The following is a 1,009,222-nucleotide window of genomic DNA, read 5'->3' on the forward strand; positions in this document are numbered from 1 at the left end:
TCGAATCCAACCAATGACGGCGATGCTATACCGGATTACTATCGTCTACCGTGCGACATGTGGTTGACTCTTAGCAACGTTGGGACCAAACATTTTTTAAAAAAATGTCCTGTAAATCGATGGAAATCGAAAAAAATTTCGATTCCGACTCCATCGCATTATAGCGCCTTTAGTGGTGTTCTTTCGATCAAATTCAACTCCATCGGTATTGGCGAACTGAACGCTGTCAGACGCATGGCGGAGCTACTTGTCCAGCAAACACGGTGCGACGTCCAATTCATTTTTGAAAGCGGTCGCCGCATCGGCGGCCACGTTGCCATCCTATCGGAATCCAGTCCCGTATTCGAAGCCATGTTCACCAACGACATGGTGGAGGCTAAAACGGGCCAAGTCGTCATCGCCGACATCCACGCAGACACTTTTAAAGAGCTCCTGCATTACATTTATGCCGGCCATACTTGCACTCCGTTGACTGAACACACGGCCCAGTCATTGTACGTGGTGGCCGAGAAATACGACATTCAAGATCTACGAAAGGAGTGTTTAGAATTTCTACTGTCCCACATACAAATGAATAATGCCATCAACTTGATGATCTGGGCCGATGGCCATTCGATCGACGAAATTAAGCAGGCGGCTCTGAAATTTGTGGCTGAAAATTTCAGAACAATTTGTTCAACGACCGAGTGGGAGATCTTAGTGAAACATCATCCCGAGCTTTGTCTCCTCGCCACTCGAATGATGAAATAAACATCTCCCGATTGCGGTAATAGCCCCCCCCCCCATTTTTGTATACGACACAATTTTCTTTCCATTGGTTTTTTATGCAACCCACGTTGAATTTCATTTGCAAATGTCTGATGAAAATAAAGAGCCAAATTCATATTCAAAAGAACCCATTTTGCACACGTTGTTTTTAATTGAATGCAATTTTATCAAAAAAATATTTTTCACACCAAACTTTTCGAGTTAAAAGTGACCAGAAGCGCGATCTGTCGGTACACTGATATAAAAAAAAAGGACGTCACAAGCTACGCAATAATCGAAAAATAGTTGACGACGTTCAACGAAAACAAAGAATTTTTGATTCATGATTGATGTCCTCAAATTTAGGATCCCTTTGCGTCAGCCTTGCCTACCTAATTTTCCGTGCAACAAGACATGTTCTGTTATCGCTGATTGGGATTTCGGTTTTTAACAAACAAAAAACCACAACTCAACGCCAACTTAATCTTTCCATTATCGTGTTGAGCGCGATAAGCAAATTGAGCAACAACAACGTCCAGTATACTTCCATTGGCTGTTGAGTAAGAACGTGCGATAGACAAGAAGAAATTGATTTCCGCTTGCGATGCCGATCGAATTCGTTGATCGAAATAAAGGCAATTTACATTGTGCAAAGTGGCGAGTTGATTTCAATAGCGCAAACGGAGAAATTAGCGAACAATTCCAGCTGCCCGGCTGTAAATCCAACATCCACTTTGACGTGTCATGCACGTACAATAAAATTAACGATCCGACTAAAAATCGGATTCAACCCGCGTTCGTGTTCGGAAGTCAAACCGCTGTTCCCGAAGTTACCGGCAAATATGTTATCGAATTGTCTTTAAAGCAGTTAAATGTATCTCATGTTGCATCGCTTTCTAGCGCGAAAAGAGACTCTGTTTCAGATTATTATCTTCAACATTGCAACGTTTGGATTGTCACCAACGAAAACGCAAAAATCGCCTTGAAGAGATCGTTCGACACAAGTGATTGGCACGTCAAATCTGAAAAATTTCAAGTTAACATCCAGAATGCGCAAGCCGCACATTCGTCATTGACCTTCGAAATGTGGATCGAATCGAAGAGTTTCGGCCAAGGTGAGATAAAAGCACTGACGCACATGGCGGACTACTTGTTTGTCCGTCAAACGCATTGCGACGTCCACTTCACTTTCGAAGACGGCCAGCAAATCGGCGCCCACGTTCATATCTTATCGGCCAGGAGCGCCGTATTTGCCGCCATGTTCACTCACGATATGCAAGAGACAAAGACGGGCAAAGTCGTCGTCAAAGATATCAAATCAGACATTTTCAAAGAACTTCTACATTACATCTACATGGGCCGTACGAAGTCACCGCTGACGGACGACACTGCCCAGCAACTGTTCTTGGCCGCCGACAAGTACGACATTGCAGATTTAAGGAACGAGTGCGTTGATCATCTCATTTCTAGTATCAAATTGAAGAACGCCATAAACATTATGATCTGGGCTCATTTGCATGCACTGGACAACGTCAAAAAAGCCGCACTCGACATTGTAGTTCGTAACGCCAAAGAGATTTGCCTAACGGAAGAGTGGGAGCGGCTGGCAAACGACTATCCCGATCTTAATGTGTTGGCCACTCGTTGCATAATTAATTCAGCTCAATTCAATTTCGGCGATTTGACGAAAATTAACTAAACCGTATCAAATGTAATGGCCTAAGTCACACCACATCATCGCATACAGAAAATTATGAATTATTTTAAGGGGAAGAAAAAGAAAACTCTTTCCTAAACAAACGGATATAGGGCTTCGTGCATCCGCAGTCAATCTGTCCTATTTTGCTCAACGGTACGCCCCCCTATGAAAAGAATATGTGACGTAAAATAAAAGTCGTTAATCTAAAATTCATTTGATTTCCCCCGTCTTCACAAAAACGAACTGTTTTTTTTTTTTTTAGATGTTTTCGACACTTGGCAATAGAATAGCAATAGGTCCTCTGCTCTATTCCGGAATAGGCCGAAATAAAAATAATAAATAAACGGACTAAATAACCAAGAAATTCAATGCCTTTTTTTTTTTCTGTATGTGTGCCCAGTAAAATAAAAACAAAAGAAAAACCTAACGGTTTTCAAACTTGGTATATCCAATATCACTTCCAGTTCCGTTTCTTTTCCCCGGGTTGGAAGCGAAGGATTGGACAAGGAAACGCGTCTCGCGGAAACGGACGTGGCCAACTGACAACCAAACCACCCCCCAAAAAAAAACTCAATTTATCTTTAAAAAAAAATAAATCAACATATTGAAATCGGAATTAAAACGATCCGATTACATTTCCCGAATGCGGTTTTGCGTGACATCGAATCATCCGCAAAATAATCTAATTAGAAATATCCGAAGCAGCCATACATTTCCAGCTCAAGATTGAGCTAGTTCAATGTCGTTAACTTCTCCAGTAATTATTGATCCCAGTTTTCTTTTATACAAAAAAAAAGAGGGTACTATTATCGTGTATGACTAACTAGAAATCAATAACGTGTTACGTCATTTTACGTTTAAAAAAAAAAATGGAATTTCGCGACACGCATTTTCAAACAGGAATGAGAGCGAAAAATCGGATTTACTGCGAACTACAACACGCACAACGTCGTTGTAAGATTTCAGTTTTTTTTTATTTTTGCTATTTCCCGTCAACCGGAAAGGGAAAATTGCAAAAGGAATCGCTGATGTGGAAGTGTTTCTTTCTTCATTTTTCTTTTTTTAATTCACTCAAACGTTAGAGAGGACCTAATTTCATTAAAGTTGATACACACCAAGCTCACGGATGACGAACTTTTTTTTCTTACAAAAAACCGCAACCTGCTACTAGAAAAAAACAAAACAAAATCAAACTGCTATAGACTCCTGCTCTCGTTGTTTCTCTATAACCGACCCTCTCCATAGGACTCCGGTGTTCGTTGGTTTCGACCGAGTTTTGGAGTTGTCGAGTAATCGGAGACGACCCAGGTATTTTACGAGGGTAAAAACAAAACAAAAAAGTTGACCTCTAAGGTAAAATATCTTTTTCCCTATATTTCTTCCATCGACTATCGTCAGGAATGGGGGGGCGGATCTTTCCTTTTGCCTGGACAACAGCAATTTCTTTGAAAATCAAAATGATCGACATTTCCCCCCCCCCATTAATTCAAAAAAAAAAAACGGCTCTGCATACCTAACATTCAAAATTGAATAATCATTTCTGACCAGAAATGATCACAGCTGCATAATAATAATTTAAAAAAAACGACCTGCGCTCCATCTAACGGATGGCCATCTGTAAGCCCCGAATAACGAATTCGATCTACATAAGAAGACAACGGGATAAGTAAAACAGGCACGAGCTATACTCCTAGCTGGATGACACACACACACACACATGTTTATAACACGAAGGGGGGGATGGGGAGAGCTTTTCTCAATGTCTACAACTCATCGGTAAAATGACAAATCGTAAGGCTTCAACAGTGTGCACACGGTGAAACTGCGTCGGGTGCGCGTGCGCGTTTGCGACAATTTGTAAGAGGCTTGAGCCCACGACCGGCTGCACGTCAAGAGATGGAAAGCAAAAAAACAAAAGAAAAACGAAACAGTTGTAAGGCCTCTTTACAAGTCCTCTCTCCGCATCAAGAAAAAACACGGACTTTAATGTTGGGCAGCGTTAGGAATAATTCCCAAACATCATCGACCCGGTGGCGTATAATAGGCTCCGCAATGTTTGAAACGTTCCTGCGATGCACGAGCCACCATTCGACAGCCACGCCTTTTGAAAGAAGAAACAATTCTTTTATCCTAGAAAAAGATTAGTCCTTCAAAAATAAAAAAAGGGATATTGATTTTCAATTTGCGATTAAGGAACAATGTCTCGTCAAAGTCTTTGGGTATTTCAAAGCAAAAGAACTTTGAATGACGCGCGCTAAGCAAATAAAGTTAGGCGGCCATCACAAGTGTTAATGAACAAGACTCTTTGCTGGAACAACAGTTGCTGAAGTTGAGCTTCCCTTAAAAAAAAACAACAAAAAAACTCAGTTGAAATGTTGTTGTTTGTCGGTTTTTTTCGAGGCTGCGGCCTCTCTGTGTGTAATCCTAAACGGCCTCGTAGGCTTCCCAACTCATTTCGGTGAGACTAAAGTCGCACCCGGCCTTGTCCAAAGTGTCAACGTCACTCTTCATTTATGTCGACAAGCACGAGACAAGACTATTTCACAGACTGGAACACGACTCAAATACTTAAAAAAAAAAAAGGAGTAATTTTCAATATTTGTTTTGTTCCCCCCTTTAAAAAGAAGAAAATCAGGGCCGATCATTTGAATTTGAAAAAAAAACCCGCAAAGTTGACAAAAGGCACGCGCAAAATGTCTCACAGGATCGATCCCTACGAGAGTTTGATTCAAAGAGTAAGTAGCCGGCAAAATAAAGAAACACTCAATAAAATAAAAAAAAGAGGGAGAAAATCGGGCGAGGAGGATTGAAGATGACACGCGTCATCGATACAATTCAAGGCGGCAGGCACACGTGCATTGGGTCAATAACCACCGGCTGATTACCGCATTATTATCAACCAATCATCCGCAACTTTTGTGCTCGGCAAAGGGGGGGGAGATGAAAGATCGGTACGTACTGTATCAATAGCAACACACTTGCGGATTGATCTCCCCTACCCGCAAATGGATCAACGAGAGGGGAAACCCAAAACACCAGAGGAATATGGATAAAAAACATGGAGAAATCGAGTAATTTGATATCATCAAATGTTCTGTATGGATACACACACACATAAAAAAAAGAGAGGCCTACGACTAGACGTTGATGTAATCTAATCAATTTTTTGGGGGGAAGGAAACATCAAGATCCCCTCCCTTGTCTATCAAATATTTTCACTGACGAGACAATGACCGGATGAGGTTATTGAATTTTAATCCAATATTTTTAAAATTCATTTTTTTTTTTGTATAATGCTGGGTCCATCTATGTTTTTATTATTATTCCGTTAGACTAGTTATTTTGGGTTGGAAGACGGAAGGTGTCGTATTTCCAATATCCCGCAGGTGAGAATTTAATCCACTGCTTGTCTCTCTTACCACTCGGTCAGCAAATAATAAAAAATAAAATGGGGGAATCGAGGGGTTATGCATTGGCTTCTAAAATGTCCCGGAAGAAGCCTTAAAACACGGAAGCAGGAAGTTCAGAGTGAACCCCTTTTTTTTGTGTGTGTGTGTATTCGTTTTTACTTGGCCATCTATTAAAATGGCCACTCTACCTAACAATATGTATCACACATCTTTAGCTCGACTATAGCAACAGACACTGTCTACTCGGAGGATATCCGAAAAGAAAATGTCCATCCATTCATCCGGATTAGATTGAATTTCGCGCGCGCTTCCGAACATATCGGATCATCATTTCCCGTGTGACGAACGTGTAACCGCGTTTGTTTTTTGTCGGATGTGAAAAACAAATAAAACAAAAAAATAGTTCAATGGTAAACCTTACCTTTGGGCGGCGTCCTCCACCCTTTCTAGCTGGTTCGAGTCTGGTTGACGCGCACAGTCGCAGGTGTGCATGTGTGTCTATTTGCGCAAGAGATTTAGCGGAGCTTCCGATTCGAAATCGATCCTTATCTCATCAATTCCCAGGCAGTTTCGAGAGCTTCTCAAATAAACGATTCATTTTAAGTATTGTGTTTTTTGTTTAGAAATTTAAATTAAAAATTAAAGATATTACCTGGGGCGATCCAGCGGAAGTGGTGCGTATCTATTAAAATAATTTTTAAAAAAAGGAGAAGATGAAAAAAAAAAATAAAACAAAAATATTATAGTAAAAAAAAAGGGAGACTTAATTTTGAAGTAACCTGATCTTTTCTCGAGTCGGTGGGGGTTAGATAATTTTTTATTATTTTCCTTCGTCTTCCAGGTTTCGAGGTGGAAATGATATTGGGTCGTCTCTCTGTCTCATCTCTGGAGCCGCCAACAGTCCATCACCATCATCCCTTTTTTAAAGAAAAACAAAATGAATTTTGAAAAATGAAAGTAATAGACAATGAAAATAAAAAGGTAAGTTGATGATTAGACCAAACAACTTTGAGTTCGTCCAGATCATTCGATCACCTGGGCGACAACCCGATGGGTGTTGTTCCTCATTTGTTTTTTGTTTTTTTAACCCACCCTTTCCAACTATTTATTTATTTACTGTCTGCTCTTAAGTCGCCTTATAAAATGAAGAAGAAAAATGTGTTTTTCATTTTCGACAGACATAAGAAGTTTTTTTTTCTTCTTCTTCTTCTTTTTCCCTAAGAAGGTATGGAACACTTGAATTGACGCGCCATCTGGTCAACGCTAAAAGTTCACCCCCGAAACAAAATAAAAAGACGAGGGAGAAGAATGAAAATGAAACAACACACACACACACGGACTACAACAACACACACACACACACAAAAAAAGTGGTAAACCGATACGATGATCACCTTATATCCATCTACCCTTCCTCTCGCAATCTTCTTTCCACTCACTAAATTCAAAAAAATTTTATAATCACAAAAAATAAAAATAAATAAAATTATACTTTCACAGTCTACATTTTGTCCGTGCCCCATCGCACCGGACATCAACGGCATTTCTGGTTGCATCATGCGCAACATCTAACGGACCAACGACCTCCTGTGTAACATCCTGAAAGCGATCAACTGTATTGAATGATTGAAAACTACGACCCCACGTAGCCAATCATTCCGACACCTTTAATTAACCTTTTCCCATAAACATCGAATCACGTAAGCAACCCCCCCCCCCACCCCAAAAAAAATATAGCGCCAAATGACCTACTGGCGCGCCAGTTATTAATCAAACTAACGATATTACAAGATGATCAAACAACATGTAAAAGATACAAAGTGAAGTAAAATGAGCTCGACGAGGTTGTACCAAAAAAAATAATAGAGGAATAAATGAAGGAGGGTTGGTTTTTTTTTCTTTTCTCTCTACTGATGGTGGTGGGGGTACATTTTGGGTGAAGGGTGGGAAGGTGGTGTCCTGTGACATTAGCATGGAAGAGGAGCGGCTTAACTTGTTGGTGCCCTGATCCTGTTTGTCAGCTTATATGCAGTATTTTTTTTCTTTCTTTCTTCTTCTTCTTCTTTCGTATCTACGTGTGGCTCCTTCCTTATATTCCATGCGAGCTGAGAGATAGGGTAGGAGGACGAATGGCCGGCCTGCTGGATATACGTTGCCTGTATCTCTTTTTTTCTTTAGTTTTGTGCCGGCTGGACCGAGCACAGCACAGGACACATTCCCTTTCCCGTCTACGAAGCGACCGGACAGTTCAGCTCATCAGTCCAACTTAATCGCTCGACGTGGACAGTTGCGTTGGCGACTCGATTAAAAAAAAAAGAAAAAGAGAGATAGACTAGCTCTTCTTTGGCCATCAGTCCCCTATTCATTCAAATCGAGGAGCCGTTGCGAACACATAAAAAAAAAAAAACAAATTACGAATTTTGTTGATTCAGTTTCGGCCCGCTCCGTTTGTTTGGCTATTAACTACAAAATAAAATTTAAAAAAACAAACAAAAACAGAAGAGTGAATTAAAACTCTACGGTGGATATTTCGCATTGGGCATCGTGTACCGAACCTGAATTTCAAATGCCCCAGTGAAAACGTTGTGCGTCGCCGTTGCAGTCAAGGATTTCATTATTTTTTTTAAACATTCATTCTCTCCGGAACCGCATAATTACAGGTAAAAAAAAAATCGTTTTTATTATAATTTTTTTATGATGATGACTACGATCCGACCTTCCCCAAACGCTAAAAAGCCAACAATGGCTGTTAAGGAGGGCGGAGTTATAGGGGTGAAATAGCCCGGGTCGGAGCCAATCGCAATCGGTGGGGGCGCGCACGCGCGCTCCGACTTGCTTTCTTTTGATTTTTGTTCATTCCTTCCGCACTCTATGTTTTGCCAATCCAATTGCGTCAATCCCCTCTTTCGTTCGGCGGATAACAAATCAAATAAAGCGCGTTCCCGATGCCTCCGTCACGCTAAAAGGCAAAATCTTTCATCTGTTACATTCTTTGCTAAGAAAACGTAAAAGTGTTGGATATTAATCTATCGACAAGTAGAACGGACCAATTTCTTATTTAAAAAAAAAAAAAATTAATCGCTAAAAAAATCTGTTTTTTTTTCTTTTGCTACTGTCACCGAGTCCGTTCGGTGGCCAAACGAGAATCAATCACGAGACGCAGACTTTTGGGTTTCAGCAAAAATTAAAAAAAAAGAGAGAAAGCAAATCAAACAGAATGAAATAAGGAAACGGGATCACCAGGGCAACAGCATAATTGCTTTTCGAGTTTCACTGCTACGGTTTCTCGCCTGTCAAACTAAAAGCGGACGAAACGTACGCATTTTGTGCGTACAGCACTGCAAGGTCTTCCTTACTACTCTCAAAAGACTCCAACGCGCGCACAATAGGGGAAACCTACCAATTTTTTCCCCCCACTTTTGATTCCCTACTGCCGTCCTTCAAACTAAAGGGAAGCAATATTCGGATTGACTCCCGCAAAAATAGGCGCGTGACGTGAATGAAAGACGCGTCGCACGGTCGATGGAAAATTACAGACACACTTCAAACGTATCAATCAAAACTAAAGAAAAGGAAATAGAAAGAAGCCGGATGAATTTCGATCATACGTTGATCTTTGCAACCTTTTGTTGTCGGCTTTTCTAGACAGCATCCGAGGCAACGAGACTTTTCATCGCAACTACCACTCACGTCTGTCACACACTGCAGCCTCCTCGGCTTCAATATAAAAAGATGGAGAGCTGCTACGTACCAAACAATCCCAATTTCGCCTCGGTGGACCAGTGGACACCTCCCAGTCCAACTTCTCCGCCCGTCACTTCGTCGGCTGAAGTGAAACAGCATCATCACCAACAACAACAGCAGCAGCAGCAGCAGCAACAACAACAGCATTACGCTCATCATCACCACCATCATCATCACGATCCCGTGATTCAGCAATTGTGCGACTCTTCGGATTTGGTCCATTCCGCCAATGCAATTTCTTCATCGTCCGCCAATGATCCCTCTAGTCAATTGACTTCGCTTTCCGCTTTGCCACCTGTGCAGGTAAAAAAAATTAATCAAACAGTTTCAAAGAAAATTTCAATTTACTAAAACATTAAAAAAAATAATAATTTACCAGGAATTGTTGGGGCCTTGCCGAAGTCCAAACAGCGACGGGTCCGTCGGCAATAAAGATCGCGGCGGCGATCCATTTTCCGGATACTCTTTGACGGCATTGGATTTCGAGCCGTTGCCTGGATTCTTGACTCTCAGTTCGTGTGCATCTTACAAGTGAGTTTCTCTTTTAATCTTTGTGTTTCGCCTCTGCTCAGCGTTCGCTAACAAACACGTCCGTTCAACTCAGACAACATCAAGAAATGGCTGACTTGCCACCACTCGGTTTCAAATCTGGCCAATCGTCTCACTCAATTGGGAATTACGGCTCCTTGTATTCGAATCATCACTCGCCGCAACCGCATGCCCATCAACAGGGGCCCATGTCTCCATTCTCGGCTGCCGTTGCAGCTGCCACCCAACAGCAGCAATCGCAAAACTCCGTCATGAACGGAAACTCGGGCAGCGCTCAGTGCCAGTATTCGTTCCACGGCCCAACAACGACGACAAGCCAAACGGCCAAAATGCCCCATCATCACCATCCTCATCATCATCATCCGCACCATCAGCCAACGTCAGCCAGTTCGACACCCTCGTATCAGGAGAGTAATTACGGAGGAGCCGGATGCGGAAGCGCCGGAATCTTCCCGTCAATGAGTGTCAACGTGTCGATGAACATGACCATGGGCATGGGCATGAGTATGGGACCAACCATGAGTTATGGAATCGAAACTGGTGCGCCACTCCAATGCTGGAACACCCACAACGTCACGTCCGGCATTCACCACTTACCGGGAGTGGCGGCAGCGGCTGCGGCGGCAGCAACCGTCACAGTCAATCCAAACAACACGGGATATCCCATCGCCCCACCAGCTCAAGCTCTACTTAGCCCAATCCAGGTAGAATAAAAAGCAATTCCCCTATTTAAAAAACAAACAATAATTCGATTGATTAAATTGAAAAAATAGGTTTCGTACAATTCAAATATTTACCCGACATCTTTCACACCGTCTTCGGCATCCGGTTACTGCCTGCCAGGTGATTGGCGACCTGCTGTGGATCCTCCGGGTTTTTACGAACTGAAGGAACTCAAAGAATCGTCTCCCAGTCCATTCAGCAGCGGAGGAAGCAGCAAAAACTTCGCCAAGTCAAAATCTTCTCCCCCTGTTCATCAGCAAAGTAGCTACTCGACTTATCCTTCTGCGGAAGCTTATGCCATCCCAGCCGGAAGCACCAGCCCAGTGGCCGTCAAAAAACGTCCCGTCCAGGTGAGGCAACCCAGTGTTACGCCTTCGGTGCCCAGTTTAACACCGACGGTCGACTACGATGGAGAAATGGCGTCTTGCGGAAGCGGATTATCGAACAGCAGCAGCAGCGGAAGCAGCATCGGATTGGGAGGAGCTGGAGGACAGGGCAAAGCAAATTTGTGTCGAGTGTGCGGGAAAACATACGCAAGACCCAGCACGCTCAAAACTCATATGCGGACTCATTCCGGCGAAAGGCCGTACCGATGCGGTGATTGCCACAAATCGTTTAGTCAAGCGGCCAATTTGACAGCTCACGTACGAACCCATTCGGGAGAGAAACCGTTTCGCTGCCAAATTTGTGACCGTCGTTTCTCCCAGAGTTCGTCCGTCACGACTCACATGCGGACGCACTCCGGGGAGCGACCATACCGTTGCCGTATGTGTAAGAAGGCCTTTTCAGATTCTTCAACACTTACCAAGCACATGAGGATCCATTCGGGCGAGAAACCTTACCAATGCAAACTTTGCCTGCTACGTTTCTCACAGTCTGGTAACCTTAATCGGCACATGCGAGTCCATTCGGCCACGTCGTGATCTGTTTTGGAGTTTACGTCTCTCTTTAAGGGGAAAGAAAAGCAAATCTCATTATAAATAATAACAATAATAATAATAATAAACGATGTCCAAACGTACATCCTTGCAGGGAGGAGGGCTTGTACAGTGTCAATCAAATAACATGTAACTCCCAACGAGTTTCCCCTGAAACCAAAGTTTTGTCTGTTGCCAATACCATAACAGTGTTCCTTACAGTCAAATTCCACTTTCGCATGATGCGACCAAGGGAAATTTCTGCTCGGAAATCCATTTTAATATTACGACTGATCTCACATGACATGTAAAAATAATACGATATCGAATACACTTGAAGACTTTAGCTAGTTCTCCGATTTATACTCAAATCAGCTTCTTTGACTATTAAAAAGAGCTTTGTTTTATTTTTCTTGTGGATTCTCGGCAACATGCCGAATTAACTAAGCTATGAATAAGAGTGGTCAAATCACTGAGTCTATGCGAAACTTCTTGTGAGATCAACCCGAGTTCATGCCACAATATAATGGGAAATTTAGTTTGCATTCACCCGGAGAGGTCTCAGTGAAATCTGATTATGTTCGCACAGACTGAATGATTTGGGATTATCTGTCATCCAAGTACAAGTATTTATACAATGTCGTCGAGCATTTACTTGGCCACTCCCACCATCGCTGGTCGAACGATACGTTCGTGAAGTTTGTAGCCGATTTTGGTAACAGCAATCACCGTTCCTGGTTCTTTCCCCTCTACAGGCTTTATGAAATATGCAGATGAAACAAAAACTGTTGTGCCACAGACTTTTAAAGTAATACCTGCTCAAACAAAGCTTCGTGGTGATTTGGGTTAAATTTCTCCCCAAGTGGACTAACTGGAACTAAGCCATGGCGTTTGAATACCTGAGTTCCATACACAGAGATATTAGTTGTCTAAACACTGGTTCATTAGGAGTTGTTACCTTCTGGAGTTCTGCTTCCGTCATTGTGAGCCCCTCGTAAAGATTTTTTAATGGACTGTTGGTTTTAAGTTCTTCAGCTGGTACACATTCTGTGGCTTTCTGAAGAATGTCTGAAACCGTCAATAGATCTTTGCAAAAACCTTGAATTCCAAACAATTTCGCATCTTCAATCTGCTTGGTTAGACGTTTTCTCATGTTTTCCGTGTCAGCCAAAGAACGTTTGTACTTGTCCTGCATGTAAAATGGAACAAAATGTGCAAAACAGAAGACATCCTCCTCATACAAAAAACCAAACATACATCAAGATCACTAATTTTTTCTTTAAAGGTTTCCACATCTTTGCTGATACTTTCTATTTCAGATGATAATTTTCTTTCATTCTCTGATAGTTCAGCTGGTGGAGGTGCAGCTTTCTCGTCAGCCGAAGTAGACAAATTTCTAACAGCACCGACAGAATTGGCGCTCAAATACTTTCTCCTGCAAAAATAAACGTTGCACAATTTAAAAAAAAGGAACGTAATCAATTGGTACGTTTCATCATACGAGTGTGTAAGCACGAAACCAAAAATATGTGACTATTTAATCCATCAGCCAACTCATTATTAAACAACAAACATTCATGAAACTAAGTACTAAGCTTATTTACCTAACAATTCCACGAAAACTGGGAATTAAGCCCTGAGATACTCGCAAACACGTGGACGCCATTTTCACGATGGAAATTCACTTGGAAATTCCGTCTGCTGTAACGTTTGTCTTGCCATAGCCCACTGAATGTAATAGTTCAAGCCTGAAGTCTAGAACTGTAAAAGTGACTCACCCCTCCGGCGATGGGAGGAGCTTATTCTCGAATGGACACTAGCACCACCACCAAAGATTCTTGGAACTTCATTGAACAATCGTTAACAAAACAAAAAACAAACAAAACAGTTAGTTGTCGTTTTAGCGTTTTGATGTTAGAGTTCTTTTTACTTTTTGAAAGTGTTGAAATTGAAGACAAAAGTTACGGGTTTGGAATATTTTTCATTGCAAGTCTTCTCCTGTTTAATTGAATAACAAGGATGTAAGTAAACAAAAATTATTAAGCATCAATTTTATCTTGTGTTTATTATTGCTAAACGTCAAGTTACGAAAAGGCCCTGTATTATCAAGAATAAAAAATTTTCAATCCAAAAAGACTAATTATTATTCTTATTAGTAGTAGAGTTATCTTATTAGTTATATTATATATTTCAGGTATAGCATAGCTGAGTGGTTAACGCGTCTGACAAGTGCATTAAATGAGAATGGGTATTAGGTTCAGACCCTATCTGATTCTTGCCTTTTTTTTTCAGTGTTAGCACCATTTTATACAATATTTACATTAAATAAACGAAAATTTCAAAAAATAATTATATTGCATTTGTATTCATACAACAAAGAAAAAATTTGAAAATAAACGTAAAACACAATTGTTATATATATAGCGAAGTATTTGTAAAAACGGCATGTTTATATTTTGAAAAATGTTGTTCTACGACACCAGTAGAACGCGCTGAAGTCAATTCCAAGTTGGAAAAAAGGAGGTAGGGAGTGCGTCAAAACGATTGAACGGGCAAGATAGGGAAGCTCCAGGCTTTAGCTATTACATCCAGTGGGCTATGGTCTTGCACAAGAAAAGGCTTATGCAACCCCAATTCCGCAACCCACAACAAAATAGTGCCTGAATGCCAGCGCCACCGCCTTAGGGAACCAATGATGAACCCTCCTCCTCCTGAGAAGTTCCAAGAAATTGAAAGCCACCAGCTGTGCAGTGGAAGATACGTCTCCTATCCGCAAACACGATAATAAAATTGCATCGAGAAGAGTGACGTTCACATCACTTCTTTTGCAGGTAGAACTTATTTAAATTGGTGTGCACTTAAAATACATCTAACGAGTCTTCATACGGTTTCTTTTTTGATTAAAGGCAAGCATTTGACATTTTCCTGTGAAGCACCCTATATTGAGCACCACAATGTCGTTAAAGCAGAGCTTCCAATTGATCCGAAGTGTTAATTCGTTAGTGAGAAACCCTTTCCCTGTCGGTAGCTTCGTCAGGCCCAAGCATAGTTTCAGACTTATTGCAACACATGTACCCAAATGTTGTGTGATTAACAAAACAGAGACCCCTATTTCAGATCCTACGAAACAAGAACTTACAACTATCCCCGTTAAAATGCTATTGGCCTATACCTGTGAAGTATGTAGTACTAGAAACCAGAAAAATATTTCGAAGCAAGCCTACCAAACTGGGGTCGTAATTGTGAAGTGTGATGGCTGTGCAAATAACCACCTTATCGCTGATAACCTTGGTTGGTTTACAGATACTAAAAAACAATGGAATATTGAGAACATCATGGCATTAAAGGGAGAAAGTGTTAGAAAGACTTCAGATGAGGCCCATGTGTGGGAAGTTGTTGAGGACATAGTTACACAGATGAAAATTTCAGAAGAAAAATGAAACTGTACCTGTGACTCTTATTTTCATTATACCCATGTATGTCTGTAACAGTAACCTGATAGCCATTTTTCTTATCTGACAGTGATTGATGTGTATGAGAAAAACCTCTGTGACACCACTATATTGTATCAGCTGATGCTTTAGTAAAACCCTGAGTAATTCAGCAACTGTTGTAACTGCATCATCATCTGCTTTGTGGGTCAAGTAAATATGTAAATATTTCTTGACCTATTTATTTACCAAACTTCATTTACAGTGGCTTAAAATGGAGAACCTGTCCTACGACACGATTATTATCGGAGCTGGATTAGCCGGTATTTCTGCCGCCCGTACTCTTATACAAAATGGAGTGCAAGACGTTTTAGTCTTAGAAGGTAATGGGCACTTTCCATTGGAATCGAATCCTTGTGTATCGTCGGCTTTAAAAAAATTTATATTATTTAGCTCAAGAACAAGCTGGAGGTCGAGTCCGAACGGAATTTATACAGAATTTTCCTTTCGATTACGGTGCACAATTCATACACGGAGAGGTTGGTAACACACTGTACGATTATGCAGCTCGTAACGGATTGCTGTTGAATTTACCATCATTCGAGGGCGAAGGTAAAAAGAAAGAAAAAAGTGGCAAACTCTGTGAAAGTCGAACATATTTTATGCTTTGTTTCGTAGGGAATTTTTATACTCAGTGTGGTATTCGTGTCGATCCTGAGGCTGTGGAAGAAGTAGAGAAATTAGTGGAAACATCGTTACATAACCCGGACGCTATAGCAGCTGAGAACATTCAGGAAATCTTCGATTCGGTGAAGAAGGAAGTTCATCATGATATCAAGTTGGAAGGTTTGCTCGAGTGGCACAAGAATTATCAGCTAATTGACAATGCATGCCACCGACTGGATGAGCTATCAGTTGAAGCATGGAACCAATACCAAGAATGTCCGGGAAATTACTGTCAATTAGTGAAGGGTGGATTTATCGCAATCGTCAATCATCTTTTAAAAGGAATCCCCGATAATGCCGTTAAGTGCGCCCAACCTGTAGAGAAGATTACCTGGGAGGGTAATAACGCCGATGGGTCTGGTGTTGTCGTGAAGACTGTCCACGGAAAAGAGTATAAATGTAAACACGTCATCGTAACTTGTTCAATTGGTTTCCTGCGAGAACACTGGGAAGACTTTTTTCAGCCTCAACTACCCCCTGATTGGTTGGCCAGATTCAACTGCATTGGTTTTGGATCCATCACAAAAATTGCCATGATGTTTGATGAACCATTCTGGGAAGGGTAAGCACATTCACCAAATGATATGTCTTACTATTTCTTTATCGAAATTCTGATTTCATTATTTTTACACAGGCATTGCAAGGGATTTCAATTCGCTTGGACTGACACCCATTTGGGTCACAGTTTAGCTTACAAGGAGCCTTGGTATCATTACCTAACGGGCTTTGACGTCGTGCAAGCCTCCAATCCTGCAGTGTTGCTAGGCTGGGTTGGTAGTCGAGGTGCCCTTTACCTGGCCGAGCAAGACATAGGGGACGAGGAATTGGGAGAAGAATGTGTCAAAGTGTTGGAAGAATTCACGGGCCATCCTTCAATTCCAAGACCTTTTAAAACCATTCGGTAATTACAATCGTAAAATTATTTTGTTTCTTACCGGAAATAGCATCTGTTCTCTGTGTCGTTTTAATAGCACCCGTTGGCACAAGAATCCCTATGTTCGTGGAGCGTTCAGCTATCGAACTGGCGTTTTTGATCCAAAAATACTTGACCCATTGGGACCCGTAGTCGACGGGCAACAGGTACTAAATCGCTTTCTGTCAGCTACGTTTGATTTGTAACCGGCTAACCATTTTTCATCAAGGTTCCTTCGTTGATTTTCGCTGGAGAAGCCTTGGATGTTTCGCATCATTCGACAGCGCATGGAGCGTTTTCGTCAGGACGGGATCAGGCTATGAAAATCGTCGACTGGAAGAGGAATTTATCCAACAGTGCATCCAGCTAGATTTGCACCTTTCAAGAGCAGCACACAAACGATCAACATTGCCTTTTGTATTGAGAGCCAATATCGTATGCCATTTTCTAAATTGTTTAATCTAACGGGGTATAAGGAAGTTTACTATAAAATTCTATAAGAGTTTAAATTCAGTTTTCCAATGACCGCAGGACTTCAAAACCAAATGAAATGCGTCAAATTGCGGATGGAATTGTTTGTCTGTGGTAATAATAATTCATAATGAAAACTAAAATTTTATCTTACGTTTAGTCACTACATGTTTAAAAATTGGCACTCATTTTCTGAACTGTACTTTCGTGATTTCTGGGCGATCAACATCTGATTCCTGTTGAACGGATGAGTTAGGTAACGATTGCTGATACAGTGACGTTTAGCAGCGAGGTGTGATGAGTAAAGGCATTCCACCTTCTGGTTTCAGAATCATATTCAATGATTCTCGTATTGGGAGACGATCTGGATGTATGTCGAATCGGAACTGACGAAGTAGAGTTGTCACAATCACCTTGTCTTCGTAAAGAGCGAATTTTTGACCTAAAATAAAGCATTTGGTATGTGAGCTTGAAAGCCTAATGGAAAACTATTAAACAAAAACAAATACCGATGCAGTTTCTTGGACCAGCGCTGAACGGCACATAAGCGAATGGATTTCGACCAATCGTTTGGTCGGGTAGAAATCGTTCCGGCTTGAATGCTTCTGGATCTGGAAAGAATTCCTCGTTATGGTGTAAAGCGTAAATTTGAATTCCTAAGGAAGTTTTGGCTGGAATAGTGTGGCCACTTAAACGGACGTCCTGGTTGATCCCGCGCCTAATAAATGGAACTGGCGGATGAAGACGCAATGATTCTTTGATGCAACAGTCCAGATGTTTCAACTTTGATAGATCTTCTAGGGTGCAAGGCCGGTCCGAATCGCCGAAACAGTCCTGTAGCTCTTGGTAAACTCGATCCTTGTGCATGTAGTTGTGTGCATTAGATTAATTCCATTGAAATACTGTTAGCTTTTTCGTACCTGTTCATGTGGATGCGTTGCCATACAGTACAAGAACCATGTAACAGCAGCCGATGTGGTGTCGTGACCCTGGTTGGAAGATTTGATTGACATCATTTGGATTGTCATAAACACGGATTGTTCTCATGAATTTACCTCAAACATGAAAGTGTCGACTTGGCTAATTATGTCTGTCTCGCTCATGGCAGCCCCCTTTCGCGCAGCTTCCAACAGCAAATCTAGAAAAGCTCGTCTTTTTCCTAAATAGGGGACACTGAATAACTTCCCGACAATTTTAGTTCAAATTTAGGTACTTGATCCTGACTGCTGATTTTCCGTTGCAGCTTCGTCAGCATTTTGTTCATCCACTATGGCTTTCCTAGCCATCATAACCTGTTGTTTAGATCATATTATCATCAAAGGCAAACCCCACTATCAACTTTTCCGTGTGTCCACCTTTCGTGTGAAACCGTGAACAAGATCCAAGAACTTTTGAAGTTTTCGTCCATGGGGCGTGAATTGAAAGTAGAACCAATCTGGCAGTAGTCCAAGAAGAGAGTTGATTCTTCCTTGAATCATCGTTTCGATTCTTTCACCCAGAGAAAATATTCGGGCATCAATTCTATTTTTCAAATTGATTTTTCTCCTACCTGTCAATTGCTGTGATATATTCGGAATCGTAATTCAATTGGGCATCAATCTGGATTCCCATTGCAGCCTCTGGTTGCCATAAATGACGAGCGAGATATCTAATATAACATCCAGTTAAGCTATTCGTTCCAAACAATCATACCACATATGATGTCCAGCGTACATCGGGAAGTCATTGGATAAATATCAATCTCCTTTTCCACCAACAATCTTTTCTTGATTTGCTCGACAAAGATTTCGGAATTGCGATTAAAGACGTCAAAGAAGCCATCAAGAATTTGAAAGTGGAATGCCGGAGTCAGCAATTTTCGATCTTTCCTCCACTTATCGCCTGAAAAACAGAAAATCGTTGAACCATAAAAACGGATAGCCTTTTTTTATGCTATTGCCAACCTGCAGACAGTAAGAGTCCATCGCCAAGCCATGGTAACAGAAAAGCACCGGTGATGCTTTTATTGATGTGAACTTGGCTAGTCAAAATGACCTGGAAGAAAGAAAAATTTAGATTCTCGAGGAGAATCATAAAGAAAAGTGATTCTGTACCTCGACATCGGAAGGAGACGAAATGTTGACAATCGCGAACATACCTCGCCAAAATCGATAGATGTGGCCATAAGCCTTTGTCCATTTTACATTGAATATCTGTAACAGTCCTTACAGAATACAGACTAGTTATTTTTACCATTCTAATTATTATTCATAAGAACAATAAGATGAAGCTATACAGTGCTAAGATGGAAGATCGTGTTACAAATAACATGTGAGAAACTGAGAAAATGGAAAAGCTAAAATGTTAGCGAGATACGGGGTTCCAACTAGGATGATATTTGCAATCCATAGGAACACGGTTATCTTGTTGTTACTTTCCCTGATATTTTTCTAAGAATTACACAACGTATGCATGTAACCCTCAAATGTCTCCAGGTTGCTTCGATACGGTCACCCATCCGTACTGTGACTCGCACTCATGCTGTTTCACCGAAAGAGTAGCATTGCCAGACTTTCTGAATGTTCAACCACTTGTTGATATGTTCCCTACCACGAGGTGAGACTATATAGTTCTACTCGAAACGATAAATCTTTATTTTCCTTGAGGCCAACCGAGAATCATTTGTCTTTTGGTCTTTAAGTGATCTCTTCTCTTTAACTGGTTAATTTAAGGCAACCAATTTCTTATTAAAAATAAGATCTGCAGGTTTAGAAACTGAACATTTAGGAATGTGAAAGTTTACCATCCCTCAAGCACTGGATTCTCCCTCTCCCCCATTGCCCCTCTGGGCTTACTTAGAAAAACTAACCTGTTTAGCGCACGTTTGCAGGACCTTTACGATTCCCAAGCTTCCGTAAACTATTCGTGTTACACTTTTCGTGTATTACCTGGTCCATCTCGAGGGAGTGCAAAGATGTTTCCGAAAAGAAACACTCTGGGCGGTCCAGGGATGTCGTCCACTTGCCGAACAAAAATAGAGCGTTCCCACCTCCAGTACCAAGCGAGCGAAGCCACGATGAAAAACAAAACAACAGTCAGCACGTCCATTGTTAATTGGGGCAAAGCTATTGGCGCGAACTTGTGGTGACTGACGTCGACTCGACGTCCATTAACAAATAAAAATCAGCCAAAGAAACTGCTACCGATTTGGTAGAAAGATGCTTAAAAGGCAAGAGATGAATGCTGTCAGGTAGTATAACGTTGTAGTTGTATCTGGCTACCTTCAAAGAAGATTTCCTTTTCTACCTGAAATATCCAACAACCAAATTGGGAAAAAAGCTTTGCTGCCAATGTTTAATAATCAAGCCATCTATTGGGCGTAGAGAAAAAAAAACTAAAAATATTTCCAATTTTCAAAAGTAAAAATAAAGCTGAGAAACATTTCATTTCAAACATTGATACAATTTTATTGGAGAAAAATGCAAGAGCTGGCAACGTGTATCACGTTGAACGAAGAAGGCGATAGGGATTCACAGAAAACGTGACCACCAACACCAGACCAACACTAATTCAGCCTAACTAAAGCAGGAAGCTTTCAAAGATGGTTCAGATAACTCGCGCCAATCATGGACGCTAATTGGATCCCAACAGAGATTTCTATTTAACGGAGGAGCTAATTATAGACTTTCATTATTCAGACTGTGTGCTGACGTAGTGGAGCGTTGATTTTCCCGCGCATATTTTTCTGAAAGATCTATAGTATTTGACCACAACTACAAAGCTGCTCCTGCCTATTGTAAATACGTGTGACATTGACTGCAGTTGCCAAAACACCAAAATTCAGAACACTCAATTCAACGTGGAATCGAGAATCGACTTGCTTTTCATGGAACACTTCTGTTTGCCTTTCTAAAAGGTAACAAAGCAAAACATTTATTCTTAATATCATAATGTTGTTTTCCACTTGAACAGATTAACTGTTAAATATAGACTATATTTACCAGCAGACAGGAAAAACTATCGCGCGGGAAACAAATACCACCCGGAGTGTTTCACACGTCTTAACAGGTAGGCCATCGTATACGAATCCACAAAAAAAAAACGATATTCATTCAGTGGTTTTATATTACGAGTAAGTAACACTATTCGAAACTAAATCAAGGAGATAAAATTTTGACCATCAGCAACTCCCGTAGCTTCCTTATTATGGTTTGCCTTCATTCTTTTTCACCTGTGTGAGGCAGCCTAATGTCTCTATGCTCGATTTGAGCTGTTCAAACTCAACTAATAAGTAATAGCAGATTTGTTTGCGTGTGTGTGTGTCTCCCAGAAAATTCGCAGTAGGTTTTCGCGTTGAGAGCCACATTCCAAAACGTTATATAAGGAAACATGTTCACTTAGGGAAAAAAGAAATTAGTTAGACACGCAGGCTATTCCTAGACGATCTCACCATCTCCTGCTTTTATTATTTAAAACAATAAAATCATTTCTTTCCTTCTAAAAATTCAGAGGATATTCTAAAACTAGGCTAGGCATAGGCAACAAGTAGGCTATTGATTCACGCGGACACTCACGACAGAATGGTATAAAAAGAGGTTGGCTGACGAAAATAGCAACACAATATTTGAAACCACGGCAAAGGAAGGACTATGCTAATTCCCTTATTTTTCTACAGTTGCTTCGTCGCAGTCTTCTGCGTCGGAAGCGAACTCCATCGCCATTCAAATCATTTACATCCAGGTACACATCCTATTCAGCTCTACCTTTATTTGATTTTAATCTGCATTTGAGAGAAACGTAACAAACTTACGTTTCCATTTCATCGGCAGGCCCTTTGGATCCCTGGTCCGAAGAGAACTATGAAGCCCTGCGGGAAAAAAGAAGTACCGGAGATGAACCTACTGGTCCTCTAGTGCCTCCGTCATCCGAGGAACCCCATGGTACTATGATGAACTCTTGTGAGTTTAAATCCCAATCGTAAATCCTTCCATATTGAATCATCCTCTAGAACAAGGAGAACAGATGGACGCAGACGGGCCAGTTGGCCCACCGATGGATTCCTTATCTGGTGACGAATCTTACGGTACGTAATGGCAACTACGATTCCTGCAACTGTGTTAAAGACGAATTTCATCAATAGAGTCATATGGGCGGAAATTAGAAGATCCCGGAGCGTATTCTTGGTATAAAGCTGGAAGGTACATTGGTGAAAAAGTCAGATTTTATTCGCATTATATTCCTGTCTCTCCAGGACCAAAAGGTAAAATACCAATTAACTCGTTTAATTAAAAAAAAAATTGTAACAGAAAAAAATTCGTTTTCCTGTTTTTGTTATAGGCCCAACAGGCCCAACGGGACCTTCAGGGCCTACGGGACCCACGGGACCTGTTGGAGCAACAGGCCCAACTGGAACTACGGGTCCTACAGGACCTACAGGACCAACGGGACCTAGTGGAAATGACGGCATCCCTGGTTTACCGGGAACAGCCGGAGCAGCTGGAGCAGCTGGTCCCCCTGGTGGCAGCGGTTCATCGGGTGCTCCTGGAGCGCCAGGCGCTCCTGGAGCTGCTGGAGCATCCGGCGGTGGGGGAGGATCTTCTTCGTCTTCATCCGGTGGTGGTGGGGGTGGCGGCGGTGGTGGTCGTTCTTTGGATGTCGATCCTTTAACTGATGGCCCAGTAGGTCCACCGATGTATCCTTCTGAAGATGAAAGTCAACCACAAGGCACTGACTTAATTAATGGTAGGGTAACTGAAATTCAATACGCTTTAATTGTTTTTTGACGCATGCAAATACCTCTCGACAATCATTTAGATTCCGGAGATGAACAAGTAGAACAAGAACTAACGGAGACTCCACGCAAAACTTCTCGAATGGACCCATTTTATAAAGCGGGCAGATACATAGGAAAATTAGTCAGCGATAAAATGAGATTTTACGGGTCCCAAATCCCAATCTCAGCACCACCTGGTATGAATGTTAAATTATCAATTTAATCGTTACTGTTAAATTGATGAATTAATTGACATAATCCTATTTCATTAGGCCCAATCGGTGATATGGGACCAGCGGGTTCTACTGGACCTACGGGCCCTACCGGACCTACAGGCCCTACTGGACCTCCAGGCCCTAGTGGCCCTACTGGTCCTCCTGGCCCTGCGGGAAATGATGGAACTCCCGGCCTTCCAGGTACTCCAGGTACGTCTGGAGCGGCAGGTGCAGCAGGTACTCCCGGAGGAGACGGTACAGCTGGTGTTCCAGGTACTCCCGGTGCATCTGGAGCGGGTGGCGCTAGTGGCGGAGGCGGATCCTCTTCATCTTCCGGCGGCGGAGGCGCTGGTGGTGGTGGCGGTGGTTAAAAAACAAACAAACAAATATTTTGGCAAATGCCAAATTTATTTATACAAAACGAGAAAACTGTTTCGGTATTTTTTGAAAATTCATCCACTTTGGTCTGACGAATAAGTTTAACTGATTGGGTTATTTTATCTTATCCATTTTGATGCAAAACTATCTTCTATCTAATTACTGTAGTCGTTTTTCCTACTATTTAAGCTACCTCTCGCGTGAATGCATAATATTGAACAGCTATTATTCTAACACGCTTTAAATTTTTAAAGTTTGTTGGAGACTTGAATTTACTCAATACACTGCGTTCCTCAAAATACGTTATGCACAAAGTTTAAAAAATTCATATTTTCCCGGGAAACCTATCCTGCCCTACCCTCACTTTTTTTGCGACAATTTGGCACTGTCGAATTTGCAGAAGTACTTACCGAACAATCACAATCACAAGCGATTCTGAACCGTCATCATTCCTCAGTTTTATCAGAGCATTACTACCTGTTGCACGATAGCTGTTTTTATCTTGGTGTTCATCTTTAATTAACACAGCTAAAAAAGAAAGGTAAAACAACCACACTCCATTTTAACTGACCTATTCTTTCGTGCTTAATCCAATAGTTTTCCTTCTAAATTTCCATTTGTCATTTCTCTTTGCAATGATGTGGAAATTAAGATTTTATCTGAAATGGGGATGAGACACCTTACTGACACCCGGTTCAAATCCTGGAAAAAGCCAAGCCGTTCATGGCGTTTATATATAGATTGGCATCGTCATCCATCTTACAACGAATTGTTCGCCAAGTTACTATCGCGAGCTAGCGAGTCCAAAGAAGAAGATGACGATGTAGACTACGAAGAAATAGATGATGATGTTTTCGAGGACGAGAAAAGCTGCCAGAGCACGGCCGTTTGTCTAAAAAGGGATTCACTCGTGCTGTACAGACGACTGCTTAGCCTCATATCGTTAAGGAAAATCTGGGACTTCCTGGTGCAATACATCTGGACCTCCTACAGAAATCGAAGTGAAACAAAACCAACCACACCCACCAGGAAAGTGGTAGAGATTCAAGATGTTCCTCCACCTGAGAACGAGTGGAATATGCTGGACTCTGATTCAGAAAACGAAGATTTGTTCCAGGACTGCGAACAAGATGAATCAAATGACATCGAAAACGTCGATTTTTGTTTTTCGCCTCCAGCTCCTAGTTTTGTGGAGGCCCTGAATAGGCCGTTTTCTTCGCTGCTGTTACGACACGATGTCATTTTTACTCCGCAACCAGCAACGCCTCTAGTGTTCACGCCGGCAACGCTTCCGACTGGATCTTCCAATCAGTCGAACACGTCCAACCGATCACGACTAGCCGATTTGTGTTGGGATAATTACGAATTGACCAGCGTCCCTGCAGATGATGGAAATGTTATCGCTTGTGAAAGGTGGTCCGTCCTTCCCCGGAGTCAGCGGATGCCAACGGCATCTTGTCTGAAAATGCTCTGGAACTTGGATTCGCCTTCCTACGACCAGTTGGCCGGCTCATCCATCACTGAAGATGTTGAGGATGATGGTCATGGAACTGGGCATCAGTCCAGTGTTAATTCTCTCCGGGCTATTTCACGGAATCGTGTTCCAGGCAACGAGGAACTGCAGAATTGCCCAGAGGAAAACTTCTCTGAGGTAAACCATTTCTTTTTTTTTCTCAACTTAAATGAAATGATAATTCCGTTTTGTTGTAATAAACGTCAGGGGATTGAGCTGTTTGGAGGCAAGTCTGTTGGAACATCACAAATAAAGGACTGTAATGACAATGTGCTGAATTAAAAGCTCGTTAACTCGTTCCCAACCTCCTGCCCGTCAACAACCACCAAATATGTTCAGAAAACGAGAGATAACAATATTTTAATGCCCCCAAGTGAGTTTACTATTTTATGCTCATCGTGATAATGTTCTTTCTCCTAACTATCCAATCGGTACGTAATAAAAAAAGAATTATCTTTTCACTATTACTCTACTGCAAGGTGGGAAAGAATTCCCTTTAATTCCTGATTAAAGCCACGGCTTTTCTTTTGCATTGTTAGCGAAGAAACCCATTTTCACACTGCGTTCAAGTAACACGTTTTCAACTTGAACTTAAAATGTTTAAATTTTTAATGGTTTAAATTAACTCCACGTGACAACTCTACCGTTAGTAAAAAATCCAAGGCTCAACATTCCAGATAACATTTAGAAGCTGGAAGGTTGAAGAACAACTGTTTTCAACACTGAATTCCATGTTTTGAAACGGGGGAATAACTGCAGGTGAATAACGTGGACAATTCACATAAGTGTTGGCGATTTTGTTCCTACAAAATTTGCCAAACCGGCAGATTGAAAAGGGGTATTTAGAAACCAATATTTCAATTGAAGATTTAACATTTGATAAATTACGTTTCCGGATAACTGTTGACCAATGATACGGTGACGCTGTTGACGTAAAGTCTTTTGTTGCAGATCCCAAAAAAGCAACTGGGATCTAGCAAATCGAAATGGATGTATATCCATTGAAGAAAGACTTTTTTGATTGGGCCCAGGCTAGATGGGGAACTCACGAGAAACCGGTGATCTTTGCCGTGCTCCAAAACCGACTTCGGCCTAGTATGGAACAAAGGAGACATAGCTGATAAATGAGTAGGTTAACTTTTCAAACACAATTTTAATCTAATGTGTACAGCGAAAAATTAGGGATGAAGTCTGTTTCTCCCATTACAGACAATCGGAGTAAGCCGCTAACAGTGGGTTTGGCAACACGAGGGTTAGCCAATTTAACTGAAACGATATACTGGAATGCTGAAAAAAAAAATTATTTTTTTTTAGTTTTTCAAAGGGCAAAGATGACGATATTTACCGCAATATGGATCATCTTTGACAGTATTGAAGTAAAGTTTGACATTAACCCGGGCTCGGGATGGATATTTAATAGCATCCAATCCAAAAAGGGCACACTTGGTATTGTCCGATCCGCATGATGTGCACTTGCCCTTTTTTGCAATCAAAACTTTATACAATTGACTATTTCAACAATCATCAATGAGTTAAATAGCTGTCAATACGTTATTGAAGGAATCATAATCAGAGCATTCGTATCCAACAGTTTGGCAGATATCCTTTAGAGATGAGCTGTAGTAATGAATTGCTCGCATGTGATCACAACCAATAGTGTCTGTCAAAGCGGCAAAAGGATCACAAAAGTCCGACCACTCAGAAGTTTGACAACCGGGCTGGTTTCCACCGCCGTTTGGATAGAAATCTAAGTGACCCGCAGGTTCTTTAATACCTTATCGAGTTAAAAATAGAAGTACTTTTAAAACAATTTTAATAGGTATTTGACTCTAATTAAGCATTTCAAAAAATTACAAGTAAAGAATGGTAAATCACCTATGAAACCACCGTCAGTATGAACGCCGTCAACAAATTGAGCATCGGTGTAATCTAAACGAGCAAAGGAGGGCATTCTCCGGAAATATGGTCCGGCAGGATCCAGACCTATAGATGAATAATTATGAAAGGTTTCTTTAAAAATAATAATAATAATAATAATTTCTTATTATTTTTTGGGCAAAATAATCACCTGTAATTTGTCCCAGATTAGGAATCTGCTCTCCGGCGTAGCCTGCAGTGTGTGCACCGAGGCTGTGCCCAATCAAATGAACGTCGGCCGCCTTGACATCAAGTTTCTCCTTTTGGCATATCATTCGTAACGATGTGAAACATTTAAAAGTACATTACGGACAGAAATTAGCTGTTTGCTTATTACCACCATTGTGTTGACAAGTAGAGCAATTTCCAGACCAACTAGGCGAGTGTTGGCGTGCGCTTGGAAATAAATAGCAAACGAACCTCCACCCCAATGAACGCCAATCACATTGAAATCGCCCTTTTTCAATAGGTTTTGTAATAATTCCTTTAAAAAAAAGAGGGGGACTTTAAAGATGAAATCAATAACAATATGCCGATCGATTACTTCCATCATTTCAGGAACCTAAATGATGCGAATACAGCTTACTTGGAAGATCTCTTCATATCCATCGTTGTTCCAGCCATGGATAAAAAATTTTGTTTGGCGAGTCGCTTTAAATGTCGTTGCAGAAATCATATTTGGATCGTCAGCTGATATTCGAATTGGAGGCTAAATTAGGTATTATTTTAAAACAAAAATATGTAATACAGTATATTTTTATTGCAATTTAGGAGAGAGGTCCCTTTACCTGCGGATTAGGGTTTTCTCTTGTGTGGAGCGTGAAATGAGTATCGATCTTTTCTCTGTCCTCTGGCAATAAATTAATCGGCCATAGTAACGGGTCAGCAAACGAGAAACGAGTAATGCAACCCAGATCGTCATAGCAGACGGTGTTTTCTGGTTGCAAGGCAACTGTTACTGCCAGCGTTTGGTTAAGGTCGAGAACCTGTTCGTGGTCATCTACATCTTTCTCCCCATTACTTGAGGTTTGTACAACCTGTTCTCCTGTCCCAGCAACGAAGACGTTGCATTCAATTGGGAAGTTGTTTAATAAACTAGGAGGGACAGAAGAACGACGTGTGATTCTGTTTTGAAAAGTGGAACCTTGAGGTAAATCCAAACCCAATTTTTTGTTGTCATTTTGGTTAGAGTACTTTCACTTACTTCGAATCACGGAGGGTTTGTACACTGCAGATCTCTCGGGATAGTGTGACTAGTAGAAGATTTAGGAAGTAAAACCAGATTAAATAGTTGTACAGCATGGCTAAAACCCTTTTGACCTTGATAGAACAAACACCAATTCCAAACTTAACACTGCTTGAAAAGTTTTTACATCTAATACCTGGTGGCTACTATCCAACACTGAGTGAATTCAAGGACCTGCACGATATCCTGTTCCCTATTCTTGTACGTAGTATTCACGCCAAAAAACGAACTAACAGTGAAGATGCTTAATTCGCCCGAAAACAGGTTTTGTTCATGGACGAAGTTCATGTAATGTGGTAATATATACCAGTATATACCCTTTTTTCTCGGTGGTTATTTACGCTTTTGACTGGATCTTGCAACCAGTCTAGCACGCCCAACCGATCACGACTAGTCAATTTGTATCAGGATCATTAAAAGTTGTCTGATATGGCCCTGCAGATGATGAGAATGTTATCTTTTATGAAAAGTGGTCTGTTCTTTCTTGGAATCAGTGGGTGCGAAAATGCTATGGAACTTGGATTCACCATCTTACGACCAGTTGGTCGGCACACCCATGACTGTGGATGTGAGGATGATGGCCATGAAAGTGACATCAGTCCAGTGCCAATTCGCTTCCATTTTTCACGCAGAATCCTGTTTCAGCCAACGAGGGGCTGAAGCAGAGTCGGAAAGAAAATTTTCTGACGTGAGCTAATTTTTTTTTTCTCGCAAACTAAATAAAAAGATTATTCTGTTTTGTTGTAATAAAAAACATTCTATTATTTTCACACTGCGTTTCAGTAACGCCTTTTCAGCTTGAAGGTAATATGTTTAAATTTTTAATTATTTGTTTTAACTCGCCTGAAAATTCTAGCGTTAGGAAAAAATCCAAGGTTCAGCATTCCAGATAACGTTTAGAAGCTGAGAAGTTGAAGAGCAACTGTTTTCAGTACTAAATTCCATGCTTTGCAAAGTGGGGATGGCTGCAGGTGAATAACGTGGACAATTCACATAAGTGTTGGCGATTTTGTTCCTAAAAAATTTCCCAATCCGGCAGATCAAAAAGGAGTTTAGAAATCAATTTTTCAGTTGAAGATTTAAAATTTGATCAATTACGATTCCGGATAACTGTTGAGCAAGGATACGGTGACGCTTTTGACGTAAAGTCTTTTGTTGCAGATCCCAAAAAAGCAACTGGGATCTAGCAAATCGAAATGGATGTATATCCAGTGAAGAAATACTTTTTTGATTGGGCCCAGGCTAGATGGGGAACTCATCAGAATCCGGTGATCTTTGCCATGCTCCAAAACCGACATCGGCCTAGTATGGAACAAAAGAGACATAGCTGATAAATGAGTACCTTCAGTTTTCTAACATCATTTTAATCTAATGTTTACAACGAAAAATTTGGGATGTAGTCTGTTTCTCCGATTACAGACAATCGGAGTAAGCCTTTAACAGTGGGTTTGGCAACAAGAGGTTTAGCCAATTTAACAGAAACGATGTACTGGAATTCTAAAAAAAATTATTTTATATTTATAGAATTCAAACGTTGACGTAAAAAATTGTGGATCTTACTGCAATACGGCATAACTTGGCCAGTGTTAAAATAAAGTTTGACATTAACCCTGGCTCGCGATGGATACTTAATAGCATCCAGTCCAAATGGGGCACACCTGGTATTGTCTGATCCGCATGATGTACATTCGCCCTTTTTGCAATCATACCATTTACTACTTACAACAAGAATGAGTTAAATGGTTGTCATTACGTTATTGTAGGATTCATAATCAGAGCATTCGTATCCAACAGTTTGACAGGTGTCCTTCAATGATGAGCTGTAGTAATGAACTGCACGCAAGGGATCGCATGCAGTGATATCTGATAGAATTGAAAAAGGATGACAAAAATATGACCACTCGGAAGTTGGACATCCGGGCTGGTTTCTACCGCCGTTAGGATAGAAATCTAAGTGACCCACAGGTTCGTAAATACCTAATCGAGTTCAAAGACGAAAGAAGGGAGAAAGGTATGTTTAAAATTGATATTTGACCAAACGTAATTAATAAATAGTAAACCACCTATGAAACCACCGTCAGTGTGGACGCCATCAACAAATTGAGCATCGGTGTAATCTAAACGAGCAAACGAGGGCATTCTACGGAAATATGGTCCGGCAGGATCCAGACCTAGGTAAATAATTAACGTGGGGCTTCTTGAAAGAAAAAAAGAAATACTTATAATTTTTTACTCTTGTTTTGACAATATAATCACCTGTGATCTGCCCCAAATTAGGAATCTTTTCTCCGGCGTAGCCTGAAGTATGTGCACCTAGACTGTGGCCAATCAAATGAACGTCGGTGGCCTTGACTTTAAGTTTCTCCTTTTGGCATTTTATTCTAACGGTATGAAAAATTAAAAAATAAATTTCTTATCTTCAGAATTTAGCTGTTTGCTTATTACCACCATTGTGTTGACAAGTAGAGCAATTTCCAGACCGACTAGGCGAGTGTTGGCATGCGCTTGGAAATAAGAAGTAGACGAACCTCCACCCCAATGAATGCAAATCACATTGAAATCCCCCTTGTTCAACAGGCTTTGCAAAAATTCCTTTAGAAAAAAAAGATTGAATCAATGTGGATACAACAGTCAATTACTCCCATGAGTTCAGCAACCCATGTGTAATAAAGCTTACCTGAGTGATGTCGTCATAGCCAGTACTAAGCCAGCCATGGACGACGAATTTTGTGAGACGAGTCGCTTTGAAGGTCGTTGCAGAAATCGTATTTGGGTCATCAGCTGATATTCGAATTGGAGGCTAAATTATGGTATTTAAAAAAAAATCATATACTTTGATACCACGTTAAGGAAAGTTATTTTCCTTTACCTGTGGATTGGGGACTTCTCTTGTGTAGAGTGTGAAATGAGTATCGATCTTTTCTCTTGCCTCTGGCAATAAATTAATCGGCCATGGCAACGGGTCAGAAAAAGAGAAACGGGTGATGCAGCCCAGATCATCATAGCAGACGGTGTTTTCGGGTTGCAAGGCAAGGTTTGCCGTTAGCGTTTGGTTTAGGTCAAGCACCTGTTCTTGATCAACTACATCTTTCTCCCTCTGATAAGTGATTTGCTCAACCTGTTTTATCTTCCCCAGTAAGTAAAATATTGCAACTAATAAAGAAGTTGTTTACACCACCAGGAGGGAAAGAAGAACGTCGTAGGATTCTGTTTTGAAAAAGTTGAACCCTCGAGGTCAATCCAAATTCAGTTGTTTGCTGTCATTTCGATTAGCGCAATTTCAGTTACCTGGAATGTCGGAGGTGTTGTAAACTGTAGATCTCATTGGAAAGTGTTAAAAGTAAAAGGTTTTGGAAGTAAAACCGACTTAAAAACTTGCACATCATTACAAAACCGCTTTGACCTTTATGGAGCAAACGCGAATTCCAAACTTAACATTATTGCTCGGAACATTTTTACAGCTATTACCTGGTGGAGGGATGTCTACTGTCTAAAACTGAGGGTACCCAAAATCCTGTACGATATCGCAGTGTTTCTAATTTTTGTATGTCGTATTCACGCCGAAAAACGAACTGACAGTGTATTTATGCGTATTTTCCGCTTTCCGAAAACACCAACTACAGTTGCATCACGCCCTGCAAGAAGGTAAGGTAGAATAGACAAACCAGATGCAAAATCAAATTGCCGATTTTGTCGTTTTTATGGCTACATTCATTTAAATCTGTCTGTAGCACTTTTGGTCCTGTTAAACCGAGATCAGTATTTGTGCTTCAATCGTAAATGCATGCAAAATACAGTGCAGTTCGTATTATTATATTATAGTATATTTGATCACCGTTTTATTGTTTGGCATTTATTTGCAATGTTTCCATGTAGGCTATATAATTTTTCCAATTCTACTTTTTGTATACAATCCAAGGTCCCGGAATCAAGATTGAGACCAGCGATGGAAACGTTAACGAGCAGTTATTGCTAACGCTTAGCTCCGTGTTGAACAAAGGACCGATGGCGGCAGGTCCAAATACGGGACAATTTTCAAAAGTGTTGGCGATTTTGTTTCTAAATTTGCCAATGCGACAGAAAAAGAAGAAAAAAAAAAACATTTAAGAATCCATTGCAATTCGGATGACTTTTTTGCAATTACGCATCGGGGTAGCTGTTGAGCAATGATATGGTGACGCTTTTGACGTACATCCTTTGGTCGCAGAACCCCAGAAAACAAGTCGGATCGAACAGATTCGTCAACACAGGAAACCAACGGAGATTGACTGTGTTGACGGGACCCACGTTGGTTGGCTCAGCGGCAAGGAATCGGTAATCTTTCCCGTGCTCGTAATCGGATTTCGGCCTAAGTGAGATCAATTTTTTTTTAATATTAAATAATTTTCCACGAAGCTAGAACTAGGTGGTTACATTTGAATGTTTGGCAGGATGCCTGTGTGTCCATTAACAGACAATCGAAGTTCTCCGCTGATTGTCGGTTTCGCATTCCTGGTTTTCCCCAAGCTTAATTTGATAAGGTATTGATATCCTGTAAGTTCAAACCCAAAATTAAAATTAAATAAAAAATGAATACTAAATTCTTTGATCCTTTACTGCAATAAGGAAAATCGCCTCCAGTTTTGAAATAAATATTTACATTTTTCCTGCTACGAGTCGGGAAACTCGTCGCTTCCAAACCGAACGGAGCGCATTTGTTATTATCCAATCCGCATGACGTACAAAGACCCTGATTAAACGGAATTAAATGGTAATAAAAAAACTCACAAATTGACTTTCAGCGGTTGTTACGTTGTTGAAAGACTCATAATTCGAGCATTCGTATCCAACAGTCGAGCAGTCTGTCGGTATTAACGATTCACTGTAGAAACGGACAGACCTCATGTGATCGCAAGTGGAGGCATCTGACACGATGGCAGTGGGGTCGTTCCAAATGGCCTGCAAATCGGTAGGTTGACAGCCGGGTTGATGTTTGCCACCGTTGGGACGGAAATCCAAGTGACCCGAAGATTCTACAATCCCGAAACCTTATGAGTAATTTATTAAGTAAAAGCCTGACTGCATATGTGATTAACGAAGATCACCCAAAGATCCAGCGTTAGTATGGACGACATCAACAAAATTAGCGTCTGTGTGATCTAAACGAGCAAATGACGGCAGCCCGTGGAAGTACGGTCCGGCAGGATCCAAACCTATAAAGATCCAACAAACCCTTACACTAGGAGAGCTATAATCTTTGTAACAACAAAATCTTACCTGTAATTTGTCCGAGGTTACGAATGTTTTCCCCAGCGTAGCCTGCAGTATGGGCTCCGAGGCTATGTCCAATCAGATGAACATCCGTCGCCTGTACACCAAGTTTCTCCTTTTTTGCCATCAGACATGGAAATATGGAACATTAACAAAGTTTCTAGGCAGGGTTTTTATTCATCTGTGGCTCACCACCATCGTATTAACGAGGAGAGCAATTTCCAAACCAACAAGGCGAGTGTTGGCATGGGATTGGAAATAGATGGACCGCGACCCTCCACCCCAATGAGCCCTGATTATGTTGTAATCACCTTTAACCAGGAACCTTTGCACGAATATCTGACAAACGGTTTAGTAGTTCATAGAAATTATTATTTTTAAAATTTAAATCTTACAAAGAAGAGTTCTTCATAGCCAGTATTGCGCCAGCCGTGGATGAAGAATTTGGTGGGGCGGGTCGCTTTGAATGTCGTTGCAGCGATCCCGTTTGGGTCATCAGCAGATATGTGAACTAGAGGCTGTAATAAAAATAAATAGTAGACATTCCTCTGTCAAATCCAAAATAATTTTCACCTGCGGATTAGAATTTTCTCTCGTGTAGAGCGTGAAATGCGTGTTTATCTTTGTTCTCGACTCGGGCAACAAATTAATCGGCCATAACAACGGATCGGCAAACGAGAAGCGAGTGATACATCCAAGATCGGCATAGCATGCTTGGTTACTTTGATGGAATTCAACTATTGGTAAAAGTGTTACATTCAAATCAACGCCCGGACCGGGACCGAACATTTCCATCGCTTCCTCTCGCTGGTTGCTCAATCGCTGAACCTGTTTCTCAGCAGTAGGTAAAGAACTCCACCAATTAGAAACATTGTAACCTTTTTCGGAGATTGTCCTCTTGCAATAAACGCTGTTTAATAAAAACAAAACAAAACAAACAATGTAATTAATCAATGCTTTAAAATGATGGACACACTTTGACGAAAAATTTTAATTAAAAGCAAGTCGTTCACCTCGACCGATGGAAACTTAACACGTTAAAAATGTCAATGAATGATGAAACAAGTAAAATGCTTTGTAAGTAAAGCTGGCGTGACGACTTGGTCAGCATTGCTGTAAAGCTACAGCTACATTCACCGTGGGTAGCACAAGGAAAAGTAATGACAACTTCTGCTGGCTTTGAAACTTATACCAGGAGAAGATGTTATCGAGGGACTGATGCATCCAACAACCTTTTCGAATACCTGAAAGTCGTTGTTCTGTTCTGGAATCGGATTTGAAATAACCAAGACGCCCTGATGCGAAAATCATCCCTCTGGGCGTTCGTTCAGGTTTCAGTCGGGGTTTATTCAAGGATACCGTTGAAATCGGGTAAAAAATCAATTTATAGCAATCTTTGAATATTAATGCAAGCAGTAATAGTCTTAAAGTCAGAATTGTAAGGGTACCCGTAGAATCACGATTTTTTTGGTGGGCAGAAGTGTTATCAATTTTGGCTTGGTCCATACAAATAATAGCATTGGTGTATCGTTTCGTTTCAGAAAAGCAAATTAGAACGATAGTTTAAATGAAACCAAGGTGACTTCAAAGAAACAAGTTTTCTCCCCCTCCTTTTCAAAGTCAGTGTCAACTATAAAATTGGCTGTTATTTCTGTTGACATACCAAAATCAGTTTTTTTGCACTTTATTCCCAATGCTAATTCATGTTGAAATGGTGGCGTCTGCTTAACTTTACAAAGCTCTCCCACAACATCCTGGTTGTTCGAGTGCAAATCACTTTATTCCTTGCCAATTCCAAAAACCTCACAAAGTCCTAATTTGGTCAAACTCACCTATTTGCATGTTGTCCGCTCGTTTTGTCCATCGTGTCATGTAAAACTCTTGCAGTAGCACCTAAAGAAAAGCCACGAGGTGCAGCGAAGGTTGGGTTTGATAAATTTTTTCCGAGAGGGTGGGCACTGTTTTTTTCGATTTTCCGAGAAATGAAAGTATATGATTGGCCGAGATATAAGGTCAAATTTTTTTGTTATTTTATCTGATTCTTACCCGTCCCACCAAGAATAATTTTCGAACCCCTTCCCCAAAGTTGATTTCTGCTCCGAGAAATAGATGATGGAACATTCGGCTATTCAACCTCAGCGTCGTTGCACGTGTGCCAGCAGCTGGCAAATTTACTTTCGGTAAATGAAGCATCCTCAGTTTTCTTTTCACTGTAAGTTGTAGATATCAACCGTAACTGTAATTAAATTAGTGATTGGCTGTATGGCAGTGAAGCAGTACTTCTCACAAATACGAGCCTACTTCTCTACAATGGACGACATCGTGGTACTAAGCAACACACTGCAAAACAAGTTGCTCCAGTCGAATACCAGATGATTGGTACAGGTACTATATCGCTTTTTGATTTTGGTTTTGTTTAGTATTCCTTTAATAGTTAGTATTCTAGACTTGATAGTTTCTAGTGTTAGTGTTATGAGCATTTATTTTAGTATTTTCCCCCATTCTTATTTTTATCAACGTCAATAAGGACGATATGATGGGACAGGTACACGCGACAGCAGTGATTGTTAGTGTAGTAGTATCTTATCATTGCAATTAAACGAGCAACGTAGTTCCAAAACCGACGTATTTGTTATTTTAGTCACTTTGTCAGATTTAGTCTTTTTATCATTTACTATTTGTTGTTGAGCTTGTCAAACGCTATCATCTCCCAATGCTAATAAATCGTGGCTTTGAATATTTTCATTTACATTTAGGAGAGGATTCGAGTTCGTCATGTGGGAGGCCTTCTTTGCCGCCATTTTGCTAGTGCTAGGTTTACTAGCAATTCTATTCCTAGGACATCACAGGTGGGAAAACTCGTCGTACGTGAAAACTATTGATCGGATTCCAGGACCGAAAAAGAAGCCAATTTTTGGAAATGCCACAGCTCTACCTAAGGAGATAGACGGTAAAATTCTGTGCACTAGGCCTTATTTGAAATTCAATATCCTTTCGTAACGTTATAACAAAGTCTAAGCTCTGGCATAAATATTTCAGTCTAATTTTTGTTTTGTTTTTGCTGTTCGTGTAATACTGCGATGTTTTTAGAAATCATGCAAACAATTCAAGGCAAGTGGGTGCGACAGTTTGGCCGTATTTATCGCAACTGGCTTGGATTTCGACCTTTCGTACAGATATCATCGCCTATTTTCATGGAGGTAAATTATCATGATATTGGCTTATTGCAAGTTAATAAAATCATTTGTATGTATCTTGGTAGAAAATTTTGGCGAGTCAGACCTTCATCGAAAAAAGTACGTCTTACAACATTCTCAGACCGTGGCTCGGTGGAGGGCTCTTGCTGGCTTCCGGTATTATACGTTAATATTATTACACCTCAATAGAGAGTACCATGACATATTCTTAACCTTATCTCTTTAACATCAAATTTCACAGGGGACAGGTGGAGAAAGAACCGTCGGCTTTTGACACCGGCATTTCACTTTCAAATCCTCGACAACTTTTTTGATGTTTTCAACAAAAATGCCGACATTCTCTGCCAGCAATTAGCCAAGGCCTCTATCTCGAACAAAGGGCAGTTCACTGAAGAAATTGACGTTTTTCCTTTTTTGAAAAAATGTACACTCGACATAATCTGCGGTAATATTTTAAACCGGTAATTTCCAATGGGGGACCTGAGTAGCAACAAAAGAGCAAATCAAGTAAAGATAAATTTTTGGCACTGATAGAAGCTGCTATGGGCATTAAAATCAATGCACAATTGGAAGATACGCAATACATTCGAGACGTTCACAGGTGAGGTTTTCTTAATTGGACGCTGTGTTGTAGTATTCCCAGGTTCAATTTGCATTAATAGGATATCGGAGATTGTTGTCGAGAGGTTCTTCTCCTCGAGTAATTTTCTGCCCGACTGGCTGTATCATTGGACGCCACATGGAAGGGAACACACGAAAATATTGGAACGTTTACACGGTTTTACGTCTAAGGTATCAACAACACTGCTGCAGGTTAGAACTTTATGGTACTGTTAATTATGGTGGAATAGGTTATCCAAGAAAGAAAACAGGAAATTGCTCAAGGGCGACTGGAAGGGGACGTAAATGGCGAGGATTTAGGAGGACTTAGTAAGGGAAATTAAACTACAAATGTGCAGAAAAATCTATAAATTGGTCATTTCTTCTTTTCAGAGAAGAGAAGAGCTTTTCTGGATCTGATTCTTATGGCTGTTAAGGGTGGAGTGGAGCTTAGTGACGTCGACATCCGCAACGAAGTCGATACTTTCATGTTTGAGGTAGTATGGAATATACTATTCGTTACGGTTTAATATTGAATAAACTGCGGGGACAGTGACTTATCATAAAATTTTGCATAGGGTCACGATACTACTGCTGCTGCCCTCGTGTGGCTCCTTTATTGTATGGCTACGAATCCAGGGCATCAGGTAAAACGGTCAGTGAAGTATAAACTCAACTGTATTAACAGAATTGATTTAGGAGTTAGTACGGCAAGAATTAGATGAGGTATTTGGAGATTCAGATCGTTCTTGTACGATTGAAGATGCAAACAAGTTGAAGTACCTCGAATGCTGTATCAAAGAATCGCTTCGACTATATCCTGCCGTGCCGAACATAATTAGGTACGTCGTCGAGGATTTTGAGTTGGGGGGATACAAAATCCCTGCCGGGGCTTCCGTTTCCATGCAAATTTACGCACTGCACAGGAACGAAGATTATTTTAGTGATCCCCATTCTTTCAAACCGGAACGTTTCCAGGCGGATGAAAGTATTGGGAGACATTCGTATGCTTTCGTCCCGTTTAGCGCTGGACCCAGAAACTGCATAGGTATTTGACATAGTCAGCTGTATTTATTTACCCAAGATAATCTCGATTATCCATTTTGTTGATTGTTTATTGAATTTTTCATCATTAGGTCAGAGGTTTGCTATGTTTGAAGAGAAGGTTCTTGCTTCGTCTATGCTACGTCGTTTCCGGTTTTCCTACGATATGGCTAAACATGGATCACCCAGGGCAAACGCTGAGTTAGTATTGAGACCTAAGAAAGGCATGCAGCTGATGCTCGCTTGTTCACGATGAATTAAAAGTGTAATTGCTAGTTAAAGCTTGTTCCTTGATACTAGTCTTTGTTTCTGGGTAAAGAAGCATTTGTAATGTAGGGGTCAATTATAATCATAGGTTCTGTAATGGCGATTGGTTTTAAAATCATAGGAAAGAACACTTTGTTGTAATTGCATAGTTTTGATCTATAGCGTGCAAAATATAGCCAAGGGTGTCAACATCAATTAGGGATGTTTTCCTCCGTTTCGTGTCCGAAAAATGTGCACTGAAAGTGTTAATCGCTTGATGCCGACATAGCTATCAAGGTAATGCAATTTCATCACTTAAGAGCGTGCGGGTGTTTTTGGGTGTGGAAGATAAGAAAATTATTATCTAACGTTTATTTTATGTCACCTTATGTAGGTTTTTCTTGGAGTCACGGTCGACGTTGATTGTTGTTAAGCAGAATTTAAAGACCTGTTGTCATTTGAGTTGTGGCATGGGGCCGCACAAGGACAACGTCTAGTTTTTGTGTAGAAACTGTGTTAAACATTCTTGTTATAATGGGGATATGGAGATGTGTTATTTATATTCACCTGGATGGAATAGTAGAAGGTGTTCTACACAGATGGCAGCATTCTTTAAACAGTACCATATGTTTTTACATTCGTCTTTACCTGTTTTTGAGCAGTTCGTTCCACGATTAAACTTTCTTTTTTTTTTTTTCATAGGAAAGGTCCTTAGCTTTTCAACACCTGGCGAAAAAAACAATAGTTGGAAATGATAACAGCTCTGCTTGTTGCCATTTTGCTAGTGCTTCTTACAGTGTTATTCTTAGCTTACCGCAGGTGGGAATGTTCCTCGTTTGTGAAAACCATCGACCTGATTCCCGGTCCCAAGAAAAGGCCTATTGTGGGAAATGCCACGTCATTGCCAAGAGAAAGTGATGGTAGTTGAAATTCTTTCTATTATCGAACTTGCTATTTTTTTCTCTCTATTTTTATTGATAGTAGAAAATTAAAAAAGGAAATTTAAATTTGGAAACACAACATGTTGAGTATCGCAGCGCTCATATACTTCTCATTTTACATATACAAACTTTGCCTACATATTGCGTACCGGTACATAAATATCAATTTTGTTTTTCTCTCGCTATTAATATTTTCAGAAATTATGCAAACCATCCAAGGCAAGTGGATAAAGCAATTTGGCCGCATCTACCGAAGTTGGCTTGGATTCCGTACGTTTGTGCACATATCTACTCCACATTTCGTAGAGGTAGAAGAAAAAGAAGAGATTCTGTTGTAGCCTACGGCACTAACCTGATTTTTATATTGTTTTCCTAGAAAATTTTAACAAGCCAGACATTTATCGAAAAAGGTAAATCCTACAGTATCCTCACCCCGTGGCTTGGTGAAGGACTCTTGTTGGCAACAGGTAAAGTTCCCAGAGGACAGTGATTGTCTTATAATTGTTGGATTAAACATTAACTTTGATGTGATTCATACCATAGGGGCTAAGTGGAAAAAGAACCGTCGGCTTCTCACTCCGGCATTTCACTTCCAGATTCTTGACAACTTCTTTGATGTCTTCAACAAAAACGCCGATATTCTCTGTGATCAATTGGCCAAGGCTCAAAGTTCTGAGGGCGTCAAGGAGACGGATGTCTTTCCATTTTTGAAAAAATGCACTCTGGACATTATATGTGGTAAGTTAATCTACAAATGGCAATGTGTTACTATAAAAGAGGGAATTTCAACGTTTATTCAAATTTCATTCTGTTTTGACTTTTATTATAGAGGCTGCAATGGGTATTAAGATAAACGCACAGCTAGAAGATACGGAATATATTCGAAATGTTCACAGGTATAATATTAAAGCGTTGTAATTTCGAGGAATTGACATCACACTTATTTTGGTAGGATTTCGGAGATTGTTGTCGAGAGATTCTTTTCCTTCGGTCATTTTCTTCCGGATTGGGCATATCACTGTACATCAAAGGGGAGAGAACATTTCAAAATATTGAAACAAATTCACGGTTTTACTTCGAAGGTACTTTAAGGAAAGAAATTCTTTGAACTTGTTGTACAAATAAATTGAACCTATAGGTGATTCGGGAACGAAAGGAAGAGATTGCTCGTGAGGAAGTGCAAAATAATGACGCTGAAAATTCTGAAGAAATAAGTAATAAGTTGCCAACTCCTGGATTTAGTCAACTAATTAATTATTTTACTATTTAGAAAATCGAAGAGCTTTCTTGGACTTGATGTTGCTTGCTGTTAAGGACGGAGTTGAACTTAGTGAAGTGGAAATTCGTAACGAAGTTGACACATTCATGTTTGAGGTAGTTAACATGTATTCGTAGTTCAATTTGTAGCTGAATGTTTTAAATCCTGACTTCATTTTTGTTTAGGGTCATGATACGACTGCTTCCGCACTAGTTTGGTTTCTCTATTGCATGGGCACAAATCTAGAACACCAAGTAACATAAGATGAAAAAATTATATAATATAACACTTTGTTAAATTTAATTGACATAAGGAATTAGTTCGAGAGGAGTTAAACGATGTGTTTGGAAACTCTGATCGTTCATGTACGATTGAAGATGCTAACAAATTGAAATATCTTGAATGTTGTATCAAAGAATCACTTCGTCTATATCCGGCCGTGCCAAATATCACGAGATATATAAGTGAAGACTTTGAGTTGGGAGGATATAAAATTCCAACCGGTGCGTCTCTTTCAGTGCAAATCTACGCACTTCATAGAAATGAGGATTATTTTCCCGATCCTAACATTTACAAGCCGGAACGTTTCCAAATGGACGAAAGCATTGGTAGACATGCGTTCGCTTTCGTACCTTTCAGCGCCGGACCTAGAAATTGCATTGGTAAGTTACGTGTATAATGTTACATAAAATTAACTATATATTGGTATTCATTACTAGGTCAGAGATTTGCAATGTTTGAGGAGAAAGTTTTGGCGTCGGCTTTGCTACGTCGGTTCAAAATTTCTTACAACCTAGCTAAACATGGACCATCCAAAGCCAACGCAGAATTAGTGTTAAGACTTAAACATGGCATGCCACTTAATCTCGTGTCATTCTCATGATGTATTACTTGTACAATAATGAAGTTACTTGAAACTGAGTGGATTACAATTCGATTAGCAGTTTTTTTTAAATACATAAGTGTTGGTTGGAAGGAAATTTAAAAAAACAAACAACTGAAGTTTGTAAAATTAGCCTGAGTACAAAAAAATATCGCTAACGACGGAATTAAAGATAGATAAATTAAATACTTCGATTGAATAATAAATGAATAGCAAGTAAAGTAAAATCTTATTGCAACAAATTTTATACAAATTTTGTTGTGCATTATTATATGAACATATTGAAGTAATGTGAGACTTAAACTATGAAAGTGTTAACTGAAATTGCTAACTGTCCCTATTCATATTAATAACAATTAATCCTTAGTAGTCATATGTAACCTATTTTTGTGCATTTGATTGTTATTAAAAGTAAAAAAGTCTATTACTTCCCGAAATTCGCGAGTGTTACTAAAAACGACATCTATTATCAATTATTTCGTCCATTTTTAACCCGACAAAATAAGCCCTTTTGCCGATTTTGACAAAAATAAGAACGCATTTCCACTTTTCCATTTTTGACAAAATTCCAGGTTTGGCAAAAAACATGGCTTCGATGAAAAATCTTACGGGAATCATTAACATTGACTTTATTTTTATCTGTTTTCTTTTTTTTTTTTTTTTAAATAAGTGCAATTGAACAATGGAAGTCTAATTCTCCCTAATAAAATGCCTTAACCCCCCCCCCCTTTTTTTTCACGGGTATACAGGCATCAGAAAAAAGGGGAGGAAATAAAACATTTTATTAGGGACCATTAGGGCAGATCAAAAAATTTGAAATAATTCACATGAACTAGAAATAGGGCAAAAATAATGAAGATACATAAATATAGGTAGCACAATAAAAATTACACCTATAAAAGCCGGTGTGTGAATCAGTGGTTCAGTAAGGAAAACGGGAAAAACACCCGAAAAGTTCCCAAAACGTTCCGGGCGCCAACATCGGCAGAACCGAGCATGTCCACCGAGCCCAATATAGCGATCGTGGTCTTTTACTTCGTAGCCTGTGATTGTTATTCGAAATCATATACTTCCATGGAATCTCGCATGGAGTGGTATCGCAGTAGTGGATGCCAAAATTAGTTAGTGGATGCCAAAATTACAGGTAAATTCATCCACTAGATGTCCTGTAGACATCCTGCACTGTCATCTAGTGAATCTGAAAATCTAGTTCTTCAAGGCACAACCGAATTCAACAGGCCCTAATTGGAGAAAGACATCTGGTGGACAAATATTCTACTACTTAAATATTTGATCTATTGTTATCATATAACGTGTGATACAACTGATACATAGAAGTAATAAGTGATATCCAAGTTTGTGATCTCCCCTATTTTTTGTGTTTCCAAGGATAATCGATACAGAAATAATGGTAATTTATTTACAAATTTTGTAAAACCACTGGTATTTGTGTGGTGAAGGCAAAATATTTTAGATTGATTTTTTTTTTAATGTAACACCTGTTGTTTTAAACTAGGCAAGCTACTGAACCTTAAAACTGTGAGCAATCCACATCAATCTTTTCCACCATGCCATTGCTAACCAATGTTGTTTTTAAACTACTATCAAGCTTGTGAGACAAAAGCAAAAAAAGATAATGCTTGAGGTTGGTCAACAATAACAGAAATTTCTGCCAACTTGCCTACTGCTGATTCTAGTACTTCTTATTGGTTCATGGCCTCATGTTGTAGTTTAATGGTATACCTACACGACAAGTGCTGAATAGTTATTCCGTTTGTGGAGTACTGTCAAACATCACCATTTCTGAATCCTTCCCCTCATCTCTACTTAGCACAAGTATTTCCAGACTTCAACAACATAACCAAATTTTGGTACTTAAAGTTTTTTGTTGTCTAGTTTTGCCTTATACTACTTTAACTTTCTATGATAGGACTGCAAAATTTTATTATCTTTCTGCTGCTAAATTAACACCTAAACCTAACAAGTGCAGCACATTCATCTTAGCATGTCGAGAATCTACCGTAACCTTGCCAGAAGCTTTCTCCCCATCCCTACTTAGCCAGCTTGCAAGCATAGGGTTCAACACCATCATCCCATTTGGTATTTCAAGTTTCCATGTTGTATTGCTGTTCTATTGTGATGTAATTTCCCCGTGATAGGACTGCAGATCTTCCTTCTACGCAAAATCGCCGTCGGGACTATTTCTGCATTCATCTTCTCCAGTGGGCCACACATGTAAGTTAAATTGTCTTCTCTTTTATATTATATCAAAAAAATTCATTTCCTATCTAAAAATACTTCATTTTCGCGTAATTTCCCAGTTCAGAACTACTCTGTCTTCTTCGGCCTTCCCGTACAAAGTCAACCATTGGGATTCCGGCCTTGCTGTCTTCTTCCTTCGCCTTCTCTTCATCGCTCTTCGTCGACGCCTTCTCCTCATCGCTCTTCGTCGACGCCTTCTCCTCATCGCTCTTCGTCGACGCCTTCTCCTCATCGCTCTTCGTCGACGCCTTCTCCTCATCGCTCTTCGTCGACGCCTTCTCCTCATCGCTGTTTTCGTCTACGCCAATGCCTTTGCCGCATCGCCATCCTCTAGCCATCTATCCGTAAGACCAAATAGGGTGCAGCTCAGCAGAAAGCCCAAGGCGATGGAAGCAGTTCATCGTGGAACGTCGCCCTGGTATTGTTTTCTTTTGTATTGTATTGTATTGTATCGTATCATGTAAGTTAACCCGTTGGCTGCCACCCCGTTTGCGTCCCATTTTTTTTGTAGCTTTTAGGGACCGGGCGCTGTTCTGCCCCGTGGCCAGGGGGGGAACAGTCGCCGCGCCTTTAGGCGCCGTAGGCAATGCACCAGTAGGGACTCTCTTTGTCGGCGCGGTGATAGATTCCTGGGGTGTGCATTCCCGGAATGGTTTCTATCACCGTGTCAGCCCGGACTTGTCTTCGGACAAGTCCCACCTTGTTCGTGGATCCATCTGACGCGAAGCGTAGCAACTGTAGTAAAGCAACCTACGGGTTGCATGGCCTGGCAGCCAACGGGTTAACTAGTTAGTTGTATGTTGTATGTATTTATATATGTATTAATTTATGTTGTGTTATGTAAAAAAGTGGTGGAATTGATGGGTGGAGGTGGGACAATAAAAATAATTCCTGTTAATATTTCTCATTTGTATTTCATTTTATAATGATATCGTTTCTAAATAACACCGAAGATATTTATTAACTCATTCAACAAGCCTCTCAATTTATACCGTCCATAAAGTAAACTAATCACACCTGTTTACAATTCTACAGACAATAACTTATTGTCATGAAAAACTTTCAAAGAATCTTTACAACCTTAAAAAAGATTTTTTAATTCGATTTTTACAGTATTCTTCACCTGTGACAACCACAGTCTACAACGAACACAATGACAAGACCAAAATATCAACCTTCCCTTATCCTCTTATGTGTGAGCTTAATTCATCAACACAAGAATGATACTAAAGATCTTTTATTTGCACTGACAACAAAACATCTGTGGCATTGCATACTGTCACAGAAATTTCCTGTGGTCACCACAGCACATCAGGTAGAGTTCGAAGACCTAAAGGTACAGTTAATAAAGTAATACTGTTATTTGTAACATTATATGGTTATTTGTAACATTACCTTATGCTACCTGCAAGAAACTAGGAAATTTATGTTAGAAAAGAATGTAAAGAACTGTTTTTTATAGAGGGTCACTTGTATAAAAATGTTATGCACTTGACTGAACGAGATGAAAAACGTGCTGGCAAAGTCAAGCCATGCTTCTACTTTAAACCATTTTGAATACGTTTGGTACAATGTTTCTTTGAAACAAATATTGCCATAGCACCTTCAAATACTTAGTTGCTTTAAGGTGGACCTATTGTAAAGCGTAAAATAGAAAACCTACGCAAAATTCCAGGTAAAACCACGCAAAATCAGGAGTAGAAATTTAACAAGAGTTTAAAATAAGCAACCTTTCTCAGTAGACGCTGAACCCGAAATGAAACAGCTGACATTCCCATGAGAATTATTCTGAGTTGATTATTTCTCCCCTAGATGTCTTGAAAACATGCAGCAGTGGCACAACCTACTTTGAAGTAAGGTAAGTGAAGTATGCCCCGACTTTTTTTATGACCAGATGACCGACATGATTTGACCAGATTTTCTACTAGATGGCGATGCCGATACAACGAAGTCTCAAAATATATCTTATCCTTGTTTGTCAAACAGTTCGTCTGCTTTGGAAATAATTAATCTACTTTGGGAGTCGCGTTGACGTAAGCACGTAAGTGAGAATTCTTAAAAGGATATTGGTTTTTATAATTTAAAATGGCAATAAGGAAGCAGACCAAGTGTTTCTTCTACCGATTGTTTAAGTGCTTAACCATTCTGATCTTCTGATTCCTCAATCTACAGACCTTGCTTTTATCGTCTAATATTGAACAATGTTGGTAGTGAGGTTGTGGCATTATGAGAAACCATGATCCCTTTCGCAGAAGGAAAGAGACTATACTGGACAGAAGCATGTCTACTAAACACGTGAAGTTCCCATTCTTTTGATTATTTTTTATTTATTTTTTTTTATATAAATCTTACTACACATTTCTCAGATGTAGGTAGATAATTGTAGGAAATGAAAAGAGATTGTGTTCATAAATTGTTTTGAACCTTTTCCTTGACAAACTCTTCATCAGGCTCTCGTAGATATATCATAGTTATCTACCTTGTGGCAACCAATTGTGGCACTGCCATAGTTGATTGCAACTGGTTGTATTTGTAGTATGTAAAAAGAAGATCAATACAAGCATTATGAAAAAACAAATAGCAAACCTATGTGTCTTTGAATTTAAGTTTAGGCCTGATTCATTGAATATAGTTAGATTAGTAGTTGAGTCACAGTTGGTAAATTCGATTCCACTGTTTATTCTTGCTTTTGGTTGACATATACCATTCTCATGTGTAGTTTAGTTTAGTAAAATGACAGCTCTTCACATTCCACTCAAACAGTCTGAAAAGGGAACAATATGTCATCCGTTTACCTTGGAAATTTCCATTTAACAATATAATTCTAAGTGTATATAGCTTATGTATATTTACACCTAAATGTACACATACCTCAAATGACAAAGCGAAACAGTGAGCTCTGTAATGTGACTCATGGCTCAGTGGTTGAGCATCGGCGAGGTATGCTGTAATGTAAAGGTTCGATTCCTTACAGAGTCAAGTTGAAATAAATTCTGTATTCTAATGTCAATATTGCACTTTCAAACAGTGTATGCTTAAACGAATTAAATCCACGAACAGTGTATTATCTAGCATTCGATGCTTATAAAGTGGCAATTGAGCTATGATACGCTAATGAGACCTAGTTACCTCAATCTGTGAATAAAGAACTTCCATGTGGTTCAACGAAATGTCACTAAAACATGCAATACGTACAGATAAATCATGGGACGACAAGTGCATTGTACAAAATGAAAAACAAAATTATAAGAAAAAAAACTTTTTTGAAAAATTTGTTTAAGCATTTTGTATTGATATATAACCTTTAACATAAATCAAGGTAGGGGTAAACCCTACCTCAATTGAACTGAGCCCCCGGGGAGATTACCCGGGGAGTGGCTAAGAGAAGCCGGAAAAGGATGGAAGGTTTCGGACAAGTTTTTACGTGAGCGATTAACCGTTAATTCGGATTTGTGGGTAGCCTCTTCGCCCTCCAATGATATCTCAGAACTTGAGGACCCCCACGTCCCCTTTCCGGACAGCGCACTCACAACCTTTACTGCTGATCACAGTAGGGGCATGACCCCCTACGGGCTTATTACGAGTCAAGGGGAAACGGGGCCACAGAAAAGAAGGGAGCCCAGATATGCACTTTAATTTATTAAAATATAAATATTTTATGTTCGGGATGAATCAGCGACTAACGGTGTGCGGCATCTCTTTCAGTCTCCTATTTGTGACTCAGGCAAATATAGGTGCATGACATCTCTGATGATTAGTTGGCAAAACTTGACCACAAAAGTTGACCACAAAGTCTGCAATGAAAATGAAAACTTTGATCAAGATTCAATTGCATATATGCCTAGATGAGTTAAGAATACCATTACATTAAAGTATGAAAATGATTCATGGAGATTAGGCTAAAGTTGTACACAAACTCTGAATGAAAAAAAAAATTAATCAAATTAAGGGAAAATGGGGCCACAGAACAGAAGGGAGTGTAGATATGTGATTCATTATTCTAATAAAAACACTTTATTTTCAGGAGAGTATTGAAATCAAACCAAGTGTTATTGAAGACCACCAACACTGACAAACAGGAGGCTCAACTTAGTCGAGTGATTCCATGCTATATATGAAGCATGCTATATTTTCACTATAAAAAAAATTATGTTTATTGGTTTGCCACTGAAGAAAAATATGTTTAATTATATACCTCTCTTAGAGAATTTCAGGTAGCTTCTGTTCAAGCGTCAACACTATGATCAGTTAGAGCACAACAACTTGTTAGCTCTCACTTTCACGGAACACATGTGACTGAACAACAAGATGTGGTAAATGAAGGGTTCACCATGAATCCCGTTTCAAATCATGGTGCCTTTTTCTAAGGAAAAAGAAAGTTATTTCACAAAATTGCCACTCCATTAAGTAGTTTAAATTATTTACCTTCCTTTGCACAAAATCCTCGATTGCCTTGGTCTTTCCAAGTATCACGTTCACACAAACCATTTCCTTACTTCCCAATGTCATTGCTTTTCGAATTGAGCAGAAAAAACAAAGAAGTTTAACAAGCCTGTAAGCAAGCGCTCCGTGTCTGTCTGATGTCAGGTTACGAATAAACTGACGTCTTTCTTTACGAGAAAGCTCAGGGCCTACTGCTTACATTACAGGGTTTCTTGTAGAGAGCCATCTAGTTGCACTAAAAACATTCAACAAAATTGAAATCTGACTTTCATTGCTTCACAATCTCTGTGTCACTGAGGATTTTTAGAGAAATGTGACGTTGCCTTATGATATCTCAGCCACGCAAAATCATCAACTTTCAACAAAAAAAAGCAAAATGCATAACACATTAATGAAGCTAAAGAAATCCTGCACAGAGCGGGACCGTCACGAAGCTATTGTATTCGATACCTATGGCAGCCATGATAAGTCATCTAAACAAGAATTCCAGCAGGAAATGAAGATAATACATTTGTATAGAATCCCAGGAAACTGCGAGCGTTTATGCGAAATTTAACTTTATTAAAAAAGGGTATGTGAGAAAAACAAAACAAACAAAAAAAGTTTTTGTTTACACATCGGTTTTTTGCCAACATGACAGTATGGCACTCCGGGTAATGCGCGAAATGCGAATGGCAATATGAAATGGTAGAAGTTAAACGATTCACTCACTTTTAGATTTATATAAATGAGGATAAGATATGACCAACAATGTAATAAGGCAAGAGAAATGTGCCAACATCAGCATTCCTCCCAATGGACACAACGAAGTTACTCGGACCTTTTCGACGCGTCCAAAGATTCATGTGCAGCTTGAATTTAAAAAGAAAACGGAGATAACAAGAAAGCAAACATGGCCCAGCATAGCTTTACAGTTTGTTCTTCTTCCCTAGGATTTCCATTAATTCTTGGGACATGTAAAAAGGTTTCTCGGGGGATCCATCGTTAATTTCCGTGTCTTGAACTGTAAAACAAATTAATTAACAAACCATTGAAAATTATAAAAAAAAGAAAGAAAAGAAATGGTTGGATGGCTTACGGAAGCAGAGGAAGATGGTGTCAATGGCCATGGAATAGACGCTGAAAAATAGACCGGAAATGAAATAAGCCCCCAGTACGGTAGTGATAATTGGAACCATGTAGTAATTGGTTGGCGGTATGTATTCATTGATGTAATGAATCCGGTTTGTGAAGACGTAGAAGGACAGAATGCCCATCGCTGTGACGATAACCAATCGACCGAGAAAAAGGAGGAAATCCGTCACCTTGTCCAGCACGGCGACGCGCGCAACGTTACGCAAAAGAAGCGAAAACGCATCTGATGCGGATTGACAGAAACTCGTTCCGTTTACTGCACATAAGACGAAAGCGTTGCGATTAACGAATTTCATAAACGTTTCTAGCATCCTGGAATGATTTGTTTAGTCAAATTAAATTTAAAACATTCACAAATTATGAATTTTTTAAAATTTCAATACCAGAAACAGCATTTGCACAAGCACATCATGGATCGGCTGCAACAAGTGTCCGAATATTCGCGTACTTTCCTGTCCAGGTATTCCAGCAAGACGCGGATCGAACGGATAATGGCGATAATCAGAGAGCCAAAGGCGACAGTACCTAAATGGTAACTGTATAAGGCAAATGTTTTCAAGTTAGTTTAAGTGATTCAGAAATTTCGACTTGGGAAAAAGGTGATCTTACAAAATAGCCCTGAAGAGGCTGTTGGTCAACGGATAGGCTGGTACGTCACGAGGTTTGTTGAATGCCCAGTACCAAGAGGCAAAGGCACCGGCCAACACAATTTCGGCTAATGCGGAGACGAAAAACAATCCCCAAAATAGGCCAAATAGATTGTAGATTTGCAAGACGGTTACGTAGTAATTGCCACCCGTTTCGAAGAATCTACAGGTGGATCCAGGGCATTGACTGCCACATATTTGCTCGAATCCGAGCGGAATGCAAGTCCCTACTGAATCCTACGTAAAGAAACGCTCAAATCATTTCAGTGACTTCCAAAAATGACTTGATTAATGCTTACAATCACTGAAGTGCAACTGCAATCGATGTTCGTCATATTGTCGGGACCCACTACTTTGAAAGTGGATTTGCCTATGGAGGCTGCGTAAAGAGCCACAGCAGCAAAATAACCGATGACGAGGACCTGGAACACCCATGGAAATATAGGGAAGAGCAGAGTGCTCATAATACTACCAACAGCCCTTAAAAGCCATAAAAAATGGAAGAATTTAATCAACAGAAATAATTTAGATTCAATTCAACCGTACTTGCTGGCATGGCCGATGAGGGCGATAGCGATGCGGATACGATTACGTAAAAAGATGAGCATTAAGACGATCACTGCCATAGAAATGCCCAGAATAATAAGAAAGGCCAGCCAAGTTTCTCTCAATTCCAAATATGTTCCCAGATTGGTAGTGAATGCAATTTGTGCTAGAGTTTGATTATTGGCCCCAGGCAAATCTTTTAGCTCAGTGTAGCGCATAAAACAATACCAGAAACCTGTAAAATGTTATTTTGCATTGAACCTCAGATGAAAATTCAAAATCGTTTGATATGCAAAGAATTTACCGACTCCTTGCAGAGCTAAAATGCCGATAATTGACAGCCAAACCATCGGACCAGCAACGAATCTCATCAGGACAATCCAGAAAAGAGATATTAACATAGAAATGGCCAGTCCAATTAGTATAATCCACCAAGTCTCAGAGTAGTCTTGGAAAATGCGGTCAAACGTCTGCGTGAAAAAGAATAAAATTAAAGCGTACAGAAGAACAAGTTACTGATTCAAAAAAAGAAAACAGTGCCAGGACAAGAAGAACAGCACAGGACGTGAAACAAAAAGCGGTGCAAATTAAAAAAATAATATACATAATTAATAAGCCTGATAGCAGCGTCTTTACCTGTCCAGCATTCAAAAGCTGTGCTAAGCCTATGGTACCGTTGACTATTTCTTCGATTGGCACCTCGACTTGTCGGGTAATGGGATTTGAGAAGATTACAGAGTCTGACATGTTGATAAGTGAAGGAATACATCTGCTGGTTACTGTCAAAATGGAACGTAATGGTTAAAGGGGGAAAAAAAAGTCTAGGTTAGAAGAAAAGCCATGTCAAAAGCACAAACAAGTAATGTACGCTTAGGCGTTTGCTAGTTATAAATTGATCGGCAAGTCGGTCGTCGTAAAAAAAAAAAAAAATGATTTCATAGCTAATTTCAGGAAGCACTGACAAACTTCGAGAATAAAGGGTTCAGAAAATTGGGAATTAGTATAGTGAGTTAAAAGAGAGAGTGTAGGCCGCCAAAGCTATCCACGTATGGACGAATGAATCTACGGCAAACCTTTGTAACATCAAGAAGAGCCACAGCGCGCTCTACCATATCTTCCTGTTGTTTCGTGCCAAATGGCTTTTGAATTTTGGCATGGGCTGCTTTTAAACTGGCCGACAAGCTTGGCAAACAGTGCCCAGCAACTATTTTTACATAGGAGGTTTTTTAGGAGAAGGAGTTTCAATAACAAAAACAATCCGGTCGTTTGACTGCCTATTCAGAATAAAAGGAAGATGGTTATACTAGCGTGGGACTTACTCGGTTCACTCTGGAGATAGTAGCTGGCACAGTGTCCTTTATCTACGAGCTCTTTGACGCTCATTTGGCTAACTGTGACATTTTCTTTGCATATTAATTTGGTTTTGGTTAGGGCTTCTCCAATTTGGGCGGCTGCAGCTATAGCCAAAAAGTTTTCCGTGGGGCACTTCTTGACGCAAATCTGCACGATCGGAGAAAAATCAATAGTCATTAATGGGCAAGTAATTGTGACGAAAGTCACTTTTTTCAGACCTGCGGCGTGGAACATCCTTTAATTAAGACAGACGGATCGGCGCAGCGAGTCAGATCAAAATAGAACAAATACGGTTTATCCTTCAGTGTCTCGTCGACGCCACATATCCGTCCATTGCTATCCGTTGGATGGAGAAGCCGCTGCGGATCCCCCAGAGTGAATCCTAGCAACCAAAAAGAAAATATCGATCACGCCTCTATTTTTATGATAATCAGAAAAAAACAGCAACGAATAACAATTCAAAACCACGCGTCCCGTCCCCACAATGTGGGTGGATTACAGAGGGACCCGATAGGACTTTCTTTAGCGATTAGTTTAAAATTCATTTAAAGTCAATTCAACTCTTACCGTAGAAGCCAATGATGCCCCAACCAACGAGGAAAGCAATAAAGATGATGAGACAGAAAACGTCTGTACAGGATCGGTTTTTGACAGGTCCCCGATGAACCATCTCTGATCCGACATCTAGAACGAGATATTTAAAATTTCATATTAAAAAGTTCTTGGTAAAAAATGATAACAAGATATTGGCATCAGTTTCCAGATTATAACTCGCCAACAGGGAAGGATTAGACGATGCTGTTGGGATTGTATCGATCGGCTGTGTATATAAAAACTCCCCAAAACCCAAGGACCATGTAACTTGATGAAAGTCCCCACCCACTTTTCTTGCAAGAACAAGAAAATGCGGTTCCAATTAGTGCATCGCTGCTGGGAGCGATCTGGTGAAATCAGCACAAAAAAAAAACCCTAAAATGGTCTTTTGGAAATCGTTAAAAATAAATGGGAAGAACGGAATGTTTCCCACTGCTGGTGAAAGTATTCCAAAATCTAACGAATTCCGTCATTTCCGTTTCTCTTCCCTTTGGCTGTAAAAGGGAACGTTGCTCCTTTTCCTCAGAAAAAGGACAACCAATCTAAAATTTAAAACTAAAGGGAACGTCCATTTCCCTAAAGAAATCAGGATGCTCTTGTTGCGAGCCGTAAAACTGACAGCATTCCATTGAGTCGAAATAATGGCGACTTGCTTCATTCCCTTTTCTGGGGAATAACACAAAAGGAAACAGAGAAGTTTGTGTGTGAATAGCCCAAGGAGGAGTGGGAATACAAGTTGCAACTGGTATACTTTTTGTCATTCTGTCTTTTCATGACTCGTCTCGCGGGATCTTATTTAGAACGTTCGTACGTACCAACTTTAGACATAGCGGATGTAGTGGTGCACTTGTACTCGTGTGGAATCCCAAGTTGATCAACAACGATTACTCATCACTCAACAAGCGAGACCAGACTATGCACGGCAAGCAACAGCAGCAGAAGGGAATAATTAATTGAGCTGGAGATAGCCCAAAAGTCTGTAAAGTTGAGCCGGGCACGGACCGTTGGAAATGTCTAATTGAAAAAATTCACACAAACTTTATTTCAAATACCACTGTCAAGTTCAGATAAATAGAGAATTTTTCAACCTCGTTGTTTGTTGTCTGCACTTGAGTTTAATCCCAGTCCTTGTTTGGACTGTTTTGGCCAAAACGTTATCGGAAAACTGACACCAACAACTGCAGGTCCTACTCACTTGTATGTCAGAAAACAACTGACGTTAAAATATATGCCTGTAGGCCATGACCACTACGACGACTGCGACACTAGCGTCAAACATGCAAACTTTTTTTCCTTGAGGAGGGGGAAAAACAATTTCCTTTTCTTTTCTTTTTACAATCTTTTCTCAGGAAGGAAGTTGTGATTTGGAAACTTTAACAACCCCATTTTTCTCGCTCCAATAAGCAAGGCGTCGTTACAAATTTGAGTGCAAAAACTTGGCACATGGCCTTCACGAATCCAACGTTTCACGGTTTGCAATAATAAAAGAAAATTTATTTTCGTCGATGAAATTTACCACGGTATACTTTATAATTAATTTCAGCCTTTTTTTCTGATTATTCAGACATTTCGTTATGTGCTTTACTGGTAAACCCAAATAAAATCGTTCAACTAGGTCGGGAAAACCCTCGAATTTGCAATGTCGCTATCGACGTACTGGTCGCAGTGTTGTTGTGCAATGCTCGTTGCTCAAAATGAAACTTTTATTGTACTCAATAAATGGCGCCACTTTCTCGGCCGGTAATTTCTAGGTGACCCTTTCATAATTGTTTATTACCATCTACTTATCAAGCTCATAAAACGTACGGCCTTATCTTCGTTGCAAGTGGTGGGGATAGTTTGGGATAAAAATTATTAGACGAACGCCAGCATATTTGTAAAACTGCGTAGCAGGAAAACAAAAAGTTTATGACACTTGTGTACATAGGCTCAATAATAGTTTCCGTCAAGAGTTCCAGCATATACTGTACAAACTCATCGCCATGGTGATGCAGAAAGTCAACAAGACAACTCGTGACGACACGAAGTGTTTATGCACGAACCGTGAAAGAATAAGGCAACGCTCACGAAACTGAAATGTATTGGTAAATAGCAAAAGAGGGGAAAGTAAAAGGAGAAAGAACATTGCCAAACTATACAACGAAAAATAATAGACGACGACGGAGATGATTAATTAACTAAGCAATCATCAAATTACTATTAGAAAGGAACACACTGGGTTACTTTTAAACGTTAGTAATTATTTTGGTTGTCTCGTTTGTTTTGAATTTTAGGTTGGACGAAGGAAGACGATGAACATAACTGTGGTGCTTTTATTTAAAAAAACAAACATGTTGTGAAAACGATGTTACGACAGGAGCTGTAGGCGTCGTTTTTAGCTTGGAACGGATACAACAACACACTGTTCCAGTCAAACCCTGTATATACCATTCCATCAGGCGATTCAGCCCCAAATAAAAAAAAAAAGAAAATGATAAAACATTTAGCAAGGTAACAAACTGACGAACTGTCTCCTAGTTTTAACAATGTTTTCTTCTGCACGTCAATCAACGATTTACACAAGGGAAGATTGTAAGAATCAACTCATTATACAAGAATGGAAGGATCTGACTGGAATGTGCTTGCACATTTAGTATGGAACCTTGAACCGTATTAAAGAAACGCGTCAATTTTTATTTGGTCATACGTGGAAAACAAAAACGTAATTATCTTAAATTGATAATTAAATTTCTATTTTTTGTTTGGTTGTCGGTTAGTTTCTTTGACATCGATTTCAGGATTTACCCGATGGGACAAATGAAAAACAGCGATAAAAAAAAAGGGGGAACAATCATGAATGACTTGGAATTCATGTCGTTTTGTGCCTGTGCTTAATATTTTCTTATTCCCTCGTGTTCATTAGACAGTTATGTACTTGGTTTCTATACAGATTAGGGCACAAAGTGTTTGGTTTGCATAATTAGAGCTAAAGGGAGGGGTTTGTCCCGCTGAATGTTTCAAATAACAAAACTGAAGAAAAGCGGGCGAGACTAGTGATAGTAAGGTCGGCCGGGAACCTGAGGACGATCCTGTAGCCGCGGCGGAACGCTCGGCATGGGTCTCCTAAACGGAATCCAGGAAGAGTAAATAAACACAAAAACCAAAAATAAATAAAGAAACGAGTCAAACTAGAGAGAAATGAAAATAACCTATAAAATAATGTAAATAAGTAGCTTTAAAAATTACAATCTAAAAATCAACTACCAAGCAAAAACAAGCAAAAATAAATAAATAAAAAATACTGGTTAGTCAGAAAGAAAAAAAAGACGAATAAAATAAGAAAAATGTGAAGACCACCGTTATCAAGCAAACTCTGTATAAAGCGGTCGTAGTTTTTATTTCAGGTGAACTTTCAACAAATTGTATTCTGTAAATGGATTCAAGAGTTTAGCTCGGGGAGAGATTCAGGTTAAATGGAAACGATGATGGTAAATTGGGAGGAAAACACAATGTTTGTTCTTGTTTGTTTTTGTGGGTGGGCAAGCATCTCAAAAACACGCGCACACAACACTTACACAATCCCCCCCCCCCTCCTATAATATGTATAGAGAAAAAAAAAGAACAGAAAAAGAGATTCTGGAAACAAGGAAACCAAAGTCGGAATTGCTTTCAATTTTTCGTTTTCCTTCTGTAAAAATGAAGAGAATCAATTCATCCGATTTTAAAATAATAAAAATAATAAAAAGACTAACACTACTGTACAAAAGTTTTCGGGGGAACAGGAATGGGTGTAGTGGCGGTGATGATTGGGGTAGGCGTCGTAACTCTGTTCTATTAGCTAGCCCTTTTTGTTTTAAAACTTTCCAGTACTGAACATCAATCTGATACTGTAACACACACTTCCGTGTACTATTCAACTGGACTACGAACAGTTTTTAGTGTAGCGTGTCGGCACAAGGAAAAAAAAAAAAAACATTTCCAAAGACAAACATCAATGTGGATAAATGGACATAATTTTCTTGTATGTATATCATTAAGGAAAATGACGCAATAAACAAACTGGCAAGTGCTTTAAAAAGAAACCAAGAGCCAAGGAAAGAGGGAAAGATGATCTAAGTAACAAACAACTTTTTTCTTCTTCAACGGAATCGTATCCCAAGCAAAAACTAATCAATTTAGCTTAAACCACATCAAATTATTATTAGGGTTTTTTTTTTTTCGAAAGAAGGTAAAGGTTTTGTGTTTTTCTTCTTTAACAAGGAGGGATAAACATGGCCTGTAGCTAAAAAGATTCTCTTATTTTTTTAAGGGCTCGGGGTAAAAGTCCGCGTTTTGTCCCAATGATTTTCCTAACAGGCCACTGGATAGAAAGCGACGCGATTGGTGAACAACAATAACGACACAACGACGTAGTGCTATTCGACTACAGTTATGTGGTGAACATTTTCTTTTCTATAAAGACAGGTAGAAAACACAAGAGCAAACGTGTGTGGGGGAGGCAGCGATGAAACTGAAACATCTTTCTCCTTCATTTTTGTTTTCCGTTTCAAACCGGAATTTAGAATTGACACAACAAAATTCTCAGATTTCCGGAAGAAGAGATGAAATAATAACGGAATGTTTCAGTAGTTTGTGGTAGGTAGGGAGGTGAGGTAATAACAAGAAAGATTCGTTTTTGTGTGTGAAAGAGATTCTTTTTAAATTATTTAGTTAAATTTAAACTGCTTTCCAACGGCGCCGACCATTTCATTCACGGCGGCGTTGACTACGGCTTGCTGGACGCGCTGCGGTATGACGATGCCGGGCTGCTGGGATCCTCCTCCTACTCCTCGCCTGTTTTTTTTTATGGGTTGTTGGTTGTGTTTCAGGATTTTTTTTTTTTTTGTTTTGGTTTCACATTTTTTTTACACACACACAAACGCACAAGTATTGGATTCGTGGATAATAAATTTTTTTTTTATGAAACAAAAACAAACAAATTTCAAATGCTTCGACGAAAAGGGAAAACAAAACAGAGGACGTACATAGATCGAATGTATAAACATAAGTTTTTGTTTTGTTTTTTCTTGTTTAGTAGGGGAAGCTAAATCATCCGGCGGAATTCAACGAAACAAAAGAAAGAAAGAGGGACATGGCCAATAAATTTCAATTACAAGAGTTAAACCAAATTTTGATCTACGTTGTCCACTTTTCTCTTTCTTTCTTTCTGCTCTGGTTTCAGAGCGTGCACGCGCATGTGTGTGTGTGTGTGACTGGATGATGAAGAAGGATCTTTCTAGCGTGTGAGGGAGGAGATACATGAAATACGGGGGGAAGGGGAGAATCTTTTTTGTTCACTCTCGTTTCTTTTTTGTTCGCTTTCTACGTGCGCCGGCTGCAAATATCCATCCATAAAAAAACAGAGACAAAACAGAACAAAAACAAAAAAACCAACACGGATATTGGTGGCGCTCAATTTTGTTTTGCTAATCTTTTAGGGACAAGTTTCTTTTGTGGTTTACTTTAAAGACTAGAGACCCATTTAAAGAAAAAATTTCCCAGTTCGTGAATGCACACACACACACTTTGGCTTCATGGTTAGTCACAAATAAGCTTTTCTAATTTCCAAGCCAAGAGACGCAAATGAATTAATAATTCACGCTCAGTTAAAGCAGACACACAACTACACCAAACACCCTTTTCACCACTAAGGCGCACGTGTCCAATTACTTCTGAGCATTTCTCTTTTTGGCTTCTCTTTTTTTGTGAACCCAGAAACATTCAAAATGAATTATTCCGGATGAGTAAGAACGAGTTTGCAAAGAGAAACACTCGAATGACTTAAGTTACGGCTTAATAGTAGTACTACTTTGGCTTATATTCAATTATTCATAATTATTACGAGGAAAAACAAAAAAAAATTGGAAATGTGAGACTTACGTTGGCACTAGTGGCGGAGGGAGGCCAGTTCCTGCTCCGGGGCGTGAAGGTGGGGCCGGTGGGGCTCTGCCTGTCGCATCTCCTGGTCGATTGGGCACGGCCGGTGCAGGACGACCAGCTGCAGGAGGAGCTGGTGGAGCTCGGCTGACTGAAGAAGTCGGTCCAGGAGCAGGAGCCGAAGCAACACCGCTCATTGGGCGACGATTAGGACCGCCTGGAGACGGAGGCGATACTCGCTGGCCAATACTATAAATCAAAAATGGACTTTGAGTTGCAGTTTCGAAGATCAAAATCTGAATGAAAGATGTGGAAAATAAATAAGAAAGAAAAGGTCCGATTCGGCGTGAAATCTATCCAACCGGAAGGGTAAATCGACCCGAAATTGGATACGTTTCAAAAAAATAATTAAATGGGTGCGACATTGAACTCGAGCCAAAATTCGGCGCAAAGAGTGAAAGAGATGTAGAGAAAGAGTTTTTTTTTTTTAAGGCAGTTTGCTTTTTGTTGTTGTATAATGAACCTGGAATTATCAGGTCCAGACCTAAAGTAGTCGTCGTTGCCACCCCTCACGGGTGGTGGAACGGGCGTCGAAACGGTGGCCATCGACACGTCACCGATAATCTTCAGGGCCTCTTTACAGGCATGGTAAATTCGAAGCATCTCCTCCCGTTTAACGGCCTCTTCTGCGCTCTCTTCCATCATATTATTCTGCAACATCCAAAGATAATAAGAGAGAACTAAAGTCGACGACTAATTAAAAAGAATGTCATCAAAATTACCGTGTCACCCGTAGCGTAAAGGTTGGCCAGCAACTCAGTCATAATGAAATTCTTGGTGTGGTTGATCATCAAGTGCATGATCGTCTTAGGCACCAAATCTCTCGTCGTCTTGGTGGCGATTTTCATATACGAATCAACCAAATTGCGAATAGTTTCAACCTAACCCGCACACACACACAAAACAAAAGTAGATATAGAACATTCTATTAGATGTTGAACGCAAAATCTACCTGTCGCTCGAGTTGGGGGTCCATCGATACGGAATTCTCACGATCTCCAGTTTCTTCACCGTTGGTGGTATCAGATAGTTTTTCAGGGTAGACACCTGCACGCAAGAACGACGCCTTCCAGGTTTCGACATCGTCTTGGGTCTCGCAACTCACTTCTAGCTGTTTGTAATCCTGCGGAAACCAATGTATCCGAATTGAACACAAGAAAATCCAAAGAGCAGTCTGTTTAACGTTTCGTACCTTGTACACGTTACGACCGTCTTTATTGAACAGACCGATGGCATGACGACGAGACATGAATCCTTGCTCAATATCACGCAGCTTCAAACCATCCAAGTTCAGCATGTACTTTTTATCTTTTTCCTGTAACGATTAATCACACCGATAGCGTTCAACGTACTTAAACATTAACACAATGATAAATACCTCGTCGTCCTTGTACCACGACAGGGTCTCCGAGCTCAAAACGAACCAGTAATCCCGTGAGCCGCCTTTCATGATCCCCAAATTGGAGATGGACATGTAGCCTTTGCGGATGACTTGATTGCCCAGCTTTCGTCCGGTATTGCTGGCATTCTCAGAAGACTGCTGGGCGCTATTAGAAAAAAATCCAATACGTTCGTGACATAAAAAAAAAACAAAAAAACGATCGAGCCAATTCGTCTATCAAGGCTACAAGTAGCCAGAGAGGAGGGGAATTTAACAACCAGTTACGGAAAACATTTCTAATGTTAGTGAAAAAAAGAAAAAATCAAAAACTACTTAAAAAGAGAAAACAGACCGAATCATTGACAACACTAAAAACTTAACAAAAGGCGTTTTCCATTAGTACAAACGTCACTGTCTGCTAGGAAAACAACACAGCAATGACGCTAATTAAAGCGCGTTGGCTGTCGTTAGAAGATAAGCTTTAAATGGAAAAGAAAGAGGAATGCGAAGGCAGAGCAGCTAGGTGAATTGAAATGTCAGCAAAGAAAAACCAAAATGAAAAAGTAAAGAAAACAAAATTGAAAATAATTTTTTTTTAGAGCAGTCGTCAACTGGCATCACGTACCGTGTCATGGAGTTGTTCTCCGCTCTGCCAACGCATCAAAGCCAAAGTAAAAGTCGTCAGAACAATCACAAAACATTTATCGAGAGAAGAAAAAGAAATAATTGGAAGATGGTGAGAAGAACTTAAACAAATAAAAATAAATAAACAAAGTGAAAGGCACAAAAATAGAACTGGTAAACAAATTTCTGGTACACAGAAAGGAAATACAAGTGCAGTCTTCTAAAGCTGTTGTCGATTTTAATAGAAAGAAAGCAACAAAAAAAACAAAACAAAAAAAGAAGTTAACAAAAAATAAAAAATAAAAGACGCTTTTAAGAAAGACCTATAGGATTTTAATGCAAAGGAAGTACCAGCTGATCTATAGCTCATCAACTCACTATCAAATTTAATTAAAAATGAAAATCGAATTTTTATACTTGGCGAATCCAATAAAGTCCTCGTGGTTGGTGTTCATGTAGGCCAGCTCGCAATCGTTGAGGAAGCTGATCTGGTCCTTGCATCGTTGCTCGCATTCGCGAATTTGTGTGGTGATGATACGCTCGGCTTCCTCACGCAGTCGAGGATAACGGTTCATCTGTTTGTCCGGGATATAAAAGGTCGTTAATATCGAGGCATTGGCCGGCTTCCTAGGCCCTCAAAAAAACAAAACAACTGCGTTTCTCTAAGGAAAAAAAAAAAAAAAAATCTGAACGTTTATTCTAACCTCTGCGGTGCAGAAGCGGACGACGTTCGTCAGCTCGGTGACGACCAAATCGATACACTTGAGGGAAGGTTCTTTGAGTAGGGAAATCTGCTTCTTAACGATGGACTCAAAGGCGAGGTCGGGCGTGAAGAGGCCAACGCGAATACCGTGAATGTTGCGAATGGCCAACGCGATTTCACGACGCAATTTCTTCTCGTCATACTTCATCATGACAATTTCATAGGGGAAACGCTCGTGGAACAAGCGGCTGATCTTGGCACCACCAGATAATTCCTCCGTGTTAATGTTAGCCGTACCGGAACCTTCGATAGCTCGCTCGAAATCCGACTGTAGCCGCTGGATCATCCTGAAATGTTGCAACGTTCACGCTAACACCTTGGCAGAGTAAACACGTATTCATTGCGGGCTTACTGAAGCATAGCTTTGGTTTTGATGCTGGGATCATCTGGCCGAAAATTTTTGAACTGCTCCACTTCCTTCTCCATGCTCAGCAATTGTTTCTACATGGCCCAGTGTGAAAAGAGAACAGGAGAACGACGTTAGCAACGCGTCATTTCATTCATTAGCTGCTACAACAGTAGCCCATAATATAAAGACCTGGAGACGATCTCTTAATCCCGGCAAAGTTTCACGAATATGGTTGGTGAGTTGCTGATTGAGAACGCGTTGCAGGTAGGGGGTTCCCATTCTCTCGGCCATATGGCGATAAGATGGATGGCCAAGGAAGAATTTGCGTTCAGCCGCCACAGCCACTTTGATGTCTTTGCGTCCATCGATATCCTTTTGGCTGCGGTTGACTACACCGACATAACCGCGCCGTAAAGGCAGCAGCTTGTTCTCCAAGATGTCACGAGCATCCGTTCCTTCGTCCATCAAATCCAACTTGGTGATTACACCAATGGTTCGTAAACCTGTACGATAACGACGCTATTAGCAAACCCATTTTTTAACAAGCATTTTTTTTTTTTTTCAAAAGCAAAATAAGGAGGGACCTCCAGGGCAATCGATCGGTTCAAAGCGAATCCCTCTGGTGGAAACATTCACCGAGCCGATCGATAGTGCAATCCTTTACGGAAGTTGGCATGGAAGTAAGAGAAACCATCAAGAAAACGGTGCCATGGAAATTGGGTTGAAAGTTTGGAAAATAAAATAAAAAGCTTTCGGTAGAGATAGCTCCCAGGCACGATTTTCTTTCGGGATCGAAAAGTCAAAGGAAATACATAAAAAAAAAAAGTTGAGACGAGAAACACATGCAATATAACAACGAATCAGGAAGCGACTCACGTTCACAAGCTTAAAGTGCGAGAGGGTTGACATTTAAAAGAAGTGCAAAGAGCTGCGTTTTAAACCGTACCTGCAGGATCGACTTCCTTTGCCAATTTCAAAGCATCCGAATTGGCCAAATCAATGTTGGCAGGGGTAACGGCCAAAACGAGACAACTAGATTTACTGATAAAGGTCAGAATCATGCTACGGATCTGCATTTCAATATCAGGTGGTTGGTCACCGACAGCAATTTTCGTTAAGCCAGGCAAATCAATCAGGGTCAAATTAAGAACTAAACGAGATAAAAAAAAAAAAAAAATTGCGGGAAACAAAATAATAAATATTTACAACATGCGATGCGATAATCAGCCACTATCGTTACGTAAACACAACAGAATTAGCCTACAAAAGGAGCGGGATTTCAAAAAGCTGCCATGTTTCGTCGTGCAAACAATTTCGCAATTAAAATACCATCAGGATCCACTTCTTTGGCCAGTTTCAAAGCGTCCGAATTGGCCAAATCAATATTGGCAGGAGTGACAGCCAAGATGAGGCAAGTCTCCTTAGTGATGAATTGAAAAATCATATCGCGAATTTGGGCTTCGATGTCGAGCGGCTGATCGCCCACTGCGATCTTGGTAAGACCGGGCAAGTCGATCAGGGTGATGTTCAGCACTATACGCAACAGTCGTGAGTTGTTATTCGTTTCTTTACTGGACATTACATTATTTTAAAAACACTCGGGAAAAGATGCGGTCGGTAGAGCATCGCGGTCAATGGCATTCTTTTATTATTTTATTGAGCAAGGAGCGGCCTCAAACTGCGATGCCTCAAGAGGTTAGTTTACCAGATCAAATATTCGTTACACTAACCGGCCTAGATAAGACATGTTCGAGAGGGGGGAAAAAGTTTCTTTTTAGTCTTATCCTTCTAGTATTTTTCCTTCATCGTTAACGTTCTTTTCTTAGCCTCTAGAGTCTAGAGGTTAATAGCGACCAGAAGCCTCTATTGATTATCAATGGCGCTAAAAGAAGTAAAAGTTATGCGAATTTTAAAGGCTTTCTAGCTGTATACGAATACAATATGGCCACCAATCACATCGGAAGTGCAGTGTGATGAGCAAGTACAGAAACATCTAAAAAAAACAATACACACAAAAAGAAATATTTCCTTTCGGTATTGCGCAGAAAAGAAATACCAGCGCTATTTCTTTTTTCATTCTTTCTTTTGAGAGGCAAACAAGCGTATCGATCAGGCCAGCCTCGATCCTCCCGCAGCTGAGAGCTTCCTTCACGCACGACACATACAAAACCGCGTATGCCCTCGAGACGGGAAACACAGAGGATTCCATTTTTTTCCAGGAACGAAAATTTCACTGTATCAAATATTACTTTCTCGGTGGCTGTTTGAAATGCTAGTTGGGCTATCCATTCGTACATATGTCCAATCCATGGGAGGCTTCGGCCTAGGTGGTCCCCAATCTAATTACTCTTAACTATTTAGTCTGTCGATCAACTCGCAGTAGGGAGCTTTCCGGAAGGGGGTGATGAGGCGGGTCTTTGGCTACAAAAGTGAGAATGATCGACGATGTAAAAATCAGGGAAATGTGGTCGAGGAAAGATGGGTGAAAAAGAGGGGGTTCCTATTTTCTTTTTCTATGGTGCCAATCTCTGGCAGCGGGCAGGAGGTATTGATCCAAGCATCCCGAGCAAGGAACTGCATTCTTCTGTAAGGACGTACACTGCAAATATGCGTGGTGATGTGTCGGGACATTTAGTCAAAGGAAACAGCTTGGCGATAATTTTACCCCTCTACCCAAGTGACTTGAAATGGAAAAAAGTTAATTACTCCTTATCTAACGGTGACAGTCTGTGATACTTATGAAGTAAGTCTTAAATTTTAATTAGGAAACTATGATCAAATAGGAAGACTTTAGTAAATAAAATGGGTAAAAAATTACAGTTGTTTACCATGAGGTGAGTACACTCTCAAATTGATGGGCAAGTTGGAAATTCCTTTATTGGTACCAGTTAATCGGTCAGTGTCTGCTTCAATCTCTTTTCGAATTTCATCGAAATCAGAGAATATCCTCCCTTTGCAGTGCAGAAATTCTCCATACTCTGTTGTTGAAATATTCTGATGAACTTTCAGAAAGAATTTACTTTACCTATAAAATTACATACCTTGGGGAGAGTTGATCAGCTGCAAAATAAGGGGACGACGAGTGACTATGCCAGAACCTCGAGGTAAGAAATCTCTGCTCAGGAGGAAAACAATGAATAAATAGAAAACAAAGGGGTGTTTTTTTCTGTAATGGTCCCACCTGCCAACAAAATTCTCCAACACAGAGCTTTTTCCTGCACTTTGACCACCCACAACAGCAATTTGAGGTAAATCAAGGGACATCTGAACCCCCAATGATGTGAAGGCATCTTGCAGTTTATTCACGAGCGGAATAAGGGATTCCATTCCCTGATTGCCCGACATTTTCGATACTGTTTTCGACGGTCGAGCTTGAACGTACAAACGAACTCGGACCAGTCGTCAACTTCTCCCACTATGGCGGCCAACAGATAGGATTGCACAATGAGAACAAACTAATTCACAAGAAACACGAGAAGACTTTCAGGGAGTTCTTTAATCTTTTTCCAGCCACAGTGCTCTTTATGTGTATGTCAAACCTCCTTTGACGTTGGACGTAGAGTGACAGCGGTCGGAGAACACCAGCACGGTTTCAGTTCTCAGCCGAATATGGCCAACATGGCTGGCAGGTTTGATAGAAAAACGCCGCTCAGCGGCCGATTGCCCAACCCTATCCGCAAGTGTCCCAATATTGACTGGAGGAATATATTCTAACAAGGAAACCGTCAGCCACACACAGACATTCAAGTGTCTTCTCTCCGTCAATTGTTCAAATTTATAAGAGAATAAACAGAAAACATATGGATCACTCACATCGATAAACCCTGCAACAAATTTCTCCTCATATTTCATCAAAATTTTCTTTACAATCAAAGGGTCTCACATTTCGTAGCAAGGCTACGTCATGATCATTACAACATCCATTGTTTCCCTATTACTAGGGTTAAGTGTATTAAATATTTCATCACCATATACGCGTACAATTTTAAATTTAAATGTACCTAATCGTTTTGGATTTCACCCTTATTTAACGATTAATAAGCAGAAATTTAAAGGACGCATTTTAATATTTATTTTAATTTTCCCCAAACATCTGTCTGTTTAGTTTTCAGTTAAGAGACGTTCGGCAAACAACTGCGAGTTACATGATTTCTTGCCATGAAAAGGATTATCTGACGCATCGATCGAATGAAACAGATAAATCAATAAAGACATTAGCCACAACTCTGTTTCTCTTTGAAAATTACAACACTGTAAACAATAAATTGTGAAAATGAAAAATCTCTTGCTCACTTGAGTTAATAATGAAAATAGTTTATTTTTATGAAATTCTTTTTCGAACTTGCATATCCCTCTTACTGATTATACACTTTTGCGAGTGTTGCTTGTCACTTACAAATACCGCACATACCTTGTGGACCTTGTGGGTCCAATCCCTTTGTCAACAACTATTGATCTTGGAATGTCTGTCGGCGCATGGGCGTTGTATACATACAAGTATACAACGTGGTCATCTATTCTGCGAAACAGTTCGAACCCTTATGTCTTTGTAAATCAAGTCAACATTGTCAAACCTAAAATTCCTTTAGGAAAAACGAAAAAAATAGGGACGACCGGAGAGCAGGCAAACTGATTTTGATATATTAGAAATTCGCTTGTTCGGGTACATATGGATCGGGAATCCTTCTGAATACGGCGAGAAATTTGTCACCACTATTTCGCGTGACCTTTTTCCCTTCCTCCGTTGATTCGAACAATTTTGGTACCACAATATCTTGATCCTGTAACACATGAACGGATTGGATAAGAGTTGAAGACTGAAATGCACCTTCTAAATTAACAGAACTAACCAGCTCCTCCTGTGTCAGTCTCTTAAACAATGGATGTTGACCCAGATGCATTACCATCCATTCATGCAGATCTTTGACATCAGTAATTGTGTAAACCAACCCCTAGAATGAAACAAAATTTAAAATTTGTGACACATTAAAAGCATATATAGCCTTACTCCTTCAGCTAACACATAGGCATATTCAGCTAATAAAGTATCATTGATTATGCGCCACTTGTGCTTTGCCTTTTTGAAGTGTGGATCGGGGAAAAGGAAAAACATTTTTGTCAACTGTCCTTTGTTGAAAAAGCAGGGCAGATACCTATAAAGCATTAGAGCAACAAAATTAACTATGTTCTAGCTAACTTGGCCAAATCAAATACTTCATGGCATTGCTCCTTAAGCAGGCAACATTCCCATAATCACCAGGATGCATAATCCTTAATGCCTTAATACGATCCTGAACATACTCAGAAACTTTAAGGCGTATCTCCATTCCTAACATCAAGGTCTCTGGAAACATGGTGGATAATGAAACTGTAAAAATTGTAATATGATCATTAGTTTTTTTACGTTGACTCAAAACAAATTGGTCTACTTAATAAGCCGCCATAGCCGCAGCCGATGTCAGCAAACTGGACATTTTTTTTTATTCCATCGTCATTGGTAAATGTAGGGTACAGCTCTTCCCATTTCATCTCATTGGGCGAGACCGGGCTTCACATGACATTAATTATTTTTCAATAAGTCAAGATGATTTATCTTCAAGATACTCACTAATCAAAACAGTGATCAGCAATCGGATTACTGTGCGCTCTCTGTCGATAAAATTTTTTCTGTGGTAAGCTAGCCATTTTTTCTGTTGTCAGGTTCCACGTGTGATCTCATAAACGGCGGGATTGTATTCGAAGAAAAGCAGACGAAAACTGGGTCTGAGAAGAAACGAACCGAATTTGTAAACTTGGCAATGTTCAACACACGTTCTAATGGCTGCTTGCTGACACATTCGCCGTTAGGGAAATTAGTAGGGAAATTTTCGATTTTTTGATAATTTACCTGACTGTCATAAAACTTATCCGAGATGCCGGTTGCTGACAATGAGTAAGTAGGCTGGCTCATTTGTTTAGCCAAATAGAAGAAATTCATTTAAATCTCACCCCTTTTTCAGAGTGAAATCCAGCTGGGCTGATGATGTTGAGGATATCGATGGTTAGTTTCCACTTTACGGTATTTTAATAGGAATTTTTCTAACTTGATGGGGTTTTCTTAGGACTCGGTTTACCTCCAAACACGGAAGAATACAAAAATGGATTGAAAATTATCACAGAATATGGCCTTGATGATGATAATAGAAAGTTTAAAGTGGTTCGCACTTATAAAATAGAAAAGAGGTATGTGGCCAAAGCCATTGCGCAGCGAAAAAGTTGGCCAAAGTTTGGTCTTTCTAAAGAGGATAAGCCTGGTCCAAATCCTGCAACCACAATCGTGTCAGAAGATGTGTCAATGCAGGTATTACCTTATCAACAGCATTCCAAATGTTCATGTCAATGCATGGAAATAAACTCAGAACTTGATTTCCTCCACAGTTTATCACAAATAAAGAAGATCCTGATAATAAAGAAGATGATCCTCTTATGAAGCTGAAAAGCATGCAAAAAGGTGTTGTTAAGTGCCGTATTTGTAAAGAGGACCATTGGACAACACAGTGTCCTTACAAGGACACCCTTTTACCTGTCCAAGAAGCACTCAATAAGGTATAATAAAATAATTGTAAGTTTCTAATGGAATTTATTAGCAATTCATTTTTTAAACTATAGGCTGAAGAAAAGAAAGTTGGTCCTCCACCGGCTGCAGCTGCAGCGGGAGGTCCTCAAGCTAAAGGTGGTAAAGAAGGAAGCGCATATGTTGCGCCTGCTCTCCGTGATGGAGGCAACAGAAAGGGAGAAACCATGGCAATGGGACGACGAAGTAAGATCGATTTTATAAATTTAAGCGTATTCATTTCATTCTTTAAAGACTACCTAAAATATGTAAGAAAACACGTACGCGATAAAAAAAAATCTTTACAGAATTCTAATACCTCTTATCTTGCACAAAAATAGCTGACGAAGGCTGCACTGTTCGAGTAACCAATCTTTCCGAAAACGCACGTGATTCCGATCTTAATGATTTGTTCGGTAAGATTGGCGAAATCTCACGCATTTTCCTCTCGAAGGTCAGTCGATTTGGTTTTTCTAGCTAAAGCACACCTGCTACCATAAATAAAAAAATGAGAAAATCGTACTATGGATTTTTAGGACAAAAATACCGGGCAATCTAGAGGCTTCGCCTTCGTCAGTTACAAACGAAAAGAGGACGCCGAGCGAGCCATCAAGACCCTCAACGGTTTCGGTTACGATCATCTTATCCTGACTGTCGAATGGTCAAAGTAAGTTGCATGTTCAATACTCGTTTATGGTTTAAAAAGCCAAAAACGGTGTAACTGGGCTTTGAATTTATTTTCACCAATTTTTAGTTGAATTCAAGTTGAAGATTTATTGGAAAATCTTTTCTTTTTAGGCCATCAGGAACACAATGAAAAAAATTCTAGAATTCCTTTCCAAAAATTGGATATTTCAATCATTTAAAGGGTTAAAGAAAAATACACGCAAATGGATTCCGACCAAGCTCTTCATCATTTTCTATCACAGACATAAACCGAATCCCGCCTCTTTCACTCGTATTTGTAAGTTAAACATGAAGAAAAAACGTTTTCCTCTATCCAAACATTCAATGAAATCCTAGCAAATTAGTTTCGCAAAGATTCATCTTCGGCTTGACGGGCCAGGTGATAGCCCTTACTGCTATTGTGGAAGCATCTTCCTTTGCCTTTTGCCAAATGCCAAGCCCCAAAAAAGACTACCGACATTAAAAGGGTACATCCTAAAACTATGTACATCAGGGACATAGGTTTCGACTCGATAAAAGCACCAGTTACCTGCGAAATACGATGGAAAAAAAGAAAAAAGATACATTTAGTTAAGAACGTGAAACAATCTTTGGAATTTTCAATATTTACCGTTGGGAATATCATCTCTCCCATCGAGGATGCAACGGAAAATGCTGCTGAGATCCTGTTAGTAACAAGCAGGTGTGTTTCTGTCCACAAGAATCCCGTTGCAAACGTAGACGCCATTCCGACGCCTACCATAGCTGAACCGACGTACAGAATCGAGACGTCTGTTTGCCCAGCTATGCAGAGAGTCGTGGAGCCCATCGCAGTACAACATAAGTTGAAAATCAACATGATTGTGGGATTGGTAAAATGCGCAACGAATATTGCAACAAATCGGGCAGCGGCAAAAGATACCCAAAAGGTGGTGGTGATGTAATTGGCCGTTGAAGTTGCTAGTTTGAGTGGGCTTTCCAAGGCAAAGGTAGTAAGAAACTGAGCAAACACGACCTCTGAGCCAACGTACATCAGATAAAAAGAGAACATCAGAACCACGAAGGATCGCTTGGCATTCGGTCGGAAGGCCTTAATCTTCCGATCTGACGTTTGACGTTCAGCGGTAGAGCTGCGGGTGCCAGAGCACAAAAAGAAGAGGAAAAAAAAGGCTGTGTGCAACACTATGATTGCGATAACGGTATACAACATATGCATCCGCGTAACACCAAAACGCTCCAGATAATCAGCAACCTTTGTGGGTGCCCGATCAATAATAACGTCACTCTCGCTGACCGCTGGCGTGGTAGTGCTACTTGTTATGATGGTGTCAGACTCATTGGCTACGACTGGAGACGAAGGCACCGCTAAGCTGACTCCATCTTGTTGACCTCTGTACTTTCCACGACTCTTGACGATTGAAACTTCTGCCGGATCGACAGGCAATGTTGTGGCAACTGGAATGGGCAGTGTAACGTTTTCGATAGGTATAGATTGCACCACAGTAGGGAATGATGACGTTTTCTCAGTTGAACTTGTAAGAATAGCAGTGGGTAGAGGCGTGGACGATGTTGTTGAAATATGAGTAGTAGGTGATGTAATCGTTGTAGCAGGGAATGTTGTTTCATTAGCATCTACGCAAAAAATAACATTTATCAATTCACATTCACGTGGCTATTTTCTTATTTTCATTACCCATCGTTATATTGCCAAAGAGTAATTTGTCACTCTGGGATTCCCCGGCAGCATCCGACGTGGAAGCTAGTGTAACAGTTGTTACGGTAGACGCAGGAACGGCGGTCACAGTGGATGCTGCTGTGCTAGTATTTGGAATTGTCAATGAAAGGGTGGTAACATTTCCGGTGATTTCCGATTCACTCTCAAGCGAGCCAGTTGTAATATTACTCAAACTGCGATTGCCATTGAGTTCTTCCGTGTCTTTGGGTTGTTTGAGTATCATAGTCGGTATTTCGATCACACTTGAATTTTGAGCTATTGGTGTATCATTCGAAACGACTACAGCGTTCGAAGGTGTAGTAGTGATTGTAGTTTGGCTTTCATTCGATGCCGCAGTCGTAGTAGCCACTACGATTTCTTGGGGTGGAGGAGTTTCTATTTTTAGGGGGACGTTATCATATTGGCTAGAAGGGCCTAGAATTTGCCCATTAATGACAGCTGGTTTCGGTTTCTTTTTCTGCCTGTCTCCTGCCAGTGTAGTCTGATTCTGTGAAACGGTTTGATTAGATGACGCGGTGGCCGTATTTTCCGAAACTGGATTGTTCGTAAGATTATTTGGATTGAGCGCGGGAGTCGTTGAATTCGAAGAAATGCTTGTCTGTAAAACCGGAGGCTCGCTTATGGCTTTTATGATTGAAGCCATTGTCGTCATTTCATCTTCTAATTCACTCACGTTAAGTGGTTGGGTGGCAGACCGAACATGACGTGATGAGCTGGTATTGTTAAGGGCAGTATTTGAAGATTCAGCGATAAAAGCCTGCACGAGTAAAGGAGCGATCGATCCGCCCACGGCAAAGGAAAAATGTAAAGACTGCATGTAGGGCCCTGAGTCCTTTCCCCATAATTGAAGACAAAGAGTGCTAGCTCCTGTATCCAATAACCCATTGCCCATCCCAACAACAAATGAAGAAACCATCAGCATCCAGATATGTTTGCACCATGGCTACAAAAAAGAAAGACATGGTTAAAGTTTACCCCTTGATTGAAAAAAAATTAATTACCATAGATCCAACACTTATAGCCATCATTGCAATAACCACAAAAAATGCTGAATATGGATTACATCGGTCAAGCAAGACGCTACCTAAAATAAACAGCAGAAATTAATTTCCATGATTTTCCATTGGTTGATGGTTGAAATCTACCAAGGAAAGCACCCCCTAAAGTTCCAACAGACCGAACAGTAAAGATATAAGATATTTCTGAAATGGTAGATCCGACTTGATCTTTCAAGTACAAAAGTGTAGGTCCAGTAACAGACATACATAGTCCCTACATGAAATTTGAGAGCATTAAAATTGTGAATATTTCACTTTACAAAAAGTTTCTTTGCTTACAAGAGATATATAAGCCCCACATAGAGCTGCTGTTCTTGCCAATTTACCCCATTTGTTTATGGGTTTCTTGCTACGTAGGGTATCATTGAGAAGGGCAGGAGATACAGTGCTGTCATCAATTTGGCTGTTTAGAAGGCCAAACTGGGACTGATCATAGACGACCTATCGGAAGCAAAAAGAAAATCAATAGTAGTTGTACGTCACAGTCGTAACTGGAGGCTGGGTTTGATAAAAAGACTTTCTCTTGAAAAAAGAGGTGCAAAGGTCAAAGCGTATTACCTCTTCTTCGAGGACACAAACATCACGCATGTGACCTTCCATCGGACAGGCTCGTTACTATTTCCTGATCCTATTCACAGGTTTATCAGATCACTTTCTTTCTCGTTCGCCATGTATTATTTGTCCAACTTTCTAAGATAACATTGTCTTCTCAGCTAATGGAACTACTCGCTAGATGGTAGGTTGGAGTACATTTATTTTCCGCTAGATGGTAGTGAGACAAACGGCAACAACGAGAAACTCGTGAGCAGACATCATGAACAACCAAGTCGATTAGACTAGAGTACTTGTGCACTTATTCGGGAAACTTCTTCAATGAAATGGCTTGTTTGCTCAGTGAAGCAGAAATTTCCTGATCTGGCCTTTACCGTTAGTGACTAAATGTGCAAAGGTTCCACAAAAACTATTAGTTTTCGACTGCTATCTAGTTGGTAGTCGATTTTATATCAATGGAAGATTACAAATATTTATTCAAAGTTGTGAGTTTGGCTTTTGATTGTTTAATGTGAAAAGCTAGAATATGGAAACCCCTTAAGTGCATTGCAATACAACAGGGAAATCACCCAATCAAGATTTTAAATTTCTCTATTTGTTTTCAGGTTCTGATTGGAAATGCAGGAGTGGGGAAAACATGTTTGGTCCGGAGGTTTACTCAGGTAAGTTCCATTTAATTTGTGTGCTTCGGTTTCATGAACATATCTCTTTGAAAATTTTTACATGCATCTGTTCTGCACAAAAGGGTATATTCCCTCCTGGGCAAGGGGCCACAATTGGAGTTGATTTCATGATCAAAACAGTAGAAATTGATGGACTAAAGATCAAGGTAAATGCATACTGACCTATTGGTTGTGCAGGATGTTACTCTGAGTAAAATTCAGTCTAATCTTTTGCCATTCCAAATTCCTACCTCTGCTATTTAGTTTATCCACGGAAGACAATGTGACATTATTGCATTAAAAATAAATAGCCACATAAGACTTCACTTTTTCTTGTGAATTTGTGTAGAACAAGGTGTGAATGTTGCAAACCAAGTTAAAAGGTTTCTTACACAAAACAATAGTCATTAGAATTGTTAAGTGCCATAGGAAAAATTGGATGAAAGGGCTTCATACTAATAATTCATTAATTCATTAGCTCCAGATCTGGGATACGGCTGGACAAGAGCGATTTAGATCGATAACGCAGAGTTACTACAGATCGGCACATGCACTTATTTTGGTGTATGATGTAAGTGCCCAACCATCATTTGACTGTCTGCCAGTTTGGTTGAGAGAAGTCGAAGAATACGCGAGTCCTAAAGTACTTCGAGTTCTAGTTGGTAAGTAAAAATCAAAAAATCAAAAAAATAATAGCAATAAATAACTTGAGCGATTGAAATAAACCGATAAATTTCTTCTAGGCAATAAAGTTGATCGTGATGACCGGGAAATTCCACCTGCTGTTGGAGAAGGATTTTCAAGAATGAATAACATGTATTTCATTGAGACATCAGCAAAGGACTGCAGCAACGTGGATAAGCTTTTTCAAGAAATAGCCCGCGAGCTTATTCAGGTAAACCTTTTGCTTACCTTAAACTGTAAAAGAAAAGAATCTTAGTGTTGCTACCGTAAGTGTTTTTATTGGTTTGTGCTGCTCTCAAAAAGACAATGAGAAATCAACGCCAGGAAACTAGCCAGGCAAGACAACCGTGATCGGTTGTTGGTGTTTGTTTCTTTGCGAATCTGTTTAACAAACTTGTTTTATTTTGTGGTATTTTTTCAGGATGCGAATTCGAATGATGGGCCTATTGGTCAACAGGATACAACTCATCTTGACGGTGCTGCCGAAAAGTCTTGGTCAGAATCCAATTGCTGCAAGTCTTGATCTTCCAGTACAATGATCTCTGAATGGCTTTAATTTTGTGCAATGTTTGGTGATGACTCTATTCATATTTCATTATCTTTTTAACTGTGCGTTCTACATTCGACAGTCTCCGTCTATTGACACTGTTAGGCGTCCTTTTGTCTTTCAGTTAAAAAACTGAGCACTAAATTTTGATCGGAGGTACCCCAATCTCAATAATTCGTTTGTCCTCATTATTAAGTCCTAGTGATGCAAATGTGTAAATTCTAATCAATAAGATTTTCTTATTGCTATATGTTTTAACCAAATAATCGATATGATACCTGTCTGTCAGCTTCATCAGTGTGGAAGAAATATATGAATTCCTGGTGAAACAATAAACAAATACTTGAGAATGTTATCTCTGAAATGATGAAAAAAAAAATGAAAATTTAGTTGAATTTCTCCGATTTTAATTCCGCCAATGACAAACGAGTGTGAAACAAAATCAACGAGCTACTCGTCAAGACAATCGTCGATGATCCGACACATGTAATGATTTCGAAACCAAGCCGCCCGAACGCGCTACAATAATATTTCACACAAATACGGGATGGACTAGCATTTTGCCGTTACGAAAGAGTTATTACAGGAACGACACTCACCAGCAGAATAGCACTCGGTACATTTTTCATTAAACATAACGATTCATCACCAAAGTAAAAGGACTTTTCACTAAATGATGAAATAGTAAAGAATGAAATCCAATTACAAGAAAAGATGCCTCCCCCCTAAAGGATAATTATTTGAAACTAATAGACCGTACTTACTACACCGACGTACCACGTGTAAGAATATATATGCCGCGTATTTCAGAAATATTTGCAAAGTGAATAACGCAATGGAATGCCTTTTGTGTTTGCGCGCAATGCGCCAATTACAAGGCAGCCATGGATAAAGAAGAAGATGAAAAAAAAAAATTGAAGGACTTAAATCCCACATGAGTCTACTAACTTGCTCTAATGATACGAAACGTAAAGAAGGGAAAACTAAGCATTGCAACAATAACAAAAATGAGAACGAAACGAGCTTAGGCGCAAGAATGAAAATCGAGAGACTAGCGACGTGGAAAGAAAACAAAAGAAAAAAATGGCTAAGGAAACAAAACAAAAAACTAGCATTCGTGATACAATGTTTCTCCTACCGCAAATATAGAAAGAAGATTCTAAAGAGAAAAGTACAAAGTGGCTTTGTATATCAAATTCAGAGGTACGGACTCTAGGCGCGAAAAAGCACGGAAGAGTTTCCTGATCTTTCTGAACAACCGATTCATCGAAAAATTATCACACATGGCTCTCTTCTTAGATAGGGATAACTTAGTTCAATAGGACTCCTCCTCGACCGTCGCCTAATACTTTCGAAAAGGAACCAAAAGAAAGAATCAGTTATCACTCATTGCAATGACGCGTTACTCCGGTTTGTCGAATGCGAAGTTCCCAGCTCAGATTACAGCTCAATTTTAGAGAGCAAACTGATGAAGTGATGACGCCTTTTTTAACAATAAAATTAGTTGGCTTCGTAGGTCGAGAGTAGGGCCGACTCAACCGGTTCCATGCATGACGGGCAGGTAAAACTTCTCATTAGCCAATCATCGATACACTCGACGTGATACGTGTGCATGCATGGAAGGTATCGAACGGCATCACCTACCATGAACTCCACCATGCATATCACACACCTGAAGATCCAAATATAGATTAATACAGTTATTAACAAAATAACTATCGGTGCTAGAAAAAGGTAAGGGCAAATCGTACTCTCTGTTCTTTTTGCAACCGTCATAGGTTCCTGTGGGTAAGTGTTGGATTAACCCAATCCTTTTAGCTATCTTCACTTGCTCCTCTTCGGTTAGCTGGGAAGCTGGTCTCGACACATTGGGAGTTGGGTGATACATGGGCATAGATTCCTGCACAATGGGTTCTCTCAGTAGCGCACAAACAAAGTTTTAAAATGTTTACGCAAGCAAACCTCGTATGGAGGTGGTGGCCCAAAAGTTATTCCTGACGAAGATGATGCATGAAGCTGCAAATCTGATGACGACTGGGATTCCAGCAATGGTGGTGGTGTCTCACTTCCCCTAAGCAATGAGACCCCATCGTTGGACGAGGTCAGACCTTGAAAAAGAACAAAGGCATAGGTTACGAAACTTCCACACCACTGTGTAGTTAAAGATGGCTGCAGCTAAAAGAGAACTATTCACAAAGACACAGAAGTGAAAAATGAACATAAATGAATAAACTGAAAAATAATCTTTACTAGGGAAAAGACAACAACCGCAACCTTGAAGGCAATTGCCCATTCCTGACGATGGATGACGAAAGCAAAACACTCGACAACGAAAGTAACAACGCGAATCGGTGGTGCCCCAAAACTACATACACTCTATAGTTCTTCGACTTATCAATTCAACATATCAGAGGTTGGAAAACGTGTACACGATATTTGATAAGATTTCCTGAAGACAACTGGTCGCAAACAGACAAGGAAACGTTAAGTCAAACAACAACGCAGATCAGCGCATCGTGTGCTCTCCTGGACAGCTGATTTCTCTTTGTCACAAATTCGGGATAAAAACATCAAGGCTTTTCCGGGGGGAGTGGGTAACCTATTTGCATTCGTTCGTGAAAACACAACTGGACACTTTCAGAGGCCGAAAACCTGTTTTAAAATATCGCAGATTTTAATGAATTTGAAATAAAAGGTTCTATTCTCGACTATTTAACGAATATTTAATTGTTGAGTAGGGAAAAAATAGTTATCAAACTGACATTTCAGCGCTGTAGGGTAGATGGCGCCAAATTCGAATTTGTTTAGAATCGATACCTTATCCGTGGGTGGAATCTTTGGATATCATCCCCCTTTTAACTAAGAAAAACAACACTACCTGGGTGAATGACATTAGTAAACTACCTCGGCAATGAAAACCACCCACGATTTCCTAAAATTGTCTTTTCAAAGAAACCGGATTCATACATTACAACTTGAAAGCACAAAAGAAACTATTTAAGCAGACAGTTCTATTGACATTAATACATTAAATCGGATGAAACTGATGTTTTTCGTGTGTAGAACACAACAACTACATCCGTCAAAACGTAATGCTACTAAGTCAGATGTATTCAATTCATAATTCATAATCGAAAAAGGCCAACTGCGATTTACCAACTCGACAGGGGGCATAAGCCTACATACATTCGTAAGTCGTGATGACGTTCTGACGGCGTGTCTAATGCGTTCGGAAACAAATAATATCAAGAATATATGAAAAGAACAATTTGTTCGTGCCAATGCGACCGGCCAGCATTACTTGGCCATTGCTAAATATAAAAGACAGCAAAGAGACTTTCATGCACAGTTGGTTTTCGCAGTCACCCCACGTGAATAAATAACGAGCCACTTTCGTCCCAACTTGGATATCCGAGCTCGACATTACAAAGCGTTCTGGTCAAGAAATTCGTGTACGAAACAGAGCGACGCGAGTTCGGAGGCCGACTTTGCGTCGCTACGTTTAGAATCTCTTAGTCGCATGAATTCAGACGCCCAATTGCAGATGAAATCGATATTTATCTTGGCCCACGGCACGCAAGTTGCTCGTCTTTAAAAAGGCCCGTTTTCAGCCGCTCCGTCAGCAGTCATCCGGCAGGAACGGGAGGGAAGATAAAATCTTTGACGCACAGGTGACGATGAGCGTTTCCAGTCAAAGCGATCCTGTCCCTTCAGTTCATGTCCTCCACGAAGAATTGGAAAATTGCAAGAAAAACATGGACATCTTTTTTCTAATTGTCATGGGTAGCATCGTCTTCTGTGAGTTTTAAGTCGACCTTTATGCAAATATTATCGGCATTTTTTTTTCAAATCTGTACGCGTTTTTTTATTTTTTTAAATAAAGTTTTGCAGACGGGATTCGCGTTCTACGAGTCGGGATCGGTGAGGAGCAAGAACGTGACCAACGTTCTCTTTCTCAACTATGTGGACACGAGTTTGTAGAATTCCATCAATTACGAACCTCCTGAATTGCATTTAATTGATTATTATTATTATTACAAGTTAAATTCTAACGACTGCTGATGTCATTGATGGGCAGGTATCGGATCTTTATTTTACCTGTTGTGCGGCTACGCGCTGGCGTTCGGTGAAGGAAACGGCTTTTGCGGGACTCGATACTTCGCTTTGATGGACTTCCCAAACGACAAAATGGCCCACTGTTTTTTCCAGTACACTTTCTCTGCCACGGCCGTCGCGGTTGTTAAAAGCGCCCTGCACGAACGCTCTTCCATGACGGCTCACTTCACCTGCATCATCATGATTTCAGGTACCTGCGGAAAACAGCAAAAATGAATGAAATTACAATTCACACAAACATTTTCCTCAATTCGTGGGCGGTTGAATGTGAAAAGGCGTGACCTATCCAATCGTGAGTCACTGGGCCTGGAGTCCGTTCGGCTGGCTGTGTAACATGGGTTATCGGGATTTTGCGGGCAGCGGAGTCGTCCACGCCACAGGAGGATCGGCCGCATTAGCCGCCGCTTTAATGACCGGACCGAGAACAGGCCGTTTCGATACGAAAGGCCATTCAAATCACATCCAGCCGCATTCCATACCTGTAAATAAAATCATTCCCGCGTAAATAGTCGGCATTTTTATTCAATTATTTTTTAAAAACAGCAAGTGGCACTGGGCGCTTTCATTTTCCTATTTGGCGCTATCGCGTTCAATACCGGATCCAATTTGACTGTATCGAACGCCAAGGATGGCCGAGTCATTTCATTGGTTTGCCTCAATACGTTGATCTGCGTTGCCGCAGCAACGAGCGCATCGCTTTTATACCAGCGCTACTGTACCGCATCGGGCCGATCTCTTCGAAACTGGAACTTCATCAATATGTTGAACGGAAGTTTCACTGGAATGGCGAGTTTTCTGGCATTCCTTCACGCATATCTGGTTCCATGTTTAATTGAAAAAACAAAACAAAAAAAACTGAAACTCAAGGGCCATCAATTATTCTGAATGGACTAATTACATGCGTAGGTTGTTATCTGCGCCGGATGCGATCAATATCCACCTTGGGCCGCATTCGTCGTCGGTTGTCTTGGCTACTTTGCGTTTCTCCTAGTTCTAAAAGCGATGCATCGATTTCAAAGTGAGTTTTTTATACATTTGGGCGGGGGCTGCACAGCGTTTCAATATTAGTTCAATTTAACTTTGACACGTTTTTTTTTTTGTTGTATTTTATTTTATTTTTTTCCACAGTCGATGACGCGACCAACTGCGTACCTGTTCAGCTGGGCGGAGGCTATTTCGGCGTGATTGCGGCCTCTGTTTTCGGTCAAAATGGAATCATCCTGAATCCGTCAAAGTCCAGCGCTTACGTAAAACTACAACCAATTTTTAATAGAATTTGTGCATTCGCTTACGGAATCGATCAATAAGGGTTTATTGGTGAATACGTTTGGCGGGGCGATCATCATCATCTTTTCCTTCTCCTCCATCCTGCTGCTCTACGCCGTTCTGCGCTACTTTAATCTACACAGAGTGATAGGGCAAGAAGAGAAATTAGGTATACACATTTATTTATTTATTTTTTAAATGTAGGCGAGAATGAATGACCTGGATTTAAGAATCGAAATGATTGCCGTGCGATTAGGTTTGGATTTGGCCATCCATAACCAGGCCGCCTACCACACGGATGAGAACGAAATCAAGCGGATCGTTTCCATCGAACCTAAAAGTAAAACATTTACAGATTACACGTTGGCCAAATAATTTCAAGTTTTAAATCCCATTATGAAAAACTAAACTAATAAATTCATAAATAAAGGTCGCCGTAGTGCAGCCAAAGTTCTGCCGTCGGAAGGGGCCTGTTACAGACTCCGCAGGATGGCCTCCGAGCCTCAAATTCAGGTTTGGTAGACCGGAAGAGGCGATTTCAAAAACTGAAAGTAAAAAGGACCAACACATTTCTCACAATATAATCCATTACTTTCCGGGGGATTCACTGTTATAATATCAAATAAAATAGCTGTTTAGCTATTAATTAGTGATCAACTACAAGAACCGCAGTAGCATAACATTTGCATTGAAAAACAAACACATAATGTAAATAATAACGAAATTAGTGTGCGTTGATATAAACAACAAATCAGACGTGTCTTTTTGTATTTTTCTTTTTTCTTTTTTTACTTCAAATTGATCGAAATGATTATGGAAGAAAAAAAAGAGGACATCAAAGTGATTTCGTAACAAAGACTCTTGTGGTGATAACGCGATTCTCGTCGTAACCAAACGGCTGAGAAAAACACAAAAAAGCTCTCATACATAAACACCTTCTTATATATATATATATATATATAAATTCTTTTTAACAAAAGACCTGATGTAAGTTTCGATTCAAACATGTGATATCCATTATTTGTTGTCGGAAAAGAAAGTGACGTAAACGGTAGGAAGAAAACACACATAACTTTTTATGCATTGCGGTAGGACACACAAATTGTGTTTGCGTGGGAACGAAAAATGAAAAGAAAAAACTCTTCAAATCCTGCGGAAAGAAAAAAAATTGCGTGTTGGTCAAGTTTTAAACAAAAAATACGGAATTATGAAATGGATTGTGACTTTTTTGGGTTTTTTGTTTTAAAATAAACGAAAAATTCGTTTACGAGGACGAAGAATTTTGGTGTGACGGGAATGGCACAAAGAGCGTGTGAAAAATCAACCAAAAAGAGACAACAGTAACAAAAACAACGTCATGAATAGGGAATTCCCATTTTTAAAAAACAGACAACAAAAACAACACGAATATAATAAAAAAAGGTCAAACATTTTGGAGATTCTTCATATTCAAATGATTTAGTTCTTTGTTTTGACCCCCCCCCCAAAAAAAAAACGACTTCAAATGAATAACAAACGGTGCAGAAATTTAAAAAATTATGAGCCCTGAATTTTGGACCACGGTATGCAAATTTCAGGGCGACAACATCATCGTCACAACACGTCGATTGATTTTGTTGTTGTAGCTATACATGAATCGTGATTAAAAGAGGCAAACGTGATTCACAATTAAAATATATATATATATATATATATATATAGTTTACATTAAGATACGTACAATTGCCATGGAATAGTTCCATCCAACATTCAAAAATGTCTTATCAAAATGTTTCATTTGTTTTTAAATATGAATCAGTTCGAAATTTGTGCCCATTTGCATTGTCTCGTTTCACCCCCGATGCTGCAAAAAAACAAACAAAAAACACGAGGAATAAAACGTTCTTTTGTTTTGGCAATGTTTACACACAGAGGGTCCCTTGTTATGTATCTAATAAAACAACCATTTGCTGAGGTAATAATTACAAATTGCGTGCTAGCAGAGAGTCGACAGCCGTTCACGATCACGTCCTCACGCTGTGCCTCACATCGTCGCCCTCCATCGTTGGATGTTCGAAATTCGGATTGTCCGGCTTCCATAGGACAGCGTGCGGCCCGAATTTGTACACCAGGCGACGGCCCAGCACAGGCAGAAACACTTTACTCTTGTAATAGTACCTGTTGGATGTTGTTTTGTGTGTGAAGAGATTAAGAAATGAAGCCAATCAAATTGACGGATAAATTCAAAATTTACCTCATGGCCCTGCTGAGCTTTTCGTACGTCATTCGCGGGTTGTTTTTGATGGTGCCCCACAAATTGGCCAGCTTCTCGCTCTGGACGATGCGGAAGACTCCGTCGTTGACGTCCTCCCACCTGACCATGCTGGGACAGTATTTCGGATCGTGCAGCAAATCGCGGATGAATTCCCACAACTTGCCGTAGCCCCTGTCCTGTTTCCTGCGCCGGCTGCTGCTGCTGCTGCTGCTCGAACTCGAGCCGCTGCCGGCCTTGTTGGCCGACGTGCTCGGCCTGCCCACTCGCTTCAACAAGCCGGTCGTGTTGAGCGAACTGTTGGCCATCATTTGAGGTGAAATGCCGTCGCCGGCGGCCATCATCTCCTCCGGATCCGAGGACGGCGTACTGTTTGAATAATTCTCCGAGTAATGATCGGGCCCCATCATGTCCAGCGAGTAAGAATCGTAACTCTCGTGCTGCTGCTGGTGCTGCTGCTGGTGGTGATGGTGATGATGTTGCTGGAAATTCGTCAGCTGGATCGGATCGCTGCCGTAACCGCCAAGACTTTTACTGTTGGCAGAATGATGTTGATGTTGTTGTTGTTGTTGCTGATGATGGCTGTGATGGTGCAGATTGGCCGAAGCGTTCAGGTAAATATAAGACGACGATGAATCCATGGCGCTGTTGTTGTTGCTGTACTGGTGCTGGCCGCGCTCGTGCGCCGGCCCGCAATAACCGCCATTAGCCACCATCATTCTATTTTCCGGTGGCTGGCCGTTGGCGGCAGACGTGTAGTTATTCTGCTCCATCGACGGCGGAGGAGGCAACATCGACCAGCAATCGACATTGTTGGTTTGATGCACCTGATGGTGGTGATGCACCGCCGGCGTATCTAATCAAACGCACATTCATCATTCCACGAGTCGACCAATGATTAAATAGATGATGATTCAAGAAAGGATTAAATAAATGTAAATTCTAAATTTTTTTTTTTTCTTTTTTTTAAAACAGGAATCGTCAATGAGATGGACTTACTCTGTAGGCCCAAGAGATCAGTACTCGTATCAATGATGGCCGGGCTGTGCTGCTGCAGTTGAATTTGATGGACGAGCTGCCTAAAGGCCTCGTAAAATTTATGCCCGTGATTCGGATATTTCGATTGGAAATCGTCTTTGTTCATTTCCAGTAGATTGCTCCCTGAAATGGAAACACGCGTGTGAATAATCAATTCGAAATTGTAACAAATAAGCTTGAAAACAAATGAATAAAACTCACCTGTAAGGTGACCGAAACTGGCGAAATACTCGCACGGGATGCCCAGCTTATTGGCGACCGTAAAGAGCCAATCGATCGTGTCGCTCTCGTCCCAATCGGCTGGCAATTTCTTCTCCCAGGCTCCATTTGAAAAACTACTGGAAACTGTTTGATATTATTTTTAAAAAAACAAACAAAAAAAAACCCCAAAGATTCACCATCATTAGTCCCGCAATTAAAACGCACCACATTTCACGTAATGCTTTGTATAACGTTATCGCTCTTTACGTTTAAGAAATTCTTATATTAAAAAAAAGAGAGAAGCAAAGTCAATGAAGATGACCGTCTCGTGTATAATATTTTTTTTTTTGCGGCTCTCTTAATCGGAGATGGGAGGGAGAGCGGTTGTTCAGTGTGACCGTTCACGGTAGCAGTCTGCGGTCAATTACGATTATTATTACCCTACCCAAGATGGTGTATCACAATTTAATACTAGAACGAATTTTTTGTTGTTTTTTTTTTCTTTTTCTTTATACATTTTCTAGGAAAAAGAAAAAGAAAATGAAAAAAATTCTTGGGAGCTGCTAGTCGAACGAGGCCGGCAGATGGTGTCTGACGCAACAGCCCCACATATTAAGCCAGTCGCCACGCTGAGAATTCCCAATTATTACGTACTTATTACAGAACATGTTGTAAAATGCTATTATTTAAAAATAAATAAATGAAAAAATGAAAAAAAAAATGAAAAAAAAAAAATAAGATTGATTGATGTCGATCCGCCCTCAGCGGAAGTGTTGAGAAAAGAAAAATTTCAAACAGCAATGTCATCACTCATGAGTAGACCGAGTAATAATGATCAATTGGCTCAGAGCGCACCGGCACGAAAATAAATATTGAAATTTGACAACAATGTCGTCGTAAACATAAAAAAAAAAAAAAAAAAAAAAAGAATCGAAATGAAAAACAAAAAACTTACAGACTGGAATCGTCTTGTGGGAGGTGGTCGAATTATTATTCATGCTGTTGGTATTGTTGTTGTTGTTATTGTTGCTGGTCGGGTTAGTCTGGTCGCCAGCGCCACCTAGCGGCAACAAGTGAACCATAAAGTCGTTGGCTTGCTGCTGCTGCTGCTGTTGGACGTGGTGGGTGTGCAGGTGGTGGTGGTGCTGCTGCTGACCGACGACGGATGCATCCGGCGAGACATCCACCGCCAAATGATGTTGTTGTTGTTGTTGCGGCTGACCTTCGTGATGATTGCTGGCGCTATTGGCGAGCTGATGGCCGAGATGTGGTGCCATCGAATTGTTGTTGTTGTTACTGTTGTTGCTACTACTGTTGTTGTTGTGCACGACGCTCACCGTGTACGTGAACAGGTCATCGCACATGGGGAAATATTCGTCGCAATCCCAACCTGCTCCGGCGCCTCCGCCAATGACGACCGAAGACGAAGATTCCGTTGATTTGTTAATGCCGCAAATCAGTCCCCCCTTTTTGTTTATTTTAAATACATACAACAATTTTGATACATTTAATAAAATTGGAGTCGATGGCCACACCGTGTGCCATACGCAAAGAGAACGAGACGAAACCAAACATTTGTACAGGAAGACAATGGCCCAATTTCTCACGCGATATTTTGTTTTTAGACTAAAAAATGGGCGTTCATGTTAAGATTTTTTTTTTTAATTATTTTAAGAGAAAGCTCAGCCCTAGTTGCTCAATGCGGTTATATAAAAGCCGGTCTAATTATTGACGATACATTTTTGTTTTTGTTTTTTGTTTGATTGTTTGTAAAAAATTAAAAGTTAAAAACTGACCTCAAATGGACTGGCGGAAGGCATTTTGGTGGCCGGTAGAGACGCAACGTCGTTGGGGCCGATCCACCGGGCACGTCAAACTGTCGATTGTATAATAAAAAAGATGAAGATGAAACAAACAAATCTAAAGTGGGGCGGATATCACACGAAACCATTCACAACATTTAGACGTCAGAATATAATTGACGTCAAATGCAAATGACATTTTTGGAAGAAATAAAATGGAATTGCGCAATATGAGCATAATATTTACAGATTGTTTTGTTTTCCTCCTCTCTTTGCAATACAATCAATCTTTTCCCTACACCGGATAAACGATAAAAACAAGAAACCTTAAAAAAAAAAGAATTAAGGATAAGTTTGCCTTCCTTTAAACGCAATGCCGGATGACGAGTCCCGGGAGAAAAACCGTACACACACACACACACGGGCCGTTTATCGGCTGTATACAAAGCTCGTCTTATCTGGCACGCACTAACCCGCAATTCGAGACGTACGCATCTAAACAGGGACGACAACGACAGAACGATGGAACGGCAGCAAAGCCATAGGAACACAAGAGCGTGAAATTGTCGTGTCACGCGATCAATCCCTCGATTCAACAATTCAAATAACTCGCGTACAACTCACTTCGCGACGTCTAGAAAAAGAGCTCACCAAAAATCAGATGCCTTCAACAACAAAAAAACTAAAAATATATACAGGTCGTTTAGCGATGATAATAATAATCTCAAAATCTCAAAAATAAATTTTTATTTGATAGGACGGGAGGCTCTTCCAACAGACAATTGAGGTCGTATAAATTACATAACGTTGCCCTCCCCTCTGCATTTCGCTTTTCTTTTTTTAAATAAATAAATGCATCCAACGTCTATGGGAAGAAACGGGGAAAAAGCGCGGCACCGGAAGATCGAGTTTGATCTAGTTTTCACCTACCCTAAAAAATGGAGGGCCCCGAGATGCCAAAGAAAAGCCAAATGGCCACACAACTACGACGTTTGACTATTCGAAAATTGCACGTAATAACAATTTTTTTTTTTTTAAATTACATACAACATAATTGAAATGCTGGATTCGATTACCTTGTCAACGCCATGACGTCGACAACGCCCTTGCTTATCGGAAGTTATTCTCTTTGACGTTTGTCCGCACTTTTTGTTTTTGTTTTTTTTAAATCCGGTTTAGATTTCGTCGTCTATTTTCCCTTGACATCCGAATTTTTCTTTTTTTTTTAAATTGAAAAAAAAAAAGGGTTTCACTTCCGATTTCGTAGAGAATTCGCAGACACAACACTTTTCAGCGGCGTTGTCAGACGAGATCGAGATGCAGCAAATGTTTTCCAGATGAACAAGACAACCCAATCGGCAAATTTCTCCCCCCCCCCCTTTTCTTCAGAGTTTCTCGTTTTTTTTTTTTTTAATCAACTCATCAAAAAAATTTAAAAAAAAGACGAAACACTTTGACAAGTTCGTCTGCTTTTAACTGGCTCTCAAATGTTGCTCAAAAAGATAAATGCATTTGTTTCTCTTTTCTCTCTCCAAACGTTTCAACGTAGACGACACGCTGCGACCAAAGGGTCAAGTCAACTGACTTTTATTTGAATTCCCCTCCCCCTTTTTTTTCTTTTTTAATACAAAACACACACACACACACCAGACAGACAGACAGACGAAACAGGGAAATTGTTTTCAAACGAATAATTTCCCGCCACGCATTTTTTCTTTTTGTTGTTGTGTGTTTTGCTTTTGTTTTCACGCAGCGTATCAGACAGAGCGGCTGTTGGCAAGTGTGTGGCACAGCGGGGCAACAAGTGAATCGGAAGTAATACACGCATACACACAAGCAGACGTACGTACACACACACAAACACACGACAACCGCGTTCGGCAGCTGACCGAACCAAATCACTAATTCTCTCTGTTGCTATAATACAACAGCGCCCCACAACGGCCAAAGTTTGTAACCCGACACACGCTATGGCGTCCTTTTATTTCTCATACGGTGTGTGTGTGTGTGTGTGTGTGTGTGCGTATGAAAGATAGATGCTAGAGTTTATGTATACGCGCACACATAAGAATCCATATCTTCTTACATGTTTTTTTCATTTTACAATTCAGGATGTCTCATATCCCCTCATAAAAACAATGACGTCATTTCTCCCATAAATAATTGTGTTTAAAAATAAAAATAAAAAAAGAAAAGTCCCGCGTTGACGGCCTGGCAGGACACCTGCACAGTCAACAACAACAAAAAAAAACATATCCGGAGACGGGAAATTCCCGGTCTCCTTTTCCTTTTCCTACCCCCCCCCCCTTTTTTTCATCAATTTGATTATCAGTGAGCCACGTGCATTTAAAGACGTGGTGATGATATCAAAACGTTTTGGCACACACAAAAAATTGATGACTCTGACGGGATTCTTTTTTCTCATCACGATGGCAAACATCTCTGCGCTTCCATTATCCCGCCGACATGTAATCGAATTAATTCGATTAAAATGCAAATAGTCCCATAGGTGTCACTCGTTACCAAGCATTTGTAGGGGATCATTGACTGAGAGATGCTTCATTTGACTACGGCAGATCATCTTACGTAGCTCCCAACACACACACACACACACACGCACAGAGTTAGACCTTTGACACGCTTCCTATTGCAAGGATAACATCCCCTCCTTTTCACATAGATCGATACAGTAATTTCAAGTATTAAGCGTAAACACACATAGAAAAGTGAAGTTGACACATAAGCGCAAAGGTTTGCCGCTGAAGCGCCAGAATCGAAACAGAACATGCACGTGGCCGGATTTAGAGGTAAAACGGCTCCGTTCAATCCCGAATGGATGCTGTTGCGTGAAAAAAAGAAAAGATGCAAAGCCATCAAACCTCTTAATAATATGACCTCGGCCAGCCAAGCTATCGGCTTCGCATCCACAACACACAAAAAGAGAACGAAAATTTAATATCCCCAACGACTCTGGTTCACTTGCGCTCCTCAAAACAAAAACCCAAGGTCCCTGGCAAAGTATTCATCAAGTCAACGTCTAGGCCCTCACGCGGGATATATGAGCCTCCTTGTATATGCTTCGTTTTAACGCGTCAATCAACCACCACCCCCTTCCTCCTTGATCAGTTACATTTTTTCACAAAGTAAAAAGTAAATTGACGGCGATATTGATTGATGTAAGGCACTAACCAAAAAACAAAACAAAAAATAATTAAAGAGGGGGGCGTTTGGCGGTCGTGAAAATTGCCGATCAAGGTCGACAGGTTGATCCTCGCGGATGTTTAAAAAAACAAAACAAAACAACAACAAAATCTCGACGACAAAAACGAAACGATGGGGCAGCCGTTGGAAGTTAATACGAGGGGCGCGAGTATCCCACTATATTATTATAGCCTCTTAATCAACAGCGCGAGATGCGTCATTTTTCGATTTAACACGCGCGCAAAACACCCCCAACCACACACACGGCCCGTGTTTCAATCAATTTGTTTTCTCTCCCCCCCCCCATCTCTTAAAAATAAACGTAAAACCAAAAACAATTCAAAAGGCAAAGATTACGTTCGTCGGGGGTTCGTGTCAGTCTACAAATTCGACACGAAATTTCACGTCATTTCGTTGGTTTTCAAATTTGCAAGTGCAACAGATTGGCACGATGCGACGCCAACGGGCAAATCGAATCAGATCAAATCATTCATTGAAAATCCCATTTTAATTTGTTTGTTACATCAAATGAAACATTAAAACTGAGAATATTCAAATGCATGACTGTTGGGGGATGAAAACCTTCTTTTTGTTTGTCTGCAATCCCTCCGCCCCACCCGCCAATTGCCAATCACGAGAGTTGTCAACGTACAGAAAAAAGAAGAAACTCGTGGCGAATTCAGAATTTAAAAAAGGAAAAAAAGAAACGATGAGTACATCATTAGAAGCATCGCTCGGTTCTACAGATCTATATAAATAAACAAATTCGCGTTATGAAATAGAGCACACACACACAGAGAAACGAACGAACACTAACGGCACAACATGGGGGGGTGCATTTGTTGATCATCCAATCGGAATCCCATTGACGTTCAATCATGCAAATTGCCTTCCACTTGGCACACACACACACACACGCACACGCAAAGAGAAAAGGCTACAATTGTGTGCTTGGAGACATTTGGCAAACTAGGGACAAGCCTTTGCTAATCATTTGTTTGTAGTTTGGCTTTTGATTTTTCCCCGTTGGCTAACGAGAAAATGTCGCAGGGAGGAGACAGAAAATGCCGCCGTGTCACACACACACACACAAAAAACAAACACACACACACACACACACACACTCAACGTTCCTCTTTGTACACCACATTTTAACAAGCAAATCTTAAATGATGCAACTCGATTGCCCTCTTTTTTTCTTTCTCGAACCCAACTCGTAAAAAAACAAAAACAAAAAAATGCTCGGCGGGATTGTGGTGGGTCTCGAGGCAAAGGCTTCATTTGAATAATTGGCCCAGGTAGACACACACACGCATTCCTATCGCGTGTTTTAACAGTCCCATCGGCCATTACAGATTGCCAATCAGTGCAGACTCTCTTTTTCTTTTTCTTCTTCTTCTTCTTTAGAGTGGAGAGGGGGGGGGGATCAAGTTACAGAGAAACGACAAGGAGAACAATGTTGACGTCATCGATTCATAGATAGGCGTGTGTTTCGTTTAAATTGTTTCTCCGGCACCGAACAAAATAAGACGATAGGGATGACCCCAATTGGTGTGTGTGTGTGTGTGTGTGTGTGTGTGCGTTTCTGTTTTCGCATCGAGACCGAATCAACGGCCTAATTTCATTCCCATTTAATTAGGAATTATTTTGCTCGTGTTTGAAAAAAAAAGAAAAATGCGAATTTTCACGATTGAAAAAGAAAAAGAAAAACAAAAGAACAACGTGTTGCACGTCAGTCAGGTGACTGCGACATTGTTAAGCTCATAACGTTTCAATCAAACGCAGAATGTGAAGAGAAAAAATCCTTTTGAATGGCCGTGTTTTCGGGTGCGAAAAGAGCCTGACAACATCGGCCGAGATCCGTCGTTGCATCCACTAAAAAAATAGACACACACACACACAATTATAACACGCACACGCAGCGCCGTTGAAAAGCACGGCCACTTGCGAGAACGTTAACGTGCCGTCGAATTGCATCAGCTAGTTGAATATTGAAAAAAAATAAAAAAATCCAAAAATCATGTGATGAGACCGTGCAGTTTACCCATAGGCCCCGCAAAAGCTAATAATAACCTATACATAATTGTTTTTTAAACTCGTGTTACACACACCTGCGATTAAGTTTTTTTTTTTTTTTAACCCGTAACGTCAAAACAAGAGCCTAATTTTCGTCACGCGGGGATTTTTGTTTGTTTGCCCGGTCGGTTGCGGACGATACGTCAGTTCATCGAGTCATTTTCTCGCGCATTAATTCAATAATAATTTTGTTTGTTTTTTTTTTTGTTTTTTTGAATTAATTTTTTTTTTTTTTTATTAGGAGAGTCGAGCGGTCTGTTCCCAGCCGTATCAAACAATTATCCCGCAAAAATAGTTAACAGAGGTAACAAACTCTTTTTTTTTTTCTTTCTATTTCTTCTTTGCTAACATAACAAGTCCCCCCCCCCCAAATTTTTTTTTTTGGCTTTTACGACGATGATTACACACGCATGTATATAACACCGTGGGCGCTGGACCTCTGTCGGGCCAGCCATATGGTTCCGATACTCATTTCCCATAAAATTATTAATTTTTTTTTCTTTTCTTTTCTATTTCGCTTCTTTTAAAAATATGGAAGAAATTATTTTGTCTGGCCAACGAGAGAAACAAATACCTTCCCACCTCTTAATGGAAAAAAAAAAAGTGACGCTTAGGACATTCAACTTTTTAAATTGAACCTCGAAAAAATAAAAAACAAATAAATAATTCGAAAACTTACGCGTATCAAACGACGTGCTGTCTGACGAAAAATGGCTGGAACAAACAAACTGTCGGATCGTATTCACTCGCGTCTTGCTGTGTTTTCAAATGATTTCATCAATGTCGTTTTGTTTTTGTTTTGATTTCAAAAAATGTCGCACTGAATCGAAACTGATCTCGTTCCACCAACCACTTTGCGATAGATTTGCATAGGCCAAAAAAATGAGAAACAAAAACAAAAATAAAAACAGCGGCGCGGCAATTTCGAAACAAACTAAATGCAGCGAGTCTTTTGACGCAGGCAAATCAACGGACGAGGGTAGGGAAAAAATGAAAATCAAACTGAAATTGAAAAACCGAAAAAAAAGGAGAGAAGAGTCGAAAAATTTAAGAGACCAGTCGTCGTAGCAGTTCCAAAGTCGACTGTCTCCACCATGATCAAGGTGAAGAAACCTCATAGCCACCATAGTATATGCCCTCCCTCCCACCACTATCCCCCAAAAAAAAAAAAAAAAAAAAAATGAAACACTATAGAATAGAAGAAAAGCCCCCCCCCACTCCTCCCCTGGATCGGTTCTACCTGAGTTAGCACGACCGACACACCGGTCCCGATGGGAGGAGCTAAAACCTATATGGATATCTCACGTAACTCTCTCTCGGTCTGTATAGACATCGTTTGTCTGATAGAAACCAACCCCACCCCACCCCCTCCCGAATAAAACACAACAACAACAACAAAAAAGACAACGGTCGTGATACACATCAAGTCTTTAAAAAAAAGGAAAAAAAAAGAAGTGGGAGGCACAGTCCGTTTCATTGATGGGCTGCGTCCACCATACATTTTACGCGTATTTTAAAAGATCGCCATTGAAGTTCCCGAGTGTTGTTTTAATTGACGCGCATGGCGGAGAATGTAATCCTACTCTTCTTGTTGTCGAATGAAAAGAAAAACGGAATGAATGCCAGTTGCCACCCCCTTCCGGCTCATTAACCGAAAAAAACAAAAACAAACAATTTATTCGTTTGTTTATAGGCCATTCTTTAAGAGAAACGCATTGATTAGCAATCATCCCTTGATGCTACACATTTTTCAAAAATAAAAAAAAATAAAATAAAGAAATAGAACGACAACCAAATGCAATGCCTTTATCTGAAAATCGTTTTGATTTGAAAATATTCACAACGCGGATGTCCATTCGACGCTGACCAATCAAAATCGCTGCTCAACTTGTCTCAAAAAATATTCAAATTTGCTATCAAGCCAAATGACGGGACATCAGTTCAACCACAACAAAACAATTCGTCCTCAAACCCAAGTGAACGCCCATGTCTAACCCCCCCCCCCCTTCCCACTTGTTTCCTAACTCCTTTTTTTAGTGTCCGTTTCAAAAGGGGGTTGTTGTGTACGGAAGCGACACCAAAGGCCAAACGGGACCGGCTGCCGGTATCACCGGCCGACACATTGTGCGTCTTCGTGAAACATTCCTTTTTCTTAAGCGTGCACGCACGCACGCACGCACGCGCCCGTGATTTGTTATTGGATGCGTGCATCAAAAGCAAAGGGAAAAACAAAAACGGTTCGCCCATTGAACTTTGAAATTTTCAATTCAATTTTCTTGAGACAAAAATAATTTTTAAAACAAACCGATATTATGAATAATAATTAAAAATGAGACTAATAAGAATGAAAAAGTTGGTGGCGTTAACGAGCAGGCCACACGTGTTGGGTGTTGGACGCTGGCCAAAGAAGCAAATAATCGGCCGCAAGTGATTACACACGCACGGGGGGGGGGGCTTTATAAACACACAATGTGTGTGTGTGTGTGTGTGTGTGTGTGGAGACTAAAGACAAAGTCAGTTGGATATCAAAATCAATTTAAAAGAAAAAACAAAAAATCGTGGTATTATCAGAGCATCTTCATCAGACATTCTCTTCTGATCAGCGTGTCATTTGATTGATTGATTTAATTTAATTTTTGTTTTGTTTTAAAGAAAATAATAAAAAAAAGACGATGAGAAATCAAAGGATTAGTTGCTGGACCCTTTAAGACGGCGACGCTCCCATTGAACGAGACCGTTCGATTAAACACGTTTTTCCCGAATTCTAAAATTTAAATGTCCATTTTGACAACGTTTTCGTTAAAGGGGAGCACATTCTTCAGATTCGTGTTGGAAATGCCGATAGTTAAATCGATGACCGGCATTTGATTTTTCATTTTGTTGTTGTTGTTGAAAACGTGCGATCTTCAATATTTTGTCGTCGCCATAACAATAATTAATAAATCGTTACGATTCCGCTTTATTGGGGAAACGAAATCAGAAGAATTCATTAAAAAATAATAATTTCGCGGTAACCTGCACTATTTATCGCCTCCCCCCCTTTTTTTTTTTTATTTCAGTAGTTTGGTTTACACAGTTTTGGAAGCCGTTCGCCAACTGGTGCTGGGCATTTTAAGGCGCAAAGAAAAAAATTAATTTTTTTTTTTTTTTTAATATTACGACTAGAAAATTCCAATATCAAATACTAAAATAAAAGGGTCTAGAGATTATTATTGGCAGTTTTGTCGCATTCTAAAGGAGGAAAAAAAAATTAAAGCAAAGAGAGAAAAAAAAAAAATAGTGGACGAACTATATAGTAACAAAATAATACAACCGGTGCGGTCTCATTGCCGTCTGTCGTTCGGTTTGTTTTGGAAACCCCCCCATTTTTTTCGGCTGCAAAGCCACGCTGCGAAATTGGAATAAGTCGTTAAAACAAATCAGAAAAGCCACAAAATAATAACCGAAAAAGAAGAAGAAGAAGATGGTAAATAACGGCGGCTGTGAGAAATGTGCACGACATTTTCCAGGAATCGTAACGCGGGACTCTCTCGGGAATCTTCTCGCAAAGAAAAATAAAAATCTAAACTAGATCAATAACCATTTTTTTTTTTTTTTCGTTTTTTGTTTTTCTTTCTTCTTCGTCAATTAGAAACGACGACCAGGCACACACACGCGAAAAACGAGCACCTAAAAAAAGACCATTGAACGCCACACTTGTTCGACCACCAAGGCGACAAGAACAGCGTTTTTAATTGCTTTATCCTTAACAACGACACTGCAAAGTTGACCAGATATCCTTTCGAGTAAAGCACAGGAGCACCGGGACCCACCCACAAAGAATTTTCATTTTTTTTTTTTCAAACACGAAGGATCTTTTGCCATTCACATTTGAGCTTCGTCCTCTCTTCGTGAATGACGTTTCACGTTCGAATCACATCGGCCGCCCACATACTGGGATTCAAAATTTCCCGCCATTCAAAATCTTCAAACAAATCAAGGCGAATTCGATCGCAAAACACAACTCATTGATCTCCAGTTATAACTAAGCCATCGGGGAACACGTCGCAGGTCGTCGACATTTTATTTTAATTTTATTATTTTTTAAATTCACGCCCCCCCCCCATTTCAAAACATTTAAAATAAATTTCAACAAAATGTCGAAACGAACGCGGGGCACTTGGCTGGCAACGTGAAAGTGAAGCGTCGTCAACGGCGAGAAATTACGACGCCATGATTCAATTACTCACGGCCAGGTGAGCACTTGAACGTGGCGCGCTCGCTAATCAAAAGAGAGCGCACCACAACAGGCCGACCTTGTTCAAATTTCTTTCCCTTTTCTTGCCCATTTTTGGCCATTTGTTAAGATGCGTTCAACAACAACAACAACAAAAGACGGACGCATCTTCTTTTTCCGACCCCTTTGTAAATAGACGCACCATAAACTTCAACTTTTAAGACGCAATTCAATGGCGTACGAAAAGAAGAAGAAAAAAGTGGAAACACAAGTTTACGATCGTTTGAAAAAAAGAGAAAAATCTGCCGAGTACGAAAACCGTAGCAGCCGGAAATGTTAAGCGGCGGCCCATTCAACATAGAAAACATTAACCATTTAATTCAATTATTTTAATTTGAAGAAGAAAAAAATAAAGAGGACGTGATTTGAAAAAATAAAAAATCATCTGGAAAACAAGATTTTCTTTCTTTCACGGTTTGAAAGAAATAAATGAAGAAAAAAGAGAGAAGAGATTTCAACAAACTATAACGGATGACTGATCACTTCCGGATGCTGCGCGTTTCGCTCAGCCCTGCGCCTAACAAATCACACGAAAAGGTGGCCCTTTTATTTTTTTTACCTGTCCAGTTTGAAAACAAAAAGAGAAAAGATTTGTGTTTTTCTTTCTAAACTGCGTCGTATCATATCGAATCAATATGCCACACGACAGTCGGCCGTGTCTATTTTTCTTTCTTGTTTCGATTGAAATTTTCATTTCCCAAGAGAACTTCGACTCCGGCCAAAGGAAAGGAAAAATATTTAAAAATAAAAAGAGATAATGAGCTTCCGAGTCACCGGACCATTAACATGTATGCAAATTATACGAGTGGAAGAGAGAGAGAGAGAGGTCAACCAGCCCCAACCACACTACAAACCCCACGTTTTGATGCAAATCAAAATGCTCATTAGTTACGCTCTCTCCATCCATCCACCCTCCCCACCCCACCCCCTGCGACGTTGACATTTCTCAATTGAAAATCGGATCTCGGTGGAAACACGACGTGAATACAAAAAGAGAATAAGGTCACTCTAATAACCGTAACGTTTCCCCACTGCCTACCCGAATAAATAATGAAAACAAATAATAAAAAAAAAAGGGGAATAATAATTTGCCTAAATATTCATAACATTAAGGTAAGATTTCAAAAAAAAAAAAATTAATAATAAAATAATAATAACCAAAAAGACGGGGAATAATCAACGAATGATTGGTAGAAGCCGAAAAACAGCCTCTTTCGTCAGGTGTGTACAACAGTAGGGGGGGAGAGGTGGGGTGGGAAATCGAACCAGCCCCAAATATCGAAAAGGGATCCATCTTTTCGCGGCCGCAGCCGATGCTAATTGGAGTCCTCCTCCTCGATCCGATTGCGTGAAAAGAGTAGCTCTCTGCTCGGGGTCTTAACGTCCATCAAGACGAGACGATTTATAGATTACACACACACACACACACGTTGAGAGCTTGGGGTTTTTAGACAGAGGGGGGGGGGTTGGTGGCTGAGTTAAAGACGACCACCGACTTTAGTACGCACACAAGACAAGCACAAATGGTGGGATCCTGCAGAGAGGGATGCAAATGAGTCGTGCGTGCACGGTGGTGTGTGCGCGCCAGTCGACAAGTGTGGGAAAGTCACTACCTGTCCGGACATGTTTGCTGTGCTTTCGTTTTTCTTTTCATGTCTAGGGGCGCCTCTAGTTCTACGCATCTTTTCGCCTTTCTTTCTCTACATGATCTCAGCAGCTAGAAAGAAAACAAAACAAAAACAAAAGGGAATTGTGCGAGATGGGCGCCATGGAACGGGTCAGGTAGCGAACGAGGACTGAACACGCACACGCCAAAGCTTTTTTTCCTTTTTTGTTGTGGTGACGACGAGAAAGAGATTGGACCGGATGTTCGCTCCTCTCAATTCGTTGAGTGGATTGGCTCCACTTGATTGACGCAACACATCCACCCCCCCCCACCTATCCCACAACCAAAAAAGAAAATCTCAGTGTCTCTTAATAATTTAATCATTTTCAACAGCGATGCATTTTCGTCGGAATTTCCTCGTTTGAATTTAAAAACAAAAAGCGCGGGAATGTTTGAAAATTGATCTTTTCTTAAATTTTTCTTTTAAGGGGGGGGGCCTCTTTAGTTCGCGTGATGGTGTCAACATGACGATACGATACCCCCCCCCCCCTCCATCTTGCGTCCCAAAGTTGGGGGCTCTTTCAGGACGATGTCCTTCTGTGCACGCAGTGGGTGGGTTGTTGAGACGATGGGCTACCACCGATAAAAAGAGTCTCATTTTCAGAGAACATTTCATTTGAAAGCTTCAAAAAATAAACAAACGAAGAGCTTCTGTTTTGTTTTTCAAGTCTCCACTAATAATAAAAAGAGAAGTTGCCCAATCTTCCAACAACAATCGATAGGATAACAATCGCGAGAAGATGTTGACAGGTCTTCCATCCTTTTTTCTTTCTTCTTCTCCTTCCAAACCCCCCCGTCATCTTATTATTCAATATTTGTCTCTACTTCTTGTTCTTGTTGTTGCTGTCTGACCTCCTGGTCGATAATAACAACAAGAAGAGAAGAAAGAAAAATGAAAGGGATGACCCCAAGTCTAATGGACCATATATCTAGGCTTTTTAAGTTGTTTCTCTCCTCTCGGTGGGACGATGATGATGATGGGGGCCTCTCTTCCGCAACATGATAAGACATTACGCCTCAAGAACAACAGAAAGAGCTCCGAAAAGAGAAGAAGAAGAAGATCCGGGGCGCGAGGATTTCATTTTGGAAGATGCCGCTCATTAAAAAAAATAATAATAATATTCGTTCGGGAGAGGAGGGGGGGGGGGATATATATTTATATATGGGGAGAGTTGCATACTATTTTTCAACTCATTAAATTGTGTGTTGTCTGCTGCTGCTGCGTTTATTTCACTCTCTTTTCGTGTCGCCCTCGACAAAGATCGTCCAGAAAGAGAAAGAAAGATGGCTGCCGTGTTTGGATTATCGTGATGGGGAGCTTCGTTAATATGCTAACTATACGTTGTTGTTGTTGTGGAGGGGGGGATAGCGTCGGGTTTCGGCAACCGTAAATCACTAGCCTACCAAATGAGGCAAACAAAAAAGAAAAAGAAAAAAAGAATGTTTCAACTTTGTTTGCCGCCATATCTGGGGCTAGTAGTAAGCGACGTCATCATCATTTCGTGTTTGCCTTGCTGCTTTTTCCAAACCCCAAAACGTACGGTTACATCAAACAAGCAACTAAACCGCAACAACTATACGCAACAAGCCATTAAAACAGGAAACAAAACTCTTCAAAGCCTTTTTAAAAAAAAAATATTTTCTTTAATTTCCTGCGCTGCCTGTTTTTGTTTTAATATCATCAAGACACACACACACACACACACACACACACACAAAAAGGACGAGCTACTCAGTTTCCCCAGCAAAACTGCTTTGATTTACACACACCGTCATCAGATCATAAGCTGGCCCACCATTTTACGACTGCCATCCGCTATTTACAAGCACCACCGAAAAACACAAGTCCAAAAGGAATGTTGAAATAAATGGCAATTATTAATAATTTCTTGTTTGTTTTTTTTCAACTGGCGACAGAAGAGTGTGTGTTCACAACAGGGAAAGGAAACAATGAAGCGGATGAGTCGGCTCTGCTATTAAATACCGACATTATAATGTGGCGAAATTCCATCAGCGTGTGTACACACACACACACATAGAGAGAGAGAGATAATCAGGTGATGAATAAGATAAACACACAAGAAAAAAAAGGAGCACACAAGAGCCGAATGGTTTTCAACAAAAAAAGAAATCAACAGGTAGGTCAACTATGTGGCACTGGCCGACTCGGCGGGTAAGTTTGAACCGGTTGCGACCCGCCGTTAAACCGAGATTAAACGGGCCTACTAAACATCAGGTAAAATATCAGAACATTTTAACATCACGACGACAACAACAACGAAGGAGAGAGAGAGAGAGAGAATTCGTGTCGACATTCAACGGATGCAAAATATGTGGAAAAGAAAACATTCCGATCGCTACGTGTGTGTGGATATCCGGCGCGCGAGCCCCAACTACAAAAGGCATTTTCTTCGACATCATTTAAACTAATGAGACTCTCTCTCTCTCTCTCTACGTGTGTGTTTCTCCGAGATTTGAATAATAATGAGGCACAAGACAAAACACAAAACTTGCCTCTCAAAACCAATACATATTGAGAAAAAAAAAAAGAAAACAAAACAAAAATCAACCTGCCCAACTGGGATTTAGTAATCAGCAAAGGTTAAATGGCTAACGCGTGTGTCTTTTTACGTATCGATTACGGAATTCAGCTATTCATTTCCAACGGCCATCGGGGCGCTCACAGACGCAGGTTAATGAGTACGTGATCCGAGTTGACAATCGAAACCCTCCAAAAAAGAAATGATGGACACATCAAAAAGAAACCAACAACAACAAAATGATTGCATTCAAATTAAAGTTTTGTCCAGTCACAAAACAAAACAAAAAGCCGCAGACGTGAAAAGCAATAAAATTCCAAAGTTCAAGAACGAAGCGAAATAAAAACAAATGCAGGTAGTTGGCATGGATTGCGCATAGAGTTCATGGTTGACTCGTTGGCCTGATTGCCTTTATACTCTATTTTATTCTTTCGCGCACCTGGATCCCTTTTTATCGTTGCAGCTGATACAGGTGACACGAGTTCAACTATTTCATTTCATTCATTTTAAACAATTCATTGTACAGGCAACAGCGGAGGGGGGGAGAAACAACACATGACATACTGTGCGTCATGAATCAAAGAAACAACCCCCTTGAAAAGTGGATAACGTCGGGGGTACAACTGCATCAAATTGCCAAATCGATGAATGACAAAACGTCATTAACAGACGAAAAGAAAAAACGTCAACGACGTCGAACACACAAATCAAACAAAACTTTCTCGCTGCTTCGTTCAAATATGACGCCACAACGCAATCCATAATTAAAAAAGATTAAAAACATTTCGAAATCATTAACCCAGAAAAGAAAAGAAAAAAAAAGACTAATCTTTTTTTTTTTTTTCCTTTTTTAATTCAAAAACAAATAAAAGGTGATTAACCGTAGAGATTTCGTCAAGACTCGAAGCTCGTTAGTCAAATAGCCTTTGGTTAGAAAACAAAAAGATAACGACGCAGTTGAATGTGTTGCGCCATTTTTTTTGGAAACTACTACGGTAGAGCACACACACACACACACCTGACCCGTAGGTGCAAGTCCAAACCAACGGAGGTGGATGGACGCCAAAATTGGTGAAACAAATTAAGGAAAACAAAAGAAAAATAACGAATTTTCTGTTTTGATTATATTTCACGGCCTCATTTATTTTTTTAAGGATGTGGATGATCCGTCATCACCTTGGACGCTGATTGAAGAGAGACGACAAGAACGGAAGAGAAAAATTAGCATGTTCAGTCTGGCGATTCCGCGCATTTCAAAGACAACGACACGGGGAATTCGTCACCTGTTGTTTTATGGCGTTGGTTGTCACCTCGTGTCTTAATGTCGGTTGCACAACAACTCGACAGAACAAAAAAAAAGGTGTGCACATGTCTATTTTTTACTACACAGCCTATTGTGTGTAAACTCGTGTTACGATTATATAACGGGAAGCCCACAGGGAGGGTGTGTGTGTGTGTGTATGTAGAAGAAGGGCTCGGCAAAAAGGCAATGAGAGCCACAACGATTGCGGTCAACAAAACTGTCCAGCGTTCCTCTTTTTCAGGGGAGTTCCGTCACGCTCGACTTGCCTATCCCCGGTGTAGATTACAGAAGAAAGAAGTTCGGAAACCTCCTTTTACTCACTACCTTGTAGTCTAACACATAAACCAACCAGCTAGAAAGTTCGCTTTTTTCAGTGGACTTGTTATGACCATCCATTTGAATCGAAAAGAGGTTTGCGCGAGTCGCTAAAAGATAATCCACTGGCTATCATGGGCAGCGATCGGAATCACTTGTTTCATTAAGCGATGCTTGTCGTTTACTTCGGAAGAGGAAGCACGCAATTGCTGGACGCCATAGAGCGTCGCCACACGACCAACTCAACAACTCAATTATAACGACGATGAAAAACGTCAATTAAAGTTAGAAAAATTCTGATCTTTTGTTTAGCGGGAAACGATTTAAAACAAAATTGAAAATTAATTAAGACTTGAAAAGAGTTAAAGTAAAAAATAAATAAATAAATAAATATAGTCGGAAGAAAGCAAAAATAATTGTGTTTCAACATGCCTATTTTAAGCACAGGTGTATGGACGCGCTATTTGGACCCAGACGGAATGCGCGTACAGTTGGAATGAGACAATAAAAAAATAAAAAAGACGGTCCGCTTGCCGTACTGGGCAATAAAATGAAACCAGTGGGGATCTTAATGAACAGACGTGCCCGTTAAAAAATTAACAAAAAAAGAAAACCAACAAGTTAAAAAAAAAAAAACTACGAATTTCTTTGGCTGTTGAATTCAAAATTGGCAACAACAAAAACAAAAAAAAAAAACAGAAAAAAAAAGTGGCAATGACTTTTAAAACGATAAGAACGATCCCACTGAATTTAGAGAAAAAATTCTGAAATTCCTTGCGGAACGACAACAAAGAATTTAAAAAAAATTCGAATTAGTTTTTCTTTTAAAAAAATCGATTTTTATGACTTTGAGCCTCTTTTCTTTTTTCTGTCAGCGGATGGTTAGTAAAGTGGCGGTGTAGTTTTTGCTCCAGTGGTGGTGATGATGACTGCGGTAAACCCCTCATGCCCTCGCCACCCAAAACACAAAAAGAAAAGAAAACTGGAATACTTTAAAGGTATGCCATGACTGACCATCAAGTCCCCCCTACATCATCATAAAGAAGAAAAACAACCAGGCCCTTACACGTCAATAGCCTTCCCCCCCTTCAATGTTAGATTCGTCTCTCGAGGTCCTTTTTAGATTACGTTATCCATTAAGGGCTATAGGCGAACCGGAAGATATCTTTATACAACAACAACAACAACAACAACCTGGGAGCTAAAGTTGGAGATAGGCCTATTTTATCGTTACGCTCGTTTGGGTGTAAATGACGATGTGATCGAAGAATTCTCACGCCCTCCCCCCCACAAAAAAAATTGGAAAGAGCCGGAACACTAGGCCAGAAAGAGAGTTTTGGCTCTAGTGATGAAATCTGTACACAACAAGAAAATTTCAAGTTACACTTATCAAAACAAATGCCAACTCTAGAAAAAGAAAATTTATGTACGTAGACTTGCTCTACTGACTGAATTGAACTTGACTGAATAAAGAAGAGCTGGAAATCAAAATGAACCCCTACCATATCCGGCCTACATTTCCTAGTGGATTACGAAAGAGTTCGATGACGTTCACTTCATCGAGGACGAACTCAGCACACAAACACACAAAACAAACAGCTATTTGATTGGATTGGAGATAGTGATGGGTAATAATCAGTGCTTAGTTCAAGCATGCATGCCTTTTGCTAGGCTTGATAATGACTGTTTGGACTCTGCGTAAACAAGGAAAAAAGGAGGCAAGTTAGAATGGAATTTGGCACTTACTACTGGTTGCGGGGAAGTATGCAGTATCATTACTTGGTGGAAGGGCACGTCCACAACACGTGCCTTCGACATCCAGGAGCAGCCTACACATGTCGTCGATAATAATTAACGACCGTAATAGGTTGACATCGAGATGGTCAAACATTCTTTTTGAATTCTTCACCCATAAATGATTAAATCAAAACATTTTCGTAAAGAATCTCGATGTCTACTGATATAAATGGCTAAATTTTACCTGCGAAGAAATAATGGCGCCCGAGACTGAAAGTCAGGTCGTACAAGATCAGGCATTTCATCGTCTGCTAGAGTAGTTTTCTTTTGTTTTGTTTTTTTGTTTTTCGTAATAATTCATCATAAAAATAAAAAGGAATGATGTAAATCATCTTCACACCATAATTACTAGAATATAATATTTTCCCAACAAAAATTTAAGCATTCACAAACGTGCCGAAAAGAATTCCACACACACACAAAAAACATAACAGAAAAAAAAACGATCATTAAAACAAAAACACAACGACTGTTAAATGTTAATACTCTCATTTTCTATTGAGAATTTATCCATACATTTTTCTACTGATGAGAAAAAGGTTATTATCATTATTACTTTTAGTCTTAATAATACAAGGACCGGCAACATGGCAGAGATTATTCAGGGACAATGAACTTGCTACATGGCGTGTCCATAATGACTTGATTAGGTTTCGCATGGTTGTTGTTCTGTTGTCTACCACACACACAAATACGGCAACTCGCGTAACGATAGATAAAAGGAAATGCTGTGAACCGGTGACGACAACCTGATACGTACGCAGGCCCATTGCTGAATTTTTGCTGCACGCGGGAGTATCACTATTAGACCATCTGGTGTGTGATGATGTTTCTTTATTTCTCTCGTTCGTCCGGTTTGTTATATTGTTATTACGACGACGAACCATGGTGACCGTTCAGTTCAATTAAAACTCCATATACTTCTGTCTTGTTTGAGTGTCTGTGTGTGAGTGCAATAACGATCGAGTATCTACTGTTATGGTCTCTTGGTACGAAACCTTTTTGCCCGGACGTGTATATCAGGCCAGCTGTTGTTATGTATTTATGTCTTGCACCCAAACGAACGAATTCTCCCAAAAGTTTTGTTCACTTGGAACTATATATGAAAAACAATAAGAAAAAATACCAACAGCAAAAATGAAGAAACAAACAGGATCTAAAGCAGCAATTTACGTGGTGAAACAATTGTTCTATATATACACATAAAAAGCCATTTTGAATTTCTTTTCATTTGATTGCGCGGTCGACGATCTTTTCATTCTACCGTTTTTTTATTGCCATTATATGAGGCATCTTCGTTCTTGTTCCTATCCATGTACGGTACCACGGGTGTATAGTCGATCGGCTTTTTTAATTATCGACTCGCTCATTGTGTGTGTTGGGAAGAAGAGCAAACGCAAAGTTAAATGAACAACCAATCGCGTTATACCTGGACGGTTAGATATGTCACCTTGCCCTGACAACCACCACATTGCCAAGCGTATTAAAACGCCCTATCTGCGAGTGTATTCGTATATATACAGACTAATAACGATATCGGTACGGTAGAGCTATTATTAATTAACACTATCGTGTATTTTCCCATTTGTTTTGTGTGTGTGTTCCATTTGTTCTATAATAAACGCATCTCCTTTTTGGGGGGGTTTTCTTTAGTTAATTTACATTTTCGTACAAAGTGGGTGTGTGCGATGTGTGGCTCTTCCTCCTCCCACTTGTCACACACTGTGTAGTTGACTGTGTACAAAACTTTTTTTCACTAACCCCGCTGGGTATCGTTTGACACCTGTTACCAATAATAGGTAAATGTCGGTACCCATACGACGTAAAGTGCGTGAGAGCTTGGGTTTACTTTTTTTAATGACAAAGCGGAAAGTAATAACCTCTCGTTCTTGGGCTGAAAAACACACCGAACCGTTTGCTAACGCATTTCCAAAATCCATTATGTTTTTTTTGTTTTGTTTTTTTTTCGTTTCCTAAGGTAAACACCTGGGATGTTGTTCCCGAAATTTTGTTTTCTTCTTCTTCTTTTATTTTTATTCGATCGCTAGAGAAAGTTGGATTTTCGAATGGGAATGGATTATATCCAGGACTCCTCCTCCGATTCTCCATAAAAGCCTCTTGCATATCAAATAAAAACACCGCCCCTCGAAATGTATTCAATCCCGGTGAAGATGATCGTTGTTTTAAATGGCCCCAATCACCGGAAATAATTCTTTCTTGTTTTATCGACGTATATTCAAATAATAACCAGGGCTGGGTGGCGGCGGTGAAAGATGCCGAGGGCTAGCTTCTTCTTTATCTATTTTATTTTTTTATTTTTTTTTTAAAGGTCATAAAAAACTCCCAGCAACAGATACTGTCAGCGTTGACGTCAGATTCCACTTGTGCGTGTCGTTATTTGTGTGGTCTGAAAAGAAAGAACAAACGATAAGGGTCTCAAATGGGTCTACCTGTTTTGTTTTTTTTAGATATAACACCTGTTGGCTTTGGAAAACAACAAATGCCATCTGCCATAGGAAAACCAAACTTCATGTACAAAACTCGATTGAAACTGCAAAAGAAAAATATCGATATATTAAAATGCTTGTAACGAAACAAAATGTTCAATAATTACAGTATAAATAAGATGAGCTAGTCGCTACAAGTGTATTTGAACTTTCAATAGCTGAAGAAAATCGAAATTTCGATTTTCCAGTTTTACTACCACGGGACGATCCTGGTGCGGATTAGTTAAGGTTGTTGTGGCCCTACCTTTCAAGGAAAAAATTTAATCAAAATTAATAGTTATGATACCATTGTCCCCAGTGCGATGTAATTGTAGTTTGATGTATTGACGCTCTGGAAGAAAATACACGGATCTCTCATTTAGACAACTGTTTGTTAGTTAACATGGAATTTTGTGCAAAAGATGTTAACGACTGTAGCGATCAAATAATAAATTACGAAATCTTTAAATCACAAAGAATACTCAATAATGATGCTCGTTGTCTTGCTCAACCATGATGGCACAAACGACCTGAATATGTAAGAAACAATCTTTTTAGGTGTTAATTTCAAATTCCAATTTAAAGATTACGGTAAACCTTCTAGTGACGATCACCATTAGACGTAACAGTTGGTTCAACAGCAACTCCATCAGCGCCCATGTTATTGACAGTCTCACTATTCCTTCGTCGCAAGTAAAAGATGTTGAAGAGAAGGTAGAGGAATCCAGTGATGAAAGAGATGGCACCCAAAATGCGAAATGTCACTCGCAGCCCGTAGGCTCCGATGAGTAAACTTCCGCCAAAACTCCCAACTCCGAATCCTTTTTAAACCAAAAAATGTCAATTTCACTCTTTCATGCATTGTGTGATTGTGATTTACCTAAACCGAAGGTGATTCCGCCCAATAAGCCTTGAATAGAAGCCACAGTAGATGTTGTTCCTAGTTGGTTGGCATAGGCTACATGTGACGTTCGCGCAAAATTCCAAGAAATTGCATCCAACGATTCAAAAAAGAGGCATAATTGCGGATCGTGCAAATATGAATATCCTGTTCCAAGGTTTCAATTTCAAAATAGTTACTTTAGCCATTTTTTCATCATAAATTAAATACCGATTAAACGAATGACGTTCACTGCAAAGCAGAGGACTTGAACGTTGGGATGACTTAATTTGCGAAAAATGCGGTCAGAGAAGACGAGCAACGGAATTACGGAAAGACACTGGAACGTATTAGACAGCCCCATCAAAGAGCTGGTGCCCCCAATTTCTTCCAAGAATAAAAACAAGTAGTAAAATCCATAACCGTTACAGATTCCTAAAGTTTAAAAAATGATTAATTTTTTATGCCATTTAATTTAGATATTTTTGTGTTACCGGAGACAAAGGCGACCACAAGTAACATATCCAATTCAACGTTTTTGAGTAAAGATCCGACGTCTTTTAGTAGCCTTTTCGCTGGAAGTTTAAAATCCAAATGGACTGTTAACATCCCGATGGCTGCTACTCCAAAGAGGCCAGCAAAAAGATAAAAGGCAGGTCTGTAATGAAACGAGAAAAACAAATAAATGTAATCACACACCCAAATGATGTCCAAAAGATTACCTGGTATTTCCCAAGACATTTAAATCTGGACTAAACTCATCGATCAAACGTCCAGAAATCGGCGAAAAGATGGCTATGCCAATATAGCCAAACATCCTCTGGAAACCATAATCTCCACCCAATTCGCTGACTAGAGCCACGGAAGCTCCAACAAAAAGGTCCAGCCCTCCCAGCAACACGTCAAAGATAAAGCGAAACAACATGTACAGCCAGAAGGTCAGCTGAGGATTAAAAACCTCTTCTAAGGCCAAGTTAGAACAAAGCTCAGAGCGATGAATCCGCACTACACACTGAGGTCTGCAGAACTGATAGATGGCACGATCATTATCCGCTTGATTAGAGTCTTTGAAGTACACCGTTTGACGGAATTTCTGATCTTCACCATACGACCCGCACTCAAAATTGCTCAATTTCTGTCCGCTGTAAATTCCGTCTTCCATCGTCATCCATTTGACTGGGAACCGTCCGCTAGTGTTGACCGAGCTGCTGGTCAAATCCAATCCAAGCGTCGCGTTCACTTGAATTGGCTCGCTACCATTTTTACGATTTAACTCACAGATATGGTCGCCGTTACGAGTTGGAGAACAAGTCACATCTAGACTCCAATAATTCGGGAAAAAAACTGCATCACGAAACTCCATTTTGGGTAGGACAACTTTCTTGACCGCAACCTTCGGCAAAGAAGGGTCCGTTTCTGTGGTGGGCTCGTTCAGCTCCGCATTGCTCACGTCAGACGGGCGATTGTTGTCGTAGCATATATAGCCGCATTCTTCTAGTGCAACTGACATGTTGTTTAACTTTTCACGAATCATTTCTGAATGAACGTGGCAAGGATTCGAGTCGAGGTCGGCCAATGCAAGGGTAGCTGAATTCAAATGCAGTGGATTAGTGTCCGTGCAACCGAGTGCAAATGTTAAATTCTCCGGATAAGGATGCCACACTTTGCTTGGTGGCACAGTTAAAAAGAGTAGCCCCACGATGCCGAGAGAGGCATGTACAATGCTCATCATCACCTAAAGAAATAATTTAGGTCGATTGGATTTTAATTAAGGTAACCTTTCTAATGGAAATAACCTTGAAATTTCCGAGTTTGTCGGCGATTAATCCGAGGAGAAACGGCGATAGAATTGCAGCGACTGAAGAAACACCATAAATGGCACCCACTTCTTGAAAACTCATTCCCAATGACTTCATGTGAATAGTTGTAAATGGTAATAGCACTCCTACACCTATTGTTGAATAGTCAATACATAATTTGAATCAGATGAATTTTTAGGAAAGTTTTCAAACTGACGCCTACACCGGGTTTAAGAATATATAATAATTTTACTCGCCTGACAGGATGATAAAGGTCAACAATTTGATGGGGATAAGTTTTGGCTGTTTCAAATCGTAAATCAGCAATTCTAATCCTTTCCTCTTTTCCAAGCGTCTTGAAACTTTAGGTTGGTGCTCATTATTGTTTGCTTCGTCGCTCATTGTAGTTTAATTATCTGCAATTCTAACAAAAATCCAAAACAAGATTGGAGGAAAACATTAAAATGGTTTATGTTTTGTACTATAAACATGTTTCGTACCTTGTGAAATGTTGCTGCTGACTCGGAGCTCTTCAGCGTGGATGTTGCTACAGCTTCCACCAAAAATAAGATAAGCCTTATTCTCCAGACTAGTCTGTCCTACTCACGAGGTTACTATGACGCCAGTTAATTCACGTTTCCCGCATAGTTGTAGGCTAGTCATTTCGCTATTTTTGTTTTGGGAAATTGTTGATAATTTCCACTGGAAGGATGAAAGCTCAACGGGTTTTGTAAGTGGATCAAGGCCATAGATGTGGCTTAAACAAAAAAGGTGCTCGAGGCAAGTGGGAGTTAAATTGAGGTGAGAGGTGATATAAACAATGAAAGGGACATTTCGGTTGTTAAAACTGTGCCCAAATAGTTTGCCTTGTTCCACTGACACCTTCAGTGCGGTTTAAATGGTTTACCATATGTTAGAAAGTCCTTCTAATCAGCGTCGTGCAACTTGGCGAGATTCGTATGAACTTGAAAATTCTTCAACTTATGTTGTCTTCGGCAGACGGGCTATGTCGCACTCACTTAATCATTGAAGAACAAACCTGGAACAAAACCAACTATCGATATCTCTGTTAAGTGTCCCAAAATTGCAGATGTCGTAGAAACCAGTTTAACTTCGTGTTTGACCATTTCTTTTGCATTCGCCACATAAATTTACAAGACAAGAAATACCTTTTTCGTTAATTTTGTCGTCGAGAAAATGGATAGTTAACTGTAACGATAAGAATTTGTTTCCATTAAATCACCGATTTTGGTAATGAAGAATGAAGAACGTGCGTACCATAGAAGCTGCATTCCGCGAAAAGTGGCATTATTTTGTTCGTTCCTTGTTCTTGAAACGAACGAGTTGAACGAAACGAAAAAGTTGAAAACGAAATATAAAAATCCGGTGACAAGGGAAATGCTAGCCATAATACGGAAGGCTACTCGCTGACCGTAGACTCCAATAAGTAAACTTCCACCTACACTGCCGATTCCCTGGCCTGAATAGAGAAAAGAAGAAAAAATTGTTTGTAAGAACTATCTGTGATAAAAAGTTAACCATTTTCTGGACCTAGTCCAAAGGTTATTGCTCCCAGCAATCCTTTAATGGAAGCAACAGTAGTCAACGTCCCTATGGTTCGTTAGCATAAGCTATGTGAAGTCCGTGCAAAGTTGTGGCACAGCGCATCCAACGATTAAAACAAGATAATCCTGGATCTTTCAAATACGAATATCCTCTAAGGCGGCGAGACGAACAGAATTGAATCCTCAGTTTAAGCTTAGGGTAATGCAAAATTGAAAATAAAATGAAGTACCAAGTAATAGAATGAAATTAATGGAAAGTCTGAGGGTCTGCACATTTGGATGGCCCGGTTTACGTGAGATTAAGTCAGAAATGAGAAGCAATGGTATCACAGTCATAGACTGAAATGTGTTAGATAACCCCATATCAAGGCTCTTGTGCCTCCAACATTTTGCAAGAACAGAAACAAGTAGCTTGCACAGAAACTGTTTATGGTACCTAGTAGCAATAAAAAAGAAAAATTGTCATTTCTGTCAGTGTTCCAGCTCAAGTGTAAAATCATACCAAAAAGAAGGGAAACTATCAGTAAAGCGTCCAACTGAATATTTTTCAAAACTGATCCAAGATCTTTAAATTGATTTTCCGCTGGAGTTTTATAATTAAGATTTACCATCAACATTCCTAATGCTGCGATGAAGCATATGCCAGTAAAAAGGCAGAAAGCAGGTCTAATGAAGACAGGACAAAAAATTTTCATTATTTTCAATGCTTCAAAAATAATTTTGTTAGGTCCTTACGTCACATTGCCTTGTCAGTTATAGCTGTACTGTAAGTGCCAATTGAAGAGCTCCAGATATTGGCGAAAAAATGGCGATGCTGATGAATCCAAACATTCTTTGAAAACAGAAATCACCACCGACTTGGTTGACAACTGCCACTGCAGCTCCCACAAACAAGTAAAATTCACCTAGTGATAGTTCAAAGATGAATCAAAATAACATGTAAAACCCAAAAGGTCACCAAGGGATTTACGACATCTTCTTCAGCCATGTTGGAACAAAGCTCGGTGCGATTCACTTGAACAATACACTGGGGTCGGCATAAACTGTACGTGTACATGGTTTGATTGTTACTTGTCTGGTTCATGTCATAGACGCAAATCGTCTCATGCATTTTCTGTTCGTTACGATAAAACCTCCTATTTGGCACATAGAACCAATTCAAGAGTTGCATTATTCGTCATCAGTTGCCGATTGCCGTACTTAGTAATACAGACGTCCTCTCCATTAGACATTTGAGTGCAAAATGATTCTAAATTCCAGTCGTTTTAAAAGAAAATGGCGTCACGCCTTTTTTTTTTTGTTGGAGAAGGAACATCAGAGTTTACAAGATACGTTGAGTTTAAATGTCGGTCAACTTGTGTTGAAAAGATTCGAAAGATTTGTATTGAAGCGCGAGAGGTTCAAGAGTAAAATCCGAATTTGCAAATTGAAAGCGTCCTAAATATCATTGGCTATATTCATAACGCGGGAATGCCCCTGTTAAAACCACTTTCGTCACCTGTTCCTTGGGAGCTTTGGTTAGACTTCGCTCATAACGGTCACTTTCAAGAATGTTTAACTATTTTGTTATTATTTTTACTTCAGTATAGCCGTTTGTTTAATTGAACGTCTTATCTGGTTAGTGAGTAGTATGCTGCCGCGGAAGCAGTTGGTACGATCTGTTGATTGAGACCCGAATTCAAATTCGTGTCTTTGTAAAAAACGCGATATCAATTAACTGCAGCACTGTCATTTTTAATGCTGTTGGCATTCCTTCTGCGTGAGTATACAACGTTGAAGAGGAAGTAGAATAAACCAGTGATAAATGCAATGACACCAGTAATCCTTAAAGTTGTCCGTTGACCGTACGCTCCAATAAGTAGGCCACCAACAGAACTTCCTGTTCCAATGCCTAAATGGATGTAAAATTTCCGGTTGACTTTAAAGACGGATGAGATTGAATATTAACTAACCCAAGCCAAAATAGATTGCTGAAATCAGGCCTTGAATGGAAGCCATAGTAGATGTTGTGCCCAGTTTTGACACATAGATAACGAGTGTAGTCATGGCTAAAGGTCCAGTAATGGCTTCTAAAGATTCGTAGACAAGGCACAAGCTTGGCATGGAGATGTACGAATATCCTGTAGATTTAAATAATTAGATCCAGTTTATAAAGGTAATAAATACAGAAGATAAATTCATAAAAGTAAACCAGATATACCAATCAAACGGACAACGAAAATGGAAAGGCAAAAGACTATGACGTTGGGGTAGCTGAATTTCCGATAAATAAATTCGGAAAACAGAAGAAGTGGAATTGCTGCAAGACAAGAGATCATGATCGACAATCCCATTAATGACTTGTTAACTCCAACCTCTTCCAACAACAAAAACAAATAGCTTCCCGTGGAACCCACCAGCAGTCCTGTAAAACAATATTATCAAACTCAAATCAGTACCATTAATTAAACTTGTCCTTTCACCAAACGGTGTTACCCAATATAAGTGCAATGACTAGTAGAGCATCCAGCTCGATGTTTTTTAATAGAGATTTCACGTCTTTCACCACATTTTCGGCGGGAAGTTTGAACTTCAGGTCGATCGTCAACAACCCCAAGGCAGCCATTCCAAACAATGAACCGAAAAGGAAGTATGCTGGCCTAAGTTGACAAAATACAACATTTCTTCTTACAAATATATTAAAATCATTTGAATAAATCAGATTTTACCGGAAATTTTGGTTGTTTTCATCGATACTGGCACGGTCAATCAGAACTCCAGATATGGGCGAAAATATGGCTATTCCTATAAATCCAAACACTTTCTGGAAACCGTAATCACCACGGACTTCGTACACCAAGGCCAAAACAGCTCCTTCGAACAACGTGGCAGAACCACCAAGAAGAACCTCAAAGATGCAACGAAACAACATGTAAAGCCAAAAAGTCAGCAGAGGATTGAAGACTTCTTCTCGGGCCACGTTGGAACACAATTCCGAGCGAATGATGCGTACGATACACTGTGGCCGGCAGAACTGGAAGGAGTTCTTATCGCTGTCGTTAAAATGTTGGACGTAGGCTGTTCGGTTAAGTTTCTGCCCTTCGTCGTGTGAGTCGCATAATCGTATGCTGTTAAACATTCCCTTACTATTTATATAGCTATTGTCTCCCAGTGTAATCCATTTAACGGGAAACCTTCTGGATTTATTGCCAATGTTGCTGGACCAGTCTAATGCTAACGTTGCGTTCAGTGGTGTTCCAGATTCTAGATTTCTTTCACAAATAGCCTCTCCAGGGGCCTGTCGGGAACACCATCCATTTAAAATCCAATCGTCGGGGAAAAAAGTTACGTCACGAACGGCGTGTGTAAAATTGTTTAAGGATTGTACTTCGGCTACCACATCGGCTTCAGTGTAATCTTCATCGTAGAACTCGTTGCCATGGTAACACATGTAACCGCATTCGTTTAGAACTACCGAAATGTTAGCCTCATCATTTCCCAGGTCATTTCCTACTCTTAATTTACATTCGTTCAGGTCAAGGCTTGTAGAAACAAACATTTGTGAAGAATGATCCGTCAGGTTGGAAGCGTCGTAACATCCAACAACGAATGACGTATTAAGCGCATAATTAACAGATGTCCTTCCCACTGGAACGAGCAAGAAGAGAAGTGCACTGATGCTAGTTAATCCGAACGACAAGCTCAACAGGACCTAGCCGTGCAAATAATATTTTACTTTTCTTTTAACTAAAACCATTTGAAAAATGTACCTTGAAATTCCCTAATTTATCGGCAATCATACCCGTGCAGAGCGGAGTCAATACACCGATAACAGAAGACACTCCATAAATGGCACCCGTCTCTTCGACACTGATTCCTAGTGACTTCATATGAATAGCAAAAAACGGCAGTAGTACTCCATAACCTATTATGTTTCCAAAAGAGAACGGTTACTGGAGGTCATTCCACTGGTCAACTCTGAATCAAGCAAAAGTAAAACTGCTGATGCATCCAGTTAAGCAAAAGGCCCTTAAGTATTTCGACAGTCATTGATATTATAGATGTATTTCCTATTTTTTTTAGTTTTCTTTTTTACATACCGGAATAGATGATTAAGCTAAGGAATTTAATTGGAATTAATCTGCGTTGTTTGAAGTCGTGAATCAGTAATGCAAATCCTCTCTTCTTTTCCTCTTCCGGAACTACTGCCGTAACAAGCCCGTGGCCATTTTCTACTTCAGTCGTAGGCTTGGGAGGGTCTTCTTTCATGTCGTTTGGTAAACTAAAATTTCAAGGAGGGTAATAAAAGTAAATGACACAGAAATGCAAAATTTGTTACCTCATCACACGTTTCACTGCTGATCCGAGCTAGAACAAGGCGATAAAGTGACTACCTACTAGATGGTAACGTATGCACCACATCGGATCCTCACGGCATAACAGTTATGACATTTTCGCTCCCAGGCATAAAAAACACAGATTTTGCACTTGCATTTGTGAGGAAAATGCAAGTCATTTCACCGCCAAGAAATGCTTTATCACGGCCCGTTATAAATGTACTACGCCAGTCCTGGAAAACAAATTTGAGTGCCTGCAAAGTTGGAAAAACCCGAAAGTCAACATGCTAGAGGTATGGAAATAAACAGAAACTTACAATAGAATGGTTACATTTACGTATATAGAATAACTAACAACACTAAAAAAGTATTATTATCAGATAACTAAAACTGAACAATATAATTATTAGAACAAGTATATTTACCCAAAACTCAAGCTTGAGAGCTGCACTGAAAATACCACTGTAAAGAATAACTTGCAACAGAAGACTAAACAATTAGGCCGATGCCACGTGCCTACAACAAAGGGAATCGCAGAAGGGTAGAGGGAGGGTAAGCAAAATAGTGCTTGTGGTGGTTATGGAAATCACACAAGGACAAGAAATCTATAGGGAATGGTTTTCGAAATAGGGAAAAGCAGTGAACGAAACTGCTGGACTTATTTAGAAATTATGCAAATTCATCGAATCTGAAGCACGGGAGATACATACATAATTAATGATCTTTAATTTCTGCCTATCGATATATCGAACCAAAAGGAATATGAAGACAGTGATGGGTAATCATCCTAAAAGGACTTTAGGCTAACTGGTGATAATGATAGATTAAATTGCATTTCCACGTTGCCTCGATCGCCATGTATCACGGAGAAAGAAGAATAGGGGGGTAACAAAGATAAAAGGACAACAAATTAAGGACATTCTATTAGTTGGGTACTCAGAAAAGTCTTAGCCAGATGTTGTATCTGCGTCCGTGCAAAGTTCAGGCAATTCAGCAAAACAAATCCAAACTGGAACATGAAGGGGTCAAACTAAGACGTAACAGTTTCCACTGGAGTGTGGAACCTCTATCAAGATGGATGTGTTTCCTTGGAATCCCAATTCCGACTCCTAGGAAAATCTCAATCTGTAGATTTGCCACACTTCTCCATACCACCTTTTGTTTTCTGCTGGTGACGTCGAGTCATTTATACCTGGTAATCTACACAATCCACAACGCCAAATCCATCTCAGCTGCCTACCTACATGGAATCTCAACCTCGACATTGGCATGGAATTTCGTCATAGAAAATTTAACTTTGGCACTGTACACGATCGGCAGTAGCATTTCTTTTTTTATATGCATCCGATCTGGCGCGTGGTCAGACCTCGTCAACTTGTTGACATTGTTGGACCAAAATTTGGCAACTTCTGACATCTATCCCTCATCCAGACAATTTGCAATTAAAATTTTGATCTTCATCATCTCATCGGTTTCCATTGCTTTTCTTAAAATTTCAAACGTTTCTTCAATCTTTGACTAAACATACTAATAACCTTAACTCATTTTTTAATTACAATTGCAGATGCTTTGCGTAGAGACCCTGTTACTCCTCGATTCAATAACAAATGATAGTACCTTGACGCGAAAAATCCTAGAAGGATACTGCATTTTCACAAAGATCTATCCAGCCACACAGCTGGCGTTGTTTTGCGTCTTGACACGAACACTTTCGCTACAAACTGAAGCTATTCGGAAACATGTCGAAGAAATGTGTACGCAGTCCCTTCCGGCTAGTCTCACCATCACGGAGACAAGAAATTCTGAGTTAAGAATCCTCCGACGTCACCACCGTTTGGTCTGCAACTCGATTCACAAACTTAATTACTGTTTTGGTACTTTTTTGGCTCTTGAGGTCGTCCACGTTTTCATCATCTTTACCATCAGCTCACTGTATACCCTAATGGGTGCAATAAATGGCGATCTAGTTCTTGAAGTGCTGAATGTCATAGTTTGCTTGGACTGCATAATACATCTGTATCTTCCGACTTCTTATTCGGATGATATCGTCAGCCAGGTTTGAAAATGCCATCTTTTATGCATAAAACTAAGCTAAAACCTTTTGATTACTAACAAATAGATTGATAAGACTTATGACGCATTGGCTGATTTACTCTATCAGCAACCGTCACTACAAAACGAGGTGAAAGGGTCAATAATTCATTAACGAAACATTTTTAAACTTTAAAATTACATCTGCCATTGATTGTAGGTTACCTTGTTAACAGACCAGCTGTCACACCTGAAATTCGATATAAATGCAATGGGATTCTTCAGAGTGAGCAAATCTTTACTTCCCACGGTACGACTTCACCTTTTACGTAGTTTGAATTTTTTTTGCCTTAATGGGTTTACGATTTTTTTTCCACAGCTGATGGGAACGACGTTGACGTACTTCCTTATTTTTCTGCAGTTTCAGTCTGCTGAAAAAAAAGAAAGCTGATTTCATAATTGCCATCACTCACAATTCGTATTAATGTTCGATTATAATCAATGTAGTGCAATACAAAACAAAAAACCTGTCAATGAGTTGTGCAAATATAACTCCGTTGTTCTCTGTACGAGTTGATGGGTCTTCATCGACAAATGCGTAATGTCAAGGTGATCGGGTGGACTTAACGAATTTCCCACTACAATTATCAAAGTGCTCAGCTCTCACAGATACAATCATTATACCTTTAGCTAATATGATCCAAACGATCGATCCAGGTCCTATTGTACAAATAATATTAATGGTTCATGAAAGAAAGGAAAAATCTAAAGTAGGATGACATTTGGTTAGTTGGGAAGTCTCACCTGTTGTAAGGAGATGTCTCCGTCTGGTCCAGTCAGAATACAGCCAGTTCGAGGGAATCTATTCGAGCAAAATCTTGAAGACAATGTAGAACCCATCAAGGATCTCCATTGGAGTGTAGAACCTGTAATAAAATGGATGTGTTTTCTGGGAATTCCATCTCCATTTGATGTTTCTACCTGTCGATTCGCAAATAATTTCCATCACACCCTTTCTTTCGTGGTATTATTACTGATTCAGTCAAGCCTGCTAATCCACACTGTTTACAATGCAAAGACTGTGTCAGCATCTTACTTGAGCGGGATTTCAACGTTGACTTTGTCGTGGAATTTAATTTGTGAAAACGTGAATATTGCGGTGTACACGGTCGGTTGTCAAATTTCTTTCCTGGTATTCAGTCGGTCTGACGCTTGGACAGATCTCATCAGTTCTTTCAAACGGTTGGACGAAAATCTACCTTCTTCTGAAATTTACCCCACATGCAGGAGTCTTGCAATCAAAATTTTCTTCTACGTGTTTTTTTTGGTAATTTATTTGCATTTCCGAATTGATTTCGGCACATTTAATGAGCTGTTGGACGTTTAAAAGCAGATATTGTCCTTGGAAACCCTTTTACTACTTCTTGTAACCTCGAACGATATTACTTGGTTACGGAAAATCCTGGATGTATCTGGTCTTTTAACTAAGATCTACCCAGCTACTCAACTTGCCTTGTTTTGCATCCTAACCCAAATTATATCCCTCCAGCTTGGAGCTATCCGTAAGGGCATAGATGATCAGCTAAACCAGCTTAATGCTGCTAGTCCCGTGATAGTGGAAATACAATATCGTCAGTTAAACATTCTCAGACGCCACCACCGCTTGGTCTGCAATTCGGTCCGAAAAATTAATTGTTGCTTCGGAACCTTCCTGACATTTGAAATAATTTACATCTTCGTTTCTTTCATTAACTGTTCACTGTTCATTCTAATGAGTGGAATCAGTGATGATGTACCTCTGGGAGTGATGAATGCTATGGTATGCCTTGATTGTGTTGTTCATCTGTTTCTTCTTACTTCTTTTTCTGATGATATCACCAGCCAGGTAAAACTTTATATTCTGCTATTCAAGGATATAATCTTTATTCTGATTTACATCAATAGTCTGATAAGGTTTTTGAGGCTTTAGCAGAGATGCACCATCAGGAACCACCATTGCAATATGAAGTAAATGAGCAAGTGTTAAGGAAAATTTTAAATTTTTACAAAGCTAATCCTACTTTTAATAGGTGATGTTGTTTATAGAGCAGCTATCGCACATGAAATCAAATATCAATGCCATGGGATTCTTCGATGTGAAGAAACAATTATTTCCTTCTGTAAGGTTTAACATTACTTATATTTTGCTTTGCATGAGGTACAATAAAATATTGACTCTCTTTTTACTATAGCTAATAGGAACAACGTTGACTTACTTCCTCATCCTTCTGCAATTTCAATCGGCTGAGAAAACCGGAAACAAGTGAGACTTCTCATCCATAGGTTTAGATATGTGCTATTCTAGGTATTTTTGACTGTACGCTTTTCTTTCTCCTATCGCTGCGGCTTTCCAAAACGAAGAAATTAACAACTAATGGGTAAAAGAGAACAAGATTTAATAACCCAATGTATTGCTGAGGTGGAGAGTCAAAGAAGATGCTGGCTCTGAGAAAACGGGCTTACTTTGAATAGAAGCAGACGAAAATTTCTGTCCTCATTTGACAAAGGTCGAATTCAAGCAGTAAAGCTTCATGACGATGATGATGAAGAGTTGATGACAATGTTTCCAGTTCGACAAATCTTGGTAAATTAAGTTTAGGTTTTGAAAACACTGGAGGTGTATTGCGAAAAATGCTATTGTTTCTACAAAAATTTAAGAAAATTTATGTCGTCATCAGCTGATCAGGATTTCCTCAATTGAAAAGGGTTAATAAAAAGTATTTGTGATTAAATTTAAACAGTGCAAACAATAGAGTCTTCTGAGTTAGCGCGTACAAAAAAATACCAAATAAAAAAAGAGACGGTGAATATGTCAGAAAATACCCACTGACTCCTGTCGTGTCTGTACTGTACGTGCGATATGGTTGATTTGCATCACAGCGACTAGCTAGAATGTGTACGTCGAAGGTCGTACAAAACATCTTAGGTCTGAAAAAAGTCGATAATTTGTTTGCTAATTATTACAACCATTTAAAAAAATATGTTGAGTAACCTTATCTGCGAGGATTATTCAAAAGCCAGTTTGGCGGATTCTGTAGAGTAAAAATGTAAAAATTTTGTTACTTTTGGACTTGCAAAGCGCAAAATCCTTGAATAAATCACCACAGTTCGTATTTCGATAATTTCTGGATTATCTCCTCCAGTCAACGCGCAATTACTGGTTATTGCGGCAGCAGCAGCGACATTATTCAGAGCAAGATTGAGCGGTAACGTAGAAGATGGGCGACGCATTATACGTGCTTCTGGTGCCTTGCGTATTTGCATGCCTGTGCGAAATCCTTGTTGCAAAGGGCTTTCGGCTTTATTTGATCCATAAATTTGACTCCCACTTGACGTCCGGCTTTGGATGCTCTGGAATACCTCTTGTATCTCCATGTCTGCTTCATGCTGAATATCCTGCATTATGGCTGCTCCAGCTCTTGGAGATGGAAGAACCAAGCTCTCATGGACTAAATTATTGTACGTGCTCATAATTAGTGACGCTCATCCTGGCTCTTGCTGAGCGTCTATTCCACTGAGACAATGATATACATTACCATCCTGTTGGGTTGAATTATGCATGATCCAAGCATTTTCAGTTTTTTGTAAAACTGATCCCCGTTCTCTTTTACAAGCGTGGGCGCTGGATTCTGAATCGTCTTCAGCAAATCGTTTTGCAAGCCGGTGAGTACCAGAACAAGAAGCTACAAGTATAAAACAATAATTTAAAAAAGACTTAATTTTAAAATGCTGCAAATAATAATAACAGTAAAAAAAAAATAAATCATAAAAATAAACTATAAAAAATAAAACAGCGAGTACGAACGGCGTGGTTCACTGGTAATAGCCGCATGGTTATCTGTGGCGATGTTGTTTTTCGCATTTGCATCGACATCTTTACTGGTAGGGACACAGTTCAATGAAGAATCGTGTGCGGGAAGCTGTTCTCCGCTCAACAGCGAAATAAGGAACGCAAGGACGTTAACACAGCCTGCAAATGTTATGATTCACACGGTAACATTCCGGTTATTTCCTTCTATGGGAAACCTTTCAGATTTCTTACGCTTATTAGCTTGGCTAAAAGTGATCCCTTCATCAAAGGCATTCATCCGTTTTAACCAACTGACCAAAGCTGGAGGTGAACCATCTCTTAAGAACTGCTCAGGTTCGAAAAATTTTGCGGATTCCTGATGGGCGCTGCAGTAAGCTCGGAGAAAGTTGTGGGACTCTAATTCGGCTTTTTCGGCCATTTGGCATCGATCAGAGCATCTGAGAACAGACGTGCTTAACTCAGTATCAATGTAACAAAATTTATCATCATTTTTTTTTTACTTGGCTATAAGTTGGTTGATGTTATTAATTGTGGCATACATATTTGCTTCTTGAGGAATATGTGCCCAGGCTTCATCTATTATAAGAGATTCTAGCTGAGCAATAGTGGCAGTGTTTTTTGCAGCACTTTGAACGATTTCCAGCTGGAGCCATTTGATCCACGCAAGAATGACTTGGTGTGCTGACTCAATCTTGTGGCAATCTACTAATGCTTCATTACACAGATAGTTTGTCTTGTTGATAATAGATTTTAGCAGTAACATTCTTGCATTATAGAATTGCATGGAATCTTGAATTGGATGTTGGGTTTCGTGGCAACCCTCATATGCAGGAAAGGCACACACCGAACACCATTGCTGCTGCTGTTTCCTAAATATAAATAGTAGAAAACCTTGAATGAATACAAGTACAAATATTTTATGTACAAATAAATTATCGAAGGCATAGTTACGCTTCTTTCTCTGCCTTCTCATGAACTCCTTCCACCACTTTTGAAAGACGTAAGGCAAGGCGGTTAGTAAATAATTCCTCACATTTTTTGGGGCATAAAATTGACTGTGTTCTACATGTCGGGCAAGAAATCACATTCTCATTGAGACCAGTCAGACACTACCAAATAAAATTTACACAAAATTTACCACAAAAGTAATTACTAGGTTTATTATTATGAAATACTACCTTGATGCATGACAGACAAAAAAAGTGGTGACACTTTAAATACTTTGGCACATGTTCTTTCTCATCAAAGTTCAGGTAGCAAATTTGACATAAAACAAACTCTTCGTCTTCTTCTGCCAATTTATCGTTGTATTTTTCCATATTGTCCAACAAGATTACTACCTCGATTTTTTAAGCATCAGGTACTATCTTGATCGTTTCCGACTACCCATGAAACAAGAATTCATGAATCACGAATTCACGATCCCGGTCCAATTGATAAAAACCCACGAATCAGACTCAGATCAGACGTCAGACCAAGTGGGACGTGGCAACGTTGCTAGCTGACGAAATTGTTGACAAGAGATTAAAAGCCGCAAAAAAGGGAGTGACAGTAGGGTTACGAATAAAATATTGTCTTTCCAATATTCTACCATCTTAAGTTTACGTCATTACAAATGGCTAAAAATACTTCAAGTTCTGCCTTTCGTAAGATTGATGTTGACCAGTATAATGAAGATAACTACAAAGAGGATGATTGTGGTGAATCACAGTCACCTCCGGTCGGACCAGACGAGAAAGAAATTACCAACTTTATCAATCAATATCCTTTTAACAAAAATACTTTCAAAGTTTTTAGAAATTAAGATTTAAAATTCGTATATTCCTTAACCAATTTTTTTTTCACGGGGAAGAACATTGAAGCCCTGAAAACAGTGCTTAGGAATGCTCCCATCTCATCACGAAATCAAATGATCAAAGTAAGTGCAACATTATTAGAAAATTGTAGGTCTCTTTAACTCAGTTACCTCGTAATGCTATTCACGTAGGACACAGCCCTTAATGTAGTAATGCAAGTGCTGCTCTCTGTGAAATCTTCCCAGATAGAGGAGGCGGTTAATGCCCTTGATCGTGATCATCTTGATATCCTGATGAAGTATATTTACAGAGGCTTTGAAACTCCATCAGAAGGCTCTAGTGGCCAGTTGCTGGCATGGCATGAGAAAGTCCACGCTGTTGCCGGAGTTGGCTGCATTGTCAGAGTCCTAACCGACAAGAAACGAGTTTGAACAATCTATCCTTGTTGCTGTCTTTATATATAGAACATTTTAATACATGTCCATCTTCTTTAACTAAAATTCTTTCCTTTCAACATCATAAAAGAAAATACAGCAATTGGGATTTGTAATCGAAAAAGGTGTATTTGAAAAGCCTCACTAGAGAAGCCAGAGTATGCAACACATACAAAAAAATGAGTCGATGTATAAATATATTGGCATTTGGTTGGCCAAAAGAATGGGAAAGTGGAAAAGAAACGACCTCTCGACCCTGTTTTGGGTTTTGGTAGGAAAGGGTTGAAACAACAAGTTAAAGAGGAGAACCCACTTGGCAACACACTCTTGACAGCGAGTTCAACTGGGTAAAACAGAAATTGTACATTGATAGAATATCTAGAATAAATTAATGGCCAAAAGAGTGTTTGTCTTTGCAGCACAGCGCCCTTCAAGAGAAAAGGAGTCGCTCTCTTCCGCACTAAATGGGGATGGGGGCAGGAGGATTCCGGGAAAAAACAAAAAAACAAAACAAAAGCACACCAAGAACGTCCAGATTTATTCTCTATTTTGAGCGGCGTCCTTCTTGGGCTCTTCGGTCTTCTTGGGCTCCTCGACCTTCTTCTTCTCTTCCGTCTTCTTTTCGGTGGTCTTTTTCTCGTCAGCGACGGGTTTCTTTTCATCGGCGACGGGTTTCTTCTCATCGGCGACGGGTTTCTTCTCCTCTTCGGCGACGACCGGGGCGGCGGCGACCTTCTCAGCCTGACGTTTCTTGTACTCGTCGATGGTCTTTTGGGCGGCCTCACCGGTCTTTCTGAACCAAACTTCGTTGCGGCGGTTGAATATCCTCATGGGGGCGTCGTATCCGTTGCGGTAGTAGCTCTGGTAGTCGGCCTCGGGCACCTTCTCCTTGAGCACTTTTTTCAGGCTGATGGCCTCCTCCTCCCAGGCGGTGTCGGTGATGAAGTAGCCACTCACGCGTCTGGCGTCCACAAGCAGACACGAGAAGAAGGAAGAAAAGAAAGAAAAAAAAAAGGCAAATGATCAGAGATGCGGTTTGCTAAATTTAAAAAAAAATGCCGCTAGTTTTTTTTTTTGGTTGGTTGTATTTTACCTGGTGAGGACGACCATTTCGGGTTTATCGTCCAAGAAAACGGACGGGTTGTTGGGCTTGGGGGCATCGGCCTGGAGTTTGGCGGGCAAGACGAGGCAGGTCTCGTAGTAGGTGACATCGTTGTCGCGTTGCTGGACGAAGGTGTTGACGGGCACAGTCAAGTCAATCTCTTTCTCTGTTAACAAACAATGGATTCAAATGTAATCACGAAACATTTTTTTTTTGGTTCTTGTTTCAACTTGAAGAAAAAGAAAACAAAACAAATGAACGGAAATAAAATATCTTACTAGCAGAGTTATCTCCGGCAAAGTATCGGAAGAGGTCGACGAACATGCTGCGGGTGGGTGAGCTTTCGGTCTTGGGAACAGTGCGGGCAGTGCAGGCCCATTTGTTGGCCGGGTACAAACGTTCTTCGTAGTTCTGCGCAGTAGAAAAACAAAATATTTAAAAATGGAAATTCCCTCCCCAAATGAATGAATCAATCAATTAAATGAACTAGTTGCAATTACCTCTCCAGCATCGCGGTTAGAGATGTTGGCTACCAGTTCGTAATTGGCGGCTTCGAGGATGTCGGAGCGCACGAGCGAAAAGCTCTGGGAAACGTAACCCCACACCTGAGAGTGGACGGAGACGGCGCAAAGCGCAAGGACGAGGGCGATAGCACCCGATCGGACAGACATGTTGTTGTTTGTTGTTTGGGGGGTGTTGTGCGCTTACAAAATCAGCAAATAAAACTGCCTGGAAATAAAAGAAAACCAGAAATGTTTCAGTCACAGCTGTTGCGCAAGTCTTTCGATCCTACGATTCAAATAGGAAGTGAAACACACGCACGTTAGGAACAAGGCAGACAAATGAAAAGACGTCCGTAGTGGATGGATATCAAGCGCTGAGTGACTTGACCATCCGGATCGTGACTGGGTCGTTGGGTTAAAGTCAAGGAAGAGCGGGCGAAAACACAAAAAAAGAGGGAGGGTGTTTGGAGGTGAGTGCCGTGAAGATGAGGAGGAGGAACCGTTAGTTGGGTGGAAACCTGACCGTGACCTTGAACTCTTGTATGGCTACTTATGCGTAAACTACTACCTGTTCCTCATCATCATCCTCCTCCTCCGCCACCTACCCGGGCCTTTTCCATACATGGGCTATCCGAAGCGGATATGCCCGATGGCCCCATCGGGCGAATAGCAGCCATCACAATGCCTACACCCACCTGGCCCTTTTTATTATTTTTTTCTTTCTTTGAGCTCCTCTTCGGCTCCCTCCCCTTTGAACGATCATTATACACGTATAGAAAACCCAAAAGCCATTCTTGAAGAGCTCGAGTCATTTGCAATTCAGGTCAACAAGTCTAGTGGTTCTTTTGTTTCCCCTATTGCCTCCACTATCATCCAGACTTCAAGAAGAAAAGGTTAAATAGAGAGAGGGGGGTCCGATGGACGACTCCCTCCTGGGTTTGTTTAGGGGGCACGGTTTCGGGTTTCTATCAACACACACACACACACACAGACACAGACACACACGCACACGCACTAGACGTGGAAGATTTCCGCGTTCTCAAACAAGACTCTACTGTTCAATGGTTTTCTTTTAGAGGTCACGACATCAGAATTCCCCACTTCTCTACGACTACAAGATTTTGAAGATGAACAAGAGGTCGTTGAACTAACGCTACAGGGCCGTTTTAGACATGGATGGGTTTATTTTTCTTTACCTTTCCTGGTTTTTTAGGTATGACCCCCCCATCCATCTTAAGTCCCCCCTGCCTTTCCATCGTGTCCATTTAAAAGGCAATCGTATAAAAAGAACGTGTTTCCTTTTAGGCCTATTCAATTGTTTAAATCTTCAAACCTTTTAACTTTGGAGCTATTGGTTACATAAGAAGCAGCTGAGAAATACCGTTAGTTCCTTAATTGAGAAGGCCCTTAAAGAAACTTAACTTAAAAAAATTCTGAAAAAAAAAAGACGCGAAAAATTTGCCAAATCCAGAAACGCTACGTGTTTGATGATATGAATTAAAATTTTAAGTTAAAAGTGAAGAGATAAGAAAAAAAAAAAAAATGATAACAAAAACTCACAATGGAGACGCTGGAGTAGTTGATGCAAGTTGATTGCACGGATTGTCACGAGCTAATGTCCGGCGACCAAATGTGCACCGGCTCTTAAATAGCCCCGGACTTTGACTACACGGCAAACATTCGCCGGGGGGTTCTCTCTCTCTCTTTCTTTCTTCTTCGTCGGTTTACCTGCTCGCAGCTGCCCCCATCTGTCGTGACGTCGTCGTCGTTCGTCCGGGAGTCGGTGGGCGGTGCAAAATAGTGGGGTGGTAGAAACAAGCCGGAGAAGGTGGAGTCGTTCAATGCACACACACACACACACACAAAGAAACATTGAGAGTATTAAGTGTGTAGAAGGATGTAGACACACACGGCACGGAGTCCCGTCATTCGTGAATATATGGGATCAAAAGGGGCCAGGACGAGCCCGAAAACAAAACAACCGAAACGCTGGCGGTTTTTTCTGTTGCACAGCGTCGTTCGTGGCCGAGACACACTTCCACATTCCAGAACACGCAACATCTAAAAAGGCACCAAAGGTAATGTTGCTATTTAGCCTTTTGCTCATCATCATCATCATCATCATTTTCCCGTGTTATTCCTGAGGGCGGTTAGGATTCAAACAAGAGACCATAGTAACACATAACTGGATACATACTTCTATGTCTGTACATTTCAAGTCTATGCTCCTTTTTCTTGATTTTATGTTTATTTTTAAAAATAACATTTTTTTTCGATGGCCTCATTTCGTCTCATGCCGTACTCGATTGGCGTTCTCTTTCCACACAACGTTTCTGTGCGTGATGGTACACGTACAGAGGTTAGGTGTTTGAGCTGGTTGGTGACCTGCTATCCACCAAAATTTAGGAAGATTTTCTTTTTAATTCTTTAAAAAAAAAAAAGTCTTTTTCTTATCGTGTCTGGAGATAACCAACGGTACCTTTCGGTTTCCCCCCTCCCTTCTTGCTGGATGCTTCCCGGTTCTCCACCAGCGTATTCATAATCATATATTTATCGTTTCTCTTGTTCTTTTCTCAGACGCCATTGCCACACGTTTTTCTCAAGATCTTTTTCTTCTTTTTCGCTTTAGAAAAAGGTCGAATTCATTAAGGTTCATCGTCATTGTGTGCAACATTCACCTTTATACGAGCCAGATGATCACCACGCCGAAAATAGACATACTGTTCACGATCCTCGAGAACCTGAACAAACGTCTTCCGGGCGAATCCCTTTCTTGCAACAATGTCAAATGACTAGGCATTTAAAAAAAAAAACAAAAACAAAATTAGATAATAAAAAGGACGAGCACACACACAAAATAGAGTAGAATAGTAACCTACATGTTGTACGAGGGCATCCTAAATGTAGGAATTCCGGCTTTTGGTTCAAGGGCGGTTGGTCCATTTTGGAGCTGCGAGCAGACGAACGCACAAAAGGAATGACGGATTCTTTTCACGTGCTTGGACAGATGGGACCCATTCAAAGCCGAATAAACGGACAAGGAGACACTACCAACACCGACGGATGCGGAAAAGTCGGCAACGTTATGATCAATTGAATTGTAATAGTCAAACAAAACGGAATAAATTGATCGACATTATTCAAAGACCCGGTTCGTATCTTTGACTTTCATCGCAAATTGTTCGTCACGCACAATTCTTTTGCGTTGGCTACTGATATCACAAGTCCACAGTTTTCCATTCAAGGTGCAGCACATATGTCGACATCCATCACGTGGCAAAAAGGAATTTTCGCTGACCGGAATATTTTATTTTTGTTTTTAAAAGAAAATGGCCAAAGCAGATGGTAACGAGCCAATATGCCACGTCTTGGGTTTTTCTTCTTCTCTCAAATGGGACAACAATAAAAAATAATAATAATAAAAAAAAAGTCAATGTCGAAATGGCGGAAATAAATTAAACATTCTTTTGTTTTTTTTTTTTCTTCCGAGTCTTTTGGTTCGTTTCGAAACAGCAATGTGACCTTTCTCCCTTGGCCGGTGGATGGAGAGCCAACACACCGTTATTCCACATTCTGACTTCAACACACACACACGCTGGCCTTTTGTGTGTAAAAAGAACGAAGAAAACCTTAAACCATCTTTCAACTCCTCCTTCTCTCCTGCTTTTGCGCTTTTCTTCTCTCTCTCTTTCTCTCTCTGCCCACTTATCCTTACAAAGGCGCCCAATGGCCCCTACCTTACCTGGTCGAAAATGCGGCAAACAACAACCTAACAACCGACCAAATCATTTCGGTTGTTTTATCGCTTGCGGCCACATTTTTTAAACAAAATTTAAATGTTGAAGTATAGAAAAAAAAATAAAAATAAAGAAATAAGAAAATAAATAAAAGATAGACGTCGAACTCACGTGCCCTACTTTGAGGGCTCCGTCATTCCACCATCTTCGGCTTCTTCTACTTTCACGCCCTTTTTTTAAGGTTTTTTCCTTCCTATCTTCCCAAACGTGTCGGGACTACATAGACGGCCATGACCGCAGGTCGACGCGGAAACGGGGCCGAACTCATCTCTTTAAAAAAGAAAAAATTGTTAAAAATACGCGGGGGAGTTAAAAGCCAATACGAACCGAATAATAAAATAAAAAATACGGAACTTACGATGTGAAGACAACTATAATGATATTTTGTGTGTTATGCGTTCACGTTGGTACAACATGACCAAAAAAAAAAAAAAAAAATTGTTTTTTGTTTTTTGTTTTTTTTTCGAATTGGTTTCTTCTTCTGCTTGGTTTTAATAGTGATTATAGTAGAAATTTTAGGTAATAGTAATCTTAAGGGATAATTTGATGTACGGGACTGGCGCATTTGTTATTGGGACGTCGGTTTTCTGGCGTTGCGCTCAATATCGAGGCTGTGACGGCGATCGGCGTTGCTGCTGCTGCTGCCTTCGTGCGGCAAATCGGCCACCTCCGCCAGGGCGGATGTCTCTATCCCTTGCCAGTAGAATTCATTGAGCCCTTCGCTGGCTTCCACCGCTAACGACACAGACAGCTGTTCCGTACTGGCCCCTAATAGACAAGTGCGCAGAGACAGAAATGGTCAATCAACTAACGGCCCAGTTATAACGGAATACAGAGAAGAAGAAGAAGAAACACATGCGCAATTGCGGTGGACTTGGTGGCCACCCAGCCGGTAAAAAAAAAATAGAAAAATAAATGAAATAAATTCATTTTTGATTCACCTGAAATGGAAGAAAAGGATGGCGGACTGCTGGGTGATGTGCTGAATCCTGGAACAGAGGCTGGCATCATAGAGGAGGAAGATGCAGCGTTGAGGGCTGAGGTCGAAGTCAAGACACCCCCCGACCCATCTTCCCTCTGTTGGGTGATGAGCCGGCGGCGACTCTGACGTGAACGGCCAAGTTCGACCTGGTGGCGCAACTGCAAAATCGCATTCTCCAAGGCCACATTAATGCTTTTAATCGACTCGTATTTGTGCTCGGCCACCTGGAACAATAGCCAAAGAGCCAAAGAAGAAAGAAAAATAATTAACTGTACGTCTAGCAAAATATAATTTCCACTGGCAAGGGCGAAAACAGGGGGGTCCGGTCAAGGAAATCAAATCGACCCCCTGCAGGTTTTGCAATTTTTCTTCTTCTTCTTCTTCTTATTTTCTTTTCAAAATGTGATGCATACAAATAGTCCGCATACTCTCTAGTATTGTTTGGAACCGCCCTCGATTTCTCTCATTTCTTTCTCCGCCACAACACCACACATATAAGGAATAATCAGTTCATCGGTCGAAGTGGTAGAATGTCCGACCTCGATTCTTGCCATCCAACACACGCCGACAACACACACACACACACACACCCAATAAGAGAATGGAGAGTCCGCCTGTTTTGTTTTTTTGTTTCTTTCTCCGTGCCCGTTGCGCATTGTTATTACTACCACACTCATTTTTTTGTAACTGGGTACCTGCATGACTTGCTGGTGTTCTTCCTTGACCAGCTGCAGCAAACGCTTCAGCTCGGAAATGTCCGTCTCGCGACGAACAGCCGTTGCTTCCATGTCGGCCAACTTGGACGTTAGCGCCTCATTTTGCCGCCTCTCCCGTTCCAGTTTCTCCCAATGCGCTTTCAATTCCTCTGCGAGAAATAAAAAAGAAACCCCAAAAAATTAAATGTAAAACACGACATGAATTGGGAGTAACGGCAATCAAGACAGAAAAACCACGCGATACCGATACGCGCTGCCAATCGAAGCCGATCGACCAAACCCATCCTGCACTACCTATCCACCTACCTTCCATAAAGAGAAAGAAATAAAATAAAAGGAGGAGGAGGAGAAGAAGAAGGGCGCAACGACCTCGATTCCGGTATCAAAATGGCCAAACAACCACCCAACGAAACAAAGTTAACTTTGCGGTCAAGCCAATTTCCTATTTTTGTTTAGTGTTGACCGCACATCATTCTTTTAATTATACCATTATTATTTCCGTTTTCTTAGTTGGTTCGTAGAAACAAAAAAGGAAGCAAAAAAAAATAAAACCAGAACAGCTTCTCGTCACGTTCCAGACATTGACCTCTCTAGAAATAATGGACCCGGCCACACGTAACCCAAGCTCCATTTTTTAAGGAGCCCTTAAAACTAATAAGAATTCAGTGCAAAAAAAGAACAAAATAGAAAAACTGGAACGAAAAAAAAAAGAGTAAAAATAAAAAGCAGTTTGGAAACCTTTATAAGCGCGAGTCATCTCTTCCATTTCGTACTTCAAAAGGGCCCCCGACGGATTCATGAGCTGCTGCTGGAGCAAATTGGCCGTCTCGCGGGCGGCTATCAAATGGTATTGGGAATCTTTGAGATCCTGTTGGAAACGCCTGGACTCGTTGGCCTGCCGCCGCAGGTCGTTCATTTCGGCTTTGACGGCAAACGACTGGGCGTGAAGGCGATCGGCTTCGCGTCGCAGGGAACGGGCCTCCTCGCGAGCGGCGAACAATTCCTGCTCGCGCTGGCCTCTATCCGCAGACAAATCCTGCAGCTCTTGGAGCATCTTCTTGGTGCGCTCTTCGAACTGGAGAACGGCCTGCGCGCGCTCGGCTTCGGCTGCGTTGCGGAGACGGCGCATCGTGTCGGCATCTCGCCGGACGGCGGCCATTTCGTTCTGCGCCTGGACCAATTGCAATCGCATCGTGTGCAATTCTTCCTCAGCCAAACGGCCTTGTTTGGCTTTGGCCAGCAGACGGCGGTTGCGCTCGGCGTGGACTTCGCGGCGGTGGCGCTCGAATTGCAATTGACTTTGCAACATCAAAACTTGTCCTGAACGAAATAGAAAATCACGAGAAATGAAAAAAAAAAAAATAAATAAAAAATGACATGAATCATAAACGTGGGAGAAAGAGATACATCCGCCTTTCACCTTGTGCAAGGTGAAAGCTCTTTATTCATCGGAAAAGACCAGTTTTTGAATTAAATTTGATTTTTCTCTCTCTTTCGAACACGTTTTGACGCTTTGTCAATCGTTACGAAAAAAACCAGTTTCCGGCGAGAAAGAGAAAGCGAGGCACTCGTTTTGTTTGTTTACTCTGTTCTTTTCCCTTCACCCCATATCGGCTAAATAAGGTCACTGCGGAAGTGAACCAACCTTTGAGTAGAGAGACGTCTTCCGTAGCGTTCGGTTTGCCTAGTAGGGTAGTGCTGCGCTCGTGATTTCGGAAGGCAGCGTCGATGTAGCGGTCGAGCAGTTCGGATGGAGCCAATTGTCTTGGAGAAGCTTCCGCCGGGGCCGGCGGAGGTGGGAAGAGCAGCGATGGAGGCAAAACGCTGAAGAAGAGATGTTCGTACGGGGTAGGAGGCCAAAGATCCTGATCCGTTTGGGACGCCGTTGATTGTTGCTGAGCTGTTACGCCACTGGATGAAGTGGAGGGTTCCTCTTTGCCATCGCCCTCAGCTACGATGGCCACGCGTTGATCGCCATTAGAATCCAGCTGAAGCAAATTGGGGCACGAATGGCTGCGTTTGCGTAAGCGCAACGCCAACGTCGACGCAGTGGGGCCGAAGGAGCTGGTGCTCTCCACTACCGTGCCAATACTGCTCCCACTTACGGGACTCCCTTGGTTGGCACTGGCCACTGGAAGACATTGACTGAAATAGCGGAGTCGCTTCACACGTTGAACAAAGTCGGAGAAGCGCGTTTGGTCCGGCATGTGCAGGCCGCCAGACTGGCAAGAAGTATGGCTTACTACACCGCCACCTGCACCCAAATTTCCTCCCGTTCCTACACCATGACCTCCTGCATTCGGACGCGATTCAAGGACGTCATCTCCATAATTATAGTCTTCGTGACTAGCACGGTTGTATTCTTCTGGCTCACTGTCATCATGCCGGCCATCATCGATTTTATCCTGAAAATACGCATGTCTTCTGTATTAGAATAAAAGTAGGAAAATACGGGAAAACTACCTGGAGAAGGCTGTCGGGCCTACTAGGTGGCAGAGCGCATGGCGTTCCTTCACGTGACTGGATCCACGATTGCGAAAGGGCGTGAGTTTCCTTTTCAAAATAATCTTTAGACGCGGGCTTGGATGAAAATAGCCGACACACTTCGCGATCTTCGGCACTGATTTGATCCTATTCAAACGAAAACAGAGCTCACAGTTAGACATAATGTAAATACCAAAGAAAACGGGTGAACTATCATCACTTTGTCTGTGGATTTGGTGGCTGTCTGAGCGGGGCTTAGCTGTTCGGCTAAAGTAGAAGGGCTCATGAGGTTTTTGCGAGGATCGGCGCTGGGCGCTCCACTTGAATGCCGCGATCGCATTCCGGAGAGAACAGGTCCAAAATGAGCGAACGAATTGCTGGCCGGTTCTTGGCCGATCTTCTGCAATTTGACTCCGATGACCATGCCACGTCGGTCGTGATCACCAGTGCTAACACCAGCTACACCGCTAGCTCCTCCACTTGCTCCTACCCCGGGAAATTTAAAAGAGTGAAGGTCTTTCTTCATGGGTGATGTCGGTGGAAGGGGCAACGGTGACGCTGTGGGTGTCATGTTTAACGTCCGAGCAACGGACGAAGATGGTGGTATGGACGCCTGTTGTTGCTTGAGATAACTTTCTATAGGATCAGGTTTCGGCGTCACCCGGGCGCTCAGAGGAGCCTTCGTGGTTGAAGGCCCTGGAAGCACCCACTGAGCCGGCCAAGACCATTCTCCATTGACGTTCATGGCTTCATCAAGCCACGGTGCTGGCTGTGTGGCATTGGCAATCGAAGGCTCTACAGCACACTGCGGATGATATTCGATAAGTTAAGAAGAAAAAAAAAAGAATTCAAAAATAAATGCCAAAATACCGAAGAAGAATGAACTAGACTGGAACAAATCATATCTTCTCGGTTGCTCAAATCTTGGCACTCGAGCAAGGAATATTTGGCGCATTCGGTGACAATGTCGTGAACGCTCATCTGCTTCCACCTGCAGTAAGAAGTTTAATATATTTAGACGATCGCAAGACGTTCATGCTATCTGACTCTAAAATGGTGTACTAACCTGGCAGTTCCAATTTCAATGTCTTTGGATGCGGTGACTAAGAGAGGATGCATTCGAACTGTTTCCACCATGGGCTTGACAGTGTGGCTGAAAATGGGTAAATTATCACGTAGCGAATAATGTTGGCGCAGGTAGGAAAGGAAATTGCACGGATACATGCCGTACAAACGGTGGAACAAAGCATATAGCGCAATTTGGAGATGAAGGACGTAAACTTCAGGCTGTTTGGGTTGATTTGAGTAGTTCCAAGCGGCTAGCCTCGTGAAACTTTCAAAGATCTCGTTGAGTATGGAGCTCTCTAAATTCGGGATTATGGGTATGAGAGCCGTCAGGACAAGCAGGGCATTGACCAAGACTACTACACCACCATCAGTCTTCAAGACTTTGATTAGGTCCCTCATGACATAATGGGAACTTATTCTGTGAAGCCATTGGGGTTGTTTTCTGACCAGAAATCCCATAAAAATGAGTGACGAGAGCCTACTGTTGCTGGAACGAAGAGATTCTGATAATTTGTCAAGCAGGTGCTTAGAATGGGCTTCTCTGAGGCCAAGGAGGATCTCCATTGCTCTCAGAGAACCCTTTGACATGCTGTAATCGAAGAGGCCCTGCACAAGCCATGCTTCTTTTGTGGAGTTGAGGTGATCGTGAATAAGACTTTTAATATCTTCCACCACTGACAGTTGGTTACTTTCCAAGAGATTAAAGAAGTCAGCTGGATCCAAGTGCATGTATGGATCTTCCATTTCCCTAAACATGAGATACTATTCATCAAAAAGCACTTGTCAAACAAACATGAATGTGTTTTACATTGAATAAATTAAGATAAACTGATAAAAATTCACAAGAGGATAGACGAAATTGATGGCGGGTAATGAAAAAGAACATTATCCACGAGCGAACCCTTGCTTAAAAGTTGAATAAGCTCTCGCTTTACTTGGTCTCAATTTGAGTTGCCGCGATATTAAGATGTGCTAACTGATTGTGAGCTTTATGCAAATTGAATTGATTACCAAAGAATACGAATGTTTACCTCGTTTTATAGCGCTGAGGAAATGTACGTCTGCAACGATCAGAGCGCCATCTAATCGTACTGTTATTTACCACCATTTTTTACCGCGAATTTGGCAGCTACTTTGTTGAGTTGTTCGTCAGAAATATAATGAAAAGTCGAAAAATAACAAGAGTACGACAACGATGAATTATTCATTGAACTGACTGGTTGAATTATTCATTTTTAAACATTAGCCAATTGCTAAAGAGTTTAAAAGGAATATTAATAAAAATGACCAAAGCAGAAGAGACAGAATAAACTTTCCAACTGAATGTGAGGCTACAACAAAAAAACTTTGAACCAAAAGGTAACGTAAAATAAAACGTGACACATCACCATGACCAATGGTTTCTGAGATTATGTTAAGATTAGCTTTGACATTTCTGGCTTGCCATTGTTGTTCTGAATATTATCAAACTGAAATCCGACGTGATCGTCTAACATCTGATTGATCGACAACTTCTCGTCACATCCAAAAGCCTTCTGTCTCACGCTCTCATTCCACTTGACGTATAAAGTATTTGCAAGTTAGACGCCAAATCTTCTCTAATAAAGAAGCTCAACCATAAAAATATGAAAATGGACAGATGAAACAGGGAGAAACCTAAAAAATTTCCATGTAACCGACGACAATCGTCATCAGCGGTGCCAAACTCGAAAACTGTAAACTAGATGCAAATTTTAGAAGTGACATAAACATAACAAGAGCTGTTAGCTAATGTAGGAAAGATCAGTTGCAGATTTGATTAACTAAAAAATTCTTGGCATGTCTTTGGATCTGAAAAAAATATAAACATTCCAACAGGCGTGAAAGATATTATTTATATTCTCAAAAATTATGCTCTTTCTCGTTATTCCTAGAAATAACTGATACATACCTGTGCAGTTCAATTAGCTTTACGGGCATTCTATTTACACACGTTCGATTGTCACGGGGGGGAAAAATCTTGATTTCATCAAAATGCTAGGACTTTCACCTTCTGTTTTTCTGTAGACTTCTTTTTGGATTTCTTCCAGATTTTTTTCAACCAATGTTTGGTTTCCCTGGTGGTCTGTAGCTCCTGGGGAACGGCTTCGTCCTGAGGCACTTTGTTTTCCTTAAGTTCACCGTTGATATTTGACTTTGGGCAAATAGGGGGAACAAGTTTAGACGAGTATTTGCTTTTCTCAGAAATGTCTCCGTTAGGAGAGGATTGAGCCAAGTCTTTCTTTTCTGGGTTACTCTCAGTTGTGAGGGCATCAAGTTTACTCATTCGTCTAGTAGAAAAAGGGAAAACTGATGAACAGAAACAAAACAGATAAAAGTAAAAGCATTTAAGCGTCAGTAACGTACTCGCTTGGAGGCGCCGAAGGATCGGCAAGTGACTTTTTCATCTTATCCCAAAAATCCCAGTAGGGATTTTGGCGTGTAAAATCAAGACGAGTGTAATAACGGACAGATTTCGGCAAATCACATTGCTGGTAAAGACATGGAACGATTTTCCTACATCCTCTCTCTGCAAAACAAGAAATAGTATATAAATATTAAGAATTAAATTAATGGTAAAAACACGAAGCTACCTATTCCTAGTGCCTCAGAGAAATTAACGACAAATTTATTATCTTCAGAATTCAAAAAATTTGGCGAGAATATAGGCAAGACAAACCGGCAACGATTTGAAATCAACTCCGTCACAGCTTGATGTTCAAATGGTAATCCTGCTATAAAATCTCTTTCTTTAAGGCATAACTAAAAATGTAAAAAAAAACAAACAAACAAAACAAACTCAATACATCAAATACAGAAAATGTTTTATTAACTTAAGAATTGATTTTGTACCTTCATTCCATACTCCCCTTCCATTTTTTCAACCACCCTGTCAACAAACTCTTGATCTTCTCGTGCATACAAAACAAAGGCATCATATTGTACTAAATTTCCATTCTCACTGTAACATTCCTGATCACCTTTACAAGAGATCCAAATAATGAAATTACAACAAAAATTTCTGAATAAATATGTCAAATTTACCTATAGTAACTAGCTGTGGAAATTCTGCTTTTGTTCTATTTGAAATGTTTTGTCTGGAGGCTAGGTAAAGGTCATTTTCTAAACGAAAGAATCTTGCTGTTAAAATCACATAAAAACATTTAGAAAATCAGGTGATATTTTCATTTACCCATCACAGTTATCGTATCATCAATTACATCATATCGGTCCATTTTCTCAAGATACTCTATAAGTTTGTTAGCTGTAAGGTTTTTAGCTTGGCTAATCAAACTACCAAATGGATTGCTAGTTCTCTCTACATTTTGTATAATCAACATGTCTACTCCCATCAGTTCTGCTACTCCTCTCCAATCTCTGTGAAAGCGTTATCAGCCGTCATTACCTGTCGATGGCTATTGCATAGTGAAGAATGTTTACCTGAAATGACCATCATCGGAAAGTAGCACCTTGGTGGGATTTAACATGTTGGAAAGTGTGGCCAATGTTGGGGCTCTTAGAGAGGACAAGTATCCATCAAGATGCGCGGTATTGTCACAACTTGCCATAACTTAGGGAAACTTTTTGTCACAATATTTACAAATGTGCTGCTCATAGCAAAACGGGGAATTACCGAGAAACAGGGCTGCCAAATATAGAAACTCATCTTGCGTCCTCAGTCAGCTCACGTCTGTTCACGGTAGATGGTGTATTTTATCGAGCCAGAAAGCAAGATGGTGTCTCTACAAAATTTACTGTCTCTTGAAGAGAGACTTAGAGCTGAAAATACAGAAGCGGCTCGGTTGAATCAAGAAAGAATGTCGATCGACAACGAAGTTCCATTCGTCCGGCAAGGCTCCGGAAGAAGACCCGGTCCATGTAAGATAATACAGACTTATTTATTAACTATAGAATTTATCCACAGACGTCTATCTTTTGTATATAATCAAGTTTGACATTTCGAAAAAAAAAGACAGATCGACATATCAGTGTGTGTTTTGTGGTGTTGCGCATGCTCTCGGAGCTTTAGATGGAATTGGGGTTTTGCCCTCAATTAAGTTGCTCAGTTCTCTTGAGTTGAAGAATGTGGACTTTGGCTAAGGCTCAGGAATGTTTGCTTTGACACCAGTTCCTTTGTTTATCCTTCGTTATCAAGGACACCTACACATAGTTGAAAAATAACTAGCTTGGGATATTCCTAAAAATTATCATTTTTATCCCTCCAGTGCCCCTGCAGCCAAACGGAACACCTACTAGAGTGAGACACAACTTTGACCTTGCTGGGATCAACATCCCCAACTGCTCGACAAATTCAAAACAGGCAGAAATCGAAGCCAGGCTACAGGAGATAATTAAGCTCACTGGAATTATCACGGTTGATGGCAAACGATATTTCAGCAGCATACATGACCTGGAACATTTGGGAGAGCTAGGTTTTGGATCTTGTGGTCATGTCGTCAAAATGAGGCATCCACCCAGTAATGCCATAATAGCAGTTAAGGTACTATCAGTCAGATCCTATTTCTTCAAATCAAATGTTTCAGCTAATCTTACATATTGATGAAATACAGCAAATGAGACGGTCGGGTAATCGCGAAGAAAATAAAAGGATCACAATGGACTTGGAAGTCGTATTGAAATCGCACGACTGCCCCTACATCGTACAGTGCCTCGGCTGTTTCGTGACGGAATCCGACGTATGGATTTGCATGGAACTTATGGGCACGTGCTTTGATAAATTACTCAAACGACTCAGGAAGCCCATTAGCGAACCAATTATCGGAAAAATCGCGGTCGCCGTAAGCCAGTTTTTTTTTTCCATTGTGCAAAATTCTACTTCGATTTGGCTCCATTTAACATTATCTCTTTTTTTTTTTGTTCGTCCGAACTCTTTGAACAACAATGAATCAGACCGTCAAAGCCCTGCACTATCTCAAGGAGACTCATGGCGTTATCCATCGTGACGTGAAACCTTCCAATATCTTACTTGACGAGAGGGGAAATGTTAAGCTGTGCGATTTCGGCATTTCTGGTTGGTTGGAGGATTCGAAAGCAAAAACACGCAGTGCCGGATGCGCTGCCTATATGGCCGTACGTATTTATTATTAGGGTTTCCTTTAAAAGTACGTGAATTTTCAATTGCCACACTTATATTGCAGCCTGAACGAATTGAACCACCTGACCCATCCCATCCGGATTATGACATTCGAGCCGATGTATGGTCACTGGGCATCACTCTGGTAGAAATGGCAACGGGAAACTCACCCTACCGTGATTGCCAGACGGATTTTGAAGTGTTGGCCCGCGTTGTCCGTGACGACCCACCGCTCCTCTCTCAGTCGCAAGGATTTAGCCCCGAGCTGTGCTCTTTTGTTCGTGATTGGTAAGGGGAAAAAAAGAAAGCTTTGCTTCGCTAATTTACCAACCGGTCGATTAGAGGTAACACCATTCGTTGTTTTGTTTAGTTTGACAAAGAATTACAAGCACCGGCCAAAGTACAAGAAGCTGCTAGAACATCCCTTCATCAAGAAATACGACGCGTTGCCGATTGATGTGTCAGTGTGGTACCAAACGGCGATTCGTCAAATTGAGAGCAGCCAACTGGTTCGGCAATCACCGCAGCGTACTTCACAACGGATGTGCACCCCGCCATCGCCAAGTTTAAGAAGGGTTACTTCGGAACCGCCTCCAATTCCGCCGCGGACGCCAGAGAGCCAGAGAAAACCATTATTGGTACGGCTTGCATCCGAGCCAGTAGTTGATGGACTCGATTTCCAAACCGTCAACGGTCGAGTGACGGTGGTGGGCACCAAACAATCACAGCAACAGCAGCAACAACAACAGTTTCAGTTCGATCCTAAGCCACCGGCGGGCAAACCCAGTCCGCCTGTTTCAGGTCCGGTAGGACCAGGGGGCTTCCGTTTTAACCTACCTCTACGGCCACCAGCGCTTCCACCCCGACCTCCGCCGACGGGAGGAAACCCACAGCAGCAGAGCACTCAGCTTCAAACATCACCTTCTGAAGAGACGCAGCCATCACTAGGAATGAGAGGCTTTAACCCGTCGCGCGTGACCAATCCGCCAACTGATTTACCTGGTCTACCTCCTCGTCCACCACCTGCTGTTGCCGAATCGGCCGCCGATCGAAATAGTTCATCCGTCACACGATTGGCCCAGATGTTTGGCACTCAATTATCTCCTGCCAGGTATAACAAAAGAATTGAGTATGTTGATTGATTTATTTTTTGCAATCGATTGAAGCCAAAGAAATTCTATCACCAGATCGCCGACAACTACCGGTAGAGATCCCAACGAGATCTTCAATTTGCCATCCAACAGACGTCCAGCTGATTCCCCTCCGGTCATCCCTCCGCGCTTGTCGCCAGAGTCTGCCAACCCGCCTCCGCGTGCTTTCTTTTCCGAAGGACTATTGGCTAGGATCAGCCAAGATCCCTTATTTTCTCGCTTGTTGAAGCCCAGTTCCAGTTCCGACCAGTCTCACAACGGCGGACGAAACAACGGACATCACCAGTCCAGCTCCGATCAACGGTCAGCGCCTTCCTCCTCGTTATTTGGCCGTCGCATCTCTTCCGAAGGCTTATCACTCAGGAGGTATTCGGTGTTTATTAGTTTATTTTTATTTTTTATTTTGAGAAGTTTGATTTTAAAATTATTTTCTTCAAAACAAAAATAAAACAAAAATCAGCAGGTATTCACCTTCGCCTCCGCAACATCCTCCACCACAGCCACCCGCTCGCCGGTTGTCTCAATCATCCGGGAGCGGTGGAGGCAGTGGTTACGCAAGTGGCGGAGGGGCTGGCTCAGCCTCTGTCCCTGCTTCACCAGTCCTCCATCCAAGGCATATGGGTGAGAATGTAAATCCATTCTCTTCCGGCTACGTTCTGCCACGCCATTTAACGCCCGAGCCCCAGCGCCGCAGCTTTAGCCAGCGCTTCGAGCTCTAAGCAAACAATTAAAGAAAGATTCGTTCACTCCTCCCTTATCCCCCTCTTCCTTCAAATAAGTTTTTTTTTTTTTTTTTACCTAAAGCAACAAAAAAAAAAAAACAAAAAGAAATTCAGTTATTTTCTTTTTTAGGGTTTTTATTTGCATTAGCCTTGTAGGCCATATGACAGAAATGGATTTTTTGTTGTTCATTTTTTAGCAGATTAGCCTGTCTGCGTGAAACGTTGCCAAGAACGCTGTCGTTAGTGCGCGCCATGGTATTCATGTCTAGTGTTGTGAACAACGCGCAGCCCGTTTCTTTTTCATTTTTTTTTTATTCGAAAACCTAATAGTAATTAAGATATAAAGGAACAAAAAAAAAGAAAAAAAAATGGAAAATAATCGCCGGTTTTTTTTTTAACTTTGTTTTAGCTATCCTTATTTTCCATCAGTTATTTTAATAATAACAATTTCGAGATATATAATTAATTATTGTAGAGAATCAATAACAATAGCCTATTTAAAAACAAATTTGATTTGCGTCCTTACTGTCCCAATATGTTTTCTTCTTCTTTCATTACCAAAGTTTCCCCCCTTTTTTTTTTTGCGGCACTTTGTGACGTGCTTAATTATTAATAAGTTAGAAGAAGAAGAAAAAAAGACGACGATATATATTATTATTAGAACGGTTAACGATATAATTTCCCCCTCCATTTGCCCCAAGAAAACAAAAATTGTGAAAAAAAAAAGATAAATATCGACGTATTTTGTTTTGTACAAGTTTTTTCTAAGTTAAAACAAAAAGAAAAAGAGAGCGAGATAACGAACGAATGTTTTATTTTCTCACTTTTGATTTTCCAGCATAGGCAGCCATCCCCACCCATGCAAAACATAACACACAGCCCTTTTGGATTTTAAACTATTATTTAATAATTAGTGAGTGCCTGTTAAGAGCGATCCGCATATATTATTGTTCTATCACACACTTGTCGATTGAAATGTTCTCTTTCTCTCCCTCCCTCTTTTGTCATTTTTCAGTTAGCCAATTTCATCTCGTGTGTGTTTTGTTGTGTAACTCCAAAAAAAGTTTTATGTTTTACGATTCCTTGTCCTGTTCTATCAGATGCTGGGAGGGGATTATTCGCAATTTTCTTTGATTCTTCTCCCCACCGTAGAAAAGGAAAAAAACAAACAAACGTAGAAGAACTGCACGCGTTCAGTAGCAGCAGACTCGATTATCCACAGTTCGAGATGACATCCAAATGAAACATGCCATACAACAATAACAAAAAAAAAAAAAATTAAATAAAAAAAAAAAAAAAAGATAAATAAAAAAAAAAAAATAAATAAATAAAAGCGAACAAGAGAAATTTATTTTGTCTTATTATTCCTTTTCTGATATACGTTTATCATTCTTCACCTATCGTTTATAGCGAGTGGCGCTCTCGGGAAACGTACTATGCAAAGTAGTTGATGAAAGTTGAGATTTTACGGGAAGACTTTCACGTCCCAAACGTTAAGAAATGTTGTCTCTTGCACTCTCTAGCGGTAACTTGAAACCCTTGTTGACATATCAATATCTAGACTTTTCCACCGAGGACAAAATCAAGGCATTTTCTTTTTGTCCCCTCAGAAATAATTAGCAAAAAACATTTATGATGAATGTAGCATCCATTTTTTTGTTTGTTGGGATCGCTTTCCAGACGAGTTGCCAAAAAACACGTAAAGGTTTTTTAAAGAACGAAAATATTTCGTAAGATGTTCTTATCGACTCGAAAGAGAGAGAGAGAGACATTGAGCGATGAGCCACTAGGAAAAATGCCCAACAAACAACGGGATGCAGTAGCCAAAAAGATCCTAAAATACGGACTAGAGAACAGAAAATGATTTTGGACATTGGCCCATTGGTGAAAACAAAACGGGTCGCTTTCGATTACCAAAAAAAGGATGAATAAAAAAAAAGAAAATCTTTTTCATCCAGCGTCCATTGACACCAAAGTCGGACTTCTTTTACTGGTCAACACACCGACTGCATAGTTCATTGGAACATATACTTCTTGGCAAAGGGAAAAAAAGAAAGAGAGACGGAAAATGTCTAAAGAAATTCTTCGTAACTGAACCAGTGGACCCCCAAAAAGTTCCAAAAGTGAAAGCGTGTGGGTTCGACGCCATAACCCTTTTAAAGGATATTGTACTGCTTTGTGTGAGCGCCATATAACGAACAATAACTAGATCCTCTTGAGGGCACAAATAACTTGGTTAACAACGAGACACAAAATGGCACTATGGATATATAATAAGGACCGAAAAGAAAGTGAAAGTCAATACTTTTTTTTTTAACGAAATGGTCTACCTCTATGAAGTTCACCTTGGCTAACAAGGAATGCATCCCCTGGCGGAGAGTGATTTCAACATGACCCATGCAATAAGTAATTTCTAAACAAAAATGGCGTCATTGCCAGGCAAATTACAAAATCATGATTTTAGCAAGGATTTCGGTATGTACAAACATATCAATCAATCTCTTATCATCATTTGACTCAACACTATAATAATAACGACGTTTCATGATAGGTTTCCCCCTCCAAAACCTCAAAAAGAGAAATTGATCATGTTTCGCTTTGTTGAATGAGAAGACCCACGAGAGACTGTTTCTTCTTATCACGGCAATTTTTTTTTATTACTCATGCTATCCCCGAAATGTGTGCGTGAATAGAAAGAATGAAAAATATCCAAACGATAATGCTTCGTGAAACAATGGGAGGAAAGAAACGAAACAAAAGCTTGTGTCATGCTCACCTCGTCTTCTTTTCACGTTGTTACGAAGAGATAACACCATGACACTTTATCTGCTATAAACTTTACACACGAAACTGTGATGCAAAATGAAGCACACGAAACGTTTCACTGTAGCTACTCACGCCAAATGATGGGTCTATTCCCACGTGGTTTAACAGCAGACAGTTTTCACCTCGACTCTCCCCCCAACTCCAAAACACTTTGATTTACCTGTTTTTCATTTTCTTAGAAATAAAAAAAATATATATATGGAAAGAGCAGGGGAAATGGTTACCTTTTTTTTTCTTGTTGGTCCTTGACCGGAACACTGAAGACGAAACAACCGACAACAGCTGGAAAATCACCTTGAGAATAGTGAAATAAAATTACAGGGATAGTCGGTTATTTTCCGAAATTCTTTTCTAAAAGTTTGGCTCGAGGGTAAGGGACAAACCCACCATTTAGTAAAAGTTTCTCTTTTTGTTGGTCATTTTCTTTCTTTAACCATATTAACTTTGAGCTTTTACCTCTAGACCTCCATATAGCAACAGAATTTATGTTCCAGCACAAATTGTCGTTTATAATATGTTTGGAATAGGCAAGTTTTGTACCTGTGATTTTTTTTTTTTTTCGTCAAGGAGAAAGTGATGCATCTTTTTAAACTTTTCAGGTCTGTTTACCTGATGTCAGTGAGCACAAACACGTAAATCACGGAGACAAAGGAAATCGAAACGTCTGTGTTGACATGCAGCAACTGTCAAATGGGCAAAGCAAAATTGGCTCAATGGAGAAATCTCATTTTTCCTGAGAAATGTGGTTTTAGCTGTCAATAATGTAGGCAAGTATAGTTAAAGAAACCAAACAGACTTTTCCACTTTACGTCCATTGTTATTATTACCATTTTTCTGGCGCATGATTTCCTTCTGGCAATATGACTATACACGTCCCTTTTCTTTCTTTAACTTCCTTTTTTTTACCTTCTTCGCTGGAAAAAGACAGCAATCATATGGTAGGGATAGTAGTAGTCAAGTATGATAATACAGCCACTTTCACGTACCTCTCCCTCTCTCTAGAGAGCTCTCCTTCCCCCCGTCGTGAAACGATTTCCATTTCTGGTGAACGCAGGCATTTCATACGCTGTTCCAATCACGAAACCAAAAGAAAGAAAAAGAAGGAGAGAAAGAGACCGACGGGTCAAGCAAGTAAACTTGCCACACACAAGCACTGGTCAAGCTTTCTTTCGGTGATTTTCCAATCTATCCATCACATTATTATTAATTTGTATTCAAATTCTTTCTCTTTTTTTCTTCACGTCACGACCACATAGTTTGGGATATTGTTTCGATTTCCAAGCCACGATGATACTTAACTTGAAATGGCTAGTTTTTTGTTTTGTTTTCAAATCATGTCTGTGACAAGAGAAAAATCCAACTGACACAACAAATTGCCATTTCGTTACCTGATTGTTGGAGAGTTCGTCGAGCCCAGATCTGTACATTACGGCAATTTCATACGACACAATAACAATCAATGAACAATCGAATTGTACACACGTCGGGTTGAATGTTCTGCGGTTTCCGTCCTTTCACTTTTCTGGCCTTTACAAGGTTCCAGGTGCCAGCAAAGATATTGGAATGTATTGGGAAACCAAGTGTTACATTTCGTTTCACGCCATTTCTCTTTGCTTCGTTTGTACTTTTATTTTGTCGGGTGACGATTATCGCAGGCACGTGCAACATGCACCGATGAGCTTTCACTTGTACGGACCACGATGGCGTCTAGAACAGAAAAAATGGAAAAGAAATTTTGAGTTTTGTGATTGTGCTGTTTTTCGTTTCTGTCAAACAATCTGCAAATCTGAATGGAACAAGTTCGAGAACTCTTATTTCTTGCCTGGTCCACGCCATTTTGGTGAAATCGCTGTGACATTCATTGATCGTCCATCAACCAGTAAAAGAAGGCGTTTGCCTCGGTTTTGGCCAGAAATGCAGGGCTTATTATCGAATCAATATTCCGATATGCACACACCTTTCTTTTCTCTCTTTATGCATTTGCTTTCATCATCTTTCCTAGACACACGAATAAAGAAAAAAAAAAAGGGGGGAGAAAGAAGAAGGTGAAAGGAATGGCTCATCTGTAGCCAACCAGCTGTTTTTTTCCTTGAGCATTTTTTCGGACAGGTCCATCCGAGGGAGGTCAGTAGGTCAACACAGCAGCCGATGCTAACAGCTTATGAGGAGAAAGGCTTTTGAAAAAAACTAATAATACCTCTTCAATTTCTTTTTCCCCCCCTTGAGAACAGCACACAGAATTAGAGGGGATATTCAATCCTAGGTCGAATTCATATCATTGGAGGATTAATGACAAATACCTTTATGTTGCATCAACGGAGTGAAAAACCGAAATTGAATAGAATTTGAAATTTCACTTCGTATTTTGGATTTTCACAGAAGATTATGCCTAGCCCTGATGAAGAAAAACAGTTGATACAAGGCCATTAAATCCTTGCTGGTAGTTTTGACTTTGAAAAAGTTGTTTGGTTACCTTTCGCTTCTCTGATTATCTACTGTAGAAAATTGTTTCCGCCTGTCTCTTCTTCTACAAAACCAATTACTGGTACATCTTAAAAAAAATCTTTAACGTGATGAAAGGACGAAGATGCTTTATCAACAAGTCCATGGTCACGTAATCACATCAATTGACATTGATGAATAAAAAAAAAACAAGTTGAACAGGTCTAGCCATGAAAACTAGGCAGAATTCGAAACAACAACAAAGAGAAAAAAACGAAAATTTTGATCACGATTTACAAAAATCAAAATTTGTGTAGAAAAAGAAGTGATGGGATCCCGGGCCTTGAAGGGACCTCCTACTACCGTATCGTGTGCATGTGTTTTGTTTCTTTCTCCTACACCCTGCACGCGTCTTCCCAGTTCCCACCCACTTTCAACTTGCTGGGCTCTCTCTCTCTCTCTCGCCCCTATATAAAAGACGTCCAACTTCCCTTCATTGTACCAAACGACACTTTGCTAGTTTCGTGTCCAGAGCTCCTCATCGCCTTCCAACTCACTCTCTCTTTTCACCGTCCAGCAGCCGCAGCCCAGCACTTTTTTATCCTTCAACAATTCGGGTGGACTTGTCCGTCTTTAAAGTTTCAAAAATTCGTCTCGATCCTACCCAAAAGTTGTCTACGATGGCTCGCGCCCTCATCGTCGTGGCCATCATCATCGGAGCCGGTAATTTCTATTTGAATCAAATAATTCTTTTCGTTCATTTATTACCAAAATTTTTTGGTTTCCCTTCATTTTGATCTGCGCAAAAAAAAAGAAGGGATTGAATTTGTTTAACCTGAACGTAGACGTAATTTAACAGATTTCCTTCCAAAAGAACTTTCTGGGATTATCATAAAGAAAATACGCCAGAGGGTAGTAGAAAACTTTCTCCTCCCCCCCTTTTTTTTTTCTTTTTAGGAAATAAAAGGTAATAGGAGGGGCGGTGAAAAGAGAAATGACGGAGGATATTATATGAGGAGAAAGTGCTTTCTCTTCGACCAACCTACATTTTTCTTTAACCTATTAGTCACTGAAACAGATAGGGAGGCTAGAGGAAACCCTAACTCGACCCTCTTTTTCCTTGTCCAAAAAGCCCAATGTTTATCTACCTGTTGGTGCCATCGGGTCCAAATGGTTTACAAAAAAGAACGAACGTTTTAAGGCCTCAAGATTTTTTACACTTTCACCTGAGGCTCTAGCATTGGTCCACTAGTCTTTTTTTTTTTTTACCTGAGCTCGTGGATATCCTTCGATGAAGGGTAGAGGAACAAGTTTCTTCTTTCTTCTCGTGACTTGATTGAATTCGAGATAACAACTTTCTCCAGTCTCGCCAGCTTTCACCTTTTTCAGTCAAAATATTTACTAGAAATTCAAAATTCAAACCTGATTTTAATTCAAATGTTACCTGGACTTTCTTTCAATCACGACAGCTTCGGCCCAGAACATTCGCAGCGATGCGTTTGTTTGCCCGAAGGAAAACGGCTTCTTCGCTCACGACATTTCCTGCGACAAATACTGGAAATGCGTAGATGGAGTGGCTACGCTGGAAGTCTGCGGCAATGGCTTGGCTTTCGATGACACCGACCCCAAGAACAACCGTGAAAACTGCGATTACGTCTACAACATCGAATGCGGAGATCGTCTCGAACTTGGTAAGTGCCTGATTTCCAATACAAATTCAACAAATCTCCATAACAGATATTAATTAATCAAATTATTTCATCAACAGAACCACCAATCAGTACTCCTCACTGCCCTAGCTTGCACGGAGTCTTCCCCGACGAGACCAAATGCGATGTTTTCTGGAGCTGCTGGAACGGCGAAGCTAGCCGTTATCAATGCGCCCCCGGCTTGGCTTACAGCCGGGAAAGCCGCGTTTGTACCTGGGCCGATCAGGTTGCCAACTGTAAACAAGAAGGTCGGTAGATAATAAATTAATTTTTTAAACCTTTCATCTTCTCTGACACGAACATTTTGTTTTTGGTTACCATAGAAGTTGGAAATGGATTCATTTGTCCAGTCACTGGAGATGTCGCCACCGGTGCCTTCAGTCGCCACGCCCACCCAGAGGATTGCCGTCAGTACTACGTTTGCATGAACGGTAACGCCCGCGAATACGGTTGCCCGCTCGGCACGGTCTTCAAGATCGGACTCGATGACCAATCCGGTTTCTGCGCTGATCCCGAGGAAGTCGAAGGATGGTAAGTTTCTGTTGTTTTTTTGTTTTTAAGATCACCAATTATTTTTCTCCCATACAAGAATTTCGCGATGTCCTTCACAGTCCTTGACTTGATACAAATCAATGACGAGACATTCAAAATTCTAAAACTGCATGATTTTTAAATCTTCGGTTTTGCATGATTGGGTCACTCTTTCATTTTCTCTCACCTCACCTGAAAGTTAAATGAAACAATTAAAAAAAGAAGAACAATGCATGAACAGAAATAAATAACCTCGCTAATCCATTAAACCATTTGAAACCCTATAAACCCATCCCTCATCTACACATTTTAGTGCCGACTACTACGGGACGCTGGATCTGAATAGTCTGCGCAACACTGAAGTCCAGGCTGGTGTTGCCCCAGCACCTGAGGCTGCCCCTGTCAGGGTGGCAGCTGCTCCCAAGAAGCCCGTCACCAGCCGGCCATCTTTCCGTCCTCGTCCAGTCACCGAGGTTCTCGTGGTCGAAGAACCACTTGCTGATGAGGCCGTTGTTTAAATGGAAACAAATTATATCGACATCCACCAACACACTTTCCTTCTTTTGCGCACTTTTCAATCTCGTGCCAACCTTCTTTTCCCTGTATAATTCTGTTTCGAAACAGCAGCAACTAATGACGCATGCGTCAAATCAAAAAAGGAAACTAAAAGAATACGAGACGTAAAGCCAACTGAAAAACTGAACTGAAAAACAAAAAAAACTTCGTACTTTTTCGCATTTTCTTCCCAAGTGATGGTTTTTGATTACGGCATCTAACATGTTGATTGATCCTTTTTTTTCCTTTTTTTCCTTGTTTTCCTGTCCTTTTTTTATGTTTTCCCCGTCTCTTCTTTTCATAGCCAAGACTACTATGCGGATAGCGGCTTAGACATCAAGCAGCTCAGCAAATTGGGTTTTTAAAAGAACAAGCAGGCGCTCACACAGCGACGAGCAGCAAATTCTCCAGTGTTTGTGTTGGTGTTTCTCAGCTCAAAAACTTTTTTCTTCTCCAATTTTTCCCTCAAAAAATGAAGAACGGGCTTCTCACAGAAAAAAAAACCCACGACCCCTTTTCCTCCATCTTCTTTCCCCACTGATGATGGACATCTAAGGTCATCTTGTCCAGGATTCCCCCTCCTAAATTGAAAGAAACCAAACTGTACCCTTGTATACAGCCGCGTGTAAATACAAAAGACTGCCGTATACAAACAAACGAGTTACCTTCATTTATTCACAAATTCGAATCCCAGCATGGCAAACAAACTGTGAATCTATTGAGATGGTAAAACATCAATAATTAGAAAAATTTCAATCAAATCATATCTACGCTTTCACCTGAAATAACAGTAGGCAAGTGCATCAATATATTGAAGACCATTTTGACCTCATAATGCCGGCTACGAAGCAGTTCATCTCAATTACAAATTTCCTTAATACAATTTGCTTTTTAAACCATATAAACAAGCTTCTAGTCAAGTAACACTAGGCGGCCCCGACTTTAAAATCTTTTTTCTAGTTTAAATCGACAAAGAGTTATTGCTCAAATTGGCGGGCGAGACTCATTTACACTTCGTCAAAATTCGTTTTTAAGTTTTAATCAAGACACGAGCTTCGTTTACGTGTTTTAGTTTCCTAATCTAGGGCATACATACCAGAAAGTAAAGGATTATCGTGCTATTAGTAACGACTGCTGTGCAACACAGGGTCCACCCTAACATCCTCAGAATCATATGGTTTGACGTTGATTATTTTATTTTGTTTTACCATGCTAATTAGCAATAAATATGGAGAAGAAATTACTTCAACCTAAAACGGAACTTACCGGTGGTATACTAGGCAAATCCAGAAGTATTTGTTTTTCAACGAAACCCACAAGTCCACAACACATAATTAAATTTACACACAAGGGACTCTGATTTTGGCGCTAGCAGACTAATTTTCAGTCACGTGGTGTAAGTTTTCTCTTTTAGGAACAAAGTAAAATACAATATTATTTGTTATTATTAAATCCACCTAAAATTATTTTAATATTTAAAAAATAAAAATGAATAACAACCTTTCGTGACAATAGCGAAAAGGGTCATTCAGTCTTCACTTAGTGAAACTGGCAACTCGGAACTCTACAGTGAAAAATGAAAAATTCAGTAGTCAGCTGGTCGCTGGTCACTGCAACCAACGATAGATCTCGGTGCGTTCGGGTGCATTAAGGAAGATGGTGTTGGAAGTATTTGACGGCTTATTACATCTTAATGCCTTAAGCCGTCTACTAAATAATAAGCCGTCAAATTAAAACCAGAAGCCGTCTGCTCAGTAATACCAAAAGCCGTCTGCTCAATATAAATAATATTATATTAATACCAGAAGCAGATCGTAGTGGCTGTAGGCCACTGAGCAGACGTAGTCAGCACTATTGATCATCTTACCTCGCAGTAAACTCGTCCTTTTTCTAGATTGTGAACTTTATCCCACACATGATCTTGTTGGTGAAGATCATAAACCCGAAACGGGCGGTTCTCACCAGTAAAAAATTTAGGTTTTCGAGCTTGCACTATTATAACATCAAAAATATCTCGCCAATGCTCGCCGATAAGATATTGCATGCCTTTATTTCTGTTGGTTAGATCAAACGAAAAGTAAGTGGTCTTTTATAATAAAAGGACAAATATCTGAAAAACCATTTTAAGAACAAAAGTACTTACACAAAGTTGAATGGGCTGTTCGTAACAAGAAATAGCTTTTTCCCAGCATTAATTAGTCTATCAAAGAATAGCTCCAAAAGAGGATCTCTCTCTATTGGTGCTTAATGCAAACAAACTCAAAGCATGGTCCAATTTGCAAGGGTGTGCAAGTCATGAACCCATGGTCCAGAGTAGGCAGTGATGCATGTGCATTGTGCAATCAAGATTTTGTGGCAAATTATTTTGCCTTATGAAATTACGTTGCTGACAATTCTGTAATTTGTTATTCATTTCTTTAAAATTTTGTTACTTATTCTGATTCTTTTGATTGATAACTCGAACAATTGATATTTCAGGATAATGAAAGGCCATATGCTAATTCTCCAAAAATCTTGACGTGCTAAACAACAATGAACGGCAACTTGCCATGCAAAAGCAAACATTGCCTCCGTTGGCTTCTGCATTTAATGCCAATAGAATAATTAATGACTAGTGTTGCTGATATGGACCAGAAATCCAGAATTGAATTAATTGTTATGTGAAACAAAAACTTGTAGGAATTTTACGTTGAACACAATTTGGTATAAGTGCAAAATAATTTGTTCTACCCTCTTCTCTTTTAATGATAGATCATCAGTGATCTGCAAACCTTTTCATTGTGATTGCTAAAAATACGGTACGATGCCATCCAGATCTTTAAGTACTGTTAACAATTTATGGTAAGAGTTGCGAAGTAGTGGTTTCCGCAATAAACTCAACATGGTCATAATGTGTGGCTTCTTCTTTAAATGAATTACTAGTTTCTAACTTGTCTCGTAATCTTGAATGTATTCCAATTACATCAATTAAGTGTAAGGCATTTAAAATTCCAGTTGCCATACCCATAATGGTTCCTATTTTACTTGCCCCCTTGTAAACCACTGCCTTTTCTAATAAAATTTGCGTTTGTCTTATTTTTTTTTATTTGTTGAATTATTTTCTCATCTGTTGGTCTTATTTTTGTTGGTTCAAGTTTGTAGCAAACACTACAACAATTGTGTAATGCTGCGCTTGTAATCAAAATGTATCGCAATATATATGTGGACATCCGTACATATTTGTATATATGGACATCCATAGAATGTCCGTAAAACGTCTGACTTTATAAACGAGGTCTGTCCATTTTCCGGCAGTTCCGGACATCCTACGGACGGCAAATTTTGATCCATTTTACTGGGACACAAGTAAATCCAAGGCTTGACAGCCATTGGATGTATTTACTTTGACCTCCAATAAAATGGATCAAAATAGACGGTCAATGGGATGTCCGCAGCTGCCGGAAAATGGATGGACCTAGTTTGGACGGCCGGACGTTCTATGGACGTCCTATGGAAGACTTGTGCTAGTAGGGTACCGTACCGTCTTCGCCTGATAATTGTGGAGTTGCTTACTGAATAAGTGTAATAGTTTACAGGTTAGAGTTACTTTGAGAATAACTCTGAATAACGCACGGACAGGGTTGAAATCCGATTAGTAATAAAGAAAAAAAGGGTAATCAAAATGGTTTAAAATTTTGTTTGTAATAAACTGACAGAGCAGTAAATTAATTAAGACAAGCCGAACAAAAACAATAAAAAAAAATAATAAGAAAAGGGGAAAAAAAAGAGAAGAATACTTGCTTAGATGTCTCCACAGTAGCGCACTTCCAGAAATGGTTGGCTCATTTAAGGAAAAACTCCCCCCTAAAGGTAATTGCGCATTGTCGCAGAGGTGAGGACAACCTGTAAACTCTGCCATCACCACGAGACAATCAACTCTCGTGATGGTCTTCTTCCGGCGAGTGCGTGCTAGTGAGAGATGGCAATATTGCTCACCATCCCATCACTTGCAGCGCAAGCTTGTGCCGCGAAGAAAACAATTGAAACAGAAAGGAAACATGAGTTGGTTAGTCCCCACATACAACAACGAACAACTCCGTTTAAGGGTTCACCGCCCAGTTCGTTTGGTTTGCTATTGGGGAAGGACATCTTCGCAAGTTAAGAATTAGAGGAAAGCCGAAAGAAGGTTAAACGTAAGAATTTTGATACACACTGTGTTTAAAAAGGAAAATAAAGACACTAACGAACGTTAGCTGATTGATCCCCATAGCCTTGGGTATCGTATCGTGGCAAGGCTCCATCACCAACACGATGTTCAGGGAAATGTTGATAGAAACATTCTTGTGACATACGAACACAATGGTAGCTGGCCATGGATCTATCCCAAAAGTATGCGCCATTGGCATCGTAGAGATTGCCGTAATCAGGTGGGTTAGTGTAATGGCTCCATTGTTGAGGGACATAAGGTCTTATGCAATCCTTGATAAAAACCATTGGCAAAAATGGGGGAATGCCCGGCCCTTGCGGGTGATCAGGTAATAACGCACGAGCGCCTTCAGTCGCGCTGCTTGGCTCAGCCGGTTCATTCACCGATTCAATGGGACTACAAACGTCTTCGTTAGTGCCATTCGGTTCATTAACCTTCGGAGGTTCGCAGCTAGCAGCTTCATGGGTCGGCTCAGCAATTTCTCGGACACGAACGTTAGCTGATTGATCCCCATAGCCTTGGGTATCGTATCGTGGCAAGGCTCCATCACCAACACGATGTTCAGGGAAATGTTGATAGAAACATTCCTGTGACATACGAACACAATGGTAGCTGGCCATGGATCTATCCCAAAAGTATGCGCCATTGGCATCGTAGAGATTGCCGTAATCAGGTGGGTTAGTGTAATGGCTCCATTGTTGAGGGACATAAGGTCTTATGCATTCCTTGATAAAAACCATTGGCAAAAATGGGGGAATGCCCGGCCCTTGCGGGTGATCAGGTAATAACGCACGAGCGCCTTCAGTCGCGCTGCTTGGCTCAGCCGGTTCATTCACCGATTCAATGGGACTACAAACGTCTTCGTTAGTGCCGTTCGGTTCATTAACCTTCGGAGGTTCGCAGCTAGCAGCTTCATGGGTCGGCTCAGCAATTTCTACATCGATGGCGATTGTGGGCTCGTTCACGATTTCCACGGGGGCTTGCTCCTTTTCATTGGCGATTGTAGGTTCGTTTAAGATTGCCACGGGGGCTTGCTCCTTTTCATTGGCGATTGTGGGCTTGTTTACGATTTCCACGGGGGCTTGCTCCTTTTCGATAACGGCCTTGTTGATTTTGCGCACCGTAGGTTGGAAAGGTGGCTTGTATGTGCTAGCAGGAACAGGTCGAGCACGGAAAGGTACAGGTTTCGTCTTTTCTGGCTGCGGTGGTTTGGCCGCGTCTTTCTTGGCCGGTTGTTGAGGTTTTTGCTTATTTGTCGTGCGAACCGTGGCTCGCGCGTTGGCAGGTTTGGAACCATTGCTGGGTTTTTCAGGAGCACCAGAAACACTGAAGGCCGGTAATTTGGAAACAGCTTTGCGGTCACCGAAAGAATTGATCCGCGCTGATACACTTGGAAAATCTTTCTTCTTTCCTGGGAGAGGTTTCGGACTCGGAAATGAAATATTGATAGGCATTTTCGATAACTTGTTAGTCGCTGATGACGAACTTAAAAGTCAGGGAAATATCGATCAATTCAGATTAGCTATGCGGCTGCCTATATTCATCTATCGCAGACAATCTTTTTAGCATGTGTCATTCCAACTCGAAATTTTAATTTCCAAAATTCAATTTTAAAATTGTGGTATTATCTTTTATGTTTTCTCGCTCAGTATTTTTTTTTACATACAATTCAGGCACTAATTGTTTTTATATTGCGTGTAAAAGCAGAAAATATTATGGAAATGACCAACTCAAAGTCGGTTATCGAGACGCCAATGTTCCGGCCGGCCACTTGTTGATCATGCTGTTTGCTTGTAGTCAAGCTGAATTGCTGGCAAGCTGAAATTCAAATTAGTTGTCATCATGAAGCAAGCAGCAAGCAAGTTCAGTATAATAGAGATACGATTGCAAGGATTGTCGTGAGGATTTTTACATTAATAGCGAGATGCAAGCTCGTTTTTATGGTTTTCCCGCAAAAGCAAAATGAACAAATAGCGTACAGGTAGATTTTTTGGGAAATTATTAATCCAACGAAAAACACTCATAAAAGTCTTGATTGGGGTGATACAGAGTTTGTATTCTGATTGTAGGTGCTACATTAACCGCAGAATCAAGAATATAAAATCTTGTCAAAACCTGGCGGTTTTTTATGTAAAAATAAAATATACATGGCAGAAAACGGACAATTGCTTTCGTACTTAAAATATGACCACTAGATGGCGAAAACGCTTCAATTTCTTCGTATATTTTGCCGACTCCCCCTCCAAACCGTTGAGGCATAGACAACGAAGTGGAAGACCGCTAACGCCTATATCCCTCTGTAGCGATGCGCGTGAGATGCCGCATAGTGGCGCTGAGTCCGCTAAGATAATAATTTTGGGTTTCCCTACTGATCCAATGCTTCACACACCGTAATTTTTAATTAAATCATGCACGGTATCACTTTGGTATGCACATGTAAATTAAGCACAAAAATTCAGCATATCGTGTGAATTATTTCATATTTTTAGTGGTTGGGTAACCTACTTTCATAAAATGTTTTATTTTCCCCCATTTTCCCTATCTCGAAAATTCGAAAAAAAAAAATTTTGTCTCGGGGAAATGGGGAAAATAAAACATTTAAAAAACAAAAAAAAAATAATTCACACGAATGCTTGATAATGATTAATTAAATTGGACAGAGGGAAACAAAATATCTTACTCCCACCGTCCTTCAGCCTTGCCCCTTCGGGCCCACTCGTTGTCTATGGTTGAGGTATCAAAGCCTGGCGCCATTGACATGCGCTGATTCGCAGTCTGTTTGGTGCTGTTTGTCGTTTTGATAGCGACGAAGGCAAAGGTTCAAAAGTTCCTAGTCGAATTAGTCGGTTCGCCATCGTTAACGCCTCCCTGCCAACATCACCCAGTAACAACGTGATCTGTTCATCGGTTCGTTCAGCCTATCGTGCCAAGGGATTGCCCGACCGAGACGTGCCACAATCCCAACTACCCATTGCAGCAGGTAAAATAAAAAATCAATGTTCAATAGTTTTTTTAGCCAGTTTCATATCAGATATCATTTCATTCAGAGGTTCATTATTACAATGTTATGCTTTCATTTTAGAGAGAGCTGTAATTTTTAATATTCTACTTCTGGCGAGTTGGAGCGAGGTCCAGACATGCTAAAGACCGCATATCTGGTTGCAATACAAAGAGCTTGGAAATTGTGCAGGATAAAAACATTCTATTAACAAGGTGAACTGGTTTTTCTGTTTTCCAAAATTATGATAACATTGATTTCCTGCCATTGACTCCTTATTCAGTTAGAAATCTGTTCGGAAGCCTGGCTTAAGGTAGTGCTCCTTCTACCTGTGAAATTGATACCAGCTCCCATCAGCGATTTAAGTACTTATTGAGCGGAAATCGGTATAAGGCACATCCTTCTTAAGTTGCGTGAGTGAATGCCTTTCGACGTTGCCCCTCTTCTCGTCTTGCTATTCTTGGCCGTGCACGTCATCTCACTATTGGAAGTGTCCCCGATCTTGGCTGGCTATATTTTTTGAAGTGGAAATCTTTCATTATTTTCCTTCATCATACACACAAAGTAATGATTTCATTGACTTTCTGATGAAGTTGCAAAATTTTTGTTGAGATAACTAATTTCATTTCGTAAGTAACTTAGAAGTCAACTTAAGTGTGTGCGTGCCAATCGTCGGAAATTTACAGTTACTATTTCTGGTTTGTTTCTTCTTGATTAAATTTCAGTGATATCATCAAAACAACAACAAAAAAATTGCTGTAGAGTTTTTTGGTCTCGATTTCGCATCGTTCAAGTAAAACTTATTCTTCTGAAGTGCTTCTGCCATCATTTCGACTGTAACATCCATTAAACTGATATTTTGAATTTTGTCCAATATTTTACACAAACATGTGTCAATTTTGAAATTTATTATTGCTGTTCCGTACCGAACCGATTCCTTAATTTAAAAAGAAAATCCTATTTGCACAGTACTTACTTCCAAGTTTTACATTTATCGCTCTTCGATCTTATTGTCCAATGTGCTTGAGTGTCTGGTGTCTGGTCTCTGGTGGAACTGTGAGCACAAAAAGTTAAGTAAATCTTTTTTTTTTTTAATGTATGTTTTAACAGATTCCGCAAACCAGTTATCTTTGATATTGAGATTGGACATCGATCAAAGCAAGGAAAACCATGGAGTGGTAAAAATGTTAAATCAAGTATCTTTGACATTCTGGTTCTAATAGAATCTAACTTTCCCATTACAGGACACACATTTACCATTTTCACACTCTTTGGAATTAATGGGTATATAGTGTTTTCGCGGTAAGTTAATCATGCAGTCGACCATTTCCGCAGAACTTGTTTCCTCATTGCAAACATCGAGCTGGTAAGACCTTATCCGACATCGAAGTGGTTTTGAGTGGAGTATTTCTCAAAGCTCACATCAGCAAGAAATTTATATGCGGTGGGTATAAGATAATGCGAGTTTTCCTTCTTGATGTTTCGATTCTGCTTGGAGTACGTTCATAGTTGATTTTTATAGAACGCAAAAAATTAAAACTTTGCCCAAGAACATGTTATTTTATGTTTTTCAGCATTTAAAATTATATTTATTACTCCAGTAATTTTCATAGATTAAAATTGTTCCGTGTGTGAAGATGTTTCTCGTCGTAGAAACTGGCTGCTCTAGCACGCATTTATTCAGAAAATGGAATGAAGTGGTTTCTTTAGGAATTCCACTCCACTCGTACCATGTGAACGACAATTTTGCAAATTCTATTTAAGAACCGATGATCAACTAATAGTTTTGACTTAATTTGTATGTCTATACATATCTTGTCAGCAGCATCTGTCTTAACATGAAATAGCTTTTAATTTATGAAACCTATCGAAGCACCGGATATCTAAACGCATAGGTGCAGTATTTATCCGTGTATTGCTGTTGAAATTTTTTTTGTCTATGCTTCAGTCACTGGTGTAGAAGCATTGCTTGTATTTTTAATTATACAAAAATCAACGGAGAATTTTTTATAGTTATTTTGCTAACGTGGGTTAATGAAGTAATTTGTTAAAATTTAACCATCACTTCATTTCACTTTGTCCTTTTAGATATCTCTGTTATTGTCATAAGCATTTCCTTTAGGATCTGTAATTGTTTATTGCATTTTTGGTAAGCTTTATTTGAAACTAACTATGTTTTCTTTTTTTATTGTAGCCATGTTGAAGGTAGAATCGCCATGAAGAGGAATTACCTGGAGTTATGCATCCGAAATCGAACGGCGTCTGAGGTTGTAAACTGGAAAAGGTTATTCAACCAATATGTACCCGATAAAAAAAATGCAAGTAGAAAAATGTTCAATCTGGTTTTCATACCTGTTTCAGATATATATTTTTTTAACTACACATTTGCATTCTTCTTCTAGAGGTGTTAAATACAATTCGTGGCTATTCAACACTGCCGCACCCGCGTGATGCCTTCGTCCATAAACTATGCCACCGACCCCGCAACTGTATCACAACATCAACGGTAGGCATGAATTTCCTTGGATTCCAATTTCCATCGGTAATTCCAATTCAGATTCCAATTTGAGAATTATCGTATATTGAAAGCAATTGTCTTGAATGTGGATGACTTAGCACGATTCAGAATTGGGATCATCAGGCCGTCGGCTTCCATCCTGCAATCTGTCTAGTGGTGGGATGGGATTTTCATGACCATTTAGTGGATTCCATCGCATTCTGAATATTTAAATTCGAGTTTTTTCTTCTTGTAGAACAGTGTTGGTAAATGACTGAAATACCATCCTGATCTAGAATAGGGTAGAGTTCATACATTTGCTGAAACTTAAGATACGGTAAAAACGTCCTCTAATGGTCACACTTACACCTAGCAAAAAGGATTTATGATCATTTCATTAACTGTATGATGTATCTTTTTTTCTAAGCATTGTCTTTTTTTTTTTTTTAAGTGTGCATTTCAGCACAAGTTTTTAGTTACGCATGTTAAGTCCCATAAATGGGGTGTGGCTGTTTCCTACGAAATCGCCAGTATGATCCGGTATTTGACTTGTTCAGGATCGCCAAAAGTAAATAGTTTAATTTGTTTTAGATGTATTAACAAGATATCAATTCCTTTAATACTCTGGCGGATCAAAACGGTCAAATATCGGAACGTACTGATGAGTTCGTACGGAACAGGTACAACTCGAACTTAACATACGTACCGTAGACCTAGTGGTTTTACCGCTGTTACTACTGGTAAACTTCGTGATAAAGCTTTGTTACCGCCATTTAGTCGAGACACCTATGTTAAAAATTATCAACTATTATGTAATGCCATGGAAATAGCAGCTGTTTCATTTCGTCTGACGTCGACTGAGAATAGTAGCTAAAATGGAGGTTTCGCTCAGTGAAATTTCTTTGCTGATTTCGTGGTTTTTAGATAAATTTTTAACGTTAATTATCCTTTTTCGGCGTTATAATAGATTTGCACTGTGATGGTAACCTATACACAAGTCTTATGTGTGAAAGTTTTAAGTAGAGGCATCAAGCTACAGTTGGAAATTATCAGGAGAAGTATGGCTGATTGTTGTTTTGGTAACCAAATTTGAATTTTTAGTAATATGTATCAAGGCCTGCACTGTTTGCAGGCCTCTAAGATGTATGTAATAGGCTGTGCTGGGAACAGGACCATGCTGTGACAGAAAGGAATGTCACCAATTTCATTTTGTCAATCTATATAAAAATGAAAAAGTTCCCAGTGTCATTCATGTATTTGCTGTATTTCCTCCTTTGAAGAAAACAAAGTTAAAGCTTAAAGTGGTTGAATTCCTTCAAAATGTTACGAGAAAAGAAATTTTGTTATGGCGGTGACGAGAACAATTCTTTTCTTTCTGTTCTTGCCGAGTAATTGTGTTTGTCAGTCAAACGAAAAAGAGAATTAAGGGAAAATTCATTGAAAACAATGTTGTTAAGATCATTCAGTTCTTTTTTTTTTTTAAGTTAAAAATAAATAAATTTATTCCTCTATGGCTGGATGTTACGAGACACAGGTTGGTGGATTGAATAATTGTTATAAGTTATAAACTGTACAATAAATACAAAGAAGAAATATTAAAAGAAATAGTTTTTATTGTCCCACCTCCACCCATCAATTCCTCCACTATTTTACATAACATATCACATACAGAAATACATACATACAAATACATACAACTAACTAGTTAACCCGTTGGCTGCCAGGCCATACAACCCATAGGTTGCCTATCTACAGTTGCTACGCTTCGCGTCAGATGGATCCACGAACAAGGGGGGACTTGTCCGAAGACAAGTCCGGGCTGACACGGTAATAGATTCCATTCCGGGAATGCACACCCCAGGAATCTACCACCGCATCGACAAAGAGAAGTCCCTACTGGTGCATTGCCTACGGCGCCTAAAGGCGCGGCGACTGTTCCCCCCATGGCATAGGCCATGAGGTAGAACAGCGCCCGGTCCCTACAAGCTACAAAAAAAATGGGGCGCAAACGGGGTGGCAGCCAACGGGTTAACTAGTTCTATACACAAAACAAAACAATACCACAGCACGACGTTCCTCGGTGAACTCCTTCTCCATCGCCGCGGGATTTCTGCTTGGCTGCACCCCCTAAGGTAAATTCCTCCATGTTTCTCAGCTATGGCGCTACCTTAAAAATGGGGGGGAAAAAATATCAGAATTTTATACTTCAGGAAGCAAAAGTGAATGGAACTTACGCATGATGGCCCCGGGAGGAGAATGCAGCACGACTGTAATGATGATGATTGATTTTGCAAACGAGGGACAAAGAAGATAGAGTAGTTCTAAATGGATGAAAATGACACAAAATGGAAAAGCTATCAGATGGGAAGCAAAATGTTTTCCAATAAAACCATAACAGAGACAAAACAATCTAACTTACGCGTGCGGTCCATTGGGGGCGTCGAAGTTGTCGGGAAGGTAATTTTGCAGAGAAGGAAGATGAATAATTCAACACTATAACAGGATTTGACTTGAAAACAGAATAACACTCACCAACATAGAAACTTTAAATACCAAAATGTGGAGATGGTGTGAAAGCCTAGTCATGTTAGCTGGTTAAGTAGAGATGTGAAGATGGCTTCTGAAAACATGACAGTTTGGTGGATGTTTGACGGTTTGATGATGGAAAGGTGTATGTTTCCCAACATACATATGAATATGCTGCACACAACATATGGGAAACAAGAGTAAACTGTAATGTGAACCAAAAAATAATATAAGATTCAGGTGACTATGTTCTAGTCTATGAAGTGTTGCGTAATACCTACCCACAGTGTCAGCATCAATTGTTTTAGTTTCATGAACTTTGTAGCAATAAAAGTATCATGTCTAGTACAATGGTAGGCAGAAGGCGAAGTCTAAGAATGAGAAATAGGATGATGGTGAGTGGCAGACACAGGTAACCCACAATTATCTAGTTGGTAACTTGCTTAGCTGATGACAAGTGAAACCCTGTTACACACACACAAAAAAAAAAACAATGAATGTGCAATGTATTCCTTCCAAAATAGAAAAAGCAATTGATTTACCTAATTGTAAATGACAAACCGTAAGTTCTGAGTTGAATTATCCTGCGGAACACAAAAATTACGGGACGTAACTATCAAGGGTACCACTCGTTAGTCGCAATCTCACAGCAATTAATAATGAAGTTTCAAACAGTTGCAGATTCGTCCACCAGATGTCTTTACCCAACTAGAGCCTGTTTTGGCTTTTTAAAAATGGAGTACTGTAAATAGGGATCTGTGCAATATGTCCGCCAGATGTCTTACCCAATTAGAGCCCATTGGGTTTTTTAAATAGTTGATGAACTAGGGATTTGTGCAATATGTCGGCTCAAAAGTAGATAAGACTAGACTTAAAATCAAGAATGAATTTAATGATCGATGTTTAATTTCTTGAAATAGTATCATAGTCATCATAAATTGAAAGAGATATTGCCTGTAATTATGTTCTGAAACCGATTTTATTTAAAATCTCTTCTTCCAGCTTTCTTAGTCACAAGCCAAGTAATTTCCTTTGTGGCAGTTAATTGAAGCAATATCTTGATTGATTTCACATGGATGTAATAGTCTGTGAAGAAAGATCAATACAAGAATTATAAAACGATAAATTTACATAAATTCACGTGTTTAGTGAGGTTGATGCTTAGATTTTGTCACTCGTAGAGCAACAGATTGCACAACTCGGGGATTAGAGTTCAGTTCCCAGGTGAATGAAATTTGAGATGCATCTTAGTGTTGCTGGCATTTTGGATTGTGATCATACGTGATTAACTTTCGCAGGACTTTGGCACGCGAGCTATAGGTCTTGGGTTCGTTTCAATGCTAAGATTAAAATAAAACCACATTATTTAAAATTAAAAAAAGCTTAGATTTGTTGAGATTTTTCGCGACAAGAAATTTACAAATTGCAGTTTTCGAATTCACAATAAAAAGTGAAAGCTGGTAAGTGGAATGACAGTACCGGTAAAACGGAGATGTCAATTAAACTCGGCGAATCCAGGTAACCTGAAAGGGTTTGAAAGTCTAGACAGTAGGGCTCTGCTCTTTATCACTGCATCTAAACTGGTTTAGTCCTTGATGCGTGTTTCCGCCATTTCGCCTGCTGATGAAAAAAACACACGTTAATCCAGGGAAAAGAAAATGCCCACAAGTAACACAACAAAGCCTAGTAGCTAGAATTTTCTTATTTTGGCACTATGATTTTGCGAGAAAACGAGCCCTGGAGAAATGGTCCTCTAAAAAGAAAGGCTATCTCTTTTCAAACTGTGAAGGCTACATGTATCTCTTTCAATTAGGGTCGCCCCTTTTTCAATTCCAACCACCATTATTCAAGCAAAAATATAAACGTTAGTCTCTTGGCAGTTCCTCGTTTGGCTTTGTCGAAGCCAGATGTCTACACCACACGCTTTGTTTTCACAGGCAACAGGATGGTGACCATCAAACATTCAACGTGGATTTCCTTACAGAAAATAATTATTAGTTTATTATTCGTTCATGTCTTCTGTGTATCACCCCGTCCAACCTCAAGGTAAGAGCTTAAACTTAAACATTTAACTGATTTTGGAAACAATTACTCGTTTAACTTTTGACGAGCAGTAGAATTGCTGCGCTCGAGAGTGAAATTATAATAGATGAGAACACAGCGGCGCTAGTGAAAAATCTTAGAAATCTGGGAGCTGATCTAAAAATATCGGTCGATTCAAATAATCAAGATCTGACACAGAATCTTGTAAATGACATAAAAGGCGTATGGAAACGCATAATCGACAAAATGAAACCCGATTTGTACGAAGACCTTATGTTCTACACATCTAGACTACTTTTCCTGGCCAAGTACGTGTTATTTTTACTGCCACTGATTTCTTGTTTTTCTGCTCCATTTTGACCAAAGGCAAATCCATTTTGCATACGAGAAGGTGGCTCAAATTGAATAACGTAAATGTAACATATCTCTAAACTTTTGCATTTGAAGTGATCGGCACTGCGAGTCCCCCTACGAGACTTTCTTCAAACTTCAATGTTTGCCAATCGGCGAAAGTAAACATTGCCCACAAAATCAAACTCTTATCGATGGACCGGACAATAAAGGTTTTTGTGGTTTCAAAAATCGTTCAAAATTAAGAGGTTGATTCTTGTAACAATCCAGAGGTTTCCGGTGCTAAATACAAATTTTACAGTTGATTACTATTACGCGAGCATCTTACCTTTTTTTTTATAGAATTCTCGTTTATCTCGCAAGTAAATCTGAAGCTGAGCAGTTACATATTTGCCATACCGGAAATATATTGTGTTTTGTCACCGTTTAAATTGCTATCCTGTCCAAAAACCTGCTAACAAGAAATCCGTGGCAACAGCACAAAAAACGGCCTTGAAGTGCTACAAGGTAAGTTGATAAAAAACTGTGAACTGTGGGTGTGTCGTAGCTAGAGGCAGTTAAGTTTGAAAAGAATTTATCTTTTTTTTTTTTTTAAATCACCGTCACATCCAACATCGAAATCAAATCGGTTACTGCAAAAAGGTTGCAAGGGGTGCCACAATTTCACAAAGGAATATAAGGCATGCGGACATTGGACCCCCCAACAGTGGCCCCGGAGGGTACCCCGACACCAGTCTCCCCCCCCGACATTGGCCCCCACCGTTTTTGCAGGGGGGGCTACAGTCGGCGAAGAGGGCGACACCAGCCCCCCCTGGCAATAGAAGCGGGGGGGACCTTTGTCGTGTAGGCATACGACACCAGCCCCCCCCTCTTAAAATCATTGAAGAACGGGGGGGCCAGTGTCGTAGTATCATACGACACCGAAAAAATGATGTACGCAACGTGCCAAGTGAAATCGTCTTTCTAAACATTAATCGGAGACATTTTTCTTGGACTCTTCGTACTTAACATGATTGTCGTCTTAAGCCAAGCAACAAAATTCCCTTTTCAATTTTGGCGGATTACTAAGGTTGGTTCCAAAAGACATTTACGTTTTTGGTTTTCTTTGTTAAGTAAGAACTAAAGGCTTAAGAGCAAAACGGAAAACTTGGTGATTTAAAATTATTTTCTTCATTACAGTGCAACAACATTTGAGAAAAAGAAACGAAATACAAGTGGAGAAAACTGGAGACAATCGACTTCCCCGATAAAACCTAAATTTAAGAATCGAAAGAAACCATTAAAAATAATTGCCGAATGATATAGAACGGTTTGGAATCGTTTAATTAGAAAAATTAATACTTTTGCGGCATCTTGATGAGGAAGTAGGCTTAGGGTGATTTTGAAAGGCATCAACGGTACGTGCACCTGGTTGCTTCCAAACAGAGATCAGGAAACTGGAACATCATGTTTTCGTAGTCTTTAGATTGACAAACGGCTTGGAAATTTTTCTTTATGAATTTGAGTGCTGCTTCTTTAACTTTCTGTGCACGTTTCTCATTCGCCCAGATAATCAACGGAATGACATTCTCTATTTCAATGCGTGACATGAGAATTTGAATACACTCCTCCTTAAGCTCCTGGATGTGATATCGATCGGCTACCTCAAAGATTATCTGAGCTGTGGAATCCGTCACTCGTGCCAATAGGAAATCTGCACATTTATTTTTCAGATCAGGAATATTGTACTTTTCAGCTGCTGCTATCAATGATTGAGCAATGGCTTCAGTCATCGCCACGGATGTCCGACCCGAGTAAATGTAGTGAAGCAACTCATAGAAAATGTCTCTTTCGATGTCTTTGATGACGACTTCACCAGTCTTTGATTCTTTCATGTTATGCCTGAACATGGCCGCAAAAACAGGGCTAGTAGCTGCAATAATGGAAATGTGACCACCGATCTTCTTTCCCAACGGGAAACAAAAATGAACATCACAGTTTGTTTGTTGAAGAAAAAGGTAGTCTGTTAAAATATTGCCGGCTTTCACTTCACTAATGCCGAAATTATTAAAATGAAGAAAAAACTTGAATGAAAACTTTCTCGAAGCAGGTGTAAAGGATACTTTTATCGATTTCCAAATGGCTGCAACATGGTCGTCCAAATCGTTGCATTCTTTACTCAGGAAGACTTTCGAGGTTTCTTTGAAGTGACCTACGTCGACAGTGACCCAAACGGCGTGAGGTTGGCGGTAATAAAAGGGAATAGCATCTCTTTTTGGAACTTGTTTTAACGGAAGTTGACTACTTTTCATTTCCCCTTCATGAAGCTCCTTCAGACAAAATGAAATAGGATGTTCAGCAAGCGAAAGAGCACCCCATCGATATCCGTGATTAAACCAGAAGATTTCTAAGTAAGATGTGTGGCTTGGAATTCTATTCAACTTTAAGTTCACTTTTTCGAATAAACCAGTTTTGCAACTCATATCACATTTCCAAGTAACACATGTCACACCAAAACTTTGATCTTCAACTATAACGGACATGGTGTACAGACAACTAGGAGAACATTCACACGCACGTCCTTGCCAAAATGACCGTCACGTTTCATGTGGTTGTTGTCTATGGCGGTATGGCCTATAGGAATATATCAGCATAAGTCCTTTTTACGTCGATGCCAAATCATTCAATTTCAGCCCATCATATCACAAACGACTAGGGCTCGGTAGGGCTAGGCCCCGAGCCCAATGGGTGGGTCCAATGGGTCGTTCCTCGTTTGAAACGAGGAACGAGGCAGCAAAATCTCGAAAAAGCGGTGAGCACTGAGCAGTTCGCCAGTCCCAGTCCCGAAAGCATTATACACCATAATTATTAGAACTAAATTTATTTAAGTGTCGAACATAACAAAAAAAGCTTTATTTTATTTGTTGAAACAAGATGTACTGCAACGCTTTTTATTATCGCAAAGTTATTAAAAGGGGCATTCCGTTTGCTGGTTTCATTATGATACCGTGGGTCTCTTTTATTGGTCGATGACGGGCGTCAATAGTAAAATGGAATTTCCGTAAGAGAGCCACTAGAATGGCTTTCTCCTCGTACACAGCATATTTCTGTCCTGTTTTTGTTTAAAAAATTTTATATTATTATTATTATTGTTTCAACTATTATTACTATGATTTTTCCCATATTTTATGCTATAAAAAATATCAAAGTTATACGATGGCTAAAAATTCTTAATTAACAAAATAGCTATACCAATGCAGTTCCTCGGTCCGGCGCTGAAGGGTATGAAAGCAAAAGGATGGCGTCCGATGCTCTGCTCGACTTGAAACCGTTCCGGTTTGAAACTTAATGGATCAGCAAAAAGCTCCTCGTTGTGGTGGAGGGCATATATTTGGACGCTTATCGAAGCGCCAACGGGTATGGTATAATCGTCCAACTGGACTTGTTCGCTTATTTGTCGCCGAAAGTTAGCGACGCTTGGATGGAGTCGAATAGATTCTTTCATGCAACATTCAAGGTACTTTAGTTTGCGCAGATCTTCCAATGCACAGGACCGATCGGAATTTCCAAAACATTCCTGGATTTCTTCATAGACGCGTTCCTGGATTTCGACAAATAAATTGCAGAAGTCTTATTACCGTGTAAAAGACACGTACAAATTTGTGGACTAAATAGCACCTGCTCGTCCGGATGGGTAGCCATGCAATAAAGAAACCAAGTGATTGCAGTTGATGTGGTATCATGACCCTATCGGAAACAAACAAGTAAAATGTGAACGTTAAATGAAACCTTTTCTTTGCAAATTATGCAGATTACCGCAAACATAAAATTGTCAACTTGGCTGAGAATATCGGCTTCACTCAAATCAGCTCCTTCTCTTGCCGTTTCTAGCAACAAATCTAAAAACGGTCGTCTCTTCCCTTAAAACAACAAAGCGTTAGACTAACCCAGTTGTAATTATCGCCTTGAATGCGTACGAGCTTTAGTTGACGATGTGTCTTTGACGTCTACAACATCAATTGTTTTAGCAAATTCCAGCTGTGCTTTTCTTTCGCGCAACACCTGCATGAATGGAAACAAACGTCATTAAAAAGATAACTAATGGGATTCTGTCGAATTTACCTTCATTGAGAAGGCATGCAATGTTTGGATATATTTCCGATGTTTGCGTCCGTTCCGTGTCAGCAAGAAATAGATCCAATCTGGTAGCAAGCCCTCGGCGGAGTAAAATCTTGCTCTCGTCATTTCCTGTACCCTTATTAATTCATGACAATGTAATGAAAGCTATCTTTTGCAAGATGAATATTAGTTATCAAAAACTTACCGATCAACGGCTTTAATATACTCAGAGTCTGAATCAATCTGTGTGTTAATTTTAATGCCCATTGCAGCTTCTGTTTGCGTGTTGCAAGAGAATATACAAATTGAAAATTAGATCCATTAAAAGAATACAATTCAATTTCAGTCATTTTTTGTTTCTTAAATACTAGCGACTACCAATACTGGTCTTTTTACTTTGGTCTTTATCCTTGTCCCCCCACCTTAACTGTGGGGGGGCTTAAGTATAATTTGATATCACAGCAATGAGGGCTTTGCTTGTTACCACAATACCACTGGTACCAGACATCAGGATCGATACTACTTGACATCTGCCCCATAGTGTAATGGTTAGCACTCCAGACTCTGAATTCGGCAGTTTAAATCTAGGTGGGATCTCACGATAATACGAAAGAACTTAATTCTTTTTCAAATGCATTTACTAAAACAAAGCAGTGTTTGCGACTTCAATTTTACTACAAGCGCAAAATAATGCTTACTTTTTCCTCTGCTAAATTAGAGTCATTCTCTCTGGATTGACAAACGCTAACCGTAAGGAATGAGCGGAAACGTATTTTAACAGCCGTATCTGAAGACACTAATTCCAGCAAACACTTGATTTTATCTACATCAAGTTATTAGATAGTTACCTGAGATGATATCCAATGTGCAGCGTGAAATCAATGGGAAAATGTCCATTTCCTTGCTATCTACCAGCCGATTGACGATTTGATCGATTAAGATGACAGCGTTTCGATTAAAGACATCAAAGAAATCACCAAGGATCTGAAAGTGAAAGGCCGGCGTCACCAAACGCCTATCTTTTTTCCACTTTTCACCTTTAAAATAATTCCATGGTACTATTAATTGAAATTGGCTAACCAATAGAGGGAGTACATTACCTGATGACAATAGCAAGCCATTTTCCAGCCAAGGCTCAAGAAAAGCATAATAGCTGCTCTTGTCAATGTTTTTCTGGCTAGTGAGAAGGCGCTAAATTTGAAAATACAAAATGAAATGATCGTTAAAGTACAATTTAAGGACTGTGTTTTAAACCTCGACATGTTGTGGGGAAGAAATCGAAACAATAGCACTTGTTCCTTTCCACGTCCGGTAGATGCGGCCGTACTTCCTGACCCATTTTACATGCAAGGTATGAAGAAATTCTGAAGACAAAAGAAAGTACATGGATAAATTTAGAAAAGATTAGTTGTTTTGAAACGGAGGGTTCTGGTTTTTCTGTCTGGAAGAAAGCTGCCTGAAGTCCACCCTTAAGCATTCTCTGACAACAGTTTTTCTTTTCCTTCCTTCGACTATATTAAAGATCTTGTGTACCTGTTTATTCCGCCATGGCGTGCGAGAAAGACTTGACTGATTTAAAGGTATCGTAAACCAACTGGGGAACGTTATAGTGGGCTGTGCCTTTCCTTTAATCTGACTAGCCCTTAAAAGGTTCGATAAACATTTTATTTACCTGAGCCATCTCGGGGAATCGCAAACACGTTCCCGAAGAACGGAACTTTGGGCGGTCCAGGAATTCGGTCGATTTGTCTTACGAATGAAGAGCATTCCCACCGCCAAAGCCAAACGAGCAATCCAATAACGAAAATGGATAACACTAGCAGTAGGTATAGCATGTTGCCGCTGTTAGAATATGCGTATCAAAATGTAAACAATATAGGTGCAACCATGTGTACATGACAACTGAAAACAACTACCTACCTGACAGTCGCATACCTGCTTTAGCACTATGCAGAATGAAACGTTTTTCTTCTTTTTCATTTGAAAAGAAACATGTTCATACCATCTACCGGTAAGATTACAGGCTTGATGGCGAAAAGCTAACGCCAGAACTATTGCGGGATTCTTAATCCTTTTGAGTATTTGTGAGAGATTGAGACCAAGCCAGGCCAGTTGTTTCCTTCGCCATTTAATCGGCTCACTCTAAAAGTAAAAGTAAAATTAATTACATTGTTTGTTATTAGTAGTTGGATTGCTGACATCAGTTAAACTGGATAAAACAAAAGTGTGATTTGCGAGAGAGGTTTAATAGGATTACGGAGGAACAATGTGGACAGGATTAGGATTCCCAGATGCGACATTTTGGTATTTTGGAACTGGGTGCAAACTCCAATACAAGTGACTACATCCAATACATCCCTTCTTACATGAATTTTCTTACTAACCTGAATCAAGGAGATGAGACTGCAGTCTGCAGATCAAGCTTGCCATTGGTAGTACGGCACATTGAAGAAATTGTCGAAAGATAAATGGTTCCTGGAAAATGAAAACGAGATATACTGTATATAAGTACTCAATAAAACTTGTTGTCATTTTCAAAGAAAGCAACTCTTTCACATACTCAGGTTGAATCAAAGCCCAAACACCTGTATATAATACTAATAAAGGAAGTTAAAGGTTTAAAATAATAATGGCGGTCTTTCGGTTGTAGGATTACAGCAGAAAAAAGTGCAGCTGGAAAACGTGAAAGCTTGTTCGAAATTACCCTGCTATTCAGCACTGGCAAGGGTACAATGGCATGAGTATACTGGCTACAGTGTTTGTTTAGCTGTGGATCAGCTATGGCTTCTACACTTCCTGGTGGTGGTGAATTACAGGTCTGATGCTATAGAACAGATTCATTCTGATCAATATAAACAATAATTACCATTTTGCTGTGTGATTGGTCTATGCTGCTACAATATTCTCTAGTCTACTATATTTACTTACCCTAAAAAATTACGCATTTGGCTACGAACAGGGAAGAGAGGATACGGAATATGGTTGCGATACAGATGGCTTATTTGAAGGAGGAGTTTCGGAAATTGCATAAAGACTTTTGATTGAAATTAGGTGCCGCGTATAATCTTGTATGTCACCTCTGTGCTGCAAGAACTGAAGGCTGGAGTGTTTGTAAGGTAAGGTTTAATTGTACTTTTCTTCAGAATGTTATCTATGAACAAAAAATTATTACAGGAAACCTGAATAAATGAATATTTATATTTTTTATAAGTGGATTTATGAATGAATGAATTTTTATAGTGGATTTATGAACTATCTAACCTGTGTGCTGTTTGCTTCATTTCAGGGGGATGAGGGTGGTCCAATAATAAGCAACAACACTCAGATTGGAATCACTATCTTCCTTCTGAAAACCAGTGATGGAAAACTTCAGAGTGAGAAAGTGGCCATTTTCACTCGTTTAACCAATTATGTGGGAGGAATTCAAGACATCTTGAAAATGAAGGTTAATTGGTAAAATTCCCTGGCATTGATCTTCATTGTTGTGCAAAAACAAAAAGTTGTGAATGAAATAAACGATTATTGGCATATCACATTTTATTAAAATTACCGCTTTACCAAACCAATTGCCAAGATGGATGAGGAAGTAATGTCAATGGCCCTTCCAGTTTTGTGTAAAGTAACCAAGTCCCTATTCATGCTACATAGCATAATAACACATTTTTCTCATTGATAATCTCAAATCCATTTTTGTAAGACTGCCTTTCAGCCTCACACAATCTGGCATTTGATCATGCTTAACAAAGAAAAATATAGACAGAAGATCTTTCGAATCAATCCACCATGCAAAAAAAAAAAAAAAATATATAAATAAAAAATACGTACCATATTATTATATTATTCATATTTTTCCAACCTAAGTTTTATGAAAATAACACGAAAGTGAAGCCATGTGTCATCCCCACGACCCCACGATTCTTTTCTTGCGACCCCATTCGTCTGCAATCGACTAGGAATGAAACATTTTCAGCGATGAACAGGCACCCAGAAAAATAAAAACGGCAATAGAGTTGGCTAACGTCCGAAGTTGCCAGTTCGATTAATTGTGAAAAAAAAATTGGACACAAACTAGTAACAGTTTTTGCATGGCGGCTTACGGAGTTTCGCCCGTTGTAGTTTTAGTTTTAATTTTTTCCATTGAAATTATCTTTCTTTCCATTCATAATTGGATCACGAAATTCCTTCGTTATCAGGTAATCTTGTAATTTTTATTTGACCTCGATATAGACTGTACTTTATTTATTATTAATTTTTTTGTAGACGTGTTTACTTTCTGTAGCAGACAAAAACTGGCGGGCTCCCTTATCAGCCCGCCAGTTTCCTCTACAACATCCATTTTTGTCTGCTACAGAAAGTAAACACGTCTACAAAAAAATTAATAATAAATAAAGTACAGTCTATATCGAGGTCAAATAAAAATTACAAGATTACCTGATAACGAAGGAATTTCGTGATCCAATTATGAATGGAAAGAAAGATAATTTCAATGGAAAAATTATTAAAACTAAAACTCCGTAAGCCGCCATGCAAAAACTGTTACTAGTTTGTGTCCAATTTTTTTTTTCACAATTAATCGAACTGGCAACTTCGGACGTTAGCCAACTCTATTGAGGGTTCTCAAGTAAAATCAAATTATTCTTATTATTCGTACTGCGAAGGCTAAATCTAGAAATAAAATAGTTATTGTATTGTGATGTAAGTCGCGACAATGTTTGATCCTCCATTTCGTAGGGCAAAAAAAAAAAAAATAATAATAATACAAAAAAGGAAAAAAAAATTACTGTACAGATGGCAGTGAGCAAAGTGGGCTACAACATTCGGCCAAGTCCCAGCTACACACACAATAACCATTGTGTAAAATTGACGTGACGGCAAGTTAAATACGTTAACGACTCGGTATTGGTTGGGTTCAAAGAAGAAAATTTACGAGCCGATTACGAAGTAAGATCGAGTGAATTGTTAAGATACAATAATTATGTTTTTCATTCTTTCAAGTTTCCAGGAAAATGGCCTTGGCTTTACCGACAGAGTTTGCTTTCTTCCAATTTCTTTTCCCAGCTGATGACAGACGCAGTTCGCAGTTTGATCCACCGAAACCTGCCCGACAGAGACATATTCCCGGTCCAATGCATTTACCACCTCTTCGACATTTTGGTTTGCATATAGCTACATGAAATATTTTAAATTAAATCGGCGTTTCCTCCATAAAGCAAAGACTATAATCACCTTTTTGACATCTGGATCCATGATATTCATCTGGACATGTGCATTTGCCAGGAGCTGAGCAAACACCTCCATTCAAACAAGGCTGCCCACAAATCGCTTCAAGAAAGAATAATGCCATTAAAATGATAAAAAGTTAGACTTTTCCCAAGATATTGACATTACCAGTTTCACAACGAGAACCAGTCCAGCCTTTTTTGCATGCGCAAACTTTCCGGCGGCTGCAGTGTCCGCCATTAAGGCAGCTTGGATGACACGTTGGCGCAGTCCACTGGCATTGTCTACCTACAAAGCCTTCGGGACATTGGCAACGATTCCGCCTCATACAAGTCCCTCCATTTTGACAAGGAACCGTACAACCGTCTGAAAAAATGTCGCGAAAAGATAGTTTAACATTGAAATGCGGATTTTTCATAGAATTTAATTCACCTTGTTTGGAAAAAGTATCGTTGTGCTTAGTTATCATGATTGGAGAGAGAGCATTCTCGATTAAGGATTCATCCTTTTGATCGCAATGGATGCCTTTAAAGCCTAAGAAACAGTCGCAGACATAGCCATCGACTTCGTTCAAGCATAATCCATCACGGCAGGGGTTAGGGTCGCAGAAATCGATCCGAATGCCGCAATCTGGGCCTGTGAACCCCTCTCTGCAGTGGCAGCGGTAAGTCGGATCGATCTGATTGGACGTGATGAAATCGTCTGGCGGATTACGGCACGTACCTCCGTTTAGGCACGGACAGGGTAGTACATCGACGTGTAGATGGAAATGAACAGGATGATTACATTGGTCGGAAACGGTGAGTGCAAAATTCTCGTGATTGAATGGAGACAGCGCATTTGAGACGGCCTTCCAGCGGAAAATTCCTTCCGGCGTGACTTGGGCGTCGGAAAGCGGATCGACCAATCCAAAATGCAGCGGATCTTGATCTACAGCATGGATGAAGTACTCTAACACCTGGCCATCGTAGGCTGTCGTTTTCAGCCGATTAGAGACGACAGGGGGTAAGTTGTTGGGATTAAGGCTCCAGGATTGGGGATGATCCAAACTACAGCTCTGGCACGGATTATGCGGATTGACCTCCCCGTCTGGGTAGCAAGAGTTGTCCAGATAACATACGTCTTCCCGATCACCACATAATGGCCAGCTGTCTTTTTTGGCTGGGCACGATCGACATCCAGAGTGGTAGATGGTAAGTCGACTTGTTGGTACACTATAACGGATGCCGTCGTTGGTGACGCGGATTTCCAAGTGCAACTCTTCGCTGACATCGTCCAGCACGTGGCGACGATTTGAGCCCGTCACCAGCAAGTGGCAAATAATTCGTTCTTGATCAATAAACTGAGCCGATGACGGAATGCTGCGGTTGTTATAGCTGCCACGTTGCCAACTGGACCCGTCATAGCGGCCTGGATGTATCTGGCAATTCAAACGGGATGAATCAATGAATCCACTACCAACGATTTCGATTTTCCGGCAGTCGCTTGCGCGAAGATCACACAGTCCATCCCCATCGCCAACTTTCTCGATCCGTGGAGGAGTATCTATTTTAATGAAACAAAACAATTAGCAATTAGGAAAAAAAAAACTTGCAAGAAACGAAAAGTGGGAAGGTACCATCCATTAGACTGCAATCACTTCCGTAAAATCCAGGCTGACAAACGCATCCGTAAGGTAAACAGACGCCCTGGTGGGAACAGCGATTGGGGCAATTAAGAGCTTCGATTATGATTGGCGGAATAACAGGGCGCCCGAGAATATTTCGTGGCCAATCAGAAGCTCTTCGATATGTGGCTTCTACTTCACACTGATCTTCCAGGAGACCCAAGGACTCTTGAGCCCAGGCGGGGTCCTCATTGCGGCTGACATCTGTATATGAACGTAATCGGATTAACATCTATAAACGTAAGGTCTGGTTTAAATACCTTCAACGCAGATCTGGATAGCCTTCATAATGAAATTGCCGACTAGATATTGTCCACATTCGAGCGCCACGGTCGAATTGACCAGGAAATTGGAACAGTAGAGAGTGACCTCTTCTTCGTCATTCCAGGTTTGGTGGCTGCTGCCGCCTCCATCCATTTTTCCTGGAGTATCTCTGCGATTTCGGCTGTTAGCCACTGTCCAGTGAATGTCACGGCCAAGATTGGTGCCGCTACTGGAACTCTTGAAAGATGACCAGTTATGATCCACCGCAGGAGGATGTTGTTGAATTCTCGCATCGTTTTCCTCCACCGAGGCCGAATCTCTTTGTGGAGTGTCAATCAGATTGAAGCTGTTGATAATGTCGTCATCGATATCCATGCGGACTTGATCGCTAATGTCCAAATAATTGAAAAATGTTGTCCACTCGACGACTGACTGTGGCTGCTGACATACGGGTGGGCAGTCTTCCAGTGCAGGATCGCACCTAAGAATTAAAAGAATTTGATTGAAACGTCGCTCGGAAGATGATAAACTCAATCAGTTACTTGAGATGATTCGTTACAATGGCATTGGAAAGGTATGCGTCCTGGGAAGGTCTGCAAGCGCAAAATTCCTCCGAAAAAAGAACTTGAGATTGTTTCTGCTTTGTTTTCATCGAATCCGCCAATCGGATATTATTATCGGGATTGCACAGTCCACCAATCGTCTCGGTGAGCTCTTCCGGCTCTGGCCCAGCATCCACGACTGACACAGACATTCCCCATTCTTCTGTACGAATGCGGACTTTTCCTCCGTGTTCCAAAACCACCTAACATTCACAAAAGAAAAAGATTTAAACCAAAATTGAATGAATAAAAAAAATAATAAAAATAAAATTTTTTTTTAAAAGAAATATTACCGTGATGAGTTTGCCTTGCCGAGATTCAAGCACTTTAAATTGTTTCCGACCATTAGGAACCTTTCCAGTCAACGACATTTTTGGAAGAGGTCGCCTTCCACCGAGGATTTGATAAGGGCTATTAGTCGTTCGCCTTGAATGTAATGGCTGACAACGATCCATCAGGAAAGTTTCATCTCCTGATGAAGAACGAACTTCTGCTGAACAGATACACAAGGCATCCTTCCTGCCGGAATAGCAAGGCTGATATTCCGTCCAAACCTAAAAAGAAAAAGAGAAATTGCGATTAAACAAATGCGCGAAACCGTAACCCTTTGCCCGTTTTCCCTTTACTTCAAATGATTGTTGACGATTGCTGTAAAGTAAATGGCGTCCAGCTTGATCTACTTTATCCAGCGAGTCGGCCACGCTAATGACGTGTCCCTGCGTAAAAGCGTAACATTGAATGGGAGGGACATCCAAAACCTGAATAAGGAAAGAGAACAACAAGTCAAATTTTGACTGAAGTTGAGGAGAAATTCTTGTTTTGCTTTTTTTTTTTAACCTGGAAGGTGATGTTGGGTAATTGATACCCATGCCACCAGGCGTCACCGTAACTGCTCACAACCAGCTGGAGAACGACTGGGCGTTTACGCGAATTCGTTCGTACGAAATCGGTGACGGGGACAACGAGAAAATGTTGCTGGACAGGCGAGGATGTCGTTTCAGAATCGAGCGATAACTGGCACTGTGAAATGGCCAGAGGTTGCGAAAGGCCATCGTCCGGTTGAACGACTTGAACAGTCAAATGGCAGTCGTGTTGATTAATGTGGGCGGCGCAGGTGAAAGGCACAGTCGCTGTCAAGGTGACATTGACGAAGCTGCCGTTCTTGTACACTTTAGTGACATCATCCACGCCCGGGCTAATGACGATTCCGGCTGTGAAAACGGAGCTCGTAACAGACGGATTGCTCATCAACGTCATTGGACTATCCGGTTCATCATCGACGATAACCTCCACTTGGCACATCACCTAAACAAACCAGCAAAACCAATCCATTAAAGGGAAAGAACTCTACACAGAAACGCGCGCGCGCGCACACACACACACAAAGTGATACAAGGCACTTTGATTTCACGATGTAAAATGAGAATTTTTATGGCCATCAACTTGTAATAAATTCTATCCAAAATAGGATATAAAAATAAATAGATATAGATATACAGACAGACTAGGAAGTCATCAGCCATCTGCTGCAAAGACGAAAAAAAAAAAAAAATGAACAGAAAAAAAAGGAAAACGTAGGGACTGTGACTGAATAATGGATGGCGCAGGATACTGCCACTTACAATTTGTTAACTGTACGTATAGACGGAAGAAATCTGTCAAAAATAAAAGTTAAAGCCGTCTATAAATCTCAGCCCCTCCACCGTTCCTCCTACTCCTACTGCAAGAGGACGAAGCAGAAAGAAAGAAAGAAAAAAAAGGTTCCAGCTTCGCCGCAGGATAAAATCGAATCCATCATCGACTATACATAGATGTATAAGCTATAGACGTAACAGAGAATTGTGCTCCCAATATCAACACAACTGCCGGACAAAAGGCATGGCCCTGTGGGTGTCGCGTAAACAGGGCAGATGATGGATCGCTATATATTGGAAGAAGATGAAGATGAAAGAAAAAAAACTTTTGGTAGATGGTTAACTTATTTTCCTTCCCTTCCGCAGCAACAACAACAACAACACGAAAGTTGTTTTTTTTTTTTCTTTCTTTTTTGGGGAGGGTTATGCTTAGCATTTGATGACTCTGAAACATCCAACAAGAACTAAAGAAAGTTCTTTTCTCTCGTTCTAGTTGTTGTGGACCGACCGCTTATAATGGTTACGATCACTAATTTCTCACACGCATAGCTGCATCTTCTTTGAAGCCTACATGTATAGAAAATAACTGTTTGAATTTCAAATAAGGTGTGTGTGTGTGTGTGAGAGAGAGGGTTAGTCGTAGGCTCAATGGCTTTAGATAGTTAGATTATATTGCTCTGACCTTATTGCCAGCGGTGATTTTGTGGCGTGGTAGGAGGTCGTAATGTTCCGGTTTCTCGGCCGACGTCTGGGCGGTCGTCTGCTGGCCCGTGCCGGACAAAACGATCCAGTGGAAACTTCACACACATGACGTTTGTTTTATATCAGACCCAAAATCAAAAGGGGGAAAATAAATAAAAATATACATGAAAGGAGAAAATTCGAAAAAGAAAAATGGTCAGAATCTTTAAATAATATAAAGAAAAGTGAGTAGAGAAATGTACCGGAATTTCTTAACGCCGTGATGGGAGGAGTTGATGGCAATAGAGCAGTTGAGATAATCGGCATCGGCGTGAATTTCAGGCGGCCGGTCAAAGGTGAAAACATCATCTCCTTGAAAAACGAAACGGAATTAAGAAAAACAAAAGAACGACGGCTTTTTGTTATTAGATTTGTGGGTGTTTTAACGTCAAACAAAAAAACCCTTTCTTTGTCTCGAACGGGAATTAAAAAAGGGATGGCTTTTAAAGGCTGACTCCAATTTTGATCTAGTTCAATACGGCGAGATAAGGCATGATTTTGAATTCATTATATGGGGAATAACATTTCCTCTCTTGAATAAGGTAAAAAAAAGGAAAAAAAATGAAATAATAAATGCCTGACATACTCTTTTTGGCTCATCCATATTTCTTTTTAGTGCATAAAAAGCAAAATCAACTGACGGAACATAAGCGTTAAAAGGAAAAGAGAAGTTTTGCTTTAGTTGCAAGCAAAGAAGAAAGGCGACCGGTTATTCCTTTGCTTTTACAATTGATTGTAATTTTCGTTACCGCTCGTTGAAGGAAGCTGGGCGCAATAAGCCATATTACAGGCTTCAGTCGGCTGGAGTCGATAGACGAAATAGCTGGAACAATTGCGAACGGAAACGGGGTATTTCATGGCGCAGCAGTCGTCATATTCGGTCACGGGGACGCTGTCATCCTCATCGTCGTAATGATGACGACTCCAGGAAGAGCAGGCAGTCAGCTGGGTTTGCTGGAACGTATCGGGCAGGCGTTGGCCATCGTCCAGTCGTAACCAAAGGGGTGCCTGAGTTCCGCAGTAGTTGACCGAAGCGCAGCGGGTCGGCATCTCAGCCGACCTTAACATGCAAATGAATTGAGAGAAGAAGAAGAAGAAGAATAAGGAAAAAACAAAAAATGTCGGAACGTCAGTGAGTCGCAAAACATGGGCATGTTAAACGATTTCCCTTAGCACAAGAAAAGAAAAAAAAGAAAAACGAGTTTCAATCCTTATTTGACTTGGTCGACCTGATACAAATCTACAAGTTTCTCGACGTGATGACAGAATGGCCATGTTTTTTTTCTTTCTCCCTCTTTATTTCAAAGAGACCGGTGCAAATGGACTTCATTAACGTCCATCGCAGCGTTTCAAAAAGGGTGGGGTCGCCGCTCTCGTCCATGAGCAGACAATAACTTTGTTGTTTTTTTTCTCGTATGAGCAAACCCAAAAGGAGTTGCAATAACAACGCAGAGAGAAATAATAATAATCATTACCGGTTTTGTATGGTGAACCGGTACCACCCGACAGAGAGTTGTCGGTCACACAGGACATCGCGGGGCGTCTGCGGTTGGTACAGTGGACTGCGGCGGAAATCGTCCAGCACACGATGGTGATCGCACGGATCCAAATCTGATAGCAGAAAAAAGAAAATTATTCCATAGAATTTCATGAATTAAAATGAATATCGACTTGTACAAATTTTCTTATCTATGTTTTTCAATTTTGGTAAGTTGGTTAAAATAAAAAAATAAAATCAAAAAAACATTTTTTGGTCGAGTGGGAAATCTGAGAATTAGAATAATAGTCACCCGCCTCTATATGTCTTTATGCTCTTTTCTAGTCTATGGACACGTCCGATGACTCGGCAGCATGACACTGCACACATACAAGATAGACTAGCATTGACTACTCCAAAAGGGAGGGGGATGATACAAGTTAGAGAGAAAGCCATTATGTTGTAATGACCCCAACATGTGCTAGGAACAACTGGGGGCCTCTATGTTCGGGGTCACCATAGAAAAGAAGAACGTGGTCCTCTCTGTAGAGGGCTGGTTCTCATTTCCAATAGAAAAGGGAAAAAAAAAAAAAACAAGATTCGAAACATTTTCTTCAGAGAGAGAAAGAGAGACCTGAAAGAACGGGGATGATTTCTGTTGAGAGAGTGGCGGAAAAAGGAAGAAAAATAAAATGCATTCCAGCACCATTGGCGGCGTATTAGTGGTGCTGGGTCCCTTTATTTTCTTCTTCTTCCCCTGACCCATGGACCGCCCCTATTGTCGGTGAAAATGGAGAAGGCACGTGCACACTGTGTAAGAACAGCGGGAGACGACACATGCGAGGCTTAATGAAACGGCAGACGGCTAAATCATCTTGGAACAATTTGCTTCAAGCTCCATTTCTATGCATGGAACCGATTGTCGGTAATGAGACGTTTTCTTCTCTTTTAACATACACACGTCTTGCCTCCTTGTCACTGTAAGGAAAATATTTATTACATTATTTATGGACAGAAAAAATGTGCATACCACAACACCATACAGTGTCGATATCATTACTGGGTATGTTCTTGTGCAATCATGCTGCGAGGTTGGAATCAAGATTTCTCATATCAATGCACCAGCAGATGAATTGACTATCATGTTTTTCCTGCATTCCTGACCAACATTGAACCTTACTCTCTGTTAAATAGCTTCAAGTTACAAGGGCACAGAAAAAATGGGAGATAACTGCTGACGCCAAACCTATTTGTAAATAAATGTCAAGCGTTTTGGCACACACATGAGTTTTCAAACAGGAAGCATTCCTACAAACATATAAAGGATTTAAAAAAAAAAGTGTTTTGCTTACTATAATGTATCACTTACTTCTTCTGGTGTGATACTAATCGAATGGGACACATATGGAATATTACGAGGTCACACAAGTTTGCTGGGTACAGGACTGCCAATGCATTATTATCGATTTACAGTGGGAAAGGATTACAGTAAACTAAACTTGGTAGCAAAATAGACACAACAACTGTAAAAATCCATTAGACTTTCCTCTGTTTGCTTTTCGAAATATTGTTGCACGATGCGTCAAACATTCGCCATCACTGCTGGTCAATTTTCAATCAGCTAATCAATCATGCCCCCCCACACGCTGAATTGTATTTAACCATGATATTTTATCAAACTAAAAATTTATATATTAACTAGAGAATTCCCTTAATGATTATCTTTTGCGTCACAGCGTGAGCAGAGTAGAAACATTACTTCCTCATTTCCAATTTAGGAAAAGATGGACAACGCTGTAAAAGAAGAAAAAGGGGGCTCGTAGAGACACGAAAGAACCAGCACGCGCGGTTATATTCAATGACTTGACAAATTCATTCGTAACTGGCAAATGAAAATGTTGGAAAATGTTTCAATCTTAGAGCTCAACTATAGGCACCTGGATAGGAATCGAACATGTAGAGATGTCACGGAACGATGAGCTCAGCAATAAATAAATTCAGAAAAAAAAATGAAATCTCAGGCAAGTCGTTAATAATAAATAAATAAATAATAAAAAAAAAAAACCAGTTGTCCAACAACACGACAAAACGATAAGCAACCAAAATAAAAGAAATGAAGAGATTGTGAGGGGGAAAGTAGAATAACCAGGTCATGTGTCTGTTCCAGACTAGCAGCTTCAAATTGATTCCAACTGGCGATTACGGTCGATGGGTGTAACTATACAGACACTAATTGGACACCTGGTTCGTCCCTTTTCCCTTCTACTTCCTCATAACACAATCATTAAGATTGGAAAGAACGAGATTAGTTGCAGTTTGCAACGGCAAAAGTGTAGGGGCGGCTTTCTCTTGTCTTTCCTTAACGCTGACGGATAGGTGACGAAAGGTCTGGAACATGGGCCATTACTACAGCTTGTATTCCAAATAGCGTCAATTTTCCAAACGGAAACCATCTGAGTGATGGTTCTGTCATTCGTCTGAGTGACCAAACACATGAAAAATATGTTAATTTTGTAGGGTCCTATTGACGCAGAATGACAGGCCAACCGCTCCCCTCTTCTCCCTCCCCCCCGGTCGTCTGTTTTGAAACAGAAAATCTCCCTCTTTTTTTTTTATCTATACGAACAATCAGTTCACACTAAACCAAACTTCCCAATAGTCCAACGTAAATTACAACTCAACACATAACCCTTAAAAGGGACTTTTGTGTGTGTGTGTGTGTTGAAAATGCGAGAAGGCACACGCACAAAATTCCCAATAGGATATTGGCATTTTCAAGTCATCGATATTCTTTTAAAGATGGCGTGCATTGTAAACACGCAGACGATTTTGTAGCAGAAGAAACAATAAAGCCATTATTCAAACACACCCATTATGTAGCCAAAGGTGTGTGTGTGTGTGTTGATATTGAACGCAGTTTGAGCCATATAAAGTCACCTCCACACGAAACGTTTTCAAAATAAACGTGTTTTGTTCGTGTGTGTGTGTGGGGAAATCTTTTTTGACACCTGGTCGCGATAATTCACGTCGTATGCAAATCTATTTGGATGGGAATCTCTCACGTCGGATCTTTTCTTTTTTTTTCGGGGGCGAACTTTTCGCTCCGTGTGATGCGAAACTTTCGTGACTTGGCGCAGAACAATATTCTAATCAAACGTTGCCAATCTTTCCCGTATATCGCCCCTAACGTGTTTGTTTATTTTTCTATTTTTTTTTTTTTCATGAAAATGTTTTGTTCCAGTTTTCATTTTGTTCCAAATAATTCTTCCTGCCGTCCTTTTCGGATCAACCCCATCGATCAATTTGGACGTTTACGCCCTTGTTGAGACAAAATCTTGAAATTCAAGAAAGAAAAAAAAAAAAATATGAAGTTTTAACAAACAAATAAGGGATGAGGCACCTAAAATGGCGGGGTTTGACACGGGGCATGTCCTTTGATTGCTTTCTTTTTTCGTTCATCGATAGCGTCTCTTTTACATAGATTTTGTTGTTGTTGTTTGACAATACCCAATTTCTCAAAGTTTCTTTCTTGTTTTATTTGGTCTTTCTATTTGGGCGACGTGCACATCCACTATATAACAGTGCGTAGTACAAGGACACGAGCTTGTTGAGCGGAAATGATTGGCGACGCGATGGCTGTGCGGATCCGTTCTGCCCACAACGGGAAGAGAAAGGCAAAAAAAAAAAATAAAAAATGGCAAAACGCAATGGCCGAATATGGAACGACATGTAGGCGCGGCGACAACAACAAACGGCCCAGCATTTTCGCCCCTCGGGAACAACAATAACAAATGAATTGGCGTGGAAAACAAAACAAAAAACTGATTTACTGACTGACTGGACGTACCAATCGAACCGTAACTTAAAAAGGAGAAAAGTAACGCAATTTTTCTAATTGTTGAGGTCACTAAATAGATGACTCGTTTCATCGGGTCGGAGGAATTACGGCGCTGGAACAGAGCCAAGATGAAATCAAGAGGCAAATTCCTATTCGGACGCAATGAAGGGCAATGATTGTTACTGACGTTAGCAGAGGTCCTATTGACAAAACTCGAGAGGCTATTCCATCGGCACTATTTTCGGTGAAATGAGCTCGTTGAAACCTCAGAAGCTCTTTTCACAATACCGTGTCCTTTCTTTTCTTTTCAACCATCTTCCATCTATACGATTTCTTCTCCCGTTATCCAAACAGAAAGACGATACATCGAAACACAAACAGAGTTCTTCAGGTATATCAAAATGGATACACTCCCGCTGATCTGTTGTCACACACACACAAACGTATGGGATATAAGCCATTGAAAACTGAGGTTTTGTTAAGAGAAAAAAATAAAAATAAAAATAAAAGGAAAACGAAGAAAGATGAGAAGAACGGCGGGAGATGACGAGCATCGCAGATAATCATCTTTCTGTCTTTTGAAAACGAACCTATAGGTTTGCTGTGTGTGTGTGTATAATGTGTCCCCCTATACAAACCATGCCCTCGTCTCGTACCAAAAGGAAAAAGGACACCGCATTTCAGGGCTGTAGGCGACATTTCAATATCATCTTTTTTTTCTTCTTCTTCCTTTCAGACCAGTGAGCGTTGCAGCGCCCATTCCAGAAAAGAAAAGAAACAAAAATTATGGAAATTCATCATCATCCTAACTATACAGTAGGGGGAATATTATACACACATTTCATAAAAAGCGATAAAAAAAGAAAGAATGAACAACTCTCTCTTTGACCGCTTTAAAGAATGTAAGCAACAGTCAGCTTCCTTATTGGCTCTTATATAGCTCTCGGATAAGTGTCAAACAAAAGAATGCAGCACTTGCGCGTACCTTCAATTCGAAGGTGTACATCCACCAGACTTTCCAAGTAATTTCCTCCAACCAAAAGAGATTCGCTCTGCACTTGAAATGCAACAAGATGTTGGATACATTTCAAAACAGCTGTTCAATGCCAGCAGCGTGGCAAAGAGCCCCCGATTGATTGACAGGCTCTATACGGTGTTGTTGCAGCAAAACAACATGGTACGCAAACAGCGCACAAATGTGTACCCCCGATATCAGTGGAGAGAGAAACGCATTCGACTTTGGTAAGACGCTCAAGAAATTCGATATCTTTCCATTAGAACGGAGAGCGTGAAAGCAACACCCTCCGACATGCAGACGAACAAGGGAAGTTGTGATAATACAGAGGGCGGGTAGTACGACGACATGCCATCAGCCCCCCCCCCCCAAGAAAAAAAGCCAATTGACATTCCTTCCTTTTTTTTTTTGTAGATGGGGGGAAGAAATGAAAGACAATGTTGGATGTTGAAAAAAAATATCTCGCAACGTAAAACGGAAATAAATTTTGTTATCTAGTCGAGTAGAAGAAATTCAAGAGGGTGCCATACAGCTTTTTCGGAGATAATCAAACGACGATAATAAAAACAAACTGGTGATATATATATGGCAGATAACGCAATAATTAATTTCGTTTCTTTTCAATATCGACAGTCAATCGCAAACGGATAACAAATGGCTTGATTTGGAAATTTAATGGGATGTTGAAAACGTTCCATGATAACACGAAAGAAAAAAAAAATACCAAACCCCCGTTTTTAAATATACGACCTGTAGATGGAGAGGAGCTAGGGAGGGAGGGAGGTAGAATTTTATAATCAAAGAAGAGCACCTCTATCTCTATCGGAATACTAAAGTTTAATTATAGGGAAAAGAATTATAGCCACTCTTACCTTGACAGGAGACGACGACCAAAACCAAAATGGCCACCAACGACGCTGGAACTAAATGGCAGCTTGTCATCATTGATGTGGCTCTGTCGAGCACAGCCAGTAATCAAGTCCCTACATTAATAACAAGAAGAAGAAAAAAATAGCATCAAACACTTTATCGCCATCTCTAGATCTTGAAAAATATATATAAAATTAGCTATGCAAATGAGCAAAAAAATGCTTATTGAGAATGAAAAAAAAAAGACGACCTGTGGATTGAACCGACAAACTACGACATACAATGTGCCTACGCCTTAATGGGCATTCCACCCTTTAAACCGAGTCCCGCAAACAAACAAAAAAAAAAGGACTAATCATTCGTCTTTCTTTTTTTTTCTACCACCGAATATCTCTTTTTTCTTCCCTTTTCTAATACATTCCCCCCCCCCCCTTCTCTTGGCCAGTTTGTTGGATTGATGACGTCGTTAGATGAAACGACCCTCAGCTTCCCTCGCCACTGGCTGTCTTTGCTATCTGACTGCGCCCGCTCGTGTCTTTGTCGTTTGAAAATCTCACTCTAGCGGGCCCGTGTCAACCCAGCACTTCTTCCTTTTTTCTTTCTTTTGCCTTTCCTCCAGTTGAACCCTATTAAAAAGATTGGGATCTTTCCGCCTGGTGCGCGCGGCGTTGCATAACATTACACCAGTCACAAGAACTTCTTCTTTTTTTTTTCCTCTTTTCCTTCTTTCTTTCTTTCTTTCTTATTAGGCAAACAAAACAGACCGGAGCGGAACCAAACACGAAAGTGAGGGATACAAAAAAGAAAATGGACCAAGATAATAAATAAAGAGATTTTGGGTGGGGGGTGTTCATTACTTTCTCCCTCTGCCAATCGAGGAAGTCAACTGATATGGCTGTTTTGGCTCGTCTATAAGCCATCGGAGATATCGAATGAATAAGAAAGAAAAAAAACCATTTAAATTCCTCCATCATCATCAAACTCCTTATTTGGGCACGTTTCACATTCCAGGTGAATTTTTAGTTGGTCTTACGATTTATATGAAAATTATTCTAATGCCACGATACAAAAACGTACAAGGACCGGAAGAAAGGGCGTGACACGAGCAATTCTGAAGAGGATGAAAGCTTTCCGTCAAACTCGTTCAAAACTCAAAACGCGCGATAGAAACAGTGCACCATTGAAAACTAGTGGCGGATATGAGGTCGGGAAACGCATTAAGAATCGATTCACATTTCGAACAAGAAGAAGAAGAAAAAAATATGAAAACTTCCGCTGAAAAGGGAGACGGACAACAGGATGAACAGAATCAAGCCTGTATCTACCACATCTGTTAGACATCAGCACTTTGACGAAAGACATTCTTCTTTAGGAAACGTTCGAAAAAGGAAAAAAAAAAAAAAATGATTCTGAAGAAATGGGATTTCACTTTCCTCCCTCCTCCCACCACCCATCATTTTTCACTTCTCTCTTTTCGTCTGTCGATGATGATGATGAGCTATTGTGTGTCATGTTATGTATACATAGGAAACCGTCAGACAACATCATCACCCCCCAAAGAAGAAGAAATCAAACAGCTAACTCGAAGAAGGAGATTTCCCTGTGGCAGATTAAGAAGTTGCAGGGATGCACGTATTCAGGTTGACAGGCCATCGGCTTTACATTCATTTCTCTCTTTCTTTTTTCTTATTCTTCTTCCCCCTTCTTGTTTGGGCCAATGATGGATGGCAGGGGTAGCCCACGCCTTCATCATCATCGTCGTCGTTGGACGTCGACGTTTCCCTTTTTTTTTTTGATTCTACAAAGAAAAAGAAAAAACCCACCCTACACAAAGTTTTTGTTTAACCCTCCTCCTGCTCGTTAACAATGTTTTCGAGGTAAAATAACAAAAATTTCTACCTGTTGATTTGAACGAAAAAGATGAATTCGTTTTTCTATTATTCCCTACCCCCCCACCTCACTTTCAACAAAAACCATTTTAATACAGGCTGATGCTCTATACGATGTGTAATTTCCATTCGCCCTAGAGGATCGTCGAATAGTTAATAAACAAACAAAATCATCCCAACAAAACAAGCAACATAGGGAAGAAAAACTCAATCGATTAGATGTTGTGTTGTTTGACGATGATTTTGATTGCTTCGGATAAATAGGGGGTGTGCGCAAATACCTGAGCAATAACACACACACACACTACGGATTTGAATATAGGGAAGAGAGCCTACGCTTGCATGTAATGAAGTGCTAGCCATTGACTAAAATAGAAGGAAAAAGAATAAAAAAAAAAATTTACGACAGGAAGTTAAGGAAAAGAACAGTTTGAATTATTTAAAAAAAAAAAAACAATAGGGAAACTTTTTAGCTGTTATTTGTTTCTTCCGCAGTTTTGATGCCATTTTTTTGTTTTGTTTTGTTTTTATAGTTTACAGATGCCGCGTGTGGTAATTGACGACCGTCTATAACCACAGCGCGAACCGTCTGCGTTTTGTTTTCAAGTCGTAAAATGTTACAGATAAAAATAAAAAAACAAAGAAAAACTATCGTAGAGAAACGATTCGCCGAAAAAAATAAAGAAAAGAAAAGGCAATGAAAATATCAAGTCCCTTCCTATTCTTTTAGTACGGATAGTAGCTTATATGACGCATCCCACTAACAAACTCTTAAAAGACTACCTGCTGCTATAAGATATCAACCGCCATAAATAAAAATAAGAAAACATTTTCGACTCCATTTCTTCCGTTTTTTTTTCTTTTTCTTTCGCTCTTAAAAAAAGAAAAAATCGCGTCGATAACGAGCGACAGAAGTGATTGACTCGTTCTGATACGGCGCAAGCGTTTTTAGGCAATAGAACAATTAATTTGTTATAATTGAAACATCGCAAGTGGTTCACTCACCCGAATGTTGAATTCGTTTTTCCTGGAGACGCGCGCACGTCAACAATTTTTCTTTTTCTTTTTCTTTCCCGGCCGAGATAAACAAATTTTTAAAAATCCACGTGAAACAGTTAGGGTCACGATATCGACGATATTTCCACTAAAAATCGATGACGTCCGTACTTGGTGGGTGAGAGCCGACGACTGGGACCTTCTGCGCCGCCATCCGCCTATATCATCATAACACTGCGGGCAGGGCAAGGCAGGGCAGGAGCAGAAGGAGGAGGACGAGGAGGCGGCTTTTTCCGAGAGGGTGAGACCCTTTTTCAAAAGCTCCTATGGCTTACGTTATATAGGACAACATTGGCCCGGTGCTGATAGCGACCCACCGACCATTATTGCCATAAATAAAGTCTAGAAAAAAAGGAAAAAAAAAAAGGGAGAAAATGGATGAAATTCTTTGAAAATTGGTTAAAGTAAAAATGTAGAAATCACCGAGTAAAAGGAACGTTTCAAGCCTATCTGTTAAGCGCGTTGGAGCCATCAAGGTGGAATGAACACGGCCACAATTCAGTCGCCCATTTTCAATCCTGTTGGGGAAGGAGGGAAAAAACAAAACAAAACAAAAACAGATAATTATTTATTTTCAAATGTATGGATGCATTATTATAATTAGATAATTCCTACGGTCAAGTGATTGAAATTTAAATGAAACAATGTGTGAAAAGATAAGGGAGAAAGGGCCGGTTTTATTTACGACTTTGGGGTTCATCCCTATATTTGGCCCTCCCCACGTACTAACATACAAATAATAAACTAAACGTGAAGAAATTCTCCTCGTGAAAGAAATTGAAACAAAAAAAAAACGAATCACACCTTTCAGAGTAGAACGAGATTTGATGCAGTTCAGTAAAAACAAAAATTTAACAACAACCAAGGGGATTATCATCTAAATCGTTGCTCGTTGCCCCCTATATATGGTGGCAACCCCATACGTAATAAATAAATACAAAATGAAGAAGAAGAAGAAAAAAAAAATTGATAAGATTGCTCGTCCTGCCACTGATTCAAGTATGTTTACAACCATCAATAATTCATACCAACTTCCCATAAGAACCCTCCCAAACAACGTAGTGAGTCAACTATATTTTTTTTGTTATTCCTTTTGGTAAAAATTCCTTCACAATATAGTCCCCCACCCCCCTTCATCTGGACGTGCAATCAAAGGTGGAGGAAGGCTTAGCCGGAGCAATGGAAAAATATATCCACAGACCCGGCTAGTTATTATCTATAGAATTATCCGGCGCGCTTCCTTCATCCGGCCCATCATTTATATAGAGTTCCAGCTCTATTAGGGAAGGGAGGGTAGGAAAAATTTTTAGCTTATTATTCACGGTTAAAAAAAAAAAAAAAAAAACGGGAGGTTGTAAAAACTCGGAGTTAAACAACTGTCTCACGAAGCTCCACTGTCATTCCCATCACTCGTCGTCTCCGCCGGTGTAATAGACTTTTCCCCTTTTTCCAACCCCTTATATAGCACAGGAACTATTCCGTCTTTCTTTCTCTCTCTCTCTCTATGAGAATTGTCTTTTTTAAGACTGCCGTGAGCGAGCCCAAAGTTATCTTTGATGTGTGTACCTCGTCTTATTTACATTGGTTGGTGATTTACAACCGAGATCCGGAGCAACAGCATTACGGCAATCTTATTTACTTAGGGCAATGCGAGTCGACAATACAAAAAAACTAACACCGACGACCATCGAGTCGTAAACTTTTTTTTTTTTAGATATCAAAGTTGGTAATGTACTGGACTTTGTTAAACTCACAATCTCATATTTTTTGTTAAGCCGTGGTCAGTGACTTAAAAAAAAAAGGTTCAAACCAACGACAGGGAAATGTTGGATAGAACACGGTTTGCTTTTGTTGTACTACGTTCCGCACATGAAAAGAGGGAAATAGAGCAAAACCCAAGTAAATAGACCGGTTCTGCATATTCAACTGCGTAGTCGTTGCATATGGTTCAGTTATGGCCATTTTTTTGTTTCCCTTCTTAAAGCAACGAGGGTCACTTCCAAAAGCGGACACCCCGAAATAAAAGAGTAAACCTCCACGACAAGAAAATAATGTTGAGTTCTACAAAGAAAATGGAAGTTTCCGTTGTTTGCCAATGTAACGGAACGGACATGCGAGTGCACAAGAGAGTCCAAAAAGGTAGTGGTAAAGGGCGGTAATATTCAATCTATAAAGGACACACAATATCATTTATAGAGAGAAAGATGTACGGTATGCGATAACCCGCCCGTATAGAAGCTACAAATAGTTCGGGGGGAAAAGGAAATTCTTATTCTTGTAACAGGGTTTGGCTACCCTCAACACTATATTGTCTGTGCGTCGTGTGTCGAAAGGAGCAGAACGGCTCAACGGTATCGCAGCCCCCACTTTCTCCATTGTCAACAATAAAAGACGTATTGATAAATTTGAAAACCGTCAAATTTGTCGAAGAATATGTGAAGTTGAATGGAACATTTAAATACCATTTAACTTTCAAATTTAATTCTAATCCTGAACTGTGTGGAAACGATAGTTGTAATAATAATATTTACCTTTTACGTCGTTCACTTTTTCGCCATCGGGAAAGACGTACAGACTTTTTCGGAATGCACTTAAATTCGGAGAAGCAATCACGTCATCCTAAAACCAGATGAAAACTTACAACACTTGAACAAGTTGATGGGAAAAATACAAAAACAGTCGAACCACCTGAAATTGATCGTTGTCCATTCCAACCGCTAGATGGTAGCATGTTCCTGGCCAACAGAAAATAAAAATTATGCATTGTTATCGTTATTCAACAACTTGGTATAACTCAGGATTTAACTATGAAAAAACCAACAAGATTCTGTTTGGAACAATGTTCAAAATACAAGTTGCAAACCATTACATAAACAGGAATGAATTCTAAAGTTTATCTAAAATATTTTATTGCATGGAAGCCCATTGTGCAGGGTCCATTGTGTGACCCTCATGTCATCTGTTGGTTTTTCGACGTTAAATTCAATAACATTTCTATTGAACAAGTCTGGCTATACAAAAACATTTGCAGTTCTCTATAGAAGCGTATGAATAATAACAATAAAAGACACGAAAAATGGAAAACACATCGGGTTGTTGTATGGGAATTATATAGCGCCTTGCACACATATATACCTGATACTGATGGAGACGACGGGTGGTCACCGAACAAAAAGAAACCCAACACGCACTTATTGCTACAATCCAATCGTAAAATTTTCATTTTGAAACGAACTGCGTCAATTATTTTTTTCTTTCAAAATTTTCCTTTTTTTTTTTAATGGCTCCATTGATTATACCCACTGATTGGATAAACGTTATGTAAGTTCTTTAATAGGCGGCATCGCATAAAAATAAACTAACTTTGTATCTAGACCAGAACGCAACTGGCGTGCAAGACAATGCCATGTGAAGGACAGACGGTCAAAGAGGAACACGTGACCACACTTCAAAGGGAAATAACATCTCCTGGACCATTTTACTCCCCACATATGCACTGTGTTTCTGCTAACCAGTCAGCTGTAAACTAAACAATACGCAAGTGCTATTTTAAAAAGTGGCAATTGTACATTCTTGTAAAAAAAACATTTCATGTCACACCAATTCTCACACTTACCTGTTTTAGCCGTCCAGACAAAACAGGTGCTTTACATGTACTCAACACGAAGGAACGCTTGAAACTTTCAGTTTTATGACTAAAGAAAATGGGCCGTTGTATAATGGATGGATCGAATTATTCGCCGTCACCTTAGCTCATCAATAAAAAGATTCGCGAGATAAAAAGATTACAAGTTTTTTCAAAACCCGTTTAACAATGATTAACCATGCAAAACTTGTTTAAACAAACTGACCAGACTATTAATAAATCTTTTCTATACCATTCTTGACGAATTTACTTAAGTAGTAATCCCAATTACTAGTAGGAAAAAAAATAAACGAAGTAATTTAAATGATGACTTACATATTAGCATTATTCGTCCGATAGATTCCGCGTTTGCAGCCAGGAGCAGTGAAACACAAAAAGAATCCGGTGAGGATATGCAACAATGTTACCGATCTAAACGTCCTACTTCCTGGATGATAAAAGTCAAATTAGAGCAATGACTAGTGCAAGTTTCGTACTAACTGACCTCATCCAAGGCAAAATGAAGAAAAAAATACAACATACAAATCTAACAATTTCTAACCCTTAAAACTAAAAATTGCAATACCAGATTGAGCAAAATATTGAACACGCCACACAATATTACACTGGAAACTCTTGTAGCTATGTTTTATTAGATTGGGTAGGACTGGATTGGATTGACTTTAAATTTTGACTTCCTGTGATTGCAAACCAAACATTGGTTGAAGAAATGAAGTATAGTTCGCAAATTTTTCTTTACTACTCCATAGTTACAAATACATTTTTGAAGAATCAAGCACAAAATTATTTGGATAAAGCTTTACAAGATTTTCCTCTTCAACCAACCAATTAAAGCTGATTAATGGGGAATGATAGAATGTAACTTTATCTTTCAACAGGTACCTGATTTCTGTTACAACTTGAAGATATTGCAATTTTGCAAAGCCTTTTGTCTACAACATCTATACTTTTCCAGCAAAAAAAAACTATGTGGCACAACCACTGTCTACTCTAAAACTCCTAATCCCAAACATTCAAGAAAATAGGCGTTCTGTAAATAAAGACAACGTATAAAGATTACCAACTACCAGGAATGTCAATCCATCAAAAATCGCCATGAAAATTGATCGCTAATGGCGCTAATGGGATGGGACACGGCATAGAAACTGGCACAACCATAAAGACCAAATTTTGGACACTTGTGATTCCCATGCTGGTTTCCACACATGAAAGATAATTTGCACAACTTTAACATCAAACTTAATTTAAAGGAAAATAACAATTCATACCATAGTACATTCCATCTAATCTTTTGTGTTTGAGAATTTCCCCACTTCATTGACTCAGTATTATACCCGCCAAATTACTCTTCCAAACTGGACTATTAAATAGCTAATGGGTATAAAGAAAAGAACGTTTGCTCTTTGTTCACCCATCCTCCCTTTCTTCCTCGAATTTGATTGGTACGCGTTCAGTCAGCCATCATGTTTTCGAGAAACTGTTCTCAGAAAAAGGGTTTCAGCAACCTTCCCTTTTCATGACAACTAAATTTTACAAAGCGGCTATTACCACAAATTCAAACTCATGCAAATTTCAAACGCTAATTTAAGATAATTACAAGTATTTCGAGGCTTCTTGTACAAATTTAAGAGCATGTAGTAGAAATAGAATAATAAAAACTTTGACAGTTGTTTTAGGGACTTGACAACGTCGTCAGGCAGCTTAGTGAACTTGTTCTACAGGAAAATGGTCCGTGTGAATGTTTTTCGTTGATGTGTTTTATTATTAAACATGTTGCACTGTTTTTTATTTTGATTGCTATTTCAATAACAATTAATGGGAAATCTACTGTGGCAGAATCATATTTGTTTCATTCGTTTAAGGACTATTAAGTATGGGGGTCTTTTTTTGAAGTCCTGGGCAGTCTGAAAGTGGGGTGTGAGCTGCACTTTATCCTACCACCTTGTGGCTAATGCATCTGCTGTCCTTGTGTTCGCTTCCTATTGCTGGCAAAACATGATTCGTATGAGCAGATGCTAGCTCCCCAGACCAGAATTCTTGTGCCAGTTTAGCGATCCAGATATGAAATTTCATTTCCGCATTCGTTAGTCAAAGTCAACACCAAGGCACGTGCTAATGAAAGTTCTCTGATGAATCATCATTCAATATCCTGCATTTCCGTCTTGCTGACCAGGCTGTGTAAACGATGTGTTCACCTCCTTTTTTTAAAAAATATCACTAACCTGAACACGCACTAAATTTGGAAAAATATGGCCGTGGGTTCGTAGGTTTCGACCAAATCGTACACAACCAATAGTTTGTTCAAGTGCGTTCCTCCAACTAGCTGCCTGGTGATCGACCCACGCATTTTATTGAGTATATATATCAACCGTATCTTACTGGAAGTAGCAGTAGTTCGTGCGGCAGTTAATTCGACAACATGACTTCGAGCCATAGTCGGTTTCTTCTCCAGGTAAAACATTTCCTATGCAAGGGATGCGTTAAAGATGCCAATGTATATCGTGTCCGCTGATATAACATGTCACCTGATCTTCTCTTATGCCTAGGTTCTCTGTCTGGCGTTTGTTGTGACTGCCAGCCTTGCTAAGGCCATGGCAATCGACGAATCCCACTCAGGTACAAACACAATGCAACAACGTTAATCCAACAAATTAACGCCTTAATTTTGTCTGTTTTGGTATCGTCCTTCTTACTGAAAATTGAATTATTAATTAAATAATTTTTTGCAGACCCGACGCGCATTAGTGATAGAAATGACGAAGATGTCGATGAAATCATTGGTGGTTGGACTGTCGCAAGAGGCTCCCATTCGTACATGGTACGTATACAATGCATCATTAGCATCTCAATACCATTTAGGACCATTGTTACGTGTTCACTATATTCCCTCAGGTTCGACTACTTCCAATTGGCTGCGGAGGAACTGTAATCAGTGATCGTCACATTCTCACTGCAGCTCATTGCGTTGTTGGGTAAAAGATGAGAGGAATTTACGTTGTTTTCTCTAATTAAAGTCCTTTTGCGATAAACTTTTATAGCCAAGCCAAAATGGATGTCTATTTGGGCGTTTATACGGTATCGCCGATGGATAGCAATCACATCTATCGGAGCGTTGAAAGCAAAGACATTCGAATACACAGCGAATATTACGTAAAGAAGAACTGACACAAATGATTAAAAATAATTAATGATGTATTGTTTTGTTTCTTTTACAGGAACCAACACTTCAAAACGACATTGCCATTCTTCGGATTGACCCACCCCTTTGTCCGGTTAATGAGTTAAATCGCATTGCTATAGCGGCACTGCCTCCGCAAGGAAGTACGTCGACATACGAAAATCGGTGGGGACAAGCAGTCGGTTGGGGTTTTGTTTCCAATGGTAAGTTGTTCAATTTAAACAAAGCGTATATAATGCACCTTCTTATTCTAATCCACGAGATGATGCCACTTTTACACAGTTGGGCCCGGATCGCCTGACCTAAAAGCGACTCACTTATTGGTGCAGTACAAAGGAACATGCGAATCCAAATTCGGCTGGTACAATCATCAAAATCAACTGTGCACATTCCGCCAAGATCAAGGCGTTTGCAGGGTAAGTCAACCCCCTTCATTAATCAAAATGTCGGACACTTAATATCAGCTCTAGTAGCTTAGTTAGATAACCTGTAAATTTTTTTTTTATGAGACCTTTTTGATTGGCAAATTTTTACAGGGAGACAGTGGTGGCCCAATTTTAGTTAATGGCGTCCAAGTTGGAATTGTTAGTGGCGGTTCGACTATTGCAGGATGCACCTTCGGAGGCGTCTTTACTCGGGTATCTACCTATGTTAACAACGGATGGATTCAAGAAAATATGGTCTAACTTTGTATCTGACTTTCATACGAATAGCCCGAGACTTCAATCAATCATGGTTGCACGTCACAAAATATGCTTAGACTTGTACGTGATGGCACAATTATAATCAGCAGCAAACTAGATATGGTTTTATTGACTTTTTTTTTTTTTTAATTTGAACTACCCTTCGTTAAATTTATCTAAAAAATCTAACTGTCATTCACCGGGGTCTTGTGGTTCTCGGGGGGTTTTACAAGGAAAGTAAGCGCGTAATAACTTTCCAGAAAAGTTAGGCGGTTTTCGGTAAATCAGAAAACAATTTGTCAAAAACATAAATTAATTACGTCGTCGATCACACAAAGTTTCATTTTAAACCAATTGAAAAACACAGAGTCCGGCCGGCGTGTCGGCTTTCGTCGAACACTTGGTTAAAAAAAAAAATCCGTCTAGATAAATGGCTATAATTTGTAACACACTATTTGGTCAAAAATATTTGGCTCGCACGTGGAAGCCAACAGCTGTCTGGTGCTGCTGTTCTGTCTATTAATTGTCACTATCACTTGTACACCATGAGTAATTCTCATTTGCGTGTTAAGGAAACAAACGTACGAGGAAAAAATTGTATCTTATATCGGCAGCTGCTTAGTTCGTGCGATAAGTCGTAACATACACGCAGACGTCCCAAAAAATATGCGATGAAACTACGATGGGATATACTGGGCAAGTCTCTCAGTCTACGCAGTACAATTCGACCAGGTAGCAGCGCAAGCATTTTTGGGAAAAGTGAGAATGTCGGGAGAATATATTGTGAGTAATCTAAATTAATTTTTACTAATCAATTACCTTTTTTGGGTTCGATTCTGCTTGCATGCGTGAGCGGCTTGATGTGTATAGTTCAATTGCTCTCATTACTGCTTCCTTTTGAAATTTTATTAATAGCCTCGGAATCCGTTCAATCGTAAACAGCGAACGCAAATCAAGTGGTATGTCAAGGCATCCCTGGAACAATACTTTTGCCAGAAAAAAAGGCCGTCCGTCCAGGAGTTGTCCATCCTGGCTGGTTCGCTCCAGCTAGACAAGAAGGTGGTAACTGTTTGGTTTTACAATCGACGACAAAAAGAGAAACGTACGTCGCTGTTGATGCCTCGCTTAACTTATCAACCGGCAATCCAAACCAATGAAAGAATGGCCATCAATCAGCAAAGAATAATCAGCTATCAAGCAATGCGATTAGCCGATATGCTAAAGGCGAGATCCGAAATGATTGGTCAGCACAATGGGATAAACATGTACGCCTTCCCATTGAAGAGACGTTTAGCACAACATTCAACTGTTAAACGCTTTTCCTTTGGTCAACCTGACGAGAAAATAGAGAAAAAGACAATTTTTGTGTTAGGGACAAAATGTCCGTATCACAAGAAATTTATCAACAATATGATCAACCACGTTGTTGATGTTCAACCGGAAGATAAGTTTCGTTTTCAACTGGTCGAAGAAGGTGGGCTTAGCCAGACGATGAATTGCATCTCGGTCTACGATATCCATTACGCTCAAGGATTTCGGATTCCGTATTCACTGACAATTGTAGTTACCCCCTACTTGGCCGATTCGGAAGAGTCGGAATTTTTTAGGAACCAAACAATTGCAGAAATCTTACGTGGGTTCATTGCAGACAAGGAAGGAATCCAAGAACTGGATATAATTTGCAACGTTTACTTGATCACGAAGGCCGACACCAGTCGGTCGGTTTTATCTATCTTCGGAAAGGATGTCGAGGAGAACGTCAACAACTGGGAACTGACCGAAGATTTTCTGGGTGATTTGGTCTCCTGGCGAGAAATTATTCAACACTTTTTCTTTATGCTTGCTAGGATGAAGACAAAGTCTCTTTCGTTGACGAAAATGGTTTTGGACGAGAGAAGAAAAATGGAAATGGCGGTGGAGAAACTACAGTTCCTTGTCACTGTTGGATTGGCCAAAATGGAAGAGATGAGTGTTGCAAACCAGGCACTGATGTATCAAGCACAGATTGAAACGAAAATGAAACAAGTGAATTATTTGCAACAACGTCTTCCAGATTCAGCTGTCACGAGTCTCCAAAGTCCAGAGAATTGCATGCTAAATGTAATCCATGATCAGCTATCCAGATTGAGATTAGATGAAACTGATCATGATGTTTCAGTGACATGGCACTCCAAAGCCCTACAGAATGACTTGCTTCAGAATGGGGTATCCATGATGAAACACCTGCATTCCATTTGGCAATGCATCTTGCAGCTCAACATGATTACCCTGTACGGGAGTACATTTATGAGCCAAAAGATGTTCAACCTCATTTTTAAAGCTGAACAGCAGTTAACACATCTAGGAATTCAATAATGCAAAGTGTGAAATGTTTTCAAAGTCTTCTCTTACACTAGTCAAAATTTCTTTCGAAGATTATGTATACCGCTGTAGTTCATCCAATCTTAGTTGCTTTTGTATAACGCTCGTGGATTTTATATGGCGTTGATAGTCGTTTATTTTCTTAAGAATGCTATTATCCATGCATCGTTGTGAGCAACGAGTTTGTGGACAGTCTTGAATTTTTTCCATGATAAATTGTTGAGAACATAATGAATGATACGGAAATTTTCGGAAACAAACTAGCAAATCACGTTTTATATTCGTACTGTATGAGTGATGTGGTGGGAAAACGAGTTTGAGCGCACTTTTGGCGCGAAAATGGTTCGAATCCTCACCGCCAGATGCCAGTACACGAATCGAACCGCACATTTTTTCCCTCCATTTTTTTCCCCCCTTTATTATCGGCCTTCCAGTCCAAAACTGGCGACCTTGCGCAGTGAATCCCTCCCTCAGGGCATCAGCCCCCAAAAAGCCATTGGGGTAGAGAGAGAGAGCTAAAGTTTGATGTATACACACACACACACAGCTACTGCCTCCCCTCCCCCAAGTTCAGAGAGAACCTGCGACTATGGGTTGCCTTGCAGTTGAATGTTAGCCTTCAGTTGTAGAGTCGAGTGTCTCGTCGGTGGTTCGTTAGCGAAGCTTACGAAGCTTTTTTTTCGTAGCTGGCTGGCTGGCTGGGTCGCGTGCATTTTCTCCAATCTTTTTTTATTTTCCTCCCTCTTTTTCAACCCCATTTCCATCTTTCCCCCTAATTTTTTGTTGTTTCCAAAGTCCTTCATTTCAACATTGGGATCCTTAAAAAAGAAAACGAGTTGAACACGAAAAATTCAGAATCTTTAAAAAAAAAAAACCCACTTCACGTTTTATATTTTAAACTGCGTGTGTTGTTGTATTATCGATTCCCAGTCGAAAAAAGAAGTTTTCCTTCTCGTGTCTGTGTGTGTGTGTGCGAGAACAAACGCCATGGCGTCATCTGAGATCAGTAGCTGAAAAAAACACGAGTTTGCCCCTAAAAATCAAGAAAAACAGAATTTTCAGCCTCGCCACACGCACCAAATGGAATTGCAGTTTGCATTTTGATCGAAAACATCATTGGTGTGTGCGTTTTTGGCGCCCGAAATCGCGAAAACGAAGGGAACATTCGAAACAATTGAGAAGCAGAAGACACACGAGATCCAATGGCCGCCGCCAGAACGAGTCTGCACAGTTCAGTTGCAACTGGTCCCATGTTTGGATTAATTTTAATGATGGCGTGGTGGTCGACGTGTTGGGCGTCGTCGTGGCAAGAAAATGTCAGGCCCATCATGACCGTTTCTTACGGTAAGTTCTATTTATTTTTTCGCCGACATTCTATCCAAATTTCGTTGCATCAAAGTTGAAACAAATTATCCTTCGTTTGATTCACCCCACCATCACTCGACGTAAACAGGAAACGTTGAATTCGAAGAAGAACAGCTTGACTTTGTTCTTCTTCATTGCTTGTTCACCCTGCCTTCTAAATAAAAGGAAGAATAACACACACACCCGCCGAAGGTGATGTTGTGTGTGTGCCCTTCTTACCAGCTGCTGTCGCGTGCGGCCATGTTTGTTTCGGCTGGTCTGCCAGATGGTCACCTGATGTGGTTCCATTCGAAATGGACGAGCGGAAAGAAAGAGAAAAACATTCGAATCAAATCTCGAGAAAGTCTATTATTTAAAAGAGAAAATGTGCACTGACCGTACGATATATTTAGTGGATCAATTCCCTCATTAAGTAAAAATGGGGGGGCATTTTCTCTTTAAAAATCTACCGAAAATAGCAACAGTGGTTTAAATATTTTATCGTAGAACATATAAAAAAAAAAGGGTTTTTTTTTTTTATTCTTTTGTTGTTCCAGGATTTAAAAAGAAATAAGTTTTTAGTCCAGCGAATGAAATGGACATAGGGGTCCAGGTGGGACAATCTCCACCTTCTTTTTTTATTTTTATGATTGTTCGTTTTGGGTGCGTTCCACCATAAATCGTCTTTTGTGTGCGTGTGTGGTTGTTCCAGGTGATTTCAAAAGGTTCTCTGCATTTGAACCTGTCGTCTCTACCCGTTTTTATTTTCATATTTTTTGTTGTTTTTTTTTTTATTTTATTCGTTTTTCCCTTTTGGGGTTGGGTTGGCCGGAATCTACTCGTCGAAATCAAATGTTTTCTCCTTAAACAAAAACGAATAATTTAACGACATTTTTCACGGTCGAGCGACGAAGAGAAAATCAAAAGTTTTCACGAATCCTCTTGAATTGCCATCATTTCCCGTTATAAACTATTCAATCTCAACTTGTTTTTCTTTGCCTTAACGAGAAACCACTTCCGGCAGGATGTCTCTCTTGTCTCTCTTTCAAAAGAAGAAGAAGAAAAAAAAAAAAGGAGAGGCTCGTAACTGAAACAAATTCATTCAGTTTAACCTGTTGACCTGCGTGTCGTTTCTTGCCCTTCATTTCCATCACACAAACACACGCAGATCAAATGTGAATTTCACTTAAATAGGGGGGGATCGCCTTCGTCTATAACACGAACTTGCGAGCGTACCTGTTTTCTTTTTGCGGTTATTAGGACAACATCTAACATTACCACGTGAGAGGGTCATTTTTTCATTTGGTTTTATAGGACAAGTGAAGGGGCCACCTCTCACACGGTGTTGGTTTACTCTTTTTTTTCTTTCTTTTGAAATTATTATTCTCATCAGCTCCTTTACTTAAGTAGCTGAGCAACAGGGTCCCCCCCTTTCTGGAACACACATAAAGTTTCGTGTTTCTTAGCTCATCCGGAGGGAGAGCTTTTCTCTGACTCATCAGCTGGATTACATTTTTCTTGTTTTCCATGAACAAAAAATAAAAAAAATGGACAATTTCGGTTGACTTGTTTCATGAGCTATGAAGGAATTTGTTTAATGATTTGTTGCGCTATGAATCATCCGTTGAGAATCAGATTTTTTTTTTAAATTTCTTTTCCTTGTGCGGATTGGTGACGACGTCGGGTCCATCGACGCTAAAGGAATCACCTCTGGAACGAGGGTGTCGATTGAATGTCTTGTGGAAGAAGGGAAACATTGAAATCAAAAGAGGAGGAGCTTGGGAGGCATTCCGGAGCTGTTGGAGGAAGAAAAAAAAAGGGGGCCGGTAGCGCCTTCATCCAGCAGCCCGTTTCTTTTCTTTCCTCCTTGCATGGAAAGAAATGAAAATATATCCAGGGGCGCCCCTGGGTCGTTCCTCTTTTTTTTCTTTCCCTGGCAACTGGACAAACGGTCGTATCTCATCCATCATCCCTTTTCCTTCTTCGCATTCTCCTTCTATTTATCCTTGTTTTCTCTCTCTCTCTCTTTTCAAATGTTCCTTTACTCCGCGGGGAAATCATTTCGAAAGAACCTCAAAAGAAGAAGAAGAAGAAGAAAAACTGTGTTACTTTTCCTCTTTCCCATTTTTTCATCCGACCTCCTCCTCTTCCCGCTTCTGACTACGCCGATTCGCCTCGGTCCCATTTCTCTTTCAGCGCCTCCGTTCACCAATAAAAAATTTGATTTTATTTCAAAAATTAATGAGCGTCGAATTGCGCGCGAAATTTGAATAAAAATGGACTCTGCACTTGGCGAAACATACAATAAAAACGCATCGCCATTTGCCATGCGCAATTTTGTTTGTGTTCCAATTTTGCAACGGCCCAAAAGACAATGGCCCTTTGCTAATTCATTTTCACGGTCGGCATTTTTTAAAATACGTGCAGACGAAAATAAGGAAAGAACAACAACAAGATTCTCTTTGTTTCGTTTGGTCGTTTGACAGATTGAAATGATTTCTTGTGTGTTTGCGGTTAACTCGCGTCCGTCATCTCCATTGGCTTAACGACGTCTGCCGCGCAATGCCTTTCGTTTTCTCTCCATCTGAAAGATGACGCGTTGATTTGATTGACCTTTTGTTATCTCATTAGTGGCAGCCCTGATCGAGGAGGGGTGTGGTTTCCGCTACTTGTCTCCACCATCTTCGTTCGTTTAAAACGAGGCTATTTAAATCGAATTTTCTAAATTTTCATTGTTTTCTGAATTTCGTGAGTTTTCGGGTTGAAATCGTTTCAACGGTGGAGATGAGGGTGAACGACACCGTTGCCATTCATTTGTTGTCTCGCTTTGATGGACGACTACCTACTTTGTGTGAGTCATTCGCAGCGGGAAGAGGATGGAGGAAACATTTCTTCTTCTCAGACAGGTGAAAGACCCCCCTCTTTCACTCGCTATGGAATTCCAGGTGTCCTGGAGATCCTCTTCTCCTCCCCCCCGAAATTTTGAAATATTTCAAATGCCCTCCATCAAAAGCCATTCGTTTGCCGAGGTGTTTTTATTTATCGTCTTGCCACACTTTTGCCTTTGCGTTTACCTGCTGATTCAATTTTCGGGGTGATTGTAATCAGAATTTTTTTTTTTTTTTGAATCCAGCGTTGCCAAGTTGTTTTTTTTCCAGAAAAGACGTAAGAAAATTTCCTCTATTTTTTTCCCGGAGTGTGGGGGGGAGAGGCCAGCAGAGAGGGGAGGAGACGTGTTTATGAGGCAGGCCGTCTACTACTATCTATTGTGTTGTCTGTGTGTGTGTGTGTGTGGGTTTTGTCGACTGAAACGCACACACACACACAAAAACCTTTGACCACCGAAACCCTCGTTTCTTTTGTCTTTTAGTGAGGGGGGGTAACAAGACACACAAATTCTCTTCACAAAAAAACACAAGATTTATCGCACATTAGCCCGCCCACGGTGTCATTCCATTTGGGTGGGTTGCATTTTTTTTTTTTGCTGCTGGTGACTCTTGGCTTAACTTGAATACCCACCCCAATCGATATAATGTTAATAGACAGTACACACGGTCCCTTTAAAGTGGGGTCGTCCTTTTTTCTTGAAAGAGGTAGAGACGCGAACGGACAGAAACGTAATCAAATGATAGTGCTCGTCATTACGTATGCAACTATGGTTTCGTATCAACATCAAATAAAAGAACTTTCTCTCCACTATATTATGTAGGCCGAGTCTGTCTCTCTCTCCCCCCCCACTGCTGTTCCATTCCTTTTTTTTTTTCTCTTTCATTTGCTGGACCTTTTTTTTTATGTTGTTGTTGTTGTTGTTGTTATCCTGGACTTTTTAAAAGAATCCCCGAGGCAGAAATCAAGAGACTGAAACAATTTTTTTTTTGTTGTTTTCTTTTAGCTTTTCAAATGTGTATGGATGCGAGACGACAGCTTGTTATTATTGTTCGTGTCGTATTGTGAGTGTTGAATGCACCAGCCGGCGGGGGGATGTGTACAGGATGACAATCCCGAGCTGCAAAAAAAAAAAAATAAATAAATAAATAAAAATGGATGAAACACCAGACGCGTTGACATGACCATAAGCCTGGCCAAAATAAAAGATAATCATATAGATACACACACGCACACAAAGAGTCCATTGTACCAGGCGAGTGTGGCGTCATTCCGGAAGAAGAGGAGGGGGAGGGGCAAAGAGAAAAATCCGTTAGTCGTGATAGAAGCAGAAAGAAAGGAATGTTGTTGTTGTTGCTGTTGAGAGTGCAATGTGAAAAATGGCAACAATGGAGGATGATGGCGGCTCCCGCTATTGTGCGTGGCTAAATCGCGATGGTTGTCTCTCTTCTAGCGCTTCGGCATTGGCTCAATCGCTATGGAAAAAAAAAGGAAACATCGACAAAAGAGGCCAAAGTGCCAAGTATTTTTTTTTTAAATGGCAGTTGGACCGTGAATATAAAATTTTAAAATGTAGCGCGTCTCCTTTAAAAAAAAAAAAAGAAAAAAGGGGGTCGGTAGCGTCGAAATGTCGACTCGACACATTTTTGCTTGGCTGCCTTGATTTGGCTACTTCCTCATTCTATTTAAGTTTCCCTTCTGGAAAAAAGAAAAAAAAAGAAAAGAAAAAAATTATAAATTCGTTTGCGGCCATTCAACTTGATTAACTCGTTATCTGGCACAAAGTCGGCGTCGGTTGTGGCATTGAAGAATCTGATGAATCCGGTCACGCCGTTGCTTCAATTTTGCCGACAAAAACCACAACATTTTTTTTTATTTTTTAAAGGGGGAAATTGGTTAACGGAAGTTGTTACGCAACAACGGTCAGTAGGTAACAACAACAACAACAGACGGGAGCGATGAATGTTGAGCGAAACGTATCAGAAATGACGGTTTGTTTCCAACGCCATCTAGCGTCTTTTATATCGTTAGCCGACCCAAAACTAAACCAGAGGATAAACCACACACAATCTTTTGAAACAAGCCCTCCCCCCCCCCCCTTTTTTTTTGTGTTCTTGCTTTTGCCACGTCCATTATCAAAAGATACACACGAGGGGGTGAAAAGAAAGGAAACAGGTAGACAAGATAAGAGCAGTTCCCAACCAATAAAAGCATTTTTTGGTCCTTTCTTATTTTTATTTTATTTTTTAAGTTGTAGCCTCTTATTTTATTTGTATTTAAATTATTGATAGTGGCTCTATGTGTGTGTGTGTTTCTTCCCACGACCTTCTTAACGTGACCTCCACTTGTTGTGGGTTCTTTGAACGGGGGGGTTGGATGATGTCCTTCTAGCCAGAGGTTATCTACTTTCGGCTTATTGTTTTATTTTATTTTTATTGATGCATCTCATTATTTTGTGCATGACGTGTAATCAGCAAACGTCCGTGTGGCATTTTTAAACGTTTTTTTTAAATATTTATTTATAATAATGAATTCGAAATCAATATTTTGAAAACGGGGGGGGGGGATGACAGACACGTCACACGACTAAAGTGGAATTTGAGTAATTGGATTTCAAGTGGAGGGATAAGAATTTCTTTGTGACGTGGTGTGTGTCACGTCAGATGGAAATTCACACCCCCTCTGCACGGACGCCTATTTTCTATTCGAACATGGCGGCCTTACTTTCTCATTTGAATTTCGTAGTTTTAAGTTTGATACATCGATAGATTTCCCCCTCTAGTTTTTTTTTTCTTTTTTCAAACTAACCGACTGGAAGGGGAAAGAGAGACAAAAATGGGTGAATCAGCTATCTTGTCTGGTTGTTCCTCCTCCCCCCTCTCTCTGCACTCTTATTCCGGAAGGAAGCGCCCAGTCCCTTATATCCGGAATGGTTGAGGGGTTCTCCCCCCTCCTCGTCCCTACTTGAATCTCTTGCAATCATTCGACTAAAAAGAAGAAGAAGATGCGTCATGTATGCAGATTTTCAGAACAAAATGCGCGTTTCATCTCGCCTTTCAGCCCGTCCCTTTTCGACCCCTCCCTTATTTCTCTCTCTCTCTCTTCCAACAGATTTACCAGTTGGGCCATTAACGTACGCCAGCAGATGGTTTCGATATCCAATTAAAAACCGGATTGAAAAAAAAAAGGGGGGGACCATTTTCTTAAAAATATTCTCATATTTTTTTTTAAAGCCTTTCGATCAATTCGTCATCATCTTTTGAGTCCGTTTAAACAGTTTGTTTATGAACGAGGAGAAAATCAAATAAAGAGGGGGGGTCCGTATTTCGTTTCGACGACAGAGGCAACAACAACAACAAACTGCTTTAACCATCTGCTAAGTTTTGAAAAAAAGGTTCTCTCTTGCTCTGCCACGTCCATCATCTTCTTTTTTTTTAGCGAGGAGGGGGGAGGGGTGTCGTTGTTAACTCGAAATACACAAGCAATGATGGCTCTGCCGTAGAAATGTAGGCCAAACGAGTTTGAGGGGCCGAGTCAACAATGAGATTAGTCTAATCGAGTCTCAACGCCATCTCCATTGTAGATCTCTGTCCGTCTGCTTGCATTGTGCCGACACGCGTTCGCTCTACCAGCGTGACTAACGGCCGCTCGGGACGTGGGCGCAGTAGTTCGAGTGGGGGCAATCTATTTCACTGAAGGAAGAAAAGTCTTGTGTTTTATTTGATGCATTTAGGTTTATTGCCGAGCGAATGGCGCCCCTTTGTTTTGTTTTTGAAAACGTGTGCGCCCACATGGAAGAGCAATGGCCCATCGTCGATCATCCGTTTGATTTGCTGCTGGGTATTATTTTGGAAAAATACAATCGAGCCTGTCTCTCTCGTGTTGATGAGCCACTGCTGGCAGGCGTAATCAAAAATAGAACTACAAAGGAGTTTGAAATGTTCTCTTCTGTTTTGTTTTGTTTTTTGGGGGTTCGGGGGGGTGGGATATGATGGGGACAATGTAAACGCTCCCGGATGTTCACTTGAAGAACTTCCAAGTTTGTATGTGTGTGTGTGTGTGTGTGGGTAAAAAGAATAGGGATATTGCATCTGTGTGATGACGTCATGTTAATCGGTCAATGGCGTGTCTAGCAAAAGAGATTTCTAATCTTGTCTTGTAACATGGACACACGAAAGAGAATCAAGTGATGATTCACCATTCCTCCTCATCCGCCTTTCGTTTTGGACTTGGTCTTGCCACATTGTCGACAACGTTGCCGATTATTTCTCCATTCATTTTCGTGTCCACTTGACATCCCCCCCCCCCTCTTCTCTCAAAATGGTTATTCACATTTTTTTTTGTAATAAAAAAAATTGCGACGTTGCCAAGTTTTTGCTGTTTCACGTTCACGCGAGAGAAAAGAAAAAAAAAATGTTGAGCGTTTGCTTCTATCTCGTTTGGCTTTCCCCCTCCCCCACTCTCTTTATGTGCGTGTACGAACAAGTACGAAGAGGATGGCCCCACCCACCATCCGATCAATACTCTTTCCTCCTCTTCTCTCTCTCTCTGCGTCCGCCGTACATTTTTATTTTCTATCCCCCAATTTTCGGGAACGATGGCAAAAAAGTGGAGGGGGGGGGGGAGATCAATCAGATGGAGCATAAAAAAAAAAAAAAAGGTCTTTTGTTACATTGGATATGTCATTTTGTGTTGTTGCTTTGGATGTACGTACGTATGGAAGGAGTGGATGTTGAACATGACGTCGTACATCAATTCGATTTTTGTTGGTCCCTTTTCTATTTGATTTGATTTGATTTATTATTTTTTTTTTTATTGTTATTTGTGTTTTGATGTGATATTGGATTTGTTGATGATGGATCTATTTTTATGATGACGAAATACAGGAGCTGACGAAGCGGTCCGTTTCCAAGGCAACACGACCAGCAAAGATCACTTCCGGTTATTGCAGTCGGATGGAGAATTCGTCCTCGTCGGTGCCAGGTTAATAGACGATTTTCTTGAATTAATTGCATTTGATTTTTGGTTCTTGTTTGGCAATGTTGCGCAGTTGAGTTTTGCATTTTTTTTTAAAAAAGAAGAGATACTCCAAGTTTTAAATGGGAATGAGCAAAAGAAAAAGGGGGGAAGGGTTCACGATTGAATTGCGAATAAGTTATGATTCGTGTCTCTTTCGCTTCACTAGCAATCAAAAGGCATTTGTTTTTTTATAACATTTTTTCTTTTTATTTGGCGTTTGAGTTTGAGCTTGCCTCTTGGTAACACCAAACTTTCTTTCCCCCGGACTAAAAGGAGAGCCAATAGCAACCGTATCTCTTCCCTCTCCCCCCCCCCCCCCTCTAAAAAAACAAAAAACAAAAAACGATCGTGACAACCGGAGCGAGTCCCGGTTGCTTGGGTATCAATAAAAACATGCCACCCCTTCACCCAGTCACTTTTAGTTTTCAAATCTATTTTTTCTTTGGTCGTCACGTGACGTGCAGACGAGCGTATCGTTTTCGATCCAAAGAGAAAAAGAAAAAATGTATAAATCTGTATCACATCACACAGAAACGCAATCATCCTCACTTGTCCTACACGGATCCATCCTCACCCAACTCGCCCCCTCCCTTCCCTCCCTCCCCCCACCCAACAAAAAAAAAATATGGTATTTACAAGATTATAGACTACGTACAAAGTTTGAGAGGGGAGGTAAAAGGAGGAGGAGGGTAGGCTGTAAGAATCGATCGATATCTTCGTGTAAGTGCGTCTCTTTTTCACAGGGGATTCACGGGCGAGGGAGGATAGATCAGGAGGCGGTCGTGAACAGGATACCAAGGGGGGGGGGTTTCTTGAGAACTCTGTTGGCCCCACGCTCTCTCTCTCTCTCCATCGTGATGATGGATATCCTTCAGTTTCAACCTTTTCGATTTACGTCTCCGTTTTTTGTGTGTGTGTGTGTGCGACTCCCCCTTGGATTATGCAAATCGAACGGGTACGTTATTACAGAGAGGCAAGGGCTAGCATATCAATCAGCCCATATTTGAGAAAATATTATTTTTTTTTTCTTAAAAAGAAAAACTGGTTTTTTTTCATATTTTCTTAATATTGGGATTCTTTCAAGATTCTTTTGGGATTCTTTGAAAGAATCTTTACAATTTCTTTCGACTTTCATATTCCATCAACGTTTTATTCATTTTAATTTTTTAAAAGATTCTTTATGCAAATTTTTTCTTTTAAAATATAATATATATATATACATGCATCCTCCCACATGGTTTATTTCATGTTTCTCTCTCACTGGTCACTAAGCTCGTTAACTTGTCCCGCAACAACTTCTTGGCCTCGACGCTGAAAAGGTTGTTGCGTGAGTGCGTGTTTCGTTAAGCCCTCTAACGGCCGGCCGGATGCGACTTGATTTCCTCCTTTTGTTTTTTGTTTATTTTTTTTTTTTGTTTTGTTCCAACGTGAGCGCTCACGCAACGGCCGACTAGCCAAACGAATCGAATTTAAATGAAACTCCATTTTCAACGGCAACGTCATTTATCTGACCGAAACGCATAAACTGGTGACGTAACATTTCACAGTTGGTGATTTCTCTCCGACTTTTTGGCCAAACTAGCGTATCGATCCGTACGACATCGTTACACACGCACACACACACGCGCGCGTTTCTTGCTCATTAATAACTTGAAAAGAATCCCCAAAATGCGTGTCTTGTTTTGAGGCCGTGTCTGTGTGTGTGTGTGTGTGGTCCCGACAAAAAAACTTGCTGCGCTCTCCCTTTCTAAAATGCTCATTAACGCCGAAACATATGCAAACTTGAAACAACGACTAGACAAAGGGGGGAAGAGAAATCTCACTGGAACAATTTGTTTAGTTTTTTTTTTGTTTCTTTTTAAACATCAAGACACAAAGGGGGATGCTGCATGACATCGATTTCCTTTCTTTTTTCATTGTTCCTTATTTTGATATTTTTGGTCTTCCGGGCGGATCGGGGCATTGGGGAGGGTGTCGATACGACAGTCCACTTTGGTATCAAGGAATGTCTGTGTGCATGTCTGATGAGTTTCTTCTTTGGTGGATCACGTAGCAGCGTAAAGAGATCGATATCTCGGGCTGCTCTAAAAATAGAAATCCAGCCGATGCGATTCTCAAAAGATTTTTTCGCGTTGCATTTTTCCGCATCGCAGATTTTTTTTTTTTTTTTTCTGTAAAGAAATGAAAGATGGCGTCTATTTCGGACGTCGGAAGTCCGGGGAAGAAAAAAAAAGAAAGACGGAAGGAAATGGAGGAGGAGGAGGGGTATGCCACCACTACCGCAAATAGAGACTAATAGACACAGGGGGGGAGAGAAAGAAGGAGAGTGGGGCGTTGAAACATTGAAGGAGCCTCCCCCTCACCTAAAAAAATAAAATAAAAAGAATTTTTTATTTTTTTATGTAGTCGACTTTCTATGGGGCGGAGGGGGGGGGGATGTGGCGTGTGTGTTCCAGATTCTGTGCCCATGCGCCATCCTATCGATCCCTCTCGTTTTCTTATATAATTCCATGTACCAGTAGACAACAACGTTCGTGTTTTTCTTTTGTTTTTTTAAATGACACCCACGCTTTTATCTTGTTTTCAAAAAAATAATATGCTAATTATGAATGATTGGAATTGTTTTGTTATTTAATCATTTTTAATTTTTTTTTGAAACAATTAACAGGAACGCAGTCTACAATTTGAGCATGCCGACCATGGTGGAGAACAAGGTAAACATCTTCATTTCGATTGATTCGATCGAAACGATCTCTCTGAATCGATCGATACGTAGAAAGATCCTTTACATATCCCGATGTGGTTCCTTTTAATCGATATCATCCCCACTGATGCCGGGGAACGTCATTAAAAACAAGAATTCGTGTGAAACGTGTCGTGAATTGGTCAGCAGTTTGTGCGGGTTGGGTATTTTTAAAAAACAACAACAAAAACAAGGAGGATGCGAGAAGGCCAAGCTTTTCGGGGGTTGTGATCACAATGCAGTTGTTGTCCACGAGGGACTTGAAAGCTCAATTAAGATCCTGTCGACACCATACAGCCTCTCACACACACACGCAGAGAGAGAGACGCAGTTTTGGGTTGTGTAACAAAAGCTCGCCCCGTTGGCGACGGCCAAAGACTTAACGAGCTTTGCCCCCCTTTTCTTTTGTTTTTGTTTTGGTTAATGACATTCCGTGGGGTTATGGCTTCGCCGTGAGACTTCGGCCCAACGAAAACTCTAGTTTTTTTGTTTTTTTTAAATCTCGTGATTTTTATGAATATTTAATTATTTCCAAAATTTCGGTTATGACGATAGAATTCTTTAAAGTATAAAAACAGTGGAGGTCGGGCCATCTTTCCTTATTTGGCTACGGGATTTGTTTTGTTTTGTTTGCTGTGGCGCCCACTTTGGGATCAAACAGACGCTCTTTTTCCCCATCATAATTCCTCCCAAGGGCGAAAATATATCTCTCTTTTTAAAAAAATAAATATTTCAAAAGGAGACTCTTCTTCTTCTTCTTGTTGGGGGGGAGAGACGCGCACTTTCTGGAACGTGCTGTTACTCTCTTCAATGTCTGTTTTTCTTGTACGGAAAAAAGAAAGAAAAAGGACGCGCGTGTGAGAAATGCGTGTCTTTTCCGGTGTAATCCCTCGGGCTCCTCATTCCGGATATAGCAGCACAGCTTTTTGGAAAGACGGATGTTTATTTCATTTCATTTCATTTCATTTCATTTCATTTCAAAATCTATTTCACTGATATCAAACCTTTAAAAGTTGGTGTGGAATGGCCGATTTCAGGCAAACCCCTCCCTTTTAGTGTTTGTAAAGAATAAATACGATCTGGCAACGTGGAAAGAAAAAAGGAGGGAGAAATTTGAATTGAAGATTATCATTTGATGGCGTTCGTTTATTTGAAGCAGACGCGTGTCGCGATTCGATTGAAGGTCAGACGACACGCACGTCGATGCGCTCCTCATTCACAACATGTGACGGTTGTAGCGAGCGGCCGATTCAAAGTTGCCTACGTTCACGCCCTGTGTTTTATAAATAGACGATTGGATTGTCGATGGTCCACTTGTTTCGCCTTCGTTTCCGAATTCTGACAACGGACGAAAGGCGATGGGCCATCATCGATTGTCATCCATTTTGTGTTTTTTATGTTTGTGCCATTGACGTCATTGGTTTCCATCGTTCAATCAGAAAATTTCGTTTCGTTGTCACTTTGTTTTGCGCCTGGCGCCATCTCGCATTCGTCCTATTTCATTTGTTTCGTTTTTATTTATTTATTTTTTTAAATCCCGCCGCAGAAAGTGGAATGGTTCGCCCTGGAAGATCACGTCAAAATGTGTCAGCTGAAAGGTCGCAGTGAGGTACGTTTTCAATTGGTGAAACTCAAAGATAAATGACATTTTAAAAAAACAACAACAATAAAAACACAAACAGGAGGAATGCCAAAATTACATCCGAGTGCTGGCCATGAAGAGTCCCGGCCGTCTATTGCTGTGCGGCACTCACGCCTACAAGCCCATGTGCCGCGAATACGCCTACAAGGTAATTTCATCATGTTGCAAATTATTCAAATTTTATTATTTTTTTAAAAGTAAATATTTCCAAATAAGAAGAAGAACAACAACAACAAACAAATTGTTTTGTGTTGTGTTGTGAAAAACATTCAAATCCAATATTTGGTATCGAGATCGATCGATTGTTCGACGCCATTGACGTCACTGGTCTTTTAAGGCCCTCACTAGTCAACCATCTGATTTCTTATCCTTTTTTTTTTTTTTTATATGACTTGATGTGTGTGCGTGGAATCGTGACGCACACGCAGGAAGGTGAATACGTCCTGGAGAAGCAGGTCAACGGCCAGGGCGTCAGCCCTTACGATCCATCACATAACAGCACGGCCGTCCTTGTCGGTAAGTGCCGTAATGAATTTGCGGGGGGGAGGAAATCAAATCAAATCCAACTAGGAAATTGTTTCTTTCTTTAAAAAAAAAAAAAATTAAAGAAAATTGACTTTTCATTAAAGCGATACGACGTCGTATTAATAATTTTTTTTTTTAAATTGAATTAGATGGCGAATTGTTTGTGGGCACAGTGGCCGATTTCTCCGGCATGGATCCGCTCATTTACCGGGAACCGTTGCGCACCGAACAGTACGACGCCACCAATCTCAACGGTAAAAAATGGACATTTTCATTCACTTTGATTCGTGTCTCTCTGCCGACCGCATTCCGCCTGATTGATGTCATCACCTTGATGCGGGACGCTTGCTGGTCGGCAATGGCACAACGTGGCAAACATGCAATTCTGAATGGGGGTTTGGATGCCAGGCAAAAAAGCATCGCAATGTTTCGTCATCATAACCCAATCGTGGGGATTAAAGATTGAACGATAACTTTGTGTTGTTCCAGTCCGTACGATATGATGTGTTTCCCAACATAAGTTTTTGGGAGGGTTTTGTTTGAGGGCCATTTCCCACTGTAGGGGGGGGGATGCACTTTCAAGAGAAAGTCACGCGATGTGGACGCCTATTGTTTGATCGATAATTATTTTTTTGTTTGTTTAGCTAACGCCTACACGCACATCAAAGTTAATTCATTTTTATAAAAAAAATTTTAATTTTTTTTTTTTTTTTTTCTTGTCGGTTGGTTGGAATTTGAATGAATCGACCAGCTCCCAATTTCGTCAGCTCGTTCGCTCACGGCGATTACGTCTACTTCACGTTCAGGGAGACGGCCGTCGAATTCATGAACTGTGGCAAGGTCAGTTTTAGTGTCATGATGGTTACCAATTTTTTTTTTTTTTTGAATGAATGAATGCAATCTAAACGTCACATGATCAATTAGACGGTGTACTCGAGAATCGCGCGCGTATGCAAATCGGATCGTGGCGGGCCGCACAAGTTTCGCTACCGCTGGACGTCCTTTCTGAAATCGCGTCTCAACTGCTCCGTTTCGGGAGATTATCCGTTTTACTTTAACGAAATCCGTAAGTCTTTTTTTAAATATTATTCCTCCGCCAATGCAACAGATGGCGTTCTAATCGACTCTTGTTTTTCTTCAAAAAACTTTTCAGAATCGACTGCCGGCCCGTATGAAAGCCGCCACGAAGGCAAACGCGTCGACATCATTTACGCTACGTTTACGACGCCCTCTAACGCCCTGTCCGGCTCGGCCGTTTGCGCTTTCCGGCTGCACGACGTTGAGAAAGTCTTTGACGGCGCCTTCAAAGAGCAGGCCGCTCTCAATTACAACTGGCTGCCCGTTCCAGCTCACAAGGTATAGGCCCTCTGCTCTTTCTATTTCGAGCAAGGACAGAGGAAGGCCTTATGTCTATTCCTACACCTCCCCCCCGCCCCCCTCCAAGGTTTTCTTGTGGCTCTTGAAAGTTTTTGTAAATGAATTCAAAGTTATTAAAGGTGGGGGAGTGGGGGTTTCAATGAAATGGCAACGTCCAGTGATCAGTCAAGCGGGAAATCAATTGAAAACTTTCAAGTGCCGCGTGTGAAGCCACGGACAACCGCAGGCTCTGGTTTGGAAAACAACATTACCATATTACCATATTGAATAACAAATGAACATGAAAATGTTTAATTATTTATTTATTTATTTTGAAGGTACCCGAGCCGAGACCTGGCCAATGCGTCAACGACTCGCAGACGCTGCCCGACGTCACCCTCAATTTCATCAAGTCGCATTCGCTGATGGACGAGTCGGTCCCTTCCATGTTGAACGAGCCACTCATCATCCGCACTGGATTCCAGTAAGTTTTCACTTTCATCCTCTCGTCGGTTCGTATCGATTTATCGGCTTCGTTAAAACGATCCAATTGAGAGAACACACATAACACGCACAAGGTCCCTTTGGCCGTTAACGGCTCGCTGCTTGACGGCCATGGCCCACCCTCCCGCCCGCCATTGTGGCCGTTGATGATTGCGCCGTGCACATACTGGTGACCGACTCGCACAATCCGGATGCCGAGTCGATTTTTTTTGTGGCTGTTGTGCGGTTTCGCCCAGCATTTTAAGTGAGCACCGTCGGTGTAGGGCAATTGTGCACACGATTCAATTATTCTTGGATCCAATTATGAAAGATCTAGACGCTGGAGAAAATGACGGACTCCAACTCTGTGTGTGTGTGCGTGTGTCTATAGAGCTTCCATCGAATGTTCGATATATTACTCCCCCCCCTACCCCTCAGGGGGTTCCTGGGCAGCTCTTTATTGTGTGTACGAGTTCATTCGATCTTCGTCTAGCAACGATCGTTTTTTTTTTTTTCTTTCTTCAACGGGGGAAAAGGGAAAAGAACGTGAGGCTTTCAATGGGTTTGATGACCCCGGGACTCAAGTCTGTCGTAAAATCATTTGATTATTTCGAGGGTAGAGGGAAAAGATCTTTTGCTAATTTATTTTTTATTTTTTCAGCTGTAGATTTTAGGCCCTTCTTTTTATGACTTGATTTAAAAAAAATGGAATAAAATGGTGAATGGGGGAGGGACGGTTGTATTTCGTGACAGTGTCGATCTTTACCGAATTATACTTTCGAAAATGGCTGTCGCCAGAACGTACCGGTTGTTTTCTTTCAGCCGCTCTTAACCGGATAACTTGGTTATCTCAATAAACGACGTATGGGGCAGTGAATCGCTCACCGAAATTGAGGGGGTGGGGGGTTTGATGGTGCTCAATTGAAAAAATAAAATAAATAGTGGAGAGGGGGGCATGGAAGGGAAATAATCCTTTTGGCTTTTTGACTGGAATGTCGTTGGTTACGAAGCTCTAGCAGGTACGTTTTCTCTTCTTCTTCTTTTTTTCGAATAATAAATAAAAATGCAAAGACTGTAACGCTCTGTGCGTGTCTGTAACAATGGAAGAGGGGACAAGAGTACAAGAATGTAGCCTCCCCCCCTCCTGTCACGTGAACGAGGGTTTCAATCCCCCCCCTCATTCTCTCCGTTATTTAAAAAAAGAAAAATGTCTTTATGAAGAAGACAAATGAAATTTGTGAAATTCTCGGAATGTCCATTGTCGATTCTTGCCTTAACGTTTTCTTTTTGTTATTGACAGTCACCGGTTCACCAAGATCGAAGTGGATCCGCAAGTGAAGACGCCCGAAGGCAAATACTATGACGTTCTTTTTATTGGCACAGGTAAGCCAACGCAGCTGCCATTTTGATTTGATTTTTGATTCATATTTTCAAAATTGTTATTTCCCAAAAAAAATTCAAAAAATTCAAAAAAAAAGATAATGGCAAAGTGATCAAAGCCATCCGCACCGATTCGGGCCAGCAAGTGATTATCGAGGAGATGCAAGTGTTCCCCATTTCGGTGCCCGTCACCAACATGATGATCCATCGCGGCAAGATGGGCGGCATCGACGGAGCGTCTGAAGAGGCCCGGCTCGTCGTGTCCTCGCAGGGCGAAATCGCTTCGCTCAAACTGCAGCGTTGCTACAGCGACAAGGTGTCCACTTGCAGGTATGAAACGCACATCATCGTGTTCCAGGAATGATTTGATGATTTGAATCGATTGCCTTGATGCTCGTAGCGATTGCGTCAAACTACGTGACCCGTACTGCGCCTGGGACAAGCGCAGGCAAAAGTGCGTGGCCGTCGGGTCGTGGACGTTGGAAGCCAATCTGTTCCAGAATGTCAACACGGGATCGCACGAATCGTGTCCCGATTCGACGCACGGCAAATCGATGGTCAAGTCGCCGCCCAGTCGCGACAACAGCGCCGGATACGTGGCCTCTTCCTCGTCGGCTTCCGGCATGGCGGAAGCGTCGCTCTTCAACGCGGATTTTCCAGCCGCGCCTCCGTCGTCGTCGGGCCCTTCCAGGAGCGGCAAATCGTTCGCCACGCACAGCCACGTGGCCTCGGACGTGCCGGACGGCGACAAAGACGACGGAACCGGCGCTGCCGACATGGACGCCGGAATGGACGGCAGTTTGGACTTGGACGATGCGGACGACGATGTGAGTTCGGTCAGAGGCAACGATGGGCCCAGGATCTCGCCCGACGAGTCGCAACCCAAGTACACGGTCGAGACGCTGGCCATCGCCGTGGCGGCCGGATCGCTGGCCGCCCTCTTCCTCGGCTTCGTCCTCGGCTACTGTTGCGGCCGCAAGTGCCGCAAAAACGAAGAGGACAACATGCCCTATCCGGACACTGAGTACGAGTACTTTGAACAGCGTCAAAACTGCCACATGCGCAGGTGAACATTTCCATTTCATCGCCATCTGTTGGACGAGATTCAAATTTGGCGCTCATTTTTTTTTTTTCAGGTTGCAAGACGATCCGAAATTGCTGCCGCAGGAGGAGGCCACCTACGCCGAACCGATTCTGATGCCGACGGTGAACAAGACGATGACGCTGACGCCCAGCAACATCGTCCAGCACCAGCAGCAGCAGCAACAGCAGCAGACGAACGCCATGCATTGCGGTGGCGGAGGTTACAGCGCCACCTCGCCCAAGGCGACACTGCGCAAAGTGGTCAACAATCACAACTCCGCGCTGACGACGTCCAACAACGCGGCCAACAGCCAAGTAGGTGCCCTTTTCGAAACGTGCCCGTCTCCTTGCCCGTCCAGCGGACTCTACGCGCCGTACAGCGATCACGGAAACAATTACGCCACGGCCAACAACGCCACCCTGTCCAGCAATGCGGTCCGCGATCCTTACAGCAGCTTCCGCAGTCGAGACGCTTTCGGCGCCGGTTCCATCAGGAGCCAACACCAGGCCGCCTTCAACGGCCATCAGCAGCAACAGCTGCCGCCCATGGGCGGCCTCCAATCGTTGGGGCCGTTGGACGGCTCGACGGCCCTGTACGGGGGCACGCTACGGTCCAGCAACAAAGCGGCCAATTTGGCCGATAATTACGGAACGGCCCGCAGTGTCAAAAAGGTCTACCTCTAAATTTAAAAAAAACAAACAAATGAAATGAAATGAAATGGGCGATTACGTTATATTTAAAAAAAAGGGGAAAAAAATCCAATTTAATTATTTTAAACAATGAAATTTTTTATTATTGGATTTTTGATTTTTCTTTTCTTAAACGAATGACGAGGAGATTAATGGGCGTAGGCAATTCATTTTTTTTGTTGTGTGTGTGGAGCTTTTTTTTTTTTAGTTTTGTTGTCGAAATATTCGAGTTGCCTCCATTGGTCTTGATCGTTTTTTTTTTCTTATTAAAAAAAAAAAAACAAATCTCGTGTGACACGGAACAATTATTTGGTACGGGTTTCCATCGACGCTTGATTATTATTATACAAGACGCAAGTGTTTATTTGAAAAGAGAGATGAGATGAGCCAGCCAGCGAAATCAGTGCAATACTGATATGTCCAGCAAAAAAAAAACAAAACAATGTCCAGCTATTGCTTTTCGATATGTACTGTATACACTCTCAACGTTTATTCTTTGTCAAGGAAAACCAACAAACAACAGCAAAACAGAAAAAAACATAAAAACAAAATTCGTGCTTTGTAATTTTTCCCCTCCTCTCACTTTGATATCTCTCTCTCTCTGTATACATAATACCAAACCATAAAGAAAAATGGCCAATGTTTTTTCCCTTTTTTTTTTTTTTTTTTAATTGTTTCGCTAAATTTTTGTGTGTTTGTATCATTTAAAATCTTGACATCTCCACGTTTATTTGTTTCTATTCTTTTCATTTCCCTCCCCTTTTTTTTCCGTGTTTTGCGTGTCCCGAGGTGATGTGTACATAATTTTGTAAAATTGGTCACCCCACCCCTGCCCCCTTCGATATTTTATTTTTTATTTTTTTAAAGAAAGAAAGAAATGCAACGAGAGACACACACACACAGAGATTGAAACAAAAAATTGATAATTAATAAGATTGTTTTATAAATTTTTTTTTTTCTTTGGGACGTTATCGAAGCAGCTCGTAAACAAACAAAACAAAAAAAACTGTCTATAAATATATATTTTTCATTTGTTGCCGAACCCCCATTTTCGCCGCGAATGTCTTTCCATTTTAGTTGTAATTAATTCCTTCCTTGTCCTTCCTTTAATTATCTTTTGAAACAAATTTAAAAATTTTTTTTTTTACGTGTGTGTGTGTCTATCCTACCCAACAACAAAGATTGTTGTTTTTGATGTGTTTTTTTTTTTTAACATTCACCTACCCCCCCCTTTTTTTTAAATATAACAGACGTTAAAAAGAGAAAAAAAAAAGAAGATGAAATAAGCCAATGATGAAATCCTCCGTGTTATTTGGGGTGAGATAACAGTCCGATCCAAGTTGATTAATGAAGTTGAAATTATAAAAAAAAAAAAAAAAAATCAAATTATTTTGTCGTCTATATGCGTGTGTGTTGATTTTGAAAACAGAAAATCAGTCCACCTATCTCTAATGGCGTCACACAGAATTAAAAAAACAAACAGAAACTTGTGTATAGAAAACGTGCGTAAAGCCACGATCGAATGTGAATATTTTGAGAAATTAATTTTCGTATTTTGTTGGGGGGAGAGTTGGGGAGGGCGGTGCATATTTGTGTGCAGGGTGACGAAAATTCCAGCGCCCTCTTTCTTCGTGTGCCATTTGTTTGTTCGTCGTTTCGGTCCGCCAATCTGGAAATGATTTTCGTTTGATTATACACGAGTAAAAAAAAATGAAAAAAAAATTATAAGAATGAAGTAAACAGATATTGGGGTACAATCAACTATCTATTTATAAACGCATCTTGCCACACACGCTGCTGCCCGCCTAATATATAAATATATATTTGTTTCTCTCTTCTTTCCATCTTTTTTTTTTTTAATGTGGAACGGACCGAGAAAAACACACACACAAATGAAGAGAAAAGAAAAACTTTATGCGTCGCTTTGTATTTCGAATTTTGTCTGTGGTTGAACGGCAATATATAAATATATATACCATCCATAATGAATTTGACAAACTATGCATACATTTTCTTTAAAAATCATTTCCAAGTTCAAAAGGAAAATTCCTTTAAAAATCTTAAACGCCCATTTATTATTTTCCCAGGAAATCTGAAGGGCAATGTTCTCATGCCCAACAGGGAATCCCAATTCTATGGAAAACGATTTCAACACGATTGTGTGTGTGCATGCATTAAAGATGATGCAGAATTCCGCAAGGTTGCCAGTGCAAAATTGATTAGCCTACCAAGAACGCGATGGATTCACGTCCGTTTGGAAATGTTGAACATCACCTGGCGAGTAAATAAACAATTTTCATTTCTAATTAAATTAAAAATTAATTGGCAATTGTTTGTGTGTGTGTGTGTGTGTGTGTGAATGATTCAAAAGGGGATTTGAAGTCAGTCGGAAGCGGCTAAAACTGAGCAGACGATTGCACTTCACAACAGTCTTGGTCGTCACGCAGCGTCCGGCAACGTGAGAATCGTTGATCACCTGGCATTCAGCCAGAGGCTCATTTACATACCGGATTTGGTGAGCTTCTCAATTTATTCATCTCGTTTACTATTTAATGACGTTCCCAGGAAATCGAATCTAATGACTATCATTCCGTACAGGTATGGGATGATCGTTTAGCTAATGCCGCCCGGCAGTGCACCCAGAAATGCCAATTTCATCACGAACCTTGAAGATAAGAACTCATTAGCAACGCATTGATGAATGCCTTGAAAACTTTCTAATAATTAACATCATTTTGTTTTTTTCTAGTTTGACACAATTATTCATTTGCCAATCAATAGAACCTGTTCCATCGTAACGGTATAATTTGTAATCCTCCATAATCATTTATGCAAAACACAGATATGCAAATGCGACGGAATATCGCGATAAAGTTCAGCTCCGAGTCAACTGGGCTGACGCAGCTGTCTATCCTTGGTCAATTCGCTAGTGGATAACTGTCATCATCATGTCGTTAGCTGTACGCAAGTCCTAATTTGATTGTGATGTCATCATCGTTTATGTTGTTGACCTTTGGTTTTGTCGGCATGTCCTAAATCATCAAACGGAGCCTCCATCGGCCATTGTACTCAATTATTGTGGGTGAACTGAAACCACAGCTGTGGGTTGCACGGTGACACCGACCACGCCACACCCGTAACGCCGTTCGGAATTATTTACGTTTGCAATTACAGACCGCCGGGCAACATCGTTGGCCGGCCGATTTACAACATCGATTTGTCATCTGCTAACTGGCCTTTATTTCGTCACGTAAACAGCGTAATCAATCCGCTGGACGATTCTCTTTTTAGTACGAGCTCCCAATCTTCGTTCGATTTAAAGTTGATTTCATTCTTGGACGTGAATTTCAATCAAAATGGATGGAAATTGTGGTCTGGAATTGCGAAAATATGCAAATAAGAGAGCCGCATTCACGTTTAACACAAACTTTTGCCGTCACTAGCTCAAGTTGGTCATTTGAAGTTTTTAAGTTGACCTACCTCCCCCCTACCCTCTTTCTCTACCCTCTTAGTTGCTGGAAAGTGCAACGTTTTCGCAGGTCAACCGGGAATCAAAAGAATTCAGTGGAAAAGAAGAATAAAAGTCCTCAAACATTTCCTTTGAACTGGCAGTTGGCAATGGCAATCAGTGGTTACCTGACTTCCTTTACAAAAACAAGATGCATCGTTCCCTGTGTCAAACGTTTGTCATTTGGTTTTATTTGGCAAGTATCCGAATTTTCCCGATTGATCCTGACTTTGTTTCACGATTCATTCATTTGTTTCGCTGATTTGAAGGTGGCTCGTTGCCAGTTGGATGCCAATAGATGCGGAGAAGTGATTGAAATGGAAATGAGCGACGACGATATCGATACGATTGTCGGACTTCACAATGATCTACGTCGTAAAGTGGCTTCCGGCCAAGAGGATTTAGGATCACCTGGCCCACAGCCAACAGCCACTTTCATGCCCGACTTGGTATTTATGTGGCACATTTGATTTCAAGATGTAAGAGCTTAATTGCAACTGTCTCGTGCAGGTTTGGGATGACGAGTTGGCGGATGCCGCGTGGCAATGGGCACAGAATTGCGAATTTCAACACGATCCCAATCTTGACGGTATAGCTGAATTACAAATCGATATGCACTTTGATTTTGTAGGAAGAAGATCAGCCGTTTGATTTTTTTAAACAGATATGCAAATGGGCCAGAATATTGCAATCACGTTCAATTCGAGGCAGTTGGCCAAACCAAACTGGGCCGACTCTGCTATTTATCCTTGGTACTCGGAGGTCGAAAACGTGGACTGTCATAGCGTTTCCAGTTTCACGTAATTATACAGAAAAGGGATTAAACTTCTGAAATATCGAAATTAAACGTTTTCTTATCTGGCTGGATTGGGGGCATGAAGGAGTCTTCAGGCAAGAAATGGACAAAACATTGGCCATTACACTCAAATGATATGGGCTGGAACAACAGCTGTGGGATGTGCAGCCGTCGGTTACTCTGACGATTCCAACCCTGAAATGCCCTACAGAATTTTGTACGTCTGCAATTATAGTCCAGCTGGAAACTACATTGATCAGCCAGTTTACGACGTAGATTTCTCGTCTTCCCACTGCCCCGACTCTTAACATGTCGGGGTTGAGTTGAATTGAACAAATCAGCGTCTTTTTTGAAACTCTTCAAATGTTGGATATTATTTTTAGTTTACAGTTTTCCCGTTTTTCCTTCAGTTATTTTCTTTTTAAAATTTAATTCGGGTTGTCAAGTCATGTAAACATTGGCAACAGTCTTTAATTCGATGCATGAAAAAGAAATAAATGGTGATGGTTGAGAAAAGATTGTCATCGTCCGTTGCCATAGTAACGAGTTGGATCAGGAATGAGAGCCACCATTGAAAATAGCAGACTACACTAGGTTTCAAAAGACATTTCGTAATGAAGAAAAGTCCTAGTTCCCGATAACCTATGATATATTCTAAAAAATTTGCCAACGTTTTTGTTATTGTTATGCCGACGAAGAGTTTTCTGCTTTCTCGTGACAAGTGCATGAGATATGGTTCGTGAAAAGATTGACAAAACACGACGCACGCGATCAGTGAACACAAGAAATCCCCGCGCTCCATTCTCTCACGGCTCACCCCGTTCACGTCTATTTTGACACGAAAGCAGTTTCAAATCCTGAGTAAAAGCCCAGCTGTGCCAGCCTTGCAAAAGTTGGAGAAATACGATGAAACATGTTTGTACAGACACGCCATGTTGTCAACAAACCTAAAGCTGCAACCGAGACACTATATACGTTAGAAAATCAATCCCGGCTACGACTTGCGTGCGTTTCGCAAATCCTACTTGCAGTAAGTCATCATGTCAAACTATGTTTGCTCTAGTTCCTCGCACACGAACATCTATCTATGTATATTTATATGGATGTTTTCCGGTGAAAATTTTCTACGTGGTTTCAATTCTGTTGACAGTTCTTTCCATTTCCTGTTGACGATGCACCGGATGAAAGACCGGCCGTCAGAGGAAATCGATAGTTGTAATAGAAATTCGACAACATGGACGTTGCGCAAAAACCAGCCAGTGGAAATAACTTTCTCTATTGGGTAACTTTTGATTCCAATCACAGAACGGACGCAAGAAGATGATGCCATCCACAACGCCCCGCCCACGTCTTTTTAACGTATCTTGATTTTCTCTTTAACTATTTTATTGATCTAAATAAACGGAAAGAAAAGCTTCACAAATATCAACGGACTTACAGACGACGGGTAATTTCATTCCAACCATTCAATCAAAATAATTATTTTTAGTTTTTTTTTTTTCACAGATGGTACCTTCTTTTGCAAAATCAACGTTGATTGGAGACGTCCGGTAAAGAGACATGATGAGACGAGCTGCGATACAAAAGACCGTCCTCTTCTATATCTGGCAAGTAAAACAATCTACATGATTTAATAGAATCAGCGGATCAAAACAGTAATTGCTATTGATTTTTGGTAACGAATTAGATGCTTCTCTACCCGTCGAGAAGCCAAAACATTGAAGATACTATTCAAATGAAATTCACTCACACGAATATCGACACGATTGTCGGACTTAGCAATCGTTTTCGGCGTCATGTGGTGTCAGGAAAAGAGAGTCGAGGATCACCTGGGCCTCACTCAAAAGCTGCCAAACTTGGTAATCAACATCCAAATTACTTTATTGTGCTATCAATTGTTCAAAATTTCGTTGGTAACATTTGATTACAGGTGTGGGATGATGGCTTGGCCAACGCTGCATGGCAGTGGGTCCAACATTGTCAATTTTATCACGATTCAAGCCTTCACGGTATTATAATGTTCTTACTTTCATTGGTGTTTATCGCAACACACCAGAACATTGCAATCACGATGAGCTCGGAGCGGTCGACCACACCGAACTGGGCCGACGCAGCTATTCATCCGTGGTATGCAGAGGTTGAGCACATAGACTGTCGTCACGTGACCAGGTTCAGGTAATTGTATTTCCAGTTATTCTTTACAATAGTTTTCCTTATTATTATTTTATGTTCGTTCTTTGATGAAGGAGTTTCGAAGCTGCAAACAGACAGACAATTAGACACATCACGCAGTTGGTTTGAGCTAGAACGAAAGCTGTAGGATGTGCAGCCATCGGTTACACGAACGATGTGCCACATCCGAAACACGGTTTAGATTGATGTACGTCTGCAATTACAGCCCACCAGGAAACATCATTGGCCAACCAGTTTACGAAGTTGTTTCCACTAGTCCCAGAGTCTGTCGAGAAGAGTAGCAGAGGGACGGTACTGACAAAAATGTTTAAATCAGTTTCAAATTTAGCCCAAGGTTAATAACTAAACGTTGATTCCCTCACCCTCTGAAGGCTGTATAGGTCAGTAACTGCTTCGTTGGCATTTCACGAAAGGTTATTGACCCTGTGTAGGGCTAAAAGAAAAGGGAAACCGATGATGTTGGGTATCGTCTGTCTACCTGGAACTGCCTTCTTTTTTTTTCCAGTTGTCTCCATGTGAATCCAACTGTAAAACCTGTTGCTCAGGTTATCTTTGAATTTCAAATCAGCCGTACCACAATAGTGAGACGAGCTTTTTCCAGATAAGTAAGAGGCCCAAAAAGTTGAATCGACCCATTGAACCTTTGTCCCCCATTCCAGTCAGTAACGTCAGAATATTCCCCTAGTCCATGTTACAACTAGTTGAATCGTCATGAGGTCATCAAGTCTCATTGGAATAGTGCTAATAGCTGTTATGGTAAGAAAACTCGTCAACAAGTTTTTTGCTTTCATCGAACTTAATCCAATTTTTAATAACAAGGTTGCGCCACGGCTGAACGTGTTGCAAGCTGAAAAAACGCTTCATTTGAACAGAAAACAGGTTTTGCTTCCGTACTATTATCTCCGTTCTCATTGGCCGATAACATCCGGGATGGTCTTCCGCCAACAAAGCACATCCAGCCGATCAAATCCAGTTTTCTGCATTCCGGATAAGACGTTGGCTAAATATCCGGTCAAACGGCCGAAACTGGCTGATTTCTTAGATCTGAGAGTGACTGACGAAGAGAAGCATCTCATTTTGGAACTGCACAATCAACTCCGCCAGAGAGTTGCTTCCGGAAAAGAAAATCGAGGTTCTCCTGGACCCCAACCATCTGCCATTTCCATTCCCAATTTGGTAAATGTGACACTAGCCTTAAGAAAAATGCTCGCCTCCGAAATTCTAACTATTTCCATTTTCTTTTAAGTAGAAATGGTCCCAAGAATTAGCTGATGCCGCCTGGGAATGGGCAAAGCATCTCGCCCAGCATCACAAATTCGAACACGGTATATATGGCTTAGCTCCTGCATTCGTTTTCTTTTATAATATACTGTAAGTATTTTGAAACTTGATTGCGCAGGACCGGAAGGAACACCTTACGGACAAAATCTTGGCTTTTCCATCCTTTACGGAACGAGTAGCAGAACATGGGACTGGGTTATCAATTACGAATGGTCGTACGGAGTTAATCACATGAATTGCCGATGGGTCGAAGAGTTCAGGTATTTTTAATTATTAAACACTCACCTTTTTATTTGATTTCAATTTCTTATTTTGAATAAAGGGATTCATGGACACCGAATAATAAAGAGCTGATGGAACATTACAAAAACCACACGCAGTTCGCGAAACCGATCGGACGTTACACGCAAATGGTTTGGGCCGAGACCACCCACGTCGGTTGTGCAGCTATCGGATACTCATTCCATCCAGGACAGCCAGTGATCTGTTCGGAATTGTCGGGACTCGTCAGATTACTGTACGTCTGTAATTACAGTCCAAAAGGCAATATCGTTGGTCAGCCCGTCTACAAAGTGTCTTCTAATAATTGCACTTCTCGTCATCCATAGCGGTGGGTTATTTAACTCGCGTGAAATTTCAGTTTAAATACAATCGTTCTGTGTGAATCTTGAAAAGGATCCATTTATTTGGTTACCTTAATTCGCGATCCGGTTTCCCATTTTTTTAATTCATGAATTATGGCTGGTTGTGGGAGCAATGAGATCTCGACTGAGATTCGTACGTGATTATGAACACGTAGGCATGTGGCGATTTGTTTAAAAAATGTAAAGTTTCTCCAACCCAGTTGTCAAACGTGGTACAGTTTCCACTTTAAATCAGTTCCCCCAAAAGATTTGGTCACTAAGGAGATATGTGGGTCACAAGGGTTGGTTATTTTATTTCCGTATTGGGAACACTTAATGGCAAGCCCTCCAGCAATTAAAGGGTAGTCCGTCTCCATGCGGTTGGAATATAAAAAGGGAATCAAATCTCCAGTCACTGAATAGTCGGCAAAAGAGCACAACTACCATGGTCCAGAGGCTGTTTAAAACTCTGCTATTTTCCTTCCTGGTAAGTCGTCCAATTGCATGGAGAAAGAAATTCAGTCAGTAAAAAATCTCATTTTTGAAATTGAATTAAAAGGTGGTTCATCAGATGAAGTTGTCAAGTGCCCAGCCAATAAGTTCTTCCTCTGATTACCATGAACCTCAACCTACTTACAGTTCGAGACTCAGTAAGAGCAGTCAGGATGTCTTGATTAAAGATCCACCAGCTTATTGCAATCCGGAACCGCCTCGTCCAATACCTTCAAGTGATGCTATTGAGTCCGATGCTCGTTTTCAACAAGCCAATTGCGTAATTTTTTTCTAGGCTGTCAGTGCTATGCAAAGTTAATCAACTTTCTGTGCGTTATGTTAACAGCAGTTTCGGAATGGCGAAGAAGATGTCATTAAAGATCTAAGAGCCACTGAGGAAGACAAGAAACTCATTCTGGATCTTCACAATCATCTCAGACGCAAGGTGGCGTCGCATCGGGAGCAACGAGGCTCACCGGGACCCCAACCGCCTGCAATTTCCATGCCTAATTTGGTAACAAGAAAATTAAATTATTCCTGCATACCTTTTCTTGTTCTTTTGTATAATTTGGAGTTGCCTAATACGTTTCTTTGTGTGCAAAGAAATGGGACGATGCACTGGCTAATGCTGCCTGGGAATGGACACAGAACCTGAAATATAAACAAGGTATTGTAATCGTTTTAAATTCGTCAGCCATAAAACGAGTAAAAGTAATTTTTGTTGGATTACAGAGCCAGATCCAGTTAATTATGGACAAAATTTGCATATGAGTTTCAGTCGGCAACCCAGGAACACGACAGACTGGGCCAGTGTCATCAATGGCAAAGATGGCTGGTTCAACGAGGTCAACTACATGGATTGTGCTAGTGTCGTATCTTTCAAGTATTTAGCGACACCTCTTCATAGGGGCAATTTTTCTAATCAGATTACCTGAATTTATCTTTTTGCAGGAGTTGCCAAGCGATTAACGGCAAAGTAATTGGCCATTATACGCAATTAGTTTGGGCTGAAACTACTCACGTCGGTTGTGCAGCCATTGGATATTACGATGATTACAACGGCTATCCTTTCACGCCCGGACATCCTTACAAACAGTTCTATATCTGCAATTACAGTCCCCGCGGCAATGCTCCAAATAAACCCGTCTACAAAGTGGATACTTCTTCATCTTCTTCAAATTGCCCCAATCAACTAGAATAGATGTGAAATAAATTGTACATGAATTACAAAGATTATATAGAAATACAAATTCCTTCGTTGATGCGATTCGTATGGCTAATCAAGGCTTTCCTTTACTAAATTCTCTCGGTTGCTAACAAAATCCTATTGGAAGATTGTCAGAAAAAGTATAAAACGAAATGGGAATTCATTTACAGAACTGTGCGTAGCACAACCGATTAATGATCGGTTTCAGGCCGACAAAGACGTTGAAGAATCAGGCTGCCACTCTAGTGGCTTCCGTCAAAGTTTAAGGTTTTCTAGCTATTTCTTAGGATTTGTACATTTTCAAATTGAAGGTTCTTATTTTGCTTGCTAAATGATAAAGTTGTGTAGTTTCTAGGCGGTTTCGTGTTAAGGGAATATATTATGTTATGTTATGTTGTTTAGGGTACCTCCGGTGCAGGGTTACCCTGGCGGATACGGATTAAGGGAATATCTGCACAATAAAAAAGGCCATTAATTGCATGTCGTCTGCTAGTAGTGAATCATGGAGGGAGGTGGGGGGGGAGGCCTTTAAATCCCACCACTTCTAGAAGGGACAAGGCCATTCATGTGTTTTCATTTCATCATGCTCACTTTGAAATTGAAGTCTGAGAGACTGAGACTAACGTATCTCTGAGCAAACAACAGAAAATCGGAGCAAACTAAACAACATATTCCTCAGGATATTTTATTTTCCTTGCTCAAGATGAAGTACACTTCATGTCAAGACAATACTTGGAGCATTGCAAAATTCTACTTTTTACTCGTCTGAATACATATTTAATTTGGCTGTCGAAAATTCTTTTTGTCTTAGACAAAAATATAATAATAATAAGCGTGTTTTTCCATTACATCATTTTATTAGTCTGGGCTAACGGACCACTAGATGGCTCTAACAGCCCAGCTGTTTTTATTTGAAACGATCTTCTGCAGTTCTGTAGTTATTCTGTTCTCCTTGTTTTCTCCGTAATTAAAGATTTTCTAATTTATTCAATATGCTGAGCTTGAGATATCTCCAGAAATTTAAAACGATCAAGGTATTGGTCCCTAACTGAAAGCTGTGTAAATAAAATTGATTTTCTGTAAATACCCAGACAAGTGCACAACATTACGTAAGGCGATCTGCTTCAAGCTACAACAAAAGATCGACAGTTGATATTGGACTACATGGCTATTCCTTATTAGTAAGATCATCAGTCAAAATATGTTCTCTAGATTGGTTCTAAAGGGACAATTTCTATAATTTAGGCAATACCCGCTCTCACCTTTGGCCTGGGCACTTGGCAGATATACAGATGGCAATGGAAGCTTGGTGTTATAGAACACCTGTATAATAGAACATCTGCACCACCAATTCTGTTTCAGTCCACTGAGTAAGGTTCATTCCTGAATACGTCTACTCTATAGATTGAATATATTCCAAATTTTCTGCAGCATAGAAGGACTGTCAGACATGGAGTACCGAAAATTTGAACTTCATGGATCATTCGAACATGACAAGGAAATTTATATAGGACCTAGGTCATTGGTTGGAAATGAAAAGAATGAAACTGGTGGGATGCTTTCTTCAGGACAGAGTGGCTTCCAGGTCATTACTCCATTTAAGCTATCAGATTCCAAGTAATTTACTAATGAGTAATACCATTGATGTCCCTCCTAAAGCCACTTTTAGTCTTACAGTTCTTGTTAATCGCGGATGGGTCCCTCGTAAAAAGTTAAACCCGTTTACCAGACTAAACGGACAAACAGAAGGTGAAACAAAACTAATTGGAATTTATCGTTCGAACGAAACTCGCCCTCAGTTTGTGCCACAGAATAGGCCCAAAGATCGCATGTTTCATTTTAGGTAATCAAAACTCATATCTTCTTGGTTATAATAGGGTAATATTACCTTTATCACCTGTACAACAGAGACGTGGACGGGATGGCCCGATTTTTGGACACTGCTCCAATTTACTTTGATGCTGACGCCAACAGTAGTGTTCCTGATGGACCAGTTGGTGGTCAAACAGTTGTTACTGTTAGAAACGAACATGTTTCGTATATTTTAACATGGTATTTATTATCGGCAATCACAGCCTTTCTGTGGCACAGACGATTCATTAAAAAAATGCCTCTTATGTAACTATCACTGAATGAGTTAATTGCCCTATTTCAAGAGGTATGAGTAACATTAATAAATTTTATAATTGTCAAGTATGAAACTTTATTTTACTATTTATCACTGATAAATTATGAGTAACTCATTAAGTTTTTTACTACGTCAAAAAATAAAAGCGCCGCGCTACTTTTCACAATCGATTATTACTGTCAATTGAGGGACGATACTTAGCTGACGATTAATCGATTTTTACCTTTGTGTGTTCGCGTCTTTTTACTGTCTGAAAAACACTCTACATCCCAGGTAATTTTGCGGAAGAGACTTCCTGTAATTGACTCACTATCTTATATAAGGTATCGGTAGTATTACTGTGGTGTTGTGGCATTTAAAACATATGTGTAAAGAAAAAACTGTTTGTTTGAAACATACGAGGCTACGCAAGCAAGCTTCTTTATGGCGGACAGCTGTCGCCTTGGGCATTTTTTTGAAGACGTTGGCTTTGTACTTCGAAATTTACTTTTTTCACCGTCTGCAGTTCAATTTATATTAATAGACTTTTAGTTTTTTTTTTAGAATAACATTCTTGTGTGCTATCTATAATCACATGGCTTGCTTTTGGTAAACCAGAAATTGTTATTACAGTATCTTCATTGCCAGTTCCACTGCCTGAAGGCAAGACGGATTGTCAACTGAGATTGGAAGTCATCATTAGGTTTAATGGATGATCCAAACAGGCATATGCATCCTGTACCAGGGGGACAGGTAGGGCTGATGCATCAGCCCCCCTATGGGTTGCCTCCAGTTAATGTTGGAGTCAATGTAGGAGTTAACATGTCATCACTTGACGGAGGAAATCCTGATTCTGAAAATATGACTGGCCGGAAGCAGGTTTGTAGAATGTGTTTTAGTATACCTGTTCACATATGAATTGTATTTCTATTTTTAGGACATTGGGGAAATCTTACAACAGATTATGAACATCACTGACCAGAGTCTCGATGAAGCACAGGCTCGTAAACATACTCTTAATTGCCACCGTATGAAGCCTGCTTTGTTTTCAGTGCTGTGTGAAATCAAAGAAAAAACAGGTAAAAAAAAACTTGTGTTTGAATTTGAATATGAAATAGGTTTAAGAATTTCATGTTTGGTCTCTCCAGTTCTGTCACTCCGTAACACGCAGGAAGAGGAGCCGCCTGATCCGCAACTTATGCGCTTGGATAACATGCTGATTGCTGAAGGAGTGGCTGGTCCTGAGAAAGGCGGAGGAGCTGGTGCTGCGGCCAATGCTTCAGCTGCGGCTTCTCAAAGCGGATCAATGTCGGATTCGGCTATTGAGCACTCTGACTATAGAGCAAAGCTAGCACAAATTCGTCAGATTTATCACCAAGAGCTTGAGAAATATGAACAGGTATTGTTTTCTCACAGCATTTTTGAGTAATTTACGAACGTGGTTCCCGTCTTAGGCGTGCAGTGAATTTACGACTCATGTTATGAATTTGCTTCGAGAACAATCCCGCACTCGTCCGATCACTCCCAAGGAGATCGAACGAATGGTTCAGATCATTCATCGCAAATTTAGCTCAATCCAAATGCAGCTAAAACAAAGCACATGCGAAGCTGTAATGATCTTGCGATCCCGCTTTTTGGATGCCAGGTAAAGTATGCAGTGCGTTTGTATTTGAAATACCTTGTCACATGTATTTTTCCTTTCCGACTATGCAGGAGGAAGCGACGTAATTTTAGCAAACAAGCTTCTGAAATTTTAAATGAGTATTTTTACTCGCACCTAAGCAACCCCTACCCAAGTGAAGAAGCCAAAGAAGAGCTGGCTCGCAAATGTGGAATCACCGTTTCACAGGTTTGGTTTTGATCCCCTTGTCTTAAAGGTTTCTAAGATTAATCTATTCCTTATCCCCATATCCAGGTTTCTAATTGGTTTGGTAACAAACGAATTCGCTACAAGAAAAATATCGGCAAAGCCCAAGAGGAAGCCAACTTGTATGCTGCTAAGAAGGCCGCTGGTAGTTGTTTCCACTCTAAGGACTGGAAGTCCTTGTTAACATGAGACATTCTAATTCTCGCTTTATTTTTCTGTCTTTGTTTGTATAGGTTCCTCACCATATAGCATGGCTGGAACACCCGGACCGATGATGTCACCCCAACCTGGTGGTCCTGAACTAAGGGGTCCTCAGGATTCCTTGGGTCCTTATGGGGCTATGGGACTCAACGGTGGTGATTTTCCTTCCTCGATGGGCGGCCAGGTAAAATATCCGAAAATCAGATCTCAAATAAGTTAGCATTTATTTATCAATTTGCAAACAAACAAAAAATATTTCTAGGGCTATGGGGATTCATCGATGGGCTACGATCCAAGTATGCATCAAGTGAATTCACCCTGAAGGACGTCCTTTTTCTCGTAAACAATCATTTCTTAATTTACTAATTTCATCTGTTCTTGATCATACTGTGCGTTAAGCTATTTTCGGCTGTTCGATTAACTCGTTCTAACCCATCCCGTATCTTTCTATTGTCCACTTCCTCTCAGTGCAGCTTTGTTGTTTCGTCTTGATTGAAATGTCTGTGTATCACCCTGGATCGGTATTTGTTTTTCTCACTTGTTTCCGAAACCTGTAGTTTCAATCGCTTTCTGTCGTTGTAATCTCTATCGTTTGTTAAGCAACACCAAGAAGTTAACTGAACGCCCTTGATATATCATCAAACACGCTCTCCAGATACCCCCAAAAAACGGTCATCAGTATTCTCCAAAATCCACATCCCTGAACGACGTCTATGGCTTTTAAACATAAGAATTTCCGTATGAATTAGTATTTTTTTAAACTTTTCTTCCGATACGGTGGCGGAATCAAATGCAATCCTTGGTATTAAAATATTTTGCAGTTCTTCGTCTGTCCAACAAAAAACTGGCGCTTTGTAGCGAAAGCTCAAAATATTTCTTTTTCGTTGGCATAATTTTTAGACTATTTTCTACTAATCCGTGTCTCACTTTTAAAACACTATATTCATCTGTTCATCGCGCAAAACCTTGCCATGAAATTATGTACAACAATACATCCATTTCTAGGTGTCAACGACTTTGTCTTTTCTTTTTAAGATGAATGGTCTGAAAAAGATTTGTTTGCATTTTTGTTTCCTCCTAGCAGAAGACAATCCATGTGGTGGTAAACAAACAAATCTCCATCTGCGCAATTAACTTCATTTACGGAAGACCCGTATCCACCATTGCAATCCTGTACCAGAGGCACCCTAAACAACAAAACAAAACTTCAGTTATTTTCTACGGAACTGTGAGATTGCTTAATTATAAGAACTATTACGGATCAACTAGCAGCTTCCATAGATTTAAGTATTTTATCATAATGCATTCAGCAACACGTTTTTTTTCTCGTGCCCTGATTTCATTTTCATCGAATCAGTCAAAAAACATAAGACATTGTACTACAGCTATTGAACTTGGTGAGTTGTAATTGATTTGTATGAAACACTTGGTTCAGGATGGAATCAGAAATATTTGTTTTAACCCAGGTACTGTTGATTTTGAAGCTGTTAAAAATGGACTGGAGAAAAAGAGCTTGACATATATAGATGTTCGGAATAAGAGTGAATTACACAAAGAAGGCTCAATCACAGGAAGTGTCAACATTCCGTGTATGGAAAATATAATTAATTTAACATGAAATTTGATGTCATAAAATCCATGAAAATTTTCAGTGCCAGAAGTTGCAGATGCTTTTGCTTTGGACCCCCAAGACTTTCATAAGAAATATGGTGTTCCGATGCCTGGAAAAAATGCAGACAACATTGTTTTGGGATGTCTATTTGCAGTCAGATCAAACCAAGCTGGACAGTATCTCCAAAAAATTGGTTTTAATGCCATTCGGTAAAAAGCTGATCAATTTTTAGCTTATATTGAACAATGGCTTTGTTTTAACAACAATTTCAGGATTTACAGTGGAGGCTTTAATGAGTGGAAAGCTCAAGGTGGTCCCATAAGTAAAGCCTAAAATACATCTACTGGGATAAGATATTCTATCCTATGTGCCCCATGTGGTAATATAAGTTCTTATACCACGACGTAACAGGAAGTTGTTGTTCCCTGTTACATCGTGTCTCCTTATCTTGTTAGAACTCAAATATACAGTGGTATTCAAGAAAATATCGTTCCTGATTCTGATTCGATTCCAATTATTGCACCGCATGTAGAAATAGCATAAGATTACAATTTAATTTGCGGGGCTATCTTTGCATACCAAACGTTTATCCTATATGTATCCTAATTCTTTAAAAATTTTTCCATTATTCTATTTCTTTTCATCCGCATCCGCAAGGTTAAGTTGAATATTCTCGATTGGCACAACTTCCATTTCTCTCCGTAGGTGGCATTTATCAGTTCAGGTATCTCAAACTAATAAATAATGTTATCAGGTGTGGCCCATAAGCTTGTCATTTCACTGAACGCGTAGCTGAGGTCGCATGCATTTTGTAACAAGGATTACTAGACGCTTAGCTCAGTTTAATTCCAACTTTTCCTATTCTATCGCCATGGCTCAATCTACTGGTAATATTCGTTGATCTTTAAATATGTTACAAGAAAACAAAATACATGTTAGATTTCGTGTAAGGTACTCTCAATTTCGAAGAAGTTCGTGCTGGCTTAGAGAAGAAAAGTTTAATTTACATGGATGTCCGTAATCAAAGTGAACTTCAGAGTGATGGCAAGGCTGTTGGCAGTGTCAATCTACCATGTAATAATGTGAACAACTCAAAAACATATCAAATACTAAATTATCTAATCTTGTTTATTTCTAGTGCCTGAAATAATAGAAGCATTTGCATCAAGTGATGTTGACTTTAAAAACAAATATGGGTTTGATAAGCCTGACAAAAGTGCCCCATTGGTAGTTGGTTGTTTTGCAGGTAAAAGAGCTGCAGCTGCTGGAGAACAACTTATTTCACTTGGATTCAACAACATAAAGTACTTGATTATGAATTATATTTTTGAAATAAAGATTAACATTTGTTAATTATTTCAACATCAAGGGTGTACCCTGGAAGCTTTAGTGATTGGAAGTCTAACGGAGGTCCCATATCCAAAGAATAATTCTTTTGATTACATTGATTATGTATGACAGCCTTGTAATATGATGTCATCTGTAACACAATCAGTGCAAGGTGATGGTTTTATATGGCCTACTTATGAAATCTAGCAAGTAGGGCCATACTTAGATTATCTAATAAATATTATAAAATATTTGATTGAACTTCTATATGTTAAGCAACATATATTATTGGTGTTAATTATCAATACAAACCCAACCAAGGTAAGATCATCTGTTCTTCAAGGTATTGTTGCCTTTCGGTTGTTGGTTCTGGAACCAACTGGTAGTCATTGTATCTGTAAACTTGAACTCTTTAAGGGCTTCTGAAGAATTATTTGTAAATAGTTTGATGGGTTGAAATATTTTAAGTGCACCATATCTTTTAATTTTTCGTCTTACATTTGCTATCACTCATATTTGAAAAAAGTAATGCTTAAGATCACACGTCGTCGTTGTCACGTGATATTCACCAGGAAAATTGAATACTACAAAGGTGTACCTTTTTGATGCACTGACAAAAGAAAAAAAAAGAAAAACTCGCAAGTATAAAATGACGGGAGGTAGGTCTCCGAATTTGCGAGAATGCCGAAGTCTAATGATTATATCACTACACTAGTTTTTCTTCTTTTACGGATGAATCGATAAAATAAGTTTACAATCAAAACATAAGTTTAGAATCTTATCTAAAAACGATAAGAAACAGATCAGGGAAGAAAAGGGGCTTGAATAATTTCTTTAAACAGGGTCGGTGGAAGTAAAAACATGAAAACAACATTTGTTGAACTACTTCGTTGGTCTGCACAGCAATTTCATGGCGTTTTTTGTTTGCTTCAGCTCTGCGCTGTTCAATATCTACGAATCGATTAGAAATCATGATTTTACCACTTGTGATAAAGGTACGTTATTTTAAATTTATTACCTGTAATAATTCGGTTTAAAAGGACCTGTTTTGTTTAAGCCCATGTATTTGGCCTGTTCATCGGAAAGTTCAGTTAAATGCGCGTCGAAAGTGGGCAAATGAAGGCTAGCGACATACTCGTCTGAAATATTTAATTAGAAAGATAAATAATTCCACATGGTGAATTTAACATGAAGATAGATCATTTACCCATCTTCTTTGGTAGGAGGTAAACATCGGCTTTGTAGCGACCGGCTGGAGCGTTAAACAGCTCAATAAGTGCCAGGGCTTGAGTGGCGGCAGTGATGGAAACGACGAATGATGAAACGGAAGAACAACTGAGATTGACCAATCGTCCCTCCGCCAACAGAATGATCTTTTTGCCATCAGGCCAGATGACGTGATCTACTTGCGAGCGGACCTTTTCCCAAGTCAAGTCGGGTGTCCTGAGACTATTCTGTGGAAAATCAATAATCGTAATTATCTCATATTCTATCATAAGTGAAACAGTAATGAAACTCACGACGTCAATTTCAGTGTTAGAATGACCCATATTGCAGACGATGGCGCCAGACTTCATTTTGTCCATGTACTCACGTGTGAGGACGTTCTTGTTGCCCGTGGCCGTGATCAATAGATCCACATTGCGGATAACTTCACTCAGCTTAAGGACGCGAAAGCCATCCATGCTACACATATGTAAATAAATAACAGATAGAGTAATAATGAGGCATTACTTAAGCTACAAGCAATCAAGAAATGAATTATGAATGACGTTTTCTCTATTCAATTATGTACGTACCAGGCCTGCAGGGCGCAAATGGGATCGATTTCGGTGACGTAGACTACGGCGCCGAGCGCCTTCAGAGCCTGACTGCATCCTTTGCCCACTTCACCATAGCCACAGACGACCACTTGCTTACCACCAAACATCATATCGGTGGCTCGTTTCAAACTGTCGATAATGGACTCTTTGCACGAGTAGAGATTATCGAACTTGGTTTTAGTGACGGAATCATTGACGTTCATGGCCGGCACGGTTAACTTGTTCGTCTTGGATAACTGATAGAGACGATGGACTCCAGTCACGCTCTCCTCAACGATTCCTGTGCGTGAAGAAAAAAATTCCAAGTTCAGGTTAGCACGCATTTCTAGAAAATAAACAAAAACGGGTGGTAGATTTGTCTAACCTTTGATCATTTTAAACATGGCAGGATATTTCTTCAGAATGAGATGAGTGGCATCACCTCCATCGTCCAGAATCATGTTTGGTTGCCAGTTTTCAGCTGTGACGCATCGATCGATACACCACCAGAAATCTTCTTCTGATTCACCACGCCATGCGAAAATCGAGAAGCCTGCCAGATTTGCAACAAAAGGTAAGTCAACGCTACACTATCTTTTGGCACGTCGTAAAATGTCGATTGATATGGGGATCGAAAAAAATTAAAAACCAAATTGGTGTTTACCAGCTTCAGCCAATGCTGCAGCCACCTCGTTCTGTAGAGAGAAAAGAAAAATGGCAAAAAAAGGGGGGAAAGAGCCCGTAGAGTCAATTCATTTAGGGAGTCGTACCTTATTGCAATTTAAAAATAAAAATACCTGAGTAGAGTAAATGTTGCAAGCGGACCACCTCACCTGGGCGCCTAGTTCTGTTAATGTTTCAATAAGGACCTGTATTTTTTAAAAAATGCTTTTGTTAGTAGAAATAAAAAAAGTTTTTTGCAATCACAAAAACGTGATTCAATAAACTTACGGCCGTCTGGGCGTTGATGTGAGTACATCCGACAATCTTGGCTCCTTTCAGCGGCCTGTCTTCACTGGCCCGTCTCCTCAGTGCCATGATTCCGGGCATTTCTCGAATAGGAAATGAAAAATGTAGCATTTTTTTGTTGTGTTCGCCTCCGTCTTAGAATGAAGTCTATATTAAAATGGTCTATAAAGTTACCTTGTTCAGCGATATCGATTTCCTTCCGGCCGTAAGCCGCCTGATTGATATTCCTGACACAGAAATCCGCCATCCCCTTTGATGTTTGTTGTTGCTTTTCACGAGGCGAAATCTCCTCTTCATCCGACGAACTGCCCGTGTACGAAGCTATAAAAGAAAATGATTCAGAAATGATTTTAAACACTTGATTGAAAGCTTTTTTGAAAAAATCAAAAAAGATGAGACAGGGGAAGGAGGAGAAAAATGGGACGGAACATAATTAATTATTATTTTTTTTAAAGTCTCATGCGTGACTGAGCATGCGAATAGCCAGAAGATGCTAACAGCTACAAATTTTTGAATTAAAAATTGAAAATAAATCTTGGGCGCACCCGAAAGGGAACTGATCGAGGAACTGCGACTACGATCGACAGCCATTTTTCAAACGTTCAAAATTGACACTGACAACATGAGAAAGAGACACACTAAAAAAACAAATTAAAGACACACCCGTGTGTGTGCGTGTATATCAAAATCACGAGAAAAAAAAAAGGGGGAAAAAAAATGCAATCATTTCCGGCATGACACGCGCAATACACTTCCTTAAACTTTTGGGGTCAACTGAGTTTAAGAGAAAGCCAACTCTGTGCCTCCTGTCTACGAATGTCAAGATAATGGCAGTGTTCAGGCAATTTAACATGCATGTCATTAGAGGCAGCAGCCGGATAGGGCATATCCGGCTTCTCTCGAGCGGGGGATTTGAATTTGAAATGCGTCTTGTCTGGTGTTGAACAAATGTTACTTTATTTGGGCTTACACGAAGTTGAGCCGGCCGAAGCTGAAGACGAACGGCGCCGATTGCTAAATGACGAGACGGGCAGACTGGAACGTCTTTTGGATCGGTCCCGAAATCCCATAGCTGCCGCGCTATCCATCAACTTCTCCGACACCTTTTCATTTGAAATTTGTCGGAATGCAAACAATTTTTGATCCTCCCTTTTTTTTCTTTTATTTATTAATCCTTTTTTTTTTTTTTTTTGCAAAAATGAGTAAACAAAAAGTTCGTTGAAAGATTTCGCCCGATTCAAAATAGACTGGGAAAGGAAAACTCAACGATCTTAGAAAGCACACGAGTGCGAGACGGAATATTTTCTGCTAAAAGATTGGCTGTTAATTTCCGAGACACGTAATCACTGGCCTTGCAATAATAATCATTGACTAAAAAAAATTTTTTAGATTGAAACTGACTGAGAGCTGATCTGGAAAAATATGTAGGACACTTCATCATTTTTGCTCAAAGAAGTTTCTGTTCAACTTGTTTTTTTAAGGCGCTCAAAGAGAAAACGGGATGCTTTTTTCCAGGGCGGACGCTTGCAGCTTTAAATTCCGGTTTTCTTGTCACGAAAAACTAGCCGACAGAGGGCTTTCTTAACTTTGATCCATAATTACCATGTTCTAAATTTTTGTTTGTTTCCTAATTGAAAAATTTACCTTTGCGCATGATGTTTTGAAACATGAGTGATCGTCAAAAAAGGGCAGGTGAGATACGGAAACTTGTCTAGGGAGTTTCAAGAATCTTCGACCTAATGCACGTCAAGTTGTCTATCGACTAAATGTAGAGACAGACAGGCAACCTCTTTGAGAATTTTTGACGTTCCCTAGAAGAGACAACGCCCACAAAAGGGACATCCTAGAGACAAAGGAGAGCTTTAAATTATTTCCAGGAAAAAACGAAAAGTAATGGGCCGAATAACGTCCACTGAATAAGATGAGCATATCATGGAGATGGCTTTCACACCTTATTGAGCGTGGCGCATAATGTAGCGCAGTTCGGAATTATCCAGATGTGACAGCACATTAGTAAAACACCTTTTTTCAAAAAATTCCAACAGAAAACTGAATCAGAATCTGAAAACTTTGGATCGTAAGAAACAACTGAACCTAATACGTGTTTAAAATTTGAAAAACGAAATGCGAGTGTCGGCGTAACGAACAGCGAAACAAAAACCAAGTACGAAGCTCATTTTAGTGGTACAATCCAGTTTACTCTCTCCTTCGTTAACGAAACGCAATGTTTGTTAATGAGAGAAGGCACGGGCCGTTGTCACATTAAAAACGTTGGGGAGGGGAAAAAAAATCTAACCTTTGCATTGTGAGACGAGTAAGATGATGATTTGACATCGTCAAAACAGCGTCTCGACGACGATGGAGGGCCATCTTCATCGTTCATCTTATTGGTGTGTACACGACACTCGAGTTCACGCGTCAAACTTGAAAATACGCAATCCGATGGGATGAAAACGAAGAAGCCGGACCACTTTGTCCTTGTGCAACCGCTCCGCTGGATTGTGTTTGTACGACTGGCCTTTGGCTATAAATGGTTTCTTTTTATTTTTGCTGCGATTTTTTTTTAATATTCCCTCGCTGCGTTGCCAGGAGACTGCGCGGATCCGGCTGCGAAGGAACTGCTCCGCTCCCGAGCAACGAATATACTGGTCTACTGGCTGCCTTAACATCGGTGTTAAATCGATTTGTTTTTCCCTATAGCTCTATCCTTTAATACAAAAGTCAACCTTGCACCCTAACCGTTCCTCGTTGGAGAGATGAGCCGGGGAAAAAAACAAAAGTCGCAATGGCGCATCGGGGCCAACTTTAAGGGGGAAAAAAAAGGGGCGTTCACTCATTTTGTCTGTAGTTGGCTATATTGAGTGTTTTAGCGGGGGAAAAAAAAACGAGATACAGAGGGGTCAATCCGCTGACGTCATTCGGCGAGTCTTCCAGTCTATTTTGGACACGGGAAAAAGAAGGAAGAAGATGCTTCCTAATCGTACGGGCTGGATGTTTGACATCCCAAATAATGACAGATAGGTTTTTGTACCGTATACGAAATGGGGAATTGTATACATCTATACTCTATGTTTATAAAAAAAGAAAAAAAGAAAAAAAGAATTGGGTTGAAACTCAATAGTGACGGGAGGCTGTACCGGAGATGATTGCTTTTCTTTTCTTCTTCGAGAAAATAGAAAGAAAGAAAAAAGAACATCGAAGGCAGTAGGATCGATCCGCAAAACGATTTCCTGACAAAAGAATTGTTTTGTTTCTTATGGCCTTTTTCAAACTGAGGAGGTAAATTTAGGTCAAACTTAAAGGTCGAAATGGGACACATTCTTTTGCCGACAAACTAAGAAATCGGAATTCTTTGGTGGTTTAATACCCATCACGTGTACAAGGTAAAAATACCAGTTAGAAGCTATAGAATGGACATACCAAAAAAATGCGGCATTTTTTTTTGAAGGGGAAAGGGTCTTCAATGGAGAAGGGTGAGGGGTTTTTCAGGGGTGTCTAATGATTTTATAGACCACTTTTACCTGAACTGTAGCTGTCGGTAGACGATGCTGATAGCGAGCGGCTTCGATACCTACGGCTATTCTTCTTCCCCGCATTTTTCACATCCTTTATATACCAAAAAAGAAAGAGAAAAAAGGTTAAAAATTGAACATTAAAAAAAAAAAAAAGAAAAACGGAAATTGTGGGATGTAATTTCCTTGTCACAGTCGAATTTTTTTTTATCGATTTTCAACTCTCTGATTTGGGTTGTTATTATTTATCACGATGGGTAAGGATTAGCTACTGCACTTTCACGGCCACCTAGCGGTAAAAAGCCAAACACAAACAATCTGTCACGAGTGGGACTTCATGACTCGATCACGATCGTCTAACGTCACGCTGTCCGTTTTGTTGCAGGCAACACAGGGCCACGTCACGTCAAGAAGCAACGACCATGGCCCACATTGACAAAGCGAAAAGTAACAAGCACATTTTGAAAGTGGCGAAGAAGCAACAAAAACAAAGCCAGCAGCACACGAAGCCAGGTAGGTCAACACATTTTTAGTAAATTTAGTTTAAATCTATCACCGAAAGAACTTTGTCGGGCTCGTCGCTCAGTTTGAATGTCACGTTAGGCTTAGTGCCTCCACCAGCAATAACACCAACGTTATTGACTGGTCCTACCGATCCTTGTTGTCCAGCTGGAACGCTGTTCGACTGGGCAGCAGTCGCATTGTCCACATTCAAAACTGCAGTTGGTTGTCGCATGATGGAAGGATGTTTAATGGCAACCAGCGGACTGACTAAATGATGTTTGCCCAAACGATCCTTCTCCAGATGGTGGGATTTAGCGTCACTTTTATCACGGTCGTTGGCAAAAGTTTCGTCGGCCAGTAACGTGTCTCCAAGCGATTCATTCTGGGCAACCGGTGTGTAGTTGGCCATGATGATAAGGTTTCACTGCCTCTTTATTTTATTTTACTTGAATCACCACCAGCAACAACAACACACTGTGGAGCGAGTAGCCAGATGGACCGAACTCATCGACTGATTCCAAGCAACTGACTGAATGGGTCGTCAACCAGCTGTCTGACGAGTAACGAGCTTAGTCGGGAAAAAAAAAAAAAAAAAGGTTTGGTCATGCAGGATATACACGGGCTGTACATTGCACACTGTTGTGTACTAGTGCTGTGTGAGTGTGTATCAAAAAAGAGAAAGGGGAAGCCATGAGACACATAGTTTTTGGCCAGGGGAAACGAGAGTGGGGGGGATTGGCAATCTGAAGAGTTCTCCCTATGCAACCATCCCTGAGGGCCAGCAATGCATTTTTCTTTTTTCAAAGAATGATTATTGATCCATTGAACGTTACCCGACTCAAATGATTTAAAACTGTTTTGGAAAGCTATTCGAACCGTGAAACCGAATAAGCTTCCGGCCCAGGACGTTAAAATGAAAACCATGTTTACTAGTTTCTCGCCTTCTACAAGTCAAATGAATCGTCTATTACGAAGTATCTTTCCCTCGTAAACTGGGAGCAGTGCCCCAATCTCGTGGGTGTACCATTGACTTTTTTTTCGAGAAAAAAAAAATCACGATCGCTTCTCTTTACTATCGTTTTTGCTTCTTTTATCTACTGATGTGGTTTTACATATAATGGGATACATGCTGAGAAGGAAAAACATAAAGTTTTAGAGCAACAAACGCAAGTGTGGATAGGCCAAATATGTGGAGGTGAGAGGGAAAGGACTCGAGAGAAAACCGGCTCTCGTATGTGTTATGTTTCTCCTTTCCTTTTTGGTTTCGAATTCTCACGCTGAATTCTGTCTTGCTAACGCTGAGCATGCACATACATTAAGAACTTACTCTAGGACGGGCTCCTTTCTCGGCGTGACGGCTTTCGTGGAACCTTATACTTCGATTGCCGATAGCAATTTCAACATCGGCCATCTTGAGGCACGTAGTGAGTTTCTATGGTACACTGGAGAAGACACACCACTCGAAACAGACAAGCAAACAATGTGCGAGCATAGCTACTGTCCCTACAGTGCAAGGGCTGCCGCTAGGTGGCGAAAGCGTGAATGGGACGACAAATATTCGAATGTAAGAAAGAAAAGGAATAAAGAATAAACTCTAAAAAAAATGTATTTCAATGTGGTATACATCTTGATATACAATTTGACTATGTATTATGTTACTCGTAACCGTAATTGGTTCTTTCTTGATATGCACGAATCATATCTGCCGAGTTACGACGGACACGACGACCAATCGGTTCAAGATCATTGTAACATTTGAGGAAAACTTTATCGATTACGGCAAGGGCTTCTTCTTTAGTGACATCTGGTCGGACAGCCAAAACTGAACCCAAGGCTTTGTTCTTAACGCATTCCGCATGCTGCTTCTGGATTCGAAAAAAAGAAGCATCTCCCTGACGTAGTGTTAACAAGATGATGTAATATGAGGAATGATAAATCGATCAATTCTTTATAAACGTATTGTTTAAACTACCTGTGTCATAGCGGAAATGAAACTGCAGTGTGTAAGGTTAGCTGCTCTGATCTCCGTGCACGCCAAATGGTTTAGATCTTTAAAACTGAGCTCATGTCGACAGGCATCGAACATGTGAATCATTTCATGAGTCAAAATTCCTTGAACCATCCCCTTTGAACGAGCTACATTTTGGCAAATTACTATCTACACATTCCAAGTAAAAAATTTGTGATTGATTGCAATTAAGAGAAACACATAGACTTATCAGTACTTGATTAAGCCTTGGATCATAGCCACCAGAAACTTTGACATCACACACTTCACAAGCAATATGTCTCCTCAGGTCGATTTCACTGTTTGCAAATGAAAGTCTGATGTGTTGTAAAAATTTTTTAACTGTATAAGTAGTGTGTACCATCCTGATGCTTTTAATGCACTATACATAAGCTTCACAAGAGGACCTGCAACGAAAAATATGATTACGATACTTTCTTTAAATTTCATTGTTGTATTACTGTTTTGAAAGCAGTTATAGACATTCCTCTCACAGGAAATTTTTTCTGTTTTGACCTGTCCAGCTCCAAATAGCGCAACTTGCCACCATTTCGCTTGTGCAGCTTCACCTCTTCGTTCGGGATACAAATCATAACCCCAATTGTCTTCTTTGTCGACAGGAGTAGATCCCGATGACTGGTCCGCCATCCTAGTTTGAATTAAGAGCAAAAATATTAATACCAAATATATAAACTAAAATACAAATATGTATTTTTTCTTTAAGTTTTATTGAACACATTATTTTAATTACTTACTTTTACGGTTTGAAAAGATTTGTTTTCAAGGCGAAGCAGACGAAACGCCTGCCGGCTGGAACCGCCATGCTGATTGACAAATATACACAATATTTAGTTTTTATTTAAATTATCAATTTGAATATTTAAGAATAATTTAAAAAATTTATGCTGTAACTTAGAATGGTTTAACTACCTATGATTTTGAACAAATCTAATATGAGGCTATGTTGCCTTGAGAGAAAGCCACACCTCCAGAAGCTAAAATTGTCAAACTCTTTCCAGAAGAGGTCCGCCATTTTCTAGTTCTCGTTTGGACGCGTTCTTTTATAAATATCGGAATCGGTGAGAAAACTCGTTGTAATAACCGCACGCAAGAGTTACTTTATTGGTTAGTGTGTTTAGCTTGGCTCCATTTTCACTTATTGCCGTGATTGTGCAAATGTCGTTAGTGCTAATTCATCTTTGTTGCTAGGTTTACGTTTGTTAATACCGGACGGTTGGTTGTTTGTCAAGTCTGCAGCATGAAACGCGTTTCAGACCGTGATGCGTCGCCGTTCAGTAAACGTTCCCGTTCAAGTCTAGGACATTATGATGAAAGCTCTGAGGATGAAAGAGGTGGACCACCCCCTCCAAGACGTAGGCGATCACCTAGTCCAAGCCATCGTTCAAGATACCCTCTGCCTCCTGATCCACCAGTTCTGAGAGAACGAGATGACTACCCTCCTCCAAGGTCTCGTCCTCCACCTCCTTCTACTGGTTATAAAACTCTTTGTGTCAGCTCAATCCATCCTAAAGCTAGTGATGAAGTGGTTAAAGATTCCCTGTACAGAGAATTCAAAAAGTATGGTGAAGTTAGCATCAAATTGGTGCATGGCGCTGAGCCAGAAGATAGGTTAGCCTATGTTTCATTCAGAAACCCTGAAGATGCTCGAGAAGCCAGGCACAGCAAGCAGAGAATTATCTTGTATGATAAACCAGCTGTACTTGAGCCCGTCTATGAGACCTCTGCCGCACGGAGCACTAGAGCGCGTTCGAGAAGTTATTCTCCGTTACCATATCGTGGTGAAGAAGAGCGCTATATCCGGCCACGTTCCCCAGATGACCGACACCGAATGTACGACGATCGTTATGATTATTCTTTGCGTGGATATGGTCCTCCACCGCCAGCCGGCATGTACAGAGACTATCGCCCTCCGCCATACGATTATCCTCCACGCGGACCGTCGTCTTACCGTGGTCACTCTTACTATGGAGCCGGAGGACATCCACCTGTTCCGCATTATGAGAGAGGAAGTGAACGAGGTGGAGGTAGTCGAGGTGGCGGAGGAGGAGGTGCTGGAGGTGGTGGTGGTGGTGGTGGTGGTCGTAACGAAGAAGGAGGAAGAGGAGACCGAAATCATGATCGCTACGAGAACAAGAAAGATCGTTTCCCCAATTATTTGCATCACATCCCGCCTGAAGAGGATCCGCTGGCTACGCGAACTCTTTTTGCTGGCAATTTGGAGATCAACATAACTGAAGAAGAGCTGCGTCGCATTTTCGGCAATTACGGTATCGTTGAAGACGTTGACATCAAAAGGCCGCCTCCTGGCACTGGCAACGCTTATGCCTTTGTTCGTTTTGAAAATCTTGATCAGGCTAATAGATGTAAAGTTGAACTTTCGGGACAGTACATCGGCAAGTTTCAAGTTAAGATCGGCTATGGTAAAGCCACTCCTACCACACGCATCTGGGTTGGTGGATTAGGTTCGTGGACGTCTTTGGCTCAATTGGAGCGAGAGTTTGATCGGTTCGGCGCTATCAAGAAGATAGAGTACAACAAAGGGGACACGTCGGCTTACATTTTGTATGAGACAATCGAGGCAGCTCAAGCGGCCGTACAGGACATGCGTGGATTTTGCCTTGGCGGTCCGGATCGAAAACTCAAGACGGATTTTGTTGACACGAATCCTCCTACAGCTCATCCGCCCACAGCCAAGAGCAAAGGATCGTCTTCTTCCTATGATGCTGCCACCGCTAGAAGCGGAGCTGGCGAAGACTACGCCGGCGAAACCAATTGGAATAATGGAGATGATCCCAACTATCGAACAGGATCGAGCAGAACGGGTAGAGGCAATCGTAGTGGGTATGAGAAACGACCCAATGCGTACCGAGGATCAGGAGCCGAAGGAGATGACTGGCCTGCCAACAGCAGCCGACGGCCTCCGCCGGATGAGTTCGACTCTACCCGAGGAGGTTCCCGATCGCCATCGAACGAGAGGCGAACCGACGAAGGTGGGAGGTTCACTGGATACCGTACTCTGGCTGAAGTGGCCAGACGCTCTCCCAGCAACTGGACGGGCGCATTGGTACTCAAGAATTCCTTTTTCCCGACAAAACTACACGTAACATCCGGTGAAGCGTCGATTGCAGATCTTTTATTGCACGACGAAAAGAATCAGCCACATTTGCGTATCACTCAGCGATTGAGGCTCGATCCTCCAAAATTAGAAGACGTATCACGTCGGGTTTCGGCCTCTGCTTCACACGCTATCTTCCTTGGATTGCCCGGATCTACAGGAGGAGCTTCCAGTCCAACTTCTGACGAGGCTGCGGGTGTACAAAATCGCCCACTTCGCAATCTCGTCACCTATCTCAAGCAGAAAGAAGCTGCTGGTGTCATCTCGCTAGCAAATAAAAATGCTGACGTAACGGGCGTTCTTTATGCCTTCCCTCCTTGCCAATTTGCTGCTGACCTACTCCGACGAGCAGCCCCATCTTTGACTGACGAGGCGTTAAAGGATGATCATCTAGTTATTGTTGTGGTGAAAGGTAGTAAGTGTTGTATTTTCAAAATTCGAATATCAAAAATAACTTCTGTGTTTACTAGGAGGAACTGCTTGAAAGGACAACAAAACTTCGATTGACATCAATCTGATTTACTATTACCCCTTCAGATAAACCTGCGCACACCTTAAATTGTCCGCAACCCCCTTTAAGATTTTCACCAGCAAATGAAACGACATCTGGGTTTGGCCGTTTTTGAAAACTCCCTTAAAAACAAAATAAATTTACCATTTTTTTGACCATTATTAGATGAACTCTTGATCCTGACTTTTTTTTTTTTCATAATTTTTTTTCATAATTTTTTTTTTCTTCCTTGCTTTAACCTTATTTCTTTTCAGGTGTGTCCCGAACATCAGTAAAACAAAAAAAAAAAAAAATTAGACCAATGTTTGCATCGGTGATTGTGTGTGTGAATGTGTTGAGTGTGTCTGTGTCGTGCTTAGGTTTTTGCCTACTACCACTACTACTACTTCTAAACTAACCAGTTCTATTCAGTGAGACAAAAAAGGAAAGGGCAGGGGTTTTTGAGAATCATGGTGGAGTGAAAGAGGTGCGCGCGTGAGTGGCAAGTGGTCTCGCTCGGTGTTCCTTTTTACAACCCCCCATGTGTGTGTTGTGTTCCCCATGAAAATGATGGCAAGTCATCCTACATTTTTGTTGGAAGTTAAGAAAATTTACAGACGTAAGAAACCCCTTTTCTCTCTTTTTCTCTGCCGGATCTACGAGTAATTGTGGGAAAGGGTTTTTAGTGGGCCTTGCAGCTCTCGGTGTGTGTTGACAAAGTGAAGTGAAACGTGCGTGTTTCTCTCAGTGAAAAGAGTTTTTGATTAACTGTGAGGGGTGAATTAGTGGTTTATGTGCCGCAGATGTGTGATGTGTCTAGTTTAAGTTCTCTCATTCGTAAAACCATCACTTTTTTTTATTGTTTTAAAGTGGCATGCTTAAGGGAAACAAGTGTTGTGCTTGCGCGAGTTATAAGAGATTAGTGGTGTGTGTGATAGTGAGAAGTGAGGTTTTCCAGGTTTTCCCGTCGAGCCTCTCTCAACCGTGACAAGGCTGTGCTTTTTTTTCGTCTTCTCCCAGGATTAATTCCTAAAAATACGCAACTCTTTCAGATAATCGTTTCCATTTTTTCCCGTCAGTTCTCATTTATGTAACCATCTGATAAAAGGAAGAAATAAACAATAATAAATCGAATTGCGAGGTCTTTAGTTTCAGACATAACTTAAATCTATGAATTAGTGTTTTAACTAATACCTTAATGGGAAGTACTATACCCTGGGGCTGAATTTTCGTCTGCTGCGCGTTCTGTTTAGGAAACGTTTGTTCTTTCTTTCAGGCTGGAAAACAATGTCATCAAAAAGAAAATATCAAGCAAAAGAGGATTCTATTAATGAGCCTAAAGTTGTAGCTCTTGCAGGCCAGTCTTATTTATATGGACAGACTCCTGCTGCCCTTTGCAGGTACTTTGTCTTGGGGAAAGTATTCTGAATGTACTTGTAACCATTCGTTAACTTTTGTTGAATAATTCATGTTCAGGCAGCATTTTAAAGAAATTGCCGAACGTCTTAATATGACTGTGGAAGAGCTGGCGAGAGATGTTCTCAACAGATCGCTTGGGGACCAGTTGTGCATGCTACAAGATTTTTACAAGAACAAAAATCAAGAAACAGAGGCTGTTTATCAGCCTCTTCTTGGACTCTCCTCGGAAGAGTTGAGTAATTATACAACTCCAGACAAGTCCCTAAAGAAAAACAATAAAACTTATGAGGGAACTGGATCTTCTGTCCATACAAAAAAGAAGTCTGTTTTTCTGGTTTTATCAAGTGAAAGTGAATCTGAAGAGAAAATGAACTGTGTTGACCCTAAGCCACTAAACAAAGCTGTTCTAACGGGTAAACAGCCTCTATGTAAGCGAACCAAAGTTCAGAACATGAATTTGTCAAGGTAACAAGAAAAACCTAAACAGAATATGCTATGATTTTATAACCTCTTGTTTTGTTCAAGAATCGAAAGTTCCATTGAAGCTACAATAGCCTTTGAAAGCACATCGGACTCTGAGAAAGAGCAGACAGATAAAAATTTGTCTGTTCAAGAACCTGAAATTGTTGATCTTGAAATGAAGAGGACAGAAGCGATGCCATTGAATGATTCGCAGTCGAAAAAACTGGTTATCGAAGAAACGACCAAAGAACCTCTTGCTGTGAAAGAACGTATTAGAACACCAGTACTAGAGGAAGAATCGGAGGAAGATCTAGAAACTTTTCTTTATGGGGAAAGTCCAAGAAGATCAAAACCGCCACCCAGAAAAAAATGTCGACAACTGCCGTCCCAGCCAGCTAGTGAAACGACCACAGATATTTTTGATGCATTTGACAGCCCTTCTTCCCCGCGAGTTTGTACACCGGGACTGACTTTTGAACCCTCATATTGTAGCCCTTCGTCTCGCCAACGAGACCTTCTTTCAATTGCTCGGGACATCGCTGCTATCCAAAGAGTTGTGGCGTCGGGGAGGAAACTCGGTGATTCAGTTTCAGATACAATTAAATTTACAAATCAGACAGATTAATTTAGATGACCTTACTTAAAATTATTTGTAGCAAATTTTTTTATTTTTATTGTGACTATTTAATAACCATACAAATTCACATCATACTGTTTTTATTCCATTTTTATTTCTTTTCCAGTACTTACTGCTTCAGCTTGCGCGAGAGCTTTACTAGTAGCCTTTTCAACTCTGACTTTCTTTTTCATTTCTTTGCCAGCTTTCTTTGCCTCTTTTTCCTTTTGCTCCAACATCTCTTGGAATTTGGGGTCCTTCATGCTAACCACATACCCAAAGTGTTGTCGAACCTCTTCGATTAGGATGTCTTTCTTTTCCTGTGCAGCACGAACAACCGCTTCCTTCTTTTCTTGTCTATCCTTCAGTTCCTTCATCCACAAAGCAAGTTTTCCCATTTTTAATTCAATATCCTTTTGTCTGAGAAGTAAAAAATAATAATTAAAAGAAAAAATTCCCATCAAGATTTTTTGAAGTTGAATCTGTTACCTGGTCTCAATTTTCTTCATTTCTTCCTCCCTTAATTTTTTCTTCTGTTCTACTATTTGCTGTAATGTGAAGGGGTGAGCCACTTTTTCATACTCAGTTTTCTCCTGGAGCTCTTCCTTTGTTGACCAAGCAATTCCTAGGTTAATTCCAGTGGCTAGTCCATGCTGAGCAATCAACTTTCTTCTGAATTTAACTGTTTTCTCATAGGGGAATTCAGGATTCTGAGGATCAACTTGCATCTGTCCATGAAGTATCTTGTAATGACGAGGTTTTAATCTAGATTTGTTTCTTTTGGCTTCGAGGGCAGCTGCAGCCAATTGCTTTTCATTTAGCACCTCTTGTTCGGCTAATTCAGTAGTTGATGAGATGTCGGTCGAAGCAAACCTGTTGAATGGAATACTTAGAATTTTCGACGTTGTTTTACTATTTCCAATGGATTTCGTGAAAGACGTATGCAGAGCACGCGTAATATTAGCCATTTCTTTTACTTTATTTTGAACTGACTGTCGGATTTGGTTGGCAACGTAGATGTTACTAGCAGAAGAAAACGTGCGTTTGACGAATCGCTCACCAGGTGGTGTAAAATGCATTTACATAAATATTTTGAGTTCAAAACAATATAAGCTGAGAGCATGCGGTCTCACATTTTTTTTTATTGTGTAATTACAATTTCTGCTGTTTTCACATTTCATGTATAAGAATCGAATCATCGGTCACATACTCACATTTATCCGAGTGGAATTGGCAAACTGGCAACAGCACTCAATGTTGCTAAAAATAAGAAAAGCAAAAAAAAAAAAAAGGACTGTAGAGACAGCGTGATTGCTGCTCAAGAAACTAGTAAAATAAGGCAAACCTATAATAAAATTGTACATCCTTTCAAGAGGTAATGTTTATTTGTTGAAACTTCATTGGTGACCATTGAGGGTCGTAGTTCTAATCCATTTATTAACTGTAATACAATATTTTTTTAACCAACACGTGTTTACACCGTACCCACCCATCCCAGCGATGGAATGTCGTTCGTTTCTAATTCTTCAAAAAACTGTTTATAGAATAGAGATCCGTGTGAAATGAATATTTTGTTATTAAATTTTTCAGTAACTCAAATGAAATCGCCTTTTCATTTCAGTGTAAATTTTTCAAACAATTTTTTATTTTATTTGAACAATATAGTTGGTGGTGGTGATTTTATTTTTGGTGACACTTCGCCCTTGACGATCGTCGCAATAGCCTACTATTTCTGTGGTGCCTAGACCTGAGTACAAACGTCAAGAAACTTCTGGGTACGTATTTGGTAAAATATATCGTATCAAGTTAAAATACAAAAAGCTCGTAATGTCTGAATAATCCTCTAAACTTTTGTTTTCTTTATTACAGCCCTCACCATTTCCTAGCCAAAGAACAAAAACGAAGATGAGCACAAAATTCTACATTTATATCCTTTTAGTTCTAGGGTTGTTGGCCACTCACCCGTGTCCTGGAGACTGTGGCCCTATAGCTGGTGCAGCTTGTGTAAAATCGTGCTTCGAGGCAACTGCTCTAGGTTGTGGGTATGCCGTCGGTTTTGGGCCTGTCGGCTGGTTGGGATGTGCAGGAATAGCATCCTTTTGCGCGGCGGCTTGTGCTACTGCATTTGCGGCTCCGACTCCTTAATTTCTTGGTATGGAGAAGATTGCTATAAATGATTAAAATGACACCCCGTACCGTAGTTCATTTTATTTTGTGAACAGTTCCCGAGCTTTTCTTAGTTTACCAAATTTAAAATTTTGTTTGTTCACTTTGCATTCAGTATGTATTGATAGGCCATACAAAATACAAGAAAGGAAATTTTTTAAGTTTAAATTTAAAGTTAAAGTGAAGCTATATGCGGAATATGCGTCATTTCATCTTTTTTCTATTGCGTAATGCCACTTCGTCGAACTTGTGAATTGGCGAATGTACGGTAGATGGCGATAAAGTAGTTAATTTCTGGGGGGAAAAAGGGTTTTTTCACGTTATTTTTATGGTATGCTGACTACATACTTTTGGGAAACAACTAAAAACTTCACAAGATTGTTAGCTAAAGTTATCGAAGTGGAAAAGGTTGGTGTTTTGTTGCAAACTGGTAAACCGATGTCATTCCACTCATATTTTCTTTCATCCGACCCCAAGTTCATGGTTTCCCCCAGTTCCTAACCCGATTACAGCTCATTAGTTGGATACAGCAAACAAAGTTGAGCAACCTCGTGGATAAACATGCACTCTTACTTGAGTTGCCTCTATTCGACTTGCACAGCTTACCCACAACATGAACAGCAAACACAGAACTAGACCAAAAAAGTAAGAACTTCCCTGTGAATTTTGTTGTCTGTTTTAATGTTTAAAGTGTGTTCATGTCTAACTTTGACTGAAGATGCCCATGACAAGTAGAGAAACTGCTGGATTGGTAGAAGTTTGCCATCCAATGGGAATGGAAGGCCCACCCACCGGATACGGAAATGGACCGCCTATTTCCCATCGACGTTGTTTTTCCGGTGCAGGCAGAGAGAAATGTAAGGAAAATCAAACATCAGGCCAAGCTGATTAGATTTATAAAGCAACTAAAAGAGGCCTGGAAATAGTTTTGTTACAAGCTGGACAATTTCTTTTCTTACTGATCAATGGAAATTCCTGGTAATTTTACTTGTAGAAATAAAAGTCAATCAATGTGTGATATTGAAGCTTCCATTTTAGGCTTGTGAGGATGAAAGCCTTCAAACACAAATATTCTATCCAGTAGAGCAGAAGATTCTGTACTTCAGCTATCCGTCGGCATGTTATCCACCAAAACTTCAATTGTCGTATGCCCTGCGGTACGCCTAGCAGAAATCACAAATTTGTCAACAAAACTTGTTTCCCCTCTTCTTTTACAAGCTTAAAGTTTTTCCCTTCTTCTTTTGTGTAGGCCATGCCCATAATGAAACTTTGTGTTCCCACTTCAGTAAAGAAATCTGCACAGCCGTGTTGGAATACGACATTGCGCCGCATTTGTTGATCAACTCTAGCATATTTTTGCTTGATGAAAATGGCTATCAACAACGTCATCACTTGATCGGTGAGTTTCCATTTATGCTATTCAATTCTTATGTCACTCTCCAACGAGGTAATGGGCTAAAATGTATGAACAGCTCTGATGTCCTTTTCGAATTCAATATCTCAGCCTGGGAATTTCGTAGAGAGACTCAATCGAAACATGGCGGTGGGGGGAATGATCCAGTTAATCAAGTTATTATTGCCGCCATAGATTCTAGCTGTCAAATCCTTACAGTAAAGACACTTTATTCACTTATGCTAAAGATACGTTGAGCAAACGAGTATAAAACTGGCTATAGTGGGCGTGGACGACTGCCGCGAACCAGAAAATATCGAATGATATCCATAACCGAGTTGATTATTCCGCACTACTACGTACGTACTGCATGATCTGATCAGCACCGGTCACTTCTGTGTACGAGCCAAAGAACCACCCCTATTACATCGCTTCTTTCCCATAACCAATGTGATAATATAAATCATCGTATTTAGCGATTACATATTCATATTATTAGGTTCCGTCCCTGTTTGATCTATGGTCCTCTCCTTTTCGGAAGGGGAGGCGTAACCATCGATCTATTCAAGTGGGTAATGCCCTCGATTATTCCACTAGTGCACGTCTTACAGCCAGATCCTGACGACTCTATCCGTCATCCGCTAAACCTTGTTAATTCCGAGACGAATAAATCATCGTGCTAGTTGGCCGCGTTCAATATACGCACAACATGGCGAATGTTTACGAATACTCTTTGAAATATGTCCCAGCCTAAACTACTAAATAATCTATTAGATCAAATTTGAGCAAAGATGATCGATGGCAATAATCTCCATTTTACATTTGATTTATTGTCGTAACATCGGGATCGTTGTATCTATGTTGAATCGGCTTGGCGGACTGGTCACGTGACAGATGGGTTCTTGGGTAAATTCACCGTCATATGCGAACTGTGACATGTTGCTTAAGAAAACACACCTCGTTTTTTTGTGTGTGTGTTTTCATTCTTCGTCCGATGTTGATCCGGTTAAAAAAAAAAGGGAAAATAAAGCCTTTGATGTAATCCCCTGTTACATGCGTTGGCTTTACACTAACCAGATGCGAGGGTGTTCCAAGGGTGAAGGGTAACAGAACTAATCGCTAAAATCAACAAAGAAAAAAAAAAGGGGGGGACGAGTTTATTCATGTTACATGTACTGGTGTATAACGTTGATTTCTTTTATTGGTTTGAAATTCGCGACAGGTTTCGAGTTCAATTGCAAAAGAAACATGAAAGTGCACAGAGCAATTTCATTTTTATTTAAAGCACTCCATTCCAGCCATAAATTTCTGTAGAAATGTATAGAGACATTTGCAGAAGGTCCAGCTATAACAGAGAGTCTATATATTTCAATAGCATCACCAACAAATGAGAGGGGTCTCTCTGTGTGTTGTGTATGTGTTTTTAGTGTAGTAGTAGGACTACATAAGAGAGAACCGGTCCCTGCTCCCGTGACGCAGATGAAGATCAACGATCTGATGCTGCGCTGGCCGAGCCAGTTCCAGGCAAGGAGCACTCCATCTTTGGCCACTTTGGCTGATGAGATTGGGAGACGAGGAAGATACACACACACACACAGATGACCTGTCTCTGAGTGTCCCCTAGTTTCTCTTATACATGTACCAACTCCCACACCCAATAGAAAAGAACTCTATTCCCTATCCATAAAATGTGATGTTTTTACGATCCAGCAAATATCTTTGCTCTAGTTCTTGACCTCCTTCATCTCTCTCCCCTCACGCTTCGGACACTAGCTTATTTATACTTGAAATATCGACTGGCGTCATCCAAAGGGCTCCCGAAACTGGCGAGCTGGAACTCGTTCAAAACCCATCTTTTTATAAATAGCCTCCACACAAGTTCTAGCCAGCACCTTTTTTTTTTCTGTTTGTTTAGGGCTATTGCCTAATTGGAAATAGTTAAATGATTTTTTCTCAAGATGAATAATCTTTAATTGGGGGAGGGAAAAGTTATCTATAGCAGACAGACGACGAAAAGTCAGCTGTCAGAGTTTTTACATGAAGAAGCTGCAGACCTTTTGCTGCAGTGTAAACTCTGTGTGTATAGCAGGGTAAAGAGACGAAAGAGACTTTCAAGCGACATAATATTTGTCCGGCAGTCTACATCCCTTTCTCTCCTCTTTTTTTTTTTGCTGTCCAAGTAGCGGTTCGATACTAATTCGGTTAAGGCACCAGAGGGGGGAAAACCTTCCGGTCGATGATTGTGCGTGTTGGTAGTTTCTTGTTCACTGTCTGTTTTCTGGTACAGCTCTCGCTCCTGTGTCCATTTCTCTCTTTCATGGCCAGCATCCGTCCTGTTTTTGCTGCAAAGATGCAGTCTAGTTGTAGTATTTACAAAGCCAGCAGAAGCAAGATTGGATGTTGCAAAATTGATGACTTTCGATGCTAACGTTCTGTTCTTCCATGTCAAGCCTTTCTGTTATTTAAAAATTGTTTCCTTTTTCAATTGTGATCCTCGGAGTATTAAGGTCATGTTCAGTAACAAAAGTCCATCAAACTCAGATCGCAGCATTTAATCAGATGTCTTAACTTATTTTTGGCGAAAAACTGCGCTAAGTGCGCAACACTTCCTGTTGACTCCTCCAGAGTTCTTTAATTAAAAAGAGCGGCAATGTTGTCACGGAGTGCAGACGTAACATAACCATAATAGTAACCAGTATCGAGAAGAAAACCCCAACGTCTAAATGTACGTTTTAATTTGTCGTTTTATTTCATTTCTAATTGTCATACAAGTAGAATTTTGGAAACAGCCCTAGAACTAATTAAAGTTCAATTAAATTCGTTAAAACCACGAGGCAAAATGATTAATCTAGTTCCACGTTCACTACAGTGTTATGTAATCGGTTCGCTGCGGCCTTGAGTACAAGAATTTCACGTTTTCTTCTTCATTTATTTTATTAGAATGGCATCAGGGATCCGTCTTGCGTTTTCAGTCATTAGACCCGCCAATTTAGCATGTGTGAGATTTCAAAGCACTGCAGCTCAAACCAAAGCTACTGAAACCAAAGTCAAGCAACCAGAGAAAGGTACAAAAAATGTCCACATAGTAGTAAGTCTACCATCTGATTGATTTTGGCTGTTTTTTTTCCAGTAACATTTGACTGGCGTGATCCCCTTAACTTGGAATCCCAGCTAACAGAAGATGAGAGAATGATGCGTGACAGCTTCAGGACTTATTGCCAGGACAAACTGATGCCTCGCATCACCATGGCCAACAGACATGAAGGTAGCGTACATCCCATCAAGTTTATCATCCAACACTTTCTAATCACATGCTTTTTTAAGTTTTCCACCGTGAAATCATGCAAGAGATGGGAGACCTTGGTGTTCTAGGCCCAACAATTGAGGGCTATGGCTGTGCTGGGGCATCATCTGTAGCTTACGGCCTTCTTGCTAGAGAAGTGGAACGAGTGGACTCGAGTTACCGTTCCGCTTTCAGTGTCCAGTCTTCATTAGTCATGTACCCCATCGACGCCTTTGGAACTACAGAGCAGAAGGAGAAGTTTCTTCCCAAACTTGGTAAGAATGAATAATCATTGTCCTTGTTTCCTTGCTACACAATCATTGTCACGGAAGCCAAGGGCGAGATGGTGGGTTGCTTCGGTTTGACGGAACCGAATCACGGCAGTGATCCCGCCGGAATGGAAACAAAAGCCAAACATGACGCCAAAGCAGGCGTTTACATTTTGAACGGCAGCAAGACTTGGATCACCAACAGCCCTATCGCCGACGTAGCAGTTGTCTGGGCCAAATCGTTGGATGAAGGTAACAGGATCCGAGGCTTCTTGGTCGAACGAGGCACCAAAGGCTTCACTACACCCAAAATCGAAGGCAAATTCTCCCTCCGAGCCTCTACGACTGGCATGATCATGTTGGAGGATGTCGTCGTTCCTGAATCCAACATGCTACCTAAAGTACATGGCCTAAAAGGTCCGTTCAGTTGCCTAAACAGCGCACGTTACGGCATCGCGTGGGGCACGCTAGGCGCGGCCGAATTTTGTTTAGCCGCAGCCCGTGAGTACACTCTTCAACGTCAGCAATTCGGTCGACCCTTGGCCGCCAATCAACTTATTCAGAAGAAGATGGCCGATGCCCTAACTGAAATCGCCTTAGCTCTTCAAGGCTGCATTCAAGTTGGCCGTCTCAAGGATAACGGGCAGTAAGTTCCCCTTTTTGACAAGTTTCACTCACTGGTTTTGATTATTCATTTTGATTGAATCCAGAGCGACGCCTGATATGATTTCGCTATTGAAGCGAAATTCATGCGGCAAATCGCTGGATATTGCCCGCGCTTGCAGAGATATGCTGGGCGGCAATGGCATCTCGGATGAATACCACATCATCCGACACGTCATGAACTTGGAGGCTGTCAACACGTACGAGGGCACCCACGATATCCACGCCCTTATTCTAGGCCGTGCCATTACCGGTCTTCAAGCTTTTAGCGGTTCTGGTTGATGATATTATCATCGATAATCCCCACGCTTAAGAATCCCCTCGATTGTATAAAACGCTTTGGAACAATTATTACTCATAATCCGCACTTTTGGGCTTTTGTATAGAGTGTATTGGGTGCGCGCACATCGAGATCAGAGAAAGAGAGAAAATACAAAAAGAAGAGACAACGAACTTGAAAAATTTTGAAATGAAAAAAAATGGGTGCCGAAATTTGCATAGAGGAACCGAATTGTTAATCTTTCAAGACATTCTTTTTAAAATTTATTATTTTTTTTACGTTTATTTTTTAACTTCGAGTTTTTTATTTTTTACATTTTCTAAAATGGATTGACTGCCAGGTGAGTGAAGGAATTACCGAAAGCAGATAAATTGACGATAGCCTTATTGTTGTTGCCTCCAGCCACGGCGGCGGAGGAACGGGAGTTGGTGATTGGTGGTGCTTCGATAGGCGGCGATTCCGGCGGAGAATTCAATCCAGCGCTCCAGGTAGTATTGCTTTCCGTTCGGTCTCCTGTCACAATCAATATCACAGTCAATCTCATTTCCGCCGTATTTTTGTGTAGCGTAAAACAAAAAGACATAAAGGGCGGGCCTGTTTCTAGATCTAATTCGATTTCGGGTTGATTTGTGGCCACTAATTTGGGGCAGACTCGACAGATCTGAGCTTTAATTGCCCATTCCTTTAACATGTGATGGTGGTGTTGTCTACGGATTTTTTTTTTTTTCTGCTACTGGATAATTGTTGTTATTAACTTACCCATTTGGGGTTTGATGTCGAGATCACGGGGCGATTCGGCTGATGATCCGGCCGATGAAGATCCACGGCTTTCTTTGGCATCGCTAGGACTTTGATGATTTCCGTCTTTACCAACACTTCCTCCGTTATTATCTGATGACGATGATTTCTGTTGTGTTAGTCGCTCCTGTTTGCGGAATTTTGCTCGTCGATTTTGGAACCAAACCTGGAAAAATCGTCCCCCACAAAAGAAAAACAAAATGACGCTCCGATCCGTTTAGCAGCAAACAAAAAACAGTGTCAGATGTTCTTCTCAACGGAGCGTGATGGAAGCCTCGACCATTAGTTCCGCACTGCGACGGATATCACATGTGTGTCAACAAAACACACTACAACTACTTACGACTGGTACAGTATTAACTATTATAAAGTGCACAAGAGATCTGTGAGCGTCAAACGTAACACATTGCCTTTGGCTGCAACCAAGAGGGGGATGATGGCGCTATTATGAACTCTGCATCCACATGAATTGAGGAGACTGCATAGTCCTTTACGACCACATGGGGTTCACCCGCCCTTGTGTTGGATGTACACTATTTTCGTGCCATCTGTCGTGACACTGTACGCAGCATAAGAAACAACAGTATATCGTTTTCAATCCCTCGTGTTTTTTTTTTTTTCTAGCAAGTGAGGGGATTGTTGTGATGTTGTTGTCGTTGCTGTATCTCTTTCAATTTTACAAGATGTCTCTATTCACCATCCCCTCCTGCCTCCACTGTACATTAGAGGCGCTACATAATGGCTCATTTTTCGATCGAGTCGATCAATCAATCAGAGGTGACTATTGACTTTCTTTATTCTATTTTCTTTTGCGATGTGTCCTGTTTATTGTCCAGCCATATGCGCTGTTTTGTAAACGCTTTCCTAATCGGAGGATACTGATTGATTTAATCGACTCTTGTGTGTTATTCTATGCCGATTTGCAGGGTGAATTGAATCAACATTTACAGCAATTTACTCCCTAATTTAATATGAATGAAACTATGGTGTTGATTCCCAAGTTGGCGGGAGACATGGTCCACTTTCCAAAAAACTTCAAAGGCCAAGTGACACAAAGATTAAAGGGCTCGCTATTTCAATGTAGGGTTTCCTGGACACGCGACTCGTGCAATTCTCGTTTGCCGCTTCACTGGGTTTCGTGCTATAGTTCCTGCTCTATCGAAGAAGTGGGGAAAAAAAAAAGGGAAGCTGATGGACCATAAGGATGACCAATACAATGATCATCAGGAACAACAAAATCCTTTCGGGAATTGGTTCCAGTTTCGCGTCGTGGGAATACCCGGGTTTTGCGGTTTTCACGGCCCCTTTGACATTGCCGCTATTAGCTAATGGATCTAACGTAACTGGTTCTCTTTCTCCACTTGAAACATTCAGAAATCTCAAGTTTGATATTCAAAGTAAAAATATCAAATAGAGTGAAATTCAAATAATAATAAGATAATTTTTTTTTTCTCAGTGCTATGAGTGGCACGACGCCGTGGAACACACGCGACTGGAGAAGCACAACGTCACACACGATTGCAAGGGGGGAGTGCGTGTGGTGGTAAGTCTCAATGGGTTTAATGGCGCGTGCGGTGTGCGTCAAAAAAAGAACAAAAATGACAAAAAGGGGGAGAGATGTTGGAGCCTCAAAGAAGTAGCACTCGACAATAATGACCTTATTGACGCATCGAAAAAAATCACCATGTACTTGTTTTTTTACTAGGCCAAATGGTTTGCTCGATAATATAATTCACTTTGCTTATCGAATAGAAACTGACCTGGACTCTGGCTTCAGTGAGATCAATCCGAATGGCAATCTCTTCACGGGTGTAGATGTCGGGGTAGTGCGTCTCCTGAAATGCTCTTTCCAGTTCCTGAATGATTTAAAGTAATCAATTATCATGACGATTCGAACTTGATGGTAAGTTCGTTTTACCTTTAGTTGGGATGATGTAAAAGTCGTGCGAATGCGCCTTTGTTTCCGTTTTTCAGCTTGTTGTAACGATGAAACTGACAGCGAACCGACGTGATGGTGCGCTTGCTGGTGAAGACTCGGAAGACCGGATAGGCCAGCTATAGATGGATGGTGGTGATGGTGAGGTCCAGCTACTGCGTTAGAAATACCCGAATGATGATGATGATGATGTCCGATAGCTGAAGATGTTGGATAAGCTCCTAGGCTCATGGATGATGGAGAGACGAGTCCGTGATGATGATGATGATGCGATTGAAATCCGCCGGAATGGTGACCAAGTTGTTGTCCATGATGTTGTTGTTGGTTTTGACTTGACTGGTGGTGCGATTGGTGTTGCTGTTGCGACCCGTCAACCAAGAATCCAGTAGCTGACGAAGAAGATGCTGGAGACGGTGAAATAGTCAAATGTTGCTGTTGTTGATGGACTGGTGACGATGCCGTCGATGATGACGAGGTATTATGACCGATAGACATGACGTTAGCCAAGCCCATACTAGTTAAGAAAGATGAGGATGAATTGTCGCCAGGTGATGTCCCAGCAATTTGCGACGGATGCACTTGGTGATGCGAATTGTTACTTTGTTGCTGATGGCCGTGATTTTGGTTTTGCTGCGAAGGAGTTCCCAAATTCGTCGGATACATCCGATAACCGCCTATTCAGGTAAATGTGTCTCTGTTAAATTATTTTAAATCAAGCAAATCATTTTAATTCCTACCTTGAAAGTGGATGCCATTGGCAGGAGGAAAGAAGGAAGACCCTCCGCTGGAGTAATTTGAAGTCGTGGAGGACGATGTTCTCGACGTCGATGTCAAAGGTGAAGTTGGCGATAAAGACGTAAATCCGTTGCCGTGGAAACATCCTCCACTTCCGCCACCAAATAATGAAACTGCGGTCGTTAACGCGTTGCTATTGGATGATGTGGTCGACATGCCGGACGATGAGGAGGTTGCACCTCCGCCCAGGAGACTCAGTGAAGACGACGGGGTATTCGAATTGTATCGTTGATGATGCGATCCATAAAGATGTGACGAAAGAGATGAAGCCAATGAAGACGAAGGATGTAACAAAGTCGACGATGAGGATGACGAAGGAGACGGCGATGGAGGTGAGATCAAATCTTCCGGATAATTTGATTGGTGGTGGTGGTGGTGGATCAGCAAATGTGGATGATGGTGCGAATGGATTACCGGAAGAGTTGAAGTAGACTCCGTCGCTGATGCTATTTGCTGTTGTTCTTGTTGTTGTTGATCAGAAGGAGAGAAAGGACAAGTCGGTGAATTGTTGAAGTGCTGGGCGAGTCCAGCTGCCGCCGCTGCCGCGGCAGCGGCGGCCGAAGAAATGGCTGACACGTAAGATGACCCAGTAGCGTAATCCATTTTTAACCTTTTTATTTCTTTTGCAGTCGGGAGAAACGAGCGAGGAAAATTAAATTAACCCGAGATTGATTCACGAAACACAACGACGCACACGCAATCAAGTATTTTCGCCCTTTTTTATTTCCCCCGAACGAGTGCAGTCAAAACGAGGAAGAATGGAAGAAAGGTTGTACACAGCACACCCACTCGAGAGAAATGTTTGAATTTGATTAGCCAAAACTCGTTTAACGCTTCAAGGTGGCTGCTGCGAGCGGGAGTCTACTTTGAGCTAGTTGTATACTGTTCGAGCGCTGTCAAATTGGCACCATATTCAATTATAGCCGCAGCGGCCGCCGATGATACAGAAAAGCTAATGCAATAATGAAATCAAGTTAAGCAGCGCTGATCTGGTTGAGAGCGAAAGGGGGGCGAGACTGAAAAATACGTAGGTACCACACTGCTACAAGTAGTAGTACAGTGACAGTACTTGCTCCTTTTAAAGCTGTTGTTATACTCTTTTCTATATAGGACTGCCTGGCCGAAGCTAACTAGCTTCGAACTGTAGAGACGGACAAACGAGGGCGAACACACAAGCTGCTTCAACGGGTGGACAACAACAGCCGCTAAATTCCTCTTATCGGCCTTAATTCAATCAACTCCTTCCGTCCCTGCCGCACTATATCCTCACATGTATAGACACAAGACACCCTTCGGATCCGGAATCGAAACTCCGCCCCTTATTCCCTACTCCCTTCAGAGCAGAGCTCGAGACCTTCTTCTTTTGGAACAGTTAGCACCAATCGGGGGCTAGGGGGCGGTTTGGTTCGTCTGGATTGGACCAGCAGTGTTCACATGTCCGGATTTTCGGGGGGTTTGGAATCGGCGCAGATCCCGTCGTGCGTGAGAGAGCCTACTAACAAAGCTGAGGCTTAAACGATGGCCGGTCAGTGAACGCGTGCAAACGTCTCGCTAAACTGCTCAAGACTAGAATCATGTAGCTGATAATATGCAAGTAAGGCATCAAATAGCTCGAATCCAAACTTTCTCTTGCTAAAGGGGTGAAACAAGTTTATCGTTATAACCATTTCTCTTTACACTTTTTCTCAGGTGAATTTCGTAGAATTCTTTTGCAAGATTGTACTAGAGGAAAATTTGTTTTATTGAAAAGGCTAGAATTTGTTTGACATTTTTAATGTCAACAGCAAACGTCCCTTCGGTGTCTAGCCCATAATAGAGTGAAAAACTGATTCGGTTTCAACGCATTCTACATCTGCGGACCAACAGGAAGATGTTTTGTTAACAAATTATATCCTTTACTACCATTTATTGACCATTTCTACAATGTATCTGTTTTTGTTTCAGTGGTTCTTCCGGTTGTTGGAAATCAAAAAGTGTACTGTGCTGTAAGCCTGTAATCATATTGCAAATCATAGTCAAACATTTTTGGTACAATGTTTGAATAGAACATTCGTCGAAATTTGAAATTGAGTGAGCAGTCTAAAAAGCTGAGAATAATGAGGAAAATTGCATAATGTGCTATTTTACTATTTCTCATTCGTTTTCGTCTGCATAGACTTAAACGTATTACAATGATGTATTACGTACAATGTATTGTCAATTGTGTGGCGATTGACATTTCGTGTCATCAAGTTAAGTCATTGTAGTAGGTAGTTGGTAAAGAGCGAGAAAATGCTCTATGTGGTTTTTGTTATCAAGTAAATATGCTTTCAATCTGATAATGCATACTACAACCACGGTGATTTCATGGCACGACTTTCTTGCATCGGTAAATTCGAAATCAGTTGATTGGAAAATTAAGGTAAAAATGGAAACAACACCAGAGGAGAATGAAGGATGAATAGAACTTGTACAATAGTTTTACTTTTCAAAATTTGAATGAAAGTACGTGAAAAAAAGAAGAGAAATGAACATTTTTTTAATCTCCTGAGACGTGAAAACTACAAGAATAATTTATTTTGTGATCCCTGGGTAACAAGACAGCCAGAAATGACTTTTTTTGTCATTTCTTTAACCAGTAAATAATAATAAAAAGAAACAAAGCAGGTCTACCCTGGATTTCGTGTTCATTTGAAAAACAAATAATCTGTCGGATTGAACTTCTTGAAAATGACCCATAGATGGCTGAAAGTCTTTTGGATTCAGTCGGTAGAGGGATTAGCCGGCGGGAAAATTTGGGAGATTTTCTAAATTGCGGAATTTACCTGCGGGTCCCTGCTCTTTACCCATACTTCTACAGAACGCATACGCATCCCTTGTTGGGAATTTTAAACGAAGTCCTAAAGTATGTTAGAACCCCGTAATAAGGAGATATGATGGTGCGTCAACTGTTATCCAGTATCGACCGCGTTAAACATCGTAAAAAGCCTGAATTAATGGCATCCATTTTACTTTCCATTATACTTGGCACGTCATATAAAACCAATAAAACACATGTTTTGATTATTAAAGATGATCATGCCAACAGCCTCTCTTAGGTGTCAAGATAGCGGCTTGTTCGTGATGAATTCGTTTGAGTCATTGTCATTTTGCTTGTAAATAGTGAGAAAAGAAGAAATGTAGACTAACCCCACAGAGTCGTCCCTCGATTTCCCTCACCCATGTCAGGGCCCCAAACTCAATTTACACCTAAACTGCTATAATTTTACGCACCCCGAACCCCGCATTTTACACAATTTCTCAACAGAGGAGACTTCCCACAGAAATATTTCCTTTCTTTGTTATTGTACTCGCACAGACTAAGAGGTAAAGACTACGATCTGCTATAAACCCCTTGAAGACATGCACGTCCTATGCCGTATGGTGGCGCGTCGATCAGATGATCTGAAAAGAATTATTTTTCCTCGTCTCCCTGCCGACTTGAGTCTTCACACACCGTAAGTTTGTAATTAAACTACTTAACATTCCAACAATGTTTTTTTTTGTAAATAGAGCTTAGATATTCCCCATTTAGTATTAATTATTCCATATTTTTATGTGTTGTCTACACATGGTCCATAAAATACTTTATTACACCCCCTTTTTCCCATCTGAAAATGGGAAAAAGGGGGTAGGAAAAAGGGAAAAAGGGGGTGGGAAAAAGGGAAAAAGGGGGTGTAATAAAGTATTTTATGGACCATGTGTAGACAACACATAAAAATATGAAATAATTAATACTAAATGGGGAATATCTAAGCTCTATTTACAAAAAAAAACATTGTTGGAATGTTAAGTAGTTTAATTACAAACTTACGGTGTGTGAAGACTCAAGTCGGCAGGGAGACGAGGAAAAATAATTCTTTTCAGATCATCTGATCGACGCGCCACCATACGGCATAGGACGACCATGTCCTTGGCCATTCCTCTCAACCCTATCCCAGTTCGTAGTCTTTACCCTCTTAGTCTGTGGTACTCGTGATCTCTGATCTGAAAAAGCCGTGAAGTAAAATATTCATTCTTGTATGTGTTTGAATTGATTTGAAATATTCTCGTCCACGGATTTTCCTTCCCACGTAGTTTTTTCGTGTTTCAAAATTTCCAATAGAAGTTTAAATTCCTGTCACTCACAGAACGTTGTTCAGAATTCCAATCATATGTGGTTTGTTTACAATGGCAGCATGTATTTGGCTTAGCAAATAACTATGTCGTATAAGGAACTAGAAGTGGGATATCAAGGCTTAAAAGCTGCCTCGTTCTACATTGGTGACGAGTCGGAAGGAGTTGGCGTGGCGTTGGCAAACGACGGGCTTGGAGGGGACACATTGCCCACAACTTATGAATACGTCTATACATCAGCTAGCTCACCAACGAGAACTTTTCACCCAAACTGCCCCATCTGTCTACAGAAGGTTAGGAATCACAATATTGTATTTCTTTTTCCTTTTTTTTTGTTGGTTTGTTTGTCTATTTGGCTTGGAAAGATAATTTTGTGTTGCTGTAATCTTCTCTTTCTGTTGCTGGTTTTTATGTTTTTGGTGCTTCTTCCTCAGTCTTTCGTGTAAAGCTTGGGTTTTCTTTTGGACACAGCTCTAGTGGACCTTTCCAATCCTGACTGGTAACCAGATTTTGTTATTTTCCCTTCATTCTCTTTAGTTCACACAGGTTTTTAAAAATCATTATTCTCAATGCCATTATTCATTACACTTCATAATGGTACTTTTTGTGTGTTCTCCATCATTTTTACTGCACCTGTTTGCACCTGTTGCTTGTATGTCATGATTGATGTGGTTATTGTACAACTTGTATCATATTCCCCTGATGAACAGGGTGAAGATTGCCAAGAATGTCCTGACGGGTTATCCAACGATCTGGATCCTCTCTTGGGAAGAATGGAAAAGGAACATCTTGACACCGGTAAGCAGGTCGTGGCAGGCATCTGCGCTATGGCCAAAAAGTCCAATTCAAAACCGATGAGAGAAATTTTGGCGAGACTCGACGAGTTTGATTATATTAAAACCATTATTTTCCCTGAAGAAACTATCCTCAAGGTATGACTTTACGATGCCTTTTTTGGTATGCAAGAACTGATTGGATTTTCGAATGTTAAATTTTTACAGGAACCGGTTGACAAATGGCCGGTATGCGACTGTTTAATATCGTTTCATTCGAAAGGTTTTCCACTTGACAAAGCTGTGGCTTACGCTGAACTTGTCCGTCCCTTTACCGTCAACAATTTGCGAAAACAATTTGATTTGCAGGTAATAGACTACAGTAAGCAAGCGTGTAAAAAATGTGTGTTAAAAATTAGTAAATCTTTCAATAGGATCGTAGAAAAGTTTATGGAATCCTGCGACGGGCAGGAATCGCATTACCTCGTTTCGCTATTCTCGATCGAGACTCTCCTGATCCAAGTCGTACGTTATCTTTCATTATTTCTCTAACGTGATTTGAAGTTTTTTTATGTATTGACGTAGAACACTCACTGATCGAATCAGAGGATCATGTGGAAGTTAATGGTGTTGTCTTTAACAAACCCTTCGTTGAGAAACCTATCTCGGCTGAAGATCACAATATTTACATTTACTATCCGACTTCGGCTGGCGGTGGATCACAACGTTTATTCCGCAAAGTAAGAAAGGCGAAAAATTCAACTTTTTTTGGTTAACATTCAATGTTTACCGAATCAATTTTAGATTGGAAGTCGAAGCAGTGTCTACTCTCCCGAGTCCAAAGTACGCAAGACGGGATCTTATATCTACGAGGATTTCATACCGACTGATGGTGCTGATGTCAAGGTATTAAATACCGAAAGCTATCCAATATTTATGTTATAATATGGACAATTGTTTTTTGAAAGGTTTATACAGTGGGTCCAGATTATGCCCATGCTGAGGCACGGAAATCTCCCGCTCTGGACGGGAAGGTTGAACGTGATCACGAAGGCAAAGAAATTCGATATCCAGTTATTTTGTCTAATCATGAAAAACTAATCGCCCGCAAGGTGTGTCTAGCCTTTAATCAAACAGTTTGCGGCTTTGATCTCTTGAGGTAATTTCTTCTTTATGTACAACCTATAGTTTTCAATGTATATTGATTTTTCCCATTATTAGGGCTAATGGAAGGTCGTTCGTGTGCGACGTCAATGGCTTTAGCTTTGTCAAGAATTCGGCAAAGTATTATGATGATTGTGCTAGGATTATGGGCAATATGATTCTTCGTCGTTTGGCGCCCACCTTGCATATTCCATGGGCCCTTCCATTCCAACTGGACGACCCACCGATAGTGCCCACAACATTTGGAAAAATGTATAGAAATAATTCGATGCGCTCAATACTGTGTACTAAGATGCGAAACACAAATTTATTCTAGGATGGAATTGCGATGTGTGGTGGCTGTCATACGCCACGGAGATCGAACTCCAAAGCAAAAAATGAAAATGGAAGTCCGGCATCCTAGGTGACAATATAATTGTAGCTAAGTGAAATCAGTCTTGACTTCTTTGGTCTTTTTTCTCTAGGTTTTTCGCTCTATGGAAATCCTATGAATCAGAGGTCAATGGACGCCATTTGAAATTGAAAAAACCGGCACAACTGCAGGAGGTGCTGGATATAGCGCGCTTTCTGTTGTCAGAGGTAGAAGCTGGCTCAGCCGATCGAGAACTAGAGGAGAAGCGTGGAAAATTAGAGCAACTCAAAACTGTTCTTGAAATGTACGCATCAAAATTTTTTAAAAATAGCATAGATCTCCAATTTTGACATTGTCGTCCTTGTAAGGTATGGCCATTTCTCAGGAATCAATCGCAAAGTGCAACTTAAATATCAGCCACGAGGCAGACCTCCATCCGGCTGCAGCGAGGAAGGTATGACAGCTAAATGTACAAAATTAAACTCCGTACGCCTGTGTCAACGTGCGGTTTCTTATTTACAGACACGCACAATGAGCCTTCTTTGTTATTGATCCTGAAATGGGGCGGAGAACTTACACCAGCCGGAAGAGTGCAAGCGGAAGAGTTAGGACGCATCTTCCGCTGCATGTATCCAGGAGGTCAAGGTCGTTTTAAATTTTCCCAGTTCAAATTCAAAGCCCCCAGCATTAACTTTGGTTTAGTATCCTTAAAACGACTTTTTTTTTTTCGTTTTTTTGTTCTCTGTCCTCTTAGTTGTTTTGTGTGTGTTTTTTTCCTGTTGCTTCTGTTACGTCTTGATTCGCTGCCTACATTCTGAAACTATCTAATATTAGTTTCTTGTTTTTAAATCCAGGCAATCAAGGCTTGGGATTGCTTCGTCTACATTCAACATACCGTCATGATTTAAAAATCTATGCCTCTGATGAAGGCCGTGTGCAAATGACAGCAGCCGCTTTTGCAAAAGGCCTACTAGCACTCGAAGGAGAGCTAACTCCCATCTTGTTTCAAATGGTAAAATCCGCCAATACAAACGGATTACTCGACAACGATGGCGAAGCCTCTAGTCTCCAACACATGTAAGTTGTTCGCTTTTTATTCCTTTCATCCGGATCTGACTGGACGTATTCTTTTTAGGGTGAAGTCGCGTCTTCAAGAGTTACTGCAGATGGATCGTGAATTAAATGCGAACGAACATCGCGAGATTAACCCGTGTGGAGCACGATCAATCGAAGCTGCTCTTCACGTCATTGGAAATCCTGTTCAGTGTTGCGTTAAAGTTTATGAACTAGTCAGCAAGCTGGTCGAAATTGTTAGGGCTAAACGCGACGATCCGAAAACAAAAAGTATATTAGCAGTTGAAAATGTTTGAAATCTCTTTAATTCCAATCGTTCGATTTAGACGGGGTGTTGTATCATGGCGAAACGTGGGAATTGATGGCGCGGCGATGGGGTAAACTAGAAAAAGATTTCAAACTACGTGAAGATCGCCTCGAGTTTGATATTTCCAAAATTCCCGATATTTACGACTGTATTAAGTACGACATCCAGCACAACCAAGCAGCTCTTAAGTATTGCTTTCTTTTTTGTTTTGCTTAATGCTCAACTTAGTTGATTCATTAAAAATTGTATTGCTTTATTTAGGTTTAACCATGCCCAAGAACTGTATATGCTTGTTAAGGCCCTCGCTGATGTAGTAATACCTCAAGAATACGGCCTCTCAGATCAAGATAAATTGGCCATTGGACAAGGCATCTGCAATCCTTTAATGCGGAAAATTCGTGCAGATTTACAGCGGAACATTGAAGAAGATTTGCCGATGTCGGACGAATCTGTTAACCGCCTTGATCCGAGGTATACCGAAAACAGTGATCACTACTGGCTTTCGAATCGTTCTTATTAATGACCTGTTCATAAACCTTTCTTTATCTTAGGTATTCACACGGTGTTTCCAGCCCAGGTAGGCACGTCCGTACACGTTTGTATTTTACCAGCGAAAGCCATATTCATTCGCTATTGACCGTTCTACGTTTCGGAGGCTTAGTTGAGGTTTGAATTTCTAATAAGCCTGCAAAATCTTTTCGAATTTCTTAACACATCTTCCGGTGGATCTAGGGCGGGGAAGGAGCTGATGAACAATGGCGACGTGCTATGGAATACGTTAGTCAGATATCAGAACTCAACTACATGTCCCAAGTGGTTATCATGCTTTACGAGGACCAATCAAAAGATCCGACTTCAGAACAACGGTTATTAATGATACAACTTTCTTAATGGCCCTTAAAGTTCCGAATCAAACTGTCTGCATTACAGGTTTCACGTAGAATTACACTTTTCGCCCGGTGTTAATTGCTGTGTCCAAAAGAATTTGCCACCTGGACCGGGATTCCGGACCCACCATCGAAATGAAAGTGTTAGTAATCTATTTTGTCTTGCCCATTCTTTACTGGTTATACCAACCTTTCTGTTTATTATGCAGTCGACCGACATCTCCCCGAACAAGAGCGGTTCTACCACCCTTCCACCCGGAGCGTCTAACTCCGTGTGTTCGCCGAATTGCACTCGGATTGAAGAAGAAGATCTTGACATTGGGGATGTCGTTGACCATATGGAACAACCAAAAAACGCGTCTCCTAATTTGCACGTCCCAATGCGTACATCAAGAGCATCTCTTGGTTCTGACAGTCCGCCAGTCACTCCGCCTAATACTTTAAGAATCCCCGTTAAAACTTCTGAACCTATTCCAATAAGGTAACTTTCACTCTATTCTCCAAGAGGGTAGCGAGAATGATTTTTTTTTTTTTTTTTTTTGACAATTCCGTTCTTAGGAATTCTCCGTCAGGAAGGAATCCTCTAGAAAGTCCTAATTTGAGCTTTCCACCAGCTTCCAATTCATCTCCTTCGCTGATGGATGCACCCGGTTGCCTCATGATTACCAATAGCAGCAATAGTTGTGCAAGCCAGCATACTCCGCCACGCACCTACCGGGTCATGAAGTCACCCGATTTTGAACCGCAACAGGGTCCTCGGGCGAAAGGTGAGATTGGTTTCATTACTTAAAGCGCCGTCTCCTGCATTGATTGTTACTAACAAAAGCATACCACTAAAACTTAACACGTCATTTACGATCTTTACTTACTGGGGAATGCAGCCCATACCATCAGTGGGGTAGGCGTTACTGCCCCGACTAGGTGCCTAGATCTCGATGAAGGTATCGCAAGCTTAACTATTAGTATGTTTTGATTGATAGGATCCTGAAGCGCTAGGATCTTACACGTTTGTCGAACGTCATGCATGTCGCTTCTTTTGAATTACCCAAAGTTAAACTAATGATTTGAATCATCTTTAGATCAAGATTCGATGCGACGTCACCGTCATTCAATTCCCGGCCATCTCAATGTGTTGATGACTCAACGACAAACTGTGATCGGAAAACGGAAGCTCAGTCAACATCAACAGCATCAGCATCCGGCCTTGTTTAGCACAGCTGTTATCAGTGGAAGTTCTAGTGCTCCTGAATTGACGGCTATCATACCCTCAACAGGGGCGGCCATGGGTCTTGGCTTGGCCAGCTTGGCGGCCATAGATCCTTGCTCTTCAGTGGGCGTACCGGCCATACGTCCACTTGAGACACTTCACAATGGTTATTATTATTAGCAATTGCAGATTGTGTGTGTTTTTTTTAATTTGGTTTTTTATCGTTAAAGGCTTGTCTTTAAATCAACTGGATCAGTTCCTTGGACGGATGACTTTACAGCTTCCTCTCAATAGTCCATCACCTGGGGTGGTCACCAGTAATCCATTCAAAGATTTCTAGCTTTATATCAAGTTTTTGGCGGCAAGATAATGTAGGGAAGTTGGTGTTGTCTAATTGATTGATGCCTGATATTTTGATGTTTGATGGCTCTGTTGTTTTAAAAAACCAGTTCTGCCACGTAGTTCTAATGACGAAGGTGCATTTTGCCCCCGCTAGGCGCTATTTGCAAACATCACGTTCTTAAATCATTCAATTTACGCTGTCTGTTTTGTTCTTGTTTTAGATTTTTGTTTGGTATTTAACAGAGTAAAAAAATAAACCACCAGTCAAACCCATTATTAGGGCCCCAGAATAGACATGTTTGCATGAATCAAAGGCAAAACGAGGCTGCTATTTTGAACGTTTTCAGCCGTCATTTCTCCGATAGGGACTCCATGAAAAAAGATTAAGCCATAGAATGTAGCTTTTTATGATTCCCGTCTTCCACCGCAAGCAGTTTTTATTGAAATGGTTTCATGTAGGTATCGGAAAACCAAGAAGATTCTTAGAAATATTGCTTTCCACCAGGAGGCGCTAAAGGTGTGTGCACAAATTATTATTGGCGGGGTTGAGAGTTACTGCCAGTAGATGCCACGGCTGCAAGCATCTTCTATTGCTAGCTGTTAGTTGTTATGAGGAAAAGCGAAACAAGAAAAGGCCAAAAATCCTTTGATGTTGTCGTCTTAAGCTTTATGATTTAATTAATGAATTGCATATATCTTACGGTAATGAGTGCGTTGGTTTGCACCGACAGCTTTTAGACGAAACCTACCTGGGTGACGATGGATTTAAGAGCTGTACACAGGGATTTACCGGGTTGTCCCGTAGCCGCATCTTCAGATGATTTACTTCACAATAACAATTCAGATTCTGAATCAGGTATTTAATTGTGAAAATCCAGTTTCTTAAAGCCCACATCCTTTCTTGTATGTTATTGTGTAGACTCAGAGCTTGAAAGTGATGACCAGGATGAAGTGCAAAGCTCAGACTCGGATACCTCAACTGGTAACTGTGTCAGCTGCCCAATTTGCTTATTAAAATTCAAGGGTCAAGCCATAGGCTTCCCTGAAGTTTGTGGGCATCCATTCTGCCTTGATTGTATCCTCGAATGGTCAAAGGTAATATGCCACACAGAAACCATTCGTAGCAGATCATGAATAAAAGGAAGGTTCATATTTAAATTTTATTTAGACTGTCCAAACTTGCCCTAATGATCGACGTAAGTTTGACAACATTCTGGTGAGATTAGACTTGAATGGCGAAGTTGTAAGAAAAGTTCCTGTGAACAATAATCAAAGCAAAAATGAAGAGGAAGGGCCTTTCCTTGATATTACAGAGTGTCAAGTATTTATTTTTTTATTTTTTGGTTTGCATTGTAAACTTGGTAGTATAACCAGAATTTTTTGCCCATTTCAGGTTTGTAGGATTGGAAATCGAGAAGACATGATGCTACTCTGTGATAGATGTGATCAAGGTTATCATATGGATTGCCTCGTTCCACCATTAGAAGAAGTACCAATTGAAGATTGGTTCTGTCCACAGTGTGATGGCACCCGCACTGTTACAGGTGCAACACGGCAACGAGCTCCATTGACACTGCGCGTAAGGAGAACCGTGCAGCGCAACAGGCAGATTGCCCTACGTGACTCGTCAGTTGCAAGGAAGACTAAGAAAGGAAAGAAAAGAAAATCCACATATAGAAGAAAAACAAGAAAAGTTAAAGGAAAAGGAAAAGGCAAAGGCAAAGGCAAACGGAGGAAAAAAGCTGCCACTGTACCTTCACCGCGCAAAAGATTGGCAGATGCTTTGGGCTTGCATGATAGGGCCACTGTTCAAGTCGATCCGACATGCCAATTTTCTCTGTTTGGCAATCCAAACGCACTTGACGTTGCCGAGTAAGACTGGATCTACCAGTTTCTGATCCATAGATATGTTTGTTAATTTTTTCTTTTTCTTGCAGCGATGACGAGGATGAGAGTATCAGAAATCTCATTTCTCCAAGGAAGCGGCCGAAATCCTTGATTGCGCAGTTAGCTGAGGGCCGCAAGGCGCAGAAGTCAATCTACTCGTTTGGGCCTGCCGCTGCTATTAACGTTCCTGTGAAAGCTTCAGCCCCCAGCCTGGGCAGCCGCAGCTCTGAAAATCCAGATCTTTTGGGCAGCATTTTAGCCTCCCAGTCCCAGCTAACAACTTTTGGAAAAAGTGCCGAAGTGATTCGCCCGAAACCACGAAATACCAACTCAAATCGCGTGTTAGGGGCCATACTTGCCTCACAAGCTACTCTTAGTCGTTTGGACGAAACCATTAGATGTCAGGAGCAAAAAAACCAAACCGCTTGCCCGTCTGGGAATATTCTCAAACCCATTCTTGCGCAAAAACCCGCAAGAACCGGAAATGTTTCCCAGAACGATTCCACAGGTCAAGGCAGTAGTTCGTCGCCAAATCAGCAAACATCTAGCGGTGCTTCATCTAAAGGCGAATCTTCAAGTTCAACTAGTGGTAGTGATAGTATTGGTACACGAACCAATGGCCAGTCAAGTGGGGAGGCGACTGCAAATGGCAATGGGATATCTGGTGGGGATGATGGTAATGGTGAAGATCCAAATCAGGGTCGCAAAAAGAAATCCCAGCCTGAAGATAAAAAGGATGATGTTGACGAGGAAGATGTCGATCTGTACAGTGACATTGAATCTGTTGAAGATGAGAATGACCCTCCTGATGTCTTGCCCAAGATCGAGGTAAGTCTGTTGTTCTTGATGGTTGCATCTATGACATTATATAAGATACAATTACATAGGCTGAAGAAGATCGAATCGCTGAGGAGGAAGATGACGAGAAGGGATTAATTATTGATGATACAAACGCAGAAGATTCGGGTAGGCGATCTACTGAATCGAGTTGCGATCCAGCAGATGGTGACTCGATTAGCAAACACTCGGATGAAGACGAACAGATAGAACGGAAGGACAAAGAAGAGGTGTTAGAAGGAATTCCTTTGCCCCAATCCCTTCCGCCTGCACCGACTGTACATAAATTCCAACATGGAGGTCTACCGGCAGCAGCGGCTGCACTGACTTTTTGTCCGAAAGGAGGCCTGGTCTCCCGACCCCAACTTCGTCCGCGCACAAGTCAAATTGCTACGCCAATGATAAATGACTTAATGAAAGCCAACCTTGTTTCATCCATCACATCTGCATTAAAAGAATCGCTAACTTCTGCGCTGCTTGCACAGAGCCAACAAGAGTCTCTAGCTGGCCTAGATGACGATGAAGTTCTCCCGGCACCTACATATTCTGAAACCAAAGGTCCAGTTGAATCCGTTGAAATGATCGAAGAAACTGCGAAAACTTCTATAAACGTCCCTGTGATGACTGAGCTCACAGAACCGGTTGCCTCGATGGAGACTGGGATTAAAAATAGCGGGCGAAAACAAAAAATGGAAGAAATCTTTGGAAGTGATGACGAAGATCTGAATAAAGAGGTTAGCCATTTAGAACAAATTTCGGATTGCGAAGAAGGTGAATTGGATGAAAGCGAAGCTGACCAAGAAACTTCAGATCACGAACCGCCGCCATCTACAAACCGAATTGTACGGATGCTTACTCCACCACCTGTCCCACAGAAACGTTCAACGTCAACAAAGGATGCCATAGGTTGCGAAGAAGGCGAAATTGTTGACAAGAAATCAGCCAGCAAAAAGCGAGCAAATGGTAATAGTAAAAGGAAAAAATCCACTAGCGATGAAGTTGTGGTCAAAACCGAAGACTGCGAATTCCTTCGATCGGCGGGCATAGGAGGCGAGAGAAAAGTAGAATTATGCCTGGAAGACGAAGGAATTCCTTCCACGTTCAAAAAGCTGGACAGCGGTAAAACTCGACATTATCGCCATCAAGGCGACATCAAAGTTGTGGAAGGTCGAGCGGACGTCAAACCAAAAAAGGAAAATGACGATCTAGACGAACGGAATGATAAACGATCTAAACGTCAAGAGATTAAACATTATGATGTCAGACGCGTGGTGGAACAGAGGTCTCATGGCGATCGACACCACACGACCATCAAACCAGAGCGTCGTTCTCGTTCGGATTCTAAGAACAAATCTAAAAGCAGAGATCCTTTATCCAAGAAGAGTAGTAAATCTCGTCGGAAAAGAACCTCTTCCTCGTCATCCTCTAGTTCTTCTTCGTCTTCATCGTCTTCATCTTCTTTATCGTCCCTCTCTCCCGACCGCAGGAAAGGTAAAGAAAATCATCGTAAGAGGTCAAGGTCCTCGTCGTCGGATGGAGCCGGACGGAAGAAGCGAAAACCTAAGTCCTCTGCAAAGTCCAAGGAGAGAAGCGATGGAAAATCGTCTGCAAAAAATAAGAAAAAGAAAGTAAAAAAGAAGAAAAAAGTTAAAGATAAACACAAGGAAAAGAAAGCTCAAACAACGTCGGAAACGAAAAGTGGCAAAAATGACGAGTCGCTTGACGCTGACCCTAAAGCTCGCAATGACAATATTGAAATACCTAGTAAAGCCGTCTTCGCCTCAGGAGATAAAATTGTTGTCAGTCTCCATTTTGGTTCAAGTAGCTCGAGTAAACCACTAGTTAAAAAGAAGAAACGGAAAACAGAGAGCAAAGATTCTGTCGTTAGTAAGAAACCGAAAGAAGAAATTCGATCGTCCCCGGAAAGGTCAGAGCGATCCAAGAAGTCTCAACCACCTCCTGCTCCTTCTTCTGTGACAAAAACTGAGTCGGCTGACAAAGGGCACAAGAAATGCCAATCAATCAAAACAGAACAGCCACAACTGCCACCCACCAAACAAGAAGTTGTCAAGCAACAACTGGAATCTAAAGCTTTGGACAAATATTCTTCTGCATCAGACGGCCAGAAAACAGGGGGAAATTCTACAACTAAAGATCTTCCGTCAAAGCCGCTGATGAAGCAGCCCACTTCTAGCCGGCACAGAGAAGACATGAGAGATGTGACGCGTGGAAGAGGTCGAGGACGGGTGGCTGGAAGGCCTATTCGACACCATCGAAGTAAACCGGTACTGATAGATATTGAAACCAGTCGAGAAATTCCATTGGAAGAAAGTCGGCCTAGCGATGTTATTGTTTTGTCGGATTCGGTGGATTCTGACGAAGAATCCATTCTACCTCCGCTGCCACCTCTACCTCCGCCCCCATTGCAACCACAGCTGGCACAACCGCCACAACAGCATCCAACGCCTCCACCACTTCCACCTCTCCCTCCTCTTCCTCCGAGCAAAATTCCTTCAGTATTAACTTCTGTTAAACCAAAAGGCGGCGGCGGTGGGAAAAAGCCCTTGTTTTCAAAACAAGGAGCTGCGGGCGTCAAATTTTCTCTGGCCTCCAAGACAACTTCGGTCAAGAAGTTAAACAATCCGCTATTGTTAATGGGTGGCGCCGAAGAAGAGGAGGAAGAAGCAGAGGAGCAGCAGCCAGTAGTTACTCCAGTAGGAGAAACAAGTCCAAGCAAATTGCAGAACATCCAAGACGCGACTTTAGACGCATCAGGAAAATTGAAAGCTGATGACAAAAATTTGGTGAATCATCCGTTACCGGAAGGTCCCAGTCGAGGGGTGCAGTCTCCTGCCAAGACAGCGGGCAACCTTTCGCCGATCTTTCGACCGACTACACCACCGGGAAAAGCAATATATTCTTCACCACTGCCTACCTCTACCTATGATCCGTCTCAGCCAACTCACACCCCATCCAGTGGTAGTTCAACCCCGGTTCATTCGCCAAGTCCGGTGATGTCAGCATCTAAATTGCATCCATCATCAATGCCGCCCTTGCCACCGCCACCTACGCCACCCATGATGCCCTCCTTCCCTCTTCCTCATCCTGGCGCCGTGTTGATGCCTCCAATGACATCACTCCCTCCACCACCTCTTCCACCACCTCCTCTATTGACAAGTGCGCCTCACTCTTTTGCAGTGCATACTTCTAACTTGATTTCGGGCGTTTACAATACTTCATTCCCTCCACCTAACATCGCCGGACTGCTACCATTGCCGACCGCAGGAGCACCGCTGCTCAATCAGGTGATGAAGGTGACGTCAGCAGTGCCACCTCAGCAATCTACACCATCGGGTCAAATCCATGGAAAACATGGTAGACCTATGACTCCACCATCGCCGACACCCAGCGAGGGGAGTGACATCTTTGGTCCACCTTCGACGTCGCCGTCTTCACCCATGTCCAACCATGAAACCCATACTCATGTTACCCCCAGTAGCAAAGCGCGACCATCGGTTCCTCCGACAAAACCAACATCTTCGGCCAATGCATCCAGTAGCTCCAGTTTCGATTCCATTTTCCAGTCTGCCAGTCACCAGCATGTGCGTACCAGCAACCAGCGCCCAACGTCAAAACACACCTCAGCAGGTTCTCATTCGAGATCGGCAACAAAACCTACACCAATCAAAGGGGTTCCGTCCTCGGGAACCGATCCATCTTCATCCATTGCGACTACTTTAGGCCCCGACGGCAATGAAGAATGTCCGAGTTCGGCTGTGGAACTTCAAGTCAAGGAGAAGGTAGGTCCATGATAATTCGATTGTGCGAGATTTTTAATGATCTTTTTTAAAGTTTCTTAAGAAATTGAATCGTCAAGAAAGGGTGGTAGAAGAAGTTCGGCTGGCACTGAAACCGTACTACACCAGCAAACGTATCTCCAAGGGCGACTACAAGGAAATACTAAGGAAGTGTGTTCCTAAGGTAGCATTTTGCATGGTTCAATGGATATAGAGTCGTAAACTAACTTGGTATCGCTTTTTTCGTTTATAGATTTGCCACACCAAAAGTGGTGAAATAAATCCTATTAAAATCAAAGAAATGGTCAAGGGTTACGTCAAGAAGTTCCGTTATCAACACAAGAAGGAAGTCTGAAATCGGCGTAACAAACCAAATAAGAAACGGATTTGTTGTCAACCCAGGGTTGTCTTAACAGTTTACAGAGCGACAAATCCGTCTCGCCCTTTAATTATTTTTGCGAAATGGATGATGGTGGAATCACTTCTTGTTTTGTCTCGGCATGTAATTTTTTCTAGGATTGCAAGATATTACACATACGTTCACATTTTAAATTAAATGAGAAACAAACACATGTGTTGGAAGTCTATTTTATTTTGAGATTTTAAATCTAATTTGGAATCAATTTAGTTGGACCTATTGCGATTCATATTGATCAATTTTTCAGAAGAGCTCATTAGATTAAAAATAGATGGCCGATACAACTTAGTACTTGTCTTTGGGTAAATAGATATGATGATTATATTGCATACCATTTGAATTTGAAAATCGTTTCATGGTCGTCATTGACAACCCAATGACAGATGCTCTGAAAAAAATTCTAGTCTAACAAAATTAAGTTGAAAAATACTAGATTCGCCGACAAACAGAATGTTTTTATTACGTGTACATATTTTTTGAGTACAACACAATTTTTTTATAAATAATGAAATCTGAATCAGAAACTACGGCGTTGCGAAACTGCTGCTTCTAGAAGCATCCTGAAAACACGAGCGCAAACGTAGTTGCCGTCTGCTATACGAATTCTCGATTTCTCTGGGCGAATAGTCGTTCGTCGTTCCTTGTTCGAGCGCTTTCCTGTTCGGTGTCAGTTTGGTGTGTATAAGTGTGTGTAACGAGCTCCCAACGTTTGGACGTTCTGCTACTCAAGCCAAAGCTGCTGAAAACCCTCGTGCTTGTTACTTACTAGCTTGGGTGTTTTCATTCACGAAAAGTAATTTCTTTGCACTGCTAGATTGTCTTTAACATATTGACTATTGAAGTTGCAAATTTGAGTAAATATTTGGACGTTATTTCTGCACGTGGTTACTAAGCAACTCGCCGGTTTTGATTCCATAACGTCACTCGTTTGACCAATTTTGGCTATCGAAGGGGGGTATAGATGAAGATTGGCTGTCCACTCTTTATTGTTCTCCCTTTAATTCCAGTATTTGACATCATTTATTATGTTAAGAGTAACAGCAAATTCATGTAGAATTAGCTTTTTGTACTGAATTTTACTCTTTTGTAAATCAGGATACTAAAAGGTTGAAATGTGTTATTTTCAGAACGATGGCTACCACACCAGTAATTGGAATTGATTTTGGCAATGAATCTTGCTTCATTGGTGTTGCCAGAGCAGGAGGTATTGAAGTCATTATCAATGATTACAGCCAGCGTGATACACCGTAAGTTTGACAGTTTGATAAGTTCTATGCATATGGTGTTTTATTCCTGTTTTTTTCCTTTTGTGATCAGGAGCTTTGTAGCTTTGACGTCAAAGAATCGGATGATGGGAACATCTGCTAAAAATCAGATTATTACCAATATCAGCAATACAGTATTTGCTTTCAAGCGTTTGCTTGGTCTCCGATTTGATGATCCCTTGGTGGCAGAGGAACAGAAACATCTGCCCCAAACTTTGGTTGCCACACCAGAAGGTGAAGTGGGTTTCAGAGTGTGGTATTTGGGAGAGGAAGCTGTATTAGGTGTGCGGCAAATAGTTGCCATGCTCCTTACAAAAGTCAAGGATATTGCTGAAGCTGCATTGGAGTGTAAAGTATTTGAATGTGTCCTTGCGGTACCATATTTTTTCACGGATGCGCAACGAAGAGCCTTGTTAGACGCTGCTGCCATCGCTGATATTCAAGTAAAATACTTGTTCGAAAGTTTGACGATTGATTGAAAACTTTATGTTTATATTTAGGTTTTGCGTTTGTTGAATGAGCCCAGCGCTGCCGCTGTTGCTTATGGTCTTTATCGCACCTCTACCGATTTGCCAAACGCTGAGCAGCCACCCCGCCACGTCGCGTTTGTTGATTTTGGCTCTTCAGCACTGCAAGTCGCTATTTCAGCATTCCATAAAGGAAAAGTGAAGGTAGAAAATGTTCATAATTGTAAACAAGAGAAAAAAAACTTGCCTAACCAGTTTCTTACAAATTAGATGTTGGCCTGTACCTTCGATTCATCTTTAGGCGGTCGCTCATTTGACATTGCCATTGCGCACCAATTGGCGCAAGGCTTTAATAAGCCAGGAAGTGATGTGACAAAAAACAAGCGATCGTGGATTCGTCTTTTAGCCGAGGTATAAGGATAGAATATGCGATCGTGTTTATACTGTGTTCGTTTCGTTAATCAACGTTTATGTTAAGGTTGATAAATTAAAACGTCAGATGTCTGCCAATATTTCTGCTTTGCCGGTTAATGTTGAATGTTTGATCGATGAAAGAGATTTTGCGGCCAAGATGAAGAGGTAAAAGTTAAAAGGAAAAAAGTGCTCTAAAATCTTGTATTTAAAATTTTTTTTTTTTCCTCTTTCAGGTCAGAGATGGAAGAGCTTTGTGCTCCACTTCTTGAGAGAGTAGAGCGAACTTTGCGTCGCTGTCTTGCAGAATCCGGCTTAAAGCAGGAAGATATTTCCGAAATTGAGTTGATTGGCGGCTCCACTCGTATACCGGCCGTTAAGACGCTTATTGAGCAGGTTTTCGGCAAACCACCTTCGACGACCTTAAACCAGGACGAATGCGTAGCCCGTGGTGCTGCTATTATGGCCGCCATGCTATCCCCCAGCTTCAAAGTCCGTGAATTCTCATTAACTGATCTTCAACCTTATGCCATCAGTTTGAGCTGGGGAGGTGAAGATGTTGAACATGGGTAAGCCAATTTTTGTGTCTTTTTTACTGGTTAATTTATTTTCTGTTTTACATGTTCATTGCAGTGAAATGGAAGTGTTCCCGAAATTCCATAGCGTCCCTTTCTCCAAAATTTTGACATTTTTTCGAAAGGGTCCTTTTGTGTTGACCGCTCGTTATGCTGACCCTGATGTCGGTCAGATCCATAAATCTGATACTATCTCACAATTTCACATTCAAGGTGTGAAACCGGGCGCTCAGGGTGAAGCGCAAAAAGTTAAAGTCAAGGTTCGTTTGAACCTCCATGGAGTTTTCCAGGTGGTATCTGCAACTATGATGGAAAAACAGGTATGTTTATCAACAGTTTGGGTGATCATCTATGAAGTTGCATGAAAGTGGGTTCGATTTTTCTGCAGGGATCATCGCAGTCCACTAGCGAAGTTACATCAGAGACGGCCAATGCCGAAACCGAAAGTATGGAAACGGAAACTTCAACAGAAAACCAAGAATCATCGTCCGATACCACTAAAATGGACACTACCGAAGGAGAGTCACAAGAAGGAGATAAGACTGCTGCAGCCGCCACTCAATCTAACCATCCCAAACAAATTGTTAAAGCCGTAGATCTTCACGTTGATAGTAAAACCAGCAGCTTCACGCAACAACAGATTCAAGAATTGACCGAACGCGAGGTAAGTTCCGGAGCGATAAATCAAAAAACTAGCGGTGTTAAAGGCCAACATACTTTTTAGGCTGGTTTCCGTTCAGTCGACAACCAGGAGAGAGATCGCCTCGACTCAAAGAACGCTCTAGAAGAGTTCGTTTTGAACATCCGTGGTCGCGTCAACGACTCCGATGACTTAGAAGCCTACATTGAGCCTAATGTTCGAGATGAACTTGTGCAAATGGCGGACAGTACTGAGAATTGGCTTTATGACGAAGGAGAAGATTGCAAAAAGAACGAATACGTTGAAAAACTGCAACACCTTCAGGTTGTTTAAAAAAATGAAATTTGTTTTCCTCGAAATTTTTGTCAAAAATTAACTTGCTTTGCGTAGAATTTGGCGGCTCCAGCACAGCAGCGTAAACGTGACCACGAGAGCACTCCTCGCGCCGCTGAATCTTTTGCTGCATCTTTGAATCGCTTTAAGAAGGCGCACATGGCATATCATGCCGGTGATGCGGCTTACGACCATTGGACGCCTGAGGAAGCTAAGAAATTAGAAGTAGCTTTAGCCGAGAAGATGTCCTGGTTGGACGCCAATATGAGCCGTGTGCGTTCCACGCTTAAAACTAAGGATTTGCCCATTAAAGCCGCTGCCTTCCTCAGCGAGCAGCAGGTAACTTTTGCATCATATTTAAAACTGACTGTTTGTTTTTTGTAATGTAACGGTATGATACTTCCAATTTACACAGGCGTTTGAAAGCAGCATGAATCCAGTTTTGAACAAACCCAAACCCCAACCTCCTACTCCGCCGGCTGAAGCTGCACAGCCCGGCAAGCCAGAGGATGCTGCCAATGCCACTCCAGCTGCTGGTGAAAAGATGGATACGGAGTGAGTGTTGGTCTTCATTTAGCCGCAATTCAATCGAAAAATAAAAATAAAAAATAAAATAATAATAAAAAAAAAATACAGCTTCGGTCTATTAATATCAGGACTTCTTTCCCCGTCATGTTGAACTAAATCACCAATTTTGGTCTAGTGATTCTCGACCGAATTCGTTTCCTTTTTTTGTTAGATCGTTTCCCCAACCGTCTGTGGTGTAACGGATTTTTTTTTCTCTATTTTCATGTGCTTATTTCCTTTCAGCAAATATTTCTCGCGTTAATTTGTGAACGTCGAAGCTGAATTATCTTACCTAATCCCCTTTAAGAAAACAAATAAAACAGTTTCATTAGTTCATGTATTACGTTTTCCATGAACTTAGTCATTCACTCAGCACTGTGTAAAAAGAAGCAATAATTAATTCTCCAAGAACATTTAAATTTAACCGAGTTTTTTTTTACAAGCCCGAAAGTATTTTCTTGAACTAAAAGCACTTTTATCTTGTTTTATTTCGAAATCTGTTTGATTAAAAGGCAAACTAATAACTAATGTTAATAACTTATTTGAAATCAGGGAGATATTGGCTACTTCCGGTTACTTCCGAAAAATTTTCGTGACAATCAGCAATAAGTAATAAATGAGCTGTATTGTTCTAAAAATTTCAGATACTTTTCTCGTATGCGTCAGGGTGTGGTATCTATTATTCCGTGTTTTTCTTGTTTTCAACACTACAGGCTGATCCTACGAGCTACGACAGTTTTACCTACAAATGTTTGGCAAATAGCAGTTGATATTCTACGATGTTATGCCTAAAATTGGAATTCAGCTATCAGAGATTAGCAAAATTCAAGCACTTATTTCAACATTCAAAGTAAAATATAATTTTGGGTTCTAGACAGAAACTATAGATGGCGTTAATGTACATCTATGATGAAGATTACGAGTGACAAGTTAAATGGGTGTTTGTTACGTTTGTAACCTGTGTTTCAAAGGATTTTTCATCAAAAAATCAACGGGGTTATTATCTGCTCAGTATTTGGAGGAGGGGGCAGTATTTATGGGGTTGTCAATAGGAATGTGTATCACGTAACGTTCCGAGTCTACCATGAAATGGATAATGGAAAGATTTTTTGGTAAAACTGATATGGTAATAATATTTAATAAAGTGTTTTTAAAAATGAATTGAATAAAAATTTAATGTGTTTTACATAATGTTTAGTCAAAATGAATGTCAAAATTCATATGATCTGCTTGCAGGATGTAAACAGGACTGTCATCACATGTGAAACAACAAACAGAATACGATGAATACAATTTTTCCCCAGAATGAAGGTAAAGATAGTTGATAGCTACATCACTATTTTGGTTATAATAGTTTCCAGTAAATTTCTCTTTGATCAAAATTTCATTCCCTTTTCATTTTCAGTTTTGAGGAATGACAATCGTCTTGGGATATGGGCTTGTAAAAATGTCTCACTTTGATGAGTATGGGATCATCGAGCTAGAAGAAGAACTATAGTCTGGATGACACTTAACACATCAGCAACCACAAGTATGTAAATGGTTTTCTTTTGCAGTTTTTTCATTTTGTTATCATGTCTAGTAAACTACAATTATATTCATGGTGAGGTATCTTTGTATTTTAGGTCTAGTCTGAGATGATCCATACTTGATCCATAATTATTAAGTGACCTGCTTTCACTGCTTTATTTGTGTTTTTGTTTCCATTTTTCTGCCTTTTTACTATCTTGACAAGAACTCAGAAATCTTTTTTTTTTAGCTTTTATTGAATCTGTCAAAGGTCTTTATTCTGCATTCCCTATTACCCAAGCAGATTCAGACATTTTACATTTAGTAGCATCACAGGAATTGGGCAATTGAGGTCAGGTACAACAATTGTAGTGCCTCAGTTTTCTTCATTGACAGATTTTATCATGTATTCAGTGTTCAACATTAAACAATGGTCACTTTTTAAATTGGCATTCTATGTGGAAGGGTGATTATCGTTTTGTAGGCCCCGAAAATCTTCTAAACATTTCCAACTGCATTTCCGATCACCAAAGCAAATTCAGAAGTTTTTCCACATTGATGAGTACTAAAATCAAAAACTTGCGTTAAGATGGATATGACTTTTTATGTTAATTAGTCTTTTTTTCTTGATGTAGATGAATAATTATGGTGAATTGGGAGAGGTTTTTGGTTGAAGCAAGATACCAGAAAAAATCTTTAAAGGCTGCAAGTACACTAGAATATCCTCCACATTGATTTTCACGCTATTACATTATGGTACTCCTTATATGCATTAGTTCAAGTGCCCCTTGATTTAAATTTCCCTATTCATCCCAGATTTCGTGATACTTGACTTACCGCGGAAGATGTCATGTGACTATATTTGACCATGTCAGAAAATTTATGGTCCAATGTTTCACAATAACTAAGAAAGCAATATGGAAGCGTGAAATTAGTTACATGGATGGTCACCTTCACCGCTAGCCGCTGCTCCGTCCTGAAGATACAATATTAAAATTTTTATAAATTGAAGTGCATATCTGGGCTCCCTTCTTTTCTGTGGCCCCGTTTCCCCTTGACTCGTAATAAGCCCGTAGGGGGTCATGCCCCTACTGTGATCAGCAGTAAAGGTTGTGAGTGCGCTGTCCGGAAAGGGGACGTGGGGGTCCTCAAGTTCTGAGATATCATTGGAGGGCGAAGAGGCTACCCACAAATCCGAATAACGGTTAATCGCTCACGTAAAAACTTGTCCGAAACCTTCCATCCTTTTCCGGCTTCTCTTAGCCACTCCCCGGGTAATCTCCCCGGGGGTTCAGTTCAATTGAGGTAGGGGTTACCCCTACCTTGATTTACCTCAAAGGTTATATATCAATACAAAATGCTGAAAACAAATTTTTCAAAATGTTTTTCTTTTTTCTGATATTTTAATTAGTATTTCGTATTTTGGTTATTACTTTTAACTTTCTCAATGAACTTGTCTTGCTATGGTTTTTTCTGGACTATATTACTCGTTTTACTGAAATTTAGTAACGTAGTTTACAAGTTTACCATTCACAGACAAAGTCGATTGGGATTTAGTTTCATTTACATCTCAACATTATGTTGACTAGTTTTATTAATGTGTACACTGTTTGAAAGTGCCGTATTGACATTCGATTAACATATGAATAATTCATTGTTTGTTTCAACTAGACTCTGTAAGGAATCGAACCTTTGATTTACCGCATGCCTTGCCGATGCTCAACCACAGAGCCATGAGTCACATTACTGAGCTCACTGTTTCACTTTGTCATTTGAGGTATGTGTACATTTAGGTGTAAATATACATAAGCTATATACACCTAGAATTATATTGTTAAATGGAAATTTCCAAGGTAACCGGATGACATATTGTTCCCTTTGCAGACTGTTTGAGGGGCATGTGAAGAACTGCCATTTTACTAAACTAAACTACCCACGAGAATGGTATATATCAACTGAAAGCAAGAATAAACATTGGAATCAAATTTATCAGCTCTGTCTCAACTACTAATCTAACTATATTCAATTAATCACCCCTAAACTTAAATTCAAGGATACACAGGTTTGCAATTTGTTGTTTCATAATGCTTGTATTAATTTTCTTTTCACAGACTACAAATACAACTAGCTGCAGTCAAACATGGCAGTGCCGCAATTGGTTACCACAAGTTAGACAACTATGATATAACTACAAGAGCATAATAAAGAGTTTTTGTAAGGAAAAGGTTCAAAACAATTTATCAGTGCAATCTCTTTCAATTCCCTACAATTATCAATCTACATCTAGGAAACATGTAGTAAGATTTAAAAATAAACTATAATCAATTGCATGAGAACACAATGTGTTTAGTAGACATGTTTGTGTACATTAAAGTCTCTTTCCACTTGGGAAAGGGATCTTGGATTCTCATAAAGCCACAACAAAGTTTTGTTTCACTATCAACATTGTTAAACATTAGACAATAAAAGCAAACATTTGACTTGTCCTTTCTTCTTCTACCCAACTTCAAACATTTGTTTTTGCTTCTTTACAGCCATTTAAAATTATAAAAACCAATTTTCTTTTAAAAATAAAACACTTAAGCCTACGTGCTTACATCAAACCAACTCCTGAAGATGATTAACTATTTCCGAAGCAGACGAACTGTTTGACTAACTCATTTTGCCCATTGTTTACATGATTTACATTACAGTAGTTAAAGTTTTACAAAATTTACATGATTTTGATTCGAAATTCAAGGAAAATTACAAAAACAATACAATTTACAAAAAAGTCGGACTTACTTCTCTTATGGAGAGGTGGGATGGTTTCAACTTTCAAGTTAGGTTTTAAAGTAGGTTGCGCCACTGCTGCATATTTTCAAGACATCTAGGGGACAAATAACCAACTCAGAAACTTTTTCATGACAATATCAGCTGTTTCATTTCGGGTTTGACGTCTACTGAGAATGCCTGCGTCATTAAAGTCTTGCTAAAATTGCAATCTTGATGTCGTGTGGTTTTACCTGGAATTCAGCGTAGGTTTTCCATTTTATGCTTTACAATAGGTCCACTTTAAAGTAAACTCATACTTAGTTAAAAGTACTTTGGCACTAATTTGTTTTTAACACACATTGTACCATACTAATTCCAAATTTTTCGAAATAGAAGCGTGGCTGGACTTTGCCAGCACGTTTTTCATCTCGTTTAGTCAACTGCACCCAATTTTTTAAACAAAGGCACTTTTTAAAGAAAACAGCTCTTCATATTCTTTTCCAACATAAATTTCCTAGTTTCTTGCATGTATCATAAGATAATGTTATGATTGATCATTAACAGTATTACTATTTTAACTATACCTTTAGGTCTCAGAACTGTGCCCGATGAGCTGTGATGGCCACAGGACCTTTTTCTGACAGAATGCAATGCCACAGATGTTTTGTTACCACTGCAAATAAAAGATCTCTAGTGTCACTCTTGTCTTCATGAATTGCTAGCTCACACGTAAGAAGTAAAGGGAAATTCAAGATTTTGATCTTTTCATTGTGTTCATTGCTGATTAACTGTGTTTGTCAAATGGTGAAGGCTACTGTTAAAAATGAAAACAAAAAAAATCCCTTTAGTTACGAAGATTCTATTGGGTTTTCTTTCGACCATGAAGTTTTTCAGGTTTGTAAATAGGTGTTTAGTCACATACTCAATTGACAACGAGATTAAGGGAAAGATTTGCGAAATAAGTAATGTTTATGTTATTGTTATTTTTTGTCATATGATAAAATGAAATACAAAAAGTAAGTAATCTATATAAATAATTTTATTGACCCTCCTCCATCCCACAATTCCACCACTGTTTTATAAAACACAAAATACATAACACAAGTATAAAATACATATACATACATACATACAATACACACAATAAATACACACACAATTAACTAAGTTAACCCGTTGGCTGCCAGGCCATGCAACCCGTAGGTTGCTTCACTACAGTTGCTACGCTTCGCGTCAGATGGATCCACGAACAAAGGGGGACTTGTCCGAAGACAAGTCCGGGCTGACACGGTAATAGATTCCATTCCGGGAATGCACACCCCAGGAATCTATCACCGCACCGACAAAGAGAGTCCCTACTGGTGCATTGCCTACGGCGCCTAAAGGCACGAAGCCTTTAGGCGCGGCGACTGTTCCACCCATGGCCATGGGGCAGAACAGCGCCCGGTCCCTAAAAGCTAAAAAAAAAATGGGACGCAAACGGGGTGGCAGCCAACGGGTTAACTAGTTCTATACACAAAACAAAACAATACCACAGTACGACGTTCCTCGTTGAATCTCCTCCATCGCCTTGGTTTGCTGCTGAACTGCACCCGTTTTTTATTTAGGATAGATGGCCCGAGGATGGTGATGCCTCAAAGGCGTAGACGAAGACAGCGATGCGGTGAAGGCGAAGACGAAGACAGCGATGCGGTGAAGGGGAAGACGAAGACAGCGATGCGGTGAAGGCGAAGACGAAGACAGCGATGCGGTAAAGGCGAAGACGAAGACAGCGATGCGGTGAAGGCGAAGACGAAGACAGCGATGCGGCGAAGACACAGCGATGCGGCAAAGACACAGCGATGCGGCGAAGACACAGCGATGCGGCAAAGACACAGCGATGCGGCGAAGACACAGCGATGAGGCGAAGACGAAGGAAGAAGAGAGCAGGCCAGTGTCCAGATGGTTGATTATTACCAGAGTGAAGAAGAAGATAGGGTAGTTCTAAATGGATAAATTGAATAAAAAAACATGCCTTTTTAGATAAGGAATGACATGTTTCCGATATAACCATGGCGAAGGAGACAATTAAAACTTACGCTTGTGGTCAACTGAGGGCGAAATTGAAGCAATTGGTCGAGACGGCATATTTGAAGAGAAGGAATATGAAAACATCCAGTTCTATCACAAGAAATTACATCACAATAGAACAATACACAACAGAAAAACACAAAGTACCAAATGAGATGATGGTGTTTACGCCAATGCATGCTAGCTGGGTAATTGGCATGAGAAGAAAGCTACTGATAAGGTGATGATCAATTGTTGACACTAGAGATGAATATCCTGCACTTGTTGGATGAGACGGATCACCATACTGTAACACAAGACCATGAACCAATTAGCTGTGACACAATTAGGCAATGACAGTCTAGTCTACACAATTTGGGTTGTTGTTGGCTTACCTCTATTGTCAGCATCTCATGTGCTTTTATTTCCATGAACTGAATAATAAATAAGAATTGTGCTATTAGATCACTAGTAGCAGAATATGAATTCTCTCTCTGTGCATGATGGAAAGTTAAGTATGTGGGTTGCCCACATCTAATGGTTGGGTAGCTTAACAGTTAACAGGCTGGCTGTTTAAAAAAAAATTTTAAGTGCACCTTCCAACACACACATCACAATGGAATCCCTAAATGGTAAATAACCTACTGTAAAATTGGAGTTGAATTATCGTTCGAAACGCAAAATAGTATGGGAAACAAACATATATGGATATATGGATATCACTTGACACTTGTTATTCGGAATCATAAACTTCCATGCAATCCTACGGTATCGCAGTAATGGATAGCAAAAATTCAGGTAGTTACAAATTCTTCCACCAGAGGTCCTTACTCATTTTCAATTGAGATCCTGCACTGTCATCTAGTGACAATCTACCTGGTATAATCAAAATTGACCGCTGATTTCGATTAGGTCACAGACTACGAAGACTACTTCGTAGGTTCGTATATCTGGGATTAGGTTATTGGTTTTTTTGTTAAACGAGCAGTTTTTAAATAAAATAAAACAAAGTACTGTAAGCGCACCAACTTCATTTTGTTTTTTACGTTTGATACAAAAAACTTTAAGGCCAATGGGAAAATAAATATGATTTTCGTGATTTTCATTTAATTTTGAATCGAAATCATGTTTTTTAAGCAAAATTTAAAATTTGGCTAAAAATAAAAAAGTGGGAAGGGTATAGCCTTCCCAAATTTGTTAAAATCTGCAAAAAATGAAATCTCTTGGAATTCGACAAAAATCACACGGCACAATCAAAATTAAACTTTGATTTCAACAAAGTCATTGATTTTTTTGTTAAACTAGTCATTTTTTTAAATAAACGAAAACAAAGTTTGGTTAGCGCACCAACTTTCTTTTTTATGTTTAGTTCAAAAAGTATAAGACCAATAGAAAGATAAACTTGATTTCCGTGATTTTTTTTTTCAATTCGAAATTGAAATCATGCATTCCAAACTAACTCTAAAGTTTAGTCGAAAATAAAAAAATTTTAATTTAAAAATAAACGAGAAACGAACATAAAGCTTTTTTGACGTGGTGTCAAACTGTCAATGTCACGACCATAACGTAAAGTTTTTACCTTTTCACGCGTATGTTTGTTGCATCAGCGCAACTGTAAAGAGAATACAAAAAGAATTAAATAACAGACCTTAATTTTCGTTTCTGACAGTGTGATTGGTAACTGGCGAGAGATTTTTAACTTGTTTTCAAGATGTTTTTTCCGAGTAGCCATGATACCAGACGATATTTGTGGTAAATGATGATTTTTCTTTCAATTGATGTTTGGTCGTCTGCTTGTCTTGTTGGTATCATCTCCACATACATCTCCATCAGCGATCCAACATGTTTCTCTCACGTTTTATAAAATCGGTTTATCGTTTGCAACAGACAAGCCGTCAGGCTGTTCCGTTCACATTTAGGTTAGCTCTCCGGCAACCAGTTTTTTGTCATAAATACTGTTCTGAAGAAAAACTACCAAATACTGAATTGAAGTCTAATCATCATGTTGCATTGACAGAAGATGTTATAAAGACCTTAACTGGAGGGGATCCAGATTTAATAAAGCGATTGAAGCTTGCCGAGTTTGAATACGAAGTGTCGAAACAAGAAGGAGCAAGAACGCCGTCTGAATTAACTCTGCAACACTGGAAAGAGCTGCTGACGTTATCTTCAACAAGCAAACGAAAGAAGTATCTAGTATTTCTTTTCAAGATTGAAATGACAAAGTTAAACAGGAAAAATAAAAAGGATGAACAGAAAGTAAAACGAGAAGCAGAGAAAGAGGTAGAAAAATTAAAAGACAATAGTGGTGAACATATTGATTACGGACTAGGCAAAAACACAATCTGCCTGAAAATTTATGAATCCAAAGTGGATCACTTCCACAACACGAAAATGTTACGAGCCTCCATGTTTGATTTGCCTGTTGTATATGATCTTAGTTATGATCAGGATATGACTCCTCAAGAACAAAAGAATGCTGCAAAGCAATTGGTACTTTCTTTAGTGGCCAATAGGGAACATGATCATCCTTTTCCTTTGCAGTTTTGCAATGTCAACTTCAATGGACCAGTGATGAAACATCTTGTTAAACTTGTTCCAAGTCTTTACAACTCTGATTTCCCAATCAACATCAGCCCCAAAAGTTACCTTGACATTTTCCCACGAGATAAGCTCATTTATCTAACACCTCATTGTCAAAACGAAATGACTCATTTCGATCCCGACAGTGTTTATATTGTCGGATGTTTGGTGGACAAAGGCGAAAGTAAAGCCCATTCTTTAGCTAAAGCTAAACGAGAAAATATCCAAATGGCTAAATTACCTCTCGATCGGTATCTCAGCTTCGGTGGCGGCAGTGGAAAAAGTCTGACTTTAAACGCTATGATAAACATCCTTCTGGAACTTAAAACCCATGGAGACTGGACCAAAGCCCTTCAGTTTGTTCCAAGGCGAAAAATCCGGGAACTTCTACAACTAACGGAGGTGTCTAGAATGGTACTGTGTTGTCTAATAAGCTACCTCAAAAACAAAACAAAAAAGAGTTAAAACATTAAATAGTAAATTAAAATAAATATCATTTTTTTCCAGAAATATCCGAAGAAAAGCATGGAGTCGAGAAAACAAGTGATTGGAGATTTGGATGAGTTATTGTTTTCGGATGTTCCACGTAGAACGGATGTCCGCGGCTCCAAGTCTCACCTGTCCGACAGACGAAAAACATCGCTCTATGATGATTAGTCATGACTTACCTTAATAAACAGTTAATATTTTCTATGCTCCTGTTTTTTTTTCTTAAAACAGAAACAAAAATGAATAGGTTAGATCATGATAATTGTGTATATTTTTTCAACTCTCAAGAGTCGAGATATGGCTTTCCTCGGAGAAGGTAGTACTCGATGATAAGTCAACCACGACTTCAATTATCATCACTCATTTTTACAGAATCAATAGATAAGGAGATGAGGGCATTCAACATCAATAAATTAAATTGAAAATTAAGAAAATTCGCTAAATAAAAACACAAAAAAAGGTGGGTGGGTCGGGGGTGACATTGGATATTTCGGTCAACACCATCCACATACCAAAGGGACATACACAAACACGAGGCACAAAAAAAAGGAAAAACATAAATACTAAATGGTAAACTCACATCACAGCGGCAGCTTATTTTTCCGTTAAATTTTTTATGGACACAAAAAAAAGGAGAATAGTAATAATAAAAAAGTCGTGTTTTGATGTTTCCACTGTTTCTTTCAACAGCTTTCCCTTAAGCATGGAAAAGAGTATGCAGCCGTCCACAGTATTTTCAATTCGCAGTATCAAAAACACCAAAGGCACAAGACATGTCATTCCAGAAAGGGAGATGGATGAGGGGACATCAAGAGGAAGGACTTTCATCTTAAATTTTTATTGATTTTAATTTTTTTTTTAGTTCAAGAAAATTTGGTGACCCTGTATACAACATCAGTCTTTTTTCTCCTCTGCTCATGTACTGGAAGCCCCATGAAACAAACTTAATAATAGGGGATCTGAAAAATGTAGGGAGGGGGGGAGGATGATTGGCTTTTGCCTACACTTCCGTCAAAAAAGTGAATCGGAGAAGTTTTAGGAGAAAAGAGATCGCGCATTCTGAGCAATGGGGCCGCGGTACAGCAAGAGAACATGGGGGGAATGGGAGGATGTAGAAGTTGTTTTAATCACCGAAAAAGAGAAGAACACGAACACACAAACATTGTCGTAACCACTTGGTATTTGTAGGTTTTTCTTCTTTGGAGGAAGGGGGAAAAATGTCTTGAGCGCACCAACTGTCGATGGTTGTTTTTTTTGTCTTCGAAATTTTCAGCTCTTCTTCAGTATCTTCTACAGCTTAAACGCATGGAAATTTCGATTATTTTGTTAAATCAACAAATTTCAGGAAATAAATTTTTTTCTTCTTGAATAGTCGAAATCATGCACAGGGTTTCAAAGTGATAGAAAGGGGAGACAAAAAGAGGAGAAAAAGTAGCGCACCTAATCGAAAATGAACCTACCCAATGGATCAAATTTCAAAAACTAAGGTAGAAAATAAATCATTCCCAATTCCCCGTAGATACAAAATAACAATCCTATCTAAATTTTTACAATCCTTCTAGTTTACTAATCCACAATAAGTAGCCTATTGGAATCGTATAACATAGAAAGAACAATGAAAATAGTCGAATCAATGATAGACTGGGCCGAGTATTTGTTCCAACCAGAAATGGATGCGGCTATCTTAGTAGTTGTAGAGTAGAACAAAGAATAGCGGAAACTGCACCACGCTTAACAAAATTAGTGAACCACCCTGATGGGACAGTCAATGGATCAGGTGAGAATAAAGAGATGCAACGGGAGAGGTCATATGTGGAGGCGCCGCTTTCCGGTGTCACATTGGATCACCTGGATCGAGTTGAAGAATCATTGATGTAGAGGTTGAATGAAGTCGTGGGCCGGCGGAAACATTTCCTCCTCCAACCACCCCACCTCCACCGGCTTGATGATTTAACTCTGAAAAAGTGATATTACCAGCAGAAAGGTCGGCCATCAGGCTTAATGCAGCAGTTCCCTCGCTGCTTTGGTTCAGGAAGGTCAGAACACCATCTTCACCGACGAGACCGTCAAAACCCTCCATCAGATCATCAGCCTGTTCTTGCTCCGTTGGATGTCCTCCAGTCACACCGTTCAGAAAGCTCTTCTTTAAACGTGCGCGATGATGGTGGTGACTACATTTAACAATTAAGAATTAATTCGCCACGAAAAACATGAACATGACATATTATCAAAATAGACTTGGTGAAGTTCTGATCGACGAATGTTTCATGTTATTGCTTGTTCAGACAGCTGGATCCAATTGCCTGACTTCAAATGCTCAAATCACATTTCAATCATTTCAATTGATTACGTACTTGTGTCCTTCTGGTTGGACCCCGATGGATAGCTGCAACCCATTAGGGAGTTCAATGCTGCTTGACTCATGCGACATTAGATGGTGGCTACTAGACGGCTGGGTTATTGAAGGACGCAAAAGACTTTGAAGGCCAAGGGTGCCAGATGCTGAGGAAATGGAGCGTACCGCAGAACTGGTAGCTGATCGTTTAAGCGTAGTGCGCACTGTTGAACGCAGGAAATCCCATTTTCGATCGGGCGCAGCACCTGCCCGTGAAACCTGACGTCGCAATCCGAACGAACAGACGGCTAAGGGTTTGGGATGATGTGGAGTAAACGTCAAACTAACGGCCGGCATCACCGTAGAAGGAAAAACACGTGTAAGAAGTCCAGACGGTGGAAGGTGCTGAACGTTCTGCGATTCTGTTAGTGGAAGCACTTCTACTGATAGTTCGCTTCCAACCGCTGGTTGGGGTTGGGGCTGTGACTGGAGCAAAGATGTCAACAGTTTTTTTGCGGGGGGCGGACGCACAAGAGGTGGTCGTCCCAATTTGGGGACGGCAGAAGCTTGGCATGGGCCAACATTGGATAAAGTTGGTTTGGCAACTGGCTGATGGGCCGCTCCAGCAGGAAGACTCGCTCCGTCCTTCACCTGTTTTGTTACAGATTCTTTAACTGCTCGATGTTCGGCTAGCAAGTCATCAAAGGGACGACTGCGGCCCTGCACAGCTCGTCTAAGTGTTAAAGAATGAGCTTTACAGGTAAGAGAGCGAGTACAAGCCCTGTTCAAGTCGCTCATCCAAACTCCACAATGTTTCTCTAAGTCCAATTCACGTTCCTTGACAGGAAGCATCCGCCGTTCCGATTTTGATGTTTTGCGCTGTTTCTTGCCTGATCTGTTCTGCACGCCAGAGGAGCCACACACGTTGGAAACTGATGCACCCAGATCAGCTGGACTGTCGGCTAACATGACTCCGTTGCCAATTTCAGGCAAATGGATTTGCACCGTTTGATTGCCAGACGAATCAACCGCAACTGTCATTGTTATGGCTGGTGAAGGCGCCATAACGCCTGTGCCAGCCGGTCCACCCGCTGTAAGCGGCGAGACAGGAGAAGGTGCAGTCAGGGTGGGTTGCAAAGGAGAAAACTGGACGGGAGGTGGCTGCTGAGGCGACGGCACTTTATCATAGGACGTGCCCGTCAATACCGATACTATCGGGGTAGGTATCTTGTTGGCTTGCCCGTGAGAGACGCTGTTTGAGGCTGCAGATGATGCCGGTTTACTCCCACTCACTCGTTTACTACTTGTACCACCACCACCAACTCGTGGTTTAAGCGGAGCAGCTGGAGTGGCAAGTAGGTAGGCTAATGAATTAGGCATGGCTGGCTGTCCAGTAGCTGCCTTTTTGGCTGCCTTTGCTTTTGCTGAATTGCTGACTGGAGCTGCCGCTGAAGGGTGAACACAGTTGTCCATTGATTCTGGCAACTGACAGTTGGTCCATTCTTGAGCATGTTTCAACTCTGTCACTCCCAAGAAACTGACATTCAGAAATACTTCAGAATAAAGAAAAACCTTTTATCTTTACCTATATGATTTTTCAATCCCTGAGGTGTGCACACCCTTTGACAATAGTTACAGGTTACGAGGTAGAATTCATCTCTGACAGGACAAAGTCCAAAAAATAACATATCTGAAATAATGAAGCAGCAGGAGTGCAACACAGTGGGAATATTAGAGAGTGTCAAATACCAAGCTCATGAAATCAATCACCTTGCTTCGGTAATTTCATGGCATCTCCTTCCTTAGTCTGATTGACTTTGGATTGTTCATCTGTGTCACCTGCGTAATGATAAGGCGACAAAGATAATACCGGGAATGATATTTTTATTTTGACAATTTAAAAGTCATTCATCGTTGGGCCGAAGCCGTACCGATTCGGAAGCATCATGAAATTAATTTTCATAAGATAACTGTTTGGAATAGAGAAAATGCATTTTAAAAGACAATTTACTCACTTAATGGACTATCTCTGCCTAATCTATCAGCCCAAACAGACCAAGGTTGGCCATGAAGACTTGTTGGACTGTCATCTTTCGACGCCATCTTGTTCAAGCTTCTCGTTTTTTTCTTATTTTCTCCTGTCCCGTCTTCTCTCCTCTTACCTGCGACAGCGTTGCAACTATTGTGAAAGATGCTGAAAAGCCATCCCTAGATTCCTAGATTCCCTAGCCCTACCCCTTGATGCATATTCCTACAATCCTACTCGGCTATAACTTTTTAGCGTTTGACGGGTTTGAGCGATTTGAGAATTTAAGGATCGTCAACTAGCTCAATAATTGACGATTCTGAAATTTAAAAAAGTTTTTTGTGTTGAAATAATTTCCGAACTTCTACCGCTTACGTCATGAACTCAACCCAAAATTTCACAGGTTCAAACTAGCAACTACATTAGTTTAAATTTTTCTTTATTTTTTTACTTTTCAGATCATTTTCAAATGAGGGATCAGAATTAAATATGAAATAGATTTTTATTAGTATAATATTAGCGCATACCACGAAAGACCTACTCAATAGCTATTTTTTACCGACCGTGGTAACTTAGGATTTCTCACTAAATCACTGCAAATACTTTTTAGTTTTAAGAGCATGATATGAAATGGAGTGTAGTTAATTCTAAGAATTCTAAGACAGTTAATTGTAAAGATGAAATAAATTTTCATTAAAAAATAAAGTCATCTTCATTATTCACTCACCTTTTAAGTTTCGTCTGCTGAAAACAAGAAACAAAAGAATTACGATTCGCGTTCACGTTAGAAGAAAATGTTTTTTATTTTGGCAGTCAAACTCAAACGGCAGACCTAGTTTGATGCTGGGCGTACTTCTCATACAACTAAAACAGCACATGTTTACAAGTTATTTTCCTTCTAAACAAATTTTAGTCGTCTTTGAGTTTACAAAATGGGAGACGGTAATTTGTTTTATTCAGACATTAAGGCACTTAATTCATTAGCTTGTACTTCATTATACAGAAGAAATTATTCGGAGAAGACTGTTGTTCGATGGTGAAGGAACTGGTGATGAAAGGAGACTAAATGTCCTGCTAAAAGGTTTTTTGACTTGGTGCAATTCTGTCGATAGTGCAGAAGAAACGTAATGGATTTCACCCATTTGTTAACTTCAGAAAACATTAATTTATGCCAGAATTTTCTTACAGACAAACATCATATGCAAGAATGGTTGCCCAAATTGCTCAGTGTGAGTTTGCCGCCACAAAATCCTTACGTTGTTGTGAGATGAACACTGCAGAACAGCAACATTATGATGATCTCTACAACCAAATAGAATATGGCATTGTGTCGGCAAAAAAGGACATTGAGGCAACCAAGAAAGAGCTTCAAGAAGCCAGACAGATTCGTAGGAATAAGATGGAATATGATGCATTAGCAGCTATTATTCAAAACCAGCCGGATCGTAAAACTAATCAAAATAAACTTGCATTGCTGCGGCAAGAATTGGAAGCATCAGAATCTGAGTGTCAGAAATTAGAAATGAAATTAGAACAGCGACGCAAACAGTTTCACCTGCTAATTTCAACTATTCAGGGTTTACAGCAACTCCTTGTTGATGATGAAACAACCTAGAAATGTGTACAATTTTCAGACTTTATATTTGAATAAGGAATAAAAGGTTTTTTTTAACACCAAAACTCTGTATAAATCAATTAGCCAAAACAATACATATCTAAACTGGAATGTCATAGAAGAATGTTACAAACACTACCAGTTCTTCTAATTTATCCAATGTAGTCCTCTGGTAAGGAATGGGTAAAGGAATGCATGACTTAAAAACAGTTTACAAAGCTACAAGCTTCTTAGCGGCTTCGGCAATAGCCTTGGCGCCAATTCCAAAGTGTTCTAGGAGAACCTCTGGTGGACCGGAACGAGGAACTTCGCGAACGGCCAAAATTTTGACGATGACATTTCGTTGCTCGGCTAAAGTCGACGCTACTGCTTCACCCAAACCGCCTTCTGGGTAGTGGTCTTCTACAGTCAAAACGCGTCCGTGACAACGAGTAGCTTCCTTTACCAACAAATCGTGATCGATTGGTTTGATGGTGAAAGGGTCAATGACGGCAGCCTTGATGCCGGATTCCATCAACATATCGGATGCCTTCAGGGCTTCGTGAAGGGTAACGCCGGCTCCAACAATAACCAAATCATCTTCGTCATGATTACGTACAACGTGTCCCTTCCCAGCCGAAAAAGCTTGCTCGTTTTCATAGATCACAGCCGTGTTGGGTCGAGATGTACGAATAAAGCAAATGCCTTTGGTTTTTCCTGCAAGTTCAGCAGCTCTCTCGCAGCTGACAGCATCACTGGGATAGAACACAGTAGACCCTACACAAGAAAATATAAATAACAATGAAATAACATGAAGGTTCCTCAAATCAACTTGAGAAAAATCCTATTCATACCTGGAATGGCTCTGAACATAGCCAAATCCTCAAGGGCCATTTGTGATGGCCCATCTTCACCAATCGACACTCCAGCGTGCGATCCGACGCACGTAATGTTGGTCTGCGAGATGGCACCCATACGCAACTGGTCGAAAGCACGGGTAAAGAACGCAGCGAAGGTAGAGACGTACGGAATAGTACGGCCGCGACAACCAGCCCCGATGGCTACTCCCACCAAGTTTTGCTCCGCAATGAAACATTCGATGTAACGCTCAGCTGACACCTGAAAGAAAATTACCAGTCAAGCATTAAAGAACAATTCATCGACTTAATTCCATAAGCAAACTAAAAGACTTACTTTCTTAATTTTGTCAGAGTAGGTTGAGTTTTTGGTGTCTCCATCCAAAGCAATGACACGTGGATTATGTTCGGCCAATTTAGCCAATGCAGTACCGTAGGCAAGGCGAGTAGCAACCATTTCACCCATTTTGTAAGCAGGAGGCGCAGACAAGCGAACGTCATCAATATTGACCTCGGGAGCATCATCGACAGGTTCAGCAATGTGAGGTACCCCAGTTGAAGTTCCCGGCTGCATCTGTTGTTCAATAGCGTGGATGACTTCATCAGCCTTCGCACCCAGAGGTTTCCCATGCCAATCTAGCTCGTCGGATATAGTGGGGAACTTGTATCCCTTATAAGTTTTAGCCAATATGGCTGTGGGTTTGCCAAGGGTTGAAGATGCTTCATCGAAGGCCTTCAAAATATATTTAATTGATTTTCCTTCTTTAACCAGCAACTAGATAAACTGATACCTTGCAAAGCTCTTCTACATCATGGCCATCGACGACGATAGCATGGAATCCGAAAGCTTCCAATCTTTTACGATAGACTTCCATGTTATGCTGAAGAGAAGTAGGTTCGGATTGGCCCAAACGGTTGATGTCGAAAATGGCGCACAAGTTGTCCAGTCGGTAATGTCCGGCGAAATGCAAAGCTTCCCAAATGGATCCTTCAGCACTTTCACCATCACCAATTAAGCAGTATGTCCTGTCATGTAAAACAAAATAATAATAATACATTGCCACAGGATGCCAAGACAGTGAAAGGTTAGCTTATTTTACCTGTATGATGCTTTATCAAAATGTTTCCCTACATATGCCATTCCACAAGCAACACTCAAACCTTGACCAAGTGATCCAGTAGCCACATCAACAAAGTTTAAACGTGGAGTAGGATGACCTTCCAGATCACTATCCAATTTCCTCAAATTCATTAGATCTTCGACAGGGAACAAACCAGCTTCAGCCCAGGCAGAATAGAGAATGGGAGCAGCATGGCCCTTTGACAAAATAAAACGATCTGAAGACTTGTCTCTTGGCTCAGATAACTTGTACTTCATGACACGGAAGAAAAGGCAAGACATGATTTCTGCCATTGATGCACATGATGTGGGATGACTTTAAATAGAAAGATGAGAATGTTGAATTATTAATAACATGTGTTTCAAGATAAACTTTTGGAAAAATGTCATAGTGACAGTTGTCATTTCACTTACCCTGATTTGCTGGCGTTGGTAGCTCGGATAGAGTCGATACGAAGCCGGTCGGCCAAGTTGCGTAGCTCAGCAACGGTTTTATCGTCCACGGTAACAGCCATGTTGTTAGACTGAGATGTGGCGAAAGAAACGAAAAAATTCAACAGCGATCCGCACTTCATTCGTGTTAAAATTAAAGTGAGACCCCCTCTTGTCTTCTTTCTAAACTATATTGGTACATGGCCCATTTTGCTTGATCGATCATATGCTACATTTCGAAATTAAAAAGAAATACCGCGAGGAGCGAGCGGGATATAAAACGGCAAGTTACTTACCAGATCCTTCAGTAATATCGACTTTCACCAACGAAGGAGCAGCTTCGAATGCTTCGATCGAAGGACGAAAGCAGCTGAGGAAAACGTCGGGAGAAGGAGGGGACGTTGTCAGCCACAGGGCGAAACTAAAACCCCCCGATCGATAATGGCGGTCACGCAAAACCGGTTTAGAAATTCTCGAAAACCGCATTCAGCTTATAGAAAATACAGCGTTAATTAGATAACTTATCTAGTTAGTTCAAAGATAAACTAAGCAAGATACCTCATGGAATGCAAAACAACAAAGAACAGATGGGGATAAAGTAAATTTTAAACCATCAAGTGAACTTGGAGAATAGGTTCAAAAATTTAATTTGTTTTTGCCACCCTAATTTCGAATAATTCTAACCACCTCTGACTCACGTGGAGCCACACACTCCTTGAAGACATTAAGTAGTCCGTAACCACAGCATGAATACATGGGAGCATTAGCCTTTGTTATTGCTCTACTTTCACCATCATGAGATGGACGTTCTGTTTTTTTCTTTTCTTTTAAAACATGGTTTTCAACCGGGTTATAGTTGACTAAGTACGGCAATGTAACCGAATCGAGGGGAATTTTTGGACCGCAAAGTTTTATCATAGTTGGTTATTTTTCGTTTCGCTGTCGGTTTCCAGTTTTGGTTAACTCGTCCACAAAATTTCTTGATAAACAAGAAAACAACTGAACATGGCGAATGCAGAGGGAATGTTGCTATTGCGAAATGAAACAACATGGTGAAAGGGTGAAACAATGAAAATGGTAAAAATCATATTTTTTTAAATGGCAGTTTCTGTTTAGATTTTCTGGCAAAATGTCAATTCTCAATTGTCAAATTTGATTATTCGTTAAACCAAAATCAACTTTGGCATCGTTGAGCGTAAACGACTAAATGGTGGATCGTTAAGTTCGTCTGCCTGCATTGGCTAAGTTAAAACACTTCAATTATAAACAAACAATGTCGTAATTCTTGTAAGTTGCCCCTTTTTTTTTGGTTAATTCGATAAGTTAGTTTTCTTTTATTACTCCTTAAGATTTCCGAAAAAATATAAAGACGGAAATATTGTAATGAAATGGGGGTTTACGAAATACCTCTGGTATCTTCTAATCTTCGGCCACAAGAAATGATCACACAAATGGCCGATACTTTGGAATTCCTGGATCAAATTTCAAATGAAATCTTTGCCCGAGTGACATCTAGAATTCTGGAGAGCCGAACCAGAATCAACAATATTCACCAAAGAGTAGAGCTTGCACAGGCCAAAATTAATGGACTCAAGGGCAGCCGCAAGGCAACAAAAGTATTTTCAAGCTCCAGATTTCCAGGAAATTTTCACTCCAACAGCAAAAGCATTTTCAATAGAAGTAGTTTGAAGTTGAATAAAACTACAGTTGGCAACAATGATACAGAAATTATGGTTGATGGTGACATGGTATTTTATCCAGTACATCATCAGAATGGAACAAGACAACAAATATTAGCACCTCCTGGTTCTGCATCAGAGCTTTTGATTTTTAACACAGAAGATCTTGCCTTTCAAGGACAATCACTTTCTGATAAATGTTCCAAATCTACCTTGCGAAGGAAACATGACTCAGAAATGTCTACAGACACTTCACTAGGTGACGCCCCATGGTCCATCAGCCAGAGAGATCAGCTTGAACGGAGCAACCCTTTGAATTTTTCATACATACCAGGTTGATCTGAAATTTCTATATATTTGTTTTACGTTAGCGTTTACATAAGTGAAACTTTGCAGGACTCGGAGATGTTCCAGAGCTGGACCTTCCTTTGGCCCTTCCAGATTTACCCGGTGTTGCGGATGACCTTGCCTATAACGAAGATGTTGGTCCGGGTATCGCTCCCTCGCTGATAGCGGCCCTTCCCGACTTATCTCAGTTAACTGAAAACAGCAAAACAACAAACTATTCTCCTCTTCCTCCTCTTCCTCCTCCACCTCCACCTCCACCATTCATACCTGTTCCTGTTCCATCAACGAATTCTCCCGCTCCGGCAGCCATTACGTCTGCTCCACCTCCTCCGCCCCCTCCACCACCACCTCCCCCAAACCTTCCTTCGCTCCCACCGCTTCCGTCTCCTCCTGCCCCGTCGTTGCCATCAGTGACTGCATCTACTAGCGCTCCAACGACTAGTAAACCTTCTGTGCCATTGGGAGATCGCTCCAACCTGATGGCGGCGATTCGCGAAGCGGGGGGAGCGAGCAAGCTAAAATCATCTGCTCGTGTCAAGCATACTCAGGCTGTTAAAGAGCAACAGCAGCAGAACAGCAACAGTAAACCCTTAGCTGCAGCATCTCGTCAAGCTCCCACAGGAGATCTAATGGTAGATCTTTTTAACAAGCTTTCCATGCGGCGAAAGGTAATTTTTTTTTTCAAACATTAACAGTCGGTTGGTTTTTGGCGATAATTTAAACCACGCGTATTTCATAGGGCATTTCTGGTCAAAATCAAGAGGTAGCAGGGCCGATGGAACGAATCTCCGCCATGATTCCACCTCCGCCTCCTCCAGCAGCTGCGAACATCTCGAGCTCAGATGAAGTTGAAGATTGGAAATGATATATTTTTTGTTGTTGTTGTTTCGGTTGCAGTTACAAAGACATACAATTGCAAGCCATATTTCTCAAATTACACAAAAATGAATAAGTAAATATAGAAATCGTAAATTTCATACAAGCTTCTTTCCCCCGTTTTTTCCATTCTAAGATTGTGCTTCCGTCAATTGAATCGTTTCGAACGGACTACCCGATTCGCTCTGAAAATAAGAAGGAAAGATGGTTACTAGACAAATTTCTAAATCGCTCTGACATTAGGTTAAAAAAACAAAAACACGTACTTTGTAAGCTGTCATGGAACGTATTTTGTTGACTAGACCAAAGCTTTTCATTGGGACGGTAACCGAGACTTCGTCCTCTTCATCCTCATCGTCGTCCAAGGCGCAGCTCTCGGCAGCAACCAATTCCGTTTCACATTCGTTGCCATTGTCTTTGAGACTGGAAGTTGTTTCGTTGCCACTGGAGCTGCACGGCGTAGACGATCGTTGCCTAGCTAGACGGCTGTACTTGTATTCTAGTCGACGATTCCGTTTCCAGCAAATGAAAACAGTAAGACACAGAAGAATGGCAGTTCCAACGCATCCCATAATAATCAGCTGTTTCAGATGGCAGCAAATAAACAAAGCTATATATGTACACATTTTCTCTTACTAAACATTACGCAAACTTTTAAGTATTTACCTGCACCACAAAAGGGATTTCTGTGGAACAAGGTACTTTCTTGGTGACAGGCACGTCATCAGCCATAAGGCAATACTTGGGCGCCAGGTAATGAACGTTCTGCTCTCCCGCTATGCATTCACTCTTGACCACCCTGTAGAAGAGTAGGGGAAAAAAAGGGAGGCGTTACAAACACGACAATAAATCCATCTCGCAACATTAGACAAACTTGATATCCTGTGCGCCACAAATGGGACAAACAGTGCTGGATGACCAGAGGAAATGAAAGTGACATCCGTCGCAGGTACCATCCGGACAGCGCGATGGAAGAGTCACCTGGCCAGCTCCTGGTTGATCAGCGTCGCAACGTAAGGTGACCGTAGTTGTCCTTCCCTTCGGGCACGATTTGGTCGCCCTGCGTGTGCAACGAAATAAACATAAACAGAGGAAATTATATTTAACGAAAACGATCAACAGGTATTTTTACGTTGGAGTGCCGAAGAAGACGTGCAAGTCTTTTGAATTGTAGAACTCTTCAAGAACCCGCGTATCTCCAAATTGCGCTTGGTTTGTGATGCCAAGCAGGTGATCTCCTAGCGTCACTGATTGTGTCGACAGAGGACTGCTTCCGCCTGAAGCATCTAAACTCTGAGAAGGAATCAACGTTGTCCGGCAAACTAACGCTTTCACCTGGAAATTGATGAGAATTAATAAATTGTTTACAAGAAAAAATTCGGACAACGAAACCAACTGATTTAGGCTCGCCCTCAGACTGGAAAGTGATATTGTTGGCACAATTGACTGGCACCTTGCCACAAAGGCTGATATTAAACACGTGAAAGTACTGCATGCCGGAAGCGGTGAAAAGTAAGCTGCCTCGCACTTCGTGAAACGTGCTATCAAATAAACAACATGTTTAAAAAAAAAACCAAAAAACAAACATTGAATTTCATTGATGAAGAAGTACGTACCTCCCGATTTTACGGAGGTCGTAACGTGTACCGTTGACAGTTGGGGTACAATCAGTAGTACAAGTTTTGCCGTCGGCGCTAATAAGGCCAGTGCCGCAGTTGACACAGGCTAATCGACCGACCACTCCTGGATCCAGGACGACCGTGTTGGCAGGGCACGGCTGGCAACGAGTCGTCGACGCTTCAGTGTAATGGCCTGGTGGACAAGCTATACAACCGGACGCGTCAGCTCCCTGAGCACAAGGGAGGCAGACAGAAGCGCCTCCCTCCATTGTGTTGGTTACATTGATATTATCGATCCGGGCACTGTCCGTGTCAAACAGCCTTAATCGCTGGACACCAGTGGCGCTGTAAGGCAGGATTGCATCATCTGACCAGGCCTGTTTTTGGAATGCCCAGTTGAACGTATACGATCCATTTTGCGGTATCGAGTAACTAAAATGCTGCTTGGGTGCACGACCACTCCATGTCTGGATCACTGAAATCCCTTTGGCAGGAGAACTCTGTGCGTGTGGGTACGGCAAAAATACATTTCATCGGGATTTGCTAAAAGAATTGAGTTGGCTGTCGTTAAGTTAAGTTACCTGCATGAAGACAAATTGGCAATCTCCTTCACAGTCGAGTTGGAATGTAAATGAGACAGTGCCTCGACCAGCGCGGAATCCCTTGTCAATTTTCAGGGACAAGATGAGATACGAGTCGGGAGCGTGACCGTGCCCTGTTCTCAGGTGATCACCAGATGTCAACCAAGCAGCGGCTGTGGTGCAGCCCGTCCCGGTGTAGCCTGCAAGGCGTCGGAAGAGAAAGCAATAAAGACAAATCCTTGATATTTGGGGTTGTGAGTTCGAAAAAAGAAGTAACCTTCTAGACTCATGCAGCGTGAAGACATGACTCCCGGGAGAGCGCTCCACCAGATAAATTGGAATCCTGTATTTGGCGCTGTCGATGGTGGACATGATCGACAGGGTCGTATTCCGTCCGAAATGCTTCCAGATGGACAGAAACGACAGGTGCCAGTTGTATAATCCATCTGCATCCCTGGATTGCAAGGCGGGCATTTTCTGCGTTCAGCACCTGATGGCAACTTGGCAGACGACGGCAGATCATCGCGGCAAGTGCGTGGCTCCACCCATTGATACGTCACAAGCGTATTGTTTCTTTCATCACATGCTGAGTGAACCTGAAAAATTACAGAACCCCAAAAAGAAATCTTTATCGATTGTTTCATCTTTTTCAACAAGCGTCAAGTCTCTACTTCAAAATAGTCATTTTGGGTGCATGGGGGTCGTTTGTGACATCTTCCGCTGCCCGGCGAAGCGTATGAAGTCTTGACGTCACACCGAGTACACTGAGTGGCCCCTCTGCCTGAATAAGAGTCAGTTGGGCAATCTTGGCACTGACGAGAGCGTGGGCCCGGTGCGTGAGTTCCATTACGACAGGGAGTGCAACCCGTCGAAACGGCTGGATCAGCCACGCCGCTGACTTCGATCGATTTGATGAGTAGCGGTTTCGTCTGATGACGACCAGAAATACCCATCGCCTTCCATTGGAGTACGTTGAGTCCAGCCGGAAGCTGAATGGACTTGCTCGTCCGCCATTTGCCTTCTTCCGTGACCGTTGGCCAGCGGATTTCATCACCACCACTCGACACGCTTTGGCAAAGTTCATTCTGAGCCTGTCCACGTTGGAAGAAAAAAAAGAAACAAAAAGGTTGAAAATCTATGAAAAAAAAAAAAAAAAATCCACAATCAAAATCAAAAGATACCTGGAATTCAAAGATAGTGTCATCATCTGGGTATTGATACGTATAGCGCAACGCTCCTGCTTGGATGAGACGGACTGTATAGACGAGGGTAGCGACGCAAGAACCTCCAGGGAAAGCGATATAGTCCCCTCGAGTCTGCCATTCCGATTTGGAGCAGTTGGTGAAAGATCTCTCACGTTCCAGCATCGAGAAGGAGGAACGTGACGTGAGCGGTTCAACCAAAACGGAGAATCCGTCTGGAAGTTGGTCCCAAATTTCATGACGTACCATTCCGCCGAGAGAGTACGTTCCGGGCGGACAATCGTGACATTGAAGCAACTCCAGATCAAAGTACTCGCCCGATTTGCAAGTCAAGGCTGCCAACCCAAAATATGAAACAAAAGTGTTCTTAGTATTTTATGTAATACAAGGTTGCTATTTTATCGTATTCTTTTGTTTTACAGCAATCTTGAAGGCGAACGGGGGCATTGGGTGCTCCACCAGTGCAGACTCCAGCTGTAGGAACAGACACCCTCCAGCGACCTCCCGCCGCTGTCTGGTCGCATTCAGTCAACTCGTAATGGAAATCACGCTGATGGTGTGGTTAGTTATCAGGCAGGATGCAGATGGATAATAATGTCGAAACAAAAAGGAAAACAGGGGAAAAAAAATAAATCGATTAAATACATGAGGCAGAATAAAGGCCAAACACACAATGTAACGCTACCACGCAGTACATGTTCAAGTGCCGTGAATCGTTACGAGTCATTGCACAATAAGAACAATATGGAGAAAATTGGAACAACGGCCACGGTATAACTTACGGGTTGGCATGTAGGCAGGTTATCTGCAATTGTACGACTACTGATGCCAATACAAACGAGCAATAGCAGCGACGTTGAGTAGTAATAACCGGCCATGGCTGTTCTCTTTTTCGCGTGGCTGTTCGGGTCTTTATCAGGCGTGCTCCACTGTTAGGATGTGGTAAACTGATGGAACCACGATTGCGAAAACAAAACAACAAAAAAAACACGAGAACAATGGCTGGTTGGAAAACTGTAAATTGAATTCAAAACACCATTAGTTTCGACAGATCAGACTTCACTGAGAAAACGACGTGTGTCAAAAACAGGGTCAACAAGTTTGTGCGGTCTGCAAGCCCGAGACCTAGTAAGAGCAAATACTGGAGAAACGAGCAAAGGGAAACGGGCGGATCGTTCCCCAAAAACATTATCGATCAGCGACGCGCGCAACCACCATCATGGATTTTTTTTTTTTTTTTGCCTCCTTTCCTCCCGTTTTCGATCGCGATTACGTCACAGCGCCACTCTCCCTTTTTCCCCCGTAATTCTTTTACCCGCTACCATCCTCTTTTCATCCTCCGCAGGGATCTCATCTAACATTCACCACGCAAACACGGACAGAGCAGTACGCAACGCTGATTAAAAACCATTTACTTGACAGGCAACTCACGCCTCTTGATTTATTACTTAAATTGGTGGTAGACACAGGAAAAAGCTGGGTCGTGGATGTGATGCGTTTAAGCCAAAGAGTGTACGTCTTGCGTCACCATAAACCTAAAGGATTTCGAGACTAGCACGTACAACTCGATTATACGATTAGAAGGGCAGTACGTGTCACTATCAATCTTGTTTACGATGATTTTGTGAACAAGTATTGTTCATAAAGTAGCGAAGTTTCCCGTCTTGGACAGCTTTGAAAGTCTACTAGAGTTGGGGCAAGAAAAATGGTCTTGATGAAATTGTGTTGGGTGTTATAGTGTTAACGTCAAAAGGGCAAGCGATTGGTCTTGAGTCAAATGCATGAGGGCATCAGGTGGTTCAATAGACACTCATCTTGACTCGACTGTAGGGACTCTTTAATCGCTTATGCAAACCTTCAACGAAGAAAGGCACATAGAAGAATCCTTATAAATAATGGAAAGTGCATTTTTGATCATCCTCTAGCTCGAGTTGATGTCCTAAAAACTGACTGAGGAAAACTGTAAAGAATCCATTTAGGCAACCAATTTTATCGCATTTCACCGTTAATCTAAAGGGTAAAAGCATCTCGATCTCGATCCTCATTAATCGCAGCACAAAAGAGGCTTTTTGTTTTATTTTCTTATTTTGTTTGCCTACGTTCTTTTCAATCCGGATTACATTTAATCCGGAATCAAAAGGTACTAAGTCGTTTCGGCTTTAACTACATAAATCTCATTTCATCGGCTCTTCTCGTCTACCAGCTTAACCTTCTTGGAATCAGTATAGCTGTATTGATTAAATTCCATACTCACGATTCGTCTTGACGAGCTCCATTGCTGAAGGCTGTCGATGAGAGGATTTTGAATTCCTAGGTCGGCGACTGGACAAATACGCCGTCAGCATCACTGCAGTTCTGCATACAAGCAAATGAGATGAATGATTATCCAAGCCATACGATATATGACACATGTCAAGTAAACTTTGTGTTAGTTGCTATTTGCATTTCTCAATGGGAAAACAGCTAATTTTGGATCTCTTACAAAACTTGAAACATTTGGTATTTTCTGCACAGAAGTTAGAACAACTAAAGAGCCAGATTGCCTAAGATTTTAGAGAGTTAAACATCATATTTCATATTCCTCTAAATATATTACAGGAAATATAGTCAGGAAAATTTACCAACTAGCTACGTAGAATGTGTGACATCATTATTGCTGGGCAACAACAAGCAAGCAGTCAATGCTGGTTGTTACCCAGCAATAATGTTACTGCCTTTTCTTTTGAGTAGTTGAGATGATGTCATATTTCTGAAGAAGAATTTTCATTCTATTTTTAGATAGGTTTGCATCACTGAGAATTCATCCTGGATATCGAATTTTCTATGTTCGTTCTCTCGTTCTTCGTTTTACCATTATCCACGACATGTTCACACAGATCTGTGAAGAACCAATGATAAATATTAAATGATGATTTTCAGGAACATAAAAAAATTAAAACTATCAAATTATTGATCAAAAACAGACGTGTCAACGGCAAATCTCACCTTTTCCCGCCCCCAAACCAATCTCGTCACAGTGATTTTATAGACTGGTAGATGGCGTTATTTACTCTACCCAACAGGAAAACAAATGTAAACGAAAAAAAGAAATAAAATGTTTTATACGCAAAATAAAAAAAGGGTTTTCAATCACACTGATGAGACCACGTGAATTCTTGAAATTAAATTGGAAAAGAAGGGAAGAAAAAGAGGGAAAAAAGGAGATTTACTCACTAACCTCTGTGCAGTGAACAACGGAACGCATGTTGAAGCATTTCAATCCATTGCGAACGCTTTTTTTTATAGGTAAGACCTTTCCCACAAGAAATCATTTGCCAGTCTGCACTCTACTTTCTCACGCTCCATTGCCGTACCTGATGGCAACAAAGACACAAATAGAAACGAAAATGTCTAAACGCATGATTTGAAATTGAGCTTTAAGTTGCAGACCACTACAGAAAATGTTTGGTCGCCATGGGGCGTGTCGCAACGCCTCTCGGATCAAATTGTCTCTATCTTCTTTGACGATTCTAGGAACAAATCGCTAAAGAAAACACAGATGAATACGACCGTCGATCTGATGAACGTGTAGAGCAAAGGAGATGAATGCTAGCGAGACAACAGAGAATGTGAGAAGGGAATCAAACGGGGCAGAAGATCTTTTAATGCAATCAAACCGTCAAAAAGCAAAGAAAGACGAGACAGAGCGATGTGTGTATATCTGCGTTGTTTGCCTTGACGAGAGGTTTGTGTATGTCGTGCTGACGTTGAAGCTTTTCTACCAGAAACCATTGTAGAAAATGCCCGGATTTGAAATGAGAGGGGAACGATAAAATCAATCTAAAAAAAAAACGTCAACGAACACGTCCTAATAGAATCTTTGCAATTCATTTGATTCGTTCGACAGTCTGAATAAAAATTCTTTACATATTCTATTTTAAAGTTATAAGAAAATAAGTGTTTAATTTTTTTATGATTAGGAATTTCTGTTGTAAGACTTGAAAAATAAAAAGCCTCCAATTTAATTAAACAGCCATTGGCTTCCATTGTTTGCTTTGTTTTTCAGCTGAACAGATTTTGCCCATTGATCTAAAGTTTGATTTGTTAAAGTTTGATAGATACCACTGGCCAGTTGGATGTCCTTGTTAACAACTCTGATCATCTTGAGATTTCTCGTAGGTAAGGTTTTTGCGTTCACCAACTCAGAAAAATCCAGACCAGAAACAAAATGGAAGAATGCAGACGAATGGCTTGTTTTCTCTACTGCAAAACTAGGGGAGAAGAGCGCCATTTTGGCCTCCTAAACTGGGTCGAAGAAACCACAAGAAAACAAACTTAGTTTCCAAAGTTTTATTGAAACTTATCATCACATCGATGTAGGATATCGTACTATTTCCGAAAGGCATGTGACAATTAAGGTCGAGAACATTTTACTTGTTTAATCAAGTAACACGAATTGTTTTGTTTTTTAAGACAATGGATTCAAAACATTATGTTCCATAAGATCATGGGAAATAATCTTTGTTCCAAAAATGGTTATGTAATGCTCTGATTACTAGGTTTTGCTGTATAAGACAATTGATGTGAAGCTTCCACGCCGCTATAATAGGCTACTATCGAGTGGTCGGGTTTGTTCGTTTACAACCAAGATAATCATGACATTAACTCTTTGTTTTAGGAAATAGTTTGCACAAACCTTGCCGGCAAGAAAAGGCTTTTTTCGCAACCGTCGTCGAATGAATTGGAAAAAGCGTAGGGGCAGTCCATTCATTCTGCTCCCATTTTATCCCTTTGATTTATTCTACGACTACTTTGAAACGGAAAAAGTCCCTTTGGTTTGTAGTCAGTGGACGATGCTTATTATAAACTCACAGAACCGAGTCATAAGCAAAACTTTTGCTTAATCCGCCGGCATGTGTAAAGAATGGAAACGGCCGCTTTCTGGAACGGTGCAATCAGCTGATGCGTCATCTTTGATAGCCAACTTTGTCGCTTAAAGATTATCATCGCTAAGAAAGTAGGCAGAAATGCACAACATTTTCGATTATAGGTTGTCCGTTGTTCAAGTTTTCAAAGACAAATGTCGAGTTGCATCTGGTTATTCCTGGCCCAAAAGACGCCCTCGGCTGTGTCTCTTCATTTGACGTCACTCTAAATTGGAAACTTGGTCAACTGGACGATGCACGCCCTACAAAGGGTAGGGTTGTGCCCAGTTGACTCGATGATCGTATACCCCCCACAGGATTGGTACCGTAAGAAGACCTTAAAGCTAAACTTAAAGCATCCATTGCTTACGTGAAAAATGAAAAACTTTCTGGTTTTGATTAACAGGAAACGACAGCACGTTGTCCGATGTGCGTGGGACATGTTCCTTATGGATGAACTGCTCGTTAATGTTCACCGTAGAAGTCCATCTTCAGAATTTTCCATGTGACTTGTATGATCTGACAAACAAAATTTAATTAGAATCAAAGCATTATCGACGTGTTGAAAACGCCAGGGCCGTACTTAAGCAGGTATCACTTTATAGGAAAACTTACTAATAACATATAGCCTTCTTAGCTCAGTGGTAGAGCGCTGGTCTCGTATTACAATGTAAATTAACATAGTAAAAGACAACCAGAGGTCGAGAGTTCAACCCTCTCAGGAGGCATCTTTTAAATGTCATTAACGCTATTCATACAGAAGACAATTTATGAGACGTATTAGAGAAACACTTGTGGAGGCGGATAAAGATCCGCCAGTGAATACTCCAAATGGATGTGATTTATGGTAAAGAATATAGACATTAAATGCCAAAAAAGGCATTTAGGAGAAATCAAAATTAAACCAACAATCAATAGAAGAGGATCGAAACAATAACTATATACAGCTTAGAAATCCTTGAAATTTATTGATGCCTCAGTTATCAATCAGATTTGTTCCAGTTCACTTGGCCGTCATTTCTTGGCTTGCCCAGTTTGGCTAGGGTTCATCGAATTGGAAGTCATCCAACCTGTGCATGAAAACAAAACGGCCAGCACCGAACAACAATCATTTAAAAAGAACGAAATGACGGACATGTACAAATTTATCCTCCAATTTTTGTGTCGTCTGCTCTGGACAAACGACTACAGCCACAAAAAGGACAACCCCCCTGCAAAACTTTGAAATGTTAAATTTGCAAACATGGCCGTCTATTATTATTGTTACAGATGTACGATGATCAGTTCTTGATATGGAAATGCGACGAAGATTCTGGTTTAGTCTTTCGGCTGTAAAAGAAATCCTTTCGTTTTTACATCTGACAAAGGACTTGAATTCATACTGGACCATTTGGCAGAAGATCCGGACATTAGGATCCATTGAGAACCGATAATCGTAAAGACTACAAGTTTACTGTCCCGATAGCAGCGTTCCAAATGACCGCATTTAAATTTGTCCCTTTTTTTTTTTCCTCAGCTGAATTTGGTGGCCGATAATTCCGTTGTGAAAAACAAAAAAGGAAACACACACTGGAACGAGTAATTAGAAACATTACACAATAAGAACTAACTGACCATTGTAACGGATCAGCAAATAGAAAAGGTTTGGATGCTTCATTTGTTCTACGACATCTCTTTGTTTGGCGAATACCAACCATACCTCTTCTTTTCTTTCAGGTCGTGATGCCCGTCAGAAAACGATTGATTCTTTTAAATAAGATGTCTTTCTTTTTTTTGGACCCTACATCGCTAGGAGGAGTTGTGGGATATTGATCCTTTTGGCAAAATATCGTCCCAACACCGTTGTGGAATCAAGATCAATGTGTCGTTCAATTAAGTTGTCTGGACACCATCTTGGGATCGAATTAAAAAACACATATTGATATCCATATTTAGCCCATATGTCTTCGGGCACCGGAAGCACCGAGATGGAAAGGGCAAACAAGGTATACATTATATTTTTTGTGCTGTATTTACCTTTGTAAAATGATCTCCTTGTTACCGATAAGGTTAATTGCTCTGCTCGTATCTCGCAGGAGATCCCTAGACAGCATATATCCTTTGGCACGTGATATCGAAAGAATAAAGGATGAAAGCAAGTGACAATACAAATTTACACTGCTCTTCAAGAATCTTTTAAAAAAAATCTTATAAAGGAAAGGGTAACTAGAATTTTAAAGCTGCAAGAGAATCCAACATAACAAGCAGTAAAAAAAAAAGGGGGGGGAAAGCCTTTTAAATAAAAGTAGAAAGTAAGTCATTCGTGGCTAATGCCCGTTCGATGTACACGAGAGTAACGGGTCTTCTCTTCTATATAGTACATCCAATACACATAGCAGTTTTTTTTTTTTTTTCTTTTTTGTTACTTACTGCTCCTGATCGCTCCCCCTTTTTTTTTTTTTACCCCGTTCAGCATTTGACAGGCGACATCCTCGTCGTTTTCGGCCAAAAGCCTCTCTCCATAGATATCGTCCCTTCTTAGCTCTACATGTATACAGCGGCTATCATCCGCCGCCCACAGACATCATTGATCTCTTCCCGTCTTTTATACACATATACAAGTCTATATATCCTTTTTAGACTTTGTTTCGCTTTTTTTGCTTTTTCGTTCTGTGCTGGGATTTTGTGCGAAATTCTTTTGTTGCTTCTTCTGGCAAAGAATATCCGCCTTTTTCTTTTTTAAGATCTTCTAAAGTTTATGGATATATATATACTGTACGTACAACTTGAAGATGTTACACTACAAATCTCTATCCGGTTGCGTCAAATAGCCCTTCCGGCTGTATATATACATAGCCTACCTAGTGATGGAATATCAAAGAAATGGACTATAGTGGATGTCTGTGCTGGAACAATAAATATACTACACTTCAAACATTACTTTAGACTATACTACTATATTTTTATAAATACATAGTCAGCAAGAATGGTGGATTCGTCAGTAATATATGTGTAAAAGTTAACGTGAATTAACTAATAATAGTTTTGTATATTTTTATATAGACCTTTCTCGTTTTGTTCGTCTGACTTGTGCACCGTGCACGAAGCCTCTTTGTTACACAATTAAACGTGAAATTGATGGGATTTAGAAGCTCGATGCTCTCCTCTAAAAAAAGGCCGTGTCGTCAATTGAACAAAAGCTCTTGACAAAACGAAATAAAAAATTTTAAAAGATATAAAATAGAATTAAGGGAAATGGATGACATGATGTACCTGGTGACTTGCGAAGGCTGAGCAAAGGCCAATCGATTTGTTTTTTTTAAAGGAAGTAGTCTAACGAACTTTCTTGTTGTTAATCAGCAAATTATTCCTCTTTTCCGTTTTTTTAAACTATAAACGTATAGTTCACGTTGAATGTTTAAATGGAACGAGAAACACTAGAAACAGATTTCCGATCATTCGCAGATGTACGGGAAATAGACTAGAAATGATTCAAAGTGAAGAATTCATAAAAGATCTTCATCGCTTCTGTTTTGATTGAAATATAGCACCTGCTTCGTCTTAAATATCACAGATTATGTTGTTTTTTTTTTAAACAATAGACACAAATTTTAATATTTTTGAAACGATTCGTTTTATTCTTGGCTTCCTTCGTGGGGCCTCTGTTTTTGGGTGCGTGTCAACTACTCCCGTTTTCTTTTTGTTCTGAACGACATGTTTGATTAAAAAAGTGTCGAGAAGAAGATACAGAAAAAAAAAAAAGGTTTAGATATATTTTTTGTCTAGGGGAATAGACCTTTCGCGCCCACGTCGCATTGATGTCAAATCGGATCAATAGACGAACGAAAAAAAGAAGAAAAAAAAAGAGATGGATAGGATTGATATTGCGTGAAGCCCGTCTATATGGGAAATGATAAAGACGACGCTTTACTCTCATTTAAATGTACGTGTCTTTTAAATCGATCGAAATGACGAGATTGCATACACTATATATAGGTAACAAAAAAGAGACTTTAAGTGTAGTTATGTAGGGAACTCTGATTGCAGATACATCACGAATTTTTCTTTTAAGTGTTACTCAATCGCACTTTGCAAAGGGTTTTATCGATTCCGAAAAAAAGGACTTGGGCAGCGCTGTAACCATTTATAATACGTTCATTGCGAATGTTGTTCTATATACAGTTAAATTTGAGTGATGGTAGAATGTATTTCGCCAGTGATTTTTCTATATGTGTATTTCTATTTTCTACTCTCCAATTTTCACGAAATACTCTACGAGCGCACAATTTAGAAGCGGCGTCTTATAGCCGTGCCGAAAAGAAGGAATGCAAATTCAAAAACTTGGCTGCTCAGTTTATTTCAAAAGTTGCCATAGAAACGGCTCGAAATTTTGTGCAGTTGACTACACACTGATGCCTATTATCCGGCAAAATCGATTTTGCTACTAAAACGTCTCCCGTTTTCCATGTTTGTATCCAGTCCACACAATTTCTGATGGACGGAAGAAAAGCGGCTCATCAAAAATCTTTGTCGGTCTATTGAATTTTTTGCAATTGGAAATGTTTTGAACGAGAACGTGGACAGCACAGCACGTGATGATATAAAGCTCTATAGCCTATACCATTCTTACCTGTATATAGGAAAGGTATGTATATAGACCAGACTACACCTGATTTTAATTGCGTTGACCCCGGAAACGGTCATTCTCGCTTTATAGATTGCGGGCAGGTTTTGGAATGCTGCATCACAACAACTGGTTGAACTGACCGATTTGAGCAGTTTCCTTGCTCCCATTTTTTGTTTTTCATTTCTATGTATTAGCCTATATAGCATTGTCTTAATTTTCGCTTTTATTTTAAATGGTTGCCGTTCGTGATTGGTAATTGGATTTCGCGTTGATTATATATAGGTTTATACGGTATTAGATGTACAGTAGGACTACGTTCGATCTGAGATTTGTTGGTGCCGGCGGGATTTCGGATTAGCGGCCGACATGTTCTCACGGCATTAATGAGTACGTAGACTGAATTAAACTTGAAATGCATTTATATTTAAATCTTAACATTTCTATTAATTTCATCCAGTGCTATTGGATGATAAACAGGATGAGAATAACACTTTATTATTTTAAAAAATTTATATTGTAATTTAAACAGTGAACATTTTGGCACTAACCGAGTAATAGCAAACACAAAATTGTTTTGATAGATTTGGAACATGAAAACTTTTTCGTTGCTCTGAAATCTTGCCTATAAATCTTTTGCTACGTGTCTGTAACACAACGTGTGTATGTGTGGAGGGGGAAACCCGATGTCGAAGATCAGAGACCAAAGCCCAAAAAGAAACAAACACTCTCGGAGATAAGAGGATTTGTATACATAAAACTTGTTACCTTTACGTTATGCCATACCCATTACTTTTTAAACATTTCCACGTTTTATTGTTAAGAAAAAAAAACAAAAAACATTTGACTTTTTTGCTCGTGGGCGTCAAACAAAATCGTCGTCAAAGAGGAATTGATTGAAGAAAGACTCGCTGCGGCGTGTAGAAAATCAAACCCTATTTTATTACACGAATGGCTGATGAATCGACAAACATCCAACTTGTTCTTTTAGACGCTGAAAGAAAAAGATGTCGTAGCGATTAATTCTTTTTAGTTCTTGTATTAAGAGAAGGAGAAAATGTCCTGCTATAGGCCATCATCATCATTCCGGCAGAGTGATGCATCGCTCATCAGCACGAGACCGCCGCAATCAGCGGACGATTGACGTCTCTGTCGGCACGCCCTTTCTTTATATCAAACTCTGCCAGCAGAAAATGAAATGAACATCTCGATGGTCGTTTGATGTTGCAGCGCACTCGCACAAGATGTGCTGCACTCTCGGCCATTTCTTAATTCGGTTGATACTTATTTACATCTTTTTGTTTTCTAAGTCTGTAGACTATACTAATTGATAAAAAGTAACAAATTAAAATCCAGTGCACATATAGAATGTCATGGACGGTCTTACTCGTAACAAAGTCTAGATGGGTTAGTGATATAACAAAAGAATGGAAGTTATTACTATATCTTACACACATATATAAATAGCAGATCACTCTGCTGTATATATAAGGAATGATGTAAATACCAGATGCAATCCACATTTATACAGAGCTACTCTCTTTTGTTTGTTGTAAAAATATAATCCTTGATACTGACGTTCTTTACGATGCTTGTGTGTTACGTCTTTGCTATATGGGCGGGGAAATGTATACACCACGAGCGCATCAACTGCAGCTGTTGTCCGTTTTGTGTCATGTAACGGAACGAGTAAAAAACAAAAATAAAATAGAAAATCTCAATATATATATACAAAGGCTGCATATATTACCGCTAGTGGTTGGGTGAAGCAGCACAATGAGATAAACCTTGAAATTTTATTCAAACAATAAAAACGGAGACAGATTGTGTTTGCGTTATTATTTTCGTAGACAACCCAAAACACACGGCTTGGCACATTGTAACACGCTACCCAATTTTTAAGTGCAATCTTTTGGAAAATTGGCCAAATATGATGGCGGTGCTGTCTTATTTTCAATGTCTTTTCCCGACAATATCAGCAGCCCACGCGCGTTGAATTAAAAGGAAACCTTCATCACCCACTTCAAGTCTAATGGGTGAATGGCCGTGTGCGTGCTGTGTGTATAAAATATACAATAGCAGGAAGAAGACCATTGTATAACGCACTGTATAAGCAAGTGTCAAAACCATCTGATGTAGGCCTACATCTATCTAGTCGTTGTGATAATAGCAAACTAAAAACTAAGCTCTTCTTGTGTTTGTTAACGTGTCAACAACAGAAGCCCTTATGTAATAAGCGCTTTACGATAGGCTTGTGGTTATTGCATTCTATCTATAGTTGACCGTTATAAAAGAATGAAATGAATTTTTCAGTTCGATTTCAAAATTTGCATATTTTTGTCGCCATATTTAGGGAAACCACCTGGTGATGCGGGAGTCCAGCAATGGAAACAAAGACCGACCATTTACGTGACCCCGCAGTGCATGGCCCAGCAATAAATATAGACGCCTGAAGGCATACACATATATAAGATATATCGAACGACGCGCAGCATCGTGTTCAATTTTTTGATACGGTTCCCGGGGAGGAGTTTCCGTCCGCGCCTGTCCATTTCGGCGACTTGCTTTCCTCTATATTCCGCAGTGCTATTGCTCATCAGATTCCAGTTGCTCGGTGACGGCCACTTCTAAATGTCGTTTCATCCAAAGTGTGGCTCTCGTTGTTTTTACGGAACATTCAGCACTGGATAAATTGCGCTTTTTGATCGAATTCTGGTGTCCCAAGTGCTGTTGCCAAAAACGGAATTTTTTAAAACTATAGCGCGCTTGTTGCGATTTCATGGTTTCTATTCGGGGTGAGTGTATTTAAATGAGTTCCCGCAGTCTATAGCCTAACAATCAAAGAATAAGAACTTGTTTTGACACACGATTCCCTTAAATCGTCTGCTCTTTTTTATTTGCTTCGTTAGTTTCTCTCTCAAAGATCCGGGCTGGATGCACTCCAGTCAAAGTCGTAAATAGTATCAAATCGTGATGAGACAGGTATTACACAGACAGACGCACAGGAAATGATCAGCAAGGGAGTGGCTCATTTGGGCCAGGGGCTTACTTTAAGAAGCTTCGTAGATAGCCAAAAAAAAAGAAGAAAAGGAGAAGACGCTTCGCTCGCTTTTATTCTTGTTGTATATTATATTCCCAACCAATTTCCGTTTTCTCCTCTCTGCCAAGAAAAGAAAAAAAAGATAATGACAAGACCAACGGTTTCATTTACTTTTAGTAGAGTTAAAAAGAAGAGAAAAAGAGCCTTTTGGCTCCCTGGACTTGGCCGTTTAATGAACCGTGTATCAGCGCGTCCTTACAATAAAAGGAGCCTGCGATATTTCCATTGCAACTTTCTTTTCATTGAAGAAAAGAAAGAAAACTTTGGAAATGATTTTAAATTTGGCGCGCTGTGTTTGTTGTGGAATAAAGAAAAAGCAAACGATTGTAGAAAAAAAACGAACGAGAGTGGATAGCTCCAGACGTTGTGGATTGTGGTTTTTGCACAAACAAAAAGAAAAACAACGAAGCGAATAATCGCATCACTTTCATTTCCGACCTCCTCGTGCAGGGTGTTTAGCAATCGCATTATCCAGTCCATAGAAACTCCTAGTGAATTACCTGTTTGTAAATACAACTATAGAATTTGTGGAAGCACATTTAAGTAGATATGCATTTAGCAGTAAAATAGTTCATTCGATACCAACGAAATAAACAAGCTTTCAATTAAATAAAAATTCTTTTCGACAGCAATCAGCAAATTGCCGCCCAGGGATTGTGCGAATACGAAAACTGGCAACATCGCATTCAAATGTGTTTCATCGTCTTCCGACTACGAGACTGAAGATCATCAAAAGTGCGCGGGAACAACAGAAGAGTGCCATTTGTTTTTGACTGGCGCCTGTTTCGTCGATATGCGTACGTCGGAGATGATGGACGACTAGTGACGGGAAATGACTTAACGATGAAGGCAATCAATCACATGGGCACAAGTCGAATCGACTTCGATGCAGTTGCTATGGCTTGTGTCAAATTATTGCTACTCTTCATCATGGCATGGGTCACGCTCCAGTGCTGCCCAGGCGGGATCCGTAACTTGGCTAGCGCTGTTCCAATTGCGAATCCAGCACCGTCGACTTCTTCTGGATCGCCTAGCAGCCCAGGAGGTCGATTGGTCAGGACTAAATATGGAAGTCTACGCGGATTCACAATGCCAGGTAGCCCTGCTCAACCACAACCAACAACAACAACAACTTCTTCCCCAGCAGGTATATACAGTATGTGTTATGATTACTTGTTTCTCATTGGCATTTAGCAAGTCGAATAGCCCCAGCAATTAAGCTCATTCCCATGCCACAGGCTGTTTCAGCATGCATGATGAAATACGGCTGCCATGTTGCTCCCCCATTATCATAACATCTGTCTAATTCGTAAGCTGCATTAGCTGTCACCCAACACTGTGTTCCATTCTCTCGTGTTATGAAACGAACAGGGCTGATTTTGGTAAATGATGCAGGAAAACATGATGCAAGCAGTCTAATCAGTCTTGCATTATTAATTACAGGAGGAAATTATCGTAAATTCGCTGGCGTTAATACCCCTACTACGACGTCTGGAAGCAATACTAATCATAACGTGGAGGCGTTTTTGGGTATTCCTTATGCTGCAGCACCGGTTGGTTCGCTGCGTTATTTACCGCCAGCAAGTCCAGGTCCTTGGGGTCCGGCTGTTCGTCCGGCCCATTCCCTACCACCGGCTTGTCCTCAGCAAATGCCTCCTTTATCCAACAGGTGAAACGCATCTAACATTTAATTCTCTAATGATCATATTTTGTTTGCTGATCGCAACTGGATACGACAAGTTATTTAGATGAATGCGTCCATTAATGGATTTTGAAAAGGGATATCTAGTCCTATTCAAACGTCCATTTATCATCGAGAATTCCCGCCAGAGTAGGTGCGGTTACAGTGCCATAAATATAGGAGACATATCCCGCAATGGTTACATAAATCTGTCGCAGACATATTGCTCGGCCCCAGTAAATCGATTTCTTTTTTGTGTGCCTATTTTCGAGATCCTAGGCAGTGTAGTGTATCCGCAATTTTTTTTTTTTGTGGGTTGGCGCAAAATTGGTCCGTGGCCAGGATCGATGTCTTGTGACACACCAAAGGCGGAAAGAGAAAAGGGGTTTGACTTGATTCTTTTGCTTTTCGTGTCGTGCTATAACGGAAGGAAATGTCTCCTTATACAGTTTCCAAGGGTCTAAGCTTTTAGCAGATCACACGTGGATTAGGTTTTTTTTGTGTGTGTGTGTATCCATTTGCAGTTGAAATAACGTGAATGTTTGATGAATTTAGGACGGCCAGTTTAGAGACGATGCCTCGAGCTCGATACTACCAACTCAAGAGGATGCAGCTGATGTTGGCCAACCAGAGCGAAGACTGCCTTTTCCTCAACATATACGCACCTTCTGAAGGTGACTATAACCAGACATTTTTTACTTGATATTTGAAATCGCTGCCGAATTGTGTTTTACACGTTTGCGTGTAAGCGATCGATACGCAGATCTTCATTTCGAATGCTGGTACGCATACGCAATTATTTAGTTTTAGAGTTGAATGCAAATTGGATGCGTCATATTAATGATACGGCATCACGTGACGCACAGCTGCCAATTAGAACACGACGCCAGAGGCAATCTAATAAGAAACCCTCTCTGCAGGTCTCACCAGCTGCTCCCCGACGTATTCGGTTTCTTCTTTCTCGACTAAATTGCCATTTTGTTCTGTTTAATTCAAGTTCATTACCTCTCCACATTCGTTTGACCTTTTGTAAAAATGAAGCGACAAATCTTATTCTTTACAAGGTTAAACTATCGTTTTTCAGCGGTTTTTCTTTTGACGTCGACAGCAAGAAACAAAAGGCACGTGCCGTATCGATCCGTCCATTGTACTGATTCCAAAAAAAAAAAGTTCCAGGAAAAAGAAAAAAAACGCTTCTGGTATAGTTGTTCAACTTGGCCTATTCTATTCGCGATTAACAGATGAATGGCACTAGTTGTCGAGAGCAAAAGCAGACAATCCCCATTGTTGTGATTGTCCTGACCCTGCCATCAATTACTGCACGTCTATAGTGCAAAATAAAACGAAGGAAATCATTTTTCACTAGTAGAAATTCTTTTGTGATAGCCTTTTCTTATTTATGTCATTTATCTAATAATAATAATTTTTTAAAAAAATCTCTTTTGATATTGGATGTCCAGGATTTAGTGGATCGGCATCTCCGTTCACGTCATTGGCTGTCGTCGTGTTGATTCACGGCGAGTCCTACTCGTGGGGTGCCGGACATTTAATGGACGGCGGAATGTTGGCCGCTAAAAGTCGAATGGTCGTCGTCACGCTCAACTATCGTCTCGGCATTCTAGGTACATCCTTTAAATCTCTCAATTTCATTTAATTAAATCCTTTTTTATTTCATATTTCATTTGCACAGGATTCCTGCAGACGGCCGCTAGTCCGACACCTGGGCAAACACGCGGCAAAAGTAAACACGCGATTCCCACACAAGGCAATTACGGTTTATTGGATATCAGTAAGTTAACATCATTTTGTTCAAGAACAAAAAAATAAAAATAAAAGAGGAATGTAATGACATATTTTGAATTATGAATAGTGGCGGCGCTAGTGTGGCTGAAAGATAATATTGGCAGTTTCGGAGGTGATTCTAATCGAATTACTTTAAGCGGCCATGGAACTGGAGCTGCGTTAGTGAATCTTCTGATGATTTCGCCTTTAGCTGCCGGTAAGTAAATAAAATAAATTATTTGTTTTGTTTTGTTTTTCAACGGTGATGATCGTCTCATCCTTTTACTTCCCGTCTTGTATCAATGGCGCAAGAAAATGGCAAGCTCAGGCAAAAATAAAGAGCGGCTGCCTCTTTCGTGTACAACAATATCCCCCGTCGACTCAAGCGATCCCTCCAGGCTATTTTGTTCTTGCCTAATAGCGCCGTCTACATAATGGCCAATACGTTTTTGGCAGATGAGCCAGGCTTTGGGTCCGATTGAGAAAAGACGATGTAGCTTATTATTTCCACAGAGAATTATCTCGACATTATCTGTTGTGTCTACGTCTCCGATAATCAGAAGAAAGTTTCCAGTCGATCTGCTAGATGAAGAGTCCCTCGACGAGTAAAGGCGAACGCAGACTTTTTAGCAGTTGGACGGACGATATGTGTGTGTGTCATAGCTAATCCGACAGTCTATAAAACGCGACACACACAAAAAGGAAAGTTTTTTCTTTTTTGGAAAATAAAAAAAAGCAAAACTTTTTAAAAGAGTAAACATGATCCCAAACGAACTTTTTTCAGGGAAAATGGGATTTTGGGCTGCGAGGATTTATAAATTTTTTTCTTGTTTTCATGCTGTTAAAACATTTTCTCCTAGGACAACGTCCTGACTCGACCCACAATTTTGGATTTCAGCCGACGGTAGAGAAACGAAAGTGGACATGAAAAGGCTAGCAAAATAAATCAAATTTGTGATTCTCTTTTTCTACCCCGAATTAAAAAAATAAAAAATTAAATAAATCTAGGGTGCATCAGACGATGCGTACCCCTACACACTTAGATAATACATTGATGTGTAACGCGATAGTCGCGGGCTACACGAGGGAGCAAAAGATTGCTGTAACAAAAAAACCCGAGCTAAAAAGCTCCGCACGTGTACTAGAGAATTCACTTGATCCAAACCAACAGCTTTTGAAAGTTCTAGTCTGATTCTATTTTGGGAATTGAGTGCCATTAGAGCATCAACTGGAGGGGCAAGTTAAAGACTCTTTAATAATGTAACTGGGGATATTATAAAGAACGATGTTACATGTTTAAGAAAACACTAGAAATTGCGTAAAGCACGTTCTAAGTGACAACCTAACAAACTTTTGCAGCAGTCAGAGTTGCAATTAGGAGAACTTTCTCTATGAGAATGGAAATCAATCATTTACATTTCTTTAATGGCAGTCACGGTGATCACGACCCGTTCCCCAATGGGGACGAGATAAGAGTGCCCATCCTGGTTCAAAATGAAATAGATTTCCCTTTGATGGCAAGTTTTTTCTTTCTAAACAATCCGACAGTTGAACATCAGCTGTGTGACGTCATCCTTATAAACAGCACAGACTGCAGAGAGGACAATATTGTCTAACGATTAGATTTCTATACTGCGCATCTACTTGTTAATGTGAATAAAGTAAAAAATCAGGGTCGCAAAGAAGAAGGTTCCAATCTAATCACAAAAGGATTTCGTATGGAAGTTTGAACTTGGCGCTATGAGATGCATCCAATCCTCCCAGCTTGATATCCCTGCGTTGCTATGGAAACCACTGAAATAGATTGTGTCGTTAGATAAAGACTCTTTTTTATACACGAGTAGAAATTGGAAGTTGAAGGAAGGCAAACATTATACAAAAGGCAAAACACATATAATCATTTGAAGAGACGCTCATCCTTGACAATAAAAGGTCGAAAAAAGAGTACAATATAGTCTGCACGAGAGCAATCTTCAGTTGTTAAAAAGAAAAACAACGAAGAGCGTCACAGAGTTGTTTAGATTAAAAAGGTTAAAAGTCGGTTTAATGGAAGGTTCCTGATATAATAACAAGATTGTTGGAGCCAAAATAAGGTAGACTCTTAGCGGTAAATCTAATATATTATCCAAAAGGGGCAAAAATAAAAAAAAAAGGCTGTAGAAAGTGATGGACTTGAGAAGCCCTCATAAAAAGCCCTTAAACTATTCAAAGGGGAATAAAATGGTTTTAAAAAGGAGATGAAACTTTCGGCGTGATGACCTCAACGTTAAAGCTTGGGTGTTGACAGACATGTTAAACATTCAAGAAGAAGGCGTAGGTACGAAAAGTGTTGCAATAATAAGTTATCAACACAGAGATATGATATTTTCATACGCAAAGAATGTTATCCAAGTTGAACTGTCGAAAATGGGCTTGCCTTTCTTTTTCAAAAGTAAGTTTGCAAAGAATTCTGAAATTTGGCAACATTCGATTGTCATGCAAATTTATTTTTCATTTCAACTTGATAAGTTATGAGGTATCAGCCTAGTTCGTCTCAAGTATTCCTTGGTTCAAGAGAAATTCCCGCCTTTCCTTAGTTGGCCAATGTTTGGAGTCAAAGGCCACGTTTTGAATCCTACTCATAACCGGCTCAGTATGAAGGCGTTCCTTGAGAAAAGAAGACGATTTTACCAAAGGTAAACTTGCAAAACGTTTTTTAATTGATTAAATCAAGAGATTTATTGGAAAGGGTGTCTTTGCTGGTGATGGTTTTGCTCACCAAAGTTCTTTTTTTTCCAGAGCTATCTCAGTGAGGCCATGAAACTGAATTTAGTTAGCATTGGGACTCTATTGCTTAATTATTTTATTGTTCATCATCACTCTTTCACATCAACAAAGCCGTTGCCTGATGAGAAGACAAGAAACTAGTAAGAGTTGACAGATGATGTAAGTAAATTGAACTGCAAATCTAGCTATCTTTTAAAATTATGTTGGATTCATCAGCTTAGCTTGTCAATTTGAAGACTTGTGCAGCCTGTTAAGAGCCATGCTGATTTATCAGTAGCAGCATGTTACGTTCATTTGGCAATTGATGAGGATGTTCAGCTAAATCACATGTCTACTTAGTTGTTTAATGCTGCACGAGTAGCAAAAAAGAAATGTTGGCAGCAGCAATCTCTGATTTCCATCGTTCAGAATTTTGCAATTCAGAAAATTTGATCAAGGAGCAGGGACAAAAGTACCTGTTTTATCCTACGCATAATTGCCATGAAACATTTGTCAGTAACCATCACGACGTGATAACTGATGTGATAACTGGTGTGTCAAAGTTAATCACGGCATATGTCATAGTAGTTTTCCAGACAGTTTATTAAATTTTTACGTAAAGCATTAGTGTTGCATGAACAACTTGTTTATCCTCGCCTAATAGCTCTGAATGTCAAACTTGATCCATCCGTCTGTTACAGGAAAAAATCTAGAGAAAGTGGGTGAAATTTCCAGAAAATTTCCGACTTGTCTGTTTGTGTCCTGTCTCCTCTCAACTTGTCGACAGGAGATGGGGAAAAAAAAAGGTTAACGAGAACCTGTAACGTTTAGATGAAAAATTGATAGACTCTGTCGTTCGACGTTTACCGATCCTCTCGGGGGTGTGAGCTGCATATCTAAACGAAAGTTAAATAATCAAATATTTCATCTGCCATGCAAATTGAACTGTATTTCCCGGAAATATTGTCTATCCATCTTACTCTTTCTTTTAAGTTTACTACGTCTAAATGTATGGGGTGTCGTTGGTATGCAAAATCCTTTCTAGTTATGACAGGAGCATTGGCCAAACTTAATCGAAAAGTGCAGCAAAAATTCAATTGAACTCCCCAAATGCCAAATTATTTGAGATCAAATCGTTCAAAAACATTTCAATCCATAAAAGCTTGAAATATTTTTAATTGAACCCCTCTATACCGTTAACAAGCTATCCGCTTTCTACCAATGTCGATAATGAGCTTCTCCCTGGCCACTTAATTTGAAAAAAAAATTCGCGTAGAGAGAAGGGCAATTTTTGCGACTGCCTTCATTAAATGTGTAGACACAGAAGAAAATGTGAGAATTGCTGTGGCACGTACTCCCTCCGCGTTCGGCAGAAGAGCATTGCTGCCGGCCACACACACATTGGGTGAGCGTATAGATGTGTATATATATATACACCTTGGATCAATAATATCGTAGACTTTTTTTTTTGTTTTCGCCTAGGGAAAGTTTCCTGGAGGGCTGGCAAAGGTCAAATCCTCTGTTAAGATCCTGTTTATATTTAAGCTGAAATAATGATAATGATTTTCTATCGAGCTAAACACCCACACAAGGGGAAGAAAAAAGAGGAAAGAGCAATTTAATGTTTGTATAATTATATTCAGCGTGTCAGTCAGGGGCGTGTAGGAAGCGGATGCGACTGTCGAGACGGATGTTGCCGCCAACATCCATTACGGCACAGAGCTCGACAATAGATATACAGTTCAGCACAGCTGGTCCATCATTAATTCCGAATGGAAATCGACTTTCTTTTTAACTTTAATTATGCACGTTAAAGCTTTCGCTGCTACATCCCACTGGACCAGTTGATATTTAGTAGCAAGCGCCTCTACACATGGATCGTGCCTCTCTTTGGTTCGTAAAATTTATCTTTGATTAAACATCAAGGCCCAAATAATTCGGCGGCAAAAAGCAATGCTGCTGTTGAATTTCATGTCGTTTTCAATAGCCGAATTGTGTGTTGATTTAAGAAACGTTTCATTTCCTGAGAATTTCCCGAGGTTTTTATTTTCGTATCCGCGCACCTATTAGCTGATCAATGGTAAATGTTTTACTCCGCTTTGAGCCGGAATCATTCCCGTTATGATTCGTGCGGGGCTTTTGCTTTTAAATGAGCTAGCAAAGGCAATTTGGCAATTGATTTTTAAAAATTACGTTTTGAAACGGAGAAGAGAAATACTTAAACAAAACCAAATTTCTAAAAACAGGATTGTTTCATCGGGCCGTTTTGATGTCCGGCTCGGCGCTGAGTCCGTGGGCGTTGAATCATCAGGCCGGCTGGTTGAAAGCGGAGGTGGCTCGCCAGCTGAACTGCGGACCGGAGCAAAACACCAAGGAGACGAAAGAAATGAATTTGATGATGGCCGACATTGGCGATTGTCTGAGAAAACGTTCGCTGGATTCTCTACTCGGCGTCCGTCTGCCGCCAACTCCGCGCTTCTGTACGACGTTCGCACCTTTCGTCGACGGAGCCGGGATCGTCTCCGTCGATCCGCTTCACGCTATGCAATCATCCAGCCAAGACTTTGTCCGCATTCCGCTTGTTGCCGGAGTGACATCTATCGAAAGTTATCGTCACACTGGGTGAGTAAAAAAAAACTTCCTTCTCATCGTCATTCTTTCCATTTGAATCCCACGCGTAGATCGTCAGTTGTTTTTTTTTTCTCAAACAAGGCGCTTTATTTAAACTAACGAGCCAAAAACATACTACCGTCTCTCTAGACTCTTGTCTTTTTCAAAAGCATTTTGATAGCGAAAACACTCCGATTCTCAAAAACATAGGATGACTAATTAGCGTGATCACATCTCCTGAGCCAGTCTATACCTAATTTTATGCCCTCCCCCGTTTGATTCTTAAAAGAATAGCGATGGCAAACACTTACGGTCCGCTTTGCTTTGAAAATCTATAGATTACGAACATTTGACGTTTTACGTTTGTCCGCAAACTTCATTAGATGCTCTTACATTTGGATTAGCGCTCCTGGATGTTGTGCGTACGCAAAGTTTCGTATTCGCTAGAGAGCTGTTAGTATCTAGGAAAAGAAAAACGGGTTCAACTAAATATCGGAAGCTAACCCCCCCCTTGGCAAACGATGTCTCTCAAAACCGCACAAACCGCCGACTTTGTAGACGGAAAACACACACAGAGAAAAAAAATAAAATAAATAAACAGTGAATTGTGTCGTATGCAAATTTGCGAATGTCTGCGTGCAGCTTTGGCAAATGAAAAGGGATCGCTGCATGGATGGGATTCACGTCTGAATGCATAAAACAGTCATTTATTTCAGTCAGAATAAATGGGAGAGCCACTCGACATTTAGAGAAACGACTATATATTTTTCTCTCTCTCTCTCTCTCGTCTGAAAGCGTCGTTCTTTTGTTTCTTTCCGTCCCGTTATTCAAAAGAGGCGTTTTATCAACCTGCGATGTCCTGCCTCTGATGCAAAAAGAGAGGCAAGTGTATTGAGTTATTTAGGGTTTAGTAAATAACACACACGCGCGAAAGGTAATACGGAACTCTTGTGCAATCAACGGGCTATTCACGATCTTCCCGAATATTAATGAACGGAGACAAGTCTGTACAGGATGTGGTGAAGGAGGGGGAGACTGATCAAGTCACGTATTGACCAGCCCGACGCTGTGGCCAACGGCGACGGAGCAATGAACGGTTCATCAATACTAAAAAGCGGTAGAAAAGAAAATGGTTGCCGGGACGTTGTCCAAGAGGCGAAAAATAAAAGGCGGGGGGGAAATGGATCGAAATGGAGTGACGAGAAGCTTTTTTATTCATCTCCTTTTGTGCATGCACAGAACGTGGAATGCCTCTATTGGTATAGAGAAGCATCAAGGATGATGGGAGATGCTGAACAGCATCACACGGCGTGTGTTCTTTTTCCTTCTAGACGGACAGGAATGTCGACTGGCCAATGAAAAGGCCAGTGGCTGAATTTAGTTTTGCCATCATATCGAAACGGCAAATGCGTGTAAAAGCCTCGTTGAATAGCGGAACAGTGGAGGCGCAGTCCGGTAGGAATGCCAAAGCGAATAACTTTAAAAAGAGGGCGATGAAAAAGAAAATTCAATATTAATAAATAGCAGAAGCATCAAAACTTTTCTCTTCCTTCCCAACTTTCGTTGCTTGATGTTTGACTAATAAATAAAAGTAAGCAGGATAAAATATGAAAGAAAGAAATGTCCATAACACCAAGTATAGGAATGGCTCATCTTTCAGGCAAAAATGTCTTTTATATTTATGAACATTTTGCATCTACTTTTCTCGACAATTTGTTTAGTGATGTCTGCATTTAAAGATTCTTTGTTTTTGTTTTTGCCATCATCTAGGGACACGGATCTACGCGAGGGAATCAGCGAAGAACGTCGAGATCGGACACTGCGAACGTTAATCCGCAATTTTTATCAATATCATCTCAACGAAATCTATTACGTCTTGAGGTAATTGATGATAATGGATGGATGGATTTTTAGCCAAAATTAATTTGTTCTTTCCTTTTCGTGTTTTGTTTTTACTACTCATACGTAGGAACGAGTACACGGACTGGGATCGTCCGTCTGCGCTGGACGCGCTCTCGATGAGAGACAGCCTTTCATTGGCTCTTAGCGACGCTCTGGTGGTAGCGCCGCTGATGCACGTCGTCCATCTACACGCCCAAAGATCAGCCAATCCTTCTGGCACTTTTTTCTATCATTACCAAGGCCAGCAACAGCAAACTATCCTGTCCGTTCCGCAGTACGGCCAGCAGCTCAACGATGCCGATCTATCGGAGTATCACGTAAGATGGGCAACACATCATCTTTGGTCTTCTTCTTCTTCATTATTATTATTTTATTTTTGTGTGTGCGGAGGGTAAACTGAAAATGGCGTTAGAGTAGACATCGTCATCCATCATGTGGCCCGGATTAAGTTTGGAGAGGGAAATTCATTAATCGATGGATGCTTGGGCGTGTAATCAAGTTTTGCGGGAGAAAGGGCGTGTCATTAGAGATCCGTGCAGACAATAGCAATAACATGGCAATAGACAGGCGGCTAGAAAAAGAAAAGAACGAACAAAAATGATGAGAAGGAAGATGCGGATAACGATATTATGCCACCATTTTGGCAGATGTGTCACTGTTATTGATGACCCACTAAAGAAGTTTTTAATATCGCAGAAAGAACATCGAATGGCATTAAACAAGTGTTTGCCTTCGTGCTTTTGCACACAGCCACATCCGAATTTAGTGCAATTCATTTATGAATATTGAAATTGTACGTACGTAAATTGTCGAAACTCCTTGCGGTACCTCATCATTCTTTAAAAAAATGAAATTCCGCGCCTGTATATCCATCCAATGTTGTCAAGCCTTAATAATTAATCCCTTCCACTTGAAGAGTTTCTTCGAAGTCTCATCAACCTTTGTCTCCTTTGTTTGTTTGTTCAAAAAACAAAAATAAAACATCAACAGCGTCTAGGAAGTGTGACGGGGGATGAGCTGGAAGCTTTGGAACTGGATGCCACAGCAAATGGAGCTCCGCTGTATTGGTCAGATGACGTCCACGGCGAGACATACGTCAACAACACGGTTTATCACAACGATCCAGCCACCGCATCGCAGTTCCTTCCGTTCCTCACGGCATTCGCTAGTACTGGGTACGAGTTCCATTGAAAGACTTGCCTTATTTCAATATCTTTTAGTGACACATGTATTCGATAACCACGTCGGGATAACAAAAATAGGGATCCTAATTTGGAGATTGGCGGCAAAGGGGAGCTCATTCCAAGATCGAAATTGCGTTGGGAACCGTTCAACCTGCACTCGCAATACTACATGGTCTTTGGTGAGTACGTTCATTACGTCGTATTCAAAAAATCCTGGCGTATTTTCCCTTTCCCTTTTTTTTTTTTTTTTTTTTTTTTTAGATTTTTTGAATTGCCCAAATTGCAATTCTTTGGATATTGGAGGCTATCAAAGATGTTGTGTGGCTAAATCTTTAATGATGAAGATCGGGTCGCTGGGTATTTTTATTGTGCGTACGCACCGTAAGGATCCTTAACTCCTCCCCCTCTTGATTTCATTTTCCGATTCATTTCTTCATTTTTTTTTTATTAACGCTTTACAAAGTTGTTCCAAACAAAAGTCTCGACTTTAAATCTCTTCTTTTGCTGCCCGCAAAAAGACAAACTTTCTGCCTGTATAATTTTCCCTTTTGCTTCGAAACGAAGCATTGCCAAACTAGTTTTATTGTAATTTGATTGAACTCTTAAGGACTCGTGTTAAGCGATTTATTCGATTTGAAAATAATTGCAACGATATTTATCACAATCCCAGTCTTTTGTTTCCTTTGAAAATGTGTCATTTATTTATTTTTTTTTTTTTTTTTTTTTAATTAAAGGAGGACAACAACAACAACACGCTCATCTCAAGAGTCACTATCGAGGCCACCACATCGCCGTCTGGCTGCAACTCATCCCGCAATTGCACCAGCCCGGAGTCGAATCGGCTGCAAGCTACGCCGCATCGTCTAGTCATCACCTGTTCGATCAAAGGAACACTCCGATCGACCAATTCTACGAAGGTAACACACCCAGCTCACTACGTTCGTCATTGCAAAGTTTTCCTAAAGTTAACGAGCGTTTGCCGACAATTTTCGATAGTTTAATGTTGCCCGAAAATGAATGCCAGCCCCTAAGGTGAAAATGCATTTCACGTCCTGCCCGAAACCCTTCGTTTCGATCGATATCCATTTTCGTTGTGTGTGTGTGTGTGTGTGTGTGTGTGTCCCGTTTTACTAGCGGACGCACACGTTTTGCACGTGTTCTCTTTATTCTAATGGATTTACGCATCGGCGATCAGGAGTCGTCCGCCAGCAGCACTTACTCGTCGATGGAAATGTGACGACCGGCTGGCCGTCGCCGGGCAAAGCGCCAATGGCCATCGACAGGGCAATAGCCGCAGAGTGTAGCAGTTTGGGCAGCTTTCAACAATCCACTTCGAGTCAAGTGAATGGCAATCAAACGCAGAACATCACCAGTTCGTCAGGTATCTTTAGCCCCTGGGCATTTTTCTTTCTGCGGAACTGTTCGCATTTAAAAAACAAACAAACAAACAAAGAAAAAACGGGGTCTACAAATGATTTTGAAAGTTTTATCTTCAAATTTATTGTGTGTTGTCGGACAAAGTTTGGAACGAGGTCTGCGTCAGTTCCCACTGGATAATGAAGGCCTGTTCATAGTCGTCTAAAAAGCCCATCCCGTCGTTTGCGTCATTCACGCTGCACTAGAGCGGAGCTTGTTGTGGCCGCTATTGTATTACCAGGATAAAAACATTGGCGAAATCAATTACGTTTATCTTGGCATTTATTCCGCGACGATAATTATTAAGCCCTTGGAATATATTAGTTTTGGGGCTGTGGGGGTGGGGATTCAATCTACGTGCATCAATATCGATGTTGATTGCCATTTTCCTGGGGAACGCTGGATTTTCCCGATCGTTCAATTTCGTGAGATGGATAACAATCATTTCAAAATTCAATATCGGGCTTTTTACATTAGTTTATAAGATGAAACATTGTTATGCATTTTTTCTTTCTATTTTCAAACATGTCTCAGATGATGTGAATGGATCGATTTCTTCCATCATCAATCCGTAAAGGCCCTTATTTTGTTATGCACAATAAAAAAAGGGGGGGGGGCTGTGTGTGTGTGTTACAGACTGGAGGTTAGAATGTTGTGCATGCGTCTTGCATAATAACAGGCCGTTCTTAACAACAACAACAAAATCGAATAACATTTTCAAATCGCGCGCGGTGTCACATTTGATTTCTTTCTAGAATAGCGTATTCAAAGTAATGATAACCTGATGCGAAAAATTGAAGTAAGCAGGTCCATACCATAGGGCAAGTGTTTTGTACAAAGGAGAGAGAAAATTGATTATATGGTCATTTGATTATAGCCACGACAGAAGTAGTAACAGTAACATAATATAGAAGGGGAGTGAAAATGGGGCGGGTCTTCTCCCGTGGGTCGTCTATCACTTCCCTCCTGGACATGGGACGCTCCGTCGCTAAACTTATTGCGATCGCTCAGTTTTCACATCACTGAATGTCCAACATCGACGAAAACTGATGGAGCTAAAAGTTGATTTCATTTATCGCAAAATAGTAAATCAATAAATCAATAAATAGAAATAAAGGGTTAATTTAAAAGAATATTGTGATACACTATCTGTTGTAGTGGTAGTAATAGGGACGAAGAGAGTAAAGAAAAAATTGGTTAATAACGTCTGTACAAAAACCCTTGTAATAGGTATGGCGGGTGACTGGGCGTTGGTCAATCCCAACGTAATGGCTTCGGAGACGGGCAGCAATAACAACACTGGAGGTAGCCCGGCGGTGGGCGGAATCACGCTGGGCTTCTTGTGGACCAACGAAACAGCATTGTGCATCACCTTGGTGCTGGGCACATTTTTCCTGGCGGCCAATCTGATCCTGTTTGCAGCCATTTATCGACGTCGTGTGGCCTGCGGAAAACGGGACGGCCATCGCCAAGACGACAGTCCTAATCTCCAAGTAAATATAATTTGACATTTTTTTTTGTTTATTTAAATCCCTTTTAGTTTGAATGGAAATAGTTTTTTTGTGAGTGCGGTTAAATGGAACGTGAATATCGTCTCCGGAAATGAAATGGAAAGTGCCAAAGGCGGCACAATTGCGATGCACTCAGTTACAAACTTGAAATGATTCTTTTAACGATGCCATCCAATTGTTTTCATTTTTCGTTGCTTTATAGTTTTGTCGTAAACTTGTACGTTTCGTTTTTTAGGGACGTGGCTTAGTAAAGGGCAAACAAAAGAAAAGCGCCGTGACAGAGTTGTGAGGTTCGGGATAATAGCAAAGTGTTTGCCTTCATTGTCTCTGTGGGGGGGAAAGGAATGAAATTATTTTAATTCAAAAGTGAAAATAATTTAATTTTGAAAATAGCAGACGGCGTCAGACGTCAGTCGACTGGAGGACCGCGTAGCAACGGAATCGATTGAATCTATGACGGATTTGCGACAGCTGGTGAACAACAGTAGCCACTGTCTGCCGCACAACTCACGGAACAACCATCCAGACATAACTTCAGCCGTGATCCAGCACCCACCGCCACAACAATATGCGACAGCCAGCAAAATAAGATTTGATACGTCTTCACCGCCATACTTGCTCAAAGCTCCTCCCCCTCATCATCAGGTTTACTTTTTTTCTTTAAGTTAGTTGATATTATTCAAAGTAATCATTTCTCTTGTTATCAAAAGTTTTTGCTCGACGAGAGCAACAGAAGTGCCACCTTACCGGGAAACAGGAGATCAAATGGACAACAAACCTCTAAGAATTATCACCAGGCATCAACAAAGTCCGTTCGAGAAATCACCGTCTAATCGTTTTTAAATGTCGTGATATTGTCGGCTGTTTTCATAATAAAAACGTCTCACTTATCTTTAAATGTTTGAAATGACTGGATAACTTTCTACCTGGTGCCCCTGTCCTGCCAAAGAACCCCTCCCCCGAAAAACAAGAAAGACGTGTTATAAACAAATATTTTGCAAAAATACATACTAACTGAAAAGTCATGTTAACTGCCTTATACTTGCTTGTGAACGTCCATATACCAAAAATCTATCGGCTGCCAGCTCTGACTGTCAAACGAAAGTGCAAAAAGGCTGAACAAGTTAAAGCAAATGCAAACTAACGTCAATTTTCACTTTGAACGAGGCAACGTTTCCCCAAAGGACTCTGTAGAAAACAAGACAAGCTTCGACTAACCAAGTCCTGTCATTTTGAAGTTTAAAATGGTAACTCTTTCACAGTACTTGTTGGAAGCAGAAACGGGTTGACCGACCAGTAATTCCATCTAAGGTCAGACGCAAACTTTGACGCTTGTAAAATTATTAGTGAACATCAAATATAGAAATTGAAGTTGACCGAATGTATTCCGTCAGCTTGGCGAGGAGACAGCTCACATACACAACTTGAAAAAAGGTATTTTTTTTTCTTTAGGCCACAAGGGCAGAGGCGGTACCACTCTCGTACTTCCAGGTGGGTGGTAGGACGCGTTTTGTTTTGTAATAACGGGCCAGTCTGTGAATTCGCGACTCGACCAGAATGAGGCGGAACTTAGCATCACGATCCTTGCGATTGCGTTCCAAATGCTTGCGGATGGCAACGGCCTTCTTGATCAAAAAGTACAAATCCTCTGGAAGCTCTGGGGCGAGGCCTTTCTTCTTCAAGATTCGCAATACTTTATTGCCAGTCACAAATCTGACCTGAGCAACACCATGGGAGTCTCGGAGGATGACACCTGAAGAAAAAGAAAAAAAAATCATTAGATGGTAACTACTTCATCTATCACCAAAAGTACATTCAGGATAGGTAAACTTACCGATCTGTGATGGTGTAAGACCCTTCTTGGCCAATTTGAAGATTTGCTCTTGGACATCATCACCAGAGAGCTTCAGCCATGTTGGGACTGAGCGACGATAGGGGAGAGCACTTTGGGAGATACCCTTACTGCAATAAAAGGAAACAGCACATTAATGCATGACACAGTTCACTGCTTCCATAGAATCATGCTTTCAAGGTTCCTTTGATTGGCTTATGGAAAAGTAAAATGACAGACTGGCATCAAAAACGAATCGTATGTAAAAACCACGAGGGATGCACAACCGATACTCTACGAACTTATCAACACCTTGTTCCATTAAAAACGAAAAACGTGTGTAAAATCACAGAACTTTGGCAATAATACTAACTGAATATATTCTGACAAGAATTATTTTGATAGAATGTAAAACAAAAGTATAAATACGAGAAATAATTACCCAGGAGCGTGCATGCGACCCATGATGGCGGCGAAAGAAAAACTTCAGACACAAAATGGTCCGGTGAGGGATGTGACGTCAGGATAGGAAAACTAACTCACAGCTTGCGTTGCCACTTATCTTACAATTATTTTATGTAAATGATTTTTAAACTTAAATTCTGTTGTTTAAAGTTTAAAAATTTATTTAAAAATATTGAAAGGGTTTTGAACCTATTATTGTGTAAAAATTAATTAATATTTTTTCCCTGACAACGCTCCGGTGTTTACAATTTTCTCCCAGGAAAATACCTACGCCCAGGAAACGGGCTGTCACTGGTCATTGGTCACACAAAATACGGCACTTTGCTTAAATATATCGCCTCTGGAAATTAATCACGAAGCTTTCAAGGGGCTTTTGTCTCGTAAGTTATTTTTGAATCCAATTGTGCTAACTCACTGAATTAAAGATGGTAAATCCCAATACCAAAATGCTTGAAAGTAGGTTCCCAATTGGAACAGTATAACACTGTATAAAAGCTAAAAGGTATGACACAGGACTGAATAACCCAAGCTTCTGGTATCAGTCGTTAAAGGATAATTATCAATGGCCTAGTAACAAGACTGCCAATGCTGAAAAATTGCAATTACCTGCTTCTCCAATTAACCAAAAAAAGTGGTTTTTGGTTAATTGGTGATGCTGTCTTACAGTTTTGAAGTTTATTAATCACTGTTTTTCATGGTTCGTATAGGAAAACAAAAATGGATACAACGCTGCTGCGGTCAAAGGCACCGCCAACACCAAAAGACAACAGCCTTGTCAAAATTGCTGTTGAAATGGCAGGCAAACCACCTCAATTGATTGAATTCAATCAAAAACAACCTTTGGCTACAATCATTCAAGACCTCTGTAACTACTGGAATCTAACAGATGCAGATACATATGCATTACGCTTCAACACGGAAACTAGTCGAGCTTTTGTCAGCGAAAAGAATCGGTTGGAAGTAAAAAACGGTCACGTTTTGCAGTTGGGTTTCTCTTCTGGTAAAATCACACAGAGCATTCTAGATCAGCTTTCCCCACAGTCGTCTCATGAAGACAAAATGAAAGCTATCCAAGAGTTGGCTGGCTATGCCACAGATCCAACATTCACTGCCGAATTCACCGAGAAACTAGGCATGAAAACGCTTATTGGTTATGTTGAAAACATGGAGAGTGGCAAGTTATGCGACCAGATTACAGTTCACCTACTGCCGGCTTTTGTCGATCTGATGGATCACGGTCTGACGCAGTGGGATGTGCTGGAACCGACATTCATCAAGCGAATAGCTTCCTTCATCAACAATCAATCAAGCGCTCAGGATCCACGGACTTTACAGGCTGCACTCTCCATTCTGGAGAGTCTTGCGCAAAACTCAAGTACCAAGTACGGTATAGTCGAAAGAGAGCTGACGATTCCCAACTTAGCCATGCACTTGCAAAACACTTCACCGTCAATTCAACAAAACACATTGGCTTTAATCAACGCTCTTTTTCTGAAAGCCGATGACTCCAAACGTACTGCCATGAGCAAAACGCTCAATGCTCGCCAAATTCGTAACATTATTGTCATGAGCATTATTCAAGGTATTTCTCTTTTCACACCTATGAACACCCACGGTTTTTGTGGATTGTAATCGTTGTTCGTTCCCGTGCTACTAGTGCCTGGAGTGGCGAGTGGAAACGAGATAGCTCATCAGCTGCACGTGCTTCAAACGTTAATGCTAAACGTGCTAGAAGAGCCGATGAACCGCCCCATCGAATCGGGAGATGTGGAAGCTCAAGAGAAAATCAGAGAACTCCGTCGGATTGCCTTTGACAATGATGGTAGCGACTCGATCACCCCCCTCAAGGATGTAGCCACCCGCAAACAGATTATTCCGAGGGACTTTCGTAAATTGGGTTTCAAAAACGATGCAACACCCCTGAATGATTTTGGTACGGTTTTCTGGAAAAAGAACGAAAGACTTCATCAATTGTCTAACTTTTATAATATTTTTGTATTACAGCTCAGGTTCCACCAGGTGCATTGGCTCTTGATGCTATGCTCTATTTTGCCAGCTACCACCCAGAAAAATATTCCAGGGTTGTGCTCGAAAATTCGGGACGAGGAGACGAATACGATTGTCCATTCGCCCGAGCGGTCATTGAACTCACAAAGTTATTGTGCGAAATTCTCAAGGTATCAGTTGATAGTAAAACATTTGAATCATTATAAAAACTAGATTTTTTATTGGATTTTATTAGATTGGGGAACCCCCAACCGAACAAGGAACGTTATTTCACCCCATGTTCTTTAATCACGATCATCCGTTTGAGGAACTCTTTTGCATTTGCATTGTGGTAGTGAACAAGACGTGGAAAGAGATGCGGGCGACGGTGGAAGATTTCGCCAAAGTGTTTTCGGTCGTTCGCGAACAAATCACTCGTGTTTTGGCGGGTCGTCCCCTCACGCAGGAGATATTCAAGGAGAGAATTGCTGCGCTTACCTACGCCGAAATTACTGACCTCTGGCAACAGGAGCGTACAAGTCGCGAAAAGTGGGAGTCGAGATCGCGTCCCATCATGGAATTGCGGCAACAGATCGAACCCGAAATAATCGAACTCATTCAACAGCAGCGACTAGGATTCCTAACAGAGGGGACGCGTTTCAGCAAATATACCAACCGAGGGGTAATTCTACTTTAATGGTCCGTCAAAAGTTTAATACTATTCTTGTTTTTTTGTTTTTGTTTTTTGCATAAATCCTGCCAGAGAGTTAAAGACAAGTTTTGGTACGTTCGTTTGTCGCCTAATCACCGTGTCCTGCATTATGGTGATTGTGATGAAAAAAGTGTTCCAGCGCTAGATGAGCTGACGGACAAATTACCTATTGTCGACATCCGCACCCTTGTCACCGGCAAAGACTGCCCACACATGAAGGATCTAAAGTAAGTTTGCCCAGGCAAAAAACGTGACTTGAGATATGCATATCTATCCATTAACTTCTTTTAGGGGTAAGAAAACAACGTCGCAATACCCGTTTTCGTTGATGCTCGATTCGAATGACGTTGGATCGCTGGACTTTGTTGCACCTGATCAACAAACTTTCGACTACTGGGTAGACGGCATCAATGCACTGCTAGGTCTGTTTATATCAGTAAGAAACAGCGGAAAAGCAAATAAAACATACCCCCTTATCTCGACAGGCAATAAAATGACTAGCAAAGAGGCTATGGCAGATTTGGAGTTTCTACTTTCGATGAACACAAAACTCAGACTTCTCGATGTTGAAGGGCTAGACTTGCCCGAAGAGCCACCAGCGATACCCCGCGAACCAACCAATTACGATTTTGCCGTTGAAATTAAATAGAGCTTATATTTGCATGCCTTAGCTTATTCTGCGGGTAGATGAATTTGACAAACTGAAATACCTAGTCGTTCAACGAGGAAACAAAACAAAGCCCCTGTCTTCCCATTTCTAGTACCTTTCTCCTTTACAGATCGTGTTACTAAAGATCTCGATTGCTTTTAAAAATAACATCGTTTACCTCAGTGAAAAAGAAATATCAATTTTGAGGCAAGACAATTCCCAAACCGTCATAATATTGCAATTGGCGAATTAATTTTTTTATGGGATGATTAATACAATAGAATTTTTTTGTTTTTATTTTTACCATGAATACTGTTTGTTCTGATATTATTCTCTGCTTAGAGGCTACAGCTAGTATATCTAGACTTTTGAGAAAATGCAAAGCCATTGTGAAATTTCGTGTCGGGTTTTACATGAATCACCGGGATTGTTTATAGCTGCTCCAGCTACCCGATATATATTTAGTTTATGACTCTTGCTTTACCAGTTAAGATTCCAATATCACTCCGACCTCAGATTGATACTGGACGACGTCATCCCATTTTTCCATGTTTATTGAACATGGTGAATAATATAAATGGACTGCTAAATGCGCAGTCTGGTTTTTACAAAACTTCTTTATTACCTACTTGTTTATCTGTGTCCCTATCATTCCAGCAAGCCTTATCAATAAAAACCGATATCAGTACACGACAAATGTGTCCTAACAATGCACGATTCAGTACTGTTTCTGTCTAACCCTATGTAAATCTTTTCCCACATTGAAAACAAAAACATAATAATCTAAACGTGATCTGAGACGGCCGAACGGACTCAAATAATTTATAGCTGGAAATAATGGTTTGTAAGCCCCGCCTTGTGGCGTTATTCACCTCGGGTCTAAGCCGTTTACAGTGGGCTAACGTATTTAAAGGCCCTCTTAGACGCTTTTTGACCAAACAGAACAAAGGAACCAAGTGATCAAATCGCACTGCTAAATCAGACCTACCAAATACCGACTCCCATTTAGCGAATATCGGGCAAGATGATTGCGTTCGTCGACAATTGGCTTCAATTTCTCCATTCCATTTTTAAATGGTTTCTACAAATATATACACAAAAGAAAATTGAAAACAAATTGAAGGTTTCCAATTTATCGCCTAGACCGACCAGCGTCAATTACCACTTTACTCGCCAGTGCAACTACAGGTGCGGTTTTTGTTTTCACACGGCAAAATCCAGTTTTGTATTACCGCTAGAAGAGGCAATGCGAGGACTCCGACTGCTGCATGAAGCAGGTAACATCATAAATTAGGCTTCTCTTTTACTCTTTAAATTATGCTTACAACTTACGTTTGGCCAGGAATGGAAAAAATCAATTTCTCCGGTGGGGAGCCGTTCATTCATCAGAAAGGTCGCTATTTAGGCCACCTTGTTCGGTTTTGTAAGCGGGAGCTTGGCCTGGCTAGTGTTAGTATCGTCAGCAATGGTAGTCTCATCACCGAGGACTGGTTTATTCGATTTGGTGAGCATCTCGATATCTTGGCCATTTCATGCGACAGTTTCCAGCCAGAGACAAATAACCTCATAGGTCGCCATCGAAATAGCAATAAGAAAGAAGTTGCTACCTGCGAAGACGATGACCAGCACCTGGAGAGTTTGGAAAGGGTTAGAGGTTGGTGTCGTGACTACAGAGTGGCTTTCAAAATTAATTCGGTCATCAATACACATAACTTTGACGAAGATATGAACAGACAGATCCGGCAACTGAATCCTGTTCGCTGGAAGGTATAAATTTGAAAAAACAAAAAATATATAAATTGATGATTAAAAAACCATAATTAGTTTTATTAGGTGTTCCAGTGTTTACTAATTGGAGGAGAAAATCACGGTAAAGAAGCTTTAAGAAATGCGGAGAAATTTGTAGTCACCGATCAACAATTCGAGTCTTTCCTGCAACGCCATCGGGAAGTGGCCTGTTTGGTACCCGAATCCAACGTCAAGGTACGCAATTTATTAGTTTAATTTTAGTATAATTACGAACTTCGACGGGTTCTTTTTTTCTGAACTTGATACAGATGCGCAACTCTTACCTGATTTTGGACGAAAGGGTAATTAACAACACTTTTGACTTTTAAAAAGCATGTAAAACCACCGCGAACGGCGATCTCAATTTAAAACTGTCTGTTTTCAGATGCGATTTTTGGACTGTGTGGATGGAAGGAAGACACCTTCACCGTCGTTGTTGGATGTTGGCGTAGAAGCTGCCATCCAAGCGAGTGGTTTTGATGAAGCCATGTTTTTCCAACGAGGAGGCAAATATGTATGGAGCAAATCTGATATGTCTCCATCTCTATTGGAATGGTGATACCAGGCCTGAAACTGAACATACCTTTTACATGGCAGTTGTTCATTTTAGCCTTGTACATTAAACAAACATTAGTTTTTAGTTTTTACCTATTTAAGATGAAAGCTGCTATATTTTGTAATATCGCTGAGGATTCTAATAAAGGTATCTAGAACTAGATCCTCAGACTAGTAATGTTGAATACTGATTACCAATTTACCAGATTACGCCACACAAAAAAACAATTGAAACTCGAATTTCAACTAGTAAGTAGAATGTTCATGCATAGATGGCGGTAGAGACCGTAGTAAACACGTCAAAGAAACCTGAATTGTTTTGGCGGTTGGGTCGTGAATTTATAGACAGCAATTTAGTCTATAGATTAGTATAAAAATAAGTATACCGAAGAAATCAATTGTGAAGGAAATCAATTGTAAAGAAATCAATTGTATTATAACAGGCTTTCGTCTTGCTAAATACAATGTCTAAACGTAGTTCGAGACAAGGTTCCCCGCTTGAGGTACAGATATGCTTTGAGTATAGTTGCTTTTGCTCCATTTTGCAATCCATGATACTAATGTTTATTTGAAATAAAGCTTGACGCTGGAGGGTACGATTCCTCCTATGAAGGAGATGAAGAAGAAAACCAAAGGAAAAAGAGGAAGAAGGATTGGCTTGTGAAAGACAAGCCAAAAAGTGAAGGTATTATACTTAATACACTTCATTAGGCATCCCACTCACATGGCCAATTCAAGTTTATTTTTCTCCAATTATTTGTTTCAAAAAGATTTTGACATGTTTTTGATGGAAATAAATGTATTTCTTTACAGGCTTGGTACCGAAATCTGCCTTTACTGAGCAATATTCCCAAGAAGCAAGAAGAAGTATGCAGTCACAGCTGAGGGGATTAACAGCTTATGACCGTCACAAGCTTCTAATCAATCAATACTATCTCACCATACCAGGAGCAGTTGATATCCTGAAAAGAGATCAGTAACTCAAATATATTTGTTCTAAATTAGTGTATTTTACGTCATTACAGATATTGTTTGTTTCAGATCTAAGGATAAAAGAGATTTTGACATTATCAAAGATAATCATCAATTTCTTTGGGAGGAGGATGATGCAGTTGATACTTGGGGAAAACAGATAGCAAAGAAATACCATGATAAGCTGTTTAAAGAGTACTGTATTTGTGATCTTAGAAAATATAAGGAAAACAAGGTATTAAGAGAAAAAAAATAATTTATTACGAAAAGTAAAAATTTTTATTGCTATTTAGGTTGGCATTCGGTGGAGAATAGAAAAAGAAGTTGTAACAGGTAAAGGACAGTTCAGTTGCGGAGAACAAAATTGCACGGAAAAAGAAAATTTGAAAACCTGGGAGATTAACTTTGCTTATGTAGAGCATGAATTGAGAAAGAACTCCTTAGTCAAAATCCGTGAGTGTTGTTTCAAGTAGAGATCGGCCGCGATTACCTGAGACCCACCTTACTACCAGAAGGTAAAATGTGCTTTTTTCAGCTTAGCGCCAGTACCTTCCGGTAGTAAGCTTGTTCTCGGGTAATCAGGGCCGATCCCTAGTTTCAATTCATTCGAGAATCCTTCATTGATTAATCTGGTCGATCATTAAAGGTTTGTGCAGCGATTGTTCGCATAAACTTAACTTTCATCACAAAAGGAAAGAAGTGACGAAAAAGAAGAAGAGCAAGAAAGAAATGAAAAGCAAAATGTCACCAGGTGACCGGAGAAAGAGTGGCGGGGAACCAAGGTCTGAGAAGGTGACTCCAGAAACCAGTAGAAGTGACATGATTGACGGTGGAGAGACCTCCATTCCTTCCAGCAAAAATCAAGAACTCAGTGACAGCACAGATGTTTGGCGAGAGGGCCAACAGTCAACTGAGGAAAAATCCCGTGACGAAGAATTTGAAGAGTTTTTAGAAGACTTGTTTCTGTGAAACATACTATTCTTAAACAATGTGACTCCAACATTTCAATTTGCTTAAGATAATTTTACACGGTGGAACTAAGAGAAAACGTTGTGTGGAGAACACGTCGAATGTCGTGAGAATTTGATCACTGATGCCGGCCTGATAACCGTCCGGCACGAATGCCGGCCATCGTATGTTCGAAGTACGATGGTAGTCCGGTCACTTCATATGAACTATGTTCATAAAAAGAAACGTTTCGGCAGTATGAGTAAGTCATTAATTCGGTTACGCACAATACGTATGTATTCTTGCGAAACTGCATTGGAACCAGCTTGCATTTGGCATCTAAGATAGGACGTGTGCCCTGTATATAGGGATCATGTACAGACATGGCTTCGTATAAACAGCTTTCTCGCACATACTGAAGTTGTTTGTTTTCAAAGTATGGCCGACCTAGATGATTCTGCAAAACATGTGATGGAAGAATATGATGAAACAGTGACAGTAGAAGAGGAGACGGAAGAGGTTAATGACGAAGTAGATGATGATGAGTCTATCGGAAATGAGGAAGCTCACTGCAGCAAATATGGATGCCGATATTTTCTTCTAGCTGTGGCAATATTGTATCTGAGCATCATCTGCATGGCCTGCTATTTCATGTATCTTGGGAGGTTTTCTGTTTTGCGAGGATTCGGCCAAGTTAAAAAGACGTACAACTCATTTACGTTCTCAAATCTGAAACTTGTGGTTACAGGCCGTGATCCTATCTATATGGACGAGCAATAACTTCACATGATGAACAAGAAAGAATAAAAGCAAACGTTCCATCGCGCGTCGCTGCACAGTTTGGCGCTTTCTTCGGTCCTCAACTGATTATCATTTCAACGTCGCCCTACATGATGTGACAATGTAATACACTAAAATTGAAAAAAGAAAAATTTTGATCTTCTTTAAATGGACACATGCATACACGAGACCACCGTATTCGATGACCATAGCTAGATGGCCATGATACAATAACCAAGTAGTGAAAATGACTCGCCAAGAAGTGTTACCATCTTTTTTTTTTCGAAGACAATTCTTTATCGACCTTTTGTAAAAGGCTGTGAACTTGACCTTAAGCAACTAAACGTCAAAATAGTTTATCTTGTAGGTAATGCTTGTTGGTTAATAGCTGGTAAATGTAAATTTAATTTAGCTGGTTTAAATGTACATTGCTTTGTTTTAGGGTCACGGTTCACCACTGTACAGCTTATGAGGTCATGAACTGACAGCCATTACCTTTTCACAAATGGTGGGATAGCGATCAAACAACCAATGAGCGATGCCCTTGTTGAACAAGGCCGTTGTTGGCATTTGGCCCTAAATCGAATTTTACTGCTTCCCTTATGTTTTTTACTGCTCCCCTGATTGGTCAACACCAAGTGGCGACATTGGGGAAGGAAAGAAAGAAGTATCGACAGCTTCTCATTAGTATGCCGTGATTTCAGGGTTCAAGCCGACAGAAAGTGATTCCGTTAAATTGATAACATTAGCGACTGGTTCCTGTTACACGTGAGTTTAGTTTTAGTGTTTTAAACCATAGATCTGCTATCTAGCAAGCCCAATTTGTTTAAACATAATGCAATTACTAAAATCTGTCTTAATCTAATTCATAATAAGTTTGATGTGATTAGTATGCCATGCTTCTCCATCATTTGGATGACGTATTTGTTGTATTATAACGTTTAAATCGATTAGATTATTACGCGCAGTGATGAAATTGCTTATAATATCTCTGTATAGGGAAAGCATTCAAAAACACATTGTGAATAATTGTAATTTTCAAGTTGCAGTCTGCATTATGGGGCGAAGTGTGAATACTACTAAGGGCAAAAAGAAGGCAGTTCAGGATAAGCCTTCATCTCCAGAAAGTGATCATGCAGAGCCAGAATATGAAGTTGAGAAAGTTGTTGATCGGAGGTTGGTAGTGCATTTTCCATTTGGTAGATTTTCAAGAGGTCTAGGTTCTAATCTAGGGTGTTCCCTGTTAATTTTTTTAGAGAAGTAAATGGCAAGGTGGAGTATCTCCTAAAATGGATTGGCTATGGTGATGATGACAACACATGGGAACCAGTGGAAGCTCTAGAGTGTCATGAGCTTATTGAGGAATTTGAAAAGAAAAGAAAGGAAAATGAGCAAGAAAAAAAGAAATCATCTGAAAGTAAAACAAATAAATCAGATGAAATAAAAACAAAAAAGCAAGCTGAAACCAAAGAAAAGAAACGTCCTTCATCCAATAAAGATAGGGATAAACAACCAATGGAGAAGGCCCATGGAAGAAAAGAAGCTGAGGGTGTAAATCATGTAATTAGTTATTAAGTATTCTTTGTTGTCAGTTGCTTTCAGAATTGAAATTTTTTAGACTTCAAATCCAAGAGGAACTGAACTAGATCAGGAGCCAGAAGTAATTATAGGAGCCACCGATAACTTTCATAAGGGCGAGCTTGCGTTTCTCGTCAAGTGGTGAGTTTAACTTCTTCCATATCCATGTCTACTATTACTAATATCAAACAAAATGACATTGAGGCTCTTGGTTTAACTTCTACTTTCTAGTACACTGAAAAATTTTAATATAGTTTAGTATCCAACAAAAACTAGTTTTTGCCATAATGTTCGAAACATATATTTCTACTGGATTTGCACATTACTTCGTTGTCGTGAGGCACAAATTGTATTTTGAATTTTGCAAATTCTGTAGGAAATCTAGTGACACCCCCGAGTTTGTTCTCTCGTCTCGAGCCAACGTCATGTGGCCACAGATGGTAATTAAGTTCTACGAAAGCCGATTACAGTGGTCTTCAAATGCTATGGAAGGTGAAGAGATAGATACTTTGGAATAGGATTGTCACTTCAAGTTCCAAGTATCAAACGGAAAAGTAGCTCTCTGATCATAAAGTAATAGAGCTACAGATTTTTTTTTTTTTTAATATTCTTTCTCGTTTGATTTATCGGGGCACTTGTTCTTATTCTTCGTGCGCGTTTTTCTTAAACTAGAAAATGCTCTTACGTTATCCCTGCTTTGCCAGTTTTTGTTTTCAAGTATTCATTACCAAAACGTTCATTAAAAAAATCCAGAAATAAATACCGTGTTATCTTACGCTACCGATTTCCCTATCTTCTGTGCGAAAGAAATTTCGCCAATTGCAATGCTGGAGGAAAAAGTTGTTTGCCACACTAAGGAAAACCCAGAAAAATGTTGCTCGGCTTCATGCGCAAAATCCGTTCGAAAAACCATATCAAGAGGATTGTGTAGGACTAAATCTTTCACTTTTATTAGCATCACCAACAGTAAATTCTGTTTGAATTGGCGGCTGATATTGACACAGGTTTGCGAAGTGGACGGCTACTTTCAGTTTGTGGCGAAACTTGAAATTTATACATTTCTTCCTTGGTTACAACAGATTGCCGGCGCAGGAGGATACCTTGTCGTTGATGGGAGTAGAGAAACACGAATGAAGGAAAAGGTGTGCCGTAGTATCACTAGTAGTGGCACTGCCAAACACTCATCGGAATCCAGTCATTTCTGAATGACTCCATTTAGAATAATGATGAAGCATCAAATTTCGAGGACGAACATAAAGTCCTATAAGAAATATCTTTGCTGAATGGAAGCATTATCTTGCATCGATAGTCTTGGCTATGGCTTGGCTTCTTATCAAGAGAGCGTCCATTATGGCCACATTCAAGGTATGATTCGCTGAAATTCTTTATAAAATGTAAATTAAATGGTAAAAAAGATACATGCCTTATTAATTAATAAGTTTAAAGTAACCGAGTCTATTCGCTGGTTTACGGGATACTGTTGGGAACAGGCAATGGTAAGACGCATGTAAATTTTTTTAATCTAATTAAACGAAAATCGTTTGAAGACTTTCTAGGTTATAAACAGTCAAATCAGTGCTAATTTGAAAGTGACGAGAATTAACGTAGAGGTATTTTTTTTAACTTGGGGCGTCAATTTTCCCCCATGGATCTAATCAGAGATGCAAACCCGATTGAAACCAATGGATTAATGCAGAAACATAATCGTAATGGAAAATTCAAATATAATCGAAGCACTTGCCTGATTACTACCCCGATTAAGCCCCATTTTACCCCGATTCCTAACCTGAAACTTGGCGCCATGTTAAGGCCGTCATCTTTGAAGATGGCGTCTGGGCTTAGGGGGAACCTCTCCTTTTTTCCCTGTCCTGGTTGAAGAAGTAATCCTCGGATCGTTTCCCGATTACCTTCTAGGAGCGGGAAGAGGACCCCGATCACAACCAATCGGGGCCGATCTCTAATTACAGTTAGGGATCGGCTCCGGTGTAAATATATGTTGACCTTGATCAGCTTAATAAACGAAGGTACTAGCGCCCACACGTAAAATGTGTTTGTTTTTTCTGCTTTTTTCACCGTCGTACAAGTACCTTCCGTATTAAGTTGGTCAAAGTCAACCCATATTTGCACCGGGGCCAGAGTCATAGACCCCTTGTTCCTCCACTATGGCTATTTTCCCTCTCAGAAAAGGGGTATCCTCTTGCGGGGAATACTATTAAAAAAAACGAGGGTTTTAGGTCGGGGAGGTTGGGGCGTAAGAGTGATTTTCCACCCGTGAGAGCGCCTCTTGTGGGTATACTGCTATTACAGTTACAGTCGTGCATAGGGCTCGGCCCCGATCACATTCTAATCGGGGACACCGCTAAGCCTCCCTGATAAAAATGAATGGGGGAAGTTCGGTGCGGGGATTTCTTTTTTCGGTGCGGGGATTTCTTTTTTCGGTGCGGAACGGTGCTATAATCGGTGCTGCACCGATAGCACCGCTTCAGCCATAGGGGGTTAGTCTTACCAGTGACCTTGCGTTCTGATAGGCCAACGAGAAGCACGTGACTAGGGTCACACTTTGTTCTTGTTGGCCGCAGGCAACTGCCAATTTAGATCACTATTCATTGATAATCGGGGAAGGCACCGATCACCGATATCACCGCACCGAGCACCGAAATCACTTCCCCGATTAAGATTATCCCCGCACTGGATCGACTAAAAAGCTCCCCGATTGGCGCGGGGCCGAGCGCTAACTGCAATCTGCAAGCGCTCCAAAATTCAGATATAATTTTTGGTTTGGCAACCATGCAAATCTTCCATTTCCGTAACGCTACTTTTGGCGGGTGTCAGGCATTCTGATACCGAAACATTGTCACGTGACAAGCCAAAGTCCAATAACGGCGTCGGTTAACCCATCATATGGAACTCAAACCTAGCTCAGACTGGAATAAGTTAAACGTTTATAGTACGAAGTCCTTAGCGAACTTAACTTTTCTTGAGGTATTCAATCATTCTTTTCTCTCGAACTTAAACTTGCATTTGGATAAATGGTTCAAACATTAAGTGTTATTGTCTTATAGCTGGTTTCCGTGTAGCAGTTTGGTCTAGTAGCGGACGCGTACAGGAGAATAATTCGGTTCTCTTCACCCTCTTCACCATGAGTCGCTCCACCAGAAGCAAAGTAGAAAAACAAGACAAAAGTGAAACTAATGTTGACTTGGAGACTCAAAAGAATGTAGAAGAAAAGTATGTGGTAGAGAAAGTTGTCGATAAAAGGTTTGTACGATGTCTAATAACTTGATTTCTTTTTAACATTCAATTGAGCTTATTACAATATATTCAGAAAGAGAAAAGGTGCAGTGCAGTATCTTCTAAAATGGAAAGGTTATGACGAAAGTGAAAACACATGGGAGCAGGCAGAAAACATGGATTGCCCTGATTTAATTTCAGAATTTGAAAACCAGACAAAAAGAATGAAAAAAGAAGAAGAATACATAGTAGAAAAGATTATGGATAAGAGGTATGTTTGCAACTGTAAGAATTTTTAATGCCAGCCATGCTAAAGCTTAATTATATCAATTATTGTATGTTTTATGTAGAGTAAGGAAGGGGAAAGTTCAATATCTTTTGAAATGGAAAGGCTTTGACCATAGTACCAATACATGGGAAAATGAAGAAAACATGGATTGTCCTGGTTTAATTTCAGAGTTTGAAAATGAGAAAAAAAAAGCAGGAAAAAGCAAGGAAGAATTGTACACTGTTGAACAAATCATGGACAAAAGGCTAGTACATCATCAAGCAATACCAGCATTACATACTAAGCATTCAATTTCTTTAAATCTAGAATTGTGAAGGGAAAAGTGCAGTACCTCTTAAAATGGAAAGGATACGATCATAGCCAAAATACCTGGGAAAGCCATGAAAACATGGAGTGCCCTGATTTGATTGCAGCATTTGAAAAAATAGAGAAACAAAGGGAAAGCCATAATAAAAATAGGAAGTCGGCAAGAAACTCCTTATAAATGTGTGTACCCCTTTTGACACAAGAGAACGAAGAAGAAAGAAGATCGGAGTCCGAAGGTTGTAGCGAACGGGCCTTAGCTTTCATACTTGAATGTTAGATTTGTTACTGTTCCTTTATGCACAAATCGGTCTCAGAATTCTTGCCCATACCCTTCCTCTTTACGGTTTTTATCGACTGATTTTGTTTGATCCAAAACAGTTTTCATGTCATACGTTCCCTAGTTCAACAAGACTATTTCCTCGTCCCACCTTGTGAAATGTATTCGCAAGATACCCATTAATACATCATAATTTGCTGATAGTGATCCTACCTAGATTACTCGCATTTGGTACGATTCCCTGTCGTTTGTTTGTAATGAGATGGGATCACATTGTAGGCCATACAATTGTTTGTAATTGACGGGCCCATCAAGAAAAAAACCTGCTGAGGAACAGTTTCCCAATAGATATCTATCGTCGAGAAAGAATGAAGCCACCGGACATCGAAATGCTTTATGGAAATCTTTCTCTTTCCGCATTGGCGCAGGGCGTACGCAAGGCCTACTTAATGCTTAAGGCCTGTAAACTCAAATACCTCCTATGGCTGGTAGGCGTTCCCTAGTAAGAGCCAATCAGACAAAAAAACAAGGGTTACGACGACACCATCTGACTCCCATTGATAACATTACATAAAATCGACTTGAACCGACATACTCCTATCCAGAAATTTCTAGACGTAGTCCTTAACCACCATACCAATACCGATGCTAGTTTGATGGTAATGGTGAAATTATAAAAATATTACTTAGTGCACACAAATATTTTTCAAAGAGGTGATTTTTTACACTTACTGGAATTCTTTAACTAAAAGTTAAGGATTCTAAGATACTCTTAATTAAAAAATACAAGGAAACCCTGTTTTTGATTAATCTTGTATTTAGGTTTTCGAAGCAGTGGCAGTAGCGAGCGCCAGATGGTGTTGTCGTAACCCTTGTTTTTCCTCTGATTAGTTGTTACCAGGTAACGCGTCACAGTTTAAAGGCCTTAAGCATTAAGTAGGCCTTGCCTGCGCATGGCTTTGCCAGGCTTTTGGTATCAAGTCAATGTATGACTTTTTAAAATGTGGATTAAGTGTTGTGTTTTGTTTTGTAACAGCACAGACTACGAAGTAAAGACCGATATCCCCTATCTCATTGTGTAGGCGATGCTCGGTCTTAACCGCTAGGGGCATGGCGTAAGTATTGGACAAATTTTTCAGCTTTTTCACATTTTAGTACTGAATACGTGCTTCACACACACGTATTAGCGGGAATTGTAGTTAACTTTATTCCATCAATTGTACACCTTCATTTTCTAGATCCAATTCCGATATCCTGTGAATTATTTCAGAATTTAATTCAGATTTTCGGGTGCGTTTCTTAAAATTCTTATTTACCCCATCTTTTTCACCATCTTTTGGTAGTATACAGCTCATCATGAAACGCTGCATTTCAGACAGCATTTTTTTTTATCGCTCTTAAATGAGCGCGAAGTTCTGTTGTTACCGTTGCTACTCTGTTATCTTTATGTTGACATTTATCAAGATCAAATTCTTATTAAGTTAATAGTGTTTCGAAGCATTCAAATCTACTTAAATCCTAACGAATTACTAGCTTACATTTTGAAAAGAAATACGTAAATGAAAAAAATAAAAAACTTTTTCCAAACGCTGTTGCTACCATATTTGAAGTTGCTAAAAATGTAAGTATTTGTAATAAATAGTAATGTATAATGATATACTTCATTTACATCTTGTAATTGATCATTTTTTACTTCTTAGGCAACTGTGTTGTATAATCAGTCACACAACACATTGCTCTGTTATTTGAATGGACAATCAAGATCTCAACAACTAGAGCCTGTCAACTCTCATCATACTCATACTCCAACTACATCCACTGTAAGTGCAGTCTTTTTTATATGCAATGCTGTTTACTGATTCATCTTGTTTAGGCAAGAAACTTGAGTACACAGTCACCTAAATCACCGCCTGTCCCCATTTCTCATCTTACTGATTCGGATTTGGGGCAAGGATTGAGGATGAAGGGCATACATTTGTTTCCCGTTACTAGTTTTGTAAAACAAATGGTAAATTGTTTAAATGAAAAAACATGTGACCTATTGTTACTTTAAATAAATTGTTTTCAAAAGTGGGGATTGATTCCAAGTCTCCAGCTTCCCAGGTAGACACCCATCAACAAAGCCATGGGTGACAGATGATATTCACAGCGGGCATGACTGTGTTGTAAATTTATATCACTTTTACAAAGCCAATCAGGTATTACAAAAATGGCTTTTTTTAAATAGAATTATATTACTTCTTTGCTTCATTGGACAGCAGATTTAGATCACGTGTCTACTGTGAAAGAGATCGTGTGCCTAAAAAAATGGCTTTCTCCGTTTGCGACATCAGACTTCCCCAGTGTGTCAATCTGATGCAGAGCCCTTGAAATCAAGTTGAACGTTTTGAAACATCTCAGGTCAAAGCTGAAGTTCTAGGTCTGTCGGTTTTTTCTGCTTGTAAACCCGCGATTAAAACTAATTGAAGTGCAATTTGTTGTCTGGTTTGCAGATGTATTAGAAAAGTCATCGCTTTTTGGTTAGTATCTTCGCCACCCGGTGCATCAATTGGAATGAAGTTCACTTCCTCGACGTCATTGCTCACGTAATTTAATAACTTAGTGCTTCGAAAAAAGTTGTACTTATCTTCAATTTCTAAAAGAAAAATTTAATGCATTATTCTTATCTCGAGGTTATATCGATCCGCAAGGGTAAATCGAAAGAGGGTATTCTTTTCCTTGACATAAGAACGGAAATTTAAGCATTAGCAAGTCATCCGCATTCAAACAGATCAAATGCACGAGGTATTCCGCCTCGTCCGGCAACTTACCATCCAGCAACGCATCCATAAACAGAATGTATTAAAGAGGAAAGTAATTGACCAAATGTTGACTCAACGATTTCCATGCAAGATGAATGTTTATATATCCAAGGAGGTCTGGTGAGCAGGATGCAACGGACTATATCATGTCAAACTATTAGCTGAATACAAGGAATACCATCAGTTCCCCAGAACGAGAGGTAATACTATTGAATACAAATTGATAGAAAAACGTTTATGTATTGATCCATGTTTCGTTTCCTTTACATAGGATAATAATCATAAAGAGGCAACAAGTTAAACGAGATTTTAAAATGATAACAGTTGGAAGCGCATGTGGAAATTTCGAAGAACGCTACCTAAACGTTACCTTTAGTCGCTGATCCATCTCGAAGATAAAATAAGTTATTTTTATAAATTAAAGTGCATATCTGGGCTCCCTTCTTTTCTGTGGCCCCGTTTCCCCTTGACTTATGATAAGCCCGTAGGGGGTCATGCCCCTACTGTGATCAGCAGCAAAGGTTGTGAGTGCGCTGTCCGGAAAGGGGACGTGGGGGTCCTCAAGTTCTGAGATATCATTGGAGGGCGAAGAGGCTACCCACAAATCCGAATAACGGTTAATCGCTCACGTAAAAACTTGTCCGAAACCTTCCATCCTTTTCCGGCTTCTCTTAGCCACTCCCCGGGTAATCTCCCCGGGGGTTCAGTTCAATTGAGGTAGGGTTTACCCCTACCTTGATTTACTTTAAAGTTTATATATCAATACAAAATGCTGAAAAAAAAATTTTTCAAAAATGTTTTTATTTCTTCTGACACGTATACTCCTGGTTTTACTGAAATTTCGTTCAAGAGCGTAGTTTTACAAGTGTACCTTTCACGGACGAAGTCAATAGGGATTAAGTTTCATTTACATCTCAAATTTCTATTGACAAGTCTTATTCATGTGTACACTGTTTGAAAGTGCCGTATTGACGTTCGATTAATATCTGATTAATTCATAGTTCATTTCAACTAGACTCTGTAAGGAATCGAACCTTTAGTTTACAGCATGCCTTGCCGATGCTCAACCACAGAGCCATGAGTCACATTACTGAGCTCACTGTTTCACTTTGTCATTTGAGGTATGTGTACATTTAGGTGTAAATATACATAAGCTATATACACCTAAAATTATATTGTTAAATGGAAATTTCCAAGGTAAACGGATGACATATTGTTCCCTTTGCAGACTGTTTGAGTGGCATGTGAAGAGCTTCCATTTTACTAAACTTAACTACACATGAGAATGGTATATATCAACCAAAAGCAAGAATAAACAGTGAAATTGAATTTATCAGCTGCAACTCAACTACTAATCTAATTATGTTCAATAAATCACCCCCTAAACTTAAATTCAATGATACACAGGCTTGAAATTTATTGTTTCGTAATGCTTGTATTAATTTTTTTTTCACAGACTACAAATACAACTAGCTGCAGTCAAGCACAGAAGTGCCACAATCTGTTGCCGCAAGTAAGACAACTATGATATAACTACAAGAGCATAATGAAGAGTTTTAGCAAGGAAAAGGTTCAAAAAATTTTACGAGTGCAATCTCTTTCAATTTCCTACAATTATCAATCTACATCTAGGAAACATGTGGTAAAATTTAAAAATAAACTATAATCAATCGCATGAGAACACAATGTGTTTAATTGACATATTTGTGAACAATAAAGTCTTTTTCCATTTGGGAAAGGGATCGTGGATTCTCATAAAGCATCAACAAAGTTTCTCCACAGACTAGGAGTAGAACCACAGTCTACTCCCAGTCTGTGGTGGTTCACTACCAACACTGTTAAACATTAGACAATAAAACCAAGGCCTTTAGAATTATGAATCAGAAGATCAAAATGATTTGACTTGTCCGTTCTTCTTCTACCCGAATTGAAACATTTGTTTTTGCTTCTTTACAGCCATATTAAATTATAAAAACCAATTTTCTTTTAAAAATAAAACACTTACGTGCTTACATCAACCCCACTCCTGAAGGATATTAACCACTTTCGAAGCAGACGAACTGTTTGAATAACTCAAATTTGCCTAGTGTTTACATGATTTACATTACAGTAGTTAGAGTTTTACAAAATTTACATGATTTGGATTCGAAATTCAAGGACAATTACAAAAACAATACAAATTACAAAAAAGTCGGACTTGCTTCTCTTACGGAGAGGTGGGAGGGTTTTAAGTTAGGTTTCAAAGTAGGTTGTGCCACTGCTGCATTTTTTCAAGACATCTAGGGGAGAAATAACCAACTCAGAAACTTTTTCATGGCAATATCAGCTGTTTCATTTCGGGTTTGACGTCTACTGAGAATGCCTGCGTCATTAAAGTCTTGTTAAAATTGCAATCTTGATGTCGTGTGGTTTTACCTGGAATTTAGCGTAGGTTTTCCATTTTATGCTTTACAATAGGTCCACTTTAAAGTAAACTCATACTTAGTTAAAAGTACTATGGCACTTATTTGTTTTTGACACACATTGTACCATACTTATTCAAAATTTTTCGAAGTAGAAGCATGGGTTGACTTTGCCAGCACGTTTTAAATCTCATTCAGTCAAATGCATCCAATTTTTAAACCAATGGCACTCTTTAAAGAAAATAGCTCTTAATATTGTTTTCCAACATAAATTTCCTAGTTTTTTGCATGTATCATAAGATAGTGTTACAATTGATCATTAACATTATTACTATTTTAACTTTACTTTTAGGTCTCAGAACTGTGCCCGATGTGCTGTGATGGCCACAGGACCTTTTTCTGACAGAATGCAATGCAACAGATGTTTTGTTGCCACTGTAAATAAAAGATCTATAGTGTCACTCTTGTCTTCATGAATTGCTAGCTCACACGTAAGAAGAAAAAGGAAGTTAAAGTTTTTGGTTTTGTCATTGTGTTTATTGCAGACTTTGTTTGTCACATGGTGAAGGCTACTGTTAAAAATGAAAACCAAAAAAATTCTTTTATTTACGGTGATTCTTTTGGGTTTACTTTCGACGATAGTTCTTCAGATTTGTAAATTGGTGTGAATAGTCACTTACTCAATGGACGACGAGATTAAGTGAAAGGTTTGTGAAATCAGTTATGTAATGTTATGGTTAATTTTTGTCATATTATAAAATGAAATACAAAAAGTAAGTAATTTATATAAATAATTGTATTGACCCTCCTCCATCCCACAATTCCACCACTGTTTTATAAAACACAAAATACATAACACATAAGTATAAAATACATATACGTAAATACAATACATACATATATACACATTTAACTAAGTTAACCCGTTGGCTGCCAGGCCATGCAACCCGTAGATTGCTTCACTACATTTGCTACGCTTCGCGTCAGATGGATCCACGAACAAAGGGGGACTTGTCCGAAGACAAGTCCGGGCTGACACGGTAATAGATTCCATTCCGGGAATGCACACCCCAGGAATCTATCACCGCACCGACAAAGAGAGTCCCTACTGGTGCATTGCCTACGGCGCCTAAAGGCACAAAGCCTTTAGGCGCGGCGACTGTTCCCCCCATGGCCATGGGGCAGAACAGCGCCCGGTCCCTACAAGCTAAAAAAAAAATGGGACTCAAACGGGGTGGCAGCCAACGGGTTAACTAATTCTATACAAATGACTAGACAATACAAAACAAAACAAAGCAATACCACAGCACGACGTTCCTCGTTGAATTTCCTCCATCGCCTTGGGCTTGCTGCTGAGCTGCACCCGTTTTCCATTTAGGATAGATGGCTCGAGGATGGTGATAACTCAAAGGCGTAGACAAAGACAGTGATGCGGCGAAGACGAAGACAGCGATGCGGTGAAGACGTAGACGAAGACAGTGATACGGCGAAGACAGAGCGATGAGGCGAAGGCGAAGGAAGAAGACAGCAGGTCAGTGTCCAGATGGTTGATTATTACCGGAGTGAAGAGGAAGATAGGGTAGTTCTAAATGGATGAAATGAGTAAAAAACAGCCTTTTTAGATAAGGAATGACATGTTTCCGATATAACCATGCCGAAGGAAACAATTAAAACTTACGCTTGTGGTCAACTGAGGGCGAAATTGAAGCAATTGGTCGAGACGGCAATTTTGAAGAGAAGGAATATTAAAACTTCCAGTTCTATCACAAGAAATTACATCACAATAGAACAATACACAACAGAAAAACATAAGATACCAAATGAGATGATGGTGTTTACGCCAATGCATGTTAGCTGGATAATTGGCATGAGAAGAAAGCTACTGATAAGGTAATGGTCAATTGTTGACACTAGAGATGAATATCCTGCACTTGTCTGATGAGGTGCATCACCATATACTGTAACACAAGACCATGAGCCAATAAGCTGTGACACAATTAGGCGATGGCAGTCTAGTCTACACAATTTGAGTTGATGTTGGCTTACCTCTATTGTCAGCATCTCTTGTACTTTGATTTCCATGAACTGAATAATAAATAAGAATTACGGTATTAAGGATCACTAGTAGCAGAATATGTCCACTGAGGGCGAAACTACCGAAATTGTCGAAACGGCAGTGTTATACCGAAGGAAGATGAATATTTGCAGTCCTATCACAGAATTTAATGTTACAACACAACAATGCTCCATAATGTGGAAACTTAAAATACCAAAAAATGGAGATGGTGTTAAAGCCTATCCATGTTTGCTGGCCAAGTAACAGTGAGAAGAACGGGAGGATTAACAATGACAATTTTCCTTTTATACGACAAAGATTTATATGTAACATTGGAAAGATAATCCACAAAATAAAAATACCATGGTAAGGCAATGAAGATGAACCTTATTCTATGTTGGCATTTGGCAGACTAAGAAGAGAGGAAAATAGGCCTGTGTAGAGAAAATTGTTACAGATTTGTGTAGTGGAAGATAAGTAATGTTATGAAATACCCCACTGAATAGCTGAAGTGTATGGATGATGGTTGGCTAATCAAAGCTTGGAAATCATGATACCCGGGATGCTGAGGGCTTAAGCCTCGCATACACTAGAGGTTTTTCTTAAGCTTTTAGTTCCTTAATCTTTTAATAATATAATATACTTAAATAATATCTTATAATAAATAGCATTACATATATAATATCTTATAATAATACCTTAACTTCTTAAAATTAAAAGCTTAAAAGCTTAAAAAACCCTCTAGTGTAAGCGAGGCTTTATGGTTAGCAACACAAAGTAGATGAAGACTCTGTGGTTGAGTGACAAAAGAACACATCACTAAGCTTAAACAAAAGGCTTGAGGTCCATTAACAGTACTTGCAATGGATGGTGATCTTCCTGTAAGGAAGAGTAGCTTTCTTTAATTGTCAGGATCCCTTGTGATACATTGATAGCAGGAATGCAGGCTGCTGGTTCAGTAGCTGACATATCTGACAAGGCGAAACATCAACGCATACAAAAAGCAATCCATTTCAAGGGTTTCCTTTTCAATACATACCCAACGATAGCAATACTAAATAGATAACAACACACCTTAAATATTTTGACGAAAAATCCTTTGAAACACAAAACAGCGTAACGTAACCAACACCTATAACTTTTCACTCGTAATCTTCATCCCAGACGCACATGAACGCCATCTAGAGTTCCGGCCTAGAACAAAAAATTTTATTTTACTTTGAATGTTGAAATAAGTGCAATACTCGCTTTTAACAAGCAATCCACCACTCAAGCGCACCAAATTCATGGACCCCCCTTTTGTTCTAATTCCGCTATGGGATCTAAAATTCAAAAAAAAAAATACAGGCCTATCCAGTTTTTGACTCCGGATTTGCTTGTTTTTTCAGAGTTTTAATATTCTCTGCCGTTCGGGAGATGTTTTATGTTAAAGTTAGGGTTTTTTCAAATTTTTGAAATTTGGGGGGATCTTTGGTATCGCTTTTTGGGAAAAAGCGAACCCTTAGAAAAACTTATTCTCCCAAAAGTTTGCTTGGCCACCCCTCAATGCAAACCCGAAAGGAAATCTTTTTCCGGATTTGATTGGCCGAGTTATTCGCAATCTAGTAAAGGGCTCATTTGGCCAGTTTCCCACCCAGCCTAGCAGCCCTTTTTTTTCACCCCTCTTTCGCGCTCCTGTCTGTCGCAGTTATCGATTACTATCATATTTGAAGCCCGAGGTGCAGAGAAAGCGTAGCTTCGGCAGTCATCCGCCAGGAGCGCGAGGGAGGGGTGAAAAAAATGGCTCTGATCGGTGAATGTTGTCGTCGAGCTGCCTAACGACCACCAGAAAGATTACCTACGCGATGAATATTTACTATAAAAAAGACGTTGTTTTTAAGTTTGAACCAACCAATAACGTTAAATTATATGAACACTTTCGAGAAACCAATATTCTTCTTACCCGCACAACGCTCAAAGCAACAACTACTCTCCATTTATCAACGAATACAAACTTTTAAAACTCTCTGTGACCTCTGCCCAATTGTATTGAATGCGACACATCATTACAAAAACTAAAAAAGCGGGCTATTTCACAAGGTCAACCGATTCTGAGGAATTACCGAGGACAGGAATAGAATTCTTTAGGCAGCGTTCTTTTTCTTTTTAGATTTCTTGAGCGGTGAAGCTCCTTCATCTTGTTCCATTGCTGATTGATCCAATGTGCTCTCTGCATCTCTGTTCTTCTTCTTCTTCTTCTTACTTTCATTTACGCTGTTATCCAAACCGACGGATTCATCGAGTGTTATATTACCATTTCCGTTCTCATCCTGAGACTTTTTCTTCTTTTTCTCCTCTCCGTTCGCCGAAAGAGAGGTGTTCATTGATTCATCGCCGGCTGGAGTGATACTTTTCTTTTTCTTCTTCTTCTTGCCTTCGCCGTCACACGGAAGAGAAGTGTCAGCAATAACATCCATTGTACCATCAGCCGATGGTGTGATACTCTTCTTCTTTTTTTTCTTTTTCTTCAGGGATGCCTATACAGGAGTACGTTGCACAACGCATTGCATGTAAAATAAGGAAGGAAAATTTAAAACCTACCAATACAGTTTTGGCTTCAGCCAAGGCCTCTTGCATGACGTCCACATTTTTCCGTGGAATGTCTCCAGATTCGTAAAATTTCAGTCGGTCTTCTACTTGCTCGCGGAGCTTCAATCCAAATACATCACATGTTTCCTCTGTACATAAAAAAAAAAAAAAAGAATTTTGAAAATTTGCAATAAAAGGGAAACAAACAACGGATAGAGAGAATAGTACCAGAAAAACAATCAATTCTCGATGCAATAGAACATTTGTTGGCGAGGTAGCGGGAGATCCGTCCCTTATTCTTCAAACCCGCACGACCGATGAAGGTTGAATGATAAATCAATCCATATTTTGGTGTGTTGCCTTTGGTCTTCAATGCTCTGCATTGTTTATGTAGTTATGGTAAGGACATCGAAATCATAAAATTCTCAATTACCTGAACAAGGCTTTTTCAGCTCCAAGAATTTGGACAGTTGAAGCCGGATATTTTGCCAAACTTGTAAGGGAACCGGCGTGCGAAATCAAACGAGCACCAACTTGCTCACCAATAAGAGCTGACAAGTTGGGTGCAATGTTATGCATCTTTGATCTCAAGTACTCCTGCAGTTCTTTGCGGTATTCAGCTAACGCAACGACACGCTTAGCAAAACGTTCAATATTGATAAGGTCAACCGGAGATATATCCATTCCTAAAAATATTGAATTAAAAAAAATTCCATCTGGTGTACAAACCCTTATTCTTCATCTTACCCATTGAAGACCGCGAGGCATCCAACACTGATTGAGCAATGCCTGCATCATTGACAATTTCGGTCAGCTGAGGTAAAGATTCTTCTGACAGCTCCTTTCGATTTTTGATAAACTGAGCACACTTGGCAAACAAGTAATTGTCTGGAACAACCTTGATGAGTTCTGGGAAGTGATAGGAGTACCATTCCCTAATGGTTCTTCTGGTTAATATATGCATTCAGACTTATTAAAAATTCAATATACCTAATTCGCATTGAAAAAGTATTGATGTCTTTGTCAAGCTGATCCAACAATGCAATGCTTTGAATGATCATGTTGTCAACTCTGTGGACATTAAATTTAACTTTGGCCCTTGAATAGCTGTGCCCCAAACCAAGCTGAGCAACCCCACTAGTTTGGACAGTAAATCCTAATTTGAGGATAAAAATATTTACAATAGAAAGATTCATAACCACACAAATTTACAATATTACCTTTCACTAAGTGTGCAAAGTGCAACCTGATTCCACGGACAATTTCAGGAATAACACCTGCATGTTGGCATGGAATACCCAAAATTTCTGAAATTGATGCACCCAGCTTTGGTTCACTTACTCCCAGTACAAAGCTATCCTTCTTGCCCTTTTTCTCTGGCTTTGGTAAGTTGGTTTCAAGGAAGAGGTTGAGATCTTCAGATAGCACACCTAATAAGAAAAAATATAATATGATATTACAGCATCAGGGAGGTGTAGACATCGTTTCTACCTTCAGATATTGAATTAATATTGTCAAGAGCATGTGCAGCAGATTTGAAGGGTGCAAACGCCACCAATTTAACGACTCCATTGAAACGGCTTAGATCTGTAACAGACTGCTCAACTTGCGGCAAGAAAGAACCTACGTCCTCAAATTCTCTAACTCGGAATAAAGCGTAGCCAGCCGCATGCTCAAACAGCACGTACATTTGTGCCTAATAAATACAGGGAGCGAAATTATGGATGTGTACAATTAAATTTTAAATACGTCTAAGATACGAAAGTTAACCTACCATTTTCGAAAGATAAAACACGGATTAACAATTGTCAACTAAAAATTTCACGATTTCAATCATAAAACACGTGTGACCAGGGTAAGAGTTTCAGCCATGAGAAGCATGGGAGGCTAAAAGGAAATTGGGAGAACTATGAAACAAATGAAAAACGTCTTGCGAATACGATGTCCTATTTAACCACTCACCGCCTACCGGCCGCAAGCCGCAACCAGAGTCATAGAGGGGATGGTTCGTTCATTGGGTCAGTTTTGCCCATAAGGCTTGGTCGTCAAAATTCTCCTTAACGATGGTAATGGCACCTAGTGGATTTTAACAAAACTACATGTCAATCATAGGCTAGCTTGTACCAATATATTTAAAATGGAGTTTAAACTTAGGATATTCTTTAAATTTTGCAACGGTTTTGATTCATACATTTCCAATTCCAAGCTAATGTTACATTCATAAGCTAAATTCTAGCTACCCAAGCCTTTCTTTTAGCGTTTTTCCTTAACTACTATGCTGCCCTCTGTTGTATCAGTAAAAAAACTGAAAAAAAAATGCTTAAAAAACCCTCGAAAATTGACGACCAAGCCTTATGGCCAAAGTCGTCGCAATGAACGAACCATCCCTCTATGACTCTGCCGCAACGAACGAAATGACAGATTAAAATTGTTTTTTTTTTGGTAGGCTTTCATAGGAAGTTTAATTTTCTGTTATATTTATATTAAAAAAAAACAGTTATTATTATTTCATCAAAGACAATCATTGAAAGCTGGGTGTATGAAATGATGAATTTGATGATTATAATTATTGCTTTGGCGGATAAACCCGACTTGGCATCATGGCGTATTTTGGCCGACTTTTTAAAGACAAAGGTTCATTGTTCATACAAAGACAATTCTGTGTTTATGTATTTCCTAGTTAAATCGTTTTCAAAAAGTATGCACAAATGCGATGATGATAATTATGGTCAATTTACCAAAACATTGATTGAAAGAAAAAGTTATGGCTTGGGGAGTCATGCAACACGGAGCAGATTTTGAATTAAAATTCTGTTCGAGACTCACAAGGCAATTATGTATTCAGCATACTTGTTAGCAATAATCGATGAAAAAAGGGAAGATGACGAAACGAATATAAATGCATTATCTTTATATAAGGCTCAATCAACAGCTACTCGTTTCACTGAGCGATGTGGAAGGCTCAGGCGATGTCGCCACAGTTGCAGTATCTTCTTCTAGAAGACGCTTGACAAAAAAATTTGTTTCTTCTTGGGAATGCTCTTTACAGATTAAACCAAGCTGATCATGAGATTGCATATCCACTTCTATAGCGTGCGTAGAACAGAGGGAGTTTGGACACACGCTGCAAAACTGAGTGGACTTGCGGCCACACACATCACAATGGTGCCATGGGCATGTCCATTGGCCTAAAAATTGTTTTAAGAAATTACTTGAAATAAAAATTCGTAGGACTTTTGCGTTACCTTTCGGGGGAGCAGAAAGTTTAAGGCATTCGAGATGGTAAACTTTACTGCAATTCTTAAAATCACACACAACTAAGTGACCACCTTCCGTACAGCGGAAGCAAAAATCTTCAGCCACCTTTTCTTTCTCTAGCTTCCGTTGTTGCTTTTTCTTTTTGGCCTTTATTGATTTAATCTTTTCCACCTTAAATAAAAACATGTATCGAGTTTAAAATGCTAAAGCTTTCAATACAAAATTTTATAAAAATTACTTTTAACTGCTTGGGTTTGGCTCCAATGAAGCCAGCACAATTTGGAGCTCCACAATGGCAGGGTTGTTGTCTCTGATTGCTCTCATTGGCGACGTCTTGAGCGCATTCTAATTGGTAATTGAATGTTAGCTCTGCATGGGCAGGTATATCAACCATGGCGAAGAGTCCTATTCGGGTGTCCCCTAAGACGGTCCATTTCTGCGTTTCACAGTTGGGCTGACAAGAGTGATTCATAAAGCGAGCCAAGTTGCCACTAGGACCAGCGTCAATCATTCGATTGTTGTCTAACGTCAGGAAATAATAGGCCTCATCTTGAGCATCTTGCTTGGCTTTTAGACGACGCCGGAATTCGCTATTGTCGATTATCTCTCCTACGTATTCTATGACGAAATCGCCTTTCTTGATATCAGCTTGAGATTTAAGTCCCCAGCCTTTCCCTCCAGTATTAAACGAATAGAGTGGGGGAGAAAGGCGTTGTTGAAAACGCTGGTTCTGGCATAATTTGCCGCCAGCGCACACGTTTGGATCACATTCAAACAATAATATCCTAAAAATTGGTCAGAATAAGAAAATGTTATGCGGAAAATAAATAAATTATAATTAAAACCTGTTAAGACATTCTGTATCCGATCCGCAAGTCGGCTGGCCTTCCGACACCTCACAGTCACACAGAGAGGACGAATAGGGGCTAGAATCTTGCATACGAACTTTACCGACAGGTTTGTTACTGCGGATTTTATTGTAGTGTGGTGGTTTCTTAGAATTGGAAACAACAGTATTACAATGGGATTTCGTTCATGAAAGAAATATGGAATGAGACTTACAACGTTGATCTTCGCTTGTCGTTCGGCTTTTCGCTCGGCAAGTACTTGCTTACGCATCTGAAAGACAGGCGTTACATCTTCTAAGGCTTGCTTAAAATCATCTCCCAATTTATTTTTACTCTTCACTTTACATCCTTGGTCCTGTGAAAAGGTAATGTTACATTTTGTTTTACCATGAAAATTTAAGTAATTATGGAACTTACGCCGTCTTGATAGAGGAAGACTTGGCCACGGTAAACGAAAGCGCTGTTATTGCTACCATAAAAATAGACAAGGAATTCTCCGGTCTTGGGTTGGTATTTCTGATGCTTAGGCGGTATCTCGTCCAAAGGGTACACTCTACCAGGCCACCACCTAGTTATCAATCAGGCAGTCAGTAACACGTCCAAAAATTTTTGCATTAAAGAAGAATATGGGAAAGAGACTGGACCTGTATATGCTCATTTTCACCCATACTATGTCGCCATAAAGGATGGTCTTGCCAGACGTACATTCATAGCAAAGGAAAGATCCGTCCGGTTCCGTTTCCAAGCCTGCACAACGAGTATGAACCGACGAAGGACAGCGTTCACAGCATATTAGGCTGCCGCCTTCAGAACAAACAATACACCAATTCACATTATAGTGGATGGGTATAATCGTCTTTTTCTCCTTCTTGGGTTTTTTAGCTACTTCACGATTTTCCACGTGCTTAAAACACTTCATCTGCGTATTGGACAACTGGACAGAGCCTGCAGCGAGACATTTTTCACCTTCAAATATATAAAAGGTAAGTTATGTATAGCTCGAAAATAAAGCGATCATTGCGTTAAGAGTACTTTGATGATAGGCAGTTGGACAGTATATACAACGAACAAGTTTCTTCTCTGCTTGGTGCAATTCATTCAAGTCTGCGACGCAAGTATGGCAATAGTGCGCTGGGCATGTGAATTGGGAGGCTGTTTTTTCTTGCTTCACGCTAGGAGAATGGAACAATTTCAGACAATTACGATGATAGTATCTTCCACACAGCTTGAAATTGCAAGAAAGCATTGCGCCTTCCGATTGTTGGCAAAGACAGCACTTTGAGTTAGTCGAGGGATCGCAGTTAAGACATAAGAAAGTTTCGAATTTTGATAGTGCTCCCAAATCCTTTTTTGTACATTCGGGATGATAAACTAGGCGACACTTGCTGCATGACAACGTCTGGCCTTCTCGAGACCCACAACACTCGCAAACGTCAACGCGCATTTCCTTATCGCGTTTCTTTTGCACATCTTTATTGGCATCATTTGGTAGAACCACGTCTACGAGGTTATCATCTGGGCAGGCAATTTCTTCCAGTTTCTCGCTCACATCACTCAAGGTCTGAATGCGTTCAGCCAAAACTACTGATTGTTGTTCTTCTAGGGAAACATGGTCTTCCAAGCTTTCTTTACTCTGTCGCCGCCGCTTCGGTTTTCTGTCCACTGAGTCATCCATGGATTTCCTTTTTCTCTGAATGCGTTCTTCTTCTTTGGATTGGAGAAGTTTTCTAAACAGTACCAATCGTTGTTCCCTAAAGACGATATAAAATGACTGAAATTATGACCGGATTTTACTTGGATAGACACTACCTTGGTGAAGGCATGACCTGCTTTGCCTCGTCTAAAGCTAATTGCCAATTTTTTCTTCCACTTTTGATGGCTTGCTGAAGGGACTTGAAAATTTTGCTTTTGCTCAGAATCTGAAATCATTTGTAAGATCTTATAAAAACACAATGCAAATCCAAGGTTATTGTTTGAAAAATACATGTTTTAAAAAACCATTTTTATCCTTTAGTAGTTCTTCTACACCTCCATTGAAAGGAAACAAGACATTCGCAGACAGCCAGCTCCTAGACCCATTATCTCCAAAGAATTCAACATGGAATAGCCTGATTTCTGTCTTTCCTGTAACTAGAAACAAAATTGCCAGGAATAACATGTATATATACATCTTAATTTCAAATGAAATAATATTTTACTTCTAGTTTTTGTATAAAGAAATTCTATTGGATCCTGAGTAATAAGTGACGGCCAAAGAGGGTATCCAGAAATGTAGGCCCAGACTAAATCACCAATAACAAAAGGTAGGCTTAAATCTAGGGTTACATCTGCAGCCAAAACTTCCAGATGTGTTTTCCCCTCAATATCATCGTTGAGATTAGCAAATGTTTCAAAATGATTGATGGTTCTATCATCAATTACACTGTTGATGGTGGGGACTGTGTCAACTTTCAAGTTGTTTAATTGAAAATTGTCACTTGATAGGAGTTTGTTTTCTTTATCTTCACATACTCGGGCAAGACTTCTAGACAGTAATATAAGAAATCCCTGTATTTTTATTTTATTAATTGTGAGGAAACAATGTCTTACTTGGTATCAACCACTGTTAAAGGTTGTTTCCCACTAATACTTGTTGATTCATTTGCAATTGGAGTAAGGTACTCCCTTGTTTTGGAACTCCGTTTGACATTTTTGGTATGGGATTCAGGCTGCATCTCCGGTGTCAAAGACCTTTCACGTAATAGAGACTTTCGTGATAAACTTTTCCATTTGGATATCAACATCAGCCTCCTACTCTTTGCATTGTCATCATTCATGATTCAACTAATAATACGAAGGCTTGTTATTTTCCAATGTGTCAATAATGTTAAATATCAAAACATGTTAAACCCCAATTAACTACACTTTAAAGAATCACATTAAATTAACGAGAATCCTGGAATAAGGCGGACAGCTAAACACAATTTGATTTAATATCGGTATTGAGAGGAGGAAAAGGCGGGAAATGAAGGGCTAATACGGGACAGACGTCCAGAAGCCCTTTCTACTTCGTAAGCCATGAAATGCATAACCAAACCAGATAGGGCTCGGCCCCGATTACCTGAACCCCCAACAAATCGCAACAAACTTATCTAATGCTTTTTTGTGTCACAAATATAGATTTTAAAAATTTTAGAAGAAATTCTCGTCCCCCTAAATTTCTATTTTTAAGGAAGTTACACATGTTTTTACAATAGTAATACAAGCATATTGGGCTTGCCTTGTCTACACGACTTTTTATTACAATTCTTGTACACTGCCTTAATCATGCCAAGAAGAAGCATTAATGTCTCACGTAAGAATATAAACAGATCGGCCAATTTACAGTTTGAGATTGACTATCATGGACGACCATATTATTATACGATGATTTCCAAATGTCATTTGTAAAGTTATTGCCGAAAGACGAATCACGATTGGTACTCTTGCTTGATATACTTAGCTATGGTGTTTAACTGAATGTTACTCGTTCCCTCATAAATTGTACCAATTTTACAATCGCGGTAAAACTTTTCGACTGGGTAATCTTTGGTGAAGCCTACTCCTCCCATCCATTCGATACATTTCGAAGTAGTCAAAGCCGCCACTTCTGGAAACCAAATAAAAACAAGAGCATAAAGAATTTGAGGATTAGAGAAAGAAAATTGTAGCCTAACCAGATGCAAAGTATTTAGCCATGGCAGCTTGTTTAACAAATGGTAAACCGGCTTCCTTCAATCTGGCAGCATTATAGACGAGAAGACGGGCACATTCTATCTGGGTTGCAACCTGCGCGATCTGATGCTGCATGGCCTACATTTATCGAAACAAGGAATCTCATTGGAGGATTACTTGCCTGAGAACACCAGAAAATAGCATCGTGCCTGAAAGTCAAATATCCGTTTCCCAAATTGGGTCCTTTCGAGAGTGTACGGAACCGTGGCATCCAAGCAACCCTGAGCCAATCCAACCATTTGCGCGCCTATGCCAATGCGACCTTCGTTTAGCATGCCAATCGCATACTTATAGCCTTGGCCGAGTTCGCCCAGAATATTGCTTGCGGGAACTTGAACATTATCAAAATGGACGGCACACGTGCTCGAAGCCCGGATACCCAGCTTGTCCTCTTTCTTACCAACAGAGAGACCGGGTGTAATTTGATCTACAATAAAGCACGTGATGCCTTTATATCCCTAAAACTTCGGCGTTAGCGAACAATTCTTTTTAATCTTGATGTTGCAACAAAACTCACGGCTTTGGGGTCCACATTAGCCATTACTAAGTAGACTCCGGCTATTTCGGAACTAGAAATCCACATTTTGGTACCATTAATAATGTAATGGTCACCGGTTTTGATAGCCCGTGTCTTAAGCGAAAAAGCATCGGATCCTGACTCAGCCTCTATAAGACAAGAAAGGAAGGCAGGGCGGAAAATTTGTGTTAATCACAAAGCCGCTCACGACAAAAAGTTAGACATGTAAAGTCACCTGAAAGGCAGAAACTCCCAACCTGAAATTTGAACAAACAGTAAGGAGTAATCATAAATATTAATCTGGTATAACTGAAGTTATTACTGTGTCTTGAGCAAGTTTTGGCAGATACTTTTCTTTTTGTTCTTGAGTGCCCAATTTACACAACAATGTGTTTATTAATGTGTTCTGGATGTCACAAAAAACGCTAACTGAAGGATCTATTTTTGCCAACTCTTCAATTGTAATAATAGCTGACATGAAAGAGGCACCTGCACCTCCATACTCTGGATCAATCTCCAGCCCCATTAGCTATAAAATGAATCATGTAATGCAATCATCAGCCAAACTAAAGACTAATGAATATTTTACCCCATTAGAAAACAAAGCATTGACAACATCTGGCTCAAAACTTTGTTGAATATCCATTTTTTTAACAAATGGAGCAATGATTTGGCTGGCCAATTTGGCCACACTCTCTTTCATCATTAACTCATCATCATTTAATTGTGTCAAAGGCTGCACTTTGTAGGCAATCTGTCTTGATACAAACTGCCTTCCTGGAGAGCAAAGCCCTGTGGTATTCTTCGATATCGTCAATGCTAGCTTTATAAAGTAATACAGAAACATTACTATTGTTGAGTCTGATCATCCACATTTCATCTAACAAAACAATTTTTGGGTTTTAGTTTCACTCAAACGTGAACTAAGCTGTACCTTAACTAAAGACATGTTCCGAGAAGGCAAAAACATTTTCTTTTTCAATAATTACTTATACTTTAAGTCCAAATGAAAACGTTTTCGTACTAGCGCTTTTCGTTAAGAACGTTTTACCTATACGTAACTATTGTTGACATGCGACACTGCCATCTGTTAACAAAACCTTGATAGACAGAGACATCTATAACGAACGTATTTCTAACTTACAATAAGGCAAGGCAACGTTGTCAACGTTGCCTTTATTTGTGTTTCTTCTCGGCCATAGTTTTTCCTTCCTTCGAAGCCAAATTCAGGTTCGTTTTCCTCTTTGTCATCCTTTCGAATCCAAACCATCTTCGAGCTTGTCAAGAAAGTAACTGCAATAATAGACTTGCATTAGATAAACTAATTCCTATCCATGTTTTTCTGAAATTATTTTTACTGTGAATTCGAAATCTTCATTTCAGTATATCGTTGCCGACTTTTGGAACTCACATTGCTCACGTCCGTTTGTCCTACTCTTTTTAGGTTCACCGGACTTCGACCGACAAAGAATGAAGTTGAACACAAGAGTAACTTCTTCTCGCCGCAAGAATCGCAAGCGTCATTTTAGTGCACCTTCCCACATCCGCAGAAAGTTGATGACGGCTCCTCTCTCCAAAGAACTTAAGCAAAAGTACAACGTCCGAAACATCCCTATCCGCAAGGACGATGAAGTTCAGGTAGATTAAACGTTTAAGTATGTATGTTATTTCTTTATGTTCGTAACTGTTTTGTTTAGGTTGTACGTGGTCACTACAAAGGACAGCAAGTTGGCAAAGTCATTCAGTGCTACCGTAAGAAGTTTATGATCTACATTGAGAGGATCCAACGTGAGAAAGCTAATGGGGCCACAGTTCCAGTTGGTATCCATCCATCCAAAGTAAGTAACGTCATTAATAGAATCATATTAACTACTTACGCTAAGGCTTGATCTAGCTCCATGAAGCAAACAGCAATTGTAAAGGTTCATTTATCTAAATAACTTGTAATTAGGTTGTTATTGTGAAACTGAAGATGGATAAGGATCGCAAGAAGATTGTAGAGCGAAGGGCCAAGGGCCGCCTTGCTGCTTTGGGCAAAGACAAGGGAAAATACACAGAAGAGTCTGCAGCCTCCCCCGCCACCACGACGCCGATGGAAACAGCTTAAATTGTCGGTCGAAATACTTTGTACATTCGATTGAATACAGAGTATTTGTGCTGCAAAATTGGTTCTCTTCATTCAAATTGTAATTCTGTTGTGAATTATTCTGTCTCGGAAATTGTACGCCTTCGCCAAGGTAATGAAAGACTGGTGGATAGTGTCCGCTGATTAGTTTTACTAAACTGAAGTTCGACGGTAACAGGATGGTGTACACGTGAGCAAAGGAATTGTACACATCGCTATGGGATGAAGCACTGCCATCGATTCGATTGATCTTTTGTTTCGCGTTCATTTATCATTCAGGAGAATGCGTGTTCGACATGGTTCCAGACTGCGGTCGTCCGTTGTTGGGGGATTAAAACTTTCACGAGTTCTTGACTTGGTAGCAAGGTTTCAACAATATTAACACAGTACACGTAACCAGTAAGAGTCAGTTGCGCGATTAGCCTCATGTTAGAATAAAAAGGTTGTCTCTACGAAATTGTAGAACATGTCCCCTATACGTAAGTGGTGAATTGTTGGCTAATTTAACTAACTGTTAACGAGTCCATCTATTTGTCACTTGTCAGCTTCTGTTCACGTTGGGTGTGATGAAATGGATAAAGGCGCCATGTCAAACAATGTTGGCATTGGGGCAATGCTCCTGAGATGGAAATGTTCCGTTTACAAAGTCGTGTATCGAGAATTTCTAGTTTTCATCGTCCTGTTTGGAATCGTTAGTGTTGTATACCGCAACGGATTGGACGAGGATCAGAAAAGGTTAGAACAATGTAATTTTCGATCACAATACTCCATAACAAGACTATTTTTTGAAGAGCTTTTCACGAATCACAAACTTTCTTCGACAACTACACAAAGTTGATCTCACTACCTTTTCTGCTCGGTTTCTACGTTACCATTGTCGCCGGTCGATGGTGGCAACAGTAAGGAAAATGTCAAAGATTTCCCATGTCAGTTCTTATTGATCTTTTTTTTTTCTCTCCCCAGGTACATGACGATCCCTTGGCCGGACAAGTATTGCACGCACTAAGATAAATCGTAAAGAAACAATAGTTAGGTGCAATAAATTTGTTTTCCAGGTTGATGCTAACTCTTCAAATGTATGTGCCGGGTAAGGACGAAAGGTCTCGAATAATTCGGCGAGTGTTATTACGAAGAGCTTTATTGATGCTAACCCTCTTACTGCGCTCAATCTCACGTGCTGTCCGTCGACGTTTCCCAACGCTTCAGGATTTGGTGAAAAATGGTATGAAACAATCAGAATGTTTTATTCTATGGCAGCCACATTTAATTTCGTTGGCACGTAGGGATAATGACCCAAACAGAGAAGCAGTGTTACGAATCGATTTCTCCAGTAGTAAATCTGTTTTGGGTGCCCTCAACATGGTTTGCTTCAACTCTCAATGAAGCTGTTAGGGATGGTATTTTAGCCGACCCTGCAGGCAACAAACTCATTATGGAGGTAATACAAACGATAGAAATAACACGAAATCATCAATAACACACAATAATGAAACATGTACAACTATCGGGTGATACAAACGTGTCATGGTTTTAGGAATTTCTTGAGTTTCGCGCAAACTGCGGAGCCCTTTGGAGCTACAACTGGGTTTCCATTCCCATGGTTTATACCCAAGTCCGTTAACTTTACAGATATCATTTTTTTGAAAAACAATAATGTCGATATTGTTTAGGTCTGTACACTGGCAACTTATTCCTATTTCATCGCATGTCTTATGGCACGGCAGTATACCGGACCTAGTTCTGCAGTCGGAGCTATTGATATATATTTTCCTATCGGAACGGTCTTAGAACTCGTTTTCTACGTTGGACTCTTAAAGGTTTGTGAAGGACATAAAGGAAAAAAAAAGCTATTCTTATTTTCTCGACTAACTCTTTACCATAGGTGGCAGAGCAAATGAAAAACCCATTTGGGGATGACGACGAAGATTTTGATCTCAACTTTCTCCTCACTCGCCATTTGAAAGTACGTTTGCATTGATTTTTGTTCGTAGATTTCGTTTCATAAGTACAACCATTTTGTAGACCGTTCACCTTGGGTTAGACTACCTGAACGATTTGGTCCCACCATTGAAAGACGATCAACCTGCGAACAATAAGGACACCAGACAGCAGGTGAGAGTACCCAATACTCAAATTACCCATCCAACCCGATTCAAAACGGTTTCGTCAAAGATTTAGATGAAAAATGCAGACTGTTTTTACGTCAAAAATCCCGTATAGCTCGCAATAAAAAGTTATTTACACAAAATCTTAACTGTTTGTTGCATAATATGCCACAGCACGCACTACATATCTGATTCAAAACTGTCAGCGTTTCATAATCGTGTTACGTTGGCATTGACATGGCCCTGTTCTATCATTCTAAATACAATTTTAATGTTAACGCGTACAAAGGAGAAACGTTCTATAAGAACTCCAACATAGACTTTGACCTATTTCACGATCCGACAAAACATCGCCTGTACACTGCTGTGGCAACATAAATGCAATAATAATAGAACAACATTCGAAAAATTTATGCCAATTGAAAAACATTACTTTATGAATTACCGATAAATCAACTGTCATTAAGGAAAGGGAAAATTGAAAGTTAACGTGACTGGCCAACTTTTCGACCAACGAGAAACCGTATACGTGAAGGAGTACAAACTGTTTGCTGATCAAAATGATGGCGAATTCAATGTTCAATAAATTAATGGGACAGTTTACACCGATCAATCCTGCATTAGTTAACATAGGACGATTTGCGAGATCTTTAGTCAATGTGCTCTCTGCTATCACTATGGGAATGCCAGTAAGCGTAGCAGAAGATAAGAATGTCTTGCTTGGTCGTATGATCGGAGGTTTTATTAACGTGGTTATACTAATGGTAGGATTAGTGGCATGGATCACAGAAAATTGCCCAGCTCAACCTCTAATTCCTGTCTATCTGATGATGGTAGCCGCAGTGAACTTGTTTCTGAAACCTAACGCCATAAAACCCGAGTGGAACTTCTTTGAGGTACTAATGAAAGATGTCGTGACTTGCCTAGTGTCGTATGCCGGATATGTATGGATCAATAGGGTACCAATCGTGAATATCTACGATGCGGAAAATGATTACAACTACTGCCCTCGCTACGTGTTCTTTATTGCCTCATGGTTGAACAAGATTTCCCTAATTTTTTCTGTCTGGATCGTTGGATGCATCCTAATAGTTCTTTTCGCGATTTGCATTAATCTCTGATTTCTGGTCCCGAAAAAAAAACGATACCGCATTGTCTTCTACAATAAACTTATAAAAAAAAAAAAAAAAACGTTGACTCTATCACTCTTCGATAAATACAGCCACATTCAGAAACCAGTGTGTCACGACTTAATTACTTACAGGTAAATAAATATAGGAAAATGGGCCTACCTTCAACTCGGGTCAAACCATCGAGGACGGGATCGCCTTGGGTATTTGAAGGGTAGGCTCCAAGCAGGGAAGTTATAAGAACAGTTTGGTCGGTATTGGTTATCCATCAAAGGCAGTCTCGAAAACGATGCTGAATTTCCTGTCCGAAAGCCGTTTGTTGAAGAGCACTGGTGATTTCCGTGGAATGAAAACCACGAAGGCTTTACTTAGATTTTAGTTGTAACAATACAGCTTTTAGAAGATTAAATCGATGATGCCGTTTTCGAATTTCATTCACGTTAAGTCCAATTCAGCCGTATACTGGATCGCGAAAAGTAATTGGAACGTATAGAGTTTTCGAACCTAGTTGTCTAATCCGACTCGATAAAACTTTTCCCCAACTTCAAGCAGAACTTGGTTTTCTACGTTGCCTTGCATTAAACTTCTCTGGGAGGTAATCGAACTCTCCTGCAAAGGTTGGTGAAAAACTAGGGGCTGAAATGAATCCATTGTTCATGGCTGTCGATCGATCGACAACCAAACATGAAGGTCAAGATGTAATAGGAAGGAAGGCAAATATGGGAAGCAATACTTACAATAAAGATGCGGGTTTCTGCTAATGCGCTATTTTACTGTAATATACAATTTTCAGTCGCTCTCGCGACGAAATGTAATGGATGGTTTCGTATTCATCTATTGACACCTTCAAAGACCTCCTTACTATTAATATTACATTAGTGAAACTTTACTATAATCGAAAGCTTCAACGGTATAGATGGTCAGCTTGTAGGCTAGCTGCAATTTCAGCTTCCCATTTATCTCCATTATTCAGCAATTTCTCTTTGTTGTATAACAGTTCTTCGTGGGTTTCAGTGGAGAATTCAAAATTAGGACCCTCTACAATTGCATCAACTGGGCATGCTTCCTGTAGAGCATTACATCAGCATGACAACTAAATATTCTGATTCATTTATAGAAGGATCTTACCTGACAAAAACCACAATAAATACACTTTGTCATATCAATGTCATATCTGGTGGTTCGTCTGCTGCCATCTGCACGTGGCTCTGCCTCAATTGTGATTGCCTGTGCAGGGCATACAGCTTCGCAGAGTTTGCAAGCAATGCAACGCTCTTCTCCAGATGGGTACCGCCTAAGAGCATGTTCACCTCTGAATCTAGGACTAAGCGGTCCTTTTTCAAATGGATAATTTATGGTTGCAGGCTCTTTAAAGAAGTGTGCGAGAGTCACTCCGAAACCTACACAATTTTAAAAACTGTAAGTTAACTTGATAGCTGTAGATGACAAGTGCGCTAGCAAACTTACCTCGAACAATTTCTGTTAGTAGTATGTGATCTCCTGCTCGATCCAAGATTTCTTGGTTCGTCTTAGGATCCGACCCCAACTCATCTGTTACAATCTTGTAGGCAGTGCGAAACTGCATGTTGAGAGATGATCTCGGTAGCATACCTAAGGTGAATTTGGAATTTTCATTTTCAAATCTGCATAATTGTAGTTAATTTTTATTTGTTTACCATTTCGGGCGAGATGAAGAAGTCGCGATGAAGCCATTTTGCTAACAGCACTCTACACCATCTAGCGGAGAATTAACAAACTTTACATATACGAAAAACTTTTTCGAGTTGTGACGTAACGCCGGAAGTCATTGTTGAAGACGGCAATTTACAGACATAATTATTTTATCTAACTTTTTCGAGTTGTGACGTAACGCGGGAAGTCATTGTTGAAGACGCCAATTTACAAACATTTGGATTTTATCTAACAGCTAAACGTAACGTGTAAGAACATCTGTATAGGATGTCCCTCAAGCACTTGTACCACTCAATATTCCTTTTTCCAAAGTAAACAAACAAAGTTTTTTAAGACACATGTATATTTTTCTCATACCAAGAAGCTCTTAATTTCAGTAAATTTGATAAGTTGTAATTTCGCATTGAATATGGATATTTGGATAATCATGGAAATTTAGTGTTAAACGAACACATCGGTGAGCCTCCACTCTACAACTATGGATTCCTCTAATAGTAACGAACAGAAGCCGATAAGTTGGCAAGTGCATCACGCGATTCGCGATCCTCCAAATAAATATCCTTGTCAATCTTGACAAAGCGCAACAGCCTGAGATCCGCACACAGCTTATTCCATGGAGCTACGTTCTCCAACTTCAGTAGAGCGTCACAGATTGCATTCTTTTGTTCGGCTGCCATCGATGAGCGAACCATAATAGGATAGGGTGGAAGCGGGCCAATTGATGTAAATATATGAAGATCATGAGCAAGGGCAGGATTCTTTGTCATCGCGAATCCCAACACATTTGAATCTACGGATGCCACATCTGCTTTACGTGAGGCGACCATCTGAATGGAGTTCAAGTGCGACCCAGAGTCTGTGCAGGTTTGAAATAATGAGTACAATAAAGCATTTCAATAGAAGAAAAGTTGGTTTTTCAACTTACTAAGTACACTTCCAAAGAAGGATGGATTTTCCCCATATCCTTTAAGGGTTTTAAGCATAACAAAGTGACCACTTGTTGAGCAGGGGTTGTTGGTAGCCCAATTGGCCCCACGTAAATCCAGAAAATCCTTGATTCTTTCTCTGGTGAAAACCCAAAAGACAATGCAATTAATCATATTATTAAAAGCAAGGATATGAATACATTACTTCGAATTTTTGTGGATGATTATATCTGCATAGTATCCTGCAGATTCACCTTTGGTGAGATGGGGGTAAACTCCTCCAACTGATAGAAGCTCCCAATTTTTATTATCTTCTTTAAAAAGCTTTTGATACTCTGCTCCTGTAATAAATGCTGCAAACAGTCACAGACCACAAAATAATTAACATATATCTGTCAAAAAGCAATGTAGACTGAAAAGTATTACCTAAATCTGCAACATTAGTTTTAAATGGATCAATCCGGTCAGATTGTGGTCCATTGAATCTGGATTCATAAAAGAGCATTGTTTCTGTGCCTAAAGAGGCTTCCAGATATTGGGATATATTCTCAAAAAGTTCTACACTCAATCCAGGAACTAGGAAGGTGATGATTCGTAGAGGAAGTTTAAACTGTTCAGTCATGATGAACAATATGTGTGTGGGACCCTTTCAAGTAATTACTCCTACAATTCAGCAATACGCTTTAGTAAAAGATTCAGAAAACGCGGAGCAGTCGCTTCATACTGTCCACGAAAAACTAACGTTGAATATATTTACTTACTGGAGATTCTTCGTCTACTCGTCGAATGAGTCAACTGCTGCTGCGGTGAAGAATACTTCAAGGCTGACTCGAATTATCAAGGCGCCTAGAGACAACCTACATCTATGAATTACATTTTATATTATTATTAAGAACAAAAAAGAGAAATCGTCTGAAAATACACTGTTGTCTGGTGGGAATGAGAACTTAATTTAATATTTTTGGCTTTTAAATTTCTCGAAACAAAATCCATTACTGAACTTCTACGTGTATTCCTATATTTTAAAAAATTTTAAGTTAACGGTGGAAAAAGTCCGGAGGATGGAAAGATATGATCTCGCAATTAAGCTCAAAAACTGGCAAATGGCAATTTCGTATTTCGAAGTAGCAAAGTCAGACAAGCAGGGTCATCTCGGCAACAACCATTGGAGCAACTCGTAATGTATTCTATGCACGTCAAGAATTTGAATGGAAATAAAAGCCTTGGGAGTTCAAACTAATTATAACACACCTGTTGAAACAACCAATTGGAATAAAGGTATGCGAAAAGTGATGCGACAGCCTTGTAGCTAGCTAGTAAACAACTTACCGAAAGAAACAACAGCAGCAAGGTCACTTGTAACTGTCGGTGTGCATTTTGTTGTCTTCACTTCGCAACAGAAAAAAGTAAATGTACGAAGTAATAAAAGATGGGCATCGAGATTGTGAAATTTGCCCGTAGGTCGTGGGAAATGGCTCCAAAAAGAGAAGCATCTACGTCGGGGGCAGTTAAGAATTTCTCACGTATTCCACGTGGCAAGTTAAGTAAAAGCGGCTCGATTCTGTAACCTCACCTGGTGGACAGTTGGGCTGCTTTTACCTGTTATTGTTATTTTGGCGCTACACATCTATACTCTCTCTTCATAGACTCGGTCTTGTTGTTTGATGACTAGTCCATTTGACTCTGTGACACTGGAACGTACGAACGCTATCTTGGATTAGCTAACAAGCGGCAACATGGTAATAGCAAAAAAAAAAAAACTCTTCTGCGTATTATTCGATTGGTTTGATTTTATGTATTTTTTATATCTGCATTTTCCCATGCTCTACTCCTGATCGACGCGTAGACGACGTATACTGATAAAGGCCCTAAAGTAAGCTTCATTTCTCCTAGTGCCTCATTATTTTTAACTTATCGTTTTTGCGATTAGTTATTAATCATTGTGTTATCTGGTTATTAAAGCCCCCGGCAGGGAAATTTCTTCACTTCGACCATCTGACCTTCTGGGTTGGAAACGCCAAACAGGTGACTTGGAAACTATTTTAGCTAGTAGGGTAGTTGTTCTTTAAAATTACATGTTGCGTACCAGGCGGCCTCATATTACTGTACTCGTATGGGCTTCACCCCGGCTGGCTATCAAGGTCTCGAGACTGGCTCAAGGAAAGTGGCTGCCCACCTTGTTGCCCAAAACAAGGTGAAAAAAAATAAATGACATTTCCTTTCTGATTTCAATTAATCATTGTGAAAATGCCGTAATAGATTCGCTTCGTCTTCAAATCGGCGTACGAACCCAACGATGACTCTGAGATGGGGCCGCATTTGGTGCGCCATGGCGATGGTGTCAAAGACATCGCCTTCAGCGTCGAAGATTTGGATGCCATTGTTCAGGCAGCCAAGGACCGCGGTGCCAAAGTTGTACGCGACATTTGGCAGGAGGAAGACGAGTTTGGTGTCGTCCGTTTTGCAACCGTTCAAACAGTAATTTATCATTTAACATATTTCTAAAACTCAGATTTAAACTGAAGAGCCAAACTCAAACTGCCTGTGTTGCTAGTACGGAGATACTACGCATACCTTTGTTGAACGTGGCAATTACACTGGTTTCTTCTTGCCCGGCTACAACAAACTACCCATAGCTGAAGATCCTCTCTTGGCGTCATTGTAATAACTTGTTTATGTTTTCTATCCGAAATTTAAGGTTTAATCTAATTCTTTTTTTTTTTAAATAGACCAGCGATCAATTTGGATTTCATTGATCATGTTGTAGGAAACCAGCCCGACTTGGAAATGGAATCTGCAGCTGAATGGTATGGTGGTTTTTGTTTTTACCTCCCAGTGACGAAAGTTTGCTACTTAATTATGCAAGAAATGTCAAGTTAATCATTTTTTTCTGATAGGTATACTCAGAATTTGATGTTTCATCGATTCTGGTCTGTGGATGATACCCAAATTCATACACAATACTCTGCACTGCGTTCGATCGTCGTTACCAATTACGAAGAAACCATTAAGGTATTCAAGCATACAATATTACAAAGTAAACCATTTAAAATGGCTTTCAATTTGCACAAAATCTAGATGCCAATCAATGAACCGGCCAACGGCCTCAGGAAGAGCCAAATTCAAGAATATACCGATTATTACGGAGGAGCCGGAGTCCAGCATATTGCCCTCAACACATCCGATATCATATCGGCGGTACAGCTATTTTATGCACAAGCAAGCACATATGAACAATTAAAAGCTACCCTTTTTTAAATTTAGATTCGTAACTTGAGGAAACGTGGCACAGATTTCCTTTCCGTGCCCGCTGCCTACTACGATCAACTGCGCGTCAAATTGACTGAATCTCCGGTCAAAATCAAGGAAGATTTGAATGCCCTCCAGGTGAAATTCTTTCAAGCTAAAGTTGAAACCTTTGAATTAAATAAATTATCTAATGACAAAATTGCAGGAGCTTAACATTTTGGTGGATTACGATGACAATGGCTACCTGTTGCAGATTTTCACGAAACCGATGCAAGATCGACCCACTCTGTTCTTGGAGGTCATTCAGCGAAACAATCACCAGGTGAGATTTCTTGTGTTGTTCCTTAAAAAAAACAAAAAATAAATCATATCAAACCTGATTTGAATTTTCTTTAGGGATTCGGAGCTGGAAATTTCAAGGCTCTTTTCGAAGCCATCGAGTTGGGCCAAGACGCCCGTGGTAATCTGTGAAAATCGGAAATTGTTGCAGGTACGTGGTGAACAACAACAGCGCACCGGCCAACATGATGTAGTCTGGAGCATTCTGGCGGTAGTTTCTTTGATGATAGTTGTTTAAGTTGTCCAATCCTTTTATATCGTTGTTACTACTACTACTACTGCTACTATCTAATCGCCTGTCAATTACTCTGATTCGACAATATACTCACGAAGCATCGCAATTTCAATTGAATGAATCTCCAGCCCGAAGAAAAAAGATGATCCACGTTTTCCTCTCCATGTTAATGTAGAAAAATTACTTGTATTCGCGTAAGCCGATTTCTTTGCTGACGTATGGGACAGAGAGAGAGAGAGAGAAGAGGTAAAGAAAAGGGAATTGAGGACTTACTCAATAAAGAGCTGTTTTTTTTTTCTTTGTGTGGACAGGAGTATAAATCAATAATATTAGTGAATATTACAAATTCGATTTAATTTGAATAATAGCGCAACGTCCCCCCATGAGCCATTGGACAGCTTTTGGCCCTTCGGTCAGGCAACCGAAAAACAAAAAAAAAAACAATTCAAAAATGTGTATATGTGTATGGAGACGAGGACAACATTTGAGGGGGTAAGGTGAGAAACAGAGGTATGGTAGTAGTGTATGAATTGGGTAGGAGGAGAGAGACACACGAATCAACAGGATAAGTTTTTATTGAATTGTTTGTGTTTTGTTAAGTTGTTTTGTACAAATGCATATCAGATTAGAGTGTGGCCCATTTTTCCTCCCGATTTGTTACCATGAATGACCAAGTTTCGATTTGATACACCTCCACATCTAGAAGAGCGAGAAAAGAAATTGCCAACGGAAGGAAATAAAACAAGTAGAATAAATGGAGAGGAGCTGACCAAAAAAAAAAAAAAATTATAATAATAATACACGAGAATGATGACAGCTACTTGATCTCTTCCGTTCGAATTAAGAAAAAGTATACAATTATAAATCAATGAAAACCCCAACTTACTACACTTCTCCTTTTTACGGGACAAAAAAAAAGAAGAAAAAATGGGGGAGGGGGATGACAAATGATGAATAGAAGATGTTGTTTGAGTGTATACACTAGAGATGGAGAGTTAAGCAGGAGAAACAGGACAACAGAGTTCTGGGAAAGGAAAAAAAAAAGATAACTAATTCAAAAGAAAACGTTCCATTTTTTTCTTATGTACAGGGCGCGAACGAAGAACAGCACACAAGATGGTGTCTTCACAATAAATTGCTCTAAGTCAGGCAGGGCTGTGTTTCATCACTCATTAATATATCTAATATTATAAAGGATTTTTTTTTTCTCTTTAGGCCCTGGACAGACGCAAAAACAAAAATCAAAAAAAAAAAAAAAAACGCACAAATTTCTCCTATTCCATTATGCCCAATCGTTTCCCCCTCCACTTCCGAACTAAGTGATTAATTATCCGCAAACAAAACGGCCAATACTGCGCTCCTGTTTCGCTGGAAATATTTGAGATAGTAAAAGTAAAAATTAATAATAATAAGAGGAGGGAAAATGCATATAAATGAAATTCGTCCATCCAAAGAACCGAAATTACAAAAAAAGAAAAACAAAATCGCTGGATTACAAAATTACAAAAAAGTGTGGCCCATGTGAACGCTTTGGAAATTGAACTGTCCTGTACACAAACAACACCATCACAAAGCTGATTACATAATTAATATAGTTCCTCATCTTGTTTTTCTGAACTTGAAATACGCAGTACACATAAAAAAAAAGAAAAAAAAACTATGAAAGGAACAAAATTTAAATATATATATATACCCCGATGTTAATAAATCCATCGCATTGCTTTTTTTTCTTTTTTCGTCATTTCTTTTGTTTTGTTATTTGTTGGTATTTTTGTTTGTTTACTTTTTGCACTAGAAAAATCGTCAACGAACATGAGATGGGAACAAGAAAGACCCAACAATCGAACGAACCAACAAAATGTAATGTTATTATAGTATTCTTTGTTTTCATGTCATGATGGATGGTGAATGGTTTGTATGTGTGTGTGTGTGTGGCGAGATGAGGCGAGTTGGATATTGCGCAGTGCATCGTTCTAGCACAGGGCACATTTGTTTAAATAATAATATCGAAATCATTTCTTCTGTTTTTGTCAAGTAAAGAAATTCTGATCGCATTTCGCATCGTTTGCAACGAGAGAGAGAGGCTGAGGGGCGTTCTTGATTCAGACTAAAGCAGCCAACGCGTGGTAGAGCTGCACCAAGAGCTGGATGTGAATGGGGAGGCAAGAGCGGCGATCACGTGACTTGGGGTCGAGCGACAGCCACGAAAGGGCGTTGTAACCTTCCATGACATACCTTTTTGGTTTTAACCCGATCCCAAAACGAAAATTAGTCAATGCTCTGCCAATGTAAAGCGAAGATAATTCAATCGAATGGTTCCTACCTGAGCACATCCGTCGTGACTTGCGAATCCAGTGGATGCACCTTGGAGGAGTTGTTGACTTGCTGTTGCTGCTGCTGAAGAAGGAGGTCGTCGGAGCTTTGCTGCACCGCGTGGTTGTGTAAATGAAGGGCGCACTTGAGGAAAGCCGGACATGCCCGTGCCAAATGCGGGCAGGACGACCAAAACCATGACGGCATGTCTCCCGTGGGCGCGGTCGACACGTAGTAGCCGAGTGCCAGTGGCTGTTGGAGTAACGTGCCGACTTCTTCTTGTTCCGCTCGCGGACTCTGACGTCCCGAACCACCGGCGTGATGGCCGCCCATGCCCGATGGCGATTCGGGGTTCATGTTGGAACGCATACCACCACGGCCTGGAGAGCCTCCCCCCACACCACCATGGGAAGCTCCTGGTGATCGGGACGCTCCACACCCGCCCATGTTGTTCATTCCGCCACTGTTGCCGCCCGTGATGTCAGATGTCAAATCATCTGTGCCGTCATTCACTTGGTCCGTTTCGGGCCACGTCATGAAAATGTCGTCAAAGCCGCTCATCCCTTCGAAACCATCGCCCATGTCGTCATTCAAGGCCGAAAGAAGATCATCGTCACCCAAGTCGGGACCGTTGATATTCTCTTCATGGAACGTCGTTTGCGGAGACTAGCAAAGCGCAAAACAAACAATCAACTGGAAATCTAGCCATAAAGACGTCGGAGCACAAAGGACTTACTCGGGTGGTTGCCGATGTAGGGAAAACAAGGATATGAGTACAAGAAGCATCTTCGGGTGTGGACAAGTGACTGTTGGCCGACTGTTGACCAAAACGTTCGTCAGGTGTCACTTGATCCGGCATCATGCGGAAGTGAGAATCCGGCTCCAGAGAAACCAAACAAGCCGAAACCAACGTGGGCGCTTGCGACGGGAAGACGAGCGAGCATTGGCCACAAATATCCGCAAGATGTCGCGATGCCCTCAACAGATTCTTGCGACTCAGCAAAGCACTCCAACCTGAATTTCAGAAAAAAAGAGAAATGAATAAGACAATCCAGAACTGTTTACTAAATCTATTCAAAAGAAATCACTTTTCAATTCGCCGTGTCCCATGCGACCGACGCGGCCAATGACGAGCCTCCACGGATGGACTCCAGTCGAAATGACACCGAGAATGAAATCCATCAGCCTCTGAAGACCGAAGCGACGCACCGACACTCGTTTCCGCTTCGTTCTGTTCGGTACATCGATGCCGATGGTGCAGCTGTCGACCAGCTCGCCGCGCTCATCCGTACAGGCGGCAATCAGCCAGCGCTGATCTTCCGACAAGCAATAGCTGACGTAGAGGACGGAATACTTGTCGGGTCGGGCCAAAAAGGAAAGCGGCCCGCTTCCGGGTCCTCCGTTGGTCGACACGCCTGGGTCCAAATCGCAGACGGTCCTGTCTTTGGTAGGTGCCAAGACATAGGCGGGTATGTAGACCCGATAGGGAGCCCGATTCTTTTCGTCTTTGGCTTTGAGGAACGTGTCGGATGCGGCAGCCGGCCCGAAACCCGTCAGCGACTTGACATTCGACGGTTGGGAGATTAATTTCTTGCACTGAGAAAAGACGTTGAGGGCCAAAGATCGGAGCGAGTCGTAACGAGAGGCGCCGTTCAAATCCTTGCCGAGTTGTAGGATTGCATCGGCCGAGATTAATTGCAACGACACATTGAGCTGGATCGTCTCCGACAGCAGCGACAACATCTGGTGATAGCAGCGCAACAAACCCAAGGCCGTCAGGCGGCCGAGGTCCAGATTGTCCGAGCCGAAACTAAAGGGATCGACGATGTAAATGACCACTGAAGGCGGTTCCATGTCTTCGTCATCGACTGCGGCCGACGCATCGTTTGCACCAGAGGCGCCGTGACCCGACGTACCATCCGCCCCGTCTTCCGTTTTCGGAGACGTTGGTTTCCCGTCCACAGATGCCATTGCAGACGATGGCGCGGATGAGTGATGGACCCCAAAAGTGGACGAGGAACCCTGAAGGGAGTTCGACCCTCCGGAATTCGGCGGACCCATGCCGCTCTGATTGATCGAACCACTGTAATCCCCTGAATGAATGGGAGTCGTAGACGGTGGCGCCATGGGCGAAGGGACGGCTTGCATGGGTCGAGAAGACGTCGGCGGCGCTGGCGGGTCTAGGAGGGTTCGATCCATGGGCATATTGATGAGCGTTGGTGCTAGATGGTAGCGACAGACTTTGGCGTAGAGGCGGAGGAGAGAAGCGATGGGCGAGTCTCCGATGTTGCTGAACCACTCATCGACCGGATGGCCTTCGTTGGCTAGCTTGGCGGCGGCGCTCTTGCCCACGCGAAGGATACCGTCTCGAAGACCCTTGTAGGGCACGTGGCGGCCAAAGCGACACATTTCGTAAGTGGAAGAGAGCTCTTTGAAAAACGCCTTTGTCCTCGACAGAACGTAATCCACTTCCGGGGCGAGAACGATGTAGGCAACGTCCCTCTGACGACTGTAAGGTTCCAGCAAAAGTCTGTCCCAGTGTGGGATAGCCAGCGGGGCGATGGCGACCCAATCACGATCGAAGCCGGCCATGACCGACGGAATGGGCTGAGGTTCGCATCTGTCCTCCGTGCCCCGAACGGCCATCCTGTGGAATTGGCGCCAAGTTAATGGACCCTGAACGGCGAAGGGCGCCCTCCACAGTGTAGCTGCAGCCGCCCGTTTCTTTTGAATGCTGTCCTGTAAAAGCGGCTGCAACGTCCTCATGACGCGAATAACATCCTGACTGGAATTAGGTCCCTGGACGTGCAAAAACGGCCAATAATGAACAATAGGTCCATTGGTTCCGGCAGACGGCGATGAAGAATAAGGTGTCGAATGCGCCATTATGCCGTGGGATGGATGTGGCTGTCGTTGTTGCATGGCCATGCCGACTGGACTCGTCATGGGCAACGGCATGCCACCAACAACAGCAGAGGCCGGGGTAGACGGTCGACCTCGGACGGGCATCGTTGGACTGTGCAAAGACGGGCTCATCGGATGATGCATGTTTCCAGGACTGGGACCTTGGTATCCTGGTCCACCGGCACCAACAGGACCGCCAGCTTGAAATCCGCCCATCCCTTGATTGAACGGCATGCCGCCGTACGGATTGGGCGTTTGCGGTCCGTTATTCCAATGCTGTTGCTGTTGTTGCTGCTGCTGAGGCTGTTGATAGGGTGGAGGTGGAGCTTGTTGCTGATGTACAGGAGAAGCCATAGGCATCGGAGAATTGTTGTATAAGGCTAACGTCAAGGCATTGCGGGCCGTTTCGCATCCGTCAGAGTAATCGAGGGCGTGCAAAAGGGAGGCCTTCCTCGTGGCTGCTTGCAACTGTTCTGCTCGGTAGAGGGGGCTGCTCGAATGGTGGAGCAGCAAGCACTGTTCCCGCAGCAACTCCATCAAAGCCACGGGCAGCGTGTCGACCAACGGAGCCGAGGCTTCCATCACAACGGCAGCAATAGACTGGCTGATGATGTCGCCCTTGTCCACAGCTTCCTTTTCGCAACCTTTGCCACCCAGCGCTTTGCTGTTGTTGTCTGACCCGTAGAGGGAGACTCCGGGACCGCACTCCAGCATCCGAGATCGCGTCAACATCTGCTGCTCCTGTTTGTCCGTCGAATGGCAAACTGCGTACAGAGAGCCGCGTTTGAACTGGCCAGGATCCTGCGTCGCCTGGACGCCTACAATCTCCAGTTCGTCTTCATAAAAGAGGCCAGCTTGATGGGCAAGATGCCGGTTCACGATCGCGCTGAAACCGCAATTACATCGACAGCTTTCCTCCTCGTGATTGTTTGGTGGCGGAGGAGGTAGTCCCAGCGATGAGCCTGGACCACCACCGTGACCCATTCCCGGGTAGTGCGACGAGTTCGTAAGCGCCCTCGATGACGAACGCGGATTAGACGATTCTGGAAGGTAAAAAACGGCATCTTGGCCGCGGATGGTGCCGACCCAATTTTGGCCGTCGCTGCAGACGCACACCGTACAGCTGTCGAAGTTGTGATCGCGGAAGATGTTCAACATGGAATCGCCAAGGACAATGTTCACCATTAGGGAATGGCATTCCGGCAAGTTGGAGTGATTGTTGACGTTGTTGACCTGCTGCGGTTGATGCTGATGCTGCTGTTGCTGCTGCTGCTGAATTTGCAATTGGAGCTGCTGCTGTGGAGGGTGGTGGTGCGGGAATCCGGGCGGATGTTGAAGGAACCCAGGAGACTGAATTTGCCCTTGTTGGTGTTGCAACAGCTGCTTAAGTGTACCGTGCGGAGGGAAGCCGCCCATATTCATTGCTGGACGTTGAAGTGGTCCATGCCCGGACATACCACCGAAAGATGGCGGGATACCATCCAGTCCTCCGTAAGGAGACGGTGAGATGGGACTGAAGGGAGCAGGACCGCCACCTCGCGGGAAGTGTTGCTGCATTGGAGGAATCATCGGCGGAAGTCGCTGGAACGGTCGAATCGATGCGTGTTGATGCATCATGGGGCCTCGGGGCATGTCAACAATTCCCGACGAGTGATTCGCCGAGCTGTTGCTATTAACCGAAGGCCGGTAAGGCGCTGGTAGGAACAGAGGGCTCATTGTCTGGCTGGGCAACATCGGCAATGGCGCATACTTGGAGGAGTTGGCAACTTTCCAGACAGTTGGCGGTCGGTAAACATAAGACCAATCTTTGTTGACACTGTCTTCTTGTAGATATGTGGGGCTGCAACCATTAAGCGAATTACCGGAACCTGGCTCGCTCTTGATGCCATTGTGTCCGGAATTGTTCATGTCAATGTTCATCAGATCGACAGATCCTTCCATTTGGCCACACGGTGACTGCATGGGATGTTCGTGAGAAGGCGGCGTGGGGAACATGTTGGAGAATTCGGCCGAGGCCAAAATATTGACCCCGCCGGCTGTCAAATGGTGTCCGCCTAACATCGTCGTTCCCGGTGAGGGATGTGCTGCAGCGATGCCCCCACGCGGAGGTTTGTGATGGCCGTGTCCCATAAGCGCCGTATCTTCGGGGAGGCCGGCTGGTTTGTTCGATCCGGGTGGAGTAGGCACGGGGCACGTGTCGTTTGACTCGTCTGAATTGTCAAATATCTTGTCCAAGTCTTGATAGGAAGCCTGAAGCCCTTCGCTGGTGAACAGCGAGCTCGGATTCACTGGTTTTGCTGCTCCACCTGCTGCATTGGCCGAGTTCAGTGAATTGCTATCCTCATCCCTGCACGAGTCGGGTTCCTTCCTTTTACGAGATTGGCCGTTATGGCCTCCATCTTCGTCATAATCGGCTGAATCTCTGACTTCCATATCAAGCTGCATTTTCAAATTTGATTAGATTTTTTAAATTTAAATTACAACGATTGTGCGATTTAAAGAAATAAAGAGACAGTAATCGGCTCTCACCATTAAATTGCCGTTCATGTGCTTCCCACTAGAAGCTGATCCGTCAAAGGAATCCGCAGGGCGATCCCCATTCGGCGTCTGGGAGTTTTTGCCCAATTTCATTCGCTTCACTGGATGAAACAACCTGAACAAACAAATAAAATACACTATCAAGCGAGAAGCCAAACAACAAAGTAAAACAAGATTCTTCTTTACCAGGCCGTCATGCTACTATAATCGTAGAGCAAGCCGGGAGCAGTTTCTCCCTCTTTCAGTTCATCTTCGTAATCTTTTTGAGGAAGTACTATCTTTTTAATGCCAAAGAGATCGGCCGTGGAGCAAGTGCTGCCACCTCCGTTGGCTCCTCCGCCAACATTTGGCGTCGTTGGGGCCATCGACGTGGGAGGTCCACAGCTGGCAGGTTGCTGTCCGCCACTGCTGCGCGGCTGAGTGGCATGGCAAGAGCCGCCTCCTCCGCCGGCTGAATGCGGCCAGCCCGGCGTATCAACGCTCGGCAGGGCAACGTAAGGCGAATAGGCGGAAGAAGCTTGATTCGATTTCGGTCCACCCCCTGGGGTATGCGCTGCTCCGCCAGGAGTGGCTCGACTGCAATTCTGATCCTGGGACGTTGAATTGTGGTCGATGGCCGACGGCGTCGAAGGGATAAAGTTGGACGAAGGATCATTCGATGCTGGCGGATGAGGACTCGACAACGTAAGAGACGAATCTAAAACAACAAGGAAAATGTATAGTTTAAAAAAAAAGAAAGAAATTGTCAAACAATTTCTGTCAATTTACCCATGGGAGGGACGCTGGGCGGGGCGTGAGAGTGGGGCGTTGGTGGGGCAACCGAAGCCGGTGAGGCTAGCGTGAAAGGTCCAACGCTATTGTTGTTCCCACTAGAATTCATGCCATGATTGGAATGCTGCTGCTGCTGACTTTGTTGGCTCAATGGCCCACGTAGAGCTGCCTGACTCCTCTGGTATGTCGGTAGCGCTGGGGCTGGTGCCGGTGTGGTGGCGCCACTGGTACTCGTTGTGTTTGTCATTCCCGCTCTATAGATACATAAACACAGACATGCCCCCCAACAGAAAAAATTCAAAGCAAAAAAAGAGAAAAAAAAAGGAAAAAAAAAACAAATTAATTTCACATCCACTTTCAACGCGTTTGTTGTTTTTAGAAAACAGTTAGTCGTATATAAAAATAATAAAAAAAAAAACAGCAAGCATTGTCTTTTATAGCACCCAAGCCAAGATAGGTTTTTCTCAAGCTTGAATTCGTTATACAGGTGAACATTGCAACCCAATTGGATCATGTCAAAGTATCGCACTCGTATTCCTTTTTTTTTTTTTTTTTTTAAGGAGGGGTTTTTTTGGGTGATTCCAAAGAAGCCAACGTCTAAAGCGCAGTGGTAGTAGGAGGGATGAAATAACAGAAGGAGTGTGTATAAACAGCACTAGAAAAAAGAATTAAATAGTAGTTAGAGGCTGCATCAGTTTAGCATCCGGAGCAAAGAATTCCCGCGCAAAGAAGAAAACGGAAGATGAAGAACAAAAGACAAATGATGGGAGGAACCAAAAAGCAATGTGTTGCACAGAGCACCAATCACGTCACTGCGTTCGTCGAAATTTGCGAGGCTTTTGCATTAGCAGACAGAACAACGTTTCGTAAAGACGAGAAAAAAAAAAAGGAAAGACACGAATTGAAGTGAGGAAATTCAATGGTTCTCATACGAAAACGAAACACAAATAAAGGAGCCCGTGGAGAACCGGAGGCAAGAGCACAAGCTGTTATTTTGAGTTTGTTAGTAGTGAACAATATCATCCACAATCCATTTCAGGTTGCAGCTTGGATTCCGCGTTAAAAGAGAAAAAGCAAAAGACACGTTCATTTTGGTTTCGCTCAAGAGCAGTGGTATAAAGCCGGGATAGATTCTCTTTCAATTGACCGAATAAAAAGCCAAGTAGTAATAGTAGTGATGGTGGTATTGGTATTGGTAGTAGTAGTAGTAGTGTTTTGCTGTGCGTATGTTTTTTTCGTTTGTCGGTTGCGGCATGATAAAAACTGACCTGTTGACCCTATCTTGCACGCCATCAACCGACCCTAATCCGCCGGGCGTCAGAGCAGCAGTGGCGTTATTGTCCGGCAACAGCTTTTGCCCAACACCGGCGACCGCAGTGTGGGCCCGAGCTGGCGCTGGGCAGGACGGGCGGTGGTGAAATGGCACCCCGCCGCCTCTCTTGCCGGAAGAAGAAGAGGAGGAAGAAGAAGAGGACGGGACAGAAGAGGAGGAGGAGGAGGAAGAAGAAGATATCATTGTAGCAGTTGTAGCCATCTTGGCGTTGGAATTGGTGCTGACGCTGTTGCCCTGGCTGTTGCTTCCAGTTTTATTCCGTCTCGACCTAATGTTTATTTGTTTTTCAGGGCGGATCGTATGAATGGGTGGGAAGAGGCAAATAGTTGGCCAACAATGTTTTGACATTACAAATCTTTCCACTCTCGGCAATAACAAATTAAATTCATTTTTCTTTGACAAACGTCTACGTTTGTTCTTTCATTAGTTCGTTCAAACTGAAGAAGAGAAAACAATTGGAAGGAAAATAGAAAAAATCAACAAACTTACTTGACACAAATGCAGCTGTTCTTGATGGTAGGATCCAGGAAATCCCAAATGTTCGCCGTGGAATCTTTCTCATTCGTAGGTGTGGCTATCGTTGTCGCTGGTGAGGATGACAACACGACAGCGGTTGGATCGACCGACGTGGATTTCGGCTGTGGAAGCAGCCCTACAGGTGCGAGGAGTGTGTCTTGCCATGCTTGCTCAGCCAACCGTCTAGCTTCTTCAGGTCTCCAGGAATGAGCCGCTTGTGCAATCTTATTTAGTGCATCGGCTGTGCAACTGGGCACGGTGGAAATAAGTTGCTGCTGCGTCGAATGGTGAGCAGAAGCGTTCGACAATGTGCTAGACACTGCGGAGGAATGGCTAATACTGCGAGATATACTCGCCGGATTCGAAACCAGAGGCGGAGACGCTGGAGGTGTCATCAACATTCCTATTCAATTTTAATAGGCAAAAAATACGTAAGACTGGAGAAAACCGAAATTTTTTAGGCAGGAGAACGTACCTCCTTCGGAAGTTGCCAGCTGATTGAATGCAGCCGAATTGGCTGCGCTGTCCGCGTCACAGACCATAACGTAGCAAGTTGGATAGCGCATACGGACATTGCCGACGATGACTTCCACCATATCTTCGGTCTCCGAGGCCGATTCTAGACCTCCCTGACCACCGCCGGGACCAGGACCTCGCTGCTGCTGGCCTGCCCCTGCTCCGGTTGCTGTTGGGTTGTTATTGCTACCACATTCTACAGGATAATATTGGCGCCACTCTTCCATTAGCTTGCGGGTGGCGTGATCCGTTGATGACCGGTAGGAAACGCCAGTCAATACGCCTGCTAGGCCGTAAGGAGCCAACATAACTGTTCCAACGATGAAGATTGTTAAGTTAACAATTAGAATTCGAAGAGGAAGATTTTTATTAATTACTACCATGGACTCCACCGCTAGTGGCCTGTGCGGCGGCTAAATGCCTGTGGGTGATCTTGCGTACGACTGGATGTTGGCGAACATCAATGCTAGCGCAAACAGTAGATTCTCCATGAACGAAAAAAGAAAATGAAAACGACAAGTGACCGTTCCTGGCTGGAATGGTGGTAGAGGAGTTGGTGGAATCCTGTTGTTGGTGCTGCTGCTGCTGCTGTTGCATGCAGACAGGATCCAGTCCTTCTTGAGGCTGGACAAACCATTTGCCCAGGCGAACAAAATCTCTCGACAGCAAACACCTGGGTTTTCATAGGTAGCAACCAGTTAATACACCTGCAAGCAAAAAATAACAGGAGGAAACTGACCTTTCAATGAGATTGTGAAGAGCTTTGAAGAGCAATGATCTGCATTCATACGAGAGACCATTCTCCCAAGATCCATGTTCACCTTCCATATTAAGGATCTCTGGCACAACAAGGTTACTGAGGTCTGGAGATGTATCACCATACCAAAATATCCACAACTCTTTAGCCCCGCTCAGAGTGCTCAAGCCATTTGAACCCTGTTGTGTGGTGGGATTGGGAAAGCCACTGGGAAACGATGGTGGGAATGCAGATGAACCACCGGGGCTAGGTGCTGATGATGAAGAAGGAATCCTCCTCCAAACACAAAGGATGTCATTGGAAAGGCATCGCCAGTAAGACAACAGAACAGGATCGTTGAGGTAATCCCAAGGCTGCTGGGTTCCTCCAGCCATCCCACGCATTTGTTGGTGGAGGTTGCCCTGCTGCCCACCGTACACTCCCCCACCACCAGGTTGAGGGCTGTATCCTTCTGAAGTTAACTTCCGCCATCGGATGCCACACAGATCCGTCTAGAAGAAAAATAACAACAGTGAATATACTGACAGTAGCACCAGGGGGTCATTAACCTGTAGAGTTACATCATATGACTGTTTTCAATAAACCATTTTTTGATGACATTATCTGACAGAGACTACCATAATGTAAAAAATTCTCCATAATAGAATAAAAATGCATTTAATGTATCACTGACAGCCGATTTGCCCGCTAAAGAACAAGAAAGTAGGGCATTGCACTGTGTCAATGTCTCGAGACGACACCTATGAAGAAGGCCGAGAATGGCGCCGAACAAGTCCCTCCATCGCTTTCTTCCAACTGTTTTTTTTTTTTGTTTTCTCCCTTCCCCGGCGACCCAAATACTAATGAAACTCACAAACGTAAAATATGAATAGGCGAATCAAATATACCAGGGCAAAGAAGTTAGTGTGGCAATCTTCTAAGCTAGCTCCATTGGTTTGCAAATTTGGATGGGCCATTTGTGTGTATGGTGGGAAGAGTGGGAGGGAGGTTTACGCTCGCTCACACACGCACTGAACACACACATATACACACACAACGTCGTGTGTATGTGGCTGATGTTGAACTGTGCAATAATACACCTATTTCACTCAATCGAACGGATTGTTTTCCTCGTCGATGAGCATCATGGCTGTAACATTCGTTTTTTTCACAATTTGAAACGCATCACACATACACCAAGTTGTCGGGGCACACACAAACTTCTTCGAGGGCGCCTCTCTTCCTCTCTCTTACTCTTCTTTCTCGTTGTAATAAGACGAATCACTACTAAACAAATGATCCAACGAAGATTAGAAGAAAAGTTAAGATGAAAAATCCAGTTAATTTCACCAACAAGCCATGGTGTCTTGGATTTTTGGAGCGCCGCAGCACACGCAGAAGCACAGAGGGAACCGAGACTTCGCTCTCCTCGTACACCTTTGCTCAGTGTTAGCCTCAATGGCCGACTTCAACGAACATTGCCCGAGGTTGCCATTGCAGCGTCGGCCATTGTGGTCCTTCTTATTGGTGGATGGTAGGTCACGTGACTGGAAAATTTTTTCCTCTCAATCTTTCCCCCCATTTCCACATTTGACAGCAGTAAAAGAATTCAGCATTTTTCTCTATTTCACTGATATTTTTGTGAAGTTTCAATCATTTACAAAAATCTTTTTTAATGATCTATTGAATTTTAAACTCAAAATCATACTAATTCCCATCAAAGGCTAATAACTTAATGAGGACAGCACTTTCTTTTCCTGTTAAAAAATATTAAAAACAGAGCTTACAAAAAGCGGGAAAATATCATATCGTCATGAATTTCGGATATATTATTTGCATAGGAATGTTGAGGGAATGAACAATGGAAAGTTGTTGTTTGAAATATTTGAAACTTCATTTTTTCTTCGAGTGTGTGAATTGAATCGTGACAAAACGCCGGCTGAACGTGAAACCAGGTGTCTTATGTCATCGATAGATGGCTTTTGTTTTTCTTACAACAGCATGGCTTCTGGATTTTATCAAGTTTGTATTTTATAATTTAACATCTTTTTATTTGCTTTGCTCAAATTTATTCCCTTTTTTATAGGCAAAACGCTTTGCGTCAACCATTGAGTCCGTCGCAAAATCTTTAAGAGATAAAAGTTATCTTCGTCCGCACAAACCTTATACTCCTCCGGCTGATGTCGAGCAAAAGCTCAATAGCATTTTCGAAAGCCAATTGGGATCAAATTCAGCACAGATAAGTAATGGCCGCATTAAGTTTAAAGTGCTTAGTGCTTGCTTCAAGGAATTTAATCATGGAATCCCTAACTCCAGATTACATGAAATTACAACCACAGGTAATAGCAGTTATCCAATCAGCCTAATCGGTGCTCATTTATTCATCACACACCTTTTTTTTTCAGACGACATTAGAAGCTTCTATGTGCAAGAAATAGATGCAAGAGTTCCTCTAGAAAAATTCAAATCCATTGAACTCCCACCGAATGTCTCAATCCAGTATGAATACCATCGTTTTCATCCAGAAACAGACACCATGTTTGGTGGTGTCAGTGCTTTCCCAAGAAGGTCTACTGTAGTCACTGGATTGTCTTACAAGAAGAAATATGCAGGCTACACATCAAAACCCTTATGGCATTAAGTCATTATTTGTTTCTGTATCTAACATATTAATAGTCAAACAATAAATGAAAAAAACAAAACATGTATGCTTTATCTTGTTAACTTTTTAAATAAATAGTCCATCTTTTGGTTGTAAAGAACTTTCAAGTTTATTTGAAATTTTTCAAATGACATTGCATTCAGAATATAGGTCTTGGCAAAAATTTATAACATCTGAAAACGAAAATACGCTGGGAGAAGAGACTGATCAATCAGATGAAATAGGGAAGCGCTCCATTCCGTTCTATTGTCACATGATTCATGGACGTGCTAGTTGTCGAGTTAACCACCACATCATAAGCGGCTGCAACCCTCCCATGAAAAGCAAAAGATAGGTCCGGCGCTTGGAGCCCTCCCCGCTGAAACTAGCATTGTTCTCTCCATACGCGTCACGCGATGACTCTGGTAATATCTGAACTTTCAGCGAACGAATCTGCGAAATTAATTGATGTTTAATATAGTTTTTTTGTGTTTTTTTCTTAGATTTTTTGCTTCTATTTTACTTACTAAGAAGAACATGGTGGCTGCACTAACATATATGAGAGCTAAATGATATGCTGATGGCATAATGAAGCTAGCTATGACAGCAACAATCATTCTGAAACACGAAATAAAAAAAAAATAAAAAAAATAATCCTACACCTGTAAATAAAAATTGATTAATTGATACCCGACGTATTTGTAAGAGGAAAATGCCAGAATGTCAAACGATGTAAGTTTTGTTTGAATATTCATAAGATAAAGCGTCACCCAAATGACCAACACTTCAAGAAGCGCCCAGATTAACGCTGTGCTGGCCTGAATACCTAATCCTTCAGGACTGAAACGTTCTTGAATGCCGAGTGATACACCGCCGATGAGCAAATATGTGACAAATGCCATAGCAGGTATGTAGAGGTCAGGTGCATTCAGTTCATATCGAGGTTGGACTGGTTCGTCCGGATTGTACTTGACCGACCAGTCCTAAATATAAGGAGAAAATTAATTATATTATTAATGGCTAATTTACATACAGCAGTTTCACTATTTTAACGAAGCTTACCCTATGCGTGAAAGGGAATACAAGAAGAGCCAATTTTTTTGCAACGTAAGCTGTGTCGACTGAAAAGTAGTACTTTATCCGAGATGTCGAAACGTACTTATTTAATTCACGATCTAATGCCTCTTTGCCTTGGCCCATTAGACTGTGACCATACTGCATTGCCATATTGGCCATGACAGGGTTCTGTAAAAACTGAGTGGGCATGCTAAAGTTATTTTGCTCATTGCCACCACCAACTGGCATAAATGGCATTCCTTGCTGAGGGTAGTAATTTGGAGACAATGGAGCCTGAGCAGCTGGGTTGTATATGCCAGCTTGAGGTCCAGCCATATACATTGATGGGTCTGAATGTGTGTTAACATTTGGCTGTGGATAGCCGAATTGGGGATATGGCATAGGATTTCCTGGTTCCTGCTGCATCTCAGCTGTTCGTCTTGCTTTACGCATGATTGATTTGATGGTGATCTAGATCAATGACAAAATTAATAAGCCTTGATGTTTGAAAAACATAATGCATATGGATTAAGTTTTTTCCTTAACATCTAAAACTTTAAATTATTGGAAAACAACTAGACATACAATTAAAGTAATCAGCTTAAGATGTCAGCTTTAATTTGATTGTTTGCTTATTACGCAAATGTGAAGAATAACCTTAAAGTCTTACAAACCAAATTGTCAACGACAACCTGTGTTTTTAAATAAAATTTATATTTTTATATCCGTCAGGAACCGTGTGGATTTACAAGTCCTTTTGCTCTTGTTTCTATACGTTGGAAGAACGTGACCCGTGCAAAAAAGGGACCACAGATAATTATTTTCATATCATTTTGCGGAAGAGTTTAAAGATGTTATTCTAGCCTGGATTAAAATGAAAACGAGATTTTTCTGCTAATATTCTCACCCGAAGAGTGCCAACCGGTTCGCTTCCAAGTCACCAAAAAAACTCATCAACTCCTTTAAGCTATTGCTGGAAGTGTTGAGGATGCTCTAGCTCCATTCAATATACTAAAAACGGCCAGCGGCTGGCCCAGCGCACGTGGTCGTTGGCTGCTTCTGCTTGCATGTTTCCTGCTTGGCTCCGGAGTCCGGATGGCTCGTTGCGTCGTTCTTGTCGAAGTCGAACCTCGAAGCAGGTCATATGAATATGAACATGTCCTTTCGTCTTAGCTTTATAGACTTCCTAACACAGAATTATAAAATCTCTGGCAAAAACTAATTCAGCAACAAAATTTTATGCAAAATCGTCGAGAAGATTCGACTATGACAAGAGATGTCATAGACAGTTAGTCATAGAAGTCGATTCACCAAACGCAATTATATTACCTTGAATTACATAAAGATTAGAAGCCATTTAAAAGCTTTTGACATTTCAGTCAACAAAAAGCTTTATGGAACAACAAGAGGAATTTCTCCCTCATGACCCGGTGGGATACGATTCAAGCCGTTAAGTACCGCATTGTACCAAATGACGAGAAATAGAGCAGTTTAATACTAGATGGTGGGCTTTGCGTGTTGAAACGCGAAATCCACGCTAAATGGTAAAATCCAAAAAAGTGTTAATTTTTGATCAATTGCAACGTTAATTTGCATAATAAAATTGGATGTTCTATCAGACTATTGTATAGTGTCATGACATGGTAAAGGAACTTTATGAAAGTATTTCGTAATTCGTAATTCAATATTTGCCTTCTTATCCGTATTAGATCCGGCTGCTAGCCGTGCCAAACAGAACAACATTCCCTTCCATCTAGCGAGTACACGAAACACTGACATGCGTTTATGTTTGACAGTGACAGCTCTTCAATGGATTAGTCTGGCGTGCAGTGTGCATATTTTGTTTGCTCGTTGTATTATATGTGCGTGACTTGGTGATTCTTCCGCACGTTTGCAGTTTTTATGTTGCGTCGTAAAAATCAACGTCTGACCAGTTTTTGCTTTTAATCGTAAAACTTCTACTTACTCAACGGTGTGCTTCTATGTAATCCATTGTGTGACAGCGCAAACTGTGAAATTGCTAACCTACTGATGGATCTACACAATGGATATGTTTTAATTTCTATCAGATGATCACATTTTCTTGTCGTTTGTTAAAATGGCCAAAGCACTGTTCTGTTTACTTTGTTTGTGGTTCAGCGTGTGTTCTGCATCTCAAGTTGATGACGTATCAGTGGCCCATGTCTATGCTGATATTGGATCTAATGTGTCTTTGCCTTGCCTACCACAGTCTCTCAGATCTAACACACAGGATTACACTCCTGCTGTTAGTGAGAACACTCTTTTGCTTTGGATCAGAGAAGGAAAAACCCTTCAACACAGCAGGGTTGAAGAAAATGGAATTCTCGCACTGACCAAAATCACCAGAGCAGATTCTGGTATCTATACTTGCCAGGCAGAAGAGTCTTTTGGCTATTCTGAAAGCACATTCATCAGAAACATAGCCCAAGTGGAACTTCATGTTAAAAGTATGTTCAGCTTTCAACTCAAACCATACATAACCATAAGCTTGTCAATGTACCTTGTGAAATATTGTGTAATTTCAGCAACACCACCTGCTCCAGCATATTTGACGGTCTACCCATCATCAGTGTTGGCTCTAGTCACATGGAAGTTGAATAGCACAGGGGGTTACCCAATAAAATCAATCTCAGTGATCTATCAAGAAGTGACAGATGATTGGAATAATCCGGCTTGGCATCGGACGTATCCCGAAGAACTGAAGCCATCTATTGTAATATTCTTTAATTTTGATACTTCGTACATTCATTATTAATTGTGATCCCAATCCATTCATCATCCATTGTGATTGTCAGACACAAGTGGAGATCTACAAACTGCATCCAAACACGACATACAAATTTAGAGTATGGGCATCAAACAAACTAGGCCCAGGAGACTATGCAGAAGTTATGGCCACCACCAAAGATTCAATTGATGATCAAGGTACACATACATTTCGGTCACGTGCCAATCCAAGAAATACTGAAATATTTGTATTATTTCTTTCAAGTTCATGGAAGTCATCTGCTGACATCAAGCTATGAACGCTTTCAATCGAGTCCTTGGATCCTCACCCTAGCCGTGCTCATCGGTTCAGTAGGATTCACTGTTCTGGTGTTGGCTTTCTTTCTGCTCCAGAATCGAAGGATTTGTTCGAGGAGTAAGTCGTGCTACTGTAGATTACCCAAGCCACCCACATCATTTATCTCATATTTCTTCTGAAAAACAGGAAGGACATATGACTCATCAGACGATATGGAACTTGTGACAAACATTATTGTGAACCCCAACTATCAGGCGGAGAATGACCGCACCCTTTTGACCAACGAAGGCCACAACGACCGTCAAGCTCTTTTGACGTGTAACTTCATAGTCCCTCGTCGCCCAGCAGTTTGTTTGTGAAATCACTTCTATACATATTCAGCTTTCTCGTCTCCCGACAGCACCCTCAGATTTTTTAAAATAACAATAATTGCGCAATTTGCTGGCTACCCTACTGTTATCCACCTGATTGCCACATTGTCAGCCACGTAGAAATCGCCAATTCATTCGGCGTGTTGGTTAAGTTTTCTCATAACCAATTACTTACCTATTGTTTACATTTGTGTTCATAACACCATATGGATCTGTTTTCAATACTCCCAGCTAATTTTACTATCGATCCAAACGCCTTTTTTTTTTTTCTTTTTTGGTTTTCCTAGTGGGATAATTATCGTCCCCGCACTCGCTTGTTGCAATTGGAGGATTTTGCACTTCTAGTCGACACATTTCCCGTCTTGTCCTCTTTTCTCTTTCACTCACTATTCCTTATATAACGCAATTGTATTTGAAACAACGGCCTTTGATGTAAACCGTGCATCGTCCCGCGAAATAACTCAACGTGAACAGGAACAAATCGTTCGTCTTATTTAGCCATTTTAGATTGTTTGTTCATCCACCCACGCATTACGTATCCACACTAAATGCTGCACTTCGTTTTAACACACATCCATCTACGAGATCCTCATGCTCGGATAGCCCTGCCCCTGATAGCAGGTTTGAATTTTAAAAAAAAAGAATGAATAATAATCTGAATGAAGTGCAAATAAACGTAAAATATTGTCACCAAATGTGATCCCTTTAATGCACTAGGGTGTTGCGTGGACAGTGGAATTTAAACTATTTCAATAAATGGGGCGAGGCCGTCACGATCCCTTAATAGTAAAAAAAAAAAATAAGAACTAAACAATGGAAACTGTCGCTGTAAGTCTTATGCGATGAAGTCATCGCAAATTTTTGCCTGCGGCTCCAATGACGTCAGCTTCCTCGGTATCCCCCCCCCCACATCATTTTTAAATTAACGATTCTGACGAAATGTGATAAAAGAAAATAAATCTTAGCCGTTCTCCAACAGTTACGTATTCGCTTTAATTAAAATGGCAACGCCAAATGACGAGATCCTCAAGAATGAGATAAGGTTCCGCTAGATGGCTGTAATAAAAACCGACGTTCTCTTTTTCAGCCGAGTGAATTCAACATCCGCCTGTTATATTACTACACATACAATAATGCACTCCCTTTCCCCTTGGCTCTCTCTCTCCCTCTTACTCCAAACCATCTGTCCCTCTTTACATCCCTGGATCTATTCAGTATCGCTCAAGTGAGCACATAGTGAACGTCGGAATCGCGCCCACTGCATACGTTCTTTTCTGCCTCTCTATTTACCGACGTATGGTGGGTGACCGACGTTTGCATTCCCAACTCCCCATCCAGTTTTTCTTTTTAGTGTTTCTGTGTTTGCGTGCGAACAGCAATAAGGAAAAAGATAATATACCATTGGTGAAACGTGTCAAAAAGAACTGACGTCATTCCAGGATTCATCTTCCCATGTGAGATAAGGACCAACAAAAAAACAAAACAATTAGCGACCTAAGCTAATCTACAGACGACTGATTACACACATCTAAAGTGTGTGATAAGGATTGTACACGTCTTTCACCTTACTGTCGAGAAAGGTTTTCCATTTCCAGGACAGACAATGGCCGCCCAACAAGGATTGAGTCTCCTAAATTTGGAGAATAAAACAAGACAGGTAAATGGGTCAATTATTAGATCTTGGGACATTTTCGTCCAAAACTGATCAGTCATCGCCATTCTTTTGTGTTTTGGTTTTGTTAGCAACCAAAAATCGCTCACGAACAAGGCGCCGGATCGCAGTGCACGAAATGCGGGCCCAAATGTGCTGGATTCGATCTCCATTATTGGAGGTGATTAGAAAGTTATTTAGGCATCAAATATTTAAAAAAATAAGATAACATTTTTTAAAACAGAAAAATCTGTCGAAATTGTCGTTGTGGTAAGGAGAACCACTTGGTAACGGATGAAGATCAGTCCAGCCGATTAGTCCGTCTGTTGGACAGTCCTTTTTCATCGAAAACGGAACACGTTCCAATTAGTCTGAAAGGAAGTCCCACGGCGAGCAGACCTACAAAATTGACTTTCAGTACGCCAGCTGCGGTGACAATGGATGCGCCGTCTAGTCCGCTGGATTGGGTCCCCCCAACAGCTGACTCGCAATTAGCTGCTAAATACATCGAACAACTTCCAGTTGCAAAGCAACCCATTACGGGTAGCAAGGCGGCTGTTGACCGCAAAATAGCTCTCGACCGTCAGTTGCCATCGCACGACCTCGATCCAGACCAATGCCAATCCCTGTCTGCCGATGAGAAACGAAAGTAAAGACATTTCAATTTTTGTTTTCTAATTTCGAACGTCCAATGACCTTGTTTGGATTTTTCATATCTTCTTAATGTCCCCAAATCAATATAGGATGGAAGAGTATGTCAAGAACGTCAAACAATACGTAGTGGGTCAAGGACTGATTCAGGAGTGTCCACCGCGAATGGGGAAACTTCCACCTCCGCCACCACAACTGGGCCGGATTCTGGGCGAGAAAGTCAGCCAATTAACTTTGCAAGAATCTGCCGCTGCAAAACCTATTCAAAATAGACCTATCCCATCGTTCGTCACGGCTAAACCGTTCGTCAAAGCCGAAGGTTCATCGGCGGATCAAATTAGGCGGATGGCGGCTAAACCTCACGCCGGGATGGACACTGAACAGTTTCACGATTTACCTCCACCGCCGCCGGATATGCTGATGGAAAATCCACCGTCTCCAGCTCCTCCTCTGCCGCCAGCGCCACCACCACCTATTCCGCAATTGACGATGGATTCCGACAACCCAGCGGAACAAAAGAGAAACAGACGCCAGGATCCAGTGATGGATTTTTTGGATTTTTTGGATGAACAGGAAGGAAAAAAGTTGCCGGGCAAACTGAAATCGCCCTTTTTGCATCAGGCTGCTGCATCCGGCACTTTCAATGCCACAGCCAGGCCGTTCGGAGCATCACCTGGTACGTCGCCCAAGTTGAACCAACGCAATAAAGTTGGCGTTACATCGTCGGCTGGCGTAGCTGCGGTCGCTGGAGTCGGAACCGCAACCGGAAGTCGAGGTTCGTCTCCGAGATTAGGTGCACGTGACGGGATCCACATTCCACCGACTTCGGGATCCGGATCTTTACCAACCAACAGCAATCAAGCGCCGCGTCGATTACTAACGACCGATTTCGATTATTTTCCGGAAGAAGTGGCGACATCTAATGCCAACAACAATCAAGTGCCTATTATTCCAAATATCAACAACAACAACAATCAATCACCCTTGACGAATAGACGCCCATCTGGCCAAGTTGCGCATCCACTGTACGAACAGCAACATCCATCGTCTGTCCAGCATCAGAACCAACAGAGAGGCAATAGCGGGCAGGATAACAATAAACATGTGACAGCTCAAATACCTCCTCCAGTCCAGCGAACCAGCAACATCCAGCAAGAAGTGGTTTTCCAAGACACGGAGGCCCAGAATGCATGGTCGTGCCGGAAATGCAGTCAGCCCATTGAAGCCGGAACTGTGGCCATTTTCGCCGAAAGAGCCGGCAGCGATAAATGTTGGCATCCGCAGTGTTTCCAGTGTTCCATCTGCCACGTAAGTATCTTAGCGGTTTGTTGTTCGCTCCTTTCCCTTTGCCCCTAGATGGCTCTCTGATCGCCTTTTCCCCCCCTCATTTCTGTGACGCATAGGAAATGCTGGCGGATTTGATTTACTTTTTCGTCGATGACAACATGTTCTGCGGCCGTCACTACGCCGAGCAAATGAAAATTCCGCGATGCAAGGCCTGTGACGAGTTAATTTTTGCTCCGGAATATACGAGCGCCGAAGGAGCCAGTTGGCACATGGATCACTTTTGTTGTTGGCTTTGCGACACTCCATTAGCGGGACATCAGTACACGCCCATCGAAGGACAGCCGCATTGTCTCGACTGTTACCAAAAGAAATACGGAAAGGTTTGATCGCATAACATAACCAAAAGTATTTTCACAATTGTGTAACTCGTTACCGGATGTGTGTGTCTGCAGGATTGTTACGAGTGCAACAAGCCAATCCGAGCGGAAGAAACGCGAGTAAGTCACGGCGAGATGAACTGGCACAATACGGCCAGTTGTTTCAAATGTCGCCAGTGTCAAGTTTCCATGATGAATCGTCAGTTCGTGTTGAAAAACGGGCAAATCTACTGCTCGCGAGAGTGCATCGTTCAGCATTCTCAATGTCAGGCGCAGTCGGTCCTAGTCTGAAAACAAAAGAAAATTTAAAAGCGAAAACCAAGCAACGAAGGGGAAAATATGCGATATAAATCAACTATCTCCAACCTCTCTCTCTCTCTCTCTCTCTCTCTCTCTCTGTCTTTCGCTCACTGATGCCAATGGCATTACATTCTACCTTCTTTTGTTGCAACATCTTGTTTGTTCTTCCTGTTGGTTATCATCTCAGTTTTGTTTGTTGGGTCTCTTGTCGTTTCCATTCCAGTTCTACTATCATATCTTCCATTTACTATTCCGGCTTCATTGGAGATATTATCTACATTCAGAGAATCCATACAGGAAAATTAAAATAAATACATTGGAAAGCATAGATCCCCTTTTCTAACTTGCAACAATCAACTACCTAATTAACACGCACGCATCTAAAATCTAATGAGAACAAAAACTTGGGATATTATTTCTCTTACCCGGAATCGACACTGTGCTCGCCTGTCAGAGACGTCCAGCAGGTCCCTCATTCTCCGGTCAGCTGACACACCAGCCAATCAAGTTACGCGCCGTACCCTCCCTCGGCCCTCCAGTTACGGGCCCACAAAGTCAATTCGGACCATCACAAGGCGTATTGTTATTCCTGTCTTGTGATGGAAACAGACACCACCCAACTCCGCCCCTTTGGTCTCTTCCTTGGAGCATGTGTGTATCGCTGCAGCAACAATTCACGAAGAAAAAGAAAAAAATCATGTCAGCAGAAGCCAATCTTTTTCGTTCTCGTATTAGCAATTAAGATCACCAACGCCAAGAGCGATCCATCAGCTGCCCTAATAATGATCACTCCTGATGGAATCCCCAACCACCACAATCCTCTGGTCCATTTTCATCACTCTTAATCAGTGTCGCAGGCGAGCTCGTTGAACAATTCCTGGGCAACGTATTCTTCCATCGTCCTGGAAAAAAAAAAAAACTAGCAAAGGATGGGGTAGAGAAATGTCACAGTTGTACATACACAGTTTAGTGGAAAGAAAAGGAGGTTTCCTCTTTACACACATCAAACACAGCTGAGAGAGAGAGAGAGTGGGTTTCCATCGATCGATCAGTTGAATGAGTTGCCAGGGCAACGGATTATATTCCCACAGTCTGCGAATGCAGCTGGGTACACGAGAAATCTATCGCGAGGAATGCAACACTGATGTGCATATGCAGGGGCGGGAACGAACTTCAGGATGAGTAAGTTTACACAGACAACGACAAAGAATCTTGCTGATGTGCCTAAGTGGATAGAAAAGCGATGAATGCACATCTAGATCCTCCTTCTCCTTTTTTACCATTTACTCCTCCAATCACTTGCAGTTTTCTCACCCCTACTTCCTCAGACGGAGGAAATGGTAAACGGCCGTTGTTGGCAAAACTTTCGGCCCAAGTTGTCTGTAAAAGGAAATAATAAAAACTAAAAGGAAGATGGGAAAAAAAGGTAAGATTGATGATGTGCCAATACCGTGCTACGTTCAATCAAATGGAGAAGAAGATGTAATCCAAATATTTGCTGTACACAGTCCAGCAAAGAAGAATCTTTTCAATCACGGAACTCCTCGTCGTCTCATCATCTTCAGATCTCTCGCCGTACGGCAATCTAGATGGAAAGAATTTGGTAGGGTGTGAGTGACTTGCCAAACGGAAACGTAATCTTTTTTCCCAGTTCCGGAATATATATATATAAAAAAAAATAAGACCTTTTATACGACTTGTTTTTTTTTTTTTGGCTTCTTCTTCTTCCGTTCGGATGTTGTGCTGTGGTCTTTTGCGTCCGCGCGCTTGCGTGCATTTTATACCGAGCCCGTCAAATCCGATGTAGACCCCCCCCCCCTCTTTGCCCGTTTTCTCCCAGAACTCCACCCACACAAACTAACATGCACGCAAAACAGTATAAGTTCCTCCAACTCGTTAACGAACAACATTCCGGTTTAGTAGCCGGACAGTTCTGGATACAGCAGTTTAACGTGTGTGCGTGTGTCTCCTTTTGCCCGGAATGAAATGATAAAAGATTTAAATTTTTTTCCACGCCAGATGTGCCGCTAAAAAAAAAAAAAGAGGCAAAAATGAAAAAAGAATTCAAGAATTTTCTTTAACTTTATTTAAGAGGATAAATACCTTGTGTGAAAACCGATTTCGGTGTGTGTCAGGACAGCGGCGATAACAACGATAATCTCCTTTCTTTTTTTAAGTGTATAAGCGGCTTGGTGTTGCATACTAAGTGTCACAACCTCTTTTGGACACAATACGTTTTTCTTTCAATGGATTGCCGAGCCTTTCAATCGCCTTTTGTGCTCCCACTGTCGTCGGAGGAATCTTTTGCTATTCTCTGGATGTGAGCGGGGCAATCCGACGGAGGGAAACAGGAGCGGCAGACAAGAAAGACGTGACACAGTGCGAGAAATCATTCTTTCTTCTTCATCTGGTGTCTATGTTTTTCTTTTTTGTTGGGCCAATTCCTATATGTAGAGATAAAACGTGTATAGGGAGAGGCAGCGGCAGCAGTTGCGAGAGAAAAAAAATCAATACCTTTCTAGTGTTGCCATGTGCCCAGCTCTCTAGGCTTGAATATATAGAGGGAGAGCCGCAGTAGCTCCATAAACTTGACAATAGCGTTTTCTCCTTTCCAGCTCTTCCCCTCAAACGTTAAAAAAAAAAAAGAAACCACAACAAGGGCCACAGTGTCTCGTACCCAGAGAAATGGGGTGAAGGAACGTCAAGTCCTTTGCCAGACGCTATTTGAGGGGATGGATGAAGAGAGACGTGCGTAAAAGAGGCGGAGGTCAAGAGCATTCATCCATTAGGATCCATATTCAACCAAGTTTCCATAACCCTTCGGGATTTTTCTTTCTGACCGCAACTACCGAATTTCCCTCAAGGCGACTCTGGTCGTGATAACAAACCGCTACATCCTCAAGCAAATAAAAGAGGTTATCGAGTTTTTCCAGTCGTTATTCTTCCAGCCCACACAAGTCTATTCTTTTCCTACTCCTGAAAATAGAAGAGAAAATGTACGTTGTATCGATTAGAAATCCCATGCCAGAAAATAAGGAAACTATTAGTGGTATAGAGTACAAAGACAAAACATGATTTATAACAACAATAGTGAGAATTGAAAACCTTCTGAAAGCCAACCACCAGTACAACTATTCTCCCTGTGGCACACTTTTGATATTAGCTACTAATGAGACTATCAACGTACCGTACGCTATTATTATTATCTCCCCTTCTTTTTCGAACTTGCACACTCTCTCTCATTAACTAGTTGTCGCTTCCAGCATCCCATTTCTCTGCTCGACAAAGTTTCATCTTCATCAAAGCGTCAGCAATCATCTATTCAAAACAATTTGTTTTGTTCGTGTTATTTCTTTGTTAGCTGTGGAAGAGAGTCAGATAATTGGGTGTCTCTCTGCTCTTTTTCATGCAAACCATTTTAGAACTATGAAAAAAAAAGAACAAAAAAGATAATTGGATTGTCAGCTGCTTTTTTCCCTCCCCTCATTCAAACGCAAATTTTATGAAAACTGTCTTTTCTGTTTACCTCCTTTTGTGCGCATGTGTCGACTTAATTCTTTTCTTCATACCGACGTGTTATTTTCTTGTCATCCACTTATGTAAAGAAGAGATGAATAATGAATGGAATTATGCAGATCACGGCTTTGAAGGTGGCGTCATGGAAAACGGCAGCAGGGGCGATAGTATGAAAAGGCCATCGAAAAACACTCGACGGACGGGCACGGACTGCCGCAGTTCCTCGGCTAAAATCTCTTTGATGTTCTTCTTCTTGGCGTACGTCTCACTGGGCGCCTACGTCTTTATGTTGATAGAGGCTTCGTCTACCCAATTCCATCATCAACAAACGCCACCGACAGAAGAGATTAGGACAGCAATAGGAGGCACTTTGTTGACCACCACAGGACCTACAACAACAACAATTGATGGGATCTCAGATACCTCTAATGCTGCAGACGTGACCCAAATCAAGGACTTAATGACTCGCCAAGTGCTTGATAAATTGTGGGATATTACGGAAAATTTGAATATCTTGTACAAAGAAAATTGGACTCGGCTGGCTGCCGGCGAGATTTACCGTTTTCACGAAACGATGTATCTGTGGATGAAGAAGGATTGTAATAATCGGCGAAAATCTCAGGAAATGATGGTAGTTGGACATCAACTTACCACAGCATCTACTCCATCTGCCACTGCTGGCCATCGTCAGCACATTTCTAATGTCAAGTGGAATTATCCCACTGCATTTCTGTATGCTCTCTCTGTCATCACCACTCTGGGTAAGTGATGGAGTATTAAAGGATTATATTGCAATGTCCAACAACAACCTGCAACAAAACACAATAGTTCTGAGTCATCATAGTCTAGTAGCATTGGGCTTTAAACAAGAGGATGTTTTACTTACACAAAAGTCTGTGCAACCACACCAGCAATTGTTTTTCATTGAAATGCAAATATCATTTCATTGTGGGGGAAAGGCAAGCTTGCTCTAACTCTATCTAACATGAATCTCTCACAGATGGAATCATCACAGTTCAGGTCATTCACACAGGACACACACATTAATACATACTTATGTAGGGGGGGTAAACAACTTTAATGATTATATGCCATGCGATGCTTTCCGTGTCCGTGCTGTGTAAATAACTCTGTCGTCGTGTGCTGATGCATACAAAAACTACGACAAGGGGCTCTTTTCAAACAAGAAAACCATGTGATTCCTTTTGTTCGCCAGTTAGCGAGATGATACACAAGTCAAACGCTATTCAAACATCCAAAGAGGGAAAGCTACCAGGGAAAACCAACAAACAAAATCGATTTCCTTTTTAATGTCCTCATACAATAGATTGCTCACCCAACACAAACGACGACGACCACGAGAATGGCGCTTAATCTCGAAACACTAAAAACTCCTGTTTGAAATATGCAAATCAAAACAAGTTGCCAGATTGTTTGTTATTGAAATCCATACAAGCGAAACGATTGCAATTCATTGGAATTTTCATTTCTAAAATGTTTATTTATTATGTTTGATTTTTTTTTTTCGATCAGGTTCTTGTCCAGTGATTCCCGAATCAAACGAAGGCAAAATTTTGACCATTCTTTACGCTGCTTTCGGAATCCCTCTGCTTTTGTTCTACCTGACTGCTGTGGGTTCGACATTTTCCTCGTGTTTGATGCAATGCCCATTATTGGATTTTCGCTATCACTCATCTCCTTCAAGTCGACGGCGACGAGATCAGCTCTCATCAGCTGCTTCCGGCCATAACATGTCGGCAGTGCCAACATCAGTAATGACAACACGTCTAGACCCATCTCTGAGCCATCATCAGCAGACGAACGAATTGTTATTCCATCATCCGATGAAAACCGCCACGGCCGTCGTCAAAGATGACGAATCGATCGAGGCAACATCGTCGACATCTAGCAGTAACGACGCCAACAGGCGTGTGTTAAGGATCCACTCCTTTTGGCCACCACTTTTTTGCTTGATTCTGATTCTCATTTTCATCGCTTCCGGCACCTGCGTCTTTAGTTCGCTCATGTCCTTGTCTACGATGGATGCATTATTGCTCAGCTTTATGCTCTTGACGACAACAGGCATCCCAGACGCCCATTCAGTCGTCTGGACTGGACAATCGTCATGGCCTTTAATGGCAGTTTCAATTTACATTTTTCTCGCCCTGACGTTGTGCTCCATCTGTTTCAGTTTGATCTACGAGTGGCTCTTGTCTGAAGGGTCCTCAGTCGATTCCTGCGAAGCTTCAGTTGAAAGTGATGGAACTCGTCATCGAAGATCAAATAGCCTCCTCCGTTCCTGAAACTCCATTTTCTGAAATTGTTCATTTTATAAAAAAAAAAAAACTAAAAACAAATGAAAAAAAAACAAACAAAGAAAATGTTTTTCTTACATTCCTCGATCGTTTGTTGTTCTGCGTAAAAATTGATTTGTTTTTCTTGTTGTCCATGTCTCTTTATATTCCGTGTGTTAACAGTGTCCTTTGATATATTGCAACGTGGCACATATGGAAATTGTTATAAATACATTTTCAACAACAACAACAAAATATGATGAAAAAACCAAAAAGAGTAATATATGTATATAAAGATAACTTAAAAAAAAAAAAATGCAATAAATAGACGACATTGTTATTATTGTGTATCAGGATGCAACTCTGTCTCTGAGTAAGCCAAGCCGGCGTCCTAGTCGTTTGATTTTCATGAAAACAGACTCTTGCATCAGATTGAAACACATGGCCAGTAAAGCCATGCCCAGCAAAAGATAAACGGCGCAACTGGGAACGTCAAACGAACGATTTTTTTTTAAAACAATTTATCTTAAGAAAGAAATAAAGAAAAAACTTTAGTTATTTACATGATGAGTTTACTGTCGACGGCGTCCTGCGAATGGGCAATCGTCTGACCGGGAACGAAATCGCCGAAACCGATCGTTAGTAAACTAGTAAAACAGAAATAGGAGCCATCGACATAGCCCCAATCCTGAAGAAATGAAATGAAAAACGAAAATGAATTTAAAAAAAAAAGAAAGAAAAAGATTTCAAGTTCTTCAGTTACCTCCCAGATACTGAAGAGAATGGCGCCACCAATCACAAAAATGCTCATGACAACCAAACAACTGGTGACGGAAACCGTTTGAGGGTCGTAAACAATCGGACCTATTTCCGCTTCGTTCGTTTCCACCGGAATGACGGATACGGCTATCGCTGGCTCAATGACGCTATTGCCTTTCTGTTTCTTTCGCTTCTCTTTGGCCGGCTGTTGAATCGCAACCTCTAGTTCATTTGTCGACGCCAATTGACCCCTTCTCCGCCGTCTCGGGCACCTGGACAACAGAAATTCACAACCAAATTATCAAATCCCGTTGGATTGCTAACTTTAAAAAAAAATGATCAGTTAAATGTCATCTTTCTACGATGATGACATTCCACAAACATCTAATGAATTATGGTTACTGTTCAGTCAGTGTGCGTGCATAAACATTAAGCGAGCTGTCGCTAGGAGCTGAGCCGACGATTGTTAAACGTCGTAAATCACAAAGTTTAAAAGCGTAGCAGATGGCAGTCAAACTGATTTTTTTCTTTTTCTTTCTTTCTTTCCAGCTATCCAAACAAATATAGACGATGGCTAGAGTTGAAAAAGATGTACGTTAGTCACAAGTGATGTGCCAAACCCATTAGCTGCGTCCATGGCTACCGCTTTCGTGCAGACTTATTCTACTCGAATAAATCATCATCTGCCAATGACGCCCACTCACACACACAGATACAGAGAGATAGGCAGAAGAACGAAAAGAGGAGGCAACTTACTTGCACACTTTTTGGTAGGTGAATTTGAACGAAGTAGCCAGAATTTCGCCCACATTGGCCATGTAGAGCAACATGAGCGGAATGCCCACCATGGCGTAAAAGACAGTCTGTTTTTTGTTTTTGATGGCAGAATCATAAACAAGAAGACGAAATAACGTTAGAAAGACGGAAAGAATTTTGGTGAAACTTGATGTTTGTTTGCTTACGGCTAGTTTACCGCCAGCTGTTCTGGGTGTCAAATTACCGTAACCTGAAACAACAACAACAACATGTCTGTTAATAATGTCGCACTTATTAGTAGCATCCGTTGCTCTTTCCTACATCCATTGACTCTGCGCGCGTCTGCTAGCCGACAACATTGACGATAGGGCGTGCGCCAGGCCTTAAATAAACTTTCATCTGTACCCCTGCTATCCGTTCCTATCCGTTCTCTATAGATCCCGACTTTCTCATAGAAACCCAACAGACACGGCCCGACTGAAAATAGAATATATATCTAAATTCTCTTGGTAGAATACAGCGAAGCCAAGAGAGAAACTTGAAACAGAAAATAGTACGGCAGCCCCCCCCTCTCCGCACTGCACGTAATTCGATTGAAAGAAAAATCAATGGTTCTCTTTGACGTTGGATTACATCCCGGCAGGATGAATCGATTCTTGTTCTGCCTGGGCACAAGCAAAACAATTGGCTTTCTTAAAACATAGTTTAGAAGAGAAAAGGAGGAAAAAAAGAAAACACATTTAATATTCTCTGCTTGTTCTGGGAAGACACGAGTCCAAGCAAAATTCTACAGCATCGTCGACATTTAAAAGGATTGTTTTGTTCTCTCGCATTCTCTAGTCTGAACTTATTCACGAATTTCAGCGCAGGAATGAGACCTAAACAGACACTCCTTTAAACAAGAAAGGGGAAAGAAAAACAGGGAGTTGTACCAGCAGCAATTTTGACAGCATTCATCGCACCAAACATGAGATCCTGCGATAAACAATAACCTCCGGAACTTGTTTTCGCTATTTACTTAGCCCTTTTTTTTTCCTTTTTTTTTAACAAAGCAAAGAGACTTGCAAGTTTTAACTATTTTCATGCTGGATCAACGCCTGGAAAAAACGAAAGATTTTTTTTTATTTTTTACTACCGGACTGAGGCGTTTCTTAAACTTTTTGCATTGGATTTCAACGCTCTTTCGTTTGCCAGTAACGAGTGCGAAAAATCTTGAACGTCTCTGGACAGGATAGTGGCACAGAGTTTTATCTCTCACGTGACATTTATCCGGCCCGCAGTTGGCCACTAACGCGACTGGGCAGCGTGCCACACAAAGTTTTCTGCAACCCACTAGACCTTTTTTTTTTTTTCTTTTTCGCGACGCATGAAAATTTTGATTAACAATCACTTCCATTTTTATCGAAAATTGAATTAGTCTGTTTCGCTTGTTGCAAACGCCGCCAGTTGCTGACAACCGGCAGTAATTCACTGAGAAATACTATCGAAAAATCCTGCCACTAATGTGACGTGGTAAATTGTTGGCTTACCGATGGTCGTGTAAATGGTGATGCAATACATCAAGGCAGCCGGAATGGTCCAGCGCATCAATAAGGGATTTTCGTCTGTACCGTCGTAACCTCGCCGGATGTGACGCACCATGTGCGTTTGATACCTTTAAAAAAAAATCGATATTAAGCAGCTAATTAAAAAAACAAAAACAAAAAACGTTCTAATGAAAAAATGAAGTTCGTTCAGAGACGAAAATTACTCGAAAACGGTGCGATTGACGTCCTGGCGCCATTGGTCGTAATTCAGGACATTGAGGTGATGAGTAACTACGTTAAATCGATGCAACGAGAGAGAGAGAAAAGAAAAATTCATAAAGATGCAACGATAATGCATAATTTAAAAAAAAATCAAGTTACTGTTCCACAGGTAGTCGACGCAGGATCGGCGTCGAGTAATGACTTCCTGTGTCAACGGATGCCTGGCTTCCGCCTCCAAGGCGATAAACATGAAGGCGCCAACTATTGTATATCCGACAATAAGTCCACAAACTCCAATCTAATCATCTCCAACAAAATCATTTGATATGAAAACAAAAACAAAAACAAATTGTCCTCTTGGCAAGGAAACAAGAAATACACCAAGTCTCATTTGGATATACTTGCGTAAAGAAGAAGGCGGTGATCTTCCGGCAACAATCTTTCATTTTGTTCTGCAACGCCATGGCTGTTCGAAGCCGACGGTGTCTCCGGTTCCGGAGCTCGGCCCGTTGGCGATCCATGGCCATCTTGACGTACGTCGAATGCATGGCGATTGGTAATGCTGGAATCGGAGCTGAACATCAATATTCTTCCGTCTCTGCACAACACCACAAGATATGACGTACGTAAGTCAACGATCGGCACAAGTTCACTAATAATATCAAACGTAGAAAACGCACACACACAACGTTGTTCAATGGAACACACCGAATAATCACCGAGCCATTTGTTTTTCTCAAATGAACAAACAAAATCTGATGAGACCGAGCGATGGAGGTACTTGCTCTCACACCGCTCGATGTGAACTAACGGAGATACATATCATAGGGGGGGAAAATACCTCCTGACGTGTTCTCACAACTGAAAAAGAACTCATCGTGTGACGAGGCGGGATACGGTAGCTCTCCTGCCAGGGGTGGTGGAGAGGGAGTTTAATTTTACTTTCCGCGTTGCATCAAAGTATTTGGCAGCCGTTCACGCTGTCCAAAACGACGAAGCCTCTCTGATTGGCTACCTACACCCTACCTACTTCACCCGTCCTTTGATTGGTTGCCTCTAAGTTTTGATGATTTTATTAGTTACCAATTCTTTACCTTTTTTTTTTTTTTCTTTTCTTACTGTGTTTTCGTCCTATCGATGACGAAAGAAGACGCTGGAAAATTTTGCATCACTGCCCGAAAAGATGCCAACGACATGTCGCTTGGAGCACTCTATTGACGCATTTATCACACTTCATCAAGTTCATGTCTGCAATTTTGGACGCTCGTTCGACCGTGACTTTAAGACAAGACCTGTGGAATGAGAATAAAATCGTCAGACATTAAGGCGAGATCAGATTTTGCAATTTAGATCTGCGAACGAAATAACTTACGATAACACTAAGGTCACTGCTCACTATTGGGTATGTGCCCAGTTATCCAGAATTCCAGATCCCTTAGATAACACAAACTACATTGCTGTTGTCTAGATTTGTTTGACGGGGCGATGATACGACCTGCTCTTCAACAAAAAAACATGTATAAATAAATTAATAAAAACGTCGAAAACTTTATTTTACCTATCGAGAACGTTCTGATGATGCAAAAACGGCGATTATCCAAATGTGTTTACATGCACAATTTTGTTGTCAGGCAAGTTCAGGTGTATTTGTCCCAAGAAATGCCATGCTGACATAATAGCATCAGACAGTGTGAATACAAGTTGTTCATTAAAAGAAAAAAAAAAAATGTTTTTGTAAAAAAATGGTAAGAGGTTAAGAATGAGAATTATTGACGTTGGCTTGTATCTCGGGATCTGTAAGTAATGCCTCTAGACTTCAGTTCCCTAATGAAGGTCTCAGGTAGTCGTCCAGACACGGAAATTGCATAAACACCCTTAACCTTTCTGTCTGTAAAGTTTAAAGCAGCAGTTAACATTAGTTAAAGTGCAATGACTTTGTCCAACTCACTAATTCTTTGCCATTTGGCCACCCAACTATCTTCGGGGCTCATCAGAGCAACCATTCTGAGGAAAAGTAAAAAAAATGAACAGAAGTACTCAACACATTGAAATCATTCAACTTACCCATCAAAGTTGGTACTAGTACAATCATAGATGTTGTCCTTGTTATTCTTCATTCGAAGAAATTCATCGCAATTGTCACAGCCATCAAATTCGAATTGCTCGAACGTCTACGTTGCACAGATATGGTTTTACAATGTTGGTGGGATTTGAGATAGTAAAAGACATCACCTTTATCAACGAGCACACGAGGCAAGCTCTATTGTTGCGAAGATCTTTAGGAACAATGTCGACAGACATTTTTGCTTGTTAAAGGCGCCAAACTGAACGCTTTTTCTTTTTCAAAGCGTTTGGAGGAAACAACGTCTGCTATCGTTTCGTCCTAAAACTAGCCAGAAGGGGTGCTATGTTGCCATAACAACTTCGAAAAAAAACAAAACAAACATAAGCAAGTCAGCATTTTAAGGATTGTAATGGGTTTGACAAAAGTTATCGCAGCAACCAACAATATCTTCGTCGAAAATATCAAACCCGATTGTATACGCCACGTTATAAATGTGACCATAGATACCGCCAAGGAATTTCATGACTGCAGCCATGTGTACATCCGGTATCTGATCGATGCAACACCAGGTAATAATCGACTGCTTTTAAAATTCCGTTTAGTGCCTATGACGGCATACCTATCGATCTGCACAAGAAAAATGCTAAAACCGTACTATTTTCTATTATTAGATTGGGTATTAGCTGAACCTAAAAGCCTCCACGGTGTCACCCATCAATCTAAAGCTAGAAATGATTCTAGCAACCACTTTGGACACCGCTTCACGCTAGATGTGTCAAAATCTTGGCATCACTCGTCGTCGGAAACTGCTGAGCTCGTTCCAACTCCTTTACTGCTTCTCCTCTTGGAAGTTTACGATGTCAACATGTGGAATAGACAGAAATCCGTGGGCTACGGTTTCACACACATCCCGTTAACTCCAGGCTGCTACTCAATTGACGTGCCGACTTGGCGCCCTCACGTCACAGATACCAGCCTTCAACTTCACGACTTTTTTCTGGGCTTGGCTCCACAGATTGAAAACATCAAGTACGCCGGATTTCCTGATGATGTAAACAACTTTCTCTTTTAAAACACACTGTACGCATGCAATCTGTCTCACGATAATGATCATATCGTTAATTACACTTCATGACAGGGTAATAATGATACGACGGTTTTGGGTCGTTTTCCGTTCAGCACGGAGGCGTCGGGCTCCGTTAAAGTACGGTTTGATACCATGATCCAAAGGGGTCGGAATGTGCTGGAACAGGAGCAGATTCAGACATCCATCAACCTACACAGACCGTCGGCAACGAGCAACGCCGTGGAGGAAGTGATCCAAACTTACCACAGAGCCAAGCAGAGATTAAAAGCTGCCCACGACGCACTTTTGAGATAACACTTGAGATATTAGCATAGTATGAAGATATATCAGGATGGACACGAGCCAAGAAAAGATTTATTGTATCCCAAGATTCGCAAAAGCTGAAATTGTAGTTTTTAGATATACCTCTTCGCGCCGAGGAAAAATACACAGCTAAAGTATTGTGCTTTTGTTCAAACTCCCAAAGCGACTGTTAGGGAGTTAACGTCCCTGTTATTTGCATTGTTGCTGGTGGGCTTGCATGCGTGGCGAAGAGCCATCTCCCAACAGTTCAAAATTTGGCTGACTGTATAGCGATGAGGCATGTGACGCAACCGATCGCTCAAGCCTTGCAAGACGGCTCGGGTGAAGGAACTGACGTCTGAAAAGACGTAAAACAAAGGAATTTTTATCATGACGGCGTACTGCCACGTTTTTTTTTTTTGTGTTTTTTGTTTTCGTTCTTTACCATAGTCGGGCTGCTGGCTGTCACAAAACGGTGCCATTCGTGGGTAGTCACGTGGCACGACGATACGTAAAGCCGGCACTGAAGGCAAATATTTGTCATCAAGACGACAGATCAGGTGTAATTCCTGCGATCCCATCAGATGCATTTGGTCCATATCCACCTAAAGCCAAAAGCCCGTTATAGAAAGGCAACGTAGAAAGGAGGCAGAATTCGTGCAAACCTTAAAACGAGGGTACAAGTTGGCAACTTCTCTCTCGATGGTATCCATCAATTCATCAGCCCTGTCATCGTCGGCAGAGTCAAAGTGCCGTCTCTTGGGCGCTGGTGGAGCTGCAATGTCGCAACCAATTAGGGAATTGACAGCGGGCGCGAAAGTTCGCTGCAGAGTGTGATTGATGTAAGGAGATCGTGCCTATGGTAACAGAGATAATGTTAATTGAGCGTTCCCCAATCGCGAGGAAGTGTTAGCAAACACTTTAGGTACCTGGTTAGCTATCGTTTCCAATAGGGAGAGCAGTGGAGTGGCAGCTGGTGGGTTGTCTTTGGCGGTAGGAACAGCCACACCCAAACTTGGCACGGAAGCTACTGAAGGAGGGGCCACACTACCCGATTCACTCTAATATTAGGGCATTGAGTACAGACACATTTAGAAATATCAAAAGGGAAAAGAACTACTTACCCTTTTAAAATCCATTTTCTCCAGCACGGCTTCGCACTTGAGTAGAGTATCCATCGGCATCCGTTTGGACGGATTTGACAGGATATCCAACATGATTTTCATTTTGCTTAATTTCTCAGAGTCATCGTCACCAAAGCGACCGATAAGACGTGTCAATGGCTCGATGAAGCGGCTCAACTGTCTTACTTTCTCCAAATACATTTGTTCCTCGGTTCCAGCACCGGATGCGCCCATTCCGCCTCCCTGTCCAGTCATTGCCATTCCTCCCATTCCAGCGCCCTGCGGAGTATGCAACATCCCTCCCCCACCCGGTGTAGGGACGTTCATCATTGATGGCGACGGTGGAGGTAGCAGACTGCTCAAACTTCTTTGCTGTTGCTGTTGTTGTTGCGGACCTCCCATTCGTCCTGCAGCAGCGGGTGAAGAGACCAACTGAACATTACCAGGTGAATGGACATAGGCTGGCGACGGAGCGCTCATATGGCTCGTCATCCCCGACGACATGGGCTGCTGTTGCTGCATTGACTGCATAGGTTGTTGCTGTTGTTGAGCAGGAGAAGGCACTCCAGGACCGGCAAATTGTTGTGGTGTCGATGGATTCTGAATCATTTCAGCTTGTTGCTTGCGTTGTTGCATCAGCATCTGCTGGTTGAGCATTTGTTGCTGTTGCTGAGCCTGAGCTTGTTGTTGCTGTTGTTGTTGAGGGGTCATCTTGGCTGTAGCCGTGACACCTGGAGGACCAGCGAATCTTGGTCGTGGCATGCCGCCACCCATTGGTCCCATGTTTTGTTGTTGCTGATTTTGATTGAGTTGGCTGATAAGTGCCGAACTCGGGTTATTTACTGCAGTTCCCTGGGGTTGTTGTTGCTGCTGCTGTTGGTTTGGGGCGCCAAGTTGTTGCATCAATGGATTACCAATGTTCATATTGGGGTTGTTAGGATTAAACTGGTTCATTTGCTGTTGATTCTGCTGTTGCTGCTGATTCACACCCATTTGATTCATTTGCTGTTGGTTCATCTGTTGCTGTTGGTTCTGCTGTTGCTGATTCATCACCATCTGATTCATTTGTTGCTGATTCATCTGCTGGTGCTGCTGCTGATTTATTTGCTGTTGTTGATTGGGAGCCATCTGATTCATTTGCTGTTGTTGATTGGGAGCCATCTGATTCATTTGTTGTTGATTGGGGGCCATTTGATTCATTTGCTGCTGATCCATTCCCATGTTCTGCATCATTTGCGGCCTCACATTCATGTGGTTCATCATCTGAGGTTGAGAAATGTTACCCACTTTAAAGAAAAAAGAAATTTGAATTATTATTTTTACTTCATTAACATTTAGTTTTCAACATTCACATACCTTGTTGCTGTTGGTTGTTTGATTGAACATTGCCTTGAGGACCAGCAACTCCTACTCCCGTACCACCTTGGGCTCTTGCTTTGGCACCTTGAAAAAATTAAATTATAAATTTCAAATATGATTCAGTATATTCACCAAAGGTGTAATAGACTAAGTTAGCCTACATACTAAGCTCTTTTATGTGGATCAGCAAACGGGCAAGGTAGTTTAAATAATCTTCCTGTATGACAAAGTATTCATTAGTGTCATGTTTGTATATGACTCACAACCATCATAAACCACAGGAAAACCTCTGAATTAGTGTACTTTGTTATTGGCTCTCTGGAAGAAGTGAGTTTCCATTTCGCTAGCCGTTTTGGTCGTGGGATTCCCCGACTGTCGAATGGCTTCCTCGCTACAGGAATAAGAACAAAAAAATTACCAAATAATACACATATTTCCATACATCGTATGATAAAAATTATGCATACATTCTAGCGGCTACATTTTGGCGAAAGCCAGGGCTCTTCCAGTCATCTGTAGCCATTTCTTTTCGTTCGCCGTTGAAGTTGAAACACCTTGAGCAAACGCTGATAGTTTGCAGACTGAAAAACTTGTCAATCGCCCACCGAATTTGTTTTCTTGTTACCAGATGGCGTGAAATTGCAACGTGATACCAATAACCAAACAACGTTTACAGAATGTTCCTCAAAAATTTTGACTAATATACGAAGAATTTTCGTAATAAAAATCCTTCGACAGAACGAATGGTTCAATAACGAACCAATCAACCACCGTTAAATAGATTTTCCTGCGGGATGCCCACCTGAGTTCCCAATGAAATTGTGTCTATTCCTTTCTGGAAACGAATGTTGAAAACTAGCATAAACATTTCTAGTAACAGATTTCCCTGCAATGTTTTACCCGCAAAATAACATGTTCATACGCAGCATCCTTTTCTTGTCAATGAAGATGGAGAAAAAACTTCACTGTCATCGTGTCGCGCCAGATCAACTTTCCAGTCTCAAACGTCACGCCCATCCATACAACCTCAATGAATTCGTTCAGGTTTGCCGTCTAAGCCAAGTCACAAACGAGAAGGAAAAAAAAAAAAAGAAACGACGGGAGCGACTTAAGCCGGTTTTATTATTAGAATTTGCTTGTGTAGGAGGCGCATCCTGCAGGGAAAAGAGCTCTAAAAAATGTCTTAAATTAGTTGCCTTGCACCACAGGAGCGCGTCTTCTTGTCTAGTCTATGACGTTCCACCGTTCATCGACGCAATACAATTGCATTTGGATAAAGTGAGAGCATGCAAGTGCTCTGTGCTGACCATGGCGTATTCGAAACAATGTTTACTTTTCGTTTTAACGGTCTTTACATTTGCCACTAGAACGAGTTTTGCTCTGCCAGAGGTCATCCGGATTGGTGAGTTCACATTTGACACATTTCTTTCCAAACAATGAAATTCAAGTCGACATTTGATGGCCAAAAACGACAAACAGGAGGATTGTTTGATAGTTCAGATCCTATGCCCGAATCAGCTTTCAGACAAGCTCTGGATCGAATCAACGAAAATGGGAGATTTCTACCAAAGTCCAATTTGGTGTCGTTAAGCGAACGCTTACCACCCAGCGATTCACATTTTGCTTCAAGAAGAGGTCACTTCAAACGTTTTACGAATATTCATGTAACATGTTAATACTGCATTATCTATTTTGGCAATTGCAGTGTGTCAGATGTTGCGTAACGGATTGGCGGCTGTTCTGGGACCTTCATCTTCGTCGACATCTTCCCACGTCCAATCGATTTGCGACGCTCTTGAGATTCCGCACGTCAATACTGGCTGTCAATCACGTCTCCGTCGGACACAGTACGCAATCAACTTGCATCCGCATCCCACAGCTTTAGGACAGGCTTACGTGGATGTCATCCGCACCTGGGACTGGAAGACGTTTACCATCCTCTACGAGGAAGAAGAATCCATGGTGAGACTCCAGCTTCTTCTCAAAGTGTCCACTACGTCCGGCTTTAAAATCAACGTACGGAAAATGCCCGAAACCACCAATTTCAGGTTTTTTGTGCAGTCAATTCAAATTTAATTAGAATACGAATTTAACCTATAGTTGACTTGTTGGTGAATCAGGCCATTTTTGAAAGAAATTGATGCCAAAGGTGAACGCAATATCGTGCTGGACTGCTCGGCTGAAACGTTGGCGGTTGTTTTGAAACAGGCCCAACAAGTTGGATTGATCACATCTTCCTATTCGTTTTTCATTACCTCGCTGGTACGAAATAATCAATAACTTTTTACTTGATGTGTCAAGAGACTCATATTAATTGATTGAAATTCAGGATCTCCATACCCTCGATCTGGAAGATTACAAATACAGTGGTACTAACATTACCGGATTGAGATTGGTGGATCTCAACAAGATCAAAGCTGCCAATTTGACCAAGGCGTACAGCAGCACCAGTCGATATTATAATCCCACTCTGATGAATCCAAATGCAACCACGTTTACGGTGATTTAAACGAGTTTCACATTTCATTGAGAATCAACACTAAAATTTTGTTCGTAGACGGAAACGGCACTGACTTACGATGCTGTTCACATGATCGCCAAAGCCCTGCGTGAATTGGATCGCAGTCAAGACGTCCGAGTTAAATCTTTGAATTGCGATGGGGTTGATACGTGGATCCATGGCAACAGCCTCATCAATTACATGACACTGGTAAGTGCATTTTTCAAGATGAAAACGCATTTCTTTATGCCATGTACTATCGTACACCTAAATCAACAGGTGGAAATGGAAGGATTGACGGGATTCATCAAATTCGACACGCAAGGATACCGCACTTTCTTTTATCTCAGCATTTTGGAATTAACACCCGAAGGATTGACGGCTGTCAGTTCTTGGAATCCGATAGACGGAGCCAATGTGACCCGTCCGACTGTAACGGAGGCAACGACTCTTTTGGATGATAACCTGATCAATAAGACGTTAATTGTATCGTCGAAATTGGTGAGCTACTCCTCTTATTGAACGTGAGAAGTTACCTAACTGAATTGCATCTATTTTGCTGTCGTTATAGAGCGATCCTTATTTCATGTTGAAAGAATCTGCAGATATGCTCACGGGAAATGATAGATTCGAAGGATTCGTGGTAGACGTCATCGACGAAGTGTCGAAACTGTTGGGTTTCAAATATGTTTTAAGAATGGCGGCAGATTCAAATTACGGAACACTTGATCCAGTTACCGGCGAATGGAACGGAATCATCCTCGAGTTGCTCGAAGAGGTTAGTTTCTTCAGTCTGTCAGTCCTGTTTCAAACGAAATTGGCATCAGTAAACTGAATATCTAAAAACACTTATAGAAAGCTGATTTGGGTATCGCCGATTTGAGCATCACCTATGAACGGGAGCAGGCTGTAGACTTTTCGTTACCCTTCATGAATACAGGTTAATGTGAATACATTTTCCAAAGTGTCGACACAATCACCTTGGAATTTTGATTAGGTATCAGCATTCTGTACAAGAAACCCCAGAAACAACCTCCCAGCTTGTTTTCTTTCTTGTCACCATTGTCCGTCGAGGTCTGGATCTACATGTGTGCAGCTTACGTTGGAATTTCCTTGGCTCTCTTCATTCTCGCCAGGCAAAATAACAAATGTCACATTTTCCACTGTAATTTCATCCATAACAAAGAATTCATGAGCATATAGGTTGACACCACTCGAATGGGTCAATCCACATCCATGTGATCCGAATCCAAAGGAATACGAAAACCAGTTTAACTTCCTGAACAGTACCTGGTTTACGATCGGCTCTCTGATGCAACAGGGTTGTGATTTAGCCCCGAGGTGCGTCCAAATTTGACGTCGTAGTTAGGAATTGTCACTGTTGAACGTTCGTTTTTTTTTAAATGCAGGGCAACATCAACTCGTATGGTGGCTGGAATTTGGTGGTTTTTCACGATGATTATGATTTCTTCGTACACTGCCAATTTGGCTGCTTTCCTAACCATCGAACGAGTTGAATCTCCAATTTCTTCTGTAGACGATTTGGCCAAACAGACGAAAATCAAATACGGCATTGTCGGTTCGGGATCTACCTTGGCATTCTTCCGAGTCAGTCAACATTCGTTAATTTATTCACCTGGATTCCAGTAATTAATTAAAATATTAAACGGATATAGGATGCCAAAATAGCCACGTATCAGCGAATGTGGCAGTTTATGGAAGCGAATAATCGATCTTCGACGCCTCAAATGCCTGGCCCCTACGTCAAAAGTAACATGGAAGGTGTGAAACGTGTCCAAGACTCGAAAGGACTCTACGCCTTCTTGATGGAATCGTCCACTATCGAATTTTTCACAGAGAGAAAATGTGATTTAACACAAGTTGGTGGTATGATTGATTCGAAAGGTTATGGCATCGCCATGCGACCAGGTAACGTTACCTTTGTACCCCATTGTATGTCACCGAAAAAAAAAATGCCTTGATTCATGAATGGTACTTGATAGGATCACCGTACAGGGCAGCAATCAGCCAGGCCGTGCTCAAATTGCAGGAAACGAATCGACTGTTGATCCTGAAGAGCAGATGGTGGAAAGAGAAACGAGGTGGAGGGGCCTGCAAAGTAAAATCTTGTGATACAAAATTTGACGTCAATCAAAAACTGCACGAATACGTACTCATTACAGGACGAAGGTGGTGGTAGCTCAGCGGCTAGCGAACTTGGATTGGCTAACGTCGGTGGAGTTTTTGTCGTCCTGGTTTGCGGTCTCGGCATCGCCATTTTCATCAGTTTGTGCGAATTCTCCTGGGAGGCTCGCAAAATTGTTAATGAAGAAGGAGACAGTTTTTGGAAAGGAATGCTACGCGAATTTCGATCGGCTGTGCGAACGAGCGGAAACACTAAACCTGTCAAACGTCGATACGGTTCGTCAGTCGCTCGTAGCGAGTCGAAACTCTGAATGGAAATTTGTGTTTATGCTACACTAACTGTAATTTTTCAAATCAAACACATCAAGACTGACTACAGATTCATCGAAATTGCAGGCGTTTCTTCTATAGCAAAAAATTGAGTGTCACGATATCAATTGCAGTGGAATAATACAGTGTAATGCTAAGCGTCATTGATCGCGTTCTAAAACAAAGTAGTATTTCATCTCCTTTATTATCATTGAAGAAAATATCAACAAGAGTTGCGTTCGCTGACAAAACTGCTAATTAATATGCTCACAAAACAAATTCGTAAGAATGATTGGGTCACCTTCAGGCAACGCTTGGCTTTTATAATGAGATTTTCATTCAAAACATGACGGGTTATTTTTGGAGAACGTAGAAAAAAGAAGGATTCTCTGTTTTGCCGACGGCGTTGCAATTTTATCTGATTCTCTTGTATACTACCTACGTCCGATTCCATAATAGTAATGGTTGTTGTGTGATGCAATTTCAGATACGCTGTTTACCTCCGTATCCTACGGCGAGGGCAATCTCGCTGGTGGCCCAACTGTGGAACGAAAAAGAAAGGTGGGGCATTTCCTTAGGTTGCAAACCCTTTGCGCTGATTGTTCTAAGATTAGGAGAAACTCTTTGATTAGTTATACGTGCATGGATCGACATTGTCACGACCTGTTTCTAACGGTTGAACTTGAAAAGGTAAAGGGCATGCTGCATTACGGGGTAAGAATGCGTAAGGTACACTTAAGGTCGTTCAAACGATAAAGCAGTGCTTTTTTAGGCCACATATCAGCAGATACAGCATCAGTTCATTTACCAACTAAACAAGTGTTGCAGGTGGCGACCGGCAAATTGGATTGGTAGTCTTGTTACCTGCCCACCACTCAGCAATATCTGCATAACTCTTTTCTTTCGTTTTGGAATCACCAAGTAATTGACACAGTTGGCACATTGCGTCTTTCGCTCTTCTTTCGACTGCGTATTTAGACTTCCAGCGAAAGTACGTCAGGTACAGCTCGTCGTCTCCCATCAGTTTGTTCAAGTGATCGGCAAGGCGCTCAGGACTGCCGAAATCCATGGCGTTCACGTACGATCCAGCCGGAAGATACAAAGAATAGTCAGCACCTCCGTAAACGACTGGGACTGCATTGTGTTGCAAAGGTCGGTAGAGTTTCTCAGTGACGTAATCTAAACACAAAGAGTTCTCAAAACTGAGGTAGAAACGATAATGACGACTCAGTTTCTCGTCGCATGCAGCCCGATCGGAGCAGGTGATGTTGTTTGCGTTTGCACAATGGCCGAAAATATCGACTGGAATGAAGTGCGACAGGTTACGGGCCAGCAATTCACGCCGACTGTTTGTCTCGCAATTCGACACGAACCAGGCGACAGTCCAATTTTTCAATGTCAAGTCTATTTTGACGGGAACCGACGTGGAATCGTCGTTCTCTTGGACGATGTTTGGCTTCTTTGCATCAGCAGTTTGTGGCAATTTGGAACACGATGGTGAAGCAGCGTCGATGCACTGCATGTGGCCGTACGGATGCAAATCGACGACGTCCGAATCGCGACGATAAGTCATTGTTCTATTGAAATAATTGCGGAATAAAGGTTGTCGCAACATGTTTAGATTCGTGTTGACTGGCGACTCGTAAAGGAGAAAGACGTAATTTTGATGCGGTCGCCTCCATCCGGCCGGAGGCAAATCGTTGATGTTAATGTCACGTGCGTGAAAGAGGATGGCGTCGCTATCATTCACGAAACTTCGATCCGTTGTCGTTAAACATCCTCTTCTGTTACTGGTTTGATTCGTGTGACACTCGTGGAAGGGTGTCAGTCCCATGCCGAAGCCAAAATCCGTCGACCGAAAATATTTTGTCCAGTAGAGAATGATGATCTTACGATCAGTTTGACACGGACATGTTGTCACCGTGCCAGACACATCTGCTACCTACACAATAATAATGATTTCTCATTTACTAGTCATGGACATGGTTAAGAGAGATGCTGTAGAACTATAAGACAAGATTCTATGGATTTTAGGGGTCGTGAGTGTAGTAATACAATTGTACCTGTGAGAGATGAGAGGAAAACTGATGGTAGTCCCAATATGCAGGCAGTAGATAACAAAAGGCAAACGTTGCTCCAACAAAGCTACTGGCCAAACAAAGGAGTGCCCGCGACGAGCAGCATGTGTGGATTGAATGCAGAGCTTGGAGTGCCATTGAACGAAAACGATGCGCCATCATCAGCGGTTGTAGTGAAACTGACGAAATGAAAGTAAGCTAACAAAATTCGCTTGAAGCAGTTGTTTCAGTATCAATTCTTTGTTTGGTGTTCTATTTAATGCAGTAGATAGTGTGAGTGTGAGCTAAAGCCAGTTGGTTAGTTTCGTAGTCGTGACCGTGAAGAAAACACGTTTTTCGAGCTTGTTTTGGTCGAGATAGTCAAACATGGAAAACAGGTTTTCTTGAATGTCACCTTGTAGACGATAGCCCTTACGAAAAAAATAGCTAGTCGGCGGTGTCCGATAACTAGCGAATAGCGTTGAAACGTTTAGCACAAATCAAACTTGCTAACCCTACTGTTTGCAGAGGCCTCTTCTACTCTTATGCTTACTTTTCTAACAGTTTTGTTCCAAATTGCCCTTTTTAAATCCGTCATCGTTGATGGCTTCACAGCCTCTTCTATTTTGATTTTCATAATGACAAATCAGTCAAACATGGATACGTTTTTTGTTTGTATACAATAATGCTTACAAATTCCACATGTCGTAGTTTGATAGATATTTTCAAGGCCCACTGGGCTTCACTCATCCGCATCAAAGCATAACAAGATAGAAATGAAGACGTTAACATGTTTAGCAGTATTCCCAATCTTTGTGATCTGGCGGTCGACACGCTTCAGGACACTTTGCCGGATTCTTTTGCTGGCCGACACCTCCTACGAAATGTCCGTCTCGACGTTGCGTCGGAAACGGGTAGACTCTCATTGGCAAGGTTTTCGCCATGAAAACCGAATTCTGGCAGTGGTAACTGTCGTGAACCATCTGATGAAAAGCGACACAATGAAAAGCAATCGGCCTGAATGGGTATCAAAGATATACTGAGGGAATCGTACCGCGTCGTACTGGGCAGAAGGCCAGACAATGTTCCTCAACGTGACTTGATCAGTGATCTTGACTTGATCCTGACCGGCAGAGATGATGGCCCTCATCATTCCTACCATAAGATCCCTTCGCTGATACAGTTTTGCTCCCCACATCCCTGCAAAACGAAAATGCATATTTAATTATAGGTTTAGCGCATGATGTATAGACAAGAGGGTGAATTATCATCACCCGCCAACATGACAACGGAATGTTGATTGTGATCCCTCATCACGTGGAAGGTGTAGTTGGATTGAAGCCATTGCTCAACGGCGTCCACTTCCCTCTGCCAAATGATGCTGTCCACGTCGCGTGAAATGAAAATGTCGACATTCGGATCGAACGCCACCAGATAACGAAACATTCTGAGATTCAGCCGTTCAAGAAGGCCGGCCTCGATACGCTCCAGCTGATTGTTTTCGGTTGTGTTGCGAATGCGTTCGATTAACTGTGGAACGCTGCACAGGTCGACGTTGCGGAATTGGCAGTAAACGTTGCACAACTGTCGATGCGCCTCCACCGATTGATTGCGGAAATTGTGGTAGATGCGGACGATCCATCCTGGATAGAATTTCTGCGCCGTTGACGAGATGTTCGTTAGCAACGAATAGTAGAGCTCCGTCACGTTGCCGAAAATCGTGTAGGCGATGACATTTTGGTGCGTACCGCGTTGCGAAGATTGGGAACTGCACCACTGGAGCGTATTCGGATGAAGTGACTGCTGTTGCCTTGCCGAGACCGTTTCTCTGTCGTTGCAATTACAAGTTGGCGAAATCTGCCTCAATATTCGTTGGTCTTCCTTGTCGGTGATTTGAATCGAATTGTAATGAAAAAATGGGCTCTGCATATGCCAGACGGCCATGTACAATAGTGTGGTGATCGCAATGACCGTCATTAATCGCTGGCAAAGATTGGGATTATTGAAAATATTGCTATTCATCGCCTTGTTGATGCGATTTTATTGACGAATTCGATCGAATTTGATAGAACTTACTCGGTCCTGCCCAAGAATCGCCAACTAGGAAACCTGTTTCCAAAAGACACGAAGTTTGATAGAAGTGAATGACCCGTCCTTCTTTGTTTTGCAGGTATAAAAAGCAATGACAGGAGTTGAGGTTGACAACCGCTCACTTTATCTGAAAATTTTAAGAGCGATCAAATAACACAATTCGTGTACAATGCTGTCCGACAGGAATATGTGCGGTTGCATCGTATTAAAGTCTGTACCCCCGTAGCATCTTCATTATTTCGATGACTTGGATTCACTTTTGGCTATCACACGTCGATATTACAAGATGGTTATACAACATCCCTTTATACTTAGACTTTATGCACCAATAACATACTGTAAATACACTGTTCTGTTTCGTTTTTGTTTTGAATTTAGATATAGTTCCTACTGCCCCGTTCGCTATTCCCGAACATCAGTGATATAGAAGTCAAGTGTGTAATGTGACTTACCCTAAGAACTGTTTCCTATTTCCTTGTTGTGTCGAGGCGCTGGGTAGTCACACGAATGCTGGGCAAATGTTACAGACGCATTGGTCCGAAGTTGGACGACTCGACTGAAAATGTCACCGGTCGCCAAATTATGAACAGCAAAATACACCGGTTTTGATAGGGTGCGACGGAAAACAAGACCCGCGGCACACAGAATACGAAACTTGAAAATGTATAGTATGCTCTTGCCAAGAAATTTTACGGGAAAGGTAAAAGAAGATCTATAGCCCCGAGGATAGACAGAAACCAGTCCCGTATGCAAGTATACTATCAATTAATGATTTTTAAGCCGTTTCGTTTCACCGTGAACTTACCACACGACTTTTAAAGTGGCAGTCGCCATCTGTATGTCATCCTTTAAAGCGTAAATGAACGTAACGAATAGTCGGCGGTGCGAAGCTGAACCAATCTTTATGATCAAATGTCTATAACCAACATTGATCAGCAGAAATGTATGATATACACGCACGACATCGTGCTGGGCTGTAGGCCAGACGGTGGCGTTTTGTAAGACTTGATCGGTGTTCTTAATTTGATTGCAACCGGCACGGATTACGGCTCTAATCCGTCCTGCGATTATAGATCCCTCCGCTGATAAATGTTCGTCCCCTACATTCCTGCAAAACGAAAATACACATTTAAGAGATATGTAGCGCTTAGCTTATAAAGAGGGTGAATAATTAGCACCTGTCAACGGGGTTAACGATGTGCGACTCTTGTGATCCCTCATCAGGTGGAACGCGTAGTAGTTGGATTGAAGCCATTAGTTAACAGCGTCCACTTCCCTCTGCCAATTCATGCTGTCCGCGTCGCGTGAAATGAAAATGTCGACAACCAGATCGAACGTCGCTGAATAACCAAACATTCAGAGATCAAGTCCTTCAAGAAGGTCGGCCTCGATAGGCTCCATCTGGTTGGTTTTAGACGCGTCGCGAATACGCTGTATGAAGTCTGGAACGCTGCAAAAGTCAGCCTCTTGTTGTTCTGATGCAATAATAAACTGGCGAAATGTCCTTCAATATTCGCTGGTTTTCGGTCTCGTTGGCTTCGCTCGTTGGCTTGCGCAGCAGTCTCTGAACGTTTCGCTTTGTTGTGACCCATCTAAAAGAAATCTTACGGCGGTGCAAGACTCGCTGCAAGCGGGTTCAATGCGCATCGAGTATATGCGAATAGCATAAATGTTGAAAACATAATAATAAACAGAAATTGAGCCACAAATTTCAGGGCATTTATTCCAGTACACGCAATACATCCGCAGGTTTATGTAAATCGTACAGGTGAAGCGGAAGCAACGGCCATCCTTTCTTACTAAGGCTTGCTTGTACCCTTTCAATCGAAGACATGATTCTGGAATGCTCCATTAATCGTAGTGGAACCCTGTTTTTTTTTTTAAACAAACAAATTTCATTGATAGTCATGTGAATGCATGAGAATAACATCGTGATTTCGTATACTTGGGTTTGTTGGCACGTTTACGATCCAAACGGTTCTTGTGTTGCAGAGCGCAACGCATCCGCTCCGGATCGACAGGTGGATGGTTGGGATCGATGAAATGAATGGCTTTTAATAAATGTTTCAGTTCATTCTCAGTGTCTTGTAAAAGCCGTTCGTAGAAAATGACAGTTCCGTGTTGAATGTTTTCAATCCAGCGTTCTGCGTGATCAGCCCATTCGGATGCCACGTAGATGACGTACTCGTCCCAATCGGTACCGTTGAAAACATTGGGTGAGACCGTACCTCGTTGATCGTTGCCACTCCACAAGAAATGGCCGAATGTGAATAAAGCGTCGAACGGATTGCGAAGGAGGAGGATCCCTCTGTTCTCGTACGGTCCCCCGGTCCCGACAAAAGGCTGATGCGTCTCTGGGTATCCGTGATCTTTGATAAGAATCGTGCAGCCGCAATCGTGTTCAGCCTCGTTGCCGTGGTGATTTCCTTTTCGTTTTTAAGAACGTTCAACACGTTAGATGATGGACTCACGTGATTTGTGTTAGAATTTCAATGAAATACCATCGACGATTGGGGATTCGCTGCTTCCATGAGCTGTTCCAGTGTATATCCTGCAGTACACGGAATTTACTTCAAAAGGGTTATATAGACATAAAGATTTAGCATATTTTATGTAACTGACCCAGTTACGCCTTCGATCAACTGTCGCGTCCAAGTAACTCCACTTCCGGGGAAAGAAGTCAAAGCCCATTTAGGAAGAGATTTGTTCTTCGCAAACTGTTCCAGCCAAAAAAGTTTAAAAAATTGTCTCCATTTTTACGGCTAAAATTGTGCAAATAATACCTGGACGCTAAAATGGCGGCATGTGGGATCGTCCGTCCAAGGATAGTTCACTTTGCTATCGGATGATGATCGTTCGCTATGATTTCGTCTGACATTAGTGGCAATCAATAGATTCGGTACCCAATCGATTGGAATTGCAGGATCGGTATAGTACTGAAATGAAATTCCTGTCAGCAAACAAGCCAACATCATGATCGAAGCGTAATAAAAGTATTGAAATCGGAGCGTCATTGTGGACCCCAGCACAACCAACAATGAGAAACGATCCAAGTCAAACTATATACAAAATGTTTTTCTTTGGCTTTATGAGCAACGTTTTATTGCGTTGGCAACAGTCAAACAAACTAAAAATAGATTCACCTGGCCGGAAGGCCTTCGCGGCCAAATGTTAGCCAATGGGAGTGCAGCTCACGTTCAACACGCAAACTGTGGATAGCTACTTAAACGTAATTGCCTCGTAGTAATCTTCTTTTTAACGTAAGTAAATACTGTACCTATGAGGTAACACGAAAACCAGTCTGACTGGAGATCACAACTGAGAATGAAATAATAATTCCTGGGGCTATCGTTCGTACCTGATGTGCTGATACAAACATAAAATCCAAATTATTTTTCTTTTTTTTTCTTGGAATAAATGACAGGTGATGGGAAGGCATCAATCCAAGGTTCGTCTGTCGCCTATCACTACAACTAAATAGTTTTTTTCTTTTGCCCTTAAGGATGTACAATTCGTGTTGTCTAAATATACATCAGCGTATAGAAAAGGTTAAGGTTGATGATTAGGTGTATTACGTAAAGGTGTACTGACCATATATGCACAGTGAAGTTCTTCAAAATCATCTTGGTTTTGGTTTAATTTGCATAAACTTTTTCGATAGATTCACGCGGACATAATTCTGCACATCTCATTCAATCGATGTGAGGTCATCCAACGAGTTTTGTTGGTGGATGCTGACAAGTTTGATTCGTGCCGTTGACACCACCTGCCCACCACGCAGCAATATTTGCATAACTCTTGTCTTTATTCGTTTCGGGATGGCGAAGTAAACGACACAACTGACACATCCCATCTTTGGGCTTATTTTTGACGACGTATTTCGCCTTCCAGCGAAAGTACGTCAGGTACAGCTCGTCGTCTACCATCAGTTTGTTCAAGTGATCGGCAAGACGCTCAGGACTGTCGAAATCCATGGCGTTCACGTACGATCCAGCCGGAAGGTACAAAGAATAGTCAGCACCTCCGTAAACGACTGGAATCGCATCATGTTGCAGGGGTCAGTAGAGTTTCTCAGTGACGTAATCTAAGCACAAAGAATTTTCGAAGCTCAGGTAGAAACGATAATGACGACTGATGGCCAGGTTACAGGCCGTTTCGTTTGGACATTGATGCTTTCCGTGTCCGCAAGTGCCGTAAATATCCACCGGAATGAATTGCGATAGATTACGAGCCAACGATTCACGCCGACCGATTGTCCAGCAATGAGAAACTAACCAGGCGATGGTGCGGTTTTTCATGGACAAGTCCATTTCGACGGGGACGGACGTCGCATTGGGATGATCTCGAATGGTCTCGTCTTTTGTGTTCCGTGGCAATTCGGTGCAGGACGGTGAAGCAGCGTCGATGCACTGCATCCGTCCGTGCTGATGCAAATCAACAAAGTCCGAATCGCGGCGGTAAGTCATTGTTCGATTGAAATAATTGCGGAACAGAGGTTGGCGTAACATCTTCAGATCCGTGTGCACCGGCGACTCGTAAAGGAGAAAAACGTAATTTTGGTGAGGTCGCCTCCATTGGGGCGGTGGCAAATCATCGATATTCAAATTGCGAACGTGAAAAAGGATTGCGTGGCTATCGTTCAACAGCCTTCGATCGTTTGTCGTTATGCAATCGCCTCTGTCGCTGGTTTGATTGGTCGTATCGCATTGGAGGAACGGCGTCCGTCCGAAGCCGTAGTCGAAATCGCCCAGTCCGAAAAATGTGTTCCAGTAGAGAATGACGATGTTGCCATTGCCTGTGCGCGGAGTCACCGGCATGGCGCTCGTCATATACCCAACCTCGGCTCTGACTGTACTGTTCAAAACAACTTCACGCTCCGCACACCGGCCCCTCTTTAGAAAATTCTGTGATGAACAAATACTCAGAACAGGTATACAAACGGCAGCTTTAAAGATGATGCGATACCAGTTTTTGTATATTATTTATTAAGTATATTAGGCTACCTGATGTTGATGATGAGTTGATAACTGATGAACCGAATAGGATGCAGGTAACAAATAATAAACGGTGAGAACCGCTCCGATAAAGCTACTACTCAAACACAAGAACATTTTAGACCAGCAGGATTTCCCATTTATCGAAGAATTCAACGATTCGACGAGCGTCAAGCAAAGATGACGTTCCATCGTTGCCCGTTGAAGTGACACTGAACGAAAAAAGGTGTTCTTCCAGTATGCAGTTTGCTTTGTTTAATTTTTCAGGTGGGGATGGAGGGGACAGTGAACTGGGGTCATTGTTCAAAAAAGATTTGTTTGTTTTTTGGTTTCCTCTCATTTATTTTAATTTCTTTCTGTATGCTGCTCAAGCTGAACAAGAGGGGGCAGTTAACAGCCGGATGTTTTCATGCCATATGCCCGTCAACCATCCGACTTCCTAAAACGAATTGGTTTTCATTTTAGAACTGTACATGTACACAAAAATAGATGAGTGGGAATAGCTTTGTTTTCAACACCGTTACTTTAAAACAAAACAAAAAACTGGAACGAATTGTATCATCTCAGCACTGCATATCTGGACGTTTCAGTTGATTGCATGATGATATGTCAATACACCACGACGTCTGCACATCCGAATGGAGGCGAATCATTCATCGATCGTCAACCAGAAAGCTCTCGTCATCATTCCGTTTGGCCGGCATGGATATGTCGTCATCACCGTCCTTAACCGCTAAATAATTAAGTGGTTTCACTATATATACGTGTACGTACGAAAGATGAATAAAGTACATATCTTGTTTCGTTGAAGCTTTAAAGTTAGAGCAAAAGAAAAGGATGCAGTGGATGTACGACGGTGCTATTATAAAGCAGAAATCAAATTGATCGTGAAGCTATATCAACAGTTTATTGGCAATGCTCGTTGTGATAGATGACGTGCTCATTAAAAGATATTGGATGCGACATGGCTTCTATTTTTCCCGTACATCGTCGGCAACATTCAAATAAAAATGTTCGAAAACGCTTGAATGTATTCAGTGGCATAATTGAGTTCATTTTGCGAGCATCAAACGAGATTTGTTGGTGGAGGCTGACAAGTTTGATTCGCCCCGTTGACATCACCAGCCCACCAATCAGCAATATCTGCATAGCTCTTGTCTTTCGTTTCGGGGTCACTGATCAATCGACATAGTCGGCACATTGCGTCTTTCGCTCTCCTTTCGACGGCGTATTTCGCCTTCCAGCGAAAGTACGTCAGGTACAGCTCATCATCGACCATCAGTTTGTTCAAGTGATCGGCCAGACGTTCAGGACTGTCGAAATCCATGGCGTTCACGTACGATCCAGCCGGAAGGTAAAAAGAATAGTCAGCACCTCCGTAAACGACTGGGACTGCATTGTGTTGCAAAGGTCGGTAGAGTTTCTCAGTGACGTAATCTAAACACAAAGAGTTCTCAAAACTTAGGTAGAAACGATAATGACGACTCAGCTTCTCGTCGCATGCAGCCCGATCGGAGCAGGTGATGTTGTTTGCGTTTGCACAACGGCCGGAAATATCCACTGGAATGAAGTACGACAAGTTACGGGCCAGCAATTCACGCCGACTGTTTGTGTTGCAATTCGACACGAACCAGGCGACAGTCCGATTTTTCAATGTCAAGTCTATTTTGATGGGAACCGACGTGGAATCGTCATTCTCTTGGACGATGTTTGGCTTCTTTGCATCAGGAGTTCGTGGCAATTCGGAACACGATGGTGAAGCAGCGTCGATGCACTGCATGTGGCCGTACGGATGCAAATCGACGACGTCCGAATCGCGACGATAGGTCATTGTTCGATTGAAATAATTGCGGAATAAAGGTTGTCGCAACATGTTTAGATTCGTGTTGACTGGCGACTCGTAAAGGAGAAAAACGTAATTTTGATGCGGTCGCCTCCATCCGGCCGGAGGCAAATCGTTCGGGTTGATATCACGAGCGTGAAAAACGATGGCGTCGCTATCGTTCACGAAACTTCGATCTGCTGTCGTTAAACAACCCGTACCGTCACTTGTCTGATTCGTACGACACTCGAGAAACGGTGCCCGTCCCAAGCCGTAGCCAAAGTCCGTCATCCCGAAATATTTCGTCCAATAGAGAATGATGATCTTACGATCAGCTTGGCACGGATAGGCTGTCCGTTCGTCCACCACTGCAACCTGCATAGTCTATATAATGGATGACGCATAAGTTTACGCAATTCTCACGATTTAAAAAAACACGACACGATAAATGGATTGCACGTAATTCACCTGTTGATGATGAGGTAGCGACTGATGACTCCAATCGGCGGGTAGCAAATAATAAACGGCCAGAATCGCTCCGAAAAAGCTGCTACCCAACGATAAGAGCATTTTGGACGAGCAGGACGTTCGTTTCGTCCAAGAATTCAACATTTCGATTAGCGTCAAGTAAAGACGATGTTCCATCGTTGTCGGTTAAGCTGCTATTGAACATCTTTCGCGTTCGTGTATTCTTCACGTTTTTGTCTCCCCCCCCCCCTTTTTTTCTTTTAACTGCAGTGAACAGGTGGCCCAGTCCAAGAATGTTTTTCATTCTTGTTACTTCTACTTGGTTTCACTTTTGTTTTCCAAGTATATGAATAAGATGAGTATAGTCAGATGTAAATCAAATCCGAAATAGCTAACAGCTACATCGGAAACGTACAAGATTTTGGATAAGAATTGTTTTTAAAATTCGAGTAAATATATACTAGGAATGAAGGCGATGCACCCTCATCCGTTCAATGCGAAAGAACCACGAGCCCGTGAATGTGAAGTAACCGTCGGTAACCGTTGAAAGGTAACAAACAAAACACAGCACATATGCTGGTTTGTTTAAGTTGAGCAAATGTTGCAAAGCGATTCGTGTATAGTTTGTCGGGAAATGTTTCATCGTTAACCGATCTTACATCGTTCTTCATCGGCAGCTGGTAGACGTGGAGGCCATCGTTCCAAGGTTGCCGTTGCTTGCCATTTTTTGTTTTGATTAGATTGTATGTGGATGTCATACCGATAATTGATCGTTCACGTATGCTGGACACATTTTCATGATTAGACAGAGTATATGTACATACAGACGACAAGTAGACTAACAAGTTTACTGAACGTGAAGCTCTTCTTGTTTAGAAGGTAAACGATAGAAAACACAGTCTGATGCAAGAAATGACTTTTGTTGACTATTCTTTGAGAGAGAAAGAACAAGAGTGAAAGAGAAAGGTGAAGGTCGAAACTATCGGAAAAGACAGGGACCAAAAGGCAATATCAACGTTGAAATTCGAAAACGATGAACAGACGCACAGGATTAAACTATAAAAAACAGTGGCTCCGAGTTTACATAAAATCAATATTAATACCATCTGCTTGGTTTTAGATCGTTATGAGCTCATCCCTCGTATATCTACAGGCATCTAACAATATTTTCCGAACAGGTACATGATTTCGACGCAAAACGTATTCGTTTATTGCGCACCATCTAGCGTTAATTGGAAGAATCAACATCAGGCAATAGAACAGGAAGAGTTTTTTTGTTTTTTTTAATTCGTAGTTCGTCAGTATGTTTTATAAAAACAGAATGAAATGTTTAGCAGTATTCCCAATCTTTGTGATCTGGAGGTCGACAAGCTTCGGGACACTTTGCCGAAATCTTTTGCTGGCCGACCCCCCCTATGAAATATCCGTCTCGACGTTGCGTCGGAAACGGGTAGACTCTCATTGGCAAGGTTTTCGCCATGAAAACCGAATTCTGGCAGTGGTAACTGTCGTGAACCATCTGATGAAAAGCGACACAATGAAAAGCAATCGGCCTGAATGGGTGTCAAAGATATGCTGTGGCAATCGTACCGCGTCGTACTGGGCAGAAGGCCAGACAATGTTCCTCAACGTGACTTGATCAGGGTTCTTGACTTGATCCTGTCCCGCAGAGATGATGCTGTCCACGTCGCGTGAAATGAAAATGTCGACATTCGGATCGAACGCCACCAGATAACGAAACATTCTGAGATTCAGCCGTTCAAGAAGGCCGGCCTCGATAGGCTCCAGCTGATTGTTTTTGGTTGTGTTGCGGATGCGTTCGATTAACTGTGGAACGCTGCATAGGTCGACGTTGCGGAATTGGCAGTAAACGTTGCACAACTGTCGGTGCGCTTCCACCGATTGATTGCGGAAATTGTGGTAGATGCGGACGATCCATCCTGGATAGAATTTCTGCGCCGTTGACGAGATGTTCGGTTCGATTGAGATAAATGATGAACAAACACTCAATCAGCCTATCGACTCACGAAATGAACGCGTGTTCCGAGCACACGCATACCTTTTGTTGGCTTCTTCTGTGTTCGTGCTGAGGTATGGAGTGGGAGGAGCTTAGGTCTACACAGCACTAACCCAGCTGTTCCACGCTTTTCATCCAGCCACATCTGGTAGATGGACGAAAAGAGCTTATTCGTCTCTGTTGGCCGTAAAAGGAAAAGGAATTCCTTGGGGAAAATTGGAATTGCGTGAATAACCACAAATCGAATAACCAGAACCTTTTTGTTGTTTACTCGTCCATCACGCTCGTCCATCATGTGTAGGCCTACGCTATATGCTTCCTCCCACTGCTATTTATTACATTACATAATCAATTGACTAAAACGAAATATCACATTTAGCTACTGCTCTGTGTAATCGTACAAGTAAAACGACATGTATATTAAATAAATCAATCAAATTTAAAACGATTAATATTCAAGGTGGAATGTAAAATCTAAGTGGTGATGTTGTATGGCTGGATGTCGACAACAATGTGAGTATAAAGAGGTTTCAGTTTCAAATCGAGTCTCGTGTATCTCAAATCGACGAGCCCGTCCATTTTGAATTTGGTCCAGCCTTCGTTGATCAACGACATCCGATCCGGATTGGGCGTGGCTTTCGGATGGGACATTGTCTTGTAATGCACCACTTGTGACACGTTGCCGTCGAAAGCTCTGACCACCGTCAGATTTTGCGACCGCGTGCGTTGAAATAACTGATCGTCTTCACCACCCCAGCCCCAGAAAGCGTTCGAGTAGCCATTAATCAGCTGGAAATCATTGGCCGAAATTGCGCTCACGGCTCCAAAAAAGCTCCACGGTATCGAACTGTAATATATAACAAGAATGTGTTGGTTTTTAAATCGCAGTGAGTTTGATTCGAATGTTTGTTGTAGATACTCTACTTGTAATCGTTCCAGCGATCAATTGAAAAGGCCATCTGCCTGGGTTTCCCATTTGTCGGACAGGTGTATGGATTGCCGTCGTGTTCAGGTAGCATATCGACATCGTGCAAAATAACACATTGGTATTTTCCATGCAATAGTTGGGCTTCTCTGAAGCCGATATTCATCAACATGCCACGGTTGAAGGGCCAACGTTCTATACATCCATTGGCCCATCCCGTTTTCCAATTATACTACAATATAGGAATATTATACGTAGAATCAATGAAAATGAATACCTGATTGTTCAACGACGATGATGACGTAATTGAGCTGCTGTCGCTGCAAGAACGGATGCATGTAGCGCAAGAAAACAGTCAAATGTTCTGTTCGATTTCTTATGGGCACAATGATGGCCACTTGATGTCGGGATCGACATTCACTCGGCTCGTAACGACCGCCAGCTTTCACTCCAGCCTCTTTCATCCTGAACTCAACGATGTCTTCGTCTTCCTTCGACATGGCTGACATTGTTTCCAGAGAAAGGTTTGTCCAACCAACTGTCCCCGCCACCACATGCGATTTTTCAAGATAATTTTACGGTTTGAATAAAGATTACGACAATTGTAAATTCTTTACTTAATTTAGGTGAAATCAGAGGACACGGTTGAACTGATTGAGTAGCAGCCAACAGATTTCCATCGGCGCTGGTGTTTGAATGAATCCAAAGGACGCAGATGGATATGGCGATGAACGTGATCAACACGGGTCGAATAATGACACGCAGATGGGCGACATGGCTCCAGTACATGTCCGCTGGATCTTGTGGTGTTCGATGTACTGCTCGGCCTGTTCAAAACAGAAACACTGTACTAATAACTACTATGCATCCAATCAGCACGACTACCAGCCCCCAGCACAGTCCAAGAACGGGCTTTCGTGCAACGTCTTTCCCTTCGTGTCATTCGGAAAATTGTCATTAAAGTCCAGTTGGACCAGCCTGACTTTCAACAGGTGGTGCATGTAAGACGTCGTAATTTCTCGTGGCCAACAAACCCTCACGCATCACGCGTCTTATGGATATAAGGTTCAACGTGCAAGGCCACCTATGTGGCTCTTGATTTATGCAGCGTTTAGCGCATATAATTAGAATATGTTTATTACTTCCGTGATGGCTGTGTCGAATATAACCAAAGAAAACAGTCGCGTCGTTAACGTCGATATACCCAACGTCTTTGGAGTCGAAATGCACGCGGATTGTTGGAATGTTCGGGAAAGAATGTTTGTGTAGACCACACGCTCATGTCCCAAAAGGAAAGTAATTATAGACGAGAAGGCAATTGGTCAACGGCGGAACATTCGAGCCTTATAACAACATCTGTTTGGTGTGCAATTAGCATATAGCGTTTTTTCCCCCCCCCGCTTCTTTGCGTGCCGCTATAACTTTAGAAAAACGACTAGACTTTGCTCTCGTTCACATTGCAACACGAAACGAGCCTCGCTGAAACATAAAAATGCAGTGATAACGAGAGCTTTGTCAAAAGTCTTGAACGTAATACGCATTTAGTCCGTTTTATGTTTCCAGTAGGAATTGATTGACACTCCAGGCCGTTCGTTTCTGTGGGCAGTAAAAACCACGAACGAACGGTCGTGTCTATAGTTGATGGGTTTATTTGCTTTCTGCCTGTATCGCCTTTGTTATATATCCTTATCGTTGAGTGTGTTTTAGATAAGACAGGCCGTCTTTTCCTGGACTAAAATAACTGTTGAAATTGTTGGCGATTTAACGTTCGGCTGCCGGCCAAGGTTGTCGCAACAATGTTCAAGTCTGCAAGGTGTTTTAACTACAGAATTTTGCTGCCAGTGCTTTTGATTTTTGCTGTCGCGATTTTTGTTTGCATTCGATTCGCACGTCAGACTGATTCCACGCAAACCGGCAATTCAATTCACTCGCAAACTGCTGAGACTGTGACGAATCTAAAACAAATCAGCGTACAGTCTTCGTCGTGTAATAAAACGATCGGAGCGGAGAATGTGGCGACGTCGAACGACGCGTTCCAGTGGTGCAGTGCGGATTCATCCGCACGCGGAATGCACCAAAAGGTCATCACGTTCACCTTGTTCGGTGCAGCCAACATTTCCCTTTTCAGTCGTTACGATTCGCTGTTGAGAAACATTTCGACAACGTCAAGGCAAATGTATCCGGGCTGGATCGTGCGGATTTACCACAATTTCCACAATGAATCCGAAACGGAACGATCGATACTCAACCAGTTGTTCGATTTGAGTTGTCAGTTTGATCACGTTGATTTGTGCAGCATTGCGGAGTTGATTGCAAGAATTCCGGCACTGACGCCCATCGATCCAGCCCTTATTAAAGGCCTCAACCCGAGAATGTTGCGCTTTCTGGTTATGCTCGATCCGAATGTGGACATTTTCATTTCGCGAGACACCGACAGTGTCATTTGGCGGAGGGAAGTGGATGCGGTCAACGAATGGCTTCGTTCCAACTACACGTTCCATTTGATGAGGGATCATAAAAACCACACTGCAATCATCTTGGCCGGTAAATAATTTCCGTAAACACAGCAGCCAACTCATGCAACACAAACTTTGATTCTTAGGAATGTGGGGAGCTAAACTACATCAGCGAAGAGACCTAATCCAAGGTTTAACAAGAGCTTTAATCCTGTGTGGCCAGGATACGAATAAAAATACGGACCAGAACTTGCTAGAAAAAATTGTTTGGCCGACAGTCCAATACGATGTGGTGAGTTATGACGTGTCGAATTCATTCACCTTAAAAAATTCGATTGATTCGAATATTTTCGCCAGATGGCGCACGATAGCTATCATTGTGAATATAAAGGTCTACTCAACAAGTCACTGCTGAAGATGTACCCGTTCCCGACCGAGCGCAATGGCAGTTCCTTCGTTGGCGGTGTCGGACTGAAGCTCGAACCGTCCAAATGTCCAGAGGCATGTCGACCTCCTGATCACAAAGAGTGGCAATACTGTTAACCGTCAACCAATTTATTTTTATTTTCTTTTAAACAATTCATGTCATTGATGTGTTTCACTCTTTGTAATGTTGCAATGCGGCTGGTGTAACATCCGGTTTGCGGAGGTCGTAGAGATCGATGGGAAGTGGGGGCCAACCTTTTTTCAAAAGCATTCGTTGTACTTTGTCGATGGAAGACATCAATTTGGCGTAATGTTTCGATGAAAGTGGAACCCTGAAAGAGCCAAATTCAATATTTGATGAGACTTTTAATTTAAAAAAAAAAATCTGATTACAAGAATTCTTACGTGAGTTTTTTAGTGCGCTTGCGATCCGAACGATTCTTGTGTTGCAGAGTGCAACGCATCCGTTCCGGATCGACAGGTGGACGATTGGGATCGGTGAAATGAATGGCTTTTAATAAACGTCTCAGTTCATTCTCAGTGTCTTGTAAAAGCCGTTCGTAGAAAACGACCGTCCCTTCTTTGATGTTTTGAATCCAGCGTTCCGCGTGATCCGCCCAGGCGAATGCCACGTAATCAACGTGCTCATCCCAGTGAGGACCTGCGAAATCTTCAGGCCTTCCCGTCCCTTTCTGATCGTTTCCACTCAACAGGTAATGAGCGTAGGTAAACAGAGTGTCAATGGGATTCCGGATCAGAAGGATTCCACGATGTTGGTAATAATCCCTCCATGCTGGATTACTCTGAAATTCGCCGAAATATTTGATTCGATTCTATTCTATATTTTTTTGGGTAGGGTTCTCGTTTAATTGATTACGAAATAAAAATTTATCGTACGGTTAAGTTTGACGTTGTTTCCAAATAATCAAGGATATTATTCGCGCTCGTGCCATCGTGATCCTTGATGAGTATCGTGCAGTCGCAGTTCAAATCCGCCCAATTGCCGTAGTGCCCTTCGTCAACAATTCAATGTCAAACGCGCACTTGGCAAATTGAACAAGAAAAATAGAAAATACCACACCTGTTGATACGATGGGAGGTTCATTGGATCCGTGAGCAGTTCCTGTGTAGATTCTTTGTTTTTGTTTTTTTTATAAATTTATTTGCGTGTGTGTGTGTGTGTTTAAAACGCACGACATTCAATACTTGCACGCAATGTTGCGTAATGTAATTAGACTTGCTTGAAGGCAATTTTTTGTTTGAAATGTATTATAGAACAGACACTTACCCTGTTACACCTTCAATCAGCTGACGGGTCCACGTTACTCCGCTCCCAGGAAAAGATGTCAACGCCCATTTGGGGCGAGACTGGTTCTTTGCAAACTAATCGCAATCAAAAGAGACGAATGTTTCATGTTTCACTTAGACACACTCGCGCTTGTTTCACGTGGTATTTACCTGGACGGCATGGTGTTGGCAGGTAGGATCTCCTACCCATGGATAGCTGGTCGTTTCCACGTTGACCGGATGGGCTGGAAATGAAAATTGGTCTCGTCTCACGTCAGCGACGGCCTGTAATCTGGACATCCATCTGAGCTCCAAGACATGCAAAGAGTACAGAAAAGACGTGATGGCCATCAACAACAAGCCGACCATCGACGCGCAAACCAAGTTCAGAATTCGACGGACGTTCGTCATCACGTGTCTTGTGCCTCGGTGATTCCCTGGCAACTGCGAGATTTCAAAATTATGTCGATGTTAACGTGGATGGAACAATTGAATGTGTATTATGTACAGCACGGCTCGAAGCAATAACAAAAGCCTGGGGCTTCATAATCAAATAACAGTGAAAGAAGTCCTCCTTGTCTATATGATCTAGGAATCGTACTAGATCAATCAACTGCTAGGTGCGGAGAAACAATAGACAGCGTCAGCCTGAAGGTCAAACAATGTTCTGTTTTCACGCGTGTTGCAGCCGGTAGCCTAATGGACATTTAATGATTCAGTCTTCTATTTTACCTGCAAGAGGATTGCAAAAGTATTGTGTCAGAACGTGCCGCAGGATACCATAAGACTTCACTTCACATCATCCTGTAAGATGTCGTTGTTGGTCTGCCTGAATATAGTGCCAGAATGAACCTAAATTCATTCATTTAAACTATATGTTTCTGAGGCTGTTTCATACGATGAGGATAAGCATATCCTTATGACACAATCGCGTCCGTTTTACCTTATCAGTGTCACGATCCTTATCGCTACGTGATTTATAGATATCGCTATGACGCCCTTCTTTCGTTGCCCTGTTGCAGTGAAACAATTACCTGCCGGCTAAGGTTGTCGGAAATTATGTTTCAGTCTGTAAGGTGCAATTCGAGGAATTTGCTGTTGGGCTTTTTGGTTTTTGCAATCGCCTTCTTTGTTTGCTGGCAACTCGTTGGATTCTCCAATCCGAATAATTCAACTAAAACCGGCAATTTAATTCACTCGCAACCTGCTGAGATTGTGACGAATCTAAAACAAACCAGCGTACAGTCTTCATCGTGTAATAAAACGATCGGAGCGGAGAATGTGGCGACGTCGAACGACGCGTTCCAGTGGTGCAGTGCGGATTCATCCGCACGCGGAATGCACCAAAAGGTCATCACGTTCACCTTGTTCGGTGCAGCCAACATGTCCCTTTTCAGTCGTTACGATTCGCTGTTGAGAAACATTTCGACAACGTCAAGGCAAATGTATCCGGGCTGGATCGTGCGGATTTACCACAATTTCCACAATGAATCCGAAACGGAACGATCGATAGTCAACCAGTTGTTCGATTTGAGTTGTCAGTTTGATCACGTTGATTTGTGCAGCATTGCGGAGTTGATTGGAAGAATTCCGGCACTGACGCCCATCGATCCAGCCCTTATTAAAGGCCTCAACCCGAGAATGTTGCGCTTTCTGGTTATGCTCGATCCTAATGTGGACATTTTCATTTCGCGAGACACCGACAGTGTCATTTGGCGGAGGGAAGTGGATGCGGTCAACGAATGGCTTCGATCCAACTACACGTTCCATTTGATGAGGGATCACAGAAAGCACAATCATCTGATCCTGGGCGGTAAGATCCTCCTATTCCAACAAGGCAAAGATCCTATAAAACACGTGTTCCATTTCAATGGCAGGAATGTGGGGAGCCAAACTGTATCAGCGTCGAGATCTCATTGAAGGACTGACGAGGGCCTTAATAGTAGCTGGCCAGGGTGGTGACAAGAGTACAGATCAAAATTCGTTGAACAACATCCTTTGGCCAACTGCCCAGTTTGACGTGGTATATCCTATTCGTTATTCAATTTCTTTTTCAAACATTGCATCTTGTTTTATTCTAATCAGATGGCACACGACAGTTATCAATGCCAGAACAATCAGATGCTGAGCAAGTCTCCGCTCAAAGTCTATCCGTTCCCCACGATGCGCAATGGCAGCTGTTACGTCGGCGGGATCGGCCAGCAACTCACTGCAGACAAATGTCCAGTCGCTTGTCGGCCACCCAATCATAAAGACTGGGAATTCTGCTAATAGAGAAAATATAACTATTTAAATGTATAACATTAATCGCATGTGAGAGTCATCGTTTTATTTCTCGTGATGATGGCCAGCGTCGATGAATCCATTTGCAAATTGACGTCATTGGTTTCAGCTCGTTCACACTTCGAACTGGCATAATATGACCAAATATGTTATTGTAGTGCCAATCATCTGTAGAGAATATTTGATTCTATTGCGAAAAGTAATAGATGTGCTTTGTTTTGCAATAAATACCGTCGGAATGAGAGACAATTCCAAATCGCCGTATTCCATCGCCGTGATGCGAGGCAACGAAATCAGAACTTCCGTTGCCAACATGCCAACCTTTTCCCGACATAAATATCGGCGTTTTAGTTGTACAGAATTAACTCAGGCAGAGGACATATTCACCTGTTCTTGGAGATGATTGGGAAAATCGATTTGTTGCAGTTGCTTTCCGATTGCGATTGCCTTAGAAATGATGACAACGTTCCAATACTATGGCGGCCCATTTCAATACATTCGATTCGTGTAGTACCTGTTGTGTGATAGCATTCGGAATGCCGGTGATGATCAACACGTGAAAGGTGTGCTGGATCATCAGGTAGATACTGACGGGCAGCAAACTGCGACCGGCGCTTCCCGATCTGTAAAAACCATCGACGATGTAGTACGGAGTAGCGATGAAACCCACAAAGATGTGAATGATCCAGATCAGAAGGATCGGACCGAAACATTCGTTCATTCCGTCCACAACGTCAGATAATAAAACGTGAAGTCTTTTCCAATTGATCAGCGCCGTCAGGGATGTTGCATTGAGAGTCAGGGACGGGCATGTCCGGCTGCTGGACGCGGTCACTTGTTGTTGGAGGCAACGTAAACCCAGCAACGCCGTCCAGCCGACGAGGGCGAACAGAAGCAAACCACATCCAGCGTAAATATTAAAGACCATTGCGCACAGACGGAATACGGCCGGCAATAGGGCCGGTAAAAATCCTTGCGCCCCAGGCTTCATTTCGATGAAATCCCCGGCGAAACTGATCATTACAATACTTTCCTATGTATACAAACATCAAATGAAATATGAGCTCGTTTAATTCGATATGTTTTTGTGTTGTGTCTCTTACAAAGGAAACAACGGCAAGTCCAACGATTGTCAGATGGCCCATAGTTTTCCGGATGACTTTGAATTCGTGATGCATCCGCTGGATGTTGTTCCAGAGCGACTTCCATTTCGATTGCTGAGACAAAGACAACAGGGTGGCGTGCACAATCACAGCCAGTACTCCGAAATTGACGTAATCGATGATGATGTTCCAGGACAACACTGTCGATATCTTGACTGTCGAATCGGTTCCATCCGTTGTGGAATTCAACATCGTGTTGAAATCCTCGATGAACAGCGGGCTGTTCATCAGGGTCGTGTAAACGTTGCAAAATGCATTGAAGACGAGGAAAATCACGCCGAGCGTGAAGGTCTTGCAACGGTCAATTTTGCCGGGCGGTTCGGTTGTCGAAGACGGAACGAGTTCGATGCCTAAAATTCGTAAACAAACAAGTAAAGGTTGAAGGGGAATTGAATTCGTTTCGACTTGAACGTTTGTCTTGTATGCAACGTGTTTTGGAGGAGAGGATCCGTCCGTCCTAATCGACTCCATGGCTGTCGACTGTACCGCACGGACCTTCCATCCAACCGAACGTATTTCACTGAATTGTTCGAGGTGGAAGGCGGTAAACATAACTGGACATTTAAAAACAATAATGGAAGGTGTAGAACAAACTGTTTACACGAATGCGATCAATAAGGGTGTGCACTAAATGTTTGCATATCGTTAATGCATTGGATGCGCGTGTCTCTTCATCAGCTGATTAGTTTGCTGTTTCCATGGCAACATGTTTTTATTTTTTTGCGTTTTCAAGAGGTAATCCATTCTCACCTGCTACTGTGGCCGTTTCAATCAATCACGTTAATTTATTCGTTTTGACATGAAAGGTTAATTGTATTTTTTTCTTAAATTCAAATTCAATGGTGACCTTGAATTTGTTTTCTGGTGCGGGTATATACCAACCGCACGTGTGGGCCAAATCAGTGCAAAAGGAGAAAATTATGTAAATCATGGCTAGAAGGAAGGGGATGAAAAAGCGTGTCCCAAATAATTTCCTACCGTTCCCTTAGAAATTTATGCAAAATAATAACTAAAAAGAAAAATGTTTTTCTTTTTAGTTACCCATCCTCTGCAGATGACTTTTTGTTTTTTCTTTTGTTCGACTATAAAATGAGTCGTTCATTATTCATTTCAAATGTTTCTCAGCTTTAAGTAAACACGCACATTTCCAAATAATGTGTCGCCTATCTACACTTACGTATTTACATTTGAATTTAAGTTTATTTGCTAAATGAATAATGCAAGTCATGGCCTGCGGTACAAACGGCCCGTTGAATTCTGATGCATTTTTTATTTGATTGCAATGCCCTCGAATGATACAACGACGAACGTATAAAAACGTGTATTGCAATGTGCCCTCTATAGGTGTAAGTTTGGCATTACCTGTTGATATTATTATTATTACTTTTTTTAATTCGGCTCTAATATTTTTTATTGTTCAAAATTTTAATTGGATCTCTAGAAAGCTGAAGATGTTGGCTTTTACGACTTCAATTAGGACTGCAACTGCAATGGTTTGACGACATGCACGAGCTCCACCTCCACTGGATTTCCAGTTTAGAGAGATTCACGCTGCCTTCTTAAGGTGTTATGAACAGCTTTCAAAGGTATGTTGTTTAAAATTCTGTTGCGAAACTGCGGGGCATTTTTCTTTTTAGTGAATCCCGGTCGAGTTATCGTAGTTTCCTGTCGTTTGATTAAAAAAAGGAAAGCAATCGTAAATGGTTTAGTCACATTGCGCCATTAACGACACACGTCACTTTGACCGAAAAAAGAAAAACTTCAAAGGCCCGCAGGCAACACGATACCAAATTATGGAAATTTGTGCCTCAATGTTTTGTTCGAATAACCATTTTTAGCCCTCAGGTGGGGAAAAAAGGAACACTTGACGTTGCACAGTTCATTCGCAGTTCTTAGAGGGGCGTCATCGCATGGCTCTCTCGTCGCCGCTGATACTGGACAGATTCGAACGTGTTGAAACGTTGCAAACGTCGTGAATCACACGCGTCTCCTTAACACGTTGGTGTCGAAAAAAATTGCTTATCTCTCTTTCTTGATATGCCGAAAAATTTCCCTACGCCTCGGACTTGTTTAAGTAACGCGACGTTTTTACGTTCAGTATGTTTTCGAGATTTGATGCGTATTGAACTACGTTTTTCTGTTTACCATGTAAAGTCCACTAAAATCTATAGAATTGTGTGCGATAATAAATTGTTTTCACTTGTAGGTCACTCGTTGAATGTGTTAAACGTTGGCGATTGCAGCTGATTGTGATCCTTTTCATCATCTCTTCGACATGGTTTGTTTAATTATCGTATTTTAGTTTTACTGTTTTGAAATATGATTTCTTTGCAGTGCCGAAGAGTATCGAATCCTCACGACGTGGGACAACAGGACGATCGATCACCTGGATCGGCCCGTCGTCATCCGGCTGGAACGTCATGACGAGTCAGCCTTTAAAATTTCTGTCGACGCCCCGTTTTTCAACGATCCACCCAATCCTAATGGCACAGTAGGCGAGCCATTTTTCACACTGTGGGATTACGAAGGTATTCATTAGAACAATTAATTAAAAAGGTTTAATTGCTAATCATTTACCGTCATAGTGGTGGAGGTATTTTTCCTCAACGACAAGAATCAATACGTTGAAATCGAATTATGCCCGTAAGTTTTTAATTCAATTGTCCCTCAAACGTATCAATAACGTGTAAATTCAGGTGGGGACAGCACATCGTTTTGTTGTTGGACGGCCAGCGCAATACGATACGACATAGTTTATTCATCGAATTTACGGCCACTCGCAACAATACGCATTGGCAAGGTGTGGCGCTGATTCCCGTTCATTTCCTGCCACCGAACGTGGGTAAAATGAACGCTTATGCCATTCACGGCTCTGATCCAAAACGTGTTTACGAGTCGCTTTATCCAGTCGCGTTCAACTCGACCGCCGCAGCAGATTTGTGAGTATCGTTTATTATTAAATCGATTAACTAAATTATTTTGGTTTTTGTTTTTATACAGTCATAATCTTGCTGCATTCAAACCGTTTAACGCGAGCATTATCGTAGAGAATGCCATCGATGCATATTCTGAAGTTTGGGTCGATTCATTCACAGGGTAAAATTTTTGTTTAACATCAAAGTTATTTGAGTTCTGATAAATGTTAATTATCAAGGATCCGGAGGTTGGAAATCAAACACACCTGGAACGGTACGTTGCTCGATCCGCAAGACGCTGTTGAATTGCAACTTGAAACTAAATCTGGTTATGGGTTGTTCATCAAAATTAACGCACCTCGTTACGGCGATGCTCTGCCTCCAAGTCCTAGTGGATGGCCTTTTGATGGTCTTTCTTCTTACGAAGTTGTTCATCTCTTTTTGCTGGGCGAAAATGATACGAAGACGCTTGAACTTCAATTTGGGCCGATGGGCCACTACGCTGTCATCTTTTGGACGAACCGCACAAAGTTGGGTGATTTGCAGCGTGAGATAACGTACAAAACGAACGGTTTCAATTCCATGTTTTGGGAAGGTGAAGCTTTCATCCCTCTGGCTTATCTTCCTGCACGGGTAATTTTGCTGCACATTTGTTATCAGTTTAAATCAAGGGACATTTGTGGGTATATACATTTATTTTTTTGAAAGGTCTACAAATGCAACGCCCATTCTGCTCACGGGCCGCAAGGAAATCAACGTCAAATCAACAGTTTGTACCCGGCCAAATCGAATGAAGTTCGTCCAGACTTGTAAGTTTTCCTATTCGCATCATTTCTAAATGATTATTTTGCAAGTATTTTTTTTTTATTATTTGAAATTTAGTCAAAATTATGGTAATTATAAAGCCATTGACATGACGATGATTTACCCGGGCAACGACGACGTCACGTGCTCTGACGTCTGGGCAGACAACGTTGACTGCCGGCCAAAGCCGCCGCCCGCCTCCGCTGCTGGTCATGCACCCATTGGCCATTACGCACTTCTATTGCTTACAGCATTTATTTCAACTTTTATAATGGTCGCTTAAATGCTTCAAATTGGCAAAATTGTTTACGGTATATTTTAAACGATTTAAATGTAAGATTTAAAAAAAAAAAATCAAACAATGATTTTAGAAGAGCGTTGGTGACACTACACCAAGGCCGTTGGTTCAAATAAAATCGTGGCTTATCATTTTGAGATATGTTGGAAGGTTAGCGAGAATCGTCTCGCATTTCCTGTTTACCTAACCTCCGTCGGCAATGGAATCTTGGCGCCATTCTTCCGCTCCTCTTTTTCTTTTACTATATCGCGTCATTTAAATACGCAGTCGATGACCATGAAAATGCTAATCTAGAAACCAGTAGTCTTCTTTTAAGAAGCAATGCCCTCTTATCAATTTTTATAGTGAAGAAAATAGGAATGTTAGAAAACGTCATCCGATGGTGGGTGTGAGGAGGAGGAGGAGGCGATGCGGATGTAGTTGTAACAAAGTTTAAGTCATTAGCCAAACAGAACGGCAGTCAAGGTTGTTGTGCACGCATTTGCGTGTCATATAGAAGCTGCCAGTGCACTTGCACATCAGTCACATTCCTCACGAACTTTCGACCGGTTGTCGCCCCGTCCTCTTGCTGAACAACAATCAAAATGGTGCTGAATAACGCGGTGAGTTATTAATTTAAAAAAAATAATAATAATTAGTTTTTGAATTTGAACCGGGGTTGATCTTTTAAATCCTTGTCCGGAAGCGGTGGACATTGGCTTTGGTGCTTGTTACGATGGCGTCATGGCTGGTGATTGTGGTGGATGTCCAGCGCATCCAGGAAGATCCCGGTCGGTTGTTCTTGCAAGCCAGGCCTCCAACTATCGATCGCAGTCGTACGGGTCATCGTGGTCAACTCAACATCCCGCAATCGTTTGCTGGACTCAAAGTAGCCCCATCCATTTATCGATGGATGAACGGCCTTTACGGCGGACCAGGTTCATTTCATTTTACCCATCAATAATCTTTAGTTTCTTTTCTTTTTTTTTAATAACAAAAAAAAATTAATAGCTGTTACACGGATTGGGATAACGGTGGCCGAAAGCCCTGATCCTTCATTAGAACGACGAGTGCCGTGCTGTTCGGGCCACTTGACGGCTACGATGGATGCCCGCAACTGCACGAAAATGGGCGGAGAATGTTGTTCGCGAGAGTTCACCGATTATCCAGGCGCCGGTGGCATGGGTTTAAGTATGTAATTCTAAAGTTGATATCCGTTTGAATTAATTGTGAGAAATGTTTCAACTGATTGCGCAGTTAATCCGAGGAAATTGAAGAGATCGAGACAGGCGTACCAGGGCAACTGTTATCAATGTTACGAGTTCTTTACAGTGTGTCTCGTAGGCAATTGAACTTCTTCGCAAGTCGAGACGCTTTGACGTCTCTTTTTATGTTGGCGCGACAAAGGAAATGCATATCATCCCGAACTCAAATTATGCAATGAAATATATATATTAACTTTTGCTATGTTTTGTATACAGTATATAAATAATCAGCACACGGTCGGTTATAAAATAGTCCAACGGTGCACCTAAACTCTTTAAACAAGAATTGTGACGTGTAGTGAATCGTTTTATAAAATGTTCTTTCAAAACGCATTCGCCTTTTTTTGCGTGCACTACGAGAATTTGTTGCGATTTCAGTCGATAGATGTTCACTTTCAATCGGCGACATGTTAGCTTTTGAATTGTCACGTAGGCTTCAAAATCAGATCAAATATAGGAAAAGATGTGTCGAGATGAAACCCCCCACACGTGCGTCTATTGATGAAAAACAAGAGGCCCTAGAAAGACATCAAATATGCTTGCCTTCTTATGATTATTATCGTTTCACGCGAAAATACACAGTCTGCAACAACAATCGCTCGAGTCTGGCATTTCCTATGGGTTGGTTCATCAACTGACGCCTCTTGACCAAATTCGATTGCTGACCAAAAGAAATAGTAAAAGTACAAGGACACATTTCTGTCTCTGTCAGAGCGCGCGTGTCAATTGCAAACCAGGAGTTTTCTATTCTCCGGAAGCAGATTGGCCCGCCCTTATAAATAGAGGCGATGATGTGCCTGTCGTTCAACCTAACAAGGTGTTTGGTTCAACACCTCTTGGTGGCTATAAGTCTAAAAATCGTAAGCTAAAATGTTGAAAGTTGAGAAAAGTCTTTGGCCTCTGACTGTCTGGATGAGAATCTTTGGATTCCACATGGGTCCCAGAAAGAAACGGACAAATTCAAGTCGTTATTCAGGTGGTTTGTTGGCAGCTGGTTCTCTAATGGTCCTGTCAACGATCGGTCTTCATTTCACTTCGTTTGTTCTCGAAATCCTGAGATTGAGGGTCAATGGAATCGGACCGAACGGCACCAACGTGACCACTGCCAATCTTCTCAACACTGGGATCGAGCATTTAAACAACACCTGGCTGTTCATCGGAGTTCACGTCTCGTTCTTCTTCGTTTCGCTGACCACCAACTGGAAGACGTTGTGGAACTCTTTGCTGCTGATGGAAAAGAATCTCAAATTCAATTCAGACTTCCATCGCAAATGCAGAAAGAGCGTCTCCGTTGGATTCGCCCTTTTATTAATCGTAATCCTTGATCGTCTCTAATACGTTCGTGTTCATGTCGTAAAAAATGATTCAATTTGAAAGGATTGCGTCAGCCATTTACTGGTCTCCATCCGATCGTTTTACTGGGACATGGGCAAAATGAGACCATTGGCCATTATTTTGTCCAACATTTCCAGGATGACCATCGCGAGCGTGTTCTTGCTCTTCTGCGTCCTGGCCAGGGTCATCACGCTCGTCTTCCAGGGACTCAACGAGCAAATATCTCATTTAACTGAAGCCGAAAAATTGCTGCCCTTCTTTTTGTCTAGCAGAATTTTGAATGTTCGTTTAGAGAAATGGCGGAGGAATCACACGTTGGCATGCGAATTAGTCGACATGGTCAACAAGTGTTTCGGTCTGGTCATGCTCGTCACGATAGTCAACGTTTTCGTGAGTTTCGTGACCACTTCGTTCGAGATCGTCAGTTCGGTGGGCAATAACGAAACGTTGCCTTTTCTATTGATTTTCATTTTTATCAAGAAATCAATTCTGCTCGCCATTACCTTCCACGAATCGTTCCGTTTGCAATCAGAGGTAAAATGTTGTCTAACGATTGGTTGTTTGATATTTAAATGATGTGTTGATTGCACCATATACAGGCTGGCAGAACTGCTGCCTTCCTTCGGAAGCTCCATCCTTTTACAGCTGATCTTTTGACTCAAATCAAAGTATACAATTATTTTGCAAATAAACTGGTCAATTGCTCATTCAAAAGGCATTTGCATATCTATAGGTGAACACGGTGGTGATGGAAGTAACTCATGCCAGCCCTAAAATTACAGCCATGGAATTCTTCGACGTCAACATTAGACTTTTACCGACGGTAGCCCATCAATTATTATTTATTTTTTAATGTTATACGTTATTAAATGGATGAAACGTTTTAGTTGATTGGAAGCACATTGACGTACGTCGCCATTCTCCACCAAGTTGCAGCCCATTCAAAATAATTGCTTTCAAATTCTCAGTATATGCCATTATTTGCAGTGTTTTTTTTTGTTATAGGACGGTGGCTACTATAGTTAGTAGAGATAATGTCGTACAAAAGACAATTTTGTACGTCGGCTATCGGGAAACAAAAGTTTGGGTTCCGAAGACCCTTATTTCTGATGGTTTCGTCCCTTTCTATCCACACATGGAGGTGTATAGGCCACTAATAAAGGGACTTTGATTTTCCAAATTTTCTTCTAGTGAAAATGTCTTGAATTGGAGAAAAATTACTTTGATGCTGTACTTTTTTTATCGAGAAATTAGGTGCCAAATTTAATTGATCTCGTTACTCATTTTGTTGCACACAACTGCCAAGTGAAAAGGCCTTTTTTTTAACACTTAAATGTTAGTCGGTATAGGCTTCATTACAAACGGCTATTAAAATGTATTGTATAACGACACGACATCGTGCTATATTACACCATTGCCGGGAGCAACGGGACTGTCCTGTAAAAGAGTCTCATTTTTCCTCCATTCCCCCTCGGCCGTTTGCTTATAGTTGACACACGAGATCGATTTTCCATATATCGACTAGACATACACGACAGGCTCAACGTGGTTGCATGTTGTTGCCAAGGCGTCCAATAACTCGCGCAATCTTCACTTGTCTTTAGCGATACGTCACGACCAGACGACTCCATTTGTAAGAAGAAGAAAACAATTAAACGTTGTCAAATAAATATACGCGGCGCTTCATATAAAACGGGAGAACGGCCACGTTATTATGATGTGTGGTATACTAAATATAAATCGAAACGTTGACGATTGCCAAAAGAAAGATGCGCACTGGTTGGAACGGACATCGCCAGCAACAGCCTCGGATGCAGCCGGGATGTAACGGGAGCAAAATCTTTCGGTCATTCAGCTGCTGGGCTGTATACACGTGAAAAGCAGTAGTTCGTCAAAACGATTTGGGGACAACCATCAGCATGTTGGAAATTGAAAAGAATCTTTGGCCGTTGACACTTTGGTTGAATGTTTTTGGCTTCCACATGGGCCCGAGAAAAGCTGGAACCAATCGTTACTGCGTTTGGCTTTTGATAACCGGATCTTTGATGGTAATCTCAACAGTTGGTCTTCACTGCACATCGTTCGTTCGCAGCTTTTTGAGATTTAGAGCCAACGGGATCGTTCTGAACGGTACCAATTTAACGACGGCCAATAGGCTTAACGTCGGCATCGAACATCTCAATTACACCTGTGTCGTCGTCGGAGTTCACGTCACCTTCTTTTTCGTTTCGCTAACATCCAACTGGACGTCGTTATGGAACTCTTTGCTGGTCATTGAAGAAAACCTGAAATTCAATCCAATATTTTATCGCAAGTGCAAGAAGTGCGTCTTGATTGGATTCACCGTTCTCTTTGTCGTAAGATTAACAATCGATCATTGGCTGTCACCTGATTGTCTGATTGTCATTTTATGTAATAGGATTGCATCAGTCATTTATTCATTTCGGTTGGCTCGTTTTACTGGGACATGGGCTTCTTAAGCCCGTTGGCCATAATCCTGTCCAACGTTTCCAGGACGATCATCATCAGCGTTTTCCTGCTCTTCTCTGTCCTGGCCAGAGTAATCACTCTCGTGTTCCAGGATATCAACGAGCAGATCGCCCGTCTAGACGAAATTGAACAAGTCACGTCCGTTTGTTCGACCAGCAGGATCTTAAACGGCCGTTTAGAAACGTGGCGAAGAAATCACACTTTAGCCTGTGAACTGGTCGACATGGTCAACAAATGTTTCGGTCTGGTCATGCTAATCACGTTGGTCAATATTTTCGTGAGCTTCGTGACCACTTCGTTCGAGATCGTACGTTCCATGCAAGACGACGAAACGCTACCATCGCTACTCATCTTCATCTTTGTCAAGAAAACCATCTTATTGATTCTAATGTTCTACGAGCCCTACCGATTACAAGCCGAGGTATAATCTAACTGTCATTGATTTTTGAATTATTACATTCATTTGTTTAAGTGCTGGCAATAACGTAGACTGGCCGAACAGCATCAGCACTCCGGAAGCTCCATCCTTTTACTGCTGATCTCTTCACTCAAATTAAAGTATAGCATAATCGTTTGATTCACTATACATCATTGGATAATTGATTGCGTGGTCTATACAGGTAAATACGGTAGTGATGGAGGTGATTCACGCATGCCCTAGGATTACGGCCATCGAGTTTTTCGATGTCAACCTCAAACTTTTACCAACGGTATTATTTACCAGCCCCGTATTATGTAGGCTACTATTTAAGGTCAATTTAATGATTTGTTTTTCAATCAGCTGATTGGCAGCACGCTGACTTACGTGGCCATCCTCCATCAAGTTGCATCACATTCAAAATAAATGTTTTTCCTTTTTCCCTACTACTGTCATCAAATGAATCGATGTTGGATTCGTGTTACAACTTATATCAACCCTTCCGAAATAAATTGTCCATTTAAGCAAAGAGTATGTTATTCAGCTTTCAAACTTAGCCATCAACTGAGTTAAACGCTTCTTTCAATCGCGATCATTTGCTGTCCAGATGTTGCCGGGCATCGGTGTCCGTCTTCCCGAGTGGAAGAGGAAATGCGTCGGAGACTAATCCATTATTAAAGCTTATTTTAAAAATGAAAAAAAAAAAAATGGATGATTGAAAAGCCCTTTTGCGTCGTATATACGATTCGATGGTATAAGATGTAAGCCGGGCAATTTCAATTCAACAGATTCTTCTTTAGAAATTCCCCGCAAATGGATTCAAATAACTTGGGATGCCTTTCATGTGTCATCCGCTCTTCATAAAAATCATTTTGTACGAAAAATCTCCAATTCTTGTGTGAAGGATTTTCTCACGGGTAATTCCACCAAGGCCTCATATAAAAAAAAATAGGATGAGTTTCTATACAATCAATTTGAAACGTTGACATGAAGAAATCCTACCTCCTTTTCGTCGATAACAAGCACATAACGAGTATCCAAGCAACTCCTTGGTGATATACTGCAGGCTCCGGTTACCATCGTCAGTGTTGCCAAAGTAATACGTCCAGTGTTAATCGAAATCGGATCTACTGAAGGCTTTTAATTCTTTCCCGTTTAGCATTAAATGTGATGCGCAAGAGTCTTGGCGATTATTTGGCGCACATATCCGTTGTGTATAAAAAGAAGAACAGCAGGCAAAGTCGAAAGAAAGGCACTCGATTCGAGCAGCGATATGTTGAGCATTGAAGACAGTCTGTGGCCTTTGACGGCCGCATTGAAAATCTTGGGCTTCCACGTCGGTCCGAACAGGAAGTCCAGATCGAATCGTTATTCCATTTGCTTGTTATTGACAGGCTGCCTGATGGTGTTGTCGACTGTCGGACTTCACTGCACCTCGTTTATCGCAGGAGTACTGCGATTGAAAGCCAATGAAATCGGCCCCAACGGCACCATTTTGACTACCACAAAATTGCTGAACATCGGGATCGACCATCTCAATTACACCTGGGTCCTCATCGGAGTCCACGTCACGTTCTTCATTGTCAGTCTGACGGCCAACTGGACCCAATTGTGGGACACGTTGGTCTTGATCGAAGAGAGCCTTAATTTCAATTCCGATTTTTACATCAAGTGTAGGAGGAGCGTCGTATTTGGCTTTATTCTTTTATTCATCGTAAGCCGCTTATGTTTTTCATTTAGCCTACATTTAAAAAAAAACTAACTGTTTATGATTGGCAGGATTCCGTCAGCCAGTTCTTCATCTCGATCCAGTCCTTTTACTGGGACATGGGCGTCTTGAGACCGGCTGCCATCGTTTTGTCCAATCTATCCCGCACGACCATCATCAGCGTCTTCCTGCTCTTCTGCGTCCTGGCCAGAGTAATCACGCTCATCTTTCAAGGCCTTAACGAGCAGATTGACCACATGGACGAGCCCCAAAAGTTTTCGCCGTTGTACTCGGGCAGCAGAGTCTTAAATGTCCGTCTGGAAAAATGGCGAAGAAATCACACGTTGGCCTGCAAACTGGTTGACATGGTCAATCAATGTTTCGGGCTGGTCATGGTCATTACCGTCGTTAATGTTTTCGTGAGTTTCATCACGACAACGTTCGAAATCGTCAGCTCCATCCAAGAAGACGATACGATCCCGTTAGTTTTCGTCTCCATCTTTATTAAGAAATCGATCCTGCTGACCATCATCATTTACGAACCTTATTGTTTACAAGCGGAGGTATATAAACACTTGACACGTTAACGTTCAATTCGTTTAAATGTGTACCTGATTACAGGTGAGTCGGACTGCAGTTTCTCTCCGCAAGATCCACCCGTTGACTGCCGACCTCCTCACTCAAATTAAAGTATTTCCTTTGAATAAAAACAACTTGCAAAATGATATATTCAACATTTGATGTGTGATTTTTGCTTTAGTTAAATACCGTGGTAGTTGAAGTAACTCACGCCAGTCCAAAAATCACAGCCATGGAATTCTTTGATGTCAATCTCCGACTTTTACCGACGGTAACCTTCACAATCAAATTTTAAGGTGCTTTTTAATTGAATTTTGATGTATTCCAGCTGATTGGAAGCACCTTGACGTACGTGGCTATTCTTCATCAAGTGTCTTCACACTCGGATTGACCAAAAAATATTTAGATAATTTTTAACACGCACACATTTCAAAGAACGGCGTCGGTAATTTACCCACTGTCCTTTAACACTAGCCCTATTCTTAATTACCAATGGAAATTGTATTAGCATGTCAAACACCATTACATAATTACATTTAAGCTTATAACGCTCTGTACCACACGTTTTGAATTGTTTAGTACTGGCGTTTGCTATTTCGTATTTAAACCAGAACACCTTCCCTTGCGAATGAACTGTTGTACAATAAAACTATAAACCATCAAGTAAATCTTAAACTTACAAGTCAATAAGCGCAAGAATTTCAAACATTAAAATGGGCTTTCAATGTCGTTCATATATTTCCCTGGTCTATACGGAGACTGTCAATAAAAAGGAAAGGGCATTTTTTCCAAAGAATTTTCAATTGCCTACGACAAAATTGTCCAATAACTGGAACAGCAATCGCGATTCTCAGAAGCTGATGGACAAGCAAAAATTAATTGGCATTTTCTTATAATCAGATTCTGTTAGCGTTTAACTATCTGTTGTTGGGGTGTGTCAACAAAGATGCGCTACGTGCGATACGCCTCGAAACGGGTGCACTTTCCATAAGTTGTTTGAGACAAAGTAAACGGATTGACGAGAATGAGGAGATCAAAGGATAAAAAGAGCTTTTTCGACGAACATCTGGAACTTTGCGCTAGTGAATCCTTAAAGCTTATAGTTCAACTGTTTAACTGCGCAACGATGGCGTACGTCAGAATCGATGCGTCCGTCCGCTATAAAATTGAGCGATCACATGGACAGAGTGCATCATTTATCGACAGCTTTGTTGAGCGTATAGTGATCGAAAAATACTAACGAGAACGTTTTCAACGTCGTGGAGTTGTAGATGAGAAACGACGAACGGAAAGGGAAATGAAATTTCTCTCTTTTACCCTTTAGGCTAAATGGATTTGACAGCCATGGTAACGAGTATCGAAACAAATCTCTGGCCTTTACTCGTTGGCTTGAGAATCTTTGGCTTCCACATGGGGTCCAGCAAGAAACCGAGTGAAGGATCACGTTACTCCATTTGCCTGACAGTCGTCGGTTCCCTGATGGTTTTGTCGACTGTCGTGATTCACTGCACTTCGTTCGTTTGTGGCGTGATGAGATTGAAAGCCAATGGAATCGGTACCAACGGCACTAACTTGACGACGGCCAATCTTCTCAACATCGGGATCGAACATCTCAATTACACTTGGGTCCTCATCGGCGTTCACGTCACCTTCTTCTTCGTCTCACTCACGTCCAACTGGACAACGTTGTGGGATTCTCTGCTCTTGATAGAAAGGGACTTGAAATTGAACTCAACGTTTCACCGCAAGTGCAAGAAGAGCGTCAGCATTGGATTCTGTTTTCTACTGATCGTATATAATTAGCCTAAAGAAATGATTACACGAAAGCAAAATGTTAATGACCTTTCATTGCAGGATTGCGTCAGTCACTTGCTCATCTCGATCCGATCGTTTTACTGGGATATGGGCGTTCTCAGTCCGTTGGCCATTGTCCTGTCCAACGTTTCCAGGACGACTATCGTCAGCGTTTTCCTGCTTTTCTGCGTCCTCGTGCGAGTTATTATGCTCGTCTTTCAAACGCTGAACGACCAAATCGCCCATCTAGACGAAACGGACCAGTTTCCCTCGTTGTACTTGACCAGCAGGGTCTTGAATATCCGTCTAGAAAAATGGCGCAGAAATCACACTCTGGCCTGCGAATTGGTCGAGATGGTCAACCAATGTTTTGGCATCGTGATGCTCGTCACGGTTGTCAATGTTTTCATCAGTTTCATTACGACGACGTTTGAGATTGTGCGTTCCATGCAAGACGATGCGACGATACCTGTCCTTTTCACCGTCATCTTCATTAAAAAATCCATTTTGCTCTCCATCATTATTTATGAACCCTATCGTCTACAATCCGAGGTATACATTTCAAAGAATATACCTTATTTTTGGTCACGAATGATTTGTGGCTACACGCAGGCTGCTCGGACTGCAGTCTCTCTCCGCAAACTTCAACCTTCCACTGCTGACCTTTTGACCCAAATCAAAGTAAGTTTTTTGTTGTTGTAAATATTGCATTTTCTATAGCTAGAAAATGTGCTTTCGTGGTCCGCTTTAGCTGAATACTGTTGTAATCGAGGTAACTCACGCCGGCCCGAAAATCACGGCCATGGAATTCTTTGACGTTAATCGCAGACTTTTGCCAACCGTAAGTTTAACGTACTTTTCTTCGTCGTCCATTGCTAATCGCTTGATTTCCTCTGTTTCAGTTGATTGGCAGCACATTGACGTACGTGGCCATTCTCTGTCAAGCCTCGTCAAATACCCACCCATCGTTCAAGTAACAATAAAATTCGTTTAATTGCTCTACGATTAACAGACAGTTACATTTTGCCGTAAAGTGGAACACATCAGCTATAAGACTGCGCTCGTCATTCCAAACTGTCCATATCAGCACTTCCATCGTTGAGAACTTAGGCTGGTGGGCGGAACAAATCTCACGTTCGATGGACGACACTTTGCTCCGTTGATTTTGTTATTAGTATACTGTAAAGCCCTACTAAAATACTATAAACAAACGAGCTGAGCAACGCACAGTATATACATCTCGTCTAGGATTGAGAATCCATTTTCGCTGAGGTAACAAGAGAGCAGCAGGCTTTGGTTACTCACAAAGATAACATTTAGAGGGGTGATGTAAAGTTCTGTCTGTGTCAAGCTGATGGATCTGTAGGACTAAATTGCTCTATTATTGGATAGAATACAAGGGGACTAATCATCATCAAATCGTCATTTATTATAGTGCCTTTAATATTCTATAGCAACAGCCAAATTACGGGGCGGCACCTAATAAACGATATGAACGAATACAATCGAACTATACGTCAATTGTCCGCTCTAACGATAACATGCTCGTGACTGACGATCGGGAATGACACATTCCCATTTGGCGTCAGTTAGGAAAGGGCTGTGTGTAATTGCTTAATCCTTACATTAAAGCTTATTCCTTTACATAAAAGAAACTAACAAAAAATCCACTTTTAAAATGTTCAAAAGTCAAAATCAATTTTACTCGACCATTTTCAGGCCATTAGACGTTTGGATGCGTTTACTCGGCATCCAGTTAGATCCTTTTCCATCGGCTGCCCTGTCGAAACCCAGAGCCCTTTGTCTTTATTCGTTGAGTTTCCTGATGTTTTTCATCAACGCGTCAAGTAACTTGTACTTCACCGCAGTGTCGTTTACCTCTCCACTGACGCGCTTTGGTACAAGTGAAATTTGGAATAAAATTATTGATTTTGGTAGTTATAATTTGATGGCCATCGGGACCCACGCAGCTCTGTTGGCTATACAACGGAAACCAGAATGGGAATTGTTGTGGCACAACCTGAAACAGTTGGCAGTAGAAGAGGACCCACTTTTCTATACCAAATGTCGTCGAGCCATTACAATTGTCCTAGTGTGCCTAACAGCGGTAATTTAGCATAGGACAAATCATTTTATATTTAGCTCAATTTCTTTCGCATTTCATGTAAAAGGACATCTTTACTGTCGTAATAAGAGCAGTTAACTTAATTGTCAACACTGGAGGACGTCCTTTGATGTTATCACTGACAGACGTCATTTCCATCCTGACCGAAATTTACGCAATCAGCGGGCTGGCAGTGTTTGCAACTATTGGCTGGATAACTTACATCAAATTTTTGCAGTTTCATAATCAGTTAAACCCGACTCTTGATCTCAACAAACATCTAAATAATCCATCCAGTCAGACAAGAACGAGACGGACATCGAATGATTTAAGACGATGGAGACGCACCTACGTGACGCTCAACGAAACAGTATCGCATCTTGGAGAGTGTTTCGGTCCGTTCCTACTGATCTGGATTATTTACATCTTTATCAACTTCATTGCCGTTTCTTTTTACATCGTGAATGGCATCCGCAACGAACCCATTTGGGAAAAGGTCTTGAATTTGGTTTTCCTCCTAGTAAAGCATTTAGTCCATCTTCTTCTTTTGGCCAGCATCCCCGTTACACTCCAGCAAGAGGTATAATATTCGAGTAAAATATTGAACTAGTTGAAAGTAAACAAAGCAGTTAACCTTTTTGTCGCTTTAAAGTCGTTGAACATATCGAAACCGTTAAGGAAAATGAGATTTGATGAACCGTTACTTCAGCGTCAGGTGTTCTGATTCTCTATTCGGCAGTTCGCGTTTTTCAATAATAATATTTACTTTTATTGATAGGTGGATACGATGATTATGGAAGGGATTCAATCACCTACCACCATGACTGCCATGGACTTGTTTTCGGTTGATTTGACTCTTATCCCAACGGTTAGTAACTATTTATCGCTCAGTTTCAAACTGTTTGGAACGGCTGTTTCGTTTTTGTCACGAAAGTTGGTAGGAACTTCTTTGACCTATTTGATCATCCTTTGGCAATTTCAAACGGGAGAACGTCAAAACAAGCCCCAATGCGAGCCAATAAGTCAACCGACCGTGGGGCATCTTCAATGAAGTATACGAAAAATTTTATTGTTGGGATAACATTTTCGTCGTACCAACAAATATGCAGCTTTTAACAAGTGTTTTCCTGTTGAAAACTATATTCTATGTTACTTGTTTAAAAGCCAGTTCATCGTTAGGGTTATAAAATCGAGTAAAAGGTTTCAAGTTGAATTCGAGTTGTCTCCGCTAGATGGTGACGCTGTTCTCTTTTTTTGTTTTCTTCGAATCACAATAAACAATGTTGCGAATGCGAAGTAGAAGCAAAAGAAAATGGTCTTTGCCAGCCACTAAATAAGATTGTGTGGAATGTCAAATAGTTTAAAAGAAAAACTGAGTTATATCTTTCATCATTTCCTCAAGAAGTTTTTACTTGCAACTGCTTTTAAATCTGCCCATAATGAAAACAGCAAAACAGCCAACAGGTTTCACGTAGACCTAGAGACTAGAGAGGGTACCTGTTTTCAAGATACCTCTGGGCGTTGGTAAGCCGACAACGTGCTGCTGCGACAACGGGAAAGTGAAAGTTTCGAAGTCGGCCAGACGAAAACAGTAAAAACCATTTTGTTTGTTTCTTTTTTTTCTTTCTATTCTTTAATGGGCAGAGTGAGAGAGAATAATTAAAGTTCTAATCTTAAAAACTAGCTGGAAACGGCAATCACATTCAAATATTACAATCAATCATTGATGCCCTTGTTCTTTTAACTTTTACTATATATGTTGTTGGTATTCCTTGAAGGCACAGAGTAATAGCTTTTACATGATTATTTACCAAGAATTAATCAAGTGTGTTTAACATTCTCAAATCTCACAATTTTTAAATTAGAAAATTTCTTGTTAAAAGAGAAACTTGATTTTTGATTTCGGTTAAAACTTGATCTTCAATACCCCAAATCTAAGTTGTGAGTTTGCCAAGAACACATTCTTATGGTTAACTTTAGGGTGCATAGCTGCTAAATTTAATAATAAAAGAAAGCTGTCGATCCGGTTTGACGTCTCAGATTTCAGATATTCCATAATCGTTCAATCCGTGCACAATAAAAATGTTGCAGAGAAAACTGTGCAATTACGTGCAAAGAATGCCAAACAACTGATGTATTGCAATTGCAGGTAACGGATGTCTCTGGGAAATCTATGCTCTAATTATTATTTTTTTTTTCGTTTGCACTTACGGACAAGTTATTAAATAGTCCGTAAAATTGTGTCATCTTTCGTGTTACAATTTCATCTTGGATTAGTCACCCACCTGTGTAGTGGGTTAAAGTAAATTTGGTCCCATTTTTATTTTGCCATATGACGCAGTGTTACCTACATCATGCGTCTGTGTTGACCACAGCACCTTAAAGGAGAAAAAAAAAAAAACAGCCGGAGATCCGGAATCCTTCACCTCGTTCCGGGTGTTGTTTGACGTCACAACAAAAACGAAGAAAAAAAAAAATTAAAAATAAGCCAAAGGAATTCTTGTTCGACTACATGCGACACTAAGACTGGTGATATGTGCTGGTAAGAATATTTGTATTGCTTAATGGAAAAGATATAGCTATTAATTTTCAAGGTGAAGAACCATGTCCACATGGGATGTATTTTCTCCAATAATTCCAGGTAATCTTTTCGACCCTGAGAATGCCCCTTTGTTATAGTAAATGCAAGTTACTGTCAATACCTTTCCTATAAGTAGTTTGTCTTAACATTTCTGGCTGTAATTCTTTTAGGTTTGTTTTGTTTTTCACAGAAGGTTTACGTGCAAATACACCTGGGTATCGTCATATCCTTGAATGCACCGTCGGGCCGTCTTTATCCGTTTCATTGTCGAAGAAAATGGTTGCGTATCCCAAAAATGGGGACTGTTGATTGCAGTTGTATGAGTCAGGTCTAAAGGGGGTACATCCATATATACAGTTTTTTGTTTTACCTTTTGGTTCATTCATTCATATAGGGCATGGCGTGATGTAGAGAGAGAGCAGAAATAAAGAATCCGATTGGAAGAAAGAAAAAGAAGAACGCCAATAAGAAATTACTAGGCTAATGGTATTCAGCCACGGTCATGACCTGGTTTCTTCTCTGGGTCCGTCTCGAGTCGAGCCGTCGTCGTATTACCAAAAAAATTCCACGTCTGGGCTCTGGGGTTTCTGTAGTAAAACATAATGACGGCGCTTTGTCGATGATGCCCGCTAGAAACGTGTGTGTTTGCGGATGAAAGAAAGACTTTATCACAAAATTGCTAGAGTAATGTGATACAACGTATAAAACGTTGGCCGATTTCACTTGAGGAATTGAGGTTTTGCTAGGGAAAACAAGAAACAACACATTCGAGTTTTGCTTGGTTTCTACTACAACCACCAGGTTCGCTGTTATTTGGACTTTGAGTTACAGCCGCACGGGTCTAAGCTCGGCGAAACAGTGTAAACTCATCTTGTGTCAATCCACTCAACCTGTATGCCATGTTGAGTACCATTGGAAACGGACACTTCTCTTTTTTTCTCCTCTTGTAGAGTTTCCCGCTGTGAGTGGAGTTATTAAGTTTCATTTATTGCGATTGATTCTCGCGCAGTTTAACCCTAACCTACCGAGAAATGTCTACAGAAGATGCGTTTCGAGCTGCTGTCAACATCATTCGTAGCATGCCAAAAGATGGTAGGTTTATTGAATTCTGTTTGTGTTTGTTATTGAATGACTGACGGTGGTTTTCTACGGCGCTGACCACCGCAAATTCCGTCGGCATAAAAATGAGGTCAAAATTAGCCTCCAGGTAAGAACCACCAGATGCAAGCCTAATAGCTCCAATCTAAATAGTTTCTTCAAAGTTTATGACATTCAACTCATGCAGAGCCATTCCTTTGCTAGTAGTAATCAATATGTTGTTTCACTGATAAGATGTAATCTAAATATCCACAATCTGAGACTTGAAAGTAAACAGGACATTTATGTATGTTTTGCAGGGCCCTTTCAACCTTCGCCTGACTTGATGCTTCGCTTCTATGGATTATACAAACAAGCCACCGAAGGGAAAAACAACCAGCCAAAGCCATCCTTCTGGGCAGTAATAACGAAAGCTAAATGGGACGCTTGGAAATGCCTTGGAAATATGCCAAAGGAGGAAGCCATGAAAAAATATGTGGACGAGCTCAAACAGGTATTTTTGCATCATATAGCAAATTTCTTTATTGAGCTGGTAAAAAACATGTGCATTCTATTTTCTCTTTGGTAGATCATTGAAACCATGTCATACTCTGATAGTGTGGCTAATTTTATGCATGTTCTGGGCCCTTTCTACGAGGCAGTTTACGACGGACAAGAGCCCGAGAATCTGCGCCGAAACCCGTCTCCCCAGTTGTCGGAAGGGATGGACAAGGACCAACAAGAAGACGAAAGTGGCTACAGTAGTAGCATTAACGGTACCGGAGCGGAAGAAACAGGTAAAAAATCTATGTTACACTAATAGTTAACGTACACAAGGCAGAAAGGCCAGACGTCTAAAGAGGCACATTTTAAAAAGTAGGCGTAGCTTGAAAGGTAGGTTAAAGAAATAGATATGTTTAGAGAAGAAAAAAAATGCGTTGACCTTGAGTGAGCAGCAGGTAAGTCTTCGTCTTAACTGATGGGGTTGGTTCTCTTGATGTGTGGGAGGAGCTTATAGCCTGTACATAGAGTCGATCTGGAAGAGAGATCTGTTCAGTTGCTCACCGGACATAAGGTGGTCTTTGGATTCTAATTTTTTGTTGTTTCTCTTTTTATTTTCTGTGTGTGCGTGAACGTGGTATTGGATTGTGGCGATCGTGTTTGTCCACGTTTCACATCAAGTAGAAAGCGCTGATCTGGAAACCGAGAACAACAACAAACCGGTGGTCGTCGAAGAAGAAGACGAATCGGTAGAGGAGGAGGGAGAACCAGTTCTTGTTACCACCCTATCACCTGCCACAAGTTCGGCTTCGCTGTACGCCTCTGAAAAGTTTTATAGTGATGCCGAGAGTGACGACGAGTACAAGGATCCCCTGCCAGACTTCTATCCGCAATCCAAATCACTCCATTCGGTAAGTTTTACGCTCTGTGTTTGCCTAATTTTTTTGTGTTATTTTCTTCAGTTGGAATTACATTTTTTACTTCTTGTGACAGGCCATGAGTAAGTCATCCAGCGCTGATTCGGGTGAGCAGTTACACGTAACAATGGCTATTCAACGGCTTCAGGCCGATTTGCAGTCCATCAACAGCCGATTGGAGGCGTTGGAATTACACCGGAAGGAGGTGACATTGATGGACAATGGAAGACAAGCCACTACGAAACACAGCACGGTCGAACAGGTGGGCTCGTTCGCCGTCACCTACGGTTCCATTCCCTCGGTCAACCAGCTGTCTCTGCCTTCTTGGTTTCCGTTCAAAAACGTGAATGTGGCAACCATCGCCGTCATCCTTGGTTGGCCTCTACTCGCTCAATACCTCTTTGCCCGATTACATCATCGTCATTCGGCCGTTTAAAAACAACGGAATAGTAAAGGGAACGGCATCTGACACAAAAAAAAATCAACACCACGACGACAACTACATCTTATGCATTATTCTTAATACGTCTTCTAAGCCTTTTTTTTTTTACATTAAAAAACACGAAATCTTATTCCAGATTTTCGTCCGTTTTCCACAAAATGGTGCTTCAGTTTTAGTCGGGGAATTTTTTCATTTAAAAAGAAACGGAAAAAGAAAGAATTTATTGACATTTATATACATACATATTTGATATATTTTTTTCCATGACCTTTCTTGATTGCGGATATTAAATCCCCTCGTTCCCATTGGCATCAATGCCTCTTCTCCCATTTTCACAATTTTATTTCATCCGCAATACTCGTGAGCGCCTTATCGTTGATGGTCAATTACTGCTGGTTGTGTGTGTGTGTGTCTCGATTAACGTGATGTGTTTTTTTCCTCCATATTTTTAATTCTAAAAAGTACTGCACATTTGGAATTTGTGAGAAACAGCCTCATATGCTTCTTTGTCCACCTTTTTCTTCCTTATATTTCTTGGGGAGAACAAAACAAAGACTTTTCCAGTCTTTTCCGAGATATTTCTGTGCGGCAAGCGAAAAGATTTAGATTGATTGAAACTGTTTTCCACAAAACGAGGGGTGGGTTCTTTGAATTTTCTTTCTTCTATCAGGGAAAAAAAAAAGTTTCATTCTCTTTTTTTAAATAGAAGAAGAAACATACAGTTGTAAAGGAGTTGCAATTCAACTGGGTAACTATACATAAATACACGACAGTTGTTATTATTAAAATCGTTAGTTTCTCTGGTTCACTTCTCTTATTGTTTCTAAGGTATGCTGTTGTCCTCAAGCTATTTTAACATGAGTTCTATCGTTTATGGTACGATTTTTCCTCTGTGTGTGTGTGTGTGTTGTGTGAATGTCTTGTGTTAGTTCTGGTATCAGCGGGCAGATTGCGCTGCAGTGGCGGTAAAATATCTTGAAGTTTCCTAGCACGAGTAAAGTCAACGTAAACAAAATTGCTTCCTGTTGAGTATATTTAGTCGTTTGTATATAGTTCTAATCTCTTCTATGGAACGGCCTTTTTAGAAGTCTTATTGCTGCTCACACGTTACGGCGATGTGTTAACGACAGTAAAATTACAATGAAACAAAAAATTAACACGCCAACGACGGGCCGGATTGGCACAGAAAATACGTATTGGGTTGATGCTGGGGAATATATAATTGGGATTATATAGTAAAGTTCACGTATACAACGCAGAGTATATTATTACTAGCTAGCAAGATAAAAAAAAATAGACACAGAGAGACAGGACAAAACGTCAATGAAAACAGTAGAACAAACCACATATCTGGATGCTGATATGGGAGTGAAATATACTGCAGTTTTGGAAGACTTTGGTTTTGCTGTCCACGTGCTACGTAAGACGATCGACGCACGAGTCTCGTTGTCAACATTCCCGACGATACAATAAATCACACGGCAGGTAAAAGAAACACAAAAGAACGCAAAATACATGGCGAACACAGCTGAGCGAGAAAAACCGAGAACTTCAGACAATTCAACTAGTGCAATTGTTGTGTGATATGTTGTGCACTTTCTTGGTTATTATGATGTGTAATTTTTAACAAAACCTAACAGCCTATACGAGTAGATAACATCATAATGATTAATATAAAAACAAAATTAAATTAGGAATTGTACAACAAGTAGTTAGCGCCACTACTGGTATGCAATGGCAATAATCATCTTTGAATGAACTCTGAACGAAAACGTGGTTTTGCAACTGAAAACAAGTAAGTAACAAATAAAAATAGGAAATAATCGACCTCCGTATGTAGTAAGTTAAATTTTTGTTTTATGCATCGACTGTGCCTTAAATTTAACTGTGACCATGAAACGTGACGAGAACGAGGTCAAATCCACTTTCTCGAATGAAAGGGATCCCAGAGTACCAACGGAGAAGGAATTCTAGCAAGACACGCAACACATATATACATATAGATTATCCTATTATACGTGATGGCAAGGTCAGATGGAACGACTAGTTTCGGAACACCTTGACCTTTGCACGAGTGCTTGTGCTGGACAGTAACAAGGAGTGGAAATGGCAGAGAGATGAGATAATCTCTCACAGGAAATGTGCAGTGCAGGTGCAGAGTTGTGTGTGAGTGCTAAATTGTGAATTGGAGGTGCAGTGCAAGATTACTAAGAGATAATCAAATAGAGCAATGCCTGACAAGAAAAACAGCTGTGTTAACATAGACAGTAAGTAACGTGGAGAATGCATGCAAGTAGTGTGTGCAGTAATGACCACATCAAACATTTAAGACCGTGCAGCTACTTGTGGTAATGAAAAGATGTTGTTTTTTAAAGGTCATGACCCAGACGATCCATTTCGTCCACCAAGAAGTCCACATCCTCCTCAGTGACAGCTTGGTTTGATATGATGCATCTGAAGAAATTAGGCAGCTTGCCTTGTGGTTGGTATCCTACCATGAGAGTGCCTGTTGACATCATTCTTCCCTTGAGAATTGGTGTAATCTGTTTGTCAAGGTAAATACTTGGTTTATTAAATTCTCCGATTTAAAGTGTTGATATTTCATTTTTATACCTGTCCAAGGAGACGATCACGTTCTGGACCGGGAGCCATAGTGCGGAAGCGAGTCGGCACGTACCAGAAGCAAACGTTGGTGCATTCCGGCTCGGCAACAATCAACTGGAAGCGTTCGGGTCTCTTCAAAAGTCCTTCGACTAGATATTGAGTTAGCTGTACGAATCGTTCCATTTGCTTGGCAAATCCTTCCGTTCCCTGCCATGCCGGAATGAAACGAAAACAATGCCAAATGTTTAGTTTTGCGCGCCATTTGTCAGCGCCACTTATCGGCCAGGTATGTAAAACGAACCTTGGCTCTCCAGAGCAACCAGAATTTGAAAATATCATTATGACGGCCGCATTGAATAACTTTGTCACCAGTATCGTAGGTGACGTCGTAATGTTTGTCTTGCTGGAACAAGTAATCTGCACACATCCTGTTGCAGTGATACAATAAACTCTGCTAAACGAAAGAGTTATTTAATTAAAATAAATGAAATCTAGAAAAGGTAAGAATTGATTTTTACATTTTGTTTGAAATGAACTGTTGAGCATTGAAGTAAAACGTTCATCATCTTGTGCGGATTCCAGGTGACGGAATCGGCTCGTTGGATGCCTTCGAATTTGTAGCGGAATTTCTCAGACATGAGTAGACCCCCGCCCCAGGCAGCATCAATGTGCAACCAGAGGTGATGCTTGTCGCAAATGTCGGCAATAGGATTAATGGGATCGAACGCCCCGAACACGGTGGTACCGGCCGTGGCCGTCACCATGAACGGGATCTTACCATCGCTGATGCTCTTGAGGACTAGACGTTCCAGCTCAGCCGGAATCATTTGACCCTTTTCATTGCATGGGACGCTAATGCAATTATCTGTGCCCAGTCCGGAAGCAGCGGCCGCACTCATCATCGAAAAGTGGCTCTAATAATGTAATTCAAAATTTCTTTTGAAACTATTGGTTAGTAAAATGTTTCATTTGCTTTAACTGACGTGTTCAGAAGTGAACATGACGAGGGGACCGGGCAAGGATTGCAATCCTTCGCTTTTGACACGTGGATATTTACGGTAACGGGCAGCCAGGACGGCGTACAAGTTAGATACAGTTCCACCTGCGCGTTCAAATTCATTTCTTGAGATCGTTTCAGATAAGAATTTTTATGATTTGATTTATGAATTACCAGGGGCAAGGATGGAATCTCCTCCCTTGTAGCCAATAATTTCTCTCATCTTCTTGAGAGTCATGTGCTCCATGAGGATAAAAACGGGTGAAATCTCGTAGGTGAACATATTGGTGTTGGCTGTCGCAGTCAACCACTCGCCCGCCATTGAAATGACATCAACTCCATTGGACAGCTGGTTGAAGAAACGAGGATGACCTATTGGCATTTTGAAAAATCGCCCCCAAACAAAAAGGTGATGTCATCAAAGATGTTTTCTGGAAATTCTAACTTAAATTTTAAATGTATACATAAATCTAGGAGCTGTCGGATCACAATTCCCTTCTGGCGGAATGAAAAAAAAAAATCCCTTCCAAGAAAAGCAGATAACACGCCAATGTTTATAGATGCGGATGAGACCTGTCATCAACATGTTCCCAAGAGAATTCGCTACCACACCCTATTTACCATACCATTTGGGTGAGGCATTATTTTATTTCTTTTTTTCACTTTCTTCTTTATCTATTTTTTTTTCTGCCGAAGGGAAGGGGAAAGCTTTTTAGAGAGAGAGAGAAAAAAAAAGAAGTCGTGGTGGTAGATGTGTCGTCGTCAGACATTTTTTTTTAAGGGGGGTACTTGAAGGGCTTGGCAAACGCGGGAATAAGGCGGGAAAAGGTCCCTCATAAGATGTGGGGATAGGTCGAATGTCATCGGCACGCGCTCATCCACACCCTGGCCATATCATTGCACAAAAGAATATATATTTGAGAGAGGGCTGGCTCCTACCTCATAATTCATCGAGAAATGTGTCGGCCGCAGTATGCGTGTTTGGCCCAGCAAATATCTTTTAGAGGGTCTCTGCCCACGAGCCGTAGCATTTAACATTTTTATATTTCCGTCTTTGAGCCAGGAAAGAAACCGCAGACTCTCCCCCACTTCAACATCGAGCTGGCAGAGAGAAGTATCGTTCGGGAATAATGGACGAAATGAGCGCCCGCGTCATTTATCACGCACTAATAAAAGGAATGTGTCAACTCCAGAAAATTGAGATACTTTTACGTATCGGGTTTCGTTTGTAGGGGGAAGGTAATCGTTTGCGAAAATGAAAAGGTTAGGTTTTCGGGGTTTAGTCAAATAGAATTGATATCAAACGTATCTTTTGATGTTTTCTGTCCATCGTTTAATGGGAATCGAGCGGGCGAAGGAAATCTAATTTTATTTTGATGTGTAGGGCTCTGGCTTTCATCGTCTTCACAAAACACATTGATAGACGCTCAGCAGGACGAGTCGCAGCGATATTGGTTCTCTAAACTGGCGCAATTGGTCATCTCGCCGACCCGTTATGGCAATCTGTTACCCCTCCGCCTTCATCTCTCTGCGGATTGCTGGAGCGAAACGATCGACCCATTAACATCCTGCCAGACTCTTACGCAAAAGTAATAACAAACTACGTACAACAATAACGTAGGTCTCCTTCTTTCTGTAAAAGACCATTTTTTTTTCTCTAGATTTGATTTGTTGACCTCCAGTCGAAACTTTTGTCTAAAAGTCCTTGGACGGCACAGGGAAGAAAAGAAAGAAAACTTTTGGCTTAAATTTTTTTTTTTTCTTTTGGTGCTTTTGTTTGCGTGTTGTTTTGTGATGGGCTTTTGACATTCTGTCTCCCATTCTCCGTGTATTAATGATTTCTATATAGATAGGTACAAGGGGGTGGAGAGTGAGACTGCTGTATTGCCATTGTGTTGGCGCCTGCCCTCACCCCAAATCCGAGAGGGTGTGTGGGGAGATCAATCTCCCGATTTGTGATCCCCCTCTCTATACTCTCTCACTTTACTTGTAATAATAATAATACTCTCCTCTTTTTTTCTTTCTCTTTTTCATGTATGGTGAAGGAAATCCATTGGACTTGTTTTCTCTTTGATCGAAGGATCTTGTAGGAGGGAAAAAGAGAGGCTCAACCTACTGACATCTCCCTCTCCATTTTTTTTTTTTTAGTATAACTTTCAATAATGTGTCGAGCTGTCGCTCACGTTCTTTTTTTCTATTCAACACTTAAAAGAAAAAAAAAGGCACATAAGGCGTGAACAGTCTTTACTACTCCTACCCTCTTATTCCGGGAGCAATCCGCGTGAGACGGTACGCAGCTGTTGGTGCTGGAGGGGGTGACAGACGGACCCGCGATCCGTCTTGAAAAAACTACCACGTCAAGCGGAAGACAAAGGAAATGGATCAAATCGTTTTGACGCGCAAAGGATCGCGAGAAATCTATCAGTTGATTTTGTTCGTCGTGTAAGGCATCATAAGATTTTTGATCTCAATGTTTTCCCGTTTTAAATAGTTGCCCGCCTTTGAAAGGGAATCGATCCGCAAATGTTGGCGTGCGTTTCTTTTCCCCGTCAGAACTGCATCGAGTTGAGGAGATGAGAAAACAAGGAGCCAATCGAACGAATAACAGCTGCCTCCTACCCTGTTCGGCCCAGTAAAGGCGGAGTAGGAAGACGATGAGACCGCCGAACGCAACTTTTCCATCAAAAACGCGCACCCATCGAGGCTCGGAATATTATTCACACATATCAAAGTGGATGGGGGATAAAAAAAGAAAAAAAAGGAAAGTAAGAAAAATTGCATTGGAGTGTGCTGTAGGCGCTATATTAAAATGCTACCATATGGTGCCTTTCCCGAAGCGATCCTTCATTACTCGAAAATAATTTTAAAAACTGATTTTCCATACGATTTTCAGATTTGGGGAGTTGAACCATCTGTAAAATAGGGGGATCCATTGGCCATCAAGTCAAACATCCATTCACCCAAGTATTTATGGAGGATGACAGCGATAAGAAGGTGCAGGGGAATATCCTGAAACATCCACTTCATTTCCTCTCGGAGACTTGTTTGGTCCCCCCCTCCCTTTACCGACTGACACGCCATTTCCATCGACCCGAATGGAACAAGGAGAAATGTGTGGACTTCCGTTTGACATTTTGGGTTAAAACATCAACCACAAATCCACGTACGTTTGCTATCAATATTATTTCATCCGCCGCAGTGGCTCCACTTCTCATTGACGTCCTATCAGGGCAGTCCTCTGTTACCATTTGTTTTTCTTTTACATTAGGTTCGTCTTTCTCGCGTAGCCTCTCCCCAAAAACGAATCTCCTTTTATTTGGCTGTGTCTTAGCTTGTTTGAGTTGCGGCTAATTGGATGGGTATATCACTAGTTTTTGTCGTAATCTATAGCTATTCATTCATTTCAATCTTGTTTTTTAGCTCCTGGATTTAGTGAGACTGCAAAGAGAGGCTTTACTGCTGATGGACACTTCTAGACCCGTCGGGTGTCTAGAAGTAGGACAAATAACAATCTAGCGCGTAATGAGAGAAAAGAAAAGTAAACACCAGAAAGAGTAGGGGGGGGGGGGAGAAGGGTGTTAAGGAAAGGCTTATTTATAAAGAATGCCACCCCTTAGCCAAAGTAATAGTAGCCTTTCCCCCCATCCCTTCGTCTTCCATTTTTATTCCATTACGGATCGACATACTCGCAAAGGCATCCCTTGATCCAGATATAGTACAGCGTATTCCTTGTTTTCTCATCCAGCGGAATGAATAAGGCTCATTGATCTCGTCCAAAAGTCTCTCCTTTTCTTTATCCTATTCTGGGTGTCATTAACTATTCGTTGTGCCGTTCTTTCTACGAGGATCGATGGAATTCGTCGAGATTTAGCTGCCGTGATTTGCCTGATTCAAACAATAAGGTTGACGTCAAAATTTACTAGCTGGATCAAGTTGTGCTTGCACTACTCGCAAAATGGAGCAAAACAGAAGAGACGTTTTCATTTTCACCCATTGATGCGAAACATAAAGAAGACACATTGAAATCCTCCTGATCCCCGAACGCGTCCCTTCTCCTACTCCCGGAAGGCTTTCATTCCGGCCCTCCTCTGAAATGTCTTTTCTATTCAACCAATCCATGTGTTGTCTCTATACCGAGAGTCATTTCTATATATTTGAGGGAGCCATCATCATTTCTTGTTTAAAAAGGGCAAACGGCAGAGAAACAAAAGAATTTAGAACAGTCATGCGAGCAAAGAGGGATTGAAGACACAACGAATGGAAATATGTCTAACTTGACTTGTACGTTACTTGACGTTTTCTATGCCAAACTTTTCACTGAAAGGATCGGCGGTGGCCCGAGCGGAATTAATCCCTAAACGTATTATTTCAATGCAACTAAAAATCCGTACCATGTCGTTACATGCATTTGAATGAAATCGAATTTTCGTGCCGTTTAAATTGGTTTAAATGAAATTAGATTATTATTATTTTTTTTCAATCTGACCTGTTTTCACTTGGTAGGTGAGAGTGTCACGACAATCGGCCAGCAGCTGGTCGATGTTTTTCGGCTGATTGGGCAACGACAAGTCGATGATCTCCAACAGTTGCTCGGGATGGTGAAAATCGAGGATTTTGCTGGAACGATCGAACGTCTTGTGCAGGAAATCCATCAAGATCTCCGTCATCCGGTTGAGGAATTCCCTCGTCTCCGGTTCGCTATCCCCAGCCAAAGGTAGCAGATCTGCGTTGGAGGTAAATAGTGACTTCATTTTCAAACCTCTAAACAAGTTATCGTTTAAGCAAGTAGATGGCCGTGCCAGGAGAAAATGAAATTTCCTGTTTTTCTTACGTCAATCTATAAATATCCCCCTCCCCATTTATTTGGTATATATTTTTCTCTCTTTGCGGCTGGTGGTGTGATTTGAGATTGATTGAAATGATATCAAACACTATTAGTGCCCTTTCTTCCTCCCCTGTCGGGACTCTCTGCCCTGTTTCTTCATCGATAGAAGCAGCCCATTCAATTCGGATGTGTCGCCATTCTTTCTCGCTCTTCAGGTTTGTTATCGTTGGTGAGGGTAGTGATTTTAAACGTATAGCGCGCGCTCCAAATTCAGGCTCGTCCAATATGCGATTTTATTTTTTAAACGCATCCAATTTAATCCTCGCTGTCTTATTGATTCCGGACGGATGCCTACCATCAATCATTTAGAAAACAACGGGTGGCATCTTAGAAAATAGAAATCGCGGCTGTGGTGGTGGTGGTGGGGGGAGGAAAAGGCAAACAGAACAAGAGGCAATTTGAATAATAATTTGGGTCGAGTTGAACAGACAACACGGAATGGCAACGAATATTGTCGGCCATATGCTTATTTACCAGTGTAAAGAGAAAGCCCTTCTGGTTAGTGACGATACCGAAAGCTGTTGTTGTCAACACGCACAAAAACGAGGCGGGTTTTCGGCATACATTAAATGGGGGGAGGATGACAGACAGCCTGCGCCCGTGATTTATTTTAACATATCTACGTCATTTTTTCTAAAAGATCTGTTGTGTCTGCGATGAAATTCGATTTTTTCGACGAATATTTAGAAGAAGAAAAGAGCTAATCGATTGTTGCGAGATGTAACTATGCAATACCTACGGTCCCTTTTCCTCGGCGCCATTCCTCTTCCCGTTGACTCGTGGCCCAAATTGACTAAATAGATGTTCAACATCGAGGAAAGGAATGCCAATATATGTTGAGGGCCAAAACATTTCACAATGCAACTTACAAGAAAACATCTCCTCCACCCCCCCCCCCACCCCACTCCCATAAAGCGCTCCTTTCCAAATCGACATAACAATAGTAATACACGTATACTATATACGTCTGCCGGATGGATGGATGTGCACATCTATATCTGCTGGCTGTTATACTCGCGTTTGTGTAGTAGCAACCCCTGCTGCTGGATGCATTGTGTCAGTCATATCGCCCTCAAAACGAGAGGATACACGGGGGCAGGGAAATTGAGATCATGGGCGGAGGGGGGGGGGGGGTTGAAAGGCCGGCTTCGCATGCGAGCACCAGCTTGTGCATTCTTCACTTTAATTAAACGAAAACTACAAAGAGGCAAATAATCAATGGTTCGGCGTTTCGTTCTCTCTTTACTCCCCCCCTCATACCCTCGAATTTTTTTTATTTTTTTCATTTCGTTTTGTTATGGGGGGGGGGGCCGAAATTGTAATATGCGTCCAACAATTTTACAACAATAACAAAATGCAAAGATTTAGTATTACCCCTTTAGCTGGAATTATTGTAAACGAAAATGTTAGACCCCCATTGTTACGAAGCTCAAGCATAGAAACATATTGGGACCATTTGGAACGATTTAACAGAACATCATCTTCTACTGATGTAGTTTAAAATCAAAATTTTTGTTTCTTTTAAATAGAAAAATGAATAAAAAAAAACTCACCGGAATAGTAGAGAGAGCCAATGTCTTTGGCCAAACGATGCGAATTTCCCTGTTCATCCTGGACGGACATTTTGCAATTGAAATTCGCTGCTGGAAGGTGTTAAGTGTTTTCGTTATCAGTTTAGCCTTTAATAATAAAAACCAACTTCTATTGCAGTGATTTTTATATTTCGCTATGCGACGGAAGCTTTGGCCCGACCGATGGATCCGTAGCTTTTGCCTTTGCCCTTTTATACCCATTTACCCAGCCCCTTGGTTTCTTCCGTCCCGCTGGATGCTGTTGGATGCTGCTAGATGTGTTGGAGATTGCTGCGCATGTTGAACTTTTAAGAGGGTAGGAGGAGTTTCCGCTCGTCGTCTCCACCAGTCACGACGTTCACATCCAGCCGACATCCCCTCCTCCACCATCAAGAAAGGAGAAGAGATCACGGACGTGTAGAGGTACCCTTTCTTGGCACGGACCAATCCTTTTTTTTTTTTCTTTTTAAAGAGACACAAACAGTAAGATTTGTGTCTTGTTTTGTTTTTTTCTATTATTGGGAATTGTTTCTTTATTTGCCATACGGATATTAATGTTTTATGGCTTTGATGCAACCGATTCCACCTTGTCCGCGTGACCAATAGATAATAGTTTCTAGTCGTGTAAATAGTAGAAGCCTATAGGTGATTAAATGGTCGCCCATAAATCGCGGTATATTTTCATCTTGCTAAATCTCGTGTTGAGGAAACCTTCGTATCCATTGTGGGAGTTTATGGTGTATGGTGTTCGAATTCATGTGTTAGAGAAAGGGGGAGGGACTAGGGAATAGGAAAGAGGCGAAGCTAACATGCGTGAAACAGCTGGGCACCATCACAGGATCATCGCTCAGCCCGTTCTCCCACATCAAACGCATCGCAATATACTCTGTAAAGTCTTCTCGTAGTATTTGATAGATTTATAGAAAAACCATATTTCGAGGGGTGGGGGGTGTGGGATGGGATGTAGACATGCAAGCCATTGTCAGGGAAGAAGGGGGAGGACGATTGCAGCGCAGATTCCACACGATCTAATTAATTCTCTATCGTGCATATCCTGTAATTACTGCAGCAGCTACGATTCAAATTGAACCTGCAAAGTTTTCATTTGTCTGCAAACTAAAGCAGAAGACTCAATTTTTACCTTTCATTTGGTTCTTAAAATTAGTTTCCCCGTACAAAACTTTCGATTGCCTTCATCCAAAAATCTCTTTTAATTATTTGAATTATGAATGCTTGAATCGATGTATTGCTGCTAATATGTCTACATTTAAGGTCATTCGTCGACGTACAGAACCATCGTCCCATTTCTTCTCGTCGATAGCGAATCGATCACACTCTTGGAAGTTAACTGCAAACTAAGTTTCAACTGAAACGTCCATTTTATTCTTTCTTCTTTCTTTTTTTAATATGTAAAAATAATGGAGGCTGTTTCGTTGAAAATGTCACTGGTGTCGGATTGGAACTAACTCGCAATTGCATAAAACTCCACCGTCGCCCGTCTTGCAGAGATCGAGGCACACTTGGGCCCAGTCACGAGTCGTTGAAGTTGTAAAGTCAGCACGAGGTACTGGTCCATCTTGAATTCCATCCAATGAGAAGATCCAATAAGAATTTGATGACTTTACCGGTGAGTGAATGTTTTAAGTTATTTACCTAAAGAACGGGCGGCGATCGAATTAGCGTGCACGGACATCAATGTGATGACCATCAAAATGGCGACGATGCAATTCACGTTAATTTTCATTTTCACGAATTAATTTGCATGAATCAATTGAACGAATGAATCTTCCTGACTAGGATTTGATGACACTGCGTTTAAGGTCGAAATAATTAGCTATACAACACCCAGGGAAACTGTTATTGATTGCCATTAGAGGATGAACTTACCTAGTGTATTTAAGTGTTGGGTGGGACGGCTATTGCGTTCTGTTTGGAAGCGAATCAACAATTGAATTACAGTTGATCGAGAAAGTGCTCCTTTATGGGCCCAGCCGTGACTTGGGTCATAAAAAGCTAACCGATCACTTGAACCTTGTTTTCTTATCGAGTTCAGAAACATATGCGCGTCACACCGTTACAAAGCTTTTTCTAGTTTACCAGCGATTATGCGACGGTTTTATAGCGATAATCTCTTCTTCTGTAACCCTTGATAAGAGCTTCATTGTTTGTTCATTTCCGTTCTAGAGCCGAATTATTAACAAACAAAAATACTCTTATAGTGTGTGTTCACACGTGTGTTGCACTACGCATTCAAAACTCTGTTCAAATACGAGATACCCGTTCGTGAGCTACGCGTCGATGATCCTGCCAGATAGGCCTACACTCACTAAGTGTTTTGACTGTTAAGTAGATAAGTGAAGATGCCGCCGCGACGTCTGAGCCTTTGATCCGAAATAACGCATTTTCAATAGCAAAGTCTAACAGGAGAGTTTTTTCAAATAAGCATTTAAAAATATAGACATTCGCTCGAGAAGGACTTTGTTGTTGTCATCATAAAACGCTGATAAACATCGATCAATGATCGATCGCCAACTTTTAGTGCTCGTATGAAAATTTTTGTTTAAATGGGGGTGGATATTGATTGATTGTAGAGCACAAGTGAGCTGAATAAGCAGCTAATTGGATAACACTTGGCAGCTGTTCTACGCAGGCAAAATGTTTGGCTTGTCGATTACTATTGGCGACCTCGAATGTTTCAGCATTTTGTTTATTCGCCAAAAGTTGTTCAAAAACAGACTGGGATGACATTTATTCTACCCAGCATGTGCTGGCAATCCTCCTTTATTTATTTTATTTTATTTATTTTATTTTTTACTTTATTGTTTGTAAACGTATAGCGTCGCGTCGAGTCCATATCAGCATTGTTGATCCGGCCATCAATCGTTTATTTTGTTTTTCCAGTGTCGTAAAGAGGCAGCAGCAGACACAAAGTCGTTGTGTATGTGCGTACAAGTGCCAAAGCCAAAAAAACAAGTTGCGCTATTTCTGTTTTGCCACTCAGGTTTTTTTCTATATTCGACCCTCGAGTGTTTGAAATGTTCCATCATTCATTTTCTTTCCAGTCTGTTTTTGGAACTCTTCCACGGCGTAAGCTTCTAATTTTGACTTTGGCACACACGATGAAGCGTCTCTTCCTTCCTTCCGCTTCAGTTGCGTCATCAATGAAATTAATTGAAGAAGTAAATTCGTCATTGTTAAATGCCAACAATCGTTTCATATCGAAAACCGTTTCCCGTCCTTATAGTGCTGCCACCTTGTGGGTTATGTTACCAACTCGGAATGACAAAAAAAATAAAATTCAAAACTATGGGGCATCGTCTATCCTCAAAATGGAATGGCCGAAGTCTGAAGAGCGTCTTGTTACTGTTTGACAGGATGTGTGAGCGTTTTTCAATCAAAATGAAATAGATCAGGATAACTAGTTCAGGAAGCGCAAAGTGTATTGTGGAATGTGCGGTAATATTATGATGAAAAAGGCACTGCAATACACACCAGACAGACAAGGTCTAAAAACAGATGCGAAGAGGAAAGTAAGGATAATTAATGTTATTGTAACAGAACGTAAGTATACCAAAAGGAGAATGTTTTTGTTCGTTTTATATCTTTTGGATTTTTTATTTTACCAGAAATTGGGTGAATTTATTAAATTGAGGACTGGGGTAATATGAAAATATGAAATAAGTCGTATAATCTCCGATCTAACCGCTCATTACGGCACGAACGAACTCTTCGTAGTTGACGTTGCCTTGCGAATCTTCATGACCATTCAAAAGTTCCCCAACTTCATCATCAGCCAATTTCTCACCTACAAAATTAAACACATTATAATTTTCCCACACACATTCTAGTTACTAGAAGGACATACCCAATGTTGTAAGAAGATGCCTGAGTTCTGCAGATGAAATATAACCATTGCCATCCTTATCAAAATGCCTCAAGCCTTCAATAAAATCTTCTGCTGTATCTGCTGAACGATTTTTGGAGATGGCTTGAAGGATTGGCAAGAACACCTCAAAATTAACACGTGCCTCTAACAAGACACTTTCATTAGTTAACTAAGGATAAAAGTACATTACAATCAAATACCTGGACGGTGGTTGTGGGTCAATTTCTTTACATCTGACTCTGTTGGGTTTTGCCCCAAAGCACGTAAGATGTCACCAATTTGAGATACTTGGACACAACCATCCCCCTTTTGGTCAAAAAGTTGAAATGCTTCTTGAAAGTCTATGAATATAAAAATTGAAAAATTAGTATGCATGGTATTGGAACACTGAATGAAATCCAGGCCAGTCATGTCAAAGGTCTGCACCAACTTTCATTACCATATAAGGTAAGAAAATAGCCACTTTAAAAAGCATTCTTACCAGCAAGTTGATCTTCACTATATCCAGCCTTTGAAAAACAAGTAAATAGAGAAACGTTAGCTGATCCTTTTCGAAAAATAAATGACAGTTCCAACTGTGATTAGAAGAAAATTACCATATTTCGAAGTAAACTTGCACGGGACTTCTCTCAGACAGTTGCACACCCAAACCAACCAAACGAACGCACAAGCAAAGTGTGTTGAAATTTTGGTAAGTGACGTCAAAACTCCCGACGACCGCGCCATCTAAGAGTCGTTTATCATGTCGCTCACCGGATTTCAAATGTAAATTTGACGTCGAAGTATTAAACCAATGGCCGCTAGGGGCGCTGCAAGAATATTTTTAAAAATTCTAACTTGTCGGTCAGTAGTTAATTTTCTGTGTTATTGAACGTTTCGATATCATTGATTTTCTAATAATTCTACCAATAAAGTAAGAGAAGGAACGATGAATTGAAGGGCAAGTATCAATATGATGATGGTGTAATCCGATTTGCATGCCTAGGTCAGTAATTTATCCTTGGTGTTCCATACTATTTGGTTGAATGATCCCCCATTTTCTTCTCCTTTTATGAGTATTAATTAATGTTTTTTTTTTGTTCCATTTTCAAATGAGCAAATGTGGAACTGTTTCTTAAAAGGATTTGAAAAAGCCAACAAATATTTCAAATGTGAATCAACCAAATTATCCATTAACTATTGGTTTTTCATTAACTATTAGTTAACAGAGTAAATGTTATCGATCAATGTTTACAGAGCCAATGATGAGATTGGCCACAATACTAAAAAAGTTGGTAACATAAATTTCATGGATTTGATTACAATAGGAAAACTACTTCATTTTTTAAAATGTCATTCCCACAGTGTACTGTATTAAAGCCCTGGATGTGTTCCGATTCCTGTTGGTGTTAAGGCCCAAGTGCTCAGAAAGAGCGCAAATTGTGGTTCATCTTAAAAGAATTAAAGTGGCCAAGGGCCAAGCAAATCCACAAGGCAAAGATGTCAGACAATGTTTTCATATCTTTAAATGCAAGGATTTTAAAGTTCACTAGAGATAACCTACTTCTCAGACATGGTATCAACCTTCTCTTTTTTTTGCATGTATTCTATTTTCTAATATGTAATGTCATCATATATGAACATATTTCAGGTACTTTGATGCCGGATTTAATTGAGTCCGCGTCGCATATGGCTTATCCGCGCGCTGATGCCATAAAGCCACATCATAATGATTCCGAAATGGTTCGTCAGTTGCGCCTTCACGGTCGTGTAGTAGAACCTCTTAAAGGTATTTGCATTAACGTGTTTTCTTCGTTATGGTATTCCAGCAAGATCTTTACTCTTTTCGCAATGCTTCCCAACTGACTTCCATAAAGATGAAGTAAGAGCCTTAGGTCGAGAGCTAGGTCAGCTCGCAGAATTACTTTAACGTCATACGTTTCCTGGTCCCGGTTTGTCGATTCGAATCATTCGCGCCGAAGAACCGTTCATGAAAGCTGATTTCGGTGAGACGCAATTGCTAATTCGTTTGATGGTCGATTATGCCAACATAGCAACCAAGGAACATGCCTTGCTCATTCTGAAATCGCGACGTCGGAAGAAAGAGCGTCTTCTTCTGGAACAACTGTTCAGTCACAACCAGTATGTTTCTACGCTCCTACCTATTCGCACTGTCGGTGTTCAGGTAAAGAGCTTCGCAAGTTACCCGTTTTGTTGGCGGATTTATAAAGATTCCTTCAGATCTTCCTTGCTGGGAGGTTGCCGAACTTGTAGCTTTTGCGTAGCACTGAGCTCTGATTAGACACAACCAAACTGGAATGATTTAGCTACCTACGCCTGCTTAATATCGTGTGTGTGCCATCATTTCGACCGTGTTTGCTACATATTCGGAAAGGCTGTGTGTGAATCGGTGACAGACTTTACACCTACCTACTTAACGAGTAACATTTTGGCGACTTTAAGGGAAGCAAATTATTTGGCAAAAAAATATCACAGGATTCGGGTTGCTATAAGAAGCTAGCCCAGATGCCAATCGTCTTGATCCCTCTTCACTTTGATCGCGATTCGAGTTAACGCATTTCATCATACCAGCGATCGGTCGTTTTTCGGACATTCTTTTCACAGTATTTTATGACTGAACTTCCTGCAATTCCTGGTACCCATTAGCCCCAAGAGGTACGTAAAAAGTGGTACATTTATTTAACTGATGTTGCTGTAAACATGGATACCGCTTATCAGGTTGTAGACGAGATGGTTGAAGCCATCTTAACTGTTCCAGGAGTTTCCACGGTCTTGTATAACCTGACGGTGAAACCACCTGCGACAACCGAGTGGGAAGGATTTAATTTACGAACGTTGTTTAGGGAAATGATCTCCGCACTCTTTATAGGACACGGATGCAGAGTTGTATCATTGACCAGATTTAGATGGGAAATATTATGAACAGTGGATTCAGTATAGACTTTTGAAATTGAAAAATGAATCAGGCTTGTCGTTTCGTAAAATCTCTTAAACTGGCTTTTTAAGAGGAGTTCACGTGATGATTGTTGACTATTCCCTAAATATACATGCACACTTGTTGGAAATAATAGATGCATTTGTTTTTCGTTGAACTAGGTTGGGTTGTTGTTCCTCTCCCTTGTAAAACTACCCTTTTTCGCCCAATTGTTAATCGAAATGTTTTGGGAACGTTCGGATGTCGCCCAAAAGCAAGCGGAAGGCCTTTCGAGACGTTATACCATTTCCTAAAATTGAACATTCAGAAAATGTGGTATATATTCGCAAATTGTTAAGATATATTTAGAGTGGTACCATAAAGTATGACTGTAAGAAAGGGTACTTAGGCTTCTAAAAATGAAGAAAAGCTCTTGATGTCTTAAGTAATTGGAAAAGGTACTGCAAAGAGAAGCGTCACATGACGGTTATAAGGATGGACTTTCGTTGGCTTTGCCCAATGAATCTGTGCCTGGAACTGGCAATGGCGCCCAATCTTTATTCGTAAAACTCAAGAGGTGTTCTTCGCTTTTCAGGGGGATTGATTGATTGGTTAAAATATGGATACCAAGAATACCAAAAGATGGGTAAGTGGATGGTTATAAAAGTGGAAAACTGTAATTCCTCATGGTTCTGTCGTTCACGCATGCGCGCCAGTTCGTGAGCAGACGAACCATTGAAAGAGCATTACGCAGTCTAGCTGGATCCAGCCAGATACTAGTAGAACCCGAAACATTGTTTTGACAAGTACTGCCATATTTCGATTACAGGTTTTCACTAAATACCAAGTCAGTAAGAAATCGTGTTAAATGTGTGATTTTTCGATTTAAGTCTATTTAGGTGTCAGAACTGAAATTGCACTTTTATGACTTTTAAAACACCCCATAACTTTTATTTAAAATGATTTACGTTTACAACAATCAAAATCCTATTAACCATTTAAAGGAGAACAAAGCTCATTTTTTAGATTTCCAAAATTTCAATTTCCGGTTTTACTTCTGGTTTTTTAATGCCAAATAACTTCTTATTTGCTGGTCTGTCTGAAAAAAGATACACATTTTCGTGATTCTCGTCAAATTTGGGGTCGACTCCATGGGTCAGCTCAAAATACCCGAAAATCGCAAAAAATCGCAAATTTTCCTGAACTATTGAAAAATCGCAATTTTGGTCAAATCCGAATTTTAGCTAAAAACACGTCATTCCAACCCTAAATTTGATAAGGATCACGAAAATCTTACTCGTTTTATTATGGGATCACTATTTTTTGAAATATTGGCTACTTCCGGTTACTTCCGAAAATTTTTTGTGACAATCTATAAAAAGTAAAAAATTAGTTGTATTGTTCTAACAATTTCAAATACTTTTCTCGCATGCGTTAGGGTGTGGTAGCTATTATCCCATGTTTTACTACGACAGTTTTACCTAAAAATGTTTAGCTTTTCGAACTGCAAATAGCAGTTTATATTCTATGATGTTATGCCTGAAATTGGAATTCAACTGTCAGAGATTAACAAAATTTAAGCACTTAAAAGCAAGTATCATACTTATTTCAACATTCAAAGTAAAATATAATTTTTGGTTCTAGGCCCAAATTCTAGATGGCGATGATGTGCGTCTAAGATGAAGATTACGAGTGACAAGTTAAATAGGTGTTTGTTACGTTACCCTGTTTTGTGTTTTAAAGGATTTGTCGTCAACAAAATTACGGTATGTTGTTATCTATTCAGTATTGCTATCGTTGGGTATGTATTGAAAAGAAAACCCTTGAAATAGATTGCTTTTTGTGTGTGTTGGTGTTTCGCCTTGTCAGCTATGCCAGCTACTGAACCAGCAGCCTGCATTCCTGTTATCAATGTATCACAAGGGATCCTGACAATTTAAGAAAGCCACTATTCCTTACAGGAAGATCACCATTCAGTGCAAGTACTGTTAATGGACCTCAAGCCTTTTGCTTAAGCTTAGTGATGTGTTCTCTTGTCAGTCAACCACAGAGTCTTCATCTACTTTTTTTGCTAACCATCAGCCCTCAGCATCCCAGGTATCATGATTTCCAAGCTTCTCTGATTAGCTAACCATCATCCATACACTTCAGCTATTCAGTGGGGTATTTCATAACATTACTTTCTTCCACTACACACATCTGTAACAATTTTCTCTACACAGGCTTATTTTCCTCTTTTCTTAGTCTGCCGAATGCCAACATGGAATAAGGTTCATCTTCATTGCCTTACCATGGTATTTTTATTTTGTGGATTATCTTGATTTCTAATTTTTTCCATATAAATCTTTGTTGTATAAAAGGAAAATTGTCATTGTTAATCCTGCTGTTCTTCTCACTGTTACTTGGCCAGCAAACATGGATAGGCTTTAACGCCATCTCCATTTTTTGGTATTTTAAGTTTCCACATTATGTTGTGTTGTAACATAACATTCTGTTATAGGACTGCAAATCTTCATCTTCTTTCGGTACAACACTGCCGCTTCGACAATGTCGGTAGTTTCACCCCCAGTGGACCACATGCGTAAGTTAAGATGTCTTTTTCATCGTATTATCAGACAAATGCCATTTACCTCCCAAAATCGCTTACTTCTTTTTTTTTTTTTTTTTTGATTCCTTGATGTGTGTATTGGAAGGCGCACTTTTATTTTTTTTAAACAGCCAGCCTGTTAACTGTTAAGCAAGCTACCCAACCATATAGATGTGGGCAACCCACATGCTTCACTTTCCATCATGCACAGAGAGTGAATTCATATTCTGCTACTAGTGATCCTTAATAGCATGATTCTTATTTATTATTCAGTTCATGGAAATAAAAGCACAAGAGATGCTGACAGTAGAGGTAAGCCAACAACAACTCAAATTGTGTAGACTAGACTGCCATCGCCTAATTGTGTCACAGCTTATTGGCTCATGGTCTTGTGTTACAGTAGGGTGATGCACCTCATCCAACAAGTGCAGGATATTCATCTCTAGTGTCAACAATTGACCATCACCTTATCAGTAGCTTTCTTCTCATGCCAATTACCCAGCTAGCATGCATTGGCGTAAGCACCATCATCTCATTTGGTATTTTATGTTTTTCTGTTGTGTTTAATTCTATTGTGATGTAATTTGTGATAGAACTGGAAGTTTTAATATTTCTTCTCTTCAAAATTGCCGTCTCGACCAATTGCTTCAATTTCGCGCTCAGTTGACCACAAGCGTAAGTTTTAATTGGTTCCTTTGCATTGGTTATATCGGAAACATGTCATTCCTTATCTAAAAAGGCTATGTTTTTTACTCATTTCATCCATTTAGAACTACCCTATCTTCTTCTTCACTCCGGGAATAATGAACCATCTGGACAGTGGACTGCTGTCTTCTTCCTTCGCCTCATCGTCTTCGCCGCCTAGCTGTCTTCGTCTTCGCCGCCTCGCTGTCTTCGTCTTCGCCGCCTCGCTGTCTTCGTCTTCGCCACCTCGCTGTCTTCGTCTTCGCCGCCTCGCTGTCTTCGTCTTCGCCTTCACCTCATCGCTGTCTTCGTCTACGCCTTTGAGGCATCACCATCCTCGAGCCATCTATCCTAAATAAAAAACGGGTGCAGTTCAGCAGCAAGCCCAAGGCGATGGAGGAGATTCAACGAGGAACGTCGTGCTGTGGTATTGTTTTGTTTTGTTTTGTGTTGTCATGTGTATAGAACTAGTTAACCCGTTGGCTGCCACCCCGTTTGAGTCCCATTTTTTTTCTAGCTTGTAGGGACCGGGCGCTGTTCTGCCCCATGGCCGTGGGTGGAACAGTCGCCGCGCCTAAAGGCTTTGTGCCTTTAGGCGCCGTAGGCAATGCACCAGTAGGGACTCTCTTTGTCGGTGCGGTGATAGATTCCTGGGGTGTGCATTCCCGGAATGGAATCTATTACCGTGTCAGCCCGGACTTGTCTTCGGACAAGTCCCCCTTTGTTCGTGGATCCATCTGACGCGAAGCGTAGCAAATGTAGTGAAGCAATCTACGGGTTGCATGGCCTGGCAGCCAACGGGTTAACTTAGTTAAGTGTGTATGTATGTTTGTATGTATGTCAATGTATTTTATATTTATGTGATATGTGTTGTATAAAACAGTGGTGGAATTGTGGGATGGAGGAGGGTCAATACAATTATTTATATAGATTATTTACTTTCTGTATTTCATTTTATAACATGATAAAAATTAACCATAACATAACATAACTTATTTCACAAACCTTTCCCATGAATCTCGTCGTCAATTTAGTATGTGACTATTCACACCTGTTTACAAATCTGAAAGACTATCGTCGAAAGAAAAGCCAAAAGAGTCTTCGTAAATAATTGAATTTTGTTGTTTTCATTTTTAACAGTTGCCTTCACCATGTGACAAACACAGCCAGCAATGAACACAATGACAAGACCAACATCTCTTACGTTTGAGCTAGCAATTCATGAAGACAAGAGTGGCACTAGACATCTTTAATTTACAGTGGCAACAAAATATCTGTGGCATTGCATTTTGTCACAAAAAGGTCCTGTGGCCATCACAGCACATCGGGCACAGTTCTGAGACCTAAAGGTACAGTTAAAATTGTAATACTGTTAATGATCAATCGTAACATTTTCTTACGATACCTTCAAGAAACCAGGAAAAGAACATGAAGAGCTGTTTTCTTTAAAGAGTGCCATTGGTTTAAAAATTGGAGGCATAAGACTAAACAAGATGAAATACGTGCTGGCAAAGTCAATCCATGCTTCAACTTGGAAAATTTTTGAATAAGTATGGTACAATATTTGTTAGAAACAAATTAGTGCCATGGTACTTTTAACTAAGTATCAGTTTACTTTAAAGTGGACCTATTGGATAAAATGGAAAACCTACGCTAAATACCAGGTAAAACCACACGACATCGGGAGTGTAATTTTAACAAGACCTATCTCAGTAGACGCCAAACCTGAAATGAAGCAGCTGATATTACCATGAAAATGTTTCTGAGTTGGTTATTTCTCCACTAGATGTCTTGAAAATGTGCAGCAGTGGCACAACCTACTTTGAAACCTAACTTGAAACCCTCCCACCTCTCCATAAGAGAAGTAAGTCCTACTTTTTGTAAATTGTATTGTTTTTGTAATTATCCTTGAATTTCGAATCCAAGTCATGTAAATTTGGTAAAACTTTTACTTCTGTAATGTAAATCATGTAAACAATGTGCAAAATGAGTTAGTCAAACAGTTCGTCTGCTTCGGAAATTAATCTGCTTCAGGAGTTGGTTTGATGTAAGTACGTAAGTGTTTTATTTTTTAAAAGAAGATTGGTTTTTATTATTTAAATAGATGTAAAGAAGCAAAAACAAATGTTTCAATTCAGGTAGAAGAAGAAAGGACAAGTCCATTTTGATCTTTTTATTCATAACTCTAAAGGACTTGCTTTTATTTTCTAATGTTTAACAATGTTGGTAATGAGACTGCAGACTAGGACTACAATCTACTCCTAGTCTGTGGTGAAACAAAACTTTGTTGTTGCTTTTTGAGAATCAAAGATCCCCCAAATGGAAGGAGACTTTACTGTTACAAACACGTCTACTAAACATGTTGTGTTCTCATGCGATTGATTATAGTTAATTTTTAAATCTTACTACATGTTTCCCAGATGTAGATTGAAAATTGTAGGGAATTGAAAGAGATTGCACTCGTAATTTATGCTCTTGTAGTTATATCATAGTTGTCTAACTTGTGGCAACCAATTTTGGCACTGCTGTTTTTGACTGCAGCTAGTTGTATTTGTAGTCTGTGAAAAGAAAATTAATACAAGCATTACGAAAGAAACAATTGCAAACCTTTGTACCCTTGAATTTAAGTTTAGGGGGTGATTAATTGAATATAGTTAGATTAGTAGTTGAGATGCAGCTGATAAATTTGATTCCAATGTTTGTTCTTGCTTTTGGTTGACAGATACCATTCTCATGTGTAGTTTAGTTTAGTAAAATGGCAGCTCTTCACATGCCACTCAAACGGTCTGCAAAGGGAACAATATGTCATCCGGTTACATCGGAAATTTCCATTTAACAATATAATTCTAAGTGTATATAGCCTATGTATTTTTACACCTAAATGTACACATACCTCAAATGACGAAGTGAAACAGTGAGCTCAGTAATGTGACTCATGGCTCTGTGGTTGAGCATCGGCAAGGCATGCTGTGAAATAAAGGTTCGATTCCTTACAGAGTCTAGTTGAAATAAAATATGAATTATATAAATATTAATCGAACGTCAATACGGCACTTTCAAACAGTGTACACATGAATAAGACTAATCAACAGAAAGTTGAGATATAAATGAAACTAAGTCGCTGGTCCCAATTGACTCTGTCTATGAAAGGTCAACTTGTAAAACTACGCTCTGGAACGGAATTTCAGCAAAATGAGGAATATAGGCTAGAAAAACCACAGTAAGACAAATTCATTGAGAAAGGAAAACTACTAACCAAAATACGAAATTCTTATCAAAATACCAGAAAAAATAATAACATTTAGAAAAATTTGTTTTCAGCATTTTGTATTGATATATAACTTTTTAAGTAAATCAAGGTAGGGATAAACCCTACCTCAATTGATCTGAACCCCCGGGGAGATTACCCGGGGAGTGGCTAAGAGAAGCCGGAAAAGGATGGAAGGTTTCGGACAAGTTTTTACGTGAGCGATTAACCGTTATTCGGATTTGTGGGTAGCCTCTTCGCCCTCCAATGATATCTCAGAACTTGAGGACCCCCACGTCCCCTTTCCGGACAGCGCACTCACAACCTTTGCTGCTGATCACAGTAGGGGCATGACCCCCTGCGGGCTTATCATAAGTCAAGGGGAAACGGGGCCACAGAAAAGAAGGGAGCCCAGATATGCACTTAAATTTATAAAAATTTTTAATATTTTATCTTCGGGACGGAGCAGCAACTAGCGGTGAACGTGACCATCCATATAACTAATTTCACGCTTCCATATTGCTTTCTTAGTTATCGTGAAACATTGGACCATCAGCACGATTAGAACTATGCTCGATGTGCCAGGTCAAATCATGTTGACGTTCTTGCAAGCCGGACATCTTCCATTCATTGAAGCTGTAACGACAAAAAACTTAAAACTAAGCCAACACATCTTTTCATTTCATATACCTTGATTCAGGAAAGCTATGGTCAAAACAGAGGCATCCCCCATATGGAACCAAGAGTAATTTATGACGGCGATATTTTGATACGCAGTTATTTTTTCGAAATGGACCAGTTCAATGATGCGTGTCTAAACCTTCCGTTTTATCTAAGTAAACTATATTTTAGAAAAACGTATCAATTCGATTTAATCAGCTTCCCGATACATTACCCATCGTTTGTCGCAATGACAATGGAGCATTGACACATGTTTCGTGGATTTCGATGAGAAAAGCAAACCGTTCCGACAGACTCTTCTTTTCCATTTAACATGCTGACATTAAATTTCAACCATGAAAAAATACGTATCCTGGGGTGATCTCACGGGCTTGTAACTCCTATTACATTGTATGAAAAAAACAAAAAGAAATAACAAAAGAGATAATAATTGACGTGGTTTTTACTGCCCACCTAGGCGTAGAATATCCACAACTCTTCGAGGGCGATGGATGTTTACCAAAAGGAAACAATCGGAAGCCACCAATCAACATTGCAAATTATTGGTCAAAAATAATAGCCTGATTCTATTAACCTTCCCAACTTTCTTGAAGTTTTTTTTTGTTACCTTTTTCTTAATCTGTGAATTTTATAGAAAATTAGCCAATTTAAAGAAAATCAAGCAATAAAGTAATGATCTTGTTTTTTCTTCACCTTGCTATGTTAGAATGGCAGTTGTATGGAAACAAAAATTGCCACAATGGATAAGAGTAGTGCTGTACCCACTCATTGGATCTGAATATCACCAGAAAATAGTAATACTGGGTCTCTCCTCTGTGAATGTGAGACTTTTATCTGACCAATATTCTTCGACTGTAGAACAGTCAAAATTGCTTTATTACCTTAACAGAAAAAAGAAAACCAGCATATCATGAATTTAATAAAATAAAGATTCTTAATAGAAGAAACAGAAAAATAAATACTTAACAGTGAGTTTGTAGAGAAAAGATCGTATTCACTTATCAACAGCAGCTCCAGTGAAATGAATTGATTTCAAAATCGAAATTACGAACAAGCGATGAAAGTAGCCCAAGATTTCACATAAACTTTTGCATTATCAGGGAAGTCATCTGTGACCGACCGTATATGCTACCTTGTCACCCTTCATACCAAGGAATGGGAAAACTGTAAACTGTAGAACTACCCTAGTAGCCTTGAGTTACATTACAAATTAAAACAAAAAATGCTTACAGTACAAGCAAAACATCATACCTAGATGGTGTTTCTTTTGGCTTATTAAAATCATTTCCATTTGGAAATGCACCTGCAATTTTTCAAACAACGTGAATATAAATAAAGTATGAAAGTGAAATTAGCGTCATAAAGGCTAATCGATGGATGTTGCCAAATTGGCCATAATTTAAATAAAATGATAGGTATCTTCTGAGCTCTTACTGTTCATCATCCATCCGTTTGCAACTGAAACCTAATTTAAAGGAGAAAAAAAAATGGCAATCAATGAAATAGATAAAATGAAACAGAAAAACTATGTTTACCACTTTGGGAATACCTGATGTAAAGCTAAGTCATAGACTACATGGTCAAACTACTTTGGTCGCCCGGCGTCACTCTTCGCGAACCCAATTTTTTACAATGTGAGCATATTTTTTCCGGAGGCCTGATGCACTACAATGCAAAAGGGTATCCTTTCCTAGTCAAAATCCACTTGGTGCAGCAGTTTCGGAGGGAGCAAGGTTCGCAAAAAGTGACGTGGAGCGTGGCTTATTTACATGGTATTCTCGAATCATGTAATCTATGACTCTGGTGTAACCTTACGATGTCTTTGAGGTTGCTTGTCTCTGCTTTCTTGGACTTGGTTGCTTTATACAAGTACAGTTACCTAGAAAAAAAGATGACTGAAACCTGTAACACAAATGGATGGATTAGAGGATAGTTCAATATAGTTCATATCCACTAGTCCATCCATTCCCTATCCTACTCCATCTATTAAACATCCTCAAGTACAAGCTGATAGGTTTAAATACATTTTAATTGAGTAACTGAAAAAGAAATGTTACCAATGCCTAACTTTTGCGATTTTCATCGTCAACTGCTTTCCTCCTATACGACGACACAGAAAAATCCTCTGCAAACTGTAATCGCCCAGAAGACCTTATCGCATCACTTTTTCCTGCAAATTGATTAACAAAATGACTAATTTTTATTGTTTAAACCTTCTAATTCATACAGCGTCTCCGCTCTCCAGCATCAATGTGACGAAATCAACTTCAGCAGCTAGAACGTCGACTTCTTGTCCCAGAAATGAATCATCTTCTTCATCCACAGCTGAATAAAACGCAGCAGTTCCGCCAGGCACTAGAGGTTTCGAAAGGCACTAAAAAATAAATAAATAAAAAATAATAATAATAATTAAAAGAAATAAAATAATAATAATTAAATAAATCAAACTGGGAGAACCGATGCTCTATGACGTCAGGGTTACCCGATGCAGAACTATTACACGGACCAATGAAAATATCAAGGCAGCAATACCTGATTATGTTTGAACCTTTATCATTGAAATCCAAGTTAACAATGGCAAGCGTACCAATCCTCATAGCCGTCTACTAGTATAAGGATTTATTCTTCCTCAACGAAATTAAGTCCTCCGCTGAAAAAGGAAGCATCATGCATCTGCGACTCAATCTTCTTCCAATTCATAGGATTTCTCCTTGGGAGTCCTTTGCTCCATCACAGTACTAAAAGCAGAAAACTGTCCCGATTTCGCATCTATAAAGTAGTAAAAAAATAATTGGAAAACGAAACTTATTATCGTTTAAGAGGCAGCCTCTGTAAATTACAGGTTACGTAAATCTTGCATGTATTCACCTTAATTTCGAAGGAAAAAACTGACCTGTAACCCATCTTTGAGATTTCATAAATTCCTTTTAAGATTTACCGCAAGCTCAAATAAAAGCCGTGTTGTTTAGATCCTGCAAATACAAAGCGATATTCAATGAATGGATACAACAAAGATATGTTATTAGATACCAATTCAATGAGTGGAATCCCAGTAGCCTTCTTTTCTTCATGGCAAAACGGTCGTTTTCTGAAGTTCTGAACTCTTTGCAAAAGTACCATGTCGTAAAACAGCATTGAAACGATTTACTAGTGATTGCAGCCTCCATCGTGCCATTTTCAGAAAACGGGACCATCTACCATGAAAAAAAAAAAATTTTTTTTATAAACTTGTCAACAGGTTGCAGATAATTTTTTTAAGGGCTTGAAACTTAGTTTAATCAACAAAATTCAAAGTTTTTGTAGATCTTGTTCATCTTTGAATTGCTAGAATAATGTAGGCACTTGTTACAGTACATTTTTATGAAGCAATAAAACCATCATTGAATAAGCAATCTTGAGCAAATGAAAGGGATGTGGACACAGTTAGATTGTGGAGGGAAGTCTTTGATCTTTTTTTGGAACTCTATTAAACTATCAGTCATTTGACCAAGCTTCAAAAAGTTCAAAGATCTTGCTACATAGCTATAATTCTTGACTTATTTTGAACTATGTAATTTGAAAGAGTCCTTTCTGTCAATAAGTTATATCTTAAAAAAAATGTTGATAATTTACCTTTGGTACTCAAAATAAGGGCAAGGGTTTTTCTGGATCATGACTACAAATCCCAAACCTATGGCATGCCTATGGTATCCTGCCAAAGACAGATCCATCGTAAGAGGTAAAAAGAATGATAACAATTTACAGTGGGTGCACTTTTACACAACTAACAAATTGCAAATTCATGAAAATTTTACCAACCAACTATCAAGCTCTTCATTTGATTTCAGCGGAATAAAAATATCGCGATGCATCCGAAGCTACGTAGGGAGTGAAGAATACTGTCCCAAACCATGGCCCCATGTCCACCAAATTCAAGAGCAGCACTCAAAACATTATCTGAAAATTTTAAACGCTGTTGAATTAATTAATGCTTTTTGCCTAAAGTTTTCTAATTCACTGTATAAAAGAGATAAATGCTAAAAGCAACTACAGAGATTAACAGGTCAAATCATGGACACCATTTTCTGCTCGGACGAGGACACCATGCACCGTCCGCCATTTTGAAATGTGGTGGCGGTACAGTACAACACTTCGATCGGAACCACAAAAAAAGCAAAAGCAGTACAAAAACTGAACTAACAGCTTGGAAAGCTAATATACCTAATTGTATAGCTTGTCGCTTCAGGTGAAATCTTCTTTTTTATTTTATTTTTAAAACCCCTCCTTAAATTATCTCACCTGCTTCATTTTATCTAGCATAACCATGATGTTACAGAGAAATCTCAGGCCTTTGTAAATCAGTTGTCTAAGGTATCCTTTGGCTCAATATCCTCATTGACTGATAAAGTGTGGACAAATTGATTCCTGTAACAACAAAAGGAGATAAACATTTTTTAAAAATCACTTAATAATCACTTAATTCTCGACTGTATTGCTTTTCAACGCTGCTTAATTTGCAGATCGTAATGTGTCACAGGAGAAAATGTACTCTGCACCAAACGAAGCTAAAATAATCTCTGTCGAATTCGATTCGGCCACTGGAAAAGATTAAAGATTTGATTGAAACGAATTAAAAAAATTAATCATTTATGGTAAATAATTTTTTTTTTCTTCTTTCTCTGGCTGTGTCTGGCGAGTCGTTTAGCAAGCTAAGAGTACGACATTTTTGTTTCCAGATTGTTTCTTTCAAAATTCTTTCCGTTGGACATCCCGTATTTTCGACACGTCGGAATTTGAACAATGAAGCCAAAGCCTTCTTCGAAAAAGAACTCAGAGGAAACATAAACAAACGTCAGTTCGGGGCGTCATTATGGTCTATCGTTTATCTCATGAAACGAGTCACTCATTCCAAAACTCGTTTCCGTCCATCGATCTCCACGAGCTATTCGTAGATCGTAGCTTCTCGTCATTCCGTCTTGGCCAACCGCTCTGAACCAGTTATTTGTCGATAGCTAATCCAGCACCAAACATTGAGTATGCCTAGTGCAGTGTCCATGATGATATGCGCATATGCAATAACATGTCAAACCAGTTGGGTATATTGTCTCTTGATAGGGTTGCCCACTCATTGGTTATCAAGGGCGCGAAACACGTTACTTTGGCTGCGAAGCGTTGACGTGACACAAGCTAAACAACGTTCAGCGAGACTTTAACCCACAGGCTATTTGTATGTCCTTGAACAGATTTTATTTCTCGCATTACCCGACCAGACGAGACTCTAAATTCTGAAATTTACACCAACTGAAGGTTAGATTACGTAGACAGGGCTTTAACCGACTCGGGGAAGTCGGTAAATGTAATTTTGGAAGTCGAATGCAGTTACGTGATTAAGTCGCAAAAATATGCTCGAATATTTGTATCGTGATTTAATCTTGACGAAATATGGTTTAAGAACGGAGGAAGGGACAAGTATAACGTGATTGAAATACAAAAATGAAAAGAGTGAACAAAAAAAAAGAAGAGGGCGCGTGTGCTGCGGTGTTTGTTTTAGTTCGCTTTTATTCCGCTGCCACTGAGGGAGGGCAGCAGCTCTTTAGGATCTGATAAAACTTTTTCTCGATTGGGAGTTAAAATAAAAGGTCCTCTCTGCCTTGTCTGCTGATAATTGACTTCATCTGGTCGGTCGCTGCAGTTCGAGACAGTCACACATTCTCCTCCTCCTCCGTCGCCGTTAATCCTAAACTCCAGTCGTTTGCTAGTGCCCTTCTTCCCTTTTCACCTGTCATAGGATCGTTTCCACGTCTTCAAATTAAGCGAAAAACAAAAGGAATCTCTGCTGACCATACATAATGCAGCAACAACAGCAGAAGACGGCCGACGTGGTGATCGTCGGCGCCGGCATTGCCGGATTGACAGCGGCTGACCATCTCCGCCGCAACGGTGTCATGAACGTCGTTATTCTCGAAGCATCCAGCAGGTAGGCAAATGATTGATAAAATTTTTTTTCTTCTTTTCATATTAGATTTAAATGAAAGTCAAGTAGAGCTGTAGGGTATTAGCCTGCGGCAACTATTTTTGTTGCGTGCTCTCTCGCAGTCTGCAATCCCATTTCAATATCCGCCCTCTCAGATTTCATCTCTCGAGTCCAATAACCTCTCCAAGGGAACTAATAGTATCGATACTTGGAAAACGAAAAAGGAGAAAACAAATGCTGTCGATTCAAAAACGAAATAATAATTTCGTTTTTTCTCCCAATTTCACAATACCGCATGCTCTACTGTTTTCCCCATCTTTCCTACCGCTAAAGATTGAAGCATTCAGATTTTAATTTCCTAAATTACCTAGTGTCAATCTAGCAACAAAAGAGTGATAAGAGAAAAATCACGTAGTCCCTTTACTTTGATCGTATTCCAAACTCTCTTAATCGGTTGGGTAACTGATGACAACATTGTTTTTTCTAACTATCCGACCTTGATCAATGTTCAACTATGGAGCTACCATAGAGACGTGTTACGCTTCTAATCAGTGTTACTACACGTACTAAAACTTAACTCAATTATTTTTTTTTCCTGTATCGGTGAGTAAACAGATATGGAGGCCGTTTATTTACGGTGCCCCATGGCGATGCTTACCTGGAGTACGGGGCTAACTGGATTCACGGTGGGAGCGAGGAGAATGAACTGTTCAAGCTTGCCCGGCAACGCGCTCTCCTGAACGATACTTTGAACCTTGAAAACAGAACAAAGGGACTCTTCTACACTTCAGCTGGACAGACCATCGATGGTCAACTAGGTGAGAAATGTTACCAGCTGTTTTTCGACGCGGAAATGGAAGCCGGGCGGCTCTACCGCTCCGATAGTCGCATGAAGCAGCGACTAGCCAACAAATCATTGCTCCAGTATTTGGAAGAAGTTTGGCAACGATTGGCCGAAAAGGAATTTGGCGCTGATTTGAACGATCCCATTCGCCAGCAAGCAGAGTCCGTCTTCCGCTCCATGATCCTCTACTTCCGTGCCCACGTTGGCAATGATTTGGCCCTTGTACCAGCCATTCTGCACGGCACTTTTGAAAACGTTGCTGAAGAGGACGTCAAGATGCCAAACGGCATGCGTGCTCTGGTCGACGAATTCTACGTCAACCTTCCAAAAGGAACAATCGAATTCGATACGACCGTCACCGGAATCTTTTGGTCGTCTAACGAGTCAGGCAGTGGATCATCTTCAACTGAATGGCTGGATCACCCAGTCAAAATCACTACGAATCATGGCGTCAACTGGAGAGCCAAGCACGTTATTTGTACGCTGCCACTAGGTGTGCTCAAGAGATCACATGACAAAATTTTTCATCCTCCTCTTCCACCATTGAAAGTATGACCAAAGAATTATTATTCGCGCAACTCTGCTTGTCTGAGAGATGACTGTTTTCATTTGTCGCGTTTCAGGTCAAAGCCATCGAAACGATCGGATTCGGCAAGGTCGAGAAAGTCTTTGTCGAATTCGATCAGCCCTTTTGGGAGCCAGGTTTCGGTGGCGTAAAGTTGGCATGGACAGCTGAAGATTTGGCTGAGAAACTCTTGCCACGTGACTGGTACAAGGTCATCTGTAGCTTTGAGGAAGTTTATCGCCAGCCCAATGTTCTAGCTGCTTGGATTTCTGGCCGAGAAGCTGAAGCAATGCTTTCGTTGAGTGAGGAGGAAATATTGGAAACATGCACTCGTCTACTTCGTACCTTTACGGCCAATCCCGGAATGGTGGCCCCCGTCCGGATCATTAGATCCAACTGGCTCAATGATCCTTTCTTTTGTGGATCGTATTCCTATCCAACATTCCATTCTAGTCATAGGAGCTTCAGGTAAAATATCTTGTTGTCAAGCCGTGATCTTCTTCGTTGACTTCATTTTTCTTTTGATTTGATGTTCCAGCGATTTAGCCACTCCAATTCCCTGTGAGAAAAATCCCCATGTTTTATTCGCTGGTGAGGCCACTCACGATCATTACTACTCGACGCTCCACGCTGCCCACATTACGGGAAAGAGGGAGGCAGAACGCATTATCCCGTTCATCCTGCAGTCAAACAAGCATTTCTTAAAGCACAAACTTTGAATAGGGCGATGAAAAATGAAATCGTCCTAGATATACTCTATTGTAACTGATATAAAATTGTAGATGGGAAAGGGAATCAACCATACTAACCAATTACCCAAATTATCCTTGGCATAATTCTTACTGAACTGGGGGATTTGTACTTTTCTTTATTGGACAAGGTGGGGCGCAATTAGTAACCATCAGCTTATTTCACTTTCTATGCCATTCTTGCTCAACATGAATTGTGTATCATTTTTCTTATACCAATGGGGCAGTTTCTGATGTTTCCATGAAATGGCCATGATGTATTGAATTGAAAAAGAGATAATACATGCCAGATAGAATCTGAAATGATTTTTTACTCATGCTTTCATTGCAGCTTTGACTTGTGCTTGTTGAAGCTGCTGCTGAAGTTTTCCCAGTGCTTCTCTTTGAGTATCTTGCTTCTTGTCAAGGTCTTCAATAGTTTTTTCTAGCCTTTTCCTATATAAAATGGCTAATATCATTCTGTTTCGTGATAAGGTAAAGCAAAAGAAGGGTTTTTTTTTACGTTTCTGCTGTGATATAATCAATTCTTTTGTTAACATTCTGGCGGGCTTCCTCCAAATCTTGCTTTACCAACACAGGGCCAATGAGTTTGAACACATTAGCATCAGATTCTAACAAACTTAGTTCCTCTTTAACACCATTGTTTTCCGTCAATTGACTATCTAGCTGTTGCCGGGAGCTGATGACAGTTTGGTATTCTATAAATGGTAAATCAGTATCCATACTTTTGAAACTGTATTTAAACCATACCTTTCTGAATACCCTTGAATTTTTCAACTTCTTGCTGCATTTTCTTTTGGAGTGCCTCAGCCATTCTTTTTAAACGGTTAGCTCAGGAGAAGAAACTTGGGAACAACTACGAAAAAGAAGACAATTTCGATTCGATCATGAGACGGGACACAGAAGATTGCAGACGACACACGAACTGTTAGTTCGCCATCTACCATCTAATTATGGCAGCGAGAGTCATGACATCTGTCAATGAAAAATGAAAGCATTTAGGCAAATTATCCCTCTGTACACACACAAGTGAAAGTATATTCCGTGGTAGCACAGTCGTAAAGCACAACCTCCACAACAGAATTTGCAAAAAACAGCAACAAAAAAGAAAGAAAAACCAACGCGACCAGTCGATTTGCAGTGAGTTAATAAAGACGAAGCAGGAGCGTCGAAATAGAAATTCCCTTTTGTAAATGAAAACACTGGATTGAGAAAAGTACAAAATTTTCGTTTCCTAGATACATGGAAACGCGGAGAGAAGGCAGAATAATTTACAGAATTGAATTAACCTACTATTTAAATGTTTTTCGAATTACAAAACTTCACGTAGGAAATGGGTTCATCAATTGCAAATCTAGGCGGATTATGACGAACCAATCCTATCATGTCATGGTAACACCTAACGCCTGTCTACAGTGCTCGTAAACAACATAACTGATGCTAACTGCAGGGGCAACTTTTAGGAAATTCGGGGTAATGCCACGGTAGAGTCCGGCAGGGCCCTCAGTCGCCAAAATGGTTCGAAAGACTCCCGTCATTGTTAGCTGCGCCGTTGGCCCACCTCCCACTGTTTGAAGTGCCACTAGAAAATCATAAAATAAAGTAAGTTTACAATGCTTGCTGAAAGGTTTATGCATAAATTGAAGTTGTTTTTTTTTGCTTTGTTTTTTTTCAAAATCTTTACCAGCTGCCTGTAGTCGAGTCCTTACGAGTGCCATTGGATAGGAGGCGATCTGACCACAAGTAGATGAAATAGTTCCGCAACCCAATAGGATTAACACGCTTGGTTTTTCCGTGTCGGTATGATTTCGTAGCCAACGTTTTTTTAGCGTCTGAGGGGAAAAATCAACGTTCAATTGTCATTCAAAATTCAGAGAACAAAAAAAAAAAAAAAAAGGTCGAGTAAACGAATCTAACCTCATAGACAGCTAAGTCAATGCCAGCATATGGGATAATGCCTAATAAATTGGGTATGTATCCACGGAAAAAAACAGATGCTCCTTCTCGGCTGTAAATCTTTTTGGCAGCGTCCACTATGCCTCGATATTGTCCGGTTGTCCTCAACGACAACCTTGTTTTCAATACCTTTTCAAAAGATAAAGAAAGAAAACAAACACGACATGAAATGATTTGTTCGATAAGAGAAAAAGCGGAATGAACTGACCTCGAGAGGATAGATGGTGGTTTGAGAGATGCATCCAGCGATAGAGCCAGCGACGAAGCGTTCGTACATGCCTAAATCTCTCGTGGGCGACCCCGATTTGATATATTGCTTCAATTTTTCGTACGCCATGAATTTGATAGCTGACTCGGGTGCGATCTTCATGACGTTGATACCGTTGCCTCGCCACAAGCTCCTTACGCCTCCCTCGTGAAGCATGTGGCGCGCACAGGCCACTAAAGAGCCGAACTTGTTCAAACCATGAACCTTCAATTGGCAATTTGAATTTTATTGATTGATCGCCGATTCTGCGTCGATTTTTATTTATTTATAATTACCTGTAGAAAAACTTTAAGACGATCCAGAGGAGCGGTTGCTGTTCGAGAAACGGCTCCAGCCATTCCTCCAGCCATAAGATGTCTCCACCACATACCGGATAGCATTTCTTGTATGGTAAAATCATCTGGAACAGCCACGCATTCGCCAACATCCAAGTACTATTATGAAAAAGGCAACCGGAGGTAAAAGAAAAATACTTAATTATTTAATTAAGTATTTAGCAATTTAGTAATAGCAAATCCACGTTACGCCAAGAGGTATTGACAGAATGTCATAAAGTCATGCTGTTTCATAATGGTTACGTTGGACAAACGTTGATGAAATATATGCCCTTAAAACGATTAACAAGAAAACCAATTGAGTTCAGTGGGCCTTGGGTCTCTAGCGGCCGCCAAGGACTCTCAAAGGATCTTTTTTGAATCGACTGGTTCAAGTCATCAGATAGAGTATATAATTAGGTTTGAGGCCACGCATATCGGCCTCGACTAGTTTAGCCTTACCCATGCGCGCTTTTTCGTCAGACTTGACACGGCCTGACAACTATTATCCAGTTTTCCGTGTCGTACTGGATTGAACTAACGTACACAATGGACGGAAGATTAAAAAACGTCACTAATTATAGCTTACCATGTCAAGGTGTTCAAAGGCCTGCAAATAATGCTGGAATGTCGGATGTAAAAGACTAATGTAAGCCATGGTTGTGGGATGACAGAACAACAAATTTGGAGAAGCAAACACAAAACGAGATCAGGTCTGTCGACTACTATATCGTAAGTTCAAAGGCTGAGAGATCCAACTTCCATCCGTCGTTCGAAAGGGAAAACCCGCGACTGAGGAAAAAAGGGGAGGTGGCGATCTCTAAAGAGCAGGCAGAGCACGTGTGTCTAAGGGTGGTTCCCTACCACCTTCCAGAAAACCCATTACCCCACACATATATAACCATCCCGTCCGTTTGATTTCTCAATGGCTACCCCGGCATATGGCATTGCGCCCATATCTGAAAAAGGTTTTAACCAGTTAAACTTGCGATAAGATGGGCAGCTCCAGTGACGTCCTTTTTTTTTTTTTTTTTTATGGCCAGGCGCCAATTGTTCGTTTGTACTTTTGCTGGCCATTGAATGCATGTTGTCGAATATTTCAAATCTTGGGTAAAACAAATCTAATACTATGCTGTGTCGGAAATGCGTCTTAAAGTATCAGTTATCGATCGATTACCGTAGAATGTCGCCAGTAATTGATGATCTCACTCAGGTCGGCGGTTGGGTGGAAAAGCAGGAAGTCTCGCCATTCGTTGAAACCAATGTCTAGAGATCCATCTTTGTCTATCCTAAATGTTTAATGGAATTGAGGGGTGTATGCTGACAAAAAGGTCTTGAACTACAAGGTTTATTCTAGAGAAAACGGCTAATACGGACCTTTTTAGCAGCTGAGCAGCTTCTTGACGCGAAATCGCGACGCCCAGGTCCCTAAAGGCTGCAATAAGTTCATTGACTTTGATTCTGCCGTCCTTGTCTGTGTCCAGATTAGTGAAGAGCAATTGCAGTTTCTTCTCATGCTCTCTAACGTAGTAGATGAACTCTGCCAGGCTCACATCCCCGCTTTGGTTAAGGTCAGATTGTTGAATAAATTTCTACCGGGATAGAGACAGGGAATGCAGATTTTAATACAGGGGCGACTAGCATACAAAGGTAATTAGAACTCTACGCAAATCATGTGATCATACCGTTGCATAGCTCTCTTTCAAGTTGTCAGGCACCCCATGCTTGTGGAGAGATTGTGAAAGTTCAAGAATGTCGATCCTTCCATCACCATTAACATCGAGCTGGCGAAACAGTTTCTCAAATCTCTCTTCCTCTTCAATTGGCAGCTCGTATGAGTAATGTGGGACGACTTCACTGGCAGTATCAACACTATTGGCAGGACGCATTTCTGATTTGTATTCAATTAACAATTGACGTTCAACCAGAACCACCTTATGGATTTCACGAATAAATGCATTACAAGTAACTTTCCGTTTCGTGACCCCAAATTTTTGGTCCAAATGACGAAATCCCTATGTACGTCTGCTAATTTATCAAAGGTGGCATTCACTCCCGGAGGCGCTTCAGAGTCATCTAGCGGTAAATTCAGTAGCTCTTATTGAAAAAAGATGGCGCTGCCAAAACTTTTATTACTTAAAATGAAATGCAGAAGCTGATTTCACGCAGTTAAATTGGTCACATTTTTCTCGTAAAAAACATATTGCTTTGTGTTAAATATATCTCCACAATACCTTAAGCAATTTTAATTATAGATGTACATGACTTTTGAGTCAAAGATGATCGATTCTAATGCTGAAAAAAGCCTAGAAAGTGTTTGCAATATTAATTATTCTAGCATTTCTAAAAAACTGTATTGGCATTGGGTGATAAAAAGTCCAGGCGCATTGCCACGATGAAACTTTTTCGTCGTCAACACTCTTCAACTGAAAAGGTGTGCACGAATTCATAATGTGTCACTGAGAGACAGCACGATGACAAGTTCAGACCTACCTAACGGTCGTCTAGATACACGGTTCCAGCCCATCTTTGTTTGGATGAAACTTTTGGGTATTTCTCTGACGGAAAATCATCGTCAATTTTGCGGCATTTACGATGGTTTGATGTTCAGCTTAACCTTGGCCTCTAATATTGCCTCAATGACGCTGATGCTCTTTGAGTCAGAACGCCCGAAACAACAGGATCGTTCCATCACGTCCTATACCTTTGCCCAAATCCTCTACATCGAAAACCTGAATTTCATCATCCTGGTAATCGGAGTTCACTCGATGCTTTTGTGTCAAACTCGTCATCGCTGGAAGAAACTCTGGGCTACCCTACAAGACGTTGAAGTACAGCTCAACAGCAAAATTCTGAACAGATCCTTCCTGATCACCCTTCTTTTCATTCCAGTAAGTCGTGTGCAGTTACATTTAATGTCAATTGGTTAAAAAATTTATTTAATACTATTAATAAATTTTAATATTTATATTTAATAATAAAGGAAGTGATAATGATTGTACTTGTCGTGCCTCTCGACATCGTGGGGTTACCACAGTACCAACAATTTGTAGAATTTTTCTCGTGCGCCTCGAAAATTTACCCAGTCAGTGGAATGATCCTTTTCTGTTTGTGCGGGTGGATCGCTTCGGATTTGCTTCACCTGATTCTCGAAGAACTTGACGAAAAAAGAGAGCGTCCAGATTTGATATGTTTGAAAGCGTTGAAGAAGCGCTATCGTCAAATCTGCCAGCTGATTGATGACATTAATCAGTGTTTCGGTAGCGTCATCCTTATCTTGATTACCTACATGATGGCCAGCGTCGTTATGGTCTGTTTCGTGGCTGCCGTCGAGTTCCAGCACTACGACTGGGTTGCCGTGCCTTGGCTCTACATTCGCGACCTGGTTCTACTAATTCAACACATCATAAATCTTGGCGCCATCACCTACATCCCACATACCATTAAAATTCAGGTAATTTATGTTGGACACGTTGGATGTGGTGGGCCCTGTGCTACATTCATTCTGAATTAGCACGAAAAGATACAGCTCGCCCTTGGACGGATTGAAATCGCTGACCGGAACAGCTCTAGTCGCCAGGAAGAGGTCTGGATCGACTGCTTTTCTACGCAAATTCTGCTAAGTTCATTGTTTCCTTTGCAATTTCAGCTGGAATTTTTAAAATGGGATGTATCGCAATCCAATGTTGAGGTAACGGCTGCAGGATTATTTGATATCACTCCACGGTTATTTCCAAAGGTATCGTTTATAATGCATCTTTTTGTGAATTTTATTAAAATTGAATGCAAGCGTTTACATTTAGTTGATTGGCACCACGATGACGTACGTCATTATCCTCTGGCAGTTCCAGTCATCCGAGAAGCCGACGTGAATTTACACTAACCGTAAAAGAAAACTTGTTTTTAAGTAGTAGCTATAATTTAAGAGACATTGCACAAGAAACCGACCACGTCAAAGTTATGACGAAATTGTGAAGAGGATAAATGTCACAGAGAACGGAAGCCACACCCAACTTTATGATGACCTTTTCAATTACTCCAATGTTTTTTATGCTATCTGGAAAGAAACAAAACAAATGCATGAACGTAATATAAAGAACTTATTGAAATGAAAAGCTACAAGGTTTATTGATTTAATAGCCTAATGTAAGATGGATGGCTGTAGGCTATGCATAACTAAAAGGCCTTTCTCGTCCATTTCTTAATTGAGAAAGGATAACAAACCATTGATTATCAACCCTGCAAACAGTTTTGTCTGCTAAATTTGGAAAATCAGCGCATTTGACGAGTGACTTCTTAGGTCCAGTGTCTTCATCGGTGCGGGTAATGGATTGTGCGGAGATGTGATGCTTGTCTTCCCTCTGCCAGCAAACTATTCCCGGATGCCATCTATAAACGTGACAAATTAAATGTCGGAAACCTTGTCATTGACCAACTGTTTACTGATAACTGTTGTGGTCGGATTGTTTACTTCTTTCCGCTTTGTCAACTTGAAAACTTTTGGCTGGCCAACCGCCACGTAATCTTGCAGCTGGGCAACGTATCAATACTTTTTTTTTTGTTTTTCGTCTGCCACTTGTGGATTGAATCAAATTTTTGTTTTGGGGTTGATTTTAGTGATGGGTCGTGAAACAGCCGACTGTCTTGTACAGCATTGCAAATATAGACCTCATTCTTTGAAGTAATCTGGGTTCTCACTCCCTCCGTAGCCAGCCATTTTCACTCATAAATCAGATAAGATTAGCAAATAAATGTTACGTTGAATTGCAGTTAATCAGGGCAATTCTGACTTACCTACTTGTTCGTGTACTCCTGTTGGTAAAAGCCAGTTGCCGAGGCCAAGTAAACTATCGATTTGTTATTTCATTCCTGGCACGCGCCGTCCCGTATGCGTCACACTGCGTCACGAGAACCACGAGATCGAAGACGGAATGACATCAAGACGACACCGCAGCGAAACTAGAAGTAAAAGTCCTTCCTAAGACACACGAAAGACGCAGTAAGGAAATGCGTTCAAATCTAATTTGAAAAAAAATAAATAAATAAATGTGTCGAAAACGGGAAATTAACAAAGTATATTTGAAAATTCCCGCGCGTGATGTATTACGCAACGATTCAAGACTGTAAAGAACGTAGATCCAATTGCATACATTGCGAAAAATGTATGAAATTTGAAGTCACGTGAATTTTTTCTTTGTTTTACCGCCCATAAGAATGGATACTTAAAGTGTTAGACGGACATTGCGTCCGTTTGGCAATCTTGGAGTTCGAAAAGGACTGGAAATGCAGGGCGCTAGGCCAGCAAAAAGCAGTGAAATTCATATAAAACACGTTCTTACTGAACTAGTGTGGCTTAATTTGAATTTCCGATACATGAACTCTATTCCTTGAGCTATAAACTACTGGAACAAAAGATCAATTTTTAAGTTTTCAGCTTGTTTTAATTCACACGATGTAAACTGGCTTTGAAACTTCGCAAACGCTAAATTACCTTATTTTTAAATGGTATATAAAGCTTGACCTGCACACTAGTCTAATGCCTAGATGATCTTCGGTGGTCCGGGGTGCAGGCTTCAAATGAGATGGAAGTTACCTGTAGCTGACTAGCGTCAGAGTAGTTCGATTCTACCTTCTGGGCGATGCTACCTATTTTTAACCACTTGGTGGGTTACCTTGCAGCGTCTTGTTCGATAGCTGAAAACGCTTCTTAGCATTTGCATAGCTTAAACTACGAAAACCTAAATGTCTTGAATATACACTTAGTAAAGAGGAAGGTGAACCTGTATGTTTTTGCTTCCAAGATTGCATGTGTGAACATTCACAAATTGAAAAAAATAATTACACATTAGCCAATCGGAGTGCTCGAAATAGTTCTTCAAAAAAAGACAACCTTAGATGCAAACTTGCTATAAATAGCCAGCTTTAAACGCCAAAACAATTTCAGCGCACTGTCAACGTTATTTTCTCCCATCTTTGAAAAGTAAACCTTTCAAAATATATTCCAAAAATGCGTTGGGAAATCGTTTGTTTGGTGGCCATCGTTAACTCTGTTTATGCCACGTCAGCAGTTGACCTTAAAAACGAACCGATGCGATTCTTGTGGGTTGCAACTACTACGACGACTTCAACCATTTCGACTAGCACCACCTGTACCACCTCAACTGCGGCCCTAACTACCTGCACCATCGGCCGCCGTCGTCGTGGTCTTTTCTACGAAGAAGTCCAGTCAGTCCTGGGCCGTCAACGACGTGGGCTGTTTTACAACGACGAGGAAGTTGAGAACAAGGACAGCAGTGTCTTCCTTCCTTCCGAGAAAACGTAAGTAAAATGATTGCTCTTCATTTTTTTCTTTTTTAGATTGACCGTTATGTCCTGGCATTGTCTCTGAAGGTCTTCAACTGATCCAGTTGCGGAAGTTGTGGAGGTGCCGGCCGACAAATCGTCGGTGACAGTCCCTTTGGTGATCGAATCTGGTTTTGCGGCGCCAGACGGAGGTCCTGTCCGTTTCCTGTTGTCTTTTGCCCAGTCGACTGTCACGAGTTACACGACAACTACGACGACAACCAGCCTCACCGCCTTCTGTAGCAGCACAACCGGATGGCCACTTTGCGGGAATTTGGGGAAATAATCTCATTCTAAAGCGTCTTCCTCTTGCCTCGTTTGTCAAGTTTATTCAAATAGTATGACTAAATTTTTGGTTTTTTCTTTGAAAGAGCGAGGAGCTCCGATGTTTGTGTTACTGTTTTATTCGTGCGGGACTAAGGGACTTTCGTGATGAAATTGCCGCTAAAATGATCTGCAACCCTGAGGAGGGGGTGTGAAAAAATACACAAAAAAAAAGAACAAGAAAGAAATCTCTTCAGTTTACTTGGAAACTAGAAATAAAGTAATAATAATAATAACCTACCAAATAAAAGTAGTATAAACATTTTTGCTAAATGCAATTTCTTCTGCCAAAGGAATTTCGATATTCAATTTGTTGACTGGAACACAATTGTTGCCTGCATCCATTGGAACTTAGGAAAAGAGCAACTGCAGCTGCTCAGCCTATAAGAATTCCTTGGGGCTCTCTTCATGCACTCAACCAGGTGAAAATAAACAGCAAAATCCCAGGTAGATGGGCGGTACAACAGTCCGTCAACGTCATCCATCAACGTCCACGTCTGACTGTTCGTTAATGTGAACAGCCATTGGCATCTGACCTTGATGGAAGCCTTCTTGAACTTTGATGTGTTTCCTTGCAGGCAACCCAAAGAAATTCGATTTTGATTAGACATCGAATTAAATTGCTATTCTTTCTCTTTGAGTCGGGCAATGCCACGTAAGTCTTCAGTTTGCTGGAGTGTGCGTAGCTCGTCGGTATAGTTAGCGATGCTTCTGCCAAGCATCTAAATTTATTTAAAGGATCTTTTTTCGTTATTTTATGTCTCTATTCGAACCGCAATCAGCAAAATGAGCAAGACGAACAAAGGCCTTAAACGAGCATTCAACAATTGGACGGTAAGTAACGAATCTAAAGACTTTGAATTTCGAATGAACACGCATCAACAATTTAACTGTATAGGATGCCCAACTCGTGTTTGAAGACATTGCCAGACATTATGGAATTTGCAGCGACTGGAAGGTCAAGAACATCTTAATCGTCATCGTTTTAGTCTTGATCTTTTTCGTGTTGCTCTTCGGCAACAGCGGCCGTGACGAGCAGGCTTACGCGCGTGAGTTGGGACTAAAGATTCGCATCCATAAATGGATCCCCGGTGGCGAAACGGAGCGAGGCGATTCCAATCGCAGGATCTTTTTCCACGAGACAAGTGGACGAAGCGATTTGGGTTTGAGACAAACTTGCACGGTCGAATCGGCTGCTAGACACAATCCCGACCGGCCCATCCAAGTCTTCATGACGGCCGATCGACTCGATTATTCCAGCCCGTGGCTGGAAATTTTGCAAACCTATTCGAATGTGAACATCGTCTTGGTCGATCCGAAAGGATACTTTGCCAACACACCGCTGGAACATTGGTACAACGATGGCGAATGGAGGCAGAGCATCTACAACATCGTCCACCTGTCGGACTACATCCGCGTGCTGACTCTACTGAAAGGCGGTGGCATGTACATGGACCTGGATTTCGTCACCATCAAACCGCTGGACGACAAGCAATTGTGGAACTTTTTCCTGATCGAAACGGCCGAAATGAAGTTGCTCTCCAATTCGGTGCTGCATTTGGAACGCGGGCACCGACTCATCGACGAAATGATTCATCGTCTAGTCAAGTATTACGATGTGGACGATTACATGTGGCACGGCCCGTCGATGATCAGCAACATCATGAGCAAGAACTGCGGCGTTAAGCGCGGCCAGCCCGAATCGAACAATTGCACGGACGTCCGTCTCTTGCCGCACAACTACTTCGCCCCCATCTCAAACACGGAATGGGAATTCCTGTTTAGCGACGCCACGGAAGGGAACATGGCCGTCGTCAAGAACGGAAGTTACGGCGTTCATTGTTGGGGTGGCAAGTCGGTGAACCATCCACTCGACCTGCAATCCAATCAGATCTACGCCGTTCTGGCGCGTGAACACTGTCCCATCACGGTCGCTAGAGCTGCCCATTTCCCGGCATGACCTGCTGGAGCGAAAAACAATTGAATTTGTCTTTTATTGATTACAGTTGTAGCAATGATAATACACGCCCATACACGCAACAAGTTTTGACGAACAATTTTTAATGTTAAAATAGGCAATTGACCGAATCAAGTGCGTGAACGTGGCGTTATTGCGATAACAAGTTTGATCTTGACAAATGCTCTGATTGTCCGAATGGCGACGCATTACTAATAAATAAAAGATAAAGTTTTAGACGAACTTGCGCCAAAGTTCTCGTATTCATTACGTTAACAAGATAAAAGGAGTTTGCGTTCGTATTTAGCGCTGACGGGGCTAACTCGTACGCTTTCAAACATGCACGAGCTCAATCAATAGTTTTAATTAGATCAGAAGTTTCTTTTGGCTTACAGCTTTGATGGCATTACCATTAATGAAAAGAAACGTAGATTATTTTGAAAGAATTGATTGTTTCACGGTGACATGACCGAGTGGGATTGCGGTGAACGTTTCTCGCGTTAAAGAAAAGACAAAAAGAGAAATTTGAAGTCAAAGAAAATGCACCACAACATCCTCAACAATAGAATTATTAGGAAACCTTCGTAAAAATGAAAACTCTTCCAAATACTACAGAAGAGAACTCATAAAAAGGCACCAAAATGTTATCGTTTTCACACCGAGCAAAAATAAGGATCGCTGGAGTTGACATTGGACGATCGGCGCTTCACTAATTGGTCAATTTCCCTTGTCTCCCAACTCGTAAAAAGCTGTTTTTGACGCCATTAGGACGCTGCGTCCATTAGTGTGACTGACGCACCCACATTTCGTCCATTAACGCTTACGAGGGTGCGAATATTCACGTCACTTTTGTGGTCACACACATCGCCAACTTCAACGGATATGGCAGTCGACCGACAAACCGAAAATTGTCGTGAATTCATCGTTTTATCTTGTTGACACAGGCAAAAGGGGTAGTTAGATACATGCTATATCAACTCGGAAACGCTGCACGATAGCAACGAGAGCTAAAATTCGCAGTGGCGGGATTGAGCAAACGGAAACCGCAACAATCTAAACGAAGTTCCCAAAAGGCAACTTACTCCTTTGGAATGCGACCAGTCCGTCTTCCATTGAGCATCTTGGAACATATTGTCCCTTGTTCCAGAAGATCTTGCCGTTTTCTATTTTCTTCAACTGAATACTGGTGAGATTTTTAAGCCTGTGAAAAACTGTGTTAGTTAATTCAAGATCTTTGTAATTTGGAGACAGACATGAACACGAGTTGTCCTTTTTTGCTTTGTTCTGGCTGTCATCCTTGTGCTATATTTTCACTATTTTGCCATTAAAATTGACCTAATTGTAAGCTCCAAGCAGCAGGGGAAAAAACAGGGATTAACATTCAATTACTTTTTTTTTAAAGATGATTGTGGAGCTTCAGACTTGGTTCAAGTATAAAATCGCACCTATACGTAACTCAAAATGATGGAAAAAGAAATTGGGGAACTTAAGCTCTCGGAAAGCAACGAAAGCCATATTTTTAAAGCTATAAGCTTAAAAACGTCTACATCGAATGAAGAAGAAGTCACTATTGAATTTTCTCTCCTCAATAAAGACGTTAAAGAAGAAATACTGGAAAATATGATTCATGTTCACGAGCATTATTTTCAATGGAAATGTGTTAAAGGACAGAACGAAATTTTCGAAGAATTTTTCAAAAGAAATAAGTCTGTCACCTTCGTCCGTTCGCACAGTAAGAAGTCAAATTCTTTTAAATGGACAAACGAAACTCCTATCGATTTATCCAGACTGTTAAGTGTTCATCGCATTCTAGTGATTCGCGACATCACCCAACAACTTTTGGACGAGAAAAAAAAGAAAGCTAACAATATGCTAACTGTGAGCGGCAAGACGACAGTCAATTTCCAATTAGATGATATCACATTTTCACTGAAGTTGAATCCGTGGAAATGCCAGCCGGGGAATGCGCTTTTAAAAATGCAGGGGACTACGGGAACCGGAACATCTTACGCAGCAACGCACTTTAAAGTCGAAAACGATTTCGATTGTTTCAAGAACCTAGATCCGAAAGATATTGAATCGATTGTGAGAAATGCAAGAAAAACAGGAAAGAAAATCACAGACAGTGATATTAAAAACAGCAAACAAGACAAAGATAGAAAGAAAATGGCCGATGAAATGAATTTCTTCATGTTACTTTACGATTTCGAAGTGGCCCGTCGTTTGCAGAGACCTATTACTAAGGAGAGTCGCAATTTAGATTCCTTGCCTATCGGGATCGGGATTGCTATGATTCACCGCATCAACCGTAAAAGAGAAAATCAAACGTGGAAATTTTTTTCAAGTCTTTTTCAGGAAGATTGGCAATCAAGAAAACGTTGTTTACATAAAATTGTTGAAGAATTCGAAAAATGCAAGGAACCAAGTGAAGTCGGGACTGAAGCCAAACATATTAACGAAAGGCTCCTGTACGAGCAGTTTGGTTCACAAGAATGTTTGCTCTGACGGAGACACGACTGGCAATTTTTCCCAATGTTCCAGTCATCTTTTTTTCTTAAACAATTGATATACGAGACTAGCAACAAGTATGAAAACCGGATTCTTTTCATTGACTTATTTTTTCGAAAATTATGCTCTGAAAATTGATGATTAATCCAACTTTATGATAGAAAATGTTCGCCTGTAGGACGCAATCCATCTGCTTTTAGACATGACAAACTGATCATTATTTACCTTACTGCATTTGAATACACTATTACTCTATTAGTTTTCATTTTTGTAATGTGAGAGCAATAGGTAAAAACACCTTTTGCTTGTTATCGAGACGTAAAAGAAAAATGACTCAATGCGACTAGAGGTTTCAGTACTACGGAGATAAGATACATACGCGCAAACCAACAATTCGCACCGTGTGTTGATCAAACTAATCGGCCGGACGATGTTGTTTAAAAATGTTTCGGCACAATTATAGAAGCACCAACGACATGATTAACAGGAAGCAACAAAAAAAAAGGGCGAGACAGGTGTACACTCTTCCTGTATCCAGAAAAATCCTTCTTGTCCCTCGCCTCTTCCAAAAAGCTTTCGCGTCCATTCGTGAGCGACACACATTTTGTCCGTTCACGCCCGAGGGTACGAATATTCACGGCCATTTCTTGTCCAGACACGCTGCTAACTTCAGCAGACTTGGCAATGAGCCAAGCAAAGCAAAAATCGTCGTGAACTGGGCGTCTTATCATGTTTACACAGAAGAAAGGGATGATTATAGACACATTCTGTATCTACCCGGACACGCGATAACACGAGAGCAAGAATTGACAGTAGCGGGATTGAACAAACGCAAAGTGCGACAGTCTAAACCAAGTTCCCAACACGCGACTAATTGCGTTGGAATGCCATCGGCAAACGTCTTGTCCTTCGTCCATTGAACACCTTGGAACATCTTCGTTCTCCAGAACATATATTTTTTTCTTTCTATTGAAACAGGTAAGGTATTATTGGTAAGGCTGAATTATTGTGCTAAGAATTCAAGATGTCAGCAATTTGTTAGATGAAGATGAGTCATCCCCTTTTTTTTTTCAAATTTTCCAATAAAAAAGGACTAACACTCAGTTTAATTTTTGACGTCATTGTGGAGCTTCAGACTTGATTCAATCGCCTCTAGCACTAAATCAAAGCAATGGAAAACGAAGAACTGGACTACATGCTTATGGAAAGCCAAATAGATTTGAAAGGTGTCACGATTGACTTGTTTCCCCTCTATCAAGACGTTAATAACGAAGAAATCCCCGAAGATTCGGTTCACGAAATTTTCTTCCAGTGGGGAAGGGACGATGATGGACAATCGACATTTTCAAACGTTCTCAAGCAAAATACGTCTGTCACGTTCGTCAGTTCGTGCCACTACGACAGGATGTTTTACTATTTTAAATGGACCAACCCAATGCCTATCGATTTAAGCGGACTGCCAAGCGTCCATCGCATTCTAATGATTCGCGACATCACCCAACGACTTAGACTGCTGGACGAGCAAAATGATAAAGGTAACAAGATGCTAACTGGGATCGGCGAGACGACAATCAATTTCAAATTGGAAGATATCAAATTTTCGTTGCTGTTGAAGCCAACCAACAGCCAACCGGGTAATGCGCTTTTAACAATGCAGCGGACTGCGGGCGAACCTTATGAAGAACGGCACCAAAAGGTCGAAGAATTCGATTGTTTTGCTAAGCTGGACGCGAAGGAAATTGATTCGATTGTGAGCAGAGCTCGACGAACGGGAAAGTCAATCACGGACCGTGATATTAACAGCAGAGAAGAAGACAAAGTTCAAAAGAAAATGGCCGAAGAAATGAATTTCTTCATGTTACTTTACGATTTCGAAGTGGCCCGTCGTTTGCAGAGACCTTTTAGTAATGAAAGTCACGTCCTCGATTCGCTGCCTATCGCGATCGGCATTGCAATGATTCACCGCATCAACGGTACAAGAGAAAATCAAAGGTGGATGTTCTTTTCAGGTCTTTTCCAGGGAAAGTGTGAATCAAGAAAACTTGTTTTAGAAGACATTGTCGTCGCATTCAAAGAGTGCAACGAACCGAGAAGAAGCTGGACTGAAGGAGATTTGAATAACATACTGTGCGAGCAGTTTGGTTCACACAAATTGTTTCGCTGATCCCCACACGACTGGCAATTTTTGTTTCCCCCTCTATTCCAATCAACAATTGACGCGAGACTAAAGACAGATAATGACTAAGACACGTTGAACTCGGAGCTGGACCACATGTCCAAGGTACCAACTCTAAGGTTGGGAATGTTCACCTGCATGACGCAATTGCCCTGCTGACAGTATTTCTTGCTGCATTTGAATACACTGCTCTATTGGTCTTTGTTTTTGAACTGCGACGGCATTAGCTATTTTCTCGTTATCCAGAAGCGAAAGTGGAGTCCCGAGCCTATTTGCATATGCAAATACGCTTCCAGTATCAAATGCACACACAAAAAAAGAAATTCGAATGGGACACGCCTACGAGCCGTTGCGGAGTTGCATCCGTAATTGGCCGGAGGACGTTGTTTGGAAAAGCTTCGGCAAAATTAGAAGCGACAATAACAACAACGTGATTGACAGGAAGAAAACGATACTCTACTCGGACTGGTCATATTCAGTTGCGTCAACTCTTTTTACATTCAGAAAAATCTCGCCCCTCCCCACGTCCAAAAAGCTCTCCCCACCTTTGCATAGACTGACAGCCAAAATCGTACAGGCATACACTCGAATCTATACATAACAATGGAGATCTGTTTGTGTTTTTTTCTTTTAAAAGAGTCTTACCTTCGTTTAGGGACAGCATTTCAACTTGATGTACAATTTCTTCAGATTATACGAGTCAACAACCTACGGAAATGTTGTTTTTAAAAAAAAAAAGGAAACAACATTAGGATCCATCAACTTGTTAAGTTTGGACAGTATGGTAATTGAATACTGTTTACCTGTCGGCATTGCCCTTGGTGGTGGGATGCGAGGCTAACACAAAACTGGACTTAAAAACAAGTTAGAACTTTTGGGATTCATCACTAGTTCAAGTTGTTCGTCTGCAGACGTGACTTTGTAGTTGTAGATGTGCCACGTAAGTTTCAGTTCACGTGGTGGACGTCAGCTGTAACGATGTCCGGCCACTAACTGCAACCGAGCTGAGCTGGCAGATGAAGAAAGAAAAAATGGGACGTTGCGCAATTTACAATTTACCGGTAAGCAAAAAGACAATTGAATTGTGTTGACATTTGAAACAATTTCGGAAACGACCAGGTCGACCACGGGATTATTTGCTTTGTTAACAAGACTTTTTCTTTCTTTCTTTGTGTGTGTGTTACAATACCTGCAATTGTAGGATAACGGACACAGTGAAAACATGGGGGCAGCTAAAAATCAGTTAGATTCAAGTTGGCCCACAAATGTGTGGCTTTACTTGACGATTGTTAGCGTAACTTCCAAGCGGATAAAGCCCTAAAATCATAACTGAAATTCAAACTATCGTGACTTCCTTTCTTCCTAATGATATTTCAATGTGAAACTTCAATAGTTCCTGTATAGATTATAGACCTTGCCCTTTTCATTTGGTATTACACGTTTTCATGTTGACAAACAATTCATTAGTTTGGCTGGCAAGGATTCGCGTACGTTTCCTGCATTTGGCGACATCGGAACGTCAAGAAAGTCGTGACTGTTTTCACGCTCATGGCGTTCCTTTACGTGACGCTGTTGCTCATTCAAAACGGCTACGACGAACAGCTTCGCGCACGCAATCTCGGACTGAAGATCAACATCATCAAGTGGGTGGCCGCAGGCGATGCAGAAGGAAGCGATTCCGATCGCAGGATCTTCTTTCACGAGACCAGTGGGCGTGGCGATTTGAGTTTCAGGCAAACTTGCACGGTCGAATCGGCTGCTAGACACAATCCCGACCGGCCCATCCAAGTCTTCATGACGGCCGATCGACTGGACTATTCCAGTCCGTGGCTGGAAGTGCTGCAAAATTACGCCAACGTGTCCGTCGTCGTGACGGACCCGAAATCCTATTTCGCCAACACGCCGCTGGAGCGCTGGTACAACCAAGGCGAATGGCGCAACAGCCTGCACAAGACGGTTCACCTGTCGGACTACATGCGCGTGCTGACTCTGCTGAAAGGCGGTGGCATGTACATGGACCTGGATTACGTCACCATCAAACGGCTGGACGAGAAACAATTGTGGAATTTCATCTTATTCGAAACGGGCGACATGAAACTGCTCACCAATTCCGTTGTGCACCTGGAACGTGGGCACAGGCTCATCGATGAAATGATTCAAAGACTAGTCAAGTATTACGACCCCAACGAGTACATGTGGCACGGCCCGTCCATGATCAGCCACATCATGAGCCGCACTTGCGCCGTCAAACGCGGCCAGCCCGAGTCGAACAACTGCACGGACGTCCGTCTTTTGCCTCACAGCTACTTCGCCCCCGTCTCCAACACGGAATGGCAAGTGCTGTTTAGCAACGCGACGGACGAAACGCTTGCCCAGCTGAAGAACGCAAGTTACGGCGTCCATTGCTGGAGTGGCAAATCGAATGGTGAGCACCTCAAAGTCCATTCGAATCAACTGTACGCCGTTCTGGCACGTGAACATTGTCCCCATACTGTCGCCCTCGGTTCTGCCGATTACTTAGCATGAGCTCGTCTCTTTGCGGCCATTTTGAATGCCAATCGAACCGTTTAGACATTGTATCCGGCGCCATTTTTTTTTTGGGTAACAATAAAAGCAGTCAACCCCATCACGTATTTCTTTGGGTGCTGTTGCGTGGCAACCATTTTTAAACAAGTCCTGCAGCCTTCAAGTTCGGAGATTGGTGGACGTAGGTATAGGAAAAGCAGTGCACAACAGAAGAGAAATGGTTAAGTTTTATTGTTACAAGAACACGAATAATTGGCATATAAAATGATGAGAAGGAAAATGAGCATTTTGTTAAACCTTAAAAAAAAAAGAGAGATTCTGACGAGATATAAAAATCACTTGCTAAAGTATTTCATAATGAATCTTTTTTTTTAAAATTTGTTTGAAGGGAAACAACAAAAAATCACATTCAGAGTTCCTGTATAATTTATGTCCTGGGAATTTTGTTCTCTGACGTCGGAAAACGTTTTGGCACCGCTACCAATTCATTTTTTTTTTTTAAAAGTTTACGCGTAAGATGTTACGTAAACGATCGTAGGCTACGTTTTCATTATTAGCAACGGAGAATGAAAAACTATTTCAATGCAAAACACTCAATTCTACCACTGGTTAAATAACAAAGCCATTATCAGGACAATAAGCAGCTTACGTAAGTTGAGAAAGATCATTTGAATTGACGCAACTGGATGAATCATCTTTCTCATTTTCTTTTCTTTTTTTTTTTCCGGGGAAAATAAAAATTCCGCCCCACTTTGATGTCAAAATGCTGGAATTAAAATAATTACAGTAAAGCAAAATCCGAAAGAGTCCGAGAAAGAAAAAGAATGAACGATACACTTGGGACGAAGATGTGGCGCTCAATGACATCTGCCGAAATTGCATCATGATTGACGGTTTACACGTAATTTCATTTTCAAAAGGAAATCGGCAACATAAGAGAAGATTCGGGGTTCGCAACTCCAAAACAAGTTCGAGGTATAGAAAAACGTGTCATCCGAAGAACATGTGTAGGAAGGGCCCAGAGATTCAACACTTTGATGGATGGAAGAAGAATGCCTTGTTTTTTGTTTTTTCACGGAGTGGCGAACCCCCTTAAAGAATTGAAATCAAGTCACTTCATTTGTTGTGTTGGCGTCAATCGAAAAACGAGCTTTACCAATGGATGGTTTAATTTAAAAAAAAAAATGTTTAGAACCTTTGTTGAAGAAGAGCTATGGAATCGACGGGCGTGTCGCCATCGGCCTCTTCCAGTTGGCAGAAACTGTAGCCCGACTCGTCCCTCAGGATGCGCCTGGATTGCGTGCCGCATCTGCGGAAGTGGTAGCGCCGCAGGGCGCGGATGGCCAGCGACACGAAACCGACCGTGAAACAAACGGCGGCCGATCCGAGGAACAGATATTTCTTGGCCTCCGAGTCAGCGTTGGGTTTGAGCTGCACCAGGCCGACGATCATCAGCGTGATGGCCATGATCAGCGAGATGACGATGACGTGCAGCAACGGGAACTGCCACGGCTTGCCGTAGCAGCAGTAATCGGTGGCCATTTCTTCGGCCGTGAGTGGCTCACGCGCTTGACGGGGCGTCAACGTCGTGGCGTTTATCGGCGTCGCGCACGTCGACGACGTCGACAGCGGCACGGGGGACAAATAACTGGACGTCGCGATGCTCGAAACGGACGAAGACGAACTGCACATTCGCTGGCGTTTCTTTTTCCATGCAAATGTAAAAACAGTTTTGAATTTCAAGAAAAAGAGAGAGAGAAAGGGGGAAATCAATTCGATTTTAGTCATTTCGATTTACTCCGAGAGACAGATGATTAGGTCGAACAGGTCGAGATGAACGTCGAACGTGATGAGTAGAGACGCCGTTACTGAAGAGCGTGTCACGACTGGTCCCGAACGCGGCTCCTTGTTGGCGGCTCTGCTTCTATCGGTTGTGCCATGAGCACATTCATTCGAAAATCAATCAATAAATAGAAACATTGTCTCATTGTCATTATCGTTAGTGTGTGTTGCCGTAATGCAATTGAAATAACTGAATTGAAAATAGTACCTGTCGTTCGTGCCGAACGGCCACAGCCGGCATTGCTCCAATCATCTATTAATTTTTTTTTTTTTTTTTGGCAGAAACATCAATTCTCTTTACATCTCAGTTTTCCCTTTGTTTTGTTTTTTCTTTCTTTATAAGATCATTTCTTTCGTTAATAAACTTTATGTTTAGTTAATGTAAAAAACAAACACAAAAAGTTAGTAACTGTTTAATCGATATAAGGTGTAACGTGTGTAACCAGAATCAGGTGGTCAGTGGGATGAGTTTGAATTGTATTGAATGTTATACGAATCTAGATAGTCATCTACAGCATAGAAGAGGGGGAAGAATAGAAAAAATTTGCAATTCAAAAATGTTGGGGTTTTCTTTGTTTTTGTGTGTGTGTGTGTGAGTGCTCAAGTCCGGAGAAATTGAAATCAAGTTTTTGTTTTGTTTTTGAGCTCTGACGTTGAAAGAAAAAATGGCATTTTTAGAACAACAACAATTTGGAATTGTGGCCTGGTGAATGTGTCGGAAGGCGATGGGATTGCTCTGCGAAACTCAAACAGTTTGACCTGTCCGTTTTCTGATTCTGATGCAGCCATATTTAAAAAAACAAAAAACAAAACAGACTCAACTAAACCGCATTAACTAGACGTAAAATACAAAATGATTGGATGCGGGATTTGTTTCTAACGAACCAAACACTAACAAAATGAAACGCGCCTACACGAGCAACCCAAATCATTTGAAAAAGGCAAACAGGTAAGCAGAGAAATTCTTAAAAGAAAAAAAAAGAAAACACGTCAATGTCATCCGTTCAAATATTTAGATTGATTAGAATGTGCTGTTTTTATACGAAAAAAAATGGCGTGATTTCCCCATTTGTTTTTTTTTTTTTTGGTTTTTTTCCCCTTTTTCGAAATGGATAATTAAGCAGCAAGTAGACAGTTAGTCCGTTCCGGAATGATATAAGTTTTTTGAAGAAATAGTTTAGATTAGGTATTGAAAGAGTTTCGATTGAATCCGTCAACCGGTTGATGAACCGTGGTGATTGTCGTGCGCATGCGATTGCTGGTCGCATTTGTCTTGATGCACCGATCTCGTGTTATGATGGTGGTAGTGATGATGATGATGGTGAACAGGTGCCAAATCGCTGGTCCAAAACAGCTGATCTTTCGATGCCTTTTCCGATCCGATTTCAGCTTCTTCAGTTATGGATTCGAGCTGACCGGGTGATTGAAGGGCGTGATCCTCCTCGCTCAACACCCGATCCCGATCATCTTCAGCTCGTTCCTTTTTGCCGTTATGATTATTGTGTGGTTGTTGTTGTTGCTGTTGATTGGTCAGCGGTTGAAGGAGGGAGGACACGGGCTGATGAGTCATCCTGGCCGGTGCCAATTTGCGGCTGATGTAGCGCGAAAACAATTCGTCCTCCCTACGCGTGGCGATGCGATTAGCGATGACCAAAGCCACGCCTACCAAGATCAAGAAGGAGCCGGTGACCAAGAGCAAAGGCCCGTTACGATTGTTGGTTTGGCTGTTCCACACCGATGTGCCTCCCTCCTCCCAGTACTGATGTTGGCGGTTGGCGTAGCCTGGAACGAGGCCGCTAATGAGCAGCATCAGGCCCATGATAAAGAAAACGACCCCTACGTGAAAGGTGGTTATGCCGCCCATCATTTGGCGATGGCGGTGAGACGTCGAACGCTTGTGCGCACCGTCTAAGCTCATCAAACTGCCAGCGTCGCCGCTATCCGACAACATCAAATGGTCCGACTGGTGACTAGCGCGACGCGTCTTTGCCCTGAGCGCTTCGTCACGCCTTCGACGCTGGCGTCGAATCGCCATCGCTGATTGCACTGCCTTCATTTCTTTTGATTCTGATTTTCTTTTGTTTTCTTTAGATTTGGTGAAGTGTGTTCAAAAAATGAAACAAAAACAAAGATTTTGCCTTTCTTTTAGGCGACTAGTGCGATGCGGGGAAGGGACCCTGATTGGGGAGGGTGCGGTCTCACTTGAAGGGCATCACTTGTTACACAGAAGTCTTCCACTTTGTATTTCCTTATTTGATTTGGTATTTTTGTTTTTAAAAATAATCTGTGTACGCCTCGTTCTTGAAACGTGTGTTGTACTCGAGCACTTGTCCACGCCTGATGCCCTATATGCAACAACAACAACAACAACAGAAAGAAATAATATGACACGCCCCACCAATGGAAGTCGACACACTCCAGAGGGCAACCGTTGCGCGGATCGATAAGAGGGAACAGAAATGATTGGCCTTTTTCTTTTCTTTTCCTATTTTTTTTTTTTTGTCTTCTACAAGTTGCAAAACAAAGAAAAAAATGAAACTAGGATTTTTTTATGTCATCCATGTAAAAAAAAAATAATAATAATAATGAAAATGGTCGCTCTCTATTTGCCACCACCCGACTCGTCAATTACAGAGAGAGCAAAAAAAATAGTTTAGCTACATTCAATAACGTCCATCTACCTTGTTAATTTACTATATATCCACCGATGAGCTGCGCAATAATTGTTTCACCACCACCACCACCACCACGATCGCACACCGTCAATCCCTTTTTTTAATGAAATGTTCTTCAAAACTTTCAGTTCGGAGCAAAACAAAAGACATTGGAAAAATGTCCCCGATGTTATTCACCGGTGGCCTCTGTCGTACTGGCGATCCTCTCCTACTGTCTGACTGCAAGCGTTTGAGAGAGGCAAAATATAAAAATAAAACAAACAAGAAAGAGAAGAGAGTAGACGAGCCAAAGGCAAACGATACACTTGACGCGTTGCCTCTGATGCAAGGCAGGAGCCGCGGCCATGTTGGCCGGTTCTGCGCACAACTCCCTCAAGTTAATCGACTCGGCTGTGAGATGTAGTGTTTCTACGTAAATGGTGAGCACACAACGATGAACGCACTGTCAACTGATTGCGCAGTCAATATTGACAAGGACATTGGCTAGCTAAAAACTCTATTCAAAAGGGGAATTAAAACTTGTTGGCCGATAAAAAGAAATCCGTAGCGAAAATTGATGGACGCATTTTTTTGTTTTTTAAAAGGAGAGAATCATGTACCCTACCCCCCCACTCTGTTGGTGTAGTACAACTTTCCGCGCTTGGCTTGACACTGAATGTACTGAAAGTATCTAGTTTTAGGGGAGGGGGAAGTAGGAAAGGAGAATGGGAACTAGAGCATCATTTATTGATCCCCGGGACCCGGACAAGGACTGCAGGGTCTACATAATATACGCCATGTTTCCATGAGGGTTTCCTCTCTCTCTCTCTCTCTGTCTGTGTGTGTGTGTATTAGCCTCTGTTCCTATATACATCGTACATTAAAACACATGTATATTGGCCTGATTGAATTAAAACGCTCCATGAAAAATAATGTACGATGATAATTGAATAAACGCAACAACAAAAAATGGATGACGCAGATAACAAGTTTCGTCGTTGTATCCAATTCGAATTGGTTGCAGGTAAAAAAATAAATGCCTCACAATTTAGTATATGGAATCGGTCTTTGTTGTATGAAAAAGTATATAGCGTATCAGTCTGGAAAAGAAAAAAAAGGAAGAGGCGACCTATTTCTCATATTGATCTTTACATCAAATGAATGCACGATTCGCGTGCCAACTTAGAGATTAACCTAAAATACCTTACAACAACAAAAAATGTACCGACTTTCGGTGTTAGGAGGCATTATACGATCCACTGATTACGCATAGAAATGATCAACTTCGCGTTAGTTCGATAAAAGCCCCTTAATAATTGCCCTCGTCATTAGCGCCTTTTGAACGGACTACACTATCTTCCCTTTGAACAATTCTTTAGCTATTCGACTCCCGCTCGTACATATTGTAGGATAAGAAAGAACGTCTGGAACAAGTAAACAAACACTTAAAAATTGAAGTTACTTAAAAAGAAAATGAATAAGAAATGTAGTCGTGATCTGGTGCACGTGCACAGCTGGAAGCTTCCGTCCCATCAGCAGGGGCTCTGCGACTGCGATCCGCACTTGGCATGCCGATGCCAACAGTCGTCTTTGGCTACGCTACAAGCATATTTTATACACACGGCGTTAGACTGCTGCGGGATTAACGACGAGAAGGCAAGCGGCTATTTACGATACGGGATTTATGGCGAGCAGCTTCCATTCACCAAACAACTTTGACAGCTTTACTACGGCTGATATGGTAGATGGAGATGCATCTCCCTAGACATTCCTCCATTGCAATTCTAATAGTTCCTTAAATGCGTGTTTCAAAAGTGCTGCTTGGTGATCATCGAAATGATGTCATAACGGATAAATGAATTCCATTTCATTTGGTATTGGCTATAGTTGTAAAACGACATCTTCCCCCTGCTGATCCTGATCTATGCCATTAAAATGTAACGGCACAAAAAATAAAGGAATAAAGAGCGAATTCGAAGAAGGGAACATAAAATTCCATTTCAATGACGTTGTGACTGTATCGTTGATAACACAGCCACAACATCATCGATCTCGAAGGAAAAGCATTACCATTCATCCATTCCAAGAAATTGGTTCAGGGACGATATGATGACGATCAAAATGCCGAGTCCCCCCCCCCCTCCCCTTCAATACTATTGGACGGATCATGAAACGGAACTTTGGAACACATTAAAGGGCGAATTAGATTTTTCGCAGGTTTTTAAATGCCTAAGCTCATCGTCACCGCCTGAGATTGAGATCTTAGCGCAATACACCAACTAGACGTACGAGATGGAAAATGCCGAAATTATCTTAAGTAGTTAAATGATATGTGGCGCATTTGTTTTTGTGAAAAAAGAAATGCAATTGAAAACCACTTTACGAGGGGTCCTCTCAGAAAACGTTGAAGTACGATAATGAAATACTAGGAAAGTTTATCATAGTAAAATCAGGGCCAGCTGCCATAAGCCTACCCAGCCATCTGGAAGCCCCTTCAAGTCTGATGGTTGCAAACAAAGAACAAATAAAGAATTGATCAAGAAAAACCAGTTTACAGGTTGATGATGTGGGTACTGACAAGTTGTGGTAGTGAAGGTATTGTTATTGAACAGCCAAGTAAAAATCAAATTGCCTCACCGAAAAGATATTACTCTAGGAAGAACTACACTATAATTTGGGTATGCAAAATTCTGACTTTTACCTTTTAGCTGGGAATTTCAACAAGACTGTATGGTGAGGGCGAAGGAGTTCTACCGGTTGACTAGGATGCAAACTAATAAAATAAAAAATGGTTTATTTTATATTTTTTGCATCAACACAGGGATTTCAACATAAATTGTTTGATAAATTTCAAAACCCATATAAGGGATTTATATAAAACCCTTACTATGTTGTGAATTTTTAATGAGATTATAATCAGTCTTGAAGTCCTTGGAATTGCTCTCTGACGTTGGCAAATGCTTTGGAATTGTTCTCGATGGATTCTAGCTGATAGCCTAGATGCGTCACAAGGACTTGCATCTTCCTCAAACTCTGAATTGCATATTAAAATAGTTAATTTATCGTTTTTTACGATAATAAAGCTCATGAAGATCCATACCAGATCGGCTGACTCGAGGATGTGCTCCTGTTGGCTGCTGACTTTGGCAGCTTGCATCAAGGTTTCAGAAGATTTTGAACATCTGACGAGGTTTCTGGACAACGAACCAATCCCATCGACTGTGTATCTGACTCTTTGATTGATTCTGGCTTTCGAATCGCCATAGAGAAGTTTTGCACTAGAAGAAGACGCAGAAGCCATTACTCTCACAACAACAACGAACGCCGTGGTTTATCAACAATAGCAGACGACTTTAAGCATTTCTTTGAGAAAACGACGATGAAACGAAATGAATTGCAATAAGCGAAATGTAAGTTAGTTTTTGTGGTTTCTGATTCAGTTTAAACTAGTTGTGTTAATTCTGATGTTTTTGTATTTTAAGGTGTCATTTTTGGGAGCATTTATAGCCGGCGCGTCCTCAGGTGGTTGTTCCACGATCCTGTTTCAACCTTTTGACGTAGTCAAAACTCGATTGCAAGAAAATGCTACTGTCAGCACCGTGCACAGGTTTGATCTGCGAGGCATGCCTGTATTCGTCTTGATAAATAATGTGTTTGTTAAAGGAAGGGTATGTTGCAGATATTCAGTCACATTGTCCAGAAGGAAGGACCCAAAACGCTATGGTCTGGATTAGTCCCAGTACTGTCTTCTAAACACACACATTGCCTGCACTAAATTAAATAAATGTTTTTCTCTCACTGATCAGTCATTATGGAGATGTGTGCCTGGTGTGGCTTTATACTTTACCTCACTGGAAGTCATAAAAAGCATCATTTTGCCAAAAGCAAAAAATACCTTAGATCCCTTGCAAGCTTTGGCTGCAGGAGCTTCTGCTCGGTGCATTGCTGGAGTTGTGTTGATGCCCTTCACCGTGATCAAAACCCGGTTTGAGGTAGTTTTCATCATTCAACACATGCTGGCATGGATCTTACTTGGCTTTGTTTGCATAGAGTGGGCAATACAGGTACAGGACTGTAACGGAAGCGTTCTCTTCCATATATCGCCTGGAAGGTGGGCGAGGACTAATGACGGGCCTCGGAGCAACGTTGGCGAGGGATATTCCATTTTCGGCTGTATACTACGCAGTGTACACTCAGCTCAAGCAATACCATCCATCGGGAGTAAGCTAACCTTATCCATTGACCCGCTCTAATAGAAGGGGAATTATTGCGTTTAACAGTAATCGGCCTTTCCTGCGAAATTCCGGTTCAATAGCCGACCATGGGCAAGAGTTTCAGTTGTGGGCTTGCAGCAGGTATCATCGCCTCCGTGGTTACTCATCCAGCGGACGTCATCAAAACGTCCATGCAGCTTTTCCCGTCGCGCTATCAGCACCGCACGCGGGAAGCTATCCTTTCTATTTACCGCCGACTGGGAGTTCGAGGCTTCTTTTCCGGTCTGGTGCCTCGTCTAGTCCGCAGAACGCTCGTCTCTGCCTTATCGTGGACGGTCTACGACAGAGTACGTAAAAGAAACGCACTCGCAGTGCTTGCAGCGCTAGACCGTGGAAGATGACCAACCCTCTTGTTTTTATTTGTCGTTTGTTCCAGGTCATGCAATCGTTTCAGATGGCCTAGAAAGAAAGAAAATCCTTCCTTTCATTGTTTAGTCAGTTGGATAACCAACATTGCTTCACGACCAGAAAACGGGATTGTATAAAGAATATATTGAGATTCCCCCCGTGTTTATTTTTCCAAATAAACTCGACACCGTTTATGAAAATGGCGGTTTACACAGTATTCTTTTTTTTTTTTTTTAATTGGCGACTGGCCAGCCGTAACAGACTCCACGGACCATATTCAATCGATAAAAAGAAGGTGTCAGTGTAAAAATGGGGTTGTAAATACTGCGGGAACCCCGTCAGCAGAAACTGTGCTTGGCCACCATCGAGCGCATCGTTCGTACTTTATTTTTCATGGGATTTTGATTTTTACGAGCTGTTGGGATTAATGTTTGTTGCAGGGTAGGCGACCTGAAGACCATGTTGCCGTGTAAAACGGTGCGCACTTTGGGTTGGCTTCGAGCTGAGCTGCAGCTATATAAGTCGTGCCAGTAATGTCGACTGTTTTTGTTTCAGGTGCAGCCCCGTAGACAAAAGCATCACCATGAGATTGTTGACGTTGCTTGCATGCCTTATCGTCACGACCATCATGGCTGCTGCCAACGACGACAGCGACATCAGTATGGTGATGTTCACCAAATTCAAGGTAAGCTTCGATTTGTTTTAAAGCTCCAATGTGTGCGGTCAAACGACACGAAACAACTGACAACCGATTGAATGCTAGAAACGATACAGGAAAACTTACAGCAAAGGGACCCAGTGCTCGTACTTTAGGCGTTGGAAGAACAGGAAACGGATGGTTAATCGGCACAACCAGGCCACCGCACTCGGCCAGACTTCTTTCCGTTTGGTTGACAACCAATTCGCAGATGAAGTAAGTATATAGAGGCCCTTCTAAGTCATCGATGTCGTACTGTAGTGACATGATGCAGTAGCTTTTTACACAGTCTCTCTATATTTTGACGGGGATCCATTATTTTCAGAGTGACGACGAATGGAAATCGAAACTGTTGGGTCTTGCCATACCTGGTGAATTCAACGCCAAAAAATTGGGGATCAAAGAATTAACGTCGATCGACCCCGAAAAGGATGTCGGCGACCGACAGATCCTCTCATCCACCATAACCATTCCTTCTTCGGTAAGCTCAACATACGTAAGATGTCACTAAATAAACAAGGTCACATTTTCTTCTTCTTCTTCTTCTTTTGTAATTATCTTTTGCAATGTAAAGCTCGATTTGCGAAGACATCCGTGCATGCCGCCGATCAAGAGTCAATCTTCTTGCGGTGCATGTTGGGCTTTCATTGCCACTACGCCCGTCGAGTTTCAATCGTGTTTGAGGAACGGCAATCGGACTGTCATCCTGAGGTACGTACATATCACTTGCTAATCAATGTAGGCCAGTTGAGAGTCTCAACGAGCCAATAGGCCTATATTAACGACTGTATTTCGCTCTCTTCTTTTTCTGCGTGTCACCAAGTGAACAACAGCTGATTGATTGCAGCGGCCTGTACGGCAATTATGGCTGTCGTGGGGGCTTCTACACACTGGCTTGGGACTACCTCTTCGATATCGGTACTACATGCAATCTTCTATCTGTTAAATGTATCAATTTTTCTTCCGGCTTGTTGGCCATCGCCAATGGAATTGAATTGTTTTTGTTTTCTCTTTCTTTCTCGTTCCTTCTCGCCAGGTGGACAGACGACCAATTCCACTTATCCTTACAGAGCAGCGGTATACGATTACGATGTTGGCCTCAGCGTCGAGCCTTAAGAGAGTGAACTTGACATTTTTGCTTGACTGATTGTATAGGCTGGAAGTTGCCGGTTTCAACCAGGCGTTACTCGAGTGAGCGGCAGAGTGTCGAGATACTTTTACCTGGACAGTAACGAAAGGACTATTCTCTCTGCGCTGCTGCAGAGGGGTCCCATCGCCGTCTCCATTGTGGCCAATTCGAAATTCATCCTCTACAGGTTTGTTGTTGTTATTATTTTTTTGTGTCGATACGAGACGCATTTCAAATGTTCCTCTCCCCGATTTTCAGCTCCGGCATTTTTGACGACGAGACGTGCAAGGAGGGAACGGTTAATCATGGCCTCGTGCTGGTGGGTTACGGCACGGCCAACGGCACCAGCTATTGGATAGCGCGCAATTCGTGGGGTCCGAGATGGGGCCAGAACGGCTACATCCTCATGAAACGTAACGTCAACATGTGTCGCTTAGCCGACTACGCATTCCTCGCCCTGCCCTAAATTGTTGTTTCATAGCCGTTTCGATCGTTAACGTCTCTTCTCGGCACTCTGTAAAACGTAGACGTGCTGGAATCTTTTTGTCGAGTCACGCGTTCGAAACAGCTGTCGCCGTGCAAACGCCGCTCGTTCGAATCATTTATTGGTCTCGCTGGTCAAACTGATTTGGCTCTTTTTATCCATTGAAATACACGATTATTACGCCTTTATTGCATCAAAGAGAAAAAAAGGGCATCTCGGCGTGACATTCGCTTCTTTAGGAGCATTCACGACGGCGTAATAAATTACTGATTCCAAAGACGAACGGTCGTCTGGGGGCATACAAAGGCCAATAAATCTCTAGCCGCTGGAGATGACACGTCCGTTCCTTTCTTTTTCAAAATGATACGTCATCCTTTTTTATTGCAGGACTTGCTGCAGGTGACTACATCGAATGACGGTCATCCATTTCCAAGAAGTGTTTCTCGAATGCTGCAAAACTTGTCGGTTAGCGACCTGAGCAATCGTGAAAAGAGAAAAAAAAAAAACGCGTCTTCGTTTATTGCCGACGAGTTTTCTTGAAACTTTTGCAGCAAAGAGCGTCATTCGCTGTCCAGCTCTGCTGCAAGGTAGCATCAACAGCCGCCATGAAGTTGGTAACAGTTTATCTTCTATCGCTCTTCGCTTTCTTCGTTATCATCTCTGCATCTCCGGACGATACGGACGACGAAGAAATGGTCAGATTCAAAGAATTCAAGGTACGCAACACTGTCAACTTGTCGCACGTGAAAAAACAAAAGACTATCTGCTCGAAATGAAATTTGCTTCGCTGATTGCAGAGACGGAACAAGAAAAGGTACAACGGCCCGTTGGAGAGAGTCCATTTCAAACGCTGGAAGAAGAGGAGGGCTGCCATCCGGCGGCATAACAATGGCACCACATCCGGTCGGAGAAGCTCATTCCGTATGGCTGACAATCTATTCGCAGACCAAGTATGCAAATTTGAAGTTCTATGTTTTCATCAATCAAATTCATCGTTGGATCAAGGGTGAGGCAGTTAAGTTAAGGCGTTTTTCTATATTTAATAGAGCGAAGAGGAATGGGAGACGTACCTTTTAGGAGTCACCATACCGGAAGAATTCATCGCCAATCAAGAGGAAGTGAGTGAGCAAGTTGAAACGACGACCGTTGACACTGAGATCGGTGGCAATCTGGTGGCCGAGATAATCGAGGCGGACGACCGTCAAACTGCCCCTTCGGTTAGTTTTCGTTCTCCATTTGATTCGTTTCGCCATTTTATTTTTTTAAATCAAAGCGTTTGAATATTCGTTGATGGTGTCGTTTTGGAACGTACATTAGCTCGACTTGCGCAAAAATCCGTGCATGCCGCCCGTCAAATTCCAGTCTCCGTGCGGCGGATGTTGGGCTTTCATCGCCACTACGGCCGTCGAATATCAGACATGCACGAGCAGAACAAACAGAACTGCTTTAACACTGAGGTGGGAAGACATTTGCTTAAGAAGCGTCGCTATTATTTAATGATCGGTCATTCATTTGCGTGCTGCCAAAAAGTGAACAACAGCTGATCGACTGCAGCGGAAGCTACGGCACCAAAGGATGTAACGGTGGCTTTTACTCGCAGGTGAGTTGCTTCAAATAGCTTTAGAATTGCTCTCTGTTTAATTGTTAGCTTGTTGTTGTTGCAGGCGTGGGACTATATCATGGCCATAGGTATATTTCATTGACAAAGTTTTATATGTTCAAAGTTTCTGGTTTTATCTAAAGTGCAATAATGAAACAGGTGGACTTGCAACGAATGTCACTTATCCTTACAGAGCAGCGGTAGTGTATTTTAGCCGTCATGTGTCATTTGTTTTTTTAGCAATAGGATTTCAATTATGCAATGTTATTATAGGCTGGCACATGCCAGTTTACTAAAGGAATCACACCAACGGCAGGAAGGGTGTCCAGGTATGCGTACCTGGCCAAAAACGAAACGACCATATTGAATGCATTGCGAAGAGGTCCAGTCGCAGTGTCCATCGTAGCCAATACGAAATTCATCCTTAATAGGTCGATTCTTTCATTAACGTTCATCCGTCAGATTAAATGACTTCAAAATCAAATTGCAGTTCAGGAATTTTTGACGACGAGACGTGCAAGAGTGGAACACTCAATCATGGCGCCGTCCTAGTCGGTTACGGAAGAGCGAACGGAACAGATTACTGGATAGTCCGCAATTCGTGGGGAACATCTTGGGGTCAAAACGGCTACATATTCATGAAACGTAACGTCAATATGTGTCGATTAGCCGAATACGCTTTCCTTGCCACCGTCTAATTAACGCGCATCCCGCACCCGTTGATGCCATCGTGATGTGCCACTTTGTTTTCCCGGGGTTTCGCCCTTCTGCGATATATACCGAACTGCTTTTGTGGGGCTGGCCCAAGTGACTGTAGGTCGAATATTCAATTGTTCCACGACCGTGTTTCTGTTTTTCTAATTGTTGTTTCGATTGTCTTTTATTTGTGAACGAAACTGCCATTGTTCTTTTCTCACCTGATCGTAATGCAGCACAATAAGGCATAAACGTGACTTTCTAATGTTCCCTATAACCTGTCAGCCTTGGTGGTTACCGTTGGCTTTTGTAACGTGTAGTGGTTAGCAACAATTTTTCGAGGGGGTCAATAAACACACGACTTTGGTGTGCGACACGGTTCACTAAACGAGCTTCATGGCCGTGTTGTATGCAATAGTTATGGCACTTTCTTGGTTAGCGAAGAGCTTATCTTTTAAGAGTTTCCCAACCCATTGGATCTTTATTGCTAATAAACGAGTTATAACGTTGTCGTCGAAGCGAATCGAGTGTATTGTACCGTACGTGCGTGGGTTAGCGACCTGGTAGCATTGAAGAAGAGCTGTGGCTCGGATCGTCCTCTTGATGCGAGCATTCATTGTCCGACCGTACGACCAACGAACAACATCCACCATGAAGTTGGTGACGATTTGTCTCTTATGGCTCGCCATTCTTGTTGGCCACTCTGCAGCTCAAGAGGACACGGAAGACGAAATCATCAAGTTCAGGGACTTTAAGGTACAAATCGGTCCATTCTCATTGAAGTTCTTTGTTGTTTTTGAAATTGAATGTTGGTCGTCGTGAGCAACAGAGGAGACACAGGAAGACGTACAGCGGAGCATTGGAAAAGGTGCACTTTAGACGTTGGAAAAAGAGGAAGGCTATCATCGACCAACATAACCTCAACCAGCGAAATTCTTTCATTTTGGGGGACAACATGCACGCAGATCTCGTAAGCAAAATAGACACATTACGTTGAAGGTGTTAATCATTTCCTTTCGTGTGACATAGAGCGAAGAGGAATGGGATACGTACCTGTTGGGCCTTACCTTACCTAAAGGATTAATCAACAAGGAAGAAGTGGTCGATGTGTTGGCTGCAGGGAATGTCACCAACCGTCAAACCAGCGGTCTCTCGGTTAGTTCTACGTAAAATTCCAGTCAAATTTGAAAGATGTTTTGCTGATTCTATGCTGTTTTTGACACGTCAACGAATGCAAACAACACAAATAGCTCGATTTACGTAGCAATCCGTGCATGCCACCAGTCAAGATCCAGTCTCCTTGTGGTGGATGTTGGGCTTTCATTGCCACTACGGCCGTCGAATATCAGACGTGCGCCGCCAGTAACAGGACAAGGACCCCGCTGATATTGAGGTATATAACTAAAGCTGATACGGTTTGGATTGGCAGGCAGTGCGATGACTTTTTTCAAAACAGCGAACAGCAGCTGATTGATTGCAGTGCCAGTTACGGCACCAAAGGATGCAACGGTGGCTTCTACTCGCAAGCCTGGGACTACATCATGGCCATTGGTATTCATATTATTCCTATTTAAAGGCATTCTTTATTTCATGATTTTTACTATTGCAGGTGGACAGGCGAGCAATGCCTCTTATCCTTACAGAGCAGCGGTAAATAAACAATTGATTTCTGCTCAACATTTTTTTTTTTTCAAAGATGGGAAAATGAATTCGCAAACTAAACAGGTTGGTACGTGCAACTTTATTAAAGACGTCACGCCGGTGGCGGGAAAACTGTCACGATACTCTTCGTTGGCTAGAAACGAAACAGCTATACTATTAGCCATGCAAAGAGGACCGATTGCTGTTTCCATTGCGACCAATCCCAGATTCGTTCTGTACAGGTGAGTCGCCGCCATTCCCAGCCAAACGTTTTCGCTGTCCATCTGCAATGATTTGCTTTGTATTCAGATCGGGCATTTTCGACGATGACGCGTGCAAGAATGGAACAATCAACCACGGTGTCATGTTAGTCGGTTACGGCACGGCCAACGGCACCGATTATTGGATAGTGCGCAATTCGTGGGGGACTTCTTGGGGTATGGGTGGTTACATATTCATGAAGCGTAACGTCAACGCCTGTCGCTTAGCCGAATACGCCTTCCTTGCCACGGTCTAATTCGATCGCATCACATTTATGGAACTCAATTAACTATCGATTTTTATTTCCACAATCATACGCGTATACAGCTCACTGTTTGTTCTTCCAAATATAGCACTTGTCGGATCTTGCAAAGCAAGAGCATCTAATCAAATTCATATATGCATCGCAGCGTTTTCGAAAACTATGCAGAAACTATTAAACGTTATGCTTTAAGAATGTATCATATATTAGCACGATATTAGCAATACACTCAGTGTCAGTGAGTGAACACTATTTAAAAAAAAAAAAATGGAATAATGATGGATGTGTTTTTGACTGACGGTCTATTTCTTTCTGATATCCTAAATGATAATTAAAGATTTCAATCGTTGGAAAGAGCTAATGTTGGATCAATGACAATGTGAGTGTAGAGTCGTTTCATTTGCAAATCGACGAGACGATATCGGAGATTCGCAAGTCCATCCGATTCGAATCGAAGGTAACCCTCATCGAAAAGTGTCTGTCTCTGCGGATCGACATCCGCATCGGCATCGTGATAGAGCGTTCTGTATCGTAGATGATCCACTGGCGATTGCGGTCTAACGACAGTCATATTCAATCGCCTGATGCGACGATAGAAATCATCGTCTTCCAGTCCCGGACCCCAAAAGACATTCGAGTAGCCATTGGCACGGATGAAATCCAACTCCGATATGGCAATCACTCCTCCGCCGAAAAGGAACATCAACGACACCGGCCTGCATTGGGAAAATGATTCAATTGTCATGACTCCCAACTAAGTATATTTAAAAGTAATATTATGCTTTTTACTTGTAATCGTGAATGTCAATAACAAAGGACATGTGAAGTGGTCTGCCGGAATCCGGGCACGAGTAGAGATTCCTGTCGTCTTCCGGAAGGATATCGACATCGTGAAAAATGAAACATTGAAATTCTTCACGACGTTTGGCCTCCAAGAATCCGATATTTAGCAAGATGCCTCGATTAAAAGGTAAATCACCTGTGTAAGCATATTTGTTTTATTGTTTTTTTTTTTAAATCAACATTTCGTGATGTTTTTTTACTCGGATATATACGACGTCACAAGTCATTACCCAAACTAACCGGTCTGTTCGACAATGAAAATGGTGTAGTGTCGCTGTTGTCTCTGCAGGAACGGGTGCATGTAACGCAGGAAAACTGTCAACTGTTCCTCGCGATTTCGATAGGGCACAATCAACGCAATTTGACTTCGTGCCTGGCAATCCTTTGGTTGGTAACTGCCGCCTTCTTTCAATCCCGCGTTCGTCGTCGTGTCTCGCAAAGCAGCGGAGTCATCCAAAAGAGCCGGAATCTCAGCCGACAGATCCAGCCACCCAACTGGCGAGTGTGAAGGGTATAGTTACATAACATTGACGTTGTCTTTTTAATTGTTTAGGGTTACCTGAAAGGGGAGAAACGAGTGGGCAGAGTGGCAACGCACGACGACCATCACGTTTCCAGTGGTAACGTGATGGATTGCTGGATGACACTTTGCTGATCGGGAGATTGTGGATTAAAAGGATCAAAAATATGCTAAACAGGATAAACAGGATGACGAGAATGGCCGTTGTTTTTGAGACGGTAACTAGCCGATGGAAGAACACCAACCGGGGCCTCTTCCGTGTCATTTCATCCATAGACTCCGCCTGTCATACCCTAAAAATGAGTAAAGGGATTGTACCACCATAAAGCAAGGAACTTAAACACTTGTATTGACACGAAAATTGACGATAATGAGCGCAATTGAACAAACAAAATGTTGGTGTTATGAATTTGATGTTTTACAGTTGAGACTGGACCAATTTCTTGTTGAACCAAGCGATTTCGTAAGCGTAAGGTGCGTCACTGCCCAACAATCCAGCGGCTTTGCCCACTCCGACTGACCAAGGATTTCTTTTGGAATCGAAACGGACAAGTCCGTCATTCTCGAGCGATTGGAGGATCTTAGCCAATCTGCGGTACTCATCCAGCGAGAAGTAAGGCTCGTTGTCTTGCTCCTTGTTCGTATTTCCGTTGGGCAGGTGAACTTCCACGCTCAACTGTTTCACCTTGTCCATCATTCCGGAGCTAACCATTTGTGGTAAAACAGCCCATTCGGCCGTCTCGATATCCAGTTTCAAATAATCGATCATGTCCGAGCCGTGGACGGGTTTGAGCATTTGATGAATGGAGTCTAACGTCCGAGTTTTGACACCTGATTGGCCGTTCCAGGTGTCACCGTCTTTGCTACCTAGTCCTAATCGATAGAAATGAATCCATTCTGATCGATCGTGATCGGAAACATTCATGGAAGGATCGAAAGCAAACACGTTGCATCCATAGTGTTCCATGGCCTCGTCGAAACTCCATTCGTTGTTGATCCCGAACGAATAGACGATGCATTTATCCGGCGATGGAGCCAGATGCGGCCTGTCTAGACACACAGCTTTCTGTCCATCCACAGCTGGGATGTTGTCGACGGAGATCATGACTCCGCCGAAATCCTGAACTAAACGGCAAGCACCGGAATCGGACCAGGAAAAATAGTCGGTCAATTGATGGCCATTGAGCGTATCCATGTCGACGTGACGCCAATCGACGTTGATGACTTGACTGGCAAAATGATTGTCAGCCGGAAGAACTGCGTGAATGAGCACGTAGGCAAAAGGGATTCCAAAGATCGTCCACAACATCAGCGTCTTTGTTTTGCGACGTACGATAGCCATTTGCATTTAGCACAATTATCTCATGGACGAATAACAAAATTTTCAGACTATTGACATCGTTTCAACGCCCAATTCGATAGCAGGGATTCTTACCTGAACATTTTCCTTTTAGTTTAACGTCACAATAAATTGTATTGCCTTTTAGCCGTTAGAATGGCAGCTACAAATCACGATTGAATCACTCGGGGATTAGTAGAAACTTTGCTTCCGTGGCAAACTTCTTTCAGGCAACAACAAGTTCTTACTCGGAGAAGGGACGAGTTTAGATAATAATGGCCGCTTCAGGTTGAATCGTTGAACATCCAGCAGGTGTGCTGTTGGCGTGAATGACCCGACGTATTTTTAATGATGATCTCAATTTAATGGGTGCCATAAAGTATAAGAAAGACCGTGAAATTCCAAGGGTGTCTGATGCCCGAAAGAGTTTTACAGAATAATATTATGCAGCATCGAAGGTCATGGATGATTACTATGATTCAAATTATGGTGCAGTGTGCTCAGATATACGCATTAAAGAATTCGTATATCTTCATCTGTCATCGTTATTTATAGATTATCTTTTACGTATATGGCCCATTGGCGATTGAATAAATTTACGATTTTAATGGTATAATGAAGGAATCTGATATCGCTGTTCGTAATTACCTGGTGGTACTTCAATTTATTAACATACAAATAATAAATTCACCGAGTTGGAAGGCGCCATGTAAATCCGGAAACATAACTCGGCGTCATTTTTCAAAATGAAAAATTCAAACTTAATGATATCTTCACGAAAGAAAGAAATGATCAATAGCTTCGTTCTTGGCCACGAAAAGGACATTTAATAGGTACCCTTCTACTTTAAATCATTCGATGGACATTGTTTTGATATACCGAAGACTATAGTCAAACATTGACTTGTTTTAGCTTGAAGCAAAATGTAAACACGGAACGTGAATAATGCAAGTGTATTCCACTTGAGGCATGTCTATTACAATCGAAAGATATACCTGCCTTAAATATAGAAGACTAAAACAAAAATGAATCAACTTTCTATGGGTAGATGGGTGCTAAATAAGACGTGATGCATTTCAAATACCTCACGGAATTATTGAAGCCTTTATGTGTTAAACGCAGCAATGTTTCTTGGTACCTAAAAGGCTACGACAGCTTTTCAGGATGAGGTTTCTGGAACAGCCAGCGTTGGTCTTGCACGTTGCTGCAAATTCGTATCGAAAAATAAGAAACACTTTAGTTAAATACCACTAATAACGTTCACAGTAGCACTTTAATCAATTATCAATACTGCTTACATAGGGGATTGCAGAGGATTCGAAAGGTGGGCAAATCTTGATCAGTTGCGTTAGTGACTGGTGCTTCAGTTATTGGTACCAAGACGTAATAATGCGGAAGGTAATAAACGGGGCCATACTGAGGTGCACCATCGCAGTAGAGGATGGCCAGTACAGTTAAGATGTTGATTAACTCCTGCAAACATGTTCAAATAATTCAAAGATTGGAATTATGACTGGACTCTTTATTGTGATATACAAAGAAAAACAATGGAGACTTACGAAGGACTTTGGTGGAAACATGTTGGCTGCCGCTGCAAACGATGCTGACCGAATGGAGATGGAACAAGACTTTACGTGTCCTTCTATATTCCGATAAGAGTGCCTAAATATTCACATAGCTGAATAACGATGGCAGGAACGTTTCTAAAGGAGTTGCTTTATTTTTCACGGTTGTCACGCCATATGTCTTTCGACCCCAACATTCAATTCAAACATTCGGCAATTAACCTCTTAATGGCTTTTACGAACCAACAACGGACTGTGAGTCATAAACATCAAGACACCCCAAGCGTGAAGTAATTACCTTTGTGCATTGCATTGTTTGTTCCCTTCGGCTTGAGTATGTTATATTTACCTGTGCATTACTGGAGGCTATAGCCAGTCATTTTCCAAAGAGAAAAGTGAAAAAAAAAAAAAGGCGAACAGTCTCAAGTTCCCTAGTTCCCTAGTCAAGTTCACCTGAATTTCAGACTTGAAATCGAGCCCGATAGAAAAATGAGTTAACCAGTTGAACAACAACCGAAATGTTAATCGTGCAGTCGTGTATTTATAAGAATTGACCATGATGTCATCACGCCGACTGTTGTAATGCAAACAGGTAGAACATGAAAAGCTATTGTCGTTTCCGTTTCATCTGTCGAGTCATCACATTGTTGACCATAGCCATTTCGACTGCGGTAATGGCGATCGTGATAGCGACTCGATTGTCGCATCAAGGCCAGCAGAAATCGAAGTTCAGTGCAGTGCCAAGCCCAGCAACATCGCCCAGCAGCTCCAAGGTGAAAACCATTTTGTACTGGAACTCTTGGGATCCGACGATGGGAGACGAGCCGTTAATCAAAGCTCAATGTCCCGTGACCGCTTGTTTGTTCACTCCCGATTTGACGCTGTTCAATCAGAGTGACATCGTTCTCATCTCCATCGAAACGACTCCCGATTTCTTGGTGAATCGTCTGCCTCATCAGCGGTTCGTTTTCTTCGTCATGGAATCGCCCACCAACACTCTTCAGCTGCCTCTGCTTCAAAACAACCGGACGCGTTACAACTACTTCAACTGGACCATGAGCTACAGACGGGATTCTGATATCGTCCTACGTGATTTCCTGGGAGCTGTGGTGTCTAAAAAACATCGTGACCATCAGTACCCACCTAGAAATGAACGACAATCGAATACGACGATCAAACTCTCTTCTGTTAACACTTTGAAAAGGCTGGTCATGACCAGAGTAAACAGGACGAAGACAAACGAAACTGCTGGTCAAGTATCGATAATTAACCCCTGGGTACGAAAGAAATCGAAATTGGTGGCCTGGTTCGTGTCGCATTGCGACACTCCCATCCAACGAGAAGAGTATGCCCGTCAACTGGGCCAGCACGTCCCAGTCGACGTTTACGGCAGGTGTGGAACCAAGCAACAAGTGACTTCGATTTGCGATTCGGCGGAAGATCCTTACAATTGTGAAGAGAGCGAAACATTGCGAGCTCAATACAAGTTTTATTTGGCTTTCGAGAATTCGTGGTGTCCAGATTACGTCACCGAGAAATTCTATCGAACGTTGCAGTTTGACACGGTCCCCATCGTCCTCGGTGGCGCCGATTACCAGCGTTTCGCACCCCCACATTCCTACATCAACGCCCTGGACTTTTCAACACCCAAAGAGCTGGCCGATTATCTTTTGCTTTTAGACAATTCGCAAGAGCTCTACGCCCAGTATTTCCAGTGGAGAAACGATTACAACGTCTACGTACCTGCCTTGGACGGTTGGTGCGACTTGTGTCGAATGGCTCACGACGAAACTCTTCCGGCCAAAGTGTATCCAGACATTCAACAGTGGTGGATAGACAATGGCGAATGTGAAACTGACCGAACCAAATATTTCTAAATGATTCGTTTTTTTTAACTGTGTGTGTATTGTATACAAGATTTTTAGTCACGTGTAATTAAAACGTAAAATCATGTCGAAATAAATTCAGCCATTCTTTTAGCCGTGACTGGGCAGTTTTCCTGCGCCAAAATGGCGTACAATTGGCGTGTTCCCATTCGAACAGCTTCGTTGGACGAGAGAAAGTTCCACAAATGAACGCCGTAACTTGAATGAATCATCGCAAGCGACTGATCAGACGCATCCTCGAAATACAAATGCCAAAACGGTGGGCCGATGGGACAGAAATGTTTGTAAGACAAAAGACTGACATCCGGGCACTTCCCGATGCCGGTTCCATTATTACACAGTCGAACGTAGACATCCGTCAGCGCCGTAGGTCCGTGTAAATAATAATCTTCCGGGTCGTATTCTTTCGATAAATAATCAATGAGCTCTTTGACCAGTCTGTGTTTAGCTTCGAAATGCATAACGCCGTTGTTCAATTGTTGGCCGTCGATGCCTTCGACCAGCAAAACGTTGCGCAACAGCTTCTCGTCTAATGGTTTCAAAACGACATAGTCCAAGTCCATGTAAAGACCGCCATGTCTATACATGGAGACGAGCCGGATGTAGTCGGAGAGATGGGCCGTCCGGAATCGACTCTGTCGCCATTCGCCTTTCTCGTACCACGATTGCAAGGCGGAGCCTTTAAAATATTGATCGTTGTCGATCCGAATAACATCGACGTTGGAGTAGTGATCATTTAGGATGTCCATCCATGGGCCTTTGGTGCCTGAAACGTCCAGCGATTTGGCAGACATGAACAGCTGGACAGGTCTGGTCGGATTGTGTTTGGCTACCGATTCGATTGTGCAGCACTGTTTGAAATTGAGACTTCCTCGGCCGCTCGTTTCGTGAAAAAAGATGCGTCTGCTGTCCGTTTCGACATCTCCGTTTTGGTGACGAGGTGATGGAATAATGAAAGTTAACCAACACAATGCAACAAGTGCAATACAAAAAAAGGCGATTATCTTTGTGACATTTAAAATGTTGTATTTGAACCGAAATTTGACGGGAATGGTTGGCATGATGAATAACAATCGACTATTGGACAGAATACATGTGAGCAGTTGGACGAGGATTAGTTGCTATGAAACTGAAAGAGCCCCAAGCAAAGTCAGCTGTAAATGGAGCCCTCCTAGCGGATTGTTGCCTAGGCTTGGTCAAGAATTAATTTAGAAATTCTGAAGCCCTAGCCACAGACATTGGACAATGAATCTGAGCCAGGGAACCAAAAACGCTAGGATTATTGGCGAGGTCTCCAGGATCATTCCTCATGGTATTCCACGTATGAACGCCATAGCTCGTGTTCAATCGAGTTAAAACGCCCGGTCCCTTTAAAGACATGACCCTCGCTCTGTCCAACTTTTCAGAAGCTAACTGCTTTACGATAGGGAAGAAAAAACGTGATGGCAGGAGGTGAATGTCTTTGCAAGTGTTGGATTTAGGATCGCCTTGTTCTATTCCGCACGCGGAACTCATCAAAGCACTCACGGCTTGAGTTCCGTGGAACGCAAATTCAAACGGGTCGTATTCTTCAGCCAGATATCGCATCATTGCGGTAGCCAACCAATGACCCGCTTCCATGTGCATAACACCGCTACTGATGCCATCCATAGCAACATTGTCGTAAGACAGAAAATTACGAAATTTGTCACCTTGAAGAGGTCGTAGGGTTAACACGTCCGTGTCCAAATACAGGCCACCTCCTTTGTGAAGGGTAAGAAATCGAATGTAATCAGAGAAATGAACTGTTTCGTGCCGAGTTTTACGCCATTTCCCAGCATCGTACCAACTCTGCAACGGCGTTCCAGCGAAGTAGTGCTCTTCGTTGAGTAAAATCGCCTCGACGTTCGGGTAGTTGGAAAGAATATCTAACCACAGTGGTTTGTGGAACAGATCCGATGGATGATAAGACAAATGTTCATGACAAGGGATGAATAGCGGTCGGAGAAAGAGCTGGACAGGCCGTTCAGGGTTGTTTTTGGCAGCCGATTCGACAGCGCAACACTGGCGGAAGGTGAGTTCGTTGGTACCGCTCGTTTCGTGAAAGACTATGCGTCGATCCGTCAATCCTTTCTGCGATGTACTGTTGAAAGTTTTCCACTGGCTGGCACGTACATCCTTTTGCATAATTAGGCCGTCGGCTACTGGTGGATCAACGGCCAATTTGATGTTGACGCAAAGAACTTTACCTACACGAGGGATCTGCGTAATGGCATTTTGGTCCTTTGCGGTGGAGAGTAGTAAAATCAGGAGCGACATAGGAAGTAGACAGACGACCACCTTAGTTAATCTTCTGGAAGTCCCCATGCCAGTCGGTCTCTGTTGGTTTTCTGCTAGTGAATCGGATGAATCACCTCCATTACAAATTAAACGCTGATCTCCGATGTTACGCCTAACGAAACGCCAAAATGTAACTTTAAAGCTCATAATGCGACAGACCTACCAAGTGCGGAACGACCACCTCATACTATGAGGTCTGATAGAAAACACTGCTTTTCAAGGAAAAATAAATGGTAAGTAGAAATGTGAACATTAAGACGCAGAGCAGATAAAACACCGCAGGCGTGAAAATGATATCACGGGATTGGTCAGTCGATTTGGAAGCTGCTACAGGCCAAAATCGCAATGTAAAAATTGACAAAAATTGAAGAAAATCAACTAAACGATCACCAAGTTCAAAATGTAACACTACTCAATGAATTAAATAGAATATAGACTTAGTTAAAGGTTACAATTGTTAATAGGTATTCAGCTGACGATAGCTGACGAGATAATCGTATTCCAAAAGTTGTTCATCTTTAACCGGATGAAATGAAATCGTTTCATTCGAGCAACATTCTAATCCCTTAAAAATAAAACAAAATTATCTCTATGATTAACCTTTTGGAGAAAACAAAAATGTACTGGTTTTGATCGAAAAAAAGCTCGAAGTGTTGCTTGGTAATCCCAAGGTCGATACAGGTTATGAAGGCTTAATTGGAGGAATCTTTCGGAACCATTTGGATCGCGAGAATCACCAAAGAGAATGTCCAATATCTCTAAACACATGGCTAACGGATAAAAATTATGTGAATTTACAGCTGTTGCAATCGACTTCAATAATACTAAATGACCCTTTACCAAGGTAAGAATCTTCTTCGCCATTAGGGCCAAGAATGCAAATATCGAAATGTTTGTCGTAGACCCTCTCGATGAAAAGCCGTACCGTCTCCCTGGTCATTGCATAGCCTGTTATCAGATTAGTAAAGAACTTCTGAAGAAAAGCACGAAAAGACGAAGGATTACCTGCTCCACCACCAAAATAGCCTTTGAGGAGTCGATTGTGTGCAAATCGCGCACCAAGAAAATGAGGTAACGCAGCATCGTACGACGAAAGAAATTGTCTTAAATTGTCCACGACAACATATCTGGTGAACGAACAATGATCCTTCATAATTATGCGATTCGAACCTTACGTAGTACTCACGTATCGTCGTCAGCTTTGAAAAACCAGTCGGCATCGTCCAGATTGTGATCATAAATGTATTTTAAACCTTCATACGTCTTGCCCCACAAAGTGTTGTAGGAATCTTCTACTGGCAGGCCAATCGAAGGTATCGTAGGATCTGCAAGTTTTCACACAATATACAATTGTAACACATAAATCGGACAATCTGAATCTGAATCTAAATTGATTGGTGGTGAGCTACGTACCTGATTTAGAACTCATGAAAAGCAAAGCATCACATTGTTTGCCCCATGTCTTTTGAATCAGGTCAGCTCTGCTTTTGCTATTGGTCGATATGGGGACCCAGCACAGGATACGAACCGGCCAACTCGAACCAATTTCTACTCACAACATACACATAGGTAAAGCGTAGTGATACGATGCAAAGGTGTTTACATGTTGGGATGGAAAAATCAAGAGAAAAGAGTTGGGATCAATTCGTATAGTAATTTCAACTTACCTTCACTGTTGGAAGTATTCGAAGGATGAACAATAGAATGTGCTGTGGAGTCTGGCGTTTGAACGTGTCCCAGAAAAGAGTACCAGCCGAGAATCAAGGTCACTAGCCACCAATAACGAGAACGAAACAAATTCGATTCGCATAAAGATCGTAGCAGGTTCGTTCGACGCATTTTAGTCAGTTGAATTTCAATGAAATCATTTCCTAGACGGATTCATTGGAGGAAATAAAATTCAAGAGTCGTACAACTAGGATAAAACTATGCAAGTAAATCTACTCGGACAAAATTCACCTGATCTAGGTTAGGTATTGCCACCAGCAGTTAAACCTCCATCGGCTAGCAAAGTGAAATAATGCCTTTTCTCTGTAATCTAATTATACATCACAGGAGCGATGAAAAAGACGTGTCTAGTTGGAAAAGCTAAGGGCAAAGTAAGCTTACTTGCTGTTGGCAGGCAACAACTCTTCATACAAATATCCAAAGGGTGGGCAACAAAAAAAAAGGAGGGAAAGTGGAAATCGGTGGAGAAGGACGGGAACATATTTATCGTACCCTTCCTCTTTGTAACATTTAATACATAAAAGTAGGAAAGTTTGGGGTTACCAACCTTCAAACAAGATTTTGACATTGCATGTGTTTGAACAAGATTTTTTCGCCCGTCCCGTCTTGAAGCCATTGATCCCATCAGGTTCGTTGCTAATTTTATATCATAAAACATCGAAAAGGCCATCCATTGAATATTATTTTACCTCATTGTGAGTGGGGAAATCACCAATTTAAACTTGAAAAACAAAACAAAAAACAATTTTGCCACATTTCTATGCAAAACAGTTGAGGGTCGCGGTCAAGGACTTTATTGGTGAGAGTGCTGTCGCCAGTGTTGCCTGTATGCTGGGGGTTTGGGGAAAAGGTGGGAGACGGGGGAGAAGGATGGGGAGGATATTTGCATTTTTATCGTACCCTTCCTCCTTGCATGGGACACAAAAAGGTGGAAAATTGTTTGTTGCCTACGAATTAATTATGCAGTTCAGTCACTACTTTTATTTTGAAAACAAAAAAAAACTTTGTACGGATAGTCTCATTAGAATATGGTAATTATGCAGAAATGTATGGGTGGTGGATTCTGTCAAGCTGTTGCGATTTAGATTAGCCAAATTTCTGTGTATTTCAACTTCAATATTTTCCCAACACAAGAAAACTTTAACCTAACTAGGCTACAATGATTCAAGATTTGAATCTATCAGCTTCGTTTGACGAATACCAAGTCATAAAATCCTTGTCCGTCCTTTCATTAGTCCTTTATCGTCGTATCCACAGGCCATCATGCCATTGGCTACTTGACTCACCTGTGTTTGGTTTTGCGACGAAATCTTAACTGTAAACGTCTAGTGCAATACCGAAAAATGTAGACAAATGTAGACAAATAGAGATAAATAATTGAATAGAATTTTTTTTAAAGAAAGCAAACTTGTACTTATACTTGAAGTATATTTTTGTAAAAACATTCTGTGTGTCACGAACGAAAAACTGGGAAAAACAGCCAGAAGAAGTACAGTATTTGTATACATGCAGAGGAGAATGATGGCCTGTCGTTAAACGACCGATGGATAATACCTGGAGTTGTACCAAGCCAAATCCAGTGCGATAGGACCATGCTTGTACCGTGATACCTGCAAAGGGACGTCAAAAAACGGATTAGGCCGTGAACTGAATCGAACAAATCCTTCTCCTTCTAGATTCCTGAGAATTTGAACCCGGTGGCGTAAAACTTCCAAGGCATCGTCGGCTTCAAAATGGATCTCGGCGGCCAGCTGTTTGACTTTGTCGACAAGAAAACCGGAATGCAACATTTGCGGGATGGCATCCCATTCGGAATTTTCAATGTCGATTTTCAAGACGTCGATGAGTGCCCAGGCTCCGTGTCGACTTGCCAGCATTTCAAAGACGGACGAAACCGTTTTCATTTGCCATCCTTTCGTAGGATGCAGCCTATTTTCGCCATCCAGACCGAGATCGAAGAAATGGATGAACTTACTTCGATTGTGTTCCCTGACGTTCATCGATGGATCGAAAGAGTAAACTTGACAGCCGAACTTGGCCATGGCTTCGTCGAACGCCCACTCGTTGTTGATGCCGAAAGAATAGACCAAACAATCGTCTACAGCGGGCGAGATGTGCTTATCAAGGCAAACGGCTCTGTGGCCATCAATAGCGGTCACGCCGTTAAAATTCCCAACGTTGAATCCGAAATCGACAGCATTGTGGCAGGAAGTGCTGTTGGTCCAACGCAAATATCGATACATCTCTTCGACTGACATCGATTCGATCGCTTTCATGTTGTTGGTCCAATAAGCGTCGTGACCATCAATGCCGACGGTGGTTGATGATGACACATGATCCTTTCGCACCTCTTGATCAGTTGGATGGCGATTGAAAACAACCAACCACGTCACGATGATTGCAAAATTAACTGCCAAAAAAATTTGAGTGGCTTTTCGGTTTGCAATGATCAAGTTGAACATGCCAACCATTTCTTTCTTGAAATGAGCAACCAAAAAAAGCACTCGCTACAGTTCTCCGCCGTCTGTTTGAGAGAGGTTGCGTACAAGCTACCTTTAAAGAAATAAAATACAGACTTGACATGTCTTTTCCCCCTTCGTGGAAAAAATGGTGCCATGTAGCACCTCTTGTATAGTGACGTGTATAGCTACGTTCGTTATGTACTTCAGTCTGAAAGCTTGGCTCCGCCTGTCAGTTTTCGAAGCGTTTCAGGCTCCTTTCCTCATTGGAGAAATAATCGTTCGTCGAGGCCGGTTGGTCTCGATATATATATAATATACTGGCTAACTATATTCTTCATAAGCAACACGAAGAATTTCATATTATCTGTATATTTCAATGTGAGTCCAGACGATCTCAAGCTAGGTTAGCCGGTCGTTTGCATCTGCATCACAATTCCTGGTCGCCACGGAAAAAAGAGAGACGAAACAACACTGATAGATTTTGTTTGCGGTTTTTGTACGCATAAATGGTCTAAAAGCGGTGGACAAGGGACGTACGTTTTTTACCGACGAAAACCGGCTTTACATTTCAGCTTATGAAAATCGTTGGTTTTTTCCCCAGCGATTATCGTACATTTATTTAATTGAAACATCTTCGTTTACTATTACGAATAATTTTGTCTCTTACTCCCCCTTTTTGTGAAAAGTGGCTCACACTACATTGCGCTTGATGAATGTCGTCGGCCTTTGGTACATTTCTCAATAATGTATATTCTCGAATCACCTATGATTCTAGAATATCGTGCACTTTACCAAAGAGCTCTACACATCTCCAGATTTTCGTATAGAAACCGACGAATATCATTAAAGCCTATCACTGAATAAATTTCGCACATGGAAAACCAACGAAAATCATCAACCAAAATGTACCTTTGCGGAAATCGTATCCCTATTGTCAAGGATTTTCGTTGGTTTTCAATGAACGAAAATCGTTAGTGGCAAACGATCATACGGTTTTTTTTTTGGTTTTAACGAACGAAAGCCGTTATAGCAGACGAACATAATATGGTTTTCGTTGGTTTTAGCACAGACTAATGTCGATTTCGGATGGCTGCACTTTTCTGCACTGGTGCAATTGCCCCGAGAAAAAGTTGTTCGAGTGGTAATCTTAGTGCAATCCACTTTTTCGGTGCATCGAATTTGTACGTTCCAGTGGCACTCCGGCAACGCCCGAGGTCACTCGAAAACTGCACTTTCTTGCCCGACCTTTTTAGTCAGTGCAAGCGGTGCAGTGCAATTTCTAGCAGACGAATTTAGAGAGTGTGTTGTTTAGTGATAGGAGCCTTTTTTTCTTTCGTCTGCTACTTCCTCCAGCCGGCGTAAAAAGTGAAAAAAGTGTTCGAGTGCAACACAGTCTTCACCAGTGAACTGATACTGATCCGATTCCGTGTCGTTAAAAAACGGATTTTTTGAGGGCCGTAGAACGGATTGGTTTCCGTTCTCTAACGCTAGAGTCGCATGAAGGCAATAACGTTATGCCTACCCTCTAGCGCCTCTAGCTGATTCATAATCGGATTCGTTTCAGTTAACCGATTTTTGACAAAGCAGCGCGTTGTTCAAATCAGTGAGCGGACCCGTTTCCGTTCACAGATCCGTTTCAGTTTATTATCAACTTGTTTTTATAATAAGAAGCGCTAAATAATAAAAACGCTAAATAATTCCCGCCATCGTGCTCGACGGCGATTGGTTGATTAATTTTTACATATTCGGGAAACAAAACCTTATTTCTAACATTTCCGTGGGCATCAGCGTAATCTTTGTGATCTGAGAATCACGAAAATGGTATACTATTTAATTGATTTTATCAAAGATAAGTAATCGAACAGTTAGCTTAAAGTTTGGGTGTGTAAGCTCAGCCCCCCTCCTCTTTAAGTCTGAAAATGGAATAATAATAATCTGAAAAAGAATAAAGCGGTAGGCTGCATAGCATTAGGCCTGTGCGCGTGAAAAAGCGTTCGCGTGAAAAAGCGTTCGCGTGAAAAAGCGTTCGCGTGAATCATACGGGCATAGACAGAAAAGTGATTGTTTTTCAATTCATATTCGGATTCAGCGTACAAAGTTGAATACAGACTATAAATTTTAATATTATCGAAGGTAGTTTGTATAGTATAATATGCGTTTGCGTGATAAAGTGTTTGGCGTGAATTACACGTACATGCCTTTATAACGGATTGTTTTTTAATTCAGATATAAATTCAGCGTAAAAAGTTAAATAAATGCTATTAATTTTAATGTTATCGAAGGTAATTTGCATTGAGTAATATGCGCCAGCGTGAAAAAGCATTCGGCGTGAATTACACGGATATAGATAGAAAAGTGATTGTTTTTGAAATCATATTTGAATTCAGCGTAAAAAGTTGAATAAATGCTATTAATTTTATTGTTATCGAAGGTAGTTAGCATTGAGTAATATGCGCCAGCGTGAAAAAGCGTTCGGGCGTGAATTACACGGATATAGATAGAAAAGTGATTGTTTTTGAATTCAGATTCGGATTCAGTGTAAAAAATTGAGTACATCTAATGGTTTCATAAATTTGGCGGGAGTTTGCCGTTTGTGACGAAAAAAATCTCGAAAAAAGTCGCCTAGATAAGGAAAGAGAATTGGGTCGTTTGGTTTCTATGAAAAATTTTGTCAAAAACGAATAACTCCCCCCGCTAACACCAAAAACAATGAAATTAATGCTGAATATTCAACTTTTTACGCTGAATTCAAAAATGAATTCAAAAACAATCACTTTTCTATCTATATCCGTGTAATTCACGCCCGAACGCTTTTTCACGCTGGCGCATATTACTCAATGCTAACTACCTTCGATAACAATAAAATTAATAGCATTTATTCAACTTTTTACGCTGAATTCAAATATGATTTCAAAAACAATCACTTTTCTATCTATATCCGTGTAATTCACGCCGAACGCTTTTTCACGCTGGCGCATATTACTCAATGCAAATTACCTTCGATAACATTAAAATTAATAGCATTTATTTAACTTTTTACGCTGAATTTATATCTGAATTAAAAAACAATCCGTTATAAAGGCATGTACGTGTAATTCACGCCAAACACTTTATCACGCAAACGCATATTATACTATACAAACTACCTTCGATAATATTAAAATTTATAGTCTGTATTCAACTTTGTACGCTGAATCCGAATATGAATTGAAAAACAATCACTTTTCTGTCTATGCCCGTATGATTCACGCGAACGCTTTTTCACGCGAACGCTTTTTCACGCGAACGCTTTTTCACGCGCACAGGCCTAATGCTATGCAGCCTACCGCTTTATTCTTTTTCAGATTATTATTATTCCATTTTCAGACTTAAAGAGGAGGGGGGCTGAGCTTACACACCCAAACTTTAAGCTAACTGTTCGATTACTTATCTTTGATAAAATCAATTAAATAGTATACCATTTTCGTGATTCTCAGATCACAAAGATTACGCTGATGCCCACGGAAATGTTAGAAATAAGGTTTTGTTTCCCGAATATGTAAAAATTAATCAACCAATCGCCGTCGAGCACGATGGCGGGAATTATTTAGCGTTTTTATTATTTAGCGCTTCTTATTATAAAAACAAGTTGATAATAAACTGAAACGGATCTGTGAACGGAAACGGGTCCGCTCACTGATTTGAACAACGCGCTGCTTTGTCAAAAATCGGTTAACTGAAACGAATCCGATTATGAATCAGCTAGAGGCGCTAGAGGGTAGGCATAACGTTATTGCCTTCATGCGACTCTAGCGTTAGAGAACGGAAACCAATCCGTTCTACGGCCCTCAAAAAATCCGTTTTTTAACGACACGGAATCGGATCAGTATCAGTTCACTGGTGAAGACTGTGTTGTCGAGTGTAACGTTCATTTTCTGGCAACCCGGTGGAGTGCATGACGTCACATGACCCTTCTCGCTCCGAGCCAGTGTGCACTGGCTACTGCACCGAGTGCAGCCATCCGAAATCGACATAAGAGTAGAGGAGAGTGGGGGCAATTGAGACACAGGGCAATTGAAACAAAAATGGTTTCTCTCGCCGTATAAGAGGAATTTTCTTGAAAAAATTAGGGTTAATAGAATGAGGGGGTTTACAAGTTTAGAAAAATTTACGAGTTTTTGTATTCAAAACTTTTTAAGATATCTCGAAAAAACTGTTTTTTGTTCTCCGTCTGTTAAATACGTCAAAGCCACTGATGACGTTATCGTGAAACTAATCATCTTCACTTATTTATTCAACAAATAAGATTGGCTCGAGAAATTGACGACAAGTCGAGCCTTATCCTGAGGAAAGGGTTGGTATAGCCAGAGTCAAAGAACCCTGGTTGGTTCAGGCTGAGAGGAATCCCTATACCGCGTTTCGTTGGTCTGAATGTCTAAAATTTCGACAGTTTTGGGGCGGAGCAAAGTGGTGGAAACTAGAATCAGAGTCATCTATCGAGAGAAACTGAATTATTCAACGGCCATTTCAGTGTTTCTATTCGAGCTTCAATTTTTCTGGTATCGTCTGCTCTGTTCGTTTCCCTTATCACTGTTGTGATTGGCTGTTGAAGTTTTCAAACGTATTTCCTGATTGGTGCACTTATCACACACCCGCTGGAGGCTCTGACTGCTATTTCCGAAATAAGGCACAACGACAGACGATTCCCCCCATGTCGTGAACCAACCAGGGTTCTATGACTCTGGTATAGCGATTCATTTCTTTATTTCTTAGTTGGGTGCCTCCAAAGATCTCTTCCACATCCGGATCGTCCCTCTTCAACAATTAATCAGGTGAAATTAAAACCAATTTTTCATGATGAGATGTGAAATTAAGTAAGAATAAAAATTCACTACGTTCTTTGAAATTAAGTAAGAATAAAAATTCACTACGTTCTTTGAAATTAAGTAAGAATAAAAATTCACTACGTTCTTCCTTTCTTCGAAAGAAGGGCATTACGATAAGCTCGTCGTTATTGTAGTTGGAAGTTAAATAGGGGTTTATTGTGGCTGATGGCGGTGAATAATAAGATGCCAACCAAACCATTCCTTCGCCCGGATGCTGACGGAATTGCTGTTGGGTGACGGCCACAAGGGCTGATAACGAAATGAAGGTAAATTCCATCTAGATTTGATCGTACAACGAAGCATTATTTGATTTCAACTCCAGGGCCATTAGCTTAACTTAAAAACAATTCAATTTAAACATTATTCAGTATGCCTATACCTCACCGTATATGTAATTCGTTTCCTGCTTTCCTTTGCTGCGGAAGTCAATGGATCACACTACAGCCGGAATGAGCTGCGCGATGACTTATATACATCCTACCCGTCCGTGGCTTTTAACAGCTCTGCTCTTCAGTTATACTTTATTGTTATGCATACCGAGTTACCTTCGCTCTAATTGACGGGATATAGACGAGTAATTAACGTATTTCCCCTAACGTGTTAATCCTCACTTGTGAGTAATAATGCAAAAGCTACTCAAGACGCTATAACTGTCTAATATTTAACAATCCGATGACGACGTCATTCAAATTTTAATTCGTTCTTTGTGAAGTTCCCTAAAGGCCGATGAACTTTGGAGCAACGTTCATTCTACACGAACGTCTGCTGTCAATCCTTGTGCAGCTACTGTTGTTAGCTTAGTTTATGTGTCATTGACGTGGTGGTAAACGAGCATATTTTCGTGGGTGTTTTTAAGAAATTCCTTGCCATTTTTTATGAATTAGACGTGTTTTCCCCAGATCGAATGGCTAGAATTCAACAACAACTTATGAATGGTTCTTCCGTTCGCATTCATTGTTTTTCAACCATCCGCGGTTCACCTTAAATTCGACGTTTTTACCCTACACAATTGCAGCAGGTGTTTCCCCATTCTCACTGATTCGTTTGCAGTTTTGTAATGAATCGTTTCAGTATAATAAGAAGAAAGATAAAGGAACTAGTTGTTGTATTATTTTCTTAAATTGCATTTTGATGTTCCTTTTATCGGATTACATTAACCTAAATAATATGATGGCAAAGAATTCAAACCGAAGGATAAAGCTGCATGAAAATCAGATTCGACGACAACGTATGCGAGACAAACAACGATGAAAAACAGAACTTTAATGTCTTTCAAAATAATATAAAATAGAGGATAATATTATTTTGGAAACTGGTTGAGCTTAGCGTGGAAACAATGTGCCAAGATAAGCGCAGACGGTGTAACCCTGCGGAAGACAAACTAGCTGTCCTATCGGAGCATGCATTGGGCTCAACAAGTTAACTGTTTTCGTGACTGCTGTCGACAGGAACGTGTAGCTGGTGGCTGTCGTCGTCGTCACCAGATAGAAAAAGAATCTTTTGTCTCTTAAATAGCCCACCGGCTTTAGTGTAACAACGTTCGATAACTCATCCAGAGTGTCTTCGTCTTTCGAAGAAACAACGCCGTGATTCGTTGCCACATCGTTTGCCCACGATGTACCAGGAGTACATCGGTATGAGATGTAGGTCTACGTCTTCTTGCCGTCTTTAAATTCGTCTCATTGGCGTCGGATGAGACTCGCGATAACTATAGCGGAACTGAAGACGAAATGATCAAGAAATCTGTTGAGGCCCATGGTGCTGTTTTGGTGACGTGGGATTCAATGGGATACATGAAACGAAATCTACATGATTCGGTGTACTCGAGTCTGTTGGCGGGCCATTGCCCATTCACGTTGGCCGCATCCATCAACTTCCCCTGTTGAATTGTTAAAAATAAAAGAAACACGTTCGATCACACTTGTCTTCATAATGCATGCGCTGATTAAATTTTCAAAATGAAGGTTACTCCTTTTTGTATTCTGAAGCAATTTTGGAAATGATGTTTTCAAGGTCCATGGCCGGACTGTAGTGCTTTAGTTCCCGGGCATCATTAAAGCAGAGAGTTCAATGCAAAAGGCCAGCTGGATAGCCTTTTGCACGCGCAAGTTTCACGTTGCTTGTTACGTACGTCGTGACTTCGCGTCCAGTTTCACCATGAACGCAATACAATTCCATAATCACAGATGTATACTGTTCACACTCACACACTGTCGAAAAGTCGTGCTGCAAGACGTTGTCTGTCGTCGAGCCATTCAAGAACTGTGTCGCCACTTGTTTTTTAAGAAAATTAGGGGGCGTCGTCTTGTCATCTGTTTCGTACCTATCCCCATATTTATCGAGAATGTTGTCTCTGTTTGACGTCGCCACGTCGCGGACAAACTGCACTTGTAAGTTGTAACAACGATTCATTAGCAGCTAGGGCTCGGCCCCGATTACCCGAAAACCAGCTTACTACCGGAAGGTATTCGCGCTAAGCAACAAAAAAAACCTTAAAAAGCAAATATGTGTGACGCCCCTCAATCTCTCATGTAGCACATTTATTTATTGTGACGACATTATTCAAAAATAAACAATTAAGAAACGATTTTTTTTGTTTTAATCCCAATGTGTCAGATTGTCAAAAGATATAGTTATTTAAGTTTAAATTGGAAATTCCAATGAAAGACACTTGCCCCGGGCTTGATGATCCGTGACAATTATACATTCCAACCAAATGTGCAGAAAATGTGCCGAAATAGAAAATCCCTCTTGGAGGGCCACATTTTTTTTTTTAGTTCACATTCTTGTTCGTTCAGGCTATATACGTGATGTGCTAAAGGATAAACGGCACATGTGTTAAAAGAGATGGCTGTTGTACCAATTGATTTCATAAGCCAACGGGCCGCTGAAATTCAGGGCCGGGATTGTTCCCTGGAAGGACAGGTCAGCCTTTGAATTAAAGCGCACCATTCCATAGTTCTCAACAGCTCGTACAATATTGGCCAAACGCCTGAACTGGGACAAACTTTGGTCACGTTCAAAAAATGGTGCCCCGTACGGAAAATGGATTTCCACTGCCAGCTGGCGGACCTTATCCATCATGTCCGATTCAATGATCTGGGGTAGGATATGCCATTCGGCCCATTCAATGTCGAGTTTCAGGTAATTGATGATGGGCTCTTCGCCGTGCCATATAGACAGCTGCTCATAAATGTCGCCCAGCGTTTTGGTGGATATCTTCGTCTCGCCGGTCCAGTTATCCAAGGATTTGCTGCCCTATTTGAAGGGGAAGAAACGGATATTTCAGCCAACGATTGTGGTCGCCAACGTTGTGCGTTCTAGGATTGGAGGCAAAGACTTGGAAGCTGTAGGCTGCCATGGCCTTCTCGAAAGACCATTAATCCGCATTCATCGTTGACGTTGAACGCATACACAACGCATCCGTCCAGGGGAAGGCAACTTCCTTCGGATTGAAGCAAACGGACGTTCGTCCTTCCAGTCTGTTGTACCGGTACAATGTTCTGATGGATATTGTGCCCCCAAAGTCTCGTGCCAATAGACAGGATGAACTGTCTGACCATTGAAAGTAGTTGATGATCTTTTTGGTGGACACGTTTTTCTCAAACTGAAAATCTTTTGGAAAATCCCAGCGGTCAGATTTGAAATGGCCGTCCTTTTCGATGAATCCATAGTTTCAAGTGGGCTTCCAGCACCCGTTGGCGATCGTACTCGTTAGAAATGTCATCAGACATCTTACTGAAATGGCGAAGATAACAAAGAAAGGCACAATGCTCTTCACCGTTTTACTCTCGTGCAACCGGCACGTCATGAGCAGTGCACGTAACACGCGGAACATGATCAATCCGGTGTACGGGAATTCAGTAGACTATACGTCATCTTCGCACCTGTTTTCGTAGACTACCTATCCCTTTCTTTGTCGCTGTCTGAGGTTGCCACGTCTCGGATAAACTAACAATTTCGCGTGTAAGTCATCAACGAAAATCGTTTTCAACAGTTTATGCCAAAAAATCGTAAAGACTAACGTAACAAAAAAACATTTTCGCAATCGATCCTATATTTCATTGTATAGTTGTTTATAGAAAAAACAAGTTCACTTCAATGACAATGTAATGTTTCATAATATCAGTAAATATCTAAGTAAACCCAATAGGTTTGCAATGGGCCAAAGAGCATTTGTAAATTATCGCCAAAGGAATGCTATTACATAGAGAGATTAGAACAACTAATGCAATTCTTATACTGCTTCATGCTTCATATAGTTGATGGATGGTATACGTATCACTTGCAATATTCTGTGTCTTTCCATGAAGGATGTATAGATTGCTTGTTGTTCACCTTCCTTGCAACGGTCGTTTCGGAACTAGAAGCAAATCAAATTTTAAAAAGCTAGTGTATTCTGGACGACCGCCGCAGTTCTTTTCGTGCTGCACAAACAATTCTTTAGAAAATGGAAACTTCTGAATAGTGAAACGAGAGGCGTATGGGTGTACTTGTTTAGATTGTCTTGAAGCCTTTTGGTGAGGCTTCAGGGTATTATTAAAAACAACAACAACAACAACATCATCAACAACAACAACAACAAAATAAAAAATAAAAGGAAATTTGCCACCGGCAGGATCAAATAAAGGAATTTACATCTCGCCATCCATGAAGAGTTGAAGACCCATCAGACAACAATCAGAAAGACTGCGATGGTCAATTGATCGCCATAAGGAAGGGAGGTGTGGATTCTCTTAGGCGATGTTCGGCCCTGCCTCTCGGAACGGTTCGTTCTCATACTTTACAAGTCTTTCTGTTTAATTTTTGCATGTTACTGCGATTGATCCCTCTAGCGAAAATCATTCATCTATAGGACTCACTGTGTTGCAATCGCTTTACACTTTTACAGGTAAGTGACTGACACCCTTATCCTATATTACTCTCCAAAAGTTCACATTCAAACTAGACGTTGTGGAATGATGGTATATGCCTGCTACCACCAACACTACGTCGGTTCATAACGTGTACTATGTATGCAGATCATCGTGCATCCACTAGATATATAGAAATACATACGGACGGGACGTCGTGTATTCACGTGAATCTAACAAGAGGCGGCTAGGCCATCCAGCGCATAGTCCGCGATAGTGGTGTGCAAAATTGAGCATCTTTGCAACATAGGTTGGCAATTTAACGCTGAGAAGGTGAGTTTTAAAATTGTGGAATTTGCTTAGAAAAAAACAAACAAACAAAACAAACAATTGATGAAATAAAAAAAATAGTTAGTCGATGGCTCCGCCTCCTTTTCTCCCTCGAAGAAAACAACAGGCAGCGCCCGGAAGGGGTTCCTCTTCAGTACTCTGACTTACGGCTTTTTTTTTTTTTTTCAAGTATAGCCAAATCTAAAATACATTTTTAGATTTTGCTTCTGCATCCTGTATCGGACACACGCCTTTTTAACAGCAGTGGTGCCTGCTTTTCTTTTCCCACATCGAAACGGTGCTTGGCGTGTTCCAGTCATGATGGTCATTCAAATACGAAAAGCTCGTCTGATTTCTTTGGGGGTTAGTTTTGCGGTTATTGTGATGTGTCTAGTTGTTTTAAATCATCATTCAGCTTACGATGAGGGGAAAAATGATCACGTGTCATCACGACCCACAGTCTGCGTCGACGGTCACGACCATTGGACCAACAACATGAAACCAACCGCATCGATGTCGGCCGAAGAGATGTATCGATATTTGCACTGGACCAACAGCACTTCGTGCCAACTGGCTATCGATTTCGGACTACGGATCGTTAACGATATAAAACTGGGCGCATCCGACGGCCACAAAGCCGTATGCTTCGATAAGCACATCACACCCGATTTCGGCAATTGCGTGGTCTATTCTTTCGGCATCAACAACGAGTGGACGTTCGACGAAGCCATGGCCCAATTCGGCTGCCAAGTATACGCTTTCGATCCATCGATGAACGTCAGTGCTCACGATCGAAGTGAGCTCATCCATTTCTACGATATCGGTCTGGATGGCCAAGATAGATTGCATCCTACCAAAGGATGGAGAATGAAAACGGCTTCGTCCATCTACGAAATGCTGGCAAGTCGACACGGAGCCTCGACGCTCATCGACATCCTCAAAATGGATGTCGAATTCTCCGAATGGGACGCCATACCGGAAATGGTGCAATCCGGTTTTTTGGCAGACAAAGTCAAACAGCTGGCTGTCGAGATCCATTTCAAAGCTGACGATCCCTTGGACGTTTTCCGCCACCGGGTTCAAATTCTCAGGAATCTAGAAGCCACCAATCAAAATCAGGTTGGAGGAGGATTTGTTCGGTTCAGTTCGCGGCCTAATCCGTTTCTGCAGAGTCCTGTACAGGTATTAGGAAACAGGGAAGGCTCTATCGGACTGGAGTTGGCTTGGTACAACCCCAAATACTATTGATTCATCAATCGTTAACGTTATAATGAGAGAGTGTACTGTATTCCAATTGCTTTTGCTGTTGAAATTCAAGCAGCTTTTCGCTCAGTACATGATGTTGTTACAAAAATACATTAGGCCTACATGTAAAAGAACATTGGCTTTTTTAGGAAAGATAAGCAAAAAGCGAAATTGTTTTCCCTGGAAACTATAGTGTGGCAAAATGTATTTGACTTTGGCAAACATAGACGGTGTATATGATGTTAAAGACATGTCGTGACCTTGCTGTATATATATTCAGTGTTTCCACTTTGAGAAACGACGAAGCTTGCAGCGTTGTCTGATAAAGCTGGTTTTTTAGCTTTCCAGAAAATGAAAAGCTTACATTAAAACTTACATAATTTTCTTAAAATACTTGCAAAAAGCTTACAATAATTTTGAAAACTTGTAGAAAAACTTACGTTCATTGAGAAAACTTGTAAAAAAACTTACATTTTTTAAACTATTAAAAAACTTAAATTGTTTGTCTCAATTTTTGAGACTGACTGAACGTATATTTCTATGTTAACTGTTAGTTCGCTTAGTTGGATTTCACACAAACACACATATATGAAACGCATGACGGAAAGATCGCCATTCAATGAGAGAAGAGAAACAGAAAACTTGAACATGAAACAAAAACATTTAATCGATGTCAATTTGGTCGACAATTTGAACCGATATCGCCACAGTACGATTTACTGGTAAACTGGCTTCTTTTGATCCAATTACCGCATTGGCTTTAATTTTTAGAGCATGATTGATGAGATCTTCAGGAAAGATCACATCTGAAGCTGATTTTTTTTTGTTTTTTAAAAACCTTTTATGCGCATTAGACTAGAGACGGAGTCACCATGCAACCGAGTGCGACGATCCGTTTTTATAAGTTTTAATGTACTAAACAATCTCTCACATACAACGTTAGATGCTGGCAAACAGAACAGTAGGGCAACACAGTTTGAGAGGTTTGGGAACCTGCGACGGGGAGAATTCAAATTGGGGATCTCCAAATGCATTATAATTTGCCAATACTTTTCGACTGACAATTGACTTATTTCTTCAGCATCTTTGCAACCAAAGAGTTCGGGATTTAATTTGCTTTGACTTCTCCACTCTTCATCAGCCTTTACAGCGTCACAAGTTTTTCTCAGGGTTGGGAATCGAAGAAACAAATTAGCAAGGCTACTGGGTTTTTTTTTTCTAGCATTTGCGGGGACTAACATCTCCGTAAGTGTAAACACAGGATCATCGAATTTGAAACGCGACTGCATTTCCTGGATCGAAGTAATCCAGAAATTTCTAACATTTTCACGCACTGATGTGATGCGTCCGTCTAGCTCTTGTAGCTCAGTCTGTCTTCTCGCAGTCTGTGAGCATATGAAAGGTACTTCGGGAACAGAGACAGGCGTTGTAGCCATGGAAGTTGGGGCAGTATTAGGCCGAGTACAAGTTGTGGCAGCTGTAGGTCTCGCAGATGCAGCCCTAGCGACGCGAGTGGCAAAAGCAATACAACGTTCAACGTACGTAAGTACAACGTACAGTAGACAGTACTACAACGTCCACTGTACAGTACAACGAAAAGATTGCCAGATTGCCAGAAAAAATCAGCAACCTCCAGCCACAAAATGCATAATATTCATTTTGCTAAAAAAAACTTACACAATCTCATAAAAACTTACAAAAAGCTGAAGCTTACACAAAAACTTACAATGTTTGAAAAAGCTGAAAAATTTAGCAAAAGCTTACAAAGTGGAAACACTGTATATATTTCACCTCAAGTTTAGTAGGGGAGAGCGGGGTCATACTGGACAAAAACTTTGTTTTGTCTGTAATTCAGTGTGTAACAATGTTATGCTGAAATAAATTAGATTAGTGTAAAGAGCTTTGTTTATATTTCATTAGGGAATTTTTTCATTGTCATACGTTATATAGTTTACGATTTATTGAATTTCGAAAAATAGGGGTAGAATTTTTGTTGAGGAAAAATGTGGGGGTAAAACTGGGCAGATGGTGTCCCACACTGGACATGGTTAATTGCACTAAAAGTTTATAGTTATTAATGTTTAAAAATTTTTTCTTAAATACTTCATCAATAGAACATCTATTTTAGCGTATTTTAAATTTCAAAAAAAAATAAATTAACATGAAGAAAATTAACAAATGAAGTTGGGGGAGGGGGAGGGCTGGACAATTTCGATACCAGATGGAGAAGTGGGAAGGGCATCTTAGAAATTGCGTGATCGATTCTTGATCGATTGTTAGTGAAACAAATTTTTCGAAGCAGACAACACTATTGGACCATGACTGGACCAACTTAGGCTCTGCCCATAAAAAATCGATTTCGTCCGATTGTACCCCCAAAACTGTGTCCAGTATCACCCCCCCAGGAGGGTCTATTTTTAATTCATTAACAACTCTTAAAACGTAATCCGTAAAAAAAAATTTATACCGGCTTTGTATAAGTAAATGAATTAACTAGCTTCTTTAACTATTATATTAATTTTTGACGAGTCATAGCGTGGGCAATACCAAAAAAAGTGCTGTAAATAAAAATTAAAAGACAGCGCTCTTTTTTTGTTTCCTCTATAACTCGAGTATTTTTAAGAATTTCACGATGATTTTTTTGTCACGTATAGAAATTGACATTGACAACATCCCAGTATTTTTTTCCCCAGTTCATCATCACCAAGACCCGTAACTGCTACTGTCCTGTTTGGCACGTGTCCTGTATGACCCCGCTCTCCCCTACCGGTACCTTGTAAAATTACAGAATACCGTAGTGCACGATATAGAGTGATGTCTGTAACGTGTATGGAAAACGTAAGAGAGCATGACACAGAAATCACCTCATTACATCAGCGGTCATGAAAATAGGAATAAACAGAATACCATATAAGAAACAAAAGAATAACTTAAGCACTATCATAGGTTTATGCAGCCATTACTCTAGTTGCAAGAACCAAGAAGAGAGCATTACACCTAATGCCTTGACGTAAATATACTTGAAACGACCAATTGATGTATGAACAATGAAACACAATAAGTATTGTAAAAAAAAAAAAACAAAAAAACAACAAAAAAACATACAATATCAGCTGGTATCTGCTCAGAACTGTGGTGTGTTCATGTGTCCATCAACAGCTTGGGCAAGGAGTTCATTACTTTACCGCAATTGGATGTGTGTCCAGTTTTGATGAGACTGTCCTTCATATTGGCCAACAGCGTTTGCAAGTTATCGCTAAACGAATGCTAGACAATGGAATAACAAATAATACAACTCTTATGGCTCCATGGTTCAGTTGAGGGTGTATACGTATATCACGCACCTGTTTGATGGAAGTATAGATTGCCTTTAATGCGGGTAGTCGATCGTTAAGAAAAGCTTCTGTGTTTCCATGAAGGACATAAATTCCTTGTTGTTCAGCTTCCTTACAAAGGCTCGTTTTGGAACTAGAGGCAAATCAAATTTCATGTATAGCTATTAGACAAACCCTGCGGCTTCTGGCGCTTATGGCAAGCCAAATGTACCGACCGAATCGAATGAGGATCCGCGAGCGACTATAATGATAATTTTCGCCTTGATGATATAGTTTTGGACTTGATGATATCTCTGTCGCCTAAGGGGTGTCTGCAGCTCACAGATAGGAATCCTGCTAGTTCTACGCCAGAACACCGCCACTGGGCGTGGGAGACCTGCAACTCGTTGGGCATGGTTAGACTTAAATTTTCAAAAAATACTTGTTTGCCACAAAAAAAAAATGTTTAGAGTAAACGCTTATAATATAACCCATTGTGCTTACAGTAGATGCGAAGGCTACTCTGCGTGGGATAAGATATTTAAATATGTGTTAATTTTAGTATATTATTTTATCTTATTGTATCTGTAGAGGATACTGTGGGGTGGCCTTGGCGAATAACAGGGTTCGAACAAGGCAGAGGGTCAATACCCTCTGGTCTCAGGTGTCACGCCAGTACCTTCTGGTGTTTCAAACATGCTTTGGGTTTAATTTTAAATAATCGTATATATAGTTTTGAATTACATAAAACATTACTGGTATTACAGGGAATCTAAATGTTATAATTTAAACGGAAAAAAAAAATAAATAATGACCAAACGAAGGGCCCAAAGTTGTTGACTTTTCGCTGTTTCCCCTCCTCCCAATAATGAACAAAACTAAAACGATTGTTATTAAAAAAACTATAAGTCCAAAATCCACAAATTTAGTTGCAATGGATAGCCCTTGTTGTGGGCTAACCATTTCTGTAAAATTTGTGACGAAATCTTCAGAAACATAAAATTTTGAAAACAAGCGATATTTTTTTGTTTTACCAATAGGGTTGAGTACATATCCGGAGCGCAAAAACTCCGAAAAACTCTTTTTCTAAAATTTTTTTGTTTATGCGGATTACGTCACAAATTTTATAGAAATGGATAGTTCTCATCAAGGGCTATTCATTGCACCTAAATTTGTGAATGTTGGACTTATGTTTTATGTTATAATAATTATTTTAGTTTCAGACATGACTGTGACGATGGGAAATACACATGTATGAAGAACAAATACCGAAATACACTGGCAAAAAAAGGCAAAAAATATTCAAATGAAGACAAATGTTAATTAGACACATTAGGGGAGCGTGGGGGCAATTGATACACTTTTTGGTTTTTTGTATTTCTTGAGAAAAAAACAGAAAAATTTAATATAAAATTTATATAGAATTGTAGCCTATTATCTCAGCTACTAAACGATATTTTTTTTATGAGAAAAGATTAATTTTAATAGTAGTAAATTGTAAAAGACTGAGGTCGCTTCGAGTGTTTCAATTGCCATGGTAGCAGGGCAATTGAAACGGTGTGTCGACGCAATTGCAACGTGGGTTTTCCCATAAGGAAGCTTCTTTATACCCACATAAAATGAAAATCACGATTTCTCAGCAGCCACAACTGCTAGTGTGATCAAATTTAACCATTAGGTACAATGCGATTTACAGATTTTTAAAATATGCTTAAAGTAGATCGTTATTTAGTTTAAAATATTTAAATAATTAAATTTAAAAAAAACATTAAGCAATGTTCATGCTTTTTTAAATAAATCCTAAACAGAGAATACAAGTATTATAGTTGTGTTAACATGATGATTTACATTTGTTTAAATGAATTACGTCAAATACTTGCAAAAAAATGCAACCACTCGCAGACAGGGAATATAAACAAAGTGTTTCAATTGCCCTGCAATAGGGTCATCGTTACATTTAATTATTAAAATTATTTAAGAATGCAGGGAAAAATTAAATGACATTAAATTGTAGAAAAATGAATTGCAAATCATCTGAAATTAATTTTATTACTAAAGCGTAGCGTTTTAGGGGTTAAAACAAAAAATTGAAAACGCAAATTTAACAGACGGAGAACAAAAAACAGTTTTTTCGAGATATCTTAAAAAGTTTTGAATACAAAAACTCGTAAATTTTTCTAAACTTGTAAACCCCCTCATTCTATTAACCCTAATTTTTTCAAGAAAATTCCTCTTATTCGGCGAGAGAAACAATTTTTGTTTCAATTGCCCTGTGTCTCAATTTCCCCCACTCTCCTCTACTAATAAGTAAAATTTTTTGTGTGGCAAGCAAGTAGTTTTTGGAAATATAAATACGATAATACTCACAAGTTGCAGGTTTCCCCCGCCCAGCGGCGGTGTTCTGGCGTAGAGCTAGCAGGATTCCTATCTGTGAGCTGCAGACACCCCTTAGGCGACAAAGATATCATCAAGTCCAAAAGTATACCATCGATTCGAAAACTATCATTACGGTCGCGCGCGGATCATCATTCGATTTGGTCAGTACATTTGGCTTGCCATAGGCGCTAGCACCGAATTCACGTATGTGTATAGGCTAGTCTATATACCAATGATGTGCGAGGTAGTTGTAGTTGCAAGGATAGACGTAAAGCTTTTCAGGATGAAAATGGAAGAAGATATTAATGAGGTCTTGGTCACCCCACATTATTCTGTGTTTATACTGTTCAAATAGGCGAACGACATATTTTTCCCAACCGAAGTGTCGCATTTTGGTCAAATTCATCAACATCACTCCCGCATTCACGCCTAAAATCATCAAGATTGACAATCCATTCACAATTGTATTAGTAATAAACTCAATCTATATACCCTTAACCATATAGACTATACATTATACATAATATATCCTACCAAACTTCCCATGATAGGGGTGGTTTGCAGATGCGGGATACCATCCGTCTGCATAATCTTGTTCGTCAGGAGCGAGAGCAACCATTTGCGTTTCGCTCATTTTACCCAAGTGTTGCCAAACGTGCAATGGGGAACTGAGGAAAACCGTGTCGACATCCATGTACAACACTGAGTCCACTTCCTTTAGCAAACTCTTTCGAAGCACAAAATAGCCATTAGAAATGTGAAATAGCGCTATGGTGTTACTCGCTGGTCGAAATATTTCGTCCTGAACTTACCGGAAGAAAAAGCCTTTCAGCGGAGCAGAGTTTGAATAATGCCTTCCAATCGTCATGGCCGTCACCAGGGAAACTGATCGGACGCAGATCAAGCGACATGCGGTTCAAAATGTTGTCAGGCCAGAGTCGTATGGCCTCCGTCAAGAAAACGATCGATTTGTTGTCAGCAAGCACGATGAATCTGATGAAAGTGCTAGGTCTACTCATTATCAAAGCGGATTTCATCATAGCTAAACTTTCAGCAGTACGACCCCCACAGACAGTTGTCACTATGCGAATTTCTTGCGTCTGGTCAGTACGTGAATGCCACTCGGCGTTGCTGAAACGTTTTGTATTTTGAAGCACTAATGATGACGAGGAAGATGAAAAAGCCTCGAAAGAAACTTGCTGGCGTTGTTGTGGTCTGAAAACTGCAAATATATGCGACAGAACGCATAAGAATGAAGCCAAAGCTGCAGCTCGAATAACAAACCGAGTTTTACGCGCCATTCTCGAAGCCGTACTGTTCGCCCTTGTGTTTGAAAAAACACTGAGAAAATTGGAAATAGACGAGAACGACTCAGTTCAGTTTGAACTCGGTCGCCCCCTGGCCAAACGAAACGCGCACACTGTATACCAACCCACAGCCGACACGTCGTGTCAAAGTTGAACTATAGATTCAATTTTCAATTAGATTTCGATCCCCTATTTGAAGTCCAAAATATCCTGCGGTGGCCTAGGCCTAGGCTATAAGTTTTTGTTTGTTTATTTGTTTATTTGTTTTTTTTTTGTTTGTTTGTTTGTTTGTTTGTTTGTTTGTGTATGGCTGCGCAGACAGAGGCATCAATATAGGTACAGTATCCTGCACAAAAAGGTGAACAGCGATTTGTTTTGAAAAATCCATCTGTGGGTAGAAAATATTAATAGTTTACCTTATTAAGGAGAGGTAGGGCGGTTTTGGCGCAAAATCATTATAAGGGGGCTTGGGTAATGTCAGTCCAGACACTTTTTTTTGCCCTAGGTATTAAATGTCTGGAAAAAAGTGTAGACTGTATCATCGGTAGACTCCCCTACCCCCCGGCTAAGTAGAACTATTTTTGCAATACAAAATAGTCTTTCTATTACTCGTTATTGTCATTATCGGGTCGGGTAATCGGGTAGCGTATGGAAACACAAAATTATTTTTACCAGTATGCTACCTTTCTGATACTATATTGTGAGTGGCTTATTGGATACGTTTCCGTCGGCGACGCGGGAGTTCAGCGTTCAAAGCATGTTGGCGTTAATAATATTCAGAGCAAATCTAACTAATGAAAACAATCGAAAAAAATTTTGATGAGATATTTTATATTTAAAATTTTGAAAAAAGTATTTATACACGATTAATGATTATTTAATTCGTAAAAAATTACACTTTTTTCATGAACGCGATTATTTTGTAAACAGTTATCTCATCCAAGTCTAGAACGCGGATCTCCCGCGTCACCGACAGAAACGTATCCAACAAGCCACTAACAATTCGATAACTATTTTATCAGCTAGCATACTGATAAAATAATTTTGTGTTTCCATATGCTACCCGATTACCCGACCCGATAATGACAATAACGAGAAATGGAAAGACTCTATTTTGTATTGCAAAAATAGTTCTACTTAGCCGGGGGGTAGGGGAGTCTACCGATGATACAGTCTACACTTTTTTCCAGACATTTAATACATAGGGCAAAAAAAAAAAGTGTCTGGCCTGACATTACCCAACCCCCCTTATAATGATTTTGCGCCAAAACCGCCCTACCTCTCCTTAAAAAGGTAAACTATTAATATTTTCTACCCACAGATGGATTTTCAAAACAAATCGGTGTTCACCTTTTTTTGCAGGATACTGTACAGTAGGTAGAGGAGAGTGGGGGCAATTGAGACACAGGACAATTGAAACAAAAATTGTTTCTCTCGCCGTATAAGAGGAATTTTCTTGAAAAAAATTAGGGTTAATAGAATGAGGCGGTTTACAAGTTTAGAAAAATTTACGAGTTTTTGTATTCAAAACTTTTTAAGATATCTCGAAAAATTATATTTTTGTTCTCCGTCTGTTAAATTTGCGTTTTAAATTTTTTGTTTTAACCCCTAAAACGCTACGCTTTAGTAATAAAATTTGTTTCAGATGATTTGCAATTCATTTTTCTACAATTTAATGTCATTTACTTTTTCCCTGCATTCTTAAATAATTTTAAATAATTAAATGTAACGATGACCCCATTGCAGGGCAATTGAAACACTTTGTTTATATTCCCTGTCTGCGAGTGGTTGCATTTTTTTTGCAAGTATTTGAAGTAATTTATTTAAACAAATGTAAATCATCATGTTAAGACAACTAAAATACTTGTATTCGCTGTTTGGGATTTATTTAAAAAAGCATGTTGCTTAATGGTTTTTTTTAAATTTAATTATTTAAATATTTTAAACTAAATTACGATCTACTTTAAGCATATTTTAAAAATCTGTAAATCGCATTGTACCTAATGGTAAAATTTGATCACACTAGCAGTTGTGGCTGCTGAGATATCGTGATTTTCATTTTATGTGGGTATGAGGAAGCTTCTTTATGGGAAAACCCACGTTGCAATTGCGTCGACATACCGTGTCAATTGCCCTGCTACCATGGCAATTGAAACACTCGAAGCGACCTCAGTTTTTTACAATTTACTACTATTATAATTAATCTTTTCTCATTAAAAAAAAAATCATTTAGTAGCTGAGATAATAGGCTACAATTCTATATAATTTTCATATTAAATTTTTCAGTTTTTTTTTTCAAGAAATACAAAAAACCAAAAGTGTGTCAATAGAGGCAATTCACATCGCGGTTTCGCGTGTCAATTGTTTCGATGTCCGCCATTTTCTCTGGTTGTTTATGTCATGTGTTGCGTTGTCTGCATTGGCTTAAAGTGTTATTTTCCAATACAAAGTGGATTTTGTGATTCAGTGTTTAATTTTTTAAAATTTTTTTTTGTGTCAGTTAATTGCTACGTATCTTGGTTAGTATGGGTAGCAATTTCTGTTTCCAGATCACATTTCTTGTATTTTTAAAAAAATCTTTTCTGTAGAAGCTTAAAAGCTTTAAATTTGCATTCAGTGTGTTGGCTGCGTTTTCCATCCACGTTGGGAAGTATTCTTTTTTATTGAGAAGGTAATCTATTGTGGCATTGTAAAAAAATTAACACACTTATCAAACAGGTAACTTATTTCACAAAATTTTAATGTTATAGCCCTGACATCACTCTTTTATTTTCCCTTTTCCAGGTATCGGAATCCCACTAGGTTGACCAGCGCAACAACCAACAATTGAATAGTCAATTAAAAAGCAACCTTCTAAGCCTAGCATCAATAACTAAGAATAAACCATTAAAGCTAATTAGGTATTTTTCAATGTAAAAATGTAATTAAATAATGAAATAATCAAAACAATTTGTTCGTGTATTTGCTTTATTTTGTTTATGAATAAAACACTTGCTGCTTACTCTTTAAAACACATTGAGTTTTTATTTAAAATGTACTTGTGTTTACATACATTCTTGCTAATTTAAAACATTGGAATAATAATAATGAGAAGTTAGAATTCAAATTTGAATTACGCGCGTCATCAAAATGGCCGCCGCAATGGATGCCGGGAAGCGGCCAAGGGAAGTGCATTTTTTTCGAATTTGTGGTTCTTAAACTATAAAAATCGAAGTAAAATATCACATAAAAACATGCTAGAGATAATAAAGAATCTCAATAATATATTTTCTGTTTATTTTGGTGTATATTAGTAACCAAACAACGTACCCAAAAATGTCTGTTTTTGGCCCCCCCCTCCCCTAAAATGTCATAAAATAAAATAATTAATTACGTTCTAAGTTTTCAGCGAATTTTCGTAAGTTTTACGGTAATTGATAGGTATTTTAAAGCGCTATCTATTTGGTGAATTTCATCAAAAAATATTGAAAAGAAAAAAAATTCTATATGAAATAAATTTTTTTGCGTTTTGTCGCTTAGGTCCAATACTGCGCTTGATCGATTAAATGAAAAAATTTGATTCATTTAACACCGTTAGATAGCGCTTTTAGACCCGTAGCGCCATAAGAATGCACTAAAAAAACGGGGGTGTACCTAATCGTTTGGTGGGTACTGTAAATTACACAGCTCACTTTTACACATCAGGCTAAAATAGCCACGAGGAGGATACAGTAAGAGCAAAGTAACAATTGGTAAGAGAACAATGATTGCATTTCCCCGTGAAGTTCTCACATGCCACATCATTTTAAATTTCGTTTTCATTCCACTTTTTTTCTTTTTTTTGGGGGGATAGGGATTGTTCTTACGCGTTACACTAAAAACAAACTAAACTCGTAAAGCAGAGCCGTCTTCCTAATTTTCACCAGATACTCTTTATACAGCCAGCTGTAATGGAAAGCCAAGAACTTTTTCTTCTCTGTGCTTAATGTAAAGTCAGTATACCCTTAAGCGTTCAATGCTGTGATAATTCTGACGTAACTAGAGGCTATGTAACCAGAAATGGAGAGCAAACTATTTCTCGGCATCTACATTCAGACTTGATTGAAGCAACACAGATAATGTGATGTCAAACCAATTTCTGATGTGAACCTTTTTCTTTTTTTTTTATCGACAGGTCAACAATGGCAATTTTCAGAAGAGGAGCTTCAATCGCGAAAAGAAAAACGTTGTTGGCTATTTTTTTAATGACACTGTTTATGTTGATCTTGTACCTGAACGCAGGAGAACAACGAGAAAGTCTTCGCTTATGTTCGGAAGGCATCCTGGACGGAAGTCAATACACCAAGCAAACAAACGGACATTTCCTGAGTGTCAATCAACAAAGACCTTGTCAACTTCGTCAGTACACCACTGAAGATACCGTATCGTGTTTAGATCGGCTTTCAACCATTAAAAATAATCCATCAGCTGATGCAAAACCACGAAATAAATTCCACATTGCTTTTGCAGGTGACTCGAGAATCCGCATTCAATACCTCAGTTTCCTCAAGGTATGTAATCAACATTGACGTGAAACATCTATCGTTATAACGTCCATTGTTTTGTTAGTTAATTCCGGATTACGACCGAGACTCGAAAATGGACCCAACTGCCAAACATAAAGACGCAGATATGGTCAGTCCCATGTTTGGGGATTTGCTAATCAGTTTCCGTTGGCGTCCGCTAATCGCCGGTAAAGTGATCGATGATTTAATCCGATGGATCGATATTCTTGACAAAGGCATTAAGCAAAGAAAGAACAGCAGTGATTATCCTCCTGATGTTCTCATCATCGGCATGGCGTCGTGGGACATGTTGCAACAAGAAGGTGATGATCATCTTTGGTACCAAAACGGAGTGCAAGGATTGGTTCCATTGCTCCAGAAGCTCATGTTCCACAGCAAAGACGTCGTCACAGCCAAATCCAGTGATGTGCGTGATCGTAAAATCATTTGGTTAAACCAGTACACGACATTTGATTTCTTCGCTGACAACGGTGGAGCTAATCGCGTCATTTACAAAGAGAAGCTCCAACCTTACAATCAAATTGCTCGACAAATATTCAGGTAGGTAAATACTATTTAATTGCAAAGACGATTATGCTAAATTGGGATGGGTGAATAGGGGCAGTGGCATTACAGTGTGGGATTCCGATGACCCCATTGCAGGGCAATTGAAACACTTTGTTTATATTCCCTGTCTGCGAGTGGTTGCATTTTTTTTGCAAGTATTTGAAGTAATTTATTTAAACAAATGTAAATCATCATGTTAAGACAACTAAAATACTTGTATTCGCTGTTTGGGATTTATTAAAAAAAGCATGTTGCTTAATGGTTTTTTTTTTATTTAATTTTTTAAATATTTTAAACTAAATAACGATCTACTTTAAGCATATTTTAAAAATCTTTAAATCGCATTGTACCTAATGGTAAAATTTGATCACACTAGCAGTTGTGGCTGCTGAGATATTGTGATTTTCATTTTATGTGTGTATGAAGAAGCTTTCTTATGGGAAAACCCACGTTGCAATTGCGTCGACACACCGTTTCAATTGCCCTGCTACCATGGCAATTGAAACACTCGAAGCGACCTCAGTTTTTTACAATTTACTACTATTATAATTAATTTTTTCTAATAAAAAAAAATATCGTTCAGTAGCTGAGATAATAGGCTACAATTCTATATAATTTTTATATTAAATTTTTCAGTTTTTTTCCAAAAAATACAAAAAACCAAAAAGTGTATCAATTGCCCCCACTCTCCCCTACCTATACATCGTTTGCTGGTTTTATAGTCGGTTTTTAGCATAGGTGATTGAAGATCAACTGACTTCCCAAGGATACAGCCCCAAATCCTGGATGGATAAAATCATAACAATTGGAGTACATCTTCTGGTCCCTGCGCTGGAATGCAGTCAGCGCGCACGCCCGCACGTTTTCTTCGACAATGGCGCTGATGGAATCCCAGATGACCACTCCTGAACCGCTGCGCGTTCAATTCAAATAATATTTCGAATGAAAATCATTATACGAATCTGTGGATAGGAATTTTTCTATTTCTTCTTATTTACGTACTTGAAAACGCGGCGAATCTCGTTGTTGTATTTGTCAATCTGGTCGGGATAGATGTCGTAAGCATCGGGAGTCGTTTCTTCGACCGTTCGGCTTTGATACAACCACACCATTTTCTGTCGTCGATGATGAGCAGCCAGGCTTTTTTCGACTAGAGGTAGCAGTTTGTCTTCCAAAAGACTGACGTACATCTCTAAATTGTGGCTGACGTCGTTGGTGCCGACATGGTGAGCCGTTATTCCTGCGGTTCATATTATATACGCGAAAGCGCATATAGAATGGTTATTCTTAAATTCGTCGTCCATCATCTTTGTGGTTTGTGTAAAGCTAGACTGCTAAGACTGCTGGCCGTCAAAATGAACAGCGTTTGGTTGAACACACAGTTAAAAGTGGCTTGCCCACCTAAGCCTACTTATTAAGTGTACCCATTCATAGTGTAGGTTTGGTGGACATCGTCAACACTTTTTAAAAGTGTATAAGCCCACTTATAAACGATTTCCCGTGTACCCATCCACAAGTGTACAACACACTTGTAAAACCCTTTGTTTCTCCTCGCGCTCTTGCCTTCGAGCAATTTCTCTTCCATTTGAAATTTGGCAACATTTCAGTCTGTGAGTCTGTTGTTGACTTGTTGTGACGCTATCTATCCTCCAACAGGGAATGAATTTTTTCAAGTTTTTTTCTGTTAATACATTTTCTCTTTTTTAAATTTGTGGAATCAACTCGCCATTTACTGCTCTGGAATTGAATCCCCTATCAAGATTCCAACTAATATCCTTACTATATAGTGGATTCATCAAATCTGGTAAGAAAAGTTTTTGGGGAAAAGTATTTCACACATTTTTTTCCATGTTTTGATGTTATTTCATAGCTGTTATATTTATATGATTATTCTGACTGGCGTTTAAGTTTTAAAAATGCTACATCAAACCTTAATTTTTTTGAGCAATCTAAAATTGTTATGTTACTCTGTAAAGTTTTAAACTAGCTTGTTTGAGAAGTGAACCTTTATCGATAAGTCCTAACATCTCTTATTCATTTCATTACAGAATGCCAACTCCATTTAACTTCTTTAAAGCAACAAGTCATCATGCCGATATTGAAAATGTTTTCCATTTATAAGGTATAATAATAAATGTCTCATTATTCAATTTTGTTTTAAGTTAACTGACATTTGTTTTTTCTTATTATTAAATTGCCCCAACTGTGGCCCGTTTCTCATGTCTACATCACAGCTTCTTCAGCAATTAGTCTTCATGGTGACATAAAGAAATTTACCTACATCAGGTATAAGAAATGTCTATAATTTTTCAAGTATTTATAAGTTAACTGATGTTTTTTCTTCTTTTCATTTAGCTTCATCTGAAAATCAGCTTTAGTCCCCGCTCCTGATCTGTTTAGCACAGCTGTTCATCTCAGCCAAATCTGCACATCAACCGAGACATCAACTATACAGCCAACACTCATCTACACTGTCCTCAGTTATATTAACCATATTATATTGTATTGTATTATTGTTATATTATTGTCCCAGTTTGTTCGATTGAGACATGTTGTTTTTAAATACAGAATATAGCATGGTCAGACTTGACTGATGATGCTTTTTCCTACAAATTGAATATTTTTATTTAAAAAATTTTGTACACTTAAATTTAGCCAACTTATTATACACCTATTTGTACACCTATTGCTAGGAATAAGTATAGGATTTTAGGGTACACTTAAACACACTTAGTACCTAAGTGGGGGGATACACTTAATTTTAGGTGTATAATTAAGTGTATGCATACACCTAATAGTGGGCATCTACACTTATAAGTGGGTACTTCCATTTTCCCCACTTGCAAGTGGGGTTAAGTGTACATTTTACTTTTAACTGTGCAGAAACTGCTGCTTTACCTACAGTACCTAATAGGATGAAGTCGGGTGACGATGTAGAGTTGCCATCGTTGCTCGCCGATGTCCATCGTTCGAAATCGGCTAGCACCTCTTCTCTGATGAGATCGCGCCAATAAAAGGAGACTCTTAGGTTATTTAAAAGTGCGCTCGTCACGTTACGGTCCTCGTGAAAGTAGTATTCAGCGAACGCTGAAGAATTGCTCGCCGTTGTCTTTCGATCGTAGTCGGGGATCCACTGTCATTTTCATTTTCCAGTGCAACGGTCGAGAAGTGGGCACATTTTGGTCAATGGAAAACCAGAAAAATGAAACTAAATGAAAACCTATACAACTAAACGATAATTGAATAAATATACTTTGAGAAAGCTGACAAAATGTTGGCGAACGGTCGAATCTCCGACGAAAGCGAAATGCATGGGCCGGTGATTTCCGCTTTGGCGGGACGACGACAAAAAATCGAAACATTTGACCACATCTTCTTTGGTGTATTTCTTGACGGGCATTCGGCTTCGATGGAATAGGTCACTGTCAACGTGGCTGACTAGATAATTTCTCGTGTCAAAGTAACGGCGATCGAAGAAATCTACTGCTCTGCTACCGGCATCAGGATGCCGGTCATCAGCAAAACTGTTGCTTCCAACAAAACGAACGTTTAGCTTCATGGATATTGCAGAACGAAGAGACAGTGCCACGATGAAGGTGATAGCCAAGAGCACTATGAGGTTTATTAACGAATAATGAGCTACTGAAGTGGAGGGAAACATCACAGATGGACGACCGAACCCAAATCAGACGTGGCAGGGAGGATGCTGGTGGATGGTGGACCGGACGGTGGACGGACGGTAGAGGGGGCAGTCTCGAGGAGAGAGGGTGTGGCTATCCTTTGCTACTCATTTTCAAAGCCCTCCAATCATCAGTTGGATCATCAGATTCATTTTTTTTTCTGGAATCCATAGTCCAGTTTGTATCGCAAACGCGACATAGGTACGAACTAAGACAGATTCACAGCACACTTGCATCAAACAAAGAGGAATGATATATTTTCTTATTCACCGGTGGCCGACACAAACGATTCGATGTAAGAATGAAAACGAAGATGGGCTGTTTGCATTTCTTTTCTGTACGTAACAATAACATAATGTCATCCAAAACTAAATCGTTAAGTTAAATTATTGGACGACTGGTTCAGTGTGGTCGAATGATCTTCTTGTTCCATTCACCACGATACACTGGGTCTTATTTGTGTAGACATCCTCTGCCACCTGATGGGATGATTCCATCAATTCCCGTAGCTTGGTGACACCTGCATCATTCATACGCCAAGCAACCATGGCGTTCACGTCGCACACCGTGGGAGTATGGTGCACTGAGCGTCGGAAAGGCCTGTTGAATCGATTTTTTTTTATATTTTTTTTTATGTTATTTTTTTGTTTGTTTTTTGATCAGCAGCTCTCACAATATGTTTATACACTAATGTTTGGGGGTAGTAGCCTAGGAAAAGTAATAATTTAGCTTTGCAGATAACAGATATGAAAACAGGGAGAGACGAACGAAATATCGAGACGAATAATGTCATACCCAGTTCGATCTGATAAATGAAGGGTCTTGATGCCGGCTTTCTCCACGCACAGTCCGAAAAAGTAGACATCTTCAAATGGCAGCATGGGCGTCGTTTGACAGGCAGCTAATAACGGGAGGATTGAACTTCCTGATATTAACGAAATTGCCCCTAAAATGTAGGGAGGATACTCAATCCACGGCCATTCTGCGTACGAGATTTGCCATTTCCCTTCTGTTATGAAAGGCACAATAGTGTTCTGTATTAGTGTATATGTGTTTTATATGCTGTGCTATAGGCCTACGGCGTTACATACCTCGATAAGCGTGACCCTTAATTGGCGTACCGGAACCGAAGACCGACATGTTGGAATGACGATAGGAACGAACGAAATGGGCGAGATTACTCACATTGACGTAGACGTCGTCATCGACTTTAAGAAGAAAGTCAATTTCGCCAGCACAATGGCTGCGCAGCCAGTTGAGCAGGCCAGCTATTTTTAGCGGCAAGTTTCTGTAGAAATCCGACATCCCAATCTGGATAACGTCGCCGTATAACTGACTCTCTTCTTCAATTCGACGTTGCGTCCCGTCATCCTCCGAAAGCCCCAAAATAAAAGCGAAACCGGCTATTGCCAACGGACCGTTTCGATGCACGGCTTGAACGTGACTCTTCCACGTCCGTCGAATCGTCGTTCGCTGATGGAAATTCATCGTGGCCGATATGACGGCTATGAAGACAGTTGACTTGCCACTCAAAGCTGCTGATGGGCACGACGCAGCAACAGAGATGGGATATCGGAAAGAAAGAACATCGTTTATCACCGGTCCGAATTCAGGTAGAAGCGGTTCGACATTCGTCAATGGCGCAAGACCTAATCGAGCCACTGCGTAGCGGGTGTAATTCTCCACGCCAGCATAAGGAGAGTCCCGCAAACAATTTGATATGTAATCGAAAAAATCTCGATTAACTGTCACTTTTTTGATTTGAGAAAGATTGGTTTCGCCAACCAATGTTTCGCTCGATGCGATTGTACTCTGTTCCGCCTTGCGCCGTCTCTCTTGTTCGTACACTTTCAATTTGGCAAGTAATTTCAGGTTTTCTCGTCTCAGAAATTTGGCACTTTTCAAGAGGAAACTCTTCCTACCTTCATTTAGAAATTCATTGAGTTTTGATTGTAGTATTTCTTTTTCCAGAATTAGATTTCGGATTGCGTCTGATGCCATCGGCTGCAGCTGTTGCTCGCAACACGGACGTGCAGTTAGCATTTGCTGAGACGTTGGCGACATGAGGTTCGCCACGAGGCTACAACCAATGACAAATGTGGACACGACTAAGACTGGAAGAAGGACACGGGCGACTGTAGAAAAGCGAACCATCCGCGGGGAAAGCATTGCTTTACTTCACCTAGTAGACTGTAGTGTAGTTCGCGTATAGCTGCTGTTGATAAAAGCTATGCGTAGTTACGTATGGCCCAAAATGTGGGGTGCTTGTGTGCTGTTACCGAGTTGCCATGGCAACTCGGCCGGGCTTCGCGCGCGCCTTTAATTTACCCCCCCTTTTTTCATCTATTGTTTCTCTAATTCGCGCATCTTTATTCTTTTGTTTTGTCGTAAGTGATCGAATGACGTGTTTTAACGAGGCAGTCACGTTTTTGCAACTGTAGCGTCTGGTCGCCATTTTTTGTCCCCTCATTTTTTATCTTCGCCCGCGTCTTAAAGTTTAATACAAGGTTTTGCGCCCTGCCCGTTCGGTTTTTGATCGTTATTTCGCATCGCCTTTCGAACGATCGTTATCTTACGGTTAGTTTACAACATTTTTGGTGCCGAAACCCGGGAGATTCGACCCTGGTAACTTTAACGCAACATTCGTTTTTCGACATTCATTCTTCGTCATTCGTTCTCTTCATTGGGTTTTCGTCGTTCATTTTCTTCACTGGATATTTCTTTTATGCTTTTGTCTCTTTACATCCCAACGCTGAATCAACCGCCAGCCCAGGAGGGGTAACGGTCAGAGTTCCCGGATTTTGAGCAAAAGCTTTCTTTACGTGCCAGTATTTAAGTGGCTCTCCAAGCCTTTCTTTTATCATTCCGAGCATCGTGTCCACTCTCTTGAATTCATCATGGCTACTCAAGATGAGCTTCGTGATGCTGATTTGATCGTTGCCGCTCCTGATGCTGTTATTCGAGGCCTTTCGCCGACTCGTTCGTTCGCCTCGGATTCGACAAGTCGTCTCGATCCTGCAACCTTGATCAGCAAACGTTCCCATCATCGAAGAAATTTCACCCGCAACGTGAATAAAGTCAAGATGGTGATTCACGAGACAGGTCCTTCCATCTACTCAAACGATCTCATCACGAAGGCCAACGATCATTATGAGCAATGTATGTATTACCATCATCGTTATTGTGCAAAATTGGGTGTCACCGACGACACTTGGTTGGAGAATTTGCGTCATGATTATAATACGGCTCATGAAGAATTTGCCACAGCCCGTCGCCCCGGCCATGATACCGAACAACCAGCGCCTAGAGCAACGACCCGCACGAGAGCTCAAGTTCGCCCCGGTTCTGTCGAGTCAACCCGTCAACCCGAGTTCGCCCCGCTGGATGTGCCCGTCAGCACATCTCGCCCCGGTGTGGTTGAGTCGACCCGTCAACCCGAATCTGCCTCGCGGGGTGTGCCTACCAGTACATCCCACCATTCCCGTGAGGAAGATGTCTCTCGCACCGAAGTGGTTGTCGATCCCGTTAGTGACAGTCATCATCAGGCCGAGGGTAGCCGCCCGTCTTCTTTGGCCAGCTCCAGGTCTTCGGTTGCCGCCAGCATTTCGTCTTCTCATCGTTCGCGGAGCTCTACCCTTTCGGCTCTGACTAGAGAACGCCTTGCTGCCGAACTCGACCTTGAACTTGCACGCAAGCGGCGAGAAGAAGAAAAGAATGAAAATGACCTTCTGGACGAGCTAGCCCGTAAGTTACGTGAGGAGAAGATTCGTATCGGGGCCAAACGAAAGGAACGGAAAATCGAGGAAGAAATCGCACGTCTTCGTATGAACGAGAAGTTGTCAAAGAGGTCTGTTCGTTCGCCTTCGCCGACCTCCTTGAGTTCTTACAGTGAACCAGATGACGATATCCATATTCCGTTGCCGAAGAGTAAGCCTCGTGACAAAGTGCTGCTTCCCACCGGGCCATCCGACAAGAGCGCAGATAGCTGGATCGACGATCTGGAACAGAAACCGACGGCCTTACCCGCTGCAGCGCCCATGCCTTGGATGTTTGGAGGTTCGGCCCCGTTCACGTGTAGGACACCGTTTGATGGCGACCCTCGAGATTGGCTTCTCTTTGCCTCAAGATTTCGAGCCCTCGTCCACGACGTCATTCCGAACGATGCCCAGCGTTTGGCCATTCTTACCGAGTGGGTTGGCCCTAGCGTTTTTCGCCGCATCTCGCCATTGTTAAAGGCTCCTCGTGGGTACACTGCAGTTCTTGCCTATCTTAAGAAGCACTACGGTTCGAGCGAGCAGATCGCTCGCTGTCAAATACACGATCTTCTTAGTCTTCCCTTCGTCAAGCCGGGTGATCGCCAGGCGCTTGAAAGTTTTTCTGATCAGCTGCACGGAGCTGTTGTGGTGTTGGAACAAGGGGGATTGGAGCACGATCTTAAGAGTGCTGCTAATCTTGATCAAGCAGTACAGAAGCTGCCACCTGTCTTTCGCCATCGCTGGGCCCGTTACGCACGTAAGCGCTTACCGAAAGGTGTCGACCTTAGCGACTTAGACCGGTTCATGGAAGAGGAGCGGATGGCTCGTTCGGCATTCGAGTTGGCGCCTAAGGTTGATGTTCGTGAAAAGCGTGTTACGTTTCCCAAGCCAGCCGTTGAAAAGCACCCTTCAAGCAGACCTGCAATTCTGAAACCGCCACCCGTTCGGCCACCCCCTACCATCTTAGCCACCCAAGTAGCGAAAGACGTAGATGTCGAGTGTCCAGGCTGCGGCGGTGCTCATCGACTTGTTTCTTGCCCCGAATTACAGAGGAAGTCACCGAGTGAACGAGCGCTGGTGGCGAAGGAGAAAGGCGTATGTTTCAACTGTCTTGGAGGAAAGCACCGCAGTGCGGATTGTCGTTCAAAACCCGCTTGTGAATCCACCGGATGCCGTGCACGTCATCATTCGCTGTTGCATGGTGCGGAGAGAGTTTTTCCTGAGAAAAGCACACCTCGTCAGTTCCCGTCATCCGCCGGAGGCCAAGAATGTTTTCAAGGACCTCAAACACTCGCCATTGCTCCCCGCCTGACATCTGATGTTCTCTTGGCCGTGGTTCCCGTCCGACTTCGTGCGGGTTGCCGGACTCTTGACGTTTTCGCTCTGCTCGACACCGGGAGCCAAGCTACCCTTTTGCGTGAAGACGCGGCTAATGCGCTTGGTCTTACGGGCCGGCCACGCAAAATTCGTTTTGGAACCTTCCATGGAAACGATCCGGTCGTCGAGACTCGTCTTGTGGGCTTCTCCGTTTCGTCGCTAGAGGGAGACCAAAACTACAAGGTTTCCGACGCCTTTGTTGTGCCTCGTCTAAATGTTGGGCAACGCAAGATAAAAGATGTTCTCGCTTCGTTCGATTATCTTCGTGACCTCAACTTTCCTGCTCGAGACGCTGGTGAAGTCCAGATTTTGATCGGGATGGACGTTCAAGACGCCCATCTAAACATCGAGGTTCGTCGCCCTCCATCTGGAGTTCGGGGCCCTAATGCTGTGCTCACCCCATTTGGCTGGTGCGTTGTTGGGAGGACCTATCCATTACCGGCAGTGGAAGATCCAAGCATAAATTTCGTTAAGCTGGGAACGATCGAGCAGCTGGAAGAGTGCGTCGAAAGGTTTTGGAAAACCCAATCTCTCCCAGTTCGTGATGCCCCCAGTACATTTATGTCGTCGTCAGACCGTGCCGCAATGGACCAACTCGAGTCGACCATTCGGCACACTGGAACGCGTTACGAAGTAGGTTTGCCCGTTCGCCCGCATTGCCCGAAGTTGCCGGACAACAAAGAGTTTGCACGTCGCAAGTTCTTCGCACTGGAGAGGAGACTTCTTTTACACAACGACCTTCGCCAAGCAGTTACGGCGCAGATGAAGGAGGTGTTTTGCAGCGGCCACGCAGTGAAAGTCACTTCTACAGCTCCCGGTTCCAAGGTGTGGTTCCTACCTTATCATCCGGTTCGACATCCAACGAAGCCCAGCAAGATTCGTCTCGTTTACGACGCTGCTGCCCGGTTTAAAGGAACCGCGATCAACGACATCCTGCTGAAAGGTCCGGATCTCACCACGCAGTTATTGGCCGTGCTGCTTCGCTTCCGTGAAAGGAGAATTGGCGTTACTGCAGACATTGCGAAAATGTTTTATCAAGTGCTGGTTCGTGAGTCAGATTGCACAATGTTTCGTTTTTTGTGGCGCGAGCCTGGAACTGAAGACCCTATCCAGGAATTCCAGATGACGGTGCACATTTTCGGTGCTGTCTCATCGCCAACGGTTTGCAGCTTTGCCCTTCAGCGTCTCGAAAAGGATGCGCCCGAACACCTGAAGGAAGTCGCGAGGCGTATTCGTTCCAGCTTTTATGTGGACAACCTGTTGTCGTCGTTCGACGAAGTGGATGAAGGCGTTTCCATCAGTCAGAAGCTGGTTGAACTACTCAAGCTCGGTGGTTTCGACCTCGTCCAGTTTCTGAGCTCTTCGCGTTCGTTGTTGGACCAACTTCCGTCTTCCTCTCGTCTGGTTCCCGAGCTCGACCTAGATTTTGACGATTTGCCCACCGAGCGCACGTTGGGGTATCTGTGGAGTTGTGAGCGAGACGAGTTCGTTTTCCGTTTTAAGAAGACAGAAGAGGCCTTTTCAAAACGCTCGATTCTTTCGGCAATTTCGAGCATCTATGATCCTCTTGGTCTCCTAGCACCCGTCGTTTTGGTGGCGAAAATCATCCTTCAGGACATCTGGCGACTCAAAGGTGGCTGGGATGAGATTCTGCCCGCCGATATTCTGAATCGTTGGGGGCGCTTTGTGGAACATCTGCCGATGCTCGAACTGCTGAACATCCCGAGAAGTTTCTTGACTAGTCCCCAGTCGGCGTATCGTTCTTTTCAGTTGCACGCTTTTTCGGACGCATCGAAAGACGGTTTTGGTGTTGTAATTTATCTTCGAGCTGAAACCTCTGGCGAGGTCGAAGTCTCTTTCGTAATGGCAAAAGTAAGAGTTGCTCCCATCCATCAGCTTTCGATTCCGAAGATGGAGCTTCAAGGTGCTTTGCTAGCAGTCAGGTTAGCAAACTATCTGTTGAAGGAGCTGACTCTGCCCATATCGAATGTGTTTTTCTGGGTTGATGCGATGACTGTTGTTCGGTGGATCCACGCCAGCCATCGTCGTTACAACGTGTTTGTCGCAAACAGAATAGCTGAGATCCTGGATTCAACGACCCCTTCGCAATGGAGACATGTTCCTGGTGCACTTAACCCAGCAGACGAATGCAGTCGTGGTCTCTGTCCGTCCGAGCTCGATCCAAATCATCGCTGGTACCGTGGACCTGAGTTTCTAGTTTTGCCACCCGAGCAATGGCCGGCCCAGATTCCAGCTACTGAATTGATCGACCACGAAGACGAGTCCATTGGCTGTTTCCTAATCGCCAATCCTAGCGGGCCAGTAGATGACGTTGTGGCACGAGCCGATAATCTACATCGCCTAATTCGCATCGCCGCTTGGATTGAAAGATTCGTTCGCAACATCCAGATCCTCGTTCATCGGAGACGTGCCAGAGAAAGGTCTATTCTGGATGGCAATCATGAAGAAGCAGCGACCGGACAAAGTGAGCAGTTGAAAACGGGCCGGCAGCAGAGTGCGGACGAGCTGAAGTCAGCCCGTCGCCTTTTAATTCGTGTTTCGCAGCGCGACTCCTTCCCTGACGATTTAAGCAGTTTGCGGAAGGCGAAGTCCGTTCGCCCGGAGTCTCGGTTGCTGAAACTGTCCGTTTATCTAGATGACGCCGGAATCATTCGTGTTGGTGGCCGCCTTGAAAATGCCCCCATCAGCGCTGAAGCCCGTCATCCTGCCGTTCTGGAACCCAAGCATCCGCTTACCCGATTGTTCATACGCTGGGCGCATATTTCCGTGGCTCATGGACGAGCTGATCGCACTCTTGCTGAAGTTCGTGCTCGTTACTGGGTTTTGAAAGGACGCGAAGCGACAAAGTCGGTCATCACGACTTGCCTGTATTGTTCCCGCATGAGAGCCAAGCCGTTTCAGCCGATGATGGCCCCACTTCCAGCGGAGCGGGTCCAACCGTTCAGCCCTCCATTTACCCGTATTGGAGTGGACTACCTCGGTCCTTTCCCTATTTCAATTGGCCGGCGAACAGAAAATCGTTGGATCGCACTTTTTACCTGCCTCTCCACCCGTGCTATCCACCTCGAAATTACCCCGTCGATGGATGTGGATTCCTTTTTAATGGCTTTTACCCGTTTCGTCAGTCGTCGGGGTGCCCCGACCGATGTTTTTAGCGACAACGGTACCAATCTGACTGCAGGAGAACGTGAGCTGCGTGAGGCGGTTACCCGCCTTAACGACGTGAAAATTGCTGACCAACTTGCTCAGAAAGAAATTCGTTGGCACTTCTCCCCGCCTGCTGCCCCGCATTTCGGAGGTGTTTGGGAGCGTCTGGTTCGCTCGTGCAAGGAGGCCCTGCGCGCTATTCTCGGTCAGCAGACGGTGAAGGAGGAAACCTTTGCAACGGTCGTCATCGAAGTTGAGGGCCTACTCAACAATCGACCGTTGACGGATCTAGGTGCGGACCCGCAAGAATTCGAGCCGTTAACCCCGAATCATTTTTTGTTGGGGCGCCCCAATCCCCACTTGCCCGCTGACGTCATCGACCCGGAAATCAAATGTTTTCGCCGAAGATGGTTTCACGCACAGCAGATCGTGGATCAGGTGTGGAGCCGATGGTTACGGGAATACCTGCCGACCCTCACGACCCGCAACAAATGGACCCGATCGCAAAACAACTTGGAGGTGAACGACATGGTGCTTATGGTGGATCCAAAGTCGCCGCGCGGACACTGGCCAATTTGTCGTGTTGCCAGAGTTTTACCTGGTTCTGATGGTGTAGTACGCGCGGCCGAAATCATTACGAAGTCCGGCAAGACCTTCACCCGCCCGGTTGTGCGATTATGTCGCTTGGAAGCCTTGAGTGCTGCTTAATGTTTACCGCAGCAGGGCCGGCTGTGTTACCGAGTTGCCATGGCAACTCGGCCGGGCTTCGCGCGCGCCTTTAATTTACCCCCCCTTTTTCATCTATTGTTTCTCTAATTCGCGCATCTTTATTCTTTTGTTTTGTCGTAAGTGATCGAATGACGTGTTTTAACGAGGCAGTCACGTTTTTGCAACTGTAGCGTCTGGTCGCCATTTTTTGTCCCCTCATTTTTTATCTTCGCCCGCGTCTTAAAGTTTAATACAAGGTTTTGCGCCCTGCCCGTTCGGTTTTTGATCGTTATTTCGCATCGCCTTTCGAACGATCGTTATCTTACGGTTAGTTTACAACATGTGCCACTTGTTTTCGCAATCCAAAACAGGAGCACGGTTCGGCACAGCTTTTCAAAATCAGAATCAAGGACGAGTAGATTTGTTCAATCGAAAATGTTGTCTGGCCGGTGTAAATGTGGCCCCCTTGAAAATAGAATGATCGAATCGAAATCAGACGTAATAAAGTGAATCAAAATCGGAAAATGAAAAGCAGCAGCCGACTTGCTTTGTGACTTGTACAGTACCTTTCACCAGCATACAATAGAAGGACAAACGGTTGCCCATGAAACTTGGACGGGGCAGTCAGTTGGCGCGAGGAGGGAGTGGCTACTGGCTATCCTTTGCAACACATTCAAAGCCCTCCAATCAATCATCAGTTGCTTGGATTCATTTTTTCAGGAATCCACAGCTATTTTTTTAATGGGTACAGTACTTATTTATTTAATGTATAAAATAATCACTCTCTAAGAAATATGTCGGGAAAAAATTCCGAGATTACATTTCGGTACATTTTTACCGATATACTTGTCGGTTTTTCACTGATTTTACGCCAAAATCCCTACAATATGATTTTTTAAAGGCTAAGAAAAATCTCCGATAATCAATCACGGTATTCCGATTGAAGGACAAACATATTAGGGCGGGTTGGCGATCGTAACAAAGAAAAGTAAACAAAAGAATTGCCAGAGGCCTTGCCTAATTATCTAACTGATTTTTATTCTAGGTGTGGGGGACATTTTTGTTTGTATTGTTTATGTAAGAATGAAGGATTACAAAAAAAAAAATTGTTTTCCCTTAGGTTTGGCAAATTGGTTATCCTAACAAATAAGGATTTTTTAACGGGGAGGCACATTTTTTCCATTTTGGCCTCAAGATGAAGAGAATGAGTGCAGTTGTTAATTTGCAATTCTTTTTTCGACAATTCGACAATCGTAAAATCAATTTATATGGAACGTTAATGGCCAAAAGTCTAATTCATATTCATAACATATAAGATTTTCAATTCTATGAAAATTTTTCTATCACCCTACACATGTCTCACAATATAGTGCATTCTGTAATGCACATATAATAGTCAATGTGGCACAGTGGTAAAATATCATATTTATATGAAAAAGACGTATGGTGCTATGGTTCGAATCCCCCAATAACCACCAGCTCAGAGCTAAACGAATAGTAGTAGGTCGAAGAGAGGTAATAGTTTTAAAATATCGACAAAAAATTAAATAGTTGGCATTAAATAAAGTTATTAGAAATAAAAATTTTTAAGTTAATGTTATTCAATAACAATTAAAATAATGTCTTAACCGTTTATGATATTACAAAGTACTGCATGATGATGAAGGACGTCTGCACACATTTAGACAGACAGACCTTGAAAATACAAGAATACAGTAGGGGTAGAACCGTAGAAGGGGGAAACCAGACGTCTGGACCTTGAGAATGAAGGGGGTGGATACACCCCCCAAATTTTGGGAAAATAAAGGTAAATCGACAATAGTATTCGGATTACCACTGTTTTCCTGATTTAAATTGTCGGTAAAAAAATGCCGACAAAAAAGTCTGGACGTTGATTACCGAGTTATTTCTCGGTAAAAACCCCGAGATATTTCTTAGAGAGCACATACACAAAATCGGAACAGCGTGAAAGATTCAGTAATATAATTTGGTAGAATTCGTTTCGCATTCTCCTCCGTCCGACATCCACCATTGTTTAATGTCTCGGTAGGATTTGTTCGGCAAAGAGTCGTCGTGGGCCATTTGACACAGGTCGCACCAGCCGGACAAATCGAGAAGAGTGACGTCATAGTCTCTTTTCCAGTCAAAGTAACGTGCGTAAAGATCATCTGATTTGTCTAGCACCATCAAATAGTCAGCCAGTTCTTTAGCAGAACCAAAATCACGAACGTTGATGTAAGAATGCGGAGGTGCGAAACGGCCGTAATCAGCGCCGCCTAAGACGATCGGCACGGCGTCGTACGCCAGCGGCCGGATGAACTTCTCCGTCACGTAGTCTGGACACCACGAATTCTCCAAGGCCAGGTAGAATTTGTAATCGGAGCGCAACATGTCGTCGCAATTGGACGGGCATTCTTGGCTGCAACGGCCGAAGATGTCGACCGTCACGAACTGACTCAATTGGCGAACGTACTCTTCCCTGCGGATGGGCGTCGTACAATGAGCCACAAACCAAGCCACTAATTTCGTTTTGCTCCTGATTAGAGTGGCTTCGTTCTGTTTGATTATTCTTGTTGTGCTGTTGCTGATTTTCACTAGAGAGCCATAATAATCGCGAAGGATGACGTCAGAGTCTCTCCGGTACGTCATGGTCCAGTTGAAATAGTCGTACCGGAGACGAGGATCGCTGATGGTGTCCAGTTTGGTGTTGGCAGGCGATTCGAGCTGGGCGAAAACGAAACGCTGATGCGGTTGACGGTTCATCGGGACATCTGTCAGCGTGTCGATGTACAACACGACGACATCGCTTTGATGAATGAGCGACATGTCTGACGTGAAAAGACATGACGTGACTGGGCAACGGGCCTTGACCAGCGGTTCGTCGGCCATCGTTGACATCCACGTACTCCACATCAGAATGAGTTTGAATGAGCGAGACGTGCTGTTCTTATTGTCAGCCAATAGTTTCTTTGCTGCTTCACGTTGCTGAATGTCAGGTCGAACATCACCAGCTTTGTCTGCCTGATGAATTTGGTTTAAAACGAAATCAGACATACTCATTAGGCAAAGCAGTCGAGTATTTTCAATGAGACATCACGGCAAACCTTTTGCGTGTACGTCGATGCCGAGTGAGGGATATCGGAAGAGACGGGCGAATTCCAGCGATAGATGGCGACAATCTCTTTGTGGGAATGAATCGTTACCCAGGCCGTAAACAGAACTGCTATGCCAATCAAGTAACAGTAAATGAGCGTCCGTTTTGCCATATTGTTTTTCCGAAGCATAAGCAAGTAGAATGGCAAATTCTGTCAACAAAGTCTGTACGAAATATATACTTAAATTGAACAGTGACTTGTTCAGAGTTGAACGAACTCGAGGCAAACTTCTCTTTGGCCAAGGTGAACTACAACAATCTGTGTGGCTGCTACGTGTAACGCGGAAGGGGTCCAGTTTTCAGATACAACGCCATCGACATACTGAATTAGACGTTGTTTCCTGAGGCACGCAGTCGTTTCACGAAGATATCGTCTAATTACCTTTTCGTCTTCGTTCAGGGTCAGAGAATCTTGTTTCCCTCTTTTTCCTTGCAGCCTAACTCTCCACAATGATTATGCAGGATACTGTATAGATATACTTCAAGAACACCGATGGCGCGTGATTAAAACGCCATTAAGAGCAATCCGTTTCAATGTTAGGGGGAATATTATCTTTCGTTCGTATGTAAATCACGTTGTTACATGTTCAGTCAGTAGCTTTACAGACTTCAAAACAACCCTAATAACAGTGGGGAAGCTGTCCGGAGGCATTGAACGAATGCCAAGTGATCCCACTTGCGTTGCTTCAAACATGTATCTATGGAAAGAGGGGTTTATTTATTATGTAAGGCCCATACGCGTGCCAACGTACTGTAACATCTCTGTGTAATTGAAAAAAATCTATATGCGATGCATTTGTAAAAAGATTTCTACAGTTGCTGGACGGATTTCCCGTTGCCAAAATCTATAGAGCTTCTGATATAGTTAAGCAGAGTCAACGAACTTTCTGTGGCTGTACGACTGGATCCCGCACCTAAAAGCAAATAAAAACAACAAAAGAATGAATAATAAGGAATCCAACATCTAATAGTCAGTTCGTGACTGAACTCCAGGGCACCTCAACAGCATTTGCCCAGGTTCCCAAAGTGTTTTTTTTTCTCCATGCGTCTGAACAAAGAACGATTCGTCAAACTGACGGCCATTGGCCTTCTCAACACTCTAGCGATTATGCTCGTTAGTTACGGTGATTGGGACTACATCGAAAGTTATTACCATTCGTGGCAGCAGCTGCAACAACAGAACACTGATGGCAAACACAATTCAATTCAAATCAAAACGATCCTCTTCTGGAATGGGCCGAGACGATCTGAGATGACCATTTTCGGCACCGGACACGACGCTTTCGTTCAGCACGGCTGCCCAGTCAGCGACTGTGAAATCGTCAACAGTCCGTACCAATACCCAGACCGTCCACTCGACTCTTACGACGCCATCCTTTTCAATTTCAACGACGAATTTTGGTTATCGAAACGGCCGGAGTATCAGCGTCGACCTCACCAGCGATTTGTTTTCTTCACACAGGAGCCGCCACCGTCCATCGAGCCCATGAACATCGCTGGATATACCAATTACTTTAACTGGACGATGACGTATCGACGCGATTCGGACATTCTTTTGCTTTACGGAAGGATCCGGCCGAAACCGTCGGCCCCCACGACCAGCGAAGAAATTCAGGCGAGGATCAGAGAGACTCGCACAAAGTTCAACTGCGATCGAATCGAAGTAGACGATAATAAAACCACGGGGACGGCCAGTGCCATTTGTAACGAAAAAACGAAGAAAAAGAAAAGTCTGGTGGCTGCCATGATATCTCATTGCACGACAGACGGACGTCGAGAACATTACATCAAACGATTAAAGAAACACGTCAAGGTGGACGTGTACGGATTTTGCGACGAAGACGATCTCGGCTCCGGTCTGCGCTGCGAACCTCACGAACTGTTGACGTCGACGCCCGAATGTTACGACATGTTGGAATCCAACTACAAATTCTACCTGTCTTTCGAGAACGCCATCTGTAGTGATTACGTCACGGAGAAGTTTTTCAACATCATGAGCCTGCGCAATATCGTGCCCGTCGTTTACGGTGGCGCCGATTACGCCCAACTGGCGCCCGAACATTCTTACATCGACGCACTGGAATTCGAGCCGGATCAGTTGGCCGACTACCTGAAAATGCTCGACGCCAACGACACGCTGTACAACGAGTACCTGTGGTGGAAGGATGATTACGTCGTCGAGTCCGATCTGCAGGATATGGTCAATCACGGCTTCTGCGACCTCTGTCAGAAATTGCACGCCGACGAAGGCCGAATCAAGTATTATCCGAGTTTATTGCCCAAGTGGCATCCTGGACGATGTTTCCGGCCTCATTACAAATCCAACAGCAATAGCAGTAGGAGAAGGCTGGTTAAGAAATCGCCGCTTCGTGATCGATTAACTTGGACCATGGGACTGCCCACTTAATTTGTTCTTCTTCGTTTCAAGGCAGGCAGATTAGAAATTTAGAATTACTGGAAGATTGTCGAGAAAGCTAATTGATTTATTTGTTGATTTCTTTGCACTTGTTTGTTATTTGAACTATGAAATAAAGAGTAATGTATATTTGTTGGATTGCTTTGTTCATGGAATCTGTATACATATAAAGTTACATGTGCTCTTTATACAATTACACGCAAGATTTAAAAAAAAAAACCAATATTCACGCAGGTGTTACAGGACGCAATAGATTGCTATTGTACCACGCAATTTCGTAGCCTTGCGTATGTTTCCACAGCTGGAGTTGTACGAAATCACCAAGAAACCACGGATTGTACTCTGAATCGAAGCGAACCATCCCCATGTTCTCCATCGACCTAAGCAGTTTAGCCAACTCGCGATATTTGTCTAGAGGAGCATCAGTGACGAGATGGATTTCCATACCCAATTGGCGGATGTTGGACAACATGCCGGAACGAATGATCTCGGGCAGGACTGTCCATTCGGCAGCCTCGATATCCATTTTCAAATAGTCGATGATCTTACGGCCGTGGCCGACGGATAGTTCCTCGTAAATGGAGGAAAGCGACCTGATCTTCCAGTTGTAGTCAACGTCGTGCTTGTCTCGATCTCCTAGTCCCCAATCGTAAAAATGGACATTGCCAGGGCTGTGGTCGTGCGGATCCTTGCCCATGGACGGATCAAAAGCAAACACTTGACATCCGTAGTCTGACATTTGTTCGTCGAAAGACCATTCGTCGTTGATGCCGAAAGAGTAAACAAGACAATCGTCAGGTTTGGGGGCCACTTGAGGATCGATGCACACTGATTTCTGGCCGTCCATGCCTGACGGGTTTGCGTACATTGTGCCACCGAAATCGTGGACCAGTTGGCAGGATGGTCGGTTGCTCCACAAGAAGTATTCCATGACCTGGTTACCTGTTAACGTGTCCGAGTCCAGCAATGCGTCCCAGTAAGAAGGTGATGAATTAGCATCTGTTGCACTACGTAGGTCCCGTCTCAAGTTGCTAATGTAAGACGCGATGGCGAACCTTGAATCTACAGTAAATCGTACATACACTACACTGAATATTAGCAAGAAAGAAAGAGCCGCTAGGATGTTCCGTTTCTTCGTGTCACACATCCATCTGGGGATGAAACTTGCTAGACGTGTCATTGCTGTGGCTGTGCAATCTTGATCGTTCGTGAGTTTGGAAACTACAAAGCAACAGTCAAAACACGGGCCTTAGCATCGCAATGCAATGGAGGAGGAGCTTGGAGATCGGGAAGCAACGTGTACAATGCAGAATCGAGTACGAGACTCGGCCGACCGACTGCCACAGTCCGCCCTGTTCTCAAACGTAAGTTTCGTGTTTGAGAGTTCTATTGCTGTTGGATGTCTTCCTGTTGCATATTCAGTCTATAGAGTTTAGTATATAGACAGAAAATTTGAAACATTTCATTGTCTGATTTAGATTTATGCTGGTTGACGGTGGAGGATGAAATTCCATTTGAAGACTCTGATACCTGGCAAGTTACTTGTTTCTCTCATGATCATGGTGAGTATCTTTCTGCTCTTTTACACAAAAAAAAGAGAAGACAATCAAGCGGTGAATGCTCCACTGCTGCAGCATAGGAAATCAGCTTCTGCCGAGGATCGTTACTACAACTTGATGAACAACGGCGATGCATCGGAAATTGCGTTAACTGAAGATTACTGCAACGAAGGTTACACTGCGACCTGTGACAAATTTCATTTGAATTTTTACAATCTTGTACGCTGTAGAGCAGATTACGTGAATAGCCACCAACTACAGCAAGATCATCCTTGTGTGATTGACATTATTCGTCGCAAATACCTGCATTCTCCATCAGCAGTAAATGGTTCTGTCTTCGTCGAACGCACTGACGTCATTGATCCTTCGGCTGGACAATCTTCCATCGTTTTGCCGCATCTAAACAACAAAGTGTGTTTTATTTATTAATTTTTTAATTTAACAAATGGCCTGTTGTTCAAAAGCTATATACGATATAACGTATACAGACGGGAGGATTCTTCGTGGAATGTGGAGCTGGGGATGGCGAAACTCTATCCAACACTTACTACATGGAGAAGCAGTTGAAATGGCAGGGTGTCCTCATTGAAGCCGATCGAAAGTCCTTTAGTCGAATCCTGGCCAGTAAAAGACAATCTTACGCCTTACCTGTCTGTCTCAGTCTGAAGCCTTACCCAACTGAGGTAGCTACGTTACGTTATTATGTGCACAGCATATTTAAGTTGGATTGAATAATGGAACAATATCAGGTTTCCTTTTACGAGGATGGCATTGCCGGTGAAATTTATGGCGATAAAATTTCCAATTTGGAGGAAATAACAACGATTGAAAACATTGCGAATGTTCAATGCTTTCCGTTGTACTCGATCCTGTTGGCCGTCGGCCGAACGCAAGTGGATTATTTCAGCGTCGACGTGGAGGGCAGCGAATCTCAAATCCTAATGAGCGTCCCGTGGCACAAGGTCGACATCAAGACATTGACGGTGGAGGTGACGTCGAGGAGACAGGTGGACGTTGATTCTCTTACCAAATACATGGAAAAGCAGAACTATAAGAAAGTGGGCCTGATGGCTGGCTTGGGTTATTATGATTTGATTTTCGTTCAAAACAAAGAGGAACGTCATATCTCTTTTGATCGAACTTAATTACGGTAGTTCTCTTTTGATTCTGTTGATTGTACCTTGCTCGAGTTTTCCTTTCTTGTGATATTCAGTGTTTGAGAATACAACAGAGATTGACTTTTAGCTGCGTTGCTTTAGTTTTTGTTTGGCCTCTCCTTTTATGTTTGCTTCTGACTGTATACACAGACAACTTTCCTTTTTTCTACCTTGAAAACCTGATTGGAGGTACTGTCGGTTGCTCAAGTGATGGTCATCTCCTTCAAATCCAGTCTGTCTGTTCCTTTCGACATCCACCTTCATTGGCCAAGGCTTCATCTAAATTTCACTTGAAAAGTAATAGCAGACTCTTGTGGAAAAAATACTGCGAAAGATTCACAACATTGCACATTTTCTTTAATTGCAACTTGCTGTTCCAGTCAAAATGAGAAATTCCATCAGTAAAAATAGCCTAATTTCCATTTGCCCATCCCGCCGCCAGTTCTTCACTAGAATTCAATGGAAAATAGCCACATCGTTTTGCCTATTTGCATTCACCTTGATGTTGTCGTATTATTTCACTGTGATTCACGTTGTGAAAAGACCCACCCAGCAAATCAACGTTCAGCATTTTAATCAGCTTCCACTTGACGCGTCACGTAAACAATTCAAACGCATCTTATTCTGGACGAGTTACTTTGACTGGAAAGATTTCAATTTCGGAATGGGTCGAGAGCCTTTCGTCCGTGCAGGATGCCGCATCACCAATTGCGTCACAACTAACGATAGGAATCTATTAAACGAAAGTGATGCAATCATCTTCCACCCCATTAACTACGACCCAGTTAACGATGCACCACGACACAGAACGTCACACCAACGTTACGTCTTCTTGTTTTACGAAGCCGAGACATCCGGCAGGTTGTACCCGGTCTTTCAGCCTCCAACACCGAAAGGATTCTTCAACTGGACGATGACGTATCGCCGAGACTCTGACATCTACTCGCCTCAACCTTACGGTGTTTTAAGGCGAAAGAATTCGACAACGATCGATACTCTGCCAGTTCCTCTGTCTCCTGGATTGTTGCCACCCAATTCTGAAAGATTCCTGCAAACGATGTTGAATAGCACTACGCAAGATAACAACACGAGTAATAAAACGAAGCAAATCGTTTGGTTCGTCTCCAAATGCAAAACTGCCAGTCGTCGTGAAACGTTCTTTCGCCGGCTGTTTGATTTCTTTCCTTCCATCGACGTGTACGGTGAATGCGGAAGCAAAGGCCTCGATTGCGTACCCTGGAACAGCTTGGAATGCGACACTATCCTGGCCGACTACAAATTCTACATCGCAGCAGAAAACTCCCTCTGTCCCGATTACGTCACAGAAAAATTCTACCGGGCGCTTCAGGTGGGCGCTGTTCCCATCGTTTACGGTGGGGCGGATTATTCCGCCTACGCTCCGCCACATTCATTCATCCACGCCGCGGATTTCCAGTCACCGAAAGCTCTTGCAGACTATCTCGTTTTATTGGACGAAAATCCTTACCTCTACGCGCGGTATTTCGAATGGAGGAAAGATTGGACGGTGGTTCGACAGCCTTTTGATGGATGGTGCGCCCTTTGTGCAAAACTAAACGAGCCAATGGACAGCCAGTCTTTTAAAAGCTACGAGGATATTGGTAAATGGTGGTTCGATGACGTCCCTTGTGTTCCAGGATCCTCCCTCAAAAATCCTTTTCGCAATTGAAAATCAATGTCACATCAAAAGTCGTTCTAGTTTTCTATCAATAAAATACTTAATTCAACAAGAGACGTTAATTTTCAGCAGATTGATTATTGCACACGTCATTGTAGAGGAGTTGAGTCATTTGTTGCAATGCCACATAACCAGCGTGAATGTAATCTTTGCAATTGATGTAGGCCACGCTCATAAAGTCTTTGACGCGTTCGTAGCGGTGATGCAGTTTGCATGCACGAACGGCTTCTTCAGCAATGGCGTCACCGGAATCCCACACTGTAATGCCACTGCCCCTATTCACCCATCCCAATTTAGCATAATCGTCTTTGCAATTAAATAGTATTTACCTACCTGAATATTTGTCGAGCAATTTGATTGTAATGTTGGAGCTTCTCTTTGTAAATGACGCGATTAGCTCCACCGTTGTCAGCGAAGAAATCAAATGTAGTGTACTGGTTTAACCAAATGATTTTACGATCACGCACATCACTGGATTTGGCTGTGACGACGTCTTTGCTGTGGAACATGAGCTTCTGGAGCAATGGAACCAATCCTTGCACTCCGTTTTGGTACCAAAGATGATCATCACCTTCTTGTTGCAACATGTCCCACGACGCCATGCCGATGATGAGAACATCAGGAGGATAATCACTGCTGTTCTTTCTTTGCTTAATGCCTTTGTCAAGAATATCGATCCATCGGATTAAATCATCGATCACTTTACCGGCGATTAGCGGACGCCAACGGAAACTGATTAGCAAATCCCCAAACATGGGACTGACCATATCTGCGTCTTTATGTTTGGCAGTTGGGTCCATTTTCGAGTCTCGGTCGTAATCCGGAATTAACTAACAAAACAATGGACGTTATAACGATAGATGTTTCACGTCAATGTTGATTACATACCTTGAGGAAACTGAGGTATTGAATGCGGATTCTCGAGTCACCTGCAAAAGCAATGTGGAATTTATTTCGTGGTTTTGCATCAGCTGATGGATTATTTTTAATGGTTGAAAGCCGATCTAAACACGATACGGTATCTTCAGTGGTGTACTGACGAAGTTGACAAGGTCTTTGTTGATTGACACTCAGGAAATGTCCGTTTGTTTGCTTGGTGTATTGACTTCCGTCCAGGATGCCTTCCGAACATAAGCGAAGACTTTCTCGTTGTTCTCCTGCGTTCAGGTACAAGATCAACATAAACAGTGTCATTAAAAAAATAGCCAACAACGTTTTTCTTTTCGCGATTGAAGCTCCTCTTCTGAAAATTGCCATTGTTGACCTGTCGATAAAAAAAAAGAAAAAAGGTTCACATCAGAAATTGGTTTGACATCACATTATCTGTGTTGCTTCAATCAAGTCTGAATGTAGATGCCGAGAAATAGTTTGCTCTCCATTTCTGGTTACATAGCCTCTAGTTACGTCAGAATTATCACAGCATTGAACGCTTAAGGGTATACTGACTTTACATTAAGCACAGAGAAGAAAAAGTTCTTGGCTTTCCATTACAGCTGGCTGTATAAAGAGTATCTGGTGAAAATTAGGAAGACGGCTCTGCTTTACGAGTTTAGTTTGTTTTTAGTGTAACGCGTAAGAACAATCCCTATCCCCCCCCCAAAAAAAAAGAAAAAAAAGTGGAATGAAAACGAAATTTAAAATGATGTGGCATGTGAGAACTTCACGGGGAAATGCAATCATTGTTCTCTTACCAATTGTTACTTTGCTCTTACTGTATCCTCCTCGTGGCTATTTTAGCCTGATGTGTAAAAGTGAGCTGTGTAATTTACAGTACCCACCAAACGATTAGGTACACCCCCGTTTTTTTAGTGCATTCTTATGGCGCTACGGGTCTAAAAGCGCTATCTAACGGTGTTAAATGAATCAAATTTTTTTCATTTAATCGATCAAGCGCAGTATTGGACCTAAGCGACAAAACGCAAAAAAATTTATTTCATATAGAATTTTTTTTCTTTTCAATATTTTTTGATGAAATTCACCAAATAGATAGCGCTTTAAAATACCTATCAATTACCGTAAAACTTACGAAAATTCGCTGAAAACTTAGAACGTAATTAATTATTTTATTTTATGACATTTTAGGGGAGGGGGGGGCCAAAAACAGACATTTTTGGGTACGTTGTTTGGTTACTAATATACACCAAAATAAACAGAAAATATATTATTGAGATTCTTTATTATCTCTAGCATGTTTTTATGTGATATTTTACTTCGATTTTTATAGTTTAAGAACCACAAATTCGAAAAAAATGCACTTCCCTTGGCCGCTTCCCGGCATCCATTGCGGCGGCCATTTTGATGACGCGCGTAATTCAAATTTGAATTCTAACTTCTCATTATTATTATTCCAATGTTTTAAATTAGCAAGAATGTATGTAAACACAAGTACATTTTAAATAAAAACTCAATGTGTTTTAAAGAGTAAGCAGCAAGTGTTTTATTCATAAACAAAATAAAGCAAATACACGAACAAATTGTTTTGATTATTTCATTATTTAATTACATTTTTACATTGAAAAATACCTAATTAGCTTTAATGGTTTATTCTTAGTTATTGATGCTAGGCTTAGAAGGTTGCTTTTTAATTGACTATTCAATTGTTGGTTGTTGCGCTGGTCAACCTAGTGGGATTCCGATACCTGGAAAAGGGAAAATAAAAGAGTGATGTCAGGGCTATAACATTAAAATTTTGTGAAATAAGTTACCTGTTTGATAAGTGTGTTAATTTTTTTACAATGCCACAATAGATTACCTTCTCAATAAAAAAGTGTTTAAATTTTAAAAAAACCATTAAGCAACATGCTTTTTTAAATAAATCCCAAACAGCGAATACAAGTATTATAGTTGTGTTTACATGATGATTTACATTTGTTTAAATGAATTACGTCAAATACTTGCAAAAAAAAATGCAACCACTCGCAGACAGGGAATATAAACAAAGTTTTTCAATTGCCCTGCAATAGGGTCATCGTTACATTTAATTATTTAAAATTATTTAAGAATGCAGGGAAAAATTAAATGACATTAAATTGTAGAAAAATGAATTGCAAATCATCTGAAATTAATTTTATTACTAAAGCGTAGCATTTTAGGGGTTAAAACAAAAAAATTGAAAACGCAAATTTAAGTTTGACCAAAGTGGAATCATGCATTTCAAGTAACCAGTTTTCTGCCAGTTTTAATAGCGTCACTTGCCGTCGCAAGCGAGGCGTATGACAAGCCAAATGTACCGGCCGAATCGAATGATGATCCGCGCGCGCGTATAGTGATATCATTCGACTCGATGATATCTCCGTCGCAAACATCATGAATGCAATGCACAGATGGTAGCAGATGGGAATCTATTCTTCTAGTGTGGAACATTTGCACCCCAAGCGGCTGTTACATGCACTTCAAGGAAAGGTTGTTAATAAAGGTTATTGAACGTTGAACCCCTTCCTCGTTTAGAACTTGTTATCACTGAGGTCACCATCCGGTATTTCACCACCACCCCCACCCAAAAAATGTTTAGAGTAAACGCTTATAATATAACCCATTGCAATGACACTTTTTTTCTAACATTTTTTAAAATGCGAATTACGTCATAAATTTTATAGAATGGAATGGATAGCTCTCATCAAGAGCTATTCATTGAACCTACATTTGTGAATGTGGCACTTATGTTTTATGTTAAAATAATTATTTTAGTTAAACACGTGTTAATTAGTAAAATTACTAAAAACTAAAATTTTTTTGTGGCAACCAAGTGATTTTTGGAAATATAAGTACGATGATACCCACAAGTTGCAGGTTTCCCCCGCTCAGCGGTGGTGTTCTGGCGTAGAGCTAGCAGGATTCCTATCTGTGAGCTGCAGACACCCCTTAGGCGACAGACATATCATCAAGTCCAAAAGTATATCATCGAGTCGAAAGATATCACTATCAGCTGAAGATAATAATTTAGCTGAATGAAAAGTAAAAAAAAATTTCACGCCAAAATGAAAATTCAGTTGAAGTAAATTTACACCAAAACGGCTAAATAGGTAAATTTACTTCAGCCCAAAATTTTTTTGGATGAATTTTTTGGGCCAAAATGCGCCTTATATACGCGCGCGCGGATCATCATTCGGTTCGGCCGGTACATTTGGCTTGCCATAGGCCACAGCAGTTCTGAACCACACACACAATTCGATCCATTTTTTTTTTAAAGACAAAAACGTGATAACAACTCATTGTCTACTGGAACGTCAAACCAGGAAAATATAACGTTGGAAAACTGCCATTGGTGCAACGACCTTGCTTGCACCGTTGTTCCAAGCATTCATTGAATTTAGGGGGGTACGGCAAAGACATGTGGTCAAGATAGATCCGCGCGTAGGCCGGTTCTATATAACTCTATTTGAAGTCTGACTGAAATCTAAAGTCCAACCATCTGTCACCGAGAATTAAAACAAAACAAAACAAACAAAAAAACACTCAAATATTAGCCGTCTAAATGAATGACAATTCTATGCACATCAGGTTACGTGACGTCAGACACTTGATGTTCATTGCAAATGTCATTTAAAAGTAGCTGAGTGGCTTGTGATAGCGCCGAGTAGCCAGTGTGCACGAAATCCTTGCAGGAAACGTATATGTTGTTTGAAATGATGTACGACTTGATTGAGGTCGCGTTAAATTTCCCTTCACGTTGGAAGACGAAGCAGCTGCGAGAATACTCTACTGCCCACAGATTACTGGAATCATACATGCGTATGCTTGGATAATTCCTAATATCGAATATATTTATTTAAAAAAATCAATCAATCAATAGTTCCAGTGACAACGTTTTGGAACGGTAACCATTACCCAAGAATACGACGGGCTGCTATGTTGAAAAAGTGGATTTTTTCCGAAAAAACGGACGTGTTCGGATCAGTGATGTTACCATAGAAATCAACGGATGGATACTGATTCAGCCAAATGACTTGGGTAACATTTGCCAAGTGAGCCAGGACTGGTGCGAGTGCCACTAGCTCGTCTTCATACGCTAGAAAGTCATTGTCGTGTGGAAAGACAGCGTAGCGAAACATATGGTGCACTGACATACCTAATGCCAAGCGTGAAATGCACAAAGAAAAACAGGCCGGTTTTGTTGTTAATCAACTTTACTTAGGAAAATCAAATGAGGTCGTTCCGTCTCATTGATCGCCCACCGACGAATTGTTTCTATAAGGTCGTCATCTATAAGCGGCAGCCATTTGAATGATAGTCTCAATCCGAGAACCTGACTGGTGATTTCTATGTTTTCATGATAAGCGTTTGGGATGATGGTCGGTTGCGATATTTTGTCGAAATCTGGAATGAGCTTCAAAGATAACAAGGTAAACAGGTAAACACAGGTACGTATATAAAGCCAAGGTGAAATACACTTCATAAAGTTGTACAGCTCATTACCCTAACGATATTGAAATACTGTTGTCGAATTCTTGAATCTCCCATGAATAGGAAGTGCAACATTTGACCAGGTTGGCCTTCTTTCATTGCATCAAGACAGGCTGTAATGTGACTAGCCGTGTACTGCACAAGTTTGCAGGCACCGCCGTCGGACATCAGCCGGTTGCTTTTGTAAGACCCTTTTGTCTCTTTTGCGTAGTGGTATTCCCTTTCATCGATAAGATTTCCTATGCAAAGGGGCAATTCGTTTTCTGCAAACAAGTTCGCTCTTTAAAAAACAAAAACAACGCATTAATGAATTCACTACACTGTTAAAAAAGGTAACGATTTTCGATAGTAAATTACCGCCTAAAATCGTTAGCTGGTGCCATTAAGTGTGACGTGGTACTTTTCGTGAGATATAATCTCCAGTTTTAGGTAACACGTCACGGAAAATGTAGGTTTCAACATAGCTAACGATTTTCGGTATCCAGTTGTAACCGAAAATCGATAGTTTCCGGTATATCCTGCTCAATAACTATATTTTCTGGCTAGTGAGATTCGTCTCATCTTTCATAAGTGTTTAATGTTTTTTGGAAACGGTATCCATGTTATGTGACACTGACACTGATATGGCGTTTCAAATAATTAACGTTCAAAATGGTTTCGAATCGATCTCTCAACGTCTCAACTTCGATCTTTGAAAATTTTTTTTAATATTTTTATAGCGTTATGAAAAAGGAGATTTGGCAACTTGGAAATTTTTTTCAACAGTCAAAACTCTGCGCCATTTTATACAAACCGTTGACCCAAGAGGTGAAAGTTGAAAGGTAATAAAATTTTTACAATCCTTTCAAAAATGTCTACGTTAACGTTTTTAAATTTCCATGATAGCATGTCTGATTTTAAATCAGTTTTGGTACAAGTTGTGTATTTTGGCGATCGTACATGTGACTATGAGGTTACATTTCAGTCTTCTTCACGAGGGGAACCTGACCTTATGGTGTTAGAGCAAAAGTTGTGTTCTAAATCCAAGGAAATAAAAGATTTCGTTGGCAAAGGAGGAGCATGTGAATTTTTCAAAGAAAGTGAAATTTTCCCTGGTCGTTGGACCCAATTTGGTGATTACTCACCAGTGAAGCACAAAGTAACGATAAGGTGTAACCTGGGGAATAAAAGAAAACTAAGTTTTTCTGAGTTACCACAACAGCAAGAGAAATACCAAAGGAAATTAAGGGAATCTGAAATGCAACTGCAACAGAATGGTATTTTTGACTCTTGGCATCTTTGCAAATACTATCAACACTAACTAAGCTTCATTATTTTTTATTATTTTTTCCAAACGTAGGTTGTGAAATAAATATTTTCACTGATGTGGGAGAAAGAGTGAAGTTTTCTTCGAACTCATTAACCGAAAAACATTCAACACCTTGTAGTACTTCATCATTTTTCAACAATGAACAACACTCTGGTAAGATATAATTTACAACACCTTTCTTACTTTAACACTAATAACGTTTCCAAATTTGTTCTCTAGATGAAGGTTTTAGCCCTTTACTTACCAGTACAGCTATTGATACCAAAAAAAAAATTAACGTCTAAGTCCACGGATAGATTGAAACATTGTTTATCACCATCGATGTTTTCTGATAGCAGTACTGATGATGAAGCACTGTCTGGTAACTTGTCATTGATTATGTTAATACTTCTCCAAGCTATACTTTTACATAATGCATATGTAGTTGAAGCAATGACTTTTGGGTCTCAATACTGTAAAAAAATGAAGAAGGTGAAGACAAACCAGAATAGTAATCAACAACCATCAACTTCTTCTTTGGATTATAATACTGAACAATCTGGTAAGAACCCATTTCTGTTAAAAAGCCCGACATTGCAGCTGTTGCTGGCCATACAATATCTTTCTTGTGCAGAAGAATTGGATTACAAAAGCACCCTGAATAACGGGATAAGAAACAAGGTTCAGTCTGTCTCTAAAAGTAAACAGACTTCATCACTACATCTTCGGCCATTTGAGAGACTGGATTTCGGCAAATGGAAATTACCGAACAATTTCGGAGTCGTAGTTAACAAAATATTGCAGAAGAGAGGAAACCTGGGTGAGGCTAATTTGTCTCTTGTGTGCCGACGTGTTGTGGATTCCATCAAAAAAATTTCTTTATGTCCCTGCTGGAATTCATTAAGGCTGGTGGTACAGCAAATGTTCACTACCTAACCATCAACACTTATAAATCCGAAAGATCCAGTAGCATCTTCGGTAAAACAGCATATTACAATTGTATAAACCTTTAATACTTTACTTTTCACGTGTTTTGTAGCAAGCTATAGTAGGTAAACTACAGAGAATTCTATCTTGACGAAGGCAAGCTGCAGGCCAAACCCTTAGTACTAATGGAGGAAGACCTTTCCTGGAAAACAAGATTTCCTATTTGGATCCAGGTATACATTCTGAAAGTGCAGGCAATGCAGGTAAGGCAAAATTATAAATAATTTCGAAAGTTAAGTAATATCATGTTATCTGCATTATTATCTTTTTTAATAGATGACAACCTCGACATGGCATCTTACAAAATTAATTATGAAAAGTTGATTAAACTGTACAAAGACAGTGGAAGTACAGGGGCACTTAAGTTTGTAAGCTTACTTTCAAAAGTCGCCGTTATGAGATCACCAAAGGTTATATAACATCTCCAGAAGACATCTTAAAAACCAGGTGCCCGTTGTTGAACCAGCAACATTATGTAAGTTAATAGGCCTATAGATAGGTTGGATATAGTATTATGAAAGTGTAATGCAACATTTCATTGCAGCTTTACGCTGAACTTGACCTAATACTTGGATCCGGTACTTGCAAAAATTTCAAAAAAAAATGGGAAGACATTGTACCAGTAGTGATAGCAGTTGCCCGTAAATTTCACAAAAATACAGCGGTGAAAAAAATACTAAACCGTTACCAATTTTCAATAGAAAACAAATGTTTCGGCAAGTTGTTACCACCATCCTATGCTAACTCACTTGTTTACATTTGTATTACACTTACCTCCTTTTTTTTAGAAAGTGAAAGTTGTGCGGTACTTGAACTGCTACCGGTCATAATCTCTGCAAATAAACGAAGTTGCACAGCCGGAGACTATTTTTTTTATGTACACGAGGTATGTGAGTATACGTATAATTTGTTAGTTCTACATTATCCAAATGTATTCTTTGTTTATTCAGGACTCATCTAATATTGCTTCGGCCATTAAGAAGCACAAGAGAGAGACGCCCTTCATTTTGAAAATTGGGGATACTAGCTACACAGTTATTGTGGATTCCACCATCCCGTTCATCGAGTCTGCGTGTAGTACTGAAGCTCTCCTCCAATTGATATCAGTATATTATGTATTCGATATTCAGTGGTTTAAAAAAGTATTACCTACTTTAAGATTCATTAGAACCATTGTGATGCGACTTCAAGACGACGTTCCAACACAATGTGTTTCCCACGACTTTTTCATCGTTCAATTAAAAAAAATGTATGACTTAATGTATGCTGTGGATTCTGATGTTATAGATAGTGATGCTTAAAGTTATACTGTATAACATACATTTTAATAAACAATTGAACATTATTATTTATCTATTTTTCTATTTCAGTTAGAAAATGACACTAAATTTATTTCTATAAAAATAATATTTCTAATCGTTACCTTTTGAGGGTTATGTCGCACAATTTTCGATACCCGAATTGCGTCTCAATTTTCGAGGATTATATTTCATTCCCCTCGTTTCCCGATTTTCGAGGGTTACACGTCTCAAACAACGTGAGGTTTTTATAACAGTGTACCACAAACTAATGCTTTTTAAATGATAAACATCGCTACTCACGTCACATTGCTATTTGCTATTGGCGCTCGCCAAGTCATGCATATGTAGATTATTGACAACAGGAAACAAAATATGCGGCCGACAGCCAGCAACAGCCGAAAATGTTTGTTTGGCAACTCACGTTCCATGTCGTAGAAATCAAACGACACACGTACACCAACAGTTCAACACTTACGGACAGCTTTAAAAACCATAAGCAATGGCACTGCTTTTAACGACCAACTACGACGTGCAATTTGGCGAAATTTTTGGAAGTGAGTTTGATAGCACGAAATCTGACAACAGCCAACCACATAGTGAAGAGGAAACAACTAAAGCATATAGCCCTCTTTAATGCAATGCAACGGATTTGGAATAATAATAATACAAAAAAAAGTCTTGGAATTTTACTGCAGGCCGCGAATTAAAAACGCATATAAATCTCGGATTTGAATATCAGTAGGCTAATGATGATGGATCGCGCTGGCCTTCCCCCTTTCCCTTCGGTTATCAGCCTTGGTCAAAATCGTAAACAAAAAACCCGACCCTGCTCAGGTTGTTGGCATTAAACAAGAGAAAGCAATCAATAATAATAAAAAAAAAGCATAAACGTGAAGCATCGCATCTATCCTTGAATTCAATCTCATAACTGATTATGTTTAAATACTTTTTCATCGACTTTCTGCTCGTATCGTATCAAACTTTTCAGTTTGATATCCACTAGAATAGTCTGATAGTTAGCAGAACCTGTTTGTAGTCCTTTATTTTGATAAGGTTTCGATCTCTTGAACCCGTTCGATAGAAGACATGAGCTTCAAACGATGGCCAGCAGTAGGCTAATGGTATCCTGCCGCCAGCAATTCATACAAAAGGATGATCGATGAAACACTTTGTTTATATTCCCTGTCTGCGAGTGGTTGCATTTTTTTTGCAAGTATTTGACGTAATTCATTTAAACAAATGTAAATCATCATGTTAACGCAACTATAATACTTGTATTCGCTGTTTGGGATTTATTAAAAAAAGCATGTTGCTTAATGGTTTTTTTTTAAATTTAATTATTTAAACATTTTAAACTAAATTACGATCTACTTTAAGCATATTTTAAAAATCTGTAAATCGCATTGTACCTAATGGTAAAATTTGATCACACTAGCAGTTGTGGCTGCTGAGATATCGTGATTTTCATTTTATGTGGGTATGAAGAAGCTTCCTTATGGGAAAACCCACGTTGCAATTGCGTCGACACACCGTTTCAATTGCCCTGCTACCATGGCAATTGAAACACTCGAAGCGACCTCAGTTTTTTACAATTTACTACTATTATAATTAATCTTTACTCATTTAAAAAAATATCGTTTAGTAGCTGAGATAATAGGCTACAATTTTATATAATTTTTATATTAAATTTTTCAGTTTTTTTTTCAAGAAATACAAAAAACCAAAAAGTGTATCAATTGCTCCCACTCTCCCCTACACGTAAAACTCAAGACACTTTACTGGGCAACATTTGGGGGTCTTTGAATTTCAATATCTGTGTTGCACATTGTTCGTAAAAAATCGTTAAAAAAGAGGACCTCCATCTTTGCAAGTGGTAAATGTTTCTCCTTCCCAGCTCCACGTGTGCACTCTGTGTGTTCTTCCGGCTATGTCTTCCCTTGAGCTGTTTGCAACCACAAATCTCATTCGTCCATCAGCGACCATTGCGACCAATGAATTCACCTAACCTTCGAATAAGGGCAGATGGCGTAGTCTATTCGTACATGACCCTGTTCTGTCGGAGCCTTCGGCTTTGGTACTCTTAGTTAGCACCAAGAAAACGCAGCGCACACAAGGACCTGGGCCGAGAAGCATCGAGAATAAGGTAAGTTACAGGCAACATTGTGAGTAAAGTGCACAATAAAATATAAAACATGGCAAGACAAATTTTATTTTCAGGAGCCGCATTATTCACATTGAAGGCAGTCTATTTGATCCAAAAAAATCCAGTCGTGTTTGAATTAGACTTTGAAAGGGTGTGAGAAGGGCTCGTTTTGGTTGTCGACATTATACGCACTCCAAGGTCCATTTTGTCATCATCAACTCTAAGCTGAAGAGATAATGCCGCATCCTCGTACGTTTCGATTTTCTACACTCACTCACGGTGTACTTCCAGCCTTATTCGTGTTCATGTTCTTTACCGGCGTTACCCTCTTGGCGAGCTTGATGTCCACAATGTTTCAAGATATCCAAACGAGAAATGCGTGCGAGCAACAGCGTTCAGATGAATTTAAAAAACTCGTTCGAGAGAGAGAAATGTTACAGTCGAACCTGAATGGATGTCGAACCAGTAAGAAAAGCGCATCACTGCTGATGGAAACTGCGAAATACCTGCGAGAAGAAAACAAGAAATTACTGACCAAGGTGAAAAGGTGCGAATTGGACAGTGGACAGGACGCCAAACAAGGTGTCGCATCGCACACGACATCATTGGATGACCAGTCGAACCTTCATAACAACGAACGAAAAGTGATTGTAAACGAAGCTTTTTTCCAATACATGGCCACTTATTTGCAAGACACTCCTTACCCAGGAGTAGAGAACTACACCCAGTATGCGGTGGTTCGATTGAATCTGGCGCCATTGACTAATGTCGAGCCGCTCATACCCGAATTCGGTCCAGTGCTTAACGATGTTCTTTCTTTCCAATATACCACCTCTGTTCCATCGTGCCCAGCTGCAACGACTTCCGTTGGCAAGCCCACTGTCTTTATTGCTGTCATATCGGCCATCTTCAATTTTCACCGGCGAACGACAATTCGGCGGACGTGGAAGAGTCACGTTCAAGCCGTGCATCGAAACGGTCCGTTGGCAATAGCCGGTTTCGCTTTTATTTTGGGGCTTTCGGAGGATGACGGGACGCAACGTCAAATCGAAGAAGAGAGTAAGCTGTACGCGGATATCATCCAAATTAGGATGTCGGATTTTTACAGAAACTTGCCGCTAAAAATAGCTGGCCTGCTCAACTGGCTGCGCAGTTATTGTGCTGGCGAAATTACCTTTCTTCTTAAAGTCGACGACGACGTCTACGTCAATGTGCATAATCTCGTTCATTTCGTTCGTTCCTATCGTCATTCTTACATGACAGTTTTTGGTTCCGGTTCGCCAATCAAGGGTTACGCTCAGCGGGGTATATAACGCCCATATAAATACTGTAATGCATATAACGCATACTAAACAATAGGTTGTTTTTCATAACAGAAGACAAATGGCAAATCTCGTACGCAGAATGGCCGTGGAATGAGTATCCTCCCTACATTTTAGGAGCGATTTCGTTAACATCTGGAAGCTCAATCCATCCGCTATTGGCTGCCTGTCAAACGACGCCCATGCTGCCATTTGAAGATGTCTATTTTTTTGGACTGTGCGCGGAGAAAGCTGGCATCAAGACTCGTTACTCTATCTACCCAACTGGGTAGGCCTATGGCTTTTTTATTTTAATCACTTTGGTGTTTCTTGTTTAAAATGCCCGTTATCTCTAGAGCTAAATGATTAGTCTACGTTTGTATAGTATTCTAATTTTAGTATTTTTGTCGTACCTTTGAACCAAATAAAAACAGACCTCTCCGTCAAGACACAAATCAAATTCCGACGACGTGTGAGCTGAAAGCCATGATTGCTTGGCGTGTCCATAACGAAGATGGCACCAAATGGCGAAGCATGATGGAATCATCCCACCAGGCAGTCGATGATTTCTACACTAATACGACCCAGTGTGTTATGAACGGAACAAGAAAACCGGTTGATCACATTGAACCGGTGTATTTTACCTTTACGACTTAGAGCCGGAAAAACGAAAACAAAGAATAACCTTCATCAATTCCGGCTCCATAAACTGCGCAATACCCGATGCAGATTCACTTTAATATTATTGTGTTATGTAGATAGTGTTTTCCTGTCATTCTTGTCAACTCATTCGATTTAGACCGATGAAAAAGGCCACTTTACTGAACCAATCAGAATTTTCACATTTAGAATTACAATTAGGACTCAAGAGCACGTCTAAATTATTGATCTGACATACAGTAGTAGTATATAGGTGACGTATAAGAAACGGGCTATTGTCTTGAATTAATTTGTTATTCACATCCGTACAATACAAAACGATCGATACATTTTTTTTTGCCAGTTCAGTAGGGGAGGGTGGGGCTAGTTGGTACAATTTTTTTAATTTCTTCTCTGGTTTCTTTAATTTTTTATATTTTGACACCCAAAAAATTGTAAAAGAAAGCTCAGATAACCAGCTTTCTCGTGCTATTTTTTTATTTGATCTACGTCGAAGAATTCATATCGAAATCAACGTTCAAAAAGCAAAAAAAAATTTGCCTACATGCCCCACTAACGGGGTAAGTTGGCAGTGGTAGTGGGGTAAGTTGGCCCCATGTATTTCAAATACGGATTTCAGTGAAATGTTGATGTTGTAAACAAACTAGAATAACATTACAATAAACAAAAATCCTATAGTTATTTTAGAGTGGGAAACTCAGAAATAAGTTGTGATAACTTACATAAAGATTAATAGCCTTAAATGCAAAAAATAAAAAATAATATACATAATTCAGGCAAACATTTCACAGGTGAACATCTTATAAAGTGAAACACTTAAAATTTGCCAAATTTTGGCCTCTAATGCATACCACTGTTCACCATAAGTCATATCTAGCAAATATTCGACTTACAATTCCCTGACATTTTGACAAGCCATGTACCATACATATGCATGTATAATGCCTATGCCGACATGCCCCATGTTGCAATGTATCAACTTGCCCCAACCCGGGGTTTATTCAAATAACAATTTTTATTACTCCTTTATAATTGATTAAAACAAATCCATTGTTACAGTTCAATAGAGGACACAATTTTCTATAAAACTAATATTTTTTAAAAATTATATGCATACCAAGAAAAGATAAAATTGATGAATACCAAGCACGCAACTATTGTGGATTTGACGCAAAAAATTTCGTTATTTTATATTTCCTAAACTATTTGGGATAAATTGATAAAACTTTGCACAAATGTGCGCACGATAAACATCTTTAACCATGAATTATTTCAATAAATCCTCTTTCACACAATTCTTCTAAATTAGGAATTGCAAACTTGCCCTCCTGCCAACTAGCCCCACTCTCCCCTATGTCCGATTTATTGGTGCGATAATTTCTCTTGGAAATGATATCTCATTTTTAATTACAAGTATAGTTTGTCCGCGACGTGCCAACCTCAGAACAGACACACCATTCTAGATAAATGGGGATGATAGGTATGAAACAGGTGAGAATAGGACGCCCCTCTTATTTTACCAAATGTGTCTCCATACTAATCCTTTCAGGGTTCGAGTTTCTACAGGACACAAGTCTGCGTCCTTGCAGTACGTCATTTCGAAAGTGTGAGCAGCCGACATCTCTGAAATGTTGGAGTTTATTGCGTTCCATTGTGAAACTGGATGTGATTTTACGTCACCCATGGTGAACAGTGTGTGGAACAAACGCGTCAAAACAGGTGGAGAATGTGATGGTGGGATACGCCACGTCAGCAGAAGGCCAAAGGTAGGTGACCGAGACCAGATCTATGTTTGTTCTTTGACCGCCTTTAGCCCGGTTTGAAGGCCTTCATGCCTTCCACCAACAAGTTTGAATAGAAATCTAAAACTGGAAACGGAACAGGCGTAAAAGTCACGTACCCTTTCAATCATCTGCAAGGCTTCTTGGGTTCAACGATCCGGTTCACTTTGGGGCCGTTCACATATGACGTCACGGACTTTTTGACGATTTTACACCCCCCCTCCCCCCTTCGTCACAATTCGTCACAGCAGGTCTACCCCCCCTCTAATATGACGTCACAAAGTCAGATACCCCCCTCCCTTTTTAAAAATTGTTTAAGCCACTAAAAATTCTCTTGAATATCAGATTCTCTTGAATATCAGACAGCAACCCTTTCTTGTCCCGATCTTGTAGCATGCAAATGTCTGAATTTAAACAATCAATCTCTTTTTGCAGCTGTAGCTGAACATGAGGGACATATCTATTACACTTTAATTGAGCTGGTGAATCAATAGGCTTTACTGTGTTGATGCCTTCAGAAACAGTTTCAACATCGTGGTCGGGTTCATCAAATAGTGATGAATTGGGGGCGAATTCTAATGTTGGTGACGATGAATTTGTTTCTTTATCTGACTTTTTAGGAATTAATGCCTTAGCCCAAGTTTGCATCAGGCCACCTTCAGCTCTCATTGAAATTGCTCGATATTCTTTCAGCAAAATGGCAATTTTGCCGGGCAAAATTGGCCGGCCCCTGCATCGTTTTTGATTTCGTTCCATTTTTTAATGACGTCTTCTTGACAAGACTTTCTACTCTTAGTTCTCTCGAAAGCGCTAACATAGCCTTTAAAAAGAGACTGATATAGTTCGTTTTTGTTCATTATTTTCTTAATTGGTCAAGCAAACAAGGTGCTGACAATCACTTTGCTCTAACGATCCAGAAAAACTAAAAGAAATTTAGGAAGTTGCCAACATATCCCATTTGGTGGCGCTTGTGTAGTGCCTTGTGACGTCCCACTGTGAATACTCCCCCTACCCCCCCTCGTCACAATTCGTCATACAAGGTGCACCCCCTCCCCCCCCCTCGGCTCGTGACGTCATTTGTGAACGGCCCCTTTGTATGCCAATACAACAAAACAAAACAAAAAACCGTGCTCACGCGCCTCTTAATTTGGTCACTTATCGCATTGTACAAGAAAAATGTGTGGCGGGTCTCTCGCCCTTGCAAGCGAGCTAGACTTGCGCAGCTAAAGTCTAATGTAGAATATTTTTGTTGTTGTTTTGTTTTGTTTTTATTCTGCGTTATTGGGAATCAGCGACTAGCACCAAAACCAAGTAACAATAACTAGAAGAAGGTAGTGCTGGTGGTCTATACGATGAACTGCCATCACGCATAGCGATTCTGATGGCATTTTAATTCCAATGTCCATGGCAGATAACGTGGGGATCGACGCATAAAAAAAGTTGGAGCCCGTGATGGTGGGAAACGCCTCGTCAGAAGGCTAAAAGTAGTTCAACGAGCCCAGACTATACTTTTACTATCTCTTTTACTTGATGATGTCTTTTACCGTTTGCACAGTAGGCTACTTATTGCGTATATAGTATTCATAAAAGTGTTTATTTTAAGCCGTTGTGAAAATGTTGTGTTCTTTTACAGCTACGTACGTAGTCCGACGATTTCTTTACATCATCTTATATGCACGTTCACCTACGGTTTGTTTTCTGATGTGTGTGTGTGTACGTGCAGCCTACGTGCATGCGATAATATTGTAACGTGTGGGTGGCAACGTTACGTTTCCCAAACGTGACAATATGTAGATGGGATGGCGGTGCAATCTTGACATTTTCTTTTGTTTCTGGTTTGTTTGGAAAGAGAACGGTTGATCCCGTAGAAAAATAATCCCCGCAATTTCGAGATATTCAAACACCCAAAGAGTTTAAGTCTGGATTGCTTTTCATCTTCCTCGGTCAAAGCCTTTGGCCGAGTCCAATGCCTGGAGCTTTTTTGGATGCCTAGATTCCCCGCAGCGGCGTACGCTTTCCCCTTAATCTTTTTATAATCAACGTTTTTGATGCATCGAATTAGGTATCACGACGTTGTCATTTCATACGTCTACAATTCTTCCGGGTACTAGTGAATTATAGACTAGCTTTGTGCTACTCCGTTGCCTATCGGCTAATTTTTTTTGTAATTTTTGAGAGTTGTCTGGGATTCCCCGGTTGGCAAACACGCACCATTCAAATCGATTGAAAGATCGCTCTGCCCATTCCATGTGCGTGCATCGCCATCAATCATACCAAGATGATTGCTTTCTGATGGCGTTATAATCACACGAGCTTTATATATGCTCAAACCGTATAGTGTGTTTGCAGCCTCGCCATCCTGCCCATTTCCAGCCGAGGGTTTCTAGTGAATATTGATCGACTCGCCTAACTCTTGATTTGCTCTCCGTGTTTTTCCTTTGCCCTCCCAGCAGCCATTTGCGACCGGGTTCAACTAGCTCTTGTCGTGTGTCGTCCTTCAACCTCCCAACACCCATCCCGTCTCTTTGTTTTGTTCCATATAAATCATGATGTTTCGCTCTAGGAAGCGAACAGTGTAGAAAATCCCCGTCCACCGGATTGATCATGTTCCGAGTGTTACGTTCACTGCTCATGACGCGCCGGTTTGGCGAGAATATAACGATGAAGAGCACTGATGTGCCTTTCTTTGTTATCGTCGCCATTACAGTAATAGGCCTATGTCTGATGCCATTTCTAGCGAGTACGATCGCCAACGTGAGTTGGAAACTCAACTGGCATTTTGGACTCATCGAAAAGGACGGCCATTTCAAATTTCAGCGCTGGCATTTTCCTAAAGATTTTCAATTCGAGGCTGACGCGTCTATCGAAAAGATCATCAACTACTTCCAATGGTCGAACAGTTCATCCTGTGAATTGGCCCGAGACTTTGGTGGCACACTGTCCGTCAGAACACTGTACAACGAACTGGAAGGACGAACGTCCGTTTGCTTCAACCCAAAGGAAATCGCTCCTTCCTTGAGCGGATGCCTCGTCTATGCGTTCAACGTCAACGACGAATGGTCTTTCGAGAAGGCCATGGCGGCCTACGGTTGCCAAGTCTTTGTCTTCAATCCTAGAACGCATGATGACGTTAGCGACCGCAATCGTAGGCTGAATATCCGTTTCTTCCCCTTCAAATTGGGCAGCAAATCCTTTGATAGCTGGGCCGGTGAGACGCAGAGATCCACCAAAACGCTGGGCGACATTTATGAGAAGCTGTCGATATGGCACGGCGAAGAGTCCATCATCGATTACCTGAAACTCGACATCGAATGGGGCGAATGGCACATCCTACCCCAAATCATCGAGTCGGGCATGATGGACAAGGTGCGCCAGCTGGCCGTGGAAATCCATCTTCCGTACAGGGCGCCGTTTTTTGAACGTGGCCAAAGTTTAGCTCAGTTCAGGCGTTTGGCCAATATTGTTCGAGCTGTCGAGAATTGCGGAATGGTGCGCTTTAATTCAAAGGCTGACCTGTCCTTCCAGGGAACAATCCCGGCCCTGAATTTCAGCGGCCCGTTGGCTTATGAAATCACTTGGTACAACAGCCGTTTCCTTTAACTTGTGTATACCGGTTATCTTTTAACACATCTAACTTGACAAGCCCCGGAATGAAAACTATTTTTTTAAAATGTCACCCTCCAAGATTTTCTATGTAGTGGCCTACGCTAATTTTCTATACGTATACATTTGCCTTTAATGCAAAATTGTCACGAATCGTTAAACTCGGGCCGGGTGTCTTTCATAAAAATTTCCCAATACAAGTTAAACAGTTATATGTTTTGACGATCTGATTCGTTGAGATTTTTCAACATTTTTTGTTTTCCAAGTGTTTATTTCTTAAGTAATGTCGTCACTATAAATCAATGTGTTTAAGATTAGAGGCGCACCCTAACATGATTTACGAAAAGAAACGACGATTAAAGAACCAAACCTAAAGTCCTATGCGCGCTATCACGCTTCTCAATGCGGGCATTTATGATAATGAGCGCTAATGAGTTTCGTGGTCATGCAATTTCAAAAAGGAATTCGATTTGTTTGTTTTTTTTCTGTATAAGAACGAAATCTACGTAGATCAGCTTCGTGCTATAGTATAGAGCTATAGACCCGGGATTTAATCTATGGTGTAGAACCCTTTAATATCCCCGCCTAGCAACGAAACTCACTCACAACAACTAGAAGAAGGTAGTGCTAGTGGTCCACATGCCATGACTTTGCCATCACTCAGATCTCAATTCTGATGGCATTTGAATGACACGAGCCGCCCCACAAATCTGATATAGACTTGCGACCTCTTGCCCGTTTCCATCGGTGTATATCGTATACCTCGTGAATACGAACGGACTCGTTGAACTCACTTGGTACAACAGCCGTTTCCTTTGTACCGGTTATCGCCGTTCCTTTGTAACTTGTATACCGGTTATCGTTGAACATAGCTAACCTGACATAACTAGAATGTGATACCGTGACCACCCAAAATATAAACTATGCGATGCGATTGAGAAATTCTTTTTCATTTTCTTCTTCGAGTGTTTATTTTTTGAGGAATGCCGTCCTTTAAATCAATGTGTTGTACTGGGCTACTATAGCACCCTGTCGGTGCTAAAATTAAGATTTACGAAAAGAAACGACGAATAAAGAACAAAATGGACCAAAAATGATCCTCACGCCGTTTCTTTTTTACAGTCACGTCCTGATTGGCCGCTTTAATCGCCGCTTTATTCTCCTTTTCATTGAGAGTCTCCTCTTTTCCTGGAACAACATTCATCGCCAGTGGCTGCTCTTGTTTCGTCGTCTCCTCCGGAGTTTGATGCTCGTGATGCACTTGACTGGCCAACTGGAAGGTATCTTGCTCTTCAATTTGTGACTGATTTTTTAATTGATAATCTTCTTCGTTCTTGTTATGATCGACGTGAATGATCGGCTCCTCTTCGCTAATTGTGGAATTGGTCCGCAGTTGGTGATTCATCTTCCCATGGATGGCGTAAGCCTCCAGCATCGGATTGGATGGAAGCGGTTGAATAGAATCGGCTGGATAGGCTCGATTTTGCTCGTCATTGCAGTAGTATCCGCACGATTGGAATTCCGTCCCGTTGTCCGCGTTCGTGTAGTACATCATGTAAACGTTGCACATCTCATCGGACGACGACAGGCCTTTGTTGTCGAGCAAACAAATCTCTGATTTTGGATGATTGGAATGAATGATAGAAGAAATTCAGTGCACACCTGCGTACGTGAAGGTATTTTTGCCGAGTGAACTATAAGTGCATCTCATTAAAATCTCATCTCCTTTGGTCATGGCGAATTCGCGTGTCGTCGGATAAAACGCCTGTGGCCATTGCGGATTTCCTTTGACAATCAACTCTGTCGCTTGCGTCTACAATGAATGGGTCATTTGAACATGGCCGGAAGATGAATAAGAAAGGCCCAAAAATAATACCTTGGGATTGTACTTGTAGCTGGTGACGACCGTGCCCAGTCCGTGGGCGTGGACGCGGGCCGCAAAAATGTGAATAGGAACCGTCACGTCGATCGGGCAGCAAATGTCGGAATTGACAACTGAAAACAGACCCGCAAAATGTGTTCACCTACTGTACATAGCTGACGATTAAACTTTAATGTCGTACCAGCTTGATGAGGTGGGATCTCTGGCAATGCCAACATCAACAGGATGCCGGCAATGTATTTTTGCCTGATTGAATTAAGAAAAGCCGTCGTTATAATCCAATGAAAATTTAAATGTTTGTGTCAGGTGCTGCACGTACGGTTCGCTGGTTATCTCGAGATCCAGTCCGCTGTAATCCCGCACTCCTGGCGGCAGCTTATTGGCGTAATGCACCTGAATAATCAGGTACTTAACTCTCGATTTGCCAGTGCCGCCAATACGGAAGCCAACCGATGGAGGCAGACGAGTGCCATCCGCATTTTTCGCCCAGGCGTACAAGATTCTCGTCGGGCCCGAACAAGACACTTTTCCAGTTCCGTGAGAGCCACATTTCCTACGTGCATTTTTACCATATGAATAATTGAATGTATTGGTATTGTGAAAAACAAAAGGCAAATTTATACCAGGAAGGCGTGGATGAATCGGACATGTCGCCGGCGCATCCGCTGAGAATCATGTGATGAGCTCGTTCTGCTGTCCCCTCCACCCGGAATTGGGTAATGAACATTTCTTTCTCTGGGTCCAATTTGAATGCCGTGCAAATGTAATCGTCATCCTGTGCGAATCATTATCAATCACCTCATCGCTGAAATAGCCTTTATACTGCGAGTGCAGTGGCAAAAAGTCTTACCATTGTGGCGATGGCACCAGGCATCCGCAGCTGGTACGTATTGGTGCCGGCCAAAGGTTGCGGCATGTCAGCGAAGCCGTGCGAATGATTGACACCACCGCACACAACGGTAATTAAAAATAGCCAAAAAGACATAACGTCGGAGTTTTTTTGTTCCAGTTTCCACAGTGGAAATCAAGAGACACTGATCAAGGTGAAACGGGGAACGGTGACTGTTGTTTTGACTCTGCTAGAGTCGGGAGTCGGACGAGTGATTGCAAACTAAAAAAAGACGAGGTATTCAGTAATTATATATTTTTTTCAAAATTCAAACCAAAGTCATTGCGCTTTCAAGGTGAACCGGTGGAACGTGAGGCTAAAACGAGCTGGCCTTTTGCACTGAACCCTCTGCTTTAATGATGCCCTGGAACGAAAACCCATTGCCATGGACCTTGAAAACATCATTTCCTAAATTGCTTCAAATTACAAAAAGAGTAATCTTCATTTTGAAAATTTAATCAGCGCATGTATTATGAAGACAAGTGTGATCGAACGTGTTTCTTTTATTTTTAACAATTCAACAGGGGAAGTTAATGGATGCGGCCAACGTGAATGGACAATGGTTCGCCAACAGACTCGAGTACACCGAATCACGTAGATTTCGTTTCATGTATCCCATTGAATCCCACGTCACCAAAACAGCACCATGGGCCTCTACAGATTTCTTGATCATTTCATCTTCAGTTCCGCTAGTTATCGCGAGTCTCATCCGACGCCAATGAGACGAATTTAAAGACGGCAAGAAGACGTCTTCTTCGTCAATGAATCGGACATCTAGGCATCGATTTTCAAAATGTTCATCCGGCTCATTGACCCCGCAGATTCGACTCACGCTGGCCTCTATCGCCGCCCCAAACCGTCTGCCGTTCGGTGCTTCTTTCGAGTCCATATTGGCCATGTTCAGGATCACTTCGTCTATCAAATGATGACCGTGAATCAAATGCAACATCTTAGCAGTGACTCTACCGTCCAGGCTGTTTCTATCGCTGCGCTTAACGACGAAAAAATTGTTCCATTTCATCCAATTGAGAGGCTTGATGGTGACGACGCTATCCAAGTCGAGCAAGAGGCCGCCACCTCTGAAAAGCGAAACGGAACGGAAATAATCTGACAATTGGGTGCCATTTTGCTGCCATTTTGCTGACATGTACCAGCCAAAGAGGGCCGTGTTGTTGAAGTATTGCATTTCGTCTGACAGTTGGATGATTTCCACGTTATTGTAACTTCGCAATACGTTGAGCCAAGCGTCTGACCGAGATCCGCTGTCCTCAAATGGCTGTCGCATAAACAGTTGAACTGAACGGGTTGGATTGTTCTTAGCAGCTGATTCGATGGCGCAGCTTTGCCTGGCGTTCAAACAGCCGCGCCCACTCGTTTCGTGCATAACGATGCGTCGGTTATCGATGGCCTCGAGATAACCGTGTTGCCATTGGACAATTTTGACGGCATGTTCTGCCGAGTGGCCCTTTGATTGGTCCTGACTGATTGCCTTCGTCAACTCACCAGAGGGGAATGCAATCAGCCACAGGTGACAGGTGAGAATAATGGCGACTGCAGTAGCGATGATCGCCTGCGTCAACCTGTAGGATCGCTGCACCTTTTTAATATCATTTCATCAAAATTGATTAAGTTAAATAGTGATCAATGGTTATGAGTACAAATGGGATGTTAACTTGCCATAACAAAGTATTTTGTCTTCAAAATTTTCGACTGCTGGACGGTCTGGAGGAGAACCGAGGGAACTCTACAACTGGCCACAACAGTGTGAGCTCCGCCTTCTTTCAAAAACTTGGCTTTCCACTGTGGCGCACTGAGACTAGTCGTCTATATCGTCTACTTAATTTTAAAGCGTGCTCACTCCAAGTAACGAAGCGGATTTGGAATTGGATCGTGTCCAACAAACTGTAAGTTTCCTATATGAACAGACAATTGTCTCGACTGGTTTAAACTGAATCTTGTTGTCGTCTTGATGATTCGTTGTTCACAACAACAGATCCGTCAAGTTCACGTTGCAAACGATACGCGATGGAAAACGCCAAGAAACTGACGTTGCTGGCCCGTCGACGACTCCGCCTTAACTGCCCGAGGAAAACAATAGGCAACGCCCAACATTTCCTCCTCACTGCCTTGGCTTGTGCCGTTTTTCTGCTATTTTGTGTTGTCCTCTACACCAATGTTTCGGTATACTCAATTCAATTTTCACTTTTCTTTAATACCAGCCTGGCACTTTGTGTAAATGATTTGCCAAATTATTATGTAGGAAGAGGATGCGAGAATGAAAAGATCAATCATTTCAGTCAGTCGAGATGAGGAAAGGATCGAATCAAATGACGTAAAGACGTCCGAACGAGAGACTGATAGACGCAAAGTCAACAAACTGATTTTGTTCTGGACACAGTATTTCGGTACAAGAGGTTACGAATTCAAACTGGGACAAGAAGGCTTTGCTGAAGCAAGTTGTCCAATACGAAATTGCCTCTTGACGACCGACCGGACCCTGTTCAACGTCAGCGATGCAGTCATTTTTCACGTCAACGATTTCGATGAAAGAGATTTGCCAGACCCACGACATCGTCGACCGCACCAACGATTCATTTTTTACAATTACGAAACAATGGTCGAGTTTGAGGACTATCCCATGTTCACTCAAACTAAACATTTCTTTAATTGGACCATGACTTATCGACGAGATTCAGACATTTACGATGTCCGGCCGTACGGTTCGCTTAGACGGCGGACAGATGCTCATCTCTCACCGTCCAACATGCCCATCAGACTCACAACGGACACACTACCACCTGATCCAGCCTCGCTGATAACGACATTCTTCAACCGTTCAAGGAATCACCCAATTTTAGCCAAAAAGACGAAAATGGTCGCTTGGTTTGTGTCTCGCTGTCACTCCGATAGCCTCAGAGAAGAATATTTCGAACTGGTTGGTCAACATGTGCCCATTGACATTTACGGAGGATGTGGCCCGCTCAAATGTATGCCTTCCAGGAGCGAAAAGTGCGACAAGTTGCTGGACAGCTACAAGTTCTACGTGGCTGCTGAGAATGCCATTTGCGCCGATTACGTTTCAGAGAAATTCTACCGAGCCCTGGCGTCCGACATCGTCGCCATCGTCTACGGAGGAGCCGATTATTCCGCCTACGCTCCACCTACGTCTTACATCGATGTCGCAGATTTTGTTTCACCCAAGGCCTTGGCTGATTATTTGAAGCTTCTACATGAAAACGACGGCCTCTACTTGAAATACTTTGACTGGAAAAAGGATTACAAAGTGGTGAGTCGACCGGCTGACGGTTGGTGTGAACTTTGCGAGAAACTCAACGATCCCAATCAACTTCCCAAAGTTTACAAAGATCTAACCGACTGGTGGTTTCACAAAGACATACCCTGTCTCTCTGGGTATGATTTTCTTACAGCAGGAATACTACAGAATGATGAATAACCAATGAAAGAAAGAGATCCATATACTTTCCTATATGTCAGAATTACAAGCAGAGTAGTGTGAGGATGACGAATAAAAGGTTTCTAGATGTATTTCCAGAAATAAGTACAGTTTGCTGTTGAACCAGTTGAACCAGTTGAACGTGTATACAATAAGTGTTGACATTGTTTCTTATTGCGTCAGAACATCTACCACAGGTTGCATGGAGTCGTAAGTTGTAAATCAGGTACTTTAAGTTTGTAATCCTTAACATTCTTTGGTAACATTGGAATGATAGTTTTGGAATAACTACACAAGGTGAGTTTCACGTGTGCACGCTGGAAGAACAACCTTCTGTAGGTCTACTTATCATTTATCGCCTTCCTTCCAGCCATGTCTTCCCTTGAGCTGTTGGCAACCATGAATCTATATATAATTATTCCAAAACAGGCGTTGCCAACAATGAATAACTTTCGAATAACGATCTAAGTTCCTGACCAAGGTGAAAAGGTACGAATGGAACAATGGACAGGACGCCAAAGAAGGTGCCGCATCACACAAAATATCATCATTAGGCGACCAGCCGAACCTTCTCGACATCGAACGATAAATGACTGTAAACCAAGGTAGAAATGCATGATCTGATTTTGATCGCATGCTGGCATTCATTGATTGGTCGAAATCATTCACGTGTAAGCCGAATTCGCCCATGGCTTCGTCGAACGTCTACTCGTTGTTGATGTAGAAAGAAACAGGCCACCAACAGTTGTTTAGAGGGGACGGGCGGGGTTTTCAGTGAACCAACCAATGTTACTCCCGCTTTCTATGGACTACGTTAAATTTCTAACTTTCCATTGCAATAAAGCTCTTTTCTTGACACCCATAGCATTGTCTATGCGCCGGCCGGGCCCGGGACTGGTCTAAGAGAATACCCACCTACCTTTCTTTAAGCGATCGATTTACCTTCGCAGTCTTTCTGATTGTTGTCTGCGTTGTTGGATTGTCGAGTACGTGCTGCAAAGCCAAGCAGTAAGGTTTCAAGAATGGCTCGTCAAACTCGGCTTGTTCTTTGGACTGCAGCTTTGGGTATATTCTTATTTATTCTGTTACGTTTATTCGGACAACAACCCCATCAAGCTACTCTGTCCTCGTCGTTGGTCTTTCAAAATAAAGAAGATGTCAGTAGCACAGATGAAAAGACACAAGAAATTCACATAGCAGCAATTGTCTGCGGCAATCGTACTACTTTAGGTTTAACTATGATGAAATCTGCTTTGATTATGTGTAGTGATTTCATCAGATTCACGTTGTTTGTCGACAACGAAACAAGCGGTGTCTTGAATGAAACAATACAGCTCTGGCCCGACAACATTTTAAAACGCATGTCTCTCGACATGCGTCCTGTAAGTTACCCTGAAGACAACACTGACGAATGGAACACATTATTCAAACCATGTGCGTCCGTTAAGCTTTTTTTGCCAGTAAGCTCAGGAAGAGATATGTTGCTGGCTGATGCGTATAACGCATCGACACAGCTGTTTTACTTTTCTAATGATTATTTTGTGCTTCAAAAGAGTTTGCTAAAAGAAGTGGATTCAGTATTGTACGTGGATGTTGACACGGTTTTCCTCAGCCCTCCGTTGCATATTTGGCAACACCTGGGCAAAATGAATCATACGCAACTGGTTGCTCTCGGTCCTGAGATGCAGGATCATACAAAAGGATGGTACAACAAATACGCAAGTCATCCATACTACGGGAAATTCGGTACGATATAAATCACGGAATTTCTTTAGTCTATTATACTCGATTATTATACTAATTGATCATCGTCCAATTGACAACTTTATAGCCATAAATTCGGGAGTGATACTGATGAATTTGACGAAAATGCGAAAATTCGGTTGGGAAAAATATGTCGTTCGCGTAAATGAACAGTATAAAAACAGAATAGTGTGGCGTGACCAAGACATCATTAACATCATCTTCCATTTTCATCCCGAAAAACTTTACGTCTATCCTTGCAACTATAACTACATCCCAGTACACTGGTGACAGACTCTCCACGTGAATTCAGTGCTGCTACTACAGCACGAAGAACTGTGGTGTTTGTCTAGTATATAGCTTGATTTGTAATAAAATTTTATTTGTTTTTACAGTTCCATAACGAGCCTTTGTCAGGAAGCTGAACAACAAGGAATCTATATCCTTCATGGATACTATAACGCTTTTATTAACGACCACCTACCCGCGTTAAAGGCAATCTATACTTCCATGCAACAAGTGCGTATGTACCATCGGCTGAAACATGAAGCACAGTAAGAATTGTATATTATTCGTTATATTCTTCTATCTAGCATTCCTTTGGCGATAACTTACAAATGCTGTTCGTCAATATGAAAGAAAACCTTATGAAAACTCCAACTTCAAGTTGCAGAAAAGTGATGAGCTCCATTCTCAAGCTCTTGATGGTTACTTAAATACACGACATTCCTGAGTAAAATATGAATCTTGTTGAATGTACATGTGATGATGTGAAATATACCTACGTACTGTACCTATACGGGTAGCTTCATCATGGGAACGTACACTACCCACACAAAATTTGGAAACACGACGAGTGTTTCCGCGCTTTTAACACGGCGGCTTACGGGCCGAAGTGTCTGCCTTTTTTACGCGATAACTCACGTTTGAGTTATCGCAAAGCAAATCCAAAAAAATCCTCTTGTTGAGGAAAGAATTTCCTTTCACCATGAATTTTTTGAAATTTTTGTGAATAGAAGTTTAGCCCCAAAGTCATAGGTATAAAGTTTGGAAACATCGGCGCGCTCGCCATATGTTTCCATGCTAAAGTGTATGTTACTGAAAAAATTATTAAAAATTCCAATATATGAATTTTTACTTGAAACTTTTACAAACGGTAGACGACATAGTCGTCTACATTTTGACAAAGTTTCAATTTTTTTTTATGAAAGGCTAATTTTGCCGATTTTTTAAATAAACAATGCCGATCAATCTTTCGTGGCGAGGGGACGAAATCATAGCCCGGGGGAAGAATGGAAGGGAAAAGCAAAAGGGGAAGAAAGGGGGAACAGAAGTTCCGACGTACGTTTTTTTTTTAAATCGGCAAAAATCAGCCTTTCATAAAAAAAAATTGAAACTTTGTCAAAATGTAGACGACTATGTCGTCTACCGTTTGTAAAAGTTTCAAGTAAAAATTCATATATTGGAATTTTTAATAATTTTTTCAGTAACATACACTTTAGCATGGAAACATATGGCGAGCGCGCCGATGTTTCCAAACTTTATACCTATGACTTTGGGGCTAAACTTCTATTCACAAAAATTTCAAAAAATTCATGGTGAAAGAAAATTCTTTCCTCAACAAGAAGATTTTTTTGGATTTGCTTTGCGATAACTCAAACGTGAGTTATCGCGTAAAAAAGGCAGACACTTAGGCCCGTAAGCCGCCGTGTTAAAAGCGCGGAAAAACTCGTCGTGTTTCCAAACTTTGTGTGGGTAGTGTAGTACTTTAGGTGAAAATTTTAATAGCCAGTTGAATGTTTCCGATTTATTGGTATGGCAATGTCTCTTAAAAATGAGTCTCGTTTATTATTACAAGTATAGTTTGTCCGCGACGTGATGGCAACCTCAGACGGAGACAACATTCTCGAAAATGTAGGGATAGGTAAGCAACAGGTGAGAAGACAACGCCCCCCTAATTTTACCGAAAATGTGTCCAAACCTTTCCTCTAATTCATCAGCATCCGCAAGGTTCAGAAATCCATTACAGTTTTCGAGAATGAAATTCCCTGCAACGGCGCACCCTTCCTTCTTAATGCGTTTGTGATCTAAATGTTTGATGCTTTACAGTATGTCTCGTGATGTTTCAATTTTCAAACGCGTACGTTGTTTCTTCGGGATGTTGTTGAATTATACTAACGTTTTGCAACTTTCGCCTTCATCCTTCACCCTGTCACCAGCGATTGGCTTTTTGTGTGTTTCGTCACACTAAAAACGGTGTTTTGCTTTACATTAGGAGAAACAGTGCGTAGAATAACAGTTCAACTTTTCCCCGAAGTTGCAATAATTACCATTTAACAAGGCATACGGTTAAAACCCATTATTTTCCACTTTCGTTCTTTGACCGCCTTTAGCCCGGTTTGAAGGCCCATTGCCTTCCCCAAGTTTGAAAATATCGAAATATAAAACTGGAAATCGAACAACATGCGGAGAAAATTCACGTAGGTTAATTCGGTTACCTATCCAAATCTTTTTCAAATCTCCACAGTATGATAATGCGTAGTCTTGAACGGTTAGCACATTTCGCATGTTACTCTTCGCTTGTTCTCTTCGCTTCTCTGTGCGTATGGTTACTTTCTTAGAAGCCCCATAAGCTGAAGTTCGAATTAGATCTTTCTATGCTTTGTGCTTTCACCACATTGCCATAGATTGTTTGCCAGTTCACTGTATTCATATTATTGGTACGGCAATCTTTTTTGAAAATGAATTTCGTTTATATTACAAGTATAGTTGGTCCGCGACGTGGCAACGTCCTACAGGGACAACATTCCCGATAAATATGGGGATAGGTAAGCAACAGATGAGCAAACGACGCCCCCTAGTTTTCTTTAAAAACGTGACGTAACATGATTCAAAGACGTAGAAAAGGGGTTCGTCTTGCAGCACGAGTTTTCAATAGTGTAAACAGACATCATCTTTAATTCTTGTGTTCAATTGCGCTATTTGTGAACCTGGAAGTCAATTTACGGCGTACGTAAACAACGTGAAACCAACGAGCAAAATAGGCGAGGATATCGTGGGACAGAATAAAATCAGAAGGCGACAGATAAGTGACCGAGCCAATTGTTTCCCTGTCCCTGTTCTTTCCCTGCAATTTTAGTACCCTTCTGTCTAATGTCTCACTTGACATTCTTTTTTACCCTATAATTTACATTTGTCTTTATTACGTGTTTCAATTCTGACAATTATTTACCCTTGTTTACGTCGTTAATGATGTCATTTTCAATTTGATGTTCATCGTGTTTGTTAAGTGATTCACTCGTATGTTCCAAACTCTGCGAGAAACTTAACGATCCCAATCAACTTCTCAAAGTCTACAAAAATCTAACTGATTGGTGGTTTCACAAAGACATACGCTGTCTCTCTGCATGGGTATGGTTTTCTTTAAGGCTCATTAGAAATTGATGTAGACTATGCACCTGTGAAAGAAAGAGGTTCATATACTTTCCTATGTCAGAGTTACAAGCTGAGAAGTGTGAGTATGACAAAAGATTTTAGTTGTAGTTCCATGAATATGTACATTATGTTGCTGAACCAGTTGAACGTGTATGCAATAAGTGTTGAAATTGTTTCTTATTGCGTCAGAACATCTACTACAGGTTTGCATGGAGTCGTAACTTGTAAATCAGGTATTCGTATACTTTAAGTTGGTAATCCTTAACGTAGTGAAAAGCCACGGTATATCGTGAGCAGCATTTCATGTCCTGAATTTCATTTATTACCACCAATTTAACCATAGGAACTGTACTGTTCACGAAACAGTTAGTAATACTGACCTCTTTGAGTGGAAAATAGAAGGACCATTCACGAAGCATCCAGTAATCTTCAGGTTTGTATTTCAAATGGCCGCATATCATTTCTTCCAGACTGAATGGCAGAAAACGTTCCTCTTCGTTCTCATCACGAGAATCTTCAGCTGTCACGTTCAACTTTTCTAAACAGCTTCCTGCAGCAACGGTTTTGGTTAGTTACAATGCACGAATCATTGAATCCTGGATGATGTACCTAACTTGGCATCTTCAAGTCCTTCGTGACCAGGTGAGCAGGGACTAGTTTTTTTAGGGGAAGATGTCATCTGCACTTTGTTTGTGACATTGCCAATGCCCAGTTCGACGAAACGACGAATGGCTTCCTTTGTCAAAACGTAGCCTGATCCACCGGACATGAAATGCTTGCCATTATTAGGATTTTCGTACCTAAATCCTAAATGGATTGCTGTCGAAGCGTCGAAAGATGTCAGTAGGTGTCGCATGTTCTCCATCACAGCGTACCTATAATTCACCACAAGAAAATAACGAAATATTGCTACAACATTCAGCGAGAAAGTCTCTTTACGTGTCGTCGTCGGCCTTGTAGAACCATTCAGCTTCATTGAAATGGTGCGTGTAAATGTATTTGAGAGCCTCTTTGGTCTTGCCCCATAAATTGGCGTAGGTATCGTTCACAGGTAAAACGATGGCATCAGGTAACACCTCATCTTTTATGTTTGAAAAGTAAGAAAAAAGTTCCTAATAATTATTCCAATTTATAATTTTAGTTCAAGTTTTAATTTACCTTGAGCGGAACTCATGAACAGTAAGGTGTCGCAACGTTTTCCCCAAGTTTCTCTAATTAAACGAGCTCTGCTGTGAGTTTTGGGAGACGTGACGATCCAGCAGAGAATTCGGTCTCGTTTCTTCAGCGACATTCTGCTGGATGTGTCGCTCATTTGTGATGCTTCCTCTGCAATGAAACTTGTGTCCTCACTGGGGCCTTGCAAATGATCTCGGAAGACTTCCTGATTGTAGCAAGGTGAGTACTCTAAGAAATAAATGGCCACCAAAAGGCCAAGGATGAAACCAACTCCGATTCCAGCTGAGAATCCTCTACACGAAAGAAAAGTTCGCCCCACTATCACTTTGTAATTTCTGAGCATTTGAATTTTTAGTTTAAGTTGGTAGTTCAGAAGGCTCTGTTCATACTTGAGACGTGTCAAAAGCGACTACTTGTCTAACTTTTCTGTAGTACAATCAGCCGAGTGTTTGTTCCTGTGACTCGAAGGCAAATATAGAATGCCGTGGGGCAGTGCGACGCTACTGTAAAAAGGTTTTCCAATTCCTTTTCAAACTCCTGAGTTAATAAACATTAATGTTAGATAAAATAACCATATATTAATGTATATTTATTCGTTTTACATCAAAGGTATACGATACAACAAGAAATGGGCCGTCTACGATAGGAAATCTGAGGCTCTCGAAACAGTTAGCGGACAATGCTGTCGAGCGAGAATCGAGAAAATTTGATTCGAATCAATACGAACTAGTTCATGAACGTAAGCCAATGAATTCCATAAATGAAGACCGTAAGCCTTTCGTATTTTAATTAACGTTTTCACATCCGTCTTGTTTTCATTCTCGTTAAAGATGGCGTCGGAAAACGGGGCCTCGATCGGATAAAAAAATCGATCGGACAAAAGTTTGACGTCTTCGCATTGATTGGTTTTTGAATTGCCCGCCACTACACCGCACATCCTACCCATAACTTCACTCACAAGTGCCGGCCCGTGATAGGCATACGCTTCCGGATCGTATTCGGCGGCCAATAATCGGACGATTTCAGCAGACAGCCAGTGGCCGCGTTCCAGGTGCATCACCCCATTGCTAAACACTTCCAGTCTGCTGCTGCCGTACACCAAACAATTACGGAACACGTCACCTTGGTACGGTTTCAGAGTTAGAATGTCTGTGTCTAAATATAAACCACCACCTTTGTACAACGTCAGGATGCGGATGTAATCGGACAGGTGAGCGACTTCGTGCTGGCTCTCGAGCCATTGCCCGGCCCTGTACCAATCCTGTAACGGTGTGCCACTGAAATAATGATCTTCGTTGAGTAAGATGGCTGCCACGTTAGGGTAGTGTGAGAGTACATCTAACCACGGTGGATTGTGGAACAATGCCGATGGATGACTAGACGATTGTCGGCCGTCACCAAGGCAACCGTCTTTTAATGGCCGGATGAAGAGCTGGACAGGCCGATCGGGATTGTGTTTGGCTGCCGATTCCACAGCGCAACATTGTTGCAAACTGAGTTGATTGCGACCGCTCGTCTCGTGAAAGAAGATCCGTCGATTGATTGTTTCGTTACTAGAAGTGGCGTTGAATGATTTCCATTGATTGGGGCGAAGATTCGGTGTCATGATTAGGCCGTCTGCTGATGGCGGAGTGACTGCCGGAATATTCGTGTCGACGCATAGCAGTAGCTGACGTGAATCTTCAAAAGTATAACGAGAAATCTTTTGGATTGAAAAGATAATCACAATTAAGAAGAGAAACAAGAGGCTTTCTTTCTTGCAACGATTCGCACAATTTATGCACAACAATTTACACAGTTTACTTGGATTGGAACGACAAAACATGGCGACCGTTCATGACCGAACGAAATCTCGAAGCTCGTGAAGCTGCACGTATCAAACGCACACCGGTATGCAAGTCATGCTGTGGCATTGTGGCAAAGAACAAACGAAAGGAGGGAGCCAAAGGCTACATTCTTTTAAAACGAAGTAGGGATGTGAATCAAGAGTTAAGTTAAATTTCACTCGCAATCTACATGTTTTCCTTTTGATTTGTGATTGGAACCCCTCGAGTTACGTTCTAATTGATTAGTTTGAATTTCATATTCAATGCAATCAAAGTCTCGTCAACAACCACCGAACCCTTATGGCATTTTGTTTTTGATATTGAAATTTGAAGGTGTTTCTTACCTGGGGGATAATGACACATTAATGAGAGGCTTCTTGTATTTATAGACTGAGGAATCATGTTCCAGCATTCCAATCCCGACAAGACAATAATGACAGCCATTACTTCATCCTCCTTGAACAGGTACAGTGGCCTTGATAAAACAATATTCTTCATAAAGTAGTTGATACAATTTTGAATTCGTTTTCAGTAAAAACAAGTAAATAGTAGTTTATTATTTAAGTTATTTAGAAATAGGATTGAATATTATGATTTTTAGATCCATAGCGAAAAGGTGTAACTCTGGTCCGGCGCCGCTGCGCTGTCTCCACTTCCTGCTTGCTTTTCCACATATTAGTGCGTTGAACTCGTGCGACATGTAATGGCGACGTCAACCTATAATGTGGGTGTGGGTGTCTCTTTGAAAGAGTTTAGTTCTCTTCCTCGTGTACGCCCACTTTGATTCTCTTTCCGTAAGGTCACAGACTAAGAGGTAAAGACTACGATCTGCTATAAACCCCTTGAAGACATGCACGTCCTATGCCGTATGGTGGCGCGTCGATCAGATGATCTGAAAAGAATTATTTTTCCTCGTCTCCCTGCCGACTTGAGTCTTCACACACCGTAAGTTTGTAATTAAACTACTTAACATTCCAACAATGTTTTTTTTTGTAAATAGAGCTTAGATATTCCCCATTTAGTATTAATTATTCCATATTTTTATGTGTTGTCTACACATGGTCCATAAAATACTTTATTACACCCCCTTTTTCCCATCTGAAAATGGGAAAAAGGGGGTAGGAAAAAGGGAAAAAGGGGGTGGGAAAAAGGGAAAAAGGGGGTGTAATAAAGTATTTTATGGACCATGTGTAGACAACACATAAAAATATGAAATAATTAATACTAAATGGGGAATATCTAAGCTCTATTTACAAAAAAAAACATTGTTGGAATGTTAAGTAGTTTAATTACAAACTTACGGTGTGTGAAGACTCAAGTCGGCAGGGAGACGAGGGAAAATAATTCTTTTCAGATCATCTGATCGACGCGCCACCATACGGCATAGGACGACCATGTCCTTGACCATTCCTCTCAACCCTATCCCAGTTCGTAGTCTTTACCCTCTTAGTCTGTGGTAAGGTTTATATGTGATTTCTGTGTTATTTTCCAGCCTCGAAGTGAGGTTAGATTCTGCCTGTAATTTTAGCCTATTGTGTGCTTTTCACGTTAAGACCTCTGAGCGAGGTTTTCTTTCCCATTTATATCATTCCTCATGCTCTCGTAACTCACAGTTGGATTTCCCTAAGAGAGCTTGGGGCTGCTTACAAGTCATACATTTTGGGACATCAACTGGTTTCTTTCTTCCAAGCTATAGAACAAACTCTTCCTTAAAAGTAGATTGGAGATGTTGTATATTTATAATTGATTCACATTGAGACATTACAAATTTATTTTTTATTTAGGTGGAAACAGATGAATAGTTACTATTATACCATGCAATCTCGTATCCCAAAGATCCCGTCAACGGAAACTGGATGAAAGTACAGACGTACCATGGATTGTATTCGGAATCGAAGCGTACCATTCCCATTTTCTCCATCGATCTTAAAAGCTTGGCCCAGTCACGATGCTGTTCCAACGAAGCCTCAAAGTCCATGTGTACTTCCATGCTTAACTGACGCACTTTGGACAACATGCCGGACGCCATTATATCGGGTAAAGCAACCCATTCGTCGAATTCGATGTCAATTTTTAAATAGTCGATGACCTTACGACCGTGACGGGCAGATAGTTCCTCATAAATGGAGGAAAGCGACCGTATCTTCCAGTTGTAGTCAACGTCGTGCTTGTCTCGATCTCCTAGTCCCCAATTGTAAAAATGGACATTGCCAGGGGTGTGGTCGTGTTGATCCTTGCCCATGGACGGATCAAAAGCAAACACTTGACATCCATACTCTGACATTTGTTCGTCGAAAGACCATTCGTTCTTGATGCCGAAAGAGTAGACGATACATCCACCAGGTTGTGGTGCTAGTTTAGGATCGAGGCAAACCGATTTCTGTCCGTCCCACCCTGATGGATTCTTGTACAAAGTACCACCAAAGTCTTGTACTAATTGACAGGCATTTCGATTGTTCCACATGAAATACTGCATGATTTGACTACCTGTTGAGATGTCTGAGTTCAACAGAGTATCCCAATCGTTTGAAGAATTTGAAACTTCACATTGGCGTTTACCGTAAGACGTGGTGTCTTCTTCGATTGGCAACTGGAACATTTTTCTCGAGACAAGCATTAGCAAGTATAAAGCCAGATACGAAACTAATTAGAGACAATAAGACAAAAAGTCTTTTTGATTTGCTGTTCCTGCCTTGCCCACAATTAACGAATGCCATTTTGATATCGAATTATCGCTCTGTCCAAAAATTAGACTTGCATTCCGGAAGATTAAAGCAAGACGTCAAAAACAAAATCCAGTGGATGCAGTAATAAAAAAGCCAGCCATCTGCTGATGAAAATCCATGTCATCACCCTTTCGATTGTTATAAGACATCGCTGATGGATAGATTTTAGTAACCTTGATGCAAGGCTTATGTTTGCGCATGGGCAGCCACGGAGTCCAAAAGAGCTACAAGGGACAATTTGGATTGGACCAATTATGTTTTGAACAAGTTTCACATGCGTATAAAATAATTTTTCATCTTGCTCAAGGGCCATCTCAAGAATCGATTCCTGTAAACTTTGAACTTCCCAAAAATCAGATAAGAATTTATTGTTCATTTGCTTTTAACAATTTCTGATGTCCACAGGAAGATTCCACGAACACAACATTAAAACAACGGATGCAAAAGGTTACTATTATACCACGCAATCTCGTAACCCAACGGTGCTGACAATGGAAACTTGGTGAAATTTCCAACGTACCACGGATTGTATTCGGAATCGAAGCGGACCATTCCCATTTTCTCCAGCGATCTCAAAAGCTTGGCCCAGACGCGGTGCTCTTCTAGCGACGCGTCTTTGTCCAGGTGAACTTCTATGCCTAATTGACGGATTTTAGATAACATTCCGGAACTGATGATTTCAGGCAATGCTATCCACTCTGAATATTCAACATCAATTTTCAAGTAATCGATTGTTTTGTTGCCGTGACGCGGCGAAAGGATCTTGTAGATGGATGTCAATGAACGAATTGTCCAGTTGAAATGATGGTCATATTCATCGCGATCGCCCAATCCCCAGTCGTGAAAGTGGATGTTACCTGGGCTGTGGTCGTGTGACGTCATCCCTGTCGACGGATCGAATGCAAACACTTCACATCCATAACGAGCCATTGTCTCATCAAAGGACCAGTCATCCTGGATGCCAAAGGAGTAGACGAGACATTTGCCCGGCTTGGGAGCCACTCTCGGATCGATACAGACGGCCTTTTGTCCAGCCAATCCGGATGGATTGTCCATCATCACGCCACCAAAGTCGTGAGATAGCTGACACGAAGAATGGTTAGTCCACATGAGATATTTCACAAGTTGAGCACCAGTTAATGACTCATCGTCCAGTAGAGCATCCCAATCAGTAGATTGGGCATCGCAATCAACGACGTGCTTCTTGTTACTGCTGGACAACGTGTTGGCAATGATGGCTGCCGTCGCTGATTGAAACATTTCTTCCCATTTATACGAGATCTGTTGGCTGCTGAATGAGATGTTGGACGACCACGAAGGACGAAGGACGGTGACGAATATGAGTCCCGATGCCAAAATTGAGATTGCCACGACCAAACTTTTCCTTGTGGACGAGATAATGCGCTTAAAGAGAAGGTAAGGATTAAGTGACATGTCTGTAGTTGGGAGAACCACTGGAAACTAGTTGAGGTTAAATTAGGCGTTGAATTTAGGAAGAACAAGCGCACCTCCGAAACTATACTAGTTAGCCTTTGCCATTTTTGCTTCGTTTTCTTTACTCACGAAACTAAAGAGATGAAACGTGATTTACAATTTTGTGTACGTTAAATTGTTTTTGATTCAAGTTTTATTGAAAAGGTTGACACAGTACAAGATGGAACCAACTACACCGAGCAGTCAGCTGAGGACAACACACGCACATTACGCTGCGTGATCAGCACTGAACGAACTCACGCCGCCAGAGACCAGCACCAACGCAATCTCTCGAAATCATTTAAATTGCCGTCCCCTACTTGAGAAGCAAATGCTATGATTACGTGTGCTGGCTTTTGAATTCATCAAAGGTCGACGGTAGAAGGAAATACTAAAGTTATTTGCCGAAGAATGTAAGATCAGGAAACAGGACGCAATGTTTCAAGAAAATCATATCCGGAGAGACAGGGTATGTCTTTGTGAAACCACCAGTCGGTTAGGTCTTTGTAAACTTTGGGAAGTTGATTGGGATCATTGAGTTTCTCGCAAAGTTCACACCAACCGTCAGCCGGTCGACTCACCACTTTGTAATCCTTTTTCCAGTCAAAGTATTTCAAGTAGAGGCCGTCGTTTTCATGTAGAAGCTTTAAATAATCAGCCAAGGCTTTGGGTGAAACAAAATCTGCGACATCGATGTAAGACATGGGTGGAGCGTAGGCGGAATAATCGGCTCCTCCGTAGACGATGGGGACGATGTCGGACGCCAGGGCTCGGTAGAATTTCTCTGAAACGTAATCGGCGCAAATGGCATTCTCGGCAGCCACGTAGAACTTGTAGCTGTCCAGCAACTTGTCGCACTTTTCGCTCCTGGAAGGCATACATTTGAGCGGGCCACATCCACCGTAAATGTCAATGGGCACATGTTGACCAACCAGTTCGAAATATTCTTCTCTGAGGCTATCGGAGTGACAGCGAGACACAAACCAAGCGACCATTTTCGTCTTTTTGGCTAAAATTGGGTGATTCCTTGAACGGTTGAAGGATGTCGTTATCAGCGAGGCTGGATCAGGTGGTAGTGTTTCCGTTGTGAGTCTGATGGGCATGTTGGACGGTGGGAGACGAGCATCCGTCCGCCTTCTAAGCGAACCGTACGGCCGGACATCGTAAATGTCTGAATCTCGTCGATAAGTCATGGTCCAATTAAAGAAATGTTTAGTTTGACTGAAAACCGGCATGTCGCTAGCGGTGAGTACAGTCTCGTAGTTGTAAAAGATGAAACGTTGATTGGAGCGACGATATCTCGGGTCGGGCAAATCTCTTTCGTTGAAATCATTGGCGTGGAAGATGACTGCATCGCTGTCATTCAACAGAGTCCGGTCGGCCGTCAAGAAGCAATTTCTTACTCGACAACCGGCCTCAAGAAACGAATTTCGTCCAAGATTCAGCTCGTAGTCTTCTGTCCCGAAATACTTGTTCCAAAACAGGATCTTTTTCGTAGGTTGGCTTGTTTTGTAATTGCGTTGGTCCACTGATGAAATTGATTTATCCCCGTAATTAGGGACAGTAGAGTCAACGGAGCTGGCCAACTTTCCTGGTTCAAATTCTTCCATCTACGGAGTTAAATAACGTTTAATTTACCCTACCGTAATAAGGATTAATGGATCCTCAAAAGAATGAGTAATGATTCAACAGCAAATACCGTCAAAGTGCTGATAATGATGAAACAGAGCAAGGTGAACAAGATGACAAAGATGGAGAGAAGAATCCAATCGGCCATTATCGCTCTCTTCCGGCGGAAGGGGAGGAGGCATTGACAGCATTGCCTCAGCCTAAACATGATGTTTCATTTGTGCCACAAGATGTAGAGGCACCACGACTCAGACTACAAATTCTCATCACTTTTCCGGTAGCGGCTGAAGTCCGAAATCCACATCGCCTGTGACAAATAGCCCACAGAAATCTACTATCGCTCAAGGCTCCTAGACAAGACTTGCCAGCATCTCAGTGGCTTTCTCTTGTGTAATTAATGCAAATGACTTTCTTTCAAGGGCGAGCCCTGTGTTTGTCTCTAGGCATCAAATCGATAGACCATCACCGTGTTATTAAATATCGAATATGACAAGGAAAGTGCATACTTTCATCAATCAACATTGCACGGTGTTGGACGAGTGAATAACCATCATTAGTTCGTTCCTTTACGTCTTGGTTGGCATGGTGGTGGATTGTAAGTAACTAGTCTTTGCCTTGAGCTGATTTGTTTCACGGGGAATGTCGATCAACAAATTACACCTGCAGACATTTGAGGGCCCTGATCTTTCCAACCTTGATTTCCATTTCCTTTTATTTTTAAACCACTTCTCTTCCTATCGAGAAGCAAATAAAAACAAAGGCTTTTCTTTTATTGCTTTTAGCTGACCCTTGCTCGGATGGGTAAGAATCTAGAGAAACTGTTCACCGCATTGCTGACCCATGTTCTTATTCCGGCGTCCTCGTTTTCTCCTCTGGCTCTGCCTCAATGTCTTTTTCGTTGTTGATATTGTGCTAAACAGTGGCTGGATCACCAAGAAAAGTCATCAGCTGATTCCTGTCAGTGTCAATCTTGTTAATCCAACTTCATCCGCCGTCACTCAGTCACGGTATCATAATGCATTTCTGTTTTAAAGACATAATTACTTATTCAATTTGATCTTTCCAGTTTTCCATTAGAGACGGGAAATGAATCGGACGTTAAAATCCAATTGTTGTGTTGGGTTTCATCGACGTTCAGCTTATCCATCAGTCATGCAGAAAACGTAATCCGAGAGACGTGGGGCAAACGATGTGATAAACTGTTGTTTGTTTACACGAACGACACTAATAATGGAAAAGAAGAACGACTAAGTGAGACGGACAATGCTGGAATTATCCGGATTGTTGGAAGGACAACATCTGAGGTGTTACAGCATTTGTACGACCATCATCTCAATGACTCGCATTGGTTTCTCAAAGCTGACGAAAACACGTAAATATTCTTATGTTTTTCTCGAAATACTTAATTTCTCATTGCGCTGTTTCTTTAGTTACGTAGTGGTTGAACAACTGAAAACGATGCTGTCCGTCCAAGACACTGGAACACCTTTTTACCTGGCTGCCAACGACAAAGAACACCCATCGATCATTGGAGACGTGTATGTCTTTAACAGAGCAGCCATCCGCCGTTTAGTGCATCATTTCCGCCATCCTGACGTCCATCAATCTTCTGATGAAGCAGATTGTAAAAGGTGGGGCCATTTTCGGAATTCCGGCAAGAGTAGTGTCGTGTTACCAACGTCTTTCAATCGCGAGTGTCTGCATCGGTTGGGTATCGTCTCATACAACACAAGAGACGAAAGAGGTTGTGAACGGTTTCTATCCAACCGTCTTGCTACAGAATTAGCTAATCATGTTAATTTGGTACATTCTGGGGACCGGTGCATTTCGAGGACGGCCGTCATCTTCCGCGGAGTTCAATATAATCAGTTCCACGTTTACGAGCACATGCTCTATCGGCTTAAAATAATTCCTGACGTTTTAAGGCAGTGACTTTTGGTCACGTCTTAAGGTAGGTGTCGTTTGGATAAAAGTGAAATGTCAACCGAACCCAAATGGTCGTGTTTTAGGGATTAAAAGTACATCATCCTATATTGAGAGTGGGAATCAATTGTGTGGATAGAAAGAAAAAGGAAAAACAAATGTTGTGTTGTTGTGGGGATGTGTTCTTTAGTGACTGGTTGGCCAATGAAAGGCCCGCCTCTTGTTGAGAGGCAAATACGCGATGCCATTGAAAATGGACACTCGACTGCAAGCCATTCAAGGTATGAAGATCAATTTCTATTGTTCCTTTTTTTTATTTTTTGCCATAGTTCATCAGAGTTATCAGACGCTTATTGAATAAGATCAGCAGGTGAGGTGCGAGCTGGGCAACTTTTGTTATTTTCTCCGATATTGTCCTCCTAATGCGAAGAAGAAACGTGTACAGAGAGAAAAAAGTGGAAATGAGACTGGATTGAACTATCGATGGCATTGCTTGTTACATAAAAATCCCTAGCCCCTCACTTTTAATTCTTTTATTGTTTTAAACCTGCCCCTTAATTGCACCAGTTTTCAAGGGGGACTCGATTACAATGCGATTCTCTCGCGTTCTTATTCGCCATGGTCGATTATCTCGAACTGTTCTTCCTGCCTTGATTTTGTTCATCCTCTACATTCTGGCATTCTTAACGTCGGAATTGTTTGTTGCAATAATTCAACACATTGAAGCGCCAGCACATAAGGGCGAATCACTGGAGGTAATAAGTTTAATCATTTTCACAGAATTTCTAATTATTCCTATTGATTGGGTGATAATATTTGCAACAGCTTCTGCTTTCCGAATATTCTCATTCACAACGTCAGGAGCGATTTAATACTGAAGAACTTCCAATCAAGTACAACTTGATGGAGGAAAGTTTCGGCCGGAAATGGGCCAAGAGACCGGAAGAGGAATACATCTCCGCACGGGATTGCACCGTAGGTATAAAAATCAATCACAAACATTGATATTCTCTAGCCATCACCGTTCGTGCAGACCAAAAAAAAAAAAAATGAAAATTATTAATTGGATTTAAGAATACGCCAACAAGAATAAACTGCAACAAGATCATCCGTGCGTCATCCGCCTCATTCGGCGTGATTATCTTCGCAAACCATCACCACAACATGTTCCTTATCGGCTAGATGTGCCCGAATCGGCCGATCCATCTGACGGACAAGCTCAAGCAATCCTACGAATTTTGCAGAATAAAGTGAGCGTAGTTTTCGCTAGTTTTACTTGCATTGATTTAAACTGTACTTAAAACGACCAAATATTTGTTTGCAGACTAACGGTTTCTTCGTTGATTGTGGAGGATACGATGGAGAATTTCTTTCAAACAGTTTATACATGGAGAGGTCACTAAACTGGACGGGGTTGGTGATTGAAGCTGATAAATTGGCATTTAATCAGCTCATAAATCGTAATCGCAAAGCTTACACTTCACCCGTTTGCCTCAGCACCAAGCCTTACCCTATGGAAGTAAGTCGATCGCACGAGAATGATATTACGTCTATTACTAAACCGATATTTATGATTGGGATGAAATCAGGTTGTCTACAATGCTACCATAGGCACCATGAGCTTCATCTCAGAGGGAAAGAAGGACGTGCAGCATAAGAAGTCGGATCTAACGGATAACAGCGATGATATACCTAACAAAAAAGACACGACCGACGTTTACAAAATGCAATGTTTCCCGCTGTATTCCTTGCTGATCGCCGTCGGCAGAACTCGGGTGGATTATTTCAGTCTGGACGTCGAAGGTGCCGAATACAAAATACTAAAGACCATACCATGGGCAAAGGTTGATATCAAGGTAAGTTTGAAACACTTGAACGCCATCAATTCGAACCGTTTGATTAACTACAAATGCTAAAAGACATTGACAGTGGAATGGAATCATGTCCCTGAAGGTGAAGAAGGAATAACACGTCTAATGGAGAGCAATAAATTCATCAAGTTTGGTCTCTTTTCCATGCGGTTCTCTCGCGACGTAGTCTACGTCAAAGACTTCCTCGATGACTTCAGAGAATACGAGGACGAATGAAATTTCAATTACTTGTGTCAACGTTAATGTAGGGATAACGAGAAAAGTAAAATGGAATACAGACGAATCGTTACAGCGCTGAATCAAATTCAATCGACCTCACTCTGCCCTTGCCAACGAAGCACAAAGAGAAAATTACAGTTTGATTGCTGAACGCTTTTGGCAAGGTTATTTCATCTTTTGGGTTATTTGAGCTCCTTCTCCTCGATCAGTAGAATCCTGAGGCTAATTTACATACGCCATCAAATGCCAGTATTCTCGAGAACATCAGTGAGAGAGGTTGTCTCTTTTTAAAAAAGAAGATTGGTGATTTTTCCTGAGGCTCTTTACAGTTGTGATTATGGTTACAATCACGCATCGCAACAATCAGGGCACTTTTGAATACAGGAAAGCTGAGAGTGAAAAGAAGGTGCCTATACCATCAGTCGGTAATCAAAGTAACGTAAACTAGAGTTCATTTTTCGTTTAAAAACAAACAAACTCGCAAGCGTGTTCAACTTGTAGCCTTACCTCATCAAACGCAATGCGAATCCCTACTCGAGCTATTCGATTTTATCTGCTTCCTCGTCTCGTTTTCCCTGTTCTATTATTGTGCCTCCTCTACATCTTCAAGCTAGTGATGGTGGATTCGATCTATGGTGGATTCTTATCTAAATCAATCGCTGTGGGGCAACAACAGGTAAATGCAGGTAGTTGAATCGATTTTCGAATGTATTATTTATCTTTTAATTGAATTCTATCAGGTTTATCCTACGCTTCTGCCAGCCGAAGCTGCAACGGAAGAACTTTCGCACAAGTACAATTTAATGGAAGAAACGTATGGAAGAAAATGGGCCAAAACACCAGACAAAGATTTGTCTTCTATTGATTGCACAGTTGGTAAGGCATCCTTGTTTCGTTGTTAATGATACATACATTCATATTAAAATTTAGAGTACGCCAATCAAAATAAACTGCAGCAAGACCATCCGTGTGTCGTACAGTTGATTCAGAAGAATTACCTGGTCCGACCAGCGCTACGAAGTGTTCCGTATCAACTGGGAAATCCCTTATTACTCGATCCGTCTGACGGCCAAGCTAAGGGCATTCTAAGAATTCTTCGCAATCAAGTGAATATTTATTTTCATCAGCTTTAACGCACGTTCATTACTTTTCTCGTTGGCGTGAAAATTATGCAGACGAATGGATTCTTCATCGAATGCGGAGCTTACGACGGAGAAACGCTTTCCAACACTCTTATTACATGGAACGGTCACTTGCCTGGACTGGGCTGTTGATTGAAACCGATCAAGTATCTTTCAAAGCGCTCAAAGGACGTAACCGTAAAGCTTTTACGTCATCCGTCTGCCTCAGTACGAAACCTTACCCCATGGAGGTGAATTGTCCATCCAGATTCAAATGCAGATAAGACGTTACGCGATTCATGTAACATAGGTGGTCTTTAATGCAACAGTCGGGTCATTGGGTGCTATCTTGGAACGGTACGATGAACAGCCCATTCCGGTATCTACCTCAGAAAAACATCATCTAAGACAAGAAGAAGGGAGTAGCAAAAGCGACGTACCATACCTATACAAAGCTCAATGCTTTCCACTCTATTCTATGCTAATTGCTGTTGGTAGAACACAGGTGGACTATTTCAGTCTCGACATTGAGGGTTCTGAATTGCAAGTCTTAAAGACTATACCTTGGCACAAAGTCGATATCAAGGTAATCTTTTTCCACCGAGTGTGTCCATCTCATTGCGCTAATTTTCTCAGTTTGATTGTGTAAAGACGTTGACCGTGGAATGGAATCACGTGCTTGAAGGTGAAACCGAAATAACTCGGTTCATGGAGAGCAATAAATTCATCAGGTTTGGTCAGATTTCAATGGCCTTTTCCAAGGAAATTGTCTTCGTTAAAGATTTTTTGGCTGACTTGAGACAATTTGAAGACTACTAGCAAATCGACACGTTCCAGAATCAAATGCAAATCACGATCGCCATTCTATCGACGACGTATCACACAGTAATTAAAATTTTCAGTAAAATATCGAAATGGTATGTAAAACAATTCATCGCCGTTCCATCAACAAACGCAGCAACGCAAATAAAATGTGGAGTACAACACAAAAGCATAATATTTTAGTAATGTAGTAATAATGCAGCCATAATTTCCGTTAGGGTTGACGTGGCCTACTGTTCTGAAGATTCCAGTTATTGGCAAACTGAAATCGCTCAACAGGTCTTGATTTCTTTTCTTCTTCTTTGTAATTATCTTCTTCTTTGTAGATTGGTCGTGGTGGTACCACTGGCCGACGGTTAACTGGAATATCGTTGTATTGGGGAATGACGACAGGTTGACGACTATCTTCTTCTTCAAAGTCAATACCCAAATCGAAGTCTCTCCGTTGAAACACCCACGGTGTGCATCTAATACCATAGACAAGAAATGAGTTTCTTTATTCATTGCTTATACATTTAAGCTATTCGCAACCGACTTGCAAACGTCTTCGTTAAAATAGAATCCCGTCGAGCACTGGGAGTTGACTCCATTGTCACGGCATCTGCAAATGCAATTCCTTGAATCCCAATACCTGTTGGTGTTTACGCACAAAAAAGAGAGATGGTTAAGGTAAGACAGTTCAAACAATTATTGCTGGGATGTGTCTTAATACCTAGTTTGGTTATCTGATTCGCATTTACGACGGTCGTCGATATTGGAACACTCACAACGACAAGCTCCCGGCACGTATTCCTGATTAACCGTGCAGTGCTGTAACAGAACGAATTGCGGATAATTGAATTCATTATCTAGCAATATCTTTTAAGGCTTCATACCGATTCTTTGACTTTGCACTGACATTTGCAGGCCGTATGTTTCTCGACAGGCACGGATTCTTTTCCGGCAAACTTCATCCGACTGCCACCTGCATACTGAGTCTTGAGCACCTAATGCAAGCAAAGGAAAGATTGTTAAGCTGACAAATGTCAGTAATTTAAAGGTAAAAAGGATAGAATGGCACCTGGAAATGTACGATCTCAGTTTTGATGGGCTCGCAGACGAGAAGGTCTGAACTGCAACATCCGCCACATCGTTCGACTCGTGTGCACGTCGGATAGAAGAGAACCGAAGAATCCGAGTTGGGTAACAACGGTACGGTTTGCAACTCTATAGTTAAGCATAAACATTTAAAAGATGTTAAGGCTAACTTTGTTAAGACTTAACTGCCTACCTGGGATGCAGTGGGCTGCTTTTGCTGGAACACTAGCATCTGGTTTAACACGAAATCTATTAGTTAAGTGATTCTGCACACAGATATACCATACGTTTCTTCACAAAGGAAATTATTTTATACCGTACCTCTTTCTGCTCCATTTGGATCCTTTGTGCGCCCTGTTGTAGTTTGTAAATACTTTAGGTCTCTTCAAATTTTTGCAAATGATACAAGTCTAATAACTGAACTTACCGTCAACATCCCATCCGTAAACGTAAGGAGTGTCACCATCGCCTTCAATAACTGTTACGTTGTCGACGTATTTGAGGAATTCAGTCCAGTCTGTTGCTTCGTTCAACTGGTTCAACAAACTTAAGGGGATCTTTAAACGAAATTAATTTAAAACCTAAGTTAGAAAGGTGGCCATTTACGACGTAAAAATTTGTTCTGAATTTTTACCTCTTGATGCATCTTGTTAGCTGGAATTTCAGCACCTTGTCCATCTGCGAAAATATGTCAAATTTGAAACTGAGTAACACGGGCAACATGCGAGTCATTAAAGATTAAAGCTTTGAATAAATGTGTACCTTCTGGAAAGACGACCGCTGCCGGTTTTCTGGCTTCAGGAAACCTTTTGGTCTTGCTGCTGGTGATTGCTGTTGCTATTGGTCTTCTCGTTGTCGCAGCTGGTTTGAACCAGTTTTGCTGCCCCTCAACAATCTCGGAGTAGCACGTTAAAACAAAAACGATAGCAAAGAACGTAACCCAACGTCGCTGAAAGCACTGACTCATCACCATATCGTTTGTTTGCAATAGCTTCGTACAAATAACTTATGAATTGAGTGTTTCACAAAGAAATTCTGTAGCGTCAGCTTCGGGGTCTAGTTGTCGACTGGAATCAAATCGTTGGTAGCAGTTGGCTGTCATTCGTTTCCTCGGCGGTCTGATGGGTTTTTACGCGGTCATTTCCCGTTTACTAAGTCAAGCTATCTCGGATTTCAATCGTTCAGTAATTGACTCGATGACTGGGTGGAACTAGAAGGTTTGCTTGCTGCTGCGCACAAAGGCCACGACAAGGAGCGTGTCGTGATAGGCGGAACACCAAAATTCAAAATCACTTGGCCGAAGATAAATAAAAGAAACTGGTTACGTACGCACGTAGAAGATGAAAGAACGTTCGAGCTCCTCGCACAGCGTTAACTGGAAGATTAAAAGCTGACTGGACTCCTTGGGGCAGTGTGTGTTACAAAAATTGTATTCGGGTGAAAGTGTTCGACAGTAAAAATTTTTTTAAAGAGAAAGCGGTTAGCTAACATCCGTGCACTTTCCCTCCAATTATGACCATGACTGTGTCTTACTTTTGTTAAAGGATTTGTTAATACACTGCGGTAGCAAAAAAATTCAGACGGATATTTTACTTAAACGGATGCGATAATGACTAGCCTGTTATCTGCCTCGGCTGCTGAACGATTCTTCCGGTTGTGAAAATCCGCCTCGAATGATTCATTCTTCCTTATTAAAAACGACCGATTTTAATTCAACGTCTTTGTTTTGTCTTTTCACACATCCGTGTCAAGTAGTCACGTAGAAGGACTCGCAATGAATGACGAAATTCAGCTCAGACGGAAAAATAGCGCGAAGTTGGCACCAATGACAAGGACTTTTGCATGAAGCAAATCTTTTGAACTTTCATAAAGTATGCATTATGACTTTGTTTTAATGCCTATACAGCTCCTAAAGTTAATTAATAGTTTCATAAGAAAAACTTGTTTTAAAACGTCTTAAGACTGTTTGAAGAATTAAGAGACAGGTCCCCATCATTGGTGTAAACTAGGCTGAAGAGAGTAAAGAATCATAAATTCATACGTTCTATCATTTCCTAGAGAAAATTTCGTTTTTTATTGAACACAAAGCAAATAATATCGTAGCTAATTTGGCGTAGCACTTAGCACTTAGTATTTAGCAGTTAACATAAAATTCTGATAAAATATTTAAAAAATGATTACAATAGTAAGAAGAGGCTTCGTTATGTAAAGTACCCATATTCCATTTCTGTCCACAAAAAGTTTGACGGAAGAGACACCGCGACTCAGCATTAATTCATATTTTTCGTTTTTGGGTTCCCGGCTCCAAATTCTAAACAGTTAGAAAGTTAACCTCATAAAGCGATAAACCATGGTAAACACAAGTTTAAAAAGTTCTTTATAAAACTGTAATTTATTTGAATCCCTATCTTGGGAACGAGACCATCGTTGTGAAAGTTGTGACACTCATTCGTCAAGAATGTATTTTATTTTACGTATAAATTTAAATTATTGAAGTTAAGATATTACCTGAAATTTTAAATGTTTATTTTGTCTTTACTTCTGTGTTTATTGAGGTGTCATGAAAACTAATCTGCAAAATTGTTTTCTGCAACTAATATTGCTCTTAGATCCACCTTCTGATTATAGTCTTTCTTGTATTTTGCAGTTCCGTAATCAGTATGACAATGATGTTACAGTGTGGAGCCCACAAGGAAGAATCCATCAAGTTGAATATGCCATGGAGGCAGTGAAACAGGGATCAGCCACTATTGGTTTGAAAAGCAAGACACATGCTGCGATTGTGGCTTTGAAACGAGCAACATCTGAGTTGTCGGCATACCAAAAAAAGATTATTCCTATTGACACACACATGGGTATGACGATTGCTGGCTTGACAGCTGATGCCCGTTTCCTTAGTCGCTATATGCGAACCGAGTGCCTCAACCATCGCTATTCCCATGATGAGCCTCTCCCTGTTTCAAGACTGATTGGCAACTTGGGTAACAAGCTTCAAGTCTGCACCCAGCGTTATGATCGCCGCCCTTATGGAGTTGGCCTTCTCGTTGCCGGCTACGATGTTAATAAACATTTTACAAAGTAATTTCTTTTCCCCTTACAATACTAAATATTTTATCTATTTTGTCACAGGATAAAGGTCCCCATATCTACCAAACATGCCCCTCTGCTACCTATTTCGACTGCAAGGCCATGGCTATTGGTGCTCGGTCACAGTCAGCCCGCACTTACCTGGAGAAACATTTGAACGAATTTTTGGAATGTAGTGTTGAAGATTTAGTGCGTCACGGACTTCGAGCACTTCGCGATACCTTACCGAATGAAGTCGAGCTAACTTCCAAGGTAATTTACAATTTTTTGGTTCCATATACAATTTGATGTGCTAACACGTAATTCCTTTTTCAAATCACAGAACGTCTCGATCGGGGTTGTCGGCAAAGGAATGGATTTCACCATTTACGATGATGGTGGCGTCGAATCTTTTCTAGCTGGTCTGGATAAGGAGGATCGCCGTGGTGGAAGGCCACTACCTCCGGACGTCGAAGGAGACTTAAAAGTATAACGATATTGACTATTATGAGTATAGAAATCGTGTACGAACAAACTATGATTTAATAAGGAGGTTCCGGCTGGTGAATCTGCAGCAGCTCCCCAAGATCCAGTCATGTCAGTTGAAATGGACGTGGAACCGCACAGTGGTAAAGACTGATCTAAACATGAGACAAGGTGATTTTGAATGTCCATTTTCTGGTATTGCGCGCAATACATTATTAACTGGACAACGACATTTTTTACTCTTTCCGTGACCAAAAGTTCAATTAACATGGAATGGATTTTTGAATAATTTGGCCTCAGGTTTTCCCATTACCATGGTAACGCGTTGCTGTAAAAACAATAACACCAGCGAACTCTTATGTAAACGTTGTTTTGAACTGTGTTTATGTAGAGGTAGTGTAGAAACAGAGCGATACCTATTGGGATGGACCCCTTTTATACAGCAGTGAGTCTTTATCGAAAACGCAACTTAATTCAATGTGCACAAGTGTGCACAGATATTTTACAAGAAAATGGCCAGCACCAGGCGGCGTGGATTCTGAAAGTGCGAGCCTTGACTCAGCGAGTGGCATATGATGACACCGAGGTTTTGGAAAGTTTAGCCGAAGCCACTTCTGCCGAGAACCGATGGACAAAAACCGCACCAAATGGTACGTCTACGGTAACATCTGTCAAAACAGCTAAACGGGACAAGAGCACAACTTCTGACAACAGACCCCCAACCCAATCTCGACCTTTGAGTGGAGTGGTTCGTCTTAACCATGGTGGGTTAGGAGGGTCGCATGATATTAGTAATAGCCAAGGTACAGCAAAAAGTCGAGCTCAAACGAGTCGAATACTAAGTAGATTAGGAACAGCTTCGTTGTCAACCGAGACTGAATCATTCATCAACGTTGCGCGAATAAATCTAGCTCAATATGCGGCTTTATCTCAACTGGCTAAGCCTCTTTTCGAATATCTCTACTTCGTGCAAGGAGATGTCAAAAGCGTAAGTTTGTATATCTACGTAACTTTATTCTCGTTATTAAAAATATATTGATATCTTCTAGGCATTGGAACTGGCAAATCAAGCCCAGCAAAGCCTATCTATTCTTCAATCGTACAGCAAAGATGAGAAAAACCATTTCTGGAAATGTGCCATTGCTAGGTGTTTGGTATGAGTCAATTTTTTATGATTCGGCGAGTACAAAACTAAAACTAACCCATCTGTGTTAAAGGTACGATTAGGACTTGTTCGCCAAATTGTTCAGACGACCTCGGATTGGCATATCGAAATGAATAATACAGACGGTGTGCTGCTAATTGCAAAATCTTACCTGATCATTGATCAACCGATGGCAGCCCTCGAGATATATAAAAAGGGTTTGGAAAAATTTCCTAAAGACACTGTCATCCTATCGGGAATAGCTAGGTAAACTAAATTCTCCAATCAATTTTTCAAAAGTCAGATTGGGTAATGAGATGCATGAACAAGTTAGGATATACGAAGATCTTCAAAAATCGGAAGATTCCGTTTCGACTTACAAGGAGATCTTAAATTACGACTGTAGCAACACCGAGGCAGTGGCATGTATTGCAGCATACCTCTTCTATACTGGGCAGCCGGAATGGGCCCTTGTGCTTTACAGGTGGGTTTGTAACGTGTTAGAAAAATTTCAAAACGAGCGAATAAGCTAAAGTAGTGACTTTTCTTAAAGGCGACTTCTTCAAATGGGAATACATACTGCAGAAGTGTTCTGCAATATTGCCTTATGCTGTCTAAAAACACAACAGTTTGACATGGTAATTCCTTGCATTGAAAATGCCCTTAGTCTTGCAGTGAAAGATGACTTGCACTTGCTGGCAATGATATGGTACAACGCCGGCCACGTAGGTCTGGCGACGGGAGACTTGCAATTAGCAGAGCTTTGTTGGAAACTGACCCGACGAATTAACGCATATCATTGTGAAGCCTGTAATAATTTGGCTGTCTTGGCTTTACTTGATGGTCGGAAGCAAGAAGGAAAAGCACTGCTGCTTGTAAGTTAGTTTGAATAATTTAAGCTGTGTTTCTGAGCTTAGCTTAATTTTATGACTTTTCTAATATTACTTTTATACCTATTTTAAAATCTGAATTTCAGGCATCTTTGTCATTGTGTGATGATATAGCTGAAGCAAAATTTAATCTTGAGCAACTAACAAACCAGGATAATGAGCCAGTAGAATGCTTAATATAGAGCATTAAAAAAATTAGAGGTGAAATACCAAATTTATGAATGTTCTTTATTATACTGCATTTCTGAATGTTAAATTTCTAGCATTTGATTGTAGTTTCATCCCAATAAGAATTCCATTTCTTGTATCTGTATCTCTTTCTTGGGTCCTTGTGGCTCCACGATGGATTAATGTTTGACATCAGGCCAGCCTTCTGTGCCATGGTAACCATTGTTCCAATACGCTTCTGCTGCCTTTTGCATAAACCTGTTATTCTGCGAGGAAGCATACATCCATCTGTCCTCAGAAACTGACTAAGTATCAGGACATCCTGTGAACAAGAATTGTTTTACATTTTAGCTTGGAGATGGTGAAGTTTACATGTAAAACTGAATAGAAATGGGGGTTTCACCGTATGTTTGACATCAAGATTAAGTTTGCACATGTAACAAGCACTGCAAGGCCCCTCATGGTCTAGCTTGACTGTGACCAAATTACTCGCTCTGTCTGAAGGGACGTAAGTACCGGCTATCACTAATGTACCGTCTGCTGTTTCGCTCTGGGTAACTAGTGGTAAATGAATGGTTAGGATTATGGATTTAGAAAAATGAGTTTCAAATGAGAAAAAAAACTTACCTTGTTTCAGATTGCGAGTGTTGGTCGCGAAAACTGTTGTAATCTTTAAGAGATTCCATTCAGAAATTTTCCGGCCTATTGTAGTTAGGGTTCGCAAAGCCATGTTGTTACCTTTTTACCCTTGAGCTGTCACACCACCTGTCGGACCTTGGTGAAAACGCTTTCTCGTAGAGATTTCTCGGCACAGCTCAGCACTAAACGGATACGACACAGAGTGTTTATATTTTAGGATGACGATGGTTGCTTTTGGACGTATTTGGCGACGTTTGTTGGCTAATCGTGGCTTTTCTAACAAGGTAAAATATTTGTCTTAATTATTTTTCATAAACTTGTGTTGTGGGATATGCTCAGTTAAAAAATAGCGTTTTGGAAGGCATCGGAAATAGTGGCCGAAGTAACCGGTACATCTGATGTTTATGGACTTCCCGACCCAAAATCTAGCCTTCGCCTGATTACATTTTACATCCCTCCTGACGAGACGGCCTATGAAAAAGAATACAGACTTAAACGTGCTCTGGTGCAAGACTGGAATCACGTGTTTTGGACTGCCCATAATGTTCAGTTTAATCAGGTAATGATTGTAACTGTTCTTATTGCCAATGGCTTTTAACAATGTGTTCATCACCAGGCCAAAGAACAGTTTGTCATGTCAGTCATGAAAAGGAGGGGTAATGAAGCCAATGTAACAGGACAGCCTCTAACTGCTGATGATTTATCAGAGTTTTACAGAGCATTTTTGGATGAAAACAGGGAAAAACACTTGAGATATAACATTGAATGGCACAAGAAAAACATTAGTCTACTCTGGCCTGGAATTAAAGCTAATTTCAGTAGGCTTAAAAAACAGGTTTTTTTCATGTAAGTTTTTTAGACTCATCAGTTCAGCCTAACTGAATAAATATTATTTTGGTGATTTTGACAGATGATTCATTATACACACCGTACCATCCCTTTGTCACAACCAAAAATATCAGAAAAACAAATAGAAATGTGTAATTAACTGTATTTTTCTTTATTCACCAGTAAATTTAAGACTGAAGATAGCCCCTAAACAAAATGATGGTGGATTTAACTTTTTAATGGGTAAGTCATGATAAGAATAACTTACGGCAGCTTCATTCTCATAAAAATCCATGTGGTGAGGAATGAAATAATGATGCAAATGAATCCAAGAAAGATGAGTAGCAATCGGTTGAATTTTGGCATAGTAGTTGACTGAGTCTGGTCAAGTATTATATAGCCTAAACCACCGAGAGTGAACATAAAGCTGGAGGCTAGTCCTTCCAGAATGTACTGGCCATTAACTCTGTATGGCATGAATGCAACCTATGAGCAGAAATTGAAAGTTTAATTTATCTAAGGTATGTATAACTGTAAACTCACTGGGCGGGAATGTCCACGTTCATCAGTTGTTGAACCAATTGAGGGTGGCTCAACAATTACATCATAGATGATACCTATTTTGAAAAGTATAAACTTTAAATCTTTGTTTCGTGCTGTATACCAACAAGTAATAGTTTGGACACACCTCCCGTCACCATGAAGTACGACAACAGCACTATTGAGAACACAGTCATTGCTGAAGGCTGATGTAGCCATGATGGTTTTCTTATCTTCAAGTTAGGTACCTCTAAGACGGAAAAAGGAACGCTATATAGAATTTCCATAGTTTCCAGAATTATTTTGTCTACAGAAAAATGTGTCCAAAATAAACCGGCTACAGCGACAACAGAAACACGCCACGTAGCGACAACTGACAACTGACAGTAGCTACTACTGTCACACTGATGCAACTTTTTACAAAATTATAAATACAAAAGTAAAAAGCAATAATTTAGTATGATAATTAGGATTAAAGAATTTAATAATTTATAATCATAATTTTTAGTGAACTATTTATTTAAATTTGAAGGAAAATTTCTTAAATTGCATCCCGATTGTAATGTGAGATGTGACAACATGACGAACCACCGGCACAGGCCACCAGGGAAAGTTACCACTTACCAGGCGCGTGGTAATACAAGACATGGCGTTTTGGCTGTGTGGACATCATCTTACTTAAATAAATAATTCTGCACAATTTGCCTTACTGAAACAAATTAGTGTGATTTAACTAAATGAAAGAAAATTTTTCTTCATGAAAAGAACAGCGTTAAAAGCAATACGTAGTAATAGCAAAGCTATTGATGGACCTCTTTATTTATGAAGACAATCGCGACGTAAGTACCTCGCAATATAAATTTTCTACGAAAGCTAGCTCATTTGGTATGTTCTCACCTGATCAATAGTTGTCCATTTTAGGTTTAAGAATGTTTCAAACCTAAAGAACAATGTAGAAAACATGCCTGCATTAGCTGACGAGAAGCTGTGTGCAAAATCTGCCTTCAAGTATGTATGCTGCCAGAAGTCTGAAAATTGTGGTGTTACCCAGCCTTTGTTTATCTGAACTCTTTACTTCCAGCTGAAGAAGAAATGATTTATGCAGTAAGAGAATTAGCAATAACATTGGGCTTTGAGTGGCTTTATTTTCAGTTTTATTTTTCACTTTCTAATTCATTAAACACAATTTAGAGCTCAAACATTCTGTTCTGGTTATTAAATATGATCAAAAATTGTTCTTCTAGGATGGTTTCCTGCCAGCATCCAACCCATGAAAATTTTAGGTTTTAAGTGACTAAAACTGATTGCTGTTTGCTACTTCATTTGCTGATCGATTGTAGTGAGATTCAGTTACATTTCTGCTCTATAGAAACCAACTATGATGTTATCTTTTCATAATACTAGAGATATATCCCTGGACCCTAGATATCACCAGAGGAGTCCCAAATGGTAGTTTTTGACAAGCCAAGCATTTCTATCACATCATTCTTCAGGTAATGGAATAAGTGTCTTTTCAAGGATGTTGGTCTCAATAAATGACCTCACTCTATGGTTTTCTAGATGTACCATGTTGTTCTTGCTGATATAACAGCCGTGAAGATAAATGAATTCTAGACATCCTCTTAACGTCCGTTGCGAATTCGTCTGTCAAAACAAACGGCCGAATATTCTCTTGAAACGAGCCATTCATAGGAGCATGTAAATGAGCAGTGCAAATGGTTGTCGGTGGCTCGATGTCAGGTGAGCATCGGTAAAAATGCAATGCAATTAGTACAATTTATAACAGAAAAATTCTCAGAGTACCAATTAACAGTTCATCTTTTCATGTGCATGTAAAAATAAAAAAACTTCCAGTTTGCCAAAACAAGACAACAAAAACTGCGTTAACAGGCGTACAAATCTTTGTGCTGGCCTGGCATCAGTGGTGAATTCTTCTGATAAAGTTTCATTATTGATGATACCATGGTCCTTGATCTTATTTTTCTTCGTACTAAATTTCATTTCTAATTCATACAGTAACAATTCCTGGCAAAGCCTTGGTAGCCGCTGCTCAAGCCCATGTTCTCGAGACGAGGAGAAGTCACGAACAACTTGTGATATTCGCAGTTATGTCAGCTGTTTCATTTTGCCTAGCGTCGACTGAGGATGGCAGTCAAAATGGACGTTTCTAGCATTGAAATTTATCTGCAGACAACCGTCTGTCTTTAGGTATGTTTTTAACGTTCGTTTATCTGCAATAAATCCATACGAATTTTTCAAAGGTATATTGGCTAAGTTTTGTTTCAAAACAGTATTTTTACCAGACTTTAAAAAAAAATTAGAGAAAAAGCATGGTTTGGCTTTATTTGAAAATAATTAAAAGAAAAAGCATTATTAGGCTGTTGTTGAATTATCAGCATCTTTTTCTTTTAGTTAAAAACACCGAATGTGCCACCTAATGATTTCCTTAGAGATAGCAGCCATTCTTTTTGTTGTTGGTATTTATCATTAATAATGTTATGTTTGTAACTATTTCCAGGCCTCCAGATGTACCTGAAACTTGATACTGTGCTGTTTGTGAGATCATTCAAAGACAGAAAAGATTGCCATCAGTTTTATGTTGTCATTATAAATAAAGTTTATTGGCACAAGTCTTGCATTTAGAGAAACAATAGCTCGTAACACAAACAAAGGGAAGTCCAAGATGAAAATGGATAAATTCCTTCACCATGCTAGTACGTGAAGTAATTGTAGCTATGCTGAAAAAGAAAATGTTTGTTTCTCCATATATTGACTGAAATGTGTTTGTCAGATAGTAAAGGGGACCAAAGAAAATTTTTTTAGGTGTTTGCACAGTTAATCGCCATTGAAATTTTTCTCGTCGATAAAAATATGTCAGACTGAAACAAAAAAGTTTTAAATTTAATTTTTTGTTGATCGCCGGATTGTAAATGGCAGCAGGTTGATGGACGTTATCTAATGAGTAGTCTAAGTTCGTGTTGTGATTTTGAGTTTACTTAATATTAAAAAATGAAATACAAAAAAGAATAATTTCAAACCAATTAATTTATTGTCCCGCCACCACCCATCAATTCCACCACTATTTTACACAACACATACAAAATGACATACATAAATACATACATACACATAACTAGTTAACCCGTTGGCTGCCAGGCCATACAACCCATAGGTTGCTTTACTACAGTTGCTACGCATCACGTCAGAAGGATCGCGAACAAGGTGGGACTTGTCCGAAGACAAGTCCGGGCTGACACGGTAATAGATTCCATTCCGGGAATGCACACCCCAGGAATCTATCACCGCATCGACAAAGAGAAGTCCCTACTGGTGCATTGCCTACGGCGCCTAAAGGCGCGGCGACTGTTCTCCCCATGGCATAGACCATGAGGCAGAACAGCGCCCGGTCCCTACAAGCTACAAAAAAAATGGGACTCAAACGGGGTGGCAGCCAACGGGTTAACTATACAAAAACAGCAAAGCAAAACAAAACAATACCACAGAAAGACGTTCCAAGGTGAACCCCTTCTCCATCGCCGCGGGATATCGACTTGGCTGCTAGCCCTTATATCATTTGCTCCATGAAGCTCAGCCATGGCACTACCTTAAAAATGAACATAGATGTCAGAATTGTACTTTTCATCAAGCAAAAATGAATAAAACTTACGTGTAGATGACTCCAGCAGACAAAGACAGCATAACTGGAACGTCGATGGTAGATTTTGCAGTTGTGGGAACAGGAAGAAGGAGCAGTTCTAAATGAATGAAAATGACACGGAAAAGAAAGCGTTTTTAGATGGGAAATATAATGTTTAAGATGAAACCAAAATTGAAAAGACATACTAACTTACGCGTGCTGTCTGTGGGAAGGGGGCGAGAACTGCAGTAGTCGTCGGAAGGCAATAGTGCACAGAAGGAAAAATAATACTTGCAGTCCTATCATAGGATTTTACGTTACAATAGAATAATACATTACAACAAAGAAACTTAGAATACCAAAAAGTGGAGAAGATGTTAATGCCTATGCATATAAACTGGTTAAGTAGAGATGAGACGTAGACTTCTGAGAAGATGATGGTTAGATGGAGTGTAGATGACTCCAGCAGACAAAGACAGCATAACTGGAACGTCGATGGTAGATTTTGCAGCTGTGGGAACAGGAAGAAGGAGCAGTTCTAAATGAATGAAAATGACACGGAAAAGAAAGCGTTTTTAGATGGGAAATATAATGTTTAAGATGAAACCAAAATTGAAAAGACATACTAACTTACGCGTGCTGTCTGTGGGAAGGGGGCGAGAACTGCAGTAGTCGTCGGAAGGCAATAGTGCACAGAAGGAAAAATAATACTTGCAGTCCTATCATAGGATTTTACGTTACAATAGAATAATACATTACAACAAAGAAACTTAGAATACCAAAAAGTGGAGAAGATGTTAATGCCTATGCATATAAACTGGTTAAGTAGAGATGAGACGTAGACTTCTGAGAAGATGATGGTTAGGTGGATGATGACAATGTATGGTTATTGAATGTTTGACATTTTGATGATGGAAAGGTGGATATTTCGCAACATATAAATGAATATGCTGCTTCAACCAGATGGGAATTAACAGTAAACTGTAACACAAGCAATGAACAGTGTGAGTTTCAGGGGATTTTGTTCTGGTCTACTAAATTACGTTACAGTTGACCTACCTTTAGCACAGTCTTCACTTGTGTGTTTATTATAACTTCTACAGTAAGAAAAGTATGATGCCTAATATAGGAGAAGGCAGAATGTGAATCCTCTCACTGGGAAATAGCATGATGGCGAGTGGCAGACATAAGTTGGCTACAGCCCCACAGGTATGTGGTCAGTAACTTGCTTGGCTGATCACAACGGAAACTAATACATAGATAAAAAAGAGCAATTGTTTTGAAATGCTTACCTCCCAACACATTACACAACAATTGATTTACTCAATTGTACATAACATACCTTTAGTTTTTGGAAGAAATATCCTTAGAAATATCAAATGTTGGAAACGTAACACACATGTTGAGCACTCGCTATCACAAGATGTTAATTATCATAGATGACAAAAGTTTGAAGTAGTATAATATTCGACCACTAGATGACTTCATGCAATTCTGCCTACCGGGATCGAATGGTCATATTTATTTAAAAACCAGCTGGCTTGATGGGAAAACATATTTTTCCCCCTTTTAAAAAAATTTGAACATTGTACTCCATGACATCTCATCGTCTAGTCCCTGTCTCAAACGGTTTCAGGAAGGACCCATATCTTGAATGGCTTTTTAAATATTTTAATGTCTGCATCACATGTTGTCGTAAAAACATGGAAGTGTTGGTCAGTATGTGAATAGCTTGACCGAATTATTTTATTTCTACCGAAATTCCTGTAACTCGTAGAAGTTTACAACTAGTACTCGGTAAATTTATGAGACCAGCAAAATCATGTCCGTTAAAAAAGCCATTCGTACTGTTATACGTATCATTCAAAAAGGTGCAGATGGGTGACAGGTGGTAGCATGTAGCGTATCTCAAAAGGAAATACATCATCTACCCCAACTCCAAAGACTTGCCGTTGCCATCAACCGAAAAGTCTTAAAGCTGTTGACCTTTTTAGAGGTAGGTAGAAAAACGGAACAAACAATCAAAAGCTTTCGTTAAAAAATGCCCATTTATTTCATCAGACGGAATTCGTTGTGTTCAGTCCCAGAGCAGCAGTGACAGATGGCCACCCACATGCAAATAGACATGCACTAATTATACATTGAAGTGATTCCGCCATACTTGTCGGATCGTCGGATAGTCTTTTTACTCAACACGACTGTAACGGTACACAAGAGTGGGGGGGGGGGGACAACTTCCTAAAGGAAAAATGTAAATAGTACAAAACAGCGTGTGTTAGTAGCGTCAACGACAATCGATGTACTCGACCAGAAAAAAAGATTCTCGAATGCGAGAAAAATAATAGTGCAAAATCACTAAAATAATAATAGGTTACTAATAAATAAAAAAGATTACTAGGCAAAAATATAAAATAAAGATTATTAGTATACGAAAATCATGGTCATCCATTGGCGGTTTCAACGTTCAAGATTCAGTCCGTTATTGTTTTCAAAAAATCAAAAACGTATCGATAAAAAGCGACGACAAATTGGCAATTCAAACCGGCACGTATACTAATTGTTGACAGTTGAGTGTTACTCTGAATCGGCACATCTCTGTAATCGTCACCAAATTATCACTTGATGTTCGAACAACAATCCGCGGGACGAATGAACGCAACTAGTGCGTCAGTTGCATTTTCTTTTGATTCAAACTAGTTAAAAAGAATTGGTTAATTTCAATACAAACTCACACACCACTCGCACAAATTCATTCTCATTTGTAGTTTTCGCTAGTTGTGCATCACCGGTTCAATACTGTTGCTGACGTTGAGGCTGAATTGATAATTGGACATGCAGGTGACTTCCTCGGCCCACCACCGCTGGACGTCCGAATAGGCCTGCGACTCCATGGGTTTGTGGAGCATCTGGCACAAATTGCACCAGCCGTCTGTTGGAAACCTATCCACAATGTAGTCTTGATTCCAAGCAAAGTAGTTTTGGTACAGATGGTCGTTTTGATGGAGGAGCCATAGGTATTCAGCCAACTCCCGCGGTGAGCCGAAATCACGAGCATTGACGTACGAGTTGCTCGGCGCGTAGGCTCTGTAGTCTGCCTCGCCGTAGACGACGGGCACGACCCCATTCTCCAGCGCCGTGTACAGCTTGTCCGACACGTAATCGGTACACAGCGAATTCTCAAAGGCCAGCACGAACTTGTAGTCTTCGCGAAGCATTTTCATGCACTGCACCGTAAAAAAACAACAAGAATTGAGAATCAAATAAGGAATGATAAACAAGGTAGATAAAGAATAGCTATTTAATATATGCAGTTGCAATGGGGGAAAGAAAAAAGGGAGTTCGGCAGTGTTCTCACGAACGCGCACAACATACGGGACTGTTTTTATGCATCATCGTTCATGACACTGAAAAGCACCAAGAAAGGGATCCACATTTCTCTGCCGACCTTTACGAGGTTCCAGCGACGGAGCTTTTAAAAGCAACACATCCTAACAATGGGGAATAAACAAAATGAAAAAGGCTGGTAGTGTGAGGTACCGCCGAAAGCAAATACAATTCTTTCGTCCAAGTCGTGAAATTTGCACGCATAACGATAGTAAATGCCAAGAACTTTAATTACCTATCTGGAGGGTAGGAGGAGCAAGAAACTATATAATTTTTTATTATTTACGAACAGAGTTCATTTGGTCTAGACTAGTTGAAATGCGCAATCGCGGCATTTGACGATGTATAAACTCATAGGACGAAATCATCTAGAACAGCCATTGAAGAAAAGTTAGAAAAAAAGCATCAACGCACCTGTTCGTGGCTACCGCAATATTTATGACCGCACCCGCCATAAATGTCGACGGAGATGTGTTTGGCCAACTGGCGGACGTAGTTCTCTCTCCGCACCGACGTCGGGCAAGTCGACGTAATCCAGGCGACAAGCTTCTTCTTATGTGGAATGCGACGTTGGACGGAATTGGCCGTCGGACGTGTTTTGCCGTAACTTTTACGAATCGTCTTGCTGGCCACCAGAGCTCCGAATGGATAACGATGGATAATATCCGAGTCCCGACGATAGGTCATTGTCCAATTGAATTTATCCTTTTTTTTTTTTTTTTTTTTTGAAATAACAAATGTAATAATTAAACGAAAATCAGAGAATTAAATCATGATTACTTTTAAGAATTTAGGAATCGGCGCTAAATTGACGGGGGACGTAAACGAGTAGAAAATCCAACGCTGGTGATCGAAGCGCACGGGGGGCATGTCGGAGATGTTGAGATTTCCCGAATGGAAAATGACGGCATGCGATTCGTTGAGCAATAATCGGTCGGTGGTCGTTTTGCAGTTAGAGACTCGACAGCCGGCCGACTCAAACGGCCTCGAACCCAAACCAAAATCGAAACTTGCACTTCCGTGATACTTTGTCCAAAAAAGGATGATTTTTGTTTCGCCATCAGATGGATCCACAGCTCTCTTTAAAGAAGACAATTAAATTCAAATTACGAACAGTTAAGCCATGCGACTCGACACGAAACCAGAACACCAACAAGAGTGTTTTGTGTTATAATTGAAAGAATGGGATCGTTTCGTATTTGCATACTCACCCTTTCACGCGGCCGAATTTCCATAGGTTTCTGCAACAAAAAATATGGGAAAAACGTGAGTACGAAAGGGCCAGTACACATGCTACGACGAGGTCATCGAACGCGCTCAACAAATCTACATACCTTCGGTTCCCAACTGTGAAAACTATAATGAAGCTCAGAGTCGATTTCGTCGTGATCGTGAAATTCAGTGTTGGATCGCAGTCCGATAAGACACAGGCACATGAGCGAGGAGACGAGTGCGTAATATCCAGAATTGCGCGTGAGATTGAGCTGGACGCTGTTCCAATAGCGGTTGAGTCTCCGGTTGTTTTTGAAAGGCCGTTTCATTTTCTCCAGCATGGATTGCCGCACGTTGATTTGCGACTCCATGACCTCTCTATGCAAATTGGATGCAACACGTTGCACTAGAGAAATGCGCGTCGGTTGGCTCAAACTGCCCACCACGGCAACGTAAGATTTGTCGGCTGTGGACGGAATGCTGTTGCTGGACAGAGCCAGTTGTAGAGCGTTCAGAGATTCAACTGTGACTGAGACGAACCAGCGACTCGCCCGGTTTCTTTAAAGACGTTCAACTCTTCTCCCTACGGAGATGAACTTCTCTTGTCTCTCACTCTTTTGCTATATTTTTGACTTGCACACATATACAGCGGGTACTGCAACACATGGTCCGTCTGCTTTCCCGTTAGCGTTTAGGTAGATAAATTCAAGGACATTCGCCTTCTGGCGATCCGTCGTCATTCCCTTCTGTTGCTTTTTTCTTCTTCTTCTTTTCTTTCTAGTTACCTTGCCACTCCGGGTGCACCTTCTAATGGGAAAACAAAAATGATTAATGATGATGGCGATTTGATTCGCGTTGCGATTCGATCGCCTGAAAACCAAAGAAAGTCCAACTGCTAGAAAATGTTTTCTAATTTTTTTTTTAAGAAACACGTGAATGTTGAGATGTACAAAACAAGTGCCTTGGGGTCGCAGAGCACAAAACTCGACTGAACAACTACAAGGTGATGAAGCGAAATGATGAACGTACAAAAATAATAAAAGAATCAGTACTAATTTTTACCATTCGTCATGGCATAGTTACTGGAATAATGGACGGCACGCTGATCCGCGATGTTGGGCTCCAACAATGGAAACAAGTGTTTTCGTCTTCTATTCAGTCATTATGGCGCTGCTTGTTGTTTTTTTTTTCTTTCTGAAATGAAGAAGAAAAAATTACGTTTCATTTTCTATTGTGTTGTATTTGCATGCAGGGTTGGCACCTGAGGTTAACGTGGGGCGTATATTCACCTTTGTGATCGTCCCTCCCACTTTTTTTTTTATATTTAAAGATGGACAGGTACAATATTTCTTCTGGTGTCATCCTCAGAACTTTGTCCCGGGTCACTGCATCTTTAGAAGAAAACGCAGTAAAAGTAAAAGACATTTCAATGTAATTCAGAGTCGACGACCTTTTCAAAAGGCCTTTTCCTATAGGCGACACATTCAAGAAAGAAAAGAAAAAAATGGAGATAAGAACCGACATTTCCCAAGAGTGGAATGTCTAGCATTTTTTTCTGGTTTTCGTTCATCGCCAAAATTCTTTTCAATTAGCATTCCAAGAATTTATTTTCTCAAGTATCGCACAATTTAGCAAAAGAATTGTATGGGAGGCAAAGCGATTCAGTACAAATCACCAGGACCCCTCGTTAAACAGTCGATGCCCTTTACTCAAATTTATAAAAGACCGTGCAATAACCGAATGCACACAAATAGTTAAATGACATAACAACAAATCAAAAGAAAATGTTTCGAATAAAAAAAAAGAAAAAAGTTTAAAAATAACCCGCAATAGACGAAACGATAGTCCCGTTTGGACGTACTTTACGCACGACTCGGTAGTAAGATGCGAGAATTACGTCGAGAACAGACACAAAAGAATAAAAGAGGCTTGCCCGAGTAAAAAAAGAAAATGGTTTGAATGCGAGTTCAGACTAACCGGGTGGCCACGGAAATGCAAAACTACCAGTCGACAGATGGTCACATTACGAGAAAAAAAAAAAAACCCGTGCGCTCATCATCGCTGAACTTTTTTTGTTTCGACGAGTTCTCAGAATGGCCTAGATCGATATTTACTTTTTGGTTAGAAAAAGAAAAACGCGCGATGAATATAATGATGCGGTGTCTGGGTCGCAAAAAATAAGTGACCACTTAGAACTTGAAATATTTATCATGTCACGCGCCATTCATCTGCTACGTGGGAAAGCGCTGTAACTGAAAATCTTCCAAGATTTTACCCCCCCCCAAAAAACAAGGCAAATTCAACTAAAACTGCATCATTTTTGCAGTAAATTCAATGCGCAAATTGTAAAGACGATTGATGTGAAATAAACGTCGCGACTACATTTGACGAAAGGTAAAAAATAAAATAAAATAAAAGTTACGTAACTATTCAAGAGAAACAGCTGTTTGACGCAGAGGGCTGTCTGAAGAATTGTCTCCCTTTTTTTTTCCCCCTTCAAAGAAATACCTAAACGCTACCAGTATTCACGTTCTAACGAGGAAATGGAAACGAGAGACGAATTTTTACGACGTAGCGGGTCGCCAGCCAAACACAATTTAGCCGCCGACAAGTTTGCCCCAATGTTATAAAGAAAAAGTACCGCCTATATACGAGAAAAAAAAATGCTTACCTTGCTTGACGTGAAGCTGATTCAAAGATTTGCAATGATTTGTTTGCTCTGTTCGGGAGCTCTCCGCTTTTTTTATAATTCATTTGATTAAGGCGTCTTTATCAACCCGTGTCGGACATTTACTGCGTCTTAAAAAGGGACACGTGATGAAAAAAAAAGAGAGAAAATATTAGCAACAAAATGGGCCGAGCATTTTCGAGAAAAATGTCCAGCTGTCACCAAGACATTCCACTATTACCTGGTAGTAAAGGCTTTGTTTTTCTCGCATGTGCGCTTACTGGAAACATTGACGCAAACACATCCATCATCCTGCTACAACCTTGGAAATTAAAAATTGAAGATTAGATCCTTAGCCTAAAGGGGAAAACGATTCATAATTAAAAAACAAGAGATTTCTAGTAGATACAAGTTAACAGTTGCTTCTTTAAAGATAAAACAAAAAGAAAAAAGAAAACAAGGCGTCACCTGTTTCTTGGGTTACTCTTGTCTCGTATAATTTACGGTGTGCTTATTGTTTCGTGCTTTTTCTGTCTCACGCGCTAAATTTTTTTTGTTCTTCCCCTGTCGGCCGCGTTCCTATTTTTAAGGTCTTATTCAAGACATTAAAAAGACGAAAAAGAAACGGCCTGTGTTTATGTCTTGAATATTTTTCGCTCGTTAATCTTCTCGACTTGTTCGTTTCCTGCCGCTCTGTTTTGCTTTCGGAAAATGAAGAGGAACAAGTTGTAGAGCAGATTCATCCCCTGGAACGAGAACACAAGTGTCACCTATGTACTACACCAAGAACGTGTTGTTATTTTAGCCAGCCATGGTGAGACTCCATACGAAACTGTATAAGCGGACAAAGAAACATTAAAGTGTAGCAAACAAATAAAATCTTAACAGTTGAAAGAGATAACTCAACATTAGAAATATTTACTTGGTCGTTAAAAAAAAGGGGGGAAATCGTGTTTGCGGAAACGTACATGTTATTCTCGAACAGGAACAAACAATTCCAGGCCTGAAAACGGACATTATTCTTTAAACAAATGCAACGGCTTTGAAGAATCCATTATCGTTCTAACTCGTCACGTCGTTTTTTTAAATTTTCCTTCTCTAAATTGTAGACTCAAAATGTTCCTATATATGGGAGAAATTACACCCTGTCAAATGGCTATATCTACGTTACGTACTTGGCAGACGTCAGTGACCGCATTGACGTTCACAATTCACGTCCTTGGCGCTCCCATAGATTTTTCCTTCCTTTCTTTTTTCCATTACAGCAAAAGACTGGGAGGTTTTTCCCCTTTTCGTTCTGTTTTTCACGACCAGGCGCCAAAAAAAAAAAAAAAAGGAATTTTCTATTTGTTTGTCAAATCAAAGTCTCCACGGATGCTATTGCACGCCCACACGCCGCCCAATGACACGCACGTGGTAAAATCTGTTTGGAAAAGACATTTCTTTTTTAAAAAGGGGAAATTTTCAAAACAGAAAAAGAATCCGGAATTGTAAATTCGTGGCAACGCGATAACAATAGAAGATTCGCCAGCGGATTTGAATTAATACCTAGGAGGAAAAACAAAGAAAGGTTAAGGAATTTCTTTACCATACGGATGGGTTCATAAATAGTCCATCCGCACGTACGTACCTCCTTCCAGCTGCGCTACGGGGAGGGGCACTTAAGGACATTACTGGGGGGTGAGAGAAGGCAAACCAAGGGCGTTTCCCGGTCTTCCCATTTTTCTTCTTCGTGGGTGACCTCCCGCAGTTGCGGGATTCGTTCAAAACCGAATTCATTTGTTTAGGTTAGTTAAAAGCGATTTACTTTAAGGTGATGAAGACCACGTTGCTGGCACGGATCAGCAGAGTATCCTTAAAAACTGATTTACGGTTATCGGACGTTTTGTACGCCGTGGCAAAGTTATCGTGATTGCGTTGCTTCATGTTTTGGCACGCCAAATGCTATGCGTTCTTTACATTAATAATAAGCAAGGAGGCCCTAAAATCAAAATGTTTAGCAGAGTCATGTTAAAGGTTGGTCGTAAAAGATGAGACACAATATGGATTCCAAAATATTGTGTGTCCAACACTGCAACCGATTTGCATATAACGACCGAAGCATTTTCCCGTTCTACAAATGCCGAAAGAGAAACGCTGGAAACAGGAATGCACTATACGGATAATAAACAAGACTTAGATTGGAACTCGAGAATGTTATTACTTTGACTCCGTCAAGTGCATAATCGTGTACCTTTTGAATGTTAATGGATGACAACATCCACGTGGAAAAATGGCTCCATGGAGCACCCGAGCTTTCGCAGCGATTGCGTTTCCAATAGTTCTGTATGATTAATGAGAAAATCTAGTTCGAATTTGCTATGCATAATCACACAAGTTGAATTACCGTCGATTCGATAACCAAACCTTTTTCGTCATTGCGTGTGATGCAGTAGTCGTGTTTGGTTGCTGCAACGATTTCAACAAGAGAATTTTCATTTTTCATAAGAGAGAGAAAAAGGTGGCATCAAAAGGATGACCATCTTTGTAAACCTCAGCGCCTCAATTCCTTTCTTTCGGTTCCTTATCATACCTTGAAACAGACGAAAATGGTCTGATGATGCATTCAAACGAGGGGGGTGTGACCAAAATAGACAGAATCTCGGCAGCCATCCGGTCCAACGTCAGAGAAACATAATGAAAAAAAAAAAAAAAATTGTACATAATATACATATATATGAATTAAAACTAATGACAGGTAATCAGTTTGCACCATAGCAATGCAACTACTCTCAAATGACTGGGCGCAATGCATAACATGGCAAATAACACGCATCTCGCAGACATATATACAAGTTAAAATTTAAAGGACATGTAATAAAAGTGTAAGTATTATTTTACCATTGGTTTTCACGGCACACGGCTGCTGGCTCACCTGTTGTCCTAGATAGATAATTGTTGAAAACGTTAGATTTAATCGCCATACGGAATGGATTTTCTTTTTCTTTTACAGATGCTGCCTCATCTCCTTGGTCGCGTATTATAGCAGTGAAATTAGATGCGATTGTGTCCAACAAACAAACAATCATTTGCGGGCTGTTTAAATTTTTGTTGGTAAACCAACAAACAAGAAAATGATGATGAGCTTGCTGAAGTTTTAGTGGCATTCATTCCCTGGTGGTCAGTGACGTTGGCCTTTGTACGATACCTAAAAGATTCAAAGAATTTTTTGAAAATTGATTCCGACATGTGTGACCCCAACGTTTGCCAATCATGGTCGGCTTCTTCTTTTATGAATAGCAACAATCGCAAATCACCGTCAAGCCAAACATTGAAAGGGCCTTTTGTCCATTCATGACGAACAAAATAAATTCCTGTTGCCGCGTAAGACAATCTCTGCCTTCATTCAGCTCGAGGCAATTTGCAAAGCAAGAGGGCAACAATCAAGCCTTTCAAGACGATTCTCATCCTACTGAAAAACGTAAACTGATAAAGAAAATCAAGAATTTTATTGAACACGTGTAGATCAGGTACCTAAATGTCGTTGTGCATTTACGGAATCCCAGGGCACTACCACCGGGAGCAGTGAAAGATTATGGCCTTTCTTGGTGACATGGTTTGCCGATTTGTTTACACGTCAACGCTTTGGAGGCGAACGACTTGGAGATGCAAAGTAAACAACGAAACGAATTTAATTTTAAGCCAAAAAAAAACTTGTCGGATGGGTTTTACAGAATGACGATAAACTCTGGCATTAAAACGGACCTGTAAGCACAACAGTTATCAGTGTCTGAGGATAACATACCGAGAATTGTCGAAACATAATCCAAAACATTATCTGCTCCTTCTCCTTCATGTAATAGGTCGGGCGTAACAAGCGAACGTTAAACCAATTAGGTGCTAGACTGAACTGGCAATATAATTTTATAACTGATAAGAAACAAATAATAAAAAAAACGCGATGAAGCATACCGTCGTTTGTATTCGTACCGCTTGTTTATGCCGTTTGCGGATGGCGATATACTTGGAAATCCAGCTGCGTATTGTTGGGGGGGTTGCAGTGGCTTCGTTCGTTTGACGTTGAGATTGTCCTGAGGTGAAAAATCGAGGGCAGCTGATTGTCAAAGGGTTACGATGCGCCTTCGGTGTAGCGCGGAATGATCGATGAGACGGCCACCAAGCAATCATCAGTTCTCGATAATCTAGAATTTCAAAAACAATTAAAATAAGGACATATAATCACTTGGGCAATCGATTCAGACTAACCTCCAGCTTTTTGTTTCTGGTTTTTGTGGCTCCAGATCAAGTGGAACTTGTTCTGGAGTGAGAAATCTCAAAACTTTGACAAGGAACCTGGGCACGTCCATTGTTCAGCGTTCCCATCCTATTCCACATGCCAAGGTTACATTTTCTCCATCGTTGTCTGCGAATTTTGGCTTCCAACCACCACAAAGGTACGAATCTTTTTTCAAGTTTCAACTGCCACATGAGAAGTAAAACGCATTGCACAACAGGACACGTTTATAAGCCTTGGTGTCATTCTGCCACTAAGTTGGGGGTTAATATTCAATTACAAATTCACTTTTGGTGTGCTATACCTTTGAAAATATTAAATAAGAAGATGCCGACGCACACGATGTTGTAGTGTACAATTATACTTATCATGGTGGATTTTGTTTTGCCCCGTCATGGAATTCTGAAGAAGAATGAACATGACTGAAGTCGTAACAACTTTGAGTTTTCTATTTGTCCTTGGGATAACCGTGGAAAGGATGGTACAGTTGCCAATCCAATATCCTGCTTCTGCCTGTAACTTCAAACAAAATTAGCTGACGCATCAACAGTGAAAATGTTATACTCTTACGTAACTCACCACGTTTGCTTTCGTTCTTTAAGTTCACGAAACGGTTGTTGTTTAGTAAATTGCCACGTTTTCATTTGTGGCGATGAGTAAACCCAACTGTCTGGATAGTTCCTCTTTTCTCCCGGGGATTCAGAGTTCCGGGTTTCGCAGTTTCTCTGCATGCTGATGGCAAATTCGTGTAGCAAGTAGCTTCTTCACAGGCAGAGAGTGCACTGGAATCTACGCCGGAGGGTTCACAACCCTCTTTCCAGTACTGTCCAAGAGGTCCTACGGAATTCGTTTGATACACGCCAATCTTGCCGGAGTTGTTTGATAGCCTACTCTTGCGTCGCAATCTTGAGGTTTTAAGGAAATTTGTTCATCACTGTTGTCATATGGTAAACCATACCAAATTTTGTTCAAAACATTTGTCCAGATCCGGTTTGAATACAATTTTATTCGTTATGCAAAATTGTACGATTAGGTACTTAGCCATAACTTACTTTTGTAACTAATGATTAACAAGATTTCATACTTTTCTGAATCTGGAGACTTGCACAGTTCGTAAACGCTACAGAATTCTGCTGCTGAAGTGATCGGACGGACCCGGAGAGCAGTTCGTAACCCGGCCAAGATTCCGAACTCTTTCAGTAGCATTGCACATGTTCGACTTTGGTGGTTCCGATGCAATAACGATCGGATTAGGGCCTGTGATAGCTTCATTCAATAACACAAATGAAAAAAATAAATAAATAATAACTAAAAAACTATGTAAACGAAATAGCTTTCTAGGAGCGACTTACCATTATATCGATCTGCTTCCGACATAGCTAAACAATACAGGCAATCACCGCGGCGACAGTTTTTCAAATGGTGGATTATTATGCGTGACGACCGGCAATGAGGTACGCACGGTTTTACGCTTTCACATGTCCTCACGTGGTGCAAAACATCCTTCATAGCCTGGCAGTGTGGAATGGGGCACTGGTAACGCTATAACAAACACAACAGAAAAAAAGAAATTATACTTTAACTTCAATCAAAAAGTTAATAAAGCAGTACATATTTTACCTGGTTCCTCCCATATTGGCATTCGTGAGCATGGAGAATCAATATTATGTTTTCTCGGACTATATTTCGTTTTTCGGCATCGGTAAGAGTAGGACGGATTGTACCAGTTTTGGTAACACCAGTCGATCCTGCAACATATGGTGCCACGGGCGCAACAGGCGGAGCGGCTCCCCAACCAACGTCCATTACCACGTTTGGTGTCTCGGGCTTCTGCAGCTGATTCCAGTTTAAACTCTCTGTCGATGGCACCGCAATTAAAGCTGGATTTACGTTGTGCTGGATGAAAGGTGACATCGGCTGGGATGATGGCTCCTTATTGTGCTTTTCTCTTTCTGCTTTTTGAATTATCAGCAGCTTATTCTGAAAATTCTTGATCTTCTTCTTTGCGCTAGAGCAATGAGGCACGATGCAAATCGGATTGGTGCAGAGTTTTGCGTGGTAGATAATGAGAGCGACGAGCTCTGCGCAGGTTGGGCAGCTACTCCTTGAATCAAGGCTGATTTCCGTTATGGACTTGGCCGCTTTCAATTTACACGAAAGGTTGTGACTAATAATCAGCTTCATCGATTTACAATAAGGTTCACGGCAATTAGCAACACAGCACTGAAAAGAGTGAAGAAGCGAACTGATACGACGATCGATTTTTGATTTTCGAGCTTCTTTGATATCCCTACAACCTTCTGGTGGTTCCTGGATGTCTAGGTCGAATCCCAAGATCTCCATCTTATGATGATGTCTACCCTTTTGATAGCACGGGATGCACAAAATGAAATATTCACATTTGGCGCAGTGGAATCGCGTCTCCACCTTCGATTTGCAAATTGTGCAAACGTCATAGCGCAAGTCGGTTCCTTGGCAATGCAATTCTGTTAAGATGTATGACGCTATCGCGTTGAAATTCCACACTTGCAACTGCTTATTCTTCTGATGCGTTATTGCGTTTGGCACAACTTGTGACAGGACACCTTTTCGTGGTTCCGTCTGCGGTACAACTGTCGCCTGTTCCCAAATTTGCACGGCAGATTGCATTGGACTTCCTGCGAATCTACGTTGATCTCTTGATGGAGAGAGTAGACGATCTATTTTACGTGAGATATCCTCATTTTGATTGTATTGCTTAACTTGCTCATTTCTGGCAATAATCAAGTGCTGCTTTTCTTTATTGTCAGCCACGACAGGAACTGCAACAGATGTTACCTTCTCAGTGACCAGCTTTTCGAACTCGGCTTTAAGCCCGTCGAACTGGGTCTTATACTTGCGATATCGGTTTAGCTCCTCAGCATGGTTGGCAGCAGCTGCAATCATTTTTGACTGTAATTTTTGCGATTCCTTTCTTGCTTTGCGAACTTCTTCCTGCAGCTGAGCTTGAACCGACATCAAATCGGCGTTTGACTTCTGAACTTCAGTTAATTGTCTGGCCGAATTTCCAAACGCCTCCTTCATCTCTTCCACTTGCTTCTGAAGTTGATTGCATCGCTTTTCGGCCAAGCCTCCAACAACTTTAGGCTCTGCAATTTCTCCAGGTGTTGCTTGATTTGTTCGTTCATGCAAGATGATCGCTAGTTCAGACCGACTCGTTTCTAGTTGCTTACGGACAGCGCGCAGCTGCTCAACGTCCGTGGTGCTTAGAACCAACACCATGGCATACTTTTCTCGAGTTTCTTTTGTATGTTTAAATATAATCGGTGATTCTTTATGTGCTATTGTTTCAGAGTCCTCAGCCAATTCAACTTTTTCAACTGCGAGCATTAGATCGGTTTCGAATCGTACGATTCGATTTGTCGTCCCTTCTGACTGGCAAGCCTTTTCTTTGGTTAAGACCGCCACTTTTTCTTCCATGATCTAATGGAAATTTATTGCAATTTATAACAACTGAAAAGAAAGCAACAACACATGAATACCTTCAGCTTATTTTCTGCGCTTTGAAGCTTTGTACGTATGATTTGAAAAAACGTTTCATTAACTGAGGCCACTTGCAGATCCGTTTTTGCTTTAAGGGTAAGATTAACTGCGTTACTTTTACAAAAAAAATTTTGAGAAAGAATGCCATTGATAGAGCTACGTTAAGTAACGAATGTTTTTGAAAAATTATTAACCCGTCTGTGCCGTAGAAAATAAGGTCATCCCGATTATGTTTGTTGTCTACTCGGTCTGGACTCTGCAACCGAACCTTCTTGCTAAATGGTGTACTGGATCCTGGAGCCTCGTCCAACCGCCGTTTATTGGTCCGCTGAATATCTTGACAAGATGCTGTAGATTTGCCGCAGACAATTGGTTAGTTTATCATACTCAACACGTCATCAAGAATACTCACGACGTGCTGCACCTTTTCCACTTATTTTCTCAGATTCCCCCATAGAACTATTGTTTTTAGCCTGACTGCCTTGGTTTATCACAGCATCTTTATCGCTGCTACAGCTTAGCTCAGGAATACTTCCAGGAACTGCTTGTTCTCTATCTAACAACCGAATAAGGAACGAAAGGACGTCCATACAGGCTAGGAAAAAAAAACCACACAAAGAAGGAGTGTATGGTTAAACTGACAAATCTATAAGCCGATTATGGATCTTACGTTTATTACTGTTGCCCAGAGTGGTACTAAACCAGTTAACCGGATCAGATGGCGTTTCCGTAGAGCTTGAAAATTGCCCTGATACAGCAGTTTCCCATCGGACGTTTCTGTACGTCTGAAAGAAATTGTTGACCTTAACTTGAGTGGTTCTTGCCATTTGAAGTTTGTCTTGAAATCTGAAAAGAAATTGTTTCAAATATCATGTTGGACAAAGGAATGAACTATATAGCATACTCAGTTGTTAGCTGATATATTTGGTTGATTGTAGTGGACACATCTTTTTGGGGATGCATATGAAATCCCATTGTTGCTTTCAGAGATTCCAACTGAGCAATGGTTTCTGTGTTTGATGAATTCCATAGACTTATTTTCTGTTGGAGCCAGCTTATCCAAGCTAGAATGACTTCATGTGCAGATTTGATTTTATGACAGTCTCTTAAGGTATGCTCACAAGCATAGTTTGTTTCATCACTCAGAACTTTTATCCGTTGGGAACATAAAGTGTATAGGTCATTGGCATTTTGTATCACATGTTTGCCTTCACGGCAACCAATAGATGCAGTTATGTTACAATTCGAGCACCAATCTACATCACTCCAACTAGTAGTTTTACTGAAAGAAATATAACATTTTAATTTAAAAACTAATGGAAACATGTTAATTTCATTTTACTGTTTTTCCCTCTTCTTTTCCAAAAAGTTGCATCCAGAACAGTTTGTCAAAATTCTTGTGTCTGAGCAGGTTAGAGACTGCAATCAAGGATCAAATTTGAAGCTCATGCCATATACTAGGAGAACTGTAATACCTGGATACAAGGGGGACAAAAAAAATGGTGGCACCCTTTTTCGTGGTGTGGCTCTTGTTCTGTTTCATCTTTTTCAAAAAGTATTAGACAATTTTCACATGAAATGAATTCTTCATCCAAAAAACTTGATTGTTTTGGTAAGTTATTCTTGTTTGACATTTGAAATTTTAATCAACTTGTGGTTGCTATTATTAATGGCGTGCTAACCCTGATCGTGCCCTGATTGATGAATGATGATTGGTGATAATAATTTGAAGCCAAGGAATCACATTCATTCCCTCAGGAGTCTCTCATTTTCTAGCAGACTATATTTTTTGTGTGTACAGAAGATGCGAAACATAGTCTCCGTCTATGGCACGTCGCACGTGTTTGCAACTGAAATTATTCGATTTGCTGGGAAAATGTTTGAAAGGCTATGCTGAAATTTCTTTTTCAAAGCAATGATCTTGACAAGGTATACTGCTACAACTGAATTCCAATCTATTAGCTAATTGAGCAGAAGTGAAGGCATGTGGTTAAAACTTTTCAGTTTGTTCGAAATATCTACGAATTCCTCCATGTGCGTTGTCTTTCAAGTCTTCTGCATTTAAAGAAAGCTACTAAACCAGTAATACTCTTCCTAAAAAATCTGTCTAAAAATCAAGCTGTTATATTGAACTGAATTATAGGTGAATATAATGGTGACATCGTTTATGATACAATATACTTATGGAAGCTATGATACTTTGTGTTTGAAAAAAAAAAAAAACACGTGGGTATGCGTCATGGCTCGATTATCAGCTGCCTACCCCACCTTGTGAGGCGGAAGTGTAGTGAACGGTACAGATCGTTGTGTACTACAGATCGAGATGAAAGCGTCTGTAAGCATGTCGAGTTGCTGTGAAGGTGTCATACGTGTAGTCTTGTTTTTTGTAGTGGCTGCGCGTCATTTTTAGCTATTGCCTTTACTTAGAGGAGCATATTTGGAAGCATTGATGTTCGGTGTAGTTGTTGAGCGTTGAGTAGAGTTGGTGATAGATGTCCGTTGGGTTGTGGAGATATGTCCATAGCGGTGAAGATGAATCTGAGTCCGTTTTTAACTGGCATTATTTTTATTTATTATTTTTATTAAACCGCATTAACAACCGGGTTTTGATCTTGTTGTAGCGTTAGTGTTAAATCGCAATTTTTTTTTTTTTAAGTGCCCGACTATTTAAAAAAAATTACCAGAGATACTCAAATTTGCTACGGGAATAAAACCATCGCACTACTCAATCGTATTCGGCTTGTTTAGCAATACAAATTGGGTTCTACCACACACATAAATGTCATCAAAATTTCAACGTTATTAAAATTCAAGAGAATCACAGCCTTTACCAATAAAAGCCGAGTAAGTGTTGCTCACAGAGATAACAAACTGTGAGACGGACATTGGATTCATTTGCATCATGTCAATGACAAAAAATTGGACACTGTCAATAAATATTCTAAAAAATGGATACGTTGATGCCGACGTATTTATTGAAGGACCCTTCTATAGAAATACCACAAGAACATGTCATAACTTCGGCAGAGTCATAGAACCCTGGTTGGTTCACTATGGCATTCCCCCCTTGCAAAAAAGGGGATGCCTTGAGCAAGCCAAAGGTCGAAAAAATCTAGGTTTTGGGGGCGGAGCTTATTTTTTCCGCCAACGGTCGTAGCGCCGTCTGGGAGAATACTAAGAAACTTTCGGTAGTGAAGAGAACTGAGAGAACAAAGGGAAAAAATGGCGGCTAAGCGTCGGTGCGCTGTAGCTGGCTGTGAAGTGATGTATGGAAAAGAAAACTTTAAAGAAAACGGAGTAACTTTTTTCCAGATTCCACCATCCTCTTTCACTGATTGAAAGTCGTTGGTTTCTTCCAGTAATTGGACGTCTAATTCCCGTTTGTGTAGTCGTCATTTTGACGATGCCGACATTGTGAAGGGTAGGACAATTGGAGGAACTTTTTTTCGCATTTCAACGTTGGAACTTGAAAAGTGATGCAAAGCCCAAGCATTTACTGAACCTTGGTAAGGAAAACAAGTCACCCTTTTAACTTTTCTCTCTGATAATAATACTTTTTTATGTAGATCAACCAGTGCCAACCCGAGGACTGAAGAGTTTTAGACAGCCATTTCAAGAGAGGCCCAACGATAACCACAATGGTAGTTGATGTCACACTACAATTATTATTTTAACAGAGAAAATTGCATTTTGTATATTCATTACCATAATTTGAACCATCATTAGGGAAAACCCTGGTCCATCGGAACAATGTAAAACAGGGACTACAGACCAAGACCTTTTATCAATGTGGGCCTCGAGCACTAAAGAAAGAAGTTGGGCATGCTGGTGGCAGCAGTTGGTCTTGTCTATCGTTGCAAAGAAAAGATAAAGAAACGGTTTCATCAACGTCTTTTCTTGTTCCTCGCAAGATTCAAAATATTAATTTTTTTACAATAACTAACGGGTAATTTTTTTTTGTTTTAAGTGAAGAATAAAAAGGTCTCCAACCTGATATCCCATTCCGAAATTTTGCTAGTCGTAACGAAGGAAAATTCAAAAAAGAAAGAAGGAGACATAAGAAAACAGATGCTAATAAATAACACTGGACGTAGAGGTGCATATTGCATTGCATGCAACTGTCTCATTAAGAAACGAAAAAAAGATAAATAAATCTCGCCTGCGTGATCAGCCCGGTGGCATTTGACCAAATGTCGGTTAGAATTTTTCCGCATTTTTCGTTCAGGGTTCCTTGTTTGCTACAAGTTAAGTGACATAAGTCACTTTTCCATCAACTTTCTGTACCTGTTAAGTGTTTGTAATTCACAGATAAAGCTTTAAACTAATTTAAGCCTGTGCCGTATGCTCTTTTTACGAATGTATTTGAAAACAAAATTTAAAACACATTTGAACAATATCAATTTGTGATTTTTTGTCGTGTGTTTGGCGGTTTCACTTTAAAGACTTAGAAAATTCTCTGTGTTTATGTTAGAGACTCCTCCCAAACTTGATGGCTAAGTAAAATCCTTCGCAATTGGCCCAGTTGTTTTACAAAGGGATATTGTGATTGGCGAATGCCTAACAAGCCCGGTAGAGGCAGTGCAAGCGTCGGAGCAAAAACTGCCATATGGCTTGCACAAGGTATCCCCTTTTTTGCAAGGGGGGAATGCCATAGTGAACCAACCAGGGTTCTATGACTCTGACTTCGGTCGCAAATTTGGACGTTGGAAGAAAAAAATAAGCAGTGCGCAACGGAATGCCAGGCAACCCCGTATACTAAAGCAGACGCTTCAGTCACAAGTTAAATTCATACATACCAAATTATTTAACCAAAAAATACTGCAAATCTTATATAAAAATTCTGGATTAACGGAGAACAAACTTACTCAGATAACACCACAGTCAATTACGGTAGCCAATGTACTTTTGTTGGCCTTATGGATTTTGCTAATCCTTTCTAAAACGTTAAAGCCAACGACAACGTGACCAAACACTGTACTTGTCGTTTTCTTATCCCAGTTGGGCTCTCCTAGGAGTATTTGGAATTCGGGCGAAACAAGTGTTCCCCAATCGTTGTCCTCTTTGACGGTAAAAAAAACAGAGCCAAGTTTGGCCGGAAGCAACGATAGATCAGCGATGAACAGCAGGTTTTCATGATCAATAATTTGCCCTCCCCTCAAAGAAGTAATGCTTTTCGAAGCCGGCAATCCATTAAGGTCTACATGTTGCTGCAAATGAAAAAGAATTGATTTAATTGCTGTTCCAAAAGACCGGTCTGCTGATGCCTTACCGGAAATACTATTGACCCTAGGTATCCGGGAGGTATATTCCCAGTACAAAACTCCCGAAATTTTGAAGCCATAATGGGTGCTAGTTGATCGTCGAGTTTGAAAATTACGCGTTCGCTTGGCTGGTTATCTATCAGAAACTGAAAATAGCACATCGAACCGTTGCTAGACGGCTTTAGCCTGAAACGTGTCAAATATACCACTGTTTTACTCCCCGTCTTGCAACATAAAGTATTCGAAATGATTTGGATACCTTTTGCTGGTTTCGTGTGTTAGTTGTTTCTCCAAGACCTCATCGATTGTAGTAGGAGGTCCCCAACGACTTTTTTTTAAAGACGTGGTATCAGGGTCTTGATTGTTGGCTAATCGCTTGGAGCTTTGCTGCATCCCTGAACAAGAAGCTAAAGATGCACGATAATAATCTGAGGGAAACGTGTACATAAATAAAAGTGCAAAAAAAACAAAAACTAACGTACGGCGGGGCTCATCGTTTTTACAGTTTTTCTCGTCTGTTTTGCAGCCACCTCCATCCCTTTTCAGGCAATCGTCAATCTTCAGATCGTCGTCGACTTGCACGACCACGTTATCTTTACCACTGCCGCTGGAATTCGTTGCTGAATCGTTGCCTTGATGCAAAAATTCACCACTCAGCAGCGTAACTAAGAAGGCAAGGATTTTCACACATGCTGTAAAAAAGGAGGAAAAAAAAACATAATCCTACTAGATTATCTCGACACGCATAGAAATATTACTCTTTGTGCCTTGGCTTAAATTTGTTTCCAGCTTAAGGCAGTTTAGCCTTTTAAACCAGTTAACAAGATCAGGTGGAGATGTTTCACTAGAAAAATGAGCTATGTATTCAGAGTCTTGTTGGGCACTCCCATAAGTATTAAGGATGTCAAGAACATCTAACTCCAAAGCTTTGGTTTCTCTAGATTTTTCACTGATCCTGAAAGAAGACTGCTTCATAACTATATTTCTTCATAACTAAAAATTTAACTTTTTTTTACCTGCCTATGAGTTGATCAATGTGGTTAATTGTTTTTTGCATGTCCCCTTCCACAGAAACATCAAACACCTCAGTTGATTTAAGGCATTCTAACTGAGCAATTGTGGTGATAATGGATGCATCCCTGCGGGTTATTTCTAACTCAAGCCATCTAATCCAGGCAAGAACTACCTTATGGACAGATTGAATTGTGTGGCAGCCTTTGAGAGCCTGATCACATGATGAATTTATTTGGCTAATTTTAGATTCAAGATTCTGTGAACGATTATTGTAAACATCAAGATAGTTGCAAGTTTTATGTTTCTCGTGCAAGCAGACATCAAAAGCAGTAAAATTACAGTCTATGCACCAAAGCTGTTTTTTCCTAAAAGAAGGGCAGAAACATTGAAAATAAAAGAGAAAACATTTTATGCTGAATAATTTTCCAACACTTACTTGTTTTCAATAGCTCTTGCCTGAGAGGATTCAACTACTTTTAAAAGGCGTAAGGCAACATGGTTAGTGACTAATTGTTCACATTTCGTCCTTGAAAGGGTTGAAGTCAACCTACAGACAGGGCATGCTACTTTATTTCTGCCATTAGGCCCAGTTAAATCCTTAAAATCAATTGAAATGTAAATGTACAATTAAGCACTGTGAGTATTTGGAGGAATGTAGCACCTTGATGCAGGGAAGACAAAAGAAATGATAACACTTTTCCAAATACTTTGGAACCCGTTCCTTTTCATTAAAATTGATAAAACAGATTCGGCAAGAAACGAAGTCTTCATCATCATGTGTCAACGCTGAGTTAATGTTTTCCGATATTCCTGACATTTTCAAATTCAAATGCACCGCATCAGAAATCTCTACACCGCAAAATATGTGTAGAAGATGGTGGATGCCTGGATGGTGCAGACCGGTGCAGACGATTTGCCCATTAATAGTTCGCAGCAAAAATGAATTTTAAAAATTAGAAACGCAAAAAATCGTTTGAAGATTCTTAATAAAATAAAATAAACCATATAAAATCTTGAACATTTGCAAATGCAACGATAGACTCATTGATTACAATCTAATCTATGGCTCTGGCAACGTTCCCAACACGTGGTTCCTGGTTTCTGGGTTTCTGCGTCATTAATTATTAACACAGGTGACAATGTTGCTTTGATTCAAAGCAACATTTCGCTTCTTTGTGCTGGAGTGCAGGTCAGGCTGTTCTCTGTGTTAAGGAAATTAGTTATGTAGTGGATTATAGTTTACTCTCCACATCACAAAATAGTTTGTTGGTCACTGGAATTGGAATCTTATTTTATAAATAATTGTTTTTGTCAACATCACGTGGCAAGTAAATGCAACCGGTGTTCTTTTTGTTTTTCTTAATTCACGTTACGTTTTTCCCTCAGTCGAAAACGTTTAATTAATTCTGCCTGTCTAAATGTATGCTGTACTGGAACAAGGTTCTGGCTCCCAGTGAAAATTGAAGTTGTAACTAAGAAAATGCACCATTTCTGAGACATCATGTTAAAATTTATGAATTTCTGTGTATTTTGTTTGGTGTGGTGACTTATAGTTGCATACTGTGCTTAAAAATATTTATTCTTGTTGATTTTCACAGGAATTGCATAATCTTTTTGGTTTGGTTGTCATGAGTTCAGTCAGCATGGAATTGAGCGATGAAAATATGTCTGATTCTGATGATGACATGATCTCGTGCCATATTTGCCTATTAAAATTCAATACAGGCAGCAGGAAACCAAAATATCTGGACTGTATAAGAAATACAAGTCATAACTTCAAAAAAATTTTATAATTCTTATTTTACTTCACAGGCCACCATTACTTTTGCTTTACTTGCATACAAGTCCTTGTTTTTGAAAAAAAATTCTATCTAATACAGTGGTTAACATTTCTTTTTACAACCAACAAAAAAGGCTTTTTCCAAGAATGACTATATCTTGTCCAACTTGCCGCAATTTGACGAATATGACAGGGCGCCAGTTAGAAGGATTGGCAACTAACAACGTTGTTTTACATATGATGACCAAAGCAATGGCGCGAAGCCGTACATATGAGGAAGGGGAAAAGATGAATTTGGTAACCCAAAAGTATGTAGTTTTTAGGTTAAGTAAATATTGCAAGTATCTTAGGTTTATTGTTGTGTGACTGTTCCTTTTCTGTTTTAAAAGCAAAACAGCTATTACAGCTTTAAATTCCCTGACGCAGTGTAAAAAACTGTGGTGCACTCAGTGCGCTGTTCTAAGTACAGCCATCTGTCGAAAACAGCAACACGAGATGCGCGATTTGGCGAAAGTATTGAACGAGACTTCGGCGGTGGTTGAAAGCCAAATTAACGAGTGCTGGGTCATGTGGGATAAGGCTATCAAGGACCGTCAGCGAGTCCATCAGTACTACGATGATATCCTCAGTTCCTTGCAGCTCGTTCAGGTTATTTTCATGTGTATATAGTTTCTATTTCTTTCAAATTAATTCTGCGTGCTATTGTGGTCAATAGAGTGATATCATGAGTCGCATGGAAATCAACAATAGCAACGTTGCTTTAATGGAGAGCAGAAAGCAAGTTGTTGACGATCTGCGCTTCCCCAAACGTTTTGAAGACACGGAGAACGGCATCGCATTTACAATGGCAAAGGCCAAAAACATGAAATAACAGTAAAAGTTTTTATTAGATTTTAGCTCTATCTTGTGAATAACAGAATTTTTTCCATCAAGACTTGATGGTTGGCGCGAAGACGGTAATCACTGTCAGTTTGCCTCCCGCCAACTCTTAGATACCATAATGACAATGGAAAAAAATCTCTTTGACATTTCGTTTGTTAACGACAATCCAGACAAACGTACATTGCATTCGGTCGATTTGCTGAAGCAATTACAACATTCGTTCAACGGAGCTAGTCACCTCGAGCCTGTAGTAAAAGGTTGGCGATTTTAGTTTCTAGTTTCTGCATTGGTTTATCCCCATTTTTAATTTCTGTGCAGCGTGCGTTTCAGTTCTTTCATTGGTGATCTCAGAGGTTGCAGAAGATCAACCTAAACAAACAAACGGAATCAGAAGCCAAAAGCCTGCCGCACGTGAAGAAAATAAGATTACAAAGAAACTCGACGGTAAACTGAATTTTAGAAGTTTCGTTCATTCAGATTTTTTTAGATTTTCATTTGCGACAGGTGGCTCAATAAAACAACTCTCGGTCGAAATGGGTCATCAAACAAGTAATGGACGTGCTGCGAGAAGCCATAATAGTTCTGCGACCACCAAAGTACCTGCAAAGCACTCAACAGAAACGACCGCCATCCGTGATTCGCTTTTACGACTACCAATCGTCAGGACTACGTAATGCATAGTTTTATTCTTCAATTTATTCCCGTACTTTTGAGTCTTATTTGTTTACGAACAGGAATGAGTGGCAAACTGTAACCAAGTCGTCAGGGAAAGGAGATAACGTTAAAAATACTTTTTTCTTTCGAATGAGCATTAACGGAGTATCTACAGAACGGGTGGTTATACAGCTCGAGCGCAAAAGAGCTCCCATCATGTGTGGCAAGTTTGTCGATATATTCACCAAGGAAAACGGTTTTCGAAGGTTGCAAATCTTTAAGGTAATAATCAATAGCTGATGCGGAAAGACTTAAATGTCATCGTGATGAATAATATGCTTAGGTGGTGAAAGGTGAAGCGGTTTTTTGCGGCCAGAGATCGTTTCATTCTCACACATTTGAAGATAGATCTGATGTTTTTGTTGCTGACGAATCAGACCTGGCTGAACAACGGGGATCATTGCTCTTCCATATTAAGAAATATGAAAATGGAATCACCCGGGTATCCACCGAGTTCAACGTAGTTCTAAAAAACCGTCCACGTCATCACAGGTTAACTTCTGTATTTGCCCGGGTAAGAAACTTGTTAGAATAATAAGTACATTTAAAGTGGTAATTCGTTTTGTTCATGTAGATAATTGAAGGCATCAATGTATTGGATGAAATCAGTACAATGGATCCTAAAATGAATCATATTATATTCACCGACTGTGGAGTCTGTTGATAGCATTGCATGTTTTCATTTATTTGTCTTCGTTTTTAACATTTTTGTGCTGGACATTTTAATCCAGATTTAACCAAGTTAAGTTTTTTTTTTCTCTTTTAATTGGCTCCAAGGAATCCACAATACAGAGCTTCGTTTTAAAATATGGTTTGAGGTTGACACAAGTTTGAAGAAATTTATAATCTTTTATTCCTTTTAAACACAGGTGTAATGCCCATTTTCGTGGCCTTGAAATTAAAAGTTTCATCCATCTTCCAGCCATATTGCTAAATTAATTTTAGTAGACCTATCACAAAAAAAATACCTCACCTAGACTCATTTCTTCCAATCAGGATGAAAAAAGGCTCTTTAATAACCTGTTTAGCAGAACCTTCTTTCCGTGTCTGCATCGAAAATCACATCTTTCTCATTTTCGCCTTGTCAACTTGAAAGAACTGCCCATCGTCGTTTCGCCGTATTTGGCGATTGCTCCATGGTGAGTTGGAATAGACGCTTCTATCGATTTGGCTCGTTGATGAGAAATTCTAGAATTCCCTGCACTTGATTGGCTGTGCCTTCTACACTCATGCGCTGACGTGCCAACCGCTATCGCAAATGGAATTACCACTTCCTTTAGAGTTAACTACGGAAATTTCAGGAGGTATGTGTTTTGAAAATATTTCTCCATTACTAATTGGTGTTATTTACTTGTTTGCGGAGATCCCGAAAGGATCGTCTGTGTAAGATGAAAATGATGGCAGTTTTTGAAAGCTTAGTCATTACTTTCCTTTCTGCTATAAACTTTGTTCATTTTGTCGGTAATTGGCTTACAGTTCATGTTAAAAAAAATTATAATCGTGAATGTTTTTGTTTTTTCCCCCCGAAATCCAGATGGCCAAACCTGCGACAAGAAAAACCAATTCGGTATCTGTGCGAAATTGAGCTGTCCACCCGACCGAAATGGCGCAATTTGCGAAAAGAGACGCTGTGTGAATAACGATGAACGGGCTGCTCCTAATGTTGCTGTCATTAGTTCCGCAGTAGCTGGTGTCTTCGTATTATTGGTAATCCTACTCGTTGGAGCAGGATTGTGGATCCGTTCACGGAGGTTGGTAACGTCTCTTGTTTACTTCATGATTTCTATTCCCTTTTCAGACCACCCTCGTTTCTTTTTATTGTAAAATGCTCAATTTTAAGGCAAAGCAGAGGCGTTCCCGATCACAAGGTATCGGTACCACCTTTAGCGAATTCGTACCTTTTCCGCGCACCGTCAACAATGACAAGACTTGCCAATGTGGCATACAACCCACGTCCACCTCTTCTGCCGTTCAACGTCGAAGACGAAAATCCGTATGAATACGAAACGGTCGATTTTCCAGAACCCAATCCACAGCCACGGTTGACCAATACGACGTGAGTTTTATTAATATTTCAATTCTATCTGAATATGTATATTTATTGGTAACTTTCCGCCAGAAGCGAACAAGCGGAGAGCGATTATATGATTCCAAATCCTTTATCAAAACCAAAATTGCCTCCTCCCCAAGTTTTGGACACCTACTGAACGACAGCCTATAGTGGGATCGACCTCTTTGCTTTCAAGTGTTTAAATGATTTTTGGTCTTTGTTTACATTTTTTCTAGAATCCTGCCCTGAATCTATTCCGCCTAGAACTATTGGTTGTATTTTTTTTCGATTAGATTTTTTTTCCAGATGTACATTCGTCTGTGTCAATTTACTAATTATCGAATTGCCGCCGTTAGATTTATATCAACACAGGAAACCAATTTCCGTCGCTGCAAATACGAGAGAATGATAACCGCCAAGGAAAATAAACCGCCAAAGTGATATTTTTAAATATCTTTTCAGGGTTCCTTTTATTGTAGAACTAGTTGGATATTCGACGGAGAAGCCAACATGTCGTCGTTATCCAGAATGATTGTGACCACCTCGATTTACAGTAGTTTACTACTAGGATTCCTTCAAATCTACGGTAATAGTAAATTTTAATCTAAAATTAGTTTGCCTGTTCTATTTTTTAATTTCGTTATGAACGTCCAGGATGCGAGGCGATGAGATGTGGCGCTAAATTCGAAAATTCAAAATGTCCCACAAATATGTGCTGTTCAACTTCTGGATATTGTGGTGAAACGATAGAACATTGTCTTACAATGTGTGATCCAAAATACGGTCGCTGCGATCCTTTCAGAGGTACAATGGTTTACTGCAATGTTAACAATTTAATTAATTGTGTTTTTTTATTTGTGTGATTCCTAGTCAACGCATCGATTGGATTCGCCATTGTAGGTAAGTTCATCTTTTCGCGTTTAAAATGTCCTTGATATGATTCATTTACCAAACGTTTTATTCCCCTAGGAAACCAGTGTGGTTTGACAAATAGTTTTAGATATTGTGCCGGCAGCATGTGTTGTTCGGAATACGGATATTGCGATGTATCGGATCAGCATTGTGGTGATGGCTGTCAACCTTATTACGGACATTGCGAGGCAATTGCGAAATGCAATTTACCATCGTACAATGGTCACATTTTCCCAGAGATGCCAAGTCAACAACGTACGCCGACAAGTTTAAAGAAAAATTACTGGTACTTTCTCTGCGAACGGGACCATATTGTGAAAAATGTTACACGGCGGCTGCAACCGGCCACTTGCAATAAAATTGATGGAACTTGGCCAGCCGATTATTATCCGGAATGTGGTAAGTAAAATTTACTGAATGAAATTATTCTTGTTATTCTCCACGTTCCTTGACTAGTTGAAAACGCGGCTTTTAAAGCCTTTGGACACGATGTGATAACGGATGTGGCATTCGACGGGAATTTAATTACTTGCGACGAGAAACCTAGAAGATCTCAGGTGAAAATTCAGATTGATATTGCGCATTCTTTGATACAAGACGTTCGCATTACCGTACGAGAAAGTTAGTAGGATCACACTTGACAAAAACTAATCAAATACGTTACACAGTTTCATTTCTTTTTGTAGCCGGTAACTATAGATTCAGCGTGTCGATCGTGGACATTATCCGGCAGAATAACATGACTGTCCGCTATTCGAATCTGTATGACGGCATTATTAAGTACGGCCAAACTGTCGTTTTCTTCCCTAATTTGAAAACACCTTTGATGGACAAGGCGCGAAGATTCATCCATCTCACGCCTCATGTTGGAATGAGAATTTGCGAAATAGAAGTCCATTCCTACAATTCGGGTATGAGATCTGTTTTATACAAATTGGATTCTATAAACTTCAACGATGTGATGATGCAAAGCAGGAAAATGGAACGAAATAATGTTGATTGCAGTCGGCATGAGCTCAGTCATTTTTTTCCTTTTAGCAGCCCTGATAGTAACAGTCTTTTGTTTGCGAAATCAAAGGTTTTTTAAGAGTTTGAAGTTCTCAAATGGGTTCCCTATGATAACTTGTTGTTTTATTTAGAAGCACGTGCCCCATAACAACTGGCGTGAAAAATCAAAATCCAATAAGAAATAGATACTCGTCAAGAATTACTCATAGAGTTCCTCGTCCGCCAGGTCCGGATGTCGACTTCCGTGCCTCACATTCTTTATACTGTGACGAGAATCAGTACGAGTATGAAGAAATCGTCACCTACACGGATGTTTCGAAACCGCAAACTAATCAGATTCAGACGACAGAATCATTGTAAGCTTTTTGCTTCGTTCATCTCCTCGAATTGGTAAATATTTTCTTATTGGGGTTTTTATTTCATCAGATATCCCGAAAGCTCATATGATGAAGCAATAAATTTGGGCACGCACTTGGACAAACCGTATTTACCTCCTCCGACTGTTCCACGCTTCTCGACTGAATGACAGGCAGAGGAAATTAGTGGCAAAAATCAAATGATTCAAAAGTCCATTTCCTATGAACAGTTATTCGAAATTTGGACTCATTTAAGCTTCGAAATAAATATTCATATACTAATTATGGATATCCTTGTTTGATACGACCTTGCTGGTCTGTGTAGTTGTTCCTAGTGTTCCAACCGGATGTGGTTTTGGAAGCCATAAAATGGCGTAAATCGGCATTATCCGCGTCATATCCTATTTCTGTGTTTTGTTCTATTTCAGTGACTGACTTGGCCCCAAGAAATGCAGTTAACCGTTTCTTTAGTAATCTTCGTCGTCGCCGTGACCTGTACAATGATGCAGGAAACCAGTGATACACCTGAAGCGATGGTCCTTAAGGAGCAAATTGGATTACTCAAAGCAAAAGTTGTCCGCCTTCGTAACTTGGTGGGTCCAATCATAAGTTTGCTGTCTTACTTTGAATTTTAATTTAAATTGTTGTTTTCTAGAGGAACCTGTTGAAGAACAGCACATTGTATCGTAATTGGGAAGGTAAAATTTGTTGTCTTCATACTTATACCATGGGATATGTTGAACGTTAGATATTGATTTCTGACCAAGGCACTTGTCCGTCGGAGTTGGATGCCCAAGTGCGCTGTTTCAAAATTACTGGGGAAAAGGAAAACAATTGTCTTTGCTGGAGCACTGCAGAGGTTTGATTTTATGTTTATTCCCTTTTTTTTTTTTTTACCATTTTTCTGAATTAGTTGTTGCGACATCCCACAATTAGGTGAAAGTCAACTGGTTCACGGCCAACGCCTTTTGCGATTACCACGGTATGCATTTGATCTCCTTCCGATCGAATATTGTAGGCGACAAGCTTAACCTCGATACACGTCAGTATTAAACAGTTTACTATGTGTTCATAGACTTACCGTCGATCGAATATATGTTCCTTGTATAATTCACACCTTAGTTTGGAATTCCTATGGAAGAGTTGCAATATGGACTTCAGCGAGTGATGTGATTACTCGCCGTGCATGGGTCTTCCGCAATGGAGCTATTTTGAGCAAACAAGAAGCATATCAGAGCGAATCGATCGCCGGACTTGATGAATCGTTCCTGAAGAACTTGGAACCCATTCAAAACGGAAGTTATCCAAACCGTAACATACCCACCACCTGCATCAGTGCCAATATAACCGATTCGGGAACAAAACTAACATTTTATCCGGAATCCTGTTTGCAAGACAGGCCATTTGTTTGTGAGCAATTTGCCCTGTAATGATCTTTTTAAGGCAATATTGTTTAGCTTTAAATTGCGCAATATGCTGATGGGCCTGCTAATGAAGATTGTGGCTCTTTTACAAATTATCCGGCTTCTCTATTCAAAATACGAACTTCAATCGATGAATGCTCGTTTGTAAAATAAATGCCGCAGACATTTCAATTCAATTGCTTAACTCTTAATCTAGCGGGAACGTGACATTAAACCACCCGACAGTAGCCTGCGGGGCTGGTGTCGTATGCTTTCACGACACAGGCCCCCTCCCCCCGCCTCTATTGTCAGGGGGGTCTGGTGTCGCTTTCAAAACAGGGGGAAGGGGGGCTACTGTCTAATGTCCGCATGCCAGCAAAATTTTTTTTTTTTTTTATGTGCGATGCATTAATTTGTTGTCATTCTAGCTGTACATTGGCTAGCATTGGACAATGATTTCAGATGACAACAATTAGGTACATTTTCGGAACAAATTCCACGTTGCGGAACGCATCATAAATCACTCATCCATCTTGGCAGTGAATGGTAAAGTCAAGTGGTACTGGTCTCGAAAAATTGATCAGTTTAAGGGCAGGTTTAAGCATTATGTTTTATTTCTTGTAATATTCTTTTCTTATTTTCAGAGGAAGGTAAATGAAGAAGAGAAAATTTAAAATGTGGTTAACCCGAATCCTAATCGCGTAAATTGTGTTTTGCAACATCCGGATTGATAAGTAAAACGACTCTATTTCTTGATTTTCGTTCTTGTTGTCAATAGTTTATTTGGAAACGACTTCCCGTTGAGAAATGACGACTTCCATTCGCCAGCGTTTTTGCTACCCGAGTTTCGCAGTTTCGCAGGTTATTTTCTTGATGGTCTGCTGGGCAATGTTATCAACACTTGGTTCTACTTCCGAGCACCTGCTACAAGAAATGGAAACACTCGAAGAAGAGATTTTCGCACTTAGCGAACCGGTAAGCCACTTCCAACTCACTGAATGATTTGTGGTTGAAGAATTCACTCTTGTTTGATGCCTAGCTTTGAAGTGAACAAATAGTCTGATGCCTTAGTTTATAAGTAACGTTGGCCATAATCTCATTGTATATCTTTATCTGCAGGATCAACTTGGAAAAGTCATAGAAAGTTTCCTTATTAATAGTAAGAGCGTCGTGTTCTCCAAGAGGCTATTCACGTAGTAACATTTCTATTTTCCATTTCAATAAATAAGGGACGTGTCCCAAACATTTCTGGAAGGAAAACTTCCCGTGTTGGCAGATCAACGATAAATGTTACTGCGTCATCAAACAACTTGTATGTTCATTACATATTTCGTGGAGGTCACCAGTAGTAATTGCTTTGATTTTCGATCACTTTATGCAGAAAACGTGGGTGACTGCTCTCCATTTTTGCCGACAGTTTGGAATGGAATTGCTATCGCTCGAGACGGAGGAAGAGGAGAAAAATCTAGCCAATTTCTTAAAATCCCAAAAATTTCGTAAATCGTTTTATTTCCGTCACCAAATGAATGAAACAGTTATGACGCTTGATTGCCTTTAGATATCGATGGGGGCACTTCTTTTCATTGGGCGTTCTTTATGTCGGGCAATCGTCTTTACGGCAAGCGAACAACTTGGATGTGGGCTGGTCTGGGCACTCCCATGACTCGGAAGGTGGCGTGGAGTAAGGGTGAGCCGTCAAGAACATTGGGCAATTCACATCCAGTGCTACAAGAAGAATGTTTGGATTGGAGTTTTAGAAATCTTGCCCCAGTAACCGGCACCCCTACTTGGAATGACATGACCTGTGATCACAGTCTCCGAAATTTCATTTGTGAATTTCCAATAACTCCACCATCGCTCTGATGCATTAGTTGGTTACGCAGAACGGTATTTTTTTTTTTTCCAATCAAAAGATGGACATGGAAAAGCCTTTTACTTCTTTTCTTCTTTTTTGTTGTTTCTGTTTCGTGCCACTAGATATTAGAATGCTGTGAGTGACTGTTGACTTTTGTTTGCGTATTTTGTTTACTTTGATCTTGATTGGCTTCAATTAAAATCGCCTAAAATCCCAAAACTATTAATCTAAAATACAATTTCTCTCACAGCAAATGATAACTGTGTCTATGTAATGCAATTAGCAAACAACAAATTGTTTGTTTGTCAAAAAGAAAGCAGGCTGTATTAATTCAAATGGTAACACAGCTAAAAAAATGTCTAGCCTTTCCACTCGTCGTCCTTTTAGAAAATGGTCGTTTATCTTTCAAGCTTTCAAAATTCATTACGTACGATCTTTAGACTGGAAGTTTTGAGCCGTTAAGCAAATAATTCGAAAAGACAGGGCCTTTTGTATCGCTTTTCTGAAGTTTGCAACAGTTCTGTCCCATTTTGAGCTCATTCTCGCCTAATCCTACAGCGTTTATTGATCTCAGCAAGCGTGCAACACGTGCTTGTGAGCTTATATAAGCGTGACGACTGAGCATTCATGACGAACAGTAACAAATATCATCGGTTCAGGAATATTCATAATTGATTTTCTACCGTATTCCGCATTCATGCAATAGGGCTATATTCTACCTGCAATACGCCAACTTGCAAGGATGCCTTGTTCAGCCATCCTGCTTTGGAATGGCGCATGAGTACACTTTTTGTCCGATTTTCCCATTCGTTATTTTCGCCACATATTGCGGTAAAAAGATACCTGCTGAGATCCATAGTGAATAGATTCATTGTGTGCGATACTTTCTAGAGCAACTGGATAGACACTGTCTTGATAAGTTATCTGTTTTACACTTAGATCACGAAAAGAGTTGTGCAATTCTAAAGCTAAGAGTGGCTATCTACTATTTTAAATTAGTGTCCAGTTGTTTCAGACTGCAGCTTCGAAAGAAATAGAAGTAAAGCCAATGGTATAGATTGTAGATATTGCTCCGTTGGTGATTGTATATGCCTAAGAGTTTATTGTTGACCAGAGCGTGGAAAGTAGTGACTAGTGAACAACGTCCTTTGCAGTAGTCTCCTTGATCGGCTAACTTTTAAACAAAATTCACGTGTTATATCTGAAGAGATAGTAATTTTACTTGCCACGACTTTAAAAAAAAAAAAAACTTAAATTCCTGCCAATTACTTGAATTTTGCTTTAAAGCCCAACCAAGTTCATAGATGGCGTTGTTGTAAAATATTCAGTCATCTGGTGGCTATTTTCTACAACACAAGTTGTAAACGCCGTGCTTGTAGCGTTGTTGCACGAAACAGTCCAAAGTGTTGCGTTTGTTAGTATTCTCACGTTTTCACGGTGACTTTAATTGGATTCGTTATTCAATTGAGTGGGTCGGTGTTACGTACCTCTGCGAAGATTGTACCAACGATCATGTGTCTCCTTCAATAATTTAGTGGCTTGCCTGTAACCAAAATACTTGACGTGATTTAAGCTAGTAAATCACTCAGCTGAGTCAAATCTCGTGCGTACCAAAAACTTGAAAAATTTCTGCAAGAATCCAAAGAAAAAAAAATTTACTTTCCAGAAAATGGCCGATGACAAAATGAAAGGAGATCAGGATTTTAAAAACCACAGTAACAATTCGACTACGTCGCCACTTCAAGCAAAACCAGCATCTGGATTGGTGAGTTGCATTGTTTTTCCATAGTACTTTGGATTTAAAATTATCAATATAATTTAAAGTTGAGATATCGTTTAAATTTGGTTGATTTTATTGTGTTCAGAAGCCAAATTATGCTCTAAAGTTCACCCTAGCTGGGCACACAAAGGCTGTGTCAGCTGTGAAATTCAGTCCCAATGGAGAATGGCTTGCCAGCTCATGTAAATATACCTATCCATCTGTAAAGCTGATATTCAAAAATATGAGTATTTAATCGCTTTCAAATTCTTGCCAACCAACAGCTGCTGATAAACTTGTTAAGATTTGGGGCGCATATGATGGCAAATTTGAAAAGTCCATCACAGGTCACAAGCTCGGGATCTCAGATGTGGCCTGGTCTTCTGATAGCCGCCTACTTGTCTCTGCCAGTGACGACAAAACCCTTAAAATCTGGGAACTCAGTTCAGTAAGTTGTAAATAGTGAGTGAAAATCATATCTATTTTTCTAATTTATATGTCATTTTTTCTAAAGGGCAAATGTTTGAAAACTCTAAAAGGACACAGCAATTATGTTTTCTGTTGCAATTTCAACCCCCAGTCCAACTTAATTGTGTCAGGCTCAGTAAGCATTTTTGAATTAAAAGGTTAAAGAGCCCTCAATTGATTAACTGTTTCATTCCTACAGTTCGATGAGAGTGTCCGCATTTGGGACGTCAAGACGGGAAAATGTTTGAAAACCCTCCCTGCCCATTCTGATCCCGTGTCAGCAGTCCATTTTAACCGAGATGGATCTCTTATCGTTTCTTCGAGCTACGACGGCCTTTGGTATGACGAAGTTGTTTAATAGAATATGTTGACCTATTAATGATCGATATTGACTCGTGATGTTGTTCACCAACACTTGTTTACAGTCGCATCTGGGACACGGCTTCCGGTCAATGCCTAAAAACGCTGATTGACGATGACAATCCACCCGTCTCATTTGTCAAATTTTCACCCAATGGAAAATACATCCTGGCTGCCACTCTTGACAACACACTGAAATTATGGGATTATTCCAAGGTGTCGTCATTCAACCCACACTGTTTTAAATGAAGTTTAATGATCTCATTTTTGTAATGATATTTCCAGGGCAAATGCTTGAAAACCTATACTGGACATAAGAATGAAAAATATTGTATCTTTGCCAACTTCTCAGTTACTGGAGGAAAAGTACGGCATAGTTTAACAAGTTGACGATCACATTTTGGACCAAATTTGACCTTAATATATCACTCTTTCTATAGTGGATCGTGTCTGGTTCTGAAGACAACATGGTTTACATTTGGAACTTGCAAACGAAAGAAATTGTTCAAAAACTTCAAGGTCATACAGGTAAGGTTTTTTATTAGCCAATCGCCGCCATATTAGACATATATTATATTTTTTTATGGACCTTCATGGCACTCACGATTTGTTTTATGCTGCATTCCAGATGTCGTGTTGTGTACTGCATGTCATCCTACTGAAAATATCATCGCATCTGCTGCACTGGAAAACGATAAGACTATCAAGCTCTGGCGCTCGGACACGTAGAAGAACTTAGCTTTGTCGAAACAAACTAATAAAAAAAAATGGACGATGAAATGCGGTGTTGATGCGTGTACTTTATAGGAGAATTTTTGAGAAAAAGTGATGCAATGTCTTGGTAAAAAAAAACGTTTGCCAGGCATTCTTGACTTCTCGTGGCCACTCCTCGTCGACAATACATTGTTTTTTTTTTTTTGTTTTTTTTTCTCCTTCTTCCTGAACGCGAATACTTAATTGGGGTGGTAAAGGCGTTGTGAGATACGTTCCATGTTTACGGCGTGGACTGTATGCCAGGGTATGACGCTTTTCTTTACCTAATTTAATTATTAATAAACAGGTTAAAATAACGACAATAGTTTACTAAAACGAATACTAACTTGTAACGTCTGAAAAACATCTAGGACGGAAATGGGCTGAAGTGAGGTAACTTGTTCAGAGGTACACGCAAGGTAGAACGCCGAGTCTCGTTCGGCATTCTGAATTGTCTGGGGTATGGCAGGCACATGAGGTGGTTCAGCTAACTGGGAGATCTCAGTCCCATAACTAGAAAAAAGGTATCAAGTGAGGGATTAAAACAAATTCCTAACTCGTGAAAATGCCATAAGTTTTTACCTATTACTAGTACTATCATGGACGGACCATGAATTGTGAAGCCAAGGATTTAGCGTCGGCTGACCAATCGAGTATATCACTTTATTCTCTCGAATACGATATCCTTTTCGGTTAGTAACAATGGCAACAATCAGTTCTCGTAGGAACTGTTTGGTAGCTGCCAGGATCAGTTTAATGGCTTTATCCTCACACCCATGATCCAAACCGACATCCCAAGCCGCTACTAGCATTCGACCATGGACGAGACCAGCATCGGGTAGGGTGAGATCTTGGCTACAGTAACGCACTTGAGGTTTCTCGATTGAGCGAGCAATCGAAGGTGGTAATAGAGAAACTGGGTTTACTGGTTGAAATCGGTTCTGGTTATGAAAAGAAAAATTGTTAAGTAAACTTAGTCAACCAAAAGAAAATATTGTGGGAAATTACATCAAAGTTGACACTAAGGGGTTTGTTCTTTGGTTGAACTTGTCTTGTTACAGTGATTGGTTTGATTTCACAAGCATTAACTTTTCTTTGAGGTACTGCTGTTGGTCTTATTTTTTCAACTTCAGAAACAACAGTGGGTTTGTGTTTCACACCATGATAGACATACGTTGAAGGTTGGCATAAGCTTTGGCATTTTGTAACAATGGCCAGAAGAAAATCATTGTGTAGATGAACTTGGTCTGTTTTCAAGAACAACCTGGCCTGGCGGTCAAACTCTTCTTTCGTTGTCTTAGAAATAAAAGACTGTCATTATGGAGGACAGGATAACAAAACTGGAGATAGCTAACCTTCATGCAGAACCATGATTTGAGATGTGCAAAGTAGCTAAACAAGAATGTATGAGAAGAAATTTATATTCAGAACAGCTACAACATCTGATTAGCTTATTACCTCTTCGATGATTCCCCTAACACATCCATTAAATTTTTTCTAGCTAGATTTACATCAAGCACACTCATTGTTATTGCTTTTGAACGTTAAAGTCAGACTCAATATTTTGACCACATCCAGTTACGCGATTTGTCTTTTAGCTCCTCGAGAGGTTTTGCAATGACTGCTAGATGGCGTTAAACCCTAGATTCATTTCTCTTAATTTTTTTTTTTTTTTGTGTATAGGTATTTTAATCAAGAAATGTTTTGTAATTTCTCCTTGAATATAAATATTTATTTGGTTTGAATTAAAAGATCATGAAACTTTAATATTTTTTATTCAAATCAAAGAGTAGGTGGCGCTGAAAACCAGTTTAGGCCTAGGAAACGACGTCGTCGATGTGGACAGTTGCCGACTTCCAGCCTCTTATTTGTTATCGTGCCATTTACACAGGCGGCCTCAATTTTCACGTTCAAGATATAGTACAGTTACGTTACGCAAGTAACGTCGGTTTTTTGCCGTCCGTTGGATTCGTTTACAAAACACGAAATTTGTTTAATATACTAGATAGTGCTATCTCCATTTTGTAGGAAATAAGAAAATTGTTTGGCGAAAAAGACTTGAGGTCTTGTGTGACAAAAACAAATAAAAATGGCAAATGTTGAAGTCACCGTCAAAACTCTCGATTCCCGAAATCACAAATTCACTGTTTCAGAGCAAGTAAGTTGGTGTTTTACGATGCACGCTGTGTAGCAGGCAGTTGTATGTTCTTCTATGTGTATTGCAGTTAACAGTAAAAGAACTTAAAGAACACATTGCTGGAGAGGTTGCTACACCAACTGAGACCCAACGATTGATCTATTGCGGTAGAGTGCTTCAAGACGACAAAAAACTTAGTGAATATGGTAATTAAAAATGTGTTTTGCTGTGCCGTTGAATCAGCTTAATATCTTTGTCTTCTATCAGATCTGAATGGAAAAGTCATCCACTTGGTTCAAAGAGCACCCCCATCAGTTGGTAATCCACCTGCAGGTCCACCAAGAGCACAGGGATTGAGACCAGGAAATATTCACTATCACCTGGATAGAGGATTCCAAAATGGAGCAAGTCATATTATTGGTAATTTGCACTTGTAATAATTTTCAAACTACAGAATTTCTTTATAAAGCTTAAAAATTTTTTTTTGCAAAGGTCCAGTTCCTCCTCCAGCAGGAAGCAGTTCCTTGTTGCGCTTGAATACAGCTCGTCACATGCTAGAAGATGCTTCACAAAGTTTGGGTAGGATTAGTTCTGTACCTGGTGGCACCGGTCCCCTCTTTACCATGGATAACACTGTTGAGGGACCTTACTCATCACCAGCCATGCCATTTGCCCAGGCAGCCACTGCTGCTGCATTAGCCGCCGCATTTTCAACTGTTCAATCCATGGGGTAATTTAAAATAACAGATTAATCGTTAGCTCTTGAAAAAATTTCACGTCTTTGTTAGAGCAAACAATATAACTGTATTACAAGGACCCAACGGGACGCCAGCAGTTCAAGGATCGTTTGGTTTCCGGGTTCAAGGTCCTCAGCCGAACAATGCACCGGAAAGCAGTGGTGGAACAAGCGAAAACGGTGGTCCTACAATTCCTCCTGCAACAGCACCGCCTTCCTCTACAACATCCGGCACCACTCCATCAGCACCTTCATCAACAGCTCCGACAGTTGACCAACCACCTCAACAACAGCAGCAGCAACAACAACAACAGATTCGAAATCCTCGAGTGTCTGTATTCGCTGATGTCATTGAAGATATGGAAAGACTACAACAAGATCTTCGCCCTCATTTGACAGCCGTCCGTCAGCTCCTCAGAGATGATCCCGTACTGAATCCGTCGTCGGCGGAATACCGACAGGCACAGCATACCTACAACCAGGTGATAAATTTTCGCTCACATTTTTCCCCATTCGCGTTTTACAATTTTAGTCTTTTTATGCAATTTAAAGGTGGCTGAAGGATTGCATTATTTAGCCCACGCTTTTCACGCCATGAGTGATTTGATGGTTGATTTTGGAACTCCGCCCCCGCGCGAGGTCCGCGCAAGACCTTATGTTTACCAACAAGCTGTCTTGTCCTCCACTATACCCATTCACGCTTCAATTAGTGTAGAAACCACACATACTCACCGACATCCACAGACTAATCCCTCAGCTGGTAATCCAACAGCGGCGACGCCCCAGCCAAGCCAAGTTCCCCCACGACTGCCTACAACGATCCCTCGTGAGTTTATCCGTCACGTTTCACGCCCTGAAACTGTGGCCGGTACTGCGACCCCTTCGGCAGCTCCAACTGCCAGTCCGACCTTTCTCGGTTGGCGAGCATCGATTCCTGTCCCTGGCTCAACCCCTAACGCTCCCCCCGGCCAGCAGAACGTGGCACCACCGCGAGCGCCATTTCAGATGCTGCACCCGGAAATGTTGGCCAGAGGAGGCCCTCCGCATCCGTTTGGACGCTTGCCTTTAGCCATGGCGAGTCAAGGAGGCTGGACACCAGTGAATTTAGGCGGCCAAATGCATCCAATGGTCTACATGGAAGTGCGTTCTAACAACAACCAACAGGAGGATCAACCCTCTTCCCCTGGCCAGTCGCCGACAGCTTTGGGTGAATTTGACGACTTTTTGCCGTGCCATTCTCGTCATTTATCTCGTTCATCAACGAGAACCGACTCGGAACAAGCCAGGCCACGCCCAACGGTTGCCACCGGGCCGACACAAGCTTTTACGATGGCGACCGAAACAAATCAGGTCTGATGCTAAAATCAAAATTTGAAATAATGTTTTCCCTTTTTTGTTTTTATTAATGTAATGTAAACAACAACAACAAATATTTCTATTTGACTGTAGGTCCATCCAGCGCGCACCGGAACTCGAGCAACCGCCATTCCGGCTTCTGTCGACGAGTTCATGAACGAAATGTTTCGTCAGGTATTTTTTTTTTTTAAGGCATTGAAAAACTGTGTGAAAGTTTGGTTTTTACTACATTGTTTCGAAATGAAAATAGGTGACGGCCAGCAGCAGCGGTGGAGGAGGAGGAGATGGAAGAGTGGCTGGTGGAGTCATAATTGGCGGTGGGGATGGTTCCGACAACACGGCTAATCCAGTGTTGACCAATGCCATGTTTAGCAGTTTGCTGCAGGGAGTTATGCAAGAAGTAGCGGGTGTGGTGAGCGGACATCAATCGCCCAACACAGTGGCCCATTTCTTACGCAACATTCCCGATTTCACTTACACGGCCGGCGAGTCGTTCCTCTTTGACCTCTTTATGACTATGGTGGGAAAAGACCCTCGACTTCTTTTTTCTATTCACGTTTAAACACGTTACCCTATATTCGTTTTTTCTTCTCCATTTCAAAACAAAAGGCTGATCACATGACATTCCGTGATTTAATGGCTCTCTTTTACGGAATGCCAGAGGCATTGAATCAGATGAGAGACCATTTACGGAATTTCACGCGCCAACGAGTCCTACCGTCCGGTGGTGACTTTTCAGATCCTTCCGTGCGACAGGGTATCATGACACTGGTCAGTCAAGCCCTGCCCTTGCTTCAAAGCGCTGCTGTAAGCAAAGATGGAAAATTATTGGAGTTTTTACTGATAGACTCACTTTTCCCATTCCTCTGCTGAAATCGGATCTTAATATTGTCTTGTGAACTTAGGCGGAAGCAAGTATACGTCCCGATGTGGATTTCGTCGCCACAATGGCGCAGTTTATCCAGCAGCGTCTTCATGAAGTGGTCCAATTGATTGGAATGCCAGGTTTGAACCTTTTCCCTGGAATCGTTTAAATTTGAAGCTCGTTTAATTGTCTTATTTATTTTTTCCTTTAAGGAGAAAATCCGGATTTTGGCCGATTGATGATGGACAAGATCCGCCGGACATTGATAATGGCTGCTGCATTAGCTCTAAGTTGTTTCACTGATGGTTCCACTAGTCTCGAGCGAGTTTTCTTGTCACAACTGGTAAGACTTTCATTTATTAAATTCCATGTTGACGCATTATTTAGCAATTGTGTGAACGCAGCGCGGTGTGTCCGATGGAGTTCATCCAGCTGTGCAAGAGTGGACGACCAACTCATCCATCGAACGTCTGAGAACTCTGTTAGCGTCGGTCGATTTAGATCAGCTGACGCCCACCGTTGAACCCATGGTGATGAACGTGGAACGCGGCAGGACGTGGACGGCCCTTTTCAACGCCGAGGTGGAGGAAATGAACGATCGTGAGCCCTCTGCATCAGTCACTACTCCAGCTGCGCCGGAAACTTCTACCTTAAGCCCTCCAGCTGCCATGGGGTCGACTGCAACAGCGACCGAAGAAGAACCGATGGAGGTGGTAGTGGAGAAGAAAGACGAAGCATCGGCCATAGTTCACGGACAACCAAGGCAACGCAGTCGTTTGGAGAAACTTCGACAGGAAGTGGCGGAAGCCCGCCAAAAGGAAGCTAATCGCGTCAAAACACCAGAGCCCGTCATTGACGTCGTCGTGGGGTCCCAAACTTGGCACAATGAAGTCCCGAGGGTTAGATTGGTTTTCATTGTCTTTTTCGTCTGCTCAGTTTTTAATCGTGAAATGTTTTGATACTTTTTAAGGAATGGGTTCCAGTTATCGCGCGTGATATCCAACGCCAAAGTCGAGCACCGCCACCTGTGCCGCTAAGCGACGCCTACCTGGCAGGAATTCCCAACAAGCGGCGCAAGTTGGCCGAAGGCAATCGACCCAACACGAATCCTCAATTACTTCTCCGGGGTAAATCGATTTATGCTGTTTACATTGCGAAATGATGGCGCTTCAACATTGATTTATTTAGAAACCATCGAACGCGCTTTGCGCTCTGCCAATGTCTCGTCGGCTACCGTCAATGAAGTGACAAACGTGGCTACGGCCAACGTTGAAGTAGGCAGCGCCTTTTTACCCGAAGTCCGTCGGTTGGGCAATGCTAGACTGGATAGGGATACGGATTTCGATGCCGAACGTTTCCCTAATGCAGAACGTTTTTTTCATGGAGGCACTTGAGTAAATAATAACAACAGCATCCCCCCCACACTACCCTTTTACCCATTTATTAATGAATAAGTTTTTTTTTGTTTTTTACAACCTGTTTGAGTTGCGATGTTTTTTTGTTTTTTGCCATCAAGTCCAATAGATGGAGTAGGCGATTTCGATCTTCTTTGACATCGAACGTCATCATCTTTTTCTTTAATTTTGTTTTTGATTGATTTTTTTTTTCTCCCTGAACTAGACAGTTTGTTTTCTTCTTTGGTGATCCCGTTTATTCCCAAAAAGCTTTGTGCTCTTTTAAAAAAAAAAAGGCAAAACAAAAAGAAATTGAAGCGAGTGTCATATTTTCTTGCTTCCCCTAGAAGTTGCCTTTATGGCCATCAATAACTTTTTTTCTCGCTTGGCGATACAACCTAACATATAAGAATAATCTTTTTTTCTTTTTTTTTTAATTTGTTTTCATAACATGGCATTGACTGATGATTGTTTGAATACAACATTACTTTCTTGTTTAGTTTCTAGATTGTAGATGGCGTCTATGTCTTTTTCCAAAAGTTCGTGAAAAAAACAAAAAAACAATCTGATAAAAACAATTTTTTTTTTTTAAGTCTAGTTTCTTTTTCCAAACGTAAAAGTGAAGGAGGAATGGCTTTGATTATCATCAAACAGAAAGAGAGACCGGGACGGTTTGTTGACACACTTGACTCGATGAGAGAGGTCAAATCATGACGGAAGTGGGAAGACGGTCCGTTTTTTTAATTCCGTATCTTTCTACCGGTCATCAAAGGCTTCGATTCATGGCCGATTGATATCTTATTAATATTATTTGCTAGGTTTACATGAACGAAAAAGACCTTGGGTATCTTGATGACTACCGTATGTTATTCATTATTCATTATTGAATTTGCATGCTCCTTGTGCTTTTTTCCAGGGATCGATTTCTTCTCAAGTTAAGGACGTTTTTTTTCTTCTTTATCTGTTCATCATTTCCTCTTACCAAGGTTATTTTCTGTGCTGAATTCCTAGATATCCAAAGTGGCAATAGACTATTACCACCAACCATAGTAAAGAGAGTCTATAAAGCTGATGCAAGCAGCAAAGGACAGCGACCTCGACGGATTCCGGTAGGAATCCATTGCTGTAGAAAGTGTTTAGCCAACCTACACCAGCCCTGATACGTTCAACTAAACAAAACAAAAAAAACACAATAACAAATTCGTTAAAAGAAAAAGAAAACTTTCTATCCGCTTAACGCTTTCCACACGGTGGCAACTTCCACGGAATTTGAACACAATTGTGTACACGCCGGGATTGCACTGACACTCGAGGGGGCGAGAGAAATCTTCCGGGTTATAAGTACTATATTATTACGGAAAAGGGAAAGATTAATTATTTAAGACCTTGATTTACCTCGAAAAAAGAAAAATGGCGGATCACAATTGAAAAAATGCGATGAATATGTTTTGTTTGGCTTTTTCCCCAATATTGTCTTCTTTTTGTGGTTGTTTGTGTTGTGTCCAGTCCTTGAAAGTATTGGGTGTAAAAATTGGCCATTTTTCTTCTCTACTGGAATCATCTAGAAATGATGAAAAAGGTCGAAAGTGGAAAAACATAACAATAATTAAAATGGCGATGTGCTGAATCAAGGCCGGCTTCTTCCATGGCCACATCTGCATCGAATCACGAAGAAACAACCTACCAAACAAATGGTCGGAATAAAGGAAGAATCCACTTACTTAAATTCATCATTTCGACATTTACAACAAACCAGTATAAGTTCTATTTTTATGATGTCGTGGAGATGATGTGGAAATGAGTCGTCTTTTTTTGTAAAAATAAAACTGGTTTTCTGGATGCCGTGTGTCTAAATCAGATGTAGGGAGATAGGTGGGCAGAATGGGAGAAGTAGGTCGGACGACGTTCATGTTTGCTTGTAAAGAGAGAGAGAAAGAGAGAGAAAAAAAAAATGTTTGATTACCGCAAACGTCGAAACAAGTTCTGTTACATAGTGTGTGTGTAGAGAGAGAGAGAAGTCGTACACATATAAAGTAGTTACGTGTAGACTCTCAAGTGTGTGTACAGTTGGGTGGAAAGCCTTTGACAGCCCCCAACAGCTGAGAGAGTGCATTCACCTGCTGCCATTCCATGAGAATCCGGTTGCGTGAAAAAATAAAGGCTGTAGAGCGTGGGGTTCAGAGAGAAACCCGAATCTTCAAAGTCTGAAAAAAAAACAAAAAAACCGGCCAATGTTGGATGAATAAGCGTACCATTTGGAGCACCAAACTGGAAATGTCGATTTGGAATGGCGAACTTTGTTCCATTAACCTAGACGAACAAAGTTCATTAAAAGGATTTCACAGTCCATCGTCATTTATGGTGTTGTTGCAAACAAATGAAAAATAAAATCTGCACACACAAAAAAAAAGGGAAAACCTTTAAAAAAACTATTAGTGAACGAAATTAGAAATATCAACTGAGTGTAATAGCAATTTTTTTATCTTACGCAATTTGATTTGCAAACCAAGTGTCGAACCTCGTGGTCAAGAAAACTGACAATCACGTCCATTGTGTCCTAGAAAACGTAATATTTCTCTGAATTCTTATCTGTCGAGAAGGTCCCGTTGATGACCATAAAAATAAAGCAAAACGAAAGAAAACTGGACAAACCGGAATTATGGGATCGACACACACAAAAAAAAAAGGCAGCATACAAAATAAAAGCAATGGAGGTCGGCGGCCATGATTTTTTGGTTCGCTCGTTTTGATACACAATCAACTCTGCACCACACACACACATTCATCAAATACCTTCACCCGTTTTTCCTTTGAAGCTGTTTGTCTTTTTCACTCAAACATTTCGCCATTATTATTATAAAACAGATACACAGCGGGCAAAAAACAGCTGAGTGGATCCAACATGTCTGTGCACAAGAGGAGAAAGTGGGTTAGCAGGACGTTCAACCCTTTTGCCGTGCAGCTCTCGTCGTCGAGGATACTATACTACTACTATGCTGTATAGTCATGGCCGTGCGCCATTTTCAGTTTTTCGTTCCTTTTCTTTCTGTTCGTCTTTTCTCTTTTTTCTTCATTGCCGAATCGTGTGGCTCGAACGCATATATACAGCGAATGAATCACGCCTAAGAAAAACTTGGACCGATCACTAGACATCGTTGTCCTTTTTTGAGGTCGAGGATTTAATTTTTTTATTTGTTTTTTATTTTTATTTTTCAGGGTTTTTTTTCACCTGTCAATTCCGTGAATTTTTTTTTTATATTTCTGTATGGAAAGTCAGCCGCCGACGAAATGTCTCGGAGTTCTGGATCGATGCCGTGACGTCATTTGTAGACGTTGGGGTCGTCCACCTCTACGATAATTCCATTTGTTTTATCTTCTTCTTCTTGTTCCATTATGCACACACTTGCACTCATGTGTTCATACATGCATCAACTTTTTAAAAGTGCTCCCTAAAAGTGGGATTAAAAGTTTGTTTCAGCCTTAAATCGAAAAGTCGAAAAAAAAAAGATGGCCGGCATTGAAAAATCAATTTCAAAATCATTTTCAGAATAAATTTGGAAATTACACTGTTCCTTTTTATATTGATTATTTTCAAAACAAAAAACATTAACTGCATTTTTCAAAAGCGTATTGATTAAATTTTTTTTTTAAATGAATTTTTGAACTAGATAGGGAAATCTGACAATTTCTTTGTAGCCGCTAGGTGGTGTTGCGGTTTCTTTCCGGTTTGGAACCCGCGTGGTTTTCCTATTTTTCCTCTGCACAGTTTTCCCAAAGAGGAGGGAGGGAGGGAGGATAAGGCCAGATTGAGAGGGGAGGGTGGGCTTAGAGGGAGAGTAGAGCAAAGGCAAAAGGGAAACGAAAGGCACAGAACAAACCCGAACGAGAGGTCGTTGCACTCTGCTGTGCGTATCCTGCGTTCGTCTGTTTGGGCCGACCGGCCGGTTAAAACAACACAAATCACCAACATTCGAATTACAATTCGATTGCATTCGTCTTGCCCAGTTTCTGTATCATCATTCTCATCGATCAAAGTGAAATTTTGGCGCCCAAAAAAAGTGTGCAAAACTTCTCGTGGTGCCACTGAACCTCGTTGTTTCAAGTGTAATTTTTTTATTTTTTACGGGAGAGGGGAGGGCAGGCATGTCGCTAGGCAACCTGAACATTTTCGACACGTTTAATAGACTGTGTAATAGACGAGTGTTTTGCGACGATGAGTGAATTCTGTGAACGATATTTCAATCGAAAAGCTGCACACCCCATAAAGAACCGTTAGAGGACTGTGTGACGACACACAGACACACACACGAGAAAAAGAAAAAGGAAAGAAAAAAAAAAAAAACCAAGTCAAAAGAAACGAAAACAACCAAGGTCGTGATGATGAATCGAGTCTCGTTTGATCAGTGGGGCAGAGTCGTGCAGGCTCACGGTGCTTTGACCTTGACGCGATACTAGCGCCACCGCTAGCACTACCCTACCCGTTTCTTTTTCTCTCTCTCTCTCTCTCTCTCTCTCAATCCCGTTCTAAATTTGTCTCTTTTTTTCTTTTTTTCCCGAATTAAAAAAGAATATCTCACTGAGAATTACATAGAGAGGAGGAGGAGGAGGAGGAGGAGGAGTTGGGGAACTCTCTCTCCATTACGCACAGTCTCTCCATCAGCTGTTTCTAAGGGTGTGTGCTCCCAGTGTGTCTGTGCCAGTGCGTGTAAAGTTTTTTTCTTTTTTCTTTTTTCTTTCCCTCATTTTTGCTCGGTCGGAACACGTGAATAAAAAAGAAAAAAAAAAGGGAGAGAGAAGAGATTAGAGAGAACATATCGGCGCATGCGTTCCTTCACTCAGTCGTCCGTCGTCTGCCACACGGTCGTCGTGTGCACAGTTCAAGTTCTTCTTGATCCCACCCATCGTCTTGAGTTTCGTTTATTATTCAACTCTAAACTGGACGACATCTAGATATTCAGATTTTCTCGTGTTGTGTCTGCTGTGTCGGTCGCTGGATCGAGACGAAATTGCAGTGCAGTGTGAAAATTAACTGAATGAAAAACTGGCTAAACGGATCCACAAAAAAAAAAAAAAAACAAGCAAAAATTGGCAACCATTTTCGCCTGGCCGATTTGAAAACGATTCGACTTTGCGGGTCATGCTCGGTCGCCATTTACACGTAAGTCATTTTCGAATTCTTTTTTATTTTCGGGGTAGGAACATCGTTAAGCGTCGGAATGTTTCAGAGTTTTTTTGTTTTTTTTTTCTTTCTATGTTTTACATTTGATTTAAGAAGAGGGGAGAGAGAGAGAGAGAGAGAAAGATTGTTGTGTGTTTTTGTTAAAACATTCACGAATCAGTGCCATCTAGCGGCGACCCAATTGACGGTCGCTGACTTTTTAGCCTCCCGCACGCAACCCACTCGCCACCATTACCCCACCCTCTATCCTTACCCATGGACCTTTTTTTTTTTTTTTTTTTTTTTTTTTTTTCGTGACGGCCCTTTATATTTTTCGGGAAACCTGATTTTATTTTTCTCGCTGTCTCTCTCTGTGTTCTGCGCTGAACGTTTTTGAAAACATTTTTTGTTTTGGTTTCAATAATGAAATTCAAATTTATCCCGACTTTTTCTCAATCACGAACTATTTGTCTTGCCAATGCCTATTTTTCAATTTATTTATCATTTCTTTATTTTGTTTTATTTTTTATTTATTTTTTATTTTGGTCGGGTAGAGGGGGGTAGAGGGGGGTAGAGAGGGGAGGGTGTTATTCTCATTATGGAATCGACATTGAATGGGAATCGGTTGCGTGAATATCTCGTATATAGGTGGACGGGTGGTTTTGTTCTGCGTTCGGGGTGGCTAGTCGGGGAGGCTGGGGTGGGTGGGGCTTGGAGTGTCAGCGACCCCTGTTGGAGAAACGAGGCCAGTGGGGGGAATGGAGTAAGAACGGGGCTTTTGACCGCGGGACTCCCGATACAGACATACACACACTTTCTCTTTCGTTTTGATGCCGACGCGAGATGGCAGAGTTTCTATGCTATTACACACACACACACACACACACACACGCGCATACCATCGTAGTAACAGACTTACATACACGCGCATACCCTGAACTAACGGGACTAAATAACCGTTTTTTTTTTGTTTTGTTTCTCTTTGTGTGTTCACGGCTCCGGTTATGACGTCATTTCACATCATCGAAGCCCATGCTCGAACATTTAATTTCATCTTTTGTCTTAGCCTATTGTATTTTCATTGAGAGAAAAGAAAAAAAGGGAAAATTGAACGGCCTTCGCCATTGCACGAATCTCTAATCGTTTCTTCGGTTGGCTCCGAAAATTTGAACACTTTTTTTTCGAACAACTTTGAACAGAACAAATTTAAAGCGCCAATTTTGAAAAAGAAATAAAAACAAAAAGGAAAACAAAATTTAAGAAAGAAAAAAGGTCTTTGGGAATGTCAGAAATGCCTTCAAGTGTTGTGACTTGTTATAGGGGAACCTTGTGCTGATTATCGGCCAATAGCCTTCCCTCCCTCCCCTCCCCCCACCCCCCTTTTTTATTTTATTTTTTGCTTGTGTGTGTCACACGTCATCAGCCAAGAGAGCGGGAAAGACAAAAGTGAGAGAGAGAGAGAGAGAGAGAGCTTGCGATCCGCACTTGTACCACAAAACACGAAAAGTTGAAGGTAACAAACGAAGGAATAAAGACGAAAGAATATATGGTGGCCTCGGCCGTGATAAAGGTCAACCGTCCGACCGAGTCAACTAGAAAACGGTGGTTCAACCCGGTGTGTGTGTGTGTCTTGCCAATTGAGGTCGAGGTGGCAGCACCTTCACCTTGGTTCCTCCCACCCACCCACGGGAAAAAAACCAAACCAAACCAAACACACGTTTTCCACTGCGTCTAACCTACCACCCCCCACACCCGCCCGCCCCCCTTTTGCGCTGATTGGGAAGAAAGAAAAACAAAACAAAACAAAAAAAAAAAAAAAGGGGTGAATGTTCTTTGCCAATGTAACGTGCATTATAATAATGGAGCAGGCAGCCAGCAGCTGCTGCCGCAGACTTTCACCGACCTCAATTTTTCGATTTTGCTGGTTCGGGTTTTTTTTTTTTTTTTCGTTTCGTTCAACATTTTTTTTTTTTTCAAACCACACGGCCATGGACGGAGGGGGGGGGGCTGGGGTTTTCTTGGCCGAGGAGGACAAGACGCACGTGCCACACCGCCCGCAACTCTTTCGTCCATTTCATTTGATTTTTGTTTTTAAATATTTTTTTCGCGCCATCCAACGTTGCCAGTCCAGTCCAGTGAGGGAGGGAGAGAGAGAGAGAGATGACCGTGAGCGTGAGAGTGAGCGTTCGCCCTTCGGCAGTAGGACGCCGAGGCAATGAACGCTGTGAGGTGGGTGGGTGGGTGGGAAGGCCAATGACCGACCCTCCTCCTTTTTTGCTTCTCCTGTTCTCTATTGCAGAGGAGGAGGAGGGGGGGAAAAAGGAGGTCAGCGGGACACTTTCCATCGGCTCACGCAAAAATTAAAGAAATAAATATATTTTTAAAAGAAAAAACAAAAGGAAAAGAGAAACGGGAACAGAGTCGATGGTGCCGCCATTTTATTTTGTTTAAAGGTACTACCAGAAAAAGAAAAGAAAAAAGAAAAAAAGGTTTGAAACAAAAAAAGAAGAACATTTTTATTGATGAATGTGTCACCTGTTTTTATTAGGCAGCCAACAGGGTCACGCCCAAAGATTCGGTTTTGCCAAGGTTGTTGGTTGACCTTGTTTATGTCCCGTTTTTCTTTCGCTCTTTCTCTACCCTCAAAGGGTCAAACTTCGACCGACTGATGGCCAACAACAGTTTTTCGATTCGTTTTTCTCTTCTCTTCTTTTCTTTTTCTTTTTCTTTTTCTTTTTCTACCTGCCGCATGTCTTCTTTTAGAGTCCGAGGTCAAGGTACATGCAAAATACTCTCTTTTGGCATTTCTTTTCTGTTTTTGGTTTTTATTTTTATTTTTTCTCAGCCGAACATGAAGAAGAAGAAGAACAACTTGTACTACGTCGGCCTTGATGCCACCTGAATTTTGTTTTGATATTTTTGATCGTTTCTTTTGCCACTGCGAAGGTTTTTGTTTGGCGACTTGTGGCCCACTGTCAACGACCTCATCCCGATTTTTTTAATTTTTTTTCCCCCTCAAAACAAAAGATAAAAAACACAAAACCTCAAGTGAAAAGGAAAAAGAAAGTCTCATTGACCGCTTTCTCTCGCTTTATTTTGCTGCTTTTATTTTCGTTATTGACTTGTACTCATCCAAATGAAATGATGGAAATAGTAACAGAAAGAAAAAATTCGAGTTGGTGATCATTCCGTTGGCGAGCAATAACGACAACTTTCTTTTTTGCCGTACAAGACCGTGAAAGTTTTATTTTTTATTTATTTATTTACTTTTTTTTTTCCTGTTTCAGGGGCTGATGAGCAAGTCAATGATCTCCTGAAACATTTCTTTCTTTCTTTCTTTTTCTTTTTCCGCTATCACGAAACAAAAATTTCAATTGTCATTTTCTTTTTGTTTTTTTTTTGGTTTTCAATCGCAAAAAAAACCAAAAAAAATGAAACTGAACAGGAATGCGTAGCAGCTCTTGTTAAACGGGAGAAAATGAAACGAAAAAAAAAAAAATAAAATAAATGGGACTCGCTGACGTCCCTCACCCACTGAACCCTCCCCCCGTTAGCCCATAGCCCACAGCGTCACACGCACAGACACGGAGATAACGGCTCTTTTTTTTGTGTGTGTGTGTGTGTGTGTGTGTGTGTGTGTCTTTCTTTCTGTGTACCTGTAGAATCTCCCATCCTTCGAAACTCCCATAACGGGATCGTACGGTATGCGAGTGTGTATATACCCCTATAATATCTAGCTGTACATTTTTTGGAGGGGGAGGGGAAGGGTCTAGGGTGTGGAATAGATTTATTTTCTGTTTTGTTTAAAGGGAATGAGAAATATATAGAAATGGAAAAGATGTTGGTTTGTTTAGTTTTCCGCTTCACCTGTGCTTTTTCGGAGCATTCGATATTGGAATCGATTTGCTGATTGGGTTTTGTGGATTCAAATGAAGGGGGGGACAATGGAGCTTTTAATCGTTAGGAAAGATAAATGGCGTGCAAAACGATCAGCGGGCTGTTTTTGGTTTGAAATTGTTTGCGTTTTGATTGATGGATTTCGTGACGGAGACGTGTGGCCGTAGACCGACGTCTCTCGGTTGTTGGTGTGTGTCACGTGACCTACATTTTCACGGCAGAGTTCGTAGACCCCATAGATAGTCGGTGGGGGTTGGAAAGTGGCGCCGCTGGGCGGACGCTACACAACGACATTTTCCTTTTTTTTTTTCTTTTTTGTTTTTGTTTTTTGTTTTTTTCTATATCTCCCCCTCAATAAAGACCGGGGCGAAAAAAAAAAAAATTGGAAAATAAAAACCAAAAAAAAAAAAGAAAAATGGCGTTTGATGTAGACAAACCCTTGAAATCGTTCAATTTGTGCGCTTTTCGTTTGAAATATAGGAGAGAGGGGGGTGGTCTATAGTTTTTCGGTGGTTTTTGTTTTCAAAAGGTGTGCGATCTTGGAAAGAGCTCTCACCCACCTTCTCTCTCTCTCTCTCTTGCTAAAGGGAGAAAGAAAAAAGAAAAAAGAAGAAACAAAACTAAGAGGGGAGGTACGATGGCGGGACGGACGGGACGGACGGACGGGCGGGTTTTCTCTTCCATTTTCAAAGTCATTGATGGTCGAGACTGGCAGTCGACTCAGTCGTTGTCCTACATTCAAACTGTTCGGGTCAGGACGAAAAGAAAGACTTGATTTCTTCCATCAGTTCCATCAGTTCCATCCAGTAGTTGATTGGTTGTGTTTGTGTTTGTGTTTGTGATTGAATTGTGAACGGACGTTGCGTCCGCCGACCGGCCAATCGACGACACTTTTGTTTCTTTATTTCTTTCTTTTTGGTTGTCTTTCCTTTCTTTTTTTCTGGATCGGATTTCGTGTTGTTTGCTCAACGGATCGCCATGATCTATAGCCCCAAGTTTTAGCGCGTTAAACATTCTGATTCGGTGCAACATTCTGTCATTTCATGGAGATATGAACTGGATGCTAGTTGACAGGTAAACATTTAACACAATTCTTTTTTTTTTTTTGGGGGGGGGAAGGAATCAACTCAATTTTTTTTTTTTAGGCATAAGATTCTTTATCTTGTCCTAAAAAGAAGAAGAATAAATGAAAAGAAAAAGAAAGAAAGAAAAAAAGAGGTTGAATTGGGACGTTTCCGGGTCAAATTTGATAAAAAGAAAAGAAAAGAAAGAAAGAAAGAAAGAAAAAAAAAGAAAATGATGTCACGCGAACTTTGACCACATCCAACAGGTGCGATCGTTCCCATTGAAATCTCAATGAAAATAATATGGGTCCTCCCCGTCCAAATCTCTATACACGATAAAGAAGCGACTCACGTTTTGTTTTTAAATAGGTGATCATAAACACATAAATGTAGACTGCAGGGCGGGCACACGATCATCTTTTGGTTTCGAAATATTCCATCGACATTTATGATTCTCATTTCAGTTCAGATGCCTCTTTTGTAATGTGTGCCACTTCTGTCAGGGTCGGGGTGAAAGCCCTCGTTCGTGTTCGATTTCACCTGTGTGTGTGTGTGTCGTCTACACACTTTATACTATGTGTGGGTTTTTTTCTTTTTTTTCTTTTTTCTGAAGAGATACGCCGGGTAAATGACTTGTAGGATAGCGAAATATAAATATATATTAAAAAAAAAAAAAATAAGAATATTATGGATAAAGGGAGCGAGGGGAGGTGGGTGGCGTGAGGCAAGATTCTATGGCGAATGGTTGTGTGTACAGAGAGAGAGAGAGAGATCGGGAGAGAGAGAGAGAGAGAGCACAAATAGAATGGTGCTGATGATGCAATGACCGTTAAGTGTGTCAAACCTCGCCCACTCGAAAACCACCCAACCACCCGCAGGAGCGTTGCATGTCTGCGCCTTTGCGCAAAGAGTTTTGGGTTTTTTTTTTATATTTTATTATTTTTTTTTTTTTTTCCTATTTCTCTTGTCTATCTGTTGTTTTGTTGCACACGTTGAATGAGAGGGGGATTTGACCGAATTCTCCATTTTGGCTTCTTGTAAATTTGTTGTTTGATTTGTTTTGTTTTTCGAAAAAAAAAAAAAAAATTGCGTGTCGTGAATGATGATGGCCATCCATCAACTCGCTCCTGCTGCCAATCCGATTGAACACGCGCAATTCAGGACGAGACATTATGACGGTGACGGTGGTGCTATCTAGCGATCCTGGTGGAAAGATGAGCTTATTCCAGGACCTGAAGCTCAAACGGAGAAAAGTCGATTCGCGATGCAGTAGCGATGGTATTCTTCATTTTTAAAACACATTGAACCCTCTTCTCTCTTGTTTTTCCCTCTTTCAACCCTCCGTCTACCCTCCCGCCCAACAAAGTTCATTTAGCGAAGACAAGAAAGTGGCCGAATGACAGTCATTAAAAAAACACAAAAAAACAAATGTCATCTTATAAATTAGGTGAAAGCCTGATGGAGTCGAGCACCTCGGCCTCACCCGACTGCAGCGCTGCCACGCCGCCCAGGAGCGGTGGCGAGGACGGTTGCGACGGAAGTGCCAGCCACTCCGTCCGCCAGGAAGGTGGCGAAGAATGTGCCGCCGGCCATAGCAACCAAATCCTAGACCATCCACCTGGTGCTGGTGGTGGTGCGACGAGCATCACGGTCGTTTGCAATGGACGAATTATCAAACAAGAGGATGAAGAAGACGAAGAAGAAGATGACGGCGTAGAAGAGGACGGCGATGAAGACGAGACGCCAGAACGATCGTCTCACGTATCCGCATCGAGCGCCAGCGACGGAGGATTCGTCTCCTCACCTGGGTTATCCCGCGAAAGGTGAGATTCCCCCGCCATCTAGCAGTAGATTGCGCAATTTTTTTTAAATAAATAAACGCCATCTAGCGGTCGAATTTTAATCTCTGTCTAAAACTCCGCTTCCCTCAATCGATTAGTAGGGCGACGCCGGATTCTTTAGGCGCCGACGACCTCCAGCACCGGCTGTGCGATGATTCCGGAACGGGATCCGCTTTAATGATCGTCGTCAAACAGGAAGCGCTCGACGACGAGGAAGAGGCCGATGATCATCACGCAGAGGAGTCGGCAGTCACGGCTGCCGAGCGACAACAAGCTCAAAAGCGAGCACGGAATCGAGACGAGGCGGATGAGGCGGTGACGGTGAAATCAATCAAGACGAAAAGCTTGAGCTCACCATTCCAAGATGACGATCAGCTGCGGCCGCTTGTCAAAGAATTTGTAGCGGACGAGGGCGCCATTGCGTCGGCCGTCGGATCGAATCCGTCTGTGCATTCACCGCCGACGGCGGTGGTCAAAACGGAAAGCCGACACCACAGTCCGTCGTCAGCCACTTGCGTAAGCAGTTCCGATCACAGCGGCATCCGCTCGTGGCCCACCCGATCCTCACCCAACGGCCACACCAGCAATAGCAACAGCAATAACAACAACAACAACAACAACAGCAACAAATCGATCCGGCCGGAAATCATTTTTAGCCACCGGAGAGCGTCGTCGTCCACCGTCGTCGGATCTATTTCACTGGATTCATCCGCTAACGGTGGATCCAGGACGGCAGCTCCTCTTTCGACGCATCCGCCGGGCTGTGGCTCATCGCCCGATCGTCATCACCCTCCTCATCAGAACGGAAGCAATAAGCAACAGTTGAATTGTTCCTCTTCCGTCGCGGCTAATCCTCGAGTGCCGTCGGTCATCCTGGGCCAATCTGGCGGAGTCAAGACGATGGTGTGGACGGGCCATTGGGCGGATCAACAGCAGCAGCAGCAGCAGCAGCAGCAACAGCCGACACCGTCCCGGCCGCGCTCCGTGCCCAACGGCTTGGATGTCCAACAGAGTTCGCCATTGATGATGGCCGTCCATCACAACATCCGTCCAGGTGCTAAGCAGAACAACGGCAGGTTGGAGGGCAGCAACGTGCAAGATGCAGCCAGCATCCGCTTGTCGATTGACGGATTGCTTAGTCTGGCTCAGTCGTCATCGGAGCGTCGCCATGGCAACGTTTCTAGGTCATCTCCTCTGCAGGTATACGTCTGATTGACTATGATTATTATTTGGACTCAAACTAATGATTGCATTTGTTATTGTTATGAAATCGAATTGTGGCAATGAAATGATGGAACAGGCGAGTCCAAGTAGTAGCACAGTCAGTCCAACGGAAAGGCCTAGCGTGGTCAACATCCAGCGGCTGAGTCCCACATCGTCGTCGGCTTCTGTTTCCATGGCCGTCGGTTCGTCGACCCCGCCTCATTTCGCCTCTCCGCTGCGCGTCCAAACGCCCACCACTTCGACGTCGTGCTCGTCGTCGTCGTCGTCATCGTCGTCGTCGTCTTCTCCTTCTCAATTGTCTTCTTTGTCATCACGTCATCAGCAAGGATCCGGCTCTCCTCCGGCCGTGGGTCTCTTGACCGTAGCCAGAAGCCATCATCACCATCCGCCGGGCGGCTATCCATTTCCGGACACGCCTCCGTCCCTATCGCTGGATCGCGTCGGCCAACCCAATGGCCACTTGATGTCTTCGCCATCATCATCCACCCGGCTGATGGAGAACGGCCATCACCAAGGTCTTCCGCCTTCCATATCGCGTCCGCCGGCCCTCCATCTGTTGTCGCGATCCACCAATTTGTCTTCTTCTTCGTTGTCGTCGTCGTCATCGTCGTCTTCTTCCTCGTCCTCCTCTTCGTCGTCATCGTCATCTTCCTCGTCTTCATCACCTCCTATTTCAGGCGCTTCCGGCTCGAACGCCATGGCTCCGCCCCCTTCGTCCGGCACCAATGGCCAACAAACGCTGTCGATGGAGCGGCTGTGGGAAAACGCGGAGCGATCGGCCGCCGTCGTCAAACAGCAACAACATCAGCAACAACAGCAGCAACAACAGCAAAGGCCGGATTCGCAAGCGCTGGACTATTCCGTCTGTTCCGGCCGGTCGTCCATCATTGTCAGTTCCAATAACGTCATTAACCACCACCACCAGCAGCAGCAGCAGCAGCAGCAGCAGCAGCACCACCACCCTCACCCCCACCACCACAACCACCACAACCACAATAATCACCTTCACACTAACGGTCACCATGACAACGGTAGCAATCAGGCAGCGACCTCATCCATCCATCAGCTTCCATCGTCCATCGTGACGGCCATCAATGGCGGAGGAGGTGGCGGCGGAGGTGGTGGTCGGTCCGCCTCCGTCAACGGCACTCACGGAGCACCCGACGGCAACCGGATGGAAGAGGACGACGAAGACACGCCCATGATTTGCATGATCTGCGAGGATAAAGCCACTGGGCTGCACTACGGCATCATCACCTGTGAAGGGTAAAATATCATTTGTTTGTTGTTTTTGTTTGTTTTCAATTGCGGACTATTTCATTCATTCGTTCATTGTTTTTCCCCTTTCAACGAAAATGATCAGGTGCAAAGGTTTCTTTAAGCGGACGGTGCAAAACAAGCGCGTCTACACTTGCGTGGCCGAGGGCAATTGCGAAATCACCAAAGCGCAGCGCAATCGCTGCCAATATTGCCGCTTTCAGAAATGCCTGGCCCAGGGCATGGTGCTGGCTGCCGTCAGGGAGGATCGCATGCCCGGCGGAAGGAATTCCGGTGCTGTTTACAACCTGTACAAGGTCAAATACCGCAAGCACAAGAAGAACAATAATAAAAACACGTCGGTGACGAACGGCGTGACGGCCGCTCTGGCCGTCAAGGCTGTCATGGAAGCCAATGCGGCAGCTATGGTTAATGGCAAGATGCAGCAGCAACAACAGCAACAACAACAGCAACAGCAACAGCAGCAGCAGGTGATGAGCAGTAACGGCATTCACCGGAAATCACCTGCCAGTAGTATGGCCGTCATGGATCAACAGCAGCAGCAACAACAACAACAACAGCAGCAACACCAGCAGCCGCCGCAGCAGCATCAGCTTCAACATCAGCAGCACGGAATGATGGCCGGCTCGGGCCAGCACAACGGCCCACAACAGCAGCATCAGCAAGTGCCACGGATCGCCAACGGCAACATTCTCAAGACGGCGCTGACCAACCCGAGCGAGGTGCTCCATCTGAGGCGACGACTGGAGAGCGCCGTCACGTCCAGCCGGGACGCCATCACTTTGCCTTACGAGACGGCCATGCCCACCATTTGCACGCTCATTTATTGTGATGAGTTTGAAGACATTGCTACCTTAAAGGTATATCTTTATTTATTTATTTATTTATTTATTTTGTTTAATGTCAAATGTCTATAGTCAATCAGAAAACGTTTCATTTTCATTTATTTATTTAATTTTTTTTTTAAATTCATGTATTCTTTTCTTTTCTTTTTTCTTCAGTTGGATGAATTACTGGACACCAAAGCCGAATTGTCGGACAAACTCTGCCAAATAGGAGACTCTATAGTCTATAAGCTGGTACAGTGGACCAAACGTCTTCCCTTCTACTCGGAGCTGCCCGTCGAGGTACGTGTGTTACTAATAATTAACGCGTTTCAACAATGCGATCCATTGATTTGGATAAAAATTGATCTTTTATTTAAAAAAAAACAGGTGCATACGAGATTGTTGACGCACAAATGGCACGAACTGCTGGTGTTGACGACGTCCGCCTATCAGGCGATCCACGGGCCGCGCAAAACTTGGTCCGGTCCCGAACCCACCGAACACGATTTCGTCCAACAGGTGAATTTTTCACTAGCAACATTTTTAATTGGATTATTTTTTTTTAATAATAACAATCAAATCAAATCAAACAAATAACAAATGATTCGTTGGATTGTGTGCAGGTATCAGCCAACCTAGTCACCCTTCAAACATGTTTAGCCGCCATGATGGGTCGACCCTTGACCCTGGATCAGTTGAGACAGGATGTGGGCCTCATGGTGGAGCGCATCACCCACGTCACGATGATGCTGCAAAGGAGCCAGTTGCGGATGGAAGAGTATGTCTGTCTCAAAGTCATCGCCATGCTCAGCCAACGTGAGTTATTTTTCATTCATTTTTTCAATTTTACGTTGCCCATGAGACATTTGAATTCAATTCGTTTCTGTTTTTGATATTTGATTGTACAGCGAAAGGTAGCGGCAGCGTCGAACTGGAAGCCATCCAAGAACGGTACATGCAGTGCCTACAGAGCTATGTCGAACACAACTATCCACAATCGCCTGGGCGATTTTCTGATCTCCTATCACGTTTACCTGAGGTACGTTCAACTTCTTTTTCTCACTTCACTTCACTTCACTTCACTCAAACGACAACTCTCAACGCCCAACTTTTGGTGGGCCGTTCGTTTAGGTCCAATCGGCTGCTACCTTGCTGCTGGAAAGTAAAATGTTTTACGTTCCTTTCCTGCTGAACTCGGCCATTCACAGATAGCCACAGTTTGTGTGCGTGTGTCTGCGTGTTTTGTATTTCTCCGCTTCTATCATCGTCTTCGAAAGTTGATCATCGTCTTGTGCATCATCGTCGTCCTCGTCTCTTCCCTGCCCTCGTGTCGTCCTCTGACTTCTTCGGCATTGTTTCATTCAAGGCAGCAAAGTTGTGCTTAAAGACCAATGCATATCCAAATCTCTTTCTTTCTCTCTCACCTTCACTCCCCTTCACTCCCCTCTCACACACAACAGGGGCGCAGAAATCAGGAAAAGAAAGGTATTTCACTTGTTTTCTGGCCTTCTCGTGAGCAGATGTGTGTGTGCGTGTGTTTGTACGCGTGCGAACGAGCGTCAATTCTAATTCTAATCTCTCGATCCAGTTTCAAACGTCAACCATTTTTTGTACGACAAACAAAACAAAAAAACAAGACATTTTAGCCAAAACACGATAAGAAAAAAAGATGTATCCGAATTCTAAAATTCGCCTACTTCTTTATAATAAAACAAAAGCAGATTTCTCTGGTTTTACCACCAAACGGTATAAACAAAAACAAAAAAAAAAAGGAAAAAAAAAAAGAAAAAAAAAGAAAAAAGGATAACCGATAACAACAAAAAGATTTGTTAAAAAATTATAAGAAATAGCTTTTCAATTGTTTTGTTTTCTTTCCCCCCCTTTATCCCTCCGCCATGTCTCCCGTCTCACAATTTAAAAAAAAAAAAAGAAATTTAATAATTCGGGCTTATCAGAGTTTTTGTAATATTTTTTTTTTTTCATTTGTTGCTCTTCTTGATAACCCTGTAGGAGTCACGTGACCACACAGCTAAGATGAATCGAGTGAATGAGTTCAGTTTGTGTATTACGTGTTTGTGCCCTGCTTGAAAGTGTCCCCGCAAAGCTTTTTCGTTTCGAAATCACGCGAGGGGGTTTAATTATTTTTTTTCTTTTGTTTGTTTGAATGATTTGACGTTTGATATATACATACATATATTCTATACATAGGTAAAAGCATAAGGATAAGAAAAAGAAACACAAGTTTTCCTATTACATTTTGTGTGTCAGTCTGGGCCACCTCTCAAAGAGTTCAAATTCAATTTTGAAGAATGGCCTACTCTTGAAAAGAGTTAATTCTTTTTTATATGTATTATTATTATTGAATTTTTTATCGATTCATACTTTTGTTTATTTTGCAAGAAAAAGAATGGAATTTAAACAAATTTGTTGAACTTTTTATTTTATTTTTTTGACTTTTTTGAAATTTAATTTTCAAATTTCTTGTTTGGCCATACGAACTTTTGCGGTTGTCATTTGTTTTCCCTACAACTGTCATTATAGACGTTAAAAACAAGCGAGAAACGCGAGTCGCATGACTAACAGAAGAGAAATTGTTTGTCTGTTTGTGTGCGTGGCTTTTTATCGCTGCTGTGGTCGGTGGCTCGGTGCCCCCATGTGAGAGCAAAAAACAAAATTGGCAAGTTGTTTATGATTGAATTCTAAAATTCTGTGTCCGCCCTGTGTTTCACGAGAACGAATGCTGCCCTAGCCCAATCTCCCGCCGTCTTATTTCATTTCCATCCCACTGACTTTCATGTGTGATTCCCTGCCGTTTTTTCTTCTTCTTATTCTCTCCCATGATTTTCACTGTCTGTCTTCTCTTTCTCTCTTAGCCCACCCTTTCCGCAATTCTTTTACAGTAAACGAAAAAACAAACAAAATCTATCAAATAAAAAAAATAATAATAATAATGCATCCATTGTTGTAAGTGGGTGCGAGTGTTTGTTATGTGTGTGTACAGTGTTCAGCTGGACAAAAAAAAAAAAGCAACAAAAAACATGTCAAAATGAATCCTAAGTTCTTGGTCTCTGGCAAACCTATCTACACTCGTTGTTGTGTGGTTTCCTAGCCTTGTATTCGCGTCAAGAAAATAAATAACAAACCCATGTTTTTTTTGGTCTAAATGTGTTTTCAGCTCATTTTTACAAACAAGCATGTGTCATTCAGTGCAGTGTTTCCTATCTTTTTAAAAAGATAGATAAGATACCGATAAGATAAGATACTTTCGGTATTTTTTGTGTATCTGTATCTTCCCCAAAAAATTTCATGAAATATCTTATCTTATCGGTATCTTTGATAAATTTTGCTCAAAGATACCGATAAGATACAGATACTTGCATTTTATCTTATCTATTGAATTTATCAGATAAGATAAGATAAGTTACTAAACAAGTGCGGATTTTTGTTTTTTTTGGCGCCACTTGTGGCTCACAAAATATGTTGTTTAGCATAACCTCATTCACACTTTGTCACTTTCACAGCAGTCGAAAATTTACTCTTTTTTGTTCTTTTCAAAAGTCATAGTTTCACAATTCACACGTGTTTCGTGTTAAGTAAGTCGTGGTTAATCGTAGGTTACACACTCATTATTTTCAAAAGAATTTCACTGTGACTGACTATTACAAGTAAGACAGTATCATTATTTGATAAGCGATATTGTGTAATTTTATTAATTAGATGTTGTATGTATTATCTAGACAATGAAGTAGAGTGTTGGAGACCTGGAGTACACTTTTCATGGCTCCCCTTTTAAGATGCCTCATGCAAAGAAAAGTCAAGTCTCGAAGTCGAGGTCGGGGTTCTGTGTCAAACCCGAGAGGTAGATCTGCAGCTGGAGCTAGTGCACAAAATCAACTGGACAGAATCGTTAATGCCTTGCCCATTTCTCAACTACATCAAAATCAGCTCACTGAAGAAGAAGAAGAGAAGCAGAGAGAGATCAATCACAAGATGACAGTAATGCTGCCAATAATAACACAGATGAATCTATGATGGAACAGACCATCAGTTCTGATGTTCAGGAGGTAAGAATTCAATGCCGTTGTTTCATAATTTGTTGTTTTTAACTTTTGTGTACTGATCTTCTTATTTTGTTAATTTTAGGAACCACCAGGCCAGCCAATTTCATCTTTCGTGATATCAAACTGGGTTCCTGCGTGGAGACGCAAATTTTCTATGATTGGCGACAGGATTCGTCAACTGGCAAAATATATGCGAAATGCGAACTTTGCAAAAGCTGTCATACCAATCGCCACCTTACAGGAAATCTGTCTTCGTTTACCAACTTCACTAAACATCTAAAAGGTGTCCATTTAGAAGAATGGAAAGCTTACGAAGACCAGCAGTCGAAAAAGAAAGGCGACCTAGACAGCAATCCATCAAGGAGTATGGCACGGGTAAATCAATTCATAAGTCCAGGCAGCAGCAACTCGACATACAGTTAACGTATTCCATGGCCGAGGACAACATTCCCCTCAACATTCTGAAAAGACCTCGATTCAAGGAATGGATTCAGGTGTGTATTATTCCTTTTACTACAGTCAAGGCAATAACAACTTTTTTATTTTCTTATCTCTAGAACGGCATGGTAGGATACCAGCTTCCTTCTATGGAAAAGATGCGAAATTCTATGTTGCCTAAGATTGCTGCCGCTACTAAAGAAAAGGCCCTTCAGTTGCTGAAGACATGTACTTCATTCAATATTATTCTTGACATTTGGTCATCTAAACAAATGATGGGATACATCATAATAAACTTTTGTTAATTGGTTTATTATATTTTTGATGAAACATTTCATTTTCTCGTTTCGTTTCCATTTCATCAATATGCTCACCATGTAATGGAAAAATACAGAAATTTAGCAAACAACACTGACTAAATGATTTCTAAACTTTGCTACGCTTCTTTCATATTGTTTTTGAAACATGTATCTTTGAAAGTATCTTGTATCTTATCGGTATCTTATCTTTATCTTATCTTTCAACTCATTTTTCCCATTACCTTATCTTATCTTTTCAAAAATGGAGGTGAAGTAACTTATCTTATCTTTTGACTTAAAAAAAAGATAGGAAACACTGATTCAGTGAGACTTTTCTTTTATTGATTTGTAAAAAATGAACTCAACGCTAGAGATTTAAAAAAAAAAAAAAAAAAAGAAAGAAAAAGACAGATGATAAGAGACAGGACAAGGAGCAGTGGGCGGCCCGCAGAACGTAGCCGGATGCGATCGAGTCAGAGCGTGGATCAATTACGACATCAAAATCCCCTTTAAAAAAAAAAAAGTAATTTGGAAGAAAACAGGATTGGTGGTGGCGGAATAGGAGGGCACGTTGGTCTGTTCCACTCGTGACACAAAATAACGAGAGACCGAGCAGCAAGTAGATGATGAAGGAAGGAAAAAAAAACAAAAACAAATCCGAGAATGTGAGCACGTGAAAATAAGTTTCCATTTAAATTTGTTGTTGATAATTATTGGCTTTCCATTGTGGGAAGTGTAGGATCCGTTTCTGGTGCTTTTTCAGCTGTTTCCTGTGACTTGGTCACGGCGACTTGTTCTTCGTCAACGTGAATGTCGGGCTCGTTCTTCTGTTCCGGCAAGGGAGTTTCTTCTATCACCTTTATCGAAATAGAAATCATAACCTTTCACTTTGAATAAATGAAAAAATAATAATTATTATTGATTCACACCTTATCAGGACTGAAAATCCTCGGCTGTTTGGCGTCAGGACTGTGTTCACTGTCGTCATCTTCTTCCCCACCAACGGTTTTCTCCAGTGGCCGTTTTTTATCACTGACTGGCGTTTCCGTTGATTCACTAGGCGGTAATGAGTGTTTGACCTCTGCATCTGTCGTCAAACCACTCTCTTGAGGTTCTTGTAATGGTTCGACTGCTATTCTCTCGTCCTCTTCTTTTGTACCTGGTTCGACATTAGTAACTAGTTTCTCTTCTTCCATTTCTACTGGCTTCTCTTCTGAAGCCACACTCTCAACATCAATGCTCTTGGCACACTCCTCTTCAATGGACGATGCTAACACTTTCTCCACTTTGTCCGCTTCAATCGGTGCTGAAACTGCCACTATGACATCTTCAGACATCTGGATGGTGGGAGACTGCTCCCTTGTCATGGTAACGGTTGCAGCTAGTGATTCGGCAGGACCAGAAGACAACGTTTCTGTTTTCGACGACGGTTTGGTTTCTTCGCTATCATCTGCTGCACCAGTTGTAGTTTCTTTAGCTTCGCTCGGCTCTTGATGGTCAGCCTCAGGTACGTTGATCGAGGTTGATTGCTTGGCTGAAGGTTTGTCCTCGTCTTCTGTGTCTGAAATGCCAGAGTCGGCTGTTAAGATAGGGCCAGCAAAAGCAAAAAGTTAAAGATGCTTTAGTGATATCCAAATGAATGCGATCATAGAAATTAAATAGCGATTCTTACCGTCTGAAACTGATGTCGCGTCTAATGCAGCCGAAACCGGTCTTGAATCGTTCTTGGCACCGAAGGTGGCAAGTGGTCGACTGGAGCCGACGCTGATATCTACAACGCCATTAACTAACGTTTGAGAAGAAGATACGGATTCGGATCGTTTCCTAAACAGCGCACGTGGAAGAAATATAGTTGATCAATATTCTACAGATGATAATAATAAAATATATAATTTTCAATCACCTTTGCTCTGGGTCTACTGTGGTAACAACTAAAAGGTTCTTCTCTATGCCGCGCATGAACTTGTCTGTTCTCTTGTAGTGCTTTCGTGGGGCACACAAGAGTTCACATAATCGCTGTATTGTAAAGGGAGCACTGCAGAAAACAAAAACTTTGTTCTGGCAATGGTTTTTGAAAACATTGCAATTATGCAACTTACCAGGTGAAGCTGTCAAATTGTTGAAGAATTTTATCCCTCACTATCTCAAATTTAAAAGGTTCCACATTGGGGCATGGGGGCAAGTTTTCTGTTGGACACACTTCTTTAAAATTGGCAATGACTAACTCCAACTTATGTCGGAGAACACCTCTGATTTTGGGCCAGGGAAACAGTGTCTCACCAGTCTTTGCCAGATGATTGATGTACTCTTCTAAGGGTTTAGGGATTTCAGGAGTTTTTTGCTTGTCATAATCTGTGAAAGAATAAAAAAAAGAATGTGGGTTAGGCTGAGGAACTTTAACAGACCTTATTTCCTGGATATGTTCACAGAAATCAGGCTTGGCGACCATGAGAGCTCATCGAATGGACGTGACCGTGATGCATTCGCGTCATAGGTCCATGCAGGGTCTCGTGATAGCTTCGACCGTTCGAAAACGTTTTAATCTACAAAGAAATAATCGCAAAAGCAGATGCCAACTTACCGTTTAATGCATCTAGTATACTTTCAATGTTTTCCATGTTTCAATCAGCCCGGACAACCCTTTGTTTATCACCCCCGCACCAAACTGTCGACAAAAAGAGTGGCGAAAGAGGCCTCCACACACACAACTTGTTGTCTCACTAGTCAGCTAGATGTCTCTGTCAATTTCTTTTTTGAAAAGTGGGCGGAGAGCAACAGAAAAAAATATATAATGGGGTTGAGATGAAAAAATGCCCTTCTTCAACTTTGATGAAATCATATCGACACAGATAACCTTTACAGTCTTAAAGCGGTGAATCACACATATGACTGGTGGTAAACAGTGGATTCAAATTTGTCAAATTCCCTTATCACCAACCAGATCTGGTAATAATACTCGAGTATTGAAGTATTGATCAGATGATAGTTTGGCGCCTAGGAAACGAGACAGTAGAAATCACGATGAAATTAAACTAATCTAGCGTTTATACGTGAATAAAGAAAAGCTGTCAAGGTTTATTTAAATTTGTTTATAACTGCGGTTTTTTGTGGAAAATGAAGGTCATAACATACTTTCAAATCAATCGTTCATTCGTCTCACATACAAAGCCGCCACTGGAGGCGCTGCGATGTGTCTGCATATGTTAAGCAACGTTAAATAATTTTTTTTCAAGGGCTAGAACAGATCCGTATACACAGTTCTTCATACATTCATAGGAAAACAGATAGTAATTGTAATCAGCAGTCGTGACATGACGTTATATTGTTAATGCTTATTATTTTGTAAGGCATGAAGGACGACAGTTGACGGCAAGATTTCCGACTCCGCACTACCGTTATCTAGTTCGAGGGGGATGGAAAGGGGCGGAGCTTAAAACACGGTGTGGCCTTCGGCAAGCGGGTTGCATTGAAATGGTTTGGATTCGAGCAAGTTACTAGAGAGGGGGCGCTGGTCCGACGAACGACAGCCATCTTGGAAAAAGTGTATCTGGTGAAAGATCCCAAAATATTGAGTGGGACTCGGAGAATATCGTTAGGAATTTATCGGTTGTCATCTGTCGCCTCATCTCTGTTCCATCGTTAGTTTTTGTTGTACATCTTTATATTCCAATGGCCGAAACAGATAAACTCAACATTGACAGCATTATAGCCCGACTTTTGGAAGGTAAATAATTGTTACTATGGAGTCTCTCTCAAGTGTTCAACACTCATCTTTCGACCGTTGACAGTCAGTTTGTTTTTTTGTCTTAAATTGCTATTCGTGTATTTAAAAATCCTGTGTTTTTTACGTTTGTGAGGGGAGACAGTTGACTTGATTGTTTGATGACGAAAAGACTGACGTCAGTGGAAATTGATTTGCATCCATTACGTGTTACGACTACCATAGTCTTGTCAACATAACTCTAAAGACTTGCTCTTTGGTTTGGTTATTCAATTAGTTCGTGGCTCCAGACCTGGAAAAAATGTCCAGTTGACAGAGAATGAGATCAGAGGCTTATGCTTGAAGTCCAGGGAGATCTTTCTCTCGCAGCCCATCTTACTGGAACTGGAAGCACCACTCAAGATTTGTGGAGATATCCATGGTCAGTACTATGACTTGCTGCGTTTGTTTGAATATGGAGGCTTTCCACCAGAGTCAAACTACCTCTTCCTGGGTGATTACGTTGATCGAGGGAAGCAATCTCTTGAAACCATCTGTCTTTTGCTGGCTTACAAGATCAAATACCCAGAGAATTTTTTCCTGCTGAGAGGCAACCATGAGTGTGCCTCCATCAACCGTATCTACGGCTTTTATGACGAGTGCAAACGGCGCTACAATATCAAGCTATGGAAGACCTTCACAGATTGTTTCAACTGCCTACCCGTAGCGGCCATTGTTGACGAGAAAATCTTTTGCTGCCACGGTGGTCTCAGTCCTGATCTCCAAAGCATGGAACAAATTCGCCGAATCATGAGGCCCACAGATGTGCCTGATCAGGGTCTTCTTTGCGATCTTTTGTGGTCTGACCCCGACAAGGACACGATGGGTTGGGGCGAAAACGACCGAGGTGTAAGCTTTACTTTTGGTGCGGAAGTTGTTGCTAAATTCCTTCACAAACACGACATGGATTTAATCTGCAGAGCCCATCAGGTAATTATCGTTTTCATTTTCTTATTTTTATTCAAATTTTGCGAGCTTGTCATTGAGGTCAACGTCACTTCGTCTTCTCCCGCTTCCTATTACTGTGTGCGTTATTGATAGATTGCGTATCATGGAGCACGTGACAACTCATGCCAATTTCCCAATCTTGGAGGAAATAATAACCACGCATCTCAATTAACCATTGTGTTTAAATTTCCCCTATTCCCGCCAAGGTTGTTGAAGACGGATACGAATTTTTTGCGAAGCGTCAGCTCGTGACCCTCTTTTCTGCACCCAACTATTGTGGCGAGTTCGATAATGCTGGAGCTATGATGTCAGTCGATGAGACGCTCATGTGCTCTTTCCAGATTCTCAAGGTAAGCAAACAAACATTCATGCATGTGTACATAACCGTTCGACATGTTTGATGCTTATCATTCTTTTTACGTTTCATAGCCGGCAGACAAGAAAAAATTCCCATACGGAGGCTTGAACACCGGTCGACCTATGACGCCACCACGAGGTGGACCGCAGGCCAAACAAAATAAAGGAAAAAATAAATAATTCTCCTTCCCGCACCTTAATGTCCGTCGGGCGGGCAACTGTTTGACTAGCGTTTAGGAACAAAAAAAAGGTCGAGGTCTTGAGTTGGATGTTTCGCCGACTATTGTTATCATGAACCTCCAAATTACACACAAGAAAACAAAAAAAAAAGTTACACAAGTTATTTTAAGCGTTGCAATCGGATGGCTTCGTACGAATGCTGTTTCGGAATAAAAGGGGGTAGAAGAGGATCAAGGGATCGTCGGAGGCGAAGAGAATCGTATTGCTAAAAACAAAAAAAAAGATTGGTTCTACCAATTGTACCTTTGATTTCATTCTTTTTTTTCTCCCATCTTCTTTCATTCTTATCACAAGTGACGAACTGTAAAGCGACGACTATGTAGTTGAACTTCCCTCCTGATCCTGATATAGCCGAGTCCAGATTTTCTTTCTTCATACCCCCTCCCTCCAGCCCCCACCATTTGTCATGTGTCTGTTGTGTATTTAAGAAGAAAAAAGTACTGAAATATCTCCCGTCTTCTTTGTTTGTTTTTTTATCTTTTCTCTTTTCTGCGATTCTTCTACCATTTACTCTTCCGACGAGTTAGTACTCGGGCGATATACACACAAATATGTTCTCCGTATTGATTCTGTCCATCTTATTTTGATCCCATCATTACAATAAATGAACAGAAACTGTGCAAATCAGAATATTTATTTACTTCAATCTGGAGCTTAGCTAATTAAATAGCAATTTAATCAGTCTTTGCTGGCAAAGTGTTTTGGATAATTTCTATCAACTCTTCAGTTTGTTCTTCAGTTAATCTCTCCTGCTCTGCAGATTGGACAATCTAAAAATCAATACCATGTAACTAATGAAAGACACAAGTAATTTGTTTTTGCCATACCAGAGATATTTCAACTGCTGTTGTTGGCCTTAAATTTAACAACATCGTCTTTTCCTTTTTCGTCAGGCCAAACTTTTTCACTTCATTGAGAAATTTCTTTAAACATTTTTCAGATTGTGTTGCAGCAGGTGTCCCTTCTAGATACTTTATAGTCTAGGATTTGTAAAAGTATATTGTTAGGCTTGAAATGAATAAACCTGGTAATTATATGTAAGAACCCTGGCTGACTTCGTATGTTATGGTAGCCAATGACCCACTTTGGTTCCTGGGTTGGTCTCCTTTGCCTCGTAAACTGGACAATAATTCCAAAACCTTTACAAATTAGAAATTACATATAAATTACTTGTTTTCAGATAGGTTTGTGTGAACAAACTTGCGTACTTCAAAATTGCTGAGTACGGCCGTATTCGCATTGATTCTGTAAATAAAGATAATTGATTATTACCACGGATTAGTACAGAAAAAGGTTTTTTAATTATATTTACATGTCCATTTTACTTGAATCAAAAGCGTGGAATTATTTGAATGTCCTACAAGATCGATTGTTTTGAAAACCTGTTCCACGCTCCTCCATTTCACACATCAGAATCTGACAATGCCATTTCTTGATAGTCAAAAGAACTATTTTAATGTAAATTGATAATATTTTTTCTTTACATTTTTTAATAATTATTGATATAGATCTAACAAGTTTTTTGTTTTTAACTCGAATTTTTTTCCCCATGTTTTAAACATAAAGGAGCAATGCTGTAGCAGCCTGTTAATAGTGTTGGTAAACACGGTTTTTTGACGAGTGGTTCGGTGATTGACTGATTGCAATTTCGAATCATGTCGTCACCTCAAATTGCTAATGTTTGTCATTCACATGAGGAAATTTACCGCAATACTCAAGGTAAAGGAATTGTATTCGTTTGATGTATTTTTGAAGGCCCCCTTTGCTAACCAATCTACCTTTTGGGCTTTTTTTATTACGTAAGACTAGTTTACCCTGCTTATCTTATCAGATGAGAACAAACGCGCATTAAACCATAGCTGCGATCATAGGTGGGGCAGAAAGTCGTAAGATTTTGTTAGCAAACGTTGTTTTCATAACAAACATTTTTTGAATACAGGAGTAATGGAAAACCAATCCACCCTGGTTGAAGCAGATGCTGTCCATCACAGATTGTCTAATCAAGTCAATTCAGTTATACATCTGCCATACAGATGCTATGATTGCTCACAATCATTCTTTGGTTTGGAGCAACTGACTCAGCATTTCCTCGAAGAGCCTCTACACAGTAAAGAAATCTGTTTGAAGTGTGAAACTCCCATAATTGTTTTTTTTAAATCTATGCAGCCAGTCAGACTTCACTCTTGTATCAAATCTAGTATGTGTCACACTTTACCTGACCTTAATTTCCACAGTCAGTTTTTATTTTCTAAGCTACAGTCCTCCTGCGAAATTCCTGTGTGTACTGTCATTGGATGTGATATTCAAAGCTGTAAAGCAAGTTTTAACTTTTCTGTCAGTGGTATCTTTAAGTATTTGAAACATGCCAGCAAATATAGCCATACAACTGTACCCTGTTGCAAAAAATGTTTGTTACCAGAATTTCAAGTGACTGTTGGAGGAAAGAGAATTATTTCCCACTACTGCACCAAAACTGGAAAAATCATTTGTGTTGATAAAACTTGATTTTCACTTTCTAATCGTTTAAAACTACGAGTTAAAAAAGCTTATTTAACGCTTGTAACCACGAAATTTCTATTTCTACCCTATTTCTACCCCGTCCCCCAACATTTGTCACACTCAGCCCGTTTTATTGTAATGTTTGGCAACGACGTTCAGTTGTTAAGGAAATTATTGCTTGTTTATCAACACAACCGGGGTATACGGAAAGGAAAAATTAGATACAGACTATATTGACCTCTATTCATATATGGCGTGTTGAATAATACATGTGTACTGTTGACCTGTGGTTTGACTAAGCCCGGCTGTGTTCAGCTTTCTAAAATTTCTTCCAGTCGTCAACAGGACTCGGGAGGATACAGCATAGATGGACGATTATCCACGAGGAATTGAAGGTAAGAAAAAAAGTACAACATTAAAAAAACAAGCGACAGCTACTTGACTTTCAAACGTACTGCACAAACGTTTTCGGAACAGCTTTATCTAGTTTTTTTTTCCTGCACTTTAAAAATTTTCTAGCAGTCTTAATGTCCAATCATTACATAAGTGTTTTTTTGGCAAGCTAGAAACAAATGTAGCCCATCCTTATACCTATTCAATAACAAAATATTGCTTTTTTTATTATTTTTTAAAATCTAGAAACAGATGCAGTTCATCATCGTTTGGCTGGAGAATCACCAGCTGTGGAAAAAAATTTTCAATGCTATGATTGCAGCCAGTCATTTCATTCACTGGTAGATATTGGGAATCATTCCCACAGCTACCCTTGGCACAGTGTGGAGATTTGCCTCAAATGCTCTGATCCCATCACAGTGTTTATTCAAAAATTTCCCATAAAGGTCATACGCCTTCACACCTGCAAGAAATCACTTCTTCGCTACCAAAACTCAGATCTGCATCTTCTTTCTATTCAAATTTTCCAGATTCTTTGCTGGACTGATGCACCACAGCACCAGTCTGTGATTTTTTGTGATGTCTGTGATTTATTTTTTCCTCAAACATCATTTGGACTATTTGATTTTTTAAATCATTCTAACTTGACAACCCATAATTTTGTACCCTCTAGTAACTGTCAAAAGTGTGTGATGCCAGAAGTCAAATTGATGGGTAGCAACTTAGAATGTTGCATCATCCATTTTTGCACCAAAGATTGCAAGTCAGTTCTTAAAGAAGTAAAAAAAAATATTTAAATTGTTGGAAGAGCACAGCCGAATTAAGAGGTCTATTCCATATATTTTTATCATATTATGTTTGAATAATTTCTAATACACATACATTTAATTGTTCATAGAGATAACAAGAATGAATCATGAAAAATTTCCTTAGGACAGTGGGACATTTTTATAATAATCCAACGACTTACTAATCGCCTCCTCTGGACTGTAAATAGGTTTGTATCCGAGACGCAGAGTAGCCTTGAGTCGATTAAAACAGTAAAAACAGACAATGAAATATAGAGTCGACGGATGCGGAAAAGGGTTTTTTAGGTGCACTAGTGGGCGCAGCATGCGCGACACAAAATACAGAAAGAGAACGAAAATTACAGCAAGAGTAGCCGGATATACAAATGTTGATGCTTTCATAGATCGAGCTTTCAGAAAGGGATCTAGGAACTCAAAAGCATTTTGAATGACAGTGTCATCTGTGACAAATATTACTTCACCACCAACGATCGTTGGCTCTTTCATCAGCTGATCCTTGGCAAGGATATGAGCCCAAGCTGCATTTCCTGCATAATGGTATAGGTTTGTTTTGTTTGTTTTTTTCTTTCAAAGAATTCTGCCTTTTAATTAATGTTAAACGAACCAGCATACGTGACTTGAATTCTTTCACCACCCCATCCAATCCGGTACAAGCACCCGCCATGGTCTTTAGCAATCTTCAAGGCATGGGTGACATAATATGGGTCTAATTCCCCGTATAGCAGCGTAGGACGAAGGCAAAGCGTCGCAAGATTTCCCGAACCTACTTAAAAATTTTTTTCTTCCACAGTATTAGGTTTGTTATTTAAGAAATAAATTCACCGTCGGCTAAACGTTTTCCATTGGCGTCTCTGATTAGATTCTCTGCGTCGTGCTTAGTTCGACCATAGTGGCCGAAAAGGAAACCGTCTTTAGGGGGAGCCTTTGCCAAATGCTCAGTGGCCAGGAATAGCGGATCTTTCTTGGGTATCACCACATGAGTGGTACTTGTAAAGATTAAACAACCCACATTGGCTGTGATGCACTTATGTATTACATGACGAGTACCTGTTGATTGGCAAAAAAAGGGATCAACATAGTTAAAGTATTAGTAAACTTTTACTCCATTTACCATTAACGTTCACCTCTTCCATTATTTTAGCGGAAGGGAAATGGCTAAATCCCGTCTCTGCAGCGGTATGGATAACGCAATTTACACCATCGAAGATCTCATTTCCCATGGTTTCCGGTTTAGAAATATCAGCCACGAATGATTTTACGACCTTTTTCTCCTCGAAGCCTGCTCATGAAAAGATATAAAATTTGAAGTATTGAGGACACTTTTGGTTTTAGCTAGAGATTCCTATTATACCAATACGATTGGTAAACATCTTTTTGTCAATGACGCGGATCTCAGCTACTTTTGGGTCTTGCTGAAGCAAGCGAATGATGTGTTGTCCAAGGAACCCTTGGCCTCCTTGAAGAATGAAAAAAACAAAAACAAAAACATATTCAGTTAATAGCTGTGATAGACCCAGTTTTAGAAAATTATAAGTACTTAAAATTGCTTAAAACCATTTCACTGCCTAAACTGTTAAATGGTATGCTTAAAAAAAATAAGATTCTAATTTATTATTTGAATTCTTCCTTTGGATCATGCATCAATTCGGCATCAGTGATTTTGGAGCATATTACGTTATAAAACATCAGACCAGTCATGTTTAATTGGATCATCGGTTTTGTCATTGAAAACGAGCAAGAGAATAGAATCTTTGAGTGAAAGACTGATTTACGACCATGTCATACAAAAGGCAGAGAAAGATACAGATAAATTCTAGTGCTGCTGGCAGTCATCGTCACGTTTGGAACTTCGAGATCTGCTATTGGCTCTCCTACATCCTTTCAGCCAATTGAATTTACTGCCTTAAATCACATCACTTGCACGGCGTATTTTTTCCCCATCCAAAAATGGGATGAACACACTACTTCGTCTTATTTATTTAGTTTTTATTATCTGCATCGAACGTGCGATATTTTTTATTTGATTATGCGATAACTAGCGTAAACACAGGGGCTCTTTCAAACTTTGCCCTTTTCTACAGAGTAAAATGTGGAAATTTGACTGTACAGTCTCATAGGATTAAATGTAGATTGTTTTATTTAAAGTTAATAGTTACTCACCGGTAACGAGAACAACTTCAGAACCCATTGCATTGGTTTAGTGGTTTTTCTTGATTTTCCTTCCTTAGCGTTAGCGATGTATTTAAGTGAAATTACTAAAATATCGGCAACGTAGCTTCCCTAGCAGAAAGAAAATTTCCAGTGGAACCTAAGAAAACAGAAATGTGGACCACGTTATCGCTGTGTACATCATATTCGCCAAATGCGAAACATTTATACAAGTTCTTAATTCGCGAGTGTCGTAAATTGCCAAAAGACGCTCAACCGTATTACAAAAATTTTGTTCGACAGGTAATTTTAATATGCTATTGTAAAACCCAAATATTATTGCTTGAGTTTTAAATTGAATTTAGCGTATCTTAACTAAAATTAAATCTAGTTTATTCGTACCGAATTTCAGTAGACGCTGCGACTGCCAGCCTCCGTTAACTAGATACCAACTGTGAACATTTCCCCCTTCTTAGCTGTATTTTATCACTGATAGGATGAAACATAAATATGATCTTTGCCCTCTACTCAGCCATAATTGTTTATTTTTTTAAAAATAGGGATTTGGTCAACATGCTGATGAGGCTGATCCTGAAAGGGTTAAGCAAATAATGCAGCGTGCTGTTGAAGACTCAAAGTGGATTTTGAATAAGGTATGTTTCAATAGTTTGAAAATAAAATTCAATTTGCCTCATATCACTAATCTCTTGTTTAAATTGTTTGCTAGTATTGCACAAAAAAGTAGATGTAAAGCATTTTAAACACAAGATGGCTGAAACATTTTGGAATGCTCTAAAAGTGTGGAGCCAAAAGCCCCACGTAGTCAACAAACGCCTGACAGGTGTTGCATCTGTAGCCCAGTGGAAATGTACATCTAATTTTTCGTCGTGGGAAGAGATAGTTGAAAAACACTTAGAATTGATTGGTCTTAATGAGGTAGAAATAGAAAAGAGAATGAGCAGTCATCTGTGGTCAAAATCAGAACACTGGACCATTGAAAATCATGAAGAGAATACATGCTTTGCCTCGGTCAGAAGATGTTTGCCTAAGCAAACACGTCGCCATCAGACTGTTCTTGAGCTCGAAGTCATAGGTCTGCTTGTTCTCGTTGTTGTTAGTTTCTAATACATGTGATTATATTTTTCGGGGTTCATTTTTATAGATTTTAAACTTAAGTGCGCTGTTTATGTACCTTTAAATGAAGCTATCGAAGGAGAAATCGAAAACCTCATTCCTCCTTGCCCGTACGCTGCATGTTTGGTATCCTCGGACATTGAACTAAAAGTTTTTAAGTAAGTTCTTATAGTTAACTGTAATTTTAAAGAGTCCACTATAACTCAAATGTTTTCTTCGACAGAAGCGATACCAGAGGCGAGTGGCTTCTGCTTCACGTCTTGCCTAAGTTGAGAAAATGGTATGCTGAGATGGATAATCATTCTGGAGTGGACTCTGTTCATTTGGTATACTTACAGAAAATTTTCTCTTTTGTTTATTTAACGTAAGTTCTTTTTAAAATATAGGTGTCATTAGAGGCCTATAACAACCTCTACCAGGAATTGAAAAAAAAATATGTTCCTAACATTGCAAAGGTATTTCTGTTACAGGTCATCAGCTTGTTCAATAAGAAAGTTTTGTCATTTGTTTAGGTGTGGCCTGAATGTACAGACCCCCAAAAATTTATTCACGAGGATGTAGCTATTGCTTCATACCTCATCCTCTTATGGCGCCAAGAACGGGAACGTCTCCAGTTGGATTCCAATTACAGGCAGACGTTTATTGACATTGGTTGTGGCAATGGGCTTTTGGTTTACCTGTTAACATCAGAAGGATATCAAGGAAAAGGTATCGATATACGAGCTCGCAAAATTTGGTCTTTGTATCCGCCAGAAATTCAACTCGAGGTACTATCACATAGTGGATTTTTTTTCCCTGATCTAACACTTATTCCCTATGAAGATCTCGACTTTGGTACCGTCTGAAGAGACTTACTTTCTCGAGTTTGATTGGCTTTTGGGAAATCACTCAGATGAGCTGACTCCCTGGCTTCCCGTTATGGCATTACAGAGTTCGATCAAGAGGCATCCAGCCCACCTGCCCACACGGTACTGGGTCCTGCCTTGTTGTCCGTTTTCATTTTGGGGCAAATTTCAGCGCGAAAAATTCAATTCGGCAAACAGTTCCCGTTATTTCGAATATTTGCGCTTCGTTGCCGATATTGGACGCAATTGCGGGTATGATGTTGAAGAAGACAGACTGCGAATCCCTTCGACAAGGCGTACGTGTTTCGTTGGCACTATTCATAAAAAAAGTGACTCTGAATGGGCCGATTTGCTGAAGATCAAAACAAACATGATCGCGTTGAGCAAAGAAGGCGTTGAAGAAACCATGTTTCAGCCACGTTCTGCCGTAGAACTTATCCGCAACTGTACGAGAGTGGAACGAAGTATACAGGATGCGTTCGTTAATTTGACGGCCAAATATCTGCTCAAATGTGGATTCGAGAAACAGCCCGGGGAATGGAATCAAGGAGGTGAAATTAATTTAACTGACTTGGTAACGTTGGTAAGTGAAGAGTTTAAAGATTTAAGCCGGTTAAAAAATGAGTGTGGAGGAATCCAAACATTGCTGCGAAACCATTCCCATATCTTCGTTGTGCAAAACAAGTGTGTACGTTTTCGTTCTCCACATGAAATATCAGTTGAGGAATGGCGGAACCAACAGAAAAATCCAGAAGCAAAAAGGAAATTGCGGTTGGCTGCAAGTGCTTGCGCAATTACGAAAAAGAAAGCCTGTTGGTTTTTCGCGAATCATCCAGATGGATGTCCTTTGACACGAGACTCATGCCGATATGTTCATTAACGTCAATGCGGTCGACTTAAAGAAATACATGGTAAACTCAATCAACAAGTTTTTCTACTGTGTTAACTCGAACTTTAAAAGATAAATTTTTATATAGAAAATCTGTTTTGATGGTAAAGGACAACTTTGGTTACGCACTGCGTGAATGTTGCAACAACACGACTCTCTCAAACGCGTACTTATTACAGTGATTTTACTGTATTGGAAAGCAAACCCGGGTCTATTGCCTTACGCAATAGATAGGCAATTTGCCTATCAATCCAATGGTCTACCACTGAGCTATTGGGGGTTTTGTATCATGATCTATTGTTTCAACACCTTAACGTTGGCCACTATGCACGAGTGCACATTCAGAGATACAAGTTGATTATGATTCTTTTGATTCCCTTTAATTTATCAGCTGGTAGGCTTTGTGTTGCTTTTAGTGTCCTATACTAAAAATGGGCAATTTTAAATTTTATACTTTCGTTAGCACGGGCCAACGCTCTACCACATACAGGGGAGAAAGATACAAGAACGGTACGGCTGCCGCATCGCATATAGGAAATCTGTGGTTCAATTCCCTGCCAGGTTTCAAGGAGATGTTTCGTGAAGTCTACACTCAACGAGAAAATAAAAAATGAGCTGTATTATTCTAACAATTTCAAAATTTTTTTCTTGCCTGTATTAGGGTGTTGAAGCTTTTATTCTGTGTTTTTCTTGCTATCAACAGTACAGGCTGACCCTACGAGCAACGACAGTTTTAGCTACAAATGCTTAGCTTCTCGTCTTACAACTAGTAGTTGATATTCTAGGTTTTTATATTTAAAATTAGAATCAACTGTCTGTAGGTTAGTAAAGTTCAAGCACTTAAAAGCAAGAATTATACTGATTTAAAAGTAAAATCTATTTTCGTTGGGTTTCAGGAGGAAAAACTAGATGGCGTTGACGTGCACTTTGATAAAGATCACGAATGACAAGTAAAATGCGTGTTAGTATCATAATATAGTGGTATCGTAATGTATTTTTTTATTAATTTCACGGGACGCTGATGTGTGTGTGTGTTTGTGTTTAGGTAGTCAATCAATGCTGCCTGTTCTGCACTTGGGGAATATTGGTCAGTTGAATAAATTTTCTACATTTGCTGAGAAATCAAGTCTCACTTTTTCTTGATGCTATTCAGCATGGTATAATAGTTTAGTCTAGTAGTAAAGTTTAGTCTAAACTTTTATACCATGCTATTCAGGTTCATTGATTTGGTACAACACCACTCCAATCCATAGTGGCAATTTTTATTTCCGTGCAAGTGCCCTTCTAACTTTTGACATAGCAAGAGGTGAGGAGAAAACTGGGATGTGTGAGTTGTTTGCTGTTATCTATTTTCTTGATTTTCTTTAAATTCTTTAACCTTCTGCAAAAGGCATGGATTAATCCTTGGAAGAATTCCTTGTTGCAGTGAAGTTAACAAAAAAAAATCAGTGTACAATTGGCACTGATTTTTGTTATTTTATTTGTTTTAATTTTTTTTTCCGATTTTTCAACCTATCAAAAACTTCGCGAACACCGAGAGCTCTTGATTCCTCATTCGACCCAAGGAGGCCCCAATTGGATGAAGTCATCTAGTGGTCGAAAATTAGACTACTTGAAACTCTGGTCATCTTTAATTTCCCTGTGACAACGGATAACGAGTGGTTAACATGTTTGTTACGTTCCCCAAATCTTAAAACTCGAAGGATATTTCAACCAAAAACTAACGGCATGTTATTTACAATTGAGTAAATCCATTGCTCTGTTTGTGTTGGGAGACAAGCACTTCACACCATTTGCTCTTTTTTTTATATGAAACAGTTTCCCTTGTGATCAGCCAAGCAAGTTACTCATCAGATACCTGTGGACAACTTATATCTGCAACTCGCCATTATGATTTCCCAGTGAGAGGATTCACATTCTGCTTTCACCTGTAATAGGCATCATACTTTCATTACTATAGAAGTTATGAAACAAAACACACAAATGATGCTGACGCTGTAGGTTCGTCTATTGTAACACAATTTTGTAGACCAGAACAAAATCACCTGAATCTCACCCTGTTTATTGGCTTGTGTTACAGTTTACTGTTGTTTTCCATCTGGTTGGTGCAACATATTCATGTTTATGTGGTGAAATATCCACCGTTTCATCACCAAAACATCAAACATTCTACAACCATACATTGTCATCATCCACCTAACCATTATCTTCTCAGAAATCTTCGTCTCATTTCAACTTAACCAGCTAAGATTCAAAGGCTTTGACATCTTTGGTATTTTAAGTTTCCACTGTGTGAAGTGTCGTGCCATTGTAACGAAGAATCTAGTGATAGGATTGCAAGTATTCATCATCCTACTGTGCAAAAATTGTCTTCCTAATAACTTCTGTAGTTCTCGTCCCCAATTAACCGCACACGTAAGTTAAATTGTCGTATCTGTTATATTTTCATCGAAAACGTTCTATTTCCCATCTGAAAACGCTTTCTTTTCCGTGTCATTTTCATCCATTTAGAACTACTTTTTCTTCCTCTTCCCACGGATGCAAAATCAACCATCGACGTTCCAGTTATGCTGTCCTTGTCTACCGGAGTCATTTACGCGTAAATTTTATTCATTTTTGTCTGATGAAAAGTACAATTCTGATAACTTTGTTCATTTTTAAGGTAGCGCCATGGCTGAGCAACATGGAGCAAATGATATAAGGGCTAGCAGCGATATCCCGCGGCGATGGAGAAGGGGTTCACCGAGGAACGTCGTGCTGTGGTATTGTTTTGTTTTGCTTTGCTTTGTTTGTGTATAGTTAACCCGTTGGCTGCCACCCCGTTTGCGTCCCATTTTTTTTTTAGCTTGTAGGGACCGGGCGCTGTTCTACCTCATGGTCTATGCCATGGGGAGAACAGTCGCCGCGCCTTTAGGCGCCGTAGGCAATGCACCAGTAGGGACTTCTCTTTGTCGATGCGGTGGTAGATTCCTGGGGTGTGCATTCCCGGAATGGAATCTATTACCGTGTCAGCCCGGACTTGTCTTCGGACAAGTCCCACCTTGTTCGCGATCCTTCTGACGTGATGCGTAGCAACTGTAGTAAAGCAACCTATGGGTTGTATGGCCTGGCAGCCAACGGGTTAACTAGTTATGTGTATGTATGTATTTGTTTATGTATGTTATTATGTTCGTATTGTTATGTAAAACAGTGGTGGAATTGATGGGTGGAGGAGGGACAATAAAAATTAATTCGTTTTAATATTTCTTCTATGTATTTCATTCTATTATTTTATACTTACTCAATATTATAATGTGAACAACTTGGATTTCTCATTCCATACTATCTATCATCTCTTTAACTCTTACTCCAACGTTCCATGGGAAATTGAAGTTGACATGCCTTCTTCACAGTTTAACATACATAAGTTTTTTTTTTTTTTGAAGAAATATCTAATTCTTCGCAATAAAAATTTTCTTAGAATCTTTCGCCATTTGCCCTTGGATGAACATATTTTGGTCAACAAGGAAGAAAAAAAAAACATTGTTTTGTTTTTTTCCAGCACACAATTGCCTCAGGTACAAGTCTGGAGGAAGAATGTAACCAAATTCATCTTTAACTTCCCTTTGTTTTGTGCAAAGAAGTTAATCATTCACCAAATGCAAAACTTGTTGTGGATATATTTTATTTACACTACAATATAAAAATAGTTGTAGTCGTTTCTGGCACAGGGTGATCACATGGCCAACACAGTCAGGTACATCGGGGAGACCTAGAAATTTAGTTACAAACTACCACTATTATTAATAAATCACATCACTTTAGAACACATTGAAGTATCATAATAACTTGATTTTGAAAAAGAATTACTACTTTTTCTATAGAAAACATTTGGTGATAAATTAGCAAGTGTTTGCCTAGCAAAAATGAAAAACATGTTGATAATTCAACCAAAGCCAAGCCAAGCTTCTCCTTTAAAATTTTTGCAAGGTGTGGTAAAAATGCTTTTTTCAAATCAAATTCTAATCACAATACGTTTAAAACTTTGTTTGGATACACTTCACAGTGAAATACCTATCTTTATGTGTTTAACAGGAAATATAGGTTGAAAACATACCTCAAGACAAACAGAATCGGTAGATGATAAATTTCAATGAAGGCGACATCCATTTTGACAACCATCCTCAGTCAACGGCAGGCGACAGTGAATGACATGCCAATGCAACTTTTAAGGAGTTGGTGGCTTCTCCCCTAGATGTCACCGAATTTGGCGGCCAACAGGGCTTTCCCACGAAATTCTATCCTGTGAATTCAAAGTTACTAAGTGAGCATGAAAATAATAATAATAAATAGAACAAGGACCATACTGAGTACAAATGAACTGACTACATCACCAGTAGACGAATTCAAAGTCATACGAATGCTTTTTCGTTCACTGCAACGAATTTTGTGTTAAAAAAATCGTTGCAATTACGGAGGTAAACGTCAGCACAGAGAGTTATTACCTTTTCAAAAATTTAAATCATAATTATATTAGCGAATTCGTCGTAGGTCTCAGCGACAAACAAACAGAATTTAGCGCCTCTCTTTTCCCGTGGCCACTATTTTGACATAAAGAACTAAATCCCCTCTTTTTTTTTTGTTTTCGAGAAGCGACAAAACTTTTCATTGTTCCCCCTCGTTACTAAGATTACAATTTAATGCAAGCTTTACATGTACATAACGTTCCAGAGGGTTGTGACTTATGCAGCTAGTTACCACACCGCTCCCGCTGTACATTTCCTGCATAGATGCCATTATTGCACGTATTAACAACTGTGCATGTAACATGTATACAGGATACCAACTGACTAGTTATTGGAGACTTTTCACTTGAAAATGGGGGGAGCGATGATTAGCTCTTCTCGTAGAAATCGATTTCAAATGTAGCTCCCGATTGCCTGTTACGAGAAAATTCAAGTTCCGATTGCAGGCGAATATGCCAATCACCTACTCCCAATAGACAAAATTCAACTTCCCTTCTTCCGTTTTAGAGACACGAGGCAAATCTCCCCTTCTATTCAATTGCTTTTAGTTTTTTGTGTGTGCTCTAAAAGCGTTCATTCAGAGCCGCATCGTCACCTCAAAAATGTTCGCCATGACTTTATCGACGTTTGAAGTTTAAAAGCATTTTGGAACTATGTGGAGCAACAATAATTCTTCATCAAACAAATTCAATTGAATTGTGCTGGACATGGATGGTCGATGACAAAACTTTCCGCACTCAGCTAAGATATTAGCACGGATGGGTGAAAATCGATCAGTATGTAATCCATTTTCATCCATTCCATCAACAAAATGAAAATGTGAATCGAACTTGCACTAACTTGCTATCATGGTAGGCCTCCCCTATGCGTAATATCAACACAATCTAAAAGCAAACCCTAGCGACCTAACGCAAAACACGAAACTGTACCAAATGGTATCTGTACCGTCTAGGATCAACAAAAACCTGTCTAGATCGATTTTGATAGAAAAAGCTATTTTTTTTTTAAATGCAATAATAACAAGGACAAAGTGGCTAGATGGACATAATAGATCGGCCTGCAGCGGCGACGATTGCCAGACTCTTATTTGACAAAGAGGAAATCAAACCTCGTCACTCAACGGCGTTGACGGGAAACTGCCTGCAGGGTTCGTTCAGGCGACGTGATAGGACGATCATCACAGCCTGGGGCATACCTTTTGATTAGTCTCAATCGAATGCCAGCAACAACAATTCTCCACACGAGCCATTTTTTTTTTCCGCTGCCGGCTATGATATATTCAAGTGGAAACTGCGAGAAGAAAGCAAACGTTTTTTATGAGACGGAACAATTCAATCATCTTATGAACATAAAAAAAACGTCCCACAGGTTATCCACTTACTATTTTTATTCCGCTAGCCATAGAGCATTCTTCGACTGTGGCCTTCCGTTGCGTATTTTGTACGGCCGTTTAACTGATATCATCTAAATGCTCATCACAGTATCACTGCCACGGCCGCTCCTTTTTCGTTTTATTAGACAACCATAAACCTAAACAAGAAGAGGAAAGCCGTTAAAAGAGTGGCAAGCACAGCTCAACGATATGATAATAAAATATGAAAGCAGTAGACTGACAAACAGACTGGATGCACGATGGACACTAGATCGTGAAAAAATAAATCGTTAAATGACGGGCTACGGACTCCTTCAGTTTCCATAGTATGACAAAATGAATGCACCGAATAAAAAAAATATATAAAATCAACGCGCGACAAATCAAAGCAATTTGTAATTCCACTGAATTTTCTACATTTTCTTTCTTTTTCCAAAAAGATTCCCGATTGTTTCTAACGGGATTAACTTTGCCTTTTGTTGGCCATCGCAAAACTAAGGGAATAAAACTAGTCTTTTTTTGATCAGCTATTGTAGCACAAGTCATCAAAACTTGTTTTTGCCCTTTCAATAAGAAAATCGATAAAGTGAGCGACGAGCGGATCTCGATCGAATTTATTTGATCGGTTCAAAAAAAAAGGGGGGGAAGTAGTGGCAAATTGGGTCAAAAAGTTGTTTGAGAAATCCGCGTTCACGCAAAGAATTTCTGCTTCCACTTTGACGTCGGTGGTGGAACGTGAGGGTCAACGCGTCGGGAGCGAAAGAAAGTTGGCGTTAATAGAATTGATGGAAAGAAAAAGAAAGGCAAAAAATGGGCAGTTGATGAGGACCTATTCAGCGGAAGGAGAATGTCTACCTCTGAAAGAAAAGAAAAACCATCGTCATTTCAAGTTTTTAACTAGAATAAAACATTTCCTTTTGTTGCGAAAAAGAAAAGATTAAAAAGACGAAAATTGAGTCAACTTTCTTGGCTGGTAAACAAACAAAACAAACGCAGAGTTGAAAAAAACAAACAAGGGATTATAGTCTCTCATCAACCAAGATTTCGAGGATGTACGAGAACCTGATGATACGGCGGTAGGCTCGACGAAGAACGTCGTTCATTTCTGTGTACATTTAAAGAAAAATAAGAAAATGGGTGTTTACATAGAGCTGCATGCAATAGGCAAAAATGTCAAGTTTTCGATTGTTTGATATTGGGCTTTAAGATCTTCCCTGTGCCACCCTTCCTTTCCCTCAATTGTCTACATAATGGCTTATACATTCATCGTTTCTCGAGTCTAAGGACTCGATCGATTCCCGAATATCCCCGAGGTACACCTATTAGGTAACGTTGTAGTCCTATCGTCAAAGACAATGGCACTAGAAAGAATATGAAAAAGAACTTGTGGGCTGTGGAGATTTCATAAAAAACAAGTTGAGTCGTTTCTGATTAGGGAGCACAAGCTTTTTAAGGTGCGCGCGCATCGTTGAATCAAACTATTGCCTATCATCGTCCCCACGCGGGCCAATCCCTTCTTTTTCTCCTATGTGCTAACTCTAAAAGGATAGGGCCAAACATAAAATCGCCAAAGATTCAGAGAGCGATGGATGAGAAATAGGTAGACGGTTGCGAGAACATTTACAGTTGCCTTGGCAGCACCGACGCAAACGTTACAAATAGTGAAATTCGGCCGCAGGTGTAGAATGTCAACTGACTAAAGATGGACCTGGCCGTCATCATCTGTCCACTGGTGGCTTTCCTGCTCTACTACGACACGCTACAGGCCGGATTTGTATACGACGACAAGTACGTAAAATCGCTAATGTAACGACAGACATATCGCAAACTTACGCAACAGAAATGTTTTTTCCAAATTAAAAACAGACGAGCCATTTTAGAAAACGCGGATGTTACCGTTGCTTCCGAGTCGTCCACCATGAGCGCTCTGATGGTGCATGACTTTTGGGGCACTCCGCTCAACGCTTCCGAATCGCACGGATCGTACCGCCCTTTGGTAACGCTATCATTTCGCTGGACCGCACATCTGGTCGGAGTAAATCATGCCTATTGGTACCATTGGACAAACGTCCTGCTTCACTGTGTGATTACTGCTGCGGTGACCATGATAGCCGGAGGAGCATCAACATTATTCCTACAAGAAAACAAAAACAAAAATGAATTGCGACATGGCAACTACGTCACTGGTTTGTTGTTTGCAGCTCACCCGATCCATTGCGAAGCTGTGGCTGGATTGGTCGGACGGGCAGATTTGCTATGCACTTTCTTCGTCCTAGCCGGCCTTGTCAACTACGGTAGACGGGCTAGTTTAACGATGACGTTGGTTTTGACTTGTGCCGCTTTCTTCAGCAAAGAGTACGGCATCATGTTGACGCCCATCTGTCTCCTTTACGACGTCGTCCTCGTCATTCACGGCCATCCTCGACAATCTAAAAGAAACAATCGAATGTTGTTCAAACGGGCTATTCTTGTCCTGTGGTCTGTTGCCTTGGTCGCCTACCGCTTTTGGATATCCGGCTTCCAGAGACCGCAATTTGCTAAGGCGGACAATCCAACAGCTGCATCGTCGTCATGGACAACTCGTACCCTCACATTTCTCTATTTACCAGTAGCTACAAATAAAAACAATAAATAAATAAAAGTTTAAAGAATACTAATTGAAATCAATCTTGGTTTACATTTACCTTAGGTATTTCATTTTGGTCTGTTGCTGTATCCGCGATGGCTCAGTTTCGATTGGTCCATGGACGCCATCCAGCCCGTCACTTGCATTAATGACATCCGCAATATGGCTACGCTAATTTTCTACGCAATTCTCGTCACGGTCGTCCGTAAGACTGTCGAACAACAAAGCCAAAACAAAACACAGAAGATCTTAGTAGCGTTGGCAATCCTCATTACGACAATTCCATTCCTTCCGGCTACCAACGTATTTGCATACGTCGGATTTGTTGCGGCCGAACGGATTCTCTATTTACCTTCGGTCGGTTTCTGTCTCCTCGTCGGAATCGGGGTGCAAAAATTACTTGTCCAGCAGTCGAATCGAACAATCATCTGCTTTGCGTTGCTGATTGTTTTATTGGCTTCGGGACGGCGAACGATCCAAAGGAACAACGACTGGATCGACGAGGAACACCTGTACCGATCCGGCATAGAAATCAATCCGCCTAAAGGTCAGGCCAATTTAAATTGACTTAATTTTTCCCTCCTTAGAAATGCTTCACGTATTTTCACAAATAAATCGATAAAAAGGATAGCGACAAGAAAAACGCAAGTAACAATAATAATACCCGCCCTCTAGCGAATACGTGTCATTAAGACCGTGAAATTGGATGGGCAATTAGAGTGGGTGTCGCTCACAAAACAGCCCCCCCACCCCACAAACACACTAGATCCGACATAATCTCCTAGTCACAGACAATTCTCTCCGCTCCCAGCATTCATTACCGTAAAAGAATTAAAAGCTAAAAGGGAAGAGTGAGACGGCCACACACAGACACATCCACGAATGAATAGCTCCGCTTGATTTGAAACAGCGACATCTACTTAATATCAAACGCAATTAAGAAAAAATAAATAACATTGTAGTCGATTATGCTATTTCAAACTCGTCAATGACACGCCCTTTAAAGTGAAAAATTCTGATTCGACAATATTTTGTGCTAATCGACAGCGTATGGTAATTTGGGCGTCGTTTTACAAGAATCTGGTCGATTGACTGAAGCCGAATGGAATTTCAAAAAAGCTTTATCCTATCGGCCCAACATGGCAGACGTACACCACAATCTGTAAGACTGTTCAGATTCTGGAAAAGATTAATTTTTTAAACTATAAAAATAATGATTCTAATTTTTAGTGGGAATCTGTTCCAGCAACAAGGTAGGTACGAAGAATCTCTACAAGCGTATAATCTGGCCATTCTTCATCGACCGCAATTGGCTGGTGAGATTCAAAGAAAATGTGCGTCAAAATTCGTTTACAGTTGAACGCAAGTTTCACCTTTTCTATTAGCGGCTTATTCCCAAAAAGCCAAAGTGCTCTACAAGTTAAAACGCTGGGCAGAAGCGGAAAGGACTTTATTGGCCTGCACCCAATTAACTGGACATTTGCAAAAAGACCCTAACGCTCACCAATCAGCCAAAGTATCTGCCACCATTTTGATGGCAGATCTTTTATCGCAAAACGTAAGGCCGTCTGACTGTACTTCTATTCAACGAAACACAAATAAAATCCTCAACTGTGACCCAATAAAGGCATCTCGTGTAAACGAAGCAGAAGATTGGTTACTACGAGCACGCAAACTAGCGCCACGAAACCCACTCGTCTACTTTCAATTGGGTAATACCTGCACAATGAACGAAATTGATTGTAATTCAATTACTCACCGTCATGTAATTTGACAGGCGAATTCCTATCTGCCCGGAAGAGACACGACGAAGCCGCAGAGGTGTACATCCAGGTCGTTCGAATCGAACCTGACAGCATTGCGTGGACCGTGGCTGCCGCTCACGCTCTGCACGACGCCAGTCGGAATGTTGAAGCCGAGGTTTACTTCCGTAGAGCCGTCGCTCTCGTTCCCATGGTTAGCTGAGCGATAAAGCAAAGAAAAACTGCTGTGAATTGTCTTGAAATTAAAACGTGTGTCATTTTACAAAGGATATTTCTCACAGAATCAATTTAGGTGCTGTGCTGCACGTTCAAGGCAAATTCCATGAAGCTGAACAAGTTTACCTGAAGGCACTTCACCTGTCACCCAATCATCCATTGACCACGGCTAATTTGCGACGCCTGCGCAATTCATGGAACACATCACACCAAAGCCGTAGCAATAATCAAAGTTTCACTTAAAAACTGCACAGAGTGTTCAGTGTAAATTTTCAAACTAAAAACAAATAATGTTATAAACAAGATTATTGATCTGTTTTAAAGATGATGAACCTTATAATAACTAACAGGTAAAGATGATGTAGGATTTGTCAGAGTGCTATCTAGGATTACCTTATTTAGTTTTCAACCACAAAGTTGTCTTTTACACTCAGCAGGCTGATGTGAATGGAACAGGTTTGGATGAAAAATTGCAATGTACAGGGAACATTGCGGAACCTTGACTTCTCCACAGGGGAAAAGTCTGCGATTCACGGATGATCGACGAAACGTTAATTTCTTGTTCCCCACGCTAGGTCGGTAATCAACGTTCTGGTCAGATCTGGAGAACCCAGTTACTCTAAACAGGAAAGCAAAAAACGCAGGGGTTATTCACTAGCCGTTAAAAAAAAAGGCCTTGTACAAATTTCTAGAAATACTTCTTTTATCAGTTTTGGTCGGCTTGGCAAAACAAAACAAAAAACAAAAAAAAAACAAAACGAAAAACATACGTTTTTTTTAGATTGCTTTTTCCTTAGAAAAGTGGAGGAGAGATGTATATTAACAAGACAGTTGGCTAACATAAATTCACCAAGTTTTGGTACCTAAGGTTTCTTTAACCAAAATTCTATTTATTATACCTTTAAAATGAATGGGCCATCTGGGAATTCCAGTCCATTTTAATCTTAGGCTTTTTGAGGATGGACTGAGTCTGTTCTGCACAGCTGGTAACCAAATCACATTGTGCATGAAGTAAAGCCTGTTACATGGTTTCCAAGATGTTGGTAAAGTTTCATTATAAAGGAAAATGTAGGCAATTTTACCTAGTTTTTGATGCCCAACTTTAATTTCTTTATCTGCTCCAGCACAAATAACACTCTACTCCTCCATGTTCTTGTTATCACTGTTTTAATACCAGAATTTGAACAGCATGTGATGTTTTTCAAATTTCGTATCTATGGAAAATGAATCCAAGTATTTTGATGGTAGGCTTACTTCGTCTGTTTGAGTGTGTGACAAATATCACATTTCCCACGCTCCCAAAAACAATGAAAACATGAAGTAGATTATTAACAGGAACCTCTGCAGTATTGTACAGTCCTTACAGCTAAAATTTCTGCAGAAAACAAAGCATGTAATGTTGCTGAAAAATGAATAAACTTAAAAACTATGCATTGTCATACCCTTTTCTCAGCCATTTCTTTTCTTACATCTACTTCTTTAGCTGATCTACAGTTTAAACATTCTTTCGGATACGCCTCCCAAAAATGTCTTCCATTAAACTTGAGCTATCGAAACACTTTGGTACAGCAGTAGACACGTGTCTGAACCAGAATCTTTGCTTCAAATTTTATTCGTAAGCTTAATCACGATGTTGCCAACTGAGGTCGATTTTTAGTTTGGTTGAAGAAATGGTGCATATTAAATTCACGACTTGGGAAAAAAAATAGCCAAATAAAGCAGTTGGTTATCATTGAAAAACATTTTTTAAAAATGGAATTGTGATGGAACCACAAACCAGGATGGAACCACGATGTACCAGGAGAGGTGGGCAAACGCAGTAGGGCTTCCCCGCTTAAAACTGTGCCAACTTTCGGAAATTGTTCTCACTTCTGCCGCTAGGTTCTCTAGTGTTAGTGGCCCTCAGATTTGGCGCGAATTATCAAAAGTAAAGCGTCTGCCATCTTGTCGATAGTTGATTCCATTTCGTTGTTTCATTTGTTCAATTAGTTATTTAACTTGGCAGGGTAGTAATGTGTTTTTGATAAATTGTGTTGCGAGATGGTTAAATGCTTCGTGGTTGGATGTTCTACGGGATACAAATCAGCCAAAGAAAATGATGCTAAGGTATTTAAACCACCCAAAGAAGAAAGGCAATTCATTTTCTGGGGTAAAAAATTGGAAAGAAGTGACAGAAAATTTTCTAGAAGTGGAAAAAAAATGAGATGGATGTGGCCAAAAAGTCGAGTATGCGACACAAGCCAAGAAAACTGTCCAAATTGTGATCAAAATCGTAATTTTTATTGCATTTTTGTTGTTGTTACATTTCAAAAGTGATAAAAACAAACAAGAATTAATCTAAAAAAAATCAATAAATAAACTAGCATTGTGTTAATTTTATTGTTACTGAACTAAAACACCATTAAACAACGATGCTTTATCCACAATGGTTAAACTTGGCGCCAGATTTGAGGGCCACTAACACTAGAGAACCTAGCGGCAGAAGTGAGAATAAGAACTGAAACTTGGCACAGTTCTTTCCTCTCGCGTTTGCCCACCTCTCCTGGTACATCGTGATGGAACTGTAAAAGTATGAGGCACTTTTCAAGATGGCTGAAGAAGAAACAGAATAAATGAATTTTGTAAAACGAGTAGCTTTTTGTTATATCCCAACGAATAGGAAATATAACTTGAATACTTGTGTCGAGTTTCTAGTAATAAACCTTGAATTCGTAGGCCAACTCCTATCTTAATAAGTTTTTGAAAATAAAGAAAAATTCTCTGTTGCATGTCTTTTACATTTTACGTGTTTTCCCTAAGGTTAGTCACACATAATAATACCCGATGTCCAACAGTCATTTTGCGGGTAAATTCGTTAATAGAAGCGAAAGTTTCAAGAGTTCAAGATGACAGGCGTAAGTCTTAAATCATATGAGAACACCATCTCGTACATTACAGGGGGTTATTCGCAATTTTCTAGGACAAACGATAAAAGAAACTGACATTTTTACCTGTTTTCTTTATTTAGGAGCGAAACCGTAGATAAAAGAGAACAGAGACTTTGGAGAGTTGAAAGATAAACACACACGCATAGAACAATTCCTCAAAAAACGTGGCGGCACAGGTTATTGTCCTAATGGACTTGCATCGTTGCATGCAAACGTGGTGAAAAGAAATAAAAGATTCCGGGTATGGGCATTCCGGAATGAGATGTAAACTCTTTTCAGGCTCAAGGAAGAATCTATCTAAGAAAGGCTGTGATTTAGACACTCTTTGAAATATGCAGCCGAAACGATTGCGGTTGCGTTATTGTAGTCGTGCATAATAGCCAATAAACGACTAGACGACTGTTGTTGCAATTTTGATCCAAAAACTGCATCAGTACAAAATAAAATTTGATGCCGACTTTTTAAACAGTTTTTCCCTAAACAAAGATGTTTTAACCTTGCGACTAGATCATTAAAATTTTAAGAAAACGGTGTAAACAAGGACTACATCAATATGCAGACACAAAGCATAATTAGTAGCGACTGTTTATAATCTCCTGTATCATCTTGTGCAAACGATAGTTTCAACGGGAGCCGCTGCAAAAAGTACATTAGGAAACGGACAGTATATAAGAGCCAACACTTCGACCAAAGAAATACAGAACATTTCTATCCTGTTTAGCTTTCTGTCTAAGACGTTTCTGCAAAGATGTTGTCTTATTTGCTCTTGTCTTGTAGTTGGTGTTGTTTCTTTGCTTTCATCTCCGTCATTGGCAGAGGTGAAGCGCATCCCCATCAATTAGAATATGCAACGTACCAACCCCATTTGTTTACTTACCGTGAACTACCGTCTAGCAATCGGTATTCTCAGTTTCGCAATATCCCTTCGACGATCCGACAGCCGACCAGACATCGTCAAAGAGGTAATCATTTTTGCGCCTGTTAGAAATACAAAATGCTCAAGTTTCGTTTATTTTTAAATACCGAATTGGTTGCCATCGTAGTGTGGCCACTCTACGTCGTTGGTCCTGCTGTTGATTATCCAACCTATTATGCACTGCCACTATACGCTGATCAATTTCCTTATACCGAACTGCAGCCGATTGATGGGCAGCTACTTGGAGAAGAGCAGCAATCGGAAAACCCATTGGCAGTGAGGGATCAAGTCTACAACGAGCAGCCCATTTCCAAAGGTGGATTGCCGCTCGTGAGAGGACTCTTTGGTAATAATCAAGCATTTTCATCTGAATTTCTTAAACTAAAATTTAAACGTAACAGAAAGATTGCCTAGTCTTTAATTCGAAACAAAAATGTGATTACCGTTTACACGTACACTAGGGCCGTATGCGGATCAAGAAGAAGAATTCATCGAATCCCGGTTAAATCTCAGGAAAGATCCTCGATTCATTTTATCCAGTCTTTTCGGATTTAAGTGGGGTGTTTTGCAACAATTGCTGAGAGGGCCAACTGGTATGATTTAATTTTAAAAAAAATTACGCCTATCGTCTACGATGAAGTTGTTCAACCTAAAGATGTCCTCTTTGTCAACCTTTGTTTACAAAGAGGACATCATGTATTACCTACTACTACGTAGTAGTAGTAGTAGTAACGGCCTACGGCCGTAGGAATTCATTTAACGTAGGCCTTCGGCCGTAGGAATTCATGTCCGCTTTGTAAACTTGTTGACAAAGAGGACATTTTTCAAAAATATGTAGAATTTTTCATAAGGTACATGTTCACAGCACGATGTAAAGCACAAGATTTCCGAACGATTTTATAGGCCCAGCAGGACCGCAGGGTCCACCCGGTTCTCCTGGTGAACCTGGTGCTGCTGGTCCTCCCGGTGAACCTGGTGCTGCTGGAGCTGCTGGTGAACCTGGTGCCGCTGGTGAACCTGGTGCCGCTGGTGAACCTGGTGCCGCTGGTGAACCCGGTGAACCTGGTGAACCCGGTGCACCTGCTCCCTAAACGAATCGATATTTATCAGTGTATCTTTAAAAATTCACAACAAGTAAAAGCGGTTAAGGTGTGTATACTGGGTGTAGTTTTCATGCCAATCATAGGATATGGGACTATAAATACAAGAAAATGAAATTATATGTTTGAATTTTGTATAGACTAGTTACCAAAAACTGGTCTAGAACTGGGCAAAACTTGTGAAGTGTATAGATGTGTTTTCAACAACAGGTGGCTGCAACCTAGTCAATGACTGAAATTGGGAAATGAACGTTAACATTCCAGCAAACTCGGAGACACGTCAGAAAGACGGCTAACCAAGACAAGCCGGTATTAAGTTAAGTAAGGCGAAAACAAGTGTAACTGCACATCTCTATATGATGTCATTGATTACATGTAATCATTTATAGAGCTAATACTTTCCCAGCCGAAACGTTTCCACTGGTGCGTTCACCACAGCATAGATATGACGACATGCTTGGCAAAAAAAAAGGCGCGGCTGTCGGTGTAACCGCCGCTGCTGTTTTCCGTAGAAGAAAAAATGAAAATAATAATAAAAAATAAAACACCAGACCAACCGCAACAGTGTACATATTACCTCAACATATAGAGCTGCTCCGTAGCGCGTTACATTGTCAGTTTGGCTTGAAGCAGATGGTTGGTTAGCACAAGTTCATCGAGGACGGACGATGATTTGCTTTGTCTGCCGTTGCTCTGCTTAAATGACGACGGTCTTGCGCTAGCTCGTTAGACGCGCTATCTACCCACTTCGATATGGCCAGTGTCGAGTGAATTATGATAGCTTCGCTTGCGTTTCAAGCAAATTGCTCGCGATTGTAGTGGTGCTTTATCCCGTGATGATATTTTCTCACCCCGCTGTGGGAGATACACCCACTGCGGTCGCCGCAGAGTTGACCAAGTCCAAAAACATATTTCAGCAATTGCACTGCTATTATTACTATTATTATTAGTTTTAAACACTCCCGTTTTACTGAAGGTATGAGAATTTCCCATAACACCGATGCTAAAGTTAAAAAGAAAATCGTGATAAATGGGGACACAATCTTTCTCAAAACATAGGCCCGTTAGTTTTGTCAATCAGAGGTTTACAATTGAATCAATTCCAGAAATTAAATCAAAACGATTTCGATGAATATTGCAGTACAACAAACTTGGGATGAATGTCATCGTCGCTGTTAATTAGGTGGGTTTTTACATAGGCTTTAAAAAACCATTTAAAGAGTTTGCCATTAAAATGGTTCTTAAAACTAAAACAACATCAAATTCGAGACGGATCCTGAACTGCAGAGTCATCCACCAGTGAATGTAACAGGTGGGCTATATATGTTATCTGTTACAGTGAAACATATCTAGTAGTCTAGACTAATCAATAAGTCACCCGTCAGCGGAACACAGTTCGAATACCTGTGCGGGGAAAAGGCGGTCCTTTAGCGTCACAGCAGCATGACTTTTCCCCTGCACGTGATTCTCGTTCGAAATCTCCTATCAGAAAAGTGAGGCTCATGCCAATCGGCCACCCTGCACAGAAAACAGATTGACCAAGACGGCTATATATACAAGCAAGTCCACTGCAGTATTTAAAAGAATCCCATTTACAGCGTCGACTTGCGATTGAGCTAGTGAGGAATACACGCAACTACTATGTTGCTGTCTTTTCTCATTTATTGCAGTTGTTTTCTGGCTTTCTTGCCTATCATCGGCGAAGGCAGCAACAGCAATAATCAAGAAATACAAGATTCGTTTGATATACTGAAATCGCATTGTCCCCACTTGTTGTCGCACGTTGCTGAACTGTCCCATTCTAATTTGGACTCCCTTTTACGATACGTGTCTTCGGATGATGAGCCAACCACCAATCAGCCACGTAAGTTCACAATCAGTCTGCTTGCTTCCACCCACCTAACGTTTAAGTATAGAAATGAAAGTTGAAGAATCTAGTACATTGCGAGATTCCGAACGAATACGTAACGTTTGATTGTTCTACAGAACATCCTTCTGCTGTTGACAATGTTGTTGATTTCCCGATAAATGAGAAATCAGACACAACGACCTCACCGGCTGGTTCGTCTCGCCCCAAAAAATACATTGACGTACTGCAACAGTTGCTGAAGAAGAGGCCCCATGTAGAAGGTCGTCCGCCAATTAACGAAGCAAAAGATGGATCTCGGCATGTACGATCGCTACCGATAGGACCACCCGGTACGCTACCCAAAATCTCTCTCGATTAATTAGCATACGAGCAATGTCTAGACGTTGAAAGCATTTGCAATGTTCGTACGACGTAAGAAAATGTAACGAGTTTTCCTTTTTTTACTTTCATTTGAAAACGTAAACGACAACGTTTTCAGGCCCATTTGACGAAATGCTCCGAGACGAAGACAATGAAATCTCTCAATCGGAGCCAAAGATTTTCGGACTAAAATGGTATCTACTAGGGCTAAAACTCAACTTGTTATCTGCTCTTTGTAAATGTCCACCTGGTAATTTTTTATCTTACCTTCATTAGAGGCGTAGTACGCGATCATGATTCGTTGTAATAGGTCCTCCCGGAGAAACTGGTGCTACTGGAGCTACAGGACCAACTGGTCCCACTGGTGCAACTGGAGCAATTGGCCCTACTGGTGCAACTGGCCCTACAGGACCCACGGGAGACACAGGGGCAGTCGGTCCCAATGGCCCGCCAGGCCCAACAGGCGCTCCTGGCCCAACTGGTGACACAGGTGCTGTAGGACCACCTGGTCCCCCTGGCCCAACAGGCGCACCTGGACCCACTGGGGATCCAGGCCCTGAAGGTCCAAGAGGTCCTCCTGGTCCTCCTGGTAACAATGCTGGGGGAAATCTGTAGTAGATACACGAAAATGTTTAAGTTATTTAAAAGGTTAACTGAACACAGCATAGCTTGTGTCATTCTTTCATTTTCTCCCACCAGCTTTTGTGTTTGTGTGGGATTTTTATACTTGTTTGCTTTCCATTGTCTATTACTTGTTCGGATGGTAAATACAATTTCAGTTCAGTGTGTTACTTCCTTAGTCCCAGAAATGTCCTGTTTTTCCATGATTAATGCAACTTAAAAAAAGACATGCTTTTACTACTACAGATTATGTTTTCTTGGCTAGAAAATGATTCCTTATCAAACTTAAAAAAGGAATTTTTCAGCTTGGAAGTATGATTTTCTTTTGTAATAGAAAGCCAGTGGGGTTTCAGAATCATTGCTTGGAACAGTTACAGCGTGACAAATGAAGAATCAAAATGCACTTACCATGAAAATAGATTCATATTCCAAAATTCATCAACAACCCCATTACAGACTGTATCTATGAAAATTAACAGCCATAGATCAACTGCCTTCCCTTTAGAGTGACAGAGTTTGAACCTGTGTTAAGGGTCAAAAAAGGTTAAAGTGCATTTTCGATTATGATTGAATCCATTCACCTGAGCAACAGCGAGGTCCATTTGGATTTGCATATTTCATTCCACGATGCTTTAAAATAGGAAGAATGATGAGAGAGAAAAAAAAAAAAAAAAACTGGTGTGACGCCTTATATCGTTTTGACAGAAAAAGCGAGTAAAAACAAATGCCGGCGAAGTACATCCCTAGCGGCTGAGCCTTGAGATACTAATCGAATTCCATTCAACAAAAGAATATAATGGCTCCATTATTACTTCGTCCTGTAAACTGAAAATACGTTTTAGTGCATCATCCAAACAAGAGCTATTGCAAGTATGTGTTAGGATATCCTAAAATATGTTTTAAGGGATATACTGCAAATAGAATCGGTATTTGCTAGAAAGCTGTAATATTTCTGGTGCTACGTTAAGCATGTAGACTGTACTCAAAATACCACACGTACCATTCAGAATAGCCCCCCCCCCCCATTTTTGCTACCGTGAAGTACCCAAGTTCATTGAGTATAGTCTCATCGTCTATTATCGCTGTGTGGTGCAGTATGTACCATTACAGCAGCATGGCGTTTCCTGGGATTCTCCGTTATGCTTTTCTCGTCAAGCCTCCTATAAGAAAATAAACAGCCACGTTATTATGACAAGCCACATTGCAAAGAACTGTAGAAGTATAGCTACGCCTCTCTAGAAAACAGACTGCCGGAGACGAGCATATAAAAGGAGAAGTGGTGTTTTTGAGCTGGGCTTATTTTAGCAAACGAAAAGTAACAAATAACATTGTGTTGTTTGCCAATAAGCCTATAATAAGATTTGAAACTATGTTGTTTCTCGTACTCGGTTTATTTAGTTGTTTCATCGCTTTCTTATTGCCCGGCATCAGTAGCACAAGTGACACCGGAATCCGCGATCCAACTGATTCATTTACTTGGCATTGCCCCCATCTTTTATCCTACGCTGCTGAGCTATCGAACTTTCATTTGGATTTTCTACTACGCCATGCAGCTTCCAGTAATAAGCAAACCATCAGCCGAAAAGGTAAAACCTGCACACAGTGTTCACAAGCTTTTTCATTGTGTTTTTTGCAGTTGCTGTTTGCTGCTCATGTCCTACCTTTGTAAACGCGATTAGGAATTATAACGTTATACATAATCACGTCACATAAGCATGTGACACCATGAGTGACTCAAATATATCCTGATGAGTTACCTTGTTGAAACTTTGTATGCAATTTCACTGACATCTGAATTCATATTACAACGGTGATTATTTTTAAGAAGAATTTGTCACTGGCAGTTATTCAACTGACACGCCAACTGAATATCCGTGGCAATTCGCTACCGATTCATCTCAAACGACTCAATACGTCGAGCTGCTCCATCGGCTATTAGACAAAAAATACGACCATCAGAAGAAACAACAATTCAGAAAATCATTCCGCTCACGGCGATTGCGATCACTACCTAAAGGACCTCCAAGTAATTTATTTCTGACCACAATATTTCCTTTAGTATAACGTCTGTTTCTGTGAGGCAGAAGACATGCATTTGTAGCTCCTGTGTATCTCACTGTTAGTTTATTTTAAAGGCTCGTACTGAAAATATCTAAATGTATGCAACTAAGGTTGAGGATAGCAAAGGCTTGTTAGGGAATAGTATAATTTTGAATGATTAGAAAATCGCTTAAAACCATACCAAACATGTTTTATTCAGGTCCAAATGACCGAAAGTTTGAAGAAAAAGAAGAGGACAACGAAATTTCAGAATCAGACTCCAAGTTTCTGAAACTAAAATGGCATTTGCTTGGTCTGAAACTGAACCTTCTATCTCACCTTTGTAACTGTCCACCTGGTAACTTTGTTTTGCCTCTGCATTAACTTGAACGAAATATCGTGTTCGAAACGTTTGGTTTTCCTTGTTTGCCTTGCAAGGTCCTCCCGGCGAAACTGGTCCACCTGGTAGAGATGGTATAAACGGCAAAGATGGTGTAGATGGTGTAGACGGGGTCGACGGTGTCGACGGGCTCGATGGAGAAGATGGAGAAGATGGAATGGATGGTGAAGATGGCAAAGATGGTATAGACGGAATACCTGGAACGCCTGGAAAAGATGGTGATCCAGGCCCACAAGGTCCAAGAGGTCTGCCAGGTGCTGACGGGCAGGATGGTAGGCCCGGTCAACCCGGCCAGCCCGGTACGCCTGGTCAGCCTGGTCAACCTGGTTAACCGTGCAAACCTTGTTAAGAGACACCTTAGGTGCAACCTGACCACAAACATTCGCACGTGCTTTACAGTTATTTATTAACATCCTTCGCTTGCTGGAAGGCCATCCAATAATTCTCTCTAAAGGTGATGACGGTGTTTCAAATGTTATGCTCCAATTTATAGCCAATATCCAATGCAATTCCCCCTTCCCCCCTTATTCAGCATTTAATTTGAAATTTTACGTAAAAGGGTGACTGATTTGCAACGGATTTGCATTAGTTTACTACACACTTCTAATTATTGTGCTAGTTTATGCCTTTTGCCTCATATTTTGGTCTTTTTGCTGATTGCTCTCCCGAGATCGTGAATTGCCATCTGGTCCCTGCTGTTAGTCATCACCAAAACCACAAATACAGTTATTGAACTAGTTCCGACCCATATAATGGTCTTCGTTACTTAAATAGGTGTTGCCTAACTGGAAATGATTTTCTCTTTCCTACCGAAAAAAACCACAATCAACAGTCTAAATTTGGTTACCAGAAATTGATCACTGGATCCAAAACAGATCTGGAAAAAAGGTTGATTTTTGATCATTTATTTCTATAAGAAGGAGATTCAAACGTACACAAAGAGTATTAATGAAACCTGGAAAGACCCTATTGGTGTTTTGTTTTAAGTGATTGACAGAGTCGTTGAAAGAATGAGCCTCTGATGACTTTTCTATCTGTTTTTCTTCTGTGAATGCTTGGAGAAAAGTGTAACAATAAATAAATTAATATATCTGATGTAACATGAAAACATCGCTTGTTGTCTTTACCTGTTTCTTTTGAAGATAGGCATTCCTGTAGTATTGGCCAAACAGGAAGAGAAAAGAAGACATGTAGACCACTAGTGCATACTGCATCCAAAGGGGAAAGTCACAGCCATAGACCAAGGCTCTTAAACCAAGAACCAAAGCTGAGACAAACTGTGCCTATAAAGCGTAAAGAAATCTTGAAATTCTTTTGTTCAATGTTCAATAATAAAAAGTGGGTATGACAAACCATCTGAAGAATAGTGAGGTACTTTTTCCAACAGAGATACTTTTGGACTTTTGGACCGCAAGCAGCCAGAGCATAGTACAGGTACATGGCAACATGTATGAAGCTGTTGACCATTGCAGCAAAAAAAGCTGCAGTCATTTGGTTGCAATAAAAGGATAATATAACTTAGCAATCAAGTTGTGTATCTATAAGAAGCTAGTTATTACCTGAGCCACCGGGAACCCATTTCACTCCTATCCACCAGAGCATGAACATTGTCGAGTGATGATAAACGTGGAGAAAAGTCAATTGCTGCCATTTTTTGCGCATCACTAAAAAGATGGTGTCCATCATCTCAACCAAACGAGAAAAATAGTACCACCACAAGGCTGATGCGATCTATGCCGAGTAATTTGAACATTTTTAAAAACCAAATTAAAGATTGAAACATTGCTCGCATATTAATTCCATCGCCCAACATTTCGATTCAAAATTCAAAATATTTTATCAAATCATTTCGTCTGCTAGATTGATGTATGGGCTTCTAGCACTGCTGCTAGATGGCGATGCACAGTTGTCGTCTGCTTCGCAAAAGCTTCGAAGCTGTTAGCTGTTGGCTTTTTTTTCTTTTTCTTTTTCATAACAACTTAACTGAAATATCTTACCCGAATTTCGTCGGGATCGTCCGAGTAATTCACTGGCTGACACAACCAATTATATTGCTTCCTATGCTGCGTCGTGGCCAACTGTCATCAACCAAAATCATCTTACTGCATTGGTAGAAGATTGACATGATTGCAGCAGCTGTAACATACCTCAAGTCCAATGTAAAGATTGAGCAACGCCATGGCCAAATTGTATGGTATCAAAATACCCCTTATGGAAAAAGGTTTCCTTTTAGCCATAAATTTTCGGCCGTAATAAACGGACGTGAGGTAGGCCATGGCGATTAGTAGCGTTGGCACCGGTGACGCCATCAGCGGCCATTTGGCTACGCGTGGATCTGCCGGTTGAAAATAAAAATATCGAAAAGTTATTACAACACACCATACGTGACATTAAAAAAAAAAGAACACTAGAAATTCATCCAAATTAAACGTACCTGCTCGACTCATGCACCATCCATAAAATTGGACAAGTCGTTGATAAACACTGACAAAATGGAACGAAAATTCCGAATAGACTCGACTGATGGATGTCTCCATCTTCCTTCTTCTCTTTTCTTCTTGTGGTAAAAAAAAAACCCACCGCAGTCTCTTACGTAGTTCTCACGCTGAAACGTTATTATGCAATCCAAACGACGAAACAACCTGGAGTTATTCCGTCACCACGGAATAAGACGCGTGCCGGCCGCGAAAATGTCGGTTGCTCCTACACCAAACGGCGAGTTGGAGAGTTTATTTTGTCGATCAATAAAGAGACCAAAAGTGCTAGTAGGGGGGAGACCGTAGGTTCTGTAGGGGGAGGAAAAAGAGGGAGAGAGGACCCAACACGATGACGCAGTCGCAGTACTACAGAAACTATAGAAACGTGGAAGCGTTTTCTGATAATTCGAAAAATGTGTCTGGAAATTTCGGAATAATTATAACCAATCATCCTCTTTTGGTGTTTATTTATATCAACTGAAATGTAACACGGCCATTAAAAACAAACATTACAACATAAATAAAAACATTTTTTTCTTTGTCCAGAATTTAAATAATCATCTAATTTCATAGTATCCAATTAAATTTATTTCATTTTGGTAGCCTCTATACGTGTAATACCCATTGACTTTTCAATTCCTGTCGATGCAGTGCCCGATTTGTGAGTTGATACCCATATATGTTTGTAGGGTGCGGGGATGTTGTGCCTTTGGTGCAAATTAAAATTTTAAAAAAAGTTTAAATCAATTAGACGTAAGAATGAAAAACATCGATTAAAAAAGATGGCCACATTCAACATTAGAAAAGAGAACGTAAAATAGCGCACGGAAAAGTCAAATACATTCAATCGGAATTATGGGCTGCTTTTTGTTTTTCCGAGTGGATTTTGTTGTTTTTGGTGGAGGGGGGGAGGTTTAGTTTCAACGACGTGAAGAAGACAAAGAAGTGGGGAGGTCGACAAGCCTCATCATGCGGCGACGGGCAATAGGAGCACGAGCGGAACGACGAATGGTCGCGCCCGATCGACTGGCGGCCGATGGAAAGAAACTGCGACCGAAACGGATGAAATTGGATCTCAAACTGCGGGAAGGACGGGCAGGATGGGACAATTGCTCTTCTTCATCCTTGCCATCCGATTCGTTCAACCCCATCAATCTGTCGTGAGAAATAAAATATCGATAAACGTGTCCAACGTAGTAGGAAGTTATCTTTCGGGATTGACATCGAGTTACATAAGTTTCATCCTCCCACACACGCCATTATAGTTAATGACATAAATTTTTGTGTAAAAAAAAATTGCCGATACGTAGAGCAGTACAGAACTTGGAAACTAAGTTGAACCCTCTTTTTTTTTTAATTATTTTAATTGGTAACAAGTTTCTATCCCAAACTTGATAACTAAATGTGCTATACGGGGCAAGTCTGAAGAAAGGTTAGATATCTCATATCTATTCAATTATGAGAACATCCAAATAGTAAAAATGACTTCCTCTGCATGCGTGATGCGATGTAAAACTGGAAATTTCAGATAAAAGTGGTAGTAAAAAGTTTTGCTTTCAAGGGAATTCGAACTGTGAACGTCTTGGCAACCGGATTAAACGAGCCATCCTGTTCTCTTTCCCAGGATATCGAATACAATTATTATTACTTTTAAATGGATTGAAAAGTGCACAGCTGTGTTATCTTGGTCTTTTGGGTTCCGAATAAAGTTTACTGAAATATGTAAAATATTTTAAAAGGATAAAAATTTCCACGCCGAATAAGGGACTTGAACCCTTGACCTCAGGATTAAAAGTCCCGCGCTCTACCGACTGAGCTAACCCGGCCATACCGAAAAGTTTCAAATTGAACATAAGTACCTAATCGGAATTTTTTATAAGTGAATCGATCGAGCAACGCGTTAAGAATGGGTGGGAAATGAGGTTTTCACTTAATAAAGGACGAAAGGCGACGAAAAAAAAAAAGCGCAAAAAAAAAAACCGCGATATACCTGACGGGCGGCGTCGGCTGCACTTGACGGCTAGCAGTCTTCATCATTCCGCTGCGTCCGAACCGGATGAAATTCTTGTTTAGCGCACTTCGGCGATAAAGTGCGGCGATGGGAGTTGATGCGCTATTACGGCTGGCAACCAAAGGCTCTGCTTCTTGCCGCTTTCGCTGTTGATGAAGACCTTTCACGGCGTTTAAATAATATTCAATTCCCTTATTGTTATTATCATCTTCTTCGGAAGAGGACGAGGCACCGTTCAGCAACTCGTCGTCAATTTCTTCATCGGATATTTCGCCATCCGAACGAACCTGATGAACATTCACGATCATCATCAGGCCGAGAACGACGTAGAGGAAACGCACTCCGTTCATGTTTCTATTGTTTCGGGTCGTTCGTTGGTCTCGATCACCTTGCTGAAAATCCAAGAACATTAACAGTTTTATTAAAAGACGAAATCGTGAATAAGTGTTTTTGCATATAGATTACACAAGGGCAAAATACGAAAGAATATGCAAGTGTTAATTCTTGCATTTCCGGATGTCTGTTGCTACGACTGCTGCTAAACCTTATTTTTAATGACGATCCACCTGCGGGTAAATCTGTTGTATACAGTAACGAGATATCATATCATTGTGCACAATGACACATGCAACAAGAGAGGTAACATGGTAGTCAAGTGCATATGTCTTATCGCTGTGCATGTTACACCCACTACGAAAGGATTATTTGCACAAGTCAGTGGATGTGAAGTAAAGAAAGAAATATAAATATTTTATGTGTTAATGGCTACATGAAAATAGTTACCAATTTACACAGGGCTGTCTGTGACAAGGTGGATGATGAAAGGTGGGCGATGTTGTCGAATCAACGTGACACTCAGGTGTATCTCTGGCGGATAGATTTGACGGCGAGATGGCTGCACAACAGTGGTTCAAGTTGAAGGAATATTCAGACGCGCTTGGGACGAGTTGATGCGTTCGACTGACGGAGTCGGTGGCTGGCCCGACTACTTTTGACTGGTTCGCCTCCGTAAAGGAAACCCACTTCTGATACCCACTCACATTTGCCTCTTTTTCTTGATGTAAACACGCCCCCTATTTCCGTATGGATAACATTCGATTGTGCCTAGAACTTCGTTCAAATTCTATGCAGAGATGATGATGCGAATCACAGCATTAGTTAAAGATGAAAATCGGGTGCCTAAAAGAAAATTTTTATGTATTGCAATCTGCTTAAAGTAGACTACAGTAATACGTAATTTATGGTGTCCATGTCATCTGAAATGTCAGAATGCATCTCAGAGCAACGACAAGTGCAGCAAAATGTTTGATGTCTTTTTGCTTCTTCGAATTCGTTTCATGATTGGTGTTGGGTTGTATCCCATGCACAGGCCACTATTGCTTCACCTGATCTCTATTCAATAACACGGGTGACTCCACTTAAATATACCTGTTTTTGGAATCCTTATCAAATGTCAATTTAATACACATCGGCTGGCATGCGGGAAAACATTTTTTTTTATTTTCTAAATATTTCAACATTGTCCAAGTTGATGCCATCTTGCATTTGTGATGAATCTGGAAATCTGAAAAGAAGAAACAAATAACGTGGGCGATTACATTTGACATTGGCTGCCTTTTGCTGTGAATGTTTTATGACGTAATCGTTCTCTTACAACGATCTGTTCATAAAGTTTGATCTAGATTAATGTTACCATTATTAACACATGTTTTTGCGGATCAAGACTTTTGTGTGAATTGATTATGATTGCATGCGTTGATCCCCACAAGTTTCCCGATTCCATCCGATGCTGTTTTTTCTTAAAGACAAAAGTTGGTCGAACAACAAAATTCCACCTTAAAAATAATATTAAAATGTACAAAAGAAGTAAACTATTCACTTAACATTGCCTATAAATGCAACACACATCTGAGTATAGGGGACAACTGAGAGACGTGACATTTTCAGCAACACAATTTTGCGTCCCCATCGACCCGATCTTTTTGTCGTGTTCTTCTTCAATTGAATATCCTTAAAAAACTGCATCAAATGGACATTCCATGTCATGGCGATAGTCATTGGTTAATCGGTAGACATGGACCTAGCAGAATTGTATATAGGCAGTTCTTTAATCCGACTGGCACCATATTTTCTATAGAAATAATTCTACGTAGTGTATATAAGCTATTTCGTAAAGGTTAAACGGGTTCAGATCAGTGCATAAAATTCTATTCGTATACGCTTCAAATGTTTTTATGATTTTTTCTTTTTTCTTGGGTAAAATGTCGGCTGCTTACGCCACGACTATAGTGAGGTTTCCTTCTTCTTTTGTTCTCACGAAATTGAGTGTAACAATACAATAGCCCCATTTACTTTTGTCACGTTGAAGTGCTCTATCAAATACGACCTTTTCTGTTCAGTCCTTTTCTCCCTTTTAAGTGTATTACCATTTCTGTTTCTTGAATCATTTATATGATGGACTTTTTTCTTAATCAAATTGGCAGCACTGCTTTTAATAGTTTAGAAGGCGAAAAAAAAGGAATCTGCAGATCCCCACTGAGATCAATTAGTTGCTCTTTTTTTAGCACTCTTTGCAATCCTCGAACGTCTCTGCCCGCCGAACCATGCTTTCTTTTCAATCGTATAATCTAGTTTAAAAACTATTAGATCACATCGATGACTCGATAAATCAAAATCCTTTTACGTATCGCAAGGCGCTGTATATTGTGAGGAAAAAAGGGATAGTTCATCTCTTGAAAGTGTGTGCAAGATAAAGGTCTACATTTGAATGTGCCAGTCCATCATCCAGCCATTTCAATAAACAAAATACGTTTACACACACCCGTTGCGTTTCAACGTCACTTCAAGGTTGCATTTGATACTTGTGTGCAGGGTATAGGTTGCCCCGTGCTTGTACAGACTCGAGATAAATATTAACTATGCATCAATTGTCACGTTACACAAAAACGTCGTCTATGCTCCCAAAGTGTTGTAGTTGAGATGTTTTACTAATGCAAATCGAACGCTGAACTCAATTTACGTAAACGTGACTCGTCTATTCGTTATTCTCGTATTCCCTTCACAACACCCATGCTAACTTTAAACAACGTAAATGAGATGTTATGGCTGTGAACAACTAAATGCCAGTATAAAACCAATAGATAGGTAACTAAAATATTTCTTACCTTTTTCCCAACAAACCTCCACAGGAAAAGAAAAACACTTTAATTGCTAGCCAATTCTACTGTTTCCACGTGGCATTGCCATGGTGAACGGTTGTAATGGTGTTCCAACGACAAAAGAACAATTTTGGTGGCCGATCTTCGAATGCAAAGTATCGATAGAAACATCGACTTTTGCATAAAACATGCCAATAAAAAAATTAAAAAAAATGCTTCAAAGAATTGATTTTTCACCGAGAAATGTTATTATTATTATTGTTTGATGTTATTAGTTATATATGTATGTAGTAGTATGACGTATTATAGGAATTGTTAACGACGAATAAATACAGGACATACGCACATACATCAATAACCAAAAAGGACAGAAATTGAGAAACAAAAACAGTTAGTACTAATAAATTTGCAAATGATGGATTGATTAATAAGCCACAGATCAAAATGAAATCAACAGCAGACAACAAAAATATTATTTTTTTGTTTTCACATTTTTTTTTGTTACGTAAATACAGGTAATAATATTATTATTAATGAGTGGTAATAATAATAATACAATATTTATATATGTATGTATATATATATATATATACGTAGTATGTTATTGAAATGAATCACCTTCGTCAGCCAGGTCGAAGCATCACAACAAAAACAAATGATGGGAAAATCACCGTACAGCTCTCACAGACAAGTTCTTTTGCATAAACAAAACAAAAAAAGAGTTACCCTTTCAATGCCAAAAAGAAAATTTAGTTTTTTAACGAAATGAATCAGAGGGTGTAGTGAACACGGATGAGTTAATCCTTTTTCAAGATCATGAATAGCGCCAATGACTTATTATTACAGAACGTTGTCTCGACCACTGCCTTCTCCACACAAGAAAAAGGAAACGACAAGACAAGCGAAAAGTCATTTATATGGAGGAAAAGGCCTTTCAGCCATTGAATAAATACTTGAATAGTTGGAGCAAATCTTTGAAATTATCTCGCCATTAACCCAATGTAATAAATTAAGAGCCCTGAACCAAACGTCAAGCCAGCCATCGTCGACGAGAGAAGAGTGGGGATAGGAGAACGAGAACAACAAGAAAACGAAAAGAGAGAATTCCTGAAATTTCAAGTCGGCTAGACAGACACAAACACAAAGACCGACTAACATGAAGATATTGAAGATAGGTGGAATGAGATTTAGAGAAAAAAGACGACAGTTAACTACATCATTAAACACGAGATAGATAGATAGATGGAGATGGAGATGGAAATGGAGATAGAGAGAGAGAGAGAGAGAGAGACAAAAGGGTTCAAGTTGATGTTGGCAAACATTTTTTGGCTGCATAATTTTATTCTTCTTTAATTTTCCTCGTCCTTTCTGGAGTTACACCTCATTCAGCTGGATTTGGCCAGCGTTGGAGCATTGGTGACGGCTGTTGTCGCCACCATGGTCGCTGTCGATGACGTTGTGTAAATAACTCCAGTGACGACCGTCGAGATCGGAAATGATGTTGCACGTTTAGCCGATCTGACACACACGCACGTTTTCAGTGAGCAAACGAGACAAAAATCCCAATAACGTTAGTTATGGTGGTAAACATTCAACTTGTTAGGACAAAACTACAAACGAGCCTACGAAAAAATGCGTTTTCGACAAGACAAACGAACCGTTTCACTTTTGTTCTTCCACTTCTAACACGGCCTGTTTACAAAAACATTAACACATTTTGTTTTTTCGTTTCATGCTTCATATTTATTAGTATTTTAAAAAATCAGGCAAAATATAAAACTTAAATTTAGATATTCACCTTCGACGTAAAAGGGGGGCTCCGTGGCCGGGTAGAGACAGGCAACCTCTGGGTAGCAAGAGATAAGGATTGATCTGAGCTGGCCGGCATTGATGTAGAGCCAAATTTGACAAATGGCTGGCATAACCTGTTGATGAGACGAATAAGTATTCAACTTTCAGAGAATTGAAAAAAAAAAAAAAAATAAATAAATAAATAATAATAATGAAATAGATAAAATGACCTTCAATAAGAGACTGGGCTTGGCCCTGATGTTTCCGTGATACTTTTCCCACAATGTAAATGTTCTCCGGTTTGATACCGACGCTCGTATAGACGCTAATATCTTTGCTGGATCCATAGGCTGCCCTGATTTCCAATCCAACGTCATTGATCAACAACTTGAGGTAGTCGGCCTTGTGGCGCAGCGGATCGGTGCTCAAGCCATCGGCAAAGGACAACAGGCCGTGAGGGAAGTTGTGCTGCGCCAGCCAAGAGACCACTCGACGCTGCTGCATGTCCGGTCGCCCAGTCGTGTAAATGATCAGGTAGCCCAGCTCTTGCCAATGTCGCACAACGTCCACGGCACCAGCCCGCACCTTGGGATCGCGGCCAGTCACCGACACCGACGCCGTAAACGATCCGTCGATGCTGAAGACAACAGCCTGCGTCCGCGCAGGTAAAACGGCCACGTACAGATCGGCGTAGGTGTGGTCACCGCGGACAACCATTTTGATGGGATGCAGTCCAAGCGGCAGACTACGATCCGGCGGCAAAGTGCAGACCAATCGACCAGTCTTGTCCGTCACTTCCGTGGCGATGAGGTCCCATTCGCTATTATTTGCATCCCGCAAAAAGTGAATGTCCACTTTCTCGCCAGTCAACGCCACCATATCCAGCGGCCCGTACATAAACCTTAATTCCCACCCGCCCCCAAAGATTGAATTCAGTTTGCAGATAATTATCGTGAAATTTCATTAATGTACCTGGCTACAATAACCTGAGGCATCGTTTCGTTGACAATGATATCGTTTGCTCGATGATTGGCACCGATATTCTTAATTTTCACCGACGTTCGTTTGCGCATCCATTTCTCGCATGGGGTGGAAGGACTGAACGGCAACGATCCACCATTGGCGTCCCTTATGTCACTGTAATAATCGTCAGATCCAGCCGAACCTCCTCCCCCAACGCTTCCGTCCAGTCTCATCAATTGGCGAAGGATAAAAGCCGCTACATCGGCAGACTCCCAGAAGGAAGCGTGAAGTAAATGAGGCAGCGCGGAAGGCGGGAAAGAAGTCAAACCATCCGGGCAGTAGAAAACGTAGTCCAGTCGTTTACTACCCCACCAGCGCTGCGAAACTGCCAAATTTGGAATAAAAGTTAATTATTTTTAAAAATCGTGGAGGGATTTGAAAATAACAACAATAATAATAATAATAATATCTTACGTGATGACATTTGAGCTGCCAGAGAATCTGATCCGAGACTATTGTTACTTCCGTGGACAAAGGATCCATCCGATTGCCGTCGTTTGCTTAATCCGTTGTTATCGAGCATCTGGTGATGTTGGTGGTGGGGTGACGCAGTCGATTCTTGAAACAATTGAGGATTGTTTTGAAAAAAATCGATCAAATTGGCGGATTTGCCATCGCCTAGCGGATAGCGTTGATAACGGGGAACAGAGACGGGTCGAGTATTTGCAAAACGGGCCGATAGAAGCGGCTCCAGACGAGCCGAAAGAGGATCCATTGAATGGAATAAATTATAAATGCCGTGACAATGCGGACGGCGGGGCCAATGTTGGCCATGACTATGACTCCACCTAATTCATATTAAACAATTAATTACTATTTAAAAAAAAACCAAAAAAAAAAAAAAAAATATATATATACAAAAAAGAAAATCATGTTTACTTCCGGAAAGCCAAGACCAGTGCGAGAGGGCTGCCTAGTAGAAAACAGTCTCCAACTTCAAAATCTAGGTAATTTTTGCTAGTAGTTGAAATACAACGGCCTGGACCCTGTTCACCGGCAGAGGCGGACGACGCCCGGCGATTGCTTGGCGCTTGCAGATGATGAGTTCTCGTATTCTTAAAGGAGGCGGATATGCCAAGGGAGAAGTGGTCGGTTTTCTTATCCTCTTCGAAAACCACTCCTGGACTGTGTTGCAGTTGATCGGGTTCTTCCGCTATGCTGTTGTCGCTGCCACCGAAATGCGAGTGAATGTCGCCAACTCCGCCGTCGTGACAATCGGATGATGACGAAGATTTACAAAGGGCGTCATAAAGGAGGACGGATCCAGCCGCGTCAGCTACCACGGCTACTGAGCCGGAGAAGCCGCTACCTTCCGGCGATTTGAGGAACTCTGAATAGGCAAGATTGGCCGCCATAATCGTCCGGTTGACTGTGTCGGCATATTCCGGCGACGAGGCGGCGAACAGTGGCAAACACCCAAGGGGTGGCCAGCAGCTGGTGGCGGAAGCTGGAACACTACTAACTGGAACGGAAGGATCAGCTGCCGTCGAATCCGACGTGGCCATCATCGGATGAGAAGCGTCTGGCGGAGGTGGAACAGCTGACGATCCACCTTGTTCTAACATCGAGGAAGAAGAGCAAGACAAACTGTTGAGGACGGTGATTGCATCTGGGCACAATGTGGGGCACGAGACGAGACGGACGGCCAGACGACCCGAGCATAAACTGGGGAAATGTTGGCGGATGACGGCCTCTAAATTGCTGCGGAACGTGGCCAAATCGGCGGCTTTATTGGCCAGTTCGGATGAGACGTCCAGCACGGTGCCCCCATGAAACACTAAAATGAGAGCACTGGCAGGATGAGTTTGTTGTGACGACGTCCCCCCTGCGGTGCTACTAGGCGATTGAGAACGGCCACTTCCGCTGGCTCGTAAAAAATTGTTGACGAGTTTACGAGACGGACGGCGTTGATTGGCATGTCGTTGCAAGTAACCAGCAGAGAAGATACTGTCTCTTTCCTGAAACAACGAGCGAAACTGTTATGATGATGAACGAACGTCTCTTTCAAGTACTTATACCATCCTCACTTCGATTCGTTCGTCCTGGATTCTGTCGGCCGGATCCAGCAACTCGTCAGCATCTTCGCCTTGCGGAACCAATTCCATCGAGCTCCAACGAACCATGGTAGGCGACAGAGCTCCTCCTGCCTGACCGGAACGCCAGTCTTGGCAATCAAAGAACTCGTCGTCATCGCTGCTCGACTCGGAAATGCAAGACATGGGCCATGATGTGGTGGCAACAACTCCCTGTGGTACCGCTGCAACTACCGGCTGGCTGCCCTTGTCCACAGTTTCTTCCCCGCTGATGTTTGGGGATGCTGGCACCATACTTGATGGTATGACACTATTATTCTTTTGCTCCTCGTATTGCTGTTGTTCCAGTCCACCATCACTGGTCGTGGTCGTCGCTGACGCCATTTTCTTGGCCAACGCCTCCTGCGTTTGTCTTTCCAGTTCGCGGATGTCATCCATTGTTAGGTTGAACCATTCATCCTGCCAAGTCCACGCCTGTCTATGAGCTCGCACCATCGTTTTCCTTAGAGCAATGTCGTGGATGAACCGTTCGATCTTGGCCTGCATTCCCCAGTACTTGAATTCAACTCGGCATAGTTTGTAGGCGCACATGATTGCCTTGCCATTCGACAGAGGCAATTTTTGGCCCTGTAATTTGAAAATTGAAAAACTTATCCTTTAATAAAAATATGCGCAAGCTCGAAGATCTGATTAAGCGAACCTTGCATTCGCGCCAGTAGTCCTGAATCCAAGAATCACTTAAAGGCCCCCTGCCCGTTTTGCGGCTAACGTAGACGCAGGGATCTTCTTCTTTGATGTAATCGCTAGCTGTGGGCAGTTGATCTTTCACTACATCAATCAAATCTGTCTCCAATCCAAAAATATAAAGGTCCAGTCAAATAGACATTAAGGTCAGTTACGCTTCGCTAATTATGTATAGACATTACGCACCGACGGCTCGATCGTTCAGCTCCGATTTACTAAGTTTAAAGACGTTTTCAACGTCACCGCAATCCTCACGGTAGACAGTTTCAATGTCCAGACTAAACTTTTCAATAAAAGGACAGGTGTAGCGAGTTCTGGTGTAGGGATAGGCATTCCAGGCCTTCTCCTCCACGATGAAGGCAGATTTGGGCAACAGAGCCTTGAGCCAACCTAAATACATCATTGAGGAGGGGGGAAAAATCATTCAATTCAAAATCAATGAGGCAACATTCTTGAAACTGGTTTACCAGGCAGATGACTGCCAACATGGAAGATTTTGTGAGTATATTGTCCCGCCCCACCTGGGCCTTCAGCGTAGGGTTCATTGACTAAAATCTCAACCCCACTGCCTTCGCCACAGCTCTCTTCTCTGCTTTTCTTCTGCAACCGTCAATTGAAAGGAGTTTAATTGACACTATAACTGAATAGGAGAGAAGTATACTCACAGCTATCATGTAGAGTTGGGCAATCCTGTACTCTTCAACAGTAAGAGGCAAGGGTATTCTATATTCTTTAATCAACATGGTGAAAACGATAAATAGACCTGAATTCACCGACTCTTTGGCACATGAAACTTGGCTTCAGGTGTTGGACTGTACTGATCACATTGGGAAATTTCTATCCAAAAGAAGCCTTATTGAAGCCATAATTCTATTATGGTAACACTGACCGGCAACAGACACAGGAATGGAGCAGACATCCCATTAGGGTATCAGACGGAAAAGGAATTTCAACACTACTGGAGCCAGGGGGGGGGGAATGAATTTTGCAACAACAACAAGAAACAGTATAGAGAGCTGAGTTCTGGTAAATCTCTTTTCACAGTAGGGAGAGGTTGAGTAAGAGCTCTAGTGCTCTATCCCCTCCCTGACCCACACTAAAGTAAACAGTTTGGGAAAAGTGAGTCAACAAACAAATGAAGAGGCTGCAGGATGGGCGGAATTCCATTGTTTCATCTGAAAATCTCGCCGTTTGACGAATAGGCTGCCACTGATGTGACGCATTTTATTAAATGCTTGTGAAAAGAAAAAAACCAAGAGGGAAAACGGAAAGTGGAAAAAAAAAATGTTAGGACTGTCGACCAACCACGCAAACAAATGCCACACCGCCCGACTGGGCGACACACACGATACGCAAGTTAATTGGAACGAGGCCGGATGTTTAGCCAGATACAGCCTATTTACAGCTAATTGAATTGAGGTCTAATGACTAAGGGGAACGCGGGAGCAGCCAAGCCAAGCAACACAAAATCGCCATTCGATCTAGTCTTCTTCTTCCCTCTGACCTGCCACTTGGCATTTGACAACAAACTTGCGTACTAAAACGAGGAACGGGTCGATTGCGTGTTTCACCTACAGTTGAATTTCTACTTCACAGATGGCTCTGTTAAACAACAACATTTTTTCCTCCATTCTGACGTCACAGACGAACGGGTATTGAGTTCGCCTTATGATTAGTCCCCCTTTTCCAATGGGGAATTGGAAGCCATATCTAAATCCCTCTGCTAGAAGGCGATGTCTGCGTGTTTCCAGCGTCATTCAACTTGACGAATATAAGACTCCATCACTTGTCACGCAAAAACTGTCTAAAAGCTGGCAGCTCCACAGTTCTCAAAGAGGGCAAAGCACAAATATATTCCTTTACCAGCTTTATAACTAAGATCAAAGAAGACAATTGAATGTAATGAAATTCAGAGCATGCGTTTAACATAATACCCCTGTTAAAATTTTGCCAATCACCCAGAACGTTGAGTAATATTGCAATGTCATTGATACTTGTTATCTTACGACAAAAAGCGACGGTAGAAAAATAAAAAGGACCAAAAATTATCTTCTCGTTGTTTCTGTTGTCGAATGGCTTTCTCATTATCATCAGCAACCTGGCTGGATTTGCTGCTGCTTGTTGTTTCCTGGTCTACATTAACGACTTGGCGTTGATTGTCGACCTCCTGTGCTACTGCTGCTGCTACCGCTACTTGCTGTTGAAGAGTTTGACTTGAATGCTTCACACTATTCTAGTAGAACAAGCTTTTCTTTGTTTTTAGCAGTGAAATAATACCGGACTGAATGATTGATCCACGTTCGCCTTTTGTTCGGCTGCGTTTCCCTTCCGCTTTTGAGTAATGATTTCTGGATGATCCTGGACGTCGCTAGAATTCTTCCGCAATTGATGGTTCCTTTTGCCGTGAATGGCATAAGCTTCCAGGACAGGGTTGCGTGGGGGAGGTTCAATTGAGTCAGCCGGATAGGCTTTATTTTGTTCGGGGTTGCAAACGTAACCGCATGACTGGAATTCTGTTCCATTATCAGCGTCTGTGTAGTACATCATGTACACGTTACACATTTCGTCAGCTCCCGAACCACCTAATCGTATTTTTAAAATGTGAAATGGTTGTTATAAATCATTCAAGAAGGAGAAAGCTGTTTTCTAAATTTAGCACAAGTTTCTCGTGTACCTGAACGAGTGTATGTGTCCTTTCCAAGAGAACTGTAAGTGCACCTAATCAAAATTTCATCGCCTTTGGCCACAGAGAATTCTCGCGTTGTCGGATAAAAAGCTTGGGGCCATTGAGGGTTTCCTTTGATCATCAGTTCTGTTCCATGTGTCTAAAATCGAATTAAAATTTGCATAAATCTAATTTTCCCAAGACATCTAGTTCAATGTAGCCAATAGAAAATACAGGACAATGTGATTTGCTGACATTACCTTGGGGTCATATTTGTAGGCTGTGATGACTGTGCCCAATGCGTGAGCGTGGACTCGAGTAGCAAAAACGTTGATGGGCACGGTGGAGTCAAGCGGGCAACAAGAATCCGAATTGACGACTATTAACGCTCAAAATTGGTTCAAGAGAGAGCAGTTGAAAATATGTAAAACTCTGTTACCTGCTTGATGCGGTGGGATTTCGGGACTCGCAACCATTAACAAAATGCCGGCGATGTATTTTTGCCTGATTGATTTGGAAGGTGAATGAATGTAATAGCTATACAGGAATATGATTGAGTTACGGTTCAAAAGTGATTTCCAAATCCAATCCAGTGTAGTCACGTTCGCCTGGCGGCAATTTAGTGGCGTAATGCACTTGAACGACTAGATATTTCACTCGTGATTTGCCCGTGCCACCGATGCGGAAGCCAACCGATGGAGGTAAACGAGTGCCTGCTGCGTTTTTCGCCCAGGCGTACAAGATTCTCGTCGATCCAGTACACGTGGCGTGAGAGCCACAATTCCTATTATAAAATTACAGGTACTGTATATATAGTCGAATTCGCTTTAGGGTAATTGCCACGTAAGAACAATGTATAGCCTACCATGAAGGTGTGTCTGGTGAGCTGGTAAAAACACCAGCACAACCACTGAGAATCATGTGATGAGCTCGTTCTGCTGTGCCTTCCACCCGGAATTGAGTAATGTACATTTCTTTTTCTGGGTCCAATTTGAAGGCCGTGCAGATGTAATCATCATCCTACAAAATTCGATTGTATTAAACACTAAGTATAATAAATGGTGAAACTTAATTAGAAGGATTATTTTGCTTGGAATTTACCCTTTCAGGGACGACACCTGGCATCCGCAGCTGGTAGGTGTTGGTACCGGGCAAGGGTGGCGGCATTTGAAGATAGCCGTCACAAAAAGTGGCACAATAAAAGGCCACCAATGACACAAACCAAAGGGACATTTCAAAGTGGATAAAAATCGTTCTGTTTAGAGGAGAAAGAATTATAGACGACTAGCCACGAAGAGTGGCCGGTAGGTACAGCGTGAGGCCCAAGAACTTTGACGATGACGAAGCCACTGGGAGGTGAACGAAAGCTCAAGGTGAACCGCAGGCAGAGATCGCTGGCCTTTCAATGGATTTTTTTTCCACCTCGTGAACAAAAGCATGAAAATTTGTGGAGTGCCAGTACATCCCTAGCAGATGACTACTTGTTTTCTCTACTAGTGCTCCTATTGGTAGTATCTAAATAGAATGGCTGGGAGGCAGTAAATTTTTGTTTGTTGATTTAACCTTGTAGCAGCAGCTGTATGCGTGCATTCATCACTGACAAGATGACGCCACAGCATTGTAGAAAGATTGAGGATAGAATCAAACGTCTGGGTGGAGCACACGTTTACTGGAGGCTATCCATGGTGTAAACTAACATGGGCAATCCGACGACGCCCGCCACACATCATCATACTTTCAACGATGATATCGGCAAAAGGATGTCAAAAAAGAAAATAGAAGCTTGCTGTTGTGTACATCTTGCATGCGTGTACCGGTGTCCCTAGTTCCGTATGCCTACTGTCCGATGAGAACATAAACGTATAGCCCAAATTCAAAATGACAATAAAAGGAATAGGTCGTCCTAATGTACTGGAGTACAAAAATAGAATGTTGTAGTCTATAATCGCAAGCAGAGTGATCAGATTCGGATCGCAAGTACTGCCGTAAAAGACCTATGCACATTTCCATGGTTGCCGGTCCTAGTCTGCAATTTGTTTACATTATTTGCATTTTTTTAAAACACATTTTTGTAGTTTCACGAAAAAACAAATAATAAATGCCATAACGTAGACTGTTACAGCCAGAAAATACAAAACATATGCTTGAGTGATACGCGTAGTGATCCATAAAAGGTTAAAAGCTATACGGATTGTTTGTGGTGAAACATCACAATCACATTAGCGACCAAAATTAGACATAATCAACTCACTGAATTAACAGACGACAAACAGCTTTTTTTGCTGGATATTTGTGAGTTATTGATTGATTTGGGGGGAAAAGCCATCGACAACGAAGTAAATACAAAAAGCATGAATTATACCAATAAAAGAATATGGGAACATCAGGCTCCAGTTCCGGGAGGCTTCATCTCTTCTGAGTCAATATTTAATCATCTTACATCCTGTGTGTTAAATTACATCAGGAATTAAGGAGCAAGTATGCTTCAAGGAACTTTGCATTAGCAGTAGGCTTTCCACTCACAATAGCCGCAATTGCTAAAAATGAAAACAAGAGAACATTTTGGGGTATAATATTAGATTTGCTGCCATTTATTCCATACAGGTTTAGTTCGACAACTATGAAGTAGACGTGGCAAATCCGGATTTGATATGCATGAATATAACATAAACAATGAGTCAACTTAACTACGCCAAAGCCGTAATCCCATTATAGCGTTAGTATTGTTACATCTATTGCCCAAATAATGAAAAAATTGTTAAAAAGCTGACACCTAACACCTATACCAAGAAAGAAGGATGCTTGTTTTTGGTTACATATAGTTAAACATAAACGGTGCTGTTTGAATAAATTTTTATCCTGTTGGTCCGTCTGGCCCAACTGGCCCAACTGGCCCTGCTGGTCCGTCTGGCCCTACTGGTCCTGCAGGTCCGTCTGGCCCTACTGGTCCGTCTGGTCCTACTGGTCCGTCTGGACCTACTGGTCCGTCTGGACCTACTGGTCCTACTGGTCCGTCTGGCCCTACTGGCCCAACTAGTCCTGTCGGTCCCGTTGGTCCAGTAGGACCCGTTGGTCCTAAACATACAGTTATAAAATAAATTAAGAAAAAAAGGAAAAAAAAAAACACAAAACAAAAGGAGAAAACATTAAGTATTCTTTCTGAAACGACGTGAACATACTGTTAGACTCAATGCCATATTGTCTTACCGGGCGGTCCTTTGAGCAAGTTTTGTAGAAAATTCAATTTCCAACCGAAGATCTTTGGATCTTGTCCTTTGTTTCGCCGAAATTCAGGTGCTTCTTCATCTTCTTCATCAAATAGTCCTAGGATTAAAATGAATCGTAGCACAAAAACGTAAAATATGTTCATTGTCAAAAGTCGCTGTTCACGTAGGCTACAGCAATAGAAAATTAGTAGTAGGGAGCCTTTTTGTTCGCTCCAGGGTTATTGTGCAGGCTTAACCCGAAGCAAGTTCTTCCACACTCAATTTACCCTTATTCAAGCCAACAACCAAACTCCGGGTATCGATTCAAGAAATACAGCCGAATTAGCAATTTAGATTACCAGGAGGTCCTCTTATACGCGTTGATAGTCCCCCATTTTGAGCGAATCCACCTCTAAAGCGTCCATGAGCTTGCTGCTGGGCCTCTGTGTCAGACTCGGATGTTTGGAAATACGTAGGCTGTAGATGATATGAGCCATAATCAGCAGCTTCTGTTGGGTGGACTATATAATATAGAATTCAAAATGTCAGTAATTCAGTGACGATTAAGACACGGTTAAGACACATTAAAAAAATTAAACAAACATTTCCATATTCATTACCTGGAGGTCCGCTGAGTAAAACTAGTCCTTCGGCGACTTGTTCGTCGTACAACAATTGGTCCTTTAATTGCTGTTCTCTGTAGTATGTTTGGTCATACGGTTGCGATTGAATCGGTGGAAGCCAATTGGTAGGTCGGGGCGGATAATACATTGGGTAGTTGATCACGAGAGCTGCCGTATATGGCTTGACTAAAGTTCAAAATTAATTTGTGCCTAAACTATCTCTTAATGGCTAATTTAAATATTATTGTCAACTTTGAAGAGCAAATCCTAAATACGATAAAGTGTTTGCTATCTATCTCCACGTCGCATAGCCTACACGTAACACAAATAATCCAAGAAATACTACCGGTACCTTGTTTGTGATTCCTTGTCGACTGGAAATCACTCGAAAGATATCGCATCTGCGAATACCAGGGAGAATTAGGTACTTCCGGATGTAGGTATGCTAACGGATTGGGTTGGTAATATTTCGCACCGAATGCGATCGAATTGTCGCTTCTGCTCTTGCCGGACAAAAAGGCAAGAACAAGACAACTAGACAAAAAAAGCAAAGAAGGAAACATTTTCTAGATTCCTTGATGTTGTCTCAATGGTTAACAATCAAGTGTTCCATTTTGTAGGCAACTTTGCCTCTTTATATATACGACTTTGCCCTTTCCGAATGCGTTTGTTGTTCGGAGAGGCTTCCAGCTGTTCGATAATCTACCACCCGATACACCGAAATATATCTAAAATAATTAGTGGAAGCAATTAAAAACAGCAAATGCTTCGTGACAACTGTCTGATTTATAGATGTTAGCAATTGTTCAACCTTACCACCACTGCTGGGTATTTGTCCAAGAATCTCTTCCGTTTCTTCCAGTGTTTTTTTTTCTTTTCTACACGCCATTAGCCAGAAATCGATCGTTCGGAAACGCTTTCTCTTCCAAATGTTATACGCATTTTGCTAAATAAAAAAAATATATAGATAAATTGAAATGTCATTGATCGCTTTCCTTGTCGTTGTTAAGTTGTCATCCATGACTTTGTAGCGAAAATGTGCTGATAATAGCTCACCTGATAATCCGCCTAAGTCACAGAGTACGATGCAAAATTGAATTATTACAAATGTCAGCGATACGACTTGTTCCAATTAAGAGGAACAAAGGCTTGGAATCCTGCGTGAAAACCGCAAGGTGGACACGACTCCTTACTTCAACGTTTGGCCGGTAAAGAATGTGTCATGAACAGGAATAGCTCATCCGCGATGAAGGTTTGCAAGTAGAACTAGTGATGTTGAACACTTGCTGCGAGGAATAGACGCAGTTTATGGCTCTCACACTTCACTCAGACTAGGAGATAAGTATTGGAGGACATTTGCCAACTTCAAGGGTGTTTAAAGCCTCGCTTACACTAGAGGTTTTTTAAGCTTTTAAGCTTTTAATTTTAAGAAGTTAAGGTCTTAAGCTTTTAAGTTTCTGGCTTACACTAATAATTTTTGAAAGTTTAACAGCTTAATAACGTAAAAGCTTAATATCTTAAACATCAAACTGGTTTGATATTTGAGCTTTTAAGTTGTTAAACTTTTAGGAAAGTTTAAGCTCTAGCCAATAGGAATATTCGGCTAGTGCGTACTTCTTCGTAAATTTTTTTGCACTGGTGCCACCACGAAGGTTCTTATATTTGTAGTTTTATTTCGGATGTCTTTTACGAATAAGATATTTCTTTATAAGTAGAGTTACCGCAAATAAAAGAGCTGTGAATCCAACAACAATTTCGTTTCCACTGGTACACGTAAATATCGTAGTTATCCATTTTAATGACGCTTAACATCAACACAAAAATAGCACTTCGTCTGCTTATATTTATTTGCGTTTGCATGAAAACTAACTCCGCCTTCTTTTTTAAAAAAAGTCACTTGACAGTGTAAGTTGAAAAATTAAAAACTTAGCTTAACTTCTTAAGAACTTAAAAGATTAAAGAACTAAAAGCTTAAGAAGAACCTCTAGTGTAAGCGAGGCTTAACACACCGCACAATTCTTTAGTGGTAAACCAAGAGTTGGAATTATACAGAAATGCAATTTTGCTCGCTGCCTAAACTCCCTGCAGTTGACAAAGGAAGCAGACCACAATCACAGCCATTCATCTAACGGCCCTTGTTTCATCTACAATTGAAACACGTTTCATTATTTTGTTTGTTGCCTCTTTCTATTATGGTACAACTATAATCCTATTTCACTGGATTTGGTGACCTATACGCTACTACAAGTCCTTTGTCATCCGAGTAGATAGTCACTCTTCACCGATTTGTTTTCTAAGGAGCTCAGAATATGTAAACAAGATGCCACAGAGGGAAGGGAAGTTAAATATATGTACAAAAGTACCTGAAAAAAATGGGAGGGGGAGGGGGGTGAGCCAATGTCGAAATACGAAAATTGTTAATTTAAAAACTTCGGATCTCCACTAACTGTATTTCGTCCATCGTACTGCAATTATACAAAGAACCGCCGTTAACATCACCGAACAAAATAAAAAGCTCAACTCCGACAACACCGAGACGGGTAGTGGGAATGGGAGGTACAACAATTTCACTTTCTACACGATTTCGACAGGCTTTACCTATACAACTGGCGGGTTCAAAAGTGAATAACAATCAGCAATTGAAACCAGTTCACTCGTGTAAATCGAAGAGTTTGGCCGCTTCAGCGAGCTTGTCGGTCGTCAAGCCTTCCTTCAAAATCTATAAAAGCGTATTAAGAAGTTTAAGAGCATTAAAATGATGCAAATAACTTGAGGAAATCTACAGTAAGTCTTACCCTGCGAGCGACGGGAATCTTGTTGAATACGTTCCAGAGGACCATACCGACCACAACGTCATTCCTCGTGTAAAAGACGATTCCTTTGCCATAATGTTCACCCTGGACTGGTGCGTGAAGTTTGTTCGATTCTTTCATGGAAGATTGTTCTGTGGCAGCCTGCAAGCGACAAATAAAAATTATTACACAGTTAAGGTTTCATCAGATGAAATAGATGGTACATTTTCCGTTTCTGATCGAACACCCTCGCCAGTGGCTTCGACAACAGCTTTCGGGGTGTCAGCGGCGGTCGATTTGGCAAAAACAGCCATCGTTTCCAATGACGAGTCTACGATACCAATGGCTTCGTAGCCAACATGCGGTCCCAAGTCTGACCAAAACATGGACTGGTGCCAGTATGGTTTGCCAGCCCCGGTCATGTTCTCGCCCACTAGTCGACCAGACACGACAGCGTGATCATGATGTTCAACACGTCGACGGCCCAATTTAATATCGTAAAAGCAGGCAGCATCACCAGCCTAAAGTGAAAAAGATATTTCATTTACAGATTGTAAAACCAACTTTGAAGAAAAACTTTTTTTTCTCAATAACTTCATATACTATCTAGCAACAACATCACGGACATCAATGTTGAGGTTTGTTTAATCACAAGTTACAATAGAAGAGATACGTAAAGTAAGGTGCTCACCACCCAGACGTTAGACCGCGCTTCAAGCTCGGCGTTGACTCGGTAACCACCAAACGTGGGGTCGATTTCCAAACCTGAGGCGACAGCCAAATCCGTGTTTGCGTCCAGACCAACAGCAACCACAACATGATCGGTTTTAATCTAATGAAAATAATCGACAAAATGTTACATTACATTTAATGCAAGACTACTATGCAGCTGGTGATACCTTTTGCCCATCCTGCAAGGTCAAAACGACCTTATCATCGTCCATGGTTGCTCCCTCGACGTGCGTCCTGGGCAAAACCTGAACACCCTCACCCTTCACCTTCTCGGTCGTCCATTGGCTCAAGTATTTCGGGAGAACTTTGCCCATGTTACCATCTTCTGGAAAGACTTGAAGTACTTCCAGTCCACTAGTTTTGGCTAAACAAAAACAACTGGTTTCATTACATCATTCTGTAAAGTCCAACTGAAGAACGATAATGTTGGCTATTAATACTCTCAGATACTATCTAGCAGGAAAATAATCACAATTGTTCAACATTCCATAAGGTTGTAATCACAGAGATGTGTAATCTGATGTGAATCATTTTAATGAAGTCTTTACCTCTTCTTCCAAGAGCACATGCAAGTTCACTGCCGAGGAATCCACCACCGATGATCGTGATAGATTTGACTTGGCGAGATATAGACTCGAGTCGCCGGAAGTCATCAATGTTGCGGAATAGTGTCACGTGATCCTGGACATTTTCCGGAGCACTGCTCAGCGACGGCAATGATTTCGGTTTACCACCTAAGACGATGACAATAATTAATGTGGGTGATGTTTGAAAATTCGGATATTTGAAATGATAATTAAACTAGGGCTCTCAGATACTATCTAGCAGGAAGATGATCAAGGTTTTTCAACATTCCAAAAAGTTATAATCATTGAGCCTTTAATTGTTAGATGAACATGAGAGAAATTCACCTGTGGCAATAAGGCACTTATCGTAGGTGATGCTGCGACCGTCATCTAACTCAGCTTTACGACCGACAATGTCCAGTTTAACAACACGATGTCCTCGCACAACTGAAACGCCACCATTATCTTTGGCAACCAATTCAACAGGACTGCAGTAGAATTCATCCTGTTCGAAGAATAGACTAAATACAAGTACAAAATTTCGTTAAAATACTCCCAACATTACAACATGCGTAAGATAGTTACCTTCGTTCTTTACCGTTCCACTGCTTAAACTTAAGTTTGTTTGACACTTCAGGATCGTCACTGAACCACAGTTCTTTCGATAGTGGTGGCCTCATGTAAGGCAAGTGATTTTCTTCACCAATGACCAAGACCTAGAACGGATCGTACAAGTGAAATGAAGAGATATAACAAATTATTTTTATTACCTTCGCTTTAGGGTCACGGGATTTTATGGCACGAAAGGCGGCGAATGAAGAAGTCCCGGCTCCGATTAATAGATAAGGAATATGGACGGGTAGATCTCCGACGATTGCAACTACGGAAGGCGCTACTACATAAAACACAAAAAAAACAAACGTTATGAAAATTCAAAATTTTTTTTTTGTTACTTACACTACTTAAGGAATTTTTAGTCAAAATCAACACAACTTCCCTTGAAATTGTATTGCTTGTATAGTACAAATTACAATAGGTTTTTCAACAACCATTTGATAATTGCATCTAACAGGTTACTCACAACCTACAAATTTGATTAAAATTGGCCAGTATGGCATGTTACACACAGTAAACTCTGCAAGTTTACCAAACATTTAAAAGATACGGCACTGGGATTTGATTCGCAATTTTCCAAAACCAGACAATATTTTTGGATTCAAATCAACATGGCAGTTTTCTAAATTTCACCTATTCTGTCAAATAAACATTTGTCATATGCTAATACCTAAGATTTTGATCCCGCAACTAGATCTGACCCTTCAACTGCAACAATCTCTACAGGCAAGGCAACACTCACTGTAGCATCAGATTGAACTTCACCTTCTGACTGGTCAGAGGGTCCTGTTTGATCTCTGCTTGGTTCTGCAACAGCTTCAGCATCAGGTACGGCAACTGGAGTGACTTCCTCAACTACTGGTGGTGCAACCTCTTCAGCAGCTTCTGGAGATGCATCTTCGACTACAACAGCTTCTACTGGAGCAGTCTCCTCTACTCCAGCTGCCAACACTTCTGGATCAGACTCTTCAGCAACAACTGCTGAAGCAGCAGCGGCAGCCGCTCTCTCACGGACCTGCTCATGACTGAGCACACTTACCTTTGTATTTTTTACATCAGGTCCATAGTTCAGGTAGAATGAACCTGATTGATAGCCCTGGAAAACAATGTTTTAAAGTTAATACAGATAAAAAGGTAACAATGTAACACTACAACGAACCACAAAAAGTGTGAATGCAGTAAAGCCCAGTCCTGCAGCCAAGTGCATATTGTACTTGGACTGCTGACGGGAATGTTCTGTTGCCCACGAACCCTTGGGTGTGGGCATCTCATTCAACGTGGGCGGCTTGATTGCTGGAGTTTTGCTGTAGCCATGGTCGGAGCCAAACCTTTTAGTAGTACTTTCGCCTAATTAATACACATGGCATCAATTCCTAAATTTAAGCTACATAATATCTTAAGATAGGTAGTTAAATTAGGAAAAACGTAGAAAAAAAAGGGGATTGTAGCTCACCAGCATATCGTTGTCTGCCATGTCCAAGATTTGACTTGATGGTCGACGAACATTGAGAGACTACTTGCCGGCACCGGTACATCTTTTTCTCAGCAAGTTTTCGAGTCCCCCAAAAATGGCCGAGAGAGGAAGAAGAGAGATAGAACTACAGTCGAACACGTGACCAGTACATGTTGCCAAAATTGAAAAAACTAGAAATAAAATTTTCTTTTTAAAAACAATTAAACTGTTAATTAAAGTTTAAAATATATTTATAATTGTTTTTATTATTTAAATTTATTTCTTAAAGGATTTTTAAAACGTAATGAATTTAATTTAAAGCTCGATACAAGTGTCCTCTATGGCGATAAAACACACTTTAGCAATTTGTCTTCTCACCATTCAATTTTTGAAATGGTTATTTCCAAAAATCCATTCCAAGCTAAAATTCTGTTTATGAAATTCAGGAAAAACGTTTAATACTTGTATGGCTCGGGATCATCGGTATGGCCGTGTAGACAATCTTTGCAACGTTTTAGAAACACATGACATTTGGCGATTTGTGGAGAAAACAGGTATCATTTTTCCACGTTTCTTAGTAATTTTCATTAATTATTCGAGATGTCTGATAGATTGACGAAAAATTGAACTAGATAAAGCAAGGGTGTAAAACCATAAATCAGACTGCATTAGCTATACTCTTTGAGAGACCTGATGCGATTAGAGGAAAAGTCTTTGACATTACTCCAAAAGAGGAAATCTATCAGACAAACAATGTAGAATGCAACTACTCATTTGGAATTTAACTTATCTGGACCTTTCTTGTCCTGTAGATGAAAGATATCGACTGTCCACTCAAGGATGAAATATCAAAGAATTTCTTTAGCTGCTGATGTATTCATGTTGGACTATGGTTGAAAATGGATTATATCTTATTGCTCTACCTTTGCGTCAGGTTTAACTGTGTGCCAAAGAATTTAAGCGCCGTATTTCCTGTGACTAATCTTTCAGAAGACGAGGAAAACTTGCTTTGCTGAGGAAAGGCTGAGCTGATGGAACTAAGCCGACATTGGGTATGGCCTCGAAAAACTGAAATTTTTCAGCGTCTCGTTTTGTCTTGCGATTTGTTAAGCTCCACATTGGCGCTATGGAGTTTTTTTAACGGGCTATTCATTTTTTTTTCTTGTAGTTTCATATTTTAAAAATTGTAAAAATAGCAACACCTACTGTAGAAAAAATGCATGTAGGATATAGACACAGATAAATGGCCTTGTCAACCGTAAATTATTTTTCCCATTCGCTGACCGAATTTTTACTACAGTTCTCTCTTTAAAAAGGTTTTTGCTTTTCTTTTGAGTAGTCGTACCATACAGGTTCAAGAAGTTGAAAAATACTACATCTCCGGGATTTCTTTTACTGGTTATTTCCCTTTCATTCGGCATTTGTAAGGGGTATCCTCAACACGGCGAATGTAAGCTTTCGTCGCTTCTACCAATAAAAATTGAGACATAAGGAATATCGGGGTAACATTGATGCGCTAAGGTAAACCCAACGGCCCTATCCCAAGACGAAAAATGGTTAAATCAATAGAATGACGTCACCTTCAAAAGGTGAAAAAGAATATGCATCCTGTTGTTAATTAGAAATGTTATTTTCATACATCGCCTTCAAGATTTCTTGACATTAATCATCAACAATAAGAAGAAAAAGATCTTTTCGTGCTTTTCATTTCAGACAGATTCGTGTTTTTCCTTAAGGAGAAGCTTGAAGATGGTCTTTCCACCTGGTGAAACGGTGCCGCAATATCTATCTGTTCATCAAACGAATTTATCACTTTCGGAGGCGAGCGTGGATGTAGTAAATTTCACGACACGCGACGCAAGTGAACAGGACATGGGTGTATATAAAGGTAGCTACCTTCGTTCAGCAAGGCACCCACTGGAACATCAACCACGAGCAGACAAACAACCAAACATTCTCAAAGGTAAGAAGAAAAATATGCAACAGTCTTAAGATTTTAGTTCAAGTTTAGCATTTTGATTATTTCAGATGAAATTGGTATTGCTATTATCGGCTCTTGTGGTTATGTCCCACCAGCAATTTCAATACCGAACAAAGCCGAGGGGACTTTTTTGGTTGTCACCTTATTCGCCACAGCGAGTCATCAGCAATTATCAGCCAGCACAAATCTATAACGACTATTACCTCCAAAATGAAATCCCTTACCCGATCAACTCCAGGCCGTCTACGCGAATCGGTGAAATCGTCTCCTACTTCAAGGTAAAAATCCATCAGTTTTTCTAAATCTTTGATTATGTCAAGCTGGTACCGATTTTTCTTGCGCAACTAGAATGAAGAGTCGAATCCGGACGTCATCATTTCTAGCGCAGAAAGCCTAAATAACGATGATGAAGATATCGAATCCTGGGGTCCAACCCAGGCGAGGATCAAATTTTATCAACAGCAGCAGAATGGGGGGCGATTTTTCGGCAGTTCCACCATTAACAATCCTTTCGTAAAGACAGCTACGTTTACTATTTCGTCGACTGTAACAACAGTTGGATCCATCGTCACTTGCGTGCCAGCCAACAATTTGGCGGCTGTTCCTGCACCGACTTGCGCTGGACGCAAGAGACGTTCTGACGACGACGAAACCGAACAATTTCCAATAGTTCCGACAGAAACCCTCTCGTAATTGTCTACTTTCACACGTTTCTCTCCTAATTCACTTATAATCCTGTTGCTCACAGGTTGGTGCCAACGGCTGTCCCAGGAGAATCTCGTCAACTGCCCAACATCGATCACGAGGACACTCACACTGTCATCTCGTCTAAAGATGAATTTTTGCCAGCTGAATTGTCAGAGAATAATTCGAGAGAGAAACGATTTTTCGGAGGTGGCATAGCAGCAACGAAAACGGTGACATCTTACTCATTTGTGGGGGCAACCCTGACCAATACGGTCTTACTCGATCCAACAGGAATGATGGTTGCTGTTTGTTTACCAGCTGGCTATGTCGTCTGTGCTTAATTACGCCTGACACTTGCTAGACTTTATCTATCAGCTTTTCTGTCAAGTGGTTCTTGACGCATTTATTTTTACAGCTTTTTCACATTTCTGGCTTTTTAGTGTCATTAGCATTTTTTTAAACCGCATTATAATTTTATATATCTTGTGATACTGAAGGTTTTGGATGTGGGTCAAATAGACGATCTTAGAAGCACATCTTTTGCTATTATTTAACTGCTCTGTTATTTCAAACAGAGAAAAGAAGCTTGCCCTTGAATGTGTCTTTTGGCTGGTGTCAGTTACCAAGTCAACGTCAGCTGTTTAAACAGTCTCAAGGGTTTGAAGGTAGCAAAAAACTTTTAAAATGGAGTTTGTCTTAATTTTCACTTTTAAATCCCCCCAAAAGACTGCATTAAACATTAACATCTGCCTTTTCTCAAACACTAAGCATAATTTTTAAGTTCCCCATTTGTCTACGTGGAGATGAAATTAGTCAATTGGTAACTTGCCACTTTTCGTGAAAGCTTATTGTTAAATACCAGAAATTCAATTGAAACAAGTAAACTGGAATTCGTTTTGTCCATAGCCTATGGGTGTCTGAATTCAAAGATGAAATTTGCCATGCCATCCATCCAAGTGTGTGTATCGTTTATTTGACTATTCCCCGTTCTATTTAGGACTAGTTTGTATATACTACGTTAACGTGTCAAGCAGGCTTCCCTGCACTTAAATATTTACTGCATACGTTTCAATCGGGAACGTATTCGTCTTGCGTGTCATCACGTGATTCGCACGGTTTCACGTTGTTTCTCGTGTCTGGCAGTGGAAGGGGAAGCCCAGGAGATGCAAGTCCTTCCCAATTGCCTGGAAATCGTTCGCCACTCGATTGGTTGCATTGCATCGAAATGGGCGCCATCGAGTAATAATCACGAAGCGTTTCGGCTCTCAGTCGAGTCCACTCGATGGCGTGATAATTATCCGATACGCCATTAGATGGACTTGTTGGCTGCTTGTCCCATCTAAAAAATGCCAATGCAAATTTAAGTGTAGGTGATGTAAACTGGAAAAGAAAAACTGTGTCCTACTGGTTGACGAATTGAAAGTAGTTGCGCAAGGCTTGCCAGCTGACTGAACTTTTGCAGACTTCCAAATTGATGCGCGGAAAATAATGGACGTAATTGACGCACATTTCGTCCGAAATGGAGAAACCACCGAGTGAGACGTTCAGTTTGTCTGTCGTGTCGAACCAACACGTCGTTAATAGAGCATCTCCCTATTGTGGTTCATATTTTGTTCCAATGTTTAAGGACTAGTAATTTATAGAATTATTTATGCAGAAATAATACCGGAAAGACTTTGACGGGATTGGCTAACAAACGAATCTCTTGGTAATGAGTGCTGTAGTGATTGTCACGATCAAGTTCGGCCAATTCCATACCGTCCTCTGCCCGGAAATGCTGAGTCACGACTCGATAGCCCAGTAAATGAGTGTGAAGTTGTGAACCAAAGATGGTGATCCCAGTTTTTGGCAAACTCTAATTAGTTAGAAACGTGAAACATTTGCATAAATTAGCATTTTTTAAAAGGGGAAGTATAGTTTTGTGGACTTACGACGGCGGTGCATTGGGGTAGGCAGTATCCCGTCAGCGTGAACGATTCCTGTCCGGGAGGGATAGCCATTTTATCAGTGTACTCTAAACCGAGTTCCATAACACCGGCATCGTATTGACGTAAATGGTTCGTGTACCACAAACGTACTCCCGAAGAATCCACCCAATCTTACATTTTAACGGAATAAATCAGTAAATAAAACAAGACAACCCAGAAACTACTTGGTATACCTCCACGTATAGTTGGGTTGTTGTAATGGACTTCTAGCATAATGTAGAGATTGAATGCTGGCCCACCAATGGGCAATCCAGCTTCCTAATGTGAAGACAATCGATTATTTAAATGCCTCATTCGACGTTTAAAAAGTGCACTGATCTAACCGGAGGGTAACGAAATGGACCAGCACCATATGCCCAGGCGGCCAAAACTCGTTTGCAGACGCGAGTCGATTCAGGTCGATTGGGATCGGTGCACGGGCCTCGATATTCCGGAATCGTCTCGTCAGGTGGTGCCTCGCAATGGAACACTTCCATGTGATGGACGAGAGACTCCCGACCCTCTTGAATTGCCGCCTCAAACTTGCGCCAGAAGAGAACATTTTATTTAAAGGACCAATTAAGGAGATTTCAAAAAAAAAGCACCTGGACCACGTGGTGCTTCCGGATGAATTGTTGTGGTAGACGGACAACACGACAATAATACGTCGTTTCTTGAGCCGGAATATTTAACTGGACATTGGCAATCAGCAGAGCATGAAGTGGATCGTTGGTTTTCTGATGTTCCTGGCCAGTCGCAGGTTTGAGTAAACGAGTCCGCTGGAATCCCACGTCATCGTCCGAAGGCGAAACGCCATTGATCCTTTTTTTTTTGTTTGTTTTTCGAGACGAAAGCAAATGGGAATGTATTTTTTAAAGAGAAAAAATGATTAAAAAAGAAACTGACCTGTAAAGTGGTCCAGGGCCTGATGCGTAGACGACGTGCACAGTTCCATCTTCTATGAGATAATCTTTCTCCTCTTGAAGCCGATGGCAAGTATCAAAGGATCGGACAAATTCCAGCGAGGCAAGGCCGTCTTGACGGCGTGAGTAAGACGCCCTCCGGCAATCATTGTGATGCTCGTCGACGTGGATTATTCCTGAAACGTCAACGTGGGCGTCCTTTTGTCCACCCCGCAGGCCGCCATCATATTGGAATAACATCAACATGAATTAGGCAATCACAATAAACTTGGAGTGCCTTTCCTTCAAATGCCACAATTCGATGCGGATTTTGATTTAAATAATTTGAGCCTTTGGAGCGTACCTGAACGACGAGAGATCCTTTCCAGTCTTCCCATCCGATGCAAAGATCGGCTCCTGGCCAATCACCGCGATCGGAGAATCCTAACGCGAACCACGACTGCGGTGCAGAATGGCTAATGTCGACGTGAAATTTGACCTGTTGACGCTGAAAATCGGGAGTCCAGGACAGTTTGAATTTCGAATCGGGGTCCAGCGTCAGTGCATAAATGTGGCGCTCGTCATCGCTGAAATCATCGACCGATCGCTTGGCGTGGCCGTGTCGATGTAGACGATCGCCCTGGCCGTCTCGATGGCTGGCCGACCTGTTTCGCCAATCGAGTGGTTCATCTAAATAATCGGGCGATTGCTGGACAGAATCGTGGACGAATGCTGTCGTGAAAAATAGAATCATCACCAATAAGACGGACATGATCGTCCCGATTGTGTTCAACACTAACAAAGCGAACTGGAGGATGGCCAGTAAAGTCAAGTGCTTTTATACGGAGTGGGGCTGACAGGCGCGAAGCTGTTGACGGACGACGTCGGTGTACGCTGGCGCAAAGAATGTCACGTCGTCCGTTCGTGAAATTGGCTTATGAGAGAGACAGTTGGTCGAGTGGGGAATGCAGGGAGCAATCGACGTGCCATCGCAATTGTTGTTTTCAACGTGCATTATATTCCGCACACGCTGCGTCTGCCTATGTGGTACAATGCGAAGGCTGTACTATTGAATAGAATGTGGAATGTTGAATATGGAACTCGAATGCAGACGACTCTGAGTGTAATGAAGTGATGTGTGATGAAAGGGCATTAGGACTGAACGAGACATTTAACTTGAAATTCGTTTTGGGTTAAAATGCCAACACTGTCCATTGTTTTCTCTGTTGTAGACTAAAGAGCGACGGATTCAGTACGAAAAGACGACCTTCTTTTCGGTTGCAAACGGCAATCTCCATGTTGGTGGAGCCAAATTTCATTATGTTCTCTACAGTTGCCTTAATAAAAATAAAAAAAACAAAGAATAAAACACAAATCAACCGCAGAAAAAAAGAACATAAATAGAAATTGGGATTTCACGTTTTTTTTCTACTATTAGTAGCCAAAAGTAGTCAGTTTAGATTTGTCTCGTAGATTTCATTGCCTCGCTCGAAAAGGGTTTGAGAGCTCAGTGACCATGTCAGATTTGTAATATAAATGGCCAGGAATAGAGTGCACACCGCGTAGTATCTGCATCGTGCTGGAACGACAACAAGGAAGATTTACCAAAATCTAAAAGAAAAGGAGGAATTATGTAGTTTCTTATTTTTCCTCGACGCAGTCTAAATATAGAGAAATGGACGCTACAACATCTGTCGTTTGGGATGAGGCGCTGCGGTAATTGGGTTGTTCGCACCCATTCTCGAAACGTACATAGAAAACAGCTTGCATCCAATAATACTCGAATTTGTTTGTAAATTCAAAATATTATCAATGAATTATTGCAACTGGAGCCCAATTACCTTTTACGGACAGTCAACTGTGTCGGATGTTCAACAAACGCAATAGTTGCCACCAGTTGAGCGTCTTGGAGAAACGCCATGTCAATAGATTTGGAAAGCAGGACATTTGCGAGTCCAATTTCTCATCCTATGAAAGAGATAAAAAAACGAAACAAAAAATGCGTTTTGAAAGCATAGGCGTAGTTTCCACTTGTTGTTATCATTCCAGATTCATTGGCTGTATGCACGGATTAAAAAGGCTGTGACAAAGCGATCGCATGGAACGTCATAAAAAACCGTACAATAAACCCAGATCTAATTTTAAAATGAACCGCAATATATTCCCATTTGTTTATTCTTAAAAATAGTAAATAGTAAACCAAGACTACTCTATAGAATCCAGCCCTAAGAGCTACGCCCACCAAAAGAAGACAACAAAAAAAAAAACTCCATAAAAAGGCCGGGTAGTTTGTGAGTGCGAGGATCATTCGACGCTGGCCAAGATCTGCCGCAGCAGCACAACAACATGTTGTCGCCTTACCTGTTGCTCACCTGTTTCGTTGCATTTCTGTCCGTTGGAAGTGAAACGTACCGGCAACCGTTGCATCTCGCAGATGCAGGTATCTCTGACGCTTCAATTTCTTTTCATTGCAAATAATCAAAGTTCTAAAACGTTCACCTTGGACAGATGCGTTTGCCGAATATCACGCACAAGGAGAAGACGGTCCGACCGGTCCACCACCGGTCCATTCAACGCCCGAGGAAGCCCACGGTCAGTCTAAAGCGTCTAGTACAAAAATGCAAGCAATCAATACAGGTAACCTGTATTTGCATACGCAGAGTTGGCCGACGACGACGGACCCATTGGACCGCCGATTCATTCAGAAGCCGACGATCTAGTTGTTCCACCTCAAGGGCCAGCTCACCATCACGAAGCGTCTCGCAAACAATCTCGATTCAACAATCCTTGGTACAGGGCTGGCCGCTACATTGGCGAAAAGCTGAGATTCTTCCAATCCTATTTCCCACTGACCGGACCACCAGGTATTTTGTCCGAGGACGGCCCATCACCCCCCAGTACGATGATGTTTTTCCCTTTCATTTTTCGCGTGGCACAGGTCCAACTGGACCAACTGGCCCTGCCGGACCCACGGGACCCACAGGTCCTACTGGAGCAACAGGGCCAACAGGCGTGACAGGACCCACGGGTCCTACAGGTCCCACAGGCCCGTCAGGCAATGACGGCATCCCAGGTATCCCTGGATCTCCAGGCGCGGCCGGAGCAGCCGGTGCCGCCGGCGTGCCAGGATCCGACGGTACCCCCGGTGTTCCAGGTGTACCCGGCGCGGCTGGCGCTGCCGGTGCAGCCGGTGGATCTTCATCGTCCTCTGCTGGAGGTGGAGGAGGTGGCGGCGGTGGAGGTGCTAATGCCGCAGCCGACGCAGCAGCTTCGACATCTTCCGGCTCTTCAGCTTCGTCTTCCTCGTCTTCCTCCTCCTCTTCGTCGTCGTCGTCTGCTGCTGCCGCTGACGCTGCCGCCTCTGCCTCGGCCCAAGCCACCGCAACGGCTTTCGACATTGTCGAATTGGCCAGGACGATCGTCGACGAAGCGTCCGATGTGAACGCCGTTGCTTTGGCTACTCGCATCATCGACTTGGCTACGAGCATCATCGACGATCCGGAAGATTTGTCGGCCACGTCTGCCACGGCCACTCACATCATTCAGCTGGCGGGCACCATCGTTTCAGACTCGACCGATCCGATCGCCACGACCAATGCGGCCGACATCATCCAGCTGGCGGCCGACATCCATCTGGTCGTCAACGACGCCCTCGCTCTGATTGCCAAAGCCGAAGCCGAGGATAAAGATCCCAATCATTCGGAAGACAGCGACAAAGATTCTTCCGATTCCGGAGCCAAACCGGGAGCTGGGGGTAAGCCGGGAGCTGGGGGTAAACCGGGAGAAGGTGGACGACCAGGAGCGCCGGGTTTGCCAGGCTCATCCGCCGGCCCGTCGGCCCCGAGCTCTTCATCGGCGCCAGCAAAGAGACCAGCGGCTCCTGCGAAACGTCCGACGGCGTCAAAGAAACCGAGTTCGTTCAACAAGAGGCCGATCCCGGCGAAAAAACCGGCGCCATCTATTCGCCCAGCGCCTCTAAGTCATTCGGCTCCTCTAAGTCCACCTGCTCCTTTAGGTCGGCCCGGTCCGCCTGGTCCACCTCTCGTTAATTTCCTCTAACGTCTTTCTTTGTTTCGTTAAGTTTGGCACTCTGGAAATGAAACTAAAAACAGTGGCGTTAATTGTACCGAAAAATGCATAATTAATTATTGTAGCAAATGTGGATGTGTTGATTTCAAGGTATAAAAATATCTCATTGGCTCGTAAAGATTCATCTGCGAAATCAAAGTTCGATCGTTTCAATGCGGCAATTCTTCAATTCTCTATACGCATCGATGATGTTGGACATGCAGCACCGCAACGATTGCATTATATTATAATCTATACGCCCTGTTTTGTTACGTCTGGTGAACTAGTACATTTCGAAAAGGAAAAAGAAACGATTTGAAATTCTGCTTCGTTCCTCGCAAGTCGCAACGAATGAAACTTGGCTACGGGATCATTCTGTACAAATAGGCGGCGGTTAATTCCGTTCAATCGCCTACGCACTTGATCGTTAAACATTGCGGTACCCAACATCAATTGTTTTATTATTCGGAAGATTCAACTACACACGCGGAATCTATTTCGAGGCACCAATTCTCTCACATAAAAATTCAAACGGTAAGGAGTTGGAGTGCGATCGAGCGAGGCGATGGGAACCTGCGCGGGAAGTTATAAAGACAATGGCTTATTACAGGCATGTCGTCCCTTACAGGTGTAGAGGCGACCGTAATTCTATCCAATCACCTTACCTTCAAGGCAGATTAACATAGGCAACAGTGTGAAAGAGACGATGCCTTGTCCATCACGAAAGAGTTGGAATGGCATTAGCTGTTTCAGAGATAACTATGCCACCTCTATAACGACCGGTCGTTATAAACGGTTGCAAGTACCCACGTAGCTAGCCAAGCAGAACTGTACACAGCACGATGTTTTCTAGCGCGACCCAAGAAAAAAAAAAAACGCTTTGACAGCTCACGTGGTGTAAAGCCGAAAATAGCCGGATGCCGTTTCTGTAAGATGTTTGAGATTCAAGAAAAAAAAAAAATAAAATTTCGCAGCCTACAAGGCGATATCAAATAGATACCGTACAATAGTCGATAGGAATTCATTATGAAAATGAGAAAAAACTAAAAATAGAAATGATCGTTTCGAACGCAGTGGTCGTCGCACGACGGAAGATGCCGACGCTGAAAAGTAAATAAAAGGAGGTGCCCCACCGACGGGCGAAACACTTCCGACACCATCGTCTCGCAAAAATGTCGTCTCCCTTCTTGTTATTTGCTTGCGTGTGTTTCGTGGCTCTTTTCGCCGCACACGTACAGCCGTTTCATCATCAATTGAGGCATCTACACCCAGGTAATTAAACTTTCGTCTTCTTTATATCCGATTGAAATGGCCTATTGCGTTTGTCTGGGCATGGCGCACACGACACGAACAAATCAGTGCAACACGTACCTCCACAAATATCTACGTACCCCATTTGTTTTGCTTGAAAGTAGGATGGCATCCGTACGACGAACGCGATTCAATCGAAACAGAAACGACGTTCGACTGCGCTCCAACCGGACCACCAGTGCCCTACCCGACGCTAGACGATGAAGAAGTCGAGGAACCCTATGGTATACAACGTCAAAACGATCATTTTCAAAGAGCAATCGAATATCATTTAAAAAGCCAATACCTATGCGCAGGAACGTTCGACGTCAAAGCATTTCGCAAACATTCGCTCTACGATCCTTGGAGCAAAGCTTCCAGATTCGTGAACGAGAAACTGAGATTCGTGACGAAATACATTCCTCTTACACCGGGACCACCTGGTAACGCAAACTTCCACTACCTCGGCCTTTTAATTTCATTTCAAAACTTGTGCAAAGTCGGACGATGAAGTAAAACTGTAAGATTCTACGACATCGCATGTCCAGTTCCGCCTACACTTTTTCCAATTCATCTTTCAAAAACTCATTTGAAATGTCGGATTTGAAGGTCCCCCAGGACCTCCAGGGCCCACGGGGCCTATGGGGCCAACTGGACCGACTGGACCAGACGGACCCGCAGGTCCTCCGGGGTCAACAGGCACACCTGGTCTTCCTGGAGATGACGGTATGAACGGCATGAATGGTATGAACGGCATGCCTGGCGATAACGGCGTGCCCGGGACAGCTGGACCAGAAGGAATGGATGGCGTAACAGGTGCCCCTGGCGTGCCTGGACAAGATGTCACCGCCAGCCCCAATACAGCAATAACTGAAGGCGGTGATGGCGGTGATGGTGGTGAAGGCGGTGAAGATGGTGAAGGCGGTGAAGGCGGTGAAGGCGGTGATGGTGGTCGGTCTTTGAATTTGACGAGCGTCCCAATCGGTCCGCCAACCTCCAATGGTGTCGGTCACTCTGCTGGTAGGGATTAGTTTTGATGAATTCGCATTTACTTCTCTCATTGTGTCGCGGATGTTTGCATTTGAAGATGTCGGCTGCCGACGTCGTTCTGCACGCAAAGACGCATCACCTGCATTTGGCAAAACATCTCAGTTAGAGCCCTGGTATCAAGCGTCCCGATATGTCAGCGAAAAACTACGAATTTTCACTAAATACATCTCAATCACACCTGGCCCAACAGGTAATTGGTTTCTATCGATTTGCCTGTCCAATCCAAAGATGACTCAAAACACAAACTTGGATCAAAGTTGATACCTGACTTACGTGCCGTTGACAGGTCCCCCAGGCCCTCCGGGACCTACTGGGCCCACAGGTCCTACGGGTCCTACTGGACGCACAGGGCCAACTGGCGATGCTGGTGAACTAGGGGAACCAGGTGCAAAGGGGGCCGCTGGAGTTAACGGTACAATGGGGCAACATGGTGTAAATGGAACAGCGGGTGTCAACGGTGTTGTTGGTGCTCCTGGTTCTAACGGTACCAACGGGGCACCTGGTGCACCCGGTTCTAATGGAACACCGGGTGGAGGAGGTGGATCGTCCTCTTCATCTGCTGCCGGGGGTGGCGGTGGAGGCGGCGGAGGAGGTGGCCGTTCCTTTGCCGCCCACCCCTTCACATCGGATAGACCCGTTGGGCCGCCATCGTCCTACTCCAACGATCCTTACGGTATCATTTGGTCTCGCGATCATGCCCTTGATACGATGGACTTGAGCTTAACTTACTACCTACAGGTCCGATAGACAGACTGCTGGAACGCGGAGAGAGGGCCCTAGTTGACCTATTTCACGGGAATGCCGCGTGGCGGCCGTGGTACAAGGCCGGCAGATACGTCGTCAACAAGTTGAGGTTTTTCCAAACTTATTTCCCACTAACGGGACCTCCAGGTATCAAGTTGTTGTTGACGAATCCATTGGTTTAGTTGGTCCTTGATGAATTGTGGCTTCAGGTCCTCCGGGCCCGCCTGGCACTACAGGTCCAACAGGACCACCGGGATTAACGGGGCCTACAGGGACCCCAGGACCAAAGGGCGCTATGGGACGTGCGGGACCTCCTGGCCCACCCGGAAACGACGGTATACCTGGCGTTCCTGGCGTCAATGGCGCTGCAGGTACCCCAGGAGCTGCTGGGCCACCCGGAGCGGACGGCGTTCCTGGCGTACCAGGAGTGCCGGGCAAATCGGGCGTTCCTGGAGCAGGTGGAGGATCTTCGTCTTCATCGGCGGCAGGAGGAGGCGGAGGAGGCGGTGGTGGTGGCGGTCGATCAATTTATTTTCCCAATTGAAACAACAAAATTAAAATGGGACGTGTCGGTGTTCAATCAGTTGATGCGTTCGAACGAGCGCCTTCGCTTAACTCACGGAAGATTACGGTCTATTCAATAAAGCAGACGTTGAAACGCGGTTTACGCGAGTGGTCTTGTGAACAACAATAAACGTTGAGATGAAAAGAAACACCTGGTCGTCATGGGGGATTCTCTTTTTCCTTTTCTCTTGGCCAGATCTGTTGGCGAAAGTGAAGAGGATGAAACAAGGCCTGTAAAACACGTTTGTGATGGAACACTTTGTCCCTAAATAGAAAACAGTTTGTAGTCCAATTGTTTACCGTATTTATCGGTGGTCGTCTAAACGGCGATGGCTGCACAGAATCTTGTACCCACAGCCAAGATGAAACCCAACGAAGCAGCAAAAAGCCGAATTTTTTTAATCGTCTGTAGTCGCGACCAGAAAATTAGAAAAAATAAAATCTGATACCGTTTGCAAGATGTTTTAGATATAAAAATTATAATCAAAACTCGTAGCCTACCTAATAAGATGAACGGTATCAAATCGATACCGTAATAGAAAACAGCAATTAACGAAGCAAACAGTGGTCGTTGTTTGTTTAACAGTAAACATCGCGCGCAGAGATGCGGACACTGGAAAAGGCGATATAAGGGAGGCCTCTCGCACCAACGGCGGGAGCACAACGGACGAAATTGTCTTGCTAAAATGTTGCCTCCCTTATTCTTGTCTTCTTGTCTTTGTTCCATCGCCATTCTGTCTGCAAACACGCAGACGTTTCACAGCGCATCCAGGCATCGACATCCAGGTATGCTAATTCTCGGCTTCTCTTTTTTGCGGTGCTTATCTATGACGTGCGATGCTTCTCTTTGACGTGCGGTGCTTCCCTTTGACGGGTGGTGCTCGACGATAAAACTCGAAGCAGGGCAACGCACCTTAAAATGTGTTCCAATGCGACTGGTTGTTCTTTGTTTTGTTTCAACCCAGAACTAGGATGGGATCCGTACGATGAGAGCGATTCAATCGAAGGAGAAACGACGTTCAGTGGCGCTCCAACCGGCCCACCAGTGGCCTACCCGACACTAGACGATGAAGAAGTCGAGGAACCCTATGGTATACAACGTCAAAACGATCATTTTCAAAGCGCAATTGAATATCATTTAAAAAGCCAATACCTATGCGCAGGAACGTTCGACGTCAAAGCATTTCGCAAACATTCGCTCTACGATCCTTGGAGCAAGGCTTCCAGATACATGAACGAGAAACTGAGATTCATTACGAAATACATTCCTCTTACACCAGGGCCAACTGGTAACGCCATCTTCCACCGCATTCGTTCCCTAAAAGTTGACCAAGTGAGGATGAGTGTAACTTTAAATCGAATTTCGATTGTTAAGGTCCCCCTGGACCTCCAGGGCCTATGGGGCCTACAGGCGCAACCGGACCGACTGGACCAGACGGTCCAACAGGACCTACGGGACCGACAGGGCCTCCTGGCATGGCCGGAGAGGACGGTATGAATGGCGAAAACGGTGAAAACGGTGAACCTGGCGCTAACGGCATCCCTGGGGAAGCTGGACCAGACGGAAATCCTGGCACGGACGGTGACGATGGCACTCCAGGTGACCCTGGAGCAGACGGAACACCCTCTACCTCCACAGCAACAGCTGAAGGAGGAGGAGGCGGCGGAGGGGGTGGAGCTACGGATGAGACTGGTGGTGCCGGTGGCGCCGGTGGAGGTGGTGGTCGTTCTTTGCGTACATCAAACATCCCGGTCGGTCCACCGACATCCGATGGCGTCACTGATGGTAAGACAATCGCAATCGACCTGTTAGTTCTTTTACGTTAGATGTCGACATAACATTTTGTTTCCTACTTACATTTTGCCTTTGAAGATGTCGGCCGCCACCGTCGTTCTGCACGCCAAGACGCATCACCTTCATTTCGCAAAAAATCTCAGTTAGAGCCTTGGTATAAAGCATCCCGATACGTGAGCGAAAAACTACGAATTTTCACAAAGTACATTTCAATCACCCCTGGACCAACAGGTAATTTGCGGTTTTTAGCCATTCCTTGGTCCTCCTCAAAACAAAAATGCCATCAAAAACGTTTTTGCTCGTCATTCACAGGCCCACCAGGTCCTACGGGACCTACTGGACCCACAGGCCCTACGGGTCCTACTGGGCGGACAGGACCTACTGGCCTTGCTGGCGATCCAGGCCTAATTGGCCCGACGGGACCAAATGGAGCTAACGGTCAACCGGGGCAAAATGGTGTAAATGGAGCAGCCGGTGTTAACGGTGTCGTTGGCGCTCCCGGTTCCGACGGCGCCAACGGGGCACCTGGTGCTGATGGAGCCGATGGTGCAGCTGGTGGAGGTGGATCCTCCTCTTCGTCTGCTGCCGGAGGAGGTGGCGGAGGCGGTGGTGGAGGAGGTCGTCGTTCATTTGACGCCTATCACTTTGCATCGGATGGCCCCATTGGACCATCATCGCCCTATGATGACGATCCTTACGGTATCATTTGGTCTCGCGATCATCCCCTTGATACGATGGACTTGAGCTTAACTTACTACCTACAGGTCCGATTGACAGACTGCTGGAACGCGGGGAGAGGGCGCTAGTTGACCTATTTCGCAGGGATGCCGCGTGGCGGCCGTGGTACAAGGCCGGCAGATACGTCGTCAACAAGTTGAGATTTTTCCAAACTTATTTCCCACTAACGGGACCCACAGGTATAAATGACCGACTGATTTCATCTTTCTCGACTTATCCTTGATGAATTTTTCTTTCAAATTCAGGTCCGACGGGACCGCCAGGCTCACCAGGGCCAACAGGACCTCCCGGACCGACGGGGCCTGCAGGAGCCCCAGGACCGAATGGCCCTACTGGTCCAACGGGACCTCCAGGACCAGCAGGCAACGACGGCATACCCGGCGTACCTGGCGTCAATGGCGCTGCAGGTACTCCAGGAGCTGCTGGGCCACCCGGAGCGGACGGTGTTCCTGGCGTACCAGGAGTGCCGGGCACATCGGGCGCCCCTGGAGCAGGTGGAGGATCTTCGTCTTCATCGGCGGCAGGAGGAGGCGGAGGAGGCGGTGGTGGTGGCGGTCGAGCATTCGATGCCACCAATTCCCCTCAATCAAAATACAGTTGAAATAAAACAATCGTCCTAGGAAATTGTGCGCATCTTTCATCAAAAACGAATTATGCAAATCTTTGGGTTGCTCAGTACAGAAGAGGGTGGTGGATTGGAAATCTTCTGCATAATCGTCGTATAGCCGACAACATTGTATTTTTGACAAGTGCGAGTTTCTCTTGCAATGGCAAAATACACTTGTAGAATTGAATGGCATTTTTCTAGCCCAATCGAACCCCCAAAAAGACTATGCATATTTACAGATCCCACCCAAAAATTAAGCCTTCCAATTAGATTTCGCGAGCTGTGCGGGCCAGTTTGGAATTGTACCAGACAAGTTCGTAGGCGTCGTAGCCCCACCATTCGGCGTTGTCAATTATTTTCAAATCATTGGACCAAAGATTGAACTTGGAATCGAAACGGACGAGTCCGTAATCTTCCAGCGATTTGAGTATCTTGATGTTTTGTCGAATGCCGTCCAAGGTGTTGTTTCCAGTCGGCGACAGCAAATGTATTTCTACGCCCATTTGCCTCACGTGATCCATCATGCCCGAAGAGAGGATTTGCGGCAAGACGATCCACTCGTCTCGTTCAATGTCGATTTTCAGGTAATCAATGATTTTCCCTCCATGTCCAAGCAAATTGCGGTAGATGGAATCCAGCGATTTCATTGTCCAGTTCTTCTTGACATCTTTGTCGTCCAATCTCTGCTCGTCTCGATCGCTTAATCCCAGATCGTAGAAATGAATTTTTGAAGTGTGATCGTGTCTGGTCCGATTCATGGAAGGATCGAAGGCGTAAACGCGACATCCCAACGCTTCCATCGCTTCATCAAATGACCATTCGTTCTTGATGCCAAATGAATAGACTAGACATTCGTTGAATTTCTTCTTCGTCACCGGAGGCCAGGCTCCACTTGCTCTTTCCGGTCTGACGGCCGCATCTAAGCAAACGGCTTTTTGTCCATCCACACCGGCCGTGAAAATGACGTTGCCGCCGAAATCGTGCGACAGACGACAAGACGAGCTATTCGACCATTCCACGTAGGTGATGATTTGTTCCATAGTCAGTTCGTCTACGCGATGCAATGTCCAGTCGATGCCACCGCGACAGTTTCGACCGAACCAATTTTCCGATAAACTCGTCACCACTCGTTGGAAACAGTTTTTGGCGTTGAATTGTTCTTCGTCTTGCAACAACACAACCATCAGCCCTGTTACGAACACCACTGCTACGGCAAATGATTGAACTAGTAGCCACTTCTTCACATTAGGACCCATTTACGCTTCTATTACGGTATTGTTTAAGCAAAGTTCCGCTTTCTCGCAAGAGGCCGCAACCAGTTTAGAATTTGATGGTAAATGAACCGCTTCTTCACCCTCCCCAGTTACTATTATGCTTTCATTTTGTTTGGAAAATTACTTGATTCTGGTTGGCCGCACTCTTTGCGTTAGAGATTACGCCCATTCAAGTTCCCTTACGGCTAAAAAGGCGTTCAAGAAAAGTTGATTACCCTGTCATGTTTGATGGACGTCTGCAATGAGCTCCTCATTTCAGCTGCCACTCTCCAGATTCAAAATCACGAAAAACTAAATATGAAGAAAAAAAAAAGTTACCTAGATGGACAGGTAAATCCTAGAACATGGGATGTCAATATTCCATTTTATCAACCTCATCTAAACATACACAAACTAGTATGCAACATGATGCCAACATGTTGCAGGTGGCAATTTCCTCATTCCCTTATACTCGAATAGGCAAGTACCTGGTTCTCCACTTTTTACCACTCTACAATTAGTAACTATAAAATTCAAATTTACCTGAAATGCAATGCTGGCTTTTAATTGTTGATATTTCACTACCTAGGGTTTCACCTCAAAACACGACAATGTGACTGCGGTGGCCATTTTTTTCTCTGCCCAATCGACAGCTATTTTCTCAAAAATTTCAAACCTTTGAATAAATATTTTGCAGGTTAATTGGTGGAAATTACCAATTCAAGTAAAAATTTTCACCGATTTTTACATAATTTTTACCAAAAAAAGATTTAATAGATCTAACATTTAAAAAATTAGGATACCTGAAATAGTATCCTGATTAATTGTATCGGTTCTTCGAAAACGTGCAATAAACGGGCTGCAATCCCGCTCTTCTCACCACGTTCGTGTAAAAAATTCGTCTGCTTTGCTGTAAAGTGTGCAGCGCCACTGGCGAGAAAATGTTGGGCGCTTCCAAATATCATTTCACAGTTCAGCATGTTTATAATTTACTTTCAAATTTTGTATGAAGTTTTCGTAGTGTAACTAAATTATCAAACTTGATTTAAAAGTTTTGTATAGCCACAGAAAAATGACATAATTACGGACGTTTATCAATTTTAATCGCATTAACTATTGATCGAATGCCACTAACGATACGATTATTGAGGAGCTATGTCTTTTTTTTGCTTGACTTTTTTAGCTGTTGGTGATGAGAGAGAGAGTTCCAATGGTTGCTGCTGATTTTTTTGCCTAATCTGACCTCATTCATGGACCTCATACTCTGTTACAACCGTTGAATTTCATCTTATCTTTATGGTGGAAGAATCTTCACTTTCCGATTGAACTTGTTATTGACATTGAGTGACAAATTTTTTTGGACAAAAAAAAAAAAAAAGCCGAGTGCCTCAAATTTTCGACTTTCCAGTTAAAGTGAACCCTGTTTCAACTCCTTCTCTTCCCTACTATACAGGTGGGTAATCTTTTAGTCTCCCTGTAACAAAACTCTTTTTTATTTATTTGTTATTTTAATAGAAATTGAATGTCTTTTCATCTATCATTATACATTCATCTTTAACTCTATTTAAAGGAATTCTTAGGGAAATTTGATAGATCTTTCCAATTTTAAGAACCATCCAGCATGTTTTGCTTCTGGATATTTACGTCTACATAGTTATTCTGCTTTTTTTTTATTGTTACACATAGTCGAGCAATCCCCTGTGCCTGCTCATTTGTTTTATCATTAAACTGAACTTTTTCAATTGTTTTATTTTGGTAATGATGGAAACGTTAAGTCATATTTTATAATATATGCCTACATTCAACTTTATTAATTTCATCCATTAAACATTTACAGTGCCAAATAATTGGAAATGATTATTGAGAACCCTGAAGCTCTAAAGTCATGGCTCACTGCTGTACTGGCTCCCTTGTAAGTATAATGTTTAAAATTTTTGGCGTAAAACACACACGCTGATCACAGTCGCATAATTTTTCCAGGTGTGATGCAGATCCTGCAGCACTTGCCAAGTATGTGCTTGCCTTGGCAAAAAAGGAGAAACCCGAATCTGAGTTGCGTGGAGCCATGTGTGATCAGTTGGATGTATTCCTGCAGCAAGAAACCAAAGGGTTTGTCGACAAATTATTCGTCACTTTGGAGACCAAATCGTACCTGCAGTCAAATCCCGAACCCCCGTCGACACAACCAGAATCTGCCTCCTCCACCACCGAACAGGCCAATACAGGCGTTACTAACGGCCAAAATTTAGTCATTCCACCAGTCTCGGTCCCGGTAGTGCCACTTCCTGTTCCCGTCCTTTCGGCTACGTCAGCCGATTCGAGGACCAAAAAATCATCGTCAGATCGTACCAAGAGGAGATCCTGGAGTCCCAGGTCCCGGTCACGGTCCCGCAGTCGGGATCGTGATCGGGATCGGCCAGTGCGACGTTCTAGATCACGTGATCGATCAACTCGCGATCATAGAGGTGGTCGCAGTACGTGGGATGACCGTCGACCGAGCCGACGGAGTCCCGTCAACAGCAGGCGATCGGACCGGAGACGCTCTCGTTCTCCCTTGCCACCTCGGCGTTCGTCTCGTAGCCCACGCAGCTCACGTCGTCAACGTTCTCCGATTCCTCCACCCCCCATCGTTGCTGGATTGGAAAACGTGGCTGTTGCTCCCGTTCTCGTACCTACCGGAGTTGCTGGTACCGATCCAGCTATTGTGGTGGGATTGCCTGTTCCTCCTGCAGCCATTCAAAGCGTCGTGGTGGCCCCACCGGCGGCTGTTCCGCAGCAACAGCTCGAACGGGGGCCAAAGTTTCGATGCCGTGATTACGACGAGAAAGGTTACTGCATGCGTGGTGATCTCTGCCCATACGATCATGGCACCGATCCGGTCGTCCTGGAAGATGTCGAGCTGTCATCTGTCTTGAACTATAATCGACCTCCACCTCCAGTGGGGGCCACTGGAAGTAGCGGTGCTCCCCCTGGGCCACTACCCGTTGGTCCTCCACCTCATCTTCGCGGACCACCTCCTAGTCTGCCCCCGTCTGGTAGCAGTTAAATTTATCTTTTGGAAAAACAAAGGAGCATTTTTATTGATTTTTTTTTTAAATTTTAGGAGAACCATACAATCCTGATGCACCTGGCATCAGCTGGCCTCCGCCGCCCTTGGTTGGTCTGCGTCCGCTGGGTCCACCACCCCCGTTTGGCCACCCACCTTCGCATCGCCTCCCACCGCCACACATGAGAATCCGAGGGCCGTTGCCACCACGTGGTCCACCACCGATGGGCCTACTAGGTTCTGCCCCTCCTCCTAGAGAACTAATAAATGTGCCTACTGCCGAGGATGGAATCGATGCCGGTGTAAAGAGGACCGTTAGAGAAGCTGGACTTGATTCCGTAAACAGCAAACCTTATCTTATAAATCTTGATGAAGTAAAAGTAGTAACGAAATCCATATTATTCAGGATGGACATCTTGTCAAGAAGGGCCACTTTGATTACAACCGTTTGGGTAATCCGCCAGTTCAGCAGCAGCAGCAGCAGCAACAACAACAGACTGGACAGGCCAATCATGGACAGCCACCGCAGCAGCGTCGCTTCGATCCCACGAATTGCTGCCTGGAAGTGAAAAAGATTCCTCGCGGACTGAACAACATTTCAGTTCTCAACAATCATTTTAGCAAATTTGGCAAAATTATCAATTTGCAAGTGTCTTACAATGGAGATTCGGAAGGTGCCCTGGTGACGTTCTCTTCTCACGCCGAGGCTCAGGCAGCCTACCGGAGTACCGAGGCCGTCTTAAACAACCGCTTCATCAAAGTGTTTTGGCACAACAAAGAAATGAGTTCGCCCGAAATGAAGGGCAAGCAGGAGAACGTTCCCCCCACCTCTAAGGTTCCCATTAGGGAGCGGTTAGGAGGAGCACATCCTCAACGAGTGCTAGCCCAGTCGCAAACTTCAGCTGCGATCGTCGATGAAGTCGCCATCAAAGAAGCTTCTGAAGCCAAGGAAAAGGAAAGAGAGAAAGCTGTTGCGGCCATTAAGAGGAGTCAAGAGATCCTGGCCGCCAAAGAGGCGCTAAAAAAGAAGCAAGAAGAGCAAAAAAGGGTATGTCAATGTCTATGCGTACCATTTTATACCTAGTAGGCATAACGCGGTTTTCTTTGCAATTCTGCAGGAGGCTACTAAATTGCAGGTGGATCTGCAGCGGCGCAAGCAAGAGCTATTGGACAAGCAATTGCAGCAGCAGCGCGTGTTGATTGAACGACTGGAGAAGAACAAGAACACAATAAAGACGGATGAGCGAGCTGCCGTCATGCAGACGGTCCGAAATCTCCAGGAAACGATCGAGAAACTGAAAAAAGACCTTCAGACGACGAATCCGAGTCACGGCCATGCCGCCAACGCTCCTTCCGTTGGAGCCCCTGCTCACCTAGCCAAAACTCCCGAAGAAGCCAAAAAAGAAATACTGGATGTAGAGATTGAACTCTATCAGAAGCAGATGGAAGGAAGCGACACGACTGAATTACAGCGTCGAGTCCAGGAATTGAACTCGATCATCAGTCAGTCGCATAGGGGCCATCCGAGTAATAGACGAGGAGCTAGGATCAGCTCTAGAGGCACTCTTCGAGGCAGAGGTCGTGGATTGGCTGCAAGATTATCAGCTCGTGGAAGGTTAGTTTCAGCCGCTTATTATTTATGGCTCTTTTTAGCTAACGCAACTCAATTGCCTTGTTGTTCCAGGGGTCGAGGTGGTTACTATGTTGGCCCGCACGTGTCGGTGGATCGCAGACCTACCCAGCTCAAAGCCACTGGCTTCGAAATTCACCAGCAAGGAGACATACTTGCCCATTTTGCCGTAATTTTAATCGCCATTTTTGTATTATTATCTCGGATTAATTTAAAATTGTATTTTGTTTATTTGAACTCTAGAACTTTGGTGAAGTAGTGGACTACCACGTCGATGAAGATTATCCAGCGCTGACGATTCGATACAAGTCCCGGAAGGATGCCGAAATGGCTTTGGCCCAAGGGCGAAGTTTCACGGGCGCCAACCTGTCAGTTAGTTGGCACATGCCACCCGGTTCTGTCCCTAAAGTCAAGGATCATGTCGCTGCCGAAGAAGAAGATGAACACAGCGGCAATAGGATCGAGGGATCGGCTAGTGCCGAGGAAGACGATGAAGAAGAAAACGAGGTTCGTGATTGCTGACAAATTTCTACAGCAATTCATTCTTGCTGATTTGAGACTAATAATGGCTTTTTAATATCATAAACAGGGTCTAGATGATTTGTTGAATTATGAAGAGGATGACGAAGATGAAGAACGCTCCTGGAGGCGATAGAGTAATTTGAAAATCATTTTTGTTTTACACATGCTAAATGTACGAGTTGATGTTGAGTTACGGTACAAAAGAAAAGAAAAGAAAAAAAACTTGACCGCAAACTTAAAAGTTCAAACAATATTCACGAACCTTTTCAAGTCGTGAAATTGATAAAACTGAATAAAAATCTTATGGATTTTTCTCACCCTTATCTCTGTGGACTATTCAATTTTCTGTTTAGAAAATATTCCTTTTCTTTTATTGACTACCGAAGACATAACATTGCAGATAACATGGGCTCTTTCTCATCATTTTGCATCAAGTCACATTCTGAATTGAAGCTGAAATTTTGGATGCCTAGTACCCGAATCAAAATATCGGTATGGAAAAAAAAAGAACATACACATGAAATATTATTAAGTAGGAAAGAAATTTTACGGGTTTTACAATCGACATTAAGTAAAAAAAAGGAGGCACTGTCATTTGGAGCGGAAAGATCTATGGCACACGTTGACATTGATTAGCGTCAATCTAAAACTAAACAAGGGATAAGCACTGAAGGCAAAGCTCGATAGAGGACACAAAATGAATAATGGCAGTGGATCAAACCAGTGAAAATGCTGCTCTTAGTCACACAAATGAGGAATCTTATGATTGTTTTTAAAATTCGTCGTGTCGATTGAGCGCCTCGCCGAAATCAGTAGCCTGAGACCCGACAAATACATCGTATTTATTAATGATTTCTTCTTTGGTCAGTTGACCGTCAGCGTCCGCGTCCGATTCTTGAATTAGATGCTTCGCTTCGGCTTCAGAATGATCGAAATCGGGTGGGATAATCCACTGTTTAACCTGTTAAAATAACGAAAAACATTTAAACGCGGTTTAGGACTGATGGGTGCTTTCAAGTCAAGGAAATTTACCTCATCTGGGTCTAGGTGACCGTCTTTATTTTTGTCGCGGTAATTTTGAAATTGCTCTCGTTCGTTCCTAACCCAATCAGGCTCGTCTTCATGTTTGACCCCTCGATACATGTCACCAATGTACTCTTCTAATGAGATGAAGCCGTTCTTGTCCTTGTCAATATCCTCCATTGTTTCCACGACGACTATCTCCTTCATATGAGGAGCATCTTCAGGGTGTAAAAAGTTTGTGAATTCCTCCTGCGTAAATCCAAGTACCAAAATAGTCGTGTAACTTTTTTTATCCGCTTTCACGTAATGTACGCCATCGTACCTTATCAAGAGCGTGATCTCCATTAGTGTCGGCAATCCCCCATCGACGCTGGTCTCGTCGAATCATATCTTTGTAAGAGAAACCTTCTTCAGCATTGCTTTCAAGTTCTGAGGGTTCCATGTCATCCATGAAACCATAGACCATCTTCTTGTATTCTTCCCATGTAACAGAGTCTTTGTTATTAGGATTGTGGGCTTTCCACTGTCTGTCCACATCCTCCAATATGTATCGCCTTTGGGTGTATTGAATCCACGACTTCAGTTCTTCTTTAGTAATTTTGCCATCCAGATCACGGTCTATTTTTTCCACAATTTTCCTAATGAATTTATTTTTAAAAAGCTTTGTGAAAGAAGCCTAGTTGCAAGAAAAGACTATGAATGTATACCCCAAACGCTCTTTGCTCTCTTCAGGCGAAAGTTGATCAAAGGTTTTAGCCTCTTCTCCCAAGAAGGCTTCATGATCATAGTCTGGATTGTGTTCCTCATTTTCATAATGTTGATGGCTACTTAATGGCTGTTTAACAAATTCCTCAGTTAGTCCAATAATAGTTAGGAAGCAATAATTTCTTGATTTTTAAATACCTCATCTTTAACTCTTGAAGTCTTATTTGGTTTTGGAATAGCTGCCACAAGAGTAATCGTTAAGCACACGAGCAGTAAAGTCTGCCGCATTTTGAAGTTATTTTGTGTTGCCAAACAATGTCGTGTCTGGAACAATCCAGAAAAGACGGAATCTATCGCTGAACTAGCTCAACGGCGTTTGGAACAACTCCCAGCCTTCTTATATTACAGCGCTCAGCAGACGAGTCAATCCAACGTCAAATGTTAAACGTCACCAATAGGTTTCGGCAACCTAACGTTCGCGCCGACACATTGTTCCCTAGAGTCCTAGTTTCCTACGCTTAATCTGGCTTAATCGTGCTCACTGATAACACTGCTTACTGGTCACTGCTTTTTGCTTCCTCGATTCTGACATGATGGGCTGAAATTGAATATAAATAATTTGGCATTGATGCAAAAGCATGCAAAAGGGACTTCATACATTCCTATAGGCCATGCCACCAATCTGCCATAACCAACAACCACATGAAACGTGACGGTCATTTCGGCAAGGACGTGCATGTGATTTTTCTCCCAGCTGCCAGTATACCATGTCCGTTAAAGTTGAAGATCAGAATTTTGGTGTGACATGTGTTACTTGGAAATGTGAAATGAGTTACAAAACCTGTTCGTTCGAAAAAATGAACTTTAAGTTGAATAGAGTTACAATAAGCCACACATCTTAGTTTGAAATCTCCTGGGCTAGTCTCAATCACTACGCCTATAAGATGCTCATTCGCTTGCTGAACATCATAAGTCGTTAAATCTGAAGGAGCTCCATGAAAGGCTATTGAAAAGTAGTTTAGAGATACAACTTCACTTCGAAAGCACCTTGCATACGCCATTTTGCCAAAACGTGTTCCGGTGTTCGCCACAACGGCTTGTTTAGATGGCCGATCAAATTGAGAGAAGTTAGCAAACATAATTTATAAAATTTCAAATATTGTTTCCAAAATGAAAATCAATACGAATTTTTTATGTAGATTCCAATGGACTGAGCTTGGCTGTGGTCTAGTCTCTCTTCGGTTGCCGTCAGATCAGCCAGGTATGATCCTAAAGTCGTTAAGTAAAATCCCTCCAATAAAGGCCACAAGGCGTAGGTTTCGAAGGTATTGCGCACCTCGCTTAAGCTAAAAGCCTAAAATGGACTGCGCCAGTCACCATCAGTACACGGAATTGAAACTAAAGTGATCTAATCCACGTAGTTTTAATACAAGTGAAGAACTTGAAGCCGCAAATACTGCTTTGTTTGGGTATTCAACCTCAATTCATATTAACCGGTGACTATGCTGGAAAGAGTTTTTGTGACCATGACAAACGGCGTTTATTTTTGCTGAACTCCAAATTGATATAGGATCAAAGTTGAACGCAAAGTGCATGGAAATATGGGAAGGCACCATCCATGGAATGTAAACTACATAGAGAAACATTTAGCAGTACTGTAAAAGAAGATTCATCAATGAAGCATTTGAAAGTGATCAATGATTTCTTGGTGAAAGTGTTCAGCTTTTTGTAGCATGTCTGTTTCAACGCGAAGTTGCTCCAGCTTTAGGCGTCTCCGGTCAACCTCCACCTATTGTACGTGAATAGTATTTCAGGTAAAGCAACGCCTGACTGCAGCTTGTATGATTTGTAGGATTTTAAGACGTACCATTAGTTGACGCTGATCCTGTTCCTTTTTTTTCCGTAACGCATCGAGTAAGAGCCGGTAACCAATGGCTCGTTTCTTCTCGATCTCTACAGCTACCGCCGTCCTTCTGGCTTCTTTTTTGAAAGCATCAACCGTTTTCTCAAAATTTTTCGTTGCTATAAAGTAAAACGTTAGATTATCTTGTGCATGTTCTGAAATTAGAAATAAACGCAATAGTTAGTGTTTGAAAATTAAAATTTTTCGTACTTTGGAGAAAATGGTCGCACTCGCTCTTCAGTTTTTGCGTTTGATCGGCGACGGACGGATCGAGGATACGAAGCCTGTGAATGTCATCGATGAACAATCCTTGACGAGCTAGTTCGTCTTCCGCCGTAAAACCACTATTTACATCCATAACTGACGATATGTTGCACTGACAATGATTAAACCTTGTTTTTTTTTCAAACAAACAGTTGCTATGGCAACTGAATGTGGCATCACTTCAAGAAGTATTTTTAAAGACACATTATATAACTTACAACATCGTCTTCATCTCTATACGAAATATTGCTTGACTAAATAAAACTGATAATATTTTTCCATTTTTCATTACTGAATCGCATTTATGATTCTAAGTTAAAATAAAAATAACAGTAACTTGACAGCACCTAAATATAGAAAGCCTAACTACATATACATCACAAAACTAGCAACCAGGAATATGTGAACTGACTAGATTTCAAGTTTACAGTTTAATAATACAAAGGGGGCTCAGCTGAATGCATTAGCAGTCTATCGTGTTGGACCTGTCTCGCCATGTCTATTGTTGAAAGTGTTGGCAGGTTCATGGGTAAATCCAGCAGTTCACTTTCAAATTTGATAATATTTTCTGCTTCATCTGTAAATTTTAAAATGGTTTAATGCAACAGATACTGTGAACATAAGAATATTGCTTACGTTTAATTCTTAAAAGTTTGTTTCCATAAGCCATATCTACTTGATAACCAAAGATGAAAGTAAGAGGTAAAAGTGGTACAAGCACACCAGGTTTTCGAGTGTGACGGAAGCCTGTCAGCATGCCTACAGAAGCAACTGCATAAAATGTGCCAAACCAATTCAGCATTTCTCTGGCTCGAGCAATCTGTAAAGCCACCCTGCGTAATTCACCACAATTATTATGCAAAAAAAGGGCTGTTGCCAATGCTTATGCATCAACTTACATTCTTTCCCTCATTTGATTTTGCATCTGAATCTGTCTTTCAAGCTTGAAAAGGCAAAAATTTTATTTAACTTAATGTGTTTAATGTTACAGGAAAAAACAGCCATTTACAACGAAGAAAGCGAACTCAGCTTACCATTATACGGTTCATTTCTACCATGAACTCCTGATTATTTTTCATGTTTTCATTCACAGCTTTAGAAACGAAACCCCCCATCTCGTAAACTTTATTGAGTTAGTATTGAAACAAAGTCATAACACAGGCGACAAACCAGCACTGACGCAACTTGTTTACTTTTCAATATCACTGTTAAGCGAGTCTTTTGAATAAAGGCCGCGAAACTATCGGAAAGCTTTCAGACAGGTGGAGACCCCTAGTGCATTACGGCAAAATATCCATTGCCTGCTCCCTGGTGTTTCATTTGAACTCGTTCTTTTTGTTTACTGTAGGTTAATTAAATGTGATATTGCATTAAGTGATACTTTAAGCCGGTTAAATAACAATCTTAGAAGCTCCCAAACCCAACGTTCCTTGAAATCTTGAACTGAACAGCTGTTTACCCCTTTACCTGCTTTGTTTTTCCGGAAACCAAGTTGCAACAGTGCTCACCAATTATCGAAATTGCAAAACAAAAATCGATAAAAAAAGAAAAGTGGAAATCAAGGCATCAGTTAACAGTTATACTCCACCTTATGGGCAATTTCCCCAATCAACCTCCATCGCACCCAAATTCCCCATCATCGGGGTCGAGCTTATTTTCCTGTCCTTTTCGTTATTTTTTCAAAATTTTCCTATTTTAAAGGTAACAGCAATTTGCCAGAGGCAGTTCAAGGCTATTTGCCGAGCTTAACTATCCACGTGTACCTAGTAGCCTGGTGAGTGATGACAATCGTCTGCTCCAAAACGCAGTACAGTCTAAGATGTTCCGACCGTGTGATCATTCCTGTCCGTTATTCTTGGCAATTTACTTGAAAAGCTCCTGTGAAAGTGTGGCCATGGCAGCAAGTCTACAAAAAATATGGTAAATTCAGTTTGAATATTGTGCCAACCCCCAAGATTAATTTGTTTCCTTTAGAGAATCCCCAAAAGTGCACATGTATGTTTTTCGTTTTGCGTCCTTCATTGCATGTTTTTCTGATTTCTGTGCGCATAGAAAAACCCTAAAAGTGATGGAGGGACATGCCAGAATCAAATCAAGTATCCCATTTTTCATATCAGACAGAGCCTTACAGCCTGCCTGGGGGTTAAGCTCAAACCTTTTTCCCCCTTCACTTTCTAGTTCACTATTTGGGAAAAGTTACTGATTGGTTACGGACAATATGAAGTTTAAATCTTGTTATGAAGTTAACGGTTGTGCAATAAAAGATGGGTGGCCTTGAAGTCCTTCCCTTGATCGTCTAATATGACAGCCAAAAGTAAACTTTTAAGATGTTGTCTAGAATGTTCTATCATCCCACTGTTTATCTTCACAGTGAAACAAACACGAATTTTAACCTGTGGCCGACTTTCGATGGTTAAGATATAAGTGGATAAAATGTTTGTGTTTAGAGACGTCAAGGCACCTCCATCTTTTGCGTCGTCGTAAACCGAAGGCATTTCAGCGACCATGTCTGAAATGTTAGTTGGCCTAATTATGATAAAATCAAGTTCTTTTATTTGTAAAAACGATATATTTAAAAACGAGACACGATTTTAAATAACTTTAAAAATATTTGGTTGAATCAGATTCGCAATTTCCAGCATCCATCATCCACCACCGTTTGATGTCGTGATACACTTTTCGTGGCAGTGTGCTGTCGTGCGCCATCCGACACAATTCACACCAACCATAAAAGTCTGGAACAGAAACGTAATAATCTTTTTTCCAATCAAAGTATTTTGCATAAAGGCTGTCTGATTTATCCAATAGCATTAAATAATCAGCCAGTGCTTTGGGGGATTCAAAATCTCGAGCATTGATGTAAGAATGTGGCGGAGCAAAGTGACTGTAATCTGCACCGCCGAGGAAAATAGGAACTGCGTCGTAAACAAAAGGTCGAATGAACTTTTCCGTCACGTAGTCTGGACACCAGGAATTCTCGAATGCCAAATAGAATTTGTATTCGGCACGTAACATGTCGTCGCAGGGGTAAGGGCATTCTTTCGTGCAGTTGCCAAATATGTCGACGGCCACGTGCTGACTCAATTGGCGAACGTACTCTTCTCGTCGAATGGGCGTCGTACAATGGCCTACAAACCAAGTCACCATTTTGTTTTTTCCTCGAATCAGGGCAGCCAAATCCGACTGGCTTTTCACGAGTTCTGACCCTGGGATATTTTCGCTGACATCGACGTGGCCAGTGGTGGTGGTAAGGCTATTTGTTACATTTCTATAATTATATCGAGCTTGACGAGTGTTGTTTTTTGGGGAATTCTTGGCAATGAGAGACCCATAATAATCGCGAAGGAAGACGTCTGAATCTCGCCGGTAAGTCATTGTCCAATTGAAATAATTGTAACGAAAATACGGATCGTTCATCAAATCAGAGGCAGTGTTATCAGGTGACTCGAAATGATAAAAGACAAAACGCTGATGGGGTTGACGGTTCACTGGGTAATCTTCGAGGGTGTCGAAGTGGAGAACGATGACGTCACTGTCCTGGAGCAGAGACATGTCGGTTGTAAAAAGACACGATTGGACTGGACATTGTCCCTTGACTAACGGCTCGTCTGCCATATGTTTTGTCCACGCATTCCACATTAAAATGATTTTTAATGGCGGTTTCTCCTGGGTTGTGTTTAGTGTCGTTATTGAAACCGGACCAATCTCCCAGTTAATATCAGATTTTTCAAGTGTTGTCCTACTTGAATTACTTTCAGTGGAAGGTATATCCCGTTGTTGCTGCTGAAACGAAATCGCGATTAAAAGTACTTTCTGTCTGAGAGTCTACTTTATATTCTTGTCCTTTTGTGATCTAGGTAGCTGCTGGATGGGCTTGGCTACTTTGCGTTGTTATAGGAACGCTGAAACCACTTAAGAGTTCTACTACAGCTTGAACCAAATTTCTTATACCGAGATCACAAGACAACTAGAATACGACAGTTGGCTGCTGGTTAGCTAGTTGCTGACGAGACTGATGCTGTAACCACGTAAGCATTTTAAAATACAATCGACAGGTATGAAACGTATCTAAAGTGCTAATATAAAAACCTTTTGTGAGACATTTTTCCAGGTGCTGAAAAAGGACAAAGAAATTGGTGTGTGCGTGTTAGCTTCGTAGCCATTAATGCTGGAAGAATTTATCCACATAACAGAGAAAGCAAACAAACCAAAGGAGCACAGGTAAATTGTCGTTTTCTTTGTCATGGCCACACAAGTTTTTCCATTCACAGTTCAATCTGAATTGTCTTCACTAATCGAAAAGCTAACACGTATGCGTAGCTCTTAAACGGAAAGATTCTACTGGTCTTCCAGTACGGAACGGGGCAGGTTTCACTAGCCAATGGGTTAACAACTTGCATAATGAGAATGCCCAATGGTAGATGGAACGCCCTGTTAAATGTCTCCCAATCGCCCGCCGTTGCGGATGAGATTGAAAACGGTTGTAGTCGGTCTTTGTGTTTAGATGCAACTTGAAGCTGCCCGGCAAAAAGATTTGGCTCTTCAGCTAACAATATTCGTAGTGAGACTAAAGGTTTACATGGAATTCGTCTTGGATCGATGCTTAAATCAACGTGTCTTGTTTAAAAGACGAAGAAAACTTTTTCTGCTTTTCCAATTAGGTTTGACTCTATTTCTTTTCATGTATTTCAGCCAGCAACTGCCCCAACCCAATCCATTGCAGCAATACAAAGAAGAGCATCATAAAGTTCTGTGCATCAACAGCAATTTAGCTGTTGACTTACCGGAAACTGATGGCCTCATCATGGAACCCAATGTCCATCCAAGCCAATGGATGACGTATGATGGTGGACAAGAAAACGACACTGATGATCGCATCTTTTTCCATGAAACGAGCGGTCACAGCGACCTTAGTCTGAGACAATGCTGCGCAGTCGAATCGGCGGCCAGACATAATCCTGACCGGCCCATCCAGCTGTTCATGCGATCGCCTGCAACCTGCATTTCTGACAACAGCCCATCTTCTTTACACAGTCCGTCGTGGCTAAAAGTTCTGTCGCGATATTCGAACGTGGCAGCTGTCTTGCTCAACGAAGAGCGGTACTTTGCTGGAACACCGTTGGAGGACTGGTACTCGAAGGGAGTGTGGCGTACGAGTCGGTTCCAGATAGGACATTTGTCCGACTACATCCGCATCTTGTCGCTGTACAAAGGAGGTGGCCTGTATTTAGACATGGACATTCTGACCCTTAGAGCTTTTAAAGGTGCTATGTTTCGGAACTGTTTGGTCTACGAAAATGACGCCATGGACACGATAGGAAACAGCGTCCTGCACTTGGAACGCGGGCACAGGCTCACTAGCGAACTGATTCAATTGCTCTCAGAAGAATATGACCCAGAAGCTTATGTTTATCACGGGCCGGATGCCATTGCTGAAATTATGAATCGTATCTGCAAATTAGTGGCAGGAAATCCGAAATCCAACGAATGCGATAACGTCCGACTCTTGTCTCACCGCCATTTTCATCCCGTGCCGGCCATGTTTTCCCACATGCTGTTTCAGAGTAATGGCAACTTAAGTGACGTTGAAACGCTGTTTCATATTAAGGAGAGCTTTGGGCTTCACCTATGGAACTCGATATCTTTACGAGAACCAATGAACGTGGATAATCCGAACCAAATCGTGGCCATAATTGCCCGTCAACACTGTCCACTAACTGTTAGTAGGGCAGCCGATTTCAAATCTCTTTAAATTTACCTGATGTTTAATGTTGTTTATTATCAGTTGTTCATTATTGGATGCAATTACGAGTTTATTCAAATAATATGACTAAAATGTTGATATATTTTTACGGCTATGCGTAAGAAAATGCAATCGTTAGCCTTCGTTTCGTCCATAACCCTATAATAAATACACTTAAGTTTGGCCCAGCAGTGCTAGAGAAATGGGTGAGGTGGCACCTGACAGTTGTTTCTTAAATGAGATTTTTATAGTAAATGAATACTTCATTAGGCGTTTTGATAATTTGGATTGCACCATTTACTTACATATCCAATATTTAAATTTTATTTCATTTTTCATCTGGTGGTTTGGTCATGTCAGGATAACTAGCGATCCCGTAAACTGGAAAAAAAGAAAGAGCAGTAAAGCAATAGGCATTAGCTTATTTAATATTCAGTTTCAGACCACTTTAATCAAGTCATCAACCAACTGATATTAATGCTTTTAATCGCATTGAGTAGTTGATGCTAAGAAGATAAATTATTAACGTTGAAGCTTTTAGATGCTTTGAACAAGATAGTTGTAACAAGAGACTTCTTATTTAGAACCAAATAGCTAACGCCAAGCCAACAAGAACGACGTGTATCTCCAACTCTTATGATCTATAAGTTGATGGTTCTAAAAATAATGGGTTCAAAGCATGTATTCTATTTCAATTATGTAAGTAGAGTAGGTATTTTGGATTGAATTATTCAAATATTTGACACGCTCATACTCAGACTGCCCTAAAGGTAAAACCGTGGAATCTCCATCTAGACTGTAATGATACCGACACCGTAAAAAATGTTTGTCAAATGAATTTATGTATTAACTTAAATTAATCATTCGATCATACTTTAATTGTGTATAAAAATATATTTATAATTACGATTCGATAATTTTTTGCTGTCAGCATTCGAGACAAAATATTTCTATTCGTTAAAAGTGAAAGAATTGGCATTTTTCCAAAATTAGTTCAAAAAGCTGTCCCTTTATGCCCCTGGCTACTTGAGCAGAACCTTACATCACGTGGTTATCTCAGCTACCAACTCGTTTCATAAGTTAGGAGTTCGGCCATTTGCAAAGAGCCACATGTCCACTACCTATAGAATTTTTGCAATTTGCACAGCTTTGAAATGAATCGAATCTTAGAAATTTGTTAATCTATCAAGGAATATTTTCAAAGTGAAGAATAAGCGCATTTATGTTAAAAAAAGTCTCGACTTTAGAAATATGGGAGGGCAATGGACCTGAGCTAGTCTGGTGAAAACGGAATCGACTTTTTTGGTGTGGTTTAACTTATGTTAACTTTCACAAGTGTAAACATCAATGATACGATCATCATTAGGGTTTCTTCCGTTTTATTAGTCAATTTAAAAATGTGCAATTGCACATTTTCACGTCTTTTCATTGCAAATCCCTAAATTACCACCATGAATTTCCAGTCAATCGACCCTGAACGCATGAGATGTACGTTGACTCATCGACGTGGCAAGGATTTTAAGCAACTTCTTAAACACGGTAAGACCTTGACATTTTCTATTTCAGTTCTAGGAAATGTTTTGATGAAGAAGCTTTGTGACGTGTTGATTGAAAGGATCAAACGTTGTCTTGTTTCAGCAACGTTCATCAAAGTCACTGAAAAATGCACGTGAGTGCATCGAAGGCTTTTGGCACCTAACATCGAATGAAAGGCATGAAGATGACTCATTAAGTCCAGCAAAACATACACGCAAAGGATGGATGAAACTATGGCCCACGTTTATAGCCCGGATGGCAAATCTCCCGTTTCAGTCATATTTGGTTGAGTAAAATTTATTATTTTTCTTCTCTAAGTTATCAATCCACCCGTACAGAAAAAGGGTTTTGTCCGAAGGCAGAGGAGCAAAGAAAAGGCTTTTGTTGGACTGACGTTGGGTATGGTAAATAATCCTGGTCAACTATTTAGCCTTGATTGAAAATGTCTTTTTTCTTGGTTAATTTTTGAGGATTTTAAACTAATAAGCTCAAAGTTTATTTTATGTCGTCTTGTTGGTACAACAGGTTATTACAAATGTCGTTGTATAAAAGCTGCGTAGCACTAGAAAGAGCTGCGTAACCCGTATGCACAAAATCCAGGCAATTCACGTAGGGCTTGCAGTTGATGAATGGATTCTTGCCATTTTTGACGAAAAATGGATCGGGGTTTTCACGTTCGCGATTTATTAGACAGCCACGAACGTACTCCTCTGTCAAGGCATTGCTCGAATCCCATATTCGGATGTTTTTAAAATTCCTATTTCATCATACAGTTTATTCTTATCTAAGGACTTCCAGCATCCGGTTCATGCAGCAAAACTTACTTGAGTATACGACGCGTTACTTTGTTGTACTGATCAACCTTTTGCACGTGGATATCTGTATTTCTCGTACCTGTTTTTGCATAGAGCTCGACAACCGGATACTGATTCAGCCATATCACTTGACTGACACTGGCCAGCTTGTTGAGGATGGGTCCAAACTGGGCAAGCTTCTCTTGGTAAAGCTGATGGTCAGCCCCATATTCTTGCAACATGTGGTAAATCTCCATACCTTAACATTAACATTTTTTTAGATAACACGTTTCACTTGTAGCAGCAGCGTTGTACTTAATAAAATCCAATTGGGTCGTTCATTGTGATTGGCGATCGCCCAATGATGTATCATTTCAATCAGCGTATCGTTTATGATGGGTCGCCATTTAAATGAGATTCTTACTCCGAGGACTCTGCTGTCGACGTCAACATCTCCGTGGTGAAAAGGGACGACGTTCCGAGGAATTTCCAAAGGATTGGTTATTCTATCGTAATTCGGGATAAGCTAAAATAAATCAAACTCTGTCACACAAAAAAGAGGTATGCACGAATCAAAATAAAATCAGCTTGTTCTTATTGTTACCCTTAAAAAATAGAAGAATTGTTGTCGTATCCTCGAATCTCCGATGAAGACTAAATGGATCTTTGGAAATCTTTCAACGGTAGCATTTTCATCACGTCCGGCAGTGCCTTCAACCTGGATGTCGAAACACGTCACCGCCTGTTTGATCTTGTAAGACATTAATCGACAAGAATACTCATCTTTTGTTTTGGACAAGAGATGGTTACTGTTGCTCGATTTCCTTGCCCATGTGACGTAATGATAGTCACTTTGGTTCAGCAAATTATGGGCACAAATCGGTAAGTTTCTACTTAATTTCCTGCAATTAAGGAGTTAAAAAGTATTAACGAATCCATACAAATCGGCAAATGTAAAGAAAAAACAAAGGTTATCTTACGGGATCCTAACGTCAGCAACTGTTTCGCTTCCTAGACTGTACGAGAAAATCAACGGTGATAGCAAACCACGTAGGAAACCGTAAAAGAAAAAGGTGTACACCACTAAAAGCAACGAGCGACGACATGATTTTCGTAAGTAACATCTCATTTTGTCATACTGTCCAACAACTTCGATCTTTTTTCCCCCTTATGTGCCACACCTGCAATTAGTTACCTAAAAAATACGTAAATTTTTAGCGATACAACGTAAGATTAGCAAACGCTCACTATATTAGCTTGTTCACGTATTCACTACGGGAAACATTATGGTAATGCCTCCTTTCGCTTCAGCCCCAAATGCCCATCGTAACGTGAGTGTACCCTTTTAGCGGGAAGTCCTTCGAGGGAATTACAGCAAGTAGACTTTAACAGACTCTTAACAGAAAAGAACGGCTGCTAGATCGTAATCAACTGGAATTACAGTCACTATGCTCGTTGTGTATCAATAGGTGGCGCGAGAATATTAGTTTTAGTGTATTCTAGTAAGGATGACGTCACATGTAACCAACATGTGAGCCCACCAGGTGTTACTTTCAAAGCTGTTGAAGAACATGTTTCGTGTAGTCAACTACCGACGTTTTATCTTTGCCCTCGCATTTCTGACAACATGCGCTGTGATTTTGGTATTCCATTCGAAAGGTAATAGTTCAATTGTTTTGTTTTAAACATCTGAGCACAATCTCATTTTCATAAAATTTGTTTTTCGCAGGTAAAAAGAACCTGGCAGAATTACTGCTTACATCGGAGACGGTCGATCCGGGTGAACGGCCACCCAGCAAACGAAGAGAACCGATGGAGATTTTCTTTATCGAAAGCTCGGGCCATTCTTGCCTAACAGCTCGCCAAGCATGTGGAATCGAATCGGCTGCCAGAGCAAATCCACAAGCAAAAATCTCCGTGTACGTGCAAAACACTCCGGTAAATCCGAGCTGGCCAGAAACTTACCAAGATGGACAAGATTTATCCAATTGCCCCATCACTCGCGTTTTACTCCAGAAAATGGCCAACGTTCGTGTGGTGCAAGAAAATTTGCTACCCCATTTGCAAGACACACCGCTGTGGCAGCTGTACACGACTGGATCGTTCAATAAATCGACCTGGAGGCCGTTTCATCTGAGTGATGCAGTTCGAGTTGCATTGCTATGGAAAAAAGGTGGCCTCTATCTCGACTTGGATTGCATCGTTTTACGCTCACTGGACAGTTTAAACAACACTGTCGGTACGGTGGATTATTCGATACCCAACTGGGTCGAAAACGGTGTCATGGCTTTTCCATCCGGTCATCCTTTTCTTCATTTTCTAATGAAATATATGGTATTGGCCTTTGAACCGGACAGATACATGAGCCTCGGTCCTGAAACCCTCACGGAGGCTATTCGCTATTTTTGCGACCGTGATGACGATTTGTTAATCGACCAATGGATGTTCTGTTGGCATCGTTCTTCAATATTCATCCAACAGTCACGTTCTTTTTACGCCATCCCCGGTGCACGCCTGAACGCTTTTTATCAACCGGAATTTGATCCAGCTGATTGGGACATGTTACATCGGTATAGCTTCCTGTCACACATTTACGGATCTGGCCATGGCCAGCATGTTCCTCCCGGCTCATTGTATGCCCAGCTAGCTGTCAAATATTGTCCCACAAGCTTCAGATTGGCAACGGAAACTAGCAGTCAGTTTTGAGTGAAGATTTTTTGGGTTTTATGATTCTATCTAGAACAACGGGAAATGCTTTAAACAATCTAGTGTCCTTTACTGGTTGAAAAAGCATAACTTTGGCCGTCATGGCTTAGCTAACGGAATTTTGTTTCCATCATCATGATCACTTTTGAGTTTTAACTAAATTTTTTATTGAAATATGTACTAAGTAGTATATGTGAAAAATGTCCGAATTATTTTGCCTTTGAGCCGGGCTGATAGCTTAAAAACTAAATTAAATGTTTTGGTAAAATCTTCAATTTTAATTCGGTTGTATGCAGACGATCTTTGCCGTTAAGGTACGATGAAAAAAAAAAAAAAAAAAATCATTCAAACAAAAGGAAAAATTCTTGAGATAGACCGTTGACAACATTGGCTCAAAGTTTCTCTTTTTCCAGTTTCTCCCCTACAAACTACATCTCATTTTCAGCGTCCCTATACCTCCCTATCGCTTTAGGCTAATTTCAGAAAGAAAAACTGACAGATTCGTAATAACTTTCTTGATTGCATTTGGTGCGTTCGCGCCGGGAGTCCGCGGGCGAGCTGGACCAATGTAATGGGAATTTTTGACAACCTGTCACTCACTGCGTATGGACGTTTACCTACTCTCCACTGCTCAGCTTAGAAAATGGCGGAGATGTTATTCATTTAGTTTTACTCTGCATTTGTTGTCGCTGAGAAACACGTCAACCAAACGTTATGTGAATTGGTGACTGTGCATCGCATTCTGTAGGATCTGCCAAAAATTTTGATCTTCGCGGGGAGATCGCAGGTATGCCAAGAATATCTGCTTCATTTAGTTGTTATCCACCTTACGAACTCGAGTGTCCGACTAATTCGTCCTTTTTACGCAGGTTTTTGGATTAGTGGGACAACTGAAAACATTTCAGAGCGGCCGATCATTCGTCTTCTGCGGGAGACGTTATGTTGCCGATGCAGTTCTGCTTGAGAATTTTTAATCTATTTTACAAGAGAAGAACAATCAGTGGTCCATTGTTAATCGTCGTATTCTTGGCATTCGGCTGCTTCCTCTTTATTCATTTTCAGGTAACAATTGTTCAAGACGTTTAAATACATTTTCTTCTTTTAAATTTGAAATTGTTCAAACAACATGGCTGATCCACGGATTGTGAGAGAACAACACGTTTTTGTGCAACAGCTAATGTCTCATTTCTTTTACAAAACAGAAGCCGTTGGAAAAGACTTCGTCGGGAATCGACCGTGGATCAGCCATATCCAAAGTATCACCAACAACCCAACGGGGCATTAGCCAAAGATCCCTGAAGCGACGTGACATGAAGCGAATCTTATTCTGGAATCTCTATTTCGAATCGAGAAATTATGAAATCGGATTGGGACAAAAGTTTTTCATTGAGGCTGGATGTCGGTTCACCAACTGCTTGACGACGGACGATCGCAATTTCATGAACGCCAGCGATGCCATCCTGTTCCACGCCAACGATTTCGACGAAATCGATCTGCCCGACATCCGGCGACCGAATCAGCGATACATCTTCTACAATTACGAAACTTGTGTACAAGACAAAGACCTGCCCATTTTCATTTGGACGAAAAACTTTTTCAACTGGACCATGACGTATCGCCGTGACTCTGACATTTACGATGCCCATCCGTACGGAGCCATTAGAAGGCGAAGCGGTGCTCCTAGTCCACCGCTGGTCCTGCCCCCCTTGCATCCGGAGGCAGCCGATCTATTGCAGCACCCGTGGAACAAATCGTCTAGTAGGCCGTTACTGGACAAAAAGAAGAATATGGTTGCCTGGTTTGTTTCCAACTGCCAAACAGACGGCCTCAGAGAAGAATATTTTGCCCGTCTTGGCCAATACGTCAAGGTGGACGTATACGGCGGTTGTGGAACGCTCAGTTGCTTGCCATCGGGAAGTCCCAAATGCGATCAACTGCTGGACAGCTACAAGTTTTACGTGGCTGCTGAGAACGCAATTTGCACAGATTACGTCACTGAGAAATTCTACAGGGCCATGGCGTCCTACATAATACCCATCGTCTATGGAGGAGCTAATTATTCTCATTATGCACCACCTTTGTCATACATTGACGCGAGCGATTTCAAGTCACCCAAAGCGTTGGCTGATTATTTGAAGTTGCTGAACGAGAATGACGACCTCTACTTGAAATATTTTGACTGGAAAAAAGATTACGAGGTGGTGAGACAACCGACGAACGGCTGGTGCCAGCTTTGCGAGATGCTCAACGATCTTCATCAACAGCCAAACGTTTACATAGATGTGGCGGACTGGTGGTTCCAAAACAATACATCTTGTATTTCAGGACACGATTTCCTCAACAATTCACTTGGCGTTGAATTGCAAAAAGGAAAACTAACCAAAACATGAAATCAATAAGACAGTGTATTGTGAAAGCATCACGAATTGAGCAGAAATACACAGCCTTCAATCACTTTAATGTGCCATTCCCTCCCCATGTTGTTTACATACAGTATGTATACCGTTTAAATGTTTAATTTGTATGCAATTGAACATCCATTTCCATAGATTTAAGATGTATGTCTTGATGTTTCTACGGTATACGACAGAATTTTCCCCGAGCATATTTTTTTTTTTTAACTTCAGCGTTTTCCGCACGTCTTTTGAACCGTTTTTCTGGTGTCCCTATTTATCTTACACTTGGTATTTTCTATCGCTAGGTGACAGTAGCTGTGCAACTACAGGCGAATAAACAGAGACGCTGCGGCCTACACGAATAGTTACCATGCCTGCTGTCAGAAATCAGCTGATGTAAATACAGAGGCGTGAACTTAAAATTGAGTGGATTGGAATTGTTACCGTCAACGTTTAACGCCATGTTCAATATTCGTAATCTGGTCAGCCGTATATCCCAGGTATTTTCTTCAAGCAACAACTCTTTCTTTATTTTTCGAGTTTACGGCGCCTTTCTTTCTCTCCTCATTAGGCAAAAGATGGAGATAGCAGTGAAACGTCTTCAAATAAAAGCCGAACATTATCACAGGCAAGCGCTGTCTATTCTGATGACGGAGCTGTTCCTGTTGAAGCAGAGGGTTTTCTTTGCCCTACTTGTATGGCAGCCTTCCCGTCCCCAGACAATCTTCAGTCTCACTATGAAACAGAACATTTGGAACCAGGAGCAAATTACCTTTGTCCAGTCTGCAAAGCTAGACTAGACAATGCAACAGAATTAGAGCTTCATTATTCAGTTCATCATTCTGCCTCTTCTGTGAAAGCATCTGGAGATCAAGAAACTTTAATGCAAGAGATCAATACCCTTACTGCATCCCTAAATGAGGAAAGGTATTCCTGCTCAGTATTCGTGGTTTATATGTGGTTTTGAATGTATTCAAATTTTAGATGGAATGCTGAAGAATTGCATAAAGAAGTAACACAACTCAAAGCATTGATTAAAGCACAAGGATCAGGGGAAGAACACCAGATGTACCAGCAGCAGATTCAAGGCCTGTCAGAAACAAAATCACTTTGTAAATAAGACAAGCACAAAAAACTACTGCTAAATCTATCTTACTATTGATTATATTTTCCATAGTGACCTCAGAAGTGCTTCTTCTAAGAAAGCAGTTGGCTGAGGCATTAGAAACGACGGTAAATCTTAAACAAGGACGAGAAAAGTTAGAAGAAAAAACTGCACGAAATTCACAGACTGTGGCACAGTTGCAGGCGTCTTTGGATGAAAATGTGGGCCTTGTGGCCGCTTTAAGGGAAAATATTAAGGATCTCGAATCACAATTGGCGCACAAGTAAAAATGTGAAAACTATTTTTTTTTTTATCTCTTCACAACGTTTCTCGTTCACTTAGATCATGCTCAGATGATGCCGAAGTTCTGAAGAAGGAGCTCGCAACTGTCCAACGCCTAATGGACGACTTGACTACAGACAAAGAAAGAGAACTCGGAGATCTACAAAAAAAGCTTGACGACCTTCAGGCTGATCACGAAGCCCTAAAAAATCAGCACAATTCAAGCCAAAGGATAGAAGAAACTCGACCTTCGGTAGGAAATCAATAATCGTATTTCGTTGTTTCCTCGCTTGGCTATTAGTCCAACTTTTGGCACATTCAAGGTACCAGATGAAGATACGCTCGCACGCTTGCAGCAACTAGAGGCAGACAATCTTCGTTTAGAAAATGAATTAACACGTCAGAAGGAAGAAACTGACGAAGTTAGGCGGATCTTTTTGGAAAAAAGTGATCAAGTAAGTACTGCAGCCACACGCCCTCTGCTTTTATCATTTGTTATGAAATTTTCAGTCAATAATTGATTCGTCTGGAATCAATGTTTCAGTTGTTGTCAATGCAAAATATGAGGGAGGAAACGGACATTTGTGTTGGGCAGCTCCGACAAGAAGTGACGTTGCTCCAGGTATTTCTACTACATAAGTTAAAAATTTCTACCGAACAATTGGAATACAGTAAATTCCGCAATGTTTACTCGTATCCAGGAAATGTTAAACCAAACTCGTCACCAGGCTGAAGGACAAGTTTCGGAAAAAGAAGACGAATTATTGCGCTTCAAATTGGACTTGTCGAAACATCAACAACAAGTAAGACGTTGGATTGTTCATTATTGTATTTTGTTTTTCTTTCTAACATAACTTTGTTAACAGGTTGATCAGCTGGAAGCCAGATGCCGTAGCATGCAGCAATCCAATGAAGACCTTATCAACAGTCTCTCCCGGAAGGACCGCGAGGTAGAAGAACATAACAAGTCCCAGCAACAAATGTCTGTAGTTGTTTGTAGTTGTATGCTGGATTTTCCTATTAAATCTACTTTTACATCTTAGGGCTGGCAAAGCTGTTGTACTAGAGGAAAAACTTGCTCGCTTAGAGCAAGAAAGAGCGGAACTTCTGGTAAAAATTGAAGAGGGGGAGGGATTCGACGCAGCCATCCAACAGATCCAGCAAGACAACGTGAAATTAATTCTTTAAAACATAAATTCTCTTTTGTGCAACGTAATAAAAATTTCTTGTTGCTTTTTTTTTTCTTTTTTACAGGCACGATTGCAAGAGGAACTCGCAGCTACCAACAAAACTGTATCTGCCATGGAATGTCAGCAGAAAGCCAAAGCTGATGAATGGATCTTTGCAGAAAGTCAGCTAAAAGAAGAGAAGATTAAATTGCAAGACCAGTTGTCCAACTTATTAAATGAGCTCGAAGGAACTCGAGAGAAGCAAACGAATCTTCAGATATCGCTTGGAAAGGTGAATAAAGATGCCCAAGATTGGCAAGCTAAGTGCCATGAGCTCGAATCGCAAATACGTAAGATTAAAGAGCACAATCTTGTTGAAGTAAGCATTGCTAAGATACCATAAGTTTTTACAAGCTTTCAATCCGAATTTTTATGTTTACTTTCCTTGCTTAAAGGTAACCCAGTTAACTGAAAAAAATCGGATGTCGTTCGACAAAGCAAATGAGGAAACCCAGGAATGGCAAGCTAAATATCGTCAGCTAGAATCAAAGATACGAGAGCTTGAGGAGCATGACCTCCTACAAGTAAACATTGTTGAAACACTATTTATGTAACATGCTTTTAATATCTATGAAATAACTATTACGCTGAAGGTAAACCAACTGTCGGAGAAGAATGGTGAGCTAAAAAAATTGCATTGTGACCTAGAAGGTGCTAGACAAGAGATTTGCGTAAAAGATGGCCAGAACAATGAACTGTCAAGAAAGTTGGAGCAAGTTAAAGGCCATGCACAACAGTTGGAGGGTACTATTAGAGCTCTAGAAGCCGAAATTTGTCAAATGAAATCTACTCATCAAGAGAATGTGAAGCAATTGGATCAACTTCATTGCCAATTGGCTGATAAAACAAGTACCATTAGCAGATTGGAAGGTCGAGTGACCGAGCTGGAGCCGCTTGCCGAAGAAGTGGAGCAAGAAAAACTACGACGTATCAAAGTAATCTCACAAGGAAATTTTAGTTTTATCTTAAATTTATTTATTGAATGACTTACTATTTTAACAGGATAAGGCAGAATGGAATGAACACGAGCAACTCCTGCTAGGCGAGAAAGAATCATTTGCAACACTGAGTAAGCATCTCCAGCAGCAATTAGACGAGCAAAACACTGAGCATCGCATTCACCTTCAGCGGCTCAAAAATGAGTCAGAAGGTCTGCTGAAAGACAAAACCCAGCTTATCGAGCAATTGGTATAAAGAATGGATTTGTTCAAATGGCTCATGAAGTGATTGTTTGTCCACGTATCTTCTAACAGAATACAGCCAAAGATGGTCGAGCAAAGGAAATTAGCGCCTGGCAAGAAAAACGCGTGAAGCTCGAAGAAGAAATTAAGACCCTCACGGCCAATTTGAAAGCAGCGGAAGATTTATCGGCAACTCGCTATCAGCGCTGCGAAGAATTACAAGCTTCGGCAGAGAAGTACCATACGCTGAAGATAGGTACGCGTGTTGATATAGCAGGGTATATTATCAAATGTAATTTATTGCTCATGCAATTCCCAAATCAGAGCTTGAAACGCGGGTAGCTTTACTGGAGGAAGGAAATACGGAGCTACAGAACAACTGCAACCAATGGGAAAACGAAGTCGACAGACTGAAATTCAACGCAGCCGAACTGCGCCGCCGCCTAGAAGATTCACAGGCTGCCCTGCACGAACTCGGTCGTGAAAACCAAAGCCTTCAGGTCTGAACCCGATCTATAGTTAAAATAACATTCCCGTTAAATGTAAAGATTTTTTACATCTCGTCAGATGGAAAATGCCAAATTGCAGGGCCGTAAGTGGGCCAATGACTCCGAAGTGAATGAATGTCTAAGCTGCCATAAAGGCTTTAACCTTACTGGTAGTACTATCTGCAGTGTATACGATAAATATCTAATGATATTAATTTTTTATGTTCGAACCAGTTAGGAAACATCACTGTCGTAACTGCGGCCAAATTTTCTGCAACGAGTGCTCTAGTAAATCTACTGCCGTTGGCAACAGCCGGAAACTCGTCAGAGTTTGCGATTCCTGCTTCAAGGAGTTGACCATAAACTCCCCACGCTAATATTTGTCCCTATTCTATTCCCGTCTGCTTTTGTTTTAAAATGACAGTAATTATGGATGCTGTCATTCAATCGTAACGTTATCAATTGCTGCATTTGAAAAATTATTAAGAAGGCATGTTTGGTATCCTGATTTCAACATGAAAATAAATGTTTATTTGATTTAGTCTGTTTATCTGTTGTATGGATGCACTTGACTGGCGGCTTTGATAGTCGTCTTTATAGTGCTTGTTGTTTTCCCTGGAGCCGGACCAGCCTGCGCGCGTCCAGGACCTTTGCAAAAGATTTAGGCATTAAATAAAATAACAATTTAGATAAAGGGGGAGACAGAGATAAGGAGGAAGAAACTGTATATATTTTGTGAATGCATACCAGGCTGAGCTGGAGCAGCTATGGGAAGGGTTTTGAGGTTCTTTCCCAAACCCACTGCTGCAATTAGAGTGTGCGTATCAGCCGTTACACAGGTTTGAGCGGCCGCAGCTCTTACAGTAGCTTCGTTCTCCCAGTCCTCTCTGGAATGTGTGATTTGCTCCAGCACATGATTAACTACTTTGTTCAATGCATTGATTTGTTTCTGAGCTGTCTCTGGTGGAACCTTCAACATTACAAAATACTGATAAATTTGACTGATATCCCATCTGCAGGAACAGCATTTTACCTGTGAGGCTCGTTGCTCAAACTGATTTTGTCGCTGCTCCACATCCGGATCAGGTTTTGTTCTTAACATATCTGGTGTTATGTCATGTGAAAAAGCAACAACACGCCCTTCTGTTGCTTGCTTGAGTTCTGAAACAAAATTCTTTTATTAACCACCTCAACTATTATAAAAGGTAACTAGATTTCTACCTTCATCTGGATCAGGGCTCAAGACAAGAGGTAAAACAATCAGGTTCCTCAAAAGCGGGGTCTTATCATTTTTCATTACCTTCAGCAATGTATTCATCTGTTTTGATGAAACCATAAGTATGTGAATTAATTGATGCATTTTACTGGCGAAAAAAACCACCACATAGTTGTTTAAGTAAAGAAAATGACCTGGCCCGATATGACGGCGTAACTGTCCAAAAATGAAGGCCAACTAAGGGACGCATATTCGTTTTCTAATCTAAATAAAAGAGTTCGAATTGAAGTCTTCAAATCATTTATCCGTTGTAGAAGTGCTTCCAAGGCAGCGTCCAACTGTTTTTCTTCTCGCTGCATATTCTAGATTTTCCAACAACTTTTTTAGACGCCTAAAAACATATACTTGGAATCTTTATCTTATAGTCTTATACACCAAACAAAGCGTCTGCTCAAACAAAGCGTCTGCTCAAACAAAGCGTCTGCTCAACCAAAGCCACCTGGTGTAAAAGAATTAAAACAAGCTAGAAAAGTCTGCTAGTAGATTCCAGTTTTTACGTTCTTGTGCTGGTATTTAATTCCATTGTACAAGAGATTTTCACTGTAAAATGCCGTTTATGAAAGGTCCGGCCCCGATCCGGAGAACGATAGAATATTTAGACAGAAACAAACTAGTTTTGAAGGACAGAGTAAAGATTTTCTCAATTAACTACAATACAAAAGGTGAAAACCACGAAGGTGCACGGCAATTCGTTTTCTGGCACCTGCCACAGCTGCAGTTTAAAAATCCTAATATTCAGATAACAACATTCAAGAACTTGACACCAAGTCCCTTTATACAATGTTATTTAGGTAAAGTAAATGCATATAATTTTCCCATTTCTTAAGTTGATAAGGAACACAAAGCTTGTATTTTTTTAGAAAACGGGGAAGAGGTACTTATGGATGTTGACTTCAAGTCCAAGGATGAGATTTATGAAAGAGTGCGGAGGATAGTCTGTAAATCAGAGTATGTTTTGTGTTTCTCTAATTTTGTATGGTGACTAATGAGCCAATATTTAGGGAAACTTTGAAAGCAGAAGATAAGCTTGACAATCCAGCTAATTTTGGGTCAAAATGTCAGAAGCATTGCATCTGCGAAGTCCCTGGCCAGCTGCCTTGCCCATCTCTGGTTCCTTTGCCAAAGAGTTGGAGAGGAAAATACAAGTTTCAAAAGCCAGATGAATTATAATCAACATGTGTATCAAACACAAATTAGTCAATTAAAAAAACAATTTTCAGATTTTTGTTGGTTTCTTTTATTTGTTACTGTTTGACCACTTATATTGTTATTGAATTTGAGGGGCCATTAAGTCCATGCCGATGGCCTCGCGTGCTAACTTAACTCCCAAGGCGAATAGGGCCACGCTCTTCACCAACGACCTGGAATGAGTTATCAATTAGTTTCGGTTTCGTGTAATAATTGATTTGAAGCCTTACCATCTGAAGGGGTCGTTGTAAAAACTTTTAATGAACTGCATTTTTCCAGGTTTCTTATTTGACCTTTCCATATTGATAACTTTTGCTTAACTTCCTTAAACGACAGAGTGTGCAGACGATTTTTTTACGATCACATGAGACAAAGGAGGCGGAGCTAGAGCGGGCTAGGTTTGAGACGAGGAACTCCACAAATCAAAACTTTAAATACATATTTATTAACGCTGACTATAAGTGATCAAGGAATTTCGGAATTTTTTTGTTGACGTGCTGTTGGAAATAATGTCAAGTTGTGTAACAAATAATATAAACTACAGTAGTGAGCTGGTGACTGTGTACGGAAGACGGGGAGAGGACTTCCAAAAACATGTGAGGTTTCAGGTTTGTAATGCAAGGTAAAGAGATATCTTTATAAGATTAATCGCAAATTTCTAACATACGATAATAATAGCAACCAATTTCAGTCTAAGATATTTTCCAATGTTTAATAATTTATTTTAAAACATTGCTCAATCATCATGCGAGGGTCGCCCTTCTTTTGTTTTGCTAATGTTAGTATCAATTTGTGAATCGGAAGTGTAACAATTCATTCCCGCCGTTCCGCGTGTGAATTTAGACACAATTATCGCCAACATTCCATTTTTATTTGATTAAGTGCTCACATTTATTACTCACGTTATTTCTCGTTTTATTTCTTTTGTAATGGAAACGTTAGAAAATGCTGTGTTTCTGTCATTGAAACAAAAAGCTTTGACATTACAACTTTATAAAGATCTGAGATTTGGTAAGGTTACGTTTTTATCGAATAGCTTAGTAATAACTTTAAAAACGGCATTATTTAGTAAGGGGTTTTGATGATTTGAAGATTCATCAGGTTGATGAATTGAATTTAGTCTATCTGACGGGACATTTGCCAGAGAACAATGAACAAGAAGTCTTTTTTCCATTAGCTGCAGATGAAGCTATATCATTAAACAGAATTGCTGTCTTTCAAAATCATCTTTTACAACACCACAATTCAAAAAGGTAATCTTCTGCAGAGCTCCTTTGCGCATGCCCCATTCTTCCATTGTGGCTTGATTTTCGTTCATTCAATTAAAGGCTGACTTTGGCACTAATTGATGCTGATTCCACAACAGTTTACTTCTGCATCACTCCTGGCCTATTACCTCCATCAGAATTGGAATCAAAAAAATAAAAAAAACTTTTGCTATACAGTTTATTCAAGATCATGACTTTCCAAATTTGAATTTGCAAAATTTAATCAAACACTGCCCAGGTATCATCTACCTCCTTCCCAACTTTCTCATCAACCACCTGCTTAAGTTGTTCATCAGTTATGGAATGAGCCCAAACTGGAATAGCTGAATTGGGAAGTATTACTTTTGACATTATTGACTTTATAGTTTCAATTTGTGTAGTATCAAGTGGAATGCTAGGTTTTTCACTACAGCTAACAGCTGGAGTTGAAGTTTCTATTGTCACTAGGTTATGGTAATCATGGCTTGTTCTAATCTGGAATTCCTGACCATCATAAGTGCTGTATCCAAATTCCACATTGTCATCTTCATTGTCATCTTCATTGTCATCTTCATTGTCATCTTCATTTTCACAGTTTGAAGTTGGTAGAAGTTCATAACCATTTGGTCTGATTTCTTGTGGCTCTTCACTATCTTCTACTTCAGCCAGGTCTCTGAAAATGTAGACAGGAAAGATGTACTATTATGATAAAAAATCTAGTATAAATTCTGGAACGTAGAAAAAGACCTATCGGTTAAATCAGCGTTGAACTCGTCGTGGGCTGGGTTATTTTCGTCCCCATTCTCAGGCGCACGACCCAAATCTGGCTCCGGAGAATTTCCTGTCATTTTCTTACGATTTGTCCAACTACGAAAATCTCTGAAAGTGAGAAAAACACTCGAAAATTGACGTAACGCAGTAAACCGTGCACTTGGTAAAACGTGGACGCGGATTTATGTATTATTGAATTGCCTCCTCGCAAGGGGTGGAGCCAAGTGTATTCCCCCTAACATTGTGCTGTACTTCCTTCATTAATTACGTTAATTTAAACTTTTCTTTCGTAGGTCATATCTTAAACGTAGTTTTTTAAAAATTGTCTAGCAATAAATTTTAGTATTTTCTTCACTTTCTTTTTACATTTTGTAGCAATAACAAAGCTTAAAAAAATAAAGCCTGAGCAACATGAGTATATAGGATCTAGATAGATTAAAATTATATATATATTTTTTTCATATGAATGATGGAAAAACCTTTACTAAGAAATTTAAGCAATTTCTCTTTATACAGCTCAATATTCAAACTTATTCCGCTTATTCGTTGAAATACCGTATGTTTTATAAATTAGGCAATCGAATCTGAAGATGACATGGAATCATTGGTTCATTGGTAGTTTAGGCTTGAGGGCGGCGTTTGGCCTTAGCCCCTTAATGCCATTAAGTTAATGGAAGTGCACGAAAGACGGTAAGTCGTAAGTGTATGCAAAGCGTGTCCGACAGGCGACGTATCGATAGAATAATCGGCTTGCAATATCGCCGATACTAATCGCAGACGTGGGCAGACGAAGCAGTCTTGTTTCTTGTAGTCTATTGTAAATTCTGTTTTGATGTAGTGTAACCAGAACATCACTGAAGTTCCTCTTTGCATAGACGAGTATTCTAATTTTAAAAAAATTCCACGTTGCATAGATTGCTGTTTGAGACGTCTAGGAGTAGTGGTTATGACAATTATTGCCTTAGAAGTTTTATCAAGGCATCTGTCTAAACGTATTGTAAACTGTGGTCCCCATTTTAGAATGCATTCAATGGCATTTATTACAGCACCCGATGAAGAGGTGGCCAAGAATATTGCTCGGTTTGAGCTGTTAACTACTTTTTTTGCAAGTTAAAAACAACCTCAATATCTTTTTTTTTTTTTTTTTTTTTTGCAGTGGCCTTGTCTCAGCCAAACTGGCAGCATGTGTCAACATAATTCCTAAAATCACATCTGTGTAGGAATGAAATGTTATTGAAGTACTTCTAGCTTAAGTTGTTAACTTCTTTGTTCAAACCAGGTATAATTGGGATGGCAAAATCAATGAAGATTCTGAAGTTTTAATGGTAATACAAAATTCCAACTGTTTATCTTTAAAGGGTAAAAACCTTTTTATTATCATTTCTTCTATAGATGGTGAAAACAAGAACCTCAGTTTTACCTGTGCTCACTGAATATGTCAAGTAATATTTAACAAAAAATCTAGTACACAACTTGTTATTATGTTATAACATTCAAACATTTTAGGAAGCACCATCCATATAAAGTATGTGAAGTCATTTCTACTAAGGTAAAGGATTATACTAGTCATTTCTACCTTCAACCCATGCTTATCTTTTGTACATTCAGATCCTACAGGGGAATCAACCTTACTTAGACTGGATACTAGAGTCTGTACCTGAAAAAGTGGTTGATGAACTATAGTTTATCCACAATTGAAAACAAAGCTGGTGTTCAATGAAGAAAAAAAAATTATTTTCTTTTTTTTATCTTGCCTTTCCTGTAAAGTCTGGTAAGATTCCTGTGTGACTAGCTTTCAATTTCGCCGTTGTCCCACGCAAGAAGTCATGAGGTTTTATCCCCTGAATTTCATGAAATATCTGGGTGTGATGGATTTTGACATTTGTTTTGCATGATCAATGTTAGGAATGTTAGCAAGGTAGCTTTCCTTGTGCCGCACATCAGGTACACCCTCAAGCGTTTGCCTATACATTCCTTTCAAAGCGGTACATGCTTTAGTTAAGGAAACAATTTTTCCTTTTATTCCTTATATTTTAGAAGTTAGACTAGTAATTTGGAATTACATTATTAATTAGCCTCTTAAGCTGTTAAGCGGTTGCAATTTTTGGTGAAGACATCTGGTGGTCGAATTTCCAATTGTTAATCAGTAACCGAGTTCAACGAGTTAATTAGTGCGTCGATGTTGATCGAAGTTTCCACCATATTGTTAGTTTCAAAATTCTATTTACCAATCTGCCGAATCTTTGTGGTGTGCACTATTAAGTATGAATCTCTTCACGTCGTATTTACGAAAAAGAAATCTTGACATCTGAACTTGTATTAGCTTTCAGCTAAAATCTTAATTAGAACCACGTTTGCCTGGTATAATTTTTTCTTGATGAGATTCTAACATTTTGATAAACCTCTAGGTGATGATTTCTGATCCAAATTGAATTATTTTAACGTGCAGCGTTGTTTGCAGCTGTAAAGTAATCGATGCACGTGCCAAGCTTTAGTTACACTGTTAAACGTTACAGTTTACTTTTTTTTTTGTAAATTCTAAAAGAAAAAAGACGACTCATTATGATGGTGGAAGGTGTTTTACATTCAGAAGTAACTATTGGGTATGATTCTTTTGATTCTCCTCTATTTATCAGCTGACAGGCTTTGTGTTGCTTATAGTGTCCGATGCAAGACCTTCTTAGGCGGGCTATTCGTTAAAAAATTTCTACGATATTCTCGTAAGTACTGTAATGAGTTCAATGCAGTTTTTCGTGGAACTATTTGTTAATCAGACTGGTCTCTGCATCATAAACATGCATGTCTTTCTTAGTTCTGTGGTAGAAGTGGCTGACGCACGAAGAATCTGGCTAGGACTTGAACCCCGGCCGGGTATGTAGATTACCTATCCAATGCTCTTCTACTGAGCTATGGGTGATAGGACTATGAATTCTACGTCTTTGACACATTGTAGAAACTGAACATAAGTGTAGATAGTCCCTCAAATCTCACTGGGCAAGATACCAGGATGCTACGGCAATCGCTTCGCAATTCGAATACCTCTGGTTCGATTCACATCTAGGATACTGCATCTAGATTGCCAAGTCGCTTACGATGTCCATATTTTAAGATTGGTTGACATAAGATTATAAAAACTTTTAAGAAATTGTGACTAGTTTTCAATCAACACCCCTGTGAAGTTAACCTTATTCAAGTGACAATTTCGGGGTATTTGCAATATTCCATTAATGCCATTGCAATTACAGATTTTATTTTTACCATACCCATTATGGTATGGATCACATTTGTGTTTGCTTTATTATGTGTGGCTTAATGCAATTCAATCTCATTCCATGGAGATCATTAACTGATAGTGTGAAATCACTTATATATTTACAAGCTTCATGTATGTTAGTTAACTCTGTTGAGACTCAATCCTCTTTAGTCTTTATTTGTCCTTGTCACTTAAAGGCAATCTATTTACATAAGTAAAAATTATGTAATGTAGTCAAATGTAAATTAATATTTAAGTAAACAAGCTTCCCAGAATTAATACTATGTCAAAGAATTGATATAAATTATAGGTTACTGTCCAAAATAAATTCAATGATGTGAATCACAATTTGTACTACACTGTGTTTGTATGTTTACCCATTTTACAGTATTTTTTTTCTTGATTCTTCTTTTGATCTTTTGTCACAGATTTTGCTAAATCCAACTGCAATCAACCAAGCCGCTACCTCAAAGAGTTGCCCTAAAGGAGATTACTTGGGCTGTAACCATGAGAACATTTTTTTAAAGGAAAAGGTTCAGAACCCTTTTACGAGCAATACCTATTTCAATTCACAATGAGTACGATTCTATATCATGATAATAAAACTAAGATCATTTTTTAAAAAGTCTTGCTTGAATGAAATATACATAGAACAGTAATTCACACAATCTTTTGATGAGCATTTAGCTGAGGAGCATGTTGTTAGTTAGACATTGACAACAAACATTATTTAGAATTAGACACGAAACGCAGTATAAAAAATTATTTTCTTTTAATTTCTTTAACAGATCTCACTCACGTGACTAAAGCAGACTAACCATCTAATCCGCCATTTCAAGTTCAAGCCCTAATTGGATGAAGGCATCTAGTGGTAAAAAGATTGACTACTTGAAACTTATTGCTATGTAAAAACGGATAATGAGTGGTTTACATGTTTGTTACGTTCCCTACAATAAATTTTATATTTCGAAGATACTTCAACCAAAAATTAACGGTATGTAATTTTCCAATTGAGTAAATCCATTGCTGTGTATGTGTTGGGAGCAAGCATTTTGCACTGATTGCTTCTTTTATTTTATGTAACAGTTTCCCTTGTGATCAGCTAAGCAAGTTACTAACCATATAATTGTGGACAACCAAGTCTGCCACTCGCCATCACGCTATTTGCCAGTGAGAGGATTCATATTGTGCCTACACCCATACTAGGCATCATATGTTTATTACTATAGAGGAAATGAAACTGAACACACAAGTGAAGAAGGTAGGTCTGCTAGAACACGATCATCTGAATCTCACACTTTTTATTAGCTTATGCTACAGTTTACTGTGGTTTCCCATCTAGTGAGTGCAACATATTCATATACATGTTGTGACACACCCGTCTTTCCATCACCATACCTTCAAACATTCAATAAACCCAACATCCACCAAACCGTCACCTATTTTAAAAGCCTTCTTCTCATCTCTAATTAACCAGCTAACATGCATAGGCACCATCTCCACTCTTTGGTAATTTAAGTTTCTATGTTTTGGAGTGTTGTTCAATTATAATGTATAATCCTGTGATAGGACTGCCAGTATTCATCTTACTTCTTTGCAAAATTGCCTTTCTGACAACTTCTTTAGTTATCACCCTCAATTGGTTGCAAGCGTAGGTTAGATTGTTTGATCTGTCAAGGTTTCATCATTTTGAAAACGTTTTCTTTCCGTGTTATTTTCATTCATTTAGAAATACGTTATGTTCGTCCCCCCTCCTGTGCTAAATAAACCATCAACGTTCCAGTATGCTGTCTTTGCCTGCCGGAGACATATATGCGTAAGTTCCATTCAGTTTTACTTTATGAAATGTAAAAGTTTGATATATTTGTTCATTTGTAAGGTAATGCCATGGCTGACCAACGTGGAGAAAATGACCTAAGGGGGTGCAGCCAAGCAGAAATCCCGCGGCGATGGAGAAGCAGTTCACCGAGGAACATCATGCTGTGGTATTGTTTTGTTTTGTGTATAGAACTAGTTAACCCGTTGGCTGCCACCCCGTTTGCGTCCCATTTTTTTTGTAGCTTAAAATTTATTCATTTTTGTCTGATGAAAAGTACAATTCTGATAACTTTGTTCATTTTTAAGGTAGCGCCATGGCTGAGCAACATGGAGCAAATTATATAAGGGCTAGCAGCGATATCCTGCGGCGATGGAGAAGGGTTTCACCGAGGAACGTCGTGCTGTGGTATTGTTTTGTTTTGCTTTGCTTTGTTTGTGTATAGTTAACCCGTTGGCTGCCACCCCGTTTGCGTCCCATTTTTTTTTTAGCTTGTAGGGACCGGGCGCTGTTCTACCTCATGGTCTATGCCATGGGGAGAACAGTCGCCGCGCCTTTAGGCGCCGTAGGCAATGCACCAGTAGGGACTTCTCTTTGTCGATGCGGTGGTAGATTCCTGGGGTGTGCATTCCCGGAATGGAATCTATTACCGTGTCAGCCCGGACTTGTCTTCGGACAAGTCCCACCTTGTTCGCGATCCTTCTGACGTGATGCGTAGCAACTGTAGTAAAGCAACCTATGGGTTGTATGGCCTGGCAGCCAACGGGTTAACTAGTTATGTGTATGTATGTATGTATTTGTGTGTGTATATATGTATGTGATTATGAATGTATTGAAAGTTATGTAAAATAGCGGCGGAATTGTTGGGCGGAGGTGGGACAATAAAAATAATATCCTTGTAATAGTTTTTACTTGTATTTCTTTTTTAATTATCTAATTTATGCAAAATCAGAATTAAAACTTGGTAAATCGTTTACTCAACCTGTTTCACGTTTAATCCTACTTACCAGAGAATTTTCTTAACGTAAATTTTATCAAATTTTTTTCTTCGTTTCCTTTTACAGTCTGACTAACATGTTCTGGCAGTAAAGAAGAAGAAAAGCATTGAATCTTTTCATCAGCACACCATTACTTCCCATACTTGCATTGCAAAGGAATTTGAACCCTTTGAATCTTGGACTACCCTTTGTTTCAAAATAATGAAGTTATGATACACCAAATACAATAATGACACTAGAGATATTTTATTTAAAATTGACAACACAACGGTGGTGGCACTCCATGCTGTCACAGACCAATCTTGTTGCCATGCAGCATACCAGCATCACAGAATCCTAAAAGTAGAATAAAAACATTAAAAAACTAGTACTGTTAAAACACAAAGCTATATCACCTAATAAGACATGAAAACACTAACAACTAAAATGTGGAAAAAGTAAACAAGACCTTCAAATAGAACCTTTCGAGCAAAAATAGTAATTTTGACAAGGAGATACAAAACACATCCTGGTTATCAGACCAAAATCAAACGATGCTTATCAATTCGGAAATATGTTTTTGTGTTTCTTTCAATTCAAATTTTAGCTACTGTAAAGACTTTACTAATTTTATATGGATTTACTTTACCATGAAAAGCGAAAATTTACCATAACAACATACCTCATAAGATCAATTTCGCTGACTATGACGTTCATTCCTCAATCGACGCCAAGAGAAATGAACAACTGACATTTTGCCATAGAAGAATGAAGCAGTTGATGATTTCTCCACTAGAGGTCCCGGGAATATGGCGGCCACACTTTTCCCTAAGCAAGATCGCAAGTTATGCCGGAAGATTTCGTATTAGCAGTCAGACTGGTTGGATCTGGTTTGTTTGATAATTCAAGTGATTTGTCCAAGATGAAGTTATCACACTGATCCGAGTGCTAGCTGGGGTAGTTTCAAGTTCCGACGAATCCGATACTGCAGAATAATGACTACATTATGCGACTTTCTTTCACCAACGGTTAGTCGTTCAAAGTACTGGAGCCAGTCCTCCTCTGCAACTGTCACCGCGCAGCCAAATTAGAAGTTTGTTTGTTTTGATTTTCTGAATGAGGATTTTTAGGATGATAGGATCGCGATTTTTTCAATTTACTTTTTGCCTACTGCGGTCGATTTTTTAAATATTCGTTGCAGTTTTCAGAGGTCCTGGACGAGAATCTCCTTGGGTTGATTACGCTCAACAAGTTAATGCTGATTTCCGTGATTTCTTGCCCCCAGCAAAGCGTGGTCTGGCATCACAAGCATCAGTTGGAAAATGAGTGTAACCGCTATCCGATGAAAATGAGCTTCGGTGCAATCTAGACGGGAGCTCTTCATATTTGTGTGCACGGATGACAGGATTTCAGTAGGGCCTATTGCACTAGGCTTAGCCAAAATGATAACGGGAGTGTAAGTTATTTGCCCAGAAGATGTCACAGACGCCACAATCAAAGAAACCAGTTATGCCAGGATTCTATAGAGAAGAAAGTGAGGATGGTATTGTGGTGGGCCCATAGGTTTGCAAAGTCATCTGAAACCAATCAATTTTTATCTGAATTGCAATTGGCACCATTGTGTTCACCGTCATTTGGAGTATACTGGCTGTGCTACACCAATCGATCTGCACCTAAAACAACTATTTTTAGACTTTAGGTTTCCTCTCACACCAAGCTGACCGATTGGGCTGATCCATTTTCGGCATGCACCTTACTGGGAGTAAAATATGAATTCCTGCACACAAACAACAAAAAAATCGGCCAGTTAAAGTGGTTTTTTTGTAGTAATTCTTTGCACGAGAATCTTACCATTAGAGGCACTTGTAAAGCACGAGAAATTTTAATCAATGAATAAAATTCGGCACCTTCAAATTAAAAAAGAAAATGATGTATGACACACTTGGAAAATCCTTGTATTCCGTCCCATAACGGCAATGGGTAGAACTCGAAATGAGTGGAATCAGTAGGCATCAACGATTAGTTTTGGAAGTAATAATTAGAGGCCAATGTTGTGGGAACGACCCAATGGGTTGTGTATGGCACCGGCTAGAGGTTTCGTCACGCACCATTCATACCATACGTGGGTACGATTAACGCAGCGCCAAAAGTGAATCTCAAGATTGTCTCCCTATAGAATGGTTAAAATTGATGGATCACATAAGCAACAGTCAATGAACAATATAACTTGCCTTTTTCAAATTGATGGGGTTCTGAACAGGGAAAAGAACAGGGAACCAACTGAACATGCCAGGCGAATGCGTGGCAGGATTGATAGAAAGCATCACGTCCTTGTAGAGAATAGTCTCGAAATAACCTGCGAACCCATGTAGCACTGAATCACATTTGATGGGGAAATTGCGTACTTCATAACGCCTGTTGTCTATGGGCGTTTCTACACAAGTCATCAAAAGTTAATAAATGACGATTTTTGAACTTTAGAAAAGAATCGCTTGCCTCGGTTGGGATGCGTGAATGTAAATAAGGCTTGAGGTTCGGCAAGTTCTGTCCTGTTACGGAAGTGCACAACGTACGACATTTCAAAAGAAGTGTAATACGGTTTGTCTCGCTCACGACAGGATCGAACTTCGTTGTACAGTTTGGAAGACTGGATTGGTCCAAGAAAAGAAGTATAGCTGCTTGGAATGCTGATGCCATCATCTACAAACAATTTATTCTCAATCACCTTATTCGTGCCATTTTCGATTTGTTTTACCTTTTAAAAATTTTTGGGCGCCATCAAGACATTCAGGCGAAAGCTCATTATCACCAAACGAACCGAGCAGTTCTGAGACTAGGATGTCTGCCTTCTCAGGAGCATCCCAATCACGCATGTCGCAAGAAACGATGGTGACTTGGTCTCCCCATTCTTCTTCGGCTAGGCATTGAAGTCTGCGAGTAAAAAAAAATTTTATCCAACGGAAGGATTAATTAGGTGTTATAGCAGATAATATTACGTGACGATGGCATTGGGATTTTTCTCTACTGCGTACACACGAATTTTACGATCGGCTTTCTCTGCGGCAGCTAATGCAGCTCGAACCAACGGTCCCCGTCCAGCTCCAACAACCATCAACGTTCTGTGCACCACAATGAATTTAATAGAAAAATAAGTTGAGATAAATAGAAAGGAACCTTACATTATTTTCGAGTCTTTGTCCTCTAAGCTGACTTTATCGAGAATAGCCAGGTACATAGCTCTCTGGTATTCAGTATATTTTACTGGATCCTTTTCAAATACTTCGTAGGTCTGGGATTCGAGATTATCCATAAGAGGTTGGAGCGGGAACTGGAGAAAGTCTTCATACCCTTGTGCAAATTGCATAACTGGGTCTGCTTCATACCCAACCTAAGTCATCAAATTTAAAAAAATTGGTGGTAAAGGGAACAACCAATGTCCAGAGGATGACTAGCTCTTACTTGCCACAAATGCTCCATATACTGCTGATAATGCTTGTAATGTTGATGGCGCTGAGTTCCAGTGATGAGGATTTGAGTCTTTTGACGCAAAAACTGACGAATGGCCACTTGATGCGATTTGGGAAGAACGGGGAAACCTTTCTTGTTGGTCATAAATAGATGAGTCGGAACTACGAGACATTTAATGGGTTCACCCAGCCAGCGATCTATGTCAACACTATCTGGCAGATCAGCAGTTAGCTCTAAGGCTAATGAAAGTTTTTTCTCAAAATTAGCAGTGCTGCGAAAATTGTTCCACCAGTGCCATGTATCATCGGTGTCTTCCTCTTTCACTTCCCGCTCAAATTGACTAGACTCAGTTTTAGGGGAAATCATAGGGAGGTGAAGCCACACATGGTACCTAGCCTGGCCACCACAGAAACAGTTGGGTTTGAGCCAAAGAGAAAGGTAACAAAACTAATTACTTGATTGGAAGGAGACACCAACACTTTGTTGTGTAGCACTCTGGCAAAGTTTGTGTTATTCTTTCTCAACGGAGCAAGGACAGCAGGCAGACCCAAGTGGCCTGCAAACGACAATTCCTGCTCAAGCATGTTTTCAGATTCTTGGCGCAACAGCCTGTCCTCATGATCTAAATCAATGTGCGGTGAAATTTTTCCTACAATCAGAGTACTCCAGTCTTGAGAGCAACAAATACAAGTTAATTAATAATTTTGTCTCAAACTAGGTTTAAATTTTTCTTTTACTACCTGAGCTATTGAGTATCAAATCGGCTCGCGTGAACGCCGTGAGTCGCCTGGCTTGTGAATTTCCCGAGAAATCTCTTTTGTGCCTTGGATGGGCGATGGGCATTGCGGCGAAGTCATACCTGTTCAAACACGAGAATTTTGTAGCGAGCAACAAGTTGAATAATAATTGATTTTCATCTGGTTTCAGGCTTTATCTTTCAGCCAACGTAATTCCCTTTAATAAACAAAAATTACTTACTTGGCTTCTGTTGCGATTTGCAGAGCATTAGTAATATCAGAAGGTGAGACAAAATCCAGACCGCACGAAACACGTTTCCCACCTGCCGCCATTTTCACTACTAAAGCGCTCTGTTGTCAGTTTGCTCTGAATTTGCTTTTGCAACGTGATCGTCTTTCTATAATTCTTGCATATTCTTATTTACTAGTAAAAGTCGACAAATGTGTCAAGATGCTAATTTAAAATATTGTATTAACTGTTTCACTTGGCTGCCATCATTTGGGAGAAAAATCATCATAAAAATGGGTAAAAAAAATCGCACGGCGATGTGCTGAAACACGTTAAAGTATTCCACGATTATGAAGAAAAAAAAATTAATTTTTCAACATCAAATTTATCTGATTCGACTATAATTTGCGGTGCATAAAAAATTTCAAAAAAAAAGGAATAATAATTGAAAAAAAAAACATTGACAAAGGATAACAAAATAATTTGGCAACGCCGATCTCACCCGAATTTCAAAATTATCTTTCTCTCTGACAGGAACTTTCTAATGTTTAGAAACTGAAAATGAATACTACAAATTTGACTACCATCATCAACCAGTGCTCATAAGGTCGCAAGTTTGTGTGTGTGTGTTTCTTTGGAGAAAAACTGAAGGATACGGTGAATTTCTTCCTGACTCTTCCATTTTGTTAAGTATGATGTGACGATTGAACAAAAATTCTTCCCCCAAAAAGTTCTTCGACGTCAATCATTGGCCGAAAACGCGCGCTGCTTGTTGTTGTCCGCCACAAAAAAAGGGTAAAAACAAAACAAAAATGAAACGACGAGATCACGTACCAACAACAATTCGCGTCACACACAACAAAAATGACAAACATTCACTGAACGAAAAATTAAAAAACCATCGAAATTTGACAAAGACACAACAATTTTAGGTGTCCATTTGGTGTGTAGTAGTACAGTTGTTTTCCCATCCTTTAATTCAAAAGGTAGATCAAACAGTTGACACGGCTGGAAAGGGCTTCTTTTTTTTTTAATCATTTTTTGCCAGTCATTGTCAATGCAGTTTCATACTTGTGGTAAATTGGCCGTACGCGTGTGTGTTCTTCTTGTTTGTTATATGACTAGTGCGTATACAACTTGTCAAAAGTCTTTTTCTTTGTTGTTTCCTTTCATCCAAATTTTCAGGAAAAAAAAAAGGCACATGAAGGATGTCCAGCTGGACGTGTCACTAGCAACGCCACCTGTTGGCGTACAGTCAAAGATGGTGCATTGTGTTTGGGGAGGGAGGTATCAAAGAACACATTCGTATAAAATTATAATCATTTAAATTATAATTAATTATCTATATATATATATATACTATATGTATGTGGGGTGTGTGAGACTAGCTGATCACTACATCCATGTCGACGACATCAACATCGAAAACAAAAATCGTACTCGATTTAAAACAGAAACAGAAAAGAAACGCACATAGAAAATCGCGAAACAACGACATTTTGGCATCTGGCCCAGCTCACTTAGACCGGGCAAAACACAAAAACAATTCTTGTCAACAGTAATCTTATATAACGTTTTCTATCAACATAACAATTGAAAAAGGACAAAAACAAAAGAAACATTGAAACTAAACATTGAAATGTTGCAAAGACACACACACACACACACACACACACAAACGGAGGTTACACATGTAAAACGAATTACAATACATGTTTGCCTACGAGAGGACAAAGGGAAACGTGACAAGAAAAATAAAAGGAAGGGATTGACACACACACACACACACGTGAACGAAGGTAAACTTTAATTTTTTGTTTGGTGGTTGGTTGTGGTGTGGAGGTGCACACGGACACACGAACACAAGGAAACCTAGAAGAAGAAGAAGAAGAAAAAAAAAAATCAAATGAAAAATCAAACAACGAGACGATCACACTAATTCTATCCGAAAAAACATTCAATTGGCCACTGCCACAAATGACGATAAGAACGAAAAGCTACAAATACGTTTCCTGAGATAAAACCAAAGCCAATTTCTTTTTTTTTTATTACTTAAAAAACACCTTCACGGAAGATGTTTAGAATAATTTGAGCAGTGAAAAAAGTGAATCGAAATAGACATGAATTCTCGCTCTATTTTACGAAAGATGAACCAATCAAGTGATATGTATATATAGCCATTTGATAAATTTGACTAGGTACTTTTGTCGCGTATCTCAAATGCATTTTCAATCAAATAGAATTTAAAAAATAAAATAAAATTCCCAACTTACTACCAAAAAGAGAGGGGGGGGGAGGAGGGGGAGGGCAAGGCGTGTTTTTTGTTTGTTGTTGTTTGAAATCCAGTGACATTGTACGTTTTATTTTTGGATGGGGGGATGGATTTGTTGCGTTCATTGACGTCAAGGAAATTAGAAAAATAGTCCAATTCTTTTTTGTTTTTTCCCAGAAAATTTGTTTCGTTGGCCTCAAATGTTTTTCTAGTAAGGTTTAGAGGCGTCTTTGGAACGTTTCAGCTGGACTTTGAGCCGTTTCGTGCCAATCTGAAAGCCGTTCATGGCTTGAATGGCCGCCTGCGAGCTCATTGGATTATCGTACGACACGAAACCTGAAATCAGGAAAAACACAGAAAATCAGGATTTAAAAAGAAAAACAGGAAATGTCGGAAGGGAAATGATACCAAAACATTTGGACAAATTGGTCTGTTTGTCGATGAAAACTTTGGCCGACAAAATGTTGCCAAAGGGCGAAAAGGCTTGAAACAGGTCCGTATCGCCAAACTCCTGTGGCAAGTGGTAGATGAACAGGTTCGATCCTTCCGGTCCCTCCTGCTGGCGTAATCCGCTGCCCGTCACACTTCCACCACCACCACCACCTCCCAACGGGCTGACACTTCCTCCATTGGCGCCATTCATTCCCATTTGGCCGCCAGTGAAATTGGGAAAAGCTTTTTGAATGAAACGAAAATAATTATTTAGAAACATTGAAATCGAGCACTTGATCCGCCTGCCCATTCAAAGATGATTTGCATACGTGAAAAAGCACAAAGAGCACAGAAAAATGAGCAAATACGTGGAACAAATGTGTGTCCGATTGTTTTGGATTTCGTGTTTGTTCTTTAAATTTAATTAAATTTAATTTAATTAAAAAAACAAAAAAAACATTTAAAATGGGACTGTGATGGAGAAATGATCATCTGGTTCCACTGGAGGGGTTCAAGGGCAGCACCTGTAGTGAATTGCTGGATGCCAGCCGTGTAAGCGCTGGCCAGCGCTTCCAGACTTGCGGCAGCCGCAACGGCCGCGTTGGCCGCGTTGGCCGACGTGCCCAGTCCATTGATTCCAGTGGACGTTGATCCGCAACTTGCGCTACGATTGTTGATCAAATTCTGTTGTTGTTGTTGTTGCTGCTGCTGCTGTTGGCTATTGGAATGAGATGGAGCCGCTCCAGGTGCTGCAGCCGCCAGATGGCTCATCGAATTATTGGCTGATCCTCCTGTCAATTGTTCAGATGGGACAATTGTGTTCAGGTTGGCCACAATTCCAATAGACATTGGAAAATATCCATCCCCTACCCCCAACACAGAAAAAAAAACGAGCCATTCAAAAGGGAAACATGCGCCATTGTTTTTTTTTTGAAATTCCCTGTTTTTGTTTTGTTTTCTGGCTTTGATGAAGGACGACTGAGAAATTGGGCATTCAAAAACTGGCCAAAAGAAAGAAACGATACAACAACACGACATAAAAAAAACCCAAGATTGGGAGGGAAGGAGATGATCATTTCTCTCACGCGTGTCTTTTGTGTTTTGTGTGTTGCGGAAACGAACAAATCAACAACAGTGTCTATACAACAAACAACGGGACACATGCAAATCACCATGCAAACCAACTCTTCGTTTTTTCTTTTTTTTTTAGAAAATTGAATTGAAAGCCAATTTTTGTTGGAGTGGGGATGCAGCAAGCAAATTAGAAAAAACGAAACAAAAAGGAACTAGAGAAGCATCGAAACTTACCGACAATGGGACCCCAATGGCCCCCATGTGAAGCTGTCACAGGTACAATGACGTCTCCGTGCGTGAAAGCTGTTGCGTAACAACAACATCAACGTCATTGCCAGCAAAGGGTAGTAGCAAACGATAATTGGGGGGGCAAGTGTGAAGACGATTGAGAAATAATAAAAAAAAAATAAAAATATTGATTGGATACACCCCAAGGGCACAAATGGCAGGCACCACCACAGCATAGCACACCACACACCCAAAATCCAAATAGAGAGCCAATACGAGAGAAAGAATAAGTATCTTTTCACAAATGAATTCAATATCGTCGAATATAAAAAGAAATATTTCCAATCAAATGTGTCGTTCAACTTTCGTTTGAAATGATTTCTCTTTCATCTCTTTCACGACGGTCAATACTTTGATGTATAAATAGGAAAGGGACTATAAAAGACATGCACCAATGCAATCAAAGATTCCAAATCAATAGTTTTTACACACCCTTAGAAAATGGACGGAAGAAAGGAAACGGCCATGACATTCAATTCAATTCAGCTAATCGAATGACTGGCAAAATAAATTGAAAAAAAAAAAAAAAAACCCCACAAAAATCGAATGTGTTGTGCGATTGAAAACTCACCTGAACCGAGCGAAGGGATTCCACCGTTGCCGTTACTGGCGATCGCAGCCAAAGCGGCTAAATTCTGCATATTCATCGCGTTGATATCTGACACAATCGAATCGACAAAAATGAGTCCGTCAATTTTCCTGTTCGAGAAAGAGAAAAAACAAGGAAACAGAAATCACCTAGTGATCCGAAAATGTTTTGACTATTGAAATTGGCCAGGGCGGCCAGACTTGAATTGAGGTCGTTGACGCCAGAGCCCGGACTGCCATTTCCGCTCATTCCTAATCCGGCCTGATTTTGTAAGTTGGCTAGACTTTGTAAAGCGGCTGCCAAAAATAAAAAAAATAAAATAAAATAAAATAAAACATGCGTGTGGCTGTCGGGACACCAAAAATAATCCACGTCTCGCTCGTCGTTCATGTCAATAGAACAAAAGAGAGACGGAGTGGAAATGTATTTTTCACCTTGAGTGTTGGCCAGCGAATTCTGCGACGACGCTGCCAATAGTTGCTGGACACCCAAGGCATTGAGCCCGCTCAATTGCGACAAACTTCCGCCACCGTTCGAAGGCAGACCCTTCAATGTTTCCAGTCAATGGAAAATGAATGATGAACGAAATCATTTGAATTATGTAAGTCACCGTCAGATATTGTGGAGGTAAACTGTTGATGCCAATGCCGCCCCACAAATTGGGGCTACCACCAACATGATGCACCCGTTTCTGATCCTTTTCTTTTTGGGTGTCGGCGAATTTCACGACCATCGGTGACGAACATCCCTAAAACCGAAATGACGGTGACCAGTCGACGAGACAAACAAGATAAAAAAAAAGGGGGGAGAAAAAAAAATATTATCATCACAACACCATTTGCAAGGTAAACTAATAAAAAAAAAACAAAAACATGAATATTCAAAAAGGACATTTGGGGGTAGGGGGGTAGGTGTAGGTATTGGTTAGTGCGACTGGGTGGGGACTTACACACCTCCATCGTTTGTGAGTGATGCATGTTCTTGATGGCAGTGACGGCGGACTGACGCGACGTGAACGTCACAAAAGCACATCCTGAAACAAGACACCAATCACCGACCAAAAACAAAAAATTTCTTTTTTTGATTCAAAAATTCGGAAAAATAAACAAAAACAATAACAACAACAACAACAAAAAAAAAAATTCAATTCAATTACTGTGAGGGCGGGGTTTACGTGTTTGTCTGTGATTGTGTGATCGACAACAACACAAACAGCCAAAACAACAAATAATGGATGAAAAAATATAGGGAGCAAAACGACGGAATGTTTAGTTTTGTTAGTGAAGAAAGCGACCACTAGATGTCGTGAACGTCTTTTTTCTTTGGCAAGAAAATGAATTAAAACGTTGGCTAATACAAATGAAATATTATACAAATGAAAGGAGAAATGAAAAAAAAAAAAAAAACACAAAATATTGAGTATTCGAAGAAGGTGTGAAAATAAAAGAAAAACCTCGACTGATGTTGTTGTTGTCGCGGAGGACGGTGCACTCTTCGATGGATCCATAAGCGCTGAACATGATTCGTACGTCGTTCTCGGTGATTTTCTTCGACAGCATTCCCACAAAGAGTTTACGCTCTAACAAACAGACAACGTCGCACAAAACGCAAGCGTTGCATTAGATGATACGAGGCTGCACATGAAATAGTGTACTCACCATTGCGATTCTCGCTGTCTGCTGGTTTCATTTGGATCGGATGATGCATCTATTTAATCATTCCCCCCCCGCCCCAATAAAAAAATAAATTTTTTTTATTTCTCTCGCTTTTCATATAGAAAAAGGGCTTTACGTCGTACAAGCCATAAATCATGCTTATGTGTGCGTTAGTCTCCATCGTTGCTGCTAAAGCCACCCGCACAAGTACGGCAGCAAAATACATTTCATTTGATACAGAAAAATAAATCAATAACAAAAAATGATCTCCCCTTCCCCCACTTTTTTTTTTTTTTTATAGTGCCGTTCATAATATCGATTTAAAAAAAAACGACTCTCGTCTGATACGATCACATCGTCTTCGCTATGGCGGTATGGCGCATCGCTTCCAGCAAAGACGATTCGAATTTCATTGGTCCAAATGTATCAAATGGCCGACACCTGTGCGTCCCCGTGTCTCGGATTTGTCGTCGTATACGATCGAAATGAATTTTTCAACAACAGCAAAACAAAACAAAAAGAGATGCTTGTTTTTCCCAATTTTCTACGCGCTGGAATGGCGGATAGAGACGGAAAAGACGGAAAAGACGGAGCTAATTGAAACGTATTTTTTTGTTCTTGAAACTTGGCGTCTGTCCCGAAAAGTTGAGACAGACGGTCTAGTTGACGGCGACGTGGTTCATTAGGCAAATTGCGCTACTTCATTCCCAGTCTCTCTCTCTTTAAATTTCATTGAAAATAAAACAAAAAAACGTAATAAAAGAATTTCCAAAAAATCTCACCCCATTCAATGTTTTGATGTTGTGCATGTCGTTTTGCGCCTGCAGGGCATCTTTGCGCTTGTAGAACGTGACAAAACAGCAACCTACAATAACAGAAGAATAAAAATGATGTTGGCCAACAAAGAGAAAAGAATTAAAAGGCGCTTAATGCGCCTCGGGGGGAATTTGGAAAAAAAAAATAAAAACAAAAAACAAAACAACGACGTTCACAATTGGTGCACGTAGGTCGTTAACAAGCGAATCAAAATCTTGGGAGAGAGATTCGAGTCGCATCGATTGAGACGTAAAAAGAAGCTGCGGGCAGCTGTTGACGAGAAACAACTTTTGCCTCCGTCGATGATGGCCGATCGATAAGATCCGGCCCGTCTTTCCAAACATGAAAACAGGGCTAGGAACTTTGCGTTCGGGCTGCTGCTGCAATCCGCACGAGCGAGACGAATTGTGTCATCTCCGTCCACATGTGCGCGCACGGAAAAATCGATACAATCTCTCCCCCCTCCACTTGCGTTTTTGTGTATTAACAAGATGATCAGCGTCGATGGACGTTACCAAGGTGACACTTTTGTCGTTTTTTTTTTGGGGGGAGACGCTCCCAATGGCTGATCCAAGGAAGAAAGGGATATACATCACTATGACAACGAGCACGGAAGGAGGAAAAAGAAGAGCTAATCACGTCAAGTCTCTTCCGCTTTGGGACAATTGCCAACTCTCCTCGTTAAGATCCTCTTTCCCCAAACCCCTTCGTCTTTTTTTTTTCTATCGAAACAGGTGAAATGAGCTTGAAATGCATTAACTCATTCTTAAAATATACATCTGATGCAATAACGATGTGGTGAGAATAAATAAACCCCCGGCCCGAAAAAAAAAAAAAAGAAATGGGAAAAATGGTCACCAGGGGGAATCTCAGTCAAGTCGCATCACGTCCGTTCCTAACTGGTTAGTGGCACAGCCAATTTGATTCTCGTTCAGCTTTTTCTCTCCCTCTCTCTCTCTTTTTTAGAGAAGGAGGGGGGACGGAGGCAAGCCGCTTGGGAAATTACAACTTGACACGCGTGTGCGGCAAGATGGCGAATAAAACAAGATGAAACTCTTGCGATACGTAAACGAAATAAATTGGTTCTACCGAAATCAGTTTAAAGGCGAAATCGGCTGAACGAAATCCAGATTCCGATCAAGTGGGTGGGGCGGGGCGGTGCAATGCGGAAGTGAAATCGACTAGGGCAGTCGGGGAAGGAAACTATTTTGGCCGTGCTTTCATGTGTGTGTGTGTGTGAAAGAGTCTGAGACTATTAGTGGCAAGAGCCAACAAAAATCTTTTCCCTTCAACATTTTTTGAGGAGGTAAAGACGAGGGGGTAAGGGAGACGGAGAGTTGAAGAGTGCGCAGTGCACACCGCGCCCTAGCCACCCAATTGCCGAAAACTACCGAAATAGCAGCACGTACATAGAACGACGCTCTTTTGTTTTCTTGGCCCGTCGCCCATCCCTCCTCCACATTCTCTATTTTTTTTTTTTTTAACTTGTACCAAACTATTATTTATTTTTGGCATCCCAAACGCATTTCCCCCTTCGTCTTGCCTTTTTTCTTTTTCTTTTCTTCTAAATTTCAGATTAATAAAAAAAAAAAACTCATCTTTTCCGGGGTGGGGTCCAATCTCTGCCAAAGGGGACCAAGATTTACACATTCGAATCACGTCCGACACGCGTCAATCGAATTGGCTTCTTTCACGCATCGAGCACAGCACCAAACGATGATCGGCGTCACGCGGGACTTTTCACCATTCGTTCATCATTCGTCCATTATTGAGCCATTTATCTCGACTTGTTCTCCTCCTCTGTCTCGAGAGGTCGTAACAAAACGAAAGAAAAAAAGATGATTTACCTTTACTTTGTCCGGTGATTTTGTCGCGGAGGACGTTGACCTGATGCACTTGGCCGTAATCTTCAAACATTTTACGCAAATCGTTTTCGTCCATGGATCGCGGGATTTGACCGACAAACATTTTGATCGCGTCCGGATCCGGTTGATCGGCCACCACACGACCACCTCCGTTCATCCTGTTTGTTTTTTTGTTTTCAAAAATTTTTTTTTTTTAAATGAGAACAATTTAAGACTTAAACATCCGATAGAGGGAGAGAGCGGGAGAGGAACGGAACGAAAAAAAAAAAAAGAGAAAAAGGTGGAAGGGGTTCGGTTGTGTTTACAAGATATTTCCTAGAGCCGAGTATTAGGGCGAATGTTTAAACATCTTTTTTGTTTGTTGCTTCTTCTTTTGGGCTCTTCTTTTTTTGTTCTGCCCGCCGTCCGTTTGTTGATTCAAGGCACACCAATTTCCGTTGCTTTGCTCAACAAGTTCGCGTTCGTGTGTACATTCGTTTCTTTCTTTTTTAAACACTATTCTAGATGCAGAGTTTTTTTTGGTTTTTTTTTTTTCTAGAAATAAAAAGAGAAACAACGACGAAAAAGGAGAAGTAACAAGAAAAAAAAAAAACAAAAAAGATTTGTGTGGTGGTGTCATGCTATCTAGCATATCCGTCCTGGACATAGGATCCCTTTTCGAATCCAATTACACAACCATCATCGACGAATTAATTTTTTTTTTTTTTTCTTTCCAGCATTTCCCAAGAACAACGGAACTTGCATAAATTCAAAAATTGGACTCTAATTTTTTTACATTGGTCGTCTGCTACAGAGGAGAAGACCGTCCATTCATTTGCAAATGGGAGGGCGTGGGGTGGTGAAAAACACCATCTGTGTGCACAATCTAATCACACGTTGAGATAACAGCGACATCTGTGTTTGTTTCGTGATAAGAACAAAAGCGCTCACCTCTCGTCTTTGTTCATGATTGATAACGCACTTTTCGAAAAAGAAAAAGGACAAATCAAATTTACCTGGACGATGGCGAATGATCGGCTGAACTGGCCGACGTTGTAGACGAAGTGGTTGTCGTTTCTTCGTGATTTTGCGGTGAGATCTTGCCGGCTAAAATATTCAACGAATTGAGCATCTCCATTTTCTTTCGTGTCCAAAATACACAAACACACACACACACACACACACACACGCGAACCAATTCAAAAGACGCAAGTTGTGCTAGCACTTCAATAATCGGAGCACACGACCGAACGCCACAAACACCAAAGATGAAATGTTTCTCTCTTAACAAACAAGAAAAAATGTCGGACGGAACGAAATCTCTGCTGATATCAGCAGAACGGGGAGGGGTAGACAAGGAGGAGGCCGTTTGTCCAGATAACACGACGACCGTCCGACGATTTAAAAAGTTGATCACGTGACTCGATGAATTGTCGCCGCCATTGCAGTCACGGGGTGGAGGAAAAGAGAAAAAACAATACGGCAACACTTGCACTTTGAAACAACAACCACCAACGGGAAACGAAAAAGTCACGTTCGACTAACGTGAACGCATGGCAAATTGGGTTTTTTGTTTTGTTCTTCAAAAGAACATTCGTCTTTGCTGACGAGTCGACACTTTCAAACTATTTGAAAACGATACACTTTTTTGCTGCCGTTGTCTGTCGGGGAGTGGGAGGGGGCAGACAAATGAGCGCCAAATTTTCTTCGTAAAAATAACACGGCACCAACGAGAAAGAACGAGAAATAAGCGACGAGTCCACACGATTGGGCGAGAACAGACACGTCCGTTCTCAGCGGAGGCGGGTGGGCGACTGAAACGCTGACTCTACATACACACACACACACACACGCAGGCACTAGCAATACCCCCCCTTTATTTATTCCTGGGAGGGGGGCGGACCTATACCACCCGGAAAGAGGAGACAAAACTATGAGAAAGAAAAAAACAAAAAAAAAGAAAGATGGAGAGGAAGCTGTTTTTCAAAGCGGTGGCGCTAGTAGTCGAAGAGCGGCAAAATTCAAAAGTCTTTCACGGGGGGGACAACAAAAAAAAATGCAACGAAACCGAGAGATAAGAGACTCGGCTTTGGAAACAAGTGCACATCGAGTGGTGAGAGTTGGGTGGGTCATTTCATCTTTTGGCCACTTTCACGTGACTCTTCTTATTGACTTTTTGTGAGAGATTGTGAAAGATGGCAGCCAAAGGCGAAAGAGCGCAGCCCTCGACGGGGCCATTTTTTTTTGTTTGCGTCTGTTGTTTCTTTGCCTCCTCCTCCTCCTCCTGCGAGCAAAGGCAAATACAGGAAAAAGAATGGAGCAAAGAGATGTTATCGCGCTCTGCACACACACACACACACAGACACACACAAGTCGACCTAGCTCGTAACGTCCTACATATTAGGGCTAATACTGTGTTTGCTCCGCTATACAAGAAACGACGACGTGTACACTCTGTTGGATTATTGACTTTGAGCTTATCAATCGATCCACCATCCGCAGGACAACAACCTTTTTCCTGGACGCGCACTCGTTTCTTTCTTTCGTCTCGACACAGCAAAAATAAAAAGACGATTTGTTGTCAAATATTTGACAATTTCCCCCCCGCTGCACGTAGCGACATCTATTTTCGAATGTTGACTACATTTTCCTTTTTTTGTTTTGTTTTTATTCTTCTCTCTCCCTGTCGATGGAATGCCGGAGAGAAAATGTAGAAAAATAGAAATCAAATGCAGCGACACGTTCGTTCGAAATAACAGCAAAACAACAGGCGAAGTGAGGGGCACGAATAATAAACCGACACTTGGATGTCTGTTGTGTCAAAAGTTGAAACAACTAAGGGACGCATACACGTCTCTTTTTTTGTTTGGTTTTTTACACATAAAAGTCACGCGCTCCGGGGCCTCTTTGGACACTTCAAAAACACACACACACACACACAAAATACGAACGTATATAGAAAATTGAAAATTAATGCATCATCATATTTTTTTTCTTTTCTTTTTTTACGTCTTGACTTTTTTCGTCAAAACTTGAAAAAAAAAAAAAAAAATGGAGAGAGAAACGATGAAATTGAGTATTTTTCTACAACCGCAAACATCCGCTGGATGGTGTTGTTTTGTTTTGTTTAGTAGAGGTGGGTTTACGTCGAGTTCCAGGGTTGACGATTTCGGAGGAAACGGAAGAAACCCCTTCGACCACCCAAAAACTCTTATTTCAGAGATAAGAAGAAAAGAAAATTCAGGAAATTGACCATAGAGTTGAGTTGTTTAAGAAAAAGAAAAAGAAAAAAAAAAAATTGCAGACGCTTTCTGTCCGCCATTGAAATGATTGCATCATTGACTCGAAAACGACGAGACGCCATCAAACAGCAGGTGAACACATTTTTCTGTTTTGCCTTTTGTTGCAGCATTTGACGGTTATCTCTCTCCTCTTTTGTGTTCAATACGTGGGTTGGGCCCCTTTTTTTCTTTTATTATTTCGTCTCTCCCTCCCCACCCACCCCTACACCAGCAGCAGCCTCTTTTTAAGGGACAACGCCATCTCTCACCGGACGCTCGGCGTGTGTCAACATTTCATTTCTTTCTTTCCTTGTTCAGATATTCTTTATATCTTTGTAACGTGTCGATCACAACAATGGGCGGCAGAAAACCAAAAAAAATGTTTATGGAAAAATGAAATTTCAGTCCATTTGGTTACGGGGCGGATTTCGAGAAAGAAAAAGAAAATCACGCGGCTAATTTTCGGTGTCGTATTCAACCTGTTTTGTTCTTTTCTTTGCCCAGTGTGACACGAGATCCTGAGGAACGTCATCCATATCACGTCAAAATACCCACACACACACACACACACACAGAAACCATCGAGGCAAGTCTTTTTCTTTTTACCTATGTACACCGCCCCCCCCACCCCGCCTCCCTTAAATATTGAATTACACAACATCCACCCACAAACCTTTTTTTCTTTTTTCCTTTTTTAAGTTAAGGGGAGTGTGGGTAACTGGACGTCCGAACAAACAAAAAAAAAAGTCAAAAATAAAATTAGAAAGGTTTTTAGTTTCGTGATAAACAGGGGTGGGAATCATACCAAAAAAAAAAAAGAGGGATGAATGGGGGTTGTTTCATCATCCGGCGGAAGATGAGACTCGAATGAATCATCCCCATTTTAAATTATTCCCGTGGAAAAAAAAATAATAAATAAAAACGAAGGCAATCCAACAAGTTTTACCTTTGCTCAATTTGCTCAAACACGTGACGATGAAACAAAACAAAACAAAACAAAACAAAAAAGAGTTTGATCCGAACGCAAAAGCTGGACGGATAGAGTAACGTCAAGTTGTTGATCTTTCCAGCTCCATCTTCCCTGCCCCTCGTTCCTCTTCCCCCAAAAGAATCCCGCAAAAGAAGAGAAAAACATGGGCTGGTGGGGGGAGACGGGGTAAATGGATGGATGTATCGATTGTGGAGGAAGAAGAAGAAAAAAAAAAACGGTGGCTGGCTGGCTGGCTGAGCTGGAACAACAACAACAACAACATCCAATTTCACGCGTAGCCAATCTGACACACACGCGTCTGTGTAGCCCCATCACCATAGTAACACGGGCCCGTCTTTTTGCTATTCCTTTTCCTCTTGTCCAACGGGAATCATCGGGACCTCCTCACACGACGTGCAGGACAATTACAACACTTGACCTCAATCCCAACTCAATAATATCGAAATAAATATTAAATCTCGTTCGGCAGATGTTGGAAAAAATGAAGGGGGGGAGGTGGGTGAAATCACGATCGATCTTCCTTTCCCGACGTGCAACGCAGCATAGAGCGCCGTTGAAATGATCCAATCTTCACTCACACACACACACGTCTGCCTCTTGAAAGCGCATTCGTTTGCATAATGCGACGGCTCTCTTTGTTATGGAAAGAAAACTTTGGCGACGTGATTACATTCATAGCACTTGTTAGCCGTGTAGAAAAAAAGAAAGAAGAGGCCAGAAACATGTGGGCCAATCAATTGAATTTTTCTTTCTGTGCACAGAAATTGAATGAGAATTGCGTACGAGGCCTCGTCATTTAAAAAAGCCGCTCTTTTCCTGTTTCTCTTCTTAGTTGGACACGTTCCAAATCTGAAAACTTTTTTTTTTTTTTTTTAACGAGAGTCAAACTTAAATGACCAATTAAAAACGATCCACTACTCGAGAATCATCAAGTTCAACTCGAAGACATTTCCGAGATGTCTATCGATTATTCAACGAGTACGGGAAGGGGCGGGGGAAAAAAACGGACGGTGGATACTTTTCTCCTTCCGGATGAAAAATCTCCCCCCCCCCCCATTTCGAAAAGTACATGGCGCGCATGTGATGGGGGGAGTTGTACGAAAGAAAGAAAAAAATGGAGAAAAAGGAACTGACGAATGTGGGTGTGCATCCGCATTCAACTGGATAAAGTTTTTTTCTTTTTTCTACGATGGAAACGAGCGGATGGAAGAAAAAAGCTATTCCATAATAAAAAGCAGAGCGTGGTATAATATAGATAAGAAACCGGGGAAGGGTAGGAGGGATTTGGATCGATCCGGATCTTCTTTGCCATCTCTCCTTTTTCTCAGAGAAAGAAGCCCATCATCAGCTGACGTTGTTATTATCCAGTTGGGGTTTTTTGTTTTTTTTTTCGAAATCTAGAACAATGGCAATCTGGATTTTTCTGAACGGATTGCCATCGTCGTAAAATGCCACAAGAGAAACCCCGGCCGGGCCGGGAAAAACGCAACCTGATTGTCCCGACGACGATCATTAGACGCTCGCGCGCAAAATTGGCCAACTTGAAAACGTTTCAGCCAACAAGTTTGGAAGAAAAACAAGAGGATTGTTGACTTACCCCGACACGGTGTCGCACCTCTGTCTCTCGAGTGACGTGTACACAACTCGGTGAAACAGTTCAAAGGCCGGCGTCGCGTCCCAACAGCAGCTCTCCGACAACGCCGCCAGTTCAAATGAAAATGCCCGTGGGAAGAGCACTTGACAATTCCCCCTCACCACACACACACACACACCACAAGGTCCTCGTGTTTAACAAGAAAACGAAAATGGATGTCAAAGAAATGCGTTGTTCGAAACCGATAGCGTAAAACGACGACCAATCAACGACAGCCCAAACCAAACAACGTTGCAGCGTCGTCTGCTTGACCCCCCCCGGCCGCGATCACGAGACTCTGTCCGACCCGACACAAAGTTCACTCAGTCACGCGGATTTCTTTCGAAATAAATGAAACGACTTGGCGTGACACGAGACAAGCATCTCATAAATTAACAAAAGAATGTCTCACCTCTTTTTGTTCAGGCGCTGTTCCATCACACAATGAATCGATTCCATCCATTAGGAATTAGGAATTAGGAAACAAAAACATGGCCTGAATGATTCAAAAAAAAGAAAAAATGAAACTTGTTTTAAATGAAATGTCGTAATATACCGTAGGGAGACTTTAAGGCGGTTCTCTCACATTTGATTCGATTCACGTCGTCAAACAGGCGTCTGAGGCCCTCCTCACTTCCCAGACTCCCCCCCCTCCTCTTGCAGCCGTAGTAGTAGGAGCAGCAGCGTCGCCGTGCGTCGCCACCACCAAAAGTATCGATCGCACTGTGTGCCAGTGAGCTCTTTTTCTTTTCGCTCCCCGGTCGTGTGTGTGTGACAAGCGAACGTCGCCACAGGAGCCGACTGGCCTCGCTTTTTCTCTTCACATCTCACGAGAGTCGTAGTCGGCAATTTTCTTCTTCTCTTCTGCTTTGTGAATATCCTCCTAGCACCGCCACCGCCGCCACTGTTGGCCTTTGATTGCACCCGTTCCCCTGCCCGTTATTAAAAGGAGAAAATGTCGAGCAATGGTCAGCCACTTTTGCCTGCGAAAGTGGAATGAAAATTGCATTAGACAAGTCGGCGCTGAATAAAACGTTACGGAGAAAAGAAACTCAATTAGGTAGTTGATGGATGCAACCAATTCACAGCACCGATTTCCCTCCTACTCCCATTTCTGGTCCACATCTTTAGGGGATCGCCTTTGACGTATCTTTGACGTGCCTTTGACGTACCTTTGACGTATTTTTCCCGCACACAAACAGCGTCGCGCATTTTTCTACAAATCAAGCGCAAAATCGAATAGAGAATCCAGAATAAAAATATGAAAAGGTAAAAGAGTCCTTAAAGAAATAGTCCCAATCATGCCGTCAATTGAGAGCACAAACATCAAAAGATTGAGGCCATCCATCGATCCACCGTACGTGACTGACATGTCTCGTTACTCGACAGCAAATAACACGCATGTAGACTAGACACACAATGTCAGCTGCTGCTGCTCCTAAATAAAAGAAAAAAAACATCACAAATCATAAATACTCATTGCCAAAATTCAATTTACGTGTTCCGCCATGTCCGGCAAGTTGACCCGTTTAAATCGATTTTTCCCGTTTTCTCCTTTTGTTTGGAGATTGGATTGGATGCAATCACCATGACAACCCCTCGGCTCCTGCTGCTCCATTACATTATTCAAATCCTCGCTTCGTCGCGCGTCATTACGTAGTCGGAGCTGTAAAGTACACGACAATGCTCTCTCTCCCCCTCTTCCTACACACACACACACACACACACAAATCTACCGGATATTTTATACACGTCTATGATCCGCCCCCTTCAACCAGGGCACGTAAAGAGCACCTGACCAAAATCCCACCCACATACCAACAGCAAAAGCAGACTCATTTAAACATTAAATCACAATTTTTTTGATTAGATACTATTTAAATATTTCAAATCGACTTGAAACGTATGTATCGACGTATCGATCAACGTCCTATTGATTATCGACAAGAGGAAGCTGCGTGATGGGTCTCTCATCCCGTTTGATGTGCATCCAAGTGTCGCTATGGAAACGACGAGTTCCCCTTTAGAGAGAAAGCGGGAGACGAAAAAAAAAGGGGGGAGAACCAACACGCGAGGAACTCTGGGCGTTGTGTTGACATTTGATTTCCTATTGCGAGTTAAGTACGTACGAACGTCTATTATTGAAAAGCGCCATCGTTAACATGTTCCCGAATCGATAAGGAAACGACGACAGCGCTCCTGGCGGGATGTTCAAGTTCATTGATGGAAATCGGAGTAGAAAATTTGCATAATTCATTAGAAAGTTGTTCATTATTTCGCGCGTCGGATTACGTATCGATCCAGTTTTGACTGAGACGAAGAACAGCCCGCCGATGTTGTGCTCTGCTGTTCTGGATAGAGAACTTGTTGATTCAAACATTCGTCAACGTGGCTGTTGAGAGCGACTTCGCCGTCTGACGTTCGCCACGAGTGGCAAACCGGACAGGTGAATAAAAGTGGTGCTCCTCTTGTTAAATCCGCTTCCGTCAAAGAGTTGGACACTTGGGCGTCCAATTTCCTCTTTTTCCTGGCAGGACACTCGACGGCCAGTAGCAGTTCGTCCAGGGTACGCTGTTTCCGGCCAGCGTTGTTATTTCCTGTTTCAGCTGGCGACGTCAATTGTGACATGCGAACGCCCAACAGGCGCAAGTGCAGTCCAACGGGCAACAAACTTTGAGCTGCTTTAGCGATGACAGCACCATCTCGCGTGTGACTCATCAATTGCGTGATGCGCGTTTTCACGTCAAACTTGTCCGTTTTATATTTCAACGTGACCGATCGGCCCGTCAAACCGAGGCGTTCCAGATCTCGTGCCAAATCGGCGCTCAATTGCCGGATAATGTCGCATAATTCTTCGTGGTCGCTAGTCGAGCGGAACGTCGTTTCGCAACTGACTGATTTGCGTTCCCTCTCGGATCCGTCACCCTTATCAATTCAATTTCATTTACATCAAACGACTGTCGCATACAATTTTTTTTTTTTTTTACAACTTACGCCAAAAGAGCCTATTCCGAGAGCGACACGGAGAAAATAGTCATAACTGGACTCGCTAAACAAAAGATACAACAATTCTCTTTTGTCCCACAAATCTCGGCAAGTGCTAACACCCAAAGCGCCTAAAAGCTGCTCCGTCACGTTGCCAATGCCGCTGATTTTTCGGATGGGTAAGTCCTTGATAAACTCCATGACCGCCTCTCTAGTGTTTTCCAAAACGAATTGGCCATTGGGTTTGTTTTTGTCTGAACAAACTTTTGCCAACATCCCTATTGACAAGAATGGACAGCACAAATATTATAAATTACTAAACGAAATGAATGGAAACATACCATTGGGAGCGATGCCAGCGCTAGCAGTTAATTGGGTAGATTCCAAGATTTTGGCTCGCATTTCTTCAACAGCTTCTGCTGCCGTCATCTCAGCACCCGCATCTTTACGAGCGACAAGAAAGTCAGTAATGTCCAAATAAGCTTCGTCTAGCGAGGCTGCGCTAAACTCGGGATCGTAATCCGCAAACACCTTTTGCACTTGACGACTCACTTCAGTGTATTTGGGAAAGTTGGTTGGGACAATCACTAATTCAGGGCATAACTTTTTGGCCTGAAGCCATCAAAATAATAAAATAAATCTTTGACTTTTAGTGGAAACGGTTTTGTGTGACAGACTTACAATAAATCCTGGCATGGCCGCTCTGACACCAAACCGTCTTGCGTGATAATTGGATGTTGTCAACATTGCAGAAGAACCAACTGCCATTGGCTTAGTCCTGCAAAAGCAAACTCAAATATTATACTAATGTTTTAAAAGAAAAAAGCAATGTGTTACTTCAGCTCTGGGCAATCTCTTATTTCCACAGCAGCGTAGAAGGCGTCCATATCCACGTGCACAATTGTACGAGACAAGTCCCTCATCAATTCAAGTTTTCCAGCCAAATTGTCCATCTATATTCCATAAAGCACTTTAGATAGCTCAAAATTGATAAAAATATACTAAAAGGACTAATTACCTTGAATCGACCCAATTTCTTTTGCTCTTCAGTTAGTTTGGCACAAGAGGCCTTCAAATTAGCAATCTTGGCATTGATTCTTTCTTGGTTTTTCTGCTTGTGCTGATAGAATTGTGAACCTTTGGAAGCTTCTTCTATGATTTGATTGATCTTTGCTGTATCCAATCCTTGCATACCAGCTTTATGGTCATTCAATTTCATGACCCCCAAACTTTCAGTCGGACCACATTTTTCAGTAGAAACATCACTGTTACCTGCCATTTCCACACGTGTCTCACGGTTATCACTTTGATATTAGTGATAAATGGAGGGTATTGGCGCGCAATAACGAATTCCACTTATGTTTACATTGAAAGCACGCCATCTAGGAAATGTTGGAATGTTTCATTTTACAAAACACAAGTTTAAAACAAAACAATATTTTACCTTCTCATAATTTCACCTTAAACCAGAAACATCAGCACTAATAGTTCTGGATGCTTTCAGCTCTCGACGAATACTAAGACCAAGTGCAAAAATGGAAATCAAATGACGAACGACTTGTTGATCGCCCATCCCCCATTAGTCGTATAGGGTGAAATGTGGCAAGCACATTTGCATGTTTAGATAAGGGAATAAGAGGGTGGAATTTGATTCCGACAGTGGCATTTGTTTTTCCTAGAAAATTATGAATAACCTTCGGCTCTAATTTGCATTAATTGCTCCAAACTCCAAAGCAATGACGAAAGATAGAACAAAGAGAGGGAGGGAAACAAAAGGGCACGTGTCGCACCGGAATGGGGAGGGGGGACGAAATCAAACAAAGAAAGGTTTCAGTGCTTTCATTATCGGAGATATCGAAAGCGATGTGACATATTGAATATTAATTACTTCACTTACATCTTGGATTCACCAACGTATTGCTAAATATTCACAAAATTTTGATTTTGACTTCGTGATGGTCAGCTGACAAGGCCTTTGTTGAACTCGGAAATATACTCTATGCCATAGTCAAATGTTTAGTGAAACATTCGTCTTTATTTTTATTTTTAATAGCAAAACAACTTGGATATATTTTGATTTAAAAGTAAAGCAAATTGGCGCGTAAAGTTCCGGAAATAGCACGCCATCTATTGCCCGAAAAGTCAAACGCCATCTAGCGTTGCAAAATTCAACCTGATTCGTAAAACGAAGTGTAGACGACGGTGTATCGTTTTGAAAGAGTAGGTTACTTTTTGTTTTAGTTGTAAACTTTTCTCATTTTCACGAGAAGTGAAAATGGCAGATTTAGATAATGTGGATATATTGGAAGGTTCAGCACCTACAACGGGTGGCATTGTAGTTCGTAAGAAAAAAGGTAGCGCGCAAATTGAAGAAGGCCCCAAAGAATCTTTGCTGGGACTGGACAAGCTTGCTGGTAAGTCCATTCAAAATATATGATAAACACACATCTTTCATGAACCTTTCCTGGAATTACAGAACAGAAGCGAAGACTAAAAGAAGCCTTACTACAAGATCTCAAAGAGGAGGCTGAACAAAAAAAACTTGATGAAGGATTCCAGAAACCTCATCTCAAGGTTGACAAAAAGATTCTACGGGCATCATATGAAACACCAACTTATACTGGAGGTGTTTCTGATGAAGCTAGAAACAGATTACAGCACAGGCAGGATCGTGATAAACAACGCAAGTTCCAGACTACCTCAAAAGTAAGTATATTGATGAGACACACCTGTGATATTTATACAAATTTGGGTTTTTTATCAGGCAAAAAATGAGAAACATAGGGATGAAAGTCCAAAATTTAAGCGTCCTGGCGAAAGAAGAGACGATCGTAGCATTAGAGAAGATAGCAAACGATCCAGACGTTCAGATAATGGATGGGAGACGCCTAAATTCCGGGACGAACCTTCGACACCGAAGATCCATGTAAAAGACACGCCATCACGATCCAGCTGGGACGATGACGATCTTGCTGCCTCTAAAGGCTGGGAAAAGGATCAAGCTGAACGACGAGAACGTAGAAGCCAAGCCAGTGGTGGCTCATCAGAGCGTCGTGAGAGAAGAGGAGACTGGTCCGAAAGAGGGGATCGACGTACTTCAGATAGGTCTGAAAGAGGAGATCGACGTGATTCAGATTGGTCTGAACGAGGAAATCGCAGAAGCAATGACAGATCTGAACGTCGAGGATCAAACTTCTCCGAACGCAGTGAACGTATTGCATATTCCCATTACAAGTAATATTTTTCCTTATCAAAATGGAGCGAGCAATGGCTAACGAGGTCTTAACTTGATTTAGGAGTGCTCGGAGTCAGCGTTACAACACACCTAGAGACTCTGGTATAGGAAGTTCAGTTGCTACATCTGACCGTCGTAAGAATAAATTTTGTCGCTTAATTTTTGAAACTGGTTTCAAAACTATTGATGAATTTTTCATTACAGCCGCCACACCTGAAGTGGAAATAGATGCAGAAGAATGGGAGGCAGAGCAAAAACGCCTTGATCGTGAATGGTACGGTCTCGATGATGGTTACGACGCTGATTCCAGTCAACCCTTTGGTGGAGTCAGCGAAGAATATGCCCAACGCAAAGAAGAACAACTCGAACAAAAGAAACACAAGCGTGTGTCTGCCAAGCAGAAGCAGATTCAAAAAGATAACGAGCTGTGGGAACGCAATCGAATGTTAACCAGTGGTGTCGTCACCACCATTGATGTCGACGAGGACTACGAAGAAGAAGCTGAAGCTCGCGTTCATCTTCTTGTCCACAATATTGTTCCGCCTTTTCTTGACGGACGCTACGTTTTTACGAAACAACCAGAAGCGGTCGTGCCCGTCAGAGTCAGTATTATTCAACTACCTTTTAATCTTTTAGATGTGAAGCCACTCATTACTTCAATTTTTTAACACACAGGATCCGACGTCTGATTTGGCCATGGCAGCTCGTAAAGGTTCAGCTTTGGTGCGTGTTTATCGCGAGCAAAAGGAGCGAAAGAAAGCGCAAAAGAAACACTGGGAGTTGGCCGGTACCAAGATAGGTAACATCATGGGTGTAGAAGCTCGTCCCGAAGAGGTACTTTCAGAAACATTTATTTGTTGTTTTGGTTTTGTTTTGATTTTTTCATGCAACTGAAATTTTATTAATTTGGAACAAAAATAGGATGCCGGTGCAGTTGATGAAACAACGGGAGAAACGGATTATAAAACGAGCCAGCGATTTGCTGAACATATGAAAAGCACTGACAATGCATCCAGTGATTTCGCAAAGAAGAAAACACTTCAACAGCAACGTCAGTATCTTCCCAGCTTTGCTGTTCGCCAACAGGTCAGTAGAAAAGGAGAAGAATGATTAACTGGAACTTCCTATTGATTCCGTTGTTTTTCTGATTGATTAGTTGTTGACGATCATTCGCGAGAATCCAGTGGTCATCATCGTCGGTGAAACAGGTAGCGGTAAAACAACCCAGTTGACACAGTATCTCCATGAAGCTGGTTACAGCAAGTAAGTATTGCCTCTAGTTGGACGTCGGTCAACTGGGAACTAAATAGTTTGCATAATTAATCTAAAATAGGTACGGAATGATTGGTTGTACGCAACCTAGACGTGTTGCAGCTATGAGTGTGGCTAAGCGTGTCTCGGAGGAAATGGGATGCAATTTAGGCGATGAAGTTGGTTATTCAATCCGTTTTGAAGATTGTACGAGTGAAGTAAGAAAAGCGTTTTTAGATTTGAATCGTTGTTTCTTCCGTGTTAAGGAATTTCTATTTTTCGTTGACAGAAAACTATCATCAAGTACATGACAGACGGTATTCTACTTCGTGAATCTCTTCGTGAACCTGACCTGGACAATTATAGTGTTGTGATCATGGACGAGGCCCACGAGCGTTCTCTCAACACGGACGTACTCTTTGGTCTTTTAAGAGATGTTAGTTTTTCAATGAAGTCATTCGTGACATGGCACCTTTATGTAATTATAAAATTTCCATTTCAGGTTGTTAGTCGTCGACAAGATTTAAAACTGATCGTTACATCGGCCACGATGGACTCGACAAAGTTTGCAGATTTTTTCGGCAACGTACCCGTCTTCATCATTCCCGGTCGAACATTCCCGGTAGACCTCATGTTCAGCAAAAATCCGTGCGAGGACTATGTGGATTCTGCCGTCAAACAGGCCATTCAAGTCCATCTTCAACCCACGCAAGGTAATAACGTTGCAAGGTCGCAAAACCCATCACATATTCACTTTTATTTTCGTAGGAGATATCTTGATCTTTATGCCCGGCCAGGAAGACATTGAAGTGACATGCGAGGTAATACAGGAAAGGTTAGAACAGGTTGACAATGCACCTCCGCTATTGGTATTGCCAATCTATTCTCAACTTCCGTCCGAGCTGCAAGCCAAAATTTTTCAAAAATCTACCGATGGAGTAAGGAAATGCGTCGTAGCCACAAATATTGCCGAGACTTCACTTACAGTGGATGGCATTATGTTTGTCATCGATGCCGGATTCTGCAAACTTAAAGTTTACAACCCACGTATCGGTATGGACGCCCTTCAGATCTATCCCATCAGCCAAGCCAACGCCAATCAGCGTGCCGGCCGAGCCGGGCGTACAGGCCCGGGCCAGTGTTTTCGGCTCTACACGGAACGTCAGTACAAAGACGAGATGTTGATCACAACGTTACCTGAAATCCAACGGACGAATTTGGCCAATGTGGTACTCCTACTGAAATCTCTCAGCGTTCAGGATCTGCTACAGTTTCATTTCATGGATCCCCCTCCACAGGTGAGATTTTAGACGCTTAAATCAAAAGGAGATCGTAACGCTTATATTTGTGGTGTGACAGGAAAACATGTTGAACTCGATGTTTCAGCTGTGGACTTTGGGAGCGCTGGAGAACACAGGAGCATTAACACCACTCGGTCGGCAAATGGTCGAGTTCCCATTGGATCCGGCTCTTTCGAAAATGTTGATCGCTTCGGTTGACATGAAGTGCAGCGCCGATTGTCTCGTCATCGGTAAAGTTTTTCCTTTCTTTTATTTGTTTCGTTTACGTAATCTAATCTACAGTTAAATTTTAGTATCGATGCTTTCTGTGCCGGCCATTTTCTTTCGACCGAAAGGCCGTGAGGAAGATTCTGACGCCGCCCGTGAAAAGTTTCAAGTACCGGAATCGGATCATTTAACACTTTTGCACGTCTACAACCAATGGAAAATTAGCAAGTAAGAAACTGATTTTCAAAAAGAAAGAACCCGAATGTTTTCTAAACGAATGCTTTTATTTGCTCAGTTATTCGTCGACTTGGTGCCAAAAGCATTTCATTCACCACAAAGCCATGCGTAAAGTTCGCGAAGTACGACAGCAGTTGAAAGACATTATGGACCAACTCAAGTTGCCCATCATTTCGTCAGGTCAAGACTGGGATGTGATTCGCAAATGCATCTGTTCTGGTAACGATTGTTGCCTTCTGTCACCTAGGTGCCACCACACATGACGTAATATTATTAATTGTTGGTTTTTCTTAGCTTATTTCCACCAGGCAGCACGATTAAAAGGTATCGGCGAGTACGTGCATTGTCGAACGGGTATGCCCTGTCATTTGCATCCCACTTCAGCTCTTTTTGGCATGGGCTACACACCAGATTACGTCGTCTACCATGAACTTATTATGACTTCCAAGGTTAATTCAACCAAAATTACATCGTTTGTAAACTGAACTCTAATTGATCTCGATATTGAAAATGAACAGGAATACATGCAGTGCGTTACAGCGGTAGAAGCCACTTGGTTGGCTGAGATGGGTCCCATGTTCTACTCTGTAAAACAAGCTGGTGCAGGAAGGAGTCAGAAGCGACGACAAGCACAAGAGACCATGTCTACTATGGAGGAGGAGATGAAATTGGCTCAGGAACAGATGGTTGCTGAGAAAGAAGAACGACTGAAAAAAGAGGAATCTGTCCGCAAAAAGTTTGTTTCCATTTCAAGTCGCATCTATCGCTACGTGATAGTAATTTCTTATGTACTCTCCTACTCGTTAGATCGTCGATTGTTACACCTGGACGGGCACCGGAAGGGACACCACGTCGGACACCCGCTCGATTCGGATTATAGGCATTCTTTTCCGTTTCTTTATTCCTCTCTTTTTAAAAACAACGTTTTCTTAATTTGTCTACTTGATGCCTAATTGTGAAATTACAAGCAACAGTGTTATTTTTATGAATAGTGCTGCATTTTGTTGAGGTCACATTGGCCTTGGAATATTATTTTCGTATTAAGTTACACCTTGTATCGAAGATTCAGTTTCGTTGCCTGAGCGACGATTTTGCACATTTGCAACGGATGAAAGATTAAATTGCCAGTTACAGTGGTAAACAAACTGGCGTCTTTCTTTATCCTTGGCATTGCAGAACTCGTATGCTTTTTCTCGGTGCAACGGCGATGTCCAAACCGACGTGTTCGTCGGATACATAGACGCGGTGGAGGCCAAGGTAACGTAAGACAGTGTAAAGTAACGATATAATGGAAATAGACCAAAGCATGATGACGATACCAACTCCAGCATCAATCAATAGATCCTAAAAATTAAGTACGAGCATCTACAGATGAATATAAAATGAATTGATGGCATGCAGAAGAGATGGTTGTACCCAAGCAGTACTTTTAGAAGGATTGGTCAGCAATCCCTCCTCTTTGAACAAGGGTACACTAAGAATGCCGAATTAACCACCACCAATCTGAATCGAAATCCCAATCTACGGCATCATCCAATGTATCCGTGCTACCTAGACACCCAGGTAGCAGTTGGGGATTAGTTCGTCCGCTGGTTGACTTATCGATTCTTGTGATCCAGCATTAAAAGCAATCATACCGAAGAGAGAGATGAAGGCTCCTAGAACCATTTGCTAAATAGTTTACAATAACAAATTCAAATGAAATCTAATCGGACAACTTTACTATCAGTATCTCGACCTTACCGGAAAAGAATGAGGTTGAATAAGGCGGCGTTTCCCGACAGAAGTGCAGCAATCCATTCGAGGACCAGTTAAGTACGCTGCCACTAGGCATGTTGAGCCGTTCACATGGCGCGAATCACGTCACTTAAAAGCAAAGTCATCGAAACCCAACTGATGGAGCCAGTCATTTTTCGTCGCCACCCAGTGGGCTGCAAATGCGAGGAAAATAGATTTTTCTCCCACGTGCAGGTTTCCAAAGAAGAGACGCAGCAAGGAGGCAATAAACGCCAATCTAGAGCTCTAAATAAATCACGAAAAATGAATTTCAGTGGGCAGCTGGACACTACCTCCAGTTCAATCCAGCTGGTGACTGATGAGACCTCTGAGCGTCAGCATACTATTGACAAATCGAACAAGTTTAATGACAAAAACTCTCAATCTCACGGGCTTTCTGAAAACGAATAAAACAATTATTTTGAAGCCAACATTACACACGACCACAAAAAGATGGAACTTTAGGCTGTCTTAGAGTTTTTATTATTATTATTATGAGGAAAGATGATTGAAAGGGTCACATACTTGTCGAAGGAGTTGATCAACACACGACACAATTCGTGACTGCAAGTACAAGCAAGAATAGTTACTAACATGACTGGGAAATGATCATTAACCATCCAACTAGGATATAGCTCAAGGATGGAAAGATCAAAGTATTAGCTTACTTCAGACCAAGATCTATTGAAAAATGATCAAAAACTACGAATGATTGTGAATGAAAAGACAACACTAAACGCTCTTAATCAACCCACAATCTTATCTTGATTTTCAGAATTCAAAATAAGAAATTCAATTTAAATTCTGCTGATAAGAATCACCTAGATGTCAAAGAGTCCTGGAGAGTTTAACCTAATATGGTCGCAACACGGCAGTCGTTCCGGTGTAATAACGCCATATAATAGACGAGCCTCTTTTGAGCTGATTATTGCGCGATAAATGTGACCAGCAGTCGGTCCAATTGACGTAAATGGGCATGTCAGGGGGTTGACCAGCAACTAAGCCAGAACCGCTGACTGCCATACAAGTCGATACAACGCTGAACGGATAGGTCAATGATGTTGACAAAAACTGCCGGCCAAAGTAGAAAAAGATATAGTCAATAATTGCTATACAACGAAAGCTATTGTTCTTTTTTTTACCCCAACGGCCGTTTTAATGCTTGCTCTGTAGCGCGGATCACCGAGCGCGTAGGTGCTGACCGTGAAGCTGACGGACGAAGCCAGAACGAGAGCTAACAGTTCACCAAGAAGTCTAGGGGTAACTCCTTGGAAGAACCCTGCAACTCCACTCTCGTGGTAGATTTCTTTTGCGGAAGCAAAAACTCCTCTAGCAACACAACATAGTGGCTGCTTATACCGTCGAATGCGGAGAGATACAGTAGCGAAAGATTACTCACGTGTACTTCTGTTCTTCTCCGATAAATTGCGCCATGGTCCGTACGGCAATCACGTGGAAAGGCTGGCTAGCTAAGATGGATACGGTAGTGGCGGTAATATTGCGACAGAGAGTTAACGCGAACCCAGAAAACGTTTCCTCCTCAGCTTGTGCTTCTTCTTCGTCATCATCTTCAGAGTATGGGTCTCTTTTCCTTCAAAATAATTTAATAAAAGGCTAATTAAATAGGTCTTTCATGTACTAGCTAAAAGAGTGATACTTTTCTTTTTTGCCTTCTACTTGCACAATGAATATTTCAGTGGCTTTCTGGAAAGCCATGCCTTTGATAATGGTTGCACACATTTTGGGACCCAGTCCCCTGTAGAGCCCAAAAAATCCATCTCGCTTTTTAATATAACCAACTAAGTGAGTTCAAAAACACAATTAGATTTGAAGGCAATCATTCGCTATACTCTCATTTTCGTACTGTATTGGAATACACTAGGTAGACCAAGAGCTGGTCTTCCAAAAAGTGTTGTGGTTGGTTTGGGAGCTATAGGTTCATGGCCCAATTGTATAAGCGTCTTGGTGAGATCGATTGGATGAGCTCCGGTAGCTACCGCACATCTGAAAACAATATTGCTCCAGGAACCCTGCTCAGAACTCACTGCAAAAATCTACATGTTTAATGGTGTAGCTTCACAGTGAAATTTAAAGATCAAATTTTACTTTTTATCGATGGCGTTTATAGTATATTATATTTCGAAGTGAACCCAGCGTCCACAATTAAATATCCTTTGACGATATTTCTCACGGAAGCCAGCTAAACAAACCTTGAATTATGCTACCAAATTCCGACTGAAATAAATCCAAACCGTCAATGCAGACGGTAAAAATCGACCATCATCGCTGACACCCCGCATGGTGGCCAGGAGCCGGGAACTAGAAATGAATTTTAGGGGTCGGATCAAATACTTCAAACAAATCTGTTGGACTGGATTATTTATTCATTATTATTATTTTATCTGTTAGTGTGAAAAAAGTTTGTTTATTCTCACTATCGAACGTTAGGAAAACTTAAAGATTAAACAAATAAAAACGTGCCATTTCCGATCGATATATATCGCTGTAGCAGCAGACGGTGTTAGACAATAAGAGAAAAAAGCGCCTTATCACGAAAGCAATATTTGAATGTCGTAGACCCCTCTTAAATTATAAATGAAGAATGGCATCTAGATGGAGACCAAAAAATCGACGACAAATCCTCCAACTTGATGATGAAGGTATATATTGATTCGTTTGTATTTTTCAAGTAAACATTGAAGTAAAATACAAGCTGTATTTTTGAAGGATCACAAAGCCCCTTGGTTCAAAACCATTCTTCTATGAACACTGCCCCTGTAGCTGCCTCTTCTGCACCAACAAACAAATTACATGCTCTGTTGGGACACTATAACTCTGATGAGGAAGACAGTAGTAAAGAGGAAGAAGATTCTGAATTTAAGGATTTTATGAATGAAATAAAATCAGCAGAAGAAGTTCCAGCACCTTCGGTTTCATCTGGTAAAAGAAACAAAACTTTTATGTTAAATTTTTAAACAGCTTTCATGTATAATTTTTTTTTTCAGTTTGGCAAGAGTTATGGGACCCTCAATCGGGACAACCCTATTTTTGGCACACCGTCACAAATGAACTAACTTGGGAAAAACCTCCAGACCTTTCAGAAGCATCTTCATCAATGCCCAATAGTGTGAGCACTAAAGTAGCTCCAAGTGCAGTAGAAGAAAGCAAATCTGTTCCACCAGGAGTTTTTACAGTAAAAGAAGAACCTACCATAAAGTATTTAACTAAAATATTTGTTTGATTTAAAATTGATCATGCAGCCATCTTAAAATTTGATTTATACAGAACTTCTATAGCTGTTACCACACCCACAGTGGAAAAGCCAAATCTTGCTGAATATCATAAAAAAGAGGATGTTTATAAAAAAGATGAAGGAAAAGTGAGCTTTAAAATTGGTACCTCCGAAAGAAATCTCAAAGCGAGTGGAACGGAATTCACCCAAGCAAAGACCAACGGACGGTTGACGATCGATGTCGATAGTATCATTGCTGCTATCGAAAAAGAAGTACCTCCTGATCACAAGGCGGAAACTTTTGTTCCGTTGTTTCGAAGGCGGCCACAGCAGTCTCAAGACTCTCGTCCAAAACTGGGCAATGATTTTAAGAAATTTTTCCCCCTCACTCATCAACCTGTTCTTGATCTTGAACCAGCGTCGCCAACTAAAGTCGTCCACACTTTCAAAGGCCTGGGTTTCCAAGAGAAAGAAGATGCCCTAGTTTCTACCCCAAGTCAAAAGGTTCAGTTTATTGCCGGAGAAATTCTTAAACCTTTGGTCGTTGTCCCCCCAGTTGTTCCTCTGACTGTGGCACAAAAAATTACGCGGTTGGAAAACCGATTGGCTACGCAGGAGCTACCTGTAGGTGAATTATCGAAAACCCAATTAGCGAGTCAATTGGAAATTTTGAAAGAAGCTTGGTCACAGAAGAAACTAGAAACTGACTTTCTAGAAGAATGGCTGGATAAAATTGAAAACAAATGGAAAATAGAGCCTGTCAAGCCGCAGACGGATCAGGTCATTGATATGGTACTTGAAGATTCGGAAGGTGAGAATTCCCCAACCGCAGCTTTGCCGGAATGTCCCACTGCTGTAGCTTCTGATACAGGTGCTGTAGAATGTTTAGACTCTGCATTGAACTCATTCTATACCGATCTGGCCACTCTGGATGCACCGGCCTCACCAGCCGCTCCGGTCGATCCAGCAGTCGTTTCATTGTCAGATGCACCATCTGAAACTGGTGTGCCTACAGTGACCGATGTAGGTCCATCGGCAATAGAAGAAGAAACAACTAGCGAACCCGTTAAAGGAATTAAACGCACAAAAATGTCATCGGATATGTCGTCGCTTGTAGCCAAATGGCAAAAAATTCATCAAACAAACACGTGACTTGGGCGTATCGCCCGATGACCCTCAAGCAACGCGTTGTACATAACCATTTCTTCAAATACATTTAAGAAACAAGAATGCCACGAGTTTAATTGGTAGAAAAGACTTTACGCAATGTTACGCTAAATAACTATAGTCATTTTTGCATAGGAATGACCGAGTTCACTGACACATGATGTGGTGACGCAAAAGAATTCGGTTAATAGACTAAATAGCCGGCAAACTAAAAGTTTCATCGTAAAACGAAGAAAGGAAAAAAAAAATACCCGTTGGCGACACTTGAGAAAGCCTTTGTAACGCAGCTGATTAAGTATAAACACCTTGAGATAAGAGGCCTTTGTTTACAGCCAAATTGCCTGGTGGAAATCTTGCCGCTTACAAGTGCGTCCTAAATTCTAAGGTGGCATATAACAAAGTTATGCCAGTTGAAAGATATACGGTTCTTTCAGCTGTTGTGATAATCCATTATGGAAATGCAAAATTATCCATGCCAACTTTTAATGGATGTCGTCATGCAGCTTTAGATATGCAAACTTGCCCAACAATTTAGTTGACGTCGTCTTATCTCCAACATTTTCTAGTCTAAAACAAAATGTGCGTCAACATTTCAGTGCTCATATGATCAGATAAAAAGAATTAGACGATTGTCAGGTGTGTCTCATCGCTCAGTCGAGATTGGTGGTGCGTCATTTTCGGTTATTGGTTTCCCGTAACTTGTGACGATCAAATCCAAAACAAAGTGTCACACTCGGTGATTTTCAAACCATGTTTCAACGTGGCAAAGTGGTCAAAAAGATTCTGCATTTTTCAATCGTTTCACTGTGCATCTCTTTGACAGGTATCTATCAGTTCTATAATCCGCTGTCTTGTGGCCGTTCTATGATTTTAAATTCACTGTTCAGGAGCGCAATGGGCAGACCCATGGATCGTTGGACCTCCAACTTCCAGTGCAGCCTACGGTCATGTAAATCTAACATACACTCAATCTAACGGCATCTTAAACGCGGAAGAAGGAATTAAACGCGGAGTCGTTCTCGCTATTCTCCGCTATAATGGTAATAACAATTTTTCAATGTTTATTTTACAGCTCTCGACTTCACGTTAAGGGCCGTTGAAGCTTTACACTCGCACCAAAATTGCATTTGAGAATTATTTATCTTACGCAATATTAATGGCTTTCACTGCAAAAATGACGCAGACATCACGGCACCGATTTTATCGGATGGTTGCAAGGATATCATCGAATTAGGTCCTCCAGAAAACAACGCAGTTGCAATCAAATCTCTGAAAGAATTCGATTTTGAGAGTGGAGATCTTAATTCGGATACGTGCGTATTCATTATCTTCACCTCCCCATTCTCTCTACGAATACTCCAATTCAACGTGGTGGACATGAATGACAACAGGCCGTTCTTTATCAAATATCCCAACACGACGCTAACATTTAACGAGGTAAAACTGATTCATATTTTCAACCAATTCGTTAGTAGCTGCCGTTAAAAAAACACGGAAATTAAAAATTGCAGAACGAACTGGGCCAGATTTACGACTTTGATGCTACAGATGGGGATCAAGGAGATAATTCCACATTACGTTACACTTTTAAGGTGAAAAGTAATTTGATTTTACATTAACGTTTTTGTAATAAATCAGAGTTTTGTAAACCACTTTAGACTCTTGCCGGTGACGGTTCCAATTTCACGCTCGACAGCAGTTCCGGAAATTTTAGTGTCACGAAAAAATTGGATTTTGAAGCTGGACAGTTTTACTTGTTCGAAATAAGTGTGACGGTAGTTATGCTTATATTATACGATTACCAGACACGTTCGTTCTATTATATAAATAATATTTGACGTTTAGGATAGAGGCGGCCTGTCATCTTCTGTTCAAGTGGCACTTAACGTTATTGATGTCAAAGATTCGGCTCCCGTTTGGAGAACCCAAGTGCCTTTTATTAACATCGAGGAGGAATTGGCCGTTGTAAGTGTTAATCATTCAAAAGGAATGATAAAGAATCTAATCTGATTTTCATTCAACAGGACTCGTCTGTCTTTTCCGTTCTAGCTCAAGACGGAGACGTCACGATAAACGATGAGATCGTGTACTCGTTAGTCGGTAAATATTTATGCCTTTAAATAACATGCACCTCCACCAGAGAAAAAGCTCGTTTGAATGATCACCTTTTGAATTAGACAACAGGGCCAGTTTTAGTATAGACGCCAATACGGGCGAGGTGAAAATAGCCAAACGGATCGACCGCGATGTCGTCGACTTTGATTCCTACTTTGATCTGGAAATAACGGCAACGTGCAAAAATTATCCACAATACAAGACTGTCAGTTTTTCGACCGTCTTTATCGATGACATCAACGACAATTTACCTAAATTCGATAAGCAAATCTACACCTTTGACTTAATCGATGAAGGGTTCGTCGGTCGACTCACACAAATGGACATTTTGGTTTCCGATCCGGATCTGGTACTTGTATTTGTACTAAGCTTGATTTTTGTGCAGTGACAATAACTTTGATGGTTAAAACACAGAAAGAAAAAGGTTCTTATGTGATGATGATCCAAGGTCCACCGGACGTCAACCAATACGTGAAACTGAGTCCTACTACCGGCCGAAACAATGGAATCTTTTCTTTAAGTATTAATTCTCCCAACTTGTTGGACTACGAGGATAGCAAGAAACGCAACATCACGTTTCAGGTACGTTGGCTTCCAGCATTCCATCAGATATTAGAATTAGATACATTTGCGAATTGGATGAAATGCAGGTTGTAGCAACAGCAGTATCCGGCGATCAAACAAGCCAAACTTCCACGGTCAATTTATATGCCCGTGACATCAATGACAACAGTCCCGTCTTTTCAGATAATTACACGGCTAATATTGTAGAGAATTTGGCTATAGGTAGTCTAGTCATAAAAGTCCAAGCAACAGATGCCGACGTCAGCTCAGCGTACGGTCAGCCCAGCATTAGGTAAGTTTAGCAAGCATTAGGAAATTTAAATTAAAAAAAAGGGGTAAGCAATTCATTCGGTTATTTCTTTCAAGGTATTCGTTTGTGGAGAGTTACGATGCGGCCCGATTTTTTACCATCGATGAAGTGACGGGCGAGATTCACACAGCAGCAAATATTGATCGTGAAGCGATCGGGTCATCTTCCCTCAAATACAGAGTTCAGGCCATTGACAAAAGTAAGGCCGTCACCACGAGATTTTTGTTTTCTTACCCAGCCCCCTTTTATCTTTTTTGTCGAGGGGCGTTTTCAATTATGTCATTTCAAAATTGACCTTGGTTACCTATCACGTCATACGTATATTGTCGTATTCAGATGGAGACTTTGACGGACGGAGATCAGTCGCGAATTTAACTATCGCCATTGAAGATGTCAACGACGATGCTCCTAGTTTCTCACCTGTAAGTACAACATCTCCCTTTTTTATTATTTTTAAAATCTAGAATAGTATTGACTCACTTGTTCTTTTAACAAATTCGTGTGTAGCCGAGTACGGTGGATTTTAGCGTTAGTGAAGATGCAATTAGTGGAAGTAAAGTGGCCAATTTCTCGGCTTCTGATCGCGATGAAAATCCAAATCTGGCATTTTCTATTAACTGGGACAAGTCCAAATTCTACAAGAACCGCGTCATCATCTCGAATCCATCGGCTGAATTGAAGAAAACGTTTGTGTTGGACTTTGAGAGCCGAGCTTGGAATAAACACTTTTTGAGGGTGACCGCTACATCGACAGCTGTTTTGAAAGTAGGTGATTCGTTGCTTCCACCGGGCAATTGCAGCAGTTGTTCAAATACGCCACTCGATCGTGAAGTGTTCGATTCGGTCCAACTTTGCTTAACAATCGCCGATCTCAACACTGTAACGAACGATGACAAAGACGAACGTAAATCATTTTTATTGCCTCTTTGATTTCTAGTCCAACGACTTGATAATTTTATCCCATTCAGTTTATGTCGTCGTTAATATCGCGGACGTTAACGATAACAACCCCGTCTTCGACCAGGCCACCAACGTGTTCACCATCGTCGAGGGAAATGCGACGGCCATTGGAACTGTTTTTGGGTATATTCAAGCATCAGATATCGACGAGAGCAACATCATCACCTATTCGTTGAGGTATAACTTTTTTTTTACTCTTAAAAAGCTGATTACGTGTGTTTATATGATGGCGCGTATAGTTTTTGTGATAACGTGACCATTGATGCGAGAAATGGCCAATTAAGCACAACGACGTTGATTGATCGTGAAGAAAAGGATTTGATTGAATGTGATGTCACGGCGACTGATAATGGCAACCCGCCGAGGTCGTCGACCACCTTAGTAAGAAACCTCTTTGTTCTCATGACCCGAGTAATTGTAATTGTAACTGACATTGCAGATTCGAATCAACGTTACCGATGTCAACGATAACGAACCCGAGTTAACGGTGACGCCCACTCAAGTTGTAATTTATGAATGCAGCTCAAAGTCAAACACTAAAAATGGCACATTCATCTCCAGTTTGCAGGCTACGGATGCTGATGCAGGTAGGCTAATTTAAAGTGAAAATTGAAAAGGGAAAGATAGGCTGCCATGTGAGGAAATGCAGGTGAGTACGGGACGGTCAGTTACATGTTTTCACAGCAAAATGTGGAAGGAGTGGACGAGTTTGCTATTGATCTCACCACCGGTGAGATGACGGTGAGGAATTGCGAGAAACTCGATTTTGAAACGAAGACAAGCTACAGCGTCCTTGGTCGAGGCTCGTGATAACTATCGCGAAGAAATTACCTGTAATTATTTCATTGCCTAGCTTAACAGAACATTTACAGTTATCTATTGTTTTGCTTGTTCACACAGTGGGAAGTTTATCCGATCTCGAACGAGTCGACATCACGTACGGCATTTCATTTTCAACATCTTCTATGAATTCTGACCGTTTGAATTGTTTCCAGGCTGTTGGACGTCAATGACAATTCACCGACACTTGCAAACGAAATCTTCGATTCACCTTTTGAATCTTTGACAATGGTATAAAGTGAAACTCATTTGCCCGTTTCTTCAATAATCTTGGTCTGGCGGCACAGGGCCAAGAAGTAACGTCAATCGAAGGCTACGACAAAGACAGCAATGGTCCGAACAAATGGTTGACGTTCACGTTACATGGACAGAATAGACTGGGCGATAGTACGCTGGAGAAATGTGTCCAACCATTTCGCATGGAGACCGTTAACAATTCTACAGGAAAATTGGTTGTTGTCGTTTCTGATATGCTCAATTGTACGGGCAGTTACGACATTATCGTACAGGTAAATTCATTAACGAGACGTACATTTTTTGAAATAGGAATAGAGTTTGAACTAGAGTTTGATATTCAATTCAGGCTTGCGACCAGGGTGATAGTATTGAAGGTGTCCGATGTTCCAGCAACACAACGTATCGCATCTTCGTCCAGGACGTTAACAACAATAATCCTCAGTTTATTTTCCCAGAAAGGGACAATTCAATTTTCGAAGTGCGCGAGGATTCGACTGTGGGTCAGCCTTTGTTCTACAATACAACTAACCAACAGCTGATTTTTAGAGCCACCGATAACGACGAAGGCGTAAATAGTCAAATACTTTACACATGGTCAGGTAAGTAGATGATTAGAACTTACGTACCAAATCAGTTGACTTTTATTCGGCCATACGTAGACGAAAGTGTCAATCAAGTGTTTGAGTTGAATAAGGACACGGGCCAAGTATTTTTGATCAGCCAATTGAATCGCTCTGTCGCCAGTTACTACGACGTAAGCTATTTGATTTGTCTATTCCTTCATTTTAATATCAAAGTTTGTATTCGGGGGTTACTATTTGCAGTTGGTTGTCGTAGCGACTGATAAAGGAGTACCTCCACTTAGTACTCCATTGAATTTGAGGATAAATGTGCGCTTGAGCTACAAACAATTGCCTTACTTCCCAGTGATCACCGAGTCTTTAACTTTTACAGGTGAGGTGAGATGTTCATTAAATTTTCGGTAATAACGTGATGATTTTGGTGTACAGAAAATGAGATAGAAATGAAGGTGTTTCAAAAAGCGGAAGATCCAGATAACGCCAATCTCTATCCAGGAGAAAGCCGCTACGATGTTTGCTACTACCTCGTGTGTAATGCGACGTACATACGTTTATTTAAGTAGTTTGCTGAGCGTTGTTTTTTCGAACGCAGGTGGCAACAACGAATACTTTGATGTACCTGATAAAACACTCAATCAACTGCAGACGAAGAAACCGTTGGATCATGAACAGCCTCTAGCAGTTCCCTACGTCCTCATCTTGGCCACCAATGACTGCACTAATAAGCCTGCCCAGTACTGTTCAGACATTGATGCCACCAAAGGGCAGTACCTTAATATCACGATTAACGTATGTCCTTTAATAAGTTTTCTTTTAAACAAAAGGATATTTATTTACGACTATTGTTTGGTGTTTTTAAGGTGAAAGACGTGAATGATTGTGATCCGGTATTTTCCGGCTCGCTGTCTGGAGGCATTACGGAAGGGAATTCGCCCGGTACAAGAGTGTTTCCAATGACGGTATATATTGAAGAATCATAAAATGGGCTCTTTTTAGAGTAATTTTTGTTCGGAAGTAGGTAACTGATGAAGACGACAATGATGTAGTGACGTGTAAAATTGAAGATAGCTTCACAGTCAGTCAGTCGTCGGTTAATTTAGAGACGGTGATTAAACCTCCATTCTCTATCAGTTCGGATTACTGGATCGTTTTATTATTCACCGTTCAGCCCGAAATGAAAGGTTATTTCACGTTGAATGTTACCTGTCAGGATAAGGGTAATATGACTGCTTTTTTACTATTGTTTAACTAAAAAATTAAAGATGATTGGGATTGGCAGTGATGCATTCTAGTCGAACGCCGATCAACATTTACGTTGTGGCCCAAGAAAACAAAGTTGACATTGTATTCGATAATAAAAAAGAAGAGATTGAGGCCAAAAGATCTGAGGTAAATGTGCATTACATGTCTTTATTAATGGTTAATGGCTAATGGCTAATGGCTAATGGCAATCAATGGATTTTTAGATTGAAACCATTTTCACGGAAACAATGGGTTATAAATGCAATGTGGAAAAAGTATTAGGCTACGAAGGTGCTGGAGCACCGGTTGGCTAACAATACCTTCAACACAGCTCTCAGTCATTTTATCGACGAAACCAAGGCCGAACCAGAACCTGTCCTTGACAGCGTCATTATCGCGTAAATCTATTTTAAAACACATCGTTTTATTCAAGTAACTGTTAACAAATTTACGGGTAGGAAAAAAGATGAACCGGGAAATTAGGAAAAACAATTGAAGAAATCGGTGCGAAGGAGTTGGTTTGGTGCTCAAATCTGTTGGACCTCTGCCCACGGAAGGAACCACTTCGGAGCAAATGTTTCGAATTATGTTTATCGTCGCCTGTGTTGTTCTCATTCTTATGATTGGTATCATCCTTTTCTTCTACAAGAGGACATCAGAGTAAGTTTCACTTTCCAATTCTCAAATTTTTCGTTATAAATGATATTTTGTCGATAAAAAAAAAAGGCTTAATCGGCGAGTGGCAGCTTTAGCTGTTCCGAAATTCGGCTCGCAGGATTCCGGGATCAACCGAGTGGCGGATGCTGTTCCTACTTCCAATAAATATGCCGTTCAAGGTTCTAATCCCATGTGGAGTATCGAACAATTGTCCAATTCCAATCACGATGACAGTTTTGACAACATCAGGTAATTGCATCTGATTTAACGCTGTTTTATGAGAAATGTATCAATTTTTTTTGTAAACGTTTAATTGGAACAGTCAGAGCAGTGGCGATTCCATTTTTATTGGAGTGGAAGATAATCCGGAATTCAAAGACTACATAAATGGCAGAATGAATGTCAAGGTGAATAATGGGATTGTTAAAGAGGCTTCATCCCATCCGTTCGATGCTGTTTCTCGTCGCAATCCGTTAGTGGATGGGGAGAAACCTGAACCTAATCATCCACCTCCTCCACCGCCACGATCCGTCAAAAAGTCTGCACCTCCAATTCCCGTCTTGTACGAAGACGACGGTGGTGAATACGTTGACGTGGATGGAAGTGACTACATCGATTCCAACTTTAGTTTTGGAGACATCACCATGACCGAGATTTAGACACCGTACGTTAATTTTTTCAATATACCAAAACAGATGAGGGATTAGTTAATAGTTAATTTTTAAAAATGCAAATATATTCGCTGTGAGGTCGATAATTGATTGACCAATGCATAATTGCGTCTATAGTTTCGTAATATATATAATCGTGACGCGGCGTCGCGTGTTGCATCCTTTTTATAGCCAAACAAACAAAGAGACTTTGTGTCTATATATATACACTCTAGTGCTTCTAGTGTTTCATATCAGTCTCGTACTCGATCCTCAATAGCTCACATACCAGCAATTCCAAGACATTGCGTCAGCAGGCTGGCAATCATTTGGCAAAGGTTAGTGTGGAATATACTATACGCTACTACAGTATATAATGCGATTCATAATATTTTCTAGATTTGCAATCATGTTGTTTCGTAAACGAAATGAACGAATACGTAAAATCGGCGGATCAACAGTCAACATCACTTTGGATGAAACTCTACGTCCGCTTTGGAAATTGACTCTTTATTGTGGAGTTTTGCTCGACTGGTGTTTGCCAGCCTCGAATAATTCACGTCTATGTCGAGTTTTGCGTTGCATTGGCATCTTCATTTCGTCCAGTCTTCTATTTGCCATGTTGCTATTCGAGTTGACGCAACTGTTGGTCGGGATTGAATCGGCGTCTAACATTCACGCCATTATACCCAATTTGTTATGGTCTGTCCCGATATTCATAGCATTTGCCGTTCAGTTGTACTCGTTACGACAACGTCGCAAATTCCTCGGGTTCTTTAAGAAATGGAGACAGTTGGAAATGGAAATTGCTCATTTGAATCCTCATCGCGTCATGTGCGAATCGCGCAAGATGCACGTGATGATGTACGTCACCTATGGTTTCATGACGATGGCATCTCTGGTCTCTTTGGGATTGGATATTTTTAATCGTCCTGAAGCCACTTATCTAATGTCAACTTATCAGATTGTACGTGAAACTATTCCTTTGCTTTTGATCGGAACGATTCACTTGATGTCCATTCTGCTGATTTGGATTCTATCGTCTCTAGCCGATTTTATTCCAGCTTTTATTTATTATCACGCCTCTTTAGCTGTTAGCTGCCTGGAGAATGAAGTAAGGACATTATTCGCTAAACGTAATTATGCCGATGATTTATTGCATCATTCTATTTCTTCTCGTCTTTCGTCAGCCGTTGCTAGATTGGATTCTTTTCCAGTTAAACAATCGAATCTTAAACCAGCTGCAATCGAATTAGAAGAATCCATTCGTCTAATTTGGACCCGTTTTGAGGCTATTGATGAAATGGTTAGTCGAGCCGATTCGCTGTTTGGGTCTTTTATGGTTTACGGTCAAGCTGGGGCCATTTTCTTTACGACTGCCTTAGTTTATTCGGTGCTTTATAATTTATCAGATGCGTTGCAATTGCGTTCTGCAGGTCCGGTTCTTTCTTATTCCATGAATTTAATAGCCATAGTTTTTCGTTTTGTTTCCAGCTTGATTATATCGTCTCACTTGCATCGATCAACTGGTAAATTCAGGGCTAGTTTAACTTATTTATTAAGTAAACATTGGAATCGAATGAAGAAAGAAGATCGTGAATTGTTTCGTTCTTTTCTCTGGCGCTTACAAATCGATCCGTTGGTGGCTCGTCCACTTGGTGTCTATTGCATTACGCCGTCCGTTTTACTGAGCGTCTTTGGTGTCATTGTCAGTTACGTCATTGTATTGTTACAAACAAAGTAGCGCCGTCTCCAATTCTCTTTTGCTTGTTCATGTAGATCGATAACTTTATTCGTTGATAGGGGAGTTCATGAGGGACGGTTGTTATTTGCATCGAGTTTGACTAACGCCCAACCTAAAACGCCCACCAATCGATGTACTTTGCGTGATGTCAAGGAATGAGTATACACCAATCTGAATGATGGCACTTTGTCTTTATTAAAATGGTACTTAATAAATATCGAGCGTTGCACAACAACAGTCAACTGCAACATGTTGAAGCGAATAGTTGGGTATTTTCCAGGGTCGCCTGATGAGACCGTAAACTTTGAATGGTGTTGTCGTCCGCTTTTAATCGCCATGAATCTATTTGGAATTCCATTGCGGATGCACGAAGCAGACGAATCGATACTCGTCTGGATTGGCAACATCTTTGGATGGTTTCTGTATTTCATGAACGTGGCAGCCGGTTTGATTATGATTTGCATCGAAAGTGAGTTTGAGAATGTTGCATCCGCCAACGGCAAATTGGTTTTAAACAATCGGACGACAGCGTGGCAATGGAACAGCGGAATAAGCACTTACAACACCGTCTGTTCCACGATAGCCATTCAAACTGTCTTGCTGGCCATCACCGCAGTTCGCTGGAAAGATATTGCGCGAGTCCTCAATCGAATGGAGCGCATAAATCAATTCAGCGTCAAAGAGTTTTCTCATTTTCGTACCATTTTTCGATTAGGATTGCTAGTCATCATTATTGTGAGTATTTATAAAGAACCTCAATTATTTTAGAAATGTGGGCTATATTGTCTCATTCTTTGATCTAAACGCAGAGCTGCTTGGCTGTATGTTTCCTGTCGATGTCTGCCTATTTCAACACCGGCTTTCTTCTGTGGCAAATGATGTTCTATTCGTTTCAACGATCATTTGTCATTTTCATTTGCTTGGCTGTTGTTTTGTTCATTTGCTTTGGGTGGATGGCCTCAACTATGATGCAACTACTCGGCAAAGAGATGACGCATTTCATTTCGGATCCCGATGTGGATAACGATGCTAGAACTCAATTCGATGTCTTAATATCTAAATGGAATCGTCATTACTTTACCATTATCGATTTGGTTCATCAAATGAATCGTTGCTTTGGTTGTTTGTTGCTGGTGATGGTAGCCCCAACTTTTGTGCGCGTCATCAACACTTCATTTCATCTGATGATCGACATGAAAGACGGACGATGGACGATTGAAGTTACCACACAATTAATCGTCTTGTTTTTTAATTTTGTCGGTTTCACCTTCATGGCTAACATCCCGCACAAAATTCGCCAAGAGGTATTTTCTTTTTTTAGGGAATAATCTCCTATGAGAATTTCACATTTTCGTAACACAGGCTGTTGATTTAACCAAGAAATTACGCAAACTCCACTTTGAAGATTATGATCTTCAAAACCAGGTAAATTTAATTGATTAAAAACGCATTTTCATGACCGTGTTTGATGAGATCTAAATACAAACAGGTGAACGTCTTGATGATGGAAATATCAAATTCCTTGCCAAAAATTACAGCGGCTGGTTTCTTTGACGTCGATCTTCAGCTTATTCCAACGGTAGCTATACGTTATACCAATACCATTAGGCTATATAAAGTGAAATGATTGTGACCTTACAGCTTATTCGGAACAACATTGACGTATCTCATCATCCTCTTTCAATTTCAAACGTCGGAGAAACGTTGAATCATTTAGGACAACCCATTCCCTTCACATTTACGTATTTAATCAAATTGCTTTAGAAAGGCTTCGTAAAAGTCCCAACATTCACTCAACACCTGTCCGATAATCAGCCCAATCGAAAAGCAAAACACTAAATGTCATTTTGCACCTGGCTGACATCAAATGGCTTGATTCAAGAGCCATCTATTAATGATGTTGTTTCCGTTCTTAGCAATTAATGGAGTGGTTTAAACAAAAGAGCCCGTATATAGAGTGCGAGTTTCCACATAGAGACGAAGCACTTGTCCGTCATCTGCATTAGACTTGACTTGTCTTGTTCATTTTTCTGCCCAGAGTTTAAACGAAATGGATTTTCAATGGAGCCTGCAGCCCATGTTGAAATGGATGCGCTGCATCGGTATTTATTTAGAGTCGCCCGGAAGCGTTATTGGTTCACCGTTTCGCATTTGGATTATCGCTTTCGGTTTGGTTGTGTTCTTCGTTAACATCTGTCGTAACGCAATCTTTATCGGTGAATATTTCCCGAAACTCGATAACTCATCATCTGAAATGTCCACTCCTGTACTTTGGAATACAGTCATTAGCATGTCAAATTATCTCTTTGTAACAACGGGATCGCAGTTGAGTTTGATAGTTGGATCCATTTCCAGATGGCCTGGTCTCATTCAAATTCTTCGTCAAATGGAGAAAGAACATTTCTTTGAAGCCAAACATTATCGACGTTTTCGTTCGCATCTGTATCTCAGCACTTGCATTTCTCATCACGGTAATATAGATTTGTGACACTTAAGTATTCCCATTCTTTTCAACGTCAACGAATGGTTCACAGGTTTTGGTAGTTATTGCTATTGTTGGGACGCTAATTATTTTGCCGATTGATATGCCCATCGTGACAAAAGTGAGCGAGTTGCTCTATCCCACTCTTGTCCTGTACGTCTTTAGTGGTGCAGCAATGTTTTCCTGCGTTGGCTGGATCACGTCTGACATGTTCATGATCCTCGCTGAAAAGGTTATGCAACAATTGAACAAGTCTTGCAAATTTAATCAAACGGATTGGAGTCGGAGGCTCGACAGTTGGAGGCATCAACATTACACGATGTTACAACTTGTGGATAAGATTAACAATTGTTACAGTGGCCTCCTTCTTGTGCTGATTGCTTCTAGCTTCGTCATGATGATTAACACATCGTTCCTAATCATGCGGCGCGATCTTAATTTAAATATCCTATTACACCTGTCGATTTTAATTATTGAATTTGGCCATTTCGCCATGTTGATTTACGTGCCTCATCGTATCCGTGAATCGGCAAGTTTTCTTTTTTCTTTTTTTTTTCTTTTTCCGTGTTTTGTTTACATTATTTTTACTTGTTCTTTGATTGTGTTTTTATGCAAAGGCCATTTGTTTTACCAAGACGCTCCGATGTCTCGATCTCGACAATCAAATACTCCAAGAAAAGGTATTTTTAAAGTCTATTTTTCGATTCATTTTTTAAATATCTGTGCTGTATAAATACGTTGGTGGTGAGCAGTTGAATTTCTTTATTGTGGATGCATTGGATTCATTGCCTAAAATTACAGCTCTTGGATTATTTGATGTTAATCTTCATCTTGCTCCATCGGTAATAAGCTGTTGGATTTTGTTTTACTTGTTTGTCTTTAATTTCCCTTGTTTTCCATCTATTTAGATTGTTGGAACGACCCTGACGTATTTAATCATTTTGTGTCAATTTCAATATTCTAAGAATTAAAAAAACCTTTTGCGAAGGACTAACAGGAGAGCCCTGTTATTATAGCTTTTTATCTAATACACGCACACAAAAGAAAGCTGACTGAATTTTCATTGAAAATCAGGTAAGTCAAAATCATCTTCACAAAAACAGGAACAAAACAGCCATGGAAATGTAATCGTTTTTCTAAGAAACAGAGAGGGGCGTTTTTTCAAACGATATCTTAAAATTGTTCTCTTCTTTTTTTCTCTCGTGGAATTATAATTACTTTTCTTCATTTGATTACCCTACCCCACTTTTCTTTTGCAAGGTAAAATTGTGCACACGACAAACAAAAAACAATTAAGAAAGAAACAAAAGTATTGGAGCCCAATGCAAATGTGGTGTATTTCATTTGCTTAATGTGGAGTGCTTTTATTCTGTTGATTTAATAATGTGGACCAGCTGACAGGTTCTGTCTACATTTTATATTGTTAATTTTCTGCTGTAGATGGAAAAGGTCATTCAAATTGATTGATTAGAAAAGCTGTCAACCACCTGTATACCAGCAAGGAAAGGTATATGTTGTTTTTCAAAGTTCTTTTTTGTTGTTGTTTTGAATTATTACCTCTGATGAAATGTGACCATCATGGTTAGGTTGAAAATGGACCTGTTCTCCTTATATAGCCTCTTGTATAGCATTTACTGTGTCAATTGGTGCTGTCATTATAGCAAACTGAAGTGCACATGTCCAAGTGTAAGACCATAGGACTATAAGACTGGCACCAAAGGCTTGTCATCCGCTTCATTGGAGCCAGCTCGCAAGAATGGTCAAGAACGGTAGGATAACGGTGATGGTGAGGCCCAGCAAGTCGTCCTCTTCTAATAATAATATTAGACGTCAAAGAATTCATCCGACGAGACCGACTTCACTTTATTTCGATTGGTCGTTGAAGCCAATGACAATTTGGCTTCAACTGTGTGGAATCCAGCCACCAATAATCAACAAAGATGAAAAGAATCATCGATACATGTTACTCATTCCAGTCACAATCATCTTTTACCTGCTGACCGTTGGCTGTAACGCGTTCGTCATGTCGCAGACCAAGTGGATTGTCGAAACGAGAAAGTACACCAGCATCACTCAAGATTGGAATTCAATCATTAATCAAGTAAATTATTGTTTTCTTACGACCACGACTCATTCTGCCCTTGTGTTTGCCAGTTATTTCATGTCGTGGAACCGACTAACGGATCTCCTTCAACGACTGGAGCAATGTGGCCAGTTTGACAACAGTCACTACAAGAAATTCCGGCGTATCTTTCAAATTGGATCGTGCTTCGTATCGATTGTAAGTGTGCAGTCATTTCAAAAGAAAAATTAAAAGAGACGACGAGATAGTCGTAAATTTGGCAAAACAGGAAATTGCAATTCAACTTGTTGAAACGCTAATCGACCGTTTGTGGATTAGTGGCGTTGTGACAAGTTTACCAACGCCACATGTCGTTTTCTCCGCATTGAACGTGGTGTCACTCATATTCCCCTATCTTGGCTCGATCCTGTTTTGTTCGCTCGGATGGATGGCTTCTGTCATGTTCCAAATCATGGCCGAAGAAATCGATTCAGCTAAACTAGATTCCAACGACTGCTGCCTGATGGTTACGACGTCTTTCATTGATGGCTGGAGGCGTCGTTATTTCCTCATTGTGGAATTTGTAGACGAAATTAATCGCCATTTTGGTTTTATTTTATTGGTTATTACTGCTTCGGAATTCGTTCGAATGACCAACTCTTCTTTCCACTTATTGGCGGAATTTCTTGGCCAACATTGGACATTGTCCACCATCCTCGTCGCCGTCGACTACATCAAACAAACCATCGGGTTTTGTTTTCTCGTTTACGTCCCTTCTAGAATTTATCGCGAGGTAATTTTCAATCGATTTTTTGTTTATAAACTGAACTATTTAGAAACTGGCATTTGTAAAAGGCCAACGATGTGATAAGGAAATTGCGAGTTACCGAGGCCAAAGATTTCAGCTTACAAAATCAGGTATAATGCATAGAATAGTAAACTTTAAAAGCAACTGGATTTTATTGTGAAATTTGACATTCCAGATGAGATTTCTAGCCGAGGAAATGATCCACTCACTTCCTAGTATCACACCAATGGGAATGATTCACGTCAATCTTCAACTCATTCCGACGGTTAGATTTATATGAAATTTCATTGCAAGAGCCTTTTGCAAATTTGTCTGTTGATTGTTTTTTCAGTTGATGGGAACGACCTTGACGTATTTAATTATCCTTTGTCAATTTCAGTCATTGGAGACTATTGATAACAAAACGTAACGAGGAAGTCGTTTCTTTTTTGGGTTTCAATTTCAAGCAGAGCCATCGAACTAATACGTAACACAAAAAGAGTTGTTTCAATTTTTTTGAAAAAGAATGTCAAAGACCCTATGGCAAGTATAAATAACCGATAGTCATCCGGATTATATACTGTAAAGCATGTTGAAACGGAAAAGTCATAGCTTAATGCAACATATCGTGGTTTTCTTACAACAGTTCAAGGGGTTTAGACCATTGTGCAAGGTTTCGTGAACGTATCGATCGAGACTGTCGTAATTTGGTCGTATATCAATAGTAAAATCCTGTTTCCATATCACTGGTATTGACGTGGCGAGCTGACCAGCTGAGATAACAGGATTACACTTTGTTCTGTGCTCTCTCGTTTCATCGCTAAATTAGTCTTTTCGAAGACCTGTCATCATCGATTGCTAAACAGCAAATATCTGAGCAACACATTGTAATGCTAAAACCATTCATTCAGCTTAAAAATATATTCGACTTGAATTTATTCTACGACTACGTGCAGTTCAAATCAAATCTGTCACTGAAAAATCAACACATTTCTCAAAAAATGAATCAATTTTAGAGACACAAGGATCTGTACAGAAACCAGTTGGATTCTAGTTTCAAATTGATTGATCACTTGTAATGCTATCGTGTCAGCTGATTCTGCCATTTTCTGATGTTGATGGAAGCAAATGAAATGGCGCAGTTGGCTGAGATAGAATAAGTGACAGCCACGCGATTCGGTACGTTTGGTTTTTGGTATTCAGCGTCGTCATCAATCACATTTTATTATTAGCTGGTGTTTACTTGTTTCTGTGGAAGTGAATGCTGGCAGATGTATCTAAACCTGTCAGTCCATTTTTGTAGGAAAATATTCAGTCAATGAAATATCTGTTAGATATAACAGCATCAAATGTTTGACAGCTGGTATAAAAGGCATGACCTTACAGGTCATAAAATATCAGGTTTGTTTTCCTTTTACAGGAAAACAGTGAATTCAAATTTCCGTATGATGGATCAATCATGAAATGACAAGCTAAAGAAGACTCGAGCGATGAGTAACAGGTTTTTCTTTTGGGGGAAAAAAAATTTGAAACAACTCACATTTTGTACCATTGTTGACATGGCCGACATCCAGTCGACAACAAGAACAAAAAAAATACGTTAAAAGATAAGGGTACACTGCCCGCAGATGCTAATGTGAATATTTTTCTCGTGTATTACATAGAGTTATCTGCAATCGTGACACTTTTAAGCTATCGGGGACGGCGTGCAGTTTGAAACGAGCTTATTGTAATTTTTTTTGTACAGACTGTCGCCGTTAGATGGCGTTTAGATAAAGCTGAAAAATCGGTTCATAGATGGCGAATTGAAATTACCTTGGGCGCCTAAAATTGTGAGGGTGGATGAAAAAGAGGGTGGCCGTGGAGGTGCAGAACAAGGTTTCGTTGCTCCCCCTCTCTCTCTCTCTCTCAGCCGGTGTATGCATCCATTTTTGTGGCATGCCTTTAGGTTTTGGTGTTCTGGCTGACTCGGCGTCGGCACTACGAGTCGGGACGTTGATTGGAGTGGACGGTGCGCGCGCGATTCTTCTACTCGCGTCCAACAAAACGACCACACACAATAACGAAACTAGAAAGAAACAAAACGCCAACACAACATAAACACATTGATTTTGTCCCCTATCCCCCCACCCGTTTTTGTTTTTTTTTGCACGTGGTTTCGCGTTTCCAGTGGCAATGTGAACTTGGTCAGTGTCGGCTCTTGTTCTTTCTGGTTTCTCGTCAAAAGGGATACGACATTCAGCAAGACGACCAGCGAAGAAACGATGTGGAATGTTCCAGTGCCTGCCTCTGCCTAGCGCAAACACACCTTGTTGATTACACACACTAAACATCATTACGTCGCAGTCCATTGACCGTCAGCAGAACGGGCTAATCTCACCAAGGTAAAGAGTTTTTTCAACCCCCCCCCCACCTAAAAAAAAAAAAAGGCGTTAAGAAAAAAAGGAGATTGTAGTTGTGTTCAGTTGTTGGAACAACTGAAACGTGTTATTGCCCGCACGTCTCTTGAGGTGCAGCAGCTGTCGCCAGTTAACAGCTATTGATGTATATTTATTGACTGGTTGAAGAGCGAATGAAAGTGTCATGCAAGAATGTTTGGATAATCACTGCACAGTTAGTTAGGGCCCAGTACTTTTCTTTCTTTCTTTTTTATTCTCAGTGTGTGTGTGTGTGTGTGTGTGTGTGTGGAAAGGAAACAAAAGAGCGAGGTGCATGGTCCCTGCAGGCAAGGTCGTCGCCTGAGGCAAAGCCGAATTCGATTAATCGATTGCTTATCTTTCCATTGGGTTTGGTCAATATCAAAACGACATTCCTCCCCGTTGCGTCGATGTGTCTGCCGTCCGCAATCACCTTCTTTTCTAATCAACACACAGAGACACGAGAAATGTTTCATTTACCGATGTTTGATTTGATTATCCAAGATGGAAACAAATGACGGATGCGTTTTGTATTTGGCCCGGTTTCGAAATTCTTTGGCTGCTGTCAGTTTTGGGCTTGTGTGTTGAACCGGACATCCTGTCGCCCCTATTTCCACTCTAATTCTTTCTCACATTGGCGTTGATTACATTCCGGTTCTCTTTTTACCCCTTAACAAAAAAAGGTAAACAAAGAAATCGCGACACCTGGCGTTGTTTGTCAAAGTCTGGGGCTCTTCGAGATAGGGCTGCGTTGCCGCCTCGTTTGTTATTTGATCCGGAACTAATTCGTTTTCGTCGTCGACAACATCCGGTGCTTGTGTTTGTCGAATTTTTAAGAAAAAACTGCCATCCAATGAGCCGAGCCCAATGGGAAATGAGGGGGGAGGGGGACTGAATAGTGAAAGGGAAAACGTTCCGCTTTGATGACTTTGCTCGTGACTTTGTCTCAATCGGCTGGGAAGAAAAGTCCATTTAAAGAAAGAGATTTTCATTCTCCTTTGATGTGTGAAAAAACAACAACAACAGGACAACGAGAAATAATTTGGACGAATTCCAGAGTGGATTAGCCGAAACCCGATTTTCTTTTGTTGTGAATTGTTTGGTGGAATGTTTTTGTTTTTTTTGGCCGACGAAGGAGATTCCGTTTTGCGTTTATATTTCATCAGGGAAAATGGAAAACAAAACAAAAACAAATGGCTGCAATGCCATGATCATCCGTTAGAATCATTTTTCGGTTGCAAGGGCGAAGAGATGGTTTGATTGTTGCGCGTCAACTGTTTCTTTCTGCTCCTTTCCCAAAAAATGAAACAAAAAAATAGAAAAAGAAAAAAAAGACCAAACGGCGATTTGAACGAACGCGGGCTGCCTGTACGATTCCCGGGAGCGTTTTTTTCTTTCTTTTCTTTCTTATCCAGTCAGTCAGCCGTGAGGTTGGAATGGAACGTGTTCTTTTGCGTGCGTGCGTGCGTGTGTGTGCGCGTCTCTTCGGGAGAGGTAAAGAAAGAAAAAGAAAAAGGGGGTCGATGTCCTCCACTAACCTGCACTTCTTCTTCTGCTTCTTTCCCCTTTAGCAGCTCATCATCTCGTCTTCGTCGTCGCAACAGACAACGTGCGCAGGTGTGTCTCTCTGCGTTTGTCTGCGTGAGGGACACACCTGCTGCCGATGTTGACTTGTTGCTGCCCGCTATTTATTTCAATTTCTTTCTTTTTTTTTTCGGGGCTCTTTCAACTTGAAAGCGTTTCTCATCTCTTTTTTTTAGATTTGCTTCACGACTGCCCACAGCCAGTCAATCAATTGCGTAATTTCTGTTTTTTGTTTGTTTTTTTTTGGGTCAAGAAAACAAAAAAAAAAAATGAAGAAGGTGGGCGGGAAGAGAAAGATAAGAAGATGGACACTCTACTCATTTTCGTCGTTGCGATAGTGGCCAGAGGGATCGACATTTTGTGGCCCTTAATTGACGTTGGTGTGTGTGTGGGGCTCTTTTTTTCTTTTTTTTGAATTTTTATCTTTTTGAATCGTTGAATTGCCGAGTCGGTTGCTGCGGAGGTGAACGAACTTGAATCGCCGGCCCCGGTGGTTTCGATATTCCCGTTGCTTTTTTTTTTTGTTTTGGTTTTGGTTTTTCGTTTCTCTTCTCTCAAAAGAAAAAAAAAGGCCAATTGATTATTCATATAATAGTTGAGCGGTGCGGACTGGCACATCGAGTCGTCACTGTCGATATCGTTGGTTTGGTTTATTGACTTTGTTGACCAAGAGAAGAGGCAAAGATAAGAAGATTTCGGTCACACGTAGGTGAAGCAACAAAAAACCAAAAAAAAACAAAAAACGAATGAAAATGTGGAGCAAACGAAATTGGTTTGGCTTGGAGGCTGGCATTCCATTGGACAGAAGATAATGGCCACAAGATGGTTGGCTTATTATTATCTCTCGCATACCATTAAGTCTATTCGAATGGAATAGACTTTTTTATCTTTCTTGGTTTTCTTTGTCCGATTCACGGGGCTGGTGGGAACGGCCAGATCCCCCCCACCCCAAACATGGCAAACGGAGAATTACGAAAGAAAAAAGAAAAGAAAATTGTGTTTTTATGTTGTTGTTGAAAAAAAAAATTGTTTTCTCACCCCCCTCGTTTCCAAGGCAACCCAAGGGCGGTGGAAACAAGAGACGCTCGTTAAGATCGCATTTTCTCTCATCACACCTCCTCCGCATTGTGGAAGAAAAAAAAAAAGTCCCGTTCTTTTTTTATTTTTCATTTTTATTTTTTCCCATGTGGAGATGGACTCGTTTTTCTGATTTATTTTTGTTTTTTTTTCGTTCTCGTTCTCGTTCTCGTCTAATTTTAGAAGTGATCGCTCACCCTTGGTCGAGGTGTCGGTGACGTCACTCAACGTTTCGATGTATTTATTTATTTTTATTTTTTGAGTTGCCTTCCGGAAATGTTCTCATCCGCTTTATTTTGTTTTTTTTTTTGCCCGTTGGTAGTGGAGTTAGAGGGTGGCCGTCGGCTGCTGATGGATGTCGACGTCCAAGAGTTTGAGAAGAAGGAAACGGGAGGGGACAAAAAAGTTGTGATGGTTGAACGTCATTCGTGTTTACGTTGGCTGTGCCGTAATGGAATTAGCCATTCAAAATGGCCGCCATCTGCCGGCCGGAGCACATGCAGACGTAAGATGAGTGGGGACGTACGTAAAAGAAAAGTGGGAAGGAGAGAGAGAGAGAGAGAGAGAAGATGTAGATATTTTTAGAAAGGTTTCCTTCCCTTTACGGTCGGCGTCGTCTTCGTCTTCTTCTTCTTCTTCTCTTTCTTCTTGTTCTTCTTCTAGTTCTTTTTGAAGTAGGAGCACACATCTTTGGAACCGGTCCGGATTATTATAATAACAGCACATAGACTCTGTGTGTGTGTGTGTGTGTGAGTGGGGAATGCGCTTTATTTTCGGGCTTGGTTAGTGAACAGTAGCAGCCCCTTCTTTTTAAGACTCTCTTCTTCTTTCTTGTTCTGGTTTGTGTCGAAAAAAAAGAGTGGGGTGAGCCGGTGAGGGCCATCCCCCTGATGGCTGGGGGTGGAATTCTTAAGGGCAACGAGCCAAAAAAGAGTCAGAGAGAGAGGAAATACCTTGTTTTTTAACCCGGTTGTAAAAAGCTCAGAGCAGAATTGAAAGACAGAGGAGAAAAGAGATCGATGATTGTCTTTTTTGTGTGTCACTTCACTTTGACGCAAACATAACGCGCGTCTGTTTTAGCAGAGGACTAATCTCATTGAAGCGACCGACACCTACCGTTACAATCCTCTTCCTTCACTCTTTTTCTTTCTTTCTTTCTTTCTTTCTTTTTCGTTTTGGCATTTTTTACCGTTTTGTGGCTTCTTTTGGTTTTTGGCCTTCGTTTCAAGTTGATATGAGAAGAGGAATCACAACCATCCGCATTCTCAGATTTGCTTTCTTTTTCTTTTTAGGCTTCATTTTTTGTTTAGGGAGGGGGAGGATTTTGGTTTGTTCGAAACTCTTTTTTCTCTTTATTGTTGTTGTTGTTGTTGTTGTTTTTCATGGAAATCGTTGCGAGAGAATCAAATGAGAAAAAATAGCGCCCCTGGCGGCGTGACACGGGCTGTGGTGGCGGTGCGGTAGAAAGGTGAGGCACGACCTTCAGCCTTTTTATTTCTTCTTCTTCTTCTTTCTTTTTTATTCGTTCACCTTTTTCGGTGGTAGCGGTGGTGGTCGAAGGGGGGAGCATCTGTTCAATTCCGATCGGTTGCACATGTTTAGCTAAAATGCAAACGCTCAGCCTAATTTTGATTCATTCGCAAAGTTCGGCGCTTCCTGCGGTGCGCTGCTGTGTCGTCATCTTGACTCGTCTGACTGGCAAGTCTTTTTTATTTTTTTCTTTAGTTTAGTTTTCGTCGATGTGTCATCAGCGCATGACATTGGCGTTTTGTTGTTTTTCTCTCCTTTCTTTGGCTCAACGACTCACGATCTTCTTCTGATTGCGACACGAGGAGATTAAGGTGCCGCTTTCATTGGTTTGTTTTGGGACTGCGCCATCGACTGCCATCTAGCGGCCGGCTGTGTAAAGCAAAAGTTCATTTCTCAGTCTGCGACTGCTGAAGAAGCTGATTGTTGTTTTCTTTCGACAACAACAATCAAAAACAAAAAGGAAAGGGGGTGAACATTTCTTTCTCGACACGCCGATACTTGAGCCCGTGAACACAATATGAATGTATTAAATTTGTCCATGTCGGCGAACGGCGCCAGGTGGCTCCGTCCTTTTCTTTTTCTTCTTTTTTGTCTGTTGTGTTTCTTTCGTTTTTTCTTTTTTACGACGACGACGATGATGATGATGATGATGATGATGATTGTGTGAAACTCAATGGCTGGCTAAACTCTTTCTCCTTCTTTTTATCTTGCAATTTCTTGTGAAACAAACTTGAAATTGGAAGGAGGAGAGAAGGAGAGAAGGAGGGAGGAATGTTGCACAACAGAGCCGCACGTAGACGCAGGGCCGAACGCGAAGGAAATTCAATCTGTCCCTTTTGTTTCTTCTTGCTATTCGCCAGAAAATGTTGGCTGCAGTAGTCGAGTTTCAAATGACACGCACACGCACACGCACACGCACGCAAGACAAATACGCAATTCGACACGTCGGGTTCAAACGAAGCCCGCTAACCCAACAAAACCCATAGTGGAGACGATGAACCGATTTCCCCCCTCCCTCCCTCCAATAATAACGACATTGAAAAAGACAATCGACTCGGATTTGTCTTGTTCTTCCAGCCGTTTCTCTCTCGCAGCGAAATCGCTGTTGCGCAACCCGACATTTTCCTTTCGTCTTGTTTGGTATGGACAGCCCAGCTGCAACGTCAATTTGCTATTGTTTTATTTTATTTTCGAATTTTCACGATGGTGGTCGTGAGAAATTTGTCGTGAGATTGCCTACACCCACCGGTCCCACCTCCAATTGTTTGGCCATTGTCTGTGTGTCCTGTCCAGTGTGTCTAGTTTGTCTAGATGGCGGTAGCAACAAGAAGAAGAAGAAGTCACTTTGAATTTGGAAATGAAAGGAATCGAGTCAGGAGAATGAAGGAAATGATTTGTTTTAAAAGATAAAATGAAAAACACACAAAAAAAAGGGTAAAATCAAACGGGATTCGATGGCCGGAGGAGGTGGGGGCTATGTCGCATCTGTTTTCATTCTGTTTGATGAAGGTTGTTGTTGTTGTTGTTGTTGTTGTGTGCTCTTGTCTTCTTCCTTTTATGTGTTTTTATGCGCTTTGATGAAGACGAAGGAGACGAAGGAGACGAAGGAGAAACGAGTCTAATAAACCCCTGGGTTTTTTTAATTCTTTCTTGGCCAAAAACAGGTTCCCGTTCTCGGTTGTCTCGTTGCAGCCGCTCGCCCGTCGATGAGTTGCAACAGCGGCCGCCGATGGTGAGATAACAGAAAGAAAAACTGAAACAAAAAGAGCGCCGACGACGACGGTGTGTGTGTGTGTGTGACGGACCTTGCACCAACGACTCCATTCCTAACTGTTGTTGTCCATGCGTGTCCAGGTCCATGCGTGATTGATATTCTGCCCGTCGCATTTCCCTTCTCCTTTTTCTTTTTTCGTATTTGGTTTTGATTTTCTACCCGACTCTTTGTTTCAATCCGAAACGAGAAGAAAGAAAAAGAGGAATATTGACCACCATGCCTGGAACAGTGGATGACGTGTGCGTGTCTCCCACGCCGACGGTTTTAAGCTCTTGCTCCACCTCAGGCGGCGGCGGCTGGTGGCAGCGGCGGCAGAGAAGTCGGCCATGTTCACCTTTCCCCGGCTGCGGCTCCGGCTGCGGCTGCTCCGTGTTCGTCCAGCTTGTCTTGCTCGCCAAACGACCAGCCAGAGTCGCAACCCTGTCGCGAATTCAAAGACTTTAACGGCATCCGCACGTGGGGCTCGCGCAACAACAACTCGCGTTCCAGCAGTGCGCTGGACCGACACAGCGAGTCGAGCGAGAGTTTGGACAACCATTCGTCTTGCAGCGCCAATGGCGGCCGACAGGTATTTCTTTTTCATAATTGACGATTGTTTCTGATTGTTTGGAGAAAGAAAACGGAGTCGAGTCCGATCAAGATCAATCAACGAATGATTCAATGAATTGAAAACATTGCAAAGATGCACGACTTCAGCGGCTCGTCCGAGTACATCCCGACGCGTTCGACCAAAGCCGCGCCCAAAGTGGCCTACAATCCGATGCAATTCGTCAAAACGGGGCCGACCAAATTGGCGCTGACGGCGCAGGAGCAGCTCAAAAAAGCGGAGCAAGTCAAGAAAGTGCGCGAGACGAAAAAGGACGACGCCGAAGATTGGCAATCGGTGCGTTTCTTTCCCCCCCCCTTCCCCTTTTTTTGTTTGGTTTTTTCTTGTTTTTGTCACTCATGAATTTGGCGAATTATTTATTGCTTTCCTGAAAAAACAACCAAAAACAAAAACAAATAGAATTTGGAGGGATGGAAATCGAGCCGCCGGAAGAGGCAAGAGCACGTCATTGAACGAGTGACGGAGGTGAAGCGCATGGAACAGGAGGAAGCGTTGAAAGCCTCTGAAGCGGCCACCAAACGTCTCATCGGCATCCGGTACCATTCAATGTTCAACATTTTTCATTTTCCATTTTTCATTTTTCATTTTTCATTTTTCATTTTTCATTTTCCATTTGTCATTTGTTTGAACCAATGGCCTCAGGGAGAAACGCGGCAAATTATCGGCTTTGTATTCGGTCGAAGACAATGACGAAATCGAATTCAGCCAAACGAAGGTGAACGAGACGGCCAGGCCGACCGGCAACGAGCCCGCCGATTGCTCTCCCGATTCGTCCGTTTTCGACGCCGACCAACACGTAAATTGAAATGATTTTCGATTCAATTCGACGGAGATTGACAGACTGTTTTTTTTTGCTTCCTTTTGCCACACATTTCAATCATTACTGTACAAAAACCCACACACAACTCTCTGTCTGTCTGTTTCTCTGTCTGTGTGGCTTTGCGGTTTTCCGGTTGAGATTCAAATTCCCTTTTTTGTTTTGTTTTTTGTCTCAACAAACAAAAAAACAGACAGTTGCAGAAAAGGCGGCGTCTATCACGACGACGATGACGACGACGACGCCCGATGACCTGACGGGGCCACCGGCACAGGAGTACACGTACGAGAAATGCATCGAAGATTACGTCAAGTACTCGACGTCGGTTCTATCGAAACAGCAACAGGAAACGACGACCAGTTGCAGCCGAAAGATCGAAACGACCACATGGACCAAATCCAGGTGCCTTTTGGTTTCTTTTTCTTCAATTTGACTCTTCCCTCCGCCCTCTGCATTTTTTTTTATTGAAACGTCGTCGTCGTCGTCGTCGTCGTCGCTCATAAAAAAAAAAACGTGTCCAAATAAGAAAAGGAGCACGCCCCTCTACCCATTCGTTTCGTTTACGACTTTGCCCTTTTTTTCTTTAGCCACTTTTGCTTCAAACACGACATGTTGTCTAGCCAGTCAGCGCCTACCTTAATCAAATCCACACACAATAACTCGTACTCCTCGTCGTACCTCACAATTTGGCCCACCCCCACCCCCTTTTTTTTTCTCCAGTTCCCTTTCGAGTGATTCTTTTCTAATGTTGTTTGTTCCGTTGTGTTGGGTTGCGTGGGCAGGACGGAGGCGGAGGAGGTGATGGCGAAACGACAGGAGGCCACCAAGGCGGACGAGCCACGACCCCCCGAGGCGGACGACAGGAACGAAACAACAAGACGACGACGACGACGACGACGACCGCGTCAGGTAAATCAAATAGAAACAAGGCCCTTTGGCTAATCGCGTTGGCATCGCTAAATGGAAGAGATAAATCTCATTTGCCTATTTTGGTTTCCTTATTTTCACATTTTTGTTTCACGTTGTTTCACGTCGTCGTTGCAGTTGCACTCGCAGATAACGGCGATGTAGTGGTGGTGAAACGACGGTCGGTGTTTGAACGAGAACATTCGGCCGTGTCGTGCGATAAGGCCGTCGATAAGGCCGTCGATAAGGCCGTCGATAAGGCCAACACGAACGCGGCTAATCGCAGGTCGGGCGAATTCTCGTCCACTTTCAAGAACCGACTGTCGACGTTCGAGTTGACGGAAGCGGCCAGCGCAGCGGCGCCGAGTCGCGTCACCCCCGATCGAGATCCGCATTTCAAGAACAAATTGGCCACGTTTCATAAGGTGGGCGAGCCAACAAGCGTCTCAGCTGCCCCTCACATGCCTCCACTACCGGCATCAACAACAGCAACAACAGCAACAACAGCAACAACAGCTGCTGCAATCGAAATGGAGAAGCCCAATTTCAAAGCGAAATTGGCCGCCTTCCGGCAAGTGGAGGAGAAGGCGTCGTCGGCCAAAGTGATGCCGGCCACCAAGGCCACCAAACCGGCCATCACAGCGGCCAAGCCGCTCCAGTTGAAGCCGCTTTCGGCTAAACCAGCGCCGTTCGTCCGCACGCTTCCGTCGACGGTGACTGGCCCACCCCGGCCGGCATCGCCATCGCCATCGCCATCGCCTCCACCTCCTGCGCTTCCACTTCCACTTCCACTTCCACTTCCACTTTCGCTTTCACCTCCACCTGCACAAGAACAAACCAACGTCGAAGCTGCAGTGATCCATCCGGAACCGATTTACGCCAACTCGTCGGTGGCCATGGCCGGATCGTCGTCGATGTCGTCGTCCTCGTCTTGCGGACATCAGCCAGTCGAATCGCAATCGCTTTATCCGTCTGGCCGTCGCGGCAGTCTCCACCGACATTTCGTTGCGGCTGGTGGGCAAGTGGCCGACGTGGAATCGTCTTCCGACTGCACCGAAGACGAAGGCATCCGCTCTCTGTCGCCTCACGGTGGCACCCCGTCACCCACTCCAACGCTACCTACGCTACCTACGCCCAATGGCATGCAGCCCTTGCCTCCCCCTCTTCCGCTACATCCGCCTGTTGGATATTCTCCCTACAACTTACAGCAGCAGCAGCAGCAACGGTATTGCTGTCATTCATTAATAGTTTTATTCTTTTCTGTTTGTTTTTTTGTGTTGAGAAAGCGGCTAGAAAATGGGCGTTTTTATTCTTTTAATGAATGATTTTTTTTTTGTTTTTGTTGTTGTTTATTGTGGGGTCGGATGACAGTGACATGGAATGCCAAGCTGAAATTGCGGAATCTTCTTCTTCTTCTTCTTCGTGCGGCTCATCTGTGCCACCTCAAATGGCGTGGCTGCCTCCAGCGGAGGTACAGTTTCATATCTCCTGACCGGCAGAACAAACGCGTAGCCGCTAGTTTTTTTATTTCCTCTCCCTGAATTTCTCCCCCCCCCCCTTCCCCCCTTTTTTTTCTGGTCTCTTGGTGGCTCTCTTCCGGGGCTCTTCGGAACGGAAATTCCTGTATCATATTCCCCCTCTCCTGCACCTCTTCCTTATCCCTTTATTATTATTATTATCATTTTCATTTTTTTTAAAGCAATTATTTTTTACTATTATTTAGTTTTTCATTTAATTTTTCATTTCTTTTTGTTTTGTTTTTTTGTTTTTTATTTTTTATTTCCCTTTCCCCTTACCCATTTTTTTTCCCTCTTTTTCACACACGCACAATCCGTCACCCATTATACTTTTCTACACAAAAACACACACACACACACCTGATCCAATCCACCTGGTTTCCGGTTGTATGTACTTCCGCCTCGCCTCCTGGGTTCCTATCCCGTTGTTTGTTTTGTTTCATTCATTTTTTTGTGTTTCCGATTGGGGATGGATGTGATTGGTTTGTTGGCGGGGTGAAGGCTATTGTATGGGACGATTGGGTAGACTTGGGCGCAGTGGTACAAAACGCGGCGCCACCTTCTGAGAAACCCCCTCCTCCCCCCGTCTCGTCCAATCCGACTGACTCTCACGTTGAGGTTGACATTCACGTTGTTGGCCATCATTCGACTCGTACTACTTCGACTTCGACTCCTACCACTTGTTCTACTACTCCCACTACTTCTACCACTTCTACGGCCGCTAGCCATCAACAGGTAACAAAAACAAAAGAAAACAAATACATTTTCCCTCCCTTCTCTTTTTTCCTTTTTCCTTTTTTCTTTTTTCTTTTTCCTTGTCTGGTCCGTTTCACATTTTTTTTTTTTTTTCTTCTTCTCGATCAAGTGAATTATTTTTATTTTTATTTTTTCTATTTGGGTGGTCCGGAAAGGGAAAAAAACAAACAAATCCAACATGGCGGTGAACAGAGGGATGGGAGGAAGGGCGGGGCAGGGCAGGGGCCGGTTAATGGAAAGTTGGGAGATTTTTCTCGTAGATTTGGACACCAATTGATTTCCCAAGTCAAAGTTTTTCCTGGTCTTATCTTTTCCCCTGCCCGTTTTTTCAACCTTATTGACGTAGTTTAGTTCGATGTTGTTTAGTTCCTTGTAGGTGGCCTGTTGTTTGGTTTTGACGGCAGGTGTTTCAATTTCACGGTCGATTTTGCTTCTTTTTTTTTATTATTATGATTGGTTTTTTATTATTATTATTATTATTATTTTTTAAATCTTTTGATTTACACTTTTGGGTTGTTGGTATTTAGTTTCTCGCTGCCCATTTCCCCACACTCATTTCAATCTATTTTTATTGGCTGAGTGTTTGTTGATGATTCTGTTGGTTGTGGAAGACGGCCAATGTCCTCTCGTCCCTTTTCCCATTAGAGCAACGTGCACCTGAAAAGGGCAAACTCAATGAATCAATGACTATGTAATCGATGATGTGTACGCTTATTTTGCATTTTTGTTTTGTTTATTTATTCATTTTTTTTTTCTTTTCTACTGAATAAATTTAAAACAAAAAACAAAAAAAACAAAAAAATGTAGGTGATTCGACGCGAAAATGAACGCACCAGTGGGATGGAACCGGCCGGAATTCGCCAAGAATTGCGCAAACGTCGCTCGGATTTCCTCGGCTTTGACGTCAACGCCATGGAAGAAGGTGATTTCTATTCTCGTTTTTTTCCAATCCAATATCCAATATCCAATATCCAATTTCCGGCCGAAAAGCTAAAAACGCAAATCTTTCATCTTTGGCAAACGCGCAGATGCCAAAGAACTGGCGGACGCCATTCCCCCTCCGCCCGATTTGAAAACGCTTTTACGCAACTCGGCCACCGATTACAGGCCGTCTGAATTCGGGCTGGCCGAGTGGCAACCTCCGCGCGAAGAAGAGCTGGCCCGCAAGGAGCGAGAGATCATCGAGACGCTGGAAAAGGAGGAACAGGAACGGACGGCTCGATCGTCTCGATCGTCTTCGCTCGCTGCCAGCGGCGGCGGCCTGGCCTGCACAACAGCGGCCTGCACAACAGCAGCGTCGCCTCCGACAACGGGGTCGAATACGAAATGACGGCCGAAATCGATCAGCTGGCCCGCGAGTGGCAGACGGGCTCCAGCGTGCGCAGAACATCGACCAAGTTCCAGCCACAAGAACAACAGGTGCCTCTGGTGCGGCCGGAAGGAGAAGTGAAGCAGCAACTGCACGTCGACGTCAACAGTCCAACCAACCGCCAACAGATGCCGCAGTTGCAGTCGACGTCACCGTCGTTGTCGTCATCGTCGTCGTCGGTCGTCAGCGGTGGCGCCACAGGACGGATGGAGGCCAATAGCAAATTAGGCTTTTCTTCGACGTCTCCTCAGCTGACGCCACAACAGCAACAACAACAGCAACACAACAACAGCAACAGTCGCAATTGTCTCCGCCTAAACCGAGCCGGTTGAGCGCCGCACCCAAACCCAAACTGCACGACGGCGAGGCGTGGATGGCCAAGCGCAAAGTGGCTTCCGAGGGAGGCGGGCCAGCAGCCGGACGTAAAGACACGATGAAGGACGTTTCCCGTCATTGGCTCATCCAGGAGGCGGAACAGAGGCGCATCGACGCCATGCAGGAGCGCCAACGCAACTATTCACCTCTGTCGTCGGCCTCTTCCTCGCTGCAATTGACTCCGCCCGTCCGTCCGCTTCAGCCGCCGCCGCCGCCAACAACTCAAAACCACCAGCAATCGAATTCGCTGCCGGCCCCTCCTGCCCTCCTGCCCTCCTCCATCACCACCACACAACAACAACAACAACAAGAATTTCAGCAGCAGCAGCAGCAGCAACAGCAACGCCAACGCCAACGCCAACGGTTTAATGGCGGGCATATCAGACGGCAGCCACTGGATGTCGCGCTCGTCGTCGTCGACGTCGGTCGACAAGATGTCCGACTTGCGCCTGCTGGGCGCCAACAGCAAAGGCATGGATCACTCGTTCCGTTCGACGTCCAGTCTCGGCTCGTCGCCTACGCCTCGTCCGCTCTACGTCAATCAGGAGGAGATTTTGGAGTACGCCGACTTCACCGGCGCGCCGCACACGGCGCCACCTGTGTGGCAGGTGCGTTCGCTCGTCTCCTCCGGCTCTATGGATCAGCTGCAGAGCATCCACCATCACGTTCACGGCAGTGCGCAGTTGGCGCCGTGCAGGCCGGCAAAGAGCCAATCGCAGACGCTGCCCCTGTCGTCGTCTGCTTCTTGCTCGGCCATGCAGCAGTTCAGCGGCAGTGCGGCTCAGACGCAACCCTCCTGGCGATCCACCCATCCGCCTGAAACGCAAAAGGAGCCCATCGCTCCACTACCCCATTCGGTATCCCATAAACACTAGAGCTCGTTTATTTATTTGATTTTTTATTTTATTTTGTTTTGTTTTGTTTTGTTTTGTTTTGTTCGTGTGGTGTGTGTGTGTGTGTGTGGCCACTTTGACGTTGATTTTGAATTGATCGATTGGCCTCCAGGTGATAACGACGTTGACGCAAAGGATGACGCAGAGGAGCAACAATAACAACAACAATGTCAATTATGGCGACTACATGAACGTTCAGGAAGCGACGATGGCTCAACAGCTACAGCAGCAACAGCAACAGCAACAGTCGGCTGTCGGATCGACAACGCGGGCCGGACCGCAAGTACCCGCCCATAAGCCGGCCAATTACAGACACCCGTCCGTGGTGGGACCCAGTCATTCTGCTCCCGTTCATTCTTCTTCCGCCGCCGCCGCCGCCACCGCCGCCGTCAGTAGCATCAGCGTCCACCAGTCGCAACAGCAGAGCAACAACGATCGCATGCTCAGCGTCAGCGGCAAGAAAAAGTGCTCCCTCTGTCAAGAAGAATTAGGTGACTGCAACATCATCTCGAGAGCGCCTTTTTCTTTTTCTTTTTTTCAATTTTTCTAATTTATTAAGAATTTTCTTTTTCTTTGTTACCTAAATCCGATGAATGAAACAGGTCGAGGTGCGGCCATGATCATCGAAAGTCTGCGTCTCTTTTATCACATCAACTGCTTTCGTTGCTGCGTCTGCGGCATCGCCCTGGGCAACGGCACGGCCGGCACCGACGTCCGAGTGCGCAACAACAATCTTCACTGTCACGACTGCTACTCCAACGATGACGGTAACTCGCCTTTCAATTCGACTCGTTTCGTCCGCCATTGTCTTGCTCATTTCAAAAATAACGCGTCTCTGTTGGCCGCAGGTCTCAAGTTCAGCAAAGTGTGAGCAGCGGCGTCCATACTTCAAAAAAACAGCGAAAACGAGTCTTCTTCCGCTTCCATTCTTTCTCTATTCATTGAAAGGCAACATTCTCATGTCCATTCGAAGGGAAAACAAAAGCGGCCCAATATCAACAGTGGACATTTCTTTTTAAATCCCCCAAACGCTTTATTAGAGCCTTTCCCTTTACTCGTTTCCATTACGATTGTTCAATTCAAACCGTTTCAATTGACACCACGCCCTTTTTTATTGCGACCTGTGATTTTTTCTTAATCGGATCATTAATTTCGTCGTCAGATTCATTTCAAAGTTAGTAACAAGGTTTAGCCTTTCTTACTTTCCCTCTTTTTTCCCCAGTTGATTATATATATACATACTATATATACAGTATATGCCCATATGTATTTCCGTTTTGTTTCTCCTTTGGCATTTCCTACAACTCCTTCCCCTTCTTGCTCCCTTTCACTCTCTATATTTACTACCAGTCTCAATCGTGTTCCTGCTGACGCGCGCGTGTTTTTGTATGCCTTTGTGCGTGTCAACGTCCCCTCCATTGTGTAATTAACTCAACAACAACAAAAAAAGCTTTAGGTGGAAAAGAAACAAAAGGTGAAACTGACAAACAAAGGACATGAAACAAAAAAACAACAAAAAAATCAACAAAACAATTAAACCAAGTATTTTCTGGTAGCTGTCTGACTTTTCTCTATCTCTGTCTCTCTCTCTCTGTTGATTTTCGACTTTACTTTTAGTGTATGTGTGTACAGCTCTCATGTTTGTGCGTCTCCTTGTAATCCTCATCATTTAAGCTTTTATTCCTACCCCAACTCCCCCAAAAAAAAAACCCTGAAAGACAAAGTATACAAATTTATCCAACTACAGCAACATCAGTATCCGTATCGAGATTTACTCAATCACAACCACAGTAAATATTAATTGGATTGATGAGGAGCAAGTTGGTCAGGTTTGAAAACTCCTTTCTCCGTGATGATGCCACCGGTAATCAGTTCGGCTGGAGTGACATCGAATCCGGGGTTCCAGCAATTGATCCCAGCTGCGGCGGTACGTATGGAACCCGTGTGGGTCATTTCAGAATGAGGACGCTCTTCGATGGGAATCGACTGGCCATTGGGAATTTGAAAATCTATCGACGAAAATGGTGCCGCCACGTAGAAGAGGACGTCGTGGCTCTTGGCCAGCACGGCCAGCTGATACGTTCCTATTTTATTTGCCGTGTCGCCGTTGGCGGCCACCCGGTCGGCACCGACGATGACGGCATCGATCTTGAACTGCTTCATAGCTGCGGCGGCCATACTATCGCAAACGAGAGTGGCAGGCATTTTTTCGTACACTAATTCAAAGGCAGTCAGGCGAGAACCCTGATTGTATGGTCTGGTCTCTGTGCAGTAGACTTGGTCCAACTTGTTGGCTTTGTGAAGACTGCGAATGACCCCCAGCGCTGTACCGTAACCTGCTGTTGCCAGTGATCCTGTGTTGCAATGAGTCAGGATTCTGAGCTTGTCCTTGGTCGCATTTTTCTTCGTTATGTCCCTAGCTCCGTGCTCCCCTATGGCGAGGTTATCTGCAACATCATCGGCTAGCATGGCTTCCAAATGTTTTATGATGTCCTCTTTTGCTGCAGTCGTGTCTACTGAAGTGTTGTCGGTAAGCCGAGCACACAGCTTGACGCAAGCCTCTGCAGCCAATTGCGTGTTTACAGCAGTTGGTCTCGAAGTTACCAGGTAGTCCAGTTTTTCTTTCACAAAACGGCAGAGTTCTTCCTTGGTCTCTGGTGCTGCCAATTTCCTCAATTCGACAGCCAAACTCAGGCAACCTACGATAGCAATGGCTGGGGCTCCGCGGACCTGACTCAAGTATGTTAACCAAAAGCGTTACATTCAAAAGCACACTGAACCCTTACCCAAGTTGAACGTTTACCTTCATTTCACGAATAGCTGCCCAAGCATCTTCTACATTGCAAATTGGGATAAAAATACAAGATTCCGGTAGCAGCAGCTGGTCGAGAATCTCTAATTGACCGTCATTGTATTTGATAGCCTGAAGTGTTGCCATCGTTCTCTAAGCCTTTTTACTGCCGGTGCAACGTGGAAAGCAGACGAATTTTAATTGTCAATCATCATTGTTTATCTACCTATCGTCCTCTCCATTTCTCTCGCTTGACCTCATTGCCAGACTTACGTATGCGTCAATGGCTCATAGCGCTCGGCCCCGCGCCAATCGGGGAACTTTTTAATCGATTCGGTGCGGTGATTTCGGTACTCGGTGCGGGGATTTCAGTGCTCGGTGCCTTCCCCGATTATTAATGAATAGTGATCTAAATTAGCAGTTGCCCTGTGGCCAACAAGAACAAAATGTGACCCTAGTCACGTGATTCTCGTTGGCCTATCAGAACGCAAGGTCACTGGTAAGACTAACCCCCTATGGCTGAAGCGGTGCTATCGGTGTAGCACCCATTAAAGAACCGTTCCGCACCGAACTTCCCCAATTCATTTTTATCGGTGAAGGTTAGCGGTGTCCCCGATTAGAATGTGATCGGGGCCCAGCCCTAATGGCTCAATTAGGGCTCGGCCCCGTGTACAAGGGGTAGGTATTTGGGGGAATGGGTAGGATTCTCGGCAAAAAAAATCGGATCTGATGGGTAACGGTTCTTGAGACTTTGTGCCCACTACCTACCCTGTTTTCATGTGGGTAACACAATTTGGAAAACCTTTTCCATTACCCGGTTTCAAAACCCGGTTAGCCCCAATTTCTTACCCGATTACCCGGGTATTTTCCTGAAATCAAGTCACGTGCTTTGAATTTCCGCCACAAAAACTTATTTTTTGCTAATCTCCCTTTTAATTTAACTGGGCGCTTTGCAAGCCGCCATTTTCCAAGATGGCGGTGGGTATACCCGGTTTGCCCATCAAATCCGCCCAGCCTACCCATTTTGGAAAATAGGCTACCCGGATCACCCATGGGCGACTATTTTTGGCGACGATCAGCAGGTAACCCGGGTTTTCGAGAACCGGGGCCGAGCCCTAGGCGCTCAATGACCAAACTAAACAATCGACCTCAGTTGGCAACATCCGAACATCGTGATTAAGCTTACGAATGAAATTTGAAGCAAAGATTCTGGTTCAGACACGTGTCTACTGCTGTACCAAAGTGTTTCGATAGCTCAAGTTTAATGGAAGACATTTTTGGGAGGCGTATCTGAAACAATGTTTAAACTGTAGATCAGCTAAAGAAGAAGATGTAAGAAAAGAAATGGCTGAGAAAAGGGTATGACAATGCCTAGTTTTTAAGTTTATCTCATTCATTTTTCAGCAACATTACATGCTTTGTTTTCTGCAGAAATTTTAGCTGTAAGGACTGTACAATACTGCAGAGGTTCCTGTTAATTATCTACTTCATGTTTCGTTGTTTTTGGGAGCGTGGGAAATGTGATATTTGCCACACACTCAAACAGACGAAGTAAGCCTACCATCAAAATACTTGGATTCATTTTCCATAGATACGAAATTTGAAAAACATCACATGCTGTTCAAATTCTTGTATTAAAACAGTGATAACAAGAACATGGAGGAGTAGAGTGTTATTTGTGCTGGAGCAGATAAAGAAATTAAAGTTGGACATCAAAAACTAGGTAAAATTGCCTACATTTTCCTTTATAATGAAACTTTACCAACATCTTGGAAACTATGCAACAGGCTTTACTTCATGCACAATGTGATTTGGTTACCAGCTGTGCAGAACAGACATAGTCCATCCTCAAAAAGCGAAGATTAAAATGAACTGGAATTCCCAGATGACCCATTTTAGGTATAATAAATAGAATTTTGGTTGAAGAAACCTTAGGATCCAAAACTTGGTGAATTTATTTTAGCCAACTGTCTTGTTAATATACATCTCTCCTCCACTTTTCTAAGGAAAAAGCAATCTAAAAAAAACGTTTATTGTTTTTCGTTTTTTATTTTTTATTTTTCCAAGATGACCAAAACCGATAAAAGAAGTATTTCTAGAAATTTGTACAAGGCCTTTTTTTTTAACGGCTAGTGAATAACCCCTGCGTTTTTTGCTTTCCTGTTTAGAGTAACTGGGTTCTCCAGATCTGACCAGAACGTTGATTACCGACCTAGCGTGGGGAACAAGAAATTAACGTTTCGTCGATCATCCGTGAATCGCAGACTTTTCCCCTGTGGAGAAGTCAAGGTTCTGCAACGTCCCCTCACATCAGCCTGCTGAGTGTAAAAGACACCTCTGTGGTTGAAAACTAAATAAGGTAATCCTAGATAGCACTCTGACAAATCCTACATCATCTTTGCCTGTTAGAGTTATTGTAAGGTTCATTATCTTAACAGTCTTGTTTATAACATTATTTGTTTTTAGTTTGAAAATTTACGCTGAACACTGTGCAGTTTTTAAGTGAAACTTTGATTATTGCTACGGCTTTGGTGTGATGTGTTCCATGAATTGCGCAGGCGTCGCAAATTAGCCGTGGTCAATGGATGATTGGGTGACAGGTGAAGTGCATTCAGGTAAACTTGTTCAGCTTCATGGAATTTGCCTTGAACGTGCAGCACAGCACCTAAATTGATTCTGTGAGAAATATCCTTTGTAAAATGACACACGTTTTAATTTCAAGACAATTCACAGCAGTTTTTCTTTGCTTTATCGCTCAGCTAACCATGGGAACGAGAGCGACGGCTCTACGGAAGTAAACCTCGGCTTCAACAATCCGTCTGGCGTCGTGTAGAGCGTGAGCGGCAGCCACGGTCCACGCAATGCTGTCAGGTTCGATTTGAACGGCCTGGATGTACACCTCTGCGGCTTCGTCATGCCTCTTCCGGGCAGATAGGAATTCGCCTGTCAAATTACATGACGGTGAGTAATTGAATTACAATCAATTCCGTTCATTGTGCAGGTATTACCCAATTGAAAGTAGACGAGTGGGTTTCGTGGCGCTAGTTTGCGTGCTCGTAGTAACCAATCTTCTGCTTCCTTTACACGAGATGCCTTTATTGGGTCACAGTTGAGGATTTTATTTGTGTTTCGTTGAATAGAAGTACAGTCAGACGGCCTTACGTTTTGCGATAAAAGATCTGCCATCAAAATGGTGGCAGATACTTTGGCTGATTGGTGAGCGTTAGGGTCTTTTTGCAAATGTCCAGTTAATTGGATGCAGGCCAATAAAGTCCTTTCCGCTTCTGCCCAGCGTTTTAACTTGTAGAGCACTTTGGCTTTTTGGGAATAAGCCGCTAATAGAAAAGGTGAAACTTGCGTTCAACTGTAAACGAATTTTGACGCACATTTTCTTTGAATCTCACCAGCCAATTGAGGTCGATGAAGAATGGCCAGATTATACGCTTGTAGAGATTCTTCGTACCTACCTTGTTGCTGGAACAGATTCCCACTAAAAATTAGAATCATTATTTTTATAGTTTAAAAAATTAATCTTTTCCAGAATCTGAACAGTCTTACAGATTGTGGTGTATGTCTGCCATGTTGGGCCGATAGGATAAAGCTTTTTTGAAATTCCATTCGGCTTCAGTCAGTCGACCAGATTCTTGTAAAACGACGCCCAATATTACCATACGCTGTCGATTAGCACAAAATATTGTCGAATCAGAATTTTTCACTTTAAAGGGCGTGTCATTGAGGAGTTTGAACTAGCATAATCGACTACAATGTTATTCATTTTTTCTTAATTGTGTTTGATCTTAAGTAGATGTCGCTGTTTCAAATCAAGCGGAGCTATTCATTCGTGGATGTGTCTGTTTGTGGCCGTCTCACTCTTCCCTTTTAGCTTTTAATTCTTTTACGGTAATGAATGCTGGGAGCGGAGAGAATTGTCTGTGACTAGGAGATTATGTCGGATCTAGTGTGTTTGTGGGGTGGGGGGGCTGTTTTGTGAGCGACACCCACTCTAATTGCCCATCCAATTTCACGGTCTTAATGACACGTATTCGCTAGAGGGCGGGTATTATTATTGTTACTTGCGTTTTTCTTGTCGCTATCCTTTTTATCGATTTATTTGTGAAAATACGTTAAGCATTTCTAAGGAGGGAAAAATTAAGTCAATTTAAATTGGCCTGACCTTTAGGCGGATTGATTTCTATGCCGGATCGGTACAGGTGTTCCTCGTCGATCCAGTCGTTGTTCCTTTGGATCGTTCGCCGTCCCGAAGCCAATAAAACAATCAGCAACGAAAAGCAGATGATTGTTCGATTCGACTGCTGGACCAGTAATTTTTGCACCCCGATTCCGACGAGGAGACAGAAACCGACCGAAGGTAAATAGAGAATCCGTTCGGCCGCAACAAATCCGACGTATGCAAATACGTTGGTAGCCGGAAGGAATGGAATTGTCGTAATGAGGATTGCCAACGCTACTAAGATCTTCTGTGTTTTGTTTTGGCTTTGTTGTTCGACAGTCTTACGGACGACCGTGACGAGAATTGCGTAGAAAATTAGCGTAGCCATATTGCGGATGTCATTGATGCAAGTGACGGGCTGGATGGCGTCCATGGACCAATCGAAACTGAGCCATCGCGGATACAGCAGCAGACCAAAATGAAATACCTAAGGTAAATGTAAATCAAGATTGATTTCAATTAGTATTCTTTAAACTTTTATTTATTTATTGTTTTTATTTTATTTGTAGCTACTGGTAAATAGAGAAATGTGAGGGTACGAGTTGTCCATGACGACGATGCAGCTGTTGGGTTGTCCGCCTTAGCAAATTGCGGTGTCTGGAAGCCGGATATCCAAAAGCGGTAGGCGACCAAGGCAACAGACCACAGGACAAGAATAGCCCGTTTGAACAACATTCGATTGTTTCTTTTAGATTGTCGAGGATGGCCGTGAATGACGAGGACGACGTCGTAAAGGAGACAGATGGGCGTCAACATGATGCCGTACTCTTTGCTGAAGAAAGCGGCACAAGTCAAAACCAACGTCATCGTTAAACTAGCCCGTCTACCGTAGTTGACAAGGCCGGCTAGGACGAAGAAAGTGCATAGCAAATCTGCCCGTCCGACCAATCCAGCCACAGCTTCGCAATGGATCGGGTGAGCTGCAAACAACAAACCAGTGACGTAGTTGCCATGTCGCAATTCATTTTTGTTTTTGTTTTCTTGTAGGAATAATGTTGATGCTCCTCCGGCTATGATGGTCACCGCTGCAGTAATCACACAGTGAAGCAAGACGTTTGTCCAATGGTACCAATAGGCATGATTTACTCCGACCAGATGTGCGGTCCAGCGAAATGATAGCGTTACCAAAGGGCGGTACGATCCGTGCGATTCGGAAGCGTTGAGCGGAGTGCCCCAAAAGTCATGCACCATCAGAGCGCTCATGGTGGACGACTCGGAAGCAACGGTAACATCCGCGTTTTCTAAAATGGCTCGTCTGTTTTTAATTTGGAAAAAACATTTCTGTTGCGTAAGTTTGCAATATGTCTGTCGTTACATTAGCGATTTTACGTACTTGTCGTCGTATACAAATCCGGCCTGTAGCGTGTCGTAGTAGAGCAGGAAAGCCACCAGTGGACAGATGATGACGGCCAGGTCCATCTTTAGTCAGTTGACATTGTACACCTGCGGCCGAATTTCACTATTTGTAACGTTTGCGTCGGTGCTGCCAAGGCAACTGTAAATGTTCTCGCAACCGTCTACCTATTTCGCATCCATCGCTCTCTGAATCTTTGGCGATTTGATGTTTGGGCCCTATCCTTTTAGAGTTAGCACATAGGAGAAAAAGAAGGGATTGGCCCGCATGGGGACGATGATAGGCAATAGTTTGATTCAACGATGCGCGCGCACCTTTTTTAAGGTTTGTGCTCGCTAATCAGAAACGACTGAACTTGTTTTTTATGAAATCTCGTCAGCCCACAAGTTCTTTTTCATATTCTTTCTAGTGCCATTGTCTTTGACGATAGGACTACAACGTTACCTAATATGTGTACCTCGGGGATATTCGGGAATCGATCGAGTCCTTAGACTCGAGAAACGATGAATGTATAAGCCATTATGTAGACCATTGAGGGAAAGGAAGGGTGGCACAGGGAAGATCTTAAAGCCCAATATCAAACAATCGAAACATTTTTGCCTATTGCATGCGACTCTATGCAAACAACCATTTTCTTATTTTTCTTTAAATGTACACAGAAATGAACGACGTTCTTCGTCGAGCCTACCGCCGTATCATCAGGTTCTCGTACATCCTCGAAATCTTGGTTGATGAGAGACTATAATCCCTTGTTTGTTTTTTTCAACTCTGCGTTTGTTTTGTTTGTTTACCAGCCAAGAAAGTTGACTCAATTTTCGTCTTTTTAATCTTTTCTTTTTCGCAACAAAAGGAAATGTTTTATTCTAGTTAAAAACTTGAAATGACGATGGTTTTTCTTTTCTTTCAGAGGTAGACATTCTCCTTCCGCTGAATAGGTCCTCATCAACTGCCCATTTTTTGCCTTTCTTTTTCTTTCCATCAATTCTATTAACGCCAACTTTCTTTCGCTCCCGACGCGTTGACCCTCACGTTCCACCACCGACGTCAAAGTGGAAGCAGAAATTCTTTGCGTGAACGCGGATTTCTCAAACAACTTTTTGACCCAATTTGCCACTACTTCCCCCCCTTTTTTTGAACCGATCAAATAAATTCGATCGAGATCCGCTCGTCGCTCACTTTATCGATTTTCTTATTGAAAGGGCAAAAACAAGTTTTGATGACTTGTGCTACAATAGCTGATCAAAAAAAGACTAGTTTTATTCCCTTAGTTTTGCGATGGCCAACAAAAGGCAAAGTTAGTCCCGTTAGAAACAATCGGGAATCTTTTTGGAAAAAGAAAGAAAATGTAGAAAATTCAGTGGAATTACAAATTGCTTTGCTTTGTCGCGCGTTTATTTTATATATTTTTTTATTCGGTGCGTTCATTTTGTCATACTATGGAAACTGAAGGAGTCCGTAGCCCGTCATTTAACGATTTTTTTTTTTTCACGATCTAGTGTCCATCGTTCATCCAGTCTGTTTGTCAGTCTACTGCTTTCATATTTTATTATCATATCGTTGAGCTGTGCTTGCCACTCTTTTAACGGCTTTCCTCTTCTTGTTTAGGTTTATGGTTGTCTAATAAAACGAAAAAGGAGCAGCCGTGGCAGTGATACTGTGATGAGCATTTAGATATCAGTTAAACGGCCGTACAAAATACGCAACGGAAGGCCACAGTCGAAGAATGCTCTATGGCTAGCGGAATAAAAATAGTAAGTGGATAACCTGTGGGACGTTTTTTTATGTTCATAAGATGATTGAATTGTTCCGGCTCATAAAAAACGTTTGCTTTCTTCTCGCAGTTTCCTCTTGAATATATCATAGCCGGCAGCGGAAAAAAAATGGCTCGTGTGGAGAATTGTTGTTGCTGGCATTCGATTGAGACTAATCAAAAGGTATGCCCCAGGCTGTGATGATCGTCCTATCACGTCGCCTGAACGAACCCTGCAGGCAGTTTCCCGTCAACGCCGTTGAGTGACGAGGTTTGATTTCCTCTTTGTCAAATAAGAGTCTGGCAATCGTCGCCGCTGCAGGTCGATCTATTATGTCCATCTAGCCACTTTGTCCTTGTTATTATTGCATTTTTAAAAAAAATAGCTTTTTCTATCAAAATCGATCTAGACAGGTTTTTGTTTATCCTAGACGGCCATTTGGTACATTTTAATGTTTTGCGTTAGGTCGCCAGGGTTTGCTTTTAGATTGTGTTGATATTACGCATAGGGGAGGCCTACCATGATGGCAAGTTAGTGCAAGTTCGATTCACATTTTCATTTTGTTGATGGAATGGATGAAAATGGATTACGTACTGATCGATTTTCACCCATCCGTGCTAATATCTTAGCTGAGTGCGGAAAGTTTTGTCATCGGCCATCCATGTCCAGCACAATTCAATTGAATTTGTTTGATGAAGAATTATTGTTGCTCCACATAGTTCCAAAATACTTTTAAACTTCAAACGTCGATAAAGTCATGGCGAACATTTTTGAGGTGGCGATGCGGCTCTGAATGAACGCTTTTAGAGCACACACAAAAAACTAAAAGCAATTGAATAGAAGGGGAGATTTGCCTCATGTCTCTTAAACGGAAGAAGGGGAGTTGAATTTTGTCTATTGGGAGTAGGTGATTGGCATATTCGCCTGCAATCGGAACTTGAATTTTCTCGTAACAGGCAATCGGGAGCTACATTTGAAATCGATTTCTACGAGAAGAGCTAATCATCGCTCCCCCCATTTTCAAGTGAAAAGTCTCCAATAACTAGTCAGTTGGTATCCTGTATACATGTTACATGCACAGTTGTTAATACGTGCAATAATGGCATCTATGCAGGAAATGTACAGCGGGAGCGGTGTGGTAACTAGCTGCATAAGTCACAACCCTCTGGAACGTTATATACATGTAAAGCTTGCATTAAATTGTAATCTTTGGTAACGAGGGGGAACAATGAAAAGTTTTGTCGCTTCTCGAAAACAAAAAAAAATGTAATTTTGTTTGTTCTAATCGTCTTGATGCTTCAAAAGATGGGATTTGGTTCTTTAGGTCAAAATAGTAGCCACGGGGAAAGAGAGGCGTTAAATTCTGTTTGTTTGTCGCTAAGACTTACGACGAATTCGCTAATATAATTATGATTTAAAATTTCGAAAAGGTAATAACTTTCTGTGCTGACGTTTACCTCCGTAATTGCAACGATTTTTTTAACACAAAATTCGTTGCAGTGAACGAAAAAGCATTCGTATGACTTTGAATTCGTCTACTGGTGAGGTAGTCAGTTCATTTGTACTCAGTATGGTCCTTGTTCTATATATTATTATTATTTTCATGCTCACTTAGTAACTTTGAATTCACAGGATAGAATTTCGTGGGAAAGTTCTGTTGGCCGCCAAATTCGGTGACATCTAGGGGAGAAGCCAGCAACTCCTTAAAAGTTACATTGGCATGTCATTCACTGTCGCCTGCCGTTGACTGAGGATGGTGGTCAAAATGGATGTCGCCTTCATTGAAATTTATCATCTACCGATTCTGTTTGTCTAGAGGTATGTTTTCAACCTATATTTCCCGTTAAACACATAACGATAGGTGTTTCACTGTGAAGTGTATCCAAACAAAGTTTTAAACGTATTGTGACTAGAATTTGATTTGAAAAAAGCATTTTGTACCACACCTTGCAAACATTTTGAAAGAGAAGCTCGGCTTGGCTTTGGTTGAATTATCAAAATGTTTTTCATTTTTGCTAGGCAAACACTTGCTAATTTATCACCCAAAGTTTTCTATAGAAAAAGTAGTAATTCTTTTTCCCGATCAAGTTGTTATGATACTTCAATGTGTTCTAAAGTGATGTGATTTATTAATAATAGTGGTAGTTTGTAACTATATTTCTAGGTCTCCCAGATGTACCTGACTGTGTTGGCCATGTGATCACCCTGTGCCAGAAACGACTACAACTATTTTTATATTGTAGTGTAAATAAAATATATCCACAACAAGTTTTGCATTTGGTGAATGATTAACTTCTTTGCACAAAACAAAGGGAAGTTAAAGATGAATTTGGTTACATTCTTCCTCCAGACTTGTACCTGAGGCAATTGTGTGCTGGAAAAAAACAAAACAATGTTTTTTTTTTCTTCCTTGTTGACCAAAATGTGTTCATCCAAGGGCAAATGGCGAAAGATTCTAAGAAAATTTTTATTGCGAAGAATTAGATATTTCTTCAAAAAAAAAAAAACTTATGTATGTTAAACTGTGAAGAAGGCATGTCAACTTCAATTTCCCATGGAACGTTGGAGTAAGAGTTAAAGAGATGATAGATAGTATGGAATGAGAAATCCAAGTTGTTCACATTATAATATTGAGTAAGTATAAAATAATAGAATGAAATACATAGAAGAAATATTAAAACGAATTAATTTTTATTGTCCCTCCTCCGCCCATCAATTCCACCACTGTTTTACATTACAATACGAACATAATAACATACATAAACAAATACATACATACACATAACTAGTTAACCCGTTGGCTGCCAGGCCATACAACCCATAGGTTGTTTTACTACAGTTGCTACGCATCACGTCAGAAGGATCGCGAACAAGGTGGGACTTGTCCGAAGACAAGTCCGGGCTGACACGGTAATAGATTCCATTCCGGGAATGCACACCCCAGGAATCTACCACCGCATCGACAAAGAGAAGTCCCTACTGGTGCATTGCCTACGGCGCCTAAAGGCGCGGCGACTGTTCTCCCCATGGCATAGACCATGAGGTAGAACAGCGCCCGGTCCCTACAAGCTAAAAAAAAAATGGGACGCAAACGGGGTGGCAGCCAACGGGTTAACTATACACAAACAAAGCAAAGCAAAACAAAACAATACCACAGCACGACGTTCCTCGGTGAACCCCTTCTCCATCGCCGCGGGATATCGCTGCTAGCCCTTATATCATTTGCTCCATGTTGCTCAGCCATGGCGCTACCTTAAAAATGAACAAAGTTATCAGAATTGTACTTTTCATCAGACAAAAATGAATAAAATTTACGCGTAAATGACTCCGGTAGACAAGGACAGCATAACTGGAACGTCGATGGTTGATTTTGCATCCGTGGGAAGAGGAAGAAAAAGTAGTTCTAAATGGATGAAAATGACACGGAAAAGAAAGCGTTTTCAGATGGGAAATAGAACGTTTTCGATGAAAATATAACAGATACGACAATTTAACTTACGTGTGCGGTTAATTGGGGACGAGAACTACAGAAGTTATTAGGAAGACAATTTTTGCAAAGTAGGATGATGAATACTTGCAATCCTATCACTAGATTCTTCGTTACAATGGCACGACACTTCACACAGTGGAAACTTAAAATACCAAAGATGTCAAAGCCTTTGAATCTTAGCTGGTTAAGTTGAAATGACACGAAGATTTCTGAGAAGATAATGGTTAGGTGGATGATGACAATGTATGGTTGTAGAATGTTTGATGTTTTGGTGATGGAACGGTGGATATTTCACCACATAAACATGAATATGTTGCACCAACCAGATGGAAAACAACAGTAAACTGTAACACAAGCCAATAAACAGAGTGAGATTCAGGTGATTTTGTTCTGGTCTACTAAATTGTGTTACAATAGACGAACCTACAGCGTCAGCATCATTTGTGTGTTTTGTTTCATAACTTCTATAGTAATGAAAGTATGATGCCTATTACAGGTGAAAGCAGAATGTGAATCCTCTCACTGGGAAATCATAATGGCGAGTTGCAGATATAAGTTGTCCACAGGTATCTGATGAGTAACTTGCTTGGCTGATCACAAGGGAAACTGTTTCATATAAAAAAAAGAGCAAATGGTGTGAAGTGCTTGTCTCCCAGCACAAACAGAGCAATGGATTTACTCAATTGTAAATAACATGCCGTTAGTTTTTGGTTGAAATATCCTTCGAGTTTTAAGATTTGGGGAACGTAACAAACATGTTAACCACTCGTTATCCGTTGTCACAGGGAAATTAAAGATGACCAGAGTTTCAAGTAGTCTAATTTTCGACCACTAGATGACTTCATCCAATTGGGGCCTCCTTGGGTCGAATGGGGAATCAAGAGCTCTCGGTGTTCGCGCAGTTTCTGATAGGTTGAGAAATCGGAAAAAAAAATTAAAACAAATAAAATAACAAAAATCAGAGTCATAGACCCCTGGTTACTCCACTAAGGCTATTTTCCCTCTCAGAAAAGGGGTACCCTTTTGCGGGGATTACTATACAAAAAAACGGGGGTTTTGGGTCGGGCAGGTCGGGGCGAAAAAGTGATTTGTCGGGCTTATTTTCCTGATAGAATTTTCGTTTTCAAAACAATCGGCAAAATTGAAGTAGCCAAATAGTTCGTCTGCTTCAGAAATAGTTTATCTGCTTCAGGAGTGGGGTTGACGTAAGGACAAAAGTTTCTAATTTTTAAAAGAAAATTTGGTTTTTATAATTTAAAATCTCAGTAAAGAAGTAAAATCAAATGTTTTTTCTACCGATTCGGGTAGAATAACAAGGGACAAGTCAAGTGTTTGACCATTATGATCTTGTGATTCAGAATTCTAAATGCCTTACTTTTATATTGTCTATTGTTTAACAATGTTGGTAGTGAAACAAAACTTTGTTGTGGCTTTATCGGAATCCAAGATCCCTTTCCCAAATGGAAAGAGATTTAACTTGACACAAACATATTTACTTAACACATTTTGTTCTAATGCGATTCATTATAGTTTATTTTAAAATCTTACTACATGTTTCCCAGATGTAGATTGATACTTGTAGGGAATTGAAAGAGCTTGCACTCATAAAATTTTTCAAACCTTTTCCTTGCAAAAACTCTTCATCAGGCCTTTGTAGTTATATCATAGTTGTCTATCTTGTGGCAGCCAATTGTGACACCTCCGTGGTTGACTGCAGTTGGCTGTATTTGTAGTCTGTGAAAAGAAAATTAATACAAGCAGTATGAAACAACAAATAGCCAAACCTGTGTATACTTGAATTTAAGTTTAGTGGTGATTAATTGAATATAGTTAGATTAGTAGTTGAGTCGCAGTTGATAAACTTGATTCGACTTTTATTCTTGCTTTTTATTGATAAACACAATTTTCATGTGTTTGATATATATGCCATTTTACTATAGTTTAGTAAAAAGGCAGCTCTTAACATGACACACAAACAGTCTTTAAAGTGAACCATATTTCATCCATTTACCTAGGAAATTTCCATTTGACAATATAGTTCTAAGTGTATATAGTCTATGTCCATTTACACCTAAATGTACACACACCTTAAATGATAAAGCAAAACAGCAAGATTAAAATGTGACTCTTGGCTCAGTGGTTGAGCATCGGCCAGGTGTGCTGTTATGTAAAGGTTCGATTCCTTACAGAGTCAAGTTGAAATAAAATGTGAATTTAAAAGAGTATTCTAATGTTAATATGGCACTTTCAAACAGTGTATGCTTACATAAGTTAAGTCCGCGAAAAGTTAACTATCTAGCATGCAATGCTTACAAAGTGGCAATTGAACTATGACAAACTAATGAGACCTAGTTGCCTCAATCTGTAGATTACGAAACTATAAATCCACGTGATTCAACGAAATTTCACTAAGACACGCAATATATACAGATAAAACATGGGTGGGCAAGTACATTCTACAAAATGAAAAACCAAAAAAAAAACATTTTGAAAAATTTGTTTTAAGCATTTTGTATTGATATATAACTTTTAAAGTAAACCAAGGTAGGGGTAAACCCTACCTCAATTGGACTGAACCCCCGGGGAGATTACCCGGGGAGTGGCTAAGAGAAGCCGGAAAAGGATGGAAGGTTTCGGACAAGTTTTTACGTGAGCGATTAACCGTTATTCGGATTTGTGGGTAGCCTCTTCGCCCTCCAATGATATCTCAGAACTTGAGGACCCCCACGTCCCCTTTCCGGACAGCGCACTCACAACCTTTGCTGCTGATCACAGTAGGGGCATGACCCCCTGCGGGCTTATCATAAGTCAAGGGGAAACGGGGCCACAGAAAAGAAGGGAGCCCAGATATGCACTTTAATTTATTAAAATGTTAATCTTTGATCTTCGGGACGAAACAGCGACCAACGGTGATGTGGAAGTAGCTTTCTTCGAAAATGCAGCATCTCTATCCGCGTACAATTTTCCGACACGTGAAAATATAGCTACATGACATCTTTCGTGGTTAGTTGGCATAAAACGATCACGAAATCTGGAATGAACGAGAAAACTTAAATGTAGAGGCACTTGAATTTATGCATATAATGTTCAAGATAACGTACGAACTCCGGCATAAGAATTAAAAGCTCTTAATGTTTCCTGGTTTCTTAAGAAATCCCATGGGGAATCACTAAAACTAACCTTCGCCTACACAATAGTGAAGAGTCTAACATGTGTCTCAATATTGCTTATTTAAACCCAAACAATCCTAACTATGACTTCAACTTGAACCATAACTAAGTTATCTTGCTCAAATCCTCAATAAAATCCAAGCAGGTAGTTAGTTATGTTTAAATATTTTTATGTTTTTCGTCCCATAGTTAAAGTCGATATTTTGTTCAACATCTTTGGGTTTTAAATAAGAATTGTTGATTTTTAAGTCTTCATTTTAAGCACAACATATTTCAGATAGTTTGTGGGCTTAAAACAAGGACTGTATTTGGAATTTGAAGAGTTCAGCCTTCTGTTTTGATTTGCAGTGACATCTCTTAAAATTAAGGCCAATACAAAGTGTTGTTCAAGGTATATAATCTCCGTAACATACCTTATTTCCACATCCCCAACACACTATGCATTCGGCTCCTGGTTTCCAAGTGAAGATTTGTTTGTTTTACCTAAACCAAACCATATGTATAAAAATTTAGTTATTGGCTCAAAGCAGCAAAACAGCTGAAAACAAAAACAGCTAACTTTAAAGATGCAATCTTCATCAGTATATGCTTCATTATGCATTGATCTAACATGTCTAGCTTTTTGTTAACTGATCAAACCAACAACTGCCATTTATCTGGAAATGAATAAAATGCTTGTTAAGCCTTGACAATGGCTTTTCCAAAGTTTCCTCCTTTAAGCATATCAATAAAGGCTGCAGGCATGTTTTCAAAACCATTGGTATGGGTTTCTTTGATTTTTATCTTGCCCTAAAGCAAAAAATCAAGCACAAGTTAAGTAATAAAATTTAAAAAAATTACATACAGCACCGCAACTTTAAAATATTAAATACAGTATACTGAACTTGGACTAAGGAAGTTGCTCTAATAGTTGTTGGACATACCTCTTGAATCCATGTTGACATCTGACCCATCCCTTCCAGAAAACGGTGAGTCCAACGATGGACAAGGAAACCCTCCATCCTCAGTTGTTTAAAGACCATGGCAGGTTCAACACAAGGGACAAGAGTGGGTACGGTGTCATTATACAACGAAATAGCTCCGCACACGGAAATGCGCCCAAAATCGTTCATGTGGCTCCGAACAGCGACGCTTAATTGCCCTCCAACCTGAAATTTACAATAACATCTAATATAATACGCTACAACAAGAGCGACTGAGAGATTAATAAACTTTGAAAATTTTTCTCATAAAAGTTGAGTGAAGAAGAATTTGAAAAACAATTAGTATTACGTTATCAAAATAGCAGTCAACACCATTGGGTGCACCTTCTTTCAGAGAACTTTTCCAGTCACAAGTTTTGTAGTTGTATGCATTATCAAAACCCAGTTCATCTGTCAACCATTTGACTTTTTCATCTGATCCAGCAAAGCCAATGACATGGCAACCTTAACACACAAACTAAAATTTTAGGAGATATGCTGAACACAGAAATCACCAATGAATGTTGAAAAAAAAAAATAATAAAAAATAATTATTACCTTTTATTTTGGCTATTTGTCCAACTAAGCTTCCAACTGCTCCTGCTGCTCCACTCACAACAACAACATCACCATGTTTAGGTTTACAAATTTCGAGAAAACCAAAATATGCTGAATTCCTATTGTAAGATTGGTACATTACTGATATGTTGCTTGCATCTGAACCAAAAGATTAAAAAAAACAATCAAGTTATTATAGAGATGATTACTTACCCAGGCATTCCAACTGCACCTAAACCAACTGAAGGACATAATGTACCCAAGTTAGGTAAAACTGTGATCTGCTCCATAAAATCCTTTGATCTAACATCAGGATTAACCACTGTATGAGTTCTCCATCCAAAGTAACCAACCAGAAGAGATCCAACAGGGAATTTTTCATTTTTTGATTCTATAACTCTGAAAATCATGGATGCTATGAGAAAACTTTGACCATGTTTTAATTTCAGTCAAAAAGCTAAGGTGTCTATTATAATTACTTTGATACTTGCCCGCCTTTCATTGTGGTACCTGAAAGGTTAAGAGATGTAGTTAATTAGGTGAAAAATATTTTGTTAATACATAAACATTCTAGGTAAAAAATTCTGTTAACATTACCAAGAGGCCAACTAAGGCTATAAGGTCTCATATAAGGATCCACACTGAGGTAAAGTGCTTCACAGAGGACATCTGTGGAAGAAGAAAACGTAAACTAACAAAAAAGAACACTGAACAACATGCACCTCCTCATTATTCATACCTCCAGGTTTCAATTCAGGTAATTCTTCCTTTTCCAAACTGAAGTTGTCCAACTGCGGCAAACCCTGAAATCTTTTGGTGAATACAAATTTCTTTGCACTGATGGCTTCCTTTATAGTTGTGGAATGGAAACCAACTGGAATAATTACATAAGAATGTGATTTTTAAAAAATCGGGACTTAAGAAACTGCTTCCCAACCAGAATGGCATGTTGAAGGCAGGATCCACCGACACGTGTCGTAAACCAGTAAGCTGACACGTCGGTGCATCTTATTAGACGTAAATGAAGAAATGTACCAACTTGGCGGCAAAAAAGTTAAATAACTGCAACAAATGATAAATTTTTATTTTTTTTTTATTTTTTTTTTTTTTTTTTTTTTTTTTTTTTTTTATTTTTTTATTTTTTTTTTTTTTTTTTATTTTTTTTTTTTTTTTTTTTTTTTTTTTTTTTTTTTTTTTTTTTTTTTTTTTTTTTTTTTTTTTTTTTTTTTTTTTTTTTTTTTTTTTTTTTTTTTTTTTTTTTTTTTTTTTTTTTTTTTTTTTTTTTTTTTTTTTTTTTTTTTTTTTTTTTTTTTTTTTTTTTTTAAATAAAATTTTTTTTTTTTTTTTTTTTTTTTTTTTTTTTTTTTTTTTTTTTTTTTTTTTTTTTTTTTTTTTTTTTTTTTTTTTTTTTTTTTTTTTTTTTTTTTTTTTTTTTTTTTTTTTTTTTTTTTTTTTTTTTTTTTTTTTTTTTTTTTTTTTTTTTTTTTTTTTTTTTTTTTTTTTTTTTTTTTTTTTTTTTTTTTTTTTTTTTTTTTTTTTTTTTTTTTTTTTTTTTTTTTTTTTTTTTTTTTTTTTTTTTTTTTTTTTTTTTTTTTTTTTTTTTTTTTTTTTTTTTTTTTTTTTTTTTTTTTTTTTTTTTTTTTTTTTTTTCCCTTTTTTTTTTTTTTTTTTCTAAAATTTTTTTTTTTTTTTTTTTTCTCCTTTCCCTCCCTCCCTCCCATTTTATCCTGGCCCCAACAAATGCAACCACTTGACGAACTGTGTACAAGACGACTATTTGCAGAAAAAGTATACAACCTTATCGCCATCTAACGGACAACAATGCTACTACGAAAAATTAAGAGGTGAAATTCAAAATAACTATGCGGTTAATAAACTGGAACGGTCAATGTAACATTAACAATGCCAGTGAACAGCACACACGGAGGTGACTAGGAAAGTACCGGGAATGACCCTCGTCCCATTTTGTTTTTCCTGTGCACATAAAAGTTGGAACTCAGCCGTTTAATAAGCGATAACAAAATTTCCCGTTGTTGGAGAAACCATTCCGCCAGAGATTTTGGTTCATGAACTCAAAAATAATTCTACGCGACATCTAAACGATCTAAGATATGATTTACGGGGACTTTGGAGTACTAGATTGGTACTGAAGAGGGAAAAAGTTAAGAAACTTGTGGCATAAAAAGTGATTTTCATCGGAACACGATGAGAAAATGTAGTTTAATGAAAGCTTCTCTTCCTGGCCACTCGTTGCGTTGGACGGATTAGGTATCGATAACTTCAGACAAGATTCGATTTCATTTGCGCTGTTGTTATTCTCATCAGCTTGGTATAGGGGATGGAGCCAGTGTTCATCCATATCATTTGTCCGGGAATGAAACGATCAATCGCGCTAGTCCAGTACGCGTCGCCTGTTTTTGCAACAGCTGATGGGTCATTCACTTTGTTTCTGACCCATAGGGAAACTTTATGATTGCCTTGAAATGGATATGCCAAAGTCATTCCAAACTGGCGACAAAAAGCCTCGGCTCTGTACCAAGTAGCCTGTATCACGCATTTTAGGAGGAAGAAGAAAAATAAGAAAGTAATACTAAAATCAATAGCTATTCAATAGCAATCGCATTATCAAAAACCAATCACTTGCCTTTTTATGGCTGAAACAAAAGCAATCGTTTGTTTCAATCGCATGGCACTGGAACTTTGGTCCGTTCACGGGTTCTTGTACCAGCATTTCGGGGCAAATACCTAAACATAGTTCATTCATGATTGAACGATTTGGTATTAATTTTAAAAGAAACTATTCTTTAAGAAATTGATTTGTCGGGAGCCTGCATTTTTATTTATTTATTTTTAGTGTATACCTTTCACTAGTTTGACAAAGGGGAGATTTTGATCCATAGATAGCAACTGTTGAATAAAATAAAACAAAATATATTTTTTTTAATGAAAAAAACTGAACATTTGTTTTTACTTTTGAAATCCGGTCGTCGACAAAATAATGAAGGGCATGTAAACGTTCAACTGTTCGATCCAGAATGAAATAACCTTTATCTTTTTCTACGGAATTTGTAATTTCTGGTGTTGGGTCTGGTGATCCCATAGGTGTTGCCTGTGCGGCGACCAGGTTTTTGGGCCCTAAACAGAATTGGACAAAGAATAAAGAAACCATGTACGCTTTAATCGACATGGTTACATCAAAGTTACTCTGCATACTGAAATTATTGCTCTTGAACTCGACCCGAATTTGACTTGGAGTCAGGAAATACTTATTGGAAAACCTCAAAATTTACTTACCGCAAGCGAAACTACTGCGGTCATCTATTGCACGCAATAGGACGTCGGCTCCAACTTCCGTGTGTATATCAGTTGTTAGACCGAATTTTTGGCAGAGATAGTGTTGGCAGGCTATAAACAACCAAAAACAAGGAACTGGTAAACGATAGTAGCCGACACCATTCCAGCTAAAATAACAGTTTTCATGCATCCGGGAGCATTAGTTGTTGGACGAATGAAATATGTTTCTGCAGTTTTAGCGAGAAGGAATGGACATGAACGCCGTGGTAGTCAAAAACAGGCGATAGCTTTAAACCAGTTCTGCTGGCTGTCACAAAAAGAAATTAAATTATTCAAAATTGTACAGAATGAAAATCAATCCAAACCTGTACTTTGACAACTGCAATTGTTATTCCGTCCAACTAGCGTTAAACGAAGTAGTTTTGGTTATCCAATTTTGAAGTACACATTCCTTCACTGAATAAAACAACTCAACGTCACAACCGCGAAACAGCGTATACTCCGTAATATCCTTTCCTAAGAAAGACATTCACAATTGCAATCAAAATTATATAACTAACGTCCCATATGACGACGATGACAAATCACCTTTCCATTGGGCGACTCGATTTGTTCCTCCACAATGTGCGTTTCAGGGGGATCAAGATGCGGTTTCTAGCATGTGGATTAAGGAGGTAAACAACTACCTTTTCGATAAGAGGCACTTCTGTTACAAAAAGAAAGAAAAAAGAAGAGAATTTGTCAGGGGCGATGTAACTTCGGCCATTGTTTTATGGTTTCTAATCTCAAATCGGAAACTTAAGCACTAAAACTACAGATCGATAATCTTCAGCTAAACAAGGAAAATTCGATTTCAAATTCAAATGATATTTACCTTCATGTGGCAGCGTTTAGCAGTAAACTCCAACGCCTCAGAAGATGCATGTGTTGAGTGTTAATGGCAAACATCAATTAACATCTTTTAATATAAATCTTAAAGTTGCCAATAAACACTGAAGACTTAGTTAGCCAGTAGATTGTGCTGCTGGTGCTAAATTATGTATCCATGGTACCAAAAAATAAAACCAGAAAAGTTTGATTTGTTTGTTGAGAATAAGGAATTTGAAATAGCCTGGAACTGCCCATGTACCAAACAACTGCTAAGCTTGTCTTCCTCTGATGTTAGAACCTTTCCTAAAACCTGATGAATCAGTTTATCAATTCTGTATCATGAATGAGTCTAGTCAGCAAACACCATTCAGATATTGACTTAAAGAAAGGTGAAACACAAATGATGACTGTTGATTTGCTAGAGGAAAATACAAAGAGATATCAAGATACATGATGTTAATAATTGGTTTTGTGTGCATGCAGTGGAAGCATAACATGGAAATAGTTTATAATTCTGTTAATACAGTAACTTACCTATTTCATCGAGAGTGGGATCTCCATGTCAAACATTTATCATGGTCCAATCAAAAATCACCAACTGGCAATAACAGGAAACATTTGCAGTTGAAAGCAAAATACTCCAACTGCTACTATTGGCTGGTACCGCCAATAGATAATGATCTGTATGCACACTCAACCATTACCTGGTTAAATATCAGTAACAGCCAGGCTTATTACTAAATATATGTACTGTGATAAATTCTGTGATGTTGATGTAATATTACACATGTGTAACAGTCAGACCATGGTTGCAGGAGGGTCAGAGCTAGAGCTTCAGAGCTAGAGCTTCAAAGCTGGCCTTCTTTTAAAGCTTTTCCGATTACGCCGCCTTAGATGAACAATGTAAAAAAGAAGAGATTCCTATTTCTTTCTTCATCTCTGTAACAATCTTTGTGATATAATAGAGAAATCTTGAAAAAATCAATTTATAATTCTAATTTTAGCGTACTGTCTCATAGCGGAAGCATGAAGTGTACTTCATGGCGGAAGCTAAAAAAAATCGGCATGAAACACGTGTTCCGGCCAAAACAATAGCGTGCGACATCTAGCAACAAATAGTTGAAATATATGCAATCTACTGGAAACATGCCAAACCAGAGTGTGGTATCTAATGCCATAAACAAATGAAAAAAAAATAATAATAATAAATAAATAAATAATAAAAATACTAATGTGAAAAATCTTGAAATTGGAAACAGTATTATGCATGAATTGAGCTTCATATAAACTCTCGATTTACTGAGGCACAATTTTTCTGCATGCTGTAAAAGCAGAGCCATCATCTTTTTCTTTTGGTGAGGGGGGGCAACAGTGAAACGGCAAAAAAGTCATGAGCTTACTTCGTGACACATATGGCGAGGTAACATCATTTCCCCAAAATTGGGGCCAGCAGGATTTCTCAGTGGATTTCGTACTTGTCGCTCTCTGACATTAGATAAGCAACGAATGCCAAATGATGTATGCTTAAAAATTAGAAGGGCAATTGAGATCATCTGGTGATAGCGTTTACGGCTACGACGTATATGGGTCACGTGTACACAGGGCAAGTTCATGACAAAATGACGCAGTTAAGCAGTGCGCACAGGTAGGCACGAAACCAGGAAGCGCAGGTAAACTTTGTAAGTGCAATGAACATACGTTTCTTTTTGCCCAACTGCTCAAGCCATCAATGCATATAAGACTTCCGTTTGTGTCTCCCATACAAAATAGTATTTTCTACCTCTCCCCTTTTTCCGAAGCTCTAATCTGGATGTCCAATTTTTCTAATATACAATCATATTTTTCAAAGCATAACATTACCAACGTTGAACGACGATTCTTGAATTTTCATAGAATCTGTATACAGTCTTCTCGGAAAATATAATTCGATTTTAATTGACCAACTAGTTTTAACGTGTTTTCTTCATCAACATTTGGATAAAGAATGTTGACATTGAAACAAGCGAAAAAGCAGACGAATGTTCGATTAAGAGGCGGGATTTCTGAGCTTCGCAGGAGGGATTTCCTATTTGCGTCACACTATCGCGATATACTTCCACACGAGGCAAAAATCGATTTTAACACACACATACACACACACACACACACACCGTGGGGGGGTCTTTGTTGACGTTGTTGAAAGCGAAAAGGCTCTGCGCACGTACAGGCACACTCACACACACACACACGAGGGAAAGAGAGAGAGAAGGGTGCCTTGGTTCTCTGTTTTTGTTTATCATCACCGTGGAGCGAGGAAAGACTGAAAACGGATCCGCAGTTCGCATTTTCCAGTCTATTCAGCAATTTACAAACGTTTCTGGCAACGCGAGAACACCAAACTGACATCTCCTAAGAATATTAACTGAAATTGCAATAAGGTAACGCTTGTCCTTACTACGTCCTTTTCTTTGTTATCGATCAATATTTTTCGCATTTGTTTTGATTGAGTGGAGGAAGGGGGGACAGCATGGAGACGGTGCGTAGCAAGCTAACTAAACGTTTCATTCTTTGATTGTTTTTCTACAATAAACTTACTTTTTGAGTTAAAGCAAAAAAAGTAACAAATGAAGAGAGTTAAGAATTTCTTACCAAACACGAAAATGAACAAGGCCACATGACGAAAAAAGCTGGACATTTTTGGGTTGTCGTGCTGGGGGTCATTGACGCCACCACAGAGTTCCTTTGTTTCCTTTCAGTTGTTCTCTCCTCTTCTGTATTTCAGTATCTTCTGTTGAAATTTCCCTCAAGAAACAAAGGTAAAAACAAAGGAAAAACCTTTTTTGACTGGACCTCTATTTCTCCTTCATGGATATTTATTTACGCGTTTAGGTCAATAAGCTTTAACTATCGATTTGCCAAAGTTAATTGGCCGATTACCTGTGTCCAAGGACATCCTTTGTGATCGTGTACGTCTTAGAATCGTTTTACGAGGAGTTATTATTGTCATCACTTTTTCGTTTATTGTGACCATCGTTGAAGGAATTTTTTTTATTAGTATTCCTTCAAGTGATTATGTCGACCCAGGTGTCTTTTGTGCAATTGACTCGTTTTCAATGCGTTGACGACCACAGCAGAGAAAGGACCAACGTACAGTAAAATAGTCAAGGCTAATCATAGCTAGTGATGTCTACACGATGACACGAGAATGATACGATATGAGTGGTAATCATCTGTAAAATAAAATGAGATTTCGCTCGAACTCCCTTTGTCTTTGCAAACCAAAAGGTGCAGACGACGACTTTTTCGAAAATAATGGATAGAAAAATCTGGGATGGAATTTGTTTGGCCTGGAAAGCAACAGCTTTTGTATAAATGTTTCAAGTGTCCTCAATGAAGTAGAAAGTGGCGGCCGGATAACAATGGTAGAGTCAGCAAGTATTTGTTCTTCATTGTACAAGTGGCTTGAATGTATTTAATGTATCTGATTGGCTGGTATTCCTTCATTTTGTACCTGGGGCTTCGTGCTAGTATTGTTGGTAAAAATTTTGCCCACTTCTTTTGGCACTTAATTTCCTAACTAGTATTCTATTCATGTAAAATTTATTGTTTCCAAATTGCAGTTTGTGACCGTGGCAACCAGCAGCAAGTGTTACTCAGTTTGGTGAGACGTTGGCCTCACTCTGGCCAACCAAAACAGCTGGCTTTGCTGGCCCCCCTCCTTGGGGGTGCGTTGGGAGGTGAATAAATTCATTTCAAGTTCCTCCTCTGTTCCACGTGATACATTTTCAAGGTTGCCAATAAATGCATGGATGTGATTATTTTCTCACCAACAGTTGAGAATATTTGGTGCCAACGGTGACAACATACCTGCTGCTCATCCACCTGGTGTTCTTCAAGAGGACAATAACAGGCAAAACCAGCAACAGTTAGTCAACCGACGCCACCGACGTCAGAGGCAAGCCATCGTTGCTGCTGCTGGCCCGATGAGAGACGTTGCGAATCGCCAAAACAATAACGCAGTAGTGGCTCAACCGAGGAATAACGAAGAACCACAAGCACCGGAGCGACAGCAACGACGTCGTTGGATGGCAAACGGCCAGCACGCCACTTGGTTTCAAGGTCGGTAGTAGTTTTCGTTTCGTCTTCCTTGCTGTACTGGCGCAATTTGCAAGACCAGGCTGTCATTTTGACACCTTGCCTTTTGTGCACAGTTGTCCTTTTTTTTTTATTTTTATTTTTTATTTTTTTTTTCGTTTTGTTTTTTTAATTGATTCATTTTTTTGGTTTAATTATTTTTTAATGAGATTTTTTTTTTTGTGCGAGCACAGGTATTCATTCCATGGGCCACTCGTTAGGATCGTCCTCGTCGGACGGGCCGTCTTCATCTTCTATCAAGGATTCTTGCAGAATGGTGAAAACATTTCAGGCTTACTTGCCCGAATGTTGTCACCGCACCTATTCATGCGTCCACTGCCGAGCTCACTTGGCCAATCACGACGAACTCATTTCCAAGGTAAGATTCCTATTTCTTTTTGTTTTCAACATTTGCAAGATACGGTTGTTAACGATTTGCTTCTTACTTTTACGCATGCAGTCGTTTCAAGGCAGTCAAGGACGAGCTTATCTCTTCAATTCTGTGTAAGTCCAATTGAGTCTAGTCTCTACAAGGACACGGGGGGGGGGGGAGGAAAGAACATGCAAAAATTGTTTCTTGTGTTCATTTTCATTTTCAAGACATTCCTTGCCTACCTCCTATAGGGTGAATGTGGGTTGCGGTCCGGCTGAGGAACGTGTCTTGCTCACGGGATTGCACGCTGTCGCAGATATTTATTGCGAGAGTTGTAAAACCACACTCGGCTGGAAATATGTAACACATTTTTTTACAATTCCTAGCTGACTGAAATAGTTGAATTTAATTCTTGTTTCCTTAAATCAACAGGAGCACGCATTCGAATCGAGTCAAAAGTACAAGGAAGGCAAATTTATTATTGAATTGGCCCACATGATCAAGGACAACGGATGGGAATCGTAAATGAAAACGCATGGATTTTTTCCTCTTCTTTTTTTTCCTTGGGCCTCATTTCAAAGGGTTTTTTTTTTTTTTTTTTGTGCATAGTTTCCGTAAGCCATTATTATTATTATTATTATTATTATTTTTTTTTTCATTATTTTTTTTTTCATTTTTTGAGAAGGTCGAATAGGTGTCGTATTTGCCCAACTCGTTTGAAGCGGATTTTTTTCGGCGCATCATTCTCGATCTCTCTTATTCTCTCTCTCTATACTCCTCTCATTTTATAAATTTGACGAGCGGGGACGTTTTGATGACCATCAATCCACTTAAAAGTACCGTCTCCTCCAATTTTTCCCCTTTAATGTTAGGTTTGTTGCGTTAGTTATTAGCCCTCCATTTATGTCTAAAATTATGAGTCTACTGGGGTCCACGAAATCAGTTGAATTTCACGACACAAAATGGCAAATTGTTTGCCATCAGTTGTTCTTTTTTTTTCATTTTTTTTTGCTGTTCTAATCGTCTTTAAATGTTTTACTTTTATTAGACGTCCCCGTTCTCTATTGTAGCTGCGTAAACCCTAACTAATCCAACCCCCGTTCCTCCCATAGTTTTTTAAATTCTTTAGTTTAATTCTCTTTAATTAATTCAATCAATTTCACATTTTTACCCACCCCAGAGATAACACGAACGCGAATCCTAGTCATTTAGTCACATATGTCGATGCCTGGCGCTTTGTCGACTGCTCTTTCTTTCTTTTTTTTTTTTTTTTACCTACTACCCCAAATAGTACGTACGTATACTGAAGGATAAGGTGTCGCTTTGAAGAATCCAAAGTAAAATTTTAAAGAAGAAAAGGAACAATACTTACCCTTCGCTCCTACCACTAGAAGGTGAACCACTTCCTTTGTTTTCGAACATTTTATTTTTACGTTGTTAGTTAATCGGTTAATCCCCACTTCAAAGCCCTAAGTTGATTTTCTTAGCTGAATTTTTCGATTCTTTTTGTTCACTGTACTTTCTCCCGAGTCTTTCACAAACACACTCACCACTTACGTCTATATAAATATTACCTAGTGTCCATCGATGCTGTACGCAGAATCAAATAACACACACACACACACCCACAAAAAAAAGGAGCGACTGTTAGCATCGCGGACCTTCTTTGTCTTCAAATCATTGGGAGTTTTTCTAAATTAAAACATTTCTTGCAAAAAGAAAGCTAAAACAATTCGGGTAATAATCGGTGGATGGGTAGTGTCCTTGTACCTCTTTTTACCGTATGTCGACATAAGAAACTTTCTTTAATCTGTATGCATAAATATATATTATATATTATCTTCAACATTGCCGTGTACTCGCTCGTGAAATCCAAGTTTAAGAAATAAACAGAAAATAAAACAATTTTGACAATTTATTTTGAGGTCCAGTTTCCATCAGGTGTTGTATTTATTATATTTTGGTCAACGTACAAACAAGTCCGTTTCTTTTACTCTTAATTCTGAAACTTGACCCACTTTTCCCCACACACAATTCAACGTCCTGAAACTGTTGTCGAATTTTCGAGGAAAATTCACAATAAAAAAGAAAAAAAAAAGTCCACCTGAAGACGTTTGCATTGTGACGGGGCGGAGCGAGTGGGACGCGGCGTTGTTTTATAAATCAATTCCTCTCTATATGGTGGTGGTAAATTAAGTGTTTTTCATATGTATGTCAACTTGTCGCTTTGGATGAACGAAAGGGCAAGAACAAAAAAAAAAGAAAAGAAAAGGAAAGTAATTTTTGTTATTCTAGAAGAGGAGCGTGCTCATGCCACCCATTTCGCTCTGCTCCTTCACAAAGATCTCAAAGTATTGGTAGATGATGGTCACGGCCAAAAGGATACCCGTACCGGAACCAATAGCGCCCATGAAATCTGCAATGACCGAAAGAGCTCCAATACACAAACCACCAAAAGCAGCAGCAGTTGGAATGTATCGGTTCAACTCGTGAATCATTGACGTCTCGCGATGGCCACGCATCACCATCTGTTGTTCCTTCAATTGCTTGGCAACCTGTAATGGAATTAAGTATCGAACAATTTTTAACAAAAACGTTTGGAAAATTGAGACGTAATAAATTGCTTACATCTTTGGCGGATGAGCCGGACACATCGATCCACGTCTTGGAGAAAAAGGCGCAAGAGCCCAACATGAAGCAAATGTAAAGGAAGGCGTGAATGGGATCTTCAGCAATGTGACCCAGACTCTCTGGCGGAGACAGGTAGTAACACAGCCCACCAATGGGGTAGGCACGGGCCGGACCGCCTCCTCCAACGTCGCCCCAGACGCCGAGCAAGTTCACCAAAAAGTTGCCAGCGAATTTGACGGCCAACATTTGAGAAATGACGTACAAATTGGAGACGAGGGCAGACTGCAAGATGATGGGAATGTTGGACGTGTAAAACAACTTGATGGGGTAGGACGAATATTGGCCGCGATAACGGGCAGACTTGATGGGCAAGTCGACACGGAAGCCCTGGAAGTATATGACTACGGCAAAGACGAGGACGGTAGCCAACAAGTTCATCAAGTTGGGCAGATTTTGGCGGTAAAAGGCTTCGCGAAGAGCGCGCACCTTGTCCTGTCGGGTGGCCAGCAGATGGAACAAGGCAATAACGGCGCCTTCGAATTCAGTGCCTCGGCCAGTGTTGACTGTCGTCGGGCTGAACGCTTTCCATACGATCGTTTCGCAAATGTTGGTGGCGATAAAGAGTGAGATACCCGAGCCGAGACCGTAACCTTTTTGGAGGAGCTCGTCAAGCAACAGGACAATCAAGCCGGCGATAAACAGCTGGATGACGATCAGCAAGCAAACACCGCGACCAATTTCACTAGGTTCACCGTACATGCCCGTCATGACGTACACAATCGATTGACCGATCGTGATGACCATACCGAAAACTGTTGAAAACAAACATATGCTTAGAATAACATGTTTTTACCATGTACAAGATGGCTTACGTTTCTGCGCCCCGTTGAACAGAGCTCTGTCCTTTGGAGTGTCACCAACTTCAATAATCTTGGCGCCAGCTAAAAGTTGCATGATGAGGCCAGATGTGACGATGGGGGAAATGCCCAACTCCATGAGCGTTCCTCTGTTGGAAGCCAGGATGACACGGATCCAGTAGAAGGGATCGGCAGAGTCTGAGCTCATGATGCCAAACAGAGGGATCTGAGGTGAGACGCAAATATTTGATAATAAAGGCAAAGAAAGAACAATGGAGAAAAGTATATAACAAACCTGGCAGCACACAAGAAAGATGAGGAGAGTGATGGCTGTCCATAGCACTTTTTCGCGAAACTGAATTTTGCGCTCAGGTTTGGCAATTTCAGGCAGTATACTGCAGAAAGGCTTGATGACTTCTAAGAATTTGACTGAAAAGTAGGGAAATATGTTTAAAAAACATGATTTGCATACCCCGGATACCAAACTAGGTAACAAGTGGCTGGATCGCGAATAGAAAAACGGAAAAAAGAATACTTACAGCCCATTTTGAAGGAGTGATAAACTGTGGTGGCGTCAAAATGTGCAAAAAGGAATCGTGAACTTTTTCTTGATTGACGTTGAAGAAAATATTCTCTTCACAAAATCGGGTGAATGAAACGCCGGCTGGCGTTCCTGTGGACTTGACTTGTTCAACTGTGCAGTAACCTGTCTGACAGTTAGTTCCACATCGACACGACTAAAAGCTCGCAATTCAAGCGATACACTTGCTATCGCAATCGAGTTCAAAGCCAGGTGAGCGGCGATACTATGGCGATCTAATGGCCAGGTCCTAAATCGATTAGTAGAAGAAAGTGGCGATACTTGAACAATCGTGATCGATCGAAAACAATTGTATCGAATGTTTTCCACGTTGGCTAGTCACGTGACACATCATCACTGAGGAACGGGAAAAGAGTGCGGGTTATCGTTGTTTGGAGGCGCTTCAAATTGGATGCGTGTCAGGCCATGGCAATCTAGCGGCGAAAAACATCGACAATTCCTTGGCCACCTATGAATCGGACATAACACTATGATTGATTTTGGAAACTTGTTCTCGAGAAAATTCGGAAAAATGAAAACGAATTGTGTTTGTAGTCTAACGAGGAAAATGATAAAAACGGAATGCGACAGTGGACAATGGAGCTATTGCTTATTGATATCTCTTGATGTTTATCGGTTTTCAAGAATGTCGTTTTGTTTCATTTTGTTTGGTTGCTTCAAGCAGGTCTGATGAAGAATGTCAAAGCGACATGACGATGGGAAAGGGTAAGCATTCTTTTTCCTTTCTGAATTCGTGTGCCAGCGAAGGAAAGGGATGGCGAAAAGGAAGAATAAAAGACAAAACAGGGCCATGGAAGAGAGAACAGAAGAAATGTCTTCCGACTGTAAATGAAAAACAAAAAGGAAAACTGGAAAAAAAAAGGAAGAAGAGAAGAAAATGGGAGGGAAAACGACAAGAAGAAAAAGAAAAATGGCCGAAAAGATGATGATGACAGGATAGAAGAGGTGGGGGGCGATGGCCGCGTTCCGCAGTTTGGCGTAAGACCAGCAGCTTGTTTTTTTTTTTTTTTTTATTTATTTATTTTTTATTGAGTGTGTGCCCTCCCCTTGAAAAGCGTACATCTGTTTCGATAGACTCTCTGTTGTCTGTATCTCTTTCCGGGGAGAGAAACGAAAAATGCGATGAGAGAAGAAGAGGCGATGATGGCAACGGGCGGATGCACACGACAACACACCGAGAATGAAGAAGACAACGACGGCTGTTTGTTCTCTCTTATGATTTCTTTTCCTCTCTGCAGGTGTTTAACATTTCTTTCGTATTCGTTTCCCCTTTCTATGCTTGCTGTTTAACTGTATTTGAACCGAGAGAGACTTTTGAATGTAAGGAACACTGATATCTCGTAATTGTTCTTTTTGCTGCCTTCTAGAAATGACACGATAGCTTGTCAATCAAATTTCTATTCAAAGCCAGACACGAAACAGGGCGCCATTTTTTTTTTTTTTGCACTCGCATTGACAGGTGAATGAAAATCAGCTGACGCAAATGTGATTTCGAGAACGAGTTTGGAAGAAGGACAATAAAACAAAACTGTCCTTTTCATGTCTAATAAATAGGGGAGGTTACATGTCTGTATTCACATATTCACATATTCACATATTCACATATCCACATATCCACAACACACAATAGAATTGTACACATAAATACATAATGAGGTAACGATTTCAGCCTCAAGTCAGCGAGACACACAATCATGTACGGTTGGTATTGATTTCCGGGAGCAATCTCTGGCACCAGGGAACCCACGACCTGTCGTAATGCACTCTGTGAATTCTTCCAGTGCCAAGGATCACCGGAATTGTCACGCCACAATTTTTCTCTCTTTATCTATTTCTCTATCTATCTCTCTATCTATCAATTTTCTTAAAAAAAAAAAATAATAATAATAGAAAATGTCTAATTCCCGTCGTTGTCGAAATACACTGGTGCGAAAATCCGGTTGACGATGGCCATCAGTTTGTAGCAGACGATAAGAAATCGCAGCAGACGACAAGAAACCAACGCCCGGTACAGCACTGAAGATCCACGAGTATCAATGTTTTCAGATTGGAAAAGAATTGATCAGAGACAAAGAATAAAGCGAGGCCTCAATGGAAGTAAGTAATAATAATAATAATAAAAAAAAATAAATAAATAAATAAATAAAAACTCCTTCCGGCCTCTTCTTTTGACTCCATCAAAACCAAATTCCAATCATTGACACAAAAATGCAACCCGTGAATTCTTCCAGTGCCATTACGGGAATTGATCAAGAACAAATGACAACATTCGTTACTCGACGCGATTGCCTGGAACGTTGAAGTTCGGTGATCCAGTGGCTTCTGCTGCTGTGATTGGCCCGTTGTCTCCACCCCAATGAGCGTACGGAGGTTGAACGCGGAATGGATGTTGCGTGTGTGTGTGTGTTTGCGCGCGCAGCTCTTGGTCGGCCCTCCTCCACACAACAGGCAAAAGAGAAGGAATTGGAAAGGAAATGAAAAGGGCGTTGCCCTGGTTGTTGCGGAGAAACGATGGCGCTGCGCTCTCTTTGACGGCCAACTGGAAATGCAACTGTCGTCGTTTCCATTGGTCTCGCCCGATGAAGTGGTCTCGCCGGATGAAGCGCAAGCGTCTATGGTCTGTTTCGGATGAAATGAGAGAAAAACTAAACAAAATAACCAGTAGATGGCGTATTATGAAAAACGGGACTTTACTAGATAGGACAACAAAAATTGATGAAAATGAAAAACTGAAAAATGGTAAAAGGTGAAAGAGAAATGGCTGGAAGGGACGGAAGTTGTGGGGGCGTTGCAAGTGAAAAATCAAAGGAGAATCAAAGGAGAATCAAAGGAGAATCAAAGGAGAATCAAAGAAGAAAAAAGAGAGTTGGGGAACAGGACCGGTGGGGAATAGGACGAACGTGAAGCCAAGCCAAACGGCCATCCGCATCGCGTCACAAGAGTACCGCAATGGAGACCACACGACCGAAAGCCGAAAAGGTTGGGAGAAAAAGGAAAAGAAAACTCGAAAACTAAAAAGAAAGAAAAAACAAAAACAAAAAAAAAACAGCTGCTGCTGCTGTTTTTGTGTGTGTGTGTGTGTGTGTGCGAGTTGCTGCCGGCTACACAGGTATACACGATCAGATAATAATGATGATGGACTAGTCCTAACTCTTGTGTACACTTGCCAGTCGTCCTGCCTCGCCCGAAACGAGTCAGAAATGGCACGGCGAGAGACTTTTGGAAATAGTACATCCGTTTTTTGCTACGGGCGAAATGCCTGCAATGAAAAGAAAAAGAGCAGCAGCAGCAGCAGCAGCAACAACAACAACGACAGAGACATGAATGAGCGTCACAAACTAAGAAGACAAGAGACTAAACGAAGAATCAAAGACGACAAGGAGACGGCGATTCGATTGCGATCACGAAAATGTCAAGGAACACCGTCCCCCGCCTGAACATTCGATACGTTGATGCCATTGATTGCGCTGCTCTGTTGTTGGGCTGCTGCTGCATCAAAGAAATGAACTCGCAGTTCGTTGACATTCCGACAGCAATTCTTCGGAAAACGTTCGGCGTTTTCTCTTTCGACTGCCGGCAAACCGTTCGGGGTCGAACGTGCGGATGTGACGCGTCGCGAGGGTGCAACGTGTCGATAACATTCAGAAATCAAAGGCCCACGGTCGTCGATGGGCCCCGTAGACAGTCGCATCGTCTGTCGATCTGAAACGGAAGTGAAACGGAACGAGCCAACGGCCGAACGGGGCAACTCGCCACCGCGCGCGCGAGAAAGTGTCAGCCGAGAAAGTCGATGAGCTTTCGTCCACTTCTAGAGCACGTCCATTGCTACCAAATCCTCTCATTTCGGCTTGCTGTTGCTGTGGCGGGGGTATCCGGTCTCGTTGTTTCACATGGAACCAACCAACAGCCAAACAAAACAAACAAAAATTGATCGACGACAATAGAATTTTTTTTGGTTTTCTTTGACTGAAATGAAATAAAAATAACAAAAAAGAAAAGGCTATTAAAAAAAAAAAAAACCTACATTATTTGTGTGTGTGTGTGTAATATCGTTTCCGGTCACCTTGATCGCTTCTCGCCACGTCCATTTTCTCTTTCGCCCGCAGGTTTTATTTATTTTGCTCACCTGAAATCATTTTGGCTTCCCACCGACGCCGACAGCTGAACGGGGGGGAAAAATAAAAAATAAAAAATAAAAAATAAAAAAATGGGGTAAAATGTTGGGTTGGTGGGAGATTGTTGAGTGCGTCAGAGTTGAATAGACGCAGCCAAAATCGACGTTTCTCTGCTTGGATTCGTGCGACTGCCTTTCCGTCTTTCACGAGCAGAAAGAAAAGAATGAGAAACAAAGAGGACAAAACATTGATGGAGAAGGACGGCTGCCGTGAAACTGAGCTCTTCGTGTTCGTTCGTGGCGAGCTCACCCAACGCTTTTCTGCGGGCCAACATTCGCGTTCCAACGTGCGGGCCACATTTCAAATTCAGATCTAGAAAATGTCGTCCATTGCCATCGTCTATCGATTCAAGCCCACCAAAAATTGGGTTTTTCAACTTAGCACCTGGTGGCAAACAAAAGCAGCATTTCCTTTTTCCACAAAAAAAAATAAAATAAAAAAAGAACCAAAAACAAAACACGCCGGCTGCACAGGTAAATGTACAGGTAGCTTGTTCTTCTCGTAGCTGCTGGTACACTCGAATACGACGACAAACTGGAAAAAGAAGAAACAAAAAGAAAGGAAAAAAAAAGGGGGAAAAAAAAGAAAAAAGAGACCAGATGAAATGTAGAAAGAAAGAAAATGGGAAGAGGGAAAAGAAAAGTGGAGCGACTGGCGGTGGTGAATCCCATCAGCCGGCGGCTTCTTAACATCCTGTCTCTTATTATTCCTGCTTCATTTTCATTTTTTTCTTTTTCTTTTGGAAAATTGTTTTTTGTCTTCCCTTTTGATGTTCTTCGTTCGCCTCGCATTTCCCGTTGCATTTGGGCCGTTTCCTTCGACGACGGAATCAGTCCGATTCGATGGCAGACGTACCTGGCGTACCTGTGTCCGTTGCCAACGCGGCATATACCTGGAGCCTGCAATTGGAAGGCAAAAAAAACAAACAAAACAAAACAAACAGATGGCATGAGAAGTGAGTTAGAGTAGGAACGAAATTCATCAAGACACGTTCTGCAGTTCACAATCAAGTACAACGATCAAGGCGACATTTCAACACAATCAAACGTAGAGCTCATTCTAATTGGTTCAGTGCAATCATCTCGATGCGCTCGACGCGTTCGATGCGCTCGATGCACTCGATACACCTGAAACATTTAAAAATACAACAGCAACAAAAAAAGACAGGTATTTCGAGTTCTTTTTTTTTCCCCTTCTCCCCCTTTCTCCTTAATAATCCCCCCGCCCAGTTTGCGGCATCCCCCTTACCTTTTTCCTTATTAAAAAAAAGAAAAAGAAAAAGAAAAATCAAATCAAATAATAATGCAGCCGGCTAAAGTAACTTGCATCAAAAGAAAACACACACACACAAAAAACAGTGGACGGAGAGTCTATCGTAATCATTGGTACGATAAATACAAGACACAACCCCATACAGCCTATACCTGACGGGCAAACTAGACCCCCCCTTCCCTCATAAAAAAAGAAAAAGAAAAAGAAAAAGAAAAAAAAAACGTGTGTGTGTGTGTGGTACGTCAGGTGGGCAGCAGTCGGGCAGCGATGAGAATCGACGTAGACACACAGACAAAGCGACCGAGAGTAAATGTAACACACGACGGCTGTCCTTGGGAAAGGAAATGTCTCGTGAATCGCCTCTCTCTCTCTCTGTGGCCAACGTGTGTAAGTTACATCGGCTGTGAAATGGAGTTTCGTGCTGCTGCTAACTTTGCAATGTTGTCCGGTCGAATGGACAACACGGCCACCCAGAAAAAGAAATAAAGAGAAGGCAAAAAATAGATACATATACATCAGCTGCTACTCCGTTGTCCACAGCACACTACACTAGACACACACTCACACACACACGGACGGGGACACACACACACACACACACACACAGAGTCAGCGAATTGCATGCGTGTGTAGAGCAGGCTGTGAGGTGCACGCACATACGGGCAAGCAATCAAACGTATGGATTTTGTGCACAATCAAAGAGTTGAATTCAGCCCGACATTTGACGTCGATGATGCAATCAAATGCAGAACGTTATAGCTCTTTTTGTGGGTTTCTTTTTCTTTTTCTGGATTAGAATTGAAGACAAAGCAAACTGAAGCAAAAGGACGCGGTGACGCAACTTACAAAGCATTGGCCGTCGTCTGTCGTGTTCGTTATAGAGAAAAGTCGGACTAGACACGAGGCCGAATCAAAATGGAATCAAGAGAAAATGGTACCGTGTGTGTTTCGTTTCGTTTCGTTTGGTTCGTCGAGCCGATGGAAGGCGACCGAGTTGGATTGCTGGATGCCGGCTAAGAAGACGAGAACGCACAACAACAGAAAATGAGACACAACGAACGAACGATGGCGTTGCAAGGAAGAGAAGAAACAGAATTTTTCCGAAAATGTGGATTCGACGGCAGGAAGGAAAGGGGGTTGGATAGTGGATATAAGATGAAGGATAAGTCGAAAAAAGACTGAAGGCAGGGGAGAGGGAAAGAGAGGGAAAGAGAGGGAGAGAGACAGGTGTGTGTGCTCGGCACGAATTCACAGCAGCTACTGATGCCGTCCGACTGGTGACCACCTGTCCTAGCCTCCGACTCTACTCCTCTATACTTATTGCCTCCTCACCTTCGCCCACCCCACCCCACACCACACCACCCAATTGTGCAACCCACTGCTCCCCCCCAACCCCACCCCACCTCACCCACTCTCCCACTTCTTGCATTTTGCTACTAAGGCTCTTTTCATTCTCCTCCTCCTTCCATTTCCTTCTTTTTCTTCTTCGTCTTCTCCTTCGGCTTCTGGTTTACCTCCAGTCTTTTCCTTCTTCTTCTTGCCGCCCCGCTGCTGCTGCTGCTCGATAGACTGTGTCCAACCTCCTCCGCCTCCTACACCCCATCCTGTGTAGAGTGTGCGCTCTTGTCTCTCACTCCCGTCTGTACTTCACTAGTTTTTAGGGTCTTTTTTGTTGTTGTTTTACTTTGGAAACCAAGTAAAATAAGAAAATAGTCCGTCGGTTATTATTATTATTATTTTTTTTTTTTTTAAAGCCACCTCCTCCCCAGCCATATACAACCCAACCCCCTCTTTTCATTTTTTCTTTCTTTTTTTTTCGTCCATTTTCCCAGCTAGACTTGACTGCGCCAGACACCAGGTGTCTCACCGTCTGTTTCAATTCATTCGTTGAAAAATTCATTCGTTTTGATATTTGAATCGCAATTCAATCAACGCCTTTCTTAAAAGTCTTCCATATTTTCCTATCTAAAAATAGAAAACAAATAAATAAAACAATAACATTTCGCTTTGCCAGCCATCGGCATGTAGAGAGAAGGCAACTTTGATATCGACACAACAACGGGCCCGGATCGTTCAAATTTGTACACGCGTCCGTGCTGGTCGGTGGAGAATGGCGCCGCTGCAGTTCAAACAAGAATCGATACTTTGCCGCTTTGCCACACAGACACACAAACACACAGACACGCGTACAAAGTTGGCTATGCATCACTCAAGTCTGTGCACTCCAATTGGCCCTTCTATCATCTCTCCCTCGAGAGAGAAGAAGAAAAAAGCCAAACAAAAAAACAAAACAAACTAGAACGTCACAATTCGATCCAACATTGAAACGCCTTGTAGGAGCAATCAGATATGGAAAAAGAGCAAAAGAGCAAAAGAAAAGCCACATTGAACGCACGGACAAGAAACATCAGCCGGAATCGATGGACGTGTGAGGCGACGAGCTCTTCATTTCTTTCTCAAGCGAATGACCGGATGCGGTCGCGCAAGACATTCAAGCTCATTTTTCTGTTGTTGTTGTTGTTCTCGTCAACGTGCAAGCTGATGAACACGTTGAAACACGATCAGCTCAGACATTGTACCGGTAACGGATATTTTGTCAATCGATTTTGAAACAAAACGACAAATAAATCGAACGCGATCAACTGACACTCTGCCGTCGCCTCTTGGCTCATTTTGTTTGCCGTGGTTCAGCGTCGAGCGGCGAGCGTCGATTGTGCGTGCCGAAAAAGAAGCCGTCGCCATGCCAACCGAATCAAATGCCCATGGACAACATGACAAACGTGGCCTGTAATGGCCATGCGTTTATGTAGATCGACTTCAACCTTATTCACAACACCTTTCCTGAGAGCAGCCCAACGTTCGATTGGGCGCTGGCAAATTGGCATGTGACAGACGTCAGTGAAAAAAAAAAGGGGGACATTTTGAAAACGAAAACGGCCAATGAAATTGCATTCAAGATGCAATCGCAATGCACCGACGTCGTTCCGTGTCTTTGTCTTTGTCCTTTCTTTCGGTGCACGTCTAATGCACAACTAGATTGACCTGTGACGATGCGTGATGTGCTCTAGGGGAATGGAGAATACGAAAGAAAAAAAGAAGAAGGAACGAAAACAAAAGCAAGGCGATGGGCAAGGGGAATGATCACGACCTGCTCTGTCAAATAACATTGAAACCAAAGAGATAGGAAAACTACACGGCCTATGCCTGACTGCGTTATTTCATCGAGTTGAGAACGACTTGATGGCGTGTCCCCCCCTAACCTAACCCCCTCTTTTTTTATCCCATCCTACTCCATTTTTACCTTTTTTTCTCCCTCTTTTCTCTCTCTCCACTGTAAGGCGCGCGCGTCGTTTTATTGTTTTTTTTTTTTTTCTTTCTGTGTGTGTGTGTGTCGGTGTTGTTTGCTGCTGGCTCGATCGTGCACGCAAACACACCCTTCTTCGTCATTGGCTACATTTACGTGCACCGACGAAAACCTATATTTAATCATATCGCGCATCAAGAGTCTACATCATATCCATGTACATAACTATGAGCAGGTGGGGGGCGATAAAAAAAAAAAAGAGTCTCCCTGTGTCACGTTGTCCAGCTATCCCATTTGATCAATACAACAGAGACTCATCCATCCTGCCCGCTAAGAAATTGCAAGTACCGCAATTTCAATACCACCCGCCCTAAATGCAATTCAACCCCCCACCTTTTTTTGGTTTTTATTTTGATTCAATTTTTCAAATCAACATTTAAAGGCGCTATGTTATCAATGAACGGGTGTGGTATCGTTCATTGCTTTAAAATAAAATAATAAAAAAAGGGTATCCAAGTTTTTGAAGGTTTCTTAAGGGCTGAGAAAATGTAAAAATAAATCGAGGAAAACGCGATGGAACAAAGTGTCGACGGTGGCGCCATTATCGACTTGATTATCGCGTAAAAACAAGAAATTGCTGCTAGATGAAGAAAATGGCCAAGTTTCCATACGGGACAGGCGAATAGCGAGAAAACAAACGAAGACGGGCCAACGGCACGGCTGAATGGATGAGAGTTTTGAAAGAAAGAACATGAAAAAAAGGCGTGAGCCGTTCGAGCGTCACCTTTAAATAGATTGAGAACATGTACGTGCCCCATCCAACTGCGCCATGGCTGAATCATCATCGTGAGAAAACGGACATTGACTTTCAGCTGCCGCAGCCTAAAAAACCATTTCTCCCTCTCTCACATTACGTTTGCTAACGCGACGACCGCTTTCACATTATCTTTGATCCAACACTAAAATCAATCGGCTCTCGTTACTCACCAAGGAATTCAAGTAAATAAAACTCTTCTAAAAACAAAACAAATACAAACGATCATGCAGCTATCGATTAGATTGTCAAACGTACCGTTAAGAAATCCATCCGATGGGGAGATGCTCCTTGCGAACACGCGGCGTGGATGGACATCGGCCCTAGAAAACCAATAAAAAACAAAAAACAAAACAAAAAAATGATATTTTTAACCTGTCGTTGTTTTCCCATACAATTATTAGCGTAGGAACATTATTTAATTAGTTTGCTGGCGGGCGAATGCATCGTCATGCGGCGGCGGGGGAGGGAGGAAGTGAAACGGGAGAAAGAGGAAGTTGTAACACACGAATATGGAGAAACAGAAGGAAATGATAATCGAGTGGGAAAAAAAAAAAAAAAAAAAACTAATAATAAAAATTAAAAAAGGCACCAAAAACCGCAAAGTATCGGGCGATGAAGACTTGGATGAGTCAGACAATGCGCACTACACCACGACACCACACAACCAGGAAAGACGGGGAAAATAAAATGGCCGCTGTGCAAAAGAGCGTGGCCGTCATGCAAGTCTGATTTTGAAGCACATACCTCGATGCTGTAGATTCCCGTTCCAATCACATGTTCCGCACAACCGGCTCTTCCATTACAGACCAAGAATCAACAGTTGGACTTTCAAAGTTATCATCGTCATCATCTACAGATGAAACATACCGTCACATGGTCTTTTACATAGTCCATTATTGCTCCGCTAACGGCCAGTGTTCAATTCTCCTCTTCTACGGATCTCTTCTAGTCCTATTCGAGAAAATTCATTTTTAATAAACCAGAAAAGATGAAAAAAAAAAAAAGGATTGCCAAACTTTACCCAAGGCCCATGACGATGGGACTGGTGTCGTCTACTGGACACCACTGGACGCGATGCTAAAAGAAGAAAATGAGAAAGAAAAAGGGAAACGGAAATCATTAGAAATGAGAAAGGAAAAAGATAAGTATATTGAGACAAGTGCTACACAGAAGACTACAGGCTATTTACGTTTTACCCATGTTGGTTGGTGTGTGTGTGTGTGTGTGTCGTGTAATCACCTGCTGGAAACGGTGTGTGAACGAGCGAAGCTCCAAGGCGAAGAAAAAACACAAAAAGGGCTCAAGAAAACGAGTAAAACTCAGTGGGCCATCACCTGCAGCCAAAAACCTGGAACCAATAACACCAAAGAATATAGTACCCCCTATAGTTTTTTCTCCCCCAAAAAAATGCAGCGGATATGTACGTTTTTCCTTCCTTCCTCTCTGAAAACTTTCATTAACGTTAATAGACTTGGACAAAAAATTTTGTTTTTGAAACCAAATGGCATTACAGGAGGGTTTTAATCCGTAACAGGGTTTAATGTGTTGGATATGATTGAAATTGGTGTTAAACATTTTACCTCTGCTATTACGACGCCATCAAAAAATGTGCGTGTAATGAGAGCAGACGAGAGAAACAAAAACTTGATGGCACAATAAACCCATACAATTTTGAAGAGGAGAGAAAAAAAAATGTTTCTTATTTCTTAAGAAAAAAAGAAAAAACGATGAAAATTCTTACCTTCAAAGGGGAAAAAAAAATGTCTTGGTTCGTTTCGCTTTTTTGGTTTTCCTATTCTTCGGGATAGTGAAGTGAACATATTCTTCTCAGTCTCAGCTGCTGTTTTCTTCTTTCGAAATCGGTCTGAAAAAAGAAATCGGTTGATCAGCCAAGCGTTGTCAACTAGCAAGAACACGCACAAACACAAAATGTAATACACCTCATAATAATAGTGACGATCATTTAGCCTGACGAAGTGAGCTGGGCTCTAAATGAATACGATTAAAATCACAAGGCAAAATTCCAAATGTTTTCAATGCAAACGAATTAAAGTCGATGATTTTCTCGTCATTTCGAATATTCGTTTAGTGGTGTGGCATTTGCTCGTGATTGATTTGCGTGACGACGGAACAACAGAAAAGAGAGTCGAGAACATTCCTCCTCGATATCATTATTCTATTAGATACATCCCTCTTTCTCATTCCCTATTTTTGTTCTTCTGTGGAATGGAAAACATCGACCGACATATCCTGCTGTGTGTGTGTGTGTGTGGCTTGTTTGGTTCATTTTTTGATGTTGACCACCACCTGACCGCAATTCGGCCTCGTCTTCCTTCCTTCCCCTCAAGGAGGATATGAGTCGATTACAAGCACCTGCCTTATTCACTTTCAAATGCACGTAAAATGTTTCATGCCAAATTTTCATTCAAATCTTAATGGAGATGGGACAAAGACGTTTCTTGTTACGTGTCCAACAACTGAAAATTCATAAACCATTATCTCGCTCCGTAACTCACACCACAATCGACTCTACTGCTATTCTAGGTAACAAATATACCGTGTTCTTGTGTGTAATCGATGTTGCCGGTAAAATGGAAGCCAATTCAGGGCCTTGCGGACGGGGTTCCACGTCGTTCTCTCTTTCTGGCCAGGGAGTTTCTCTTCTTTTTTCTGATTACACATGGCGGTCCTAGGGTGGGAGAGGACATGCATTGATCAAACACTGGCGCGTGTCCATCTACGCGGCGTCACATTTTTTTATTGAATTTCGCTAGCCAACGAAGAAAAAAAAAAACTATTATCAAAAAGAGTACAAGGGGTTTTTGATTCCTGACCTATCGCCATCTGCCAGCCATAGTTCAATAGTTATCAATTGAACCGCTAGAGAGCGTTTGTATAACTTACAAAAAAAAGGTAAAAAATCTCAAATATGGCTGACGTTGGCAATGGAAATTGATCAAAATGCCGAATATTAGCTACACATGAAATGAGGCCGTGACAAATGACGTGAACAACAAAACTCGTGAGTACTGAAAGCAAATCATGAAAATTCAACCATAATGGCGGTTTTTTTTTGGTGTTACCTTTGCATGTAGTCATGTAGTCATGTAGTCATGGAGCGCCCAAGATTATTCTGGACTATGGCATGTAATTGTCAACAAAACGTGATGTAGCCATTAGTTTTGTGCCGCAAATGAAAATATCACACGTAAAACAATTGCTTTGAACAAATGTAGGTTCTTCCTCTTCTCATCAAGCACGCGGCTACTTTACGTGGCACACGTGGCAGCAAGACTAATGGAGCGTGTACGGCGCGCGAGGACAAAGTTGAAGACTGAGAAAAATGGCGAATGGGATGCGGAGATGCAGAGGAAGTTCTACGGAATCTGTCTTTGTTATCAGATCACATGGAACAAAATCGTTGATTCTGATTTTAAAAATCAATTTGAATTTTTTTAAAGTGGTTTTCTACTTTTCAAGACTTTTTCGTTAAATGCACTTCTATTGCTCGGTCGAAATTTTCGTTTGGCAACATCACCTTTGCCATTGTTCCATTCCAACATGGCGCGCTCCTTAATATGCCTCAAGTCATGCAGATTGTATACGGGTAAACTTTACCCCCATTAGCTCATCGTTATCTATGTTTCATGGATAATCTTCCTTTATTCTTTCGTCTAGTTTCTTTGATTATTATGGATTATAGCGACGTCAGGTTGATTTTACTTAGGAATTTACACGTTGGGTTTTGTGATCGTGATTCTGACACAGTGACACTTAAAGTTAAATATCGAGGGGCCTTTCTATTAATATCTTCCTGACACACACTGAACCCCAAAGGTGAACTCAGTTTTCATTCATTTATGATTTAAAAAATCGATTTAAACCTTTTTATTGACATTCCCTATTTCAGTTTGTGTCAAACTGCTATTGTGGTATGGAAATAACAGGGTAAAAACAGGGTTTTGCCTGGTTTTCTATCAGAATATTTCACTTTTAAAACATTTTGAAAAATAAAAATGCCCTCTTCAGATAGACCTTTCTCTGACAGGGGATCATTTTAGTTTTGGGATGAGCAAGAACATTCAACAATTGAATGAGCCTTGATCACAGATTCCTTGTAAACTGGAAAACTTCAACTGATTCAAAACAGTTGAAATGTTGAGTAGGACACAATCTTTAGTGGAACGAATCGAACGTCATGACAAGTCAACTGGTGTATTTTTCTCGCAGCAGTGATGCGACAGAATCGCTACATGATATTATTTCCCGAATAAATGAGTGCTGGCAATGGAGGCATGATGGCATCAAAAGTGGAATGCATAATCTGACACAATAAACGGTAATCAACAAACTTAAACATTTGAAATAGAATCATTTTTAGTTTGAATTCATTAGCAAACAACTGCTGAATAAAGACAACAGAACATATATCAATATTATTAGTAGTCTCATAGACTATGAAACACGTGACACGATCGAGTTGCAGCTGACGAATAGATCTTTTGGTCTAGTCAACCCATCAACAAAAACAAAGAATATGAAAGTTTTACCTAATTATCCGAAAGAACAAAGAACAGGAAACAATAAACTTGGTCAGCAGAACCGTCGTTAATCAGGACACGGAATGAATTAATATTCGTTGTTGCACGGCACCGGGCAATAAAGAATCAGAACGCGAGAGTTAAACAATTGGTGATTGTGGAGTTTGGGACTCTTGTAGTCGTTGTCACGGTTGTTATATTGCAGTGGCGACAGCAAGGCAGTTTCATAGCAGACACTGAAGAGAAAGGGAAGCGCTGGGGAAGTATCTTCTTTTGTTTTCTTGTGCATTTAAAAAAAAAAAAGGAAAGCGATTAGGAATGACCAAGTATGGTCTTCTTATTGGCTGAGGTGATGAAAATAAGCTGGAGCAGAATTAAGCAATCCCATTCGTTGCTTCTGCTTCCGATGTTCCGTCATCTAATCATATAATTTTTTTTTTAAATGTTGGATATTAGATTCGGATGGCTAACCAATATTTGACATTGACGTTTCAATTGAATTACCTGATCTCGGAGTTCAGCCAGTTGACGTGACAAAGTGGCCACGAGTGATTGTGTCGTTTCCAGTTGAGATTGAAGTGAACGCAGTTCATTTTGCTCCGATTCTTCACCCTCGGCGGCTAACGAGATGGCCCTAAGTCGTGGAAACCACTCCAAGTTTTTGTCCTAATTCACGAATGCGATCAATCCAAGGGCTTCGATTTACAATGAAAAGGGCAATCGAAAATCTGTACCTTGACCATGGCATAAACGTAACTTTCAGGCCCTGTAAATTCCGTAGGATCTTTGACTCGTACGAGAACGATGAAATAGAGATAATGCCACATATTGTGTTCGTGTCGGATGTGATCTTCGAAGCTAACCGCTTTATTGTCAAATTGCGAACGGTCGAGTCCACAAGTGAAACACGTGTTCTTCAAAATCTCCTCCTTTTGTTGTTTCTCGCTCCTCAAATCGGCAAACGTATCGATAATGACACCGAAAATGAGATTAAGAACGATAATGATGACCACAAAGAAGAACAACATGTCGTAAATCACTCGAGCTCCAAACATTGGCTCCTACTCATCCAGAAAGAAACATAAATAGACCAAATAGAAAAAAAAAAACAAAGTTAATCTTTTGATAATTATTGGGAATACATTAGACAACCTCTTACGCTCTTCATCCCACGGTAGCGAAAAAATAATTAGAATGTTTGGAATCATTACATCACAATAAGCAAGTCCCATGAATGGATGCATTTGTAATGTATCTTTACCTTGCTAGATGGCGCACGAAGGATGTCACCAATACCTCCGCCATTTCGCAGGCCTTGATTAAGCGTCGTGACAATACACATGATGAGGGAATCGCAAGCTCGTTCTCGATTATCACCTCCATTTCCTTCTCCTTTTTCTTCGATTTGGCTCATGAAAGGATTCGTCGAACGACTGGGGCAGTCCAAGCCGTCAGACGAACACGTACCCGGGACTACGGCAGTCACCGGGTCATCATCGACTTCGACCAGAAAGTCGTCCTTGAAGAATATGTACCTGACGATCGCGAAAAAAATATAATAAAAACGAAATCAATAAAAACGGATAAAAAATCAATGATGAAGCCAATGTAGTAAGGGAGGGATTGAACGAACGAAGGAAGAAAAATACCCGATGATGGAGAACATGTAGACTAGGATAAGGGCCAAGACGGCAGTGAGAACAATCGACCTGCCGTTGCGCGTTACTGAGCGGATGACGTTGAGCAGCGTCTCCTCGCGGTAAACCACGTCAAACAAAAGGACGGAGAAGAAAAACGGATGCGTGCTCAATCCGAGGAAACAAAAGATCAGGTAAACGACGTGGTAGACAATCTCCGTGTCGGTGCAGATTTGCCTGACACTGCGCTGGAATGTTCCGGCGTTGCCCATGATGCTCAACAGATGGATGCCCTTTAAGGCGACCGTGGCTGTGCCCAAGAGCATCAGCGTGGGTTGAGGGCCGGCAGAGCAGATGAGCCGCAGAATGACGGTCATGACGAGCGTCCGGATGCCCGACGGCTTAGGCAGCGTAATGGCCACTGCGGCCGATAAGAGCATGACAGCCCAGATGAGACCCGAGAGGTGAGTGCCGGGATCGGGTGCCGGTCCGTCCGTGTCGAACGGGTAGAAAAAGGCGACAATCAAGTTGATGATGACGGCCAAATTGAAGAGGATTTGACTCCAAATGGACATGTGCGAGCTGACCCAAAAGAGCAGCGGCTGGCCGCGCAATTTCTTCTGCCACTTCATTTCGTCGAACATGTCGTCGACGCCTTCGAAAAAGGCCGCCACTTTCGATCCCTGATCGTCGCGCTCGGCCGTGTGAAAGACGCGAACTTTCGTGTCATTCGTCAGGTATTCGCACATTTCAGGTATGGGGAAAACAATCTGCTCCATCGTGCGATCGTGACGGACGATTTCGATTTGGGCCGTGTGATTGGCGTAGTACTGCAGAGCAACGTCGCCACTGGTGCCATCTACCAGTTGGGGTTTCATCAGCGACGCCAATTCTTTGTTGTGCTGCGCCAGCTGGTGGCACAAAATGTAAATGTTGTGGCCGACTTCTTTCGGACTGGCCGCTTCATCGCCACCCACCAACTTCTGGTGGTACGCTTTGCAGGCCACGTCCACCAGCTGACGAGGATTCATGTTGTACAGGATCCGTTCAGCGTTCTCACTGTCCCCTCGACTTTCCATGACGGCCAACAACAATTTCGACGCGTTATTCTTTAACTCCAGCACAAGATCCATCCTGCGCTGTCCTAGAGTATTCAACGAAGATGAACAAGAAGAAGAAGAAAAGTAAGCAAGGGACACCAAGAAAAGAAAAAGAATCAAAGAATCAAAGAAAGGTACCTACCTAGCGGATTAATGTCTGTGAGGAGGAGGGCCGTGATGATGTCGAGACCGTTCGACTCGTGAGTGGCGATGCAATTCTGGTTTTCGTGACAAGGTCCCTGGCAATACTCTGTCAATGTCTCCAGTGTCTGATTGATGAGGGCCACGTTGTGCTCGTTGATGTAGAGCCCCAACAGGCCCAGTTCGCCCGTCGTCGACCCACATATGCAATCGAGAAACATGAGCGTTTCGGACACTAGATTGTAGCTGTTTTTGTTGGATTGGGCGCGTAGAAAATTTTGCAAATCTCGATTGTGGTTCTCGCACAACAACTGCAAGAAACGGAAGACGGGCAACATGACAAGGACTTTGGCCGATAACTTGGACTCCACATCCGAATCCATTGCGATCTGTTTGGAAAAAAGATCAAATGAGTACATCAAACCCAAAAAAATAAACAAAATTTTCACAAGTAGAATCTCACCAATTTGGGTTGTTGCTGTTGTCGGACCAAATCCTCGAGCGTCGAATTGACGCTGCTCAACATGGTCGTCGTCGTCGAATCGTCCGACCGCGAATTGTTCCACGGATCGTAACCGTAGGAATCCATTCGCTCAGACGCGGCAACGTTGCCATTGGATGCCCTGGTGGACATCATCCGTTGATTTCTCATCTTCACATCGTACGAATAATTGTCCTTGCTGTGGTCCGCAGCGGCATCGTGTAACTTGTGGTTGCCAGCCGAGGCCATTTCGGCCGTGTTGACCGACATGGTGGAACGTATTTCCGCTTGCGATTCTCTCACTTTGTCGTGAAACACTTTGAAGAAGACGGCGCTCGTCTCGGCCGACTGCAATTTCGTGTAGAGACTGCGTTGGATGACGGGATTTCCGCCTTCGAGCAGAGCAATGCCCAGCTGGACTGCTTCCATAAAGACGTTGGGCGACAGGGACGATTTCATGACCAACTCGGCCACCAAATCAGAAGCGCCTTCCCTGTCCAGGTAGACTTGCACTTCATGCAAGCTCATTTCACCTCGCGATAGCAGACGACCTCCAGGGCCGTGAGTGGTCAGCATCGATTGGCCTCCACCGCTGCCACCCAACATCGAATGAGTTCCAGCTGTCGTCGAACCTCCACTCGGGCCAGCGTGTTCCGCCTTTTTGCTGCTCGTGGTGGTCGGTTTGGCGAAATATCGAAGCAAAAGGTTTTTGCGCAAGGCGTCACCCTATCGACCAAGACAACAACAACAACAACAACAGCAAAAACCCGATGAGCTAATCAAATGGCTGCATTATGTTTGGGGGTTACCTTTTCGCCATTGTGCACATCAAAGTTCATCATTTGGCGTAAAGTGTTCAACACCTGGATGCACAGTTTCTCTTCCTTATCCTCCAACAGTCGTTCCGTGTGTTTGATCAATCTAGTTCATTAACAGTTGCCCATTTTACCTTCAAGTTGGTGACGATCGACTTTGAATAAACGTTGACATTTACCTGCGAATGAAACCACCGTTATCGCATTTCTTACGAGCTTCCGTGCCTGGCTGGAAAAGATATTCTGGCCTGTACAGGACGTCGACGATGACAGACGATTCAGCTTGAACCAAAGGATGAAGCTGCGCTTCCAAGAGGACGACAATATCTTGAAGTCCTTCTATGATGGTCCTGTCGAATCGGACGCTCAACTGCGACTGTGAAGATTCGCGGCTCAGTTGCGCCGATTGAAGTCGCGAGGATCGAAAAATTTTGCTGGCCTTGCTGGCGCCCAAGTGAAGGGTCGGTTTGTTGAAAAGGGACGTCACCTGATTGTCCAGATCGGAAGGGATGGCAATGCTGCGACTGCGGGCCATGTCGGACAAAGTGCGGATGCAACTCTCGACATTGTGTCGCTGCGACGAGCTCAGCCAGGCGCACTGAGACAGTCGGAAGGCGATCTGCAACAGCTGGACGAAGACGGGCTGTCGAGTCTGAACGGCCGTGCTCTGGTCGGAGAACGGGCTGCGGAAAAAGGTGGTGACGACGCTCACGGCACTGCTAGTCACGTAGTGCTCTAGGGCCGTGTCGGCGTGTTTGCGGTCGTGAGTGGCCGAGGCGCAGCGGGCCATGTCAACTAAGAAGCTGCGCTCAAACAAACTCCACATGTGAGACGAGGTGTAGATTTCTTTCACTTCCACTTCCGTGTCGATGTAGCAATGATTTAGAAAGTTGATGTAGACTTCCTTGACCTCGGGAATGCAGTCCTTGTGCGACACCATGGCCACAATGTCGTCTAACGTCAAAAGACTATGGCACTTGATCTCCGTGTAGACGTTCTTGCCCATCGTGCAAAGAGCCAACAATCGGACAAGTTCAATGTGGTACCTGAGAAGAAGAAGAAGATAACTCATTAGTCCAACAGATGGCGACGGAAAAATGATTTACTTGAGCGCTCCGCTACTGTCGGTGGCATCCAGTCGATGTCGTTCGGCTCTCATCATGTCGACAAAGGCATTGAACGAGGCTTTGTCGTTGTAAAAGACGAGCACATCCTCGCCGACATTGACCAATTCCTGCATGACCATGTCCTGACACTTGCGGATAAATTGGCCTTCCGCCTTGACAATGGTCTGGAGAAAGTGCAGGTACTCGACGTGACGGCCGTGCGTCTCAATGCAGTGCACAAAATGCTGGATCACTTTGTCGCTCAATTCGCTGCACAACTGCGCGTTATCTTGGAAGATGGCGCAAACCGTTTGCGCCTCCAGCAACTGAAAAGAGCCATCGATTTCAATAGAGAAACATACGCCAAATTATAAAACGAATCCATTACCCCGGGAGTGAGGAACAGTTCCAGGTGTTTGTGCAAAAGGGCTTGGTTGGGTTGATTACCACGGCAAAAGTTTTGCAGGAATTCGTGAGCCAGCCGCATCAATTCATTCATCCGCACGTCTTCCTTGCGATCGTATGGAATTTGAAGCAGATCCAGCACCACAGTGTGGACTCCCATGTTCCTCAGCAGCCGCTGCTCGTGTTTGCGAGGTCTCAAATTGCTATTCGACCCTCCGCCTGATCCACTTCCGCTACCCCCGCCGACACTACCCCCTTGGCTACCTACGGACGACGCCGTGGTGAGGACGGGCTGGACGCAAAGTCGGTTCATTCTTGCCAGGATTTGCTGGATTTGTTTGTAATTGATGGCTTGCGATTCGTCCAATGGCGGACCAATGTCCAGGTCGATTCGCCGACCCTTGTTTGTCGGAGGTGCTCAGCATCGGCCCTCGGACCGCAGGTTTCTTGTTGGGTGGCAGCGGATGATGCTGAATGATGCTGTTGTTATTGTCGAGGAGCAACGAGTCTGGTTGACCCTGGCCTCCTTCTTCGTCTAATAGATCCGCTGGTTCTTTTTTGATGACAACCTTCTTTTCATCCCCACCTCCATTGATTGCTGGACTGCTGACTTCGTCCTCAGCCGTTGCCATTTTGGCCTTGTAGACCCACAATTCCGATTTCTCCACTAACAGACGCAACCCGTCAAGATCGGCTTTGATTTGCTTGTAGGATTCAACGTCGCTGTCGGACACGAGCAGTTGGACTTGCTTGAACGCCTGCAGCACTTCATGGCGCTGCGAAAAGTGGCGGAAGAGAAGACGAAGTGCGCCAGAAACGAGGGGTGGCGAGTCGTGCATCGTCAACAGCAGCAACACACGCAAAAATGTCTTGCCTCCTTGGCCGTCCAGATCCAAATCACAGAAAGCTCCATCATCGTCGTCATTTTCACTATTCTCCATGACTGTAAATCAGAAATTCCAAAATTCCAAATGAGAAAAATGCGCCATAAAATGGTGTCAACTTATGTTAGTTTCATTAAAGATCACACCTCCTATGTGGATTTTTGTGTGGTGATTATCGAATATGCTCTCGGCTTTTAAACTGATCGATTCCAAATCAATTCGCTTTTCGAGTAACTTGGGCGTGTCATTTCCGCTTGTAGGACCAGATGGACTCGATTCGTCAAATTCTCGGCGGAAAATGGACAATAAGCAGCTGATGCGATAGTCCAGCCGCATATTCATGATGAACTGAAGGATTTCTATGATTTTCAATTTCGTGTCCATAACCAACGGGTCTTCTTTTTTCAACGCGGCCTGCGCCTGTTTTTTGCGCAACGAGAGCGGCATGGGCGACTTGGCGAAACCAGCAGTACCCAGGGCCAAACTGGTCATGACGGCACCCATGTCGCCTAGGGATCGCAGCACTCCACCTCCATCGGGAGTGTCCAGTTCTTGGCTGTTGCTGCTGCCATTGGATTGCTGTTGATTTTGGCCTGAAGGTCCTTGGTTGTTCTTGTGGTAATATTCAGCATCGCCAGGACTAGACGCACTGTCCAGGATGTTTAGCAACGTCCTCGTCAATCTTAATAAATCGCTAAAGCTGTAGAAACCAAAGTAGATGAGCTCCCTTGCTAATTTCACAACCTAATCGTAACGGGGGAAAAAAAAAAAATATATAATATATAAAAAAATATATATAAAAAAAAATATAAATAAAAATTTTAAAAAAAAAATTATATAATCCTATAGAAGAAGACCTAATAGAATAGGCGCGTCTTTAATCAGCGCCATCTAGCGGTCGGCATTAGTACTAACCTCGAACGTCAGCTTGTTTTGATCCTTGCATTGAAGACTCCACGCTTTATGCACGAGATTGCAGAGATAATCTTCGACAAACATCATGGTCGAATTGAATTTCTGGTGAACGGCTTCTTTGTTCTCGTGCTCCGGTAATTTGTTGTCGTAATCTTCGATAGAAAGCTGTTTGGGGATCTCGGACCACAGCCTTGCATATTTGACGGGCGTGACGGGCTCTTGCGGATCGCGGTCGACGTGCATGTGTAGCAGCAATCGACAAAAGGAAGCACGCAACTCGTAAGGCAACGCTTCGTCCGCCATCGATCTGTACGAAGAGATAAACGTAAAAAATGGGTCCATAAATTATGACTGGAAAATAACTGGAACGCACCCGAAAGAAAACATAGAGAAAGTTGCAACATACTTGAGAATAAGGTCGATGCCGAGATGCTCTGATAATCTATTGATGGCCAGATATTGGCGATCCAGGCACATGTTGCTGAATAAATCCAATTGGTGTCGATAGTAGTCCAGAATGGCCTGTTCTTCAACCCCCCCTCCTCGAGCTCTCAGGGCTAAATCGGCCAACTTTCTCGTGGTCTGCTGACGTCCCCAAATGAGAATGACATCGTCGTCCTCGTAATTGAAACTATCTGGATCCATTTCCATCTCCTGTGGAGTGAGCAGCATTCTCGTATCCAATAAAATGTCCGAATTTTCAGGGCTGAGTACGCTTTTACAAATCAACTCTTGCGTGACGGGAATGGCCACTTTGTTTGACAGACACAAGTCAGACAGATAATCGAGGAATCGCCTGAACGAGTTCAAACCCATTAAAATTGAATATAAATGAGATTCAAGTTGTCCAATAAAAATACCATTCCCATTGGCGCATATTTTTGCGGACAAGTCCAACGAACGTTTCGATCTCGGCGGCCGTAATGTGCTTTTCCAGCAACTTTGCGATTATTGTGAAGCAAAGCCGTGATGGTGTCCTCTGCCAGAATATCATAACCGATTTGCTTCTGCATGAAGCCAAAGTGCTTGGCGATGTATTCCTGATGAATAGTAATAAATCGTGTTCAAGCCATTGCATGTTCAGTCTGGGCTTTGCCAAAGGTGTTGGTCCAACGAGAAACAAAATGCGAATCAAACCTGATTTTTGCGATAGTCCTGGAAACTGAGGCGGAATATGCGATAGCATAGACGGAAAATGTACTTGTAAGGCGCATTTTTGGGATCTTGAAGCTCGTCCAATCGAAGCCAAGGGCCTTCGCTGTCTTTGCTGGGCTCGAGAAACGGGGTCTGCAGGATCTTAAACAGTTGTTTCAATATCGATTGCTCTCTCAGCAACTTCTGCCGGTCGCGATTTGTAACGGTCACTTGCAATTCAAGAGCATCCGATTTGTTCTGATCGGCTTCGCCATTGGCAATAAAATAGATAATATCTTGCAATAAACTAGTGATGGATCGTCGCTCATTTTGCGATATGGTTCCCTTCTCTAAACGAGCAGACACTCCGACCAACACTTTGCACGCGTCGTTGGCAAAATCCAAGTCACGAACTTCAATGGCAGGCACTGGAACTAAGGCAAAGGCTTCTTTGTCCTCTTTGATGATGGCGCTGCCCACCTTAGACATGACGGGCTTTTCCTCGTCCTTGTCGATAGGTATGGCCGTACTATGCACCCAGGTGTTGGTGCACAGGTGGCGCAACCGGACGAATGACGACTGAGGAACGAGCGAATCTGCCCGGGTTAAAGTTGTTGGGTCCAGTTCGAAAATGGAGGCAATTTCATTGGCATGAGGAACCGGTACCAAATGGTATACCGGGCCGTTGTTGGAGTCGCGTAATTTGCTTCGCATTCCGTCCACTGCCGTGTCATCATCTACTTCGGCCGCCAGGTATTGACCAGTGGCTAAATGCTTGAAACGGAAAAGGGAATTCCAATGGCCGGCACCGCCACGGCACGGGTCATGCTGGACGACTTCCACCTATATCCCACACATAATGATTTGAAAAATAGATAAATAAATCAAATCAAATAACATGACAATAAATTTGCCTTTTATGATGCACTCACCTCCCAAAGGGCTTTGCTGGACGTGGCTGAGGTAGCCGAAACTCGGCCAGTTGTTCGCAAAAATACGTGTTGCTTTTTCTTGTGTTCGTCCATAGTCAAGAACTTTTCCTGTTCGGCGTGAAAGAGGCGGACTACATCGCCACCTTTCAGGACGTCATCTAGGTTTTCCCTGTGTTCCATAAATAGCGAAATCTTCCAGGGAGTTGTAGAATTGACAACATTAACTTCTTTGCAACCAGGATTGTCTGGCAGTTCATGATTAGCCGCCACGTGCAGAACTTGGCTGCCACCGTTTACGGGATTGAGGATAACTTTGTCACCCAAAACGACGGTATCTCCGGTTGAGCGCAATTTGTAGAAAGGCAGAATATAGAACCAGGAACCCTCATTGCCCGAAGGATCCAGCGACACCCTCATGGCGTTTTTCTCTAGTAGAGCGGGCAGGCGTTTGTTGACCGTCAAAAACTTGTTGGATTTCAAATGCAGCAACTGCACCACGCTGCCATACCTAACCAGACTGCCCATCACCTTTTTGTTCTCCGTTTCATTCTGTTTCTTCTCAATTTCCGCAGCATGGTGCAGCCTTTTGAGAAGGGAGGCATCTCCACATTCCACCACCAGCTGAACTCTGTTTTGCAGCTTTCCAGAATTGCTTCTGAGATGAATATCGGTTCATGGGGCATATTTTAAATAAACAGTCTACAGAAAAAATTGAAGAAAGTTCATGCTCGCATTTTCGATGGATGCCTCAAGATTTTCGCTCTTCTCTTCTTACCTCTAAATTTCTTGGGTGGGTTAGTCAAATCACCAGCTTCAGGGTTCACTACACATCTGTCATCTACGAGACTGAAAATTGTTTTTAAAAATGTTACGTTACAATAAACTATTTAAGGATAAGAAAATATTGTACCCAAGTGTGCTGAGAAAGGCAGAAACACTGCCTTCTGCAAACAAAGAGACAATATCTCCCAGGTGCAAAAAAGATCCAGAGCCAAGTAATTCCCCCATCATAACAAGCCTCTAGTCGAGAAACCGACCAACGAGGCGATCGACAACACGCAACACAAATTTCAGATCGTGTTGACCTGAATCAAACGACCATTACACCATTGGCAACCTGTTGCCAAGTTCAGATGAGAACAATGAACAAATGGATTATTACAAATAGTACAACTAGGAAAGTTCATTAAGTTGAAAACAAAAAGAACAACGAAATGGATTGTTACATGAAACCACCTGCTGTAGTGAACACTTGAACAAACACACAAGTGCAACAAGTGTCACGTCTCCATTTTTGCCCGAAAGTGGTCTGCTGCCCCTGTAGGGATAGAGGCCTCACCTACAAAACAGACTGTTAGCACGCGGCTTATCGTAACAGGATGCTACGAGTACTCGTGATATTTTGACAATGTTGGGATGGCTAGCATCAAAAAGATGTGTGCTTTACAGTTACTCAATATGGAAGTTGCTGCACTTTCGGAACGGTTATGTAAAATCTAAAATTACAAAATAATAATAATAATAATAAAAATAAATTAGAAAGCCAAATGAAACGATAGGTTCTCGATAGATGGACTTACTGTCGACTGCAATGTTTTCAAAACAACAAGTTACTGACAGCTAGTCCAAATCATCCAGGGACTTTATGCTCCGTTGATGCACAGAAAAGTGTGAAAAGCCGGCACAATGAATAACCAACTTAATGATCCAGAAACAGTCGCCAAACGATTGCGGTTTGAAACCAAATATCTGCGGAAACGATTTCCATTTCGGTCGGCTGGAGCCGCTGCCGATAAGCGGCAAGACATTCGAGAGAAAAGTGACCAGAGCCTTGCAACACCCCCCACTACTGCCAGCCACCAGAACTGTGGGAGCAGCAAACATGAAGTGAAAGTGGGTGAGGGATCTGATGATACAATGCTTGAACGGTTTGTTCTTCAACACCCAGTAAATCTGTAAGATAATTCAAATCTAATGATGCCAAATGTTATATAGACTAGCTGTTGAAGAATTGTTGCAAGAAGCTGCAAAAAGCAAGGCCAGAGCTGACGTCGGAGGCCCGTCAGAATGGAGCAAGAAGCCTGCAAGGGTGAACAAGCGTTTTGTGGTCAACTCCCTCCTTCTGACAGAATCACAAAACAAAAGGAAGTCCAGCACCTCCAGTGTCAAGGAATAGAGATTTATTGGAGTTCAATGAATCTGCAAATATAGACATCAAACATGCAATCCAAACCTCGAAAAAGGAAACGTAAAATATACCATCTTAAAAAAAAAAAAGGGACAACCAAGAGAAACCTCTATGTTAAGTCATTCAAGGCTTTTGTTTAATTTCAATTAATTCTTGATTAAATATAAAAAAGATTCAGGAATATTCTTTGCTGGAATGTCATCGTTTAAATGGATGAAGGTTTCACCCACTTGTACGAGCCCGAGTATTTAAAGTTGTTACGCGCCAACAAGTCGTCAGCCTCTCTCGGACCTCTTGAGCCATACCTTTCGTGCAAGCAAAAAAATAGATAAGTAAAATTAAAGACAGGGCAGAAATTTCAACATTTGATGTGAAACAAACTTGTAAGGCACAGGCTTCATTTTGTCCTCTTCAATTTGATGCAAGAGCGGTGTAAAAATGCGCCAAGCTTCTGCCAATTCATCCGATCGGACAAAATGCATTTGAGATCCACAAAAAACGTCGAGAATCAAGCGTTCGTAGGCGTCTGGCATTTTTACGTGCTGAAAATGTTTTAAATTAGTTATTAGTAAATAAAATTCCAGTATTCGTGGTATAGATTATTCTCCCCATAATAAAAAACCACTGACTTCAGAAAGACAAAAATGATACCTTGTAACGTGCTCCATACGTCAGATCGAGTTCAGTTTCCTCCATATCGAAACTCATGCCTGGTGTTTTAGTGACCATTTTGACGTAGATGGCCTCGCCTGGTTGAACACGAATGACCAACTCGTTGCGCTTGGCCTGTCCTTGGAAAATATCCCCAGGTACATCACGGTACTGGATCCGAACTTCAGCCTTTCGTTCGTTCAATGCTTTACCGCAACGAAGAATAAATGGCACACCATCCCATCGCTCATTGTTGATCCGCAACGCAGCAGAGGCATAGGTGGGCGTCCTCGAGTCTTTCGGCACCGTCGGATCATCTAAATAGCCCTCCTTGGCTTCGCCCTGGCCTTCAGGATCACCAACGTACTGGCCAAGAACAACATCGTTCAACGTCAATGTCGGTATGCATTTGAGAACTTTGACTTTTTCATCGCGAATGTCGTTTGGATGAGTTGAGGCTGGTTTTTCCATGGCCGTCAGGCAAAGCATTTGCAACAGATGGTTCTGCATGACATCTCGGATGATGCCGAATTCATCAAAATAGCCGCCACGACCTTCAGTGCCAAAAGGTTCTTTGAACGTGATGAGGACGCTGGCGATGCTTTCACGATTCCACGTTGGCCCGAATAGGCGATTGCCGAATCTGAGAATCATCAAATTCTGGACCATTTCCTTTCCGAGGTAGTGATCAATTCGGTAGATTTGCTCCTCACGAAATAAGCGATGCCAAATGGGCCGACAAGTGGGCAGAAGATTCCAGGTCTCGTCCGAACGGTTTCTCCACAATCACTCGAGTCCAACCCCTAGTTTTTTGTTTTGTTTTCAATTGTCATTATTAAACTAAGGATGAATCCAATATTGAAAAGATGAAATATATCGACTAGTTTACTTTTTTGCCATGCAGGCACTGCGAATGTTGGCCGTAACGGCTTCAAAGACGAAAGGCGGAACAGCCAGATAGAATAGTCGATTAGCTGCAGGTCCGCGTTCATATTGGCTCATCTCTTGATCGAGTAATTCGAAATCCCTTCGCGAATCATAACCGCCAGCAACGTAACGATTGGCCTCCCAAAATGCTTCATAGCGTTCCTGTTCGTCATCCTTCACTTTCATGTACTTGTGGCATTTGGCCCTCAATTCGTCCACTTTCATGTGCGAACGAGCGTAACCGAAAAAGAACGTGTTCTTCGGCAATAGGTTGTCACGATATAGCCACCAGATGGTTGGGTAGATCTTTTTGCTCGCCAGATCACCCTGTATTGGGAAAGAGATAATCGAAAAACACAATTGAAATATTAATTTCCCATTCTAGAATCAATATGGTGTGGGTGAAAGTGCGAGCGTTTGCGCTGTGGTGCATTTTCATCTTAAATACCATTTCGCGTGGAAATACCGTAATTCGTCCTATCTAATAATCGGTTCCAACACCATAGGAGCGCAATCAGCCAGTTTATGTGTGTAATTTTTTGGGGGGTGGAGGGGGGGAGTTTAATGACTAACTTAACGACAAGAAAGAGAATACGTGTTCTATAACCTCATCATTAAAGTTGCCGAACCACTTTTCAGGTAAAAATTCCCGGTCTAAATTTGGTTTTTGTGTTTTAAAAAGGGTTTGTTTCTTTTCTTTCTCCGAATTCAGACGGGGAATTTGTGAACAAAAGAAAAGCGCGTGAATGTTGGAAAAGAACAAAAACCCGAAAATTGAGGGCACTTTCACGTGAGTCTAACAGAGCGTCGAGTGCTCGCTCATTCTCTTATGCATTACAATACGATCGCTTTTGCGGTGGCAGGCAATCCAACTTGGCGTAACTAGGGAAACAGAGAGACAGAACGATAGGGAGAGAGCGCAGATAATTTCTTTAGAAGATGAATTATCACTTGCCGACGTCATGGCGACTACATGAATAAAACAATAACAACAAAATGAAAAAATAAAAGTATATTTACCGAAGCACCAAAGATGACGAAGAGATGAGGTATCGTCTCCTCAAAGACTTCTGCTTGCGACATGTGAACGGAACGCAGTGACTTGCGGATCAGCGAAAGCGAGTCTTCAGGCGACGATGCTGCTGTGAACAATTGCAAAATAAAATCAATTAAATGCTAGTTCAATTAGACTGGAATAGTGGAGCAATTGCGTGAGAAATAGAAAGAGTCTAATTCATTCACATCACATTCACACACAAAAAAGGACGAAGTAAAAAAAATAAAAAATAAAATAGATCGAGGTTAGATTGGCGGAAATGGTCGACTGGCGCACGAAAGTTGGGGTTCAGCTAACCAAACAACTTGAAATTTATGCATATTGAAATAAGGAACATTGCAGCTTTCTAGATCACTTCAATCCTTCACCACAACGAGGTTAAACAATGTTCTCCTTTTTTTCTCCTTGGCCAGTCACAAATGGATTTTTAAACGCCAAACCGTGTGGGTGTGGTTCGCCACAACTTCCACCGTTTAGCAATGATCTCGTTACAATCGGCCGTCCGTCTCGATTTCGGAATCGACAAATGTCAACGACTTGCGACACTCGAGAGGATGGCCATCCCCAAACTAACGGTACAAATGAAATGAAGACGAGCCCTAAATTGAGGTGTTGCAGCCCATAAGGAATGTGATTGCCTTGCGGCCAAGTTCAAATTAAAAATCCGTCTGTCGGCCAAATTCAATGGAACACTTAATCCATGTTGAGCATTGTCAAAATTGAAACAGTTGGAGATTTTGGTGGTGGCCCGTAATCTAAACTTATCTAATTATAAAACAGCGTGAATACCCACAACACGTTTCTCACGCCTTATACAACAAGGCCGTAAATTTCGATAATACGACGACGACAACACCAAAAAACAGCGATGCCTAACCAGGAAGAAACATAATAAAGAAAGTATGTGAAAAATGTTTGTTTAATACTTCCAACTTTAGTTCCCATGTCGTTATCTTCTGGTTGATTATGATGATGCTGAAGAGTCGTCGGAAGAATCACAACTACCGAGGTTTGAGAACGGCAGCAACTAGCCAAGGACCCCGTCTTGCCAACGATTGAGACAAACTATCTCTCAGGTCGGCCCTTTTTAATGCGTCGCTACACACACACACACACAACTTCACCGACAATAGCACTGCGTCTAGATTTCGTGTAGAGATATTTCTCACTCGTTGTGTATACAATCGCTTATGCAACAACTCCGCTCGTTCAGCCTGCAGTACTCCAAATGCGTGTTATTGGTTCGTGCCACCGTACTGCGTGCGTGTCTGCTTGCCGCGCCCCTCCACACACAAAAAAAAAACCCGTCCGCTGTCCCCCGCCTTCTTTCTCCTGCGCTGTTCGTATAGAAGGAATAAAAAAAAAAAAGAAACGATCATCGGACGTCTTCATCAATGAATGGTTCGAATTAAAGAGTACCATGGAAAAACTCTCTCAGTGGGATTCATTATTTACTTATTGGATTGTGGATGGTCAACACACTAGATACTAATTGCTACTTGTTGTTGCAATGCCAATCAATCATGTGGGTAATAAGGACAATGAACTAATGAAGTAAAGTTCCATTGGCTTCAATTGCTAGAGTTTACGTCTAGTGGATGGCCATATTATGGTCACTAGATGAGTAGTCAAGCAGAGGACGATTTAAAGTTGGATTGCCTGCAGGTGGTTTTTAAAAAACACAACTTCTGTTTCATAAATAAAGACAACGATCATGTGGTTTTTTTGGGCGAGTCATCGTGACGTGAGTGAAAGCGTCCCTATTTGTCTAGAAATGGGAAGTGCCAAAGATCACGACTTATGTGAATACACACGTAACGAATTTAGCTAGTAGATCATGAAGCAATCAACGATACACGTATTTTAGAAACTCCCACGCTACACGAATCAATGAAATTGCATGGAATAGAAGAAACTGATGAAAAATATTAATGAAATTCAACGAACCAATGGCTTATACCACAACGTGGAATGTTTATCCGATTACAACACATCGATATACAGACGACAGGTGTTCATTTGGCCTCATCGCTTCGGCAACCAACATTTCTGCTGTTACATGGTAGGGCATTTTTAATCGAAGAATGCATCGCCGTTGGTTGTAGAAACTTGTTTGAACACAGTTCATAAACATAACACTTATGTAACCATCCAATCTGCGTCATTTTGCATCGAAATGTTTTCTCATACACAGTTTTTTAAAATAATGAAAGGATAACGATACATTTTAAACTTGCAAATCAATTAATTTATAGCGAGAAATAAAACAAAATCCAGCAGATGGCCCTCGCAATAGTGGCGCCCGTTACCATAGCAACCGTAGTTGGTCTCGTGTTCGTATTCTCTCAAGGCGTCCACATTTTCGTGAATTTGCGTTCGTTTCAACAATTAGAAAATGAAGATCGAAGAAGTAAGAAGCACTGTCAAAACTCAAAGAATTTCGGCTCACAGCCACGTGAAAGGTCTTGGTTTGGATGAATCTGGAAATGCCATAAACATTGCTGCCGGCTTAGTCGGCCAAACTCAAGCTAGAGAAGTACTAAACCATTCTTTCCAACGTTCAAAAGCCACATTTCTGTAACATGTATGTACTACCATGTTTATAGGCTGCTGGTCTAGTGGTTGATTTAATCAGGTCCAAACGGATGGCTGGTAGAGCAGTACTTTTTGCAGGGCCGCCTGGAACGGGCAAAACTGCACTTGCCATGGCTATAGCTCAAGACTTGGGCAACAAGGTAAGTGCTAACTTACTTTCACTTAAGAAATTGAATTAAATTATAAATTTTCAGGTCCCCTTCTGTCCAATGGTGGGCTCAGAAGTTTTCAGCACTGAAATAAAAAAACTGAAGTTTTGATGGAAAACTTTCGAAGGGCAATAGGCCTCCGTATCAAGGAAACAAAAGAAGTGTATGAAGGAGAAATTATTGAACTAACTCCAGTAGAGACAGAAAATCCCATGGGAGGTTAGATACATTTCAATTTATTGCTGTTTATTTCAGTATTTAGTACAGAAAAATGTATTTACTACATAGGGTATGGTAAAACAGTCAGCCATGTTATTATTGGACTGAAGACAGCCAAAGGAACAAAGCAGCTGAAGCTGGATCCATCGATTTACGAATCGCTCCAAAAGGAGCGCGTAGAAATTGGCGACGTTATTTATATCGAAGCAAATAGCGGAGCGGTTAAACGCCAAGGCCGATCAGATACGTACGCTACTGAATTTGACCTTGAAGCTGAAGAATATGTACCGTTACCGAAAGGAGATGTTCACAAAAAAAAAGAAATTGTCCAAGACGTGACTCTGCATGACTTGGACGTAGCCAATGCCCGTCCCCAGGGAGGCCAAGATATCCTTTCTATGATGGGCCAGCTAATGAAACCCAAAAAAACTGAAATTACAGGTAATCTTAATATTCGAAGAAACTGATGGAAACCTGAATTGTTCCTTGTTATTCTAGATAAGCTTAGAAGAGAAATTAACAAAGTAGTCAACAAGTACATTGATCAGGGAATCGCAGAGTTAGTACCTGGTGTGCTTTTTATCGACGAAGTTCACATGCTGGTACAGTACCATAATTTTCCAATCCCTCTTTTTGTAGTACTACCTTTCAGTCTCATCGTGTTGAAGAATCGTTTATAGTAAGCGACGGTAACGTTGATAGCGATGACTGCATGTCAACCCTAACTTGGCATGATGGAAAAATAACATCATCTTATATTTACTGCTAGAGGGGATTTAATAACCACATTTACTCGATATCCAGGACATGGAATGTTTCACATATCTGCAAAAGGCCCTTGAATCAGCGATTGCCCCTATCGTCATTTTCGCCACCAATCGAGGAATGTGCACGGTCAGGGGTACCGATGATGTTGTGGCACCACACGGTATTCCTCTTGATCTGCTAGATCGACTTCTCATTCTGCGAACAATGAAATACTCTGCCGAAGAGATGGTTCAAATTATTCGCATTCGTGCCAAGACCGAAGGACTGAGCATTGAAGATGATGCTTTGCAAGCACTTGGCGAATTGGGCAACAGGACTACTTTGAGGTATTCGATGAAATATAGTTCTTGCATGTAGGGGGGGAACAAATGAAAACAAATTTCGTGCTTTCTAAGGTACGCCGTCCAGTTACTGACACCCGGCGCCTTGACAGCCAAAGTCAATGGTCGTTCTTCGATCACAAATGAGGATATTAAAGAAGTTGGGGGTCTATTCCTCGATGCTAAGTCGTCAGCAAAAATTCTGACGCAAGATAAAGACAAGTACATGAAGTGATTTACCCAAGTCAGGTCTGGTCTGTCGTTTTTTTCTTTTCGTAATAAAATTGCGTACCACGAATAACCAACTCGACTTCCAGCTTGCGTCTTTGCTTTTCTTATCTTATAGCATTTCCATCCCGAAATGTTCAGCTCTGTTTGAAAACGCTTTCGCTTCCCTTTCAAAAGGGCTAAACGGTGTCGGAAAACCCTTGTATATTTATAAATTTTTTATTATAATTTTTTTTTGTTGAGGCTCTTATAACGGACAAAAACATACATCTCTGTTCCAACTAAGGTGCACGATATCATTAAAAACTGAGATTTTTTTTTTGCGGGAGGAATATTATATTGGTAGCTCTAGTCGCAATAAAAAACATCAAGGATTGAAATAATGTCTGAAAAATTGAAAATACAAATTTTTGTGAATCCGAATAGTTTTCTGTTTCTAGTTTGGCAATGATGCCCCGCCAAAATAGCAGACGATAATCTTGATCCTAGCCAAACAGCTCGGCGTCTTTCAGTCGTCTCGACATTTAATGCACACCTGCTGGATTTTCAACTTAATAGGCTCCAGAGTCTTGAGTAACCTAATTGACAATATATATCTGCCATATTCCTGCACCTTTGGGGTTTTTTATTACGTCGGCCAACCCTTATTGGAAAACTACAATAATTTTGGCGTGAAGTGTGGAGCTGAACAGGTGGACGAGTTTGTTTGCCTTGATGATGGGCAGTCAGCATGATATTCAAGAGTTTTGTCTTAAATGGAACAATCATCACAGTACCTTAGTATCTGTCCTTGACTCTCTTCTTGTGAGAGAAAGCCTGGTTGACGTAGTTTTAGCAGCAGAAGGCCAGTCAATAAAAGTACACAGATTAGTTCTCTTTGCCTGCTCTCAGTATTTCACAGTAAGAAAAAATTTTTTTTTTGCATTTTGTCTATTCTTCTGTTCATTTTCAATTTCTGCATTAATCTAGGAATTGCTCAGTCAACAGACAGAAAAGCACGCCGTTGTGTTTTTGAAAGATGTTGCATTCAGTGACCTGAAATCCCTAGTTGACTTCATGTACAGGTATTTCATTTTGTAAAATATCATGTTGTGTGTTTGTAAAAATATGTTTTCAATGTGCTAGGGGAGAAGTCAACATCTCACAGTATCAGTTAGAGAGCTTTCTACAAACCGCTGAAGCATTGCAAATTAAAGGTACAATGCCAAGCCTTCCTTTATGCATCTTGACGTGAATGGTGAAACAACCTATTCTTCTTCAGGTCTTGCGGATAAGCCAAATCATCGCAAATACATGTCAAGTCTTGTTTCAAAAAAGCAGAAGACAAATGATAACCCTGCTTCTGCTGCAGATGCCACAATACAAAAAACAGAATCTCAGTCAAAAATGCCTTGCCCACCGCGTTTGCATGGACCTAAAGCCGTTTCGAAGAGAACAAAGACTTTGGCGGAACGAAAGCAGTCGCAACAACCTGTCGAATCAGACGAAACGCCTGATCTCGGAGACTGTGAAATGGAGACGGATCCCACTGTTGGTGAGCAACTTGAAGATGACCAAGAAAGACATTCGGATCAGGAATCTATTAAAGTAATCGGAAAAAGATCAGTGTCTTTTTTTTTTTTTCTCAAATAATTTTTTTCTTCTCACATTTGATTGTAATTTTGTAGGAAGAAGATGATGAATGTTGGAGTGCCGGGAATTCTCAGCATAGTCTCAGTGGAATTTCCGCTTCTGGTTCTTACGGAGCAATAGCTTCAGCTCAGGGTGGGATGGAATTTTCTTCTTCATGGATATATGTTTTTATCTTTTTTAATATATATGCATTTATTTATTAATCTTTACAATGTAATGATTAGAAACCGGTAACGAAACTTGGGCTTCAGAGAATGGCGCTGGAGCCTCTGAGACTAACTATGATCTCACCATGTCGGACTCCTCTCAATGTGAAAAGCGTCAAATATTAGTGTAGCTCTAAACAGAATGCACATTACTCTTTGAATGATTTAGATGGAGAAGGAGGTGCAGTTGAACCTGTCATAATAGAAGATCCCGATGGCGGTGACCGACCTTTTTCCTGTCCGCGATGTGGTCGACGCTATAAACGAAAGAACAATGCAGGTTAGATTGCGACAGTAGTTAATATTAACTGGTGACTGATTATTTTTCGTACTTGGATTTGAAGTGGCCCACCTTCGTTACGAATGCGGTGTTGTTCCCTCATTTCCTTGTCCTATCTGCTCTCACATGCTTTCACAGCGCCGGTATATTCAGAAACATATCAGGCGTAAGCATCCCGATTACATTCAAGACTACCAAGAATACAAAGAACAGCAGAAAGCAAGAACATCGGGTGATGATATTGACTGAGAACACGATGCCTAATTTTTTTTTTCTTCTTCTTTTTTGAGTTGAATTAGTTCCATTTGTTTATTATTTGGTGGTTTTCTCAGGTTTCTGTAGAGAAACAAAAAGTTGCACATTCTCAGATGTTTCTTTGTTTTCTCTCATTAAGTTATGCATCTCATTTTCTACATGACAAACTCAGGGCCGAATTCATAGCGAGCTGGTCCGCCTTCTAAGAAACAAATGGTTCGTGTGTGGTTATAAAAGAGAATCTGAAAATTTAGTTCATTGCTCGAATGAAAACGTTTATATAATGTATTTGATTCTAACTTTTGGTTTGATCGTGGAATCTGATGTGCTAGATCTGAAACGTTGTGACTATTCCAAATGAATCATCCTGAGTTGTTATGGCGTTTGTCCTTTTTGTTGGTGAAATTACATCGTTGACAGATGCCGTAGAAATTGGATCGTTGACTATAATTGTCGTCACTATAACTCACCTCCCAGTCCCAATGTCTCCGAAAATGAATAAGAAGATATATGATATTGTATACGAAAATATTTTTGAATCGTTCGTTTCAACAAATTCTTCGTTATGTTATTCGCTGAAAAGCACATAACCGATACTTTTCGAATAGCAAACCCTGGATTACAAAAGAATACTCAAACTGAGAGAATAAAAACGTCAATGGAAACTATGTTTGCATTTGTCTGCGTCTAATGGTTGAAACCATTAAAAATAAGAACCATATTACAACAATTGAATTTAGCAAAATTTAAAAGTACTAAACAAAGACAATGTTTTCACGTATTCGATAGTTTAGCACAGATTACTACGATAAGATTTCATTTATTTCCTACTGATGAACTTGTCTAGACAGTTCTCCCTGCTGAGCTGACTTTCGGTCTTTGATCCCAGAATTTCTTGCGCGAGATGTCCTATATTCTGTCCCAGTTAGTGTCTTCAGGAATGTAAATCCTCTTCGCCTTCGCCCCGTTGCTGTACTCGTTTGGAGGCGAAAAGCACCAAGTTGTCAAACTGGCAATGGAAGTTGGTATCGTCTCCAGGACGATTGGCGACTTCGTGATGTTCCTGGCAAATGAATTTTCGTGTGGTTACCTAATCGCTAGGATTAAAGAAGGCGCAAACAATCTCAACAAAATTCTTTTGGGTAAGATATTCCAACATTTGCCAAAAAATCTGAGTGAAATTGCGTCAACAGTCTCCTATGTCTTGATAAAATTTTCGCGAGACAAAAGATTTGCAATGCTTCGAGTCGTTTCAGCGTTTGTTTCGACGTTGCCGCTAACCGGTAGTATCAATAACGGTAAAAGAAAACGGGATGACCCTACGTCAACGGGATGAATGTTACAAGCCGTTACTCATGTTTATTAACCTTTCCGGGATCGATTCGGAAACGAATAATTCCATTGGACATTCACGACGTAGTTGACAATGCTATTTACTAATGTGCTATTACCGCTGTCAGAAGCGCGCATCAGTTTTAAGGGTTTGGTGAAGCTATGATGTTACAGCTTCAATCCCCAATTTGTACTAACCGTATTGGTTTGCTGCAATAATACATTTATGTGGTTGAAGGAGGTAGATACTATAATTACCTTTAACCGATAACCGTGTGTTAAGCATCGGAAGACGTTCTTCCAGATCATCGATTAAGAGTTGCTCTATTAGGTAGTATCCTGTCTTCATAATCACACGACGAAGAAACCACCCACTAGACAGGCGTCCCAGTATCAACTTTGGTGGCAAACGCAATCAATTTGCTTCATACATTTTCTACGATAATTTTTTCGAAGAGATGACCACCAACGCTGACCACTCCATCGATTCCAGTTAGTCGAAATCCATTCTGAACTGTTCCAGCAAACGGTCCTTTTCTCTTCTGGGTTTTCAATACAAAGACATTCCTGGTTTTACCAGCTGCTGCCTGCTGGTAAGGCAGTAAGGTCCGCAATCACAACATAGAGCAGGTTAATGTTTGACAGTAACTTTTTTTAAAACGATTTTCACACCTTATCTTCGTCGAATGAGACACCCTGCCAAAGCACCTTTAACAAAATATGTTTGTCAAAGGGGATTCAGGTAATTGCCAACATGATTATCGTTCTCGTTCTAGCAACTCGAATTGGGAGTCATTACAGGCTTGGCTGATGAGAGCTGCTTCAGACAGCAGAGAAGATAAATTGAATACGGTCGCATCCTAATGAGAGAATCTGCTAACAGACGTAGACAACCATTAAGTGCATCAGTTACGGTAAATTTGTGCATCGGGTCTGACGCAAAAGAGGCCTTTTCAAGACGCGAGGAAGGTAGCCAGTTTTGAAATGGAGTCAAAGTTATAGCCTCATTGCTGGAATTTGTGTGCAAATCAGGACTCACCATCTTTTTGTACAGGATATCTTCCATTTTGTTTAGGCCAAAATGAAATTCTCCTATTAGAGGTTCGACGCCAGGCAAATCACATAAAAATTGATAAAAGCAGAATCTGACAGACTGATCAAATCTTCGGTTCTTTCGGTTAGGCATTTGGCGGTAAGAAAAAGCCGGTCTTTAACCCTTCCTCGGGTTTCATCACAATCAAATGGGCTCGTCAATTAAAAGGAGCCTGTTGGCGCCGTACACAATTGCATTTACCAAGTAGGATTAATGGATAACTCTAGAACTCACATTTGACAATAAGAGTTCAACAACTCTCACAGATTTCTGGCATCCAAAAACGCAAAGTGGATTGGAATGTATAAAAATCAGTTACCGGCAGGGGAATAATCAAGATATCTGAAAACCAATATTCAGACTTTTAGGTAGCACTGCTTCCTAACAGACTTATGTCAATTCCAAGGCATACTTTGGTTTCACCCTTTCTGGCCACAGGTTGCATTACATACCCTTATGTTTGTGAACAGATCAAGCCCTAGCACAAGAATGACATTATAAAAAAAGAAATTTTAGATATTTATCAACTTCAATCAAAGACTTAAACATCTTCTAGACACCTCGTTGAACAAAAGTATTTGTGGTGCTAAAAAAATTGTCACGGAGAAATAAAGGCATACCCAAAGCAGCAATTGTAATGTTTCCTGAAATAAAATTACGTCGAGTTTCGAAACACAATTACTAAGCTTATGAATCAAGGGTAGACTACCAAGTTGTTTAACATCCATTTTTATTTTTTAGGGGTATTCTTTCAATGGATATTTTCCATCCAAACATACATGGAACAAATTGGAAATTTCTTAACACGTGGTGCGAAGACGTACTAACCTAAGCGCAATCACGATGTACCTCCTGGTACATCGTGGTGCAATGGTTTTCTTTGGTTTTCTTCGCACAGTGAGGCTGAAGCGTGCTGTGGAAGCAGGGTTGTTACGGTTGCTCAACGCCATAAGAGCTCTTTACATTGGAAGACGTCCTAGTTTTTCAAAGGGGAGGAGCCTTTCTTCATGTGACGTCAATTGCCAGCAGCCAATGGGAATAGAACTTAAACTCGTTCTTTTCGCCATCTAGGTAACGAAAATAAAACAAAGTTCAGCTCAGTGACGGTTATTGCCAATCTACCTAAGAAAACATGGCGGCGTCGGTAAAGCTTGTTGGATTTTGTTTTATTTGTAAAGCCATTTACGACAAGGAAAACCAGAAAGTTTTCATTGTTTTGTTCCTCTCTGTCAACGTCAGGTAGTATCATCATTAGGAATTAAAATTTTGGTAATTTTTTAAAAATATTGTTCTCATATTCTTAGCAGGTGTGACTGTGCTGTATTCACCTAGTTTATCAACGACCAACAACCAATCTTTTGAAGATGTCTCTGCCCTCGGTATACAGCACACAAATGATGTTGACTCATCAGTAGATTCCTTTCCTAATACTGATGACAGTGGAGATGTTTTCCCATCTTCTGCATTGGCTAGTGCAAATACGTTAACAACAGGTATCACGAGTTCATTTCAAATATTTAAAAAATTAGTTGTATAGTAATCGTCGTTTACTTTTTAGCAGCCTCTAATGTAGATCACCTCATTACTGATTCGCCAAGCACGCCAATGCTGTCATCTGATCAACAAGCTTCTCGTTTCGGAAATGGTAAGTTATATTTCATTCGTGTTATAGAGTACTCATTAGTCATTACTGCTTGTTCCCATTAATTGAATAACACTTTCTTTCGTTTTTAGATGTCTCTACAAAAAGTTCTATTATCAATAGAACCGAATTCGTTTAGATAATGATTTCACACGGTACCTAACGACCAAACGCTGCCTGTGATTTGACCAAAAATTGAACAACGAAAAATATTTACATTACAACATTTAGTTACTTACTTTTTTAATTCCATGTTTTGGAACAATCGTAGATCCTTTTATATTCTAACTTTTTTGACCGTCTGAAACCAATATTTGACATTTTGTATTAATCATTACCAGTTTGAATACATTCATTTCTTAGATTCCCTTAATAATTTTATTTTTTTTATAGCAACAAATCGTTGTTAGGACTTTCATCAGAAAACGCCAGCTAGAGCTAAAATAAAAGAGTGGAAGAGAATATTTGCCACATCAATTTGAAGCCGCCGACTTCACTCTGTCCAGTACTCGTGGTGGGCTGAAATTAGCAACTCCAGCCATGTTCCAAACTTTTCGAGAAGTGGACAGAATCATCAGGAGACATTTTCAAGACGGCCGCCACATATACTTGAGGGACAGCTACGAACTAGTCATTTCAAAAATTTGTGAACTTAATTTAATTCCCGTTTGTTGTAGTAACCACCCTGATACACTGCCTCATTTGATCATGGATTACGTTCTAATTCACTTCCATTTCGAATCCAAACGGTACCGTGATTTAACCCTTTCTAAACTAAAGTCTAATGTACATGCTAGCAAAAAGAAATCAACATGCGTAAATACAGCCTCCTTAAAATAAAATGTTAACACTCTTTTATTAATACTGTAATTTCTACATGTTGGAATTGGAAATCTGAAGCTTCCTATTTCGGTACACAAAAATTACACACGTTGTACAACTTCTTCCATTATACAAAAATCGGAAAAAATTTTACACTTATGTCATGCGAAAAAGTTCAAAAATTTCCGCTTGGCGGCTCTGAGAACGTATTTAATTTTCAGGACAGCCTCTTATGGGACTACCTCTTATGGAGTTGAGCAACCGTAACAACCCTGGTGGAAGTGTGGATAGCAAACACCCACAATTAATAGAGCTCATTAGTCATTGCCAGTGTTGCCACTTTTGAAGAAGGTGGAACTTCATTTTCAATTTTTCGCCCGGTGGCACTGCCATCTGTCGACAAATGAGTTTCTGCGTGGAATAAAATAACACATCCGCAAGAGGCGCTCCCACCGGTTACAAAATCACTCTTTCACCCCGACCACCCCGACCCAAAACCACCGTTTTTTGTATAGTGATCCCCCGCAAGAGAGTACCCCTTTTCTGAGCAGGAAAATAGCCATAGTGGAGTAACCAGGGGTCTATGACTCTGGTTTTTCAATCCAAATTGGAATTGAGAGCGAACGCGCAAGTAACTAAAGTTTTACCTTTTTAGGAGCCAACTTGTCTGTCTTTGACATTTCAGGAGTAAACTGGTATCAAGTGAACCATTTGCAATGCATTGAACTGAACCCTTTTTGTTACTATTTTGTCGCCGTTTTAGCCACCATTTTAAAATATGGCGGCGGAGGGAACGGGTTCGCACCAGAAAACAGCCCCTTCACATCGCATGCTGGAGAAAGCTCTTCTCTGATCGTCCTTTTTTGGGGGATAGCATGCGGTGTCCCCGATAACAGACGACTGTGGCCAAGCCCTATACATTCATTTACTATAATTTCCCAGAAGTTGGTGTTTTGAAGATGATGCCGTTGAAATGGAAACATCAGGTAAAACTTAAAGAAATAATTTTATTGAACAGAATTGAAAGTTGTATCATAATTTTGGATATCGAATGATATATTTGTAAACTGTAATTGTATTTTTAAAAGATATGAACAGAGGTACCGATTATCCGTAATTATTATTGAAAATCAAATGCATCAGTAATAAAGATGTCTTTGTGTTTGTTTGCCAGGTATGTTACGCAAAGGTGACGAAGGCTGGTTACGATTGTTGCTTACACGAGACTCTGTTACTTTTCTGTTGCCTTCACCAATACTATGGTTGCTGCTGCTACTGTGATCTCGCTGGTGATGTTTATTGCTATTTTTTTCAGTTTTGTTTGAGGTCTGTGCACTCAATCCATGTCCATCACCCATTACAGGAGCCAACTCACGATGCATAATGAATTCGTTATGTGATCGGCCTTGAAACGAGTAAGACGTAGTGGTTACTAGTTGAAAGCCAAGTTTCTCCAGCCCGTCAAGGATCAGTCTTAATTCACAATGGGTAGCTACAGCTCCCTTGGCCTCAGGTTTTTTCGATACACCTCGTTGATTCACGTGGTGCTGGTGTTGCTCCTGTTCACGAAGGAAACTATGTATCTCTGGATCTAATTCCGGTGAATAATCCAAGTTGATGGGCAACGAAGAATCCTGAAAAATCACGTGGTATTATTGAATTTTTTATCAGCCAACTGCTCCGTGCCAGAGAAACTGGTAAGATAAAGGGGCCTTATCACGTATGATTTTAGTCTGATGACGGCATTGTCGTGTAACAAAGCATACTTCAAACATGACTCATAACAAATGGAAGTACTGCATATACTACAGTAAAACGGAAAAAAGTCAAATGGCACACGACAGAAATCCTTTAAAATGCTGGATACTACACGTGTCCAGCAGAGAATGGTACTACGTCTTACATTTTGTACAAATAGCTTTACAGTTAATAATTTTACCCTTCAAATACGTGGTAGGGAAAAAAAGGTTATTATTTTATATACAGTTTTGTTACTCTTACCCATCCACCGGACTGCACCGTTACAAAAATATACGGCATCGTTTCTTTGTTGAGTACACAAATGTGATGGAACCACTTTTTGAACTTTTATAAACGTCTTTCTTATACGAGTAGAAAACTGGTAGATGACCGGGAAGCGAGAGAAGTACAGAATAAAAACTTGCCAAGTCTGACTGCTGTTGGATAAAGATAATGACTATCGCGTCGTGAATGCAGCGATAAAGGTAATCTGCTTGTTAAATCCGATCGTCCACAACCATATTTGATAACCCATAAAAACGGTTTGCTATCCTAATGATAGTTGTCCATTTAATTTTCTTGCCGAAAGCTATAGCAAAATTTTACCAACGTCTTCCAAGCTAAATTCGTCTACAGTTTGATAGTCGATTCTGATTTTCTCGATTGTTAACGTTTTGCTTATTTTGATTAAAAATTTTCTCTTGGGTCGAAAGAACGAAGTTGGTTCATCAACTACATCTGAAGGACAAAATTAAGCCATCTAGATAATATATATGATTAACAAATTAAGCAAGTTAAGCAACGATAACCCAGTTGTTACTGGGTTATTAAATATATGATTAATGCATGCTGAAATAAGATTTATACCACCCTGAAGAGGTAATCATTAATACCAGCATTGTAGACTAAAAATTACTTGAAAGGAGATCCAGCAGGGACCTTTCTTGCAAAACTTGTTTGGCTTTTGAAGTTTTTCGACTAAAAAGAAATCCTACAATATTAATATGGTATTTAAGGACCTACCTGACTGGTTTTAAATGGTACAAACATTTTCATCGTAAATGTGGTTTTTGTGTTAACGGCAACAGGCACATATGCAGACGAACACTGGCGGATAACTTGCCAATCGAAAAGCAAGTGACCTGGGACGTGATCATTGTATTAAAAATTTAAATCTTCCATTTAGTGCAGCAGCTATCTGATACATTTTCCTCAATTTGACGTGACAATTAACAAGTTGTTTCCGTAGTCAAATTTTATCGAAAATAAACTATTGAATATTAGAGTCGTAGCTCGCCGCATTGGTATCGCATTGGACTGCGATGCCAAGGGTAAGCTGGCCCTGGGATCAAATCCGGTGGGCCCGAGTTCCCGACGACTGGGCCTTAAACAAGAAACCCTGGCGATCAGGGGCTTCTTTCAACAACTTTTAGTTAAATTGGTTTTGTCTAAAATTTAATTTTAAGAATTTTGAACCTAGCCAGCGATTTTTTGGTGCAAAATCCATTTCTTAAGGAAAGTTTTTGCTTGTTCAGGGGTCGCCTACTCTTTTCCAGGGTGAGCCTCGGGAAATATGTCTGTATTTGCCTTTTTTTCTATTTGCTTGATTTGCGTAAATTTCCTTAATTTCTAGTTTTTTCCCAAAAATACTGTAAATTTCCGCAATTTCCCTTTTTTTCCGCGATTTTTACTATCACCCACCGGATAAACCAAGAGAAAATGGAATCAAATTAAAGAAAATGATTTCATTTGATTTTATTTTTAATATCAAGCCACATTTATTGTAAAAAATCGGGGTAGGCGGGCAGAATAAATATAATCGGGGTTGTAATCGGGGCAATCGGGTCAAAATACTCGATCATTAGGTTTTACTATAAATTGATTAGTTGCAGTTATCGGGTTGCGCGCACCCCGATTTAGCCCCAAAAGCCCCACCCCGATGCCCCGAAATGTGAACCCCGATTGGCCAAAAAGCGCCCCGATATGCTCGTGGTTGATCCCTAGTTGTTATATCTTAGTAGTTTAATGAAAGTGATCATATGCAACGCCAGATTTAGTCTATTTTTCCTCAAAAGACAGAAAACGTCAAATTCTAGATTTTTCATAGCACCATTTTCAAGTATTTACGTCGTCTGCTATATTAAATATCAAGCGACTAGAGAGATGCCATATAGCTACACAACAAAAGAATGCTACCAAATAATGGCGTTTTGTAGTGATCGGTCTCGATTAGCCAAAATCGGGTTAACTGCCCCGCCCATCCCGGAAAAGGGCAATCGGGGCTGAATCGGGGTGCCACTTCATGAGACGGGGCGGAGCAAAAATCGAGGTTAACCCGCTTTCCCCGACGCCATTAGCGAAAATGGCGACTGAATTCAAACTACGTATTTGGGTCGGGTTTTTTATCGGGGCAACCGGGGAGAACTCCCCTTTTTTCCATCATAATAATGGATTTCGACTCGATCGATTGAATACAATCGGGTTTTCATCCCAGATTAGGCAGCCCGATACAACCCCGATTGAGATCGGGATTTAAAAAATTTCACCCCGAGCCCCGAACGCCCCGCCCTAAGACCCGAATTTCGAAACCCGATTGGTAAAATGTTCCCCGATTAGGATCGGGGCCAATCCGTATTTCTACCTCTTTTCTGCTTTTTCTCAAGCGGTGAACCTCGAGAAATAGATTCGGCGACCTCTCGGTTGTTCCATAGTTACCACTTGCCTCATGGTTCATTAATTTGATGGAATTTGGATGCTTTTATTAGCTGTTGATTATTTCATTATAAAATTATTGTGATGTGCTTACGGTTGAGGAGTTATAGCGGAGGTTGTCAACTCGAAAAAAAATATTCTTACACCCCAAATTTTCAAACAAAAAATATGAAAAATACAAAAAAATATAAAAAAATATATATATATTTGAAAAATGAAAAATGCGCAATAGTTGTAATTAATATATGGAAATTCCTATAGGGGTAGCGCTTCGCCCCGCGACAATCGGGGAGCTTTTTAGTCGATCCGGTGCGGGGATAAGCTTAATCGGGGAAGTGATTTCGGTGCTCGGTGTGGTGAATTCGGTGCTCTGTGCCTTCCCCGATTTCAATCCCCGATTCCAATCTCCGATTTCACTCCGCGATTACAAAAGTTAAGAAAACGGTTTTGTATGTGTGGCATAACTTTGAATCAAAATGAGAAGAATACACCATCACTATGTAATGAAATTTGAATTACTAATAAAAAATATTCATTGAGTATACTTTTTTACTTAAACTTCTTTACTATTCTTCTTATACCAACCTGTCTTTGAAGGATGTAATAAGTCCAAACGTGCAACAATAAATGTATAAGTTCACTCCGAAAATTCAAATGTTATTATATTTCATTATTTCTGTATGACAATTGTATTACCGTATAACACGAAACTCATAAATATAACAAGGGCAATAACAAAATGTCACAACTTAAACGTAATGATATAATAGAGGTGAAGTGACTGACGCGACACCCCCCCTGTTTGCGAACGCACTCTTGCGGATTACATCAAATTATTCAACTAGAAATCTAATCCCATAAGAGACCCTGTTAAAAAGGGTGTAGTTTTCCTAAGATTGTGGTAAGAGACATTGCCGGACTACAGGAATCCTGCTATCCGCATTTTGCAAGAGGTCTATAATGAAATATCTGATGATGAAACAGATTTAACAATATAACACATCGAATTGACGGTAAATTAGAACTAAAAACTTGACTAAAATTTAATTTTTACAGAAATATCCAATCACTCAGCTCAGCTCAGCATTTAATATCCCTATGCGTGGGAAAACACTCCTTGAAAAAAAATTAACGTAATCGTCTCAGAAGATTGGACTATAGATATTGTAAAAAAATTCCCACTATTCTATTTATAAATTCATGAGTGAATTGATGTCGTCAATTGTTATCAATCAATACTATAAAATTAAGAATAATAAATTTTTACCAAATAATAATAATTCTTTTAATACCTAATTTTTAGCGCATAAAGGATCTGGACCAGAGATAAGGAGATGGGACACATAGTAGGGAATGCCGCCATGACACTTTTCGGCGCGCCATCTAGCGGCTAATGCCCTCCCTTCATCTTTAGCGGACGAATTCTCAAAATGTGTAAGGCGGATGATTTGAATTTCGTGAGGGAAAGCCGGATAAGGACTCGCTCTGGTATAGGCAGAGTAGACCATGTGACTCATAATTCACGGAAGTTATGTGAAGCCAATTCGAGGAATCGAGGGGTTATTTCCCACAGTTCCCTGGTGTACTTTTTAACGAAGAAAACCTTGAGAAATACACAGCTTCAGTTACCAGTTGTGCTCCGTAGCTCAAGAAGTTATGTTTCGTATTCGTGAACTCGTGGAATCCGAAACAAACGAACGATAAAGCTCCACTGACAATTTCAAACCTGCCAGAAAAAGAAAAAGAATTATTAGGATTCCAAAGATTTCTTACATCTTTGAAACTCACTACGGGTACACTTGTTTGTACTAGTAGGCGAAAGGCAGTTGCAGTTGGCTTTACAGCCACAATAATATCTACTGTAGCACTTGCCTGGGACGTGTTAACTCAATCCAACTCCTTAAGTTGTCTATGCACAAGACTTACTCAGCAAGATCCACTCGAGCATTTCTTTAGCATTATTCGATTAAGGGGTGGGTTAAATAACAATCCCACTGCAATCCAAGTGAAGTACATTATGAGAAAGCTTCTCGTCATAAAAAGTGGTGGTGTGACAGCTTCTTTATCATCCAACTGTTCACTTCTTCCTTCAACCACATTGGAGGACCAAAATTGTCAAATTGAACAAAATCCTGTGGAGGAAGAGATTGCGATTGAAATGGAGATGTTCTGTAATGAGGAAGAGTTAAATGCTTCAAATATTGATGATGCGTTTACAAACCAAAGTCTTGCATACATTGCTGGATATTGTGTTGTGAAAATGGAACGTCAATTTGACTGCAACATGTGCAGAAAAGCACTATATGACTCTACTGAGGACCCTTTGGATAAAGATGCAGCAAACATTAAAAAATTAAGAAAGAACAGATTGATGTGTATACCTTCGAACTCTGTGTACAAAATTGTACTTGCATGCGAGTCTGTCTTCCAAATGATGTTGTCACAAGGATTAAAATCTTCTCCATGTGATGTAATTGCAATGTCAACCCAGAAAGTACTTACAATTATTGATGTTAATGCCATGTTTCCTAGTCTTCATTTGCCAGCACATTCAGAAAAATGTAAAGTCAAAAACCTGGTCAAATCTGTCGCTTTGAGGTTTCTTAAAGTAAGATGTTTATCCTATATCAAAGTATTCAACCAAAATGTATCGCAAGAAACTTCTAACCGCAACCAGTTAACTAAGCTGATATTATACAACAACCTGTAAACCAAATTGTGTTAAAAACTCTTATTTCAATATTGAACTGCACCGTGTTAACATTCCAGTTTTAAGTTGGGGAAACGAGATGACAGAAACTCGTCTGCTAATGATGAAGGGAGGGCATTAGCCGCTAGATGGCGCGCGGAAAAGTGTCATGGCCGCTTTAACACGGCAGTGTCCCATCTCCTTATCTCTGATCTGGACAAGGAGGAAAACAAGGAACCACCGTGAGGGAAATAATTGATCCTAAATATGTGGAAGACGTAACAAGTATTAACATAACAATCATATTTTTTATAAGAAAATAAATTTTAATGTAAAAATAAAAAACCGAATTCTAAATCCCCATATGGAGAAATTTAAAAGGATGAACCCCGCGGCTGCTACGACAAGCTTCATTGAAGTACATCGAGCAATTTTTGAATAACAAAGGCAGGCTACTTACAAAATAAGCATAACGCACAAGCACAAACGTAGCTAAATATCAAGCAAACATTTTTTCTACTCCTATTTGTGTTTGGACGGGGCGGGCCGGCAATTGCAATTGCAAGGATAATTGTAAACGCGGCAGCGGGCGCGAAGCGCCCGTCTGCCGCAAGACATCACCGTTGATTTTTTTTCGTTCAGGTAAATTGTGAATCTGACTCGAGGGCTTGATCGGGAAGGAGGAGAGGAGCTCGGCGTGCAAATATTTTCACCGGGCGGCTATCGGTTGCGGAGTTATAGCTAATTTGCATATTTAGCCGTATTTGCTAACTTTGGAACCGTCCATGCTAGAGCAACGGGAATGGTCTAGATCGGCGCAGAATGTCAAAATTAGTGAGATTCTATGCATTTCATTCGATGAACTCTGAATATTCGTCGGCAATAGCCATGTTTCTATGATGAGAACTTGTGAATGCTGCAATGTGTTCTTCAACTTTTGAACCGTTCATCCTAGGACAACGAGAGCGGTCTAGAAAGATGCAGAATTTGTTAGATAATACGTTCCGATGTATTTCGTAAAGATATTAACCGCAGTTTTGGCGTAGTAACGAGTTTTCTCTCGGAAATTCGCAGTGAAATTTTTCGTTCAGGTAGTTCACAATTCCAACACCAGGGTAGTGTGGGGCCCATAGAGAAGAGCTTGCCACATAAATATTTCCTCGGGGCGACTTGTAATAGAGCCACAAAATCGATTTTTCTGAAAATTCCGGAGTCAAAATTTTCATTCAGGTAAATCGCAAATTTAACGTTAGAATAATGTGGGGCACATAGAGAGGAGCTTGCCACATAAATATTTCCTCGGGGCGACTTGTAATTGAGCCACAAAATCGATTTTTCTGAAAATTCCGGAGTCAAAATTTTCATTCAGGTAAATCGCAAATTTGACGTTAGGATAATGTGGGGCACATAGGGAGGAGCTTGCCACATAAATATTTCCTCGGGGCGACTTGTAATTGAGCCACAAAATTGATTTTTCTGAAAATTCCGGAGTGAAAATTTTCATTCAGGTAAATCGGAAATCTGACAGCACCGCACGGTCGGGAAAGCAAAAAGCAGTTCGTCACATAAATATTTCAATCGTGCGGCTAACGGTTGAGGAGTTAAAGCGAATTTTCAATTTGAGCCGCATTTGCCAACTTTTGAACCGTACATTCTAGAGCAATGGGAATGGTCTAGATCGACGCAAAATCTCAAAATTAGTCGGAATCTACGCATTTCAATATTTAAATATCAAAGATTCGTGAGAAATCAACATTTTACTACAGTGAGAACTTAGGAAACCTTATGCAAAATAGCTAACTTTTGAACCATAAATCGTAGAACAACAGGAATGGTCTAGATCGACGCAGAATATCAAAATTAGTCGAAATAACATCATTTTCAAACTTGCTTGTGTGAAATTTTGGAGAAAAAGAGATAAAACCGATAAATGTGATTTTTAGGAGGAGGGGCTCGGTTGTGTTGCAATAAGGATAATTGTAAACGCGGCAGCGGGCGCGAAGCGCCCGTCTGCCGCAAGACATCACCGTTGATTTTTTTCGTTCAGGTAAATTGTGAATCTGACTCGAGGGCTTGATCGGGAAGGAGGAGAGGAGCTCGGCGTGCAAATATTTTCACCGGGCGGCTATCGGTTGCGGAGTTATAGCTAATTTGCATATTTAGCCGTATTTGCTAACTTTGGAACCGTCCATGCTAGAGCAACGGGAATGGTCTAGATCGGCGCAGAATGTCAAAATTAGTGAGATTCTATGCATTTCATTCGATGAACTCTGAATATTCGTCGGCAATAGCCATGTTTCTATGATGAGAACTTGTGAATGCTGCAATGTGTTCTTCAACTTTTGAACCGTTCATCCTAGGACAACGAGAGCGGTCTAGAAAGATGCAGAATTTGTTAGATAATACGTTCCGAAGTATTTCGTAAAGATATTAACCGCAGTTTTGGCGTAGTAACGAGTTTTCTCTCGGAAATTCGCAGTGAAATTTTTCGTTCAGGTAGTTCACAATTCCAACACCAGGGTAGTGTGGGGCCCATAGAGAAGAGCTTGCCACATAAATATTTCCTCGAGGCGACTTGTAATAGAGCCACAAAATCGATTTTTCTGAAAATTCCGGAGTCAAAATTTTCATTCAGGTAAATCGCAAATTTAACGTTAGAATAATGTGGGGCACATAGAGAGGAGCTTGCCACATAAATATTTCCTCGGGGCGACTTGTAATTGAGCCACAAAATCGATTTTTCTGAAAATTCCGGAGTCAAAATTTTCATTCAGGTAAATCGCAAATTTGACGTTAGGATAATGTGGGGCACATAGGGAGGAGCTTGCCACATAAATATTTCCTCGGGGCGACTTGTAATTGAGCCACAAAATTGACTTTTTCTGAAAATTCCGGAGTGAAAATTTTCATTCAGGTAAATCGGAAATCTGACAGCACCGCACGGTCGGGAAAGCAAAAAGCAGTTCGTCACATAAATATTTCAATCGTGCGGCTAACGGTTGAGGAGTTAAAGCGAATTTTCAATTTGAGCCGCATTTGCCAACTTTTGAACCGTACATTCTAGAGCAATGGGAATGGTCTAGATCGACGCAAAATCTCAAAATTAGTCGGAATCTACGCATTTCAATATTTAAATATCAAAGATTCGTGAGAAATCATCATTTTACTACAGTGAGAACTTAGGAAACCTTATGCAAAATAGCTAACTTTTGAACCATAAATCGTAGAACAACAGGAATGGTCTAGATCGACGCAGAATATCAAAATTAGTCGAAATAACATCATTTTCAAACTTGCTTGTGTGAAATTTTGGAGAAAAAGAGATAAAACCGATAAATGTGATTTTTAGGAGGAGGGGCTCGGTTGTGTTGCAATAAGGATAATTGTAAACGCGGCAGCGGGCGCGAAGCGCCCGTCTGCCGCAAGACATCACCGTTGATTTTTTTTCGTTCAGGTAAATTGTGAATCTGACTCGAGGGCTTGATCGGGAAGGAGGAGAGGAGCTCGGCGTGCAAATATTTTCACCGGGCGGCTATCGGTTGCGGAGTTATAGCTAATTTGCATATTTAGCCGTATTTGCTAACTTTGGAACCGTCCATGCTAGAGCAACGGGAATGGTCTAGATCGGCGCAGAATGTCAAAATTAGTGAGATTCTATGCATTTCATTCGATGAACTCTGAATATTCGTCGGCAATAGCCATGTTTCTATGATGAGAACTTGTGAATGCTGCAATGTGTTCTTCAACTTTTGAACCGTTCATCCTAGGACAACGAGAGCGGTCTAGAAAGATGCAGAATTTGTTAGATAATACGTTCCGAAGTATTTCGTAAAGATATTAACCGCAGTTTTGGCGTAGTAACGAGTTTTCTCTCGGAAATTCGCAGTGAAATTTTTCGTTCAGGTAGTTCACAATTCCAACACCAGGGTAGTGTGGGGCCCATAGAGAAGAGCTTGCCACATAAATATTTCCTCGAGGCGACTTGTAATAGAGCCACAAAATCGATTTTTCTGAAAATTCCGGAGTCAAAATTTTCATTCAGGTAAATCGCAAATTTAACGTTAGAATAATGTGGGGCACATAGAGAGGAGCTTGCCACATAAATATTTCCTCGGGGCGACTTGTAATTGAGCCACAAAATCGATTTTTCTGAAAATTCCGGAGTCAAAATTTTCATTCAGGTAAATCGCAAATTTGACGTTAGGATAATGTGGGGCACATAGGGAGGAGCTTGCCACATAAATATTTCCTCGGGGCGACTTGTAATTGAGCCACAAAATTGATTTTTCTGAAAATTCCGGAGTGAAAATTTTCATTCAGGTAAATCGGAAATCTGACAGCACCGCACGGTCGGGAAAGCAAAAAGCAGTTCGTCACATAAATATTTCAATCGTGCGGCTAACGGTTGAGGAGTTAAAGCGAATTTTCAATTTGAGCCGCATTTGCCAACTTTTGAACCGTACATGCTAGAGCAATGGGAATGGTCTAGATCGACGCAAAATCTCAAAATTAGTCGGAATCTACGCATTTCAATATTTAAATATCAAAGATTCGTGAGAAATCAACATTTTACTACAGTGAGAACTTAGGAAACCTTATGCAAAATAGCTAACTTTTGAACCATAAATCGTAGAACAACAGGAATGGTCTAGATCGACGCAGAATATCAAAATTAGTCGAAATAACATCATTTTCAAACTTGCTTGTGTGAAATTTTGGAGAAAAAGAGATAAAACCGATAAATGTGATTTTTAGGAGGAGGGGCTCGGTTGTGTTGCAATAAGGATAATTGTAAACGCGGCAGCGGGCGCGAAGCGCCCGTCTGCCGCAAGACATCACCGTTGATTTTTTTCGTTCAGGTAAATTGTGAATCTGACTCGAGGGCTTGATCGGGAAGGAGGAGAGGAGCTCGGCGTGCAAATATTTTCACCGGGCGGCTATCGGTTGCGGAGTTATAGCTAATTTGCATATTTAGCCGTATTTGCTAACTTTGGAACCGTCCATGCTAGAGCAACGGGAATGGTCTAGATCGGCGCAGAATGTCAAAATTAGTGAGATTCTATGCATTTCATTCGATGAACTCTGAATATTCGTCGGCAATAGCCATGTTTCTATGATGAGAACTTGTGAATGCTGCAATGTGTTCTTCAACTTTTGAACCGTTCATCCTAGGACAACGAGAGCGGTCTAGAAAGATGCAGAATTTGTTAGATAATACGTTCCGATGTATTTCGTAAAGATATTAACCGCAGTTTTGGCGTAGTAACGAGTTTTCTCTCGGAAATTCGCAGTGAAATTTTTCGTTCAGGTAGTTCACAATTCCAACACCAGGGTAGTGTGGGGCCCATAGAGAAGAGCTTGCCACATAAATATTTCCTCGAGGCGACTTGTAATAGAGCCACAAAATCGATTTTTCTGAAAATTCCGGAGTCAAAATTTTCATTCAGGTAAATCGCAAATTTAACGTTAGAATAATGTGGGGCACATAGAGAGGAGCTTGCCACATAAATATTTCCTCGGGGCGACTTGTAATTGAGCCACAAAATCGATTTTTCTGAAAATTCCGGAGTCAAAATTTTCATTCAGGTAAATCGCAAATTTGACGTTAGGAGAATGTGGGGCACATAGGGAGGAGCTTGCCACATAAATATTTCCTCGGGGCGACTTGTAATTGAGCCACAAAATTGATTTTTCTGAAAATTCCGGAGTCAAAATTTTCATTCAGGTAAATCGGAAATCTGACAGCACCGCACGGTCGGGAAAGCAAAAAGCAGTTCGGCACATAAATATTTCAATCGTGCGGCTAACGGTTGAGGAGTTAAAGCGAATTTTCAATTTTAGCCGCATTTGCCAACTTTTGAACCGTACATGCTAGAGCAATGGGAATGGTCTAGATCGACGCAAAATCTCAAAATTAGTCGGAATCTACGCATTTCAATATTTAAATATCAAAGATTCGTGAGAAATCAACATTTTACTACAGTGAGAACTTAGGAAACCTTATGCAAAATAGCTAACTTTTGAACCATAAATCGTAGAACAACAGGAATGGTCTAGATCGACGCAGAATATCAAAATTAGTCGAAATAACATCATTTTCAAACTTGCTTGTGTGAAATTTTGGAGAAAAAGAGATAAAACCGATAAATGTGATTTTTAGGAGGAGGGGCTCGGTTGTGTTGCAATAAGGATAATTGTAAACGCGGCAGCGGGCGCGAAGCGCCCGTCTGCCGCAAGACATCACCGTTGATTTTTTTCGTTCAGGTAAATTGTGAATCTGACTCGAGGGCTTGATCGGGAAGGAGGAGAGGAGCTCGGCGTGCAAATATTTTCACCGGGCGGCTATCGGTTGCGGAGTTATAGCTAATTTGCATATTTAGCCGTATTTGCTAACTTTGGAACCGTCCATGCTAGAGCAACGGGAATGGTCTAGATCGGCGCAGAATGTCAAAATTAGTGAGATTCTATGCATTTCATTCGATGAACTCTGAATATTCGTCGGCAATAGCCATGTTTCTATGATGAGAACTTGTGAATGCTGCAATGTGTTCTTCAACTTTTGAACCGTTCATCCTAGGACAACGAGAGCGGTCTAGAAAGATGCGGAATTTGTTAGATAATACGTTCCGATGTATTTCGTAAAGATATTAACCGCAGTTTTGGCGTAGTAACGAGTTTTCTCTCGGAAATTCGCAGTGAAATTTTTCGTTCAGGTAGTTCACAATTCCAACACCAGGGTAGTGTGGGGCCCATAGAGAAGAGCTTGCCACATAAATATTTCCTCAAGGCGACTTGTAATAGAGCCACAAAATCGATTTTTCTGAAAATTCCGGAGTCAAAATTTTCATTCAGGTAAATCGCAAATTTAACGTTAGAATAATGTGGGGCACATAGAGAGGAGCTTGCCACATAAATATTTCCTCGGGGCGACTTGTAATTGAGCCACAAAATCGATTTTTCTGAAAATTCCGGAGTCAAAATTTTCATTCAGGTAAATCGCAAATTTGACGTTAGGAGAATGTGGGGCACATAGGGAGGAGCTTGCCACATAAATATTTCCTCGGGGCGACTTGTAATTGAGCCACAAAATTGATTTTTCTGAAAATTCCGGAGTCAAAATTTTCATTCAGGTAAATCGGAAATCTGACAGCACCGCACGGTCGGGAAAGCAAAAAGCAGTTCGGCACATAAATATTTCAATCGTGCGGCTAACGGTTGAGGAGTTAAAGCGAATTTTCAATTTTAGCCGCATTTGCCAACTTTTGAACCGTACATGCTAGAGCAATGGGAATGGTCTAGATCGACGCAAAATCTCAAAATTAGTCGGAATCTATGCATTTCAATATTTAAATATCAAAGATTCGTGAGAAATCAACATTTTACTACAGTGAGAACTTAGGAAACCTTATGCAAAATAGCTAACTTTTGAACCATAAATCGTAGAACAACAGGAATGGTCTAGATCGACGCAGAATATCAAAATTAGTCGAAATAACATCATTTTTAAACTTGTTTGTGTGAAATTTTGGAGAAAAAGAGATAAAACCGATAAATGTGATTTTTAGGAGGAGGGGCTCGGTTGTGTTGCAATAAGGATAATTGTAAACGCGGCAGCGGGCGCGAAGCGCCCGTCTGCCGCAAGACGTCACCGTTGATTTTTTTCGTTCAGGTAAATTGTGAATCTGACTCGAGGGCTTGATCGGGAAGGAGGAGAGGAGCTCGGCGTGCAAATATTTTCACCGGGCGGCTATCGGTTGCGGAGTTATAGCTAATTTGCATATTTAGCCGTATTTGCTAACTTTGGAACCGTCCATGCTAGAGCAACGGGAATGGTCTAGATCGGCGCAGAATGTCAAAATTAGTGAGATTCTATGCATTTCATTCGATGAACTCTGAATATTCGTCGGCAATAGCCATGTTTCTATGATGAGAACTTGTGAATGCTGCAATGTGTTCTTCAACTTTTGAACCGTTCATCCTAGGACAACGGGAGCGGTCTAGAAAGATGCGGAATTTGTTAGATAATACGTTCCGATGTATTTCGTAAAGATATTAACCGCAGTTTTGGCGTAGTAACGAGTTTTCTCTCGGAAATTCGCAGTGAAATTTTTCGTTCAGGTAGTTCACAATTCCAACACCAGGGTAGTGTGGGGCCCATAGAGAAGAGCTTGCCACATAAATATTTCCTCGAGGCGACTTGTAATAGAGCCACAAAATCGATTTTTCTGAAAATTCCGGAGTCAAAATTTTCATTCAGGTAAATCGCAAATTTAACGTTAGAATAATGTGGGGCACATAGAGAGGAGCTTGCCACATAAATATTTCCTCAGGGCGACTTGTAATTGAGCCACAAAATCGATTTTTCTGAAAATTCCGGAGTCAAAATTTTCATTCAGGTAAATCGCAAATTTGACGTTAGGAGAATGTGGGGCACATAGGGAGGAGCTTGCCACATAAATATTTCCTCAGAGCGACTTGTAATTGAGCCACAAAATTGATTTTCTCTGAAAATTCCGGAGTCAAAATTTTCATTCAGGTAAATCGGAAATCTGACAGCACCGCACGGTCGGGAAAGCAAAAAGCAGTTCGGCACATAAATATTTCAATCGTGCGGCTAACGGTTGAGGAGTTAAAGCGAATTTTCAATTTTAGCCGCATTTGCCAACTTTTGAACCGTACATGCTAGAGCAATGGGAATGGTCTAGATCGACGCAAAATCTCAAAATTAGTCGGAATCTATGCATTTCAATATTTAAATATCAAAGATTCGTGAGAAATCAACATTTTACTACAGTGAGAACTTAGGAAACCTTATGCAAAATAGCTAACTTTTGAACCATAAATCGTAGAGCAACAGGAATGGTCTAGATCGACGCAGAATATCAAAATTAGTCGAAATAACATCATTTTTAAACTTGTTTGTGTGAAATTTTGGAGAAAAAGAGATAAAACCGATAAATGTGATTTTTAGGAGGAGGGGCTCGGTTGTGTTGCAATAAGGATAATTGTAAACGCGGCAGCGGGCGCGAAGCGCCCGTCTGCCGCAAGACGTCACCGTTGATTTTTTTCGTTCAGGTAAATTGTGAATCTGACTCGAGGGCTTGATCGGGAAGGAGGAGAGGAGCTCGGCGTGCAAATATTTTCACCGGGCGGCTATCGGTTGCGGAGTTATAGCTAATTTGCATATTTAGCCGTATTTGCTAACTTTGGAACCGTCCATGCTAGAGCAACGGGAATGGTCTAGATCGGCGCAGAATGTCAAAATTAGTGAGATTCTATGCATTTCATTCGATGAACTCTGAATATTCGTCGGCAATAGCCATGTTTCTATGATGAGAACTTGTGAATGCTGCAATGTGTTCTTCAACTTTTGAACCGTTCATCCTAGGACAACGGGAGCGGTCTAGAAAGATGCGGAATTTGTTAGATAATACGTTCCGATGTATTTCGTAAAGATATTAACCGCAGTTTTGGCGTAGTAACGAGTTTTCTCTCGGAAATTCGCAGTGAAATTTTTCGTTCAGGTAGTTCACAATTCCAACACCAGGGTAGTGTGGGGCCCATAGAGAAGAGCTTGCCACATAAATATTTCCTCAAGGCGACTTGTAATAGAGCCACAAAATCGATTTTTCTGAAAATTCCGGAGTCAAAATTTTCATTCAGGTAAATCGCAAATTTAACGTTAGAATAATGTGGGGCACATAGAGAGGAGCTTGCCACATAAATATTTCCTCAGGGCGACTTGTAATTGAGCCACAAAATCGATTTTTCTGAAAATTCCGGAGTCAAAATTTTCATTCAGGTAAATCGCAAATTTGACGTTAGGAGAATGTGGGGCACATAGGGAGGAGCTTGCCACATAAATATTTCCTCAGAGCGACTTGTAATTGAGCCACAAAATTGACTTTTCTGAAAATTCCGGAGTCAAAATTTTCATTCAGGTAAATCGGAAATCTGACAGCACCGCACGGTCGGGAAAGCAAAAAGCAGTTCGGCACATAAATATTTCAATCGTGCGGCTTGCGGTTGAGGAGTTAAAGCGAATTTTCAATTTTAGCCGCATTTGCCAACTTTTGAACCGTACATGCTAGAGCAATGGGAATGGTCTAGATCGACGCAAAATCTCAAAATTAGTCGGAATCTATGCATTTCAATATTTAAATATCAAAGATTCGTGAGAAATCAACATTTTACTACAGTGAGAACTTAGGAAACCTTATGCAAAATAGCTAACTTTTGAACCATAAATCGTAGAGCAACAGGAATGGTCTAGATCGACGCAGAATATCAAAATTAGTCGAAATAACATCATTTTTAAACTTGTTTGTGTGAAATTTTGGAGAAAAAGAGATAAAACCGATAAATGTGATTTTTAGGAGGAGGGGCTCGGTTGTGTTGCAATTAGGATAATTGTAAACGCGGCAGCGGGCGCGAAGCGCCCGTCTGCCGCAAGACATCACCGTTGATTTTTTTCGTTCAGGTAAATTGTGAATCTGACTCGAGGGCTTGATCGGGAAGGAGGAGAGGAGCTCGGCGTGCAAATATTTTCACCGGGCGGCTATCGGTTGCGGAGTTATAGCTAATTTGCATATTTAGCCGTATTTGCTAACTTTGGAACCGTCCATGCTAGAGCAACGGGAATGGTCTAGATCGGCGCAGAATGTCAAAATTAGTGAGATTCTATGCATTTCATTCGATGAACTCTGAATATTCGTCGGCAATAGCCATGTTTCTATGATGAGAACTTGTGAATGCTGCAATGTGTTCTTCAACTTTTCAACCGTTCATCCTAGGACAACGGGAGCGGTCTAGAAAGATGCGGAATTTGTTAGATAATACGTTCCGATGTATTTCGTAAAGATATTAACCGCAGTTTTGGCGTAGTAACGAGTTTTCTCTCGGAAATTCGCAGTGAAATTTTTCGTTCAGGTAGTTCACAATTCCAACACCAGGGTAGTGTGGGGCCCATAGAGAAGAGCTTGCCACATAAATATTTCCTCGAGGCGACTTGTAATAGAGCCACAAAATCGATTTTTCTGAAAATTCCGGAGTCAAAATTTTCATTCAGGTAAATCGCAAATTTAACGTTAGAATAATGTGGGGCACATAGAGAGGAGCTTGCCACATAAATATTTCCTCGGGGCGACTTGTAATTGAGCCACAAAATCGATTTTTCTGAAAATTCCGGAGTCAAAATTTTCATTCAGGTAAATCGCAAATTTGACGTTAGGAGAATGTGGGGCACATAGGGAGGAGCTTGCCACATAAATATTTCCTCGCAGCGACTTGTAATTGAGCCACAAAATTGACTTTTCTGAAAATTCCGGAGTCAAAATTTTCATTCAGGTAAATCGGAAATCTGACAGCACCGCACGGTCGGGAAAGCAAAAAGCAGTTCGGCACATAAATATTTCAATCGTGCGGCTTGCGGTTGAGGAGTTAAAGCGAATTTTCAATTTTAGCCGCATTTGCCAACTTTTGAACCGTACATGCTAGAGCAATGGGAATGGTCTAGATCGACGCAAAATCTCAAAATTAGTCGAAATCTATGCATTTCAATATTTAAATATCAAAGATTCGTGAGAAATCAACATTTTACTACAGTGAGAACTTAGGAAACCTTATGCAAAATAGCTAACTTTTGAACCATAAATCGTAGAGCAACAGGAATGGTCTAGATCGACGCAGAATATCAAAATTAGTCGAAATAACATCATTTTTAAACTTGTTTGTGTGAAATTTTGGAGAAAAAGAGATAAAACCGATAAATGTGATTTTTAGGAGGAGGGGCTCGGTTGTGTTGCAATAAGGATAATTGTAAACGCGGCAGCGGGCGCGAAGCGCCCGTCTGCCGCAAGACGTCACCGTTGATTTTTTTCGTTCAGGTAAATTGTGAATCTGACTCGAGGGCTTGATCGGGAAGGAGGAGAGGAGCTCGGCGTGCAAATATTTTCACCGGGCGGCTATCGGTTGCGGAGTTATAGCTAATTTGCATATTTAGCCGTATTTGCTAACTTTGGAACCGTCCATGCTAGAGCAACGGGAATGGTCTAGATCGGCGCAGAATGTCAAAATTAGTGAGATTCTATGCATTTCATTCGATGAACTCTGAATATTCGTCGGCAATAGCCATGTTTCTATGATGAGAACTTGTGAATGCTGCAATGTGTTCTTCAACTTTTCAACCGTTCATCCTAGGACAACGGGAGCGGTCTAGAAAGATGCGGAATTTGTTAGATAATACGTTGCGATGTATTTCGTAAAGATATTAACCGCAGTTTTGGCGTAGTAACGAGTTTTCTCTCGGAAATTCGCAGTGAAATTTTTCGTTCAGGTAGTTCACAATTCCAACACCAGGGTAGTGTGGGGCCCATAGAGAAGAGCTTGCCACATAAATATTTCCTCAAGGCGACTTGTAATAGAGCCACAAAATCGATTTTTCTGAAAATTCCGGAGTCAAAATTTTCATTCAGGTAAATCGCAAATTTAACGTTAGAATAATGTGGGGCACATAGAGAGGAGCTTGCCACATAAATATTTCCTCAGGGCGACTTGTAATTGAGCCACAAAATCGATTTTTCTGAAAATTCCGGAGTCAAAATTTTCATTCAGGTAAATCGCAAATTTGACGTTAGGAGAATGTGGGGCACATAGGGAGGAGCTTGCCACATAAATATTTCCTCGGAGCGACTTGTAATTGAGCCACAAAATTGACTTTTCTGAAAATTCCGGAGTCAAAATTTTCATTCAGGTAAATCGGAAATCTGACAGCACCGCACGGTCGGGAAAGCAAAAAGCAGTTCGGCACATAAATATTTCAATCGTGCGGCTTGCGGTTGAGGAGTTAAAGCGAATTTTCAATTTTAGCCGCATTTGCCAACTTTTGAACCGTACATGCTAGAGCAATGGGAATGGTCTAGATCGACGCAGAATCTCAAAATTAGTCGAAATCTATGCATTTCAATATTTAAATATCAAAGATTCGTGAGAAATCAACATTTTACTACAGTGAGAACTTAGGAAACCTTATGCAAAATAGCTAACTTTTGAACCATAAATCGTAGAGCAACAGGAATGGTCTAGATCGACGCAGAATATCAAAATTAGTCGAAATAACATCATTTTTAAACTTGTTTGTGTGAAATTTTGGAGAAAAAGAGATAAAACCGATAAATGTGATTTTTAGGAGGAGGGGCTCGGTTGTGTTGCAATAAGGATAATTGTAAACGCGGCAGCGGGCGCGAAGCGCCCGTCTGCCGCAAGACGTCACCGTTGATTTTTTTCGTTCAGGTAAATTGTGAATCTGACTCGAGGGCTTGATCGGGAAGGAGGAGAGGAGCTCGGCGTGCAAATATTTTCACCGGGCGGCTATCGGTTGCGGAGTTATAGCTAATTTGCATATTTAGCCGTATTTGCTAACTTTGGAACCGTCCATGCTAGAGCAACGGGAATGGTCTAGATCGGCGCAGAATGTCAAAATTAGTGAGATTCTATGCATTTCATTCGATGAACTCTGAATATTCGTCGGCAATAGCCATGTTTCTATGATGAGAACTTGTGAATGCTGCAATGTGTTCTTCAACTTTTCAACCGTTCATCCTAGGACAACGGGAGCGGTCTAGAAAGATGCGGAATTTGTTAGATAATACGTTGCGATGTATTTCGTAAAGATATTAACCGCAGTTTTGGCGTAGTAACGAGTTTTCTCTCGGAAATTCGCAGTGAAATTTTTCGTTCAGGTAGTTCACAATTCCAACACCAGGGTAGTGTGGGGCCCATAGAGAAGAGCTTGCCACATAAATATTTCCTCGAAGCGACTTGTAATAGAGCCAAAAAATCGATTTTTCTGAAAATTCCGGAGTCCAAATTTTCATTCAGGTAAATCGTAAATTTGACGTTAGAAAAATGTGGGGCACATAGGGAGGAGCTTGCCACATAAATATTTCCTCGCGGCGACTTGTAATTGAGCCACAAAATCGATTTTTCTGAAAATTCCGGAGTCAAAGATTTCATTCAGGTAAATCGCAAATTTGACGTTAGAATAATGTGGGGCACATAGAGAGGAGCTTGCCATATAAATATTTCCTCGGGGCGACTTGTAATTGAGCCACAAAATCGATTTTTCTGAAAATTCCGGAGTCTAAATTTTCATTCAGGTAAATCGCAAATTTGACGTTAGGAGAATGTGGGGCACATAGGGAGGAGCTTGCCACATAAATATTTCCTCGCAGCGACTTGTAATTGAGCCACAAAATTGACTTTTCTGAAAATTCCGGAGTCAAAATTTTCATTCAGGTAAATCGGAAATCTGACAGCACCGCACGGTCGGGAAAGCAAAAAGCAGTTCGGCACATAAATATTTCAATCGTGCGGCTTGCGGTTGAGGAGTTAAAGCGAATTTTCAATTTTAGCCGCATTTGCCAACTTTTGAACCGTACATGCTAGAGCAATGGGAATGGTCTAGATCGACGCAGAATCTCAAAATTAGTCGAAATCTATGCATTTCAATATTTAAATATCAAAGATTCGTGAGAAATCAACATTTTACTACAGTGAGAACTTAGGAAACCTTATGCAAAATAGCTAACTTTTGAACCATAAATCGTAGAGCAACAGGAATGGTCTAGATCGACGCAGAATATCAAAATTAGTCGAAATAACATCATTTTTAAACTTGTTTGTGTGAAATTTTGGAGAAAAAGAGATAAAACCGATAAATGTGAATTTTAGGAGGAGGGGCTCGGTTGTGTTGCAATTAGGATAATTGTAAACGCGGCAGCGGGCGCGAAGCGCCCGTCTGCCGCAAGACGTCACCGTTGATTTTTTTCGTTCAGGTAAATTGTGAATCTGACTCGAGGGCTTGATCGGGAAGGAGGAGAGGAGCTCGGCGTGCAAATATTTTCACCGGGCGGCTATCGGTTGCGGAGTTATAGCTAATTTGCATATTTAGCCGTATTTGCTAACTTTGGAACCGTCCATGCTAGAGCAACGGGAATGGTCTAGATCGGCGCAGAATGTCAAAATTAGTGAGATTCTATGCATTTCATTCGATGAACTCTGAATATTCGTCGGCAATAGCCATGTTTCTATGATGAGAACTTGTGAATGCTGCAATGTGTTCTTCAACTTTTCAACCGTTCATCCTAGGACAACGGGAGCGGTCTAGAAAGATGCGGAATTTGTTAGATAATACGTTGCGATGTATTTCGTAAAGATATTAACCGCAGTTTTGGCGTAGTAACGAGTTTTCTCTCGGAAATTCGCAGTGAAATTTTTCGTTCAGGTAGTTCACAATTCCAACACCAGGGTAGTGTGGGGCCCAGGGGCCCAGAGAAGAGCTTGCCACATAAATATTTCCTCGAAGCGACTTGTAATAGAGCCAAAAAAATCGATTTTTCTGAAAATTCCGGAGTCCAAATTTTCATTCAGGTAAATCGTAAATTTGACGTTAGGAAAATGTGGGGCACATAGGGGAGGAGCTTGCCACATAAATATTTCCTCGCGGCGGACTTGTAATTGAGCCACAAAATCTATTTACTGAAAATTCCGGAGTCAAAGATTTCATTCAGGTAAATCGCAAATTTGACGTTAGAATAATGTGGGGCACATAGAGAGGAGCTTGCCATATAAATATTTCCTCAGGGACTTGGTAATTGAGCCACAAAATCGATTTTTCTGAAAATTCCGGCAGTCTAAATTTTCATTCAGGTAAATCGCAAATTTGACGTTAGGAGAATGTGGGGCACATAGGGAGGAGCTTGCCACATAAATATTTCCTCGCAGCGACTTGTAATTGAGCCACAAAATTGACTTTTCTGAAAATTCCGGAGTCAAAATTTTCATTCAGGTAAATCGGAAATCTGACAGCACCGCACGGTCGGGAAAGCAAAAAGCAGTTCGGCACATAAATATTTCAATCGTGCGGCTTGCGGTTGAGGAGTTAAAGCGAATTTTCAATTTTAGCCGCATTTGCCAACTTTTGAACCGTACATGCTAGAGCAATGGGAATGGTCTAGATCGACGCAGAATCTCAAAATTAGTCGAAATCTATGCATTTCAATATTTAAATATCAAAGATTCGTGAGAAATCAACATTTTACTACAGTGAGAACTTAGGAAACCTTATGCAAAATAGCTAACTTTTGAACCATAAATCGTAGAGCAACAGGAATGGTCTAGATCGACGCAGAATATCAAAATTAGTCGAAATAACATCATTTTTAAACTTGTTTGTGTGAAATTTTGGAGAAAAAGAGATAAAACCGATAAATGTGAAATTTGGAGGAGGGGCTCGGTTGTGTTGCAATTAGGATAATTGTAAACGCGGCAGCGGGCGCGAAGCGCCCGTCTGCCGCAAGACACGTCACCGTTGATTTTTTTCGTTCAGGTAAATTGTGAATCTGACTCGAGGGCTTGATCGGGAAGGAGGAGAGGAGCTCGGCGTGCAAATATTTTCACCGGGCGGCTATCGGTTGCGGAGTTATAGCTAATTTGCATATTTAGCCGTATTTGCTAACTTTGGAACCGTCCATGCTAGAGCAACGGGAATGGTCTAGATCGGCGCAGAATGTCAAAATTAGTGAGATTCTATGCATTTCATTCGATGAACTCTGAATATTCGTCGGCAATAGCCATGTTTCTATGATGAGAACTTGTGAATGCTGCAATGTGTTCTTCAACTTTTCAACCGTTCATCCTAGGACAACGGGAGCGGTCTAGAAAGATGCGGAATTTGTTAGATAATACGTTGCGATGTATTTCGTAAAGATATTAACCGCAGTTTTGGCGTAGTAACGAGTTTTCTCTCGGAAATTCGCAGTGAAATTTTTCGTTCAGGTAGTTCACAATTCCAACACCAGGGTAGTGTGGGGCCCATAGAGAAGAGCTTGCCACATAAATATTTCCTCGAAGCGACTTGTAATAGAGCCACAAAATCGATTTTTCTGAAAATTCCGGAGTCCAAATTTTCATTCAGGTAAATCGTAAATTTGACGTTAGGAAAATGTGGGGCACATAAGGGGAGGAGGCTTGCCACATAAATATTTCCTCGCGGCGACTTGTAATTGAGCCACAAAATCGATTTTACTGAAAATTCCGGAGTCAAAGATTTCATTCAGGTAAATCGCAAATTTGACGTTAGAATAATGTGGGGCACATAGAGAGGAGCTTGCCATATAAATATTTCCTCGGGGCGACTTGTAATTGAGCCACAAAATCGATTTTTCTGAAAATTCCGGAGTCTAAATTTTCATTCAGGTAAATCGCAAATTTGACGTTAGGGAGGAATGGGGCACATAGGGAGGAGCTTGCCACATAAATATTTCCTCGCAGCGACTTGTAATTGAGCCACAAAATTGACTTTTCTGAAAATTCCGGAGTCAAAATTTTCATTCAGGTAAATCGGAAATCTGACAGCACCGCACGGTCAGGGGAAAGCAAAAAGCAGTTCGGCACATAAATATTTCAATCGTGCGGCTTGCGGTTGAGGAGTTAAAGCGAATTTTCAATTTTAGCCGCATTTGCCAACTTTTGAACCGTACATGCTAGAGCAATGGGAATGGTCTAGATCGACGCAGAATCTCAAAATTAGTCGAAATCTATGCATTTCAATATTTAAATATCAAAGATTCGTGAGAAATCAACATTTTACTACAGTGAGAACTTAGGAAACCTTATGCAAAATAGCTAACTTTTGAACCATAAATCGTAGAGCAACAGGAATGGTCTAGATCGACGCAGAATATCAAAATTAGTCGAAATAACATCATTTTTAAACTTGTTTGTGTGAAATTTTGGAGAAAAAGAGATAAAACCGATAAATGTGAAATTTAGGAGGAGGGGCTCGGTTGTGTTGCAATTAGGATAATTGTAAACGCGGCAGCGGGCGCGAAGCGCCCGTCTGCCGCAAGACGTCACCGTTGATTTTTTTCGTTCAGGTAAATTGTGAATCTGACTCGAGGGCTTGATCGGGAAGGAGGAGAGGAGCTCGGCGTGCAAATATTTTCACCGGGCGGCTATCGGTTGCGGAGTTATAGCTAATTTGCATATTTAGCCGTATTTGCTAACTTTGGAACCGTCCATGCTAGAGCAACGGGAATGGTCTAGATCGGCGCAGAATGTCAAAATTAGTGAGATTCTATGCATTTCATTCGATGAACTCTGAATATTCGTCGGCAATAGCCATGTTTCTATGATGAGAACTTGTGAATGCTGCAATGTGTTCTTCAACTTTTCAACCGTTCATCCTAGGACAACGGGAGCGGTCTAGAAAGATGCGGAATTTGTTAGATAATACGTTGCGATGTATTTCGTAAAGATATTAACCGCAGTTTTGGCGTAGTAACGAGTTTTCTCTCGGAAATTCGCAGTGAAATTTTTCGTTCAGGTAGTTCACAATTCCAACACCAGGGTAGTGTGGGGCCCATAGAGAAAGAGCTTGCCACATAAATATTTCCTCGAAGCGACTTGTAATAGAGCCACAAAATCGATTTTTCTGAAAATTCCGGAGTCCAAATTTTCATTCAGGTAAATCGTAAATTTGACGTTAGGAAAATGTGGGGCACATAGGGAGGAGCTTGCCACATAAATATTTCCTCGCGGCGACTTGTAATTGAGCCACAAAATCGATTTTTTCTGAAAATTCCGGAGTCAAAGATTTCATTCAGGTAAATCGCAAATTTGACGTTAGAATAATGTGGGGCACATAGAGAGGAGCTTGCCATATAAATATTTCCTCGGGGCGACTTGTAATTGAGCCACAAAATCGATTTTTCTGAAAATTCCGGAGTCTAAATTTTCATTCAGGTAAATCGCAAATTTGACGTTAGGAGAATGTGGGGCACATAGGGAGGAGCTTGCCACATAAATATTTCCTCGCAGCGACTTGTAATTGAGCCACAAAATTGACTTTTCTGAAAATTCCGGAGTCAAAATTTTCATTCAGGTAAATCGGAAATCTGACAGCACCGCACGGTCGGGAAAGCAAAAAGCAGTTCGGCACATAAATATTTCAATCGTGCGGCTTGCGGTTGAGGAGTTAAAGCGAATTTTCAATTTTAGCCGCATTTGCCAACTTTTGAACCGTACATGCTAGAGCAATGGGAATGGTCTAGATCGACGCAGAATCTCAAAATTAGTCGAAATCTATGCATTTCAATATTTAAATATCAAAGATTCGTGAGAAATCAACATTTTACTACAGTGAGAACTTAGGAAACCTTATGCAAAATAGCTAACTTTTGAACCATAAATCGTAGAGCAACAGGAATGGTCTAGATCGACGCAGAATATCAAAATTAGTCGAAATAACATCATTTTTAAACTTGTTTGTGTGAAATTTTGGAGAAAAAGAGATAAAACCGATAAATGTGAAATTGGAGGAGGAGGGGCTCGGTTGTGTTGCAATTAGGATAATTGTAAACGCGGCAGCGGGCGCGAAGCGCCCGTCTGCCGCAAGACGTCACCGTTGATTTTTTTCGTTCAGGTAAATTGTGAATCTGACTCGAGGGCTTGATCGGGAAGGAGGAGAGGAGCTCGGCGTGCAAATATTTTCACCGGGCGGCTATCGGTTGCGGAGTTATAGCTAATTTGCATATTTAGCCGTATTTGCTAACTTTGGAACCGTCCATGCTAGAGCAACGGGAATGGTCTAGATCGGCGCAGAATGTCAAAATTAGTGAGATTCTATGCATTTCATTCGATGAACTCTGAATATTCGTCGGCAATAGCCATGTTTCTATGATGAGAACTTGTGAATGCTGCAATGTGTTCTTCAACTTTTCAACCGTTCATCCTAGGACAACGGGAGGCGGTCTAGAAAGATGCGGAATTTGTTAGATAATACGTTGCGATGTATTTCGTAAAGATATTAACCGCAGTTTTGGCGTAGTAACGAGTTTTCTCACGGAAATTCGCAGTGAAATTTTTCGTTCAGGTAGTTCACAATTCCAACACCAGGGTAGTGTGGGGCCACATAGAGAAGAGCTTGCCACATAAATATTTCCTCGAAGCGACTTGTAATAGAGCCACAAAATCGATTTTTCTGAAAATTCCGGAGTCCAAATTTTCATTCAGGTAAATCGTAAATTTGACGTTAGGAAAATGTGGGGCACATAGGGAGGAGCTTGCCACATAAATATTTCCTCGCGGCGACTTGTAATTGAGCCACAAAATCGATTTTTTCTGAAAATTCCGGAGTCAAAGATTTCATTCAGGTAAATCGCAAATTTGACGTTAGAATAATGTGGGGCACATAGAGAGGAGCTTGCCATATAAATATTTCCTCGGGGCGACTTGTAATTGAGCCACAAAATCGATTTTTCTGAAAATTCCGGAGTCTAAATTTTCATTCAGGTAAATCGCAAATTTGACGTTAGGAGAATGTGGGGCACATAGGGAGGAGCTTGCCACATAAATATTTCCTCGCAGCGACTTGTAATTGAGCCACAAAATTGACTTTTCTGAAAATTCCGGAGTCAAAATTTTCATTCAGGTAAATCGGAAATCTGACAGCACCGCACGGTCGGGAAAGCAAAAAGCAGTTCGGCACATAAATATTTCAATCGTGCGGCTTGCGGTTGAGGAGTTAAAGCGAATTTTCAATTTTAGCCGCATTTGCCAACTTTTGAACCGTACATGCTAGAGCAATGGGAATGGTCTAGATCGACGCAGAATCTCAAAATTAGTCGAAATCTATGCATTTCAATATTTAAATATCAAAGATTCGTGAGAAATCAACATTTTACTACAGTGAGAACTTAGGAAACCTTATGCAAAATAGCTAACTTTTGAACCATAAATCGTAGAGCAACAGGAATGGTCTAGATCGACGCAGAATATCAAAATTAGTCGAAATAACATCATTTTTAAACTTGTTTGTGTGAAATTTTGGAGAAAAAGAGATAAAACCGATAAATGTGAAATTTAGGAGGAGGGGCTCGGTTGTGTTGCAATTAGGATAATTGTAAACGCGGCAGCGGGCGCGAAGCGCCCGTCTGCCGCAAGACGTCACCGTTGATTTTTTTCGTTCAGGTAAATTGTGAATCTGACTCGAGGGCTTGATCGGGAAGGAGGAGAGGAGCTCGGCGTGCAAATATTTTCACCGGGCGGCTATCGGTTGCGGAGTTATAGCTAATTTGCATATTTAGCCGTATTTGCTAACTTTGGAACCGTCCATGCTAGAGCAACGGGAATGGTCTAGATCGGCGCAGAATGTCAAAATTAGTGAGATTCTATGCATTTCATTCGATGAACTCTGAATATTCGTCGGCAATAGCCATGTTTCTATGATGAGAACTTGTGAATGCTGCAATGTGTTCTTCAACTTTTCAACCGTTCATCCTAGGACAACGGGAGCGGTCTAGAAAGATGCGGAATTTGTTAGATAATACGTTGCGATGTATTTCGTAAAGATATTAACCGCAGTTTTGGCGTAGTAACGAGTTTTCTCTCGGAAATTCGCAGTGAAATTTTTCGTTCAGGTAGTTCACAATTCCAACACCAGGGTAGTGTGGGGCCCATAGAGAAGAGCTTGCCACATAAATATTTCCTCGAAGCGACTTGTAATAGAGCCACAAAATCGATTTTTCTGAAAATTCCGGAGTCAAAATTTTCATTCAGGTAAATCGTAAATTTGACGTTAGGAAAATGTGGGGCACATAGGGAGGAGCTTGCCACATAAATATTTCCTCGCGGCGACTTGTAATTGAGCCACAAAATCGATTTTACTGAAAATTCCGGAGTCAAAGATTTCATTCAGGTAAATCGCAAATTTGACGTTAGAATAATGTGGGGCACATAGAGAGGAGCTTGCCATATAAATATTTCCTCGGGGCGACTTGTAATTGAGCCACAAAATCGATTTTTCTGAAAATTCCGGAGTCTAAATTTTCATTCAGGTAAATCGCAAATTTGACGTTAGGAGAATGTGGGGCACATAGGGAGGAGCTTGCCACATAAATATTTCCTCGCAGCGACTTGTAATTGAGCCACAAAATTGACTTTTCTGAAAATTCCGGAGTCAAAATTTTCATTCAGGTAAATCGGAAATCTGACAGCACCGCACGGTCGGGAAAGCAAAAAGCAGTTCGGCACATAAATATTTCAATCGTGCGGCTTGCGGTTGAGGAGTTAAAGCGAATTTTCAATTTTAGCCGCATTTGCCAACTTTTGAACCGTACATGCTAGAGCAATGGGAATGGTCTAGATCGACGCAGAATCTCAAAATTAGTCGAAATCTATGCATTTCAATATTTAAATATCAAAGATTCGTGAGAAATCAACATTTTACTACAGTGAGAACTTAGGAAACCTTATGCAAAATAGCTAACTTTTGAACCATAAATCGTAGAGCAACAGGAATGGTCTAGATCGACGCAGAATATCAAAATTAGTCGAAATAACATCATTTTTAAACTTGTTTGTGTGAAATTTTGGAGAAAAAGAGATAAAACCGATAAATGTGAAATTTGGGAGGAGGGGCTCGGTTGTGTTGCAATTAGGATAATTGTAAACGCGGCAGCGGGCGCGAAGCGCCCGTCTGCCGCAAGACGTCACCGTTGATTTTTTTTCGTTCAGGTAAATTGTGAATCTGACTCGAGGGCTTGATCGGGAAGGAGGAGAGGAGCTCGGCGTGCAAATATTTTCACCGGGCGGCTATCGGTTGCGGAGTTATAGCTAATTTGCATATTTAGCCGTATTTGCTAACTTTGGAACCGTCCATGCTAGAGCAACGGGAATGGTCTAGATCGGCGCAGAATGTCAAAATTAGTGAGATTCTATGCATTTCATTCGATGAACTCTGAATATTCGTCGGCAATAGCCATGTTTCTATGATGAGAACTTGTGAATGCTGCAATGTGTTCTTCAACTTTTCAACCGTTCATCCTAGGACAACGGGAGCGGTCTAGAAAGATGCGGAATTTGTTAGATAATACGTTGCGATGTATTTCGTAAAGATATTAACCGCAGTTTTGGCGTAGTAACGAGTTTTCTCTCGGAAATTCGCAGTGAAATTTTTCGTTCAGGTAGTTCACAATTCCAACACCAGGGTAGTGTGGGGCCCATAGAGAAGAGCTTGCCACATAAATATTTCCTCGAAGCGACTTGTAATAGAGCCAAAAAATCGATTTTTCTGAAAATTCCGGAGTCCAAATTTTCATTCAGGTAAATCGTAAATTTGACGTTAGGAAAATGTGGGGCACATAGGGAGGAGCTTGCCACATAAATATTTCCTCGCGGCGACTTGTAATTGAGCCACAAAATCGATTTAACTCTGAAAATTCCGGAGTCAAAGATTTCATTCAGGTAAATCGCAAATTTGACGTTAGAATAATGTGGGGCACATAGAGAGGAGCTTGCCATATAAATATTTCCTCGGGGCGACTTGTAATTGAGCCACAAAATCGATTTTTCTGAAAATTCCGGAGTCTAAATTTTCATTCAGGTAAATCGCAAATTTGACGTTAGGAGAATGTGGGGCACATAGGGAGGAGCTTGCCACATAAATATTTCCTCGCAGCGACTTGTAATTGAGCCACAAAATTGACTTTTCTGAAAATTCCGGAGTCAAAATTTTCATTCAGGTAAATCGGAAATCTGACAGCACCGCACGGTCGGGAAAGCAAAAAGCAGTTCGGCACATAAATATTTCAATCGTGCGGCTTGCGGTTGAGGAGTTAAAGCGAATTTTCAATTTTAGCCGCATTTGCCAACTTTTGAACCGTACATGCTAGAGCAATGGGAATGGTCTAGATCGACGCAGAATCTCAAAATTAGTCGAAATCTATGCATTTCAATATTTAAATATCAAAGATTCGTGAGAAATCAACATTTTACTACAGTGAGAACTTAGGAAACCTTATGCAAAATAGCTAACTTTTGAACCATAAATCGTAGAGCAACAGGAATGGTCTAGATCGACGCAGAATATCAAAATTAGTCGAAATAACATCATTTTTAAACTTGTTTGTGTGAAATTTTGGAGAAAAAGAGATAAAACCGATAAATGTGAAATTTAGGAGGAGGGGCTCGGTTGTGTTGCAATTAGGATAATTGTAAACGCGGCAGCGGGCGCGAAGCGCCCGTCTGCCGCAAGACGTCACCGTTGATTTTTTTCGTTCAGGTAAATTGTGAATCTGACTCGAGGGCTTGATCGGGAAGGAGGAGAGGAGCTCGGCGTGCAAATATTTTCACCGGGCGGCTATCGGTTGCGGAGTTATAGCTAATTTGCATATTTAGCCGTATTTGCTAACTTTGGAACCGTCCATGCTAGAGCAACGGGAATGGTCTAGATCGGCGCAGAATGTCAAAATTAGTGAGATTCTATGCATTTCATTCGATGAACTCTGAATATTCGTCGGCAATAGCCATGTTTCTATGATGAGAACTTGTGAATGCTGCAATGTGTTCTTCAACTTTTCAACCGTTCATCCTAGGACAACGGGAGCGGTCTAGAAAGATGCGGAATTTGTTAGATAATACGTTGCGATGTATTTCGTAAAGATATTAACCGCAGTTTTGGCGTAGTAACGAGTTTTCTCTCGGAAATTCGCAGTGAAAATTTTCGTTCAGGTAGTTCACAATTCCAACACCAGGGTAGTGTGGGGCCCATAGAGAAGAGCTTGCCACATAAATATTTCCTCGAAGCGACTTGTAATAGAGCCACAAAATCGATTTTTCTGAAAATTCCGGAGTCCAAATTTTCATTCAGGTAAATCGTAAATTTGACGTTAGGAAAATGTGGGGCACATAGGGGAGGAGCTTGCCACATAAATATTTCCTCGCGGCGACTTGTAATTGAGCCACAAAATCGATTTTACTGAAAATTCCGGAGTCAAAGATTTCATTCAGGTAAATCGCAAATTTGACGTTAGAATAATGTGGGGCACATAGAGAGGGGCTTGCCATATAAATATTTCCTCAGGGGCGACTTGTAATTGAGCCACAAAATCGATTTTTCTGAAAATTCCGGAGTCTAAATTTTCATTCAGGTAAATCGCAAATTTGACGTTAAGGAGAATGTGGGGCACATAGGGAGGAGCTTGCCACATAAATATTTCCTCGCAGCGACTTGTAATTGAGCCACAAAATTGACTTTTCTGAAAATTCCGGAGTCAAAATTTTCATTCAGGTAAATCGGAAATCTGACAGCACCGCACGGTCGGGAAAGCAAAAAGCAGTTCGGCACATAAATATTTCAATCGTGCGGCTTGCGGTTGAGGAGTTAAAGCGAATTTTCAATTTTAGCCGCATTTGCCAACTTTTGAACCGTACATGCTAGAGCAATGGGAATGGTCTAGATCGACGCAGAATCTCAAAATTAGTCGAAATCTATGCATTTCAATATTTAAATATCAAAGATTCGTGAGAAATCAACATTTTACTACAGTGAGAACTTAGGAAACCTTATGCAAAATAGCTAACTTTTGAACCATAAATCGTAGAGCAACAGGAATGGTCTAGATCGACGCAGAATATCAAAATTAGTCGAAATAACATCATTTTTAAACTTGTTTGTGTGAAATTTTGGAGAAAAAGAGATAAAACCGATAAATGTGAAATTAGGAGGAGGGGCTCGGTTGTGTTGCAATTAAGGATAATTGTAAACGCGGCAGCGGGCGCGAAGCGCCCGTCTGCCGCAAGACGTCACCGTTGATTTTTTTCGTTCAGGTAAATTGTGAATCTGACTCGAGGGCTTGATCGGGAAGGAGGAGAGGAGCTCGGCGTGCAAATATTTTCACCGGGCGGCTATCGGTTGCGGAGTTATAGCTAATTTGCATATTTAGCCGTATTTGCTAACTTTGGAACCGTCCATGCTAGAGCAACGGGAATGGTCTAGATCGGCGCAGAATGTCAAAATTAGTGAGATTCTATGCATTTCATTCGATGAACTCTGAATATTCGTCGGCAATAGCCATGTTTCTATGATGAGAACTTGTGAATGCTGCAATGTGTTCTTCAACTTTTCAACCGTTCATCCTAGGACAACGGGAGCGGTCTAGAAAGATGCGGAATTTGTTAGATAATACGTTGCGATGTATTTCGTAAAGATATTAACCGCAGTTTTGGCGTAGTAACGAGTTTTCTCTCGGAAATTCGCAGTGAAATTTTTCGTTCAGGTAGTTCACAATTCCCAACACCAGGGTAGTGTGGGGCCCATAGAGAAGAGCTTGCCACATAAATATTTCCTCGAAGCGACTTGTAATAGAGCCACAAAATCGATTTTTCTGAAAATTCCGGAGTCCAAATTTTCATTCAGGTAAATCGTAAATTTGACGTTAGGAAAATGTGGGGCACATAGGGAGGAGCTTGCCACATAAATATTTCCTCGCGGCGACTTGTAATTGAGCCACAAAATCGATTTTACTGAAAATTCCGGAGTCAAAGATTTCATTCAGGTAAATCGCAAATTTGACGTTAGAATAATGTGGGGCACATAGAGAGGAGCTTGCCATATAAATATTTCCTCGGGGCGACTTGTAATTGAGCCACAAAATCGATTTTTCTGAAAATTCCGGAGTCTAAATTTTCATTCAGGTAAATCGCAAATTTGACGTTAGGAGAATGTGGGGCACATAGGGAGGAGCTTGCCACATAAATATTTCCTCGCAGCGACTTGTAATTGAGCCACAAAATTGACTTTTCTGAAAATTCCGGAGTCAAAATTTTCATTCAGGTAAATCGGAAATCTGACAGCACCGCACGGTCGGGAAAGCAAAAAGCAGTTCGGCACATAAATATTTCAATCGTGCGGCTTGCGGTTGAGGAGTTAAAGCGAATTTTCAATTTTAGCCGCATTTGCCAACTTTTGAACCGTACATGCTAGAGCAATGGGAATGGTCTAGATCGACGCAGAATCTCAAAATTAGTCGAAATCTATGCATTTCAATATTTAAATATCAAAGATTCGTGAGAAATCAACATTTTACTACAGTGAGAACTTAGGAAACCTTATGCAAAATAGCTAACTTTTGAACCATAAATCGTAGAGCAACAGGAATGGTCTAGATCGACGCAGAATATCAAAATTAGTCGAAATAACATCATTTTTAAACTTGTTTGTGTGAAATTTTGGAGAAAAAGAGATAAAACCGATAAATGTGAAATTAGGAGGAGGGGCTCGGTTGTGTTGCAATTAGGATAATTGTAAACGCGGCAGCGGGCGCGAAGCGCCCGTCTGCCGCAAAACGTCACCGTTGATTTTTTTCGTTCAGGTAAATTGTGAATCTGACTCGAGGGCTTGATCGGGAAGGAGGAGAGGAGCTCGGCGTGCAAATATTTTCACCGGCGGCGGCTATCGGTTGCGGAGTTATAGCTAATTTGCATATTTAGCCGTATTTGCTAACTTTGGAACCGTCCATGCTAGAGCAACGGGAATGGTCTAGATCGGCGCAGAATGTCAAAATTAGTGAGATTCTATGCATTTCATTCGATGAACTCTGAATATTCGTCGGCAATAGCCATGTTTCTATGATGAGAACTTGTGAATGCTGCAATGTGTTCTTCAACTTTTCAACCGTTCATCCTAGGACAACGGGAGCGGTCTAGAAAGATGCGGAATTTGTTAGATAATACGTTGCGATGTATTTCGTAAAGATATTAACCGCAGTTTTGGCGTAGTAACGAGTTTTCTCACGGAAATTCGCAGTGAAATTTTTCGTTCAGGTAGTTCACAATTCCAACACCAGGGTAGTGTGGGGCCCATAGAGAAGAGCTTGCCACATAAATATTTCCTCAAAGGCGACTTGTAATAGAGCCACAAAATCGATTTTTCTGAAAATTCCGGAGTCCAAATTTTCATTCAGGTAAATCGTAAATTTGACGTTAGGAAAATGTGGGGCACATAGGGAGGAGCTTGCCACATAAATATTTCCTCGCGGCGACTTGTAATTGAGCCACAAAATCGATTTTACTCTGAAAATTCCGGAGTCAAAGATTTCATTCAGGTAAATCGCAAATTTGACGTTAGAATAATGTGGGGGCACATAGAGAGGAGCTTGCCATATAAATATTTCCTCGGGGCGACTTGTAATTGAGCCACAAAATCGATTTTTCTGAAAATTCCGGAGTCTAAATTTTCATTCAGGTAAATCGCAAATTTGACGTTAGGAGAATGTGGGGCACATAGGGAGGAGCTTGCCACATAAATATTTCCTCGCAGCGACTTGTAATTGAGCCACAAAATTGACTTTTCTGAAAATTCCGGAGTCAAAATTTTCATTCAGGTAAATCGGAAATCTGACAGCACCGCACGGTCGGGAAAGCAAAAAGCAGTTCGGCACATAAATATTTCAATCGTGCGGCTTGCGGTTGAGGAGTTAAAGCGAATTTTCAATTTTAGCCGCATTTGCCAACTTTTGAACCGTACATGCTAGAGCAATGGGAATGGTCTAGATCGACGCAGAATCTCAAAATTAGTCGAAATCTATGCATTTCAATATTTAAATATCAAAGATTCGTGAGAAATCAACATTTTACTACAGTGAGAACTTAGGAAACCTTATGCAAAATAGCTAACTTTTGAACCATAAATCGTAGAGCAACAGGAATGGTCTAGATCGACGCAGAATATCAAAATTAGTCGAAATAACATCATTTTTAAACTTGTTTGTGTGAAATTTTGGAGAAAAAGAGATAAAACCGATAAATGTGAAATTAGGAGGAGGGGCTCGGTTGTGTTGCAATTAGGATAATTGTAAACGCGGAGCAGCGGGCGCGAAGCGCCCGTCTGCCGCAAGACGTCACCGTTGATTTTTTTTCGTTCAGGTAAATTGTGAATCTGACTCGAGGGCTTGATCGGGAAGGAGGAGAGGAGCTCGGCGTGCAAATATTTTCACCGGGCGGCTATCGGTTGCGGAGTTATAGCTAATTTGCATATTTAGCCGTATTTGCTAACTTTGGAACCGTCCATGCTAGAGCAACGGGAATGGTCTAGATCGGCGCAGAATGTCAAAATTAGTGAGATTCTATGCATTTCATTCGATGAACTCTGAATATTCGTCGGCAATAGCCATGTTTCTATGATGAGAACTTGTGAATGCTGCAATGTGTTCTTCAACTTTTCAACCGTTCATCCTAGGACAACGGGAGCGGTCTAGAAAGATGCGGAATTTGTTAGATAATACGTTGCGATGTATTTCGTAAAGATATTAACCGCAGTTTTGGCGTAGTAACGAGTTTTCTCTCGGAAATTCGCAGTGAAATTTTTCGTTCAGGTAGTTCACAATTCCAACACCAGGGTAGTGTGGGGCCCATAGAGAAGAGCTTGCCACATAAATATTTCCTCGAAGCGACTTGTAATAGAGCCACAAAAATCGATTTTTCTGAAAATTCCGGAGTCCAAATTTTCATTCAGGTAAATCGTAAATTTGACGTTAGGAAAATGTGGGGCACATAGGGAGGAGCTTGCCACATAAATATTTCCTCGCGGCGACTTGTAATTGAGCCACAAAATCGATTTTACTGAAAATTCCGGAGTCAAAGATTTCATTCAGGTAAATCGCAAATTTGACGTTAGAATAATGTGGGGCACATAGAGAGGAGCTTGCCATATAAATATTTCCTCGGGGCGACTTGTAATTGAGCCACAAAATCGATTTTTCTGAAAATTCCGGAGTCTAAATTTTCATTCAGGTAAATCGCAAATTTGACGTTAGGAGAATGTGGGGCACATAGGGAGGAGCTTGCCACATAAATATTTCCTCGCAGCGACTTGTAATTGAGCCACAAAATTGACTTTTCTGAAAATTCCGGAGTCAAAATTTTCATTCAGGTAAATCGGAAATCTGACAGCACCGCACGGTCGGGAAAGCAAAAAGCAGTTCGGCACATAAATATTTCAATCGTGCGGCTTGCGGTTGAGGAGTTAAAGCGAATTTTCAATTTTAGCCGCATTTGCCAACTTTTGAACCGTACATGCTAGAGCAATGGGAATGGTCTAGATCGACGCAGAATCTCAAAATTAGTCGAAATCTATGCATTTCAATATTTAAATATCAAAGATTCGTGAGAAATCAACATTTTACTACAGTGAGAACTTAGGAAACCTTATGCAAAATAGCTAACTTTTGAACCATAAATCGTAGAGCAACAGGAATGGTCTAGATCGACGCAGAATATCAAAATTAGTCGAAATAACATCATTTTTAAACTTGTTTGTGTGAAATTTTGGAGAAAAAGAGATAAAACCGATAAATGTGAAATTAGGAGGAGGGGCTCGGTTGTGTTGCAATTAGGATAATTGTAAACGCGGCAGCGGGCGCGAAGCGCCCGTCTGCCGCAACACGTCACCGTTGATTTTTTTCGTTCAGGTAAATTGTGAATCTGACTCGAGGGCTTGATCGGGAAGGAGGAGAGGAGCTCGGCGTGCAAATATTTTCACCGGGCGGCTATCGGTTGCGGAGTTATAGCTAATTTGCATATTTAGCCGTATTTGCTAACTTTGGAACCGTCCATGCTAGAGGAGCAACGGGAATGGTCTAGATCGGCGCAGAATGTCAAAATTAGTGAGATTCTATGCATTTCATTCGATGAACTCTGAATATTCGTCGGCAATAGCCATGTTTCTATGATGAGAACTTGTGAATGCTGCAATGTGTTCTTCAACTTTTCAACCGTTCATCCTAGGACAACGGGAGCGGTCTAGAAAGATGCGGAATTTGTTAGATAATACGTTGCGATGTATTTCGTAAAGATATTAACCGCAGTTTTGGCGTAGTAACGAGTTTTCTCTCGGAAATTCGCAGTGAAATTTTTCGTTCAGGTAGTTCACAATTCCAACACCAGGGTAGTGTGGGGCCCATAGAGAAGAGCTTGCCACATAAATATTTCCTCGAAGCGACTTGTAATAGAGCCACAAAATCGATTTTTCTGAAAATTCCGGAGTCCAAATTTTCATTCAGGTAAATCGTAAATTTGACGTTAGGAAAATGTGGGGCACATAGGGAGGAGCTTGCCACATAAATATTTCCTCGCGGCGACTTGTAATTGAGCCACAAAATCGATTTTACTGAAAATTCCGGAGTCAAAGATTTCATTCAGGTAAATCGCAAATTTGACGTTAGAATAATGTGGGGCACATAGAGAGGAGCTTGCCATATAAATATTTCCTCGGGGCGACTTGTAATTGAGCCACAAAATCGATTTTTCTGAAAATTCCGGAGTCTAAATTTTCATTCAGGTAAATCGCAAATTTGACGTTAGGAGAATGTGGGGCACATAGGGAGGAGCTTGCCACATAAATATTTCCTCGCAGCGACTTGTAATTGAGCCACAAAATTGACTTTTCTGAAAATTCCGGAGTCAAAATTTTCATTCAGGTAAATCGGAAATCTGACAGCACCGCACGGTCGGGAAAGCAAAAAGCAGTTCGGCACATAAATATTTCAATCGTGCGGCTTGCGGTTGAGGAGTTAAAGCGAATTTTCAATTTTAGCCGCATTTGCCAACTTTTAAACCGTACATGCTAGAGCAATGGGAATGGTCTAGATCGACGCAGAATCTCAAAATTAGTCGAAATCTATGCATTTCAATATTTAAATATCAAAGATTCGTGAGAAATCAACATTTTACTACAGTGAGAACTTAGGAAACCTTATGCAAAATAGCTAACTTTTGAACCATAAATCGTAGAGCAACAGGAATGGTCTAGATCGACGCAGAATATCAAAATTAGTCGAAATAACATCATTTTTAAACTTGTTTGTGTGAAATTTTGGAGAAAAAGAGATAAAACCGATAAATGTGAAATTAGGAGGAGGGGCTCGGTTGTGTTGCAATTAGGATAATTGTAAACGCGGCAGCGGGCGCGAAGCGCCCGTCTGCCGGCAAGACGTCACCGTTGATTTTTTTCGTTCAGGTAAATTGTGAATCTGACTCGAGGGCTTGATCGGGAAGGAGGAGAGGAGCTCGGCGTGCAAATATTTTCACCGGGCGGCTATCGGTTGCGGAGTTATAGCTAATTTGCATATTTAGCCGTATTTGCTAACTTTGGAACCGTCCATGCTAGAGCAACGGGAATGGTCTAGATCGGCGCAGAATGTCAAAATTAGTGAGATTCTATGCATTTCATTCGATGAACTCTGAATATTCGTCGGCAATAGCCATGTTTCTATGATGAGAACTTGTGAATGCTGCAATGTGTTCTTCAACTTTTCAACCGTTCATCCTAGGACAACGGGAGCGGTCTAGAAAGATGCGGAATTTGTTAGATAATACGTTGCGATGTATTTCGTAAAGATATTAACCGCAGTTTTGGCGTAGTAACGAGTTTTCTCACGGAAATTCGCAGTGAAATTTTTCGTTCAGGTAGTTCACAATTCCAACACCAGGGTAGTGTGGGGCCCATAGAGAAGAGCTTGCCACATAAATATTTCCTCGAAGCGACTTGTAATAGAGCCACAAAATCGATTTTTCTGAAAATTCCGGAGTCCAAATTTTCATTCAGGTAAATCGTAAATTTGACGTTAGGAAAATGTGGGGCACATAAGGAGGAGCTTGCCACATAAATATTTCCTCGCGGCGACTTGTAATTGAGCCACAAAATCGATTTTACTGAAAATTCCGGAGTCAAAGATTTCATTCAGGTAAATCGCAAATTTGACGTTAGAATAATGTGGGGCACATAGAGAGGAGCTTGCCATATAAATATTTCCTCGGGGCGACTTGTAATTGAGCCACAAAATCGATTTTTCTGAAAATTCCGGAGTCTAAATTTTCATTCAGGTAAATCGCAAATTTGACGTTAGGAGAATGTGGGGCACATAGGGAGGAGCTTGCCACATAAATATTTCCTCGCAGCGACTTGTAATTGAGCCACAAAATTGACTTTTCTGAAAATTCCGGAGTCAAAATTTTCATTCAGGTAAATCGGAAATCTGACAGCACCGCACGGTCGGGAAAGCAAAAAGCAGTTCGGCACATAAATATTTCAATCGTGCGGCTTGCGGTTGAGGAGTTAAAGCGAATTTTCAATTTTAGCCGCATTTGCCAACTTTTGAACCGTACATGCTAGAGCAATGGGAATGGTCTAGATCGACGCAGAATCTCAAAATTAGTCGAAATCTATGCATTTCAATATTTAAATATCAAAGATTCGTGAGAAATCAACATTTTACTACAGTGAGAACTTAGGAAACCTTATGCAAAATAGCTAACTTTTGAACCATAAATCGTAGAGCAACAGGAATGGTCTAGATCGACGCAGAATATCAAAATTAGTCGAAATAACATCATTTTTAAACTTGTTTGTGTGAAATTTTGGAGAAAAAGAGATAAAACCGATAAATGTGAAATTAGGAGGAGGGGCTCGGTTGTGTTGCAATTAGGATAATTGTAAACGCGGCAGCGGGCGCGAAGCGCCCGTCTGCCGCAAGACGTCACCGTTGATTTTTTTCGTTCAGGTAAATTGTGAATCTGACTCGAGGGCTTGATCGGGAAGGAGGAGAGGAGCTCGGCGTGCAAATATTTTCACCGGGCGGCTATCGGTTGCGGAGTTATAGCTAATTTGCATATTTAGCCGTATTTGCTAACTTTGGAACCGTCCATGCTAGAGCAACGGGAATGGTCTAGATCGGCGCAGAATGTCAAAATTAGTGAGATTCTATGCATTTCATTCGATGAACTCTGAATATTCGTCGGCAATAGCCATGTTTCTATGATGAGAACTTGTGAATGCTGCAATGTGTTCTTCAACTTTTCAACCGTTCATCCTAGGACAACGGGAGCGGTCTAGAAAGATGCGGAATTTGTTAGATAATACGTTGCGATGTATTTCGTAAAGATATTAACCGCAGTTTTGGCGTAGTAACGAGTTTTCTCTCACGGAAATTCGCAGTGAAATTTTTCGTTCAGGTAGTTCACAATTCCAACACCAGGGTAGTGTGGGGCCCATAGAGAAGAGCTTGCCACATAAATATTTCCTCGAAGCGACTTGTAATAGAGCCACAAAATCGATTTTTCTGAAAATTCCGGAGTCCAAATTTTCATTCAGGTAAATCGTAAATTTGACGTTAGGAAAATGTGGGGCACATAGGGAGGAGCTTGCCACATAAATATTTCCTCGCGGCGACTTGTAATTGAGCCACAAAATCGATTTTACTGAAAATTCCGGAGTCAAAGATTTCATTCAGGTAAATCGCAAATTTGACGTTAGAATAATGTGGGGCACATAGAGAGGAGCTTGCCATATAAATATTTCCTCGGGGCGACTTGTAATTGAGCCACAAAATCGATTTTTCTGAAAATTCCGGAGTCTAAATTTTCATTCAGGTAAATCGCAAATTTGACGTTAGGAGAATGTGGGGCACATAGGGAGGAGCTTGCCACATAAATATTTCCTCGCAGCGACTTGTAATTGAGCCACAAAATTGACTTTTCTGAAAATTCCGGAGTCAAAATTTTCATTCAGGTAAATCGGAAATCTGACAGCACCGCACGGTCGGGAAAGCAAAAAGCAGTTCGGCACATAAATATTTCAATCGTGCGGCTTGCGGTTGAGGAGTTAAAGCGAATTTTCAATTTTAGCCGCATTTGCCAACTTTTGAACCGTACATGCTAGAGCAATGGGAATGGTCTAGATCGACGCAGAATCTCAAAATTAGTCGAAATCTATGCATTTCAATATTTAAATATCAAAGATTCGTGAGAAATCAACATTTTACTACAGTGAGAACTTAGGAAACCTTATGCAAAATAGCTAACTTTTGAACCATAAATCGTAGAGCAACAGGAATGGTCTAGATCGACGCAGAATATCAAAATTAGTCGAAATAACATCATTTTTAAACTTGTTTGTGTGAAATTTTGGAGAAAAAGAGATAAAACCGATAAATGTGAAATTAGGAGGAGGGGCTCGGTTGTGTTGCAATTAGGATAATTGTAAACGCGGCAGCGGGCGCGAAGCGCCCGTCTGCCGCAAGACGTCACCGTTGATTTTTTTCGTTCAGGTAAATTGTGAATCTGACTCGAGGGCTTGATCGGGAAGGAGGAGAGGAGCTCGGCGTGCAAATATTTTCACCGGGCGGCTATCGGTTGCGGAGTTATAGCTAATTTGCATATTTAGCCGTATTTGCTAACTTTGGAACCGTCCATGCTAGAGCAACGGGAATGGTCTAGATCGGCGCAGAATGTCAAAATTAGTGAGATTCTATGCATTTCATTCGATGAACTCTGAATATTCGTCGGCAATAGCCATGTTTCTATGATGAGAACTTGTGAATGCTGCAATGTGTTCTTCAACTTTTCAACCGTTCATCCTAGGACAACGGGAGCGGTCTAGAAAGATGCGGAATTTGTTAGATAATACGTTGCGATGTATTTCGTAAAGATATTAACCGCAGTTTTGGCGTAGTAACGAGTTTTCTCTCGGAAATTCGCAGTGAAATTTTTCGTTCAGGTAGTTCACAATTCCAACACCAGGGTAGTGTGGGGCCCATAGAGAAGAGCTTGCCACATAAATATTTCCTCGAAGCGACTTGTAATAGAGCCACAAAATCGATTTTTCTGAAAATTCCGGAGTCCAAATTTTCATTCAGGTAAATCGTAAATTTGACGTTAGGAAAATGTGGGGCACATAGGGAGGAGCTTGCCACATAAATATTTCCTCGCGGCGACTTGTAATTGAGCCACAAAATCGATTTTACTGAAAATTCCGGAGTCAAAGATTTCATTCAGGTAAATCGCAAATTTGACGTTAGAATAATGTGGGGCACATAGAGAGGAGCTTGCCATATAAATATTTCCTCGGGGCGACTTGTAATTGAGCCACAAAATCGATTTTTCTGAAAATTCCGGAGTCTAAATTTTCATTCAGGTAAATCGCAAATTTGACGTTAGGAGAATGTGGGGCACATAGGGGGGGGAGCTTGCCACATAAATATTTCCTCGCAGCGACTTGTAATTGAGCCACAAAATTGACTTTTCTGAAAATTCCGGAGTCAAAATTTTCATTCAGGTAAATCGGAAATCTGACAGCACCGCACGGTCGGGAAAGCAAAAAGCAGTTCGGCACATAAATATTTCAATCGTGCGGCTTGCGGTTGAGGAGTTAAAGCGAATTTTCAATTTTAGCCGCATTTGCCAACTTTTGAACCGTACATGCTAGAGCAATGGGAATGGTCTAGATCGACGCAGAATCTCAAAATTAGTCGAAATCTATGCATTTCAATATTTAAATATCAAAGATTCGTGAGAAATCAACATTTTACTACAGTGAGAACTTAGGAAACCTTATGCAAAATAGCTAACTTTTGAACCATAAATCGTAGAGCAACAGGAATGGTCTAGATCGACGCAGAATATCAAAATTAGTCGAAATAACATCATTTTTAAACTTGTTTGTGTGAAATTTTGGAGAAAAAGAGATAAAACCGATAAATGTGAAATTAGGAGGAGGGGCTCGGTTGTGTTGCAATTAGGATAATTGTAAACGCGGCAGCGGGCGCGAAGCGCCCGTCTGCCGCAAGACGTCACCGTTGATTTTTTTTCGTTCAGGTAAATTGTGAATCTGACTCGAGGGCTTGATCGGGAAGGAGGAGAGGAGCTCGGCGTGCAAATATTTTCACCGGGCGGCTATCGGTTGCGGAGTTATAGCTAATTTGCATATTTAGCCGTATTTGCTAACTTTGGAACCGTCCATGCTAGAGCAACGGGAATGGTCTAGATCGGCGCAGAATGTCAAAATTAGTGAGATTCTATGCATTTCATTCGATGAACTCTGAATATTCGTCGGCAATAGCCATGTTTCTATGATGAGAACTTGTGAATGCTGCAATGTGTTCTTCAACTTTTCAACCGTTCATCCTAGGACAACGGGAGCGGTCTAGAAAGATGCGGAATTTGTTAGATAATACGTTGCGATGTATTTCGTAAAGATATTAACCGCAGTTTTGGCGTAGTAACGAGTTTTCTCTCGGAAATTCGCAGTGAAATTTTTCGTTCAGGTAGTTCACAATTCCAACACCAGGGTAGTGTGGGGCCCATAGAGAAGAGCTTGCCACATAAATATTTCCTCGAAGCGACTTGTAATAGAGCCACAAAATCGATTTTTCTGAAAATTCCGGAGTCCAAATTTTCATTCAGGTAAATCGTAAAATTTGACGTTAGGAAAATGTGGGGCACATAGGGAGAGAGCTTGCCACATAAATATTTCCTCGCGGCGACTTGTAATTGAGCCACAAAATCGATTTTACTGAAAATTCCGGAGTCAAAGATTTCATTCAGGTAAATCGCAAATTTGACGTTAGAATAATGTGGGGCACATAGAGAGGAGCTTGCCATATAAATATTTCCTCGGGGCGACTTGTAATTGAGCCACAAAATCGATTTTTCTGAAAATTCCGGAGTCTAAATTTTCATTCAGGTAAATCGCAAATTTGACGTTAGGAGAATGTGGGGCACATAGGGAGGAGCTTGCCACATAAATATTTCCTCGCAGCGACTTGTAATTGAGCCACAAAATTGACTTTTCTGAAAATTCCGGAGTCAAAATTTTCATTCAGGTAAATCGGAAATCTGACAGCACCGCACGGTCGGGAAAGCAAAAAGCAGTTCGGCACATAAATATTTCAATCGTGCGGCTTGCGGTTGAGGAGTTAAAGCGAATTTTCAATTTTAGCCGCATTTGCCAACTTTTGAACCGTACATGCTAGAGCAATGGGAATGGTCTAGATCGACGCAGAATCTCAAAATTAGTCGAAATCTATGCATTTCAATATTTAAATATCAAAGATTCGTGAGAAATCAACATTTTACTACAGTGAGAACTTAGGAAACCTTATGCAAAATAGCTAACTTTTGAACCATAAATCGTAGAGCAACAGGAATGGTCTAGATCGACGCAGAATATCAAAATTAGTCGAAATAACATCATTTTTAAACTTGTTTGTGTGAAATTTTGGAGAAAAAGAGATAAAACCGATAAATGTGAAATTAGGAGGAGGGGCTCGGTTGTGTTGCAATTAGGATAATTGTAAACGCGGCAGCGGGCGCGAAGCGCCCGTCTGCCGCAAGACGTCACCGTTGATTTTTTTTCGTTCAGGTAAATTGTGAATCTGACTCGAGGGCTTGATCGGGAAGGAGGAGAGGAGCTCGGCGTGCAAATATTTTCACCGGGCGGCTATCGGTTGCGGAGTTATAGCTAATTTGCATATTTAGCCGTATTTGCTAACTTTGGAACCGTCCATGCTAGAGCAACGGGAATGGTCTAGATCGGCGCAGAATGTCAAAATTAGTGAGATTCTATGCATTTCATTCGATGAACTCTGAATATTCGTCGGCAATAGCCATGTTTCTATGATGAGAACTTGTGAATGCTGCAATGTGTTCTTCAACTTTTCAACCGTTCATCCTAGGACAACGGGAGCGGTCTAGAAAGATGCGGAATTTGTTAGATAATACGTTGCGATGTATTTCGTAAAGATATTAACCGCAGTTTTGGCGTAGTAACGAGGTTTTTCTCACGGAAATTCGCAGTGAAATTTTTCGTTCAGGTAGTTCACAATTCCAACACCAGGGTAGTGTGGGGCCCATAGAAGAAGAGCTTGCCACATAAATATTTCCTCGAAGCGACTTGTAATAGAGCCACAAAATCGATTTTTCTGAAAATTCCGGAGTCCAAATTTTCATTCAGGTAAATCGTAAATTTGACGTTAGGAAAATGTGGGGCACATAGGGAGGAGCTTGCCACATAAATATTTCCTCGCGGCGACTTGTAATTGAGCCACAAAATCGATTTTACTGAAAATTCCGGAGTCAAAGATTTCATTCAGGTAAATCGCAAATTTGACGTTAGAATAATGTGGGGCACATAGAGAGGAGCTTGCCATATAAATATTTCCTCGGGGCGACTTGTAATTGAGCCACAAAATCGATTTTTCTGAAAATTCCGGAGTCTAAATTTTCATTCAGGTAAATCGCAAATTTGACGTTAGGAGAATGTGGGGCACATAGGGAGGAGCTTGCCACATAAATATTTCCTCGCAGCGACTTGTAATTGAGCCACAAAATTGACTTTTCTGAAAATTCCGGAGTCAAAATTTTCATTCAGGTAAATCGGAAATCTGACAGCACCGCACGGTCGGGAAAGCAAAAAGCAGTTCGGCACATAAATATTTCAATCGTGCGGCTTGCGGTTGAGGAGTTAAAGCGAATTTTCAATTTTAGCCGCATTTGCCAACTTTTGAACCGTACATGCTAGAGCAATGGGAATGGTCTAGATCGACGCAGAATCTCAAAATTAGTCGAAATCTATGCATTTCAATATTTAAATATCAAAGATTCGTGAGAAATCAACATTTTACTACAGTGAGAACTTAGGAAACCTTATGCAAAATAGCTAACTTTTGAACCATAAATCGTAGAGCAACAGGAATGGTCTAGATCGACGCAGAATATCAAAATTAGTCGAAATAACATCATTTTTAAACTTGTTTGTGTGAAATTTTGGAGAAAAAGAGATAAAACCGATAAATGTGAAATTAGGAGGAGGGGCTCGGTTGTGTTGCAATTAGGATAATTGTAAACGCGGCAGCGGGCGCGAAGCGCCCGTCTGCCGCAAGACGTCACCGTTGATTTTTTTCGTTCAGGTAAATTGTGAATCTGACTCGAGGGCTTGATCGGGAAGGAGGAGAGGAGCTCGGCGTGCAAATATTTTCACCGGGCGGCTATCGGTTGCGGAGTTATAGCTAATTTGCATATTTAGCCGTATTTGCTAACTTTGGAACCGTCCATGCTAGAGCAACGGGAATGGTCTAGATCGGCGCAGAATGTCAAAATTAGTGAGATTCTATGCATTTCATTCGATGAACTCTGAATATTCGTCGGCAATAGCCATGTTTCTATGATGAGAACTTGTGAATGCTGCAATGTGTTCTTCAACTTTTCAACCGTTCATCCTAGGACAACGGGAGCGGTCTAGAAAGATGCGGAATTTGTTAGATAATACGTTGCGATGTATTTCGTAAAGATATTAACCGCAGTTTTGGCGTAGTAACGAGTTTTCTCTCGGAAATTCGCAGTGAAATTTTTCGTTCAGGTAGTTCACAATTCCAACACCAGGGTAGTGTGGGGCCCATAGAGAAGAGCTTGCCACATAAATATTTCCTCGAAGCGACTTGTAATAGAGCCAAAAAATCGATTTTCTCAAAAAATTCCGGAGTCCAAATTTTCATTCAGGTAAATCGTAAATTTGACGTTAGGAAAATGTGGGGCACATAGGGAGGAGCTTGCCACATAAATATTTCCTCGCGGCGACTTGTAATTGAGCCACAAAATCGATTTTACTGAAAATTCCGGAGTCAAAGATTTCATTCAGGTAAATCGCAAATTTGACGTTAGAATAATGTGGGGCACATAGAGAGGAGCTTGCCATATAAATATTTCCTCGGGGCGACTTGTAATTGAGCCACAAAATCGATTTTTCTGAAAATTCCGGAGTCTAAATTTTCATTCAGGTAAATCGCAAATTTGACGTTAGGAGAATGTGGGGCACATAGGGAGGAGCTTGCCACATAAATATTTCCTCGCAGCGACTTGTAATTGAGCCACAAAATTGACTTTTTCTGAAAATTCCGGAGTCAAAATTTTCATTCAGGTAAATCGGAAATCTGACAGCACCGCACGGTCGGGAAAGCAAAAAGCAGTTCGGCACATAAATATTTCAATCGTGCGGCTTGCGGTTGAGGAGTTAAAGCGAATTTTCAATTTTAGCCGCATTTGCCAACTTTTGAACCGTACATGCTAGAGCAATGGGAATGGTCTAGATCGACGCAGAATCTCAAAATTAGTCGAAATCTATGCATTTCAATATTTAAATATCAAAGATTCGTGAGAAATCAACATTTTACTACAGTGAGAACTTAGGAAACCTTATGCAAAATAGCTAACTTTTGAACCATAAATCGTAGAGCAACAGGAATGGTCTAGATCGACGCAGAATATCAAAATTAGTCGAAATAACATCATTTTTAAACTTGTTTGTGTGAAATTTTGGAGAAAAAAGAGATAAAACCGATAAATGTGAAATTCGGAGGAGGAGGGGCTCGGTTGTGTTGCAATTAGGATAATTGTAAACGCGGCAGCGGGCGCGAAGCGCCCGTCTGCCGCAAGACGTCACCGTTGATTTTTTTCGTTCAGGTAAATTGTGAATCTGACTCGAGGGCTTGATCGGGAAGGAGGAGAGGAGCTCGGCGTGCAAATATTTTCACCGGGCGGCTATCGGTTGCGGAGTTATAGCTAATTTGCATATTTAGCCGTATTTGCTAACTTTGGAACCGTCCATGCTAGAGCAACGGGAATGGTCTAGATCGGCGCAGAATGTCAAAATTAGTGAGATTCTATGCATTTCATTCGATGAACTCTGAATATTCGTCGGCAATAGCCATGTTTCTATGATGAGAACTTGTGAATGCTGCAATGTGTTCTTCAACTTTTCAACCGTTCATAGCAATGTCTTCT

At 41.1% G+C, this 1,009,222-nt stretch overlaps 226 protein-coding genes, 48 long non-coding RNA genes, 2 other non-coding genes and 1 pseudogene across 559 annotated transcripts in view; 142 read left to right on the forward strand and 135 right to left on the reverse strand.

Annotated features, from left to right (window-relative positions):
• The window catches only part of LOC116936361 (speckle-type POZ protein-like), a 1,232-nt gene extending 337 nt beyond the window's left edge, over positions 1 to 895 (forward strand). The window contains exon 1 of the mRNA XM_032943506.2: positions 1 to 895. This exon is cut by the window's left edge and continues 337 nt beyond it. Coding sequence (XP_032799397.2) covers positions 1 to 750 — 750 coding nt within the window. The 3' untranslated portion in view covers positions 751 to 895.
• The window catches only part of LOC116934219, a 14,627-nt gene extending 4,878 nt beyond the window's left edge, over positions 1 to 9,749 (reverse strand). Inside the window, exons 1-4 of the long non-coding RNA XR_006649892.1 lie at positions 9,608 to 9,749; positions 6,636 to 6,773; positions 6,509 to 6,538; positions 6,278 to 6,433 (exon numbers count right to left, since the gene is read on the reverse strand). This is a non-coding gene — a long non-coding RNA (uncharacterized LOC116934219). The remainder of the gene's footprint in view (positions 1 to 6,277; positions 6,434 to 6,508; positions 6,539 to 6,635; positions 6,774 to 9,607) is intronic.
• On the forward strand, positions 1,250 to 2,810 carry LOC116936362 (BTB/POZ domain-containing protein At1g21780). Its single transcript, XM_032943507.2, has one exon. It carries the CDS (start codon positions 1,352 to 1,354, stop codon positions 2,444 to 2,446), a length of 1,095 nt encoding a protein of 364 aa, XP_032799398.2. The 5' UTR covers positions 1,250 to 1,351; the 3' UTR covers positions 2,447 to 2,810.
• LOC116928118 (protein glass) lies at positions 8,041 to 12,135 on the forward strand. The gene is made up of 5 exons (XM_032935199.2): positions 8,041 to 8,516; positions 9,502 to 9,903; positions 9,980 to 10,131; positions 10,205 to 10,853; positions 10,923 to 12,135. Exons 2-5 carry the CDS (start codon positions 9,589 to 9,591, stop codon positions 11,793 to 11,795), a joined length of 1,989 nt encoding a protein of 662 aa, XP_032791090.2. The 5' UTR covers positions 8,041 to 8,516; positions 9,502 to 9,588; the 3' UTR covers positions 11,796 to 12,135.
• Positions 12,136 to 12,168: 33 nt separating this feature from the next.
• LOC116928130 (grpE protein homolog, mitochondrial) lies at positions 12,169 to 13,514 on the reverse strand. Its single transcript, XM_032935227.2, has 5 exons — positions 13,394 to 13,514; positions 13,047 to 13,224; positions 12,748 to 12,978; positions 12,605 to 12,688; positions 12,169 to 12,545 (listed from the first exon to the last, which is right to left on the reverse strand). The coding sequence occupies exons 1-5, from the start codon at positions 13,453 to 13,455 to the stop codon at positions 12,441 to 12,443; spliced, it is 660 nt and encodes a 219-aa protein (XP_032791118.2). The 5' UTR covers positions 13,456 to 13,514; the 3' UTR covers positions 12,169 to 12,440.
• A 947-nt stretch (positions 13,515 to 14,461) lies between these two features.
• On the forward strand, positions 14,462 to 17,473 carry LOC116928123 (spermine oxidase). Of its 4 annotated transcripts, none has more exons than XM_045177453.1 (8): positions 14,462 to 14,620; positions 15,312 to 15,433; positions 15,486 to 15,603; positions 15,674 to 15,832; positions 15,899 to 16,508; positions 16,581 to 16,847; positions 16,918 to 17,026; positions 17,089 to 17,473. In XM_045177453.1, exons 3-8 carry the CDS (start codon positions 15,495 to 15,497, stop codon positions 17,227 to 17,229), a joined length of 1,395 nt encoding a protein of 464 aa, XP_045033388.1. In that variant the 5' UTR covers positions 14,462 to 14,620; positions 15,312 to 15,433; positions 15,486 to 15,494; the 3' UTR covers positions 17,230 to 17,473. The 4 variants fall into 4 exon arrangements, with proteins under 4 accessions (XP_045033388.1, XP_032791101.1, XP_045033389.1 ...); XM_032935210.2 differs by having other exon boundaries at positions 15,312 to 15,424; XM_045177454.1 differs by lacking the exon at positions 15,312 to 15,433 and having other exon boundaries at positions 14,471 to 14,620.
• LOC116928122 (cytochrome P450 4C1) lies at positions 17,262 to 20,617 on the reverse strand. 2 transcript variants are annotated; one of them, XM_032935208.2, is made up of 11 exons: positions 20,258 to 20,617; positions 19,424 to 19,533; positions 19,274 to 19,364; positions 19,023 to 19,211; positions 18,880 to 18,949; positions 18,686 to 18,818; positions 18,544 to 18,622; positions 18,386 to 18,489; positions 18,251 to 18,319; positions 17,840 to 18,188; positions 17,262 to 17,772 (listed from the first exon to the last, which is right to left on the reverse strand). In XM_032935208.2, the coding sequence occupies exons 1-11, from the start codon at positions 20,415 to 20,417 to the stop codon at positions 17,612 to 17,614; spliced, it is 1,515 nt and encodes a 504-aa protein (XP_032791099.1). In that variant the 5' UTR covers positions 20,418 to 20,617; the 3' UTR covers positions 17,262 to 17,611. The 2 variants fall into 2 exon arrangements, with proteins under 2 accessions (XP_032791099.1, XP_045033386.1); XM_045177451.1 differs by lacking the exon at positions 20,258 to 20,617 and adding an exon at positions 19,606 to 19,839.
• A 1,297-nt stretch (positions 20,618 to 21,914) lies between these two features.
• LOC116928124 (collagen alpha-1(I) chain) lies at positions 21,915 to 25,649 on the forward strand. Its single transcript, XM_045176784.1, has 9 exons — positions 21,915 to 22,049; positions 22,139 to 22,249; positions 22,318 to 22,392; positions 22,450 to 22,569; positions 22,647 to 23,051; positions 23,124 to 23,279; positions 23,355 to 23,665; positions 24,328 to 25,326; positions 25,396 to 25,649. The coding sequence occupies exons 1-9, from the start codon at positions 21,959 to 21,961 to the stop codon at positions 25,468 to 25,470; spliced, it is 2,343 nt and encodes a 780-aa protein (XP_045032719.1). The 5' UTR covers positions 21,915 to 21,958; the 3' UTR covers positions 25,471 to 25,649.
• A 130-nt stretch (positions 25,650 to 25,779) lies between these two features.
• LOC116928120 (pancreatic lipase-related protein 2) lies at positions 25,780 to 28,486 on the reverse strand. The gene is made up of 11 exons (XM_032935204.2): positions 28,310 to 28,486; positions 27,894 to 28,230; positions 27,692 to 27,814; positions 27,443 to 27,589; positions 27,257 to 27,365; positions 27,064 to 27,171; positions 26,739 to 26,962; positions 26,534 to 26,666; positions 26,358 to 26,475; positions 26,077 to 26,280; positions 25,780 to 25,991 (listed from the first exon to the last, which is right to left on the reverse strand). Exons 1-11 carry the CDS (start codon positions 28,405 to 28,407, stop codon positions 25,835 to 25,837), a joined length of 1,758 nt encoding a protein of 585 aa, XP_032791095.2. The 5' UTR covers positions 28,408 to 28,486; the 3' UTR covers positions 25,780 to 25,834.
• Positions 28,487 to 29,066: 580 nt separating this feature from the next.
• Positions 29,067 to 31,511, reverse strand: LOC116928132 (pancreatic lipase-related protein 2; the record flags this gene model as incomplete). Its single annotated transcript, XM_045176785.1, has 10 exons — positions 29,067 to 29,366; positions 29,450 to 29,653; positions 29,731 to 29,848; positions 29,912 to 30,044; positions 30,105 to 30,328; positions 30,415 to 30,522; positions 30,608 to 30,716; positions 30,797 to 30,943; positions 31,029 to 31,151; positions 31,221 to 31,511. Coding segments are annotated over 10 exons (1,614 nt in total), but the record flags the coding sequence as incomplete, so codon positions are not given.
• Positions 31,512 to 32,157: 646 nt separating this feature from the next.
• Positions 32,158 to 34,865, reverse strand: LOC116928119 (pancreatic lipase-related protein 2). Of its 2 annotated transcripts, none has more exons than XM_032935202.2 (11): positions 34,615 to 34,865; positions 34,175 to 34,511; positions 33,997 to 34,119; positions 33,794 to 33,940; positions 33,608 to 33,716; positions 33,436 to 33,543; positions 33,143 to 33,363; positions 32,948 to 33,080; positions 32,765 to 32,882; positions 32,496 to 32,699; positions 32,158 to 32,410 (listed from the first exon to the last, which is right to left on the reverse strand). In XM_032935202.2, exons 1-11 carry the CDS (start codon positions 34,710 to 34,712, stop codon positions 32,248 to 32,250), a joined length of 1,761 nt encoding a protein of 586 aa, XP_032791093.2. In that variant the 5' UTR covers positions 34,713 to 34,865; the 3' UTR covers positions 32,158 to 32,247. The 2 variants fall into 2 exon arrangements, with proteins under 2 accessions (XP_032791093.2, XP_032791092.2); XM_032935201.2 differs by having other exon boundaries at positions 33,143 to 33,378.
• Positions 32,564 to 34,167, forward strand: LOC116928135. The gene is made up of 4 exons (XR_006649893.1): positions 32,564 to 32,703; positions 32,782 to 32,884; positions 32,957 to 33,101; positions 33,184 to 34,167. It is a non-coding gene; the product is annotated as an uncharacterized LOC116928135 (long non-coding RNA).
• Positions 34,866 to 35,645: 780 nt separating the features above from the next.
• Positions 35,646 to 38,904, forward strand: LOC116927585 (cytochrome P450 4C1). The gene is made up of 13 exons (XM_045177450.1): positions 35,646 to 35,781; positions 35,853 to 35,986; positions 36,358 to 36,551; positions 36,692 to 36,801; positions 36,864 to 36,954; positions 37,040 to 37,243; positions 37,333 to 37,399; positions 37,461 to 37,590; positions 37,650 to 37,728; positions 37,792 to 37,895; positions 37,977 to 38,045; positions 38,098 to 38,446; positions 38,535 to 38,904. The coding sequence occupies exons 3-13, from the start codon at positions 36,377 to 36,379 to the stop codon at positions 38,696 to 38,698; spliced, it is 1,542 nt and encodes a 513-aa protein (XP_045033385.1). The 5' UTR covers positions 35,646 to 35,781; positions 35,853 to 35,986; positions 36,358 to 36,376; the 3' UTR covers positions 38,699 to 38,904.
• On the reverse strand, positions 38,753 to 39,392 carry LOC116928134. The gene is made up of 2 exons (XR_004396969.2): positions 39,256 to 39,392; positions 38,753 to 39,199 (listed from the first exon to the last, which is right to left on the reverse strand). It is a non-coding gene; the product is annotated as an uncharacterized LOC116928134 (long non-coding RNA).
• Positions 39,393 to 39,439: 47 nt separating this feature from the next.
• LOC116928121 (cytochrome P450 4C1) lies at positions 39,440 to 41,862 on the forward strand. Its single transcript, XM_032935207.2, has 11 exons — positions 39,440 to 39,608; positions 39,828 to 39,937; positions 40,006 to 40,096; positions 40,173 to 40,367; positions 40,459 to 40,525; positions 40,582 to 40,711; positions 40,768 to 40,843; positions 40,900 to 41,003; positions 41,073 to 41,141; positions 41,201 to 41,549; positions 41,607 to 41,862. Exons 1-11 carry the CDS (start codon positions 39,440 to 39,442, stop codon positions 41,768 to 41,770), a joined length of 1,524 nt encoding a protein of 507 aa, XP_032791098.2. The 3' UTR covers positions 41,771 to 41,862.
• A 953-nt stretch (positions 41,863 to 42,815) lies between these two features.
• On the forward strand, positions 42,816 to 44,930 carry LOC116928138 (putative protein TPRXL). Of its 6 annotated transcripts, none has more exons than XR_006649895.1 (6): positions 42,816 to 42,914; positions 42,981 to 43,181; positions 43,287 to 43,641; positions 43,701 to 43,870; positions 43,930 to 44,005; positions 44,092 to 44,930. XR_006649895.1 is itself a non-coding variant. In XM_045177455.1 (3 exons), the coding sequence occupies exons 1-3, from the start codon at positions 43,179 to 43,181 to the stop codon at positions 44,364 to 44,366; spliced, it is 354 nt and encodes a 117-aa protein (XP_045033390.1). In that variant the 5' UTR covers positions 42,838 to 43,178; the 3' UTR covers positions 44,367 to 44,930. The 6 variants fall into 6 exon arrangements, 1 of the variants encoding a protein (XP_045033390.1); XR_006649897.1 differs by having other exon boundaries at positions 42,842 to 43,181; positions 43,287 to 43,415; positions 43,468 to 43,641; XR_006649896.1 differs by having other exon boundaries at positions 42,846 to 43,181; positions 43,287 to 43,415; positions 43,501 to 43,641.
• A 323-nt stretch (positions 44,931 to 45,253) lies between these two features.
• LOC116928139 lies at positions 45,254 to 45,905 on the reverse strand. The gene is made up of 3 exons (XR_004396976.2): positions 45,763 to 45,905; positions 45,428 to 45,691; positions 45,254 to 45,362 (listed from the first exon to the last, which is right to left on the reverse strand). It is a non-coding gene; the product is annotated as an uncharacterized LOC116928139 (long non-coding RNA).
• Positions 45,906 to 48,867: 2,962 nt separating this feature from the next.
• Positions 48,868 to 53,998, reverse strand: LOC116928143 (choline transporter-like protein 2). Of its 2 annotated transcripts, none has more exons than XM_032935245.2 (13): positions 53,838 to 53,998; positions 53,565 to 53,763; positions 52,723 to 52,839; positions 52,374 to 52,537; positions 52,122 to 52,302; positions 51,439 to 51,581; positions 51,107 to 51,272; positions 50,803 to 51,037; positions 50,556 to 50,736; positions 50,219 to 50,493; positions 49,993 to 50,145; positions 49,554 to 49,921; positions 48,868 to 49,478 (listed from the first exon to the last, which is right to left on the reverse strand). In XM_032935245.2, the coding sequence occupies exons 2-13, from the start codon at positions 53,575 to 53,577 to the stop codon at positions 49,384 to 49,386; spliced, it is 2,091 nt and encodes a 696-aa protein (XP_032791136.2). In that variant the 5' UTR covers positions 53,578 to 53,763; positions 53,838 to 53,998; the 3' UTR covers positions 48,868 to 49,383. The 2 variants fall into 2 exon arrangements, with proteins under 2 accessions (XP_032791136.2, XP_045033395.1); XM_045177460.1 differs by lacking the exon at positions 51,439 to 51,581 and adding an exon at positions 51,876 to 52,006.
• A 77-nt stretch (positions 53,999 to 54,075) lies between these two features.
• LOC116928149 lies at positions 54,076 to 56,711 on the forward strand. Its single transcript, XR_004396977.2, has 3 exons — positions 54,076 to 54,220; positions 54,314 to 54,500; positions 55,023 to 56,711. It is a non-coding gene; the product is annotated as an uncharacterized LOC116928149 (long non-coding RNA).
• Positions 54,812 to 65,454, reverse strand: LOC116928140 (dynamin). 10 transcript variants are annotated; one of them, XR_006649899.1, is made up of 17 exons: positions 65,003 to 65,452; positions 64,863 to 64,936; positions 64,650 to 64,799; positions 62,768 to 62,971; positions 62,011 to 62,324; positions 61,825 to 61,913; positions 61,414 to 61,759; positions 61,127 to 61,284; positions 60,711 to 60,734; positions 60,083 to 60,251; positions 59,897 to 60,019; positions 59,657 to 59,827; positions 59,427 to 59,585; positions 59,168 to 59,355; positions 58,648 to 58,893; positions 57,316 to 57,561; positions 56,134 to 57,234 (listed from the first exon to the last, which is right to left on the reverse strand). XR_006649899.1 is itself a non-coding variant. In XM_032935242.2 (16 exons), exons 1-16 carry the CDS (start codon positions 65,164 to 65,166, stop codon positions 55,779 to 55,781), a joined length of 2,652 nt encoding a protein of 883 aa, XP_032791133.1. In that variant the 5' UTR covers positions 65,167 to 65,454; the 3' UTR covers positions 54,812 to 55,778. The 10 variants fall into 10 exon arrangements, 9 of the variants coding, with proteins under 9 accessions (XP_032791133.1, XP_032791130.2, XP_045033391.1 ...); XM_032935242.2 differs by lacking the exons at positions 56,134 to 57,234; positions 57,316 to 57,561; positions 62,768 to 62,971 and adding exons at positions 54,812 to 55,851; positions 63,151 to 63,354 and having other exon boundaries at positions 65,003 to 65,454; XM_032935239.2 differs by lacking the exons at positions 56,134 to 57,234; positions 57,316 to 57,561 and adding an exon at positions 54,812 to 55,851.
• Positions 65,455 to 66,439: 985 nt separating this feature from the next.
• On the reverse strand, positions 66,440 to 67,590 carry LOC116928145 (tRNA (guanine-N(7)-)-methyltransferase). The gene is made up of 6 exons (XM_032935248.2): positions 67,430 to 67,590; positions 67,251 to 67,369; positions 67,036 to 67,189; positions 66,830 to 66,974; positions 66,672 to 66,773; positions 66,440 to 66,602 (listed from the first exon to the last, which is right to left on the reverse strand). The coding sequence occupies exons 1-6, from the start codon at positions 67,504 to 67,506 to the stop codon at positions 66,465 to 66,467; spliced, it is 735 nt and encodes a 244-aa protein (XP_032791139.1). The 5' UTR covers positions 67,507 to 67,590; the 3' UTR covers positions 66,440 to 66,464.
• Positions 67,591 to 67,606: 16 nt separating this feature from the next.
• On the forward strand, positions 67,607 to 69,314 carry LOC116928144 (eukaryotic translation initiation factor 3 subunit G). Its single transcript, XM_032935247.2, has 8 exons — positions 67,607 to 67,753; positions 67,821 to 67,861; positions 67,923 to 68,161; positions 68,239 to 68,406; positions 68,470 to 68,620; positions 68,755 to 68,867; positions 68,950 to 69,080; positions 69,212 to 69,314. The coding sequence occupies exons 1-8, from the start codon at positions 67,734 to 67,736 to the stop codon at positions 69,228 to 69,230; spliced, it is 882 nt and encodes a 293-aa protein (XP_032791138.1). The 5' UTR covers positions 67,607 to 67,733; the 3' UTR covers positions 69,231 to 69,314.
• Positions 69,132 to 72,592, reverse strand: LOC116928141 (serine/threonine-rich protein adg2). The gene is made up of 7 exons (XM_032935243.2): positions 72,431 to 72,592; positions 72,152 to 72,313; positions 71,960 to 72,086; positions 71,816 to 71,898; positions 70,773 to 71,757; positions 69,711 to 70,711; positions 69,132 to 69,629 (listed from the first exon to the last, which is right to left on the reverse strand). Exons 1-7 carry the CDS (start codon positions 72,470 to 72,472, stop codon positions 69,441 to 69,443), a joined length of 2,589 nt encoding a protein of 862 aa, XP_032791134.2. The 5' UTR covers positions 72,473 to 72,592; the 3' UTR covers positions 69,132 to 69,440.
• Positions 72,593 to 72,705: 113 nt separating this feature from the next.
• LOC116928146 (ras-related protein Rab-30) lies at positions 72,706 to 74,672 on the forward strand. 2 transcript variants are annotated; one of them, XM_032935250.2, is made up of 7 exons: positions 72,706 to 72,909; positions 73,030 to 73,086; positions 73,170 to 73,253; positions 73,565 to 73,748; positions 73,830 to 73,981; positions 74,074 to 74,106; positions 74,192 to 74,672. In XM_032935250.2, exons 1-7 carry the CDS (start codon positions 72,880 to 72,882, stop codon positions 74,291 to 74,293), a joined length of 642 nt encoding a protein of 213 aa, XP_032791141.1. In that variant the 5' UTR covers positions 72,706 to 72,879; the 3' UTR covers positions 74,294 to 74,672. The 2 variants fall into 2 exon arrangements, with proteins under 2 accessions (XP_032791141.1, XP_032791142.1); XM_032935251.2 differs by lacking the exon at positions 74,074 to 74,106 and having other exon boundaries at positions 72,711 to 72,909.
• A 102-nt stretch (positions 74,673 to 74,774) lies between these two features.
• On the reverse strand, positions 74,775 to 76,877 carry LOC116928147 (RING finger protein 11). 2 transcript variants are annotated; one of them, XM_032935252.2, is made up of 4 exons: positions 76,568 to 76,877; positions 76,280 to 76,425; positions 76,069 to 76,217; positions 74,775 to 75,989 (listed from the first exon to the last, which is right to left on the reverse strand). In XM_032935252.2, the coding sequence occupies exons 1-4, from the start codon at positions 76,608 to 76,610 to the stop codon at positions 75,818 to 75,820; spliced, it is 510 nt and encodes a 169-aa protein (XP_032791143.1). In that variant the 5' UTR covers positions 76,611 to 76,877; the 3' UTR covers positions 74,775 to 75,817. The 2 variants fall into 2 exon arrangements, with proteins under 2 accessions (XP_032791143.1, XP_032791144.1); XM_032935253.2 differs by having other exon boundaries at positions 76,592 to 76,876.
• Positions 76,878 to 77,579: 702 nt separating this feature from the next.
• LOC116928148 (putative ammonium transporter 1) lies at positions 77,580 to 80,450 on the forward strand. The gene is made up of 10 exons (XM_045177464.1): positions 77,580 to 78,115; positions 78,201 to 78,290; positions 78,396 to 78,623; positions 78,709 to 78,914; positions 78,977 to 79,219; positions 79,340 to 79,451; positions 79,562 to 79,680; positions 79,742 to 79,868; positions 79,956 to 80,039; positions 80,130 to 80,450. Exons 1-10 carry the CDS (start codon positions 77,995 to 77,997, stop codon positions 80,219 to 80,221), a joined length of 1,422 nt encoding a protein of 473 aa, XP_045033399.1. The 5' UTR covers positions 77,580 to 77,994; the 3' UTR covers positions 80,222 to 80,450.
• LOC116928142 (myb-like protein Q) lies at positions 80,440 to 102,321 on the reverse strand. Of its 3 annotated transcripts, none has more exons than XM_045177461.1 (7): positions 102,115 to 102,321; positions 84,986 to 85,065; positions 84,145 to 84,655; positions 83,190 to 83,333; positions 82,950 to 83,111; positions 81,933 to 82,806; positions 80,440 to 81,856 (listed from the first exon to the last, which is right to left on the reverse strand). In XM_045177461.1, exons 2-7 carry the CDS (start codon positions 85,007 to 85,009, stop codon positions 81,703 to 81,705), a joined length of 1,869 nt encoding a protein of 622 aa, XP_045033396.1. In that variant the 5' UTR covers positions 85,010 to 85,065; positions 102,115 to 102,321; the 3' UTR covers positions 80,440 to 81,702. The 3 variants fall into 3 exon arrangements, with proteins under 3 accessions (XP_045033396.1, XP_045033398.1, XP_045033397.1); XM_045177463.1 differs by lacking the exon at positions 102,115 to 102,321 and adding an exon at positions 90,948 to 91,357; XM_045177462.1 differs by lacking the exon at positions 102,115 to 102,321 and adding an exon at positions 86,068 to 86,917.
• Positions 102,322 to 104,977: 2,656 nt separating this feature from the next.
• Positions 104,978 to 109,265, reverse strand: LOC116927924. The gene is made up of 12 exons (XM_032934967.2): positions 109,126 to 109,265; positions 108,882 to 109,047; positions 108,609 to 108,810; positions 107,831 to 108,539; positions 107,588 to 107,754; positions 107,328 to 107,482; positions 106,254 to 107,266; positions 106,026 to 106,189; positions 105,763 to 105,966; positions 105,532 to 105,699; positions 105,249 to 105,472; positions 104,978 to 105,181 (listed from the first exon to the last, which is right to left on the reverse strand). Exons 5-11 carry the CDS (start codon positions 107,730 to 107,732, stop codon positions 105,252 to 105,254), a joined length of 2,070 nt encoding a protein of 689 aa, XP_032790858.2. The 5' UTR covers positions 107,733 to 107,754; positions 107,831 to 108,539; positions 108,609 to 108,810; positions 108,882 to 109,047; positions 109,126 to 109,265; the 3' UTR covers positions 104,978 to 105,181; positions 105,249 to 105,251.
• A 990-nt stretch (positions 109,266 to 110,255) lies between these two features.
• Positions 110,256 to 113,353, reverse strand: LOC116927925. The gene is made up of 8 exons (XM_032934968.2): positions 113,214 to 113,353; positions 112,975 to 113,156; positions 112,645 to 112,799; positions 111,604 to 112,586; positions 111,371 to 111,534; positions 111,096 to 111,299; positions 110,848 to 111,015; positions 110,256 to 110,786 (listed from the first exon to the last, which is right to left on the reverse strand). The coding sequence occupies exons 1-8, from the start codon at positions 113,216 to 113,218 to the stop codon at positions 110,605 to 110,607; spliced, it is 2,043 nt and encodes a 680-aa protein (XP_032790859.2). The 5' UTR covers positions 113,219 to 113,353; the 3' UTR covers positions 110,256 to 110,604.
• On the forward strand, positions 113,286 to 115,776 carry LOC116927926 (gustatory and odorant receptor 24). Of its 3 annotated transcripts, XM_032934969.2 has the most exons (5): positions 114,167 to 114,682; positions 114,776 to 115,267; positions 115,331 to 115,393; positions 115,463 to 115,552; positions 115,622 to 115,776. In XM_032934969.2, the coding sequence occupies exons 1-5, from the start codon at positions 114,167 to 114,169 to the stop codon at positions 115,691 to 115,693; spliced, it is 1,233 nt and encodes a 410-aa protein (XP_032790860.2). In that variant the 3' UTR covers positions 115,694 to 115,776. The 3 variants fall into 3 exon arrangements, with proteins under 3 accessions (XP_045033404.1, XP_032790860.2, XP_045033403.1); XM_045177469.1 differs by lacking the exon at positions 114,167 to 114,682 and adding an exon at positions 113,286 to 113,504 and having other exon boundaries at positions 115,463 to 115,776; XM_045177468.1 differs by having other exon boundaries at positions 115,463 to 115,776.
• Positions 115,777 to 116,059: 283 nt separating this feature from the next.
• On the forward strand, positions 116,060 to 117,548 carry LOC116927586. Its single transcript, XM_032934616.2, has 5 exons — positions 116,060 to 116,569; positions 116,636 to 117,127; positions 117,187 to 117,249; positions 117,312 to 117,401; positions 117,474 to 117,548. Exons 1-5 carry the CDS (start codon positions 116,060 to 116,062, stop codon positions 117,546 to 117,548), a joined length of 1,230 nt encoding a protein of 409 aa, XP_032790507.2.
• A 327-nt stretch (positions 117,549 to 117,875) lies between these two features.
• Positions 117,876 to 120,560, reverse strand: LOC123474785. The gene is made up of 9 exons (XM_045177466.1): positions 120,271 to 120,560; positions 120,044 to 120,201; positions 119,593 to 119,961; positions 119,324 to 119,529; positions 119,087 to 119,251; positions 118,818 to 118,964; positions 118,384 to 118,730; positions 118,274 to 118,313; positions 117,876 to 118,209 (listed from the first exon to the last, which is right to left on the reverse strand). Exons 1-8 carry the CDS (start codon positions 120,409 to 120,411, stop codon positions 118,275 to 118,277), a joined length of 1,572 nt encoding a protein of 523 aa, XP_045033401.1. The 5' UTR covers positions 120,412 to 120,560; the 3' UTR covers positions 117,876 to 118,209; position 118,274.
• A 9-nt stretch (positions 120,561 to 120,569) lies between these two features.
• LOC116927930 (actin-related protein 2/3 complex subunit 5-B) lies at positions 120,570 to 121,382 on the forward strand. The gene is made up of 3 exons (XM_032934977.2): positions 120,570 to 120,853; positions 120,938 to 121,010; positions 121,080 to 121,382. The coding sequence occupies exons 1-3, from the start codon at positions 120,708 to 120,710 to the stop codon at positions 121,317 to 121,319; spliced, it is 459 nt and encodes a 152-aa protein (XP_032790868.2). The 5' UTR covers positions 120,570 to 120,707; the 3' UTR covers positions 121,320 to 121,382.
• Positions 121,383 to 121,431: 49 nt separating this feature from the next.
• On the reverse strand, positions 121,432 to 124,622 carry LOC116927928 (heme-binding protein 2). Of its 2 annotated transcripts, none has more exons than XM_032934973.2 (5): positions 124,488 to 124,622; positions 122,925 to 123,153; positions 122,703 to 122,835; positions 122,416 to 122,590; positions 121,432 to 122,283 (listed from the first exon to the last, which is right to left on the reverse strand). In XM_032934973.2, exons 2-5 carry the CDS (start codon positions 123,093 to 123,095, stop codon positions 121,860 to 121,862), a joined length of 903 nt encoding a protein of 300 aa, XP_032790864.2. In that variant the 5' UTR covers positions 123,096 to 123,153; positions 124,488 to 124,622; the 3' UTR covers positions 121,432 to 121,859. The 2 variants fall into 2 exon arrangements, with proteins under 2 accessions (XP_032790864.2, XP_032790865.2); XM_032934974.2 differs by lacking the exon at positions 124,488 to 124,622 and adding an exon at positions 123,247 to 123,402.
• A 155-nt stretch (positions 124,623 to 124,777) lies between these two features.
• Positions 124,778 to 134,830, forward strand: LOC116927931. 2 transcript variants are annotated; one of them, XR_006649901.1, is made up of 4 exons: positions 124,778 to 125,005; positions 125,557 to 126,078; positions 126,160 to 134,568; positions 134,635 to 134,830. It is a non-coding gene; the product is annotated as an uncharacterized LOC116927931 (long non-coding RNA). The 2 variants fall into 2 exon arrangements; XR_004396861.2 differs by having other exon boundaries at positions 125,557 to 134,568.
• On the reverse strand, positions 133,835 to 135,639 carry LOC116927927. Its single transcript, XM_032934972.2, has 7 exons — positions 135,434 to 135,639; positions 135,186 to 135,370; positions 135,038 to 135,115; positions 134,846 to 134,973; positions 134,587 to 134,755; positions 134,360 to 134,522; positions 133,835 to 134,283 (listed from the first exon to the last, which is right to left on the reverse strand). Exons 1-7 carry the CDS (start codon positions 135,559 to 135,561, stop codon positions 133,983 to 133,985), a joined length of 1,152 nt encoding a protein of 383 aa, XP_032790863.2. The 5' UTR covers positions 135,562 to 135,639; the 3' UTR covers positions 133,835 to 133,982.
• Positions 135,640 to 135,674: 35 nt separating this feature from the next.
• On the forward strand, positions 135,675 to 142,344 carry LOC116927923 (dual specificity mitogen-activated protein kinase kinase 7). 2 transcript variants are annotated; one of them, XR_006649900.1, is made up of 10 exons: positions 135,676 to 135,871; positions 136,219 to 136,493; positions 136,564 to 136,791; positions 136,904 to 137,083; positions 137,152 to 137,375; positions 137,458 to 138,198; positions 138,275 to 138,604; positions 138,699 to 141,435; positions 141,512 to 142,156; positions 142,249 to 142,344. XR_006649900.1 is itself a non-coding variant. In XM_045177465.1 (8 exons), the coding sequence occupies exons 1-8, from the start codon at positions 135,697 to 135,699 to the stop codon at positions 138,955 to 138,957; spliced, it is 2,409 nt and encodes an 802-aa protein (XP_045033400.1). In that variant the 5' UTR covers positions 135,675 to 135,696; the 3' UTR covers positions 138,958 to 140,036. The 2 variants fall into 2 exon arrangements, 1 of the variants encoding a protein (XP_045033400.1); XM_045177465.1 differs by lacking the exons at positions 141,512 to 142,156; positions 142,249 to 142,344 and having other exon boundaries at positions 135,675 to 135,871; positions 138,702 to 140,036.
• Positions 141,735 to 147,817, reverse strand: LOC116927932. Of its 2 annotated transcripts, XR_006649903.1 has the most exons (7): positions 147,803 to 147,817; positions 145,673 to 147,738; positions 145,498 to 145,608; positions 142,773 to 143,493; positions 142,614 to 142,700; positions 141,859 to 142,538; positions 141,735 to 141,796 (listed from the first exon to the last, which is right to left on the reverse strand). It is a non-coding gene; the product is annotated as an uncharacterized LOC116927932 (long non-coding RNA). The 2 variants fall into 2 exon arrangements; XR_006649902.1 differs by having other exon boundaries at positions 141,735 to 142,538.
• A 6,110-nt stretch (positions 147,818 to 153,927) lies between these two features.
• Positions 153,928 to 156,524, forward strand: LOC123474787. Of its 7 annotated transcripts, none has more exons than XR_006649911.1 (6): positions 153,928 to 154,189; positions 154,292 to 154,422; positions 154,491 to 154,771; positions 155,318 to 155,385; positions 155,452 to 155,651; positions 156,402 to 156,524. It is a non-coding gene; the product is annotated as an uncharacterized LOC123474787 (long non-coding RNA). The 7 variants fall into 7 exon arrangements; XR_006649914.1 differs by lacking the exon at positions 156,402 to 156,524 and adding an exon at positions 154,842 to 154,905 and having other exon boundaries at positions 155,452 to 155,783; XR_006649912.1 differs by lacking the exon at positions 156,402 to 156,524 and adding an exon at positions 154,850 to 154,905 and having other exon boundaries at positions 155,452 to 155,783.
• An 85-nt stretch (positions 156,525 to 156,609) lies between these two features.
• LOC123474788 lies at positions 156,610 to 158,005 on the forward strand. Its single transcript, XR_006649916.1, has 2 exons — positions 156,610 to 156,749; positions 156,824 to 158,005. It is a non-coding gene; the product is annotated as an uncharacterized LOC123474788 (long non-coding RNA).
• Positions 158,006 to 158,313: 308 nt separating this feature from the next.
• LOC116927938 lies at positions 158,314 to 162,451 on the reverse strand. Of its 11 annotated transcripts, none has more exons than XR_006649906.1 (10): positions 162,048 to 162,441; positions 161,953 to 161,992; positions 160,710 to 160,847; positions 160,016 to 160,570; positions 159,773 to 159,954; positions 159,512 to 159,695; positions 159,258 to 159,435; positions 159,124 to 159,197; positions 158,939 to 159,025; positions 158,321 to 158,871 (listed from the first exon to the last, which is right to left on the reverse strand). It is a non-coding gene; the product is annotated as an uncharacterized LOC116927938 (long non-coding RNA). The 11 variants fall into 11 exon arrangements; XR_004396871.2 differs by having other exon boundaries at positions 160,710 to 160,850; XR_006649905.1 differs by having other exon boundaries at positions 158,322 to 158,871; positions 160,016 to 160,316; positions 160,372 to 160,570; positions 160,710 to 160,850; positions 161,953 to 162,440.
• Positions 162,452 to 162,771: 320 nt separating this feature from the next.
• Positions 162,772 to 164,237, reverse strand: LOC116927936 (BTB and MATH domain-containing protein 38). The gene is made up of 2 exons (XM_032934981.2): positions 162,966 to 164,237; positions 162,772 to 162,877 (listed from the first exon to the last, which is right to left on the reverse strand). The coding sequence occupies exon 1, from the start codon at positions 164,144 to 164,146 to the stop codon at positions 163,016 to 163,018; it is 1,131 nt and encodes a 376-aa protein (XP_032790872.2). The 5' UTR covers positions 164,147 to 164,237; the 3' UTR covers positions 162,772 to 162,877; positions 162,966 to 163,015.
• Positions 164,238 to 164,468: 231 nt separating this feature from the next.
• On the reverse strand, positions 164,469 to 169,794 carry LOC116927935 (cytochrome P450 4C1). 8 transcript variants are annotated; one of them, XM_045177475.1, is made up of 18 exons: positions 169,548 to 169,794; positions 169,273 to 169,458; positions 168,984 to 169,196; positions 168,651 to 168,901; positions 168,427 to 168,564; positions 168,107 to 168,197; positions 167,658 to 167,864; positions 167,395 to 167,564; positions 166,977 to 167,086; positions 166,823 to 166,913; positions 166,571 to 166,759; positions 165,928 to 165,997; positions 165,726 to 165,858; positions 165,581 to 165,665; positions 165,420 to 165,523; positions 165,282 to 165,350; positions 164,856 to 165,204; positions 164,469 to 164,715 (listed from the first exon to the last, which is right to left on the reverse strand). In XM_045177475.1, the coding sequence occupies exons 8-18, from the start codon at positions 167,555 to 167,557 to the stop codon at positions 164,558 to 164,560; spliced, it is 1,521 nt and encodes a 506-aa protein (XP_045033410.1). In that variant the 5' UTR covers positions 167,558 to 167,564; positions 167,658 to 167,864; positions 168,107 to 168,197; positions 168,427 to 168,564; positions 168,651 to 168,901; positions 168,984 to 169,196; positions 169,273 to 169,458; positions 169,548 to 169,794; the 3' UTR covers positions 164,469 to 164,557. The 8 variants fall into 8 exon arrangements, with proteins under 8 accessions (XP_045033410.1, XP_045033407.1, XP_045033409.1 ...); XM_045177472.1 differs by having other exon boundaries at positions 167,643 to 167,864; positions 169,273 to 169,487; positions 169,579 to 169,793; XM_045177474.1 differs by having other exon boundaries at positions 167,643 to 167,864; positions 169,273 to 169,362; positions 169,548 to 169,793.
• Positions 169,795 to 170,386: 592 nt separating this feature from the next.
• Positions 170,387 to 191,062, reverse strand: LOC116927934 (von Willebrand factor D and EGF domain-containing protein). 8 transcript variants are annotated; one of them, XM_045177483.1, is made up of 23 exons: positions 190,909 to 191,054; positions 190,708 to 190,832; positions 189,956 to 190,067; positions 189,611 to 189,741; positions 188,683 to 188,729; positions 188,526 to 188,613; positions 186,418 to 186,512; positions 185,944 to 186,336; positions 183,052 to 183,162; positions 177,325 to 177,460; positions 176,599 to 176,909; positions 176,053 to 176,161; positions 175,791 to 175,905; positions 174,312 to 174,779; positions 174,101 to 174,232; positions 173,768 to 174,028; positions 173,415 to 173,677; positions 172,869 to 173,353; positions 172,561 to 172,812; positions 171,375 to 172,487; positions 171,111 to 171,308; positions 170,949 to 171,044; positions 170,387 to 170,888 (listed from the first exon to the last, which is right to left on the reverse strand). In XM_045177483.1, the coding sequence occupies exons 9-23, from the start codon at positions 183,122 to 183,124 to the stop codon at positions 170,713 to 170,715; spliced, it is 4,188 nt and encodes a 1,395-aa protein (XP_045033418.1). In that variant the 5' UTR covers positions 183,125 to 183,162; positions 185,944 to 186,336; positions 186,418 to 186,512; positions 188,526 to 188,613; positions 188,683 to 188,729; positions 189,611 to 189,741; positions 189,956 to 190,067; positions 190,708 to 190,832; positions 190,909 to 191,054; the 3' UTR covers positions 170,387 to 170,712. The 8 variants fall into 8 exon arrangements, with proteins under 8 accessions (XP_045033418.1, XP_045033417.1, XP_045033416.1 ...); XM_045177482.1 differs by having other exon boundaries at positions 190,701 to 190,832; XM_045177481.1 differs by lacking the exon at positions 190,708 to 190,832 and having other exon boundaries at positions 190,909 to 191,062.
• Positions 191,063 to 191,829: 767 nt separating this feature from the next.
• LOC116927937 (chymotrypsin-2) lies at positions 191,830 to 193,620 on the forward strand. Its single transcript, XM_032934982.2, has 8 exons — positions 191,830 to 192,092; positions 192,187 to 192,256; positions 192,370 to 192,458; positions 192,533 to 192,612; positions 192,679 to 192,790; positions 192,856 to 193,021; positions 193,101 to 193,234; positions 193,355 to 193,620. Exons 1-8 carry the CDS (start codon positions 192,060 to 192,062, stop codon positions 193,502 to 193,504), a joined length of 834 nt encoding a protein of 277 aa, XP_032790873.2. The 5' UTR covers positions 191,830 to 192,059; the 3' UTR covers positions 193,505 to 193,620.
• A 599-nt stretch (positions 193,621 to 194,219) lies between these two features.
• LOC123474384 lies at positions 194,220 to 195,929 on the forward strand. The gene is made up of 2 exons (XM_045176463.1): positions 194,220 to 194,284; positions 194,417 to 195,929. The coding sequence occupies exons 1-2, from the start codon at positions 194,267 to 194,269 to the stop codon at positions 195,854 to 195,856; spliced, it is 1,458 nt and encodes a 485-aa protein (XP_045032398.1). The 5' UTR covers positions 194,220 to 194,266; the 3' UTR covers positions 195,857 to 195,929.
• Positions 195,930 to 196,439: 510 nt separating this feature from the next.
• LOC116927940 (semaphorin-1A) lies at positions 196,440 to 217,002 on the forward strand. Its single transcript, XM_032934983.2, has 15 exons — positions 196,440 to 197,206; positions 204,979 to 205,075; positions 207,780 to 207,825; positions 209,401 to 209,463; positions 209,537 to 209,644; positions 209,925 to 210,012; positions 210,171 to 210,275; positions 210,773 to 210,861; positions 210,946 to 211,087; positions 211,175 to 211,377; positions 211,716 to 211,861; positions 213,161 to 213,243; positions 213,339 to 213,570; positions 213,641 to 214,306; positions 214,377 to 217,002. Exons 1-15 carry the CDS (start codon positions 197,065 to 197,067, stop codon positions 215,005 to 215,007), a joined length of 2,841 nt encoding a protein of 946 aa, XP_032790874.1. The 5' UTR covers positions 196,440 to 197,064; the 3' UTR covers positions 215,008 to 217,002.
• Positions 217,003 to 217,310: 308 nt separating this feature from the next.
• On the forward strand, positions 217,311 to 217,811 carry LOC123474385. Its single transcript, XR_006649191.1, has 2 exons — positions 217,311 to 217,528; positions 217,612 to 217,811. It is a non-coding gene; the product is annotated as an uncharacterized LOC123474385 (long non-coding RNA).
• A 506-nt stretch (positions 217,812 to 218,317) lies between these two features.
• Positions 218,318 to 219,833, forward strand: LOC116927948 (venom allergen 5). 4 transcript variants are annotated; one of them, XM_045176467.1, is made up of 5 exons: positions 218,318 to 218,461; positions 218,526 to 218,970; positions 219,032 to 219,110; positions 219,186 to 219,321; positions 219,403 to 219,833. In XM_045176467.1, exons 2-5 carry the CDS (start codon positions 218,632 to 218,634, stop codon positions 219,623 to 219,625), a joined length of 777 nt encoding a protein of 258 aa, XP_045032402.1. In that variant the 5' UTR covers positions 218,318 to 218,461; positions 218,526 to 218,631; the 3' UTR covers positions 219,626 to 219,833. The 4 variants fall into 4 exon arrangements, with proteins under 4 accessions (XP_045032402.1, XP_032790888.2, XP_045032403.1 ...); XM_045176468.1 differs by having other exon boundaries at positions 218,417 to 218,721; positions 218,791 to 218,970; XM_045176469.1 differs by having other exon boundaries at positions 218,419 to 218,717; positions 218,791 to 218,970.
• Positions 219,834 to 219,898: 65 nt separating this feature from the next.
• Positions 219,899 to 223,456, forward strand: LOC116927949 (venom allergen 3). 3 transcript variants are annotated; one of them, XM_045176464.1, is made up of 11 exons: positions 219,899 to 220,347; positions 220,468 to 220,764; positions 220,824 to 220,928; positions 221,005 to 221,176; positions 221,248 to 221,492; positions 221,564 to 221,801; positions 221,882 to 222,266; positions 222,330 to 222,686; positions 222,760 to 222,835; positions 222,910 to 223,051; positions 223,114 to 223,456. In XM_045176464.1, exons 7-11 carry the CDS (start codon positions 222,222 to 222,224, stop codon positions 223,397 to 223,399), a joined length of 906 nt encoding a protein of 301 aa, XP_045032399.1. In that variant the 5' UTR covers positions 219,899 to 220,347; positions 220,468 to 220,764; positions 220,824 to 220,928; positions 221,005 to 221,176; positions 221,248 to 221,492; positions 221,564 to 221,801; positions 221,882 to 222,221; the 3' UTR covers positions 223,400 to 223,456. The 3 variants fall into 3 exon arrangements, with proteins under 3 accessions (XP_045032399.1, XP_045032401.1, XP_045032400.1); XM_045176466.1 differs by having other exon boundaries at positions 220,623 to 220,764; XM_045176465.1 differs by having other exon boundaries at positions 221,564 to 222,266.
• Positions 223,457 to 225,588, reverse strand: LOC116927955. The gene is made up of 4 exons (XR_004396879.2): positions 225,521 to 225,588; positions 224,637 to 225,098; positions 224,052 to 224,557; positions 223,457 to 223,898 (listed from the first exon to the last, which is right to left on the reverse strand). It is a non-coding gene; the product is annotated as an uncharacterized LOC116927955 (long non-coding RNA).
• A 406-nt stretch (positions 225,589 to 225,994) lies between these two features.
• LOC116927950 (surfeit locus protein 1) lies at positions 225,995 to 227,309 on the forward strand. The gene is made up of 6 exons (XM_032935003.2): positions 225,995 to 226,147; positions 226,205 to 226,294; positions 226,359 to 226,483; positions 226,545 to 226,730; positions 226,783 to 226,956; positions 227,022 to 227,309. The coding sequence occupies exons 1-6, from the start codon at positions 226,106 to 226,108 to the stop codon at positions 227,233 to 227,235; spliced, it is 831 nt and encodes a 276-aa protein (XP_032790894.1). The 5' UTR covers positions 225,995 to 226,105; the 3' UTR covers positions 227,236 to 227,309.
• Positions 227,310 to 227,428: 119 nt separating this feature from the next.
• LOC116927944 (homeobox protein extradenticle) lies at positions 227,429 to 230,300 on the forward strand. 4 transcript variants are annotated; one of them, XM_032934991.2, is made up of 9 exons: positions 227,429 to 227,514; positions 227,854 to 228,099; positions 228,158 to 228,299; positions 228,369 to 228,619; positions 228,675 to 228,865; positions 228,934 to 229,069; positions 229,136 to 229,235; positions 229,321 to 229,472; positions 229,551 to 230,300. In XM_032934991.2, exons 2-9 carry the CDS (start codon positions 227,929 to 227,931, stop codon positions 229,608 to 229,610), a joined length of 1,203 nt encoding a protein of 400 aa, XP_032790882.1. In that variant the 5' UTR covers positions 227,429 to 227,514; positions 227,854 to 227,928; the 3' UTR covers positions 229,611 to 230,300. The 4 variants fall into 4 exon arrangements, with proteins under 4 accessions (XP_032790882.1, XP_032790883.1, XP_032790884.1 ...); XM_032934992.2 differs by having other exon boundaries at positions 227,453 to 227,564; XM_032934993.2 differs by lacking the exon at positions 227,429 to 227,514 and adding an exon at positions 227,596 to 227,712.
• Positions 230,301 to 230,434: 134 nt separating this feature from the next.
• LOC123474387 (thiosulfate sulfurtransferase/rhodanese-like domain-containing protein 3) lies at positions 230,435 to 231,385 on the forward strand. The gene is made up of 4 exons (XM_045176478.1): positions 230,435 to 230,685; positions 230,755 to 230,877; positions 230,941 to 231,109; positions 231,173 to 231,385. The coding sequence occupies exons 1-4, from the start codon at positions 230,589 to 230,591 to the stop codon at positions 231,231 to 231,233; spliced, it is 450 nt and encodes a 149-aa protein (XP_045032413.1). The 5' UTR covers positions 230,435 to 230,588; the 3' UTR covers positions 231,234 to 231,385.
• A 240-nt stretch (positions 231,386 to 231,625) lies between these two features.
• LOC116927953 (rhodanese domain-containing protein CG4456) lies at positions 231,626 to 232,480 on the forward strand. Its single transcript, XM_032935006.2, has 4 exons — positions 231,626 to 231,787; positions 231,852 to 231,974; positions 232,039 to 232,204; positions 232,270 to 232,480. The coding sequence occupies exons 1-4, from the start codon at positions 231,703 to 231,705 to the stop codon at positions 232,328 to 232,330; spliced, it is 435 nt and encodes a 144-aa protein (XP_032790897.2). The 5' UTR covers positions 231,626 to 231,702; the 3' UTR covers positions 232,331 to 232,480.
• Positions 232,481 to 232,774: 294 nt separating this feature from the next.
• LOC116927943 (adenosylhomocysteinase-like 1) lies at positions 232,775 to 240,500 on the reverse strand. 8 transcript variants are annotated; one of them, XM_045176474.1, is made up of 13 exons: positions 240,344 to 240,497; positions 238,522 to 238,606; positions 235,971 to 236,103; positions 235,175 to 235,321; positions 234,983 to 235,083; positions 234,829 to 234,900; positions 234,696 to 234,726; positions 234,417 to 234,584; positions 234,029 to 234,332; positions 233,750 to 233,915; positions 233,437 to 233,683; positions 233,248 to 233,368; positions 232,775 to 233,180 (listed from the first exon to the last, which is right to left on the reverse strand). In XM_045176474.1, the coding sequence occupies exons 2-13, from the start codon at positions 238,594 to 238,596 to the stop codon at positions 233,174 to 233,176; spliced, it is 1,572 nt and encodes a 523-aa protein (XP_045032409.1). In that variant the 5' UTR covers positions 238,597 to 238,606; positions 240,344 to 240,497; the 3' UTR covers positions 232,775 to 233,173. The 8 variants fall into 8 exon arrangements, with proteins under 8 accessions (XP_045032409.1, XP_032790878.1, XP_045032410.1 ...); XM_032934987.2 differs by lacking the exon at positions 235,971 to 236,103 and adding an exon at positions 239,069 to 239,584 and having other exon boundaries at positions 240,344 to 240,358; XM_045176475.1 differs by lacking the exon at positions 240,344 to 240,497 and adding an exon at positions 239,165 to 239,304.
• A 104-nt stretch (positions 240,501 to 240,604) lies between these two features.
• On the reverse strand, positions 240,605 to 241,866 carry LOC116927952 (mitochondrial inner membrane protease ATP23 homolog). Its single transcript, XM_032935005.2, has 6 exons — positions 241,780 to 241,866; positions 241,486 to 241,673; positions 241,386 to 241,431; positions 241,242 to 241,323; positions 240,989 to 241,174; positions 240,605 to 240,908 (listed from the first exon to the last, which is right to left on the reverse strand). The coding sequence occupies exons 2-6, from the start codon at positions 241,670 to 241,672 to the stop codon at positions 240,672 to 240,674; spliced, it is 738 nt and encodes a 245-aa protein (XP_032790896.1). The 5' UTR covers position 241,673; positions 241,780 to 241,866; the 3' UTR covers positions 240,605 to 240,671.
• A 125-nt stretch (positions 241,867 to 241,991) lies between these two features.
• Positions 241,992 to 249,481, forward strand: LOC116927947 (RNA-binding protein spenito). Of its 3 annotated transcripts, none has more exons than XM_045176471.1 (7): positions 241,992 to 242,149; positions 242,234 to 244,572; positions 244,631 to 246,050; positions 246,127 to 246,534; positions 246,595 to 248,522; positions 248,813 to 248,933; positions 249,017 to 249,481. In XM_045176471.1, exons 2-3 carry the CDS (start codon positions 242,283 to 242,285, stop codon positions 244,642 to 244,644), a joined length of 2,304 nt encoding a protein of 767 aa, XP_045032406.1. In that variant the 5' UTR covers positions 241,992 to 242,149; positions 242,234 to 242,282; the 3' UTR covers positions 244,645 to 246,050; positions 246,127 to 246,534; positions 246,595 to 248,522; positions 248,813 to 248,933; positions 249,017 to 249,481. The 3 variants fall into 3 exon arrangements, with proteins under 3 accessions (XP_045032406.1, XP_032790886.2, XP_045032405.1); XM_032934995.2 differs by having other exon boundaries at positions 248,813 to 248,922; XM_045176470.1 differs by having other exon boundaries at positions 242,003 to 242,103; positions 248,813 to 248,922.
• On the reverse strand, positions 247,178 to 248,226 carry LOC116927951 (growth arrest and DNA damage-inducible proteins-interacting protein 1). Its single transcript, XM_032935004.2, has 2 exons — positions 247,637 to 248,226; positions 247,178 to 247,567 (listed from the first exon to the last, which is right to left on the reverse strand). The coding sequence occupies exons 1-2, from the start codon at positions 248,224 to 248,226 to the stop codon at positions 247,249 to 247,251; spliced, it is 909 nt and encodes a 302-aa protein (XP_032790895.2). The 3' UTR covers positions 247,178 to 247,248.
• A 3,793-nt stretch (positions 249,482 to 253,274) lies between the features above and the next one.
• On the forward strand, positions 253,275 to 255,374 carry LOC116927958 (glutaryl-CoA dehydrogenase, mitochondrial). Its single transcript, XM_032935008.2, has 6 exons — positions 253,275 to 253,431; positions 253,647 to 253,771; positions 253,837 to 253,971; positions 254,031 to 254,264; positions 254,322 to 254,904; positions 254,969 to 255,374. Exons 2-6 carry the CDS (start codon positions 253,648 to 253,650, stop codon positions 255,201 to 255,203), a joined length of 1,311 nt encoding a protein of 436 aa, XP_032790899.2. The 5' UTR covers positions 253,275 to 253,431; position 253,647; the 3' UTR covers positions 255,204 to 255,374.
• A 134-nt stretch (positions 255,375 to 255,508) lies between these two features.
• On the reverse strand, positions 255,509 to 259,333 carry LOC116927957 (retinal homeobox protein Rx). The gene is made up of 5 exons (XM_032935007.2): positions 258,673 to 259,333; positions 257,918 to 258,609; positions 257,760 to 257,855; positions 255,961 to 256,165; positions 255,509 to 255,714 (listed from the first exon to the last, which is right to left on the reverse strand). Exons 1-5 carry the CDS (start codon positions 259,331 to 259,333, stop codon positions 255,521 to 255,523), a joined length of 1,848 nt encoding a protein of 615 aa, XP_032790898.2. The 3' UTR covers positions 255,509 to 255,520.
• Positions 258,271 to 261,072, forward strand: LOC116927961. Its single transcript, XR_006649193.1, has 6 exons — positions 258,271 to 258,410; positions 258,484 to 258,617; positions 258,681 to 259,499; positions 259,571 to 259,757; positions 259,841 to 260,324; positions 260,420 to 261,072. It is a non-coding gene; the product is annotated as an uncharacterized LOC116927961 (long non-coding RNA).
• Positions 261,073 to 262,710: 1,638 nt separating this feature from the next.
• Positions 262,711 to 269,260, forward strand: LOC116927963 (inositol hexakisphosphate and diphosphoinositol-pentakisphosphate kinase). Of its 3 annotated transcripts, none has more exons than XM_032935010.2 (24): positions 262,711 to 263,157; positions 263,575 to 263,796; positions 263,866 to 264,006; positions 264,072 to 264,162; positions 264,223 to 264,377; positions 264,442 to 264,543; positions 264,606 to 264,796; positions 264,859 to 265,053; positions 265,118 to 265,204; positions 265,266 to 265,457; positions 265,522 to 265,607; positions 265,676 to 265,798; positions 266,008 to 266,230; positions 266,289 to 266,497; positions 266,554 to 266,722; positions 266,796 to 267,005; positions 267,086 to 267,200; positions 267,267 to 267,400; positions 267,465 to 267,564; positions 267,631 to 267,902; positions 267,980 to 268,188; positions 268,303 to 268,362; positions 268,501 to 268,794; positions 268,859 to 269,260. In XM_032935010.2, the coding sequence occupies exons 1-24, from the start codon at positions 262,951 to 262,953 to the stop codon at positions 268,966 to 268,968; spliced, it is 3,897 nt and encodes a 1,298-aa protein (XP_032790901.1). In that variant the 5' UTR covers positions 262,711 to 262,950; the 3' UTR covers positions 268,969 to 269,260. The 3 variants fall into 3 exon arrangements, with proteins under 3 accessions (XP_032790901.1, XP_032790902.1, XP_032790904.1); XM_032935011.2 differs by having other exon boundaries at positions 265,676 to 265,792; XM_032935013.2 differs by lacking the exon at positions 268,303 to 268,362.
• Positions 269,261 to 269,527: 267 nt separating this feature from the next.
• Positions 269,528 to 276,059, forward strand: LOC116927962 (PHD and RING finger domain-containing protein 1). The gene is made up of 8 exons (XM_032935009.2): positions 269,528 to 269,826; positions 269,890 to 270,065; positions 270,139 to 270,291; positions 270,364 to 270,842; positions 270,908 to 271,685; positions 271,745 to 275,494; positions 275,547 to 275,675; positions 275,745 to 276,059. The coding sequence occupies exons 1-8, from the start codon at positions 269,730 to 269,732 to the stop codon at positions 275,844 to 275,846; spliced, it is 5,664 nt and encodes a 1,887-aa protein (XP_032790900.2). The 5' UTR covers positions 269,528 to 269,729; the 3' UTR covers positions 275,847 to 276,059.
• A 460-nt stretch (positions 276,060 to 276,519) lies between these two features.
• On the forward strand, positions 276,520 to 280,507 carry LOC116927964 (heat shock 70 kDa protein 4). 3 transcript variants are annotated; one of them, XM_032935015.2, is made up of 12 exons: positions 276,521 to 276,702; positions 277,037 to 277,156; positions 277,227 to 277,617; positions 277,675 to 277,845; positions 277,912 to 278,052; positions 278,120 to 278,220; positions 278,289 to 278,621; positions 278,686 to 278,947; positions 279,016 to 279,291; positions 279,352 to 279,591; positions 279,658 to 279,939; positions 280,016 to 280,507. In XM_032935015.2, the coding sequence occupies exons 2-12, from the start codon at positions 277,041 to 277,043 to the stop codon at positions 280,157 to 280,159; spliced, it is 2,457 nt and encodes an 818-aa protein (XP_032790906.1). In that variant the 5' UTR covers positions 276,521 to 276,702; positions 277,037 to 277,040; the 3' UTR covers positions 280,160 to 280,507. The 3 variants fall into 3 exon arrangements, with proteins under 3 accessions (XP_045032414.1, XP_032790906.1, XP_032790907.1); XM_032935016.2 differs by having other exon boundaries at positions 276,566 to 276,584; XM_045176479.1 differs by lacking the exons at positions 279,658 to 279,939; positions 280,016 to 280,507 and having other exon boundaries at positions 276,520 to 276,702; positions 279,352 to 279,600.
• A 4,044-nt stretch (positions 280,508 to 284,551) lies between these two features.
• Positions 284,552 to 285,129, forward strand: LOC116927965. Its single transcript, XR_004396884.2, has 2 exons — positions 284,552 to 284,693; positions 285,021 to 285,129. It is a non-coding gene; the product is annotated as an uncharacterized LOC116927965 (long non-coding RNA).
• A 384-nt stretch (positions 285,130 to 285,513) lies between these two features.
• LOC116927973 lies at positions 285,514 to 288,245 on the reverse strand. 3 transcript variants are annotated; one of them, XM_032935030.2, is made up of 6 exons: positions 288,128 to 288,245; positions 286,875 to 286,913; positions 286,648 to 286,786; positions 286,509 to 286,520; positions 286,317 to 286,413; positions 285,514 to 286,259 (listed from the first exon to the last, which is right to left on the reverse strand). In XM_032935030.2, exons 1-6 carry the CDS (start codon positions 288,209 to 288,211, stop codon positions 286,034 to 286,036), a joined length of 597 nt encoding a protein of 198 aa, XP_032790921.1. In that variant the 5' UTR covers positions 288,212 to 288,245; the 3' UTR covers positions 285,514 to 286,033. The 3 variants fall into 3 exon arrangements, with proteins under 3 accessions (XP_032790921.1, XP_032790920.1, XP_032790922.1); XM_032935029.2 differs by having other exon boundaries at positions 285,514 to 286,413; XM_032935031.2 differs by lacking the exon at positions 288,128 to 288,245 and adding an exon at positions 287,125 to 287,602 and having other exon boundaries at positions 285,514 to 286,413.
• Positions 288,246 to 288,321: 76 nt separating this feature from the next.
• LOC116927972 (mitochondrial ribonuclease P protein 1 homolog) lies at positions 288,322 to 289,755 on the forward strand. Its single transcript, XM_032935028.2, has 2 exons — positions 288,322 to 289,476; positions 289,570 to 289,755. Exons 1-2 carry the CDS (start codon positions 288,322 to 288,324, stop codon positions 289,717 to 289,719), a joined length of 1,305 nt encoding a protein of 434 aa, XP_032790919.1. The 3' UTR covers positions 289,720 to 289,755.
• Positions 289,756 to 289,804: 49 nt separating this feature from the next.
• Positions 289,805 to 294,078, reverse strand: LOC116927969 (ataxin-7-like protein 1). Of its 2 annotated transcripts, XM_032935024.2 has the most exons (6): positions 293,902 to 294,078; positions 293,657 to 293,725; positions 293,472 to 293,576; positions 291,906 to 293,406; positions 291,526 to 291,722; positions 289,805 to 291,399 (listed from the first exon to the last, which is right to left on the reverse strand). In XM_032935024.2, the coding sequence occupies exons 1-6, from the start codon at positions 293,987 to 293,989 to the stop codon at positions 291,386 to 291,388; spliced, it is 1,974 nt and encodes a 657-aa protein (XP_032790915.1). In that variant the 5' UTR covers positions 293,990 to 294,078; the 3' UTR covers positions 289,805 to 291,385. The 2 variants fall into 2 exon arrangements, with proteins under 2 accessions (XP_032790915.1, XP_032790914.1); XM_032935023.2 differs by having other exon boundaries at positions 289,805 to 291,722.
• A 614-nt stretch (positions 294,079 to 294,692) lies between these two features.
• Positions 294,693 to 295,592, forward strand: LOC116927974 (THO complex subunit 7 homolog). Its single transcript, XM_032935032.2, has 3 exons — positions 294,693 to 294,854; positions 294,916 to 295,036; positions 295,101 to 295,592. The coding sequence occupies exons 1-3, from the start codon at positions 294,845 to 294,847 to the stop codon at positions 295,525 to 295,527; spliced, it is 558 nt and encodes a 185-aa protein (XP_032790923.2). The 5' UTR covers positions 294,693 to 294,844; the 3' UTR covers positions 295,528 to 295,592.
• LOC116927970 (transketolase) lies at positions 295,535 to 298,371 on the reverse strand. Its single transcript, XM_032935025.2, has 7 exons — positions 298,212 to 298,371; positions 297,898 to 298,007; positions 297,464 to 297,799; positions 297,155 to 297,389; positions 296,701 to 297,096; positions 296,361 to 296,625; positions 295,535 to 296,283 (listed from the first exon to the last, which is right to left on the reverse strand). Exons 2-7 carry the CDS (start codon positions 297,996 to 297,998, stop codon positions 295,739 to 295,741), a joined length of 1,878 nt encoding a protein of 625 aa, XP_032790916.2. The 5' UTR covers positions 297,999 to 298,007; positions 298,212 to 298,371; the 3' UTR covers positions 295,535 to 295,738.
• A 643-nt stretch (positions 298,372 to 299,014) lies between these two features.
• LOC116927971 (WASH complex subunit 1) lies at positions 299,015 to 300,919 on the forward strand. 2 transcript variants are annotated; one of them, XM_032935027.2, is made up of 4 exons: positions 299,015 to 299,202; positions 299,265 to 299,928; positions 299,991 to 300,610; positions 300,682 to 300,919. In XM_032935027.2, the coding sequence occupies exons 2-4, from the start codon at positions 299,304 to 299,306 to the stop codon at positions 300,805 to 300,807; spliced, it is 1,371 nt and encodes a 456-aa protein (XP_032790918.2). In that variant the 5' UTR covers positions 299,015 to 299,202; positions 299,265 to 299,303; the 3' UTR covers positions 300,808 to 300,919. The 2 variants fall into 2 exon arrangements, with proteins under 2 accessions (XP_032790918.2, XP_032790917.2); XM_032935026.2 differs by having other exon boundaries at positions 299,016 to 299,928.
• LOC116927967 (endosome/lysosome-associated apoptosis and autophagy regulator family member 2) lies at positions 300,791 to 307,500 on the reverse strand. 4 transcript variants are annotated; one of them, XM_032935020.2, is made up of 17 exons: positions 307,438 to 307,500; positions 307,206 to 307,271; positions 306,842 to 307,098; positions 306,475 to 306,575; positions 305,003 to 305,234; positions 304,641 to 304,770; positions 304,200 to 304,555; positions 303,690 to 304,109; positions 303,296 to 303,614; positions 303,019 to 303,218; positions 302,435 to 302,937; positions 302,215 to 302,359; positions 301,951 to 302,153; positions 301,693 to 301,878; positions 301,485 to 301,617; positions 301,085 to 301,399; positions 300,791 to 301,003 (listed from the first exon to the last, which is right to left on the reverse strand). In XM_032935020.2, exons 5-17 carry the CDS (start codon positions 305,096 to 305,098, stop codon positions 300,950 to 300,952), a joined length of 3,060 nt encoding a protein of 1,019 aa, XP_032790911.2. In that variant the 5' UTR covers positions 305,099 to 305,234; positions 306,475 to 306,575; positions 306,842 to 307,098; positions 307,206 to 307,271; positions 307,438 to 307,500; the 3' UTR covers positions 300,791 to 300,949. The 4 variants fall into 4 exon arrangements, with proteins under 4 accessions (XP_032790911.2, XP_032790913.2, XP_032790912.2 ...); XM_032935022.2 differs by having other exon boundaries at positions 305,003 to 305,167; positions 307,438 to 307,452; XM_032935021.2 differs by having other exon boundaries at positions 305,003 to 305,167; positions 306,475 to 306,763; positions 307,438 to 307,452.
• A 2,251-nt stretch (positions 307,501 to 309,751) lies between these two features.
• On the forward strand, positions 309,752 to 309,852 carry Trnat-cgu. The gene is made up of 2 exons: positions 309,752 to 309,787; positions 309,817 to 309,852. It is a non-coding gene; the product is annotated as a tRNA-Thr (tRNA).
• A 6,504-nt stretch (positions 309,853 to 316,356) lies between these two features.
• Positions 316,357 to 337,611, forward strand: LOC116927979. Its single transcript, XM_045176482.1, has 24 exons — positions 316,357 to 316,522; positions 317,457 to 317,974; positions 318,271 to 318,496; positions 319,064 to 319,182; positions 319,969 to 320,130; positions 320,199 to 320,297; positions 320,379 to 320,507; positions 325,282 to 325,657; positions 327,416 to 327,526; positions 327,615 to 327,864; positions 328,538 to 328,722; positions 328,810 to 328,910; positions 329,466 to 329,648; positions 329,927 to 330,112; positions 331,378 to 331,640; positions 333,111 to 333,149; positions 333,215 to 333,402; positions 334,662 to 335,536; positions 335,612 to 335,887; positions 335,959 to 336,131; positions 336,197 to 336,622; positions 336,704 to 336,879; positions 336,944 to 337,074; positions 337,138 to 337,611. The coding sequence occupies exons 2-24, from the start codon at positions 317,671 to 317,673 to the stop codon at positions 337,299 to 337,301; spliced, it is 5,142 nt and encodes a 1,713-aa protein (XP_045032417.1). The 5' UTR covers positions 316,357 to 316,522; positions 317,457 to 317,670; the 3' UTR covers positions 337,302 to 337,611.
• LOC116927980 lies at positions 322,552 to 323,830 on the forward strand. 2 transcript variants are annotated; one of them, XR_004396894.2, is made up of 3 exons: positions 322,552 to 322,965; positions 323,069 to 323,215; positions 323,273 to 323,830. It is a non-coding gene; the product is annotated as an uncharacterized LOC116927980 (long non-coding RNA). The 2 variants fall into 2 exon arrangements; XR_006649196.1 differs by having other exon boundaries at positions 323,737 to 323,830.
• Positions 334,199 to 334,457, forward strand: LOC116927981. Its single transcript, XR_004396895.2, has 2 exons — positions 334,199 to 334,334; positions 334,415 to 334,457. It is a non-coding gene; the product is annotated as an uncharacterized LOC116927981 (long non-coding RNA).
• Positions 337,612 to 337,767: 156 nt separating the features above from the next.
• Positions 337,768 to 339,807, forward strand: LOC116927976 (radical S-adenosyl methionine domain-containing protein 2). The gene is made up of 5 exons (XM_032935033.2): positions 337,768 to 338,578; positions 338,644 to 339,068; positions 339,135 to 339,284; positions 339,359 to 339,391; positions 339,475 to 339,807. The coding sequence occupies exons 1-5, from the start codon at positions 338,326 to 338,328 to the stop codon at positions 339,646 to 339,648; spliced, it is 1,035 nt and encodes a 344-aa protein (XP_032790924.2). The 5' UTR covers positions 337,768 to 338,325; the 3' UTR covers positions 339,649 to 339,807.
• A 114-nt stretch (positions 339,808 to 339,921) lies between these two features.
• LOC116927977 (protein FRA10AC1) lies at positions 339,922 to 341,664 on the forward strand. The gene is made up of 7 exons (XM_032935034.1): positions 339,922 to 340,024; positions 340,088 to 340,147; positions 340,224 to 340,329; positions 340,458 to 340,620; positions 340,686 to 340,851; positions 340,910 to 341,069; positions 341,263 to 341,664. The coding sequence occupies exons 2-7, from the start codon at positions 340,109 to 340,111 to the stop codon at positions 341,583 to 341,585; spliced, it is 957 nt and encodes a 318-aa protein (XP_032790925.1). The 5' UTR covers positions 339,922 to 340,024; positions 340,088 to 340,108; the 3' UTR covers positions 341,586 to 341,664.
• On the reverse strand, positions 340,855 to 342,814 carry LOC123474388. Its single transcript, XR_006649197.1, has 2 exons — positions 342,614 to 342,814; positions 340,855 to 342,475 (listed from the first exon to the last, which is right to left on the reverse strand). It is a non-coding gene; the product is annotated as an uncharacterized LOC123474388 (long non-coding RNA).
• Positions 342,815 to 342,961: 147 nt separating this feature from the next.
• On the forward strand, positions 342,962 to 344,697 carry LOC116927978 (chromobox protein homolog 3). Of its 2 annotated transcripts, none has more exons than XM_032935035.2 (5): positions 342,962 to 343,112; positions 343,394 to 343,520; positions 343,601 to 343,904; positions 343,963 to 344,063; positions 344,299 to 344,697. In XM_032935035.2, exons 2-5 carry the CDS (start codon positions 343,402 to 343,404, stop codon positions 344,438 to 344,440), a joined length of 666 nt encoding a protein of 221 aa, XP_032790926.1. In that variant the 5' UTR covers positions 342,962 to 343,112; positions 343,394 to 343,401; the 3' UTR covers positions 344,441 to 344,697. The 2 variants fall into 2 exon arrangements, with proteins under 2 accessions (XP_032790926.1, XP_032790927.1); XM_032935036.2 differs by having other exon boundaries at positions 342,975 to 343,112; positions 343,388 to 343,520.
• A 2,045-nt stretch (positions 344,698 to 346,742) lies between these two features.
• LOC116927982 (chromobox protein homolog 1) lies at positions 346,743 to 348,228 on the forward strand. The gene is made up of 5 exons (XM_032935038.2): positions 346,743 to 346,904; positions 346,985 to 347,180; positions 347,248 to 347,424; positions 347,504 to 347,686; positions 347,749 to 348,228. Exons 2-5 carry the CDS (start codon positions 347,062 to 347,064, stop codon positions 347,924 to 347,926), a joined length of 657 nt encoding a protein of 218 aa, XP_032790929.1. The 5' UTR covers positions 346,743 to 346,904; positions 346,985 to 347,061; the 3' UTR covers positions 347,927 to 348,228.
• A 566-nt stretch (positions 348,229 to 348,794) lies between these two features.
• Positions 348,795 to 351,355, forward strand: LOC116927983. 4 transcript variants are annotated; one of them, XR_004396900.2, is made up of 8 exons: positions 348,795 to 349,646; positions 349,726 to 349,845; positions 349,899 to 350,033; positions 350,097 to 350,223; positions 350,287 to 350,444; positions 350,518 to 350,878; positions 350,939 to 351,026; positions 351,098 to 351,355. It is a non-coding gene; the product is annotated as an uncharacterized LOC116927983 (long non-coding RNA). The 4 variants fall into 4 exon arrangements; XR_006649195.1 differs by having other exon boundaries at positions 350,518 to 350,610; positions 350,698 to 351,026; XR_004396899.2 differs by having other exon boundaries at positions 350,284 to 350,444; positions 350,518 to 351,026.
• A 1,813-nt stretch (positions 351,356 to 353,168) lies between these two features.
• Positions 353,169 to 353,843, forward strand: LOC116927985. The gene is made up of 2 exons (XR_004396908.2): positions 353,169 to 353,253; positions 353,581 to 353,843. It is a non-coding gene; the product is annotated as an uncharacterized LOC116927985 (long non-coding RNA).
• A 228-nt stretch (positions 353,844 to 354,071) lies between these two features.
• LOC116927984 lies at positions 354,072 to 356,501 on the reverse strand. Of its 5 annotated transcripts, XR_006649194.1 has the most exons (11): positions 356,359 to 356,501; positions 356,143 to 356,255; positions 355,983 to 356,074; positions 355,779 to 355,907; positions 355,647 to 355,718; positions 355,499 to 355,586; positions 355,386 to 355,438; positions 355,275 to 355,313; positions 355,046 to 355,186; positions 354,907 to 354,988; positions 354,072 to 354,813 (listed from the first exon to the last, which is right to left on the reverse strand). It is a non-coding gene; the product is annotated as an uncharacterized LOC116927984 (long non-coding RNA). The 5 variants fall into 5 exon arrangements; XR_004396901.2 differs by having other exon boundaries at positions 355,779 to 356,074; XR_004396905.2 differs by having other exon boundaries at positions 355,046 to 355,214; positions 355,779 to 356,074.
• A 792-nt stretch (positions 356,502 to 357,293) lies between these two features.
• LOC116927987 (nucleolar protein 56) lies at positions 357,294 to 359,787 on the reverse strand. Its single transcript, XM_032935039.2, has 9 exons — positions 359,627 to 359,787; positions 359,344 to 359,548; positions 359,073 to 359,282; positions 358,843 to 359,008; positions 358,600 to 358,787; positions 358,286 to 358,538; positions 358,081 to 358,229; positions 357,865 to 358,001; positions 357,294 to 357,800 (listed from the first exon to the last, which is right to left on the reverse strand). Exons 1-9 carry the CDS (start codon positions 359,627 to 359,629, stop codon positions 357,408 to 357,410), a joined length of 1,704 nt encoding a protein of 567 aa, XP_032790930.2. The 5' UTR covers positions 359,630 to 359,787; the 3' UTR covers positions 357,294 to 357,407.
• An 814-nt stretch (positions 359,788 to 360,601) lies between these two features.
• Positions 360,602 to 364,961, reverse strand: LOC116927989 (histone-lysine N-methyltransferase NSD2). Of its 2 annotated transcripts, XM_045176483.1 has the most exons (13): positions 364,753 to 364,961; positions 364,548 to 364,688; positions 364,157 to 364,482; positions 363,943 to 364,088; positions 363,768 to 363,877; positions 362,991 to 363,709; positions 362,603 to 362,924; positions 362,376 to 362,526; positions 362,173 to 362,313; positions 361,956 to 362,104; positions 361,349 to 361,895; positions 361,098 to 361,281; positions 360,602 to 361,040 (listed from the first exon to the last, which is right to left on the reverse strand). In XM_045176483.1, the coding sequence occupies exons 2-13, from the start codon at positions 364,670 to 364,672 to the stop codon at positions 360,778 to 360,780; spliced, it is 3,183 nt and encodes a 1,060-aa protein (XP_045032418.1). In that variant the 5' UTR covers positions 364,673 to 364,688; positions 364,753 to 364,961; the 3' UTR covers positions 360,602 to 360,777. The 2 variants fall into 2 exon arrangements, with proteins under 2 accessions (XP_045032418.1, XP_032790933.2); XM_032935042.2 differs by having other exon boundaries at positions 364,548 to 364,961.
• A 246-nt stretch (positions 364,962 to 365,207) lies between these two features.
• Positions 365,208 to 367,315, reverse strand: LOC116927994 (short/branched chain specific acyl-CoA dehydrogenase, mitochondrial). Its single transcript, XM_032935048.2, has 8 exons — positions 367,163 to 367,315; positions 366,818 to 367,051; positions 366,551 to 366,757; positions 366,464 to 366,485; positions 366,229 to 366,377; positions 365,861 to 366,169; positions 365,654 to 365,789; positions 365,208 to 365,586 (listed from the first exon to the last, which is right to left on the reverse strand). The coding sequence occupies exons 1-8, from the start codon at positions 367,196 to 367,198 to the stop codon at positions 365,408 to 365,410; spliced, it is 1,272 nt and encodes a 423-aa protein (XP_032790939.2). The 5' UTR covers positions 367,199 to 367,315; the 3' UTR covers positions 365,208 to 365,407.
• Positions 367,307 to 368,393, forward strand: LOC123474390 (60S ribosomal protein L26-like). Of its 2 annotated transcripts, none has more exons than XM_045176493.1 (4): positions 367,307 to 367,458; positions 367,673 to 367,866; positions 367,926 to 368,066; positions 368,180 to 368,393. In XM_045176493.1, the coding sequence occupies exons 2-4, from the start codon at positions 367,699 to 367,701 to the stop codon at positions 368,333 to 368,335; spliced, it is 465 nt and encodes a 154-aa protein (XP_045032428.1). In that variant the 5' UTR covers positions 367,307 to 367,458; positions 367,673 to 367,698; the 3' UTR covers positions 368,336 to 368,393. The 2 variants fall into 2 exon arrangements, with proteins under 2 accessions (XP_045032428.1, XP_045032430.1); XM_045176495.1 differs by having other exon boundaries at positions 367,378 to 367,517.
• Positions 368,394 to 368,516: 123 nt separating this feature from the next.
• On the forward strand, positions 368,517 to 370,867 carry LOC116927997 (bestrophin-2). Its single transcript, XM_032935052.2, has 10 exons — positions 368,517 to 368,832; positions 368,899 to 369,088; positions 369,145 to 369,252; positions 369,317 to 369,343; positions 369,409 to 369,575; positions 369,637 to 369,791; positions 369,888 to 369,965; positions 370,024 to 370,170; positions 370,236 to 370,316; positions 370,376 to 370,867. Exons 1-10 carry the CDS (start codon positions 368,820 to 368,822, stop codon positions 370,529 to 370,531), a joined length of 1,122 nt encoding a protein of 373 aa, XP_032790943.1. The 5' UTR covers positions 368,517 to 368,819; the 3' UTR covers positions 370,532 to 370,867.
• Positions 370,868 to 372,405: 1,538 nt separating this feature from the next.
• Positions 372,406 to 373,395, reverse strand: LOC116928005 (NADH-quinone oxidoreductase subunit I). The gene is made up of 4 exons (XM_032935059.2): positions 373,265 to 373,395; positions 373,056 to 373,199; positions 372,717 to 372,988; positions 372,406 to 372,654 (listed from the first exon to the last, which is right to left on the reverse strand). Exons 1-4 carry the CDS (start codon positions 373,299 to 373,301, stop codon positions 372,493 to 372,495), a joined length of 615 nt encoding a protein of 204 aa, XP_032790950.1. The 5' UTR covers positions 373,302 to 373,395; the 3' UTR covers positions 372,406 to 372,492.
• A 262-nt stretch (positions 373,396 to 373,657) lies between these two features.
• On the reverse strand, positions 373,658 to 375,674 carry LOC116928001. Its single transcript, XM_032935055.2, has 6 exons — positions 375,536 to 375,674; positions 374,968 to 375,069; positions 374,633 to 374,869; positions 374,412 to 374,559; positions 374,206 to 374,345; positions 373,658 to 374,136 (listed from the first exon to the last, which is right to left on the reverse strand). The coding sequence occupies exons 3-6, from the start codon at positions 374,826 to 374,828 to the stop codon at positions 373,769 to 373,771; spliced, it is 852 nt and encodes a 283-aa protein (XP_032790946.1). The 5' UTR covers positions 374,829 to 374,869; positions 374,968 to 375,069; positions 375,536 to 375,674; the 3' UTR covers positions 373,658 to 373,768.
• Positions 375,675 to 375,835: 161 nt separating this feature from the next.
• On the forward strand, positions 375,836 to 378,135 carry LOC116927996 (4-hydroxyphenylpyruvate dioxygenase). The gene is made up of 12 exons (XM_032935051.2): positions 375,836 to 375,945; positions 376,053 to 376,079; positions 376,169 to 376,231; positions 376,296 to 376,400; positions 376,466 to 376,684; positions 376,761 to 376,867; positions 376,936 to 377,013; positions 377,104 to 377,218; positions 377,285 to 377,404; positions 377,471 to 377,593; positions 377,661 to 377,777; positions 377,852 to 378,135. The coding sequence occupies exons 1-12, from the start codon at positions 375,943 to 375,945 to the stop codon at positions 377,924 to 377,926; spliced, it is 1,152 nt and encodes a 383-aa protein (XP_032790942.1). The 5' UTR covers positions 375,836 to 375,942; the 3' UTR covers positions 377,927 to 378,135.
• A 333-nt stretch (positions 378,136 to 378,468) lies between these two features.
• On the reverse strand, positions 378,469 to 379,921 carry LOC116927587 (the record flags this gene model as incomplete). Its single annotated transcript, XM_045176786.1, has 2 exons — positions 378,469 to 379,612; positions 379,733 to 379,921. Coding segments are annotated over 2 exons (498 nt in total), but the record flags the coding sequence as incomplete, so codon positions are not given.
• On the reverse strand, positions 379,692 to 391,121 carry LOC116927988 (mediator of RNA polymerase II transcription subunit 13-like). 2 transcript variants are annotated; one of them, XM_032935040.2, is made up of 13 exons: positions 390,565 to 391,121; positions 389,660 to 390,168; positions 389,301 to 389,593; positions 388,880 to 389,230; positions 388,378 to 388,807; positions 387,824 to 388,156; positions 386,553 to 386,809; positions 385,971 to 386,481; positions 385,776 to 385,899; positions 381,431 to 385,685; positions 381,079 to 381,356; positions 380,353 to 381,008; positions 379,692 to 380,264 (listed from the first exon to the last, which is right to left on the reverse strand). In XM_032935040.2, exons 1-13 carry the CDS (start codon positions 390,631 to 390,633, stop codon positions 380,132 to 380,134), a joined length of 8,199 nt encoding a protein of 2,732 aa, XP_032790931.2. In that variant the 5' UTR covers positions 390,634 to 391,121; the 3' UTR covers positions 379,692 to 380,131. The 2 variants fall into 2 exon arrangements, with proteins under 2 accessions (XP_032790931.2, XP_032790932.2); XM_032935041.2 differs by lacking the exon at positions 387,824 to 388,156.
• Positions 391,122 to 391,521: 400 nt separating this feature from the next.
• Positions 391,522 to 392,360, forward strand: LOC116928006 (39S ribosomal protein L50, mitochondrial). Its single transcript, XM_032935060.2, has 3 exons — positions 391,522 to 391,678; positions 391,743 to 391,995; positions 392,062 to 392,360. Exons 1-3 carry the CDS (start codon positions 391,619 to 391,621, stop codon positions 392,295 to 392,297), a joined length of 549 nt encoding a protein of 182 aa, XP_032790951.2. The 5' UTR covers positions 391,522 to 391,618; the 3' UTR covers positions 392,298 to 392,360.
• A 42-nt stretch (positions 392,361 to 392,402) lies between these two features.
• Positions 392,403 to 394,411, reverse strand: LOC116927999 (protein YIF1B). Of its 2 annotated transcripts, none has more exons than XM_032935053.2 (5): positions 394,261 to 394,411; positions 393,360 to 393,824; positions 392,988 to 393,280; positions 392,825 to 392,915; positions 392,403 to 392,750 (listed from the first exon to the last, which is right to left on the reverse strand). In XM_032935053.2, the coding sequence occupies exons 2-5, from the start codon at positions 393,804 to 393,806 to the stop codon at positions 392,577 to 392,579; spliced, it is 1,005 nt and encodes a 334-aa protein (XP_032790944.2). In that variant the 5' UTR covers positions 393,807 to 393,824; positions 394,261 to 394,411; the 3' UTR covers positions 392,403 to 392,576. The 2 variants fall into 2 exon arrangements, with proteins under 2 accessions (XP_032790944.2, XP_045032427.1); XM_045176492.1 differs by lacking the exon at positions 394,261 to 394,411 and adding an exon at positions 393,939 to 393,963.
• A 729-nt stretch (positions 394,412 to 395,140) lies between these two features.
• LOC116928000 lies at positions 395,141 to 397,465 on the forward strand. Its single transcript, XM_032935054.2, has 5 exons — positions 395,141 to 395,821; positions 395,900 to 396,087; positions 396,170 to 396,299; positions 396,367 to 396,516; positions 396,586 to 397,465. Exons 1-5 carry the CDS (start codon positions 395,452 to 395,454, stop codon positions 396,756 to 396,758), a joined length of 1,011 nt encoding a protein of 336 aa, XP_032790945.1. The 5' UTR covers positions 395,141 to 395,451; the 3' UTR covers positions 396,759 to 397,465.
• A 454-nt stretch (positions 397,466 to 397,919) lies between these two features.
• Positions 397,920 to 401,364, forward strand: LOC116927991 (protein prickle). Its single transcript, XM_032935044.2, has 6 exons — positions 397,920 to 398,427; positions 398,514 to 398,602; positions 398,666 to 399,070; positions 399,165 to 400,380; positions 400,476 to 400,739; positions 400,812 to 401,364. Exons 1-6 carry the CDS (start codon positions 398,374 to 398,376, stop codon positions 401,025 to 401,027), a joined length of 2,244 nt encoding a protein of 747 aa, XP_032790935.2. The 5' UTR covers positions 397,920 to 398,373; the 3' UTR covers positions 401,028 to 401,364.
• Positions 401,365 to 402,730: 1,366 nt separating this feature from the next.
• Positions 402,731 to 407,186, forward strand: LOC116927993 (potassium channel subfamily K member 18). 3 transcript variants are annotated; one of them, XM_045176484.1, is made up of 3 exons: positions 402,731 to 403,446; positions 404,672 to 405,313; positions 406,086 to 407,186. In XM_045176484.1, exons 2-3 carry the CDS (start codon positions 404,695 to 404,697, stop codon positions 406,853 to 406,855), a joined length of 1,389 nt encoding a protein of 462 aa, XP_045032419.1. In that variant the 5' UTR covers positions 402,731 to 403,446; positions 404,672 to 404,694; the 3' UTR covers positions 406,856 to 407,186. The 3 variants fall into 3 exon arrangements, with proteins under 3 accessions (XP_045032419.1, XP_032790937.2, XP_032790938.2); XM_032935047.2 differs by having other exon boundaries at positions 402,732 to 403,415; XM_032935046.2 differs by having other exon boundaries at positions 402,731 to 405,313.
• Positions 407,023 to 411,610, reverse strand: LOC116927995 (two pore potassium channel protein sup-9). Of its 4 annotated transcripts, none has more exons than XM_045176488.1 (12): positions 411,482 to 411,610; positions 411,229 to 411,401; positions 410,951 to 411,165; positions 410,511 to 410,707; positions 410,269 to 410,370; positions 410,112 to 410,178; positions 409,891 to 410,015; positions 408,568 to 408,611; positions 408,362 to 408,468; positions 407,610 to 407,877; positions 407,410 to 407,534; positions 407,023 to 407,329 (listed from the first exon to the last, which is right to left on the reverse strand). In XM_045176488.1, the coding sequence occupies exons 4-12, from the start codon at positions 410,689 to 410,691 to the stop codon at positions 407,197 to 407,199; spliced, it is 1,152 nt and encodes a 383-aa protein (XP_045032423.1). In that variant the 5' UTR covers positions 410,692 to 410,707; positions 410,951 to 411,165; positions 411,229 to 411,401; positions 411,482 to 411,610; the 3' UTR covers positions 407,023 to 407,196. The 4 variants fall into 4 exon arrangements, with proteins under 4 accessions (XP_045032423.1, XP_032790940.2, XP_045032424.1 ...); XM_032935049.2 differs by having other exon boundaries at positions 410,269 to 410,407; XM_045176489.1 differs by lacking the exons at positions 410,951 to 411,165; positions 411,229 to 411,401; positions 411,482 to 411,610 and having other exon boundaries at positions 410,511 to 410,933.
• A 123-nt stretch (positions 411,611 to 411,733) lies between these two features.
• LOC116928007 (transcription elongation factor SPT4) lies at positions 411,734 to 412,484 on the reverse strand. The gene is made up of 4 exons (XM_032935061.2): positions 412,342 to 412,484; positions 412,174 to 412,280; positions 412,058 to 412,113; positions 411,734 to 411,997 (listed from the first exon to the last, which is right to left on the reverse strand). Exons 1-4 carry the CDS (start codon positions 412,408 to 412,410, stop codon positions 411,876 to 411,878), a joined length of 354 nt encoding a protein of 117 aa, XP_032790952.1. The 5' UTR covers positions 412,411 to 412,484; the 3' UTR covers positions 411,734 to 411,875.
• A 99-nt stretch (positions 412,485 to 412,583) lies between these two features.
• On the forward strand, positions 412,584 to 413,703 carry LOC116928004 (Meckel syndrome type 1 protein). Its single transcript, XM_032935057.2, has 3 exons — positions 412,584 to 412,743; positions 412,846 to 413,225; positions 413,313 to 413,703. The coding sequence occupies exons 1-3, from the start codon at positions 412,584 to 412,586 to the stop codon at positions 413,553 to 413,555; spliced, it is 783 nt and encodes a 260-aa protein (XP_032790948.1). The 3' UTR covers positions 413,556 to 413,703.
• On the reverse strand, positions 413,598 to 416,779 carry LOC116927992 (mediator of RNA polymerase II transcription subunit 15). The gene is made up of 9 exons (XM_032935045.2): positions 416,494 to 416,779; positions 416,330 to 416,417; positions 416,192 to 416,243; positions 416,024 to 416,110; positions 414,668 to 415,953; positions 414,473 to 414,604; positions 414,209 to 414,400; positions 413,989 to 414,148; positions 413,598 to 413,901 (listed from the first exon to the last, which is right to left on the reverse strand). Exons 1-9 carry the CDS (start codon positions 416,547 to 416,549, stop codon positions 413,714 to 413,716), a joined length of 2,241 nt encoding a protein of 746 aa, XP_032790936.2. The 5' UTR covers positions 416,550 to 416,779; the 3' UTR covers positions 413,598 to 413,713.
• A 430-nt stretch (positions 416,780 to 417,209) lies between these two features.
• On the forward strand, positions 417,210 to 421,144 carry LOC116927990 (glutamate receptor ionotropic, kainate 2). The gene is made up of 15 exons (XM_032935043.2): positions 417,210 to 417,428; positions 417,506 to 417,661; positions 417,732 to 418,074; positions 418,147 to 418,288; positions 418,356 to 418,526; positions 418,584 to 418,736; positions 418,806 to 419,027; positions 419,098 to 419,304; positions 419,382 to 419,466; positions 419,524 to 419,662; positions 419,730 to 419,867; positions 419,936 to 420,134; positions 420,203 to 420,455; positions 420,530 to 420,645; positions 420,710 to 421,144. Exons 1-15 carry the CDS (start codon positions 417,335 to 417,337, stop codon positions 420,980 to 420,982), a joined length of 2,691 nt encoding a protein of 896 aa, XP_032790934.2. The 5' UTR covers positions 417,210 to 417,334; the 3' UTR covers positions 420,983 to 421,144.
• Positions 419,580 to 419,959, reverse strand: LOC116928009. The gene is made up of 2 exons (XR_004396914.2): positions 419,817 to 419,959; positions 419,580 to 419,689 (listed from the first exon to the last, which is right to left on the reverse strand). It is a non-coding gene; the product is annotated as an uncharacterized LOC116928009 (long non-coding RNA).
• A 22-nt stretch (positions 421,145 to 421,166) lies between the features above and the next one.
• LOC123474389 (alpha-(1,3)-fucosyltransferase C-like) lies at positions 421,167 to 423,333 on the reverse strand. Of its 4 annotated transcripts, none has more exons than XR_006649198.1 (4): positions 423,044 to 423,326; positions 421,789 to 422,922; positions 421,481 to 421,584; positions 421,167 to 421,418 (listed from the first exon to the last, which is right to left on the reverse strand). XR_006649198.1 is itself a non-coding variant. In XM_045176486.1 (4 exons), the coding sequence occupies exons 1-3, from the start codon at positions 423,218 to 423,220 to the stop codon at positions 421,490 to 421,492; spliced, it is 1,350 nt and encodes a 449-aa protein (XP_045032421.1). In that variant the 5' UTR covers positions 423,221 to 423,333; the 3' UTR covers positions 421,167 to 421,418; positions 421,481 to 421,489. The 4 variants fall into 4 exon arrangements, 3 of the variants coding, with proteins under 3 accessions (XP_045032421.1, XP_045032420.1, XP_045032422.1); XM_045176486.1 differs by having other exon boundaries at positions 421,845 to 422,922; positions 423,044 to 423,333; XM_045176485.1 differs by having other exon boundaries at positions 421,167 to 421,584; positions 421,845 to 422,922; positions 423,044 to 423,330.
• A 365-nt stretch (positions 423,334 to 423,698) lies between these two features.
• LOC116928016 lies at positions 423,699 to 425,741 on the reverse strand. 3 transcript variants are annotated; one of them, XM_045176491.1, is made up of 5 exons: positions 425,581 to 425,741; positions 425,114 to 425,255; positions 424,312 to 425,020; positions 424,092 to 424,237; positions 423,699 to 424,020 (listed from the first exon to the last, which is right to left on the reverse strand). In XM_045176491.1, exons 3-5 carry the CDS (start codon positions 425,012 to 425,014, stop codon positions 423,832 to 423,834), a joined length of 1,038 nt encoding a protein of 345 aa, XP_045032426.1. In that variant the 5' UTR covers positions 425,015 to 425,020; positions 425,114 to 425,255; positions 425,581 to 425,741; the 3' UTR covers positions 423,699 to 423,831. The 3 variants fall into 3 exon arrangements, with proteins under 3 accessions (XP_045032426.1, XP_032790956.1, XP_032790957.1); XM_032935065.2 differs by having other exon boundaries at positions 424,312 to 425,146; positions 425,581 to 425,740; XM_032935066.2 differs by having other exon boundaries at positions 424,312 to 425,255; positions 425,581 to 425,740.
• Positions 425,742 to 426,825: 1,084 nt separating this feature from the next.
• Positions 426,826 to 428,373, reverse strand: LOC116928019 (WSCD family member CG9164). The gene is made up of 5 exons (XM_045176496.1): positions 427,912 to 428,373; positions 427,751 to 427,845; positions 427,630 to 427,679; positions 427,074 to 427,554; positions 426,826 to 426,996 (listed from the first exon to the last, which is right to left on the reverse strand). The coding sequence occupies exons 1-5, from the start codon at positions 428,140 to 428,142 to the stop codon at positions 426,849 to 426,851; spliced, it is 1,005 nt and encodes a 334-aa protein (XP_045032431.1). The 5' UTR covers positions 428,143 to 428,373; the 3' UTR covers positions 426,826 to 426,848.
• Positions 428,374 to 428,677: 304 nt separating this feature from the next.
• On the reverse strand, positions 428,678 to 430,323 carry LOC116928013 (annotated as a pseudogene).
• Positions 430,324 to 431,014: 691 nt separating this feature from the next.
• Positions 431,015 to 432,657, reverse strand: LOC116928015 (alpha-(1,3)-fucosyltransferase C). The gene is made up of 2 exons (XM_032935064.2): positions 432,413 to 432,657; positions 431,015 to 432,328 (listed from the first exon to the last, which is right to left on the reverse strand). The coding sequence occupies exons 1-2, from the start codon at positions 432,587 to 432,589 to the stop codon at positions 431,189 to 431,191; spliced, it is 1,317 nt and encodes a 438-aa protein (XP_032790955.2). The 5' UTR covers positions 432,590 to 432,657; the 3' UTR covers positions 431,015 to 431,188.
• A 941-nt stretch (positions 432,658 to 433,598) lies between these two features.
• On the reverse strand, positions 433,599 to 434,422 carry LOC116928020 (the record flags this gene model as incomplete). The annotated part of the gene is made up of 2 exons (XM_032935072.2): positions 433,599 to 433,931; positions 434,003 to 434,422. Coding segments are annotated over 2 exons (609 nt in total), but the record flags the coding sequence as incomplete, so codon positions are not given.
• A 376-nt stretch (positions 434,423 to 434,798) lies between these two features.
• LOC116928018 (beta-1,4-N-acetylgalactosaminyltransferase bre-4) lies at positions 434,799 to 436,273 on the reverse strand. Its single transcript, XM_032935069.2, has 4 exons — positions 435,972 to 436,273; positions 435,632 to 435,892; positions 435,354 to 435,549; positions 434,799 to 435,276 (listed from the first exon to the last, which is right to left on the reverse strand). The coding sequence occupies exons 1-4, from the start codon at positions 436,141 to 436,143 to the stop codon at positions 434,904 to 434,906; spliced, it is 1,002 nt and encodes a 333-aa protein (XP_032790960.2). The 5' UTR covers positions 436,144 to 436,273; the 3' UTR covers positions 434,799 to 434,903.
• A 619-nt stretch (positions 436,274 to 436,892) lies between these two features.
• LOC116928021 lies at positions 436,893 to 438,776 on the forward strand. The gene is made up of 3 exons (XM_032935073.2): positions 436,893 to 437,898; positions 437,957 to 438,102; positions 438,168 to 438,776. The coding sequence occupies exons 1-3, from the start codon at positions 437,151 to 437,153 to the stop codon at positions 438,351 to 438,353; spliced, it is 1,080 nt and encodes a 359-aa protein (XP_032790964.2). The 5' UTR covers positions 436,893 to 437,150; the 3' UTR covers positions 438,354 to 438,776.
• Positions 438,350 to 440,385, reverse strand: LOC116928017 (WSC domain-containing protein 1). Its single transcript, XM_045176498.1, has 8 exons — positions 440,256 to 440,385; positions 440,032 to 440,171; positions 439,695 to 439,967; positions 439,525 to 439,619; positions 439,318 to 439,370; positions 439,134 to 439,249; positions 438,642 to 439,039; positions 438,350 to 438,568 (listed from the first exon to the last, which is right to left on the reverse strand). Exons 2-8 carry the CDS (start codon positions 440,068 to 440,070, stop codon positions 438,409 to 438,411), a joined length of 1,134 nt encoding a protein of 377 aa, XP_045032433.1. The 5' UTR covers positions 440,071 to 440,171; positions 440,256 to 440,385; the 3' UTR covers positions 438,350 to 438,408.
• Positions 440,386 to 440,520: 135 nt separating this feature from the next.
• Positions 440,521 to 441,821, forward strand: LOC116928022. The gene is made up of 3 exons (XM_045176499.1): positions 440,521 to 441,336; positions 441,401 to 441,546; positions 441,609 to 441,821. Exons 1-3 carry the CDS (start codon positions 440,583 to 440,585, stop codon positions 441,792 to 441,794), a joined length of 1,086 nt encoding a protein of 361 aa, XP_045032434.1. The 5' UTR covers positions 440,521 to 440,582; the 3' UTR covers positions 441,795 to 441,821.
• A 15-nt stretch (positions 441,822 to 441,836) lies between these two features.
• On the reverse strand, positions 441,837 to 443,725 carry LOC116928014. Its single transcript, XM_032935062.2, has 5 exons — positions 442,910 to 443,725; positions 442,321 to 442,839; positions 442,194 to 442,253; positions 442,038 to 442,127; positions 441,837 to 441,974 (listed from the first exon to the last, which is right to left on the reverse strand). Exons 1-5 carry the CDS (start codon positions 443,519 to 443,521, stop codon positions 441,921 to 441,923), a joined length of 1,335 nt encoding a protein of 444 aa, XP_032790953.2. The 5' UTR covers positions 443,522 to 443,725; the 3' UTR covers positions 441,837 to 441,920.
• Positions 443,726 to 444,864: 1,139 nt separating this feature from the next.
• LOC116928024 lies at positions 444,865 to 447,117 on the forward strand. Its single transcript, XM_032935076.2, has 9 exons — positions 444,865 to 445,117; positions 445,176 to 445,247; positions 445,304 to 445,497; positions 445,555 to 445,612; positions 445,666 to 445,908; positions 445,970 to 446,065; positions 446,124 to 446,517; positions 446,593 to 446,693; positions 446,767 to 447,117. Coding segments are annotated over exons 1-9 (1,365 nt in total). The 5' UTR covers positions 444,865 to 445,115; the 3' UTR covers positions 446,972 to 447,117.
• Positions 447,118 to 447,426: 309 nt separating this feature from the next.
• LOC116928032 lies at positions 447,427 to 448,825 on the forward strand. Its single transcript, XM_032935088.2, has 4 exons — positions 447,427 to 447,588; positions 447,672 to 447,903; positions 447,977 to 448,156; positions 448,223 to 448,825. Exons 1-4 carry the CDS (start codon positions 447,571 to 447,573, stop codon positions 448,315 to 448,317), a joined length of 525 nt encoding a protein of 174 aa, XP_032790979.2. The 5' UTR covers positions 447,427 to 447,570; the 3' UTR covers positions 448,318 to 448,825.
• Positions 448,826 to 449,069: 244 nt separating this feature from the next.
• Positions 449,070 to 450,747, forward strand: LOC116928028. Its single transcript, XM_032935080.2, has 5 exons — positions 449,070 to 449,544; positions 449,608 to 450,099; positions 450,165 to 450,233; positions 450,299 to 450,388; positions 450,453 to 450,747. Exons 1-5 carry the CDS (start codon positions 449,101 to 449,103, stop codon positions 450,513 to 450,515), a joined length of 1,158 nt encoding a protein of 385 aa, XP_032790971.1. The 5' UTR covers positions 449,070 to 449,100; the 3' UTR covers positions 450,516 to 450,747.
• A 645-nt stretch (positions 450,748 to 451,392) lies between these two features.
• LOC116928030 lies at positions 451,393 to 453,136 on the forward strand. Its single transcript, XM_032935084.2, has 5 exons — positions 451,393 to 451,922; positions 451,985 to 452,476; positions 452,545 to 452,613; positions 452,676 to 452,765; positions 452,837 to 453,136. The coding sequence occupies exons 1-5, from the start codon at positions 451,485 to 451,487 to the stop codon at positions 452,897 to 452,899; spliced, it is 1,152 nt and encodes a 383-aa protein (XP_032790975.1). The 5' UTR covers positions 451,393 to 451,484; the 3' UTR covers positions 452,900 to 453,136.
• A 446-nt stretch (positions 453,137 to 453,582) lies between these two features.
• On the forward strand, positions 453,583 to 455,472 carry LOC116928029. Its single transcript, XM_032935083.2, has 5 exons — positions 453,583 to 454,187; positions 454,253 to 454,744; positions 454,803 to 454,871; positions 454,942 to 455,031; positions 455,089 to 455,472. The coding sequence occupies exons 1-5, from the start codon at positions 453,747 to 453,749 to the stop codon at positions 455,149 to 455,151; spliced, it is 1,155 nt and encodes a 384-aa protein (XP_032790974.2). The 5' UTR covers positions 453,583 to 453,746; the 3' UTR covers positions 455,152 to 455,472.
• Positions 455,473 to 455,971: 499 nt separating this feature from the next.
• LOC116928025 lies at positions 455,972 to 457,968 on the forward strand. Of its 2 annotated transcripts, XM_032935078.2 has the most exons (5): positions 455,972 to 456,551; positions 456,615 to 457,106; positions 457,167 to 457,235; positions 457,306 to 457,395; positions 457,457 to 457,968. In XM_032935078.2, the coding sequence occupies exons 1-5, from the start codon at positions 456,090 to 456,092 to the stop codon at positions 457,529 to 457,531; spliced, it is 1,188 nt and encodes a 395-aa protein (XP_032790969.2). In that variant the 5' UTR covers positions 455,972 to 456,089; the 3' UTR covers positions 457,532 to 457,968. The 2 variants fall into 2 exon arrangements, with proteins under 2 accessions (XP_032790969.2, XP_045032239.1); XM_045176304.1 differs by having other exon boundaries at positions 457,306 to 457,968.
• A 37-nt stretch (positions 457,969 to 458,005) lies between these two features.
• LOC116928027 lies at positions 458,006 to 459,860 on the forward strand. Its single transcript, XM_032935079.2, has 5 exons — positions 458,006 to 458,661; positions 458,726 to 459,238; positions 459,311 to 459,373; positions 459,437 to 459,526; positions 459,593 to 459,860. The coding sequence occupies exons 1-5, from the start codon at positions 458,233 to 458,235 to the stop codon at positions 459,707 to 459,709; spliced, it is 1,212 nt and encodes a 403-aa protein (XP_032790970.2). The 5' UTR covers positions 458,006 to 458,232; the 3' UTR covers positions 459,710 to 459,860.
• A 935-nt stretch (positions 459,861 to 460,795) lies between these two features.
• LOC123474354 lies at positions 460,796 to 461,752 on the reverse strand. The gene is made up of 2 exons (XR_006649039.1): positions 461,610 to 461,752; positions 460,796 to 461,541 (listed from the first exon to the last, which is right to left on the reverse strand). It is a non-coding gene; the product is annotated as an uncharacterized LOC123474354 (long non-coding RNA).
• A 372-nt stretch (positions 461,753 to 462,124) lies between these two features.
• Positions 462,125 to 464,964, forward strand: LOC116928031 (acyl-CoA-binding domain-containing protein 5). 3 transcript variants are annotated; one of them, XM_032935085.2, is made up of 5 exons: positions 462,125 to 462,331; positions 462,637 to 462,830; positions 462,906 to 463,113; positions 463,499 to 463,728; positions 463,811 to 464,964. In XM_032935085.2, the coding sequence occupies exons 1-5, from the start codon at positions 462,271 to 462,273 to the stop codon at positions 464,168 to 464,170; spliced, it is 1,053 nt and encodes a 350-aa protein (XP_032790976.1). In that variant the 5' UTR covers positions 462,125 to 462,270; the 3' UTR covers positions 464,171 to 464,964. The 3 variants fall into 3 exon arrangements, with proteins under 3 accessions (XP_032790976.1, XP_032790977.1, XP_032790978.1); XM_032935086.2 differs by having other exon boundaries at positions 463,502 to 463,728; XM_032935087.2 differs by having other exon boundaries at positions 462,313 to 462,446.
• A 227-nt stretch (positions 464,965 to 465,191) lies between these two features.
• LOC116928023 (glutamate decarboxylase) lies at positions 465,192 to 474,355 on the reverse strand. 2 transcript variants are annotated; one of them, XM_032935075.2, is made up of 8 exons: positions 474,216 to 474,355; positions 472,264 to 472,500; positions 467,952 to 468,149; positions 467,764 to 467,882; positions 467,299 to 467,694; positions 467,082 to 467,231; positions 466,790 to 466,987; positions 465,192 to 466,719 (listed from the first exon to the last, which is right to left on the reverse strand). In XM_032935075.2, exons 1-8 carry the CDS (start codon positions 474,283 to 474,285, stop codon positions 466,546 to 466,548), a joined length of 1,542 nt encoding a protein of 513 aa, XP_032790966.2. In that variant the 5' UTR covers positions 474,286 to 474,355; the 3' UTR covers positions 465,192 to 466,545. The 2 variants fall into 2 exon arrangements, with proteins under 2 accessions (XP_032790966.2, XP_032790965.2); XM_032935074.2 differs by having other exon boundaries at positions 467,082 to 467,234.
• LOC123474353 lies at positions 467,146 to 474,312 on the forward strand. Its single transcript, XR_006649038.1, has 11 exons — positions 467,146 to 467,280; positions 467,363 to 467,702; positions 467,772 to 468,186; positions 468,252 to 468,410; positions 469,162 to 469,366; positions 469,439 to 470,542; positions 470,671 to 470,940; positions 471,046 to 471,136; positions 471,198 to 471,272; positions 472,281 to 472,511; positions 474,192 to 474,312. It is a non-coding gene; the product is annotated as an uncharacterized LOC123474353 (long non-coding RNA).
• Positions 474,356 to 475,461: 1,106 nt separating the features above from the next.
• On the reverse strand, positions 475,462 to 475,980 carry LOC116927588 (the record flags this gene model as incomplete). The annotated part of the gene is made up of 2 exons (XM_032934618.2): positions 475,462 to 475,800; positions 475,887 to 475,980. Coding segments are annotated over 2 exons (219 nt in total), but the record flags the coding sequence as incomplete, so codon positions are not given.
• Positions 475,981 to 477,655: 1,675 nt separating this feature from the next.
• Positions 477,656 to 478,849, reverse strand: LOC116928033 (myosin-2 essential light chain). Its single transcript, XM_032935089.2, has 5 exons — positions 478,716 to 478,849; positions 478,601 to 478,628; positions 478,320 to 478,460; positions 478,099 to 478,263; positions 477,656 to 478,038 (listed from the first exon to the last, which is right to left on the reverse strand). Exons 1-5 carry the CDS (start codon positions 478,716 to 478,718, stop codon positions 477,932 to 477,934), a joined length of 444 nt encoding a protein of 147 aa, XP_032790980.1. The 5' UTR covers positions 478,719 to 478,849; the 3' UTR covers positions 477,656 to 477,931.
• Positions 478,850 to 478,954: 105 nt separating this feature from the next.
• LOC116928036 lies at positions 478,955 to 485,202 on the forward strand. 13 transcript variants are annotated; one of them, XR_006649029.1, is made up of 16 exons: positions 478,955 to 479,104; positions 479,216 to 479,389; positions 479,464 to 479,674; positions 479,750 to 479,887; positions 479,976 to 480,774; positions 480,838 to 481,884; positions 482,678 to 482,799; positions 482,866 to 483,015; positions 483,074 to 483,196; positions 483,256 to 483,327; positions 483,394 to 483,481; positions 483,534 to 483,614; positions 483,894 to 483,932; positions 484,021 to 484,137; positions 484,214 to 484,295; positions 484,391 to 485,202. It is a non-coding gene; the product is annotated as an uncharacterized LOC116928036 (long non-coding RNA). The 13 variants fall into 13 exon arrangements; XR_006649035.1 differs by having other exon boundaries at positions 478,963 to 479,389; positions 479,976 to 480,539; positions 480,595 to 480,774; XR_006649032.1 differs by adding an exon at positions 483,727 to 483,834 and having other exon boundaries at positions 478,965 to 479,389.
• Positions 485,203 to 485,408: 206 nt separating this feature from the next.
• LOC116928034 lies at positions 485,409 to 486,270 on the reverse strand. Its single transcript, XR_004396919.2, has 2 exons — positions 485,710 to 486,270; positions 485,409 to 485,647 (listed from the first exon to the last, which is right to left on the reverse strand). It is a non-coding gene; the product is annotated as an uncharacterized LOC116928034 (long non-coding RNA).
• Positions 486,271 to 486,462: 192 nt separating this feature from the next.
• Positions 486,463 to 487,450, reverse strand: LOC116928037. Its single transcript, XR_004396922.2, has 3 exons — positions 487,198 to 487,450; positions 486,920 to 487,090; positions 486,463 to 486,862 (listed from the first exon to the last, which is right to left on the reverse strand). It is a non-coding gene; the product is annotated as an uncharacterized LOC116928037 (long non-coding RNA).
• A 428-nt stretch (positions 487,451 to 487,878) lies between these two features.
• On the reverse strand, positions 487,879 to 493,698 carry LOC116926846. 28 transcript variants are annotated; one of them, XR_006649053.1, is made up of 17 exons: positions 492,230 to 492,385; positions 492,031 to 492,168; positions 491,845 to 491,923; positions 491,263 to 491,426; positions 491,126 to 491,204; positions 490,820 to 491,001; positions 490,690 to 490,725; positions 490,460 to 490,606; positions 490,290 to 490,402; positions 489,768 to 490,134; positions 489,667 to 489,697; positions 489,484 to 489,535; positions 488,926 to 489,424; positions 488,686 to 488,851; positions 488,447 to 488,612; positions 488,242 to 488,383; positions 487,879 to 488,187 (listed from the first exon to the last, which is right to left on the reverse strand). It is a non-coding gene; the product is annotated as an uncharacterized LOC116926846 (long non-coding RNA). The 28 variants fall into 28 exon arrangements; XR_006649052.1 differs by having other exon boundaries at positions 490,681 to 490,725; XR_006649049.1 differs by having other exon boundaries at positions 490,690 to 490,764.
• A 192-nt stretch (positions 493,699 to 493,890) lies between these two features.
• Positions 493,891 to 496,646, forward strand: LOC116926824 (spermine oxidase). The gene is made up of 4 exons (XM_032933749.2): positions 493,891 to 494,188; positions 494,801 to 495,578; positions 495,653 to 496,062; positions 496,133 to 496,646. Exons 1-4 carry the CDS (start codon positions 494,061 to 494,063, stop codon positions 496,311 to 496,313), a joined length of 1,497 nt encoding a protein of 498 aa, XP_032789640.2. The 5' UTR covers positions 493,891 to 494,060; the 3' UTR covers positions 496,314 to 496,646.
• LOC116926845 (calcium-binding mitochondrial carrier protein SCaMC-3) lies at positions 496,571 to 500,914 on the reverse strand. Its single transcript, XM_032933782.2, has 11 exons — positions 500,567 to 500,914; positions 500,259 to 500,473; positions 500,059 to 500,170; positions 498,843 to 499,001; positions 498,508 to 498,771; positions 498,261 to 498,428; positions 498,028 to 498,175; positions 497,748 to 497,925; positions 497,094 to 497,158; positions 496,846 to 497,041; positions 496,571 to 496,778 (listed from the first exon to the last, which is right to left on the reverse strand). Exons 1-11 carry the CDS (start codon positions 500,768 to 500,770, stop codon positions 496,658 to 496,660), a joined length of 1,830 nt encoding a protein of 609 aa, XP_032789673.2. The 5' UTR covers positions 500,771 to 500,914; the 3' UTR covers positions 496,571 to 496,657.
• Positions 500,915 to 500,940: 26 nt separating this feature from the next.
• On the forward strand, positions 500,941 to 502,996 carry LOC116926827 (putative gustatory receptor 2a). Of its 6 annotated transcripts, none has more exons than XM_032933757.2 (5): positions 500,941 to 501,772; positions 501,865 to 502,335; positions 502,396 to 502,467; positions 502,531 to 502,620; positions 502,672 to 502,996. In XM_032933757.2, the coding sequence occupies exons 1-5, from the start codon at positions 501,356 to 501,358 to the stop codon at positions 502,762 to 502,764; spliced, it is 1,143 nt and encodes a 380-aa protein (XP_032789648.2). In that variant the 5' UTR covers positions 500,941 to 501,355; the 3' UTR covers positions 502,765 to 502,996. The 6 variants fall into 6 exon arrangements, with proteins under 6 accessions (XP_032789648.2, XP_032789645.2, XP_032789647.2 ...); XM_032933758.2 differs by having other exon boundaries at positions 500,987 to 501,772; positions 502,685 to 502,996; XM_032933754.2 differs by having other exon boundaries at positions 502,396 to 502,620.
• Positions 501,800 to 506,045, reverse strand: LOC116926847. Of its 8 annotated transcripts, XR_006649075.1 has the most exons (6): positions 505,789 to 506,045; positions 503,325 to 505,685; positions 503,106 to 503,270; positions 502,830 to 502,938; positions 502,679 to 502,760; positions 501,800 to 502,600 (listed from the first exon to the last, which is right to left on the reverse strand). It is a non-coding gene; the product is annotated as an uncharacterized LOC116926847 (long non-coding RNA). The 8 variants fall into 8 exon arrangements; XR_006649074.1 differs by having other exon boundaries at positions 502,679 to 502,938; XR_006649071.1 differs by having other exon boundaries at positions 501,800 to 502,113; positions 502,171 to 502,938.
• Positions 504,420 to 504,520, forward strand: Trnastop-uca. Its single transcript has one exon. It is a non-coding gene; the product is annotated as a tRNA-Sec (tRNA).
• A 193-nt stretch (positions 506,046 to 506,238) lies between the features above and the next one.
• LOC116926830 (lactosylceramide 4-alpha-galactosyltransferase) lies at positions 506,239 to 510,270 on the forward strand. The gene is made up of 3 exons (XM_032933760.2): positions 506,239 to 506,381; positions 506,446 to 508,690; positions 508,907 to 510,270. Exons 1-2 carry the CDS (start codon positions 506,334 to 506,336, stop codon positions 507,505 to 507,507), a joined length of 1,110 nt encoding a protein of 369 aa, XP_032789651.1. The 5' UTR covers positions 506,239 to 506,333; the 3' UTR covers positions 507,508 to 508,690; positions 508,907 to 510,270.
• A 913-nt stretch (positions 510,271 to 511,183) lies between these two features.
• LOC116926835 lies at positions 511,184 to 512,912 on the forward strand. Its single transcript, XM_032933768.2, has one exon. It carries the CDS (start codon positions 511,184 to 511,186, stop codon positions 512,174 to 512,176), a length of 993 nt encoding a protein of 330 aa, XP_032789659.2. The 3' UTR covers positions 512,177 to 512,912.
• Positions 512,913 to 513,111: 199 nt separating this feature from the next.
• On the forward strand, positions 513,112 to 514,814 carry LOC116926831 (lactosylceramide 4-alpha-galactosyltransferase). The gene is made up of 2 exons (XM_032933761.2): positions 513,112 to 513,249; positions 513,656 to 514,814. Exons 1-2 carry the CDS (start codon positions 513,205 to 513,207, stop codon positions 514,712 to 514,714), a joined length of 1,104 nt encoding a protein of 367 aa, XP_032789652.2. The 5' UTR covers positions 513,112 to 513,204; the 3' UTR covers positions 514,715 to 514,814.
• Positions 514,815 to 514,923: 109 nt separating this feature from the next.
• Positions 514,924 to 522,165, reverse strand: LOC116926841. 2 transcript variants are annotated; one of them, XM_032933777.2, is made up of 6 exons: positions 522,098 to 522,165; positions 521,912 to 521,983; positions 516,765 to 516,809; positions 516,513 to 516,638; positions 515,910 to 516,418; positions 514,924 to 515,805 (listed from the first exon to the last, which is right to left on the reverse strand). In XM_032933777.2, exons 3-6 carry the CDS (start codon positions 516,807 to 516,809, stop codon positions 515,787 to 515,789), a joined length of 699 nt encoding a protein of 232 aa, XP_032789668.2. In that variant the 5' UTR covers positions 521,912 to 521,983; positions 522,098 to 522,165; the 3' UTR covers positions 514,924 to 515,786. The 2 variants fall into 2 exon arrangements, with proteins under 2 accessions (XP_032789668.2, XP_032789669.2); XM_032933778.2 differs by having other exon boundaries at positions 514,924 to 516,418.
• Positions 517,013 to 521,912, reverse strand: LOC116926842. 2 transcript variants are annotated; one of them, XM_045176310.1, is made up of 2 exons: positions 519,238 to 521,912; positions 517,013 to 518,901 (listed from the first exon to the last, which is right to left on the reverse strand). In XM_045176310.1, the coding sequence occupies exon 2, from the start codon at positions 518,610 to 518,612 to the stop codon at positions 517,770 to 517,772; it is 843 nt and encodes a 280-aa protein (XP_045032245.1). In that variant the 5' UTR covers positions 518,613 to 518,901; positions 519,238 to 521,912; the 3' UTR covers positions 517,013 to 517,769. The 2 variants fall into 2 exon arrangements, with proteins under 2 accessions (XP_045032245.1, XP_045032244.1); XM_045176309.1 differs by having other exon boundaries at positions 517,013 to 519,062.
• Positions 522,166 to 522,317: 152 nt separating the features above from the next.
• LOC116926840 (mitochondrial glycine transporter) lies at positions 522,318 to 524,049 on the forward strand. Of its 2 annotated transcripts, none has more exons than XM_032933775.2 (7): positions 522,318 to 522,620; positions 522,693 to 522,817; positions 522,890 to 522,933; positions 523,017 to 523,202; positions 523,261 to 523,431; positions 523,526 to 523,771; positions 523,861 to 524,049. In XM_032933775.2, exons 2-7 carry the CDS (start codon positions 522,793 to 522,795, stop codon positions 523,885 to 523,887), a joined length of 699 nt encoding a protein of 232 aa, XP_032789666.1. In that variant the 5' UTR covers positions 522,318 to 522,620; positions 522,693 to 522,792; the 3' UTR covers positions 523,888 to 524,049. The 2 variants fall into 2 exon arrangements, with proteins under 2 accessions (XP_032789666.1, XP_032789665.2); XM_032933774.2 differs by having other exon boundaries at positions 522,320 to 522,620; positions 522,874 to 522,949.
• A 307-nt stretch (positions 524,050 to 524,356) lies between these two features.
• Positions 524,357 to 526,328, forward strand: LOC116926834 (ervatamin-B). Its single transcript, XM_032933765.2, has 8 exons — positions 524,357 to 524,517; positions 524,596 to 524,745; positions 524,855 to 525,010; positions 525,104 to 525,240; positions 525,353 to 525,447; positions 525,566 to 525,606; positions 525,685 to 525,845; positions 525,917 to 526,328. The coding sequence occupies exons 1-8, from the start codon at positions 524,416 to 524,418 to the stop codon at positions 526,122 to 526,124; spliced, it is 1,050 nt and encodes a 349-aa protein (XP_032789656.2). The 5' UTR covers positions 524,357 to 524,415; the 3' UTR covers positions 526,125 to 526,328.
• A 145-nt stretch (positions 526,329 to 526,473) lies between these two features.
• On the forward strand, positions 526,474 to 528,821 carry LOC116926828 (cathepsin L-like proteinase). The gene is made up of 9 exons (XM_045176308.1): positions 526,474 to 526,858; positions 526,940 to 527,092; positions 527,189 to 527,359; positions 527,460 to 527,599; positions 527,673 to 527,742; positions 527,807 to 527,831; positions 527,902 to 527,942; positions 528,016 to 528,173; positions 528,233 to 528,821. Exons 1-9 carry the CDS (start codon positions 526,748 to 526,750, stop codon positions 528,438 to 528,440), a joined length of 1,077 nt encoding a protein of 358 aa, XP_045032243.1. The 5' UTR covers positions 526,474 to 526,747; the 3' UTR covers positions 528,441 to 528,821.
• A 205-nt stretch (positions 528,822 to 529,026) lies between these two features.
• On the forward strand, positions 529,027 to 530,732 carry LOC116926832 (ervatamin-B). Its single transcript, XM_032933762.2, has 8 exons — positions 529,027 to 529,194; positions 529,268 to 529,408; positions 529,468 to 529,593; positions 529,689 to 529,831; positions 529,895 to 529,989; positions 530,048 to 530,088; positions 530,164 to 530,321; positions 530,389 to 530,732. Exons 1-8 carry the CDS (start codon positions 529,042 to 529,044, stop codon positions 530,594 to 530,596), a joined length of 1,065 nt encoding a protein of 354 aa, XP_032789653.2. The 5' UTR covers positions 529,027 to 529,041; the 3' UTR covers positions 530,597 to 530,732.
• A 155-nt stretch (positions 530,733 to 530,887) lies between these two features.
• Positions 530,888 to 533,590, reverse strand: LOC116926833 (beta-1,4-galactosyltransferase 1). The gene is made up of 5 exons (XM_032933764.2): positions 533,401 to 533,590; positions 532,005 to 532,258; positions 531,686 to 531,940; positions 531,392 to 531,581; positions 530,888 to 531,318 (listed from the first exon to the last, which is right to left on the reverse strand). The coding sequence occupies exons 2-5, from the start codon at positions 532,237 to 532,239 to the stop codon at positions 530,943 to 530,945; spliced, it is 1,056 nt and encodes a 351-aa protein (XP_032789655.2). The 5' UTR covers positions 532,240 to 532,258; positions 533,401 to 533,590; the 3' UTR covers positions 530,888 to 530,942.
• Positions 532,277 to 533,406, reverse strand: LOC116926837. The gene has a single exon (XM_032933770.2). The coding sequence runs from the start codon at positions 533,311 to 533,313 to the stop codon at positions 532,384 to 532,386; it is 930 nt and encodes a 309-aa protein (XP_032789661.2). The 5' UTR covers positions 533,314 to 533,406; the 3' UTR covers positions 532,277 to 532,383.
• Positions 533,591 to 534,243: 653 nt separating the features above from the next.
• Positions 534,244 to 535,011, reverse strand: LOC116926844. Its single transcript, XM_032933781.2, has 3 exons — positions 534,864 to 535,011; positions 534,603 to 534,777; positions 534,244 to 534,508 (listed from the first exon to the last, which is right to left on the reverse strand). The coding sequence occupies exons 1-3, from the start codon at positions 534,882 to 534,884 to the stop codon at positions 534,417 to 534,419; spliced, it is 288 nt and encodes a 95-aa protein (XP_032789672.2). The 5' UTR covers positions 534,885 to 535,011; the 3' UTR covers positions 534,244 to 534,416.
• Positions 535,012 to 535,171: 160 nt separating this feature from the next.
• Positions 535,172 to 536,855, forward strand: LOC116926825 (glycoprotein 3-alpha-L-fucosyltransferase A). The gene has a single exon (XM_032933750.2). The coding sequence runs from the start codon at positions 535,469 to 535,471 to the stop codon at positions 536,744 to 536,746; it is 1,278 nt and encodes a 425-aa protein (XP_032789641.2). The 5' UTR covers positions 535,172 to 535,468; the 3' UTR covers positions 536,747 to 536,855.
• On the reverse strand, positions 536,751 to 537,822 carry LOC116926836 (lactosylceramide 4-alpha-galactosyltransferase). Its single transcript, XM_032933769.2, has one exon. It carries the CDS (start codon positions 537,814 to 537,816, stop codon positions 536,818 to 536,820), a length of 999 nt encoding a protein of 332 aa, XP_032789660.2. The 5' UTR covers positions 537,817 to 537,822; the 3' UTR covers positions 536,751 to 536,817.
• LOC116926826 (lactosylceramide 4-alpha-galactosyltransferase-like) lies at positions 537,761 to 539,795 on the reverse strand. 2 transcript variants are annotated; one of them, XM_045175924.1, is made up of 2 exons: positions 539,675 to 539,795; positions 537,761 to 539,186 (listed from the first exon to the last, which is right to left on the reverse strand). In XM_045175924.1, the coding sequence occupies exon 2, from the start codon at positions 539,099 to 539,101 to the stop codon at positions 537,959 to 537,961; it is 1,143 nt and encodes a 380-aa protein (XP_045031859.1). In that variant the 5' UTR covers positions 539,102 to 539,186; positions 539,675 to 539,795; the 3' UTR covers positions 537,761 to 537,958. The 2 variants fall into 2 exon arrangements, with proteins under 2 accessions (XP_045031859.1, XP_032789643.2); XM_032933752.2 differs by lacking the exon at positions 539,675 to 539,795 and having other exon boundaries at positions 537,761 to 539,232.
• On the reverse strand, positions 539,371 to 541,167 carry LOC116926838 (glycoprotein-N-acetylgalactosamine 3-beta-galactosyltransferase 1). Of its 3 annotated transcripts, none has more exons than XM_032933771.2 (8): positions 541,034 to 541,167; positions 540,742 to 540,945; positions 540,488 to 540,622; positions 540,261 to 540,399; positions 540,080 to 540,201; positions 539,915 to 540,022; positions 539,699 to 539,844; positions 539,371 to 539,639 (listed from the first exon to the last, which is right to left on the reverse strand). In XM_032933771.2, exons 2-8 carry the CDS (start codon positions 540,911 to 540,913, stop codon positions 539,532 to 539,534), a joined length of 930 nt encoding a protein of 309 aa, XP_032789662.2. In that variant the 5' UTR covers positions 540,914 to 540,945; positions 541,034 to 541,167; the 3' UTR covers positions 539,371 to 539,531. The 3 variants fall into 3 exon arrangements, with proteins under 3 accessions (XP_032789662.2, XP_032789664.2, XP_032789663.2); XM_032933773.2 differs by having other exon boundaries at positions 541,025 to 541,160; XM_032933772.2 differs by having other exon boundaries at positions 541,019 to 541,143.
• A 171-nt stretch (positions 541,168 to 541,338) lies between these two features.
• Positions 541,339 to 566,669, forward strand: LOC123474111. 3 transcript variants are annotated; one of them, XM_045175967.1, is made up of 4 exons: positions 565,206 to 565,285; positions 565,387 to 565,520; positions 565,708 to 566,083; positions 566,142 to 566,669. In XM_045175967.1, coding segments are annotated over exons 2-4 (879 nt in total). In that variant the 5' UTR covers positions 565,206 to 565,285; positions 565,387 to 565,518; the 3' UTR covers positions 566,643 to 566,669. The 3 variants fall into 3 exon arrangements, with proteins under 3 accessions (XP_045031903.1, XP_045031904.1, XP_045031902.1); XM_045175968.1 differs by lacking the exons at positions 565,206 to 565,285; positions 565,387 to 565,520 and adding an exon at positions 541,339 to 541,430; XM_045175969.1 differs by lacking the exon at positions 565,387 to 565,520 and having other exon boundaries at positions 565,200 to 565,285.
• LOC116925988 (methyltransferase-like protein 24) lies at positions 541,901 to 543,418 on the reverse strand. The gene has a single exon (XM_032932739.2). The coding sequence runs from the start codon at positions 543,271 to 543,273 to the stop codon at positions 542,335 to 542,337; it is 939 nt and encodes a 312-aa protein (XP_032788630.2). The 5' UTR covers positions 543,274 to 543,418; the 3' UTR covers positions 541,901 to 542,334.
• On the reverse strand, positions 549,218 to 552,007 carry LOC123474112. Its single transcript, XR_006648761.1, has 2 exons — positions 550,099 to 552,007; positions 549,218 to 550,008 (listed from the first exon to the last, which is right to left on the reverse strand). It is a non-coding gene; the product is annotated as an uncharacterized LOC123474112 (long non-coding RNA).
• Positions 553,089 to 554,804, forward strand: LOC123474110 (methyltransferase-like protein 24). The gene is made up of 2 exons (XM_045175966.1): positions 553,089 to 553,315; positions 553,508 to 554,804. The coding sequence occupies exon 2, from the start codon at positions 553,631 to 553,633 to the stop codon at positions 554,558 to 554,560; it is 930 nt and encodes a 309-aa protein (XP_045031901.1). The 5' UTR covers positions 553,089 to 553,315; positions 553,508 to 553,630; the 3' UTR covers positions 554,561 to 554,804.
• On the reverse strand, positions 557,365 to 561,572 carry LOC116925989 (glucoside xylosyltransferase 2). Its single transcript, XM_045175965.1, has 5 exons — positions 561,060 to 561,572; positions 560,782 to 560,974; positions 560,478 to 560,676; positions 557,902 to 558,025; positions 557,365 to 557,824 (listed from the first exon to the last, which is right to left on the reverse strand). Exons 1-5 carry the CDS (start codon positions 561,546 to 561,548, stop codon positions 557,699 to 557,701), a joined length of 1,131 nt encoding a protein of 376 aa, XP_045031900.1. The 5' UTR covers positions 561,549 to 561,572; the 3' UTR covers positions 557,365 to 557,698.
• A 580-nt stretch (positions 566,670 to 567,249) lies between the features above and the next one.
• Positions 567,250 to 570,340, reverse strand: LOC116928161. Its single transcript, XM_045176263.1, has 4 exons — positions 569,898 to 570,340; positions 569,552 to 569,777; positions 567,647 to 567,884; positions 567,250 to 567,557 (listed from the first exon to the last, which is right to left on the reverse strand). The coding sequence occupies exons 1-4, from the start codon at positions 570,303 to 570,305 to the stop codon at positions 567,374 to 567,376; spliced, it is 1,056 nt and encodes a 351-aa protein (XP_045032198.1). The 5' UTR covers positions 570,306 to 570,340; the 3' UTR covers positions 567,250 to 567,373.
• Positions 568,270 to 569,257, forward strand: LOC116932742. 2 transcript variants are annotated; one of them, XR_006648937.1, is made up of 4 exons: positions 568,270 to 568,448; positions 568,693 to 568,766; positions 568,879 to 568,930; positions 569,000 to 569,257. It is a non-coding gene; the product is annotated as an uncharacterized LOC116932742 (long non-coding RNA). The 2 variants fall into 2 exon arrangements; XR_004399678.2 differs by lacking the exons at positions 568,270 to 568,448; positions 568,693 to 568,766 and having other exon boundaries at positions 568,806 to 568,930.
• Positions 570,341 to 570,559: 219 nt separating the features above from the next.
• LOC123474019 lies at positions 570,560 to 572,584 on the reverse strand. Its single transcript, XM_045175801.1, has 3 exons — positions 571,416 to 572,584; positions 571,120 to 571,333; positions 570,560 to 570,924 (listed from the first exon to the last, which is right to left on the reverse strand). The coding sequence occupies exons 1-3, from the start codon at positions 572,491 to 572,493 to the stop codon at positions 570,711 to 570,713; spliced, it is 1,506 nt and encodes a 501-aa protein (XP_045031736.1). The 5' UTR covers positions 572,494 to 572,584; the 3' UTR covers positions 570,560 to 570,710.
• Positions 572,585 to 573,221: 637 nt separating this feature from the next.
• LOC116934425 lies at positions 573,222 to 579,332 on the forward strand. The gene has a single exon (XM_045176787.1). It carries the CDS (start codon positions 573,222 to 573,224, stop codon positions 579,330 to 579,332), a length of 6,111 nt encoding a protein of 2,036 aa, XP_045032722.1.
• A 1,048-nt stretch (positions 579,333 to 580,380) lies between these two features.
• On the reverse strand, positions 580,381 to 582,616 carry LOC116928159 (alpha-(1,3)-fucosyltransferase C). The gene is made up of 2 exons (XM_032935263.2): positions 582,437 to 582,616; positions 580,381 to 582,353 (listed from the first exon to the last, which is right to left on the reverse strand). The coding sequence occupies exons 1-2, from the start codon at positions 582,614 to 582,616 to the stop codon at positions 581,307 to 581,309; spliced, it is 1,227 nt and encodes a 408-aa protein (XP_032791154.2). The 3' UTR covers positions 580,381 to 581,306.
• A 775-nt stretch (positions 582,617 to 583,391) lies between these two features.
• On the forward strand, positions 583,392 to 585,115 carry LOC116928157 (alpha-(1,3)-fucosyltransferase C). Its single transcript, XM_032935261.2, has one exon. The coding sequence runs from the start codon at positions 583,529 to 583,531 to the stop codon at positions 584,891 to 584,893; it is 1,365 nt and encodes a 454-aa protein (XP_032791152.2). The 5' UTR covers positions 583,392 to 583,528; the 3' UTR covers positions 584,894 to 585,115.
• Positions 585,016 to 586,284, reverse strand: LOC123474020 (methyltransferase-like protein 24). The gene has a single exon (XM_045175807.1). It carries the CDS (start codon positions 586,080 to 586,082, stop codon positions 585,129 to 585,131), a length of 954 nt encoding a protein of 317 aa, XP_045031742.1. The 5' UTR covers positions 586,083 to 586,284; the 3' UTR covers positions 585,016 to 585,128.
• A 38-nt stretch (positions 586,285 to 586,322) lies between these two features.
• On the forward strand, positions 586,323 to 587,705 carry LOC116928162 (protein Star). 4 transcript variants are annotated; one of them, XM_045175806.1, is made up of 5 exons: positions 586,323 to 586,464; positions 586,537 to 586,633; positions 586,697 to 586,872; positions 586,950 to 587,144; positions 587,211 to 587,705. In XM_045175806.1, the coding sequence occupies exons 1-5, from the start codon at positions 586,405 to 586,407 to the stop codon at positions 587,604 to 587,606; spliced, it is 924 nt and encodes a 307-aa protein (XP_045031741.1). In that variant the 5' UTR covers positions 586,323 to 586,404; the 3' UTR covers positions 587,607 to 587,705. The 4 variants fall into 4 exon arrangements, with proteins under 4 accessions (XP_045031741.1, XP_045031740.1, XP_032791161.2 ...); XM_045175805.1 differs by having other exon boundaries at positions 586,537 to 586,872; XM_032935270.2 differs by having other exon boundaries at positions 586,405 to 586,633.
• Positions 587,706 to 588,003: 298 nt separating this feature from the next.
• Positions 588,004 to 589,368, forward strand: LOC116928158 (alpha-(1,3)-fucosyltransferase C). Its single transcript, XM_032935262.2, has one exon. The coding sequence runs from the start codon at positions 588,004 to 588,006 to the stop codon at positions 589,303 to 589,305; it is 1,302 nt and encodes a 433-aa protein (XP_032791153.2). The 3' UTR covers positions 589,306 to 589,368.
• LOC116928160 lies at positions 589,318 to 591,091 on the reverse strand. 3 transcript variants are annotated; one of them, XM_045175802.1, is made up of 5 exons: positions 591,006 to 591,085; positions 590,766 to 590,899; positions 590,203 to 590,578; positions 589,648 to 590,144; positions 589,318 to 589,589 (listed from the first exon to the last, which is right to left on the reverse strand). In XM_045175802.1, coding segments are annotated over exons 2-5 (1,092 nt in total). In that variant the 5' UTR covers positions 590,768 to 590,899; positions 591,006 to 591,085; the 3' UTR covers positions 589,318 to 589,372. The 3 variants fall into 3 exon arrangements, with proteins under 3 accessions (XP_045031737.1, XP_045031739.1, XP_045031738.1); XM_045175804.1 differs by lacking the exon at positions 590,766 to 590,899 and having other exon boundaries at positions 591,006 to 591,091; XM_045175803.1 differs by lacking the exon at positions 591,006 to 591,085 and having other exon boundaries at positions 590,766 to 590,902.
• A 2,554-nt stretch (positions 591,092 to 593,645) lies between these two features.
• On the reverse strand, positions 593,646 to 595,212 carry LOC123474149 (N-acetylneuraminate 9-O-acetyltransferase-like). The gene is made up of 5 exons (XM_045176042.1): positions 595,075 to 595,212; positions 594,730 to 594,997; positions 594,445 to 594,640; positions 594,142 to 594,382; positions 593,646 to 594,062 (listed from the first exon to the last, which is right to left on the reverse strand). The coding sequence occupies exons 1-5, from the start codon at positions 595,098 to 595,100 to the stop codon at positions 593,816 to 593,818; spliced, it is 978 nt and encodes a 325-aa protein (XP_045031977.1). The 5' UTR covers positions 595,101 to 595,212; the 3' UTR covers positions 593,646 to 593,815.
• Positions 595,213 to 595,438: 226 nt separating this feature from the next.
• Positions 595,439 to 596,317, forward strand: LOC116933403. The gene is made up of 4 exons (XM_045176043.1): positions 595,439 to 595,538; positions 595,603 to 595,973; positions 596,057 to 596,179; positions 596,246 to 596,317. Exons 1-4 carry the CDS (start codon positions 595,441 to 595,443, stop codon positions 596,308 to 596,310), a joined length of 657 nt encoding a protein of 218 aa, XP_045031978.1. The 5' UTR covers positions 595,439 to 595,440; the 3' UTR covers positions 596,311 to 596,317.
• A 3,997-nt stretch (positions 596,318 to 600,314) lies between these two features.
• Positions 600,315 to 602,726, forward strand: LOC123474310 (lactosylceramide 1,3-N-acetyl-beta-D-glucosaminyltransferase-like). 2 transcript variants are annotated; one of them, XM_045176247.1, is made up of 4 exons: positions 600,315 to 600,436; positions 600,494 to 601,741; positions 601,813 to 602,026; positions 602,172 to 602,726. In XM_045176247.1, exons 2-4 carry the CDS (start codon positions 600,673 to 600,675, stop codon positions 602,392 to 602,394), a joined length of 1,506 nt encoding a protein of 501 aa, XP_045032182.1. In that variant the 5' UTR covers positions 600,315 to 600,436; positions 600,494 to 600,672; the 3' UTR covers positions 602,395 to 602,726. The 2 variants fall into 2 exon arrangements, with proteins under 2 accessions (XP_045032182.1, XP_045032181.1); XM_045176246.1 differs by having other exon boundaries at positions 600,347 to 600,436; positions 600,511 to 601,741.
• A 3,834-nt stretch (positions 602,727 to 606,560) lies between these two features.
• Positions 606,561 to 607,993, forward strand: LOC123474016. Its single transcript, XM_045175799.1, has one exon. It carries the CDS (start codon positions 606,783 to 606,785, stop codon positions 607,776 to 607,778), a length of 996 nt encoding a protein of 331 aa, XP_045031734.1. The 5' UTR covers positions 606,561 to 606,782; the 3' UTR covers positions 607,779 to 607,993.
• A 730-nt stretch (positions 607,994 to 608,723) lies between these two features.
• LOC116925992 (peptidylglycine alpha-hydroxylating monooxygenase) lies at positions 608,724 to 610,650 on the reverse strand. The gene is made up of 7 exons (XM_032932748.2): positions 610,514 to 610,650; positions 610,287 to 610,438; positions 609,983 to 610,216; positions 609,845 to 609,909; positions 609,658 to 609,776; positions 609,444 to 609,594; positions 608,724 to 609,371 (listed from the first exon to the last, which is right to left on the reverse strand). The coding sequence occupies exons 1-7, from the start codon at positions 610,646 to 610,648 to the stop codon at positions 608,833 to 608,835; spliced, it is 1,395 nt and encodes a 464-aa protein (XP_032788639.2). The 5' UTR covers positions 610,649 to 610,650; the 3' UTR covers positions 608,724 to 608,832.
• Positions 610,651 to 611,035: 385 nt separating this feature from the next.
• Positions 611,036 to 612,357, reverse strand: LOC116926000. The gene is made up of 2 exons (XM_032932764.2): positions 612,230 to 612,357; positions 611,036 to 612,149 (listed from the first exon to the last, which is right to left on the reverse strand). Exons 1-2 carry the CDS (start codon positions 612,230 to 612,232, stop codon positions 611,070 to 611,072), a joined length of 1,083 nt encoding a protein of 360 aa, XP_032788655.2. The 5' UTR covers positions 612,233 to 612,357; the 3' UTR covers positions 611,036 to 611,069.
• Positions 612,142 to 614,098, forward strand: LOC116925990 (alpha-(1,3)-fucosyltransferase C). The gene is made up of 3 exons (XM_032932744.2): positions 612,142 to 612,456; positions 612,556 to 612,733; positions 612,813 to 614,098. Exons 1-3 carry the CDS (start codon positions 612,197 to 612,199, stop codon positions 614,004 to 614,006), a joined length of 1,632 nt encoding a protein of 543 aa, XP_032788635.2. The 5' UTR covers positions 612,142 to 612,196; the 3' UTR covers positions 614,007 to 614,098.
• Positions 614,099 to 614,873: 775 nt separating this feature from the next.
• On the forward strand, positions 614,874 to 616,546 carry LOC116925998 (glucoside xylosyltransferase 2). 2 transcript variants are annotated; one of them, XM_032932760.2, is made up of 5 exons: positions 614,874 to 615,466; positions 615,560 to 615,752; positions 615,838 to 616,036; positions 616,145 to 616,272; positions 616,343 to 616,546. In XM_032932760.2, the coding sequence occupies exons 1-5, from the start codon at positions 615,029 to 615,031 to the stop codon at positions 616,357 to 616,359; spliced, it is 975 nt and encodes a 324-aa protein (XP_032788651.2). In that variant the 5' UTR covers positions 614,874 to 615,028; the 3' UTR covers positions 616,360 to 616,546. The 2 variants fall into 2 exon arrangements, with proteins under 2 accessions (XP_032788651.2, XP_032788650.2); XM_032932759.2 differs by having other exon boundaries at positions 614,876 to 615,466; positions 616,145 to 616,268.
• Positions 616,547 to 619,355: 2,809 nt separating this feature from the next.
• Positions 619,356 to 620,703, reverse strand: LOC116926001 (glycoprotein-N-acetylgalactosamine 3-beta-galactosyltransferase 1). 2 transcript variants are annotated; one of them, XM_032932767.2, is made up of 5 exons: positions 620,343 to 620,703; positions 620,124 to 620,265; positions 619,794 to 620,059; positions 619,565 to 619,734; positions 619,356 to 619,492 (listed from the first exon to the last, which is right to left on the reverse strand). In XM_032932767.2, the coding sequence occupies exons 1-5, from the start codon at positions 620,701 to 620,703 to the stop codon at positions 619,382 to 619,384; spliced, it is 1,050 nt and encodes a 349-aa protein (XP_032788658.2). In that variant the 3' UTR covers positions 619,356 to 619,381. The 2 variants fall into 2 exon arrangements, with proteins under 2 accessions (XP_032788658.2, XP_045032285.1); XM_045176350.1 differs by having other exon boundaries at positions 619,382 to 619,734.
• A 294-nt stretch (positions 620,704 to 620,997) lies between these two features.
• Positions 620,998 to 622,185, reverse strand: LOC116925995 (lactosylceramide 4-alpha-galactosyltransferase). Its single transcript, XM_032932756.2, has one exon. The coding sequence runs from the start codon at positions 622,183 to 622,185 to the stop codon at positions 620,998 to 621,000; it is 1,188 nt and encodes a 395-aa protein (XP_032788647.2).
• Positions 622,186 to 623,913: 1,728 nt separating this feature from the next.
• On the reverse strand, positions 623,914 to 624,803 carry LOC116926004. Its single transcript, XM_032932770.2, has one exon. It carries the CDS (start codon positions 624,801 to 624,803, stop codon positions 623,967 to 623,969), a length of 837 nt encoding a protein of 278 aa, XP_032788661.2. The 3' UTR covers positions 623,914 to 623,966.
• Positions 624,804 to 625,255: 452 nt separating this feature from the next.
• On the reverse strand, positions 625,256 to 626,346 carry LOC116926003 (methyltransferase-like protein 24). Its single transcript, XM_032932769.2, has one exon. It carries the CDS (start codon positions 626,344 to 626,346, stop codon positions 625,339 to 625,341), a length of 1,008 nt encoding a protein of 335 aa, XP_032788660.2. The 3' UTR covers positions 625,256 to 625,338.
• Positions 626,347 to 626,718: 372 nt separating this feature from the next.
• LOC116925994 lies at positions 626,719 to 632,107 on the forward strand. Of its 5 annotated transcripts, none has more exons than XM_045176349.1 (11): positions 626,719 to 626,854; positions 628,797 to 629,021; positions 629,081 to 629,386; positions 629,445 to 630,218; positions 630,300 to 630,307; positions 630,505 to 630,692; positions 630,763 to 630,916; positions 631,012 to 631,187; positions 631,262 to 631,456; positions 631,527 to 631,793; positions 631,857 to 632,107. In XM_045176349.1, the coding sequence occupies exons 4-11, from the start codon at positions 630,115 to 630,117 to the stop codon at positions 632,022 to 632,024; spliced, it is 1,260 nt and encodes a 419-aa protein (XP_045032284.1). In that variant the 5' UTR covers positions 626,719 to 626,854; positions 628,797 to 629,021; positions 629,081 to 629,386; positions 629,445 to 630,114; the 3' UTR covers positions 632,025 to 632,107. The 5 variants fall into 5 exon arrangements, with proteins under 5 accessions (XP_045032284.1, XP_045032283.1, XP_032788642.2 ...); XM_045176348.1 differs by lacking the exon at positions 626,719 to 626,854 and adding an exon at positions 628,472 to 628,609; XM_032932751.2 differs by lacking the exon at positions 626,719 to 626,854 and having other exon boundaries at positions 628,660 to 629,021.
• Positions 626,805 to 628,222, reverse strand: LOC116925993 (alpha-(1,3)-fucosyltransferase C). The gene is made up of 2 exons (XM_032932750.2): positions 628,085 to 628,222; positions 626,805 to 627,995 (listed from the first exon to the last, which is right to left on the reverse strand). The coding sequence occupies exons 1-2, from the start codon at positions 628,220 to 628,222 to the stop codon at positions 626,805 to 626,807; spliced, it is 1,329 nt and encodes a 442-aa protein (XP_032788641.2).
• Positions 628,855 to 629,946, forward strand: LOC116927590 (glycoprotein-N-acetylgalactosamine 3-beta-galactosyltransferase 1-like). The gene is made up of 3 exons (XM_032934619.2): positions 628,855 to 629,021; positions 629,081 to 629,386; positions 629,445 to 629,946. The coding sequence occupies exons 1-3, from the start codon at positions 628,855 to 628,857 to the stop codon at positions 629,944 to 629,946; spliced, it is 975 nt and encodes a 324-aa protein (XP_032790510.2).
• Positions 632,108 to 632,256: 149 nt separating the features above from the next.
• LOC116926002 lies at positions 632,257 to 634,044 on the forward strand. The gene is given in 7 exon segments (XM_032932768.2): positions 632,257 to 632,703; positions 632,768 to 632,903; positions 632,958 to 633,133; positions 633,203 to 633,259; positions 633,262 to 633,399; positions 633,459 to 633,734; positions 633,800 to 634,044. Coding segments are annotated over 7 exon segments (1,107 nt in total). The 5' UTR covers positions 632,257 to 632,547; the 3' UTR covers positions 633,968 to 634,044.
• A 6-nt stretch (positions 634,045 to 634,050) lies between these two features.
• Positions 634,051 to 636,581, reverse strand: LOC116925996. 2 transcript variants are annotated; one of them, XM_032932758.2, is made up of 11 exons: positions 636,377 to 636,581; positions 635,810 to 636,273; positions 635,682 to 635,725; positions 635,475 to 635,604; positions 635,369 to 635,401; positions 635,241 to 635,279; positions 635,031 to 635,176; positions 634,846 to 634,956; positions 634,683 to 634,780; positions 634,506 to 634,601; positions 634,051 to 634,437 (listed from the first exon to the last, which is right to left on the reverse strand). In XM_032932758.2, exons 2-11 carry the CDS (start codon positions 636,018 to 636,020, stop codon positions 634,185 to 634,187), a joined length of 1,161 nt encoding a protein of 386 aa, XP_032788649.2. In that variant the 5' UTR covers positions 636,021 to 636,273; positions 636,377 to 636,581; the 3' UTR covers positions 634,051 to 634,184. The 2 variants fall into 2 exon arrangements, with proteins under 2 accessions (XP_032788649.2, XP_032788648.2); XM_032932757.2 differs by having other exon boundaries at positions 635,810 to 636,581.
• Positions 636,582 to 637,241: 660 nt separating this feature from the next.
• Positions 637,242 to 638,823, forward strand: LOC116926006 (proteasome subunit alpha type-1). The gene is made up of 5 exons (XM_032932771.2): positions 637,242 to 637,400; positions 637,695 to 638,105; positions 638,177 to 638,386; positions 638,457 to 638,600; positions 638,664 to 638,823. The coding sequence occupies exons 1-5, from the start codon at positions 637,398 to 637,400 to the stop codon at positions 638,751 to 638,753; spliced, it is 858 nt and encodes a 285-aa protein (XP_032788662.1). The 5' UTR covers positions 637,242 to 637,397; the 3' UTR covers positions 638,754 to 638,823.
• Positions 638,787 to 640,860, forward strand: LOC116925991 (tetratricopeptide repeat protein 8). 2 transcript variants are annotated; one of them, XM_032932747.2, is made up of 7 exons: positions 638,787 to 638,916; positions 638,991 to 639,587; positions 639,649 to 639,753; positions 639,817 to 640,010; positions 640,078 to 640,227; positions 640,297 to 640,618; positions 640,720 to 640,860. In XM_032932747.2, the coding sequence occupies exons 2-7, from the start codon at positions 639,024 to 639,026 to the stop codon at positions 640,813 to 640,815; spliced, it is 1,431 nt and encodes a 476-aa protein (XP_032788638.2). In that variant the 5' UTR covers positions 638,787 to 638,916; positions 638,991 to 639,023; the 3' UTR covers positions 640,816 to 640,860. The 2 variants fall into 2 exon arrangements, with proteins under 2 accessions (XP_032788638.2, XP_045032280.1); XM_045176345.1 differs by lacking the exon at positions 638,787 to 638,916 and having other exon boundaries at positions 638,974 to 639,587.
• On the reverse strand, positions 640,142 to 641,569 carry LOC116926009 (28S ribosomal protein S18a, mitochondrial). 3 transcript variants are annotated; one of them, XR_004395831.2, is made up of 5 exons: positions 641,429 to 641,569; positions 641,205 to 641,359; positions 640,871 to 641,123; positions 640,697 to 640,805; positions 640,142 to 640,612 (listed from the first exon to the last, which is right to left on the reverse strand). XR_004395831.2 is itself a non-coding variant. In XM_032932777.2 (4 exons), exons 1-3 carry the CDS (start codon positions 641,529 to 641,531, stop codon positions 640,893 to 640,895), a joined length of 489 nt encoding a protein of 162 aa, XP_032788668.1. In that variant the 5' UTR covers positions 641,532 to 641,569; the 3' UTR covers positions 640,142 to 640,805; positions 640,871 to 640,892. The 3 variants fall into 3 exon arrangements, 2 of the variants coding, with proteins under 2 accessions (XP_032788668.1, XP_032788669.1); XM_032932777.2 differs by having other exon boundaries at positions 640,142 to 640,805; XM_032932778.2 differs by lacking the exons at positions 640,142 to 640,612; positions 640,697 to 640,805 and having other exon boundaries at positions 640,848 to 641,123.
• Positions 641,570 to 642,415: 846 nt separating this feature from the next.
• On the reverse strand, positions 642,416 to 643,198 carry LOC116926007 (oligosaccharyltransferase complex subunit ostc). The gene is made up of 4 exons (XM_032932773.2): positions 642,957 to 643,198; positions 642,812 to 642,885; positions 642,537 to 642,754; positions 642,416 to 642,475 (listed from the first exon to the last, which is right to left on the reverse strand). Exons 1-4 carry the CDS (start codon positions 643,093 to 643,095, stop codon positions 642,457 to 642,459), a joined length of 450 nt encoding a protein of 149 aa, XP_032788664.2. The 5' UTR covers positions 643,096 to 643,198; the 3' UTR covers positions 642,416 to 642,456.
• A 4,751-nt stretch (positions 643,199 to 647,949) lies between these two features.
• Positions 647,950 to 648,818, forward strand: LOC116926013. Its single transcript, XR_004395836.2, has 3 exons — positions 647,950 to 648,242; positions 648,317 to 648,441; positions 648,507 to 648,818. It is a non-coding gene; the product is annotated as an uncharacterized LOC116926013 (long non-coding RNA).
• LOC116926018 (4-galactosyl-N-acetylglucosaminide 3-alpha-L-fucosyltransferase 9) lies at positions 648,475 to 658,818 on the reverse strand. Of its 2 annotated transcripts, XM_045176346.1 has the most exons (25): positions 658,562 to 658,818; positions 658,287 to 658,495; positions 657,955 to 658,235; positions 657,661 to 657,890; positions 657,494 to 657,598; positions 657,223 to 657,347; positions 657,006 to 657,160; positions 656,700 to 656,896; positions 656,590 to 656,631; positions 656,282 to 656,349; positions 656,096 to 656,157; positions 655,943 to 656,032; positions 655,340 to 655,862; positions 654,885 to 655,257; positions 654,632 to 654,831; positions 654,178 to 654,541; positions 653,951 to 654,031; positions 653,713 to 653,840; positions 652,303 to 652,432; positions 652,104 to 652,235; positions 651,164 to 651,848; positions 651,041 to 651,070; positions 650,610 to 650,909; positions 650,244 to 650,534; positions 648,475 to 649,669 (listed from the first exon to the last, which is right to left on the reverse strand). In XM_045176346.1, the coding sequence occupies exons 21-25, from the start codon at positions 651,410 to 651,412 to the stop codon at positions 649,217 to 649,219; spliced, it is 1,323 nt and encodes a 440-aa protein (XP_045032281.1). In that variant the 5' UTR covers positions 651,413 to 651,848; positions 652,104 to 652,235; positions 652,303 to 652,432; positions 653,713 to 653,840; positions 653,951 to 654,031; positions 654,178 to 654,541; positions 654,632 to 654,831; positions 654,885 to 655,257; positions 655,340 to 655,862; positions 655,943 to 656,032; positions 656,096 to 656,157; positions 656,282 to 656,349; positions 656,590 to 656,631; positions 656,700 to 656,896; positions 657,006 to 657,160; positions 657,223 to 657,347; positions 657,494 to 657,598; positions 657,661 to 657,890; positions 657,955 to 658,235; positions 658,287 to 658,495; positions 658,562 to 658,818; the 3' UTR covers positions 648,475 to 649,216. The 2 variants fall into 2 exon arrangements, with proteins under 2 accessions (XP_045032281.1, XP_045032282.1); XM_045176347.1 differs by lacking the exons at positions 656,590 to 656,631; positions 656,700 to 656,896; positions 657,006 to 657,160; ... (4 more) ...; positions 658,287 to 658,495; positions 658,562 to 658,818 and having other exon boundaries at positions 656,282 to 656,362.
• Positions 658,819 to 658,968: 150 nt separating this feature from the next.
• LOC116926015 lies at positions 658,969 to 663,138 on the reverse strand. The gene is made up of 10 exons (XM_032932781.2): positions 662,980 to 663,138; positions 662,847 to 662,923; positions 662,409 to 662,786; positions 662,175 to 662,350; positions 661,917 to 662,099; positions 661,699 to 661,852; positions 661,504 to 661,618; positions 659,603 to 661,444; positions 659,335 to 659,524; positions 658,969 to 659,248 (listed from the first exon to the last, which is right to left on the reverse strand). The coding sequence occupies exons 1-10, from the start codon at positions 663,136 to 663,138 to the stop codon at positions 659,103 to 659,105; spliced, it is 3,420 nt and encodes a 1,139-aa protein (XP_032788672.2). The 3' UTR covers positions 658,969 to 659,102.
• A 1,579-nt stretch (positions 663,139 to 664,717) lies between these two features.
• Positions 664,718 to 665,498, forward strand: LOC123474357. The gene is made up of 3 exons (XR_006649079.1): positions 664,718 to 665,010; positions 665,071 to 665,145; positions 665,231 to 665,498. It is a non-coding gene; the product is annotated as an uncharacterized LOC123474357 (long non-coding RNA).
• LOC116926016 lies at positions 665,465 to 668,697 on the reverse strand. Of its 3 annotated transcripts, none has more exons than XM_032932783.2 (8): positions 668,441 to 668,697; positions 668,216 to 668,376; positions 667,782 to 668,144; positions 667,524 to 667,720; positions 667,248 to 667,457; positions 667,025 to 667,193; positions 666,774 to 666,951; positions 665,465 to 666,711 (listed from the first exon to the last, which is right to left on the reverse strand). In XM_032932783.2, exons 1-8 carry the CDS (start codon positions 668,594 to 668,596, stop codon positions 666,370 to 666,372), a joined length of 1,776 nt encoding a protein of 591 aa, XP_032788674.2. In that variant the 5' UTR covers positions 668,597 to 668,697; the 3' UTR covers positions 665,465 to 666,369. The 3 variants fall into 3 exon arrangements, with proteins under 3 accessions (XP_032788674.2, XP_045032279.1, XP_045032278.1); XM_045176344.1 differs by having other exon boundaries at positions 667,025 to 667,160; positions 668,441 to 668,695; XM_045176343.1 differs by having other exon boundaries at positions 667,025 to 667,172; positions 668,441 to 668,693.
• A 3,774-nt stretch (positions 668,698 to 672,471) lies between these two features.
• LOC116926017 lies at positions 672,472 to 677,076 on the forward strand. 4 transcript variants are annotated; one of them, XM_032932786.2, is made up of 16 exons: positions 672,472 to 672,616; positions 672,690 to 672,906; positions 672,996 to 673,211; positions 673,278 to 673,791; positions 673,860 to 674,009; positions 674,076 to 674,105; positions 674,175 to 674,516; positions 674,574 to 674,738; positions 674,804 to 675,028; positions 675,090 to 675,195; positions 675,257 to 675,481; positions 675,552 to 676,074; positions 676,137 to 676,179; positions 676,249 to 676,340; positions 676,418 to 676,523; positions 676,604 to 677,076. In XM_032932786.2, exons 4-12 carry the CDS (start codon positions 673,716 to 673,718, stop codon positions 675,649 to 675,651), a joined length of 1,419 nt encoding a protein of 472 aa, XP_032788677.2. In that variant the 5' UTR covers positions 672,472 to 672,616; positions 672,690 to 672,906; positions 672,996 to 673,211; positions 673,278 to 673,715; the 3' UTR covers positions 675,652 to 676,074; positions 676,137 to 676,179; positions 676,249 to 676,340; positions 676,418 to 676,523; positions 676,604 to 677,076. The 4 variants fall into 4 exon arrangements, with proteins under 4 accessions (XP_032788677.2, XP_032788682.2, XP_032788681.2 ...); XM_032932791.2 differs by having other exon boundaries at positions 675,260 to 675,481; XM_032932790.2 differs by having other exon boundaries at positions 675,093 to 675,195.
• A 208-nt stretch (positions 677,077 to 677,284) lies between these two features.
• On the forward strand, positions 677,285 to 678,993 carry LOC123474355 (C-type lectin Cal-like). Its single transcript, XM_045176352.1, has 5 exons — positions 677,285 to 677,859; positions 678,004 to 678,043; positions 678,114 to 678,196; positions 678,266 to 678,380; positions 678,443 to 678,993. The coding sequence occupies exons 1-5, from the start codon at positions 677,692 to 677,694 to the stop codon at positions 678,745 to 678,747; spliced, it is 711 nt and encodes a 236-aa protein (XP_045032287.1). The 5' UTR covers positions 677,285 to 677,691; the 3' UTR covers positions 678,748 to 678,993.
• A 1,100-nt stretch (positions 678,994 to 680,093) lies between these two features.
• Positions 680,094 to 682,245, forward strand: LOC116926020 (WD repeat-containing protein 5). The gene is made up of 10 exons (XM_032932796.2): positions 680,094 to 680,342; positions 680,406 to 680,504; positions 680,605 to 680,701; positions 680,783 to 680,946; positions 681,013 to 681,102; positions 681,166 to 681,305; positions 681,392 to 681,542; positions 681,612 to 681,692; positions 681,767 to 681,854; positions 681,955 to 682,245. The coding sequence occupies exons 2-10, from the start codon at positions 680,409 to 680,411 to the stop codon at positions 682,053 to 682,055; spliced, it is 1,008 nt and encodes a 335-aa protein (XP_032788687.1). The 5' UTR covers positions 680,094 to 680,342; positions 680,406 to 680,408; the 3' UTR covers positions 682,056 to 682,245.
• Positions 682,107 to 683,695, reverse strand: LOC116926021 (transcriptional adapter 1). Its single transcript, XM_032932797.2, has 6 exons — positions 683,538 to 683,695; positions 683,435 to 683,471; positions 683,088 to 683,375; positions 682,662 to 683,020; positions 682,427 to 682,592; positions 682,107 to 682,363 (listed from the first exon to the last, which is right to left on the reverse strand). The coding sequence occupies exons 1-6, from the start codon at positions 683,603 to 683,605 to the stop codon at positions 682,280 to 682,282; spliced, it is 1,002 nt and encodes a 333-aa protein (XP_032788688.2). The 5' UTR covers positions 683,606 to 683,695; the 3' UTR covers positions 682,107 to 682,279.
• Positions 683,696 to 683,872: 177 nt separating this feature from the next.
• Positions 683,873 to 689,066, forward strand: LOC116926014 (large proline-rich protein BAG6). The gene is made up of 14 exons (XM_032932780.2): positions 683,873 to 684,237; positions 684,305 to 684,422; positions 684,484 to 684,636; positions 684,709 to 684,946; positions 685,005 to 685,434; positions 685,505 to 686,302; positions 686,402 to 686,482; positions 686,559 to 686,828; positions 686,918 to 687,115; positions 687,214 to 687,313; positions 687,386 to 687,516; positions 687,578 to 688,072; positions 688,144 to 688,300; positions 688,362 to 689,066. The coding sequence occupies exons 1-14, from the start codon at positions 684,169 to 684,171 to the stop codon at positions 688,565 to 688,567; spliced, it is 3,444 nt and encodes a 1,147-aa protein (XP_032788671.2). The 5' UTR covers positions 683,873 to 684,168; the 3' UTR covers positions 688,568 to 689,066.
• LOC116926024 lies at positions 688,646 to 689,985 on the reverse strand. Its single transcript, XR_006649087.1, has 2 exons — positions 689,428 to 689,985; positions 688,646 to 689,364 (listed from the first exon to the last, which is right to left on the reverse strand). It is a non-coding gene; the product is annotated as an uncharacterized LOC116926024 (long non-coding RNA).
• A 748-nt stretch (positions 689,986 to 690,733) lies between these two features.
• On the reverse strand, positions 690,734 to 692,334 carry LOC116926025. Of its 2 annotated transcripts, XR_004395841.2 has the most exons (4): positions 691,797 to 692,334; positions 691,220 to 691,727; positions 691,056 to 691,124; positions 690,734 to 690,958 (listed from the first exon to the last, which is right to left on the reverse strand). It is a non-coding gene; the product is annotated as an uncharacterized LOC116926025 (long non-coding RNA). The 2 variants fall into 2 exon arrangements; XR_004395839.2 differs by having other exon boundaries at positions 691,056 to 691,727.
• A 970-nt stretch (positions 692,335 to 693,304) lies between these two features.
• Positions 693,305 to 707,020, forward strand: LOC116926027 (hormone receptor 4). Of its 4 annotated transcripts, none has more exons than XM_045176314.1 (11): positions 693,305 to 693,725; positions 699,848 to 699,964; positions 700,134 to 700,509; positions 700,626 to 701,727; positions 701,828 to 703,017; positions 703,115 to 703,889; positions 704,031 to 704,156; positions 704,244 to 704,375; positions 704,480 to 704,672; positions 704,765 to 704,895; positions 704,988 to 707,020. In XM_045176314.1, the coding sequence occupies exons 2-11, from the start codon at positions 699,859 to 699,861 to the stop codon at positions 705,066 to 705,068; spliced, it is 4,212 nt and encodes a 1,403-aa protein (XP_045032249.1). In that variant the 5' UTR covers positions 693,305 to 693,725; positions 699,848 to 699,858; the 3' UTR covers positions 705,069 to 707,020. The 4 variants fall into 4 exon arrangements, with proteins under 4 accessions (XP_045032249.1, XP_045032251.1, XP_045032250.1 ...); XM_045176315.1 differs by lacking the exon at positions 693,305 to 693,725 and adding an exon at positions 698,030 to 698,696 and having other exon boundaries at positions 700,629 to 701,727; XM_045176313.1 differs by lacking the exon at positions 693,305 to 693,725 and adding an exon at positions 698,032 to 698,696.
• A 658-nt stretch (positions 707,021 to 707,678) lies between these two features.
• LOC123474358 lies at positions 707,679 to 708,671 on the forward strand. Its single transcript, XR_006649080.1, has 3 exons — positions 707,679 to 707,920; positions 708,000 to 708,411; positions 708,475 to 708,671. It is a non-coding gene; the product is annotated as an uncharacterized LOC123474358 (long non-coding RNA).
• A 303-nt stretch (positions 708,672 to 708,974) lies between these two features.
• On the reverse strand, positions 708,975 to 711,869 carry LOC116926029 (serine/threonine-protein phosphatase 4 regulatory subunit 2). Its single transcript, XM_032932802.2, has 8 exons — positions 711,819 to 711,869; positions 711,593 to 711,648; positions 711,236 to 711,255; positions 710,754 to 711,006; positions 710,558 to 710,689; positions 710,327 to 710,478; positions 709,584 to 710,233; positions 708,975 to 709,511 (listed from the first exon to the last, which is right to left on the reverse strand). Exons 1-8 carry the CDS (start codon positions 711,852 to 711,854, stop codon positions 709,365 to 709,367), a joined length of 1,446 nt encoding a protein of 481 aa, XP_032788693.2. The 5' UTR covers positions 711,855 to 711,869; the 3' UTR covers positions 708,975 to 709,364.
• A 261-nt stretch (positions 711,870 to 712,130) lies between these two features.
• Positions 712,131 to 714,583, forward strand: LOC116926031 (serine/threonine-protein phosphatase alpha-2 isoform). The gene is made up of 4 exons (XM_032932804.2): positions 712,131 to 712,378; positions 712,653 to 713,344; positions 713,569 to 713,712; positions 713,792 to 714,583. The coding sequence occupies exons 1-4, from the start codon at positions 712,324 to 712,326 to the stop codon at positions 713,897 to 713,899; spliced, it is 999 nt and encodes a 332-aa protein (XP_032788695.1). The 5' UTR covers positions 712,131 to 712,323; the 3' UTR covers positions 713,900 to 714,583.
• LOC116926032 (DNA-directed RNA polymerase III subunit RPC9) lies at positions 714,576 to 715,414 on the reverse strand. The gene is made up of 5 exons (XM_032932805.2): positions 715,272 to 715,414; positions 715,168 to 715,204; positions 715,015 to 715,098; positions 714,787 to 714,939; positions 714,576 to 714,729 (listed from the first exon to the last, which is right to left on the reverse strand). Exons 1-5 carry the CDS (start codon positions 715,277 to 715,279, stop codon positions 714,634 to 714,636), a joined length of 378 nt encoding a protein of 125 aa, XP_032788696.1. The 5' UTR covers positions 715,280 to 715,414; the 3' UTR covers positions 714,576 to 714,633.
• A 113-nt stretch (positions 715,415 to 715,527) lies between these two features.
• On the forward strand, positions 715,528 to 716,741 carry LOC123474356. The gene is made up of 2 exons (XM_045176353.1): positions 715,528 to 715,678; positions 715,899 to 716,741. Exons 1-2 carry the CDS (start codon positions 715,615 to 715,617, stop codon positions 716,462 to 716,464), a joined length of 630 nt encoding a protein of 209 aa, XP_045032288.1. The 5' UTR covers positions 715,528 to 715,614; the 3' UTR covers positions 716,465 to 716,741.
• A 930-nt stretch (positions 716,742 to 717,671) lies between these two features.
• Positions 717,672 to 719,959, reverse strand: LOC116926030 (3 beta-hydroxysteroid dehydrogenase type 7). Its single transcript, XM_032932803.2, has 6 exons — positions 719,821 to 719,959; positions 719,012 to 719,116; positions 718,772 to 718,939; positions 718,483 to 718,707; positions 718,265 to 718,423; positions 717,672 to 718,187 (listed from the first exon to the last, which is right to left on the reverse strand). Exons 1-6 carry the CDS (start codon positions 719,846 to 719,848, stop codon positions 717,781 to 717,783), a joined length of 1,092 nt encoding a protein of 363 aa, XP_032788694.1. The 5' UTR covers positions 719,849 to 719,959; the 3' UTR covers positions 717,672 to 717,780.
• Positions 719,955 to 725,916, forward strand: LOC116926028 (probable tRNA (uracil-O(2)-)-methyltransferase). Of its 22 annotated transcripts, none has more exons than XM_045176324.1 (17): positions 719,955 to 720,111; positions 720,369 to 720,461; positions 720,536 to 720,901; positions 720,971 to 721,100; positions 721,166 to 721,268; positions 721,329 to 721,397; positions 721,455 to 721,709; positions 721,765 to 722,698; positions 722,765 to 723,497; positions 723,573 to 723,763; positions 723,830 to 723,833; positions 723,893 to 724,421; positions 724,495 to 724,677; positions 724,757 to 724,948; positions 725,003 to 725,091; positions 725,188 to 725,275; positions 725,339 to 725,916. In XM_045176324.1, the coding sequence occupies exons 3-8, from the start codon at positions 720,577 to 720,579 to the stop codon at positions 722,665 to 722,667; spliced, it is 1,785 nt and encodes a 594-aa protein (XP_045032259.1). In that variant the 5' UTR covers positions 719,955 to 720,111; positions 720,369 to 720,461; positions 720,536 to 720,576; the 3' UTR covers positions 722,668 to 722,698; positions 722,765 to 723,497; positions 723,573 to 723,763; positions 723,830 to 723,833; positions 723,893 to 724,421; positions 724,495 to 724,677; positions 724,757 to 724,948; positions 725,003 to 725,091; positions 725,188 to 725,275; positions 725,339 to 725,916. The 22 variants fall into 22 exon arrangements, with proteins under 22 accessions (XP_045032259.1, XP_045032257.1, XP_045032262.1 ...); XM_045176322.1 differs by having other exon boundaries at positions 723,893 to 724,003; positions 724,067 to 724,421; positions 724,757 to 725,091; XM_045176327.1 differs by having other exon boundaries at positions 723,893 to 723,982; positions 724,067 to 724,421; positions 724,757 to 725,091.
• Positions 725,917 to 726,323: 407 nt separating this feature from the next.
• Positions 726,324 to 735,006, reverse strand: LOC116926080. Of its 6 annotated transcripts, none has more exons than XR_006649083.1 (16): positions 734,601 to 735,006; positions 734,413 to 734,533; positions 734,241 to 734,320; positions 734,058 to 734,176; positions 733,552 to 733,777; positions 733,285 to 733,435; positions 732,939 to 733,140; positions 731,532 to 731,720; positions 731,238 to 731,390; positions 731,054 to 731,165; positions 730,760 to 730,982; positions 730,450 to 730,687; positions 728,563 to 728,711; positions 727,161 to 728,471; positions 726,773 to 726,958; positions 726,324 to 726,427 (listed from the first exon to the last, which is right to left on the reverse strand). It is a non-coding gene; the product is annotated as an uncharacterized LOC116926080 (long non-coding RNA). The 6 variants fall into 6 exon arrangements; XR_006649084.1 differs by having other exon boundaries at positions 728,290 to 728,471; positions 733,222 to 733,435; positions 734,601 to 734,997; XR_006649085.1 differs by having other exon boundaries at positions 728,377 to 728,471; positions 734,601 to 734,995.
• Positions 730,117 to 733,401, forward strand: LOC123466528 (protein O-mannosyl-transferase TMTC2-like). 4 transcript variants are annotated; one of them, XM_045176318.1, is made up of 9 exons: positions 730,119 to 730,341; positions 730,420 to 731,161; positions 731,243 to 731,726; positions 732,227 to 732,341; positions 732,410 to 732,495; positions 732,565 to 732,737; positions 732,807 to 732,891; positions 732,957 to 733,135; positions 733,210 to 733,401. In XM_045176318.1, exons 1-9 carry the CDS (start codon positions 730,256 to 730,258, stop codon positions 733,399 to 733,401), a joined length of 2,142 nt encoding a protein of 713 aa, XP_045032253.1. In that variant the 5' UTR covers positions 730,119 to 730,255. The 4 variants fall into 4 exon arrangements, with proteins under 4 accessions (XP_045032254.1, XP_045032255.1, XP_045032252.1 ...); XM_045176319.1 differs by having other exon boundaries at positions 730,117 to 730,341; positions 732,565 to 732,891; positions 733,235 to 733,373; XM_045176320.1 differs by having other exon boundaries at positions 730,117 to 730,341; positions 732,565 to 732,891; positions 733,224 to 733,359.
• Positions 735,007 to 736,833: 1,827 nt separating the features above from the next.
• LOC123474359 (collagen alpha-2(XI) chain-like) lies at positions 736,834 to 738,221 on the forward strand. The gene is made up of 4 exons (XM_045176383.1): positions 736,834 to 737,047; positions 737,129 to 737,347; positions 737,463 to 737,594; positions 737,905 to 738,221. Exons 1-4 carry the CDS (start codon positions 736,834 to 736,836, stop codon positions 738,090 to 738,092), a joined length of 753 nt encoding a protein of 250 aa, XP_045032318.1. The 3' UTR covers positions 738,093 to 738,221.
• Positions 737,242 to 741,617, reverse strand: LOC116935414. The gene is made up of 6 exons (XR_006649090.1): positions 741,534 to 741,617; positions 741,361 to 741,474; positions 740,599 to 740,940; positions 738,679 to 739,619; positions 737,445 to 738,600; positions 737,242 to 737,382 (listed from the first exon to the last, which is right to left on the reverse strand). It is a non-coding gene; the product is annotated as an uncharacterized LOC116935414 (long non-coding RNA).
• On the forward strand, positions 739,546 to 741,122 carry LOC116935004 (collagen alpha-2(I) chain). Its single transcript, XM_045176381.1, has 4 exons — positions 739,546 to 739,965; positions 740,088 to 740,300; positions 740,450 to 740,581; positions 740,642 to 741,122. Exons 1-4 carry the CDS (start codon positions 739,743 to 739,745, stop codon positions 740,944 to 740,946), a joined length of 873 nt encoding a protein of 290 aa, XP_045032316.1. The 5' UTR covers positions 739,546 to 739,742; the 3' UTR covers positions 740,947 to 741,122.
• An 80-nt stretch (positions 741,618 to 741,697) lies between the features above and the next one.
• Positions 741,698 to 744,130, forward strand: LOC116926067 (putative cuticle collagen 90). Of its 2 annotated transcripts, none has more exons than XM_032932850.2 (4): positions 741,698 to 742,538; positions 742,778 to 742,978; positions 743,213 to 743,350; positions 743,431 to 744,130. In XM_032932850.2, the coding sequence occupies exons 1-4, from the start codon at positions 742,322 to 742,324 to the stop codon at positions 743,721 to 743,723; spliced, it is 849 nt and encodes a 282-aa protein (XP_032788741.2). In that variant the 5' UTR covers positions 741,698 to 742,321; the 3' UTR covers positions 743,724 to 744,130. The 2 variants fall into 2 exon arrangements, with proteins under 2 accessions (XP_032788741.2, XP_032788743.2); XM_032932852.2 differs by having other exon boundaries at positions 741,701 to 742,538; positions 742,781 to 742,978.
• A 151-nt stretch (positions 744,131 to 744,281) lies between these two features.
• On the reverse strand, positions 744,282 to 746,121 carry LOC116926066 (elongation of very long chain fatty acids protein 4). The gene is made up of 7 exons (XM_045176382.1): positions 745,827 to 746,121; positions 745,540 to 745,727; positions 745,390 to 745,470; positions 744,952 to 745,123; positions 744,746 to 744,873; positions 744,520 to 744,675; positions 744,282 to 744,446 (listed from the first exon to the last, which is right to left on the reverse strand). The coding sequence occupies exons 1-7, from the start codon at positions 745,927 to 745,929 to the stop codon at positions 744,423 to 744,425; spliced, it is 852 nt and encodes a 283-aa protein (XP_045032317.1). The 5' UTR covers positions 745,930 to 746,121; the 3' UTR covers positions 744,282 to 744,422.
• A 198-nt stretch (positions 746,122 to 746,319) lies between these two features.
• On the reverse strand, positions 746,320 to 749,960 carry LOC116926070. 2 transcript variants are annotated; one of them, XM_045176384.1, is made up of 7 exons: positions 749,787 to 749,960; positions 749,574 to 749,715; positions 749,114 to 749,444; positions 748,664 to 749,059; positions 748,346 to 748,458; positions 747,860 to 748,272; positions 746,320 to 747,024 (listed from the first exon to the last, which is right to left on the reverse strand). In XM_045176384.1, exons 5-7 carry the CDS (start codon positions 748,388 to 748,390, stop codon positions 746,790 to 746,792), a joined length of 693 nt encoding a protein of 230 aa, XP_045032319.1. In that variant the 5' UTR covers positions 748,391 to 748,458; positions 748,664 to 749,059; positions 749,114 to 749,444; positions 749,574 to 749,715; positions 749,787 to 749,960; the 3' UTR covers positions 746,320 to 746,789. The 2 variants fall into 2 exon arrangements, with proteins under 2 accessions (XP_045032319.1, XP_045032320.1); XM_045176385.1 differs by lacking the exon at positions 748,346 to 748,458.
• Positions 749,961 to 751,263: 1,303 nt separating this feature from the next.
• On the reverse strand, positions 751,264 to 758,314 carry LOC116926035 (protein retinal degeneration B). 5 transcript variants are annotated; one of them, XM_045176360.1, is made up of 12 exons: positions 757,295 to 758,314; positions 757,097 to 757,229; positions 756,816 to 757,019; positions 756,586 to 756,728; positions 755,880 to 756,512; positions 754,732 to 755,828; positions 754,267 to 754,640; positions 753,802 to 754,177; positions 753,060 to 753,730; positions 752,837 to 752,963; positions 752,697 to 752,730; positions 752,498 to 752,556 (listed from the first exon to the last, which is right to left on the reverse strand). In XM_045176360.1, the coding sequence occupies exons 1-11, from the start codon at positions 757,370 to 757,372 to the stop codon at positions 752,721 to 752,723; spliced, it is 3,846 nt and encodes a 1,281-aa protein (XP_045032295.1). In that variant the 5' UTR covers positions 757,373 to 758,314; the 3' UTR covers positions 752,498 to 752,556; positions 752,697 to 752,720. The 5 variants fall into 5 exon arrangements, with proteins under 5 accessions (XP_045032293.1, XP_045032291.1, XP_045032292.1 ...); XM_045176358.1 differs by lacking the exon at positions 752,697 to 752,730 and having other exon boundaries at positions 751,264 to 752,556; positions 754,732 to 755,810; XM_045176356.1 differs by lacking the exon at positions 752,697 to 752,730 and having other exon boundaries at positions 751,264 to 752,556.
• Positions 758,315 to 758,461: 147 nt separating this feature from the next.
• Positions 758,462 to 760,672, reverse strand: LOC116926049 (peptidylglycine alpha-hydroxylating monooxygenase). Its single transcript, XM_032932827.2, has 8 exons — positions 760,396 to 760,672; positions 760,160 to 760,314; positions 759,857 to 760,078; positions 759,734 to 759,798; positions 759,555 to 759,673; positions 759,304 to 759,454; positions 758,907 to 759,211; positions 758,462 to 758,826 (listed from the first exon to the last, which is right to left on the reverse strand). Exons 1-8 carry the CDS (start codon positions 760,525 to 760,527, stop codon positions 758,632 to 758,634), a joined length of 1,344 nt encoding a protein of 447 aa, XP_032788718.2. The 5' UTR covers positions 760,528 to 760,672; the 3' UTR covers positions 758,462 to 758,631.
• A 1,190-nt stretch (positions 760,673 to 761,862) lies between these two features.
• On the reverse strand, positions 761,863 to 764,417 carry LOC116934175 (collagen alpha-1(II) chain). Its single transcript, XM_045176380.1, has 7 exons — positions 764,180 to 764,417; positions 763,940 to 764,069; positions 763,476 to 763,851; positions 763,121 to 763,309; positions 762,860 to 763,021; positions 762,502 to 762,618; positions 761,863 to 762,369 (listed from the first exon to the last, which is right to left on the reverse strand). The coding sequence occupies exons 3-7, from the start codon at positions 763,684 to 763,686 to the stop codon at positions 762,149 to 762,151; spliced, it is 900 nt and encodes a 299-aa protein (XP_045032315.1). The 5' UTR covers positions 763,687 to 763,851; positions 763,940 to 764,069; positions 764,180 to 764,417; the 3' UTR covers positions 761,863 to 762,148.
• Positions 764,418 to 765,553: 1,136 nt separating this feature from the next.
• Positions 765,554 to 769,443, reverse strand: LOC116926040 (apoptosis-inducing factor 1, mitochondrial). 4 transcript variants are annotated; one of them, XR_006649088.1, is made up of 13 exons: positions 769,282 to 769,443; positions 768,988 to 769,175; positions 768,594 to 768,924; positions 767,984 to 768,108; positions 767,799 to 767,929; positions 767,559 to 767,734; positions 767,196 to 767,381; positions 766,815 to 767,011; positions 766,607 to 766,747; positions 766,140 to 766,436; positions 765,919 to 766,077; positions 765,722 to 765,842; positions 765,554 to 765,588 (listed from the first exon to the last, which is right to left on the reverse strand). XR_006649088.1 is itself a non-coding variant. In XM_045176362.1 (12 exons), the coding sequence occupies exons 1-12, from the start codon at positions 769,361 to 769,363 to the stop codon at positions 765,774 to 765,776; spliced, it is 2,079 nt and encodes a 692-aa protein (XP_045032297.1). In that variant the 5' UTR covers positions 769,364 to 769,443; the 3' UTR covers positions 765,554 to 765,773. The 4 variants fall into 4 exon arrangements, 3 of the variants coding, with proteins under 3 accessions (XP_045032297.1, XP_032788702.2, XP_045032298.1); XM_045176362.1 differs by having other exon boundaries at positions 765,554 to 765,842; positions 767,984 to 768,105; XM_032932811.2 differs by having other exon boundaries at positions 765,554 to 765,842.
• Positions 769,444 to 769,702: 259 nt separating this feature from the next.
• On the forward strand, positions 769,703 to 772,483 carry LOC116926068. Its single transcript, XM_032932855.2, has 5 exons — positions 769,703 to 769,835; positions 770,995 to 771,244; positions 771,310 to 771,540; positions 771,611 to 771,951; positions 772,011 to 772,483. Exons 3-5 carry the CDS (start codon positions 771,310 to 771,312, stop codon positions 772,288 to 772,290), a joined length of 852 nt encoding a protein of 283 aa, XP_032788746.2. The 5' UTR covers positions 769,703 to 769,835; positions 770,995 to 771,244; the 3' UTR covers positions 772,291 to 772,483.
• Positions 772,484 to 772,900: 417 nt separating this feature from the next.
• On the reverse strand, positions 772,901 to 777,055 carry LOC116927591 (dopamine beta-hydroxylase). 3 transcript variants are annotated; one of them, XM_045176367.1, is made up of 11 exons: positions 776,660 to 777,055; positions 776,238 to 776,429; positions 775,183 to 776,155; positions 774,823 to 775,037; positions 774,522 to 774,738; positions 774,261 to 774,458; positions 774,111 to 774,195; positions 773,881 to 774,047; positions 773,616 to 773,804; positions 773,355 to 773,542; positions 772,901 to 773,288 (listed from the first exon to the last, which is right to left on the reverse strand). In XM_045176367.1, exons 3-11 carry the CDS (start codon positions 775,588 to 775,590, stop codon positions 773,018 to 773,020), a joined length of 1,938 nt encoding a protein of 645 aa, XP_045032302.1. In that variant the 5' UTR covers positions 775,591 to 776,155; positions 776,238 to 776,429; positions 776,660 to 777,055; the 3' UTR covers positions 772,901 to 773,017. The 3 variants fall into 3 exon arrangements, with proteins under 3 accessions (XP_045032302.1, XP_045032303.1, XP_045032304.1); XM_045176368.1 differs by having other exon boundaries at positions 776,505 to 777,055; XM_045176369.1 differs by having other exon boundaries at positions 776,251 to 777,055.
• Positions 777,056 to 777,126: 71 nt separating this feature from the next.
• LOC116926048 (collagen alpha-1(I) chain) lies at positions 777,127 to 779,197 on the forward strand. Its single transcript, XM_045176375.1, has 4 exons — positions 777,127 to 777,258; positions 777,327 to 777,410; positions 777,479 to 777,682; positions 777,757 to 779,197. The coding sequence occupies exons 1-4, from the start codon at positions 777,165 to 777,167 to the stop codon at positions 778,875 to 778,877; spliced, it is 1,503 nt and encodes a 500-aa protein (XP_045032310.1). The 5' UTR covers positions 777,127 to 777,164; the 3' UTR covers positions 778,878 to 779,197.
• Positions 779,198 to 779,822: 625 nt separating this feature from the next.
• Positions 779,823 to 785,861, forward strand: LOC116926043 (collagen alpha-1(III) chain). Of its 3 annotated transcripts, none has more exons than XM_032932823.2 (8): positions 779,823 to 780,158; positions 780,299 to 780,421; positions 780,494 to 780,619; positions 780,786 to 781,196; positions 781,264 to 781,416; positions 781,513 to 781,899; positions 781,965 to 782,117; positions 782,180 to 782,683. In XM_032932823.2, the coding sequence occupies exons 1-8, from the start codon at positions 780,059 to 780,061 to the stop codon at positions 782,512 to 782,514; spliced, it is 1,788 nt and encodes a 595-aa protein (XP_032788714.2). In that variant the 5' UTR covers positions 779,823 to 780,058; the 3' UTR covers positions 782,515 to 782,683. The 3 variants fall into 3 exon arrangements, with proteins under 3 accessions (XP_032788714.2, XP_045032307.1, XP_032788712.2); XM_045176372.1 differs by lacking the exons at positions 780,494 to 780,619; positions 780,786 to 781,196; positions 781,264 to 781,416; ... (1 more) ...; positions 781,965 to 782,117; positions 782,180 to 782,683 and adding exons at positions 783,698 to 783,823; positions 783,910 to 784,320; positions 784,408 to 784,560; ... (1 more) ...; positions 785,094 to 785,246; positions 785,313 to 785,861 and having other exon boundaries at positions 779,849 to 780,158; positions 780,302 to 780,421; XM_032932821.2 differs by lacking the exons at positions 779,823 to 780,158; positions 780,299 to 780,421; positions 780,494 to 780,619; ... (3 more) ...; positions 781,965 to 782,117; positions 782,180 to 782,683 and adding exons at positions 783,191 to 783,320; positions 783,500 to 783,625; positions 783,698 to 783,823; ... (3 more) ...; positions 785,094 to 785,246; positions 785,313 to 785,861.
• LOC116926062 lies at positions 785,770 to 787,128 on the reverse strand. The gene has a single exon (XM_032932846.2). The coding sequence runs from the start codon at positions 786,928 to 786,930 to the stop codon at positions 785,941 to 785,943; it is 990 nt and encodes a 329-aa protein (XP_032788737.2). The 5' UTR covers positions 786,931 to 787,128; the 3' UTR covers positions 785,770 to 785,940.
• A 982-nt stretch (positions 787,129 to 788,110) lies between these two features.
• Positions 788,111 to 792,448, forward strand: LOC116926038 (RNA-binding protein 26). Its single transcript, XM_032932810.2, has 9 exons — positions 788,111 to 788,380; positions 788,765 to 788,839; positions 788,908 to 789,962; positions 790,031 to 790,311; positions 790,380 to 791,021; positions 791,092 to 791,588; positions 791,658 to 791,772; positions 791,847 to 792,110; positions 792,193 to 792,448. Exons 2-9 carry the CDS (start codon positions 788,781 to 788,783, stop codon positions 792,256 to 792,258), a joined length of 2,979 nt encoding a protein of 992 aa, XP_032788701.2. The 5' UTR covers positions 788,111 to 788,380; positions 788,765 to 788,780; the 3' UTR covers positions 792,259 to 792,448.
• Positions 792,449 to 792,466: 18 nt separating this feature from the next.
• LOC116926063 (calumenin-A) lies at positions 792,467 to 794,267 on the reverse strand. The gene is made up of 5 exons (XM_032932847.2): positions 794,052 to 794,267; positions 793,856 to 793,983; positions 793,471 to 793,786; positions 793,158 to 793,397; positions 792,467 to 793,086 (listed from the first exon to the last, which is right to left on the reverse strand). The coding sequence occupies exons 1-5, from the start codon at positions 794,139 to 794,141 to the stop codon at positions 792,898 to 792,900; spliced, it is 963 nt and encodes a 320-aa protein (XP_032788738.1). The 5' UTR covers positions 794,142 to 794,267; the 3' UTR covers positions 792,467 to 792,897.
• Positions 794,268 to 794,338: 71 nt separating this feature from the next.
• LOC123474360 lies at positions 794,339 to 795,956 on the forward strand. Its single transcript, XR_006649089.1, has 2 exons — positions 794,339 to 794,980; positions 795,053 to 795,956. It is a non-coding gene; the product is annotated as an uncharacterized LOC123474360 (long non-coding RNA).
• Positions 795,366 to 796,151, reverse strand: LOC116926073 (intraflagellar transport protein 20 homolog). Its single transcript, XM_032932862.2, has 3 exons — positions 795,967 to 796,151; positions 795,721 to 795,875; positions 795,366 to 795,642 (listed from the first exon to the last, which is right to left on the reverse strand). The coding sequence occupies exons 1-3, from the start codon at positions 796,112 to 796,114 to the stop codon at positions 795,526 to 795,528; spliced, it is 420 nt and encodes a 139-aa protein (XP_032788753.2). The 5' UTR covers positions 796,115 to 796,151; the 3' UTR covers positions 795,366 to 795,525.
• Positions 796,152 to 796,291: 140 nt separating this feature from the next.
• On the reverse strand, positions 796,292 to 797,248 carry LOC116926074 (plasminogen receptor (KT)). The gene is made up of 4 exons (XM_032932863.2): positions 797,055 to 797,248; positions 796,920 to 796,963; positions 796,657 to 796,853; positions 796,292 to 796,597 (listed from the first exon to the last, which is right to left on the reverse strand). Exons 1-4 carry the CDS (start codon positions 797,133 to 797,135, stop codon positions 796,452 to 796,454), a joined length of 468 nt encoding a protein of 155 aa, XP_032788754.1. The 5' UTR covers positions 797,136 to 797,248; the 3' UTR covers positions 796,292 to 796,451.
• A 279-nt stretch (positions 797,249 to 797,527) lies between these two features.
• Positions 797,528 to 802,034, forward strand: LOC116926053 (alpha-1,4-N-acetylglucosaminyltransferase). Its single transcript, XM_045176378.1, has 5 exons — positions 797,528 to 797,721; positions 797,791 to 797,940; positions 799,878 to 800,048; positions 800,132 to 800,241; positions 800,713 to 802,034. Exons 4-5 carry the CDS (start codon positions 800,186 to 800,188, stop codon positions 801,770 to 801,772), a joined length of 1,116 nt encoding a protein of 371 aa, XP_045032313.1. The 5' UTR covers positions 797,528 to 797,721; positions 797,791 to 797,940; positions 799,878 to 800,048; positions 800,132 to 800,185; the 3' UTR covers positions 801,773 to 802,034.
• Positions 798,570 to 799,659, reverse strand: LOC116926061 (alpha-(1,3)-fucosyltransferase C). Its single transcript, XM_032932845.2, has one exon. It carries the CDS (start codon positions 799,657 to 799,659, stop codon positions 798,622 to 798,624), a length of 1,038 nt encoding a protein of 345 aa, XP_032788736.2. The 3' UTR covers positions 798,570 to 798,621.
• Positions 802,035 to 803,771: 1,737 nt separating the features above from the next.
• LOC116926059 (N-acetylneuraminate 9-O-acetyltransferase) lies at positions 803,772 to 805,517 on the reverse strand. 2 transcript variants are annotated; one of them, XM_045176376.1, is made up of 6 exons: positions 805,342 to 805,517; positions 805,074 to 805,288; positions 804,698 to 804,995; positions 804,409 to 804,619; positions 804,124 to 804,352; positions 803,772 to 804,056 (listed from the first exon to the last, which is right to left on the reverse strand). In XM_045176376.1, the coding sequence occupies exons 2-6, from the start codon at positions 805,220 to 805,222 to the stop codon at positions 803,795 to 803,797; spliced, it is 1,149 nt and encodes a 382-aa protein (XP_045032311.1). In that variant the 5' UTR covers positions 805,223 to 805,288; positions 805,342 to 805,517; the 3' UTR covers positions 803,772 to 803,794. The 2 variants fall into 2 exon arrangements, with proteins under 2 accessions (XP_045032311.1, XP_032788731.2); XM_032932840.2 differs by having other exon boundaries at positions 805,074 to 805,517.
• Positions 804,931 to 806,979, forward strand: LOC116926060 (lactosylceramide 4-alpha-galactosyltransferase). 2 transcript variants are annotated; one of them, XM_032932844.2, is made up of 5 exons: positions 804,931 to 804,975; positions 805,109 to 805,206; positions 805,563 to 805,752; positions 805,823 to 806,031; positions 806,110 to 806,979. In XM_032932844.2, exons 3-5 carry the CDS (start codon positions 805,665 to 805,667, stop codon positions 806,797 to 806,799), a joined length of 987 nt encoding a protein of 328 aa, XP_032788735.2. In that variant the 5' UTR covers positions 804,931 to 804,975; positions 805,109 to 805,206; positions 805,563 to 805,664; the 3' UTR covers positions 806,800 to 806,979. The 2 variants fall into 2 exon arrangements, with proteins under 2 accessions (XP_032788735.2, XP_032788734.2); XM_032932843.2 differs by having other exon boundaries at positions 805,823 to 806,979.
• Positions 806,980 to 807,011: 32 nt separating this feature from the next.
• LOC116926051 (alpha-(1,3)-fucosyltransferase C) lies at positions 807,012 to 809,259 on the forward strand. The gene is made up of 3 exons (XM_032932830.2): positions 807,012 to 807,586; positions 807,669 to 807,861; positions 808,002 to 809,259. Exons 2-3 carry the CDS (start codon positions 807,739 to 807,741, stop codon positions 809,187 to 809,189), a joined length of 1,311 nt encoding a protein of 436 aa, XP_032788721.2. The 5' UTR covers positions 807,012 to 807,586; positions 807,669 to 807,738; the 3' UTR covers positions 809,190 to 809,259.
• Positions 809,260 to 809,496: 237 nt separating this feature from the next.
• LOC116926037 (early endosome antigen 1) lies at positions 809,497 to 814,021 on the forward strand. 2 transcript variants are annotated; one of them, XM_045176361.1, is made up of 18 exons: positions 809,497 to 809,695; positions 809,767 to 810,122; positions 810,180 to 810,307; positions 810,373 to 810,583; positions 810,643 to 810,835; positions 810,906 to 811,037; positions 811,127 to 811,204; positions 811,284 to 811,385; positions 811,449 to 811,564; positions 811,626 to 811,752; positions 811,837 to 812,145; positions 812,207 to 812,335; positions 812,405 to 812,746; positions 812,814 to 812,999; positions 813,065 to 813,248; positions 813,317 to 813,492; positions 813,560 to 813,650; positions 813,715 to 814,021. In XM_045176361.1, exons 1-18 carry the CDS (start codon positions 809,657 to 809,659, stop codon positions 813,855 to 813,857), a joined length of 3,042 nt encoding a protein of 1,013 aa, XP_045032296.1. In that variant the 5' UTR covers positions 809,497 to 809,656; the 3' UTR covers positions 813,858 to 814,021. The 2 variants fall into 2 exon arrangements, with proteins under 2 accessions (XP_045032296.1, XP_032788700.2); XM_032932809.2 differs by having other exon boundaries at positions 809,499 to 809,695; positions 811,837 to 812,130.
• LOC116926069 (mediator of RNA polymerase II transcription subunit 8) lies at positions 813,989 to 815,167 on the reverse strand. The gene is made up of 5 exons (XM_032932856.2): positions 814,891 to 815,167; positions 814,702 to 814,798; positions 814,514 to 814,641; positions 814,228 to 814,450; positions 813,989 to 814,128 (listed from the first exon to the last, which is right to left on the reverse strand). The coding sequence occupies exons 1-5, from the start codon at positions 815,053 to 815,055 to the stop codon at positions 814,028 to 814,030; spliced, it is 714 nt and encodes a 237-aa protein (XP_032788747.1). The 5' UTR covers positions 815,056 to 815,167; the 3' UTR covers positions 813,989 to 814,027.
• Positions 815,168 to 815,206: 39 nt separating this feature from the next.
• LOC116926071 (probable 28S ribosomal protein S25, mitochondrial) lies at positions 815,207 to 815,979 on the forward strand. 2 transcript variants are annotated; one of them, XM_032932858.2, is made up of 3 exons: positions 815,207 to 815,547; positions 815,602 to 815,704; positions 815,758 to 815,979. In XM_032932858.2, the coding sequence occupies exons 1-3, from the start codon at positions 815,304 to 815,306 to the stop codon at positions 815,924 to 815,926; spliced, it is 516 nt and encodes a 171-aa protein (XP_032788749.1). In that variant the 5' UTR covers positions 815,207 to 815,303; the 3' UTR covers positions 815,927 to 815,979. The 2 variants fall into 2 exon arrangements, with proteins under 2 accessions (XP_032788749.1, XP_032788750.1); XM_032932859.2 differs by having other exon boundaries at positions 815,211 to 815,547; positions 815,617 to 815,704.
• A 351-nt stretch (positions 815,980 to 816,330) lies between these two features.
• LOC116926076 lies at positions 816,331 to 818,316 on the forward strand. The gene is made up of 3 exons (XM_032932866.2): positions 816,331 to 816,955; positions 817,014 to 817,197; positions 817,273 to 818,316. The coding sequence occupies exons 1-3, from the start codon at positions 816,874 to 816,876 to the stop codon at positions 817,367 to 817,369; spliced, it is 363 nt and encodes a 120-aa protein (XP_032788757.1). The 5' UTR covers positions 816,331 to 816,873; the 3' UTR covers positions 817,370 to 818,316.
• LOC116926072 (male-enhanced antigen 1) lies at positions 817,377 to 818,076 on the reverse strand. The gene is made up of 2 exons (XM_032932861.2): positions 817,939 to 818,076; positions 817,377 to 817,864 (listed from the first exon to the last, which is right to left on the reverse strand). Exons 1-2 carry the CDS (start codon positions 818,037 to 818,039, stop codon positions 817,432 to 817,434), a joined length of 534 nt encoding a protein of 177 aa, XP_032788752.2. The 5' UTR covers positions 818,040 to 818,076; the 3' UTR covers positions 817,377 to 817,431.
• Positions 818,317 to 818,711: 395 nt separating the features above from the next.
• On the forward strand, positions 818,712 to 820,045 carry LOC116926075 (protein CutA homolog). The gene is made up of 6 exons (XM_032932864.2): positions 818,712 to 819,042; positions 819,119 to 819,178; positions 819,242 to 819,287; positions 819,355 to 819,404; positions 819,469 to 819,511; positions 819,571 to 820,045. The coding sequence occupies exons 1-6, from the start codon at positions 818,909 to 818,911 to the stop codon at positions 819,643 to 819,645; spliced, it is 408 nt and encodes a 135-aa protein (XP_032788755.2). The 5' UTR covers positions 818,712 to 818,908; the 3' UTR covers positions 819,646 to 820,045.
• Positions 820,046 to 825,947: 5,902 nt separating this feature from the next.
• Positions 825,948 to 828,607, reverse strand: LOC116926041 (protein arginine N-methyltransferase 5). The gene is made up of 10 exons (XM_032932812.2): positions 828,455 to 828,607; positions 828,217 to 828,335; positions 827,932 to 828,146; positions 827,468 to 827,872; positions 827,188 to 827,396; positions 827,005 to 827,127; positions 826,764 to 826,939; positions 826,505 to 826,708; positions 826,240 to 826,442; positions 825,948 to 826,178 (listed from the first exon to the last, which is right to left on the reverse strand). Exons 1-10 carry the CDS (start codon positions 828,544 to 828,546, stop codon positions 826,047 to 826,049), a joined length of 1,878 nt encoding a protein of 625 aa, XP_032788703.2. The 5' UTR covers positions 828,547 to 828,607; the 3' UTR covers positions 825,948 to 826,046.
• A 1,950-nt stretch (positions 828,608 to 830,557) lies between these two features.
• Positions 830,558 to 845,295, reverse strand: LOC116926042 (CUGBP Elav-like family member 1). 7 transcript variants are annotated; one of them, XM_045176371.1, is made up of 17 exons: positions 844,816 to 845,295; positions 843,904 to 844,755; positions 843,730 to 843,813; positions 838,429 to 838,519; positions 837,416 to 837,591; positions 835,535 to 835,617; positions 834,756 to 834,804; positions 834,551 to 834,676; positions 834,051 to 834,130; positions 833,708 to 833,845; positions 833,532 to 833,643; positions 833,247 to 833,393; positions 833,080 to 833,166; positions 832,455 to 832,523; positions 831,671 to 831,937; positions 831,123 to 831,389; positions 830,558 to 831,050 (listed from the first exon to the last, which is right to left on the reverse strand). In XM_045176371.1, exons 5-17 carry the CDS (start codon positions 837,588 to 837,590, stop codon positions 830,923 to 830,925), a joined length of 1,728 nt encoding a protein of 575 aa, XP_045032306.1. In that variant the 5' UTR covers position 837,591; positions 838,429 to 838,519; positions 843,730 to 843,813; positions 843,904 to 844,755; positions 844,816 to 845,295; the 3' UTR covers positions 830,558 to 830,922. The 7 variants fall into 7 exon arrangements, with proteins under 7 accessions (XP_045032306.1, XP_045032305.1, XP_032788707.1 ...); XM_045176370.1 differs by having other exon boundaries at positions 843,874 to 844,755; XM_032932816.2 differs by lacking the exons at positions 843,730 to 843,813; positions 843,904 to 844,755; positions 844,816 to 845,295 and adding an exon at positions 843,282 to 843,626.
• A 139-nt stretch (positions 845,296 to 845,434) lies between these two features.
• On the reverse strand, positions 845,435 to 848,047 carry LOC116926045 (DNA polymerase kappa). Of its 2 annotated transcripts, none has more exons than XM_045176374.1 (7): positions 847,763 to 848,047; positions 847,321 to 847,684; positions 847,140 to 847,255; positions 846,984 to 847,080; positions 846,644 to 846,914; positions 846,312 to 846,580; positions 845,435 to 846,242 (listed from the first exon to the last, which is right to left on the reverse strand). In XM_045176374.1, exons 2-7 carry the CDS (start codon positions 847,579 to 847,581, stop codon positions 845,589 to 845,591), a joined length of 1,668 nt encoding a protein of 555 aa, XP_045032309.1. In that variant the 5' UTR covers positions 847,582 to 847,684; positions 847,763 to 848,047; the 3' UTR covers positions 845,435 to 845,588. The 2 variants fall into 2 exon arrangements, with proteins under 2 accessions (XP_045032309.1, XP_032788715.2); XM_032932824.2 differs by having other exon boundaries at positions 847,747 to 848,046.
• A 436-nt stretch (positions 848,048 to 848,483) lies between these two features.
• LOC116926036 (pre-mRNA-splicing factor ATP-dependent RNA helicase PRP16) lies at positions 848,484 to 853,522 on the forward strand. Its single transcript, XM_032932808.2, has 18 exons — positions 848,484 to 848,716; positions 848,779 to 849,008; positions 849,067 to 849,536; positions 849,599 to 849,672; positions 849,742 to 850,139; positions 850,213 to 850,371; positions 850,459 to 850,623; positions 850,694 to 850,800; positions 850,871 to 851,006; positions 851,078 to 851,224; positions 851,291 to 851,501; positions 851,557 to 852,086; positions 852,148 to 852,319; positions 852,383 to 852,524; positions 852,592 to 852,752; positions 852,828 to 852,982; positions 853,052 to 853,269; positions 853,341 to 853,522. Exons 1-18 carry the CDS (start codon positions 848,578 to 848,580, stop codon positions 853,411 to 853,413), a joined length of 3,687 nt encoding a protein of 1,228 aa, XP_032788699.1. The 5' UTR covers positions 848,484 to 848,577; the 3' UTR covers positions 853,414 to 853,522.
• A 1,247-nt stretch (positions 853,523 to 854,769) lies between these two features.
• On the reverse strand, positions 854,770 to 856,574 carry LOC116926065 (mitochondrial carrier homolog 2). Of its 2 annotated transcripts, XM_045176379.1 has the most exons (7): positions 856,416 to 856,574; positions 856,174 to 856,353; positions 855,967 to 856,108; positions 855,709 to 855,900; positions 855,452 to 855,638; positions 855,116 to 855,380; positions 854,770 to 855,081 (listed from the first exon to the last, which is right to left on the reverse strand). In XM_045176379.1, coding segments are annotated over exons 1-6 (921 nt in total). In that variant the 5' UTR covers positions 856,417 to 856,574; the 3' UTR covers positions 854,770 to 855,081; positions 855,116 to 855,161. The 2 variants fall into 2 exon arrangements, with proteins under 2 accessions (XP_045032314.1, XP_032788739.2); XM_032932848.2 differs by having other exon boundaries at positions 854,770 to 855,380.
• Positions 856,575 to 856,699: 125 nt separating this feature from the next.
• Positions 856,700 to 858,771, forward strand: LOC116926047. The gene is made up of 4 exons (XM_032932825.2): positions 856,700 to 856,969; positions 857,037 to 857,249; positions 857,315 to 857,525; positions 857,595 to 858,771. Exons 1-4 carry the CDS (start codon positions 856,912 to 856,914, stop codon positions 858,691 to 858,693), a joined length of 1,581 nt encoding a protein of 526 aa, XP_032788716.2. The 5' UTR covers positions 856,700 to 856,911; the 3' UTR covers positions 858,694 to 858,771.
• Positions 858,772 to 858,864: 93 nt separating this feature from the next.
• Positions 858,865 to 867,030, forward strand: LOC116926034 (protocadherin Fat 4-like). The gene is given in 34 exon segments (XM_045176386.1): positions 858,865 to 859,531; positions 859,596 to 859,748; positions 859,892 to 860,145; positions 860,220 to 860,300; positions 860,367 to 860,483; positions 860,554 to 860,673; positions 860,733 to 860,808; positions 860,886 to 861,172; positions 861,238 to 861,405; positions 861,474 to 861,679; positions 861,754 to 861,896; positions 862,034 to 862,119; positions 862,205 to 862,601; positions 862,666 to 862,834; positions 862,897 to 863,038; positions 863,097 to 863,244; positions 863,307 to 863,449; positions 863,451 to 863,490; positions 863,558 to 863,594; positions 863,653 to 863,728; positions 863,785 to 864,006; positions 864,081 to 864,333; positions 864,394 to 864,488; positions 864,559 to 864,688; positions 864,745 to 864,846; positions 864,908 to 865,104; positions 865,176 to 865,274; positions 865,334 to 865,532; positions 865,595 to 865,704; positions 865,782 to 865,868; positions 865,870 to 865,953; positions 866,024 to 866,217; positions 866,284 to 866,463; positions 866,537 to 867,030. Coding segments are annotated over 34 exon segments (5,205 nt in total). The 5' UTR covers positions 858,865 to 859,458; the 3' UTR covers positions 866,874 to 867,030.
• Positions 867,031 to 868,605: 1,575 nt separating this feature from the next.
• LOC116926054 lies at positions 868,606 to 870,393 on the forward strand. Its single transcript, XM_032932833.2, has 5 exons — positions 868,606 to 869,343; positions 869,418 to 869,912; positions 869,971 to 870,033; positions 870,098 to 870,187; positions 870,250 to 870,393. Exons 1-5 carry the CDS (start codon positions 868,858 to 868,860, stop codon positions 870,370 to 870,372), a joined length of 1,257 nt encoding a protein of 418 aa, XP_032788724.2. The 5' UTR covers positions 868,606 to 868,857; the 3' UTR covers positions 870,373 to 870,393.
• Positions 870,394 to 872,826: 2,433 nt separating this feature from the next.
• On the forward strand, positions 872,827 to 874,877 carry LOC116926052. The gene is made up of 5 exons (XM_032932831.2): positions 872,827 to 873,371; positions 873,442 to 873,945; positions 874,008 to 874,070; positions 874,136 to 874,225; positions 874,292 to 874,877. The coding sequence occupies exons 1-5, from the start codon at positions 872,847 to 872,849 to the stop codon at positions 874,367 to 874,369; spliced, it is 1,260 nt and encodes a 419-aa protein (XP_032788722.2). The 5' UTR covers positions 872,827 to 872,846; the 3' UTR covers positions 874,370 to 874,877.
• Positions 874,846 to 881,546, reverse strand: LOC116926083. The gene is made up of 2 exons (XR_004395850.2): positions 875,480 to 881,546; positions 874,846 to 875,222 (listed from the first exon to the last, which is right to left on the reverse strand). It is a non-coding gene; the product is annotated as an uncharacterized LOC116926083 (long non-coding RNA).
• A 2,035-nt stretch (positions 881,547 to 883,581) lies between these two features.
• Positions 883,582 to 888,255, forward strand: LOC116926084 (verprolin). Of its 2 annotated transcripts, XM_045176364.1 has the most exons (8): positions 883,582 to 883,724; positions 883,939 to 884,147; positions 884,528 to 884,654; positions 884,790 to 885,876; positions 886,023 to 886,122; positions 886,670 to 886,903; positions 887,732 to 887,846; positions 887,953 to 888,255. In XM_045176364.1, exons 2-8 carry the CDS (start codon positions 884,037 to 884,039, stop codon positions 888,252 to 888,254), a joined length of 2,076 nt encoding a protein of 691 aa, XP_045032299.1. In that variant the 5' UTR covers positions 883,582 to 883,724; positions 883,939 to 884,036; the 3' UTR covers position 888,255. The 2 variants fall into 2 exon arrangements, with proteins under 2 accessions (XP_045032299.1, XP_045032300.1); XM_045176365.1 differs by lacking the exon at positions 886,670 to 886,903.
• A 166-nt stretch (positions 888,256 to 888,421) lies between these two features.
• Positions 888,422 to 890,450, forward strand: LOC123474568 (uncharacterized serine-rich protein C215.13-like). The gene is made up of 6 exons (XM_045176788.1): positions 888,422 to 888,482; positions 888,545 to 888,917; positions 888,991 to 889,525; positions 889,674 to 890,052; positions 890,164 to 890,328; positions 890,410 to 890,450. The coding sequence occupies exons 1-6, from the start codon at positions 888,422 to 888,424 to the stop codon at positions 890,430 to 890,432; spliced, it is 1,536 nt and encodes a 511-aa protein (XP_045032723.1). The 3' UTR covers positions 890,433 to 890,450.
• An 828-nt stretch (positions 890,451 to 891,278) lies between these two features.
• On the reverse strand, positions 891,279 to 892,574 carry LOC116926085 (methylthioribose-1-phosphate isomerase). The gene is made up of 2 exons (XM_032932871.2): positions 892,365 to 892,574; positions 891,279 to 892,291 (listed from the first exon to the last, which is right to left on the reverse strand). Exons 1-2 carry the CDS (start codon positions 892,497 to 892,499, stop codon positions 891,359 to 891,361), a joined length of 1,068 nt encoding a protein of 355 aa, XP_032788762.2. The 5' UTR covers positions 892,500 to 892,574; the 3' UTR covers positions 891,279 to 891,358.
• Positions 892,575 to 893,297: 723 nt separating this feature from the next.
• LOC116926262 lies at positions 893,298 to 901,956 on the forward strand. Of its 5 annotated transcripts, none has more exons than XR_006648728.1 (16): positions 893,298 to 893,711; positions 893,784 to 893,903; positions 893,996 to 894,075; positions 894,140 to 894,251; positions 894,521 to 894,711; positions 894,819 to 894,967; positions 895,112 to 895,313; positions 896,533 to 896,721; positions 896,863 to 897,015; positions 897,093 to 897,204; positions 897,276 to 897,498; positions 897,571 to 897,808; positions 899,543 to 899,688; positions 899,779 to 899,958; positions 901,321 to 901,506; positions 901,834 to 901,956. It is a non-coding gene; the product is annotated as an uncharacterized LOC116926262 (long non-coding RNA). The 5 variants fall into 5 exon arrangements; XR_006648729.1 differs by having other exon boundaries at positions 893,319 to 893,711; positions 894,911 to 894,967; positions 901,853 to 901,956; XR_006648725.1 differs by having other exon boundaries at positions 893,320 to 893,711; positions 901,853 to 901,956.
• On the reverse strand, positions 894,851 to 898,147 carry LOC116926261 (protein O-mannosyl-transferase TMTC2). The gene is given in 10 exon segments (XM_045175927.1): positions 894,851 to 895,042; positions 895,117 to 895,295; positions 895,361 to 895,445; positions 895,515 to 895,687; positions 895,757 to 895,842; positions 895,911 to 896,014; positions 896,016 to 896,026; positions 896,527 to 897,010; positions 897,097 to 897,838; positions 897,917 to 898,147. Coding segments are annotated over 10 exon segments (2,142 nt in total). The 5' UTR covers positions 898,003 to 898,147.
• A 404-nt stretch (positions 901,957 to 902,360) lies between the features above and the next one.
• Positions 902,361 to 904,097, reverse strand: LOC116926191. Of its 2 annotated transcripts, none has more exons than XR_004395901.2 (5): positions 903,858 to 904,097; positions 903,606 to 903,784; positions 903,188 to 903,522; positions 903,004 to 903,091; positions 902,361 to 902,940 (listed from the first exon to the last, which is right to left on the reverse strand). It is a non-coding gene; the product is annotated as an uncharacterized LOC116926191 (long non-coding RNA). The 2 variants fall into 2 exon arrangements; XR_004395900.2 differs by having other exon boundaries at positions 903,602 to 903,784; positions 903,858 to 904,095.
• Positions 904,098 to 906,903: 2,806 nt separating this feature from the next.
• LOC116926735 (prostaglandin reductase 1) lies at positions 906,904 to 909,745 on the reverse strand. Its single transcript, XM_045176407.1, has 10 exons — positions 909,612 to 909,745; positions 908,806 to 908,942; positions 908,608 to 908,742; positions 908,466 to 908,537; positions 908,348 to 908,378; positions 908,082 to 908,267; positions 907,869 to 907,987; positions 907,621 to 907,775; positions 907,272 to 907,496; positions 906,904 to 907,137 (listed from the first exon to the last, which is right to left on the reverse strand). The coding sequence occupies exons 1-10, from the start codon at positions 909,674 to 909,676 to the stop codon at positions 907,027 to 907,029; spliced, it is 1,236 nt and encodes a 411-aa protein (XP_045032342.1). The 5' UTR covers positions 909,677 to 909,745; the 3' UTR covers positions 906,904 to 907,026.
• Positions 909,616 to 914,102, reverse strand: LOC116926738. 2 transcript variants are annotated; one of them, XM_045176408.1, is made up of 10 exons: positions 913,433 to 914,102; positions 913,042 to 913,200; positions 912,037 to 912,981; positions 911,751 to 911,868; positions 911,534 to 911,678; positions 911,163 to 911,469; positions 910,840 to 911,003; positions 910,730 to 910,775; positions 910,513 to 910,613; positions 909,616 to 910,412 (listed from the first exon to the last, which is right to left on the reverse strand). In XM_045176408.1, the coding sequence occupies exons 6-10, from the start codon at positions 911,350 to 911,352 to the stop codon at positions 910,149 to 910,151; spliced, it is 765 nt and encodes a 254-aa protein (XP_045032343.1). In that variant the 5' UTR covers positions 911,353 to 911,469; positions 911,534 to 911,678; positions 911,751 to 911,868; positions 912,037 to 912,981; positions 913,042 to 913,200; positions 913,433 to 914,102; the 3' UTR covers positions 909,616 to 910,148. The 2 variants fall into 2 exon arrangements, with proteins under 2 accessions (XP_045032343.1, XP_045032344.1); XM_045176409.1 differs by having other exon boundaries at positions 911,528 to 911,678.
• Positions 914,103 to 914,267: 165 nt separating this feature from the next.
• Positions 914,268 to 918,423, forward strand: LOC116926739 (protein yippee-like 1). Of its 7 annotated transcripts, none has more exons than XM_045176412.1 (10): positions 914,525 to 914,827; positions 914,901 to 915,233; positions 915,297 to 915,547; positions 915,632 to 915,748; positions 915,845 to 916,130; positions 916,340 to 916,524; positions 916,606 to 916,649; positions 916,770 to 916,878; positions 916,951 to 917,132; positions 917,204 to 918,423. In XM_045176412.1, the coding sequence occupies exons 5-9, from the start codon at positions 915,995 to 915,997 to the stop codon at positions 917,041 to 917,043; spliced, it is 567 nt and encodes a 188-aa protein (XP_045032347.1). In that variant the 5' UTR covers positions 914,525 to 914,827; positions 914,901 to 915,233; positions 915,297 to 915,547; positions 915,632 to 915,748; positions 915,845 to 915,994; the 3' UTR covers positions 917,044 to 917,132; positions 917,204 to 918,423. The 7 variants fall into 7 exon arrangements, with proteins under 7 accessions (XP_045032351.1, XP_045032345.1, XP_045032347.1 ...); XM_045176413.1 differs by having other exon boundaries at positions 914,901 to 914,977; positions 915,067 to 915,547; XM_045176416.1 differs by lacking the exons at positions 914,525 to 914,827; positions 914,901 to 915,233; positions 915,297 to 915,547 and adding an exon at positions 914,268 to 914,449 and having other exon boundaries at positions 917,204 to 917,912; positions 918,097 to 918,423.
• A 13-nt stretch (positions 918,424 to 918,436) lies between these two features.
• LOC116926733 (protein transport protein Sec61 subunit alpha) lies at positions 918,437 to 920,704 on the reverse strand. Its single transcript, XM_032933672.2, has 5 exons — positions 920,546 to 920,704; positions 920,302 to 920,435; positions 920,022 to 920,232; positions 919,147 to 919,961; positions 918,437 to 919,073 (listed from the first exon to the last, which is right to left on the reverse strand). Exons 1-5 carry the CDS (start codon positions 920,550 to 920,552, stop codon positions 918,810 to 918,812), a joined length of 1,431 nt encoding a protein of 476 aa, XP_032789563.1. The 5' UTR covers positions 920,553 to 920,704; the 3' UTR covers positions 918,437 to 918,809.
• Positions 920,705 to 920,889: 185 nt separating this feature from the next.
• LOC116926746 lies at positions 920,890 to 922,722 on the forward strand. Its single transcript, XR_006649110.1, has 2 exons — positions 920,890 to 921,585; positions 921,682 to 922,722. It is a non-coding gene; the product is annotated as an uncharacterized LOC116926746 (long non-coding RNA).
• Positions 922,723 to 930,558: 7,836 nt separating this feature from the next.
• Positions 930,559 to 933,397, reverse strand: LOC116926745. The gene is made up of 7 exons (XR_006649108.1): positions 933,259 to 933,397; positions 932,733 to 932,945; positions 931,917 to 932,039; positions 931,415 to 931,523; positions 931,197 to 931,252; positions 931,043 to 931,126; positions 930,559 to 930,968 (listed from the first exon to the last, which is right to left on the reverse strand). It is a non-coding gene; the product is annotated as an uncharacterized LOC116926745 (long non-coding RNA).
• On the forward strand, positions 932,941 to 935,026 carry LOC116926747. 2 transcript variants are annotated; one of them, XR_004396260.2, is made up of 2 exons: positions 932,941 to 933,197; positions 933,271 to 935,026. It is a non-coding gene; the product is annotated as an uncharacterized LOC116926747 (long non-coding RNA). The 2 variants fall into 2 exon arrangements; XR_006649109.1 differs by having other exon boundaries at positions 933,412 to 935,026.
• On the reverse strand, positions 934,375 to 945,645 carry LOC116926731 (inositol 1,4,5-trisphosphate receptor). The gene is given in 23 exon segments (XM_032933667.2): positions 934,375 to 935,134; positions 935,221 to 935,382; positions 935,451 to 935,777; positions 935,978 to 936,251; positions 936,366 to 937,497; positions 937,596 to 937,983; positions 938,058 to 938,801; positions 938,885 to 938,996; positions 939,070 to 939,936; positions 939,997 to 940,322; positions 940,385 to 940,792; positions 940,794 to 941,344; positions 941,432 to 942,029; positions 942,201 to 942,507; positions 942,607 to 942,996; positions 943,061 to 943,143; positions 943,145 to 943,240; positions 943,338 to 944,177; positions 944,267 to 944,872; positions 944,874 to 944,965; positions 945,042 to 945,112; positions 945,177 to 945,383; positions 945,493 to 945,645. Coding segments are annotated over 22 exon segments (8,556 nt in total). The 5' UTR covers positions 945,278 to 945,383; positions 945,493 to 945,645; the 3' UTR covers positions 934,375 to 935,053.
• A 170-nt stretch (positions 945,646 to 945,815) lies between these two features.
• LOC116926741 lies at positions 945,816 to 946,572 on the forward strand. The gene is made up of 2 exons (XM_032933681.2): positions 945,816 to 946,194; positions 946,262 to 946,572. The coding sequence occupies exons 1-2, from the start codon at positions 945,953 to 945,955 to the stop codon at positions 946,440 to 946,442; spliced, it is 423 nt and encodes a 140-aa protein (XP_032789572.1). The 5' UTR covers positions 945,816 to 945,952; the 3' UTR covers positions 946,443 to 946,572.
• On the reverse strand, positions 946,430 to 951,168 carry LOC116926732 (glucose-6-phosphate 1-dehydrogenase). Its single transcript, XM_032933668.2, is given in 8 exon segments — positions 946,430 to 946,759; positions 946,836 to 946,996; positions 947,106 to 947,825; positions 947,827 to 947,908; positions 947,995 to 948,359; positions 949,053 to 949,174; positions 950,016 to 950,426; positions 951,037 to 951,168. Coding segments are annotated over 7 exon segments (1,569 nt in total). The 5' UTR covers positions 950,035 to 950,426; positions 951,037 to 951,168; the 3' UTR covers positions 946,430 to 946,659.
• Positions 951,169 to 951,390: 222 nt separating this feature from the next.
• On the forward strand, positions 951,391 to 953,441 carry LOC116926734 (ruvB-like helicase 1). The gene is given in 8 exon segments (XM_032933673.2): positions 951,391 to 951,625; positions 951,696 to 951,824; positions 951,879 to 951,921; positions 951,924 to 952,052; positions 952,122 to 952,493; positions 952,551 to 952,654; positions 952,857 to 953,146; positions 953,216 to 953,441. Coding segments are annotated over 8 exon segments (1,368 nt in total). The 5' UTR covers positions 951,391 to 951,484; the 3' UTR covers positions 953,376 to 953,441.
• A 399-nt stretch (positions 953,442 to 953,840) lies between these two features.
• LOC116926737 (longitudinals lacking protein, isoforms F/I/K/T) lies at positions 953,841 to 955,853 on the forward strand. The gene is made up of 8 exons (XM_032933675.2): positions 953,841 to 954,268; positions 954,338 to 954,432; positions 954,494 to 954,564; positions 954,630 to 954,955; positions 955,036 to 955,132; positions 955,225 to 955,311; positions 955,376 to 955,486; positions 955,551 to 955,853. Exons 1-8 carry the CDS (start codon positions 954,083 to 954,085, stop codon positions 955,733 to 955,735), a joined length of 1,158 nt encoding a protein of 385 aa, XP_032789566.2. The 5' UTR covers positions 953,841 to 954,082; the 3' UTR covers positions 955,736 to 955,853.
• Positions 954,810 to 959,088, reverse strand: LOC116926742. 11 transcript variants are annotated; one of them, XR_006649103.1, is made up of 8 exons: positions 958,876 to 959,088; positions 958,787 to 958,810; positions 958,431 to 958,644; positions 957,746 to 957,781; positions 955,539 to 957,663; positions 955,400 to 955,463; positions 955,016 to 955,339; positions 954,810 to 954,947 (listed from the first exon to the last, which is right to left on the reverse strand). It is a non-coding gene; the product is annotated as an uncharacterized LOC116926742 (long non-coding RNA). The 11 variants fall into 11 exon arrangements; XR_006649102.1 differs by having other exon boundaries at positions 958,431 to 958,810; positions 958,995 to 959,088; XR_006649098.1 differs by having other exon boundaries at positions 958,431 to 958,810.
• Positions 959,089 to 959,257: 169 nt separating this feature from the next.
• On the forward strand, positions 959,258 to 960,172 carry LOC116927241. 2 transcript variants are annotated; one of them, XR_004396457.2, is made up of 4 exons: positions 959,258 to 959,405; positions 959,471 to 959,659; positions 959,725 to 959,811; positions 959,901 to 960,172. It is a non-coding gene; the product is annotated as an uncharacterized LOC116927241 (long non-coding RNA). The 2 variants fall into 2 exon arrangements; XR_004396458.2 differs by having other exon boundaries at positions 959,728 to 959,811.
• A 740-nt stretch (positions 960,173 to 960,912) lies between these two features.
• Positions 960,913 to 962,687, forward strand: LOC116926744. Of its 4 annotated transcripts, none has more exons than XR_004396252.2 (3): positions 961,102 to 961,261; positions 961,394 to 961,616; positions 961,805 to 962,687. It is a non-coding gene; the product is annotated as an uncharacterized LOC116926744 (long non-coding RNA). The 4 variants fall into 4 exon arrangements; XR_004396253.2 differs by having other exon boundaries at positions 961,106 to 961,325; XR_004396254.2 differs by having other exon boundaries at positions 961,134 to 961,616; positions 961,805 to 962,519; positions 962,588 to 962,687.
• Positions 961,618 to 962,774, reverse strand: LOC116926740. The gene is made up of 2 exons (XM_032933680.2): positions 962,632 to 962,774; positions 961,618 to 962,264 (listed from the first exon to the last, which is right to left on the reverse strand). The coding sequence occupies exons 1-2, from the start codon at positions 962,668 to 962,670 to the stop codon at positions 961,770 to 961,772; spliced, it is 534 nt and encodes a 177-aa protein (XP_032789571.1). The 5' UTR covers positions 962,671 to 962,774; the 3' UTR covers positions 961,618 to 961,769.
• A 3,387-nt stretch (positions 962,775 to 966,161) lies between these two features.
• On the reverse strand, positions 966,162 to 967,899 carry LOC123474249. The gene is made up of 4 exons (XR_006648855.1): positions 967,464 to 967,899; positions 967,304 to 967,403; positions 966,871 to 967,214; positions 966,162 to 966,808 (listed from the first exon to the last, which is right to left on the reverse strand). It is a non-coding gene; the product is annotated as an uncharacterized LOC123474249 (long non-coding RNA).
• Positions 967,900 to 1,009,222: the final 41,323 nt, after the last annotated feature.

Source organism: Daphnia magna, linkage group LG7 (assembly GCF_020631705.1).
Source record: "Daphnia magna isolate NIES linkage group LG7, ASM2063170v1.1, whole genome shotgun sequence".
In the NCBI taxonomy this organism is placed as follows: domain Eukaryota; kingdom Metazoa; phylum Arthropoda; class Branchiopoda; order Diplostraca; family Daphniidae; genus Daphnia; species Daphnia magna.

Coding starts and splice junctions, on each gene's coding strand:
- LOC116927977 (XM_032935034.1), top strand. CDS start 340,109: ATGTCTAAACGTAGTTCGAGACAAGGTTCCCCGCTTGAG. Junction 340,148..340,223: donor GACAAGGTTCCCCGCTTGAG/GTACAGATATGC, acceptor TTTGAAATAAAG/CTTGACGCTGGAGGGTACGA. Junction 340,621..340,685: donor GATATCCTGAAAAGAGATCA/GTAACTCAAATA, acceptor TGTTTGTTTCAG/ATCTAAGGATAAAAGAGATT.
- LOC116927989 (XM_032935042.2), bottom strand. CDS start 364,774: ATGAATGATGACAATGCAAAGAGTAGGAGGCTGATGTTGATATCCAAA. Junction 364,089..364,156: donor TCTTTATACAAAAACTAGAA/GTAAAATATTAT, acceptor TTTTGTTTCTAG/TTACAGGAAAGACAGAAATC. Junction 361,896..361,955: donor GATACAGAATGTCTTAACAG/GTTTTAATTATA, acceptor ACCAATTTTTAG/GATATTATTGTTTGAATGTG.
- LOC116927962 (XM_032935009.2), top strand. CDS start 269,730: ATGGATTTAAGAGCTGTACACAGGGATTTACCGGGTTGTCCCGTAGCC. Junction 269,827..269,889: donor CAATTCAGATTCTGAATCAG/GTATTTAATTGT, acceptor GTTATTGTGTAG/ACTCAGAGCTTGAAAGTGAT. Junction 270,066..270,138: donor GTATCCTCGAATGGTCAAAG/GTAATATGCCAC, acceptor AATTTTATTTAG/ACTGTCCAAACTTGCCCTAA.
- LOC116925994 (XM_045176349.1), top strand. CDS start 630,115: ATGTGTTCTTTAGTGACTGGTTGGCCAATGAAAGGCCCGCCTCTTGTT. Junction 630,693..630,762: donor ATAAGGGCGAATCACTGGAG/GTAATAAGTTTA, acceptor TATTTGCAACAG/CTTCTGCTTTCCGAATATTC. Junction 631,188..631,261: donor TACGAATTTTGCAGAATAAA/GTGAGCGTAGTT, acceptor ATTTGTTTGCAG/ACTAACGGTTTCTTCGTTGA.
- LOC116928024 (XM_032935076.2), top strand. Junction 445,613..445,665: donor GTTGAAATCGAATTATGCCC/GTAAGTTTTTAA, acceptor GTGTAAATTCAG/GTGGGGACAGCACATCGTTT. Junction 445,909..445,969: donor TCGACCGCCGCAGCAGATTT/GTGAGTATCGTT, acceptor GTTTTTATACAG/TCATAATCTTGCTGCATTCA.
- LOC116927992 (XM_032935045.2), bottom strand. CDS start 416,549: ATGGCTACAGATGACTGGAAGAGCCCTGGCTTTCGCCAAAATGTAGCC. Junction 416,418..416,493: donor CAAAATGTAGCCGCTAGAAT/GTATGCATAATT, acceptor TTATTCCTGTAG/CGAGGAAGCCATTCGACAGT. Junction 414,401..414,472: donor TGGAAACGATAGCTAACCAG/GTACCTAAAGTG, acceptor CTGTTACCATAG/GCACGATCTCCTTACATCAA.
- LOC116927591 (XM_045176367.1), bottom strand. CDS start 775,590: ATGTCCGTCTTATTGGTGATGATTCTATTTTTCACGACAGCATTCGTC. Junction 774,739..774,822: donor GGCCCTGGACCACTTTACAG/GTCAGTTTCTTT, acceptor CAAAAAAAAAAG/GATCAATGGCGTTTCGCCTT. Junction 774,196..774,260: donor GTCCATTTCGTTACCCTCCG/GTTAGATCAGTG, acceptor TCTTCACATTAG/GAAGCTGGATTGCCCATTGG.
- LOC116928130 (XM_032935227.2), bottom strand. CDS start 13,455: ATGGCGTCCACGTGTTTGCGAGTATCTCAGGGCTTAATTCCCAGTTTT. Junction 13,225..13,393: donor AGTTTTCGTGGAATTGTTAG/GTAAATAAGCTT, acceptor TTATTTTTGCAG/GAGAAAGTATTTGAGCGCCA. Junction 12,546..12,604: donor ACGAAGCTTTGTTTGAGCAG/GTATTACTTTAA, acceptor TATTTCATAAAG/CCTGTAGAGGGGAAAGAACC.
- LOC116926004 (XM_032932770.2), bottom strand. CDS start 624,803: ATGCTTGTCTCGAGAAAAATGTTCCAGTTGCCAATCGAAGAAGACACC.
- LOC123466528 (XM_045176317.1), top strand. CDS start 730,256: ATGGACCTGGCCGTCATCATCTGTCCACTGGTGGCTTTCCTGCTCTAC. Junction 730,342..730,419: donor GGATTTGTATACGACGACAA/GTACGTAAAATC, acceptor AATTAAAAACAG/ACGAGCCATTTTAGAAAACG. Junction 732,496..732,564: donor TCATCGACCGCAATTGGCTG/GTGAGATTCAAA, acceptor CTTTTCTATTAG/CGGCTTATTCCCAAAAAGCC.
- LOC116926028 (XM_045176321.1), top strand. CDS start 720,577: ATGGCTGAAACATTTTGGAATGCTCTAAAAGTGTGGAGCCAAAAGCCC. Junction 721,101..721,165: donor ATTGAACTAAAAGTTTTTAA/GTAAGTTCTTAT, acceptor TTTCTTCGACAG/AAGCGATACCAGAGGCGAGT. Junction 721,398..721,454: donor ATGTTCCTAACATTGCAAAG/GTATTTCTGTTA, acceptor TCATTTGTTTAG/GTGTGGCCTGAATGTACAGA.
- LOC116927990 (XM_032935043.2), top strand. CDS start 417,335: ATGGCGTATTCGAAACAATGTTTACTTTTCGTTTTAACGGTCTTTACA. Junction 417,429..417,505: donor GCCAGAGGTCATCCGGATTG/GTGAGTTCACAT, acceptor AACGACAAACAG/GAGGATTGTTTGATAGTTCA. Junction 420,646..420,709: donor GAGGTGGAGGGGCCTGCAAA/GTAAAATCTTGT, acceptor TACTCATTACAG/GACGAAGGTGGTGGTAGCTC.
- LOC116926018 (XM_045176346.1), bottom strand. CDS start 651,412: ATGGAGTCGCAAATCAACGTGCGGCAATCCATGCTGGAGAAAATGAAA. Junction 651,071..651,163: donor TTCACAGTTGGGAACCGAAG/GTATGTAGATTT, acceptor TTTTTGTTGCAG/AAACCTATGGAAATTCGGCC. Junction 649,670..650,243: donor ATTGCGGTAGCCACGAACAG/GTGCGTTGATGC, acceptor TTTACGGTGCAG/TGCATGAAAATGCTTCGCGA.
- LOC116926845 (XM_032933782.2), bottom strand. CDS start 500,770: ATGCGTCCTGCCAATAGTGTTGATACTGCCAGTGAAGTCGTCCCACAT. Junction 500,171..500,258: donor GCTGCTCAGCTGCTAAAAAG/GTCCGTATTAGC, acceptor TTAAACATTTAG/GATAGACAAAGATGGATCTC. Junction 498,429..498,507: donor CCACCATCTATCCTCTCGAG/GTCAGTTCATTC, acceptor TCTTTTGAAAAG/GTATTGAAAACAAGGTTGTC.
- LOC116927928 (XM_032934973.2), bottom strand. CDS start 123,095: ATGTCTGTCCGATCGGGTGCTATCGCCCTCGTCCTTGCGCTTTGCGCC. Junction 122,836..122,924: donor CTAACCGCGATGCTGGAGAG/GTAATTGCAACT, acceptor TCTACTGCGCAG/AACTACGAAGAACGTTTGTA. Junction 122,284..122,415: donor GAAATGGTCGTCCTCACCAG/GTAAAATACAAC, acceptor TGTGGACGCCAG/ACGCGTGAGTGGCTACTTCA.
- LOC116928145 (XM_032935248.2), bottom strand. CDS start 67,506: ATGGCTAGCTTACCACAGAAAAAATTTTATCGACAGAGAGCGCACAGT. Junction 67,370..67,429: donor GCTGATCACTGTTTTGATTA/GTGAGTATCTTG, acceptor TGTCATGTGAAG/CCCGGTCTCGCCCAATGAGA. Junction 67,190..67,250: donor CGGCTATGGCGGCTTATTAA/GTAGACCAATTT, acceptor CAATTTTTACAG/TTTCATTATCCACCATGTTT.
- LOC116927976 (XM_032935033.2), top strand. CDS start 338,326: ATGATTGCGTTCGTCGACAATTGGCTTCAATTTCTCCATTCCATTTTT. Junction 339,069..339,134: donor TGAATCCTGTTCGCTGGAAG/GTATAAATTTGA, acceptor TAGTTTTATTAG/GTGTTCCAGTGTTTACTAAT. Junction 339,392..339,474: donor ACCTGATTTTGGACGAAAGG/GTAATTAACAAC, acceptor GTCTGTTTTCAG/ATGCGATTTTTGGACTGTGT.
- LOC116927969 (XM_032935023.2), bottom strand. CDS start 293,989: ATGGCGTCGAAAGATGACAGTCCAACAAGTCTTCATGGCCAACCTTGG. Junction 293,726..293,901: donor AGGCAGAGATAGTCCATTAA/GTGAGTAAATTG, acceptor ATCATTACGCAG/GTGACACAGATGAACAATCC. Junction 293,407..293,471: donor GGGATTGAAAAATCATATAG/GTAAAGATAAAA, acceptor TGGGAGTGACAG/AGTTGAAACATGCTCAAGAA.
- LOC116926037 (XM_045176361.1), top strand. CDS start 809,657: ATGTTCAATATTCGTAATCTGGTCAGCCGTATATCCCAG. Junction 810,584..810,642: donor GAATCACAATTGGCGCACAA/GTAAAAATGTGA, acceptor TCGTTCACTTAG/ATCATGCTCAGATGATGCCG. Junction 812,747..812,813: donor AAAAACTACGACGTATCAAA/GTAATCTCACAA, acceptor CTATTTTAACAG/GATAAGGCAGAATGGAATGA.
- LOC116927953 (XM_032935006.2), top strand. CDS start 231,703: ATGCATTTTGTAACAAGGATTACTAGACGCTTAGCTCAGTTTAATTCC. Junction 231,788..231,851: donor CGCCATGGCTCAATCTACTG/GTAATATTCGTT, acceptor ATTTCGTGTAAG/GTACTCTCAATTTCGAAGAA. Junction 232,205..232,269: donor CTTGGATTCAACAACATAAA/GTACTTGATTAT, acceptor TTCAACATCAAG/GGTGTACCCTGGAAGCTTTA.
- LOC123474389 (XM_045176486.1), bottom strand. CDS start 423,220: ATGATGGCGCATCGTTTTCGTTCAATGGCACTCCAAGCTCTGCATTCA. Junction 422,923..423,043: donor TTTCCTCTCATCTCTCACAG/GTACAATTGTAT, acceptor ATTATTGTGTAG/GTAGCAGATGTGTCTGGCAC. Junction 421,585..421,844: donor TATTGCTGAGTGGTGGGCAG/GTAACAAGACTA, acceptor TCCTAATCTTAG/AACAATCAGCGCAAAGGGTT.
- LOC116934425 (XM_045176787.1), top strand. CDS start 573,222: ATGGCTACTCAAGATGAGCTTCGTGATGCTGATTTGATCGTTGCCGCT.
- LOC116927934 (XM_045177478.1), bottom strand. CDS start 183,124: ATGATGACAAGCTGCCATTTAGTTCCAGCGTCGTTGGTGGCCATTTTG. Junction 174,029..174,100: donor ATCGTCAACAATCATTTGAA/GTAAAGGGAAAA, acceptor TTTTCTTTTTAG/GTTTGGACGGAATATCAGCC. Junction 173,354..173,414: donor ATTGTAACGAATCATCTCAA/GTAACTGATTGA, acceptor TTTAATTCTTAG/GTGCGATCCTGCACTGGAAG.
- LOC116926003 (XM_032932769.2), bottom strand. CDS start 626,346: ATGTCACTTAATCCTTACCTTCTCTTTAAGCGCATTATCTCGTCCACA.
- LOC116926830 (XM_032933760.2), top strand. CDS start 506,334: ATGAGCAAGACGAACAAAGGCCTTAAACGAGCATTCAACAATTGGACG. Junction 506,382..506,445: donor GAGCATTCAACAATTGGACG/GTAAGTAACGAA, acceptor TTAACTGTATAG/GATGCCCAACTCGTGTTTGA.
- LOC116928146 (XM_032935250.2), top strand. CDS start 72,880: ATGGAAGATTACAAATATTTATTCAAAGTT. Junction 73,087..73,169: donor TGGTCCGGAGGTTTACTCAG/GTAAGTTCCATT, acceptor TCTGCACAAAAG/GGTATATTCCCTCCTGGGCA. Junction 73,254..73,564: donor TTGATGGACTAAAGATCAAG/GTAAATGCATAC, acceptor TTAATTCATTAG/CTCCAGATCTGGGATACGGC.
- LOC116928004 (XM_032935057.2), top strand. CDS start 412,584: ATGGGTTTGACAAAAGTTATCGCAGCAACCAACAATATCTTCGTCGAA. Junction 412,744..412,845: donor TCTGATCGATGCAACACCAG/GTAATAATCGAC, acceptor TTCTATTATTAG/ATTGGGTATTAGCTGAACCT. Junction 413,226..413,312: donor ACGCCGGATTTCCTGATGAT/GTAAACAACTTT, acceptor ACTTCATGACAG/GGTAATAATGATACGACGGT.
- LOC116926063 (XM_032932847.2), bottom strand. CDS start 794,141: ATGCGGCAGACTTTACTGCTCGTGTGCTTAACGATTACTCTTGTGGCA. Junction 793,787..793,855: donor GAGAGCAAAGAGCGTTTGGG/GTATACATTCAT, acceptor TAAATTCATTAG/GAAAATTGTGGAAAAAATAG. Junction 793,087..793,157: donor GTCACCTAGACCCAGATGAG/GTAAATTTCCTT, acceptor TTATTTTAACAG/GTTAAACAGTGGATTATCCC.
- LOC116925998 (XM_032932759.2), top strand. CDS start 615,029: ATGGCTCGTCAAACTCGGCTTGTTCTTTGGACTGCAGCTTTGGGTATA. Junction 615,753..615,837: donor TCCATACTACGGGAAATTCG/GTACGATATAAA, acceptor ACAACTTTATAG/CCATAAATTCGGGAGTGATA. Junction 616,037..616,144: donor AACTACATCCCAGTACACTG/GTGACAGACTCT, acceptor TTGTTTTTACAG/TTCCATAACGAGCCTTTGTC.
- LOC116927996 (XM_032935051.2), top strand. Junction 376,080..376,168: donor ATACTGATAAAGGCCCTAAA/GTAAGCTTCATT, acceptor TGGTTATTAAAG/CCCCCGGCAGGGAAATTTCT. Junction 377,778..377,851: donor TTCAGCGAAACAATCACCAG/GTGAGATTTCTT, acceptor AATTTTCTTTAG/GGATTCGGAGCTGGAAATTT.
- LOC116925993 (XM_032932750.2), bottom strand. CDS start 628,222: ATGTTTAGGCTGAGGCAATGCTGTCAATGCCTCCTCCCCTTCCGCCGG. Junction 627,996..628,084: donor TCATTATCAGCACTTTGACG/GTATTTGCTGTT, acceptor TTAACTCCGTAG/ATGGAAGAATTTGAACCAGG.
- LOC116928143 (XM_032935245.2), bottom strand. Junction 51,582..52,121: donor CTATCTCCAGAGTGAACCGA/GTAAGTCCCACG, acceptor CCATTTTGACAG/TAACCAGCAGATGTATTCCT. Junction 50,494..50,555: donor GCAGTTGCACTTCAGTGATT/GTAAGCATTAAT, acceptor TTCTTTACGTAG/GATTCAGTAGGGACTTGCAT.
- LOC116926838 (XM_032933771.2), bottom strand. CDS start 540,913: ATGCGTCGAACGAACCTGCTACGATCTTTATGCGAATCGAATTTGTTT. Junction 540,202..540,260: donor TTCAAAGCTGACGACGATAC/GTGAGTACTACG, acceptor TTCGTTCACCAG/ATATGTTGTCGTGGACAATT. Junction 540,023..540,079: donor CTATTTTGGTGGTGGAGCAG/GTAATCCTTCGT, acceptor ATCTGATAACAG/GCTATGCAATGACCAGGGAG.
- LOC116926067 (XM_032932850.2), top strand. CDS start 742,322: ATGTTGTTTCTCGTACTCGGTTTATTTAGTTGTTTCATCGCTTTCTTA. Junction 742,979..743,212: donor ACTACCTAAAGGACCTCCAA/GTAATTTATTTC, acceptor TGTTTTATTCAG/GTCCAAATGACCGAAAGTTT. Junction 743,351..743,430: donor CCTTTGTAACTGTCCACCTG/GTAACTTTGTTT, acceptor TTGCCTTGCAAG/GTCCTCCCGGCGAAACTGGT.
- LOC123474390 (XM_045176493.1), top strand. CDS start 367,699: ATGAAGTTGAACACAAGAGTAACTTCTTCTCGCCGCAAGAATCGCAAG. Junction 367,867..367,925: donor GCAAGGACGATGAAGTTCAG/GTAGATTAAACG, acceptor TGTTTTGTTTAG/GTTGTACGTGGTCACTACAA. Junction 368,067..368,179: donor TTGGTATCCATCCATCCAAA/GTAAGTAACGTC, acceptor ACTTGTAATTAG/GTTGTTATTGTGAAACTGAA.
- LOC116926841 (XM_032933777.2), bottom strand. CDS start 516,809: ATGATTGGAGCAATGCCGGCTGTGGCCGTTCGGCACGAACGACAG. Junction 516,639..516,764: donor CCGTTCGGCACGAACGACAG/GTACTATTTTCA, acceptor CACAACCGATAG/AAGCAGAGCCGCCAACAAGG. Junction 516,419..516,512: donor CTAATCATCTGTCTCTCGGA/GTAAATCGAAAT, acceptor GCATGGAAAAAG/AAACGCCAGCGAATGTGCAG.
- LOC116925991 (XM_032932747.2), top strand. CDS start 639,024: ATGGACCCCTTTTATACAGCAGTGAGTCTTTATCGAAAACGCAACTTA. Junction 640,011..640,077: donor ATCCTATCGGGAATAGCTAG/GTAAACTAAATT, acceptor TGAACAAGTTAG/GATATACGAAGATCTTCAAA. Junction 640,619..640,719: donor AAGGAAAAGCACTGCTGCTT/GTAAGTTAGTTT, acceptor TCTGAATTTCAG/GCATCTTTGTCATTGTGTGA.
- LOC116926733 (XM_032933672.2), bottom strand. Junction 920,233..920,301: donor TCTTTCTTGTGTGCTGCCAG/GTTTGTTATATA, acceptor GTCTCACCTCAG/ATCCCTCTGTTTGGCATCAT. Junction 919,962..920,021: donor GTTCAACGGGGCGCAGAAAC/GTAAGCCATCTT, acceptor TGTTTTCAACAG/TTTTCGGTATGGTCATCACG.
- LOC116926842 (XM_045176310.1), bottom strand. CDS start 518,612: ATGAAGGCAGTGCAATCAGCGATGGCGATTCGACGCCAGCGTCGAAGG.
- LOC116926066 (XM_045176382.1), bottom strand. CDS start 745,929: ATGGAGACATCCATCAGTCGAGTCTATTCGGAATTTTCGTTCCATTTT. Junction 745,728..745,826: donor ATGGTGCATGAGTCGAGCAG/GTACGTTTAATT, acceptor TTCAACCGGCAG/ATCCACGCGTAGCCAAATGG. Junction 744,874..744,951: donor ATGGGTTCCCGGTGGCTCAG/GTAATAACTAGC, acceptor AAATGACTGCAG/CTTTTTTTGCTGCAATGGTC.
- LOC116927930 (XM_032934977.2), top strand. CDS start 120,708: ATGGCTAAAAATACTTCAAGTTCTGCCTTTCGTAAGATTGATGTTGAC. Junction 120,854..120,937: donor ATTACCAACTTTATCAATCA/ATATCCTTTTAA, acceptor TTTTTTTTTCAC/GGGGAAGAACATTGAAGCCC. Junction 121,011..121,079: donor CACGAAATCAAATGATCAAA/GTAAGTGCAACA, acceptor CTATTCACGTAG/GACACAGCCCTTAATGTAGT.
- LOC116926071 (XM_032932858.2), top strand. CDS start 815,304: ATGCCGTTTATGAAAGGTCCGGCCCCGATCCGGAGAACGATAGAATAT. Junction 815,548..815,601: donor CTTTATACAATGTTATTTAG/GTAAAGTAAATG, acceptor AGGAACACAAAG/CTTGTATTTTTTTAGAAAAC. Junction 815,705..815,757: donor AGGATAGTCTGTAAATCAGA/GTATGTTTTGTG, acceptor GCCAATATTTAG/GGAAACTTTGAAAGCAGAAG.
- LOC116926045 (XM_045176374.1), bottom strand. CDS start 847,581: ATGGCAGGTAACAGTGATGTTTCTACTGAAAAATGTGGTCCGACTGAA. Junction 847,256..847,320: donor AGAAATTGGGTCGATTCAAG/GTAATTAGTCCT, acceptor TATGGAATATAG/ATGGACAATTTGGCTGGAAA. Junction 846,243..846,311: donor TCGGAATAGGCTCTTTTGGC/GTAAGTTGTAAA, acceptor TGAATTGATAAG/GGTGACGGATCCGAGAGGGA.
- LOC123474568 (XM_045176788.1), top strand. CDS start 888,422: ATGCCGCAGTTGCAGTCGACGTCACCGTCGTTGTCGTCATCGTCGTCG. Junction 888,483..888,544: donor GTCGTCGTCGGTCGTCAGCG/GTGGCGCCACAG, acceptor ACGTCTCCTCAG/CTGACGCCACAACAGCAACA. Junction 888,918..888,990: donor CACCAGCAATCGAATTCGCT/GCCGGCCCCTCC, acceptor GAATTTCAGCAG/CAGCAGCAGCAGCAACAGCA.
- LOC123474387 (XM_045176478.1), top strand. CDS start 230,589: ATGCATTCAGCAACACGTTTTTTTTCTCGTGCCCTGATTTCATTTTCA. Junction 230,686..230,754: donor TACTACAGCTATTGAACTTG/GTGAGTTGTAAT, acceptor GTTTTAACCCAG/GTACTGTTGATTTTGAAGCT. Junction 231,110..231,172: donor ATTGGTTTTAATGCCATTCG/GTAAAAAGCTGA, acceptor CAACAATTTCAG/GATTTACAGTGGAGGCTTTA.
- LOC116927970 (XM_032935025.2), bottom strand. CDS start 297,998: ATGGCTGTTACCGTGGACGATAAAACCGTTGCTGAGCTACGCAACTTG. Junction 297,390..297,463: donor TTTGATAAAGCATCATACAG/GTAAAATAAGCT, acceptor TTTACATGACAG/GACATACTGCTTAATTGGTG. Junction 297,097..297,154: donor ATGTAGAAGAGCTTTGCAAG/GTATCAGTTTAT, acceptor TATATTTTGAAG/GCCTTCGATGAAGCATCTTC.
- LOC116926059 (XM_045176376.1), bottom strand. CDS start 805,222: ATGAGATGTTACTTACGAAAATCATGTCGTCGCTCGTTGCTTTTAGTG. Junction 804,620..804,697: donor AATTCTTCTATTTTTTAAGG/GTAACAATAAGA, acceptor GATTTATTTTAG/CTTATCCCGAATTACGATAG. Junction 804,353..804,408: donor ACCCAATTGGATTTTATTAA/GTACAACGCTGC, acceptor GTTAATGTTAAG/GTATGGAGATTTACCACATG.
- LOC116926027 (XM_045176314.1), top strand. CDS start 699,859: ATGACGGTGACGGTGGTGCTATCTAGCGATCCTGGTGGAAAGATGAGC. Junction 703,018..703,114: donor GGCATCATCACCTGTGAAGG/GTAAAATATCAT, acceptor GAAAATGATCAG/GTGCAAAGGTTTCTTTAAGC. Junction 704,157..704,243: donor ACTCGGAGCTGCCCGTCGAG/GTACGTGTGTTA, acceptor AAAAAAAAACAG/GTGCATACGAGATTGTTGAC.
- LOC116928019 (XM_045176496.1), bottom strand. CDS start 428,142: ATGACGCTCCGATTTCAATACTTTTATTACGCTTCGATCATGATGTTG. Junction 427,846..427,911: donor GCCGCCATTTTAGCGTCCAG/GTATTATTTGCA, acceptor TGGCTGGAACAG/TTTGCGAAGAACAAATCTCT. Junction 427,680..427,750: donor TTGATCGAAGGCGTAACTGG/GTCAGTTACATA, acceptor CGTGTACTGCAG/GATATACACTGGAACAGCTC.
- LOC116926051 (XM_032932830.2), top strand. CDS start 807,739: ATGTTGCCGATGCAGTTCTGCTTGAGAATTTTTAATCTATTTTACAAG. Junction 807,862..808,001: donor TCCTCTTTATTCATTTTCAG/GTAACAATTGTT, acceptor TTTACAAAACAG/AAGCCGTTGGAAAAGACTTC.
- LOC116927585 (XM_045177450.1), top strand. CDS start 36,377: ATGTGGGAGGCCTTCTTTGCCGCCATTTTGCTAGTGCTAGGTTTACTA. Junction 36,802..36,863: donor CATCGCCTATTTTCATGGAG/GTAAATTATCAT, acceptor GTATCTTGGTAG/AAAATTTTGGCGAGTCAGAC. Junction 37,244..37,332: donor TACACTCGACATAATCTGCG/GTAATATTTTAA, acceptor TGGCACTGATAG/AAGCTGCTATGGGCATTAAA.
- LOC116928144 (XM_032935247.2), top strand. CDS start 67,734: ATGCCGGTTGCTGACAATGA. Junction 67,754..67,820: donor ATGCCGGTTGCTGACAATGA/GTAAGTAGGCTG, acceptor CCCCTTTTTCAG/AGTGAAATCCAGCTGGGCTG. Junction 68,162..68,238: donor CAGAAGATGTGTCAATGCAG/GTATTACCTTAT, acceptor TTTCCTCCACAG/TTTATCACAAATAAAGAAGA.
- LOC116926831 (XM_032933761.2), top strand. CDS start 513,205: ATGAAGAAAGAAAAAATGGGACGTTGCGCAATTTACAATTTACCG. Junction 513,250..513,655: donor GCGCAATTTACAATTTACCG/GTAAGCAAAAAG, acceptor ACAATTCATTAG/TTTGGCTGGCAAGGATTCGC.
- LOC116928148 (XM_045177464.1), top strand. CDS start 77,995: ATGAGCGTTTCCAGTCAAAGCGATCCTGTCCCTTCAGTTCATGTCCTC. Junction 78,116..78,200: donor CATGGGTAGCATCGTCTTCT/GTGAGTTTTAAG, acceptor TTTTAAATAAAG/TTTTGCAGACGGGATTCGCG. Junction 78,624..78,708: donor CTGCATCATCATGATTTCAG/GTACCTGCGGAA, acceptor GAATGTGAAAAG/GCGTGACCTATCCAATCGTG.
- LOC116927937 (XM_032934982.2), top strand. CDS start 192,060: ATGACTTCGAGCCATAGTCGGTTTCTTCTCCAG. Junction 192,093..192,186: donor ATAGTCGGTTTCTTCTCCAG/GTAAAACATTTC, acceptor TCTTATGCCTAG/GTTCTCTGTCTGGCGTTTGT. Junction 193,022..193,100: donor TTGGGGTTTTGTTTCCAATG/GTAAGTTGTTCA, acceptor ACTTTTACACAG/TTGGGCCCGGATCGCCTGAC.
- LOC116928123 (XM_045177453.1), top strand. CDS start 15,495: ATGGAGAACCTGTCCTACGACACGATTATTATCGGAGCTGGATTAGCC. Junction 15,604..15,673: donor AGACGTTTTAGTCTTAGAAG/GTAATGGGCACT, acceptor TATATTATTTAG/CTCAAGAACAAGCTGGAGGT. Junction 15,833..15,898: donor ACCATCATTCGAGGGCGAAG/GTAAAAAGAAAG, acceptor TTTGTTTCGTAG/GGAATTTTTATACTCAGTGT.
- LOC116925995 (XM_032932756.2), bottom strand. CDS start 622,185: ATGTTTTGTCGTTCCAATCCAAGTAAACTGTGTAAATTGTTGTGCATA.
- LOC116927926 (XM_045177468.1), top strand. CDS start 114,167: ATGTTGTATCTGCGTCCGTGCAAAGTTCAGGCAATTCAGCAAAACAAA. Junction 114,683..114,775: donor TGATCTTCATCATCTCATCG/GTTTCCATTGCT, acceptor TTACAATTGCAG/ATGCTTTGCGTAGAGACCCT. Junction 115,268..115,330: donor CGGATGATATCGTCAGCCAG/GTTTGAAAATGC, acceptor ACTAACAAATAG/ATTGATAAGACTTATGACGC.
- LOC116927925 (XM_032934968.2), bottom strand. Junction 111,300..111,370: donor AGTCATTGCACTTATATTGG/GTAACACCGTTT, acceptor ATTGTTTTACAG/GACTGCTGGTGGGTTCCACG. Junction 110,787..110,847: donor AGCAATCTATTTTGGCTTGG/GTTAGTTAATAT, acceptor ACATCCATTTAG/GCATTGGAACAGGAAGTTCT.
- LOC116927974 (XM_032935032.2), top strand. Junction 295,037..295,100: donor GTCGATAGTGCAGAAGAAAC/GTAATGGATTTC, acceptor ATTTTCTTACAG/ACAAACATCATATGCAAGAA.
- LOC116928120 (XM_032935204.2), bottom strand. CDS start 28,407: ATGCTGTACAACTATTTAATCTGGTTTTACTTCCTAAATCTTCTACTA. Junction 27,590..27,691: donor GATATGAAGAGATCTTCCAA/GTAAGCTGTATT, acceptor TTTTTTTTAAAG/GAATTATTACAAAACCTATT. Junction 27,172..27,256: donor TAATCTGGGACAAATTACAG/GTGATTATTTTG, acceptor ATTCATCTATAG/GTCTGGATCCTGCCGGACCA.
- LOC116928006 (XM_032935060.2), top strand. CDS start 391,619: ATGTCATCGATAGATGGCTTTTGTTTTTCTTACAACAGCATGGCTTCT. Junction 391,679..391,742: donor TGGCTTCTGGATTTTATCAA/GTTTGTATTTTA, acceptor CCTTTTTTATAG/GCAAAACGCTTTGCGTCAAC. Junction 391,996..392,061: donor ACATGAAATTACAACCACAG/GTAATAGCAGTT, acceptor TTTTTTTTTCAG/ACGACATTAGAAGCTTCTAT.
- LOC116928014 (XM_032935062.2), bottom strand. CDS start 443,521: ATGTTTACCGCCTTCCACCTCGAACAATTCAGTGAAATACGTTCGGTT. Junction 442,254..442,320: donor CGAATGCTATCACACAACAG/GTACTACACGAA, acceptor ATCATTTCTAAG/GCAATCGCAATCGGAAAGCA. Junction 442,128..442,193: donor CCAATCATCTCCAAGAACAG/GTGAATATGTCC, acceptor TGTCGGGAAAAG/GTTGGCATGTTGGCAACGGA.
- LOC116927950 (XM_032935003.2), top strand. CDS start 226,106: ATGCTGAGCTTGAGATATCTCCAGAAATTTAAAACGATCAAG. Junction 226,295..226,358: donor TACATGGCTATTCCTTATTA/GTAAGATCATCA, acceptor TCTATAATTTAG/GCAATACCCGCTCTCACCTT. Junction 226,484..226,544: donor ATTCTGTTTCAGTCCACTGA/GTAAGGTTCATT, acceptor AATTTTCTGCAG/CATAGAAGGACTGTCAGACA.
- LOC116926040 (XM_032932811.2), bottom strand. CDS start 769,363: ATGTACCGGTGCCGGCAAGTAGTCTCTCAATGTTCGTCGACCATCAAG. Junction 767,012..767,195: donor ATGTGCTCTTGGAAGAAGAG/GTAAAGACTTCA, acceptor GTTTTTGTTTAG/CCAAAACTAGTGGACTGGAA. Junction 766,078..766,139: donor TTCGATCAGAAACGGAAAAT/GTACCATCTATT, acceptor TGTCGCTTGCAG/GCTGCCACAGAACAATCTTC.
- LOC123474019 (XM_045175801.1), bottom strand. CDS start 572,493: ATGCTTTCCCCGCGGATGGTTCGCTTTTCTACAGTCGCCCGTGTCCTT. Junction 571,334..571,415: donor TAAGGGTCACGCTTATCGAG/GTATGTAACGCC, acceptor CTTTCATAACAG/AAGGGAAATGGCAAATCTCG. Junction 570,925..571,119: donor CATTTATCAGATCGAACTGG/GTATGACATTAT, acceptor TCGATTCAACAG/GCCTTTCCGACGCTCAGTGC.
- LOC116926053 (XM_045176378.1), top strand. CDS start 800,186: ATGCTGGAAGAATTTATCCACATAACAGAGAAAGCAAACAAACCAAAG. Junction 800,242..800,712: donor AACAAACCAAAGGAGCACAG/GTAAATTGTCGT, acceptor CATGTATTTCAG/CCAGCAACTGCCCCAACCCA.
- LOC116927586 (XM_032934616.2), top strand. CDS start 116,060: ATGTCTCCGTCTGGTCCAGTCAGAATACAGCCAGTTCGAGGGAATCTA. Junction 116,570..116,635: donor TCTTCTACGTGTTTTTTTTG/GTAATTTATTTG, acceptor GTTTAAAAGCAG/ATATTGTCCTTGGAAACCCT. Junction 117,402..117,473: donor AGAAACAATTATTTCCTTCT/GTAAGGTTTAAC, acceptor TTTTTACTATAG/CTAATAGGAACAACGTTGAC.
- LOC116926824 (XM_032933749.2), top strand. CDS start 494,061: ATGCAGCAACAACAGCAGAAGACGGCCGACGTGGTGATCGTCGGCGCC. Junction 495,579..495,652: donor CTCCTCTTCCACCATTGAAA/GTATGACCAAAG, acceptor GTCGCGTTTCAG/GTCAAAGCCATCGAAACGAT. Junction 496,063..496,132: donor TCTAGTCATAGGAGCTTCAG/GTAAAATATCTT, acceptor TTGATGTTCCAG/CGATTTAGCCACTCCAATTC.
- LOC116928161 (XM_045176263.1), bottom strand. CDS start 570,305: ATGTTTCCCTCCACTTCAGTAGCTCATTATTCGTTAATAAACCTCATA. Junction 569,778..569,897: donor ATTTTGTCAGCTTTCTCAAA/GTATATTTATTC, acceptor TGAAAATGACAG/TGGATCCCCGACTACGATCG. Junction 567,885..569,551: donor ACCCGACTTCATCCTATTAG/GTACTGTAGGTA, acceptor TATGAACCGCAG/GAATAACGGCTCACCATGTC.
- LOC116928022 (XM_045176499.1), top strand. CDS start 440,583: ATGTTTCAGTCTGTAAGGTGCAATTCGAGGAATTTGCTGTTGGGCTTT. Junction 441,337..441,400: donor CAATCATCTGATCCTGGGCG/GTAAGATCCTCC, acceptor TTTCAATGGCAG/GAATGTGGGGAGCCAAACTG. Junction 441,547..441,608: donor CAACTGCCCAGTTTGACGTG/GTATATCCTATT, acceptor TATTCTAATCAG/ATGGCACACGACAGTTATCA.
- LOC116928025 (XM_045176304.1), top strand. CDS start 456,090: ATGGATTTGACAGCCATGGTAACGAGTATCGAAACAAATCTCTGGCCT. Junction 456,552..456,614: donor GATTCTGTTTTCTACTGATC/GTATATAATTAG, acceptor CTTTCATTGCAG/GATTGCGTCAGTCACTTGCT. Junction 457,107..457,166: donor CCTATCGTCTACAATCCGAG/GTATACATTTCA, acceptor GGCTACACGCAG/GCTGCTCGGACTGCAGTCTC.
- LOC116926835 (XM_032933768.2), top strand. CDS start 511,184: ATGGAAAACGAAGAACTGGACTACATGCTTATGGAAAGCCAAATAGAT.
- LOC116935004 (XM_045176381.1), top strand. CDS start 739,743: ATGTTGCTGTCTTTTCTCATTTATTGCAGTTGTTTTCTGGCTTTCTTG. Junction 739,966..740,087: donor GCCAACCACCAATCAGCCAC/GTAAGTTCACAA, acceptor ATTGTTCTACAG/AACATCCTTCTGCTGTTGAC. Junction 740,301..740,449: donor GCTACCGATAGGACCACCCG/GTACGCTACCCA, acceptor CAACGTTTTCAG/GCCCATTTGACGAAATGCTC.
- LOC116928159 (XM_032935263.2), bottom strand. CDS start 582,616: ATGCTTCGGAAAAACAATATGGCAAAACGGACGCTCATTTACTGTTAC. Junction 582,354..582,436: donor CATCGACGTACACGCAAAAG/GTTTGCCGTGAT, acceptor CAAATTCATCAG/GCAGACAAAGCTGGTGATGT.
- LOC116926740 (XM_032933680.2), bottom strand. CDS start 962,670: ATGCCGTATATTTTTGTAACGGTGCAGTCCGGTGGATGG. Junction 962,265..962,631: donor CGGTGCAGTCCGGTGGATGG/GTAAGAGTAACA, acceptor GTGATTTTTCAG/GATTCTTCGTTGCCCATCAA.
- LOC116928162 (XM_032935269.2), top strand. CDS start 586,405: ATGAAATTCCATTTGAAGACTCTGATACCTGGCAAGTTACTTGTTTCT. Junction 586,873..586,949: donor TGCCGCATCTAAACAACAAA/GTGTGTTTTATT, acceptor TAACGTATACAG/ACGGGAGGATTCTTCGTGGA. Junction 587,145..587,210: donor TGAAGCCTTACCCAACTGAG/GTAGCTACGTTA, acceptor GAACAATATCAG/GTTTCCTTTTACGAGGATGG.
- LOC116928023 (XM_032935074.2), bottom strand. CDS start 474,285: ATGTCCGTCCAGGATGAACAGGGAAATTCGCATCGTTTGGCCAAAGAC. Junction 467,883..467,951: donor AGATTCCATCCTTGCCCCTG/GTAATTCATAAA, acceptor TTGAACGCGCAG/GTGGAACTGTATCTAACTTG. Junction 467,235..467,298: donor CAGTTCATTTCAAACAAAAT/GTAAAAATCAAT, acceptor TCTTTCGTTTAG/CAGAGTTTATTGTATCACTG.
- LOC116926065 (XM_045176379.1), bottom strand. Junction 856,109..856,173: donor ACCTAGTGTATTCCAATACA/GTACGAAAATGA, acceptor GAACTCACTTAG/TTGGTTATATTAAAAAGCGA. Junction 855,381..855,451: donor GCATTAAAACGGCCGTTGGG/GTAAAAAAAAGA, acceptor TTTGGCCGGCAG/TTTTTGTCAACATCATTGAC.
- LOC116926017 (XM_032932786.2), top strand. CDS start 673,716: ATGTCGTCGTTATCCAGAATGATTGTGACCACCTCGATTTACAGTAGT. Junction 674,106..674,174: donor GATTGGATTCGCCATTGTAG/GTAAGTTCATCT, acceptor TTATTCCCCTAG/GAAACCAGTGTGGTTTGACA. Junction 675,029..675,089: donor AGTCCATTCCTACAATTCGG/GTATGAGATCTG, acceptor GATGATGCAAAG/CAGGAAAATGGAACGAAATA.
- LOC116926739 (XM_045176410.1), top strand. CDS start 915,995: ATGAGAGACGTTGCGAATCGCCAAAACAATAACGCAGTAGTGGCTCAA. Junction 916,525..916,605: donor ACGACGAACTCATTTCCAAG/GTAAGATTCCTA, acceptor TTACGCATGCAG/TCGTTTCAAGGCAGTCAAGG. Junction 916,879..916,950: donor CCACACTCGGCTGGAAATAT/GTAACACATTTT, acceptor TTAAATCAACAG/GAGCACGCATTCGAATCGAG.
- LOC116927994 (XM_032935048.2), bottom strand. CDS start 367,198: ATGTTTTTGCCTTCTCGGAACATGTCTTTAGTTAAG. Junction 367,052..367,162: donor GGAACATGTCTTTAGTTAAG/GTACAGCTTAGT, acceptor TACTTTATAAAG/CTAGCATTGACGATATCGAA. Junction 366,170..366,228: donor CTAATGTGGACCCCAAAGCC/GTGAGTTTTGTT, acceptor CCGAAGTTTTAG/GGATATAAAGGCATCACGTG.
- LOC116926054 (XM_032932833.2), top strand. CDS start 868,858: ATGTTGAAGCGAATAGTTGGGTATTTTCCAGGGTCGCCTGATGAGACC. Junction 869,344..869,417: donor GATTGCTAGTCATCATTATT/GTGAGTATTTAT, acceptor ATCTAAACGCAG/AGCTGCTTGGCTGTATGTTT. Junction 870,034..870,097: donor ATTATGATCTTCAAAACCAG/GTAAATTTAATT, acceptor AAATACAAACAG/GTGAACGTCTTGATGATGGA.
- LOC116927971 (XM_032935027.2), top strand. CDS start 299,304: ATGGGGGTTTACGAAATACCTCTGGTATCTTCTAATCTTCGGCCACAA. Junction 299,929..299,990: donor GAATTTTTCATACATACCAG/GTTGATCTGAAA, acceptor GAAACTTTGCAG/GACTCGGAGATGTTCCAGAG. Junction 300,611..300,681: donor AGCTTTCCATGCGGCGAAAG/GTAATTTTTTTT, acceptor CGTATTTCATAG/GGCATTTCTGGTCAAAATCA.
- LOC116927999 (XM_032935053.2), bottom strand. CDS start 393,806: ATGCGTAAAGCAAGACGAACAGCTGAGATGCAGCAGGAACCAGGAAAT. Junction 393,281..393,359: donor TATTCCCTTTCACGCATAGG/GTAAGCTTCGTT, acceptor CCTTATATTTAG/GACTGGTCGGTCAAGTACAA. Junction 392,751..392,824: donor CAGCCACCATGTTCTTCTTA/GTAAGTAAAATA, acceptor TTAATTTCGCAG/ATTCGTTCGCTGAAAGTTCA.
- LOC116927949 (XM_045176465.1), top strand. CDS start 222,222: ATGAGGTCATCAAGTCTCATTGGAATAGTGCTAATAGCTGTTATG. Junction 222,267..222,329: donor TAGTGCTAATAGCTGTTATG/GTAAGAAAACTC, acceptor TTTAATAACAAG/GTTGCGCCACGGCTGAACGT. Junction 223,052..223,113: donor CGATGGGTCGAAGAGTTCAG/GTATTTTTAATT, acceptor TTTTGAATAAAG/GGATTCATGGACACCGAATA.
- LOC116926068 (XM_032932855.2), top strand. CDS start 771,310: ATGAAATTGGTATTGCTATTATCGGCTCTTGTGGTTATGTCCCACCAG. Junction 771,541..771,610: donor AAATCGTCTCCTACTTCAAG/GTAAAAATCCAT, acceptor TTGCGCAACTAG/AATGAAGAGTCGAATCCGGA. Junction 771,952..772,010: donor GTTCCGACAGAAACCCTCTC/GTAATTGTCTAC, acceptor TGTTGCTCACAG/GTTGGTGCCAACGGCTGTCC.
- LOC116928124 (XM_045176784.1), top strand. CDS start 21,959: ATGCTAATTCCCTTATTTTTCTACAGTTGCTTCGTCGCAGTCTTCTGC. Junction 22,250..22,317: donor GTCATCCGAGGAACCCCATG/GTACTATGATGA, acceptor ATCATCCTCTAG/AACAAGGAGAACAGATGGAC. Junction 22,393..22,449: donor ATCTGGTGACGAATCTTACG/GTACGTAATGGC, acceptor TTTCATCAATAG/AGTCATATGGGCGGAAATTA.
- LOC116925989 (XM_045175965.1), bottom strand. CDS start 561,548: ATGGCGCGTAAAACTCGGTTTGTTATTCGAGCTGCAGCTTTGGCTTCA. Junction 558,026..560,477: donor AACTACCTCGCACATCATTG/GTATATAGACTA, acceptor ATTTGCCTCTAG/TTCCAAAACGAGCCTTTGTA. Junction 557,825..557,901: donor TCTATACTTCCATCAAACAG/GTGCGTGATATA, acceptor TCCATTGTCTAG/CATTCGTTTAGCGATAACTT.
- LOC116927952 (XM_032935005.2), bottom strand. CDS start 241,672: ATGGCGGACCAGTCATCGGGATCTACTCCTGTCGACAAAGAAGACAAT. Junction 241,324..241,385: donor GCATTAAAAGCATCAGGATG/GTACACACTACT, acceptor ATTTGCAAACAG/TGAAATCGACCTGAGGAGAC. Junction 240,909..240,988: donor TCATTTCCGCTATGACACAG/GTAGTTTAAACA, acceptor ACACTACGTCAG/GGAGATGCTTCTTTTTTTCG.
- LOC116928028 (XM_032935080.2), top strand. CDS start 449,101: ATGTTGAAAGTTGAGAAAAGTCTTTGGCCTCTGACTGTCTGGATGAGA. Junction 449,545..449,607: donor GATTCGCCCTTTTATTAATC/GTAATCCTTGAT, acceptor TCAATTTGAAAG/GATTGCGTCAGCCATTTACT. Junction 450,234..450,298: donor ATCTTTTGACTCAAATCAAA/GTATACAATTAT, acceptor GCATATCTATAG/GTGAACACGGTGGTGATGGA.
- LOC116926844 (XM_032933781.2), bottom strand. CDS start 534,884: ATGTTTCCACCAAAGTCCTTC. Junction 534,778..534,863: donor TGTTTCCACCAAAGTCCTTC/GTAAGTCTCCAT, acceptor ACATGTTTGCAG/GAGTTAATCAACATCTTAAC. Junction 534,509..534,602: donor AATCCTCTGCAATCCCCTAT/GTAAGCAGTATT, acceptor ACGAATTTGCAG/CAACGTGCAAGACCAACGCT.
- LOC116928140 (XM_045177456.1), bottom strand. CDS start 65,166: ATGTCGGGCAATCAGGGAATGGAATCCCTTATTCCGCTCGTGAATAAA. Junction 64,800..64,862: donor GCTGATCAACTCTCCCCAAG/GTATGTAATTTT, acceptor TTTCAACAACAG/AGTATGGAGAATTTCTGCAC. Junction 60,020..60,082: donor CGTGGTACAAGGACGACGAG/GTATTTATCATT, acceptor TAATCGTTACAG/GAAAAAGATAAAAAGTACAT.
- LOC116928000 (XM_032935054.2), top strand. CDS start 395,452: ATGGCCAAAGCACTGTTCTGTTTACTTTGTTTGTGGTTCAGCGTGTGT. Junction 396,088..396,169: donor AAGAACTGAAGCCATCTATT/GTAATATTCTTT, acceptor TGTGATTGTCAG/ACACAAGTGGAGATCTACAA. Junction 396,300..396,366: donor AGATTCAATTGATGATCAAG/GTACACATACAT, acceptor ATTTCTTTCAAG/TTCATGGAAGTCATCTGCTG.
- LOC116926061 (XM_032932845.2), bottom strand. CDS start 799,659: ATGTGGAATGCGTGGACAAAACATATGGCAGACGAGCCGTTAGTCAAG.
- LOC116926016 (XM_032932783.2), bottom strand. CDS start 668,596: ATGTCAGGAATATCGGAAAACATTAACTCAGCGTTGACACATGATGAT. Junction 667,194..667,247: donor TAAAAACGATGAGCCCCGCC/GTACGTTAGTTT, acceptor CGTTTCCCTCAG/ATTATTATCGTGCATCTTTA. Junction 666,712..666,773: donor TAGGGTCAATAGTATTTCCG/GTAAGGCATCAG, acceptor TTTCATTTGCAG/CAACATGTAGACCTTAATGG.
- LOC116926826 (XM_032933752.2), bottom strand. CDS start 539,221: ATGAGCTTTAAAGTTACATTTTGGCGTTTCGTTAGGCGTAACATCGGA.
- LOC116927924 (XM_032934967.2), bottom strand. CDS start 107,732: ATGAGCGACGAAGCAAACAATAATGAGCACCAACCTAAAGTTTCAAGA. Junction 105,967..106,025: donor TGTGGTCGCCTTTGTCTCCG/GTAACACAAAAA, acceptor TTTAAACTTTAG/GAATCTGTAACGGTTATGGA. Junction 105,473..105,531: donor CGGAATCACCTTCGGTTTAG/GTAAATCACAAT, acceptor TGGTTTAAAAAG/GATTCGGAGTTGGGAGTTTT.
- LOC116934175 (XM_045176380.1), bottom strand. CDS start 763,686: ATGTTTCCTTCTTTGCTTTTTTTGTCTAGTTGTCTTGTTCTTGCCTTT. Junction 763,310..763,475: donor GACAAGGAATCACAAACAAG/GTACCGGTAGTA, acceptor TTTGAACTTTAG/TCAAGCCATATACGGCAGCT. Junction 762,370..762,501: donor CTTGCTCAAAGGACCGCCCG/GTAAGACAATAT, acceptor CTGTATGTTTAG/GACCAACGGGTCCTACTGGA.
- LOC116926741 (XM_032933681.2), top strand. CDS start 945,953: ATGAATAACCAACTTAATGATCCAGAAACAGTCGCCAAACGATTGCGG. Junction 946,195..946,261: donor GATGATACAATGCTTGAACG/GTTTGTTCTTCA, acceptor AATGTTATATAG/ACTAGCTGTTGAAGAATTGT.
- LOC116927978 (XM_032935035.2), top strand. CDS start 343,402: ATGGGGCGAAGTGTGAATACTACTAAGGGCAAAAAGAAGGCAGTTCAG. Junction 343,521..343,600: donor GAGAAAGTTGTTGATCGGAG/GTTGGTAGTGCA, acceptor TAATTTTTTTAG/AGAAGTAAATGGCAAGGTGG. Junction 343,905..343,962: donor AAGCTGAGGGTGTAAATCAT/GTAATTAGTTAT, acceptor GAAATTTTTTAG/ACTTCAAATCCAAGAGGAAC.
- LOC116928015 (XM_032935064.2), bottom strand. CDS start 432,589: ATGGAACATCGTCTTTACTTGACGCTAATCGAAATGTTGAATTCTTGG. Junction 432,329..432,412: donor CGCTACCTCATCATCAACAG/GTGAATTACGTG, acceptor TCCATTATATAG/ACTATGCAGGTTGCAGTGGT.
- LOC116928119 (XM_032935201.2), bottom strand. CDS start 34,712: ATGCTGACCAAGTCGTCACGCCAGCTTTACTTACAAAGCATTTTACTT. Junction 33,544..33,607: donor TAACCTCGGACAAATTACAG/GTAAGATTTTGT, acceptor GGATCTTTATAG/GTTTGGATCCTGCCGGACCG. Junction 32,411..32,495: donor CTCAACAGCTACCCCGATGC/GTAATTGCAAAA, acceptor TGGCAAATTTAG/AAACAAAATCGCCAACACTT.
- LOC123474111 (XM_045175967.1), top strand. Junction 566,084..566,141: donor AATACCTCAGTTTCCTCAAG/GTATGTAATCAA, acceptor TTGTTTTGTTAG/TTAATTCCGGATTACGACCG.
- LOC116926069 (XM_032932856.2), bottom strand. CDS start 815,055: ATGCAGCGAGAAGAAAAACAGTTGGACGCTGCCTTGGAAGCACTTCTA. Junction 814,642..814,701: donor GAGCCCTGATCCAGATGAAG/GTAGAAATCTAG, acceptor ATTTTGTTTCAG/AACTCAAGCAAGCAACAGAA. Junction 814,129..814,227: donor AGCTGCTCCAGCTCAGCCTG/GTATGCATTCAC, acceptor TCTTTTGCAAAG/GTCCTGGACGCGCGCAGGCT.
- LOC116928033 (XM_032935089.2), bottom strand. Junction 478,264..478,319: donor GACCCACAACCACCGTCCAG/GTATTTGATTGT, acceptor GTGTCTTGTTAG/AGGCACGTGTTAATTTTGAG. Junction 478,039..478,098: donor GCATCTTCTTACAACATTGG/GTATGTCCTTCT, acceptor TTAATTTTGTAG/GTGAGAAATTGGCTGATGAT.
- LOC116928021 (XM_032935073.2), top strand. CDS start 437,151: ATGTTCAAGTCTGCAAGGTGTTTTAACTACAGAATTTTGCTGCCAGTG. Junction 437,899..437,956: donor CACTGCAATCATCTTGGCCG/GTAAATAATTTC, acceptor TTTGATTCTTAG/GAATGTGGGGAGCTAAACTA. Junction 438,103..438,167: donor CGACAGTCCAATACGATGTG/GTGAGTTATGAC, acceptor TATTTTCGCCAG/ATGGCGCACGATAGCTATCA.
- LOC116926085 (XM_032932871.2), bottom strand. CDS start 892,499: ATGGCAACACTTCAGGCTATCAAATACAATGACGGTCAATTAGAGATT. Junction 892,292..892,364: donor CAGCTATTCGTGAAATGAAG/GTAAACGTTCAA, acceptor TACTTGAGTCAG/GTCCGCGGAGCCCCAGCCAT.
- LOC116927997 (XM_032935052.2), top strand. Junction 369,576..369,636: donor TCAGGATTTGGTGAAAAATG/GTATGAAACAAT, acceptor GTTGGCACGTAG/GGATAATGACCCAAACAGAG. Junction 370,317..370,375: donor TCCTCACTCGCCATTTGAAA/GTACGTTTGCAT, acceptor ACCATTTTGTAG/ACCGTTCACCTTGGGTTAGA.
- LOC116926030 (XM_032932803.2), bottom strand. CDS start 719,848: ATGGGTTCTGAAGTTGTTCTCGTTACCG. Junction 719,117..719,820: donor TGAAGTTGTTCTCGTTACCG/GTGAGTAACTAT, acceptor TCATTCTTCAAG/GAGGCCAAGGGTTCCTTGGA. Junction 718,188..718,264: donor AATTCAAGTCACGTATGCTG/GTTCGTTTAACA, acceptor ACCATTATGCAG/GAAATGCAGCTTGGGCTCAT.
- LOC116928005 (XM_032935059.2), bottom strand. CDS start 373,301: ATGGCTTCATCGCGACTTCTTCATCTCGCCCGAAATG. Junction 373,200..373,264: donor TCTTCATCTCGCCCGAAATG/GTAAACAAATAA, acceptor AATTCACCTTAG/GTATGCTACCGAGATCATCT. Junction 372,989..373,055: donor ACTAACAGAAATTGTTCGAG/GTAAGTTTGCTA, acceptor AAAATTGTGTAG/GTTTCGGAGTGACTCTCGCA.
- LOC116927944 (XM_032934991.2), top strand. CDS start 227,929: ATGGATGATCCAAACAGGCATATGCATCCTGTACCAGGGGGACAGGTA. Junction 228,300..228,368: donor TGAAATCAAAGAAAAAACAG/GTAAAAAAAAAC, acceptor TGGTCTCTCCAG/TTCTGTCACTCCGTAACACG. Junction 228,620..228,674: donor AGCTTGAGAAATATGAACAG/GTATTGTTTTCT, acceptor TTCCCGTCTTAG/GCGTGCAGTGAATTTACGAC.
- LOC123474016 (XM_045175799.1), top strand. CDS start 606,783: ATGTTCCGAGTGTTACGTTCACTGCTCATGACGCGCCGGTTTGGCGAG.
- LOC123474310 (XM_045176247.1), top strand. CDS start 600,673: ATGCCGCATCCTCGTACGTTTCGATTTTCTACACTCACTCACGGTGTA. Junction 601,742..601,812: donor CAAGGGTTACGCTCAGCGGG/GTATATAACGCC, acceptor TTTTCATAACAG/AAGACAAATGGCAAATCTCG. Junction 602,027..602,171: donor TACTCTATCTACCCAACTGG/GTAGGCCTATGG, acceptor AAATAAAAACAG/ACCTCTCCGTCAAGACACAA.
- LOC116927972 (XM_032935028.2), top strand. CDS start 288,322: ATGTTTCTCTCACGTTTTATAAAATCGGTTTATCGTTTGCAACAGACA. Junction 289,477..289,569: donor TAACGGAGGTGTCTAGAATG/GTACTGTGTTGT, acceptor ATTTTTTTCCAG/AAATATCCGAAGAAAAGCAT.
- LOC116926041 (XM_032932812.2), bottom strand. CDS start 828,546: ATGGCGGCAGGTGGGAAACGTGTTTCGTGCGGTCTGGATTTTGTCTCA. Junction 828,336..828,454: donor CAAATCGCAACAGAAGCCAA/GTAAGTAATTTT, acceptor GTGTTTGAACAG/GTATGACTTCGCCGCAATGC. Junction 826,709..826,763: donor CGCCCAAAAATTTTTAAAAG/GTAAAACAAATC, acceptor AATTGTTTGTAG/ATGATGGCATCAGCATTCCA.
- LOC116928118 (XM_032935199.2), top strand. CDS start 9,589: ATGGAGAGCTGCTACGTACCAAACAATCCCAATTTCGCCTCGGTGGAC. Junction 10,132..10,204: donor AGTTCGTGTGCATCTTACAA/GTGAGTTTCTCT, acceptor CGTTCAACTCAG/ACAACATCAAGAAATGGCTG. Junction 10,854..10,922: donor CTCTACTTAGCCCAATCCAG/GTAGAATAAAAA, acceptor TTGAAAAAATAG/GTTTCGTACAATTCAAATAT.
- LOC116927963 (XM_032935010.2), top strand. CDS start 262,951: ATGTCGTATAAGGAACTAGAAGTGGGATATCAAGGCTTAAAAGCTGCC. Junction 263,158..263,574: donor GCCCCATCTGTCTACAGAAG/GTTAGGAATCAC, acceptor CCTGATGAACAG/GGTGAAGATTGCCAAGAATG. Junction 268,363..268,500: donor GTGCCTAGATCTCGATGAAG/GTATCGCAAGCT, acceptor AATCATCTTTAG/ATCAAGATTCGATGCGACGT.
- LOC116927936 (XM_032934981.2), bottom strand. CDS start 164,146: ATGTCCGTTATAGTTGAAGATCAAAGTTTTGGTGTGACATGTGTTACT.
- LOC116928030 (XM_032935084.2), top strand. CDS start 451,485: ATGTTGGAAATTGAAAAGAATCTTTGGCCGTTGACACTTTGGTTGAAT. Junction 452,477..452,544: donor CCTACCGATTACAAGCCGAG/GTATAATCTAAC, acceptor GCAATAACGTAG/ACTGGCCGAACAGCATCAGC. Junction 452,614..452,675: donor ATCTCTTCACTCAAATTAAA/GTATAGCATAAT, acceptor TGGTCTATACAG/GTAAATACGGTAGTGATGGA.
- LOC116926038 (XM_032932810.2), top strand. CDS start 788,781: ATGATTATTGAGAACCCTGAAGCTCTAAAGTCATGGCTCACTGCTGTA. Junction 790,312..790,379: donor GAGAAGCTGGACTTGATTCC/GTAAACAGCAAA, acceptor CATATTATTCAG/GATGGACATCTTGTCAAGAA. Junction 792,111..792,192: donor ACGATGAAGAAGAAAACGAG/GTTCGTGATTGC, acceptor TATCATAAACAG/GGTCTAGATGATTTGTTGAA.
- LOC116927991 (XM_032935044.2), top strand. CDS start 398,374: ATGGCCGCCCAACAAGGATTGAGTCTCCTAAATTTGGAGAATAAAACA. Junction 398,428..398,513: donor TGGAGAATAAAACAAGACAG/GTAAATGGGTCA, acceptor TGGTTTTGTTAG/CAACCAAAAATCGCTCACGA. Junction 400,381..400,475: donor TCCAGTGTTCCATCTGCCAC/GTAAGTATCTTA, acceptor TGTGACGCATAG/GAAATGCTGGCGGATTTGAT.
- LOC116926042 (XM_032932813.2), bottom strand. CDS start 838,550: ATGGAGATGCTCAATTCGTTGAATATTTTAGCCGGCAAGATCTCACCG. Junction 834,131..834,550: donor CAACAACAACATCAGTCGAG/GTTTTTCTTTTA, acceptor GTCTTGTTTCAG/GATGTGCTTTTGTGACGTTC. Junction 833,394..833,531: donor TTCGCTGGCCAACACTCAAG/GTGAAAAATACA, acceptor TATTTTTGGCAG/CCGCTTTACAAAGTCTAGCC.
- LOC116928147 (XM_032935252.2), bottom strand. CDS start 76,610: ATGGGCAATTGCCTTCAAGGTTGCGGTTGTTGTCTTTTCCCTA. Junction 76,426..76,567: donor CGGTTGTTGTCTTTTCCCTA/GTAAAGATTATT, acceptor TTCTTTTTCAAG/GTCTGACCTCGTCCAACGAT. Junction 75,990..76,068: donor GGTTGCAAAAAGAACAGAGA/GTACGATTTGCC, acceptor TTGGATCTTCAG/GTGTGTGATATGCATGGTGG.
- LOC116928122 (XM_032935208.2), bottom strand. CDS start 20,417: ATGGACGTGCTGACTGTTGTTTTGTTTTTCATCGTGGCTTCGCTCGCT. Junction 19,534..20,257: donor ACTCCCTCGAGATGGACCAG/GTAATACACGAA, acceptor GTATTCTGTAAG/GACTGTTACAGATATTCAAT. Junction 19,212..19,273: donor TGGACTCTTACTGTCTGCAG/GTTGGCAATAGC, acceptor TCTGTTTTTCAG/GCGATAAGTGGAGGAAAGAT.
- LOC116926834 (XM_032933765.2), top strand. CDS start 524,416: ATGAGATTGTTGACGTTGCTTGCATGCCTTATCGTCACGACCATCATG. Junction 525,011..525,103: donor CCATAACCATTCCTTCTTCG/GTAAGCTCAACA, acceptor TGCAATGTAAAG/CTCGATTTGCGAAGACATCC. Junction 525,241..525,352: donor AATCGGACTGTCATCCTGAG/GTACGTACATAT, acceptor CGTGTCACCAAG/TGAACAACAGCTGATTGATT.
- LOC116926032 (XM_032932805.2), bottom strand. Junction 714,940..715,014: donor TGGCTACCATAACATACGAA/GTCAGCCAGGGT, acceptor TACAAATCCTAG/ACTATAAAGTATCTAGAAGG. Junction 714,730..714,786: donor CAGCAGTTGAAATATCTCTG/GTATGGCAAAAA, acceptor ATTGATTTTTAG/ATTGTCCAATCTGCAGAGCA.
- LOC116936362 (XM_032943507.2), top strand. CDS start 1,352: ATGCCGATCGAATTCGTTGATCGAAATAAAGGCAATTTACATTGTGCA.
- LOC116926048 (XM_045176375.1), top strand. CDS start 777,165: ATGTTGTCGCCTTACCTGTTGCTCACCTGTTTCGTTGCATTTCTGTCC. Junction 777,259..777,326: donor GTTGCATCTCGCAGATGCAG/GTATCTCTGACG, acceptor CACCTTGGACAG/ATGCGTTTGCCGAATATCAC. Junction 777,411..777,478: donor AACGCCCGAGGAAGCCCACG/GTCAGTCTAAAG, acceptor TTGCATACGCAG/AGTTGGCCGACGACGACGGA.
- LOC116926036 (XM_032932808.2), top strand. CDS start 848,578: ATGGCAGATTTAGATAATGTGGATATATTGGAAGGTTCAGCACCTACA. Junction 849,537..849,598: donor ATTGCATATTCCCATTACAA/GTAATATTTTTC, acceptor AACTTGATTTAG/GAGTGCTCGGAGTCAGCGTT. Junction 851,225..851,290: donor TCTTTGGTCTTTTAAGAGAT/GTTAGTTTTTCA, acceptor TTTCCATTTCAG/GTTGTTAGTCGTCGACAAGA.
- LOC116927935 (XM_045177475.1), bottom strand. CDS start 167,557: ATGCTATACCTACTGCTAGTGTTATCCATTTTCGTTATTGGATTGCTC. Junction 166,760..166,822: donor TGGCTTGCTATTGTCATCAG/GTAATGTACTCC, acceptor ATTATTTTAAAG/GTGAAAAGTGGAAAAAAGAT. Junction 165,998..166,570: donor CACATTGGATATCATCTCAG/GTAACTATCTAA, acceptor ACACGCAAACAG/AAGCTGCAATGGGCATTAAA.
- LOC116928016 (XM_032935065.2), bottom strand. CDS start 425,059: ATGAATAGCAATATTTTCAATAATCCCAATCTTTGCCAGCGATTAATG. Junction 424,238..424,311: donor TTCCGTTGTCATGTTGGCGG/GTGATGATAATT, acceptor TTCGTTTTGCAG/GGATGTGGGGAGCAAAACTG. Junction 424,021..424,091: donor CTTCTGCCCAGTACGACGCG/GTACGATTCCCT, acceptor GCTTTTCATCAG/ATGGTTCACGACAGTTACCA.
- LOC116927993 (XM_032935046.2), top strand. CDS start 404,539: ATGAAAACTGTCTTTTCTGTTTACCTCCTTTTGTGCGCATGTGTCGAC. Junction 405,314..406,085: donor CTCTGTCATCACCACTCTGG/GTAAGTGATGGA, acceptor TTTTTCGATCAG/GTTCTTGTCCAGTGATTCCC.
- LOC116927948 (XM_045176467.1), top strand. CDS start 218,632: ATGGCAATCAGTGGTTACCTGACTTCCTTTACAAAAACAAGATGCATC. Junction 218,971..219,031: donor CCACTTTCATGCCCGACTTG/GTATTTATGTGG, acceptor TGTCTCGTGCAG/GTTTGGGATGACGAGTTGGC. Junction 219,111..219,185: donor ACACGATCCCAATCTTGACG/GTATAGCTGAAT, acceptor TTTTTTAAACAG/ATATGCAAATGGGCCAGAAT.
- LOC116926060 (XM_032932843.2), top strand. CDS start 805,665: ATGTTTCGTGTAGTCAACTACCGACGTTTTATCTTTGCCCTCGCATTT. Junction 805,753..805,822: donor TTTGGTATTCCATTCGAAAG/GTAATAGTTCAA, acceptor TGTTTTTCGCAG/GTAAAAAGAACCTGGCAGAA.
- LOC116925988 (XM_032932739.2), bottom strand. CDS start 543,273: ATGGTTGGCATGTTCAACTTGATCATTGCAAACCGAAAAGCCACTCAA.
- LOC123474020 (XM_045175807.1), bottom strand. CDS start 586,082: ATGACACGTCTAGCAAGTTTCATCCCCAGATGGATGTGTGACACGAAG.
- LOC116926075 (XM_032932864.2), top strand. CDS start 818,909: ATGACAATTATTGCCTTAGAAGTTTTATCAAGGCATCTGTCTAAACGT. Junction 819,179..819,241: donor ATTCCTAAAATCACATCTGT/GTAGGAATGAAA, acceptor TGTTCAAACCAG/GTATAATTGGGATGGCAAAA. Junction 819,288..819,354: donor AAGATTCTGAAGTTTTAATG/GTAATACAAAAT, acceptor TTTCTTCTATAG/ATGGTGAAAACAAGAACCTC.
- LOC116925990 (XM_032932744.2), top strand. CDS start 612,197: ATGGTTATGAGTACAAATGGGATGTTAACTTGCCATAACAAAGTATTT. Junction 612,457..612,555: donor TGGATCGTGTCCAACAAACT/GTAAGTTTCCTA, acceptor AGATCCGTCAAG/TTCACGTTGCAAACGATACG. Junction 612,734..612,812: donor TCCTCTACACCAATGTTTCG/GTATACTCAATT, acceptor ATTATTATGTAG/GAAGAGGATGCGAGAATGAA.
- LOC116928142 (XM_045177461.1), bottom strand. CDS start 85,009: ATGCCTTCCGCCAGTCCATTTGAG. Junction 84,656..84,985: donor CTTCCGCCAGTCCATTTGAG/GTCAGTTTTTAA, acceptor ATAAACAAAAAG/GGGGGACTGATTTGCGGCAT. Junction 81,857..81,932: donor AAGCTCAGCAGGGCCATGAG/GTAAATTTTGAA, acceptor AACATCCAACAG/GTACTATTACAAGAGTAAAG.
- LOC116926043 (XM_032932821.2), top strand. CDS start 783,221: ATGTTGCCTCCCTTATTCTTGTCTTCTTGTCTTTGTTCCATCGCCATT. Junction 784,321..784,407: donor ATCCGATGGCGTCACTGATG/GTAAGACAATCG, acceptor TTGCCTTTGAAG/ATGTCGGCCGCCACCGTCGT. Junction 784,561..784,641: donor AATCACCCCTGGACCAACAG/GTAATTTGCGGT, acceptor CGTCATTCACAG/GCCCACCAGGTCCTACGGGA.
- LOC116926076 (XM_032932866.2), top strand. CDS start 816,874: ATGGAAACGTTAGAAAATGCTGTGTTTCTGTCATTGAAACAAAAAGCT. Junction 816,956..817,013: donor TTATAAAGATCTGAGATTTG/GTAAGGTTACGT, acceptor GGCATTATTTAG/TAAGGGGTTTTGATGATTTG. Junction 817,198..817,272: donor CAACACCACAATTCAAAAAG/GTAATCTTCTGC, acceptor ATTCAATTAAAG/GCTGACTTTGGCACTAATTG.
- LOC116928141 (XM_032935243.2), bottom strand. CDS start 72,472: ATGGAAGGTCACATGCGTGATGTTTGTGTCCTCGAAGAAGAG. Junction 72,087..72,151: donor GTGGGGCTTATATATCTCTT/GTAAGCAAAGAA, acceptor AATTTCATGTAG/GGACTATGTATGTCTGTTAC. Junction 70,712..70,772: donor CTTTGGCAATATAACGATGG/GTAATGAAAATA, acceptor TTTTTTGCGTAG/ATGCTAATGAAACAACATTC.
- LOC116928018 (XM_032935069.2), bottom strand. CDS start 436,143: ATGTACTGGAGCCATGTCGCCCATCTGCGTGTCATTATTCGACCCGTG. Junction 435,550..435,631: donor CATCGTCGTTGAACAATCAG/GTATTCATTTTC, acceptor ATGGATGTATAG/AACGTTGGCCCTTCAACCGT. Junction 435,277..435,353: donor GATCGCTGGAACGATTACAA/GTAGAGTATCTA, acceptor TATATATTACAG/TTCGATACCGTGGAGCTTTT.
- LOC116928031 (XM_032935085.2), top strand. CDS start 462,271: ATGTCTACAGAAGATGCGTTTCGAGCTGCTGTCAACATCATTCGTAGC. Junction 462,831..462,905: donor ATGTGGACGAGCTCAAACAG/GTATTTTTGCAT, acceptor TCTCTTTGGTAG/ATCATTGAAACCATGTCATA. Junction 463,729..463,810: donor AATCCAAATCACTCCATTCG/GTAAGTTTTACG, acceptor TTCTTGTGACAG/GCCATGAGTAAGTCATCCAG.
- LOC116926007 (XM_032932773.2), bottom strand. CDS start 643,095: ATGGAAATTCTATATAGCGTTCCTTTTTCCGTCTTAGAGGTACCTAAC. Junction 642,886..642,956: donor GTACTTCATGGTGACGGGAG/GTGTGTCCAAAC, acceptor TTTTCAAAATAG/GTATCATCTATGATGTAATT. Junction 642,755..642,811: donor AACGTGGACATTCCCGCCCA/GTGAGTTTACAG, acceptor TTCTGCTCATAG/GTTGCATTCATGCCATACAG.
- LOC116927987 (XM_032935039.2), bottom strand. Junction 359,283..359,343: donor TATTAATTCAATATCTGAAG/GTAGAAACGATG, acceptor TTTTCTTATTAG/GTGTGCTATCTGAAGATCTC. Junction 358,788..358,842: donor ACTTTTTCAATGCGAATTAG/GTATATTGAATT, acceptor AAGAACCATTAG/GGAATGGTACTCCTATCACT.
- LOC116926737 (XM_032933675.2), top strand. CDS start 954,083: ATGATGGGCAGTCAGCATGATATTCAAGAGTTTTGTCTTAAATGGAAC. Junction 954,565..954,629: donor TGAAGCATTGCAAATTAAAG/GTACAATGCCAA, acceptor ATTCTTCTTCAG/GTCTTGCGGATAAGCCAAAT. Junction 955,487..955,550: donor TAAACGAAAGAACAATGCAG/GTTAGATTGCGA, acceptor TTGGATTTGAAG/TGGCCCACCTTCGTTACGAA.
- LOC116926084 (XM_045176364.1), top strand. CDS start 884,037: ATGCATCGAAGATTACGTCAAGTACTCGACGTCGGTTCTATCGAAACA. Junction 884,655..884,789: donor GACGACGACGACCGCGTCAG/GTAAATCAAATA, acceptor TCGTCGTTGCAG/TTGCACTCGCAGATAACGGC. Junction 886,904..887,731: donor CGGCCGCTAGCCATCAACAG/GTAACAAAAACA, acceptor AAAAAAATGTAG/GTGATTCGACGCGAAAATGA.
- LOC116926020 (XM_032932796.2), top strand. CDS start 680,409: ATGGCCGATGACAAAATGAAAGGAGATCAGGATTTTAAAAACCACAGT. Junction 680,505..680,604: donor CAAAACCAGCATCTGGATTG/GTGAGTTGCATT, acceptor TATTGTGTTCAG/AAGCCAAATTATGCTCTAAA. Junction 681,306..681,391: donor TCGAGCTACGACGGCCTTTG/GTATGACGAAGT, acceptor ACTTGTTTACAG/TCGCATCTGGGACACGGCTT.
- LOC116928121 (XM_032935207.2), top strand. CDS start 39,440: ATGATAACAGCTCTGCTTGTTGCCATTTTGCTAGTGCTTCTTACAGTG. Junction 40,526..40,581: donor TATATTCGAAATGTTCACAG/GTATAATATTAA, acceptor TTATTTTGGTAG/GATTTCGGAGATTGTTGTCG. Junction 41,550..41,606: donor CGGACCTAGAAATTGCATTG/GTAAGTTACGTG, acceptor ATTCATTACTAG/GTCAGAGATTTGCAATGTTT.
- LOC116926832 (XM_032933762.2), top strand. CDS start 529,042: ATGCGAGCATTCATTGTCCGACCGTACGACCAACGAACAACATCCACC. Junction 529,409..529,467: donor ACAACATGCACGCAGATCTC/GTAAGCAAAATA, acceptor CGTGTGACATAG/AGCGAAGAGGAATGGGATAC. Junction 530,322..530,388: donor CCCAGATTCGTTCTGTACAG/GTGAGTCGCCGC, acceptor CTTTGTATTCAG/ATCGGGCATTTTCGACGATG.
- LOC116926014 (XM_032932780.2), top strand. CDS start 684,169: ATGGCAAATGTTGAAGTCACCGTCAAAACTCTCGATTCCCGAAATCAC. Junction 684,238..684,304: donor AATTCACTGTTTCAGAGCAA/GTAAGTTGGTGT, acceptor TGTGTATTGCAG/TTAACAGTAAAAGAACTTAA. Junction 687,517..687,577: donor GAGTTTTCTTGTCACAACTG/GTAAGACTTTCA, acceptor GTGTGAACGCAG/CGCGGTGTGTCCGATGGAGT.
- LOC116926833 (XM_032933764.2), bottom strand. CDS start 532,239: ATGGATGAAATGACACGGAAGAGGCCCCGGTTGGTGTTCTTCCATCGG. Junction 531,941..532,004: donor ACTCGTTTCTCCCCTTTCAG/GTAACCCTAAAC, acceptor CACACTCGCCAG/TTGGGTGGCTGGATCTGTCG. Junction 531,319..531,391: donor ATTGACATTCACGATTACAA/GTAAAAAGCATA, acceptor TTCCCAATGCAG/GCCGGTGTCGTTGATGTTCC.
- LOC123474359 (XM_045176383.1), top strand. CDS start 736,834: ATGTTGTCTTATTTGCTCTTGTCTTGTAGTTGGTGTTGTTTCTTTGCT. Junction 737,348..737,462: donor GCTCGTGAGAGGACTCTTTG/GTAATAATCAAG, acceptor CACGTACACTAG/GGCCGTATGCGGATCAAGAA. Junction 737,595..737,904: donor ATTGCTGAGAGGGCCAACTG/GTATGATTTAAT, acceptor ACGATTTTATAG/GCCCAGCAGGACCGCAGGGT.
- LOC116926001 (XM_045176350.1), bottom strand. CDS start 620,703: ATGCTCAGAAATTACAAAGTGATAGTGGGGCGAACTTTTCTTTCGTGT. Junction 620,060..620,123: donor TACAAGGCCGACGACGACAC/GTAAAGAGACTT, acceptor GGTGAATTATAG/GTACGCTGTGATGGAGAACA. Junction 619,735..619,793: donor ACTTGAAGATGCCAAGTTAG/GTACATCATCCA, acceptor CCGTTGCTGCAG/GAAGCTGTTTAGAAAAGTTG.
- LOC116926828 (XM_045176308.1), top strand. CDS start 526,748: ATGAAGTTGGTAACAGTTTATCTTCTATCGCTCTTCGCTTTCTTCGTT. Junction 527,360..527,459: donor ACCGTCAAACTGCCCCTTCG/GTTAGTTTTCGT, acceptor AACGTACATTAG/CTCGACTTGCGCAAAAATCC. Junction 527,743..527,806: donor ACGGTGGCTTTTACTCGCAG/GTGAGTTGCTTC, acceptor TTGTTGTTGCAG/GCGTGGGACTATATCATGGC.
- LOC116928027 (XM_032935079.2), top strand. CDS start 458,233: ATGTTCAAAAGTCAAAATCAATTTTACTCGACCATTTTCAGGCCATTA. Junction 459,374..459,436: donor AACCGTTACTTCAGCGTCAG/GTGTTCTGATTC, acceptor TTTTATTGATAG/GTGGATACGATGATTATGGA. Junction 459,527..459,592: donor ATTTGACTCTTATCCCAACG/GTTAGTAACTAT, acceptor TTGTCACGAAAG/TTGGTAGGAACTTCTTTGAC.
- LOC116926073 (XM_032932862.2), bottom strand. CDS start 796,114: ATGGATGTAAATAGTGGTTTTACGGCGGAAGACGAACTAGCTCGTCAA. Junction 795,876..795,966: donor GTGCGACCATTTTCTCCAAA/GTACGAAAAATT, acceptor TTTACTTTATAG/CAACGAAAAATTTTGAGAAA. Junction 795,643..795,720: donor AGGATCAGCGTCAACTAATG/GTACGTCTTAAA, acceptor CACGTACAATAG/GTGGAGGTTGACCGGAGACG.
- LOC116927590 (XM_032934619.2), top strand. CDS start 628,855: ATGTTCTTATTCCGGCGTCCTCGTTTTCTCCTCTGGCTCTGCCTCAAT. Junction 629,022..629,080: donor TCCGCCGTCACTCAGTCACG/GTATCATAATGC, acceptor TGATCTTTCCAG/TTTTCCATTAGAGACGGGAA. Junction 629,387..629,444: donor CTCAAAGCTGACGAAAACAC/GTAAATATTCTT, acceptor CTGTTTCTTTAG/TTACGTAGTGGTTGAACAAC.
- LOC116928029 (XM_032935083.2), top strand. CDS start 453,747: ATGTTGAGCATTGAAGACAGTCTGTGGCCTTTGACGGCCGCATTGAAA. Junction 454,872..454,941: donor ACCTCCTCACTCAAATTAAA/GTATTTCCTTTG, acceptor TTTTTGCTTTAG/TTAAATACCGTGGTAGTTGA. Junction 455,032..455,088: donor ATCTCCGACTTTTACCGACG/GTAACCTTCACA, acceptor GATGTATTCCAG/CTGATTGGAAGCACCTTGAC.
- LOC116927995 (XM_032935049.2), bottom strand. CDS start 410,657: ATGCATTCGACGTACGTCAAGATGGCCATGGATCGCCAACGGGCCGAG. Junction 410,179..410,268: donor CGTCGACTACCTGTGGAACA/GTAACTTGATTT, acceptor GATTTAACGTAG/TTACTCATCACCTCAATGTC. Junction 410,016..410,111: donor GTCAATCGCACCGTTTTCGA/GTAATTTTCGTC, acceptor TTTTTTTTAAAG/GTATCAAACGCACATGGTGC.
- LOC116928158 (XM_032935262.2), top strand. CDS start 588,004: ATGAGAAATTCCATCAGTAAAAATAGCCTAATTTCCATTTGCCCATCC.
- LOC116928001 (XM_032935055.2), bottom strand. CDS start 374,828: ATGACTGAACAGTTTAAACTTCCTCTACGAATCATCACCTTCCTAGTT. Junction 374,560..374,632: donor AACTAATGTTGCAGATTTAG/GTAATACTTTTC, acceptor GACTGTTTGCAG/CATTTATTACAGGAGCAGAG. Junction 374,137..374,205: donor CTTCTTTGGAAGTGTACTTA/GTAAGTTGAAAA, acceptor AAACCTGCACAG/ACTCTGGGTCGCACTTGAAC.
- LOC116927973 (XM_032935029.2), bottom strand. CDS start 288,211: ATGGCTACTCGGAAAAAACATCTTGAAAACAAGTTAAAAATCTCTCGC. Junction 286,914..288,127: donor TGTCAGAAACGAAAATTAAG/GTCTGTTATTTA, acceptor TTTATTATTCAG/TTCATGGAAATAAAAGCACA. Junction 286,787..286,874: donor ATGAGATGCTGACAATAGAG/GTAAGCCAACAA, acceptor CTTGTGTTACAG/TATGGTGATCCGTCTCATCC.
- LOC116926015 (XM_032932781.2), bottom strand. CDS start 663,138: ATGTCAAACAAGAATAACTTACCAAAACAATCAAGTTTTTTGGATGAA. Junction 662,100..662,174: donor TCTGGGCAACAGTAATAAAC/GTAAGATCCATA, acceptor TTTTTTTCCTAG/CCTGTATGGACGTCCTTTCG. Junction 659,249..659,334: donor GGAAGCAGATCGATATAATG/GTAAGTCGCTCC, acceptor TATTGAATGAAG/CTATCACAGGCCCTAATCCG.
- LOC116926738 (XM_045176408.1), bottom strand. CDS start 911,352: ATGCATGAAAACTGTTATTTTAGCTGGAATGGTGTCGGCTACTATCGT. Junction 910,614..910,729: donor CTTTGTCAAACTAGTGAAAG/GTATACACTAAA, acceptor AACTATGTTTAG/GTATTTGCCCCGAAATGCTG. Junction 910,413..910,512: donor TTTGTTTCAGCCATAAAAAG/GCAAGTGATTGG, acceptor TGCGTGATACAG/GCTACTTGGTACAGAGCCGA.
- LOC116926062 (XM_032932846.2), bottom strand. CDS start 786,930: ATGGGTCCTAATGTGAAGAAGTGGCTACTAGTTCAATCATTTGCCGTA.
- LOC116928160 (XM_045175802.1), bottom strand. Junction 590,145..590,202: donor AATACCTCAGTTTCCTCAAG/GTATGTAATCAA, acceptor TTGTTTTGTTAG/TTAATTCCGGATTACGACCG. Junction 589,590..589,647: donor ATTGCTCGACAAATATTCAG/GTAGGTAAATAC, acceptor ATGGGTGAATAG/GGGCAGTGGCATTACAGTGT.
- LOC116927964 (XM_032935015.2), top strand. CDS start 277,041: ATGGCTACCACACCAGTAATTGGAATTGATTTTGGCAATGAATCTTGC. Junction 277,618..277,674: donor CTGCCATCGCTGATATTCAA/GTAAAATACTTG, acceptor GTTTATATTTAG/GTTTTGCGTTTGTTGAATGA. Junction 277,846..277,911: donor TCCATAAAGGAAAAGTGAAG/GTAGAAAATGTT, acceptor CTTACAAATTAG/ATGTTGGCCTGTACCTTCGA.
- LOC116926035 (XM_045176356.1), bottom strand. CDS start 757,372: ATGTTGATTAAAGAATATAGAATACCCTTGCCTCTTACTGTTGAAGAG. Junction 755,829..755,879: donor TCCAGGACGAACGAATCGAA/GTGAGGATGGTA, acceptor TCATCATAACAG/TTTCGCTCGTTGTTTCAGGA. Junction 752,964..753,059: donor AGCCCAGTCTCTTATTGAAG/GTCATTTTATCT, acceptor TCTCATCAACAG/GTTATGCCAGCCATTTGTCA.
- LOC116927947 (XM_045176471.1), top strand. CDS start 242,283: ATGAAACGCGTTTCAGACCGTGATGCGTCGCCGTTCAGTAAACGTTCC.
- LOC116926021 (XM_032932797.2), bottom strand. CDS start 683,605: ATGAGTGTGCTTGATGTAAATCTAGCTAGAAAAAATTTAATGGATGTG. Junction 683,472..683,537: donor TTAGGGGAATCATCGAAGAG/GTAATAAGCTAA, acceptor ATTCTTGTTTAG/CTACTTTGCACATCTCAAAT. Junction 682,364..682,426: donor ATGTTTTTCAGACGTTACAA/GTTAGTATTCGT, acceptor TAATTAAATTAG/GTAAAGAAAAGCGTCATACC.
- LOC116927967 (XM_032935020.2), bottom strand. CDS start 305,098: ATGGCCGGTTATTACTACTCAACGTCGCTGCTATTGCTCGTTTGTATT. Junction 302,360..302,434: donor GACCTCCGTAAAATCGGGAG/GTACGTACTTCT, acceptor TTTATTTGATAG/CACGTTTCACGAAGTGCGAG. Junction 301,004..301,084: donor GTTCCATGACAGCTTACAAA/GTACGTGTTTTT, acceptor TCTTATTTTCAG/AGCGAATCGGGTAGTCCGTT.
- LOC116926031 (XM_032932804.2), top strand. CDS start 712,324: ATGGCCGAAACAGATAAACTCAACATTGACAGCATTATAGCCCGACTT. Junction 713,345..713,568: donor TAATCTGCAGAGCCCATCAG/GTAATTATCGTT, acceptor ATTCCCGCCAAG/GTTGTTGAAGACGGATACGA. Junction 713,713..713,791: donor GCTCTTTCCAGATTCTCAAG/GTAAGCAAACAA, acceptor TACGTTTCATAG/CCGGCAGACAAGAAAAAATT.
- LOC116926047 (XM_032932825.2), top strand. CDS start 856,912: ATGGCATCTAGATGGAGACCAAAAAATCGACGACAAATCCTCCAACTT. Junction 856,970..857,036: donor CCTCCAACTTGATGATGAAG/GTATATATTGAT, acceptor GTATTTTTGAAG/GATCACAAAGCCCCTTGGTT. Junction 857,250..857,314: donor AGCACCTTCGGTTTCATCTG/GTAAAAGAAACA, acceptor TTTTTTTTTCAG/TTTGGCAAGAGTTATGGGAC.
- LOC116928007 (XM_032935061.2), bottom strand. CDS start 412,410: ATGTCTGTCGACATTGTTCCTAAAGATCTTCGCAACAATAGAGCTTGC. Junction 412,281..412,341: donor TCGTGTGCTCGTTGATAAAG/GTGATGTCTTTT, acceptor TGTGCAACGTAG/ACGTTCGAGCAATTCGAATT. Junction 412,114..412,173: donor ACTAGTACCAACTTTGATGG/GTAAGTTGAATG, acceptor ACTTTTCCTCAG/AATGGTTGCTCTGATGAGCC.
- LOC116927927 (XM_032934972.2), bottom strand. CDS start 135,561: ATGGCAAGTTGTGACAATACCGCGCATCTTGATGGATACTTGTCCTCT. Junction 135,371..135,433: donor TCCGATGATGGTCATTTCAG/GTAAACATTCTT, acceptor ACGCTTTCACAG/AGATTGGAGAGGAGTAGCAG. Junction 135,116..135,185: donor TGATACGATAACTGTGATGG/GTAAATGAAAAT, acceptor TCTTTCGTTTAG/AAAATGACCTTTACCTAGCC.
- LOC116926074 (XM_032932863.2), bottom strand. CDS start 797,135: ATGGGGGGTTTCGTTTCTAAAGCTGTGAATGAAAACATGAAAAATAAT. Junction 796,964..797,054: donor TAGAAATGAACCGTATAATG/GTAAGCTGAGTT, acceptor TGCCTTTTCAAG/CTTGAAAGACAGATTCAGAT. Junction 796,598..796,656: donor CAAACTTTTAAGAATTAAAC/GTAAGCAATATT, acceptor TAAAATTTACAG/ATGAAGCAGAAAATATTATC.
- LOC116926836 (XM_032933769.2), bottom strand. CDS start 537,816: ATGCCAACCATTCCCGTCAAATTTCGGTTCAAATACAACATTTTAAAT.
- LOC116926070 (XM_045176384.1), bottom strand. CDS start 748,390: ATGCAAGAATTAACACTTGCATATTCTTTCGTATTTTGCCCTTGT. Junction 748,273..748,345: donor CTTTCGTATTTTGCCCTTGT/GTAATCTATATG, acceptor TTGGATTTTCAG/CAAGGTGATCGAGACCAACG. Junction 747,025..747,859: donor CAGCCGACGCCGCCCGTCAG/GTATATCGCGGT, acceptor TTCTCACGACAG/ATTGATGGGGTTGAACGAAT.
- LOC116927988 (XM_032935040.2), bottom strand. CDS start 390,633: ATGGCCCATCCAAATTTGCAAACCAATGGAGCTAGCTTAGAAGATTGC. Junction 389,231..389,300: donor CACTAGCGGTGGAGTCCATG/GTAGTAATTAAT, acceptor TCGTTGGAACAG/TTATGTTGGCTCCTTACGGC. Junction 381,009..381,078: donor CTACATCGGCAACCACCCGA/GTAAGTCCTTTG, acceptor GCGCTTTGCTAG/TCTCCGCAAACGACGTTCCA.
- LOC116927958 (XM_032935008.2), top strand. CDS start 253,648: ATGGCATCAGGGATCCGTCTTGCGTTTTCAGTCATTAGACCCGCCAAT. Junction 253,972..254,030: donor CATGGCCAACAGACATGAAG/GTAGCGTACATC, acceptor TGCTTTTTTAAG/TTTTCCACCGTGAAATCATG. Junction 254,905..254,968: donor CGTCTCAAGGATAACGGGCA/GTAAGTTCCCCT, acceptor GATTGAATCCAG/AGCGACGCCTGATATGATTT.
- LOC116927923 (XM_045177465.1), top strand. CDS start 135,697: ATGGTGTATTTTATCGAGCCAGAAAGCAAGATGGTGTCTCTACAAAAT. Junction 135,872..136,218: donor CGGAAGAAGACCCGGTCCAT/GTAAGATAATAC, acceptor TTATCCCTCCAG/TGCCCCTGCAGCCAAACGGA. Junction 138,605..138,701: donor GAAGGCTTATCACTCAGGAG/GTATTCGGTGTT, acceptor AAAAATCAGCAG/GTATTCACCTTCGCCTCCGC.
- LOC116927982 (XM_032935038.2), top strand. CDS start 347,062: ATGAGTCGCTCCACCAGAAGCAAAGTAGAAAAACAAGACAAAAGTGAA. Junction 347,181..347,247: donor GAGAAAGTTGTCGATAAAAG/GTTTGTACGATG, acceptor CAATATATTCAG/AAAGAGAAAAGGTGCAGTGC. Junction 347,687..347,748: donor GAACAAATCATGGACAAAAG/GCTAGTACATCA, acceptor CTTTAAATCTAG/AATTGTGAAGGGAAAAGTGC.
- LOC116928138 (XM_045177455.1), top strand. Junction 44,006..44,091: donor TTCTCCAGTGGGCCACACAT/GTAAGTTAAATT, acceptor GTAATTTCCCAG/TTCAGAACTACTCTGTCTTC.
- LOC116926837 (XM_032933770.2), bottom strand. CDS start 533,313: ATGCAAATGGCTATCGTACGTCGCAAAACAAAGACGCTGATGTTGTGG.
- LOC123474110 (XM_045175966.1), top strand. CDS start 553,631: ATGATGGTCATTCAAATACGAAAAGCTCGTCTGATTTCTTTGGGGGTT.
- LOC116925992 (XM_032932748.2), bottom strand. CDS start 610,648: ATGTCTTTTTGGCTATTTTTAATTACCGTTGTGTGCGGTGGTGTCAAT. Junction 609,777..609,844: donor GATCCCACCTCATCAAGCTG/GTACGACATTAA, acceptor GTCTGTTTTCAG/TTGTCAATTCCGACATTTGC. Junction 609,595..609,657: donor GCTACAAGTACAATCCCAAG/GTATTATTTTTG, acceptor CATTCATTGTAG/ACGCAAGCGACAGAGTTGAT.
- LOC116926009 (XM_032932777.2), bottom strand. CDS start 641,531: ATGGCTTTGCGAACCCTAACTACAATAGGCCGGAAAATTTCTGAATGG. Junction 641,360..641,428: donor CACTCGCAATCTGAAACAAG/GTAAGTTTTTTT, acceptor ATTTACCACTAG/TTACCCAGAGCGAAACAGCA. Junction 641,124..641,204: donor ATCTTGATGTCAAACATACG/GTGAAACCCCCA, acceptor TCTTGTTCACAG/GATGTCCTGATACTTAGTCA.
- LOC123474356 (XM_045176353.1), top strand. CDS start 715,615: ATGTCGTCACCTCAAATTGCTAATGTTTGTCATTCACATGAGGAAATT. Junction 715,679..715,898: donor AATTTACCGCAATACTCAAG/GTAAAGGAATTG, acceptor TTTTGAATACAG/GAGTAATGGAAAACCAATCC.
- LOC116926049 (XM_032932827.2), bottom strand. CDS start 760,527: ATGTCCCTTTGGTTTGTGTCATTGGTGGCCTTTTATTGTGCCACTTTT. Junction 759,799..759,856: donor TTGGAAATCACTTTTGAACC/GTAACTCAATCA, acceptor CAAATCAATCAG/GCAAAAATACATCGCCGGCA. Junction 759,212..759,303: donor GGACACATACACTCGTTCAG/GTACACGAGAAA, acceptor AAATACGATTAG/GTGGTTCGGGAGCTGACGAA.
- LOC123474149 (XM_045176042.1), bottom strand. CDS start 595,100: ATGGCACCAGCTAACGATTTTAGGCG. Junction 594,383..594,444: donor ACCTCATTTGATTTTCCTAA/GTAAAGTTGATT, acceptor GCTTGGCATTAG/GTATGTCAGTGCACCATATG. Junction 594,063..594,141: donor GCAGCCCGTCGTATTCTTGG/GTAATGGTTACC, acceptor ATTCGATATTAG/GAATTATCCAAGCATACGCA.
- LOC116926072 (XM_032932861.2), bottom strand. CDS start 818,039: ATGACAGGAAATTCTCCGGAGCCAGATTTGGGTCGTGCGCCTGAGAAT. Junction 817,865..817,938: donor AACGCTGATTTAACCGATAG/GTCTTTTTCTAC, acceptor CTACATTTTCAG/AGACCTGGCTGAAGTAGAAG.
- LOC116928032 (XM_032935088.2), top strand. Junction 447,904..447,976: donor CGGCCTTTACGGCGGACCAG/GTTCATTTCATT, acceptor AAAAATTAATAG/CTGTTACACGGATTGGGATA. Junction 448,157..448,222: donor CGCCGGTGGCATGGGTTTAA/GTATGTAATTCT, acceptor CTGATTGCGCAG/TTAATCCGAGGAAATTGAAG.
- LOC116926840 (XM_032933774.2), top strand. CDS start 522,600: ATGAATTGCAATAAGCGAAAT. Junction 522,818..522,873: donor ACTGTCAGCACCGTGCACAG/GTTTGATCTGCG, acceptor TGTTTGTTAAAG/GAAGGGTATGTTGCAGATAT. Junction 523,772..523,860: donor CGTGGACGGTCTACGACAGA/GTACGTAAAAGA, acceptor CGTTTGTTCCAG/GTCATGCAATCGTTTCAGAT.
- LOC116927957 (XM_032935007.2), bottom strand. CDS start 259,333: ATGGATTACGCTACTGGGTCATCTTACGTGTCAGCCATTTCTTCGGCC. Junction 258,610..258,672: donor CAATGGCATCCACTTTCAAG/GTAGGAATTAAA, acceptor TTACCTGAATAG/GCGGTTATCGGATGTATCCG. Junction 256,166..257,759: donor TCACTGAAGCCAGAGTCCAG/GTCAGTTTCTAT, acceptor CGATTTTTCCAG/GTTTGGTTCCAAAATCGACG.
- LOC116928017 (XM_045176498.1), bottom strand. CDS start 440,070: ATGAAGCCCCAGGCTTTTGTTATTGCTTCGAGCCGTGCT. Junction 439,371..439,524: donor CTGATTGAAGGTGTAACAGG/GTAAGTGTCTGT, acceptor ACAAAAACAAAG/AATCTACACAGGAACTGCTC. Junction 438,569..438,641: donor AAGCGCACTAAAAAACTCAC/GTAAGAATTCTT, acceptor TGGCTCTTTCAG/GGTTCCACTTTCATCGAAAC.
- LOC123474355 (XM_045176352.1), top strand. CDS start 677,692: ATGACGACTTCCATTCGCCAGCGTTTTTGCTACCCGAGTTTCGCAGTT. Junction 677,860..678,003: donor TTTTCGCACTTAGCGAACCG/GTAAGCCACTTC, acceptor CTTTATCTGCAG/GATCAACTTGGAAAAGTCAT. Junction 678,381..678,442: donor CTTAAAATCCCAAAAATTTC/GTAAATCGTTTT, acceptor GATTGCCTTTAG/ATATCGATGGGGGCACTTCT.
- LOC116927943 (XM_032934987.2), bottom strand. CDS start 239,425: ATGGCCAACTACACACCGGTTGCCCAGAATGAATCGCTTGGAGACACG. Junction 238,607..239,068: donor AGCCCGACAAAGTTCTTTCG/GTGATAGATTTA, acceptor TGGTATATAAAG/GATGTGAAAAATGCGGGGAA. Junction 234,901..234,982: donor ACATCAACGCCCAGACGGCC/GTAAGTTTATTG, acceptor TAAAAAATACAG/GTCCTTATTGAAACATTAAC.
- LOC123474785 (XM_045177466.1), bottom strand. CDS start 120,411: ATGGAAAAATACAACGATAAATTGGCAGAAGAAGACGAAGAGTTTGTT. Junction 120,202..120,270: donor TTTGTCTGTCATGCATCAAG/GTAGTATTTCAT, acceptor TTTATTTGGTAG/TGTCTGACTGGTCTCAATGA. Junction 119,252..119,323: donor TTTTAGCCAAGCTAATAAGC/GTAAGAAATCTG, acceptor TAACATTTGCAG/GCTGTGTTAACGTCCTTGCG.
- LOC116928157 (XM_032935261.2), top strand. CDS start 583,529: ATGCGTCTGAACAAAGAACGATTCGTCAAACTGACGGCCATTGGCCTT.
- LOC116926825 (XM_032933750.2), top strand. CDS start 535,469: ATGAAAAGCTATTGTCGTTTCCGTTTCATCTGTCGAGTCATCACATTG.
- LOC116926006 (XM_032932771.2), top strand. Junction 638,387..638,456: donor AAGTCGAGCTAACTTCCAAG/GTAATTTACAAT, acceptor TTCAAATCACAG/AACGTCTCGATCGGGGTTGT. Junction 638,601..638,663: donor ACGTCGAAGGAGACTTAAAA/GTATAACGATAT, acceptor TGATTTAATAAG/GAGGTTCCGGCTGGTGAATC.
- LOC116926735 (XM_045176407.1), bottom strand. CDS start 909,676: ATGGCGATAAGGTTGTATACTTTTTCTGCAAATAGTCGTCTTGTACAC. Junction 907,776..907,868: donor ACAAATAGCCAAAATAAAAG/GTAATAATTATT, acceptor TTGTGTGTTAAG/GTTGCCATGTCATTGGCTTT. Junction 907,138..907,271: donor TGTCAACATGGATTCAAGAG/GTATGTCCAACA, acceptor TTTTTGCTTTAG/GGCAAGATAAAAATCAAAGA.
- LOC116925996 (XM_032932758.2), bottom strand. CDS start 636,020: ATGGTGATGAGTCAGTGCTTTCAGCGACGTTGGGTTACGTTCTTTGCT. Junction 635,280..635,368: donor TCCAAATGGAGCAGAAAGAG/GTACGGTATAAA, acceptor GTGTTAAACCAG/ATGCTAGTGTTCCAGCAAAA. Junction 634,602..634,682: donor GAATCAGATAACCAAACTAG/GTATTAAGACAC, acceptor AAACACCAACAG/GTATTGGGATTCAAGGAATT.
- LOC116926029 (XM_032932802.2), bottom strand. CDS start 711,854: ATGCAGACACATCGCAGCGCCTCCAGTGGCGGCTTT. Junction 711,649..711,818: donor GCGCCTCCAGTGGCGGCTTT/GTATGTGAGACG, acceptor CTCGTTTCCTAG/GCGCCAAACTATCATCTGAT. Junction 710,690..710,753: donor CAATTTGACAGCTTCACCTG/GTAAGTTGCATA, acceptor TGTTTTCTGCAG/TGCTCCCTTTACAATACAGC.
- LOC116927940 (XM_032934983.2), top strand. CDS start 197,065: ATGGCCGCCGCCAGAACGAGTCTGCACAGTTCAGTTGCAACTGGTCCC. Junction 211,378..211,715: donor TGCCCGTTCCAGCTCACAAG/GTATAGGCCCTC, acceptor TTTATTTTGAAG/GTACCCGAGCCGAGACCTGG. Junction 213,244..213,338: donor CGTTCTTTTTATTGGCACAG/GTAAGCCAACGC, acceptor TCAAAAAAAAAG/ATAATGGCAAAGTGATCAAA.
- LOC116926052 (XM_032932831.2), top strand. CDS start 872,847: ATGGTCAAGAACGGTAGGATAACGGTGATGGTGAGGCCCAGCAAGTCG. Junction 873,372..873,441: donor GATCGTGCTTCGTATCGATT/GTAAGTGTGCAG, acceptor TTGGCAAAACAG/GAAATTGCAATTCAACTTGT. Junction 873,946..874,007: donor CTTCTAGAATTTATCGCGAG/GTAATTTTCAAT, acceptor CATTTGTAAAAG/GCCAACGATGTGATAAGGAA.
- LOC116927951 (XM_032935004.2), bottom strand. CDS start 248,226: ATGCATTTTACACCACCTGGTGAGCGATTCGTCAAACGCACGTTTTCT. Junction 247,568..247,636: donor ATGAAGAAAATTGAGACCAG/GTAACAGATTCA, acceptor TTTACTTCTCAG/ACAAAAGGATATTGAATTAA.
- LOC116926827 (XM_032933753.2), top strand. CDS start 501,356: ATGACAAGTTCAGACCTACCTAACGGTCGTCTAGATACACGGTTCCAG. Junction 501,773..501,864: donor TCACCCTTCTTTTCATTCCA/GTAAGTCGTGTG, acceptor TTAATAATAAAG/GAAGTGATAATGATTGTACT. Junction 502,336..502,395: donor CACATACCATTAAAATTCAG/GTAATTTATGTT, acceptor ATTCTGAATTAG/CACGAAAAGATACAGCTCGC.
- LOC116933403 (XM_045176043.1), top strand. CDS start 595,441: ATGAAAAAGGAGATTTGGCAACTTGGAAATTTTTTTCAACAGTCAAAA. Junction 595,974..596,056: donor AATGCAACTGCAACAGAATG/GTATTTTTGACT, acceptor TTCCAAACGTAG/GTTGTGAAATAAATATTTTC. Junction 596,180..596,245: donor CAACAATGAACAACACTCTG/GTAAGATATAAT, acceptor TTTGTTCTCTAG/ATGAAGGTTTTAGCCCTTTA.
- LOC116927979 (XM_045176482.1), top strand. CDS start 317,671: ATGAAGGCAATCAATCACATGGGCACAAGTCGAATCGACTTCGATGCA. Junction 318,497..319,063: donor ATGCCTCCTTTATCCAACAG/GTGAAACGCATC, acceptor TGATGAATTTAG/GACGGCCAGTTTAGAGACGA. Junction 330,113..331,377: donor GAACATCACCAGTTCGTCAG/GTATCTTTAGCC, acceptor CCCTTGTAATAG/GTATGGCGGGTGACTGGGCG.